Source organism: Moschus berezovskii, chromosome 5 (genome assembly GCF_049115385.1).
Source record: "Moschus berezovskii isolate FMDL1 chromosome 5, NW_MosBer_1.0, whole genome shotgun sequence".
In the NCBI taxonomy this organism is placed as follows: domain Eukaryota; kingdom Metazoa; phylum Chordata; class Mammalia; order Artiodactyla; family Moschidae; genus Moschus; species Moschus berezovskii.
The window spans coordinates 34,424,874-35,578,306 of record NC_142464.1 but is presented as its reverse complement, the minus strand read 5'-3'; the positions used below and the strand labels follow the sequence as shown (position 1 = coordinate 35,578,306).

Here is a 1,153,433-nt window from a genome sequence, read left to right as displayed (position 1 = left end):
TCCCGGAGTTCACTCAAACTCATGTCCACAGAGTCGGTGATGTCATCCAGCCATCTCATTCTCAGTCTTCCCATTCTCCTCCTGCCCCCAACCTTTCCCAGCATCAGAGTCTTTTCCAGTGAGTCAACTCATCGCATGAGGTGGCCAAAGTATTTCAGTTTCAGCTTTAGCCTAACCTTTCTCCAGTGGATCTTCCTGACCCAGGAATTGAACCAGGATCTCTTGCATTGCAGGCAGATTCTTTACCAACTGTGCTATATGAGAAGCCCATAGAGGGGATAAAAATGTAAAAGGTGGGTATGGACTGTATATTAGAAATATTCAACATATAATATCACTATAACAGGAAGCAAGACTGTCTACAATTATAAATATCATCATGTGAAAATGGGTTCAAAGAGATTAAATATGTTGACTAAATACGTTAGCAAAATAAGAATTCAAATTCAGACACATTTTCTGAAGCTTCATACTCAGTTGAGTAGATTCAATAATGGCTAAGCAAGTTAACCCCCAAAAGATCAGATGAATGGATTAATGTCAAGTTAGACAAACTTTTCTAGTAAGATGATGCAGCCTCTGATTCCAGTTTTTGATGATTTTTCTTTAGGCAAAGAGATGAATGATAAAAGAGGAAGCATGTTCATAAAATTTTTACATGGCACAAAACTGTATTTTCTTGTCTCCCTCCCTTCTGTGCATGCTACTTATCCTGTTCAGAATGTCATTCTTTCCCTTTATGTCTGACAAATACTCATTATTCAAAATTCAGTTCCAAAGTCAATTCTTCTGAAAGACCTTCCCTATATACTTTGTCTTCACTAATCATCAAAATGAAAAAAATTCCTCACTTTCTCATTTTTGTTATCACTGCACCTGTGACTAACTTCGTTTTCAAGGCCCCTCACCTCAATGGTTTCCCAGGCTCCTGCGTTCCACCTGCCCTCTTCATTCATTACAATCCAGCCCAGCCCATTCTTTTCATGTTTCATAAAGTTCTGAGCCCATTCCTAGCTCAGTGCCCTACTTCAGCCTGTTCTATTGACCTGAAATACTCACCTTCCCTTACCTAATTCTTTCTATTTTGGTCTTGGCATAAATGATGCTTTCTCAGAGAATCTTTTCTAACCACCCAAACTAAATCAGGTCCCTTCCTGTTATTCACTTTCATGACCTGCTATATTATCCATCATAGAATATTTAAATATTTGTAATTATTTTTTGTACGTCTGGGCTTTCCAGGTGGTGCTGCTGGTAAAGAATCCACCTGCCAATGAAGGAGACGCAAGAGACATGGGTTCAATCCCTGGATCCAGAAGGTCTGCGGGGAAGGTAGTGGCAACCCACTGCATTATTCTTGCCTGGAGAATCCCATGGACAGAATCCCATGTAGCTGGCAGGCTACATTCCAAGGGGTTGCAAACAACTAAGTTGGACACCACTAAACAACTCAGCAGCAGCAGTGTGTATGTCTATTTATTTAGTGTTTGCCTCTTTTAGAGAGGATAGAATCATAGGGGGGAATATTTATTGTACACTTTTATTGTGCCACTGTCACCATTTATGTACAAATTTAGTTGCATTCGCTGTAAGTCTAAACTGGGAGGGGATTTCAATTGGATGTTATTTTCTTGAGATGTATTTAGTGCTTATATAGGTATATGGTTTCTGCTCAGAAATTGATTATTGCCTGGATAAAATAAGCAATTATTAATAAAGAATTGCATTAGGCAAAGTAACTGCTTATCAAAGATACAATGGTGAATGTCTTAATCACTGGAACCTGTGAATATCTTCTTACTTGAGGAAATAATTATGTTTAAGGACTTCAAGTCGGAGAGATTATTTGACTCATCCTAGTAGATTCATTGTAATTATCAGAATCCTTAACAACAGAGACCCTTTTCCAGCTGTGGTCAAAAGAGAAAAAAGAAAAAGAAAGAAAAATGCATGTTGAAAATGGAAGAGAGTGTTAAAATATAAACTGAAGAATGTTAAAATTTTCAGTTTTATTTAAGCATATCTCAACTTGAATCAGACAGTGCCAACCAAAAAGTGGTTAGGCACACTTGCAGGCAGGAGCTATGGGAGAGATTTTTATACAGAAGACAAGAAAGCAAAGTAACACACTTTTGACTGGCTATCCCTATGTGGTTGCCTTACTTGGTAATGCTTAATTTGCTGTTTGTAACTGAGTGTTCATATATTTCATTTTCTCAGACTTGAGTACACTGACTGTTGCTAAGGTTTGGGGTTGCTTACCTAGACCATCAAGGTATTAGAGCCGTTCCAGTCTAATGGCCTTGTTTGCTTTAACAGAGGGCAATGAACAAAGGAATGTGGGAGGTCTCTAGAATCTGAATATATCCTGTTCAGGATATAGCAGAAATATCCTGTTCAGTCTATAGAAAGAGCACAGCCCTATGAGTGCCTTGATTTTACTTCAGTGAGACTGGGTTCAACTTCTCACCTACACAACCATGAAATCATTTTTTGTTATTTTAAGTGATTAAATGTATGAAAATTTGTTACAGCAGCAAAAGGAAACTAATACAGGAATACAAAATACATATGTAAGGTGACAGAATCCAGATACAGGAAAATTTCAATTGTTCATAAAGCATGTGTTGAAATGAATAAAGCTCAATTGACTGTAGATAAATTTAGAAGCTTATATTTAAGACATATTTAACTGGATCAGAGGTAACTGACTTAGCAATAATTCTTATACAGAAGACCTTGGTTTTCTTATTTAATTGATATATTACTCGTGAAAAAGTAGCCCAAATCAAGAAGTTCATGTCCAAAGAGAGTAACTGGTAAGATTTACAAAAGAGATAAAGAAGATATAATTCCAAACTAATACATTTCCAAACTAATTTTACGAAGCCTGGAAAAAAAAAATTATCAGACCCTACAAGAACAGTACACAAAATGAAAATTATAGAGTGATCTTACACTCAATTATAATTGTGAAAATTTTAGAGAAAATATGAGCTAACAATTCAGAAATATATATTAATGTAGGTTAGTTTAGCACATTGTATGACATTTACATATGTCATTTTAACATATTAAAAGAAAATATAATATTAAAAGAAAGCATTTTAATGAGCATCTCAGATTCAAATAAATTTTAATTTAAAATGTATTCATGGAAACATTTTTCTGTAAAATTTTAGTCAAGAAATATAAGGGAACTTCCTAAAGTTTATTATTAACAGTAAGACAAATCCTACAGTAAACTATTTATTTAGTGCAGATATGTTTATATATTTCCCTTTGGAATCTGTAAAAACACAAAAGCCTATCACAAGACTGATAGTCAACATTGCTAGAAAATGAAAAAGAGATTTGAATGCCCATTACATAAAAGGGGACATCGCAATAACCAATAAATATATAAAATATTGCTTCAGCAATATGAAATTCTACTATCAGAAAAATGTAAATTAGGACCACAATGAGATTTCAAAACATATCAGATTAGAAATATGGAAAATCTGATAATACCAGTATAAGGATGTGGAGCATCACACATATACTACTACTACTACTCTGTAAATGGATACAAATATTTTAGAACACATGAGGCATTATCTTGCTCATTTGAAATATCCGTAACACATAATCAAGCAATTCAAACCCTAAATATATATTTGATATATACAAGTGGGTACGTCCTTGTCGATCGCTCGTACAAATGCTCCAAAGTCTATAACAGTACAATGAATAATATGGCCATATATTTCTAGTAAGGAATACTATATTGCAGTGAAACAGAATGAAATAAACTAGAACAACACACAATAAGGATGAACTTTGTATAATGCTGAATGAATTATATATAACACAAAAGAAAACATAGATTAATTTCATGTATATGAATTCAAAACAGGCAAAACGAAACAATGTTAGTGTTTCCTACATAATAAAACATGAAGATTGAGTAAAAGCCAGGTTATCTGAATACATATTACTGTGCTATGTATGTGTGTATACATAGATATATGTGTGTGTTTAATATGTAAATATATATGCATATACACATACTTTATCATCCATTTAAAATATTTATGTCAGGGGGAAAAAAGAATTTGGAATTAGTCGGGGCTAAAGGAGAATTCTGGAGTATTAATAATATGGTAGATTTTGACCTAGGTGATTTTGCAGCAAGACTGTGTATCATACAATTGTCAAAAAACCGTTAGTTCAGTTCAGTTAAGTTCAGTCACTCAGTCGTGTCCGACTCTTTGCAACCCCATGAATCACAGCACGCCAGGCCTCCCTGTCTATCACCAACTCCCAGAGTTCACTCAAACTCATGTCCATCGAGTTGGTGATGCCATCCAGCCATCTCATTCTCTGTCGTCCCCTTCTCCTCTCGCCCCCAATCCCTCCCAGCTTCAGAGTTTTCCAGTGAGTCAACTCTTAGAGTTTATGTAATTAAAGATAAGGTAAGATAACTTGTAAATTTTTAAATAAAAAGCAATTTGATAAAGTTCTTATTTTAAATATTTAAATTATTTTACATAAATTATTTCTAGTCAATCTATTTACTTTTAATTGGAAGATAATGGCTTTACAATATGTGTTGATTTCTGTCATACATCAGCATGAATCAGCCATAAGTATACGAATGTCCCCTCCCTCTTGAGCCTCTCTCACACCTCCCACCCCATCCCATCCCTCTAGGTTGTCATACAGCACCAGGTTGAGCTCCCTGCATCTCACAGCAAGTTTCCACTGGCTATCTTATTGTATACATGGTAATGCATATGTTTCAATGCTACTGTCTCAGTTCATCCCACCTTTTCCTTCTCCTGCTGTATCCACAGGTCTGTTCTCTACGTCTGCATCTCTGCTGAAGTGCTGTGCTCAGTTACTCAGTCATGTCTGACTCTTTGTGATCCTTTGGACCGTAGACCACCAGGCTCTTCTCTCCATGAGATTTTTCAAGCAAGACTACTAGAGTAGGGTACCATTTCCTTCTCCAGGAAATCCTGACCCAAGGATCCATTTCGCATCCCCTCCAACTTCTGCGCTGCAGGTAGGTTCTTTACCTGGTGAACCTTTGAGGAAGCCCTGTTCAGTTCAGTTCAGTTCAGTCGCTCAGTCGTGTCCGACTCTCCACGACCCCATGAATCACAGCATGCCAGGCCTCCCTGTCCATCACCAACTCCCCGAGTTCACTCAAACTCATGTCCAGAGAGTCGGTGATGCCATCCAGCCATCTCATTCTCTGTCGTCCCCTTCTCCTCCCAACCCCAATCCCTCCCAGCATCAGAGTCTTTTCCAGTGAGTCAACTCGTTGCATGAGGTGGCCAAAGTATTGGAGTTTCAGCTTTAGCATCAGTCCTTCCAATGAACACCCAGGATTGATCTCCTTTAGAATGGACTGGTTGGATCTCCTTGCAGTATAAGGGACTCTCAAGAGTCTTCTCCAACATCACAGTTCAAAAGCATCAATTGTTCAGTGATCAGCTTTCTTCACAGTCCAACTCTCACATCCACATGACCACGGGAAAAACCATAGCCTTGGCTAGACGGACCTTTGTTGGCAGAGTGATGTCTCCGCTTTTTAATATACTATCTAGGTTGGTCATAACTTTCCTTCCAAGGAATAAGCGTCTTTTAATTTCATGACTGCAATCAGCATCTGCAGTGATTTTGGAGCCCAAAAAAATAAAGTCTGACACTGTTTCCACTGTTTTTCCATCTATGTCCCATGAAGTGATGGAACCAGATGCCATGATCTTTGTTTTCTGAATGTTGAGCTTCAAGCCAACCTTTTCACTCTCCTCTTTCACTTTCATCAAGAGGCTTTTGAGTTCCTCTTCACTTTCTGCCATAAGGGTAGTGTCATCTGCATATCTGAGGTTATTGATATTTCTCCCAGTAATCTTGATTCCAGCTTGTGCTTCTTCAAGCCCAGCATTCCTCATGATGTACTCTGCATAGAAGTTAAATAAGCAAGGTGACAATATACAGTCTTGACGTACTTTTCCTATTTGGAACCAGTCTGTTGTTCCATTTCCAGTTCTGACTCTTGCTTCCTGACCTGCATACAGGTTTCTCAAGAGGTAGGTCAGGTGTCTGGGATTCCCATGTCTTTCAGAATTTTTCACAGTTGATTGTGATCCACACAGTCAAAGGCTTTGGCAAAGTCAATGAAGCAGAAATAGATGTGTTTCTGGAACTCTCTTGCTTTCTCCATGATCGAGTGGATGTTGGCAATTTGATCTCTGCTTCCTCTGCCTTTTCTAAAACCTGCTTGAACATCTGGGAGTTCACGGTTCACATATTGCTGAAGCCTGGCTTGGAGAATTTTGAGCATGACTTTACTAGCGTGTGAGATGAGTGAAATTGTGCGGTAGTTTCAGCATTCTTTGGCATTCCCTTTCTTTGGGACTGGAATAATAAAGACTGACCTTTTCCAGTCCTGTGGCCACTGCTGAGTTTTCCAAATTTGCTGGCATATTGAGTGCAGCACTTTTATGGCATCATCTTTCAAGATTTGAAATAGCTCAACTGTATTTCCATCACCTCCACTAGTTTTGTTCGTAGTGATGCTTTCTAAGGCCCACTTGATGTCACATTCCAAGATGTCTGGCTCTAGGTCAGTGATCACGTTTTCGTGACTATCTTGGTCGTGAAGATCTTTTTTGTACAGTTCTTCTGTGTATTCTTGCCACCTCTTCTTAATATCTTCTGCTTCTGTTAGGTCCATACCATTTCTGTCCTTTATCGAGCCCATCTTTGCATGAAATGTTCCCTTGGAATCTATAATTTTCTTGAAGAGATCTCTTGTCTTTCCCATTCTGTTGTTTTCCTCTATTTCTTTGCATTGATCACTGAGGAAAGCTTTCTTATCTCTCCTTGCTATTCTTTGGAACTCTGCATTCAGATGCTTATATCTTTCCTTTTCTCCTTTGCTTTTCGCGTCTCTTCTTTTCACAGCTATTTTTAAGGCCTCCTCAGACAGCCATTTTGCCTTTTTGCATTTCTTTCCATGGGGATGGTCTTGGTCCCTGTGTCCTGTACAATGCCCTACAAATAGGTTAATCATGTAGCATTTTTCTAGATTCCATATATATGTATTAATATATGATATTTCTTTTTCTCTTTTGACTTACTTCATTTTGTATAACAGCCTCTAGAAGGATCCATCTCACTAGAACTTGACGCGAAAGTTGCCGGCCCGGCGGCGCAGCCGCGAGAGATGCCGGCCCCTGCGGCGCAGCTGCCAGAGACATCAGCTCTGCGCAACCGACCACGCGCAAAAGCATGGCTGAGAGGAGCTACCCTACGCCCAGGGTCACGGCGGTGGCAGAGAGGAGCTGTCCCACATCCAAGAGGCGGTGGCTGCGTGGGCACAGGAGGGCAGAGATGAGCTACTCCAACTTCAAGGTCAGGAGGGGCGGCCTTGAGGAAATACCCCTCGTCCACAGTAAGGTACAGTGGCTGCACTTTGCTGGAGCAGCTGTGAAGAAATTTTCCACAACCAAGGTAAGAGAAAACCGAATAAGACAGTAGGTTTCGCGAGGGGGCATCAGAAGGCAGACACACAGAAATCATAATCACAGAAAACTAGTTGATCTGATCATATGGACCACAGCCCTGTCTAACTCAAAGAAACTAAGCCATGCCGTGTGGGGCCACCAAAGACGGACAGGTCATGGTGAGAGGTCTGACAGAATGTGGTCCACTGGAGAAGGGAGTGGCAAACCACTTCAGTATACTTACCTTGAGAACCCCATGAACAGTATCAAAAGGCAAAATGATAGGATACTGAACGAGGAATTCCCCAGGTTGGTAGGTGCCCAGTATGCTACTGGAGATCAGTGGAGAAATAACTCCAGAAAGAATGAAGGGATGGAGCCAAAGCAAAACAAATACCCAGCTGTGGATGTGAATGGTGATAGAAGTAAGGTCCAATGCTGTAAAGAGCAATATTGCATAGGACCCTGGAATGTTAGGTCCATGAATCAAGGCAAATTGGAAGTGGTCAAACAGTAGATGACAAGAGTGAACGTCGACATTCTAGGAATCAGTGAACTAAAATGGACTGGAATGGGTGAATTTAACTCAGATGACTGTTATATCTACTACTGTGGGCAGGAATCCCTTAGAAGAAATGGAGTAGCCATCATGGTCAACAAAAGAGTCCGAAATGCAATACTTGGATGCAATCTTAAAAACGACAGAATGATTTCTGTTCGTTTCCAAGGCAAACCATTCAATATTACAGTAATCCAAGTCTGTGCCCCAACCAGTAATGCTGAAGAAGCCGAAGTTGAACGGTTCTATGAAGACCTACAAGACCTTTTAGAACTAACACCCAAAAAAGATGTCCTTTTCATTCTAGGGGACTGGAATGCAAAAGTAGGAAGTCAAGAAACACCTGGAGTAACAGGCAAATTTGGTCTTGGAGCATGGAATGAAGCAGGGCAAAGGCTAATAGAGTTTTGCCAAGAGAACGCACTGGTCATAGCAAACACCCTCTTCCAACAACACAAGAGAAGACTCTACACATGGACATCACCAGATGATCAACACTGAAATCAGATTGATTATATTCTTTGCAGCCAAAGATGGAGAAGCTCTATACAGTCAGCAAAAACAAGACCAGGAGTTGACTGTGGCTCAGATCATGAACTCCTTATTGCCAAATTCAGACTTAAAATGAAGAAAGTAGGAAAACCACTAGACCTTTCAGATATGACCTAAATCAAATCCCTTAGGATTATACAGTGGAAATAAGAAATAGACTTAAAGGACTAGATCTGATAGCTTGCCTGATGAACTCTAGACGGAGGTTCGTGACATTGTACAGGAGACAGGGACCAAGACCATCCCCATGGAAAAAAAATGCGAAAAAGCAAAATGGCTGTCTGAGGAGGCCTTACAAATAGCTGTGAAAAGAAGAGAAGCGAAAAGCAAAGGAGAAAAGGAAAGATATAAGCATCTGAATGCAGAGTTCCAAAGAATAGCAAGGAGAGATAAGAAAGCCTTCCTCAGTGATCAATGCAAAGAAATAGAGGAAAACAACAGAATAGGAAAAACAAGAGATCTTTTCAAGAAAATTAAAGATATCAAGGGAACATTTCATGCAAAGATGAGCTCGATAAAGGACAGAAATGGTATGGACCTAACAGAAGCAGAAGATATTAAGAAGAGGTGGCAAGAATACACAGAAGAACTGTACAAAAAAGATATTCACGACCAAGATAGTCACGATAACGTGATCACTGACCTAGAGCCAGACATCTTGGAATGTGACGTCAAGTAGGCCTTAGAAAGCATCACTACAAACAAAGCTAGTGGAGGTGATGGAAATACAGTTGAGCTATTTCAAATCTTGAAAGATGATGCCATAAAAGTGCTGCACTCAATATGCCAGCAAATTTGGAAAACTCAGCAGTGGCCACAGGACTGGAAAAGGTCAGTCTTCATTCCAGTCCCAAAGAAAGGGAATGCCAAAGAATGCTGAAACTACCGCACAATTTCACTCATCTCACACGCTAGTAAAGTCATGCTCAAAATTCTCCAAGCCAGGCTTCAGCAATATGTGAACCGTGAACTCCCAGATGTTCAAGCAGGTTTTAGAAAAGGCAGAGGAAGCAGAGATCAAATTGCCAACATCCACTCGATCATGGAGAAAGCAAGAGAGTTCCAGAAAAACATCTATTTCTGCTTCATTTACTATGCCAAAGCCTTTGACTGTGTGGATCACAATAAACTGTAGAACATTCTGAAAGACATGGGAATACCAGACCACCTGACCTACCTCTTGAGAAACCTGTATGCAGGTCAGGAAGCAACAGTTAGAACTGGTCATGGAACAACAGACTGGTTCCAAATAGGAAAAGAATTACGTCAGGGTTGTATATTGTCACCTTGCTTATTTAACTTATATGCAGAGTACATCATGAGGAACGCTGGCTGGAAGAAGCACAAGCTGGAATCAAGATTGTCAGGAGAAATATCAATAACCTCAGATATGCAGATGACACTACCCTTATGGCGGAAAGTGAAGGGGAAGTAAGAAGCCTCTTGATGAAATTGAAAGAGGAGAGTGAAAAAGTTTGCTTGAAGCTCAACATTCAGAAAATGAAGATCATGGCATCTGGTCCCATCACTTCATGGGAAATAGTTGGGGAAACAGTGGAAACTGTCAGACTTTATTTTTGGGGGCTCCAAAATCACTGCAGATGCTGATTGCAGTCATGAAATTAAAAGACGCTTACTCCTTGGAAGGAAAGTTATGACCAACCTTGATAGTATATTAAAAAGCAGAGACATTACTTTGCCAACCAAGGTCCATCTAGTCAAGGCTATGGCTTTTCCCGTGGTCATGTATGGATGTGAGAGTTGGACTGTGAAGAAACTGATCGCCGAAGACTTGATGCTTTTGAACTGTGGTATTGGAGAAGACTCTTGAGAGTCTCTTGGACTGCAAGGATATCCAACCAGTCCATTTTAAAGGAGATCAATCCTGGGTGTTCATTGGAAGGACTGATGCTAAAGCTGAAACTTCAATACTTTGGCCACCTCATGCGACAAATTGACTCACTGGATAAGAGTCTAATGCTAGGAGGGATTGGGGTTGGGAGGAGAAGGGGACGACAGAGAATGAGATGGCTGGATGGCATCACCGACTCTGTGGACATGAGTTTGAGTGAACTCCGGGAGTTGGTGATGGACAGGGAGGCCTGGGGTGCTGTGATTCATGGGGTCGCGGAGAATCAGACACAACTGAGCGACTGAACTGAAAAGAACTGAACCACAACTTTGTATCCAATCATCTGTTGATTGACATCTAGGTTGCTTCCATTTCCTGGGCTACAGTAAATGGTGCTGCAATGAACCTTGCGGTACAAGTGTTTTTTTGAATTGTGTTTTACTCAGGATAAATGCTCAGCACTGCGATTGCTGGGTCATATGGTAGTTTTTTCCCTGTTTTTAAAATAAATCTCCATGCTCTTCTCGGAGAAGTCAATGGCAACCCACTCCAGTACTCTTGCCTGGAAAATCTGCTGGATGGAGGAGCCTGGTAGGCTGCAGTCCATGGGGTCCCTAAGGGTCGGACACGACTAAGCGACTTCAATTTCACTTTTCACTTTCATGCATTGGAGAAGAAAATGGCAACCCACTCCAGTGTTCTTGCCTGGAGAATCCCAGGGACAGGGGAGACTGGTGGGCTGCCGTCTATGGGGTCACACAGAGTTGGACACGACTGAAACGACTTAGCAGCAGCAGCAGCAGCCATATTCTTCTCCATCGTGGTTGTATCAATTTACATTCACACCAACAGTGCAAGAGGGTTCATTTTCCTCACACCCTCCCCAGCATTTATTATTTGTAGATTTTTGATGATGAACATTCTGACCAGTGTGTGGTGATACTTCATTTTACTTTTGATTGGCATTTCTCTGATAATAAAGAATATTGAGTTTTTTTTCATGTGTTTATTAGCCACATGTATGTAATCTTTGGAGAAATGTCTGTTTTGGTCTTCTGCCCATTTTTTATTGGGATGTTTGCTTTTCTGATATTGAGTTGCCTGTACTGCTTGTATATTTTGGAAATTAATCTTTTGTCAGTTGCTTCATTAGCAATTATTTTCTCCCACTCTGAGGGATATCTTTTCATTTTGTTTATGGCTTACTTTGCTGTGTAAAGGCTTTTAAGTTTAACTAGATCCCATTTGTTTAGTTTTGTTTTTATCTCCATTACTTGAGGAGGTGAGTCACAAAAGATCTTGCTGTGATTTATGCAGAGAGTGTTCTGCCTATGTTCTCCTCTAAGAGTTTTATAGTTTCTGATCTTACATTTAGCTTTTTAAACCTTTATTAGCTTATCTTTGTGTATGGTGTTAGGAAGTGTTTTACTTTCATTGTTTTACACATAGCTGTTCAGTTTTCCTACTACCACTTATTGAAGAATCTGTCTTTTCTCCATTGTATATTCTTGCCTCCTTTGTCAAAGATAAGGTGCCCATAGGTGCATGGGTTTATCTCTGGCCTTTTTATTTTGTACCATTGATTTATATTTCTGCTTTTGTGCCAGTATTATATTGTCTTGATGACTGTAGCTTTGTAGTATAGTCTGAAATCAAGAAGGTTGATTCCTTCAGCTTCATTCTTCTTTCTCAAGATTGTTTTGGCTTTTAGGAATCTTTTGTGTTTCCATATGTATTGTGAATTTTTTTATTATAGTTCTATGAAAAATGATATTGGACATTTTATGTGGATTGCATTGACTCTGTAGATTGCTTTGCATAGTTTAATCATTTTCACAATATTGACACTTCCAGTCCAGGAACATGGTATATCTCTCCAGTTATTTTTGTCCTCTTTAATTTCTTTCATGAGAGTCTCTTTGTTTCCTGTATACAGCTCTTTTGTCTCCTTAGGTAGGTTTATTCTGAGGTATTTTATTATTTCTGTTGCAATGGTAAGTAGTATTGATTCCTTAATTTCTCTAATTTTTCATTTTTAGTATACATGATTGCAAGGGATTTCTGTGTATTGCTTGTGTATCCTGCAAATTTACTAAATTCACTGATTAGCTCTAGTAATTTTCTGATAGTAACTTTAGTGTTTTCTATGTACAGTATACTGTCATTTGTAAACAGCAAGAGTTTTTCTTCACATTTTTCAGTCTCGATTCCTTTTATTCCTTTTTCTTCTCTGATTGTCATGGCAAGGAGTTCCAAAATTGTGATGAATAATAAGGGGGAGAATGGACACCATTGTCTTGTTCCTAATCTTAGAGGAAATGCTTTCAGGTTTCACCACTGAGAATAATGTTTGTTGTGGATTTATCACGTTTGTTATGTTGAGGTATGTTTCCTCTATTGGGCTTCTTTGAAGGCTCAGAAGGTAAAGAATCTGTCTGCAGTGTGGGAGACTTGGTTCGGTCCCTGGGTTGAGAAGATCCCCTGGATAAGGGAATGGTTATTCATTCCAGTATTCTTTCCAGGAGAATTCCATGGACAGAGGACCCTGGCGGGTAATAGTCCATCAAATTGCAAAGAGTCAGACACGACTGAGTAACTAACAGATTTCTTCTATGCCCATTTTCTGAAGAGTTTTTGTCATAAATGGGTGCTGAATTTTATCAAAAGCTTTGTCTGCATCTATTGAGATGATCATATGATTTTCATCTTTTAACTTGTTGATATGGTATATCGCATTGATTGATTTGTATATATTGAAGAATCCTTGCATCCCTTGATAAACTCAGAAAGATCATGGTGTATGATCTTTTAAATGTGCTGTTGGAACCTGTTACAATTTTGCTGAGGATTTTTTCGTTTATGTTCATGTGATAATGGCCTGTAATTTTCTTTTTTTGTGATGTCTTTATCTGGTTTTGGTATAAGGGTAATGGTGGCCTCATAGAATGAGTTTGGAAGTGTTCCTTCCTCTGCAATTTTCTGAAAGAGTTTGAGAAGAATAGGTATTAGCTCATCTCTAAATGTTTAATATAGTTCACCTGTGAAGTCATCTGGCCCTGGGATTTGGTTTTTGAGAGATTTTTGATCACAGATTGATTTCCGTGCTTGTGATTGGCTTTCACATAATTTCTCTTTCTTTCTGATGCAGTCTTAGTTGAACATTTCTAAGAATCTGCCCATTTATACCAGGTTGTCGATTTTATTGGCATATAGTTGCTTATGATCCTTTGCATTTCTGCATTGTCTGTTGTAACCACTCCTTTTTCATTTCTAATTGTGTTAATTTGAGTCTTCTCCCTTTTTTTCTTGATGAGTCTGCCTATTGGTTTGTCAATTTTGTTTGTTTTCTCAAAGAAGCAGCTTTTAGTTTTATTGACCTTTGATATTGTTTCTCCATTTGTTGTTCATTTCCGCTCTGATCTTTACAATTTCTTCTACCTTTTTTACTATTCTTTTTCCAATTAGGCAATCTACTTATTTTAATTAAGTTGGATTTAAAACTGATTACATATAAAAGGAATAATAGGCATATTGGAAGGAAGAAAGGATTTATGGGGGGGGGGGAGAACCTGTAAATAGACATGCCACTAATGATTATAAACCATATTTTTTCTTTTTTCCTAATATATATATGACCCATTCCCCACCATACTCTTTTTTTTTTTTTTTCCCTTTGTGTGTGCCTTTCTAAATGTTACAGAGAGAGGTCAGGGACTTTGAATAACAAATTACACTTCAAAGTACTACATGAAAGAACAGAATAGCTAGCCACTGGGTGTGCCACCCCACCAGGAATGGGTATGCCTTATTATAATGAGCTGCAAACCCCCAGTCCCTGACCCCAAACACACACACACACACACACACACACACATATCCCTTATTCAGAAACATCTTTGTTGTTCCATTAGCCTCAAGCTTTGCATCTCTCATTGCCTTTTTTCTTCCTCAAATGTCTTAGAGATATGATGACATAGTAAGGTATTAGGGTAGAGTCTAAAATCATTTTTGGCTCAGTTGCTTTATTTTAAATAGGAGAGAATTGTAAAATAATTGACTTACCTCCACTGAGTTCTTACAGAGTAATAGGTAGTGATCTAAGGGCTCTTTTTGCATAAACTCATTTAATCCTCTTAATAATTCTTAAAGTTATATTATGATTATAATTTTATAGGTGAAAAAGAAAAGTTGCACAGTTATTTAGATATTTTATCCAAAGTTACACAGCTAATAAATGATAAAACTAAAAATCAAAACAGGTAATCTGCCTCCAGACAATCCCATCTATTAATAATACTTCCTCATATCTTAAAATAATAATTTAAAGTCTTTTTTCTGGCTTTGTCACATTTTCCAGAATAATGCCATTAGTAGTGTGTTTTTAAACCAAAGGAAGTTAATGGTGAACCTCTTGGAAGGAAAGTTATGACCAACCTTGATAGTATGTTAAAAAGCAGAGACATTTCTTTGCCAACAAAGGTCCATCTAGTCAAGGCTATGGTTTTTCCTGTGGTCATGTATGGATGTGAGAGTTGGACTGTGAAGAAAGCTGATCGCCGAACAATTGATGCTTTTGAACTGTGGTGTTGGAGAAGACTCTTGAGAGTCCCTTATACTGCAAGGAGATCCAACCAGTCCATTCTAAAGGAGATCAATCCTGGGTGTTCATTGGAAGGACTGATGCTAAAGCTGAAACTCCAATACTTTGGCCACCTCATGCGACGAGTTGACTCACTGGAAAAGACTCTGGTGCTGGGAAAGGTTGGGGTTGGGAGGAGAAGGGGACGACAGAGAATGAGATGGCTGGATGGCATCACCGACTCTGTGGACATGAGTTTGAGAGAACTCTGGAAGTTGGTGATGGACAGGGAGGCCTGGCATGCTGTGATTCATGGGGTCTTGGAGAGTCAGACACGACTGAGTGACTGAACTGAACTGAACCACAGTTACTCTATTTTCCCCTTTCTTTCTTCTTTTTTCTTTTTCTAAAATAGGGAAAACATTATAATATTCAATAGAAAAAATTATGCTATTTTGTGAGCCTTCTAAAACAATTATTTACTTTTTAGTGATAATTATATATTTTGGCTTGTTCTTGGTTAAGCCCAGAAGGTATAGTAATGCAGTTTAGCCTACTGTCATCTTTTAACAACCAGACTGGCACAATAATAGATTTTGATTGTTAAATATGATTTCTTAGTACTCCTATGTTAGTCATTAACACAAAAATCAAGTATTACTAATTTCCCCCCAAGAACTTAGTAAGCTGCAATCTCTTCACCATACTACCAATTGAGGCATGGCCACATAACTTGGTTTTTCTAGTATGTGTTACTTGACACTACAGCTTTATAAGCCAGATGATACACCAAATTCTTTTCTCTCTATCAAAATGACAGTTTCAGCTGATGGGATTATCTGTAAGTATGGGTCAAAGATTGAGGACAACATGTAACAGGGACCCAGTGAAACTTGATGGACATGAAGCATGGAAAAAAATAATTTTTTGTAGAGGTTTGTGGATTGATTGTTATAACAGCATAACCTAGATTATTCTAACAGATACATATCCCATTACTAAAACATATAAACACATGATGCTCCAAAGAAAATATCTGCTTTTATAATAGTACCTTCTTAGTAATATTTTGTCTCTGAATATATTACTGTTTCAATAACTTCTGCTGTTATTTAGTTGCTAAGTCATGTCTGACTCTTTTGCCACCTTATGGACTGTAGGTCACCAGGCTCTTATGTCCATGGATTCTCCTGGCAAGAATACTGGAGTGGGTTGCCATTTCCTTCTCCAAGGGATCTTCCCAACCTGAGGATTGAACCTGTGTCTCCTGCATTACCAGGCAATGCTGAGCCACCAGAGAAGCCCTTTAATAACTTCTAGATACTGACAAAATAACTTTTTGGTTTTATAGAAAACGATTTATAAAGTAAAACTTAATATCTTCTTGTTGAACAAGGAGCAAATAACTCATATAAATTGTTAAAATAATTTTATGACAATTTTGTTGTTTAGTCGCTAAGTTGTGTCTGACTCCAACCCCATGGACTGAAGCACACCAGGCTTCCCTGTCCTTCACTATCTCCTAGAGTTTGCTCAAATTCATGTTCATTGAGTTGGTGATGCTATGTAACCATCTCATCCTCTGTCACTGTATTCTATTATTTCTGTCTTTTTATATTGTAATGTAGTTCTAATACCACACTGACTTGTTATTCAGAAAGACAGAGTTGAGAAATTTTCATATTTTATTTTCACTGTTTTACCTTCTTTTTTTTTAATCAGGTATGTTTTCTTGAAATAGCTTTGTTTGGTGGCATCTTCTGTCCACTGTAAGGAATTCAAGACATAATCTGATGTTTCAGAAACACTTTCATACATTTCCAAAAACCTGTATTAATGTTAGTTGCTTTTATAATGTTACTTTACTGTCTTTATTGCTATCATTTGTTGAAGAAATGAAGCTCGGAGAAATCACTGACTCAATAGACAATAGTTTATAGACAACAAAATTTAAAGTAGTTTAACTTGCCCATGCCTAAACAAGTGAAAAACAAGTGAGCATTCATTTTATTAAAAAAAAAAAAAGTATCAGACTACTGTATAAAACTTTTGGAAAGCATTGTTTTACATATGCTTTATGTTCTGGGCAGAAATAAATATAACTGACTCTAAACAGAAGTTCACCCAAGTAGAATTTAAATTTGCATATCCTAATGCATTACTTTGGCCACCTCACGCGACGAGTTGACTCACTGGAAAAGACTCTGATGCTGGGAAGGATTGGGGATGGTAGGAGACTGGGACGACAGAGAATGAGATGGCTGGATGGCATCACCGACTCAATGGACATGAGTTTGCGTGAACTCCGGGAGTTGGTGATGGACAGGGAGGCCTGGCGTGCTGTGATTCATGGGTTCGCAAAGAGTCAGACATGACTGAGTGACTGAACTGAACTGAACTGAACTGAATGCATTGCAGCAATTTCTACTTCACGAAAACTGAAAAATCACTATATCACTTTTTTGTATAAGTTGATCTTTTGGTACCTGCATAACGTCACTGCCAAAAAGTTATATAATATGCAATATTATTCTATTTACAACACATTAAGATCCTCCATGCTAGTCATGTGTCAACTAATATATCAGATTGCACAGTGGTCACAGTTTTCAAGCATTTAACAGAAAACCATACAGATGTTTTAACATATAAACAGAAAAGAAATGGAGCTATAGTTCAGCATGATAGCTTTAATCTCCAGTTTCTTAGTGTTTATATTTGGAATATTATACAAAGAATGAATGGCTATTTCTTCATATGCATCCTATGTTTTCTATCCTCATCCCACTTCTAGCTATACTTATAACTGACTTTGTGACTGTGTCTGAATTGAATCTTTTCTAACAACCATTTGACCTGTGTAAGTTCTGAAAGTATTAACTGTGAGAATAAAACTGGGGTTGAAAAAGAGTCCTAGAATTTCCATTAAAATGATTATCGAATATAAGGTGACTTCAAAAGTTAAAGAAAGTTCCCAGAAGCGTCAACATAGCAGAGGAAGAATGATATGCTTTAAAACAGATTTACATTAATAATTGTTATAGCTTTGGTTTAATATGAACCTGTAAGAATTTTTTTTTGAGTACAGAGAAGGATGCATGCATGCTCAGTTACTTTAGTGTGTCCAATTCTTTGCAATTCTATGGACTGTAGCCCTCCAGGCTCCTTTGTCCATGGCATTCTCCAGGCAAGAATACTGGAGTGAGTTGCCATGCTCTGCTCCAAGGGATCTTCCTGACCCAGGGATCCAACTGCATTTCCTGTGTCTCCTGCAGGTAGATTCTTTACACACTGAGCCACCTGGGAGGCCCATCAAAGAAGGAAAACAAGTATTTAAAGTATATCCACCAGGCATTTTTACATAGACAACAATTTGCCACTGGCTACCAGAGTAATTTTAATTATTAACAACATAACTGTTAACAAAATATATCTTTAAAAAAGTGATACATTTTGCTAAATAAATTATCTTTTCACTTTTAAGTATAACAATCAAGAGACTGTAACTTCAGTGCTACTTTGGTGATTTTTCAGGTGAATCTCTATCTAATATTTGACATATAATTCAACCAAATCTTTCTCATCTGAATTTTCATGTAAAAAAAGTTATGTCAGGTGGCCATCAACAATATTACAACAAAAAGACAGGACACAAGTGAAATATAATTATTTGAGCACACATAATTCTTACTGATGCATTTATTTCCTCCTATGCTCAGCTGTTAGGTCTCTTAAATAGTTTAACACCAGAATCAAGAATATCTCTATATTAGTTTAATGGAAAACTTTAAGATTTTCGGAGACATGTGATATGAAATAATACTGAAGTACAATTTAAATCAATGTGTTTTGCAGTGATATAAAATATAATGCATATTATAAGTGTGTGCATAAATATAAATACTATAAAACTATTTTGGAAACTCAACAATGAGGTTCAAAAATGATAAAGAAAAGCAAAACTTACTATTAATAAGTAGCAATTATGCCGCTGAAACAGTAAAATGAACATCCTGTCCTTATTGCTTTTCTACCCTCCTACTAAATTTTGCCAATTAGATACAGAAGGTCATAGGAAGACTCAAAGCACATTTACAGGGTAATTGTACTGAGAGCAATCCAATTATGTTTAAATGCTTCCGTAATATTATCATTCTTATGGAAACCTCTGTTACACCAGCTTTATTTAGGAGACAGAGCAGATGCTGCTTTCCATTTACCTACTTCCCCTCACTCTACTAAGTCTGGAATGTGGTCCAGTCAGGATATTATTCAGTACAGACTGTCTCCATACCAGTCTCCGTAAGTGAAATTCACTGGCTATATATAGATAATCAGGATTAATGCATAACAGATTGGAAAATGATAAGCTGTTTTAAGTATTTTTAAATCATCAACGTAAGATGAATAACTCTATGCCGTTGTTATATGATTTCAGCTCTCCAAATAACCATTTTTGAGGAATAGTATCTGGCAAGCTGTTATGATTTGTTGTTTACTGAAGAAGATGTTCCTAGTCTAGACTTTCTTGATTCTTTGAGTGTCATGTGTTCTAACTTATCAAAAAAAGTCATAAGAAAGTAACTGTGTTATCTAGAAAAAAAGTTCTTATTCTAAAACAATTTCAATAACATACAATTTTTTCTTTAATTCTAAAAATACAATTTGGATATTTTATTCTACATATTTCTTCTATGATTCACTCATAGGAAAATATCTGCCTTTTTTTTTTTTCTGATGAGACATGACAAATATAAATATCCATTAGGGATGGTTGAAAAACAGCAAAAAATGCAATATGCTGAGTTTCGTCTGATTTTGTATATTTCAAATGATGTATACTCTTACACCTTTGTACATCTAAGTTTCATTTTCAAGTAACACGTTCAGTTCAGTTCAGTTCAGTTTCTCAGTCATGTCCGACTCTTTGTGACCCCATGGATGGCAGCATGCCAGGCCTCCCGGGTCAGTTCTTCAAATAGGGTGGCCAAAATATTGGAGTTTCAGCTTCAACATCAGTCCTTTCAATAAATACTCAGGACTGATTTTCTTTAGGATGGAGTGGTTGGATCTCCCTGCAGTCCAAGGAACTCTCAAGAGTCTTCTCCAACACCACAGTTCAAGGGCATCAATTCTTTGGCCCTCAGCTTTCTTCACAGTCCATATATGACTACTGGAAAAACCATAGGCTTGACTAGACGGACCTTTGTTGGAAAAATAATGTCTCTGCTTTTTAATATGCTGTCTAGCTTGGTCATAACTTTCCTTCCAAGGAGTAAGCGTCTTTTAATTTCATGGCTGCAGTCACCATCTACAGTGATTCTGGAGCCCAAAAACATAAAGTCTGTCACTGTTTCCACTCTTTCCCCATCTATTTGCCAGGAAGTGATGGCACCAGATGCCATGATCTTAGTTTTCTGAATGTTGAGTTTTAAGCCAACTTTTCACTGTCCTCTTTCACTTTCATCAAGAGGCTCTTTAGTTCTTCTTCAATTTCTGCCATAAGTTTGGTGTCATCTGCATATCTGAGGTTTTTTATATTTCTCCTGTCAAACTTGATACCAGCTTGTGCATCATCCAGCCCAGCATTTCACATGACGTGCTCTGCATATAAATTAAACAAGCAGGGTGACACTATACAACCTTGAAGTACTCCTTTCCTTATTTGGAAACAGTCTTTTGTTCCATGTCCAGTTCTAAATGTTACTTCCTGACCTACATACAGATTTCTCAAGAGGCAGGTCAGGTGGTCTGGTATTCCCATCTCTTTCAGAATTTTCCACAGTTTATTGTTATCCACACAATCAAAAGTGGGCATAGTCAATATAGCAGAAATAGATGTTGAATCCTATTTAATATAATGCACACAACGTAATTGAGTGCAATACATAGATACATAATTTTATTACCCATGAAATTGCTGGCTATATAATGTTGAAAACATACAAAAATCCAATTTCTCAAAATCAGTTTTTGTCATTATTTCTCCTAACTGGATTAATGATTTAACATGTCTCTCATAAAAACTGAATGAACTGTTGCTACTACTCTAGACAACCAAACAATATGTCTTCTGCAAAATGTTGATGATAAAATTTTATTATTCAATCCAGTAGCACATACTTCTTGTCACAATGAATGATTTAGTATTAACTACTCTAAAACTGAAATCAGTTTTTGACACATATTCTCCAATGTCTAATTGGCCTATATCCAACAACTGAATCCAGCATGCTAACATGTTTAGTTACCTCAGGGTATATTTTACAACTAATTCAGCTTTTAATCATTTACTGGGAAGTCAAATCACTTATAATGCAATATTTTATGGGCCCTGGTGAATGATTGATAATATTTGTTATGAAAATGGCTCAGGGCAAAATTATTGAAACCATCTAGTACAGAATAAGTCTTTAAGGCCTCAATCACTTATTTATTTTTATGTTGGAACAGATGCAGGATTATTTGCCAAGGAAACACCAGGTTCTGAATATTTCCTTCTGCTATCCTCCTGTAGATATGGCCTGGCTACTTTAGACAAAATACCAGGCTTGAAATTTTTCCCTTTACAGACATCAACTATTCTTAGCTGATTATGAAGCATATGGGCCTGTCTTTTAATCAACAGAATGACTACTGTATCTCCAGATTCCCACAGACTATAATCTCATACTTTTTGCTCCTGAATATTAAGATAAATGAAAAGGAACAGAAAATATGGTTGCTATTAATGGGGCTGCTCTTGGAGAACATTGGATCATGTATCACCCTTTATGTTGAGAATAGCACTTGATAGTGAGCCAGAGTCTCAGCATTGCACTTGGATGTCAGTGTTTCAACATCTTGAATAAATGCTTTTATTGGACTTCCCTGTGGCATCGTGTGCTCAGCTAGGACTGAATAATGCTGTTGGAGCTATCATATAAAGTCTGCATTTGTAGTAATTTTATAGATTTTTAAAGAACCTTGGTTCCTTGAGGCATCAGGGGAAATTATCCAGAATTTTCAGAAAAAATATCCTGTTTTATGATTATGTTGAATCTTAAGATTACGTTTCTCCCTTTGCTTCAGTTTCTGAGAATCATAGAGTTCAATCTTTACCTAGAACTAACAACATATTAAGAATTCTGTTATTTTTATTTGCGTACTAACCTTATCTCTATTTTTCTTCAAATTAGAACTTTTGTTTGTAATTTATCAGAGAGTTCACTCTTATTAACATCATTCCCTTTTTCTTAGTTCACCTCTTTTTTCATGATCTCCTGTGGCATGTGGGATCTTAGTTCTCCAATGGAGGATTGAACCCATGCCCCTTGCAGTGGAAGCACCGGACCACCAAGGAAGTCAACTTAAGTAACTTTTTAACATTTACTTAAAAAAATCATATTAATAATTTATTTGTTTAGAGTAGCTTTATAGTCACCTTTAAATTGAAGAGATGTACATAGATTTCCTTTATAGCGCCTGATCACACATGCATAGCCTCCCTGATTATCAGCATCTACCAGCAGAGGGGTACAGCAAGGGAATTCCAGAAAAAATTAACAAAACAAAAACATCTATTACTGCTTCATTGACTATGCTAAAGCCTTTGCCTGTGTGGATCACAACAAACTGTGAAAAATTCTTAAAGAGTTGAGACTATAAGATCATGTTACCTGCCTCTTGAAAAACCTGTATACAGGTCAAGAAGCAATAATTTGAACCAGACATGGAACAACAGACTGGCTGAAAATTGGGAAAGGACTACATCAAGTCTGTATATTGTCACCCTGCTTATTTAAGTTCTATGCAGGGAACATCATGTAAAATGTTGGGCATATGTCTTACAAGATGGAATCAAGATGAAAGTGAAAGTGTTTGGTGCTCAGTTGTGTCCCACTCTTTGCAAACCCATGGACTGTAACCCACCAGGCTCCTCTGTCCATTGTGTTTTCCAGTCAAGAATACTGGAGTGGGTTGCCATTTCCTTCTCTAGGGAATCTTCCTGACTCATGAATTGAACCCACATCTCCTTTACTGCAGGCAGACTCTTTGCCTTCTGAGACACCAGGGAAGCCAGAATCGAGATAGGAGAAATATCAATAACCTGAGATATACAGATGATACTACTCTAATGGTAGAAAATGAAGAGAAACTAAAGAGCCTCTTGATAAGGGTGAAAGAGGAGAGCAAAAAAGTTGACTTAAAGATCAACATTCAAAAAACTAAGGTCGTAGCATCTGGTCCTATCACTTCATGGCAAATAGAAGAGGAAACAGTGGCAGATTTAATTTTCTTGAGCTCCAAAATCACTGCAAATGGTGACTGCAGCCACAAAATTAAAAGTCACTTGTTCCTTGGCTGAAAAACTATGGCAAACCTAGATAATGTATTTAAAGGCAGAGATATCAATTTGCTGACAAAGGTCTGAATAGTCAAAGCTATGGTGTTTACAGTAGTCATGTATGGATGTGACAGTTGGACCATAAAGAAGGCTTAGTGCTGAAGAATTGATGCTTTTGAACTGTGGTGCTACAGAAGACTCTTGAGAGTCTCTTGGACAGCAAGGAGATCAACCAATCAATGCTAAAGGAAATCAATCCTGAATATTCATTGGAAGGACTGATGTTGAAGCTCCAGTACTCTGGCCACATGATGTGAAGAGCTGACTCATTAGAAAAGACCCTGATGCTGGAAAGATTGAGGGCAGGAGGAGAAGGGGGCAATGGAGGATGAGATGGTTGGATGACATCACCAACTCAATGGACATGAGTCTGAGAAAACTTCAGGAGAAAGTGAAGGACAGGGAAGCCTGGTGTGCTGCAGTCTATGGTGTCATAGAGAGTAGGACATGATTTAGGAACTAAAAGCAATAACAAATCACTCAAAGTCCATAATTTACACTGCAGTTCACTTTTGGTGTTGTGCATTCTATGGATTTGGAAAAATGTATTATGACATGAATTCATCATTATATTATAATAGAGGGATAATATAATAACATATAGTAATAGATATATCTTCAAATAAGTATGTGTAAAGATACTCTACATTATGTGGCATCATTATACATTATCATGTAAGCATGTAAAAACATATACCACATTATGCATCATCAAGGAAACGTAAATTAAAACAACAATAAGGTACTACCACATACCTTATAGAATGACCCCAAATCTAAAACACTGACAACACCAAGTGCTGGTGAAGAGGTGAAACAGAAGTCCTCTCATTAATTTCTGGTGGGAATGCAAAATGGTACAGTCAATTTAGAAGACTGTTTGGTAGTCTTCCCAAACTAAATATAGTCTTTATCATATGATCCAGAAATTTTGCTCTTTGGTATTTACCCAAAGGAGTTGAAAACATATATCCACACAATAACCTACACATGGATGTTTAATGTAGCTTTACTCATAGTTGGCCAAAACTGGGAAGCATATAAGATTTCCTTCAGTAGATGAATGGATAAATAAACTGTGGTACATACAGACAATGGAATATTATTCAGCACCAGAAAGAATGAACTATTAAGCCATGAAATGGTGAAAGAACTTTAAATGTACATTATTAAGTGAAAGAAGACAGTTTGAAAAGGTTACATATTGTATAATTCCAATTATGCGACATTCTGGTTAAGGCAAAACTACAGAGACAATAAAATGTTCCGATCAGTGCTTTCCAGGGGTTTGGAGTTTGGGAGGAAGGGAGATGAACAGGCAGAGCACAGAAGATTTTTAAGACAGATAAAATATTCTGTATGAGGTCATGTATTGATGTGAGAGTTGGTTCACAAAGAAAGCTGAGTGCTGAAGAATTGATGCTTCTGAACTGTGGTGCTGGAGAAGGCTCTTGAGAGTCCCTTGGACAGCAAGGAGATCCAACCAGTCCATCCTAAAGGAAATCAGTCCTGAATATTCACTGGAAGGACTGATGCTGAAGCTGAAGCTCCAGTACTTTGGCCACCTGATGCAAAAACTGACTCACTGGAAAAAACCCTGATGCTGGGAAAGATTGAAGGCAAGAGGAGAAGGGGACGCAGAGGATGAGATGGTTGCATGGTATCACCAACTCAATGGACATGCATTTGAGCAGGCTCTGGGAGTTGATGATGGACAGGGAAGCTTGGCGTGCTGCAGTCCATGGGGTCACAAAGAGTCGGACAAGACTGAGACACTGAACTGAACTGAATTGGTGATACCATAATGATGAGACATATGTCCAAACTCATATAAAATGTACAACACCAAGAATGAACTGTAATATAAACCAGCAATTTTGATGATTATGATGCACCAATGTAGGTTCATTCTTGGTAAAAAATGTGTCATCTTGTTGAGTGACACTGATAATGAGGGAGGCTATGCATATGTGGGATTAGTCAAAGAGGACATCCCTGCATCTTCCCCTGAGTTTTGTTTTGAACCTGAATCTGGTCTAAAAATATAAAGTCAATAAAAATTAAAAAATTTTAAAAATGGATGATACACAATCAATTTCTCTAACAAGTTCACAGTTCAAAGAAGTAGACAGATACGTGAATGAACATTATCAATAACATGCAGTGAGCTAGGCCACAGAAGAGTCAAGGGCTGGGTGCTAATGAACAGAGCAGGGATCTGTAATCCACTCTAACTCCAATAGATCAGGTCAGAGTCAAGAAACAATTTCCTGGAGATGGTGATTGAGCTGAACCTTATAATCATCATTTTGATGATATTGATAAATTCATTTGCTTACATTAAAATTCATCATAATATAACTCCCATGATTTTTATCGATAATTGTATTCTACCCCAACTATCCCAAGTCTGGTTACACAGAAAAGGCAAATTAATCAAATCAGAATTAGAAGATCTGAATGTCTTCATTCAGTCATTTTTCCTACAAATTTATGTAACAGGAAACAGAAATTGGATCAAAAGCACAGAATTTCTAAGTTTTATTTTAGTTATCTACTATAGAAATGAATGGTATTATTTAAGACTCATCCCATCCTGGTGTATTTATATTTTAATAAATATATTATTTTTGGTGAGACATGGTAATGATAAGTCAAACTATCATTAACTTCCAGCGAACTTATCTTTAATACTTTCAACTTATTCCTAAAGTCAACACTCTGAGCAAGACTATACCTGAGAAGCATTAGGTAACTTTTCAGAATTGCATTTTAGGCTTAAATGACAAACGAAACCTGTGGTTTTTACAGTAGCAAGTAAAATCCTCCAAAATATCAAGCTAAAGATTTTGATTCAACTTAATAGCCCAAAGGAAACATTTAGGGATTGCTTCTTTTAAATGCATACAAAGGTCATTTCTTCTATTACTTGAAAATTATTGCTGTTATATTGTATATTTGTAGCCTAGAGGCAAAATAATGAGTAATTATTGAAACATTTTATCTCTAAATTTTTGTTATAATAGTCATTGTTTTATTGATATGAAATGTCTATAAATACAATTATAAGCACATTGAATTTTAATCAATAGCTCCAACTATTAAATTATATTATAACCAGATCAGTTATTAAGACTTTAAAATACCATTATATTTGCATAATGCTTAAATTTTGTTTCTTTAAATATTTAATAATTTTTCAGCTTGAGTTGGATACCTACTCAAAGATAACAAAAATAGGGTAGCTTGAACAAAATATTACAAATATGAATTATCCACCATTTAACTACCTTAGAGTTGCTTGTCATATTTTGCCATACTGACATTTTAAATCCATGTAATATCTTTGTACAATTTCTTCAGCTTAAACTAAACCATTTACTGTAAACCAATGGTTTCTTGGAACAGCATTTTATTTAACTTACTTTTCTTATATTATATGCCTTTTGTTCTGTTGTAATTGCTTATTGCTTCCATTACAGTAATTACCATTCTTCATAGTTTCTCTCTCAGAAAATTTCCTTCACTTCCTATTACTTAGAACATAATTTTATAAATGACAATAACCAAAGGGGAAAGGAGAAGGTACAGTTTTTATTTCTGGTCATAAAAGTACCACTTGTTGGTTTTCTGCTCAATTGATTGTGTTCATTATAACAAATCCAGGATCACTCCTGAAGAGATGATCATAAGAAGAATGAAATCCCTGGTAAATGGGACATGTTACAGGAAGCACACAACCGAAATCAGCACTTGCTGAGCTTGTGCTGTTTCATGAGCTAGATAAAATGTAAGAGCTACCATCTCCCAATATAGTGACTTTTCTTTATGACTATTTCTCAAAATAGTATCAGCTTCATCTCAAAGTAAAGTGCAAAATCAAACTCTAGAGTTAGGGTCTAGTAACTGTGGTGTTGGAGAAGACTCTTGAGAGTCCCTTGGACTGCAAGGAGATCCAACCAGTCCATCCTAAAGGAGATCAGTCCTGGGTGTTCATTGGAAGGATGATGCTAAAGCTGAAACTCAAAATACTTTGGACACCTCATGCGACGAGTTGACTCACTGGAAAAGACTCTGATGCTGGGAGGGGTTGGGGGCAGGAGGAGAAGGGGACGACAGAGAATGAGATGGCTGGATGTCATCACCGACTCAATGGACATGAGTCTGAGTGAACTCCGGGAGTTGGTGATGGCCAGGGAGGCCTGGCATGCTGTGATTCATGGGGTCACAAAGAGTCTGACACAACTGAGCGACTCAACTAACTAACTAATCTGTGTTTTAAAAAGCCCCCCGCCCCCACCACTGCCCTAAGGATCATGATGTGTGCCAAAGCTTGAGAACTACTGCTTTAGGAGTTGTTCTTAAAGATCACTTTTCTTCCTCACAAAGCTCTCATCTTTGTAAGGGAAATTATACATATTTATTAAAATGCAGGACTGCTTCATGACCTTTCCCCACGTAGTCTGCAAGCTCCCCTGGAACAGGGACCTCTCCTCTGTGCTTGCTCATGATGAATCTCCAGAGTCCTGCCGTGGAACGGATGGGTCACTTAACTCTTTGTAACATTATTTTTGGTGAATTCCATCACGCTTTTGAAGTTGACTTTAACAGATAAGTATTATAGAAATACGCAAATAATTACAATGATTATATAAAATATTAAAATCAAATGTGAGGGTAAAAATTGATATGGCCTTTCAGTTACTATGGCTTAGACATGTCTTGTGATTATTTGGTAAGATACAACATTGAGCTCAAAGACATTTTCATAAATGTTTACTATAATTAGGTTAATATTTATATTTATAAAGTATGGTTTCACTGTATATAATATATGCACATATCATGTCATTTATTTATTCATGATAACATAAAAATGTTTACACTTACATAATACAGTTTAAAATGCTTTCATATCAATTATCTCTTTTAATCAATATATGATCAGTTTTTGAGGCAAAATATAAAAGTCACCAACAAAAGAAGTCAATTGAGAAGCATTAGCTCACACTTTTTCTGAGTTGCTTTTCAAAACTTATTGTCAAGATAATATATTTTAAAATTTTGCACTTTGCATGAGTTACATCCATATTGTTAACTCATGTGCTTCATTCTTTAACCTATCTTTAAAAAGGTTCATGCAGCTACCTTTCAAATGTTTTCTCCCTTGGCTCCTGGTCTGTTCACTTTTCTTATCCTTGATGACAGTATGCATAAAAAACCCAGAGAAATTTCACAAGAATAAGATTCATCATGTTAATTCTGTATTTTCTGATTTTCTAAGTAATACTTAGAAATAATAGGTGTAGGTTACTATTCAGTCTTACCTTTAAAGCATTTACAGAAAAAAAGTACTATCAATACAAGTATAAGTGCAATTATCTATAACATGTAGCATCAGGTCTGCCCTTGACATTTGCAAAATTAAGACAAGAGCAGAAAGGGAGGCTCAAAACCCTATGTCTAAACATATAAAAGTTACATTAAACTCTAAACAACAAAGAGTTAAACATGCTCTAATCTCTTCATTTGGAAAAGGCAGTCCTCAAAATGAAGTGGAAGGACAGAGGTTAGTACCTAAATGTAGCCATGCAGTGTGCCCCTGCTCCTTCAGTGCTGGCTCAGTCCTCCACTGTACAGAAGAGCCCCTTGGCCTGGACTAACACAGGAGTCCAAAGTCTCTACAAACAACCTCCCCTTTGCCAACACTTGATCCTGGCAGTACCCATGACAGTAATATAATCCACCCTAGAGAGAACCCAGGCAGGCTGTGGACAGACTAGGGGCCATTTGGATACAAAAGTCCAGCACTCAGGATTTGTTCAATACCATGGTCCAGAAGGTGTATGGGGTCTGAGGGCACACATCCTGGCAGGCCCAGGGATGCCTCAGCTCATGGAGACAGGCAGCTGGAAGGAAACCAGAGTGTGGGTCCTCAAGCATATGGCAATGCAGATAGGGTTTCTATGTGCCTTGGTCCAAGGGTGGACCTGTGCAGCACACAAATAAAGAAGGCCTTTGAAGGTAACACATTCTACTTGTCTTTGTCCAAGTCAGTGAATTTCATCATGATTTCACTTCTTTTGAAACAAATAACTTTCAAACCCCCCACCCCCCACCAAGTATTTCCAAGTTGGATTGAGATCTGCCCTCTAATCACTTTTCACATCATTTTGTTCATTTTTCTATCTCATTATAATGGTATTATTGTAAGAAAGGAGTCATGTTGCCAGGGTAACCAGAGTGGAGAAGAGGCATTGCTGTTGCTACAGAAAACTTAACTCCTCTTGAGTAAGTTTCCATTGTAATATCAGATCCACTCAACCTGTGTGAACAGTTTACAGTTTCTGCCTATTTCTCACCTCCCTCCCTGCCTCTCTCTCCCCCTCTGCCCAAGTCTGGCTCTCCTTTTGATTTCCTTTTGAGCCTACTCTTTTTCTACCAACTATTTAATATGGGCACTGTCTCCTGTATTCAATAGATTTTCTCTTTTGTTTATTACTGCACACTCAACACTGCCAAATGACAGCACTGGCAGCTCATTTAAACTTAGAGAACCATGTTCTGGTGGTAACTCTTCAAGCTGGCATTGAATTAGAACATCTGCAGCAGCCTGTGCTAGATGGATTCTCTGCCATTATTAATGCCCCACAGGACAGAACTGGGATGCCCAAAGTTGGCAGTGAGACTAGAACAGAAAGCCAATCTCAATCTCCCTTCAAAGTTATTTTCTATTTTCACTTAATATTTTCTGTGCCTTATTCTATAATTAAACTTTTATCTCAAAAATTATTTCATTGAAAGGAAGATGTAATGTTACTACCATAGGTCAATCATTAAAATTGGAAGCAAAATCACAAATGACTTATTAATTTATATCAAACAAACAGGCCAACAGTTAAGCTGGTTTGCATACATTTAGTGGTTTCATATTAGACTTTTTTTTTGCATTCTTGTTTATTTTATAATATTTTACCTAATATTTTGAGTCATACTAATTTACTGTGAATAAAAAATAACACACTTTTACACATGTTCTTGGGCTTTTCTTCTTTGGAATTTAAACTTAACTAGGAAATATATCCCCATGGAGTATCAGGCTGTGTACTCTAAAAGTTCTGAGTAATACTACTGGGTTGACCAAAAGGTTGTTTGGTTAGTAAATATGCTGTTCAATAAAGTTCTCCATGAAAATGAAAAATATGCCATTTTACTTAGAAATGAATGAACTTCCTGGCCAACTTAATATATTAGCATATTTTTCATGAACCCACAGTGGTTAAACTGAAAAAAGCTTCATACTCTAGTGCTTTCCAAAAAGGATCCTGGTTATTTCCACCTCATTCTAAGGGGAAACAATCTCAAATCTTGTGACTACTAATTTGTCTTAGTCGTTGCAATTGCTGCTGCTGCTAAGTTGAATCAGTCGTGTCTGACTCTGAGCGACCCCATAGACAGCAACCCACCAGGCTCCTCTGTTCCTGGGATTCTCCAGGCAAGAATACTGGAGTGGGTTGCCATTTCCTTCTCCAGTGCCTGAAAGTGAAAAGTGAAAGTGAAGTCGCTCAGTTGGGCTAGTTGTCACTGAATGCAAAAGAAATAGATTCTGATTTAGACGTCATTTTGCTTAAGGAGACATTTGAAAAGAGATGATATTAGAGCAAAGCAAAAAACATAAAAGTCAAGAAAATACTGGACAAGAGGAAGAAGTAGAAGATGTACACAGGAAAGTAAACAAACACTGGGGAAGTAAATAAAGCAAGACCTAATGGTACAATGAACAGTGTACAAGCACAGCTAGCGGGATGCAATCAAAACCATGTTTAACATATTACCACTCTTTCCACTTAATTTTGCTCAGTGGGGCTAATTTTCACTTGTCATTAGATAAAACTTTAGCCACCTACAGCTTTTCTGCCAACTCTCAGCTAAGTCAAGTTGCTGTCACCTTGTATCACAAAGCAGAGCCTAATTTAGTACAATGAATACAATCAGACTACTGACTGTACAATGCCTAGTCATATATCTTAAAATTACAAAAAATGATAATCACTCTCTTTTTCCCAGTAGGATCTGTCTTAAATGAAAAGACATGACTTGAATGCTTGCAGTCATGGGCAACTGCCAGTCAAGCTGCCTGCATTCAGGGCTTGGCTGAAGTAGAAAGCAGAGTCCTTCCCGAAGGCAGGCATTTTGTTTGTTTGGTAATCCCCCCGCTTCCCCCATTACTGAGGGACATACCCTCTTTCTCAATTCTGAGGCTATACCCTCTTTCCATTACAGCTTTCACAGGTCTGAGTTTGATCAGGGGAGCAGAACTGCTAAAGGGAGATGTAGAGAAAGCAATGTATGGCAGGGCGGCCTTCTCAGGTAGCACAGTGTTAAATAATCTGCCTGCCAAAAGACACAGGTTCAATCCCTGCGTCAGGAAGATCCCCTGGAGAAGTGAAGGGTTACCCCCTCCAGTATTCTTGCCTGGGGAATCCCACGGACAGAGGACCCTGGCAGGCTACAGTCCATGGTGTTGGAAAGGGTGACATGAATGAGACTGCTCACACACATCTACACAAAACAGTTTTCTGCAGGAAATCATACGATTGCAGGAGACAGCAAAGCCGTCTGTTGTCCTGAATCTGGTGATGACCCTAGAGTTCTTACAGGTCAGTCAGACTGTCCGTCAAAAAGGAAAGCTAGACATGGATGAGAACAGAGACACACTGCACCTTGCAGGATGTAAAAGTACCTTCAAGACAAACTATAAATCAGAAAAGGTTCATAAACCAAAACTATGTACCTATTGGTAATTTTCAGGATAAAAAGGCATTCTTTGATTTGGAGTTGCACACTCACATTAGGCCAACTAGCTAAAGGAGAAGATCTAGGAAATAGGAATTGTGAGTTCAAGTACAGCATTATGCTAATTAGGTGAGTCAATGAAATAGCAACTATGGATACAAAAGCCACCTGACCTCTGCATTGACTTTAAGAGTTTAATGGTTAAGATTTACTTCAAACTTTCAGGTCTCTTTCAAGTTTCCCTCCTCAGTCAGTTTCTCCCATCAGGAAGCTTTCATAAGCTTCTTATCCTTCACTATCAGAGGGGAGACAGATTGAAAACCACAGTCACAGTAAACTAACCAAATGATCACATGGACCATAGCCTTTTCTAATTCAGTGAAACGATGAGCCATGCTGTGTAGGGCCACCCAGGATGGATGGATTATGGTGGAGAGTTCTGACAAGACAAGGTCCACTAGAGAAGGGAATGGCAAACCACTTCAGTATTCTAGCCTTGCGAACCCCATGATCAGTATGAAAAGGCAAAAATAGACACTGAAAGATGATCTCCCTAGGTCATTAGGTGCCAAATATGCTACTGAAGATAGGTGGAGAAATAACTCCAGAAGGAATGAAGGGACAGAGCCAAAGCAAAAACGACACCCAGTAGTGTATGTGACTGGTGATGGAAGTAAAGTCTGATGCTATAAAGGGCAATATTGCACAGGAACCTGGGATGTTAGGTCCATGAATCAAAGCAAATTGCAAGTGGTCCATCAGGAGATGGCAAGAGTGAACATCAACATTTTAGGAATCAGGGAACTAAAATGGACTAGAATGGATGAATTTAACTCAGATGACCATTATATCTACTACTGTGGGCAAGACACCCTTAGAAGAAATGGAGTAGCCATCATAGTCAAGAGTCCGAAATGCACTACTTGGATGCAATCACAAAGTGACAGAATGATCTCTGTTTGTTTCCAAGACAAACTATTCAATATCACAATAATCCAAGTCTATGCCCCGACCAGTAATGCTGAAGAAGCTGAAGTTGAACGGGTCTATGAAGACCTACAAGACCTTTTAGAACTAACACCCAAAAATGATGTCCTTTTCATTACGGGGGGCTGGAATGCAAAAGTAGGAAGACAAGAAATACCTGGAACAACAGGCAAATTTGGCTTTGGAGTACAGAATGAAGCAGGACAAAGGCTAATAGAGTTTTGCGAAGAGAATGCACTGGTCATAGCAAACACCCTCTTACAACAAGACAAGAGAATAACCTACACATGGACATCACCAGATGGCCAACACTGAAATCAGATTGATTGTACTCTTTGCAGCCAAAAGTGGAGAAGCTCTATATAGTCAGCAAAAACAAGACCAGGAGCTGACTGTGGCTCACATCATCATCCCCTTATTGCCAAATTCAGAATTACATTGAAGAAAGTAGAGAAAACCACTAGACAGTTCAGGTACAACCTAAATCAAATCCCTTATAATTGTACAGTGGAAGTGAGAAATAGATTCAAAGGATTAGGTATGCTAGACAGAGTGCCTGAGAAACTGTGGATGAAGGTTTATGACATTGTACAGGGGTGAGGATCAAGACTATCCAAAAGAAAAAGAAATGCAAAAAGGCAAAATGGTTGTCTGAGGAGGCCTTATAAAATAGCTGAGAAAAGAAGAGAAGCAAAAAGCAAAGGAGAAAAGGAAAAATATACCCATCTGAATCCAGAGTTCCAAACAATAGCAAGAAGAGATAAGAAAGCCTTTCTCAGCGATCAGTGCGAAGGAATAGAGGAAAATAATAGAATGGGACAGAGTAGAGATCTCTTCAAGAAAATTAGAGATATCAAAGGAACATTTCATGCAAAGATTGGCACAACAAAGGAGAGAAATGGTATGGACCTAACAGAAGCAGATGATATTAAGAAGAGGTGGCAAGAATACACAGAAGAACTATACAAAAAAGATCTTCATGATCCAGATAATCACCATGGTGTGATCATTGACCTAGAACCAGACATCCTGGAATGTGAAGCCAAGTGGGCCTTAGAAAGCATCAGTACGGACAAAGCTAGTGGAGATGATGGAATTCCAGTCGAGCTATTTCAAATCTTAAAAGATGATGTTGTGAAAGTGCTGCACTCAATATGCCAGCAAATTTGGAAAACTCAGCAGTAGAAAGGCAATGCCAAAGAATGCTCAAGTGACCATATGATTGCACTCATTTCACACACTAGTAAAGCAAAGCTTAAATATTCTGTGAGCCAGGCTTCAACAGTACATGAACCGTGAAATTCCAGATGTTCAAGCTGGATTTAGAAAAGGCAGAGGGACCACAGATCAAATTGCCAACATCTGCTGGATCATCAAAAAAGCAAGAGAGTTCCAGAAAAACAGCTACTTCTGCTTTTTTGACTACGCTAAAACCTTTGACTATGTGGATCACAATAAGCTCTGGAAAATTCTGAAAGAGATGGAAATACCAGACCACCTGACCTGCCTCTTGAGAAATCTGTATGCAGGTCAGAAAGAAACAGTTAGAACCGGGCATGGAACAACAGACTGGTTCCAAATTGGGAAAGGAGTACGTCAAGGTTGTATATTGTCACCCTGCTTATTTAACTTATATGCAGAGTACATCATGCGAAATGCTGCGCTGGATGAAGCACAAGCGGAATCAAGTTTGACAGGAGAAATATCAATAACCTCAGATATGCAGATGACACCACCCTTATGACAGAAGGCAAAGAAGAACTAAACAGTCTCTTGTTGAAAGTGAAAGAGGAGAATGAAAAATTTTGGCTTATGACTCAACATTTAGAAAATAAGATCTTGGCATCTGGACCCTTCACTTCATGGCAAATAGATGGGAAAACAGTGAACAGTGACAGGCTTTATTATTTTGAGGCTCCAAAATCACTGCAGATGGTGACTGCAGCCATGAAATTAAAAGATGCTTGCTCCTTGGAAGAAAAGTTATGACCATCTAGACAGCATGTTAAAAAGCAGAGACAGTACTTTGCCAGCAATGGTCAGTCTCAATGGTCAGTCTAGTTAAAGCCATGGTTGGATGTGAGAGATGGACTATAAAGAAATCTGAGCTCCAAAGAATTGATGCTTTTGAAGTGTGCTGTTGGAGAAGACTCTTGAGAGTCCCTTGGACTGCAAGGAGATCCAACCAGTCCATCCTAAAGGAAATCAGTCCTGAATATTCATTGGAAGGACTGATGCTGAAGCTGAAACTGTAGTATTTTGGCCACCTGATGTGAAGAATTGACTCATTTGAGAAGACCCTGATGTTGGGAAAGATTCAAGACTAGAGAAGGGGATGACAGAGGATGAAACATTTGGATGGCATCAAAGACTCAATGGACTTGCATTTGAGTAAACTCTGGGAGTTGGTGATAGACTCGGAGGCATGTCATGCAGTAGTCCATTGAGTCTCAGTGTCGGATATGACTGAGTGGCTGAACTGAACTGAACTTCAAGTCCCTTGAACATTTCTCCCATTGCCACCGTGGCCTGAAACCATATAAGTAAGGAATTACTAGGAAATGCAAATTCAGATTAATTAAGGTGTAACAATGTAGCGCCATTGCAAAACTCATCATTTATCTGCTGGTGCATATAAGAATCACAAGAAAACTCATCTTGTCTCTTCAGAGAATTGTTGATACACCAAATGGCAAATTTATTGGGCAACATCTTAATTTTAATCTCAATCAATCACTCTCTCCCTTTGCACAAATCACGTCTATGGGAAATATATATCCAACACACCTGGTAGGACTTCCCAACCAAAATGCCTTCTCCTTTACTTCTGCCTGCAATCTAGGTTCACTGATCCCACTCTGCTTCAGAGAATAGATGTCAAACTGAAAGACCTCATTGAAGCCTTTCTCTTAGATTTGAGGGGAAGAGCAGGAACTCCTGTTTTCTGAGGGTGGGTAGAGTAGTTTAAGGCCAGATCAACTATCTCTAGAGAAATTCTCATCCTCCAAATCCCCATTCCTAAATACCCTAAATGAAGGTGAGAGTTTTTGGAATCATGTAATACCTCCGAAATAAATTCACATCTTGTTCTAACACTGAGGTTTATTGTGGTTATTCTTTGTGACACTTCAATGACAGTATCCAATTTAACTCTGTTTTAAGAAAAAAAAATCATACTTAAAAGTTTTATACTTCCTTATGCATTTAGCCAATGCCTAAAATTCTTATTTAAGTTTAGAATCAGTATGGCATAATGGCTAATGGACAACCTTCATTTTCCTGTAAGTATATGGAGAATACTAGCCACGATTTATGTTTCAGTCTTACAAGAAGGATGTTAATGTTAATTATTTAAATATTAACTATCAATCTTCTTAGGATGCAAAATCATTGCACGTATCCTACCTACTGTTTCATTTGTATTTTTAAAGACAATTTTATAGCAGCTCTGAATTCTGCATCCTCTTCTACTGGTAGCATAATCCTATAATTTTTCAATAAAACTAATAGCAAAGCCAACTCTAGCTTGAGAATCATAAAAAAAGCCTGCTGCCTCTTCAATATTGATGATCTGACAATTAAAATGAGACCTTCTACTAAGCACAATCATTTCTGCTCCTGTGGAAAGAGTTGTACATTTGAACTCTTCAAACCATATTTTTATATACACAGAATTGATAATTAAAAATGGGTTGGGAAGATTCACAATCGGGTGATCTCACACAAAGTTAGAATACATGAGGTGGTGTGGAGAGGATGGACCTAAATAGGCAGCATGTGAAAGCCACAGAAACTGAAAAAGGTACTGGGAGGCGCTTTCTCATTACTTTAATCTGTTAATAAAGAATATAAAATAATAATAAGAGAATATTTTAAAAACTACAGAAAAAACAAATAACCGGTTTGAAGGAGAAGTCTCAAGACTTAAATAGCATTTTAGCAATTCTTTTTTGATAGGACAAAATGTTGCAGTGAGTAGAAAAGAAAAGCCAAGTGTTTCTCTTTTGAGAATATTTGAAGGTCATTTCTCAATTTTGGAAACTCCTTATATAATTTTAAAGGAATTCAGTTATATGGCATGTAATACAGTGAAATAATAAGTTAATTGTGATAGTACTAAAGATTGCTATAAAATTTATCTAAATAAATTTGTCTAAACAAATTTATCTAAATAAAATTGCTCTATGAATTCATCTAAATATAAACTGTAATATTATTTATTATATATAGATAAGTGTAAACAAAGTATTTAATTATGTTAAATTAATTATGCAAGAAAAAACTTAAAATGTGAATTTTGAAACTATATCTCATGATCAATCTGGGGCATTGAGTTAATCCTAAGATTATAGACTGTCTATTTACTTAAGAGACAGAATGCCTGGATTTGAATTCCAGTGGGCATATATCTTTTAACACAGACTGCCTACTGTTGGGCAATTGCTTAACCTTTTCACTCGAGTTTCCTCTGTTGGATCATGGAAGTAAAAGTATTAAGTATATCATATAATGTTTTAAGAACTAAATAGGCAGAGCTTATAATGGTGCCTGGAACACATACAAATTCAATAAATATTGCCAATGCTGTGTGGCACACACACACATTAATCATGCAATCTTAAAATATTTAAAACATATAGAAGAATATCATTATGATTTTGAGGTAGAAAAAGATTTCTTATTTAAAACATAAGAAAATAATGTCCATAAGGAAAAAGAAGACACTTCTGTTATTTGATGATTTAAAAGTTATATATAAATAAAGTAACATACATAAAATTAATTAAGCCATAGGTTAGGAAGATGTAGTATTTATTTTTATATTATATATATGACTGAAAAAATAGTATTTGAAAAGTGTTTATGCCTATCAATTTAACACAATGGTCAACAGAAAAATATATAAAGAATTAGAATACCAACTCATAGATAGGAAAGCTTGAATTGCAATAAAACACAAAAAGATGCTTATTTCATCAAAGCTCAGAAGCAGGCAAATGAAAAATAAAAGGAGACATACAGTATTTCATACGCATGAGATGGAAAAAAATAACACAGGCTCTATCAAGTGAGGGTATGGAAATAAGATGAGTCCTATATTACTAGTAAAATATAAACTGACAAACTGTGAAATGTACCATACTACGTAGCAATTCTACAACCAGGCTTATTCTAAAGAGTTCTTGGGCATGTGCCGGTGGAGAGAAATACATGAGTATTGATTCAGTTCTGCTCATAATTAGAAATACTCAAACACTTTATATAACCATTAGTAATATTAGGGATAAATAAATAGAGGGATATTAAGTCAATGCACTATACTGGAGTTGAAATGAATGAGTTACAGATATGTGCCAAAATGTTATCATTTATGTATAAAAAAAACCCAACTGATAATGTTGTGTATCATTTATGAATGTGCAAGTACATGGTACAGACACATACATGAGAATAATGACACAAATGATAAAATCTGTTATCTCTAAGATGGGAGGTAAAGAACTTATTTTAAAAGTATTCCATAGGTGGCCTTATAGGTTTAGTTTTCACTTGGTTAAAAGTATATAACAAAAACTAAATATATATCTATATATATTTGATATGGCATAAAATATGTTGTTATTATCCAGGTATTCATTATATTAAGTTTTTCTTGGTTCTCATGTTTAAGCTGTTTCATAACAAAAATCAGAGAGGTTAAGGAAACAATCCCATACACCACTGCAACAAAAATAATAAGATATCTAAGGATAAAAACATCTAAAGAGACAAAAGAACTATATGCAGAAAACTATAAGAACATACACCAAGAACATATATCATGTTCTTGGACTGAAAGAATCAATATTGTTAAAATGACTATACTACCCAAGGTAATCTAAAGGTTTAATGCAATCCATAACAAACTACTAATGCCATTTGTCACAGAACTAGAACAAAAATTTAACAAATTGTATGGAAGCACAAAAGACCCAAGATAGCCAAAGCAATCTTAAAAAAGAAGAATCGGGCTGGAAGAATCAACCTTCCTGACTTCAGACTATACCACAAAGCCACAGTCATTAAGACAGTGTGGTTTTGATACAAAAACACAAATATATACCAATGGAACAAGACAGAAAGTCCAAAGATATTCCCATGTACCTATGGACACCTTGTCTTTGACAAATAAGGCAAGAATATACAGTGGAGAAAAGACAGCCCCTTCAATAAGTGGTACTGGGAAAACTGGACAGCTACATGTAAAAGAACAAAACTTGAACAATTTCTAAACACTATACACAAAAAAGAAACTCAAAATGGATTAAAGATTTAAACATAAGGCCAGAAACAATAAAATTCTTAGAGGAAAAAACAGGCAGTACACACTTTAAATACATAACAGCAAGATCATCTTTGACTCACCTCCTAGAGTAATGGAAATAAATGGGATTTAGTTAAATTCAAAAGCTTTTGCACAGTAAAGGATACTATAAACAGGATTAAAAGGCAACTCTCAGAATGGGAAGAAATAACTGCAAATGAAGTGATGGACAAAGGATTAATCTCCAAAATATGCAAGCCGTTCATGAAGCTCAGTACCAGAAAAACAATCAACCAATAAATGAGGTATCACCTCACACCGGTCAGAATGACTATCATTAAACAAACAATAAATGCTGGAGAGAACGTGAAGGAAAGGGAATCCTCTTGCACTATTGGTGGGAATATAAACTGACACAGCCACGATGAAGAACAGTACAGAGAAACCTTAAAAAATAGGATAGAACTAGCACATGACCCAACAATCCCACTCCTGGGCATGCAACCTGAGAAAACCATAACTGAAAGAGACCGCTGTACCCCGATGTTCTTGACAGCACCTTTTACAATAGCGAGGGCACAGAAGTCAATTAGCCCTTAGGAAGCATTACAATGAACAAAGCTAGTGGAGGTGGTGGAATTCTAGCTGAGCTATGTTGTATCCTAAAAAATAATACTTTTAAAGTGTTGCATTCAATATACCAGCAAATTTGGAAAACTCAGCAGTGGCCATAGCAGTGGAAAAGGTCAGTTTTCATTCCAGTTGCAAATGGCAATGCCAAGAATGTCCAAACTACTGCACAACTGCACTCATTTCACATGCTAGCAAGGTAGTGCTAACAACTTCAAGATAGGCTTCAACAGTGTATGAACAGAGAACTTCCAGATATACAAGCTGGATTTAGAAAAGGCAGAGGAACCCGAGATCAAATTGCCAGTATCTGATGGATCATAGAAAAAGCAAGGTAATTCCAGAAAAACTCTACTTCTGCTTCACTGACTACACTAAAGTCTTTGACTGTGTATATCACAACAAACTGTGGGAAATTTAAAGAGATGGGAGTACCAGACCACCTAACCTGCCTCCTGTAAAACCTGTTTGTAGGTCAAGAAGCAACAGTTAGAACCAGACATGGAACAATAAACTGGTTCAAAATTGTGAAAGGAGTACATCAAGGCTGTATATTATCATCCTGCTTATTTAACTAAATGCAGAGTACATCCTGGGAAATGCCAGGTTGGATGAATCACAAACTGGAATCAAGATTGCTGGGAGAAATACCAATAAACAGAACTATACAGATGATACCATCCTAATGGCAGTAAGTGAAGTGGAACCAGAGAGCCTACTGATGAAGATGAAAGGGGAGAGTGAAAAAACTGACTTAAAACTCAACATTCAAAAAACTAAAATCATGGCATCCAGCCCCATCACTTCATGGCAAATAGATGGAAAACAATGGAAACAGTGACAGACTTTATTTTCTTGGGCTCTACAATTACTGGTGACTGTAGCCATGAATGTAAAAGACTTCCAAGCTTTCTTCTTGAAAGGAAAGCTATGACAAGCCTAGACAGTGTATTAAAAAGCAGAGACATCACATTGCTGACAAACATCTGTATAGCCAAAGGTATGGTTTTTCCTGTAGTCATTTATGGATGTGTGAGTTGGAGTTGGGCCATAGAAAATGTTGAGCACCAAAGAATTGATGCTTTCAAATTGAGGTGTTGTAGGGGGTGGGAGGAGACGGGAATGACAGAGAATGGGATGGCTGGATGGCATCACCAGCTCGATGGACATGAGTTTGAGTGAACTCCGGGAGTTAGTGATGGACAGGGAGGCCTGGCGTGCTGTGATTCATGGGGTTGCAAAGAGTCAGACACGACTGAGCAACTGAACTGACTGAACTGAACTGAGAAGACTCTTAAGAGTCCCTTGGACAGCAAGGAGATCAAACCAGTCAATCCTAAAGGATATCAATCTTTAATATTCAATGGAATATTGATGGAAGTACTGATGCTGAAGCTGAAGCTACAGGACTTTGCCCACCTGGTGCAAAAAACTGAATCACTGGAAAACACCTTGTTGCTGGGAAAGATGGAAGGCAGGAGGAGAAGGGGCCAGCAGAGGATGAGATGGTTGGACGGCCTCACCAACTCAATGAATGTGAGTTTGGGCAAACTCCAGAAGAGTGAAGGACAAGGAAGCTTGGTATGCTGCAATCCATTGGGGTCACAAAGAGTTGGACACAACTGAGGAACTGGACAACAACAACAGCAACAACAGCTATATAATTTTGTGAATATTTTAGGAAATGTGAATAAAAATTCCAGTTATTATCTGACTATTTACTTTTCATGCTGGCTAATATTAACCACGTTATCGTGACTATCTTGGTCGTGAAGATCTTTTTTGTACAGTTCTTCTGTGTATTCTTGCCACCTCTTCTTAATATCTTCTGCTTCTGTTAGGTCCATACCATTTCTGTCCTTTATCGAGCCCATCTTTGCATGAAATGTTCCCTTGGTATCTCTAATTTTCTTGAAGAGATCTCTTGTTTTTCCTATTTTGTTGTTTTCCTCTATTTCTTTGCATTGATCACTGAGGAAGGCTTTCTTATCTCTCCTTGCTATTCTTTGGAACTCTGCATTCAGATGCTTATATCTTTCCTTTTCTCCTTTGCTTTTCGCTTCTCTTCTTTTCAGAGATATTTGTAAGGCCTCCTCAGACAGCCATTTTGCTTTTTTGCATTTCTTTTCCATGGGGATGGTCTTAGTCCCTGTCTCCTTAACAATGTCACGAACCTCTGTCCAGAGTTCATCAGGCACTCTATCTATCATATCTAGTCCCTTAAATCTATTCCTCACTTCCACTGTATAATCATAAGGGATTTGATTTAGGTCATACTTGAATGGTCTAGTGGTTTTCCCTACTTTCTTCAATTTAAGTCTGAATTTGGCAATAAGGAGTTCATGAATGAGCCACAGTCAGCTCCTGGTCTTGTTTTTGCTAACTGTATTGAACTTCTCCATCTTTGGTTGCAAAGAATATAATCAATCTGATTTCGGTGTTGACCATCTGGTGATGTCCATGTGTAGAGTCTTCACTTGTGTTGTTGGAAGAGGGTGTTTGCTATGACCAGTGCGTTCTCTTGACAAAACTCTATTAGCCTTTGCCCTGCTTCATTCCATGCTCCAAGGTCAAATTTGCCTGTTACTCCAGGTGTTTCTTGACTTCCTACTTTTGCATTCCAGTCCCCTATAATGAAAAGGACATCTTTTTTGGGTGTTAGTTCTAAAAGGTCTTTTAGGTCTTCATAGAATCGTTCAACTTCGGCTTCTTCAGCGTTACAGGTTGGGGCATAGGCCTGGATTACTGTAATATTGAATGGTTTGCCTTGGAAACGAACAGAAATCATTCTGTCGCTTTTAAGATTGCAACCAAGTACTGCATTTCAGACTCTTTTGTTGACCATGATGGCTACTCCATTTCTTCTAAGGGATTCCTGCCCACAGTAGTAGATATAATGGTCATCTGAGTTAAATTCACCCATTCCAGTCCATTTTAATTCACTGATTCCTAGAATGTCTATGTTCACTCTTGACATCTCCTGTTTGACCACTTCCAATTTACTTTGATTCATGGACCTAACATTCCAGATATCTTGGAATGTGAAGTCAAGTGGGCCTTAGAAAGCATCACTACGAACAAAACTAGTGGAGGTGATGGAATTCTAATTGAGCTATTTCAAGTCTTGAAAGATGATGCTGTGAAAGTGCTGCACTCAATATGCCAGCAAATTTGGAAAACTTAGCAGTGGCCACAGGACTGGAAAAGGTCAGTCTTCTTTCCAATCCCAAAGAAAGGGAATGCCAAAGAATGCTCAAACTACTGCACAATTGCACTCATCTCACACGCTAGCAAAGTCATGCTCAAAATTCTCCAAGCCAGGCTTCAGCAATATGTGAACCTTGAACTCCCAGATGTTCAAGCAGGTTTTAGAAAAGGCAGAGGCACCAGAGATCAAATTGCCAACATCCGCTGGATCATGGAGAAAGCAAGAGAGTTCCAGAAACACATCTATTTCTGCTTCATTGACTATGCCAAAGCCTTTGACTGTGTGGATCACAATAAACTGTGGAAAAATTCTGAAAGAGATGGGAATACCAGACCACCTGACCTGCCTTTTGAGAAACCTGTATGCAGGTCAGGAAGCAACAGTCAGAACTGTACATGGAACAACCAACTGGTTCCAAATAGGAAAAGGAGTGCGTCAAGGCTGTATATTGTCACCTTGCTTATTTAACTTATATGCAGAGTACATCATGAGGAATGCTGGGCTGGAAGAAGCACAAGCTGGAATCAAGATTGCTGGGAGAAATATCAATAACCTCAGATATGCAGATGACACCACCCTTATGGCAGAAAGTGAAGAGGAACTCAAACGCCTCTTGATGAAAGTGAAAGAGGAGAGTGAAAAGGTTGGCTTGAAGCTGAACATTCAGAAAACAAAGATCATGGAATCTTGTCCCATCACTTCATGGGAAATAGATGGAAAAACAGTGGAAACAGTGTCAGACTTTATTTTTTGGGGGCTCCAAAATCACTGCAGATGCTGATTGCAGCCATGAAATTAAAAGACACTTACTCCTTGGAAGGAAAGTTATGACCAACCTTGATAATATATTAAAAAGCAGAGACATTACTTTGCCAACAAAGTCCGTCTAGTCAAGGCTATGGTTTTTCCCGTGGTCATGTGTGGATGTGAGAGTTGGACTGTGAAGAAAGCTGATCGCCGAAGAATTGATGCTTTTGAACTGTGGTGTTGGAGAAGACTCTTGAGAGTCCCTTGTACCACAGGGAGATCCTACCAGTCCATTCTAAGGGAGATCGATCTTAGGTATTCATTGGAAGGATGATGCTAAAGCTGAAACTCCAATACTTTGGCCACCTCATGCGACGAGTTGACTCACTGGAAAAGACTCTGATGCTGGGAAAGGTTGGGGGCGGGAGGAGAAGGGGACGACAGAGAATGAGATGGCTGGGTGGCATCACCGACTCTGTGGACATGAGTTTGAGTGAACTCCGGGTGTTGGTGATGGACAGGGAGGCCTGGCGTGCTGTGATTCATGGGATCGCGGAGAGTCGGACACGACTGAGCGACTGAACTGAACTGAACTGAACCATTAACCAGTTTTCAAGATTACCTTGAATCATTCTCTGCCTACATACACCTTTATGTATATCAGTTCAGTTCAGTTCAGTTCAGTCGCTCAGTCGTGTTCGACTCTCCGTGACCCCATGAATCACAGCACGCCAGGCCTCCCTGTCCATCACCAACTCCCGGAGTATCACCTGCATATTATTTGGTCTATATGACCAATACAATTCAGGAGAAGCAATAGTATGCATCTTCCTAGACTAGAGTATGAAGGCACAGTGTCTTCCATCCTGGTCACTCTCTTGTGTCAGTGTGTCTGTGAAAGCCAGTCATGCAGTTCATGGTATGAAGAGTCCAAGAGGTAAGAAGCTAAAGTCTCCTCTCAATAGCTAGGTGAATGAGCTGAGATTTGGTCAAGCCTTTAGAGAAAAGCAGCATGGGCTCACAGCCTGATTGCGACCTCACTAGAAAATGTGAACTAGAACTATATCACTAAGCTGCTGCCAGAATTCTGACCCTCAGAAACCATGCGAGAGAGTTAATTGGTTCTTTCAAGCTGCTAGTATTTGAGGCAATTTGTTACATAGCAACAGATATTATATATAGGCCAACTTGCAAACATATATATATATATATATATTTACAGATGTTATTAAATATATAAAATGTGTATAATATACAGATATGTAGAATGTATAAATGCAATTACATATTTTATTAACTATAAAAAATGTGTATATATACATATATAAAATATATAAATATATTTACAAATTTTATTATAATATTCAGTATATTTTTTATATTATTAAATATATATTATTACCTTTATACATGTCCTTTAGAAAAAAGAGTTTAAGAGATGAAGAGAAAATTCACAAAGGAGATAAAAATGAGGTAAAAAAATTATTGTGGAAGAGTCATGTTTTCTTTGTACTTAAAAACAGAAAAAAAAGTTATGATGCTGAATTTCCTAATAAAAATAGTAGACTGATGATAAATATATTAAGTACCATTCTCCATGAAAATCCTGGACCATTATATGCATTTTCTGCCAAGTGATCTAGTGCATATATAAATATAACATCACAAGCAATCTTAAACATCTAATCTCCTTGAGAAGCAAAATCACCATTAGATGAAATTTTAATGCAATTTTTGTGGTTCTTACTTTGAGAGCTTTAGTACAGTACTGAACAGAGTGTTGAGAGTGAAGTTGAAATAACTCCTAATGCTAAGATTATGGATCTAATAGTCTTGTGTTGAAAAATTCCTTAAAATTCAGACCTAGCCAGAAATAAAATTATGAAATAAGGATTACTGAAATTTCAGTGTACAGAATACAAAGAGCATTTTAAGTCAATGGAAAGATTATGTTTGGGCAGAGAAAAAGAATATATTAATCATAATATTACATGTCTTGTAGCATTCATGTAAAACATCTGAGTATGACTTCATAAGCAAGTATGCCTTAACTAATAGCCAGTTGAAGCAGCCTACAAAAATTTAGGGGAGAGGGATATGCAGACTACCCTTAAATCAAAGGTGCTCCTAACAGAGCAATTGTTATTGTCTTCCAGTATGTATTTACAAAGGCTATGCTTTCCACACCTTTTAGTGCTACCAGTAATCATCTGTGAATTGATTTTTCCTCTGAAATACTCATACAACTTTTAGAATCAAGGATAAGGGCTTCCCTGGTGGCTCAGCTGGTAAAGAATCTGCCTGGTATGTGGGAGACCTGGGTTTGATCCCTGGGTTGGGAAGATCCCCTGGAGAAGGGAACAGCTACCCACTGCAGTATTTTAACCTGGAGAATTCCATGGACTGTATAGTCTGAGGGATCGCAAAAGTCGGACACAACTGAGTGACTTTCAGTATCACTTTAAGTGTATGAGAAAAAAAATGACAATATAATAGTTAAATAATTTTATAATTATTCCATAATTATAATGTTTTATCCTCATAACTTTATATCCTTATTTCATAGGTACATAAATAGCAATAGAATAGTTAAGTAACTTGTCCAAGGTCACACAACCATATTTAATGTTTCTGTCCAGTCATGCAATTTTTTTTCATTCTAATGTCATTCAATATCATTTTAGTGACTTTCCAATGTATTCTGGCACCTCTGAGGTATCTCATGTTATCTCTGACTTTCTCTGATATTCACAATCAGTAAGAGGTCACCACTAATCTTTGTAGAGGAAAAAAAAGAAAAGTTCCTTATTTCTGCTATTTTATGGTCCTGGAGGAAGAAAGAAATAACAAAACCAAAATTAGGCAGGGACTTCCCTGGCTGTTCAGTGGTTAAGACTCTTGCTCTCAACTCAGAGAGCCAGAGTTGGTTCCCTAGTCAGGGAACTAGATCCTGTGTGCTGCAACTAAGTCCCAGAGCAGTCAAATAAAAATTAAATATGTATATATGTCTAAGAAAAGCAAATAAGAGCCAAATCTCAAACTTCATCAGACTTTACAACCAAAATAACTGAAAATTTACCTAAACATTTCAGAACAAATTTGATTAAAATCAGCCTTTCAGTGAAATTCTCTCAACATATAATGGGATAGGGAAAAAAAATGAATACTGATGCTCATTGATCAAAAGTCAATATATTGCTAGAGCCATAAGCAGCCTCATTTTACACATGAGGACAATGAGGACTAGAAAATCTGTATGTAACCCAAGGTCATATCATTGAGATCAGAGAGTAAATCTCTTTTTTCCTATTACACAATTTTTCCTGTTCATTTTGCAATTTTTATAAATGTTTTTCTTCAAGGTTCATATTCAGTGGTGCTTTGTCCAATATACTGTTACAAGTTCCTATCCTCATCATTTTCTTTATTGCATAAAATGATGAATACATAGCTAAAAATTATATATTTAGAAGAACATTTCAGATTATATTCAGTTCAGTTCAGTCGCTCAGTCGTGTCCGACTCTCCGCGACCCCATGAATCACAGCACGCCAGGCCTCCCTGTCCATCACCAACTCCCGGAGTTCACTCAAACTCATGTCCACAGAGTCAGCGATGCCATCCAGCCATCTCATTCTCTGTCGTCCCCTTCTCCTCCCGCCCCCAACCTTTCCCAGCATCAGAGTCTTTTCCAGTGAGTCAACTCATCGCATGAGGTGGCCAAAGTATTGCAGTTTCAGCTTTAGCATCAGTCCTTCCAATGAACTAGGTTTTAGTAAAAGTATTAGGTACTTCTAGTTGAACTAGTAAGAAGTACTAATGTACTTCTAAGCACACATTAATATGTACAGCTACATATTATTATACAATATAGTTTCATACTGCCTAAAAACTAATGTAGTTTCTAGATCATTGACTCAGTCTGATTTTTGTCAGAAAAAAATGAGAACATATGTATGTTCTTACACAGGTATATTCATACACATGCAGGCACATGCACAAAACCTGTTGAGTTAATGTCAGAGATTCATGGGTTTCCTCAAAGTCTATCCAGGAACCTTGGACCTCATTTTAGATCACTGTGGAAATATATTTCTTTTTTACTGCTTATAATGACTATTTTCCTCCATGATCATGTAAATTCCTGAAAGTTGCTAGAGATAGTATTATTTTTAGTTATTATTGACTTGAGACATATTGATATGTCTTTTGTTACCCAAACATTATTGACTGCAGATTTATCAATAGGTTTTAGAGAGTAATACAATTAACATCACCATGAAAAGATAGAGCTTAAAACGGAATGGGGGCTCATTATTAAACTGTGATTGCTGTTATTATTCACATTTTGCTCTATAAGGTTTGTGTTCTAACCTTGTGTATATTATAAACATAAAATTTTCAAAAATCATGCACCACAAAATTTGGAGTGAAGACTTTTTCAGTAAATCTTATGCAGTTATTTTCTCTGATTGTTCGAACAACATATATACTAGTGTCTCAGAAGATGACAGTTCTTTAGACTCTAGCTCTGATTCAGACAATGTGAATATCAGACCAACAAAAAGACAAAAAAAACCTTAAGATCAGTTATGAAAGGGAAAGAGGAAATGAAACTCACGATGCTGGAGAATGCTCCTGTACTTCTGTACAAGAGCTGACTGAAGACAACATCTCATGGAAATCAGAAAACTTTACAGGTGTACCAGGTGTAAGTACTGAATGTGATAACCTGCAAAATGTTAGTGAGAGAAAAGAATTAATTTGGGGCCAGCCAAAATAAAAATCACTGGCCACAGACATTAGTTTCTACAGAAGTCTCCTGGTCAATAATAAGTTCAATTTATTTGTTGGTCTGATTGATTCTTAGTGAGAGCTGCTGGAAAGGAAAGAAGCAGACTACTTCTTTTGATGAAATTTAGGAATTTATTGGGCACTGTATTTATCCAGATCATCCCTATTTCCCATTTTCATCGATGATTGACATTCAACTAGATTCATTATGATAGAAAGAAAACTTTGAGTTACCACCTTTTGTAATTATATTCTAGTTAATAAATTGGGCCTTGAATTAGAGTTTTCACAACATTCATGTAAGAGGTAAATAAAAGTCTTTAGAGGAAAAAAAAACTTACAAAAAACCAGTTGTTGTGGATTTTTTAAAAATAATGAGCAAAGCAAAATGCTCCTGGCTTGAGAATACTTATGCCAATTTTACCTGAAAGCAAGTATTTTGCTTTTGTAACAGAAATCTTCAGGAACAAGGTCTATAATGGAACTGCTGACAAATCTGTAACTATGGAGTTGCTACTGGGTTCCACAATAATGCCTTACACGTTTCTTTGTGAAAAAAATTGAAAGCAACAGTAATAAAACATAGATTTATAATATTGAAATTCTCTCTTTCTCTCCCTCCCGCACCCTGTTTTTTTAACCTCCGGGGAGAAAAGCAATTAGAGAAAGACAATCTAGCTAAATAGACTGGGAAACAGCCTGGCTCTCTCTATGGTTCATTACCTTCTTCCTTCTCCTCTCACATTTTCCACAAATGGCTTGATTATGTTTACCTGACATCCTCACACTTCCCTACTGACTGGCTGTGGGTGCTTTGAAGCCAAGAGACACAATGTTTTCCACAAACGTTTATACTCCCTTGTAGAGAGGCCAGTCTTTCTGAATATGCAGCTGTAACCTCAATATGCCTGTGACTATAGTTTCCAGAATTCAAAAACACTTGCTGAAACTACCCTTGCACAACAGGCGTAAGTGGAAGCATGATTGCACTAGGAGTGCAAACGTTCCACGTTAACTAAGCAAACACAGAATCAGAGGTTAGGAGTCCATGCCCTGAATAACCAGCATGCTCCCTAAAAGGCTGATCAAACGTTGAACTCCTTTATATTCCCAGAAGCCAGGGCTTCAGAAATATGGCTGCCATGTTTTGATGCCCTTTACTCCTGAATAAAGCAGGATAATGGCCTCTAACTGTTGCACTGAAATAAAATGCTTTTTTCCAAGATGAAGCTCTTTGCAAACACTGGGATGAGAGCTGCAGGGAAATAACAAGTGGCAGAGCTGATTTTCCTGAGCTCTCTTTATGGATTGAGCCATAAATCTATAACAATGTGAAGGCTTCAAAGATTTTGTAGTTGTCCTCATAAGAAATAGACATCATTCTAATTTCTTACAGTTCAGGTTGTAAAAGTAGGCACATTTTCCCCATAGTCACCAGGCTATGAATCTGAGTAACTAATCTACTGATAATTACATGTGATGCTTCAAATTAGAAACCAATATTACATGTGTGAATTAATGGCATTTCATTATGTGTTACTGTCTCCATCAATAAACTGTGACTAGATTTAAGCTTCGCAGGTCTGAGTAACTCGGGAGAGTTCTGTTCAAGTGCAGTTTCAATCAAGGGTAGTATGAAATGATGAATGGAGGAACCAAAATACACTGAATATATCTCAGAGGCAAAATCAGCTAGAGTTTCCAAGTGTGTGTGAGTCGAATTTCTCTCATGCTGGAGCATTGGAGGAACGGAAAATAAATGGAGATTTAAAATCCTGAGTGACTCTCAATCTACATCACAGATTAAGCAAGTCATATTTATGAATTTTAAGTTAGACTGGTTAAAAACTGACCCAGCTCACTGAGTAAAAAGAACTTGGTCTGAATTTGTGAACCCTGAATCTCTGAAATCCAAGCTTTGTTTAGCAAGTGATAAAACTGAATCAAGAACAGAAGCTGAATTTAATAGAGGCCCCAGTGATTCTCCTCTCTCATTTGCAACCTCCGACTTCACTGGCTTGTTACAGCTGAATAAGCAGCACTTATTTAGTGAATAAAACGCTGCCTTCCTTATCTCCTCACCCCTCTTCTCAAATTATGCAGTTTTCTTCCCAAACTCAGCCTGCTATTTTAAATGAAAAGAAAATCTTCAGCCCTATCTCTGCATTAGTGGAACATGGAGGACACTAAAGTTCAGCTCAGAATGAATCAGTGAAGAAACCCTCATTCTCTGCCCTTTTGGAGGGCTATCCCTGGCCTGTTAGTTCAAGGCAAAATTTGCATTTATTTATATGTGTGGATAGGGGTTCACTTCAGTTCATTTCAGTCGCTCAGTCGTGTCCGAACTTTGCGACCCCATGAATCACAGCACGCCAGGCCTCCCTGTCCATCACCAACTCCCGGAATTCACTCAAACTCATGTCCATCGAGTCGGTGATACCATCCAGCCATCTCATTCTCTGTCGTCCCCCTCTCCTCCCACCCCCAGTCCCTCCCAGCATCAGGCTCTTTTCCAGTGAGTCAACTCGTCGCATGAGGTGGCCAAAGTATTGGAGTTTCAGCTTCAGCATCAGTCCCTGCAATGAACACCCAGGACTGATCTCCTTTAGAATGGACTGGTTGGATCTCCTTGCAGTTCAAGGGACTCTCAAGAGGATAGGGGTTACATATCACTAATTTGCCACTAGTAAGGGTACTCCCCAATATCTGCCTCAGTAAGGGCTGGGAAAGAAATTCATTTTTCAGATTTGGAAGATTGCCACTTCTAAATAGATTTTATTGTTCAGTTCAGTTCAGTTCAGTCGCTCAGTTGTGTCCGACTGCGACCCCATGAATCACAGCATGCCAGGCCTCCCTGTCCATCACCAACTCCCAGAGTTCACTCAAACTCATGTCCATCGAGTCGGTGATGCCATCCAGCCATCTCATTCTCTGTCGTCCCCGTCTCCTCCCACCCCCAATCCCTCCCAGCATCAGACTCTTTTCCAGTGAGTCAACTCATCGCGTTTATTGTATTCACCTCAAATATACTTATACACGTGATGAGTCTCGAATATGTATTAGTACTACATTTATTTTTGTATACGTATTTAGGTGAGGAAATATAAAAGGAATTTTAATGCTTTTTACTATATGCCAAATCCTTGTAGAATAATTGATGCTTTTGAACTGTGGTGTTGCTGAAGACTCTTGAGAGTCCCTTGGACTGCAAGGAGATCCAAGCAGTCAATACTAAAGGAAATCAGTCCTGAATATTCATTGGAAGGCCTGATGCTGAAGCTGAAGCTCCAATACTTTGGCCACCTAATGAGTGGAACTGACTCACTGGAAAGACCCTGACGCTGGGAAGATTGAAGGCAGGAGGAGAAGGGGACAGCTGAGGATGAGATGGTTGGATGGCATCACCGACTCAATGGACATGAGTTTGAGTAAGATCCGGGAGTTGGTGATGGACAGGGAAGCCTGGCGTGCTGCAGTCCATGGGGTTGCAGAGTCGGACATGACTGGAACTGAACTGAATTGAAATCCTTGTATCAATCTTTGTGTTTTTTTTCTCCAGAATTATCTCTCTGCCATCCTAATTTCTTCCCACTCTCTATAGTTGTCTTATATGTTAACAATATAATAATGGGTTTAAATACCAGGGTTTCTATTGGAATACATCATGATTCCAGATACTGCCCCACTACCTGACTACTTCACTGAAATTGATCATGACTCCTTTGTCTCAGCTGTATCTAGATTAGACATTAGTTCAGTTTACTCACACTAACATTTGTAGCCCTGAATTATGTAAACTGATGGATTTCTCTTCTAAAAAACAATGTAACTTTTGAGAAAGTCATTGTATCCTTAATTGTGCCAATGCTGCTGCAAACGCCATAGTTTGTTAGTCAGATTTACAACCCCAAAGCAGTATTCTCTTTCCTTTTTCTCTATCTTTTAAAAACTGTAATTAGTTTGTTCCAAAGCATTTCTAAAACATATATTTAATGTATAATTTTGGGGACATTATAATCCCTAAATGCCATACAATTAGTCTCTGCAACTATGGAGACCTGTGTACTGATTTTACACTCATGGTTTTGAAGTCTCTAATCTTCCATGTGATTCTATTCTTTCCAGTAAGAATCACCTTCATCAAGTATCAATTTCTCTTTCAGAGGCCAACATCTCCTTGTAATTGCATCTCAAATTAAATTTATAGTTAAGGGATTCTCTTGTGACTGTTAATTACTAGGTTCAACAAAATGAGAAAGGAGGAGAATTACATTTATCTATCCTGTATTCATTATATGCATCCTCTCATTTTAGACTCAGGGCAAATCTGAAAAAAAAGGAGTATTTTTTTTTCCTTTATATAGGAAAGAAACTGAGACTTCCACATACCATAGAATGTTCTTAAATCCCCTAAACTGACAAAACTTTAGGTAAAAGCTTCCCTAATCTAAAGAGGGACAGGGAGATAAGGAGAGTGAGACAGCAGGAATGCCGTTTGCCACTGCTAGGAAACAAGGATGCTATACTTGAGATTAACTGACAGGGTAACAATGACCTTCTTCTTTCATTAATTCACACATGTCCTGTATAGTCTCTAAATATATTTATTCAATAGATGATGCATAACTGCTTGAGATATAAAGGAGTATTATAGAAGAAAACAGAAAAAAAGTGCCCAAATTAACCCTCATCCCAGAGTATATACTAATTGTGTCCATGTACTTTTGTTGAAAAATAAATAACATGAATGATAGAGCCAGAATATCAACATTTAATTCATGGATAGACGTGATTAAAAATCCCTGAAATTATAAACTGCATCACCATGGTCAAGCACATCCTGCTGACTGTTTTAATTTGAGCAGATATATTTGTCAATTTGAATTAAAGTGCACATTGCATGGAGTATGCATGCTTCCTTTCCAGGTCTTGTTAGGACAATATGCAATAACAATATTAAACAATAAACAACTCATGTATATATTAGGAAAGAAATACTTTGAGAAATAATATAAAGACTAAAGCAGTAAAACATAATAGGTTTTTTTAGGAATATATCAGTTCAGTTCAGTTCAGTTCAGTCGCTCAGTCGTGTCCGACTCTCCGCGACCCCATGAATCACAGCACGCCAGGCCTCCCTGTCCATCACCAACTCCCAGAGTACACTCAAACTCATGTCCACAGAGTCGGTGATGCCATCCAGCCATCTCATTCTCTGTCGTCCCCTTCTCCTCCTGCCCCCAACCTTTCCCAGCATCAGAATCTTTTCCAGTGAGTCAACTCGTCGCATGAGGTGGCCAAAGTATTAGGAATATATACATATATATATTTAAAGGATTTGATAGTTTCCTGTTAAGCAAAATCAGTTTGACTATAGAATGACATGAAATATCTAAGTTATAGTCAGCACAGGTTGCTTACCTAAAGACTCATATCCATTTTAACATAAACAGCATCAGTTCAGTTCAGTTCAGTTGCTCAGTCGTGTCCGACTCTTTGCGACCCCACGAATCACAGCACGCCAGGCCTCCCTGGCCATCACCAGCTCCCGGAGTTCACTCAAACTCATGTCCATCGAGCTGGTGATGCCATCCAGCCATCTCATTCTCTGTTGTCCCCGTCTCCTCCTGCCCCCAATCCTTCCCAGCATCAGACTCTTTTCCAGTGAATCAACTCGTCGCATGAGGTGGCCAAAGTATTGGAGTTTCAGCTTTAGCATATGACAGCATAAAAGCACACCCCAGTTTGACTCTCTTAAGGTACAAGTTAAACATCTATCTGTTGAGTGGTATCAACTCCATAAGTCTTTATATTGAGTTCCGGTGTGGATTCAAGGTTTTCTTGGGTCTCTCTCAAGGGCTCTCCTTCTCTTCAGTATTCCTCATTATTCCCATTTTCCTTCTACTTACATGGAATTGTCATTCTTAAATTTAAATTAATTAACTAATCAATTTATTTGGCGGCACTGCGTTTTAGATGCACATATGCAGAATCTTCGATCTTCATTTCCACATACTGAGGCTTTAGCTGTGGCATGCAAACTCTAGCTGAAGCATGCAGGATCTAGTTCCCCATCCAGGGATGGAACCTAGGCCCCCTGTATTGGGATTGCAGAGTCTTAGCCACTTGACCACCAAGGAAGTACCTGACATTTTTAAATTTAACACCTCATTTTCATCACTTGCTTATGTCAGTTCCTTGAAATGTTATTGTCCATAAACCTTGACATATATTTTTAATAACAGAAGCAGAGGCGAAAAGATGTAGACACCACACAATTTAATCCAATAGGCATTTAAAAAGTATAAAGTAAGAATTCAGTTGCCAGCTTACAGGATATTATACATTATTAAATGTCTATTTTATTTCCTTGATCTGAAACTGACTTCTCACCCAAGAAAAGCGATTCATTTCTAAGCATTTATGTCTTTTTTTGATGGAAACAGAAGAAAAGTTTCCTCTTTAACAAAACTGTCCCGGGCTGAAAAAAAAAATGCTTTCCAAATTAGAGTACAAGTCTTCTTTAAATGTCAGTGTGTGGTAAATAAGATATGGTAGCAGTCTTTTAAATTTCATAAAAGCTAGTTAAGATGGTGTATTTTGCCATTTTGCAGATGGTCCATCTGAGTTAGTTCTGTTATTTGTGTTATTTTCATCTTCTGAATCATCTTCATCACCGTTGAAGACCTCATCGGGAGCCACCGTTACCCAGTCCTGTGCTTCCTGCTGTACCTGAGAGCAGAAGAGCTCAGTCACCAGCTCCCTCATCTGAGCCACACCCGATAACAAGCTCTGGAAAGGTGCCTCACAAGGCACCTGTAGCTGCTGTCACTGCACTTCCAGACTGATGTACTCGCCCTGTAACAGTTCCATGGTGACCGCTAAGCTTCAGGAGCATGCCACAGTCAATAGGTTATTCTTAAGTTTAGAGAATAACATGTCTCTGTTACTGCCTCCTTCCCCAAAATTAAAGGAAATATCACCTGCTGTAATAATCAAATATCTTTAGTATGACTTTAGATGGTGATACAAATTCCAATCTTTGTAATCACTTCATTCTTACAAGAGTGTGAAATATACATTTAATTAATGAAGGATATAATGCAATAGTAGAGAAAGGCCCATGAAACATATGAAAATAATAAAATGCTGAGATTTGGAGATGAAAAAGATAATAACATGTACCAAACAGGCTTTAGTACTCTCATTTGGAGATACATTTGTTTTGTAGTAAGAGGGATAGGTATGAAAATATTTGTTGTGTGCTAAGAGAAACCTCTATACATCACTAGACACTGACCCATTTCCCTGTACTCATCCCCAGGCTGTCCTTAGAACTTCTGGGATGTGCCTGTTGATGCTGTGCAGTGATTAGTATAAGTGGCAGAGATACTGGCAAGAGAGGGATCATGAATCCAGCAGAATTATCATTCTGCTCACGCTCAGTTGTGTCTGACTCTTTGCAACTCCATGGACTAGAGCATACCAGGCTCCTCTGTCCATGAGATTTTCCAGACAAGAACACTAGAGTGGATTGCCAGTTCCTCCTCCAGGGGAACTTTCCCACCCAGGGATCAAACTCAAGTCTCCTGTAGCTCCTGCATTGGCAGGCAGGTTCTTTACCCCTGAGCCACCAGGGAAGTGCCAGCAGAATCATCAAGTTCTAGAGTTTACATCCAAGGGTTTCCACTGAGGCATACCCCTCAAAGCAATAACATGTATATTTGGACAATAGAAATAATTTTCAAATGGTTTGCTTCCTATATACATCTTATATTACCCCTTGCTAAGAACAGTTGTCTTCTGTGTATTTCAACGCATACGTCTCTAGTGAACAGGATGGTCCTGGTGAAACACGCGAGGTAAAGCAACAATTCTGCCACTGATCATCATTTCATCCATAAGGTGATTTTTGTCTTGAGGATGAAAACAATTGTGCAGTGTTTTACCTACTTAGTATCAAATAAATATAGTAACTGATTTAAGAGAAAATATGACAATGTCCATATATAAAGAAATAATTTTTCTCATGAGCTTTTGCTTGTACCTCCCAAATGTATTGAGATATAATTGACCTACAGAAGGCATGTTTAAAGTGTACAGCATGATCTGACTCACACACATCATAAAATGATTAAGACAATAAGGTTACTGAACATCTATCATCTCAGATATGAAATAAAAGAAAAATAATTTTTGTTTTGATGAGAACTTGGGATTTACTCCCTTAAAAACTTTCATGTATAACATACAGCGGTGTTAATTACATTTATCATTTTGTACATTACATTCCTAGTACATAGTTACAACAGTAAGTTTATACTATCTGGCTACCTTCATCCAATGCCATTTAACCCACACCTTTTGGTCTTTAGAGAACTGGACGTGGAACAACAGACTGGTTCCAAATAGGAAAAGGAGTATGTCAAGGCTGTATATTGTCACCCTGCTTATTTAACTTATATGCAGAGTACATCATGAGAAATGCTGGACTGGAGGAAGCACAAGCTGGAATCAAGATTGCTGGGATATGAGACAGCAAAAGAGACACAGATGTATAGAACAGTCTTTTGGACTCTGTGGGAGAGGGCGAGTGTGGGATGATTTGGGAGAATGGTATTGAAACATGTATATTATCATTTGTGAAACTAATCACCAGTCCAAGTTCGATGCATAATACATGATGCTTGGGGCTGGTGTACGGGATGAACCAGAGGGATGGGATAGGGAGGGAGGTGGGAGGGGGGGTCAAGATTGGGAACATAAGTACACCCAGGGCAGATTCATGTCAATGTATGGCAAAACCAATACAATAATGTAATTAGCCTCCAATTAAAATAAATAAATAAAAAAGATTGCTGGGAGAAATATAAATAACCTCAGATATGCAGATGGCGCCACCCTTATGGCAGAAAGTGAAGAAGAACTAAAGAGCCTCTTGATGAAAGTGAAAGAGGAGAGTGAAAAAGTTGGCTTAAAGCTCAACATTCAGAAAACTGAGATCATGGCATCTGGTCCCATCATTTCATGGCAAATAGATGGGGAAACAACGGAAATAGTAGCTGACTTTATTTTTCTGGGCTCCAAAATCATCGCAGATGGTGATGCAGCCATGAAATTAAAAGACACTTACTCCTTGGAAGGAAAGTTATGACCAACCTAGATAGCATATTGAAAAGCAGAGACATCACTTGTCAACAAAGGTCCGTCTAGTCAAGGCTATGGTTTTTCCAGTGGTCATGTATGGATGTGAGAGTTGGACTATCAAGAAAGCTGAGCACCAAAGAATTGATGCTTTTGAACTGTGGTGTTTGAGAAGACTCTTGAGAGTCCCTCAGACTGCAAGGAGATCCAACCAGTTCATCCTAAAGCAAATCTGTCCTGGATGTTCATTGGAAGGACTGATGTTGAAGCTGAAACTCCAGTGCTTTGGCCACCTGATGCGAAGAGCTGACTCATTTGAAAAGACCCTGATGCTGGGAAGGATTGAAGGCAGGAGGAGAAGGGGACAACAGAGGATGAGATGGTTAGATGGCATCACTCACTCAATGGACTTGAGTTTGGGTGGACTCCAGGAGTTGGTGATGGACAGAGAGGCCTGGTGAGCTGCACTTCAAGGGGTCGCAAAGAGTCGGACACAACTGAGCAACTGAACTGATACTGAACCACAAATCTGATTTCTTTTTCTATGAGTTTATTTGTTTTTGAATTATAGTTGACTTACAACATTATGATAGTTCCTGGCTTACCACACAGTGATCCAACACTTCCGTATATTACAAAGATATCACTGCAGTAAGTTTCCAGCTTTCACCATACAAAGACGCTACATTATTATTGTATTATTGGCTGTATTCCTAACACTGTATTCCATCCCCTTGACCACTTCTCCTAACTGAAAGTTGCTGCTGCTGCTGCTAAGTTGTGTCAGTCGACTCTGTGCGACCCCAGAGATGGCAGCCCACTAGGCTCCCCCGTCCCTGGGATTCTCCAGGCAAGAACACTGGAGTGGGTTGCCATTTCCTTCTCCAATGTATGAAAGTGAAAAGTGAAAGTGAAAAGTGAAAGTGAAGTCTCTCAGTCGTGTCCGACTCTTAGCCACCCCATTGACTGTAGCTTACCAGGCTCCTCTGTCCATGGGATTTCCCAGACAAGAGTACTGGAGTGGGTTGCCATTGCCTTCTCTGAACTGAAACTTAGTACCTCTTAAAATCGCTCACCTACTTTTCTCTTTTCCCCCGCACTTCTCAGGCTGCTGTCAACTACCTATTTGTTCTATCTATGACTCTGTTTTCTGTTTTCTTTTATTTTTTAGCTTTCACATATAAGTGAAATCATACAGTATTTTTCTTTCTCTGACTTATTTCACTTAGCATAATACCCTCTAGGTCTAAGTTGTCAAAAATGGCAAGATTTCATTCTTTATGTGGCTGCATATAGCACATCTTCTTTATCCATTCATGTATCATGGACACAAGTGGCTTCCATATTTTGGCTATTGTAAACAATGCTACAATAAACATAAGGTTGTGTTATCTTTTGTAATCAATGTTTTTATTTTCTTTGGGAAAATATCTATGAGTGGAGTTGCTGGATTATATGGTAGTTCTATTTTTAATTTTTTGAGGACCCTCCATATTGTTATTCACACTGGCTCTAACAATTTAGGTTCCTACTGACAGTGCACAAGGGCTCCCTTTTCTTGAACACATATTATTTGTTGCTTAAGGGAAAAATGATGATGATGTCTGCGTGTGTGTGTATAATTAAATTTATGTAAGAAAGTTCATTGAAAACATAAAGGAATGTAAAAGAAAGAATAAGAACAATTAAATAAAAACATTCAATCTTAATTCACAGATTAAAATCTATTTAGTGGGAAATTAAGTGATTATAATGTTATCAAATAGTTATAAGAGGCTACCATGTGCTACCCAGTTCTAAACGTTTGGCATGGTCCATCTCATTCATTCCCAAGATACCAGAACAAAATAGGTAATAGTACTATAACTATATACAGATGAGTAACAGAGGCTCAAAAATTTAAGTAACTTCCCTCAGATAACAGCAGATTTCAGTGCTGATGGTTGACAATGAGATAACTAAACAATTAATAAAGCTAATTGCCCATAATCAGATATATACTTAACCTTAAATATAATAATAGGAGTTAACAAGCATCAAATACATAATACTCCACGTGCTTCAGCTGGTTCAACTCTGGTAATAACTCTTCAGATTAGAAACTTTAACTATCACTTTACATTTAACAAAAGTGAGGTTTAGAAGGGGTAAATGATTTTCTCAGAAACACTCAAATAGTGCTCAAAGTGAGTGCCTGTATTAAAACCACCCACTTTAACTCCAGAATTATTTCCCTTATCTACTATCTTAAATTCCAAGTCTAAGAAGCTATGCCATACACAATATACCAAAGCATATACACACACAAACTTAAGATGCTATTTTCATTACTCCAATGAGAGTAATCATACACACAGAAAACAGGAATACAAGTCTCAAAGGAAAAAGCAAAATCTTTGTGTACTCTAATATTAATAGATTACTTGTCTTCTGCTTATGCCACATAAAGATTCCAAATTTTACTTTGCAATAAAAAGGACCAGCATATTTCAGACCATTGACTCAGGCTGCTTCAAGATTTTAGTGTGAAAAATGGAACATCAAAAATAGACTTCTACATGAAATGCATCCTATAATTTGTCTCCAGATAAACACACAATCGGATTCTATACAGTATAAATATATACCATTGAAATAATTCAGAATAGCTAAGGGGATTGAAATAAATAAAAAGGAAGACTGCAAGTCTTTAAAAATAGTTGCTACAGTATGACAGTTTTTTTTAAACCAATATTTCTCATTTATTTCTCTTTTTTTTTCCCTATGTAGTGTTCAAGAACTTGTAATAGCACATAATTTTTAGTTTCTTATTATTTATATGAGGTAATTCTGGCATATATACCACCATGGGCTCTAACAAATATGACAATGTAGCAAATAAAAACATGCTTCATTTATTAAGTTTCACAGGAGTGCAAATTTATAATCAATTTCTGTCAATAATATATTTTTGATGATAAGGTGCATAGGTCTCCTCAGAGCTTGAAAAAAAGGTGGGAATGTAGATGTAAGCTACAAGATATTAATGGCACTGTATGTTTTGCACTGGCCTCAGCCACTCTACTGAATCAGGGCTTAAGAGTCGCGTTATATTACAATCCAATCCACCACCAAACCACACTGACTTCATATTGTTAGCGCCAATTTAGGCCTGCAGTCCTATTCCATTCTATGTCTGTGGGAATGGCTAAGCTTTACCCTGCTTACAAGGAATGTGCCCAAGCAAGATAAGTTGCCTGTCAACTTTTACGCTTGCCTTCATCTGATATGAAATGAAGATATGTCTTTTGCTGATGTAGATGGTTAATGGTTATGAGACACCAGGGAGAGGGAGGAGCCCCAGTTCCAGGTGGTTCTAACATACTTTTCACTTGCTAATCAAATTCTTTTTTAGCTTTGGCCCCTTTTAAATATCCCTATAACCCTTTCAGCAGAGTGGAGTGCAGCTCTGAATGCCTCTGGATCTTTCCTTGAAATCATGCCTATATGAGTGTTATTCATGATAAACATCATAAATGTACTTTATGGAGTTGTATCCTTCAATTTTAAAGTTCCTTCTCTGTTTAGAGGATATTATTCAATATTTCCACCTCCCAACAAACCATAAAGGCTAATTAATTCTCAGATTACAGGTCTCCTCCCTTGGAAGCCACAAAATAAAATGGCACATATCCTTGTGATAGTAATGTTAATATTCTTCAAAATATTTTATATGCAAATAAATAAATATATGTCTGAAATGAAGTGAAAGTGGCTCAGTCGTGTCCAACTCTTTGTGACCCCCAGGGACTATGAAGTCCATGGAATTCTCCAGGCCAGAATACAGGAGTGGGTAGCCTTTTCCTTCTCCAGGGGATCTTCCCAATCCAGCGATCAAACCGGGGTTTTCTGCATTCCAGGCAGATTTTGTAGCAATTGAGCTATCAGGGAATCCCAAGACATGTCATGGAAGAGGTAACAATAGCCAAATTATTTTAAATGAAAAGACAAGAGTTAAAGTTTACTTGTACAGAAATCACCTTAAGAGTCTATCCCAACTCCCCATTTTTCTACTATTTGCTGTTGTTGTTCAGTCAATAAGTCATATTCATGTCTTTGCGACCCCAGGGACTGCAGTGCACCAGGCTTGCCTGTCTTTCACTGTCTCCTAAAGTTGGCTCAAACTCATGTCCCTTGAGTCAGTGATGCCATCCAACCATCTCATCCTCTGTCGTCCCCTTCTCCTACTGCCTTCAGTCTTTCTCAGCATCAGGGTCTTTTCCAATGAGTCAGCTCTTTGTATCAGGTGGCCACAGTACTGGAGCTTCAGATTCAGCATCAGTCCTTCCAATGAATATTCAGGGTTGATTTTCTTTGGGATTGATTGGTTTGATCTCCTTGCTGTCCAAGGGACTCTGAAGAGTCTTCTTCACCACCATTCAAAAGCATTTTCTACTATAGGTACCTTCTACTTAGGGCTTCTTAAGCAGAAACATCTGAATACCTCAGTTGATATTCTGATGGAATATGAGGTAGGAAGAAATCATCTCACCACTGGTACTGATCTGGATGATGATTTATTTCCTTCCCTGGCTATTAAGCACAACACACTTGTATTTAGGTCTCTGCCTTTATGTTTTTATGGCACAATTAGTCTCCAACCAAGGATAGAGCTTTACCATAACTTTTGCCACTCATAGACTAGGATGGAAGCTCATATATATGAGTCTACAAAGACACCTTATATATTGTAAGATTATAAATACACACAGATTGTATTGAAGTGAATATCTGATTTTTTTCTCATTATTAAAAAGAAAGAAGACCTATAATAGGTCTAGGATTTTGATCTGGGAGATACACAAACACACATACACACACACATGCAAACACACAAACACACATACATGATTTATTTTGGTAACCCATTTTCCTTACAAATAGAGATTTTTAGATCCAAACAAAAGTCTGTATTATCAACTTCTTTTAAAACAGGAAGATCTGGCAATAGTTTTCTTACACTCTTGTGTAGCAGCAGTCTTCAGTACCTAAATAGGGAATGACACTTCATACATATCATTTGTTCTTTGGTTGGCCACAGTCTCCACCACTCCCTATTATTTATTGCTTTCATCCATCTTCTGTTATTTATTTCACCTCTCTGGCATTTGAGCATCAAGACAATTAAAACAAGTACATACTAATTCACCATTTTGACTACTAAGTCATTCATTAAGTATGACTGAACTGCATATGAATTGAAACAGCCTAGCTATGACATATGCATCTTACAGTAGCATTGATCCATTGCTTGTCAATGTATGTACATTATTTTAAATTAATGATAAATTTTCAGGTCAAAAAAAGTGAAGAATGAAGGAAGAGAGAAATTGCTTAGAGAAGTTGAAATTGATTGTCTACCTCACTGAAGTACAAGACCATAAGAACATTTTTGTGAGGGAAAGAGGATGTCAACAATTTAACTACCTTATGAACATGAGTGATTCAGTCTTCAATTATGGTATGCTTACAAGTAAGTTTAGCCATCAGCTCTACTATAACCTAAACAATCTTGGCTTACTTTCAAAAATGGTAAGTGTGCATAATGATGGTAATTTGATTGGACTTAGTTTTATATTACTTGACTTTATAGAATTTGTGGTCAAAACTCAAATATATTTTACCTAGTTAGCAAAGCCTGATGTATTTTTCTGTAAATTGATTCTTAAATAACAAGTTCAAAAATGTAATAATAATTATGGATGAACTAATGCTTATTAGTAAGTTTAATCTATCCTGGTCAGAATTTGTTAAAAATGAGAAAAACAAAATAAAAACACAATGGTCATAATGACTTGTGATTATAATCAAATGTAAGGCAACCTGAAAAGAAATTTTCCTATTTACTTAGGTTTTTAGAGGCATTTCTTTGTGAAGGTAGCTAAAAGTAGAGCTCAAAATAAGAAAACACTTTTGTGCAGTGAAAAATATTCAGAAAGTTTCAATAGATATTCAGAGAAGATAATGAAATAGATCTATGTATGCAATATTCTATTTGTTTTGACTGATAGGTGTATGCACACACTGGATGCTAAAGTCTACTTTATTTTGGACCAAGAAAAAGGAGGTTGCCAAAATATTTCAAAAGAATAAGCATTGTTTCAAAGATGATTACAATATTTTTGTCAAAGTATATGCATTTAATTCATATTAAATTAATTGTTTTTAGATTATCAAATAACTTTGCAATAAATTTTGTCTCAGTATCAATTTGCGGATAGAAGTCAGACCCTTACCTTGATTAGTCCTGTGCTCTTTAGAAACAAACTTTTATTTTCAGACCTTAGTTTCCTCAGAGAGTAACCCCTCTAACTCGGAAATTCTGATATAGATTACTTTGATCCTAATATGCATTTCTAGAAATAAAAATTCCGATTTCTAAACAATTTATTTCAATGCATTATGGAAAACACCATAATAACTATTAAAAAGGTTATAATTCTCCTCTCTCCTCTTTTGCATCACCTAACACCTTGTCAGAATACCATCAAAGATAAACACCTAATTTTTTATTTTTCAGTCAGCCATCCTATTATTCAGACTGATTCTGGAAAAATCACATTGTATCCCTAATCAAAGGCTCCATAAAATATGTAGTATTTTTATGAAAAGAGTTGAGAATACAACCCGAAAGAAAAAAAGAAATAAGAATTTGCAACACTGTTTATAATAGCCAGGACATGGAAGCAACCTAGATGTCCATCTGCAGACGAATGGATAAGAAAACTTTGGTACATATACACAATGGAGTATTACTCAGCCATCAAAAAAATGCATTTGAACCAGTTCTAATGAGGTGGGTGAAACTGGAGCCTATTATACAGAGTGAAGTAAGCCAGAAAGAAAAACACCAGTACAATATATTAATGCATATATATGGAATTTAGAAAGATGGAAATGATAACCCTGTATACGAGACAGCAAAAGAGACACAGATGTATAAAACAGTCTTTGGGACTCTGTGGGAGAGGGTGAGGGTGGGATGGTTTGGGAGAATGGCATTGAAACATGTATATCATCCTATGTGAAATGAATCGCCAGTTCAGGGTCGATGCATGTTACAGGATGCTTGGGGCTGGTATGCGGGGATGACCCAGAGGGAGGATAAAGGGAGGAGGGAGGTGGGAGGGGGTTCGGGAGGGGGAACTCATGTACACCCGGGGCGGATTCATGTCAATGAATGGCAAAACCAACCAATATAATGTAAAATAGTTCAGTTCAGTTCAGTCGCTCAGTTCTTGTCTGACTCTCTGCATCCCCATTAATCACAGCATGCCAGGCCTCCCTGTCCATCACCAACTCCCGGAGTTCACTTAGCCTCCAATAAAAATAAAAATAAAATAATAAAAAACACTGCCAAATGAAAGCTCAAAAAAAAAAAAAAAGAATTTGGAAGTAGAAAAGTTTGAAAGAGAAAGAAAATTATCACAATTCCCAGATAATAGAATTTGAAACCTACAAGCACAAGAAAAACAACTACAAAATTGTTTCATACTATAAGAGAATGTGCTTTAAGTAGTTTATTAGAAGACTGATTTTTTTTGTAAAAAGAAGCTTTCCCATATTTCAAGAAGAAAAACACTATGAACATCAATTAAACTGAAGAACCCATCTACTAAAGCAATGATAAGATAAAATATTGAGAAGCAAATTTGGAAGAAATAAGAGAAAACCCTGTAAAAAATTGAGGAACATAAAACCAAAAAAAATGAACAAATGGTAATTAATACAAACTCTAACATTTGCTGGACAAACTAAGTATTACTTCTTTTGGATCTAATTTGAAAAAATAACCAGAGTAAAATGTCATTTTTTTATGTTACTGGAAATAGTGATGCTAATTTCAAACATTCTAGAAATAAATTAAAATAATTTAGCATCTGTACATGCACGTTATCACAAATCAATGGAAAATACAGAATTCAAAGATGGACAACACTGTAACAGTGATGTAGGATGTGAGCAAAATACATTTTGTAATTTTTTAAAATCTTAATTTATCTTTTAAGTGCCCACTGAAATACAGTACAGTATGTATGGAAACGATAAACAGTTCAATGAACCTTTACAAAATGAACAGACAGCCATAATCCAGATGAATATACAGAATATTACCATCATCCCAGAAGTCTCCATATCATTCTCCCCCAGTTAATTAACATTTCCAAAGGAATTTACTCACTTTTTATGCCTACGGTTGAGCTTTACATAAAGGAAAATAAATAGTACATATTATTTTGTGTCTCGCTTCTTTTACTCATCATTAGGAGTATGAGGTTTGTCACTTTGTTGCTTATAGCCATAGTATACTATTTTATTGTTGATGAACATCTGATGTGTCATTTAATTTTTTTTTGAAAAATTGACATTCACGGTCCGCATTTAATGGATCAGAGAGTATTACAAGTTCAGATTTACTAAATTTTGATAAAGTGTTTTCTAAAGCAGTATTCTCATCGTCATCAATTCTTGAAATCTTTTTTAAAAAGTTTTGTTGTTGTTGCTATTCTTGTTTTTTTTTTTCCCCAACTGTTGTAGTAGGTTGCATTTAACTGTGATTTTATTCTTTATTTCCTTTGTGACAACTGATGCTGAAATTCTTTACACAGGCCATTTTGATATCATCTTTCTTTTTTAAGTCTTTATTGAATTTATTACAATATCGCTTCTGTTTTTATGTTTTGCTGTTTGGTCAAGAGGCATGTAGGTCCTAAGTTCCCAGAACAGGGATTGAATTCACACCCTCTGCAATGGAAGGTGAAGTCTTACCCAGAGGACCACCAGGACATCCCTGAATATCATCTTTGTAAAGGTTTAATTCAAGTTTTATCTATTTTATAAAATGCAGATTGTCTTTGTTTCTTACTGACATTTAGAAATCCTTTTTTTATTCTGGATACAAATTCTTTTTGTAAATAAATATGTTTTCTCTTTCTGTAGCTGGACTTCTTCTTTCCTATGGTTGCTCTTGAAGATCAAAACTTTCCAATTGTAATGGAGTTCAATTATCAATACTTTTAATCGTGATTATTTCTTTCTGAAGCCAGTTTAAAAAAAAAAATTCTTTGTCCCCTCTGGTGTCACATGGTAGTATACATTTTATTGTAGAAGTATTTTTGCTTTGTCATCCAAAGAGTTCTAAATCCACCTGGAATTGATTTTATGTATGGTAGGAGGTAGATGGGTCTATATTTTCTTATACAGGTATATGATTAACCCAGTCTCATTTATTAGAAAGAGCATCCTCCCTTACCAAATTGCAGAGGCATCTTTGTCTTAAATCAGGCCATTTTCTCTTCTATCTGTTCTATTTCCTTAGTCTATTTGTCTATTCTTGAGTAAATACAGCACTGCTTTAATAACTATGACTTTCTTGTCTTGATGACAATTATATCATCCAACAATGTTCACTTCCTCAAGACTAATTATTTTCGATTATCTCATTTCTACATGAGTTGAAATCAGCTCAACTTACATGCTGAAATTTTTATTGAGATTGCACTGAATCTAGTTTTACTCAGGGAAAAATAACAAGTTTAAAATATAAGATTTTTTTCTATTGACTAATCTTCCTTACTTTATCTCATAAATATTTCTCTTGGTATAGAACTTTTGTATAAGTTTCTTATTTGATAACACATTTTAGAAATTATGTTTCTTAAATATTGCTTCTAAGTGAAAAATACAGTTGCTTTTTGTATATTGATATTTAATCTCGTAGCCTTTTTAGAGTCACATTAATTTCAATGGTCTTCTTGTGACATTCTTTTGAATGTACTGTACAGTGTCTTCTATGGATAATGGCAGTGCCACTTCATCCATCCCAACCCTTATTTCATTTTCTTCTATCACTGAACTCGCTCCGGTGAAAAACTGAATAGAAATGTTGCTAGAAATCATCTCCATCTCTATCTCATTCCTAGTTTCACAGTGAAAGTTTATAATATATCACCATTAAACAGGATGTTTACTGTAGAATTTTGGTCAATACTATTGTATTCAGTAAGCTTCCATCTGTCCTTGGTCTGCTAATTATTTTTAAAATTCAGGAAAAATTGATGGATTTTGTTAAATATATTTTAGCATCTATTGGTATGGCTATATGATTTTTCTCCCACATGATGTTAATGTGGAGCATTACACTGATTCATTTCTAAGCATTAAACCTAACTTGAAATTGTAGAATAAATCAGATTTTAAACATGTATTTTTTATATGCCTGAATTTAATTGTTTAATGATTTTCCCTCTCTTTTTAGGAGTTATCACATTCTCTCTCCATTTCTAGGACTCTAGTTGTGTGAGTATTTCATATTTTGACCATACACCTTATATCTGTTATAGACATTTTATACATTTTCAATTACTTTTTTTTCTCTCCAGACTTCAGTTTGATATTTTCTATTAAACTACCTTTTCGATCACTAATTATCTTTCCGGCTCTGTCAAGTATATGGTTAAAGTCTATAGAATTATAATATCAGTTATTTTATTTTTAATTTGGAACATATATTTGACTGTGTGTGTGTAGATTTCAGTGAGGTCTGCTAAACTTCTCTGTCTTTTCTATATTTTGGCCATTTAAATTAACATTATTTAACAATATTATCTGTTATCCCAATGGTCTATTTCCATTTTCTATGTATTTCTATAGATTTTTAGTTATTTTATTGTTTTTTTGATAACTGGGTCAATCTTATTAAGAGGCCTTTAACATTAGTTAAGTATCTGGATATTAAGGTTTTCCTGAAGAGATTTTCTCCTGGCAGCTAATTAATGCTACTTTTACTTACTGTGGGATTGAGATATTTACTGATATCCTTCCTTACTGTCAAACCCAAGCAAAAGTAAAAACATTAAAATTTTTCTATTTCCAACATGATTTTTCAAAAATCCCATTTCCTTTTAAAGTGTAAGATCTTGTCACTTCAGAGCCTGGAAAAGACTTATTCAACTAATTCAAGTGAAGAAACAATGCCTGTGGAGATTCCTTAAAAAACTGGAAATAGAACTGCCATATGACCCAGCAATTGCACTCCTGGGCATACACACCGAGGAAACCAGAATTAAAAGAGACACAAGTACTCCAGTGTTCATCGCAGCACTGTTTATAATAGCCAGGACATGGAAGCAACCTAGATGTCCATATGCAGACGAATGGATAAGAAAGCTGTGGTACATTTACACAATGGAGTATTACTCAGCAATTTAAAAAGAATACATTTGAATCAGTTCTAATGAGATGGATGAAATTGGAGCCTATTATACAGAGTAAAGTAAGCCAGAAAGAAAAACACCAATACAGTATACTAACACATATATATGGAATTTAGAAAGATGATAATGATTACCCTGTATACGAGACAGCAGAAGAGACACAGATGTATAGAACAGTCTTTTGGACTCCGTGAGAGAGGGCAAGGATGGGATGATTTGGGAGAATGGCATTGAAACATGTATATTATCATATGTGAAACAAATTAGCAGTCCAGGTTTGATGCATGATACAGGATGCTCAGGGCTGGTGTACTGGGATGAACCAAAGGGATGGGATGGGGAGGGAGGTGGGAGGGGGGTTCAAGATGGGGAACACATGTCCACCCGGGGCAGATTCATGTCAATGAATTGCAAAACCAATACAACAATGTAAAAAAAATAATTAAAAAAAATAATAATCTATAATAAAACCAATAAGTAAGTAAACAAAAAAAGAAAAAGAAATAATGCCTGTCAATTAGGTTACTTTGGGCAGCCATTTATCATTTTCAAAGCATTAACAAAATTTGCATTAATATTTCCTTAAATGTACTACTGAAATTCATTTCCCAGCTCAAACACTTTGCTGAGAAATCTCTACAATGAATCCAGATTTTTGTATGTATTAAATGATTTATGTGCTCTTTGTTGAATTTTACATGTTCAAGGAAACTGATCATCATTTAACAAAGTTAATCATTTTATAGTATCATTCAGACACTTTAGTTTTCATTTACTATCCAAATTTTTGAGCCCAGCATCTATCTGTTATAAGGTAAGGGAGTTAGAGAAGGCAAAGTTCAGGAAAAGAATAAGATCAGCACTTTACAGGAACAGATCACCTTTAATGAGGTGAGAAGGGGCAGAAATCAGATTAGGAGCTGCTGCACTAACCTAAGAAATGAGTAAGTATATATAGGTATGTATGTGGAAAGTTACTGTCCTAAGGGAGCCAGTTCTTCTCCAAGGTTGTTCGGAGTAGTTATCTCTTAAACAGCTGGGTAAGGAATTTGGAGATGGGCCAGAGGCTGGACAGGCTGGGAGCTGGGTGTAATCAACTTAACGTCCATTTTTTCTTCAGGTGAGAGAGTTCTTTGTTTTTCATAGAATGGTGGGGAGGATCTGGAGGGGGGTTTTAACTCCAGGCTACCTCGAGCCTTGCAACTTTCCTTCACCTATGAATGTGTTTTATGACAATATCAAGATTTTACTTTATAACAGGAGACAAGCCCCTCCTAGAGCTAACCACTTATGGGGTAACGTCAGCAAGGAATTCATCACAAGTCCTCCCAGACAGCACTATCCAAATATGAAGGCAAAAAAACTAAATATATTATGACCTTTTTTTCTTCAGACAGAAGCTTGCAGCAAGAAAATGTCATTCATGAATTTTGTCAACATTCACAATGTTTATAAATGCTAGAGCTTGATAGCTGATGATGAATCATGTTTACTCACCACTATGGAAGGAGAAGTCATTTTTCCATTTATTGCTCTCAGGTCTCTTCATTTTCAATGACACTTTTTCAACTTATCTTGATAGAGAGTGGTGTCTTTGATTTATCTAGTTGCATCTTAACCCAGCATTTTCTCACTATACATTTACATGCTTCCATCATTATGTTATCACCAACCATGTGAAGCTTTTCTTTTTTGGGGGGAGTGAGTGGTGATAATTCCTGCTACTAAATAACTTGATTCTTGAAATGTTTCAGTTCATGCAGCCAATTTTTTGAAAAACAAAACCTTTACTGACTTTAAGATTCCAAGAACTTTTCTCAGTGCTTTCCTTGTTGAGTGACTGTGGTTTGTAATTGTGTCCTTTTGATTTTGTTGCTTCACTTAGAGATTGTTTGCAACAAACTATGCACAATGGGATTAAATAATGGATTGTCAGCTCCTATAAAAATGATTGGCTTTTCTGGTAACTATGTTAATAGGAAGCTTTTATTGTTGCTGTTGTTATAGTTTTTTTTTTTTTTCCTTTTTTTCCTGTGTTGCCAATGGCACCCCACTCCAGTACTCTTGTCTGGAAAATCCCATGGACGGAGGAGCCTGGTAGGCTGCAGTCCATGGGGTCGCTATGAGTTGGACACGACTGAGCGACTTCACTTTCACTTTTCACTTTCATGCTTTGGAGAAGGAAATGGCAACCCACTCCAGTGTTCTTGCCTGGAGAATCCCAGGGATGGGGGAGCCTGGTGGGCTGCCGTCTATGGGGTCACACAGAGTCGGACACGACAGAAGCGACTTAGCAGCAGCAGCAGCAGCAGCTCTGGTTCAGTTACTTGGAAATGACTGAACACTGCGATCGTTTGCTTTCAACCCTACCGAAAGGATCTGCAGACTCAAACCTGGATCACTCTCTTTCATTTCATGCCTCACGTTCGGAAAACACCATACTGGATCCTCAAACACGTTTGCAAACAGAAACATTAATAAAACATGTCTTTAATAATTTAAAAAGAAAATCACAACAGTATTAAAACTTCACAATTCTTCCAACCTACATATCCACATTCTGTAACAGCCGCAGGAGGACTCCTGACTTGTGATGCATAAATATCTTGTCTTAGAATTACGATAGAAGCTTTCCCTACTGCCCTCCTCATTTTCTTCTGAGAGGTCACCAGAAGCACTTTTAAAGTCCATATTTCTGTTAACATTCTGTTCAAGGTAATGGAGCCTTCGTCCCTGAACTGCTTCAAATTTCTCCCATTCTTCACCATTTCCCCCATTCTTCACTCAATTCCAAGGTCACTTTTACAATAGTCAGGGTAGGCTGGAAACTTTCAGGCAGAAGCTGATACTTTAGTCTACAGGCAAGATTTCGGCTCCCCAGAGAAACACCTCCATTCCACTTATAAGGCCTTTCTGCTGATTAGATCAGCCACATACAGATTATAAAGGATAATCTACTTTAAATAAAGTTAGGGGATTGTCAACATTAATCACATCCACAATGTAGCATCATGCACCACTAAAAGACTTGTGTTTGTTTGAAAACTGAGCCCTATAGCTTAGTCAAGTTAATGCATAAAACTGATCATCACAAGTAATTTTAGCAGTATTAAAATCAATTTCAATATTAAAATTGCTATATTAACCTCAGGCATAGTACAACATTTTGTTGTTTTATTATATGTAAAATGTTAACAAGAAAGTGCTTTGGAAAACTAGAAAGGATAAGGTTCATTCTTCTAATCTTATGTTACACAAACCTTGAGGTGCACGTTCAGTGTGTAATGCATGGGATAAATACACATGGTTACCATGGGCACATATCTTACCATGGGTAAGATGATCAGGAATTTACTCTAGGCATGGTAGAAAGGTAAAGTGAAAAGTAATGGGCCAGATAAAATTTGTTGTGTACCATGTTAGAGCAACTTTGTCTTAGTTTTTCTTATAATTAGCATCTTTTCGAATAGAGACCTAATCACATTTGCTTTACAATGCAAAATATCTTGGAAAGAAATCCACTGAAATTATAAAAAGATTTAAAAAACCCTCATATTGGAAACTGAATTCAAAGCAGGTTTATTATAGAGAAGAAGTAAAGCAAACCAATCAAAAAGTGTAAAAGATGTTATTTCTGGTCTAAAATTCTGATTCAATATTAATATCATATAATGACAGACTCCAGCATTAACAATGGGAGTTGTTTCTAACTTAATACAGGAAACTGGATTCGTAAACTAAATGATTAAAATGTATGGTCAAAGAAATTAAAGATAGTAAAATAGGTCTGTGCAACTGATATTTACAGATACATACATCCCTGTTTAACACCATGGCATGGACTTTGAATATTTTATTTTAAAGTTTGGGGGCGGGAGGAGAAGGGGACGACAGAGAATGAGATGGCTGGATGGCATCACCGACTCTGTGAACATGAGTTTGAGTGAACTCCGGGAGTTGGTGATGGACAGGGAGGCCTGGCGTGCTGTGATTCATGGGGTCGCGGAGAGTCGGACACAACTGAACGACTGAACTGAACTGAACTGAAGTATTGATCTGAAGGATATATTTCCCTTTTTTAAAACTCAACATGCACATAAATTCTATATCAACTACTGCTCCCAATCCTAGTTCATTCCTTACAGAATACCACTGTTATCAATTTGATTTCACAAATTATTCTATTATAGATACAACAAATATACATACTAAGATCAATCCATTCTTTTTTAATTGCTTTGTTTGTTTTTACATAAATGATGATACATTGTCTATTTCAACTCCTCCACACACATTATATGTCTTATACATCTTTCCATGACAGCTAATGTGTCTTACTTGTTTTTGTTAACTATCACATAGTATCCCAAAAGCAAATTCAGCTACTATTTGCTCAGCTAGTTTCTTTAAGATGGGTATTTTGTTTTTTTTCAAGCTCCTGCTATGATGTACAATACATTCTTTCTCATGCATATGTACAAGTGATTTTACAACACATTTTCCAGTTCATCTGGAGGGCTTGTTACAAGAAATATACCTATCCTTAGACTTCTGCTTTAATATATCTGAGAAAAACCATGAAACTTTGCATTTCTGACAGGTCCCCAAGTAATAATGATGGTGAAAGTGCTGGTCCAGAGACTCAGAGTCTGCCTTTTGAGCACTACTGCATTAAGTAACCAGCCCACCAGGCTCCTCTAGCCATGGGATTTTTCAGGCAAGGATACTGGAGTGGATTGCCATTTACTTCTCCTAGAGATCTTTCTGAACTAGGAATTGAACCCACGTCTCCTTCATTAGCAGGCAGGTTCTTTGCTGCTGAGCCACCTGGGAACCTTATTAAGTAGCCGCCGACTCGATGGACATGAGTTTGAGTGAACTCCGGGACTTGATAATGGACAGGGAGGCCTGCCGTGCTGTGATTCATGGGGTCGCAAAGAGTCGGACACGACTGAGTGACTGAGCTGAACTGAACTGAGTACTAACAAAACTGGCCCACCACTAGCAGGACCACTCAGAGCTTGTTATAGATGCAAATGTTTGAGTCCCACCTCAGTTCCGCCAAAGGAGAATCTATGCTTCGACAGGGTGCTTCATCTGATTCTTCCGTATTCTCAAGCCTGAGGAGCACTGATGTAGCCTAGACTTATGTAACTAAGATGTATGTTGGTATTGGGAAACCTCGTCTCTCCACCCTGCTATTTAGTATGACATGAGTTACATAGTGTAATTGGGCACCAGAAGAATCTTTTCATTAGTTCTAACAAATATCAGACAATTAATTAGAGTTATTATTTTAAAAAATAGGTCTAGCCAAAAATTACAACCTCAGCATTGGAGGAAAAGCTTGTATGTTTAATACATTTTAAATTCTATACTTAACACTGCCAAATAGGGTAATGACTAGTCACATGTGTCTACATTTAAAAGAAGTGAAATCTAGTTAAACTTACAACTGAATTCCTAAGTCACAGGAGCCACATTTCATACCCTCAACACCATCATGTGCTAGGGGCTACCCTGTTTGCATCATTACAGAAAGTTCTCTTGGACAGTGCTGTTCCACAGGCACACCATGGTTACATATCTTCTTCCCTTTCCAATAGCCTTTTCAGTTTACCACATTCAAAACATACTGACTCTGCTACTATGGCAACTGTGAGGCATTTCTTGCAATCTTCCTTAGCAGATCTATAAAATATTTCTAAGAAATAGAAGAATATAAATAGCACTACAATTATGTTTTCTTTTAGAAATGCACATATACTATACATCCATAGTTTTGTTATTGAAGGTTATTCAAATGTGACTTGTAATTTATCCAGTGCTTTCTCCAAAGGGCTCAGTCCTTAGAGAGATAATTTTAAACTAATTCCAACTTTCTGGCTTTTATCTATCCCTTTCTATTCTCAGTAGTGTTGTAATCAATAGAAACATGTCTAACTTGAACTTTCTAGGCTTCTTTTCACTCTGTACTGCAATAAGGAACTTTGTTTCTCTGCACTAGAGTCACTAGAGATGCAAGGGCAAATCAAATGTTTCTTGTGTTAAAAATAACTTTTTACTTTGATAGAAAGAATTAAAATCTTAGGTATAAGATATATTACTTATAAAATTACATGGTGGATATCATATAAACAGAATTCCCTTTTACTTAGGCACGGCTCAATAAACACAACTATTTATAGAATTCAAGAAAATACACAAACTCTCCCCAGTGTCAAAGTTGCTCCCTGGAGGTAAATTCACTATCCATGGACAATCAAGACTTAAGGAATGCTACCACCATGACCCATTATTCATAGTTTTATGACCCAAAGTAATTCCTAATGTACTTTGGTGAGATTGTGGCAAACTCATTTGGTGGCAAAATATAACCTGATATGATGGGAAGGGGTGTGACTTTTAGCCTATATTAAACCCACATGGTCTAATTATTCATACGATTTGCTTAAGAATTGCAAATATATTGGATTATGGGATATTAATTCAGACCTTCTGGAGTATTTATGTACCAACCTTTTCAATGCAGTGTTGTTTTAAGTCTCAAATTAAGATATACTTTTTAGAAGGCAAAACTAATATTACTCATATAATCCAAAAAGGTTAGTATGCTTTGGTTGAGAAAGCAGTATCAAGAAAACCTTCATTTGATTTAAGAAAACATTATGCATGAAGTATTAAAATCCAGTTTAGCCTTGGCTCGTATACTTACCAGTTTAGTGACTACAAAACTCTCAAAAGCATAAATTTCCTAGGAAATCAAGTGTTATTTTTTAATATTGGTTAGTTTATACAATCATCTTTCCAACAACTGTACCACCAAGTCACATATGCTCCAAGTGAAAGGTGAGATCTTTTATCACAATATAACTTGAAGTATGATCAAATTTTTAATTTAGAAGAATAAAATCTTGGATTTGAGTTATAAGGTCTATTTTTAAAACTCTATTTCAATGTTAAGAAACAAGTTATTAATTAACAGTACATAATAATATGACTCATATAATATTTTCAAGGAAGAACAAAAGGATGGAAAAACCCTCTGTTAAGTTTGATGATCCATCCTGCTCTATTACTGTCATAGAATTATACTCTCATAGTTATTTTATCTCATATTTCATTTATAAACTTTCAAATTTGTAATTACAAAATAGTATGGAAGCCTCTCACAGACACAATGAGTCAAGACTCCCAGCTGGAGAATGTGGGATACATGGGACTTTCAGAGTGGTTGGCATTCCAGATGAAGTAAGTCATTGTTTCAAGTTAATCTCCCATGGGATGAGAAAAATTGCTAGGTGTATGGAGGAGAAAACTTATACTAAGAAATTGCCCCTGCTGCAAAGGTATTTTAAGTAATGTTTACATATATGTGTATATAATTCTGAGTTGCACATCGACAGCTAGCCACCATTTTTTTCTGATTTAATCAATATTCAATTTGGCAAAAACTTGTACTGAACAATATACATTTATGTATCATGGACAATGTATATTTTCCATGGACCATGTATATTGGATTCTGTCTTACTCAAATATAAGGTAAGCAGTGGAGGGATAATTAATAACTTCTTGGAGACATAGAGAATACTTATTAAAATTAAGTTGAACAATATAAAAATTATTACAAATAAAATAGACATAATGTTACTCTCTTGAGAATTCATTTTTTTCCTAAAACACATACTCACTTCATTTTAAATTCATATAATTTTACAATATTTTAATATAAAGAAACACATAAGTATTGTAAAAATAAAGTACCAATAGTGAGGATGACATACAATGCTATTTATAAATAGAAAATGTCTTCTGAGTAACTCAAACATGTTAACTATGTCATGTTAATAATCTTCTCCATGTACTTTCTTCGTTCAAAATTCCATTCTTTAAAATGCATCTCCTCAAGAATAATTCAGAAGTCTTCTAAGTTACAGGAAACTTTTTGCTGAAAAATTTTATTGAGTAGTCAGATTATACAAATGCAGGTGACCAAGGGAGCAACACTTGGGATTCCCCTGCCTCAAAGCTTAATGAGTTTAAATTGATACTTGCAGGTGAGGAAATGGAGTACAGTGGTTAATTGAATTTGATATGATACATAGTTTATTGGTTCTTTATGTGGACTCTAAGTAACATTTCCTAATTCCTATTCCAGTGCTTCTAATTTTGAATCCGTCTCTGTCTTCAAATAAGTTGTGTGGAGCATCTTTCCAAATTTTTACTATTACGCAGATTTTGTTTCTAATGGGGAAAACTCTAACAGATTCTCCACTAAGACAAAATTTTCTTAAGTTTTAACATACATGTATAAAAACAAAACTAACTTAAAATTTTCTATCTTTATGTTTTTGATCTATCACAGAAACCAAACCAATTTATAAAGAGAATTTTATATTTGCTTAAAAGAAACTTACATAGTCATTACCATAAATCAGTCACTATTCTAAAATCTTTAATAATCATATCAGTAAATATTAATAAAAAAAATTATTAAACCTACTACTTTCACATTCAGTTCAGTTCAGTTCAGTCGCTCAGTTGTGTCCGACTCTTTGCGACCCCATGAATCACAGCACGCTAGGCCTCCCTGTCCATCACCGACTCCCGGAGTTCACTCAAACTCATGTCCACAGAGTCGGTGATGCCATCCAGCCATCTCATTCTCTGTCGTCCCCTTCTCCTCCCGCCCCTAATCCTTCCCAACATCAGAGTCTTTTCCAGTGAGTCAACTCATCGCATGAGGTGGCCAAAGTATTGGAGTTTCAGCTTTAGCATCAGTCCTTCCAATGAACACCTAGGATTGATCTCCTTTAGAATGGACTGGTTGGATCTCCTTGCAGTCCAAGGGACTCTCAAGAGTCTTCTCCAGCACACTAATTTAATGTTGCAGAGGAATCATTTTGCTGAAATTAAAATAACACACACAACATGAATATAATGGATACTATTTCGGTGTACATTCTTTTGAATGTGCCTGTTCTACAACTAGTAATATTAGTGTCTGACTTTTAGTGAGTGCTTATCATGTTCCAAACACTAGTCTAAAACATTACATTTTAAACATATTTAGTGCACATAATAGTCCTATAAAAATGTATCATTATATTCCCAAATTTTCATTGAGGAAATTTAAAAATGAAGAAGTGAAATAACTTGCTCAAACTAGCAATTAGTGAAGCCTGGTTGGAGATTCTGTTTTCTTAACCTTTAATATCTAATGCTTCTGACTGCAGTGTGTCATGGTGTACTTCAAATACCCACTGCTATTATCTAGTTCAACAACTGCAGAACTGTCCTTTGTACAGTGCTTCTTGACCACATTTCATCTTCACTTGGTACAAATTTACATGTTAATTGGTCTCAGTCATTTTCTTGATGGTACTAGACACAAAGCAGTGCATTTCACTGCCTATCATTGCTGTGATGTAAAATAAAAGCCTCCATTTATTAATTTCAGAAATCAAAGCCCTTTTTATAAAAATGACTCTCTATGGTGCACATCGGAGAAGGTAATGGCAAGCCACTCCAGTACTCTTGCCTAGAAAATCCCATGGGTGGCGGAGCCTGGTAGGCTGCAGTCCGTGGGATTGCTATGGGTCAGACACTACTGAGCGACTTCACTTTCACTTTTCACTTTCACACACTGGAGAAGGAAATGGCAACCCACTCCAGTGTTCTTGCCTGGAGAATCCCAGGGACGGGGGAGCCTGGTGGGCTTCCGTCTATGGGGTCGCACAGAGTCGGACACGACTGAAGTGACTTAGCAGCAGCAGCAGCATGGTGCATATAATTTTGACCTTCAGAACTGATAAAATAATTTGAGTATGTCAGAGGATGTAGGAAAATTTCTGTCATTTGGAAATTTGTCTTTATTAGCCTAAGACCAAACAGAAATGGTAACCCAAATATTAAAAGTTAAATATTGGTCTTTACCTAACCACTTATGATTCACATACTAATGCAAAAACAGTCATCAAAATCATAAAGGAAATCTAAGAGCTCTGGAGTTTATGTATCATGGACAATAAATCATAACATTAAAAAAAAATAGTTGAGGATATGCTGATCTCCAAGAACAGAACCAAATACCTAGTCAGAGATTTGAAAAAGAGTCTATGGCCTTCTCACATTCAGAGTGTACGAATGTGCAATCCCTGTATTTCTACAAACCTAGAGTCCTTTTGGGTCAATTAAAATTTGTTTATTATTTCTGAGAATATGATACATAAATTCTGATGCTAAATGTAGCTTCACAAATATTTCCATTAGCAAATTACACTATTCTTATTTTTCAATCCAATACGGCTTAGGAAAATTTGTGGCATCAATGATTTGCCTTTTAAAGCCCTGTTAAGTGTCACGTCAAGGTACTTTGACTCTCTGAATGTCCTCCTCCCCTGATCCTCACTGATGCTTATGACTTTTCTGAACATTCACGCTGACATCCTGCCTTGGGAGGCATACTCTGGAACCTCCCTGCTAGTTGCTCCCTCCAACTTCCAGAAGCCAGGTTGACATTGTATTGATGACTAACTGTAGCTCAAACAACCTAAATTAATTACAAAGGAACACTTAGTTAGTTTTGAATCAGAGGACACTGCCACTGTTGAACTTTTAGCTCAAAAAATGCAATCACTTCTTGTAGAATTTCAGATGCACACACTATAGGGTGCATGTAGGGCAGGCATTCAATAAAATATATTTAGGATGATACGGTATGCATGTATATACCATTTTTTAATCTCTCATGTATGCTAGGTAAGGAAATACTATCTGTAAACTATCGGCATACCCCATACTATTTGTTTGTGGGGCTAACTGTGTTATCAGCTAAACTACAGTGACGTTTGAGTAATGTGTTAATTTTATTGGTATATTGGCAAGAATTATGAACTTTTAAAATGAAGTATTGTATCTACTCAATATTATTCAAAAAGAATACCTTTTCTATAAATATGTAGAAGCAACATGGAAAGACGGTGGACTGATCTTTTCTAGGAAGGCTATTTGTATATCACATTTTATTCTAATAATAATAATGAATGCTACCAATACACTGGGGGTGAGACTTCAAGAAGAAACACAAAGCTTTAGTAGCTGAATACTGCTGACAGACAAATGTGACACACAACATTCACAGGTAAAGATGACTCATAATTTAAGAAAGGATGTATCTGTGTAATTTTTAGAGACTAAAAAATAGCAACTTCTATCAAATACTGTGTACCCAAATTTTTAACATTTTTCAACACACAGAATTTTTAACAAACTTTTAATTTTTAAAATAGAGAACCTATGTCATACACAATCATTTAATTGGGAATAAAATGTGGAAACAAAAATAATACAGAGATTAAAAATTAAAGATAAAGAATCTATTTAAACAACTAATTATATGAGCTTATCTTTGATTAAATAGTTATTTGCATATTTTGTCCTTTAAGATTTATCTTTTTATTTTTGGCAGAATGTCTTGTTTTGTAGACTCAGCCTTAAGAAAAACAACAGGTTCTGAAGAAAATACTGTTCAGTTCAGTTCAGTCGCTCAGTCGTGTCCAAATCTTTGCGACCCCATGAATTGCAGCACACCAGTCCTCCCTGTCCATCACCAACTCCCGGAGTCTACCCAAACCCATGTCCATCGAGTCAGTGATGCCATCCTGCCATCTCATCTGCTGTCGTCCCCTTCTCCTCCTGCCCCCAATCCCTCCCAGCATCAGGGTCTTTTCCAGTGAGTCAACTCTTCACATGAGGTGGCCAAACTATTGGAGTTTCAGCTTTAGCATCAGTCCTTCCAGCTGTTACTGTATGTCTATCTCTTAAACCTAAACTTGCTGTATTTGATAGTAGTATTTAATCCCAACAAAATGTTTTCATTCCATGTCCTTTAAAGACCTTCTTGTCATTTTCAAATTTGGTAAGCAGGACATCTGTGCCTATACTAAACATCCAATTAATGTACCTTAAAAATCACTGAAATGAAGCTGAGAATTCAATATTTTTTAAACAAATTCCTGAGCTCACTCCAAACCTGGTCCACTATTGTAGTGAAGTAGCATCACCATCTTGCTAAAAGTCATAAACTTAGATGTCATCCTTGATGCCTTTCCTTCACCTGTCCTGAATAGTAAATTGTTCACCAGTCCCTCTTAAATATCTCATGAAACAGTCCACTTTTTTCCATCTCCAGTGCCAGAACTCCAGCCCCAGCTACTCTTTTTGGAACTGATACTACAGTTTTCTAACTGGGAACCCTACATTCATGGCACTGTCTAACCAATTACCTAAACCACAGACAGAGCAAACTTGAAAAATATAAATCTAATTACACAATCCACTACTTAAAAAGTTCTCTTAGGACAAAGACCAGATTCAACAATCCAACCCACATTTCCTTTTCCTTCTTACCTTTCCAACTTTCCTTCTTGCTCTCTGTGATCAGGCCACATTGGAATTCTTATGCCTACCTATGGAACTCATTATGCACTCTTCCTTTTCCTTGAATCATCTTTCCTTCCACACCTTTCCTATTTATGCAAAGTTAATTCCTACTCTTCTTTCAAATTATAGATTTGTCACCACTTGTTTTGGGTTATGTTTCTCTAACAATTCAAATGAAATTAGTGATTGATATCCCTAGTACTGTGTGCACTTTTTTATTCACGGCAACATCTACAGTGACAATTTCATGTATATGCACATGTATATATGTGTGTGTGTATATAACATAGATCACTGACTAGTTTCTCATTTTTCAATCAAATGGTAAAATCTATGAACTGTACTTTATTCAAACATTATTATATCTCCAGGATGCTTGGTAGACTTAATAGCATTTGCTATATACAGATTGTTAAATGTACAGCAAAAATTCTGAATTCTGAGACACACCCTGAGGAAAGATCCTGAGAAAGGATCATTTATAGAAATCAGACTGTGCATTTCCCAACTTTACAATATCTCCTATATTGGAAGAGGCTTTTCTGCCCTTGGGTTTGTAATCAACTTCCTATCTAGAAATTCATTTGGGACTGTTCATACACTTCCTTATAAAGATGATAATTTTGAAAGGATCACATCAGGTTGTAAATTCCTAGAAAATAGGGATTATTTTATAGATCATTTCTGTCAATATTTTAGGTCAATATGTAACACACAATACTTTAAACAAAATACACACACACTAGCTCATTGGCAAGCCACTCCAGTACTCTTGCCTAGAAAAATCCCATGGATGGAGGAGCCTGGTAGGCTGCAGTCCATGGGGTCGCTATGGGTCGGACACGACTGAGCGACTTCACTTTCACTTTTCACTTTCACACATTGGAGAGGGAAATGGCAACCCACTCCGGTGTTCTTGCCTGGAGAATCCCAAGGACGGGGGAGCCTGGTGGGCTTCCATCTATGGGGTCACACAGAGTCAGACATGACTGAAGTGACTTAGCAGCAGCAGCAGCAGCAGCTCACTATTTAAATTAAATAAACACTGAATTGTTTTATATTTGTCATCTTCTCCACCAATCTCAATTCATCTGGAGAATTTTTAGCCACATAGTTAAATGAAATGTGTGGTTCTCCCTCTTCCTCATCATTCCCTCCATCCCTGTCTGGTCTGTTGCTCATATCAATGCAGCTTTACCAGTATATATATTCATGGAGATAAGTCATTATGTTCTAATGACATGGATATTAGTGAATATTTCTCACCCATCCCCCAAGCACACACTTTCCCAAAAAGCAAATGTTTTTAATATGTGTTTTATAAGCATTTTAAATGTAATATTCAGTAGCTTCAATAATATTATTACTGATAAGTTTATGTAAAATAGGATGAGAAATGTGACAACAAAAAGTCAAAACACAAGATTAAGAAATATAGGTTAAAAGAGAGAAATTTACATACCTATAATTTAGAAGTTAATGTGAAACTGACTTTCAGAATTTTGCCATTGAGGCTTTTTGTAAGTCTTTCATTTTTATAAGTTCCAATTCAAGTCGGACTCTTACATTAAAGCAAAACTCAAATCATTTTTATATCCTGTGCCTCTAGAAAATAGTCTTACAATAAAAAGAAACTTTGCTACAAGGCCTTTATTTTTATGTCCCAACTTGTGTGAGTACCTTTTTGCTGGACATTTATAAATCAAGAGAAATCTCTCCAGATGACCTTTAATGACATTCTTTTAGCTATCTCCTCCTGTTATTTTGCTTTTTCCTCCTCAAAACTGAACATAATTTCTTGTCTCTGTTAGTGCTGAGTCCAAGCGAAAGTATTCCAACTGCTTTCTCCAAGAATTTGCCTTTTCCTAAGAGATAAGACTGACTTATCATGACTAACAGCTTGTTCACCAATACCTGTTTTAAGATATTCACCCACAACTACTACTCATTCTGATAACTAACCAAAGATGTCAGATTATAAACTGAGCCCAGTCCCAACCATTTCCCTATTTTTCAAGATTCACCTTAAAGTTATCCAGCCTGGACACTAAAGCCCTGTAAATATCTTCCCCTATGGCACTCCTAAGACTCTTCCTAGTGCAGTTCCACCTTAATGACAAGTTTAATAAAATTAGGTTTGTCGATCAATAAGTTTTTTTTGTGGTCTTTTGGGAGTTCAGCAGTCAACATTGTATTACCTTCCTATATTTCCTTTTGAAGTGTATTTCTAGCTTCAAAAGCTCAAAAGAGGCTTTGCCTCTTGCTTATTAACTGGGTGACCTTTACTGTTAGTTATTTTACCCTCTAAGATGTCTTGAGCAACATGGACCTTTCATAGGATTCTTCTGAGAGTCAATAAGAAATGTATAAACAATATTAACTAACACATTTCCAAGAGTATTGACACATTTACTTATTAAAATAACTGCAAGAGTCATTATCTACATTTTACAAAGACATTGAGGTACACAGAAGTCAAATAATTTGTTGAGGTTCAAAGACCTTGTAACCAGCAACACCAGAATTCAAACTTGCAAATGTACCGCACATGCTTTGTCCTTAGACTGTCACCTCCACTCTCATTTAAAGGTCCTAGAGACAGGGATCCACAATTACTTAAAAAAAAAAACTGTAAACATACATACATAAGTGTATATAGATGATAGATAGACATAGATTTCAGCTGAGTAAAATATCAGTCTTTATGTTCAACAAATATCCATTCAGTGCAGCCAAAAATGTTTTAACATTTATTTATTTGGCTGTGCCATGTCTTAGTTGAGGCATGCAAGATCTAGTTCCCCAACCAGAGATGGAACAGAGGCCCCCTGCATTGGGAGCATGGACTCTTAGCTATTGGACTACCAGAAATATTACATTGACTGAAAGAATTAAAAAGCATTCAATGTTGTTAAAAGATTTGGAAGAAAAATATCTAATTTTTCATTTCATAAGCTATGACTGTTGCTAAGGCAAGCCCCCTCACTTAATTTCTTATTTGTTCATCTGCAAAAATAATTATAGCTTATAAGAATTTTGTGATAATTAAGTGATTAATTATGACAAGCAGTGTTGTGCTTAAAGGCAGGAAGTTTATTAAATGACTAGCATGTTCTATATATCTTTCTGTGTACTACCTCATTCCACTTTTACAAGAATGCCATGAGGTAAGAAGTTTTATTATTTTATTAAACCACTTTTTCCAGAGGTGAATTTTTAAGTTTAAAAAAGTAAGGATCTGGGCATTTGAGCTCAAGAGTTTCTGTTTGCAAATCCCAAATTCTTCAGAGTTTTCTCTTTTACTTCCCTTCTTCCTAACACCATTCTTCTTCCTGATGTACACTGCCCAAATAACTCTTTTTATCTCTAGCTACTGCAAGGAGAAAACAAGTCCAGTGAATTCATGTCCTATTTCAGAGGCACAGTATTTTTGCTCTGATTTGAATCCAGAGGGATATTCAATAGGATGAATATATCAATATTTATGGCATGAATCTCTACTGAGTTAAGCAATACATTGCTGAGTGTCCTTTGGGACTCTTGCTATATGACTCCTATGAGCCACACATTTCCATTTAACCATGGAACACTTTGTGTACTTGTTTTAGTATAAATTATGCTTTTTGGGAAAAAAAAATCAAAGTGGAACATTTTTTCTATGTCACTTGAGGAGTCTATGATTTCATTTGATAAAGAAAAAATTATTCATGATATGTGTTAAAGAACAGTCCAGGAGACATTATTCTGGAGCATCATGATAGATGTAGGGACTGAGTCAATGGGGTGTGTTATCAGGGAGTGTCAGAAGTGGCAGATGAAGAACCTGATAATGTGAAATTTGATAATATGGGATTAGTGCTATAAAACAAAACTAAGAAATAACTTATCTGCCTTTGTATGTGTGGATTATTGAATAAGCTTAAATAGTATAAATGAAACTTGTACAGTGCACAAAATATAAAAAATTAAGTGGATGATCCTTAGTTTAGGTAGCCCACCTCTCACATACTGTGTAAAATGTCTTGAAGACACTTTTTCCTCGTCCTCGCCATTCTGATAAACGAGGCACACAAGGTAATGACTAAATTTGCCCTTTACATGTTGAGAGAGGAATAAGGAGTTCTGGACCTTTGCTATTTTATAATCAGTCCCATGAGCATTGCTAGCTTCATGTAATAGGCTGATGAAAGGGTTATTATTTCTTCAAATGACTAAACAACATCTAATGTTCTTTTCTGAAGTTTAAGAAATCAGGAAATAGCAGAGCATGCTTGACATGTATTTGCTAGTGAACACAGGCTATAACAATTAAGAATTAACTTAAAAGTTTTATGATAATGGTTTTAAGAATATCTGCCTTCGTAGAGTAGCAGGTTAACATTTTCAGATTAAAAACAAAAACAAAAAAAACATTTTTTTGACTCATAGTCTCCTGAAGTAGTCACCTGTTTATTAAGTTCCCATTTAGGATGTCCCAGAACTTAATAAGACTTACTGATTTAGCAGTGCTTGGTGAAAAGATTGCTGATTTCAGAATTCTAATTTGTATCTTCACATACTAGCTCTTTGTGTGATTTTGGAAAATTTAGTGAACTTTTCCAAGCTATAAATCTTGTCTTTTTCAAACTACCTTTTGGGCATGTAATTTAATTATTCCAGATTTCATTAACATTATCTGCAAAACAGAAATGGTGGTGAAGATTCAACAAAATGTAGGGTTTAGATGTATAACAGAGCACAGAAGAGTGTTTGTAGGAAAGAACTTGGGAACATGGGTTCTAGAATGTGAGTGATGCTCTCAGACCAAATCCTGTCTCTGATGAATCTCAGATGTTTTGTTCAACCTCCTGTATCTCAGTTTACATATTTAAAAATGAGGGGATGATAATAATTGTACATATCTCATGGATAAATGAGATTATGCCTACAAACCATTTAGTATGATGACTGGCATAACGGCCAGCACTGGAGAAGTTCCACTATTATTACCTGGGGCAAGTTCTAGGGGATATTTCATGCTCAAAAGCACTTTTGAAAGAGAAATATGGTTATTATTCATTTTGAATGGCTGTTTATAGCCATTCTTAAATATTTTCAAGTGTTTTCTCCCTCAAGTATTATCAATACAACTTTTGGAAAGACAAATCTGAGTATACTGCCTACTGCAGAAAGGCAGTTAATTCTTAGTAGCAGCCATAGAGAGGACGCAGAGAAGGCAATGGCACCCCACTCTAGTACTCTTGCCTGGAAAATCCCATGGACAGAGGAGCCTGGTAGGCTGCAGTCCATGGCGTCGCTAAGATTCGGACACGACTAAGGCGACTTAGCAGCAGTGGCAACAGCATAGAGAGGATGACACAGCTGGGATATTTATTAAGGTATTTAAATGTAGCTTAAGTTTCAAAGAATCTTCTGGAACTGTCATTTGATGCTTCTATTGTACAGAGGAGGGTATTCCTGGAAGTTCCTAGAATATATCCACAAGTTTTATCTACCCAGAGCAATACTAGAGTTACTGATAAAAAAAAAAATACAACTCTTATACTGTAGACAGTGAGCTGTGTGGATGATTTCAATTCTCAAATTAGTAAAAAAGAGATCTTAGTTTTCTAAACTATACTTCCCAGATCATCATTTATCTGGAAAACACAAATTTTTCAAACCCTAATTATACTCTTAGTATTTTCTGTATTATTACTGAAGGACTTGTCATCCTCAAACAATAGACACACAGGGGTTTTAATCACCACAAAATGCAAAATATAAATGAGTCAAATCAATATATTTTTAGAACCGGTATTGAATCAAAATGTTCATTTCACTTTTTATGACACTTAAAACTTGATTCAGTATCATCTGATTCTTAAATCTACATCTTCATACTCATACACAACCTTTTAGAGTACTTTCTTTATAAGTACTCTTCAACTACTATTCTGCCTTTTCTTGATTCCCAGAACTTCAGAACGAAATGCCATGTGGACATCCACAGAAGCAAAACTACACTCACCAGTCGATTTGGCCAGTAATGCTCATCAGGCTGAGTATTTTTTTTTAAATAAAGCCTAGAGTTGGTATTTCTTTCTCCATGTTGAAATATACAGGCCTGTACATTATTGAGTCTATAAAAGAAACATTATTTTGATGTAGAATTTGGAGAAATGTATTATGATCCATCTGATGTATATTAAATTCTAGGTAAAGTACAGACATCTTACTGGAATAAAAATGACAATATCATCTGGAGAAGATCATGTAGAATCATTTCTCTCTACTCCTGCATTAGAAATAATGCAAAAGGCAACCAAATAAAACCTCTGAAAGGTGGTTCAGTTCAGTTTAGTTCAGTTCACTCACTCAGTCGTGTCCGACTCTTTGAAGTCCCATGAATCACAGCACGTTGGGCCTCCCTGTCCATCACCAACTCCCGGAGTTCACTCAAACTCATGTCCATCGAGTTGGTATTGCCATCCAATCAACTCATTCTCTGTCATCCCCTTCTCCTCCTGCCCCCAATCCCTCCCAGCATCAGAGTCTTTTCCAGTGAGTCAACTCTTCGCATGAGGTGGCCAAACTATTGGAGTTTCAGCTTTAGTATCAATCCTTCCAATGAACACCCAGGACTGATCTCCTTTGGAATGGACTGGTTGGATCTCCTTGCAGTCCAAGGGACCCTCAAGAGTCATCTCCAACACCACAGTTCAAAAGCGTCAATTCTTCGGCACTCAGCTTTCTTCACAGTCCAACTCTCACATCCATACATGACCACGGGAAAAACCATTGCCTTGACTAGACGGACCTTGGTAGGCAAAGTAATGTCTCTGCTTTTTAATGTGCTATCTAGGTTGGTCATAACTTTTCTTCCAAGGAGTAAGCGTCTTTTAATTTCATGGCTGCAAACAGCATCCACAGTGATTTTGGAGCCCCAAAAAATAAAGTCTGACACTGTTTCCACTGTTTCTCCGTCTATTTCCCATGAAGTGATGGGACCAATGCCATGATCTTAGTTTTCTGAATGTTGAGCTTCAAGCCAACCTTTTCACTCTCCTCTTTCACTTTCATCAAGAGGCTTTTTAGTTCCTCTTCGCTTTCTGCCATAAGGGTGGTGTCATCTGCATATCTGAGGTTATTGAGATTTCTCCTGGCAATCTTGATTCCAGCTTGTGCTTCTTCCAGCCCAGCGTTCCTCATGATGTACTCTACATATCAGACTGGGACCACAGGAGTGAAGAGACAACAAAGCAGAAGGGTATCCTACATCTCCTCTCCAACAGAAGAAGGTGATCAAAGTCCAACATTTCCCAAATCCAAACCTGGCCACAGAGGGTAGCCAAGATAAGCTGATTGAATAGGAGTCCCTGTGACAACCACAGGTGATCCTAGCACCACTGGAAAGGATGCTGTTGCAGGAGTTTGGCTAAAAGTAAGTGTCCAGGTAAAATGCTTTTTATCCTCACAGGGTTTGAAACTCCCCTCTCCCACTGAGAGATAAGAGGGCAGCCAGGAGGGACTGGCAAGAGGAATCACACTATAATAAGTTGTCTGGCCCTGGATATTCTTTATCCTTGTGGGTCTGAGAATGACCTTTGCTTCTCTTTTGGTTGCCACTGATGCCTCTTTCCAGGTATCCCCAGTGGGTATGGCCATGTGGTGGAGAAGGCTGAAAGTGAGGCTCTACCATAGTAAGTCTGTAGCCCAGCATGGAAGATCCCACCACAAAAGTGTGTGGCCAAGGTACTTGTTGAAGTGACTGGGGGAAGCAGCAACAGCAGGGCCTTGTAAATTTGGAGAGACCAAACAAACTAAGCAGACCAAAATAAAACCATGAAGGCTCTGGAATGAGCTGTACTTAAAATCACAGTCTAAAGATGTAGGTTAGAACCTACAAGCTATACATAAACAAGATGATGACTTACTAAAACAAAAGGCTTGACTAGAACTCAGATACTCCTTAACACAACAGACAAAATAGCCAGGATATGATATCACAACTGGAATGAGATAAGACAGCATCATAAAAATGCTCCAACAATTAATTACAAATTGTCTTAAATAAATGGGAAAAGACTCATTACGGAGACAGAAGTTCAAAAAAAGAAAAGGGACAAAGGAAAATTACAGGACTAAAAGACACAGTAACAAATAAAAATAGCCTAACGGACTCATAAATAGAGTGGAGATGACAGAGGACAGAGACAAAAGTGGAAAGGATAGAGTCAGTGAATTTAACAGAACATGGATAACCTAATCTAAACAATAGAGAAAAAACACTGAGATTATACAGACCCTCAGAGATCTGCAGGACAAAAACAAAAATCCAGCATGTATGTAGTCAGAATTCCAGAAGAAGAGTGGAGGGGAAAAAATTTTAGAAGAAATTTATATCAGAAAACTTCCTTACAGAGGAGCACTAATTTATAGTTCTCATCTTAAACCATGCAGGACAGAGGAAATAGCATAACATTTTTTCAGGTAATGGAAAAAAAAAAAAAAAACAGAAAGTGTCAAACACAAATACCATTTTCACTGAAATTATTTTTCAGAAATAAATAAGAAGTAAAGATATTCTCAGATAAAGAAAAAGTAATTTATTTTTTTTAAGATTGTGCCTTTAAAATTGTCCAATTAAGGTGCTCAAGCAGAAAGGAAGTGATAAAAGGAAGAATCTTGGAACATCAAGGGGGAAGAAAAAGTAATTGAAAGAACAGACACATGGGTGCCTACAAGCAATTAACTTTATCTTCTTGAGTTTTATAAACTGAGAAAAAAATAACACCACATGATATTGAAGATAATGTTACTTACATGGGGGAGGAACAAGAGCCATATTTTGGTGGTGAAAGATTTCCAGACTTCACTTAAAGTGTTGAATACTGATACCAGTAGATGGTAATAGCTTTTTTGTGTATATTGAAATATACCAAATATACTATACAAAAAGATCTACTATACAAAATGATATACTCAAAAGTTCTGTAAATAAACCAAGATAAGGTTGAAATAGCCTACAAGAAGACAAGAAAAGAGGCAAAGAAGAACAAGGGCAGGACAAACAGAAAATCAATAATAAAATGGTAGATTTAAGTTTTAACATATCCAAAATTAACTTAAATGTAAATTTTAAATGTATCAATCAAAACTGAGAGATTTGGAATGGATTTTTTAAAAGTTACTCAATTGTATACTGTTTAAACAATTTTTTCAAATTAATGACATAAGTAGGTTGAAAGTAAAAGAACAGGAAAAATATATAATATACAAATGCTAATTAGAAAAAAATGGGAGACTAGGTATATTAATATCTGATAAATTAGATTGAAGATCAAAGAAATTTACTGGAAACAAAGAACAGTGCATAATGTTAAAAGAATAAATCCACCAGGAAGACAAAATGATCCCACATGTGTATATATCATACAGAAGAATCACAAAATACACGAAATAAAAACTGATAGAAGTGAAAGGAGAAAAATCAAATCCACTTTGATTGTGGAGGCTTTAACAAACCTCTTAAAGCAACCGAGAAAGCTACTAAGCAGATACCAGCAAGATTACAGAAGTTATGAACAAAAGAATCAATTAATAGGATCAAATTCAGATATATAAAATAAGCCACCTGACAACAACAAATGCACACATTTGTAGGTTCTCATAGACCATTCACCAGGAGAACCCAAAAAGCAACATCTGATGATAGGAATTAAACTAGAAACAACATATGATAATGGAAACAATCCAGAAATCAATAACAGAAAGCGAAAAGCAACACCATAATCAAATGAGGCTTTTTTTCTAGCTAAGAAAATCTGATTCACCATTCAAAAAATCAACAATAAACCTACAATATCAACAGGCTAAAACGAAAAATATCATGATCATTTCAGTTGATGAAGAAAAAGCATTTGTCAAATATCAGACCACCTGACCTGCCTCTTGAGAAACCTGTATGTGGGTCAGGAAGCAACAGTTAGAACTGGACATGGAACAACAGACTGGCTCCAAATAGGAAAAGGAGTACGTCAAGGTTGTATATTGTCACCCTGCTTATTTAACTTATATGCAGAGTACATCATGAGGAACGCTGGGCTGGAAGAAGCACAAGCTGGAATCAAGATTGCCGGGAGAAATATCAATAACCTCAGATATGCAGATGACACTACCCATAAGGCAGAAAGTGAAGAGGAACTCAAACGCCTCTTGATGAAAGTGAAAGAGGAGAGTGAAAAGGTTGGCTTGAAGCTCAACATTCAGAAAACAAAGATCATGGCATCTGGTCCCATCACTTCATGGGAAATAGATGGGGAAACAGTGGAAACAGTGTCAGACTTTATTTTTTGGGGATCCAAAATCACTGTGGATGCTGATTGCAGCCAGGAAATTAAAAGACGCTTACTCCTTGGAAGGAAAGTTATGACCAACCTAGATAGTATATTAAAAAGCAGAGACATTACTTTGCCAACCAAGGTCCGTCCAGTAAGGCTATGGTTTTTCCAGTGGTCATGTATGGATGTGAGAGTTGGACTGTGAAGAAAGCTGATCGCTGAAGAATTGACGCTTTTGAACTGTGGTGTTGGAGAAGACTCTTGAGAGTCCCATGGACTTCAAGGAGATCCAACCAGTCCATTCTAAAGATTAATGCTGGGTGTTCATTGGAAGGACTGATGCTAAAGCTTAAACTCCAATACTTTGGCCACCTCATGCGAAGAGTTGACTCACTGGAAAAGACCCTGATGCTGGGAGGGATTGGGGGTGGGATGAGACAGGGACGACAGAGAATGAGATGGCTGGATGGCATCACCAGCTCAATGGACATGAGTTTGAGTGAACTCCAGGAGTTGGTGAAGGACAGGGAGCCCTGGCATGCTGTGATTCATGGGGTCGCAAAGAGTCGGACCCGACTGAGCGACTGAAATGAACTGAACTGAACTGAAAACCTGTTAAGGGGAAAAAATAAAATTCTCTGCAATTTGAGGACAGAGGACTCTCTATCTATTTCATAAAGAAGAACTATAAAAAAACCTACAGCTAACGTCTTACTTAATGAAGAATCACAAAGAATATTTTCTCTTTCAGACAGGGAACAAAGCAATGAAGCTCACTTTGAACATTCTTATTCAACGTGACAATGGAAGTCCTAGCCAATGCAATGCTGCTGCTGCTGCTGCTAAGTCGCTTCAGTCGTGTCCGACTCTATACGACCCCATAGACAGCAGCCCACCAGGTTCCCCCATCCCTGGGATTCTCCAGGCAAGAACACTGGAGTGGGTTGCCATTTCCTTCTCCATTGTGTGAAAGTGAAGCTCAGCCAATGCAATAAGGGGGAATAAAAAGACATACAAATTAGAAAAAAAGAAACAAAATATTTATAGTGATATACAAAACATATATTTCAAACTAAAATTTACTCGCAACACATTTAATTAATTTTAATATACAAAATATTTTAAAATCTTAACAGCAATTAGTTTTTTATCTTATCATATATAGATATGTCATTATTTTTAACAAACTGTCCACCAATCATTTTCACTATTGTCAGGTTCAAAATAGTTATTTCTCTTGGTATATTGTGTAGAGTAAACTCATTCTCCACCACCCTTTATTTATTTTGTCCCAGGGATAATATTTTTTGTAGATACTGCCAGTCAGCTGAAAGAATCATTTTTTTTTCCCCTGATAGATTTTTGTGGCTCTGCCAAATAGAGTAAACATTTGGGATGTCTGGGCATAAATAACAGGCCAAGATATAAACTATGGATAATCAGTTAATTAGGTTAGAAGTAATACTTACAAATCCATATACTAAGGGGGGCAGGAGGAGATGACTAAATACATATAATAGTATTTTGTATTGTACTGATTTATGCTATGGCAAACTTTTTCTTTTAATCACTATTACTTTCTCCTCATTCCATATAATAATTCTTGTTTCTAATGAGGTACTTAATACATATTCATAGAAATTGTGAATTTTTCATTCTTAATATTTTTATTGATTGCTTCCCCTTCATTCCCTTATTACTTTCTGCTTCCCCTTTAGTTTTCTGTGTCCTTCCTTCACTCTTTTTCCTTGCTTTTGCTCTCTGACTTTACCTTTGTATACTGCCCTCACCAATTTAGTGGAATATTTATCCTTTTACATCTTATTTTATCAGTTTCTGAATTATTGCATAGGGATATACAATCCCCAAACATGGGTTACTTAACACTTTAACCAAAAAGAGAGATACAGACATAAAAAGAATCATATTTTAAAAAGTGATGAAGAAAGGAAGGGGAAAATAAAGCCCAAGAAAATAAGAAACCGAAAAAAAATGGAGAAGAAATGAAGGCAGGAAGGAATGGGAAAGGAATGAAGAGAGGAGAGCAACATTTAGAAACACACGCATAGAAGAACCAAGAGATGAATTGTTGGAGACAGAAACTAAAGCGGTAATGACGATATTAATAACCACCACCAACTGACTCATAGATCAATATTTCATAATATCTTGATACATAGCAAATTACCTACTCCTGAGTTGGTGATGGACAGGGAGGCCTGGCGTGCTGTGATTCATGGGGTCGCGGAGAGTCGGACACGACTGAGCGACTGAACTGAACTGAACTGAGATGTACTAAAGAGTTAATGATAAGTCAGAAATAGGCAAAAGGAATGCCACCTATTTTTTAAAGTATTTTGGTCTTTGAATTACAGTAAAACTTCTAATTTTTGTGTCACAAGTTTACCATGCATGACAGTAGTTTCTACCCCGGACATAAAATATAACCGGGGGTATCAAATAAAATACATTTCTCTGGACCTAAAATAAATAGTTGCTAACACATTACAATAGTAACAGCATTTTCTCCATGTGTTTGAGCTGATCTGATGGCTAGATGAGTCTACAGTGCTTAACACTGAAGTTCAAAAAGCAGTTTTTCAAGACTCTCTGACACCATCACCAATTTTTGCCCCTGCTTCTTCTGAACCCTATCAACCATACTTCCAAAGGTTCTGCTCCAATTTCACAGAGCCCAGACTGCTACTGGCAGGGGCAACTGCCCACGCTATTGAACCTCCAGGCCAACAAAGTTCTGCTTAGTCAAAGCTATGGTTTTTCCAAGTAGTCATGCATGGATGTGAGAGTTACCATACTTTCTTACCATAAAGAAAGCTGAGCGCCAAAGAACTGATGCTTTTAATATATATATATTTTATTGAAGGATAATTGCTTTACAGAATTGTGTTGTTTTTTGTCAAACCTCAACATGAATCAGCCATACATATACATATATTCCCTCCCTTTTGAAACTCCCTTTCATCTCCCTTCCCATCCCACCCCTCTAAGGTTGATACCGAGCACCTGTTTAAGTTTCCTGAGCCAAACAGCAAATTCCCATTGGCTATCTATTTTACATATGGTAATGTAAGTTTCCATGTTACTCTTTCCATACATCTCACCCTCTCCTCCCCTCTCCCCATGTCCAGAAGTCTGTTCTCTATGTCTCTTTCTCCATTGTTTCCCTGTAAATAAATACTTCAGTACCATTTTTCTAGATTCCATTTATATGTGTTAGTGTTGAAGAAAACTGTTGAGAGTACCTTGTACTGCAAGGAGATCAACCCAGTCAATCCTAAAGGAAATCAGTCCTAAATATTCATTGGAAGGACTGATGCTGAAGCTGAAGCTCCAATACTTTGGCCACCTAATGGGAAGGCCTGACTCATTTGAAAAGACCTTGATTGAAGGCAGGAAGAGAAGGGGACCAAAGCGGATGAGATGGTTGGATGGCATCACTGACTCAATGGACAAGCATTTGAGAAAGCTCTGGGAATTGGTGATGGACAAGGAAACCAGGCGTGCTGCAGTCCATGAGGCTGCAAAGAGGGAGACACAACTGAGTGACTAAACTGAACTGAACTTTGAGACTTATGCACCTTTCTGATGACATTAGAATTTTTATCCACAATATCAGAACTGATATTACTATCTAAGCAAGAGAAAAGTCAGCATGGCCCCCCTTCTAAAGTGGGCCACGTGAGGACTAATTCAAGTACTGAAACAGGTCAAACTCATAGAGTGTCTCTAGTTTTCATATCCATTGACTCAATCCTTGTATATTGGGAGCTTGGTGTGTATGGGAAGAACTATGATAACAGAGAAGGCCAGGTGGAGTCTCTAAAAGTTCAGTCTCTATGAGGAAGCAAAATATAATACTCTGGGGATGGTCAAAGGGGAACCAATATTACTCTTAAGAATCTAAAGGAATATCAGGTGGTACTTGCTTTCATATTTCCTTGTAATTGGCTTGTCAGACCCCTACAGAAACCTAATGGCTTCCGAAGGATTACTTATAGATGACCAAAAGCTCAATCAAGTTAGAAGCTTCAATGGCAGTACCATGCCAGATATGATGTCTTTCCCAAAGCAGATTAATATACCCCCAGATATATGGAATATAAGCATTAATTTGGAGAGTTTGAACTCATCAATCCCAATTAAAAAAAAAAACATAATCCTTCATATTCAGGTAGAATAGATGGCAATATATATTAGTTTGTCCTAGGACTATTAACTCTCCTGTCCTCTATTGTCCCACAGAACATTACATGGATTCATTATTTTAATGAACGAGATAAACAGGAGGTTTTGGTTAAACACATGCCCTATAGGAAGATGGTAATCAAACTCAGTATGATTCAGTGGGTGCATGCTAAGTAGCTTCAGTCATGTCCAACTCTGTGCGAGCCCATGAACTGTAGCCCACCAGGCTCCTCTGTCCATGGGATTTTCCAGGCAAGAATACTGGAGTGGGTTGCCATGCCCTCCTCCACGGACCCGGGATTTCAAACCTGTATCTCTTACATCTACCTGCATTGGAAGATGTGTTCTTTACACAAAGCCCTATCATATTTACATAATTGTTAGGATACAGGTATCAGGGTGAAGTTAGGACACTCCCTCCAAAGTGAAACATACATTATCACATCCTGCACACCTAGCCATGAGGTAGGAAGCACAGTGCCTGGTAAACCTCTTCAGTTCTGGAAGCAGTATATTCCAACACAAGGAGACTGCTGTGACCCATATACCTGGTGATTCAAAAGGCTTCTGACTATGAATGAAACCTAGGCTGGGAAGGGCTCTGTAGCATGTTTCCCATCTACATGTCAATACCTCTCTTTGTGGCATGTATATTCAAGAATTGTGTCCAGTGGCCTCCCTGGCAATCTAGTGGTTAAGACTTCACGTTCCCACTGCAGGGGGCACAGTTTCAGTCCCTGTTTGGGGAACTAAATACCCTGCATGCGGCAGTGCATGGTCAAAAAGAAAAACTGTGTCCATTTTTTTTAAATATAGATTTGTGCTCTAGTCATAATCTTTTGTCAAATATATACATAAATGTCTGTATATACGGGCTTCCCATAAGAGACATAGGTTCAATCCCTGGATCCGGAAGGTCCCCTGGAGGAGGGTATGGCAACCCACTCCAGTATTCTTGCCTGGAGAATCCCATGGACAGAGGAGCCTGGTGGACTACAGTTCATGGGGTCACAAAGAGTTGCTAATCTAGGCTGGTTTTCTTAAACATATTTTCTGATAAGTAGATATTTTTGTCTAATTTATTATGGTTGGTCTTGTTATTGCTTTCCATATCAAGATATATTCTGATTACTTCCAAGTTATGATAATATTCTCCTTTTTTACCTAAAAGTTTCATTGTTTTAGCTTTTACACATAAGTCAATGGTTAAGTAGCATTTTATATATTTAAGGTAGAAAATAATTGTGTTTCTTTTTTCCATATCAATATACTGTCGTTCTAGCAACATTTCTTAAAAAGACTTTCCGTTCTTGATTGTTATACCCTCAAAGATTTTGTCACTCTTCAGTAATAGTGTTTGTCTTCAAAACAGCTTTGCCTCTCATTAATATAGACATTCTAGCTTTCCTGCTATTTCTTTTCAATTTGCCACATCTATTTTTACCCATTCATTTCCTTTAGGTTTATCAATATCTTATTAATATTCATTTATAATTCATAATTGGTCTTTACTATACCTCTTTTATGGTTTTCTGCAACACTCTTGCTTTTTCCATGATCCAGTGGATGTTGGCAATTTAATCTCTGGTTCCTCTGCCTTTTCTAAAATCTGCTTGAACATCTGGGAGTTCACGGTTCACATATTGCTGAAGCCTGGCTTGGAGAATTTTGAGCATGACTTTACTAGCGTGGGAAATGAGTGCAATTGTGTGGTAGTTTGAGAATTCTTTGGCATTGCCTTTCTTTGGGATTGGAATGAAGACTGACCTTTTCCAGTCCTGTGGCCACTGCTGAGTTTTCTAAATTTGCTGGCATATTGAGTGAGGCACTTTCACAGCATCATCTTTCAAGATTTGAAATAGCTCAACTGGAATTCCATCACCTCCACTAGCTTTGTTCATAGTGATGCTTTCTAAGGCCCACTTGACTTCACATTCCAAGATGTCTGGCTCTAGGTCAGTGATCACTTTATTGTGACTATCTTGGTCATGAAGAACTTTTTTGTACAGTTCTTCTATGTATTCTTGCCACCTGTTCTTAATATCTTCTGCTTCTGTTAGGTCCATACTATTTCTGTCCTTTATCGAGCCCATCCTTGCATGAAATGTTCCCTTGGAAGCTCTAAGTTTCTTGAAGAGATCTCTTGTTTTTCCTATTCTGTTGTTTTCCTCTATTTCTTTGCATTGATCACTGAGGAAGGCTTTCTTATATCTCCTTGCTATGCTTTGGAACTCTGCATTCAGATGCTTATATCTTTCCTTTTCTCCTTTGCTTTTCGCTTCTCTTCTTTTCACAGCTATTTGTAAAGCCTCCTCAGACAGCCATTTTGCTTTTTTGCATTTCTTTTCCATGGGGATGGTCTTGGTCCCTGTCTCCTGTACAATGTCACGAACCTCCTTCCAGAGTTCTTCAGGCACTCTATCTATCAGATCTCGTCCCTTAAATCTATTTCTCACTTCCACTGTATAATCATAAGGGATTTGATTGAGGTTATATCAGAATGGTCTAGTGGTTTTCCCTAATTTCTTCAATTTCAGTCTGAATTTGGCAATAAGGAGTTCATGATCTGAGCCACAGTCAGCTCCTGGTCTTGTTTTTGTTAACTGTATACAGCTTCTCCATCTTTGGCTGCAAAGAATATAATCAATCTGATTTTGGTGTTGACCATCAGGTGATGTCCATGTGTAGAGTCTTCTCTTCTGTTGTTGGAAAAGGGTGTTTGCTATGGCCAGTGCATTCTCTTGACAAAACTCTATTAGCCTTTGCCCTGCTTCATTCCGTGCTCCAAGGCCAAATTTGCCTGTTACTCCAGGTTTAACTCATGGCATCTGGTCCCATCACTTCATGGGAAATAGATGGAAAAACAGTGGAGACAGTGGCAGACTTTATTTTTTTGGGCTCCAAAATCACTGCAGATGCTGATTGCAGCCATGAAATTAAAAGACGCTTACTTCTTGGAAGGAAAGTTATGACCAACCTAGATAGTATATTAAAAAGCAGAGACATTACTTTGCAAACAAAGGTCCGTCTAGTCAAGGCTATGGTTTTTCCCGTGGTCATGTATGGATGTGAGATTTGACTATGAAGAAGGCTGATTGCCGAAGAATTGATGCTTTTGAACTGTGGTGCTGGAGAAGACTCTTGAGAGTCCCTTGGACTGCAAGGAGATCCAACCAGTCCATTCTAGAGGAGACCAATCCTGGGTGTTCATTGGAGGGACTGATGCTAAAGCTGAAACTGCAATACTTTGGCCACCTCATGCGATGAGTTGACTCACTGGAAAAGACTCCAATGCTGGGAAAGGTTGGGGGCAGGAGGAGAAGGGGATGACAGAGAATGAGATGGCTGGATGGCATCACCGACTCGATGGACATGAGTTTGAATGAACTCCGGGAGTTGGTGATGGACAGGGAGGCCTGGCGTGCTGTGGTTCATGGGGTTGCAGAGAGTCAGACACGACTGAGTGACTGAACTGAACTGATACCTCTTTTAAACATTTTTAATGGTTTCTCTGGGGATTACAATATGCAACCAACATTTAACAGTTGACTTAGGATTCAGTTCAGTTCAGTCACTCAGTCATGTCCAACTCTTTGTGACCCTATGAACCGCAGCACTCTAGGCCTCCCTGTCCATCACCAACTCCCGAGTCCACCCAAACCCATGTCCATTGAGTCGGTGATGCCATCCAGCCATCTCATCCTCTATCATCCCCTTCTCCTCCTGCCCTCAATTTTTCCCAGAATCAGGGTCTTTTCAGATGAGTCAGTTCTTTGCATCAGGTGGCCAAATATTGGAGTTTCAGCTTTAGCATCAGCTCAAAAGCATCAATTCTTCTGCACTCAGCCTTCTTTATAGTCCAAATCTCACATCCAAACATGACCACTGGAAAAACCATAGCCTTGACTAGATGGACCTTTGTTGTCAAAGTAATGTCTCTGCTTTTTAATATGCTGTCTAGACTGGTCATAACTTTCCTTCCAAGGAGTAAACATCTTTTTATTTCATGGCTGTAATCACCATCTGCAATGATTTTGGAGCCCAGAAAAATAAACTCAGCCACTGTTTCCACTGTTTCCCCATCTATTTGCCGTGAAGTGATGGGACCGGATGCCATGATCTTAGTTTTCTGAATGTTGAGTTTTAAGCCAACTTTTTCACTCAGAATATAAGTTAAATAACCAGGGAGACAATATACATCTGTGACGTACTCCTTTTCCTATTTGGAACCAGTCTGTTTTTCCATGTCGAGTCCTAACTTTTGCTTCCTAACCTGCATACAGGTTTCTCAAGAGGCAGGTCAGGTGGTCTGGTATTCCCATCTCTTTCAGAATTCATTTAAGAATGACTTAGGATTATTTATGTACTATTTCATGTACAATGCAAGACACTTGCAATCTTACATTTTTATTTACAACTGCTTTAAGTTCTACATTAGTCATATACAGCACTTTTTTAATAAATGCTATATCATTAGAATTTTGCTTTAGAGGTTATTTAAAAATTAAAAGATATAAAATATATACATTCATAGCTTTATCTGCATATTCACCATTTCAAGTGTTCTTTCTTTCTTCCTGTAGATTATAGGTTCCATATGTTGATATTTCCTTTAGTATAAAGTTCATTTTAGCATTTCTGGAAGTACATGTCTAATGCAACTAATTATCTCAAATTTTGTTTATCTGTAATTGTAATTTTCACTTTGGCTATTGACAGTTTTTTAAGATACCAAATTCCTGGTTGATTGATTTTTTTAAGGCACAGGGCATTTTAAAGAGGTAATTTCCTTGTCTTTCTTTTATTGCTTCTGATGAGAAGTCAATCATGAGCATGCATCCTCTCACATTTAATATGCTTTTGATTTTTTTCTAAATACTTTCCAGTTTTTCATTCTCTATATTTTTTTCTGCACTCTTATCACACAGTTCTTATATGCCATTCTTATATGACATTGTGCTTGAGGAATTGTAGATAATTTAGATTTATCTTCCTCTGAAGGGTACTGATTTCTCTTCAAATGCATGGTTAATTTGTTTCGACTCCAAACTTCTCTTTCCTGCATTTCTTTTAGGCCCTCACTCTTGATTTGCAATGGTTCTTGGTATCTTGACCACACATAACCTGGGCAAAAGTAAAATGGAAATTTTTCTCCCTCTTTGGTAGCATCTTCTTTTTATAATATCCCCTCTCCCAAGAGAGACATTCCTGTCACTACAATGTTGAATGTCATCCTAGAGATGGTTGGATGGCATCACTGACTCAATGGACATGAGTTTGAGTAATCTCTGGGAGTTGGTGATGGACAGGGAAACCTAGCGTGCTGCAGTCCATGAGGTTGCAGAGTTGGACACAACTTAGTGACTGAATTGAACTGAACTGATTCTTCAAGTCAGTTTGGCTGAGTTCCTCTTTGAGTTGCAGTCCCTCTATACCCAAGTGGTGGCCCTGGTAAAGAACCCATCTATCAATGTGGGAGATATGAGTCTCAGGTTCAATCCCTGGGTAGGGAAGTTCCCCTGGAGAAGGGCAGGGTCTAGTTCAACACATTATGTGTTATCCACTGGCTGTGAATTCTTTCCATTCTTATGGGCTTCCCAGATGGCTCAAGTAGTAAAGAATTTTCTGCCTGCAATGCAGGAGACACAGGAGACATGAGTTCAATCCCCATTTGGGAAGACCCCTGGAAGAGGAAATGGTAACCTACTCCAGTTTTCTTGCCTGGAAAATCCCATGAACAGAGAATCCTGCCAGGCTACAGCCCAAAGGGTTGCAAAGAGTTGGACACATGTGAGCATGCACATTCATACCCAATGGACCGAGAGTAACTCACGAAAAGTTACAGAAATATAAATTTCACCCAGCACACTTCTCTTTTTTCAAGGGTCAACTCTTCTCCGGTTTTAGACAGGCATGATTTTTTCTCTAGTGCTTACATATGGTTGATTTGAAACAAAATTTTTTCCAGATTTAATAATTGATACCTTCAAGAAACCTGGTTTGGCATAAGCTATTTGCCGTTTCCAAGAGGAAAATACTGACTTTGAGCTTTTTGGCTTCCTCTGTCCCCTGTATCTACCATCTTTTTCCTAATGTTCTTTATTTCACTGTTGTTTTGTTTATATTAGGGAGAGCAAGTTTTCCATATCTGTGATTTTTGTTTCTGTAGTATTGCTTCTACTTTGTAGGCAGACAAGACATATTTTCCATTTCTTTATTTATCTTATTGAATTTCAGATTAACTCATAAAAATTGCAAAATTTCTTTTATAAATAAGTATAACTCAACAGAATTTTTTATCTTTATGTTCTTTACAATTCTGAATTTTGCAGAATATGATAAATGAGAAATGAAATATGTTGTAGACCTGTTTGATTAGCATACTCGTTTTAAGTAACAACATTTACACTGAAAAATAATTACTCTCATCTTCTCTTATCTTAGAGATGTTAATATAATTCCCATATACTAGCCCTTACCATCTATATTAAGAATTGCTTTGGTACAGTAGGACAAAGAGGGACCTCATAATGGTCCTATAGAGAAGATGAAGTCTTCTCATACTCAGTAGTAGAGGGAAAAGTGAACCTTGTACTCACAAATTAGCAAATATTAAAAAGGAGATCCAACCAGTCAATCCCAAAGGAAATCAATACTGAATATTCATTGGAAGGACTGATGCTGCAGCTGAAACACCAAAACTTTGGCCACCTGTTGCGAAGAACTGACTCATTTAAAAGACCTTGATGCTGGGAAAGATTGAAGGTGGGAGGAGAAGGGGGTGACAGAGGATGAAATGATTGGATGGTGTAACCGACTCAATGGACATGAATTTGAGTAAGCTCCAGTAGTTACTGATGGACAGGGAAGCCTAGCATGCTATAGTCCATGGGGTCGCAAAAGTCAAACACGACTGATCGACTGAATTGAAAATCCTATGAAAGAAAGTAAAAGTGTTAGTTGCTGAGTCATGTTTGAATTTTTGCAACCCCATGGACTATAACCTGCCAGCCTCCTCTGTCCATGGAATTCTCCAGGCAAAAATACTGGTGAGAGTATCCATTGTCTTCTCCAGGAGATTGAACCTTAGTCTCCTGCATTGCAGGCAGATTCTTTACCATTTGAGCCACCAGGGAAGCCCAAAAATGCTATATCAATTTAGTATTAGTAATTGCGACAAGGCATCAGAGGGCAGACACACTGAAATTATATTCACAGAAAACTAGTCGATCTGATCACACGGACCACAACCTTGTCTAACTCAGTGAAACTAAGCCATGCCGTGTGGGGCCACCCAAGACAGGTGCGTCATGGTGGAGAGGTCTGACAGAATGTGGTCCCCTGGAGAAGAGAATGGCAAACCACTTCAGTGTACTTGCCTTGAGAACCCCATGAACAATATGAAAAGGCAAAATGATAGGATAATGAATGAGGAACTCCCCAGGTCAATAGATGCCCAATATGCTACTGGAGATCAGTGGAGAAATAACTCCAGAAAGAATGAAGGGAAGGAGCCAAAGCAAAAGCAATACCCAGTTGTGGATGTGACTGTTGATAGAAGCAAGGTCCGATGCTGTAAAGAGCAATATTCCAGAGGAACCTGGAATGTTAGGTCCATGAATCAAGGCAAATTGGAAGTGGTCAAACAGGAGATGGCAAGAGTGAATGTCAACGTTCTAGGAATCAGTGAACTAAAATGGACTGGAATGGGCGAATTTAACTCAGATGACCATTGTATCTACGTAGTAGCAGGAATCCCTTAGAAGAAATGGAGTAGCCATCATGGTCAACAAAAGAGTCTGAAAAGCAGTACTTGTATGCAATCTCAAAAATGACAGAAAGATCTCTGTGTGTTTCTAAGGCAAACCATTCAATATTACATTAATCTAAGCCTATGCCCCAACCAGTCACGCTGAAGAAACCAAAGTTGAACGGTTCTATGAAGACCTACAAGACCTTTTAGAACTAACACCCAAAAAAGATGTCCTTTTCATAACAGGGGACTGAAATGCAAAAGTAGGAAGTCAAGAAACACCTGGAGTAACAGGCAAATTTGGCCTTGGAGCACGGAATGAAGCGGTGCAAAGGCTAATAGAGTTTTGCCAAGAAAACACACTGTTCATAGCAAACACCCTCTTCCAACAACAAAGAGAAGACTCCACACATGGACATCACCAGATGGTTAACACAAAAGTCAGATTGATTATATTCTTTGCAGCAAAAGATGGAGAAGCTCTATACAGTTAGCAAAAACAAGACCAGGAGCTGACTGTGGCTCAGATCATGAACTCCTTATTGCCAAATTCAGACTGAAATTGAAGAAAGTAGGGAAAACCACTAGACCATTCAGATATGACCTCAATCAAATCCCTTATGATTATACAGTGGAAGTGAGAAATAGATTTAAGGGACTAGATCTGATAGATAGAGTGCCTGATGAACTATGGATGGAGGTTCATGACCTTGTATAGGAGACAGGTATCAAGACCATCCCCATGGAAAAGAAATGCAAAAAAGCAAAATGGCTGTCTGAGGAGGCCTTACAAATATCTGTGAAAAGAAGAGAAGTGAAAAGCAAAGGAGAAAAGGAAAGATATAAGCATCTGAATGCAGAGTTCCAAAGAATAGCAAGGAGAGATAAGAAAGCCTTCTTCAGTGATCAATGTAAAGAAATAGAGGAAAAGAACAGAATAGGAAAGACAAGAGATCTCTTCAAGAAAATCAGAGATACCAAGGGAACATTTCATGCAAAGATGGTCTCAATAAAGGACAGAAATGGTATGGACCTAACAGAAGCAGAAGATACTATGAAGAGGTCGCAAGAATACACAGAAGAACTGTACAGAAAAGATCTTCATGACCAAGATAATCACAATGGTGTGATCATTCACCTAGAGCCAGACATCTTGGAATGTGAAGTCAAGTGGGCCTTAGAAAGCATCACTATGAACAAAGCTAGTGGAGGTGACGGAATTCCAGTGGAGCTATTTCAAATCCTGAAAGATGATGCTGTGAAAGTGCTGCACTCAATATGCCAGAAAATTTGGAAAATTCAGCAGTGGCCACATGACTGGAAAAGATCAGTTTTCATTCCAATCCCAATGCTATGCCAAAGAAATCTCAAACTACCACACTCATCTCACACGCTAGGAAAGTCATGCTTAAAATTCTCCAAGCCAGGCTTCAGCAATATGTGAACCGTGAACTTCCAGATGTTCAAGCTAGTTTTCGAAAAGGCAGAGGCACCAGAGATCAAATTGCCAACATCCGATGGATTATGGAAAAAGCAAAAGAGTTCCAGAGAAACATCAATTTCTGCTTTATTGACTGCCAAATCCTTTGACTGTGTGGATCACAATAAACTGTGGAACATTCTGAAAGAGATGGGAATACCAGACCACCTGACCTGCCTCTTGAGAAACCTGTATGCAGGTCAGGAAGCAACAATTAGAACTGGACATGGCACAACAGACTGGTATTGTCACCCTGCTTATTTAACTTATATGCAGAGTACCTCATGAGGAATGTTGGGCTGTAAGAAGCACAATCTGAAATCAAGAATGCATGAATTGCCTGGAATCAAGATTCACCACCCTTATGGAAGAAAGTGAAGAGGAACTAAAAAGCCTCTTAATGAAATTGAAAGAGGAGAGTGAAAAGGTTGGATTGAAGCTCAACATTCAGAAAACTAAGATCATGGCATCTGGTCCCATCACTTCATGGGAAATTGATGGGGAAACAGTGGAAACAGTGGCAGACTTTATTTTGGGGGGCTCCAAAATCACTGCAGATGCTGATTGCAGCCATGAAATTAAAAGATGCTTACTCCTTGGAAGGAAAGTTATGACTAACCTAGATAGCATATTGAAAAACAGAGACATTACTTTGCCAACCAAGGTTTGTCTAGTCAAGGCTATGGTTTCTCCAGTGGTCATGTGTGGATGTGACAGTTGGACTATAAAGAAAGCTGATCGCTGAAGCATTGATGCTTTTGAACTGTGGTGTTGGAGAAGATGCTTGAGAGTCCCTTGGACTGCAAGGAGATCCAACTAGTCCATTCTAAAGGAGCTCTGTCTTGGGTGTTCATTGGAAGGACCGATGATAAAGCTGAAACTCCAATACTTTGGCCACCTCATGTGAAGAGTTGACTCACTGGAAAAGAGTCTGATGCTGGGATGGATTGGGGGTGGGAGGAGACGGGGACGACAGAGAATGAGATGGCTGGATTGCATCACCAACTTGATGGAGGTGGGTTTGAGTCAACTCTGGGAGTTGGTAATGGACAGGGAAGCCTGGCATGCTGTGATTCTTGGGTAGCAAAGAGTCGGACATGACTGAGCGACTGAACTGAACTGAACTGAACTGAATGTATGTTTGAGAGGTGTCCAATTATTAAATATCTGAGATATATAATTGAGTCAGACATTGTTATTTAAGGAAAAAAACAAATATTTTTTGGTTAATACTTATTTTTAAATATGTAAATTTAAACTGTGGTAAATATGAAGGCTGATTTTCTCTTCAAAATGAAGGTCAGTGATATACTCGTCTTCCTAGCCATATGCTGCTGCTGCTGCTTCTGCTAAGTCACTTCAGTCGTGTCCAACTCTGTGCGACCCCATAGCCGCCAGCCTGCCAGGCTCCCCCATCCCTGGGATTCTCCAGGCAAGAACACTGGAGTAGGTTGCCATTTCCTTCTCCAATGTGTGAAAGTGAAGTTGCTCAGTCATCTGACTTGTAGCGACCCCATGGACTGCAGCCTACCAGGCTCCTCTGTCCATGGGATTTTCTAGGCAAGAGTACTGGAGTGGCTTGCCATTGCCTTCTCCACCTAGCCATATGAATGATCCATAATTCATTTCTATAATAGATTTTTTTTGATAGTTCTAATATAACTGTTTTAGATTTCCTAACCCTTTAACCATTATCATTCAAGGCAAGATTTTTTTATACTGGACATTTTGTTTTCACAGATATCTGTCCCTACTCATTATCCTTTGGGTGATATAAGATTTTCACTCAAACAAAATATAGGATCATAGATTTAAATAATTACCCTTGCTCAATTTGCCTACAAATATTCATCCTATTTAGCTCTCCAAATTTAAGAAATATTTCATACTTCCATTAATTGCTTTTTTTGTTGTCATTCAAGTATCATAAGGCACTATATCAGTAACTTAGGTTCCCATCATGAAACATTAATTACCAGGACCACTCTTATTCTAACCCCAGTCTTAGTGGTAAATGTACAACTTTGAGAGTCTACCACCAAACCACCGTTTTTATTTTCTAATTTCTTAACCATATTCTCAGCTCACTGGAGACCACAAATAGATGTAGAGAGGTGTGGATAAGGGATGAAATGCAGACAGCAGAGGTACTTGGACCAGTGAAACCAGTGAAAAATTCTCAAAAGTAGAATTTTTTTTTATCTTTATATTCTTTACAATTCTGAATTTTGCATGAATGCCCATGTGCTAAGCTGTTTCAGTCATGTCCAGCTCTTTCCAACCTGATGATCTGTAGCCCACCAGGCTCCTCTGAATTTAGGATTATCCAAGTAAGAATATTGGAGTGGACTGCCATGTCCTCCTCCAGGGGATCTTCCCGACCCAGAGGTTGAACCTGTGTCTCTTATGTCTCCTGCACTGGCGGGCTGGTTCTTTACCAGTAGCACCATCTAGGAAGTCTCAGTTTCGCAGAATATAATTTTGAATTCTGAATTATGCAGAATATGACAAATGAGAATTGAAATATGTTATAGATCTCTTTGGTGGGCATACTTCTTTAAGCATCAATATTTACCTTGAAATATAATTGCTTTCACCTTGTCTTATCTTATAGATATTAAAATAATCCTCCATATACTAGTACAACAGAGAAACTTAGTATTATCTCCTGCTTTATTATTTCACTAATGTTAATGGTAGGTTGAGAAGAACTGTAACTATGATTATAACCCTAAAATCCTGGATCTATTCATGTTAAAAAATTCTCTCTTAGAAAGAAAAGTTTCATCCAGAGTACAGAACCAAATAAGGCATTTAAAATGTCATTTTCTAAACAGACAAAATAGAAATATGCAGTTTGGGGATTCAGCCTCAATCCAGAAATCAGATATCCAAAGTTATGTGCTTTTTCCCTCAATACAAAGCAACTTATTTTAATATCACACTTCTGTTTCAAAAAGTTAATCAAAACTTTAAAAATGTGTAAGAAAACTAGGGTTTTTTTAAAACAAAATAAAGTTTTTAAAAATATTATGTCATAGTTTTAAAAAGTGTTAATATGAGAAAAGAAAAATAAAATTTCTTGAAAGAAGAGTTCCTAAGCCATTCTTTGCATTTCCATCTTTCACATTAAGCATAACTTGCTGCTGTTGTGGTTATTGTTCAGTTGTTAAGTTTCCTTTGACTCTGTGACCTGGACTGCAGCACACCAGGCTCCAATGTCTTCCATCATCTCCCGGAGTTTGCTCAAATTTATGTTTATTGGGTTGGTGATGCTATAACCATCTCAGCCTCTGTGGCCCCCTTTTCCTTTTGCTCTCAATCTTTCCCAGCATCAGGGTCTTTTCAAATGAGTCAGTTCTTCACATCAGATGGCCAAAGTTTTGGAGTTTCAGCTGCAGCATCAGTCCTTCCAATGAATATTCAGGACTGATTTCCTTGAGGATTGAATGTTTGATCTCCTTGCTGTCCAAGGGATTCTAAGAGTCTTCTCCAGCACCACAGTTTGAAAGCATCAATTCTTCAATGCTCAGCCTCTTCAATGCTTAGCTGTTGCATTTATACATGACTACTGGAAAAACCATAGCTTTGACTATATGGACCTTAGTTCACAAAGTGATGTCTCTGCTTTTAAATACACTGTATAGGTTTGTTATAGCTTTCCTTCCAAGGAGGAAACATCTTTTAATTTCATGGCTGCAGTCACCATCTGCAGTGATTTTGGAGCCCAAGAATATAAAATCTGGCACTGTGCCCACTTTTCCCCCACCTATTTTCCATGAAGTGATGAGACTGGATCCCATGATAATTATTCTTTGAATGTTGAGTTTTATGCCAGCTTCTTCACTCTCCTCTTTCAGCTTCATCGAGATGCTCTTTAGTTCCTCTTCACTTTCTGACATTAGAGTGGTATCATTACATACGTGAGGTTGTTGATATTTATCCTGGCAATCTTAATTCCAGCTTGGGCTTCATCCAGTCGGACGTTTCACATGATGCTCTCTACATGGAAGTTAAGTAAGCAGGGTGACAGTATACAGCCTTGTTGTACTCCTTTTATAACTCGGAACCAGTGAGTTTTTCCATGTCTGGTTCTAACTGTTGCTTCATGACTCACATACAGGTTTCTCAGGAGACAGGTAAAGTGATCTGGGACTTCCACTGGTACTTCCATCTCTTAAGAATTTTCCACAGTTTGTTGTGATCCACACATTCAGAGTCTTAGTGAAACCAATGAACCAGAAGTAGATGTTTTTCTGGAATTCCCTTGTTTTATCTATGATCCAATGAATGTTGGCAATTTGATCTCTGGTTCCTCTTTCCTAAATATGAACAGCCTAACACAGATGACAGTATTTGATTCAAAGCTATACTTCATTCTTATCCCAAAAAAGAGAAAAGCCAGAGGAACCAGGTAAACTTATGATTTGGTTAAAGTGCCCCTTTTCATAAGGTGCTTAGTCCTGGACACACACAACCACAACAGATGTGGTTTGGTATGAGTATGGGATATGCAACTTAAATAACTTTACAGAAGAGGACTGAACTCAGAAAACCTATAGTAATATGTAAGTGAATTCTCAGGTAAATCATTGTTTTCATGAATAGAAGTTGAGAAATTTCTTTTTTAAAAACTGTATCTTTGGTCACCCCCAAGAACATCTTCTGGGAAGTAGAATGCTCTCCAATAATGAAGATTATATATTTAAAAAACAAAGATTAGACTACTGTCTAATAATCAGTTATTTCCTGAAAGTGAAAGGGAAGTTACTGAGAAAAAAATAAACTTCCTTTAAAAAAAAAGAAACATGTTTCTTTGGATAGTTTGATGTTTTCACGTCAGTAAAATTGCTTGTTCTTGGTTTACACTTGAAGACTGAAATGACACAATTTAAAGGTGCAAAAATGGTAATAGTTCTTTGAATCCAGATGTCATGAGGAATCTAACAGCACTTTATCAAATTTTACACTCCATTGCTATTTGAACTCTGCAGTACATTTTGTAGTTTTCACTATTCTTTCTCTTTATTCAACATTCTTTCAATTTCAAGTTTTTCTTCAGCATTAGTTCTTGATTTGTTGTCTTGTCTCCAGCCTGCTACATAAAATTTTGTATGGCTATAGTTAACAACAAAATGACTGTTCTCTTGATCTATAAAACTTTCAGACCTGTAGTTGAAAACTAGCATTTATTTCCCTTTCCCTGATAATGAGCATCTAGACAGATCTGAACAAAGCAAAGAAGAAAATCCATAAACACTCTCCTCTTCCCAGTTCTGACTCCGTCTTAACTGATATAATTTTGATAATTAGCACTTTACTGCTGAGATTTAAAATATGTTTTAATACCTTCAAACATATAAATTTCCATTTCCTTTGTAGTTTTGGAAACAAAATTTTAGAACTGAAATTTAAATAATAGATGTCAAATAAGAATTGTGACATCTATTTATAAAAGAAACACATAGCAAATATTTAATTACCTCATTAATAAATAAAGGAATGGGTGAGAAGTTAGATGATTCAAAGAAGAATACAAGAAACATATTTGCAGATCTGGAATAGTGAAATAGATTTGCAAAAGAATACAAAACTGACTTTTAATGCAGTTGAGAAGGAACTGATTTGAACCTCCACAGAATTTCATTACACACCTATACCCATGAATTATTTTGGATTGCTATCATTTATCTACAACTTACAAAGTCACAACATAGCTTAAAGGCAAAGAAAGGCACAAAAACCCTATAGGATCAGAAAAACTGAAGGTATATGTTATATAAATGCAGTTTTCTACCGAAAACACTTTTTTCCAATGTCATGAATATTGAACATACTGATTGCCTCTACACATTGACTTTTTTCAGCTTTATTGAAGTATACTTGACAAACAAAATTATATATATATTAGGTTTATGACTTGGTATTATGATATTGTAAAATATTCACAATCAAGTTAATTAATATACCCGTCACTTTACAAAGTTATTTTCTTTCCCTCCCTTTCTTCCTCCTTTCCCTTCTCTTTCTTTCAAGATGCCTAATATCTACCCTCAAATGCACAACACATTACTGCTTCAAAACTTATTTATCTTGCATAACTGAAACTTTGAATCCTTTGATAAATATCTCTATATTTTTGCCCTTCCTCCAGTTTCTGGTGAACACCATTCCAGTCTCTGCTTCTATGAATATGGCAATTTCAGATTCCACATATCAGTGAGATCATGAAGTATTTGTTGTTCTGTGTTTGGCTTTTTCACTTACCATAATATTCTCCAGGTTCATTTGTGTTGCAGCAAATGGCAGGATTTCCTTCTTTTTTTATGGCTGAATAATGTTCCCTTTTCTTTCTATCATATTTTCTTTATTCATTCACACACTGACAGATATTTAGGTTGTTTTTATATCTTGGCTACTGTGAGCAATGCTGGAATGAACATGGTAATGCAGATATTTCTTCATGATCGTGTTTTTGTCTCCCTCGGATATATACCCAGAAGTGCAATTGTTGGATAATAATGCAGTTTCTGTTTTAGGTTTTTGAGGAAACTCCCTATGTTTTCTATAATGGCTGCATAAATTTAAATTTCTATCAACTGTATACAAGAGTTATAAGCCAGATCCTTGAAAGCAGTTGGAGAAAATGGAGGCACTAGTGCATGGTCCAAACCCTTTGCTCCTCAGGGAGGAACTGTGATTTGGGGGCTCTCTCCTGATCATATGGTATTGTGTTAGGGATGGGATTTATGAGAAGATTGAGTTCAGCTTTTCCTATAACTCAGTTTGAGTGGTTTCTCAACTGACTAGCATACATGAATTTCTCAAACAGTTTCTAGATATCACATAAAGGGAACTGATCCTGTGTAGCTGCTAAATTTGTAGTCTGAGTGAAAAAAGAACATCTGGAGCTTCCCGGTTTGCCATCTTGTTGATGTTTACACATTAACTAGTTTTAAAATATATTCTCCAAATGAGAATAGAAATATTCCTCATATTTTGGCAAAACAAATAATGATAAAACTGAATAGTTATGAATAAAGAAACTTATCTTCTCCTTTTGTGCATGAAATATATTTTGCCATCTGATATTAGGAAACAGCATATATATATCATATATATACAGATATATATGTTTGTGTGTATATGGCAAATATATATATATACATATATGGCAAACATATCTGCATATGGCAAATATATCTGCATACATGTATATATATATATACATATATATGGTGTGTGTGTGTTTGTGTGTGTCAAATATGACAAGATTAACAGGGGCTTCCCAGGTGACGCTAGTAGTAAAGCATCCCCTGCCAATGCAGGCGACTCAAGAGACGCAGGTTCAATCTCCGGGTCAAGAAGAACCCCTGAAGTAGGAAGTGGTAACCTGCTCTAGTATTCTTGCCTGCAAAACTCCATGGACAGAGGAGCCTGGCAGGCTATAGTCCATTGGGCCACAAAGTGCTGGACATGACTGAGTGACTGAACACATACACACACAAGATTAACACATGTTCAGATAACATTAATATATGAAAAACGGCTATATAATTTTATGCACTCATTAATTATATTGCTACAATATGTGATTCTTAGAAATTAAAAAAAAAAAAGCCCTCTTTGTCCTGACTGTATCAGTTCTGAGATTTGACTTCTTAACTTCTTTTCTCATGCATGATTAAACATCCCTTTCTTAGATAAAGCATACCCTCATTATATGTACTTTCGACTTTGCTATATGAATACTCTCACTTTGCTATCATGTATAATAAAACAGTTGCTGTAAAACAAAAGTCAGATAATATCTGAAGGAAATAAAGAAGAGACTTGAAAGAAGACTAGTTACCTTTAAAATGCTATTCATCAGATATCTATACTATTATAAGCTCAGATTTTCATCCCTTTTGGTTGATTTAATTATTTTGGATAAAATGTCAAGATAGTAAGCAACTCCTTTATTTGAAAGCTTCTTTTCCTTTTTTCTTTTCCCCTTATAGTGCATTACTATATATAATATTATCTCATCTTAGAAGGCCAGCATGACAATTAAAAATAGTGGATAGATATCTAACTTATGAAGAAGTATTTCTTCAGAATAGGATGGACACTATCAAGAGATTATAACTGACTGACACTTTTAGCAAAAACAGGAAAAAAGTCAGGTACTAAAAACAGAGTTCTGAGTTCCCTGAAAACTGGGCATTTGTGCCCTATAGTTTACAAGCACAGAGTCTAAAAATTGTTTTTCTGACTTTTGACAACGTATTTTACATAAAGCTTGAGATGGACTATTCATTATTTTGCAAGACAAAAACAAACAACAACAAACAAACAAAATCCTGCTCAATTATGAGCAAAGGACTGAAAGCACCTTAGGAGATCTGAGTACTTGAAAAGATAAAACACATATAAATACAAGTGGTGAGCTAGGCTAACTGAAGTAGAAAGCCCTGCTTGGTGGTTTGGTTGAAAAAAAGAAATCATTTGAAAGCAAGTAAGTGGGAAAAAAGAAAGGGATTAGTAATAGCAACCAAAACAAACAAACAAAAAATCCTCAATGGAAACAGTCATTTTCACCACAGGCCTTAGGAAACTACATCATTCTGAGTTCCCCAATTATACCTCCATGCTGCTCTTTGGGGAAGAAAAGAAAAAACTCAATACCTTAGGTTTATAGCTTCAAATGACCCAGCTCATCATGAGGTGATCTACCACTGTGTTAAATATGTGTTATATTTTGTCAAAAACTGACCCTTCAGAGCACATTTAAAAGAGTTTCTAACCCTGAACTTTAATCGTACATGTTCATTTGTTCAAAGAAATTTGCTCAGTTTAAATAAAAAAATATGCCATTCACAATGGTTTTAAGTATAGTGTACTAAATTAACAGAGATACATACAGATATGGAATTAAAAATAATTTTTGGCAAAAATTATCTGAAACATTTAAGTAGGACTATAAGCCTGGTATGCTGTGATTCATGGGGTCGCAAAGAGTCGGACACGACTGAGTGACTGAACTGAACTGATACATCTGTATTTCATTTTCATATTTTTTAATTATAAAACTTGAGAAATTTGCCTCATAACAATGAGATTATAACATGAGAAATAGACTAAACCAGAAAGGATTGTAACTGCAATAAAGTTAGATATCACAAATTCACAGCCAGAACTCCTTGGAGTACAATATGAGGCTTTGGTGTGAATTTTAGGAAGGAAATGTTTATGACATTATGGTGATCAGATTGTAATATGAAAATCTCAGGATGACAGATTTTTGGGATTTTTTTTAATGATACAAATTTTCTGATTGCTATGTATCTTTAGGTTATACAATACATGATACTTGGAGCACTCCCCGTGTTCATTATTTCTTTATGGTCCATCAGGATATACAGATGTTTGTAGTGGAGAAACTCCACAATTATCAAAGTGGGCTTTTGTTCTAAATGAGAATATTGATTTAAACACAAGTGAAGTCAATGTTCTGCAGAGAACAGGATCCATTTTAGTAATATGAGAAAGAACACTGGTTGTGCTTATTAGGGTCAATTATAAAATATGTCATTTCATAAATTATTTTAAAAATAAAGATAGATCATATTGCAAGGCCCTGTGATTCACCAGTAAAATTGCTATATTTGTTTCTACTTACCATATTATTAACTTATGTAGTCATCATTGTTAATAATAATTAACTTGAATCACACAAGTAGATAAAAATTTATTCATATTGTACCTTGTAATTCCCTAGTTCCAGAGGTATGGGTCAGCAGTGGACTGCTGTGGGGGCAGGGCCTCTGGGTGCAGTATACCTGGGTATGGCATAAGCCCTCTTGGAGGAGGTCGCCATTAACCCACCATAGAGCTGTCAGAACTTACACAGGACTGGGAAAACAGACTCTGGGAGAGCATAAACAGAACCTTGTGGGTACCAGGACCCAGGAGAAAGGGGAAGTGATCCCACAAGAGCCTGACCCAGACTTGCCCGTGAGTGTCCAGGAGTCTCTAGTGGAGGCATGGGTTGGTGATGGCCTGCTACAGAGTTGGGGGCACTCAGTGTAGCAATGCAGCAAGGGATCTTTTGAAGGAGGTCACCATTATCTTCATTACCTCCACCGTAGCTTGGCCTCAGGTCAAATAACAGGGAGGGAATACAGCCCCACCCTTCAACAAAAATGGATCAAAGATTTACTGAGCATGGCCCTGCCCATCAGAACAAGACCCAATGTCCCCTTAAGTCAGTCTCTCCCATCAGAAAGCTTATACAAACCTCTTATCCTTCTCCATCAAAGGGCAGACAGATGAAAACCACAATCACAGAAGCCTAACCAATCTGATCACATGGACCACAGCCTTGTCTAACTCAGTGAAACTGTGAGGCACACCCTGTAGGACCACCCAAGACTGACTGGTCATAGTGGAGAGTTCTGATAAAACGTGGCCCACTGGAGAAGGGAATGGTAAACCTCTTCAGTATTCTTGCCTTGATAAACCTGTGAACAGTATGAAAAGGCAGAAATTTAGGAGACTGAAAGATGAACTCCTCAGGTTGGTAGGTGTCCAATCCTACTGGAGATCAGTGGAGAAATAACTCCAGAAAGAATGAAGAGATGGAGTCAAAGCAAAAACAACACCCAGGTGTGGATGTGACTGGTGATGGAAGTAAAGCCTGATGCATAAAGAGCAATACTGCATAGGAACTGGAATGTTAGGTCCAAGTATAGGGCAAGCTGGAAGTGGTCAAACAGGAGATGGCAAGAGTGAACATCAACATTTTAGGAATCAGCGAACTAAAACAGACTAGAATGGGTGACTTTAAACCAGATGACCATTATGTCTACTACTGTGGGCAAAATCCCTTAGAAGAAATGGAGTAGCCATCATAGTCAACAAAAGAGTCCAAAATGCAGTACTCGGATGCAATCTCAAAAACGACAGAATGATCTCTGTTCATTTCTAAGGCAAACCACTCAATATCACAGTAATCCAAGTCTATGCTCTGACCAATAATGCTGAAGAAACTGAACAGTTCTATGAAGATCTACAAGACCTTCTAGAATTAACGCTCAAAAAGATATCCCCTTCATTATAGGGGACTGGAATGCAAAAGTAGGAAGTCAAGAAATACCTGGAGTAATGGGCAAATTTGCCCTTGAAGTACATAATGAAGCAGGGCAAAGGCTAACACAGTTTTGTCAAGAGAACATACTGGTCATAGCAAAGACCCTCTTGCAACAACACAAGAGAAGACTGTGCACATGGAAATCACCAGATGGTCACCACCAAAATCAGACTGATTATATTCTTTGCAGCCAAAGTTGAGGACGTTCTATGAAGTCAGCAAAAAAAAAAAAAAAAAAAGACCGGGAGCTGACTGTGGCTCAGATCATGAACTCCTTATTGCCAAATTCAGTCTGAAATTGAAGAAAGTAGGGAAAACCACTAGACCATTCAGGTATGAACTAAATCAAATCCTTTATGACTATACAGTGGAAGTGAGAAATAGATTCAAGGGACTAGATCTGATAGACAGAGTGCCTGAAGAACAATGGACAGATGTTCATGACATTGTACAGGGGCAAGGATCAAGACCATTCCAAGAAAATCAAATGCAACAAGTAAACGGTTGTCTGAGGAGGGCTTACAAATAGTTATGAAAAGAAAAGAAGAAACATCACTATGAACAAAACTGGAGGTGATGGAATTCCAGTGGAGTTATTTCAAATCTTAAAAGATGATGCTGTGAAAGTGCTGCACTCAATATGCCAGCAAATTTGGAAAACTCAGCAGTGGCCACAGGACTGGAAAAGGTCAGTTTTCATTTCAATCCCAAAAAAAGGCAATGCCAAAGAATGCTCAAACTATCGCACAATTGCACTCATCTCACACGCTAGTAAAGTCATGCTCAAAATTCTCTAAGCCAGGCTTCAGCATTATGTGAACCGTGAGCTTCCAGATGTTCAAGCTGGTTTTAGAAAAGGCAGAGGAATGAGAAATCAAATTGCCAACATCCGCTGGATCATGGAAAAAGCAAGAGAGTTCCAGAAAAACATCAATTTCTGCTTTATTAACTATGCCAAAGCCTTTGACTGTGTGGATCACAATAAACTGTAAAATTCTGAAAGAGATGGGAATACCAGACCACCTGACCTGCCTCTTGAGAAACCTGTATGCAGGTCAGGAAGCAACAGTTAGAACTGGACATGGAACAACAGACTGGTTCCAAATAGGAAAAGGTGTACGTCAAGGTTGTATATTGTCACCTTGCTTATTTAACTTATATGCAGAGTACATCATGAGGAACGCTGGGCTGGAAGGAGCACAAGCTGGAATCAAGATTGCTGGGAGAAATATCAGTAACCTCAGATATGCAGATGATACTACCCTTATGGCAGAAAGTGAAGAGGAACTCAAAAGCCTCTTGATGAAAGTGAAAGAGGAGAGTGAAAAGGTTGGCTTGAAGCTCAACATTCAGAAAACAAAGATCATGGCATCTGGTCCCAACACTTCACGGGAAAAAGATGGGGAAACAGTGGAAACAGTGTTAGATTTTATTTTTGGGGGCTCCAAAATCACTGCAGATGGTGACTGCAGCCATGAAATTAAAAGACACTTTCTCCTTGGAAGGAAAGTTATGACCAACCTAGATAGCATATTAAAAATCTGAGACATTACTTTGCCAACAAAGGTTCATCTAGTCAAGGCTATGGTTTTTCCAGTGGTCATTTATGGATGTGAGAGTTGGACTGTGAAGAAAGCTGATCGCCGAAGAATTGATGCTTTTGAACAGTGGTGTTGGAGAAGACTCTTGAGAGTCCCTTGGACTACAAGGAGGTCCAACCAGTCCATTCTAAGGGAGATCAGTCCTGGGTGTTCATTGGAAGGACTGATGCTAAAGCTGAAACTCCAATACTTTGGCCACTTCATGCGATGAGTTGACTCACTGGAATAGACTGATGCTGGGAGGGATTGGGGGCAGGAGGAGAAGGGGACGACAGAGGATCAGGTGGCTGGATGGCATCACCGACTCGATGGACTTGAGTTTGAGTGAACTCCGGGAGTTGCTGATAGACATGGAGGTCTAGCATGCTGTGATTCATGGGATGGCAAAGGGTCGGACACAACTGAGCAACTGAACTGAACTTCTTTGGGATTGACAGTTTTGATCTCCTTGCAATCCAAGGGATTCTCAAGAGTCTTCTCCAACACCACAGTTCAAAAGCATCAATTCTTTGGTGTTCAGCCTACTTTGTGGTCCAACTCTAATATGAATATATGACAACTGGAAAAATAATAGCTTTGATTAAACAGACCGTAATTGGTAAAGTAATGTCTCTGCTTTTTAATATACTGTCTCGGTTGGACATAGCTTTTCTTCTGAGGGTGAAGTGTCTTTGAATTTCATCATTGCAGTCATCATCTGCAGTGATCTTGGAGCCCAACAAAATAAAGTCAGCCACTGTTTCCACTGTTTCCCCATCTATTTGCCATGAAGTGATGGGACCAGATGCCATGATCTTTGTTTTCTGAATGTTGAGTTTTAAGCCAACTTTTTCACTTTCCTCTTTCACTTTCATCAAGAAGCTCTTTAATTCTTCAATTTCTGCCATAAGAGTGGTGTCATCTTCATATTTGAGGTTATTGATATTTCTTCCAGCAATCTGGATTCCAGCTTGTGCTACACCCAATCCAATGTTTTTCATGATGTACTCTGCATATAAGTTAAATAAGTAGGGTGACAATATACAGCCTTGACCTCCTCCTTTCCCAATTTGGAAACAGCCTGTTTTTCCATATCCAGTTTTAACTGTTGCTTCCTGAGCTGCATACAGATTTCTCAAGAGACAGGTCAGTTGGTCTGCTATTCCAATCTCTTTCAGAATTTTCCACAGATTATTTTATTCCACACAGTCAAAGATCAGTCTAGTAAAGGCTATGGTTTTTCCAGTAGTCATGTATGGATGTGAGAGTTGGACTATAAAGAAAGCTGAGTGCCGAAGAATTGATGCTTTTGAACTGTGGTATTGAAGAAGACTCTTGAGAGTCCCTTGGACAGCAAGGAGATCCTACCAGTCCATCCTAAAGGAATTCAGTCCTGAATATTCATTGGAAGGACTGATGTTGAAGTGAAAACTCCAATAGTTTGGCCACCTGATGTGAAGAAGTGACTCATTGGAAAAGACCCTGATGCTGGGAAAGATGAAGGCAGCAGGAGATGGAGATGACAGAGGATGAGATGGTTGGATGGCATCACTGACTCAATAGACATGAGTTTGGGTAAACTCTGAGAGTTGGTGATAGACAGGTAGGCCTGGTGTGCTGCAGTTCATGGGGTAACAAAGAGTTGGACACGACTGAGTGACTGAACTGAACTGAACACAGTCAAAAGTTTTAGCTAGTTAATAAAGCAGAAATAGATGTTTTTCTGGAACTCTTGTGTCTCGATGATCCAGCAATTGTTGGCAATTTGATCTCTGGTTCCTCTGCCTTTTCTAAAACCAGCTTGAGCATCTGGAAGTTAACGGTTCACATAATGCTGAAGCCTGGCTTGGAGAATTTTGAGCATGACTTTACTAGCGTGTGAGATGAGTACAGTTGTGCAGTAATCTGAGCATTCTTTGGCATTGTTTTACTTTGGGATTGAAATGAAAACTGACCTTTTCCAGTCCTGTGGCCACTGCTGAGTTTTCCAAATTTGTTGACATATTGAGTGCAGCACTTTCACAGCATCATCTTTTAGGATTTGAAATAGCTCAACCGGAATTCTATCACCTCCACTAGCTTTGTTCATAGTGATGCTTCCTAAGGCCCACTTGACTTCACATTCCAGGATGTCTGAATCTATGTGAGTGATCACACCATCGTGATTATATGGGTCATGAAGATCTTTTTAGTAGAGTTCTTCAGTGTATTATTGCCACCTTTTCTTAATATCTTCTGCTTCTGTTAGGTCCATACCATTTCTGTCCTTTATCGAGCCCATCTTTGAATGAAATATTCCCTTGGTATCTCTAATTTTCTTGAAGATATCTCTAGTCTTTCCCATTCTATTATTTCCCTCTATTTTTTTGCACTGATCATTGAGGAAGGTTTTCTTTTCTCTCCTTGCTATTCTTTGGAACTCAACATTCAAATGGGTATATCTTTCCTTGTCTCCTTTGCTTTTTGTTTCTCTTTTTTTCTCACCTATTTGTAAGGCCTCCTTCTACAGACATTTTGCCTTTTTGCATTTCTTTTTCTTGGGATGGTCTTGATCCCTGTCTCCTGTACAATGTCACGAACCTCCATCCATAGTCCATCAGGCACTCTATCCAATCTAGTCACTTAAATCTAGTTCTCACTTCCACTGTATAATCATAAGGGGGTTGATTTAGGTCATACCTGAATGGTCTAGTGGTTTTCCCTACTTTGTTCAATTTAAGTCTGAATTTGGCAATAAGGAATGAGCCACAGTCAGCTCCCGGTCTTATTTTGCTGACTGTATAGAGCCTCCTCATCTTTGCTGCAAAAAATATAATCAATCTGATTTCGGTGTTGACCATCTGGTGATATCTATGTGTACAGCCCTCTATTGTGGTGTTGTTGGAAGTGGGTATTTGCTATGACCAGTGGGTTCTCTTGGCAAAACTCTATTAGCCTTTACCCTGCTTCATCTGTACTTCAAGGGCAAATTTGTCTGTTACTCCAGGTCTTTCTTGACTTCCTACTTTTGCATTTCAGTCCCCTGTAATGAAAAGGACATCTTTTTTGGGTGTTAGTTCTAAAAGGTCTTGTAGGTCTTTATAGAACCATTCAACTTCAGCTTCTTCAGCATTCCTGTTTGGGGCATAGACCTCGATTACCGTGATATTGAGTGGTTTGCCTTGGAAACAAACAGAGATCATTCTGTCATTTTTGAGATTGCATCCAAGTACAGAATTGTGGACTCTTTGGTTGACTATGATGGCTACTCCATTTCTTCTAAGGGATTCCTGCTCACAATAGTAGATATAAAAGTCATCTGATTTAATTTCACCTATTGCAGTCCATTTTAGTTCCCTGATTCCTGGAATGTCGACATTCATTCTTACCATCTCCTGTTTGACCACATCCAATTTGCCTTGATTCATGGACCTAACATTCCAGGTTCCTATGCAATATTGCTCTTTACAGCATCGGACCTTGCTTCTTTCACCAGTCACACTCACAACTAGGTGTTGTTTTTGCTTTGGCTCCATCCCTTCATTCTTTCTGGAGTTATTTCTCCATTGATCTTCAGTAGCATTTTAGGCACCTATCCACCTGGGGAGTTCATCTTTCAGTGTCCTATCTTTTTGCCTTTTCATGTTGTTCATGGGGTTCTCAAGGGAAGTATACTGAAGTGGTTTGCCATTCCCTTTTCCAGTGGACCACATTTTGTCAGAACTCTCCACCATGACATGACCATCCTGAGTGGCCCTATATGACATGGCTTAGTTTCATTGAGTTAGACAAGGCTGTGGTCCATGTGATTAGTTTGGCTAGTTTTCTGTGATTGTGGATTCAGTCTGTCTACCCTCTTATGCCCTTTCTCAGTGCCTTCCGTCTTAGTGGGATTTCTCTTACCTTGGACATAGTGTATCTCCTCACTGCCACCACTCCTGACCTTGGACATGGGGTATCTCCTCTCGGCTGCTTGCTGCTCCAGCACTGCACTGACCATACTTCAGCAAGCACAATAGTCCTATGGTCTTTTTGATAGCTTTGCTATCTTCACCAAGTCTCTGGAAATTTTCTGTGATACAGGAGGGCTCCTCAGCTCTTAAGCCCTAAAACCTCTTCCTCTGCTCTCTCTCCCTCAGCTGATGCTGGGTGCTAGCGGGGCCCGCCGTGCTTGACCCAACCAGAGAAGGAACAGGGCAAATAAAAACAATGCCTGCTGCTACAGTGACCTAGAGAACTAACTTATGCATGTTTTAAGTCTACAAAGGGTCATTATTTGGCCTGACAATGCTAAGACATCTGTGGGCTGATAAAGAATCTACCAGGTAGTGATAGTGGCAAAGAACCCCCCTCCAATGAAGGTAGATGTAAAGATAGGAGGGTTTGATCCCTGGGTCGGGAGTACCCCTGGAGGAGAGCACAGCAACCCACTCCAGTATTCTTGCCTGGAGAATCCCATGGACAGAGGACGCTGGCAGGCTACAGTCCACGGGTTGCAAAGACTTGGACACAACTGAGCCATGAACATTTATGTACTTAAGTAGTATTAATACAAATTTACAAAAATAATTTATTCTTCTTAGTAATTAATTAACAGAAAACTTAAAGTTAACATTTTGAATAAATGACAATTTTTTTCTGTAACTGAAGGGAATATATCAAGGTAAAAATCTAATTCCCTATACCACATTTTACCTTGCTTTTACCTTGTGGTAATAATAATAAAAAAAAAAAAACTTAGCTGAAAATTATGTCTATCCACTTGGAGATTTTGTGAAGTTGCTTCACACTGTTCTAGGATATAGTTTCCCTATCATGTAGACTTGTTTTTAAATTCATTAACTATGCTTTTTAAAGTATTTTCATCTAGTTTTTTTGTAAATTTCTTTAAAAAATAGTAAAGCTTAAAAATGAAATCAGGCTTCCTAGGTGGTGCTAATGGTAAAGAATCCACTTACCAATGTAGGACGTGTAAGAGACATGGGTTTGATCCCTAGGTCAGGAAGATCTATTGGATGAGGGAATGGCAACCCACTCCAATATTCTTTCCTGGAGAATCCCATAGACAGAGGAGGCTGGAAGGCCAAAGTCCATAGGGTTGCCAAGAGTCAGACACAACTGAAGTGCCTTAGCGTGCAAAAATGAAATTAGAACTCCAAAAGATGTATTGTCTCAATATATGAATTTCACTCTGGGGAATAAATCCAAGACAAACAAAAGCTATGGAAGATGCTTTTGGTTAGATAAAAATGCATCTTTGGTGCTGTATTTTTCTTCAAACTAAAGGACATATATTGTCGAGAATAGACCTGTGCAATCTATCCAGAGAAGAAGCTGTGAAATTGTTCAATAGTTAAGAAAAATTTATGATAATGAAGTATTGACAATTCTACATTTAGAACAGACTGGAAGCTACTTGATAAAATTTACTTTTAGTATAACAACATTATATGAGTGCATCTTTAAACGTATCTACAATAAATAAATATTCGGGATCATATGTTTATCTTTTGAAGATCAAAACAAAAAATTTAGACGATTTATTTTCTATATATTCTACTTTTTTGATTGAGTACACTTAATATTTAAATTTCTCTTGGTTCATCAGAGACACGATTACAAGAAAGATTATTTGTCTTTAGTTCAGCTAATAATGATCTTAAGGGATCTTGAGAGGAAATCCAGGCCCTAAATGGCCCCACTGAGGCTTTCAAAGAAATGCATTATGCAGGGTGAATGCAAACATGTTTACCGAACATTTATATCCAAACATACAATAGGTTCAGAGGGGATTCGAACATGAAGAATACATATTTGCCCTTAATAAATTTATATAGTGTTTTAAATGATATAAGATTTCAACATAGGCAGAAAACAATGCACAAAATATTATTCTATGAAATCATAAATGAGCAATAACTATAGTTGAGAATAAGGAAAGAAAATTCAGGCACCAAAATTATGCTAATGAATGGATTATTGTGATAAAGAATTAGAGGGTAAGCATATCAGAAAAATGAAAAACATATGATAAACTTAAATCAAGGAATGAGGACATGAGGAATACTTTTAAATAGAAGAAATAGAGTTGATATATTGAGGACTCAAATAATAAATGGTCATGGAAGTCACTAAGGGTATATGAAAGAGGAAGCATAAGTCAATAATATTTAATGCTATAGAGAATTCTAGATAAATGGAGTCTGGAAATGAGCACTTTGATGTTTAGATAAAGTTTAGGAATCTTCAATTCTAATTAAAGTTTTTGCAACACACCAAATATTACTCAGAAATGGGAAAGTAAAAATATAAGAAATTGATGAATTTTACTTCTGAATTTAATATTGTCCATCATCACCCTGACAAACTGTAATTTTAAAGTCAGTAACCATACTATACTAGTAGGTTTATTGTGAGAATTATGCGAAAAATTGAGATAACAATTTCCGTGCCGTGTTTGATAAATATCAATGAATCATTGCTACTGAGTGACACATTTTCTATCCTGACAATGGCATTTTAAAAGTTAGGCTTTGCAAAAATTATAGGTATCTTTTATCCAAAATGTCAAGGGTGATACAGTTCTTTGGAAAATCTTTTGTAATCTATAATTGCCTTAAAAGGACAATAATACATTTTTTGTATGTGTTCCTGATGTTTGTACCTATATTTAGTTATTTTTTAATGTTTGAAGGAGATTTTTGTAGGCTTTTAATTATGAGATAGAGAGTTTGAAGATCTGTGACTGTAAACAAATACAAAAAAGCAAATAATAACATGAAATCTCTGAAAGGGAAAAGGAACACAGGATAAAGGAAGAGTTCATTTTGTGAGTTGACAAGTAGGCGGCAGATTCCTTTTACTTTGGGCAAAAAGAAAAAAGAAAACTCGTTTCCAATATTTTCCTAGATTTTTTTTTTTTCTTCTACACAGCCTCTTATTTCTCTGCCATTTCACATAACCACTTTTTAAAATAAGCCCATAATTCAATCACGGTCATTATCATGCTGCTTTTCCTACTACTCTCAGCAGATATACTTGTCTTTTATTTCTCACAAAATTAAATTTCCTAGTAATAAAAACTAATAATAGTCAACTATCGTTACATAAAAAAACACCCCAAAACACAGTAGCTGGGAGTAGTAAATATTTATTCTTTGGCTCACAGGTTTACAGGTCCGCTAGACTGACTCTTACAATTAATTGGAATGGCTTAACTTTAGTCTGCATAGGTTAGCTGGCACTATCTTGTCCCATATGTCTAGGCTGGCAGTGTAGGGGTTATCTGTGCTATGGTTTTCTCATCATAGAGGTCAGAGCTCCAAGAAAGCTCATAGAAACATTCGCTATATCTTAAGGTCTATTCTTGGATTTTGCACTCTTACTTCGATTGCCATTTTAGTTGACCAAAGCATGACTCATGGCCAAATCTCAAATCACTGCACTACTGTGTCCATAATGAGAAGTAGGAAAGAGTGAATATTTGCTGAACAATCATCTAACAATCAGAATCCACCCTTTTCTTTATCAATAGTCCGCATGTTCTCTTACATTGCAAAACACAGGTACTCCTAAGACTACTGATAGATTACAGTGGTATCAGACTTTAAGACAAGAATTTCATCATCTTCATTCTATCCAAGTGCAGAGTCTATTGACCTGAAGATTTGTGAACCAAAGAGACAAGTCATTTATTCTCTATGAACCTAACATACAATGGTGAAACAAACAAGGATAGCCACAATAAATATTTTCATTCCACAATAAGAAGGATAAGAAGAACGAATAGTTAATAGTCTGCAAGAATTCTAAATTCCTGCTGGGCAATTTTTTTCCAGATGCCCTTATCATCGATTTAATTCCAGATTTGCTCCCTGTAAGTGGTTACCCATTCTCCATTGATCTCTACCAAACATGGCACTACCATCTAGGAGATCCTTATTTATTTTTGATCTTCCATAGCTACTTTTAAAGCAGTGCTGCCTGGTGGATAAACAGCTCTTTCAGATCACTTCTTGCCTGCAGAAAGTTGGTGACTCTCAGGTATTTTTAAACTGACAGATTATCTTTTTTGTTCTAGGCTGGTAGTAATTTTTTTTAATATAGGTCCAGTAAGCTGTGGTTTTCTCATGTATTTGATGCTTGTGAATTCCAACAGCCAAACAGCAGAACCACAAGGGTTTAGGGTTTTGTTTGCTCTTGTTTGTTTTTCTGTTTCTTTGGGCATGCTGCTCTTTCTCTTTAGACTTAATTATATTTGATTCTATACTTATTGGGCTTCAATAGAACCACATCCTTGTGCTTTCAAGAGTTACTTTGCCAAGCCCAATAAATGGACTTTAATTCACTCAGAGATCTTAACAAAAGGTGTCAGTTTTATCTCCTACTCTGGATTTTTATTTTTTCCTAAAGCTATGTTGCAATATTTATGTCTATGATTTTAAGTCTGTGATTTCTGGTTTCTCCATATTCCTTTCAAGTATAATTTAAAACTGCCCATTTCTTTTCTGGACTCATTTCCCCCCTTATCAGTTCAGTTCAGTTCAGTCGCTCAGTCGTGTCTGACTCTCCGCGACCCCATGAATCACAGCACGCCAGGCCTCCCTGTCCATCACCAACTCCCAGAGTACACTCAAACCCATGTCCACAGAGTCAGTGATGCCATCCAGCCATCTCATTCTCGGTCGTCCCCTTCTCCTCCCGCCCCCAACCTTTCCCAGCATCAGAGTCTTTTCCAGTGAGTCAACCCGTCGCATGAGGTGGCCAAAGTATTGCAGTTTCAGCTTCAGCATCAGTCCCTCCAATGAACATCCAGGATTGATCTCCTTTAGAATGGACTGGTTGGATCTCCTTGCAGTATAAGGGACTCTCAAGAGTCTTCTCCAACACCACAGTTCAAAAGCATCGATTCTTCGGCGATCAGCCTTCTTCACAGTCCAACACTCACATCCATACATGACCACGGGAAAAACCATTGCCTTGACTAGACGGACCTTGGTTGGCAAAGTAATGTTTCTGCTTTTTAATATACTATCAAGGTTGGTTATAACTTTCCTTCCAAGGAGCAAGCGTCTTTTAATTTCACGGCTGCAATCAGCATCTGCAGTGATTTTGGAGCCTCAAAAAACAAAGTCTGACACTGTTTCCACTGTTTTTCCATCTATTTCCCATGAAGTGATGGGACCAGATGCTATGATCTTTGTAGTATCTTAGCAAATGTAACTAGTAGCATCCATCTTATGCTATCAAAACTTTCTTGACGAATACTACAGTTTCCATAGATATGTCTTCTATCTTCCAACTTACCAGAGGCAAATGTTTTACCAAATATTTTCCTGTTACAACCACAGCTCACAATTATCTAATCTCCAATAAATTTTCTTGTTATTTGTTAGCCAGTCTCAAAGCTAGTGTGACTCATTCTAAGTCATTCCCAGTTTTAGCTACCAATTAACGTAGTACTTAGCTTGTGTTAGTTGCTCAGTCCTTTCCGACTCTTTGTTACCCCATGGACTGTAGCCTGCCAGGCTCCTCTGTCCATGGGCTTTCCCAGGCAAGAATACTGGAGTGGATTGCCATTTCCTTCTCCAGGGGATTTCCCCATCCAGGGATCAAACCCAAGTCTCCTGCATTACAGGTAGACACTTTATTGTCTGAGCCACCAGGGAAGTCCCAAGTACTCACCTACTGTTACATAAAGCTCAGTGGTATAAAATGATAGCTATTTATTCTCAATGAATTCTTACTTATTCTCAGAAACTATTTACTTCCATGGGTGTTCAGGTTGGTTGGGGGACACTACAGCATCTGTCTTATTTGGGGGTTCAGGCTAGAGGGGCAGAAGCTATGTGAAGTATGATCTTCATTGTAAAGGTGAATGAAACATTTCTCCTCAATTATTGAGAAGAAACACTTGATACATCTTAAGACCTACATTTGGAACTCAAGTTCTGCCTCCAGTGGCCAAAGCATTTGTATACAAAGAAACCTCAAATCAATGAGGTATGTAAATAGACTCTGCCTATGAAGAAAATGTAGTGACTATTTGCTGAACAATAATGCAAACATTTACAATGTTTCACTTATTCTCATGTCCCCAGCTCTTGTCCATTTATTTTTTCAGCTTTCACAGTGGGATAAGTGCCCTCTATGTTTACTCTGATTCTATACTCATTCTGCCCTTCAAGAATACCACTGTGAAATCATGCCATCTTTGTAACAGTTCCACTACCTTCACTGCCAGCAATTTGAGGCTTAACCCTAAGTGTTAAAGTTCTCTCTTGATGCTGTATCCCCTCTGCTTGATTTCCGCTCTTGAATCCATACTTAGTATCCCCACCTCCTTGCCAGAGATACACACAAAAAAACACAGATAAACATATGCATGTATAATACTATGATTTCTGTTTACTTAGGGGCCATATTTTACTTCTATATTTTATAAATCCAAATCCATGTACAGTACTGGAGTGGGTAGCCATTTTCTTCTCCAGGGGATATTCCTGACCCCTGGGGTTGAACCCAGGTCTCCTGCATCACAGGTGGATTCTTTACCATCTGAATCACCAGGGAAGCCCTATATGGCACATAAAGGTGATAAATGTTAAGCAACTGAATGAGAGCTGAATAAGATTCTGTGCTATTTTGTAGCTGAATAGTGGAGTGTAAGGTGGGGAATTTTTTTTTTTCTAACCAATCTCACAATCAAAATGCTTTCATTTCTTGTTAACATTTTTGTCACTTAGCACATTCATTCAGGTTTGACTTACTTATTTTAATCAGCTGTGAGCCAGAGTGTTTGATCACTGAGCCTATTAACCTCATTTGAGATTTGTGACAGCGGCTGACAACTCTTGTGAGAAAAGGTTGCATGTGGCAGGAACAGAAATGTTTCAACTTTGTGTCATGTGATTGCCTATATCTCTGTGAAGGTAGGGTGTGATCCGTGCTTCTCATCCTTACATCCACCACTGATCAAACAGTAAACCCTGTATGAGTGACTAAATGAATGAATAAATGTTCCTGGTTGATTTCTTGCTTCCAAACAATATGATTAAGAGATGAGCATCCACTGAGGCTATCTAGGATTACTTTGTATACTTTTCATTCAGGCATGAAACACACTCCAAATATGGAACATTAGGCTCTCTTTCAAATTATATTCACTGTAATTCGAGATAGGAAACAATTTAGAAAGTTAAAATTGAAAATGGGCTATTTTTTCTTGAAAAAATTATTTTTGAACAGATGTTTATTAACCAGTGGCTGTGTACTCAATCACTCAGTTGTATCTGACTCTTATGAACTCCTTGGACTGTAGCCTGCCAGGCTCCTCTGTCCATGGAATTTTCCAGGAAAGCATATCAGAACCATTTCCTACTCCAGGGGATCTTCCCAATCCAAGGATCAAACTCACATCTCTTGCCTCTCCTATATTGGCAGGCGGACACTTTACCACTAGAGTCACCTGGGAAGCCCCCTAACCACTTTCTACAACATTGAAATATACTTCCCTGCACTGTGCACTATACTGGCAATACCAACAGTCATTATAATAAGTTGGAGCATAAATTTTAGTTATTAGCATTTTGAAATAAAAATGAGAAACCTTTAAGAGAAAGAAAAAAAGCTGTAATATTTCTCTTTTAACTTATGCAAATGGAGGTTGAAAGGAGAAACTTTGGTTCACTTATCAGGCAATTAATCATATCTTTCTCTGCAACAAACACATTTGTTGGCCCATTATTGGCTTATGGTAAAATATAAAAAAAACAGTTGAATGTCAGTATACTCCCCACTAGGGCAAACATAATTTTTCTCCATTCAATTTCCATGTACAAAATTGCTGAGGTTCTTCAATATACGTTCACTTATCAGAATAAGTCAGAATTAGAAATTGGGACCTGACTTAAAATTCACAAGAAAAATAACAGCAAGTTGGTCATGTATGGATGTGAGAGTCGGACTGTGAAGAAAGCTGATCACCGAAGAACTGATGCTTTTGAACTGTGGTGCTGGAGAAGACTCTTGAGAGTCCCTTGGACTGCAAGGAGATCCAACCAGTCCATTCTAGAGGAGATCAATCCTGGGTTCATTGGAAGGACTGATGCTAAAGCTGAAACTGCAATACTTTGGCCACCTCATGCAACGAGTTGACTCACTGGAAAAGAGTCTGATGCTGCGAAGGATTGGGGGTGGGAGGAGAAGGGGACGACAGAGAATGAGATGGCTGGATGGCATCACTGACTCGATGGACATGAGTTTGAGTGAACTCCGGGAGTTGGTGATGGACAGGGAGGCCTGGCGTGCTGTGATTCATGGGGTCTCAAAGAGTTGGACACGACTGAGAGACTGAACTAACTGAACCTTTATAAATCACATTACTTGATCAAAATCATTGTAAGTAAAAAGCATTAAGGAATCTCCATTATAACTCAAATCACATTTTTAAAAGTCTTGCCAGAAATTTCTTTCAAAGTTTTGACCTCAAAACATACACCCACCCACCTACCCACCCACACACAAACACACACACACACACACACACACACGGCTTACATAATGTGGGGACTATCTCAGGATTTGAATAAAGAGCAATGCAAATTAGGGTTGTGAGTTTTCCAACATACAATAAATGGATAATTATTTTGTGTCAGAGGACGGAATTTAGTTTTACTGACAAAGAGAATTTCTTTGATAGTAAAACTGAAAGAGCCAGTTTTGAATTTCAGTTTTAGAGGAAGTGAGTGATAAAACACGACTGTCAATTAAAACTTTGCCCCAGTGTATGTCTGTGGAGGTTGAAAATAAAAATTAAAGAGGCTAAAATATGTACAACTTTTTAAAATAATAATTCATATTTCTATCCAAGTAAAGGAGGATATATACACATTGCTATACATTAGAAAGGGCTTCCCCTTGTGGCTTAGCCGGTAAAGAATCCACCTGCAGTGTGGGAGACCGAGGTTCAATCCCTGGGTTGGGAAGATCCCCTGGAGAAGGGAAAGGCTACACACTCCAGTATTCTGGTTTAGAGAATTCCATGGACTGAAGAGTCCATGGGGTCGCAAAGAATCGGACACGACTGAGCGACTTTCACTTTCACTGTACAGTAAAAGAGTATTCATCTTAATACATATTCTGAATTGCCTTAAAATCCAAACTGTCAGAAACCTGGAATCACAAAAGTTTTCAAAAAGGATGATTTGGAAGTCCTAACAGGATCAGTTGGCTGTAAGGTAGTGAAAACCCAGCTAAGAATACAAACTAGTGGAAAGAGATCTTAACTTTTGTAGGGAGCTTGCTATATACAAGTTGCCTGTGTGTTCAGTCATGGCTGACTCTTTGGAACTACATGGACAGTAGTAGTTCACCAGGCTTTGCTGTCTGTGAAATTTTCCAGGCAGGAGTATTGGAGTGAGGAGGCATTTCCTACTCCAGGGGATCTTCCCAGCTTAGGGATCAAACCCATGTCTCCTGCATCTACAGACAATTCTTTACCATTGAGCCACCTGGGAATCCCATATACTAGGCACCTAGTGATTTTCTGTGAACTATTTGATTTAGTACTCATGACAGGTAATGTAGGATCAGTTATCCTTGATTTGCAAATGAGAAAACTGAGGCTCAGCATATAAAGTTTAAAAGATCCAAACTCTCACATATAAATAAGGGAAGCAAGATAGAAACTAAAGAACTCTGTGACTCCAGAGGTTTTCTTTTCAGCAACAGTTCGCCTCCTGATAACATATTCTGCCTTGCAGAGATCTCAATAGCAGTAAAAACAATAAGAAATGTTAGCCATCTATGACCTTAATTTTCTCTGAATATTGGCTGGAAACTAATTAGAGAGGTGTTGCAGACATTTGGGCTTGAGAACTTTCAAAGAGAACTAGAAACACAAACTAGACATAAAGATATAAAGAGATACTTGGAAATACATATATGCATATATTAGTTGAAAATATGCTTTTAAATATAAAGCCCCCAACAGGAAAGGCAGATGGCTGGGTCTGAGAAAAAATAATGAATATGGCAGGAGAGGGTTATCTAGAATGAGCAATATCAAGAGTTTCAGCACTCACAAACAATAATAATAATGGAATGGAGAAGAAAGCATTATCAAAGTTAGACATTACAAAAAGTTCTTCCACAGAGTGAAGTAATATCTATGGAATCACTTTATATTTTTATTATTTGTTTGAAACTGTAAGGGTAACAGGTTGCAACTGTTGCCCTCAAGCCCTGATAATGTGGCTTAGCAGGGAGGAAGGTAAATGTTTTCCCTTTTATTCTCTCCACTGAGATTGAAGTCAGAGACAGATTATCTCACTATCCTTCATGGTGGAAAACCTTGCAGGCTGATGGCAAGCCTTTCGTAGACTGAAACCTGTGGTCTGCAACTCCATCATCCACCCTACACAGGCTTTTTAAAATGTGGATAGGCAGCCAGATAAAACTACCAAGATCTAGAATCTTAGAGCCAGGGAAAGATGTCCCAGTCTTCATATGTGTGCGTGTTTACTTGCTAAGTGGTGTCGACCGTTTTGCAACCCCATGGACTATAGCCCTCCAGGGTCCTCTCTTCATGGAATTTCCCAGGCGAGAATACTGGAGTGAGTTGCCGTTCCCTTCTCCAGGGGATCGACCTGACCCAAGGATAGAACCTGGGTCTCCTGCACTGCAGGTGGATTCTTTACCACTGAGCCACCAGGGAAGTCCTCCAGTCTTTATATCCCTATGTTTATGTTGTGACCTCTGTCATCCAGGTCTCAAAAAAAAAAAAATCTCCTTATATTCCTACTACTTCAATCTTGTTTTTCCAAAGACATTTATCTTGTCTATGGGTTCAGATATCAACTTGATGGCAATGAATCACAAAATTAAATCTCAAGCATGAAGAACATATCTCTATATTCACATTGGATATTCCTGTCTCAAATTCAGCATGTGTAAAATGTGGTCCCAAATTTCAAATTCACAGCATCGTGGCTGTATGAAATCAAATGGCCTAGCTTCCCTGTGCCTCAATTCTCTCATCTCCAAAATTTAAATAAAATAACCCTTCCTTACAGGGTTGCCTTAGGAAGAAAATTAATTGTTACAAACAATATTATTGTTGTTCTTTAGTCTCTAAATTGTGTCTGACTTTTCGCAACTCCACTGACTGTAGCCCACCAGGCTCCACTGCCTGTGGGATTTCCCAGGCAAGAATATTGGAATGGGTTAACATTTCCTTCTCCAGGGGATCTTTCAGACCCAGGGATCGAACCCACGTCTTCTGCATTGGCAGGCAGATTCTCTACCACTGAGTCACCTGGGAAGCCTGTTTCATATATATGGATGTGCTTAAAACAGTGACTGGCATATAATATTCAGTAAATTATGTTATTTACCTCTACAGGAGTTCTGTTTTTTCTTTTGCCTCTTTTTAATTATGGTAAATTGACCAAATTGTCATAAAAGCAACCCATAATCACAGTCAGTTTACACATGAAAGAGTTCATATCTCGCTTGTGATGAGGACCGGATGACATTCTAGAGTTGCTTCTACCCATCAAGTGACCTAGGATTCTAGTGTAAGTGGTTCAGCCATCTCAGTTCTAGATCTCCTCCGTTACCAAGGGCAAGGAAGAAAGATCCAGAGAGTGCATACTACTTTAGTTATTCTTTTTTCGAGAGTGACATGCATAATTTCTGCTTATAGCCCACTGACAAAGTAGCTAGAAGATCTCACTTTATAGCAAGAGGAATGGTCAATACGGGAACACAGATAGATATTTGGTAAGCATGAAATAAATGTCTGTGTTCCAAACAAGATTTTACCATTCCCCCAGTGAGCAAAGATAGAAATCTTGAACTTATTGCTGACTTCCCCCCTTTCCTCTTTATATATTTGCTTCAACTAAGTCCTCTCATTCCCCTCCCTCTAATGTCTCCGAGATGAGCTTCCTCATCTCCACTATTGCTTCTGCCCCAGGGAACATAGATTTTTGCACGGTATTCTGTTTGATCTGTCTGACTCCAGCTGTCTGCACTATAATCTATCCTCCTCAGTACTTCCAGAGTTACCATTATAAACATATTACTATGTGATTTCTTAGTATAAAAGACTTCTGTTTTCTTGTGTTTCCTGTGAGAAATCTCTTTCTGAATGTTGATGGTTTTGCAAGAAAGAAAGAAAACAGTGGGTGGTCTTACACCAGCAATTAAATATTTTGGCCTGGAAATTATACCTCTAGATTTCTATCCACAGCTCGGTCAAAGAGACCTGCAAATGTCCTTCAAAACCTAAAAATGCTAACTCCCTTGGCATATCTTCTGTTCACTATTATTGTGAGCACTGGATCCTAGTTTTGTGGGTTTTTTTTTTTTTTTGTAATTTAATCTTAATCGCAACAAATATTTATGATACATGTACAATCAGGGATCATATACTTTCATATGAAGCCTTATCTTTTCATACTTAACACATGTTCTTATCTCCTTGAAGAATATATTTCCCTTCTCATAATACCACAAAAATATTTAAGACATGGTATCCATTCTATACCCACTCAAAGCTGAATTAACCCCAGAGTATATCATTCATTTCTTGGTCTAGTGTTAATATCTGATTTACTACAGGTACTGATTATTCTATCCAATGTTACAGAGTGAACAACTCATATAATTCATCTTTGTATCCCCAGGACTTGGCACAGATTATGTACTTAAAAGTTGTGAATTGAACTAATAGTTTGGCAACAGTTCTACAGAGTAAATGCTTGAGCAAACACTTCAAAGTTGAAGAGCAAACACTTCAGAGTGTTAGAATTAGCACTTTTCCACAATTAGGCTCTCATTTCATAAATCACTACCATGTAGTAAACTATGGCAGATGCATTGGGTCAGCCAGTTCAACATCCATTCCAGCCTCTTTCTAATATGCTTTCTTGTAACGTAGATGCTGAATTACTAAAACAGAACCAAACAAGAATATAATATCTTGTTATGATTTAGATTCCCCAAATGAGACCCGCTTCAATAAATTTTGAATTCAGAACTGAATTAAGTGTGAAAAGAAGCAAGGCATAAGGCATCCACTGGGGTGTGTGTGTGTTGTATATGTGTAGTATAGCACAGGTGCAGCTGCAGCACTGAATTCTTGATTCAACAGGACTTTTCCTGATCACAGCAGGAATAGCAGTCCTTGGAAGCCCAGTTCTCTTGTAGGTTTGGAGGTATTCTCGGCATCTCAACCTAGAGTCTGTTCCTATTGCCTTTTAATAGTTCAGTAAAAAATTAAATTTATTACAATACATTATCTTATAGGTATGTCAGCTTGAGTGAGTTCTGTCTTTGCTACTAAACCTTAACCAGTACAACAACGTGTGCTTGGTAATAAGCCTCAAGGAAATGAACATCTGGTATTGAGTATCTGTCCTGGTTTTGTTTGAAGTCAAGGAGGATCCTGCTAACATTAGAATAAGAACAGTTATTACATCACATGCGATTTCAAAGCAACACATTAAATGATTATCTGGAGTCTCCTGGGAGAAAGTGTTTCTTGAAGGAAAGTGTTTGATAAACTGATTAGCTGTTACAGTATATTCTTATGACAAAAATGCTAAAGTTTCCATGTTATAACACACAAGAAGTGATTCTACTTCCTCAAAGATTTACCGATGTTGGGGTGGCTTAATAATGTATGATTAATTTGTACATTCATTAAATGTGACTCAAGATAGAGTCCAAAGGAGACTCCTTTCACTGAGTCATTGAAAAATCTGTCGGTGAGGAAAGCCATAGCATACTATTTGCTATTCTTTGTAATATGATTATGAGAGTTGTATTGACATGGCTTCAGATTCTAATGTGGGCTTCCTTCATAGGCCAATCAGTAAGAATATGCCTGCAGTGTAGCAGACCTGGGTTCGATTGCTGGGTTGAGAAGATCCCCTGGAGAAGGGAATGGCAACCCACTCCAGTATCCTTGCCTGGAAAATCCCATGGACAGAGGAGCCTGATGGGCTGCAGTCCATGGGGTGTCAAAGAGTCGGGGACGACTGACTGACTAACACTTTACTTGTTCATATTCTAACACATATGATGAAATCTCAGAATCCAGAGCCCAAAAAGGATATATGTAAAGCACAGAAGCAAGGGAACTGTGGGATTTATAACAATTAATAGTAATCAGAATGTTTGACTAAGTGTTCATAGAATACCAAAGATTAACATAGACAGCCCAGTAAGGCCTTACTTTTATTTTTAGGCTTATAAATACAATCTTTATAGCTATAAGATTTATGTTATAGTTGTTATAAAGCATGCATTGCTTATAATCAAAGCTATTTGGAATACTAAAGGTAAAATTGAGGCTGTAGAAGTCTCTAAATTTAGTACATTTATCTCTAAAGGATTGGCACCCCTCCTCAAGCCACATATGGGCATGCTCACTTACAGAGAATTCCCTACAGCTACTTGATGGAGAAAGGGAAGAAAAAGTTCCTGGTTTACAAATGGCCCTTAACTGTATGTTAGAAATAGTTAAACTTTAATGCCACAGCAGTCTACTGACTAGAAAGGAGAGTAGGGAAGGTGCTGTCATTTGGCAAAAATTCTAATAATACATATGGTTGTCACACTGCATGGAGGAAGAACTGGCTGCAAGTATGAGTTAACATTTATTTAAGAACACTGTGTAAAAATTAGCCAGATGGTCAGGGAATTAGAAAATATATATATATATTTTTTCGAAGGTAAGTTACAGAGTTTTAGAGAAGAGGTATATTATATTTATGAACTTCTTAAAATAGACTGAGAATGACAGGATATTTCTGTGCCATGTGAGAAGCTCTCAGGTGAATAAGACAGCATCATTGGGGTGTTACACAGCCTCTTTTCCTAGGCATCGCAAACTTGTTTAAAAGGTTTAGAGCAAATAGTGATAATTTTGGTAGGGATAAAAATTATCAGTGTGTGCACATAGACAGCTTTTCTCTTCTTAAAGTTTATCTATCTATGCCACTTTAAGTGCCAATGCCAGCAGCAAATAACACTAAATCTCTAGGTGATCGTTTATGTTAACTTGGGAAATGTCAAATACGGACGATTTTCTTATTTGAAGAGACAACTACTTTGGTTCATTCTTATCTGCCTGCCAGTGATGGCACCATAATCTTTGTTGTTTGTTGTTCAGCCACAAAGTCTTGTCCAACTCTTTGTGACCCCATGGATTGTAGGACTCCAGGCTTCCCTGCCCTTCACCATCTCCTGGAGTTTGCTCAAATTCATGTCCATTGAGTTGGTGAATTTATTTAACAATAATCTTACTGAATGTCTTATTCATCATTAGGATATTCTACTTCTGAAAGAATTTACTTATTTTCTAGCCAAAATAGTGAGGCAATCAGTTTCACTCACAGAACTAACAAATCTTGCCCTATCACCCAGAAATAACTGGTCAAATGGACTCTTAAAGACAAAACAACAGTAATGCCACTGAGATTACCATCTGGTCACTGTGGGCTCCTCATGTTGCTAGACCAATAATCCCCCCAAAAAGGGAATGCTACTATGTTATCAGAGGTGACTGGTTCTGATTATCATGGGAAAATGTGTTTGTTTTAATATAATAGGGGTAAGAAGGAGTATTGGGCTTCCCAGGTGGCACTAGTGGTAAAGAACCCACCTGCCAATGGAGGTTAGATGTAAGAGACACCAGTTGGATCCCTGGGTCAGGAAGATCCCCTGGAGAAGGGAATGGCAATCCATTCCAGTATTCTTTACTGGAGAATCCCAAGGACAGAGGTGTCCAGTGGGCTACAGTCCATAGGGTTGCATAGAATCAGACGAGACTGAAGCAACTTAGTATGGCACAACAAGGAGGAGTATTTCAAGTACTGCCATTCCAGTGTTACCAGTTAATGAAAGACTGGAGTAACCACACATATGCAGGAACATCAAGGGTTAGATCCTTTAGAAATAAAGTTTTGAACCACCCCAATATGTAAAGAATCCCGATGAGGAGAGATAGTAACTGTGAACAAAGGAAATAAATAATGAATAGTGTCAGAAACAAACTGAAAATCTTACAATCCTTATACAAATATAGAGACTACAGAAGCTGCACAAATATGCCTCCTATATGCTTTTATGTTGACCAAAATTATCTCTCTGCCCTTGTCCAACTATTGTAGAAGAATATATCAGTTTTATCTTTATCCACTAGATAAAAGATAATGGCTTCATCATTTTAATTGAACTAGAGAAGGAGGGGCATCATGCAGAATGTGCCTTTTCAGTAAATTTGGATACGGCACTATTTCATTTGTATGAAGAATGGTCATATTTATTAGGAAGATATCTATTGTAAGTTACTGTTGCTTAGAAATTTAAGTGTGGAAGTAGGTTCAGTTCAGTTCAGTTCAGTCGCTCAGTCATGTCTGACTCTTTGCGATCCCATGAATAACAGCACGCCAGGCCTCACTGTCCATCACCAACTCCTGGAATTCACTCAAACCCACCGCCATCGAGTCGGTGATGCCATCCAGCCATCTCATTCTCTGTTGTCCCCTTCTACTCCTGCCCCCAATCCCTCCCAGCATCAGAGTCTTTTCCAGTGAGTCAACTCTTCGCATGTGGTGGCCAAAGTATTGGAGTTTCAGCTTTAGCATCACTCCTTCCAATGAACACCCAGGAATGATCTCCTTTAGAATGATCTCCTTTAGGTCCAACTTTAGGTTGGACCTCCTTGCAGTCCAAGGGACTCTCAAGAGTCTTCTCCAGCACCACAGTTCAAAAGCATCAATTCTTCGGCGATCAGCTTTCTTCACAGTCCAGCTCTCACATACATACATGACCACTGGAAAAACCATACCCTTGACTAGACAGACCTTTGTTGGCAAAGTAATGGCTCTGCTTTTTAATATGCTATCTAGGTTGGTCATAACTTTCCTTCCAAAGAGTAAGCGTCTTTCAATTTCATGGCTGCAATCAGCATCTGCAGTGATTTTGGAGCCCAAAAAAATAAAGTCTGACACTGTTTCCACTGTTTCTCCAACTATTTCCCATGAAGTGATGGGACCAGATGCCATGATCTTAGTTTTCTGAATGTTGAGCTTCAAGCCAACCTTTTCATTCTCCTCTTTCACTTTCATCAAGAGGCTTTTTAGTTCATTTTCACTTTCTGCCATAAGGGTGGTGTCATCTGCACATTTGAGGTTATTGCTATTTCTCCCAGCAATCTTGATTCCAGCTTGTGCTTCTTCCAGTCCAGTGTTCCTCATGATGTACTCTGCATATAAGTTAAATAAGCAAGTTCATTTCAGTTCAGTTCAGTCGCACAGTCATAGCAATTGTTGGGCTATATTAGATATACAATTTAACTTGAAAATGATCCATTCTATCTTCTTTGAAAATTCCTCTGCAGAAGGGATTCAACAGTTTTAAAAATTAATTTTTAAATTTTTCTTTGAGCTTAGAATTTCAAAAGTGTTCTAGGTATTGAAAATCAGATGGGTTTAACCAAAACTTGCACTAGGATTAAATTATGTGGGAAAAAGAGTAGGGTTTGAACCAACCATTTTGCACATGAGAATTACAGCAGAGATAATGTGAAGCTATAGTAGGGACTTCCTGAAAAAAAGATGCAAAGAATTAACTATGTTATTAATTAAAATATGTTTTCAAAGAACCACAATATATCTTTATATTGAACTTTGATAATTGCTGACATTGTCTTTTCTATGAGTAACAGAAAACTCACCTTGCATAAATCATTATTTTATGACATTCATGGGATGAGAGCTATTATTTTTTTGAGTGCTGCCTCTTTGCCAAGCAAGAAGCTAGACACATAAATACTATGAGATAGAAAAAAATATTGTCCTTGTTTTATGGGTAAGAAATCTCAAAGTCAACGAGCTTTAATAGAGCTCAAAAGTCACACAGTAAGAAAAGTAGACTTATTACAACATAGGTCTATTTGTCTCTTAAGTCCATGGTCTTCCCCTTGCATCACATTTTTTCTCCCTTCTTCCATTCCCGGTATGAGTCATTACTACATTTAAACTTATAGAATGGCAATTGTTAAACTGTAAAACAAAACTAATAAAATAGACCTGGCAGAGTCAGGGTTTTTCTTTTAGTTTCCATCATCCAAAGTTCTTATTGTATTCACCTCCATTTTAAAATACCCTAATTAGATGAAACCTAGCGGAGAAGGCAATGGCAAGCCATTCCAGTACTCTTGCCTGGAAAATCCCATGGGCAGTGGAGCCTGGTGGGCTGCAGTCCATGGGTTCGCGAGGAGTCGGACACAACTGAGCGACTTCACTTTCACTTTTCACTTTCATGCATTGGAGAAGGAAATGGCAACCCACTCCAGTGTTCTTGACTGGAGAATCCCAGGGACGGGGGAGCCTGGTGGGCTGCTGTCTATGGGGTCGCACAGAGTCGGACACGGCTGAAGTGACTTAGCAGCAGCAGTAGCAGACATATACACAGCAAAAATAAAAATCTCCTTTCTATGTGACAATGTTTACAAAGTCTATGAGGATATAGTGTACTTGAGAAAGTTTGCATACTTAAAATATTGAGTGGAAAGTCAATGCTACCTATGGCATATTATGGAAATAATTTAATTATATGATAACTTAGAGATATATTTGGAGAAGGAAATGGCAACCCACTCCAGTGTTCTTGCCTGGAGAATCCCAGGGACGGGGGAGCCTGGTGGGCTTCCATCTATGGGGTCACAAAGAGTCGGACACGACTGAGTGACTTAGCAGCAGCAGCAGCAACAGCAGAGATATATTGTCTTTCTTTTTTTCCCCTGATTTAAAAGAAACTAAACAAAGCACCTTCTGCCTCAGGTTTTCACAAGTAAGAAATACCTCTATTCAGCTTCTGGCTCTTACAAGCCCATTTTCTGTTGCTATCCTACTCAGCCTCTTTGCATCTGTCCACAGTCTACTCTTCTTCCCTACTCGTACCCCTGTGTCAGACAAAGTGACATTATCATTTTTGCTGAATCTAGCTTTTGTTTGCTGCTTCTGAGCTTTTACTAAGGCCTGTCATCCTCTCTGTATATCACATTCATTTTCTTTGCCCATTCAAACAGTATCCATACTATAGAAAAAGTAACATGATTCCTCAATCTGAAACCTTAAGGGAATTCCTATTTGCCATTTATTTGACCCTGAATTATATACAATGTCTTTGGCTTGTTAACACTTCTAAATTTATATAGCCCTTTTATTGTCAAACAGAACTTTTCAAATTAGTTATGAGTGGGTGTTTTACTCGTCCACCTTTTGAGGATGTCATACAAGAAATAAGTGTCCAAACCACACTTCAAAAAATCTAATGATAATAAAAAGCATTCAAGGAGTTTTTTCTGGACATCCCTGGCATCACCACTTTGCAACACTATGCAACTTCAGATAGTTCTGGTTTAATAGATAAGAATTTGCAAGGAAATTCAAGTTTTCCAACAAGAGTTTTAACACTGATCATTGAGAAACATGTAATAATATGTGCCCTAGTTGTTTTTTTTTTCTTTTGTTTAAAGAATAAATGAAAATTAATGCATTAACAAAATAATTTCACTTGTTGTAGTCCTATTTCAAGTAGAATTTGAAAAAAAAAAAAAGAAAGAGCTAAGACTGCCTCAACTCATTTTTCGCTAATCTGGGAATAACTCTTGCTGATGAGAACCTTATCTGTGATTTCTGTCTTCAACACTAGCATGAATAATGTGTAATCTGCATCACTGCACAGATCATTCTTACTTAGAGAGCATGATGTGCTTTATATTTCTCTGTGGGGGAAAATGAACATATAGAACTCTATTAGAGAATAACAATTTCAGAGAAGGAAAGGACATTAGAGGACATCTAATTCAAAAGCTCATCAAAACTAAGTTGGAAGTGAGATCACCATCAGCATTTAGCGAGCTCCTGTGGTTCTTTTATTAGACCCAATAGGAAAATGCAAAGGAAACAGTAGGCATAGTTTTTGTCCTCCCGATATTACTTCTTGAAAAATATTTAATTCATAATCAAATCTTTTATGTTATTATCCTGCTACAATGCTTAGGTTGTCATAAAAATAATTTGAAACACATTTTAATGTGAAGTTGTTATAATATGTATAATTGATCAGAATTCAAAGACTATAACAAAAATTCTTAAATATAAGGTTATAATTTAAAAACATACTTCATTGAAATGAATATAGTTATTATATCCTTTCAAATTACCTTACTAATATGTTTTCAAATATAAATAAACACTTCAAAAGAGCTCTTCTGTATTACTTGCCAAAGACATGCCACTTTCTCACGCATTTATTGCAAATATGAAATATTATAAAATTAATGGTAAATACTTATAATCCTTTCAGAAATTTAAAAAATATACTGTGTTAATTTTTTAAATGGCTTATTATTAATGGAGTGAATATTTGTATTTTAAGAATATGTAATCGATTACATTGAAGTCAACCTTAAAGTATAACAACAATAAAATGATAAAATGAAAATACCTTATTTAAATATATGTATATGTAGGCATGTACATATGTATATGCATATATATGCATATTTATATCCTATAGAATCTGATTCTTTGCGATTATATGATATTCTAAAATTAAATTAGTTTGTGTATATTTTTCACTAATCTAAAAGCACTTTCAGAATAGGATCATTCTTGACTTGTTGGTTATTGTACCACCATCTCTTAGCTTGGCAAACAGCATCAACCAGGCACTCAGTGTTTTTGGATAAAATCCCATGTGATAATACATATTTTATTATTTATTATGTGACTATAATTTACCTCTGTCTTGTTCAAATATTTTAATTCTAAATTAAATATTTAATTATAAAATTTTACTCCAAAGTTTTATAATTAAATTAAACACTTTCATTTTATGAGTAGATGAATCTATTATTGAGGCAGTAGAAGTATGTGAACAAGATTACATAGATAGTAAAATATTCGGCACATTAAAATAAATATTATGATATAATAAAAATAATAGATGCGAATATAAACATTGAATGTGGAAGAAACAGTTTTATGTACACAGAAAACTGTTGGTCCTCAGTGCAAATGACAGCAGTAGATTCTGTGACTATAAACATAGTTAAAAGGGAACTGAGGAGTAAATGACACTTGAGGTAGAGGGATCAAGACGGTAAAAATAAAAATAAACTGAAAGGAAACAGTTCAATGACTTTGAATACAAGTAAATTTTTACCAAAGTATAAGGTCATCATTAATGTCACTATAAAGATGAGTAGAGAATCTTGGCTGGGGTTTTAAATGTAGCATATTGAAACAAAATTAAAGAGTTAATATCTAAGGATAAAGGAGATGCTTACATCAACTAAAGGTGAAAGAGTATATGAGTTTATCAGGATATTCAGGGATGGGTCTTCAGGATAACATAATGCTCCTCCATTCCTGTTTCTTTGGAACTCTGTGCTATGCATACTGTAAACTATCCAAGCAGCAGCCTCTTGAGCAATGAGTTTCTCCCTTTATGGAACATCTCCAAAGGAAATACTCTACGAGCTTAAGAAGTTTATGATTTATGAAAGTCAACTCTCTTTTGCACTAATTCAAGTCTGTTTTCTCTCACTTGTGCTCTAAAAGTAAATTCAGTAGATAATCTCACCATGAATTCACACACTCATTTATTCAATATTCAGTGCAGTTTAGTCGCTCAGTTGTGTCCGACTCTTTGCAACCCCATGAATCACAGCACGCCAGGCCTCCCTGTCCATCACCAACTCCCGGAGTGCACTCAAACTCATGTCCATCGAGTCAGTGATGCCATCCAGCCATGTCATCCTCTGTCATCCCCTTCTCCTCCTGCCCCCAATTCCTCCCAGAATTAGGGTCTTTTCCAATGAGGTTGGACCTCCTTGCAGTCCAAGGGACTCTCAAGAGTCTTCTCCAGCACCACAGTTCAAAAGCATCAATTCTTCAGCTATCAGCTTTCTTCACAGTCCAACTCTCACATCCATACATGACCACTGGAAAAACCATAGCCTTGACTAGATGGACCTTGGTTGGCAAAGTAATGGCTCTGCTTTTTAATATGCTATCTAGGTTGGTCATAACTTTCCTTCCAAGGAGTAAGTGTCTTTTAAATTCATGGCTGCAATCAGCATCTGCAGTGATCTTGGAGCCCAAAGAAATAAAGTCTGACACTCTTTCCACTGTTTCTCCATCTATTTCCCATGAAGTGATGGAACCAGCTGCCATGATCTTAGTTTTCTGAATGTTGAGCTTCAAGCCAACTTTTTCACTCTCCTCTTTCATTTTCATCAAGAGGATTTTTAGTTCCTCTTCACTTTCTGCCATAAGGGTGGTGTCATCTGCATATCTGAGGTTATTGATATTTCTCCCAGCAATCTTGATTCCAGCTTGTGCTTCTTCCAGCCCAGCGTTTCTCATGATGTACTCTGCATATAAGTTAAATAAGCAGGGTGGCAGTATACAGCCTTGACATACTCCTTTTCCTATTTGGAACCAGTCTGTTGTTCCATGTACAGTTCTAACTGTTGCTTCTTGACCTGCATATAGGTTTATCAAGAGGCAGGTCAGGTGGTCTGGGATTCAGTTCAGTTCAGTTCAGTCGCTCAGTCGTGTCTGACTCTTTGCAACCCCATGAACCACAGCACGCCAGGCCTCCCTGTTCATCACCAACTCCCGGAGTTCACTCAAACTCATGTCCATCGAGTCGGTGATGCCATCCAGCCATCTCATTCTCTGTCGTCCCCGTCTCCTCCCACCCCCAATCCCTCCCAGCATCAGACTCTTTTCCAGTGAGTATTATTAATTTATTATTTCACTCTACAAATAATTACTATCTGTTCCAGTTAGACTTCTGAAGTAGCTATTTACCCCTCTGAAGGATTCTCTTTGAGTTTCCTGTTTCTGGACTGAATGAGTTTATTTCATTTTGGCTTTTCATTTACTTGTAGTAAATGAAAGTTTTAGTAGTAAAAGATAGTTTGTTTTAAAATCTGCATAGTATTGTTTTCTTTTTTTGCATAGTATTTTAGAGTTAAACATATCACGACATAATCTGATATTATTAGCCAAACTGAGATATAGTTAAGCAGGTAATCTGACTGTATGATTTTCATGGGGTAACCCATGGCTTCAAAATGAATGACCAAGTTTCCCTGATTAAGTTTTTTCCTGCTTCATAGTATGTCATCACTTTTACTCCATTTGTCAAGCAAAAACCATCAGTCATGTTTGTCTACTCCATCTCTCATCCCTATTCTAGCATACAACAGTGAATTGCCAGTAATTACTTTTCTTTCAATAGTTGCTTCTTCTGACTCATTGTTTTATTAGTAGAGTATCCACCTAAATTTTCTCCTGACAGTTCATGCAGGCCCAGTGCTTGGTAGAGAGGTAGTGTGTGCATGCATGTTAAGTCACTTCAGTCGTGTCTGTCTATTGCGACCCCATTGACTGTAGCCTGCCAGGTTCCTGTCTCCAAGGGATTTTTCTGGCAAGAATACTGGCGTGGGTTGTCATGCCCTCCTTCAGGGGATCTTCTCAAACCAGGGATCGAATCCTTGTCTCCTGTATTGCAGGTATATTCTTTACCGCTGAGCAACAAGGGAAGCCAAGAGAGTGGGTACTCCTGAATTAATTAATTCTGTGATTTTTGCCCTTGGTCTGTTTCTAGAGTGGTATGATAATACATGTGTTATCATACAAGTTACCGGGAAGTTACAGGGAAGCAGCGGTTACTAAAATGAAGTCAGACGGCCTTGAATTAAAATCTGTGCCATTATATGTAATCCCTGTAACCATGTACGTACCAAGGAGTAAAAGCAAAACTTGTCTCAAGCAAGTGTTGAAGCCTCAAATGGATTAATGCATGTATTTTCCTCAGTTCCTGACACGTTAAATTAGCTAAAATAGTCAACATCCTTATGGCACTCTCAGCAATGTCCATTTTGCCTTTTCAATCTAAAAAATGTTCACTTAGCCTTAAGTCTGAGCTCTGTTGCTATTGTTGTCATGAGGCCTTTGCTACATCTGTTAGGGAACGTTGCCATTTTATGCACATGAGTATTGCCACTTTTTTCACATTACTGAAATTGTGTTCAGACATCTATTTCCCCCGTTAGACTATGAACTTCTCTGAGAGGAGCAATCTCGTCAGAATCACTTTCATATTCTGAGGGCCTAATGAGGAGTCTGGCATTTTAAAGAGCAGAATGAATACTAGATAAAGTGATTTCCTAAAATTATAATACTAGTACATGGCAAAAATGTTCTTATTTCTCTCTAAATAAAACAGTAATATGAAACTGACAAAGACTACATTTTGAAAGAAAACCAACTTGCATCATTGTTATTTAAATGCCCCAGATGTCAATGTTAATTGAAGCAATTTCATTTCCAAATTGTGAAAAAAACTATTGCTAGTCTATCAGTTAAGATGCACTCTACCTTGAAAGCACTTCTCTTTGTCAGAAGTCTTTGTACTTCTTCACTGAACTGCTGGCATTTCCCTGTGCTTCGTTTTTGGCTTGCTCTGAAGCTGACTACATCAGCATAACTAGTTTTCCTTTCACCTGAATGAATAGGCACTTGGCTCATCTAAATAGGCTGAACCGCCCACTACCGAGGTTGATTTGGTCAGGCCTGCCTCTCAGCTGTCGGACACGACTGAGCGATTTCACTGTCACTTTTCACTTTCATGCATTGGAGAAGGAAACGGCAACCCACTCCAGTGTTCTTGCCTGGAGAATCCCAGGGACAGGGGAGCCTGGTGGGCTGCCGTCTGTGGGGTCACACAGAGTCGGACATGACTGAAGCGACTTAGCTGCAGCAACCTCTCAGCTGCACTTGATTCTCAATGAAAATAAAAATTGTAAGCACAGAGGTGGAAGCTCCATTTCCTTCTCTATTCTCAAAACTTTGTGTCCAAAAGAGAAAATGTCATCTGTGAGTCAGAAATAATGAACTACCTCTTGTTCTCTGTTTTGGTTACTTCTTGATTCCATTTCCACCAACATGTGGTTGTTCATTTGTGACCTGGCTTTTTCAACATACTGAGGCCTGATAAACAGTGATTTTTCACAAATGGACTGAAGTATAAATCTGTGGAGGGATACAGGAAAATAATAAAAATAGTTCATTTATAATCTACCTACGCCACATTGTCATGTATATTGTCTTAGTAATTTTACTACAAGTCTTTAAGGTAATTTTTTGGCACATAAATATCAGACTCATAAAATTAAGAAAATATCCCAAATCATATAGCTAGGCTGGTGTAAAGGAAAGATGTATGCCCTGGTCAGTTTGATCTCTGTGTTCATCCTTTTGTCCTTATGCTTTATTCTTTAGAACATCAGGGCTTCAACTAGAATAAATCAGTTCTATGAGAAATCATAAAAGCAAGTCTAGGCAAAAGGAGCCTAGATTGCAGATATGTTCTGCATAAGAGCTATGCCTTTCTTGGACCATTCCATTTTAGACTCTCAATAAAAAAGTAAGAAATATTTGAGATTGATCTAATGTGGAATCTTACAAGAATGTGTTTTTCTACTTCTATAGTTCTATTTCTTGTATTAATAAAACATTTGGAATCACTTGCAATAATATATTTTTATTGGAATATCCACTTGCAGCTTAATCTATTAGAAATATGCCTACTCTGAAAGGTAACGTGGTTCTGTGTGTCTTGTCATAGTTAGAACAGCTAACCCAAACCAATACCCCACACCAGCTATGTTTATTTTATTTTCTTGTATGAATTATACCATATAAACTCTTCCCACTTTTCTGTGTGTTCTCCATTAGCAGTTTTTATAATTCCTCTCTTAAACTCAGTGTACATTCTCTTTAATCCTTATAAAATGTGTTTTAGGATTAGTAATTTAAATATAATCTGGCTTGGAATTTAAAAAGAGGACTTCCAATTCTTTTTTCTGGTAACTAAATGAATATTTCAAATCAATTATACCTTTTCATTTTATGTGGAACTCAAAAGTGCAGTGTGTCTTTGAAGGGGGTTAGAATGAGGGCCCCGGAGAAGGCAATGGCACCCCACTCCAGTACTCTTGCCTGGAAAATCCCATGGACAGAGGAGCCTGGAAGGCTGCAGTCCATGGGGTCGCTGAGGGTCGGACATGACTGAGAAACTTCAATTTCACTTTTCCCTTTCATGCATTGGAGAAGGAAATGGCAACCCACTCCAGTGTTCTTGCCTGGAGAATCCCAGGGATGGGGGAGCCTGGTGGGCTGCTGTCCATGGGGTCGCACAGAATCGGACATGACTGAAGCGACTTAGCAGCAGCAGAATGAGGGCCCAGGAGAAGTTGTCCATCACTATTAATCTCAGGTGGAGTCCTTGAAGGAGTGTACCCAGCTGGAGATAGTGAATGATCCCACCCCTTCAGCTGGGCAATGAACATGATAGTTGAGAATGACAGTGATTCTCGGTCCTCTAAATTTTGTTCCAACATAATAAACGCATTCCATCTCTAGTGAACTATGATTAGAAGATGTATATATATATTTATATTTATAAATGTATATATATTTATATTTATGTTTCCAGCATCCCTACCTACCCATCATTACTGAACTTTTCATTTTAATTAGTTCCTTATTACTCAGTGTACCAATTTTAATTTGTCTTAATTGAATCTATTTTTAGGATTTAACTAAGGTAATTTTCTTGATTTTTGAAATTTATGTTTTTCCTTGCAGTTAAAATTTTACTGTAAAGTTTTTGGAGGGGGCGTCTAGATAATTGTATTAAAAAAGCAAATGTTTTGACCAGAAAACAAACATCCTCCTCTGATTACCATGAAGTACATTCCCAGACATAACCATAAAAACAAGTGTTTTAACTACTTCCATATATTTTACCATAAATAATCAAACATACCACATGTATATATGTATATCTGTGGGGTCCAACACTTTGCACCCCCATGGACTGCAGCACCCCAAACTTCCTTGTCCATCACCAACTGCTGGAGCTTGCTCAAACTCATGTCCATCAGGTCGGTGATGCCATCCAACCTTTTCATCCTCTTTTATCCCTTTCTCCTCCTGCCTTCCATCTTTCCCAGCATGAGGGTCTTTAATGAGTCAGCTGTTCACATCAGATGGCTAAAATATTGGAGCTTCAGCTTCAACATCAGTCCTTCCAATGAATACTCAGGACTGTAAGATTTACTGGTTTGCTCTCCTTGCAGTCCAAGGGACTCTCAAGAGTCTTTTTCAACACTGCAGTTCAAAAGCATCAACTCTTTGGCACTCAGCTTTCTTTATGTATGGTCCAACTCTCATATCAACACATGACTATTGGGAAAAACATAGCTTTGACTATATGGACCTTAGTCAGCAAAATAATGTCTCTGCTTTTTAATATTCTGTCTAGGTTGGTCATAGTTTTTCTTCCAAGGAGCAAGTGTCTTTTAATTTCATGGGCATGGTCACCATCTGCAAGAAAATAAAGTCTGTTACCATTTCCATTGTTTCCCCATCTATTTGCCATGAAGTGATGGGGCCAGATACTATTCATTTTTTGATTGTTGAGTTTTATTTTTTTTTTAGTTTTTATTTATTTTTTAAATTTATTTATTTTAATTAGAGACTAATTATTTTACATTATTGTATTGGTCTTGCCATACATTGACATGAATCTGCCCTGAGTGTACATGTGTTTTCCATTTTGAACCCCCCTCCCACCTCCCTCCCCATCCCATCCCTCTGGTTCATCCCAGTGCACCAGCCCCGAGCATCCTGTCTCATGCATAGAACCTGGACTGGCGATTCATTCCACATATGATAATATACATATTTCAATGCCATTCTCCCAAATCATCCCATCCTCGACCTCTCCCACAGAGTCCAAAAAACTGTTCTATACATCTGTGTCTCTTTTGCTGTCTTGTATACAGGGTTATCGTTATCATCTTTCTAAATTCCATATATATGCATTAGTATCCTGTATTGGTATTTTTCTTTCTGGCTTACTTCACTCTGTTAATAGGTTCCAGTTTCATCCACCTCATTAGAACTGATTCAAATGTATTCTTTTTAATTGCTGAGTAATACTCCATTGTGTAAATGTACCACAGCTTTCTTATCCATTCATCTATTTAAGCCAGCTTTTTCACTCTCCTCTTTCACTTTCATCAAGTGGATCTTTAGTTCCTCTTCACTTTCTTTCATAAGGGTGACAGATATCCATATGTCATCTGCATATATGAGGTTATTGATTTTTCTCCAGGCAATCTTGATTCCAGCTTGTGCTTCATCCAGCCTGGCATTTTGTATGATGTACTCTGCATATAAGTTAAATAAGCAGGGTGACACAATACAGCCTTGATGTACTCCTTTCCCAATTGGAACCAGTCTGTCATTCCATGTCCAGTTGTAACTGTTGCTTCTTGACCTGCATACAAGTTTTGCAGAAGGCAAGTAAGGTGGTCTGGTATTCCCATATCTTTAAGAATTTTCCACAGTTTGCTGTGATCCATACAGTCAAAGGATTTAATGTATTCAATGAAACAAATGTTTTTTTTCTGGAATTCTCTAGCTTTTTCTATGATTCAACAGACGGTGGCAATTTGATCTCTGGTTCCTCTGCCTTTTCTATATATATCTATACATACATTTCATACAAATATGATATATATCATTTGTTGAGTCTTTAGTATTTTTTTAGGATTCACATTTTATCAAAGTGGCTTTGGCCCCATGTTGTGAAACTGGACAGATTAAATTCAAATCCTGAATTGCATGTGCCAGCTCTACGAATCTTTGCATATTATTTAACTACTTTATGCTTTAATTTTCTCATGTATAAAACAGGGATAATAACAATGTTTAGTTTCTAGGGCTACAGTGAAACTATGATAAAAATACAAGTAAGGCATTTAGAATGATGTCATTCTGTAAGCATCAGCTATTACGGCTTTTCTTTCATTTAAGCCTTTTAGGGTACTATTTCCCCAAAGAAGGAACTGTTAATATATCCATTTTGCTGACAAGAAAATTTGAGTTTAGAGAGTTTAAGAAATTCTCCAAGGTTTTACGAAAGTTAGTGATGCAAAAAGGCATGAAGTCTGCAGATTTATGCCCTGGGTACATGCCCATGCTTTAACTTCTATCTAAACTACATGAAAGAGTGCTATCCCAATCTCTAAATACATTCAATGAATCAGTGCTCTCCTACTTAACATTTTCACTTAACACATAATAATAATAAAATAAGAGCTAACTTATATTGACAATTATGTGCTAAATGCTTTGCCTATGATATCCTGTTAAAAGATAATTTTTAAAATGAAGGAAATGAAATGTAGGTTTACAAAGGTTAAGTACTTTTTTTATGCAGTAACTAAGAGGCAGAACCTACAAAAGAATTGTTTTGCCAACACAAAAGTACATGCACTTAAGCTCTTTAATTTACTTCCATCATATATTGAGTATATTTCTACATAAGAGCAAAGGAATTTACTTAATACTATATCACTGAATGTAGAGATACATTATGAATTATTAAACCCATTCCCATATTGATATACATTCAGCATTTTTTCTTTTAAAATAACAAAAAAGTTTTTTTTACTTTTTAAAAAATTAAAATTATTTTTTAAAATTTAAAAAATTAATTTTTTAAAAAATTAAAAAATGTTATAATAATGATTTCTGTATATATATATATTTAAGTTTTGCATGATTATTTATGCAGGACATTTACTCAGAAACAAATTGTTTGGGTTAGAAGAACAGATTTGAACAATTTTACCCTTCAAATAGTTGTATAATTTTCTCACACACCAGTAGTGTATAAATGCCTCAAGGATATTAATATGGAAATAATGTTTCTCCATGCTTTCAGTTTGGGCCCCCCAAAGGCAGAGTCTAAAACAGGTTCATGTAATATGTTGATGAAGATCCCTCATGAGAAAGAGAATGAAGATGCATCGTAGAGCAAGGAAAGCAGCTAAGGAAGGATAGAGCCTCAGTTAGATTTAGCTTCAGTCTGTACCCAAAAGGGACTCTACATCTTGAATGACAGTCAGTCATTGAACAAAAACTGCATCCTCATGGAATGGGTAATTGAGACTATTCTCTGGAAGATCAGACAGTTCCGAGCCCTAGAATGTCTACCTCTGAGCAAGCGAGTGGCATGACTGGCTGGGAAATGGAAACTAGGTTACCAACAGAATCTATTTCTAGTTCATACTTCATAAGACACACACCTGCTTACGCTTACGAGAATACTAAATATACTGCAGCTAGGCATGACTTTTTGGATTTTGATTGGGCACAAATTCTGAGAAAACATACAATAGTGGGATATATTGTAGGGCAAACTACAATTCTCAATGTTATATTTGGTATGGGTATAGCAGTGACACATTATCTCTCTCCCCCAAAATTCATTCTAGACTGTCCTCCCCTTTGACTAGCATTTCTGAGGGTCCTGTAGGCTTTCATAATGCATGATCCACATCAAGTTCAAGGAGATTTAATCCATTTTTTATGATAATCTTATTAGGGCTTGGTTGTTCTTCTCCAACCAATGGCATCTGGTCCCATCACTTCATGGGAAATAGATGGGAAAACAGTGGAAACAGTGTCAGCCTTTATTTTGGGGGGCTCCAAAATCACTGCAGATGCTGATTGAAGCCATGAAATTAAAAGACGCTTACTCCTTGGAAGGAAAGTTATGACCAACCTAGATAGTATATTGAAAAGCAGAGACATTACTTTGCCAACAAAGGTCCGTCTAGTCAAGGCTATGGTTTCTCCAGTGGGCATGTATGGATGTGAGAGTTGGACTGTGAAGAAAGCTGATCGCCGAAGAATTGATGCTTTTGAACTGTGGTGCTGGAGAAGACTCTTGAGAGTCCCTTGGACTGCAAGGAGATCCAACCAGTCCATTCTAAAGGAGATCAATCCTGGGTGTTCATTGGAAGGACTGATGCTAAAGCTGAAAATCCAATACTTTGGCCACCTCATGCGATGAGTTGACTCACTGGAATAGACTGATGCTGGGAAGAATTGGGGGTGGGAGGAGAAAGGGATGACAGAGAATGAGATGGCTGGATGGCATCACCGACTCGATGGACATGAGTTTGAGTGAACTCCGGAGTTGGTGATGGACAGGGAGGCCTGGCGTGCTGTGATTCATGGGGTCGCAAAGAGTCGGACATGAATGAGCAACTGAACTGAACTGTTCTTCTCCACTTCTGGTTTCAGCTAAGTTTGGGAATATCAATAGATGCAAAAAGATCACCAGAGTTCTAACCATTCCTCTTCACCCTCATTATGTGGCAGCCTACCTCTCCTTGATAATAAGGTAAATGACCCCTGCTTGCTGATCTACTGTAGCAAGGAACTTAATCCGATGAGGGGGCAGTGATAGCCTACAGGAACCTGCTGGAAATGTCCATCCTGGACTTGGGATTTTAGATGATGAGTCTTATGAGGACAAGAAATACAAACCCCACAAACAGAACACTAAAAGTGATGTGGTAAGCAAGGTCAATACCGTTATAACATATTGGTTCCTAAACCCATTCAGTCTACCTGTTGGATACACATCACCATACAGTGGCCATGGGTTTAAGATTTGTACTGCATCCTGAAAATACTACTCCATTTTCACTGACTGTCATTCTCAAGCTAGGGTCTTAGCTCTGACTTCAAAGGTTTAGTCTCTCCTACTTTATCAGGATAGTTTGGTATGTAATAAGATCTACAAATCCCACAATAATGTATCTACCATTGGCTATACTTCTTTGTCATATAACAATCCCTCAGTCCAACAAAATGCTATATAATCTTCTGTATCAGCATATTTCACATTATGAGCCCTGAGTGGTGCTCCTGGGGCATGAGTGAGTGAGTGAGTGAGTGAGTGAAGTCGCTCAGTTGTGTCCGACTCTTTGCGACCCCGTGGACTGTAGCCTACCAGGCTTCTCTGTCCATGGGATTCTCCAGGCAAGAATACTGGAGTGGGTTACCATTAGCAGACAAAAAAAAGACAACTCCCAAATATGGTCAATCCTGGTCAGGCAGAATTCAGGTCAGTCCTTTCCAGAGTGAAAGGGGTCTGATGTAGTCAGCTTACTGCCAAATGACTGGTTAGTCTCTTTTTAAAGCTAGTTCTATATTTCAAGCATGGCACTGAACTTCATTGCACATGATTTGGACATTCTGCAGTGGAAATATCAAGTGGAAGACAAATCCCAACAGGGTACCATGTTCTTGCTACAAAGTCTACCCTCACTTTGGTCATCATCTGCTGCCTTTTTAAGCTTTGATGGCCAAGAACAGAAACTGGCTGAAATATACTGACTAAGTCATCTGCCTACTTAGAGACTCTCCAGCAGCAGACAATTTCTGGAAGGAATTACATGATTCTCACATTCTGGGTCCACTTGCATAGATTAAACCACAAGCTTCTTCCCTAAACTTGCTTCTCAAACATCTCTCACTCCTAGTTGTTGAAAGTCCACCCAATAAGCTAAACCATTCTCCAGCTTATAAATTCTGGCATAATCTTACTTCATGTTACAACTTTCACTACACAAAGTGGATGATCATTTACACAACCCAAAGCTATACCCACTGGGAGGATCTACTTTCAATGTCTCTTTTCAAATCAACTTTATGTGAGAAGGTAAAGTAGTAATAAAATGTTTCCATCTTGCAACCACATGTTGACCTGTCCTATCCTTGAACCTGGATCAAGTATTCTGATCCTCTCGCAGCTGGTTCTCAGGAGCTTGGGTGTAAGCTGATAGGAGTCAGGGCAACATGGATTGGTACCATGGAGATCTGGTCTATCTCCTCATATAGCTTACTGTGATCTTTGGACATGCCTGATCCTAAAGCTCTCCATTAAAAATGTCCATTTTCATTTTTACACTAAAGAGTCGGACACGACTGAATGACTTCACATCTGACTTTATTACATGGGAATCTGACTGAATCCAGGACATGACTGGCAATCCCACATGACCATATATATGATGTGATATACCCTGCCTTTACTAGGGCACAGATGCAAAATGAAGTATTTGAAAATGGTATCAGAGAGAAGGAATCAGAGACGGCTTGGTGTCACTAGGAACAGAATGAAATTCTGAGACCTGATAAAATTTTATTGCAAAACACTAGAAAAGTTTTTAGCATATCTATTTTTGGATTTTATATATACATGTGTGTGTGTATATATATATATATATATATATACATATAAAATTTGTGTATATATATAATATAAAAGTATATACATATATATAATTTTCAGGAACAAAATGCATAGTCACATATATTTTTATTGAACTTATAAAACTGAAGTGATAACAGACCTTAGAGACACTTAAGATTTTTATGGAGGAAGAGAAAATAAACTGAAATAAATTATTTTAACAAATCTATTTTAAGCAACACTGTGTTGGAAAATGAAGTGAGGGACTGTAGTGTAAAAGCCTAAAGTATACATTGGTAAAATTTGTATAAGACATTGAGATGAAAGGTCACATTGCTAAGTTCCACCAAAAGTAACCAACAGCATTCTCTCCATTTTGTAAGAGAAGACAATGAAGCTTTGGAATTCTGGGGATCAAAAAACCCATAATGCAGCTCTAGGATAGTGAAGGTTCTAGCATATCAGCATCACCCAGCTGGGCTATCACCATGGAGGAAGCACCACGATGCATCCATAGCCAGGGGAAGCAGCATCAGGATGTTGAGGATCCACAGACACCATTACTGATGACAAGGATATCAGCTTCAGGTAGTGGTAGCGGAGTCGCACTGTGGACGCTAGCATTGCAGTAGCCTGGGCTGTATTACTGGTTTGTCATAACTCCCTTATTGGTCAGTCCTTTCCACAATACTTCAAAAGAGTTCAATGTCATCAACTTGCCATCAAATGAATTATTGGTCTCTTTGATTGACTGATTGGCATCCGTTCCTGTGCCTCTCCAATTTATTAGTCTCAAAAGAACCAGAAAGTGAAAATATTGAAATATAAATTAAAGCTTAAAGGTTCCCATTATTCTTAAAATTAAAATTATGACCCCTGTATACCTCTCAGGTTTTCCACGTATAGCCGTAGCTCAAGCTTGTAGAAAACAACTTGTGATGCCTTGGCTTTACTACTCACTCATCTCAGTTCATTTCAGGCTATTTTGCATAACCAGTGCTTTAGAGCAGGAAATGACCTTTCAGGAAGTTTATTAATGATAGGCTATGGAATCAGGTAAAGCCAGATTTAGAAATAGGTTACATCTCTTAATATCAATGTTAACTTTCACGAGAAGTTAATGCTATCAAAACTTGCTATTCCTATTGGTAAAATGGAGATAGTAGTAGGCATAACATTTTATTAAATAATACAATCATGGTATATTAATAAGATCATATTAATAATAAATGATAAATGAGACATTAACAATTTCTATAGTGACTGATGTATGACAATGGTATCTTACATTTTTGGAACTTACTATGTGAAGTCACACTTGTTCTAAGATTCTACATGTATTGCTTATTTAAATCTAAAATAGTGAGTTATGAGTTAGTAAAAATATAACAAAGATTAATAACTGTTACTATTATGCACTCCCTCTATACACCACATTTCAGCCTAGACATCACTTTTTACTTGTAGCTTTCTGAACCTTTAGAAATGGTTTGATTCTCCTATGTGTCTGTAGCCTTCTGTGCTTACTTAGCATTTTTCATACTGTATTATCTTCCAGTCTTCTCTTCTTGCTCTAAATAGACTATGGGCTTATTCAGGACAGGAGCCAGGGCATATTCATCTTTGCATGTCCAGTGTCTGGTGTAACTTCTCACATATATTAAGACCTTAATGAACATATTTAAACAAAGAAAAGAATGAGCTCAATGTCATTAAGAAATGACTTCACCCTTGGCTAAAAACAGTAGACTAGTAGTTGGCTTCATTGTCTCCCACTTACTAGATGAATATACAGAAAGTATGTCCTAACAACAGCCAGAGCAAGAGATCAGTTTTTGCACATAACATAATTCAGTAGAGAAGTTGCTGGTAACAAATATGAGATACCCTCTTGGGAATGACAAAAACTAAATAGAGGTATTTTACAAAGGCCTACTTAGATTTTCAAAACATTTTGGTGGAGAGAAAGTGAAATTGAAGTTGCTCAGTCATGTCCGACTCTTTGTCAACCCATGGACTGTAGCCCACTAGGCTTCCCCATCCATGGGATTCTCCAGGCAAGAGTACTGGAGTGGGTTTCCATTTCCTTCTCCAGGGGATCTTAGCAAAAATAGGGTTTATTTTTATTAATGTAACTCTATTACTTCCTTGGTGGCTCAGTGGTAAAGAATCTGCCTGCCAATGCTGGAGATGTGAGTTCCAACTCTGGGTCAGAAAGATCCCCTGGAGAAGGAAATGGTAATCCACTCCAGGATTCTTGCCTGAAAAATCCCATGGACAAAGAAGCCTGGCGACTTATGGGGTTGCAAAGAGTCAGACAACTTAGTGACTAAACAACAACAACAATATTGAAAACCCACATATATTTTAGAAATAGAGTCAATATTTATGAAAGCATTTAAAGTGAACAAAAAACCAAATTATATATATTTTTTTCCCCTGGAGTTATCAGAAGGAAGCCTTACTCCTGCCTAAAACTGCTTACCTAGGAGAACAATTTATCGTAACAATCTCAAAATAAATTCTGAAAAGAAAAAATACAAATATTCCTGATTTCTGATACTAGAAATTACTCTGAAATCCAAAAGGCATAGACTTGAGTTATTGTAAATTAAACAAGGGAAAAAACACAGGGTTCTAAATAATCATTCCTCTTGGAATAGACAATTTGGAAAAGGTAAGGCAAAGAAGTGTCGTGTCAGATGTTTGATAAAGGACAGATGTTGCATGCCTGAATAAATTGTTATTGACAGTTAAGTTTAGTTTTAAGCTCATATAACAAATTATTTTCATTATGTTACACATGTATAAATTATCATTTTCTTATGTAATCTGTGAAACATACCAATATTACAACATAGCACAAATAGAGAATGAGTTCTTAAAATCATCTAAGTGTCATATTGCTAAATATTGCTGAGCAAGTTATATGAGTTCAGAAATGAGATAAGTGTTTTTCATCATAAAAGTCAAATTTGGTGTACATTAGAATCATACTCTTTACTTGATGTCACAACACAACACCCAAAATTATACTTTAGGAATATATTCTGTTGGCTTCTATCAGAATATATTTAAGACAATAGATACAATGTCATTCTCAAAGAAACATATTTGATGGTTAGGATTAGATAAATCATTTTTGTAATGCAAGTTTAAAATATAAAATACCTTTTATGTTAAATACACATGAAATACAACAGAAATAAAATCATCCCATTCTCTGTAACTCTTACACAATAGAGAAATAACATTTTAACAACAGTGCAAAGAATAAATTTGAAAAGGGAAATTAAGATATAGGTGAAAGATAATAGGAGAGATCATTGGAAAAGAAAATAAGAGTAAAAATATTTGCTTTCATATTGAGAATTGCCTCTCTGTTGCAAGACTGTGCTTTAGCCCTCTGTAGAGTGTGGATCACAATAAACTGTGGAAAATTCTGAAAGAGATGGGAATACCAGACCACCTGACCTGCCTCTTAAGAAACCTATGTGCAGGTCAGGAAGCAAAAGTTAGAACTGGACATGGGACAACAGACTAGTTCCAAATAGGAAAAGGAGTACGTCAAGGCTGTATATTGTCACCCTGCTTATTTAAATTCTATGCAGAGTACATCATGAGGAATGCTGGGCTGGACGAAGCACAAACTGGAATCAAGATTGCTGGGAGAAATATCAATAACTTCAGATATGCAGATGACACCACTCTTATGGCAGAAAGTGAAGAGGCACTAAAGAACTTCGTGATGAAAGTGAAAGAGGAGAGTGAAAAAGTTGGCTTAAAGCTCAACATTCAGAAAACTAAGATCATGGCAGCTGGTCCCATCACTGCATGGGAAATAGATGGGGAAACAGTGGAAACAGTATCAGACTTTATCTTTTTGAGCTCCAATATCACTGCAGATGGTGATTGCAGCCATGAAATTAAAAGACGTTTACTCCTTGGAAGGAAAGTTATGACCAACCTAGATAGCATATTAAAAAGCAGAGACATTACTTTGCCAACAAAGGTCCATCTAGTCAAGGCTATGGCTTTTCCAGTGGTCATGTATGGATTTGAGAATTGGACTGTGAAGAAAGCTGATCGCTGAAGAATTGATGCTTTTGAACTGTGGTGTTGGAGAAGACTCTTGAGCCCCTTGGGCTGCACGGAGGTCCAACCAGTCCATCCTAAAGGAGATCAGTCCTGGGTGTTCATTGGAAGGACTGATGTTAAAGTGGAAACTCCAATACTTTGGCCACCTATGTGAAGAGCTGACTCATTAGAAAAAACCCTGATGCTGGGAGGGATTGGGGTAAGTAGGAGAAGGGGACGACAGAGAATGAGATGGCTGGATGGCATCACTGACTCGATGGACATGAGTTTGGGTAAACTCCGGGAGTTGGTGATGGACAGGGAGGTCTGGCGTGCTACAACTCATGGGGTCGCAAAGAGTCGGACACGACTGAGTGACTGAACTGAATTGAACTGAGAGCATCTCATGTTTGGAATGTGACATGTTAGTTCAAAGATCATGTTTAGTGATAGACCTAAATGAGCTTTAACATCTTGGACCTCCTTCCTTACCTAAAATGTAAGCAGTGTGAGTGTGACACAGAATTGTCACCTCAAAATGATTTCCATAGAGCATGATATCCCTTTTCAAACAGTCAACTGCCCTTGCCTTTCTACAGCAAGTGCAAATGGTTTTGTATTCGGGCCCTATTTTTTCCAACACATAATTAAAATCAATTCTCCTGAAACTGTGAAAGTTAATCATTAAGTTTTCACTGAAGCTCTTTTTCAAATTAGATATATAGGCAGTCAGAATTTAGTATAATAAATTTTTTCCCCATGGACTTCTCATTGCAAACCTTAAAATAAAATCTCTTTGAAGAAGTAGCAATAATATTTTCCCCAAGTGTTCATTGGAAGGACTGATGCTAAAACTGAAACTGCAATACTTTGGCCACCTCATGCGAAGAGTTGACTCACTGGAAAAGACTCTGATGCTAGGAAAGGTTGGGGGTGGGAGGAGAAGGGGACGACAGAGAATGAGATGGCTGGATGGCATCACCGACTCTGTGGACATGAGTTTGAGTAAACTCTGGGAGTTGGTGATGGACAGGGAGGCCTGGCGTGCTGTGATTCATGGGGTCGTGGAGAGTCGGACATGACTGAGCGACTGAACTGAACTGAACTGAACTGATTATGGAAGAAGGAAATGGCAACCCACTTCAGTATTCTTGCCTGGAGAATCTCATGGACAGAGGGGTACAGTCCATAGTGTCACACAGTCAGACATGACTCAGCGACTAAACAATGACAAACAAGTATTATATGTATATCAATATAAGCTTGGCCAAAGTACTAACCTATTGTATCTCTCAAGAAATCAAGTTATAATTTCAATGTAACTAATTAAAATAAATTTAGTACTAACTTTCAGTTTTGAAATATAATAAATCAACTATGAAACTATATAAAAAGTATTCTTTTTCCCACTCCAAACATAAATATTTTAATTCTTCCAAAGTTTCCCTGTGCATATTATCATGCACATGAATAATTTATATAGTTATTATCATCATGTATATTACTTTTGATTTCTGTTTCAATTAACACTATATTTATATACTATGTATAAACATATGCTAATATAATTATCTTATTGATAGTCATTTAATCAATTTAATTTATACAATTCAACATAATGAAACAATTTACGTAAATATTCTCATAGGCATATAATTTATTAATTTTAACCACAGTATACATATATCATATATAACTATCTTTGTGAATATAACTGTTTTATTATTTTGAAAGAATTGCTAAGTTCCCACAACATTTCTAGACATCATTCATTCATCTGTCTTGTTGTGGAGGGATATAAAACCTCCTAAGAAAATCTACCAGGAAAGAAGAGTTGATAAACTTTAGAACTTGTTGCAATTGAATTTTTTCAAAATCATTGTGCTGTTTCTGCGTTAAACCACACTGTTTCCTCCTATAGACATAACATTCCTAAAGTGGTTATACTGGAGTATCTGACCCAAGGTGAATTCCAATACATATTAAATAGAGTGCAGATTCTCAAACTCCACTCCAGGTCATCTGAAATTGAATTTCTAGGGTCAGGATCCGAAAATCTGCATTACTACAAGCTTTTCAGTTAAGTTTTTGGCCATTGATACTTGCAAAGTTACTTCTTTGTCATGTCTAAATGACTGGGAGCTTTCTCCCATTGGTAGAATTTGCCTCTCTTCACATAATTTGTCCTAATATGCCTGCTACAAATCCTTAGAAAATATTCTAACATTTTCTCTGAAAATATAGACCCTGAAGTTTTCCCTTTTAATTTTCTTATCCGATTTTATTCAACGTTTATTAATGACATCATCTAAGCAATTCATCTGTGAGCTTCTTCCCATACTGACATCTTGGTACAAATATCTTGAGGCAGTCCTGTCTCCTTGAATTGGTAGAATGTTGTATCAACAACAATTTATACTGACTCCAGTAATCCTTTATTTTTTTTAGTTCTCCTTCATGCCAAGCTCCTCATGTTGGCAAGTGGACATTCTCTTTGATACCAGTTAAAAGTTTAAGTTCATCTTCTGGAATACACTAGTTGGATTCCCCAAGGAAATAATCTGATGTGTTTCATGTTACTGGGAGTACTTGGCAGAAATAAGAGGAATGCTATCCTTTGCCAATTATAAATGAATTGCTCCTCAACTTTTAGGGCATCTGCCTGCAATACGAATATATTTATTTTAGATATGCTAAATATTATTCTTTGGATCAATATAAAACTTACATACTGAACAGTTTTAAGAGCTTTTGGCTATGTTTAGAATTCAGTGATTTATGGTAGGGCTTATACTATCAGTTTGCACTGATTCATGCTTAGCAAACAACTTTACAAGAACCAAAATTCTCATTACTGTAAAGATATAGTTTAAAACCTACTCTAATATTTTAGGATGAACCAAAAAAATATAGTTTCCCTTCAGTCTAGCATCAAGAAAAAATATCTTGATCAATTATATATCCTTTTGCTTACTCTTAAGACAGTATTTGTTATGTGCACATGCATACTAAGTCACTTCAGTCGTGTCCGTCTCTGTGCAACCCTGCTAGGCTCCTCTGTCCATGGGATTCTCTAGGCAAGAATACTGGAGTGAGTTGCCATGCCCTTTTCCAATACATTTTAGCAAATAATATTAAATATTTTGTATAAGAATGAGAATAAGTTATTTTTAATAAAATTATAAGTGCTTGAGCCTTAATAACACCGTCATTTCACTTTTTACTTAATAGATATTTTCATATTGTTTTGTTTTCATTTACATTCTTTTGATTATTAGTGATATTAAATATTTTTGCTTTTATTTATGTGTGAGCTTTTTATTCATGTTCTTTTTTACTTTAGGCTATATATGTAGTACTAGATGGGCTTTCCAGGTGGCACTAGTGGTAAAGAATTTGCCTGCCAATGAAGGAGATGGAAGAGACGTGGGTTCAATCCCTGGGTTAGGAAGAATCCCTGGAGTAGAAAAATGGCATCCCATTCCAGTATTCTTGCCTAGAAAAGTTCATGGGCAGAGGAGCCAGAGGGGCTACAGTCCACGGGGCCGCAAAGAATCAGGTAGGACTGAGCGACTGAGCACCTACACACATATATACTAGCTAGGAAGGTAGGTAGAGAGATAGATAGATAGATGGATTAGTAGTAGATATGGATAATTCAGATAAGATGCACATATTTGTCTTAACTGATGAAGTATATACCCACTAACTTATTCATTTAGTTTTTAAGTGTTAAATTTTCATTGAACAAAAGGTTTGCATTCTTATTCAAGTAAATATTTTCAATTGTTATTTATGAATTCTGGCTACTACAAAAATAATTCTCCATTATAGGCAAAACATTGTTTGTTGCTAAAAGCAGAAACCAATACAAAAAAAAATACCCTGAAATTTATAGTATTCTACAATACCATGAATTCAAATTCCTATGCATGATCAATAGAAACCGTTAGTAGACAGCTGCTTTACCCTATTATTTTTAAAAGGAATGCTGTTGTAGCAATCGTACTGGGTTGAGAAAAATCAATGTTTGAGTGTATGGAGTTAAAATGGCTACTATTTCATAAATGTTAAAGCCAATAAAGTACCCATAAAAAACTCAATGCTATATAAAGTGTATATAAATTTATGATGATGGATCTGCTGTGTCTTCAGTGGAAACATAAATGTACTTCTTAAATGGAATGAGTCTTCCATACTAGTCTAGGCTGTCTGTGCTTTCTTTGATTTGTTGTTATAGGAGTAACATTAATTAAGGCTCATAACAACATATGGGGATAAAATGGAAGATTTGTATGTCTGAGTGATTCTAAATTCATGAGTGATACTTTAACCATGACTTGAAATCAACTTCCGTGCACAAACCAACTTTGCAGCCACATTACATGCAGCTGCAAGAAATAATGCACTAACTTAAGAAGCTCATCCTTTACAAAAGTTCTGCCAAATGACACCAAAATATTCTGCTAGTAATACTGGCTTCTTTAGTTTCTATGCACGTTTCAGTCTATTTGTAGGTTGTGTGTCTGCAATGAAAAAATTTCTACCATCCTTAACACTGCAGACTAGGAGCTTAACCTTCCCTGGTTACTCTAGTTAAAACAACACTTCCCAGCTTCTAGTTGCCCTGATGCTCACCCTTTCCTTTCTTGTGTATTTTTATTTCTACCATATTAAAACCATATTTTCATATATTTGCTTGTTTACATAAAACTTTCCTTGCTCAATGAAATATAAACTATAGAGCAGAGATGTAGTTTTCTTCTTCTATCCTCTGACTATAAAACAGTGCTTAGGACTTAGTAAACACTCTATAAATGTTTGTTAAATGGATAAATAAATTCTCTAAATCTCTCCAAAGTGGTACCAATTAATAGTGTCAGTAAAAATTCTAACTCTAAATGATATGTCATGTAGCAGGAGAGGACTCATGAGTTTTTCTGTGTTTCCATACAGGGACAGTTTTATGTTGAATGGAAAGAGGACATAATTTGGATATCAGCCTGAGCTCAGATCCTTACACAGACATTTAGTTACTCTGTGCTTCAGAGCAAGTAAGTTAATATCTCTGGTTCTCAAAGGCATCTGTAAATTATAGACATCACTTTCTGGATTGTTAAGAGGTTAAGTAAAATAATGTTTGCAAATATACAGAATGTGGTAGGTGCTTATCAAATGTAAATTCTGTCCCTTTTCATCTATGAATAAAATACCAAAGGCATAATCATTCTTTAAAACAAGCCCAAATCTAATTTCCTTATTATTCAGTGAGGAAGATTAAGATCTGGTTTTCTATATATATTTGTAAAAGTTAATAATAAAACTATTTGATGTGAGAATTAACATCAAAATCTAAAAGGAAAAGAAAAATGCATTTATTTTTATATCATAAGTATCTTGTTGTTGCTGTTCAGTCGCTCAGCCATGTCCAACTCTGCGATCCCCTGGACTGCAGCACGCTAGGCTTCCCTATTCTTCATCTCCTGGAGTCTGCTCAAACTCATGTGTGCTGAATTAGTGAAGCATTCCAACCATGTCATCCTCAGTCGTCCCCTTCTCCTCCTACCTTCAATCTTTCCCAGGATCAGGGTCTTTTCCAATGAGTCAGTTCTTCGCATCAAGTAGCCAAAATACTGGAGCTTCAGCTTCAGCATCAGTCCTTCCAATGAATATTCAGGGTTGATTCCCTTTAGGATTAACTGGTTTGATCTCCTTGCTGTCCAAGGGACTCTCAAGAGTCTTCTCCAGCACCACCGTTCAAAGGCATCAATTCTTGGTTGCTCAGCCTTTTTTGTTGTCCAGCTCTCACATCTGTACATGACTGCTGGAAAAAGCTGCTGCTGCTGTTGCTGCTAAGTTGCTTCAGTCATGTCCGACTCTTTGCGACCCCATAGATGGCAGTCCACCAAGCTCCATCCCCCGTCCCTGGGATTCTCCAGGCAAGAACTCTGGAGTAGGTTGCCATTTCCTTCTCCAATGCATGAAAGTGAAAAGTGAAAGTGAAGTCACTCAATTGTGTCGGACTCTTGGTGGCCCCATGGACTGCAGCCTACCAGGCTCCTCCGTCCATGGGATTTTCCAGGCAAGAGTATTAGAGTGGGTTGCCATTGTCTTCTCCACTGGAAAAAGCTACTACACAGCTTTGACTATACAGAACTTTGTAGGCAAAGTAATTTCTCTGCTTTTTAATACACTGTCTATGTTTGTCATGCTTTTCTTCCATCGAGCAAGCATCTTTTAATTTCACGGCTGAAGTTACATCTGCAGTGATTTTAGAGCCCCCAAAAATAAAATCTGTCACTGTTTCCACTGTTTCACCATTTATTTGCCATGAAGTGATGGGGCCAGATGACATGATCTTCATTTTCTGAATGTTGAGTTTTAAGCCAGCTTTTTAACTCTCCTCTTTCACTTTAATCAAAAGGCTATAATTCCTCTTCACTTTCCACCATAAAGGTGGTGTTATCTGCATATCTGAAATTATTCCTGTTTCTCTCTGCGATCTTTTTTTTTTTTTCCCTCTGCAATCTTGATTTTAGCTTGTGCTTCATCCAGCCTGGCATGTCACATGATGTACTCCACATATAAATTAAATAAGTAGAATGACAATATACAGCCTTGATGTACTCCTTTCCCAACTTGTAACCAGTCTGTTGTTCTATGTCTGGTTCTAACTGTTGCTTCTTGACCTGCATACAGGTTTTTGCAGAAGGCAAGTAAGGTGGTCTGGTATTCCTCTCTCTTTAAGAATTTCCCACAATTTGTTGTAATCCACACAGTCAAAAGGCTTTAGTGTAGTCAATGAAGAGAAGTAGATGTTTTTCTCAAATTTTCTAGCTTTTTCTATGATCCAACAGACCTTGGCAATTTGATATCTGGTTCCTCTGCCTTTTCTAAATCCAGCTTGTACATCTGGAAGTTCCCAGTTCACATACTGCTGAATCCTAGCTTGAAGGATTTTGAGCACTATTTTGCTAGCATGTGAAATGAGTGCAATTATGTGGTATTTTGAACATTCTGTGGCATTCCCTTCTTTGAGATTGGAGTATATACTCATAAATATATAAAATCTCAACTAACTTTGACTATGCTACTGCTGCTGCTGCTAAGTCGCTTCAGTTGTGTCCGACTCTGTGCGACCCCATAGACGGCAGCTGACCAGGCTCGGCCGTCCCTGGGATTCTCCAGGCAAGAACACTGGAGTGGGTTGCCATTTCTTCTCCAATGTGTGAAAGTGAAAAGTGAAAAGTGAAGTCGCTCAGTCCTGTCCGACTAGTAGCGACCCCATGGACTGCAGCCCACCAGGCTCCTCTGTCCATGGGATTTTCCAGGCAAGAGTACTGGAGTGGCTTGCCATTGCCTTCTCCAAACTTTGACTATAGAGCAATAAAAAATGCTGTTCATAGGAAACCTATGAGAAACAACTGTATCAAGAGGGTAAAATACACTTTAATTTTATTCTAATTGGCCAAACATCTTTGTCAAATTATAACTCCATATCTTAGGAAACAACTGTGTTTCTGACATATTAGATTACTTACTTTTTAACTGCATCTTGCATTATGTACTAGAGTGATAAAAATATATATCTTAATATATCTATAATAGCTTGTCAAATATTTGTCATCAGGTGCTTACTCTTACTGATTTTAAATCATCTAGCAAACTTAACCCAATGCACTAAATATAGTAGGTGCTTAGAAAATATTGCTTGAATTAATATGTCAATATGGTGAGAATATTAGAAGATCTACTTCAATAAAAAATTAAAATTGAATATACATATATACTCAAACATCAGTGAATATATATATAAATGTTTATATATAGATATATATACACACACACACACACACACACACACAAACATCACAGGACATAGGGGTATTGTAGGCGCTAAAATTTCATGTACTGCTTTGACATCTTTGAGCTTCACTGGCCCCTGAGTTCCTGGGCTCTCGCCATATATGTCCCCACTCAGCAGGAAAGCCTCCTCATCTGACTAGTTTCCCTATCACCCCAAAACTACAACCACACAGCTAGAAAGTCAAACTTGCACAGGCTGTAGCACAGGATGGTTTTGACCTACCAGTCTCTGAATTGTGACCCAGGGGTCTTCCATTGCACGATCCCCCTACATATGCCTCTGTTAACAAAGAACCCAATCCTCAGAGTTATAAGGGAAAACATCTGGTGTAGTGAAGGGATTAATTCAAATCTTACCTAAACCAGATTCCTTAAACCATATACAACCACTAGCACTAGCAGGCCCCGATCCCTAATGATACTGATTTGAGACTTTTTGAATAAAATAATTTATACAAATGAACAGGATAAGAAAGAATCCCTCACACTGAGTATACCCAGTGACAAAAATAGGAAGGAGGAAATAAAAAAATCTGAACACACACACAAATTCAAAACATAGATTCAAAATTTGACCAAACTGGAAATCTAAACCTTGCTTAAAAATTTACATCCAATATAAAAATTGGTATTAATTGGGTTTTGCAGCCTTATACTATAGGTTCTGAATTAACTTTAACATCAGCTGAAATACCCTATTTTGTATGATTTCAGGGACTTAAATAATATTAGGGCTTAAATTACAGTTATATCCAGGGATACCACTAAAATATAGTAAATAGATAGGTATGCCTCACTTCACTATTACATTATCTAAATTTCCCATAGTTATAGCACCCATTGTACAAAAATAACCCACCACGGCCTTGTGGTGGGTTAATATAGAGACCTAATAGTTGCCTCAATTCTACTATTTAAGTTACAAAATAGCAACTGCACCCCTACATTACTGTCATAACCATTAATTAGTCCAAATTAAGGCTCCCTGGGGACATGCATTCCATACTTCAATGCCACACACTGCCTTTATTGGACACTTCTAAAGTTCAAATTTTTGACAAGCACCTCACCATGTAGCCCTTCTGACCAAGTGTCTACTTACCTACTGGGAGAGTTAGTTCATCCACTTCCTAAAAATACCAATATCACTAAAATATGTACCTAATGAGAAAGTATCAAATGTTTAATTGCAGTATAATGCCTAAAACTTCATATTTTGCCTTGACATCTTTGAATCTCACAGGGCCCCCTAACTATGAGTTCTGCTGTCAACAGACATGTACCCACCAAGGGGAAATGCTCCCCATTTGGCTAGTTTCCCTGTCAGATGGACCAAATGCTGTCAACCAATCCTCAGCCTCAATGGGTTTCACTTCTCTGACAGACTTGTTTGGCCATTTCACACAAGTGAGGATAGAGATCCTTCCCTCAGCAACTGGATGAATAAGAGGCAAACTATACAGTGTCTCTTATCATTCATTTAAAAAGATGAAAAAGCTTTTCTTTAATAGTCAATGTGTCATTCTCTTTCTTTTTGAAATTGTATTTCCACCATACTTTGCTTCACTTTGGAAAAGGTATTAGGAATAATATTTCACAAACTCAATACACCAAATCATTCACCCCTTAAAACATTGAAAAACACAAAAACTCTTCACCTATAAAGGCATATCTACATACATAAATATTTTTCCATAAAGATTTTTATTTTTATTTTGTAAAATATATTAATGTTTTAATTTCTTTTAATGTCCATGGGTTCAAACACAGAAAGTCCTAACAGTACAATATTATATGGGTACTGATGTATATTTTATTCTAGGAATAGTATTGTTTTATAAATCTTTAGTATATGCAGAATTTACTTAAGTGCCACCTCATGCGAGGAGTTGACTCACTGGAAAAGACTCTGATGATGGGAGGGATTGGGGGCGGGAGGAGACGGGGATGAAAGAGAATGAGATGGCTGGATGGCATCACCAGCTTGATGGACATGAGTTTGAGTGAACTCCGGGAGTTGGTGATGGACAGGGAGGCCTGGCGTGTTATGATTCATGGGGTTGCAAAGAGTCGGACACGACTGAGCGACTGAACTGAACATGTAAAACTGAGACCTAAATTACTTCCATGCTTTGTCGTTCAGTTACGTCCAACTCTTTGTGACCCCGTGGACTGTAGTCCACCAGGCTCCTTTGTGCATCGGATTTTCCAGATGAAAATACTTGGGTGGGTTGCCATTTTTCTTCTCCAGGGGATCTTTATGACCCAGGAATCAAACCCAGGTCTCCTGCATTGCAGGTGGAGTCTTTACTAGCTGAGCTACCAGAGAAGCCAAATTTAAAAGCAATTTTTAAGCAACTTAATCTTAAAAATCTCTTGCCCCATTACTGCTTTAACTGACATTATTATATGAATGTATATTTCTATTTATTTTCACTGATTTGTTTCTTCATTAGTTCCATGTCATAATTTTCATAACTTCATATATTTAAAATATAATAAAGTAAGCTAAGCCCTTGACCCTTATATTTTAAAAATTTACTTCCATACTTAAGTCTTTAAAAATATTCTTAGTGAAATTTCCCATACTTCTCTCTGTGCTGGAATTTCCTACTGTGTTCATAATATTCTGTCTTTGTTATATAATATAAATTTTTCAATAATATTTTTGTCTGATCTATGATTCTTCTTCAAGGTTGATCATGAATATTTATTGAGAATATACTCTCAATCACGGTGAAAATAAAGCAGTATTTTACTAAATAAAATAAAACTAAAAGAAAACAAAAAAGAGAGAGTTAATTGCAATCATAACCTGAGATATCACAAAGAATCTGTATGAGGTTCTAGGGGAACGGTCTAACATACCACAAATTAATGACTGCCACGGGTCAAAGGATGGCTGTTCTCATGTTCCCCTTAATTATACATAGACAATATCATTACTCAATTACAGAAGCGAATCTATCTGATAGCTGGTATCCTGATTCACCATTCTGTGCTAGAAGCTAGAATTATTCTCTGCATCATCAATAAAAGCATTCTGATATTCCTCTGATATATGTGTCCTAGTGACAATCATTTCCTACCACTTTCCTCTACTCTGAGGCATTATTTAGATACTAAATATGTGTTTAAACCCCAGAACACAATCTACGATTGCAAAATCACCTCAAATCAGTACCAGAAATGGAGATGCATTGATTTGAGAACAAAGATTATTATGGATTTTTGTACAATAAGATGGAAGTAATACATTGATTTGAGTAAACTCCAGGAGTTGGTGATGGACAGGGAGGCCTGGCATGCTGCAATCCATGGGGTTGCCAAGAGTCGGACACGACTGAGTGACTGAACTGAACTGAACTGAGTACATTGATAATTCTTCACTTCTGGCTGAGCAACATCTCAATTGTATTCATGACCTTCTACCCTTACATGTGTTTCTGCTATGCTGAAACTTCATCAGAAAACACCTACTGGCTAATACTTTGGATTAACAGCCTAATGGAACTGCCATTTTTCAGGTTGAAAATATTCAAACAGAAACAGCTATTTGTTTCCTTTTAATATTGTAGTGCTCCTGAGCATGTGTTTAATAGAAACTCTAGCTTTCTTTAATAAGATAGAAATAAAGAATAATTCAAAGGGGAAATCTCCCTTTATTCTAACTTTACCTTGAGAAACAATTGAAAAAAATGGAAATTTAAGACATTTGCATGATCATATATTATTACTGCATTCTATTTTCTTCTTTTTCAGAGGATTGGTGAATCTAACATTGCTTTTATCCTGTATCTTCAAGGTCATCTATTTTTACTGATACTGCTCATCAGAAATGAGTCCAAGTAGATGAAACAGTGTTTACTTTTGTCAAAAATTTAGTATCAGAAATATTTAAAATAATTTCACTTTTCACCACTTGTTAAATTTAATTTCACAATTACAAAAAGAAAACCAAATAGCACCTGAGGAAGTGAAAAACACACTCATGCCCACTGTCTTAATTTTCTGCTGTTAAATGATACAAGACATTTGACTATTAAGAATCACATTTAAGACAATTTCTGGTATATTTTTCCCTTCACAGTAACTTTCCCTTCACAACTGAGTGACTTCACTTTCACTTTTCACTTTCACTTTCATAGTAATACCTCTGTATTTTAATTAATTTAGCTTGCTTATAATTAAAAACAAATCTGTACTTAAATACTTTTGCTTGTGCTCAGATTTCCCCTCTTAAGTAATTGGGTAATCAATGATCAAGTGTATCAGGCTTTTAGAATAGTTTGATGTTTATAAGGTATCTGGACTGCCTCATTTGGTGGGATGGTCTGACTGAAGATAATATGGATGGTGTTAGTTGAATGCAGCTCTGGAAGAATGCTTTCAATTTTATTTTAAGGACTGCAACTCTTGCTATTACATATAATCTACCCTATAATTACCTACTGGAAGAAAATATACACATTACATTTCAAAGAATAGAATGGGATCCATTTATATCTGAACAATAATTTTATTAAACATTTGAGATCCAGGTACTTTGAGAAGCTTCTATTTTTTGACTGTGGCCATATAAAAAGTACAAATGGAAGTCAGGAAAGACTATCCTTGTTTTTCAGACTGAGGATGATGCACACTAGAATAGTTATCATCGACAGATACGGTGTTAACTCTTGGCAAATGAAAACAAAAAATCGCTTCAACTTCTTGTATATATACTGCAAGTTAATTTTTGCTCCCACATTTTCGAACCATTTATTTTTGATGTGAGTGTGAAATGTCTAATTTTTTAAATGGTTCATAATATTTTTAAAATTAAAATGATGCAGTGAGCTTCCCTGATGGGTCCACTGTTTAAGAATGTGCCTTGCAATGCAAGGGACATTGGTTCGATCCCTGGTCTAGGAAAACCTTGCATGCCACAGAGCAACAAAGCCTCTGCACCACAACTACTGAGCCCACTTGCTGTAACGACTAAAGCCCATGTGCCTAGAGCCTGAGATCCACATGAGAAGCCACTGCAATGAGAAGTCCACACACTGCAACTAGAGAGTAGTGCCAATTCACTGCAACTCGAGAAATTTCATGCATGGCAACAAAGATCCACACAGCCAAAAAAATAAAATTAAAAAAATATATATTTTAAAATGTAAGGAAAATAAATGAAAAGAAGGGAGCTGATAGCAAAAACTACACCTTAACATGCCAAATCAGCTCACTAATCAAAAGTTGAGACAGGTCATTTAATCTATGGGCCATCACTGCCAGTTCAGTTAAAACAGATGTTAACTAAGTTAAATCTCTTGAGAGTTCCTTTGCTTTGTTTTTAGAAGGTAAGCAATATATTTATCTTTAATGTGGAAATTCTGATGATATTCATATTAGAATCTTCAACTAAGTTCTTGGCTCGAGATTTGTCACCCCTACTTGTCCCGATGAGAACATATTAGTAATATCAATGCTAGCAATACAGACAAATAAATAAGCAAGCAAAACATCTCTCCAATATAACAAGGTTTTGCTTCTCAGTCACATAATTAGCAAAGAATCATACCTCTCTAAAAAGACCCAACTGAAAACTTATTCAGGGCACTAGATTTCAACCTATCAGTGTTTCTATTTGCTTAATGTTATTCTCGAAGTATTTATTTTTAAATAAATATCTTTCCTCTAAAAAAAAACTTTAATTTTTCAATCCCTTTCAGTAGTCAAGCTAAAATACACATTTGCACACATATATACACATATAAGTAAACCAACAATGGCATTTAGATCAATTTTCTAATATTACACTACATTCTATTAAGTAGCACTAATTGCATTGGGAATGAAAATTAACTGAGAAGCCTTGACTATTTTTACATAGCTGCTTGAACTTATGCATTATCTTTGGAGTTCATTCTATGAGAGCAGTGTTCACATTTCATGACCTAATATGAAAAACTGTATGTGTAATTTGCCAGCATGTCATCACTGAAACACTGTGACTCAGTGTAGCCAGCGTACATAAAAATGACACTATAGTTATTTCCCAATTATCCTAAAGCAGCAGAGTAACCAATGTTTCAATATAGTGTATAATTGATTCCTAATTACTGTACTTTCACAGAGAGGCCACAGTCCGTAACTTCATTAAATAGTGAAGACACAAATAACTATTCATAAGGAAAGAATTAGCATATACTATATGCTTTTTTACTTTCTAATCTGTAAATGTTTTAGGTTCTGGTCTGTGGAGAGGCTGCTCAGTTTGCAATACACCATTCAGATGTTCCTTGGGGAATAGGAGATCAGCCCACTGATGTTCATTTGGGTGGGGGGAATAAAATACTGGCTTTTGATGTCTGTTGCACTCTAGAGGTTTTGGCTCAGTTCTTGAACCGTTTCCAATACAGGGCTGTAGAGGAGCAAATATCCAAGTCTCTGAATTCAGAGCACATTAACCATTAAATACACTGAGGCTTGTTAGGGCTTTCATGGAGAATGGAAGAGAAGAAATGGTAAAGTGACAGAGCATAAGGGACGAGTATCTATTTATGCCTAATGGGAGAAATGCATGAAGGGCGTAGCTTCTAAGCACAAATGCTGTTGAAATAATTTCAGTTTTAGAGGGGTCCATGAGATAAAAGGAAGGGCAACATATATCTGTGTATATGAAGGTATATAAAGAAATGAGCAAACAAAATGGAATATAATGAGAGAAGCTATATAAAGATACCTCATGTGGCCTTTTAACAATGCAGAGCTGATTTCACTACCTTTACATTTCCCTATTACACAGCTTGTAAAGATGTTATTTTTCGTTAACTATAACTTAGCAAAAAGGTTCAGATGATCAGCAAATGTTGGATTATAATGTAATTTAAAATATTTCCATTATGAAGTATTTGAATGATGACATTAAACTCTATCATCAGAGTTCAATTTTCAGCTGCCATAATTGTGGTGTATTTGTGGAAGTAAATTGGTCACATACAATAAATATGTCATCAATTAGAAAGACTGCAGTAATTCACTGGTAATTTTTGAGTCTCTAACCTGTGCACATCAGATCACATAAAACTGCATAAGAAATATAATTGTATAATATAAACATTCAGTGTATCATGCATCTGCAATACTGAACTAAGTAAATGTTAGGCAAGACACAGGCTCTTAAATTTTGTGCAGAAACACAATGCAGCCCAAATAGTCAAAGCAATGTTGACAAAGAAAAGTAAAACTGGAGAAATCAGGCTCCCTTGATTCAAACTATATTACAAAGCTATAGTCATCAAAAGAGTATGGTGCTGGCACAAAAACATAGATCTATGGAATAGGAGAGAATTTTCAGATACATACATGCATCCATGGTCACCTCATCTATGGTCATCTAATCTTTGACAAAAGAGGCAAGAATATACAATGGGAGAAAGAAAAAAACAAACAGCAACAACAGCCTCTTCAATAAGTGGTGCTGGGAAAACTGGAAAACTATCTGTGAAAGAATAAGATGAGAGCACTCAACACCATACACAAAAATAAACTCAAAATGAACTAAAAATCTAAATGTAAGGCCAAATATTCTAAAACTCTCAGAGGAAAACACAGGCAGAACATTCTTTGACATAGATTGCAACAAGATCTTTTTCGATCTACCTCCTAGAGAAATGAAAATAAAACAAAAATAAAAAATTGGGACCTAAATAAACTCAAAAGATTTTGCACATCAAAGAAACTCATAAACAAACAATATACAACCTTCAGAATGAGAGAAAATATTTGCAAATGAAGCATCTGACAAGGTATTAATCTCCAAAATACACAAACAGATCATTCAGGTCAACATCAGGGAAACAAACAATCTAGCCAAAGAACAGGAAGATCTAAACAAACATTTCTCCAAGAAGACATTTACATGGCTAAAAACCACATGAAAAATGTTCAACATGACAATTATTAGATAAATGCAAATAAAACTACAGTGAATAATCACTGCACACCAGTCAGAAAGGTCATAATCAAAACATTTACAAACAATAAATGCTAGAGAGCATGTGGAGAGAAAGGAACCCTCCTACATTGTTGGTGAGAACGTAAATTGGTATATCCACAATCGAGAACAGTATGGAGGTTCTTTACAAAACTAAAATCAGAGTTATATATGATCCACCAGCCCTACTCCTGGGTATATATCCAGAGAAAACCATAATTCAAAAAGACATATACACTCCAGTATTCACTGCATCACTATTTACAATAGCCAGGACATGGAAGCAACATAAATGATCATTGACAGGAATGGATAAAGATGTGGTACATATATACAATGGAATATTAACCATTAAAAAATAACACAATAATGCCATTTTCAGCAACATGAATGAACCTAGAGACTGTTATACTGAGTAAAGTTAGAGGGAGACAAATATCATATGATGTCACTTATACACAGAATCTTAAAAAATGGTACAAATGAACTGATTTACAAAATAGAAACAGTTACATATGTATAAAGCAAACTTATGTTTACCAGGGTGGGAAGCAGAAGTGAAATAAATTGGGACATTGAGACTGACATACACACACTATCATATATAAAATCAATAACTAATAAGTGCTTCCCAGGTGGCTCAGTGATAAAGAATATGCCTGCCAGTTCAGGAGATACAGGAGATGTGGTTTTGATCCCTGGGTCAGGAAGATCCCCTGGAGGAGGAAATGGCAACCCACTCTAATATTCTTGCCTGGACAATCCCATGGACCTAGGAGCCTGGGAAGTTATAGACCACAGGGTCACAAAGAGTCAGATACAACTGAAAAACTGAGCATGCATGCACGCACCTACTGAATAGCACAGGGAACTCTACTCAATATTCTGTAATGACTTGCATGGGCAAAGAATCTCAAAAACTGTAGATATAAGTATATGCATAACTGAGTTTCATGAAACTAACACCAATTTTAAGTCAAATATATGCCAATAAATTTTTTTTTAATTACAATAATTTGAAAGTTCCTCTAGGCTCTTTATTCTACAATTGTTCTCTCATATCAGTTTGTATTTTCATAGAAATACAATGCCTTCCTGCATTTCTCAAGGGGTACTAATTTGAATTTTTAATGTCCTCTTTTAGTGTCTGAATTATATCTGCTTCTTTCAGGGTCATTTGTTCCATGTACTCATTTTAGTCTATGTATTTCCTGCTCATAGCTGCTCTGAAAATTTTGCTGATTCTTAGTTCATATTCATTAGTGAAAGACAAGATTAATTAAGTATGTGAATTGCCTCTAGAGTAGTAAAAGTGTATTTTACAAAACAGTATCTCTCTTGAATGAAACAACTGACAACTCACACTAAGTATGAGAAATCTGTCAGCAGGCTAGTATCCCTAAAGAGGACATGTAGGCATTCTAGGGTAACCCTCCATCTCTTTCAGTTCAGTTCAGTTCAGTCGCTCAGTCGTGTCCGACTCTCCGCGACCCCATGAATCACAGCACGCCAGGCCTCCCTGTCCATCACCAACTCCAGGAGTTCACTCAAACTCATGTCCAAAGAGTCAGTCATGCCATCCAGCCATCTCATTCTCTGTCGTCCCCATCTCCTCCCGCCCCCAATCCCTCCCAACATCAGAGTCTTTTCCAGTGAGTCAAATCTTCGCATGAGGTGGCCAAAGTATTGGAGTTTCAGCTTTAGCATCAGTCCTTCCAATGAACACCCAGGATTGATCTCCTTTAGAATGGACTGGTTGGATCTCCTTGCAGTCCAAGGGACTCTCAAGAGTCTTCTCCAGCACCACAGTTCAAAAACATCAATTCTTCGATGATCAGCCTTCTTTACAGTCCAACTCTCACATCCATACATAACCACGGGAAAAACCATAGCCTTGACTAGACGGACCTTTGTTAGCAAAGTAATGTCTCTGCTTTTTAATATGCTGTCTAGCTTGGTCATAACTTTCCTTCCAAGGAGTTCAGTTTGGTTCAGTTCAGTTCAGTTCAGTTCAGTCGCTCAGTCGTGTCCGACTCTCCGCGACTCCATGAATCAAGGCACGCCAGGCCTCCCTGTCCATCACCAACTCCCGGAGTTCACTCAAACTCATGTCCACAGAGTCGGTGATGCCATCCAGCCATCTCATTCTCCGTCGTCCCCTTCTCCTCCCGCCCCCAACCTTTCCCAGCATCAGAGTCTTTTCCAGTGAGTCAACTCGTCACATGAGGTGGCCAAAGTATTGCAGTTTCAGCTTTAGCATCAGTCCCTCCAATGAACATCCAGGATTGATCTCCTCTAGAATGGACTGGTTGGATCTCCTTGCAGTATAAGGGACTCTCAAGAGTCTTCTCCAACACCACAGTTCAAAAGCATCGATTCTTCGGCGGTCAGCCTTCTTCACAGTCCAACTCTCACATCCATACATGACCACGGGAAAAACCATTGCCTTGACTAGACGGACCTTGGTTGGCAGTTAGAGGATATTTATTCTGGAACTGGATTAATGCAGTGGAACTTACATCTAGGCTGAGGTATTGTTTGTTTGTTTTTTGAGTTTGTTGCTCAGATTTTAATATAGAAACATTTTGAGCTTAAATATTTCTTTAATTCAATGCTTTAAACCTTTAAATCCACATATATCTTAGGCAGGCCTACTGACAGCAATTTTATATACATGAGAGAAGTAAAAGCATGTGATTAACCCAAATCTTTAAATGGTGGTTCTTTAAATACCCAGATGACTATCCTAAGCTACTTTCTATTAGTTTAAATTTAAGATCAGTCTCAGTTATCTTTAAGAGGAGTCAAGTGGGCCTTAGAGAACATCACTACGAACTAAGCTAGTGGAGGTGATGGAATTCCAATTGAGCTATTTCAAATCCTTAAAGATGATGCTGTGAAAGTGCTGCATTCAATATGCCAAAAAATTTGGAAAACTCAGCAGTGGCCACAGGACTGAAAAGGTCAGTCTTCATTCCAATCCCAAAGAAAGGCAATGCCAAAGAATGCTCAAACTACCGCACAATTGCACTCATCTCACACGCTAGTAAAGTCATGCTCAAAATTCTCCAAGCTAGGCTTCAGCAATATATGAACCGTGAAATTCCAGATGTTCAAGCAGGTTTTAGAAAAAGCAGGGGCACCAGAGATCAAATTGCCAACATCCGCTGGATCATGGAGAAAGCAAGAGAGTTCCAGAGAAACATCTATTTCTGCTTTATTGACTATGCCAAAGCCTTTGACTGTGTGGATCACAATAAACTGTGGAAAATTCTGAAAGAGATGGGAATCCCAGACCACCTGACCTGCCTCTTGAGAAACCTGTATGCAGGTCAGGAAGCAACAGTTAGAACTGGACGTGGAACAACAGACTGGTTCCAAATAGGAAAAGGAGTACGTCAAGGTTGTATATTGTCACCTTGCTTATTTAACTTATATGCAGAGTACATCATGAGGAACGCTGGGCTGGAAGAAGCACAAGCTGGAATCAAGATTGCCGGGAGAAATATCAATAACCTCAGATATGCAGATGACACCACCCTTATGGATGAAAGTGAAGAGGAACTAAAAAGCCTTTTGATGAAAGTGAAAGAGGAGAGTGAAAAGGTTGGCTTGAAGCTCAACATTCAGAAAACAAAGATCATGGCATCTGGTCCCATCACTTCATGGGAAATAATGGGGAAACAGTGGAAAGAGTGTCAGACTTTATTTTTTTGGGCTCCAAAATCACTGTAGATGCTGATTGCAGCCATAAAATTAAAGACGCTTACTCCTTGGAAGGAAAATTACGACCAATCTAGATAGCATATTAAAAAGCAGACATTGCTTTGCCAACAAAGGTCCGTCTAGTCAAGGCAATGGTTTTTCCCGTGGTCATGTATGGATGTGAGAGTTGGACTGTGAAGAAAGTTGATCGCTGAAGAATTGATGCTTTTAAACTGTGGTGTTGGAGAAGACTCTTGAGAGTCCCTTGGACTGCAAGGAGATCCAACCAGTCCATTCTAAAGGAGATCAATCCTGGGTGTTCATTGGAAGGACTGATGCTAAAGCTGAAACTCCAATACTTTGGCCACCTCATGCGAAGAGTTGACTCATTGGAAAAGTCTCTGGTGCTGGGAGGGATTGGGGGCTGGAGAAGGGGACAACAGAGAATGAGATGGCTGAATGGCATCACCAACTCGATGGACATGAGTTTGAGTGAACTCTGGGAGTTGGTTATGGACAGGGAGGCCTGGCGTGCTGTAATTGATGGGGTCACAAAGACTCAGACACAACTGAGTGACTGAACTGAACTCAACTGAACGTAGTTCTGGTTTTTTGGTTTTGACTTTCTCTGATTGATTTCACATCTCAAGAAATCTTGTCCTCTTTGACTCATATCTTCCATAATTTCTCAATATTTTTATCCCTTAATAATAAGCTTAATTTTATGGAGAATTGCCTCATGTTCACGTTTATTCTGATTTTTCCCTTTTTTTACATGTATTGAGTCTAACACTTTGAATCAAAATTCAAATGGCTAGCTTGTTTAACTTTCAGAGTTGACTTTAAATAAACTGAATGGGTCAACTTAGCACACTGAGGTTGCAAAGATCTGTACTTTATATTTTAGATAAATATATTTCAGTAAAAAATTGAAATTTCCTATGAAATTTTAAGTGAGTATCTATAAAAATATGCAGATGTAAGTATGTAAAATATATTAATAATTGAAATGTCCACTACAGGAGAATTAGAAAAATATATTTTTCCACATATTCAAACAATAAAATGGCTGAAAACCTCTATCTTTTCCTAGGTCCACAACATTTATTATTTTCTGACTAAGCTTCAATTATTAAGGAATAATATGTTATCAGCTATTATTAATGAATTTCCCTCATTATTTAAAGCTTCTGGGATTTTTTAGTTAAAAATTTAAGATTGAAGGGTGAGCTGTTACAGAAAAACATATGAGCTTCCAGGTACTTTTCTCTCTCAATCAAGACTTATTGCTAATATTTATAAAAACAAAGTCAAATCCAAAAACATACTAAAATGAAAGCTGATTTAAACTGGCAACTCTCATCCCAGACCATAAAGTTCAAATTGCTTTATTCCACAACAAATTCTCGTGATTGTTAGTTCAGTTGTGATTCTTAACTATGCAGTTCAGTCAGTTAAGTCACTCAGTCGTGTCCAACTCTTTGCAACCCCATGAATCACAGCACACCAGGCCTCCCTGTCCATCACCAACTCCCGGAGTTCACTCAAACTCATGTCCATTGAGTCGGGGATGCCATCCAGCCATCTCATTCTCTGTCATCTCTTAACAATTAGTAAAGACTATAAGTTTGTGATTAAATGTGTGTATACGTATTCTCACAAAAGAATGCAACTTTGTATTTTTTACGTATTGGTACTCTATTTAGAATTTTCTTTTCAAACCAGAAATTTGGTGATAATAGTTTCTCTCATTCTCACTTTTTTAACAGTAAGTCAATCTACTGTTTTGAAATAGTATATTAGCTACTCAAGAAGTTAGTTACAGTCACCCCTCGATATCTGCAGGGGATTGGTTGCAGGAGTCTCCACAGATACCAAAATCCAAGGATGCTCAAGTTCCTTACATAAAATGGCTTGGTACAGTGAAGAGATTTAGTCCTCTGTATCTACCGCTACAGCTGAAACCCGCAGCTATGGATGGCAAACTGTACTTTAAAGTATCAGTTCTTCATAGAAAAGTCAAATTTATAACATCTTTCGCTACGACAATCATGATAGAAAAAATCATTCATAGAACCTTGAGGCCTCGAATTATAATGTCTGTCACCAAATTTCCTATAGCACATAAGAGAAAATTCAAACACTGCCTTTTTAAACAGTCAGTTAAATCACTTGAGTAAAGGGCAGACTATTTTCCCCTGCAACTGAAGGATTAAAGAAAAATATCTTAGAATACTTAATAAGCTGATTTCTGAAATTTGAACTTTTCATGAGTTCATGAAGATTCTTATCATATAAAGTTGTAGGATATTTTACAGAATACAAAAAAAAAACATATAGAGGTTATCACAGAGTGAATTTATCAAGATCTCTTAACACTTTACATTCTACAATGTCAAATAAGAATGTTAAGTATGTGGTGGCAGAGTTCAATTTCTGAAGAGTTATCAATGTGCAACCTAAACAATGCTTTTTTCCCCTGTGAAATAATTAAAATATGTCAGATAGTAAGGAATTGGCTCTTTAATGACAGTCTAATGAATCATTTCACTACAAACATTTTAATGAATTTATATTTATTTTTTAAATTTTTTGTAATTAATTTATTTTTTATTGGAGGCAAATTATTTTACAATATTATATTGGTTGGTTTTGCCATACATTGACATGAATTCATCCCGGGTTTACATAAGTCCCCCCTCCTGAACCCCCCTCCCACCTCCCTCCTCCCTTTATCCTCCCTCTGGGTCATCCCCGCATGCCAGCCCCGAGCATCCTATAACATGCATTGACCGTGAACTAGTGATTCGTTTCACATATGACAACATACGTGTTTCAATGCCATTCTCCCAAATCATCCCACCCTCACCCTCTCCCATAGAGTCCCAAAGATTGTTCTATACATCTGTGTCTCTTTTGCTGTCTCGTATACAGGGTTATCATTTGCATCTTTCTAAATTCCATATATATGCATTAGTATACTGTATTGGTGTTTTTCTTTCTGGCTTACTTCACTCTGTATAATAGGCTCCAGTTTCATCCACCTCATTAGAAATGATTCAAATGTATTCTTTTTAATGGCTGAATAATACTCCATTGTGTATATGTACCAAAGCTTTCTTATCCATTCGTCTGCAGGTGGACATCTAGGTTGCTTCCATGTCCTGGCTATTATAAAGAATGCTGCAATGAACATTGGAGTGCATGTGTCTCTTTCAATTCTGGTTTCCTCGGTGTGTATGCCCAGGAGTGCGATTGCTGGATCATATGGCAGTTCTATTTCCAGTATTTTGAGGAATCTCCACACTGTTCTCCATAGTGGCTGTACTAGTTTGCATTCCCACCAACAGTGTAAGAGGGTTCCTTTCTCTCCACATCCTCTCCAGCATTTATTGCATGTAGACTTTTGGATAGCAGCCATTCTGACTGGTGTGAAATGGTATCTCATTGTGGTTTTGATTTGCATCTCTCTGATTATGAGGGATGTTGAGCATTTTTTCATGTGTTTGTTAGCCATCTTTATGTCTTCTTTGGAGAAATGTCTTTCTTTGGAGAATTTATATTTAATACACTAGTTTTAAGATATGCAAGAAAACAAAGCTTCTTTGTTTTATGAAAAAGCTCTCATCTTTCTCATGAACTCCACTGAGAACACATATGAAGAATAGATTGTAATTTATTCTTTTTATTAATAAATTTTCTTCTCTTTCGGTTTAAAATATCTTCCAGGGAACTCAATGTCTTTCAGGTAAATGAAATTGCTCTTTCTGGAGGCTTCATCATATATACAGGGAAAAGAATATCTTGTACGATATAGTGGCTGTGGGTCATGGACGCCTCAGCTATATGTAAAAGTGTTCATGTCAATATCCTTTTTCACTGGTCTTTATGGAGAGTTACCCTGCATTTTTTCTTACTGGTATTACAGTGTCCCCAAATAGTTGATACTTCTACATCTTTCCTCTGGCTCAGGCTGTGCATTTCATAATTTTATTGTGCAGTTACTTTCCCTCTTGGTCCTAATAGCAAAATTGCTGACTTTATTTAACTATCTTCTGCATCCTCCAGGCAAGATCAAGGACTTCTGGATCCTATGGAGTTCAAAGCAGCTCAAGAGTGTGAGAACTGGTTTTCTCACTGCCCAAAATGGGCAGCCTAGGGAACACAGCTTAGCCATGAAGGAGCTACTGCTGATTAATGCGCAGCTTTCACACTCAGTTTAGAAACCATTGTTGCATGTCCTAGTTTTCATATAGGGTCACCATGTCTGCAAATCTTCTCCAATAGTTACAAACTGAAGATAGATAGGCCTTGAACTTTCCCCTTGTTATAATGACCCATCTTGCCTTAACAAGATTTGTCCCAGTATTGCAAGTCAGGACACATAAGCTTATTCATCTGCTTTCTGACATCTCGTTCCCTCTTCTTATTTGTGCATGAGGATGGTATAGGTGAACTGTCTTTTACAGTAGTCATACTAATTATCTTCACCTTTTATGTTGCTGAAAAAAAAATCCCTATCTAATTTAAAAAATACAAACTTATCTATATGAATAATTGGAGCATTCCAGTTGGTGCTACTGGTAAAGAATCTGCCTGCTAATGCAGTAGACTTAAGAGATGCAGGTTCGATTCCTGGGTTGGGAAGATCCCCTGGAGGAGGGCATGACAACCCACTCTAGTATTCTTGCATGAAGAATCCCATAGACAGAAGAACCTGGAGAGCTACAATCCATAATATCACAAAGAGTCAGACATGACTGAAGTGACTTAGCATGCATGAATGCATGATTAGCCATATGAATATAGGACTTTCATAAATTCTCTGTAAACTAAAAAAAAAAATATATATATATATATATATATATATAAGCCTTTTTAATTATTGTGGAAGTCTGCCAAATAATCTATATTCTTTTTGTAAACAAATTGGATAATTTTATTTATCAGTTCTTTCTGATACCTATACTAATAGCTACTTTATAGCTTAAGGTTCTACAGAAAGATGGAACCAATAGCTGGAGGAAAACAAGAGGGAGAGGAATAAAAGGAGAAATGGGAGGAGGAAGAGGAATGGTGAGAGAGGGAGGAAGAAATGGAGATGTACTTATTTTAACAAATTGGCTCACATGATTGTGGGGGATGACAAATCAGGAAGCTGTAACCAGGCTGGCAGGTTAGAAACTCAATCAAGAATTTATTCTCATCTTAAACAACCTTGAGATATAGTTTTCTTTCCCCCAAGAAACTTCAGTTTTTGCTCTTAAGATTTTCAAATGCTTTAATGATGTCCAATACATTATCAAGAGAAATCTTCTTTACTTAAAATCAACTGATTGTAGATGCTAATCACATCTACAAAATAGATGAGGTTTATATTAACACAGAGATTGCTGTTTAGTTAAATAACTGATTCTATAGTCTAACCAGTCTGGCACATAAAACAAAACATCATAACCACTGACTATAATAAAATTATGCAATTACAAGTACCTATTTCACCTGTCATAAATTTTCAATAGCAATATACTAGATAATATTATATTCCATGCTTGCTTAAAATTTATTGAAATAAAATGTACATATTTTCCTATGACACCATATATATTCATTAATATCCACACATGAACTGGTAAAATATAAATAATGATTAAGTTATTAAAAACACAATTCATTATATATATTTGCCAGAATTATTTGATCATTACCTATGCTATTTAGAAACAATACAAAGACAGGGAGGCAGAAATCAACATTGTAAAGCAATTATCCTCCAATTAAAAAATATAAATAGTGGGTAATTGTTATATAATGTGAGAATACAGAGAACTATGTCTCATTTGGAAATAGTGCTGGTATTTGAGATATGTATTTTTTCTCAAACATTCAGTTTTCTATATTGTAGGGATTCAAAAAACACTTTTAGAAAAATATGTTTGAAACATTATTTTTACTTTATTGCTCTATGCTCTAGTTTACATGTGATAATAATCACATCTTACATTGAGTCAGTATCTCACATAAAACCTAATGCACATTTACTAACCTAATTTTGTAGGAATGATTATCTTATTTTCTAAATGAAAAACTAGGACAGAAGAGCCTGATACTTATTCTGAAAATAGAACTCTTTGAAATAAAAATTGTCCTCAGAAATCTAGGACATACAGTTGTTACTATTCATAGAGGAAACTTTTATGCTAAGAATTCTAAAGTGGTTTAAGGCAACAAACTAGCTGGAATTTGTTAAACACTGAAAATGTCTACATGATTTAGGAAGCTCATTGAATATATTTATTTCCAAGATTTTATCTCTGTTCTTAAAGACTGAGCTATGTGTGTGCATGAGAGAGTGTTGTTAATGAAAAATAAGGAACAGTTAAATGTAAGATATGCCACCAAAAATAAAGCCATGCAAAATCTACAGCATAATTATAAGTATGTAGCTATATTCCTCTTTCTACCTTGTCAAAATTACATAGAAATCACATCATACTATTCTAATTATAGTAAGTATAAATAGAAAGTAAAAAGCAAAACTTGAGCATTAAAAAAGAGGCATGGAGATGAAATATCGTTCTGTGAAAAAAATCTGGAAAGAGAAATGTAAGTTTAAAGGTCATGGTAGAATTTCTGCCATAGGATTAAGTAACCACAGGACGGGACTCTAATGTCTGGAGAAATATTGTAAATCCAATTGCAACCAACAGTTAATGATGAAATATTTTACTCTATCCTGGTGAACTGGTGGATAGAGAACATTCCCAACTGCTGGTGAGAATAGGTCAAATTTTCAATGTAGTGAGTCTAATTCAATGAGTCTTAAAAGGAAAGCACAGATTCCCCCTCAGGCAAAGAATCAACAGCCATGTTTGACATTCAGTTCAGTTCAATCACTCAGTCGTGTTTGACTCTTTGTGAACCCATGAATCACAGCATTCCAGGCCTCCGTGTCCATCACCAACTCCCCGAGTTCATTCAAACTCATGTCCATCGAGTCAGTGATGCCATCCAGCCATCTCATTCTCTGTTGTCCCCTTCTCCTCCTGCCCCCAGTCCCTCCCAGAATCGGAGTCTTTTCTAGTGAGTCAACTCTTCGCATGAGGTGGCCATGCCATGAGGTGGAGTTTCAGCTTTAGCATCAGTCCTTCCAATGAACACCCAGGACTGATCTCCTTTAGAATGGACTGGTTGGATCTCCTTGCAGTCCAAGGGACTCTCAAGAGTCTTCTCCAACACCACAGTTAAAAAGCATCAATTCTTTGGCGATCAGCCTTCTTCACAGTCCAACTCTCATATCCATACATGACCACTGGAAAAATCATAGCCTTAACTGTCCAGCCAAAATTGTCTAGTAGGAGTGTAAGCAACTTCAGCTCTCTTAGGGCAGCAGCCATATTTGTTCAATTTGACATTTATCATTAGCTAACCGAAGAAAGTCTCTTACATTAAAGGTGAATACAAATATAGTTTATATTCTAGTAAATATTGTTATTTATATGTACTATTTAGTGACCACCTGTTCAACCAAAATTTAGGCCTTATAGAAAAGATACGTATTGTTTCTCTTCTGTTCACTACTATATCTGGTACTCAGTAGATTCATAATACATACTAACAGAGTGAATTCATTTACAAAATATATGGAACATTCAATCGAGTCTTCACCTCATAGAAGTTATCAATACATTATTATGCTTATATTTTTCTGCTCTGTCAGTACAGAATCCAAAGAAACCATGATTTTTAAAAATCTGCCTTATTGCCTTGGGTATAGACTAATACAGTGTAAAGAATGTTAATATACACTGCATACAGAGTAAGATTTGAATAGATAAAATAACTTCTTAAAGGAGATAAATAAAATATGAAAAAAATAAAAATTTCTTCTCATATTTGTTTTGAGATAATATTTATGTTCTTCTCTCTGTATCAGGAATAAATACTAAGTTAAAGGGACAGTTAGCATCAATCCAGACAGTAATTTCTAGGACAGTTAATTTAGTTTCTATTCCTTTGAATAAATTAAGGTAACATATAGGTTGGATAACATGTCAACAGGAAGAAATCTTGAACTTCTTGTAAGCACAAAGGAATAACTGTTATATTGACTCTGATCACTCTGTCACCATTGTCACCATAATATTTTATGTATAAATAGCAATTTAAGCAATATTTACTGTCACATATATAATCACAATCAGAAAAAAAGGATATATATTTAAAATAATTCCCCAAAATACCATGCTTACATTTTCTCTATTTGTAAATTCTGTCAAATCTGTTAGCCATTACATAACAAAGCAATTATAACACATGTTTAAATTTATGACAATGTGATGAAATAAAATACTTTAAAATATTTCTCAAATAGAATTTTTTTAAAATTAACTGATAAAAAAGGACTATATATAGTAAAACTAAAACTATTAATAAATCAAATATATTTATAATAAAACTATCAATAAAATAAAATTATTTAAAGCTGTTAATAAAAATAAATAATTTTTAACTTACTGAAATAAAAGATAAAAATAAATAACTAGATCATTCATTGATGCAAAATTAATATACAAAGTTGAATTACTGGTACTTTGCCCATGCCTATATGAAAACAGTCAAATCATTTAAAAGTCAAAGAAAAGCAGTAATTGATTAGTGAGAAAGGAAGAAAACTAGCATGATATCTGGCCACATTAAGAAAGTTATTAGGAATTCCACTTCTTCCAGATATAATAGGAATCTGACTTACCCGTTTGCTTTAAAATATTAGACAACTCAACAAAATACATGAAATGAGTTGTCAGTCATTGGGCTAGCTAACCCAAGAAAGTAATACGTGAGAAAAAGAAGTAAGCAAGGTTAATGCTAGGATTTCTTTTTTTTTTTTTTCATGGTTTACCTTTTTATTTTTGCTCTAATTATTAGACAAATTTCAAGCTGAGCAGTATGTCTGAATTGGAGACAGATGAGGGTTATTTATTTATACCTAATTCCAATTAGAATATATGAGAGTGTCATTTCTAAAATAAATATGATTCTGTATGAACATTACCATAGATTTGAAATGATGCAGAATACTTTCTTCCAGACCCATGTCGACAGTGCAGTAAGTACAAACAAGTTTAAGAGTTCAAAGGATTTCTTCAGAATGAAGCCACAGTGCAGAGACGGACAATCCAGAGGCCGTTGATCTACATATATCACAGAGACAGAGTGGAGTGTTTGGGGAATGCAAAGAGGTTAGAATTTCTCAGACAAAATGCCTGAGAGATTTCTGAGTTCTATGGAGAGATCCCCTCAAGTTTTAGCTAAAGAATTGAAAAAAATAATAATGAATTTGAAGAATTAATAAGTGAAACTATTCTAAGTAAATCACACAGTGAAAGGTGACTGAACAAAGTGAAGAGAGTATCAATGAAATTTGGGGCAATATCAAGTGGAAAGACATTAGCAGTTGAAAGAAACGAAACGGTACACAAAGAGCATGAAATATAAAAGAAAATGCTAAATTAGACTTTATGAAAATTTTAACAATTGGCTCTGTAAAAGATACTCTTACTAGAATGAAAGACAAGTCACAGATTGAGAGAAAATATTTTTAAACTTTATATATAATAAATAACTTGTATTCAAAATATATAAAAGGACAGGGACTTAAGTAGGAGTCAGCAGGTATAGAAATCACAGGAAGCTAATTAGGTGGTTGCTTAACATTAACATGTTTTATAAGAGTTATATTCTGGACTAAATCATATCTCCTTTTTTCACACCTCAGTAACAGACTCTCTTTCTTTCCCTCTCCTCTCTAGGAAAGGTCCCTTTGGGTCTGGCAAGGAACAAGGCATCTTCAAATTCTGTAGGCTAGTCTTGCTGGATACTGCAAAATGCCACTGCCCACCTATCCCAGTCTCCTTTACATGTAAAGGATCTTCAGAAGGTAGACCTGTCGCTCAACACTGTCTCTTACTCTTTCATAGGTGATGACCCCTAAAATAAAACTTGTGTAAACAAATGAAGCTAAATCAAAGAACAGAGGCTTCTTATTCAGAACTTACTATATAAAGGGAATCAATCACTGCCACTTCTATTTGACAGAAACTTAAAAGACAAAAAAGTGAAGTGGGAAAGTCGCACATTAAGAAATAAAGACTTCAGGTATACTTTGATTGGATATTGATGGCATGTGGGAAGTAGATCATCGAATGTGATTGGTTTGGGAAACATATTTCCCTTCCTCTGGCTGGTTATGAGTTGGAAGTGGGTGCCAAAAAAATAGGAAACTTGGCATTCACTGAATAAGTCCTGAACTGACTGCTATAGAAGTTGGAGTAAGAGTTCTGCTGTCATAGATGCTCTAACTACTGTGCTTCTGTATATGCAATCTGTCACACTAAATACTTTCTGGCTCTGAACAACCCCTTGGAAACTTAGGGTGATTTCCTTGAAGTTTTGCAACCAGATGAGAAATTGAGAAATTACTGTATTGCAGCCCAATAGTTGCCTTGAGGTAGATGCACAACTTACTGAATAACAGAGGCAAAAGAAGGGAGGGTTGTGACTCTAATTATAATTATCTGTGGGAATATAGTTTATCTATTTTTTAAGGACTATCTTTAATATGTCTTATTTTTTTTATTTTTATTGGAGGCTAATTATTTTCCAATATTATATTGGTTGGTTTTGCCACTCATTGACATGAATCCGCCCCGAGTGTACATGAGTTCCCCCTCCCGAACCCCCCTCCCACCTCCCTCCTCTCCTTATCCTCCCTCTGGGTCATCCCCACATACCAGCCCCAAGCATCCTGTAACATGCAGAGTCCCAATGACTGTTCTATACATCTGTGTCTCTTCTGCTATCTCGTATACAGGGTTATCATTTGCATCTTTCTAAATTCCATATATATGCGTTAGTATATTCTATTGGCGGAGAAGGCAATGGCAAGCCACTCCAGTACTCTTGCCTGGAAAATCCCATGGATGGAGGAGCCTGGTAGGCTGCAGTCTGTGGGGTCGCTAAGGGTCAGACACGACTGAGTGACCTCACTTTCACTTTTCACTTTCACACATTGGAGAAGGAAATGGCAACCCACTCCAGTGTTCTTGCCTGGAGAATCCCAGGGATGGGGGAGCCTGGTGGGCTTCCATCTGTGGGGTCACACAGAGTCGGACACGACTGAAGTGACTTAGCAGCAGCAGCATATTGTATTGGTGTTTTTCTTTCTGGCTTACTTCACTCTGTATAATAGGCTCTACTTTCATCCACCTCATTAGAACTGGTTCAAATGCATTCTTTTTAATGGCTTAGTAATACTCCATTGTGTATATATACCAAAGCTTTCTTATCCATTCATCTGCAGATGGACATCTAGGTTGCTTCCATGTCCCGGCTATTATAAACAGTGCTGCGATGAACATTGGAGTACATGTGTCTCTCTTTCAATTCTGATTTCCTCGGTGTGTATGCCCAGGAGTGTGATTGCTGGATCATATGTCTTATGTTTTTAAGTTTAAAATTCATTTGAATTTGTTTCAGTAATACAGAAAAAAAATTGAGATAAAAACTATAGTTTCATTTTTGTGAGAGACAAGACTAGATCATCTTTTAAAATAAAGAAAAGTAAAAGTGTTAGTTGCTCAGCTGTGTCCCACTCTTTGTGATAGGCTCCTCTGTCCATAGAATTCTCCAGGCATGAATAATGGAGTAGGTGGCCATTCCCTTCTCGAAGTGATCTCAAGTTAGGGACTGAACCCTGGTCTCCTGCATTGCAGGTGGATTCTTTACCTTCTGAGCCACAGGGAGGGAGGGAAGGAGGGGAGAAAGGAAGGAAGGGAAGAAGAAAGACTGGATGGGTAGATAGATAAATAGATATTATATATAGGGCTTTCCTGGTATCTCAGCTGGTAAAGAATCCTCCTGCAATGCAGGAGACCCCAGTTCAATTCCTGGGTCAGGAAGATCCTCTGGAGAAGGGATAGGCTACCCATTCCAGTTTTCTGGCCTGGAGAATTCCACGGACTGTATAGTCCATGGGGTCATAAGGAGTAAGACATGACTGAGTGACTATATTATACATAAATAAATAAAGTATGCCAAAATATCTAGACTGCTGATATATACAATCTATAGATATTCAAGCTTGAAAAGTAAAAAAAGAAAAACATAAAAGTAAAGCAAAAATATTATGAACAAAGTACGATCATAGACTAGGACTAGGTAAGTCAGGAGAAATTCTGTATTATACAAAATTTCAAATAGTCACTGACACTTTGAAAACAAAGATGGAAATAATGAGGTTTGCAAAACAGTGTTAGTACTAAGAATTAGCAAGTTTCTAGTGACAAGGATACGATACTAAAAAATAGTTTATTAAAATGTTATGCATTTAATTTAAAGGTTATATGCAAAAAAGGGACCATTATTTGGCATTTGGTTGATTTTCAATTCATACAGAAGAGGTTTAATACAAGGTCTGTTACACTGATGATATTCTGGGCTTCTGTTTTTCAGCTTAAACTTCCATTTTTACAGATCTAAAATGATATGACATCTATCTTACAATAACTTGGGATTTCAATGAGAATGCATATGAAACACCTAAGCAAACTCCTTGGTTTCTATACTCCTCCCCTAAATATCTCACAAGTGTTAAGTTTTCCACTTTATATCCCCCTTCTGACCAACCAGTGCTAATCAGATTTCCTTAGTCTGGATCATTACAATAGTCATAAGTTCTTCTCTTATTCCAATGTCTTTCCCAAATGACAGCCAAAATTGTCCTTTTAAATAATTCACATCAAATTTTTTCGCTCTGATGCTTAAAATCCATTGATGGTTAACCCTTTTTCCTTAAAGTCTAAAACTATTAATGAAGTCTGCAAGGCTTTACATGATCTAGATCAGATAACATTTTCTTGTTCTTTATGTTCCAGTAATACAGGGTATTTTCTTCAAAAGTGTTTTGTTTTTCTCTACCTTGAAGAGTTCACACTTGTTATTTCTAATGTCTGAAAATTCTTCTTTTTTACTTTTTCATTCTTTCAACTTTCCAAGTTAGACTTATCTGCCACATCCCCAAAGATTCTCCAAGTCTTCTCAACCAGTGTTAATGTCCCTGCTATAATTTTATATAATATCCTGTATTTCTTCAGAAAATTGATCATAATACTGACCACTGTATCAACTGACTTACGTTTCCTATCTTCTTATGCCACAGAATATGAAATGTAGTCCATTTTTACTAATGAAAAATGGTATTTTTAATCAACTACTTATTGTATTTTTTTTTCAAAGGAACTACCTGAAATTAGAAATATGTAAGTCACCCACAACTTAAATTTCTGCATACGTCTTTTTAGAGATAAAGGCAACTCAAAATAAATATGTGTGAGTGTTCATGTGTGTGTTTTCTCTTCTGATCATAACATGAAAACAGCTTGCTGAAAGATTTCACTTTGAATCACCACAAAACAGACAATGGAAGAATGACATGAGTTCTCATTTTTCAGACTTTTGCATAAAAGCCTTTAAATTCATTGACAGTAGCAATATCTTTCATTTTCCCTACCTAAAAGCAAAACACCATTTCTCAGTACACAAGCTTTCAGAAAACTCATATGTCTAGGTATATTTGATAGATAAATGAATAACATCAAAACTAATGCTCCGCTTAATGGATGCACAACTTTTCTAGCATCCATTCATTTGTGTATGAATGCACCATAAGTGTAGATGGTCTTCCAGTCAATTATACTTCAGCTGAGCATGACAGGAAGAGTACACACAAAAACAACCTCCTTGAGGAAGCAGTAATGTAGAATAACAGGACAGATAATCATGAGGGATTAGAACATCGCCACATAAATCTACAGTGGTGCTGACAAGATTTCAGCTTTAAGGATGACAAACCTTTCCTTCTATTCCTGCTGTGGAGTGAAAGATGCTAGGCTAATGGACTCATTCAGCCAAAGCTATCATCCAACCAAGGCTTAACTTTCAAAAGGAAAATTTCTAAATTGTTTCATATTCGCCAAAATCATAGTGCTTGATCTGAACCCAAACTATTCTCATGGGATTTGAATAAATTCTAAAATAACAATTGTTGAAAATCATTTTCAGAACTTATTTCTCCTTCAATGGAAATTTACATTACTGTTCATAAAAATGTAGTCACAATCAGGCTAACCTTCCAGTGCAGGGAAATAGTATCAATGTACCTGTAGTTCAATGAACACATGCAAATCACTGGAAGTGTGCTCAGAATAAGCCTACATTTACTAAATCACAAACACTTAAAAATCTAATCCTGAACCTGAGTTTCCAGTGTGAGGAAAATCTGCTAAGGAGCTAGTATTTTCTAGACTGTGCTATAAATTTATGTATTTTATATGATTAATCCATATAATTATAATGATGATTAGCCAGTTATGTAGCCAGTTCTGATCAGAGGTGCATTAAATGGGGGTAAGTAGAAGAAGCAGCCCAAAGTCAAACAGTTTCATTATGATTTTCAAAGTATTCATGAGTTCGATACTCAGACTTTTGAAATTGTACTAAGCAAAATTAAGACATTAAATGATTGAATCAAAACACTCAGAACAAAGATCCAAACTTGTATTTAACTGAAAACATAGTTCCAGTCACAAATTATTCATGAAGAATTGATATAAAACATACAGAGACAGAAGGTAGGTCTGTCATGATGTAAGGCTAGAGGCAGGGATAAGGAGTCACTGTAAATGAATTTCCTTTTTGGAAATCAGGAAATGTTTTGAAAATGATTTCTGTGATGTGTGAACAATTCTGTTAATGTAATAAAAATCACTGAACTTTATAGTTAAAATTAATAAATTATATCTCAATGAAGTTTTTGGGAATTCTCAGGTGGTGCTAGAGGTAAAGAATCTGCCTGCCATTAATTACAAAAAAAAAAAAAAACTGAGCATTTTGTCTTTTAAAGGGATGTGTGGCCATTGAGTTTTTCTAATAACATGCATCAGATTTCAATCTCATGCCTGGTAGAGGTTTTCTGTGAACCTACAGGGACTGACAGTTTAATATAAAGTGGATTTAAATGAGAACCCTTATTCTTCAGTACACTTTAAAAAGAGTGAGCTACACATTCCCTCATTTTTCAAAGGTATTGAAAGGGTTTTTGATGATCTCATACTGAATTACTATGCCAAATAATAGAGGCTTTGTAAATCTTCATGCTAACCTCAAACTCTAACCAATGTGGAAAAGGATCAATTCTGTACAGTATGTGGTATATAGATGTATGTGAAAGTGATGCTGCTCAGTCGTATCTGACTCTTTGCGACCCCATGGATTGTAGCCTACCAGGCTCCTCCGTCCATGGGATTTTCCAGGCAAGAGTACTGGAGTGGGGTGCCATTTCCTTCTCCAGAGGATCTTCCCCACCCAGGGATTGAACCTGGGTCTCCTGCATTGTAGGCAGACACTTCACTGTCTGAGACACCAGGGAAGAGCTCATATAGATGTATACTATATACCATATTTTTGGTATGTTATATATACCATATATATGCATATATATGTCATGTACATCCATGTTATATTGCTAAGTCACTTCAGTCGTGTCTGACTCTGTGCGACCCCATAGACGGCAGCCCACCAGGCTCCCCTGTCCCTGGGATTCACCAGGCAAGAACACTGGAGTGGGTTGCCATTTCCTTCTCCAATGCATGAAAGTGAAAAGTGAAAATGAAGTCGTTCAGTTGTCCCACTCTTAGCGACCCCATGGATTGCAGCCTACCAGGCTCCTCCGTCCATGGGATTTTCCAGGCAAGAGTACTGGAGTGGGGTGCCATTGCCTTGCATCCATGCTTTATTCTATGGTAAACTGTATATCACATTTTGTGCTACAAGAACCTGCATTATATGCTGCAGTATATAAAAGAATTCCATATTGGCAAGCAACTGAGAACTTCTGAGCCACAAGTCAAATCAGCAGTAAGGATCAACGCTTAATATGCAAATTAAACAAAAATTACAAATCATACTTTAACCTTTAAAGTTTTATAAACATGTTTAAACAGCTGCTATTACAAGAGAGACCAGTTCAGTTCATTCAGTTGCTCATTCGTGTCCAACTCTTGGCTACCCCATGGACTGCAGCACGCCAGGCCTCCCTCTCCATCACAGGCGCCCAAAGTTTACTCAAATTTATGCCCATTGTGATGCCATCCAAACCTCTCATCCTTTGTCATCCCCTTCTTCTCCCCACTTCAATCTTTCCCAGCATCAGGGTCTTTTCAATTAGTCAGTTCTTCGCATCAGGTGGCCAAAGTATTGGAGTTTCAGCTTCAGCATGAGTCCTTCCAATGAACATTCAGGAGTGACTTCCTTTAGGATGTACCTTGCAGTCCAAGGGACTCTCAAGAGTCTTCTCCAACACCACAGTTCAAAAGCATCAATTCTTCAGTGCTCAGCTTTCTTTATAATCCAACTCTCACAGCCATACATGACCACTGGAAAAAATTTAGCCTTGACTAGATGGACCTTTGTTGGGAAAGTAATGTCTCTGCTTTTTAATATGCTGTCTAGGTTAGTTATAACTTTTCTTCCAAGGAGTAAGCATCTTTTAATTTCATGGCTGCAATCACCATCTGCTGTGATTTTGGAGGCCCCAAAAATAAAGCCTGACACTGTTTCCCTATTTATTTCCCATGAAGTGATGGGACCAGATGCCATGATCTTAGTTTTCTGAATGTTGAGTCTTAAACCAAGTTTTTCACTCTCCTCTTGCACTTTCATCAAGAGGAACTTTAGTTCTTCTTCACTTTCTGCTATAAGGGTGTTGTCATCTGCATATCTGAGGTTATTGATATTTCTCCCAGCAATCTTGATTCCAGCTTGTGCTTCTTCCAGCCCAGCATTTCTCATGATGTACTCTGTATAGAAGTTAAATAAGCAGGGTGACAATATACAAACTTGACGTACTCCTTTTCCTATTTGGAACCAGTCTGTTGTTCCATGTCCAGTTCTGTTGCTTCCTGACCTGCATACAGGTTTCTCAAGATGCAGGTCAGGTGGTCTGGTATTCCCACCTCTCTCAGAATTTTCCACAGTTTATTATGATCCACACAGTCCAAGGCTTTGGCATAGTCAATGAAGCAGAAATAGATGTTTTTCTGGAACTCTCTTGCATTTTCAATGATCCAGCAGATGCTAGCAATTTGATTTCTGGTTCCTCTGCCATTTCTAAAACCAGCTTGTACATCTGGAAGTTCATGGTTCACATATTGTTGAAGCCTGGCTTGGAGAATTTTGAGCATTACTTTACTAACATGTGAGATGAGTGCTATTGTGTGGCAGTTTGAGCATTCTTTGGCATCGCCTTTCTTTGGGATTGGAATGAAAACTAACCTTTTTAGTCCTGTGTCTACTGCTGAGTTTTCCAAATTTGCTGGCATATTGAGTGCAGCACTTTCAAAGCATCAATTTTTAGGATTTGATATAGCCCAACTGGAATTCCATCACTCCAGTAGCTTTGTTCATAGCGATGCTTCCTAAGGCCCACTTGACTTCACATTCCAGGATGTCTGGCGCCCTCTCTCCTGACACTGTCATGAACCTCCATCCATAGTTCATCAGGCACTCTGTCTTTCAGATCTAGTCCCTTAAATCTATTTCTCACTTCCACTGTATAATCATAAGGGATTTGATTTAGGTCATATCTGAATGGTCTAGTGGTTTTCCCTACTTTTTCAATTTATATCTGAATTTGGCAATAAAGAGTTCATGATCTGAGTCACAGTTGGCTCCCAGTCTTTTTTTGCTGACTGTATATAGCTTATCCTTCTTTGGCTGTACTGATTAATTATAAAGCAACAGAGTGAAGTCTGAATAGTTGATTAATAATTATCATCTTAAGGTAAATGTAATATTTAGAAATGGGTGGAATTCTCAGGCATAGTGAAAGTTTATTTTTCCTTAGCAGTGTTATTTTTAATAAAGTAACACACACACATGGCTTATAAACCCAGTACTGCTCAAGGATTTATACAGGAAAGCAAACAGTTCCATTGTTCCACTGCTCCTGTTTCCGCACCTACACCTTTTTTTTTTTTTTAAACAATTATCTGTAAATGTTATTCAGTTGCTTACTTTCAAAACTCCATATGATATGTTTATGACATTGCATATTAATTCATTAACTGTGGATGTTATTTATTGACTTTGGTCATGACAAGTGAGGAATTAGCATTTCTAGACTAGGATAATTGGAGAAGGAAGTGGCAACCAACTCCAGTGTTCTTGCCTGGAGAATCCCAGGGACAGGGAGCCTGATGGGCTGCCGTCTATGGGGTCACACAGAGTCAGACACGACTGAAGTGACTTAGCAGCAGCAGCAGTCTAGGATAACATCTGGAGAGGACAATGGCACCCCACTGCATTACTCTTGCCTGGAGAATCCCATGGACCGAGGAGCCTGGTGGGCTGCAGTCCACGGGGTCGCTACGAGTCGGAAACGACTGAGCGACTTCACTTTCGCTTCTCACTTTCATGCACTGGAGAAGGAAATGGCAACCCACTCCAGTGTTCTTGCCTGGAGAATCCCAGGGACGGGGGAGCCTGGTGGGCTGCCGTCTGTGTGGTCGCACAGAGTTGGACACGACTGAAGCGACTCAGCGGCAGCGGCGGCGGCAACAGCAGCAGCATAACATCTCTATTCGCATTCACCCTTATTGTTTTCATTGTTTTTGACCATCATTTTAAATAAGATTTTGGGAGAAAGAGGAAAATCACATACTCTCAGTCCATCTGACTGAGCTGAAACCTGAAATACAAGTGTCATTTTCATAAAGGCTGCTCATTTCAGCAAGCTATCTATTTAATGAGCCTACCCAGCTCTGTGATTCATCACTGTTTCGGTGTCCTAGAGGAGTTCTTCTGTTAAGGTTGACACTAGCTTTCCCTTTCACAGGTCTCCACAAACCCAATCATAAATCTTACAGACTTTCCTCCTTTAAGTCAAGAAGTTTCACCCTTTTAGGTTTATTTATTTTATCTATCTAGCTGACATCTGTGCAATAGTAGCATAATGACAAATAAAACTAATGTTCCCAAAACATTTCTAATAATGCCTCGTAAAATATGACATCATAGATACTTCACAAGTTATTATTCATTGATTTAACTGAATAAATTTGATTGAAAGCAAACAACTGTGAATCCTATAAATAATATTTTTTATCAAGAAATCAGATTGCTCCCACACTCATTATCTTTAAAACAGACAAGGTCTTACAGTATATAGTTATAATTTTTTCAGTATAGCACTAAATGTCTAAATTTATCCCATTTTGTAGTGAGACGTCTCTTTCTCCTCAGAACGGATGGGATTTAACCTTGTTGTTGTCTGTTCTTATCCACTAGTCCCTTCAGAGTATGTTCAAACATATTAGAATAACTTGCTGCTGCTGCTACTAAGTCGCTTCAGTCGTGTCCGACTCTGTGCGACCCCATAGACGGAAGCCCACCAGGCTCCCCTGTCCCTGGGATTCTCCAGGCAAGAACACTGGAGTGGGTTGCCATTTTAGGAGTAAAGTAAATCACAGTTGTAAAAGTCTTCAGAAAACGTTAGACTGCATTTAAACGACACACAGTCTTACATGAAACAAACTCTAGAATCATCTCTTCCTTTTTTTGTTTAATATGTACCATCAGTTGTCAAAACACTTAAATAAGGGCACCGATAAGTATCAGTGTATAAATGAAGACGGAAGAAAGAGAAAAAAAATAGAGAAAGCGGGCAGATTATTCGTGAAACTGCATCCCTACTTCTGCTGCATTTGCATACAAATTGATGTGGAAATTCATAACTGACTCCATTAATGAGGTCAAGAACAACATGCAGACTTAATCAAATGTTGCTGTGGATTTGGTTGGTTAACTGTCTCTGGGGATGAAAATTCCAAAACATAAACCATGGCTTGCTACTGTATTTCTCTTCTTTCTAGAATAATTTCTACCATAATCTCATAATTAAATTTCATTTAGAAGTTCACTCACTTTTCATTTTTACTCCAACTCTATTGATGTGTGTCATACTTGTCACTTTAATTGAACTTTGAGACATAACTGACATATGGTGGAATCTGGAATGACAATATAACAAGAATGCTTTATTTCAGAGATTTGAACAAAAAGAGTAAGTCTTTGCACTGAAATTATTGCTAAGGAAATAGGGAGGAAATGTGAATACATTAATTTTCCCTCACTTTTCTATCTTTATTATTTCCATGAGTTTGTGTCACAGATATCCTTTATTTGAAGACACTGTCAAATCAGACTCTGAAATGTGACAATTAATTTAAAAAAGCATATTCTACAATTTTCCTATTAGGTAATGTTTTAAAATATTGCATTATGTAGTTCAAACAGTATTTAAGTGCCTTGCCACATATTTACATAATGTGCAATGGAGCTGAGAGAACAAAAAGCTTTGGTAAAGGTCCCTCATGCTGTGCATATTAGCTTTTCCTTTCTGATCCTAACACATCTCTGTCTGTGTCTTTTTGCCATACATTTTGATACTAAAACTTGCTACGTGTCCTAACAAGATTTTTTCTGTGGACAATAAGGTGAATATGTGATAAAATTTAATTTGTTCTTAGTCCTGACTCTTCTTTAAGTAAGGTGATATTGTTGAATTAAAATATAGACGACTAGATAAATTCATCCCTGGTCTGTTTTACAGTATTTCTGATTTCTCAGTGGCAACTTTATGTTACTTTGTAAATAAAAGGTTTATATACCAGAATTTAAACAACCTGAAGGATACTATCTAAATCCAGATACCTATAAAAACTAAATGCTATGCATTTATGAATATTAAAATTAATTTTAATTTTTTTCTTAAATTTACATATATATTCAAAATATGTTCTAAACTTGATTGAGTAGCCAAGGACACCATTTTACCTCTTGGTTAGTTTCTCACTTCTCCCAAACTTCTTTTGGTTGAGTTACTAAAGGAAAATGTGTCATATCATTTATAATAATGATTCTATTAGAAGTACCTAAAATTCATTTGGAAGACACTAACATAATAACCGTGGTGACAATTTCAGTGTATCATCCATGTTTTCCATTAAATACTCTAAAGTCTAGACTTCTTGAATTAAATTTCTCAAAGCTAGAACTTTATTGAGGATTTTTTGGTCTGTTTCATATGTCATAACTAGAAAATAAAGTATTTGCTGGTGTGATTGAAGTTCCAGCTGGAGGTTCTATGAAGTCATGTGTTATCATATATGAACAAACAGTAAGAAAGAAACAAACTTTTTTTATGAGTGTAGCTTGTGTAACAGCTGTGTCACACTTACCAGACACACTTGCTCATTAAATCTCAACCTGTGACCGATGCTATTACTCTATATTACGATATTCTAGAATCCTCTGAAGTGTAACAGAATGTGTCACCTCGAAATATGACTGTAGGAGTTCAGGACGCACCACCCTAATACATGCTGCTTTGTTATATTGATTATTTTGAGCTGTAGGCATTTGAAATCAGCAGATGCAGGGAGAGGCTTTTTCTGGACTTCCCTTATCTGTCTAAAGGCAAATCCTCCAAAAAGAATTTAAATGCCATAAATCCTATTCCTAGGAGTTTCATCAAGCAAGGAATACTGACTCTTATCACAGGAGAGTAAGTGACAAGTCAACACCACAACCAGACAAGCCATCACAAACTATCATATCTCTCATCTGTTCTTCTAAGGACCTCTCCATCTTTCCTAAAAATCATTTACTCTACCTAGGAAGCTTACATCCTCTCTCCCCTTTCCCTATTAAGATGGCATGTGAGCCTCAATTTAATCCACTACAGGAATAACACATTTTCCCCTGGTTATCACTCAAGAATAAATAAGGTATGTATGTATATAAATACACTTGTTTTTCTCTTATTAAGCTATCTTTTGTGAAAGAGGTTTCAACTAAGAACTTGGAAAGATATTATTTCTTCTCTTCTATATCCCCTTCATTTTGATTTTGCTATCATGAGGAAAAGACAAATCACAATCTTGTTATGAATTCAAAGACTGTAAGACATGACTGCAATTCTAAATGAACAGCTATATAAGCGATACTCGTGACTCCTGCCAACAGGAATGGCACTGCACAGGAATGTGCAGTGCCTAGCCGGCACAAGCATATGTGGTAGCCCTGAGCATGACGACATCATCTTTGTGGGAGAATTTTACCATTAGCCTTTCGAGATCATTCTCCACCTTATGATTTTGCTCCAGGAGATTGACATTGATGAATGTCATTTTCAGGGTCTCATGTGTTTTAGCTTCCCAAGAAGATAACTAGCAGAAGTTTGTAGTTTCATGGGAAAGAAAGGTCAAGGTGCTCTTTTTCCCAGCTCTCTTTATCTACCCGGACTTTAAAATATCAGTCATTCTATTATTCTTTCTGTTGGCACAGCTAGAGTCACGCAGGCCAGTTTGGTAATACTTCTTTGCCTTGACCCTTCAAGTCTAGGAGCTTTAATACTTCCTGCTCTTATAACCCTTTGGGTGATTTAATATCTCTTCTTGATTCCATCATTTCCTATTACTTCTATCAACAGTCTCCTCTATATTTGTCACCTAATATTTTAATTTTTAAAAAATTTTATTTCATTTTGGCTATGCTGGGTTGTCATTGCTGCACGAGGACTTTCTCTAGTTGTGGCAATCTGGGATACTCTCTAGTTGCGATGTGTGGGCTTTTCGTTGTGGTGTATTTATTTGTTGCAGAGCACCAGCTCTGGGGTGCATGGGCTCCAGAGCATGGGCTCAGGAGTCGGGATGCAGAGGTTTAGGTGCCCCACAGCGTGTGGGATGTTCTTGGGCCAGGAATCAAACCAGTGTGTCCTGTATTTCAAGGCAGATTCTTATAAAGAGACATTTCTCTAAGAAAGCATATAAGTAGTTCCTTTGTTAAATATTTTATCACAACAATGACTACTTTTATGGAAGGTATGATTGCCAGATAAACTGTGAATCTGGGTCAGCAAGTACACTTATGTATTCTCCACTGCCTCTTTCTGTGTCCCCAGTAGAGCCATCTATCCAGTCACTGCTCCTTCCAGCTGTTAGGATGTGACCTTAAAATCGTAACTGGCAAAGTGCTCCAGATAGTCTCTACTAATCAATAGTCTGAGGTCTACAATTTCCTAGACTACATTCACCCATCAATGTAAGCTAAGTATTTTTGCTTTTAAATTCAGCAGCTATACACTTCAAAGGGAATGTTGAGGTCTGTTTTCATTGGTCATTGAACAAAGTATAACAATCCTAGTGTTTAATCTTCTTGCACACTATCCTCTCATAACGCATTATACTTTCTTCATTTACCCAAACTATTCCCTTTGCTTACCTTTCAAACTCTTCCACAGAGATATCTGGATCTCCATCTTTTTAACCAACTCTGTAACTTCAACTGAGCCTCTACAACCACATTTATATTTGTTCCACTTGCCTGTTTTAACCGTTATGGATATATAGATTTTCCTTGAAAATATTCTTTTTTTCTTTTCTAGGACTATCTCAAAAGTGTGATAGGTATACACTCTTATCCTCATCCTCGTAAGGCCAGGTATTAAGGATGTGCCCCTCTTAGATCCACATAATCTCTTCCAGACTTTATATATCATTGCTTTCATCAAAACTGCCTAATTGCAGCTCATTCCATGCCAATTCAGCAGCCCTTTTCTGGGTTGTCACCTGAATTGGGGCCACTTTCCCCTATTCACTGAAAAGTTTAGCACTTTGACTATAGTCTTTTCTTCTACCACAAACCCAATATCTTGGATGACTTTAGCATCCACAATGACTTAGGCATTTCAAAGAAGCAGTATAGGTCAGGTGCAAAAACATGGACTGTGTAGGTTGCCTGCCCACTTGTTTTCTGAAGCAGGTAACTTTGATCCCAAGGCAAGTTACTAAATTGTTCAGTGACTTAACTTTCTCATCTGTAAGATAAGGTTGGTATAATAAGTCATTTTACAACTGTTGAGAGGAAAAAAAAAAGAGTCAATAAAATACTTCCTGGTCTATGATAAGCCATCAATAAATATAAACTAGTATCATTAATCCCTTCCTCATCATCAATACCTTTGAACACTCACAGTCTCATCTTGAATGTCATCATCACTCAAAATTGCTAAACCTTCATCACAAACTCAAGAATCACACTCTCTGATTACAACATCCTTCCTTTCAACATTCTTGTTCAGTGATGATCCTATGGTTTCACTCACCTTGATGGACGTTTTCAGTGACTGACCACATTGAAAGTGAAAGTTGCTCAGTTGTGTCTGACTCTTTGCTACCCCATGGACTATACAGCCCATGGAATTCTCCAGGCCAGAATACTGGAGTGGGTAGCCATTCCCTTCTCCAGGGGACCTTCCCAACCCAAGGATCAAACCCAGGTCTCTGGCATTGCAAATGGATTCTTTACTAGCTGAGCCACAAGAGAAGACCCCATTATTTCAGGTGAATTCTCAAGAAATAGACCTTTTTATTACATTCTAAACACATTTGGATTAGATGCCTATGAGCATTATTTTAAAAAACATTCTTAAATACTGTCCCAAACTACCTTAATTCTTCATCTTTTTTATAAATTACACTTGCCTGGGCAAAAACCATAATTTTCAATGAAACTAAACCCCTACTCTAGCCAGCCCTGCTTCTAAGAAGCTGAGGATGGTTGGTTATAATTATGAAAGAACTAGACTGGGTCAACTGTTAACTAACAATCATCAACTTCCCTTAGGCCCTTCAGATGACTTTACATCTTACCAAAAAAAAAAAGGAAATGACAGAAGTGCAGTTCAAAATTATTAATATTATCTTGTATCTTCCCCTGCTGTTACTATAAGAGAGGAGCAGCTCATGTGCCACAAGCCAATTTCTGCAGGTGCTGGTAACTACCTTCATTCCTTTTCAGGGCCCTTACACCATCAACTATTTCATTACTCTTGCTTTGCAACCTCTTCCTCTCCCTTGAGTCTTTCTTTCCATCAGTCTTTAAACACATCCAATTTCTTGGACCCCACCAGCTCTTTCAATTATAGTCCTCTATTTTTCCACACAACCAGACTGAAAAAGCGATTAAATACGTGTTAGAAATGTTTGTACATTCTATACGACATTGGCTGTGTGCATTCTTTTACAATGTTCCATGGCTATAGTCATCAGTTCTCTGACTTAACATGGCTTTAATTTTTTTTGAATATTTCATTTGATCCTCTTGCTATTGATCCTTCATCCCTATGACAATGTTTAGAAACTGGTAACTTCTTCCATACCCCACTTGCTTGATTCCTATCAGACATCAACACTTTAATGCTCCTTTGTTTTTGAAACAGTCTTTTCTTTTTGAAACTGATGTGACACTGTCTTGCTTTCCTCCCATCTCTGCAACTAGTTTTCTCAGACACTTTTATGTTTCCCTTCTTCTGTTGAGTCATTCATTTTATGAATCCCTGAAGGCTGTTGTATACCACTTAGTATATAATCTCTCCTGAGGCCACTTCAACCGTAACTAGCCCTTCAATTATAACTTTTATGACAAATTTAACCTGAGGGGCAGATTTTACATTTTGACAATAATCTCAAATTCTAAAAGTTGAAAGAGAAGCATTTCATAATATATTGTGATAAAAATTCAAAAGCTCAAAACAGTTTGCTACTTCTAAAAATAAACAGACTATGTTGCAATGACAGCATATTCCAAAGTGACACGCTAAATATGGAAAGAAAAGCAGGCACATTCTTTTGAAAAGGAGCGCAAAGACCAATGGACAGACTCAAACGTAAACATTTGTTCCACAAGAAACTCAAAGATTATAAGTGGAAGCTCATTTGTTACACTCTAAAGTAATGGCACACGCATTTGCTTAGTCATATCATTTAACTTCATACACAATTTGCCATTCCCTTTCAGCTCTGTTTTCACTAAAAATAGAAAGTGGAATCATCAAGAATACAGAGAATAGTGATGGGTGTTTAATGAATACCTTTGGCTTTGTGAAATGAGAGGAGTGTTAGTGGAATGAGGAGAAGAGATTCCACAGTGTTTGCTGAAGACCAGGTTTCAGACAGACCAGTAAAATTGTACAACCCCTTTTTACCACAGTGTATTCTTAGTGTGTTCTATAAATCCAACATATTTGAGGAAAAAGTGATAGTTAAAGATGCCATGTGTAACTACAGTTTCCATCTGTGTATTAGGACTATGTTTGGAAAACAAAGTCATATAACACGGTAATTTGTAATCCTTAAAGAATATTCTTTGCAGTTGCTATCTAATTGAGTTGAATTAGCTTTTCTGATCCTCATTTCATAGTTTCTCTGCTACCTCAACCTAAAAGGATCTGTGTATGGACTCAGTTGTGTCTGACTCTTTGTGGCCCCATGGATATTAACCCACCTCTGTCCAAGGCATTTTCCAGACAGGAATACCGAAATGGGTTGCCATCCTTATTCCTGTACTCAGGTTACTTTTGGGCTATAATCCTTACTTGGCTCACCAAAAAGAAACCCCTGATGTCTTGTTTTCTATCAATACAACCAACCCAACTCTGGTTTAATATAAATGACAGTCTGCTATACAATGCACACTCTTGCTGTTTAAAGATAGGACCACGAATATGCTGTTCTCATCATTGCATAACCTTCCCAGTGTTAGCTTAGCAGTCACTACTTGGAGAAATCTTCCTTGAACTTCTAAAATTGCCTAATAATCTCTCTTTCCCTCCCTTCTCTCTTTGATTGAGATCAAATAGATATAAAACAGTATGTCAGTTTCGCATGTACAACATAATGCTTTGATATTAGTATACATTGTGCAATGATGATGCAAAGAACTGACTCATTGAAAAAGACCCTGACGCTGGGAAAGATTGAAGGCAGAAGGAGAAGGGGATGACAGAGGATGAGATGGTTGGATGGCATCACTGACTCGATGGACATGAGTTTGAGCAAGCTCCAGAAGTTGGTGATGGACAGGGAAGCCTGGCATGCTTCAGTCCATGGGGTCACAAAGAGTCAGACACGATTGAGCAACTGAACTGAACTGGGCATGATAAGTCTAGAAAACAGCTGTCAATTTCCTGTTACAATTATTTCCCCCTTTGGATGAGAAATTTTTAATATCTACTCTCCGAGAAACTTTCAAATATATAATACAGTATTATTAACCATAGTCACCAAGCTACATATTAAGCACTCTTTTCCATGCACGCATCCTCTCCCTACACACACACACACATATACACACATGCACTCATACCACACATTAATGTACCTCTGAGTCTATCAGGCCTGACCTATGGGGTAAGGTTAGGGGCCCTCACAGCAACCCCCACAGTTCTGTTATCATAGCAAGTGACAAAATCACACTGTAAATACTAATTGTCCATCACCCTATTACAACTGCAAGTTCCATGAACTCAAGACTGTTAACTTCCTTACATTTGAATCACCAGTGCCTTCTCGATTTATACATTTATTTCACTACACATTTAAATCTCAGGGAAATAAGTTAAAGGGCTTTTTAAAATTGAAAGAATAATTTTCTTTTCAGAAAAATAATAGCCAAAATTTTAATTGTTTGGTGGAAAGAACTCTTTTATCTTTTCAGTACAGTTTTACTCACATTAAATCACAGCTAACAATACTCACAATACAATTAGTATACTATAAATACTGGACTAAAACTCCAAACATCTAAGACCTGGGCTACTCTATAGTTTTAATCCTAATTAGTTTACTTTGTGACTCTAACTGATTTTCTTTAATTCATCTGGACTTGAATTTTCCCAACTGAAGATTAAACAGGGTTGAAGTAGACCATTGGTTACTATTACTGGTGTTATTAGTTTCCTTGAGAATCCAGTTCAGGTCTGAAGGCCTAAGAACTAGGAACACAGAATGCAAGAAAAGATCAATGTCACAGTTTAAGCAATCGGGCAGGAAAGGCTGAATTCTTTCTTCCTTCAGATTCTTGTTCTCTTTAAGCCAATAGGTAATTAGATGATGCCCACCTATACTGGGAAGGGAAAATTGCCCTACTGAGCCCATCCATTTGAGCACTAATTTCACCAGAAACATTCTTATAGACATGTACAAAAATGTTTAGCCAAATATCAGGATACCCTGTGATCAGTGACTTTGACACATAAAATGAAACATCATGTAAATTTAGGGTTTTTTCTTCTTCATCTCTATATTACCAAAACAGATAATGATAACAATAAAAGCAATAGGAAAGGTTTATTTTGTGCTGTGTTAGGGACTGTCCTAATTGTGTGGAATTTATGTAATCCTCACAATATACAAATGAAATACATGTAATTCTCATTTTCATTTAACTATAAAACTCCTAGAGGAGAACGTAGGCAAAACACTCTCCGACATAAATCACAGCAGGATCCTCCATGACCCACCTCCCAGAATATTGGAAATAAAAGCAAAAATAAACAAATGGGACCTAATTAAAATCAAAAGCTTCTGCACAGCAAAGGAAACTATAAGTAAGGTGAAAAGACAGCCTTCAGAATGGGAGAAAATAATAGCAAATGAAGCAACTGATAAAGGATTAATCTTCAAAATATATAAGCAGCTCCTGCAGCTCAATTCCAGAAAAATAAACGACCCAATCAAAAAATGGGCCAAAGAACTAAACAGACATTTCTCCAAAGAAGACATAAAGATGGCTAACAAACACATGAAAAAATGCTCAACATCCCTCATAATCAGAGAAATGCAAATCAAAATCACAATGAGATACCATTTCACACCAGTCAGAATGGCTGCTATCCAAAAGTCTACATGCAATAAATGCTGGAGAGGGTGTGGAGAAAAGGCAACCCTCTTACACTGTTGGTGGGAATGCAAACTAGTACAGCCACTATGGAGAACAGTGTGGAGATTCCTCAAAATACTGGAAATAGAACTGCCATATGATCCAGCAATCGCACTCCTGGGCATACACACTGAGGAAACCAGAATTGAAAGAGACACATGTACTCGAATGTTCATTGCAGCACTGTTTATAATAGCCAGGACATGGAAGCAGCCTAGATGTCCATCTGCAGATGAATGGATAAAAAAGCTTTTGTACATGTACACAATGGAGTATTACTCAGCCATTAAAAAGAACACATTTGAATCAGTTCTAATAAGGTGGATGAAACTGGAGCCTATTATACAGAGTGAAGTAAGTCAGAAAGAAAAACACCAATACAGTATACTCACGCATATATATGGAATTTAGAAAGATGCACATGATAACCCTGTATGCTGCTGCTGCTGCTAAGTCACTTCAGTCGTGTCTGACTCTGTGTGACCCCATAGACGGAAGCCCACCAGGCTCCCCCATCCCTGGGATTCTCCAGGCAAGAACACTGGAGTGGGTTGCCATTTCCTTCTGCAATAACCCTGTATATGAGACAGCAAAAGAGACACAGATGTAGAGAACAGTCTTTGGGACTCTGTGGGAGAGGGTGAGGGGGGGATGGTTTGGGAGAATGGCATTGAAACATGTATGTTGTCATATGTGAAACGAATCACCAGTTCAGGGTCGATGCATGTTACAGGATGCTCGGGGCTGGTATGCGGGGATGACCCAGAGGGAGGATAAAGGGAGGAGGGAGGTGGGAGGGGGGTTCGGGAGGGGGAACTCACATACACCCAGGGCGGATTCATGTCAATGTATGGCAAAACCAACCAATATAATATTGTAAAATAATTAGCCTCCAATAAAAAATAAATAAATAAAAAGATAAAGCAAAAAATAAATAAAGTTTTGAACAATAAAGCACAGGGAGGTTAAGTAATTTAACCAAAATTATCAATACACAAACTTTGTCTCTTTTGTTTTTAAAATAAAAATCAGCTAATTGTTTCATAATTTCATCATTTAATATTGACTCTATTGGCTAAGAAAATTCTATATAGAAAATTTTCTTTGTACTTATAAGCAAATTACAATAGCGTATGCTGTTTATTGACAACTTTTTCCTGGTGGCTTAGAGGGTAAAGTGTCTGCCTGCAAAGCAGGAGACCCGGGTTCAATCCCTGGGTCGGGAAGATCCCCTGGAGAAGGAAATGGCAACCCACTCCAGTATTCTTGCCTGGAAAATCCCATGGATGGAGGAGCCTCGTAGGCTACAGTCCATGGGGTCACAAAGAGTCGGACACGACTGAGCGATGACATGACACAGGCTTCTAAATATTTTAAGGAACTGAGAGTACATCATTGTCACACTGTTAAAATTGTCAATGTAAGGGTTTGTGTTTTCAACCTTAACTTTTTTGTTCATAGACTGTGATCCTGTTATGTATTAATAAAACTTCAAGAAAGTTAGTTAAGTAACAATTCATTTGTCTTCACAGTCCAAAAAGGCAGCTGATGAACTGCAGACTTTCCAAACACTAATGTTTAAGTGAAGTAAGACAGAAAGAAAAACACCAATACAGTATTCTCATATATATGGAATTTAGAAAAATGGTAATGATAACCCTCTATACGAGACAGCAAAAGAGACACAGGTGTATAGAACAGTCTTTTGGACTCTGTGGGAGAGGGTGAGGGTGGCATGATTTGGGAGAATGGCATTGAAACATGTATATTATCATATGTGAAACAAATCACCAGTCCAGGTTTGACGCATGATACAGGATGCTCGGGGCTGGTGCATGGGGATGACCCAGAGGGAGGATAAGGGGAGGAGGGAGGTGGGAGGAGGGTTCAGGAAGGGGAACTCATGTACACCCCGGGGAAGATTCATGTCAATGTATGGCAAAACCAACCAATATAATATTGTAAAATAATTAGCCTCCAATAAAAAAATAAAATAAAAGAAAGAAAGCTATTCACAACAAATTCACTTATTGAAAGCTGAGATTGGAATTAATAATAATAATGATAATAAATAAATCACCAAATGCAGGAAGTGCAGAAGGAATTGAAAACAAAAGTGAGGGCTCCCTAAAAACCACTGACAAAACATGGGGAGGGGTTAGAGAAGTAGAGGTGGTTGCCACATTAGTTCATTAGCTCTGTCACGTGAAGTTGGGAGGTAAGATCTTATTTAACCTGTGAAATGCACAAATTTGAACTGACAAACATAGACATAAAAAAAGCATTTGAAGAGTTACAATATTAATATTAAACTACTAAATGTATAAAGTGATAAAACATAAGTTGTACAATGGTACACGTACTTAAAAAGGGAAACATGTCGGTCTCTCACAGGATCCAAGTGCAGAAAATAAAGTCAGTGAGAATTCATAACCATGCTCTCTACCTTACATACTTTATGTCTGAAGTGACCAGTACTTCCTAAACTTCCAACTTTTACTTTCCTAACTTTTTTCAGGAAAAACCATAAAAGATGGTCCTGCATTACTGATAGCACAGAGCTGCCTGGTGAAATTGAACACAAATAGCTCAGGTCACAAGATAACTACTGATAAATCCTACTGAGAGAGCTTCACAAAGGAAATTAATGAGGGAAGCCAACACCTACAATGAGAATCAGAGGGACCATAATCCTCAAATATTTATATAACAAAAATTACTTAAATAACATATAGTATACTAAAACATTAATGACATGTAATAATGAATCAATATCATTATAAGATAAAATGATAAAATATGAAAAACATCCTAGATATTTTTTACAAACTACGAAAATTCTTAGAAGGAAAAAAATACCATTGCTAAAATAAGATACTTACAATAAATTGTTTAAATTCTTAGGAAAACAAACTGCAAAATAAAACTGAGGAATTTATCTGAAATGAACAGATATAAAGATTTCAAAATTATGATGGAGAAATTAAGAAACATGATGAATAAAGTGAGCAGCTTAAAAACAGAAATTCATTTAGCAATTACAAAAGTAGATAACATCAGGAGTTAGAAAGTAGTACTATTTGAAGAAATGTTCACTGAAAAATGTCCAGAATTCTTGAATGACTTTTATAGTTTAGGACTTGGGAATGGGGGTAGATTTATTCAGAAAAGATATATAATCAAAGTCATAAGGGAAAAAAGATGACCTGAAAAGTCTCTGCTTCTGTACTGCAGATATAAAAATAGTGATAAAAGGCATAAAGAAACTAGCCATGATGATCCTAAAACAGATAATGGTGGACATACAAGACAGAGTGGACTGCATAGAATAGGAAAATTTCCAGGGCTCATGCTGACAGAAGTTGTGCAGTTACATGGAGGCTGGTTGCACTGAAGTTTCTAACTTCTACAGTGGAAGGGTGGAGGATGGCAAAGGGCACTATTCTCCAAATCAGATGACAACCAAGGCTCTTTGTTTATATTTGGTGATGGAAACAGTTGGCAAAATTTTAAAAATCTACAATAATTTTTAAAAGTGGCTTTGGCATGCAGCTGGAAAAACAGAAAACTGAACAAAGAAATCTCAAAAACTGACAAATGTAGGCATGGGGATGTTATGTATGATAGAGAAAGCAACACAAATCAGTGAGGAAAGACTGTATAGATTAAAAATTTATAAAAAGAAAAATAAGATCCCTATGCCAACTGGTATGCAAAGTCAAATTCCTGATGAATTAAAGACATACCTGTGGAAAAAAAAAGTTTTAGAACAGAGCATAAGAAAATTATAGGATTCATAGGATTTTGCCCATTATTTAAAGTATAAAAATTCATCATGGATGAAAAAGAAAAATAAACTCTTACAAAACTACAAAATAAACTTGTAATAAGTTGCTTCCTTGGATTTAAACAAACTAGTAAAATATATACTTGTGCTTAAGTAGTCATGATAATTTTAACACTCACCCTCAAAAAAAAAAAAAAAGGAATATCTTGATTTCATCAGTGTAGGGACATATTTGTTAGCAAGACTAACAGGACAAAGAAACTAAGAATTAAAGAACTACCACAAATCAGTAAAAAAGGAAAGATGAAATATTGGGAAAATGGAAAAAAATTACATGCAGTCTCATTCCTACAAGAAATGGAAAAAATACAAATTAGAACATTTAAATATCATTTCATAACCATCATATTGACCAAAATTCAAGTTTGACAGCATTTGGTGTTATTTGAGAGTACAAAGAGATGAACCTTTTATAGCTTTCCTTATGAGAGTTAAACTATTACAAACAATTTTGAAATTAATTTGGCAATATCAAGAAAAATGATTATTCATACATACTTTGACCAGAAAATAAACTTTTCTGTATCATCCTGTAAATGAAGAGACAAAAAGAATATTAATTATGGAAGACTCATTTTAAATAGAAAACAGAAAGTAACTCCATTGATACAAAGAAAAAGGACAAACTGACATTCAGTTCTGTTCAGTTGCTCAGTCATGTCCAACTCTTTGTGACCCCATGAACTGTAGCACACCAGGCTTCCCTGTCCATCACCAACTCCCAGAGCTTGCTCAAACTCATGTCCATCGAGTTGGTGATGCCATCCAACCATCTAATCCTCTGTGTTCCCCTTCTCCTGCTCTATTCAATCTTCCCCAGTATCAGGGTCTTTTCCAATGAGTCAGTTCTTTGCATTACATGGCCAAAGTATTAGAGTTTCAGCTTCAGCATCACACCTTCCAGTGAATATTCAGGACTGATTTCCTTGAGGATTGACCAGTTTGATCTTGTAGTTAAGGGACTCTCAAGAGTCTTCTTCAACACCACAGTTCAAATGCATCCATTCTCTGGTGCTCAGATTTCTTTACAGTCCAACTTTCGCATCCATACATGACTACTAGAAAAACCATAGTTTTGACTAGATGGTCCTTTGTCAGCAAAGTAAAATGACATTACTGTAATGTAAAACTACAAAGTAGTGCAAATAAATGATATATATATCACTATGAAGATTTTATCATTAAAAAGCCAATGAGTAATAATACATGCCATAAAAATCTATATTAACATTTTAAAATGTTAATATACAATGATAAATATATAAGTTCTAATAGATAAATATAAAAGGAATATGTCAACTCTGCGTATTTCATCTCTGAGACAGGAAGAGATGAGAGAAATGAGAGGGGATCATTAGTTATGGCAGTATCTATTCCCTAGCTCACTTTTTAATTAGATGTTTAGAAGGAAAAATGTTAATTCTTATTTAATTTTAATAGTGGATACATTGTACCTATTTTCTTATTGTTCTTTAAATATATATGGTATTCTAATTTTAAACAAAATAACTTTTTAGGGGAAAATATTAAAATGTTTGGTTAGGAGTAAAATGGTAATTCAAGAATATTTCATAATTGTGATTGAAATATAGTATAAATTAGGTAAGGCACATAAAGGCACATGTTAACATAAAACTGATCATTTTTCTATGCAAAGATCAGTAATGTTTCAACCTAGGGCTACATAGGATATTACTGGAATCCTTAAATAGGTTAATGGTGATATATGAAACAATTTCTACTGTGTATACAAACACAAAAAACAACATTTTACTCCATTACAATGATTTTCTAGAATGACACAATATTTGGTATAAAATGTTGCACTGGCAAACAGTGTCCTAGTATTGTAATATATACATAAGATTAAAGGGGCTGATGTGTTTAAGTGGTTCAGTGTATAACTATTTTTCTTCCAAATGTGAATACATGCATGGGCCATGCTAGGTGAAGTTCACAGCATAAAGCTTACTTTTGCAATGACTGGACTGCAAACACATAGCTGGTTTCTCTCTCTCCACTGTTCTATGGAAAAGGTAAAGGGTGCTTAAAGGAAGTCTATGTACAGTCTTTAAGAACCCTCTCCTCTCCAGCACCATAGGTAGGAGGACACATGTCCACTCTCCTGCCCCAGTCTCACTCTGCCTGCTATCTTACCTGATTAGAATCCAGAACCACCTCCTGGTGACACATGTTATCAGGAAGCACACTGCCCTTCACTGCAGACTGTGACTGCAGCCACAAAATTAGAAAATGCTTTCTCCTTGGAAGAAAAACTATGACAAATCTAGACAACATATTAAAAAGCAGAGACTTCACTTTGCTGACAAAGGTCCATACAGTCAAAGCTATGGTTTCCCAGTAGTTCTGTACAGATGTGAGCGGTGTACCATAAAGAAGCCCAAGTGCTAAAGAATTGATGCCTTTGAATTATGGTGCTAGAGAAGACTCTTGCGAGTCTCCTGGAATGCAAGGAGGAGTAACCAGTTAATCCTAAACAAAACCAAACCTTAACATTCATTGGAAAGACTGATGTTGAAGCAGAAGCTCCAATACTTTGTCCACTTGAAGCAAAAAGTTGACTCCCTAGAAAAGACTCTGATGCTGGGAAAGATTGAGGGCAGGAGGAGAAAGGGGTGACAGAGGATGAGACAATTGGATGGCATCACAGACTCAGTGGACATGAGTTTGAGAAAACTTCAGGAGATAAGGAAGGACAGGGAAACCTGGCATGCTATAATTCATGGTATCGCAAAGAGATGGATATAACTTAGCATGTCATATCTGAACAACACACTGCTCCTCCTTCAAAGCAGAAGTTCAGCTTCCTTCTCTGTCCTGGATTTCCACACTGACTCGTGTGGAGCATAATGAGGTGAGCTATCTTCTCTTTAATTGGTGTTAGGTTAGTCAATGCCTGCTTTGAGGACAGGCCATATTTTCTCTTTCCTCATGGGCAGGTTTGACCTCTCTGTACCAAGATTTAGAATCAAGGAAGAAGTGTAAAACTGTATTAATGCTCAAGTTAAAGCCACACAATCCAGTTTCAGTTCAGTTCACTTCAGTCGCTCAGTCGTGTCCGACTCTTCGTGACCCCATGAATCACAGCATGCCAGGCCTCCCTGTCCATCACCAACTCCCGGAGTTCACTCAAACTCATGTCCATCGAGTCGGTGATGCCATACAGACATCTCATTCTCTGTCGTCCCCTTCTCCTCCCGCCCCCAATCCCTCCCAGCATCAGAGTCTTTTCCAGTGAGTCAACTCGTCGCATGAGGTGGCCAAAGTATTGGGAGTTTCAGCTTCAGCATCAGTCCTTCCAATGAACACCCAGGATCGATCTCTCTTAGAATGGACTGGTTGGATCTCCTTGTAGTCCAAGGGACTCTCAAGAGTCTTCTCCAGTGCCAAAGTTCAAAAGCATCAATTCTTTGGCGATCAGCTTTCTTCACAGTCCAACTCTCACATCCATACATGATTACTGGAAAAACCATAGCCTTGACTAGACGGACCTTTGTTGGCAAAGTAATGGCTCTGCTTTTTAATATGCTATCTAGGTTGGTCGTAACTTTCCTTCCAAGGAGTAAGCGTCTTTTAAATTCCTGGCTGCAGTCAGCATCTGCAGTGATTTTGGAGCCCAAAAAAATAAAGTTTGACACTGTTTCCACTGTTTACCAATCTATTTCCCATGAAGTGATGGGACCAGATGCCACGATTTTTATTTTCTGAATGTTGAGCTTCAAGCCAACCTTTTCACTCTCCTCTTTCACTTTCATCAAGAGGCTTTTGAGTTCCTCTTCACTTTCTGCCATAAGGGTAGTGTCATCTGCATATCTGAGGTTATTGATATTTCTCCCAGCAATCTTGATTCCAGCTTGTGCTTCTTCCAGCCCAGCGTTCCTCATGATGTACTCTGCATATAAGTTAAATAAGCAGGGTGACAATATACAACCTTGACATACTCCTTTTCCTATTTGGAACCAGTCTGTTGTTCCATGTCCAGTTCTAACTGTTGCTTCCTGACCTGCATACAGGTTTCTCAAGACGCGGGTCAGGTGGTCTGATATTTCCATCTCGTTCAGAATTTTCCACAGTTTATTGTGATCCACAAAGTCAAAGGCTTTGGCATAGTCAATGAAGCAGAAATAGATGTTTTTCTGAAACTCTCTTGCTTTCTCCATGATCCAGCAGATATTGGCAATTTGATCTCTGCTGCCTCTTCCTTTTCTAAAACCTGCTTGAACATCTGGAAGTTCACGGTTCATATATTGCTGAAGCCTGGCTTGGAGAATTAGTTTAGCTTATGTCAATGAGCCCTGCATTGCTGTTGATTTTGATGGACACAAATAATCTTAAAGTGTACTTTGATTCCCACTTGGCTATGCACAGGGCTCCCTTACGGACCCCTCAGGGGTAGAAGGATGACTGACAGGGAATATTTTATATTGCTAACATTGAATTATTTTAACATCATTCAAATATTGCCAATATTTTCTGCAGACACCATATGAGTAAACTCCCAGTCCCTATGCAGGAAAAAGTATTACATAATTTGAGACAGGCACCAAAAATATTCAAATGACAATCCGAAGAGAAGAAAGTCTCCAGTAAAGCTTATATATTAACAAAAAATTTACGTTCACTGACTTATTTCTCAGTGATATTTCTCCAGGCAATCTTGATTCCAACTTGTGCTTCTTCCAGCCCAGCGTTCCTCATGATGTACTCTGCATAGAAGTTAAATAAGCAGGGTGACAATATACAACCTGTGGCAGGTGCCAGGAAAAAGTCTAGCCACATCAGTGAAATATAATATGGAAAAGATACATCATAGACAATAGTATAATTCCATGTAGAGTTTTACTTCAGAGAGCTGCATGGGACACAATATTTCTCAAACAGGCAAGTAAAGACTTCAGAAATAAGTTATATTTAGATCATACAAATAATCAGGAAATCAACATCAGGAAATGATCAGAAGCGGAGGAACAGAAACTGATCCACATAGAGAGTGTCAGGCATTATAATGGCAAGTGATGCACATTGATCCGTTTAATCCTCGATAATCTCAAATAGTTTTCATTTTATGTAAAATAAAACTGTGGACCAGATAGGTTAATTATAGCTGGTAATGATATTCAAACTTTGTCTGACTCCAAATCCTTAACCCACTAAAACTGAAATGTATGCTGTATTTAATTAGCACATGAATCCACAGTTACTACCAGGCTGGGCAATCGGGATGAATAAATATAAACTGTTTCAAATAACATGAGTATCAAAATGTTCAAAGGACTTAATACTATTCTGTCATTAATTTTTACTTTTTATAACTACGTTCAATTCAGTCGCTCAGTCGTGTCCAACTCTCCACGACCCCATGAATCACAGCACACCAGGCCTCCCTGTCCATCACCAACTCCCAGAGTACACTCAAACTCATGTCCACAGAGTCGGTGATGCCATCCAGCCATCTCATTCTTTGTCGTCCCCTTCTCCTCCTGCCCCCAACCTTTCCTAGCATCAGAGTCTTTTCCAGTGAGTCAACTTGTCGCCTGACTATGTAGGTGATATTAAATACTTTTCTTAAGGCCATGGGGGAAAATGAGGCATTAAAATGTAACTAGGCAGCATGTGAAGTCTACACTGTGCTGTTGGGCATTCAGGAAGACTCTTCCTACGTGATTAAAGTCCCAGTTAAAATTATTGATAGACACTATTTAGGAAAAACGTGATTTTTTGGTTTGGTGGTCACAATGCTATATACATATACAATTAAACCAAAACTCCTTTAACATTATACCTTCCTGCATACATACATAGAAAACCATGCATACGGTACGTAGAATTTACCAAATTTGCCTTATCGTAGAAACAACTGTCTGTGCTGAATCAGCCTGAGAGATCAGTTGCTCTAGGAATATATTTTGATAAGCAATGTTTTTTAGGGGGTGAAGGGGAGATTGATGGAGAGAAGCTTTCCTGGGGCAAAATCTGGCAAGACAAAGAATTAGAGTCCTGGAATAACTGGGATCCTAAGTAATGATCCAAACTGTCTCAAAAGAAAATTATAAAGTTGAATTTTTAGAACAGAGATAAGTACGTCTGAATTAGGCAGGAAGGGTGTCTTAACACTGAGTTCCAGAGGGTTATAGACCTTCTGCCTAAAACTGGGATCATTCTATATTCTGTGCAGGTGATGAGTAACTAGAGTGTGTACAAATCTATACGAGTGTGACTGGATCCACTCTGAGAAGAAGAATACAACAGAGTATCAATCCAGCTGAAATTGAAAAAAAAAATCAAGGTAAAAATATTCCTTTTGGTCTTAAGTCTATATCCTGGATTAAAATAATATGACATAGTCAAATTGCATAAAATGATAGTATGATAGATTAGGGTGATAAACAAGTTTCTTTGAAAGCATGAAGCACATCTGCTACACAGAACAAAATAATCTTGTGAGAAAAATATACACCAATAAATAAAATAATTAATCTGCTAATTGTGTGTGTTCCTTCGGGTACTAAAATTTGGAAATACTTGGTAATTTTCTATCAAGAAGTATATACGAATTCAGTCTCTAGATATAATCCTCAAGCGGACCATGGAAAAATAGGTCATGTCAAATAAAATAAGTCTCTAGGTAGAGTTGAGGCTTTGTCTCGCTTTTTAGTTTCCAATTCCAGTAATTCTATGACATTATTCTTATCTCTTCTCTATATGGCAAGGTTATTCTCCTCACTTGCACATTCACTGAAGCAATAAATCAGTGATTAACTGTACTTCACATTCTCCATGTTAAGTGTGGTTTGTGATGATTTACATTATTTGGAACTATAAAAATGAGATTAAACCATTACCATCAATGATTACAGTAAAGGGCACAGTAGGAAACTGGAGCATTTTCCTGAAAGGGTAACTTCTGCTTGGAGGCATTGTCACCACTCCATGGCTCTCCTGGTGTTGTTACTAACGTGTCACCCTTCAGGGTTGGGGCAATTACTACAATTCTCTCTGGAATCAATATTTTGCTATGTTTTATCATCTCAATATTGATGCATTTAAAAATGGTGCAATGCCATCATTGCCACGACAAAAGATAAGCCTTCAGGTAAAATGAAGCATTATCTTAAAAGATAAGTTTTTATTACATTCTAAGTGTGAAATTTGTCATTTGTACCTTGCAATGTCACCACAAGTTTCTTAAATATAGAATATATTTTTAAAAATTAGAAAATAATTGCTTGTTTCCTTTCCACCATGCAATATGCTTCAAAACTAACTTGATCAAATTGATAAAAACATGATTGACCTCAAAGAGAACATTTTCCATATCTTATACATCCACCATCACAGTAAATGAAGTGATTCCTCTTTTATGCCTTTAACCTTTATACTGCCTTGAAAGTGAAAGTCGCTCAGTCATGTTTGACTCTTTCCAACCCCATGGACTATACAGTCCATGGAATTCTCCAGGCCTGAATACTGGATTGGGTAGCCTTTCCCTTCTCCAGGAGATGTTCCTAACCCAGGGATCGAAACAGGGTTTCCTGCATTGCAGGCAGATTCTTTACCAACTGGCTATCAGCAAAGCCCTATACTGCGTTAGGTACAGCCATATTTGCAAATTTTGTATCTATAGTTTACCCATCTACAAACTGCTACTGAAGGAAGAAAAGATGATAAAAATGTGTAGTTAGAAAACTTTTTTAAGTTAAATGGAGGTTCCCAGTACTCGTATGTGTAATCTTTAATTAATAGAAATCACAAGACATTGAGGAATAGTATCTTGCCTTAAAGTATAGAAGGCAATATTGTGATCTTCCAGCAAATAATAAGAACAGAATAAAAAGAGCTATGGAGTTAAAAAGAATCACTGGTAAGCCTATACTCTCCCCATCCTCAGTACCCATCATGGATCTGTTTACCTGAAGGACTGATAGAAAATCTGGGAAGAATCTCACTCGAAGAGAAAACATCTCCATGATGCATTTGGTTCACAGAAAATGTGTCAGTATCAGAGGTGAGTAATTAAGCAATCAGTGACTCTAACTTAAATTGTCTAAAACCTTCTACTCTTCCTTTCAAGATCATCTCTAAATTTAGAGAAGGGGGTACAAGAAATGCCAAGTCAGACATGAGACACACTGTGCACTTATCAGAACTGCTTTTAGTATATGTCATGGAGGAAAGCAGAAAGAGGCAAAGGAAGGGTGCAGCCTGTTTTGCCCTTGAGGGATCTACAGGACCACGTTGGAGTGTGAAACAGACACAGTGGCTTAGATGAGAAATGGAATATTACCAGTACCCCCAAAATCTCCTAGTGCCTCCTCCAGTCACAATCTACCCCATCCCTCAATGTAACCACTATTCTGACTTCTAGCATATGCATCCATATGATCCATCTTCAACTTTAGGCTGATAATGCCATATTCAGACCATTTAAGAGAGCCAAGGTATCCCTTATAAGGAGAAGCAGAAGAAGTTTTCTATCTTTCTTTTCTATGTCCCATGTCAGGATTAAAAAATTAGATTTTCACCTTTCAAAAATTATTTAAATTCTGAAAAATAAAATCTAGACATCTGACAGCAAATCAGACTAAGCAATTATGAGAAGTCCTTAGTAATATATCTTGGGAATTACCTCTACCTGTGTAATTCAAAGGAGATTGATAGAACAAAGAAAGGTGTGTAAATAGAATAATGAATAAATATAGGGAGAAAGGAATGAAAAGGATATGACACATGAAAGAGAAATAATTTTAGTTTCTATTTTGAATTTATTAGTTTTTACTTTTTATTTAATGAATACTAAATTATTTAAATAGCAAAAAAAATTAACATTCATTTGGGATTTTAAAAATCTTATTCTGCTAAAAGAATTTTTCAAATTGTATTTTACGACTTCTTATTTGAATCTTAAGTTATATACCACCTTGAAAAAAATCTTCACATACCTTTAAAAATAAGGAATGAAGCTCACAATCATCAATATAAACACAATATAAAATCTATAATGGGAATACTTTTTTCTATACATTATAAAGTTTGACAGCAAATATAAAGTACACTGTGAAAAGACTTTGCAGCTTCATTATGAAGGGACAATCAAAATAACAGGAATCATCAGATTAGAATTACTTCATCTTCCCACCAACAAATCTAATAACCCACTCCTAAAACTTTCCATAAAACCTGCCTTCCTCCAACCACAATATATGTGCAACACATTTTGCTCCATTTGCCTCACAAGAATTTTGTTGTTGAAATTATTCTCTCATCTATATCATCAAATTTTCACCTGCTACTGAACTGTTTTCCTTTAGTTCACAGACACACTTCAAAATATATCTCAACTTAAAATGATACCAAAGCATCAGACCACAACAATCTCTTGATCCCACCCGCCTATCTGCATACCAAATTCCACAATATGTACTGTACTTGTTACTTTGTCCTCATCTTCCATTCTGTCCTCAACTTATCCTAAACACCTTTGTTCATCAAAACTCCTCTAAAAAAATTATTCCACGGTCACCTTCACCTTTCCACACCCAGTGGTTAAATTCTCAGTTCTTATCTTTCTCTTGCAAATGGACTGTACACCACTGACCATTTTCCCTTGAATCATTCTCTTCCCTTGATTCTGAGCGAGCCATATCCTATTGGTTTTCTTTCTGAAACAATGACTGCTCCTTTTAGATAGCCTTTTCTGATTGTTCCTTTTCTGATTTATATTTTTTACAGTGTCTGTTGATTGAATCCTCAGAAATCTTCAGTCTCCACACTCACTTTCTAGATATTCTCATATCATCCCTTGACTTTAAACACCATCTCTGTCCCAAAATAATCCAAATGTCTATCTGAAGCATTTCAAACATGTGCTTCCAGTCCTAATCTTTTTCCTAAGTATCAGACTCATATCCAGCTATATAATGAACACCTCCAATATTGTTGTACAATATATAAATCTTGTTTTCCCTTCTATGATCATCCTCACACTTGACCAATCATGTTCTTATCCTTCAGTAATGTAAACTTACTAGTTACTCAGACCAATGATTAGAAATTATCCCAACTCTTCTTTTTCAAAATGGTTCTTTATCTGCTATCAGCTGACTTGTCGTGCTCTCTAAAAATATTCAAATGTTAAAGTCCTAACTCCCAGTAACTCAGAATATGACCATATTTGGTGACAGGATCTTTGTGGAGGCTATCAAGAAAAATGATATCATTAGAATGGGTCTTAATTCAATATAATAGTTGTTCACGCAAGAAGAGAAAATTTGGAAAAATACAAGTATAGAAAAATGGTGAAGAGAAGGTACAGAGAGAAAACTGCAATCTACAACTCAAAGATAAAGGCCCAGATAGAACTTTGTCTCATAGCCCTCAGAACTAACCAACCTTGATATCAGATTTCTAGCCTTCAGAAATTTGAGAAAATAAATCTCTGTTGTTTGAGCCACTTAGTCTGTTGCTTTGGAAGGCTGAATATAGTAATATTCATCCCATCAACTTATTATATAAGTTCTACCTTCAACAATATCCCAACTCTGACCATATTTAGCTCTGAGCTCATCCCCTAGCCACTTCTCCCTTTGAGGTAAATGAGAGCATTGACCCCAAGACTCAACGTCTAGAATCATATTTTAAGAATGCAAACCTAGCATCATTTTGCTTCTCAAACCACTCACTAGCTTCCCATCTAATATGAAATTAATGCAGACATCTTACATCAAGCTACAATGTCTTAAAGTATCTTGCCGCTGGCCAACTTCTTGACTTCAACTTCTACAACCTTTGGCTTTGTTCTCACTTGCCTTCTTGCTGTTAATGAAATACACTAAGATTTTCCCCATGCCGGGTCATTTGAAAATGCTCTTCTGTCTTCCTTTCCCATGATATTTATCAGGTGTTCTCTTAAGTACCTTCCTGTCTGGATGAAGGACACCTAGTAAGTTACTATAGTTTTAGCATTCTTTGGCATTGCCTTTCTTTGGGATTAGAATGAAAACTGACCTTTTCCAGTCCTGTGGACACTGCTGAGTTTTCCAAATGTGCTGGCATATTGAAAGCAGCACTTTAACAGCATCGTCTTTTAGGATTTGTAATAACTCAGTTGCAATTCCAATACCTCCACTAGAATATACCCTAAAATATGTACTCTCTATTTACTGGCAATTATATTATAAACCACTTGTTTATATTTTCCTATATTTATTTCCCCCAGTAGAAGGTAAGCTTCTTGAGACCAAAGGCTTTGTTTGTACAAGAGTACCACTAGAATTTTGGGAAAAGTCAATATCTGTTGCATGAGTCAATCTGTGGAATCACTGCCCTGTACACAAAGATGCCTCATAGAGTACTAGGGCCCCTGAAACAAGTTCTAATATTTAGTACTAAAATATGTCTTACCCGAAACATTTATAATGCTGCATCACACAAAGAACAGAAATATAACTTTTCACAGACCCATTCATGTGTTTTTCTTCACTTTCTTTGGTCCCTACAAGCTTATATTCAAGAAAAATTACAGAGATCAAGATCTTACTACCCATTTGTCTCCACTATACTTCTCCATTTTCAGGTTAATATTTGTTAAACTTCCCATGTGAATTTTTTTTTGACAAAAATAGAATATTTTGAAATTATTTGAAGGTTTCTATTTCTGACATATCTGGATAGGTCTCAGAGTGCAATTTGCCTGAGAAGACCTATTTCTTCATTCAGTACACATTCTACCTCCCACTAGGCCTAGCTTCAGTGAAAGTCCTTTTGATTAGAATTCTCTTTTCATTCTGGTAAGATGAATGCTTTAGGATACATCAAAGTATACTTGATCAGCTGAAGATATTCTTTATAAAAATAGTTTTGTGTGCCTTTTCCTTAATGAGTAAAACAAGATTTCAAAACAAGCATGCTGCTTTAGAATAGATCTCTTCACTGTTAATTTCCTGAGGGTGAACAAAGGTCATCTTTACACTGGATGAAAAAGTTTTAGATTTTCTTAAAACATGTAAAATAAATCTAGACAAGCAATAAGTAACTCCTTAGGTCTTCTGGGGAAGACATATTGTTACACTTTACAATTCAGAATTTATTGTAGTTTATATGTGTCATGTTTTGGTTTTGGAAGACTCAATCATTAATGTATTAGTTCAAAAAAACTTCAGTTCAGTTCAGTTCAGTCACTCAGTCGTGTCCGACTCTCCGCGACCCCATGAATCACAGCACGCCAGGCCTCCCTGTCCATCACCAACTCCCGGAGTTCACTCAAACTCATGTCCACAGAGTCGGTGATGCCATCCAGCCATCTCATTCTCAGTCGTCCCCTTCTCCTCCCGCCCCCAACCTTTCCCAGCATCAGAGTCTTTTCCAGTGAGTCAACTCGTCGCATGAGGTGGCCAAAGTATTGGAGCCTCAGCTTCAGCATCAGTCCCTCCAATGAACACCCAGGATTGATCTCCTTTAGAATGGACTGGTTGGATCTCCCTGCAGTACAAGGGACTCTCAAGAGTCTTCTCCAACACCACAGTTCAAAAGCATCAATTCTTCGGTGATCAGCTTTCTTCACAGTCCAACTCTCACATCCATACATGACCAAGGGAAAAACCATAGCCTTGACTAGACAGACCTTGGTTGGCAAAGTAATGTCTCTGCTTTTCAATATACTATCTAGGTTGATCATAACTTTCCTTCCAAGGAGTAAGCGTCTTTTACTTTCATGGCTGCAATCAGCATCTGCAGTGATTTTGGAGCCCAAAAATTAAAGTCTGACACTGTTTCCACTGTTTTTCCATCGATTTCCCATGAAGTGATGGGACCAGATGCCATGATCTTTGTTTTCTGAATGTTGAGCTTCAAGCCAACCTTTTCACTCTCTTCTTTCACTTTCATCAGAGGCTTTTGAGTTCCTCTTCACTTTCTGCCATAAGGGTAGTGTCATCTGCATATCTGAGGTTATTGCTATTTCTCCCAGCAATCTTGATTCCAGCTTGTGCTTCTTCCAGACCAGCATTCCTCATGATGTACTCTGCATATAAGTTAAATAAGCAAGGTGACAATATACAGACAGCCTTGTCGTGCTCCTTTACTGAGCATCAAATAAGGCATAACAATGCTAGGCACTGAACACACCCAAGGTGAAACTGGTATCTCCTCTGCTCTTGAGAAATTCAGAAGTTGCTCAGGAAAATATCCGTTAACAAACAATTATAATATAACCTAATAAAAATTACGATTATGCTAGTTCAGTTCAGTTCAGTTGCTCAGTCGTGTTTGACTCAATGCTGCTGCTGCTGCTAAGTCACTTCAGTCGTGTCCGACTCTGTGTGACCCCATAGACGGAAGCCCACCAGGCTCCCCCGTCCCTGGGATTCTCCAGGCAAGTACACTAGAGTGGGTTGCCATTTCCTTCTCCAATGTGTGAAAGTGAAAAGTGAAAGAAAAGTCGCTCAGTCGTGTCCGACCCTTAGCGACCCCATGGACTGCAGCCTACCAGGCTCCTCCATCCATGGGATTTTCTAGGCAATAGCACTGGAGTGGCTTGCCATTGCCTTCTCCGGACTCAATGCTAGTAGTTTATTAATATTAATTTTGTAGATTATTTATTCCACAGATTGCCATGCTCTTAGCATGCATTTAGGGCTTGCCTCATAGCTCAATTAGTAAAGAATCTGCCTGCAATCCAGGAGACTCAGATTTGGTCCCTGGGATAGGAAGATCTCCTGGAGAAGGATATGGCAATCCACTCCAGTATTCTCGCCTGGAGAATTCCATGGACAGAGGACCCTGACGGGTTACAGTCCATGGGGTCACAAAGAGTCAAATATGACTTGGCGACTAAATCACCTAACATGCAAGTAAACTCTGAGAGTAAGTAGAGATAGTCAGGAAGTAATATTTGTGTTGTGTTGTGCTTTCAATAATTAACAAGAGGATGAAGGGAAAAAAAATGAATATCCAGGGAAACAATCACTAGCAGAAGAACCACCTCTCTGTACGGTCATGGAAACAAAGTAAAAATTTAGTTGCCATCTTGAAAAAATGAGACTTTCTGTTTTCCTGAGAAAGAAGCTTGTGGAGAAAACAGGGAGGATTCTATCTGGTATAAAATGGAAGAGGTAAATTGAGCCCAATTGTGTGCCAGTTTGGCTGCCTTCTACATGATATGATATGGTAGTATTCAATTTTATAATGAAGGCAGTGATGAATCAACAGAAATCTTTGAATTAGAAAAAAATACAATGAAGACATTTTTATGACGATAAATCTGCTGACAATGAGAATATATAAAACATATACACACACATATATAGTGGATGAAATAGTGGTGACAAGAGCACTTATCAGGCTGTTGCAGTTGAAAGATATTAAGGACATGGACCAAAACAGATAATAAGCATAGACAAAAAGAAATGACCAAATCTGGGAGATATTCTTGATATATTTAAATGAATTCAGTGTCTAATTGGAAAAGAGTTCAAGATAAAAGAGTTAATAATTACAAGAACTTTGACTTGGAAATATGAGTGGAGTTTAACTTAAAAGCTACAAAAATTACTTGGGTAAATTCCTTTAAGCAGAAAAAATAATTAGCTATTTTGGGGACATACTGGTATTGAAATATATGAGAGGACTTCTCTATGTCCATTCCTTGTCACCACATTTATCTCTATTGAAACTGGCACATTATTAAAACAAAGTAGGGAGACTTCAGCTAAAATAACTATGCTTCTAATTTATTAAAATAATTCCATCCAAAGGAGCTTTGGATTTAACACTGCATAAGTGATAGACATTATTACAATTCAGGGCAATTTTTAGACTTTTATTGGGTGATATAGTGGAAGCCATAATTAATTTGAAAATAATTTTTGATCATATAAAAACAATCTTCAAATAAGAAAAAGAAGCAAAGCTTTTTGGAAAAAAAATCCCATAACATAGTTTTTTCTCCACAAATATTTCATGCAAAATGGGCACAAATAAAGGACAGAGATAGTATAGACCTAACAGAAGCAGAGCAGAGAAGGCAATGGCAACCCACTCCAGTATTCTTGCCTGGAGAATCCCAGGGATGGGGGAGCCTGGTGGGCTACTGTCTATGGGGTCGCACAGAGTTGGACACGACTGAAGTGACTTAGCAGCAGCAACAGAAGCAGAGAGATTAAGAAGAGGTGGAAAGAATACACAAAAGAACTATAGAAAAGAAATCTTCATGACCTCAGTTCAGTTCAATTGCTCAGTTGTGTCTGACTCTTTGGACCCCATAGACTGCAGCACACCAGTCTTCCCTGTCCATCATAACTCCTGGAGCCTACTCAAACTAAAGTCCATTGAGTCAGTGATGCCATCCAACCATCTCATCCCCTGCCATCTATTTCTCCAATCTTCAATCATTCTCAGCATCAGGATCTTTTCAAATGAGCCAGTTCTTTGCATTAGCTAGCCAATGTTTTGGCATTTCAGCTTCAGCATCAGTCCTTCCAAAGAATATTCAGGACAGATTTCCTTTAGGATGGACTGGTTTGATCTCCTTGCAGTCCAAGGGGCTTTTAAGAGTCTTCTTGAACATCACAGTCCAAAAGCGTTAATTCTTCGGTGCTCAGATTTCTTTATAGTCCAACTCTCACATCCATACATGACTACTGGAAAAACCATAGCTTTGACTAGATGGAAGTTTGTTGGCAAAGTAATGTCTCTGCTTTTTAATGTGCTATCTAACTTGGTCATAACTTTTCTTCCAAGGAGCAATTATCTTTTAATTTCATGGCAGCATTCACCATCTGGAGTGATTTTGGAGCCCCCCAAAATAAAGTCTCCAACCATTTCCACTGTTTCCCCATCTATTTGCCATGAAGTGACGGGACCAGATGCCATGATCTTACTTTTCTGAATGCTGTGTTTTAAGCCAACTTTTCACTCTCCCCTTTCACTTTCATCAAGAGGATCTTTAGTTCTTCTTCTATTTCTGCCATAAGGGTGGTGTTATCCACATATCTGAGGTTATTGCTATTTCTCCCAGCAATCTTGATTCCAGCTTGTTCTTCATCCAGCCTGGCATTTCACATGATGTACTCTGCATGTAAGTTAAATAAGCACAGTGACAATATATAGCCTTGACATACTCCTTTCCTGATTTGGAACCAGTTCATGGTTCCAAATGTTCCATGTTCAATCTAACTGTTGCTTCTTGACCAGCATGCAGATATCTCAAGAGGCAGGTCAGGTGGTCTGGTATTCCCATATCTAATAATTTTCCACAGTTTGTTGTGATCCACACAGTCAAAGACTTTGGCATATTCAGTAAAGCAGAAGTCGATGTTTTTTGTTTATCCAACTGATGTTGGCAATTTGATCTTTGGTTCTTCTGCCCTTTCTAAATCCAGCTTGAACATCTGGAATTTCATGGTTCAGGTATTGCTGAATCCTGGCTTGGAGAATTTTGAGCATTATTTTGCTAGCATGTGAGATAAGTGCAATTGTGCTATAGTTTTAGAATTCTTTGTCATTGCCTTTCATTTGGATTGGAATGAAGACTGACCTTTTCCTGTCTTGTGGCCACTGCTGAATTTCCAAATTTGCTAGCATATTGAATGCAGCACTTTCAAAGCATCATCTTTTAGGATTTGAAATAGCTCAACCGGAATTCCATCACATCCACTAGCTTTGTTCGTGGAGATGCTTCCTAAGGCCCACTTGACCTCACATTCCAGGATGTCTGGCTCTAGGTGAGTGATCACACCATCATGGCTATCTGGGTCATGAAGAGCTTTTCTGTACAGTTCTTCTGAGTATTACTGCCACCTCTTCTTAATATTATCTGCTTCTGTTAGGTCCATATCATTTTTGTCCTTTATTGTTCCCATCTCTGTATAAAATATTCCCTTGGTATCTCTAATTTTCTTGAAGAGATCTCTAGCCTTTCCCATCCTGCTTTCCTCTATTTCTTTGCATTGATCTCTGAGGAAGGCTTTCTTATCTCTCCTTGCTATTCTTTGGAATTCTGCATTCAAATGGGTATATCTTTCCTTAATGACCTAGATAACTACAATGCTGTGATCACTCACCTAGAGCCTGACAACCTGGAATGTGAAGTCAACTGGGCTTAAGTAAGCATCACTATGCACAAAGCAATTAGAAGTGATGGAATTCCAGCTGATCTATTTCAAAAGATGATGCTGTGAAAGTGCAGCACTCAACACGCCAGCAAATTTGGAAAACTCAGCAGCAGACACAGGACTGGAAAAGGTCAGTTTTCATTCCAATCCCAAACAAAAGCAATGCCAAAGAATGTCCAAACTACTGCAAAATTGCACTTATTTCACATGCTAGTAAAATAATGTTCAAAATTCTCCAAGCTAGGCTTCAACTGTATGTGAACTGAGAGCATCCATATGTTAAGTAGTTAGAACAGGAAACAGGAGTCCAAAATGGCGGTGGCTTAAAGACAAGGAAGGGTAAAGCCCACGAAAATAGAACAAAGGAAGGTCCAAGGACTGGAGTGAGGACCTCAGGTAGAACAAACAACACTCCTGGCTAGCCCAATTTACACAGGGTAGGCCCAGGGGAGAAAAAAAAAAAGATATAAAACGAGGAGCCGAAGGGCTGAGGGTCTCTCTCTCTCTCCTGCACCCTGGGGCACTCTTCTGTTCGAGTCTTTGGGTCAACATGCCCTCACCCCTCGAGGATGTATTTTCCTGCTATTTTCTAAATAAAATAGAGCTCTAACATGGAGCTGTAACATTGATTTGTCTAAGAGCTATAACACAGTCTGTTCGAGACCTGAGAGCTATAACATAGTCTGTCTAAGACCCAAGAGCTGTGACACGCTGAGGGCTTTAATGTCCCTCACTCCAAATCTTTGTTGTGACGAGGCAGAACTGAGGAACATACACTTGCCTGACACATACATTCAAGCTGCATTTAGAAAAGTCAGAGGAAGCAGAGATCAAATTACCACTCTTAGGTAGGTAGAATAGGGAAAAGGAGTCCAAAATGGCAGTGGCCAAAAGACAAGGAAGGGAAAAGCCCCAAAAATATAACAAAGGAAGGTCCGAGAACCGGAGTGAGGACCTCAGGTAAAACAAACAACACTCCTGGCCGGCCCAATTTACATAGGGCAGGCCCAGGGGAAAAAAAGCATATAAAAAGAAGAGCCAAAGCTAGCTCTCTCTCTTTCTCCTGTGCGCTGGGCCGCTCTTCTCTTCCCGTCTTTGGACCAACATGCTCTCATGCCTCGAAGATGGATTTTCCTTATATCTTCTAAATAAAATAGAGCTGTAACACTGAGCTGTAACACTGATTTGTCTAAGAGCTATAACACGGTCCATTCGAGACCTGAGAGCTATAACACAGTCTGTCCAAGACCCAAGAGCTGTGACACACTGACGGGGCTTTAATGTCCATCATTCCAAATTTTTGTTGTGACGAAACAAAGAACCGAGGAACATACACACGCATGACACCACCATCTGCTGGATCATTAAAAATCAAGACAATTCCAGAAAAACATCTACTTCTGCTTCATTGTCTAGGCTAAAGCCTTTGACTCTGTGGATCACAACGAACTGTGGAAAAGTGTTAAAGAGATGGGAATACCAGACTACCTTACCTACCTCCTGAGAAACCTGTATGCAGGTCAAGAAGTGAGAGGGTAACAGGCAGGAAGGCCAGGGGTCTCCAAACGGAGGAAATAGGCTGCAGGTGTCAGACATTTTTTCATCTCTCTCTTAAGTGGCAGGAGGAAACAGACTAGTGATATCTTTTCTCCCCTTCTCGATCAGTTCAGTTAAGTTCAGTCGCTCAGTCATGTCCGACTCTCCGCGACCCCATGAATCACAGCACGCCAGGCCTCCCTGTCCATCACCAACTCCCGGAGTACACTCAAACTCATGTCCACAGAGTCGGTGATGCCATCCAGCCATCTCATTCTCCGTCGTCCCCTTCTCCTCCCACCCCCAATCTTTCCCAGCATCAGAGTCTTTTCCAGTGAGTCAACTCATCGCATGAGGTGGCCAAAGTATTGCAGTTTCAGCTTTAGCATCAGTCCCTCCAATGAACATCCAGGATTGATCTCCTTTAGAATGGACTGGTTGGATCTCCTTGCAGTATAAGGGACTCTCAAGAGTCTTCTCCAACACCACAGTTCAAAAGCATCGACTCTTCGGCGATCAGCCTTCTTCACAGTCCAACTCTCACATCCATACATGACCACGGGAAAAACCATTGCCTTGACTAGACGGACCTTGGTTGGCAAAGTAATGTCTCTGCTTTTTAATATACTATCAAGGTTGGTCATAACTTTCCTTCCAAGGAGCAAGCGTCTTTTAATTTCATGGCTGCAATCAGCATCTGCAGTGATTTTGGAGCCCAAAAAAAAAAAGTCTGACACTGTTTCCACTGTTTTTCCATCTATTTCCCATGAAGTGATGGGACCAGATGCCATGATCTTTGTTTTCTGAATGTTGAGCTTCAAACCAACCTTTTCACTCTCCTCTTTCACTTTCATCAAGAGGCTTTTGAGTTCCTCTTCACTTTCTGCCATAAGGGTAGTGTCATCTGCATATCTGAGGTTATTGATATTTCTCCCAGCAATCTTGATTCCAGCTTGTGCTTCTTCCAGCCCAGCGTTCCTCATGATGTACTCTGCATATAAGTTAAATAAGCAAGGTGACAATATACAACCTTGACGTACACCTTTTCCTATTTGGAACCAGTCTGTTGTTCCATGTCCAGTTCTAACTGTTGCTTCCTGACCTGCATACACGTTTCTCAAGAGGCAGGTCAGGTGGTCTGGGATTCCCATCTCTTTCAGAATGTTCCACAGTTTATTGTGATCCACACAGTCAAAGGCTTTGGCATAGTCAATGAAGCAGAAATAGATGTTTTTCTGAAACTCTCTTGCTTTCTCCATGATCCAGCGGATGTTGGCAATTTGATCTCTGGTGCCTCTGCCTTTTCTAAAACCTGCTTGAACTTCTGGGAGTTCACGGTTTACATATTGCTGAAGCCTGGCTTGGAGAATTTTGAGCATTTAAAAAGAGGTTTTTCATAAAACACTCTGTTGCCATAATGACACCTGGTTCCACCTGAACGTAACTTTTCTCAAATCTTGAGCTAACCAATGCATTTTTTTAATGAAAATGTTTGTCTTAGGCTATGTTAATACACTATGCATTTACCCCAGACTGTCTTCAAGTCTGTTCAGCCTAAAGGCTCAGAAATGACTTGACAAACCAGAATGTTATACTCATACATTGTTCTCTTAATCTATGTAAATGAAACTATTTACATATGTTAATCTGCCTTTCTTCAAGATTCAAGTCAATAGTTTCATGGCCCTGGATGACTTACCTGGTGCTGAGATTATCTCAAAATGCATCTTGTGGGTGAGGGGCCTGGTGCCATTCTCTGAGTCTTGAGACGTTTCCTTTCTTTCATGAACAGACTGCTAGTAACTATATGATTTCAGTGTGTCTGCCCTCTGATGCCCTCTCCCAATACCTACCGTCTTATTTGGGTTTCTCTTACCTTGGTCGGGGGTATTTCTTCATGGCTGCTCCAGCAAAGCGCAGCTGCTGCACCTTACCTTGGAAGAGGGGTGTCTACTCACGGACTCCCCTCCTGATCTTGAACGTGGAGTAGCTCCACTCGGCCGTCCTGCGCCCGTGCAGCCACCGCCACTTGGACGTGGGGTAGCTCCACTCAGCCGCCACCCCTGGAAAAGGTCAGTCTTCATTCCAATCCCAAAGAAAGGCAATGCCAAAGAATGCTCAAACTACCGCACAATTGCACTCATCTCCCACGCTAGTAAAGTCATGCTCAAAATTCTCCAAGCCAGGCTTCAGCAATACGTGAACCGTGAACTTCCAGGTGTTCAAGCAGGTTTTAGAAAAGGCAGAGGAACCAGAGATCAAATTGCCAACATCCACTGGATCATGGAAAAAGCAAGAGAGTTCAGAAAAATATCTATTTCTGCTTCATTGACTATGCCAAAGCCTTTGACACTGTGGATCACAACAAACTGTGGAAAATTCTGAAAGCGATGGGAATACCAGACCACCTGACTTGCCTGTTGAGAAATCTGTGTGCAGGTCAGGAAGCAACAGTTAAAACTGGACATGGAACAACAGACTGGTTCCAAATAGGAAAAGGAGTACGTCAAGGTTGTATATTGTCACCCTGCTTATTTAACTTCTATGCAGAGTACATCATGAGGACACTGAGCTGGAAGAAGCACAGGCTGCAATCAAGATTGCCGGGAGAAATATCAATAACCTCAGATATGTAGATGACACCACGCTTATGGCAGAAAGTGAAGAGGAAATAAAAAGCCCCTTGATGAAAGTGAAAGAGGAGAGTGAAGGAGTTGGCTTGAAGCTCAACATTCAGAAAACTAACATCATGGAATCTGGTCCCATCACTTCATAGGAAATAGGTGGGGAAACAGTGGAAACAGTGTCAGACTTTATTTTTTGGGGCCCAGAAATCAATGCAGATGCTGATGAAATTAAAAGACACTCACTCCTTGGAAGGAAAGTTATGACCAACCTAGATAGCATATTAAATAGCAGAGACATTACTTTGTCAACAAAGGTCCATATAGTCAAGGCTATGGTTTTTCCCGTGGTCATGTATGGATATGAGAGTTGGACTATGAAGAAAGCTGATCACCAAGAAATTGATGCTTTTGAACTGTGGTGTTGGAGAAGATGCTTGAGTGTTCCTTGGACTGCAAGGAGATCCAACCAGTCTATCCTAAAGGACATCAGTCCTGGGTGTTCATTGGAAGGACTGATGCTAAAGCTGAAACTCCCAATACTTTGGCCACCTCAGGTGAAGAGTTGACTCACTGGATAAGACTCTGATGCTGGGAGGGATTGGGGGCAGGAGGAGAAGGGGACGACAGAGAATGAGATGGCTGGATGGTATCACAGACTCAATGGAGGTGAGTTTGAGTGAACTCCGGGAGGTAGTGATGGACAGGGAAGCCTGGCGTGCTATGATTCATGGGGTAGCAAAGAGTTGGACATGACTGAGTGACTGAACTGAACTGAGTAACTATATAACATCCAGCTAAAAACTAGCAGGCAGTATTCCTTCTGCCCTCTTCTGATGTCTATGTGCGAAGCTTTCTCTGTCTCTTTTATACTTTAATTAAACTTTATTACACAAAAGCTCTGAGCGATCAAGTCTTATCTCTAGCCCCGGACTGAATTCTTCTCCTCCGGAGGCCAAGAATCCCAGCGTCTTTTGTGGTTCAGCAACAATCTTTCAGAAGCAACAGTCGGACCAGACATGGAACAATGGACTGATTCCAAATTGGGAAGGGAGTACAGCAAGTCTGCATATTGTCGTGAAGCTATTTAATGTATATGCAGAGTACCTCATGCAAAATACTGGGCTGGATGAAGCACAAGCCTGACTCAAGACCACTGTGAGAAATATCAATAACCTCTGATAATACTACCCTTAAAGCAGAAAGGGAAAAGGAACTAAAGAGCCTCTTGATGAAGGTGAAACAGGAGAGTGAAGGAGTTGGCTTAAAACTCAACATTCAGAAAACTAAGATTATGGCATCTGATCCCATCACTTCATTGCAGATAGATGGGAAAACAATGGAAACAGTGACAGACTTTATTTTCTTAGGCTCCAAAATCACGGCAGATGGTCACTCTTTAGGTAAGTTCAGTTTAGTTGCTCAGTTGTGTCCAGCTCTTTGCAACCCCATGATCCACAGCATGCCAGGCCTCCCTGTCCATCACCAACTCTAGGAGTTTACCCAAACTCACGTCCATTGATTTGGTGATACCATCCAACCATCTCATCCTCTGTCGTCCCCTTCTCCTCCTGCCCTCAATCTTTCCCAGCATCAGGGTCTTTTCCAATGAGTCAGTTCTTCATATCAGGTGGCCAAAGTAATGGAGTTTCAGCTTCAACGTCAGTCCTTCCAATGAACACCAAGGACTGATCTCCTTTAGGATGGACTGGTTGAATATTCTTGCAGTCCAAGGGACTTTCAAGAGTTTCCTCCAACGCCATAGTCTAAAAGCATTGATTCTTCAGTGCTCAGCCTTCTTTACAGTCAAACTCTAACATCCATACATGATTACTGGAAAAACCATAGCCTTAACTAGGCAGACATTAGCAATAAAATTAAAAGACGCTTGCTCCTTGGAAGGAAAGTTATGACCAACCTAGACAGCATATTAAAAATCAGAGACATTACTTTGCTGACAAAGGTCCATCTAGCCAAAGCTATGGTTTTCCAGCAGTCAAGTACGTATTCAAGAGTTGGATCGTAAAGAAGGTTGAGAGCTAACGAACTGATGCCTTTGAACTGTGGTGTTGGAGAAGACTCTTGAGACTCCCTTGGACTTCAAGGAGATAAAACCAGTCCATCCTAAAGGAAATCAGTCCTGAATAGTCATTGGAAGGACTGTTGCTGAAGCTGAAGCTCCAATACTTTGGCCCCCTGATGCGAAGAGCCCACCCATCATAAAAGACCCTGATGCTGGAAAGGGCTTCCCTGGTGGCTCGATGGTAAAGAATCTGCCTGCAATGTGGGAGACCTGGCTTCAATCCCTGGGTTTTGAAGATCCCCTAGAGAAGGGAATGGCAATCCACTCCAGTATGTTTGGACAATTAAATGAACAGAGTCCATTAAGTCACACAGAGTTGGACACAACTGAGTGACTTTCACTTGATGCTGGGAAATATTAAAGGTAGACGGAGAAGAGGACAACAGAGGATGAGAAGGTTGGATGGCATCACAGACTCAATGGACATGAGTTTCAGCAAGCTTCGGGAGATGGTGAAGGACAGGGAAACCTGGTGTTCTGCAATCCATGGGGTTGCAAAGAGTCAGATGTGATTTCGTGACTGAACAACAAAGACAACCACAAATACTACATTAGGATTAGCATTCTTTCATTCTCAATGGTTCTGATGAGCGTGCTAATCAGACCTCCTCCTCCTACGTAAGGCCATGACTCAGTTCAGAATTTTCTTCCAGATACACATGGGGATGAAGTGGTTTGAACTAAATTATTACTGCATTGTCCTGAAGAGATGTTCTCCAAAGTACCCTCTGATGACCTGCTGAAGCTGCCCAGATTTCTGTTGCTCTTAAGAATTTACTATACTGATTGATTTTGATTTTCTGAGCGACCCAATTCTTAAATCTTCCTTTAATCCTTTTTATTGTTTTAAGTTAGCTGAAGTTGGAGTTTGTTTACAATAATTGAATAACTTAAGTGATAAAAAAAAAAAAAAACTACCCCAGAGAGAAGCTGCAGAAAAGATCCTCATGAAATATGAGATATTTGAAATTATAGTAAACTGAGTTAGCAAACTCAGATTTGGCACATGAAATTAAGTCTCCATTTATATTCTGAATGAACTAGAATTAGTCCATGTCTCAGTGCCAACTGCATTAATCAATCTACTACATGAGGTCTCACAGTAAGTTTTTGGTAAAGTTTTCATAGACTAAGCAACTGCTAAGATAGATCAATACAAAAGAAATAAGAAAAGTTTTATTTATACTAAAGAAATGCAGATTGCTTTCAAAACAGAATATTAAAATTAAAAAACAAAAAACCTAAAATTTGAAATGTTTATCTTTTACAACCTTTATGTGACAATAATGAAAGAACAGCTTGCTGCTTTTACCTGTTGTTGAAAACAGTATGAAGAGATTGATTGTGGAAGTTGCTATATTTTATTGACATTCAGCTCCTAGGTGAAAATTTTAAGACTGATCATCTGGTTTAGAAGGACTAAGAGCATTAAAAAGTTCCAACTTCCCAAATCCCTGAGAATTATCCTTTATAATTGTGCTTCATCAAACTGAAAATAATGTGTTTCCCCCTATGGAAATGAATTAACCCTTCTCCTCATACCATACTGCTCAGATTATTTACAAGACAACATAAATTCAAACATAACGTAAATTCAAATAAAGCAAATCTGGAACAAGTAAAGTGAAATCATAAAAGTTAAAGAATTCAATCCAAAGGATTTGCATATGGTTTGAGGAGTAGATTCTGATTATCACTGAGCTTTGAGGATGAGAGTATACCTACCCTTCTGAACATGAAATCTAAGATGGTAACATGGACATAACCTTCATTGACTCATTGAGCTGTGAAACTGGGAATGTGTAACCACCCCGTGGCATCAGAGAAACCTGGCACATCTAAGGGAGGCCTGGGCAGCATTGGAAGGAATACTGCATTTGTAAGTTAGTATTTCTTAAGTGCCTTGAACACATACCACTTCCTCATCACCAACTAATGAAATCAGAAGAGTGCCTCAGATTCATTAACTAAGCAATGCAAAATATCTTGCCAAAATTACAGATGGTTCTGAAAATATGCAGACGACAGCAACAAGAGGGCAACTGGAATATAACAGCCTCATTAATAAGAAATCCCTAAGGACAAAAGGGAAGTTCTCTGATTAGGCAAAAATTTCAATCATTACATTTTCTTTACTACTTTGCTTAAAAGGAGTGATGGCCTGGGGTCAAGATCTACACTAATTCATGCATTGTGATTAATGGACTAGAAAATTAGGATCTTAGAATGTTTTAGACTGGAGAATTGGATAGGAAGCTCAGTCTTTCCTCTTCACTTCCACTACAATAAACAACTACAATATCTCAGTGTCTTGCAAAACAAGTATTTATGTTCATGCTCAGGAGACTGCAAGTAAGCTCTGGCTCTGGCTTGTCTGATCTAGGTTGGGTTTGGCTGCACTTAACCTGTCTTGACTTGGAGTAGGTTGATTAATGAAGTTGATACTGAGAGACATGTACTAATTCTAGCTCATTCAGAATATAAATGGAGCCTTCAATTTCATGTGCCCAATCTGAGTTTGATAACTAATTTTAAATATCTCATGTTTCATAAGGATCTTTTCTGCAACTCCTCTCTAATGTCCGTTCTTGTATCACTTAAGTTATTCAGTTATCATAATCTTGGGAAATACTTTTGTTTTAACATTGACTCCTCCATAAATCTATAACATTTCTTAAAGACAGTGGATTTGGAGAAAAGAAGCCTTGTGACACTGGCCTTTGTAGGCTTTAGCTAAACATTTTTTTAAGGTTGTCTCTGACAAATCAGTGAATTGGTTTGCTATTATAAGTAGGGCAGTTTTGTGAAAAGTGACATTTTTGGAAGTGAATACATATAGGGGAAAAAGTTGTGTGCATGTGCGTGCACGTGTGTATGGGGGCGGGGGAGAGACAGAGACCGAGAGAGAGAGGTGTATCAGGAAAGCTAAGCAAAGCAATAAAAGACAAATAAATAAGTCGTTGATTACTGTCAGTTAAAGCTCAATTTTCTTGAGATAACTTCTGCCCAAAGTGATTCTAGTAAAGCTGCTGCTACTGCTGCTAAGTCACTTCAGTCGTGTCCAACTCTGTGTGACCCTATAGACGGAAGCCCACCAGGCTCCCCCTTCCCTGGGATTCTCCAGGCAAGAACACTGGAGTGGGTTGCCATTTCCTTCTCCAATGTGTGAAAGTGAAAAGGGAAAGTGAAGTCGCTCAGTCATGTCCGACCCGTAGTGACACCACAGACTGCAGCCTACCAGGCTCCTCCATCCATGGGATTTTCTAGGCAAGAGTACTGGAGTGGCTTGCCATTGCCTTCTCCGCTAGTAAAGCTACCAACCACCAAATAATCTGGCCTCCTGTATAACAGACGATGCACGTGTGACTCACACTGGGCCAGGACTTTTACTAAACCAGATATACTTGGCAATGAAAGGTCTTCAGTTACGATAAAAAATAAAAAAGATGCAGTCCTCTGAAAAGTATGAATGACTTTTAAAAAATCACTGAAATTTCTAGAGTTGCATGGTTTCTGCCTTTTTAAGGTCTGCTTTTATGTTTTAAACTCTTTTTCATCAGTTGCAAAGATGATCTTTTTCTTTGCTCTAACTTAAGGCTAAACACAATTCATCAGGATTCTTGGAAAAGCAGCTTGGATAGTTTGTCATGAATACAAATAAAACCATGCATATTTCTAAACACATAAAGTAAATATTTTATTATAATGCAACTATGAGTAAGGAAATTGTTAATTAATTGAGTTATAAATAATAGAATATTCAACTGTACTTAAAAATTGAACAAATTCAACATTTAACGATGTGTCAGAGAAGACACACCACCCCTTCCTGATGACAAGACATCAAGGGCACTGAAAGGATAGTCATGTATTCTGTATCCAATGTCTACAGCAGAAGAAATTCATGTTGATAATTAAGTTAATCCCCTTTGTTTACCTAAGAATCAGTTAAAACATTGACCTCCACTCAATATAATTTAAGTGGGATGATGGTAAGCAGTTTTTTTGGAATAAAATTTGAAGAAATTTAATCAAAATCTCCTCTATCAGTTTTAAAAAAATAAAACATACTAAAGTCAACTGTATATGAACTTGCCTTAAAATCAATTTAATCCACATATTAAAAAGCAAAATGCTTGAAACTGCAATATTTAAAATTACTTTTAATTTAAATTATTTCTGGGAAGTCACAAATTGAATAAATTTTAAAATTATTTTTATACTACCACAAAATTGATGATCATAACAGTTCAGTTCAGTTCAGTCACTCAATACTGCCCTACTCTTTGGGACCTCATGGACTGCAGCATGACAGGTTTCCCTGTCCATCACCAACTGCTGGAGCTTAAGCAAACTCATGTCCATTGAGTTGGTGATGCCATCCAACCATCTCATCCTCTGTCGGCCCCTTTTACATCCGCCTTCAATCATTCCCAGCATCAGGGTCTTTTCAATTGAGTCAGTTCTTCACATCAGGTGGCCAAAGTTTTGGAGTTTCAGCTTCAGCATCAGTCCTTCCAAAGAATATTCAGGACAGATTTCCTTTAGGATGGACTGGTTTGATCTCCCTGCAGTTCAAGGGACTCTCAAGAGTCTCCTCCAACACCACAGTTCAAAAGCATCAATTCTGCACTCAGCTTTCTTTATAGTTCAATTCTCATATCCATACATGACTACTGGAAAAACCACAGCTTTGACTAGATGGAATTTGTTGGCAAAGTAATATTTCTGCTTTTTAATATGCTATCTAGGTTAGTCATAGTTTTTCTTCCAAGAAGCAAACATCTTTTAATTTCATGGCTGTACTCACAATCTACATTGATTTTGGAGCCCCCCCAAAATAAAGTCTCCCACTGTTTCCATTGTTTCCCAATCTATTTCCCACGAAATGATGGGACCAGATGCCATGATCTTAGTTTTCTGAATGTTCAGCTTTAAACCAACTTTTTCACTCTCCTCTTTCACTTTGATCAAGAGGCTCTTTAGTTCTTCGCTTTCTGCCATGAGGGTGATGTTATCTGCATATCTGAGGTTATTGATATTTATCCCAGCAATCTTGATTCCAGCTTGTGTTTCATCCAGCCTGGCGTTTCTCATGATGTACTCTGCATATAATTTAAATAAGCAGGGTGACACTATATAGACTTGACGTCCTTCTTTCCCGATTTGGAACCAGCCTGTTGTTACATGTCCAGTTCTAACTGTTGCTTCCCGATCTGCATACAGATTTCTCAGGAGGCAGCTCAGGTGGTCTGGTATTCCCATCTGTTTAAGAATTTTCCACAGTTTGCTGTGATCCACAGTCAAAGGCTTTGGCATAGTCAATAAAGCAGAAGTAGATGTTTTTTCTGGAACGCTCTTGCTTTTCCAGTGATCCAACGGATGTTGGCAATTTGATCATATAGCAAAATACTAACATTAATTAAATATTCACATTTTTACTGTTGACCTAGAGAAAAAGAATTATGTAGGTAAAATTTTAGTGGTAACAGAATATCTATTCTCTTGGCCAAAAGTATGACCTCTGAAATAGTGAAAAATATGTTTTACATGTAAGCATAGTAGTGGTTAATGACTATAACAAATGATAAAGCTTTCCACATAAGAAAATCTGCCACGTAGTATTATAATCATGTATCTAGTTGAATGGCTTCATAAACTTATTAAAGGCATATAAAACTCCAAACACTTTTTAAACCTGTTCTTTAACTGATGACCTATCGGAGTGGGTTTCACAACTTCAGTATAATAACACTTATGGTTGTCTTTACAACCAACTTTATATAGTATTCTCTTTGCATATATCTTATTAAATGCAGCTTATTATACAAGGTTTACAATCTACCATTCTTCAACATCCTTGAAACCCTTGGCTGACACTCAAGGTGTAAGATTTTTCCATAAGTAGTTCTGTCATGTTCTAATAATAAAGAAATGGAATGCTTTATTTCTCCTTAATCTTGCTCCTAAATATTTCCACTGTGAATTTTGAAAACTATTCTTACAGTCTCATTCTCTTACTTTAAATTTGTGGCATTATGGTAACAGATTTCTTTGCAGAACATTCAAGAGGTATTTACCACGTTATTACACTGCTGCATAGGTAATAGCTGAGGTTGGCATAGTATTGGTTCCTTGGTGGCTTTTCCAAACCATTATTGATGATTTCTCATGTAAAAATCACTCCACTGTTTTTGGAGGCCTATGCCAGTTGGCTATACAACCAGTTACCTTTCCTCATGCTTTCATTCCTCATTCTTATTATTTTCTTCTCTTCCACTGACAAATTTGCTAACAGCTTTTCTCATCTTACTATATTCAAAGCCTTACTGTCATACTGAGTCAATACATGTCCATATAAAAATTACATGCAGCACTTCCAGTTTCTAAGTGTACTTCCAATGCACTTCCAGAACTGCACTTCCAGCTCCTTGACCCAACATTCTGACTGACCATCATATTTGTTCCACCTGAAACACCCATCTCCATAGCCATATTCTAAACTTAGTCATCCCTCAAGATAGTTTAACTCTAAGATAATAATATACATATATGAATATGCTTGATTTCTAAAAAAAATTCCAAACTGTGTTTCTCCTATCTTTCTCCTACTTTATATTGGTAATACCAGCATGTGTCATCTTGATAAGAAAGGGAATCTCATTAAAAAAAAAATTTGGGTGGTGGAGGGGGACACATCATGCAGCTTTTGAGATCATAGATCCCTTACCAGGAATCCAACCCTTGGGTCTTCGGAAATGAAATCATGGAGTTCTACCCATTGGACCACCAGAGACTTCCCCACAAATCCCGTTATGAACAAGCTGCCTCATCACTGTCTGAAATTTGTGAGATGGCTTCCACACTGAACAGTCAGTGTCTCTGTGCAGACAGACTCTGTGCATGGGACAACAGATTGGTTTGCTAGTGATCCCCTGACGTCACTCTATCAGACCAATAATTTACTTTCTAATCTCAAAGGGTGGCATTTACAGATCTATCTTCCACATGAGCTGTACCCTTTCTTAATATCCCCTCTGTATTTTTCACTAAAGAGATTATGATAATGGAGAGATCATTTCCCAGACCCAGCCATATATCTGAGGCCTGTTTCATCCTTGATTTTCTTTATCCAGGGCAGGCAATGCAGTGGTACTACTACAGCATTCTGGACTAATCGATCCAATTGTGGAAAGAGATTCGGAGAATAGGGTTTTTTCTCTTTATTGGATAAGATCAACCAGTAGCTTTGGCTCAATGTGCATTTCTTTACATTTGTTTACTTCTCTTCATCCACTTTGCTATGTCTAAAATATAGACTATCATTGCTCTTATTAATATTACTACAGTAAATTCTTACCTATTTAACTACTTTTAGGCCGTTCTGTGTGATTTCTAGGCCTTTGTGTTATGTTGATGTTCTACCTGCCTTCTTGGATCACTCACTCCTCTTGACTAAATACTTACATCATTACTGTCAAATGAGGATACCTATTCCCCTGGACTCATGCCTTATCTAACCTCTCCTCTATAGCTTTCCCTCCCATTACCTCAATCAGCCCCTTATCTGCACACCTAAACATCAGGCAGTTACCTCATCCCAGCAGGCAACTAACCTTTTGATGATTCTTTCTTCAACTGAAGCCCAAGAATACTGGAGTGGGTAGCCTATCCCTTCTTCAGTAGATCTTCATGACCCAGGAACTGAACCAGGATCTCCTGCACTGCAGGCAGATTTTTTACCAGCTCAGCTACCAGGGAAGCCCCACATCCTCCTCAGGGCCCTTGAATTTCCATGAAGGCAGGAGTATGTATGTCCTGTGCCCTGTTGTGTTATCATACCTAACAGTATCATAATAATTGCTTGTTTAAAGAATTAAAAAGAAAATGACTGAGTAAGCAAAAGCTTTGAACCATAATAATGAAAATTCTATATAATTTCATTAGAGTTTTCAGTTACCATACAAGCAGCCATAGTCCTTACTACTATCATAAGTAGGATATACAGTTCCCAAAATACACATAAAAAGGGAAGCCATGTGGATCTGAATGGGAAGATGGTATAATTCTTCTATTAAATCTAGTCCCATAATAAAAAAAAAAAAAAACAAGCAAACGGTCAATGGGGGGGATGAATTATATCATCAGGAACAGTAGAAGTTGCTTGAAATTCAATGTGAATGGGCTAATAAGGAATTAGCTAATACTTTGTAGCATAAGATCTCCTGTGATGAATTATTTAAATTCTATTGCTTTAGGTGATCAGCTTAAGGAAATCTAATACCACTATCTAAATACTACACTTCAATAATTAATAGTCATTTGATTGCTGCTGTGAATGAACCATGATGAAATTCTGTTTAAACAACCAGCTATTTAATTGACGCCCATTATAGGGAGGCCTGGCGTGCTGTGATTCATGGGGTCGCGGAGAGTCGGACACGACTGAGCGACTGAACTGAGGTGAACTGATCCTTTCCTTCTTCTCCTCCTTCTGGATCATGCTGTATCACTACAACATGTTCCTAAAGTCTGAGTATCTTTATGTCTAAAGGCTGTTAACCTAAAACATATAAACATCCACACATTCTGACATGTAAGTTAAATGCTTTCCTTTGTTTTTCACCTCCAATCCCCAGCTTCTGAATTTTCTCACTTCTGTTGCTTTCTAAGATTCTTAGAAAAAACTTAATCCACATTTTCACATCTAGTACTATTGAGTCTCTACAGAAAATTAAACACAGTCCATTTTCTTTTTTTGTTATTTTCTTTATAATTAAATCTTCTTCTTTGCCACATATTTTACTACTTCTCTTAGTTTTTCTTCAATATCTCTAACAATTCTTTTTATGTTTTCCCATCTATCTCATGATAACTTCTTTCTCCAGCTCTTATTTAAACACTGAGGTTTCCAGACTCCTGTCTTCGGTTTCCTGACCTTTCTATAAATCTCCACATTTCTCATGGCTTTAACTAGCATCCAAGTGCAGTAGACAACAAAATCGTTATCTCTTCCTCTGCTTTTCATTTGTGCTTCAGACTTGTGCATTTACTCAAATTTATGAACACATTTATTTGACACATTCCTGTCAAGTTTATTGAATGAACTGAGCTCTGTAGGGAAAAAATTAGAAAGCAACTGTTTTTCCCCTTTCCTTATCAAACACACTCTCTAATCTCATTCTTTCCTCTTCTATCAAGCATAGCTCATCAATTCTTTAGTCCTTTATGGTGCAAGGGTAAGCCTCAGTTTAAGTTATTTAAAAATCATTTCCTATCCAAAAGTCCAACTGATCTGCTTGAGAGTTCTTTTCTTTCCACATCTCAGGCCTGCCACAGACAAGTGTAGCACAGTGTGACACCCACCTCTTCATTCTCTTAACACAGTGGCTATCACACAACCATATGAATCAGCATGAATCAACTGTATGGTGTATTAGAGAGGTTGCTGTATCTAAGTCTGAAAATTTCTCATTCAGTCAGCCTGATGAGGTCTGAGAAAGATTTCTGATTAGTTTGCTGATGGCACTGTTGCTGCTGCTTGTAAGGGACCATACTTAGAAAACCACCTTTCCTCTCTCTTGTGTGCTGGCTTTTATTGGGTTATTATGGCTGCGAGGTCTTCATAGAACTGTTCAACTTCAGCTTCTTCAGCATTGCAGGTGAGGGCACAGACTTGGATTACTGTGATATTGAATGGTTTGCCTTGGAAACAAACAGAGATCATTCTGTCGTTTTTGAGATTGCATCCAAGTACTGCATTTTGGATTCTTTTGTTGACTATGGTGGCTACTCCATATCTTCTAAGTGATTCTTGCCCACAGTAGTAGATATAATGGTCATCTGAGTTAAATTCACCCATTCCAGTCCATTTCAGTTCACTGATTCCTAAAATGTCAATGTTCAGTCTTACCATCTCCTGTTTGACCACTTCCAATTTGCCTTGATAAATGGACCTAACATTCCAGAATCCTATGCAATATTGCTCTTTACAGCATCAGACCTTCCTTGCTCCATCACCAGTCACATCCACAACTGGGTTCTGTTTTTGCTTTGACTCCATCTCTTCATTCTTTCTGGAGTTATTTCTCCACTGATCTCCAGTAGCATATTGGGCACCAACCAACCTGGGGAGTTCATATTTCAGTGTCCTATCTTTTTGCCCTTTCATACTGTTCATGGGGTTCTCAAGCAAGAATAATGAAGTGGTTTGCCATTCCCTTCTCCAGTGGACCACATTTTGTCAGAATTCTCCACCATGACCTGTCTGTCTTAGGTACAGTAATGACATGGCTTAGTTTCATTGAGGTAGACAAGGCTGTGGTCCATGAGATTAGATTGGTTAGCTTACTGTGATTGTGTTTGATGTATTGGAAAAAGCAAAAGAGTTCCAGATAAACATCTATTTCTGCTTTATTGACTATGTCAAAGCCTTTGACTGTGTGGATCACAACAAACTGTGGAAAATGCTTAAACAGATGGGAAACCAGATCACCTGACCTGCCTCTTGAGAAATCTGTATGCAGGTCAGGAAGCAACAGTTAGAACTGACCATGGAACAACAGACTGGTTCCAAATCAGGAAAGGAGTACATCAAGGCTGTATATTGTCACCCTGCTTATTTAACTCATATGCAGAGTACATCATGAGAAATGCTGGGCTGGAGGAAGCACAAGCTGGAATCAAGATTGCCAGGAGAAATATCAATAACCTCAGATATGCAAATGGCACCACTTTCATGGCAGAAAGTGAAGAACTAAAGAGCTTCTTAGTGAAAGTGAAAGAGGAGAGTGAAAAATTTGGCTTAAAGCTCAACATTCAGAAAACTAAGATAATGGCATCTGGTCCCAACACTTTATGGCAAATCAATGGGGAAATAGTGGATACAGTGAGAGACTTTATTTTTGGGGCTCCAAATTCACTGAAGATGATGACTGCAGCCATGAAATTAAAAGACACTTACTCATTGGAAAGAAAGTTATGACCAAACTAGACAGCATATTAAAAAGCAGAGACATTACTTTGCCAACCAAGGTCTGTCTAGTCAAGGCTATGGTTTTTCCAGTAATCATGTATGGATGTTAGAGTTGGACTGTAAAGAAAGCTGAGTGCCGAAGAATCAATGCTTTTGGACTATGGTGTTGGAGGAGACTCTTGAAAGTCCCTTGGAATGCAAGAAGATCCAACCAGTCCATCCTGAAGGAAATCAGTCCTGAGTGTTCATTGGAAGGACTGATGCTAAAGATGAAACTCTAATATTTTGGCCACCGTATGCGAAGAACTGACTCATCTGAAACACCCTGATGATGGGGAAGTTTGAAGGTGGGAGAAGAAGGGGCTGACAGAGGATGAGATGGTTGGATGGCATCACAGACTCAATGGACATTATTTTGGGTAAACTTCAGGAGTTGGTGATGATCAGGGAGGCCTGGTATGCTGCGGTCCATGGGGTCACAAAGAGTTGGACACAACTGAGTGGCTGAACTGAACTGAACTGATGGTTGCAAGAGTGATAAGAGATAGCAAAGACCTCAACATGTTGGTATACTCGTAATTTGGTTTCAGTGCTATCAGGGTGACAAAGGAATAACTTTTGGCTTTCTCTTATGGGATTTCTGTGAGTTCCTCAGAGACCCTCCCAATGGAACTTGTACCTGTAATCCTCTTGACATTCATCCATTCCCTTTTTTACCAATTCCTCCTCAGGCTGTGGTCTGCACATACTCATCCTTCTGATAGAAATCACTTACCCATTTTAGGTACGTTGCCTAGGTGACCCTAGGTGAATCACCTTCCGAAATCTCATCAGGTCCTAATACACTCATTTGCAATATTTCCAGAAGAAATGTAGCTTTCTTGACCACAGTCCTCTCTGGCTTTGTTTTGATGGTTGAAACATAATTAATCAATGTGTTTTTACCTTTTACTTCTCATAGAGGAGAAAGATACCAGGCTTCAACATCCCTGGGTCTCCAGAAGACTCATATCAAGCTCTCCAAACTATTTCCTTGAATCCCCTTTCACCTGACCTGAGGTGACAGAGATGTACTTTATTTTCTTCCTCCAAAAGCTAGGGAGAGCAAATGTCACATCACTCCAACAATCATTCCCCCAACGTTACCACACCCTTTCCTGTACAATACCCCAACCCCGTTTATAAAAATAACAACAAGAAAAAGGAGAAGTGAATTAATGCTGGTAATATCTTATTACTATCTCTTCACATGACTTACAAAAGTGTTCAGAACCATTAGAATGATGGAGCAATGAAAACAACTATATTGTTCTTGGCCTTTGAGACTTCATAAATATTTTGAGAAAGAAAACAGCCTGATTATATCTCCTATTACACATATTCTTATCATGCAATGCATGAGATTCTGTGAATTAAAAACATTCACATCTTGACTTTGAGGGCTCTAAATTTAGTAAACTAACTGAAGTGAGGTAAAATACTATAGATATTATGATAAAAATTTAGAGAACATCTGGGCATAAAGAAAGTAGTGGGCAACTGTACTAGGATGTATAACCACCAAGTACTATCATAGTCATCGGAAACTCAGAAGGCTAACGCAGAACCCACTTTTCTTCCCCTCAGACCTGCTGGCCCTCCTAGATTCTTTACCTTTAACAAAAGCCTTGAAACACTCAGTCACTTAAGGGAAAAAAAAAAATTATCCTAGGCCCCTCACATTCCTTGTCGGTGTTGCTGTTCAGTCTCTAAGTCGTGTCTGACTCTTTGCCACCCTATGAACTGTAGCAAGCCAGGGTTCCCTGTCCTTCCAAATCACATTCCTTAACTCACTACAAATGATCAATATGTTCTCAAAAAATACAGCCAGATATTTATTCTGGAAGCAAAGGGAAGGGAGTTGGATTTGAGGGCATTACATTTAAAAACATTCACATCTCTTAGACAAAGGCAATCTCTTCTAACATGACAGAGACAGGGGGTGATAATGAAGAAGAAGAGAGGAGAGCTTTTTTGCCCCTCATAATGATCCATTCATACTATTCCTTCTTTGTGGGAAGTCTCTTCCTTTAAATGGGTGGAACCTTGCAGGGGAAGTTGATTAAAAGTTTACTAAATTTTAGAAATAATGGGATAAAACAAGTGATATTTCTAGTGTTATTGTTACATCAAGGGTTGACAGATTCTCAGTATTTATTTCAAAGAAGTGTGTTTGTGTGTCTGGTGATCTAGAAATGTTTTTTAAAGTATCCTCAAATTTTTCTTATGCATACTTAAGCCTGGAAAGATCTGCTAACAAGGCCCCCAAAATTAGAGATATCTAGTGTCTGTGTGTAAGTGTATGTGCAGGTGATGTCCTGTATGTGCAACTGTATATCTGTGCATGTTCAATTATACATGGGCTAGTGTGTGTGATATCTTGGTGTGCTTGATATTGGGAAAGACTGCTGCTTGGTAACCATTCTTTACTTTTGTGAATGAAATTACACAAAAGAGTATCCCAGAAATGTACTCTTATTCTTGAATTTTCACTCAGGTAAATTTTAGAAATTATATTCACTCAATAATGCATTCCCTATGCTTTATTTTTGAAAAATCAATACTTTTACATCTACATTATCTTTTATGGATGTAGTACATTTCTTTAAGCATCTTAAACATGGGCACCTATGTTATATAAAGACAGCTGTTTTATTATAATAGCACGTAAAATGGGTTTCGAATTCAGATTGATTTTTCTCATATTGTTTTAAATGGTTTTTATAAAGCAAACATAACAATGGTATGGTTTTCTCTTGTCAAAATATCAAAGTAGAAAATATTAAAAAGAAACTATATGAGGAATTTAGAGAGAAACTCCATATTCATCCCCCTCTAAGTGGCCTTTGGGACTTTCTCTTTAAAAATGTTAATGTGCTTTATGAGTTTTGATCTATAGATATTTTTAACATTGTACCTTTAAGGTGTCAACTCTCAGTAAATTAATTGTGAACCTCGATCCTTTAAAATCATGAAGGCTTCTGTGTATATATACCTTAAGGACAATAAAAACAAAATGAGTAGGAATTGGGTTCATTAATAAGATTTGATCTGAAATAGAAAAGAGAAGTATAATAATGTTTTGAATTTGAATAACATGTTCGCTAAAAGCAACAGAAAAGAACATCAATTCAACCAGAAGGGGAGGCAGCTAAAATCATATTACATGATCCAAACCACAGAGTAGCTCCAGGACTAGAAAGAGCGATGAGGACAGCACATCACTTTACACAGCATCTGATCCAGACTCTGTGGTCCCGCCTGATGTAGCTTTTTCAAATACTTATAATCTCTGTCACTTCAGGGGTAGAAAAAAATAACCTGAAAACTTGAACTCAATCCCAAAGGAAACATGATGTCTGAACCAACAAACAGAAAAACACACACTTCTGTCTTTTGTCCATGGAGCTTTTACAAAAATTTTGTATATGAGTAACAAAGATAGCCTCAGTAGATGTTAAAAAGTGATTTTTAGAGACCATGTTCTCAGATATTAATTCAAAAAATATAGAAGTTAACAAAAATAGCTTAACATTAAACTAAATTTTAAAATGGATATCACATGTAAATTAAAAAGACTTTTTAAGAAATGATCGGTTCAGTTCTTCACTCAGTCGAGTCCGACTCTGCAACTTCATGGACTGCAGCAAGTCAGGCCTCCCTGTCCATCACCATCTCCTGAAGTTTACCCAAATTCATGTCCATTAAATCAGTGATGCCTTCCAACCATCTCATCCATTGTCCTTCCCTTCTCCTCCTGCCCTCAATCTTTCCCAGCATCAGGGTCTTTTCAAATGAGTCAACTCTTCTCATCAGGTGACCGAAGTATTGGAGTTTCAGCTTCAACATCAGTCCTTCCAATGAACACCCAGAACTGACCACCTTTAGAATGGACTGGTTGAATCTCCTTGCAGTCCGAGGGACTCTCAAGACTCTTGTCCAACATCACAGTTCAAAAGCATCAATTCTTCTGCACTCAGTTTACTTTATAGTCCAACTCTCACATCCATACATGACTACTGGAAAAACCATAGCCTTGACTAGACGGACCTTGGCAAAGTAATGTCTCTGCTATTTAATAAGCTATCCGGGAGTTGGTAATGGACAGAGAGGCCTGGCGTGCTGTGATTCATGGGGTCGCAGAGAGTCGGACACGACTGAGTGACTGAACTGAACTGAACTGAGCAACTGAACTGAACTGAATTAGCCATTTATGTTTTCAAACAAATTACTCTTCTTTGCTCTTAATAAGTAAAAACGTATCTATTATCTTGCACATAAAAAAAAATAAGCTATCTAGGTTGGTCATAACTTTCCTTCCAAGGAGTAAGCATCTTTTAATTTCATAGCTGCAATCAGCATCCACAGTGATTTTGGAGCCCAAAAAAATAAAGTTTGACACTGTTTCCATGGTTTACCCATCTATTTCCCATGAAGCGATGGGACCAGATGCCATGATTTTTGTTTTCTGAATGTTGAGCTTCAAGCCAACCTTTTCACTCTCCTCTTTCACTTTCATCAAGAGGCTTTTGAGTTCCTCTTCACTTTCTGCCATAAGGGTAGTGTCATCTGCATATCTGAAGTTATTGATATTTCTCCTGGCAATCTTGATTCCAGCTTGTGCTTCTTCCAGCCCAGCATATCTCATGATGTACTCTGCATAGAAGTTAAATACGCAGGGTGACAATATACAACCTTGACGTACTCCTTTTCCTATTTGGAACCAGTCTGTTGTTCTATGTCCAGTTCTAACTGTTGCTTCCTGACCTGCATACAGGTTTCTCAAGAGGCAGGTCAGGTGGTCTGGTATTCCCATCTCTTTCAGAATTTTCCACAGTTTATTGTAATCCACACAGTCAAAGGCGTTGGCATTGTCAATAAAGCAGAAATAGATGCTTTTCTGGAACTCTCTTGCTTTTTCAATGATCCAGCGGATGTTGCCAATTGATCTCTGGTTCCTCTATCTTTTCTAAAACCAGCCTGAACATCTGGAATTTCACAGTTCACATATTGCTGAAGCCAGACTCGGAGAATTTTTGAGCATTAATTTACTAGCATGTGAGATGAGTACAATTGTGAGGTAGTTTGAGAATTCTTTGGCATTACCTTGCTTTGCAGTTAGAACCTTTCCAGTTCCGTGGCCGTTGCTGAATTTTCCAATCTTGCTGGCATATTGAGTGCAACACTTTCACAGCATCATCTTTCAGGATATGAAATAGCTCAACTGGAATTCTATCACCTCCACTAACTTTTTTGTAGTGATTCTTCCTAAGGCCTACTTGACTTCACATTCCATGTTGTCTGGCTCTAGGTGAGTGATCACACCATCGTGATTATCTTGGTCGTGAAGATCTTTTTTGTACAGTTCTTCTGTGTATTCCTGCCACCTCTTCTTAATGTCTTCTGCTTCTGTTAGGTTCATACCATTTCTGTCCTTTTGAGCCCATCTTTTCATGAAATGTTCCCTTGGTATCTCTAATTTTCTTGACGAGTACTCTAGTCTTTCCCATTCTATTGTTTTCCTCTATTTTTTGAATGATACCTGAGGATGGTTTTCTTATCTCTCCTTGCTTTTCTTTGGAACTCTGTATTCAAATGGGTATATCTTTTCTTTTCACCTTTGCTTTCCACTTCTCTTCTTTTCATTTGTAAAGCCTCCTCCAGCCATTTTGCTTTCTTGCATTTCCTTTTTGGGGATTATCTTGCTCCCTGTCTCTTGTACAATGTCACGAACTCCCACCCATAGTTCATCAGGCACTCTGTCTATCAGATCTAATCCCTTAAATCTATTTCTCACTTCCACTGTATAATCATAAGGGATTTGATTTAGTCATACCTGAATGGTCTAGTGCTTTTCCCCACTTTCTTCAATTTAAGTCTGAATTTGGCAATAAGAAACAATATATCCTATCAAAGCTTCCTTAAGAAATTGATTGTATTCATCTAAATGCTTTCCTTTACAGAAATAAAAGAAACTACATGTGCCATATTGTTTATAAAAGGAAAGAAGCAAAATAAACTAAAAATTGCATTAGCATAATGATAAAAGTTTAGATTAAGTTAAAGTAAAAAAAAAATGAGTATGAAACACTAAATAGAGTCACCTTTTCTTTTCTTAAAAAGACCACATCTCATTAAGAGTAAAAAAAAAAAAACGATACTAATATGTACAACCTCAGAGTTGAGAAAGAAGATAGAACTATGGGCTTCAAAGGGATTTGAATTATTATAAGTGACAGTTCTATGCTAATTCATGACAACTTTCATGATTTTCTAGCAAAATATATATCATAATAACTGGTCTAAGAAGAGATCAAAGATTCAACATTCCAAAGTATTAGAAGAAAAGATTTTCAAAGGTACATGACTGTGAAAGACACAAGTTCCAGGTAGTTTTACTTGTGAATTTTAACATACACTCAGATGCCAGATAAACCCTTCATATTTTACAAAACTTCACAGCAGAATGACATGAAAAACCCTTCAGCTTATTTTATAATACTGGGATGATCCTATCACCAAAACCTTGTTTTAAAAATTGCAGAAGCACACAAACACACAATAGAAAAGTACACTTTTGTTTTAGATGTCTAAATAAATGAGGATGGGCATAACATTATAAATAGTTATAAAGCCAAATAAAGATTTGCATTTAATATCAATATTAATTACAGATTACATTAATTACAGAATCACATTAATGCTGGAATACAAATGGCTTTTTTATTGCAAGCGATTCTAAAGTATATATGGGAGAATAAATATGAAATTGCTAAATAAACTTTTTAAATGAATAAGTAAAACAAACACAAAATACAAAAAAGATCTTCACGACCCATGTAATCACGATGCTGTGATCACTCACCTAGAGCCAGACAACCTGGAATGTGAAGTCAAGTGGGACTTAGAAAGCATCACTATGAACAAAGCTAGTGGAGGTGATGGAATTCCAATTGCGATATTTCAAATCCTAAAGGATTATGCTGTGAAAGTGCTGCACTCAATATGTCAACAAATTTAGAAAACTCAGCAGTGGCCACAGGACTGGAAAAGGTCAGTTTTCATTCCAATTCCAAAGAAAGGGAATGCCAAAGAATGCTCAAACTACCACACAATTGCACTCATCTAACACATTAGTAAAGTAATGCTCAAAATTCTCCAAACCAGGCTTCAGCAATACGTGAGCTGTGAATTTCCAGATATTCAAGTTGGTTTTAGAAAAGGCAGAGGAATCAGAGCTCAAACTCACAACATTCACTGGATCATCAAAAAAGCAAGAGAGTTCCAGAAAAACATCTATTTCTGCTTTATTGACTATGCCAAAGCCTTTGACTGTGTGGATCACAATAAACTGTGGAAAACTATGAAAGAGATGGGAATACCAGACCACCTGACCTGCCTCTTGAAAAACCTGTATGCAGGTCAGGAATCAACAGTTAGAACTGGACATGGAACAACAGACTGGTTGCAAACAGGAAATGGAGTAAGTCAGGCTATATATTGTCACCCTGATTATTTAACTTACATGCAGAGTACATCATGAGGAACGCTGGGCTGGAAGAAGCACAAGCTGGAATCAAGATTGCCAGGAGAAATATCAATAACCTCAGATATGCAGATGACCCCACCCTTATAAGTGAAGAAGAACTAAAGTGCCTCTTGATGAAAGTGAAAGAGGAGAGTGAAAAAGTTGGCTTAAAGCTCAACATTCAGAAAACTAAGATCAGGCATCTGTCCCCATCACTTCATGGGAAATAGATGGGGAAACAGTGGAAACAGTGTCAAACTTTATTTTTTTGGGCTCCAAAATCACTGCAGATAGTGACTTCAGCCATGAAATTAAAAGACACTCCTTGCAAGGAAAGTTATAACCAACCCAGATAGCATTTAAAAAGCAGAGACATTACTTTGCTAAAAAAGGTCTGTCTAGTCAAGTCTACGGTTTTTCCAGTGGTCATGTATGGATGTGAGAGTTGGACTGTGAAGAAAGCTGAGTGCTGAAATTGATGCTTTTTTAAAGAATTTATTTATTTTAATTGGAGGCTAATTACTTTACATTATTATATTGGTTTTGCCATACATTGACATGAATCTGCCCCAGGTGTTGGAGAAAACTCTTGAGAGTCCCTTGGACTGCAAAGAGATCCAACCAGTCCATCCTAAAGGAGACCAGTCCTGGGTGTTCATTGAAAGGCCTGATGCTGAGGCTGAAACTCCAATACTTTGGCCACCTCATGCAAAGAGTTGACTCACTGGAAAAGACTCTGACGCTGGGAAGGATTGGGGGTGGGAGGAGAAGGGGACGACAGAGGATGAGTTGGCTGGATGGCATCACCGACTCAATGCACATGGGTTTGGGTGAGCTCTGGGAGTTGGTGATGGACATGGAGGCCTGGTGTGCTGCGATTCATGGGTTTGCAAAGAGTCAGACGTGACTGAGCAACTAAACTGAACTGAACTGGACACATTTATAGGACCCCAAAAAAGAAGGTGAAGAATCCTAAGAATTGACAATAGCTGGCGACATATGTTTCTCTGAACATGGCAAGACTTAGAGTTACAGAAGGTGTAGCCCAACTGGAGTTGTGGCTTACAGTAAAGGATCCAGCCATTGGTAACAACAGACTAACAAAAGGAGATAGAAATTTAAAGGAAAAGGCAGTTTTGGCTTCACATCCACTGATCTCCCACTGGAATTTTCTCCTGGACAAATGTAATTGTAAGGGATAGATAGGGAGTCTAGCTAAATCACATACTGGTACACTTAGTAGGGTAAAGAAGGGTAGAAAATGAAACTCTATGGCTATCTACTAAGAGAAGACTCTTCATGAGAAAGAGACCAAATTATGTGCATGTGACCAAAATGAGAAGTTTGACCTGTCTAGAAAAGAATTCAAAGAAGAAAGACATTGTATATAAGATGAGATCATAGAGAGAGTCATAAAGGTGGGATCAGCAGCTTCAACTAAGGCGAAGGGGATTTAATTCAGGGGCTATACAATTAAAGTATATCTACATAGTGAAAGTGATAAGATGGAAAAGCTTAAAATATTCAGTACTGAGCTCATATTTTATAAACATTGTTTTCATTATTTACGGCAACAGAATACAAGATAAATTTAATTATCACAGGAAACATGATAACTTCGCTGTAAAGGTGTTTAAATTAGAATGATAGCAGAAGGGTTGAAAGGATTGATTGGAAATTTTGCAGAGATGAATCTATTGTGAGGAATATAAAATTCAGATTGAAATACTGAGAATGTGCCATTTTATTTCAAGGATTTGTGTGAGCATGGCAGTTTTCTCATTTATATAAACACTTTATACTGAAATAAGAAGTCTCAGCCAGAAATCTGCCTTCAAATGAGAGACAATAACCACCTAATCACTATCCTTATTCTTCCCAATACAATTAGGGTCATCAGAACCACATCTTCCTAACAGGGAAAGAAACAGCCAACATCTTAGCAGGTGCTGCATAATCATGCCAATAAAAAAAAAATAGAATTTGCTAGCATAAGTGAATATATCTGCCTGAGTTGTTTTCCTACAGATGTTATCCTGGGAATAGAAACAAAATTGTTCACTCACTAGCCGCTTTCAAGAAGCACGATGATCTGGGGCAACAAAGAACCAACAAAGAACCAGCAAGAAAAGATAGACATTCACAATTCTGGAAGAAAACACTGGTATGGAAAATAGATAAAATGGCTGTCTGGTCTTAAGACTGCCTGAAATATTATCCAGCTATACTGGATATTCTATCCTGTGTCTTAGAAGACTGCAAGTGTGTGTGTGTGTGTGTGTGTGTGTGTGTGTGTGTGTGTGTTTGTGTGTGTACATACTGACATACCTACTTATCAATAGATAATACTGTCAAATGCCAGTTTTTTTCATTAAGAGTGTTTGTATGAAGTTCTCTGCACTAAGAGCATCTACTAAATTATAAATACTTAAGAGCAGAGATAGCTTCTTATTCACTTTGTATTCCCAAATTGAGCATTGTACATATGCAGTATCGTTCATGCTTTTGACATCAAAGATCCTTTATATCCAAGCTATATATACAGCTCAAAGAAACTAAAGATTAAGTATTTATTATAATATCATGGTGGTTTAGATGCTAAGTCAAGTCCGATTCTTGCAACCCCATGGACGCAAGCTGAGTAATTTATTGAGTAATAACTCAACTTGAGTAACATATTGAGCAATAACTAAATTACTCAATTACTATAACTAACTTCATTAAACCAGTTGTCGATTAATTTTTATATATCAACTTGGCTAGATCAGGGAATGCCTACATAACTGGTTAATCACTATTTTTGGAAGTGCTTGTGAGTGTGCCCAGGTGAGATATGCATTTGAATCTGTTGACTCAGCAAAGTCCATAGCTCTCCCCTCTGTGAGAGGGCAAAGTTCAATCTGTTGAATGTCTGAACAGAACAAAAATGTCAACGAAAGAAGAAATGTGTCCCTTTTTTCATCCTCTGCTTCAACTGAGACATCTCATCATCTCCTGGCCTTGGTCTGAGATTTACATCAATATCCTGCTTCTCTAGTCTCTGGACTTGAGCTAAATTAAGCCACTGGCTTTTCTGGATCTCCAGCTTACAGACAGAGACTCGTGGGATTTCTCAGCCTCTATAGTCCCACGAGCCAATATCTCATAATAAAATGTCCTTTGTATCCTATTGGTTCTGTTTCTCTAAACAACCCTTCAGTTCAGTTCAGTTCAGTTCAGTCGCTCAGTCGTGTCCGACTTTCCACGACCCCATGAATCACAGCAGGCCAGGCCTCCCTGTCCATCACCAACTCCCGGAGTTCACTCAAACCCACCTCCATCGAGTCGGTGATGCCATCCAGCCATCTCATTCTCTGTCGTCCCCTTCTCCTCCCGCCCCCAATCGCTCCCAGCATCAGGGTCTTTTCCAGTGAGTCAACTCTTTGCATGAGGTGGCCAAAGTATTGGAGTTTCAGCTATAGCATCAGTCCTTCCAATGAACACCCAGGATTGATCTCCTTTAGAATGGACTGGTTGGATCTCCTTGCAGTCCAAGGGACTCTCAAGAGTTTTCTCCAACACCACAGTTCAAAAGCATCAATTCTAGTGCACTAAACAAGGGGTATCCTCACTTATTCCATTATCAGTATATTGTGCTTTCAAAATAATACTGTATTTTAGATTCTGATTCAGCTACAACTGTTCATTTACTGTACAGAACTGTTGTGCTTTATTTATGCTTACTAAAACTTCTGTCTTGGGTGAAGAAGTGAAGCGAAGTGAAGTCGCTCAGTCGTGTCCGACTCTTTGCGAACCAGTGGATTGTAGCTTAGCAGGCTCCTCAATCCACGGAATTCTCCAGGCAAGAATACTGGAGTAGGTTGCCATTTCCTTCTCCAGGGGATCTTTCCGACCCAGGGATCGAACCTGGGTCTCCCACATTACAGGCAGACGCTTTGCTGTCTGAGCCACCAGGGAAGCCACACACTTATTCTTGAAATGAGTATTTATATAGTGCCTAGTATATGGGTAAGGGCTTATGCTTGATAATGAAGTTGTCAAAAAGGCAAGTTATTTCCAGAGAAACAATATTCAGATTTCATATTGTACTGTACTAGTTTGATTTCCTATATCATCCTTTAAAATATGTCAGCTCAGTTCAGTTCAGTTCAGTCGCTCAGTCGTGTCCAACTCTTAGCGACCCCATGAACCACAGCACGCCAGGCCTCACTGTCCATCACCAACTCCCGGAGTTCACTCAAACCCATGTCCATCGAGTTGGTGATGCCATCCAGCCACCTCATTCTCAGTCGTCCCCATCTCCTCCTACCCCCAATCGCTCCCAGCATCAGAGTCTTTTCCAGTGAGTCAACTCGTCGCATGAGGTGGCCAAAGTATTGGAGTTTCAGCTTTAGCATAAATCCTTCCAATGAACACCCAGGATTGATCTCCTCTAGAATGGACTGGTTGGATCTCCTTGCAGTTCAAGGGACTCTCAAGAGTCTTCTCCAGCACAACAATTCAAAAGCATCAATTCTTCGGCGATCAGCTTTCTTCACAGTCCAACTCTCACATCCATACATGACCACGGGAAAAACCATAGCCTTGACTAGACGGACCTTGGTTGGCAAAGTAATGTCTCTGCTTTTTAATATGCTATCTAGGCTGGTCATAACTTTCCTTCCAAGGAGTAAGCGTCTTTTAATTTCATGGCTGCAATCAGCATCCACAGTGATTTTGGAGCCCAAAAAAATAATGTCTGACATGGTTTCCACTGTTTCCCCATCTATTTCCCAAGAAGTGATGGGACCAGATGCCATGATCTTCATTTTCTGAATGTTGAGCTTCAAGCCAACCTTTTCACTCTCTTCTTTCACTTTCATCAAGAGGCCTTTGAGTTCCTCTTCACTTTCTGCGGTAAGGGTGGTGTCATCTGCATATCTGAGGTTATTGATATTTCTCCAGGCAATCTTGATTCCAGCTTGTGCTTCTTCCAGCCCAGCGTTCCTCATGATGTACTCTGCATAGAAGTTAAATAAGCAGGGTGACAATATACAACCTTGACGTACTCCTTTTCCTATTTGGAACCAGTCTGTTGTTCCATGTCCGGTTCTAACTGTTGCTTCCTGACCTGCATACAGGTTTCTCAAGAGGCAGGTCAGGTGGCCTGGTATTCCCATCTCTTTCAGAATTTTCCACAGTTTATTGTGATCCACATAGTCAAAGGCTTTGGCATAGTCAATGAAGCAGAAATAGATGCTCTTCTGGAACTCTCTTGCTTTCTCCATAATCCAGCAGATGTTGGCAATTTGATCTCTGGTGCCTCTGCCTTTTCTAAAACCTGCTTGAACATCTGGAAGTTCACGATTCACATATTGCTGAAGCCTGGCTTGGAGAATTTTGAGCATGACTTTACTAGCGTGTGAGATGAGTGCAATTGTGCGGTATTTTGAGCATTCTTTGGCATTGCCTTTCTTTGGGATTGGAATGAAGACTGACCTTTTCCAGTCCTGTGGCCATTGCTGAGTTTTCCAAATTTGCTGGCATATTGAGTGCAGCACATATGTATCCATGTTTATATTTTATGTATACTAACAAGCAATAATAAGTCTGCTCTATTTCTATATATTACTATTATAATAATTTGTAGGATATTTTCTCAATAAGATGAACAAATAGAATGAATGATTTGTGAACAAACATGTTGAGTTTTGAAAATATATACTCAAATTTTAGCTAATTTTCCATTGACTTACTTTCCTCCAGATTATAGGTATTTAAACAGGTATGCTTCTAAGTCGCTTCAGTCGCGTCCAACTCTGTGCGACCCCATAGACGGCAGCCCACCAGGCTCCCCCGTCCCTGGGATTCTCCAGGCAAGAACACTGGAGTGGGTTGCCATTTCCTTCTCCAGTGCATGAAAGTGAAAAGTGAAAGTGAATTCGCTCAGTCCTGTCTGACTCTTAGTGACCCCATGGACTGCTGCCTACCAGGCTCCTCCGTCCATGGGATTTTTTAGGCAAGAGTACTGGAGTGGCTTTCCACTGCCTTCTCCTTAAACAGGTATAATGACAGACTATACATTGGCACTGATTTCAGTGTAGACCAAATGAAGCCATAGTCTCAGATGTGACAAGATTCGGTCAGACAGATACTCATCATGACACTCATTGATTAATCCTGTTTTGGGAAACTTCACAGCCAGAAGCAAGAAATGAGTGTGGACTAGATTCTGGACTTAGAGAGGACTAATGATAACTTTCAGTAGTGACAGGACTCCAGTTGAACAGCTTGATATTTATGTTGGTGGGTAATGAGTGCACTGAACAAGAACCTAAGGAAGTCATATTATGTGGTAGATAAATAAAACTATGATACACATCCAAAGTGCCCACCCAGGCTCCAGGGAAGACACAAAGCAACCGAATGATTTCTAGCCCCCACTCACTTGCAGAGTTCTCCTCCCAATGCTCTTTCTGACCTAGGTGATTCTTTTATGTACTACATTAGCCAATATCCGGAGGTATAAGCTCTGAACTCCACTGTACAAAACAGTGAACAATAAGGCTTTTTCAAGTTGTGACTAGAGAAATAAAAAGGTGAGATACTTTGTCCACATTCTAAATGTATTTGCAACATTTTTCTGCTCTTTAACCCTCTTCACTGGTTCTCAATTGCTTTCCAGAACAATATTAAAACAATATCCTCTCCTATACTATGCATATTTAAACATATATATTGTTTCACTTTGTGATTTCATTTCAATATATCGTTCAATTTGTGTCTAGTCTATTTGTCTTAAAGTTAGTTTCATTTCTCGGCATGACCAAGAATAATCCACAAAATATTCTACAAAATATTTTATTTCTATGTTCCAATAACTTTCAAAATATGCATTTTATTGATCTATATTTCCAGTTGTTTTATACTCTACTAAGATATAAAAATAGTTACTCCAATATTAAGTGTACATGTACAACTTTTGCTCCAAGCTGTGAGATCCATTGAGTTCAGTATATGAACTTTGAAGGAAACTGCAATCTGTGTCTGTCTCATTCTGTGTTCTGCTTGGCATACCTTTGTTCTCAACAGATCTTTAAGTATATTACGAGAATTACAATGATTAACTGTGTGTCTATTCTACATTTTATTAAACATCATCTCTGTCCTCCAGAAACAGGTCATCTAGGAAGGAAGATAAAGCTCATGTGCAAATAACTAGGACAGAAGGCAAAATAAGATAAGAACCTCATAAGGTGCATACACAGCATGCTACAGAGTTCAGAAAAGAAAGAGACCTAATTGAACAGGAAGAGTTTCATTTAATGTATCCCATTTTATTTGGTTCTCATAGCACAGAGAATATTTTTTTTATTTATTAATTTATTTTTTATTGGAGGCAAATTATTTTACAATATTTTATTGGTTGGTTTTGCCATACATTGACATGAATTCGCCCCATGTTTACATGAATATATTTAGAAACTGTTTAGTTTTTGAGTTTTGAGAGAGAGCAATGCCATATTTGGGGGTTGTATTAGCAAAAAATTCATCAAGGTAGCTGAAACCAAAGTATTAATTACCCAAAAAGGTAAAATTAGTGCCTGAGGGTCCCCCTCCAAAATAGTACAAATAATATTTTTTTTCTGAAAAGAAACGACATGCCAGATACCGAAATTTTCCTAAACATATGAGTCACTGACATGTGGGACTTTTGATCTACTGTCTCTGGATTCAAGGCCACCTAAACACATTATAGTATCTTGGTCACAAAAATCACAATACGTCTTAGAAGTTTTACTTCACACCTATCAAATACCACAGAAAACACTGTTGTTACAATCTTTATTCTCTTGAAATATTTTTTATAATAAAAGTTTTATTATGGAATGCAAATCAATACTGAATTCCAGAACTTAGAGTCCCTGTAAACGCAGCCTTTGGGTTCAGTTCATGAAATCATTTATCAAAGTCCCAACTAAGCAGTAATTTGGTAATCACTTCCATGCATCTTTATGTAGATTTCCTAATAACAGTCCTTTTTATCTCTCCCTGTTACATCAAACAGGGAGATTTTTCTCTCTTTCCTGAGCCCTCCCGGCTTTCTCTTCTCCTAGAATTCACAGACAAAGCTTTCTGTTTTTATTTTTTTTCCCCATTCTTTTCCTATGCTTTTTCCCCCCCAACAACTACAAATAATTATTTTATCTTCTACCGTCTCCTCATCCAGTGTCTGCTTCATGCCTGTTCCTCTCTGCCTGAAGAGCAGCAGGTAGGGGTAATCATCACCAGGTTTCCTGTAACCCCAGCATCCTTGTTCTCCACACAGTTTGCACATGTGGTCCACACAAAATCTCCTTCTTTTTTTTTTTATATTGGTTGCTTTGCAAACTAGCTGCCTAATGAACTAGTTGCCTCCCCCTCCTTTGGAGCTGATCTTTTCCTGATCCTACTATCAGATATGACTGATTTCCAATTTAAGAATCATAAGTTGAGGACCAGAGAATTTGAAACTTTCTCAAGGTGTCTAAACAGCGGGTAACAGAGCTGGCTTCCCTGGTGACTCAGCTGGTAAAGAACCTGCCTGAAATGCAGGAGACCCTGGTTCGATTCCTGGGTCAGGAAGATCCCTTGGTGAAGGGATACTCTACCCACTCCAGTGTTCTTGCCTGGAGAAACCCCATAGACAGAGGAGCCTGGCGGGCTACAGTCCACAGGGTCACAGAGTCGAACGTGACTGAGCACACAGAGCACAGAACTGAAACTGGAGCCCACATTCCGAGTCTAGAGTTCTTTCCACTGCCAACCACTATCTTATATAAAACATAGGTAAATTACACATTGTTTCTATACTTATAGTTTCCATTGCAACAAATAGTTTCTCAGGAAAGAAATAAAACTAAAAATTTCATAAAGACAATCACAACTAGTAGAAGTAAAAAAGTTAAAGATGGGAGAAGAGACTCAGACAGACTTCAACAAACTTAAAGCCTGAGTCTGGTAGGAAACTAAACTACAGAAAAAATTTTCTATTGTTTCTTAAAAAGACCTTGGCCTTTCTCCAAATGGTATCACATCCATTTACAGTCATTTAATTAAATGTATATTTCACACTGCTTGGTGTTCAATACAAACTAACATGCTATTCTAACCACAATGTAAAACTCACTGTGTAAGAATCAGCTGGGGAATATGTTAATTTTAAAGATTCCTGGGTCTATTTTATAAGTCTTTATTTAATAAGTTTGCTGTATAGTCCAGGAATCTGTATTGTTAAAAGCTTCCCCGTGATACTGACGTGCAGTCCATGAGGGGACAATTAATCACACTATGTATTATCAAGGATTCCTAAAAGTACAGTTTTTGAAAGAGGAGAATTTATTGAATTTCTAGACGTTCATTTCTTGATTTCCTGGAGACTATTTCCATCATTTTCCTAAACTACTCTTTTTTCTTATTATTTTTCAGGAAAACTTATAGTAGAAGGAGAGGAGATATTGAAAATATGTATTCATGCCATCTATTCACTTACCCAACCCATAGTAAATATTCATGTGGAGCCAATTACAAGAGTGGGGAGGGGGGAAAATTAAAATCTAATGAAAGTTAATCAAAGAGAAGAACTTCCTTCAGGCTGGTCATGCATGTCTGCGGTTTGTCTGTCATTTATAATGCTGCAGCCTCTGGTTCATAGTCAAGCTGTAATTCTGCCAGTTAATGTATCCAATTAACCCCACTAATGAGCTAATCAACAGTGTAAAATCTGTGTAAAATCACTGAGGGTGTATGATGAATGGAAAATGCACTGAACTCTCCCAATATAAAAAGTGTTTTATTGCACTTGTTAAAGTGGCACTGTCTTATCCCTCTCCAAAGGGTAATTTATCACTAGGGTCCATAACAGTGCCATGCCCTGATAAGGCAGAGGTGGCAATAAACCCATCAGAAAATGATTACTCAGGAATGTAGAGCAATTACAATGTCTCAGTGTATCAGAGTCATAGCTACAGAGTAAATGTGTTTTCCTGTTGATGCAGAGTTCAAACGAAGAACCAGCAGTAAACTTGAAGGTGATCCATAACTTGTAAATGGATGGTATTTTTATATATATGCATATTCACTTATAATACTCTGAAGCAAGTATTTCTGGTATCTCAAGTCTCTGTTGTAGAGGAGGATGATGGTTCTTAAGGGAAACCCTTTCTAATCACAAGGGTAGGGCAACACAAAGTTGGGTGCCCTGTAGAAACTACCTATGTTCTCTAAAACCAATTATCTCTTACAGAAAGACTTCTACCAGCTAATTAATAGACTTTAGTTCTTGCTTCTTTACCAAGAAAACATTCTGGAAAGCTTAATTCTTGTGTTGAGAAAGCAAAGTGTTCTTTGGGGTGTGTAATACAAAGTCATCCTCTTGGATACCAAAGAAAAATCCAGTATTTTTGCTTTTATTCATCTACCCATTGATGACACAGTCTCTGGTGTTTAATATGTTTAAAACTAGTTATAAATCAAGGAGGAGGAGAATGGAAGAAGTGGCAGGAGGAAGTAGCATTGTTTATTCATTTCTGGATAATTATCTACCTTATTTGCTCCTTTGACTGACCTATTGCCTTATCATTATTTTTCTATATCTGGCCCCTTTCCTCTTAGTTATCATTTTCAAAACATAAATTTCCCACTTTTCACCTAAAATATTTCTGCATTCTGTCACTTTACTTTCAACAAAGACATGGCCTACCTTCATTCTAATGCTAACATATTTTTTTAAATTTTCACCCCAGATTTTAATCTGTTTATTGTTTGACCTGGTAACTCACAATTATAAAACTAAAATGTTCCAAACAGTAAACACAGAAAAGTAAATCTCCCATCTCCTAACCTCCATGTCCAGTCTACCCAACCCCTCTCCCTAGATAGATGTCTTTAGTTCCTTGTTTCTATTCCCAGAGATATACTATGCACACAGAAGCACACAACATACATACATACACATGCACACAAACACATACATGTATACCCATAAATATTTTAAATAATTTTTAACTTTTCATTCTGAAATATATACTATTTTTAACAAAAATATTACATGCACTGTTCATTTCCTTATTTTTAAAGTTTTATACACTGGGGATTGTTTCGTGTAAGTACATGTAATGCTGCTTCATCCTTTTTTTTTTTTCTTTTTTAATTAATTTATTTTTAACTGAAGGATATGGTTTATAGTATTGTGTCAGTGAAGTAAGTCAGAAAGAGAAAAACAAACATCATATACTAATGCATATATATGGAATCTAGAAAGATGGCACTGATGAAATTATTTGAAGGAAAGCAATGGAGACATCTAATGTTAACTCTTTCTCCCCTGTTGACATTCGTATCCTCGCTGTATCCATTAGTTGTTTGCTTTTCAGTCTCTCCTTCTCCCCAACTCCCCTATAGTCATCAAATGTGCTCCCCCATCAATACTATTTAAGATCCTTCTTTCATTCTGAGTTTTCCCTCTAGTTATCATCTTTCTCTGTCTTTTCACTCAAATTACTTCTCCCTGCTATCTCCTTTCTGTCAATGTACATATTAACCTGATAATCTCATCCCTCTTTCATCTCTACTATTTAAATTAAAATTGCTTTCTCAAAGCTCCTCACTGTCAAGTCCACTGGTTTTATCATAATTAATTTCTTTGAAAAAATTGACATACTTAGCAATGTATTGCTTCCCTAAAATACTTAACCACTCCTTAGATCTTATGACATTACATTTTTGGTTCTCCTTCATGTCTTGGAATACTGTTCTTGAAATTCTATTCCATGGACTTTACTCAGCTGTTCTTCACATGTATGTATTCTACAATGTGGTTTTATATACATACTGAAAATACTCCTACCATGCCTGGGCACACAAACTGAGCAATTCTCCTTCTTGCCTAATGATTTCACTATGTCCTCTCCATTCCAAACTAGGAAACTATAATTTTGAGCTTGTTAATGAATTCCAGGTCTGAATCTCCAAAATTTGCTGATATTTTTGACATCCCACAGTTAATATTTGTGAAGTTTAGCTGATTAAATTTTACTGCTCAATCATCCAGGCCTATTTAGATTACACAAATTCCACTTTAATTAACTTAGGCTAAGGAAAGATTCATTAGAAACATACTGGCATGTGATTGGACTAACCAGTCAGAAGTCTGCATAGTTGTCTTCCCTGATTTGTTCTAGGTGCTGATTTTATTATGTGTAATAAAATCCCACACTGTCCACAGGACAGGGAAGAAAGTTATCAAACCTCCTGATTCTCATACTTGAAGCTTCCAATTCTGAAGCTTTGACTGAATCTCCTTCCCTCCATTCACAACCACATTTCTGTGCTAGCCTTTAAGATAAAAAATAAAAAACAATTTTATGACAAAATTCCTTAGAAAAGCTGTCAATACTGCCTGTCTTCAATTCCTCGACTCTGTTCTCTCAAGAAACTAGTGGAGGTTCTCAGCCACCTCCAATCCATTCACCAATCACTCATGATCACCAAAGACACGCATCATGCTGGGTCCACTATCAGCTATCTGTCTATCTCCTTTTTACTCAAATCTCAGCAGTATTTGATAAAATGATAAGTGCCTATTCTTGGTTACTTTCTTCTTGCCTTTTTAATTTCTATACCTCGCTGGCTTATTTTCTACCCCACAGACATCTTCTTTTTTTATTGAAGTATAATCGTCATACTTTATACTAGTTTCAAGGATACAGTATAATGACTTGATAGTTGCATGTATTGTAAAATGATCACAATTAGTCTAGTTAACATCCACCACCATATAGGGCTACAATTTTGTTTTTGTTATGAGAACACGGTCCGTCTAGTCAAGGCTATGGTTTTTCCAGTAGTCATGTATGGATGTGAGAGTAGGACTATAAAGAAAGCTGAGTGCTAAAGAATTGATGCTTTTGAACTGTGGTGTTGCAGAAGACTCTTGAGAGTCCCTTGGACTGCAAGGAAATCCAACCAGTCCATCCTAAAGGAAATCAGTCCTGAATGTTCATTGGGAGGACTGATGTTGAAGCTGAAACTCTAATAGTTTGGCCACCTGATGCGAAGAACTGACTCAATGGAAAAGACCCTAATGCTGGGAAAGATTGAAGGCAGGAGGAGAAGGGGATAACAGGATGAGATGGTTGGATGGCATCCCTGACTCAATGGACATGAGTTTGAGTAAACCCTGGGAGTTGGTGATGGACAGGGAGGCCTGGCGTGCTGCAGTCCATGGGGTAGCAAAGAGTCAGACACAACTGAGCAACTTAACTGAACTGATGAGAACGTTTACATAGATGTCTTCTTTTCATTGTCTACTGCTAGATCTACTTGCTCTTCCCAAACTCCAAACATTGGCATACTTCAGGGTTAAGTCCTCAGGCCTCATTTTTCTTCCTTATTCAAACTTTCTCCCTAGATTAGTTATGCAGCTTCCTCTGCCCTCTGTTGACTATAAACTCATCACCAACGGCATGCATATACCACAACCCTTTGGTGTATTCATAATTTCTATGATACTTCTGTGTTTCTGTAATATTCCCTGTGTCTCACATAGTTAATGCTGTTCAGGTTTCCCATTCACTGCCTTTGATGCCATCATTATTATCCCTAGGCCCAATTCAACACTACCTCTCCTATGAAACTTTTCCTATTATCACCACCCAACTTACCTGGGATAAATTATTCTAGTTTTCTGGCTATGTGTGATTTGCATCTCTTTTTAACATATTTCATCCTGTATCCTCTTATAATCTGCTATTAAATTTTTGATGACCCCACTTAGATTGCAGTTCCATGAATGAATGCAATATTCTGTTCTGGCATGCCATCAAGGCACTCTGTAGCTAACCTGTCTATGAATACATAACTCAGATCCAGAAGACAACCTGAACTTTTGATCCCTACCTAGTGCAGACTAAATGAATGTCTCCTCTCAGCAAGTTTTACCTGTGTTTCCACAACTCTGGTTTGCTCCCTAGAACTAGCTATATTCAATTTTTATTCTCAGTCACTTACAAGGTACAGGGATAGAATTTAAAATGTTACATTTATTCACTGCATTTAATTTTAACTTTTGTCACTGACATAAAATTTACGTATGGTGGCATATTTAAATTTACCTTTTAAAAATTTTCTTTAGCTCTGTCCAAATTGAAAAAAAAATAATGCAGAAGTTAACTTGCTTAAGGTCATAGGACAATGAGGGAAAAGTTATAATTACTTGAATTCATCTTATTTAACTCCAAAGCTCAAACTTGAAGATTTCCCCCTTCTTTTCATCAGTCACCTCCATTCCCTTTGCTCTTAGCCTCCTTACTCTAGCAGAGTGCCCACCCCACACACAGTAGGAGCTCTGTAAATGTTTGTTGAATTGACTATAACTTTTGTAGACGGCAGTGGTTTTGTTATGGAAAAGCTTGGAGGCAGAGAAGGTTAACTGAATATGAGTCTCAAGGTGTCTGTGTTATGGCTCTCCTCAGCACTAGCTGGCAAACTGTATTTTTCTCCTTATGCAACTGCCTGTTATAACCAGCCACAGGGGGCCTGCAAAGCTTGAGGCTGTCAAATAACACAGTCAACCCATTCTAGGGAGCCTCTGCCAGAAATTTACAGAACTGAGGTGCTAGAAAAGAGATCACCGAGCCAGAAAAAAGAAGAAAACTGGCTTCAAGTGAAGCAATACAAGTGCAGGGCTTGATGATAAGAATGTGCCGGGAGCCAGCGAGGGAAATCCTACCCGTGGCAAAGGTCAGTTGGGGAAGAGGCCTGACGGGCAAAGGCTAATCAGGGCTCGAGGAACCCCCTGGACTTACCTGAGCATCTACCCCAAAGAAAACCGGAATCTGACTGATTTACTATCTTACGCCTCTTACCAAGTCCTCTAATACTTACAGGGGCTTCCCCCCAACCACCTTTCTCTGAAAACATTAATTCAGAGCTGTAGTTTAAAAGTTCTCCTCGGCTTAATAGGAGTGTTCCAATCCAAGCCCCTCTGATAGCTTTCTAACTTGCATGACAAGTTTGTCCGGGCTCTTACAACTATGAGTGTGACTGTTTATAGCCTCCCAGCCATGCAAGGACAGAAAGCCTAATATTCTAAAATACAGGAATCTGTTGAAGAAGTTAAAATCATTAGAGTAGTACTAGAAAAGATTTCATTGTTGAATCAATGCTTGCTGCAGTTTCCTCTATCTATTGTATCCTTGGAAATATATTAATCCTTTGACTTAACCACATCAGATCTTAAGTTAATAAATTCCTTTCTTGCAGCTCACTACACCGGTGCCTTATAGGAATGTAACTTTGTTATGTGTCTAGCACCTGACTCTAGGAAAGTCACCTTAAAAGAATATAAGCCTTTTACTTGCTAACTAACCTATTGTTAGGAGAGAGGGCCATAAACTGTTAGCAGGCCCCCTGGCCAGAAGAGGATGTAAACCACCTAAAACTTTTATCACAAGACACACAAATAAGCCCTGATCCTGATAAGGGTCAAGACTGCTGACCCCACGCGATTTTGGCATGACTCTACCTCCCTTTCTCTGTTTCTTATGCGCATAACTTAGGGTATAAAAGCAGCACTGGAAAATAAAGTTTTGGGCCTTGCTCACTGAAGCTTGGTCTCCCTGTGTCGTTCTTTCTCTTTTTCCATCCTTTTCTCTATTCTCCTTTTCTGGTTGAGATCCTTGGAGCACTGGGCCCTCTGCGTTTACTTATCTGCCTGGGCTTCTAAGACCCACTCGAGGGGGTGCCCTGGTGGGGTGCCTCCAGTGATTCGAGAGGGCGCCTGCGGCCTACGTAAACAGAGCAAGCCCCTTGCTGGGGTTTTATTGGTTTCCAGCGTAAACCAAGGAATCATCAGCCCCTGTCTCTCTTTCTCTCTCTCTCTCTGACGCCGACGCCGTTCATCCCGAGGATACCCTGGGTCATATCGAGGCTGGTCCCAGATAAGAATGCAACCTAGTTACTTTCCAGGATTTGGATTATTTACAGTATGTGTACATTAAATATGGTTTTCTAAGAGATTTACTAAAATCCAAAATACTAAAAAACAAATAAGAAAAAGCATAAGTTTAGTGTCTTTTCATATTTGTCCCTTTACAGAACTTTATTACACTTTTGTCATTTTACTTAACTTTATAAAATGTAACCAAAGATGCTAGGATTAATGATCAAATAGTGAAAGTGGTTCAGAGTCAAAAGCTTCAAATCACTTGGCATAACCAGACAAAATATTACAAAGCAATGTTTAAAGTTTCATCAACAAAGATTTTATAACTGATCTACCTGGTAAATGAACATAAAACCATTTCCTATATTTAAAAATCATTATGTCAGACATATTTTTTAAAAGGATGAATGCTGCTGCTGCTGCTGCTAAGTCGCTTCAGTCGTTTCCGATTCTGTGCGACCCCATAGATGGCAGCCCACCAGGCTCCCCCGTCCCTGGGATTCTCCAGGCAAGAACACTGGAGTGGGGTGCCATTTCCTTCTCCAGTGCATGAAAGTGAAAAGTGGAAGTGAAGCCGCTCAGTCGTGTCTGACACTCCGCAACCCCATGGACTGTAGCCTACCAGGCTCCTCCATCCATGGGATAACCTCTTCCATTTAAAAAGAAATCTTATGCTCCAAAATTGCTTATGTGATTACTTTATCCATAGGTATGTAGACTCTGACAAAAATAGAGAAAAATAGTTGAATATTTCTTATAACTGAGATCGTGAAGTAGAAGAAAGCTTCTGATCATAGTCCTTTTTAGAATTAACACAAAGCTGCAGCATTAGATAAATTTCAAACATGAAATCTTTATATCACTGACACTATGCTTGCTCATTTCTGACTCCTCTGATCTAAATTCTCAGGAAAGGTTTGTATTTTTTTTTTTCTTTCTCCTTACACAGTAATATATCAATTGACAATTGACCATAACATGTCTTCTGTTCTGTTACTTGGTCCAATTGACCCTTCCAATTCATCCTTAGATTTGCATCCCTGGTGCCATTTACTCTATCAAGCTCTTTCCAATCACCCCATGGAAATAGATTGTGTTAGGTAAAAAACTAAATAATTTTAATCTGAAGCCATTCAGCTCAAAATGCTTTTAGCTATCTCATAAATTTTAGTTATTTTGTAGAACATTACATAATGTGGATTTGTCTACTGGTATCCTCATAATGAAATCAGGTTAAAGGTTCTTGTCAGAAATAGTGATGCTGTATTAATCTCCATGCAGCCTATCAGGAGGCATATGGTGTATATTCAATATTTGACAATGAAAAATGTGGTCATTTGATTAAAGCGTTATCCTCTAGATTTTTCCACCACAAAGGTACCTTCCCCTCCTCCTTAAAGAAAAAGCAATTCGTGCAGTGAATCTTTGAACTATTTGAATATCCTTTTACTCACTGAACTTTTCCCAATTTTTTTCTTTTCAATAAAGCTTTTATTCTAGGACAATTTTATATTTACAGATATATATATATAGATGATACTGAACGTTCTTATATTTACCATATGTAGACTGCCCAGTTTCTAATATCTTGCATTGAATGATACAACTAATGAACCAATATTGATGTATTATTACCTCAAGTCCATACTTTAGTTGTATTATTTTTTATCTAATGTTATTTTTCTGGATCCAGAAACCCATCCAGGATATAACATTACATTTAGTCATCATGTTTCCTTAGATTTCTTTAGATGACAGTTTCTCATACTTTTCTTGTATGACAAGACAGTTGACAGTTTCGAGGAGGACTAATCAAGTATTTTGCAGAATATCTCTGGTTTGGCTGATGCTTTCTTATGGTTACACTGGAATCATTGATTTGGGGAAAGAAAAGCCACAGCGGTAATATGCATCACACCATATCGGGATTCATGCTATCAACATGACTTATGACTGTGGATATGAACCTTGATCACATGGCTAGGGTAGTGTTTGTCAGGTTTCACCACTGTAAAGTTACTGCTTTCCATTCTTTCTATATTCTAGTGTTTGGTAGGAAATCACTATAGGCAGCCCACACTTAAGCAATGGAGTTCTATGTTCCACCTCCTGAAAAAAGGAGTATCTTCATAAGTTATTTTTTAATTTCTTATATACGAAGATTTGTCTATTCCATTTCATATATTTATTCAATCACTTACTTGTATAACCACAGGCTTAAAGATATTTATTTTTACCTTACACTATAGTTATCTACATACATCATTTTCTTGTTCAAATTGTTCCATGTTTGGTCACATTAGGAGCAAATTCAATTGTGCTTCTCTGACATATTCCATTACTTTGTGGTACAAGATGGTCCAGGCTTATCATGTTTATTTCCTGTCCCAGACTTATAATCATACATTTCTACAAGGAGTCCTCATTTCTTCTACTAGAGGGAATTTGGGGTTCTGGGTATCTTTATTGCTACTTGGGTGTCATTGCTTCTAGGCTTTTTGAGAATACAGAACTTCAAATTAAGTCTATGAGGACTTCCCTAGTGGTCCCATGCTAAAGAATCCTCCTGCCAGTGCAGGCGACATGGGTTCAAACCCTCATCAGGTAAGACCCACAGGCAACAGGGCAACTAAGCCTGTGCGCCACGACTGAGTCTGCACTCTGGAACCCATGAGCTGCAGCTCCTGAGCCTGCACACCCTACAGTCTGTGCTCCACAACAAGAGAAGCCACCACAATGAGAAGCCCACACACTGCAACTGGAGAGAAGCCCCCATGCACCGCGAATAGAGAAAGCCCCTGCACCGCAATAAAGACCCAGCACAGTCAAAAATAAATAAATAAATGAAATACATCTCTGTATATGCATACTATAACAATAATCTATTAGTACTTAATTTTATATATTATATAAACATGATGTATAAACCCATATTTATAATTATTTCTATATCTACTTTCCTTTGTGTATTAAGCCAAACATGAGTTCATACTGATGTCCTCAGATTAAGTCAGTTTTAATTGTTTCATCTAGCTTTGCCCTCCTGCTTGTAACCTTGCACTCCAACAATGAGAAATCTGACTACCAACATTCTTAATTCATTTATGCCTTCAGTCTCAGTATACATGTACAGTTGATTCATTCAGATTTGCTATCTCACAGATGTGTGAGAAAAAACTTCACTCACTATAGTACAGTTCTTATGTTCCATTCCTTTTGTCTTTAGCTTTCCAGTCTCCACTTGGGACAGCATATTTCATCCTCACTTCCCTTAATGATGCCATACATGTGTAATGCAATAAATTATTTTATCACAATTTACATTTCATCTTGGGATCCTCTGACCTTCTAATTTAAATGCAAACATTAAATTTTGCTCTTCAGCTATAAAATTCTACAGGTTTGACAAATCAATGGTGTAATATATATATATATATATATATATATATATATATATAATCATTATAGTATCATACTGAAAAGTTTCACATTTCTGGAATAAAATTCCCTGTGCTTCTATATATTTCTCACAAAACCCTGGCAAATCCTGATGTTTTCCATCTTTATATTTTTACCTTTTCCAAAATGTCATATAAATGGAATGAGATACAACCTTTTCATAAGGCTTCTTTCATTTAGCGATGCACTTTTAAGCTTCATTCATGCCAATGCAATCATTTCCCTTTATCAATGAACTATGTTCTATTGTATGAAAGTAGGATAGGACTTTTTATTCATTTATTTTTGAAGAACATTTTGGCTGATTCATTTTGGATGATAACTGTCATAAATATTTGCATGTAGAATTTTGGTAAACATAAGCTTTCAAACCAGTTGGCTAAATAATGTGCAACTGCTGGATCCTATGGTCAGACTACATTTAGTTTTATAAGAAACTGCCAAACTGTCTCCAAAAGTAGCTATACCATTTTTTAATCCCAAAAGCAACCAATGAGATTTCCTGTTGCTCCACATCCTTGCCAGCAATTGATACTTTTTTCAAATTATTCTAACAATTATCTTACGATATCTGATTGCTGTTTTGACTCAGCAATGTTTTTCCTTATTCATTGATGATCTATTTTCTAAGTTAAATTGGGAGCTGTAAAACAGCAATATATTAATTCTATAATTTATTTAGTATTATTTCGTTTTTGCTAAGGCCTTCTGTTAAAAGAAGAGTGCCCTTCCCTCTTTTTTAGTATCTTCCATAGACTCATTCAGAGAAGGCAATGGCACCCCACTCCAGTACTCTTGCCTGGAAATTCCCATGGATGGAGGAGCCTGGTGGGCTACATCCATGGGGTCACTAAGAGTTGGACACGACTGAGCGACTTCACTTCCACTTTTCACTGTCATGCATTGGAGAAGGAAACGGCAACCCACTCCAGTGTTCTTGCCTGGGGAATCCCAGGGACGGGGGAGCCTGGTGGGCTGCCGTCTATGGGGTCGCACAGAGTCAGACATGATTGAAGTGACTTAGCAGCAGCAGCGTAGATTCATTCATGTCTTTATTTTAATATGTTATAACACACCATTGCCATTGTACTGTTTATTTTAAGAGATGCTTAAATTATCCGAAGTGTGGCTTATAAGAGCCCATTTATATTTACTCCTCTTCCTTTTGACATCTCCAGTACTGACAAGTTTCTAAACAAATAAATAAAATAATCAAGGGCAATTAAAATGTGTAGTGGAAAAAAGTCAGAATACAGAGTTATTTACTATATATATATAATCAAAAAATAAAGAATATTTTTAAAAAATGAGGTATTTACTATATTACCTAAAATAGCTACTTTCAACAAAACCTCACAAGACAAACCAAAAGAAAAGTGTGACTCATATTCAGAAACAGGTCAGTCTATAAGAGGGGCCAGATGTTGGATTCAGCATAATAAGACCGCTAAAGGCTCTTACAACTATGTTCAAAGAACTAAAGGGAATTATTTTTAAAGAATTAAAGAATGATGACATGACTAAGCAAAGAGTAAATGTGAATAAGTACTTAGTAATAGATGAAAAAAGAATCAAATGAAAATTCCAGGATTGAAAAATATAATAAATGAAATGGAAAATGTACTAGATGAGATTATTAGCATATTTGCCATGACAGAAAGGCAAATCAACAAATTTGATCAAAAGAAATTATTCAATCTTAAGGATGAGGAGAAACAAAGATTTAAGAAAAATATACATAAGTTTGGAAACCTGTGAGCAAGTATCAAACACATAGAGGTGTATGTGTTATACCTCTGCCAGTTAGACAGAAATAAGATAAGGCTGTCGTAAAAATATGTAAACAAGTTACAAAAATTTCCTACATTTAGTGTCATAAGTATTAATTTACAGATCCAAGAAGATCAACAAGCTTATGTAAAATAAGCAAAATATATCTAAATCTAGATATATCAAAGTTAAATTGCTGAAAGATAAAGAAAACTTTCAATATTCAATATAGCCAGAGAAAAACATGTACAGAGAAACAAAATTACAATTAACAAATGATTTTGCATTAGAAACAACAAAGAAAAGAGTGGGATTCACACATTTCCTACCGATATTTCTTAGATATTCAGTTCAGTTCAGTTCAGTTCAGTCGCTCAGTCCTGTCCGACTCTCCGCGACCCCATGAATCACAGCACGCCAGGCCTCCCTGTCCATCACCAAATCCCGGAGTTCACTCAAACTCATGTCCACAGAGTCGGTGATGCCATCCAGCCATCTCATTCTCGGTCGTCCCCTTCTCCTCCCGCCCCCAACCTTTCCCAGCATCAGAGTCTTTTCCAGTGAGTCAACTCGTCGCATGAGGTGGCCAAAGTACTGCAGCTTCAGCTTTAGCATCAGTCCTTCCAATGAACACCCAGGATTGATCTCCCTTAGAATGGACTGGTTGGATCTCCTGGCGGTACTTTGTTGGCAAAGTAATGTCTCTGCTTTTCAATATACTATCAAGGTTGGTCATAACTTTCCTTCCAAGGAGTAAACGTCTTTTAATTTCATGGCTGCAATCAGCATCTGTAGTGATTTTGGAGCCCCCCAAAAATAAAGTCTGACACTGTTTCCACTGTTTTTCCATCTATTTCCCATGAAGTGATGGGACCAGATGCCATGATCTTTGTTTTCTGAATGTTGAGCTTCAGAAAACCTTTATCACTCTCCTCTTTCACTTTCAACAAGAGGCTTTTGAGTTCCTCTTCACTTTCTGCCATAAGGGTAGTGTCATCTGCATATCTGAGATTATTGATATTTCTCCTGGCAATCTTGATTCCAGCTTGTGCTTCTTCCAGCCCAGCGTTCCTCATGATGTACTCTGCATATAAGTTAAATAAGCAAGGTGACAATATACAGCCTTGACGCACTCCTTTTCCTATTTGGAACCAGTCTGTTGTTGCATGTACAGTTCTGACTGTTGCTTCCTGACCTATATACAGGTTTCTCAAGAGACAGGTCAGGTGGCCTGGGATTCCCATCTCTTTAAGAATGTTCTACAGTTTATTGTGATCCACACAGTCAAAGGCTTTGGCATAGTCAATGAAGCAGAAATAGATGTTTTTCTGGAACTCTCTTGCTTTCTCCATGATCCAGCGGATATTGGCAATTTGATCTCTGGTGCCTCTGCCTTTTCTAAAACCTGCTTGTACATCTGGGAGTTCACAGTTCACATATTGCTGAAGCCTGGCTTGGAGAATTTTGAGCATGACTTTACTAGCACGTGAGATGAGTGCAATTGTGCGGTAGTTTGAGCATTCTTTGGCATTGCCTTTCTTTGGGACTGGAATGAAGACTGACCTTTTCTTAGATCTTAGAGCCAGAAATTTCATTGTTTCCCTAATATTTTCACATCTATGAATGCCTTCCCTAATATCTAGGATTCTCTCTCATACACAAATAAATTATTTTCACTATCCTGATTTTCTTTCTATCTTCATGCATTTATTTTTGAGTTTCAAAAAATTTCATTCACTTTTCCTTTGAACAGTCAATGAATTCTAGATATTCCTCTTCAATGTTAGAGGTAAACTGGACATAGTTATTTAGTGTACTATTTTTATTGCAAAGAATGATAGCCTCATTTTCCAGTCTCTTCAGAAGGAAAGGTAATTTTTTTAAAGATTGGGTTCTAAAATACTGAGCACAGCCAAATTAATTTTGGATGACCAATATTTCAAGAATTTTATGATTTTGAGATTTTCTTGTTCCTTGTGGAGAAAACATCATCTGACAGACTTCTTTTTCATTAAACAGAGCACACTTTGAGATGCTTTACTTCTGGAATACTTGTCTCAATATTAGTTTTAACCTAATAACCATACATTGTAAAAGTGTTAAGCCACTCAGTCATGTCCCACTCTTTGTGACCCCATGGACTGTAGCCCTCCAGGCTCCTCTGTCCAAGGGAATCTCCAGGCAAGAATATTGGACATTGTTTAAGTTTCCAGATTCTGACATACAGCTAAAGTCTAGAATGTTGAGGTGCCAAAAAAGCCACAGGACTAATTATATGTTTATTATTTTAAAAGGCTTTGGTATATTCTTAAATCTTATTCATACATGATCTTTTCCCTTTATCCCCAAATATAATATATGACCTAGAGAAGGAAATGGCAATCTACTCCAATTATCTTGCCTGGAGAATCCCATGAACAGAGGAGCCTGGTGAGATACATTCCATGGAGTCAGAAAGACTCAGATACAACTGAGTCACTAACACACACACACACACACACACACACATAATATATGAAGGTGGTTTGAAATATACAAAAAGAAAGAGTTAATTGAGTAAATTAGGTCACAAATGTATAATGCCAGATAATGACATCTAAACAGTATTATGCACTGTTAGCCCCCAATTTTTTCTAAAGAAAAATGTTTCTTAAGTAGACTTCGCTTGAATACTGATCCTATGTCCCCCAAATTTATATATTTGTCCAAGAATCTTGGAAAACTTTTTAAAAAACATAACCTAATTTTGAATATTTTAAAATAAAGTTGGTTATTTTAAATGCTCTTGGAGGTTCCACAGTGCAAGAAATAATTTGAAGTGATCAATTGTACATATTAACCTACTTGTAAACTATGTTTTGTGGTCACATAGTAATATTTTGCAAATTTTAACCATCTGCTAAACACAGATGGAAAATCACTGTACTATATCATACATATATATATATAAAATAAACCACATAAGGAATCTTAGTAAAATCCTATGAATAATATCTTCTGAAATTCAGATTACTAGTAAAGAAGCTCTAATTATTTTACTAAAAAGAGTTACAGTAAATTCCGCAATACTCTGATAAGGTCCTTTAACATGTGGAGAGGATTGCAGATCTACTGAATATACTATCTAGTGTTAATGAAATTATTTTAGTGTAACTGCAGTAGAAAAGAAATTGTTAGGCTCTTTATATTACATAGAACATAATGAATTAGCAATTATTTATCTTACTATTTCATGACTAATTTATCAATTTCTAAAATATACAGTAACATTTTTAAGTCCATTTTCTGGCAATTCAGATGTTTCTAATATACTGACTTTAAAATATTACTTTTCATCTTCAACCAATACTCTTCAGAGGAATTCATGAATCAAAAAACTAGGAAGCAACTGCCATCTCTTTTTGCAATGAAAGTATTTGGAATAGTAATTTACATTTTGTGCATCTAATAAGATGACCTATTGATTCCTATTTGCTAAAGCATGGATTTACTTTGAGACTGATAACTTTTTTGTATGTATTCTAAATATGACTTCATTGCCAACATCCACTGGATCATGGAAAAAGCAAGAGAGTTCCAGAAAAGCATCTACTTCTGCTTCATTGACTATGCCAAAGCCTTTGACTGTGTGGATAACAATAAACTGTGGAAAATTTTGAAAGAGATGGGAATACCAGACCACCTGACCTGTGTCTTGAGAAGCCTATATGTAGGTCAGGAAGCAACAGTTAGAACTGGACATAGAACAACAGACTGGTTCCAAATAGGAAAAGGAGTGCGTCAAGGCTGTACATTGAACACTGGGCTGGAAGAAGCACAAGCTGGAATCAAGATTTAGGAGAAATAACAATAACCTCAGATATGCAGATGACACAACCCTTATGGCAGAAAGTGAAGAGGAACTAAAGAGCCTCTTAATGAAAGTGAAAGAGGAGAGTGAAAAAGTTGGCTTGAAGCTCAACATTCAGAAAACTAAGATCATGGTATCTGGTCCCATCACTTCATGGGAAATAGATGGGGAAACAGTGGAAACAGTGTCAGACTTTATTTTGGGGGGCTCTAAAATCACTGCAGATGCTGATTGCAGCCATGAAAGTAAAAGACGCTTACTCCTTGGAAGGAAAGTTATGACCAACCTAGATAGCATATTAAAAAGCAGACACATTACTTTGCCAACAAAGGTCCGTCTAGTCAAGGCTATGGTTTTTCCCGTGGTCATGTATGGATGTGAGAGTTGGGCTGTGAAGAAAGCTTAGCCAGAAGAATTGATGCTTTTGAACTGTGGTGTTGGAGAAGACTCTTGAGAGTCCCTTGGACTGCAAGGAGATCCAACCAGTCCATTCTAAAGGAGATCAATCCTGTGTGTTTATTGGAAAGACTGATGCTAAAGCTGAAGCTCCAATACTTTGGCCACCTCATGCGACGAGTTGACTCACTGGAAAAGATTCTGATGCTGGAAGGGATTGGGGGTGGGAGGAAAAGGGGACGACGGAGAATGAGATGGCTGGATGGCATCACCGACTCGATGGACATGAGTTTGAGTGGGTCTCCGGGAGTTGGTGATGGACAGGGAGGCCTGGCGTGCTGTGATTCATGGGTTCCAAAGGGTTGGACACGGCTGAGCAATTGAACTGAGCTGAACTGAAATTCTCATACTCACACATTTCCCTTTTATTAACCATTATATTTTTATATTACACTATGAACTTAAAAGCATAGCTGTAGATTTCTAGTTTTTGTCTTTTAGGTTTAGTTTTTGCTCTTGTTCTCATTGATTCGGTTACTGGCCCATGGCATTATTCATGGCCAAGTCTATAAATAAAAAGATCATCTAATTTGAGTGATTCCTAGTTTTAAATCAAATGACATTTTGTCTATGTTCTTCTAGACTTTCTCTTTGTCATCCATTCAAAGCAATTTTTTTCATATATTTAATGGTAATAAATGGAAAATTATGATTTTTTTATGACAGATTACATCTAAAGGAACATTGAAACCTTGCTGTAGACTATCTAATATTGGCTATACATAATTTTTATAAGTATATTTTGAAAACACTAGCAATGGTTCTTATACTTTATTCCTCTTATTAGTTTATATGATAGGAAATTTCATATTTAAAATGTTTTTTTTAGTAAAATAGTATTCCTCTAAACAATTAGCCATCTGCTTAAAAGATTAACAGAAGGAAATTTTGTGAGAAAAAAGAAGGCTATAAATATAAAAATAATATTTAAAAGCTATTGGTAACTCTTGTCATGGTATCTCCTATTTTTAGTATCCTAAAGTAAGCTCACTGAAATGAAACAATAGGATACAATGTCATGTTTCTTTCCCTTAGACACTTTAAACAGCAGGAGGGATCCAACTGATTGTCAGATGGATTTTGTCACTGCTGAATACCAAAGAAGTAAAGAATTTAAATTTAAGCTAAACTTGGTTTCTAGAGGCCTAGTTCAAAAATTCTCAAACTACCCATTCATTTCTTTTGCTATACATCTAACTTCAATATCTTCCTCATTTCCCTCTCGGTTTCCTTTTAACCCTGGCAGATTTGATGGTACTGAACTTAAAACCTCTTCATTAGGAGGCTGATCCAATTATATCCACTGATTCTTTCTTTTGTCATGTAACATAATACCTTTAAAAGATAGTCAAGCACCTGAAGAATTATAACATTATCCCCATTGTTGAGTCAAATCAGCCAATTTTATAGTGATTTATTTAGCTTGGGAGTGGGAGGAGAAGGGGACGACAGAGAATGAGATGGCTGGATGGCATCACCAACTCTGTGGACATGAGTTTGAGTGAACTCTGGGAGTTGGTGATGGACAGGGAGGCCTGGCGTGCTGTGATTCATGGGGTCGCAAAGAGTCGGACATGACTGAGCGACTGAACTGAACTGAACTGATTTAGCTTTTATTTGCTTCAATCATTACTCTGAAAATATTAATTTGACAACATATTAACTAAACAGAAGAAAATACATTAATTCCAAAATGTCGTTTTTCATTCCAGTAAAGACCTTTCTGATATAAATTTATTTAACTATGGAGAAAGGAATCTTCTTTTTGAAAGTGAATTTAACCTAGAATTCTAGAATTTAATCTTCTAATATCTGTGCCACTGAAGTTGGTCATTTATGTTTTCTATTAGTAAATTCCTTCATTTGTAAAATGACATATTAGGATTTGATTATCACTGAAGTCTTTCTCTAAAAGGCATAGTATAAACTCAGTATTCAATATAAAGTATTTGTTTCAATAATGTTAAAAAATATCTATTGAACTTTTAGTTTCAAACTAATGTATTCTAGCAAGATGCTCCTGATCTTAAGCGAGAAATAATAGCAGAGTTGACTTCCTATGATATCTTTAGCCAAATATAAGTCAGTAGTTTTGTGTTACTGAGAATATTTATTTTTAAATGAAGTTAATGTGTTTGAATATCAAAGCTACTATATAGCAAAACTCTATTATTTATTAGTGTTTTCAAAAGATTGTTTCTACCTGGAAATTTGGGGGTTCTAACCAAATAAATACATCATATCAATTTTATTTGTATGCTGGCAAGCACAGTTTTACATAGCCTGTTTTTGTATAAGAAATGAAAAGTACTTCATGGGAGTGGAAGACTTCGCCTCTTAATAATTTGAGTAGAAAATCACTTTATAAGATTATTGAGTAATCGCCACACTGTTCTCCATAGTGGTTGTACTAGTTTGCATTTCCACTAACAGTGTAAGTGGGTTCCCTTTTCTCCACACCCTCTCCAGTATTTATGGCTTGTAGACTTTTGGATAGCAGCCATTCTAACTGGCGAGAAAGGTACCTCATTGTGGTTTTGATTTGCATTTCTCTGATTATGAGTGATGTTGAGCATCTTTTCATGTGTTTGTTAGCGATCTGTGTGTCTTCTTTGGAGAAATGTCTGTTTAGTTCTTTGTCCCTTTTTTTTTATTGGGTTGTTTATTTTTCTGCCATACGACCCAGCAATCCCACTGCTGGGCATACACACCGAGGAAACCAGAATTGAAAGAGACACATGTGCTCCAATGTTTATTGCAGCACTGTTTATAACAGCCAGGACATGGAAGCAACCTAGATGTCCATCTGCAGACGAATGGATAAGAAAGCTGTGGAACATTTACACAATGGAGTATTACTCAGTAATTGAATACATTTGAATCAGTTCTAATGAAGTGGATGAAACTGAAGCCTATTATAGAGAGTGAAGTAAGCCAGAAAGAAAAACACCAATACAGCATACTAACGCATATATATGGAATTTAGAAAGATGGTAACGATAACCCTGTATACGAGACAGCAAAAGAGACACAGATGTATAGAACAGTCTTTTGGACTCTGTGGGAGAGGGCAAGGGTGGGATGATTTGGGAGAATGGCATTGAAACATGTATATTATCATATGTGAAATGAATCACCAGTCCAGGTTTGATGTATGATACAGGATACTCAGGGCTGGTGCACTGGGATGAACCAGAGGGACGGTATGATGAGGGAGGTGGGAGGGGGGTTCACGATGGGGAACACATGAACACCCGGGGCGGATTCATGTCAATGTATGGCAAAACCAATACAATATTGTAAAGTAAAAACAAAAAAAAAAAAAAATAAAAGGAGAAATAAAAGAGATCAATAAAGATAAAAAAAAGAATATTGAAAGTTTTAATTGTATCTTTTAATGTATTGATAGTCCTGATGTTCTTAATTTCTGATTCAATGTCATAATTAGGTTGCATGAACACACAACACAAATGCACTCACACACACATATATCTGCTAAATATTCCCAGTTTGTTGGCTAAATGAGAAAAACTCAACCAATAGTAAAATTGTTACCAGTTGGTATTATAAAAGTGGCTTATCCATGTGATACTTTCCTCCTGTCTTATTCTGTTCTGTTCAAATTTCACTAATAGGGTCTTGTACAAGAGTTGGAAACAAGTCAAATGTTCTTGTGCCACTAAGGTTTTATTGATGGGGAAACAGTGTCAGGCTTTATTTTTTGGGGACCAAAATCACTGCAGATGCTGATTGCAGCCATGAAATTAAAATACGCTTACTCCTTGGAGGGAAAGTTATGACCAACCTAGATAGCATATTAAAAAGCAGAGACATTACTTTGCCAACAAAGGTCCATCTAGTCAAGGCTATTGTTTTTCCCGTGGTCATGTATGGATGTGAGAGTTGGACTGTGAAGAAAGCTGATCGCCGAAGAATTGATGCTTTTGAACTGTGGTGCTGGAGAAGACTCTTGAGAGTCCCTTGGACTGCAAGGAGATCCAATCAGTCCATTCTAAAGGAGATCAATCCTGGGTGTTCATTGGAAGGACTGATGCTAAAGCTGAAGCTGCAATACTTTGGCCACCTCATGCGACGAGTTGACTCACTGGAAAAGACTCTGATGCTGGGAGTGATTGTGGGGGGGGGGAGGAGGCGGGGATGACAGAGAATGAGATGAGTGGATGGCATCACCCACTCGATGGACATGAGTTTGAGTGAACTCCGGGAGTTGGTGATGGACAGGGAGGCCTGGCGTGCTGTGATTCATGGGGTCGCAAAGAGTTGGACACGATTGAGCGACTGAACTGAACTGAACTGAATATTTTATTGTGGGTTCTTCATCAACATTCCAGAACTTACACTAATAATCTGATTGATAATCTTAAAATTTGTCTTAAGATATTTCCCCTATACTTAAGATCATTCAGACCAGTGTCTTTGTTCAGAAATATGTTCCTCCAGCTGTCAATATTCTGAAAAGACTGTCTATTGAAAGCAGTACATAGTTCACTTTAAGAAAACAATTCTCTTAACATTGATTAAAATTGTTAAGATAGTTAAAAACTGCATATTTGGTTCTGCTTCTACCTATACATGTCCCAAATAATAATGCAGCTTCTGCCTTTCAGGCACATTAGAATTAAAAAACTTAAAAGATAAACAAAACTACTTCAGGTAAACTGACAAATCTGCAATCTGAATAATGTTTCTAGGTGCTTATAATACTCCTAAGAAGTCTGTATTAATAAGTACCTTCTATATTTCTAACATATATTATTTTGTTGGGTGTTCATTTATGTCAGAAATAATGTCTATATTCTTATAAATAAACCCCATTTATTGTCATCCTATATAATGGGAACTATATTGAATTGATTAACTCTTATGATTACTTGGTCATGTCTAAGACATACAACCTTAAGGTTAAATGCTAGTAGTTTCAGTGATTGATGCCTGGAGAAATCAGTCACAATGTCCATGGCAATTATAACATATATACTAGGTCTGTGACTTTTCTCTTCAGAATTCAGTTGACCTTCCTTTATTTCCCTTGTTTTTTTTTTTCTTTCTCTTTCCTCTTCTCATTCTCTCTCTCCTCTGAATATGTTGCTGACAAAAATCACAAGTTAGAAACAAAAATAATCACTAACTTTTATGCTTTAGAGATACTGAACAAAAATAAGAATACCATAATATTCATGTTAATCACTACTATACTATTCCAGTATGTAGTATGGATATAAAGCCTGATCTGCCTGTTAGATTACATAATTTCTGATTTAATTGTAATGGATCTTAATGGATTTGGGGGGCTTCCCTAGCAGTTCAGATGGTAAAGAATCTGCTGCAATTCAGGAGACCGGGGTTTGATCTCTGACTCAGGAAGATCCCCTGGAGAAGCGAATGGCAACCCACTCCCAGTATTCTTGCCTGGAGAATCCCAATGGACAGAGGAGCCTAGCTGTCCATGGGGTTGAAAGAGTCAGACATGATGGAGCAACTAACACTTTTATACTTCAATGGATTTTTAAAATTAAAACATAGCAAATGAAGCTGAAAAATAACTTTGAAGTATCGAGGAGTTCTTCATTTTCCTGGTCCCCACATAAATAAGGATGTGATTTTACTTTCAAAGAACCAGTTCATTAATCACAATGATATTGAGGATATTTGAATATTAGTTGAAGATATGAGCTGGTTCATGAGTAACAATCTAAGGAATCTGATGCAAAGTGTGAAGAAAAAATAATGATGCAAATTGAATTTTAATCTAGTTAGGCCATATGTACCTGTAATCTATGAAAGGTATTTAATCTCTGTGGCCTAGTTTTTGCCTTGGAAAATAATGTTCTAACATGCTAAGCAGTTTTCTCTAGTTATTATTACTTAAATAAATTAAATCACATATTATCCCCTTACAAATCTTAATCTGATATTTTAGATTAGAGGGTAGCCAACATCCTCAATCAAAGGAAAACAAAAGCAGGGAAGAATAAGGAAAAAAGAGATACAAAATTATTGAATATCTATTATGTATTTCCCAGTATTTAAGGTATCTTATGATTACAGTTTCATTTAATTCTCATAACTATTTTATTTGTAAAAGTTACTCAAAAGGCTGGAGATTTTGTGCTTGACTAGTAGTTTGGCTAGTAAAAATAAATTATTGATGTGGGTATACACCGATGTGAATCTCACTCAAAGAGTCACACTTGAATGTGACACTCAGTGTAAACAAGCTGAAAGTATATCCTTACCTCCCATGATCACTCTCCATACACACATGCACTGAGGCAAGTGCTCTCTGCAGATAACATTTTTATTGGCAAATCTATGAATTTACAAAATAATAACTATCTTATGCTTCCCATAGAACTCCAGGCACTAGCGTCACCTTGTTCTTAGAAAGTCTGTGCTTTGTGCCCTCTATTTACACTGTCCACTAAGTTTCTAATTCTATTTATAAAAACGTTCCTTAGTGTTACACTTTTATTTAGGTTGTTGTTCTGGCTCAGCAGAGGGAAGGGAACAATTATATTGGTCTTTTATAAAGTAAAATAATATATCAAGAAACAAATATTTATTTTTTCTTTTGTTGGGATGAAAAATGCACTTATTGGCATTTGATTCTAGTTTGATTGGATCTCATTACCACATATTTAGCGCTATCCTTCTCCCAAATTCAAAGTTCTGTTGTTCCCCACTTGAGTTATATGAAAACAAACAGGATTCACTGAACCTTTTAAGGGCTTCCCTGGTGGCTCAGTGGTAAAGAATCTGCCTGCCAATGTAGGGACACGGTTTCAATCTCTGGGTTGGGGAGATCCCCTGGAGGAGGGCATGGCAACCTACTCTAGTATTCTTGCCTAGAGAATCACATGGACAGAGGAGCCTGGTGGGCTAGAGTCCACGGGGTCACGAAGAGTCAGACACTACTGAGCACAGCATGGCACCTAACTTTTTAACTATATGTCAGAAAACATACAATTTATTATCTCCTGGTAGACCTTGGCAGACTAACTGAGATACTAATTCAGTATCTACTGAGTTTTATTGTCTCATTTGCTATTTATGAGAATAATACACATAGTAGTATGTGTATTATGGAGAAACCACAGACAAAAAGAAAAAAATCTAATATAGCAACATTAATTCTCTTCTCTAATCACGAGAGAATATATGCAAATGATCAAAATAAGAAATCACTGACCACACTTTATATTCTGTTATATAACATTAAGAAGGAATAGTGGTTCGCAAATAAATGTTTTGAGAGATTTGTTTGTTCATATCACTTCAGTATTTGATATATCAATAATAGATAATGATATGACATGGGAATAAAATATATTTTAAAACAAACTACTTAATAGCTGCTGTTCTAAAATACAGGTTGCTATGTGTTGATTAAAAAAGTTAGAAATTTTATAGAAAGTCAGTGCAAAGTTATTGTGATATACATAGCATAATTTTTGGAGACAGAAATGTCAAACCACTCCAGTATTTTTGCCTGGGAAACTCCATGGACAGAGGGGCCTTGTGGGCTACAGTCCATTGGGTCACAAAGAGCTGGACACAACTAATACACACACACAGCATAATTTTTAAGGCATTATACATCAGTGACCCTCATTTGCATTTATTCAGTCTTATAGGCCATTGGCCAAAACAAACAAGCCAAAACTACTAATGTAGTGTAACTGTGAAGGAGAAAAACCACCAAATTAATTAATTAATAATTTTAATATAATAATTCTATCCACATCTGAAATCACATAACATGATTTCCTATAATATTTGACTTTTTTCATAAAATGAGGATAACTCCATGATAAATTCACTGTATTCATAATCTTCTCTATTGTTTTATTTATCAATTATATCTCTACACCTCAGGAAACAGTTCAAAAATATATAGGCCTAAGAAAAATCAGTTTGTAACTTAAAGAATTAATGTTTTTCCTTAATAAATTTTGAATGCATTATGAACATGAATTAAAATACCTAATTCACTATATATTGAATTAGTAAATTTCAGGTTTAAACAAAGTTTAATAAGTTGAAACATTTATAATTAAGCATTAAAGCTTTTTTTAAAAAAAAGCATGGGTACACAAAGTATTCATACATATTTTTCTGACAAAACAGTATTGCAAAGCAGAGCAATAGAGTTTTGCGCAATTCTAGCTTCAAAAATATAGTGATTCTAGTTTATATAGCATGCTAGGGAATTGTGTAATTAAAATTACAATGCAAGAGATAGCAAAAATCTCAATGAGGACTGGATGTTTAAATGCTAATCAACATAAAAGGCATTCAGTTCAGTTCAGTTCAGTCGCTCAATCGTGTCCAACTCTTTGCGACCCCATGAATCACAGCACCCCAGGCCTCCCTGTCCATCACCAGCTCCTGGATTTCACTCAAACTCATGTCTATAGAGTCGGTGATGCCATCCAGCCATCGCATTCTCTGTCGCCCCCGTCTCCTCCCGCCCCCAATCCTTCCCAGCATCAGAGTCTTTTCCAGTGAGTCAACTCGTCGCATGAGGTTGCCAAATATTGCAGTTTCAGCTTTAGCATCAGACCTTCCAATGAACACCCAGGATTGATCTCCTTTAGAATGGACTGGTTGGATCTCCTTGCAGTCCAAGGGACTCTCAAGAGTCTTCTCCAGCACCACAGTTCAAAAGCATCAATTCTTCGGCGATCAGCTTTCTTCACAGTCCAACACTCACATCCATATATGACCAAGGGAAAAACCATAGCCTTGACCAGACGGACCTTTGTTGGCAAAGTAATGTCTCTGCTATTTAATATGCTATCTAGGTTGGTCATAACTTTCCTTCCAAGGAGTAAGCGTATTTTAATTTCAGGGCTGCAATCAGCATCTGCAGTGATTTTGGAGCCCAAAAAAATAAAGTCTGATATAAAAGGCATAGATGATCACAACTTTAATACTTGAAAAGAATAAATAAATGGAAGACAATAAATTTAATCTGAACCCTTGTTTAAGTTATGTAAAGTTGAAAATTGCTTGTGTGACTCTGTGATTGTGTGGATGCCCCTCATTTCACACAAATCAACTTTAAATGGTGGTATCATCACATCTCATTCTAGAGCAACTACTGACATAATGTGACATTGCACTTCAGTCATATCTCCAGTAAGTGACCAAAGAAACATAATAGAAAGCAAAGTATTGACACTGCAAATATCAAGTCAGGGAATGCTCAAGAATAAATAGAGTGCTACATAAGTACACCATTTAGCATGTTATAGATCATCATTTTAATTTTTTTTCAAAAGTCATTGAGGGTAGAGAACTTAATTGAAAATAATGAGTGCAGTAGCTTCCTGTGTTTATTCAATTCTGATGATGTTACTAAGAGAATTGTGTGCTAGTTTTTCAGTTGTGTCCTACTCTTTGCAATCCTATGAACATTAGTCTGCCAGGCTCCTTTGTTTATAGAATTCTCCAGGCAAGAATACTGGAATGTCATTCCCTTCTCCTAGAGATCTTCTCAAGCCAAGGATCGAATTTGTGTCTGCCACACTGCAGGCAGACTCTTTACCACTAACTCCATCATTGAGAGCTTGTTGCTAAGTTCCTCACTATTCAATCTCACAATTTTTTTTTTAAATATCTTATTCATTTCTGATTTTCTGGAGTGATTCTTTCATTTATAATTTTGCATGGTGTTTCTTAAGAATTGGAGGTCATATAGTAAGGGAATATAATACAGTAATATCTACTGTAGAGTTTGATGCTATTTATGTAACTGATTTATCTTTTGTAGATATGCTACTTAAAAAGTAGAGTAGTGAAAATCTATTACTATCAGTTACATGACCTTAGAGCAAGTAATTAATTTCTGTGATTCTCAATTTTATCATCTGTAAAATGGGATTAATAATGATAAAACAAATAGTTACCTGATAGGATATTCATACAAATAGAAAAGAGGATATACATAATGGTAAAAGAAAACATGAAAAATGTTCAAAATCATTTGTCATTGAGAAATGCAAAATAAAAACACAATGAGATGAGATCTATTTATCTATTTGAAAGGCCAAAATGGGAGGAACTGTTCTGCATAGTAATAGAATATCACATACGTAACTCATGTGTCAAAATCTATAGATCATATACATCACAAACCATGCAATATAAGCAATACATCACAGACAGTGAACTTTAATGTATGCTGAAAGTGAAAGTGAAGGTCGCTCAGTGGTGTCTTACTCTTTGCGACCCCATGGATCATACAGTCCATGGAATTCTCCAGGCCAGAATACTGGAGTGGGTAGCCTTTCCCTTCTCCAGGGGAATTTTCCTGACCCAGGGATCAAACTCAGGTCTCCTGTTTTGCAGGCAGATTCTTTACCAGCTGAGCCACAAGGGAAACCCTTAATGTATGCTGCTGCTGCTGCTGCTGCTGCTAAGTCACTTCAGTCGTGTCCGACTGTGTGTGACCCCATAGACAGAAGCCCACCAGGCTCCCCCGTCCCTGGGATTCTCCAGGCTAGAACACTGGAGTGGGTTGCCATTCCCTTCTCTAATGTATGCTAGAGTTCAGTTAATAGTGACGTACCTATGGCAGTTTCTTAGTTTCAACAAATGAACCTTAGTAATATAAGATGAAAACTGGATGAGAGGTGTACTGCAACTCTCTGACCATCTTTGTAACTTTTCTATTAATGTAAAGTGTAAATGTAAAAATGCGAATTCTCCCCAAATAAAAACAATATTTTCTTTATAGGATTATTAAGAATATTTAATAAGTTAACATATGTAAATTGTATATATTAGGTTGGTGCAAAGGTAATTGTGGTTTCGGATGCTGAATTTTAAGTTAGTGTGTGTGTGTACTCAGTCACTTCGCTCATGTGCGATTCTTTGCAACACTATGAACTGTAGCCCTCCACTTTCCTCTATCCATGGGATTCTTGCGGCAATACTGGAGAAGAGCCATGCCTGCTTCCAGCGATCTTCCTGACCTAGGGATCGAATCCATGTTTTTTACATCTCCTGCATTGGCAGGCGGATTCTTTACTACTAGTGCCACCTGGGAAGCCCTTTTAAATCATTATAGCTAGGCTCAAACACATTTTATTGACCAAAATAGGAGCCACTACAATCAACATATTTGCCAATAAAAAATAAGCTTGTTTATTCCTATAGCATAAAAATCCATGCTTTGGGATTCTTGACAAAAGCACTGAACAAAAGAAAACACTTGGAAAGCATTTTCTGCCTCCTGCTGTTTGTGGAAACATTTGCTCTGCAAAAACTGTCAAGATGCTGGAAGAAGTGGTAGTCAGTTGGCAAGAGGTCAGGTAAATATATATGGCAGATAAGCCAAAATTTTGTAGCTAATTTGTTCAACTTTTGAAGCATCGGTTGTGCAATGTTTGGTTGGGTGTAGTTATGGAGATTCCATGACCAAGGTAAGAGAAACCAAAATAAGACAGTAGGTATTGCAAGGGGGCATCAGAGGGCAGACACACTGAAATCATAATCACAGAAAACTAGTTGATCTGATCACATGGACCACAGCCCTGTCTAACTCAATGAAACTAAGCCATGCCGTGTGGGGCCACCCAAGACGGACAGGTCATGGTGGAGAGGTCTGACAGAATGTGGTCCACTGGAGAAGGGAATGGCAAACCACTTCAGTATACTTGCCTTGAGAACCCCATGAACAGTATCAAAAGGCAAAATGATAGGATACTGAATGAGGAATTCCCCAGGTCGGTAGGTGCCCAGTATGCTACTGGAGATCGGTGGAGAAATAACTCCAGAAAGAATGAAGGGATGGAGCCAAAGCAAAACAAATACCCAGTTGTGGATGTGACTGGTGATAGAAGCAAGGTCCGATGCTGTAAACAGCAATATTGCATAGGAACCTGGAATGTTAGGTCCATGAAACAAGGCAAATTGGAAGTGGTCAAACAGGAGATGACAAGAGTGAACGTCGACATTCTAGGAATCAGTGAACTAAAATGGACTGGAATGGGTGAATTTAACTCGGATGACCATTATATCTACTACTGTGGGCAGGAATCCCTTAGAAGAAATGGAGTAGGCATCATGGTTAACAAGAGAGTCCGAAATGCAGTACTTGGATGCAATCTTAAAAACGACAAATGATTTCTGTTCGTTTCCAAGGCAAACCATTCAATATTACAGTAATCCAAGCCTATGCCCCAACCAGTAATGCTGAAGAAGCTGAAGTTGAATGGTTCTATGAAGACCTACAAGACCTTTTAGAAGTAACACCCAAAAAGATGTCCTTTTCCTTATAGGGGACTGGAATGCAAAAGTAGGAAGTCAAGAAACACCTGGAGTAACAGGCAAATTCAGACTTGGAGCACAGAATGAAGCAGGGCAAAGGCCAATAGAGTTTTGCCAAGAGAATGCACTGGTCATAGCAAACACCCTCTTCCAACAACACAAGAGAAGACTCTACACATGGACATCACCAGATGGTCAATACTGAAATCAGATTGATCATATTCATTGCAGCCAAAGATGGAGAAGCTCTACACAGTTAGCAAAAGCAAGACCGGGAGCTGACTGTGGCTCAGATCATGAACTCCTTATTGCCAAATTCAGACTGAAATTGAAGAAAGTAGGGAAAACGACTAGACCATTCAGATAATGACCTAAATCAAATCCCTTATGATTATACAGTGGAAGTAAGAAATAGATTTAAGGGACTAGATCTGATAGATAGAGTGCCTGATGAACTATGGACGGAGGTTCATGTCATTGTACAGGAGACAGGGACCAAGACCATCCCCATGGAAAAGAAATGCAAAAAAGCAAAATGGCTGTCTGAGGAGGCCTTAAAAATAGCTGTGAAAAGAAGAGAAGTGAAAAGCAAAGGAGAAAAGGAAAGATATAAGCATCTGAATGTAGAGTTCCAAAGAATAGCAAGGAAAGATAAGAAAGCCTTCCTCAGCGATCAATGCAAAGAAATAGAGGAAAACAACAGAATAGGAAAAACAAGAGATCTCTTCAGAAAATTAGAGACATCAAGGGAACATTTCATGCAAAGATGGGCTCAAGAAAGGACAGAAATGGTATGGACCTAATAGAAACAGAAGATATTAAGAAGAGGTGGCAAGAATACAAAGAAGAACTGTACAAAAAAGATCTTCACGACCAAGATAATCATGATGGTGTGATCACTCAGCTGGAGTCAGACATCTTGGAATGTGAAGTCAAGTGGGCCTTAGAGAGCATAACTATGAACAAAGCTAGTGGAGGTGATGGAATTCCAATTGAGCTATTTCAAATCCTGAAGGATGATGCTGTGAAAGTGCTGCACTCAATATGCCAGCAAATTTGGAAAACTCAGCAGTGGCCACAGGACTGGAAAAGGTCAGTCTTCATCCCAATCCGAAAGAAAGCAATGCCAAAGAATGCTCAAACTACCACACAATTGCATTCATCTCATACGCTAGTAAAGTCATGCTCAAAATTCTCCAAGCCAGGCTTCAGCAATAGGTGAACCGTGAATTTCCAGATGTTCAAGCAGGTTTTAGAAAAGGCAGAGGCACCAGAGATCAAATTGGCAACATCCGCTGGATCATGGAGAAAGCAAGAGAGCTCCAGAAAAACATCTATTTCTGCTTCATTGACTATGCCAAAGCCTTTGACTGTGTGGATCACAATAAACTGTGGGAAATTCTGAAAGAGATAGTAATAGCAAACCACCTGACCTGCCTCTTGAGAAATCTGTATGCAGGTCAGGAAGCAACAGTTAGAACTGTACATGGAACAACAGACTGGTTCCAAATATGAAAAGGAGTATGTCCAGATTGTATATTGTCACCCTGCTTATTTAACTTCTATGCAGAGTACATCATGAGGAATGCTGGGCTGGAAGAAGCACAAGCTGGAATCAAGATTGCCGGCTGAAACATCAATAACCTCAGATAAGCAGATGACACCACCTTTATGGCAGAAAGTGAAGAGGAACTAAAAAGCTTCTTGATGAAAGTGAAAGAAGACAGTGAAAATGTTGGCTTGAAGCTCAACATTCAGAAAACATAAAATCATGGCTTCTGGTCCCATCACTTCATGGGAAGTAGATGGGGGAACAGTGCAAACAGTGTCAGACTTTATTTTGGGGGGCTCCAAAGTCACTGCAGATGCTGATTGCAACCATGAAATTAAAAGACGCTTACTCCTTGGAAGGAAAGTTATGACCAACCTAGATAGCTTATTAAAAAGCAGAGACATTACTTGCCAACAAAGGTCCGTCTAGTCAAGGCTATGGTTTTTCCTGTGGTCATGTATGGATGTGAGAGTTGGACTGTGAAGAAAGCTGATCGCCGAAGAATTGATGCTTTTGAACTGTGGTGCTGGAGAAGACTCTTGAGAGTCCCTTGGACTGCAAGAAGATCCAACCAGTCCATTCTAAAGAGATCAATCCTGGGTGTTCATTGGAAGGACTGATGCTAAAGCTGAAACTCCAATACTTTGGCCACCTCATGCGAAGAGCTGACTCAATGGAAAAGACTCTGATGCTGGGAAGGATTGGGGGCAGGAGAAGAAGGGGACGATAGAGAATGAAATGGCTGGATGGCATCACCCACTCGATGGACATGAGTTTGAGTAACTCCAGGAGTTGGTGATGGACAGGGAGGCCTGGTGTGCTGGGATTCATGGGGTCGCAAAGAGTTGGACATGACTGAGTGACTGAACTGAACTGAACTGAGTCATGGAGAAGACTTGGGCCCTTTGTGTTGACCAACGCCAACCGCAGGTGCTACAGTTTTCCTGTATCTCATCAATTTGCTGAGCACACTTCTCAGATGTAATTGGCTCACTGAGATTCAGAAAGCCTTAGTAGATCAGACCAGCAGCAGATCACCATTGACCATGACCTTTTTTGGTGCAAGTCGGGCTTTAGAAAGTGCTCTGGAACTTCCTCTCGGTCCAATCACTGGTTGTTGCATAAAACCCACTTTTCATTACATATCACAATCCAATCAAGAAATGGTTCCTTGTTGTTGGGTAGAATAAGAGAAGAAGATACTTCTAATTATTTTGATTTGTGGTCAGCTCATAAGAAACCGAATTATTGAGCTTTTTCAACATTCCAAGGAAGGTAAGGGTGGGATGACTGAGAACGTAGCATTGTCATATATACATGATCATGTGTAAAACAGATATATAGTAGAAAGTTGCTGAATAACACAGGGAGCCCAGCCTGGCGCTCTGTGATGACCTAGAAGGCTGAGAGGGAGGTGGAGGAAGAAAGGGATATATATAATGGCTGAATTGCTTTGTTGTACAAAAGAAACCAACACAAAATGGTAAAGCAATTTCCTACCAGCTAAAACGTTAAAAAAAATAATTTAAAAGACAATTATCAAAGTTTTATATAATCAGTTATTGCTATATCAGAACCAAAGAACAAAAAGGACAGGGTGATAATACTTCCTTGCTTTACCAAAAAGCTAACAAAAATATTTAAAGATGACAGGGGGTTGTGTTTACATCACGCTTTCAAGTAAGGGGGAGAAGGTGATGAAGCAAACATGGAAAATGTTAACAACTGGAGTGTCTGAGTGAATGAAAATTTGGGAATCTGTGAGTTCTTTGTACTATTCTGGCAACTTTTCTGTGTTTGTGAAATTATTTTAAAAGAAATAATGTTTAAAATAAAACAAAGTTAGAATAAAGTGTGCTATGTTTACTAAAGAGGGATGAGTGACTTGATCTACATAATAAGCTGAATAATATTTATAATGTGCTTATGATTACATGAAGACCTGTAAGATAACTAGGGGAAGAATTGTTTATGGTCTTCTATGCTGATTGCAGCCATGAAATTAAAAGACGCTTACTCCTTGGAAGGAAAGTTATGACCAACCTAGATAACATATTAAAAAGCAGAGACATTACTTTGCCAACAAAGGTCCGTCTAGTCAAGGCTATGGTTTTTCCCATGGTCACGTATGGATGTGAGAATTGGACTGTGAAGAAAGCTGATCGCCGAAGAATTGATGCTTTTGAACTGTGGTGTTGGAGAAGACTCTTGAGCGTCCCTTGGACTGCAAGGAGATCCAACCAGTCCATTCTAAAGGAGATCAATCCTGGGTGTTCATTGGAAGGACTGATGCTGAAGCTGAAACTGCAATACTTTGGCCACCTCATGCGACGAGTTGACTCACTGGAAAAGACTCTGATGCTGGGAAAGGTTGGGGGCGGGAGGAGAAGGGGACGATCGAGAATGAGATGGCTGGATGGCATCACCGACTCTGTGGACATGAGTTTGAGTGTACTCCGGGAGTTGGTGATGGACAGGGAGGCCTGGCGTGCTGTGATTCATGGGGTTGCGGAGAGTCGGACATGACTGAGCGACTGAACTGACTGAACTGAACTGATGTGAAGAAATAAAATTAATTTTGATGGTAATTGCTACATTTTTTGATACTGACATCTTCACTTACTTACTGTCTTATTCTTTGTCTTAAAATAAAGTGGAAGTGTTAGTCATTCAGTCGTGTCCAACTCTTTGCAACCCCATAGACTGTAGCCCACCAGACTCCTCTGTCCATGGGATTCTCCAGGCAAGAATTCTATGAGTAGGCACTCCCTTCTCCAGGGAAACTTCCTGACCCAGGAATCGAATCCAGGTCTCCCGCATTGTAGGCCGATTCTTTACCAACTGAGCTATCAAGGTTTATTCCACAAATATTTAAAGTTCACTTATAAAATACATGTGATTAACAAGTTGAATTATAAGCAAAATAATAATGATATAATATATAATATATATTACATAATTTATTAAGTAAAACATGCACATATATGTTAGACAAATTATGAGTTAAAAATAAGAAATAAGGAAATTTATAAAAGCAGCCTAATAATGTATATCAGTAAGATATAATTTTGTAGTTTTTAACAAATATGTCATTGTAGAAGAATCTGAGATGAAATATAAAATAAATATTATTATTATCCCCAGTTAAATATAAAATAATTCAATTGTGATTTTTGAATGTAAATGTTCTAATGTTTAAAATAATTTCAGTTGAACTAAATTCAGAAAAATTTTGAAAGCTAGTAGGAAATAGATTGAAAAATAGTAAGGTTACAGGCACCTTGATAGAATGTAGTATCATAATAATCCTAAATTAAGAAAATACAAATCAGATTTCTGAAATGAAGCAAAGGATGCTGTTCATTCATTCAGCTCCTTTAAGGCAAAGGTACCTCATACTTTTCACATCTTGAGCTCGTAATTGTTTTCAGTATCTTGGTAGGATCATTTAAAATGTTTGTATATAGCAGGCATATCATTCTGAAAAACAGGATGTTAATAAATGAATACTTTCCTCCGTTTTCCTGTTTATAGTAAGTTTAAGAGTATAGGTCTTACAATCATTTCTCTGTTATAATTTGCCTCACGTGCACAAGGCAAAACTAAAAAATACAGGAGACCAGGAGACACAATCTCCATGTGTAAAGGTTGCTTTGATCATTACATTTGTTTAAATTTACTGTGTGTAGAAAAAGCAAGTCTGTTTGCTGCACTCAGCGCCCTTTCTTAGTTTCCTGAAAGGCTGGAATTGCAGTGCACCACCCCACTGTCGTTTACATCCCACTTTTATGTGTTGCTGCTTTTATGGTGTGCTAAATTGCTTAATTAAATTTTACTGGTTTATTCTGCTTGCTCATTCATATCCTACTTAATCCAGCCTACAACATTTTCTTCCTTAAAATGAACATATGAAAACTTATGAGGTATTTTTAGAGGTGGTTTTGGGCTGTGAAAATGGTTTACTGTGTAAGATGCTTTTTGTTGAAAAAAATAACTGAATACTCGAGTATAAAAGTCATAAGCAACATTAGCATATTGGGTTTAACAAAGCTTTTAGAGGAGTAAATATTGGATTAAATTGTCTGCTTTCACTAGGTGCCATTCTGGTTCATTTCTAAGCTTTTGTTCCATCTTATGTGTTTGGAAACATTCCTGAAACTAAGAATCGTACATATAATACTCTCTGTAACAAAACCCCTGTTTAGAAACTGTAAGAAGAGGAAGCACTAATGTTTTCTTTATCAGAATCCCTTCATAATTGAAGGTGGCTGGTACACGATGAAGGACTGGAATGTTTCCAAACAATTCACTTCAGCACTAGTACTTCAAAAACTTTTCAATTCCTCTTGGGATGATTTCTTCTCTTTTCACATGATGTCATTTCTTTAAATTAAAACTGTGACCATTTAAAATAAATATATTCATTGTTTATTTTTCATAAATTAAAGATTAACTGTAGCTTTGTTTGAATCCTTCTCTTTTATGCCTATCACCAATGACAATTTTTCATGGTACGGATTCATGTCTCAATTTCTGGTGAATTAGCAATAATTAAAATTCACTGTTCTAATACTCCTTATATCATGCCTAATATTTAATATATTCATTCTATTATTTACTATGTACAAACTCATATTTTGTGTGAAAGTATACATTAATAGGTTGTAACTATTCCTCCAGACGAGACTAGAGGCACTGAAGCAACTATACAGTGGAGATTGTTTCTAACTGGTGGAGTTCAAGTGGAAACTCTGTCATTTCAGTTAATGACATTATTATTAATAATCTCAATATATCTCAATCTCTCATTTGTAAAATTATAGCTATCAACCCCTGGTGGCCTAGGGACTCACACAGTAAAGAGTCTGCCCAAAATGTGGGAGACCCAAATTCGATCCCTGGAGTAGGAAGATCACCTGGAGAAGAAAATGGTAACCCACTCCAATAGTCTTGCCTGGAAAATCCCATGGATGGAGAAGCCTGGTGTGCTACAGTCCATAAGGCTGCAGCGTCTGACAGAGCTGAGAGACCTCACTCTCACTTTTTGGGTTTCCCTGATAACTCAGTTGGTAAAGAATCCACCTGCAATGCAGGAGACCCAGGTTTGATTCCTGGGTTGGGAAGATCCCCTAGAGAAGGGAAGGGCTACCCACTCAGTATTCTGGCCTAGAGAATTCCGTAGAGTCCACAGGGTCGCAAAGAGACAGACACGACTGAGCGACTTTCACTTTCAACATAATTGAGAAATTGCAGCACTCAAATGAGCTAATATACGTTTAAGGCATGGCCTGTTACTGGATCTCATTTTACTAATACATTTCATAGTGTTGATAGACAAAAACAATTAGGCATTCTACAGTTTAATCAGTGTCTCCCATTTGCATTAAGTGGCATTATTGATATTAGGTGTCCCCTCCCGTGCCTCCTAACACTGGTGCCTACAGAACTGAAGCCAATCACCTCTTCTATGAGCACCTGCTAATGAGGATGGATATACGTAACTCAGAGTTAGGATACAGGTGGATACAATGTGACTGATTCAAGCTCTAATCTGAAATTAAGTTGCTGGATTCCAGAAAGTTAGATGGAACACAGGCAGTTGGGATCTAGATTTGTGTTAATAGGGACCATCATTCAAGGACTCAAAACAGAAGCAAATTTCCAACTCCAGAGAATATATTTCAATAATTTTACTGACTGTACTGGGGCTGTCTGAATATCATTCTTTCTTTTCCTTAACGCTAACTACTCAAATATTAGTGATCAAACCATCAGCAGATGTAGGGTCACATCACCCTGAGGTTTATTCCTCTTTCTCATATAATTTAAGTATAATTCACTGCATCAGATACTCCTTTCTCGTTCAAAACTGCAGAGATTTTTCTATTAGGAAAATAAACAAAAAGGGAATCCACAACCACTCAAATTGATATCTTAGCTCCTTCCTTTTCAGGGATGCTAGATTTTACTTTTGGTTTCTTTTCTCAATATGGTCCCTGGGCAGAATGCCATTAAGCACTGACCAGCCAGCATTTTCGGAGAAGGCAATGGCAAGCCACTCCAGTACTATTGCCTAGAAAATCCCATGGATGGAGGAGCCTGGTAGGCTGTAGTCCATGGGGTCGCTAAGGGTGGGACATGACTGAGCGACTTCACTTTCACTTTTTACTTTCACACATTGGAGAAGGAAATGGCAACCCACTCAAGTGTTCTTGCCTGGAGAATCCCAGGGACGGGGGAGCCTGGTGGGCTTCCGTCTATGGGGTCACACAGAGTCGGACACGACTGAAGTGACTTAGCAGCAGCAGCAGCAGCAGCCAGCATTTTGGGGTGGTGTGTTGACTTTAATGAAATCATTATTTGAGTACAAATGGAATTCAACAGAGCCAGTGAGAGTAGAATGGAACTCTAGATCCAAGTCTCAACTATTTTCTCAATCTATATCTCTTCCAAATACTTTACTGCAGACTTAGCTGTGGACTTGGCATCCTGAGATCCACCACGCTGTGCTAAAACTCTTTGGTGGTGTTGGACTCTGCAACCCTACAGACTGTAGCCTGCCAGGCTCCTCTGTCCATGGGATTCTCCAGGCAAGAACACTGGAGTGGGCTATTGTGCCCTGCCGTGCCCTGCTCTAGGGGATCTTCCTGACCCAGAGTTCGAATCCACATCTCTTACGTCTCCTGCACTGACAGGCAGGTTCTTTGCGCTAGTGCTAAAGAACCTGCCTGCTAGTGCAGGGAAGCCCCCTATATATATACATATATATGGCATACAAATATATATATACCTGGGAAGCCCTATATATATATAAATGATAGATATATCTGTATATAGATATATATGATAGATATATCTGTGTGTATATATTTATATTTATATACACACACACATACACACTTATATATGCATCATCTTTTCAAATTAATATCCTATTGATGCTTCCAATTATTTCTGAAATATATCATGCATGCACTTAGACAATTTCCTACATTTTCTATCTCTATTGTTATTTATTTGCTAAGTCATGTCCAACTCTTTTGCAACCCCAGGGACTTTAACCTGCCAGGCTCGTGTCCATGAAACTTCCCAGGCAAGAATACTGGAGTGGGTTGCCATTTCCTTCTCCAGAGGATCTTCCTGACCCAAGGACTGAACTGGTATTTCCTGTGTTGGCAGGCAGATTCTCTACCACTGAGCCACCTGGGAGGCCCTTAAGGAGGTGTTAACAGAAATAGAGGAATTTGCTGGTGGCTCAGTGGTAAAGACAGAGAAGGCAATGGCAACCCACTCCAGTGTTCTTGCCTGGAGAATCCCAAGGATGGCGGAGCCCAGTGGGCTGCTGTCTATGGGGTCACACAGAGTCAGACATGACTGAAGTGACTAAGCAGCAGCAGCAGCAGTGGTAAAGAATCCTCCTGCCAATGCAGAAGATGCAGGATACTCGATTTAATCCCTGAGTGGGAAGACCCCCTGGAGTAGGAAATGGAAAACTGTTCCAGTATTCTTGTCTGGAAGATTCCATGGACTGAGGAGCCTGGAAAGCTGCAGTCCATGGGGTCACAAAGAGTTGGACATGACTGAGCACACACACACACATTCTATGCAGGATGGGAATTTTGTCGTCATCTTTGTTCACTTTCTCTGCCCTTTTCCCTATGTTGAACTAGTTTTATGTTTTCAATAGGTTAATCACTTAAATATTTATTTTTTAAAATTCTTACTGTAAATCACTGTTCAGATTCTCATTAACATTTTCTTGAACTGTCTAATGTTCTTCTAACTTATATTTTTCTAGCTTATGTCCTCTTTAATGCAACTAACTCAGTTACCTTTCTTGAGTTCTAGACCCTAATACCTTGCAACACTGGACATCACTATTTGGATATTTCATAGCCAGTTCAGACATAATAAGGCAAAACTGTAATCCTGAATTCTATATGTGTACATAAGCACTTTGCCCTTCCTATAGAGCTCTCCACCTGAGTACATGGACCTTTATTAACACTTTTGATCAAGGTACATAATCTGAAAGTTATCCTTGAATCATCATCACCTACATATAATTCATCACTGTGTCCTATCAAAATTACACATCTGGGACATGCTTCATATTGAGATCTTATTAAAATTTGGATTTTGGTTTTGTGGGTTTAGGGTGGGACTAAAGGCCATGGATTTTAAAAAGATGCCAAGTGATACCTGTGTTGATGGTTTGAGAATCACACTTTGAACAACATGAACCTTCAAAATCCTACATAATTGACCTCTTTGCAGCCTCTCAAAATTCATCATCCAACACTCTGCATCTGAACTACATGGCTCCAAGCAACTTGACTTCCTTTATTTTCTTAGAACATCAAACTTTTTATGCCCATGCTATTTCACATAGAGTTTAATCTGTTCAGAATCCTCCTTACTACTTTTTATACTACTAATTCCCTGCATTCTATTAATCTCAACTTCTCCCTTTCATCTGACAAACATTTATTGAGTGTGATAATTATTTTTATGTGCAACTTGACTGAGCCATAGGATACCAAGATATTTGGTAAATAGTGTTCTAGGTGTGTTTTTGAGGATATTTCTGGATGAGATTAACATTTGAATCTGTAGACTTGAGTCAAGCAGATTGCTCTCACTAATGTGGGTGGGTTTCATCCAATCCATCAAAGAAGTCTTGATCAGGATAAAGAAGATGGAATAGGGAAAAATTTGTTCTCTCTGCCTGACTGTCTTTGAGCTGGTGCATCAGTCTTGTCCTGCATTTGGATTTAGTATCGAAATGGAACGTTTTCCCAAAGGCTCTCTTGGCCTTAAGCCATTCTGCCTAGAACCATACCATCAATTCTCCTGGATTTCTAGCTTGCTGACTGCAGATCTCAGGACTTCTCATTCTCCATAATCACACCAAGCCAACTCCTTATTAAAACACATATACACACATATTTGTACATCTTATTGATCTGCTTTCTCTAGACAATGCTTACTTAAAACAGAGTGTATATTATCTACTAATATATCCTCACATAAATATTCTGACAGCATAGCATAAAGTGTATAAAAGGAAAAAAATACAATGCAATGCAAGAAAGAAATACAGTTATATATGTACTCAGAAAAATTGCTTATGAGGAACAGAATTTTAACTGAAACTTGAAGAGTTAGTAGACAAAGAGTAGGAAAAAATTATCTCATGCAGATGGAACATCCTTTGTGAATGTGTTGAAACAGTGACAGCGAGAAATCAGCATGTCTGGAGTAGTGAGCAGGAAGATTTTTATTAGGTATTAGGAGTCAGGAGCTAAGGCAGAATCCAGAACCTAATAGGTCTTGATACAGAACTGAATACAATGTGTATTCAATGAGATATTTAATCAAGAAAGAGGAATGACATAATTTGTATTCATTACAAATTACTATGGTAGGATCCCTGCTTTCAATCACAACAGAATAAATGATATCAGATTTGATTTATTCACAAAAATTATCATAAAACAGGGTAAATAGCTATATTACAAAACATTCCAAGTACAGGACAGTAGGCAGAGGAGATCTGTGATTGTGGAGAGGAGGGAAACACAGGGAGGTAGCTAGATGACTGTGCCCCAAGGGCCCCGACTCTCAGTCTGAAGGCATTGTGTGCTGCAGAATAAGGGGGCAGAATAAGAGTAGTGACATTGCTAAGCTGAGGAGGAAGACATCAGATCTGGCTTCTAGAATAGGCGAAATGTAAGGAGAGGGAACTGGGAGAAGGGGGCGCTCCATACGTTTCTGGAGGGAATGATCATGGGTCCTTGGATGAGGGCTGAGTGCTTCACTTCAGATGGACATTTGAGTCTCCTGCTGATCAGAATGGAAAGACCCCCATGAGTGCACTGAGCACTCAGTCAAGATTCCAGAAAATGCCCTGGCCTCAAAGTAAGGACCATACCATGTGGTAAGTGCCATGTCCCGATACTAAGAACAATGCAGAACTAGAATCTCTTTAACACAGACTTAGCTCAACATAGATAAAAGTTAATAGGACTAAAGTTATCAAAATAAACCAACAACTTATATACCTGGCAAAATAAAATACAATGCCCTTTAATGGGGGAAGGAAAATCACTGAATATTATATACTTGGTATGCATGGAATACAGTAAGAAGAGAACAGAAAAAATAAAGACAGAATCTCTGCTGTGATGGAGCTTATATTTTGATGGGAAGACTCCTAAAGATACAAGAGAAACAAAGTTAGTATCTATCTATAATCAATACGTTTCAATATCAACTGCTTGCCTTGCGAACATTATTTTGTGCATCAAACTAATTCCTAAAACAAATATATTTATTGATGTGACATTCCAATCTGTAATACAGAATATTCTTGATATTAATGCAAGGGAAACCAATTTAATTATTATTTTACAATCAACTTAAAATATTTGTTTTTTAATATTTTAGTGCAGATTGTAGTTACTATGGTTAAAATAAATGCCTTTGCTTTACTGAAGTTATACTTCAAGACTAACAATAACATCAGGGACACAATGCTAACATATCCTTGTAAACAGTTCCTAATTTTTCTTTATTATGTGATGTGACTCCAGAGGTTCTGGACAGTTTATATGGATAAAAGCAGTAACAAGCAGTAAGTCATCTAGACCCAAATAATCCAGTACCCATAATCTGACTAAGTGATTTTTAGGTTTATTTTTTTCTTTGCGCAGAGCACGGTTTTAATTGCCATCTCTACTTTTTATGGCATACATTACTCATATAATCATAACTAAGATATTGAAGCTTTTCTTCAGAATTCCAAACTTCAAATAATCTAATTTTAGGATAAAAATATCTAAGAGTTAATCCAATTCAACACTGCTACACTTAATAGAGGGAAAATCTTATGGCCAATGTTGTAAAATGTTTCATATTTTTGAAACTAATTAATTGCAGGAGAACCAGGACTTGAATCATTCTCAAATTTCCCAATTTCTTCTATTCATAAACTTGTATGAAGCATTTAAGCTTCTGTTTCCTATCATTAACATTTTAAATTGGTGTGAAGGGAGTCCTTCATCTTTAAAGGAATGCTGTATGTTATTTTTGATAGACATTATCCTATTTTTTTTTTTAATTTTATCAGGAGACTACAAGGCTTTCAATGTAATAGTGAGTTTTCTAGTTTGGCCAATCTTTTATTTATTTATTTTTGTGATTGTTGGAAATAGTTTTATATAGAGAGCTGAATATCACTCATGGAATTTCTAGGACATATTCAGGTATTTCTTATCTCTCACAAATGTTTTTAGTGCTAATACAAGAACAATGAATTTTACTTCCTTCTTGCTTATTCAACAAAATGAATGAGAAACAGTTAAACAGACAATCAGGTATATTAAGTTAGTAAATTGATAATTTGTTTCTCTGTGTATGCATATATGTTTGTATGCACAAACAGGATCAACGGAGAGTTGAAAATAAAGGCATCTCAGATTTTTCCTTGTCTGTTCACGGAAATCATTTAACAAATAAAAGATTAAGTTATATTTTGATTCATTCCAGCAATGGATTTGACCAAGTTTGCTAATAGGAGTAATCCCTTACTTAAATTGCAAAATGTCATGTAACGAAGCCTTTGGCTTAACTCTCCTTCAGAAGCATCACAGTTGTCAAAAGAATATTATGCAATGAAAGGCATAAAACCTCAGGAAATAAGAGAACAGATTGTTTAATAGCAATATTCCCTAAACAAGAGAATATGATATGAGGCAATAAAACCGTCTTCCGTACTGCGACTTCTCACCATGTGGTCTCGGCATGTCTGTGAGCGAATCAGACATTTATTACTTCATATGTCCTCTGATACTTTGGGATTATCACTTAATTAACTTGGTATAAATAGATTGAACAAGTGGTGTAAATCCCAGTGGACACAACACTTAGAATTCTATGATGGATCCTCAAAAGAAATCCTGGAAAATGAACTAACAAGAAACAGAGATGTAGCACCCGCTTCAGATCAAGATTTGAGATGACAAACACTTTTTACTATTCTGCACACATATTTTTAGTCTGGCTCACACATTTACAAGATATAAACAGACAAACATTCACTGAAATATTATACGGTCTGTTCCATACTTCTCAGTTTGGGGAATTGTTAAAGGATGAGAAATTAGTTTAATTCCCAGACATAATTTAAATATTGCTCTATTATGGCTGAATTTAAGAGAATTCAACAAAATCATTAGTTGGTGATGGAGACATACTTTTATGTCTCCAGACAACAACCAGCATGATGCATTATTTGCTGTAAAATATACAAAAGATATAGCTAATGTCACTGAGGCTTATAATTTGTTAAAGGTCTCCTTAAAAGTGAGCTTAAAACTCTTAATCAAAACTCTCTGTGACCATTCAGGAATCTAACTCAACCCTTTTTGAGAGTACCCAACATAGTATATTTTATAAATTTATTAGGCCAGATCAATGATTAGTTCTAGATATTTTAACCCAAATTGCATCTAAAAGCAAGCTTCAAAAAAAAACACCAAAACTATAATGCAATTTTAGCCAAACTATATCTTATATGCCTGTTATATGGGTTACTTTTCCTGGACTTGACTGTTCACGGATCTTTGAAAATGGAAATAAATATTCATAGTATTGTTATTAAAAGTGCACTAGACATTTTGTAGTTTAATATATTTTAAAGTACATGAAGAATAACAAACTGAAGCATATTTTTGCTGACCCTGCCAACAAATATTTTAAAGCTTAAATAAACAAATACATTTGTGTTTTGCATCCAGAGACAGAAATGTGGCTTAATAAAAGAAGTCTTTAGTAAGGGACATCTCAGCTCCATGGAAGTCACTTCTAAATCCTTACAAGATGTTTCAGATACATATTAACTAAATACATCACATTATATAAAGACATTCTTTCCTGCTGTTACTATATAAAAGTACTCAGTTTAAAAATCTAAGATGTTTTAGAAGGGTTTCTGAGGGCATGTTTTGCTGGGTCAAAACTTCCAGGATGCTGACACACACGAACGTTGGAGTGCTTTCTATTTCAATAACCTGTTTGTATTTATTCATTCCAATGATCACAGGCTTTTATTTGAAGTAAATGTAGGGTTGTCAAATGGAGAGTGATGTGAAAAGATTTTTCTAGCAATATAAAAAAAATTTAAATACTGTTATAATTTTTTAATAAAAGTTATCTTTACTTTCATGAATTTTAGTACAATCTCATTTTTCCATACCTTGTTTCTTGACTTACATGCATACATTATATATAAGATGGACTTTATCGGGTTATGTAAACACTAACACAGTAAAAGACATTAGTATGTATGCACATTTTTTTTCCCTTCTCAAGTGCATCAGGGGAAGTATTGATGGGAGTGCTACCTATAGCAAAAGACACTTTCTATTAGAAATGGCATAAAGAATCAGTTCATGGTTAAGGCTGAGAATGGAAGGAAACTCTCATTCTCAATTCATTACCTGGAGGTGCATGTGTCTGGAGCAAAGAATCTGACTGTCCACGTGGCTGCTCAAATACTGAAGACAAACTAATGGCATAGCCTGGTACCCACAACAATGACAAATTCTTATAATAGCTTTTTAAACCCTGTGCCTTTGTATTCTCAAACTGAGTTAACCGAATTGATGACCATATATAGGCTGGGACCTGCTGCCAGAAAAATGTCTTGATTGTAGGTAACCGGAAGTAATTTTCATGTTCCTTCAGTCCTCCCATTGACTTCTTACAAATTTTATTTCTCTGGTGAATGACTTTTATTTTCTCAATCCCCATTATACTGCCGATGTCCTTATTTCTAACAATACACCTGTCTGAACTTTAGTACTTTTGAGACACTGAGACTATGATATCATGAGGTAGTTTTGACAAATACCAGGAAAACAAGTATTTATAATTAAAATGAGTATACAGAGAAATAACTAATAATTTGTTAGGTATAATTAGATGTTGCTATATTCAGTACTGCTTTATTATCCTTGGGATGATGTACATATTTGGAATTACTTAATTAATTTCATTCACACAACCTCTTCACTAAAAAAAACAGCTTAGATTTTTGCTCCACAATTTTCAACTTCTAGTCTTGGATGTCCTGTTGTGTCTTCCTGGTCCTATAATTGTTGGTCTGTTTGAAAACCTTTTGAACATGCTTTGCTTATAACAACATGCTGAAACTGGACATACTTTAACTTCTAATAAAGGATGTGATTTCCACAGGTTTTTAGCAATCAATACGTGTAAGTCCAGCAGTGTAATTTTTAAAAGATAGGTATCTTTCACTTTGCAAAATGGTAAACACAGCTTTTCAAGGATCTCTGTAAAATAAATAATAACAATCTAGTGATTTTCTTTAAGATACAGAGGAACTTCTGCCTCATTATAAATGGAATAAGTATCATAAATTTATTATTTTATGTCAAAGGCCTATTTCCAGCTCTATTTCCATAAATTTATGACATTTGTTAAGTTTTGTTTGTTTGCTTGCTTGTTTTTTGTTTTCTGAACAAAAGCAAGGATTTTGACTTATTTGTTAACCGGGTCATTAATTCAAAATAACAGCAATAATGAAAAAAATTAAAGTCCATTTTTTATTGCACGTGTCTACAATGCACCACTCCAGAAAATTAGAGATACCAAGGGAACATTTCATGCAAAGATGGGCTCAATAAAGGACAGAAATGGTATGGCCCTAACAGAGGCTAAGGTTTTTCCCATGGTCATGTATGGATGTGAGAGTTGGACTGTGAAGAAAGCTGATCGCCAAAGAATTGATGCTTTTGAACTGTGGTGCTGGAGAAGACTCTTGAGAGTCCCTTGGACTGTAAGGAGATCCAACCAGTCCATTCTAAAGGAGATCAATCCTGGGTGTTCATTGGAAGGACTGATGCTAAAGCTGAAACCCCAACACTCATGCGACAATTTGACTCACTGGAAAAGACTCTGATGCTGGGAGGGATTGGGGGTGGAAGGAGACGGGGACGACAGAGAATGAGATGACCGGATGGCATCACTGACTCGATGGACATGAGTTTGAGTGAACTCCGGGAGTTTGTGATGGATAGGGAGGCCTGGCGTGCTGTGATTCATGGGGTCGCAAAGAGTCAGACACGACTGAGCGACTGAACTGAACTGAACCGAACAATGCACCTCTTCAAGAAAATTAGAGATACCAAGGGAACATTTCATGCAAAGATGGGCTCGATAAAGGACAGAAATTGTATGGACCTAACAGAAGCAGAAGATATTAAGAAGAGGTGCAAGAATACACAGAACTATACAAAAGAGCTTCATGACCCAGATAATCACGATGGTGTGATCACTTACCTAGAGCCAGACATCCTTGAATGTGAAGTCAAGTGGGCCTTAGAAAGCATCACTACGAACAAAGCTAGTGGAGGTGATGGAATTCCAGTTCAGCTTTTTCAAATCCTAAAAGATGATGCTGTGAAAGTGCCTCACTCAATATGCCAGCAAATTTGGAAAACTCAGCAGTGGCCACAGGACTGGAAAAAGTCAATTTTCATTCCAACCTAGATAGCATATTAAAAAGCAGAGATATTACTTTGCCAACAAAGGTCCGTCTAGTCAAGGCTATGGATTTTCCAGTGGCTATGTATGGATGTGAGAGTTGGACCATGAAGAAAGCTGAGCACCGAAGAATTGATGATTTTGAACTGTGGTGTTGGAGAAGATTCCTGAGAGTCCCTTGGACTCCAAGGAGGTCCAACCAGTCCATCCTAAAGGAGATCAGTCCTGGGTGTTCATTGGAAGGACTGATGCTAAAGCTGAAACTCCAATACTTTGGCCTCCTCATGCGAAGAGTTAGTTGACTCACTGGAAAAGACCCTGATGCTGGGAGGGATTGGGGGCAGGAGGAGAAGGGTACGACAGAGAATGAGATGGCTGGATGGCATCACCGACTCAATGGACATGAGTTTGAGTGAACTCCGGGAGTTGGTGATGGACAGGGAGACCTGGTGTGCTGCAATTCATGGAGTCGCAAAGAGTCGGACACGACCGAGCAACTGAACTGAACTGAACTGACAATGCACCATGCATTGTGTTAGGTGATGATAGGTAATCTAACATTATTCTCACAATAATTTTAATATTGAGGAAAGGGAGAATCACATGTTTAAATATAGCATATCTAGTATGAATAACAGGGAGTATTAAATTCTGAGTCTACATAACTGCAAAAGAACCAAAAGTCAGGTTCTTTCCACTGTACCCAACATTTCAAACTAGGACTCAGTCATCTCTTTGAGGGTAAGGAGGCGACCCCCAGGTGACAGTACATTAAGACAAAACCAAGATTATGAGTAAATAACCTTATAACTACAGACTTAAGAAAATCTACATCTGTTAGCTATTTAGTACTGAATGGATTATTGCCAGAAAAAAAGAATATATATATGTATATATGTGTGTGTATATATATGTGTATAAAGTTTTCACCTTTGGAAAACTTGGCAACAGAAATGAGGCACTGAATTTTATGGGCTAAATATCATCTATTTATCTTTTTACAAATAAAAGCAGTCTAATCAATGAATTTGAAAATTGACCAGTGAGTTAAATAAGTTGTTTGCTGTTAATGAAGTTAATTCTTTATCACATACACATTTCTTATTAAACTTTTTATACATGTACATTTTAATATAAAGATTGTGATAGTGATATAATGTGGTTAGGATGATTTTTTTAGGAAATGTTAGCAATGTTGAGGATTACTACTTCTTTCTTTCATGTTTTGAACTGATTGAGAAAGAAAGCAATCTGAGAATGAAATTAGGTTATAAATGATGAATGATTTTTATTTGTGTTAAAGTTGAATTGAAAAACAGCTTGGAATAAGGTTTTATATGTGTGTTCTACCAGACCATCTGTGAATTGTACTTAACTTTTAACTTGTACATAGAGCAGCTGTTGAGAAAATAAGTGAAAGAGAGAGAAGGAGAAGGCATCAAGCAGTTAGCCTATGAATGAGAAGTGTTCTTTAACATATTGACACAACAACAGGATGCTGCTGCTGCTGCTGCTAAGTCGCTTCAGTCGTGTCCGACTCTTTGCGACCCCATGGACTACAGCCTACCAGGCTCCTCCGTCCATGGGATTTTCCAGGCAAGAGTACTAGGAGTGGGGTGTCATTGCCTTCTCCGCAACAACAGGATACTAAATGAATTTCATTTTTTCTCGCTTGAAGTGGATATGAGAAAAAATACATCAATTGCCTGGAAATATTATCTTATTCCTATTTCTGCTTGGCGAATGGAAAGAACATCTATGCTTAGAAATATACAAAAGAATAATAATGTTTCCCAAAAAATTTTGGTGGGAAATTAAAATAGTAAAGATCTAATATACTGTAAGTAAGAAATGAGATCATACACTGAAAATAAACAGAGTGAGGGATACTGGATACTGAAGAACAAAAACTAAAACTGGCAATGAACAAACTGATTTTCCTAACTAGTTGCAATACACACGGATATAAAGAAGGCTTAGTTGACTCTCTGTGATAGCTGTAAGGGGTAGTAGATAGCTCGATATTATAAGTGGGAAGTCCACAGAGTCACAAAAAGTAAGAAATATTAAAGTAATAATTAAAAAAACTAAGGGTGAAACAGAAGGAATGTACTAAGGACCATTAATACAGTAACAGGGTAGGCTTTCCTAAAATCACAAATTTATGCAGTGGCAAGAAGTAGTTTTGACCCAGACATCTTAATATTAAATAAATGACCACCACTCATATAGGTAGCAAACAGAAACAGCTTATACACAATGATGGAGAAGGATTTTCTCACAAAACTATGTGGATCTATATCCTAAGATGTTTAATAGCAAAGCACTGCTGTATTTTGGTCCAAATTTGTGCTTCAGTTTTGCAGGCTTAGAAACTGCCATTGCCAGCTCACCAAGATTATCTTCATTTCTCTCTTAAGGGCTACTTAAGTGAGCAAAAAAGTAAGATATACAGTATTTACAAAGGAACAAAATTCAACTGGCTACCTTAAATGATAAATATGTAGACTACAACCAGATGGCTATATCTTCCAGTTGAATTTTCTCATAATTAAGAGAAATCATATTATAATCAATAGCTTGTTGCTTGGTAAGAGAGGAAGAATTAGATAATTAAGTATTTAATGGCATCCGACTGAATCGCCTAACATGTTCCTCCCCTCTGGATGAAAATAAGGAAGCACGACAAAATTCCAAGTTTAGAACTTGAGCCAGGGCATTACCCAGCCTGTCTCTGTAATACTGCTCTAATATTAAACACATGCTCTCACCCATCACCTGCTAATTTTAGAATTTAACACTAAAAATGTTTTATTTCTTCTTATTCTTTTTTTTAATCTGAGATGACTATGTGGGGATTTATACAACTTACTGAAAATGCTGGTAAATTCTTGACTAGACTGATTAATTATTGATTCTCTTAAGACAATGATGAAGAGAACAGTTCTTCTAGTTCCAAATCTGAATACAAAAAAACTGAAGCCTAATTTAAACGTTTAATGTTCCCTTTTAGAAAAATACCTGGCACCCTACTTTATATCAAATCATGTGAAAGACTTCAAAGAAACAGCCTCCAAAGCCAGAGCTTTTCCAAGATAAAACAGACAGAGATGGGCAACAGAAGCACTACACCATGAAATTGTTATAATTCAATGTATGGCAAAACCAATATAATATTATAAAATAATTAGCCTCCAATTAAAATAAATTAAAAAAAACAAAAAACAAACAAAAACTCTAAAAAAATAAATAAAATACCACAAAAGAGGAACAAAATGAATTCATATCTTTGGGGTATTTAAATGAATAAAAGGAAAGAAGAGATTACATGTACCATAACTGGGGAATTTAAGGTTTAAACCAAATTGCTGAAAAACTGAATCAAGGGCAAAGGAAAGATAACCCCTGAAGGTAAAAAAGGAAAATCTGGCCAGCCCACTCTCATTTGTCCTGCCCAGTTTATTTTCCACAGTCAGATGCCCCGTACCGTTACATATGTGGAAGCAAAGATTATGAGGGCTTCCCTGGTAGCTCAGCTGGTAAAGAATCTGCCTGCAATGCTGGAGATTCCTGGGTCAGGAAGATCCCCTTGATCTACCCACTCCAGTCTTCTTGGGCTTCCCTGTTGGCTCAGCTGGTAAAGTGTCCACCTCCAGTGCGGAAGATGTGGTTTTAAGCCCCGGTTCAAAAGATCCCCTGGAGAAGTGAACAGCTACCCACTCCAATATTCTGGCCTAGAGAATTCCATGGACTCTATAGTCTATGGGGTCACAGAGTCGGACACGACTGAGCGACTTTCACTTTCAAAGGTTATGAAATGCCAGCATCCTACAGGCTTTTATTATTAAAATATTTAGAAAGTCCAACTCTTATTTGTCTGGGTAACTAGTCAATTTCAAATATTTTGAGACATTTTTACACCTTAAAGACTCTTTCTCCAAAAACATTTTATTTCTAGCACTTTATGCTTAAGAAGCATTCATAATGGTCTTCAGAAATTTCATTCACTGCACTTATGCCATTGTTCTTTGATTCTATTGTGTGTTCCTGTGTTTACTGCATGCATTAAACAAATTAATGCCTGCCAATATTAATTTCTGTTAGTGTTTTCTTAGATATTGATATTCTGACTGGAGAAAACAACAAAGGGAATAAGATGAGTCAGAATGTTATTGAACTCCATTAAGTTTTACTTTTTAAGATAATTTTTAAATTTAAACATGAAACAGAAGGATAAATTGAACACTGGTATCACCATTATGATAAAATTTCACTTTTGTTTCAAAGCAAGTCATGATTGTCCACTTTGGATAGTCAACAGTTAGTTGATTATTGAGCAAGTTATAAATAGCATACTTTAAGAACTGTAAATTAGCAGGTATTCTTTGTTCAGCAGTGCAAAAATGCTGGCTCTAATTGTTTTCTTTTTCAGTGATTAACTGTGTAAATAGACTTTGAGCAAGACACTTAAGTTAAAACCCCAACCCAGATACATTACATGTATATAACCGTATTTACTCTATCCCCTAATTTGTTCCCAGACTCTCCAGGGAGTCTATTTATTGACCTTAATACTTAGTGTGACAGCTATTCACTTTGCTACCAGACTTGTTCCTATAGAAGCCATAATTTTTAATGTAGCCAATCTGAATCTGAATCTACCCACTGATTACCTATCACTTTGTCTCTCACTGAATGCTTTCTGTGATGAGACATCAAGAACCTGAGCTTCATTAGGTCCTGAAACCAGGTACCATGGGTTTTGGCTGGGTTTGAGTCCCAGCCACGTGGGTTCAAGTCCCAAGCAGAGTTTTGGCTGGGTTTGAGTCCCAAGAAAGGTTTTGGCTGGGTTTGAGTCCCAGCCATGTGGGTTCAAGTTCCAGGCAGGGTTTTGGCTGGGTTCACATCCGAGCCATGTGTGTTCTAGTCCCAGCCACGTGCGTTCAAGTCCCAAACTGGGTTTTGGCTAGGTTCAAGCTCCAGTACATGGGTTCAAGTCTCAATCTGTGGTAAATGGTTTGACATGGAAATCAGGATACAATCCTAGTTGCAAGAGGGTAGCATGCCATGTGCACTGAGAGAGGAATCATATTCAACGTGAAGAGAACAACGTATACATTGTTCATGGAAAAAGTGAATCATTCCCTTTCTGAGTGGATATCCATAGGCTCAAATTCCCAAGTGGTCCTAGAATCATTAACGTGCATAACTAGACATGTGCAGTAAGGATACTCAGATTAATTTACTTCAAGTCAATTTCCAATTAAACTGGTCATAACACACAGGTTTTCCCAGAGGTGTCAATGATAATACAGCAACATAATTTTAACAGCTTTTTCTTTCCATTTTTCAAAATGATAGATCAATATTTCCAAAAGAAAGGTGTCTTTTTAAGCCTAACTCTGTGTTCCATAAACACTTTGCATATTTTATATATGCACGTGTGTGTTTTTGTGCACAGCCCACTCACATATTTTTTTGCTTTCTGACATCTTTTCCAAACTGGTACATTTGATGGCTATCTCCATATTTTTGCTGTCAAGGTCCTTTATTTGCCAGCTGGTAGGAAAGAAAGAGGCAAAGGTCGATTTGCTTCTCCCTAGAAACAAATCTGTCATATCACTGATGTTCCACTGCAGTACCCTGTGGGGCTAGTGAGGCCAGTCCTCCTCTTTTAGGGCAACTCCTGCTCAAATATAACAGTTTTTTTTTTCTAGATGAATCGAACATCAGAATGGCAATGAAGTCTTGCTATGTTACAAAGAAATAGTCACAAAACTTGCCTAGATATTTTCAATAATCAGAGTACATTAAGAAGCTTCTTATAATACATCCTGATGCATCAGGATTTTCTGGCTGCTGTACATGCAAGAGTCCTATTTCAGAAAGCAAAACTGCAAAGCTGAGTGATCAAAAGCATCACAGCTTCTCTGGTAGAAATAAATGCGGTTCAAACATTAGTAAATATGTATACGATAATGAAAATATCTTTTTATAATACATTTCCCCAGTCTCAGTTATGAATTTCCATGGGAATTATTTCCAAAGACAAGCTGCAGGGAAAACATCAATTAATCTGCTGAATGAATTCTTGAATCCATTCTCAATGCTGAGACCCCCTCCTGGTGCTTGGTAATTACCCCAATATTTTCTGCACGCTTGTTTAAATGGCTTCCTCTTGGGTTTCCCGTGAAGAAGGCCTTTCTTTCTGCTGATCTGAAAGGCAGCTTGCCTTATCACTCTGCCTCATTCCATCTGCAACTCGTGGGGGGTCCCACTAATCACTGTCATTGGAACATTGGATGAGCAGTCTGGGGACACAGATAGATGTGACACCAAAGGAGACCAGGGACTTTCCAACTGAGTACTCAGCTCAGTAAATGCTTCATGCCCTCCCAGATTCAACACATGAGATGAACTATTCTTAAAGCAAAAGCCTGCACCTTAATTATACAAATACAATGATCAAAGCCATTATCACTCTTTTCAAAAGGCAGGGATTATTTAGAATAACGTTTTATTACTTTTGACAGAGAATATTTGGTCCCTGTGAAGAGCAAAAGTAATAGAGAAAAATGCAACAGTGGAGGAAATAAAACAAGAGGAAAGGAAAATTGTTTTTAAACAAAAATGGTGTTGCTAGAGAAATATAATGAAAGCAGTTGATGCGAAAGAGAGATAAAAGTTGTAAAGTGTTGAATTTTGAAAGAACTTCAAAGTGTATTCAATGTCACATTGTCTTTTCTTAAATCTTTAAGAAGTTTCAAAAGATAAATATAATCCACAATTTATCCACACAAGATTCGACGATAGAGAAAGCACAGTGATTCTTCCATATAAAATATGCTCCTACTGTAAATATTTATTATTTACGTTTTCTTAGATGACTTTCATAGCTGTGGAGACTAACATGCATGAATGTAATTTCCTATATAAGTTAGTTCAGAGTTTCCTTGAAACTGTCTCTGAAGTATCAGAAGACAAGCTTTGCAACTTTGTTTAGTGTGAAATAAAAGAGTACGTATTCAGAAACTAAAAGATATAATCTAACCAATACGAGAAATGTAAGATTTTCATGCACAAGTATTTGAACAAAAGAAAATTTAGTATAAGGCTGAGGCAAAATAAATCATTCCTTTCAACGTTAAAATAGAAAAATCTCTGTTCAATTAATTTATCTCTGAATGGCCTGATTCTTAACATTTAATATTTTAAAAGTTTGAGATAGCTTCTCATTTATAGTGCTAGTTATTTCTAGGACATAAACTTGTAATAAGCATTATAGTTCTACTTGCTATCACCCAAATAAAGAAAATATTCAGAAAGCCTCTATATTTAGAATATTTAGAAAACCTCTATCAATATTTACTTTATCTATACATCAGGGTTTAAAAATTTAACAATGAAATAGATCTAATCATAATAATAGACTAGAGTCTAAAAACCAAGAATAAATCTCAGGTAACTAAGATTCAAAGGTCCATACTGATCTTTAATTTATCTTTTCTTCTAATTCTCTCTTGAGAATCCACACTCATCAGGAATTTTCTCCACTTCTCCAAAATGTCCCCATGTAATCATGTTGTCCCCTGTTGCTAAAATCCAGTGGTCAATTCTCATCTGAGTTGACCTGGTAGTGACATTTTCATGGTTTCTCAGGCCCTTTCTACCTGAATATTTGCTCCCTGATTTTCATTTTAGATTACTGACTCATTCTGCTTTATTGTGAGTTTTTTGGATTATCTGCATTTCCCTGATTTCTCATCATTTACATATCCTGCTGCTCAATCCTTATATATTTCCCATCTATCTACACTGATTACCAGTCTCAGAGTCTTAAATACTTTCTATATGCCTATGATTCAGAAATTGAAGCCTTTCATCCTGCATATCCAGATTGTACTCCCAACTTTTATATCTAACTTTTTACCTTAATTTTAATGAATGACAAACATCCCAAACTTACACTCAAAACAAAACTCCTGTTCCTCCTCAGGTTTCCTAAACCTAACAAATAGGATATCCATTTTATCATTCTTGAAGCACAAAGCCTTGGATTCATCTGACTCCTCGGGTTCTTTAACTCTCCACACTTGATATATTAGCGATGTGTTAATACAACTGCCAGAATGATCATTTTACAGTTCAAGCAGTATCATGGCATTCTTGTATTCCAAATTATCGATGGCATCCTATATTGCTCAAATGTAAAACCCATGTTTTCTTTCAATGGGCTGCAAGATAAAGTTTTCTACTACTTTTCTGAATTCACTTTTTCTTTACTCACTACAACTGTCACTTTAAACTTCAGTTCCTAGATAATGTCCAATATGCTGTCATCTCTGCTTTCCTGATCCTTCTGTTTTGAAAGTTCATCTTTTAAATTTCTACTTAGGTTACTCCATCATTTCCTACACGATGTTATTGATTATTCCCTTGATAGTGGCTGCATGTGACCTTGGGTAAACTATCTTAATTTTCTGGTATAATATTAGTGTTAGTCACTCAGTCGTGTCTGACTGTTTGCAACCCCACGGACTGTATCCCACCAGACTCCTCTGTCTGAAGGGATTTTCCAGGCAAGAATACTAGAGTAGGTTGATATTCCCTCCTCCAAAGGACCTTCCTAACCCAGGGATCAAAACTTGGTCTCCTGCATTGCAGGCAGATTCTTTATATGAGCTATAGGGAAGTCCCAATTTTCTGGTATACATTTTTCTAACATGTACAATATTGCTCAAATTTATTTTACAGAATCACTATAAGATTTAAATGAGATAGAACAAGACCATTAATAAAAGCTGTATGGATGATACATATCTCAGTCCACAATAAAATATGCTACCTCTGGTATATAAAAACAGAGTATATAAAACCAAAATGATCCTATAATAAAGTTTATATCAACACTCCAACACCCCTTAAAACATGATGACAAATTTATCTCATCTCTGTCCAAAGCAACTAGTAAAGGAAATTGTAGTAACAATTCAGACAAATAAAGTATTTGACTAGACTAGAAAAATACATGTTGTGTGTAAAGGCATAAATCATATGAAAGTCTAAAGATGGTATTCCTTAAAGTGAGGTCTCTTGGAAGAGTCCAGTGCCAAATTGACTCAAATCAAATTCTTAGATTGTTTCAGAACCAACTCTGTCCCCAGAGTTATCACCTACTGCTGCTGCTACTAAGTCGCTTCAGTCGTGTCCAACTCTGTGTGACCCCATAGACAGCAGCCCACCAGGCTCCCCCATCCCTGGGATTCTCCAGGAAAGAACACTGGAGTGGGTTGCCATTTCCTTCTCCAATGCATGAGAGTGAAAAGTGAAAGTGAAGTCACTCAGTCCTGTCCGACTCTTAGTGACCACATGGACTGTAACCTACCAGGCTCCTCTGTCCATGGGATTTTCCAGGCAAGAGTACTGGAGCGGGGTGCCATTGACTTCTTCAGGTATCACCTACAACAGTAATCAAATTTGAGAAGCAGTAGTATAGTGAATGGCATGGACTGTGGTGCTTGATCATTTGTGCTCAAATCAAGACTTCTACTTACTAGAAGATGAGTGTAACACGGATCCATGTTGAGCTAGTTATTCAATCTCTCTGGTTACCTAAGTTCTCTTCATTTAACATTCATATTTGAAAAGCAGGAAGAACTGAATATATCCTCTTTTTGTAAGAATTAAATAATCGATGATAGAACAGTGCCTAGATGATAGGAAGTGGTCAATGGTTATTAGTTATATTAACCCAAAGCTACATCTTTTGTAGAGCTCTACATGGAGAATACAGTAGTTCCAAGGTACAGGACAACAGATACAGGTAGAATCTAAAGTAAATAGATGATATCTCCCAGAATTATATGTCCCTAGCTACAAGTGTTTTCTATGGCTCCAGTGATCCCAATGTATCAAAATCACTGACCAGAAGGAAGATAAGAACCTATTATGCTGCATTTTATCTATCTCTTTTCAGTCTCCCCAGAGTCTCCACTTCTCAAGTCTGGACAAAGAGTCAGCTGGAGTCAAAAGTTGAACTCATTACATTGAATAGTCCCAGATGAAGATCTGAACCAAATTCCATTGAGGGACCAAGAAATGTAAATAAATAAATGAAAGACATGGATTAGCTTTGAAGTGCCCTAAAAATTAAAATTACCCTTTAGACCACTGAAGAACTTAGAACTCTTTAATTATTACAGCTTCTTGGTGAGGCACTTAAATCTACCTGTTCTAAATTTCTGTCCTAATGATTTCTCAGGGAGTTTATTTTCCATGAGCCTGCTTTTCCAGGAAGCAATCAAAATGATCCATTTCATTCTAGACCAAAGTTTGGGGACAATACATAAATCAGCTGAATTCTGAAGTGAGTAATTCTCACTAGCAACTGAATTTTGATAAAAATAATGCATAAAAGCAAAATGGTTGTCTGAGCAGGCCTTACAAATAGCTGTGAAAACAAGAGAAGTGAAAAGCAAAGGAGAAAAGGAAAGATATAAGCATCTGAATGCAGAGTTCCAAAGAATAGCAAGGAGAGATAAGAAAGCCTTCCTCAGTGATCAATGCAAAGAAATAGATGAAAACAACAGAATAGGAAAGACTAGAGATCTCTTCAAGAAAATTAGAGATACCAAGGGAACATTTCATGCAAAGATGGGCTCAATAAAGGACAGAAATGGTATAGACCTAACAGAAGCAGAAGATATTAAGAAGAGGTGGCAAGAATACACAGAAGAACTGTACAAAAAATATCTTCATGACCAAGATAATCACGATGGTGTGATCACTCACCTAGAGCCAGACATCTTGGAATGTGAAGTCAAGTGGGCCTTAGAAAGCATCACGACGAACAAAGCTAGTGGAGGTGATGGAATTCCAGTTGAGCTATTTCAAGTCTTGAAAGATGATGCTGTGAAAGTGCTGCACTCAATATGCCAGCAAATTTGGAAAACTCAGCAGTGGCCACAGGACTGGAAAAGATCAGTCTTCATCCCAATCCCAAAGAAAGGCAATGCCAAAGAATGCTCAAACTACAGCACAAGTACACTCATCTCACACGCTAGTAAAGTTATGCTCAAAATTCTCCAAGCTAGGTTTCAGCAATATGTGAACTGTGAACTTCCAGATGTTCAAGCTGGTTTTATGAAAGGCAGAGGAACTAGAGATCAAATTGCCAACGTCCACTGGATCATGGAGAAAGCAAGAGAGTTCCAGAAAAACTTCTATTTCTGCTTCATTGACTATGCCAAAGCCTTTGACTGTGTTGATCACAATAAACTGTGGAAAATTCTGAAAGAGATGGACCACCAGACCACCTGACCTGCCTCTTGAGAAACCTATATGCAGGTCAGGAAGCAACAGTTATAACTGGACATGGGACAACAGACAGGTTCCAAATAGGAAAAGGAGGACGTCAAGATTGTATATTGTCACCCGGTTTATTTATTTTTTTTTTAATTTATTTAATTGGAGGCTAATTACTTTACATTATTTTATTGGTTTTGCCATACATTGACATAAATCTGCCCCAGGTGTACATATGTTCCCCATCATGGACCCCCCTTCCACCTCCCTCCCCATCCCATCCCCCTGGGTCATCCCAGTACACCAGCCCTGAGCATCCTGTGTCATGCATTCAACTTGGACTGGTGATTCGTTTCACATATGATAATATACATATGTTTCAATGCCATTCTCCCAAATCATCCCACCCTCGCCCTCTCCCACAGAGTCCAAAAGACTGTTCTATACATCTGTGTTGCTTTTGCTGTCTCGTATACAGGGTTATCATTTGCATCTTTCTAAATTCCATATATATGCGTTAGTATACTGTATTGGTGTTTTTCTTTCTGGCTTACTTCACTCTGTATAATAGGCTTCAGTTTCATCCACTTCATTAGAACTGATTCAAATGTATTCAATTACTGAGTAATACTCCATTGTGTAAATGTTCCACAGCTTTCTTATCCATTCGTCTGCAGATGGACATCTAGGTTGCTTCCATGTCCTGGCTATTATGAAAACTGCTGTGATGAACATTGGAGTACATGTGTCTCTTCCAATTCTGGTTTCCTCGGTGTGTATGCCCAGGAGTGCTATTGCTGGGTCGTATGGCAGTTCTATTTCCAGTTTTTTGAGGAATCTCCACATTGTTCTCCATAGTGGTTGTACTAGTTTGCATTCCCACCAACAGTGTAAGAGGGTTCCCTTCTCTCCACACCCTCTCCAGCATTTATTGCATGTAGACTTTTGGATAGCAGCCATTCTGACTGGCGTGAATTGGAACCTCATTGTGGTTTTGATTTGCATTTCTCTGATAATGAGTGATGTTGAACATCTTTTCATGTGTTTGTTAGCCATCTGTATGTCTTCTTTGGAGAAATGTCTGTTTAGTTCTTTGGCCCATCTTTTGATTGGTTCGTTTATTTTTCTGGAATTGAGCTGCAGGAGCTGCTTGTATTGATTCCCAACCACTCTGCTGCTGCTGCTAAGTCACTTCAGTTGTGTCCGACTCTGTGTGACCCCATAGACGGAAGCCCAGAAGGCTCCCCATTCCCTGGGATTCTCCAGGCAAGAACACCGGAGTAGGTTGCCATTTCCTTCTCCAATGTGTGAAAGTGAAAAGTGAAAGTGAAGTCGCTCAGTCGTGTCCGACCCTTAGCGACCCCACGTACTGCAGCCCACCAGGCTCCTCCACCCATGGGATTTTCTAGGCAATAGTACTAGAGTGGCTAGCCATTGCCTTCTCTGCCCAACCACTCTGGTCTGGCACAAAACATTCAGGCATACTGCAAAAATCAAACCAGAAGTATTCCATCTCTCCGTGTCATTGGTGAAGACTCTCGCAAGATGAGCAAGATCTATAGATCTACCTATTTAATTATTGAATCTTTTGAAACACACACAAACACACCCACTTATACACATATACCCTTTACCACTCTTGGGCACAGGACATTGCTAATAGGACATTGGCAGAGTTACTGAAGCCCATTTTGAGAAAGAAAATGTTTCTGTAACTTGCTTACATTCAGAAAGACATAGTCAAAATAAGTTTATTTCACTGCACTTTATTGCTTCCTTATGTTGATTACGCTGACCTAAGAATTAGGGTTTGTTATCATTTGGTTATGTCCTTGACTTTCCAATGAATGTTTTAAAAACCTCATTTTAGTCAAAACTCATTTTTTCAAAGAACCTTTTTTTTCTGAGTCTTTCTATTACAGACAATGGCAGGGAGCACAACAGGTGAGACAATGTAGGGTATAGAGCTGTTAAATGATTCACTGCCTACACTAGTTTCTGAGCTGCAAATGGCTAACTCTGGGACATTAAGCAGAAATCTCAATTAGAAGCCCAGTATGGACCAAGAGACAGAGAGCTGTAGTGTGCTTTCTCTTCCCTAGACATGGGACTTGGGAATGGAGGGTATCATTAATCATCCTCTTAAAGCCCAAGGGCTTACTTAATCCCAAAGGTCTCAAATTTGGAAAAATGTACTGGCTGGATGGCATCACCGACTCTGTGGACATGAGTTTGAGTGTACTCCGGGAGTTGGTGATGGACAGGGAGGCCTGGCATGCTGTGATTCATGGGGTCGCGGAGAGTCGGACACGACTGAGCGACTGAACTGAACTGAACTGAAAGGACTACACTAATATGTGCATTTCTATAAATGTGATGGCAATTATTAGAAGAGCATTATGCAGTTTGGACTTGAGAAAAGAAAGGTCATACCTTATCAGAACAGTTAGGAAACTGAATGTTTCCTCATGTGGAAACCATTTGATGAACAACTCTAATTCCTTAGATTCTCTTCTTACAAACTATCAGGAAAGTTCACTTTAGGGAACAGCATGCCAGCTCTACAATGGGAAATGGCAAAACTAGACATGGTAGAAAAAGAGCTCATAGTGCCAGGAAAACATCAAAGAACAAAACTTAAGACCAAATCTTCTCTGCTTACCCTAAACAGCAAGCGGAGCTGATGTTGAAAGATGAACAAAAGAAGAGCTACAGGTTATACAAATTATTTATGTTAGCTGACCATTCTAGCATGGTATGGCTCTGATAATTACTAACCATCATACATCACTTGGCTATTCACCTAGAAGATGACCAAAGATGCTCGTATGCTAAACAAGTACCAACATACACTAAAAAATGACTGCTATTTGAAGAGACTCTCTCCTTTACCTCATAACTTAGATTACATATTTGAAATCTGGATTTAGGACTTTGCCCACATATTGATGCTATAATAAGCAGAGAGAAATAATGATGTAAATATATGCACATGAGTATAAAAATTAAGATAGTGTCATGTATTTGCAAATAATTTTGTCATCACAATTAAATTCATATATTATATGTTTTTCAGTGAATAATTTAGGGAAAGGTTGAAGTTATTTTTACTTAGATAATATATGTTCACTATAGTGGCAGATGTTGTGACTGGTTTACACTGACAATTAGATTTCATTGCTTTAGTCTTATTGGATAGAGTCAATCAACTTCCATAGAACCTGCATTAGACTCTGCCTTCCATGTGGCAATTTAAAGTTTTATATAGTCAGACCAATAATTTTGATTTAACATCACCACCATGTTTGTGTATCTGTGAAAGTTACCTGTCACATAAAATATAAAGTGAATGGCACCTGGTCAAACTGTTCAACAGGGCAGGAAAGCAAATCATGCAAGTTGGCAAAATGTGACAAGGACTTTGCGATATAAATTATTTACCTGATTAATTAGGAATAGGGAGATTTTTCTGGCTGATCAGCCTATAGTCAAGCTTCTGCAAGTCCCTTGAAACTGCTAGATTTTTCATTGAAGACTATGATACCTGTAAACAATTCCAACTAAAAGGAACTTTAGAAGTTCCTCTGGTTAACATTAAATGACTTCCTTGAAATAAAAACATTTCCTACTCTTCTGAGCAAAAACATCTATAACTGGCTCCATAAATTTGAAAATGTGCTAAAATTGTCCTTCAACTTTTGTTTTTGGTAAGTCCATCATATTTCATAATCTTTCTGCACACATACTTATTCCTACTTGAAAATAACCTTAAGCCATGACTTACATGAAAAAGTATGAACTAACAATGAGTTCACATCTACTGATTTTTAAGAAGCAGATACAGCCAAAAACAAAATCCAAAACAAGAAACAAGACACTATCCACATTTCAGAAGCTCCCCTACACCCTCTCCCAACAGTAACCCTCCTGTTCAGAGATGATCATTTTCCCAAAGATTAGATTATTCAAATAGGCTTTTACAGCATATATCCTTTTATGTATGACTCCGAAATGATTGTGATATCAAACTATGTTGTTGCACGTGGCTGTCATTTGTTCCCTTTCATTTTTATATCCACTGTAAAAATATGACACAATTTATTTATCCACCATACTCTGGTAAACAATTTTGTTGTTTTCAGTTTGGGACCATTTCAAATAATGCTGCTACATACATTTTTGAACATGTCTTCTGGTACACACAGAGATGTTTTTTGTTACTATACTTAGAATTGAAATTGACTGGGGTACTCATATGCTGCCCATACTGCCAAAAAATTTCAAAAAATCATTATAATACCAGCCTGAAGTTTGTAATGCTATCTATTGCTTAGTAACTTGTGTTATCTTTGGGAACTTTCTTACTGTTTTTCCTCAAACAGTGTTCAAGCACCAGTGCCTTTTATTTCTCCTTTGTTACTCTAATTATAAATATTAAATTCTTTTTTACCTTGCCCCAAACATGTCTTATTCCTTTATCTTTATTTTCAAAACTTTTTAATCTCTGTGTGTTTCAATTTGCTTATCTTTACTGACTTATCTTTCAGATTGTAAGTCCTCATTTGGGCTATGTGTAATGTACTATTAAATCTATTTATTAAGTTTTTAACTCTAGATAGTATATTTTTCTAATGTTACAGTTTATTTTTGAACTATTTTCTCTACATATAATTTTCTGCTAAAATTTTCCTTCTATCGATACATAGAGATATAAACTTGAGTTATTTGAAAACCTATGGCTGATAATTCCACTATTTATTTTTCCCTATAGGTCTGTTTCTATTGTGTGATTTTTCAATTAGTTTTCAATACTTTTGGGATCCTGGAATTCCTGATTTTTTAATACCAAGTATCATATATAAAAACATGTAGAGGCTACTTGTGAGTAACCTTAGTTTTCTTTTCTTTTGTTCCTAATAAGAAGTTACATTATGAGGAGACTGCTTTAATCTTAACATGAATTGAATTCTTTTGAGGCTAGGTTTCTGTTTTCATGAGAACCAATTTACATTCTGTCTGGCCACTCTCCTTGGGCAAACTGTTTCAGAAACCTCAACTAAAATCCTAAATGTATTTCAGAACTCACCACTGGCCCCAGGTCCCCAAGAGACTGCTTAATGCTTTTCTCAACTACTCAGCATGTCTTCTGCTACTTAGATTTAGGACAGATCACCGTGGTATAAACAGGGCAGAGCTGTTTGAAGTTTAAGGTCTGGCTGCAGCTTGAAAACAAGCAAATAACTCCAAAGCAAGAGAAACTTCCAATATTAAACTCACTTCTTATTGTTTGTTATCACTCTAAGATACTGACCTCTAAAATTTTGGCTGATTTGATGGTTTTCTGATGTTATTACATTATTTTTTTTAAATATTTTATTCACTTTCTTAGTTTTTCTCAGTAGAAGAGTTGGTCTGATACGACCCGATCAGCCATAGTCAAACACTGAAATTTTACATACTTACTCAAACCATGCTCAAAACTTACTCAAACCATGCTGCCTTTCAGTTCAATTCAGTTCAGTTGCTCAGTCGTGTCCAACTCTCTGCGACCCCGTGAATCACAACACGCCAGGCCTCCCTGTCCATTACCAACTCCCGGAGTTCACTCAAACTCATGTCCATTGAGTCGGTGATGCCATCCAGCCATCTCATTCTCTGTCGTCCGCTTCTCCTCCTGCCCACAATCCCTCCCAGCATCATGTTTTATTCAAAAAGAATACCAATATAGTGGGAGGAATATAAAACTTTTGGTTTAATTTATAAACATGTCCTTTTATCAGTTCAATAAAACATTTTAAACATTAAAACTGACATTAAAAGCACACATTTATTATTAATATACATAGACTTATTTATTTTCCTAATATTATGTTTGGGTTTTATAACTAGAATTTTTTGAGACTGCAACCTAAACATAAAATTAAATAATATCTTCATAGAATGGTCTCTATTGGGTATAGAAATGTAATCACAAGATGGTATTAGTTTTTATATGGAAATTCACAAATGTTCTATATAATTTCAGGTTGTTTTTATATGATTATATTTTCCCTTAGTCAAGGATAAACCCATTGAATAATTATAAAATAAAATAATTTATTTACCTTTGGTTTTAGAAACAGTAATTTCATTAAATTTGAAATAATGAAATCACGTACTTAAGAGAATTTTTGGTGACAATATTCACCCACAGGTATACAAAATTAATGTATTCTTAATCACAAAGTCTATCTCAATTTTAAAGGTGTCAAGGTTTTTAATTTACTTTATTGCTGGCTCAAAAACCTGAAGGCAACTATTTTCTTCACAACTTGAGAACAAATGAATATTTCTAGTAGAAATATAATATGATTATAGGTTTCCAGAATATCCTTCCACATAATTGTGGAATAAATAAAATAAGCCCATCAATTAATATTTAATTATTCATATGTGAGCACATACATGTTGGTGTTTACTTAAGTATGTGTCTTCTCACATCATTTTCTACTTGTATTGGTAAAAATGAAAAATAAAAAACCTGTACTCATTACACTAATAATATTGAATAAAAAAGAAGTGAAATATGCTATACTGATTAAACATTTGTCAATTCTGTTTTGTGTTCTCATCCCCCATCCATTCCTAGAAAAAAAGTGGTGCTGCTAGACATTTCCATATGATGGCTTTTTAATAGCTCAATCATTTTTATTCAAACTATATTTTCTGAGCAGCTACAAAATGCCTCTTCTCAGGCTGACTGGGGCAAGGGTACACCAGGGCTGAGCAGGAAACTGAACTGCCTGCCAGTCCACAGGGCATGTATTTCCAACCTTCCTCTACTCTGGACCTTTCATTCATATCCCAACAGTCCTGCTCAAGTAACTGTGCAAGCAGCCTGGGTAGCTTCTTAATCTTAGTAATAAATGGTCCTGATTCTGATCTGGACCTTTAGAATCTGGTTAGAATCTGGATCCCATCCCCATCTAGATCCACAAACTATCCTTGCTCTGATTCCCACATACACTCATACTAATATATGACCAGATCTCTAAGAATCAGACTTCTGCTAAAGTAGGATAATTCTCCTCCTTTGTGTCCGGACAAATCACTACTGTGTATTTCTCTTTTCTGCTGTACTTTCTGCCATTTGCCTGGATCATGGCTATAAAAATTGCCTCTTTCACTTGAGTATGTCTTCCAGCCTGGGGCTCCTCACTCACCAGCATCTGGGCACTGGGGCTTGTTCCATGGTATATCAAGCCAGGTGGCACTAGTGGTAAAGAACTTTCCTGCCAATGTAGGAGATGTAAGAGACACAGGTTCTATTCATGGGTTGGAAAGATTCCCTGGAGATGGGCATGGCACCCAACTCCAGTATTCTTGCCTGGAGAATCCCATGGAGAGAGGAGTCTGGAGGGTAACAGTCCATAGAGTTGCAAAAAGTCGGAAACTACTGAAGTGACTTAGCATGCACAAATGTCAAGCCATGGCCTCTTTTTCGACTTCACAGTTATTTGTTACCAATTAGCTCCCATTTTCCTTCAGGAATTCAGAGACACAACAAATCTCATATAAGCAATCTTTGCTGTGTCATAGACTTGACCCACCCCCTTATTTTATCTATTTAAAGGATACATTTGTTTTCCAACTATAGGGACAAGTTTATCACATCAAAATACTGGTCAAATATTATTCTGTGAATCTTAAAAATAAACAAATATAATTTATTTCCTAACATAAAGGAAATTATAAACCATAAGGAAATGAACATTCAGAAAATATTCCTTCCAGATAACATTAAGTGCTAGCAACAAGATCCTGGTAATTTATGAATTGTTCTATTATCAACAATATTAATAATCACCAAAATTAAATATATAATCCAATCCCATATTAAAAATATATGACTTAAGTCATTCCATGTGATTCACATCATAGTGTGAGGTGGTGTACAAGTAGAAGAGTAAAGAAAGAAGCGTATACACTCTGGTGGGTCTACCTTGGTAATCAAGGAGTGACACGATTCTACATGAGCATCATCATCTACAAAACATGAGGCTTTACAAATTATTTAGCTAATCCAACAAGGCATCCTCCCCCACAAAACTGAAATTTATGAATAATGGGTACATAGTACTTAGAAACGGAGAAGGAAATGGCAACCCACTCCAGTGTTCTTGCCTGGAGAATCCCAGGGACGGGGGAGCCTGGTGGGCTTCCGGCTATGGGGTCACAGAGAGTTGGACACGACTGAAGTGACTTAGCAGCAGCAGCAGCAGTACTTAGAAACAGACTCTACTAATACTTATTTTCAACAAAATTCATTTTACTTAATTGTTTCATATCATTCTGATGAGTGATAACGTTCAATGAGGTAAATTAAGAAAAGGAAGTTTTTAGTCAATTTTATTGCCAAATAATATGAAAGCACATGTTCCCACCTTGCCTAAATATTACCCTGTCACTCACTACCTCTAGAAGTTTAGAATGAGCTGAGACTCAGGAATCAGCCAAACCAAATATCAAAGTTCAAGACCACAGAAAGGATTAAAATGGGGAAAAGCTTATGAATGAGTCAGAGGGAGGAACAAAGAGGAGATGAGACATAAAGTTGAGACACAAAGCTCTGAATGAGCACCTATGGAACACTATGTACAAAGAGAGCCTTTAAATGTTATGTGTTTATGGACACATGGTTACAATATAATGTTTTTTTCAATCAACCATATCACATGTCCTGTTTTACCACAAACATAAGAAGGTTTGTAATGAGGGACTCCCCTAAGTATTGTCCAAGAGTTAAAACAATGAAATACACAAATAGAGATTTCTGTATAAGTAAGCATAACTAAACGAGTAACTAAATACAGAAAAACCAAAGTTTAGGCAAGGCAGGGGCTTCCCCAACGGCTCTGCGGTGAAGAGTCCACCTGCCAATGAGGAGACACAGGTTCAGGCCCTGACCCGGGAAGATTTCCACAAGCCTGTGATCCAGAGCCCAGGAACCACAGCTACTGAGCCCTTGGGCCACAGCTGCTGAAGCCCTCACGCTCCAGAGCGCATGCTCCACAACAAGAGCAGCCACTGCAAGGGGGAGATCGCCCAGCTAGAGAGTAGCCCCACTGTCCACAAGAAGAGAAAAGTCCACACAGCAAGGAAGACCCAGTGCAGCCAATAAATAAATTAAAACACATAGGGATAGCAAAAAAAAAAAAAAGTAATCCAGGGAAGGAGATAATGGGAAGAATAAAAATGAAATAAATTGGTCAAAAAAAAAAAAGAGACAAAGTTTAGGCAAAATAGCTAGTGGAAGTCTCAGTAGAGCGGGATGAGTAGGTGAGTTTGAATAAAGCTTAATTGTCACTGATTTCACTATTCCTCAGAGGAAAACTGTGTTAACAGAAAATGTTTCAAAGGATCTCAGAGAGAAGGCATTCACAAGACTGGACTCTGACCACGTGACCTCACATCTATCTAGTCTAGGAAAACGTCTGCATGGCCCAAACAAGACACAACTGCCTCAGGCTATCCAAGCATGATGATACCAGCCATTTCAATTATAAAACTAATTATCCTTGAACTGGTTTTTGTACCCACTAAACTAACTCCTGTTTGAAATTGGTCTTCTCGTGGAAAACTTCCCTATAAAGAATGGATGTACTGGGTAGATTCTGTGAACATTGCAGTTACATTGCTGATTACAAATCAATATTATGTGGTTCTGGTTATAGCTGAATCTTTTAAAAATATGATTATTGTGGGTTAGTTCTCAAGAGACTAAACTACTTGAACTACATAGACAAAATTATGATTCTGTTGCAGAAACACTGACAAGTAAACATATCCAATGCATCAAGTCAGACTTTCTAAATTTTTTACTCAGTTTTAATGTACATTCAGCAAAATACAGAGCTCTGAACTGTTTGCTTGATGGGTTTTTGACAAATCTATATGCACTTGTGTATCAAACACTGAAAACAGAATGTTTCTCCACCTCGCTGTTCTTTTGACCCAATCTCTTCCCACAGAGGAACTGTTTTGACCCCTATCAGCAAAGATTCTTTTTCTGCCTCTTCTAGAACTTTATATGGATGGAATCATAGGGCACATATTACTTTTTCTTGACATTATCATTGTCTATGACAGCTACTAGATGAATCCTTATTAGCATTCAGTTTTCCTTGCCTAGTTTATGGTGGTGGTTTAGTCGCCAAGTCATGTCACATACTGGCAGACCACTGCATAAATGTACCAAATACATATACCCATTTTCTTGTGAATATATAACTTCTTTCCTCACCACCCCTCCAGTCCTTCAGGTTTACAGTTATTACAAAGAAAGATGTTAAACACTTCTTCATATATATTGGCGGGTGAATAAGCACACATTCATGTATTTTCATTAGACACCAAGAAGTGAATGTCTAAGGTTGCAGGGCAGGTGCATGTTTAACTTACTTTATAGTGAAAGTTGCTCCTTCGTGTCCTACTCTTTGCGACCCCATGGACTATATAATCCATGGAATTCTCCAAGCCAGAATACTGGAGTGAGTAGCCTTTCCCTTCTCCAGGGAATCTCCCCAACTCAGGGATCAAACCCAGGTCTCCAGCATTACAGGTTGATTCTTTATCAGCTGAGCCACCAGGGCAACTCAACTTGTTTTATAAGAGAGTACCAAGTATTTCTCCATTTTATGGTTCTATCAGCAATATACAGTACGAGACTCCTCAGTTGCTTCACACCTTCAAAACATTTTTTAATCATTTTAAAATTTAGTCATTCTAGAGAGACTATAGTGATACTTCTTTATTTTAATTTGCTTCTGTGATGGAGTGTTCTCCTTCCACATGCTTATTTTCTTTTTCATAGTGCTTGTTCAAGTCTTTTAACTGGGTATTCATGTTTTCATTCATAAACTGAAGGACAATCTTTATCTGAATACAAGTCCTTTACCAGAAAATTTTACAAATATTTTCCCCAATCTGTCTTGCTTTTTCATTTACTTAATACTGCTTATTAGTGAGATATGTTTTCACATCTTAATGAAGCCTAATGTATTAAAATTCTAACATATTGCTAGTGCTTTTGCATCTGAAGAAAATTCTGCCTACCCCAGTAATGTTGCTATATTCCCCAGGATGTTGCTCTGTTTTCTTCTATAAATCTTAAAATTTACCTTTCATATTTATAACTATGACACATCTTTGATTAATTTTATATATGTTTCAAAACATGGAGGACTTCCCTTATGGCTCAGATGGCAAAAACTCTGGCTACCAATGCAGGAGACCCAGGTTTTATCCCTAGATCAGGAAGATCCCCTGGAGAATGGAATGGCTACCCACTCCAGTATTCCTGCTTGGAGAATTCCACAGAGGAGACTGGTGGGGGCAGGTGTAGTCTGTGGGTTCACAAAGAATCAGAAACAACTGAGCCACTAACACACTGGCAGGTAATAGCAAGATATGGAAGAAGATTCACTTTCCTCGATTTTAACATTCATTTGTCCCTACACCAATTAGTTGAAAAGACTGCACTTTCTCTTTGACTTGCTTTGTCACTTTTGTTAAAACTCAATTTCCGCAGTTATGTAAACTTAGAGACATAATGACTTCATGTTCAGTTATATTAATTTATTTATATATCCTTATTAATTTCTGCTCCTTTACAGTACTTTTAAAAATTGAGCAGTAATGTTCATTGCTTTTCCTTTTTATGTAAAGTCTACTACATTTAAGGCCTCAGTGGATAATGTTTTCCATATCTCGTAGGTTTTAAGACTTTGTATTTTTGTTATCTTTCTGTAATGATGTTGTTTTTAAGTGCCTTGTACCTAGTGAGTGATATAAACATTGTATATTTCAGTTTTCTAATAAAAAAGAAAAAAAATAAAAATTGAGCAGTAGAAATCACCCATCATTTTATGCGTTTTTAAAGTTGGTTTGGCCATTTTAAATCATTTGAATTTTCATATAAACTTTAATTTTACCAGTCATCTCCACAAAAATCACTACTGGTACAATAATTGTGATTACATGCTTAAGACGGTTACTTTTATATGTATTTTTGCTGCTGTTTTTTATTTCAACTCTGATTCTGTCAGAGAACACATTCTATACTATTTTAACACGAGATTTACAGAAACTATTTTTTAAGGTATCTGTTTTGCTCTATTAAACACATGCACTTGAAAACAAAGTGCATTCTATAGGTTTGAGTGTAATGTTCTATAAATATCAATTAGATAAAGGTAGTTTGTTGTTGTTTATTCACTAAGTTATGTGCAACTCTGCAACATCATACTGTAGCCCATCAGGCTCCTCTGTCTGTGGGATTTCCCAGGCAGGAATACTGGAGTGGGTTGCCATTTCCTTCTTCAGAGGATCTTCCCAAACTAGGGATCGAACCCACGTCTCTTGCATTGCAGGTGGATTCCTTAGCACTGAGTCACAAGTTTATTTTCCTGTTTTAATCTTCTAAGCCCTTATAGATCTGTGTGTGTTAATTCTATGAATTACTGAGAGAGGAGGACCAAAGAACTATTCATCAAATTGTGCTTTAAAAAATTTGAAATTGTTAGCTGGTGAATAAACATATATAATTGATTATTTTTATTATAAAATTTCTATTCCTCTGAAAATAATCCAGAAAAGACAGACTAGAACAGCCTATCTGATGTTAATAGCACCACAGCAGCTTTTTGATGAGTAACGCTTTGCTTTCAAATTGTCTCTATTTTAATGTTTAATTAATATGTCTCTTATAAAAACTATTTAGTTAAGTCTTCTCTTTAACCTAGTCTGACAATCATTGCCTAAAAACCAAGCTGTTTAGTCCATTTACAATTTATATTGGTATGGCTGGGTTTAATCTAGACTACAAGTTAACCAAGGCTTCCCTAACAGTTCAGCTGGTAAAGAATCCACCTGCAATGTGGGAGACATGTGTTTGATCCCTGGTTGGGAAGATCCCCTGGAGAAGGTAATGGCTACCCACTCCAGTATTCTGGCCTGGAGAATTCCATGGACTATACAGTCTATGGGATTCCCTGATAGCTCAGTTGGTAAATAATCCGCCTGCAATGCAGGAGACCCGGGTGTGATGTCGGGAAGATCTGCTGGAGAAGGAATAGGCTACCCACTCCAGTATTTTTGGGCATGGCAACCCACTCCAGTACTCTTGCCTGGAAAATTCCATGGGCGGAGGAGCATGGTAGGCTACAGTCAGTCCATGGGGTCGTTAAGAGTTGGACACGACTGAGCAATGTCACTTTGTGGCTCAGCTGGTAAAGAATCTGCCTGAATGCAGAGTCCTAGGTTCAGTCTCTGGGTTGGGAAGATCCCCTGGAGAAAGGAAAGGCTTCCCACTCCAGTATTCTGGCCTGGAGAATTCCATGGACTGTAAAGTCCATGGGGTCGCAAAGAGTAGGACATGACTGAGTGACTTTCACATTTCACTAATACAATCCATGGGGTTGCAAAAAGTCAGACATGAATGAATGACTTTCACTTCACTTAGTTAACCAATTATTTTTTGTTATTTTATCTCATCTATTCTGCTTCTAGGTTTTTATTTTATGTTATTTCTATAGTGCTTATTTTAGTGATTATAATAATATGTACTCAACTTAACACTGTCTAGCTTGAATTGGAGAAGGCAATGGCAACCCACTCCAGTACTCTTGCCTGGAAAATCCCATGGGCGGAGGAGCCTGGTAGGCTGCAGTCCATGGGGTTGCAGAGAGTCGGACACAACTGAGCGACTTCACTTTCATTTGTCACTTTCATGCCTTGGAGAAGGAAATGGCAACCCACTCCAGTGTTCTTGCCTGGAGAATCCCAGGGACGTGGGAGCCTGGTGGGCTGCCGTCTATGGGGTCACACAGAGTCGGACACGACTGAAGTGACTTAGCAGCAGCAGCTTGAATTACTATAATACCATTTCATGTATAGTGTAAAACTATTCTCATCTTTAGATTTTTCACTACTTTTTGATATATTTGCAACTACATATGTTAGTAACTCCACAAAACAAAGGTATTAGTTTTGCTTTAAATAGTTTACTGTCTTTTAATAAAATTAACAAAAGTGTTATATTTAACCCCAAGTATACCATCTCTAGGGTTCTTCCCTCCTTTATTAGATCCAAGTTGTCATCTGATATCATTCCCATCATCCCAGATAACTTCCTTTAGCATTTCTGTTAACATAGGTTTGGTAGTAATGAATCTCCTTATATTGCATTTAATTGAAAATTTCTTTCTCTTCATTTTAGAATATTTTCACTAGAGAATTCTGTGTTCTTTCTTCTTTCTGTAGAGACCTCATTCTATTTTTGTCCATTGATCAAATGAGTAATCTTACATATTGCTGTTTGCTCTATGTCTTTTTATTCCTCTGCTTTCAAGTTTCCTCCATAACTTTATTTATTTATTTATTTATTTTGAGCATCTTTTCATGTGTTTGTTAGCCATTTGTATGTCTTCTTTGGAGAAATGTCTGTTTAGTTCTTTAGCCCATTTTTTGATTGGGTCGTTTGTTTTTCTGGAATTGAGCTTAATGAGTTGCTTGTATATTTTTGAGATTAATCCTTTATCAGTTGCTTCATTTGCTATTATTTTCTCCCATTCTGAAGGCTGTCTTTTCACCTTGCTCATAGTTTCCTTTGCTGTGCAGAAGCTTTTAATTTTAATTAGGTCCCATTTTTTTATTTTTGCTTTTATTTCCAATATTCTGGGAGGTAGGTCATGGAGGATCCTGCTGTGATTTATGTCAGAGAGTGTTTTGCCTATGTTCTCCTCTAGGAGTTTTATAGTTTCTGGTCTTACATTTAGATCTTTAATCTATTTTGAGTTTATTTTTGTGTATGGTGTTAGGGAGTGTTCTAGTTTCATTCTTTTACAAGTGGTTGACCAGTTTTCAAGTTTCCTCCATAACTTTAGATTTCAGCAGTTGACCGAGATGTGTCTAGATGTGGTTTTGTTTGTATTTATCCTACTTGGAGTTGTCTGAGTTTCTTCAATCTTTAAGTGTATTTACTTCATAAAATTAGAGGATTTTCAGTTATTATATCTTAAAATATATATTTTGCCCCAGTCACTCTCCATTGAGGATTTCATTTACACATGTCAGACTGCTTGATGTAGTTCTATGAGTCCCCTAAGGCTTTGATGATTTTTTTTCTTTATTCTTCAGATTAGATTACTTCTATTGATCTGACTGCAATTTACCTCTTTTTTTCTGTCATCTCCAATTGGCTGTAAAATTCATCTGTTGAATTTTTCATCTCGGATATTGTAACTTTCTACTTACACTTTTATTTATTTTTTAAAAGAGCTCTATTAAAGTGTAATCACATAGCATATAATTTTCCTGAGTATATAATACAATGCCTTTAAACAAGTTTTTAAAATTGGAAAGTTGGTTTAAGAATATTTTGATCATTTCAGAATGATTTGTTTTTGCAGTTGATCCCCATTTCTACCTCCAAATCCAGGCAGCAACACATCTGCTCCCTGTCTCTAAAGATGTCTCTCTCAATTACATATCTTAAAAGTGGTATCATACAAGTAAAGTCCTTTGCATCTGGGTTCATTCACTAAAGACACTGTTTATGACATTTACCCATATTACAACATATAACATTTTCATTTTCTATGTTTTTTTCATTCACCAGTGATGGACATTTGAACTGTTCCAAATTTTTGTCTCTTATGAATAATGTCACTATGGAAATAAATGTAAAAATCTTTGTGTGTATACTTATGTGCACGCACATGCATTTCATTTGTGTGTAGATTCATATGAATCATGTTTCTGTGAATTATGGTGAGTTTAGGCTTTATTTTTTAAGCAACAAATTATTTTCCAAAATGACTGTATTATTCTACAGTCTAATCCCCAATATATGAGAGTTATGGTTCTTTCTCATCCTCAAAACCTATACTTTTTGATTTTTTAAAAATTATAACTATCATAGTTTAAAATGGAATCTTATGGTTTTAAATTTTATTACCTTTATAAGAGATATTGACTAATTTTAAGGTTTTTTATAGCTTACATCTGAGAATTTTACATCTGAGAATTCCCAGATTTTTTTTTTTTTTCACTATGTCATTATTTTCCTCTCAGCCATTGTTTCTTAAGCAGTATTACCACTGAACTAGACAACTATATGGGGAGGCTGTTTTGTGCATCATAGGATGTTTAGCAGGATCCTCAGCTTCAACTCACTGAATGCCAGCGACACACCCACCAGTCACAACAATCAAAGATACACACTGTCTAATTTAGGGGTCAAGAAATTACACCAGTTGAGAACATATGCTTTAGTTCTTTGATAGTAGTTTTAAATATCATTTATTCTAATTCCAATATAATGAAGTAGATTTTCTTATATCTTCAAGTGTATAGTGATATACTGTAATTACTGATAATACATTGGAGAGACTCTAGCTTCTATTATTCTCCTCTGATGAGCATTATTTTTGTTTGTTCGTTTTGTAGTCAATTAAATTGCTTTCTTACTTCTTTAAAAAATGGAAACTTGCTTTTATATTTACTGATGTTAATCTGTTTTATATTTTTCCTTGCTCTTGGAGTGAATCCTTTAGCTCAGGGATGTACCTTTTCTGCCTGATGTAAGTCTCTTTGGGTTTTTCAACGGAAAACACTTCCACTCTAGTGGTATTCAAACTTAATACATGTTTCCCAAGAGATGGGCAGTAGCTGCAATTTCTGCTCGGGGTTTTCAACATTCCATCTGTGTCTATCCACTCGATTTCTTAAAGTCTTCCCAAAACCTACACAATTCTGTGGTCAAAGATTTGAAGACAGTTTTTAGAAACATTTTGAACTTCTCCATCCTCTTTGGTATTTCCCCATGTTTGATTTTCCATCTGTTCTGATATTATTAAACTATTTATATCCTCTAACTACTCAAGCAGATAAAGATCTTAGATTTCTGCTTGAGTTCTAGCTATCATATGCAAAATACATCAACGTAGACCACACAGCAAGATAGTCTCAGCTAGCTTTTGCTTATCTTTGTGTCAAATTCCCATTAATTTCCTCTTGCTTTAGTCACTCCACCATGCCTCTAAATAGTGGGTGCACACACATATAGGTGTCTATGTGTGTGTGTATTTTCCAGAGTTTATAAAGATTATTTGTGGGCATGCTGCTGCTGCTGCTGCTGCTGAGTCACTTCAGTCGTGTCCGACTCTGTGTGACCCCATAGACGGAAGCCCACCAGGCTCCCCCGTCCCTGGGATTCTCCAGGCAAGAACACTGGAGTGGGTTGCCATTTCCTTCTCCAATGTGTGAAAGGGAAAAGTGAAAGTAAGTCGCTCAGTCGTGTCCGACCCCTAGCGACCCCATGGACTGCAGCCTACCAGGCTCCTCCATCCATGGGATTTTCTAGGCAAGAGTACTGGAGTGGCTTGCCATTGCCTTCTCTGGTGGGCATGCTAGTTTGATTTATTCTCATATCATCTCTGTGGTTAGCCTTTTAGATCCAAATTTTACCGTGAGATTAGATAACATCTTCAGGGTCACATAGCTAGTAAAGTAATCCTCTTTCCATTTCACCATACTTTTATTTCCTAACACTGTTTTCTTCTATATAGGTTTTATTTTTTTTTAACGAGTCATCTGAATTTAAAAGCACATGATTTGCATTTGTTATTATAAATATTATAGATTTTCCACAATACTCAATCATAGGTATCCATCATTAGAAAATAGCACTAATATATATGTATTGAATATTAACAAATATGTAGGAAAAGTAGGCTTCCATTACTATTTATGAATTAAGTGGGCTGCATCCTAAAGGCAATTTGAGGATATCAATACCAAAAGCTTTTTAAGCTTTGTCAAAACAGTTTTCCAAATATGTGTGAGTCTAATTCTGGGATTTCTATTCCATTTATTTATCAATATTTTCCATCTTTGAGCCAGTACTCCACTGTTTTGATTATTGCAGCTTATAATAAATATTGAAATCACTGATGAAATAAGTCCAGTTAAAAAGAATACTAAAACCAAACTCACAGAAACAGAGAGTAGCAAGGTGATTATCAGGGGTAGAAGGTAAGGCAAGTCCAGATATACTGGGCAAAGAGCACGAACTTCCGGTTATAGGATGAGTAAGTTCTGGGGAGCTAAAATTCAGCACGATGGGTATAAGACTCTATTAACACTTTGAAGCTGATCATGTATGATGCGATGGAGGCGTTAGTTTATGCTATGGTGGTAATCATTTTGCAATATATAAGTGGATCAAATTAACATGTTGCATACCTTGAACTCAAAAAACAAAAAACACTAGCGCAATTTATTTCTAAGTTCTCAGGATTTCCAACACTTAAAAAATAAGGAATGTTTTTGCTCCTTCATTTCAAAATAAGTTAACAACTTATTAACAAATTAATAGTGAAAGTATTAAACTTTCCATGCCTTTGTACATTTAAAGCTTAGCTTCATAAGAACCCACCCATTTCAGTGAGAAATCTTTAACATAAAGAGATTAACTTGAACACACAGTTAATAAATGGAAAAGTCGGAAATCAAATTTTGGCAGTTTAAGCTAGAGCTGAGTTCTTGGCTACCTTACCTATATTAGTAATAAAACAGTTGAAAACTATGCAAAAGCATACAAAGAAATGAATATTTTTTATCTCACTAAACAAGAATAGTCACTGTTATTTTGGCATACATTTTCTCCAGACTCTTTTTATTACCAATTGTATGAAGCCAAACATGAATCCATTCTTGAGCGTGATAACAAATAATGATCCATTCAGTCTAGAATCTAAATACAGTATTATATCCCAGACTTATTTAACTCAAGACTGTGTGAAGGAAACAAAGAAATCTTCTGAAATAACACAACTTATATTCAATAATGAGAATTAGTCACTAGTGTTTATGGTGAGTATAACATATTCATCATACAATCTGAAGCTGCTAAGAGAACTGATCTCATATGATGTGATGGAGGTGTTAGTTCATGCTATGGTTGTAATCATTTTGCAGTATATAAGTTGATCCATGAACAATAAAGACTGTAAAGGATAAAGGACATTCTTCATCAGGATTTTTCTTCCTAAGGCAACTGACATGATCCTTAAACAGCAAAATTTGCCATAGGATATCGCTACATTTAGTGACTTTGTTAAACTGCTTTGTTAAGTAAACTTCCCATCCTGAGTCATCCATGAGACAGTGAGCTAGATTTAACAAAAGATCACAAGGTAACTGAAGTAGACAAGTTTATTACTAGAAGGTCTTAAAAGAAGGAGGAGGTATAAAGTAAGGGGAAGTCAAGGCAAGGTGCAGACAGAAAAAAGATAGGATCTGGGGCACATGCCTTTATCAGGAGCCATGAGTGAAATGCTTTGGGGTTCCTGGGCTAAGCCTAGATTGAATAAAGACCATAAGGGTCTTAGTTAAGCAGTGCACAAGGTTAAGAGCCCTGGGAGGCAGAGGATACTATCACAAGGGCACTTGGCAAAGTCACAACAGGAACCTACACTTACTTGTGCCTGTGGGTTGTTGTCTAAAGCATGTGTTTGCATCAGGGGCTACTGTTAGTTTAAGGCCCTCACAGCTAGCCTGGCCAAAAGAAATGGATGCTGCCAAGGCAGTAATACCAGAGTAGCTTAGTTAAACTCTGGATACCTTACCACTGAATTCTTGGACTTCTCATTTTCACTCCAGGGAAAACTAGACCATACTTCCACACTGTTTCTTTGAGTTATATGGGTGTGCCAGAACCCTCTCCATTGTGAGCAGTGTTTTCCTGCTCTGAACATTTCCACTCTATCATATATATATAGGTACCAGGCAGTATGGAAAGTTTTTTTCTGTTTAGACTCAATGAAACTTGAGTTCCTCATTTGTAGAAGTCAGGACACATCACTGTTGATGTGTTTAATCACCTTCCCACTAGAGATGTGCTTTTTTTTTTTTTAACCAAAGCTCAGGTTTTTGTTATGGCCTTTTTTTTTTTTTAAATCAAATAATCCAATTTTATTTATTTATTTTTTTTCAAGTTGAACAGACTAAATTTCTTTAAACAAATTTACTTATACTCCAGAGTCCTTTAAAAACTTAATAGCATTTATACGTTCAAGGTATTTGATTTTCTTGTAACTAGCACTTCAAATGCAACAAGCATTTGAAGCAACAAGCATTTGACCCAACAAGTAAAACTTTCTACAGTTCATAACTTTTATAAATAAAATAAATTAAATGTACAGTGAATAAGTTCTCTGAAATATTTCAATATTTCTGCAGGTTTAGTAACATCGTAAAATACATTTCAACTAAAATTCACAAATCTAAAAACCTGTTAGGCATTTTTAGGCGTTTTAAGTTGGAAATGAAGACCAATGTTACATCATAATATGCCAATTACAAATAGTACTTCAAATAGCAAATACTACAGTTTGTCCCAAACTTTAAAAACTATTCATGAACTCAACACTGAACTATTGATGGCTATGAGAATTGTTTCCTAGCCTTTTTGAAAATTTCAACCCATTTACATTTAAGGTAATTATTGATAAGTATTGAACAATAAAACTAGAATAATTTCTATTTTGCCCATTTATTGAGCAAGTGATATGATGTATATGGTAATAGTATGTGTAGGCAATTATTGCTGTTGTTCAGTCACTAAGCCATGTCCACTCTTCTGAGACCCCCATGGACTCCTCTGTCCATGGGATTTCCCAGGTAAGAATAGTGGAGTGGGTTGCCATGCCCTCCTCCAGGGGATCTTCCCAAAACAAGGGTCAAACCCTCATCTCCTGCATTAGCAGGCAGATTCTTTACCACTGAGTCATCTGAGAAGCTTCAGTTCAGTTCAGTTCAGTCGCTCAGTCGTGTCCGACTCTTTGCGACCCCATGAATCACAGCACGCCAGGCCTCCCTGTCCATCACCAACTCCCAGAGTTCACTCAAACTCATGTCCATCGAGTTGGTGTTGCCATCCAGCCATCTCATTCTCTGTTGTCCCCTTCTCCTCCTGCCCCCAATCCCTCCCAGCATCAGAGTCTTTTCTAGTGAGTCAACTCTTCTCATGAGGTTGCCAAAGTATTGGAGTTTCAGCTTTAGCATCAGTCTTCCAGTGAAGACCCAGGACTGTTTTTTAGAATGGACTGGTTGGATCTCCTTGCAGTCCAAGGGACTCTCAAGCTTAGGTTACTACTAATAGGACTTTTTATGAATATACTATCTCCTCAGAAACTGTTTCTTTTCCAAAGATAGGACACATAGTAACTGGGTACAGTGAGGATGAGGTATAAGCTCATAAGCTAATAGTGTTTAGTTCCTACCCCCTCCTTTGGGTGGGGAAACATAGGGCACAGCTCCCCATTTTCATCATTATCTCTAGCACAGCTACAGGAATAATTCACTCCCAGCTGACAAGAATAACTGAGAGAATTAGCTGTCAAGTGAAAACAGATTATCTATTTTATTGTTTAGTCACTAAGTTGTATCCAACTCTTTTGTGACCCAATGGACTGCAACCCTCCAGGATCCTCTGTCCATGGGATTTCCCAGGCAAGAATACTGGAATGGGTTGCTATTTCCTTCTCCAGGGGATCTTCCTGACCCAGGAATTGAATCTGCATCTCCTGAATTGGCAGGCAGATTCTTTAACACTGAGCCATAAGGGAAGCCCCATCATCTGTTTTACTTATTATTTTTATCTTACAGAAGTTTGAATGACAGTATGGCAAAAACCACCACAATATTGTAAAGTAATTAGCCTCCAAGGAAAATAAATACATTTAAAAAATAAATCAATAAAAAATAAAATAAATAAAAGACCTCTGAAATTTCATTTTTATTGCTCTAAAAACAAAGCTAATTTAAATAATCAAAAAGGATGTCAAATCTAACCAAAAAGGATGTACAAAAAACTCGCAGATTCATCAAAGTTCCTGTGTTTTGGATTGTTCCTGAGGATTAAACATAGGTACAACTTCAGTGATCTATGTTTCAGATAAAATATGTGAAAGATAGACATGTTCTGGTTGGAGGATGTGTTCAACAGACATTTATCTTGCCTTCACCAGGAAATAAAAGCTCTTAATCTATCTTTATTTGGGATAACCATGTAATGCTAAACTCCTCCCTTCATATGCACACTTTGGGAACACAAAAAAATATGCTGTCCAAAACATAGTTTGTTTCCTATAAATCAGGAATGTCTTACTGAAATTTTCTTAACACCAGTTACAATATATGTTAAATATTTTAAAAATGGAAATGGGAAATTATATACTTGAGGCAGGGATGAAAATATGAATGAATCATTTGGGAAAATTCCCAACAAAACAACTTCTTATGAGAGCTTTACTGTCATAATAGCAATGATAAGCTTAATTCCTCTGGGTGCATAAAAATCACATGAGGATGGTATTGTAATTTTAGATGAATGAAAGTGTTGTAAAGGAGTGCAAATTGGCTCATGCACACATATCCATAGCCCATGGGAGAAGAGATGCACCTAAAGAAAAATCCTTCTTGAGATTATAATGCTCAGTTTATGAAGCTTCTATTTCATCTAGCAGGAAAATACACCTACTGAAAAAATCTTTTGTTAACCTTGCATTGAGACTTTGCCTCACACTAGCAAACAGTGAGAAGCAGTCACTCACACAGCAAGTGGTTATGTTTGAAAAGAAATTGAACATTCCCAAAGGGTGAGAATATGGCTATTTGCACCTTCAAAATGGAATTGTAAGCCTGGGGCCAAAAACATAGCTTTATAAGATATACATTTGACACAATAGACTACCTCTGCCTCCTCCAACACCTCTCCAATCTCAGAAATACTATCATGTATTAGTACTTCTGTAGTTTTAATTACTCCAGTTTCTTTCAGAAGTTTTTCTTTCTGTTTGATAAATACTGGCTTTATTATATTTAACTGGCAGGTTGGCATTTTCATTGAGAAGTCCTAGGCTCAATAACTAAAGTATGTCTAGCTAAAATCACAATAATCTTTCCCTTCAAACTGCTCATCCCTCCAGATTTTACTGTCAGAATCAAGGGTACCATCATTTTTCTTGTTACAGATCAAATCCTGAGAAATATGTTTGAATTTCTTTTCCCCCTCTTTAACTTAAGATATCTCATTAGGTCAGACTCCAATTATTTTGATATTGGTAACCTCTTTATTATCTCTTTATTTTACTGCCATTTTTCTAGATCAACTTCTCATGCTTGGATAATTTCACTAGTCTAACAGTTTCCAGCCTTCAGTAAACACATCCCATTCTGCACATCACCATCAGATTAATTTCTTCCTGCAGTGTTTACCCTTCAATCAGGTGCTTGCTGCTGCTGCTGCTAAGTCACTTCAGTCGTGTCCGACTCTGTGTGACCCCATAGACGGAAGCCCACCAGGCTCCCCCGTCCCTGGGATTCTCCAGGCAAGAACACTGGAGTGGGTTGCCATTTCCTTCTCCAATCAGGTGCTTGCGGCTACTGCTGCTAAGTCACGTCAGTCGTGTCCGACTCTGTGTGACCCCATAGAGGGCTCCCCCATCCCTGGGATTCTCCAGGCAAGAACACTGGAGTGGGTTGCCATTTCCTTCTCCAATGCATGAAAGTGAAAAGTGAAAGTGAAGTCGCTCAGTTGTGTCCGACCCTTAGCGACCTCAGGGACTGCAGCCTACCAGGCTCCTCCATCCATGGGATTTTCTAGGCAATAGTACTGGAGTGGCTTGCCATTGCCTTCTCCGAATCAGGTGCTTACCCCTCATCAAAACAAACCTAAAAAGTTTCTAAATAACATTCATAATCATGACTCAATGTTCTCCTTTGCCAAACACAAATCTGTGTCTATTTTCCCTGTATTTCAAGCCATGTTTATTTCTAATATGCATAATACCTCCCCCACAACTCTCTGTTTCAATCTAACTTTTGAAATCCAGCACTATTTTCAACATGCCCTAGTCATCAATCAGTCAAATACTAATCTTCTCAATGCACAGTCTGCATCAAGGGTCAGCAAATGACATCCATGGTTCATTTCTACCCCCTTTATCATTTTTGGCTTGTTTGCAAATTAAATGATTTTTTATACATTTATTAGAAGTCAAGCCCTGATATGTACTCCTCTGGCTTCACCATACTGAGAACCAATCAGAAAAAAATTAAATTGTTACATGAGTGGTAATAAGTAAAGTTACTTATCCTCATTATGGAGACTGAAAGGAGTTTAACAATGTAATCTCACTGAAAACAAAGCCTAATTATTTCAAGAACTAAGAAAGTTTGTACTTTGTACAGGAGACAGGGACCAAGACCATCCCCATGGAAAAGAAATGCAAAAGAGCGAAATGGCTGTCTGAGGAGGCCTTACAAATAGCTGTAAAAAGAAGAGAGGCGAAAAGCAAAGGAGAAAAGGAAAGATATAAGCATCTGAATGCAGAGTTCCAAAGAATAGCAAGGAGAGATAAGAAAGCCTTCCTCAGTGATCAATGCAAAGAAATAGAGGAAAACAACAGAATAGGAAAAACAAGAGACCTCTTCAAGAAAATTAGAGATTCCAAGGGAACTTTTCATGCAAAGATGGGCTCGATAAAGGACAGAAATGGTATGGACCTAACAGAAGCAGAAGATATTAAGAAGAGGTGGCAGGAATACACAGAAGAACTGTACAAAAAAGATCTTCACGACCAAGATAGTCACGATAATGTGATCACTGACCTAGAGCCAGACATCTTGGAATGTGAAGTCAAGTAGGCCTTAGAAAGCATCACTACGAACAAAGCTAGTGGTGGTGATGGAATTCCAGTTGAGCTATTTCAAGTCTTGAAAGATGATGCTGTGCAAGTGCTGCACTCAATATGCCAGCAGATTTGGAAAACTCAGCAGTGGCCACAGGACTGGAAAAGGTCAGTCTTCATTCCAATCCCAAAGAAAGGCAATGCCAAAGAATGCTCAAACTACCGCACAATTGCACTCATCTCACACGCTAGTAAAGTCATGCTCAAAATTCTCCAAGCCAGGCTTCAGCAGTATGTAAACCGTGAACTCCCAGATGTTCAAGCAGGTTTTAGAAAAGGCAGAGGCACCAGAGATCAAATTGCCAACATCCGCTGGATCATGGAGAAAGCAAGAGAGTTTCAGAAAAACACCTATTTCTGCTTCATTGACTATGCCAAAGCCTTTGACTGTGTGGATCACAATAAACTGTGGAACATTCTGAAAGAGATGGGAATCCCAGACCACCTGACCTGCCTCTTGAGAAACCTGTATGCAGGTCAGGAAGCAACAGTTAGAACCAGTCATGGAACAACAGACTGGTTCCAAATAGGAAAAGGAGTGCGTCAAGGTTGTATATTGTCACCTTGCTTATTTAACTTATATGCAGAGTACATCATGAGGAACGCTGGGCTGGAAGAAGCACAAGCTGGAATCAAGATTGCTGGGAGAAATATCAATAACCTCAGATATGCAGATGACACTACCCTTATGGCAGAAAGTGAAGAGGAACTCAAAAGCCTCTTGATGAAAGTGAAAGAGGAGAGTGAAAAGGTTGGCTTGAAGCTCAACATTCAGAAAACAAAGATCATGGCATCTGGTCCCATCACTTCATGGGAAATAGATGGCAAAACAGTGGAAACAGTGTCAGACTTTGTTTTTTTGGGCTCCAAAATCACTGCAGATGCTGATTGCAGCCATGAAATTAAAAGACGCTTGCTCCTTGGAAGGAAAGTTATGACCAACCTTGATAGTATATTAAAAAGCAGAGACATTACTTTGCCGACCAAGGTCCGTCTAGTCAAGGCAATGGTTTTTCCCGTGGTCATGTATGGATGTGAGAGTTGGACTGTGAAGAAGGCTGATCGCCGAAGAATCGATGCTTTTGAACTGTGGTGTTGGAGAAGACTCTTGAGAGTCCCTTATACTGCAAGGAGATCCAACCAGTCCATTCTAAAGGAGATCAATCCTGGATGTTCATTGGAGGGACTGATGCTAAAGCTGAAACTCCAATACTTTGGCCACCTCATGAGACGAGTTGACTCACTGGAAAAGACTCTGATGCTGGGAAAGGTTGGGGGCGGGAGGAGAAGGGGACGACGGAGAATGAGATGGCTGGATGGCATCGCCGACTCTGTGGACATGAGTTTGAGTGTACTCCGGGAGTTGGTGATGGACAGGGAGGCCTGGCGTGCTGTGATTCATGGGGTCGCAGAGAGTCGGACACGACTGAGAGACTGAACTGAACTGAACTGAACTGAAGAAAGTTTGGTCAATATATGTCTAGAGAAGGAAGAGTTTTTCCAGTTTGATTAAGCCTAGATCTTGAGAATATATTTGAAAAAGACAGCTCCACAAAATTCTGTTTGAAAACTTCTTACTCAAGAATCTAAAATATTACTTTGTGAACAGTACTTTCCAAATTCAACATTATTTGAAAGCTATTATGTGAATATATTGGTTTCTGTGTTCTTTATCAGATTGCATTTATGTTCTTATTTTATTATCTAAAAATAATTTTAAAAATACTTATTTCTGGACCATCTGTGTAAACCCCTTTTAACGTGAGTATTTCCATGTGATTTCATTCCATGTATTCAGATTTTGGTTTATAGTGATCAAAATTATATCTAAGTGGCTGTGTTATATTTTAAATATTTTCCAAGCATGCCCTACTAAAAACTGGGCATGCCGGCATACAAAAAAAGCATTGCCAGGATTAGCACTGGCAAGCCTCACTCTTCAAATTTGATCTTTGGATAAGTATCTGAATTTTATAATCATAGCACAGGACTTTAGATTCTTAAATCAATGTCAATTTCTAGTTGAAATTACTGCACACAGAGTTCATAGCTTCCATGGAAGTCTTGCAATGAAGATGGATAGGCAACTTACTAGAAAGTAGAGAAAGCTAATTATCTTATCAGAGATTCCAAACACACCCCTGTTTCCCAAATGTAAAATATAATATCCCGTGTGATTGACAATCACTACTGACCCTTTATCCTATACTCAAATCCAGATATAAACTATGTTCAAATCTAAAGAGAGACAAAAATGAAAAACATCTAAATGGGGCTTACAGTTCAAAGGGAAAATTTTTTTCTAGCCAGTCAAATTTTAAAAAAGAAGAAATTATTCTATGACATAAAATAAGAAACACATACAGTACCTCAATATTTCTTTGAGAATATATAGAGTCATTATGAGTATGTAAACTTACTACTCATAGTCTAATATACACGTCTATACCAATAAATCATAAAAGAGAAGGTAGAATATGTTGCTCTTCTTTAAAAAATTGTTTATCAACCAGCAACATTCACAGTAATTGAGAACTTAAAAATGTAGAATCACTGACCCCACCTCAGAATTGCTGAAAGAGAATTTCATTTTAATAAGTTCCCCAATGTGATTTTTATACATATTAACACTTAAACTGTGCTTCAAAACAGAAAATTCTAAACTCTACGTAGTCTTTCTTTTATTGAAGACTGTTTATAAAGGAAAAGAAAATGCCCTCTTTCCTCGCCCCACATTATGAAAGTTATCGACAGCAATAGCCATAAAGGGTGCTATATCATTTAAAGAGAAAGCATTAAATAGGTATATATGAGAACTTACCAGGAAGATTATATTCCACCTATAGTCATCATATTGCTGTATTGTTATATTTAAATATTACATATAAAACTAGATGTTGACTGTTTCAATTAGCATCAATTAAGGGGATTATTTTGTAATAGTGTAATTACAGTAAAGCCATATGAAGGATTAATAATTAGCAATTAAGTCCTTTGTTCACATACAGGAAAAAACCTATATAGCAAGGGTGACCATTTTTTATTACTATTACTGGCTAGTATCAATTATTAAAATTATTTGAATGTTATTTAAATATTTTTGACCCACTTAGTTTTCCTATGAGCTTAAGTATGTATATTTCTATGCAATTAATCTATCCAGTTTGCAAAATAAAACTAATTTCTTACTGTGTTTTCACATTTGGGGGACAATTTTTAAGATATCAACTAATTTTTATTTTCATGACTTTTCCAACAATAATTTGTTTTATTCATTAACAAAAGTAATTCCATCTAGTACCAAAAATTTAGCTAATAACATTGAAAACTAGTACAATCATGGTGGTATTCAAATAAAATAAAATGAAAATAGTCTTAATGTATTCCAGAAATTATGCCAAACTTAAGATAATATCCTTTTTGAATGAATTTTAGCAGTATGAGTCTAAAACACTACATGTGGTAGGATTTTATATATATAATAATGTTTTAAGAAACAAACTGGAATTTATAGATCTAAGTAGGCATTTCCAAAGAGTCAACTTGGATGTATATATAATTAAGATGTTAACATAATTCAAAAATATGTACAGCCCTTTTTGAATTATCTTCACAGACTATTTATTACCATTTAAAAAGTACAAATACTGTTTCTAATGTTCACCATTATTAAATGGATTTGATTGTTAAAGATAAATCTTCGATATACTAATTGAGATATCAATGTAAAATTCAATTTCCTATGGAGCATACTGGTAGTTGAACATTAAAATGCTGGGCAACAACTTGAATAAAATCAATTAAATAAAGTAATAAAGGTAACACCTCATAGGTCTTATAATCTCTGTATTATTTTATGAAGGATACATCATGTTTTAAGAAATTCGATAAACTGACTCCAAATATATGGGTGATAGGCTTAAGATATGTTTTCTATTTTTTTCCCCTTCTACTTAGTATGATGCCAGTGCTCAAAAGAAAAACATAATTACACAGGAATAGAAAGTGAAGTCAATAATATTAAAACACACAGAAGCCCATTTTCAAAAAGTCTATAAATTTTTATATATTTAATTGAAAGAAATACCAAGTTAATAAGGAAAAGGTAAGAGTACGTGAAAATTTTTGGTAAATTAACTTGTTAGTTTTATGTTGTTATATGCTTGTTTGGTTTTACTTAGGAGAGAGTAGAATTTTCCACTCTTCAGTTCAGTTCAGTTCACTTCAGTCACTCAGTTGTGTCCAACTCTTTGCAAGCCCATGGACTGTAGCACGCCAGCCTTCCCTGTCCATCACCAACTCCCAGAGCTTACTCAAACTAATGTCCATCAAGTTGGTGATGCCATCCAACCATCTCATCCTCTGTCGGCCCCTTCTCCTCCTGCCTTCAATCTTGTCCAGCATCAGGGTCTTTTCATATGAGTCATTCTTCGCAGCAGGTGGCCAAAGTATTGGAGTTTCAGCTTTGCATCAGTCCTTCCAATGAATACTCAGGACTGATTTCCTTTAGGATGGGCTGGTTGGATCTCCTTGCAGTTCAAGGGACCCTCAAAAGCCTTCTCAAACACCACAGTTCAAAAGCATCAATTCTCTGGCACTCAGCTTTCTTTATAGTCCAACTCTCACACCCAAACATGAGTACTGGAAAAACCACAGCTTTAACCAGACAGACCTTTGTCAGCAAAGTAATGTCTCTGCTTTTTAATATGCTCTCTAGCTTGGTCATAGCTTTTCTTCCAAGGAGCAAGCATCTTTTAATTTCATGTCTGCAGTCACCATCTGAAGTGATTTCAGAGCCCCCCAAAAATAGTCTCTCACTGTTTCCACTGTCTCCCCATCTATCTGCCATGAAGTGATGGGACCAGATGCCATGATCTTAGTTTTCTGAATGTTGAGTTTAAGCCAACTTTTTCACTCTTCTCTTTCACTTTCATCAAGAGGCTCTTTAGTTCTTCTTCACTGTCTGCCATAAGGGTGGTGTCACCTGCATATTCGAGGTTATTGATATTTCTTCCACTTTTCAGAGTCAATAAAATGTGGAGTTTAGTACTCTGAAAATTAAGCCATGTTTCTGTCCTGCAACTAGGTACAAACTGTAGATCAGAACAAGAATGAGGATATTATATCACCCCTTTACATCCCCCACTCCAATAAATACAAAAAAAAATGGGACATGTTCTCACATTTTGTAGCACTTTTCCTTAAAAGCAACTAATAAATATTACTAAAGAAAACTGTTATTCTTTTTGTACTAATATAATACTAAGCACAAAGTAACAATGTGATGAGATATTTGTTCCAGAAAAACATAATTAACTCTCATTGTGTTGAGACTGGGCCACAAATTTTTAGATATAGACTCAAATATCTCCAATCCTCTATTTTCTTTTCTGAAGAAGGAACAAAACAAGAATTATAATACATGTTATAAATATAACATGTATATAACTAACTCTGTATGTTAAATAAATCTCCCACAGAGGTCATATGGGAACTAGGAAAAAGAAGTGCCTTAATTTTTATATGTATGTTTTTTTTTCCAGACCAAACAACAACAAAAGATGTATAAATGTATATACCTATATTCAAAAGTTTATGTGATTATAAAGGAAGAAAATATTTATTATCAGCCTCAGCTATCTAAACTTAAAGACTTCCCCAAGATGACCTTCTCCCTAATGAACAAAGTGAAGCTAGTTTTTCTTGCTGAAATTTTTCTAAAAACATTTTAGAGAAGTTATTCACTCTGACTTATATTAATACTTTCCCCGTGTTTTAAATTCATTAGTCCTGATTCATGTTTCTAAAACAGAAACATGCTTGTTGAATGTGACACAATGAATTTCATACCTCTATTTCCAAACATTATAAAAGACATGAGAAAATAATTTATCTTAAAAATAATTCTTAGTGTATTTAAAATTAATAACCAGTGCATGCCAGATAGACTGTAGAGATTTTATTATGTGCTAAAATAGCTTATTTTAAAAGAGTTAACAATGAATGTTACCATTTTCTATGACTATAAAATTATGAAACAAATATCACAGGTTTCAGGAAAAGAGACATATATTTAACATCAAGTGAAAAATCCATGGGCATACACTCCTATATAAAAATATTCTCATCTGGCCCAGCTTCAAATAGGAATAAAGTGACATTGAATTTACTGTCTTCCTATATTCCTTACACGTATTATTTCTTATTTTCTAACCAGTATATAGAAACAGTGTGTTAACCTATCTATTGCTGCATAACAAATTAACCAAAAACTGTTTATCTTAAAATAACATAAATTTATTATCGCTCAGTTCCTATGTATCACCTTAGCTGAGTCATCCCATTCAGAGTCTCTTACAATAAGGCAATCAAGATACTGGCTGGGGCTACAGTTACCTTAAGGTTCATCTGAAGAAGGATCTACTCCAGAGCTCACTCACCAGTTGTTGGCAGGAGTTAGTTCTTCACAAGTTGGTTGACTGAGGTCAGTTCATCACTGGCTGTTCACCAGGGTGATTGAGTAAAAGTCACTCAGTCGTGTCCTGCTCCTTGCGACCCCATGGGCTATAGAGTCCATGGAATTTTCCAAGCCAGAATACTGGAGTGGGTATCCTTTCCCTTCTCCAGGGAATCTTCCCAACACAGGGATCAATGTCTCCCGCAATGCGTGCAGATTCTTTACCCGCTGAGCCACAAGGGTTGGCCGGAAGTCTCAATTCTTTGCTAATTAAGTCTCTCTATATTGTAGCTTATACATGCCAGGTGGCATCCATTTGAGCAAGCAAGTGAGAAGGCAAGAGAAAGTGAATGAGACAGAAGTCACAGTCCTTTTGTAATCTAATCTCAGATGTGATATTGAATTCCTTTTGCCCTATTCTATTAATCAGTAGTGGGACACTAGACTCAGTACACATTGCAGTGAAGGGGATTACATGAAGGTGTAAATGCTTGGAAGTGAGGTCTTAGGCTATCTTAGAGGCTGCCTCCTATTTAATCCATAGACTTTCGTTCAGTTGTTCAGTCATGTCCAACTCTTGCGACCCCATGGACTAGAGCACGCCAGGCTGCCCTGTCCATCATCAACTCCCAGAGCTTGCTCAAATTTTATGACCATTGAGTTGGTGATGCCATCCAACCACTTCATCCTCTGCTGCCCCATCCCCTTCTCCTATTACCTTCTATCTTTCCCAGCATCAGGGTCTTTTCCAGTATGTTGGCTCTTCACATCAGGTGGCCAACATATTGGAGCTTCAGCATCAGTCTTTCTAATGAATATTCAGGGTTGATTTCCTTTAGGATTGACTGGCTTTATCTACTTGCAGTCCAGAGGACTTTCACGAGTTTTCTCCAACACCACAGTTTAAAAGTATCAATTCTTTGGCACTCAGTCTTCTTTATGGTAGACTTTAGTTAGCACTTATATATCTTCCAAATAGCTACATGAATTTTTCTTACTATAAACCATTTCAGAAAAAAACAAGAGTTCAAATAACACAGAAATGATTTTTATAGTGAGTAATAACTTCCTATTTCTTAAACCAACTGAATTGGTTCTAAGTAGCATTAACCTTTGCTTTACTCACTTAATCTAGTGAAGAATTCAAAATATCTAATTATCACTATTCTTCACCTGTCTTGACTTGCTGATTTGTCAAGATGACTATAAGCTGTTCACAAAGAAATACACTTTCCGCAGGGAACCACAGATATTCTGGTTTAATATTACCATCACAATTTTATATGAAAATATTGTTGGCTGTCACTTTAATTCAGTGCTTCCTGTGCTAGTGGCCTGCTGGTAGTGACAAACACTGATGAATGGAGATGTATATCCTCAGTTTCAAAAGTTCTGCACATACACATATACACACACACACACTTTTATATAATGAACATGTTATGTTAACTTTAAATACAGATATTCCTAAAAGCATAAGTGTGTGTCTGAAACACTATGTTCATATGAAGTAACGCATTTATTGTTTTCTACTTAAACAGAATTTTCCTCAGCAATTTAAAACAAAATGCTGTTACCAGTTCCATTGTGTGCTCTAATTTTCTTGAAAATAAAATTTAAAAATTAAGAATACATATGAATCGGTTTTCCTTGAAAAAGATAAACTATTTGCTAATCTTTGCAATGTTTAACTAGAATATCTTTGAAAACTAAGAACCTAGACATTGAAATTACTCTTTGAACCATCACAAAAGTAATCTGCTATAAAGCACTTAGTAATAATTTTGTATCCTTGAGGGTAAGAAATGGTAAATAACAACTGAGGAAGGAGAATAATTTTGAATGTCCTTTCTCAGTAACCAATATAATTGATCAATTTTTTTATATGCTTTCACTGAAATGGAAGACTGGCCAAATTTTAAAAAAAATGTTATCTGCCATTCATCTCTCTAAAAATCTGATGTTTACATTTTTAATTCTAATAGTCATAATTGCATGCTATTTTCTTCTTAGTTGCACATAAAATACTAGCATGTAGCCCCTGGTCTTCTGGTTCCTGATTTGCATCCATAAAATTTTGTTGGTAACACTATGAGAACTGAGATGAAATGATAAAATAACTGTAGTTAATGCTAATAACATAAACAAACTTGATTTTAAAATACCAAAATGTACATTTTATAGCTCTCTAAGTTTAGAATTTGCTTTTGTTTACACACAGCAGCTATTCAATGTCTCCTTTATAATGGGCTGGACAGCATCCTCCCAAAAGAATCATCCAGGTCTTAACCCATTGTACCTGTGAATGTGACTTTTGTGGAAATAAGGTAGGTAGATACATAACTGTTAAGGATCATGAGTTAGTGTCTTCTTGGATTTGGGGTGGGCCTTAATTCAATGACTGATATGCTTATTAAGAGAAAGTAGTGAAATATTTGGGACACAGAGAGAGGAAGGGCACATGAAGACAGAAGCGGAGATTGGATGTCATCTGTATGCCATGGACTGCCTGAAGCCCTCAGAAACTGACAGGGAGACAAGGACTGAACTACTTCTTAGATCCTTCAGAAGGTACCAACCCTGCCACATTTTTATGTATCCAGCCTCTAGAACTGTGAGAAAATAAATTGCTAATGTTTTAGTCAACCAAGTTTGCAGTAATCTGTTCTGGCACCCCTAGGAGAGCAACACAACCTCATTTAACATACACTGTAAAACAGAGATTCTTATTCACCCAAGATGGAAGTCAGTTAACTGAACTTACATAGGTATCATTGGCTTAGAGAAGAGTGAAATATTCTTTCAGTATATGCTGAATTTCTATTTCTCTTGATACACTATTGAGCACTACAGTATTCTTCAAAGCAATTATCATTAAATTTGAGCTGATTTTTTTGGAAACATTTCCTCAGAGAAGGGAAATAGAAACACAAATAAATAAATGGGTCTACATAAAATTTTTCACACAGCAAAATGAAAAGCCTACCTACTGAACAGGAAGAGGGATTTGCAAAAAATACGTCTGATAAGGTTTAATATACAACATATACAAAGAACTCCTATAACTGCACATCAAAAACACAAACAAAAAACTTGATTTAGAAAAATGGGCAAAGGATCTGAATAGACATTTTCCCAAGGAAAACATAGAGAGGAACAACAGGTACATGAAAAAATGTTTATCACTAATTAGAGAAATGTAAATAAAAACTACAATGAAACATCACCTCGTATCTGTCAGAATGGCTATTACTGAAGAGACAAATATCAAGTGCTCGCAAGGATGTGGAGAAGAGGGAACTCTTCTGCATTTTTGGTGGAAATGTAAATTGGTGCTGCCACTACAGAAAACAGTATGAATACTCCTCAAAAATTAAAACTAGAACTATCACATGATCCAGCGATTTCAATCCTGGGTATCATCTGAAGAAAATAAAATCACTAATTAAGAAAGATATATGCACCCCCAAGTGCACTGCAACCCTTTTTACATAAGTGAAGATATGGAAGCAACCTAGGAGCCCATCTCCAGATGAATGGATAAAAATGATGTGATATTATACACATAATACACACACACACACAGGAATATTGCTCAGCCAGAAAACGAAAAATGAAACCATGCCACTCGTGACAATATGAATGGACACAGAAAATGTTATGCTAAGTGAACTAAGACAAAGATAAATACTGTGTGATTTCAAGTATTCGTGGAATCCAAGATACAAAACAAATGAAGAAACACAACAGAATTTTGAGTAAAGTTAAAAAAAAAAGAGTCAGACTGAAAGTAAATAAATGTTGTGACCATATTAACCAACATTTTAGGTATGCTTTCTTTTTTAATAAGAGTGAAAAATGGTAAAGGCAAGCTAATTTTAAAGGAGTTGTATTAACTAGTAAAATTTTAACAAAATGAGTAATGCTATAGGGCAACAATTTAATTACCAGGCTTTTCCTTTGAGAGGAAACATAAAGCAATGATGCATCTTGTCATCGATTCTGTGATTTGATGACGTATTTGTGACTGTTCTGTAAGTTGAAGGAGGATTAGAAGTTTTTGAAAAGGTCTTTCTAAGGATTCTTCTCTCTCATGCAGAGACCTGAAAATGTCACACGGTAACTTGTCAGAGCTGACAAATAAGTGTTTTTTGGAGTGAGGAAGTTTGTTACAAATAGATGCTAATGTTAAACTCTGGAAATTCTATTCTATAAAGACATAAGTTTTCTTTTATTTAAAATGAGCATTTTCTTCTAATTTCATGGTTATATTTTTGATGGTTTGCCTGTTTGCTTTTTCATTTGAATTCTTAAAAACAAGATAAAAGTTGTGAAACTGTCATAGTGGTTCTGAACTAATGCTTTTCAGACTGATTGTGTCTTCACACAAGAAAGTGAGGACTTTAGTTTTAAAACTGTAATGGTTTTAACAATCTAACGATGACTCCTATGTTTATACTCTGTAAAATCTCCTAATCTGGAATGTGGACTGGATCCGTGATTTGCTTGTTACTGATGAAACATGGGAAACGTGCTGAAATGTCATTCCTATGATTATATTCACAAATGTGTGTATATATATGTATATATATATAATACACATAAATATATACATATATGTAGATACAAATCTGTATCCACATTGATACTGATTTTTTTTATGTCACTGCTATTGTTCAGTTGCTAAGCTGTGTACCATTCTTTGTGACCACACACACTATAAAATGACAGGTCCCTCTGTCCTCCACTATCTCATGGAGTTTGCTCAAATTCATGTTCACCGAGTCAATAATGATATCTAACCATCTCATCCTGTGCTGCCATCTTCTACTTTTGCTTTCAATCTTTCCCAGTATCAGGGTCTTTTCCAATGAGTCAGTTTTTCGTCTCAGGTGGCCAAAGAATTGGAGCTTCAGCATCAGTCCTTCCAATGAATATTCCAGGTTGATTTCCTTTAGGATTGACTGGTTTGATCTCCTTGCTATCCAAGGGACACTCAAGAGTCTTCTCCAGAACCACAGCTCAAAAGCATCAAATCTTTAGCACTCAGCTTTCTTTATGGTCCAACTCTCACACCCTCACATTACTGTTGGAAAAACCATAGCTTTGAATATATATGGACCTTTGTTGGCAAAGTGATGTCTGCTTTTTAATATGCTGTCTAAGTTTGTCACAGCTCTTCTTCCAAGGAGCATCTTTTAATTTCATGGCTGCAGTCACCATCTGCAGTGATTTTGGAGCCCAAGAAAAGAAAATATATTCTACTTGCCATGGAGTGATGGGTCTGGATGCCATGGTCTGAGTTTTTATTTTTAATATTGAGCTTCAAGCCAGCTTTTTCACTCCCCTCTTTCACCCTCAAAAGGCTTTTTAGTTCCTCTTCACATTCTGCCCTTAGAGTGGTATCATCTGCATATCTGAGTTTGCTGATATTTCTCCTTGCAGTCGTTTCCAGGTTGTGATTCTTTCAGCCTAGGATTTCAAAAGATGTATTCCTCATACAAGTTAAATAAGCAGGGTGACAATATACAGCTTTGTTGTACTCCTTTCCCAATTTTGAACCAATCAATTATTCCATGTCCAGGTCTAAATGTATATACTATATATCAGTATATTATATATATATATATATATATATATATATATATATATATCCCTTTATATTCCCTATATGAAAAAACACACAAACATATTTATGAAGATATTTATTATGCAAGCATGCACTTCTCTATAAAAATATGTAAGCATGTATTTGTAAACACGCCTATCAAAAAGATGTCTTTCTCTTCCTTGTTTTGATGGAATAAGCTACCATCTTAAAAGAATACTTATGAGAGGGCCTTGTGTTCAGAGAATAAAAGCAACCTATAGGATCTGAAAGCAGTTCCAGGCCAAAGACCATCAAGAAAGTGAGGATTTTAGTTTTATAATTGCAATGCCTTCAGCAATCTGTGAGAGTCTGGAAGTGAATTTTTCTCTAGTCCAGGCTCTGATGATAATGTGGTCCTGGATTTCAGATTATCCTTGACATAGGAAAACTGAGACAGTAAGCAGGCATGGTAAACAGAGAATGACAGATGTCTCTCTTTTTTTCTGTTAGTCTGGCAAGTTTAACATACTCTCTACAGAGAAGCATGAGGCCTTTTCTTCCCACTCAGTTTAGTTTTTCTTTATTTTTTGCCTTTCTCCCAGTATTTAGGGTTTTACAACCTCTTGAGAGGTCCTCCTGCCCATGTATTCTTCCTCCGTGGATTTGTAGCCAAACCCAATAAGCAGTGAAACACTTCCCCAAGTACCAATTGATGAATGATGTGATGTGGTATTGGGCTTCCCCCGTGGCACTAATTGTAAAGAACCTGCCTGCCAATGCAGGTAGATATAAAGAGACATGGGTTCAATCCCTGGGTCAGGAAGATAACTTGGAGGAGGTCATGGCAACCCACTCCAGGATTCTTGTCTAGAATCCCTTGGAGAGAAGAGCCTGGTGGGCTACAATCCATAGGGTCACAAAGAGTATGTCACGACTGAAGTGACTTGCAGCAGCAGCAGTGAAATGGTATGGAGAAGGGGATGACAGAGAATGAGATGGCTGGATGGCATCACCGACTCTGTGGACATGGGTTTGAGTGAACTCTGGGAGTTGGTGATGGACAGGGAGGCCTGGCGTGCTGTGATTCATGGGGTCGCGGAGAGTCGGACATGACTGAGCGACTGAACTGAACTGAACTGAACTGACTGAAATGTCACCCATAGTATTTACTGGGTTCCATAAAAAGTCTAATCCATTTTTATTGGCTATAACTTTCTCATTTTACATTTGATTCTTGAATCCATGGAAATCATTTTAAATTCAAACTTTAAGTAAATGAGGAGAGTGAAGAAAACTGGCTGAGAGTATAATTCCTGAAATCAGACAGCTATGGCTTGCTGACTTCAAATGCTTTCTCTGCTATTTACTGGCTCTAGGGCTTTGGATATGCAAGTCAGTCTCTTGGAGGTCAGTTCCCATATCTCCCAAATGACCATCGGAAGAGTGCTTCCTCATATAACAGACGAAATGAATGAGGCGATATATATTTTAGCACCTATCAAAACACTCGGAATATAATTTGTTCTTAATAAATAAATTTGCTAATCTATTTATTGGGCTTTCCAAGTGGCTCAGTGGTAAAGAATTCACCTGCCAAGCAGGAGATGCAAGAGACTCAGGTTTAGTCTTTGGGTTGGAAAGATAACCTGAAAAAGAAATGGCAACCCACTCCAGTATTCTTTCCTGGGAAATCCCATGGACAGAGGAGCTTGGTGGACTACAATCCATGGGGTCACAAAAAGTCAGACACAACTGAGTCTGACTTTTGACTCATGAGCAAAACACGCAAGAATCTACTTACTATTATTAATATAACTATTAATATGATAAGGCAGTTTTAATACTGCTATCATTCTTAACATGGGTACTTTGTCTCCCAGGGGACATTTGGCTAAGTCTAAAAAGATATTTGGTGGTCATGACCAGGTTGATGGGTAAGGAAATTCTTCTGGCATCTGTTGGGTAGAGGACAGGAAAGATGTTAAGTATCTTATAATGTCTGTGACAGTCTTCCACGAGGAAAAGTCATCCATCCCAAAATGAGACCAAGGCTGAAGTTGAGAAACCATCATAATTCAGTTTGTTCATAGACCTTCCTTCTCCAGCACTGATGGTTTTCATTTAAAATCGTTTTATTTTTTCTTTATGTGCTTTAACGTCTTGCTTCTGCTTCTGCAAGTTAACTGACAGAGTCAAACAAATGCCACTATTATGCAAAATATTAGGTACAGGAAAAAACAAACAACTGAACATACAACTTCTTATTCTGTGATGATTAAACTCTTTTCTTACAAAGTATATTATTCATTATTAATCAGATCATGATGTGTTTGGCATTTATTAAGATATATTCATTTAGAAAGCCATATTAAACAGCAGTCATCATTTGTAAGTTATTTAGGTGTCTATGCAACTATACTTTTGCACCAGTGAGACCATCAGCCATCTCATCCTCTGTCTTCCCCTTCTCCTCCCGTCCTCAGTCTTTCCCAGCATCAGGGTCTTTTCCAGTGAGTCGGCTGTTCATATCAGGTGACCAAAATATTAATTGAAACCCAGAACAATGTTATGCTTAAGTAAAACAAGTTGAATCAGCTTATTTTTGCATTTAAGTTTTTTCAACAATGACAAGTTGAATCATTGCAGGCTTTAACAGTGTGTTTAGTCAGTACAATTAATCATCATTAGTGCACACTTCATAATGATCAATCACACTCAATTTTATGACTAGAATTGATCACCAAAGAATGCATTAGTAATCATCCACAAATTTAAGAAAACAGGCTTTTTTGTTCCCATTTTTAAGTCACTGAAATCTTCCATTAGTAACAACTATTTGAATATTTTGTGTATTTTTGAGTTTGAATTAATGTTGATTGACAGAAGCAGTTATATTTAAACACAGTATCTGTAAATTAAACAGATGTCCTAAACTAATTTGCGTAATGACATGAAATTTTTAGCCTTTTTTATTATTTAGCCTCTATTCTATTAAATAGAATATATATATATATATACACACACACATATAACTTACGCACATATATAAACACATACATTACATACCTTAAATATACAGGCATATTTTTCCCAACAGGTTTACTCAAACGCCGCTTTCTCAGTGGCATTTGATAAGTTTCTTTAAAACAGTTTCCCCATATATGTTTTCCCTTATTTTTCTCCCCTGTTGTATTTTACTCCATGACATGAATAATTATCTAATTATTCCCTCAGTGTTTGTGGGGCATTGGTTCCAGGAACCCCTGCATATACCAAAATCTGCCAATACTGAAGTCTTTTATATAAAATGGCAAAGTACAGTCAGCCCCCAAATGCACAAACAAAACCTGTGGATTTGAAGAACAGACTGTATTTTACTGCTTTATTTTTAATATGGGAGAAGGAAATGGCAACCCACTCCAGTATTCTTGCCTGGAAAAATCCGTGGACATAGGAACCTGGCAGGCTACAGTCCATGGGGTCGCAAAGAGTCGGCCATGACTGAACACATCAGTATATATTTAATATGACCTCTCTTTCTCTCTCTCCACGCTAGCACATATATGAATATGAGTTTTGCAGTCTGATGTGTTAGGTTTTAATTACCGCTCTGCCTATTACTAACTGTGGGAGTTGGGGCAAATTAATAACATTTGTGGGGCAAATTAATAACATTTGTGCCTCAATGTCTCTGGCAATAATAAGGCTACCTATCTTATAGGGTTGTTCTGAAGTTTAAATTAATTATTTTAAAAGTACTTAGAACACAATAAACACTGTGTATGGTGGCTCAGAGGTTAAAGCGTCTGCCTCCAATGCGGGAGACCCGGGTTTGATCCCTGGGTTGGGAAGATCCCCTGGAGAAGGAAATGGTAACCCACTCCAGTATTCTTGCCTGGAGAATCCCATGGACGAAGAAGCCTGGTAGGCTACAGTCCACAGGGTCACAAAGAGTCGGACACAACTGAGCGACTGAACGGAACGGAACGGAACGGAAGTGTTAGCTTTAATGATTAATCTTCATGATGGTAAAGCTTTTCTTTTCACCACTGCATCTTCATCCCTGTAACACATCTGGCACATGGTGAACAAAGACTCGCTTAAAGAATGAATTTATCCTTAGTTACCAAAGATTCTCTGATTTTATTTTGTCACAAACAACTTACAATGGTCTTTCACAAACTGCCATGTACTCTAACTCTTCTCCCCAAAATGGAGCAAAGGGAGAGTGAAGGGAAGGCAGCAACATTTACAATCAAACTGAAGGGGAACATTTTTTATCTTGCCTTCTTTTTTAATGGCATATAATTGCTTCACAATGTTGTGCTAATTTTCTAGTACAACAGGGTGAATCAGCCATACATGTACATATATCCCCTCCCTCTTGAACCTCCCTCCCACCCCTATTCCACCCCTCTGGTCATTACAGAGAATAAGGGTAATACTTTTAGATTGTACTTTATTTTTCCTATTTTACAGAGTTGGCCAAAAAGTTCATTTGGGTCTGTCCATAAACCATTACAGAAAGCCCCAACAAACCTTTGGTCACCCAATATATTTTTACTGATCACCTTTGTCATTTTCATCAAAGTATAGCTGAAAGGACAGAGCCTATAGCAGATAAACAAATATATACTACAATTATAAAAATAAGACATTCTCCTGAGAAGGCAAATTATAACATGTTGATTAAAAACAGTTTTCTACTTAGATATGTGTAATGTGAAAATTGAGCTTAGGTACACATGTAACTAATAGAAACGAAAGATTTCTGCTTTGTAGCTGACAAACCATGTGGTTGGGAATTTGTGCTTGATTTATTGTTGAATCTTACAGAGGACATAATAAGTAAAATTAAGCTTATAGCAAACATCAATTTATTTTCTTCTCATTTATACTTGAGAATGAGGAGTTTTATAATTTAAATGCATTAAATTGCTCAAATTTTGAATAAGACCGATATAAGTATAAACATTTTTAGATTACATTTTTATCTTTTTTGATTTCACACATCAAATCTAAAATAATGACAAGCTAAGATGCAGGCCTAAAACCTCATTAAACCCTCATAAAAAGCTGAAGTAGGTTTTATAATAACATATTATAAGGAAGAAATTGAAAGTCAGAAGATTAAGTAATTTATCCAACATCCAAATACAGGTGTATGAGACTGTAAACTCCATGCTTTACCACTATCTCAAGCCTTAACTTCACTGTTAGAACTAATATCACAAAGGCTTTACCATTAATATAGGTCTTAAGCTTTAAGATTCATTCTTGTACTAATTTTATACAACAAATTTCTGCTATGATCCATGAAGAATAAACAAGGACAGAACTTCCCACAATAAACAACTAGAAACTACACAAAATACATGAAACTATTTCAAGACATCAGACAACATACAGTGCAGGTTTGCAATCCTTGAAAGATGGAATATAAATCAAATGAGACAAACACGTCTCCATTTCTCTCCTAGAGATAATTCAGACCATTAACGCAAAAAGGGAAATCCAAATGGCCCTGGCATTTTGACATGCTAAATGGGAAGATGGAGTGCAGGTTTCTGGGGAGTCTGTGTCAGCTAGAAGTGTTAAGTCAGAGTTCTGGAGAGGAGGGATCTATGTTCACAGAGGACTCTGGAAATCTGTTTAGAGATTCCTGAGTCTTTGTACTAGGCTGTGTACTAGGCCATGCATACAGGGAGCAAAAATCTAAAAGACAGGACAAAGAAAGACCAATGATGTGTATGCACAGTAATTCCAAGAACTCACACAGGGCAGGCAGACATTCACGCTTCAACCTACCGTAAGCAGAGACACGACAGGAATCAGTGGGGAGCAGTGCTGAGATTGCTCTGGAGTGAAGATACTCTTTGCCTCCTATGAATATTCATGCACTAACAAAGCTTAAAAACAAACAGAGGTAAAATTTATCCAAATAATCAATTTCAGGGCAAAAAATTAAAAAAAAACAAACACTAATAAAATTACAATGTTCAACAGCCAAACAAAATTATTACACAAACAGCCAGAAACTGTGACACAAAATCAGGATAAAATTGACTTAAAAAACACCCAGAAATTACGGGACGATGGATTCATAAAAAAATGCTAAAAGAGCTGTTCTAAATATACATAAGTATTTATAAAATAGAAGCCTAATAAATAGAAATGGAATATTTTTTAAACACCCCCCAAAATGTCTAGATATAAAAGCTAGATTATCTGAAATTAAAATTTTATTGGGTGAAACTAAGAGTAGATTTGGCATTGCAGGGGGAAACAAAGGATCAGTGAACTTGGAAGAACAGTAATGCAATCTATCCAAAAGAATTGAGCTCTAGACCTACAGAATAATTCAAAGCACTGCAAAAATAATACACAGTTGACCCTTCACCAACACAGTTTTGAATTGTATAGGTACACTTATGTGTGATTTTTAAAAAAATAAATATATTGGAAAAATTTTGGAGATTTGAAACAATTTAAATAAACTTGAAGATGAACCTCATAAGCTATAAACATCAAAAATATTAAGAAAAAGGTATGTCATGAATGCATAAAATACAAATACTCATTTTATCATTTACTATCATAAAGCACACACAAATCTACTATAAAAAGATAACATTTATCAAATTCTATGCACACAAACACAGACCTTACATGGTGCCATTTGCAGCGGATAGAAATGTAAACAAATGTATTAACTCATAACTACATAAAATTAACTTCTGTACATACTGCATCATGGTAATAATTTAAAAACCACTTTCTATTGCTACTGTGGTGAGGTCAAGTATTGAGAGCATTAACTTTAAACATCATGTAATACTAATCATCTCCATGTAAGCAGTAAAACTCTCCAGTAAATTGCATGTAACAATAAAGTATCTCTCAGTTTACATGTATTTCCATTGTGTTTATTGCCATGCAGTAAACTCCAAATAATACCAAGGAACCCATATGAAGCGCCACCAGTGATGCTAGATGTACTACCAAGAAACAGAGAAAAGTCATGATATTTCAAGAAAAAGTTGAATTGCTTGATTATGTACTATAGATTGAGGTCTACAGCTGCCACTGCCTATCATTTAAACATAAATAAATACAGCATCAGTTCAGTTCAGTTCAGTTCAGTTCACTTCAGTCGCTCAGTCGTGTCCGACTCTCTGCGACCCCATGAATCACAGCACGCCAGGCCTCCCTGTCCATCACCAACTCCCAGAGTTCACTCAAACTCATGTCCACAGAGTCGGTGATGCCATCCAGCCATCTCATTCTTGGTCGTCCCCTTCTCCTCCCGCCCCCAACCTTTCCCAGCATCAGAGTCTTTTCCAGTTAGTCAACTTGTCGCATGAGGTGGCCAAAGTATTGCAGTTTCAGCTTTAGCATCAGTCCTTCCAATGAACACCCAGGATTGATCTCCTTTAGAATGGACTGGTTGGATCTCCTTGCAGTCCAAGGGACTCTCAAGAGTCTTCTCCAACACCACAGTTCAAAAGCATCAATTCTTTGGCGATTAGCTTTCTTCACAGTCCAACTCTCACATCCATACATGACCATGGGAAAAACCATAGCCTTGACTAGGCAGACCTTTGTTGGCAAAGTAATGTCTCTGCTTTTTAATATACTATCAAGGTTGGTCATAACTTTCCTTCCAAGGAGTAAGCGTCTTTTAATTTCATGACTGCAATCAGCATCCACAGTGATTTTGGAGCCCAAAAAAATAAAGTCTGACACTGTTTCCACTGTTTTTCCATCTGTTTCCCATGAAGTGATGGGACCAGATGCCATGATCTTTGTTTTCTGAATGTTGAGCTTCAAGCCAACCTTTTCACTCTCCTCTTTCACTTTTATCAAGAGGCTTTTGAGTTCCTCTTCACTTTCTGCCATAAGGGTAATGTCATCTGCATATCTGAGGTTACTAATATTTTTCCCAGCAATCTTGATTCCAGCTTGTGCTTCTTCCAGCCCAGCGTTCCTTATGATGTACTCTGCGTATAAGTTAAATAAGCAAGGTGACAATATACAGCCTTGACGTACTCCTTTTCCTATCTGGAACCAGTCTGTTGTTCCATGTACAGTTCTGACTGTTGCTTCCTGACCTGCATACAGGTTTCTCAAGAGGCAGGTCAGGTGGTCTGGTATTCCCATCTCTTTCAGAACAGCATAAGGACACACAAAAAGTAAAAGGAAATTTGTGAAGCTGCAGCTATGCCAGCAGGCACAAAAACCTTGAACATTACAGAGAGTATCTTTTTATCTCCTGTTGAAAACACAGTTTTTATGGAGGTGCAGGATTGCTATAAGAAAGGCATACCTATAGACTCTAAAATGATTCGATTAAAAACCAAGTCATTATATAAAAACTTAAAGCAAAAAGAAGGTGAAGGATCTAAAGGTAGAGAAGTTAATACCAGTAAAAGATCATTTGATAATTTTAAAAAGAGGCCTGGCTTAAAACAACGTCACAATAACAGGAGAAGCAGTTTCCACAGACCAACAGACAGCCCATAAGTTCCCAGATGCTTTTTGGAAAATCATTAAGGAGAAAGGATATCTGCCTGAATAGGTTTTGAATGCATAGAAAAGTGCCGTATTTTGGGGGAAAAAATGCCACAAAGGACATTTATTAGTAAGGAAGTGAATTGCTCACCAGGATTTAAGGCAAAAAGGGATACTCAAATGCAGTCATATCAAGACTATTACTTTGAAAGGAAAAAGTAAACACAAGCTGCAGTTTTTTGGCTGTACCACAAAAGAAGGCCTGGACAATGCGAATCCTCTTTCTGGTTCCATTTATGCTTTGTCCCTGAAGTCAAGAAGTACCTTGTCTGTAAGGAACTGCCTCTTAAAGCTTTTTTGATATTGAACAATGCGCCTGGCCACCAAGAATCCCATGTGTTTAACAGCAAAGCATCAAAGTGATCTGTGTGCCCCCAAATACAACCTCTCTCTAATTCAGCCTCTGGGTTAGTGGGTCATAAAGACCTTTAAGACTCATTATATACCATATTCTATGGAGAGGACTATTCCTATAGAGAGAACATTATAAAAGTCTGAAATATAACTGAAAATATAATAATTGGTATAAAATGTTGTGAAACCCATCAAGTCCAAAACAATAAATTCCTGCTACAGAAAACTGTCCAAAAATTATGAATGACTTTACAGGATTTATAGCAGAGCCAGTAAAGGAAATTATTAAATAGATTGTGGATTTGGGAAAAAAAGATGGGGGTGAAGGATTTCTACACATGCATTCTAGAGAAATTCAAGAAATAATGAACCAGAGGAATCAACAGAGATGTCTTGATGAAGATGAGTACTTCCAAAGAAGTGTCAGACAATGAGGAATAAGATATAGGAGTGCAAGAAAAACAAATTGACAATCTAGTAGAAGGGTTCTAATTACTCAAGACTGCTTTTATGATACTGATCCTCCTACAATATGGCAAAAAAACTAAAGCACGTGGTGGAACCACATAGAAACAATTTTAGAGAAATGAAAAAGCAAAAAATCAGACAAATTATGATGTATTTTCATCAAGTTACACCATGAGTGCCTGTTTCTCCTGCCTGAAATTTCACCTCCTCCAGCTATTGTACCTCTGCTACCTGAGACAGCAAAACCAAAACTCTTCCTCCTCCTCTCCAGCCTAAGTAAGGTGAAGACAATAAGGATGAAGACCTTTACCATTATCCATTTCCACGTAAGGAACAGTAAATAATCATTATAGCACATAGTTAAAAACCTTAAATGCTGTGTATGCATGTACCTTCATGTGAAAATTCAATAATGATAAGGCCAGAAATATATAAGAGTTTTTGTTTCATCATCATGATTGTCACTGCCTAAAGGAAATCAATCGTGAATATTCACTGGAAGGACTGATGCTGAAGCTGAAGTTCCAATACTTCAGGCACCTGATGCGAAGAACTGACTTACTGGAAAAGAGCCTGATGCTGGGAATGATTGAAGGTGTAAGGAGAAGGGGATGACAGAGGATGACATGGTTGGATGGCATCATGGACTCAATGGATATGGGTTTCAGCAAGCTCCAGGAGTTGGTAATGGACAGGGAAACCTGATGTGCTGCAGTCCATAGGGTTGCGAAGAGTCAGACACAGCTGAGTGACTGAACTGAACTGAAAAATTCATTGTGTAGAACACTGTGTGCAGGACTTGTATGAAGTGAATAGCCTATGCTTACATAGGCATGGGGTGATGATATTTAATATAAAATTAATAATGTGCTAAGTTTTTTACTGTTTTATAATTTCGTTTTCAAATAATTATTTTACAATACTGTATGCCTCTTTCTCGGAATTCCCCAGGTCAGTAGGTGCCCAGTATGCTACTGGAGCTCAGTGGAGAAATAACTATAGAAGGAATAAAGGGATGGAGCAAAAGCAAAACCAATACCCAGTTGTGGATGTGACCAATGATAGAAACAAGGTCCGGTGCTGTAAAGAGCAATATTGCATAGGAACCTGGAATGTTAGGTCCATGAATCAAGGCAAATTGGAAGTGGTCAAACAGGAGATGGCAAGAGGGAACGTCGACATTCTAGGAATCAGTGAATTAAAATGGACTGGATTGGGTGAATTTAACTCGGATGACCATTATATCTACTACTGTGGGCAGGAATCCCTTAGAAGAAATGGAGTAGCCATCATGGTCAACAAAAGAGTCCGAAATGCAGTACTTGGATGCAATCTTAAAAATGACAGGATGATTTCTGTTCGTTTCCAAGGCAAACCATTCAATATTACAGTAATCCAGGCCTATGCCCCAACCAGTAATGCTGAAGAAGCCGAAGTTAATCGGTTCTATGAAGATCTACAAGACCTTTTAGAACTAACACCCAAAAAAGATGTCCTTTTCATTCTAGGGGACTGGAATGCAAAAGTAGGAAGTCAAGAAACACCTGGAGTAACTGGCAAATTTGGCCTTGGAAAACGGAATGAAGCAGGGCAAAGGCTAATAGAGTTTTGTCAAGAGAATGCACTGGTCATAGCAAACACCCTCTTCCAACAACACAAGAGAAGACTCTACACATGGACATCACCAGATGGTCAACACCGAAATCAGATTGATTATATTCTTTGCAACCAAAGATGGAGAAGCTGTATACAGTTAGCGAAAACAAGACCAGGAGCTGACTGTGGCTCAGATCATGAACTCCTTATTGCGAAGTTCAGACTTAAATTGAAGAAAGTCGGGAAAACCACTAGACCATTCAGATATGACCTCAATCAAATCCCTTATGATTATGCAGTGGAAGTGAGAAATAGATTTAAGGGACTAGATCTGATTGATCGAGTGCCTGATGAACTCTGGACGGAGGTTCGTGACATTGTACAGGAGACAGGAACCAAGACCATCCCCATGGAAAAGAAATGCAAAAGAGCGAAATGGCTGTCTGAGGAGGCCTTACAAATAGCTGTAAAAAGAAGAGAGGCGAAAAGCAAAGGAGAAAAGGAAAGATATAAGCATCTGAATGCAGAGTTCCAAAGAATAGCAAGGAGAGATAAGAAAGCCTTCCTCAGTGATCAATGCAAAGAAATAGAGGAAAACAACAGAATAGGAAAAACAAGAGACCTCTTCAAGAAAATTAGAGATTCCAAGGGAACTTTTCATGCAAAGATGGGCTCGATAAAGGACAGAAATGGTATGGACCTAACAGAAGCAGAAGATATTAAGAAGAGGTGGCAGGAATACACAGAAGAACTGTACAAAAAAGATCTTCACGACCAAGATAGTCACGATAATGTGATCACTGACCTAGAGCCAGACATCTTGGAATGTGAAGTCAAGTGGGCCTTAGAAAGCATCACTAGGAACAAAGCTAGTGGAGGTGATGGAATTCCAGTTGAGCTATTTCAAGTCTTGAAAGATGATGCTGTGAAAGTGCTGCACTCAATATGCCAGCAGATTTGGAAAACTCAGCAGTGGCCACAGGACTGGAAGAGGTCAGTCTTCATTCCAATCCCAAAGAAAGGGAATGCCAAAGAATGCTCAAACTACCGCACAATTGCACTCATCTCACACGCTAGTAAAGTCATGCTCAAAATTCTCCAAGCCAGGCTTCAGCAGTATGTAAACCGTGAACTCCCAGATGTTCAAGCAGGTTTTAGAAAAGGCAGAGGCACCAGAGATCAAATTGCCAACATCCGCTGGATCATGGAGAAAGCAAGAGAGTTTCAGAAAAACATCTATTTCTGCTTCATTGACTATGCCAAAGCCTTTGACTGTGTGGATCACAATAAACTGTGGAACATTCTGAAAGAGATGGGAATCCCAGACCACCTGACCTGCCTCTTGAGAAACCTGTATGCAGGTCAGGAAGCAACTGTTAGAACCAGTCATGGAACAACAGACTGGTTCCAAATAGGAAAAGGTGTACGTCAAGGTTGTATATTGTCACCTTGCTTATTTAACTTATATGCAGAGTACATCATGAGGAACGCTGGGCTGGAAGAAGCACAAGCTGGAATCAAGATTGCTGGGAGAAATATCAATAACCTCAGATATGCAGATGACACTACCCTTATGGCAGAAAGTGAAGAGGAACTCAAAAGCCTCTTGATGAAAGTGAAAGAGGAGAGTGAAAAGGTTGGCTTGAAGCTCAACATTCAGAAAACAAAGATCATGGCATCTGGTCCCATCACTTCATGGGAAATAGATGGAAAAACAGTGGAAACAGTGTCAGACTTTGTTTTTTTGGGCTCCAAAATCACTGCAGATGCTGATTGCAGCCATGAAATTAAAAGACGCTTGCTCCTTGGAAGGAAAGTTATGACCAACCTTGATAGTATATTAAAAAGCAGAGACATTACTTTGCCGACCAAGGTCCGTCTAGTCAAGGCAATGGTTTTTCCCGTGGTCATGTATGGATGTGAGAGTTGGACTGTGAAGAAAGCTGATCGCCGAAAAATCGATGCTTTTGAACTGTGGTGTTGGAGAAGACTCTTGAGAGTCCCTTATACTGCAAGGAGATCCAACCAGTCCATTCTAAAGGAGATCAATCCTGGATGTTCATTGGAGGGACTGATGCTAAAGCTGAAACTCCAATACTTTGGCCACCTCATGAGACGAGTTGACTCACTGGAAAAGACTCTGATGCTGGGAAAGGTTGGGGGCGGGAGGAGAAGGGGACGACGGAGAATGAGATGGCTGGATGGCATCACCGATTCTGTGGACATGAGTTTGAGTGAACTCCGGGAGTTGGTGATGGACAGGGAGGCCTGGCGTGCTGTGATTCATGGGGTCGCGGAGAGTCGGACACGACTGAGCGACTGAACTGAACTGAACTGAACTGATGCCTCTTTCTCATAATTGGAAAAACTGAGTATCAGCCTAACATCACAGGTGAGTGGCTTTAAAATAATGTAACAGTGTTTCCGGAGAAGGCAATGGCAAGCCACTCCAGTACTCTTGCCTAGAAAAATCCCATGGATGGAGGAGCCTGGTAGGCTGCAGTCCGTGGGGTCGCTAAGGGTCGGACACGACTGAGCGACTTCACTTTTCACTTTCATGCATTGGAGAAGGAAATGGCAACCCACTCCAGTGTTCTTGCCTGGAGAATCCCAAGGACGGGGGAGCCTGGCGGGCTTCCGTCTATGGGGTCACACGGAGTCGGACACGACTGAAGTGACTTAGCAGCAGCAGCAGCAGCAGCAACAGTGTTTCCAGTATTTTACTATGGATTTGACTGTAATACTGCATGCCATAAAAATTTTATAATAATTCATTCATCAGTTTATAACTTAGTTATCAGGAAGCAATTCTATTATTCTATGTCACCATAAAGCAATCATATTGTTGTTTCTTCATTATCAATATGCAATTCATTATACTTGTTCAGTTCAGTTCAGTTCAGTCACTCAGTTGTGTCCAACTCTCTGCAACCCCATGAATCACAGCACGCTAAAAATTTCTCCTTCACATTTTCATTTTTTATGTCTAGTGTTAGTAATACTTATATAATCTAGAGTGTTTTGTATTGTTAGTTAGGAAGTTAGACATAAGCAGTTCAAGCTGATCTCTAGCCCCACCCCAGACACGCCCTAATACAGCCCAAGGGAGCTCATAGATATGCTACAAAATAACCACAGAGAGGTATCTAATGCCTGGCATATGTATGCACCCTAAGCACATGGTGGAAACAAACTAAACACAGGGTTTTCTCCAAATGTGACCTTGCTGCACAGCTGTGTTCCTGAGTGAACTTAGGCAGCAAGGAGCCCACTCAGTTCAGTTCAGTTCAGTCGCTTAGTCGTGTCTGATTCTTTGCGACCCCATGAACCACAGCACGCCAGGCCTCCCTGTCCATAAATATTCTATATATGCATACATCTGATTATAACAGACTGAATTATGGGAAAGACATGCACAACAGCCTGTTGTTATGTAACTTGCAACTGTCAGTCAAAACTGTCAGTCCATGCCTGCCTAAATAAATATGTAATAGCACTGTCTTAAAAATCCTGTACCTCTTCATTCTCGTACCAGTGCCTCTCCTCGCATGCCCACCTCTCCCTTGAGGTGCTCTTTTTTTTTTTTTTCTTTCTGCTCTTTTTGTTCTTTATTCAATGAACTTGTTTTTGCTATGGGTAAGACCTCAGATTCTTCTTTGTGTCATTACCAAGAACAGAGGCCCACAAGGGAGGGTTCTCTTCAACCCTCCCAAATCTGGTACAAATATCATACAAATAATTTTGATGCAGACACTGACAGATGATTCAACTTGTAAACAGATGATATAGAATTACACTAACAATAAATACAGTACAGTACTATAAATGAGTTTCCCTTATGATTTTCTTAATAACATTTCTCTAGCTTACTTTATTCTAAGAATACAGTATATAGATCATGTAACAGATAATATGTTAATCGTATGTTCATGTTATCAATAAGGCTTCCACCCAACAGTAGGCAATTTAGGTTTTCAGGAGATAGATTTTTAAGAAGTTGTACCAGATGTTCAAGCTGGTTTTAGAAAAGGCAGAGGAACCAGAGATCAAATTGCTAACATCCACTGAAAAATTGAAAAAGCAAGAGAGTTCCAGAAATATATCTATTTCTGCTTTATTGACTATGCCAAAGCCTTTGACTGTGTGGATCACAATAAACTGTGGAAAATTCTTAAAGAGATGGGAATACCAGACCACCTGACCTGCCTCTTGAGAAACCTATATGCAGGTCAGGAATCAATAGTTAGAAATGGACATGAAACAACAGACTGGTCTCAAATAGGAAAAGGAGTATATCAAGGCTGTATATTGTCACCCTGCTTATTTAACTTATATGCAGAGTACATCATGAGAAACACTGGGCTGGATGAAGCACAAGCTGGAATCAAGATTGCTGGGAGAAATATCAATAATCTCAGATATGCAGATGACACTACCCTTATGGCAGAAAGTGAAGAGGAACTAAAGATCCTCTTGATGAAAGTGAAAGAGGAGAGTGAAAAAGTTGGCTTCAAACTCAACATTCAGAAAACTAAGATCATGGCATCTGGTCCCATCACTTCATGGGATATAGATGGGGAAACAGTGGCTGACTTTATTTTTGGGGGCTCCAAAATCACTGCAGATGGTAGTTGAAGCCATGAAATTAAAAGATGATTACTCCTTGGAAGAAAAGTTATGACCAACCTAGATAGCATATTAAAATTGCAGAGACATTACTTTGCCAACAAAGGTCCATCTAGTCAAGGCTATGGTTTTTCCAGTAGTCATGTATGGATGTGAGAGTTGGACTATAAAGAAAGCTGAGTGCTAAAGAATTGATGCTTTTGAACTGTGGTGTTGGAGAAGACTCTTGAGGGTCCCTTGGACTGCAAGGAGATCCAACCAGTCAATCCTAAAGGAGATCAGTCCTGGGTGTTCATTGAAAGGACTGATGTTGAAGCTGAAACTCCAATACTTTGGCCACCTGATGCGAAGAGCTGACTCATGTGAAGAACTGACTCATCTGCAGTGCATGGGATCGCAGAGTCAGACACGACTGAACAACTGAACTGAACTGAAGTTATGTATTAAGGGAGTGGTCTTGGTGCACCAAACCCCAGTGCTGTTCAAGGGTCAACTATAAGTAGCATCTTAACATGATGCAGACTATAGAAAAGTATTTTAAGAAATAATGGCTGAATAATAACCAAATTTAATTTTTAAAAAATTATAAACCTATCAACCCTAAAAGCTCAATGAACTGGAGACAGGAAATGTACACACATACCATATCAAGGCATATTATAACTACATTTATGAAAACTGCTGTCACTTCAGTCATGTCTGACTCTGTGCAACCCCATAGATGGCAGCCCACCAGGCTCCGCCGTCCCTGGGATTCTCCAGGCAAGAACACTGGAGTGGGTTGCCATTGCCTTCTCCATGAAAACTAGAAGCATGGAAAACAAGATATGTTCTGTGCAAAGAAACTAAGAGTGACTGTGCCTTCTCATAGTAAATACTGAAAGTCAGAGAAAATGGAAAACATTTTAAGGTAAAGAGGAAAATCTAGTAATCTAAAATTTCATATCTGGCCAAAATATCATTCAAAAATTAAAGTGGAATAAAAATCTTTCCAGAAAAGGAGAAGGAAGTGAATTTATCATCAGCTAACCAAAACTCACTGGAAAAGACTCTGATGCTGGGAGTGGTTGGGGGCGGGAGGAGACGGGGACGACAGAGAATGAGATGGCTGGATGGCATCACCGACTCGATGGACATGAGTTTGAGTGAACTCCGGGAGTTGGTGATGGACAGGGAGGCCTGGCTTGCTGTGATTCATGGGGTCGCAAAGAGTCGGACACGACTGAGCGACTGAACTGAACTGACTGAAACAAGACTAAAGAAATAATTAATTTTTCAGTCTAAAAATTATACCACAGGGATCTTGGATCTTCCCAAAGGAATAAAGAAAACCAGAAATTATAAATATGTGAGTAATTACAAAATATTATTTATATGTTTTAAAGATAACTGAGTTTTTTTAAGTACAAATTAAAATAATGTGTTGTGAAGTATATGGTTATGTAAAAATAAATTATAAGGAACAATGGTATAAAGAATGATAGAGTATAGAAGCATTCTGTTAAAGATGTATAATGCATATAATATATTAAGGTTGTATTTTGATGTATTATTTCAAGGCAGATTGTCATAAGATATGCATATACATGTGTGCAAATATATATATTTTATACACACACACACATATATATTTTTGATGTGAACACAAGCCCTAACCCTAACCAGAAGACATAGCTAACTAGTGAATAATGAAGCCATTTTTTGTTTGTTTGTTTTTGTGGAATTCAACACTATTATTTTTTTTTTTTAATTGGAGGCTAATTACTTTACATTATTGTATTGGTTTTGCTGTACATTGACATGAATCTGCCCTGGGTGTACATGTGTTCCCCTTCTTGAACCACCCTTCCACCTCCCTCCCCATCCCATCCCTCAGGTTCATCCCAGTACACCAGCCCCGAGCATCCTGTGTCATGCATCGAACATGGACTGGTGATTCATTTCACATATGATAATATACGTGTTTCAATGCCATTCTCCCAAATCATCCCACGCTCGCCCTCTCCCACAGAGTCCAAAAGACTGTTCTATACATCTGTGTCTCTTTTGCTGTCTCGTATACAGGGTTAAGGTTAACATCTTTCTAAATTCCATATATATGCGTTAGTATACTGTATTGGTGTTTTTCTTTCTGGCTTACTTCACTCTGTATAGTAGGCTCCAGTTTCATCCACCTCATTAGAACTAACCCATTGACTTCTCATAACTCATTACTGGACACTTCATTGCTCTCCAGAGAGATGAAGCCATTTTTTAAAAACACTCAACATGATAAAAAAAAAAAAAAAAAAAAAAAACAACAGGAAGAGAAGATAAAAAGTAATAAAAAACAAATGCAACTTTAAAAAAAATGATTGCAACAGTGCTATAAATCTAAACATACTGATATATACACCAAATGTAAATGGTCTAACTGGCCAATGAAAGACAAATTTTAGGACTGAATATAAGAAAACACTTTAAATATATAAAAAGAGATAGAATATAAATAAGAGAATGGAAGAGCTTTCCAGGTTGCACTAGAGGTAAACAATGCGCTTGCCAATGCAGGAGACTTAAGAGACAAGGGTTTGATCTCTGGGTGGGGAAGATCCCTGGAGGAGGGCATGGCAGCCCACTCCAGTGTTCTTGCCTGGAGAATCCCATGGACAGAGGAGCCTGGTGGGCAACAGTCCATAGGGTCACAAAGAGACGGACACAACTGAAGTGACTTAGCACACACGCACGCAAGAGAATGGAAAAATACAAAGCCTGAAAACACCGAAAATAAGGAAGCTGGAAAGGCCATAGTAAAAAGAGGGAGAAATTATGACATAATAAGCAGCAATAATAGAGGGGGAAAAAAGTGTATTTTGAAATGACAAATAAATTAATCAAGGAGACCTAACAGTCCTTCATGTGGACACACTCAATAATACGGTGACAAAATACATGAAACACAAGCTAAGAGTAATGAAGGGAGAAACACAACCAGAATTATGCCTGGAGTTTTCCAGGCCCCCTTCCCAATCATTGATAATACAAACAAAATTATAGTCTATAACACATAGAAAAAATAAATAATAATATCAACCAAAAGGACCTAACTGACATTTATATAGGTTGAAACTGTAACCTCAAATAGCAGAATACACATAATTTTCAAGTACACATGGAACGTTTAACAAAACAGGTCACATGATATGCCATAATATAAGTTCATCAAATTTAAAAGAACTGAAATCACACAGAGCATGTGCTTAAACCATAGTGAAAATAAACTAGAAACAAATAACTGGAAGATATCTGGGAAACCCCTAAATAATTATAAGAAAAAATAAAAATTATATATAATTTTAAACACACTGTCATCAGAGCAAAAGGAAAACTAGGAAGCATTTTGAATTAAGTAAAGTTGAAAACAACATTTAAAAATTTGTGATGCAGGGATAAATGGCTCTCAATGGGAAATTTATAGCTTAAAATGTTTATATCAGAAGCAAACTAACAAAATTTTAAAATCAATGATCTAAAACAAGAATTTACAGTTATTCTTTTATAAAGAGTCAGATGGGAAATAATAGAGTGTGTAGTTTACTATTGCTACTAACATCTCCTGCCATTGTAGTGTAAAAGCATTCATAAATATATGAAAAGGACTGTACTCTAAAAGTAACCTTTATTTATAAAAAGTGTAACTTGAGTTTCATGAAATGTTCACATCCACAAAGTATTATTTTCACTTTTTGGAGAAGGCAATGGCAAACCACTCCAGTACTCTTGCCTAGAAAATCCCATGGATGGAGGAGCCTGGTAGGCTGCAGTCTGTGGGGTAGCTAAGAGTCGGACACGACTGAGCGACTTCACTTTCACTTTTCACTTTCACACATTGGAGAAGGAAATGGCAACCCACTCCAGTGTTCTTGCCTGGAGAATCCCAGGGACAGGGGAGCCTGGTGGGCTTCCGTCTATGGTGTCACACAGAGTCGGACACGACTGAAGTGACTTAGCAGCAGCAGCAGCAGACATTAAAAAATGTAAAAATCACTCAGCTTTCAGGTACTTTAAAACTAGGTGGTAAACTGAATTTGCCTCCAGTCCATAGGTTGTAGTCTCCTGACCTAACTTTTGGCCTTAGGAAGCTAGGCAAAGGGAAAAAAATTAAACAAAAAATAAATGAAAGGAAGGGTTTAATAAATATACAAGTAGGAGAGGGAACTTTCAAGATGGTTTTGGAGTAAGATGAGATCACCTTTTTCCCCATAAATACATCAAAAGTACATTTGTATGTGGAACAACTTCTCTAGAACATCTTCTGAATGCCGGTTCAGTTCAGTTCAGTCGCTCAGTCATGTCCAACTCTTTGCGACCCCATGCATCACAGCACGCCAGGCCTCCCTGTCCATCACCAACTCCAAGACTCCAAACTTCCAAAAAAAAAATAACTCAATTTCCTTAGTATGAATTAGGGCAAAAGATAAAGAGCAAAAAAATTAAAAAAGAGAGACAGGATTTTGCCAAGGGGACCTGCATCTCAAGGAGGGAGCCATGAAGAAGGAAAAGCAGCCCCATACTCTCGGAAACCCCCTCAGGGGCAGAGACAGGGGGCAGCTTTGGAACCTCAGAGGGGATCGCAGAACCAGGTGATAAGAAGGCAAAATGGAGAGAATTCATCAGGGAGACAGTTGCCAAACAGCACTACCCAGTCAAGAAGCAGCTTGCACCCCAGCTGCGGCGAATGGGATGGAAGATGGGTGTGGAGGCTCAGGCTTAGGGGGTCGGACCCCAGGGTGAGGACCGGGATTGAATGCTGTGAAGAGGGGGCTAGTATAACACAGCCAAGGGAGTCCAAGGAAGAGCCTGGGTCTCTCAGAGAGGCAAAAAAATAGTTGCCACGGGGACCCTCTAACGCCACAAGCTAGCAGACCACAGGAAACCACCTTCCTGAATGCCACACCCGGTGGGATGAGAGGCATCTGTGAACTCCTCAACCCAGAGGTATACAAGCCTGCCTGGCTGCCACCAAAGCAGGCAGGAGCGTGAGAGGTGCAACTGGACATGACTGCAGTTTATGACCCCAGAGGGAGGAACTCAAGCCGACTGGCCACTGCCAAAGCCAGGGCAAGTGCCTGAGGCAGGGGACAAAATGCTGCCATGACCAACCCAATACCAGAGGAGAAGCTGCCCCTGAGTGGTGAACGGGCATGGGTTACTGCCCACACCTTCCTGGGAGCCTATGCAGCTTCACTCTGCTGAGGGACACAGGACCCAGAGCTAATTCCCCGAGGTGAGCACAAGGCGCCCCCCCTTAGACTGCAGCAATTCCCTGCAGGCCTGGATCACAGCAGGCACTCCCCAAATCTCCCAAATGTGGCTTCCATAATCGTCCCTCTCCCCAGCCCCAGCTGAGAAAATGAGCCCTAATAAGCCACTACTTTTGCCCCTTCTGATCTGGGCAGGGAGCACACACCTGCAGCAGCCTACAAAGTGGGTCCTGAATTAAAGCAGCACATACAGCTCAAACTATTCTATTCACTGTTGCAACGAAAAGAATAAAATACTTAGGAATATATCTACCTAAAGAAACAAAAGACTTGTACATAGAAAACTATAAAACAATGGTGAAAGTAATCAAAGAGGACACTGATAGATGGAGAAATATACCGTGTTCGTGGATTGGAAGAATAAATATTGTGAAAATGAGTATACTACCCAAAGTAATTTATACATTCAATGCAATCCCTATCAAACTATCAATGATACTTTTCACAGAGCTAGAACAAATAATCTCACAATTTGTATGGAAATACAAAAAAAACTAGAATAGCCAAAGCAATCTTGAGGAAGAAGAATGGAACTGGGGGAATTAACCTGCCAGACTTCAGGTTCTACTACAAAGCCACAGTCATCAAGACAGTATGGTACTGGCATAAAGACAGAAATATAGATCAATGGAACAAAATAGAAAGCCCAGAGATAAATCCACGCACCTATGGACACCTCATCTTTGACAAAGGAAGCAAGAACATAAAATGGAGAAAAGACAGTCTCTTTAACAAGTGGTGCTGAGAAAACAGGTCAGCCACTTGTAAAAGAATGAAACTAGAACACTTCCTAACACCATACACCAAAATAAACTCAAAATAGATTAGAAAGCTAAATGTAAGACCAGAAACTATAAAACTCCTAGAGGAGAACATAGGCAAAACACTCTCTGACATAAATAACAGCAGGATCCTCCAAGACCCACCTCCCAGAATATTGGAAATAAAAGCAAAATTAAACAAATGGGACCTAATTAAAATCAAAAGCTTCTGCACAGCAAAGGAAACCATAAGCAAGGTGAAAAGGCAGCCTTCAGAATGGGAGAAAATAATAGCAAATGAAACAACTGACAAAGAATTAATCTCCAAAATATACAAGCAGCTCTTGCAGCTGAATTCCAGAAAAATAAACGACCCAATCAAAAAATGGGCCAACGAACTAAACAGACATTTCTCCAAAGACGACATACAGATGGCTAACACATGAAAAAACGCTCAACATCCCTCATAATCAGAGAAATGTAAATCAAAATCACAATGAGATACCATTTCACACCAGTCAGAATGGCTGCTATCCAAAAGTCTACATGCAATAAATGCTGGAGAGGGTGTGGAGAGAAAGGAACCCTCTTACACTGTTGGTGGGAATGCAAACTAGTACAGCCACTATGGAGAACAGTGTGGAGATTCCTCAAAAAACTGGAAATAGTAACTGCCATATGATCCAGCAATCGCACTCCTGGGCATACACACTGAGGAAACCAGAATTGAAAGAGACACGTGTACTCCAATGTTCATTGCAGCACTGTTTATAATAGCCAGGACATGGAAGCAACCTAGATGTCCATCTGCAGACGAATGGATAAGAAAGCTTTGGTACATATACACAATGGAGTATTTTTCAGCCATCAAAAAGAATGCATTTGAATCAGTTCTAATGAGGTGGATGAAATTGGAGCCTATTATACAGAGTGAAGTAAGCCAGAAAGAAAAACACCAATACAGTATACTAACACATATATATGGAATTTAGAAAAATGGTAACCTTAACCCTGTATATGAGACAGAAAAAGAGATATAGGTGTATAGAACAGTCCTTGGGACTCTGTGGGAGAGGGTGAAGGTGGAATGATTTGGGAGAATGGCATTGAAGCATGTATATTATCATATGTGAAATGAATCACCAGTCCAGGTTCAATGCATGATACAGGATGCTCGGGGCTGGTGCACGGGGATGACCTGGAGGGAGGATATGGGGAGGAGGGAGGTGGGAGGGGGGTTCAAGAAGGAGAACATATGTACACCCAGGGGGGATTCATGTCAATGTATGGCAAAACCAACCAATATATTATTGTAAAGTAATTAGCCTCTAATTAAAAAAAAATCAGAAAAACAGTCCAATCAAAAAAGGGCGTAAGACCGAAACAGACATTGAAGACATACAGATGGCCAATAAACACACGAAAAAGATGCTCAACATCACTAATTATCAGAGAAATGCACATCAAAACTACAATGAGATATCACCTCACACTGGGCACAATGGCCATAATCAAAAAACCTACAAACTATAAATGCTGAAGAGGATATGGAGAAAAGGGAACCATTTTACACTGTCGCTGGGAATGTAATCTGATACAGCCATTATGGAGAATAGTATGGAAATTTCTTAAAAACTAGAAATAAATTTACCATCTGAACCAGCAGTCTCACTCTTGGGCATATACCCTGAGAAAGCCACAATTCTAAAAGACACATGCACCCCAATGTTCACTGGAACACTATTCACAATAAGTAGCACAGGGAAGCAACCTAGACGTCCATCTACAGGTGAATGGATAAAGAAGCTGAGGTAGGTATACACAATGGAATGTTACTCAGCCACAAGAAAAAAAAAAAAAAAGAATCTGAGTCAGTTTTAGTGAGATGGATGAACTTAGAGCCCGTTACACATAGTAAGTCAGAAAGAGAAAAACACGTATGTACACATATTGTATACGATCTAGAAAAAGGTTGGTGATGGACAGGGAGGCCTGGCGTGCTATGATTCATGGGGTCGTCGAGAGTTGGACACGACTGAGCGAACGAACTGAACTGAACTGAACTAATAAACCTATTTGCAGGGAAGGAATAGAGACACAGATGTAGAGGATGGACCTGTGGACACAGTGAAGGAAGGAGAAGAGAGTGTGGGCTGAATGGAGAAAGTAGCCTTGATGTATATACGCTATCATGTGTAAAAGAGATAGAGGATTCAGTCCAGTTCAGTCGCTCAGTCGTGTCCGACTCTCCGCGACCCCATGAATCACAGCACGCCAGGCCTCCCTGTCCATGACCAACTCCCGGAGTTCACTCAAACTCATGTCCACAGAGTCGGTGATGCCATCCAGCCATCTCATTCTCCGTCGTCCCCTTCTCCTCCCGCCCCCAACCTTTCCCAGCATCAGAGTCTTTTCCAATGAGTCAACTCATCTCATGAGATGGCCAAAGTATTGCAGTTTCAGCTTTAGCATCTGTCCTTCCAATGAACATCCAGGATCGATCTCCCTTAGAATGGACTGACTGGATCTCCTTGAGGTACAAGGGACTCTCAAGAGTCTTCTCCAACACCACAGTTCAAAAGCATCAATTCTTCGGCGATCAGCTTTCTTCATAGGCCAACTCTCACATCCATACATGACCACGGGAAAAACCATTGCCTTGACTAGACGGACCTTGGTTGGCAAAGTAATATCTCTGCTTTTTAGTATATTATCAAGGTTGGTCATAACTTTCCTTCCAAGGAGTAAGCGTCTTTTAATTTCATGGCTGCAATCAGCATCTGCAGTGATTTTGGAGCCCAAAAAATAAAGTCTGACACTGTTTCCACTGTTTTTCCATCTATTTCCCATGAAGTGATGGGACCAGATGCCATGATCTTTGTTTTCTGAATGTTGAGCTTCAAGCCAACCTTTTCACTCTCCTCTTTCACTTTCATCAAGAGGCTTTTGAGTTCCTCTTCACTTTCTGCCATAAGGGTAGTGTCATCAGCATATCTGAGATTATTGATATTTCTCCCGGCAATCTTGATTCCAGCTTGTGCTTCTTCCAGCCCAGCGTTCCTCATGATGTACTCTGCGTATAAGTTAAATAAGCAAGGTGACAATATACAGCCTTGACGCACTCCTTTTCCTATTTGGAACCAGTCTGTTGTTCTATGTCCAGTTCTGACTGTTGCTTCCTGACCTGCATACAGGTTTCTCAAGAGGCAGGTCAGGTGGTCTGGTATTACCATCTCTTTCAGAATGTTCCACAGTTTATTATGATCCACACAGTCAAAGGCTTTGGCATAGTCAATGAAGCAGAAATAGATGTTTGGTAGGAAGCTATTATATAACACAAGGAGACAAGCCTGGTGCTCTGTGATGACTTATAGTGGTGGGCTCAAGACGGAGTGGTTATATGTATAATTATGGCTGATCTGTATTACTGTACAGCCGAAATCAACGTAACATTGTAAAGCAATTTTGCACCAATTTAAAAAATATAAAGGTACAAATAAGATTCAATTGACTCACTGGAAAAGACTCTGATGCTGGGAGGGGTTGGGGGCAGGAGGAGAAGGGGACGACAGAGAATGAGATGGCTGGATGGCATCACCGACTCAATGGAGGTGGGTTTGAGTGAACTCCGGGAGTTGGTGATGGACAGGGAGGCCTGTGCTGCGATTCATGGGGTCGCAGAGAGTTGGACACGACTGAGCGACTGAACTGAAGATTCAGTGACACTGATGAGGAAATAATGGAACGGAAAAGCAAGGAAGCCAAAGGCTGGTAATTTGGAAAAATCAATAAAATTGATAGACTTCAAACTCCACTAATTAAAAAAAAAAGCATTCTGAAAACATATTACTAATATTAGGAATGAAAGAAAAGATATATTTTGAGACCATGAGTTAATAAAGAAATGTTATAAGCAACTTCACACCAATATATTTGATAAAGAGATTAAATAAATTCTGGGAAGACATAAATTTTCTAAAATTTTAATAGCTCAAGCTCTTTCAGGGTATTTCAATTGGTAATTAGAACTTTCCCACAAGGAAACTCCAGAACCAAATGTCTCATTGGTATATACTACTTACCATCTAAAAGAGAAATCATATGAAATCCATACAGAGCCCTTCAGAACTTAGAAGAGGAAATAACATTCTATGGAGTCAAAAAAACCTTATTATCAAAAGCAGGCAAAACATTTCCAGGAAAAAAAAAATACAGACAAATATCTCTACTTGAAAAATCTTTTAAAAATATTTTTCAAAAAGAATCCAGAAATACACAAAGAGGATAATACAGTTTGAATATCTGCAGTTTATTTAGTGAATAAAATCACCATATTAACAGAATAATTGGTGAAATACACACAAGACCATCTCAGTAGATGCAGTAATAGCATTTGACAAAACTCAAGAGTTCATGCATTGCAAACACTCTCAACAATTTAGAAATAAAAAGGAACATTCAGTGAAACATCTATGAAAAAATCTACAACTATGATTATACATAATGGTGACAGACTAAATATTTTCCTCTTACTAGGAACAAGTTAGGTTAGTCATTCGCATCATGTCTATCAGAATTGTAATGTAAGCTGTAGCCAGAGTATCAAGTTGTTTAGTCCCTAAGTCCTGACTGACTCTTCTGTGACTCCATGGACTGTAGCCCACCAGACTCCTCTGTCCATGGGATTTCCCAGGCAAGAAAACTGGAGTGGGTTGCATTTCCTTCTCTATGGGATCTTCCCGACCCAGGGATCAAACCACTATCTCCTGCATTGCTGGTGGATTTTTTTTTACCGCTGAGCCATCAGGGAAGCCTGGTGAATTAAGTATAAAAAATAAAATAAAACACATACATTTTGAGAAGAAATAAAGTTCTCTTTATATTCAAATGTCATGAGTATCTACAGGAATTTACAGAAAGCAATGCGAATTGCTGCTGCTGCTAAGTCACTTCAGTCGTGTCCGACTCTGTGTGACCCCATAGACGGAAGCCCACCAGGCTCCCCCTTCCCTGGGATTCTCCAGGCAAGAACACTGGAGTTGGTTGCCATTTCCTTCTCCAATGTGTGAAAGTGAAAAGCGAAAGTGAAGTCGCTCAGTCTTGTCCGACTAGTAGCGACCCCATGGACTGTAGCCCACCAGGCTCCTCTGTCCATGGGATTTTCTAGGCAAGAGTACTGGAGTGGCTTGCCATTGCCTTCTCCGGCAATGCGAATTAATTCATGAGTTATACAAGATACAGTGCATAATAACTTTACAAGGTCAGCAGATGTGAAGCTCTTTCTAAAGGACCCAGACTGAGGATGCTGCCTGAAGGTCTCAGGAATATCCAAACAGAAGGGTGCTACATGAAGTATGCCAGAAGAATAGAAGATGTCAAATGCACCATCACCTTCAGAAATCAGAGTAGGTGTATAGGGTGGGTGGGAAGAAATATGGTCTTAAATGTACAAGAGAGGAAGAGTTCACATTTTGATACCTGCACATAAAAGGCCCCACTGCCCAATTACAGCAGCATTTGTCAATAAAAAGCATGTATTTCTTTTTTCTCATTCTTGTTCTATTTGATCTTGGAAGAAGCAAAAAGAATTTAAAATAATAGGTGGAAATAAAGTGAAGAGGAAAATAATCCAACAATGATTCCCTTTCTCATGGCAGATAATAAAATTAGGCCTTAGATGAATATAGAAGCATGGGTTCGAACCCCAGGTTGGGAAGGGCCCCTGGAGGAGGAAATGGTAATCACTCCAGTATTCTTGCTGGGATAATCCCAGGGACAGAGGAGGCTAGTGGGCTACGGTCCGTGGGGGTCACAAAGAGTCGGACACAACTGACTCTCACCCACAAGGATAGAGGAGCTTCAAACTAGATGTGAAGAAAAATTTTGGTTTAGGTCAGAGAGTATTTTTAGTTGCTCAAGTGAAGTGATAAATTCAATACCAAAGATAAATGATAAAGCTAAGATATCTACTCCAGTTATCACACAGAAACTGAGAAGGGGGAGTAACAATTTGAAACAATGGTGAGAGACAAAATAAAGATATTTACTGATGGCAAACCACCATTAGAACCTTCAATAGACCTGTCTTATTTTACCTAGTATCCACATTGTCCAACATAAGCACTCAACAGTTGTCACCACAAAAAGTGAAGAACAACTAAAAAATCTGTTAACTGTTTGATGAACCTACCATTTTTGTCTAAATAGCCTTTGATCTGAAAGTGAATTGCTGCTTTGTCTGAGAAGAATTTTTTCTGCACTAGAAAAGAATCTTGGAGTGTATTTTCATGGTATGGTGCCTGTATGATGAGGCATAAAACTTAAAATGTAGTTGCCATGGTTTATCATGTTCTAATTTACAAAAACACTAAAATATCCATTCTTTGTGGTTTAAAATTGGTATCTGTTAACTGATTCTGAGCAGACTTCTAATTTTCACTAAAAATAAATGTGAAGTTCAGGAAATACAACCAAAGCAATAACAATACATAACACTAAAACTAAGACAATGTGCTACTGGAAAGTAAAAGATGTATTCTATAATTTTGAATTTTACAAAGTTAATTCATAAACTTACTGTCTACGTGGTTTTTGCTTTTTTTTGCAAATCACCTACGTTATTATTTACTTTACACATTTCTTGAAGTAAAATGGAACTTATTAGCTATCCGAGAAATATCAATAACCTCAGATATGCAGATGACACCACCCTTATGGCAGAAAGTGAAGAGGAACTCAAAAGCCTCTTGATGAAAGTGAAAGAGGAGAGTGAAAATGTTGGCTTGAAGCTCAACATTCAGAAAACAAAGATCATGGCATCTGGTCCTATCATTTCAAGGGAAATAGATGGGGAAACAGTGGAAACAGTGTCAGACTTTATTTTTTTGGGCTCAAAAATCACTGCGGATGCTGACTGCAGCCATGAAATTAAAAGATGCTTACTCCTTGTAAGGAAAGTGATGACCAACCTAGATAGTATATTAAAAAGCAGAGACATTACTTTGCCAACAAAGGTCCATCTGGCTAAGGCTATGGTTTTTCCCGTGGTCATGTATGGATGTGAGAGTTGGACTGTGAAGAAAGCTGATCGCCGAAGAACGGATGTTTTTGAACTGTGGTGCTGGAGAAGACTCTTGAGAGTCCCTTGGACTGCAAGGAGATCCAACCAGTCCATTCTAAAGGAGATCAATCCTGGGTGTTCATTGGAAGGACTGATGCTAAAGCTGAAACTCCAATACTTTGACCACCTCATGCGACGAGTTGACTCACTGGAAAAGACTCTGATGCTGGGAAGGATTGGGGGTGGGAGGAGAAGGGGACGACAGAGAGTGAGATGGCTGGATGGCATCACCGACTCTATGGACATGAGTTTGAGTGAACTCCAAGAGTTGGTGATGGACAGGGAGGCCTGGCGTGCTGTGATTCATGGGGTCGCAAAGAGTCGGACATGACTGAGCGACTGAACTGAACTGAACTGAACTGAATACTAAATAATAATAGATTTCTATTACTTTTTTCCTGTCAACAGATTCAAATCTCTATCCGAATGTGTAGGGAGGTCTGCGAGCTGCAGTCCATGGGGTTCAAAAGAGTTGGATATTACTTAGCAACTGAACAACAATAACATGATTCAAATTGACCGAATAACACATATATAGTATATAATCCTAATTTCTCAGCATTAAAACAAAATCTTAACATAGCTCCTATCGTGAGACCCAAGATAAAATAATAACTTTCTCATCTTATTACTGTCATGAGCAGGGAATCAGAAGACATTTGTAATTTTTAATTTCTCTAGTGCACAAGTGTCTGAATACAGGCAAAATTTCTTTCTTCAACAGAAAAATATATTTGGAACCTGAGAAAAGACTGTGTCATCTATAATCACTGTGGTACTTGAACTAACCACTTAAGCCATTTGCTTTTTATTGGTTTTGTTAAGCTTCCTCTTCTGATCCCATTTTAAGTGCATAAACATATCCATGAATATACATGTATGTAATGCCTTTCTTACATCAATTCCATACCTCACTTACAAACCAACATTGTTATTATATCTAAGAACATTTTTTAAAAAGTTCAGATTGTGATTACAGTTTGACAAGTTTATTTCTCTCAATTTGAGTTCTTTAACATATTTCATATAAATATTGCAATTAAGTCTAAGTATTACTTTTCAATGTTTGTTACTTTCAACGAACACATATTTGTGTGTCTGTCCTATGCAAAGCTGTGTTCTTATACAGTGAGAAATATCAATATAATAATAAACGATGCTCTAATAAAACCCTGCTATAAAAAAACTTGTGATTCAAACAGACAGAGATGTGAACTTTGATGCATGGATTAAAAAAGGTAAAGAACTTGAAAATACTCATTAGACCTGAAAAAGAAAGTTGATATATCTAATGAATTATCTTCAAAATTTTCTTAGACAAATACATTTTAGAAATATGGAACCTGGAAAAAGAAAGGGCTTCATTGCATATGATCTAGCTTCTCAGTATTATAAATTGACAAATATTAAAGATATAATTATCCATTTTAGTGCCTTTTTTCTTCTCCAGGTACAATTTTTGAAGTACTTTAATATGATATTTCTTTCCTATCCAAAGTCCCTGTCAAAAATATATTTTGGTTTTCCAATTATAGAAAGTACAGAAACAAAAATATAATACCTAGTTACTATTACTGAAATTATTACTTAGAACATTGTTTTAGATTTAACACCTGTAAGCTGTTTTAGATTTGTAAAATATTAAGTACATCATATATTGAATATATATATATCCAATAATTTTCTCTCCTTTGCAACAATGATTAGGAAAAGATAGCTAAGAAAATATACATTTGTGACTATAAAGTAGAAAACAATATGTATTGCAGGTAAAGAGATGAGAAAATATTTACTAAAGGTTTGCTTTTAAAAACATTTCTTGCTAAGGTAGAGATTAAAATATATTCATGTGTGCTGTGTGCTAAGTTTCTTCAGTATGTCTGACTCTTTGTGACCCCATGGACAATAGCATGCAAGGCTCCTCTGTCCATAGGATTCTCCAGACAAGAATACTGGAGTGGGTTGCCATGCCCTCCTCCAGGGGATCTTCCCATCCTAGTGATCAAACACGAGTCTCTTAAAACATCTCCTGCATTTGCAGGCAGGCTTTTTACCATTAGCACCACCTGGGAAGTCCAAAATATATTCATGGTTATTGCACTCATCTCACATGCTAGTAAAGTCATGCTCAAAATTCTCCAAGCCAGGCTTCAGCAATATGTTAACCGTGAACTCCTATATGTTCAAAAGGTTTTAGAAAAGGCAGAGGAACCAGAGATCAAACTGACAACATCCGCTGGATCATGGAGAAAGCAAAAGAGTTCCAGAATAATATCTATTTCTGCTTCATTGACTATGTCAAAGCCTTTGTGTGGATCACAATAAACTGTGGAAAATTCTGAAAGAGATGGGAATACCAGACCACCTGACCTGCCTCTTGAGAAACATGTATGCAGGTCAGGAAGCAACAGTCAGAACTGTACATGGAACAACAGGCTGGTTCCAAATAGGAAAAGGAGTACATCAAGGTTGTATATTGTCACCCTGCTTATTTAACTTATACGCAGAGAACATCATGAGAAATGCTGGGCGGGAGGAAGCACAAGCTGGAATCAAGATTGCCAGGAGAAATAACAATAACCTCAGATATGCAGATGACACCACCCTTATGGCAGAAAGTGAAGAGGAACTCAAAAGTCTCTGGGTGAAAGTGAAAGAGGAGAGTGAAAAGGTTGGCTTGAAGCTCAACATTCAGAAAACAAAGATCATAGCATCTGGTCCCATGGGAAATAGATGGGGAAACAGTGGAAACAGTGTCAGACTTTATTTTTTTGGGCTCCAAAATCACTGTGGATGCTGATTGCAGCCATGAAATTTAAAGACACTTACTCCTTGGAAGGAAAATGATGATCAAGCTAGATAGTATATTAAAAAGCAGAGACATTTCTTTGCCAACAAAGGTCCGTCTAGTAGTCAAGGCTATGGTTTTTCCCGTGGTCATGTATGGATGTGAGAGTTGGACTGTGAAGAAGGCTGATCGCCAAAGAATTGATGCTTTTGAACTGTGGTGCTGGAGAAGACTCTTGAGAATCCCTTGGACTGCAAGGAGATCCAACCAGTCCATTCTAAAGGAGATCAATCCTGGGTGTTCATTGGAAGGACTGATGTTAAAGCTGAAACTCCAATACTTTGACCACCTCATGCGAAGAGTTGACTCATTGGAAAAGACCTTGATGCTGGGAGGGATTAGGGGCAGAAGGAGAAGGGGATGACAGAGGATGAGATGGCTGGATGGCATCACCGACTTGATGGACATGTGTTTAGGTAAACTCTGGGAGTTGGCGATGATCAGGGAGGCCTGGTGTGCTATGATTCACGGGGTCGCAAATAGTCGGACACGACTGAGTGACTGAACTGAACTGAACCGAACTGAAATTTTATTTACTGACTGTTCACTTGGGTTAAGTACAGAATAGAATAAAACATAAAAACTATCAAGTAGAAGGAAACAAATTATTAAGTATAACATTTATATCCTCTTTTTAGCTAAAATTTAAATTAACTTCTATTTACCAAACTGTTCAAATAATGCTGAAAAATTTTGTTCTAATTTGCTTTGATGCTACACACTCAGCTGCATTCTTGTTGGAAAATATCTCAAGAAAACATTGACATGTTTCTATGTATCTTTGTAAATTAAAAAACATGGAAATTAAAATAAATCTAAATATGTAAAATATTATGCATATATATTATGAAATATAGGTAATTTTGTAATATAATATGTATTATATTTAGCTTTTAAAACCTCTGTTCACAATGCTTGTTTTAGACAATTTATAACCTTCTTTTACTGCATTCTGTTATATTATGAAAATCTGAAAACAAGACTTCTCTATTTCAATTAATAAAATGTTTCATCTCACAGATAAACTTTTCCCACTGTATTTCCAGATTCATTTTAAATATTTAGCACTCATGTCTTTTTACAACTTAAGTTAATCTTCCACATGTTAATGTCACTTTTCAGAAAATTATCTTAATGATGATGTTATGTGGAAAGGATCCTTGGTATATAAATGTATAAGAATGCAAACAACATCTTTGTGGACTCAATTTCCGCAAGTACAATCTATGTAAAGGAAATACTGGTTTTTGTGATTGTTATTATTTTTGCTTACTGTAGCTTTTGATTAATCAGTTAAAAGTTTGAGAGTTGAAGATGCTCCAAACAGGCTAGTTCAAAATCCTCCCAGACTTTAAATTTCAAATTATAGAAATGCTGAAAAAATAGCAAATTGACTACTTGCAAGTACTTCAGTTAGATTTACCAAATATTAGCCTTTGCAGTCTTTTTCTCTCCCTGCTCTTCATATATGCGTTTATTTTGAACCATTTGAAATTAGTTTGCAGATATTATTCCACTTACTCCTAAATAATGCAACATATATTCTCCTAAAAACTAAAAGATGCCCATATATAAGATCAATGTCACAATCATACTCATTAAATAAAACACTGACCTAATTATAATGATGCTATAAGTCCAGATTCAATACTTCCTAATTATCCTAATATTGTTCTTTATAATGTTTTGTTGTTGTTTTTATTTGTGTAAATCTAGAATCCCATCAGAAATCTTGCATGGCATGCTGTTGTTTTGTTTTGTCAGTCTCCTAAAGAATAGTTCCCCAGCCTCTTCTTGTCTTTCACATTTGATATTTGAACAACCCAGATCAGTTGTTTTGCAGAATACTTCTCTGTCTCTACGTAAATAGAGTCAAATTAAGTATTTTTGGTAAGAATACTGCAAAGGCAAAACACTACATAGACACCTTCCATTTCATCACATAAAAGTCAAGTAATGTTATTTTATCCCATCATTAAAGATGCTGAATTAGGTAATGTCGGTGTCTATCACGTCCTTCCATTTTACAGGCAAAGATTTCCTTTTGTAATTAATAAGTAATCTTAGCTGTGATGACTTCCATTTATGTTCAAGCAACCATTAATGATACTTTGATGAATTAAGTTTACATTGGAAGTTTTAAAATGGAAATTTCTCATTTTACAATTGCTTATACATTTATAGGTATTTGTTAAGAAATGTTTCTTTCTCGCAGATACTTCTTTTGTTTTAGTATTCAAAATAGTATAACTAATTACTATATTATGTTTTAACTTTTGAATATGAAACAATTTTAGAGTAACAGAAAAGCTGAAAAAAATAATATACAGCTTTCATTTGTTTTCACTATTTTCCCCTAATGTGAACATTTTCCTTAACTATAGCACAATGATCAAAACCAAGAAGTTAACATTGGTGAAATACTTTTAATTAAAGTAGAAATTCTATTTGGGCAGAAGCATTTTTTGCTGCTAATGTCCTCTTTCTGTGATGGGATGCAATTCAGAATATTACACTGCGATTTGGTCTTTCTCATCCTTCTCTTATTTTTCATGACCTTGACACTTTTAAAGTATACTGGTCAGTTATTTTGCAAAATGGTCCTCAACTTAAGTTCATCTAAATGTTCAAGATTAGGTTATATATTTTAGGAAAGAATACTAAAGTTAATTTGTATTATAATAAGATGTTACATGATGCTGTTATATCTAAGGCTGGTAATTCAAAATTCGATTATTTAGTTAAGGTAGTATCTTCAGAGTTTCTCCAGCACAAAAGTATTATTATTTTCTTTGTAATTAACCAATACTTGGAGGAGATACTTTGAGAGTATGCAAATGTCCCCTCAATCAATTTGCCCACCTATTTTTGCAGCCACTGGAAGCCTTTATCTGCAGTTTGGTGTCCTAATGATAACTTTTTATTTCCCTCCTTGCTTTTACATATAATCATTATAATTATTAAGCATTTTTAAGTCTGAATATTAATTTTTCTTCCTCTTGTTTTAATGTCCAAGAGAGGGATTTCTGGCACATATACTGTTTGTTTTCCATAATGGCTTTATTGTGTTGCATTTTCACTAGCAGTATATGGGAAATCCAATCGCCCCATGTTCCTGTCAGGACTCGGTTCTGTCATTGTATATGATTTTAACCATTCTAATAAGTGTGAGTGCTATTTTACCCTGTGGGTGTGCCCATGTGTGTGTTTTAACTCAGTGTAACAATCACCATAATCAATATTCCTCATGGTTCCCGTACATATCCTTACCCACATACATCTAAACTACTGGCCATCTATCACTGATTAATTCTCCACACTATATTTTTTTATTTTGGAGAATTTAAAATAAATGTAATCACACATTATGTATTTTGAGACTGTTTTCTTTTCACTTGTATTATACATATGATTTATACACACACATTTATATAATATACTGCTATAGTTATATAAACATATATGTTCCGTGCCATGCTTAGTCACTCAGTTGTGTCCGACTCTCTGCAAACCCATGGACTGTAGCCCACCAGTCTCCTCTGTCCATGGGGATTCTCCAGGGAAGAGTACTGGGTTGCCATGCCCTCCTCCAGGGGATCTTCCCAACCCAGAAATTGAACCCACATCTCCCGCACAAAGGGCAGATTCTTTTACTCATAACAAAAATATAGTGTTGAATGTTTACAAAATAATTTAGTTTTACCATAGTACCATTCCAATGAACATGTGCACCACAGTTTGTTTATCTACTTAGAAGCCGAAATGTGTTTGGGTTATTTCCCTATTGAGAGTTCAAGCACATTATCTTATAAGAGACATGTTTTTCTTACATTCTTTCAAATATATATGCTGTGTACTTCAATTTCTTGCCATGTTGCCTTATTGCACTGGCTATGATTTCTAGAACTATATGAATGAAGAGTGGTGAGAAGGACACAGCATGCTTCATTCTTGAACTTAAGGGCAGAAAGTTAAGGTTTACATTGTTAAGCATGATATTAGTTATACATAGTGATTTGTATATTTTGTTTGTTTTAAAGATGTCATTTATCAAAAGATGTCTCCTTTCATTCTGAGAATGCTCAGTGTTTTTACTATGAATGAATGTTGGACTTCTTAAGTGATTTTCTGCATATTTGAGATAATAAGGTTTCTAATTTTTAGTTTCTTAATATAATAAATTATATTGTTTTTTTAATTTTGGACCAGCTTGCATTCTTGGGGGAAACTGCACTTGCTTATACTGCATTTTATTTTGCTGGATTTAAAGTGTTAATATTTTTTGAGAATTTTGTGTCAATGCTCATGAAGTATATCAGTATCTGGTTTGTATTTCATGCAATATCATTTTTTTGTTTTTGGTCACACCATGTGACTTGTGAGATCTTAGTTCCTTAATGAGGGATCATACTCAGGTCCATGAAGTGAAAGCCTGAGTCTGAACTGCTGGGCCACCAGGGAACTACCTATTTTTTGTAATATACTTTATCTGCTTTTAGCATTAGAAAAACACTGTGCTCTTGCTCAGTCACTAAGTTGTGTCTGACTGTTTGCTACATTTTGGACTGTAACCTGTCAGGCTCCTCTGTCCATGGGATTTCCCAGGTAAGAAATTGGAGTCAGTTGCCATTTCCTTTTCCAAGGGATCTTCCTGACCCAGGGATTGAACTTGTGTCTCATGTGTCTCTTGAATTGGCAGGCTGATTCTTTACCACTGAGCCATCTGGGAAGCCCTTACGGAAACAGGATTCATTAAATAAGTGGGTATTGTTTTCATCTTGTCTGTCATCTATTCTTGCAAGAGACTGGCAGAATTTGATTTTTACCAGAAGAATAGGTGAACTCACTGTGAATAAATCTAAGGTTGATTTCTTTGTTAAAAAGTTTATAGTTACATATTAAAACTTTTAATTGATATTGGTCTATTAAAATCATCTATTTCTTTTTTAGTAAGTTTTGGTATTTTTTTAATCTTAAGAAATTGTTCCACTTAATCTAGGTTGTCAAATATATAGGCATAGAGTTATTTGTAGAAATTCCTTATAATTTTAATATCTATATACTATATAGTGATTAATACTTCATTTCTAAAAATGACATATATATTCTCTCTTTTGTTTCTGATCCATCTTGTTAGAGATGTACAAATTATTTTTAATTATTTATATTTTTATTGATATTCTCTATTATTTTCTTGTTTTCAATTTTATTGATTCTTCTCCTCTTTCTTATATAATATGACCTCTTTCTTTGGATTTAATTCATTTTGTTTTTTACAGAAGATATTTAAATTATTTATTTAAGACCATTCTTCTATTCTGACTTGAGTATCCAATACTTTTAATGTCCATATAATCAATTTCACTGAACTTCATAAATTTTGATATGCTGTATCTTTATTTCATTCAGTTCAATATTTGGTAATTTCTCTCAGGACTTCCTGTTGACACTTGGATTATTCAGAAGTGTCTTATTTAATTTTCATGTTTGGATTTTCTAGGTACTTCCTATTATGGATTTTAAATTGCAGTTTATTTTGTGTAATTATATATTTTTTAGTTTGCTGTGGCTTATTTAATGGCCTAGAAAATAGTTTATTTGAATGTTTAATGTGCATGTGAGAAAATACAAATTCTGCTATTGTTGAGTAAAGAATCTATTTGATCATGTTTTTCAGGGCTTACCGATTTTCTATCTATATGTTCCATCATTCAATGAGAGAGGAGTGTATAACACTCCAAGTACCTTTTATTGTTTACATATTGTTTATTATCTGATATACAGCAGTGAATTTATTTTAGAGTACAGTTGCAGATATTGAACTAGTTGCAAATATTAAAGTGAAAGTGAAGTTGTTCAGTCGTGTCCGACTCTTTGCGACCCCATGAACTGTAGCCCACCAGGCTCCTCCATCCATGGGATTCTCCAGGCAAAAATACTGGAGTAGGTTGCCATTTCCTTCTCCAGTTGCAAATATTAAAGGCTATTCTTAAATCATCCATATACTCTATTATTACATAATACTCTACAAAATTTTTATTCAATAAACTAAATAGATTATTGTACTATTATCACGCTATTGTTATTTCTATAAATAATATAAGCATATTAAGCATATCATTTCTGTATCATCACTTCCCTGTTTTCCTCATATATATATATATATATATATATAAAGACCTAGACTCAGACATGAATATATTTTCAAGAAAAGTTGATTATAACATCAGATGTTCTTTGTAAGAGGATCTACATTGTTGAAAATCTTGCCAATTTTTTAAAACTAAAAAATCTATTTTATCCCTATTTTGTACATGAAAATAAACATATAAACCAAATTTGATACATGTTACCAGCCTACTATACAAGTACTAGGACTTACAGAATCATGAGATAGTTAATTAAATTGACCTTATGATACTTTATTGCATTATGGAAACAAGCAGTAGTCAATCTCAGTTATAAGCAGAGCAGGGAACATTTACTAAATTTACCCATGTCTTTCTAACTATTCTCTTTCATGATTACAGTTGTCTATTACTTATACTAAGGGAAAAAGCAAACAAAACAAACAAAAATTAATAAAATAAAATAGGTGGCTCTGATAATTTGCTTTTATTAATACATGAATAAAATTTGTCTCCTTTTCAATTTTTGTTGTTTGCACAGTTACAACATTCCTGATTAAGTTATCCAAGTTCCAAATTACTCAATAATTGTAAGTTACATATATTTTTAGCTGATAATTATATTTTAACAAAATATTATTGGGCGCTGAAAAATAAAGAGGAGATAAAGTGATACTTGATACATAGGCATTCACTTATAGTCTGAAATAAATAATCTCAAAAAGTAAATCAGTGAAAATCTTGATTCTTTTGAAGAAAATAACATTTTGATTTTAGATTATTAGTGGATCATCTGCTCCTGTATTAGTCTTCAGTTCAGTTCAGTTGCTCAGCTGTGTCTGACTCTTTGTGACCCTGTGGACTGCAGCACGCCTGGCTTCCCCGTCAATCATCAACTCCTGGAGCTTGCTCAAACTCATGTCCATTGAGTTGGGATGCCATCCAACCATCTCATCCTCTGTATTAGCCTTAGAACCTACTTTTGTTTTGGTTACATCAAATTGATAATATTCTGGTTTCCCACAAAGAAACACCTTCACTTCATTTTAACAATTCTTACAATCTCAAAATGATCTTTGATTTCATACTTGTTCTCCAGATTGCCTTACTCTTCTGTGACTAACAGGTTTTTCTTTTAGGGCTTTCACACTTGCACTTCTCAGAATGCTCTACCCTAAGAAACCTTAAGTATGCTTATCTTCCTCTCAGATCTCTGTTCAATTATCTTCTTATCAAAGAAGCTTTTCCAGACCATTTACTCTGCTCATTTTTTGTTCATACACTCTTATTATGATCTGGAATATTACATATGAATTTTCTATTTGTCTATTTTCTGTCCTGACTCCATTAATATTAAAATTCCATAAGAACAGAAACTGTCAGTTTTGTTTATGTCTATATCCCCAGGGCCTGGAGTTCTATGACCAGGTCATAGGCACATAAGAAATATTATTTTGCATATTATCTGATGAGTTAATGAGGTGAACATGCCATAAACTGATATTTACAACATCACATTGCTATGAATTGCTAATGCATGGATGTGTTGAAGTACTGTATATTTGTATCCATATATAACTTGAGTTTCAAAAGAAAGCAAAACAAAACTAGTGCATAGTCACTCACATCTGTAATTCACAGTACTTTTTCAAAACCTTCAAAATATATGAATAATCATGAAAAAATAAGAATAACAAAAAATTAACTAAACTGAAAGCACACATTTATTCATGTGTTGTCTCCAACATGTTAAAATTCCCTACAATACTTGAGTACTTAATAGCTTGAAAAAGAAAGTAAAAGTGATAGTTGCTTAGTCATGTCTGACTCTTTGCAATTGCATGGACTGTAGCATAGGTACTTCTTATAGGCTGTAAGGTACGTAAGGAGACGTTACGAGAAGCACGTTAGATCCCTGGGTAGGGAAGATCCCCAGGAGAAGGAAGATACACTATATGTTATTATTATTATTATTTTTTAATGTTAACTTGTCTACATTTGTTTCCATCTCAAAAGCCCTACAGCAGATGAAAACGTGTCTCTTCGCAAACTAAGAAGAAAAAAGTGAGAAAATAAACCTTAGAATCTATGACTCAGATAGTGTATGAGTTTCTTGTTTCTCCCTCTCTTCTTTCTTCCCTTCTCTTCTGCTTTCCACCTCGCTTCCTCCCTTCCATCCTTCATTTTGCAAAAAAGATTAATGTAGCAAAGAAAACGCGACCTTTTTGTATAGAGAGCTAGACTATGTACAAATTACTAGCTTTTAGTTGAGAACTTTGACTTACCATTTTGAAAGGAATTGAAATGTCTCTGTGAAATGCTGCAGAATGTACCATGATCAATGTAACACCCAGTCCCCTTTCCATGATAAATCAGCAATACACCTTGGCATCTAATATTTATGTTCACTTCAACTTGTTTGCTCACTTTTCATTGTCAGCACCCAGAAAGATGAAAGAAATTAGTTTTACTATTAATGACTTTTAAATACAGACAAGCTGGGGAAGGGGTGAATTCAGAGCGTGTGACTCAAAATCGATGTTATATCCAACTAGTTTCTGTTAAAAAGTGCTAATTAAAAATTATGTCCTTACAAGTAATCTTGAATCAGTCATTTTCTTACATCCATGTATGTTAAAATGCCCTTACTATAAAGGTCACACCAGAAAAATCAAATAGATAATTTTGAGGAATAATGCCTCTGACTTTTGCCCATACATTCACATAGACAGATCCTTTGCACAGCAGATTCCTAAAACCTCTGTGTGTGACTCAGTTTGCAACTTTAATGTACAACACATTCATCTATGAAGCTTTCTTGGGAGATAAGTTTCAGAATGAAAATAGTTAATGTTCTGGTTTCCGAGCATCTCCCAGTAATTCATGTTGTCCGGACAGCTTTACAGAGTTCTTTCTCCGGGTTACCTTTGTGACCCCTGCTCACACAGAATAAAATGAGGAAAATTCAAGTTTAAACTATTCCAAAAGAAAAGTAACTTTTAAAACTTTTCATCTCTACATAAAAAAGAATAATTTAACACAATGAATTCCTAGCAATGTTAATCAACTTCCTGAAAATCATCAGGCTAAAATAATTATCTGCCCTATATTATCATTCTGGCCTTTTTGTGACTGAAACCCTACAAATAAATGATGTGGCATTTCCTTCATTAAAATGATTTTTTTTTTTTACCATTTCCGTGAAACATACATTAAGTTGTTTTGGAAGTCACCAGTAATAACCTTGCCCTTTAGACCTCAGCTTGCAGAGATAATGAGTTGGGGTTTGCTGAAAATTTCATCTTTGCTTTAGGTCAGGGTATTGAATGACCCACCCCAGTAAAACATACTGCTATTTCTTTATTCTAATCACAATTGGGAAGTAAGATTCCATTAGCTCACTGACTGGAGAACTCTAGATGGTAAATTGAAGTATAATTCATCAATTGGGAAGTTTTGTTGCTTTTCTAGATCTTTCAAGTCAGGCAGAACAGAATAGTCAAAAAAGTTCCAGCAGTTCTTCAGTAGGAAGCTCATTTAGCCCTTAATAAATGTTATTTCTAGAAACTAAATACAAATTAATTGTATTCTCCAAGGTTTTCTCAAAGTGTTCCTCTAAGTACAGATAGAGGTAAGAGCGATTAGATTCTTAACCTATTTATTGTGTTTAATTATAAATTTATTGAAATATTTATAGTCAAAACACAAATATCTTACTTTAAACACTGGGGAATATTGTAAAATTTAATATCTCATTTCCATATAATCCTGTTGGTAATTCCAATGATTATATAAATCAATGCAAATCAATACATGACTTTGGTAAAACTGAATGGATTGCTTCATCCACATACCAAGTAATATTCACTGTTACACTGGGCAATGTAAGAAACACAAAAACAATACATGGGGCCCACATTCAAATTGAAGAGATGGGAAATAGCCAATAATTAAAATATTGTATTAAAGACTGTAGCAGAAATAATCAGTCTATATGTACACATATATAACTGTATTTATAACTGAAGAGCACTTATATCTCTAAGATTCATCAGGGATTTGCTTTATAATATTTTGTGTTCACTAAAAGCATTATTATTCATGCTTATTTTTGAGCATGCTTGAATTTTCAGAAGTATGCCTGAATTTCCCACATTTTATACTTCAGTAACAAGCATGTTTGACTGCTTTCTTGATAGTCTCTTTCACAAACAGGTGTCTGCATACAGTTTTACTTTTATTACTATAATCCTCAATATAGTTTTCTTGTAATTACTTTTTTCCTTTATAAAACTGACTTAAGCAAATTTGTTTACCACTATAGTTACAACAGAGTCCTCAAAAAATATTTTTGAATAAATAATGATGAGATCAGTAAATCTAATGATAATAGCACCATATCATTCATATGGAGTTCTATCATATTCAAAGATAATGGAAAATATATATAGAAATCAAAAGTTAAAAGTATATAATATATGCAGCTTATTCTAAAATTATTCAGAAAAACTAATCATATGTATATAGAGAGAGTACGAAAGTCATTTTTGCAAATTAATTGATGAAACTAGGGAAAGAATAAAGGAGTTTCTTCTAAAAATTTTTGCAACTACTTCTGTTATTTTGAAATTGTCTTGAAATAAAGAGCTATATTTTGATATTTAAAAATTTTTAATCCTAGATTAAACTGTATTTATATTCTTTATCAGTAATAATAAGTTTGTGTATATAAACATAAAAGTTAAACTTTTCCAAAAATGAATTTGGATTACCGTAACATTCCATTCTCGGAGAAGGCAATGGCAAGCCGCTCCAGTACTATTGCCTAGAAAATCCCATGGACGGAGGAGCCTGGTAGGCTGCAGTCCGTGGGGTCGCTAAGGGTCGGACATGACTGAGCGACCTCACTTTCACTTTTCACTTTCACACATTGGAGAAGGAAATGGCAACCCACTCCAGTGTTCTTGCCTGGAGAATCCCAGGGACGGGGGAGCCTGGTGGGCTTCCGTCTATGGGGTCGCACAGAGTCGGACACGACTGAAGTGACTTAGTAGCAGCAGCAGCAACATTCCATTCTATACACAGGCTAAATAAGAAAAAGGTGTTTCTTGAGTTCCTTGGTTGCCTAGTAGTTAGGATTCTGGTCTTTAACTGTGATGGCCTGGTCTCAAACCCTGGTCTGGAAATGTTCCCACAAGCCACGATGAAATGACAAAAAGACAAAAAAAGTCTGGTTCTATTTGTTTTGAAACAATTCAGGACATATTACCACAAATAAATGACTATGGTATATTGATTATTTTGAGTGCAAAGGCACTTGGGAAAACAGCAGGAAAAGACTTTCTCTGACTTGTCTTGACTTTCTACAGACAGATCCTCCAAAATGAACTCAAGTATCATTGACATCCTCCTTGGGAGTTTCATCAACTACAGGAGGTTGACTCTTACCACAGAAGAGGAAACTGGAAGTCCACTTCACACTCGGACAACTTTGTCACAGACTATCATAATTCCCATCTGTTCTTCTCAGGGCCCATTCATCTTTCCTAAAAATCATTCCCTCTACCCTTAGTTGTTTATATCCCTTCTTCCTTTCCCCCTGTTTAGATAATATGCATGCATATGTGCTAAGTCACTTCAGGTGTGTTTGACTCTTTGGGAACCTATGGATTGCAGCCCAACAGGCTCTTCTGTATATGGGATCCTCCAGACAAGAATACTGGAATGGGTATTCCCTTCTCCAAGGGATATCCCTGGCCCAGGTAATTGAACCCACATCTCTTAGGTCTCCTATATAGGCTGGTGGGTTCTTTACCACTAGGATCATGTGGAAAGCTCCTTAGACAGAATCAGTTTAGTTCAATAGCTCAGTCATGTCCAACTCTCGGTGACCCCCTAGACTACAGCACACAGGCCTCCCTGTCCATCACCAACTCCCAGAGTTTACTCAAAGTCATGTCCATTGAGTCAGTGATGCCATCCAACCATCTCATACTCTGTTGGCCCCTTGTCCTCCTGCCTTCAATCTTTCCCAGCATCAGGGTCTTTTCAAATGAGTCAGTTCTTCACACCTTTTGACCAAAGTATTGGAGTTTCAGCTTCAACATCAGTCCTTCCAATGAATATTCAGGACTGATCTCTTTTAGGATGGGCTGGTTGGATCTCCTTGTAGTCCAAGGGACTCTCACGAGTCTTCTCCAACACCACAGTTCAAAAGCATCAATTCTTCAGCGATTAGCTTTCTTTATAGTCCAGCTCTCACATCCATACACTGCTATTGGAAAAACCATAGTCTTGACTAGACAGAACTTTGTTGGCAAAGTAATGTCTTTGCTTCTTAATATGCTGTCTAGGTTTGTCATAATTTTTCTTCCAAGGCATAAGCATCTTTTCATTTCATGGCTGCAGTCACCATCTGCGGTGATTTGGGAGCCCCCCAAAAATAAAGTGTGCCACTGTTTCCATTGTTTGGTCATCTATTTCCCATGAAGTGATGGGACCAGATGCCATGATCTTAGTTTTCTGAATGTTGAGTTTTAAGCCAACTTTTTGACTCTCCTCTTTTACTTTCATCAAGAGGCTCTTTCAGTTCAGTTCAGTTCAGTTCAGTCGCTCAGTCGTGTCCGACTCTCCGCGACCCCATGAATTACAGCACGCCAGGCCTCCCTGTCCATCACCAACTCCCGGAGTACACTCAAACTCATGTCCACAGAGTCGGTGATGCCATCCAGCCATCTCATTCTCTGTCGTCCCCTTCTCCTCCCGCCCCCAACCTTTCCCAGCATCAGAGTCTTTTCCAGTGAGTCAACTCGTCGCATGAGGTGGCCAAAGTATTGCAGTTTCAGCTTTAGCATCAGTCCCTCCAATGAACATCCAGGATTGATCTCCTTTAGAATGGACTGGTTGGATCTCCTTGCAGTATAAGGGACTCTCAAGAGTCTTCTCCAACACCACAGTTTCAAAAGCATCGATTCTTCGGCGATCAGCTTTCTTCACAGTCCAACTCTCACATCCATACATGACCACGGGAAAAACCATTGCCTCTTTAGTTCTTCACTTTCTGCCATAAGGGTGTTATCATCTGAATATCTGTGATTATTGATATTTCTCCTGGCAATCTTGATTCCAGCTTATGCTTTATCCAGCCCAGTGTCTCCCATGATGTACACTTCATATAAATTAAATAATCACAGTGACAATTTACAGCCTTGACATATTCCTTTCAAAATTTGGAACCAGTCTGTTGTTCCATGTCCAGTTCTGTTGCTTCCTGACCTGCATACAGATTTCTCAAAAGGCAGGTCAGGTGGTCTGCTATTCCCGTCTCTTTCAGAATTTTCCACAGTTTATTGCAATCCACACAGTCAAAGGCTTTGGCATAGTCAAAAAAGCAGAAATAGATATTTTTCTGCAACTCTCTCACTTTTTCGATGATCCAGCAGATGTTGGCAATTTGATCTCTGGTTCCTCTGCCTTTTCTAAAATCAGCTTGAACATCTGGTAGTTCACAGTTCATGTATTGTTGAAGCCTCTCTTGAGAATTTTGAGCATTACTTTACTAGCGTGTGAGATGAGTGCAATTGTGTGGTAGTTTGAGCATTCTTTGGCATTGCCTTTCTTTGGGACTGGAATGAAAACTGACCTTTTCCAGTCCTGTGGCCACTGATGAGTTTTCCACATTTGCTGGCATATTGAGTGCAACACTTTCACAGCATCATATTTGAGGATGTGAAATAGCACAACTGGAATTCTATTACCTCCACTAACTTTGTTTCTCGTGATGCTTTCCAAGGCCCATTTGACTTCATATTCTAGAATGTCTGGCTCTAGGTGAGTGATCATGCCATCATGATTATCTGGGTCATGAAGATATTTTTTGTACAATTTTTCTGTGTATTCTTGCCACCTCTTCTTAATATCTTCTGCTTTTGTTAGGTTCATACCATTTCTGTCCTTTATTGAGCCCATCTTACATGAAATGTTACCTTGGTATCTCTAATTTTCTTGAAGAGATCGCTAGTCTTTCCCATTCTATTGTTTTCCTCTATTTCTTTGCATTGATCACTGAGGAAAGTTTTCTTTTCTCTCCCGGCTATTATTGGAATTCTGCAATTAAATGGGTATATCTTGCCTTTTCTCCTTTGTTTTTCACTTCTCTTTTTACAGCTACATGTAAGGCCTCCTCAGACAGTCATTTTGTTTTTTTACATTTCTTTTTCTTGGGGATGGTCTTGATCCCTGTCTCCTGTACAATGTCACAAACCTCCATCCATAGTTCATCAGGCACTCTGCCTATCAGATCTAGTTCCTTAAATCTATTTCTCACTTCCACTATATAATCGCATGGGATTTGATTTAGGTCATACCTGAATGGTCTAGTGGTTTTTCTTACTTTCTTCAATTTAAGTCTGAATTTGGCAATAAAGAGTTCATGGTCTGAACCACAATGAGCTCCTGGTCTTGTTTTTGCTGACTGTATAGAGTTTTTCCATCTTTGGCTGCAAAGAATATAATCAATCTTATTTCAGTGTTGATCGTCTGGTAATGTCCACGTGTAGAGTCTTATCTTGTGTTGTTGGAAGAGGGTGTTTGCTATGACCAGTGCATTCTCTTGGCAAAACTCTATTAGCCTTTGCCCTGCTTCATTCTGTACTCTAAGGCAAATTTGCCTGTTACTCCAGGTGTTTCTTGATTTTTTCTTTTGCATTCCAATCTCTTATATTGAAAATGACATTTTTTGGGGGGAATGTTTGATAGAATATGCTTGGAGAAGGCAAATGCAACACACTCCAGAACTCGTTCCTGGAAAATCCCATGGACAGAGGAGCCTGGTAGGCTACAGTCCATGGGGTCTCGAAGAGTCGGATACTACTGAGTGACTTCACTTTCACTTTTCACTTTCATGTATTGGAGAAGAAAATGGCAACCAACTCCAGTATTCTTGCCTGGAGAACCCCAGGGACAGAGGAACCTGGTGGGTTGCCATCTATGTCACACAGAGTCAGACATGACTGAAGTCACTTAGCAGCAGCAGTTAGAATATGAGCTCTGAAATTGCACCAGTTTTGGTGTATTTACTTATGTTTTCCTGTACACGTTCATTCACTTAATTTTAAAAATTAATAAATTGGGGGGATGTTCCAGCTTAGGACTTCCCAGTGTTTCAGATAGCAAAGAATCTGCCTGCAATCTAGTCTGGTTTGATCCCTGGGTTCAAATCTGGTTTAGGAAGAACCCCTCGAGAATGGAATGGAAACCCACTCCAGTATCCATGCCTAGCAAAGAGGCATGAATGGACAGAAGGCATGGACAGAGGAGCCTGGCGGGCTACAGTCCATGGGGTCACAAAGAGTCAGACACAACTGAGCAACTAAAACACACACTCACACAAACTGGCGAGGGGGTGCCAGCTTAGGTATAGGATGATCCTGAACTCATATCCTCCCATGGACACACTGAGACTGTATCTACTGGTTGAATGGAAACTACACATCAAGCAAACAAGAAGAAAACCACACCGAGGCAAGAAAGAGAGGCTAGGTCACAACCTCATCATAAACTCCCTCCCTGGCACAGTGACTGCCAGCTGGTAGGAACTCGTAACCTGAAGCTTCTTTCTGAGGAGCAAAGGGTTCAAAGCTCACATTGGGCATCATAATTATTAAGACACACATTTGAGAGATGAGCCCTCAAAATATCTAATTTTAAAACACCCATAAGACTGAAGCAATCTGAGAAAATGCTCTTTAAGGGCTTGCACATGTGGACTCACCCACTTTAGGGCCCAGCTCAGAGGCAGGCAACTGTTCAGAGACTTAAGGTAAAGGAGGTTCACTTTCTTATACTAAATCACTGGCCTGAGGACCAGGCATCTAATTTAACACAGACCTTTAAGAGCCTGCTGAAACACTCTCAGTATAGAAACTGGTGGGCACCACCTTTGCTAAGCTTCAGAGCACTCATAACTCCTACAAGGGAAATTTTGTAAGCATTCTGTGATCCAAATTTTATGGCTGCCACTTAGGGAACACTTTTTGATTTCCTGGCACTGAAGGCCAAAGTAATTTACATTCCTGGTTCCCTGGGATTATATTAATCTGTAATAATTGATGCTATTCAGAAAGGATCTCATTATCGATTCTGGAGGCCCCCATATTTGGGACTGCTTTGAGGTGATACCTCAGTATCATCTGATTCTTATGGCCAGTGGGGTTTAAGTCCATGGGACTGTAACCGAGAAAGTTTTAAATAGCTACCATCCTCAGTGCACAACACGAGGCAACAGAGCCAGAAGTTCAGTCTTTCCATGAAGTGGCCTATTTGCTAACCAATTTGCTAAATGTGATCTGATGCTGCTGCTGCTGCTGCTGAGTCATTTCAGTCGTGTCCGACCCTGTGTGACCCCACAGACAGCAGTCCACCAGGCTCCCCCATCCCTGGGATTCTCCAGGCAAGAACACTGGAGGGGGTTGCCATTTCCTTCTCCAATTCATGAAAGCGAAAAGTGAAAGTCACTCAGCCGTGCCCAACTCTTAATGACTCCATGGACTGCAGCCTACCTGGCTCCTCCATCCATGGGATTTTCCAGGCAAGAGTACTGGAGTGGGGTGCCATTGCCTTCTCCGTGATCTGATCAGCAGCTTCTAATTAAATGTGCATCTAAGAACTGAGTGTAATCCTCTCCTGACACCTTGAAAGCATGGGCATTATCTTTGTGCTCAACCTCCACAATGCTCCAGAGTATCAGTGAATCCTGGAGGGAAGTTTCTCAGTCTTTTTTTTTTTTTTTTTAACATGTCTAAGCCTTGGTTCCTACAACTCTATTTCAGAGGACACCCCTTGATGTCCTGAATTTGATGGCTGAGGGCTTGCATTCCTAGATCTCATGGGATTGTGGCAATGAGAAAAAGTTCTTCATAGGCTACCAACCCCAGGACTCTACACAGAAAGCAGCCTGAGGCATCTCCCCACAGCCCCACTCAGTCTTTCTGTGAAAGGGCCTTTTGTTTGTCCCAGGCCTCAGCCTTAGGGACAGGTTTCAGGTTTGGCACATATTTAGTGGCCTAAGGAGCTTCTCTCAAGGAAAATAGATTGTGGACACCATATTGCTGTTCTCCCTCTGCTTCATTCCATGTTGCTGGTATCAGGCAGAAGCACTGAAACTCATCAGGAGCCCCGATTTTTGTGACTAACCACAAGACCACCTCTGGTGGACAGTAGGGAATCATGGTGAAACAGAAAATATCAACAGACCAATTAATAGTATGGTCATAGAATCAGTAACCAAAACTCTGACAATAATCAAAAGTCCAGGATCACACAGCTACACTAGTGCATTCTGCCAAACAATAAAGTACAAATGAATAACGATCCTTCTAAAACTCTTCTCAGAAAAGAGGAGGGGAGAAATCTTCCAAAATCATTTTATGAGGCCAGCATTAGCCTGATAACAAATCTAGACAAGAATGCCACAAGAAAAGAAACATGCAGGCCAATACTCCTGATGAACATAGACACAAAAGTTCTCAACAAAATGTTAACAAATCAAATTGAGCAATACATTTAAAGGATCACACATCATGATCAAGTGGGATTATTCCAGAGATGTGAAGAAGTTTGAAATCCACAAATCTATCAGTGTGATACACCATGTTAATGAAATGAAAAATAAAAACCATATGACTTTCTTAACATATCAGGGAAAGCATTTTACAAAATACAACATACATTTAGGATAAAAACTCTCAACAAACCAGATGTAAAGGAACATACCTCAGCATAAAAAAGATCATCTACAATAACCCCACAGCTAAAATCATACTCAATAGTGAAAAGCTGAAAGGTTCTCCTCTAAGATCAGGAACAAGATAAAGATGCCTACTCTCACTCCTTTCATTCAACACAGTATAAGAAGTCTTGGTCAAAGCAATTAGGTGATAAGTTCTTTGACAGAGATTTTGGTACTACTTTTTAAAAAATCTGACAACAAAAGCAAAAACACCAAATGCAAACATTTTTTAAAGGGAGATGCATTCAAACTAAAAAGCTTCTGCACAACAAAGAAGACCACTAACAAAATGAAACTGCAACCTACTGCATGAATAAAAACATTTTCAAATAAATTACCTGATAAGGGACTAACATTCAAAACATATAAAAAAAACTCTTATAATTCAATAATGAAAAAAATCCATTAAAAAACAAGCAGAAGATCTGAATAAACATTTTTTTAAGTATACAGATGGTCAACAGGTACAGAAAAAGATGTTCTGTATCATTAATCATCAGGGAAATGCAAATCAAAATCACAATGAGGTACTACTCATTCCTGTTAGGATGACTATTTATCTAAAGGACAAGAAATAATAATGCTCGTGAGGATGTGGAGAAAAAGGAAGCCTTGTGCACTGCAAGTGGGAATGTCAACTGGCACAGCCACATGGAAAACCATACGGAAATCCCTAAAAATATTAAAAGCAGAACTACCATATGATCTAACAATTCCACTTCCGGTACTTACCCAATAAAAATGGAAAACTCAAAAAGATATACACACCCCTATATTCACTGAAACATTATTTACAATAGCCAAGATATGTCAGCAACAAAACTGTTCATTGATGGAGGAATGAATGAAGAAACTGGTATATACATATATATGTATCCACACACAGACACACACATAAATGCACCACAATGGAATATTATCAAGTGGTAAAAAAGAATGAAACCCTGCCATTTGCAACAACTTGGATGGACCTCAAGGACTTTACGCTAAGTGAAATAAGTCAAACTGAGAAAGAAAAAATACTGTATAATCATTCTTATATGTAAAATCTAAAAGAAAATAATAATTAAAAAAAAAAGCTCAAAGGTACAGGGAAAAAATTGGTGATTACCTAAGGTGGGAAGGAGGAGGCTGTGATGTGGGAGAAATGAATGATAAACTGTTTTGGTTTTCTTTTTCAGTTTAAATAGACTGAGCATCTTTTAATTTATAAATTTGTATACTTTATCTCCTGTCAATCTACCTATTGTCAGTTTATTTCATAGACCCATAGAACCTGAGACTGTAAAAGAAAAAAAATTTTTTCCCTACAGTGAAATTAGATACACAATTAAAAAGTATTCAAAATATAAAAGCAAAAATGTTAACAAAACAATACATAAATATATTATTGTCATGAATATATTCACCAAGTCTTTATGGGACTTGTAGTGATCATTCAAATACTGACATTTATTAGTTATGTAATCATGGGCAAAGTGCTTGACTTCTCTACTAACTAAACATATTTATTAAATACTCTGCACATAAGTCTAGGAAATGTTTTCTACTTTTCTCCTTTATAACCCATAGATTCTCAGGAAAAGCAATACTCACTTAATGCTGAGAGGCATTTCATAAAGTACAGTTATTTTTCTCTAATATGGTCTAATTGGAAACAAAGAGAATTCCAAGTAACTCTTACTAAAAGAACCAACAACAGAAATCCCAATAGAGTCAATCAAAAAATACAATACATACATACATACAAATTGAAACAGTACAAAATCTACCTTGTCTGAGAACTATGCAAATATATTAAATCATTTTAATATATGTGGATAAAAGTGGATAAAAGAAAAGTGTAAATATAGAGCTAGTGATCTGACCCTCTTTCCTGAAACATAACATATTCTGTATACTTTTATTTTCTCTTTTTACTAGTGAATTCTATTTACCTTAAGTTTAAATGAGCCCCTTTATCAGTATGAAATACAAATGCTTTTTTAAAAAGATGAGCTGATTACTTGAATTTGGGAATTTTTTTTTTCACTTTTTAGAATTATAAGATCAAATGCATAAACAAATATTTTGGGTAAAAATATCCTTGTTTTACAAAAGTTTAAAAACATATTGGATATTTGGTGGTTAAAACAGTGTTTTATCCTTTATCCTCAATATTAGTAATGTGCAAACCGCATACTTATTACGAACCCTTGTTAGAAATTAACTTGTCAAGATAGACCTTGCTATTACCTTTAAGTGTCATTTGTTTTTTGACACATATTTATGATTCTGTGATAAAATTATATATTTATTATTAAATTTAATTTTAATTCCATGGGTCTTGTAGACTTCTCAAAACATAAGAATTTGAACTCTGGCAATATCTGTGGTCTAATTATAAAGATTTGGGTTATAAATTTTCCACTTTTATTGTCTGTTCAATACATATTGGCAAACTTTGCATCATATTTATATAACCTATATAGAAATCAGGAGAAGGCAATGGCAAGCCACTCCAGTACTCTTGCCTAGAAAATCCCATGGATGGAGGAGCCTGGTAGGCTGCAGTCCGTGGCGTCGCTAAGGGTCGGACACGACTGAGCGACTTCACTTTCACTTTTCCCTTTCACACATTGGAGAAGGAAATGGCAACCCACTCCAGTGTTCTTGCCTGGAGAATCCCAGGGACGGGGGACCCTGGTGGGCTTCTGTCTATGGGGTCACACAGAGTCGGACATGACTGAAATGACGCAGCAGCAGCAGCATATAGAAATCAAACACTTTTTGTTAAGCTTTTTTAAGCTAAATTTTATTCACTACTCATGATATACCAGGCTATATTCTAAATGCATGTATTGAAGAAAATCTTTTAAATGGATTTTTGATATGTACACCCAGGGCGAATTCATGTCAATGTATGGCAAAACCAACCAATATAATATTGTAAAATAATTAGCCTCCAATTAAAAATAAATAGAAAAAACAAACAAAAAAACAAAACAAAAAAAAAGATTATATTTTTATCTTCAATTTATAAATGAAGAAATCCAGCACAGATCAGAGAAATCCTATAGAACATGGTTTTTGAGGCCAAGCAAACTAGTTTTAGCCATTCACTATACTAGTTTTAGCCATTTTTCTTGAGCCATTTGCTATACGCTAGTTGCTTTTCAATATATTAAGAATATATGGTGTCATGGCTGAGTTGTACTTCCCCCAAATTCTAAAGTCTTAACTTCCAGTACTCAGAATTATATCTGAAGACAGAGATGGCCTTCAAGGAGATTAGTTAAAATGAGGCCATTATGGGTAAGCCCAAACCCAATGTGACTGTAGTTACTATAAAAAGAAATTAAGACACAGACAAGACTGACCATGTGAAGACACAGCAAGAAGGTAGCCAACTGTAAGCCAAGGGGAAAAGCCTCAGAAACAGCTGAACTTAATCATACATTGATGTTGGACTACTAGTCTCCAAAATCGTGAAAAAATTGACTTTTGTTGTTTAAGCCATCCAATCCTTAGTATTTCATTATGGCAGAAGTAGAAAACTACAGTATACAGTCACTTACAATCATAACTGATAAAAAGTTCATTTTAACAACAATATCCCCACATCATTGCATCAGACCATGACAACCAGAATCATTTTACCTTTTAAGATGTTTGTAAAAAGCATTATGACCTAAGTCGCATCTTATCTAATAGAAATAATGATTAAACCTCACAACTAGAAGTGTGAAAAATGAGATGAGGAATGTTAAACTTTTCAGTCAGTTCAGTTCAGTTCAGTCGCTCGGTCATGTCCGACTCTCTGCGACCCCATGAATCACACCACGTCAGGCCTCTCTGTCCATCACCAACTCCCGGAGTTCACTCAAACTCATGTCCACAGAGTCGGTGATGCCATCCAGCCATCTCATTCTCTGCCGTCCCCTTCTCCTCCCGCCCCCAACCTTTCCCAGTATCAGAGTCTTTTCCAGTGAGTCAACTCGTCACATGAGGTGGCCAAAGTATTGGAGTTTCAGCTTTAGCATCAGTCCTTCCAATGAACACCCAGGATTGATCTCCTTTAGAATGGACCAGTTGGATCTCCTTGCAGTACAAGGGACTCTCAAGAGTCTTCTCCAACACCACAGTTCAAAAGCATCAATTTTTCGGTGATCAGCTTTCTTCACAGTTTAGCATACAGCAAATCAGGTAGTAAGAACACAGTATATGATGTTGCTTTTCAAATCACTACTTATAAAATAAGCAATTTCACAGCATCAGAATAAATTATTTCCTAATCAGATTTAATTACTAAATGCAAATACAGAAATAAATTCATATGGGTTTAATTTCTATTTTTACTTTTGCTTTTGTTTCTAGTATTTTCCATGGTTTTTCTACTTTTTAAACTTTTTTCCAAGTGAAGTTGAAAAAGTAAAAGCAATAAGAATGATATTGTCAAGAACATTTGACTAGACTCCACATAACATAACTAATTGAGAAATGGATGATATTAATGGATTAGTAGACAGTATATGTCTTTATTCTCAACAAAGTAAAAATTATAAAACACTAGCAGTCACTTCCCTCCAAAAAAAACAGTATTATCCACATATGATACAAATAAAAATGGCTACATGTATTGCATAGTTGATGCTAAGTAAGAAAAGTTGAAGTATCTGATGTAGGTTCAAGGAACACTCCCATTTTAGTACTTTGGTAATTTTTAACACTCAACAATTAGAGTAGAAGGTATAATGCCAGGACACTATTTGACTTTACAATGCATACTATTCACATAATCACAATGATTAAAAAACTCTTTTATTGTTAGTTTTTAGAATGAACTGGTAGACAAAATACAGAAGACTAAAATGTAGATGCTAAAGGGATTGCTGCTGCTGCTGCTGCTAAGTCACTTCAGTCATGTCCGACTCTGTGTGACCCCATAGACGGAAGCCCACCAGGCTCCCCCATCCCTGGGATTCTCCAGGCAAGAACACTGGAGTGGGTTGCCATTTCCTTCTCCAACGTGTGAAAGGGAAAAGTGAAAGTGAAGTCGCTCAGTCGTGTCCAAGCCTTAGCGACCCCACGGACTGCAGCCTACCAGGCTCCTCCATCAATGGGATTTTCTAGGCAATAGTACTAGAGTGGCTTGCCATTGCCTTCTCTGGCTAAAGGGATTAATCAACGCTAAAAAGATAAAATTAAAGATAAAGATAGATTATTGAAGTTGAATGTACACATAGCAATACTCTCATCTTCATAGTAAGAAGTCAGGAAATGCTGTTTAAAGGAAGAAGATACAGATCTTTCTTTTTCAAAGAACTTCATATATATCATATATACAGAATTAAGATCATATCACATTATCAGCATCTTTATGTCCAAAGCCCTTCTTGAATTTATTTTAGTTTTGTTTGTCCTAATCCTTTTCCAGTCACAATCCTCTCTTTCAGTCCTACCTCCAGAATATTGAATACATAGTTTTTCAATCCGTTCCATTGCCAATATGCTTATTTAGTTGTAAATATGTCTTAGGAAATATACAGTGTTTTGTGAGGTAGATATGTACATGTGTGCTACTTTCTGTGCTAAATCTTCCATTATATGTTCATACTGCATTTAAATTCTCATTTTTCATAGCAAGGGATGCCTAGGTTATCGGTAATTTTTTGCTACAAAAACCAAAAGCATTTTAAACATTCTTATATGTCATCTTATGTACCCTTGGAGAGTTTCTTTATAACCCATATGTGGAAGAAACTTTCACAAAATATTCCTTCCTGTCTTTCCATTCTCTTTCAGATAGAATCATACTTCCTTTTTGTCTGATGGCTCTGCCAGCATCCCTTGACTCAGTCTCCATTTTCTTTCATAGGGATTTCTATTGATACATTTCTTCCATCACTAGTACCATGTCGCTAACAGCATTTATCTTCAGAGAATATGGACTTCACAATCTCTAATTCAGTGCTTTCTTTTTTCTTATTTGAATCAGTTCAGTCGCTCAGTCGTGTCCGACTCTTTGCGACCCCATGAATCACAGCATGCCAGGCCTCCCTGTTCATCACCAACTCCCGGAGTTCACTCAAACTCATGTCCATAGAGTCGGTGATGCCATCCAGCCATCTCATTCTCTGTGATCCCCATCTCCTCCCACCACCAATCCCTCCTAGCATCAGAGTCTTTTCCAGTGAGTCAACTCGTCGCATGAGGTGGCCAAAGTATTGGAGTTTCAGCTTTAGCATCAGTCCTTCCAATGAACACCCAGGATCGATCTCCTCTAGAATGGACAGGTTGGATCTCCTTGCAGTCCAAGGGACTCTCAAGAGTCTTCTCCAACACCACAGTTCAAAAGCATCAATTCTTCGGTGATCAGCTTTCTTCACAGTCCAACTCTCACATCCATACATGACCACGGGAAAATCCATAGCCTTGACTAGACAGACCTTGGTTGGCAAAGTAATGTCTCTGCTTTTTAATATGCTATCTAGGTTGGTCATAACTTTCCTTCCAAGGAGTAAGCGTCTTTTAATTTCATGGCTGCAATCAGCATCTGCAGTGATTTTGGAGCCCAAGAAAATTAAGTCTGACACTGTTTCCACTGTTTCCCCATCTATTTCCCATGAAGTGATGGGACCAGATGCCATGATCTTTGTTTTCTGAATGTTGAGCTTCAAGCCAAACTTCAAATCAAACTTATTTGATTAGTTGGCTATAATTTCAAGCACTTCTATGACTGATTTCTTTCATGAAATCCTTCCTCTTTTCATTCACTTTTTCTACTAATATATCCTTCAATATATTAATTGTAATTACTTCAAGTCCCCTGTATGGACCCTCAGTCTCTAATCGAATTCTACTGATTAATTTATTGATTAATAATGAACAGCAGTAGGCAATCTTTGTTTTGAATCAATGAAGGATCCTCAACACTAGTGAGTTACCTGCTCTTTCTTGAGTATCAGCACAAAATGGATGGGGAAACAAACAGCTGCCAAGATTTTCTTGAGTCAGAGGTACTGGGGAGGTTCCAGCTTTTCCATTAGTGCTAAAGGGTTTCTGCTTTTATCCTTTCTCCAATGGTAGTGGATGTTGTTCTGGGGCCATAGGGTTAAAGGCTTTTTTCTTTTCCTCCTAGGACTAGTCAGCTTTTACTTTGCATAAGAAAAGATCCCAATACATAGGAATTACTCAGTCCTGTCCCCCAGCATGAGGCAGTTACACCTGCAGGCCTGCATGCACAGGTGTGCACGCTTGTACTTGTGTTCATGCCCAACACTTCTTCCTCCCACAGTCAGCTGCTGCTGCTGCTGAGTCACTTCAGTCGTGTCCGACTCTGTGTGACCCCATAGACGGAAGCCCACCAGGCTCCCCCGTCCCTGGGATTCTCCAGGCAAGAACACTGGAGTGGGTTGCCATTTCCTTCTCCAATGTGTGAAAATGAAAAGTGAAAGTGAAGTCGCTCAGTTGCGTCCGACTCAGCGACCCCACGGACTGCAGCCCACCAGGCTCCTCCATCCATGGGATTTTCCAGGCAAGAGTACTGGAGTGGCTTGCCATTGCCTTCTCCGCACAGTCAGCTAGACATGTAAAATTCAGTATATGCTCTATCTCCTCCTCTGCTTGTTACCCTTTGGAATTCAGTTCATCTGCCTGCCTTACCACTTCAGCCTTATGAAAAAAAAACTCCAGTGAGTTTTAAAAAAATTTTTAATTTTATAATTTATATGGCTTTGTACTTGATGGGGAGCAACATCCTTCTCTTGTGGCTTTCTGAGTAGAAAAAGGACTCAAACTTATTTTTGATATGGCAAACTCTGTAATTCACTGTGTCCCCCTATTTGACTAAGATGATGACAGTTCATAACAAAATTAATCTTGATGATTACTTATGCTTTCAAACAAATTTTTAGCTTTACTATTTTACTTACATTAATAATGCCTGTTCTCAATTTTTCTACTTCTATCATGTCATTAACTTAGCACGTACATTAATTTTAATCTACTTAAGACATTTTGTGATAGGAAGTGAGTTAAAGTTTTAAAATAGATACTACTCTTCACTTTATAAGTGAGATATGAGACACAATGCAGCTAAATAATTTATCTAGACACATGTTGATTGATGGATATAGTCCACCCTGCAACCTAACTAAATCCAATACTAATATTTGTACATACCTCGAAAAAACAAACAAATTGGGTCAGATTTACTCAAAGGTTGTTTGCATGAGGAACTTAAAAGCCTCCTGGGAATGCATTTCTACCAAGAAAAGTGAGTGAAGAAGACACATTTGACTTAATAATAAAACTGCAGTCATCAGAAGCAGGAGACAATAAGAATTTAACATATTGTGTGTAACTCAAGTTATCTTTATGCTCACTCCTTCATGGGAGATGGGTGGCTGCTTCAAAACTCTCAGGCACTGATCCTTTATGCTAAAGAACACAAACCAAGCTATTGGAGTTGACATAACTAAAAAGCCAATTCGACAACTGCAATATTTTTCACCTTCTGATGTAAAAGTAGTAGCCACTTCCTTTATATCTCCTGAAGGGGAGAAAAACTTTTCTTTCTTCCCTTCTAGGATTCTTTTTGGTCCTAATAATTAAATTGATATCAGGGAGATTAACAGGATAAACCAAATTTAATTTTTAACATATGGGAACTCATAAAAGTATAACATTCAAAGACAAAACAGGCAGATTTTAATCTTTTAGACAAAGAAACAGTAAATGTGTGGAGAATTGATAAGACAAAGAAGTTTGGGCTTGGGGTAGTAAATTAGTGAAGAACTAACAAGTTCTGTTTATACAGGCTTCTCAGCTCTGAATTCCCTAACTCTGGTAAAAAGGATACCTCTTCTAACCTCTTGGCACCCTAACTATGGTGATAACGATACCTTTTCCACCCTCCTAGTACCCTACCTCTGGTGATAAGGATACCTCTTCCACTCTCCTGGCACAGGAAGGGTATATTTCATGGGCGATGGCTCAGACGGTAAAGTGTCTGCCTGCAATGCGGGAGACTTGGGTTCGATCCCTGGGTCAGGAAGATCCCCTGGAGAAGGAAATGGCAACCCACTCCAGTACTCTTGCCTGAAAAATTCCATGGACTGAGGAGCCTGGTAAGCTACAGTCCATGGGGTCTCAAAGAGTCAGACATGACTGAGCAAATTCACTTCACTTCACTTCAAAGGGACAAAGGAGAGTTGTAATGTCTTTCTTGCACTGGCTGTTTCTTAAGTAACTTTAATTCAAAATAATTAATATGCCAAAGTGGCATATCTGGGATGGCATATTCTGCCTCTGTCATTCTATATAGCTATAGTTTTATATCATATATAGCTCTGATATGATGCTTTTACCTTCCATCCAACTGATCATCAAAAATGGTTACTGAATAATGAATTCATTAAATAACCTGTGCATCCCCTAGTCATCTCCTTCAGATGAATACAGATCACATTACTCTAAGACAACTCCTTCTCATTTAGTTCTTGGATGATATCTCTTATATGTACAGAACATTATAGCACAACAACATACCTCCTCTTAAGCACCACAGTACAGGCACATGACACACTCATGAATTCTTGCTCTTCATGTGTCTATGCCTGCTCTTGTTTCTGTTTCCTCACAATCAATTTAGAATCCAAGCACAAATTGTCATTCATTTATCACAGTAACTAATTTTTGTTTACTTTCTCATTCCACCCATTTATCACAAAGGACAATCTGAAATAGTATATGTATTTATGGTGGGAGTGCATGACAATAGTTACCGATAAAATCCAAAACATTTATTTCACAAAAGTTTTTCTAAGACATTGCAGTATAAGTACTAAGGCTTTTGGTATCCCTGAGGATAAAAACAACACTCAAGCAGAGAGAGAGAGGAAAACTGCCAGTTTCTATAAGGTTCACACACTGACTTTATCAAAGGTCTTTAAAAAGCACAAACAACAGTGGATACTGACAGAGCAATGTTGATACCCAGAGGGAGGCAATGACAGTGATGCCTGACAGTAAACAGATTAGTAAGAGAGATAGAACCCACTAGAATGACCTCAAAGATGAACACTTAAGGGAGGAGCAGCTGTTACTAGAGGTAGCAAGAGTATTTAGGTTTATAGTTGAACTATAATTTCGGTTCACATGTGAAACATGCCCAAGGAATGCATAGAATTCATTAGGATGGAGAGACTTTGGAGGATATTGAAGGCTTATAATAGAAATTGGAGAAATCAACAAGAAATGACACTTAACAAATGGTTAAAACAAAAGGTATAATTAGGACATTAAATTACATTAACTATAAACTCTGTGTTTACTACAGTTTAATCCTGTTAGTGGTGGTAAGAGAAATTATTTTCAATGTCTCTATATTTTTCAATAGCTCTTCTTTATAACCTTTTTTTAATTTCTAACACAGTATTCACTGTTGTGATAAAAATAGTATTACTCTTTTTATAGAAGTAAAAATTGTTGGAGCTAGAAGGGATCTTGGATATCATCTCATGTCATCACCTTATATTACGAAAGATATTTTTAGATAAGTATGCTATCCAAGTCAACTATCTGGATGTTGAGCAAGAATGAGTTACACATAAAGTCATAATTTCCAGGTGCCATGCCTCTTACGACACTACACTGCAATATTTAGAATACTGTATAATTTTAGACTATTTTTGACATAAATAATCAGTTTCAGAATCTAAATTTTATATAAAAAAGAATCATAAAAATTAAATTGAAAAAAAAATGAGAAACCAAAAGAAAGTTTAAATCAAAGGAAATATTTGTGAACCAGTTCAGTGATTCCTGAACTCCATTACACAGGTCTTCGAACTGCACCACAGGCTATTCTGGGTCTTCAGCTTGTCAACAACAGACTTTAGTACTTCTCAGTCTCCACAGATATGTACACCAGTACATTATAATAAATATTTTCATACCTATATGTGTGTATATAAAATATGTATATATAAAATCACCTATTGGTTGTGTTTTTCTGGGAAAATCTAACGCACACTAAAAAAGAAAAAAAAATCACAACTAAACAAAACTCTGCAATCTAAACAAACATCTGAGAATCCTGACACAGAACTGTTAAAACTCTGAACCAGCTCTTAGTTTCATTGACCTTGTCTATTTGTGTTTTACAGTCCATGGGGTGGCAAAGAGTTGGACACGACTGATTATCTTTTAAGTCTCTATTTGTTTTATTTGTTTTTTTCTTGTGCTTTACAAAAGCTTTAATAGTTTTCAGAGAAAGGTTAAAAGAAACGAAGACAGAAAAGTTACAATTCTCTTATAAGAAAACTAGGAAACCTTGCAGAGAAGGCAATGGCACCCCACTCCAGTACTCTTGCCTGGAAAATCCCAAGGATGGAGGAGCCTGGTAGGCTACAATCCATGGGTCGCTAAGAATCAGACACGACTGAGCAACTTCACTTTCACTTTTCACTTTCATGCTTTGGAGAAGGAAATGGAAACCCACTCCAGTGTTCTTGCCTGGAGAACCCCAGGGACAGGGGAGCCTGGTGGGCTTCCGTCTATGGGGTCACACAGAGTCGGACACGACTGAAGCGACTTAGCAGCAGCAGCAGGAAACCTTGAGGACACTTACAATAAATTTCAAGATCTATGTTCCAGAGGTATATCTGGCAGGGTGTTGTCTAAGTTTTTGTTTGTTTGTTTTGTTTTGTTTTTACATTATTGTATTGGTTTTGCCATAAATTGACATGAATCTGGCCCGGGTGTACATATGTTCCCCATCTTGAACCCCCTTCCCACCTCCCTCGCCATCCCATCCCTCTGTTTCAACCCAGTACACCAGCCCCAAGCATCCTGTTTCATGCATTGAACATGGACTGGCAATTCGTTTCACATATGGTAATACACATGTTTCAATGCCATTCTCCCAAATCTTCCCACCCTCGCCCTCTCCCACAGAGTCCTAAAGACTGTTCTATACATCTGTGTCTCTTTTGCTTTCTCGTATACAGCATTATCATTATCATCTTTCTAAATTCCATATATATGTGTTATATATATATATAAAACGTTATATATATATATGTATATACTGTATTGGTGTTTTTCCTTCTGACTTACTTCACTGTGTATAATAGACTCCAGTTTCATCCACTTCATTAGAACTGATTCAAATGTACTCTTTTTAATTGCTGAGTAATATTCCATTGTGTAAATGTACCACAGCTCTCTTATCCATTCTTCTGCAGATGGACATCTAGGTTGCTTTCATGTCCTCGCTATTATAAACAGTGCTGTGATGAACATTGGAGTACACGTGTCTCTTTCAAATCTGGTTTACTTGGTGTGTATACCCAGGAGTGCGATTGCTGGATCATATGGCAGTTCTATTCCCAGTTTTTTAAGGAATCTCCACACTGTTCTCCATAGTGGTTGTACTAGTTTGCATTCCCACCAACAGTGTAAGAGGGTTCCCTTTTCTCCACACCCTCTCCAGCATTTATGGCTTGTAGACATTTGGATAGCAGCCATTCTGACTGGTGTGAAATGGTATCTCATTGTGGTTTTGATTTGCATTTCTCTGATTACGAGGGATGTTGAGCATCTTTTCATGTGTTTGTTAGCTATCTGTATGTCTTCTTTGGAGAAATGTCTGTTTAGTTCTTTGGCCCATTTTTTGATTGGGTCATTTATTTTTCTGGAATTGAGCTGCAGGAGCTGCTTGTATATTTTGGAGATTAATCCTTTGTCAGTTGCTTCATTTGCTATTATTTTCTCCCATTCTGAAGGCTGTCTTTTCACCTTGCTTATAGTTTCCTTTGCTGTGCAGAAGCTTTTAATTTTAATTAGGTCCCATTTGTTTATTTTTACTTTTATTTCCAATATTCTGGGAGGTGGGTCATGGAGGATCCTGCTGTGATTTATATATAGAAAACTATAAAACACTGGTGAAATAAATCAGAGAGGACACTAATAGATGGAGAAATATACCATGTTCATGGATTGGAAGAATAAATATTGTGAAAATGAATATATTACCCAAAGTAATTTACAAGTTCAATGCAATCACTATCAAGCTACCAACGGTGTTTTTCACAGAGCTAGAACAAATAATTTCACAATTTGTACGGAATTACAAAAAATCTCGAATAGCCAAAGCAATCTTGAGAAAGATGAATGGAACTGTGGAATCAACCTGCCAGACTTCAGGCTCTACTACAAAGCCACCATCATCAAGACAGTATGGTACTGGCATAAAGACAGAAATATAGATCAATGGACCAAAATAGAAAGCCCAGAGATAAATCCATGCACCTATGGACACCTTATCTTTGACAAGGGAGGCAAGAATATTCAATGGAGAAAAGACAGTCTCCTTAACAAGTGGTGCTAGGAAAACTGGTCAACCACTTGTAAAAGAATGAAACTAGAACACTCCCTAACACCGTACACAAAAATAAACTCAAAATGGATTAAAGATCTAAATGTAAGACCAGAAACTATAAAACTCCTAGAGGAGAACATAGGCAAAACACTCTCCGACATATTTGTTTTAATCTTTGTTATTTACTTCCTTCTACTAACTAACTTCTACTACTGCATTCATTTGTTCTTTTTCTAGTTCACTGAGGTGCAGAGTTAGGTTGCTGTTTGAAACTTTTCTTATTTCTTGAGGTAGGCACATCAAGTTCCATTTTGCTAACTCCCATGAAATTTGTTGTTTTACATTATCATGTTCACTTGTTTCAAGGTTTCTTTTTGAGTTTTTCTTTGCCCCACTGATTGTTCAGTAGCATTTTATCTCTATATAGCTATAAATTTTCCAGTTTTCCTTGTTTAATGAATTGCTAACTTTATGGCACTGTTGTTGGAAAAGATGATTTATTTTTAATGATTTTAACTCACTTCAATTATTTGAGAATTATTTTCTGGCCTACCATATTATCTAAGAAATTGTTCCATGTGCATTTGAGAAAAATGTGTATTCTGTTGCTTTTGGATATAAAGCCCAGTAAATATGTAAGTCCATTTGTTCTAATGTGTTATATTTAAAGTTTATGTTTCCTTATAGTTTCTGTCTACATGATCCATCCATGATGTTAGTGGAGTCTTAAAGTTCCCTACTATTATTGTGTTGCTATCTCTTTCCTTTAGGTCTGTTAATGTTTGCTTGATATATTTAGATGTTAATTAGATACATAAATATTTACAGATATCATATCTTCTTGTTAGATTGAGCCCTTTATCATTATGTAATGCCTTTCTTTGTCTCTTACTGCAGTCTTTTGTTAAAGTCTATTTTGTATGATGTAACTATTCAAGCTTTCTTTTGTTTAGTATTTACATGGAGTATTTCTTTCTATCCCTTCACTTTTAGTCTTTCATGTCTTCACCTCTGAAGTGAGTATCTTTAAGGCATGAGAGATGAGTCCTTTTTTTTAGCCACTTTATCTCTTTTAGTAAATTTAGTCTATTTAAATTTAAAGTAATTATTGATAGGTATGTGTTTATTCGGCTTCGCTGGTGGCTCAGAGGGTGAAAAATCTGCCTGCAATGCAGGAGACGGGTTCGATCCCTGTGTCAGGAAGATCCACCAGTGAAGGGAATGGCCACCCACTCCAGTATTCTTGCCTAGAGAATCCCAAGGACAGAGGACCCTGGTGGGCTACAGTCCGTGGGGCCACAAAGAGCTGGACACGACTGAGCGATAACACACGTGTTATTCCCGTTTTGTTCATTGTTTTCTGGCTGTTTCTGTAGTTCCTCTTACTCCTTTTCCTCTTGCTCTCTTCATTTGTGGCTTGATGGCTCACTTTACTGTTATACCCACATTTCTTTCTTTTTATCTTTTGTGTATTGACCATAGATTTTTGTTTCCTGGTTCTCATGAGGCTCACGTATAACACCTTATATCTGTAACAGTCTATTTTAAGTTAATAACTTATGTTTAATTCCACTGTAAAGTTCAACATTTTTACTTCTGCCCCTAAATTTTATGCTTTTGATGTCACATTTTGAGTATTTGTATTCTGTGCATTCCTTAACAAACCATTGTAACACATTTTTTTTTTTACAGTTACTTTTTTTAACTTCTTAACTTTCAAGCTAGCCTTAAAGTAATTAATCCACTACTTTTTCTTGATATTCACCTTTCCAGTAAGATATTCCTTCATGTTGTCTTGTCACTAACTATCACCTTTCCTTTCAACTTAAAAAGTCCTAATAATATTGTTTTAAAGGAAATTTTAGTGGAGATGAACTGATTTAGCTTTTGCTTGTCTAGAAAAGGCTTTACTTCACCTTCAATTCTTAATGATTACTTTGTCAGATAAGAATATTCCTAGTTGGGATTTTCTTTCTTTCAGCACTCTGAATATACTATGTCTGCAAAATTTATGCTGGAAAATCTGCCAATAGTCTTAAGGGGGTGTTCTTGTATGCTGTTTTCTCTTCTTTCATATTCTTTCCTTGTCTTTAACTCTTGATGTATTAATAATAACATGTTTTGGTGTAAGTCACTTTGGGTTCATCTTTGGAAGTCACTTTGGGTTCATCTTTGGAACTCTCTTTGACTCTTGGAGTTGGAGGTCTGTATCCTTTCCCAAGTTAGGTAAGTTTTCAGCTATTATTTATTCAAGTAAGATTTCTGCCCATTTCTCTCTCTCTTCTTTAGGGAACCTATACAGTAATGTGAATGTTAGTTGATTGATGTTCTCCCATGAGTCCCACAGACCATCTGAACTTTTTTCATTCTTCTTTTTTTTTTCCCCTTTGAGCTATTCTGATGGGGTGAGTTCTACTGCTTTGCCTGTGACTTGACTGATTCTTTCCTCTGCTTCTTCTAATCTTCTGTTGAATCTCTCTAGTGTATTTTTCAGCTCCATTACTGTGTCCTGCAGCATACTGCCCAAACCTTTATCGCCGTTCTCACTGTGTTCATACATTCTTCTCTCTTGTTCAGTAAGCATCTTAATTACCATTACTTCAAATTACTTATCAGTTAGGTTACTTATCTCCATTTCATTAATGTTTTTTCTGATGTTTCCTTTTATTTCTCATTTGCAACATATTCCTCTGTTCCTTCATTATGCCTGACGCCATGTCTTAATTTCTATACAGTAGATAAAACAACCACCTCCCCTAGTCCTGAGGGAATGACCTCATATAGGAAATGAACCTTCTTGTTTAACCTACCTCAAGTATCTGCCATCTTTTGAACCTCTGTGCTTGTCAAGTGTCCTATTATATTGTTAACATCACCCAGTAAATGATGTACCAAGAACTTTCAGTGTCCCAAAAGAATATTAGCACCTAAAATCAAGCTGAATAAAATCTCAGGGAGCAGCTTTTAAAATTATGCAAATATATACAGTTTTTTTTTTTTAGGTAATTATTTTTTATTGGAGGCAAATTATTTTACAATATTATATTACTTGGTTTTGCCATACATTGATATGAATTTGCCCCGGGTTTACATAAGTTCCCCCACCTGAACCCCCCTCCCACCTCCCTCCTCCCTTTATCCTCCCTCTGGGTCATCCCCGCATGCCAGCCCCGAGCATCCTATAACATGCATTGACCCTGAACTAGTGATTCGTTTCACATATGACAACATACGTGTTTCAATGCCATTCTCCCAAATCATCCCACCCTCACCCTCTCCCTAATACCACAAGTGTAAATCCTACTGGCCACCAGACAGGTAATCTAGAGATGGTCCCTTGACAGAAGCAAAAAAAAAAAAAAAATTGGGGCTCAAAATGAGTATAAGTTCTTTTCTTGGAGATATCAGTAGGCTGGAGCAAGGCAGAAGGAGATAGTATCTACGGTCCGTATTCCTTTTAGAGTAGTTCTGTAGGCCACTAAGTGTATGCTAAATCTGAAGCCTGCTCCTCAGGCCAAAGCACTAGGACAAGCAGAGGCCTTCTTCACAAAAGGATTTGATGGTCTGTCTCCATGCACTGCTTGTGTGGTGCACTGCCCTGGGGTGGGAGCCAACCAATAACTGTTTCTCTGATTGCCACAGCCTCTGGAGTCCAAGAATTTTAGTCCCCCTGGTCATCAGAGTCAGGTAATCAAGAGGTGTCCTCTGAGTATCAGCTATATGAAGTAGGGTGCTGGAGCTACAAACCAGGCGTCAGATGCATATACAGCCTCCCTTCAAAAAACACTTGTGCTCCAGAGCATGACAGAGGATGAGTGTAAAGATAGCACCCCCTCCTCTTAAGTCTCTGGAAAGAACTACAGTCTGCCATTGGACCCATGTTTAATTAGAAGCCTGCCCCTCAGGTTGCTGCTGCTTCTGCTGCTAAGTCACTTCAGTCGTATCTGACTCTGTGCGACCCCATAGACGGCAGCCCACCAGGCTCCCCCGTCCCTGGGATTCTCCAGGCAAGAACACTGGAGTGGGTTGCCATTTCCTTCTCCAATGTGTGAAAGTGAAAAGTGAAAGTGAAGTCGCTCAGTCATGCCCGACTTGTAGCGACCCCATAGACCGCAGCCTACCAGGCTCCTCCGTCCATGGGATTTTCTAGGCAAGAGTACTGGAGTGGCTTGCCATTACCCTCAGGCTGCAGTCATCATGATTAGCTAATAGGCCTCCTTCACAGAAAGACTGAGCTCCTGGGTCTACTACTTTTGCTGTGTCCTGGTCACAGTAGCTGTTTAAGGACTTTTTCTCTGTTGGTCCCTGTTCTGGGGGAAAAAACCATGAGCAAGCGTAAATCTCAATGGCCACCAAAGTCAGATGATGCAGAGGTAGGGATGCAGAGGTGGGAAAGGAGGTTTCAGTTCACGAGGTGATACAGGAAGATCCTGAACTTACCTCTCCCACAGACACACTGACTCTATAGCTACAATATGGAACAATTTCCTCTTAAAAAACAATAAATAAATAAATAAAGGCTAAGTGAGAACTACACACAAGGCAAATGAGAAGAAAATCACACTGAAACAGATAGGAGAAGCTGGTACTCAATTCTGCCATAAAACCCACCACTAGCATAACGACCCACAATCATGAGGGAACTTAGAATCCAAATCTTCTTCCTGAAGAAAGAAGGGTTTGAACCCTACATCTGGTATCCCAACTTTACAAGACCTTCACTAAGAGACAAGATGCACATATTTCTGTCTGGCATCCTAATTTTTGTGACTATTGCTAGGAATCCTCTTGCATGTTTAATTAACATAAAGTTTCCCAACTTTATCTACTAGAGTAAAATATTGATATTATTGTTAATGTACTGATTCCCCATTACCCTGATAAGGAGGGTTTCAATCCTCTTTTAAGGTATACTGCATACTCCATCTGCTACATGTAATACAACTTGGACCTGCTTCTGCTCTTTGCTTCTCTGACCTCAGCTCGTCTCCTCAGTTAACTTGTCAAAGGCTCTCATTGCAACATGCCACTCAGGCCGCTATTTCACAATATTTCATCCTGTTTGCAGATGTTTTCTACTTCCATGGTGGGTCATTTGGTGCTCTGAACTAGCAAAACCACCACCTGAACCTGCCATATCATGATATCATCCAAGATATATCTGGTCAGTTTCCAAACATAATGCCCCAGGAGTAAATGTTCTCAAACACCAAGGTATAAGGGCTACTCAGCCATCTGATGGAGAACAAGATGAAGAAAAAAATGCCCCTTTCCCCTGTTGTGCTGTTAACACAGTATCTTTGTGCTTAGGATTTTTGTCTATTGCGAATAAAGCTGATATGAATATTCACATAAAAATCTATATATAAATACCTTTTCACTTCACTTGGGAAAATTCTTAGGAGTGCAACAGTGCTGTCATAAGGCACATAAATGTTTAATATTTTAAGAAACTTCTAAAGTTTTATGGCTATTCCACTTCTACATTTTGAAAAGTTACATATATTGTTCACACACATCCCAATACTTGGTATTGTCAATATTACTTATTTTAGCCATTTTAATGAATAGTGATAGCTCATTATGAGTTATACTTCCCTTATGACTTGTATTAAGTATATTTTCATCAGTCTATTTGACAAAAATTTTCTATTTGGAAATCTGTTCAAAACTTTTTGCCCAATATAATTGGCTTATTGTTCTCATTTTTAAGTTATAAATCTTTATTATTGCTCAACCATATATTTATTCAAATTATGTTTTTGGCACTAGGGTGAATCACTTTCTAATTACTTATTGCTGCATATATTTTCACATTTATATGGGTTGCTTTTTTATTATCTTAAGGTGTCTTTTGAAAAGCTGTCTTAATTTTCATTAAGTTGAATTTTTCATTTTTTCTTTGTAATTCATGCCTTTTATGTTCTATATAAGAAAACAATAGCTAACAGAAATTTTCAAAGATTTTTCCCGCTGGAAGTTTCATATTTTTACCACTATAATTGTGAGGCATTTCAAGAGAACTTTTGTGTATTATATATGATATGGTTTAATGTTTTCTTTTTCTTCAGGGATATCCAGTGGTTCCAACACTATTTTTTACAGATTTTTTTTTTTTTTTCCAGCCATTGAATTGCTCTGGGACCATTGACAAATATCAGCTGATCATATATGCACAGATTTTCTTCTGGATTCACTATTCTGTTCTGTTAACCATTTGATATATCTATTATTTCATCAGGGCCATGTTGTCTTGATTATCGTAGCTTCATTTGTTGCTATTCAGTTGCTAAGTCATGTCTACTCTTTGCCACACCACGAACTGCACCACGCCAGGCTTCCCTGTCTTTCACTATTTCCGGAGTTTGCTCAAACTCACACCCATTGAGTCACCTAATCCTCTGTCACACCCTTCTCCTCCTGCCCTCATTCCTTCCCAGCATCAGGGTCTTTTCCAATAAGTCAGCTGTTTGCATCAGGTGACCACAGTATTGGAGCTTCAGAGCAAGCCTTAAACTCAGGTAAGGTATCTTCTTTGTTCTTTTTAAAAGTGACTTTGGTTCTTCTGAAATGCTTTCATTTTCATAAATTTTCAAATCAACTTATTAACTACTACCAAAAAATGCTAAGATTTTGATAGAGATTGGCTTAGTTCTATGGATGGATTTAAAGAAAATTAACATGTTAACAATGCTAACTCCTCCAATCCATGAACATAGTGAATATCTCTTTAGGTCTTCTTTACTGTCTGTCAGTAATATGTTATAGTTTTTAGTGTGTATAACTTTGCTTATATTTTATTAAATCAATTACTTGTTACATTATATTTTGGCACTATTTTAAACAGAATATTTACTTTTCCAATTGTTTTTCTTTGTTATATAACAATGCAAAAGTTTTATACATTAACCTTGTATCACTTTGATAAATTAACCCATTACTTTTAGTAGTTATTTTGTTAAGTCCTTGAGGGTTTCCTATGAAAACAATCATGTTTTACTGAAACATGAACTTTTTTAACATAATTTTTGTCAAGCATTATGCCTTTTTGATATTCATTTCATTATCATAATAGCTAGGACCTCCAATATTAAAGTTGAATGGTAACAGGGAGGGCAGACATCCTTGCTTTATTCCTAATCCTAGGGAGAAAATACCAAATATTCTCCTTTAATTATGAGGCTAGCTGCAGATTTCCTATAAATGACCCTTAGAAGTTTGTGGAAGTTCTCTTTTTGCATGTGGCTTAAAGTCTTAAAAATGACTTGGTGCTGAATTTTATCAAATATACTTCTGTATCTATTGAAATGGTCAGATTTTTTCTTCTTTATATTGTGAATATGGGGAATTACACTGATGGTTTTAAATGTCAAACTAATCTTACATTATTGAGGTGAGTCCAACTTAGTAATGATGTACTGGACTTTATACATGTTACTGGATTTGATTTGCTAATATTTTATTGAGGAATTTTGTGTGCATCCTTATAAAAATATTGGTCCATAACATTTACTTCTTGAAATGTATTTGCTGAACTTTGATATTAGGTTAATAGTGACCACATGAAATAAGTTGGAAATTATTTCCTCCTCTTCTATTTTCCTGAAAGAGTTTGAATAGAATTGGCATTTATTTCCTTAAATGTTAGAAAGAATTCATTATGAAAGGCATCTGGGACTGGACTATTCTTTGTTGAAACATTTTATACTACTTTATGCTTTCTAAAATTGATGAACTTACAATGATCTCTCATATTAATATATATATACACACATATTTAAATCAAAGAACATTTTTAACTGTGAACAACTTTGTCTTTAATTTTTTGACATTTGCTGAAGGAAATTTGCTTTTTCTTTTCCAAGAACATAAAATATCTCAAAGGCAGGGTCAAAGGCATATTTGTATTTGTTCTCTAGTGCTTAACAAATTGTCCTATGCAATACTGTTTAGTGTTTATTTAAATGAATGATGAATTAATGAAAAGATTAGTGATAAGATCCATGCTTTAATCGATTTAGTCCTCTGTAGGTTATGGTTGGTTTTAGAAAAGGCAGAGGCACCAGAGATCAAATTGCCAACATCCGCTGGATCATGGAGAAAGCAAGAGAGTTTCAGAAAAACATCTATTTCTGCTTTATTGACTATGCCAAAGCCTTTGACTGTGTCGATCACAATAAACTGTGGAACATTCTGAAAGAGATGGGAATCCCAGACCACCTGACCTGCCTCTTGAGAAACCTGTATGCAGGTCAGGAAGCAACTGTTAGAACTGGACATGGAACAACAGACTGGTTCCAAATAGGAAAAGGTGTACGTCAAGGTTGTATATTGTCACCTTGCTTATTTAACTTATATGCAGAGTACATCATGAGGAACGCTGGGCTGGAAGAAGCACAAGCTGGAATCAAGATTGCCGGGAGAAATATCAATAACCTCAGATATGCAGATGACACTACCCTTATGGCAGAAAGTGAAGAGGAACTCAAAAGCCTCTTGATGAAAGTGAAAGAGGAGAGTGAAAAGGTTGGCTTGAAGCTCAACATTCAGAAAACAAAGATCATGGCATCTGGTCCCGTCACTTCATGGGAAATAGATGGAAAAACAGTGGAAACAGTGTCAGACTTCGTTTTTTTGGGCTCCAAAGTCACTGCAGATGCTGATTGCAGCCATGAAATTAAAAGACGCTTGCTCCTTGGAAGGAAAGTTATGACCAACCTTGATAGTATATTAAAAAGCAGAGACATTACTTTGCCAACCAAGGTCCGTCTAGTCAAGGCAATGGTTTTTCCCGTGGTCATGTATGGATGTGAGAGTTGGACTGTGAAGAAGGCTGATCGCCGAAGAATCGATGCTTTTGAACTGTGGTGTTGGAGAAGACTCTTGAGAGTCCCTTATACTGCAAGGAGATCCAACCAGTCCATTCTAGAGGAGATCAATCCTGGATGTTCATTGGAGGGACTGATGCTAAAGCTGAAACTGCAATACTTTGGCCACCTCATGCGACGAGTTGACTCACTGGAAAAGACTCTGATGCTGGGAAAGGTTGGGGGCGGGAGGAGAAGGGGACGACGGAGAATGAGATGGCTGGATGGCATCACCGACTCGATGGACATGAGTTTGAGTGTACTCCGGGAGTTGGTGATGGACAGGGAGGCCTGGCGTGCTGTGATTCATGGGGTCGCGGAGAGTCGGACACGACTGAGCGACTGAACTGAACTGAACTGAAGGTTATGGTTTTCTCATCCATAACATGAATGATTCCGTACGGATATTATTTAAGTTCTAGTCAGTTTGAAACCCCCTGAAATATATTTATGTCTTACTAGTTTAAATATAAGAAAAGGAGAATACAACAGCAATTCCTTTTTCATTCATACCCCCAAGACTTCCCTGTGCACAGATTTCGGTTTTTCTCTCCCTTTTTATCTCTTCAAGTAATTTTTAGTATTGACATATATAAGTGTGTCTCTAAAATATTCTGGATCTGTGGTTATTTTCTATTTTGGTTTTTAATCACAAAGTTTAAATATAAAGGTACTAAGAGAACATCTAATCAAACCTAATCACTGAGCAAAGCAATTAATTGAGTCTCAGAGAAAAGAAGTGTTTTCTACCTCTGAAAGTAACCTCTTGCTAAATGCAGAAGGTAATGGAATAGAAAGCCTACCAAAGGTGACAGTCCTACTCAGGTATTTGAAGTTTCCTTACTCTCTTCATCCCTCATGCTCACTGATCTGTCAGAACAGTAATATGAAAACCAAAAAAGATTTATAAAGTAACTGTTTGTGGCAGTTCTGAGGGTATAAACATGTCAATCTATGTAAAACGTTTAAAACCAGTATAGTTTCTCCCACCCCAACACTAGGTTTTCCACAATAAGATCAAACAGTATATTTTATAATTGTCTCTTCTTTAGAATATTACTTTCTCAGTGCCAATCTCAGGGTATCAAAGACCACATATTTTTTACAACTAATTCCCACAGTGAAGGTGTATGTATATAGTTGCTGTGATTTTATACATGTGTGTATGTATACATTCATATATAGAAGTGTAGTTTTTAGTGTAAAAACTGTTTCATTTCCCCAGCACAAATAATAACTCCCTTCCTTGAGCCATAGATTTTTATAGTCAATACATCTATTTATCTTTGTTTCTCTCATTTCTATAAGAGAAAGCAAATAGATATGTACACTTTGTTAAAGCTAACCTGAGCCCCTGCCTTGTACCCTTCAACATTAAATCATTTTCTAAAACAAACTGACTTTACTTAAATCCCTCCATGATTAACTGAATAATCTTTGTTAGGGTTCATCCATAAACTAGGAAAAGTATCTATTTCGGTTGTCCAGTAACTACGATATTAGGAAACTGCGTCTTGAGATTCCACAGATGGAAATAATTGGATAGGCAGCTGTTTCTGTGAAACAGAAAAGCATAACATAGGTACTCTGATAATACTGGTGGCAGATAATTAAATTGTTCAATTTATGTTCATTTAGAATGTTGCCTATCTTTAATATCATCTGACAGTGCTTTTAGTTGTGTCACATGCTAATTGGGAGTGGTTGGTGAAAAATAAAAGCTGACAAAACATCTTAGTTTAATAAACATTATGTGGAAGGGGAATGAAAACAGAAGCATAGAGGAAAATGAAAGGATGCATTTGGTCTTTCATTTTATGTATTATTTTGCATATAATTCTAATGTTTCTGATTTTTACCTTACGAAGGAAATAGAATGGGACTAGCTTTTGGTTTTTGTAGTTAAGATATTTTTCTTAATATTCTAATTTTAAAAGTCATTTATGATTTCACAGGACTTCTATTTCTAAGAAATGTTCTAGGAGTGTGTGTTTTCCTTTTTGCCCTTCCTCTGTGTCAGATTATAGCTAACAGAGAGAAGAGATGGAAAAAGAAGAGATGAGTTTTGAAGAACAGAAACAAGAGATTCAAATACATAAATTACTGTGCATTCATTAATATCATAAAATTAAAAATTATTTTCACACTTTGAAATATTTAACCATGCTTTATTATTCAAACTCAACTGTCCTTAGGTCTAAACTGGGCTCTTATTAATAAAATAGGTCCCTTGGAAAGTTATGTTAATGCTTTAAGTCAGTAGTATATTCAGTATATTATGGTAATGTTCCACATTGATAGAGAGGCACCAACTTGCCTACAGGCATGCAGCTGGTGAGTGGAGCCTAGTTTTGTCTCAGGTAGTCTTGCTCCAAGTCTGAGCCCCCATGATAACAATATGCTGCCTCTCACACTGCAGAAATATTTAACATTACAACTCTGGTTATGCTGCCATTAATTCCTTTCACATGAACTTATCTTGAGTTCTGCTGTGTTTGTGGCTCTAAACTTGTCATTTCTGTATTTTAATATATACCTTTGGGAACTCTGAAGAAATAAAAAAAAATAAGAAATTCAGATGTTCAGCCATCTTGCTGCTCCCTAATCATCTATAGTAGGGGAGAGGGATGTTGCTAAACATTAAATATAATCAATTGATTCCATCTTATTAATTATCAAATTTATAACTGCACCTTAAAAACAACACTCAAAACACATTTTCCATATTGAGTAAATGTATCCTCTATTTAGAAAATTACCCGAGTGAAATATGTACACAAAATTAATACTGTCAAAATTAATATAGTTCTTTGAATATGGAGGCTTGGTGATAGTAGTTCATTATGAAAATAATGCAATTATTTGTAGTAGCATTAAGATGGATATTAAAAATTATATTTCTATTCCTATGAAAAATACCTCCTGGAACTTTAATTATGAAAGTAGATAAATTCTATTCTAATATAATTTAGAGATATAGCCCCTTGAAAAATATATCCATTGATGTTCCATGGCAGAAAAAAAATTAACACATAAATCAATATTGAAAGAAGACAGAGAACACTATTCCCTAGAAAAATAACACCAAGAGAATATATGTTTGAACAACTCTTTCTGTAAGTGATTAAATTGCCTCTTTGGAATTGTTACTGAAAAATAATAAAAAAAATAGTTAAGGAATGGCTTAAAAGGATAAATAATATTGTGTGGAAAGTTATTCATAAACAGCTAGTTTTTTAATAATTTATTCATACCTTCCATATTTCTTTTATACATGAGATAATGTTTGTAAAATGTGTCATACCTAGTTGAGACTCAATCAAATTAGCTTTAGCAGTTGATTGTTTCATCATTTCTAAAGTCCTCTACTGTTTTTATTTAAAATAACAAGTTTTTTAAACCACTGCTTATTTTGTCAGTTCATTCAAAGCTGCTAATTGATTGGTCTATTTTGGTTGTTAAAGTTGCAGAGAGACATTTTACAGTTTCACTATGAAAACAGTATATTCTTTTCCAGAATATCAAAGTATTTATTTTTCTAACAATTTCTAAAAGCATCCCATAAAAGAGAACTATCTAAATTATTTTGAGAAGTTATATACACACTGCTATTAGAAACACAGTTATTACAATACTTTCGATGTTATAATTCTGACATTATTCTGCTGTTCTATAGAATCCCTACATGTTTTCAGAAAAAAAAAAAATCTAGGTCAAAATTGACCTAGAAATATATTTACAGGAAAGTGAGTTTGAATATAGCTAAATTTCAATCAGACAAGCTATAGAAATAAGATAATTAGATTCCTCCTCCTTCTTATCCACTTCAGCAATTATGAAAGCATGGTCCTTATTTTCAGTTATGATTTATCCACTTAAAATCTGCATTATTATAATTCACTCAGTCGTTACTCATCTTCATTTGTGTATTAGCACAATGTCTGCTACTTAAGAACAGGAGGGATTCCTGAGATTTGTAGGGCTTCCTTCCCACCTACTTTCTTGCTTCCTTAAGACATTTTATGCTAAATTGTGAGCTGGCAGCTGAATATTTGAGCATGAACTCCCTGGTTTACAGTGAAATAGCACATCCATTGGGATAATATTGCTTTGGAAAGTAGATGACAGGAGTCCTGTTGGTTTGGCTTTGATATAAATTACAGCCCCTGTAACCTTCAGTTCATGCCACACTTGTGAGGTTCAGTTCAGTTCAGTTCAGTACCTGCCCATATTTTCTCAGGATAGATAAGAAAACTTATTTGGATTCTAAAGGAAAAATAAAAATACTAAGTTTAGTAAATGCTATTTTTCTACAATAGGAGCATGAACATGTTCTTAGTAAAACTGCACTCTACATACAATACCAGGAAACTTCCTTGCTCGCTGCTCCAATAAATTCTCTAAAGCCTAAGATTATTAATTCTTGGTGTCAAGACAATGACTGAGGAAAATGTTAAAAAAAAAAAAAAAAACAACAAGAGAGAGAGAGATAAAAAGAAAGAAATTAGTTTCCAGGCTTTTCTCTGGGGATTGGGAATAACAGTACTTATTTTGCACATCTTTATGGGATTTAACACATTGTACCTAGAAAAGCAACTGCTAGATATTTTAGGTGATTAGCAAAATGAGTGACAAAGACCTTCTTGGAATCCCACATCCATCCCAATCATCTTTCCCTTTCATTGCTCCATTGTAGACACTAAAGACAGAAACTATTCACCTTTCCAACCTCTACAGATCTGGTCATGTGATTACTTTCTGGTAAGTGAAGCATAAGCAAAATATGCTCAGTGGTTTCTAGGAAACCTTTTTATTTCCTGATATAAGAGACGGACATCACTGCTTCTCCTCTCCCTTGCTGTTCTGAATGACATGAAATACTTGCTACGGCAGGAGCCATTTTCTGAATGAGAGGAAGGCAAAGACAGCCAGAGAGGACTTGTGTTGATATGTGAGGTAGATAAACGATGTACCTTCAAGGAAGAACTGGCCACTAGATGTGGACAGTGGAATCAGCAGTGCGTGCTGCTAAGTTGCTTCAGTCACTTCTGATTCTTTGTGACCCTGAGCACTGTAGTCCACCAGGCTCCTCTGTCCATGGGATGCTCCAGGCAAGAATACCAGAGTGGTTTGCCGTGCCCTCCTCTAGGAGATATTCCCGACCCAAGGATCAAACACATATCTCTTATGTCTCTTGCATTGGCAAGTGGGTTATCATTAGTGTCACCTGGGAAGCCCCAGAATCAGGAGACAGCAACCAAGCATCAACATTTCAGGGCATAACTCAGCTGCTGAAAGCTGTCTGGCTGAGGTCACACATTTCCAGTGACAGACTGAGATTGAGTTCACAACCTGAGACAGATCCAACTCTTCCAGGCCAACAAAAGACCCTTTGCTAGGCAGTGTTCTGTGAGAATGGCTGAGATTTTCTTGGGCACACATTTCAGGCTTTGTCTGCCCAATCCTGCTTGCTCCCCTTTTCCCTTAGGTGTTGATCACCACATTATAAAATGTGGGGATTTTATAACCCAAATTTCACCTCAAACTCTGCTCCAGAGAACTCAACTTTCAATCATGAAAACAATGATACTCATCTACTTTCAGATATTTTTCATGTGAGAAAACAGTTTATTCAAATCACAGTTACAAAGTTCACAGTTCAGTTCAGTTCAGTCGCTCAGTCGTGTCCGACTCTTTGCGACCCCAGGAATCACAGCACACCAGGCTTCCCTGTCCATCACCAACTCCCGGAGTTCACCCATACTCATGTCCATAGAGTCGGTGATGCCATCCAGCCATCTCATTCTCAGTCGTCCCCTTCTCCTCCCGCCCCCAACCTTTCCCAGCATCAGAGTCTTTTCCAGTGAGTCAACTCGTCGCATGAGGTGGCCAAAGTATTGCAGTTTCAGCTTTAGCATCAGTCCCTCCAATGAACACCCAGGATTGATCTCCTCTAGAATGGACTGGTTGGATCTCCTTGCGGTACAAGGGACTCTCAAGAGTCTTCTCCAGCACCACAGTTCAAAAGCATCAATTCTTTGGCGATCAGCCTTCTTCATAGTCCAACTCTCACATCCATACATGACCACGGGAAAAACCATAGATAGCCTTGTCTAGACGGACCTTGGTTGGCAAAGTAATGTCTCTGCTTTTTAATATACTATCAAGGTTGGTCATAACTTTCCTTCCAAGGAGTAAGCGTCTTTTAATTTCATGGCTGCAATCAGCATCTGCAGTGATTTTAGAGCCCCCAAAAATAAAATCTGACACTGTCTCCACTGTTTTTCCATCTATTTCCCATGAAGTGATGGGACCAGATGCCATGATCTTTGTTTTCTGAATGTTGAGCTTCAAGCCAAACTTTTCACTCTCCTCTTTCACTTTCATCAAGAGGCTTTTGAGCTCCTCTTCACTTTCTGCCATAAGGGTGGTGTCATCTGCATATCTGAGGTTATTGATATTTCTCCCGGCAATCTTGATTCCAGCTTGTGCTTCTTCCAGCCCAGCGTTCCTCATGTTACCTGCTGTCAAATCATTCCTTGTTATTATAAGACACTTCCAGAACTTCCTTAAGTGTTTTTCTTTAATTCTCACAATAAATAGTAGTATTTATAAAATCCTATAAACTATACTAAGGAGGAACATCAAATATAATTTGATCGAAAGTCTTTATATTACTAATAAGAAATCTGAGGTACGGAATATGGATGAAAATTGCAGTAGATCCAAGTCAAATATCCAAGAAACTGGCCATGTTAAATGATTTAGTGATTTTTTTTCCCCTAGTATAACGCAGCTCCTTTCCCATAATTTACACTGTGATCTAGAGGAGATGTTCTCAAGTGTGGTCTTTAAATTAGCAGGGTCAGCATAACAGGGAAACTTGTTAGAAATTAAAGGCAAATTTGGGAAGTCCTTCTTTGAATATATTGAACCAAAAATTCTATCAGGGAGGAAGTGAAGTTCAGTAATCTGTGTTTTAATAAGAGTTTATTGGACAAAGAGAATGTTGAAACCAGTCAAGATTTCTAGCAGAAGGCTTGTGCTTGTATCAGTAAGGGTTCTCCAGAGAAAAAAAACCAATTAGGTGTGTGTGTGTATGTGAGAGAGAGAGAGAGAGAGAGAGAGAGGAAGTGGGGGAGAGAGAGAGAGACAAAAAGATTCTGAGAAAGAAACAGAGATTGACTCCTAGAGGAAAACGTAGGCAAAACACTCTCTGACATAAATCACAGCAGGATCCTCCATGACCCACCTCCCAGACTAATGGAAATAAAAGCAAAAATAAACAAATGGGACCTAATTAAACCTAAAAGTTTCTGCACAGCAAAGGAAACTATAAGCAAGGTGAAAAGACAGCCTTCAGAACTGGAGAAAATAATAGCAAACGAAGCAACTGATAAAGAATTAATCTCAAAAATACACAAGCAGCTCATGCAGCTCAGTACCAGAAAAATAAAGGACCCAATCAAAAAATGGGCCAAAGTACTAAACAGACATGTCTCCAAAAAAGACACACAGATGACTAACAAACACATGAAAAGATGCTCTACATCACTCATTATCAGAGAAATGCAAATCAAAACCACAATGAAGTACCATCTCATGCCATTCAGAATGGATGCTATCAGTCTACAAACAATAAATGCTGGAGAGGGTGTGGAGAAAAGGGAACCCTCTTACACTGTTGGTGGGAATGTAAACTAGTACAGCCACTATGGAGAACAGTGTGGCGATTCTTTAAAAAACTGGAAACAGAATTGCCATATGACCCAGCAATCCCACTGCTGGGCATACACACCGAGGAAACCAGAATTGAACATGTACTCCAATGTTCATCGCAACACTATTTACAATAGCTAGGACATGGAAGCAACCTAGATATCCATTGGCAGACGAATGGATAAGAAAGCTGTGGTAAGCATACATAATGGAATATTACTCAGCTATTAAAAAGAACACATTTGAGTCAGTTCTAATGAGGTGGATGACACTGGAGCCTATTAAACAGACTGAAGTAAGTTGGAAAGAAAAACACCAATACAGAATATGAATGCATATATATGGAATTTAGAAAGATGGTAGCAATGATCCTATGTTACAATGATGTGAGACAGCAAAAGAGACACAGATAAAAAGAACAGACTTTTGGACTCTGTGGGAGAAGGCAAGTGTGGGATGATTTGACAGAATAGCATTGAAATATGTATATTATCATATGTGAAACAGATCACTAGTCCAAGTTCAATGCATGAAACAGACACTCAAAGTCAGTGCACTGGGACAACCCTGAGGAATGGGATGGGGAGGGAGGTGGGAGGGCAGTTCAGGATGGGGGACACACGTACACCCATGGCTGATTCATGTCAATGTATGACAAAAACCACTACAATATTTAAAGTAATTCAGAGCAGTTCAGTCACTCAGTCATGTCTGACTCTGCAACTCCATGAATGGCAGCACGCCAGGCCTCCCTGTCCATCACCACCTCCCAGAGTCCACCCAAACCCATGTCCAATGAGTGAGTGATGCCATCCAACCATCTCATCCTCTGTTATCCCCCCTTCTCTTCCTGCCTTCAATCTTTCTCAGCATCAGGGTCTTCTCAAATGAGTCAGCTCTTTGCATCAGGTGACCAAAGTATTGGAGTTTCAGCTTCAAAATCAGTCCTTCCAATTAATTAGCCTCCAATTAAAATAAATAAATTTTTTTAAAAAGAAGGATGCAAACCTCAACACACAGCCTAGGTTCCAGAATGTAATACTACTCATTTCTTTTGATTTAATTAATTTTTGTGGTTAGTTTCTACTTATGGTATGTGATCTTGGTCTTTAAATAAATGTTAAACAGACTGAAGATAAATATTAAGGTAAGAGTTGTACAGAGGGATGTTAATATGGTAAAAATAGTGAGGGTAAGATACTGAGTAAAATAAACTCTAAATGCTCTCCAGATTAAAAAGAGAGAGTGAGAAATTGAGAAATTTATTTTAAGGAATTGGTTCAGGTGAAGACCAGCAAATCTAAAATCTGCAGAGCAGGCTGGAGACCCAGGGAAGAGTTGATACTTCAGCTTAAGATCAAAGGCAGTCAGGAGGCAAAACTCTTCCTCAGAGATCTGTCTGATTTGCTTTTTTAAAAATGTAATTTCGTTGATTAAAATTGTTGTGTTTGCTGAACAGCAAAGTGAATCATTTATACACACACGTATATCTGCTCTTTTTAGATTCTTTTCCCAAAGGCAGGAAACTGTATAACACAGGGAACTTTGCACAGTCTGTTTTCTTTCAGTGTCTTTGATTGCTTGGACACGGCTCACTCACATTATTGAGAGTAACCTACTGAATTAAAAAATATCTTCATTTAAAAATAGCTTCATCACATCTAAAAATATATCTTTACTGCAATATCCAGACTAGTGTTTGACCAAATATCTTGTTACTGGCATCAAATGGGCATAAAATTAACCATCACTGGACCCTTTGTTTGAATGAATGAAACATATAGAAATTTGTAAAATCAAAAATGTTCAAAGATTGAAGAAGGATGAATTCTTAGAATTTTTAGACTATCAATTTCCATCACTAAAGGATCTTGAAAAATCTCCAAAGATTTGCTGATGCACCATTTTAAAACTACAGAAAAACCTGTATAATGAGGCAAATTCCAGCTTTCAGACAACTAATGTAAGAAGGTATTGCCAGGCAAGGTCCTGAAGACCTTTCCTATACTCTATATTTTTAGAAATGTATAATTTGTCACTTGTCTAAATATATGGCAAATTCCTGCTTGTCAAATGCTTCCCTCTACTAAGAGCATATTTATTAAATATAGCAATGGCAACCCACTCCAGTACTCTTGCCTGGAAAATCCCATGGACAGAGGAGCCTGGTAGGCTGCAATCCATGGGGTCGCTAAGAGTCGGGCATGACTGAGCGACTTCACTTTCTCTTTTCACTCTCATGCATTGGAGAAGGAAATGGCAACCCACTCCAGTATTCTTGCCTGGAGAATCCCAGGGACAGAGGAGCCTAGTGGGCTGCTGTCTATGGGGTCGCACAGAGTCGGACACGACTGAAGCGACTTAGCAGCAGCAGCAGCAATTTATTAAACATAACAATAGGCTACATACTTTTGTAGGGTTCTCAACTAGGGTTTGCACTGGCAAATTTTTAGGAAACCTCAATACAAAAAAAAGCAACGGTAAATTTTCACACAATCCACATGTAAATTTTTCAGATTTCAAATAAATGAGGCAATAATCAGTAAAATTTTAATACAACAGTATGGCATTTCTTAACATTATGGAAAATGCTGAAGTTATAAACCTTTAAGTTAAATCTAGCACTCCAGATACAGGAATCAGTCACTGTGGGATTAAATAGTAATAGTTTCTGAAATGAAACCCTCTAGTAATAGAATTTGAAAATCATCTGTTTTGTCTAAATCTATACAAAAGCAGCAACAAAATATCTGAGCATTCATACAAAAAAGAAATTATTTTTTCCCAATCATGAGCTTTTAAATGCATCTTACATGAGAATTCAAGGCACTGTAGAGATTAATCAAGAATTAAAAATAGGTTTGATTGCATTCTTTTGAAACATTTTAACAAAGCAGTAATTGCTCTGTGTATAGATTTTTTTTTTAACTCAAGAGTAGTTTGAAACTTATTAGGTAATGAAGCTAAATTCTGCCACATTCTTTCTTATATTTCCTATAATTGAGATGAGATAATCTGATTTTTTCTAAAAGTGATGTGTAGATTAACATTTTACATTATCTCTAATGACAACACATGGCAAATGCTCTTGCCTTCTATTACAGGTGAAGGAGCAGAAATTCAAACAGCCCATATAATGTTAAGGTCAAACAACTAGTAAGAGAAGGCTGGGTTTGAAATCAGGTTTACTAAGAGTGTTTCTGGACCTGGTTCTCTTAAATGCCAGTAACAGGACACACAAATCAATGTCTCCTGCCTGGGCAACAAAGGAGATATGGAAAGAAGAAAAAGTCTCAGAAAGAGATGAAAAGGTTAGATCAAGAGAGCCAACTGAGCATATCTGTGCACCTCACATTCACCTCATATTTCCCTGGAATAAAAAAAAATAAAAATTTAAACAATGAGATTACAGGAACTCCATTTTCAAGACAACAAGGTGAAGAGCCCGGCAAACCCATTCCTCAGTGAAATAAGCAAAGCTAATGATAACCATAAAACTGAAAAAAAAAAAAAAAAAAACCAGTCTCTAGAAATTGTTCTAAGGGCATACAGCAAATGGAAACAAAAATTGTTCAAGGATAAAGTGAGTTTTTACTTTTCTCAGTAAGAACAGTGAGAGACAAGGCATTTGAGTTACAATCCTCTGCTTTTCTCCACCCACCAAACTCAGCTTGAGGAAAGCTCCACTATAAGTAGGTGTGGCCTAAGAGGATGGGGTTCCCTTTTCCTTCAGCTCCCAGTCAAGTGTTACTGTATTTCACGGAGGTGTAAGCCATCAGTACTCCTCATCTACTTCAATCGCAAGTTAAAAAGGCTAATTTCTGGTGAATGCCAGCTAACAGTTGAAGGGCCCCTTCCCACTCAGTTCTTATTCATATGACAGAAGCACTACCCTATGTGCAGCAGGCTGAGACTACTGAGGCCCCTAGGCCCTAACCCTAGCTCCTTCTTAGAACAGAGATTCCATTCTGCAAGAGGCAAGCCAAGAAAACTAGAGGGTACTGCCTCACCTAGAGCCCAGAGTCGTGGCTCAGAGATGCCCCAGAGAAAGAGGCAGTCCATTAAGAAGAGAGTTCTGAAGCTTTATCTAAAAGAATTACTCTAGGTTCTTTATTTGAAATGAGTTCAAGCCAAAGGCTGCCCTCAAAAATAAGTTTCTCTTAATTAAGAGTGATAAGCTAAACCACTGGCCATCTAATTTTCCAGTTGAAAAGAGTCCTCCTGGGGAGAGAAAAAGAAACCTTAAAGTTCTTAAAAATTATCACTGTCCAAATTAACTGGACCAGATTGCCGAGCAATTTATGCTGTAGGGTGATGCTGAAAATGATAATCAACGAGAGATTAATAAATCCTTATGAACAGGGTGTAATACCAAAGAAGCAGATGGCTTATCAGAAAGAGCAGAGAAAGATAGTCAAAGAGAGCCCTGGTAAAAATCACTGTTATCCTAGGCTCGGGCCACATGTCCAACGTTATATCCTCAATGGACTGACACCAAAGTCTTAAAGGTGCAAGGAAAATACTATATGAAGGAGCCTAAACAAATATGAAGTCACAAAACAAATATGAATACTAACAACCACCAGAACAGCCCCAGAGAGTAATGAGGAAAATCATCATCCAGAATTGCTACAATGTGTTATGTAAAATGGCTAGTATTTAACAACATAAATAATGAGACATGCAACACATAAACCAGACACAGAAAAAAAAAAAAAAGCCTGTGAGAGGAACCAGATAGATTCAACAGACACCACCAAAAATAATTAGAACTGATGAGAATCAGATAAAGGAATTCAGTAAAGTTTCAGGATACAAAATTAACACACAAAAATAGGTTGTGTTTCTACATATCTATAAAGAACTATCAGAGAGAAATTTAGAAAAAAAAAATCTCACAAATACATCAAGAAGACTTAAAATGACTAGGAATCTTAGGAGGTGAAAGACCTGGACTCTGAAAACAGTAAGACGCTAATGAAAGGAACTGAAAACAATACAAACAAATGGAGAAGTGTGTCATGTTCATGGACTTGAAAAATTAATATTTTTAAAATTACCATACTCTCCAAGGTAATCTACAGATTCAGTGTAATCCTTAACAAAATATAAGTGCATTCTTCACCGAACTAGAATAATTCTAAAATTTGTATGGAAACACAAAATATCCCAAATTGCCAAAACAATCTTAAGAAACAAGAATAAAACTGGAGGTATCATACACCCTTATTTCAAACTATAAAACAAAGATATTAGTAATCAAAACATTATGATACTGGCAAGAAGAAAAAAAAAAACAAACAAACAGACACATACCTCAATGGAGCAGAATGGTGAGCCAAGAAATAAACCCACATGTTGTTGTTCAGTCACTAAGTCGTGTCACTTAGCAACTGAAAAACACCTAAAATCAATTGGTCTATGACAAGGGAGGTAAGAGCATCCAAAGGCAGAAAACAAAGTCTCTTCAATGGTGTTAGATAAACTGAGTAGAAACATGTAAAAGAGTCAAACTGAACTACTTTCCCACAGCATATAAAAAAAAATACTCAAAATATGTTAAAGACTTAAAATCTAAGACCTTGATGCTGGGAAAGATTGAGGGCAGGAGGAGAAGGGGACAACAGAGGATGAGTTGGTTGGATGGCATCACCAACTCAATGGACATGGGTTTGGGTGGACTCCAGGAGTTGATGATGGACAGGGAGGACTGGCGTGCTGCAGTTCCTGGGGTCGCAAAGAGTCGGACACTACTGAGTGACTGAACTGAACTGAAACCATAAAATTCCTATAAGAAAACATAAGCAGCATACGCTTTAACTTCTGTCTGTTCTGCCTATGTGTCCTCAATGTAGAGAAACAAAATTTAAAAATAAATAAACAAATGAGGTTACATCAAACTAAAAAGTTTTTGCACAGCAAAGAAAACTATCAACAAAACAAAAAGGCAGCCTACTAATTGAGAGAAGGCATTTGTAAGCAATATATCTGATAAGGGATTAATATTCAAAATATACAAAGAAATTATATAAGTAAACATCAAAAAAATAAAAATAAACAACCCAGTTGAAAAATAGGCAGAGGACTGAATAGGCATTTTTCCAAAGACATATAGATGACAAAGAGGCACGTGAAAAGATGTTTAACATAATGAATCACCAGGGAAATGCACATCAAAACCACAATGAGATACCATCCTCAACTTTCAGGATGGCTATTATCAAAGAAGACAAGTATTGGTGAGGATGTAGAAAAAGGAAACATTCGTGTACTCTTGGCTGCAAAGTAAATTGGTGCAGCCACTATGGAAAAGAGTATGGAGGTTCCTTAAAAATTTTAAAAATAGAACTACCATACCCAGCATATCCAGCAAATCTACTTCTAGGTATTTTTCTGAAAAACAAAAAACAAATAACAACAAAAAAATCTCTAATTCAAAAAGATATATGCACCCCTATGTTCACTGAAGCATTACTGATAATAGCCAAGATATGGAAACAGCCTAAGTGTCCACTGATAAATAAAGATGAATAGATAATAGTACACGAATGCTCAGTTGTGTTTGACTCTTTTCAACCCTATGAATTGTAGCCTGTCAGGTTTCTCTGTCCATTTTCCAGGCAAGAATACTGTAGTGGGTTGCCATTTCCTTCTCCAGGGGATATTCCTGGCCCAGGGATCGAACCCCTGTTTCCTCTGTCTCCTGTATTTCAGGCAGATTCTTTACCCACTGAGACATCAGGGAAGTACTCTACTCCAGGGAATTTTCCCAATCAGGGACTGAACCTACATCTTCTGCGCATCTTCAGCATTGCAGGCAGATTCTTTACTGCTGAGCCACCGGGGAAGCCATATATACATATCTATCTATCTAATTATCTGTCCGTCTATAAACACACACAAATGCACAATACAAGGAATATTACTCAATCATAAAAACAAATTCTGCCATTTGCAACATAATGGATGCATCTAGAGGGTATTATGCTAAGTGAAATAAATCAAAGACAAATACCATACAATCTCATTTATGTGCAGACCCTAAAAACAAATGAACAAACATAACAAGACAGAAACAGACTCACAGACACAGAGAACAAAAGGTGGCAAGAGGCTGCCCTAGGGGAAAGGATGGGAGAGATTAGTGAAACAGACGAGGGAAATTAAGAGGTAGAAGCTTCCAGTTAAAAAATAAGTCATCAGGATGAGATGTAATCAGAGGATATATAGTCAATGATATTGTAATAACACTGGTGACAGATGGTAACTGGGCTTACAGTCATTATACTGTAATGTATAAAAAGCGGGAATGGCTGTATTGCACACTTGCAACTAACATAATGTTATAAGTCAATTATATCTGAATAAAACAATAAAGAGGGACTTCTCTGGTAGTCCAGTGGTTGAGACTCCATGCTTCCACTGCAGGGAGCACGGGTTGGGTTCGTTCCCTGGTTGTGGAAATCTACTGCATGGCCAAAAAAAAAAAAAGTAATGCAGCTGGATATATAACATTGTGGCAAAATTTGGATTTTTAAAATAAAGTTAAAGTAATTACTATATTGCTTTGAACTACAAATTCCAAACTGGGCAAGATTTCAAACTATTTGTTCATTAATTTATTTACATATTCATATGGTACGAAGGATATAAAGTTATATTTAATGAGATTCTTGCTTCAGAAGAGTTTTGAAATAAGCCATGCATAGAGCTAATCTCGTTGTGGTAACAGCTACATTCTGTGTCAGACTATGTGTTATAGAAGGTTTCTATTCTAATTCATAATCTATTTATAACTTTTAATAATATTACAGTATTATTCAGAGTAACAAAAGAAAGTCATATAAGGGATTTCAAAATAATTGAAGCAGGCATTTTTTTTTCCTTCAAAGACTTATAAACATCTTTGCTTCATTATTTTACTTCATAATTTCAACAGTGTTATTAAAGAATATCAGTACTTCAATTAACTATTACTGTCCATATTCATATTTTGATGTTCTCTATACAAGGTCTAACTGCAATCAAGTGTAGTTCTGCATTTAGGCCATAGCTAAAGAAACAAAGTACATATATAAAGCTTTGCCACACCAAATTTAAGAGCTACACAACCATGAGAACCAAAGTGGGTGAGAAAATTATCAGTAACAGCAAATAATTATTGAGTAAACTGAATCCTAATAATGTTCCAATGAGATATTTACAAACAATGCAGATTATTTCTTTCCTCCCCATTTTCCTTTAGAAATGCACATATATTTATTGCTAAGTCAAAGATTTACTCAAACTACATTTAGATGCCCAAAGAAAATGCAATTTATTTTGTGTGCTACTGATATAAATTTCTTTACAGTTCCACATTTTTCAGTTTAGTGGGGAAAAAAAAGTATAAATCTTAGTCCAGTTGGGTAAGCATTGGGAAAGGAATCATTGAAAGAGTCCGTTTAGGTAAATGCTTAGCTTCTTTAAATAAAAGTGCTCAGAGGTCTACCCTGCCCCTTCCCAAGGTAGAAGGGATCTGGTAACCATGCATAAATATGCTGTGCTCTAAACGATCTTTAGGACTTCCCAGGTGGAGCAGTGGTAAAGAATCCACCTGCCAATGCAGGAGACCCAAGAGATGCAGGTTCCATCTCTGGATAGGGAAGATCCCATTGGAGGAGGAAATGGCAACCCACTCCATTATCCTTGCCTAAAAAATCCTGAGAACAGAGGAGCCCAGCAGGCCACAGTCCATGGGGTCAGAAAGAGTCAGACACAACTCAAGGCACACACACATTTTTTTTTTTTCATTTCAAATAACCTTTGCATTTTTCCTAGGGGTGGCAGGTATGGGTTCCTCGACGAATTGTCAAAAGTAACAATGGCTGGCATCCGGAACTCTGTGGCTGGTCCCAGGAAATGGGCGCCCTGAAGTCTGGCTGTTGAGTACCATGGGTACCAGCCCGAGCAGGCAGCCCACTGTGAATCCTTTGTAAAAGAAGACTTTGAAAATTATGTGGTATCTGAAAAAAATCCCCAACTTGAAACTTTTTTTTTGCTTTAAACCATGAAAATTTATAGAAACATGCATAAAATATAAACAAGTTGTGCAAAGAATGATTATAAACCAATAATCACCATCTAGGTCAAAAATTAGAACATTTCTAACAGCCTGGAAGCCTCTTTGCACCCCTACTAACATCTTCCTTTTCCAACTCCTAGAGGTAACCACTACCAGGACCATTGGGGCAGTTTATTTATTGTTATCCTGAACAGATGCAACATCAAGGTAAAGAACATAATTTATAGCTTAGTGTCTTGCTCTATCTCACTGTTCACTGAACACAGACAGGGTAAGCAAGGTGAGAGTGGGGAAACTGGAAGAAAAGGAACTGGAGACACGTTTATTCTCGCCTGACTGGCACAGCAGCCATAGCAGCAGACACGCTGTATTCTCTCCTGTCCTAGTTGTCCCATTGACCCAGCTGAGACATAGCCATAAGGTAGCAGCAAGCGCTTTTCAGGTGGAGCTTATCCGTATTTACAGAGCAAAAGTGGCCCCTGATAGCGGGTACATCGTGATATGCATTCACTATGCTGTAAGAGATCTCAGCTGTTACAATAATAACCATATATTTGGGAAATGTGGGGCGAGAGAGCCTGACCACACCATCTTGGCTAATTAGTTCTTTGTCTACACTAAGGTTTTTCCCTTGGCAATGTATGGATATGAGAGTTGGACTGTGAAGAAAGCTGAGCGCCGAAGAATTGATGCTTTTGAACTGTGGTGCTGGAGAAGACTCTTGAGAGTCCCTTGGACTGCAAGGAGATCCAACCAGTCCATTCTAGAGGAGATCAATCCCGGGTGTTCATTGGAAGGACTGATGCTAAAGCTGAAACTCCAATACTTTGGCCACCTCATGTGACAAGTTGACTCACTGGAAAAGACTCTGATGCTGGGAGGGATTGGGGTGGGAGGAGACGTGGGCGACAGAGGATGAGATGGCTGGATGGCATCACCGACTTGATGGACATGAATTTGAGTGAACTCCGGGAGTTGGTGATGGACAGGGAGGCCTGGCGTGCTGTGATTCATGGGGTCGCAAAGAGTCGGACACGACTGAGTGACTGAACTGAATTGAACTGAAGCTTTTACTACCTTTAACTTTTTTTGGAAATCATAAGACAACACTTCTCCTATGCTTCTTGCTCTTAATTACTATTTCAAAATCCATCTACCTTGTCACACATACCTCTGTGTTGTTGTTCTTGTTGTTTTCTCAAACTGGATTATATCCTATTCTGTGAACATATCAAATAAAACTCTTAAGTAAATTATATTTTCCATGTTTGAACATAAAATTCAATTTTAACTGTGGATGGGCTTTTTTATTTTTTCTCTCAATTTTGTGTCATTAAAAATGTCACTTCTACAAGTTCTTTTTAATTACAGTATGGTACACCTATGCACCAAGGCTACAATTCTTGGGGTTGCAAAGAGTTGGAGAGTACTGAGTATACACACACATTTCCAGAGTAGTTCTGTCAGGTTATACTCTTACTAGAGGCTATGAATGTTTCGGGAAGTTCCAAATAGGCACGACAGAGCAAGAGACAACAGTGGTTAGATTTCATAAATAAATGAATATCCACATTCCCACAGCAGACCAACAGAGAGGGGTGTCTATAAAACATGCTATCAGTTCAGTTCAGTTCAGTCGCTCAGCCGTGTCCGACTCTTTGCGACCCCATGAATCACAGCACGCCAGGCCTCCCTGTCCATCACCAACTCCCGGAGTTCACTCAAACTCATGTCCATCGAGTCGGTGATGCCATCCAGCCATCTCATTCTCTGTCGTCCCCGTCTCCTCCAGCCCCCAATCCCTCCCAGCATCAGAGTCTTTTCCAGTGAGTCAACTCGTTGCATGAGGTGGCCAAAGTATTATATATGTTAATATATCATACACATGTAAATAGAGAAGCGTATAAATACACTTACATACACAGGTCTCTGCAGAGTCTCCCAGTCCAGGCAGCTCTCACACCTGCATTCCGCGATGACCTTGGAGCCTCCCGCAGCCGACGTGTTGCGCCGGGGTGCGGATGCTCGCAGCACTGGGACATGCAGGTGCTGCCTCGTGTGACGAGCCTGACGTCACCCCGCATGCGCAGTGGCTATGCTGTTGCGCAACAATTAGCAGCTGGACGAGCCCCTCGAGCGCTTGACGTGCGGGTGTGGAGGTGCTGGGCTTGGTGGGCTGGCTGTCCCCGCTGCAGGCACGCCCACCATGGCCAGGCCATGGCCAGTGCTGAGCGTCCAGACTCCGCGCTCCGCCTGGGCACCGTATACTTCGTCAACACGCCACCTTCTTGCGGATGGACAGCGGCCTGAGTGTGTTCATGACGAGGACAGTGAGGAGAAAAGAACTTCAGACTTCTCAGACTCATGCATCCTCCAGAATGGACACCAGCCAAGGGCAGGGCCTGGTGACAGCTACCCTGAGGCTGCCGAAACGTTCCAGTCGTCGTAGGCTTCCAAACCTCCCCTGGTGAACCTCACCAGCCTCTCACGCCTGCCTCTTGAATATCCAAGTTCTCTGCGGACACCTCAGCCCCAGCTCTGTCGCCCTCATCACCTGACGGCCTGCGGGGGATGATGGCAGCCACAGTCGCAGCCCCGGTGAGGCCAGTGCGCCCTGGACTCCTAGTCCAAGTGAGAGTTCTCTGCCACGGTCATTGTAGAGCTCCGGCTGTAGGGCAGTGACAGCAGCCAGGGCAAAGGACAGTCAGCCTTTGGTGATATCACCTCTGTGGTCATCCACACAGCCACCAGCCTTGAAGCAAGCCCGCCGTGCCCTTTACTATTACCTGTATTCAATTCAGCTTGGCTAATTTAATTGCCTTTTGCCTGTGCCCAAAGGAACAGAAGTGTCTGTGTTTTGAAAGATTTCCCTGTAACAAGGGAAGTAAATGGACAGAAGAGCTGAATCTTCAGCTTCTTAATCCGTGATGCACTTCCTCCACTGTAGATGGTCCTCAGAAACTAGTGCCCGGTGGTCTTGGAGATGATCTTCTGACATCCTGCACCTTAAGGTAGGCCTCTCCCGTAACTATCTCACTACTTGCATCCCTTTTCTTAACTCCTTATGCACAGTCACCCACTAGCCTATGCAAGGCTTCTGCTAGGAGCTCCCAGTCCACCTCCCTCCTTCCCAAACACACACACTCAGAGATGTAGGCCTGTAAGTCTGGGTTCTGCCAGAGCTCTCTGGACGTTTCTAAAGGCCCCTCTCCCTGTCTCCACAGGTTTAGTATGAAAGGGTAGGGTGGGGTTGCCAGGACAAGTGTCCCAGTTACCCGACATACTTGTTTTGCCTTTCTCTCCCTTCCCCCTTCCACCCCCCACAGTATTTCGGATTGGAAGTTCTGGGTTCAGGCTTTTGGGCTTTCCCTTCCTGTAGTTCTGCCCTCTAATCCCTATGGTAGTAAATATGATACCCAAGTCAAAGTGCAGTTTTTTCCCCTTTATATATGTGTGTGTGTATATATATATATATATATAGTGTGTGATCTAAATATATATATATAAAATATGTGTGATCTAAATATGTCAGACTAAAAGAATTTAGAATGCCCCAACCTTCCATCCCTTAACAAGGCCTGTTTTCAGGGAAAGGTATCGGTAGAAAGAAGGAGATACTGCTCTATTTTATCTTCCCACTGCTGCACATATACCTGTGTATACCCTCACTATTTTTTTTTTTTTTTTTAGTAAATTGAGAGGTCCTGTCTAGAGCACTGTTGCTTTAGATGAACATTTTTGTGAAGGCTGTGCAAATTTCATATGATTTTTCAAAAGTGTGATATATTAGACTTCAGAAATGAGAACAGCGTGTTTATATCTATTTTATTATTTATATATAAAATATATTTTTGTAACTTAGAATTAGGCATGTAAAGACATGTAAGGATATCCTATAACACAGTACATGAGACTTAGAGGATTGCTGTAGAAATGTCTCACAAATCTAGAGAGTAATGAATTCATTCCCTCAGGGGTTTTTCTCTGTTGCAAATTGTGACAAAGCAACAACTGACAAGCTTTGTAAATGCCTGATTTGTTTATGCTATCTAAAACCGAATTTTACTATAAGCTACTACTCTGAGGTTTGGATTAAATGGAGATCCACTAAAGAAAAAAGTCCAGATGGATTTAAGATGCATATACCAATCTGAAGGATGGAGTTCTAAGCGGACAAAATGCTCTTCCTCATTGACCAATCAGAGAGGAACACTAATATACTTTAATAAAAATAAAAAACACCTGGGTTGTCTACTTTCCTGATAGGGGTAAAAGAAAACACGTAGGGGAAGATATATGTTAAAAAAAAAAGGTATATATACATAGATCTCTATATAGATATGTGTAAAATATGAGAAAAGAAAATTGAATATAATTTCTGCCTCTACAGTATATTCAGAACACAACTAATCATCAATATAATTAAAAAGATAAATTGGAACATGCAGTGCATTTGAGATCAAGAGGATAGGAAATATTTAGTGAACAGAGAAACTTAACAATTGAACAATAGAGGAATTATGAAGTGTGTACATATTTGAAAAAAATGATCTTTATTTTGGTGATATTTTGTTTATATTTGACAATGTTACATTTAATAAAATAACAAGAGTTGCTAACATGGCGCAAGGCCTGTTTTGTCAAGGCTCTGGTTCTTCCAGTAGTCATGTATGGATGTGAGAGTTGAACTATAAAGAAATCTGAGTGCAGAAGAATTGATGCTTTTGAACTCTGGTGTTGGAGAAGACTCTTGAGAGTCCCTTGGACTACAAGGAGATGCAACCAGTCCATCCTAAAGGAAATCAGTCCTGAATATTCATTAAAAGGACTGATTTTGAAGCTAAAACTCCAATGCTTTGGCCATCTGATGCAAAGAATTGACTCATTGGGAAAGAACTTGATGATGGGAAAGATTGAAGGCAGGAGGAGAAGGGCATGACAGAGGAGGAAATGGTTGGATGGAGTCACTGACTCAATGGACATGGGTTTGGGTGGACTCCGGGTGTTGGTAATGGACAGGGAAGCCTGGCGTACTACAGTCCATGGGGTCAAAAAGAGTCAGACATGACTGAGTGACTAAACTGAACTAGAAATTAATTACTTTAAACAAGCCCATATGTCACAAAAGCATTGCTCATTTTCTTCAAGCCTGGATTATAAGGGGAAAGATTTATTCTGAGAAAACTTTTGAGATAGTAAAAGGGATGTTGATGCAAAAGTTTGAATCAAGAGTGACTTTGCAGAATTCAAATCTTCAAGGCACAAAGTTGCATTAAGAACAAACTAGATGAATTTTCTTCAGTACTTATTCACATACTTAAAATAAATAGAACAATATCTAAATGGTATTCCTTCAACAGCCAAAAGAGTTCTTGAAGTGTAACAGGAACCAAATTCCAAGGCATTACCTCTTGATTCTACACACCCATGTATTAGTTCAAGCTGGTATAGAGAAATGATTAGTAAGTCACAATCTTAGAGTGCATGTATGAAGTCTAAATGTAAGATGTGACCCAAAATTTAGTTTTAGTGTGAAAGATTGAAAATCACCCTTTGTGTTTTGTTTCTTAGTGTTAATATTTTAGTCCTTTAAAATCACTGTTAATTTTTATATTGATATTATTTTCACTACTAAAATATATTCATCTGATTTTGAATATGCATTTTCACCTGGAGAATCAATAATAATATTTTTAAAAAATGAAATAATCAAAAGGAACCCAATATTTTTTTTCCCTCTAAATTGGTCCTTATGTAAGTCAGGCTTGGTTATCTTAGGCTGGACGCTATCACAACCCTGATTTCTAATTCTAATAACTTGTTTTCTGGGAGATACAGCCAGTGGCATGATACCTGTTTCCCTTTGAGACCTTCCTTTTGAGATGTTTCATATTACAAAGCGTCCACATGTAGGGGGAAAACGTTAAGAAAACCTTACATGTCTACAAGGACAGAGGCAAGTAATATTAATATGTTAAAACAGTACAATTGCAGGAATAGACCAGCAATGTCTAGATTCATGGTAGAGACACAATAAAGAATGATATGGATGGTGGAATGATATGGAATAATGTGGATTATTAAAAGTCTCAATTGTTTCCATACTGGTCAAAATCATAATTTTATGTGAAATTTCACAACATTTAAAATATTTAAAATTAATATTTTTAAATTTTTGGATATTTGGATAATTGAAAATATTTGGATTAGTTGCAGATAATTGAATCAGTTAAGTTCAGTTGCTCAGTCGTGTCCAAATCCTTGTGACCCCATGAACAGCAGCACACCAGGCCTCCTTATCTATCACCAACTCCCAGAGTACACAGAACCCCATGTCCATTGAGTCGGTGATGACATTCAACCATCTCATCCTCTGTTATCCCCTTCTCCTCCTGCCCTCAATCTTTCCCAGCATCAGGGTCTTTTTAAATGAGTCAACTCTTCGCTTCGGGTGGTCAAAGTATTGGCATTTCAGTTTCAACATTACTCCTTCCAATGAACAGCCAAGACTGATCTCCTTTAGGATGGACTGATTGGATCTCCTTATAGACCAAGGGATTCTCAAGAGTCTTCTCCAATAAAACAGTTCAAAAGCATCAATTCTTCAGTGCTCAACTTTCTTTATAGTCCAACTCTCACATTCATACATGACCACTGGAAAAACCATAGCCTTGACTAGATGGACCTTTGTTGACAAAATAATGTCTGTGCTTTTTAATATGCTCTCTAGGTTGGTCATAACTTTCCTTCCAAGGGGTAAGGGTCTTTTAATTTCATGGCTGCAGTCACAATCTGCAGTGATTTTGGAGCCCATAAAAATAAAGTCTGACATTGTTTCCACTGTTTCCCCATCTATTTCCCATGAAGTGCTGGGACCAGATGCCATGATCTTAGTTTTATGAATGTTGAGCTTTAAGTCAACTTTTTCACTTTCATCAAGAGGCTCTTTAGTTCTTCTTCACTTTCTGCCATAATAAGTGTGGTGTCATCTGCATATCTGAGGTTATTGATATTCCTCCCAGCAACCTTGATTCCAGCTTGTGCTTCATGCAGCCCAGCGTTTCTCATGATGTACTCAGCATATAACTTAAATAAGCAGGGTGACAATATACAACCTTGACGTACTCATTTTCCTATTTGGAACCTGTCTGTGTTCCATGTCCATTTCTAACTGTTGCTTCCTGACCTGCATACATGTTTCTCAAGAGACATGTCAGGTGGTCTGGTATTCCCATCTCTTTCAGAATTTTCCACAGTTTATTGTGATCCACACAGTCAAAGGCTTTAAGTGCAATTAAATATCCAAACACAAAGAACAAGCAAAAACATATATATTTGGCCAAACAAAAATATTTTAAAACTGAGTTCAACATTCTGTCAGACAGATACAGACAGATGCTTGTATCAGACACTAATACTTTCAGTATCATCTGCTCTATGGGCAAAGAGAGACTATTTTTTTAAATATTGCTGTTATTTTTACACTAAAATTCTCAGCATTTAATTTGTATCAGAGTTGCCTGGATAAGTTTGTGTGATACAATGAAAGATGCCCAGTTAAATTTGAATTTGATAAAAACAGTGCATTTTTTTTAGTATAAGTATGTCCCAAATATCACATTGGACGTACTAAAAATTAATCATTTTTTATCTGAAATTCTATTCAGGTGTGTATACTGTACATTCATTTTCTAAATTTGGCAATTGTGCGCCTGGGGGGCTTGTTGAAACCTGGGTTGCTGACCCCATTTTAAGAATTTCTAATCCAGCAGTTCTGGAATAGGTGCTGAGAGTTTGCATTTCTCACAGATTTCCTAGGGGATATTGATACTGTCGGTTCACACAATTGGAGAACCATTGCCTTAAAATAACATTGAGTCCATTTTTTTAAAAAACTGACTTAAAGTTTTCTACAACTTAACTTTTAATCAAACATTTTCTTATTATTTCAAATATGTAGATTTTTAAAGAAAATTTTCCTGATGACTCAAAGTTAGTTGTGAATCTATATTCATGATTTCATTTTACTTTAGATTCAAGATCACCTGCTCTCGTGCTTCCAGAAGTATCTGCTAGGATCTTTGCCCAGTACCTTTGTTTCCCCAGGCATCTTAATGCTTGACCATAAAGTTTTACTAGCTGAATTTAGCCTGAAAAGAGAATGAGTTTCTTGGGACACTAAAGCATGACATCTGCTATCCTGCACCACCATCTTTTTCCCTTATAAAATGTAAATAAGATATGCTAGCTATATTTAAAGGGGTGGTAATACCTTTACATATATGAATCATGATTATATTAATTTGGCTAAACATGAATCAAAAACTTTCCAGGAGCTTTTCAAAATTCCATCTTTAAAATGCAACTTGCAAACTATATGTTACCCTTATCTTTCTAAATATGTACACACTTTTTTCATAAACTGCCTTGATTTTGACAACCTCATGTCTTCTCTAACCAGGTGTTTTTGCTGGCATCCATTTTTAGTCCCTGGAAAGAGGGTAGGAGGAATATTAGACTCTTGACACAGAAAGTCTACATATTATCATAACTATTGAAATGTTGCTTTATTTCTTGTTGTCCCCAACTTCTTGTCACCCCTCTCATCTAGATCCTTTTTATAGGGAAGTTCTGGCCTGTATTATGTACTTTTTTGGTTCTGATCCTCTGGGGTGTGACTCTTTGCTGCTTTCTTAGTCCATGTAAACATCTGTCTTTTCTCCTCTGCCAATTCCCACACCTGGACTCATTTTGTCACTACCTGTAGCACATCTCAGGCCTTCATAACATGGCCCAGAACCAAAGTACTGTCTCTGAGCCTCAAGCCTGATGACCTGTCGCTGAGCCCGTCACCTCACTTCCACCAGTATGCAGAACCTCTGAACTGCATAGCTGCTAGACTGTTCCTTTATGCTGTGTCAACATGCACGCCCACCTCCTGAAAGGTGCAGGCCCTGTGCAACAAGAATAACACTGTGTACTCCTAATACTACTCTACATTGCCTTGATTTTGTCCTTTTCTTATGTTATTCCCCAACAACAGGAGGACACACTTCATGATATTGGTCTGGCACATAAAACAACATACTGGACTCATGGAAATTACATGTTTAGGAGTGCAAAAGCAAATTGTTTCCTTTCATTGTACACAATGTTTAAACACAAAGAACTGGAAATGACTAACCATAATATATTTTGACCAATTCTGTTATATGGTTATGAAGTAAATGAGGCTAATCCCTATGGTAGTGGGCTTCCCAGGTGGCACAGCCTAAAGATCCACTTGCCAATGCAGGAGAGGCAAGAGACATGGATTCATTCCCTGGGTCAGTAAGATTGCCTAGAGGAGGAAATGGCAACCTACTCCAGTATTCTTGCCTGGAGAATCCCATGGACAGAGGAGCCTGGGGTCTCAAAGGGTCGCACACGACTGAGCGAGCACCATCACCGCCAGTCTCTGTGGTGGGTGCGATGAAGAAGTTTTTTTGAGTTTAGTATCTACTTTTGTAGAGTTTTCAAGATAGGTCATTGAGAATATTCTAACTCGGCCCACAAAAAAACATGCTTTTGCTTATAATAAAGATTCTGCTAAATAGCAGGAACAAATACATTACTCACCAAAAGGATTTGTGCCTTAGGTATCAGGCACATAGAAACTCTAGAGGAAAGATGTCATAATGAATTACTCAGATTTTATTCAATTCTGGTGACCATAGTTTAGCCCAAACAACAAAATTGCTCTATCTAAGAAAAGATGCAAGGGACTCCATAAAGTGTTGGATCAGTATGGCTTCATAGTGACAGTTGATAACATTAACCACATACAGTTTCCTTCCACATCTGAATCCGGAATTATTTTGCTCATTACCAATTATTTCTACTTTATATCCTAATGGTAATTTTTATGACATCTTTATGACTTCCTCCCAAATAGACTGTTAGCTCTTGAGCATAAATGCCAGGAGTTGTTTATTCTTGTACCCTCTGTATCTAGCAAAATGTTTGAACAGATGATGGATACTCTAGAAATGATGAATATCTAATGTGACCCTAATTCCAGTACCCACATTTTCATTCTTTTTGTCCAAAGATCATTCTGTCAACTGGATGAACGGCTGAATTCCTAAATTGTGAGTGCTTTGTTATGGTCTTGTCAAATATCTCAGTTCCTTTTGTCCTAGGTTCCTACCTTGCTCTCCTTTCTCCTCCAGAAAACTAGAGATTTGGCATCCCAGTCCTTAAAATTACTATGAAACTTCTGATGCAGCCCTTAACATGCTTCTACATTCCTTTACACAGGAATACATACCTCTATATCTCTTTATTTACATGAATGTGTTCACACAAGTTTGTCATTGAGGCTCTGGCATCAGTTGAATCTCCACTATGCACCAGTCTTTCTTAGACAGCATGTTAGTTTATTGTAGCTACCATAACCAAACAACACTGATGGGAGGCCTGAGCAACAGTAACACATTGTCTCGCAGGTCTAGAAGCTAGAAGTCCACCAATAAGGTATTGCAAGATCGGTTCCTTCTGAGAGCTGTGGAGGAGAATCTGTTCCATACCTACCTCTGATATATATCCTCCCTCTGACAGTTTGCTGGCGATCTCTGGTCTTCCTTGGCTTGTGAAAGATTGAAGGTATTTTCTGCCTCCATCTGCCTTTCTATGAGGACATCAGTCATTGGCATAGCGGCCCTTTCTACTCCAGTATGGCCTCAGCTTAATTTAATTACGTCTGCAACAACCCTAGTAAGATTACATTCTGAGGTACTGGGGGTTAGGACTCCAGCATGAATTAATAGGCGAACATAATTCAACCCATAGAAGGTGTTATATGTACTTTATCTTATTTAATTCTCACAACAATCCCCATGAGTTTAATGTATTTATCTCCATTAGATAAAAATTGCCTGTGGGTTATATTTAACCAGAATTTTCGGGTGACATTGCTATGCCTGTGTTTGAAAATGTATTTTATCTTATTCAGAGCATCGTAAAATCAGCTTCCTCAGTAGAACTCCTGTCTGACTGTGAAATGCAGCTATGAACTCTTGTGGTAATGTTTTTGTTTGTTATTTGTCTTCTTTGCTGTACAGTTGCTTTGTGTACAGTTATGTGGGAAATTGAGTGACAAGATATATGAGATATAAGAAGTTTTCCTACAGAATCATGCAAGCTGATCTCTACCTTTACTTCTAGCTTCCTTTCTCTTGTTTGAAGACATTTTTCACTTTTCATAAAGCCAGTTTCAAAGTACTGAATTATTTTACAAGTAATATCATTATTGATCTTATATTTGAATTTAAAAAATCAATGTTTATATTTTAAGACATATATGTTATTGATTTTTAATATCCCTAGTCACAAGGTCAGATTTAATGACAAGTTTGTTCAAGTAGTGTTTGTTTGAGAACATAAAAAACGTTATCATACCTATATTGTTGTTTTTTCATTACTGAACTCTGTAATCTTTTGTAAACATATCCTACTTCAATTTTTATTTGCTTCTTTATTTAATATTGATAATATATGGAACCAATATACAGTAAGCAAAGACCTTGTGAAGCAGAGTTTTATTACAGAGCATGAGATTTTTATCTCTGACTGCTCAGGTTAATAACTATAGCATAGAGACAAGAAACCATTGGAAAGGAGCATTGTATATAAAGAAATGTTCCTCATGGACTGCTCTAGAAGATGTTCTGCTCACAGATAGGAGTAATTAAAACCCTCTCCAACACAGAACAGAAGATTACAAGCACAGCACATTCACATATTAAGTCAGTCACACTAGAAACCCTGAAGAATTTCATCATCATAAATTTGTGTAACAGAAATTAGGTTTAGAAATAGAAGAGGTAAGAACAAATCTACATGGCTAGGAAAGAAATTATCAATGAACTAAAATGAAAAAAAAATGCAGACAAATGGAAATCATAATAAAAGATGATCATTCCAACAGAGAGCGATAATAGCACTTCCTAAAGAGTTATCTCAGCTTCCAGCAGCAGAATCAACATGTGGGATTAAGAGGGAGAGAGACACCACCCAATTTACTTGTGGCTGAGGAAATAATAATTAAAACTAGAACCATACTGACTCTTGTTTTTAATTTGAGGTATATATTGTATTTAAAATAACTATAAGTGAATTGTGTACTTTTTTCTAGAATGTGGTAGTATTAGCTTTCCTTTAGCTATTTGTTGTTGTTGTTGCTTTTTTCTCACAAATGAGTAAAAAGGGAAGCAACTAAACTGGATTGGGATAATTTTTTCTAGTAATTCTCAGCTAAGTATGGCTTTCTCTGATTACTCCTTTTTTCCCTTTATTCCTTTATTATGCCTTTAGTTCCAAATTATTTCCATGTTTAAATATTATCCTCATTATTCTTCTTTTCCCATATTTAATTCTCCTATAAACTCATGCATAAATTTCTACAATAGCCCTTTAGCTGGGCTTCTGATTGCTTGTGTCTTTCTCCTTCGTCTATTTAATACAGTAAGTTGTGTGTTGTCTTAAGTCAAGGAGTAAGGAAGTAAGGGTAGAAGTGAAATAAGATAGTAAAAAACTCATGTAGCTATCACACATTCAGAAATCATGGGAAATTTGAACAGTGTCCTTTGTCTTTCAAAATATAACAGCAGTGAAATCCTCACTGCAGTTCCAGAGCAGGGATGGGCACAACTCCCTGTCAACCTCTGTTATTTTCTGTCTTGCCACCTTCATTTGTTGATCCACACAGTCAGTTAAGGGATAGTTATTGAGCACCAACTGTATTCTCTGGTGACTAGCAGATACGGGAACCCTACTCTCATAGAATTTATTCAGTTCAGTTCAGTCTCTCAGTCACGTCTGACTCTTTGTGACCCCGTGTACTGCAGCATACCAGGCCTCCCTGTCTGTCACCAACTCCTGGAGTTTACTCAAACTCATGTCCATTGAGTTGGTGATGCCATCCAACCATCTCATCCTCTGTCATCCCCTTCTCCTCCTACCTTCAATCTTTCACAGTATCAGGGTCTTTTCCAATGAGTAGGTTCTTCGCATCAGGTGGCCAAAGTATTGGAGTTTCAGCTTCGACATCAGTCCTTCCAATGAATATTCAGGACTGATTTCCTTTAGGATGTACTGGTTGGATCTCCTTGTAGTCTAAGGGACTCTCAAAAGTCTTGTCCAACACCACAGTTCAAAAGCATCAATTCTTCTGTGCTCAGATTTCTTTATAGTCCAACTCTCACATCCATACATGACCACTGGAAAAACCATACTTTTGACTAGACGGACCTTTGTTGGCAAAGTAATGTCTCTACTTTTTAATATGCTGCCTAGTTTGGTCACATATTTTCTTCTAAGGAGCAAGTGTCTTTTAATTTCAAGGCTTCTATCACCATCTGCAGTAATTTTGGAGCTGAAAAAAAAAAGTCTGTCACTGTTTCCACTGTTTCCCCATCTATTTGCCATGAAGTGATGGGACTGGGTACCATGATCTTAGTTTTATGAATGTTGAGCATTAAGCCAACTTTTTCACTCTCCTCTTTCTCTTTCATCAAGAGGCTCTTTAGTTCCCCTTCGCTTTCTACCATAAGGGTGGTGTCATCTGCATATCTGAGGTTATTGATATTTCTCCCAGCAATCTTGATTCCGGCTTGTGCTTCACTCAGCCCACCGTTTCTCATGATGTACTCTGCATATAAGTTAAACAAGCAGGGTGACAATATACAGCCTTGATGTACTCCTTTCCCAATTTGGAACCAGTCTGTTGTTCCATGTATAGAATTTGTAAGCTGACTCAGAACATAGTAAGTTGGAAAATATCAATCTTTATATCATGTTTCAATTTTTTTTATAAATGTTATAATGGGAATTTATTATAGACTCTTTTTTTTAATTTTACAATATTATATTGGTTGGTTTTGCCATACATTGACATAAATCTACCCCGGGTATATATGAGTTCCCCTTTCTGAACCCCCCTCCCACCTCCCTCCTCTCCTTATCCTCCCTCTGGGTCATCCCCGCACACCAGCACCGAGCATCCTGTATCATGCATTGACCCTGAACTGGCAATTCGTTTCACATATGATAATATACATGTTTCAATGCCATTCTCCCAAATCATCCCACCCTCACCCTCTCCCACAGAGTCCCAAAGACTGTTCTATACATCTGTGTCTCTTTTGCTGTCTCGTATACAGGGTTATCATTTGCATCTTTCTAAATTCCATATATATGCGTTAGTATACTGTATTGGTATTTTTCTTTCTGGCTTACTTCACTCTGTATAATAGGCTCCAGTTTCATCCACCTCATTAGAACTGGTTCAAATGCATTCTTTTTAATGGCTGAGTAATACTCCGTTGTGTATATGTACCAAAGCTTTCTTATCCATTCGTCTGCAGATGGACATCTAGGTTGCTTCCATGTCCTGGCTATTATAAACAGTGCTGCAATGAACATTGGAGTACATGTGTCTCTTTCAATTCTGGTTTCCTCAGTGTGTATGCCCAGGAGTGCAATTGCTGGATCATATGGCAGTTCTATTTCCAGTTTTTTGAGGAATCTCCACACTGTTCTCCATAGTGGCTGTACTACTTTGCATTCCCACCAACAGTGTAAGAGGGTTCCTTTCTCTCCACACCCTCTCCAGCATTTATTGCATGTAGACTTTTGGATAGCAGCCATTCTGAATGGTGTGTAATGGTATCTCATTGTGGTTTTGATTTGCATTTCTCTGATTATGAGGGATGTTGAGCATTTTCTCATGTGTTTGTTAGCCATCTGTATGTCTTCTTTGGAGAAATGTCTGTTTAGTTCTTTGGCCCATTTTTTGATTGGGTCGTTTATTTTTCTGGAATTGAGCGGCAGGAGCTGCTTGTATATTTTGGAGATTAATTCTTTGTCTGTTGTTTCAGTTGCTGTTATTTTTTCCCATTCTGAAGGTTGTCTTTTCACCTTGCTTATAGTTTCCTTTGCTGTGCAGAAGCTTTTAATTTTAACTATTCCAATCACTGTTTCAATGAAAAGAATAAAATACTTAGGAATATATCTACCTAAAGAAACAAAAGACATGTACATAGAGAACTATAAAACACTGGTGAAAGTAATCAAAGAGGACACTAATAGATAGAGAAATATACAGTGTTCGTGGATTGGAAGAATAAATATTGTGAAAATGAGTATACTACCCAAAGTAATTTATACATTCAATGCAATCCCTATCAAGCTACCAATGATATTTTTCACAGATCTAGAACAAATAATCTCACAATTTGTATGGAAATACAAAAAACCTCGAATAGCCAAAGTAATCTTGAGGAAGAAAAATGGAACTGGGGGAATCAACCAGCCGGACTTCCGGCTCTACTACAAAGCCACCGTCATCAAGACAGTATGGTGCTGGCATAAAGACAGAAATATAGATCAATGGAACAAAATAGAAAGCCCAGAGATAAAACCACGCACCTATGGACACCTTATCTTTGACAAAGGAGGCAAGAATATAAAATGGAGAAAAGACAGTCTCTTTAACAAGTGGTGCTGGGAAAACTGTTCAGCCACTTGTAAAAGAATGAAACTAGAACACTTCCTAACACCATACACCAAAATAAACTCAAAATGGATTAAAGATCTAAATGTAAGACCAGAAACTATAAAACTCCTAGAGGAGAACGTAGGCAAAACACTCTCCGACATAAATCACAGCAGGATCCTCCATGACCTACCTCCCAGAATATTGGAAATAAAAGCAAAATTAAACAAATGGGACCTAATTAATATTATAGACTCTTAAGAGGTCATATGTTAAGGGTATCTAGTTCACATTTGGAGACCAAAATAGACTTTGCAGAGGTGTGATACTTAAGCTAAGACCCGAAGCATTGCTGGGGATATTCAGGCACTCAAAGAAGGCAAAAGTGTGTCCTCTTTTCTCGCCCTTCTGAACTGGGGTGAAAGGGTGTACAAACACAGAGGGACAAACAGTATGGAGGAAACTGAAATGAGGTTCTTGGGATGAAGTGCAGAGTATGCTAGGGAGGAAGTAGTGGCAGAGCTAAAGCTGGAAAGAGAAACAGGGCCAGAATATGAAGGTGTGCACATTCATTTCCTAATATTCTTGTGTTCTGAAAGTATGTTACACAGGCTCCTTGCCAGTTGGCTTCCAGGTCAGTTACGTGATTGAATGTGCAGTAGTGCAGAGCAGGAGACGAGAAGTCAGAGTGGTCTTCTCTCTCTTTCTCTGAAGGGGCTGCATCTTCGTCATAATTCCAGCTTTCACCAGACCCTCTTCATCCATAGTCCCAGCTCCTGTCAGACAAGTTCCTGCAGAATTTCTGTCTTCTTTTAGTAGTTCTTAACTCCGAGTTCTGACAATATTACTTGATCTCTTTGTTCAGGCCTCTGTAGAGTGGTAATGGTTTCCTGCTGTTGCCAGTTTCTACTTAGCTCTATATCACCCATATTTCTTTTTATTTCCCTCAACTCCTTTGTAATTGTTTATTGTATTCACTGTCCTTTTTTTAACTAACTTGAGTGGATTCTATTTTCCTGATTGGAACCTGACTGATAAAAGGGCCTTACAGGCCACATTATGGTAAATAAGAGTTATTTAGAAGGGATGGCAATATATATATATATATATGTATATATATATATAAACAGGACTTGAATGATCACTCTTTCTGATGATCAATAGAAGGACAACTTATGGCAGAAAAATATGTTAAAGTCTCCTGTGAAAATCTGGGCAAGAAATGAACTGGATTATGAAACCCATAATAGATGAAGTCATGTCGGTGGATTCCAGCATAGAAGGAGGTGAGCTCCAGTTCCTGATCAATTCTATGAGGTTTGAGAAATAAAGAGATTTAGGGGTGATTCACAAGTTTCCCATAAGAAAATGCAGATGAATGGTAATGCTGTTCACTGAGATGCAAACACAGAGGAGCAGGCTGGAGGAGAGTGAGTGAAGAATTCATTGCAGGGATGCTGTGTATGAGATACAGTGGAGCTGTGCAGTACTACTAGATATGCCAGGCTGGAGCTCAGGAGAAGTCTGTCCTGAAGACATACACTGTGTGAAGTGTAATTGAAGCCATAGAAGTAGACAGTATTGCTTGGGGAGTTTAGAGAGGTGGATCTGAAGCTTGATAAGGTTACAGAATTCTTAGATACTTTCCCCCAAATTAATGCATGTAAGCACATACTGCTGTCAACAAAAAGAGCAGGTCAGGAGAAAATTCTTCAAACACTAGTTTATAGAGGCTGGGCTGAGAAGGCTCAGTCAACACTTCTCTGTCTCCGCTTCTTATGCAAATGTCCATTTTTAACTCACTCAAACTGCCCATCTTTCCACCTCTCAGGTGTTTTGCTGAGGTTCTGTTTACAGCCTGGGAGAAAGACCACTGGTAGACTTCTGAAGTCCTTTACTTGGTATAGAGGTATCCTAACCATACTTCCTTTCCCAAGAAAGGACCCTATACCCATCCTTGCTTCTAGTGGTAGTTGTATCCTGTGACTACTTCTTATCCATGGAAAGTGAATAGAAATGATATGGCGCATTCTTGGCCAAGACTTTTAAGAAAAAGTTTTTGGTTTCTCCAATGTCTTATTGATCCCTCCTGATGGTATAGATGGTAACTCTAATATGTGACTTGGGGACAACAGAGCCACAGAGTAAAAACCGTCCTGCTCTCAGGATCCCTGTGTGAAGAGTTCCCACTAACTAGGACACTCATTTGGGATTATCACAGGAGTAAGATACAACTTCCATTGGTTTAGACTTATATTTGTTTCTGTATTTTATAGACCTTTAGCCCACACCAACTAATATACTATATTATCCCTGATTAAAAAATATTTTTTTTCTTCATTCCAACCATTCTTGCTCTGTGTCTTGAATCTAACACTCCTCAAGAGAATCCAGTTGGCTTTGTATCCACGGATTACCATCTGATCAAGTATTCATTCTGGCACAGACTTTCCGGCCAATCACCTGGTCCTTCTTATGTTCAGCTATAGGTGACTGCCTTAAGTTTAGTCACAGATGCTTGGAATTGATTCTGGCTATGATAACAGGGTCAAATGCCACTGCACATGAAATAGTGTCTAAGCTACTCTTTTTGGCCACTTTCCTGAGAAAAAGGATAGCCATCTGTCCCCCATTTTCTGTGGTAAAGTCCCAACTTATGCCTCTTTTTTCTAGTGTAATCATTAAGACTACTCCCCTTTTACTCTTGAAAGTGTCGCAGCTTGGAATAAAAATTATGTGAGTTCCCTATTCAGAAGAGGCTCACCTCGTCACAGATATTTCTCCAGTGCTAAACAGATAAATATGTGTAAACCCCATTTTTATGTGCAATACTTATATTCAAATGTTTCAAATTTAAAACACTTCAGTATTTCTTTAACTTCGTCCCTTCATTTATCCAACCTCATTTTTTTATGCTGTCTAATATATTCACTCCTTGTCACATAGCCAATCATCTTATCCTCTTCTTTGGACCTTGGATATTTAATCTATCCAACATCTATTTTCCTTTTTCTAGTAATAGTTCCCCCTCCTTTCTTGGGCAAACACTTATCAATGTGTTTGGTCAGGTGGTGAGCCCCTATACTCAACTACCGGAGAAGGCAATGGCACCCCACTCCAATACTCTTGCCTGGAAAATCCCATAGATGGAGGAGCCTGGTAGGCTGCAGTCCATGGGGTCGCGAAGAGTCAGACACGACTGAAGCGACTTAGCAGCAGCAGCAGCAGCAGCAGCATACTCAACTACAAGTAATACTGATCCGAGATTCACATTACCTTGGCCATTCAGATCCAGTGAAGCTTGGACCTGTGACCTAAGCAGCATAATTACTCAGTAATATGACCTAAGCAGCATAATAACTCAGTAATAATTACTCCTAAGACTTATGCTAGAATAACAAAGAAGGAGCAGTTCCCTCTCTGAGAGGAGAGAAAAGAGAGACTCCAGACAATCATATCTAAATATAAAGAACAATCCTGCTTCCATACTATCCATGGAGACTTTCAGTAGTGAGCTAATAAATTCATTCCTTTGAAACTTAAAAGAGAGTCATAGTATATATCTCTAACTTGTTTCTTTGTGCCTTTTCTCCTGCTCTTTCCTCAAATTAAGGAATCTTCCATTTCATTCTTTTGCCAATCCAGTTTCTTTACTTTGAGACTGGGAAAAAGCATTCATCTGTCTTCAGAGTTCCTTTCCTGACTAACTTCATGCCCCTATACTCAGTCATTTAATCTAAAAACACCTGCCTTTACATACAGGTTCAGGCTGAAAGGCAACAGATGCTTGTTATTACATAGTAACTGGGGCACTGCTGTTAGGGGGAGGTTAGTAGCATTCCATTATGTACTACATCCTTTCTAATGAATTGCAACAACTGAACTCATCACTATTCCACCAGTGTATATCAGAACTCTTTTATTTGAGCATAACAGAAACTCAACGTGCAACAAGTTAATTAAGGAAGAATCCACTGGCTCCTGTAGCTCGGAAATGTTGGTAGTTGTTTCAGTGAGGCCTGGAACCAGGGATTCAAACCAGAGCTTGTTCTCTTTTTTCCCATCTCTTAGCTCTCTTTCCTCCTTGTGTTTGCTTAATGCTGCATATAGACCCTGCAAATGATGAGAAACATGGCTGCAATCATTCTTCAATTTTGCAACCCTAGCCATTAAATGCAATATTTCAAGCTAATAGTGAAGTAAAAGTTCAAGGGAATATTCTGATTGGCCAGATTTGAGCTTGGGTCCATCCATGAAACAATCACTGAGGCAAAGAGTATGGAGTTTCTCTCATTAGTGGGGCCTCTTCTAGCCCATATGGCTCCATAGCCTTTGTACAAATGAGCAAATGACTTCCCTACTAGGTAGAGGTAGCCCTGCAGGTGAACAGCTTGGCAAGCAGATGGAGCCTTTATGAGAACTAGAGAAAGGTGACCTTTCTTTGGGCATACACACCCCATGCCACAGTACACAGCTTGGGGAGAGAAATATGGCTAGATTTCAGGCCCCACTTACTGCCTTGGCCAGACATCCTTAGATACGACAAACTGTATAAGAAGACTACACTCATTGGTCATTGTGGATCATCATTTGTTGGAGCCAGGTAATGAGGTGGGAGTGAAATAAAAGCAGGGAAAGGTCACTGTGACTGTAGGACCCAGGTCCAGACATATATATACAAGGAGTGGCTCCTCAAAGACTAAATATTAAAAAAAAGGAAAACATATCCTCACTTCACCATATCCCTAATATATAATATGTCAACATTTAATAATGTATTAAATGTAAAGTAGAAGTTACAACACTATCTAATAGCGAATAAGAGAAAATTTGGAGTTGTTTTTCAAAATATATAAAATGCAGATAGGCAACTTTTTTATTCTTCTTCATTTTTTTCTTTTTCTTTTAACAAGTAAAATTAACTAACTTAATTTACAAATAACCAATCTTGAATCCTTCTTGCCAAACTGCAGTGTACCATAACAGACCTTCCCTGCTACCTGCTTTGTTTTTTGCTTTGAAATAATCATTGTAAAGCCTGCTACTAGGTTTATTACTTAAATAAAAAATGAGTTCCTAATGCTTGCTCTATCAAAGAGACCTTCTCCCCTAACCTTAATATATGTTAAAGTCTGGTCCTTTCAAAGTCCCTTTATATGAAAGCTGTTATTTTCTATATCCATATTGCAATAATAAGTACTTTGCCAACTGTGATATCTCCCATATTCAATTGTGTGTCTTTCATTTGTCAAGCAGGTTGATGTTAAGCTTGCCCCCAAGGAGAAAATCAGATTCTCCTTGTGTTTCACCAGCTATTTGTCTTGTTTTCCTTCTTCCTTTTTTGGATATACCATTACTCATCACCTCTTTCCCCTCTATTGTTCTTTCAGAGGCAGAGTTCTTAGAGGGCCATATCATTATCATTATATTTTTCTGAATTTTTGAAATTTTTATGAACACCACAGAAAAAAATATTCTGATACAGTTGCATGTTGGTTTCCTCAGAATGCAGATGTTTTACACTTATTTTTTTTCAGTTGGATTATTTGCAGCTTTCTACCTTGTTTACAGTATATGTGATGTATGACATCTCAGATCCTGTTTTCTGTTTAATTTTTGGTTTTGTGACCTCTGAAATGAAGTTACATAACAAACTTGATAAATATTAATAGAATTATATAGTAATTCTGTAAGTTAAAATTCTTTCATAAAAATTACATGGATTTTATTTGCAAAACGGAAGATCTGAAAGAGGAAACAATTTTTCTCTGTTTAGAAAATGAGACTGCAGGCATGAAATTAAAAGACTCTTACTCCTTGGAAGAAAAGTTATAACCAACCTAGACAGCACATTAAAAAGCAGAGACATTACTTTGCCAACAAAGGTCCGTCTAGTCAAGGCGGACTATGGTTTTTCCAGTAGTCATGTATGGATGTGAGAGTTGGACTATAAAGAAAGCTGAATACTGAAGAATTGATGCTCCTGAACTGTGGTGTTGTAGAAGACTCTTGAGAGTCCCTTGAACTAAAATGAGATCCAACCAGTCCATCTTAAAGGAAATCAGTCCTGAATATTCATTGGAAGGACTGATGTTGAAGCTGAAAATCTAGTACTTTGGCTACTTGATGTGAAGAACTGATTCGTTTGAAAAGACCCTGATGCTGGGAAAGATGGAAAGCAGGAGGAGAAGGGGACAACAGAGGATGAGATGGTTGGATGGCATCACTGACTCAATGGACATGAGTTTGATTAAACTCCAGGAGTTGGTGATGGACAGGGAGGCCTGGCGTGCTGCAGTCCATAGGGTCGCAAAGAGTCAGACACAACTGAGAGACTGAACTGAACTGAGAAAATGTGAATGTGTGCGGGATAAGCCTCTTCAGTCATGTCCAACTCTGAGAACCCATGCACTGTAACCTACCAGGTTCCTCTGTCCATGGGATTGTCTAGGCGAGAATACTGGAGTGGGTTAACACTTCCTCCTGCAGGGGATCTTCCTGACATTGAACCGGCGTCTTTTTGTCTCCTGCATTAGTAGCCAAGTTTTTTACCACCAGCACCACCTGGGAAGTCAGAAAATATGAATAAAGTAACATAAAAATGGAAATAAAAATTGTAAAACGGACAAAATTTTTTATTGTCTGTATGTTGCCTGCCAAAGAAGACACTTTAGTTGAATGCCTATAAAGGTGATTTACCAGATTCACAACTGATTATATCATGGTGTGTTAACTATTGTGAGTGGTAATGCACAGTGCAGAAGTAACCGTTTAAGTATCTATGCCATAAGTGTTAGTCACTCAGTCGTGCCCGACTCTTTGCGATCCCATGGACTGCAGCCCACCAGGTTCCCTCTGTCCATGAGATTTTCTAGGCAAAGATACTGGAGTGGGTTGCCATTTCCTTCTCCAGGGGATCTTCCCAACTCAGGGATCGAACCCGGGTCTTCTGCACTGCAGGCAGATTCTTTACCAACTGAGCTAGAGAATAGCAAAAGAGCTCCAGGAAGCTTTTGGAGAGATATTAATAAAATGAGGGGGAAAGCTCTGAAAGAGACAAGGAATAGACTACCAAACCATTTGCCTAAAATATTTATTAAAGCCAGAACTGAATATGTTAAAATGAAGATAAGATAGGTAGTTGTACATTTTCAGTTATCCAGATGTCATTGTGAGAAGTGTGGTTTAGGGACACACACAATGAAAGTATCAAACAGTGCCATTGCTTAATGTTCATATAGACAGGGATTTTGACTCTAATTTTAATTCATTGTATAAAACTAATTTTTAAAAAGCAAGAATTTTTGATGATCTATTTAAGAATTTTTAAAACTTGTACTCTTAGCCTTTATTTTCTTATCATAGAAAATTATAATTCCACTCAAGTATTACCTCCCATTTATAATAATGGTTTTGATAACTATTTTGTGGCTTCAATATCATTGTGAGATGTATACAAGTATTAAATGTGTCTATTGTGAATGTTCTGTTTGTCTCTCTTCTAACTATGTTCCTAAAATAGGACCGATTCATGCATACTAGTTGATCTATTTTAAACCTATCATCTTCCCGACTTACAATATTTTGTAAAAGCCTTAATAATATTTTGTTGGCCACAATATTAAAATAACGAATTGTAACATTTAGGCAATCTGTTGATTGTAAGGCAAGATACAATTGATTGGTTTCTTTTGTAATATTTATTTATTTTTTAATTTTTGTTTTTATTGGAGTCTAATTATTTTACAATATTATATTGTTTAGTTTTCTCATACATTGACATGAATCCTCTCCGGGTGTACATGAGTTCCCCCTCCCGAACCCCCCTCCCACCTCCCTTCTCTCCTTATCCTCCCTCTGGGTCATCCCCGCATACCAGCCCCGAGCATCCTGTAACATGCATTGACCCTGAACTGGTGATTCATTTCACATATGATAATATACATGTTTTAATGCCATTCTCCCAAACCATCCCACCCTCACCCTCTCCCACAGAGTCCCAAAGACTGTTCTATACATCTGTGTCTCTTTTGCTGTCTTTTATACAGGGTTATCATTTGCATCTTTCTAAATTCCATATATATGCATTAGTATACTGTATTGGTGTTTTTCTTTCTGGCTTACTTCACTCTGTATAATAGGCTCCAGTTTCATCCACCTCATTAGAACTGGTTCAAATGCATTCTTTTTAATGGCTGAGTAATACTCCGTTGTGTATATGTACCAAAGCTTTCTTATCCATTTGTCTTCAGATGGACATCTAGGTTGCTTCCATGTCCTTGCTATTATAAACAGTGCTGCGATGAACATTGGAGTATATGTGTCTCTTTCAATTCTGTGTATGCCAGGGGTACAATTGCTGGATCATATGGCAGTTCTATTTCCAGTTTTTTGAGGAATCTCCACACTGTTCTCCATAGTGGCTGTACTAGTTTGCATTCCCACCAACAGTGTAAGAGGGCTCCCTTCTCTCCACACCTTCTCCAGCATTTATTGCATGTAGACTTTTGGATAGCAGCCATTCTGACTGGTGTGAAATGGTATCCATAGTGGTTTTGATTTGCATTTCTCTGATTATGAGTGATGTTGAGCTTTTTTTCATGTGTTTGTTAGCCATCTTTATGTCTTCTTTGGAGAAATGTCTGTTTAGTTCTTTGGCCCATTTTTTGATTGGGTCATTTATTTTTCCGGACTTCAGGCTCTACTACAAAGCCACAGTCATCAAGACAGTATGGTACTGGCATAAAGACAGGAATATAGATTAATGGAACAAAGTAGAAAGCCCAGAGATAAACCCATGCACCGAAGGAAAACTTATCTTTGACAAAGGAGGCAAGAATATAAAATGGAGAAAAGAAAGTCTCTTTAACAAGTGGTGCTGGAAAAACTTGTCAGCCACTTGTAAAAGAATGAAACTGGAACACTTCCTAACACCATACACCAAAATAAACTCAAAATGGATTAGAGAGCTAAATGTAAGACCAGAAACTATAAAACTGCTAGAGGAGAACGTAGGCAAAACACTCTCTGATATAAATCACAGCAGGATTCTCCAAGACCCACCTCCCAGAATATTGGAAATAAAAGCAAAAATAAACACATGGGACCTAATTAAAATCAAAAGCTTCTGCACAGCAAAGGAAACTATAAGCAAGGTGAAAAGACAGCCTTCAGAATGGGAGAAAATAATAGCAAATGAAGCAACTGATAAAGGATTAATCTCCAAAATATACAAGCAGCTCCTGCAGCTCAATTCCAGATTGGTTTTATCTATTGATTATAACTCTAGCTAGATTAGATTTTAAAAGTCAATAGTCATCCTAAAAAACAAAAAAAAATTAAACATACCATGTGTGAGAAGATCAAGAGTAGCACCTAGACCACAGAAATAGAACAGAGTCTCAGATTCCTCCTTCAGTTCAGTTCAATCGCTCAGTCGTGTCCAACTCTTTGCGACCCCATGAATCACAGCACGCCAGGCCTCCCTGTCCATCACCAACTCCCAGAGTTCACTCAAACTCACCTCCATCGAGTCAGTGATGCCATCTAGCCATGTCAGTCTCTGTTGTCCCCTTCTCTTCCTGCCCCCAATCCCTCCCAGCATCAGAGTATTTTCCAGTGAGTTAACTCTTCGCATGAGGTGGCCAAAGTTTTGGAGTTTCAGCTTCAGCATCAGTCCTTCCAATGAACACCCAGGACTGATCTCCTTTAGAATGGACTGGTTGGATCTCCTTGCAGTCCAAGGGACTCTCAAGAGTCTTCTCCAGCACCACAGTTCAAAAGCATCAATTCTTCGGCGCTCAGCTTTCTTCACAGTCCAACTCTCACATCCATAGATGACCACTGTAAAAACCATAGCCTTGACTAGACAGACCTTTTTTGGCCCTCCTTAGCTGTTATTAAAATCCTGTTATCTCTAGAAAGTAAAACATATGGTTAATTATAACCTCTGAATTTTATATGTTAAAGTTTATTTTAACTGATTTTTCTCAGATTTGCTATAAATTACCAGTGGACAATGATTGGCTTGACTATAACTCAGGTGTGCTTGGCTTTGATCACAGACCATCTTGGGTTAGTCATAGAGACTGAAACAGAGTCATAGAAGATCATGATTGTGACAAGGAAAGGGACAATTCCAGAAAGCATGTTATAGTCCCTGGAAAAATTGAGGCATTAGAAAAAAAAGTATAATTATTACATGCATTATTAGCTATATAAATTATATTTTTTATGCATTCACATAAGTATAAAACATATAAACATGAATAAAATAAGATATAAATATATAAACTTATTATAATAAAAGGATTTCATAATAGAAAATGGCTACACAGTAGGATTTAAAATGTATGAAGTTTTAAAGAATTTTAAAATAGCCCACAAAGGCACAATATATCACACTTATTAAAACAAGAAGCTAAATTTAAAATTTCAGCTGAGATGCTGAGATAAGATAGATTTTTGTACTTAATGAGTTATGGGATATACCAAAATACAATCAAAAGAAATAGCCAAGGATGGTATCACCGACTCTGTGGACATGAGTTTGAGTGAACTCTGGGAGTTGGTGATGGATAGGGAGGCCTGGCGTGCTGTGATTCATGGGGTTGCGGAGAGTCGGACACGACTGAGCGACTGAACTGAACTGAACTGAAGGACTAATCTGGATATAGCCCAAATTAATAGGGAAGTTGGAGTGATATTTGGAAAGGATATGTTGAAGAGAGGTGCTTTTACATCCTCAGTTCAGTTCTGTTTAGTCGCTCAGTCTGTCCGACTCTTTGCAACCCCATGAATTACAGCACGCCAGGCCTCCCTGTCCATCACCAACTCCTGGAGTTCACTCAAGCTCATGTCCATTGAGTCGATGATGCCATCCAGCTATCTCATTCTCCATCGTCCCCTTCTCCTCCTGGCCCCAATCCCTCCCAGCATCAGAGTCTTTTCCAGTGAGTCAACTCTTCTCATGAGGTGGCCAAAGTATTGGAGTTTCAACTTTAGTATCGGTCCTTCCAATGAACACCCAGGACTGATCTCCTTTAGTTGGACTGGTTGGATCTCCTTGCAGTCAAAGAGACTCTTAAGAATCTTCTCCAGCACCACAGTAAAAGCATCAATTCTTCGGCGATCAGCTTTCTTCACAGTCCAACTCAGCCACAAAGGAAGGGTGACTAAAGTGGCCAGATAAAATACAGGATACCCAGTTAAGTGGAGGACTTACTCTTAGCCTCAGACATTTGGAACAACCCCAGTGGGACCACCCAGAAGTTATGCCCACCCTGGAGACTTAGAATATGTGCCTGACACAGGTTAAGAAAGCCAGAGTGATGTTAACAGTGGAATGGTGGCCTGCTCCTTTTCAGAAGAAGACCATAAGAATTGTCCATTTGAAAAAATGGACCACAAGAAAATGATGTCAAGAATGACTCCCTCTTGAATCCTGCCCAAAATACTGTGTAAGAGTGGGTAACTAGAATGCTAGGAGTGAAGGAGTAGGGAATAGGAGGATGAGAGGACTGAGGAGCATTTGGAGGAGCAGGACAGATATAGGACCAATTGTGTGGTCCACTCAGGCATTGTCCAGAGAGTCCCAATAACCGTTCTTGGAGCTTTCAGGAAAGTAAATTGAAGACTAGAGTTTATTTTCAACCAATGCCAGGCTCAAAGACTATAAAGATTATCTTACCACTGTTCCAGTTAACAGGAATTTTCTGTATTCCATTACCCCAAATCTAATCCCAAAGACTAAAAGCATGAAGTAAATTATGAATGGAATAAAGGGGGAAAGCCAATCATACCCCTTCATTTAAAAACAAACAAAACAAAGCTCTACTTACTACTCGGCAATACTGGTGGAGAAGGGAGGAGTGGTTGGGGCTTGTGGGGATAAGTTACTAGAAACTTTACTTTTCAATGAGTTATGAAGATTTTAGCTATTGCGCTGGACAATTATAATGAAATTATTAGAAGGGTTTCTTTGGAATAAAGTTATCATATGATTTTTTAAGTTAACAACCAGGAAAGTTTTCTATGGATGAATATTGAAAGGACAATGAGAATTCATAAAATTACATTGATTATATTTCTTTAGCCATGTTTTTTCAACCCACCAGTAACCTGTATGTGTTTACTGTATTTCAGAATGCAATGATAAAAGCCTTATGAAAGATTCATTTAAAATAGCATAAAGATTTAACATTTTCGTGACTTGTTTAGTTCCTGACTCATGTCCAGTTCTTTGTGACCCCATGGACTACAGCACACCAGGCTCCTCTGTCCTCCACTGTCTCCTAGAGTTTGCTCAAATTCATGTCCACAGAGTCAGCGGTACTATCTATCTCATCCTCTGCTGCCCCCTTCTCCTTTGACTGTCAGTCTTTCCCAGCATCATGGCTTTTTCTAATCAGTAGACTCTTCACATCAAAAGTATTGGAGCTTCAGCTACGTCATCAGTCCTTTCAATGGGTATTCAGGGTTATTTCCTTTAGGATTGACTGATTCTATCTCCTTTCAGTCCAAAGGACTCTCAAGACTCTTCTCCAGTACTGCAATTCAAAAACATAAGTTCTTTGGTGCTCAGGCTTTGTGGTCCAACTCTCACATCCATGTATAACTACTGAAAAAGCCATATCTTTGAGTATATGGACATTTGTTGGCAAAGTGATGTCTCTACTTTTTAACAAACTGTCTAGGTTTGTCATAGCTTTCCTTCCAAGAAGCAAGTGTCTTTTAATTTAATGGCTGCTGTCCCTGTCTGCAGTGACTTTGAAGCCCAAGAAAGTCTGTTTACACTTTTTCCATTGCTTCCACTTTTTCCTCTTCTGTTTGCCATGAATTAATGGGACCAGATGCCTTGGTCTTAGTTTTATTTTTTTTTAATATTGAGTTAAAATAGCATAAGGATTTAACATTTTGGTAGCATACTATATCAAAATATATAAGAAAATTTTCATTTTCTTTAATTTTTCATTTTTATAACACAAATTTAATCTCATCTTTAGGTTGGATAAATTTTGATAAAGGATGGTAACAAGCACTCTTTTGTTGGGGAATTGGCTATAGAACTTTTTTCCTATTAGGTGTCTAGGAAATATTTTCTTCAGTTATAGTAGAAACTGATGATATCATAATCAGAGGAACAGAATGTTACAAGAAATTGCATACTGTTCACACTTATAAGTGTGCCACTGTTTCTTAAGGAATTACTTTTCCAATGACAGACTTTTTGGAAGGTGCTTTGAACGTCTCTCACTGATACACATATTTCTGTTCACCATCTCCTCTGCTTCTCTGTGCTATGTGATACAGCCATTTTCAGATAGTCAGCTCATCTCAGACTTAATATATAGCTCAAAAATACAGTTAAGAAAGGTAGATTGTTTTATGGTGGCAGAGGGACACTTTATTGCATAGGACTCTTAATAGTTTGGTGGAAAATGTAGGTTCAGAAAAGAAATTCAGTGGAATTTAAATGCATTATCGGGTTTTACATCATTTTAGTTCATTTGATAAATCAGTGCAATTTGCAAACAGGTACTACATCTAAATGGGAAAACATTTGTTAAACAAACAAAAAGGCAACTAGAAAAACAGTGTGCTTGGAGTTAATATTTTATTAATGAGAATATATAAGATTATTGTGTGATATAGGATAGGTTTTTTGAGGTTATTATAGTCAGGACTTAATTATGCACATATTTTAATAAAAGATAAATAATGTTTTAAATTGGTAAAGTCCCCTGAAATATTCTTATACTAAAATTATGGGTCAGATATTGAAATTAATCATCTTTAATAAATGCTTAAAGAATATGAGTCTTTAATACTCAGTGATTCCTGCATTCCTCTATTCTCATTCCTGAGAACAGATGAACTTGATCCACCATTAATCACACATGAAACAAGAAGCATTTAGATTTGATATTTTTTAAATGAGTAGAACTATCCTTTTTAATGTCCACAAACAGTGCAAAAAACTGCCACTCTATTTTCCATCATGGCCAACTGTGGTGCCACTGTCAAAATGATGCCAATATTTGTTGTAGTAGTTATATCATAAGCAGCTCCCCTGCCTTCCCCATAGACACATATACTTTAAAGCCTGCATTGTACAGTCTTATAGGTCCCTTGACGTGATGTTACATCTAGTTTTTCCAGGCAGTAGTCTTCCTAATGGGTTCCTTCAACCCCAAGATTAAGAATTGCACAAATGAAATTAAAAAGATATCTTTTGCTGGCTAAGGCTCCTCTGTGATGTGTTTTTGGCCTGGATTTCATTGTATGTTATATAATTATAACAATTATACAGCAGCAAATTAAACTTAAGAATGCAATTTATATGAGAATATGGAAATATAACATCTCTATTTAAAAGAATTAATGGGCAATTTTTTGTCCTATTGTCAAGTGAAACTAAATTTAATCTAAGACATGGTATATCTGTTCCAAGAATCTTATAAAGATTTAGGGGAAAAGACTTTAACGTCCTTAGAGACTGATATGATATTAAGCTTGTAGTAGCATGGTTTCCTCCTATTTGTCTTCTCAGAAAATAATACTAAATCCTTTGGACACAAGAAATGAGAAGCAATTATCTACTTGTTTTATCTACAGGTGAGAACTCAAAATGCCTCTCCTGTGGTACAGCCTCAGAGAGCTCTCTTTCTGTGAGAGGAAGCTTCTGGTTTATAGAATAGTAAGTAGGGCATATATGTGAAGGTAGCAAATTATGATTAGCATTAAAGAAAAGGTAGAAGAGTTGAGTAATGTTTTCTAGTTTCTAACTGCTTGGCACACAGTATTCATGTTGAAGGCTAAATGGATTCACCAATTGATCAAATATTAAAATTAACATTAATGATTTTATTTTCTCCTCAAATGTGTGAATCAGTGCCTCTACTTAATTCAATAGGTATTTCACAATCTTGACAAAATACTTTTGAGATTCAGTTCTCCTCTAAAATTAAAAATATAGCTTTATTGTTCCACAATGTGTTTTATTTTTACAATCATAGGGTAGAAACATGACTGGTAAATATTTATTAGTCTAATACTCTTACTTTATAAATAAGTTAGGTGAGATAAGTGAGAATTCATGTTTAGATGTTAGAAATATGTATATTTCCTTCAGCTTATATTATAAATTATGATAGTGAAAGATAAAATGTCATTTTTTCACTATTGATTTACCACCAGTACAGCAACTATCTCTGGAGAACATGTCTGCCATTTATCCTTTGTTTATAATTCTTCATAATACCAAGAATACATTCTGCTTATATGTTTCTAGATATAAGGACATTTGATCACTAACCTAATTTAAGTGAATAATAATAGTGTATTAACATGAGGATCCTTTTTTTCAGCTTGGGCAGTGCTCATTTGTGACACAGGGAAATCTTTCCCATTTTTCTCTGTCTCAGATTGACTAATCATGTTATTAACTAATTGTCATAATGTTTAATATTTTCTGAATGATGAAAGAAATTGAAGACAACACAAACAGGTAGAAAGATATACTGTGTTCTTAGACTGAGAGAATAAATATTATTAAAATGCCCTTACTATCCAAAGCAGTCTATAGACACAGTGCAATCTCAGTCAGATTACCAGTTGCATTTTTCATAGAACTAGAACAGAAAAAAATTAAATTTGTATGGAAACACATAATGCCCTGAATAACCAAAACAATTTTCAGAAAGAAAAATAGAGCTAGCAGAATCATGATTCCTGACTACAACTGTACTACAAAGCTACAGTAATCAGAACAGAATAGTGCTGGCACAAAAACAGATCATGGAATAGGATACAAAGGCCAGAAATACACTGACACACTTATAGTCAATTAATCTACAACAAAAGAGGTAAGAATAGGCAATGAAGGAAAGACAGTCTCTTCAATAAGTGGTGCTGGAAAAACTGGACAGTTTATTGTAAAAGGATGAAATTAAAAATTTTCTAACACCGTATTCAAAAATAAACTCAAAATGAATTAAAGACTTAAACATAAGACCATATACTCTAAAACTTTCAGGGAAAAACATAGGAGGAACACTCTGACATAAATCACAGCAATAATTTTTTTTTGATACATCTCCCAGAGTAATGGAAATAAAAAACAAACATAAACCAATGGGACCTAAATAAACTTAAAAACACTTTTGCATAGCAAAGGGCACCATAAACAAAACAGAAAGACAACCTTCCAACTGGGAGAAAATATGAATATATTTTGTCACTGACTTCTGACCTGAAAAGTTTCTGCATAAAAATAAGCTGATAGCCTCATAGAGGTTCTATTGTATTTGAGTATTTGTTTTTCTTGTGTTTCTTTGACAATTCACTCTTTATGTTTAACTTTTGCCTTTTCAACTATGATATGTCTTCATGTGGGTCTGTTTGCGGTCATCTTGTTTAGTACCTTCTATGCTTCCTAGAAACCTGTATGAAGATCAGGAAGCAACAGTTAGAACTGGTCATGGAACAACAGACTGGTTCCAAATAGGAAAAGGAGTACATCAAGGTTGTATATTGTCACCCTGCTTATTTAACTTATATGCAGAGTACATCATGAGGAACGCTGGGCTGAAAGAAGCACAAGCTGGAATCAAGATTGGCGGGAGAAATATCAATAACCTCAGATATGCAGATGACACCACTCTTATGGCAGAAAGTGAAGAGGAACTCAAAGGCCTCTTGATGAAAGTAAAAAAGGAGAGTGAAGAGGTTGGCTTAAAGCTCACATTCAGAAAACAAAGATCATGGCATCTGGTCCCATCACTTCATGGGAAATAGATGGGAAAACAGTGGAAACAGTGTCAGACTTTATCTTTTTTTGGCTCCAAAATCATTGTGGATGCTGATTGTAGCCAGGAAATTAAAAGACGCTTACTCCTTGGAAGGAAAGTTATGACCAACCTAGATAGCATATTAAAAAGCAGAGACATTACTTTGCCAACCAAGGTCCATCTAGTCAAGGCTATGGTATTTCCCATGGTCATGTATGGATGTGAGAGTTGGACTGTGAAGAAAGCTGATCACCGAAGAATTGATGCTTTGAACTGTGGTGCTGGAGAAGACTCTTGAAAGTCCCTTGGACTGCAAGAGATCCAACCAGTCCATTCTAAAGGAGATCAATCCAGGGTGGTCATTGGAAGGACTGATGCTAAAGCTGAAACTGCAATACTTTGACCACCTCATGTGACGAGTGGACTCACTGGAAAAGAGTCTGATGCTGGGAGGGATTGGGGGTGGGAGGAGATGGGGACGACAGAGAATGAGATAGCTGGATGGCATCACCGACTCGATGGACATGGGTTTGAGTGAACTCCGGGAGCTGGTGATGGACAGGGAGGCCTGGCGTGCTGTGATTCATGGGGTAGCAGAGAGTCGGACACGACTGAACTACTGAACTGAACTAAACTGAGCTGCTGCTTCTACATGGCCCACTGGAGAAGAGAATGGCAAACCACTTCAGTATTCTTGCTTTGAGAACCCCATGAACAGTATGAAAAAGGCAAAATGATAGGATACTGAATGAGGAACTCCCCAGGTCAGCAGGTGCCCAATATGCTATTGGAGATCAGTAGAGAAATAAATCCAGAAAGAATGAAGGGATGGAGCCAAAGCAAAAACAATACCCAGTTGTGGATGTGACTGGTGAGAGAAGCAAGGTCCAATGCTGTAAAGAGAAATATTGCATAGGAACCTGGAATATTAGGTCCATGAATCAAGGCAAATTAGAAGTGGTCAAACAGGAGATGGCAAGAGTGAACGTCGACATTCTAGGAATCAGTGAACTAAAATGGACTGGAATGGGTGAATTTAACTCAGATGACCATTATATCTCCTACTTTGGGCAGGAATCCCTTAGAAGAAATGGAGTAGCCAAACGGTCAACGAGAGTTCAAAATGCAGTACTTGGATGCAATCTCAAAAATGAGAGAATGATCTCTGTTCGTTTCCAAGGCAAACCATTCAATATTTCAGTAATCCAAGTCTGTGCCCCAACCAGTAATGATGAAGAAGCCGAAGTTGAACAGTTCTATGAAGACCTACAAGACCTTTTAGAACTAACACCCAAAAAAGATGTTCTTTTTATTATAGGGGACTGGAATGCAAAGGTAGGAATTCAAGAAACACCTGGAGTAACAGGCAAATTTGGCCTTGGAGCATGGAATGAAGCAGGGCAAAGGCTAATAGAATTTTGCCAAGAGAATGAACTGGTCATAGCAAACACCCTCTTCAAACGCACAAGAGGACTCTACATATGGACATCATCAGATGGTCAACACCAAAATCAGATTGATTATATTCTTTGCAGCCAAAGATGGAGAAGCTCTATACAGATAGCAAGAACAAGCCTGGGAGCTAACTGTGGCTCAGATCATGAACTCCTTATTGCGAAATTCAGACCTAAATTGAAGAAAGTAGGGAAAACCACTAGGCCATTCAGGTATGACCTAAATCAAATCCCTTATGATTATACAGTGGAAGTGGGAAATAGATTTAAGGGACTAGATCTGATAGATAGAGTGCCTGATGAACTCTGGACAGAGGTTCGTGACATTGTACAGGAGACAGGGATCAAGACCATCCCCATGGAAAAGAAATGCATAAAAGCAAAATGGCTGCCTGGGGAGGCCTTACAAATAGCTGTGAAAAGAAGAGAAGCTAAAGGCAACGGAGAAAAGGAAAGATATAAGCATCTGAATGCAGAGTTCCAAAGAATAGCAAGAAGAGATAAGAAAGCCTTCCTCAGCGATCAGTGCAAAAAAATAGAGGAAAACAACAGAATAGGAAAGACTAGAGATTGCTTCAAGAAAATTGTAGATACCAAGGGAACATTTCATGCAAAGATGGGCTCAATAAAGGACAGAAATGGTATGGATCTAACAGAAGCAGAAGATATTAAGAAGAGGTGGCAAGAATACACAGAAGAACTGTACAAAAAAAGATCTTCATGACCAAGGTAATCACGATAACGTGATCACTCACCTAGAGCCAAACATCTTGGAATGTGAAGTCAAGTGGGCCTTAAAAAGCATCACTACGAACAAAGCTAGTGGAGGTGGTGGAATTCCAGTTGAGCATATTAAATCTTAAAAGATGATGCTGTGAAAGTGCTGCACTCAATATGCCAGCAAATTTGGAAAACTCAGCAGTGGCCACAGGACTGGAAAAGGTCAGTTTTCATTCCAATCCCAAAGAAAGGCAATGCCAAAGAATGCTCAAACTACCGCACAATTGCACTCATCTCACACGCTAGTAAAGTTATGCTCAAAATTCTCCAAGCCAGGCTCAGCAATACATGAACCATGAACTTCCAGATGTTCAACCTGGTTTTAGAAGAGGAAGAGGAACCAGAGATCCAATTGCTAACATCCGATGTATCATGGAAAATGCAAGAGAGTTCTAGAAAAACATCTATTTCTGCTTTATTGACTATGCCAAACCCTTTGACTGTGTGGATCACAATAAACTGGAAAATTCTGAAAGAGATGGGAATACCAGACCACCTGACCTGCCTCTTTCTTGAGAAACCTATATGCAGGTCAGGAACACAACAGTTAGAACTGGACATGGAACAACAGACTGGTTCCAAATAGGAAAAGTAGTACATTAAGGCTGTATATTGTCACCCTGCTTATTTAACTTCTATGCAGAGTACATCATGAGGAACGCTGGGCTGGAAGAAGCACAAGCTGGAATCAAGATTGCTGGGAGAAATATCAATAACCTCAGATATGCAGATGACACCACCCTTATGGCAGAAAGTGAAGAGGAACTGAAAAGCCTCTTGATGAAAGTGAAAGAGGAGAGTGAAAAAGTTGGCTTAAAGTTCCAATACTTTGGCCACCTCTTGGGAAGAGTTGACTCATTGCAAAAGACTGATGCTAGGAGCGATTGGGAGCAGGAGGAGAAGGGGACGACAGAGAATGAGATGGGTCGATGGCATCACTGACTCGATGGACATGAGGTTAAGTGAACTCTTGGAGTTGGTGATGGACAGGGAGGCCTGGTGTGCTGTGATTCATGGGGTTGCAGAGAGTCGGATACCACTGAGTGACTGAACTGAACTGAAGTGAATTGAATGCTTCCTATACTTGGATATCTGTTTCCCTCCTCAGACTAGGGAAGTTTTTAGCCATAATTTCATTAAATACGTTTTTGACCTCTTCCTCTTTGTTTTTCTCTTCCCCTTCTGAGACCTCTTTAAGGCAAATGTTGGTATGCTTGCTGTTATCCCAAAAGATAATCATAAAGCATTTTCATTTGTTTGAAATTTTTCTTTTTACTGTTCTGGTTGCCCAATTTCCATTATTCTGTCTTTGAGATCAGTTTTGCATTCTTCTATATGGTTTAGGCTGCTATTGATTCCTTCTCATGTGTGTTATTTCAGTTATGGCTGATTATTTATTTTATGTTTTCTAGTTTCTTTTAAAAATGCTCATGGTGTTCCTGTATTCTTTTCCTTGATTCAATTAACATTCATATTACTAATGCTTTGAATTATTTTATGATCTGTTTCTGTTTCATTAACTGTTTTTTTAAGAGGTTTCTTGATGCTGGGAAAGATTGAGGGTAGGAGGAGATGGGTACGACAGAGGATGAGATGGTTGGATGGCATCACTGACTCAGTGATGATGGGTTTGGGTGAACTCTGGAGTTAGTGATGGACAGGGAGGCCTGGTGTGCTGCGGTTCATGGGATCACAAAGCATCAGACATGACTGAGCTACTGAACTGAACTTTAGGTCTTTCAGTTGAGTTAAGTACCTGTCTTCTCATTTTGCTTATCTTTCTCTGTGTTTATTAAGTTAGGTCAAACAATTACCTGTGGCAGTCTCAAAGTGGCATTCATACATAGGCACATCCCTTTACAGTCTGTGTGTGCCTAGTGGTTTTGGTGAGAGAGCTGAATTTGATGAGAACACAAGTCATGTCTTTTACTCAGAATGTGCTGGCAGCTATCAGATTGGTAGGAGATGGGGCTGGAGGAAGAGGGGCTACAGCTGGAGGTGTGGGACAGCGGCAGGTCTCAACTACTAGAGCAGAAGCCCTGAGGGTTGGGTCTGAGGTGGATTGGTTCCTTTTAAGTGCATCTCTTCCCCCTCCCAGCAGAAGACTCTCAGCCCCAAAGAGGGCCGGGGCTAGAGCGAGAGAGGCTGGAAACATCATTTGGTATAGGTTAGGGTACAGGGTGTGACAGTCAGCCACTGTCAGAAATATGGAGTGCTGCTGATAGCCACTTACGTAATTGCCTTTTCATGTGCTGCGTAGGGTTTGAATGACCATAGTGTCTCACCACTAAGCTGTTTCCTCAGTCTAGGCAGCTATTGCTCCACTGTGAAGCAAACAGTGTGGAACTGTTTGCTTGGCTCAGGTTGGGATGCCATGAGGGTGGTTGTGGGCTACACAGTTTGAACCCTGCCTTTTTACTGCCTCCCTCCTGCTGTGGGTTCAGACAAGCATTTGCACTGAAGTAGGCTCCAGACTTCCCACAGCCCTGCTGCTAGTCCCACTGGCCCTCCAACCAGCCAAGGGGTTTGAATTCCTTTTGTCGGATTCCATGGCTGGGGCGCCCAATGTGTAGCTTGAATCACTCACTCCACAGCCAGGGTCCTCACCCGTGTAATCTCCCTTTTCCCCTGAATCCTCTCCCAGGGGCACATGTCCCAACCTGATCACCTTTCCTCCCTTCTTTCCTGACCTTTTCTAGTCCCATGGCAACTGCTGAGCTTTCCAGATTTACTCACATATTGAGTGCAGCAGTTTAACAGCATCACCTTTTAGGATTTGAAATAACTCAGCTGGGATTCCATCACCTCCACTAACTTTTTCCATAGTAATGCTTCCTAAGGCCCACTTGACTTCACACTCCAGGATATCTGGCTCTAGGTGAGTGGCCACACCATCAGGCTTATCCAGGCAAGACCTTTTGTTTATAGTTCTTGCTGCCTTTTCCTTATCACTTCTTCATCTGTTAGTCCTTGGCATTTCTGTCCCTTATTGTGCCCATCCTTGCATGAAATCTGCTGCTGCTATCTCCAGTTTTATTGAAGAGATCTCTATTCTTTCCCAGTCTAATGTTTTCCTCTACATTTTTGCATTGTTCATTTCAGAAGGCCTTCTTATCTCTCTTTGCTATTCTTTGGAACTCTGCATTCAGTTGGGTATACAGTTCCCTTTCTCCTTTGTTTTACACTTCTCTTCTTTCCTCAGCTGTTTATAAAGCCTCCTCAGACAACCAGTTAGTCTTCTTACATTATTTTTTTCCTTTGGGATGGTTGTGGTCACTGCCTCCTATACAACGTTAAGATACTCCATCTATAATTCTTCAGGCATTGTCTACCAGATCTGACCCCTTGAATCTATTTGTCACTCCCACATATATCCATAAGGGATTTTACTTAGGTCATACCTGATGCCTAGTGATTTTCCCTACTTTCTTCAATTTAAGCCTGAATTTGCAATAAGCAGGTCATGATCTGAGCCACAATCAGCTCCGGGTCTTGTTTTTGCTGACTGTATAGAGCTTTTCCATCTTTGGCTGCAAAGAATATAATCAATCTGATTTTGGTATTGACCATCTGATGATGTCCATGGGTAGAATCATCTCTTGGGTTGTTGGAAAAGAGTGTTTTCTTCATCAGTGTGTTCTCTTGACAAAACTCTATTCATTTTTCCTGCTTCCAGTTGTACCCCAAGGCCAAACTTGACTCTTACACCAGGTACCTCTTCCTACTTTTGCATTCCAGTCTCCTATGATGAAAAGGACATTTTTTGTGTGTGTTAGTTTTAGAAGGTCTTGTAGGTCTTCAAAGAACTGGTAAACTTCAGCTTTTTCAGCCTCAGTGGTTGGGGCATAGACTTGGTTTACTGTGATGTTGTATGGTCTGCCTTGGAAATGAACTGAAATCATTCTGTTGTTTTTGAGATTGCAACCAAGTACTGCATTTAGGACTCATGTTGACTATGAGGGCTACTCCATTTCTTCTAGGGGATTATTGTCCACTTTAGTGGAAATAATAGTCATCTGATTTAAATTTGCTCATTCCTGTCCATTTCAGTTCATCAATTCCTAAGATGTCAATGTCCACATTACTACCTAGATGTTATTCTCACCCTGAAAACAGTTTTGCTCTTGGCTAAAAGCAGCTGGTAATAAAAATCCCTTCCATTCTCTCAATGACACAGGGTCAAGATTATAGAATCTTGAATTCTGATCAAGAGCTATTGTACAAAACTGCAATACCTTGCAAATAAAGGGACTAGTCATTTCCTGAGTTGTAGTCTGTATAATAAGAGATAAGCATCTGTAGCCAGAATTTTAAAGAGAAAATGTTAAAGGATAGAAAAATCTTTTAAAATCCCAGTTCTGTATAGAGCAGTTATTGAGGCAGGAGAGATGAAAGAATCCCAGAAATTTGTATTGAAAGTTCTAATACTACATTGAATACACAGGAGAGTTAGTCTGGGCATTATAGGATTCAACAATGAAAGATAGTGATATAAATGAAACCAGAAGAGAGAGATACTCAGAGGTTTCTGGCTAAAATGTCCTGTTAACTCAAGAAAGAGAAAATAGAAAATCAATATAATTGCCAAATTAAATACTACTTGCAGCTTGTTAAATATGTGTTTATGTTTGAGTTAATACTTAGTAGTAAACAGTGTAATTTCTTCCACTATGTGTTTGTGAGGTCCTGGATTGAAAGAAAATCAAATATCACTAAAATAGTCATATATATTGGGTAGTGAAAGTGCAAGTCGCTCAGTCATGTCTGACTCTTTGCGACCCCATGGATAGTCCAGGGAATTCTCCAGGCCAGAATACTGGAGTCAGTAGCCTTTCCCTTCTCCAGGGGATGGTGAAATCCAATCAACAATTTTACTCAAGGATCTGGTACCCATATTAATTAGCAGTAATTCCTTTAATACAGTGATAATTTAATTACTTATTCTATGGCTTATACTTGGAGAAGGAAATGGCAACCCACTCTAGTGTTCTTGCTTGGAAAATCCCATGGACACTGGAGTCTGGTTGGCCTACAGTCCATGGGGTCACAGAGTTGGACACAGCTAAGTGACTGGGCATGAGTATGTCTTATACTAAGAAAGTGCTTTGAAAATAGTTACTATTGATCACATAATTATGGAATATTCAAGTTATCTTCATCTGATCCTCATAGCATCTCTCGTATGGGAAGAGGGGTCCAGTTATTCAAGCCATTTGCTGAGGAGGCAGCTGAGAGTTTGTGTGACTCTGTCACTCACCCAACACATCTGACTGAAGGACTCAGGGGATTTGAAACAGGCATTCTGACTCTGTAATATGAGCTATTGATACTGCATGGCTGAATTTTTTATTATTCCTCATCTTGCATATGGAAAAGAATAAGTGCAGGTTTTAAATGCACATAGAGTTCTGGGCAGAGTGCCAGGGCTTTAGTTCATGGCAATGCCACCATTCCCCTTATCCAGACAGTTTTCTTTCTGCAAAGTTATTGATGAGAGAGAACATTGTCTTCGTTTTTATAGCTGGTGAGTTTTGAATAAAGTATTCTCAGATATAGACTTGTATGTTATCACTAAATGAAAATAATTGCAGTCACAGCAGTCAAGCACATGAACTGTGTTTCTCAGTTCTGTCATCTATCAGATCAAGTGGTGTTTTATTTTTTAGTTTCTTTATAATTTTCAGAAGACTAGGCCAGGAAATAAACAGTTTGATTGGTATAAGTTGATAAAAGATTGCTAGGCAGAAACATACAGAGTGTGTGTGTGTGTGTGTGTGTGTGTGTGTGTGTGTATACCTGTGTCTGTATATTCATATATTACTTCTATAATTGTATAACTTTTCCAAAATTTAAAATACACTGAGAGAGGAGTTTTGGGGAGAATGGATACATGTTTATGTATGGCCAAGTCCCTTTGCCATCCACCTGAAACTATCTCAATATTGTTAGTCAGTTACATTGCATTATAAACTAAAAGTTTTAAAAAGTAAAACACATTGAGATATATATCAGGTCACAATTTTCATTACTAACTCTGCCTCTTCCTAATGCTATTGAATTCCCAAAGGCAAAGACTGCCAAGAGAAAATGTTAAATTATGTAATTTAAGCATAATAATAATTTTTCTTAAAAGCATGTTGATTTTTCCAATGAACATAAAAACAGATGGACAACTTCTAAAATAGTGACACACTTTTAAGATAGAAGTGAATTTTGCCAGGGCCGTTTATGCATCAAGAAATATAGTTAGAAGCCACAGCCTCATTCTCAGATCTATTTTTCCTGCTCTCCTTCCATAAGGCAGATAACTGTCATTTATTCTCAATAGCTTTCTGCTATTATCTTTCCAGAAAATGTTCACCATGCATATCTACAGATTGGAATCTGGGTTTCTTTTATCATTGTGCTTACTCTTCTAACAGTCAACCCCCTCATAATATACCCAGAGTCAAGCGGGGGGAGGGGGGTTCTTTTAAAGGGATATGTCATTAATGGACCCAGTAATGTGACATGAGATTGATAGCAGGGGCTAAGGTGTTGCTCACTGCAGATGTGGAGAGATGTAAGCACATCAAAAGAGTGGCTGTTATTTGGACCTAAAACTTGTAATACTGCTGGGGGTCCTCTTTTTAGTTTCAATTTTTAATCTTTATAGCAATCCTCCTACCAGATTAATCATGCTTTTTTTCAACCTATTCTCAAATTCAAAGTCTGCTAAATGATCACCATTTCAAGCTGGTCTCTATCAATTATCAAGGGTGTGGATCACAACAAACTCTGGAAAATTCATAAAGAGATGGGCGTACCAGACCACCGCACATGTCTCCTGAAAAACCTACAGGTCAAGAAGCAACAGTTGGAATCTTATGTGAAACAACTGACTGGTTCAAAACTGGGAAAGGAGTACAGCAAGGCTATATATTGTCACTCTGCTTATTTAACTTATATGCAGAGTGCATCATGTGAAATGCAGGACTGAATAAATCACAAGCTGGAACCAAGATTGCCGGGAGAAATATCAACAACTTCAGCTATACAAATGATACCACTCTAATAGCATAAAGTGAAGAGGAACTAAAGAGCCTCTTGATGAGGGTGAAAGAGGAAAGTGAAAAAGCTGACTGGCTTAAAATTCAACATTCAAAAAACTAAGATCATGGCATCGGTTCCATCAATTCATGCCAAATAGAAGGGGGAAAAATGGAAACAATAGCAAACTTTATTTTCTTGTGCTCCAAATGACTGTGAATGGCAACTGCAACCATTTAATTAGAAGACAGTAGCTCTTGGAAGGAAAGCTGTGACAAACCAAGACAGTATATTAAAAATCTGAGACATCTCTTTGCCAACAAAGGTCTGTATAGTTAAAGCTAATTGTTTGTTTTTTTCCCATTAGTTATGTATGGATGTGAGACTTGGACCATAAAGGAGGCTGAGCACTGAAGACTAATGTTTTTGAATTGTGGTGCTGGAAAAGACTCTTGAGAGACCCTTGTACTACACAGAGATCAAACCAGTCGATCCTAAAGGATATCAACACTGAACATGCATTGGAAGAACTGATGCTGAAGCGGAAGCTCCAACACTTTGGTCACCTGATGCAAAAAGCCGATTCTTTGGAAAAGCCCCTGATGCTGGGAAAGATTGAAGGCAAAAGGAGAAGGGAGTGGCAGAGGATGAGATGGCTAGGTAGCATCATTGACTCAGTGAACAGGAATTTGACCAAACTCCAGAAGATAGTGGAGAACAGAGGAAGCCTGATGTTCTGCAGTTCATGGGGTCATAAAGAGTTGGATATGACTTAGCAACTGAACAACAATGTTACCTTCACAGCACATGTCATAATCTGAATATATCTTATTTGTTTATTTATTATTTCTCTCTCTTAACAATGACTGGACTAAGAGACTTTAATCAAAAACCATTTGCCCTATATGACATCTTTGTGAATTTAGCAGGTTATCTTCTATGATGAAACCTCTGCACATCTGCAAAATTAGACTGATAATAACAACTGCCATGAAGATAAAAATAATACTGTACATAAAGCTGTGAGCATTGGCCAACATATAACACATTAAAGATCATTTCTTACTCTTTTGTATTCTCACTGTAGTGATCAAATTAAAACCATTACACTGTCTTTTCTAAATTTCTAAAATACTATTTGTCACCTTTCCCTTCATCCTTTTCCTATTTTCATAGAAGACATGTTTCTTAACATAAATGAAGTCATCTTATGTACCAGTTTAGAACACTGCTTTCACCCTTAGAATGAAACTCAAACTCCTTGAAATGGCCTAGATAACCCAGTAAGATCTTGTTATTTGTTGCCTACCCTTTACTACTTCATTTTATACCATTCTTTCCTTTTCACACTGTCCTCTGTTTTGTTCTTAAATATGACAAACTCTTCTCCCATAATTTTTTTTACATTTTTCATTGCTTACTGTTTAAGGAAATATGGAAGTTGAACAGATTTATTAAAAATTGAAGCATATACTCTGAAAATAAAATGAATTTTAGAAGTAAATATTTAATTATGATTGAGTCAAACCAAATCAATACTCAGAGAGGGAGGATAAGTAAGTTATAAGAAATATTTGGGAAATACAGCATGCAAAAGAAAAGAAATCAGAAAAAATGAAAGAGCAATTGAAGTATACTGTGTCGAATCAGAAGCCCCAAATAGTTCTTGTAGAACATTTGAAAATAGAGAGGGTGTAGGTACATCAGTATTTCAAAAGACAATGGCATAAAGTTTTCCAGATTGAAGGAGCATACCAAGCATACAAAAGATAAATAAAAGCAAGTCAACATTTATACATGTCACAATGAAGCTACAGAATCTGGGATATGAAAATAAAGAAGTCACCAGAGAAAATCATAGATTACTTTGAAGAATTAGTTGGTTAGACAGAAAGGAGTTATTTCACCAACAGCAGATGCCAGAAGACAATGGCATGATCATTCCTGAGTGATACATACATGCACAGGTTTTAATTGAAAGAACTAAGGGTTTATTTCCATCTTTTGAAAGTCAGTATTTGGTACATTTTGATCATTACTTTACTGCCAGTGTCCAGAATGGATGGTAGAAACTCCAGTGCTGTTTTCTGAATGAATGAATCAGTCAGCAATCAATTAAGGATCAAAAACTGTTATTATATTAAAAAGTAATGCGCAAGTAGCAGTCACAAAATTTACAATATTCTAATAACAACAGACTGGTTCCAAATAGGAAAAGGAGTACGACAAGGCTGTATATTGTCACCTTGCTTATTTAACTTATATGCAGAATACATCATGAGGAACCTGGGTGGGAGGAAGCACAAGCTGGAATCAAGATTGCTGGGAGAAATATCAATAACCTCAGATATGCAGATGATACCACCCTTATGGCAGAAAGTGAAGAGGAACTCAAAAGCCTCTTGATGAAAGTGAAAGAGGAGAGTGAAAAGTTCAGCTTGAAGCTCAACATTCAGAAAACAAAGATCATGGCATCTGGTCCCATCACTTCATGGGAAATAGATGGGAAAACAGTGTCAGACTTTATTTTTTTGGGCTCCAAAATCACTGCAGATGGTGATTGCAGCCATGAAATTAAAAGATGCTTACTCTTTGGGAGGAAAGTTATGACCAACCTAGATAGTATATTGGCTTTGGAGCACGAAATGAAGCAGGGAAAAGGCTAATAGAGTTTTGCCAAGAGAACTCACTGGTCATAGCAAACACCCTCTTCCAACAACACAAGAGTAGACTCTACACATGGACATCACCAGATGGTCAACACCGAAATCAGATTGATTATATTCTTTGCAACCAAAGATGGAGAAGCTGTATACAGTTAGCAAGAACAAGACCAGGAGCTGACTGTGGCTCAGATCATGAACTCCTTATTGCCAAATTCAGACATAAATTGAAGAAAGTAGGGAAAACCACTAGACCATTCAGATATGACCTCAATCAAATCCCTTATGATTATACAGTGGAAGTAAGAAATAGATTTAAGGGTCTAGATCTGAGAGATAGACTGCCTGATGAACTCTGGACAGAGGTTCGTGACATTGTACAGGAGACAGGAACCAAGATCATCCCCATGGAAAAGAAATGCAAAAAAGCAAAATGGCTGTCTGAGGAGGCCTTACAAATAGCTGTGAAAAGAAGAGAAGTGAAAAGCAAAGGAGAAAAGGAAAGATAAGCATCTGAATGCAGAGTTCCAAAGAATAGCAAGGAGAGATAAGAAAGCCTTCCTCAGTGATCAATGCAAAGAAATAGAGGAAAACAACAGAATAGGAAAAACGAGATCTTTTCAAGAAAATTAGAGGTATCAAGGGAAAATTTCATGCAAAGATGGGCTCAATAAAGGACAGAAATGGTATGAACCTAACAGAAGCAGAAGATATTAAGACGAGGTGGCAAGAATACACAGAAAACTGTACAAAAAAGAGCTTCACGATGAAGATAATCACAATGGCGGGATCACTCACCTGGAGCCAGACATCTTGGAATATGAAGTCAAGTGGGCCTTAGAGAGCATCACTATGAACAAAGCTAGTGGAGGTGATGGAATTCCAATTGAGCTATTTCAAATCCTGAAAGATGATGCTGTGAAAGTGCTGCACTCAATATGCCAGCAAATTTGGAAAACACAGCAGTGGCCACAGGACTGGAAGAGGTTAGTCTTCATTCCAGTCCCAAAGAAAGGGAATACCAAAGAATGCTCAAACTACCGCAAAATTGCACTCATCTCACACACTAGCAAAGTCATGCTCAAAATTCTCCAAGTCAGGCTTCAGCAATATGTGAACTGTGAACTTCCAGATGTTCAAGCAGATTTTAGAAAGGGCAGAGGAAGGAGAGATCAAATTGCCAACATCTGCTGGATCATGGAGAAAGCAAGAGAGTTCCAAAAAAACATCTATTTCTGCTTCATTGACTATGCCAAAGCCTTTGACTGTGTCGATCACAATAAACTGTGGAACATTCTGAAAGAGATGGGAATACCAGACCACCTGATTTGCCTTTTGAGAAACATGTATGCAGGTCAGGAAGCAACAGTTAGAACTGGACATGGAACAACAGACTGTTTCCAAATAGGAAAAGGAGTACATCAAGGTTGTATATTGTCACCCTGCTTATTTAACATCTATGCAGAGTACATCATGAGGAACGCTGGGCTGGAAGAAGCACAAGCTGGAATCAAGATTGCTGGGAGAAATATCAATAACCTCAGATATGCAGATGATACCACCCTTATGACAGAAAGTGAAGAGGAACTCAAAGGCCTCTTGATGAAAGTGAAAGAGGAGAGTGAAAAGTTTGGCTTAAAGCTCAGCATTCAGAAAACAAAGATCATGGCATCTGGTCCCATCACTTCATGGGAAATAGATGGGAAAACAGTGGAAACAGTGTCAGACTTTATGTTTTTGGGCTCCAAAATCACTGCAGATGCTGATTGCAGCCATGAATTTAAAAGATGCTTACTCCTTGGAAGGAAAGTTATGACCAACCTAGATAGCATATTAAAAAGCAGAGACATTACTTTGCCAACCAAGGTCCGTCTAGTCAAGGCTATGGTTTTTCCAGTGGTCATGTATGGATGTGAGAGTTGGACTGTGAAGAAAGCTGATCGCCTGAGAATTGATGCTTTTGAACTGTGGTGCTGGAGAAGACTCTTGAGAGTCCCTTGGACTGCAAGGAGATCCAACCAGTCCATTCTAAAGGAGATCAGTCCAGAGTGTTCATTGGAAGGACTGATACTAAAGCTGAAACTCCAATACTTTGGCCACCTCATGCATCGAGTTGACTCACTGGAAAAGAGTCTGATGATAGGAAGGATTGGGGGTGGGAGGAGACGGGGACGACAGAGCATGAGATGACTGGATGGCATCACCGATTCGATGGACATGAGTTTGAGTGAACTCTGGGAGTTGGTGATGGACAGGGAGGCCTGGTGTGCTGTGATTCATGGGGTCGCAAAGAGTCGGATACGACTGAGTGACTGAACTGAACTGAACTGAACTGAGATAGTATATTAAAAGGCAGAGACGTTACTTTGCCAACCAAGGTCCGTCTAGTCAAGGCTATGGTTTTTCCAGTTGTCATGTATGGAAGTGAGAGTTGGACTGTGTTTTGAACTGTGGTGCTGGAGAATACTCTTGAGAGTCCCTTGTACCGCAAGGAGATCCAACCAGTCCATTCTAAAGGTGATCAGTCCTGGGTGTTCATTGGAAGGACTGATGCTAAACCTGAAACTCCAATACTTTGGCCACCTCATGCGACAAGTTGACTCATTGGAAAAGACTCTGATGCTGGGAAAGGTTGGGAGCGGGAGGAGAAGGGGACGACAGAGAATGAGATGGCTGGATGGCATCACCGACTGATGGACATGAGTTTGAGTGAACTCCGGGAGTTGGTGATGGACAGGGAGGCTTGGCGTGCTGTGATTCATGGGGTCGTGGAGAGTCGGACACAGTGAGTGACTGAACTGAACTGAATGGCACTTGCCCCATCTCCCTCCTGAGATGGTACATGACACTTACAACTTTGCAGTTACTTATGACAAAGAAGCTTGGAAAACTTTTCTACTTCTGACCTACCTTTGTGAAAACAAAGACTGCTTCTTCCCACTGTGAAGATGTGGTAAGACAGATGCCAGAGAGTGTCCCATAGCCTCTGTAGAGAACAATTTGAATTTCTGAAAACCTTTTACTGAATGCACTCCAGAGTTGTTCATCACTCAAGACACAGACTCTTTTTTATGTTAAGTATCTAAACATTACAATTCTAGTCATTCTAGTTTTGTGCTACTCTTAGGAGTTAAAATATAGTCAATTTTCAATCTGTTAAGCAGTTGAAGTATAAACATGTTTGTTTTAAAGACTTTACTCATATATCTATAGTCGTCTTTCTTCTCGATCCCCATGATTCTTATTCATTTAGGTTTATTAGCTGATCTGCCACAGAATTGAGTTTTCTAGTAATGTATGCAAATGTGTAAAAGAAATACCTGCCATCTATGTTTCATATTTTATTATAAAATTAAATATTTTATTTGCTATAGATTATATCTTTATTTGTCTATTTATTAAATGTCAGTATACTTTGTAATTTAGTTTTAGGTTTGCATGCAATTAAACAGAAAATAGAGTTCCTGTATATTCCCTCTCCCTCATTTATTATTTACATCTTTCTTAGATGTGGTACACTTGTTATAGTTGATGAATGAATGTCAATACATTATTATTAAAGTTCATGGTTTACATTAGGGTTTACTCTTTGTGTTGTACTCTTCTCTTTGGTTTTGACAAATGCATAATGCCATGAATCCAGCATTACACAATCACGTACCAGTATAACATCATATTCAATAGTTTCACTGCCCTAAAAAAAACCCCTTTGCTTTACATATTTGTCACCCTCAAACCACTTCAATTCTTATTCTTTTAAATGTCTCTATAGTTCTGTCTTTTCTATAATATTATTGAAAACATACAGTCTTGTCATGCTGGCTTCTTTCATGTATACACACACACATACATACATACATTTAATATCCCTCTATTTCTTTTTTGTGGCTTAATGAATACCTCATTTCTTTTTTTAGCACTGAGTAATATTCCATTGTATGGATTTACAACAGTTTGTTTATCCAGTTACCTATTGAAGGACATCTTCAGTTCAGTTCAGTCTCTCAGTCGTGTCCGACTCTTTGTGACCCCATGAATCACAGCACGCCAGGCCTCCCTGTCCATCACCAACTCCCGGAGTTCACTCAAACTCATGTCCATTGAGTCGGTGATGCCATCCAGCCATCTCATTCTCTGTCGTCCCCTTCTCCTCCTGCCCCCAATCCCTCCCAGCATCAGAGTCTTTTCCAGTGAGTCAACTCTTCGCATGAGGTGACCAAAGTATTGGAGTTTCAGCTTTAGCATCAGTCCTTCCAATGAACACCCAGGACTGATCTCCTTTAGAATGGACTGGTTGGATCTCCTTGCATTCCAAAGGACTCTCAAGAGTCTTCTCCAACACCACAGTTCAAAAGCATCAATTCTTCAGCGATCAGCTTTCTTCACAGTCCAACTCTCACATGCATACATGACCACAGGAAAAATCATAGCCTTGACTAGACGGACCTTGGTTGGCAAAGTAATGTCTCTGCTTTTGAATATACTACCTAGGTTGGTCATAACTTTCCTTCCAAGGAGTAAGCGTCTTTTAATTTCATGGCTGCAATCAACATCCGCAGTGATTTTGGAGCCCCCCAAAATAAAGTCTGACACTGTTTCCACTGTTTCCCCATCTATTTCCTATGAAGTGATGGGACCAGATGCCATGATCTTAGTAGAGATACCTGTACTAAACTGTTGTGGTTAATTGTATTACATTACTGTTGAAACCATTTCATAAATTAAAAGTTGTATTTGTTGGCTCAGGCTGCCCTACCAATATATCATAGACTGAATGACTCAAACATCAAAAGTATTTTTTTTTCACAGTTCTGGAGGCTGGAAATCCAAAATTAAGGCTTGAACAGGATTTGGTTTCTGAAGAGAGCTCTTTTTGACTGAAACTGTTTTCAGATGGCAGAGACAGAGAGATAAATCTCTCTCTTCCTCTTATAAATCTACAGTTCTATTGGATTATGTGTGGCCTCACCCTTATGAACTCATTTTACCTTAATTACTGTACTATCTCCAGATGTAATCACATGAGGTTTAGGGCTTCACTATGTGAATTTCAGAGAAATATATAAAATTCCTATAGCAAACATGAATATTATTTACTTACATATATTACACAATTTTAAATCCAAACTGTGTTTGTATGAAAACTTTATCACTATTTAATTGAATAGGGGGCTCTATATGTTTAAGTCAAATGAGATCATCTTAAGAATCCCTGTTTTGCAGATAACTGAGAAAATAATATATCATTTTTTCACTGTAAGTAATTAGAAAGTATGTGTGTTTACTTCTTTTACCTCTTTTATCCCATCTATAAATTCTTGGAGAATCACTGATTAACTTCAGTGTTATTTAAATATTGACCCAGAAAATTCTTAATGCCAGTCAAACTTCAGTGAGTGAACTGTACCAGGGACTAAAGTGTCCTCCACGGACCCTGGTAGTCAGCAAGTTTTTCTTTTTATACTGGGTACACCTGCAAGCAAGCATGAGTGAAATATTTGCAAGGAATAAGGAAAACTTCATCAAGACTTCATTTCTGCAAACTACTTGTATATAACAATAAGAATTTAAAAGAATAGTAACCAAAATACTGAATCACAGTATCCCTGGGTTTTTAGAATATTCTTTATATTCTCCTGTTAAAACTTTTTTTGTAATGGTAGATGAACCTGGTATGAAAATGATATATGTTCAAACTGGTAAATCATGGGAAATATGTATCCATGTACAATGTCCTTGCCTGTTTTCTAACTAAACGTGGGTTTTGTAAAGATTCTAAACATGTATCTTGCTTCCTGTCTCCTTAGATTTTCATTTGACTTCTCTGGTACTATAAAATGTCTTCAAAGCTGAAATATGTAGTTTTTGGGTTTTTTTTCTCCTCCCCCCTTTTTAGAAAGTTTATTTATTTTAATTGGAGGCTAATTTCTTTACATTATTGTATTGGTTTTGCCATACATTGACATGAATCTGCCCCAGATGTACATGTGTTCCCCATCTTGAACACCCCTCCCTCCTCCCTCCCTCCATCCCATCCCTCTGGTTCATCCCAGTACTCAGAAATTAAAAAGAATACATTTGAATCAGTTCTAATCAGGTACAGTTTTATTAGCGAGGGCTGGAATGGTTATGGGAAGTTTCATAGAGGAGATGACAGGTAAGGTAATACTCCCTCCCTGAAAAGATGTCTTTGCTCTAATTCCTGGAACCTATGAATGTGTCACCTACGTGGCTGTGATGATTAATTTTATGTATCAACTTAACTAGGCCGGGGTACTCAGGGGCTGCAGTCTGTGGGGTTGCTAAGGTTCGGACACGACTGAGCGACTTCACTTTCACTTTTCACTTTCACACATTGGAGAAGGAAATGGCAACCCACTCCAGTATTCTTGCCTGGAGAATCCCAGGGATGGGGGAGCCTGGTGGGCTTCCGTCTATGGGGTCACACAGAGTCGGACACCACTGAAGTGACTTAGCAGCAACAGCAGCAGCAAATGTTACTGTATATTTTTTTCATTTTTAGATAAGATTAACATTTAAATAAGTAGACTTTGAGTAAAGTAGATTAATTTTCATAAGTCAGTAGGCCTCATAATCATTTGAGGTCTTAAAAAGATGGAAAGTTTTCCCCTAATGAAGGAATTCTGCCCTCACACTGCTTTTGGGTTCAAAGTATAACTTCAGTTCTTACCCTGATTCCCAGCCTGCTGGCCTATCCTGCAGATTTCAGACTTGCCAATCCTCACAATCCTATGCCCCAGTTCCTGATTCTTTAAGATGAATCTGTGTGTGTGTGTGTTTATGTGCACAGGAACATACCAGTAGTTCTGATTCTCTGGAGAACCCTAATACAGTGCCGAAAGGAATCTGGAAAATGTGGTTAAGAACAGAGATCTTGAAACCTTGAGATGGGGTGATTATCACCTGATCTAATCACATGGGTCCTTAAAATGGAAACACTTTCCTGGCTACAGCTAGAAGGAGATATGACTATGGAAGAAGAGTCAGTGACCAGCTTTAGAGATGGAGGAGAAGCCATGAGCCAAGAAACGTAGGCAGCCTCTTGGCAAGGAAGTAGATCTTCTCTGGAGCCTCCATAGAGGAATATAGCCTTGTTATGTCATTTGGTGCAAAGATCCATGCAGAGCATTTAACCTAAGAAATTGTAGATAATAAATGTGTGGTGTTTTAAACCACTAAGTCTGTGTTTCAGTAGTAATAGGAAACTAATACTGGGGAGGAGTGATTTACAGCCTGAATAGGACATGAATAAGCATTGTGTAAGCAGAACACCCACTCCAGTATTCTGGCCTGGAGAATTCCATGGACTGTATAGTCCATAGCATTGCAAAGACTCTGACAGGACTGAGCAACTTTAACTTTCAGGCAGAACTGAATTGCGTGCCTGATTATAGAACATTCCTGTACTAGAGGAGGCTGGCCTGACTGGAGTGGAGGATAAAGCTTCTTTTACGCATCAGCCTTCATGTTATTGCAGTGGAGGCTGATGCAGCTAACACTCAAGTCAATAAGAGATAGCACCGTTCTTAAAGCTGCCATGGGTGCAGAAGGGCAGATGAATAAGTACAATTTTGCCACTTAACTTCCTAAGACCCCAGTTATCTGAAATTGCCAGTTTTTACACATAATCATATATCATGATATTTAAGGCTATAAAGGCTATAAATAGGTTGCTTGGTCTAGGCCTTTGTCTTCATGTAACCAGTTACTATCCTCCTAATGAACAAAGGGCTTCCCTGGTGGCTCAGCTGGTAAAGAATCTGCCTGCAATGCTGGAGACCAGGGTTCGATCCCTGGTTTGGGAAGATCCCCTGGAGAAGGGAAAGGCTACTGGCCTAGAATTCCATGGACTGTGTAGGCCATGCAGTCACAAACAGTCAGACACGACAAAATGACTTTCACTTACAAGGAAAATACTATAACTGAGACCCAGAAGGAGAGCCATCATATGTCTAATGTGGTTCCACTAGTTATCAGTAGAGTAGACTCTAAAATGCAGATTCAAGAGCACATTTTTGTTTTTTTTAATTGAAGGATAATTGCTTTATAGAATTTTGTTGTTTTCTGTCAAGCATCAACATGAATCAGTCATAGGTATACATATGTCCTCTCCCTCTCAAGAGCACATTTATGTAAGAATCTTCAACAAGGAGACTCACAATTACCAAATATATAGGATTAAAAGGTATATTAATATCTTTTCCTCTAATATAAAGCAGTTTTGAAATTTCACTCTAGTTTTTCATATAGCTCATCATACATAATGAAGGTTTAGTTTTTCTTTGTTAAGTAGTTTCCCTAAATCCCAAAATATGTGAAGAGGAGAAAAACTACTTGAACTCTGTGACTAACTTCTTTTTTTACCTGAACCTTTTGACCAATGATTGCTGATGATTTTTCAATAATATTTATTGTTTGCTTATTCAGCCATGGGCATGGTAGAGAATAATCTCTTGAGTAAACGAGTTAAAGGTATTAATCCTGTATATCATTGCTTGTCAATGTTATAAGAGCAATCTTTAACAGCAAAAGAATGACAGTGCTAGCTTTGTGAATTGTGTTGAGAGAGGATGCCTAAAATATGCTAATGCAAGCTTGCAGTTACACTATTATTTATGGCATAACATGCTGATCTTAAGTATGATTATAAACACCATTATGTATTAGACGCAGTTCATTTTGTTTTTCTCATCTGGTTTGAGGACACATGAGATTATATATCATCTCAGCATGCAGCCAGAATTGCATCTGAGTTTGTTGGAACGCTGAGTTTATTTCCTTTAGAGAGACTTACTGTTCTTAAGAATAAGAATATGATCTTTCAAGAGTTACTCCTTCCTAAATGTTTAATAAGATGCCAGGAATCACAAGGGCCAGTTACAACACCCATATCTGGCAATGTAGAGTGGCAAGAGGACCTGTTCAAAACTGAGTATAAATTTATTTCTCTCAGTTATTTCATTTCTTCTTCCTTGTTTTCTCCTTTCTTACTTCCTTTTATAAATGTTTACAATGTTCCAGGCTATTATTAGACTATAGCTATTTTATAGTTATTAAGGTATAATCTCTGCATGCAGAGAGCACATAGTCTAGTCATACACCACTGCTGGCTGTAAAAACTTACTTAAATTGCTTGATTTCTCTGAGCACCTAGCTCTGAGTCTGACACTGTTTAAGAACAAAAGGGAACTATCCTCTTTATTGATCCTAAAGTCTTTGCTGAGATGTGCATACCTCATGGGCAATTCCTGTCTCTCTTTCCTTATACCAGTAGTTTTGAATGATGGTGAAGTGGAGTTGGAAAGAAGGAACTTTCTCTACTCCTGAGGTTTCCTTCTTTGTGCTAAAGGAACTTCTTTAGCATAACATCCTAGGACTTCTTCTGCCACATCATTCCTTTATCCCTCAATAAAGAGGCAGGGTGAATTTAGAAGATGATGCTGGGGTGAGGGGCTAACCCATTGTCCCTTACCGTCTTGGGAAGCGTGTATCCTGTGCAGATGTGTCATGTTGTAAGTATTCAAGAGCCTTGTTCTGGCCCTTGTGTGCAGTGTGCAATGATCTCATTTTGCCTTTGTCATGGTAGGAAAGTCAGTTTTAATGTTCATTATAAGAAAATCCAGTTACCCTCCATTAAAAGCTGCATTTTCTGTTATGAGTAATAAAGAGTGTATCTTGGTGCCCATCTGCCTTTCTCAACTGGTTCAGAACTCAGATGGGGAAGAGTAGTGATGCTGTTGTGCCACTGTGAATTCCATTAAATGATAATTATTGTTTCCTTGGGACTCTTTTGGAGAAAATAATTTTTTAAAATGCCACTTCTATCCTAATGATTGCAGATGCTGGCATCATAGAAATAGGCTGAGGGTCACATGCCTCTCTGTTTTTCTCTGTGAGAGAGTAAGTGTTGCCTGATTCCTCTCTCCCAAAAGAGAGGTTATAAAAGACTGTGATGAGGTTACTCCTTTATGTTTCTCCTTCCCTTATTTAAAAATTAATGACTTGGTTCCAACGGAATTGTCATAGTTTCCTACATTAATTTTCTTAATTACTATTTTAAATAGAACTGTATTTTAGATACAAAATATTTTCTAATTTTTCATACTTTACTACACCCTTGTGAGGTAAGATATCCACATTTTGTAGATTAAGAAATTGCCAGGGAAAAGGAAGTGACTTGCCTAATGTCACACCACAAAACTGTGAATTTGTTGGTGGATATGGAATTAGCCATAATTAGAACTTACCAGTAAGCTCCCTCATGAAATTTACCTGGAGACTCATCAGTAGGTATAGCTGAAACTTCTAGAAATGTAGAACAGGAAAATCAGCTTCTTTTTCTGCTTATTATAACTGAATTTTTGAGACCTTTAATGTAATACTTGGTATTGTTCTTTGGAGCCAGCCCTGACTAGCATCGTATCAATAGTCCTGGGAAAGATTAAAGACTTTAAGATGCATTTGCTCTGGCTAAACTTGATAATTTATCATTAAATTTTAACTAAAAATTAATATTGTAAAGATGTGAAAATATTTCTTCTAATTCATCATTGTCATGTTACAGTAATATGCTAGAACAAGCTCATAATAACTTGTAAGAGCCAACTTAAATTTTCAGGAATAGTAAAAGACAGTTTTTAAACATAACTATTACTGAAAATTAAATTATATAAACTTAAAATTCAAATTCTGTGTTGAAAATAAATCAGTGTTTATCACTTCTTAATTATTTTAGTATATTTAAATATTATTATGCTCTTGAGGTTATTTATGTATCTCACAGAAGAAATACTGTATAATTGTGTGCTATGAAATATCACTTCCCAACTCTGCATTTAGTGATTTCATATTAATATCCTGAATTTAGTCATGTCGGGAATGTTTACACCACAGAAATTAGCAAATGTTACAAATCAGGACTTGACTGTTGTTTTGCTGATGAAAATGATAGAGAAAATGTTAATAATGCAGATTAGATTTCAAAGTATGTGCCATCTGTTGCTGTTGCACTGTAACTAGCGTAAAAATATTTGAGAAAATACCCTTTCAGTATTTAAAAAAATACCTTTCTTCTTTCTCTCTCTCTCTCTGTATACAGACAGATATATACTATCTGTCAAAAATTTGCTTACTGCATTGGTGAATGAGTAGAGTTCCCACATTTGTTCTCATTATTTCACTCTCATACAACTTAAAAACTAAAATGTCAATCAACTTTCTGTGGTAACTGAAATTGTAGTTTGGCTGTGGATACAAGAGTTCAGCAAAAATAAGTGTAAACATCCCATGAGAATTGATTAATATGGAGTTTACAATAAAAAGTATTGTGCATTTCATTATTTTTTATAAATTGTATCTTTTTGTTGTTTGTTATTATATGATTTTTTCCCAGAAATATGTGTGTAGTAGGTTAATTAGTAGTCCCCTCAAAGTATGTTTTAAATCCCAGAATTTATTATAACATAATGTGGCAAAGAATGAATATTACTATTATAAATTATGATTAAATTGAGCTCTTGAGAGGAGGAGCTTATCCTGGATAATCTGGGTGGGCCTTAAATACAATCATATGTATCCTCAATAAAATAGCCAAACAGAGAAGACACAGAAGAGGAGGAGGCAAGGTCATCATGGAGGCAGTGCTTGGAGTGATATGGCCACAAGCCAAGGATTGGCCTGCAGTCATCAGAAGCTGGATAAGACAAGAAACAAATTCTCCCCTAGATCCTGTGGCAAGACTGTGGTCCTGTAACACCTTAATTTTGTTTTGCTGGACTACAGAGCTATGCAAAAATAAATTTCCCTTGTTTGAACGCCAACTAGTTCATGGTAATCTATTATGACAGCCCTAGAAAGCTAATATAAGGTGTAATGAAAATATATTTTATGGCCGCATTTGGCTTTGGGTAAATGAAAGCAGTGTTGAAGTGATCAGGATTCTCCCAACTTCTGGTTACTTATATGTGTCCTTTGTTTATGCTTCTAGGCAATTCATTTTTACATATGACCCAAGAGTTAAAATAAAGCTCATTTACTTTAAAGTCCTAATCTACTCTTACTGTTTAGTCATTAAGTCATGTCCAGCTCTTTGAAACCCCATGAACTGTATGTAGCCTGCCAGGCTCCTCTCTCCATGCCATTTTCCAGGCAAGAATACTGGCATCAGTTGCCATTAACCTTCTTCTAATGCGCATGTGTGCCCCACCCTCAGTATTACTGAGAAGTGGCTCCCCAGATGAAATATTCTTCATTCCACTTATCAAACTACCCAAACCCTTCAAGGGAAGGTGTTTTCAATTTCCTCTTATTCATGTAACCTTTCAGTCGGTCTCTCATCCCTGTTCTTTTCTTTGCTATTCCTTTCCCTTAAACAACTTTACAGCCATTTATTACTCTGAACCGTGGCTCCTCAGTTTATTAGTTTTGACCATTGCATTATTTCCTTGCTCTGCATTATTACTGTTCTGAGTAGTGTAACACCTTGAAACTATGAAGGGCGTTTGAATCTTTGCATTAGATTGATTTACTAATTTGGAAGTTATTTGCCTTCTCCATGATTCTATTGCTTTTCTGTCATGTTTCAACTCCCAAGCTTGTAGCCTCTGTTCTAATAAGCCACTTTATTCTGGTTGTCTTGGTGATGCCTCTGTTGTATTTGGTTTCTTTTTGTTGATCTGTGCTCACTTGATTAATCTCACTTATGAAAGAGTAGAAATGTGCTACCGGAGATGAGAGTTGCTTTTTTTTAAAATTATTAAACCAATATTGCCTTGTATAAAATCTCAATGCACTAAAAAGATGGTTCTCCCATGTGAAAAACAAAACAAAGTAGACAAAAAGCATGCTTTAGCCAAGATTTGTTGAGTACTCCACCAGTATACCTGTGTTTGGCACTGGTTAAAAACCAAAAAGAAAAAAGTAAGACCCCAGTCTCTTGATCTTTAAGAACTTAAAAATATTTTATAAATTCCTCTAGATCTTTTATCTGTAGCAATTCCAGATTGTTCACCATTAGTTTCCTTAGGAAAAATCCTTGTTTCATTGTAGAAAAAAATGACTAAGTGTTTAGGAAATTTCCTTCACTACTAGCATATTTATAAGGCAGCTCAGATTATGCTTGTAGCTCTCTGTAGGACCTGTGAGCATTTGCTGTTTATAGAGAACCCTCTAAAGAGGTTCGAGCATTTAATCACTTTCAAACCACTTCCTTGGTTACTTTTAAAATGACCATGTTCAAATTCCCATTGAAGTAGAAAATGTGATCTTTTCAGTTTTTAGTTTGGCAGTCATCACTCCAAAGGCAGAGAAAAGCAATATTTTAAGAAATTTACCATTTCTTAATTATTTTCAATTCACTGATAAATTTACAGTAAGCTTTGTTTTTCTCTTTTATTATTTCCTATGATTTCAAATTCAGTAATAGTCTAGGACGGAGAAGACAATGGCAAGCCACTCCAGTACTCTTGCCTGGAAAATCCCATGGATGGAGGAGCCTGGTGGGCTGCAGTCCGTGGGGTCGCTGAGTCGGACACAACTGAGCGACTTCACTTTCACTTTTCATTTTCACACATTGGAGAAGGAAATGGCAACCCACTCCAGTGTTCTTGCCTGGAGAATCCCAGGGACTGGGGAGCCTGGTGGGCTTCCGTCTATGGGGTCACACAGAGTCAGACACGACTGAAGTGACTTAGCAGCAACTTAGCAGCAATAGTCTAGGAACTAGTGCTCTGCTGTTTAGTGTTTGTGGTTCCCTTCAAGAGCATAAAGTTGTCATTTTTAACTATATCCTTTGACTTTTCTGCCATATAATTTTATTCTTAATTCACCCTTTTCTGTGATGTTTAAAGGAAACATGAGCTACATCAGAATGCTTTCATAGAACATTATGTAAGTTTATGTTCTGCATCTCTCAGAAGCTGGAAATATGTTTTGTATTAATAGAATAGCTTTATTGAGTTGTAATTTTTATAACTAAAAAAAAAAAATTGTCACACCATGGTACATGTGGGATTCTAATTTCCCAACTAGGGTTCAAATCTGTGCTCACTGCGTTAGAAGTGCAGAGCCTTAACCATTGTTTGGCCAGGAAAGTCCTTGCTGTGTACCTGATATACAATAAACTTCAGAGGTTTAAACTGTGAAATATACATGTGTGTGTGTTTGTGTATATAAACAAACAATAATGAATATATTTGTTACCTCTCCAAATTTCCTCATACTACTCTTTTATTTCCATTTCCCAGCAATTTCCATCTTTCCTTTATCCCCATAGAGTAGCTTATGTTTTCTAGAATTTTAGAAAAAAAGTTACAGTAGGTACTGTTTTTTTGCCTGGCTTCTTTCCCTTAGCACAGGCAGTTTGAAATTAATTGTATGTCATTTTTTGTGTCAGTTTTCCCTAATCGTTTATTGCTAAACAGATTTCCATTAAAGGATTATACCAAAATTTGTTTATTGATTTATCTGCTAATGGACATTTGGGTTGTTTCCAGTTTGGGGGCATTTTTATGCAAAAGTTGCTATGGACACTTTTTATGCAAATTTTTTATTTCCTAAGGATTGAATGACTGAGTCATATGGTAGGTACATGTTTGTAATTTTCAAACACTGTCAAACTACTTTCCAATGTAGCTGTACTATTTCCACCAGCAGTGAGTTCTGATTTCTCGGCACTCCTTGACATTACTTTGTGTTTTCATTTTCTTTTTCCATCATTTTCCTATGATAACTGACACTAACCATCTATTTATGGGCTAATTTGTCGCTTCTTTCAGTGTCTGTTCAAATCTTTTGTGTATTTTAAATAAAGTTGTTTACTTATTCTTGAGTTAGGACTTTTCTTTATATATTCTAGACACAAATTTTTCATCAGATATATGCTTTGTAGACATTGTTTTCCTAATTTATGCTTTCCTAATTTATGCTTTTCATCCTTCAAAATGTTATTTCACAGAGGAGAAATGTTTTATGTTTATGAAGTCTAACATATAAATAATTTTATTTTATGAATCATATTTTATAGCTATATTTAAGAAAGCTTTTTCTAATCAAAAATTTGTTTACTTCTATAAGTTTTAGATTTACATTAATACACTACTTTTAGTGAAAGTATACTTTGAAGTATTTTTTTAATAGCTATCTAATTTTCAGCACAGCACATTTTTTCCAGTTGAAAAAAATCTATTATTTCTCTATTGAATTGTTTTAGCACCTCTATCAAAAATCAATTGTTCATATATTTCCTAGACTCTATTCTATTCCATTGATCTTATCTTTAAAACCATACAACTTAGATGGGACTTATACTTAGCCTAAACCCAGATTGGGACTTGAACCCACAGACTGAGTCTCTTAACTCTGATTGGGAATCAAACTAACTGTCTTTAAGATAAAATCTCTCTCACCTGATATCAGGACTTTCTGAAGCTCAGGTTCTCTGTGTCTGGTCACAGAAAGAATTTAGTGAGAGACAAAGTGATAGGTAAGAAGGAAATTTATTTAGAGAGATAAACATTCCATAGACAGACCTAGGTCTGTCCCAAAAGGTGAGAACAGACTTTTGAGCAGGGCATGGAATTATCTTGAAGTGAGAGTGGCTATGGAAGAAACACACTCCACAGACAGAATGTGGGCCATCTCAGAAGATGAGGGACCCCAAAATGGGGGCAGTGATTAGTTTTTACAGGTTGAGTAATTTCATAGGCTAATGAGTGGGAGGATTATTCCAGCTATCTTGAAAAAAGGGTAGGGATTAACAGGAACTGGGTCACCCCTCCTCTTTAGCCTTTTTTGGTGACCATGGAACTATCATGGCACCTGTGGGTGTGTCATTTAGTGTGCTGATGTATTACAGTGAGTATATAGTGAGATTCAAGGCCTACTGGAGGTAGGCCTTGAATCTTCTGCCATTTTAGACCTAGTTGATTCTATCTAGTTTAGTTTGTATTCTTAAGGGCTGTGTCATTCTTTGAAAGTTATGTCCTAGCCCCTTCCCTCCTGTTTCAAGTTAACTTTTATTAACTAACTAGAATTGGAATATTTTTAAAATAACTTTATAAAGATTTAAATGAATGTCTTGAATTAATGTATTTTATTTTATTTTTCTATGGTTAGAGTTAGGAAATAAATCATTTCACAATAAATTCTAATATTACAATAATTTGAACTAATAATATTGAATTATTCCTCTTTTAGTCTTGCTCATTCACTTTTTGGCAGTTTCCAGACTCCCCCTTCCCCAGCCTGGCATCCCTACATAACTGTTCGAGGTTCAGATATACTCTAGCTTGCTCTTTGAAATAAAAGACCTAGTTCTTCTAAGAAGAAACTAATGCTAATGAAATAAACCAATCTCTTGATTTGTAAAAAAGGAGCTAATAATCTTTTATTCTACCCATCATTCCAGTATGTACATTTAAATTTAACATGATTCATTGATACCTACTATGCACCATGAAGTTTTACATGTCAAACTATAGCTTCAGCTAATTTCTTCATGTCAAACATAATAATATCATTAAGTACTATAGAAATCCTTTGGGCACTAAAGGGATTTTTTGATTCATCTTATATGAATAGTTTTTCATTCTGCTTATCACAGAACCATTAAATTAGGAGCATATAGAGTGAGATACGTGATATTTACCTTCTTTTTTTCCCCCCCGAATATTCAATTGCTTTTTCTTATTTTTAAAAAAGAAATAGGTCAAAATCATTTTGCTGTTCCTTGGGGAAGATAGAGAGTAATTTTCACAATGGACTAAACAATGTAGAAATATATGTAGAAATGGCAAAATATAAAATTGTCCTTTATAAGAACAAACTGAGTACACATTGCACCTACATGCAATCTGTCACTCTAGCCATAGTAGTTTATATAGAACAGGATGTGCAGCTGTGTTTTCATAACACAGTGCAGTTCCATAATCCCACACAATGCTAGCTACTCTTCTACAGGGCCTGTAATATGCCTCTAGATAAACCACTGGCAGTCTTTCAAATTCTACCCTTTTTTCCCATGATATAATTATTTTTTCTAATTACTTCCTGTATTATTCCAGTTCTACTTTCCTACTAATCCTTATTACTTTAATAAAAATGACTAAATGCAATTTGAGGCATATGTTTTATATTTTATAATAGTTTTCTTAATCTAATGTTCTTGAATTAAATTTATTTTTTAAGTTGGAAAGTTTAATTAAATCTGAGGTTAAATTCTTTTTGTTTAATGCTTACAAAGAGACTTTGAGCTCAGTATTTCTAAAATATTTTGATTCCCACATGTAATGGAGTCCATCATTCACTTACATGGTTACTGTTGATCTATTTTCAAAATAGATACTCATCTTACGTTTGTTGCATGCTGGACCACATTTACCAATTCACAATTAACTAAATTTTTGGTTTTCATTTTTATAAGTATAATGAGTCTCCAATTAAATTATTATTTAAGTGATAGAGCCACAAATATGATTTTTTTTTTTTTCCATTACTCCTCAGTTCAGTTCAGTTCAGTCACTCAGTCGTGTCCGACTCTTTGCGACCCCATGAATCACAGCATGCCAGGCCTCCCTGTCCATCACCAATTCCCGGACTACACTCAAACTCATGTCCATCGAGTCGGTTATACCATCCAGCCATCTCATTCTCTGTCGTCCCCTTCTCCTCCTGCCCCAAATGCGTCCCAGCATCAGAGTCTTTTCCAGTGAGTCAACTCGTCGTATGAGGTGTCCAAAGTATTGGAGTTTCAGCTTCAGCATCAGTCCTTCCAATGAACACCCAGGACTGATCTCCTTCAGAATGGACTGGTTGGATCTCCTTGCAGTTCAAGGGACTCTCAAGAGTCTTCTCCAACACCACAGTTCAAAAGTATCAATTCTTCAGCGCTCAGCTTTCTTCACAGTCCAACTCTCACATCCATACATGACCACTGGAAAAACCATAGCCTTGACTAGACGGACCTTGGTTGGCAAAGTAATGTCTCTGCTTTTTAATATACTATCTAGGTTGGTCATAACTTTCCTTCCAAGGAGTAAGTTTCTTTTAATTTCATGGCTGCAATCAGCATCTGCAGTGATTTTGGAGCCCAAAAGAATAAAGTCTGACACTGTTTCCACTGTTTTTCCATCTATTTCCCATGAAGTGATGGGACCAGATGCCATGATCTTTGTTTTCTGAATGAGCTTCAAGTCAACCTTTTCACCCTCCTCTTTCACTTTCATCAAGAGGCTTTTGAGTTCCTCTTCACTTTCTGCCATAAGGGTGGTGTCATCTGCATATCTGAGGTTATTGATATTTCTCCCGGCAATCTTGATTCCAGCTTGTGCTTCTTCCAGTCCAGCGTTCCTCATGATGTACTCTGCATAGAAGTTAAATAAGCAGGGTGACAATATACAGCCTTGACGTACTCCTTTTCCTATTTGGAACCAGTCGGTTGTTCCATGTATAGTTCTGACTGTTGCTTCCTTACCTGCATACAGGTTTCTCAAGAGGCAGGTCAGGTGGCCTGGTATTCCCATCTCTTTCAGAATGTTCCACAGTTTATTGTGATCGACACAGTCAAAGGCTTTGGCATAGTCAATGAAGCAGGAATAGATATTTTTCTGAAACTCTCTTGCTTTCTCCATGATCCAGCGGATGTTGGCAATTTGATCTCTAGTGCTTCTGCCTTTTCTAAAACCTACTTGATCATCTGGGAGTTCACGGTTCACATACTGCTGAAGCCTGGCTTGGAGAATTTTGAGCATGACTTTACTAGTGTGGGAGATGAGTGAAATTGTTCAGTAGTTTGAGCATTCTTTGGCATTGCCTTTCTTTGGGATTGGAATGAAGACTGACCTCTTCAGTCCGGCGAGAGACGCCGGCCCCGGCGGCGCAGACGCGACGCGAGAGACCCCGGCCCAGGCGCAATGAACCAGGCAAAGAGGTGCGGCCGAGAGGAGCTACCCCACGTCCAACAGGCGGTGGCTGCGCGGGCGCAGGAGGGCTGAGAGGAGCTACTCCGCGTTCAAGGTCAGGAGGGGCAGCCTTGAGGAGATACCCCTTGTCCAAGGTAAGGTACAGTGGCTGCACTTTGCTGGAGCGGCTGTGAAGAGATTTTCCACGACCAAGGTAAGAGAAACCCAAAAAGACGGTAGGTATTGCTAGGGGGCATCAGAAGGCAGACACAGTGAAATCATAATCACAGGAAACTAGTCGATCTGATCACACGGACTACAGCCGAATGTGGTCCACTGGAGAAGAGAATGGCAAACCACTTCAGTATACTTGCCTTGAGAACCCCATGAACAGTGACAAAGGGCAAAATGATAGGATACTGAATGAGGAATTCCCCAGGTTGGTAGGTGCCCAGTATGCTACTGGAGCTCAGTGGAGAAATAACTATAGAAGGAATAAAGGGATGGAGCAAAAGCAAAACCAATACCCAGCTGTGGATGTGACCAGTGATAGAAGCAAGGTCTGGTGCTGTAAAGAGCAATATTGCATAGGAACCTGGAATGTTAGGTCCATGAATCAAGGCAAATTGGAAGTGGTCAAACGGGAGATGGCAAGAGTGAATGTCGACATTCTAGGAATCAGTGAATTAAAATCCTGATTTAGGATCACTTAAATTAACCAACTGCCCTTATTTTATAGATTAAAGTTAATTTATACACACACACACATGTCACTCAACTTAAGCATTTTAGGGTACATTATAGCCATTTAGGGTTTCCCTGGTGGCTCAATGGTAAAGAATTTGCCTGCCAATGCAGAAGATGTGAATTCAGTTCCTAGGTTGGGAAGATGCTCTGTAGGAGCAACTGGCAACCTCCTCTAGTATTCTTGCTTGGGAAATACCATGAACTGAGAAAGTTAATGGTCTACAGTCCAGGAGTCACAAAAGAATTGGACATGACTTAGCAGCTAAAATACAAGATAACAGCACATTAAAAAATCCATGCTACAGTTTCTTCCTGATTGCATGCATGTTTAGTCACTCAAAGTTTTGTACTTTTCACAGTCAATTGTAATCCATTATCTATAGTTCAGTTCAGTTCAGTCACTCAGTCGTATCCGACTCTTTGTGACCCCATGAATCACAGCACGCCAGGCCTCCCTGTCCAGCACCAACTCCCGGAGTTCACTCACACTCATGTCCATCGAGTCGGTGATGCCATCCAACCATCTCATTCTCTGTCGTCCCCATCTCCTCCCACCCCCAATCCCTCCTAGCATCAGACTCTTTTCCAGTGAGTCAACTCGTCTCATGAGGTGGCCAAAGTATTGGAGTTTCAGCTTTAGCATCAGTCCTTGCAATGAACACCCAGGATTGATCTCCTTTAGAATGGACTGGTTGGATCTCCTTGCAGTCCAAGGGACTCTCAAGAGTCTTCTCCAGCACCACAGTTCAAAAGCATCAATTCTTCGGCGATCAGCTTTCTTCATAGTCCAACTCTCACATCCATACATGACCATGGGAAAAACCATAGCCTTGACTAGACGGACCTTGGTTGGCAAAGTAATGTCTCTGCTTTTTAATATGCTATCTAGGTTGGTCATAACTTTCTGTAGAGGTATATCTAAATCTTTCACCTCACAGTGATGGACGTCCAAGATCTGTTGTCATCCATCTCACAAATCTTAACTGCCACCACTTCTCTAATGGTCTTTTTTTCTTATCTACATGACTCTTCACAGTGTCATTTTTCTCTGATTGTCAATATGCCTTCTCTGTCTCCACAAGTAAGTTCCCTTATTCTTAAGACATGTCAATGAGTTTTTTTTCTGTTCTCTTTTACACATTTTCTTGTGGCTGCTATGCACTTTTTGGACCTCAACAACCACCCATGTGCTGCACTGAAAGAGGAGATAACATGAGGATGCAAAGTAGGGGAAATAGCAGGTGTTTTCAGAAGGAGGAAAGACAAGGTAAAGAAGTATGAGGATGTAGACTGTCAAACTAAATTACAGTGGCTTAAACTGTGGTGTTGGAGAAGACTCTGCAGAGTCCCTTGTACTACAAGGAGATCCAACCAGTCCATTCTAAGGGAGATCGATCCTGGGTGTTCATTGGAGGGACTGATGCTGAAGCTGAAACTGCAATACTTTGGCCACCTCATGTGACGAGTTGACTCACTGGAAAAGACTCTGATGCTGGGAAAGGTTGGGGGCGGGAGGAGAAGGGGACGACAGAGAATGAGATGGCTGGATGGCATCACGGACTCTGTGGACATGAGTTTGAGTGAACTCCAGGAGTTGGTGATGGACAGGGAGGCCTGGCGTGCTGTGATTCATGGGGTCGCGGAGAGTCGGACACGACTGAGCGACTGAACTGAACTGAACTGAATTCATTCAGAGATTTAATGTCCGGTACAAAGAGCAATTTGGGGAAATACCACAGGCTGACCAAAAACTAAAATGGAGGAAAAGCAAAGTTTGAGGAAGTCCTGAAGTATTAAGACAAAATATTGACTTTATATGACTATAAAAATCACATAGGAAAACTCAGTGGCCCTCTCCAAGTATATCTTGAAATTCCATGGTCCTAATCACATAAAGATGTTTTATGGGAATAAAGCATATGAATATTATAAAGCTCACTCTTAAGTAAGATTTTCTGAAATTAACAGTCTTTCCTCTAGACATTTACATGTTTTCATTGAGAAAGAATAAATAGCATGCAGAGTCCATATTTAAAATTCATTTCATGGAAACCCAGATGGCTTGCCCTTTTTTTAATATGTATTCCTACTCACAAGATTAAGGAGAAAATAGTCACAAATCATGCAAAATGAAAACTTCCATGGTCATAACCCAGGGGATTGGGATGTAGACGGAGACCCAAAGCCACTTCCCCAGAAAATATTAAAAGTTTAGATTACTCCTTTCCCACTTGTTGCCTCTTAATCCAATCCTTTTTTGCCTCCTCTCTGATCATCATTATCAAGCAACTATTGCTCACAGGGCAGGATCCTTTGACAAAACTGAAACCCCACCTCTTCATGAAGAGAACTGAAATCTGTGTAGGATGTTATTTAGTTCTGACAGGAATTAAATCACTATATGATACCCTTTGATCAGTTTTGCTTGTTGTTTTTGAAGTATTTTGTTTATTTTGAATAAATGAATCAAAAGTATTGGTTATCCCAGAAAGAATAGTGTCTCAATTTTGGCAGATTTTAGAACACGAGACTTTATTTATTTATTTTTTTAGGTAATTAATTTATTTTTTATTGGAGGCAAATTATTTTACAATATTATATTGGTTGGTTTTGCCATACATTGATATGAATTTGCCCCGGGTTTACATAAGTTCCCCCTCCTGAACCCCCCTCCCACCTCCCTCCTCCCTTTATCCTCCCTCTGGATCATCCCCGCATGCCAGCCCCGAGCATCCTATAACATGCATTGACCCTGAACTAGTGATTCGTTTCACATATGACAACATACGTGTTTCAATGCCATTCTCCCAAATCATCCCACCCTCACCCTCTCCCACAGAGTCCCAAAGACTGTTCTATACATCTGTGTCTCTTTTGCTGTCTCGTATACAGGGTTATCATTTGCATCTTTCTAAATTCCATATATATGTGTTAGTATACTGTATTGGTGCTTTACTTTCTGGCTTACTTCACTCTGTATAATAGGCTCCAGTTTCATCCACCTCATTAGAACTGATTCAAATGCATTCTTTTTAATGGCTGAGTAATACTCCATTGTGTATATGTACCAAAGCTTTCTTATCCATTCGTCTGCCGATGGACATCTAGGTTGCTTCCATGTCCTGGCTATTATAAACAGTGCTGCAATGAACATTGGAGTACATGTGTCTCTTTCAATATTGGTTTCCTCGATGTGTATGCCCAGGAGTGCGATTGCTGGATCATATGGCAGCTCTATTTCCAATTTTTTGAGGAATCTCCACACTGTTCTCCATAGTGGCTGTACTAGTTTGCATTCCCACCAACAGTGTAAGAGGGTTCCTTTCTCTCCACATCCTCTCCAGCATTTATTGCATGTAGACTTTTGGATAGCAGCCATTCTGACTGGTGTGAAATGGTATCTCATTGTGGTTTTGATTTGCATCTCTCTGATTATGAGGGATGTTGAGCATTTTTTCATGTGTTTGTTAGCCATCTTTATGTCTTCTTTGGAGAAATGTCTGTTTAGTTCTTTGGCCCATTTTTTGATTGGGTCATTTATTTTTCTGGAATTGAGCTGCAGGAGCTGCTTGTATAATTTGGAGATTAATCCTTTATCAGTTGCTTCATTTGCTATTATTTTCTCCCATTCTGAAGGCTGTCTTTTCACCTTACTTATAGTTTCCTTTGCTGTGCAGAGACTTTAAATAGAAGTAGAAACTATAATTTAGAACCAGTTTTTCCCCCCGAGTCTCCCTGAGTGGAGAGACCTACCAAATGAAAAGCCGGAACAAGCAAGCAGCCATCACTATTGAGAAATGTAAACCCTAAGAACTCCTGATGGGTTGTTCCCAAGAGTGGCTTCTATTCTCTAGCTCATTCTTCAATGAGGGGACAGTAATTCTCAGCCTATTTTTATTCTATGTTTAGGAATATTACAATACACATTATTCCATTTATATGCAATTCACCAGGCAACAATAATGTACAGTAACAAAACAAAATAACAGTGGTTGCCTGGGGCCAGCAGTGGTATGGTGGTAGAAGCTGACTGTTTAAGAATATAAAAAATGTTCCATATCTTTATGGTGGTGTACTGGAATACATTTGTTGAAGCTTGTCAACTGTTCATTTAAAATGGATATATTTTATTGAATATAAATTATACCTCAATAAGGTTGATTTAAATTTTGAAAATATTTATGAATAATACCCATACTTATATACCTGACTATATGAGAAATTCCCTAAGTCTTCTTATTTCTAGCATTATAACCTCTGTGTGAAGCATTTGCATTTCAATAGGAAAGATTCATAAAATCAGTCTCATTTCAAGTATTTTGATTAAAAATTTTGAAGGATTTAAATTCTAGCCGTATTTTATAGTTTTTATCTGATATTGAAAATTGCTTGGCTTAATTTATTTCAAGCTAAAATATCCTAGAAGATTTGCCTAAGCAATTGTCTGATTCTTTTCATATGATCTTGAGTATTAACTCCTGAAGTCAACAAAAGCATAAGTTAGGAAGGAATGGGGACTTGAGTGGCTGGTATAGTTGATATCAACCACTGTCACTACTAATACATGGCTTACCCACTAGAAATTTCCATTTCCTGTTTGTTCAGTCCTGACTTCTTTGCAAATATTAAAAATATTTTAGAAGTATCGATGCTTATGAAGACTTCTAAGGCTATAAACAAGCAAGATATTTCAAATAGAAAGGCTTAAGTTTTTATAATTGAATTTTCTTTTGAAACTAGACAGAATTTCTTTGCAAATTTTAAATTTAGCAGCACACAATTTATCGTTAATATGTAACACCAAAAAAATGTTAAGTCCTTGTATTTCTCTTGAGACATATTTATCTTTGTCTCCTGCCCAAAAGAAGTTGCCCTCCTGATGCATGTGTTACGGGTAAATTGGTCTATGATTTATGACTCATTTGTAGTGGTGATATCTGTTAGAACTTCTAATTAGAGACATGAAACATATTTATATCTGTATATAGTAGCTTGGTCTTCTTTTTGCTCATTTTCATTCTTTGCTTGTGAATAATGATATTTATCACTCAAGTCTGAAATTGAATCTCTCTGAAACTACAAATTGTTTTAGGAAGTTGTGTATTGAATTTTAATTGATAAGGAGGAAAAGTTTCCTATTTTCCAAGAGAGTTGATACAAACTTTTCCATTATTCTTTCTGTAGTTACCAAGTCCATGTCAAACCTCAGACTAATGGCAACACATTGACTTTAACGCCAGTCTATTTTGGGTATGACTGTAGTACACACCATGGTGTCCTGTGTCAGGTCACCTCTGAGTCTTATTGCAGCTGTAAGGGACTCTTCACTGAAATGTTGAGCCCTTCCATAGGTCTTTCTCTAAGCAGCAGAGACAATCATTCACTGCCCATTTGCAATTGTGTCATCAAGGAGCTGGTGAAAGTACTGATGCAGGGGAGAGATATGCGGACAATAAACAGTAGAAATCCAGGGTTGGTAAATACAAACCCCAGATTCCAACACTCCCCACAAAAATTTTGTGTACATGCAGTAATATTTATCAGATGTTCCCAAATGGGATTGAGCTTCAGTTGCTCACAATGGTGACAAGCTCAGTATTCCCTCCTTTACTGTCTTTCTCTTCTTTTTTCCCTCTGTCTCCCCATTCTTTCACTCTAGCTCCATAGGAATGCCTCCCAAATAAAATAACAAAATATCTGTGCTTATCTCAGGCTCTGCTTTCATGTGAACTCAAACCGAGATGACTGACTAAAATGAATTCTTTTCTGTAATTATTTTTTGTGGTGGAAGTAACCTTTTATGACCAAATGTGGTTACATTTAATTTAGACTTTACAGTTTTGGGCTTTAAGATGAGCAGTTTGTAATCACATAGCAGGAGTGAGGGCATTGGTTTGAGTTTTTGCTCAGGTTCTTATTATATGACCTTGAGTAAACCATTTTCCTTCTCTGAACCACAAGTTTACTTCTTGTAGAGTGGGGTTATAGTAAGTGTTGTACAGTTAAGGTTAAATTAGTTAATTTATGAGAAAATTTAATAAGTACAAAGGATTGTATAAATATGAAGCTTTGTAACACTAACACAAAAATCTTAAAATACTGCTTTATAAAGTTTTGTAGTTATTGATTTTTGTTGTTCAGTTGACAGGTTGTGTCCGACTCATTGTAACCCCATGGACTGCAGGATACCAGGCTTCCCTCTCCTCACCATTTCCCAGAATTTGCCCAAGTTCATGTCCATTGAATCAGTGATGCTATACAACCATCTCATCCTCGGTAGTCCCCTTCTCCTGCCTTCAATCTTTCCCAGCATCAGGGTCTTTTCCAATGAGTCACCTGTTTGCGTCAGGTGGCCAAACTATTGGAGCTTCAGCATCAGTCCTTCCAAAAAGTATTCAGGGTTGATTCATCCTTTATTTCTATTTATGTACATATTTCTCTAGTAAGCTTTATTTTATTGTTAAATGGATCTGTATCTATTATATATACAAACAACTCTTTATGTGAATTTTGGAAGTAGCATAGTGTAGAAACTTATTAGCTCAGTAATTGAAAAGTTGAGAAATATTTTCAGTTCTGGAAGAATATAAGATTCTTTATCTTGCTCTCTCTCTGTCTCTTCCCTCACCTCCTCTTCCTTCTCTGTTTTTCCATCTCTCAGCTACTTTGTCTAATTTTACTTAATTTATTCTTAGATTTTTCTACATATCATGGAACTAGGGTCTTCTTTATCTACCATGTTATATTATCAAAACTTATCAAATTAGGAGAGATTTCTTGACAGTTTCTGAAAAATTTCAGACATAAATCTTTGTTGGCCTGTTTGGATGTGTCCATCCTCTATCCAGTTATTTCAGGGAATAGAGATTTCTGATCTTCTGAGCTAGCCAATCCTTTTCCTCCCTATCTCCTCCCCATCCTCTGCTCTTCCCTTTCAGTAAAATAGAAAAATATATTTATACATTTATTTACTTCCCTCTTCCTTCTAAAGAGTTAGGGATGAGGGACTTGATAATGTCATCAAGCTTTTATCCCCCCTACCCTGGGAAAAATGATGATCCTGAGTATTCAAATTTATGAATGCATTTCTCCAAATGTAAGTTTCCTTGTATAATAAAAATGTATATCCCTATCAAGTTACCAATGGCATTTTCACAGAACTAGAACAAAAAGTTTCACAATTCATATGGAAATACAAAAGACCCCAAATAGCCAAAGCAGTCTTGAGAAAGAAGAATGTAGCTGGAGGAATCAACCTTGCTGACTTCAGACTATACTGCAAAGCTACAGTCATCAAGACAGTATGGTACTTTCACAAAAACAGAAATATAAACCAATGAAACAAGATAGGGAGTCCAGAGATAAACCCATGCACCTATGAGTACCTCATTTTTGACAGAGACAAGAATATGTAATGGGAAAAAAGCCTTTTCAAAGCTGCTGGGAGAACTAGACAGCTACATGCAAAAGAATGAAATTGGAGCACTTCCTAATACCGTATGCAAAGATATACTCAAAATGGATTAAAGATCTAAATGTAAGACCAGAAACTATAAAATTCTTAGAGGAAAACATAGGCAGAACACTCAATGACATAAATCAAACAAGATCTTCTATGACTGACCTCCTAAAATAATGGAAATAAAAACAAAAATAATCAAGTAGGGCCTGATTAAACTTAAAAGCTTTTGCACATAAAAGGAAACTACAAACAAGGTGAAAAGACAACACTCAGAATGGGAGAAAATAATAGCAAACAACTGACAAAGATTTAACTTCCAAAACATACAAGCAGCTCATACAACTCAATACCAGAAAAACAAACAACCCAATAAAAAAGTGGGAAAAAACACCTAAAACAGACATTTCTCCAAAGAAGACACACAGATGGCTAACAAACACATGAAAAGATGCTCAACATCGCTTATTATTAGAGAAGTGCAAATCAAAACTACAATGAGATACCACCTCATATCAGTCAGAATAGCCATCATCAAAAAGTCTACAAACAATAAATGCTGGAGATGGTGTGAAGAAAAGGGCATGCTCTTGCACTGTTGGAGGGAATGTAAATTGATACAGTCACTGTGGAAGATGGTATGGAGATTCCTTAAAAAACAAGGAATAAAACTACCATATGACCCAGTAATCCCATTTATAGGCATATACCCTGCGGAAACCAAATTTGAAAAAGACACATGTACCCCAATGTTCATTGCAGCCCTATTTACAATAGCTAAAACATGGAAGCAACCTAGATGTCCATCAGCAGATGAGTGGATAAAGAAGCAGTGGTGCATATACACAATGGAATATTACTCAGCCATAAACAGGGATGCATTTGAGTCAGTTCTAATCAGGTGGATGAACCTAGAGCCTTTTATACAGATTGAAGTAAGTCAGAAAGAAAAATATGAATATTGTATACTGATGCATGTGTATGGAATCTAGAGAGATGGCACTGATGAATGTGTTTGCAGGGCAGCAGTGGAGAAACAGACCCAGAACCTATGGACATGCGGGGAGGGGAGCAGAGGGTGAGACGTATGGAGAGAGTAACTTGGGAACTTACATCACCATATGTAAAATAGAGCGCCAACGGGAATGTGCTGTATGGCTCAGGGAACTCAAACAGGGGCTCTGTGACAATCTAGAAGGGTGGGATGGGAGGGGAGATGGAAGGGAGATTCATGAGGGAGGGGACATGGGCGTACCTATGGCTGATTCTTGCTGAAAATAACAAAGCAAAAAAATTCTGTAAAACAATTATCCTTCAATTAAAAAAAAGTGGCAAAAAAGCAAATATGTCTATATATATGTATGTATTGGGGTGCATATTGGAGGCAAATGTTGAAGCATCTCAAGGAGAATGTCAGCTTATTCCTTGTGGTGTACCTTTCTCCATCAAATTATCAGGTAGCTCTATATTGGATGACCTCTTGGAAAATCTCAAGAGGTCCAACTTTCTGTCTAGAATGGTACAGGGACACAGAGACAAAAGGATTTGAGGGTGGTATGTATTTAGAGAGACTATATATAAATTCTTATTGATAATTGATGTGTTATGAGCCACAATTTTTTAATTTGGCTAGTTAGCACTCTCTCTCTTAAGCCTGGCTCACTGTACATTGGACAGACACTGCTTTATTCACATTTCTTTCAGTTTCATAGAGATGGCACTGGTGATTAATTGTTCTATCCCATTGCTCAGTTTTGTCTCTTAGTCATAAGTAATAAAAAGCAGGATTTTATCTAAGTGTATTAATTGTTTCTTATATGCTAATAAGTTATATTGGCAGAAACAAAACTATTTTCCACTTTAATGCATTCTCTTCCCAGACACACAGGAAAATTATGCTTCCTTGCTGTTAGGTTGTGTGACTGTTTTGACCAAAGAGATATGGATAGTTACAATGTGTGCTGTTTCTTGGCTTGAACTTTTTACAAAATTATTCATAACTCCAGGTCACACCTTCCCTCTTGTGGTGAACCTGGAAGCCAGGTATTAAAGATGATGTGATAACTACAAGATGAAGAAGCATTGGCTGGCCCACATTAAACTTTGAACACACGAGATACAATTTTTTTGTTAAACCTCTGAAATTCCAGAGTTTGTCTGTTGCAATAGCAAGGGTTGCTTACTTTAATTAACACTTTTGATATTAGCCTAATCACTGTATCAGAGAAGGCAATGGGACCCCAGTCCAGTACTCTTGCCTGGAGAATCCCATGGATGGAGGGGCCTGGTGGACTGCAGTCCATGGGGTTGCTGGGAGTCGGATACGACTGAGAGACTTCACTTTCACTTTTCACTTTCATGCATTGGAGAAGGAAATGGCAACCCACTCCAGTGTTCTTGCCTAGAGTATCCCAGTGATGGGGGAGCCTGGTGGGTTGCCATCTATGGGGTCTCATAGAGTCAGACATGACTGAAATGACTTAGCAGCAGCAGGGACCACTATAGACTTACAACTAGAAATAGATAAAATTCCATTTGATAATAGGCCTTAGGATTTTACCATTGCTTTTTTGTGATCAATTTACCAATAAATGCCCTTATGAGGTAAAATTTCATCCAATTTTTATCATGAAAGTTGCTTGATTGCTGTAGAATTTCTGTTCTCATACATGCTGTTCCACAGTGCTACCCTTATCCTCCTGTGTATATCTCCAAGCCTTGGAAGGATATTGGATCAATTTCCTTGCTTATTGGAAAATATTTGACTACATGTCCATCCCATCATTTCTTTTCTGAGTTCATGTCTTCCTCAGATGACACCATGGATCCTTACTTCTGTCTTCATCTTTAAATGCTTATTAGCTCCTCAGTCATCCCATTAACATGGACAGTAAGTCAGAAGCTTATAACCCATTAAATTTAGTAATTTTGTTATTTTAATTCAAATAGAACTTAAATTCAGTCAAAACAATCATCAAAAGATATCTAATGTTAAAATATTTTTTCATTAATATACTTAAAATATTATTTTTGAATAAATATATAACATACTTCTTTATTCATCTGCTTTGACAGTTGCAGTGCTATCAATCCAGTTACCTCAATGCACTGACTATACTGCACCTCTTGAAGTTCTAATTTAAGTTTCTCCCTTGTAGCTTCAGCTTTATATTTACAGCTCTGCTTTCTTCTTGCGTTATACCCTTTTTTTTTTTCATTTTTTCAGGATTCTGTGCAATGTTTCCTTTATATGTCATCTCAGTTTTTTCTTTTTTCCCCAGTGTCAACTTTTCTTAGAAAATCCTTTGTTTATATCATCATTTCTTTAATCCACCTTTATATGTCAAAGCAACAGTTTATTTCTCATTTATTTTGCTAATGTTTAATTAATTTTCCTTCTTTTTTCTATAAAAATATTTATGTATTGCACCTAGATTTAATATTGTCTCTTACACACACTTTCCTGGAGGAAGTAGTTTATTGTATATTATCTTATTCCAATCTTCAGTGTCCCAAGTGTGTAAGCTTTGCTCCTCAGGTTCTGTTGTAATAATGTTTGGTTCAGATATCATGTTACTCTTTATCTTGCTTTTCTATTCTTCATAGTGCTCAGTAGAATGTATCATTTCTGGTAAATTCTTGTTTGTTAAGTCAAACTAAAGTAGAGAAATTCATATTTATACTGATTACTAGATTAATGATAGCAATTGATAAATATTTCAAAATCTTGTCATAAAAGTCTTTATTTTAAAAAGAGAAAAAATATAACGCACATCACATTGTACTTTATTCCAGCAAAAAAGGCAAGTGAGTTGGAACATTCATAGCCAGTATGAATGCCATAATCATGGTTCCATGAGGAGCATTGGCATAATGTTTAAGCTCTTCACTTCTGGAACCAGACCTTCTGGATTGAAAATTCTGCTCCAGACTTGCTACTGTGAGATAGTAGGCAAGGAATGTAATTCCCTATGACTCCAGTTTTCATCTTTTGTTTTTTCATTTGTAAAATGGAAATAGTTGCATCATATGAGGATATAGTATTTAATACATGTAGTACATAGTAAGAAGTTATAAGCATTAATAATAATTTCAAATCTCTATCGGTTATTTGTCTTGCAGCTGTCCTCTTATGAGCATAAATAAACAACTAAATTTGCTCAGTTACCCACATAGGCTATTGTCTGCAAAAACCTGAGGCAGTGACCTCCAGAAAGTTCACATTATATTTTGATTTAAGGAAAAAAAAAAAATCCCTGGTGGCTCAGAAGGTAAAGAATCTGCCTGCAATGCAAGAGACCCAGGTCCAATCCCTGGGTCGAGAAGATCACCTGGAGAAGGAAATGGCAAGCCACTCCAATATTCTTGCCTGGAGGATTCCATGGACAGAGGAGCCTGGCGGACTACAGCCCATGCGGTTGCAAAGAGTTGGACACAACTAAGTAACTAACACACAAAAGGATTTTTTTGAAATTTAAACTTTAGGATGCCACTAAGAGAATTGCTTGGGGACAGGGGTAGGTAGAGAGGAAATTGGTTAAATTGCATACAATTTTGACATTTAGTTAATACAGTCAATCATAGTGATATTTAAGGCAAAGTTTCCTGTCTAGGAATGAACATCCGTCGTGGGTGGTTAGTGATCATTTTTAAACAACTTCTAGACATTTTTTCTTGCATTATCATCCACTGTATCATCCTGTATCCATTGTCTTTCTGAAAGCCACTATGATGATCATCTCAAGACTAACAAAGTCTTCCACATGAATCCTCTTACACTTGAGTATCTTTACTAAAGGACATAAGATCCAGAGGGCAGTCACTGTTACACTAGCCACTCCTTTCACCATGCTAATGTGCTTATAAACTAGCGGACTGATGTCTTATGTTTATCAGGTATAAATACTCCTGCCAGGCCCAATTTGAAGCTACCAATGGCTTAAAAAATGGGTCATCAAATGCCAGAACATTTAACAATTGACTTGTAGGAACTGGTCAGAGCTGGTACACTGCCCAGTGCTGACATTTTCTCTTTCTGTATACAGGCTCTTCACTTTCAGAGGTTCATAAATATGATTAAGGGTAAAGTTTCCCCTAATATCAGCCTCACGTTCTACAGTTCTTGAGGGCCCAAGAAGTAATTTGTATAGCTTCTGGTGAAATGAAAACAACTTCTGGGCAAAGTGACACTAGAAGATTTTTCTTCAGTGTCCCTTCATAGAAAAGCCCATATCATAATTACAGAGCAAGCTCAAAGGGACAGCAGCACATTCTTGAGACTTTTGCAAGCAAGATCTAGGCCATAGGGGTGAGGATGGTGCCTACTGTTTCTTTTCGTTCCTCTGTGCTACAAAAAGCACAAGAAAAATAACAGAGGTTGAGAAACGTATACTTTCTTTAGATACTTGGCCCTTCCTTTCCAGTACACCTACAATTCTTCCTTCAATATTCTGAGAAAAATTTTGAAATAATTTAACTACAGTTTAAAGCATGCAGCTGTATTACTAGCCTTGCTTCACAACTCTCTTTTAATGACTCCCTCAGTTTTCTGTTCCCTTTTCCCATTTATATTTTAGCAGTCTTTGCCTTCAAACAGAAAATGAGTTGGTGTTAGCAACATTAACAAAAACACTTGTATTGTATTCATAAGAATAAAAAATTTTACAGGACAAGATTGTTCCATTATACCTTGCTTACAATGGGGGAAGTTTAAGTTCCTTTCCAGAGGAATACAGCAACAATACTACCTGCCTTGCTAGTTTAGTAAAACATGCACAAGGTAATTTTTACATGACATTCAGCAGGTGAAGAGGGAGAAATTAATGCTAAAATCTGTAAGAAAAAAAAATTCTATTCTGAGATTCCCAATAGCAGACTTATTCTTCATATTCATATGTTTCAGATATTACTTAGAGATATTTGGTGGTTGCCAATTCATGTGTTCTTCCGACATTAATATTATGCTCACTTGATTCTGAGCACTGAAGTTGAAAAGCAGCCAATCAGTTTAAGGGCTGAGGGAATAATGCACAGATAATATCATGCTGCTTCTTCTGTGTACATAGTACCTTTCTGTAGCTAACACAGGACACTTGGGACATGTTACCTTGCTAATCTTTGTGATAGCTGATTTAATTAATTACATGGATATTGCTTCATTAAAGAGGGATGTAGGGTCCCAAGGGAGGTGGTCATTTATCAACTCCCTCCCAATATTCAGGCAGGGAGATAAATGATCACTTTAAGATTGTTTTGGGAGGTTTGGCAAGCTCTGACCAAACAAATAAGATGAGACTGGGATGAAGAAAACTGAGACACAACATATTGATAAAACTAATGCTTTGAAACACATTGAATGAGAAAATTAACATAGTAAAATTGTCTCATTCAAAGACCTAATTCTGGTGAAAATTATTTATTGATCAAAATAGAAAAAAAAAAAAAAGGATAAAAAATTAAAACTATGTGACCAAAAAAAAAAGAAACTAAAAACCCTGAAGCAACTTGCAAGCCTTTGGTATGTGATTTAAATCACCAAGAGGGGTACTTCAGTAATTAAAGATGTATTTTGTATTTTACCATTCTTATCAGTGATCTGAGACAATAAACATTCAAGCTAACTTGGTGATAATTACCAGACAGTGTATCAGAAAAAACACTGATTACAGTGGTTATCTAACTGTACAACTGGCCAGTATCACTGACTGGCAACTTTCTGTTCTATTTGGTATGGACAATCTCATAATGTTTCTGATTGCAACAGCATTACTCAATTCTTCAGGATCCAGCTAACATTCTATAAATCAGAGATATATATTCCTTAGAAACACTTTCTCTTCCATTCTTAACAATGTACAGATCAATTTTCAGGAGTCATTCTAACTGAGCAATTTGATTGCATCGTAAGAGGTTAAAACTCCTCCGGCAAGATATGCTGATTTATTGGTTTCAAAATGGAAATAAAAATTTTAAGTGCTGGATCAGCAGAAGCAAGGCACAGAAAGCTAGTGACCTTTAGGACTCTCTTGAGATTCAGTGTTAAGGTGGCCTGATCCCCAACTCAAAGAAGAAATTGGCTCCTTAGGCCTTAAACAAGTTTTGATGCTCTAAATTGCAAATTCTGTGGCTGGGCTTTCAGGGGATATACAGGGTGTGTTATTTGGTACTGCTGAGTTCAACAAATCCAGAAGGAAAAATGGGAATGACATATTCACATTTTAGTCTATGCAAATAGTTCTCCCCACAGTAGAATTTCAATTAGACTTTTATACTGTAGAACTTTGCAACACTGTAGCCCTTCCTGGACATCCTTCACTTACGTCATACTTCCACTCTGCTGCTGCTGCTGCTAAGTCACTTCAGTCGTGTCCGACTCTGTGCGACCCCATAGACTGCAGCCCACCAGGCTCCCCCATCCCTGGGATTCTCTAGGCAAGAACACTGGAGTGGGTTGCCATGTCCTTCTCCAGTGCATGAAAATAAAAAGTGAAAGTGAAGTTGCTTAGTCGTGTCCAACTCTTAGTGACCCCATGGACTGCAGCCCATCAGGCTGCTCCATCCATGGGGTTTTCCATTCAAGAGTACTTACTTGCCAAAACCCCACACATCCTCAAAGTCCTACTCTAGCCATAGTATCTTTCTCCCTCACTCTGTCCTTTAAATATCTCATAACATGCAATTTCAAATGCTATTTCACGTTATTAAAAATTTCATACATTTTCTATCTGCATCACTCAATTATTCTATATGTATAGAAATACTGCCTAATAATTTTGATCATTCAACCTTTGGTCCCCAGTTTTAATGATTAAAAAATAATCTTGAAGTAAAGAAAGTAAGTAACATTCCTTTGCTTTATTTTCTATTGATGAATTAGAAGTAACCCATGTCCTTAAAAATTCTGAGCTATTTTGTTACCTGGAAACAATCATGTATTCTTTTTCCTGAATGGTAATGCCCTTGTTTGTCTTTTTGGAAAATTCCTACTTAGGCTCAAAACATGATTCAAAGATTAACTCTATTTCTTGAGGCAGTGCTCATCATTATACTATGATTTAAATGCTGTCTGTAGCAATCTCTGGGTTTCCCCAGTGGCTCAGAGGTAAAGGAGACACAGGAAGGAGACCCAGGTTCAATCTCTGGGTCAGGAAGATCCCTTGGAGAAAGGAAATGGCAACCCTCTCCAGTATTCTTGCCTCAGTTCAGTTCAGTTCAGTTCAGTCACTCAGTTGTATCCGACTCTCCGCGACCCCATGAATCACAGTACGCCAGGCCTTCCTGTCCATCACCAACTCCCAGAGTTCACTCAAACTCATGTCCATTGAGTCGGTGATGCCATCCAGTCATCTCATTCTCTGTCATCCCCTTCTCCTCCTGCCCCCAATCCTTCCCAGCATCAGGGTGTTTTCCAGTGAGTCAATTCATAGCATGAGGTGGCCAAAGTATTGGAGTTTCAGCTTTAGCATCAGTCCTTCCAATGAACACCCAGGATTGATCTCCTTTAGAATGGACTGGTTGGATCTCCTTGCAGTCCAAGGGAGACCCAATTCATAGGGTCACGAAAGGGTCAGACAAGACTGGACAATTAAATAACAGCAATTTCTGTTATATCATGCATTCACATATCTCTTCATCACACTTGCACTTGCTATGAGAAAGGGCTACATTTTTAGCACAGTATTTGATACTTAAGAGGAGCCTATCGGGCTGTAGTCCATGGGATCACAAAGAGTCAGACATGACTGAGAAACCAACACCCACACACCCACACACACAAACATACACACAGGGCCTCAAGAATGTGTCTTAGGTAAAGGAATGAATGGCATACATGAAATCTGAAAAAAAGAAACATGAGAGAAAAATAGATTGGTCTTAATGATGCTAGATTTCAGGGTCCCTCTGTCCCTGTGTTTTCAGAATGATGACACAGTAATGATCATATCTAAATCTAACAGATGACAGCATGAGTTATATTTCTATAGCTCTGAAAGCTAAGCTTCTTACCTGGGAGAATAATTTAATTCAAATTTGGTGATACACACACATACATATCATCGTGCAATCTCTTAATAGTCATAGTACTGTATTATTGTAACACATAAACAAATTGGATGTTAGAGTCTGCTTTTGAGGTGTTTGCTATCTAAAGGGTTTTATTTATATAAACACATTTTTAAAGCTTAAGTAAATTTTATTCAGTCCAGGGGTCATAGATTGCTATACTTTGATCTATAGAATACTTAAATGATCCAAAGCAGTTTCTAAAACTGAGAAACCAGTAATTCAATATATTGACTAATAAATAGCTTTTGGTCATTTTTCAGCTGAGAAGCACCTAGTTAACTTGCAAGAAGGTGGAGGATATTAGTAGTAGCACTTATCAACTTCAAACTGACAAGCCATTCTACAAATGTTGAAACTATGTAACAGGTTGCAAGGCTTTAAGGGGCAAGTCAGATCTCACATTGAGAGTTCTTGGAGACTCATCCACACCTTCATTATGAACTGGTGAACTCTACTTCTTTCTTCCAAAATGTGAGACAAGAGACCAATCTGTGAGACTGTGTACATTCATACTAAAATGTAACACAGGAAAATATATATATATATATGTATATTTATATATATGTGTGTGTGTGTGTGTGAGAGAGAGAGAGAGTATAAAGTTTCCAATTTTGTTGCATTAGCTACTTCATCATGGAGGAAGTGAAATGGTAAGTTGCTGTTATGGGAACGAATCACCTAGGTGATGTACATTTGAATTTTAACCCAATAAGGGCCTCACTTTGCCTCAACTTTTAAAATTTTGTTTTACTATTAACTGGTCCTAATAGAAAATTCTCATTTCTAGTCCTGTAAGCCTTTTTGTGTTATAAATGGAATTGTATCTTTTTTTTTTTTTTTTTACTGAATGTCTTTCATTTATATATTTATTGATTATCTGCTAAGCATTAGAATCTGGAACTTGGTGCAGTTCTTTTGTGAAATAAAAATCACAATTAAGGATTTTGTTTCAAGATGGCAGAGTAGAGGATGCATGCTCACCTCCTCGTGTAAAAGCACCAAACTCAAAACTTACTATTGAACAATCATTGACAGAGGATGCTGGAACCCACCAAAAAATAAACTGCATATCCCAAAGCAAAGGTGATGTCACAAGAAGATGGTAGCAAGGGTGCAGCAATGATAAAATCAAATCCCATGCAGCTGGATGGGTGACCTACCAACAGGAGAACAAGCGTACCAGAAAAGTTCTTGCACTGTTGTGAAGTTTCTAAGCATGTCAAGCTTTCATGCCTGAGGGTCTGACAAAGCAAATAGCAATCCTGAGGGAAACTGACTTTGAAGGCCAGCAGATTTGATTGCAGGATTTCCGCAGGACTGGGGGAATCCATGATTTTCCTCCCCTTCTTGGAGAACTCACACAAAATCTTGTGTATACCAGGACCCAGGGGAAAGGAGCAGTGATCTCATAGGAGACTGAACCAGACTTGCTTGTTAGTGTTGGAGGGTCCTCTGTAGAGGCATAGGTCAGCAGTGACTAACCACAGGGACAAGGGCATTGGCAGAAGCGGTCCTAGGAAGTATGTACCCACTGTCAGAACCCTCCTAGAGGTTGGTCATCATTAGCCCTAGCATAGATCCTGTAGACTCCATGGTTGGGTTACCTCATGTCAAACAACTAACAGGGAAAGAACACAGCAGAACGTATCAGCAAAAAATCAGATTAACGTTTTGCTGAGCAAGGCCCTGCCCATCCAAGCAAGACGCAGTTCTACCCACTGCCAGTCTCTCCCAGTCTCTGAGAAGCTCGCACAGGCCTCTTAGACAGCCTCATTCACCAGAGGGAAGACAACCAAAACAAGAAGAAGCTACATTCCTGAAGCCTCCAGAACAAAAACCAAAATCACAGGAAGTTAATCAAAATGAAAAGACAGGATTGTGTCCCAGATGAAGGAACAAGATAAAATGCCAGAAAAACAACTAAATGAAATAGAAATAGGCAATACCTACCCCAATAAGAATTCATAATGATAGTGAAGATGATCCAGGATCTCTATAAAGAATGGAGGCAAAGATTGAGATGATGCAAGAAATGTTTAACAAAGACCTAGAAGAACTAAATAACAGAGATGAACAACACGAGGGACATGAAAATACACTAGAAGGAATCAATAGCAGAACAACTGAAGCAGAACAGAAAAGTGGCCTGGAAGACAGAATGGTGGCAATCACTGCTGTGGAACAGAATAAAGAGAAGCTGAAAACTTTCCTAAGGTGGGAAAGGAAATGCTCAACCAAATTCTTGAAGCACAAAAATATCCATCTTTATCCAGGCAGGGTAAACCCAAGGAGGAACATGCTGAGACACATAGTAATCAAACTGACAAAAATAAAAGACAAAGATAAAATATTAAAAGCGAAAAAAGAAAAAAAGATAACAGAAAAGGGAGGTACCATAACATTAACAGCTGATTTCTCATCAGAACCTGCAACTAGAAATGGCACCGTATGTTTAAAGTGATGTGAAGGAAGAACCTGCAGTGAAGAATACTCTACACATCAAGTCTGTCATTCAGATTTGACAGAGATTTCAAAAGCTTTACAGACAAAGATTAAGAGAATGCAGCACCACAAATAAATGCTAAAGAAACTACTCTAGGGAGAAAACAAGAAAAGGAGAAGACCTACAAAAACAAATACAAATCTGTCATTGTTGTTCAGTAGATTCAGTTCAGTTCAGTTCAGTTGCGACCCCATGAACCACAGCACGCCAGGCCTCCCTGTCCATCACCAGCTCCCAGAGTTCACTCACACTCACCCCTATCGAGTCGGTGATGCCATCCAGCCATCTCATTCTCTGTCGTGCCCTTCTCCTCCCGCCCCCAATCCTTCCCAGCATCAGGGTCTTTTCAGTAGATTAGTCATGTCCAATTCTTTGTGACTCCATGGACTGCAGCACAATTGGCTTCCCTGTCCTTTACAGTCTCTCAGAGTTGTCTCAAACTCAAGTGCGTTGAGTCAGTGATGCTATCGAATCATCTTATCCTCTGCTGCCCCCTTCTCCTTGAGCCTTCAATCTTTCCCAGCATCAGGGTATTTTTAATGAGTAAGACCTTTGCATCAGGTGGCCAAAGTATCAGAACTTCAGCTTCATCGTCAATCCTTCCAATGAATGTTCCGGGTTGATATCCTTTAGGATTGACTGGTTTGATCTCCTTGCAGTCCAAGGGACTCTCGAGAGTCTTCTCCAGCATCACAATTTGAAAGCATTAATTCTTCAGTGCTCAGCTTTCTTTATGGTCCAACTCTCACATCCATTCATGACTACTGGAAAAGCTTTGACAATACGGACCTTTGTCAGCAAAGTGATGTCTCTGCTTTTTAATATGCTGTCTAGATTTGCCATAGCTTTCCTTCCAAGGAGAAAGTGTTCTTTACTTTCATGGCTGCAGGCACCATCTGCAGTGATTTTGGAGCCCAAGAAAATAAAATCTGTCACTGTTTCTACTTTTTCACCTTCTATTTGCCATGATGTGATGGGATCAGATGCCATGATCTTCATTTTTTGAATGTTGAATTTAGAGTCAGCTTTTCACTCTCCTCTTTTATCCTCATCAAGAGGCACTTTAGTTTCTCTTCACTTTCTGCCATTATATTGGTATCGTCTGCATATATGAAGTTGTTGATAGTTCTCCTGGACATCTTGATTCCAGCTTGTGATTCATCCAGACTGGCATTTCACATGATGTACCAGGTGGCACAGTGGTAAAGAATCCACCTGCCAAAGCAGGAGACACAAGACCCAGGGTCCAATTCCTGGGTCAGGAAGATCTCCTGTAGGAGGAAATGGCAACCTGTCAAGACCAGCTTGACAAGGAGGGTTTCCAAAAGTGCAATATGGCTAGAGAATGAGAAACGAGACATAAGAATTGAGAGATAAGCAAGGATCAGGGGACCAACACTGCTCCAAGGTGAAGGTGCCGAAACTGAATCCAAGCCAGCTTTATTATACTTTCCACTGTGAATGAAAGAATATTCGGGGAGTTAAACTATAACTCATGAGGACTTCAGGGCCAAAGAACAAAATGATCATTAACCATTGAGTAATTAGGAAACAGTAATCAATAACAAATCAGTAACTAAGACTAATATTCCTATCTATAGATTTTTCACCAGATACATAAAACATTTGATTCTGAGACACCAGTTGAGAAACAGTCTGGGGTCAGTTTTCTGACCCCAGGATCATATCTTGTTTTCAAGATTATCGACTGTTTCCTCTGGACTTGTTCCAAGAGTCTCATGCCTTATAGCATCCAGTTTATCAATAATTATAAATATCTTTTGTGGCCCTTGCTGGGACCTGCTTTTCTTTTATTCTTCCTGTCTCCTACAGCAACCCACTCCAATTTTCTTGCCTGGAAAATTCCTTGGACAGAGGAGGCTAACACCATTCCATGGTGTCACAAAGAGTCAGACACAACTGAACAACTGAGCATGCATGAACTCTGCATAAAAGTTAAATATGCAGGGTAAAAATTACACAGCTTTGTCTGAATTTTGAACAAGTCCATTGTTGCATGTCTGCTTCTAACTGTTGATCCTTGACCCACAAACATGTTTCTCAGGAGACAGGTATGGTGGTCTAGTAATCCCATTTCTTTCAGAATTTTTTACAGTTTGTTGTGATCCATACAGTCAAAGGCTTAGCTTAGTCAATGAAGAGAATTTTTTTTAATTATGTTGCTTTCACTATTATCCAACAAATATTGGTAATTTGATCTCTGGTTCTCTTTCCTTTTCTAAATCCAGTTATACATCTGGATGTTCTTTACTTACATACTGCTGAAGCCTAGCATAAAGGATTGTGAGAATAACTTTGCTTAGCATATGAAATGAGCACAATTATATGGTATTTTATTTTTTTTTAATTTACTTATTTTAATTGGAGGCTAATTACTTTACATTATTGTATTGGTTTTGTAATATACTGACATGAATCTGCCCCAGGTATACATATGTTCCCCATCTTGAAGCCCCCTCAAACCTCCCTCCCCATCCCATCCCTCTGAGTCATCCCAGTGCACCAGCCCTGAGCATCTGGTATCATGCATCGAACTTGGACTGGTGATTCGTTTCACATATGATAATATACATGGTTCAATCTCATTCTCCCAAACCATCCCACCCTCACCCTCTCTCACAGAGTCCAAAAGACTGTTCTTTACATCTGTGTCTCTTTTGCTGTCTCATTTACAGGGTTATCGTTATCATCTTTCTAAATTCCATATATTTGCGTTAATATACTGTATTGGTATTTTTCTTTCTGACTTACCTCACTCTGTATAATAAGCTCCAGTGTCATCCACCTCAATAGAACAGATTAAAATGTATTCTTTTTAATTGCTGAGTAATACTCCATTGTGTAAATGTACCACAGCTCTCTTATCCATTCATCTGCAGATGGACATCTAGGTTGCTTCCATGTCCTGGCTATTATAAACAGTGCTACGATGAACATTGGAGTACATGTGTCTCTTTCAATTCTGGTTTCCTTGGTGTGTATACCCAGGAGTGCAATTGCTGGGTCGTATGGAAGTTCTATTTCCATTTTTTAGGGAATCTCCATACTGTTCTCCATAGTGGCTGTACTAGTTTGCATTCCCACCAACAGTGTAAGAGGGTTCCCTTCTCTCCACACCCTCTCCAGCATTTATTGCTTATAGACGTTTGTATAGTAGCCATTCTGACTGGCATGAAATGGTACCTCACTGTGGTTTTGATTTGCATTTCTCTGATTATGAGGGATGTTGAGCATCTTTTCATGTGTTTGTTAGCCATCTGCATATCTTCTTTGGAGAAATGTCTGTTTAGTTCTTTGGCCCATTTTTTGATTGGGTCATTTATTTTTCTGGAATTGAGCTACAGGAGCTGCTTGTATATTTTTGAGATTAATCCTTTGCCAGTTGCTTCATTTGCTATTATTTTCTCCCATTCTGAAGGCGGTCTTTTCACCTTGCTTAGAGTTTCCTTTGCTGTGCAAAAGCTTTTAATTTTAATTAGGTCCCATCTGTTTATTTTTGCTTTTATTTCCAATATTCTGGGAGGTGGGTCATGGAGGATCCTGCAGTGGTTTATGTCAGAGAGTGTTTTGCCTAGGTTCTCCTCTAGAAGTTTTATAGTTTCTGGTTTTACATTTAGCTCTCTAATACATTTTGAGTTTATTTTTGTGTATGGTGTTAGGGAGTGTTCTAGTTTCATTCTTTTACAAGTGGTTGACCAGTTTTCCCAGCACCACTTGTTAAAGAGATAATCTTTTCTCCATTGAATATTCTTGCCTCCCTTGTCAAAGATAAGGTGTCCATAGGTGCATGGATTTATCTCTGGGCTTTCTATTTTGTTCCATTGACCTATATTTCTGTCTTTATGCCAGTACCATACTGTCTTGATGACTGTGGCTTTGTAGTAGAGCCTGAAGTCCGGCAGGTTGATTCCCCCAGTTCCATTCTTCTTTCTCAAGATTGCTTTTACTATTTGAGGTTTTTTGTATTTCCATTCAAATTGTGAGATTATTTGTTCTAGCTCTGTGAAAAACACCGTTGGTAGCTTGATAGGGATTGCATTGAATGTATAAATTACTTTGGGTAATATATTCATTTTCACAATATTTATTCTTCCAATCCATGAACATGGTATATTTCTCCATCTATTAGTGTCCACTCTGATTTCTTTCACCAGTGTTTTATAGTTTTCTATATATAGGTCTTTTGTTTCTTTAGGTAGATATATTCCCTAAGTATTTTATTCTTTTTGTTGCAATGGTGAATGGAATTGTTTCTTTAATTTCTCTTTCTATTTTCTCATTATTAGTGTATAGGAATGCAAGGGATTTCTGTGTGTTGATTTGATATCCTGAAAGTTTACTATATTAATTGATTAGCTCTAGTAATTTTCTGGTAGAGTCTTTAGGGTTTTCTGTGTAGAGAAACCCTACATCTGCAAACAGTGAAAGTTTTACTTCTTCTTTTCCAATTTGGATTTCTTTTATGTCTTTTTCTGCTCTGATTGCTGTGGCCAAAACTTCCAAAACTATGTTGAATAGTAGTGGTGAGAGTGGGTACCCTTGTCTTGTTCCTGATTTTAGGGGAAGCGCTTTTAATTTTTCACCATTGAGGATAATGTTTGCTGTGTGTTTGTCATATATAGCTTTTATTATGTTGAGGAATGTTCCTTCTATTCCCACCTTATGGAGGATTTTGATCATAAATGGATGTTGAATTTTGTCCAGGGCTTTCTCTGCATCTATTGAGATAATCATATGGTTTTTATTTTTCAATTTGTTAAAGTGGTGTATTACATTGATTGATTTGTGGATATTGAAGAATCCTTGCATCCCTGGGATAAAGCCCACTTGGTCATGATGTATGATCTTTCTTTGGCATCACCCTTCTTTGGGATTGGAATGAAAATTGACCTTTTCCAGTCCTGAGGACACAGCTGAGTTTACCAAATTTGCAGACATATTTGGTGTAGCACTTTAACAGCATCATCTTTTAGGGTATAAATAGCCCAGCTGGAATTTCATCACCTCCACTAGCTTTGTTTGTAGTAATGTTTCCTAAGCCCCACTTGACATCACACTCAAAAATGTCTGGCTCTAGATGAGTGACCTGATCACACCATCATGATTATCTGGGTCATTAAGACCTTTTTTGTGTAGTTCTTCTGTGTAATCTTGTCATTTCTTCTCAAGCTCTTCTGCTTATGTTAGGCCCTTACCTTTTCTATCCTTTATAATGCCCATCCTCGCATGAAATATTTCCTTAGTATCTCCAATTTTCTTGAAGAGATCTGTAATCTTTCCCAATTTCTTGTTTTCTCTACTTCTTTGCATAAGAAAATGGTAATAGGAACATGCATATCATAATTACCTTAAGTGTAAATGGATTACATGCACCAGTGCATGGATACAAAATCAGACCCATATATATGCTGTCTACAAGAGACTCACCTCAGACTCAGGGACACAAATAGCCTGAAAGTGATGTGTTAGAAGGTATCCCATGCAAATGGAAATGAAAATGCTGGAGGAACAGTATTTCTATCACACAAATACTTTAAGACACAAACTGTTATAGGAGACAAAAAAGGATGCTACATAATGATCAATGGATCAATCCAAGAAGCTATAATAGTTGTAAATATATACACATTATATATATATATATATATATATATATAATCAACGGAGCACCTCAGTATGTAAGGCAAATACTAACAACCGTGAAGGGAAAAATCAACATTAACACAATAATAGTGGAAGATTTAACACACCACTTTTTATCAATGGACAGATCATCCGGGCAGAAAATTAATAAGGAAACACAGGCTTTAAAGAACACATTGGATCAGATAGATTTAATTGATATTTTCGTAGCATTCCATCAAAAACTTCTCAAGTGCATATGGGACATTCTCCAGGATTGGCCCTACACTGGGCCACAAGGCAAGCCTTGGCAAACATAAGAAAATTGAAATCACATCAAGCATTTTTCCCATCATCATGCTGTGAATTTAGAAATACACTACAAGAAAAAAAAAAAGCTTAAAATAAAACACAAAACATCGTGGGTAAACAATATGCTACTAAAATACCAATGGATCACTAATGAATGCAAAGAAGAAATCAAATATTAACAAGTGACAAGTTAAAAAAAAAACAACATGACAAGCTAAAACTATGGGATGCAGCAAGAGCAGTTCTGAGACAGAAATTTATAGCAATACAATCTTACCACAAAAAAGAGAAGGAAAATTTCAAGTAAACAATTAACCTAACATGTGAAATAACTAGGTTAAAAAATAATAAAGCCTCAAGTAAGTAGAAGGCAAGAAGAACCATAAAGATAAACCTAAAGGCTTATCATCAAAAAAAAAAGAGGACTCAATTGAATAAAATTAGAAATGGAAAAGAATATATTACAAGATCAGTTCAGTCACTCAGTCATGTCCGACTCTTTGCAACCCCATGAACCACAGGACGCCAGGCCTTCATGTCCATCACCAACACCCGGTGTCCACTCAAACCCATGTCCATCGAGTCAGTGATGCCATCCAGCCATCTCATTCTCTGTCTTCCCCTTCTCCTCCTGCCCCCAATCCCTCCCAGCATCAGAGTCTTTTCCAGTGAGTCAACTCGTTGCATGAGGTGGCCAAAGTATTGGAGTTTCAGCTTCAGCATCAGTCCTTCCAATGAACACCCAGGACTGATCTTTAGAATGGACTGGTTGGATCTCCTTGCAGTCCAAGGGACTCTCAAGAGTCTTCTCTAACACTACAGTTCAAAAGCATCAATTCTTTGGCGCTCAGCTTTTTTTATAGTTCAACTCTCACATCCATACATGACTAATAGAAAAACCATAGTCTTGACTGGATGGACCTTTTTGAAAAAGTGATGTCTCTGCTTTTTAATATGCTGTCTAGATTGGTAATAACTTTCCTTCCAAGGAGTAAGTGTCTCCTAAATTAATCTCTGCAGTCACTATCTGCAGTGATTTTGGAGCCCAGAAAAATAAAATCAGCCACTGTTTCCACTGTTTCCCCATCTATTTGCCATGAGGTGATGGGACCGAATGCCATGATCTTAGTTTTCTGAATGTTGAGCATCAAGCCAACTTTTTACTCTCTTATTTCACGTCATCAAGAGGCCCTTTAGTTCTTCTTCACTTTCTGCCATAAGGGTGGTGTCATCTGCATATCTGAGGTTATTGATATTTCTCCTGGCAATCTTGATTCCAGCTTGTGCTTCCTCCAGCCCAGCGTTTCTCATGATGTACTCTGCATATAAGTTAAATAAGCAGGGTGACAATATACAACCTTGACGTACACCTTTTCCTATTTGGAACCAGTCTGTTGTTCTATGTCCAGTTCTAACTGTTTCTTCCTGACCTGCATACAGGTTTCTCAAGAGGCAGGTCAGGTGGTCTGGGATTCCCATCTCTTTCAAAATTTTCCACAGTTTATTGTGATCCACACAGTCAAAGGCTTTGGCATAGTCAATGAAACAGAAATAGATGTTTTTCTGGAACTCTCTTGCTTTCTCCATGATCCAGCGGATGTTGGCAATTTGATCTCTGGTGCCTCTGCCTTTTCTAAAACCAGCTTAAACATCTGGAAGTTCACAGTTCACGTATTGCTGAAACCTGGCTTGGAGAATTTTGAGCATGACTTTACTAGCGTGTGAGATGAGTGCAATTGTGTGGTAGTTTGAGCATTCTTTGGCATTGCCTTTCTTTGGGATTGGAATGAAGACTGACCTTTTCCAGTCCTGTGGCCACTGCTGAGTTTTCCAAATTTGCTGGCATATTGAGTGCAGCACTTTCACAGCATCATCTTTCAGGATTTGAAATAGCTCCACTGGAATTCCAGCACCTCCAATAGATTTGTTCATAGTGATGCTTCCTAAGGCCCACTTGACTTTACATTCCAGGATGTCTGGCTCTAGGTGAGTGATCACACCATCGTGATTACCTTTGTCATGAAGATCTTTTTTGTATAGTTCTTATGTGTGTTCTTGCCACCTCTTCTTAATATCTTCCTCTTCTGTTAGGTCCATACCATTTCTGTCCTTTATTGAACCCATCTTTGAATGAAATGTTCCCTTGGTATCTCAATTTTCTTGAAGAGATCTCTAGTCTTTCCCATTCTATTGTTTTCCTCTATTTCTTTGCATTGGTCATAGAGGAAGGATTTCTTGTCTGTCCTTGCTATTCTTTGGAACTCTGCATTCAAATGGGTGTATCTTTCCTTTTCTCCTTTGCTTTTCACTTCCTTTCTTTTCACAGCTATTTGTAAGGCCTCCTAAGACAGCCATTTTGCTTTTTTTTCGTTTCTTTTTCTTGGGGATGGTCTTGATCCCTGTCTCCTATACAGTATCACAAACCTCCATCCATAGTTCATCAGGCACTCTGCTATCAGATCTAGTCCCTTAAATCTATTTCTCACTTTCACTGTATAGTCATAAGGGATTTGATGTCGGTCATACCTGAATGGTCTAGTAGTTTTCCCCACTAAGTCTGAATTTGGCAATAAGGAGTTCATGATCTGAGCCACAGTCAGCTCCTGGTCTTGTTTTTGCTGACTGTATATAGTTTCTCCATCTTTGACTGCAAAGAATATATCAAACTGATTTCAGTGTTGACTATCTGGTGATGTCCATGTGTACAGAGTTCTCTTGTGTTGTTGGAAGAGGGCATTTGCTATGACCAGTGTGTTCTCTTGGCAGAACTCTGTTAGCCTTTGCCCTGCTTCATTCTGTACTCCAAGGCCAAATTTGCCTCTTACTCCAGGTGTTTCTTGACTTCCTACTTTTGCATTCCATCCCCTATAATGAAAAGGACATCTTTTTTGGGTGTTAGTTCTAAAAGGTCTTATAGGTCTTCACAGAACCATTCAACTTCATCTTCTTCAGCATTACTAGTTGGGGAATAGACTTGGATTACTGTGATATTGAATGGTTTTCCTTGGAAACAAACAGAGATCATTCTCTCGTTTTGAGATTACATCCAAGTACAGAATTTCAGACTCTTTTGTTGACCATGATGGCTACTCCATTTCTTCTAAAGGTTTCCTGCCCACAGTAGTAGATATAATGGTCATCTGAATTAAATTCATTCATTCCAGTCCATCTTAGTTCTCTAATTCCTAGATTGTCTACGTTCACTCTTGCCATCTCCTGTTTGACCACTTCCAATTTGCCTCTATTCATGGACCTAACATTCCAGGTTCCTATCCAATATTGCTCTTTACAACATTGGACCTTGCTTCTATCACCAGTCCCATCCACAAATGGGTGTTGTTTTTACTTTGGCTCCATCCCTTCATTCTTTCTGGAGTTATTTCTCAACTGATGGAGAAATAACTGATGTGTATTTCTACACAGAGTGTGTAGCATACTTGGCACCTACCAACCTGGGGAGTTCATCTTTCATTGTCCTATCTTTTTTCCTTTTCATACTGTTCATGGGGTTCTCAAGGCACGAATACTGAAATGGTTTGCTGTTCCCTTCTCCAGTGGACCATATTCTGTCAGACCTCTCCACCATGACCAGTCCATCTTGGGTGGCCCTACACGACATGGCTTAGTTCCACTGAGTTAGACAAGGCTGTGGTCCATGTGATCAGATTGGCTAGTTGTCTGTGATTGTGGTTTCAGTCTGTCTGCCCACTGCAGAAATTCAAAGGATCATAAGAGACTACTACAAGCAACTGTGTGCCAATAAAATGGAAGAAATAGACATAGAAAGGTACAGTTTTCCAAGACTGAACCAGGTCAAAATAGAAAATATGAAGGGACCTCAGAAGCACTGAAATTAAAGCTGTGATCCAAGAACTCCTGACAGACATCCAGAACCTGATACCCTCACAGGTGAATTCTATCAAATATTTAGAGAAGAGCAAATGCCTATTCTTCTGAAACCCTTCCATAACATTAGACAGGAACAGATACTCCCAAACTCATTCCATGAGGCTATCATCACACTGATACAAAAAACAAAGATAATGCACACAAAAACAAAATTACAATCCAATGTCTATGATGAACATAGATGTAAAAATTCTCAATAGAATACTAGTATTCTAAATCTAATATTTCATGAAATAGATCATATATAATGATCAAGTGAAATTTAGCCCAGGGATGCAAAGATTTTTCAGTATCATCAAAAATCCATGAACAATAAATGCTGGAGAGTGTGTAGAAAGAAGGAAACCCTTCTACACTGTTGGTGGGAAATTAAATTGGTACAGTCACTGTGGCGAATGGTATGGAGGTTCCTTAAACTAAAAATAGAGCTACCGTGTGTGTATGTGTGTGTGTGTGAGAGAGAATTTGCTTCAGTCATGTCCAACTCTTTGAGACCCTGTGGACTATAGCCTGCCAGGATCCTCTGCCAATGGGATTCTCCAGACAAGAATACTAGAGTGGGTCAGCATTGCCTACACCAGGGGATCTTCCCAACCCAGGGATCAAACCTGCATCCCCTGAATTACCACTGACCTACCAGTTGTTCTGTCACTCAGTCGTGTCTGACTCTGTGACCCCATGGACTGCAGCACATCAGGCTTCCCTGTCCTTCACCATCTCCTGGAGCTTGTTCAAATTCATATCCATTGAGTCGATGATGCCATCCAACCATCTCATCCTCTGTTGTCCCCTTTTCCTCCTGCCTTCCATCTTTCCCATCAGGGTCTTTTCTAATGAGGGAAATTCCTATATCCCTAGTATGTGGTCAAAGGGTATAAACTTACAGTTATCAATACTAGGGATATACTTACTTATAACTGAAAGTTTATACCTTTTAACTATGTTCTTCCAATTTTTCCCCCCACACTCTGCCTCTAGGCCTAATGTCTTTTTCTATGACTTTCTTTGTTTTAGATTTTTCTTATAGGTGAAGTCATATAGTCTTTGTCTTTCTCTCTCTGACTTTTTTCACTTAACATAAGACCTTCAAGAGCCTTCCATGTTGTTGCAAATGGTAGAATTTCCTGTTTTTTATGACTGAATAATATTCAATTATATATACCACAATATCTTTATCCATTTATCCATCAATGGGCATTGGTTGTTTCCATGTCTTGGCTACTATAAACAACACTGATTTTTTTTTTCTTTACTGATTATTAATGATAGAGAAATTCCACTTTCATTTGTGGGCTAACCAATGATTCACAGGAAGTTTCAGTGATAATTGTATTTTTAATTGTTACAAATTAATACAACTCTCATTGAGAGACCCAGTGTTTCACTGTGTCTGTTTTCTTTGTGTGTACCAATCTTTTCTTGTGAACTCTAGAATAGAGCAAATTTTATTTGTTCATTCTATCTGATAGAAATTAATCATTATTTTCCAAGATTAATTGATCAAGTCATACCAAATTTGCATTATGAAAATATGACTTATGAGGGAAAGACATGTATTTGAAAGTATGCAACAAGTACAAAACATTGAGAACCTTCCATCAAGAAAGTAACTATAGGGATCTTCTCAACCCAGGGGTTGAACCTTCCCAACCCAGGGGTTGAACTATTGTTTGAACAGTCACTCATACAAGTTTTGAAATTCGTTTTTAGTAGGAGTTATAAGGAGATCCAACCAGTCCATTCTAAAGGAGATCGATCCTGGGTGTTCATTGGAAGGACTGATGCTGAAGCTGAAACTCCAATACTTTGGCCACCTCATGCAAAGAGTTGACTCACTGGAAAAGACTCTGATGCTAGGAGGGATTGGGGGTGGGAGGAGAAGGGGACGACAGAGAATGAGATGGCTGGATGGCATCGCCGACTTGATGGACATGAGTTTGAGTGAACTCCGGGAGTTGGTGATGGACAGGGAGGCCTGGCGTGCTGTGATTCATGGGGTCGCAAAGAGTTGGACACGACTGAGCGACTGAACTGAACTGAACTGAACTGATAACATGTTAAGCCACTGAGAATAATTTATTTTGGAACCCCGCTTTTTACTCTCCTAAGTATCTTTGTATAATGCTGGTTTCAGAGGAGTTTTTTCCTTAACATTTCTAATTTCCTACACTGGGTATAATTCAGGAAGCTCTTTGTTGCCTAATATGCTATCTTCTAAAACAATTCTCAATCTGCCAGATTCTCCTGGTGAGTGAGATAGGGAGGCATTTTGATTTCTAATCTTTTGGATACAGTTTATATACAACACCTTCATTTTCTAAATGTGCCTGCAGTGGCCTGAGAGACTAGACCGTTGGAGTGACCCAACTTACTGCTCCCTGGGAATAATTCATCCATTCATCCTACTAGAGCATTGGTTGATGAAGTATTTATTTTCAGTATAATTTAAGCTCTCTTTTTTCCTTCTGAGGAACTCAGAATTTGTAGGTTTTTTGCTTGTCCTGCGTATGTTTTGATTTTTATATGTCCTAAACTCTCATATCAACAATTGTTTGTATAGATCCCCTGTGAAAAGATAAATGTTTAAATGGGTTTGTGACATTTATTTATCTATTCATTCATTCATTAACTGAAGTTAATTCAAAAGAAATATAACCATGACAAAGGGAATCTGTGCTTAGTAAATTCAGAGAAAAGTGAAAGGAAATTTTATACATACAATAGATATAAGGTACAGAAAAGCAGAGGTCATTTTTGGTATCCCTCACACAACCTCTTGGGTGCCTATCACATAATACAATCTCAGTATATTGTAAAAATACATTGAATTAGCACTGTTTTCATTCTTTTCAAACTACACATTCTATTCATTGTAACAGGAAACTGAATGAAGTAAAATTTGTTGACAACAGTGTCACTTGTATTTTTAAAGGTATTTATAGGAAACATAAAGCACAATGATTATAAATAACACTTTGCTGTATTCTTGAAACAAAAGAGAAAAATTAATCAAGCAGAAAAATTGAAATTGATGGTGGATTAATGTTAGGCCCCTCCCTGCCTCCCTCTCTCTCACTCTCCCTGCCTCCCTCTCCCTCCCCCTTCCTTCCTTGTTTCTTTTATCTTTGTTTCTCTTTCTTATATCTGAGGACCACATTGTTAATTTCTATACCTATACATGCTGTTCTTCTCTAGTCAGAAACGAAGCTAAGATTTGAGTTGTAGAGAAAAAATATTAACAGATGTCAGAAGAGTGAAATAATCATGCATTAGAAATCACATGTCTTTAAAATGTTTTAGACTAAGATAAAATATATCATGATCAGTCCTTGCTCTCTTACTTTGGGTTGTACGTGAGAATATCTTCAAACTTTTCTGACAGTAAGTCCCTAGTGAAAGATATAACCACACTCATTGCCAATCACTGTGAAAAGATCTCTGAGAAGAGTATTATATCATACACTGAAGATTACCCACCCTTTCTGAGTTCATTAATAGTGATCATTTCATTGGCCAATTCATTCATTCATTTAAATTTTTTTAAATGACAGTAAAGTTGTACATGAAGCAAAGTCTCTATAATTTATTGGAGTTACTGAAGGAATCATAAAATGAATATATAAATAAATAATGTCATCTTATAATATATGCTATGAAAAAAGTAAAGCAGATTATGACACAGACTAAGGAGATTGACAGGTTGCTGATATAGCCACTATGATTATGGAAGGCCTCTGTAGATTGGTAACTGTGATGACCTTTTGATGTGTCAACCTTTGTAAGCTATAGTCCCCAGTTAGCTATTCAATCAAAAAATAATCTAGATGATCGTATGAAGAAATCTTGTAGATGTAATTATATTTTCTCATTGGTTATGTTTTAGCAAGACTGAATATGCTGAATGGGCTGACTTAATCAATTGGAAGGTTTAAAATCAGAGTTGAGGCTTTCCTGGGAGATAGGATCAATTCTGTCTGTGAACAGCAGTTTCATGCTTCTGGAGATAGTCTATATATTTATATATATATATATAACTCTCTGATTGAACTCTAAACGGTATGTTAACATGTAAGTGGAGTGCTCAGTGACCTGGGGAAATGAGTTATTTTAAGGGCTTCAGACAGAGTATTTTAGGTGGAGGGATAAGACAAGGATCAGAACTTGGAGGGATTTGCAGGACATGGAAGGGGGTTAGGATTTTATTTGAATATAAGAGGAAGTTATTAGAGGGTTGTAGGTAGTGAACTGATTCTTCAGTATCCTCATATCAATCAACGTAATACACCACATTAACAAACTGAAAAATAAAAATCATATGATTATCTCAATAGATGCAGAGAAAGCCTTCGACAAAATTCAACATCAATTTATGATAAAAACCCTCCAGAAAGTGGGAATAGAAGGGACGTACCTCAACATAGTAAAAGTTGTATATGACAAACCCACAGCAAACATTATCCTCAATGGTGAAAAACTGAAAGCATTTCCCCTAAAGTCAGGAACAAGACAGGGGTGCCCACTCTCACCACTACTATTCAACATAGTTCTGGAAGTTTTGGCTACAGCAATCAGAGCAGAAAAAGACATAAAAGGAATACAAATTGGAAAAGAAGAAGTAAAACTTTCACTGTTCGCTAATGACATGATCCTCTACACAGAAAACCCTAAAGACTCTACCAGAAAACTACTAGAGCTAATCAATGAATACAGTAAAGTTGCAGGATATAAAATCAACACACAGAAATCCCTTGCATTCCTATACACTAATAATGAGAAAATAGAAAGAGAAATTAAGGAAACTATTCCATTCACTGTTGCAACGAAAAGAATTAAATACTTCGGAATATATCTACCTAAGGAAACAAAAGACTTGTACATAGAAAACTATAAAACACTAGTAGATGGAAAAATATACTGTGTTCATGGATTGAAAGAATAAATATTGTAAAAATGAGTATACTACCCAAAGTAACTGATACATTCAATGCAATCCCTATCAAGCTACCAACAATATTTTTCACAGACTAGAACAAATAATCTCACAATTTGTATGGAAATACAAAAAACCTCAAATAGTAAAAGCAATCTTGAGGAAGAAGAATGGAACTGGGGGAATTAACCTGCCGGACTTCAGGCTCTACTACAAAGCCGCAGTCATCAAGACAGTATGGTACTGGCATAAAGACAGAAATATAGATCAATGGAACAAAATAGAAAGCCCAGAGATAAATCCACACACCTATGGACACCTTATCTTTGACAAAGGAGGCAAGAATATAAAATGGGGAAAAGACAGTCTCTTTAACAAGTGGTGCTGGGAAAACTGGTCAGCCACTTGTAAAAGAATGAAACTAGAACACTCCCTAACACCATACACCAAAATAAACTCAAAATGTATTAGAGAGCTAAATGTAAGACCAGATTCTATAAAACTCATAGAGGAGGATGTAGGCAAAACACTCTCTGACATAAATCACAGCAGGATCCTCCAAGAACCACCTCCCAGAATATTGGAAATAAAAGCAAAAATAAACAAATGGGACCTAATTAGAATCAAAAGCTTCTGCACAGCAAAGGAAACTATAAAAAGGTGAAAAGACAGCCTTCAGAATGGGAGAAAATAATAGCAAATGAAGCAACTGATAAAGGATTAATCTCCAAAATATACAAGCAGCACTTGCAGTTCAATTCGAGAAAAATAAACGACCCAATCAAAAAATGGGCCCAAGAACTAAACACACATTCCTCCAAAGAAGACATACAGATGGCTAACAAACACATGAAAAAGATGCTCAACATCCCTCATAATCAGAGAAATGCAAATCAAAACCACAATGAGACCATTTCACACCAGTCAGAATGGCTGCTATCCAAAAGTCTACATGCAATAAATGCTGGAGAGGGTGTGGAGAAAAGGGAACCCTCTTACACTTTTGGTGGGAATGCAAACTAGTACAGCCACTATGGAGAACAGTGTGGAGTTTCCTCAAAAAACTGGAAATAGAACTGCCATATGATCCAGCAATCGCAATCCTGGGCATACACACCGAGGAAACCAGAATTGAAAGAGACACATGTACTCCAATGTTCATCGCAGCACTGTTTATAATAGCGAGGACATGGAAGCAACCTAGATGTCCATCGGCAGACGAATGGATAAGAAAGCTTTGGTACATATACACAATGGAGTATTATTCAGCCATTAAAAAGAATGTATTTGAATCAGTTCTAATGAGGTGGATGAAACTGGAGCCTATTATACAGAGTGAAGTAAGCCAGAAAGAAAAACACCAATACAGTATACTAATGCATATATATGGAATTTAGAAAGATGCAAATGATAACCCTGTATAGGAGATAGCAATAGAGACAGAAATATATAGAACAGTCTTTGGGACTCTGTGGGAGAGGGTGAGGGTGGGATTGTTTGGGAGAATGGCATTGAAACATGTATGTTGTCATTTGTGAAATGAATCCCCAGTTCAAGGTCGATGCATGTCACAGGATGCTCGGAGCTGGTTGTGGGGATGACCCAGAGGGAGGATAAAGGGAGGAGGTAGGGGGGCAGGGGGGTTCAAGAAAGGGAACTCATGTACACCCGGGGCGGATTCATGTCATTGTATGGCAAAACCAACCAATATAATATCGTAAAATAATTAGCCTCCAATAGAAAAAATAAAAGCTGCTACAAATATTAAATAAAATAAAATAAAAGCTAACTTCTGCTGCTATATGAAAAAATAACCCGATGGGTCAGGATCAGTATGAAGAAGATCTGGGATGAAGTTATCGCAGTGGGGTCTCTATTGTAGGTTCTGGTATCTGGGTTAGAGTAGTAGCAGAGGAAGTGCCAAAAAAATTGGATGGTTTGGGGATATATTTTGGTGGTAGTGCTCACGGGAATGATATTTGAGTTGGAGTCATTGGACAAGATAAAGCAAGGAATGAAGGATTAAAAGGCATTCTGCCTGAGAATGTGGATAAATAGAGATATTATTTGCTGAGAACATCAAGATGGAGGAGGCACAAACAGGTGAAAAGTATTAGAATCCAGGGAAGAAACGAGGGAGTTCATCTCCAGTGACAGTAGGAAAGCCAGATTCTGTGCTTCCAGTGCAGGTAGATTTGTAAGTATGGCTTTGGTGGAGTTTATAGTTTTGCTTCCTATTTCTTCTATGTTTCTATGAAACAGGAAAGGGAAAGCTATCTCCAGGTGCACTAATATCCATGATGTGGAAAAAAGTGCCAGAAAGTACCTGACACACTTTAGAGAGTGTCATGGGAAGCAATTGCTCAGGTTAGGGGCCTTGATTTCTTAACCAGATTGTGGAAACAATGCAACAAAGGCAATCTGGGAGTAGTTATAGAAAGAGCTGATGAAGATATGTCTCCTAATATTTTCAGTGGACAGCATGATAGCTGGTACTATCCTAGGAAGTACTTGTGAACTGTAGGGGACTTCCCTCTCAGCACCATGGAAGCTTTCTGTCAGCAACTTCCCTGCGTCCATGTAATGTGACGGTCTTATACCACACGCACACCAGTCACGGTCTAACTTCATTGAGGCCCGGTGGATTCTCCTTCTCAGAGCCAGAACACTCTTATTAACACAAACGTGCAAGCAAAAATCTTCCCTTTTTCTTATCCCTCACTCAATCAACCAGTCCTTAGCAACTGTTGAGACTTACTTCTCTTTCGAGTTTGCAATATCCTGTCTTGGCATTCAAATCATTCTTATTTGCCATTGGTGTTATTAGAATTTTGCAAGATCTTCCAAACTTATTTCTCTACATCTAACCTTTAACTCGGAGAAGGCAATGGCAAGCCACTCCAGTACTCTTGCCTAGAAAATCCCATGGATGGAGGAGCCTGGTAGGCTGCAGACCGTGGGGTCGCTAAGGGTTGGACACGACTGAGCGACTTCACTTTCACTTTCCACTTTCACACATTGGAGAAGGAAATGGCAACCCACTCCAGTGTTCTTGCCTGGAGAATCCCAGGGACAGGGGAGCCTGGTGGGCTTCCATCTATGGGGTCACACAGAGTCGGACACGACTGAAGTGACTTAGCAGCAGCAGCAGCAGCAACCTTTAACTCTGTGAACATTTTTTACTATCTATGGCCAGAAGCATCATTCTAAAATGCAGAATTGATACTATCACTTCCATTTGCACTCCTCCAGGGGATCTTCCTGACCCAGGGATCGAACCGGCATCTCTTATGTCTTCTGTGTTGGCTGTCAGGTTCTTTACAACTTGCACCAACTGGGAAGTCCCTAAAACCTTTAATAGCTCTCAGATACTTTCAGGATAAACTCCATCAGTCCAGTCTCTTGAATTGTTTCTCTTTCTCTCTCTCTTGTTTATTTCTGTTTGTTTGTTTCTGTCAGATCCACAATTCTTTATTATATTGGTTGGAAAGGAAAACTTAGATTTTTTTGTCGTAAAATATTTTAACACAAAATTTACTATTTTTAAAGGCATTTATCATAACTTCTAATGCCCTCGTGATCTAGCTTTGTTTATATGTCTTAATCTTCTCCTATACCTCACGCGATGAGTTGACTCACTGGAAAAGAGTCTGATGCTAGGAAGAATTGGGGGTGGGAGGAGACGGGGACGACAGAGAATGAGATGGCTGGATGGCATCACCAACTCAATGGACATGAGTTTGGGTGAACTCCAGGAGTTGGTGATGGATAGGGAGGCCTGGTGGGCTGTGATACATGGGGTCGCAAAGAGTCGGACACGACTGAGCGACTGAACTGAACTGAACTGATACCTTTATATCAGCTATGACCTTCTGATCAATTAGCTCTACTAAAAAATTGGTATTTCTTCTTTTGAAAAAAAATTTCATTGAAGTGTAGTTGATATACAATATTGTGTTAATTTCTAGTGTACACTAAATTGATTTAGATATATACATATTTTCTTTTTCATGTTATTTTCCTTTATGATTTATTATAGGATATTTAATATAGTTCCCAATATTATGTGTTATAATGCATATAATTATAATATAATTAAATATATATAATATAATTATAATAGTTCACTATATATTATATATTCCCTAATATGTGCTATACAGTAGGACCTTGTTATTCTGTTTTATATATAGTAGTTTATATCTGCCAATTGGTATTTCTTCAATAAACTATGTAGTGCAAACCACTGCACAAGCTTTGCCCTAGGCATAGACATTGTAACCTCCTACTATTCATTCGGTAGATCTCAACCTAGATGTCACTTCCTCTGAGAATCCATCCCTAATATTACTTTGGATGACCTTTTCTTCTCCCAGGGTATTCTCTGATTATTCTTATTACAGTATTTACAAATTGGGCTTGAAATGGCCCATCTTCATATCCATCTGCTCTACTAGACCAAGTTCCTTGGCAGAAATTATGTTTTGTTTTCCTCACTATTGACTTCTGAGGGACTATCATAGTATCTGAAACATATGATGAGGTTCAGGGCAAAATAGCATCAGTGACTGGAAGAGCTTTAGCCAAAGAAAATAAAAGAACAGCTCTGATTATAAACAAGAATGTCCTCCTCACACCATTTGCATGACCATTTCTAGAAAATTTTACAAATAGATACAACTGTGGTCTTTTCTCTTGGCATGAAGAAGAGCTCTTTTCAACAGATCTGGGGAGCAGTTTGTATAACTGATGTTATACAAGGCCCACACATCTTAGGGCCCAAAGAGTATTTGGTTTAAAGGTGATTCTATCTCATGGATAAGTTAGGTCTTCCAAACATTTTACTTGCTCCAGTTCCACCATGCCCTCTTCCAATACCATTGTTGGCATCTACCTATCAGACAACCGTGTGCTTAGTTGCTTAGTCGTGTCTGACTCTTTGCAAACCCCGGGCTCCTCTGTCTATGGAAGTTTCCTGACAAGAATACTGGGGTAGGTTGCCATTTCCTTCTCCAGGGGATCTTCCCAACTCAGGGATCGAAACCGTCTCTACTGTGTCTCCTGCAGTGGCAGGAGGATTCTTTACCACTGTGCCACCTGGGAAAACCCACCAGACTGTTGGACGAATGCATATGTATACGGTCCCTGCTTGTGAGCATAGTTTTATTTGCTTGTCAGGGCTCCTTATGCATGCATGCATGCTAAGTCACTTCAGTAGAATCAGACTCTTTGTGACCCCATGGACTGTATAGCCCACCAGGCTCCTCTGTCCATGAGATTCTCCAGGCAAGAATAATGGAGTGGGTTATCATTTCCTACTCCAGGATATCTTCCTGACCCAGGGATTGAACTCACATCTCTCATGTCTTCTGCACTGTCAGGTGGATTCTTTACCACTAGCACCACCTAGGAAACTCCCAGGGCTTCCTATGTTCCTGGCTAATTAAGAAATAGAAGCTCAGCTCCTATTCTTATACCACAAAACAGTCTATTATGTTTGAGGTGATTTTATTTGCTCATTATATATGGAAGGCTTCTGGGGACATTGGGATTGGCCCAGCCAGGATGTCCTTTTTATTAATTCAGCAAATAGATTTTGAGCCCCTGTTATATGTCAGGCTCTGTGGATAGAGCACGAAATAAGAGAAGCCAGGTAAATGTTCTCCTGCCAGTTAGGAACTAGGAGAGGAGGTAGGCACTAAACAACTAACAGTGTGATGTGTTCTTTGAAAGAGTTTTAACAGCACCACAGAAGCATATGTGGGGACCCGGAGATGGCTTCTCTGAGGAAGTGATGGGCTCTACCTGTGGCACATGAAAGGACAGGCACTAATTAAGAATTGAAGTTTATTCCGAAGGCCCTGATTTCCACAAGCTCCATAGAGGAATCTTCACTTCTGCCACTGAGTCTGGCTATGGAGTTGTCTTCTCTTGCCGGTCCTGTAGTTGATGTTGGATCTTATTGTTGTCAGAGTGATGAGAGTTGCTACAATGCTGCACTCTGAAAACTCCAGAACTGTGCTAGGTGTCCCAGAAAACTTGTTGAAAAGAAACTGCTATAGCAAAAATAGAGGCACTGCAATCCTAATTGCACTATGTACTCTTAAGCCAAATTATCTGACCCCAACCACCATAACTGTTGTCACAAGTACCACCTATGATAAATCTGCTCGAGACAACAAAAACATACTGCAGCATTGAAGATAATTCATTTATCCTATGTTGTGCACAATCGCAAAAAGCCAACCAAAGCAGTCACATGGATCACAGCCTTGTGTAACTCAATGAAGCTATGAGCTAAGTTCTGCAGGGCCTCCCAAGACATGGGTCATGGTGGATATTTCTGACAAAATGTGGTCCACTGAAGAAGGGAATGGCAAACCACTTAAGTATTCTAGCTTTGACCCATGAACAATATGAAAAGGGAAAAAGATATGAAACCACAAGATGGGCCCCCCAGGTTATGGAAGTCCAATATGCTGCTGGGGAATTACAGAGAAATATCTTCAGGGAGAATGAAGAAACTGAGACAGTGGGAAAAGCACTCAATTATGGATGTATCTGGTGGTGAAAGTAAAGTCTGATGCTGTGAAGAACAATATCCCATAGGAACCTGGAATGTGAGGTCCCTGAATCAAGGTAAATTGGACATAGTCAAGCAGGAGATGGCAAGAGTGAACATCAACATTTTAGGAATCAGTGAACTAAGATGAATGGGAATGGACAAATTTAATTCAGATGAACATTATATCTACTACCGTGAGCAGTTCCTTAGAAGAAATGGAGTAACCCTCATAATCATCAAGAGTCTGAAATGCAGTTCTTGGACTCAATTTCAAAAATAACAGAATGTTCTCAGTTTATTTCCAAGCCAAACCATTCAACATCACAGTAATCCAAGTCTATGCTCTAACCATTAATGCTGAAGAAACTAAATTTGAACAGTTCTATGAAGACCTATAAGACCTTCTAGTTCAGTTCAGTCATTCAGCCATGTCCAACTATTTGTGACCCCATGGCCTGCAGCACCACATGCTACCCTGTCCATCACCAACTCCTGAAGCTTGCTCAAATTCATGTCCATCAAGTTGGTGATGCCACCCAACCGTCTCATCCTCTATCATCCCCTTCTCTTCCTACCTTCAATCTTTCCCAGCATTAGGGTGTTTTCTAAGAAGTCAGTTCTTCACATCAGGTGGAGAAAATATTGGAGCTTCAGCTTCAGCATTAATTCTTCTTATGAATATTCAGGACTGGTTTCTTTGAGGATTGACTGGTTGGATCTCCTTACAGTCCAAGGGACTTGCAAGAGTCTTCTCCAACACCACAGTTCAAAAGCATCAATTCTTCGATGCTCAGCTTTCTTTATAGTCCAACTCTCACATCCATACATGACCACTGGAAAAACCATCGCTTTGACTGTATGGAGCTTTGTCAATAAAGTTATGTCTCTGCTTTTTTAATATGCTGTTTATGTTTATCATAGCTTTTCTTCCAAGGAGTAAGCATCTTTTACTTTCATGGCTGCAGCCACCATCTGCAGTGATTTTGGAGCCCAAGAAAATGAGGTCTGTCACTGTTTCCATTGTTTCCCCATCTATTTGCTATGAAGTGATTGGACTGGATGCCGTGATCTTCGTTTTTTGAATGTTGAGTTTTAAGGCAGCCTTTTCATTCTCTTTCACTTTCAACAAGAAGCTCTTTAGTTCCTCTTTGCTTTCTGCCATAAGGGTGGTATATTCTGAATATCTGAGATTATTGATATTTCTCCCAGCAATCTTGATTCCAGATTTTGCTTCATCCAGTCTGGCATTTCGCATGATGTACTCTGTGTATAAGTTAAATAAGCAGGGTGACAAAATACAGCCTTGACGTACTCCTTTCCCAATTTGGAACATGTTGTTTCATGTCTGGTTCTAACTGGTGCTTCCTGACCTGCATATAGATTTCTCAGGAGGCAGGTAAAATGGTCTGGTCTAATACCAAAAAGATGTCCTTTTCATCACAGGGGAGGAATGCAAAAGTCTGAAGTCAAGAGATACAGGTAATAAGTGGCAAGTGTGGCCTCAGAGTACAAAATGAAGCAGGGCAAAGGCTAACAGAGTTTTGCCAAGGGAACACACTGGTCATAGAAAACACCCTCTTCCAACAACACAAGAGACAACTCTACACTTGGACATCACCCAATGGTTAATAGCAAAATCAGATTGATTTTATTCTTTGCAGTTAAAGATGGAGAAGATCTATATAGTTAGCAAAAGCAAGACCTGGGCTGACTGTGGCTCAGATCATGAACTCCTTATTGCCAAATTCAGACTTAAATTGAAGAAATCAGGGAAAACCAGGATACCATTCAGGTATGACCTAAGTAAAATCCTTTATGATTATACAACGCAAGTGACAAATAGATTCACGAGATTCAATCTAATAGACAAAGTGCCTGAAGAACTATTATGGATGGAGGTTTATAACATTGTACAGGAGGCAGTGACCGAAACCATCCCAAAGAAAAAGAAATGCAAGAAGGTAAATTGATTGTCTGAGAAGACCTTATAAATAGCTGAGAAAAGAAGAGAAGCAGAAGACAAAGGAGAAAGGGAAAGATATACCCAACCAAAAACAGAGTTTCAGCGAATAACAAGGAGAGAGATAAGAAATCCTTATTAAGGAAACAATGTAAAGAAAAAGAAGCAAATGATAGAATGGGAAAGACTAGAGATCTCTTCAAGAAAACTAGAGATACCAAGGGAACATTTCATACAAAGATGAGAACAATAAAGGACAAAAATGGCAAGGACCTAACAGAAGCAGAAGAGATTGAAAGAGGTGCAAGAATACACAGAAGAACCATACAAAAAATGCCTTAGTGACCTAGATAACCACAATAGTGTGGTCACTCACCTAGAGCCAGACGTCCTGGAGTATGAATTCAAGTGGGCCTTAGAAAGCATTACTAAGAAGAAAGCTAATGGAGGTGATGGAATTCCAGCTGAGCTATTTCAAATCCTAAGAGATGATGATGTAAAGTGCTGCACTCACTGCATGGCTAAGTTGCTTCAGTCATTTTTTGGACCCCATACACCTTAGCCTGCCAGGCTCCTCTGTCCATGATATTCCGCAGGCAAGAATACTGGAGTGTTGTCATTTCCTATTCCAGAGGATCTTCCTGACCCAGAGATCAAACCCGTGTCTCCTACACTGGCAGGCAGGTTCTTTACCACTAGCGCCACCTGGGAAGTTGTACTCAACAGGTCACCAAATTTGGAAAACTCAGTAATGGCCACAGAACTGGAAAAGGTCACTTTTCATTCCATTCCCAAAGAAAGCCAAAGTCTAAGAATGTTCAAACTACCGTACCATTGCACTCATTTCACATTCTAGCAAGGTTATGATTAAAATTCTTCAAGCTAGGCTTCAGCAGTATGTGAACTGAGAACTTCCAGATGTTCAAGCTGGATTTAGAAAAGGCAGAGGAACCAGGGATCAAATTGCTAACATCCATTGGGTCATAGATAAAGCAAGGGGAATTCTAGAAAAACATCTACTTCTGCTTTGTTGACTATGCAAAAGCCTTTAAATGTGTGGATTACAACAAACTGTGGAAAATTCTTAAATAGATGAGAATACCAGGCCACCTTACCTGCCTCCTGAGAAACCTGTATGCAGGTCAAGTAGCAGCAGTTAGAACAAGACATGGAACAATTAACTGATTCAAAATTGGGAAAGGAGTACATCAAGATTATGTATTCTCACTCTGCTTGTTTAATTTATATGCAGAGTACATCATGTGAAATGCCAGGTTGGATGAATCCCAAGCTGGAATCAAGATTACTGGGAGAAATATCATTAACCTCAGATATGCAGATGGTAGTACCACTCTAATGACAGAAAGTGAAGAATAGCTAAAAAGCCTCTTGATGAAGTTGAAAAAGGAGAGTTCAAAAGCTGACTTAAAGCTCAACATTCAATGTACGAAGATCTTGGCATTCTGTTTCATCACTTCATGGCAAATAGAAGGGGAGAAAGTGGAAACATGGATGGATTTTATTTTCTTGGGCTCCAAAATATCCACAGATGGTGACTGTAGTCATGAAATTAAAGTACCCTCGTCCTTAGAAGAAAAGCTATGATGAAACTAGACAGTATATTAAAAACAGAGACCTCACTTTGCTGACAAAGGTCCATTTAGTCAAAGCTGTAGTTTTTACAGTAGTTATGTATGGATGTAAGAAATGGACTATAAAGAAGACTGAGCACTGAAGAATTAATGCTTTTGAACTGTGGTTCTGGAGAAGGCTCTTGAGAGTCCCTTGGACAGGAAGGAGATCAAACCAGTCAATCCTAAAGGAAATTAACTGTGAATGTTTATTGGAAGGACTGATATGATACTGAAACTCCAATTATTTGACCACGTGATGCAAAGAGCCAACTCATTGGAAAAGACCCTCATCCTGGGAATGACTGAGGGCAGGAGGAGATGGGGTCAACAGGAGATGAAATTATTGGATGGCATCACCAGCTCAATGTACATGAGTTTGAGCAAACCCTGGGAGATAGTGAAGGACATGGAAACCTGGCATACTGTAGTCCATGAGGTCTCAAGGAGTTGGACATGACTTAACAACTGATTATCAATATGCTGTGCCAATTTGTTCTACTTCCTTTGCATCCCAGAGGAAGTTTTGTGTGAACTGCTAAGATCTTTTCCTTTTTAATTGAAGACTTCCTGAGACAAGCTGTAGGCACATGAGAATGAGAGCTCGTGCATAGAACTAGTCTGCATGGTAAATGCCACATTGTACTCAGCATTGCTCTTCATTCAACCACAGGGCAGTGTCTTTGGACCAAGATTTTTAGACTGACTTGCTTCACTTAAGATTTATTACATTAGGCCCAAATAATATAATATTCTTGTGAGTTGCATAGGAAATACTTGATGCTATAATTGCCTCAGTACAAAGAAACATAATAAAAGCCATGTCAATAAAGGACACCTTGTTATTCAGTAGAACTGCGTTACATGGACATCTTCATTTAAATTTACAAGATATACACCATATAAAGCATGAAGATTTTTAAAATAAGCAAGCAGCCAAGGTCATACATTCAGTAACATCTTTAGAAAACTTTTTTTTGTGTGTGTGGTAAATACACCTGTATTTCCACCTCATAGATTCATCCTGTGAAGTGAATTATTTATAAATTATTTTAAAGAGATTTTGATATACTAATCACCTAAATATATCTGACGTCAGTGTATAATTATTATTTAGAAACATTCAGATCTGATTGGTTCATTGAAAATTTTGTCACACAAATCTGAAATGACAGATTCATTACCTGAATGTATTCACCCCTAAATTTTTGCATATATTAGAGTCATTATGTCACTTCTTCTCTGGAATAGTAAAATATATAGTTATTATTTTTGCTCTTCTTAAACATTATCTTCTATATAACATGCTGCACAAATACTTCTTTACTACCACTCCTGAGATGGAACATGTTTTCTGGGAGAGAGTCAAGATTTTGTTTTCTTTGCTGAACTTCTGTTATAAAAGAAAATCATATATAAAGGATGAAAGAGATTAAAGTATTCTTGATTTGTACCTCTACTTTGAAGAAGCCCAGGTCACTGTCAGATGGACTATACCTACAATTTCTTCATTAAACTAAAACAGTGAATAAGGTGGATGGCTGATAATGGTATTGACTTTCTCACAAACTTAAGAGTCTCCCAGATTGCCCTGCTGGAACTCTGTGTTTACTCAGTCTGCTCCTACTGCACTCTTGCATTGCCCATTTTAAAGGTCCTTTTTGGACTGAATAACATTGGATGAGATCCAGAAAATCAGATAAGAAATGTTTGTGGATATGTCCCACTTGAACTCTTACCTCAGATGACATCAGATTTAAGTTCTAATCACTTTTTCTTTGATAAATTTTATATACTATTTTGAATCATTTCTCCAGTTGCTGTGTTTTGGACTATTTACAACACAATATAATCAATTCTAGACTTGTCAACACTTGATTTGTAAACCCTTATTCTTGATATTTTAAATGAAACAGTCAGTAAAAATCAAAACCTGCATTTTGGTGTCATCTGAGTTTTTGTGCTAGATAATATATTCAGTTTTATTAGGAAGAATTATGTGTTTCATGAACTGACAGTGAATTAAAAGGAAGATACTGATTTTATCTTTTCAAAATGCTTAAAGATGAAAGTATGGGGAAGCAAATGATAAAAACAGTTAATTTTATCAAAAGGAAATTGGTTGTCTATCTTAATCAGAGCTCTTGTGATTAAGCCATTCAAATTTTCTTGAAGAAAAAGGAAAAAAAAAAACAAAACAAAAGGAGAATTAAAAAGGGAAAGGACTTCAGAATAAGCTTTCTGAGATATTTCATGGAATCCGAAGGAAGACATGTATCCAGATCTCCTCAAGAACTGAACCTGGTTATTACGGATTATATTTTTACTAAGTGTAATTATTAATTGCAATTAAAATGACTAATCTTTTAGGATTTTACTTTCTCCCACTGTTGTGGGTCTTGAAGTTGCTGTCTCTGCTCTTTATTACATTTTGATTTATTCTTATCTCCTTTTTTTTTTCTGAAACCAGTTTTCTGTCCATTTCCAAGAAGACTTACAGAGGCTATTGACTTTGAAAACAACCTACAGATCTTTAAGAGAGAAAGACATGGTGAATGTGTCTGAATTGAGTGCCCATCTCTGGCCCAATCAGCAACGACCAGAGGCAGGTTTCACATAATGCAAACATGACAGAATGTTGTCTAATTCTATGGGATGGGAGGAAAGTTTTCAGAAAAATAAAATAGACCATAGGTTGAAAAAACATCACAAGATCTCTATTAATATATCAACTGTCATAATAAAATACAACCACCTATATTAACGACCCTTTGCTAATGATAGTTTTGTTTGAGCCCTCTGTCAAGAAATTTGTGTCAAGATTTGATCACGGTGAGGGATGACCTCATAAGGAAGGAAAGCATCGTACATCTTGACTGCATGACTAAATTATGATTGAGTAACTCCTGTTTGTTCTCTATGATAAAATTGGAAGATTCTTTAGTGGCCATTGTATTAGTCAGAGTTGTAAAGAAAACCGATAAGAGAGGGGATGGAGAAACAGAAAAAGAGAAGGGATTGATTTGAAAGAACTGGCTCATGCCATTGTTAGGGCTGGTAAGTGACAACTGAAAATTCCTAAGGGCAAACTGGTTGGTGGGTGATTCAGGCAATATTTGAAGTTACAGTCTGAAGTCCAAAGCCTGGGAATTTAGGAAGAATTTTTATTTTTGCATTTGAAGGCAAGATTCCTTCTTCTGCAGGAAACCTCAATTTTTTTCTTAATTGTTCCATTTAGTGGATGAGGCTCACCTACATGATGGAGAGTAATCAGCTTTACTTAAAGTCAACTGATTATAAATGTTATTTACATCTTAGAAAGTACCTTTACAGAAAAATCTAGGTTAGTGTTTTGACCAAACAGCTGATCACCATGATCTCACCAAGTGGACACATAAAATTAACCATCACAGCCATGAAGCCTCCTTGTTTTTCTGTATTAATGCTAAGTGTCTGAGTTCTGTATTATGCTAACCATCTAAGTTCTCTCAAGAGAGCCTGTCTCTGTTGTTTCTTTACCTTCTTATGGTGATATTTCCTAATCTTGGATCATTCAGTCTGTTTTCATATTTTCTTTAGGAAGGACAAACCTGACAAAAATTTCAAGTGCTGTTTACATCGTTTGCAAACTATTCTCATACTCTTGCAACAAGTAAAATTTGCCTCATTATAATGTATGTGACAGTGGTAAAGAAAGGAAAGATGACTTTGGATTGCAATAAACTAAATACTTCTTCCTTTTATTGCTACAACTAGCCAAGCCAAAAACTGGGGGAAAACAATTCAAACTGCTGGGAGTATGGAGACTAAATTCTCACATAAGACAAATGTGATTGCATAAATAAAATGAAAGATCACAGGAAACTATTAGAAAAAATATTACAACTACTGTGGAGAAACTCAGGATATCAAAAAGCTAGAAAAGCAGAATAATAGAAAAACTGAGAAATAAAGAAAATATAGAAAAACTAGCATGAGTAGAGAATTATAGATTCATCTTGTTGAAGTCCATTAAAGAAATTCAGCAGTTAAGCAAGAACTAGATTGTATAATCTGATGGTTCAAGTATGTGTGTGCATGCTAAGTAGTTTCAGTAGTGTCTGACTCTTTTGAGACCCTATAGGCTGTATCCAGGCTCCTCTGTCCATGCGGATTCTGCACACAAGAATACCAGAGTGGGTTGCTGTGTCCTCTTCCAGGGGTTCTTCCTGACCCAGGGATTGAACCCTGAGTCTCCTATGTCTCCTGCATTGGCAAGCAGATTCTTTACCACTAGCATCATCTGGGAAGTCCAGATTCAATTTAATCTCTATTTAATTGTTAAACAATGCAAACCATTTAATCTTAATTTCAATCATTCTCTTAAAATGATTTCTGTTGAATAATGTTTAGAGTTGTACTAAAGATAAAGATGAGATTTTGAGTCCTGAATTTGAATTTATCATAAGTGCATGAAATCAGAATTTCTTCAAATATATGAAATGTTTTTAGCTATAAAATTGAGTTCTTTTAGATTCATTAAAGGGCATGAGTAAGATATTATAAAGTTCTCCAGCCTAGTTTCCTTCAGATCTTTTAAAAGGACTGGCTTATATTTGTTGTCAGTATTATAAATGTATGCTATCAGTTAACACACACTCAATTTAACTGAACTGTGTAACCCATAATGAGGACACTTGTACTCATGCTACATGCTAGAAAGTCCTGGAGCTGGGATGTTGAAAGACTCATTTATCACAACATCCAAAGTATTTATTTTTTTCAAAAAGTTTGTTCTTACTGCATTATATTTATATGAAATCTTTCATAACTCTGTCTCATGGTTCCATCTCTATATTCTAACATGAGGCCAAAAAAAGAAAAATTTTAAAGGCTATACATTTTTAATGCCCTTATGTAGACTAGGGGAGATAAAGCTCTATGAGCAAATAACCATGTTGCACATTTAATAAACTGTGAATATAGAACACACATGAGTAGAGTTTCCTGTACTAATCAAATAAAATCATAAAATGTTAATGAAACATTTAATGGTCTACATGATCATTATTCTACAGCATAGTAATTGGGTATAAAATTGTAAGCAACTGACATGAAAGTCAATAATCAAAATGCCTTTTTGTGAGTTTGCGTTCATACACTGTAACTCCTTTTTCAAATGACGTGATGAGAAGCTGCTCAGGCAGTGCTGAGAGTTCTGATGGTTCATGTGAAAAGAACAATTTATAGTTCATATCAGTTGAAGAAAAGAAAAGAAGATTCATCTTCAATTCTCACACAAAATAAAACATTATAGTCCGTAGTTTCCTGTATGTTTGTTTCCCCATTAACATTCTTCCTCAAACTTTTAAACCAGTGTTTTCACAAGTCCCCAAAAGGTTGTATGTTTTGAGGGAAGAACAAAGGGCTGACTTGTACCACAGGACCAGAGTGAAACTGAGCCAGAGTCTGAAAGTGGGGTAATTATATTGGGTAGAGGATGAAATTTTAGGCTAAGAACCAAGGGTGGGACATAAAAGGGAGAGAGTCTTGGCCTAGGAAAATGCTCTAGGGATGGATTTGAGTAGCATAGGATCTGGAGGAAGAATGTGCAGTTCAGTTCAGTCGCTCAGTCGTGTCTGACTCTTTGCGACCCCATGAATCACAGCACGCCAGGCCTCCCTGTCCATCACCAACTCCCGGAGTTCACTCAAACTCATGTCTATCAAGTCGGTGATGCCATCCAGCCATCTCATTCTCTGCCATCCCCTTCTCCTCCTGCCCCCAATCCCTCCCAGCAGGAGAGGGTAAATAAGAAGGATTCTGTGATGAAAGAAAAAAAAGAAAGCGATTTGTAGAGATTGGAGATGAAAAGGACAATAAACTGGGGAGTTCAATTCAGTTCAGTTCCATCGCTCAGTCGTGTCCGACTCTCTGCGACCCCATGAATCACAGCACACCAGGCTTCCCTGTCCATCACCAACTCCCGGAGTTCACTCAAACTCATGTCCACAGAGTCGGTGATGCCATCCAGCCATCTCATTCTCTGTCGTCCCCTTCTCCTCCCACCCCCAACCTTTCCCAGCATCAGAGTCTTTTCCAGTGAGTCAACTTGTCACATGAGGTGGCCAAAGTATTGCAGTTTCAGCTTTAGCACAATACCTGAGTCCCCCAAAAAGGACTGTCAAATATTTCTGTGTTTTCTAGGCATACTGTTAAGCACTATTCAGAAGGAATAAAATTTTGTTTAACCTTATCTTGTATTTTTTAACATGTACTTTGTACAATATGGCTTAAATCAGCAGGTTTATAGGGCTGATTGAGAGCCTTGAGTTTGTTTTTTTTTTTTCCCCTGTTATATAGACCTGAGAAAAGGGGGAAAATGGACGAAGTCCAGAGGACACTGTGTAGGATTCAGTGGCTGAGGGTTGGAAGATACTGGGAGTAACAGGCCAAAGTGAAAGTGAAAGTCGTTCCGTCATGTCTATTTGCGACCCCACATACTGTACAGTCCAGGCCAGAATACTGGAGTGGGTAGCCTTTCACTTCTCCAGGGGATCTTACCAACCCAGGGATCGAACCCAGTCTCCCACATTGCAGGCACATTCTTTACTAACTGAGCCAACAGGGAAGTCCAAGAATACTGGAGTGGGTAGCCTATCCCTTCTCCAGGGGATCTTCCCGATCCAGGGCCATAGCTGAGAAGAAAAGAAACTGCCCAACTTGCAAGGAGATCCAACCAGTCCATTCTAAAGGAGATCAATCCTGGGTGTTCATTGGAAGGACTGATGCTAAAGCTGAAACTGCAATACTTTGGCCACCTCATGCGACGAGTTGACTCACTGGAAAAGACTCTGATGCTAGGAAAGGTTGGGAGCAGGAGGAGAAGGAGACGACAGAGAATGAGATGGCTGGATGGCATCACCAACTCTGTGGACATGAGTTTGAGTGAACTCCGGGAGCTGGTGATGGACAGGGAGGCCTGGGTGCTGTGATTCATGGGGTCGCGGAGAGTCGGACACGACTGAGCGACTGAGCTGAACTGAACTGAACTTTTCCAGTGAATGTGAGTGAAACCAGACTGACATAGTGGTAAGAAAATTTGGTGCAGGCAAATCTGCCTTTCCATGTGCACATTAAATGTTAATACTGAGGATTCTTGCCTATTGAGAAAGCATTCATCTTTTAAATCTGAGTTGCAAACTGCTGTGTTATGCTTGATATTTAAAAATTAATTTTTTATTTTATATTGGCATATAGTTGATTCAGGTGTACAGCAAAGTGATTCAGTTGTACATGTACATATATTATTATTTTTCAGATTCTTTCCGATATAAGTTATTACAGAATATTGAGTAGATTTCTCTGTGCTGCTGTACAATAGGTCCTTGTTTATTATTTATTTTATATATAGTAGTATATATATGTTAATCCCAAACTCTTAATTTAGCTATGCCCCGCCACCTTTCCCCTTTGGTAACCATAAGTTTGTTTTCTATGTCTGTGTGTCTGTTTCTGTTTCATAAATGAGTTTGTTTGTATCATTTATTAAATTCTATATATAAACAATATCACATTATATTTATCTTTCTCCTTCTGACTGACTTAGTATGATCATCTCTGGGTCCATACATGTTGCTTAAATAATGTTTGTGAAAGCGATGGTCACTATTGTTTAATTTCACATCTGTTTTTGTAATGAGATTGAGCATATTTTATACTTTGAGTTTACAGTTTTGAGCCTATAAATATCCCTTTAGGCTTCTTGTCTTTTTTTACCCACCTGGGTTCTTTACACATTCTAAGGTTAATCACTAGCCTTTGTTTTAACTATAACAATCTCCTCCCAATCTGTCAACCATCTGGAGTCTTTGTGCATGTGTGCGTGTGTGTTAAGTCACTTCTGTCATGTCTGATTCTTTGTGACCCTGTGGACCATAGCCCGCCAGGCTCCTCTGTCCATGGGATTTTCCAGGTGGGAATACTGGAGTGGGTTTCCATGTCCTCCTCCAGGGGATCTTCCCAACCCAGGGATAGAACCCACATCTCTTATGTCTCCTGCATTGGCAGATGGGTTCTTTACCACTAGCGCCATCTAGGAAGCCTGGACTTTGCACATATTATCCTCTAATGCCTTTCCTTTCTCCTTTTTAACTGCTTCAGATTCTCATCCTTTATTAGAGCCTAACTCAGTTATGCTCTTTGTCATCAAACATGTTTTTATTACTCAAATATCATGAATTCCTTTATCATTTATTATCTCTATATCATGCATCCATTCTGTTCCTTGAGGTATTAGGAATGTTTTTATAATATGAATTCAGAATTACAGATAGTATTGAATATGATGCTAGCTGTGCCCAACACACAACTATCTTATTTATTGATTAAATGTGCTTGCCAAGATCTTTACAAAGTGGTTGCCATCATGCACTATGCATTATGTGTTAGGTAACTCATTTGTCAGCACATTTTATTTGGTTATAAAGTCTCAACAAGGCTTTATTATAGTTTCACAATCAATGTCATAAAAAAACCTAATAAAAAAGACTAAGAAAATGTTTTTATTAGTAGAGTTTACATACTTGAACTAAATGCATTGGAATGCTCTTACTCCCGTTACAACAAAATTATTGATTTACCTTGAACTTTTTATCTTACTTGCTAACTAGATGTTTAGCTTAAATTATCCATAAATATTGCTGTTCATTTTATAGAGAATTCCTAGTAATACAGTCACACACTTTTAAGTCATTCTCAATACATATATCCCATGGCATACGATGCCTTTCCAACTGGTTTCTGTGGAATTCGTTCCCATGGTTACTCTTGAGCTGATCATCATTGTGATGGAAGTGCCAACCAAATGATTATTATTTTTGTAATTTGGGCATGGGAGATATTTTAATGCTGTCTTAATTGAAGTAAAGGCTGCATACAAAGAATGAAAACATAGAAGTGGAACCAGCTTTATGCTCTTCTCCCCCAACCTTTCATTCTTCAACCTTGAACTCTGGACACAGAAAGTATTGGTTAAGGGATTGATAATGGATGCCACAGATGTGATATAGATAATATTTTTGAAACAGAGGTTTGACCATGGCCAAATTACTTGATCCAATTGTATGTGTAGGTTTCTCAATTTAAACAGGGAGTTGTAAAAATAAGTTCACCTTAAAAGATTATCTGGATGAGTAGGTCCCCTAGAGAATGTCCCTCTTGGCCCTTGGCCAAAAGAATAAGACCAACTTCAGACCAGGACTTATCCGTTCTTTCTTCTTTCTCCTTAAGACCAACACAAAGACTATTTGAAGCAGAGGGACATTTAATCATTATTCATCTTCCCGAGGCTTTGTGTTATTTGCTCTGCTGAAGCTGACAAAGTTTAGTATTACTTGGGAAATAAGAAACCTTAATGGCTATATCACAAGGGCTTTTTTAGCATTTGTTTAAATTTAGCAAAACTTGGAGCCAAATAATATTCAAAGCCTACATGTAAATATATCCAATATTATTTCTTTTCCAAAGCACCCACATTCATGTATTTTGCAGTAACCTTTCCATTCTTGGGTTAACATCTGCTTTCATTCCAATCTTCCAGAATGGGAAATTGACAAACATTACTTCCTCAATTTCCTAGACAACATTGTTAAGACAGCACTTTTTAAATGAACATATGCATACAATATTTTTCAAATGTCAAGTCAAAGAGCTGTTTTTCTAAATATTAAATGACAAATGTATAGTCTATGCAAGAATAAGGAATTTAAGCTTTCTTATCTTCTTGTTCTCAACCCTCTAATTAATCTTGCTTTTTAAATATTTCTTTTGCAGAGAACTCATAATTTTGAACATATATATAGTTAACAATTTTAATATATCTTTATTTATTTGTATAGCTTCAACTTGAAGAGATATATGTAAAGCCTGTCAGAACTTCAAAGTGATTCATTTAAAACTGAGCTGTGGGGCAAATATAACCATCAAATTTTATCCATGAAGAGCTATCAGAGACATTTATGTTTCCAAGTATCATGGATCTCTCTCTGTAGGTCACCATCAAATTCTCCAGACATCCCTCAAAATACACAAATGGACTGGATGTCAAATCATAGGCTTTTTCTTTAAAAAGGTCTCTGTTAAAACACTTTATCAGAGTTTACGCTTGTTACAGATTTCATCAAAGCTCTCTGACAATTTTTCTTTTTTCTTTCTTCAATTCACTCTGTGTAAGTTTAGAATGCTTAACTGATAGGTAAGACTTTAAACCAATCCAAGTATAATACAAAAAGAGTACCATTTAATTTACATGGCCTCTAAAAATGTAAGGACTATAAATTGCCTCTCTAGAAGTTCTAATATATGAATAAGACTTATGCTCAGTGATTTTAAAAAAGTATATTAATGTGCAATCTTTAATAATAATGAAAACTCATTGAAATTATATATAGTCCCATAATTCTAATACATCTACTTCATTTTAATTTTTATCTTGCATGGTTTCTTTCAATTCCTACTAATATCCATGGTTTACACAAATATATTTATATGACAAATGAAACTTTGTATTTTTTTCCTTTTAGTTTAATATTTCTACATCAGATTGGCTTACATCAATGGCATAAAGCTTCCCAAAAGGAGATTTTTAATTTCTACAAAATATTCTATAGAGATGATGTAACTCAATGAATTAATTCACCTCCATTTGTTTTGTAACATTTAGATTATTTCCAACTTTGGTTTATTTATGTCAATCATTTGTTTATTTTTCTTAATATAATTTTCCTATGTCTAGGTGCCGAGACTAAGTTTATAAACTCTACCTTATTTTTTTTTGAAAAGTGCTGTCAAATTGCTTTCTAAATGAATTATAACAAGTTATTCTGCCACCAGAAAATATGCCTGTATTCATGTGATAATACTGTTACAACGCTGGATATTTTCAGAATATTTATTATTTTGATATAATATAAATAATCCAGTGTCTATTATTGACTTGCTTATGTTTTATTGATTTAATTATAGTAAAAATGCAGATATCCACTGACTCATATGTGGACAGCATATGATATGATTATTTCTTATCATTGATTAGAATATTTTTTAGAATAACTTTCTAAAATAATTTATACTTAGAAGAAATATTTTAAGGTACATTTCTGCTTCCAAGTGTCTCTAGAGAAAAGGCACAGATTTTATTTTATAACTATGTTTGTCTAAAAACTGACTTTATTTCCTGTTTTCTTAATATATATATTCCCTATTTTCTTAATATAAATAAAAGTGAAAAAAAACTATGCATATGATATGAGGCAATTCATCATGTCTCAATACAGAGGTATATCAGGAGAAAGAAAACATAGATTTGTGGCCAACCACTGAAGGCTCTAAGGACTTTAAACACCAAAAAGGACCCATGAAAATAATTATATCCCCAGATTCACAAACATTGTAATTATGATCATAATTGAGTGTCTCTATTTTAACTCACCATATTTGGTAAGGATGGTATCTTATTGAATCATATGCAGAGGCCTCCTTGAAAGAGAAAGTGTGGGCATGGGCATTTCAGGCTAATGGGGAAAGGAATCCAGAAGAGGCAGTAGAGTTAGGAGGTAATGAAAAGAGCGTTCTTAAGAAAATGCTGTTCTCAAATCGCTATGCATATATTTCATGAACCATCAAATAGAAATAATAATAGCACATCTCTCATAATATTATGATAATGATGAAATGGAAGAAGAACTAGAGATCAAATTCCTGACAGTCACTGGATCATAAGGCAAGGGAATTCCAGAAAAACATTTACTTCTGCTTCACTGACTACACTAAAGCCTTTGACTGTGTGTTTCACAGTAAACTGTGGAAAATTCTTAAAGAATGGGAATGCCAAATCATCTTACCTGTCTCCTGAGAAACCTGTATGCAAGTCAAGAAGCAACAGTTGGAACTGGACATGGAACAACTAACTGGTTCAAAATTGGGAAAGAACTATGTCAAGACTGTATATTGTCACCCTGTTTATTTAATGTTGATGTACATCACGCGAAATGCCAGGTTGGATGAATCACAAGCTGGAATCAAAATTGCCAGGAGAAATATCAACAACCTCAGATGTGCAGATGATACCACTCTAATGGCAGAAAGTGAAGAGAAACTAAAGAGCCTCTTGATGATGGTAACAGAGGAGAGTGAAAAAGCTGTTTCTCAGTCGTGTCCGACTCTTTGTGACTCCATGGATTGTAGCCCGCCAGACTCCTCTGTCCATGGGATTCCTCAGGCAAGAACACTGGAGTGGATTGCCATAGCTGACTGGCTTAAAACACAACATTCAAAACACTAAGATTATGGCATCTGTTCCCATCATTTCATGGCAAATAGAAGGGGAAAAATTGGAAGCAGTAACAGATTTCATTTTTTGGGCTTCAAAATCACTGAAAATGGTAACTGCAGCTATTTAATTAAAAGACACTTGGAAAGAAAGCTATGACAAACCTAGAGTGTATACTAAAAAGCAGAGACATACATAACTTTGCTGACAAAGGTCTGTATAGTCAAAGCTACGGGTTTTCCAGGAATTATGTATGGATGTGAGAGTTGGACTCTAAAGAAGGCTGAGCACCAAAGAACTGATACTTTTAATTGTGGAGCTGAAGACTCTTGAGAGTCCCCTGGACAGCAAGGAGATCAAACTAATCAATCCTAAAGAAATTCAACTGTAAATATTCATTGGAAGGACGGATCCAATGCTTTGGCCACCTGATGGGAAGACAAAATTCTTTGGAAATTTTCAAAATTTTGAAAATTCTTTGAAAACCCTGGTGCTTAGAAAGCTTGAAGGCAAAAGGAGAAGGGGGTGGCAGAGGATGAAATGGTTAGATAGTATCACTGACTCAATAGATATGAATTTAAGCAAACTCTGGGAAATAGTAGAGGATGCAGTGCATGGGATCACAAAGAGTCAGACATAACAACAGCAACAATGATGAAATGAGCTATTGTGGAGAATGTTCTCTGAACAGTTACTGCTGCTCAATGCTTGAGAGTTAGCTACCTAATTTTCAAATTTCTAGATCATAGGAATTATGGCATTTTCTTGTACCCCAACACATTTCTAATCTCCCTCACCTACAGTGGCTGTTGTCCTGTTTACATGGGACAGTTCTGGTTTATGACTATTTACTTGTGCTATTATAAATGCCCCTCTTTCCTTTTATGTATAAATATCTTTCATTTTGCACAGTGATTTGTATGATCACCTCAGCCTGTTTATTTCCTCAGCCTGTGTTAGATACTTAATACAATCTAATACACTGTGTATGTATTCACATATATTTATTGTCTGTCTGTACTAGATCTAAACTCCAGAGTCAAGAGCTTTTCTTTTTAATAATTGTTTAGTGTTCAGAAAAATGTCTGATAAATAACAATGGCTTTAAAAATATTAGTTGAATGAATGAACTAATAATCTTAATTATAGTGGAACTATAGCAGAGTTTGATGTTTATGAAATACCCTTGCTGCAGCAAGGCTGGTGTGAGCTTTGTTGAAGTCGTTCAGGGTGCCAAAGTGGGGAAGGTGATGGAAGGAGTCTGGTTAACTGGAACCCAAGAGAGAATTGCCACAATCTCTAAAGCAATGAGAAGATGACTTCTGGAAATAGGTTTGACATTATCTCTTTTTAAACTATTGCTATTACCAATGTTTGCCTTCTATTTATTGTTAAAGTTGCCTTGATCATTTTTCTTCCAACATAACTGAGGATTATAGCAATCTGTTAAGGTAGAATCAACAGTGTGGTTTGTACTAAGCAGCATTTATTTTCCCCTCAAATTATCTCAAATACAGACTATATATTAGTCATGATTATACTCTAAGCAGTGTATAACATAACAACTTGATGGGCCTTGAAAATAATAACAAAGCAACTAAAAAGCTATAGTTTGTATTATCATCATATAGCAAAACATTTATTGGGATGCTGTTGATAAATTGTGTTGATGAATTCCAGAAAGAGTTTGAGAAATAACTCTTCTTAATAACTAAAATGCTTGAAAGTATTTAGATTAAAAAATAGTATACATAAAATAATATAACAAACATAACATAACTCAGCCTTTACTGAATGCATACTATGTTCCATATACTAAGATAGACACTAGGAAGATACACTGCCATCAAAGGGCAACCAGTCCAGCAGGTGAGAGAGACAGGTGTAGCTTTTTTTCAATGTGATTGGTGCTGTGATAGGATTATGCAAAGAGTTACTGAAGGAGCAAATTTAAATACACACTGTATTGTAGTTGATCATTGTTTTGGGTTTCCACTAAGGAAAGTTTAAATCAGGGTACTAAATGGAAGGATTTAGTGTTAGGGTTGATCTCCCAGGCTTCCATATGATAAATTGTTTTAATATAGTATCACAGGTATTAGAGAATCACATTTTCTAGGAATTTGTATAGAAAAAATAAACCCATAATCTATTTGTACTGGGAGATAGAAAATAAAATTAAATAGCATTTCAAAATATCTTTCAATCTTTTAGTTCTATGAAATACATGAGTTGTCTCTTAGGGTACACAGATGAGAACTTGTTTACCTGATATTCAGGGCCAAGGGAGAAGTGTTTGCATATTTCTGTATGGAGGGTTTTTACTGTTTTATAGACTTCCCATTGCCTTAAAAGTGATGGCCTTTCCAAGAGAACTTAGAAATAATCTTACTAATTTAGATACCTTCTTAAACAGAATTACCTTTGCACTGTATCAATACTCATATTTAGGCAGTGAAATGACCTTTGCATTTTCCTGGTATGTCAGGGGCAAGTTTAAGCTCTACTTTCTATGCAGTCTCTTTAAAAGAAAACACAGGGTTTCAATTTATATTTCTGAACACCAAAATAAACTCATCTTACATAAATGAACAGTGTCATTGGCTGTAATTTGCATCTCAATGTAAATGTCATTTCCCTGCTTACTGTTGAAGCTTTAAGTTTAGGCTCCAAAAAAAAGTGCTATCTGTTCCTGTTATTGCAAGCTACGTTTCTGACAGCTCTAGCATTAATGGCACCAGATTGCTTGCACCAGATTTGCTTGCTTGGGAACTTAAATTTTGCCATCTTCCACCCTTTATTTTCCTGTTCTCAAAATCCATTCTAATGAGATTTTTAAAAGTTATGTTTCGAAACTGAGGAGAGAACTTCCTTTTCGAATTAGATGACAAGGTGCCCCAGAATTTATTTAGGAAGTGAAGCCTACACACCTGTAGATTCTATGGAGGCAGGAAGATGGATAGAAAATTACTCAAGACATTACATGTACATTTAAAATATTGAAAAGTACAGATAAGCTGTCACAAGGGACTGAACTAAGGCAAAGGGACAGTTGATTATGTATTTCATCTGGATTATGGAAAAACAAACTTAAATTATATTTTTTAACTTCAGAAGTACATATAATAATACATTATTATTGGTTTTAATGTAATCAATTTATTACAAGCAAAGTGTTTATGTCATTTAGTGACTTTTGCCATACCATACTTCTTGAAATAGATAATGGGCAAAAACAGCATGCAGAAACCTGAAAGCTCATTCTGTGGAAGGATGTTACTATAGTGATGATAACACATGTCTGAAGAAGAAAAGGCGTATAAAGGCATAAGATGATATTGAGAAACAACATATATGATAAAGAAAATAGATAAAAGTAAAACCTATGCCATTTTTGGTTATTGGAAATGAATTAGTTAGGAAATAACAAGAATAGGAATGTTGTAGGAATGTTTCAAGAGAAAAAATGGTGACCATAAAACTTGACCCACATATCTTTAGGATAAAGATATATTATCTTGATAATATTCTTGAAAGTTCTTTCCATTATATGTAGCAAAGTAAGTAGATGGAACCAGATTACTATACTACATTCACTACTTCTATTTGGACAAACAGTTACATTTTTCTCTAAACTTTACATTGTTTTAACATATGAAAGTAGATGATAGTTGAGAATGCTAGTGATTTAGGATGTTTTTATTTTCCTTTATTAAATATGGCTCAAAAATCTCTCTCTTATTGAAGAAACTTGAGATGTCTTAGGCAGAGCCACAGGGTACATAAAGCTTCTACCATGACTTTCCCATAAGCTCGAGTTGCAAACATGTTTTAGGGGGAAAAAGGAGAAAATCAGGTTATTCAATGTTTAAATGAATATAAATGGGTAAACACCAAGCTTAAGATATCATTACATTATCAGATTTATGATCAACCTTGATCAAAACTTGAAGACGTATATTAAAAATTGGAAGACTATTTTACTCTTTATAGATTCTTTTCACACTGGTAAAAGTAACACAAATCTCTTATTAGCAATTTGTATTTTGTTTCTTCATAATTCAGTACCAGCATTTTCAGTTAGTCTGGTCTATTCACTTGTTATTTGCCAATTCACCACCTATCTGAGGGTGACCCTGGCAATTATCACACAAGAAAACATTAGATAAAAAAAATAAGGCAGTTGGAAGGAAGGGGAAAAGCTTATTTTCTGAAATATTTTGTTAAAAAATATAAGAATTATGAATCAGAATGTGTCATGAGGCTTCTAAAAGATGAAAATGTTATCACAAATGCAATTTTAACTCTGTAATCACAAAAGATTCTGATGAGTAAGAGAATGGTTAGTTTCCCAGATAGAACCATCTAACTGCTCAAGCAGATCTCAGATAAATTTGGATTTGAAAAATCAAAGAAGGGCAAAGCTTGTTGCTGTCAGTCAGTGAGTAAGAATAAAGATCTTTAATATTTTGCATCTGTTTTTGGTCAATAAAAATAGTCTTGAAACAAAAGAGGATATATAAAACCAAAAGAGGACAAATACTCAAACGGAATGAAAAAAAGGAAGAGAATGTTTACATGCTCTCTATATGAATTTAGCCTTGGGTTGCTCAACCTAGTTGAATTATATTCCAGATCAGGAAATAATATATTTCCTTTATAATTTCTACCTTTTCATACTGTTCATGGGGTTCCTTAGGCAAGGATACTGGAGTGGTTTGCCATTCGCTTATCCAGGACAGCAAGGAGATCAAACCAGTCAATCCTAAAGGAAATCAACCCTGAATATTCATTGGAAGGACTGATGCTGAAGCTGAAACTCCAATACTTGGCCATCTGATGTGACGAGACAACTCTCTGGAAAAGACCTTGATGTTGAACAAGATTGAGGGCAGGAGGAGAAGGGTTCAGCAGAGAATGAAATGGTTGGATGGAATCACTGACTCAATGGACTTGAGTTTGAGCAAACTCCAGGAGACAGTGAAAGACAGGGAAGCCTGGTGTGTTGCAGTCCATGGGATTGCAAATGATTTAGCAACTGAAAAAGAACAGTAATAATTTTTCCATTATGAAAATTTAGAACATTATAATGGGCTATTCAAGAGATAATGAGTTTTTACCCAAAGAAAATTTTATGCAAAAGCTGGATACTGATCTGAATGAGATAGAGGAAATTCAGCATCAAATGGCAGTTGGACTATATTATATTAAGATTTTTCTCTTAAGTCCTAAAATTCTCAACAAAGAAGAATCTCTTGAATTCATCTCTTATCTAAAGAGTTTTGGCAAATTCTAACAGGTCTTCTGATACTATTTTCTCCTACTCTTATTCCCTTTAAGATATAAAATCTTTCTGGTAGACTATAAATTATAAATTAATGTTGTTGCTTTTTTAGGAGTTGTGCCTTAATAAGATTATATGAATTTTGAGTTACATCTGATTTAAAATACTAATATATAGGTCTAGAATTTGTTTTATATATTGTTTGATTTTATCTTGGTTCTGCTTTTCTCTAATTTTGTAGTTTTGAGTAAGCACCACAAACTTCTAAATTTCCGTTTACTCATCTATTAAATAAGGATGAAGCACGGTGTGCTGCAGTCCATGGGGTCGCAAAGAGTCAGACACAACTGAGTGAACAGCAACACTTTCCTCAGGAGGTTGTTGTGAGGATTATATGAAATAATGCATGAAGTTGTGACCTGTACAAATAATTGCGTCAATAAATGTTGAGGTCTAATTGCTAATTGGGCTTCCCAGGTGGCTCAGTGGTAAAGAATCCACCTGTTAATGTAGGAGATGTGGATTCCATCCCTGGGTCAGGAAGGTCCCCTGGAGAAGGAAATGGCAACCCACTCCAGTATTCTTGCCTGAGAAATCCCATATACAAAGGAGCGTGACAGATTACAGTCACTGGAGTTACAAAGGAGGTGGACACCACTTAGTGACAACAACAACAAATTGAAAAATATTTAGTTCTTCTGACTCTCGAATTTTTCAACTGTGAAACAGAGTAAAGGAGAATCATCTCACAGAGATGTAGTTAAGATATAGTGAGAAACAAAAAGCACGTGACACAGAACCTGCCTCATAGTAGTAGTTCAACCAATGCTAGTGTTTTCTGCCCACTTGAGGATTTTTAGGACTGCTGGTAATGTTTGCCATATTCTTCCATATCTTATCTTAGCTTGCATAATTTGTATTTCCTATTATCCTGGTCTTGGCTTATGACAGTGATTCAGGGAGGCCTGGCGTGCTGTGATTCATGGGGTCGCAAAGAGTCGGACACGACTGAGCGACTAAACTGAACTGAACTGGACTGAAACCCTTTTAAGAAATTCCTGAGAGCAATATTTCCTCTTTCCAGAAAAATACATATCCAAACCCTATATATATATGTATAATTTCCACCTATTATCAACTAGTTTATGGATCCCTGAATTCAGTTCATGGGCCTATAAAATCCAAGATAAATACCATGGTCTACAGTATATCCTGGTTTTGCATGAAGATACACAAGTAATCAAAACAGGATCATCTGTTGCACATTGCTATCTGATTGAAAGCACATCAACCCTGTATTCATTTGAGTTAGTTATCTAGTTTAATTTCAGGGATTCCAGAGGGCTCATACAGAATGTTTACTTTGGAGCATGACTAATAAATGGGTTTGCAAATAGGTACTCTTCTTAAATACTAAATGATATTAAAATGAGATGAGGAAAAGCTTATACTGTGAGAAATGCCATCAAGAGATTAAAGAAATGAAACCAAAATATCAGCTCGGTTAAATAAGGGTCTATAGAAAGGGTAAAAGAGAAGTGAAGAACTCCAAATTAATAAACATAGAAAACAAACATGTGCATACATATTCAGGTAATAACCTACTTAACTCAAAGCAACAAAATGCAATTTTCCACTTTCCTGGTTTAGTGGTTTGATTGAGCCACTCTTTGAACTTCTATCTTCCTCAGCTGTCACTGATCTAATTGCACAAGTTAAGCTCTCAGAAACTTAAAATATTTTAAATTTTGGAGCTGTGTTTAGATGATTTTCTAACACTTTAGTATTTTACTAACAAATAGTAGGATTTGTGGAGACTCAGTAACCCTCCCCTTGAAGTACTGATTTTAAAGGTACTATGAAAAACTATCTCTAATGAGTAAACATAATATATAAACGTCTATTTCCCAGACCAGGAAAATGTAACAAGTGTATTTGAAGCTATTCAAAATGGTAGAGTTCTAGAATAACTTCGTAAGTGACTTGAATGATGAATTCAGATCCTCACTTTTCTCATGATAATGCTGTATCTTGCATTAGGTAAACATCAAGTTTAATTTCTGAGACTGAATATTATCTGAGTCAGATATTATGAAATTCTGCTTTATTGTAGAACATACCTAAAAATATCTATTCAGTTTAACATATTTTTAATACCTTGGGTGCTGTGCTGTGCTCAGTCACTTGTCATGCCCAGCTCTTTACAAACCTATGGACTGTAGCCCGCCAGGCTCCTCTGTTCATGGGATTTCCCAGGCAAGAATATTGGAGCGGGCTGCCATGCTCTCCTCCAGGGAATCTTCCTGACCCAGGGATCGAACTGGCATCTCTTCTATCTTCTGCATTGGCAAGTAGGATCTTTATCACTAGTTCCACCTGGGAAGCTCATACCTTGTATATAAAGGTGTATGCTATCAATTGCCTTTAGCACAAATTCAAGAAAAATAATTGTTTTCAATATATTAACTTCTTCCATTTGTAATGCCTTTACAACTTAGAGTTTTAGAGTTTACAGCAAAGGAAGTAAGCATTATATTGTATATGGCCAAGTTCTAGAGTCAAATGGATTAAAATTCTGGACCCATTATCTACCATTTCTGGGGCTTTACAAACCTATGTTTATGACTCTGACCCTTAGACCCTGGCTAGGGTCAGTGTGGAAGAACTGGTTTCATTGAAGGAACAAATTGCATTACTTAGAAAGGGCATGAAGGGAATCTGTTCAGTTCAATATAACACTAAATTAGAACCTAAAGTATATGTGTAAACTGAGTGATACCAGTTTGCTTTTGAGTAATTATTTAGGTAGCTAGAATTTAATTGAAATGAGGCATTTGTATGTTTTGTTTATAATTTTAAAATCACTACTCATATGCATCACATTTACATTTCTACATGACTTCAGAATTTCACACCTCTATAGTAAGTCTACATGAAACTCATCTAGATTTTTTTTTCAGTTGTCCTTTTAAAACTTTGCTGCTCAGAATATTGTCTGGAGACCAGCAGTACCTCCTCACACAGGAGCCTTCAGAAATGCAGAATATTAGGCCCTTCTCAAGACAACTGGATTTTAATCTATGTCATAACAAAATTACTAGGAGATTTGTATAGACATAAAAATTTGAGACACTGTCTTCATTGATAAACATCTTCCTTGTATACATTACTATACATTAGTGTCCTATACTATTAATTGTATTAGTTTTATTTTTGAGATCTTTTCTTTTAAAAGAGTTTCACCTATATTAAGAAACAGAATGCAAGTTCACACAACTTTAAAAAATGAAACAGAAAACTTCAAAGAAATTTCATACTTTATCAGCCTAGAGCATCCAAAAAAATTCTACATTTTTCTACTTTTAGATGTACATAGTAAGAAAAGATTTAGAAGAATTACAAAGCAAAGTTTAAATCCAAAACACCATCCAATCACAGGTGTCTACTGAAAACTCAAATAAATTCTGACTTATCAGCAGAATTTTCTCTTTACTGTAAAATAAGAGAAAAATTGTTTTAGTCGTATCTGATACTAGTCACATATTGATTCCCACTAGTGAATTTCAGTGACTAAGTTTTTTTAAAAAATCAAACCAATATATGGTTTCCAGAGTTGCTGGAAAAATTAAGTTTTAGGTAACTATATAATGTACATTATATAGTCATTTAAAAAATCTCCATCCCAAGGGAAGAATATGTCCTATTATTTTTACAAATCTCTACTTGGTTTGGTAAAATCCTACCTGATTACTGAAGAGTTCTACCTAGTGTGGGAAATACCACATAAGTGATTCTCCTTGGACAATCTGTTACCCTGAAACATTTCTACCCAGTGTCATAACCAATAAATATCAGGAAAAATGATATTTTATCAACAAAATAAAGAGCAAAACCACAGGTACATGTATCAATCAGAAAAGATGCTGCCAAGGAAAGAGGATGGCTGAGTCTGAGGCTTTTAATTAATATGTGTTTGATACTCAACAATTCATTTTGTCACTTTCAGGTTCCTTAGTAGATAAAGAATAGGCAGGTAGGAAAGACAAGGAAAAATATAAACAAAAGAAAGTCTCAATCTTGAGAAAATGCTGTCATTATTTTCCTCTTGTGAATTAGAGAATGTGTACCATTATTTGATTTTTGTACATAGAAGAACTTGTTCCAGATTATAGTTTGTTCTTTAAGAAAGCAGCTACTTTAAATATTTCTTGTTTGGTACATTGTATCTTCAAACACATATAGAAACCATTGCCATTTGGGACTGTAGTTTTGAAACCCTCTATTGGGTGGGGTTAGAGTGCACTTAGGGAGATGTTATAAAAAAAAAGGCAAGATATAATAAATATTCATTTTTTTCTGTGTTTAGGTAATAAGATGCTTGTATTTTCATTATGGTTTTATACCTTTTGAGAAATTTTGTTGCATTATTCTGCTTGACAATAATACTAGGTCATTAGTCAAATCTCGTAATCATGTTTTACAGATAAGTGAATTAAAGTTCAGTGACTTCATATGACTCAACCAAGGTCACAACAAATATTAGAATTTGAGTCTAGAAATTCAAGTCTTCTCATAGCCAGTTTTGCTATTTAGGCCTACTATAGTGATTCTGAAAAAAATAAAACGGAAGTGTCCAATTATTTAATACTAATAATCACTAATTCTGTATTTTCTATATGCCAGGCACTGACCTGAAAGCTCTAATTAGTTAATCCTTTTAACAGCTCTGTATGGGATCCACACTATAGTTGTGCAAACTGAGACACGGAGAGGTTACATAATTTGCCCTTATTCGCTTAGCTAGAAATTAGCTGCGATGAAACTTGAACTCAGGATATCTGCTCCAAAGGTTCTACTTTTATTCCTTACTGACACAATGTTGTGTGTGATATGTTTAGCCCAGTGCCTGTCACACAGTCAATTTCCTAAGTAACTGCTAACAGATATATCGATTAGAATCTAAAATACACTCCAAATTGTGCAACAGAGAATATATATTTTTATTTTTATTGGAGGCTAATTATTTTACAATATTATATTGGTTGGTTTTGTCATACACTGGCATGAATCCGCCCCGGGTGTGCAGGAGTTCCTCCCCCCAAACCCCCCTCCCATCTCCCTCCTCCTCTTATCCTCCCTCTGGGTCATCCCCTCATACCAGCCCCGAGCATCCTGTAACGTGCATCAACCCTGAACTGGCGATTCGTTTCACATATGATAATATACATGTTTCAATGCCATTCTCCCAAACCATCCCACCCTCACCCTCTCCCAGAGTCCCAAAGACTGTTCTATACATCTGTGTCTCTTTTGCTGTCTCGTATACAGGGTTATCATTTGTATCTTTCTAAATTCCATATATATGCGTTAGTATATTGTATTGGTGGTATTCTTTCTGGCTTACTTCACTCTGTATAATAGGCTCCAGTTTCATCCACCTCATTGGAACTGGTTCAAATGCATTCTTTTTAAAGGCTGAGTAATACTCCATTGTGTATATGTACCAAGGCTTTCTTATCCGTTCGTCTGCAGATGGACATCTAGGTTGCTTCCATGTCCTCGCTATTATACAGTGCTGCAATGAACATTGGAATACACGTGTCTCTCAATTCTGGTTTCCTTGGTGTGTATGCCCAGGAGTGCGACTGCTGGATCATATGGCAGTTCTATTTCCAGTTTTTTGAGCAATCTCCACACTGTTCTCCATAGTGGCTGTACTAGTTTGCATTCCCACCAACAGTGTAAGAGGGTTCCCTTCTCTCCACACCCTCTCCAGCATTTATTGCATGTAGACATTTGGATAGCAGCCATTCTGACTGGTGTGAAATGGTATCTCATTGTGGTTTTGATTTGCATTTTTCTGATTATGAGGGATGTTGAGCATTTTTTCATGTGTTTGTTAGCCATCTGTATGTCTTCTTTGGAGAAATGACTGTTTAGTTCGTTGGCCCATTTTTTGATTGGGTCATTTATTTTTTTGGAATTGAGCTGCAGGAGCTGCTTGTATATTTTGGAGATTAATCCTTTATCAGTTGCTTCATTTGCTATTATTTTCTCCCATTCTGAAGGCTGTCTTTTCACCTTGCTTATAGTTTCCTTTGCTGTGCAGAAGCTTTTGATTCTAATTAGGTCCCATTTGTTTATTTTTGCTTTTATTTCCAATATTCTGGGAGGTGGGTCTTGGAGGATCCTGCTGTGATTTATGTCAGAGAGTGTTTTTCCTACATTATCCTCTAGGAGTTTTATACTTTCTGGTCTTACATTTAGCTCTCTAAATCCATTTTGAGTTTATTTTGGTGTATGGTGTTAGGAAGTGTTCTAGTTTCATTCTTTTACGAGTAGCTGACCAGTTTTCCCAGTGACACTTGTTAAAGAGACTGTCTTTTCTCCATTTTATATTCTTGCCTCCCTTGTCAAAGATAAGGTGTCCATAGGTGTGTGGATTTATCTCTGGGCTTTCTATTTTGTTCCATTGATCTATATTTCTGTCTTTATGCCAGTACCATACTATCTTGATGACTGTGGCTTTGTAGTAGAGGCTGAGGTCTGACAGGTTGATTCCCCCAGTTCCATTTTTCTTCCTCAAGATTGCTTTGGCTATTTGAAGTTTTTTGTATTTCCATACAAATTGTGAGATTATTTGTTCTAGCTCTGTGAAAAATATCGTTGGTAGCTTGATAGGGATTGCATTGAATGTATAAATTACTTTGGGTAGTATACTCATTTTTACAATATTTATTCTTCCAATCCATGAACACGGTATATTTCTCCATCTATTAGTGTCCTATTTGATTGCTTTCACTATCATATGTGTTTTATAGTTTTCTATGTACAAGTCTTTTGTTTCCTTAGGTAGATTTATTCCTAAGTATTTAATTCTTTTCGTTGCAACAGTGAATGGAATAGTTTCCTTAATTTCTCTATTTTCTCATTATTAGTGTATAGGAATGCAAGTGATTTCTGTGTGTTGATTTTATATCCTGCAACTTTACTGTATTCATTGATTAGCTCTACTAGTTTTCTGGCAGAGTCTTTAGGGTTTTCTGTGTAGAGGATCATGTCATCAGCGAACAGTGAAAGTTTAACTTCTTCTTTTCCAATTTGTATTCCTGTTATGTCTTTTTCTGCTCTGATTGCTATGGCCAAAACTTCCAGAACTATGTTGAATAGTAGTGGTGAGAGTGGGCACCCTTGTCTTGTTCCTGACTTTAGGGGAAATGCTTTCAGTTTTTCACCATTGAGGATAATGTTTGTTGTGGGTTTGTCATATATAGCTTTTATTATGTTGAGATATGTCCCTTCTATTCCCACATTCTGGAGGGGTTTTATCATAAATGGATGTTGAATTTTGTCGAAGGCTTTCTCTGCATCTATTGAGATAATCATACGATTTTTATTTTTCAGTTTGTTAATGTGTATTATGTTGATTGATTTGTGGATATTGAAGAATCCTTGCATTCCTGGGATAAAGCCCACTTGGTCATGATGTATGATCTTCTTAATGTGTTGTTGGATTCTGATTGCTGGAATTTTGTTAAGGATTTTTGCATCTATGTTCATCAGTGATATTTCTTTTTTTTGTGGGATCTTTACCAGGTTTTGGGATTAGTGTGATGGTGGCCTCATAGAATGAGTTTGGAAGTTTCCCTTCCTCAGCAATTTTCTGGACGAGTTTGAGTAGAATAGGTGTTAGCTCTTCTCTAAATTTTTGGTAGAATTCAGCTGTGAAACCGTCTGGACCTGGACTTTCATTTGCTGGAAGATTCTTGATTACAGCCTCTAGTTCCATGCTTGTGATGCGTCTGTTCAGATTTTGTATTTCTTCCTGGTTCAGTTTTGGAAAGTTGTACTTTTCTGGGAATTTGTCCATTTCTTCCAGGTTATTCATTTTATTGCCATATAATTGCTGATAGTATTCTCTAATAATCCCTTGTATTTCAGTGTTGTCAGTTGTGATCTCTCCATTTTCATTTCTAATTTTATTGATTTGGTTCTTCTCCTTTTGTTTCTTGATGAGACTGGCTAGTGGTTTGTCAATTTTATTTACCTTCTCAAAGAACCAGCTTTTGTCTTTGTTGATTTTTGCTATAGTCTCTTTTGTTTCTTTCGCATTTATCTCGGCCCTAATTTTTATGATTTCTTTCCTTCTACTAACCCTGGGGTTCTTCATTTCTTCCTTTCTAGTTTCTTTAGATGTAGGGTTAGGTTATTTAGTTGACTTTTTTCTTGTTTCTTGAGGTGTGCCTATATTGCTATGAACTTCCCCCTTAGCACTGGTTTTACAGTGTCCCAGAGGTTTTGGGTTGTTGTGTTTTCATTTTCATTCATTTCTATGCATATTTTGATGTCTCTTTTGATTTCTTCTATGATTTGTTCATTATTCAGCAGCGTGTTGTTCAGCCTCCATATGTTGGCATTTTTAATGGTTTTTCTCCTGTGATTGAGATCTAATCTTACTGCCTTGTGGTCAGAAAAAATGCTTGGAATGATTTCAACTTTTCTGAATTTACCAAAGCTAGATTTATGGCCCAGTATGTGATCTATCCTGGAAAAGTTCCATATGCGCTTGAGCAAAAGGTGAAATTCATTGTTTTGGGGTGAAATGTCCTATAGATATCTATTAGGTCTAACCGGTCTATTGTATCATTTAAAGTTTATGTTTCCTTGTTAATTTTCTGTTTAGTTATTCTATCCATAGATGTAAGTGAGGTATTAAAATCTCCTACTATTATTGCATTGTTGTTAATTTCCTCTTTCATACTTGTTAGTAATTGTCTTACATATTGCGGTGCTCCTATGTTGGGTGCATAAATATTTATAATTGCTATATCTTCTTCTTGGATTGATCCTTTGATCATTATGTAGTTTCCTTCTTTGTCTCTTTTCAGAGCCTTTGTTTTAAAGTCTATTTTATCTGATGTAAGTATTGCTACCCCTGCTACCTTTTGGTCTCTATTTGCATGGAATATCTTTTTCCAGCCCTTCACTTTCAGTCTGCATGTGTCCCTCGTTTTGAGGTGGGTCTCTTGTAGACAACATATGTGGGGGTCTTGTTTTTGTATCCATTCAGCCAACCTTTGTCTTTTGGTTGGGGCATTCAACCCATTTACGTTTAAGGTAATTATTGATAAGTATGATCCCGTAGCTATTTTCTTTATTGCTTTGGGTTCGAGTTTATACACCCTTTCTGTGTTTCCTGTCTAGAGAAGATCCTTTAGCATTTGTTGGAGAGCTGGTTTGGTGATGCTGAATTCTCTTAGCTTTTGCTTGTCTGTAAAGCTTTTGATTTCTCATTCATATTTTAATGAGATACTTGCTGGTTACAGTAATCTGGGCTGTAGGTTATTTTCTTATATCACTTTAAGTATGTCTTGCCATTCCCTCCTGGCCTGAAGAGTTTCTGTTGAAAGATCAGCTGTTATCCTTATGGGAATCCCCTTGTGTGTTATTTGCTGCTTTTCCCTTGCTGCTTTTAATATTTGTTCTTTGTGTTTGATCTTTGTTAATTTGATTAATATGTGTCTTGGAGTATTTTGCCTTGGGTTTATCCTGTTGGGGACTCTCTGGGTTTCTTGGGCTTGGGTGATTATTTCTTTCCCCATGTTAGGGAAGTTTTCAACTATTATCTCCTCAAGTATTCTCTCATGGTCTTTCTTTTTGTCTTCTTCTTCTGGGACTCCTATGATTCGAATGTTGGAGCGTTTAATATTGTCCCAGAAGTCTCTAATATTGTCCTCATTTCTTTTAATTCGCTTTTCTTTTTTCCTCTCTGTTTCATTTATTTCTACAATTCTATCTTCTAGCTCGCTTATCCTGTCTTCTGCCTCTGTCATTCTACTGTTTGTTTCCTCCAGAATGTTTCTGATCTCATCTATTGCATTATTCATTGTATATTGACTCTTTTTTATTTCCTCTAAGTCCTTATTAAACCTTTCTTCCATCTTCTCAATCCTTTTCTCCTGGTTATTTATCTGTAACTCCATTTTGCTTTCAAGATTTTGAATCATTTTCACCACCAAAATTCGAAATTCTTTATCAGGTAGATTCCCTATATCTTCCTCTTTTGTTTGTGTTGGTGGGCATCTTGCTTATTTTGCTTTACCTGGGGGGGCTTTCCCTCTTCTGGCAGTTCGTGGAGTTCTCTTTATTATGTAGTTTCCTCGCTGTTTGTGGGGATTGACAGGTGCATTGTCAAGGTTCCCTGGTTAGGGAAGCTTGTGTCGGTGTTCTGGTGGGTGGAGCTGGATTTGTTCTCTCTGGAGTGCAAAGAGGTGTCCAGTAATGAGTTATGAGATGTCAGTGGTTTTGGAGTGACTTTGGGCAGCCTGTATATTGAAATTCAGGGCTATTTTCCTGTGTTGCTGGAGAATTTGTGTGGTATGTCTTGCTCCGGAACTTGTTGACCCTTGGTTTTATTGTAGATATGGAGGCGTTTGATGAGCTCCTATCGATTAATGTTCCCTGGAGTCAGGAGTTCTCTGGTGTTCTCAGGATTCGGGCTTAAGCCTCTTGCCTCTGGTTTTTGGTCTTATTCTTGGAGTAGTCTCTAGACTTCTCTCTCTGTCATTTCCAAGGTGGTTCCCTCTGTTTTAGCTTCTGTTTGCTGGTCACTTCAGTGTCTAATTTCCCCTCTGATACTAGGGGGTGGGTGGACACTTTTTAAGGCTCAGTTGTTCAGTCCTGTTCTGGGAAGGGAGGAACACTGCAGACAAATATCTCTGGCGTCTGTGGGGAGTACTCTCAGCGTCTCGGATACACTGGGTTTGCCCCCGTTCACAGCACGTGTGTTGTCCCAGTCTACACTGCACAGGCTCTAGGTTGCTCTGCCAGGAACTGTCGGAGGCCAGAGCTGGGTTGTATGCACTTCCCAGGTCTGAGCGTCTCAAGTCCAGTTTCTCGGGTACTCCACAAAGGCGCTGACTTGGCTGGGTCTGCGTTTTGTGCCTTCCCAGGTCCCAGCAGCTCAGGTGACCAGGTGTTTGGCGAGCGCGGTCGCTGCGGCTTATCGCCTCCCCAGTCCCTGCCACTCGGTTTTCTGGGTGTACAACCGGCACACCTTCTCAGGCGGATATTGACCGGCCCAAGCCCAAGAAGTCTTGATTAGCAATAAGCCTGCCTGCAGTTTGGTGTTGGATGCCTTTCTGGGGCCGCGGTTGCCCCCTCTGGCTCTGGCTGACCTCCCTGCCTGTCTTGGTGGGGGATGGGGGATGCGCCAACCGCAGCCGGCTCACTCTGCTCAGCCCTTTGTTCTGTGAGCGGGGCTGGCGGAGTCTTAGGTTAGAGCTTTCCGCCTTTTCGCTGGGGAAGCTATCCCAGTCTGCTTTGCTATCTCCAGTTAATTCTCTCAGATTGTTCTTGCGGCATTCAAGCCAAGTCTTCTCTCTAAGTAGTTCAGCCAGCTCCTCCCTGCCCAGCCCCCACTTGCTAATGGCGTATGAAGGCCTCTGCGCTGCTTCTCTGCTGGGAGTTACCATTTGGCGGGTAATCTGTGGGTTTTAATTATTTCTTTCTTTTTCCTCCTGGTTATGTGGCCCTCTGAGGTTCCAAGGCTCGCCACAGACTAGCCAGTGAGAGTGTTTCCTGGTGTTTGGAAATTTCTCTCTTTTTAAAAGCCTCCCTTCCAGGGACGGAGCTCCGTCCTTACCTCTTTTGTCTCTCTTTTTATCTTTTATCTTTTTTCCTACCTCCTTTCGAAGACAATGGGCTGCTTTTCTGGCGGCCTGATGTCCTCTGCCAGCATTCAGAAGTTGTTTTGTGGACTTTACTCGGCGTTCAAATGTTCTTTTGATGAATTTGTGGGGGACAGAGTGGTCTTGCCATCCTATTCCTCCGCCATCTTGTTCCTTCCTCTCCAACAGAGAGTGTTTTTGAATAATAGCAATTACATTGTGGGAAAGAAAACACACTGGGACATTGAAAGTTACATATATAATTTATTAATGTTTATTCTTTAGCATATAATTTATACATATATATGAAATTCAGTTCAGTTTAGTTCAGTTCAGTCACTCAGACGTGTCCGACTCTCTGCAACCCCATGAATCACAGCACACCAGGCCTCCCTGTCCATCACCAACTCCCGGAGCTCACCCAAACTCATGTCCATCGAGTCGGTGATGCCATCCACCCATCTTATTCTCTGTCATCCACATCTCCTCCCACCTATTATCCCTCCCACCATCAGAGTCTTTTCCAGTGAGTCAATTCGTCACATGAGGTGGCCAAAGTATTGGAGTTTCAGCTTTAGCATCAGTACTTCCAACGAACACCCAGGATTGATCTCCTTTAGAATGGACTGGTTGGATCTCCTTGCAGTCCAAGGGACTCTCAAGAGTCTTCTCCAGCACCACAGTTCAAAAGCATCAATTCTTTGGTGCGCAGCTTTCTTCACAGTCCAACTCTCACATCCATACATGACCACGGGAAAAACCATAGCCTTGACTAGACGGACCTTGGTTGGCAAAGTAATGGCTCTGCTTTTTAATATGCTATCTAGGTTGGTCATAACTTTCCTTCCAAGGAGTGCTGCTGCTGCTGCTGCTAAGTCACTTCAGTCGTGTCCGACTCTGTGCAACCCCATAGACGGCAGCTGACCAGGCTCCGCCGTCCCTGGGATTCTCCAGGCAAGAACACTGGAGTGGGTTGCCATTTCCTTCTCCAATGTGTGAAAGTGAAAAGTGAAAGTGAAGTCGCTCAGTCATGTCTGACTCATAGCGACCCCATGGACTGCAGCCCACCAGGCTCCTCTGTCCATGTGATTTTCTAGGCAAGAGTCCTGGAGTGGCTTGCCATTGCCAAGGAGTAAGCGTCTTTTAATTTCATGGCTGCAATCAGCATCTTCAGTGATTTTGGAGCCCAAAAATTAGTTCTCTCTAAAACTGAAGTCAAGAGAATAATAAATCTGTCTTGAATACTATCAAAACCCACACAATGAATATTTCTTGTATGTCAAAATAACGTACAGCAGCAGACAGTGCAGAGTAGAATCTCTTTTTCTGTTTGAAAAATAGCTATGTTCCTTGAGAGCACAAAATCTAAAAATTACTCTTTTTTAATAAATTGGTGTCAGTTTTAGATGTTCCTTATCTAAAAGGTAAGTACTTTTTAATACCAGACATTTATGTATCAAGAACCTGACAATAAGAAAATTAAATAACTTGCAAATTCTAACAGTAAATGATAGAACTCAGAATCTAGTCAGTCTGTCTCTAAAGTCTGAGTGGAAAGCTCTGTAACAACTGGGGATTCAAACCTGCTTCAGATTCTCTTTTCTTAATAGGTAAAAGCAGGAGAAGTTCATCATGAGACATCCTGTGAGCTTTGAGGGACCATGGTTTGGCCCCAGAGCTATTTATTCATATTTGTTTCTACAAAATAAGTCCCTATTTCTTACCATTGCTGTGTAAAGAGATGCAATGACACATACATATTTGCTTAGTTTTCTTCATTTGTTTTCTGGTATTCCCATGTATTTGGGACGTGATAAGAATTATATAGTTATTAATTTTATCTAATAGCAAATTAACTAGTTGGTGGAAAAAACTTATTTTTTTTCTGTTCTGATATTTGAAAAGGTTATTTCTGAAATACATGTTTATACATACTCTATGCATTAAGTTCTTTATCAGTTCTGACTTGAAGGCTAAATTTTATCTACTTCCTTATACTCATTTCCTACATGGAACATTATTGTAAGCAAGAAGGTAAAAATCTTTAGAAGTGAACTCAGTCCTGCGGACGTTCTTTTACTCAACTGTAATAGTATACTATGATCGTTTGTGAGTGCCAGGATAAAAGTTCCAGGACAAACATTTTTTCATAAAGTAAAATAAAATACAGATGTAATAATTCCTTATCTTTGTTCAGCATTTTATAAAATATCATCCCTTCCACCTGCATGTCCTTACTTGATACTGATAACAAATCAATAACATAGAGGAGAAATAAATTATTCAAGACTTTCTTTTTTTCTCTTCCTCTTTAAAAATTCTCAAGAATTTTTACAAAAAGTACAATTCAGATGTTTTGGTGAATCCACAAAATTTTTCAGGCACAGCACTCTTTTCTTTTTAAAAAATTAAGTTTTTAAATCCTTAAATATTAAGAAATATTGCATAATAATTATATGATGTAAAATGTTTATACTTCACAATAGATATAGTAAAATCCCACAAATTTATTGCACCTTTTAGTCTTCAAGTGAGAGTTGATAAGAAAATTAATGTAGTTTTATATCTAGAAATATATTTCCAAAATTCCATTATCACTTGAGTTGGAGTAGAAACAAGACACTCAGTTTTTGGCTGACAAAATTTTATTTGATGAAACTTTGATTTCCTCCTGAAAAACTGGCAGATATGATCACATCAGGCCTGCAGTCCTGTATAACAGCCAACTCAGAGCTGCTTATCAGCTTCCTCCCTCCCAGGGTCACAGGCTATCTGTTTACCATGCCTGTGGAGCTCTTGTGCACTCAAGCCAAATGTCAGTTGCTGCCATATGTAGATTGTGCAATTAATATAACTTGTGAAATTTTACTTTTTTCACATGAAAAATTAGATATATTGATATTTTATAAGGATGTCATGATGGTACAATATATTTTGAAACACTTTGAAAATCTGCTATGCTAAGTAAACTCAATATACTATTAACAACTAAAACTTTTCTTAGATACTCATATTTTATCACTTCTAATAGAGGATATTCAAAATCTTTCTCTGCAATCTAGGTCATCACTGTGCAGAACAATTTGTGGGAATTAGATTATTTTTTTCATCTTGTTGTTATATCTGAGATTCTGAAAGAGGAATACTTTTTATCTCCATAAACATTGATATTGGTAGGGGCAACAAGCACTCTTAGTAAAAGACACTCTATCGCAGTGACCAACTGTGCATTTTTCCTTTTAAGAAGCATAAACTAAATGCTGGCGGAGGGAGGACAGGCACTCACAGAATGACAGCAGATGGCCTGCTGCTTACTCAAGCTTGTTTTCTTTCCTCTGTTGCTGGGAATGTTGAAGAATATCGTGAGAATCGTGATTCCTGCTCTCTGCCTTCTAGGCCTGGTGCTTTACTCTGCTGTTTCTCCAGAACTCGTTAGATGATTCATTTAGATTGCTCTGCTACAGAGTCTGATTTTCCACATATATGTCTAATCATTTCTCTCTAGATTCTCCAGTTTCTCTGTAAGTTAAGCTTCAACCAAAATTTCCTTGGTGTTTGCACAGGCTTTCAGTTTTTTTTAAATTGATTTATTTATTTTAAAATTTGAACTGATAAAAAATACAGAAAAGCTGCAAAAATAAAGTCTGGATAATTTCCTATGGTCCTCAGTCTTAATACAACCACAGCACAGTGGTAAGAACAGAAAACTAACATTGGTACAATAACTATTAATGTATTTACCCGATGTCTTTTTTGCCACTGTAGGCCCTTTTTTGTTCCAGGATTATATTGTGATTTCTCCTTAGCCTCTTCTAGTCTGTAACAGTTCCTTAGCCTGTCCTTGTTTTTTATGACCTTGACACTTTTAAAGTGCACTCAAAGATCAAGTGTTTGGCTTTCTTTCAAGTGGTATTTCTATCATCCTTCCAAGACACTTTGTGTCCTCATGTAGGTTTTTATAGGTTCCCTTCCTCAGTTTGCTGGAATAAGTGCATTTAGGAAGATGTAGCTGCTTGGGAAACTCCATGAAAAGAAAACAAAGTAGAATGTAGTGATAGTTTAAAATAAATAGATTAAAAATAAAGGAACATTTAAAATATCAGGTAGTCAATGGATCAAATTAAATTATCTTGATATCACACACAGTACTCTTTGATTAGCTATTGGAGAAGAATCTCTTCAGAGTGCCTGTGACTGTACATCTGAAGAACAGCCTTTGCTTGTGAAAAGCTGAATGTTTATTAAAGTGTGGGAGATATCTGGTAAAGAAATTGGAATAAACTGCCCTGAAGTCCTGTTGTTGATTGCCTAAAGGAATGAATTTTCTTAAAATAACACAGTGTACACTTTCTGACTTTTAAAACATGTCAGATAGCTCTTATAAACTGTGAAGAGCATTGTGGTTAAAATAAGAAATGTTCCTCCATCTTATAAGAATAAGTAGTAAAGAGAAAAAGTGCACTAGAAAATATGGGTACATGGAACTTGTTAGTTGAAAGGTGTATTGATCGTCCCTCTCAAGAAGGAACAGGTCTATCAATCTGCTTGTAGTGAGGAAGAGGAAGACATGGTGTCATTAATATTTGGCCGTAGAAAAGGGAGGTATACCATGTTATTTTCTTTTTTAATGGGCTCATTTTTAATCTTAATGATTAAACAATTCTATAAGGAGTTGTTAGGACTTCCCTGGTGGCTCAGTTGGTAAAGAATTTGCCTTCAATTCAGAAGACCCAGGTTCAATCTTTGGGTTGGAAAGATCCCCTACTGAAGGGAATGGCTACCCATTCCAGTATTTTTTGATTGGAGAGCCCCATGGTCAGAGGAGCCTGGTGGGCTACAGCCCATGGTGTCGCAAAGAGTTGGTCACAACTTAGTGACTAACACACACACACACACACACACACAAGCATGAGGAGCTGTTATCTTACTTCTTAACTTATGGGAGAAAAGTGGATTTCCCCTCAAATCCATTTTATTCTGTCATTTGGAAAACCCTGTATGTAGTAGGTACTTGACATCTGATAGTGATGCTGCTGCTGAAGTAACATAATACATTGGAAGGAAGAAAGAAAGTGTTCAGTGCCAACTGTATGTGAAACTAAGTGATATAAACACAGTGCTTGAAAAGAAAACATAAAGGGAGACTGGAGAGATGAAAAGAGTGTGACTATAAAAGTATGTGTATCAGAATGGCAATAAATATCACTTATTTTGCTTTGGCCTTCCCTAGTGTCTCAGAATTTTGCCAAGAGAATGCATTGGTCATAGCAAACACCCTCTTTCAACAACATAAGAGAAGACTCTACACATGGATGTCACCAGATGGTCAACACCGAAATCAGATTGATTATATTCTTTGTAGCCAAAGATGGAGAAGCTCTATACAGTTAACAAAAGCAAGACCAGGAGCTGACTGTGGCTCAGATCATGAACTCCTTATTGTCAAATTCAGACTTAAATTGAAGAAAGTAGGGAAAACCACTAGACCATTCAGATATGACCTAAATCAAATCCCTTATGATTATACAGGGAAGTGAGAAATAGATTTAAGGGACTAGATCTGATAGATACAGTGCCTGATGAACTATGGATGGAGGTTGGTGGATTTGTACATGAGACAGGGACCAAGACCATCCCCATGGAAAAGAAAGGCAAAAAAGCAAAATGGCTGTCTGAGAAGACCTTACAAATAGCTGTGAAAAGAAGAGAAGTGAAAAGCAAAGGAGAAAAGGAAAGATATAAGCATCCGAATGCAGAGTTCCAAAGAAAAGCAAGGAGAGATAAGAAAGCCTTCCTCAGCGAACAATGCAAAGAAATAGAGGGAAACAACAGAATAGGAAAGACAAGAGATCTCTTCAAGATAATTAGAGATACCAAGGGAATATTTCATGCAAAGATCAGCTCAATAAAGGACAAAAATGGTGTGGACCTAACAGAAGCAGAAGATATTAAGAAGAGGTGGCAAGAATACCCAGAAGAACTGTACTAAAAAGATCTTCATGACCAAGATAATCACGATGGTGTGATCACTCACATAGAGCCAGACATCCTGGAATGTGAAGTCAAGTGGGCCTTAGGAAGCATCACTATGAACAAATCTAGTGGAGGTGCTGGAATTCCAGTGGAGCTATTTCAAATCCTGAAAGATGATGCTGTTAAAGTGCTGCACTCAATATGCCAGCAAATTTGGAAGACTCAGCAGTGGCCACAGGACTGGAAAAGGTCAGTCTTCATTCCAATCCCAAAGAAAGGCAATGCCAAAGAATGCTCAAACTACTACACAATTGCACTCATCTCACATGCTAGTAAAGTCATGCTCAAAATTCTCCAAGCCAGGCTTTAGCAATACGTGAGCCATGAACTTCCAGATGTTCAAGCTGGTTTTAGAAAAGGCAGAGGAACCAGAGATCAAATAGCCAACGTCTGCTGGATCATGGGAAAAGCAAGAGAGTTCCAGAAAAACATCTATTTCTGCTTTATTGACTATGCCAAAGCCTTTGACTGTGTGGATCACAATAAACTGTGGAACATTCTGAAAGAGATGGGAATCCCAGACCACCTGACCTGCCTCTTGAGAAACCTGTATGCAGGTCAGGAAGCAACAGTTAGAACTGGACATGGAACAACAGACTGGTTCCAAATAGGAAAAGGAGTACGTCAAGGTTGTATATTGTCACCCTGCTTATTTAACTTATATGCAGAGTACATCATAAGGAGCGCTGGGCTGGAAGAAGCACAAGCTGGAATCAAGATAGATTGCCGGGAGAATATCAATAACCTCAGATATGTAGATGACACCACCCTTATGACAGAAAGTGAAGAGGAACTCAAATGCCTCTTGATGAAAGTGAAAGAGGAGAGTGAAAAAGTTGGCTTGAAGTTCAACATTCAGAAAACTAAGATCATGGCATGTGGTCCCATCACTTCATGGGAAATAGAAGGGAAAACAGTGTCAGACATTATTTTTTGGGGCTCCAAAATCACTGTAGATGCTGATTGCAGCCATGAAATTAAAAGACGCTTACTCCTTGGAAGGAAAATTATGACCAACCTAGATAGTATATTAAAAAGCAGAGACATTACTTTGCCAACAAAGGTCCATCTAGTCAAGGCTATGGTTTTTCCCATGGTCATGTATGGATGTCAGAGCTGGACTGTGAAGTTGATCGCCAAAGAATTGATGCTTTTGAACTGTGGTGTTGGAAAAGACTCTTGAGAGTCCCTCGGACTGCAAGGAGATCCAACCAGTCCATTCTAAAAGAGATCAGTCCTGGGTGTTCATTGGAAGGACTGATGCTAAAGCTGAAACTCCAATACTTTGACCACCTCATGAGAAGAGTTGACTCACTGGAAAAGACTCTGATGCTGGGAGGGATTGGGGGTGGGAGGAGAAGGGGACGACAGAGAATGAGATGGGTGGATGGCATCACCGACTCGATGGACATGAGTTTGAGTGAACTCCAGGAGTTGGTGATGGACAGGGAGGCCTGGCGTGCTGTGGTTCATGGGGTCTCAAAGAGTCGGACACGACTGAGTGACTAAACCGAACTGGTGGCTCAGATGGTAAAGAACCTACCTGTAATGCAGGAGAGCCATATTCAACCCCTGAGTCAGGAAGATCCCCTGGAAAAGGGAATAGTACCAGGATTCTTGCCTGGAGAATTCTGTGGAATGAGGATCCTGGGGTTCTATAAATTCATGAGATTATGAAGAGTCAGACACAACTGAGCAGCTAACTCTTCACTTTAGCCCATTATGGCCGAATCATCTCAATTCTCATTATCACTTATTGAGAGATTATGTGTGACAAAAGTGCTTTGAAATCATACTGCCACCTAAGTTTATTGAGATCAAATATGTTTTATTGATTCTGTGTAGTTCAGCTAGGTGAAAGAGTGCATTTGCCTTCCCTTATAGATGAAGGTACAAAGATAGTGCTGTAGTGTTCTGCCTAAGACAGAATCACCTAGCATATGAAAAGAAAGGCTATTATTAAATTCTCTGGTGACTTAGGTGGTTAAAAATCTATCTGCAATGCAGGAGGCCAAGGTTTGATCCCTGGGTCGTGAAGATCCCTTGGAGAAGGAAATGGCAAACCACTCCAGTATTCTTTCTTGGAGAATTCCGTGGACAGAGGAGCCTGGTGGGCTACAGTCCATGGGTCTGCAAAGAGTCAGACATGACTAAGCAACTAACACACATCATTCAATTGAGTTCTTATGATTTGGCCTTGGAACCTCTAAGGAATATGGCTTATGATTGCAGGACTGTCTGGCTGAGAAAACTCAAAGACTAATATTTTTGAGATAATGTAAAAATTTTCCTGTTGTTAAACAAGGAATTTTGCTAAAAAAAGAAGAAAAAGGAAAGAAAAGGCCTCAGTGTACCTGAACTAAATCTGTTATTATGACAATTAGTGCTCCAAGTTCCTAGTTTACGTCCCTTGTGCCATCTTCATTTTCATGCTATGCATTCATATTCACATGTGTTCTTTCTTTGTATACATAATGAGAGGCAAAGGATTAACATTGAAGAAAATTAGCCAATGTTTAAAATACACATTAATAAATAACCTAACAGTGAAAACGGAGAAGGCAATGGCAAGCCACTCCAGTACTCTTACCTAGAAAATCCCATGGATGGAGGAGCCTGGTAGGCTGCAGTCCATGGGGTCGCTACAAGTCAGACATGACTGAGCGACTTCACTTTCCCTTTTCACTTTCACACATTGGAGAAGGAAATGGCAACCCACTCCAGTGTTCTTGCCTGGAGAATCCCAGGGACGGGGGAGCCTGATGGGCTGCCATCTATGGGGTCACACAGAGTCGGACACGACTGAAGTGACTTAGCAGCAGCAGCAACAGTGAAAAAAAATTAAAATTACTCCAGTTGTGATCAAGTTAAAAACAAAGCTTTTAGTAAATACTTCCTTAAACTGTCAATTAACATAAACTTTGCATCCAGTTTCATATGCATTAGCTTAGTTAATTTTCATTTGATTTCTTCATGAGTTTCATAAGGAAAATGTGTAAGAACTTTCCACAACCCCAGTGAAGGACTGAAAACCTAATTTTCTTACTTAGAACAGAATCCAAAAATTTAAGATCCCAAACCATGTTTTTTGGAAAACTAGGTAGACTCTAGTCTAACCAGATCATTTCTTATTTCATTATTTTTTCATAAACATAAAAATCCATGCTCGTTAAGGACTTACCACTGATTAGAGCTTTGAGTTAATAATCAAGCTGCTTTTTAATAATGCATTTATAACTGATTTCCAAACCAAACCTAGTTCTCCCATATTATGAAAATGTGCTTCATTATGTTCCTTAATGTGTTCTGAGTTTTTTTTTTTTTTAACTTTTATTGAACTTTTTCAGTAAACAAGTTATGCTTTGCTTTTTAAAGAAAATATAATAGAGTACAATTATCAAGTTTAACTTTACCTCATGGTTTGCTTATCATAGCATATAACCCTTAAGGAGGCAAATAAAATAGTATAGATCCAGATGGAAACACTGAATAAATTTGATCTCAAGAATTACCTTTCAGGAAGGTGACTTTTTCTATTAACTTCAAGGCAAAATAGGTAGGGTGTTGTTTAGTCACTAAGTCGTTTCCGATTCTTTGTGATCCCGTGGACTGTAGCCCACCTGGCTCCTCTGTCCATGGAACCCTCCAAGCAAGAATACTGGAGGGGGTTGCCATTTCCTTCTCCATTTTCTATTAACTTTAAGGCAAAATATGTAGGGTGAGTTTCTGTTATAAGTTGATGGCTCATATAAACATCTGAGCTGAGGTTATCTGTGTTTGAAATTGAGTAACTCAGAAAAATGATTCAAGAATTATTATCATATATTCAGAGAAAGCATTTGATGACATACTACAGACACCCAATAATAAGTGTAATGACACATAGTACTTATGGAGCACAAATGAAGAGGCACACACTATACTGAGCACTTTTTAAATTTGCATAAGACCCAGAATAGTCCTTCAGGAAGGGAAACCATATTTTTTATTTCAGCTGGACATGACTAGGGACTATTCATTGGATTCCTGGCTTTCTTGTGTCTTCATTATAGTTCTATGATATCTAAATGAGACCTAGTAACTATTTCACGTAATAAGAAATGAAAAGTTTCTCCAAGTTTAGCTCTTCAGTCAAAACTTTACTTGGGTTCTATTTCTTTAATGACGTTGCTTCTGTTTCTACTTATAACCATTATAAACCCTGATGAAATACGTAATTTCAGGGAAAAGCTCCAACTTCACCTTCAATCTAGATGTGATGCTATAAACTGCTGCGGCCGTTGTGTCATTTCAGTCGTGCCCGACTCTGTGCAATCCCATAGACAGCAGCCCACCAGGCTCCCCCATCCCTGGGATTCTCCAGGCAAGAATACTGGAGTGGGTTGCCATTTCCTTCTCCAAGGCATGCATGCATGCTAAGTCACTTCAGTTGTGTCCAACTGTGTGCGACCCTATGGACAGCAGCCCACCAGGCTCCTCTGTCCACGGGATTCTTCAAGTAAGAATACTGGAGTGGGTTGCCATTTCCTTCTCCAGCTATAAACTGAGGCTAGGACTAAGAGGGATAATGGGTTACTCAGAGGGAAAAGAAGTATTCTAGAGGAGTTTATGGATTAAAAGAGATATTCAGAAATGAAAAGTTAAGATATTTAATTTCAAGGAGGTTCAGTGATGGGCTTAGTATGTCAAATACTTTTTTCCCCTCTCTTACTGAAGTAATACTTGACATTTAACATTGTATTAATCCAATATGCACAACATATTTTGATACATGTATATATTGCAAAATGTTTATCACAGTAAGCTTGCTGGCATCAATCACCTCACATAGTTAATTTTTCTTCTTGTCTGGGAACTTTTAAGATTTACTCTCTTAACAACTTTCAAATATACAACACTACTGTTATCTCTAGTCACCTTGCTGTACATTATATCTCCAGGACTGATTTATCTTATAACTGGAAGTCTGTGTTTTCACCCTCTTCATCCATTTTCCCCACCCTCATCCCTGCCTCTTGCAACACCGATTTGCTCTCTATCTGTGTCTACAAGTTATTTTTTTTTTTTTTAGATTTCACAAATCAGTAGAATCATACAGTATTTTTCTTTCTCTAGCTGACTTACTTAACATAATGCCCTCAAGGCCCATCTGTGTCTTGGCAAAAAGCAGTATTTCTTTCTTTCTTTTGTGGTTGAACAGAGCATTAGAAACATAAATGATAAAGAACCTTGTTGCCTGGAAAATTTGGGTAGGATCTGCTGCTGCTGCTGCTGCTAAGTCACTTCATTCGTGTCCGATTCTGTGTGACCCCATAGACGGAAGCCCACCAGGCTCCCCGTCCCTGGGATTCTCCAGGAAAGAACACTAGGACAGAAATAAAAGATAAGCATTGAAAAAAGGGATTTATGTACCAAGTAGGCACATAGGAAGGGATTATGGAAAGGAATTAAAGTGCATTTTTAAAAGGCTGAATAGTGTATGCCTGCATACAATTATTTTTTAAAAACGTTTTTTCTGGGGAAAATTAAATGGAATTCAGTTTTGAAAGAATTTTCTGTGCTATGTCAATATAATTGGATTAACTATGCTGGGCAGCGCAATTATTGACTATATATTTTTATTATTTATTGATAATTTTAAAGTGGGCTTTCCTGGTGGCTCTGATGCAATGCAGGAAACACAGGTTCTATCTCTGGGTCAAGAAGATCCCCTGGAGAAAGGAATAAGAATTCCATGATCAGAGCAGTCTGGTGGGCTACAGTTCATGGACTTGCAAAGAGTCAGATGTGAATGAGCAACTAACATACACACACACAATTTTAAAGTTACACAAAGATATCAGTAAAATACATTTTGTGTCCACATTAATACACAACTCCTGAGGAATTTGTGTGTTGTTGCCTACATGCTTGAATAATATTTACCTAGTTAGTCTAACACTGCAGACAGCATTTTTAATATTTTATTTAATATTATTTGATACATATTTTAATATTTTTAATTCTTTATTAAGATATTAGACATTTCATTAAAAGATTATCATAGTTATATTTACACTTTAGAAAGCATTCACATAAATCAAATAGACTACCAATTATTTCTCCAGCAAAAATGGTTTATTCAGGATCAGCAAAGAGTTGCAGTTTGAGGTCTATAACCGTATCAAGGCATGCGCAGTCCCCTAGCAAAAATGAAAACTAATTTACAGAGTGGAAAAGAAAGTTGGGGAAACTATATTAAACAAAGAGTCCAAGACTTTTCATTGGCTTAGTTGTGATAGTGTCTTATAGGCTGAGTTCTAGCCAAGCAAGAGGTCTTTCATTTCCCTGTTTGGCTCCACAAAGTGGTAGGGCGTGAGAGCTCCCTCTCTGGTCCTCAACTCTATTTAACTAAGGTTTCTGTTTATTGATTTTTGACAAAATATAGGTCCTATCTTTATAATGGAAGAAATAGAGGTGGAAACAGAAGCTCTAAGTGATTTTTGCTGTTCAAGTAAGAAGTGTTGAGGGGTTTTAGGAAAGCAGGCTGATGTGAACAGTCTTGAGAAATGTTTCATATGTAAATCAATAACTAGGAAGTACGAGAAAGAAATGGACAAAGGGGATGTGAGCATAAAGATAAATATCTAAGTGTCATTGATCAAGGTGATAGTTGACTACATTTGAAGCATTGGAATTTCTAATATGAGTAGAGTAAAATCAATTAATTAAAATAAATATCTTTTTATGCACAGAAGAAAAACTGTGCAAGGACATAAAATCTTTTATGACCATTTAAAAACACAAGATATCCAATAACATCTTTTAAAAATTATTTTAAGGCAAAATAGCAATTAACAGACATCTCAAAACTGTAGTTAATTTAAAAATTACCTATAGAGTCAAAAATATTAAGAAGCTGAGGAAATAGAGAAATCTGAGAGAAAACCAAACCACATTTGTCAATGAGCATCACTTTCACTCCCCAACATACTCCAATGACTACAAAGACTTGGTTATGTGCATCCCAATTTGAGTGTGCCTGTGTATATTACTACCTCAAATACAGCTTCTGCTCAGCAGCTATTTGTTCATAAGATATATTTTGGTACAGTAAAAACAGATTAGCCTAATTGTATTCTTTGATTACAGGGAATTGTCCTCTGTTTTATGACTCTTCTTGTTTCTCTATGATCCTATCAAACAATAAAAGAGCGCCCCAGAAAAGCATGAAAATTATAACCTAGTTTTAGTATATAATCTATTATCTCTTTTCACTGAGGTCATTAGAATGTTTTTAGGAAGCACTTACATAGGATTATTTTAAGGTTTTGTAAAATTATAGAGATTTGCAGTGGGTTAGGGAAACAGTGGAAACAGTGTCAGACTTTATTTTTCTGGGCTCCAAAATCACTGCAGATGCTGATTGCAGCCATGAAATTAAAAGATGCTTATTCCTTGGAAGGAAAGTTATGACCAACCTAGATAGCATATTAAAAACCAGAGACATTACTTTGCCAACCGAGGTCCATCTAGTCAAGGCTATGGTTTTTCCAGTGGTCATGTATGGATATGAGAGTTGGACTGTGAAGAAAGTTGATTGCCGAAGAATTGATGCTTTTGAACTGTGGTGTTGGAGAAGACTCTTGACAGTCCCTCGGACTGCAAGAAGATCCAACCAGCCCATTTTAAAGGAGATCAGTCCTGGGTGTTCATTGGAAGGACTGATGCTAAAGCTGAAACTCCAATACTTTGGCCACCTCATGAGAAGAGTTGACTCACTGGAAAAGACTCATGCTGGGAGGGATTGCGGGCAGGAGGAGAAGGGAATGACAGAGAATGAGATGGGTGGATGGCATCACCGACTCGATGGACATGAGTTTGAGTGAACTCCGGGAGTTGGTGATGGACAGGGAAGCCTGGAGTGCTGTGATTCATGGGGTCGCAAAGAGCTGGACACGACTGAGCGACTGAACTGAACTGAAATGAACACTGAACTTCGAAATAAAATCCTTGCAGTTGAACTTATACCTTGCCACTGAGTTTTGATAGGGTTCTGAGCCAACTTTTATACCTCTTCAAGCCACAGTCTCCTCATTTTACAAATGGAATTAATAATTCTTCCTTAAAACATTTGTTAGAGGATTAGGGCAAACGACCATTTGTAATAAGCTGTTTGTAAACTGTGTGCCACTTTTCATGTACAAGACATTTTCCTCTTATTACCTATACTCATTCTTAGTGTAGAAATTGTCTAGCCTGTCTGTGATCAAAACAAGTAAGAGCAAAACGACATTATATTGCACAATGGAGAGAATCAGTCCATGTTCCACAGCTCTGAGTGCTAACACCAAGGAAAGGCCAACCAGCATGTTCTGTCAAAGTATCCCCTTCCTGGGAACATCTGAGCACAAGAACTTGCTTGGAATAGCCTTCCATGGAACCACAGTCCATTTGCCTTCTTTCTGCTTCTATCTTTGTGCAGGGTCATTTATGCAGTTCATTTCTAAAATTTATGCTTAAAATATTGAGACTATCTCAAAATGAGCAAGTTTTTTTTTTTTTTCAGAAAAGCCATCATCAATTTGGCAGTGGCACAAATCAGAATGGTTTGCAAAAGAAAAAGTGTTTGGCATATATTTTTTCCTCTCACCTTATTTAATAGCCCGTATATTAAAAAAAATATGTCTGAGATTCTACCAGGATTCCCCTTCTGAGTTATGCCCATCCCCACAGAATTCTATGGTGATATCTGGATAAGGCTTTATTAACCAATGTTGTAAATAAATAAATTACCTAGGATAACTCCACAATATGAAAACAGGATTCAGCTCTTATGTCTTGGAGAAGGTTAGCTGTCTTATGCCTTGATTATAAATGTTGTCCTCCAGGTGTAGGGAATGTAGAATGGAAAGATGCAGAAGAGAGAACGATGGTATCGGGGATGGCTGCCAGGAACTGAACAAGGCAGATGGTGAACTTTGCTTTACCGAGTAATGCTAATCGATATCAAATTTGGCCCCTGAAGTAGTCTTGCCTCCCAGGTTCTTAATCCCTCCATGTTATGTGTGTGTGTGTGTGTGTGTGTGTGTGTTTTCTCTCTCTTGTAACCAAATTTTTCTGAAACAAACTCATACTTGTGCAACATAAGGAGTATGCTACTAAAAAACCAAAATTTTTAGGCTCCTAAATTGGGCTTTTAAATCATAATTAAGAGGAAACGGTTGGGGAAGAAACATCCAGAATTTTCAGTAAGACTGTTGAAACTAAAAGGCTTTCCAGCATGTTATGGGTTTAAAAAGATAATGCCCAATGTCAGATTATGTGACTCTGTGAAGAGAATAAAATTGCAGATAGAATGTAATTATGGATGAGAAAAGTAAGGGCACTAATGGGCAGCTGAGTGGGTGGGACATTTCTTCTCTGCCTCAACCCTAGTAACTCTCAGTCTACTCTACTTTTCCTTTCTTGTTTGCGTGACTAAAATGTCCTGAATTCAGTTAAGGGTAATTGAGTTAAATCAGTTTCCTATCCAAATAATATTAAAGTAATGATGAACCAAAAAAAAAAAAAAGAAACTTCTTTGTAAATCTCTATTTTAAGCCTGAGAAGCAGCCCAATGCAATTTAGTCTTCTCTGCCCTCCCTCTATGTTTGAGAAATGAAGCAGGGTTTTGCAGAGCAATGAGTTTTTTTCTTATGCTCATATCTATCTCCTTCATGTTGGCAAAAGATCATTGAATTCTTTTTTCAGACATCTGAACTCTTGCTGTAGTGACTGCCAAGTCCTGCCACAGGGTCAAGGGAACTGCAAGAAGGTGCTCTGGGAAGGAGACTGCTGAGCAAATGGTTAATTAATATAATGCACTTTAAAAAGTAACCATAATTAAAAGCTTTAGTGGAGAGCAAGATGAAGTCATTCACAGAAGTTTGGCACCGTGTCCCCTAGCAGTGATGCATACTTAAAAAAAAAAAAGAAAGGAAAAAAAAGCCTCTTAAACTCATCATTGATGGTGTGCAATGTAAATGTTGAATTTTGTAATGATATGCTTTCTCTGCATTGTCTTGAAAATCAGCTGCTTCTGAAGCTGAAGAGTAACCTTGTTTGATGTTTTCATGTCTCTAAAATGTACTCATTGGAAATATTATTTGGAGCATTAAATGAAGCCCTGGTCAGGGCTTCCAGGTGTGGTTAAACAGGCTATAAACTGCTTAACTCCAGGGAGCATTATATATATAGGCGATAATGTGACTTGTGCCTCTTGGAATTGTGCAATGTAGCAGTCTTGCTCAGAGCATTATTTTATCAGTGCATCTGTGGCTCATCCTCCACATCACTTTTTCTCTGTACATCAGGCTTTCCTTCCTGGCACTTTTGGGAAGACACTGAGGTTCAGACTTAGGCTGTACTGATACTTGATCTGAAAAAGGTTAAAACAATCATGGGATCTCTTTCTGCACAAGTATCTGGCTCCCCTAATGGTAGAATTATTGTTATATGTCAGCACTTAATACACAAGCAGTGAATGGACAATGAAAATTGCCCCTTGAAGTAATTTATTTCTTGGGTTCAAAGAATGCTGAAAGAAGTTGAGTAAAATTTTGGGTCTTCTCATAGATGATGAATATGCCAAACTCTGGAGCACTGTTATAACCAGGTTAGTTACTCAGTCGTGCCCAACTCTTTACAGCCCCACGGACTGGGCCCACCAGGCTCCTCTGTCCATGGAATTTTCCAGGCAAAAATACTGGAGTGGGTTGCCATTCTCTTCTCCAGGGGATCTTCCCAACCCAGGGATTGAAGCCAGGTCTGTGGCATTGCAGGCAGATTCATTACCATCTGAGCCACAAGTGAGCACTGTGGGGATTTCCAAACTTGAAAAATTAAGCACAGCTGTTACATATCCAGAGTTCTACTTTGGCAAGACATTTGTAAAGATTTTGAAATTCCATTGCTAAAAAATTAATAGGATTTGCAAAAGTTCTGGATATTTTTCCTAGTAAATATTCTGGGGTTGTTAATTCAGAAGACAAACAGTTAGTGAGGGCAGTACATTTGTATGTGACTTTGTAATCAAGTGGTTTTCTCCATTTTAGTTGCTCTTCGGTCACTGAGTCATGTTCTACTCTTTATGACACCATGGACAGCAGCACACCAGGCTTCCCTGTCTCGCTATCTGCCAGAGTTTGTTCAAACTCATGTCCTTTGAATCAGTGATGCTATCCGACCATCTCATCCTCAGTCGATCCCTTCTCCTCTTGTCCTCAGTCTTTCCCAGCATCAGAATCTTTTCCAATGAGTTGGCTCTTCTCATCAGGTGGCCAAATATTGGAGCTTCAGCAACAGTCCTTCCAATGAATATTCAAGATAGATTCCCTTAAGGATTGACTGATTTGATCTTATTGTCCAAGGGACTCTTCATTTTAGAAGATACTAATTTATATAAATTTAGAAGTTTTATTTAGAAGTATGTTTTATACTGTAAACTGATCTAAACCTGTTATATTCCCCCAGGAATTCAGTTGGAAAATGTAGATAACAAGATTTTTTTTTTGTATATCCAGTTTTAAATGGATTTAATACAAAACTGCTATTATGCAAAAGATAGAAACAAATTGAAGACCAAAAACCAAGACCACCTAAGAACTAATGTAGTGTGTAGTGTGCAGTGTGTGTGTGTGTGTGTGTGTGTGTGTATACAGCGTCTCTCTCTCCCTCACTGTCTTTTCCTCTCTCTATACACACACAATTTATATCTAATTTATATGCACAGAATATATAGACCTTGTGTCCATAGGTCTACATTAAATATTTTCCTTCGTGTTCCTCTATACCTTGTCTATACCGTTACAGTATTTATGTTACCTTGTGATTGCTCATTAAATTTTTGTGTTCTTCACAAGTGTTTAGGTACAATGAGCTAAGGAGTTAATCACATATACCTATAATGAGACTCCATGTATTCAAATCTTGACCTTATTATTTATTAAACCTATGACCTTGAATAAGTTATTTAACGTGACTGTGTCTCAGTTTCTTTATCTGTAAATTGAGGGAGGGGATAATAGTGTCTATGTCATAACTTGACTGTGACATTTAAATATAAGTTTTCAAAAGTAAAGCACAATGAACAATACTTGACATATATTAAATAGTTAATATATGTTAACTCTGTATTCCCAGTGCAGTATATAGTATGCTATAGTCCCATGGCAGAACTTACTATTAATATTTGCAGAATGAATTATATTATTTATTATGAAATGAATGCTTAGGACAAGGTAGCACTAGAAAATATATTAACTAAAAAAACAAAAAGAACATTATCACTTCCTTCGGTGAATTTAGAATGTCACCAGGAAGAAGGATACCCTCATAAATTATTTTATGAAAAGATAAAAGAAGTGATCAGGTGGTCACACTTGTAGAGCAACACATATCAGAATAAGTCCACATACAGAATAGAATGGTCTGTAAGAGCCTTATTGTAAAGGTAGGACTTGAACTACATCACAGAAGCTAGTTGAGATGTGACAGAAACACACTGAGAAGGGGGTCCTTTCACACAGCAGACCAGAAAGAAAAACGTGGCAGATGAGCTGAGTAAGTCAGTCTTCAGGCTGAGAGGTCATCGTACAGCTGGCCGGGGTCACTTTTTGTAATTACTACTTTAAAATCGCTCTTTTTTTTCCCCCTTAGAAATGTAATGAATGCTTTAAATCACTATGTTTGGTCCCCAATTTAAGAGATACATTGTTAGAGAAGATGTAAGGAAAAAGAAGATAGCAAATGAATATGAGGGCTTAATAAAGACTGTTCGTTTGCTTTCCTTTTTCTTGCCCTCTAAGAAAACAGATCAGTGGTAAGCAGTTTTCTTGACAGCACCCTTTTCAAAAAGTTAACTATGACTTTTGTGGTTTCTCTTTTTACGTTTCTCTTTGTATATCTTTACACCTAATAGGAACACAGAATCACTGACCTAATTTTGTTTATTATATTCATTCACCTCTGTTTTTCAAAGTTATGATGCTCAAAATATTTTTCAACCCAGAGTCTAGAGAAATTTGTTTCTCATCTTGAGATACCTATGCAATATCACTTAAAGTTGGCCGGTAGTTTCAAGGTCATTTAAATATGTCAACAATTCTCTGGAAAAAAATGCCTTTTTTCATTTAATTTTAATGAAGTAGCAAAAATTAATTAATTGACAAACGTCTTAAGAGCAGGAACAAAAGCATAGCAAGCGAAACAAACAAAAACTGAAAAGTGCACAGACCCTAGGCAGAGAAAGAACTTAGCATGTTAGAAAACCTGAGAAGAGCAGTGGGGCATCAACATAGAGAGTGAAAAGTATAGAGATATGAAGGATGGAGAGGCTGGCAGCGTCACTTCAGGAAGGATTACATAGGACGTGTGTGCTGCTGCTGCTGCCAAGTCACGTCAGTCGTGTTTGACTCTGTGCAACCCCATAGACGGCAGCCCACCAGGCTCCTCCATTCCTGGGATTCTCCAGGCAAGAACACTGGAGTGGGTTGCCATTTCCTTCTCCGTAAGACATGTCTAGTTATTTTCATTTCCTTCTAACTGCAATAAGATGCCCTCAGAAATTGTTTTTTTTTTTTTATTGGAGGCTAATTATTTTACAATATTATATTGGTTGGTTTTGCCATACATTGACATGAATCCGCCCCGGGTGTACATGAGTTCCCCCTCCCGAACCCCCCTCCCACCTCCTTCCTCCCCTTATCCTCCCTCTGGGTCATCCCCACATACCAGCCTCGAGCATCCTGTAACATGCGTCGACCCTGAACTGGCGATTCGTTTCACATATGATAATATACATGTTTCAATGCCATTCTCCCAAATCATCCCACCCTTATTTTTGGCTGTGCTGGGTCTTCATTGTTACGTGCAGTTTTAGTTGCAGTGAGTAGGGGCTGCTCTTCGTTGCGGTGTGTGGGTTTCTCATTGCTGTGGCTTCTCCTGTTTTGGAGCACAGGCTCTAGGCATATGAGCTTCAGTAGCTGCGGCTGGCTGACTCTGGAGCACAGGCTCAGTAGTTGTGGCACACTGGCTTAGTGGCCCCACAGCATGTGGGATCTTCCCAGACCAAGGATTGAACCCATATCCCCTGCATTGGCAGGCAAATTCTTAACCACTGGACCACCAGGGAAGTCCCTCATCAGAAGGTTTTAAGCACGGCCTAGTTCAAGTTGTTTAATCTTGCTTGCTGCTTTGTGCACACTTAGTTTAAGGAAAGTAAAGGTAGACATGCCGAGATCAGTTAGAGAGTAATTTTATTAGGTGAGAATTGGTGATGATTTGTTTTACCATGATGGCAGTCAAATTGGAGATAAGTGGGTAGATGTAAAATATATTGGTGGACTATAATTGGCACTGTTTGATTAGATATGGAGGGTAAGGAATAGAGGAATCAGGATGAGTTTGAGGCTTGAGAAGTTTCATTAATTATGGTGCCATTGGCTGATTTGGAGAAGCCTAGCGGAGATAAAAATTCAGAGATAAAATAGAGTTAAGAACAGAATTAAGGGTTCCTCTAAGGACCTATTGTGCTTCCCAGGTGGTTCTAATGGTAAAGAACTCACCTGCCAATGCAGGAAATATAAGAGATGCAAGTTTGACCTCTGGGTCAGGAAGATCCCCTGGATAAGGGAATGGCAACCCACTCCAGTATTCTTGCCTAGAGAATTCCATGGACAGAAGAGCCTGGCAGACTACACTCCATGAGGTCACAAAGAGTTGGACATGACTGAAGTGATTAGGCGCACAATATAAAAAGACCACTGGTGTGCAAATTAGTAATACTGACAACAGCTTAACTGAAGATTGGACTTGAATTGACAAAACTAGGTGAATTCTTAACATTAATTTTCCAGTGTAATATCCTACAAATATCTGAGAGGAGCCCTCTGCACAGAATCCTGGTTTCTGTTTTACTCCCTTTTTCTGATACTCTGTTTACTGGGTGCATTTTGCAAAGTTTTATCCCTTCCTCCTGAATACCAGGTGGTACACTGGATGAAAGCATCTAGGTGGCCCCACAACGCAAAACTCATGCATAATTGTGAGTGAATGAGTCACAATCTTATGTGTCTCTAAAAAGGATGTTAAATTCTCTCAAAATTCCTGTCATTTTCATATTATAAAAGCTATTTAAAACCTGCTTGGGTCAGTCGCTACATTATCATTTATTTTCATACACACATACATGAGTAGAGTCCTCTAAGTAATCTATAAGAGATTTAAAACTGTTAGCACATTTTAATTTAGGATCACTCACAATCACAATTCACTGTTTAAGCACTGAAGAGGAAAAGCTATAATATTCCATAATGAAATGTAGTCTTTTTAGATATTTTGCTAAATTACCTACCAACTCAGAAATTTCCAACTATACTAGAACTAACTGCCGATACCCAAGGAAAACTGGGTGCACTTAGAATTTATTTACATTACATTCTAACTCTTCAAGCTGCTGCTAAAAAAATCTGTCTAAAGGTGTCATGCTGATATTGTCATTATTTAGAGATGGTATAACTATAATCTGCTGTGGTCAATAAAATGCCCCATGGATGGAACTATGCTAGAGGTTTGGATCCTGAGGCCAGGAGCTCGCAGCACATAACAGATTCATACAAAGGGTAGGAGTCATTGAAATCAACTTGAATTTCAGTAGAGGTTTTCAACACCATGGCAAATGTTTTAGCTGGTTTTAAGTTATACACGTCTTCCTTTATCACCTATATTCTTTGCTTTATCTTCATTACTTCTCTATTATCTCTGCTCCCAACTTCAGTCTTCAAGTGGAAAGCCATTAATTTACTTCAGATATAAGATTCAACTCAGAAAAATAATGTATTAACAAGTTTTCACTTTAGTCTTGCAGAAGTTCAAAAAAATCATTTGTCTAGGTCAGTTCCATCTGGAAGGTAAATTTTGTCTGAATTTTACTAAATATTCTTTTGCTTACAGCTCTAAGAGACAGTCATATATCTATAAAACTAAGGTACAGTGAAAATAGAGTTTGTTACAGTTCTCTTGGCTGTGGCCCAAATCTTCATAGTCTAACCCTCATTTTCTTCAGATCTTTGATATATTGAGCAGAGTTTATCTTCATAACTGCATTATAGATTTTTATAATTTATAAAATAACAGGCCAGAAATTCCTTAAGTAAGTCATAAAATGTATATCTACTCTAAAGTAGAACAGAAATTCATTCTGAGGGGCTGATACATTTATGAGGACTAGTAGTACAGGAGCAGAAGCTCAAACTTTGTGCCAAACAGGAAGCTGATTTAATGTTTCCCGTTTAAAATTGTTGTTTTAGTCTGTGGGGTAGTTGAATGTATTAGTGATTACAGGAGATGGCATCTTTTACCTAGAGTCACCTGTTAAAATCTGAAATAAACTGAGAATGACAAGAAGTAAATATCGTAAAATAATGGTATGTATCTTTAAAATAGAACATCATGAAAACTACAAATTTCACTTTTCAGTATTTTTTATTTATTTATTACTTATTGTCTTTGGCTAATACATTCACACAATTTATATCATCAAAATTAGGACAAGTTTGAGGGCAAAAATCCATGCTGAAATAATGAACATTATTTAAGTTTTGAAATATATACAAGTATACCTGTATGTTGTTACAACTGTACCTTCTATTTCAATTGAGCAAACACTGTGATTTGTTAAAATGAAGTTAAAAAGTAATGAATATCACAACCAATTTCAATTATATGTCATCTTCATTTCTTTAGTTTATTTAGTGAGAACATTATTTTGTCTTAAGATACTGTTCTACACCAACATACATTAAAATTAAGTTATTACTACAGCAATGAAATAACTACATTTTCATTACTGAACATATTATAGGATTTATGCATCTCAACTGTTGTTTCACTCAACCTAATTCTAGAGGAGATCTAAATGATGTTTCCCATTATCTAGAGAAAATGATATTTTAAAATGGTGACAGATGAAGAAGGACAATTAATTAAAAAAAAACAAGTAAAGTGTATTTTATGAGTAGACTAAGTGGTAAAGTAATAAAGTTTTTTTTTCCCTAATGTTATGCTATCCTCTTGTTTGTCAATTATTTCTAGATTGGAGTCTGTTCTTATTTCTATTGTTGCTTTAATTTCATATTCACTTTGATAATTTATTTTGTATTTGTCCATTCTTTTAAGAGAGTACTCTGGTTTCAACACTTCTTTCATACTGCAGATTGGCTAAAAGCTTCCAAAGAGCAACATGGCATTATTTAGCCATATTAAGTATAAGCAACAGTTGGAACTGTACATGGAACAACAGATTGGTTCCAAATAGGAAAAGGAGTACGTCAAGGTTGTATATTGTCACCTTGCTTATTTAACTTATATGCAGAGTACATCATGAGGGACGCTGGGCTAGAAGAAGCACAAGCTGGAATCAAGAATACTGGGAGAAATATCAATAACCTCAGATATGCAGGTGACACCACCCTTATGGCAGAAAGTGAAGAGGAACTCAAAAGCCTCTTGATGAAAGTGAAAGAGGAGAGTGAAAAGGTTGGCTTGAAGCTCAACATTCAGAAAACAAAGATCATGGCATCTGGTCCCATCACTTCATGGGAAATAGATGGGGAAACAGAGAAAACAGTGTCAGACTTTATTTTTTTGTGCTCCAAAATCACTGTGGATGCTGATTGCAGCCATGAAATTAAAAGACACTTACTCTTTGGAAGGAAAGTTATGACCAACCTAGATAGTATATTAAAAAGCAGAGACATTACTTTGCCAACCAAGGTCCGTCTAGTCAAGGCTATGGTTTTTCCCGTGGTCATGTATGGATGTGAGAGTTGGACTGTGAAGAAAGCTGATTGCCAAAGAATTGATGCTTTTGAACTGTGGTGTTGGAGAAGACTCTTGAGAGTCCTTTGGACTGCAGGGAGATCCAACCAGTCCATTCTAAAGGAGATCAATCCTGGGTATTCATTGGAAGGACTGATGCTAAAGCTGAAACTGTAATACTTTGGCCACCTCATGCCACGAGTTGACTCACTGGAAAAGACTCTGATGCTGGGAGTGTTTGGGGGCGGGAGGAGACGGGGATGACAGAGAATGAGATGGCTGGATGGCATCACCGACTCGACTGACATGAGTTTGAGTGAACTCCGGGAGTTGGTGATGGACAGGGAGGCCTGGCATGCTGTGATTCATGGGGTCGCAAAGTGTCGGTCACGACTGAGCGACTGAACTGAACTGAAGTATAAGCCTAAATGTACCTCAGGAATTCTGATCCTGAGTATATCTAGGCCACAGAAATCCATACAACCTCTGATTTCTCTGTTTGTAGTAAGTAGTTGAAAGATGTCCCTTATTAGGAAAAGAAGTGGGAAAATATGGTGGACGGACATCTCAGTGTGATATTTAGCAGTTACAAGCAATGAAATAGATATCCAAATGAACAGAAATAGACCTTAAAAAAACAGAATTGATAGATAAATCACTTAGTTCCTTTAAATAAAAAATCATATGTATTTCGCAAAAGCCCACACACAAAAATTTGTCTACAGTAGGAATGGAAATGAAGGTTTAAAGCAAAAGAGATGACTTATGTTGATATTTCAGGAGCTGATAAGTGATATTTTTCTAGGACATGAGAAGAATGATTAAACCTCTCATTTCCTCACCTAATATCAGAAAGAGAAAATAAAATGACTGATTAGCATTAAAAAAATGCACAAGCTATATATGTGTGCTATATAGATTGGAGATAAGTATGTACAATATAAAGATAATTATTGTACATGACTTTTTTTCATACATAATCACAAAATCACATATTTGATTGGAATTTAAACTAGTGTTGTTCAGTCCCTAAGTCGTATCCAAATCCTTGTGACCCCATTGACTGCAGCACCCCAGGATCCTCTTTCCTACACTCTCTATCAGAGTTTGCTCGAACTTATGCCCCCTGAAATTGTGATGCTATTTAACCATCTCATCTTCTGTCTCCCTCTTCTCCATTTACATTCAGTCTTTCCAGCATCAGGCTGTTTTCCAGTGAGTTGGCTCTTTGCATCACGTGGCCAAAGTATTGGAGCTTCAGCTTCAGTATCAGTCCTTCCAATGAATATTCAGGGTTGATTTCCTTTAAGATTGACACATGATTTTTTTTTCTCCAGTACCACAATTCAAAAACATAAATTCTTTAGTGCTCAGCCTTCTTTATGGTCCAACTTTCATGTCTGTACATGACTACTGGAAAAACCATAGCTTTGACTGTATGGACCTTTGTCAGCAAAGTAATGTCTCTACTGTTTAATAAACTGTGTAGGTTTGTTATAGCTTTCCTTCCAAGGAACAAGCATCTTTTAATTTCATGGCTGTAGTCACTGTCCACAGTGATTTTGGAGCCCAGGAAAATAAAGTTTGTCAGCATTTCCATTGTCTCCCCATTATTTTCAATGAAGTGATGGAACCAGATGCCTTGATATTAGTTTTTTGAGTGTTGGGTTTCAAACCAGCTTCTTCACTCTCCTCTTTCACCTGCATCAAGAGACACTTTAGTTCCTCTTTACATTCTGCCATTAGAGTGATATCATCTGAATATCTGAGGTTGTTGATATTTCTCCTAACAGTCTTGATTCCAGCTTGTGATTCATTCAGTCTGGCATTTCACATGATGTATCCTGCATATAACTTAAATAAACGAGGTGACGATATACAGTTTTGTCATGGTCCTTTCCCAATTTTGAGCTAGTCTGTTGTTCCATGTCCAGTTCCATTGCTTCTTGACTCACATGCAAGTTTCTCAGGATATAGTTAAGTTGGTCTGGTACTCCCATCTCTTAAGAATTTTCACAGTTCATTGTGATCCACATGGTCAAAGGATATAGCATAGTCAATGAAGCAGAAGCAGATGTTTTTCTGGAATCCCCTTCCTTCTTCCATGATCCAACAAATGTTATTGATTTGATCTCTGGTTCCTCTTCCTTTTCTAAACCCATCTTGTACATCTGGAAATTCTCAGTTCATGTATTGTTGAAGTCTAGCTTAAGAGATTTTGAGCATTGCTAGCATGTGAAATAAGTGCAGTTGTAGTGTGGTTTGAACATTCTTTGGCATTACCCTTCTTTGGGATTGGAATGAAAACTGAACTTTTCCAGTCCTGTGGAACCAATTACTTACTAGTTAATTAGATCAGTTGAAACTCAGTAAGACAAATCTGAACATCATCTGTTTACAAAATTTCAGGCTAAATATTCAGATCATCATTATTTGGTGAGAAATTAAAGATCTACCTTAGAGTCTTTCATCAATCAAGAGTCAAATCCTATTCTCTCTATACCTCATTGCTACACATCTGCTCCACTTTCATCTTTTGATGGTCCTCTAGCATTAATTTCTTATGTTTCTCCCCTGTCTGCATCTTTTCTGTCATCTATAGTGACAGGTACTCTTTCTAAAACAAAAATCTGATTACAGAGTAGATATAACTTCATTATTTAGTCCTAGTCTTCATTTACAGCATAATTATCAATACTTATCTTTATAATCACAGTTTTAAAATTAATATTCATTTTGAATTACTGTTTATAAATCTGCCATATTTCTTTCTCTTTCAAAATTATTTTCACATGCTGTTCCCTCTACCCTCTACTTTCTCTGGCTTCTAGACGAAACATTTGTTATTCTTTATTGATTCTATAATCTCATTTCTTGATCAGTGTTAACTATATTCTTTGCCTATTTTGTTCATAGAATTTCATATCACTTACAGTTGATTATATTTGTCCATATTTTATTGTTGCTATTGAAGTGTAAATTCCCTGAGAGCATAAAGTGTATCTTACCTATCCTATCAATATTTTTTGTCTTTAATTAGTACAGTGCCTAATGTTAAATTGATAGTAAGTGTTTATCATGAGCTTCACTAGTTGGTTCAGTAGTAGAGAATCCCACCTGCCAATGCAGGAGACACAGATTCAATCCTTACACTGGGAAGACCTTGGAGAAGGAAATCACAACTTATTCCAGCATTCTTGCCTAGGAAATCCTATGGACAGAGGAGCCTGGTGGGCTACAGTCCATGGGGTCACAAAGAGTCAGACACGATTTAGCAACTAAACCACAAAAGTGTATGTCATACTTGTTGATACATTAATGAATAAGTGAAACAACCCAAAACCATTTCAATGCCAGAATGAATAAATTATAGTTTCATATATTTTTGTTTGACACCACCCATATGGCAGAAAGCAAAGAGAAAATAAAGAGCCTCTTGACAAAGAGGAAAGAGAAAAAGCTGGCTTAAAACTCAGGCTTCAAAAAACTAAGATCATGGCATCTGGCCCCATCATTTCATAGCAAATAGATGGGGAAACAATGAAACAGTGACATATTTTATTTTCTTGGGCTCCAAAATCACTGCAGATGGTGACTGCAGCCATGAAATTAAAAGAAACTTGCTCCTTGGAAGAAAAGCTATGACCAACCTAGACAGCATATTAAAGAGCAGAGACATTGCTTTGCCAACAAGGGTCTGCCTAGTCAAAGCTATGGCTTTTCCGGTAGTCATCATGGATGTGAAGGTTGGACCATAAAAAAAGCTGAGTGCTGAAGAATTGATGCTTTTGAACTGTGGTATTGGAGAAAACTCTTGAGAGCCGAATCATTAGATAAGACCCTGATGCTGGGAACGATTGAAGGCAGGAGGAGAAGGGGATGACAGAGGATGAGATGGTTGGATGGCATCACCGAATCAATAGACATGAGTTTGAGCAAGCTCCAGGAGTTGGTGAAGGACAGGGAAGTCTGGCGTGCTACAGTCCATGGGATCTCAAAGAGTCAGACATGACTGAGCGACTGAACAATGACAACAACAATATTTTTGTTTAGTTGATAAGTTGTGTCTGATTCTTTTGTGACTCCGTGGACTCTAGACCACCAGGCTCCTCTGTCAATGGGATTTTTCAGACAAAAATACTGGAGTGTTAGCCATTTCCTTCTACAGGGGATCTTCCTCACTCAGGGATAGAATCTCTTGCATCTCCTGCATTGGCAGGTGAATTCTTTACCACTAAACCAACAGGGAAGTCCAGTTTCAAATATAAGGAAATGTTATTTAGCTTTGAAAATAATCATTTAAATATACTTTTAAGGAAAAATTACAGCCATGCACACAAAGGAACATAGTATCTGTTTCCATTGATACTGTAGGGAAGAAAAAAACTTTTTCTTTTATATTTAGTTCTCAGGGACCTGGGAATTAAACTGATAAAATATAAATCAAGAGAGGAAAGATTTACTCATATGCATACAGGAGCTAACGAAAGAAGTAAGTCCTTTGCTGAATGGTCAAAGAGAGAGGTTTATATACCTAACTTAGTTGGGAAAAGGAATGGGGCAGAAAAGTCTTCTGTGGGAAGAACGAATAGGTTTTTTTCAGGAAAGATAAATGAGTTTCTAGGCCAATAATGGGAGATAAGAAAGATTGTGCTATTTGTTTATGTAGGTGTGAGTGTCATTCAATCTTGTACATGGCCATGAAACTTCCCATTAGGTGGGATTTATGGTAACCTCATTTCTCAGTTGTCACTTTTAGTCAGATAAGGGAAGCTCCAGGAAGGCTTCTTTCTGCATCTGTTGAACCTCAAATCTCTTTAGGTGAAAATAATATTCATACCAGTTCTGAGTTTCCAGGCAAAGCCCTGCAATGTCAAGTTAAAAGAAAATAAAAACAACAACAGCAACAAGAGAACAAGCAAATTTATAAAGTTAATAGTAAACATAGTGGTTACTTTTTTGAAGACATGGCAGTGACTGGCAGGGAATATGGTAGGACTTTTGCACCATTGGCTGGTGCAAATTCTATTTCTTTTTCTGGATGGTGTTTACGTAGATGTATTCAGATTATGGAAATTCATTTATGGTGTCTGCATGGTTGTGTAATTTTCTCAGTATATGTTTATCAAAAAAGTGTATTAAAGAAAGATGAGAAGCTAGATGAATTACTTTTACTTTGATATATAATAAACAGTGATGTTCAGTATGTGGAGTAGCAGGTAGAGGAGAAATCATAGAAAGTATGTTTCTGAGCCAGTATCACCATCTTTATAATTAATCAAAAAAAGTTTATGAATAGCAAATTTCTGAAATCGCTTAACTAAAGACAGGAAATATTCACCCCTGTAAGATATATTTGAGGACCAGAACTTTATGACTAACTATCTTCTTTGATCTCCACTTGGATGTCAGAGAGGACCTCAAAACTATTTCTCAAACAACTCATCGTCTCTTCTTCCTGCTGACTGGCCCAAATGCATCGTTTGTTTCCTGATTTCATAAATGTTACCATCAACAATTCAGTTTCCCAAGCCAGTGCCATGGCTGTTAACATTTACTCATCCAAGCAATCAGTATATTTTGTTGATCATCCTTTGTGTATATATCTAGGTATGTTTATTTCTTTCTGTCTTTGCTGCTCTCTTGAAGTCCAGAGCATCGCATCTTTCATCCCATCATCATTGCAGCAACCATCTGACTGCTTTTCTCAGTCTGGTCTTATATATACTCTCGTCTGTTTTCTACAACGCCGGCAGAAAGTTCTTCACAACTAGCTCTAGGGAACAAAACAAGGTGTGTTTTAAGAATACCAAGCCAGTGCCACCAAGAGGAGTTCTGTGAGAGCAGAGCAAACAGAGTCTCTAAAAAATTGAAAGGAATAAGCACCAAACTCCATACATGTCGCAGACTTAGAACAACATTCCATCTGTGTACACAAATAATATCCCTATTATCTTAGAATTGGGCTTCCCTGGTGGCTCAGAGGTTAAAGCGTCTGCCTCCAATGAGGGAGACCCGGGTTCGATCCCTGGGTCGGGAAGATCCCCTGGAGAAGGAAACGGTAACCCACTCCAGTATTCTTGCCTGGAGAATCCCATGGACAGAGAAGCCTGGTAGGCTACAGTCCACGGGGTCGCAAAGAGTCGGACACGACTGAGCAACGGAACGGAACGGATCTTAGAATTAGCATTCTAGAGAAAAGATTATCTTCTTAGTAATGCATGCCAAAACATAAATCTAGATTTTAAAATAAAGGCATACAATTTCAGATAGAATAGTCCCATTTGGCTGCTTTATAAAACAAAGACTGAAAATTACAACTTATTTTAAGTAAATTGAATGTGTTAAATTTGTACCTCAAAAGACTTTGATGAAAATGCATTTAAAGCATAGCTATAATATATAACAATGTGGAAAATTGATCCTGGAAATTATTTAAAAGTAAAATTTTAGATAACTTGAAAATCTGTGGAGTATATCATTTTTGAAAACTCTTAGGTGGTACATAAGCAAAAACACTTAAAAGTCACTGTTTTATTGGATTAAGTGATAACAAAAACCACTACCTAATGGAAGAAGCTTTTACTATGAAAACTATCAGAATAACATGGCTGTTATCATAAACTTTAAAGTAGGGAAGACATACTTTTTCATTATTTTCTTTAAAGTAGAGAAAGCATTTCACATCACAAGTAAATATGAGGTTTTATCTTTTTAACATTTCAATATATTATACAACAGTCAGAAAAAATGTTTTAATAATTATGACTATGGTGTAGGAAAAGTTTTAATTTGCTCTATAAGGAAATCTGTGTCCATAGATATTAATGTGATTATTGTTAAATTACACTCATTTTACACAAGCCAGATTTTCTCTCAAAGGATGGGATTTCATCTGAGAAAATAATAGAAAATTCAGTTCTAAGAATATAATACATTTGTACTGATATAAAGGATACCTGCAGGTAGTATTTAAATGTTATGCACTAAACAGTGCAGAAAAAAAAAAAAACGGAAAAGTGAGTGAAATGTGGTAGCATTTTGCTGCCTTAAACTTGCCTTATTTTTCAATGTGCATAATTTTACATAAGTTTTAATAGCACAGCATTGACAATCATTTCCACTGTCTACAAATCACATGTATTTAACTTAATTATCGTTAATCATTTATTCAAATATTTTGAGAAATAATTGAAAAGTTTAATTACATGTTTTCTTAAATCCACAAATATATTTAAATATAGAATATAAATACTTAGATACAAATTAAGTGTTTAAATATCCTGTAAAATATCATTACGGAAAATACTATGTAACTTTTCATCCCTGATAAACTTAACTGATATTTATTACCGATAGTTCTTGGCAATCTAATTTCTGTTTTTAGCTTTACATTTTCTACAGCTCAAAGCTAAATGTAAAATTTCAAAACAGAAAATAATTTGTTACCATGGCAACAAGTTGAACATCTCTACAATTATAAACCAAAGATTCTTTTTTATTTAGTAAATAATGAGAAGCAATAACAGCAATTCCAAAATCTTCACAAATATAACTAATTTTCTACTGTTTTCCTACAAAGACTGGCAAACAGGTTTGTTAAACCAAGAAACTTTACCGTTAGTGTAGATGTCCAAAAGAAAATGTGCCCTTCAGTCATATCATTAAATGTCATCTCAGTAAGACTCAGCAAGGAAAAAATATATAAAGAGACTCTGCATAACTGAATCAGTACAAACAAATAAATCAAAACTTAAAGTAGAATCCATCGTGGTCTTTGTTTTTAGAGGATACCAGATGAAAAGACTCAGTGGATTGATTGAGTAGAATAGCACCAAGAGAGACGAGAAATGTTGTGCTAACTAGTAGATGGAGCAGAGATTTCCAGGAATGAAGACAGGAAAAGGCAGTAAGAAAAGCAGAAAACAAAAACCTTGTCTATTGTTTCATCTTTGGGAATTAACAATGTAAGCTACAGATTAGGAACAGATGATGTCCACCCACAAACAATTGAGACCATCAACCCAGGAATTCCCTGCTGGCTCTCTAAAGATGAGTATCTTCATGAGGACAATGGGAAGACATAGAACAGTAAGAAAGACAGTAGACAGACACAGGATAAGGACGCCTAAGTATATTTAAGATATCTAGGTACCTTCAAGTATTACTTGCTTGGATTAGAAATTTTTAAAGTTAGAGGATAGTCAGCTTACTGTGTCAGTAACCTAATTAATATCAATTAAGGTTCACTTCATTCACTAGTATAAGTCGGTACTAAAACTGTCTCCTCATATTTCAGATTTTCCTAAATATTAGAAAATTGTTAAGGGAGGATGTGTTAACCTTGCTTTATTTTAGGAGGTTATTATCTGAGGAAAATTAAGAAAATATTTTGAGATTCTTAGTTGGGTGAGTCAGTTCCTATAGTCAGTAATATCAGCATAACTCATATTATTTCAATATGTGGTTAATTATTTGAACATTTTCAGTCATTAGCACCTTAGTTACCTAGTTCTGATATAAACAAGAGGCATTTTAAGAAGAGGGATTTACTAGTGGTACTGAGAAAAGTTTCCCAGTTAATTCAATTCAGTACAGCATTTCTTTCCTGTTACTCTGACAGCAGTAATGCCATGGCTATTCTATGACAGATAAATTCAGAGACTCAATATTGATGGGATGGGACTGATAGAGCCATTATTTCTCTCCAGTACATTGCTAGGAGCAAGCATCTCAGATCCTCCGGATGATTTTCTAAATACCCTTAGGATTCTTGGAACTTCCCCTACAAGATGGTGACACCAAGGTGCCCCTACCTTTAGTCACCTGAGGAAGGTAGAGTCAGCCCTTAAGAAGGATTTCACACTGCTTCTCGGGGGGTGGGGATGGGGGGATGAGAAAAGGAGAAAATCTGTGCATGTGCCACTGAGCTGGGAAAGGAAGTTGAAACACAGAGTCATTCTGATTGTACATATAAGTCTAGAGACCTAAATTGTACCCTCTTAATTAATTCTGAGAAGGAGAAGAGGAAAGAGACCCCAAAGGTGAAGTAAGAAGGTCAACTGAGTCCCAGTGTCATTAGGAGAAGTCTATAAAGACTGGAATTATATATTTTGTGGAAAAAATGGAAAAAAATTGTGCACATAAGAGTTTTTATAAATTTGTAAAACCTTCAAGCATTTCTAAGTTACCTATGTTTATTTTTTTTACTTATTTTTTTTTGCTTGTTTTATGATGGTAATATCTATCAATATATGTGAATTTTAGGCATTTTGGAAGAAGTGTTTTATAAAAGCACTGGCATAAGCAAAAAGATATAAATATCCTTTCTTTCATTAATTTATTTATGAGAAATTAAACATGTGTGGTATAAGTTTTGTGGAACAGAATACAAGTACGAAATATATAAGACCAGTAGCTTTTCAATGTACCAAATCTTTTGCCAGAACAAATTGAGTAGAAATGGAAATGAGTGTGTTCTGTGTATTCGTGACATGCACATAAGGTTTGGCTTCTTTCTCCAGCATTAATAACAGATGTTCTTGACTTGCCTTGGATGTTCTTGACTTACCAGATGTTCTCCTGTCCTTGACTTACTGTTTTCTTGCTAAATCTTGGTTTAGCTTTCTTCCAGACCCCATTTTCACCTGCCCTATACTTTTTGTTTTCACACCATTTTATACACTGGAATCAATTTATTCCAAATTTTATAAAGTCGATCTGCCTTAAATAAGGCTGTGAGCTTCATGAAGGTGAGATTATCTGTCTGACCAGACAGATATTATGTTCTATGGGCTGGTGAAGTTCCTTTTATACCCAATAGTTATGCAGTGTCTGAACGAAAAGTCACTAGGCAAGTGATATTTTTCTTTTTTTTTTCCTTTATTTAAAAAAGTAACTGGCCACAATTTACTAATTGACCAAAGTCATACTATAAGCCCTACATATAACTCTTCTTTATATGAAATAATATTGCCACCAAACAAGAAATAAAAAACATACTTCAAATGATTGATGCAAAGCATTTTAGACAATATTATACAATTTTTCAATATATCCAATTATCCAACATTTCAATATATTACCAAGTCCTAATCCAAGGAATACACGGATGACTTCCTTTTGCTACATACTGATAGATTTCTTCTGTGCTTTCTTTTTCAGCTTTATTTTCCTTGGATTATAGGAAAAGAGAAATGTTTCTGTTTTCCCTGTTTTTAAAGAAATTCAGTGATTCAAAGGAGAAGGCAATGGCAACCCACTCCAGTACTCTTGCCTGGAGAATCCCAGGGACAGGGGAGCCTGGTAGGCTGCAGTCCATGGGGTCGCTAGAAGTCAGACACGACTGAGCAGCATCACTTTCACTTTCTTGCATTGGAGAAGGAAATGGCAACCCACTCCAGTGTCTTGCCTGGAGAATCCTGTAGACAGAGGAGCCTGGTGGGCTGCTGTCTATGGGGTCGCACAGAGTTGGACACGACTGAAGCGACTTAGCAGCAGCAGCAGCAGCAGTGATTCAAAAGAAGGAACCTTGCCTGTACTCAGTTTTATTGGTATCATTCTTTAAGGGCAGAATTAATGGCAGAATCATTAAATAACACAATTCCTCTCACCTGTTCCTTTGTTCATCCTGAAAAAATGTGGAACCCTCCTCTGTACAGATCAAGTTTAGAAAAAAATATGTTATTAATTACCTATGAAGGAACATCAGAAAAAGCATACATTAACTTTCTTTGTAACATTTCAGCTCCTTTTTAAATATAAAAGATATAGAGGTAAGTCTTATATAACAAGCTATCATCTCTTATATTCTCTGGGAATAGAGACAGTGGGAACCTATGGGGTTTGAGAAACCCAAACGTGAAGAATCTTAGGGGTCCAGACATTTTCCAAGAGAAGCATTTTCCAAATAGTTCTTGAGAGATTCTCCTCTGAGAGTAGAAAAACTGTCAAAATTTTTGTGGACAAAGATATTTTGAAAATTCTACATAATGAATCCACTGTTTATATTTATAATACATAGAGAGTAAATATTCTAAGAAGTAATGTAGGAAAGAAAGGTGTTTAATTTTGGTCACAGAATAATTTATTGAGGTTTTATCTCATTTTTAAAATATTTTGCAAGGCCCTCTTCTCCTTATTCAAGCAAGGAGCCAAACTCTTTCTGTTTTGTTGTGTATTGGCTGAAAGCAAACAATTCTTCAAGTGATCAATTTCTCTTCTTTACTCTCATTGTGATTGCCAAAGAATTGATGCTTTTGAACTGTGGTGCTGGAGAAGACTCTTGAGAGTCCCTTGTACTGCAAGGAGATCCAACCAGTCCATTCTAAAGGAGATCAATCCAGGGTGGTCATTGGAAGGACTGATGCTAAAGCTGAAACTGCAATACTTTGGCCACCTCATGCGTCGAGTTGACTCACTGGAAAAGAGTCTGATGCTAGGAAGGACTGGGGGTGGGAGGAGACGGGGACGACAGAGAATGAGATGGCTGGATGGCATCACCGACTCGATGGACATGAGTTTGAGTGAACTCCGGGAGTTGGTGATGGACAGGGAGGCCTGGCGTGCTGTGATTCATGGGGTCGCAAAGAGTTGGACATGACTGAGCGACTGAACTGAACTGAAGATTATTTTAGAAAAAATGATATTGATCTAAAGGGGAAAGAGAGAGTTCTGAACAGAGACAAAAATGAGAAATTTCCTCGGACTGGGAACCAGTCCTGAAATCAGCAAAGTCCTGGGTGTATGCTGCTGCTGCTGCTGCTAAGTCGCATCTCTATTTTTGTTTCAGAATGCTCTAGGGTAAAATGAAAATTCCTAAAGATCACTTCTATTACAAATATATAAACCAACTTTAAATATATTTTTATAATAATTACATTCAATACTCTAGACTAAATGAGTACTCTAGATAAAAGCAGAACATCAGAAGAAACATTGATTTATAAATGCAGATCCATATATGAGTCCTATGAGTAACATTCAAAATTGAGTCAATTGAAAAAACTTTTGAAATACAGTGCAGTACTACATCGGTGGAAATCAATTTGAATAAGAATGATTCTGAAAACTGTTGAACACTTCACAGTGCAATTGCAGTGCATCATTACAGAGAAATTTGGTCCAGGTGTTGCAGTAATTTTGATACATGGGGAAAGTTCACAGCTCACTGGTCCTCAAATGAATTTCCATATGTGAAGTGATTTAAGTCTATTACTCTGTGCATTCAAAAGATTGAATGTGTCAGATTGAGCTTACATTTGTTATTTACTGTCTGTAACCTTTCATAGATTTTTGAATTTTGCTTTAAAACTATCTTCTTAAAAAACCAAATATTTAATACTCTAATATCAGGACAGTTATTATGACACAGGCCCAAATTAGGAAAGTAGGAGTTAAGCTTTCTCATTCATGGGGCTTCCCTTGAGGCTAAGTGGTAAAGAATCTGCCTTCCAGTGCAAGAGATGTGGGTTTGATCCCTTGTTTGTGAAGATCCTCTGGAGAAGGAAATGGCAACCTACTCCAGTATTCTTGCCTGAAGAATCCCATGGGGCCTGACATGCTACCATCCATGGGATTGCAGAGTCAGACACAATTTAGTGACTGAAGAGCAACAGCAGTAGCAGATGATTCATACTTGATAAATATCTCATTTGAAGCATACTTTTGTTTTCGATATTTCCTTTTTCAACATGTATGTGTTTTTTTATATTTAAAAATGAGGAAATAAATAGAAAAATTAAAGTAGATTTTACTTTTAAAATTTCCTTTATAGTAAAACATACATGTTTTAAACAAATTTCTATCCAAAAAGTTTATATGGAAACATAAAAACACCCAGAATTGTCAAAGCAATCCTGAAGAAAATAAACAAAGCAGTAGGCATAATTCTCCCAGACTTAAGACAATACCACAAAGCTACAGTAATCAAAAATCAAAACAGCATTGTATTATTACAAAAACAGTCATAGGGATCAGTAAAACAGAATAGAGAGCCTAGGAATAAACCCAAACACCTTCCATTAATTAGTCTTTGACAAAGAAGGCAAAAAATATAAAATGGGAAAAAGTCTCTTCAGCAAGTAGTGCTGGGAATGTTGGACAGCTGCATATAAGTTAATTAAGTTAGAATACACCTTCTAACCATGCACAAAAATAAACTCAAAATGTTTAAAGACTTAAACATAAGACATGACACCATGCAACTCCTAGAAAACAATATAGGCAAAAGATTCTCTAACATAAATCATAATAATGTTTTCTTAGGTCAGTCTCCTAAAGCAATAGAAATAAAATAAAATAAACCAATGGGACCTAATCAAACTAGCTTTGCACAGCAAATGAAACCATAAAAAATAATAGATGAAAACAAAAAGACAACCTATGCAATGGGAGAAAATATTTGAAAATATTGCAACTGACAAGGGCTTAACCTCCAAAATATACAAGCAACTCGTACAACTCAACAACAGAAAAATCAAACAACCCAATCAGAAACTGGGCAGAAGACCTTAATAGATATTTCTCCAAAGAAGACATGGATGGCAAGTAGGCACATAAAAAAGATGTTCAGTGTCACTAATTATCAGAGAAATGCAAATCAAAATTACTATGAGGTGTCACTTCACACCAGACAGAGTAGCCATCATTAAAAAGTCTACACATAATGCTGGAGAGGGTGTGGAGAAAAGAGAACCCTCCTACACTGTTGGTGGGAATGTTGGTGCAGTCACTGTGGAGAACAGTGCCTCACAGAATTACCACATAATCCAGCAATCCTACTCTTATGCATGTACCTGGACAAAACTATAATTCAAAGGATACATTCATCCCTATTTTTATAGCAGCACTATTCCCAATAACCAAAATAAGGAAACAACCTAAATGTTCATTAGCAGATGAACATATAAAGAACATGTGGTACGTGTATACAATGGAATATTTCTCAGCCATAAAAATGAACTAAATAATGACATTTGTGGCAACATGAATGGACCTAAAGATTATCATACTAAGTGAAGACAAATATCATGATATCAGTTATATGTGAAATCTAAAATAGGCACAAATGAACCTATCTGCAGAACAGAAACAGACTCACAGACATAGATATCAGACTTGTGATTGCCAAGAGAGAGGGAGGAAGGGAGAGGGATAGACTGGGAGTTTGGGGTTGGTGAATGCAAACTGTTACATTTAGAATGAAAAATCAATAAGGTCCTACTACAAGGAACCATTTGCAGTTTCCATAATGGAAAATAATATTGAAAAAAGAGAATGTAAATGTGTATAACTAAGTCACTTTCCTAAACAGAAGAGATTGGCACAACATTGTAAATCAACTATACTTTAATTAAAAAGAATAAAAAAATAAAAGGTTTTAAAAGATTTAGGAGATATCTCCAAAGGAAAGAAACTGATTTTTTCTAAAGTTGAGTATCAAAAGAGTTGAAATCTTACCCAATAAGATTTCTCTTCACATCAGTTATATATTTTACATCAATAAACAAAAAATAAAAGCAAAAATGAAGTGTTAAAAGTCACTGGAGATGTTCCAGATTTTTAACTATAAGGACCAGGGAAAAACAAAGTATAAGAGACAAGTTAGAATAGTTCATCCTGTTTTTCCTGAAAACATCTGTTGTGTGTTCAAATTTTTCAGTGTCATATCTTTTTGCCTTTTCATACTGTAAAAGTTCCGTATAGTTAAAGCTATGGTTTTTCCAGTAGTCACGTATGGATCTGAGAGTTGAACCATAAAGAAAGCTGAGTGCCAAAAAATTGATGCTTTTGAACTGTGGTGTTGGAGACTCTTGAGAGTCCCTTTGACTGCAAGGAGATCAAATCAGTTAATCCTGAAGGAAATCAGTCCTGAATATTCATTGGAAGGACTGATGCTGAAGTGGAAGCTCCAATACTTTGGCTACCCAATGCAAGGAACTGACTCATTAGTTCAGTTAGTTAGAAAAGACCCTAATGCTGGGAAAGATTGAAGACAGGAGAAGAAAGGGATGACAGAGGATGAGATGGTTGGATGGCATCACTGACTCAATGGGTATGCGTTTGAGCAGGCTCCAGGTGTGGGTGAGGGACAGGGAAGCCTGGCATGCTGCAACTCTATGGAGTTGCAAATAGTTGAACATGATTGAGCAACTGAAGTGAACTGATATTCAAAGTTGAAAAAATATACTATATATAACTGTAGGTTTCAGTTACTTCATGGCATATTCTTCTCTAAATTTGTTGACAACAGATGATGAAATTGAAATGTGAGTAATATTCTGCATGGTGATTACAAAATTACTGAAACTGAGTGGTCATTCATTATCCCTTAGGTCTCAGTAGTGCTGAATGAGTTAGTGCAGATAACTGAAAGATGGAAAACACCTTTTATATTTACTTAAGGACGTCTATTTCAGATGGGTTCTCCTTATACCAGTTTAATAGCAATTGTACCATTATTCAAAATGTTTCACACATGATTATTTTACTTTGTTCTACCATGTGTACTCTGAAAACCACTAATTCAATATTCATTATTCTTTAATAACCTAATAACAGACTGGAAAAAAATGGAAGCAGCATCTATGTTGTCCCTATAAATAGAGAAAACCATGTTCTCATTCTCTTCAGTCCTTTTGTTTTTAATTTGTGTGCTTCAGCCTTTAACATCTAATGTCACTCAATTCAATTCATATAAAGGAAACATTATTTATCTTCTAAACTATGATTAAAAGTATGTAAAAATCACTATTTTAGCCACTCCAAAATATGCAATTCTGCGGCATGAAGTACATTCATATTGTTATGAAAAAATTGCCACTATTGATGTCCAGAACTTATCTTTTCTAATGGAAACTCCAGACTCATTAACTCCACGTTCCATCTTCTCCCCAGGTCCCAGAAACCACCATTCTACTTCTATATCTATGAACTATTATAAGACCCATATAAGCAGAATCATGGTATTTACCCTTTTGCAATTGGTTTATTTCACTTAGAAAAATATCCTCAAGTTCTATTCACTTTGTAGCATTTATGAGAATTACTTTCCTTTTTAAGACTCAGTAATACAGGAGACAGGGACCAAGACCATCCCCATGGAAAAGAAATACAAAAAAGCAAAATGGCTGTCTGAGGAGGCCATTCAAATAGCCATTACAAATAGCTGTGAAAAGAAGAGAAGTGAAAAGCAAAGGAGAAAAGGAGAGATATAAGCATCTGAATGCAGAGTTCCAAAGAATAGCAAGGAGAGACAAGAAAGCCTTCCTCAGCGATCAATGCAAAGAAATAGACGAAAACAACAGAATAGGAAAAACAAGAGATCTCTTCCAAGGGAAAATTTCAGAGAAAATTAGAGATTCCAAGGGAACATTTCATGCAATGATGGGCTCGATAAAGGACAGAAATGGTATGGACCTAACAGAAGCAGAAGATATTAAGAAGAGGTGGCAGGAATACACAGAAGAACTGTACAAAAAAGATCTTCACGACCAAGATAGTCACAATAATGTGATCACTGACCTAGAGCCAGACATCTTGGAATGTGAAGTCAAGTGGGCCTTAGAAAGCATCACTACGAACAAAGCTAGTGGAGGTGATGGAATTCCAGTGGAGCTATTTCAAGTCTTGAAAGATGATGCTGTGAAAGTGCTGCACTCAATATGCCAGCAAATTTGGAAAACTCAGCAGTGGCCACAGAACTCGAAAAGGTCAGTCTTCATTCCAATCCCAAAGAAAGGCAATGCCAAAGAATGCTCAAACTACCGCACAATTGCACTCATCTCACAAGCTAGTGAAGTCATGCTCAAAATTCTCCAAGCCAGGCTTCAGCAATATGTGAACCGTGAACTCCCAGATGTTCAAACAGGTTTTAGAAAAGGCAGAGGCACCAGAGATCAAATTGCCAACATCCGCTGGATCATGGAGAAAGCAAGAGAGTTTCAGAAAAACATCTATTTCTGCTTCATCAACTATGCCAAAGCCTTTGACTGTGTGGATCACAAAAAACTATGGAAAATTCTGAAAGAGATGGGAATCCCAGACCACCTGACCTGCCTCTTGAGAAACCTGTATGCAGGTCAGGAAGCAACAGTTAGAACTGTACATGGAACAACAGACTGGTTCCAAATAGGAAAAGGAGTATGTCAAGGCTGCATATTGTCACCTTGCTTATTTAACTTATATGCAGAGTACATCATGAGGAACGCTGGGCTGGAAGAAGCACCAGCTGGAATCAAGATTGCCGGGAGAAATATCAATAACCTCAGATATGCAGATGACACCACCCTTATGGCAGAAAGTGAAGAGGAACTCAAAAGCCTCTTGATGAAAGTGAAAGAGGAGAGTGAAAAGGTTGGCTTGAAGCTCAACATTCAGAAAACGAAGATCATGGCATCTGGTTCCATCACTTCATGGTAAATAGATGGAAAAACAGTGGAAACAGTGTCAGACTACTTTTTTGGGCTCCAAAATCACTGCAGATGCTGATTGCAGCCATGAAATTAAAAGACACTTACTCCTTGGAAGGAAAGTTATGACCAACCTAGATAGTATATTAAAAAGCAAAGACATTACTTTGCCAACCAAGGTCCATCTAGTCAAGGCTGTGGTTTTTCCCGTGGTCATGTATGGATGTGAGAGTTGGACTGTGAAGAAAGCTGATCGCTGAAGAATTGATGATTTTTAACTGTGGTGCTGGAGAAGACTCTTGAGAGTCCCTTGTACTGCAAGGAGTTCCAACCAGTCCATTCTAAAGGAGATCAATCCTGGGTGTTCACTGGAAGGACTGATGCTAAAGCTGAAACTGCAATACTTTGGCCACCTCATGCCACGAGTTGACTCACTGGAAAAGACTCTGATGCTGGGATAAGGTTGGGGGCGGGAGGAGAAGGGGACGACAGAGAATGAGATGGCTGGATGGCATCAGCCTGGCGTGCTGTGATTCATGGGGTTGCAAAGAGTCGGACACGACTTAGCGAGTCAACCGAACTGAATATTCCATATTGTATTTGTGTGTGTCTGTGACTGTAGCCTGCCAAGCTCCTCTGTCCATGGGATTCTCCAGGCAAGAATACTGGAGTGGGTTGCCATTTTCTTCTCCAGGAAATCTTCCCAACATGGGAATCAAACCCAGGTCTCCCACATTGCAGGCAAATTCTTTACTGACTGAGCTGTGCAAGAAGTCTATATCTATATCTACATCTATATCTATAAGTATGTACATGGATACCTATGTATATGTATATATACACACAGACACACACACACATATATAATTAACATTTATGAATATTTAGTTTTTCTTTTACTTGGATTGCTTCCACCTCGGTTCTTGAAAGTAATTCTGCATGGGTATAGATATACCTACTTGAATCCCTATTTTCAATTCTTTGGTATATAAGCCAGAAATAGAATTATTGGATCATATGATAAGTCTGCGTATAATAGTCTGAGGAACCACCATATTGTTATCCATAATTGCTTACCATTTTTCACAATTTTGCCAACAGTGCTCAATGGTTCCATATTTCCACATCTTTGCCAACAGTTGTTATTTTCTGCTCTTTTTGTTATTACTATTATTGTATATAATATATAATAGTATATATTATATACATTATTTATAATATCTGTCCCAGTGGGTTTTCAGAACTTAGTTATATGACATCTAGCTTTGCAGGAGATCTTCTGCCCAATCCTATACTCTATGGAAAAGAAGGAACAAAAGAAAAAAGTGGGAGTGATGGGAGGTAGAGAAGGATTGAGAGCAGACTCTGAGAGACAGTCAGTAGTGCCTGTTCATAGTAAATCGATACAGATTTGATTAAGATCATTTTGATACCTATATACTCAGTGTTTTAGGCTTAGGAAAATTTTTTGTTGAATTTTGGAAAATCTGGGTAATGTATTATTACAAATCAGCACTCTCTGAAGGCCTATAGATAGATTACTGTTGGGCTATTCAAAATGAGAAAAATAAGAACAATGTTGTGAATGTTTCATAAAACTTGATTGTTATTACCCATTATGTAATGGTAGTGAGAGAAGATAACATTTATTTTTACATTTTAAATATGTAAATTTTACAATATATTATCTTTTAGGCTTATCTGTTTCTACAGAACATAATTTCCTGACAAGTCATTCAGGTTGTTGAGTGTTTTAATAGTTCATTCTTTTTTATAGTATTTCATAGTATGGATAGAACATAGTTTGTTTAAACATCACCTATTGAAGAACATCTGATCATTTATAGCTTTTGACTATTATGAATACAGCTGCTGTGAATATTTGTGTACTGGTATTTGCATGAACATTAAGTTTCTATTTTCCTGGGGTAAATGCTCAAGAGTGATATTGGTACATCATATAATATTTGCATGGCTAGTTTCATAAGGAATGGTTGAATTCTTTTCCAGAGTGACTATACTAAATTACATTTCAGTATTGTGTAAGTCATCCAGTTTCTTTGCAGTTTCGCTGGAATTTGATGTTAGCCATTGGATATGTAGGAAGAACTCTTCTAAACTCCACAATCACTGATCATCTGGTAAAACAGAGGAAGAGAAGTAAGTTCTGAGAAGTTTTTTTTTTTCTCCCTTTCTTCCTTTTTCCACTTTCCCTCTCTCTTTGTGTGTAAATGTATTTTAGTTTATTACTGAGAAGAATTCTTCTCTTCTAAGGTTGGCATAATACAATTAGTTTAATAGGACTGATATGCAAGTAGTATAAAGTTAAGTTAAAATTGGACTACTGGAATTTGTGGACCAACACTTGCATTTGACCACTGTAAACTCATTCATTACCAAATATCTACTGAGAAGTATCTGTGTAAAAGACTCGGTGCCACTGCTGAGAGTAATAGGTATCACACCTGCCTTTGTAGACTTCATGTATGCAAAGAATACCAAATACATGAGTAGAATTAGCAGTGTACTTTAAAGGCTTACCTGTGCTGTAGAGGAGAATATTCTTTAACCCTTATTCACCAAAGTTTTATTTATTTTGTAGAGCATTTTCAGTGACCAGAGGGTGTTTTAGGAACCATATTGTGAGGCTCACTAAACTGCAGGTGGTCATAGAAACTTTGGAGCATGCAGTTGTCATTGACAAATCAGGATTCTGTCTTGGGTATAGACTGAACTAGGAATTACATGGCAAAATCATCCTGCCCTTTTTTGCACAGATAATGCCTTCTGTCCCAACACTGATCTGTTTTCTGACAATTCAGTATTTTCAATGTAGATGAACTCAGAGCATTTTGATTCACTTAAAAGTCTTCAGCCTAAATAAGTGTTCATTTCAAGTGAAACAATAGAGCCACTGATAAAGACAGGAAGAGATGCCACAAAGAGCAGATTGTGGGGTATAAAATATAAGGAATAGTCTTGATGACAATATTTGCATGGAGGAAAAAAGTTTTAAACTATTGTCTAACACTCACAAAATGAATACATCTTCTCTGTCATATTTAAATCTATAAAATATGATAATTAATAATTCACCTATAAATAATATTTTGGAAGTTGCTTTGTGTTTTCCTTGAAGAAAGCTAAACTCTGGCTATCTTAAAAGCATAGAAGAATATTAACCAAAGGTAATGAATATCTACATTTATTATTATAGCATGATGTATTAAAGAAAGATATATATGAAGAAAATTTGTGTGTGTGTGTTTGTGTGTGTATGTGTGAACATCCTAGAGAGCAAAACCTGGTAAAAAGTATCCCCAAAGCCTCACAGCAGAGAAGCTAAAGCACAATTCAGTGTTCAAAAAACAGGGTAAATTTTGTGCTTTTATATATATACATAGAGAGAGAGTTAGGAAGTTAAGAAGGAGGCTAACAGTGTCTCTTTTTTAAGTTATGTAACTGATGATGGAATAGAGCAGATGCATCAGTGATGCCAGAAACTTGACCTCTGTGCACTGGCGCCAAATCAAGTGTCAGAGACAGAGTTTTGGATGAAGTAGAAAAGAATAGCTTAATGCTTTGCCAGGCAAAGTGGGGCACAGCAAGGCTCCTGCCCTGAAAACTGTGTGATCCAATCCTGGAGGATTTGATGAGGAGTTTTACAGCAGTAGTTAAAGGGTGGGGTTGCTCTAAGATTAGTTGTGTGCAGGGCCTGCGTTCCTCTCATCTGAGGTAATCTTGATGAGCTTCTCTGGTTCCTTTAATCTCACTTTAGGTAGTTTCATGACTGCTTCTGCCTTGACTAGCAACTGTTTGGATCTACCCTTTGGAACTCAGGGAAGGTCATGAAGGCTGGGGTCTGTTCATGACCAACAGGAAAATGAGGGACAGAAAGTCTTCCTTATCTAGGAGCTCCATAGGGCTATACTCGGTTTCACCAGGGATTTTCTAGGCAAGAGTACTGGAGTGGCTTGCCATTGCCTTCTCCGAGCACGTAACACGCCTGACTCTAAATCTTTTAAATGCTGTTGTTCATTGTTTCAGAGCATTCCACAACAAGAATCACTTTTAATACTTAAAAGTTAGAAATCTTAAATAATTTAAGCTCAGTTATCCAGTGTTTTGAATGGTTTAGTGCAAGAATCACTTTTAAGTCTTAGAGATAAGAGAGGGCTTATTTTAATCCTGCAAAGCCTTCAAAAGAAAAAAAAATAGTGGAAGAGATAACAGAAATAAAATTGGTAGCTAGGATATTTTTTATTTAATAATGAGAAAATCTTATTCTTTGACTGCCCCACTTTCTCCAGCTATTAACCAGTAGACTGTCTCCCTAAAGTTCAAAGTTCATCCAATTCTGGAACCACCAAGTGTAATAGTTGTTAGAAATCACATCCACAATAGCCTGGTTGGGTCTAGAATTAGTATTACTGTCTCAAGCTACCAGGAATTTTACATAATTAGAGTTGCTCTTCTGTGTACTATACAAATGGCAACTTCTCTTAGGAATCTGAAGTGTTATCTCAGTTTTTATAGAATGCCTTTTTATAGTAAGCAGAATAATGCTCTTCCAAGATATGTTAACATCCTGATCCCTAATCCATGCTAATGTGTTATACAACAAAGAGGAATTAAGGTTACAGATAAAATTAAGGTTCCCTCATAGCTCAGTTCAGAGAAGGCAATGGTAACCCACTCCAGTACTCTTGCCTGGAAAATCCCATGGGTGGAGGAGCCTGGTAGGCTGCAGTCATTGCGGTCGCTAAGAGTTGGATACGACTGAGCGACTTCACTTTCAATTTTCACTTTCATGCATTGGAGAAGGAAATGGCAACCCACTCCAGTGTTCTTGCCTGGAGAATCCAAGGGACGGTGGAGCCTGGTGGGCTTCTGTCTATGGGGTCGCACAGAGTCGGACACGACTGAAGCGACTGAGCAGCAGCAGCAGCGTAACTCAGTTGGTAAAGAATCCACCTGCAATACAGGAGACCCTAGCTCGATTCCTGGGTTGGGCAGATCCACTGGGGAAGGGATAGTCTACCCACTCCAGTATTCTTGGACTTCCCTAGTGGCTCAGCTGGTAAAGAATACACCTGCAATCCGGGAGACCTGGGTTGGATCCCTGGATTAGGAAGATCCCCTGGGGAAGGTAAAAGCTATCCACTCCAGTATTCTGGCCTGGAGAATTCCATGAACTGTATAGTGCATGGGGTCGCAAAGAGTTGGACACAACTGAGCGACTTTCACATCACACAATAAGCTGATCTTCAAATTAGAATTTTGTTGTAGATGATCCATATAGGTCTTATGAAATCATAAGGACTCAAATTGGGAAGAGAGAAGCAGAAGTGTCAGAACAGGAGAGATGTCATTGCCATTGCTTGCCGTTACTTGCCATTACTATCTTTTAAGACCGAAGTATTTGATATCATCTCCTTCATAGCAATATGTATCATGTGGTCAAATCTGGTCCAACAATGGGGCGCAGAGAAAGCCAGGTAGAGAACCATAAATGTTGCTCAGATGGCTGTGATATGGCTTGAGCTTAAATGACCCACCTTATTTGTGTGCATCCAGCATTCATACTATATAAGAGTTTATTGCATTGAAACAAATTGTCACACTCTGTTGGTTGTAGTTCTCATATTCACTTGAAACTATAGCTACTATTTGATCAGATCCTTTATGAAGTTAATTGCAGTCATGGTAGCACAAGTGAATTCTACTTTACACATATGGTTCAAACAACAGCCACTTTATGCAGAAATGAATACTTGGAATGGGGCTTTGTGCTCTGGTGCTATGGAAATCTTGAAATGCATTGCTGGAAATAATTTTCACAGATAAGTAAGGTGGTGAGAAGAAAGTTTGGTAATGTGGATCTACTCTCCCTGCTACTGCTGTCAGCTGGTAAGGACATGCTATGTAACAAAATAAAATCCCCACACTCCTGAGCACTAGCACTAGTACTGATATGTCTCTGAGACAATGAAACGTAACCCCCGGGCAGCCACCCTGTGCTGGGCCTGTTCTTTAGTTTACTAAACAAAAGAAAAGAAATAGAACAAAACACACTAAAATTAGTCTCTCTGTCCATCTCTCTCTCTTTCCCCTAGTTAGGAAGGTCTTTTGTTAGGGTGGGGGGGGGGCGGAAATGTCTGGTTACTACTTTCCAGACAAGATGGAGAAATTCGGCACTCAATCCTGAGGGAAGGGTGGGGCCAGGGTCATGATGTGTCAACTGACTTTGAATAAAATAGCTCCCCCAAAAAAAGGCAGAAAAAACAAACGAAGGTCAAGTTTTATGTCCCAAAACATTATACATTCATATATCTTTACTCTGCTGACATCAATCATCCTTAGACTCAGTCAAGAACATTTTACTTACTAGGAGCAAAAAGATGATGTGCATTAAGTAGTTAACAATACTGGAGATAGGAACAGGGAAAATCATGACCCAAGGACAAAATGTAATCCAAATGCAACATTCTTCCCAGTCAATGCTCACTTTTCTGAATAATGAAATGTAATAGGTTTCTCAAGAGTAGTCAATATGCGTGTATTGTTTAAGCCTTTGACAAATAATTCTGTCCTAATTGAGAGACAGGCTTGCAAAAAATCTTTCTAAAAGGTTATTTTAATTTTTGAATTATGTTTGCTTTTATATGAATTTCTTGATATTGCTGTATTATAATAAAATAGTCTAATTATGTGATAGCTGATAACATTTTGTTCATTGTGGTCGATTGCAATAAGAGGAAATATAAGTTAAAACTGAGGCATACCAACAACATTTAGATATTTGTGAAAGAGCAATGTTTTCTATTTTATGTATGGTAACAGCTATTTTGCTACCACTCTAAACAATAAAACGTTTTTAAAGATCTTCAAAAATGATGTGATGCATCAGCAATATGATTTAAGTTTCCCAGCAGAAAATTTATGCTAAATATTTACATACTAAAATTCACTTTTACAGTACTGTACTATAAAATCAGGGCTTCCCAGGTGTCTCTAGTGGTAAAGAACCTTCCTGCCAATGCAGGAGATGTAAGAGATACAGGTTTGATGCCTGCGTTGGGAAGATCCCCTGGAGGAGGACATGGCAATCCACTTCAGTATTCTTGCCTGGAGAATCCCATGGAGAGAAGACCATAGAGACCAACACAACTGAAGTGACTTAGCACGCACAGACTATAAAATTGTCTTTTTTCAGACAGCCAGAGACATTGAAATTAATACACGATATTTTTTTCTTAGATATTCCAGATTTCAATCCCTCAGTTGGGAAGATCCCCTGGAGAAGGGAAAGGCTACCCACTCCAGTATTCTGGCCTGGAGAATTCCATGAACTGTATAGTACATGCTGCGGCTGCTAAGTCATGTCAGTCGTGTCCGACTCTGTGTGACCCCATAGACGGCAGCCCACCAGGCTCCTCCGTCCCTGGGATTCTCCGGGCAATAACACTGGAGTGGGTTGCCATTTTCTTCTCCAATGCATGAAAGTGAAAAGTGAAGTCGCTCAGTCGTGTCCGACTCTTAGCGACCCCATGAATTGCAGCCTACCAGGCTCTTCCGTCCATGTGAGTTTCCAGGCAAGAGTACTGGAGTGGGTGGGGAGTAAGCAAATAATGCTATCACAATTATCTTTTTAAGCCTCATAAAATTTTATCTTGAACTAAAGCTGCCTTAATATATAGTAATACTATATTAACACCAATCAAAATTAACCGAATTACAAAATTAGTTAAATAAAATTAACTAAGGCAAAAATTTTAAGACACTTTAAAAAATTACATTTGGAAAGGTTTGCTATTATTCTTATATTTAATTGAATAATTAAAGAAATGCTCTTTAAGTAAACCCACCTTCCCACAAAGTGTCAGTGTTATCCTAAAGTGAAAAAAGAAAGGAAAATCATTTCTCTGTTGTGATTTGTGACTACTAGGAGATTCTATCTATAATTAAATTAAACTAAACATATATTGAATGAGTACTTATTTATAAAGCACCAAGGGCAACATAAAGCTAATTATGACAGTGGCTTTATTGTTGTAATAATAGAACACCCATTTTCAGGTCTTTAAAAAATATGTGGGAAGCCTATAAGATGCAAGCACATAAAGCTGGATTTATAGGTGATCTAGTGAACCACTTTGCACCACTTTGTCATATGCCAAAACCTTCCATTCTTTATGTCTCTATTCTGGCCTTTCAATCTCATCTTCCTCTTTAATCTCCTTGGTCTTCTGCAAACTTTCTTCATGCAGGCTCCACATCTTTGTAGACTTGGAGTCAGGTTCTTTTCCTCTGTACCACCTATAACTTCCCACAGCTGGGAGATGCTTTTAGCACCCTTGAGATTCAGAAAACAGGCCTCTTTAAAAGCCAGGTTTATGGAGACATCTGTTAGATGTGGCTTGTAGGATACTTGATTTTCCACTTTATGATAAAACAACAAAAATATTTTTCATATTTAATTTTTAAAAATATCTTTTCATATATGATTATAATAGATGTCTTTAATTTATTTAATTCTAAAATAATTGAGTTTATAGTGTGTCAGCTGGGAGAAAAAACATGAGACCATCAAAAAATGTAATTTCAGCCATGAGTTTAAAATATCATCTCTCAATATCTCTCATTAAAACTGAAAAAAAAAATTAAGCATTAAGTAGAATAAAAACAAAAAGTTAATGAAAGAAATAGATGAAACAAAAAGCTAAATAAAACTACCCATGACCCATGCTGTCTTTCCCTTGACAGCAGAGATGGTGTTTTGTATTTTGATTTTCAGATATAATCTACTGTTCTGAGATCCTGAGATTTAAAAATGGATGCCCTCCATTTTATTGAGGTCACTTAATTAACTAAAAAGGGCAAAAGGAGTGTACAAATCCTCTGAAGCCCTTTCTTGGGCTCTCTGTTTCTCCTTGTGTTAATTGGTTTTCATAAAGGAGAAAAGTATTTCATATTGTTTATACAACTCAGTTCAATTCAGTTCAGTTGCTCAGTTGTGTCCAGCTCTTTGTGACCCCATGGACTGCAGCACACCAGGCTTCCCTGTTCATCACCAACTCCCGGAGTTCACCCAAACTCATGTCCATTGAGGTTAGGGTTAGGGTTAGGGTTAGGGTCCATGATGCCAACCAACCGTCTCATCCTCTGTTGCCCTCTTCTCCTCCTGCCCTCAATCTTTCCCAGCATCAGGGTCTTTTCCAATGAGTCAGTTCTTCACATCAGGTGGCCAAAATATTGAAGTTTCAGCTTCAGCCTCAGCTCTTCCAGTGAATATTCAGGACTGATTTCTTTTAGGATGGACTGGTTGGATCTCCTTGCAGTCCAAGGGACTCTCAAAAGTCTTTTCCAACACCACAGTTCAAAAGCATTAATTCTTCGGTGCTCAGCTTTCTTTATAGTCCAACTCTCACATCCATATATGATTACTTGAAAAACCACAGCTTTGACTGGATGGACCTCTGTTGGCAAAGTTTATACATCTACCTGTCGACTAAAAAAAATAGAATATGAGAGTTGTTAAGTATTTTATCTGGGACAAAATGAGGACAATAGCTTGAAAGGCAACATTTCAAACAGTTTTAAGAAACTGCACCAAAAGAAGTAGGGAGGAAGTCAGTATTATACATGATTTTAGTGGATGCGGGTACATGCAGTCAGACATTCATTTTGGCAGAGGCTTGCTTCTCTTCAGTAGGAGCAGATGTCTCGGTTAATGATTTTTGTACTGTTCTATGAGGAAATGCAAGAATGGGGCTCGTAAAATCCCCTGATAGTACCTAATTATCTAAAGACAGTTTTGCCAGTTTTTCCCAGAGCACCGAGTGCCGCATTCCTGATCTCCACTCTGAACTCCTTTCAGGGTGTTGTTGAAGGTCAGTGGCTGCAGTAGCTAGTGACCTAATCTCTGCAGAGGCAGATAACAAGTGCCACTTTTTAGTTGGCATATCTCAGGGTAGTTAAATAGATATAGAAATTCTGTATTTTTTAATCCTGTGTGTCAGCCTAGGTAATTTTCCCAAAAGAACATAGGGGAATTCTATTGGACAAATCACTGAAAATTTGACCTTGCAAGCATCTTTTCATTCAGGTTAATGAAAGCTGCATCTTTCCTCAGTATGACAGCTTTAGTATTTGCAAGTGATTTTTTACATGTAAATGTAAACATCATGCAATTTTAACTCACTTTTTCTCTCATAATACTCTCCAATATCAATATTAGTTCTTTGACAATTATATTTTCACTTGTATAAGAGGTTGAAATGATGAAAAGGAAATGATTTTTCTCTTAGCTTACTGAGAATTATATTGTAGGAAAAAAAATATACTTTAATGAAAATAAAACTGTAGAGTCCCATTATTTAAAGCTCCACACTCTGACCAGAACAGCATTCAAAAAACGCATTTCAATTGAAATTATTTTAGTCAGAGATTTAAATAGTATTAAATAGATAAGGCTTTGAAATGTGGGTGTGCTATGTGAGTGTCAAGTAAAAGCAAGCAAACAGGATCCATTTAGAAACATTGAGGAAATCACTGAGATCCCATCGTGAGCAAAACAGAGATGATCATGTTCACATAGGATCATTGTCTGTGACAGAGCCATATGCTGAATATCTAATACTAGTTACTTAATCTTACAGATTATTGTTCTTCTGACCTTTCAGTAGTTTGTGATTCACCAAATATTAGCATAGAAAATTGAAAATAGGCAACATTTATGGAATAGTTCCATCTTACATTCTGAAAGACCAACCACAATAGTAAAATGTAAAGACAATAGAAGCAAAAAAAAAAAAAAATCTAGTCACAGAAGTAAGAGAAGTTGGTGGAGTGCCCAAAGGACAGCAGAAAAAATGAGATCAGAGCCCTCTGAGTTAGAGATTTAAGTGCAAAAGAAACAAAACAGATTGAAATGACAAGTTTAGAACCAGATAAGAGTGCCTTACTGAGGTAAATTTTGATCTTGATTTAACAAGGTAACTTGCATGCATTCTTCCATGGTAATGATTTCAAATCCTAATAAAAATAATAAATCAGTGGAAGGTGACCTGCTGATGTTTATCTGTAGCTCTGTGGAAATGCTTTCAAGCAGGTTGTGGGCCAATTCTGATGAAGGGGAAAAAGGACAGTCTGAATGCTTATGGTCGAGTGTTTATAATGCAGAAACAAATCAGCCAGCTATGAATGAGAAATATCTATGGACAGTAACTCATGAAGCAAGTGGTTAGGCTAGAGCATTTAATTGGACTCTTTAAAAAAGGGAAATTCTAATTCCAAACTTAGATAAAATTTGCATCTATGTTAATAAAACATAATTTATAATATCTTTAAAAAATAAAACATATATTTGCAGTAGGAATAAGATTTGTTTTGGACAAAATATATAGAATTGGAGAAAGTAATTTTCTGTTGAATAATTCAGTCCACACTTGCCTTGACCACAAAGAGGGGAAATTGTATCTAAATCATGCTAAGTAATTATATATGTGGGAAAATAAAATATTGTGCATGACAGAAATAAGACCAATACTAAAAACCACTTTGTTCCAGCATTTCATGTGTCCCACTGATTAAATTAAAATTTTATTTGCATAATTGATCTCCAAATACATTGCTTGAACAATTCTTGTTTTTAGAAAGACATATATTTAGCAATTTGTATTTACATAATAAAGGACAGCTACTTTGAGATGAAATAAACAATGGAATGATTTTTCCCTCTGATATGGTGATTTTATACCAAACCACTGCAGAGATCATTGTGATTTGTTAAAATGAAAAGTGTTAAATCAAACCATTTGATTAATATCTATCCTGGGTTCTTCCTCACATCTTTATTCATAATTTAAGGTAACCCACAAATTATTCTCACTTGACAATTATCCATTTACTGAAAGTTACTGATGATGGAGTAATATTGAAGCCTAATAATTAAAATTAAGAGAAAACTTATTCGTTTATCCCCTTCAAGAAAGTTTTTACTGACTGGCAACTATATACCAGGCAGTATTCCAAGTAAGGTGAATAATAAAAGAAAAAAACAGCAGATGAAATCTATGCCCTTCAAGGGACTTACATGTTAGCTGTGTGAGAAATGTGTAATAAATATCTAATAAATATGGTGATAAATAATTACTCAGAATGAAGCAAGAAAAGAAAATAAATAATATGTGTCAGAGTGATAAGGTATTAGGTAGAGAGGTCACGAAAGACTTCACAAGAGAGTAATATCTGTTCAAAGACCTGTTACAAGTAAGGAAACAAGTCATACTATTATGCAAAGGCCCTGAAGTGACAGCAAGTTTGATGTATATACATTAGCTGTGTATGAGGATGCAGTTTTTGCCAATAGGTGGTATTGTTATTGTATTAATCTCTTAAGTCTACCATAACAAAATATCACAGATTGAGTGGCTCACACAATAGAAATTTATTTATTTCATGAATCTGTAGTCTGAAAGTCTGAAATCAAGATATCCACAGGGTTGTTTTCGTCTCCTGGGCTTGTTAGTGCCCTTTCTTCTCCCTGTGATATCATCTTGTCTCTCTGCTGTCATGTGTGTCTGTGTCCAAATATTCTTATAAAAACTCCAGTCATATTGGATTCAGATTACCGTAATCACCTCATTTTAAAGATACTTGCTTCTTGGAAGAAAAGGTATGACAAACCTAGACAGCATGTTAAAAAGCAGAGACATCACTTTGCAAATAAAGGTCCATATACTCAGAGCTGTTTTTTTTTTTTTTTTTCAGTAGTCATGTATGGATGTGAGATTTGGACCATAAAGAAGGCTGAGTGCTGAAGAAGTGAAGCTTTTAAATTGTGATGCTGGAGAACATTCTTGAGAGTCCCTTCAACAGCAAGGAGATCAAACCAGTCAATCCTAAAGGAAATCAACCCTGAATATTCATTGGAAAGACTAATTTTGAAGTTGAAGCTCTGATACTTTGGCCACCTGACCGAAGAACGAACTCATTGGAAAAGACCCTGATGCTGAGAAATATCAAAAGCAGGAGGAGAAGGGGATGACAGAGGATGAGATGATTGAATGACATCACTGATTCAAGGGACGTGAGTTTGGGCAAACTCCAGGAGATAGTGAAGGACAAGAAAACCTAATGTGCTGCAGTCCATGGGGTCACAAAGAGTCAGACACGACTTAGTGACCAAACAACAATGACAACCACTTTAAAGACCCTCTCTTCAAATACAGTCACATTCTGAGGTACTGGAAATTAAAACTTCAACTTTTGAATTTTGATGGACTCAATTCAGCCCATAAAAGCAGTGTTTTCAATTTTAACTTTCCTGGTGGAAATTATCTCTCTATAGTTCCAGTTTACATTTACATGATGACCAGTGAGGTTAAGGACATTTTTACATGTTTAGTAGTGCTTTATATAGCCTTTTATGTAAAGTTCAGGGTTAACTACTTTGCCCGTTTTTCTATTATGTTTTCTTTTTTTCATTAATTTTAGAAGTTCTTTATATTTTCTGGATATGAATATTTTATCAAATATGACATGGATATTTTTATAAATTCTGTTGCTTGTTTTTTATTATCTGGTTAGAATCTTTTGAAAAGTGGAAACTCTTATTTTTTATGTAGTCCAAATCATCAACTTTTTTCTATAGGATTATTCTTTATTTTGTCCTATATAAGAAATTTCTGAATCCTCTCCAAACAACATAGATATTCTGTTTTCCTTAAGAAGCTTAATTAACTGCGAGAGGAAGGAACAAGATGGCGGAGGAATAGGATGGCGAGACCACTCTCTCCCCTACAAATTCATCAAAAGAACATTTGAACGCAGAGTAAAGTCCACAAAACAACTTCTGAATGCTGGCAGAGGACATCAGGCACCCAGAAAAGCAGCCCATTATCTTCGAAAGGAGGTAGGAAAAAACATAGAAGTTAAAAAGAGAGACAAAAGAAGTAAGGACGGAGCTCCGTCCCGGGAAGGGAGGCTTTAAAAAGAGAGAAGTTTCCTAACACCAGGAAACACTCTCACTGGCGAATCTGTGGTGAGCCTTGGAACCTCAGAGGGCCACATAACCCTTTTTTTTTTTTAAGATTTTTTTAAAACCCACAGATTACCCATCAAATGGTAACTCCCAGCGGAGAAGCACACAGACGTCTGCATCCGCCATTAGCAAGTTGGGGCTGGGCAGGGAGGAGCCGGCTGAACTGCTTAGAGGGAGGACTGGGCTTGAATGCCGCGAGAACAATCTGAGAGAACTGGGGATAGCAAAGCAGACTGGGATAGCTTCCCCGCGAAAAGGCGGAAAGCTCTAACCTAAGACTCTGCCAGCCCCGCTCACAGAACAAAGGACTGAACAGAGCAAGCCGGTTGCAGTCGGCCCATCCCCCATCCCCCTGCCGAGACAGGCAGGGAGGTCAGCCAGAGCCGGAGCGGGCAACCGCGGCCCAAGAAAGGCATCTGATACCAAACTGCAGGCAGGCTTCTTTGTTAATCAAGACTTCTTGGGCACGGGCCGGTCGATATCCGCTTGAGAAATTGCGCTGATTGTACACCCAGAAAACCGAGTGGCAGGGACTGGGGAGGCGATAAGTCGCAGCAACCGTGCTCGCCAAACACCTGGTCACCTGAGCTGCTCGGACCAGGGAAGGCACAAAACGCAGGCCCAACAAAGTCTGCGCCTTTGTGGAGTACCTGAGGACCTGAACCTGAGCCGCTCAGACCTGCGAAGTGCATACAACCCAGTGCCGGCCTCGGACAGTTCCTGGCAGAGCAACCTAGAGCCCATGCAATGTAGACTGGGACAACACACGTGCTGTGAGCGGGGGCAAACCCAGTGTGGCCGAGACGCTGTGAGCACTCCCCACAGACGCCAGAGTTATTTGTCTGCAGCGTTCCTCCCTTCCCAGAACAGGACTGAAAAACTGAGCCTTTAAAAAGTGTCCACCCGCACCCTAGTGTCAGGGCAGAAATTAGACACTGAAGAGACCAGCAAACAGAAGCTAAAACAGAGGGAACCACCTTGGAAATGACAGATAGAGACGTCTAGAGGCTACTCCAAGATAAGACCAAAAACCAGAGGCAAGAGGCTTAAGCCCGAATCCTGAGAACACCAGAGAACTCCTGACTCCAGGGAACATTAATCGATAGGAGCTCATTAAACGTCTCCATACCTACACTAAAACCAAGCACCACCCAAGGGTCAACAAGTTCCAGAGCAAGACATACCATGCAAATACACCAGCAACACAGGAAAATAGCCCTGAGCTTTAATACACAGGCTGCCCAAAGTCACTCCAAACCCACTGACATCTCATAACTCATTACTGGACACCTCATTGCACTCCAGAGAGAAGAAATCCAGCTCTACCCACCAGAACACCGACACAAGCTTCCCTAACCAGGGAACCTTGACAAGTCACCCGTCAAACCCCACACACAGCAAGGAAACTACATAATAAAGAGAACTCTACAAACTGCCAGAAGAGGGAAAGCCTCACCAAGCAAAGTAATATAAGCAAGATGTAGAGGCAGAGAAATACCCAGCAAGTAAAGGAACAAGATAAAGACCCACCAACACAAACAAAAGAGGAAGATATAGGGAATCTACCTGATAAAGAATTTCGAATTTTGGTGGTGAAAATGATTCAAAATCTTGAAAGCAAAATGGAGTTACAGATAAATAACCAGGAGAAAAGGATTGAGAAAATGGAAGAAAGTTTTAATAAGGACTTAGAGGAAATAAAAAAGAGTCAATACAAAATGAATAATGCAATAGATGAGATCAGAAACACTCTGGAGGGAACAAACAGTAGAATGACAGAGGCAGAAGACAGGATAAGCGAGCTAGAAGATAGAATTGTAGAAATAAATGAAACAGAGAGAAAAAAAGAAAAACGAATTAAAAGAAATGAGGACAATATTAGAGACCTCTGGGACAATGTTAAACCCTCCAACATTCGAATCATAGGAGTCCCAGAAGAAGAAGACAAAAAGAAAGACCATGAGAGAATACTTGAGGAGATAATAGTTGAAAACTTCCCTAACATGGGGAAAGAAATAATCACCCAAGCCCAAGAAACCCAGAGAGTCCCCAACAGGATAAACCCAAGGCGAAATACTCCAAGACACATATTAATCAAATTAACAAAGATCAAACACAAAGAACAAATATTAAAAGCAGCAAGGGAAAAGCAGCAAATAACACACAAGGGGATTCCCATAAGGATAACAGCTGATCTTTCAACAGAAACTCTTCAGGCCAGGAGGGAATGGCAAGACATACTTAAAGTGATGAAAGAAAATAACCTATAGCCCAGATTACTGTAACCAGCAAGTATCTCATTAAAATATGAAGGAGAAATCAAAAGCTTTACAGACAGGCAAAAGCTGAGAGAATTCCGCATCACCAAACCATCTCTCCAACAAATGATAAAGGATCTTCTCTAAACAGGAAACACAGAAAGGGTGCATAAATTCGAACCCAAAGCAATAAAGAAAATGGCTACGGGATCATACTTATCAATAATTACCTTAAAGGTAAATGGGTTGAATGCCCCAACCAAAAGACAAAGGCTGGCTGAACGGATACAAAAACAAGACCCCCATATATGTTGTCTACAAGAGACCCACCTCAAAACGAGGGACACATACAGACTGAAAGTGAAGGGCTGGAAAAAGATATTCCATGCAAATAGAGACCAAAAGAAAGCAGGAGTAGCAATACTCATATCAGATAAAATAGACTTTAAAACAAAGGCTGTGAAAAGAGACAAAGAAGGAAACTACATATGATCAAAGGATCAATCCAAGAAGAAGATATAACAATTATAAATATTTATGCACCCAACATAGGAGCACCGCAAAATGTAAGACAATTACTAACAAGTATGAAAGGGGAAATTAACAACAATGCAATCATGGTAGGAGATTTTAATACCCCACTTACATCTATGGATAGATCAACTAAACAGAAAATTAACAAGGAAACACAAACTTTAAATGATACAGTAGATCAGTTAGACCTAATAGATATCTATAGGACATTTTACCCCTAAACAATGAATTTCACCTTTTTCTCAAGCGCACATGGTACCTTTTCCAGGATAGATCACATCCTGGGCCATAAATCTAGCCTTGGTAAATTCAAAAAAATTGAAATCATTCCAAGCATCTTTTCTGACCACAATGCAGTAAGACTAGATCTCAATTACGGGAGAAAAACTATTAATAATGCCAACATATGGAGGCTGAACAACACGCGGCTGAATAATGAAAAAATCATAGAAGATATCAAAACAGAATTCAAAATATGCATAGAAATGAATGAAAATGAAAGCAAAACAACCCAAAACCTCTGGGACACTGTAAAAGTATTGCTAAGGGGGAAGTTCATAGCAATACAGGCACACCGCAAGAAAGAAGAAAAAAGTCAGCTAAATAACCTAACTAAACAACTGTGAATAGAAGAGAAGCGAAAAGCAAAGGAGAAAAGGAAAGATATAAGCATCTGAATGCAGAGTTCCAAAGAATAGCAAGGAGAGATAAGAAAGCATTCCTCAGTGATCAGTGCAAAGAAATAGAGGAAAACAACAGAATAGAAAAAACAAGAGATCTCTTCAAGAAAATGAGAGATTCCAAGGGAACATTTCATGCAAAGATGGGCTTGATAAAGGACAGAAATGGTATGGACCTAACAGAAGCAGAAGATATTAAGAAGAGGTGGCAAGAATACACAGAAGAACTGTACAAAAAAGATCTTCACGACCAAGATAGTCACGATACCGTGATCACTGACCTAGAACCAGACATCTTGGAATGTGAAGTCAAGTAGGCCTTAGAAAGCATCACTGCAAACAAAGCTAGTGGTGGTGATGTAATTCCAGTTGAGCTATTTCAAATCTTGAAAGATGATTCTGTGAAAGTGCTGCACTCAGTATGCCAGCAAATCTGGAAAACTCAGCAATGGCCTCAGGACTGGAAAAGGTCAGTCTTCATTCCAATCCGAAAGAAAGGCAATGCCAAAGAATGCTCAAACTACCGCACAATTGCACTCATCTCACACACTAGTAAAGTCATGCTCAAAATTCTCCAAGCCAGGCTTCAGCAATATGTGAACTGTGAACTCCCAGATGTTCAAGCAGGTTTTAGAAAAGGCAGAGGCACCAGAGATCAAATTGCCAACATGTGCTGGATCATGGAGAAAGCAAGAGAGTTCCAGAAAAACATCTATTTCTGCTTCATTGACTATGCCAAAGCCTTTGACTGTGTGGATCACAAAAAACTATGGAAAATTCTGAAAGAGATGGGAATCCCAGACCACCTGACCTGCCTCTTGAGAAACCTGTATGCAGGTCAGGAAGCAACAGTCTGAACTGTACGTAGAACAACAGACTGGTTCCAAATAGGAAAAGGAGTACGTCAAGGCTGTATATTGTCACCTTGCTTTTTTAACTTCTATGCAGATTACATCATGAGGAACGCTGGACTCGAAGAAGCACAAGCTGGAATCAAGATTGCTGGGAGAAATATCAATAATCTCAGATATGCTGATGACACTACCCTTATGGCAGAAAGTGAAGAGGAACTCAAAAGCTTCTTGATGAAAGTGAAAAAGGAGAGTGAAAAGGTTGGCTTGAAGCTCAACATTCAAAAAACAAAGATCATGGCATCTGGTCCCATCACTTCATGGGAAATAGATGGGGAAACAGTAGAAACAGTGTCAGACTTTATTTTTTTGGGCTCCAAAATCACTGCAGATGCTGATTGCAGCCAGGAAATTAAAAGACGCTTGCTCCTTGGAAGGAAAGTTATGACCAACCTTGATAATATATTAAAAAGCAGAGACATTACTTTGCCAACCAAGGTCCATCTAGACAAGGCTATGGTTTTTCTCATGGTCATGTATGGATGTGAGAGTTCGACTGTAAAGAAAGCTGAGCGCCGAAGAATTGATGCTTTTGAACTGTGGTGTTGGAGAAGACTCTTGAGAGTCCCTTGTACCGCAAGGATTCCAACCAGTCCATTCTAAGGGAGATCGATCCTGGGTGTTCATTGGAAGGTCTGATGCTAAAGCTGAAACTCCAATACTTTGGCCACCTCATGCAACGAGTTGACTCACTGGAAAAGACTCTGATGCTGGGAAAGGTTGGGGGCGGGAGGAGAAGGGGACGACTGAGAATGAGATGGCTGGATGGCATCACCGACTCGATGGACATGAGTTTGAGTGAACTCCGGGAGTTGGTAATGGACAGGGAGGCCTGGCGTGCTGTGATTCATGGGGTCGCGGAGAGTCGGACAAGACTCAGTGACTGAACTGAACTGAACTGAACATCAAAAGCAACTAGAAAAGGAAGAAATGAAGAACCCCAGGATCAGTAGAAGGAAAGAAATCGTAAAAATTAGGGCAGAGATAAATGATAAAGAAACAAGAGACCATAGCAAAAATCAACAAAGCCAAAAGCTGTTTCTTTGAGAATGTAAATAAAATTGTCAAACCACTAGCCAGACTCATCAAGAAATAAAGGGATAAGAATCAATAAAATTAGAAATGAAAATGGAGAGATCACAACTGACAACACAGAAATAAAAGGATTATTAGAGAATACTATCAGCAATTATATGGCGATAAAATGAATAACCTGGAAGAAATGGACAAATTCCTAAAAGTACAACTTTCCAAAACTGAACCAGGAAGAAATAGAATATCTGAACAGACCCATCACAAGCACGGAACCAGAGGCTGTAATCAGAAATCTTCCAGCAAACAAAAGCCCAGGTCCAGACGGCTCACAGCTGAATTCTACCAAAAATTTAGAGAAGAGCTAACACCTATACTACTCAAACTCGTCCAGAAAATTGCTGAGGAAGGGAAACTTCCAAACTCATTCTATAAGGCCACCGTCACCCTAATCCCAAAACCTGGTAAAGATCCCACAAAAAAGAAAACTAGAGGCTAATATCACTGATGAACGTAGATGCAAAAATCCTTAACAAAATTCCAGCAATCAGAATCCAACAACATATTAAGAAGATCAAATATAATGACCAAGTGGACTTTATCCCAGGAATGCAAGGATTCTTCAATATCCACAAATCAATCAACGTAATACACCACATTAACAAACTGAAAAATAGAAATCATATGATTATCTCAATAGATGCAGAGAAAGCCTTTGACAAAATTCAACATCCATTTATGATAAAAACCTCCAGAAAGTGGGAATAGAAGGGACATAATAAAAGCTATATATGACAAACACACAGCAAACATTATCCTCAATGGTGAAAAACAGAAAGCATTTCCCCTAAAGTCAGGAACAAGACAAGGGTGCCCACTCTCACCACTACTATTCAACATAGTTCTGGAAGTTTTGGCTACAGCAATCAGAGCAGAAAAAGACATAAAAAGAATACAAATTGGAAAAGAAGAAGTAAAACTTTCACTGTTCACTGATGGCATGATCCTCTACACAGAAAACCCTAAAGACTCTACCAGAAAACTACTAGAGCTAATCAATGATTACAGTAAAGTTGCAGGATATAAAATCAACACACAGAAATCCCTTGCATTCCTATACACTAATAATGAGAAAATAGAAAGAGAAATTAAGGAAACTATTCCATTCACTGTTGCAATGAAAATAATTAAATACTTAGGAATATATCTACCTAAGGAAACAAAAGACTTGTACATAGAAAACTATAAAACATTAGTGAAAGTAATCAAAGAGGACACTAATAGATGGAGAAATATACCGTGTTCGTGGATTGGAAGAGTAAATATTGTAAAAATGAGTATACTACCCAAAGTAATTTATACATTATATGCAATCCCTATCAAGCTACCAACGATATTTTTCACAGAATTAGAACATCTAATCTCACAATTTGTATGGAAATACAAAAAACCTCGAATAGCCAAAGCAATCTTGAGGAAGAAGAATGGAACTGGGGGAATCAACCTGCCGGACTTCAGGCTCTACTACAAAGCCACAGTCATCAAGACAGTATGATACTGGCATAAAGACAGAAATATAGATCAATGGAACAAAATAGAAAGCCCAGAGATAAATCCATGCACCTATGGACACCTTATCTTTGACAAAGGAGGCAAGAATATAAAATGGAGAAAAGACAGTCTCTTTAACAACTCGTGCTGGTAAAACTGGTCAGCTACTTGTAAAAGAATGAAACTAGAACATTTCCTAACACCATACACCAAAATAAACTCAAAATGGATTAGAGAGCTAAATGTAAGACCAGAAACTATAAAACTCCTAGAGGAGAATATAGGCAAAACACTCTCTGACATAAATAACAGCAGGATCCTCCAAGAACCACCTCCCAGAATATTGGAAATAAAAGCAAAAATCAAAAAATGGGACCTAATTAAAATCAAAAGCTTCTGCACAGCAAAGGAAACTATAAGTAAGGTGAAAAGACAGCCTTCAGAATGGGAGAAAATAATAGCAAATGAAGCAACTGATAAAGGATCAATCTCCAAAATATACAAGCAGCTCTTGCAGTTCAATTCCAGAAAAATAAATGACCCAATCAAAAATAAACAGACATTTCTTCAAAGAAGACATACAGATGGCTAAAAAACACATGAAAAAATGCTCAACATCCCCCATAATCAGAGAAATGCAAATCAAAACCACAATGAGATACCATTTCACACCAGTCAGAATGGCTTCTATCCAAAAGTCTACATGCAATAAATGCTGGAGAGGGTGTGGAGAAAAGGGAATCCTCTTACACTGTTGGTGGGAATGCAAACTAGTACAGCCACTATGGAGAACAGTGTGGAGATTGCTCAAAAAACTGGAAATAGAACTACCATATGATCCAGCAATCGCACTCCTGGGCATACACACCGAGGAAACCAATATTGAAAGAGACACATGTACTCCAGTGTTCATTGCAGCACTGTTTATAATAGCCAGGACATGGAAACAACCTAGATGTCCATCGGCAGACGAATGGATAAGAAAGCTTTGGTACATATACACAACGGAGTATTATTACTCAGCCATTAAAAAGAATGCATTTGAATCAGTTCTAATGAGGTGGATGAAACTGGAGCCTATTATACAGAGTGAAGTAAGCCAGAAAGTAAAGCACCAATACAGTATGCTGCTGCTAAGTCACTTCAGTCGTGTCCGACTCTGTGTGACCCCATAGATGGAAGTCCACCAGGCTCCCCCGTCCCTGGGACTCTCCAGGCAAGAACACTGGAGTGGGTTGCCATTTCCTTCTCCAATGTGTGAAAGTGAAAAGTGAAAGTGAAGTCGCTCAGTCGTGTCCGACCCTTAGCGACCCCACGGACTGCAGCCCACCAGGCTCCTCCATCCATGGGATTTTCTAGGCAAGAGTACTGGAGTGGCTTGCCATTGCCTTCTCCGACCAATACAGTATACTAACGCATATATATGGAATTTAGAAAGATGCAAATGATAACCCTGTATACGAGATAGCAATAGAGACAGAAATGTATAGAACAGTCTTTGGGACTCTGTGGGAGAGGGTGAGGGTGGGATGATTTGGGAGAATGGCATTGAAACATGTATGTTGTCATATGTGAAACGAATCACCAGTTCAGGGTCGATGCATGTTATAGGATGCTCGGGGCTGGTGTGCGGGAATGACCCAGAGGGAGGATAAAGGGAGGAGGGAGGTGGGAGGGGGGTTCAGGAGGGGGACCTCATGTACACCCGGGCTGAATTCATGTCAATGTATGGCAAAACCAACAAATATAATATTGTAAAATATTTAGCCTCCAATAAAAAAAAATAAAGTTAAGTTTGAGACTCCATAAAATTCTCAGCAAAAAAAAAAAAAAGTGTCTATGGTTATATTGATAATCAGGTCAAGTTTATTGAGAACAGATCTATTTTTTAAACAAGTCTTAATTTGGTTATATTTGGTAAAAATGAGGGTGATTTTAGGGAGAAAAGGATGTTTCAATAAATGTTAATTCCCAGTTTGTTAATGGCCGTCTACCAATGAGGTAGTAAGACTCATTTCTTGGATAGTTCCTTGCTGTTATGTGATATTAATGTAAAATTTAACTGAATTCTTAAAGAACACCCTAAGTTTGTTTCTGAAGCTTATCTCAGTGATCTATCTTTGGATGAAGATCAGATGCCCAGTGACCTGCAACCAGGACTAAAAAAAAAAAAAAGGACATAATTTAAAGGACTGTCTCCAACCTGGATAGAAGGACTTTTTTCAGAAGAAACTACACTACACCAGGATGACAGGATGAGAAGACGACGACATCAGAGGTAGACAGCTTGCCCAAGATGCTGGACCTGATTCGTATGATCATTTATAATGTTTTCTTCAATTCTTAGCCCTCTGCATAGAAATCAAATGCTTTTCTACCATAGGCCTGATCCTATGCTAGTTTTAGAAATTAATCCAGTTGTCGGGTTTGTAGACATCTAAAAGCTCATTCTGCTTATACAAAAACTCTGTTAGACTTGTGCCATCCTAATGTCCTTAAACCATGGCAACAGTCTGCTTCTAAATTGGAAAACTAAAAACAATAGCTGGAAATCAGAATCAGGGCTATGGGAAATCCAAGATGGCTGCTTGGCTTTTCCCAGCTCCCTGACAAAACTCATTTTTCATTTAATGGGTTAAAGCTTCCCTGGCTACAGGGCCTCCATAATGAAAAATCATGGAATATTAAGTTTTGAAAATTGTTAAATTAAGTTTTTAGTTTTGTTAATGTCTAGTGTTTACTAAGACTCACTGCTGAGACAGTTCCTTGTTACGTGATACTGCTAAAAGATTTAATTAAGTTATTAAAAAGACACTCTAGGTTAGTTTCTAAGGCCTATCTCAGTAACCAATCTTCAGATAAAGGTCGGATGCTCCATTATGTACAACCAGGAGATTAACACCAGACTATAATCATTTAACGAATGAAGTCAGGTGAGTTGGGGTATACCAGGATTTATCTAATGAAAGTTCTTGACTTATAATTCTTATTTTACTAATAACTGCTGCTGCTGCTGCTAAGTCACTTCAGTCGTGTCCGACTCTGTGTGACCCCATAGACGGAAGCCCACCAGGCTCCCCTGTCCCTGGGATTCTCCAGGCAAGAACACTGTGGCTATATTATTTTCTATGTCACTTGTTTCACTGAGCCTGTGATATAATGCTGAACTGACAGTTCCATATGAGATCAATAATTGTAATAATGTGACTCTGGGTATGGGAAAAAGCAACAAGAGGAAATATTTTCCTGGACCAGGAGGCTAGTAAGACAGTGGTCCAGAGACTTTTGCTACTTGCAAGGCCTGGTCCAATTTTAGCACACTGAGTGGCCCATCACTTCCCTAGACCTGGGAATGAGCCTTCCCAGCACCGTGGGACACAATGGCCATGAAATGGTGTCACATGGTCAGATATGTGGCTATGAAGGGATCCTGCTGATTCGAAGTTGGTATTTGCCAGCTGCCTCTACAAAGATTACATCATGACCATTGTAAGCTGCTGACCTGCAACACCCCCTGAAAGAAGTTCAGGGTGAAAATCAGGAATGAGGCACTCTGTGCTCTGGAAAAAAAAAAAAACAACTGGCAGAACAGGCCTTCAGATAGATCTTTTCAGAAAAAGGTTTTATGAGTTCCAATTCTTGCATCTTCTCATACCTAGAAAAACACTGACGTCATTAATGATGAAATCTGCTTTGGCTATTAAAAAAAATTTATTTTTCAATTAAAAGTCAAAATAGAGTAGCTATGGTTCAGACATCCTGGGAAATAACTATTTCCCAGATATCCTGAAAAATGATATTATGGGTGTGAGTTCAGATTAGACGCTGTGACCTAATGTAGAACTTAATGCTCCTGTAACACATTTTTGCTTCTGTACTTTGCTTGCTGCTCGTAAAACCAAAGTTACTCCATTTTAAGATAAGGTTGTTTTTAAGTAAAGATTCCTAAGATTGTTTTTGAAAAAATTAAAAAAAAAAAAAGGAAACTCAAAGAAAAAAAAAAGAAGCTTAACTGCCTTACATTTCAGAGTTAGGTCCATAATCCAATTATACTTGATTTTATATAGTGTATAGTTGTAACTATGGTACAGTCAGATTTTTCCCATATTATATTTAATTGTTCAGCATCATTTATCAAAAAGACCATTCTTTTCTCATTGTATTTCAGTAATTATTTTGATATATTCAGTGATTATATATGTATGGCTCTTTTTCTGCACACTTTTCTTTTCCATTGGTCAATTTTTCAAAAGAAGGCTGAGTACTGAAGAAGTAATGCCTTTGAACTGTGGTGATCCATTTCTATGGATCAATGCCATTATTTCTTAAATTTTGTAAATTTGAAGTTCTTTGAATAAATTAAATTTTGCCTCATAGTTGTTTTATCTAGAAAATAAATTCAACCTTTATGCATGCCCACACTGTTTTATGTTGTTAACTTAATAATGTAGCATAAACTACCAAAATATTTTGCATTAGACTGGTGAATTTGGAAATATTACTATTTAGTTATCTAGAACTATATTTTTTAGATTATTTATAATCTTGATGCTTCTTGAGTTTCTCATTAAAATATTTCCACAAGGTATTTGGGTATTATTTGTTCCATTTTATACCCAAAAAACTGTGGTGTTGGAGAAGACTCTTGAGAGTCCCTTGTACCGCAAGGAGATCCAACCAGTCCATTCTAAGGGAGATCGATCCTGGGTGTTCATTGGAGGGACTGATGCTGAAGCTGAAACTGCAGTACTTTGGCCACCTCATGTGATGAGTTGACTCACTGGAAAAGACTCTGATGCTAGAAGGGATTGGGGGTGGGAGGAGAAGGGGACGACCGATAATGAGATGGCTGGATGGCATCACCGACTCTGTGGACGTGAGTTTGAGTGAACTCCGGGAGTTGGTGATGGACAGGGAGGCCTGGCGTGCTGTGATTCATGGGGTCGCGGAGAGTCGGACTCGACTGAGCGACTGAACTGAACTGAACTGAAACCAAATTTAATTACTTTACCTAATATGATATGAATCATTATTAAAAATTAGATTTCAGTCTGTTTTCTCATTCTGTTGTTTAACCAGTGCGGCAGGATGCCATTTTAAGCCATGTCTTCCTTAAGAAAATAGAAAGCTGTGCTCCTGTGATCAAATATTGTTTGCAGATTCCCATTAACTCAATTTACAGTTAACAAAACTCTGAATCTAACTAGCATGTGTTTAGATGAATCATACCTCATGATAAAACATACTCAGTTATATCTCAGTAATTTAATTGAGTCAAATAATAACATGTCATAGAACATAACTGTGGAAGATTTCAGATTCTGCTTTGCTGTCTCTTTTCAATTACCAAGTCAGACTAATCACCATTACTGTCCAAATTGACATCTGTGTCTTCTGGAGTATTTGTCTTACTCTGAGGATTTATTCTAGTGGCTCTATTTGCATTTTTATCCATATCCCAGAAGCAACCACATTCCCTCTGGATCCCTCTGGATGTGAAATATTTAACCCTCCAATTCTACCATATGCCAGCATCCGCCTTATTCCAAGTTGTCTCTCCGCAATACTAATCACGTATTTCCTGTATTTATTTGGTCTTTGTGTGTTTCCCAAAGTTATTTCAATAACTAGGCATTCTAATCTGTGTATGTATTTATTGGATGTTATTAGAAGAGACAAATAATTGAGTCTAAGATATTGCTTCCACTGGTGACTTTGTGTTCAACTTACAATCCTACAATCAAATATACCTGGGAGATTTATATATAAATCATATAGACATAGGGTATATGTATACTCACACATATAACAATTCTCATATTTTTGATGGTTTGAGGCTCTTACTGATTACTGCACCCACTATTCAATTATTTTCTTTATTCATTTATATGTTTTTATTTAACAGTCCCATTTTTCTCAGCCTTAATCATTTTTTTTCTTGGATTTTTTTAAGTATTTCAGAAAGTTAGATCTCAGAATAATGTGTTTTCATGGCCACCATTGATTATAATATTTTATTTATTACTTGACTTTATCCTTCTTCATTATCTCCATCTCAAAATTTACTTCTGCATGTTGGTTTGCTATAAATTAGTAACATACTCAACATTTTTAAGAAAGAGGGAAAGACTCTGAGGAAAATCTTCCAAAGGGAAATCAAAGTGCCCTCATAATAAAATTGTAGTTTACACTTTATCAGTATTTAACATGTCTTTTAAATTTTGAGACTCAAAATTCCTTTTAAATTTGTGTTCAGTGGTATTGGACAATTCATAACTGAAGATTCCATGGTATTCTTGGAAAATGATGCCTATCTATAATGAATTTTTAAAATTATGTGTATATAATATCTGGCACAGTTTAATGGCTAAAAAACAAATAAATATGCTACTGTTATTAAGCATTGAAATAAACAAGTAGTTATATTGTGACTGTGGATTTATATTGGATATACATCATCCTTGTTTGGAATATGGCATTTCTAAATAAGATGGCACAAAATTGATTTTCATCACAGTTGGAGTCATACCAGCCACATATACAAAACATACACGGAAATACACATGTTCCTATGTGGGATTGGGCATTTAATGGTATATTTGGCTGAAACCATACTTTTCAATAATTATTTCTTATTTGAAAAAATTCTCATTACTACCTTGAAGACTTAGTCATTACAAAGTTTCTCTCTCATATGTTAAACCTCCTCCCCTACCCCACATGAAAGTTCTCTCATATTTTTTTCTTTACCTATCTCAGCAATTAACACTAGCATATACATTAGAAAAGGATAAAGAAGAATATTCATACTTAGTAAACTACCCAAGAGAGGTTATTGTCATTTCTCTAGTTAACTCTAACTGTTTTTCAGTAGAGTTAGGTTTCTTTATTTTATTTTACTTTGGAATAAAGTTGATTTATTATGTTGTGTTAGTTTCAAGTTCATAGCACAGTCATTCAGTTATGCATTTGTGTATTTCAGTCAGTTCAGTCACTCAGTTGTATCTAACTCTTTGCAACCCCATGGACTGCAGCATGACAGGCTTCCTTGTCCATCACCAATTCCTGGAGCTTGCTCAAACTCATGTCCATTGAGTTGGTGATACCATCCAACCATCTCATCATCTATCATCCCCTTCTCCTCCTGCCTTAAATCTTTCCCAGGATCAGGGTCTTTTCCAGTGAGTCAGTTCTTTACATCCAGTGGCCAAAGTATTGCACCTTCATCGTCAGCATCAGTCCTTCCAATGAACACCCAGGACTGATCTCCTTTAGGATGGACTGGTTGGATCTCCTTGCAGTCCAAGGGACTCTCAAGAGTCTTCTCCAAAACCACTGTTCAAAAGCATCAATTCCGTGGTGCTCAGCTTTCTTTATGGTCCAATTTTCACATCCATACATGACTACTGAAAAACCATAGCTTTGACTAGACGGATCTATGTTGTCAAAGTAATGACTCAGTTTTTTAATATGCTGTCTAGGTTGGTCACAACTTTTCTTCCAAGGAGCAAGCATCTTTTAATTTCACAACTGCAATCACCATCTGCAGTGATTTTGGAGCCCCGCAAAATAAAGTCTCTCACTATTTCCGTTGTTTCCCCAACTATTTTCCATGAAGTGATGGGACTGGATTCCATGATCTTCTTTTCAATGTTGAGTTTTAAACAGCTTTTTCACTGTCATCTTTAATTTTCATCAAGAGGCTCTTTAGTTCCTCTTCACTTTCTATCATAAGGGTGGTGTCACCTGCATATCTGAGTTTATTGAGATTTCTCCCAGCAATCATGATTCCAGTTTGTGCTTCCTCCAGTCCGGCATTTCACATGATGTATTCTGCATATAAGTTAAGTAAGCAAGGTTACAATATACAACCTTGATGTACTCCTTTCCTGATTTGGAACCAGTCCATTGTTCCATGTCTGGTTCTAACTGTTGCTTCTTGACCTGGATATAGATTTCTCCGGAGGCAGGTAAGGTCGTCTGGTATTCCCATGTCTTGAAGATTTTTCTTGAAGTTTGTTGTGATCCACACATTCAAAGGCTTTAGCATAGTCACTGAAGCAGAACTAGATATTTTTTCTGGAAGTGTCTTGCTTTTTCTATGATCCAGCAGATGTTGACAATTTGATCTCTAGTTCCTCTGCCTTTTCTAAATCCAGCTTGAACATCTGGAAGTTCTCGGTTCATCTACTATTGAAGCCTAGCTTAGAGAATTTTGAGCATTACTTTGGTAGTGTGTGAGATGAGTGCAATTGTGCTATAGTTTAAACATTCTTTCACGTTGCATTTGTTTGAGATTGGACTGAAAACTGAGCTTTTCCAGTCCTGTGGCCACTGCTGAGTTTTCCAAATTTGCTGGCATATGGAGTGAAGCACTTTCATAGCATCATCTTTTAGGATTTGAAATAGCTCCACTGGAATTCCATCACCTCCACTAGCTTTATTCATAGTGATGCTTCCTAAGGCCCACTTGACTTCACATTCCAGGATATCTGGCTCTAGGTGAGTGATCACACCATCATGGATATCTGGGTCATTAAGGTCTTCTTAGTATAGTTCTTCTGTGTATTCTTGCCACCTCTTCTTAATATCTACTGCTTCTGTTAGGTCCATACCATTTCTGTCCTTTATGTTGACCGTCTTTGCATGAAATGTTCCCCTGATATCTCTAATTTTCTTGAAGAGTTCTCTAGTCTTTCCCATTCTATTGTTTTCCCTTTATTTCTTTGCACTGATCACTTAGGAAGGCCTTCTTATCTCTCCTTGCTATCTTTGAAACTCTGCATTCGGATGGGTATATCTTTCCTTTTCTCCTTTGACTCTAGCTTATCTTCTTTTCTCAGCTATTTGTAAGGTCTCCTCAGACAAGCATTTTGCCTTTTTGCATTTCTTCTTCTTGGGGGTAGTTTTGATCACTGCCTCCTGTACAGTGTTACAAACCTCTGTCCCTAGTTCTTCAGGCAGTCTATCAGATATGATCCCTTAGATCTATTTTTCACTTCCAATGTATAATCATAAGTGATTTGATTTATGTCATATCTGAATGTTCTAGTGGTTTTCTCTGTGCTGTGTTTTGTTGCTCAGTCAATTCCGACTCTTTGCGACCCCATGGACTATAGCCTGCCAGGCTTCTCTGTCCATGAGATTGTCCAGGCCAGAATACCAGACTGGGTTGCCTTAGCAGATTTCCCTAGTTTCTTTAAGTCTGAATTTTGCAATAAGGAGTTCATGATCTAGCCATAGTCAGATCCTGGTCTTGTTTTTGATGACTGTATAGAGCATCTCTATCTTTGGCTGCAAAGAATATAATCAATCCGATTTTGACATTGATCATCTGGTGATGTCTATGTGTAGAGTCATCTCTTGTGTTGTTGGAAGAGGGTGTTTGCTATTATCAGTGATCCACATTCTTTTTTCAGATTCTTTTCCCACTTAGGTTGTTAACATAGTATTGAGTAGAGCTCCCTGTGTTATACACTATTGGATCCTTCTTGGTTATCTTTTATAGATAGCAATGTATATATGTCAATCCCAAACTCCTAATTTATCCCTCCCACCCACTTTTCCTCTTTAGTAATCAGAAGTTTGTTTTCTATTTCTGTGAGTCTGTGTCTTTATTATAAATAAGTTCATTTTTTTAAGGTTCCACATATAAGTTATATCATATAATATTTGTCTCTGTCTGACTTATTTTGCTTAGTATGCTGTAGTCTCTAGGTTCACCTGTGTTGTCCAAATGGCATTATTACATTATTTTTATGGCCAAATAATATTCCTTTGTATATATGTACCACATCTTCTTTATCCATTCATCTATCAATAGACATTTAGTTTGCTTCCATGTCTTGGCTACTGTAAACAGTGCTACGCTGAGGTGCATATATCTTCCCAAAGTATGGTTTTCTCTGGATATATGCCCAGGAGTGGGATTGCTGGATCATATTGCTGTATTTTTGGTTTTTTAAGAAACTTCCAAATTCTTCTCCAGGCTGTACGCACTTATATTCCAACCTACAGTATAGGAGGGTTCACTATTCTTCATACCCTCTCAAGTATTTGTTTACAGACTTTTTGATGATGGCCATTCTGAATGAAGTGTTACCATACTGTAGTTTTGATTTGAACTTCTCTAATAATTAGAGATGCTGAAAATATTTTCATGAACTTTTTGGCCATCTATATGTCTTCTTCAGAGAAATGTCTATTTAGATCTTCTGCCTATATTTTGATTGGGTTGTGGTTTTTCTTTTTTTTTATAGTGTATTGCATAAGCTGTTCGTATATCTTAGAGATCCATCCCTTGTCAGTTGCATTGTTTGCAAATGTTAATATTTTCCTTCATTCTGTCAGCCTCCAGGAGAGCTTACACAGAGGAGTACTTGCTGGTACCTGTGGGTTATCTTTTCTGTGTGTGTCTGGTTTCTTTTCTCTGCAAATCTTTTAAGTTTAATTAGATCACATTATTTATTTTTGCTTTTATTTTCATTACTCTAGGAAGAGGATCCAGAAACATTTTACTGTGATTTATGTCAAAGAGCCTATGTTTTTCTCTAGAACCTCTGCGATATAATTATTTTCCAATTTGTGGGTCACACACATGGCAGATGGGATTTGATTATATTGCAAATGTGGCACTCCTACCATCTCATTGTGGCTTCTTATTTGTCTTTGGATATACAATATCTTTTGGGATAGGTTCTAGTCTTTTTTATTGATAGTCATTCAGCAGTTAGTTGTAATTTCAGTGTTTGCTTGAGAGAGGTTAGCTCAAGTCCTTCTACCACCATCTCATCTCCAAACTGCAGAATTAGGTTATGTTTCTGGAAAGTAGAATTATATATTTAACTTACAGAAAGTTTATCTGAAAATGCTCTTGAGAAGAAAGCCTAATTGGACAGAAAGGGAAGTTGAACAACAATTTACGCCCAGGAAGAGCTACTGCATATACCATAAAAAGCTCTGGACCTAAAGTGGGCTGGAGTTAGAATTGCTTTGAACTACGCTATGAGTCAGACATGACTGAGCGACTTCACTTTCCATTTTCACTTTCACAGATTGGAGAAGGAAATGGCAACCCACTCCAGTGTTCTTGCCTGGAGAATCCCAGGGACGGGGGAGCCTGATGGGCTGCCGTCTGTGGGGTCACACAGAGTCGGACACAACTGAAATGACTTAGCAGCAACAGCAGCAGGCCTTTATCACCTTGCCTTGAACATAATTGGAATGCAGCCCTGATCTTTGCAGAGGTAGTACTCTGCATCTGCAACAGTCCCTCAAGGACCTGACAGCTGAAGGCTGTTTACATACAGCAATGCCCAAGAGATATGGCAACAAGTTCATCTTTGAAGAAAGAACTGGGTGAAAAACATATTACTATGCCTACCATTTCGGACTCTCTTGTTGACCATGATGGCTACTCCATTTCTTCTAAGGGATTCCTGCCCATAGTAGTAGATATAATGGTCATCTGAGTTAAATTCACCCATTCCAGTCCATTTTAGTTCACTGATTCCTAGAATGTCTATGTTCACTCTTGCCATCTCCTGTTTGACCACTTCCAATTTGCCTTGATTCATGGACCTAACATTCCAGGTTCCTATGCAATATTGCTCTTTACAGCATTGGACCTTGCTTCTATCACCAGTCACATCCACAACTGGATATTGTTTTGCTTTGGCTCCATCCCTTCATTCTTTCTGGATTTATTTCTCCACTGACCTCCAGTAACATATTGGACACCTACCGACCTGGGAAGTTCCTCATTCAGTATCCTATCATTTTGCCTTTTTCATACTGTTCAGGGGGTTCTCAAGGCAAGAATATTGTAGTGGTTTTCCATTCCCTTCTCCAGTGGACCACAATCTGTCAGACATCTCCACCATGACCCGCCCGTCTTGGGTGGGCCCACAGGGCATGGCTTAGGTTCATTTAGACAAGGCTGTGGTCCATTTGATCAGATTGACTAGTTTTCTGTGATTATGATTTCAGTGTGTCTGCCCTCTGATGCCCTCTCCCAATACCTACCGTCTTACTTGGGTCTCTCTTACCTTGGTCGTGGGGTATCTCTTTGCAGCTGCTCCAGCAAAGCGCAAGCACTGCTCCTTACCTTGGACGAGGGGTATCTCCTCACAGCTGCCCCTCCTGACCTTGGATGTGGGGTAGCTCCTCTCGGCCCTCCTGCACCAGTGCAGCCACCGCTACTTGGACGAGGTGTTGCTCCTCTCGGCCGCCATGCTGACCTCGGGTGTGGGGTAGCTCCTCTCGGCCGCTGCCCCTGACCTCGGACATGGGATAGCTCCTCTCGGCCAACAGCCAATAACGCTGAAGAAACCAAAGTTGAACGGTTCCATGAAGACCTACAAGACCTTTTAGAACTAACACCCAAAAAAGATGTCCTTTTCATTATAGGGGACTGGAATGCAAAAGTAAGAAGTCAAGAAACACCTGGAGTAACAGGCAAATTTGGCCTTGGATTACGTAATGAAGCAGGGCAAAGGCTAATAGCGTTTTGCCAAGAGAACGCACTGGTCATAGCAAACATCCTCTTCAAACAACACAAGAGAAGACTCTACACATGGACATTGTGAGATGGGAAACACAGAAATCAGATTGATTATATTCTTTGCAGCCAAAAATGGAGAAGCTGTATACAGGTGGCAAAAACAAGACCAGAAGCTGACTGTGGCTCAGATCATGAACTGCTTATTGCCAAATTCAGACTGAAATTGAAGAAAGTAGGGAAAACCACTAGACCAGTCAGATATGACCTAAATCAAATCCCTTATGATTATACAGTGGAAGTGAGAAATAGATTTAAGGGACTAGATCTGGTAGAGTGCCTGATGAACTATGGACGGAGGTTCATGACATTGTACAGGAGAGAGGGACAAAAACCATCCCCAATGAAAACAAATGCAAAAAAAGCAAAATGGCTGTCTGAGGAGGCCTTACAAATAGCTGTGAAAAGAAGAGAAGCGAAAAGCAAAGGAGAAAAGGAAAGATATAAGCATCTAAATACAGAGTTCCAGAGAATAGCAAGGAGAGATAAGAACGCCTTCCTCGGTGATCAATGCAAAGAAACAGAGGAAGACAACAGAATGGGAAAGACTAGAGATCTCTTCAAAAAATTAGAGATACCAAGGGAATATTTCATGCAAAGATGAGCTCGATAAAGGACAGAAATGGTATGGACCTAACAGAAGCAGAAGTTATTAAGAAGAGGTGGCAAGAATACACAGAAGAACTGTACAAAAAAGATTTTCACGACCAAGATAATCACGATGGTGTGATCACTCACCTAGAGCCAGACATCTTGGAATGTGAAGTCAAGTGGGCCTTGGAAAGCTATGAACAAAGCTAGTGGAGGTGATGGAATTCCAGTGGAGCTATTTCAAATCCTAAAAGATGATGCTATGAAAGTGCTTTACTCCATATGCCAGCAAATTTGGAAAACTCAGCAGTGGCCACAGGACTGGAAAAGATCAGTCTTCATTCCAATCCTAAAGAAAGGGAATGCCAAAGAATGCTCAAACTACCGCACAATTGCACTCATCTCACACGCTAGTAAAGTCATACTCAAAATTCTCCAAGCCAGACTTCAGCAATAGGTGAACCGTGAACTTGCAGATGTTCAAGCTGGTTTTAGAAAACCAGAGATCAAATTGCCAACATCCGCTGGATTATGGAAAAAGCAGAGAGTTCCAGAAAAACATCTATTTCTGATTTATTGACTATGCCAAAGCCTTTGACTGTGTGGATCACAATAAACTGTGGAACATTCTGAAAGAGATGGGAAGACCAGACCACCTGACCTGCCTCTTCAGAGACCTATATGCAGGTCAGGAAGCAACAGTTAGAACTGGACATGGAACAACAGTCTGGTTCCAAATAGGACAAGTAGTACGTCAAAGCTGTATGTTGTCACCCTGCTTATTTAACTTATATGCAGAGTACATCATGAGGAACGCTGGGCTGGAAGAAGCACAAGCTGGAATCAAGATTGCCGGGAGAAATATCAATAACCTAAGATATGCAGATCATACCACCCTTATGGAGAAAGTGAAGAACTAAAAAGCCTCTTGATGAAAGTGAAAGAGGAGAGTGAAAAAGTTGGCTTAAAACTCAACATTCAGAAAACTAAGATCATGGTATCTGGTCCCATCACTTCATGGCAATAGATGGAGAAACAGTGGAAACAGTGTCAGACTTTATTTTGGGGGGCTCCAAAATCACTGCGGATGCTGATTGCAGCCATGAAATTAAAAGACGCTTACTCCTTGGAAGGAAAGTTATGACCAACCAAGATAGCATATTAAAAACCAGAGACATTACTTTGCCAACAAAGATCCATCTAGTCAAGGCTATGGTTTTTCCCGTGGTCATGTATGGATGTGAGAGTTGGACTGTGAAGAAAGCTGATCGCCGAAGAATTGATGCTTTTGAACTGTGGTGTTGGAGAAGACTCTTGAGAGTCCCTTGGACTGCAAGGAGATCCAACCAGTCCACTATAAAGGAGACCAGTCCTGGGTGTTCATTGGAAGGACTGATGCTAAAGCTGAAACTCCAATACTTTGGCCACCTCATGCAAAGAGTTGACTCATTGGAAAATACTCTGATGCTGGGAGGGATTGGGGTCAGGAGGAGAAGGGGACAACAGAGAATGAGATGGCTGGATGTCATCACCGACTCGATGGACATGAGTTTGTGTGAACTCCGGGAGTTGGTGATGGACAGGGAGGCCTGGCGTGCTGTGATTCATGGGGTCGCAAAGAGTCAGACACAACTGAGGGACTGAACTGAACTGAACTGATGCCTACCATACTGCTATTGGAAATGGTGTAAAATTATGGTGATTAGAATAAGCCCCATGGTGGAGATATTACTCCCAAATTGCTCTTCTAAATACTGCTGCTGCTGCTAAGTCACTTCAGTCGTGTCCGACTCTGTGTGACCCCATAGACGGAAGCCCACCAGTCTCCCCCGTCCCTGGGATTCTCCAGGCAAGAACACTGGAGTGGGTTGCCATGTCCTTCTCCAATGTGTGAAAGTGAAAAGTGAAAGTGAAGTCGCTCAGTCCTGTCTGTCCCTTAGCAACCCCACGGACTGCAGCCTACCAGGCTCCTCCATCCATAGGATTTTCTAGGCAATAGTACTGGAGTGGCTTGACATTCTCTTCTCCAGTCTAAATACTAGTGATCGTTTAAAAGATTTGGTTGGCCATATTTTCCCTCCTAACCTAATGATTGACTTACAGCTAAAGGCCTCTAGAGACATTTCTTTGATGCTCTTTTTCTTGAACTCAAACACTGGAAGTCCTCTAGACCTGGAGCTGATAGGTACCTTTTGATTCTAACGAACATGTTTCTTGGTATTAGAAATTTAAGTGGAGTAGATGGATAATACTGACTTCCACTACTACATTATTTAAGCTTTATGAGCAGCTCCTATGAGTTACCCCTTCTTTCCTTTCATGAAAATGCATTATCCATACTCTTTCTCCCTCTTAGTTCTTCGCTAACAGTATTTGTGAGGATAGAGTGTGGGAGAGGAGAACCAGTTTTACTGAAATGGTGACACTCAGTAAGCCCATGCAATGCTCAGTAAGCCCATGCAAGGATATAGCTGGCCTTTCTGAACCTAAACCTTAAAATGCATTAAGAAACACTGTCTTTTTTTTTTTTTTTTTGACCAGCTGCACAGCATGTGGAATCTTAGTTTCCTGACCAGGGATCGAACCCACACCCCCTACATTGGAAGCACATAATCTTAACCACTAGACCACAGGGAAGTCTCTCAATATAGTCTTAATAACAGTTCTCACATTTAATATCAAATGCAATTCTATCACACGTTTTTAATTCCATGGCTGTCTCAGCATTTAAGATATTAATAAGCTGGTGATTAACCATCTGAATTTAACAGAGGTACTTCTCTTTGGAGATGTTTTTGATCATTATTGAATTTAGCTATGTAATCTCAAGGTCTGTGATCTGGTTTTACTCTCAGCACTTCTGAGAACAAATGTGTGTTTCTTCCACAGTAACAATCAATTCCCCAAGTTTCTGGACACCAACCAAGTATCATATAATTCAATTCAATTCTAACTCTAATGATCTGGAGATAGCACAAATCCCACATGTTATGATCTCAGTCCCACAAGACTGCCACCCTACTTCACAGTTCAGTTCAGTTCAGTTCAGTCACTCAGTCGTGTCCGACTCTCCGCGACCCCATGAATCATAGCACACCAGGCCTCCCTGTCCATCACCAACTCCCAGAGTTTACTCAAACTCATGTCCATAGAGTCGATGATGCCATCTAGCCATCTCATTCTCTGTCGTCCCCTTCTCCTCCTGCCCCCAACCTTTCCCAGCATCAGAGTCTTTTCCAGTGAGTCAACTCGTTGCATGAGGTGGCCAAAGTATTGGAGTTTCAGCTTTAGCATCAGTCCTTCCAATGAACCAGTCGCAAATCTTGGGTTAGCATCTATACTTCTAATCATCCACTTATTAATTGGGGGGTGCGGGTTCTCAGAGCTCTCTCCTCAAGTTCAGTAATTTGCTATGATGGTCTATAGAACTCAAGGAAACACTTTACTTATATTCATTGGCTTATTATAATGGTTATTATAAGAGATGCAAATGAACAGCCAGATGAAGAGCTGCATAGTGTGAGGTCCAGAAGAGTCCCAAGGGGGCACTTCTGATCCTATGGAATTTGAGGTTCACCAGTCTCCTAACAAGTGGATATGTTCATCAGTCTGGAAGCTCTTCAAACACATAGTTTAGGGGGTTTTATTGAGGTTTTATTATGTAGACATGATTGATTAAATTATTGGACATTGCTGACTAAGCTAGTTTCCAGCACCTTTCCCCTCCCTAGAGAAAATGAACTGTTAGCTTTGAAAGTTCCAACCCTCTAATCACATGTGGTCTTTCTAGCGACAAGTCTGCATCAGGAAGCTATCTGTGGGCCTCTCGGCACCAGTCATCTGATGAGCACACACAATGACTCTCGTCATCCATTCTGGGGATCTTAAGTATTTTAGAAGGCTCTTGTGTCAGGAACCCAGGACACATATATATTATGATGATGATGATAATAATAAACAATACTCCTATCAACTCTATCACTTTCAAAAATATACAATTGAAAAACATTTATCTAGAGTCATCAGAAAAAAGAGATGAATCAAATATATAAAATCAGAAATTAAAGAGGATATATTACAGTTGATATTGTAGAAATATAAATGATCATAACAGCTTATTATGAACAACTGTTTACAAAAAATTGGACAGTCTAGAAGAAATAGATAAATTTTTAGAAACATATAACCCACTAAGATGGAATCATGATGCAGTCAAAAATCTGAACTTTTACTTATAAATTACTACTAAGGAGATTAAATCATTGATCAAAACATCCAGAAAAACAAAAGTCCAGGCCCAGATAACTTCCCTAATAAATTCTACCAAAATTTTAAAAAGAATTAAGATTAATCCTTCTCAAATTCTAACAAAAAATAGAAGGGAAGGGAAATTTTCCAGACTCATTTAACAAGGCCATCATTACTCTGAAACTAAAACCAGATCATAATGCCACAAGAAGAGAAAATTATGGGCAATATCCATGATGAACATAGATGTTAACATCCTCAATAGAATATTAGCAAATTCAAAAATATGTTAAAAAGATTATATTCTAGCATCAAGCAGGATTTATTCCAAAGATGTAAGGATGTTTTTATCATCAACAAGTCAGTAAGTGTGACATGCCACAGCAACAAAATGAAGGATTAAAAAAAAATCAAATAATCATCTTAGTAGATGTGTGAAACTATGTTTGACAAAATTAAACATCAATTTTTTCATGATGAAAAAAAAACCTCTCAACAAAGCAGGTATAGAGGAAATGTACCTCAACATAATAAAGGTCATATATGACAAGCTCACAGATAATATCATAGTCAACAGTGAAAAACTGAAAGATTTTCCTCTAAGATCAAGAACAAGATTAGGATGCTCGTGCACTCATGCTAAATAATTTCAGTTGTAACCAACTCTTTGTGACCCATGGACTGTAGTCTACCAGGCTCCTCTGTCCATTGGATTCTCCAGGCAAGAATACTGGAATGGGCTGCCATGTCCTCCTCCAGGGGATCTTCCTGACCCAGGGGTCAAACCTGAGTCCCTTAAGACTCTTCTACACTGACAGTCAGCTTCTTTACCACTAGGGCCACCTGGGAAGCCCCTAAGGATTCTCACTCTTGGCTTTTTATTCAAAACACTATTAGAAGTCCTAACCAGAGCTAATAGTTAAGAAAAAGAAACAAAAGGCATCCAAGTTGGGAAGAAATAATTGAAATTGTCACTATTTGAAGATGACATGATATTATAGGTGTAAAACCTTAAAGACTCAGTCAATAAAATTTTTAGACCTAATAAATGAATTAAGTTGCAGAATACAGAATCATTATGCAAAAATCACTTGCATTTCTATACACTAATAATGAACTATAAGAGAATTTAAGAACACAAACCCATTTACAAACACATCAAAAAGAAAAAAATATCTATGAATAAATTTATCCGGGGAGATAAAAGACATGTATAATGAAAAATATAAGACACTATTAAAAGATACTGAACACACAAACACATGGAAAAAAATTTCAGCCTTGTGAATTGGAACCATTAATATTGTTAAAATTTTCATACTACCCAAAGCAAAGTACAGATTCAATGCAATTTCTATCAAATTGCAATGGCATTCTTCATAGAAATAAAAAGTCCTAAAATTAGTATAGGACCACTGAAGATCATGAATTTCCAAAGAAATCTTGTGAAAGAAGAGCAAAGATAGAGACATCATGTGCCCTGATTTTAAGCTATAATACAATGACGTAATTAAAACAGAATGCTACTAGCATAAATTCAGATATATAGATCATTAGAACAGAATAGAGAGCTCAGAAATAAACCCACATATAGGGTCAATTAATCTGTGGCAAGAATATACAAGGAGGAAAACACAGTCTGCTTAATAAATAGTGTTGAGAAAATTAGACTGCCACATACAAAGGGATACAATTCGAACACTTTCTGACAGTTCAGTTCAGTTCAGACGCTCAGTCGTGTCCAACTCTTTGCTACCCCATGGACTGCAGCACCTAGGCTTCCCTGTTCATCACCAACTCCCGAAGCTTGCTCAAACTCATGTCCATTGAGTCAGTGTTGCCATTCAACCATCTCATCCTCTGTTATCCCTTTCTCCTCCTGCCTTCAATCATTCCCAGGATCAGAATCTTTTGCAATGAGTCAGTTCTTTGCATCAGGTGGCCAAAGTATTGGAGTTTCAGCTTTAGCATCAGTCCTTCCAGTGAGTATTCAGGACTGATTTCCTTTAGGATGGACTGGTTGGATCTCCTTGCAATGCAAAGGGTTCTCAAGAGTCTTCTCCAACACCACAGTTCAAAAGCATCAGTTCTTCAGCACTCAGCTATCTAACAACGTACACAAAAATTAACTCATGATGGGTTAGACACTTGAACATAAGACCTGAACCAAAAAAGTCTTAGGAAAAAGCATAGGTAGTACACTTCTTGACACAAGTTTTGGTGATGATTTCTTTGAAATTAACAACAAAAGCAATGAAAGCAAGAAGAAACCAATGGCACTCCATAAAACAAAAAAGCTTCTGAACAGTAGATGGAACTATCAACAAACTGGAAAAGCCACCTACTGAATGGAAGAATATATTTGCAAATGCTATATCCAGGGAGGGGTTAATGTCCAAAATTTACAAAGGTCTCACACAACTCAACAACAAAAAGCAACCTTGTAAAAAAATGGGCAGAAGACAGGAATGGACATTTTGCCAAAGAAGAGATACAGATGGCCAACAGTCCCATGCAAAGATGCTCAATGTCACTAATTATCAGAGGAAGTGTTAGTTGCTCAGTCGTGTTCAGCTCTTTGTGACCCCGTGGACTGTAGCCCACCAGACTCCTCTGTCCATGGCAAGAATACCACAGTGGGTTGCCATTTCCTTCTTCAGGGGATCTTCCCAACCCAGGGATCAGACCTGGGTCCCCTACATTGCAGGCAGATTCTTTACCTCTGAACCACCAGGGACGTCTAATTATTAGGTAACTGCAAATCAAAACTTCAGTGAGATATCATCTCACACCTGTAAAAATGGCTATTATCAAAAAAGATAATATATAAAAAGTGTTGGTGAGAATGTGGGGAATAAAAGGGAGTCTTCATGCACAGTTAGTAGGCATGTAAATTGGTAGAGCCACTGTGGAAAGCAGTATGCAGGTTTCTCAAAAAATGAAAAATAGAACCAGCACATGATCCAGCAAATCCAGCAATTCTACTTCTGGATATTTTTTCTGAAGGAACCAAAATAGTAATTAGAAAAGATATATGCACCTCTATGTTCATTATAGCATTATTTACAGTGTTCAGATATGGAAGCATCCTAAATGCTCATTGATAGAGGAATGGATAAAGAAGATATGGTTCATTTATACAATGGAGTATTGCTCAGTCTTAAAAAAGAAAAAGAATGGAATTTTTCCATTTGTGACAACATGGATAGACCTACAAGGTATTATGATACATGAAATAAGTCAGACAGAGAGGCAAATATTGTATGATTTCACTTACATGTGGTGCCTAAAATACAAAAGAAATGAACAAACGTAATAAAAACAGATCTATAGATACACAGAACATACAGGTGGTTACCAGAGGGAAAGGACTGGGGACAAGAAAGAAATAGGTGAGGGAGATTAAAAAGTACAAACTAAAAGTTGTAAAATAATTGAATCATGAATATAAGATGTACAGTGTGGAAAATATAGTCAATTATTTTGTAATATATTTTTATGGTGATAAGTAACTAGACTTATTTTGGTGAACATTTTGAAATATATAGAAATATAAAATCACTATGTTGTACACCAGGAAATAATATAATATTGTAGATCAATTATACTTTACACACACAAGAAAACCGACTCAGAAAAAGAGATCAGATCTGGGGTTACCAGATGTGTCAGGGGAAGGAGAAGGAGTTGGATAAAAACAATCAAAAGGACAAACTCTCAGTTTCAAGATAAATACTGGGAATGTATTCAGTAATGTATACAACATGATAAGCAACTGCTGAATTTTATATATGAAAGTTGTTAAGAGGGTAAATCTTAAGAGTTCTCAATACAAACAGATTATTATTTCTGTTTTTTAAATTTTGTATGTATATGAAATGATGGAATTCACTAAACTTACTATGATAATCATTTCATGATACATGTCAGTCAAATCATTATGCAATACACCTTAAACTTATACAGTGCTGTATGTCAGTTATATCTCAATATAATTGGAAGGGAAAAGAGTCAAACTGTGAGTAAAAATGTCTGCGGAATAGAAAGTGAAAGTGTTAATTATTCGGTCATGCCTGACTCTTTGTGACCACATGGACTGTAGCCCACCAGGCTCCTGTGTCCATGGAATTCTCCAAGCAAGAATACTGGAGTGGATTGCCATTTCCTACTCCAGAGGATCTTTCCAACCCAGGGATTGGACCAGAGTCTCCTGCTTTTGCAGGCAGGTTCTTTACAACTGAGCCACTTTGAGAGCCCAATAAAAAGGATATTTTAATAAAAAGTATTCAAATCTTTGAATATACTTTTCTGTATACTTTTTCTAACAAGTGAGTTCAAATATTTCATTAGAATCTATTTAAATATTTTTTAAACTAGGGTGTAGGAACGCCTCCCTGGTAGTAAGACTCCATGCTTTCACTGCAAGGACACCCATTTGAACCTTGGTTGATGAGTTAAGATTCCACATGCTGCAGGATGTGGCCAAAAATAGAAAATAAAAAAGTTGGGTGTGGGGAGTATGACCAGGATTATTATAGAAACTAAGTCCACAAAGTAACACTGAAAAAAAGGTTATTTTGTTCTTATTTTGGGGCTGGTGGTTGGAAGGATGTCCATCTACTCTAGCTCACAAAAGACTATCCAACAGAGATGGAATCTAAGGAGTATTACTGAACCAGCTGCATTAAAGTTGCTGAGGAAATAACTTGTACACAGGCTCCGACATGAAAAACTTCGCTTGGTTTGTCAAGCTAAAAACTACAGCTGTTGCTTAATATGAAAAAAAGGACAATGGTGTGAAATAAAACTGTCATGCCAGGCTAGAACCATATCACGGAATGCCTTATAACCATAGTAAGGAGTTGGGGTTTTACTCTTACTATAATGATAAATCACTGAAGTATTTATATTTAAAAAATAGTAAAGAATGAATACACACATTAAAGAGACAGTAGAAAGCAAAAGTAGATTATAGAGGCACAAAAATAGAAGAGGTTGATTTGTTAGAAGGCCACACAATGATGTGTGTAAGAGATGATGATGCAAGATTAGTGAGAAATAAATATCTTAGAAAGAAAGGCATGTGGATAACCCTTTTCTTTTTTATCTGTATTTTCATGATAAATATTTTTGTAACTATATCTATCTGAGCAATTGTAAAATACAATCCTAAAATTAAAACATTTATCAAGATTTTTCTACTTTACCATTCAGTGTTGAATTCACAAATGGTTCTTAAGAAGAGAGGCTAATCCATTTTTATTACTTGGGAAGGTGTAGGGGAATTAAGTAAGTCATGGAGTTTTCACTAGGGCATCTTTCAACATCACGTCAGTCTGTATATGATCTCATACAAAAGGCCTTCAAGATTTGAGTCCACTATTCAGTCTCTCACCAAAGATCCATATAGTCAAAGCTATGGTTTTTCCAGTAGTCATGGACCATAAAGAAGGCTGAGCACAGAAGAACTGATCCTTTTGAACTGTGGTGTTGGAGAAGACTCTTGAGGGTCCCTTGGACTGCAAGGAGATCAAACCAGTCTGTCCTAAAGGAAATCAGTCCTGAATATTCATTGGAAGGACTGATGATGAAGCTGAAGCCCCAATACTTTGGCCACCTGATGCGAAAGCTGAATCATTAGAAAAGACCCTGATGCTGGGAAAGATTGAAAGCTGGAGGAGAAGGGGATGACAGAGGACAGGATGATTGGATGACATCACTGACTCAATGGACCACCATCTCCAGGAGATGGTGAAGGACAGGGCAGCCTGGTGTGCAGCAGTCCATGGGGTCACAAAGAGTCAGACATAACTGAGCGACTGAAGAACAACAGCAAATTCAGTCTCTCAAATCTCAAAATACAAATAACTTAAAAATAGTCACATATCTTTCTAAACCCAAAGGGGCTTAGATATTGTGGGAATAGCTTTCAATTATGTTAAGGAGATCTATTAGTTGGCTCAGTAGTTTGTTTTAGTATCAGTTTTCCATTCAGAAGACATTTAGCCTGAGACCCCTGCTACAGGAACAGCAGTAGTTGAAATGCTAAATAACAGTTCTTTACAGGGGCAAGTGTGTAGAGTAGGCTGATCTCATCTTGTGTACCTGAGAACTATAAAAAGAGAGTGCACTGTGAAATAGCCTAATATATATATTTATATATGTTGAATTGAATGACCCTCTCTTAGTTTGCACTGTAATTTCTGAGAGATATTTACAGGATAAAACATCTAACTCAGTGCCCAATAAAATGGAAAGTGAAATCATAACTGCTTAGTGGCAGCATGGTGAGCCAGCAAGAGATGTGAAGCCCTGTGGTTTGACTTCTGCCTTTTCTGCTTTCTAGCTATGTGACCAAAGACAATCAAAACAAACTATCTGAGGCAAAAATTTCTCATGCATGCAACAACAGCAGAAAAGAAAAAACAATAACAGTGCCCTAACTCCCAAAGCTATTGGAATAATCAAATAAGACAATGTGTATAAAATAATCTGAAAACTCAGTCACTGCTGTTAACTTTTACTACCAGGAGGATTCAGCCTTTGCCTGTAGGAAATCTCTTTGAATTTAACTTTTTCCCATAAGTCATAGATTCAAATATTCAAATATTTGTAAATTCAATATACTTAAATATTTATAAATCCAATGTATTCAAATATTTGTAAATTCAACCCATTTAGTCTTCTGTGATTTCTAAAAGTACACATTTTCAAATAATATTGCAGTTATGTAGCACTTCATCTGGATCTCTTACTAAGTCCATGAATTTTATTATTTAAAAAAAAAAGTCACCATTATTCTGGGAAGAAAATGAAATTTTCAGTCTGCAAGATCTTATGGAGATACTTTTAAATTTTTCATTAATAATGGAACACCCAGACAGGAACGGTTTCCTTTTAGACTCCTTTCTCTGAAGTGTACACTTCTCTATTCTTCCAAGGATAGAGATGGATGTGACAGATACACATTTTAGGTGCTGTATTTCACAATACCCAAAGACATGCTTTTACCTTGGAACTTCAGAAAGCTGATGAGATGATTATTTGAGGTTAGAGAGCAGCACTGTCTCTCATTCCTCCTCTTTCACTAGAGGCCTCAGGGTCTGCTTTACTCCAGGAATGAGCAATAAGAAAATGAACATGTGCTTCTCTCTCCACTCCTTACATACTTTTCAACATTGTAGCTGAGGTTATTGATTTGTGTTAGTCCAAGTACTACACTAGTATCTAAGCTCTTAAAACAGGCACCTGTCCCATCCCACTTTCACGTGTACGTAAGAAGACAGTAACGCCTAAAGTTTTATAAGCATTAACTCATATAATTTTCCAAATAGCCCTGCGTAATATTTATTTAGTCATCTCCACTTTATGGAGAAGGAAACTGAGGCATAGAGATGTAAAGTGATTTCCACACTTTAAAGCAGAAACTGTACCTGGGGGACTTCCCTGTTGGTCCAGTGGTTAAGACTCCGTGTTTCCACTGCAAGGGGCATAGGTTTCATCCTGGTTGGGGAACAGAGATGCTGCATGTCATGTGATGCAGCCAAAATTATCAAAATACGATTTTAAAAACACTAGACCTGAGTCAGTGACTCAATCTTTCTCTCTTGAGTTTGACAGCAGCTCCTTAGGTCACCAGTCAGTTCCCCAAGTCTCCAGGGGAAAAGATTGTTCTGATTATCCCTTGATATCTGCAGGGGATCAGTTCCAAAACTTCTGCCACCTCCCCCATTCTGTGAATACCATACTCCGTGGATGCCCATGTCTCTCTGTATCTGTGAGATCAGTATCTGTGTCTGTGGATGGGGAGGACTGACTACTCACATTTTGAGGAGTCACTTTTGACAATGATGAGATTCCAGTAGGAAAGATCAAGATAGAATCTAGTCCTAAGCAATATTTGGTCTTTTTATAATAATTGCAGAACGATTAAAAATGTTGAAAAGCTTTAACTGATACTCGATATATTTATGGCTACAAGGGGCACATCTTCCCTGAACTATGACCATTACGCAATTTCACACAGGCCACCAGGCACACATTACATAATCACAGCTTTCAGCTGCTTCTGATTTTGACTGAATTGGAACTGGTGACCTAGAAGCAAACAGTGTCATATTCCATTACTAAATGTCTTAGCTAGCCAGTTGCCCTCAGTTTTTTTCCTGTTAAACCTTAATCATATTTATTAGCATCATTCCCATTTTTGCCTTCAGACAATTTGAAAGCTCTCAAGAATGTGCCCTGACACAAATTATAGCTATTGTTTACACTACCTTCTTATAAAGGCAGACTGTCCCCAGGTGTGAGATTCACCTTGAATTATGCCAGCTGCCTTCCTATTTCAGTATTTGTTTTCTTTTATTCTCTGTTATAGTCTATAAATGATATTAGATGTGGTTGGAATGACAAGTGCCTTCTCAGATCCATAAGCTAAGGTGAATTCAAAAAGGAACCAATAGACACCTGTCCATCATAACCATGGCAAGCTGGTCCCAGGTGTAGAGCTAGGTAAATTGATCCAAAAATGCACTATCTGCTTTAATTTGATTTTTTTTTTCATTTCACCTTACAGACTGTAAGAACTCTAGAGGGTACAATGTGAAAAATCACCCTTGCTTCATCATATTTTATCAACAAAATAATGCAAAACTATAAGAACAGGAATAGTTCATTTTCCCCCTTTGGCTCTATATACTTTTCTCTGTACTTAAATTTCTTGGAATGCCTGACATGTCTACAATGATCTGTGAAATAGAATGCCCAGGTAGGAAGGGAAAGTAGATCAATATTGCTTTAACAGAGAGAGTGCTTCATGAAGACACACAGGTACATAATTAAACATAACAAACATTTCCCAAGGACAGATCTCTCAACTCAACAAAATCAAACTCACATTCCCTTGTGCTTTACTCTGATGAGAACTTCATATTTTTGGTGCTATAAAGGGATCCAGAGGACAATTTCGATGGCTATTTATAAAAAATGATAGGCATCCAGCTTAGAGATAAACCTGACCTGAAACAAGTATAAACACTATAGAATGATGTACTCAAGCAAATGGTTTGCACATAATCTGTATTTGAGATTTCAATTTTTAAAGAATTCCTTTAGTTGACATTCATTGTAATTTCCTTACAAAGTTAAGAGGAAGACTTCTTCTCACAATAAAGCAAACCCATAAAGATGAATCTATAAAAATGATATTTTGTTTTAGGGATAATTTGTATCAGCACATTGCATTTCTTACAATTGAAGTAATCAGGGACTGTGATACATAAGTACAGTGACTCCACAATGTACGTTTCTTAGTTGCATGCATGCTAAGTCACGTCAGTCGTGTCCCACTCTTTGCCACCCCATAGACAACAGCCCTCCAAGATGCTCTGTCCATGGGATTCTCCAGGCAAGAATACTGAAGTAGGTTGCCATTCTCTTCTTCAGGGATCTTCTGGAGGTAGGGATCAAACCTGTGTCTCTTATGTCTCCTGCATTGGCAGGTGGGTTCTTTACCACTAACGCCACCTGTTTCTTAGTTTGAGTCCCTCAAAAGCAAATACTAAAGCAAATATATCTGGATAGTGAAGGAATGAACAAATAAGAAACAAAAGGGAGGGCAAGCATTAGGGTTTCATTAATGAGTGGATTACTGCTGTTGGGAACTAGAGCTCAGTGCTGCTCTGGACCCTAAAGAGATTTTGTAGAATTATTTCAATCTAGGGAGGAAAGCAAGAAGCTGCATACCTACTGCTGTTCACTGGTTGATAGACACTCATTGTGGCATCACTTCCTGCCAAACACAGTCCCAATGCCAAAGACTGACCTCAGGAAAAGGGGAGCAGAAAGCCGTAGGTATGAGTAAAATCAGTTCACCAAAACAGAATCTGACTTTAGAGGTGGGCTATGGAATATGAGAGGACCACCCACTATGTCAGCCATAATATATATGGAAAACCCTAAGTCAAGGGAGAACCCCACATAGGAGGCAACTATCTAGATGGATCATATTCTTAAAAATTGAGAGAGCACTTCAGCAGTAGCTACAAAAGAAGGTTACAAGCTCTTATTTTCCCAGTGTCATTATCTCTATCTACTTAAAGTTGGATGGATAACTATTCCCCCCAAAAGAGAAAATTCTCTTTAACACTTTCTTCTTTCCTACATATATGAGAGGCAGGTTTGTTGCTCACTAAATGCCATTGTCCAGCTGTCAGCTCTGTTTCCAAAGACAGTTCATTTTGTAAAGATACATGGATTCAGGCTCAGGGGAGGTTTGAAGTGATTTAAACCAGCACATCCATGTAAGTACAGGTTTCCAAACTTCCATTCCCTACTTTGGAATTTAAGAGGATCCCAAGACACTGAAGCCTTCCCAGGTGGCAAGTGGTAAAGAATCTGCCTGCCTTGCACGAGACACAGAGCTGTGACTTTGATTCCTGGGTCAGTAAGATATCGTGGAGTAGTAAATGGCAACCCGTTCCAGTATTCTTGCCTGGAAAATTCCATGGATAGAGGAGCCTGGCAGGCTACAGAGTCGGACAAAGAGTCGGATACAATTGAACACAGCACAGCAGCAGCAAGATATTGAATAGATAGGGCCATTTGCTCTGGAAGGGTCGTTCATATATGGTTGAGCAAATTTTCAGGGCTCAGGAAGATGTCAGTGCTACTGTGTGAACAGTAAGAGACGTTCCGACTGCTGCAAAATGTAAGTCGTTTTGAATAATATGGAATAATACCATCCTTAGCACTGGTGATATGGTATAGATGCTCCTGGAATGGTCTGGGAAACTGGCTTGTCTCCCACATGTCTCTTATGACCTGGGTGGAGCACAGACACTCACTCACTGCAGACTCAGTTATGTCCACGGCGTCGTTAATTTTCTCTCTCTAGCAGAAGCCCACATAGCTATATACCTTGTATAGTGCTTCCTCATTTCTTCCTGGGTTCTTGGAATTTTTGCTTCTTGTGGGCATGAGGGAAGTAGGAGTCCGACACTGCTGTTCTTCTTCTCACTCTATTTTTGTGATATGATTGTCATCATAGAGATTCTAGGGCTTAGATATTTGAGCCTTACCTAGTACAGCTTTCTTAAAACCTTAACTTCAGAGCTTCCATTTGGAAATTAAAAACACCAGGAACTATTCTCCTTGGGCTCGCATTCTGCTTTTGCACCCATTACCTGAGACTGGCCATTAGAAGTAACCCAGGTAACTGAGATGAACATAGGGCCACTGGACATCAAAAAGGAAAATTGCAAATAATCTTTCAGAGTTTTGTATGCCATAAATATCACCTGTATCCTGGAATCATGAACAATCTCTATATGCATTAGAGACCATATATAATAAAGGTGTATAAATAGGCATATATTGAAATGGTTATGATTGAAAGTTTTAATTACTGTGTGATTTAGCTGCTAATACAATTTAGACATCTATTTTTTAATAAAGCAATAATAGTACTTTTGAAAACGTAGTTGAAATAAAAGCCCATACATAACTTTGATAAAAAGCAATGATCCATATTTCACAAATATATTTCTTTACTTATGAGTTAAACATAACATATAGGTTTACAAATTTGTTTTCACTACACCAAGTTATGTTATATATAGCTTCTTAATTTTTCTATTAAATTATCTTCTCTTTCTCACATACATTATGGTAGTCTTCTAATTTCATGACTGTGGTCACCATCTACAGTAATTTTGGAGTCCAAGAAAATAAAATCTGTCACTGCTTTCACTTTTTCCCCTTGTATTTACCATGAAGTGATGGAACTGAATGGCATGATTTTAATTTTCTTGAATGTTGAGGTTCAGGGCAGTTTTTCACTCTTCTCTTTTATCCTCGTCAGGAGGCTGTTTAGTTCTTCATTTTCTGCCATTAGCGGGGATCGTCTGCATAGCTGACTTTGTTGATATTTCTCCCATCAATCTTGAATCCAGCTTGTGATTCACCCAGCCTGGCATTTTGCACATTATACTCTGCATTTATCTTAAATAAGCAAGGTTACAATATACAGCCTTCAGTTCAGTTCAGTTCAGTCCCGCAGTCATGCCCGACTCTTTGCGACCCCATGAATCACAGTACACCAGGCCTCCCTGTCCATCACCAACTCCCGGAGTTCACTCAAACTCATGTCCATCGAGTCGGTGATGCCATCCAGCCATCTCATTCTCTGTTGTCCCTTTCTCTTCCCGCCCCCGATCACTCCCAGCATCAGACTCTTTTCCAGTGAGTCAACTCGTCACATGAGGTGGCCAAAGTATTGGAGTTTCAGCTTTAGCATCAGTCCTTCCAATGAACACCCAGGATTGATCTCCTCTAGAATGGACTGGTTGGATCTCCTTGCAGTCCAAAGGACTCTCAAGAGTCTTCTCCAGCACCACAGTTGAAAAGCATCAATTCTTTGGTGATCAGCTTTCTTCACAGTCCAACTCTCACATCCATACATGACCACGGGAAAAACCATAGCCTTGACTAGGTGGACCTTTGTTGGCAACGTAATGTCTCAGATTTTTAATATGCTATCTAGGTTGGTCATAACTTTCTTCCCAATTTTTTTCCATTTCCAAGAAAAACAAAAATGGAATTAATGACAGCATTTGCATTGATAATTGACATTTTCAGAGGTATTAACACTGACAATAGGTGCCCAACATGTAGATATTTGAGCTTCCTAGGTGGCCCACCATGAAAATGTTATAGAATGACTGTGGACATTGTCATTTTCATAGGGCATCAGCAGTGCTGGTAGAGCTTTGGATAGCTAATATCCACATCACAGCTGCACCTTTAGGGACCATTGTCTGTTCAGTTGCTGATTTCACTATCAATGGCAGCAGAGTATGTCCACAAGCAAGTTAGAAGAAGAAGAGAGGAAACTGAGAAGTTATGGGGAAGACTGGAGGACTGATGTATGGAGATTACAGAGGTTTCAAAGAGGAGTCCAAATTTTTTTTAGATAATGTAAAAGAAATAGCTACAAAGAAATTTTATGCTTATCAGTTCAGTTCAGTCGCTCAGTTGTGTCCACCTCTTTGTGGCCCCATGAGCCACAGCACACCAGGCCTCCCTGTCCATCACCAACCCCCAGAGTCCACCTAAACCCATGTCCATTGAGTTGGTGATGCCAACTAACCATCACATCCTCTGTCATCCCCTTCTCCTCCTGTCTTCAAGTTTCCCAGCATCAGGGTCTTTTCCAATGAGTCAGTTCTTCACATCAGGTGGCCAAAGTATTGCAGCTTAAGCTTCTGCATCAGTCCTTCCAATGAATATTCAGAACTGATTTCCTTTAGGATGGACTGGTTTGATCTCCTTGCAGTCCAAGGGACTCTCAAGAGTCTTCTTCCATACCACGATTTGAAAGCATCAATTCTTCTGCACTCAGCTTTCTTTATAGTCCAACTTTCACATCCATACATGACTACTGGAAAAGCCATAGCCTTGACTCGATAGAACTTTGTTGGCAAAGTAATGTCTCTGCTTTTTAGGTTGGTTGGTCATAACTTTCCTTCCAAGGAGTAAGCGTCTTTTAATTTCATGGTTGCAATCACCATCTGCAGTGATTTTGGAGCACAGAAAAATAAAGTCGGCTACTGTTTCCACTGTTTCTCCATCTATTTGCTATGAAGTTATGGGAGCAAATGCCATGATTTAGTTTCCTGAATGTTAATCTTATAACTATGATCAAATTTATTTTAGAAATAAAGGATTAAATGATCTAGGAATCCAAGTGTGTATGTATGTGTGTATATATGTGAGTGTTCATCTATGCTTCGATGACATAATTGTCACAGTAAATTCAAGGTTTTGGTCCTATTTTTACTCCTATAAGTCCTGAGAGTTTACATAATTATTTTCAAATACTGTATTTTCTCATTTAAATTGAACATATCAATGCCTGTCCTGCTTGCCTCATTTTCTTGCTGTATGGATAAAACATAATAATGCTTATTAAAGTAATTGATAAATTATAAAATGTTTTACAAATGCAAGCATTATTGTTTTCCAAATTAATTTGATGAATAATACATTGGACAGTTTTGTAACAAGGAACAAAGATCTAATAATACTAGCTTCAAAAAAAATGGAATGACATTTTCTGAGTACAGCAAATCATTGATTTCAAAGTCCAGGTGATAATCAGAATTTAGGTCTCATGGGAATGGGAACTAGAATGAAAACTAAGTATTAAAGATCTTCTTTCACATCTCTTGGGTCATAGGGTTTCTCTTAGTGCTCTGCTTTCTGTTGGTCTATCCTATTTATCTCTCTGTTAATTGTCTTCCTTCCTCATAACCTTTTGTGTGCAATGCCTCATATTTGCAGTTTTAACTCTATTTTTTCTCTCTTTTAAGCTCAAGCAGATACTTACCACTGTGACTCTTTTCTATCTACCAGTTGCTTCAAATTTATGAGATAGGGATCTAATTGAACTTGTTCTTTATGATGAAGAATGTCATATAAATTATGAGCTATCAGTCTGTCCACTTTTTTTTTTTTCAGTCACTCAGTCATGTCCGACTCTTTGCGACCCCATGAATCACAGCACGCCAGGCCTCCCTGTCCATCACCAACTCCCGGAGTTCACTCAAACTCATGTCCATCGAGTTGGTGATGCCATCCAGCCATCTCATTCTCTGTCGTCCCCATCTCCTCCCGCCCCCAATCCCTCCCAGAATCAGAGTCTTTTCCAGTGAGCTCCATTTAAATCATACTTCCTCAGTGGTCTTATTATCTGTACCTGAGCAATGTGGTCAAGAAGTCCTCTATCTACTTATAGTGGCTACACAGAAAGGGAGGTTCTTTGAGAAAAAGTATAGTACAAAGAGCAGTTTACAACACTGAGAAAATCTTTGATAGATTACCTTGTGCACTCTAGAGATTATGTTTGGGTTGCTATAACAAAAATACTTCTTTTGGGTGGCTTAAACAAGACATTTATTTTTCTTAGCTCTGGGGCTGAGAATTTCAAGATCAAAGTGCTAGTAGATTTAGAGTCTGGTGAAGTCCAACTTCCTGATTCATAGGTAACTGCCTGGAATCTCTTTTATTAAGGGCACCAATCTGATTCATAGGGGTTCCACCCTCATGACCTAATCACCTCTCCTGATTACCTTCACATTATGGGATTTTGACACATGAATTTTGGGACAACACAAACATTCAGTCCATAACAAATGAGCAGCAGTGAAATAACATGAAGGCACTGGATCCTGGGTACAGTGGAGTTATGGAAGAAAGCACAGGCAGAAAAAGGTTAGAAAGAAGAAAAAACAATTTTACCAACTTTAGAATTCTGACTAGGTCTGCCTCTGAGTGCTATCATTTCTACTGAATATTTTATTAGTTTTTCTGACATAATGAATGGGTTTTTTGATATAGAAAAATGAAACAAAATGTAGTATTAAAGACCCTCTTGATGAAAGTGAAAGAAGAGAGTAAAAAAGCTGACTTAAAACTCAGCATTCAACAAACTAAGATCATGGCATCCAGTCCCATCACTTCGTGGAAAATAAATGGAGAAACAACAGAAACAGTGATAGACTTTATGTTCTTGGGCTCCAAAATCACAGCAGATGGTGACTGTAGCCATGAAAGTAAAAGAAACTTGATCCTTGGAAGAAAAGCTATGACCAACCTAGACAGCGTATTAGAAAGCAGAGACATTACTTTGCCAACAAAGTTCCATCAAGTCAAGGCTATGGCTTTTACAGTAGTCATGTATGGATGTGAGAGTTGGACCATAAAGAAAAATGAGCACTGAAGAAATGATGCTTTTGAAGTGTGGTGTTGAAGAAGACTCTTGAGAGTCCCTTGGACTGCAAGGAGATCAAACCAGTCCATCCTAAAGGAAATCAGTTCTGAATATTCATTGGAAGGACTGATGCAGAAGCTTAAGCTGCAATACTTTGGCCTCCTGATGTGAATAACTAACTCATTGGAAAAGACACTGATGCTGGGAAAGATTGAAGACAGGAGGAGAAGGGGATGACAGAGGATGAGATGTTTGGATGGCATCACTGACTCAATGGACATGAGTTTGAGGAAGCTCTGGGAGTTGATGATGGACCGGGAAGCCTGATGTGCAGCAGTCCATGGGGTTGTGAAGAGTTGTACATGACTGAGTGACTGAACTGAACTGAAAAACTTTATATTTTAGTTTATAAACTATAATAGCACTTTCATGTTGCAGCAGATTTGCCTGTCTAATTATACTCTGGGCTTCCCTGGTGGCTCAGAGGTTAAAGCGTCTGCCTCCAATGCGGGAGACCCGGGTTCGATCCCTGGGTCGGGAAGATCCCCTGGAGAAGGAAATGGTAACCCACTCCAGTATTCTTGCCTGGAGAATCCCATGGACGGAGAAGCCTGGTAGGCTACAGTCCACGGGGTCGCAAAGAGTCGGACACGACTGAGCGACAGAACGGAACGGAAACTTCATCTACATTCCTTGAGTACACACATTAATAACCTTAAGGAACCCACAGTTTTTCTTGGTGGATAGAGCAAGCATTCACAGACAAATGACTAGCATTTACAATGCCGCTAATGTGACATTTGATGAAATATGCCTAAAAAACTTATACATATTTTCTAACAAGCATTTAACGTTAGGATTTTTTTTTCTTATTTTTGCTTCTTTTCTGCAGTACTCTTACTTTTCTTGTCCCTGAGACACTTTGATTGAAGAGGATTTAACTTGTTGCTTTGCACATCTAAGTCGAGACAGGTCCCATTGATTACTTTGGGTTGACAAATGATACAAATGTTAGTTATCTTTTCTGTCTCTGTGTGTGAAGTCCAGATACATTATGTCATTGTACAAAACTGCATATGAAATCAATAAACTCAGGGAAAATGGCTATAAAATGACAATTCTTTAAGTCAAGGGAAAGTAAATTGCTTGTGCTGCCCAGATAGTTTGGTATTTGTTGCCTGTTTCCATAAGAGAGATTTTCTTTCCAATAACTTCAGGCTCAGGAATTATAGTTAGTCACCATAAGCCTATAAGTCTGATGCATTAATCTTTATATATGTTCCTTTCCATTGCTTCTTGCTTTATTTATAGAAATCATTTTGCTAGAGTAATACCATAAGCTATACAACTTGTTTTCATGAGGAACTGAAGTTTTAAAAAATAGATCAAAATAAAACTAGTGATGAAATACCATTTGAAAAGTACCCTGAAGAAATTACTATTTATTGGTTTTGATAAATGTTTCCCAGATTTTCTTTGATGTTGAAAGCTTGGCTGTGTTTATAAATCATCACAACACTCTAGTGATTTTTTTGAAGTATAACATTTTAGACCATCACTTTTTGTTCTAATCCTGGACTCATCTAATGTTTCTAATCTTGTACCATTGATTCTTTTTAAAGAAAAAGCTATGAGAGCTTATCATAAAACAGAGCATGTGAATGTGATAGGAAAGGTTTTCAAATTTATGTTCATCCCACAATCTTCCCTGATGGTTCAGACAGAATCTGCCTGCAATGCAGGAGACCTGGGTTCATTTCCTGGGTTGGGAAGATCCCCTGGAGAAGGGAATGGCTACCCACTCCGGTATTCTTGCCTCGAGAATTTCATGGACAGAGGAGCCTGGCAGGCTACAGTCCATGGGGTTTCAAAGAGTCAGACACCAGACACAACTGAGTGACTTTCACTTTCATTTTCAAAATCTTCAGTTCAGTTCAGTTCAGTTCAGTCGTGTCCGACTCTCTGCGACCCCATGAATCACAGCACGCCAGGCCTCCCTGTCCATCACCAACTCCCGGAGTACACTCAAACTCATGTCCACAGAGTTGGTGATGCCATCCAGCCATCTCATTCTCCGTCGTCCCCTTCTCCTCCCGTCCCCAACCTTTCCCAACATCAAAATCTTCAGGAGAGAGAAAAAAGTACTATCTGATTGAAGTTGTGATTGTAAAAATGCTGTCCATACAAATGTGAGTTTATTTTACTAAAATTTCAAATGAAAAAGCTCTCATTGCAATAAATGCTTTGATCAATTTCTTGGTAATATTACCATTATGTCTCGAACTGCCATAAATATCTTCTTTGTAAGATGTTGCTCCAGCCATCTCAGCTTATGGAATTGACCATAAGAATTTTAATTAAAACATGCTGAGTAACTCTTATGAGTGAAGAATCTAATCCATTTTGGTCTACGACCTAAGTCATAAAATTCTATCAAGTGGCAGGTCAATGTGCCTAATATACATCTTATTATTAATAATTATAATATTATTATCAATGTTATTAAATTAATACTAGATCAAATAAATTATATCTGTTTAATTGCTCTTAATGTATTATTGTCAATAATTTATTTATTTTTAAAGATGAGCTCACAGTATTTTTAAGAAAATTATTAGTGCATGCAAGAGTCCAGAGATCCACGTATTCAGGAACATTCTCAGTCATTAAGTAAGAAAAAATGTAGCAATAATCAAGGTTACTAACTCTAACAGCCTTTCAGCTAAAACCAACGTGTTAAATTTATTCAGAGCTTACTAAATTCTGAGCATGTTACAATTTTTTGCAACCATCTTTTGGTTTAATCTTTATAGTAATTCTATACAGCAGGTATAGATATCTTCATTTTATAGAGGTAAAGGAAAAAAGAACAAAAAAATTAAGTTTATCATACAAGGATTTGACCATGGGAAAAACCATAGCCTTGACTAGACAGACCTTTGTCTGCAAAGTAATGTCTCTGCTTTTTAATATGCTATCTAGGTTGGTCATAACTTTCCTTCCAAGGAGTAAACATCTTTTAATTTCCTGGCTGCAATCAGCATCTGCAGTGATTTTGGAGCCCCAAAAAATAAAGTCTGACACTGTTTCCACTGTTTCCCCATCTATTTCCCATGAAGTGATGGGACCAGATGCCATGTGAGAGTTGGACTGTGAAGAAAGCTGATAGCTGAAGAATTGATGCTTTTGAACTGTGGTGCTGGAGAAGACTCTTGAGAGTCCCTTGGACTGCAAGGAGATCCAACCAGTCCATCATAAAGGAGATCAGTCCTGGGTGTTCATTGGAAGGACTGCTGCTAAAGCTGAAACTCCAGTACTTTGGCCACCTCATGCAAAGAGTTGACTCACTGGAAAAGATTCTGATGTTGGGAAGGATTGGGGGTGGGAGGAGACGGGGACGACAGAGAATGAGATGGCTGGATGGCATCACCGACTCGATGGACATGAGTTTGAGTGAACTCCGGGAGTTGGTGATGGACAAGGAGGCCTGGCGTGCTGTGATTCATGGGGTTGCAAAGAGTTGGACACGACTAAGTGACTGAACTGAACTGAACTGACAAGGATTTGAAGTGGCAATACCAGGATTTAAAGCAAATTTTTCTGATATTCAGAACCTAGGCTTATTACTCTCATCTTTCTCTAGATAAGGAAAATTAAGTGTAGCAAAGGTATTAATGAGAGTGAAGTTGCTCAGTTGTGTCCAGCTCTTTGCAATCCCATGGACTGTAGCCTACCAGGCTCCTCCATCCATGGAATTTTCTAAGCAAGAGTACTGGAGTGGGTTGCCATTTCCTTCTCCAGGGGATCTTCACTACCAGGGATCAAACCCAGGTCTCCTACATTGCAGGCAGGTGCTTTACCCTCTGAGCCACCAGGGAAGCAAAGATATTAATATGATGCATTTATTGTGTATATACAGTGAAGCTAAATTCCCTTCTAACACTTCAATTTTGGTGTACAGAGAGGACATCTTGTTCTTTAGCAGTACTTGAGCACACTTGATCTGCTTATTAGGAGAAAAAAAGCCTCAATTCAATCTAGAACATTGTGTTAAACAGCTATTCTACCCCAGCTGTGATGGATATTCTGTGTTCTCCCATACCCATTCTATCATTCATTGCCCTGTTCTATGCCCCAAGAGTCCAGGGCAGTCTTGTCCTCTGGATTCTGTTGGATTTGCAAAATGAAAGGAATCAACTGAAGATGAGAAGTGTGAAGGAAATAATACCTAAGATACTATTCAAGTCCATTCCTTCTTTGAAGGACTAGTGTTTTGGCAGTGGTTCACTTTCTATTACTGTGACTCTAGTTCAGTTGTGTAAGGCCACAGCCTACATTCACTACTTCAGGGACAGTAATAGCTTTATCTTATCTCCAGTCTGAAAAGCATCCTTCTGTTAAATTCCCTTCAATTATCCCTTAGAGGGTACAACCTGTTTCTTCCTAGGATCCTAATTAACATATAATCCTTTAGAATAAATCAAGAAGCTTCTTCCCAAGAAGTGGCTGTTTACTTTAGCTTACGTAGTCATGCTGCAAAGAAAGAACAAATACAGATTTTGTCGGCACAGTGCAAAACTGCAAATTCCAAACTCTTACATGATTGAATCTGATTCTGGTCAGCAACCCTAATGAAGGGGTATGTTTCATGTAGTCTTAGACCTGGCTTAGTGGTGGGTTATCTAGGAGATGAGACTTTTATTAGAATAAAGAATATACATGTTTTTAGATCAACGTTCTATCCAAGATAATTTGAGAAATACTAAAAGAGACTAAGTAATATGTCTCTGCTAAATAAACATAATGACGTGGGGCTCTATTCACCACAGGCACAATGGATATAGGACAATACATTTGTATCATGTCTGGCAGTGTGCTCCACAGGGACAAATTATTCTTGATAGAGACAGGGCAGGGGCAGGCAAGGGCTCTTGTCAGGACTGCAGCCGTGTCTTCTGCATGGAGAGAACCAAGAAGTATTCCTCTGTAATTAACCTTATACTCAATGAGATTTCACAATTTAAACAATGAGCGTGATGACAGAATGCCAATTGAACTAAGGAGTCTGAACAGCACATCTCAGAAAGGACAGGAGTGTCCCAAATGACCCTAGAAACAACATTCTACAACAATATAATGAAATTCACTATGTAGAGTTCAGGACAATTTACTTAACCAGGAGGAAATCAAGCTTAACAAATTCAATATGAAAAAAAAGACTTGTTGTGAATAAGAAAATCAGAAAACAAATTAATGATGAGAATCATTCAAAAAATGTTTTTAAAATGGTATCATATATATATATATATATATATTAGCCAGTATGATACTTTACTGACAAAGGTCTGTATAGTCAAATTTATGGTTTTTCCAGTAGTCATGTATGGATGTAAGAATTGGACCATAAAGAAAGCTGAGAGCTGCAGAATTGATGCTTTTGAACTGTGGTATTGGAAAAGACTCTTGAGAGTCCCTTGGACTGCTAGAAGATCAAACCAGTCAATCCTAAAAGAAATCAGTCCTGAATATTCATTGGAAGGACTGATGTTGAAGCTGAAGCTCCAATGCTTTGGCCACCTGATGCAAAAAACTGACTCATTGGAAAAGACCCTAATGCTGGGAAAGATTGAAGGCAGGAGGAGAAGGGGACAACAGAGGATGAGATGGTTGGATGGCCATGTAATGTTCCAACTTGATGGACATGAGTTTGAGCAGGGTCTTGGAGTTGGTGATGGAGAGGGAGGCCTGGTGTGCTGTAGTCCATGGGGTGGGAAAGAATCGGACACAACTGAGTGACTGAACTGAATATCTTTGCATGTGTGTGTGCTCTGTCTCTTCAGTTGTGTCCAACTCTTTGTGGCCCTATGGATTCTAACAGCCCACCAGGCTCCTCTGTCCATGGGGTTCTCCAGGCAAGAATACTAGAGTAGGTTGCCATGCCCTCCTCCAGGGGATCTTCCTGACCCAGGGGTCAAATCTGCATCTGTTAACATCTCCTGCATTGGCAAGCAGTGTTTTGTGTATTTTACCACAAGCACCAATATCTTAAATGAATTCTAAATTAGAACATTATAAATATACAGTTTATAAATTATGTAAAAAGGAGTATGCATAATATCATCTCTTTGGGTGATTGTAAGATATTCCATATATATCTTTTGTAAAATGCTGTTGTCTCACTAATATATTTTTACAAAACATAGCATCAAAAAATATAGTGGCTTAAAAGAACACCTCTGTTTGTCCATGATTCTGTGAGTTGGCAGTTGGACTGGGTTCAGCTGGTAGTTCTGCTGCTGCTGCTCCTGCTAAGTCGCTTCAGTCGTGTCCAACTCTGTGTGACCCCATGGATTGGGTTGCCATTTCCTTCTCCCAGTTCTTCTGCTTGTCTCACCTAAGTCATGTATTCATTCGCAGTCAACTGATGTCTCCAGAAGGACAGATGATCCAAAATATTAATAGCCCTACACATTTTGGGCATCTGATGTTTTGTTGGTTGGGTCTCTCTTTCCAGTAGTATCCCACCCTCAAGAAGCTTATCTCAGGCTTGTTTACAAGTTTTCAGCATGTTCTAAGATAGTTCCAGCAGAATCTACAATTACTCTTGAAGTCTGGATCCAGAAATCACACAGCATCAATTTCACCATGTTCTCTTGGTCAAAGAATATCCTCAGGGCCAGCTCAAATTCAAGAAGAGTGGAAACAGACTTTACAACTTGATGAAAAAAAGTGCTAGTAGACATATTACAAAGAAATATGTGTACAGATGTAAAAATGATCTGTGGCCATCTCTTGCAATGGAGTACAGATATTTATTAATCATTTATTATTATTTCTATGGTTTTTATACTTGAATATACTGTTTAACTCAATACATTATCATTCCTGAAGAATACCTAGTCCTATAGGACTGAAAATTTAGGTTATCTGTGCATGTGTTCCAGAAGGTGGGGAATATTTTTGTCTTTTCTCTTCCCATGTATGCAAAGTTAAAACAAATCTCAAGGCCATTGTTCATTATTTTACATGTAAAAACCTGCATATTCTTTCTAGTGAAATGGAAAAAAAATTCCAATGAAGTTTTTAAATTAAATAAAACTACAAGTTCAGGTTAAATTATATCAATTAGTTAAGGGTATCACATTTTCTTTAATTTCTGAAATATCTGAAGTAATTCCATGATAAGAAATGATGTTTATAAAAGGTGAGCTGTAGTTGAAACACATAAAATGAAGAGATTATGAGTCGCACTTATAGGCACTTATAATTTAATGACTTCCAACTAGTTATCATATTCTGTGCACCCAGCAAACGGCTTATCTTGCTCTCCAAATCGTTTCTTCCTCCCTGTTCTCTGGACGGTAGTCACTGGAGCCACAGGCTAACAGTGGAAGATGTTTTAGGAACATCTGCTTGCATTGTAAAATTAGCCCTGTGTTAGTGGCTTTTTGCTTTTATTTAAACTTTAATTGTGAAGAAATGAGATGCATGTATAGCACTTGTTGAAGGAAATATTTTCTTCAAAGAGTAAAAATTGTTAGAATGTTTATATGCATTAGGTTAAATAAAATCAGAGAACCACTGAAACATTTCTTTCCATGAATGTTATACACTGAAAAAATATTAAATGAAATTTATATTTTTGTCTGTGAAGATAATCAATGTGAAGAAAATATGAACTATAAATATTTCTGATATTGTTATATTTATCACAGAAGCCTGAAAATCAATGTGTCTTTGCACATTCTTGAAACCTAGCATTTTCCCTGGCATTTTCTATTCTACCTTTTTTGTAGAAGAGGCTACTTCTATGGCAACTCTTGATACAAGAAGGATGGGCTTCTCTGCAATCTTATATTCCAGTGGGAAAAGGTGGTGAGTTTGTGGTGTATGTATACTGTCACTAAGACAAAGAAAAACACTGCTGTGCTTGACTGATGTTCTGTAGCACCTTTAAGTGCTACAGAAAGGGGCCTAAGAACAGAGACTAGGCTGCACACCTGGGTGTCTCTTATCTGGTTATTCTCTTTCGGATGTCCCTGAGGTTGATAGATGTTTTGGGTAGATATAGTGTCCATCAAGCTTGCCGGGAGAAATATCAATAATCTCAGATATGCAGATGACACTACCCTTATGGCAGAAAGTGAAGAGGAACTCAAAAGCCTCTTGATGAAAGTGAAAGAGGAGAGTGAAAAGGTTGGCTTGAAGCTCAATATTCAGAAAACAAAGATCATGGCATCTGGTCCCATCACTTCATGGGAAATAGATGGGGAAACAGTGGAAACAGTGTCAGACTTTATTTTTTTAGGCTCCAAAATCACTGCAGATGCTGACTACAACCATGAAATTAAAAGACACTTGCTTCTTGGAAGGAAAGTTATGACCAACCTAGATAGCATATTAAAAAGCAGAGAAATTACTTTGCCAACCAAGGTCTGTCTAGTCAAGGCTATGGTTTTTCCCGTGGTCATGTATGGATGTGAGAGTTGGACTGTGAAGAAAGCTAATCGCCGAAGAATTGATGCTTTTGAAATGTGGTGTTGGAGAAGACTCTTGAGAGCCCCTTGGACTGCAAGGAGATCCAACCAGTCCATTCTAAAGGAGATCAGTCCTGGGTGTTCATTGGAAGGACTGATGCTAAAGCTGAAGCTCTAATACTTTGGCCACCTCATGTGACGAGCTGACTCACTGGAAAAGACTCTGATGCTGGGAGTGGTTGGGGGCAGGAGGAAAAGGGGACGACAGAGAATGAGATGGCTGGATGGCATCATCGACTCAATGGACATGAGTTTGAGTGAACTCTGGGAATTGGTGATGGACAGGGAGGCCTGGTGTGCTGTGATTCATGGGGTCGCAAAGAATTGGACACGACTGAGTGACTGAACTGAACTGAGTGTCCATTTTATACATAATAAAGTCTATTAATTCACTATCTGGATAGTCCATTTAGAATATTATTCAAACCACACATGATCCAGATAATTGCCTATGCTATCCACTTGTATCTAAGTTTAAATCTAATATATTTCTAAATATAATAATGACTTGTTATCATAATTTACATGGAAAACAGAAACTTTATTTTTTTTCTTCTTTTCCATATTTCACAGAATGTGAGTAGTCCAATTTTGTGAAGTTAGGAGCTCATAAGTAAATTCTTTAATCAAGTTTCTCATACATGTGTGCATGTTCATTTGCTAAGTTGTGTCCAACTCTTTATGACACCATGGACTGTAGCCCGCCAGACTTCTCTGTCCATGGGATTTTCCACACAAGAATACTGGAGTGGGTTGCCATTTCCTTACCACTTAGCCACCTGGAAAACAAATTTTTCATATTTAACTTTTTACTTAATATCTAAATTAAAATGGTTGTGTACAAATTTGCTTTTCCAGATAGTAACTGTATGTTATTGTTCAGTTCATTCTCTGAGAAGGAAGTATCTTTAGGAAAAACAAAATTCCTCACCCAAATGAGAAAATATGCTAGATCTCTCTGTTTTACTAAATTAATCTTGGAAAGCTGTGCACGCAGATCTAATTCCAACCCAAATTTTAGTATAGGTTGAACCACTATTCAAAACTAACTTGTTCTATGTTTATAATTGTATTTATTGAAATATAGTTCATTAAAGTATTGTGTTAGTTTTAGGTGTATAGCAAAGTAATTCAGTCAGATTCTTTTCCATTATAGGTTATTGCAAGATATTGAATATAGTTCGTGTGATAGGAAACTTGATAGTGTGTCCTGTTTATTTTATATTTAATAGTTTGTATCTATTAATCCCAAGCTCCTAATTTATCTCTCCCTCCACCTTTTGGTAACCATGTTTGTTTTCTATATTTGTAATTTAAAAGTAGGAATGCTTTTCTTGGTAAAATTCACTCTTACGTAGTATTTGAGTTTTAGCTACATGTCAACTCATTTAGGTTTCTGAATTTATTGAGGTCTTTCTTTCTATTATTGTAAAATACCTACAGGAGAAAAATAAATTATAAATAATAATTGGGGGAAATCAAACCTATTACTCATTTGACTTCTAGATAAAAATGTCAAGTTAATGGAATAGGAAATAGGTAAGCTTCAGAAACAAACTAAAACCAAACAAGAAAGATGTTGTGGTCAATATAATTTGGGTTAACAGTGTACATTTTATATGCCATTAGAAATCCAAGCATAAGCTACCACATAAGAGGTTCTGAAGTCTCCCAAAAAAGAAACCTATCTTATTTTAATGTTTTTTTTTTTTTAGTAATTTCCAAATATTCTATCATCACAGAACATCTTTTCTCATAACTTCCTAAGGCACAAATATTTCTCTGGACATTTGGGAAATGCTCAGACAACAAAAATGTCTTATTTGAATACTTAAAAGCTGCTCTTCTACAATAAAGTTTTGTGGAGTCTGATTATTTAGAAGCAAATTCATTTTACAGTTGTCAACATTTCATTCCTGGAATGCAAAAGTATTGACTGAACTTATTATTCATGCAGAACAACCCAAGAGAATAATTTTAACAAGTTCAATTAAGTCAGATGCATAAATTAATTTCAAACAACAAGCTATTTTTGAAAAAGGTGCATTTGAAAAAAAAAATTGGCAAGGATATCATGGTGGTTTAATTAACAATTATCCTAAATTGATTCTGGGGAAAATAATATACGTAGAAGAAAATTTAGACTACCTACTTTCAATTATCATGATATGTGTTCAGCTTTCCCAAAGTATCCATGGCTTTTCCTTAGACACTCTGAAGGAGCTATAGCTAGAATTAAGAATTATAGGTACACCAAGATAACATTGAACTTCACATCCATTGCAGTAACTTTTAATTCAAATCAGTTACCATTTATTGAGTGAATTTATTGAATGTCCACTACTTTACATTCCCTATGTAGGCTTTGTATTGTTTTTTCCTCTATGCTTGACTTTACATCGCCTTATTTTATTTTAATGTCAGCACCTGGAAAAAGTTATTCAGTACAGACAGAAAAGCTAAAGTTCATAGAAATTAATTGTGTTGTAAAAAACTTCATAATTAGTAAATTGTGGGGTCAAAATGTAGAGCCAGGTGTTCTTACACCACCTCCATGAATCTGACCACATGACTGGAGTATTCTGCTAATAGATTTTATCACGCGAGAGATTTTGGAGTATTCCTATTAAGAATGCTCATATTTAAAACTAACCAGGTGCAGACTATGTTGCTGCCATATCATTATGTGTGTCCAATTTCTTTAAATATAGTATCTTCTTTATTAAATGGTAATAACCATTTATTTTTTTAGATTCCAAAATCACTGTGGATGCTGACTGCAGCCATGAAATTAAAAGACGCTTACTCCTTGGAAGGAAAGTTATGACCAACCTAGATAGCATATTAAAAAACAGAGACATTACTTTGCCAACAAAGGTCCGTCTAGTCAAGGCTATTGTTTTTCCAGGGGTCATGTATGGATGTGAGAGTTGGACTGTGAAGAAAGCTGATCACCAAAGAATTGATGCTTTTTAACTGTGGTGTTGGAGAAGTCTCTTGAGAGTCCCTTGGACTGCAAGGAGATCCAACCCGTCCATTCTAAAGGAGATCAATCCTGGGTGTTCATTGGAAGGATTGATGCTAAAGCTGAAACTCCAGTATTCTGGCCACCTCATGCGACGAGTTGACTCACTGGAAAAAACTCTTATGCTGGGAGGGATTGGGGGCGGGAGGAGAAGGGGACGAGAGAAAGTGAGATGGCTGGATGGCATCACCGACTCGATGGACATGAGTTTGAGTGAACTCCGGGAGTTGGTGATGGACAGGGAGGCCTGGCATGCTGTGATTCATGGGGTCCGAAGAGTCGGACACAACTGAGCGACTGAATTGAACTGAACTGAACTGAATAACCGTTAAGAGGATTGAATTAATCAATGTGAAATACTTAGAACAGCACCTAGCACACAGTAAATGTTCTCTTAATGCTAGCCAAAACAATTTTAATAACTTTGGAATGTGTTTGTTTTTTAATTTGGGAATCAACGATTTATTGTACTGAGTTTTCAATATGTGTGGATTTTATTTAAAAACATTGTTTAAAGATTTCAAAACCTCTACATTTGTATTTTCTTATTATATCTTAAAGATTATTAAACGTTTTGAATTTATTCTTTGAGCATTTTCTCCTACATTTCTAAACACCATACAATTCATTGGTATTTCTCTTAACACATAAGAATTGTCATTGGATACCCACAATGGAAGTATGAGTATTTAGCTTTCTGTTATATACCTGCCTCCACATCACATATTCATGCTTCTAATTTCCCACTCTCCCAATGTAAACATAGTAATTTTTGTCATTTCTGTATTTGTCAACTTTATATGTATATTGCTGAGCCATATACACAGTAATATCTGAATAACACTTCCTTTACTACACAACTTTTATTTTTGCTGGAGGTAGTAATTACTTCTGTTTTTCTGCTTTGTTTTCTATACACTGAACACGAATTTATCCTCCTATTATTTTTTCAGTGGCATAATATTTTCTTTAATGTATTGAATACTTTTAGTACAGTATTCTATGAAATTTCTTCTTGTAGAGCTCTTTCACAGCCTCTTTTTTGAGGGTAGAAGTGAGTAGGAGAGCAATACCCTTAAATATCCCACATTTGCTTCTTGTGCCAAAACGCATGACTTCTATGTTTACTAAGGGAGTAAACATATGAAGTATATCCTGCCATGGCTTTCTAAAACAAGTGTATTAGAGGTAAATGTATGAGATATTGCCTGTGTAAAAATGTCTATATTTTGCTTTCACATTTGAATGATAGTTTAGTTTGTTTATGGGCTTCCCTGCTGGCTAGACAGTAAAGAATCTGTCTGCAATATGGGAGACTTGGGTTCAATTCCTGGGTTGGGAAGATCCCTTGGAGAATGGAATGATTACCCACTCCAGTATTCTTGCCTGAAGAATCCCGTGGACAGAGGCTACAGTCCATGAGGTCACAAAGAGTCGAACAGGACTGAGCTACTAACACTTTCACTTTTACACTCACTTAGTTTGTTTATATTCCAATTGAAAGTGTTTTTATACTAAACATTTTCTATTGTTTTTTTAGCTTCCAGTGCTGCTGCTCAAAAGACCAAAAGAATAAAATGTTTTTATATGTTTGAATTTCTTAGTAAGACATATTTTCTCTCTCTGAAAATCTTTTTTTTTTTTTGCCTTTAATGTTCTGAAATTTCACAGGAATATGTCTTTTTAAAATGTATTTTCATACAATGCAGTACCATTGAATATCGATAAATATCAATTACACCATACTGGGATTCTCTGGTAGCTCAATTGGTAAAGAATCTGCCTGCAGTGCAGGAGACCCCAGCTCAGTTCCTGAGTTGGGAAGATTCACTGGAGAAGGGATAGGCTACCCACTCCAGTATTCTTGGACTCCCCTCATGGCTCAGCTGGTAAAGAATCCACCTGCAATCCAGCAGACCTGGGTTCGATCCCTGGGTTGGGAAGATCCCCTGGAGAAAGGGACAGCTACCTACTCCAGTATTCTGGCCAGGAGCATTCCATGGACTGTAGAGTCCATGGGGTTGCAAAGTGTCAGACAGGACTGAGCAACTTTCATGCCATACTTATTAGACAAATAAAGGTATTCTCTACATCTTTTAATTAGGACATTTCCTTAAAACATTTTTTTATTAATCTGATAGCTTCTTATTCTTTCTTCTGTCTTGGATGCTAGATCTTTTGAAGTCCTCCTCTTATTTTTTTTTTTTTTAATTTTCTCTCCTATTTTTTCTTTAATTTTCTACCATCTGAGAGATTTCTACCACCTGAGAGATTTCATCAACTTTTATATGCAGTTTTTCTACTCTCATCATTTAATTTTAATTTTAATCTCATCATTTAAATTTTCTAGGGATATCTTTTTGTTCCATAAATAATATTTTTATAGTATTATGCTCTTATTTATAGCTCAATATATTTTCATACTTCTCTAAGGTTATAATTATCAGGTTTTTTTTTTTATTTAGTAGATTTACAATGGTTGCAAAAATAGTACAGAGTGTTCTCATATACCTACACTCATTTTCACTTAAGGCTAATATCTTTCATAACCATTGAACAATGATCAAAACTAAGAAATTAACATTAATAAAATACTATAAATTAAAATATGGACTTCACTCAGATTTTAGGAGAGTTTATCCCCTCCAATGTGTTCTGTTTCCTCCAGAATTCCACACAACACCTAACCATCATGTCTCCTTGGTCTCCTTAGACCGTGATGGTTCCTCAGTCATCCCTCGTCTTTCTTGATCTTTCTTTTAAAAAGTATTGATCTGTTGTTTTGTAACATACCATTCAGTATGTGTTTATGTAGTATCTTCACATGATTCGATTGAGGTTGTGAGTTCTGGAGAAAACAAGGTAATGTACACTTCTCAGTATTTCATCTCAAATGAATACCTGATATTTATATATGTCTTATTACTGATGACAGTTGCCTTGATTATCTGGGTAAGGTGGTCTCTGCCTGTTTTATCCACTGTAAAAGTACTTTTTACTTTTTTATTAAATTTTGCAGTTAATTAATATTTTAAGAGAGATTCCTGAGACTGCAATATTCTATTTCATCTCACACATTGGCAGCTTAGTTTTAGCTTCCATGGCCAGGGGTATATATTATTCACAATAATTATTTTCTTTATGTATAATTGTGATTTTTATTTTTCTCATGCCTTCTTCGTCTAATAATTGGAATTCTCCTTTTTAATTGGAGTATAGTTGTTTTTCACTGCTTTGTCAGTTTCTCCTATACAGCAATGTGTTGAATTCTTTTGTAAGGAAGAGTTCTATCTTCTCTTCCACTTCTTATTTATTTATTTGTATATTTATTTATGTATTTGTATAGAGTCATGGATATTTATTTTATTCTCTGAGTTTAATGCTACTATGATCTATTTTCTTGCTTTGATTTTTCTAGCTTTGATCCTTGACCATTGCGTCATTCTGGTTTCAGTGAACTTTTAACACACATTCACCTATTTTTGAGCACTCTTTTACTTAAAAAATTATGCAATGTATAGAAAGAGCACAACAAGATGTTCCAGGCTCATCATTTGTTTATATTGTCCCAGCCCTGCAACCCCATGGACTGCAGAACACCAGGCTTCCCTGTGTTTCACTAACTCCCGCGGTTTGCTCAAATTCATGTCCATTGAGTCAGTGATGCTATCTGATTACCTCATCCTCTGTTGCCCCCTTCTCCTCCTGCCCTCAATCTTCCCCAACATCTTTTTCCAATGAGTTGGTTCTTTGCATCAGGTGGCCAAAGGATTGGAGCTTCAGCTTCAGCATCAGTCCTTCCAATGAATATTCAGGGTTGATTTCCTTTAGGATTGACTGGTTTGATGTCATTGCTGTCCAAGGGATTCTCAAGAGCCTTCTCCAGCACCATAATTTGAAAGCATTGATTCTTTAGCTCTCAGCTTTCTTTATGGTCCAGCTCTCACACCCATAATGACTACTGGAAAAACCAAAACTTTGACTGTATAGACCTATGTTGGCAGAGTGATGTCTCTGCTTTTTAAGATACTGTCTAGGTTTGTCATAGCTTTTCTTTCAAGGGGCAGGCATCTTTTAATTTTGTGGCTACAGTCACTGTCTGCAGTGAAATTGGAGCCCAAAGATATAAAATCTGCCACTGCTTCCACTTTTTCCCCATCTATTTACCATTAAGTGATGAGACTGAATGCCGTAATCTTATTTTTTTGAATGTTGAGTTTTAAGCCAGCTTTTTCACTCTCCTCTTTCACCTTCATCAAGAGACACTTTAGTTCCTTATCACTTTCTACCATTAGGGTGGCGTCATCTGCAAATCTGAAGTTGTTGATATTTCTCCTGTGAATCTTGATTCCAGCTTGTGATTCATCCAGCATGACATTTCACATAATGTACTCTGCATATAAGTTAAATAAGAAAGAAAGATATTGAAGTCGCTCAGTTGTGATCCAACACTTTGCAACCTCATGGACTGTAGCCTACCAGGCTCCTCTGTCCATGTAATTTTCCAGGCAAGAGTACTGGTGTGGGTTACCATTTCCTTCTCTAGGGGATCTTTCCACCAAGGGATCAAACCTGTGTCTCCCGCATTGCAGGCAGACGCTTTACCATCTGAGCCACCAGGGAAGCTCTAAGTTAAATAAGTTAAATTAGCAGGGTGACAATATACAACCTTCATGTATTCCTTTCCTAATTTTGAAGCAGTCTGCTGTTCCATGTAGCAGTGACATGCTCAAATAAAAAGTTCTGTTCCTTTTAGGTCAATTATTGATAAACTTTTGGTCAACCATTTAAAATCACTTTATATTGATAGCTGCAATTCTAATCCAACACCACAGAGTCCATCTCGATATTGTCTTTACATATCTGTATTGTCTTTTTCCAAAACAGGAAACTCACTCTCACTTTGCATGCAGTTCAGTTGCTCTTTGTGACCACATGGACTGCAACACACCAGGCTTCTCTGTCCTTCACTATCTCCTAGAGATTTTTTCAAACTCATGTCTATCAAGTCAGTGATGCTATACAACCATCTCATCCTCTGCTGTCCCTTTCATCCTTTCCCAAGATTAGAGTCTTTTCCAATAAGTTAGTTCTTTACATCAGGTGGCCAAAGTATTTCAGCTTCAGCATCAGTCCTTCCAACAAATATTCAGGACTGATTTCCTTTAGGATGGACTGGTTTTATCTTCTTGCAGTCCAAGGGACTCTCAAGAGTCTTCTCCAACACCACAGTTCAAAAGCATCAATTCTTCGGCACTCAGCTTTCTTTGTAGTCCAATTCTCAGATCCATACATGACTACTAGAAAAACCATAGCTTTGAATAGAAGGAGTGTTATTGGCAAAGTAATGTCTCTGCTTTATTATCAGCTATATATTTATTTGTTTGTTCGCCCCTATTGTATAAGTAAAGTAGTTCTGAAATTCTAAACTATATTCCTACGAGAATCAAATCTGTTAACTAGATTATAGTATTTATAAACTGTTCTTTTTGTTATTAGCCTTATAGAATCTAATCAAAATGCTGCTTTCCAAAGTAATTTACTGTATTATTTTCCTAGGGCTGCCATAACAAAGTGTCAAAGCTAAATAGCTTAAAACAACAGAAATGTATTGTCTCACAGTTTAGAGGGCTATAAGCCTGAAGTCAAGGTAACTAAGGGGCCATATTCTCTCTGATGGCTTTAGAGAGATAATCCTTGCCTGCCTATTTTAGCTTATAGTGTTTGCCAGAAATTCTTCCTATTCTCTGACTAGTAGATGCATCATTTTGTTAAGTATGGTCCTCTTCTCTCTGTGTGGCTTCAAATTGTCTTCCCTCTGTGTGTGTCTGTCTCTGTGTTCAGACTTCCCTTTTTGATGAGAGCACCAATCATTGGTTTAAGCTTCACTCTGGTGGCCTTGTTTTTGCTTGATTGGATCTGTAAAACTCCCATTTCCTAATAAGATCACATTCACAGGTACTGGAGGTTAGCACTTCAAACATATCTTTTTTAGAGGGCACAATGCAACTTCTTAGTATGGCAATATTATTCATGTGTAATACAGTTAGATTCATTTGTTACAGTTTACATTCTATTTTGGATTCTGTGAAGAAGTGTTAGTTGCTCAGTGGTGTCTGACTCTTTGTGACCCCATGGACTGTAGCTCACCAGACTCTTTTGTCCATGGGATTCCCCAGGCAAGAATACTGGAGTGAGTTGCCATTCCCTTCTCCTGGGGATCTTCCAGACACAGGAATTGAATTGGGTCTCCTGCATTACAGGCAGATTCTTTACCATCTGAGCCACCAGGGAACACCAGGGAAACCCATTTTTTTTTTTTTAATTCTACTTATATCCAAGTGATATTTTAAATTTTCATACATTAACACAATAGACTTTCTTCTTTATGATGTACATTTGTGTGCATTATGACAAATGCATAAAGTCATACATCCACTCTCACAGTCATTCATAATACAGAGCTGTTACGTCGTCCTCAGATTCTCTCCTGCTCTGCTTTTGCACCTCCCTCACCCTTGTTCTTGCCTGGAGAATCCCAGGGACAGGGGAGCCTGGTGGGCTTCCGTCTATGGGGTCACACAGAGTGGGAAATGACTGAAGTGACTTAGCAGCAGCAGCAACACCCTTGTCACTAACAGTTTTTAGGAGATTTTTTCCCCCTGTATTCTATTTCCTCCAAGGTTTTATTTTTTTATTTGGCATTTCTGTTTGTTTATTTATTTTATCTTCTCTCTTTGATAGTAAAGGACTTCTGAAACTGTGGTGACCTGTGGCTCTCTGTTCGTATTTGACTTGGACAGTCAAACGTTGATTAGAAGTTGTCTAAGATGATGCTGTGAAAGTGCTGCACTCAATATGCCAGCAAATTTGGAAAATTCAGCAGTGGCACAGGACTGGATAAGGTCAGTCTTCATTCCAATCCTAAAGAAAGGCAATGCCAAAGAATGCTCAAACTACGGCACAATTGCACTCATCTCACACGCTAGTAGTCATGCTCAAAATTCTCCAAGCCAGGCTTCAGCAATATGTGAACCGTGAACTTCCAGATGTTCAAGCAGGTTTTAGAAAAGGCAGAGGCACCAGAGATCAAATAGCCAACATCCGCTGGATCATGGAGAAAGCAAGAGAGTTCCAGAAAAACATCTATTTCTGCTTCATTGACTATGCCAAAGCCTTTGACTGTGTGGATCACAATAAACTGTGGAACATTCTGAAAGAGATGGGAATACCAGACTACCTGACCTGCCTCTTGAGAAACCTGTATGCAGGTCAGGAAGCAACAGTTAGAACTGGTCATGGAACAACAGACTGGTTTCAAATAGGAAAAGGAGTACATCAAGGCTGTATATTGTCACCCTGCTTATTTAACTTTTATGCAGAGTACATCATGAGGAACGCTGGGCTGGAAGAAGCACAAGCTGGAATCAAGATTGCTGGGAGAAATATCAATAACCTCAGATATGCAAATGACACCACCCTGATGGCAGAAAGTGAAGAGGAACTCAAAAGCCTCTTGATGAAAGTGAAAGAGGAGAGTGAAAAGGTTGGCTTGAAGCTCAACATTCAGAAAACAAAGATCATGGCATCTGGTTCCATCACTTCATGGGAAATAGATGGGGAAACAGTGGAAACAGTGTCAGACTTTATTTTTGGGGGCTCCAGAATCACTGCAGATGCTGATTGCAGCCAAGAAATTAAAAGACGCTTGCTCCTTGGAAGGAAAGTTATGACCAACCTAGATAGCATATTAAAAAGCAGAGACATTACTTTGCCAACCAAGGTCTGTCTAGTCAAGGCTATGGTTTTTCCCGTGGTCATGTATAGATGTGAGAGTTGGACTGTGTAGAAAGCTGATCGCCAAAGAACTGATGCTTTTGAACTGTGGTGCTGGAGAAGACTCTTGAGAGTCCCTTGGACTTCAAGGAGATCCAACCAGTCCATTCTAGAGGAGATCAATCCTGGGTGTTTATTGGAAGGACTGATGCTAAAGCTGAAACTCCAATACTTTGGCCACCTCATGCGACAAGTTGACTCACTCACTGGAAAAGAGTCTGATGCTAGGAGGGATTGGGAGTGGAAAGAGACAGGGACAACAGAGAATGAGATGTCTGGATGGCATCACTGACTCGATGGACATGATTTGAGTGAACTCCGGGAGTTGGTGATGGACAGGGAGGCCTGGCGTGCTGTGATTCATGGGGTCGCAAAGAGTCGGACACGACTGAGCTACTGAACTGAACTGATGTGATACTGGGCAATGCTAATAAACTGTGGATTCTACAGTAGGGTGATTCTTTGGGCTGTTCCCTTGCTAGAATCCCTGATGTTAGTATATTTTCTTTTTTTCCCCCTTTTATTCATTTATTTATTTTAATTGGAGGCTAATTACTTTACATTATTGTATTGGTTTTGTCATACATTGACATGAATCTGCCCCGGGTGTACATGTGTTCCCCATCTTGAACGCCCCTCCCACTTCCCTCCCCATCCCATCCCTCTGGTTCATCCCAGTACACCAGCCCCGAGCATCCTGTTAGTATATTTTCTTACATTAATCTCATTTTCCAGAGATGGTGGTTTAGTTGCTAAGTTGTGTCTGACTCTTGTGACCCCATGGACTGTAGCCTGCCAGCCTCCTCTGCCCATGGGATTCTCTAGCAAGAATACTGGAGTGGGTTGCCATTTCCTTCTTCAGGGGATCTTCCAGACCTAGGAGACAAACCTGGAACTCCTGCATTGCAGGCAGATTCTTTACTGGCTGAGTTTTGAGGGAAGCCTAGAAAGCACTTATGAATTCATGCTGAAAAAAGGCCTGATTTGATCTGTACCCATAGAATTCTGCAGTTCCTAGAGTCTGGCAGAGATGAATGTGTAAGGGTCACAGACACAATATATAGCACTTACTTTATTCCCAAACTTTCAGAATGATAAACCCAATCTCAACCATCCCAGGTATGCTCCCACGCCAGAGACTTTCATCATCATTCTCTGTAGACGGTGAACATTGTTATGGGTTGACTCATGCCCCCTCAAAATTCAGATGTTGAAATCCTAACACCCAATACCTCCAAGTGGGACCTTATCTGGAGACAGGATCTTTAGAGAAGTAGTCAAGTTTAAAAGAAGTCGTTAGGTTGTGCCCAAATTCACTGTGACTGACCTTATAAAGGCAGAACATTTGGATACAGAGATGTGCACAAAGAAAGACAATGTGAAGACACAGGGAGAATACCCATGAAGACAAAGGCAGAGAGTGGGATGTCATATCTACACAAGCAGGAACACTGATGACTACCAGTAAACCACCTGAAGTTAGGAGAGATCCTTCCTCAGCAGCCTACAGAAGGAACAGACCTGGCACACCCCGATTTTGAACCTCCAGAAGGATGAGACTGTATTTCAGCTGTTGAAGCCACTTTATGTATGATATTTTGTCATGACAAAACGAATACAGCATCTGAAAGTGACTAGCATTATGGTGGTTATTCAACATGCTAGTGGCTCAGCAACACTCTCAAGTGAGCACAAAAATTAGATAAACATGTAGTATTCTCATGTAAAAGGAGGAACACAGTAGTATATTAAGTGTCATGGTGAAAGTTTCATAGCAATTTTGAGGAGCAGAATTCCAAACTGGGTTCTAGTTTCCCAGAGAATAGGAATCTTAGACCAAGGGAACTGGGACATGTGGAAGGGACCCTGGCACAGGATTTGTAATACAGGAATTCAGCTGATCATCCAGTTGACAAAAAGGACCCTTGGTCATGAAGAATGAATAATTTTTGGTATTGGAATTAGGGTCAACTAAGTCATTCATCATTTATTGAGTATCCATCATTTGTTCGAGCATTTTGCTAGGTTCAGAGGGCACAAAAATAAACGACTCTTGGTTTTCCCATTCAAGATCTAACAGTATATTTGGGAGGAAGTCATAAAAATGTCATAAAAATATCTGTCATCTGATTATGAATTAAAAGCGATTGGAAATAAGATAATTACAGATACAGTGAGAATTCAGATGCAGCAGGAAACCATGTATGGGCACTCTTTCTAATTGCCCATATAAATTTATACTGAGTATTTGGATACTTTCTGGAGTTCTTTGTATCATTTTTGGATAGAGCACCTTTGCTGTTTGGGCTAAATTGTTGTCATTAGAATGGAATAAAGTCTGAAATGAGTAGTTCAATACGATATCCCTTCTCCAGAATTTTCTATGTGCCTTACACCTAAGGCACAAGTGGTGTTGGTGGGTGATATATTTGTTCCTGCTCTCTAGCAGCATTTTTACTGTAAATGCAAGCATTATTTATTCAGGTCAAGTTGAAATTATAATGTCATTGCTTGATTAGTGTCCTTTCTTAAGAATTCTACAAAAATTGATACATTCCACAGCTGAACTTAAAAAGAAAACTCTTCCTATGGCAGCCACCAGTACAGATTGGCTGCATTTAAGTCATAAGTATATAGAAGAATTTGTCACTTTATATTATAGCTGGTTGTTTCCCATTGTTTTTAAATGTAGTACAAGGTGAAAATGACAGTGTTAGTTGCTTCATAATGTCTGACTCTTTGCAACCCATGAACCGTAGCCTGCCAGGCTCCTCTGTCCACGGAATTCTCCAGGCAAGAATACTGGAGTGGGTAGCCATTCCCTTCTCTAAGGGATCTTCCCCATCAAGGGAATGAGTATGGGTCTCCCATATTGCAGGCAGATTTTTACCATCTTAGTCACCAGGGAAGCTCCAGTACATGATGAGGGGAAGCAACTTACTTTTACATTTATAAATATGTTGCTTCTCTGAGAGCCCAATCAATATATTGCTTTGCATGGAGGGCCCACATGATGAAGTGCATCCTTCTGTTGTTGGGCAAACTAATATAACCATCCAGTGTTTCCTGAGGAACAGTTGAAGCTTAGAGGGTACAGAGTCAGTGAAAAGATCTTTTAATTGTTTCTTAAACTTCCCCCAAATTCACTAGATTATAGACTCATCTTGACACTTTTCAGAAGTACCTGATGCTGTGTATACTTTCCCTTTGAGGGATTCTGCATGTATTTTGCTTCTCAGAATCTTCCTGACATGGGATTCAATTATCTTGGTTCTATTTAATAACTTATCATTTTCCAACTTCCAGATGTATATTGAATTTCTATTTAGCTTTTGAATTTATGACCAACAGATAAAAATTATGCTTCCTATTATTTTTGTGTGGTTTGAGGAGGAAGTGAAAGCTGATGCATGAGTTCAAGCTACCATCTTTAACTGGAAGGCTACCTTTTCTCCCCTCTAAACAGATGACTGAAGCTTTTCTAAATTCTTTATCATAGGAAGTAAAAGTTACAGTGGAAAGAGCTTAGGAATCAGAGATAAATATGGGCCTAAATTATGACTTCTGTGATTCCAGCTTTAAAGTGGATGACAAATATGAAAAGAGGAAGCCAAATGCAGGGAAACAATTTCAGAATTGAAAATTTTCAGTTATTGCAGTAACTCATGGCCCAGAGGTTAAAGCGTCTGCCTCCAATGCGGGAGACCCGGGTTCGATCCCTGGGTCGGGAAGATCCCCTGGAGAAGGAAACAGTAACCCACTCCAGTATTCTTGCCTGGAGAATCCCATGGACGAAGAATCCCATGGACGGAGAAGCCTGGTAGGCTACAGTCCACGGGGTCACAAAGAGTCGGACACGACTGAGCGACAGAACAGAACAGAACAGAACATGTGAGACAAATTGAGGACCCTGGTAGGTGTTGTAAGAGTGAGTTCAAGAGAAATTTTAAAAAAATCAGAAATACATAGGAGGTAAAATATTTGTAGAAGAGTTATTGAACGGGGATATAGGGAGTCAAATGTGGCTTCATTGTTTCTGCTTTAGGAAATTGGGAGGATGGTAATGTCATTCTCTGGGAGAGGAAACAGAAAGTAGAGATATTTTAGGGAAGCTTCTGAGTTCAGTTGAGTCTGTTTTCTTCTTAAATTGAATACTAAGTTATCCATATTTACAGATGTCTAGGACATGAGTTTGAGTGAACTCCAGGAGTTGGTGATGGACAGGGAGGCCTGGTGTGCTGTGATTCATGGGGTCGCGAAGAGTCAGACACGACTGAGTGACTGAACTGAACTGAACTGAACTGAATGTATTTGAATAGGGAAAACTGAAGAGAGTGATATTCTAAAGATAAGTATTTGAGAGCTTTTGTATGTCGATCAACATTTGAAGCCATGAGTGTAGATTTATTACCCAGAAAGATAAGAAGTTGAGAAGAAAGGTAAGGAGAGGATTTCAGGGTCTACCGTAATTCAAAGTACAGAGTTGTATTCAAAGTACAGAGCTGTCTCTCTTCTTTGTGCCCAACTTCCATACTGAGCAACTTGGATTAGCCAGTGAAGAATAATTGATTTCTCCATAAGCATCACTGAGGAGAGCACAGTTTTCACTTTTAGCAAGGATCCTGCATAGAATGATGCTCAAATTTCTTACTTCAGATGAAAAAAAGCAAAGTAGCAACATTTATTTAACATGTTAAAGTTGCCACTAACGTATTTTCACATTTTCTCAACATTTAACTGTCCCAAGAAAAATGTTCATTGCCAAAAAAATTAGAGAACAGCAGAAAAATTGTAAGAAAATAAACTATAATTTATAATCCCATCACCTAGAGCAAAAGCTTTTAATCCTTTGCTGTATTTCCTTTGGGCTTTCATATCTTAGATTGATATACTAAATAAAATTGTGTTATATTCTGTAGGCAATCTTATACCCTTACTTTATCACTTAACATTACATATTGTAAATTTTCTCAGAATTATCTTTAATACTTTTTTAGAAGAAAATATGCAATGGATTTAATAACTATTCTGATGTAACTGGGGAAAAAAGCACTTTTGGATTGAAGCCCTAATTTGTCACATTCTTGAAATTTAAGCTATTTGGATAACATTTACACATTTACAGCATTTTCTCTTGGGCAATGTTTGTCTCACCTCCTGTTTTCACTTTTAAAAGTAAGAAGATTCTCATTTGTCTGAATTGTTTATAAGGCACCCACTGAATGCTAACAAATATACTGACTAAATGTTATAGTCATGAATAATAGAGCTACAGACTAACAGCTGCTTTTGACTAACATTCTTATAATTCTTTATAAGCTCTGGTACTGATCCTTGCACACATTTGAGAGTTCATTGCTCACCTTTGAAAGGTACATTAACTCTTTCAAGTCCCAGGGGCACCATTTAGTAAATGACTTCTTTAGTGCTCTAAATGTACCTTAGTGCTCTAAGAAAGAGACACATTAATCTTGAGGACATCCCTTGAGTACATAGGTCAGGAAATGGAATTTTCTTGATTTTCTCAGCTCAAAACATTATAAAGTTTACATAATTCCACCAACAATTATCACTGGATTCTTTTTACCTAAATTTGTAAGTATCACCTAAATTGAAGACCTAAAAAAGAATTATTTACACAAAATACTTTTTATGTTTAATTTCTAGTATAACTAGAAAAAGAAACCCTAACTCATAAATCTAATTGCATTATCAGAATCATTCCAAGTGACTTACTACAGAAACAACTTCCTTAGGTCATTCAAGGAAATAATGATATAAAATGATATGAAAACTTGAAGGCAACCATCAGCCTTATACTTACAGTTGGAATTTGTCGATTACTGTACAAGAGAATACTCAGTGACATAACCCAAAAGGAAAAATAAAATTGCTTAGTTTCATAAGTTCAGTTTATATGATATAAGGCAATTTCATATGCCAAAGTGAAATTTAAGGTAATTTCATAAGGTAAAGTAAAGTATAATTAGTATGAAAAATTTACAGTCTGCTATATTTAAAACTGTGAGTTTTTTTCCCTTTAAATTTGTCACAGTGCAAAGATATTATATCTCTTAGATTTAGGTTACTACTTTTTAATTCTTATTTTGACTTTGAACATGTACATAAGAGGAAGAAATACAAGAAGTCTTATGCTTTTTCTTATCAATATTGTTTACTTTTAAAGTTAGTCACATTTTGTTTGAGGGAGTTTAACATTCCCAAATATTGCAATTCTAGGCGGATTGAAAACATAGGTCTTTAAAGAATGCCTTCTTTGAATGAGAAAGTATATATAAAATTTTAGCCTAATTACTGGTATATAATTAAGGCTCAGTAATGTTAGCTAAAGTTTTTGAAATTTAAAAAAAAAATGGAATGTATTTCAGTTGTTTGACTCTAAATATTTCTGAAAATATTTATAGTTATGCATAAGTTTAATTTGTTTTTTTCTGAATTTAAGAGAACTCATGAAGCCCATCAAGCTCTCTCAGTAGCATGCCTTAAGAGAAAGAAAATGCAAAGAAGAGTAGTGCTAAGCCCTGAAAATCCAACCTTGCTGTGAGGATTGCTCCTGAAGAAAGGGTGGGGAAGTGGTCTTCAGGTTCTATTGCAATGTGCAAAGAAGAAGATAAAATTCAAGCTAACCCAGGGTCAGTGCCCAGAGTCTGATGGGAGAGAAATTGCATAGACATTGAGGAAGTCTCCGGATAATTCCAGGGATTCACAAAGATGAGGCAGCAGGGAGGTTGTAGACTATCTGGCCATTCTGAAGAAACACTGCTGTAGATAAGAATTTAGAGGATCAGATCCTGCACCTGGTAACCCGGAATAGTTAGTAGTTAGAATCTGAAGAAAAAAAAATTAGGCTGGAGAATTCTTCATTTCTTTTGCCGAAAACTTAGAATGCAATGAAGATATTGATGCCCATTCAGAGAAACCAGTAAAATGTATTATGTGAAGAAAGATTTCACTCAGTAGGCACAGAAATTCCAGAACATGAAGATTATAAAACTAGTTCCAGTGCCAATGGATATACAATTAGTATGGCTCCTGCTCATCTGCAGATATCAGTGCCTAGAGTTCAGTTCAGTTCAGTCACTCAGTCTTGTTCGACTCTTTGCGACCCCATGAATCACAGCATGCCAGGCCTCCCTGTCCATCACCAACTCCCGGAGTTCACTCAAACTCATGTCCATCGAGTCAGTGATGCCATCCAGCCATCTCATTCTCTGTCGTCCCCTTCTCCTCCCGCCCCCAATCCTTCCCAGCATCAGAGTCTTTTCCAGTGAGTCAACTCGTCACATGCGGTGGCCAAAGTGTTGGAGTTTCAGCTTTAGCATCAGTCCTTCCAATGAACACCCAGGACTGCTCTCCTTTAGAATGGACTGGTTGGATCTCCTTGCAGTCCAAGGGACTCTCAAGAGTCTTCTCCAGCACCACAGTTCAATGCCTTAGTTACATGAATTGAGACTTCAGAAAATCAACCTAGGGAGTATTTTACTTAGACGATTGTGTCCAAAACTCTCTTCTTTGAAAGAGTATTCCTAATACTACCTTGTAACAATAAATGTACTATGTGGTAGCTCTTCTACATATATTATTTTAATTCTTATGATAACCACAGTATACTTTGATTATCCCCATTACCCAGGGAAAAATTGGAGTTTCAGAAACATGTAGACATCAGTATCTCATTGAATCAGGATAACTCATCAGTGTGTCTAGCTTCAATGGATTTCTCCCACACTATTTTTTTATAGCAGGGTTTTGTAATAATTAGGAAATTGATGTTGTGCAAGCTGTAAAGGAGTTTTATTGGCTTATTTGCTAGAAATAAGCAGAGATAAGGCAGACCTGGCTCATTAGGGGATTGATCACTTCTGTTCTATGGGTCAGCCCCTTGCTTCAAACCAACCCCCCTCCACTCAACTGCAGTAGGGCCACATGTCACATCTGAGTACCACACCATCAGGGGGAAAAATCCCCCAACGAGAGAATAACTGTTGTGCACTTCATTCTGGTTGAAGCAACTTAGCACAGTCAATGAGGTGGGGATGTGTGATTTACACTGAATGGTAGAGTTCCTTTTCTGCTGTCAGTGATCAGCCCACTGGAACTAAATGACTGCTTCCTGGTGGTGAAAAAAAGGAATGGATTCTTTGCAGAGATAGAAGGGGAACCAGTAATTTCCACTACCATTTTTAGTAAGCATGGAGTGAATATATAGAAAAAAATTTATATTTTTAAACCTTTCTGTCAGGTAAGTATTTTTATTCTAGTAAGTGCTTTTTACATTTAAGTAGTTAATTATATCCCTATTATTTATGAAGCATTCATGTGCCATAAATAAATGAATAAATGCATAAATTAGCATAATAACAATGGCTAAAAGATTGCCGTTTTATTTCATAAAATTTGAGAGAGGAAAACATTCTAAATTACTATACTGAAAAAATAATAAATGTTGAAAACACTATATATATAAGAAGTGTGATGACGTATACCTGAAAAAGCAGTTTGAAGATTACTGGCTAAGCTAAAAATAAACGAATATTGTTTTCATGAGTTAGTGGAATGAGCTTTGTGGTTAGTGTCCTGGTTACTAATCTTACAAAGGGATGATCACCTTAATGTAGTCATCACTGATGATGCTAAATCAGGATAGAGCTGCTCACAGCAGCAGCACTAATAAATAAGCAATAAAATAAATTTGAAGGCATAAGAAGAAAGAACAAAATGTTTTCATTATGGATCCTTTCTCCATTCTCAAAATACAGGTAACATGCCCAGGGAAGTACAAGGAAACCATGAAGCAGTCACATACAAACAGCAAATAGAGTAATATGACAATGAAGTACTGTTCAGTACAAGAAGAGAATGGGCTGAAAGAAACTACTTTGCATTGCCTAATGGTACCTGACAGAACAGAAGCACAAGCTCCGTGAAGAACCACCGCTTCTCCTTGTCTTGTAAAACTTGCTATATCTTAATATAGTTCCAGGCACATATAGGCTGATCTCAATAAATATGTGTGGACTTTTAAAGAGTGTAGTGATAAGCACTAGTGAGAGCAATGTTAAAAACAGCCACCATTCTCAGAGATTCCTTAGTGATTAGCATATTTATCCTTAAGTTGCTCATTGCATGCAAATATTCTCTCTCCTCAAGTTTCCTAAAGGAGTTCTATATGTCTTGCCATCAGCATATCTTTTGTTACTTCGTAAATAAAATAGTGCTGTCATTGGGGAAAGTGCGGAGCCACTTCCTCCTCCAGTTCCCATCTATACCTAACAATACTCATGTTTCCTACTCCTGAGGGTCACACAGTCACCTGTACACTTTGCCCTATCTTGGGTTGCCTCATCAATGTTCTCTAGCCTTTTCCAGATATTTTGGCTACATCTCTCTTTTGCCCTTCATTTATAGAAATATACTCAGTTTCTTTCCTTCCATATTTATTTTTTTTAATGAGCAACTGTACTTTTTCTGAACCTTCACATCCTTCAAGTTGAGACTCTGTCTCACTCCTTCTCTTAGTGACCATAATAATCACTTTTAATTATTTAAAAGATACTGCCTGCATTTGCTCTCCTAATTTCCCCAGTTCCCTACCACCTAAATCAATCGCAATTTAACTTCCATCTCCACAATTCTAATAAAATTACTCTCACAGACATTACAAGAGATCCTAATTTCCAAATCCAATTGGACTATTTCCAAACTCTTTGATATGTCTAAAGCTTTTCTTTGTATTGTCAACCACCAAATTGTTTTCTTTAATGTTCTTTTATTCTCTTGCTTTTCCTTTAGATTTGTGTGCACACAGACACATTAAGGCTTCTATTCATCTATGATGTTTTGTAACAAGACCAACTTACTTTCAGCATTTGTGCTAGCCAAGCTATGTGAGTGTGTGTGAAAGTTGCTCAGCCATGTCCAACTCTGCAACCCCCTGAACTATAGCCTACCAGGCTCCTCTGTCCATGGAATTCTCCAGGCAAGAATACTGGAATGGGTAGTCTTTCCCTTCTCCAGAGGATCTTCCCAACCCAGGAATCGAACCCAGTTTTCCCTCATTAAAGCATAGTCTTTATCTTCTGAGTCACCAGAGAAGCCCCAGAATACTTGAGTGGGTACCAAATCCCTTCTCCAGGGGATCTTCCTGACTCAGGAATTGAACTGGGGTCTCCTGCTTTGCAGGCAAATTCTTTACCAGCAGAGCAACCTGGAGGCTGTACTCACCATCAACAACCTGAAACTCTTTAGCTGTTGATTAACTACCCTTGATAATAACTTCTTTTCTGATGGATACTTCTCTTTTTAAAAATTCCTTCAATATGTTTTACAAAAATTCTTCTCATATAGTGCTACATGTCTGAATCCCATTTATTCGCTAATATAGCTCATTCTTTCACATGGATTGCCATTCTTTTATCTTCCTAAAAAATGCTAACCCCTCCTCATTACTCACTTATTCTTTCTCTCTCTTTCTCCTTAAGTGAAGACTTTTCAGGCCTCATGGATCATTGCAATGAGGTTTATATATATATATATATATATATATAGCTGTATTGGGTCTTAGTTGCATCACGCAGTATTTTTCTTTGTTACACACGGACTCTCTAACTTGTGGCAAACAGGCTTCAGTAGTTGCAGCACTCAGACTTTTAGCTGCTCCATGGCATATGAGATCTTATTTCCCTGTTCAGTTCAGTTCAGTTGCTGCATCGTGTCCGATTCTTTGTGACCCCATGGATTGCAGCACGCCAGGCCTCGCTGTCCATCACCAACTCCCGAGTTTACCCAAACCCATGTCCATTGAGTAGGTGATGCCATCCAATCATCTCATCCTCTGTTGTCCTTTTCTCCTGCCCTCAATCTTTCCCAGCATCAGGGTCTTTTCAAATGAGTCAGCTATTTACATCAGGTGGCCAAAGTATTGCACTTTCAGCTTCAACATCAGTCCTTCCAATGAACACTCAGGACTGATCTTTAGGATAGATTGGTTGGATCTCCTTGCAGTTCAAAGGACTCTCAAGAGTCTTCTCCAACACCACAGTTCACAGGTATCAATTCTTTAGTGCTCAGCTTTCTTTATAGTTCAACTCTCACACCATACATGACTACTGGAAAAACAATAGCTTTGACTAGATGGACTTTTTTTGGTAGAGTCAGGTCTCAGCATTTTAATATGCTATGTAGGTTGGACAAGTAGCAAGCGTCTTTCTTTTAATTGCATGGCTGCTGTCACCATCTGCAGCAATATTGGAGCCCAAGAATATAGTGTCACTGTTTCCCCTGTTTCCCCATCATTTTGCCATGAAGTGATGGGACCTGATGCCATGATCTTAGTTTTCTGAATGTTGAGCTTTAAGCCAACTCGTTCACTCTCCTCTTTCACTTTCATCAAGAGGCTCTTTAGTTCTTCTTTGCTTTCAGCCATAAGGGAGGTGTCATCTGCATATCTGAGGTTATCGCCATTTCTCCCAGACTGTGGTTAATACAGCCCAGCATTTCTTATGATGTACCCTGCATATAAGTTAAATAAGCAGGGTGACAATATACAACCTTGATGTACTCATTTTCCTATTTAGAACCAGTTTGTTTTTCCATGTCCAGTTCTAACAATTGCTTCCTGACCTGCATACAGGTTTCTCAAGAGGCAGGTCAGGAGGTCTGGTATTCCCATCTCTTTCAGAATTTTTCACAGTTTGTTGTGATCCACACAGTCAAAGGCTTTGGTATAGTCAATAAAGCAGAGGATATTTTTCTGGAACACTCTTCTTTTTTGATGATCCAGCAGATGTTGGCAATTTGATCTCTGGTTCCTTAGCCTTTTCTAAAACCAACTCAAACATCTGAAAGTTCACGGTTCATGTATTGCTAAAGCCTGGCTTGGAGATTTTGAGCTTTACTTTATTAGCATGTGAGATGAGTGCAATTGTGTGATAGTATGAGCATTCTTTGGAATTGCCTTTCTTTGGGATTGGAATGAAAACTGACCTTTTCCAGTCCTGTTGCCGCTGCTGAGTTTTCCAAATTTGCTGGCATATTGAGTGCAGCACTTTCACAGCATCATCTTTTAGGATTTGAAATAGCTCAGCTGGAATTCCATCATCTCCACTAGCTTTGTTCATAGTGATGCTTCTTAAGGCCCACTTGACTTCACATTCCAAGATGTCTGGCTCTGGATGAGTGATCATGCCATCGTGATTATCTGGGTTGTGAAGATCTTTTTTGTACAGTTCTTCTGTGTATTCTTGCCACCTCTTCTTAATATTTTCTGCTTCAGTTAGGTTCATACCATTTCTGTCCTTTATTGAGCCCATCTTTGTATGAAATGTTCCCTTGGGTTTCTCTAATTTTCTTGAAGAGACTTCTAGTCTTTCCCATTCTATTGTTTTCCTCTGTTTCTTTGCATTGATCACTGAGGAAGGCTTTCTTATCTCTCCTTGCTATTTGGATCTTTGCATTCAAATGGTTGTATCTTGCCTTTTCTCCTTTGCTTTTTGCTTCTTTTCTTTTCACAGCTATTTGTAAGGCCTCCTCAGACAGCCATTTTGCTTTTTTGCATTTCTTTTTTGGGGGATTGTCTTGCTTCCTGTCTCCTGTAAAGTGTCACAAATCTCCATCTATAGTTCATCAGGCACTCTATCTATCAGATCTAGTCCCTTAAATCTGTTCCTCACTTCCACTGTATAATCATAATGGATTTGGTTTAGGTCATACCTGAATGGTCTAGTGGTTTTCCCTACTTTCTTCAATTTAAGTCTGAATTTAACAGTAAGGAGTTCATGATCTAAGCCACAGTCAGTTTCCGGTCTTGTTTTTGCTGACTGTATAGAACTTCATCTTTGGCTGCAAAGAATATAATCAATCTGATTTTGGTGTTGGCCATCTGGTGATGTCCATGTATAGAGTCTTCTCTTGTGTTGTTGTGTTGCTATGACCAGTGTGTTCTCTTGGCAAAACTCTTAGCCTTTGCCCTGCTTCATTCTGTACTCCAAGGCCAAATTTGCCTGTTACTCCAGGTGTTTTGTGACTTCCTACTTTCGCATTCCAGTCCCCTATAACAAAAAGGACATCTTTTCTGGGTGTTCTAAAAGCTCTTGACCAGGGATCAAACCCATGTCTCTTGCATTGCAAGGTGGATTCTTCCTTGGATCACTAAGGAATTCCATGCAATGATTTCTTAACTTCCTGGCACCCAATCCTCCAGAATATCTTCTGCATTATTGTTTGGTTGTAGCCAAAAGATAGCTCCAATATTGCAGTATTTTTATTTGTCCTCTACTGCATAGAGTAATGATCTCCACATGGAGGTGTCCCTAAAGTGGATATAAAACAAGGTACATGACTTTAGGATAGAACATCAAAAGTGTTCTTCCATGCGTAGAGCTATCCTTAGAAGTCTGTTAAATGGAAGAATGTAAGAATTCTCCTCTCAAAACATGTAGTCTAAATGTACAGTACTCATAATTCATTCTTATTTTATAGATTCTCCAAGTTTTTACTGCAAATATATGTTGCAAAAAGTACAGCATTTAAATTGCAATCTGTTGTGTACTTTCTGCTATACTGCTCTGAATAAATATCTGAAAAGCCTTGAGTGCTGAATGCCAGAGATGATTGAAATCCCTCTGAGCTATAAATTTAAAATGTGTTCCCTGTGATGGTGAAGATTTTGCATTAGACAAAAGATATAATTGGATACTCTATCCTGAAAGAAAGACAGGATAAATATTACAGAATTCCCTATACCTAATCCTTCTCCTTTTAAAAGTAGAAATAAACTGCATCAGAGTACATTAAAGTAGAAAATAAAATATAAAATGATACAAGTCAACATCTATTTTGTTTTCTTTCTGATTCAGTTCATTTCTGTTCAGTTCAGTCGCTCAGTCATGTCCAACTCTTTGCAACCCCATGAATCACAGCACGCCAGGCCACCCTGTCCATCAACCAACTCCCGGAGTTCACTCAAATTCACCTCCATCGAGTCGGTGATGCCATCCAGCCATCTCATTCTCTGTCATCCCCTTCTCCTCCTGCCCCCAACCCCTCCCAGCATCAGAGTCTTTTCCAGTAGCCCCTAATTTAAACATACAGACTAAGAGATGAATTTTTGTTGTTATTGTGAAATCCAGTCTAGCATCTCACTAAATGAATAAGAATTTCAGTCTGTTCACTGAGGAATTATGTCCTTTTAAAATTTCAGAGTCTGCCAAACCTCAGGGACTCTGACCTTCTACTACCTTTACCAAATCAAGGCAGAGTCATTTGTTGGTAGAGTTTTCCAAGCAGAGTATGCCAGAGGTGAGTAGACATTGCAATGCCCCTTAAAACCTCTAATTTTAGGGGCACTGAGTAAGCGAACAGTTTCTCAAACATTTCCCAAGAAAGCTAGTGATATACAAATATTTTAAGAATTTAACTTACTCTTTAAAGATTTTTAATGGGGAGGAGGAAGCATATTTTATAAAGATAAGTCATTTTTAACCTAGGAATTATAGCTTAATAGGTAGTCTAATCATCAAGAATTGATTCATCTCATTTAATTACTACATATAATCACCTATAAGTAGAGTCCTAAAAAACATATCTTACCTAAGAGGAAATAAATCAGATGAAAGCGTCAACTCATCCTAGTCACTGGTACAGCAACCGGCAAGAGTTAATAGCAAATGCTAGGATGAGTGTGTAGGTATAGACTGGTAATGGGGAAGCAGGCAAATGAAAGAGTAAGGCCCACAAGCTGAAGACTTTTTTTAACCTCATAATTTTGCCTAGAAGCAGCTCAACTGCCAGGTAAATAAAACTAAAGCTCTGTGGTGGTGGTTTTTTTTTTTTTCTGGGTCAGAAGTAATGTTTAAAATCATCCATTTCTAGAAATACTGCCAGTCAAATGGAAAAATGATTGACATATTTGTTCCATTGGCAGATGGTTTGGATGTTGATTTTTGTTAGTGTATGAGCTGTTTGGCTTGGGTGTCTACATACTGCTTTTTGTAGGTGACTGAAAATCTCTGCACCTGCCTAATCTCATATTTAACATTCAACAGTTGGTGGTGCTGGCAGGGATATCATTCAGAGATAAAAATCTCTACTACTCATGTCATTTTAGGTGGACTATTATCAAAAAGCATGCAAATGGCAACCTGGATTAATTCACACCTAAATTCAGGGTTCTGACTTTGGTTTTTGAGCCTGCTAAGACACTTAATCTGATACTCAGTACTCAGCTTCATAAAGACATCACAGTAACATGAATATATAATCAGATTAAGCACATAAGAAGCAAATGGCATTTACCATATTTTGGTTATTATAATAACCTGCAAATGCAGAAACCACTGTCCCTAAAATTTTGGGAGGTTTTCTCTCATCATATTAATCTTTCTAACATAATAAGCTTTTATGTATATTTTAGTTTCTAAATCAGATCGTAATTGGGCTATAAATTTTGTTAAGATCATATATTTGGAGGTCTGATTTCAAAGAAGCAAGCAAAAATGCCTTGTAAAAACATCATATTGTTTATAGCATGTCTCCATGGGTATGACAGACTATTGATTAAAATGCGAGAGCTAATTTTTTAATTAAAGAAGGAATAAAAAGTCACCAATTAAAGGTCAATATGATTTTAATACAAACTTACACTGTATGTATTTAAATGTGTAATACTTACTCAGAAACTATAACATCTCTTTATGCTCTTTATTTTTTTGTCTTACCAGAGAATACTATTTATTGTAATTGCAGCATGTATTCAGTTTTTAATAACTTCTGTGTTCTGGGCACTCTTCTGATGGCTAGAGATGTAACAGTCAAAAAGAAAATGCTCTGTTTTGGTAAAGTTTAGTCTAAACATGAAGTTTAAAAAATATATATATATAGTTTCTGGATTATGCTTTTCTCAAGGGATATGCCCAGCAGTGGGATTGCTGGAGCATATGGTAGTTCTATTTTTAGTTTTTTTAAAGGAACCTCAGTACTGTTCTCCATGGTGGCTCTAACAATTTAGAGACTCACTGGTAGAGAATAGACATGTGGGCACAGGACAGGATGGGCAAGACGGAGGATGGATGGGGGTGGGTGAGATGTGTTGGGAGACTGGGACTGACAGATGTACACTGCCATGTGTAAAACTGCTAGTGAAATCAGCTGTGTAGTGCAGGGAGCTCAGCTCCGTGCTCTGTGGTGACCTGGATAGGATGGATTGGTGGGGAGGTCCAAGAGGGAGGGGATAAACATATACATATGGCTGATCCACTTCAGTATACAGCAGAAACTAATACAATATTGTAAAGCAACTATACCCCAATTAAAACAAGCAAACCCTGTATGCTGTAGGACAGCAGCCATGGTTTACTCAGCTGATTCTATAATGTTAGCTCTGTTGCCACACTAAAGAGATAAAATGTCTCAACATACTGAACTCCGTTTTTTTAGAACTTTATTTTTAAAATATATTTTTTACATTATTGGCTATGAATGAAATTTAATGATTCTAAAATTCCACATTGATCCACTACTTAATTACTGTCAAAGTAGAGGTGCTAATCAGCCCCACTAAAAACAAACTTATTATTTTTGTTAGGTAAAAAGGCAACACTTATTTGACTTGAGACAAATTTTAGACTAATTTTGACTCATCTATTTACCTCTATATATGATTGCCATCAATTTATTTTGCAGGACATGCTCTAATTACAAAGCTCAAGGTTAAGTGGTCTGTAGAGGCTGAGCTGCATTTCATAATTGCTCTGAGTATTTAAATACACAAAGTATACATTTTTTTCAGGCTGAAATTATTGTGGCCAGATTCAAAGGGCCTTTTTATCTATGAGTTAAAGCAGACTCCAGAGTGCCTCCTGAGGAAATTTAGGACCAATCCTTCCCAACAGGCATTTTCTAAGTAGAAATGGGGTAACTATTATCCCAGCTCCTTCGAAGGCCCCTCCTCCTTCCTTAGAAATGCTGGTCTACTCCCAGGCCACAGAGCAATAAAGTGTGCAACCCTGATCTTCATCAATAACACAAAGCATTTGCATTCCAAGCACTTGTTAGGGAATCCAACTACAAATTACTGCTGCTCAGTAACCATCAAAACTTTAGTTAAGAGAATAATATCTGGAAAAATTTCTGAAGTGTACTTGAATCCACATAAAGTAACCAACCGTTAAAATCAACCCATGGGTTAAGGCTGACGAACAGAGAAATGCACACCCAGATAACCAAACGTTGTCCCCCGCAGAAATATTTCTAGTCAATGATGCTTTCCCCTTGGCATTGTACCCTGGGCCTGCACTGCAGGACTCAGTAATAAACAGTTCCATAAAACTACTTTGATGTAGTTACTGCAACAATTTCTTGAGGATACTGTTCACTGTGTCACACTGTCCCTTTTTATGAGGACTCAAAGGAGAAGTTTTTCTCTGGATTCAGTGCTAGGAATAATTGTGCTTCTTCTAGGCAATGGGTGAGCTTCTTTTTTATTGGCACTGGGCAATATGTTTCCTCTAATGTCCTCTTTCCTTTGACTGCTTCAGAACTCAAGAGTCAGGTGTGTGGCTGGCTGCAAGCAAGTTTAGATGCCTTTATGGCATTCTTGAATTCATCTCATATTTTTTTCTTTTGCTTTCCTTCTCCCCCAGTGCCATTTGCTTTTTACTTCAATTTATCTAAATATATGAAAGCTGCCATAAATCCTTTCCTGGAAAAGATGTGATAAATAAGGAAGATGAATAACACGAGATAATAAACAGCATATATTCATTTTCTCATGTGAGTCCCCCACTTGACTCATTGACTGAGAGACCCTGAGCTTTGGCACCAGGGCAGTTGTCATAAATGGACTGGAAAAGCAAACAAATGAAAAACCCCTCATTCACAGCTTCTAATTGTGAAAGGATTCATTAGATAAAATCATCATAATAATAATAATCGAGGCTGTGAAATGAACATAGAGAATGTTTTTCTTCCAGTTCCCACATAAAGAAGTCTCAGAGTTGAGAGAGGCAAAAGAGAAGGGAAAAAACAAAAAACAAAAAAACTAGAGTGAGAGGCAGTGTAGGGGCCAGCTCTCACAGCTCCTGCTGCATCTGAAGAGCCAGTGGCCAGCAGCCTCACAGCAACCAGGCCCAGAAATACATGGCTGGCGATTCAGAGGCTGCACACTGAGGGACAATGTTGTGGCTGGGATTATTGCTACAGAACCAGCAGAGCAATATCAAGAACTATACCCGGCATTCTCTATCGGGAGAGGAAGACCAGTGTGGCCCTCAGGTGGGAGTGAGGCAGGATTGCTCCTCTCCAGCAGCCCTGCTGGTAGCAGTTAGGGCCCCTGGAGCTTAGTAATAGAAGCAGGATGAGAAACAAAAGGACCCTGAAAATGGTGAACTAAAATGAGACTGGGCTAAACTGAAAATGAGTCAATGTTGTACTGGCAAAGGATGACGATAAAGAACCTAGGTTAATGTGTCCTTTAAAAGGTTGGTACCTCAAGTGTAAGGAAGTTATAAAGGGTAGTGTTTGAAAGTTACGTTTTTGCATATTGTGACCAAAATATGATTCTATTAAGTAAATAAATAATACTTATATGAGTGTATATGTAACTTTGTAATCTAGAATCTCTTCATACTTCTCTTTGAAAATTTGTTCTTTCTGAAGTCAATAATCATAGAATGAAACATGGATATATCTAGATTATCATTCCCATTTCTGGTCTTAGGCTCCAAGGAGCAGTTGCTAAACACCAAACTACTTTTAGTTTATATGAGAACAACACTCTCATTGTTCTCCTCCTATCAGTTTGAATATTTTTCCTGCATTTTTACTGCAAAATGTGAATGTATGACATTCAACTTTGAATGTATGTTCTATATGGATTTTCTCTTTCCCCTCTTTTATTTCCTACAATAGGAATTTCATTCTTCTAAGTTATCTCTCAAATAAAATCAGATACAAATCTTTATCCCCAATCATATCTCTTCAAAATTCATATTGTGAACACCAAACTGCTACCTGGAATACAGGTATTCCTAATATCACTAGTCATATTTCTCATTATAGCCTCAAACACAACATATTAAAACTGAAATTGTCAACTTTCCCTTAAGCCAGATACCATCGCCAGATTAACCCTCCATTCTCTTGAACCCCTGCACAAAATACATATTAATTATGTGATTTTTTTCTCACTTATCATATAAAATGAGTCAAAGACTTTCTTTTTCATGTATTTAATTTTAATTAGAGGATAATTAACAGTATTGTGGTGATTTTTGCCATACATCAAAATGAATCCTTTCAGTTCAGTTCAGTCGCTCAGTCGTGTCCAACTCTTCGTGACCCCATGAATCACAGCACGCCAGGCCTCCCTGTCCATCACCAACTCCCGGAGCTCACTCAAACTCATGTCCATCCAGTCGGTGATGCCATCCAGCCATCTCATCCTCTGTCGTCCCCTTCTCCTCCTGCCCCCAATCCCTCCCAGCATCAGAGTCTTTTCCAACGAGTCATCTCTTCGCATGAGGTGGCCAAAGTATTGGAGTTTTAGCTTTAGCATTAGCCCAACATATTCCCACTGTTATTTCTTCAGCATAGATTCACCTTTGGATCCTCCATTATTATGACTAGCTGTGGAACAAAGAACAAAGATTTTGGTATACAGATGAACCTAGATTGTACTACCTTCTGTGACTTTCAGCAAATCACTTTAAATTTACAGTTCCTTCATCTGTAAAATAGAAATTAAAAATAGTTATCTTACAGTTTTGGTGTGAGTATAGCCTGAGATAATTTATCTGAAGTCCTAGCACAAGTCTAGTACCTGCTTAGGAAAAATCTGTTATCTCATTTATTCCCGTGGACTGCAGCCCACCAGGCTCCTCCATGCATAGGATTCTCTAGGTGAGAATACTGTAGTGGGTTGTCATTTCCTTCTCCAGAAGATCTTCCCAACCCAGGGATTGAACCAGGGTTCCCTGCATTGAAGGTGGATTCTTTACCAACTGAGCCACCAGGAAAGCCAATTATTATTTCCACAGTTGTTCCTTTCTTCCATCTCAGACTGCTGAGAATTACTGAAGAAAATCATGTGCATGCGTGCTCAGTCACTAAATCGTGTTGGACTCTGAGACCCTGTGGACTGTAGCCTGCCAGGCCCCTCTGTCCATGTGGTTTCCCAGGTAAGAGTGACTGGAATGGGTCACCATTTCCTTCTTCAGGAGATCTTCCCTGCCCAGGAATTGAACCTTAGCCTCCTGCATTGACAGGCAAGTTCTTTACTACTTCTGTTTGTTTCTTCGCTCAGTCGTGTCCGACTCTTTGCGACCCCATGGACTGTAGCCTACCAGGCTTCTCCGTCCATGGGATTCTCCAGTCAAGAATACTGGAGTGGGTTACCGTTTCCTTCTCCAGGGGATCTTCCCGACCCAGGGATCGAACCCGGGTTTCCCGCATTGGAGGCAGACGCTTTAACCTCTGAGCCACCAGGGAAGCCCTTAGCCACCAGAAAAGCTGGAAGAAAATCATACAACTTTATAAATTCAGGGTCATGAAGGGTAGCTAGGCTTGCAATAATAACTCATTATTTTTAAATCAGCTTCTTCTTCCCCTTTTACGTTCAGAACAGTTCTGAACCTTTACCATTCCCCCTAAGTCATTTTATCTGTTTTTGTTCCATTTAATCTCAGGTATGACTTTTGTTTTCAACCTTACATACATAGTTGAGGTTGTCAGGTATATTTCTCTCATCTTTCTACCTTCACACCAATAAGTTTATCTCACTATGCCCCCTCTCATATTATTCCTTTGCTCCCAGTTTTAGGAAGAGAGTTGTCCTTCCCTTTTTTTAGTGTCAACATTTCACCTGTTCTTTTGATCATTCGTTTCTCATATTATCTTATTCAGAAATTTGTTCTATTAGCAATGCCCCTTTTCTGCTACATCCTAAATATCCATTTCTATCACTCTTTGACTTAATCTTTAAACAAAGTATGTATTTCTTATTTATTAACCAAATACTCCTAAAATGCATAGAGTTCAAAAATCTTTTGAATATTTTATCTTAAGTGGATATCATTGATATGGGAAAATTATCTTAATACACCCACTAATTTAGAGATAGACTTTTAAGAACTTAGATTTTATTTTTTTTCTTAGGCTATTAAAACTTCCTTATGAAAGAGTATCTTAAAGAAATTACGGTATTTTCTTCAGTAAAACTAAATCCACAGTTTGAATCTAAAGCAATTGAGATTATTCTTTCCAATCAGTCCTTGGAAGAAGTCAAAGCAACAATTATATTTTATTTCTTTTACTCTAGGCACATTTTAGAATTTCATGATGATATTAACAAAGAACAATATTTGCTGAGTGGCTAGCATTATCAACTATTATTCCTGATGCTTTACAGATATTAGCTCATTTAGTGGCCCCAACTCTGTGAAGTAAGTGATAATATTATTCCTGTTTCTTAAAGGAACAAATCAAGGCTCTGAAAAATGATATAACTTGCCCAAACACAAGTTATCAGTATTTATAAATATGCTTATTTTGAACTATAAGCCTTATCCCTTTTTGTATAAAGAGATCCTTATATTCTTCATTAATTTTTTCAATGAAAATTATTTAACTTTTATAATATATTTTTATATATGTCTTTGAAATCATCAGCAACTTATCTTCACAATGGTTAAGCTACATAGAATTTTGAAATATGATTAAGAAAGTGTTAACTCCTAAATAGTTAAGATTATTTAGTAATGTAAATCTTTCTGCTTCCCTCAGATCCATGATTTCAATGTTATTTGTCAGAAATATTCGGCATCTAAGGTCTTTGTCCTACGTGCTTGTAAAGAGACTGCTGAGATAAAGGGAGAATTTTCATTGCTAAGAGGGCTGAACAAGTGTCAAGCTGGTCATTTTTCAGCTTACAGGCCGATTAGTTACAACAGTTCAACTAGAAAGTCATTGCCCAAGGCAGTGTTTAAAGTGGTGGATTCTATGATATAAACTGGCAGAGGAACATTAAAGCAAGTGGGAGAAGAGGGTCCTTTTGGGGAGGAATGTGGTAGAAAACATGAAAAACAAAATGCACTTTGATACTCTCTGGGACTTGATGGGAAGGCCACCCACACGAGTCACCTCCTATTGTAACTGCAAGAAAGAGAGCACCCTCCTTGTATGTTTGCCTCTATTTCATGTTCCTTTTTTGTGAAGTAATGTGATCTAGCACTGGTGTCTGCAGGATAAAAAGAGTCTGATTAATGTGTAGCACTTCCTCTCATAGCATATACACCCCCGTAAGTGATGGAAGACCCTCACATAATTGAATCTGAAATGGAATAAAATGATGAAAAATTTAGCATAGCCTTTGTCTTTATATGCTACAGTGGGGACAGTCAAGAGGTCAGGATACTCGGAAATGATGAGGGGCATTTTATAGTCTCTGCTGGTAAAAATTTGTTTAACACAATCCCATGATTAAAAGGAGTGTGCATCCTGCTGTGGCACCAAGGTACAAGAGAGGGAATAATAAATTGGTGCCATTGACAAGATGTCATTTGTTATCTGCTTTAAAATGTCAGGTCATGTCATTGTGGTGAAATATTTTCTCTCTTGATGTATGTCTTACAAAACAGGTTCAATGTTTGGCACTATTCTATTTCAATAAAAGAAAACAGCTTTTAATCTGGAAAGCACTGTCACTAGGAGGGAAATAAGGTCATTCGAGACTCTTATTTGGCCATTTCTCCACAACCCTCCATTAGCACTATATTTCAATAACCCAGTCGGTCCAAATTTTTTCTTTAATTTGTCTTTTGAGGAGTGTAATTATCCATCTGCTCTCTTGGCCAAAGGCAGGGAGAAAAAGGGATTTTAGATATTGCAAGGTTATGAAAAGTCTAAAACCTGGTAACTTCATGTTCATATGTACTTTATGTGATTATTAGATTCTTCATAACTCCTTGTTTCTAAAAGTCTCAGGATACAAACATAGAAAAAAAAAGTTCTCCCAGAATATATCAATTAAAAATAACTGAAGAGGATTTTAAAAGCCAAAAAAGGAGAAAAAATTCAAAAGTCACATATTTTGGGGCTATGATACTGTTACACTGATAGATAATTTAAATCACTATGAATGTAGATGATGTAGAATACAGGATATTAAAGACTCAGTTAAATTGTTTTCCATGTTTCACATGTCCACATTTTCAGTTTAAACTTATTGTAGTAACTTTGGACCAAATACGTTTGTCTTGTGCTAGACCAAATTTACGTCTTGAATTATAGAATCATGTTTCCATTGAACTGGAAAAGCAAAATCGGTTTTAGATGGCAGCAGTGCAGAAGGTAACATCTGTTCCTAAGACACACGTAAGTTCCTGGGCCAGGTCACTAAGGGAGGATTCTTAGCGTTGTGCAGGAATTTCAAGAGTGAGAGGAAGTAGGGTGAAAACAGGTTGAAGATATATATTCCATAGACAGAATGACTTTCAGGCACATGCAGCAATGGGTGGTAGCTTGCAGTAAGCAGTGGCAGTGAGCAGTAGCTGGAAGCAAGATATTAGTTCTTCGATTGGGAATCAAACCCTGGTCACTTGGATAAAAACCCGGAGTCCAAACTGCTAGGGCCTAAATCCCCAGTCCTTGCATGCCTTGACAAAAAAAAAAAAATCTCATGATGAGACAGAAGGAAAAGAGAAAAGTAAAGGGCGAACACAGTAGTAAGTCATTTGGGGATGTTTTGAACTCCGGGAGTTGGTGATGGACAGGGAAGCATGGCGTGCTGTGATTCTTGGGATCGCAGAGTCGGACACGACTGAGCGGCTGAACTGAACTGAACTGAGCTGAAATAATTTTTAAGAGGGTATTCCGGGTCTTTGTCTTCCTTCTGGCCAATCATCTTGCTTTGCCACCATGGCTGATTTGCCTCAGGATCATCGCCTATGTGCTCGCACCCCCTTGACCCAAGATAGATTTCAAGGAAAGAGTTGGTCAGGGGAAGGGAGAGAATAGCAGACTTATTATGGCCTGGTGTGCCCTGTCTTTTGACTCCTGAGGAGCCTTTTGTGCATGTGTAGATAGCATATTAAAAAGCAGAGACATTACTTTGCCAACCAAGGTCCATCTAGTCAAGGCTATGGTTTTTCCCGTGGTCATGTATGGATGTGAGAGTTGGAAGAAAGCTGATAGCCGAAGAATTGGTGCTTTTGAACTGTGGTGCTGGAGAAGTCTCTTGAGAGTCCCTTGGGCTGCAAGGAGATGCAACCAGTCCATTCTAAAGGAGATCAATTCTGGGTGTTCATTGGAGGGACTGATGCTAAAGCTGAAACTCCAATACTTTGGCCACCTCATGCGACGAGTTGACTCACTGGAAAAGAGTCTGATGCTGGGAGGGATTGGGGGTGGGAGGAGACGGGGACGACAGAGAATGAGATGGCTGGATGGCATCACCGACTGGATGGAATCACCGACTGGATGGACATGAGTTTGAGTGAACTCCGGGAGTTGGTGATGGACAGGGAGGCCTGGCGTGCTGTGATTCATGGTGTCGCAAAGAATCGGACACAACTGAGCGACTGAACTGAACTGAACTGAACTGAATGTCTTCCTTGCCCCAAGGAGGGGACATTTGTGACCTCTTAATCTTTCACTCGAGATTCCCAGGTAGCTCAGTGGTAAAGAATCTTCCTGCCAATGCAGGAGACACAGGTTCAATCCCTGGGTCAGGGAGATCCCCCAGAGGAAGAAGTGGAAACTCATTCCAATATTCTTGCCTGGAAAATCCAATGGACAGAAGAGCCAGGCAGGCAGGCTACAGTCCATATAATCACAGAATGGGAAAGGACTGAACACACACACACCTTTTACTCAAATAGAGTTTAGCCCCGCCTTTGTTTCTTCCAAATTGTTATATTAAAGTGTCCTTAGCTGTGAAAAGAAGAAAAGCGAAAAGCAAAGGAGAAAAGGAAAGATATAAGTGTCTGAATGCAGAATTCCAAAGAATAGTAAGGAGACATAAGAAAGCCTTCCTCAGCGATCAATGCAAAGAAATAGAGGAAAACAACAGAATAGGAAAAACGAGATCTCTTCATGAAAATTAGAGCTATCAAGGGAACATTTCATGCAAAGATGGGCTAGATAAAGGACAGAAATGGTATGGATCTAACAGAAGCAGAAGATATTAAGAAGAGGTGGCAAGAATACACAGATGAACTGTACAAAAAAGATCTTCACGACCAAGATAATCACGATGGCATGATCAGTCACCTGGAGCCAGACCTCTTAGAATGTGAAGTCAAGTGGACTTTAGAGAGCTTCACTATGAACAAAGCTAGTGGAGGTGAAGGAATTCCAATTGAGCTATTTCAAATCCTGAAAAATGATGCTGTGAAAGTGCTGCACTCAATATGCCAGCAAATTTGGAAAACTCAGCAGTGGCCACAGGACTGGAAAAAGTCAGTCTTCATTCCAATCCCAAAGAAAGGCAATGCCAAAGAATGCTCAAACTACCACACAATTGCACTTATCTCACATGCTAGTAAAGTCATGCTCAAAATTCTCCAAGCCAGGCTTCAGCAATACGTTAACCGTGAACTGCTAAATGTTCAAGCAGGTTTTAGAAAAGTGAGGCACCAGAGATCAAATTGCCAACATCCGCTGGATCATGGAGAAAGCAAGAGAGTTCCAGATAAACCTCTATTTCTGCTTTATTGACTATGCCAAAGCCTTCGACTGTGTGGATCACAATAAACTGTGGAAAATTCTGAAAGAGATGGGAACCCCAGACCACCTGACCTGCCTCTTGAGAAACCTGTATGCAGGTCAGGAAGCAACAGTTAGAACTGGACATGGAACAACAAACTGGTTCCAAATAGGAAAAGGAGTACGTCAAGGTTGTATCTTGTCACCCTGATTATTTAAGTTATATGCAGAGTACATCATGAGGAACACTGGGCTGGAAGAAGCACAAGCTGGAATCAGGATTGCTGGGAGAAATATCAATAACCTCAGATATGCAAATGACACCACCCTTATGGCAGAAAGTGAAGAGGAACTAAGAAGCCTCTTGATGAAAGTGAAAGAGGAGAGTGAAAAGGTTGGCTTGAAGCTCAACATTCAGAAAACAAAGATTTTGGGCTCCAAAATCACTGCAGATGCTGATTGCAGCCATGAAATTAAAAGATGCTTGCTCCTTGGAAGGAAAGTCATGACCAACCTAGATAGCATATTAAAAAGCAGACACATTACTTTGCCAACAAAGGTTTGTCAGTCAAGGCTATGGTTTTTCCCGTGGTCATGTATGGATGTGAGAGTTGTAGAAAGCTGATCGTCAAAGAATTGATGCTTTTGAACTGTGGTGCTGGAGAAGACTCTTGAGAGTCCCTTGGCCTGCAAGGAGATCCAACCAGTCCATTCTAAAGGAGATCAGTTCTGGGTGTTCATTGGAGGGACTGATGCTAAAGCTGAAACTCCAATACTTTGGCCACCTCATGCAACGAGTTGACTCACTGGAAAAGACTTTGATGCTGGGAGGGATTGGGGGCAGGAGGAGACGGGGACAACAGAGAATGAGATGGCTGGATGGAATCACCGACGCTATGGACATGAGTTTGAGTGTACTCCGGGAGTTGGTGATAGACAGGGAGGCCTGGCGTGCTGTTATTCATGGGGTCGCAAAGAGTTGGACACAAACTGAGCGACTGAACTGAACTGAACTATGGAGACAAAGCCTGGATATTCACCCTGTTCATGTTATTTCTATCTGATGTACAAACTTGAGGTTGATTGTAAATGCATAACCTGGAGCCCACCAATCTCCTGTCTCGGGAAATAAAAACAGGAGGTTAGTTGTAAGTGTCAGGCCTGAAGCCTACCTTTTTTCTTCTCTGAGAAATGTGAACAGGAGGCCAGTTATAGATGTCTAACCTGGAGCCCACCTAGCTCCCGCCTCAAAAAGACGAGGCTGCCTGGGGTATGTGGTTGTTAGTTTTTATGGGCTGGGTAGTTCCATAGACTACCCAGTTTCAAGTGGGAGGAATATTCTTGCTGTTCCAGGGAAGAGGGTGGGAGTTTCTAGGAGTTGGGACACTACCTACTTCTTGTCTTTTATGGTCAGCTCTGGAAATGTCTTGGCAGGAGGAGGAGTATTTTTTTCCAATATTTGCATGAAGGTCTAATGACCAGACCAGGCTCATTGTCATTTTGGTTTTAGCTGGTTCTAGCTAGATTTTGTCATATCCTGTTTTTCTCAATAGTTTGCCTACCTCTTCCTTCTTTTAACAATTATGCCCTGCTCCCTTCCTTCCTGTCTCAATAGGAAATAAATTACCAACAAAAGGGAAGATATCTTATTTCTTGTCAATATTTTACACACAACTCAGAGCTGCAAGTATCCAACTACAAAGCCAGATAAAGTGAGAAATAACAAAAATAGCTCTGACCAACGTCATGAAAGAAAATCACTAGAGATGTTTGGTTTTTTTTTTATACATTGACATGAATCCATCCCGGGTGTACATGTGTTCCCCATCTTGAACTCCCCACCCACCTCCCGCACCCAGTATCATGCATCAAACCTGGACTAGTGATTCGTTTCACATATGATAATATACATCTTTCAATGCCATTCTCCCAAATCATCCCACCCTCGCCCTCTTCCACAGAGTCCAAAAGACTGTTCTATACAGCTGTGTCTCTTTTGCTGTCTCGTTTACAGGGTTATCATTACCATCTTTCTAAATTCCATATATATGAGTTAGTATACTGTATTGGTGTTTTTCTTTCTGGATTACTTCACTCTGTATAATAGGCTCCAGTTTCATCCACCTCATTAGAACTGATTCAAATGTATTCTTTTTAAAGGCTGAGTAATACTCCATTGTGTATATGTACCAAAGCTTTCTTATCCATTCTTCTGCTGATGGACATCTAGGTTGCTTCCATGTCCTGGCTATTATAAACAGTGCTGCAATGAACATTGGAATACATGTGTCTCTTTCAATTCTGGTTTCCTCAGTGTATATGTCAAGGAGTGGGATTGCTGGGTCGTATGGCAGTTCTATTTCCAGTTTTTTAAGGAATCTCCACACTGTTCTCCATAGTGACTGTACTAGTTTGCATTCCCACCAACAGTGTTAGAGGGTTCCCTTCTCTCCACACCCTCTCCAGCATTTATTGCATGTAGACTTTTGGATAGCAGCCATTCTGACTGATGTGAAATGGTATCTCATTGTGGTTTTGATTTGCATTTCTCTGATTATGAGTGATGTTGAGCATCTTTTCATGTGTTTGTTAGCCATCTGTATGTCTTCTTTGGAGAAATGTCTGTTTAGTTCTTTGGCCCATTTTTTGATTGGGTCATTTATTTTTCTGGAATTGAGCTGCAGGAGTTGCTTGTATATTTTTGAGATTAATATTGCTTCATTTGCTATTATTTTCTCCCATTCTGAAGGCTGTCTTTTCACCTTGCTTATAGTTTCCTTTGCTGTGCAGAAGCTTTTGATTTTAATTAGGTCCCATTTGTTTATTTTTGCTTTTATTTCCAATATTCTGGGAGGTGGGTCATGGAGGATCCTGCTGTGATTTATGTCGGAGAGTGTTTTGCCTATGTTCTCCTCTAAGAGTTTTATAGTTTCTGGTCTTACATTTAGATCTTTAATCCATTTTGAGTTTATTTTTGTGTATGGTGTTAGGGAGTGTTCTAGTTTCATTCTTTTACAAGTGGTTGACCAGTTTTCCCAGCACCACTTGTTAAAGAGATTGTCTTTTCTCCATTGAATATTCTTGTCTCCCTTGTCAAAGATAAGGTGTCCATAGGTGCATGCGTGGATTTATCTCTGGGCTTTCTATTTTGTTCCATTGATCTATATTTCTGTCTTTGTGCGAGTACCATACTGTCTTGATGACTGTGGCTTTGTAGTAGAGCCTGAAGTCCGGCAGGTTGATTCCACCATTTCCGTTCTTCTTTCTCAAGATTTTTATGGCTATTTGAAATTTTTTGTATTTCCATACAAATTGTGAGATTATTTGTTCTAGCTCTGTCAAAAATATTGTTGGTAGCTTGATAGGGAGTGCATTGAAACTATAGAGTATTTATGGTAGTATACTCATTTTTAAAATATTGATTCTTCTAATCCACGAACATGGTATATTTCTCCATCTATTAGTGTCCTCTTTGATTTCTTTCACCGGTGTTTTACAGTTTTCTATATATAGGTCTTTCTTTTCTTTAGTTAGTTAGTTAGTTCAGTCGCTCAGTCGTGTCCGACTCTTTGCGACTCCATGAATCACAGCACGCCAGGCCTCCCTGTCCATCACCAACTCCTGGAGTTCACTCAAACTCATGTCCATCAAGTCGGTGATGATATATTCCTAAATATTTTATGCTTTTCATTGCAACAGTGAATAGAATTGTTTCTTTAATTTCCCTTGCTGCTGCTACTGCTGCTAAGTCGCTTCAGTCGTGTCCGACTCTGTGAAACTCCATAGACAGCAGCCCACCAGGCTCTCCCGTCCCTGGGATTCTCCAGGCAAGAACACTGGAGTGGGTTGCCATTTCCTTCTCCAATGTGTGAAAGTGAAAAGTGAAAATGAAATCGCTCAGTCGTGTCCAACTCTTAGCAACCGATGGACTGCAGCCTACCAGGCTCCTCCTTCCATGGGATTTTTCAGGCAAGAGTACTGGAGTGGGTTGCCACGGCCTTCTCCATTAATTTCTCTTACTATTTTCTCATTATTAGTGTATCGGAATAGTGTATAGGATTGTGTTTTCATTTTCATTCGTTTCTATGCATATTTTGATTTCTTCTGTGATTTGTTCATTATTCAGCAGTGTGATGTTCAACTTCCATATGTTGGAATTTTTACTAGTTTTTCTTCTGTAGTTGAGATCTAATCTTGCTGCATGTGGTCAGAAAAGATGCCTGGAATGATTTCATTTTTTTTGAATGTACCAAGGCTAGATTTATGGCCCAGGATGTGATCTATCCTGGAGAAGGTTCCGTGTGCACTTGAGAAAAAGGTGAAATTCATTTTTGGGGGCTGAAATGTCCTATAGATATCAACTAGGTCTAACTGGTCTCTGTATCATTTAACGTTTGTGTTTCCTTGTTAATTTTCTGTGTAGTTTGTCTATCCATAGGTGTGAGTGGGATATTAAAGTCTCCCACTATTATTGTGTTATTGTTAATCTCCCCTTTCATACTTGTTAGCATTTATCTTACATATTGTAGTGCTCCTATGTTGGGTGCATATATATTTATAATTGTTATATCTTCTTCTTGGATTGATTCTTTGATCATTATGTAGTGTCCTTTGTCTCTTTTCACAGCCTTTGTCTTAAAGTCTATTTTATCTGATATGAGTATTGCTACTCCTGCTTTGTTTTGATCTCTATTTGCATAGAATATCTTTTTCCAGCCCTTCACTTTCAGTCTGTATGTGTCCCTCATTCTGAGGGACCCAAAACCTGTGGGACATGGTAAAAGCAGTGCTAAGGGGAAGGTTCATAGCAATACACGCATACCTCAAGAAATAAGAAAAAAATCAACAAAATAACCTAACTCTACACCTAAAGCAACTAGAAAAGGAAGAAATGAAGAACCCCAGGGTTAGTGGAAGGAAAGAAATCTTAAAAATTAGGGCAGACATAAATGCAAAAGAAACAGAAGAGACCATAGCAAAAATCAATAAAGCCAAAAGCTGGTTCTTTGAGAGGGTAAATAAAAGTGACAAATGACTAGCCAGACTCATCAAGAAACAAAGGGAGAAAAATCAAATCAATAAAATTAGAAATGAAAAGGGAGAGATCACAACAGACAACATAGAAATACAAAGGATCATAAGAGACTAGTATCAGCAATTATATGCCAATAAAATGGACAACTTGGAAGAAATGGACAAATTCTTAGAAAAGTACAACTTTCCAAAACTGAACTAGGAAGAAATAGAGAATCTTATCAGACCCATCACAAACACGGAAATTGAAACTGTAATCAGAAATCTTCCAGCAAACAAAAGCCCAGGTCCAGACGGCTTCACAGCTGAATTCTACCAAAAATTTAGAGAAGAGCTAACACCTATCCTACTCAAACTCTTCCAGAAAATTGCAGAGAAAGGTAAGCTTCCAAACTCATTCTATGAGGCCACCATCACCCTAATACCAAAACCTGACAATGATGCCACAGGAAAAGAGAACTACAGGCCAATATCACTGGTGAACATAGATGCAAAAATCCTTAACAAATTTCTAGCAATCAGAATCCAACAACACATTAAAAAGATCATACATCATGACCAAGTGGGCTTTATCCAAGGAATGCAAGGATTCTTCAATGTCTGCAAATCAATCAGTGTAATACACCACATTAACAAACTGAAAAATAAAAGCCATGTGATTATCTCAATAGATGCAGAGACAGCCTTCTACAAAATTCAACATCCATTTATGATAAAAAAAAAAAAAAACCTCTAGAAGGCAGGAATTGAAGGAACATATCTCAACATAATAAAAGCTATATATGACAAACCCACAGCAAACATTATCCTCAATGGTGAAAAATCGAAAGCATTTCCCCTAAAGTCAGGAACAAGATAAGGGTGCCCACTCTCACCACTACTATTCAACATAGTTTTGGAAGTTTTGGCCACAGCAATCAGAGCAGAAAAAGACATAAAAGGAATCCAAATTGGAAAAGAAGAAGTAAAACTCTCACTGTTTGCAGATGACATGATCCTCACACAGAAAACCCTAAAGACTCTACCAGAAAATTACTAGAGCTAATCAGTGAGGTGTTTTAAGAATAGTATTTTGTGTACAACTGAGCATGAAAATTTGCCTTGAGAGTACCGTTGAAATAGAAGGGAAGGGGGCAGAGCACAAATTTTAAAAGAATGATAAAGTCCAAGGTCACAACACAAACTGATTAGAACCGGATAAATCCAAGATGGTGAGTGAGTCAACTTCCACTAGACTTTGAACCTTAGTATATTGTTGTTTAGTCACTAAATCATGTCTGATTCTTTTTCAACCCCATGGTTGCAGGCAAGAATATGGGAGACAGTTGCTATTTCCTTCTCCAGGGGATCTTCCCGACCCAGAAACCCAACATGTGTCTCTTGCTTGGCAGGCAAATTCTTTACCACTGAGCCTCAGTATAAGCTCATCTTAACATACTGTCAAGCTAAATGACACTCCCATCAGTGCCATGAGAGTTCTGAGGACAACCATCAAAGAACAAAAAGTAAGCAGTGGTCCAATTCCTGGAAATCCCCTCCTCTTCCCTGGAATGGTTAGATTAATCCTCCCATTCATACCCAGCCCATAAAAAACTAACCTAAAATATCTTGAGGCCAGCTCTCACCTTCTGAGATGGACCTTACTCTGTCTGTGGAGTGTATCTCTACCTAAATAAATCCATTTCTTACCTATCACTTTGCCTCTCACTGAATTCTTTCTGCCATGATACATTAAGAACCTGAGCTTCATTAAGTCCTGAAATCAGGTGTGTGACCTCAGTCAAAAGACCATGGATTTTGGTCAGGTTTGAGTCCAGGCTTTGTGGGTTCAAGTCCCAGTTTGAGGCTCACAGTTTCAACATGCGGGATAGCTCAGATGTTTAGTGAAGACTGTTATGAAGAGATCACAAGGTGAGCTCACAGACACCCAAACCTCACTTCAGACCAAGTGACAACTCTTTCTTATTGTTGCTTTCATTTTCTTTTAAGCATTGGTCTGCTATTAAAAGTAGTTTGGAAATTAAAATCTTGTTACCAGAAATAATCTATGTAAATCAAAGTTTCAAATTCAAAGTTCACAGTATCCAGGCCAGTCGTCCTCTGAACGTCAGTGGGAGTGTTCAGTTTGAATAACGCTTCTCTGTTGTAGCTCAATTTTTCCAAATACCATTTTTCAATAGTAGAATAATAGTATAAATTTCAAATTTGAAACATGTAAAATATTCTGGGTATTTAAAATATATAAAAAAATATCATGCAGATCAAACTAAAATTGCCTGTGAATAATGTGTGACCACCTTACAGTTGCTATAATTACTTTTCAAATGACTGAGGTATGTTTGCTCAGAACTTTGTAGCAAGTAAATTTCATAGAATGGATTTGCATTATTATTTGCATCATAATTTGCATTAATATTATCTTATTATAACCTGCAAAAATTGAAGAGAATATTACAAGTAAACAGAAATTTCATTGAATTTTTACAAACTCTAGTGTTATTCAGGAGCCCAAAGAAATAAAGGCAAATTATTCACCTCAGAAATACCATCTTCCTTCAGCTCAGCCATTGGTGGAAAGGCCAGCATAATCAAATAAACTGAAGGATGAGAACGTTCGTGAAAGATGACTGATCTTTAAAGACTTCTGTGCACACAAGGAAACTCTTCCATATGATAGTCTGACTCCCTCAGAGATTCCATTTAAATGAATCTCCTTTGGTGTTGGCACCTACTCCTTCCGTTATAGTTAAAAATATCAAGTCTCTATGTTCCTTTTATTTAAAATGTCTACATAGCTAACTAATTTAAGTAAAGATAAAACTATGCTGCATCCATGCATTAATTCTTAATTAATTCTTAATTGTTAGTGCTTTTAGTGCATAAAAACTAAGCATATCTATTTTGAAGAGAAGAAAGAATTTAAGAGAAATTTCACACAACAAAACATGTTACTATATATATGTAAGCCTAAAGGTGGAATGGTCTAATGTAGCTTTCAGTTCAGTTCAGTTCAGTCGCTCAGTCGTGTCCGACTCTGCGCAACCCCATGAATCACAGCACTCCAGGCCTCCCTGTCCATCACCAAATTATCTCCAAATTCCACAGAAAAACAAAAAGACAACAGTATAACCTATAAAGAAGGGATATGAAATTTGTGCAAAAGATGTGGCAGAATGATTTACTGAAAGATTAACTTGGATTTTTCTTGGATTGCTATAAATGCTTTCTCTTCCTGATTCCAAGAAGATGGTCAGTATTGTGTTTTCTTCACTCAGGGACTGCAAAACAGTCAGGTCCAAAGGAGATATCCCTAGGTACAAGAAGCTAAGTGATCTAGGTTTTATTTGTAAGAGTTAAAATTCTATACAATTATCCCAGAAGTGAAAGAAGGAGAAAAGCAAAAGTTACTAAACAAAGAACTGTGGGCAGAAACTTCATCCAAAACTGTAAAAGGAACAAGGATTTTATTAGTACCATAGCATCCTGGAAATGGCAAGGTCTCAGTGGAGAAAGTCTGTGCAGTGCACTGAGAGAGACTAGACACTTGAAACCTAGCATCACCACCTTGCAAGTCAGTAGTGGTTTATCTTGGTATCTGCATTAGTAAGACTGACTCGGCTTAGACCCTGAGCACAGCAACTATGAGCAGTGTCGGCTGAACCAGAGGACAGTTCCCCCATGTGTTTCACAGCTCATAAGGACCTGGGGACCTTTGTTCACTTGTCTATATTTCATCTTTATATTCTCCTCCTCTAGACAGTCATTATCACTGCTTTATCCAGGGTGGCCAACAAGCTGCCTGTTACTAAAATCAGAAAATGCTTATTAAGAAATTTAATTGCTACTTCTGACATTGTCTGTAGTTCCTTTCTTCTTGAAATGCTCTCTTTACATTTTGTGATTGCTTTCTGTATGTGTATGTATGTGTGGGCGCAGTGTATATGTGTCTTATCTGTGGATAACCCTTTATCATTCTCTGTTTATACTTTCCTTCTTTCTACCCACTGCTTTGCTGTCGTTCAGTCACTCAGTTGTGTCTGACTCTTGCTACCCCGTGGACTATAGAACACCAGGTTTCCCTGTCCTTCACCATCTCCCGGAACTTCCTCAAATTCATGTCCATTTAGTAAGTGATTCCATCCAACCATCTCGTCCTCTGTCATCCTCTTCTCCTGCCTTCAATCTTTCCTAACATCAAGGTCTTTTCTAATGAATCGGCTCTTTGAATCAGGTAGCCAAAGTATTGGAGCTTCAGCATCAATCCTTCTAATGACTATTCAGGATTGATTTCCTTTAGGATTGACTGCTTTGATCTCCTTATAGTCCAAGGGTCTCTCAAGAGTCTTCTCCAATTACCCATTTCATAAAAGCCCTTATGCTAACTCTCCTTCTCACTGTTTCCTTTTCACTCTGTACATTCTCCTGGGTGATCCTAGAATCTCAAAATCATGTATTTTTTTACTCACTAATCATATCAATTTAATACTTTCTCCAACAAATTAATTTTTTTTTTTTTTTACTTTCTAACTCTGGGAGTTGGTGATGGACAGGGAGGCCTGGCGTGCTGTGATTCATGGGGTCGCAGAGAGTCGGACACAACTGAGCGATTGAACTGAACTGAACTGAAGTTTAGATTATTTGTCCTTCTGTGTGACCTTTGACAACTTAACCTTATTATATCATGTGTCAGATATGTCTCTGGACTATAGCCATCTCAGTGAAAAGTGAAGTGAAAGTGAAAGTCACTCAGTTGTGTCTGACTCTTTGCGACCCCACAGACAATGCAGTCCATGGAATTCTCCAGGCCAGAATACTGGAGTGGGTAGCCTTTCCCTTCTCCAGGGGATCTTCCCACCCCAGGAATCAAACCCAGGTCTCCGACATTGAGGGCTGATTGTTTACCAGCTGAACCACCAGGGAAGCCCATCTTGTTCACTGCTGCATCCTCAAGAAATTGCATAGTATCAGACATGCTATAGTCACTCAATAATCACTGATATTTTTTTACTGGTTAGAATAGTTGGACATCTTCAGTATCTCTTTATCCTCATTTCATGGGTCATGAAGAAGTAATATCTTCTATTTTTTTTTTTTTAATTCCCCTTAGGTCCCAGAAAACTCAAAATCCTTGCACTCTTTTTCTTCCTATAACTGAAGTCATTTAATTCAGTCATTCCTCCACTGTCAAAGATCAACTCAGCTCAAACAGGAAATGGAGTTGTAAAGTGATTATAGAAAAGCAAGAATGAAAGAACATAAGAATATAATGTATTAATACTAACTTTGCTCCCTTTTTTGATATCAAATTCTTCTCACCGCTGTATTAACTTTTCACTTTTGATTCAATTTTTAAAACCTTGGCTTCTGCCTGCCCCATTTCTGAATCTGTGTCTTAGCAATGACTCAGGAGCCCAGTCTCTATGGGATTGTCCCTGTCTTATTTTTGACAGCCTTTTCCCAAACATTGGCTGGACTCTGCTTACATTTTACCTCCTCAGGGAAACCTTCCATAGTTACGTTGAGTAAGTTATATTTTCTTTCCATATGGTCTCATAGCACAGTATGACACTTATTTAAGATATTCTTATACCAGTAATATTTATGTAGTCATATATGTAAATTTAATACTCATTTATCTCCCTCACTAAACTATTTGTTCTGTGAAGGCCAACATCCTATCTTGTTCAGTCACTAAGACACGTCCAACTCTTTATGATCCCATGGACTGCAGCATGCCAGGCTTCATGATCCTTCACTGTCTCCTGGAGTTTGCTCAAACTCATGTCCATTGAGTTGATGATGCTATTCAGCCACCTCATTCCTTGTCGCCCCCTTCTCCTCCTGCCCTCAATCTCTCCCAGCATTAGAGTCTTTTCCAGTGAGTCAGCTCTTCACATCAGGTGGCCACAGTACTGGAGCTTCAGCTTCAGCGCCAGTCCTTCCAATGAATATGCAGGGTTGGTTTCCTGTAGGATTGACTGGTTTGATCCCCTTGTAGTCTATGGGACTCTCCAGCACCACAATTTGAAAACATCAATTCTTCAGCACTTAGCCTTCTTTATGGTCCAACTCTTACATCTGTACATGACTACTGGAAAAACTATAGCTTTGACTACACGGACCTTTGTTGGCAAAGTGATATGTCTGCTTTTTAATATGCTATTAAGGTTTGTTATAGTTTTTCTTTCGAGGAGCAAGCATCTTTTAATTTCATGGCTGCAGTCACCATCTGCAGTGATTTTGGAGCACAAGAAAATAAAATTTGTCATGTTTCCACTTATTCTCCATCTATTTGCCATGAAGCAGGCTTCCCTGGCATCTCAGATAGTAAATAATCTGCCTGCAATGCAGGAGACCTGGGTTCAGTCCCTGGGTTGGGAAGATCACCTGGAGAAAGGAAGAGCTACCCACTCTAGTATTCCTGCCTGGAGAATTCTATGGACAGAGGAGCCTGGCAGTCTACAGTCCATGGGGTCACAAGGAGTCGGTTATGACTGGTGTATTTTCACTTCCATTTTTGCGGTGAAATGATGGGACTAGATGCCATGATCTTAGTTTTCTGAATGTTTATTTTTAATTCAGTTTTTCACTCCTCTTTCACCTTCATCAAGAAGTCCTTTAGTTCCTCTTCACTTTCTGCCATGAGAGTGCTTTCATCTGCATATCTGAGGTTCTTGATATTTGTCCCATCAATTTAGATTCCAGCTAGTGCTTCATCCAGCCCCTCATTTCACATGATGTACTCTGCATAGAAGTTAAATAAGCAGGGTGACAATATATAGCCTTGACCTATTCCTTTCCCAAGTTTTAATCAGTCCATTGTTCCATGTCTGGTTCTATTTCTTGACTTGCATACACATTTCTCAGGAGGCGGATAAAGTGCTCTGGTATTCCCATTTCTTTAGGAATTTTTTACAGTTTGCTGTGATCCACACAATCAAAGGCTTTGACATAGTCAATGAAGCAGAAATAGATGCTATTCTGGAATTCTCTTACTTTTTCTTTGATACAACAGATGTTGGCAATTTAGTCTCTGGTTCATCTGCCTTTTCTAAATCCAGCTTGTACATCTGGAGTTTCTCAATTCACGTACTGCTGAAGCCTAGCTTGAAGGATTTTGAATGTTACTTTGCTAGTACCTGTTCAAAACTCTTATTTTGAGTCACTAGCATAGGGTCTGGCCCATAACAGATATTCAATATTACGTAAGCAGTGAAAAAATGAAGCCACCTGTTTCCCCTCAGCACATTTCCTGAAGGTCAGCTGCCTCTCTTCCTCTTGATCCTTGCCTTTGAATGCTCCACCTACCTACTGCTGCTGCTGCTGCTGCTAAGTCACTTCAGTCGTGTCCGACTCTGTGTGACCCCATAGACGGAAGCCCACCAGACTCCCCCATCCCTGGGATTCTCCAGGCAAGAACACTGGAGTGGGTTGCCATTTCCTTCTCCAATGTGTGAAAGTGAAGTCGCTCAGTCGTGTCTGACCCTCAGCGACCCCACAGACTGCAGCCTACCAGGCTCCTCCATCCATGGGATTTTCTAGGCAAGAGTACTGGAGTGGCTTGCCATTGCCTTCTCCGACTACCTACTGCTGCTTTGGACTAATCCAACACACTGGCACTGCTGGCTTGAAATATAGCCTTTTAATGCCATACCTCTTTGTATGGTTTTTCTCTCAGCACCCAAAGTTTAATCTTTTCCTTTATAATAATCATCTAATCTCAGATCCCCTCAAACTGCCTTATTCAGTCACAGTTTCCTAAATCCCATCTAAGTTTCCTTAAATTGAGACAAATTGCTTTTGTAGCCCAAGAGATACTGAATATGGTTGACAAAGAATCCTGCTACTCTCAGTCATATTTTACATTCCTGCACGTCAAGAAATGTCATGAGATGACTGTACTTTAGGCAAGAATTCCAAGTAGAAAATCAGTTTAAAATGTCCCCTTCCATCAACACATTATAATAATAAACATGCTAATGTCTGCAGAGAGGAGAAACTGACAAAGAAAACATGGATGTGTAGATTCCAGAAAGAAAGAAGAGTTTTGCATTCTGTGTACTACAAGTGAATTTAGCATTCAGAAATCTATTGTTAAAGACTGATATTTAAGGGTGGTAAAAGCATGAGTGAAGATACAGCCAATAGTCTACACAGTTTATTTTAGGCTTATGGTCTTGTTTTGGCAACTAAGATTGACATTTACTGAGACCTATTCCTTTTTATAAAGAAACTATAAACTTACCTCTTCTTCCATCGTTTGTGTCACTGCATCAAGGCTATACTATTTCTAATCTCTAGTAGAAATTTACTTGTTACTATATGGAATATAAAGACATGCAATTATCAAGTGCAAATTTATGTTTCTTTGAACTGTGGATTACCTAAAATGTTGCTGTTTATTTTGTCAGCTTAGGCTTACTGCATTTACTATGTTTTCTAGAATTTAAATCCACTTGTCTGGGTACTTAGTAATATAATTACTCATCATTGAATCTTCTCTTGACAAAAGAGATCTTCATTTCTTAAGAGAGGATTGCTTCTGTAGCCTTTTGAAATAATGCCCTCAAGAAGATTTTTGACATTTAAAATAGCTTAAATAAATATAAGTGAAGTAATCGCATAAATTTTTATCATTATCTCAGAAAGATTTGTCAAGTCAGCTTCTTTCTTAAGTACCTAAACAGTTCATTATTTATTTTACCTCCTTTGAGGAATGTTGACATTAGCATTCTAATGTTTCCAGCAGTTTCTGAACACACACACAAAGATAAAAAATACCTTTACATAAGTATATCATTATATCATTGAGACTTGCCTCAGCACCCCTCATTTCATCTATATGCGGGTAAGTTGGTACACCAAGTGTTTCTAACCAAATCAAAAATGATGTATAAATGAGATTTCTGTGATCACAACAAAAGTATATATGTCATAATGAGCTCACTGCTTAAGGGGGTCTTATGCTGTGAATGTGTTAAGAAAAGAATGGCTGAACAAATGGCAACTTTGTTAAAAAGTGCAGGACATATTTTCATCTATCATTTTTCTGGAAGAGGAATCATCTTTCAATAGATAGAATAAAAATAATAGTAAGTATATATCTACATATTCATTCCTTGTTTACCAAAGTTAAATCAGATCATTTATTTATGTATTTGCTAAAAGTACCTGCTGCATTCTTGGCAGAATCATTGTGGAGATTTTATGATAATGTGATATGTGGTCATCATTAAGTAGCTTAAGTTACAATAGGACAAATAACTATTTGTTATCAAACTCAGGTTTGATTGCTCTCTGCTTGAAAACTAGTACTTAAAGAGACAAGTGTTGTTTGGAAAGGAAAGGTTGTTTTATTCAGTAGGCCAGCAACCTGGGGAGACTAGCACTTTCTTTTCACTCTGTGCAGACTTTCTTCTGATTGGTTGCTGGTAAGGTAACAGGGTGGTGCTCCAGGACTCTTATGCTCAGCCTGAAGTTACTGTCCACCTGAGTAGGGGTCTCAGTTCCTGCAGAAGAACTCAAAAGATACAGTGTTATGTATATTCCTTGAAGAGAAAACAGGACCCTGGTTTATGGACGCACTATTGTTTCTTGACTAGCTCCTCCTTTGTTTTTGCATTCTTTCCCTTCCCTTCTTAGCAACTTGTTGAATCTGCGTTTTGGAACTCAAGGAAGGTCTCAGGGGGCTGAATGGAGCCTATTTCCTACAAATAAGAAAGGGAGGAGATGGAAAGTATTCATACCTGGGAAGGCCCCAACAGAGTCCTGTTCTGCTTTATATCCATATAATACTATATAATATAATTTAGTAATTTTAAATAAGGATAAAAATTGGAAGCAGATTACAAAAGAGATTAATTTCAATTGGATAATACATCAGAGAAAACAGCCTTGAAAGATATGATGAAGAGACGTATATTTTACAATAATAGATCATATAGGCTTCAGCAATACGTGAACCATGAACTTCCAGATGTATAAGCTGGTTTTAGAAAAGGCAGAGAAACCAGAGATCAATTGCCAACATCCGCTGGATCATCGAAAAAGCAAAAGAGTTCCAGATAAACATCTATTTCTGTTTAGTGACTATGCCAAAGCCTTTGACTGTGTGGATCACAATAAACTGTGGAACATTCTGAAAGTGATGGGAATACCAGACTACCTGACCTGCCTCTTGAGAAACCTGTATGCAGGTCAAGAAGCAACAGTTAGAACTGGACATGGAATAACAGACTGGTTCCAAATAGGAAAAGGGGTACATCAAGGCTGTATATTGTCACCCAGCTTATTTAACTTATATGCAGAGTACATCATGAGAAATGCTGGGCTGGAGGGAAGCATAAGCTGGAATCAAGATTGCTAGGAGAAATATCAATAACCTCAGATATGCCGATGACACCACCCTTATGGAAGAAAGTGAAGATGAACTGAAAAACCTCTTGATGAAAGTAAAAGAGGAGAGTGAAAAAGTTGGCTTAAAGCTCAACATTCAGAAAACTAAGATCATGGCATCTGGTCCCATCACTTCATGGGAAATAGATGGGGAAACAGTTTAAACAGTCTCAGACTTTATTTTGGGGGGCTCTAAAATCACCGCAGATGGTGATTGCAGCCATGATATTAAAAGACGCTTACTCCTTGGAAGGAAAGTTATGACCAACCTAGATAGCATATTAAAAAGCAGAGACATTACTTTGCCAACAAAGGTCCGTCTAGTCAAGGCTATGGTTTTTCCAGTAGTCATGTGTGGATGTGGAAGTTGGACTACAAAGAAAGCTAAGCGCCAAAGAATTGATGCTTTTGAACTGTGATGTTCGAGCAGACCCTTGAGAGCCCCTTGGACTGCAGGGAGATCTAACCAGTCCATCCTAAAGGAGATCAGTCCTGGGTGTTCATTGGAAAGTCTGATGTTGAAGCTGAAACTCCAATACTTTGGCCACCTGATGCAAAGAGCTTACTCATGTGAAAAGACCCTGATGCTGCGAAAGATTGAGGGCAGGAGGAGAACGGGACAACAGAGAATGAGATGTCTGGATGGCATCACCGACTCAATGGAGTTGAGTTTGCGTAGGATCTGGGAGTTGGTGATGGACAGGGAGGCCTGGTGTGCTGCAGCTCATTGGGTCGCAAAGAGTCGGACACTACTGAGCGACTGAACTGAATATTATCATGTGTGTTTCTGGCAAAAATTCTACAAATTAAGTATTGCTTTTCTCATAATACAGATAAGAAGTCTTGTCTTACAGAGTTAAGGTCCTTGATAAAAGCCCAAGTCATCCTGCTGCCAACAAGGTCAGAGACAAAGTTAGAACCCAGGTGTACCTGATTCCAAAGCCTGAGTTCTAAATCACTCCACTGTTTTTGGCCCTTTGAGGAGACATGATAACTGCAAAAGTAATTGGGTGTTTAGGGGTAGTAGATCCCTGAGAAAATAAGTGTGTGGGTAGGGCAATATTGATTCAGATACATGTGATCTTGTGTGTCTGTGTAGACACATTAAAGAAAGAAAGAACAACTCAGAATGAAGTCTGAATCTTTCAGTTGTATTCATTTTCAAAATTATTTTAACTATGTTATTTATTTTGCCTTTTCATTCAAGGTAAGCTTGCATATAATCCAAAAATAAATATATGTGTATATATGCAAGTACATATGTATTATAATTTTGAAAAAGAATACAACTGAAAGATTCCAGCTGCCTAATTTTTAAATTTACTATATATTGTTATTTGCAGTGTGTTACTGGGCTTCCCTTGTGAATCAGCTGGTAAAGAATCCACCTGCAATGCGGGAAACCTGGGTTCGATCCCTGGGTTGGGAAGATTCCCCTGGAGAAGGGAATGGCTACCCACACCAGTGTTCTGGCCTAGAGAATTCCATGGACTGTATAGTCCATGGGGTCTCAAAGAGCCAGACACGACTGAGTGACCTTCACTTTCACTGGCAGAGAGATAGATAAACAGATCCATAGAACAGAATAGACAGTCCATCAATAGATCCACACAAATATGGTTCATAGGTTTTTGACACCCATGTGCCGGCAATTAAATGGAGAAAATGTCGCTTTCAATAAAAGAAAAAATTAGATATCTAAATACAAAAAAAATAAAAGAATACCAACCTCACATCTTATATAAACTTTAATTCAAAATTGATCATAGCTCCAAAGGTAAAATTTTAACACATTTAGAAGAAAAAAAAAGAAAATCTTTGTGGCCTAAGGTTATTTATAACAAAGGATTTGTAACTGCCAAATGATACCTATGTCATTCCAAAGCAGGACTTTTCTAGATGGTCGTTTTCAGCTTGGGCAAATTTGCCCCCATAGAAGAACTTTGGCTATCTCTGGAGCCATTTTCATTTTCTATAATCCAAAAGTGTGTGTGTTGTGTTTGTGTCTGTGTTTGTGGTGGTGGGGTGGTAGTGCTTCTGCCATCCACTGGTAGAGGCCAGGGATATTGGTAATCATCCTATAGTACATATGACAGGCTCCCCCACAATGATTATCTGGTCCAGAATGTCAGTAGTGCTGAGATTGAGAAAACTTGTTCTGGTGTTTTTTTGTTTTTTACCTATGTCAGACTGTTTAAAATAATTTTCCATTTATCTAATTAATCAGAAGGGGAAAAATATCTTTATTGATATTGTTGGATATAGACAACTTAAATAACAAAGATAGTTTTTATACTAAAAGGCATTTTCAGCAAATATTCTGTAAGGAAAATCATAGATTAGCAAAATTAAAAAAAACTTGCTTTACTGTCAGATATTTTCAAACAAAAACATCAATTTCATTGGTTGCAGGGAAACAAATAATGACTTTCAGGCACCACTGCAACACTTAAAACAGTTACGAATTTTTCAGACCCTTATCATTAGAGAAAGCAACAGTCCTATCAAGAGATAATAGAAACTCACAGAAATCAGGCATCCCTGATTTTCCGACTGAACATAGGTCTATGGTGCTTTCTTTTCAAGGGCTGTGGAGCTCAGACTTTTGATCTCGAGGGGAAAATCCAAGCATAGGCAGGAAGTCACTCTGTTTGCACAGCCCACTGCACCACCTGAGAAGTACTAGTGACTGCAGCATTCCCTGTTTGACCAGAGATCTCCAGCAGGAGAGGTTCTACACACAGTTCAGTTCAGTTCAGTTCAGTCGCTCAGTCGTGTCCGACTCTCCATGACCCCATGAATCACAGCACGCCAGGCCTCCCTGTCCATCACCAACTCCCAGAGTTCACTCAAACCCACCTCCATCGAGTTGGTGATGCCATCCAGCCATCTCATTCTCTGTCGTCCCCTTTTCCTCCTGCCCCCAATCCCTCCCAGCATCAGAGTCTTTTCCAGTGAGTCAACTCATCGCATGAGGTGGCCAAAGTATTGGAGCTTCAGCTTTAGCATCAGTCCTTCCAATGAACACCCAGGATTGATCTCCTTTAGAAAGGACTCGTTGGATCTCCTTGCAGTCCAACGGACTCTCAAGAGTGTTCTCCAACACCACATTTCAAAAGCATCAATTCTTCGGCGATCAGCTTTCTTCACAGTCCAATTCTCACATCCATACATGATCACTGGAAAAACCATAACCTTGACTAGATGGACCTTTGTTGGCAAAGTAATGTCTCTGCTTTTTAATATACTATCTAGGTTGGTCATAACTTTCCTTCCAAGGAGTAAGCGTCTTTTAATTTCATGGCTGCAATCAGCATCCACAGTGATTTTGGAGTCCAGATAAATAAAGTCTGACACTGTTTCCCCATCTATTTCCCATGAAGTGATGGGACCAGATGCCATGATCTTAGTTTTCTGAATATTGAGCTTCAAGCCAACTTTTTCACTCTCCTCTTTCACTTTCCTCAAGAGGTTTTTTAGTTCCTCTTCACTTTCTGCCATAAGGGTGGTGTCATCTGCATATCTGAGGTTATTGATATTTCTCCCAGCAATCTTGATTCCAGCTTGTGCTTCTTCCACACAGAGTGGCTGTAAATCCACATGTCCAGGGTTGGGTTCATTTGTTTTCTTTGGAAAGTTTCTTGAGGGCTTGACAATTAAAGGGCTGTGCTTTGCCTGTAGGGTGTTCAGTTAGTTTCTTCATAGCAAAATCACTGTTAAACACTTTTATTCCTTTTCAGGCTCTAGATCTGTTTTCCACCTGGGACAAAGGTGAAAAGTTTTAGTCTCTGAGAGCAACATGCTTGTTTGGGAAAGAGCTTGAACTAGTCACACAGGTATAGTGGCACTGAGAACACTAGGTATACACTCATCAGAAGTGATTTTCAACCATGGGCAATTTTGCCCCACTATGGGACATTTGACAATATCTAGACTTAGCAGCAGCAGCAGCAGAAATACTTTTAGTTGTTATATTTTGTGGTAATATATATATTACCAAATATATATATATACATATATATATATTTGGTGACACTAGCGTTTAGTGGAGAGAGACGACGAGGAAGGCATGCTACTACTAAATATCCTGTAATGCATAAGACAGGCTTTCCGAAACAAAGAATTATCTGGCTCCAAATATCAAAGCTGCCAGTGTTTTTGCAAAAAACAGCTCTGTGGGTCCATTCATCTTCACAGGCATTGAATATATTTTTTTTCCAATTTATGCATCTTCTAATAATAAGTTATGTGAGGCAAACGTTAGATGAAAATTTTTAGGGATGATATCTTTAAGGATGCATTTGTTTTGCAATATTTGTCAAAGCACAAAGCCTTTAGAAGTATTTACTTTCTTGTCTGAATAGGCTTAATGGGAACCTTTTGCAGTCTGGTTGAATTTTCCAAGTACAAGGATCTTTGTTAACTTGTATTTAAGATGTATCTTCTCTCTTCCAGTTTCAGCTACATATGTTTAAAATAAAATACATGCCTCATGGTTGCTTGTGATAAAAATGCTTGAAACTGAAATATTAAGTGTTTGAGGGGGGGAAATACTATAATAGTTTTCTGCCTCATTCTTTTCTTGCACATATCTAGAAAGGTTTCATGCCATTATATTCCATTTAACCCTACATAATCAATGTCAAAAGAAAAAAATCAATATTTGGATTGTGTAGAAAGATAAAATTAATCATTGAATTGGTATGATTTTAACAAATTGAATCAAGATCCCAGAGTCAAATTGTCCCTTGAAATACACAGAACACTATCTTATCTGATTTTGTCAAGCATTTATGAGACTTATGAAGCTATCCAGTGGTTTATAGCCATTAAGTACAGATCAACTTGCTTTGTCCCTAGGACATTACTTTTAGTAAAAGACTAGCTTGAAAACTGACATTTAACAAAAAAAAATTTAAAGAATGGTGTAAATATTTAAATATAATACAGTAATGTCTTAAACTGTAATTAAGTGCATTGTGAGATTAAAAATGAGCATGATCTGTAACCAATATGGAAATGCCAATAATGCACCAAGGTTCTTCTGCTTCAGCCTGCAAACAGGGAATCGATACTAAAGTGTATTCAAGCTTAGAAAAATGGAGACTTGAATAAATGTCCAGTTAATTTAATAAATGTAGACAGTTGACCTAGATAAATCAGATTGTAAAGAACTATTTTACCTCATTAGCATTTTTGGCCTGAATTATCCAGATAATTATTCCCATTTTCCACATCAGTTTGCCCATATTGACAGAATGTCGTTCAGTTTTTCATGTAAATGCATTTCTTCTGTACTGCTCAAAACCCAGCAAGGTGTATGTTCTTTATGATGCAAATCTAGCATTTTCTCATTTTGTTGATACTTTTCAAAATGCTATCTTTTCTGTTTGTATAACCTTCAACTCACTATTGATAATTTGACTATGATGGTGCCAAGAGACCTATTTATGCATTATACAATTCTGAATAGAAAACATTTCTTAGCTATTCTGCTGTTGTTTTGTTTTTCCTTCATTTTTACGTGGTTTATTCAAATTTCTGCAGAACATGTCTTTTTATCCCGCTTTGCTCCTCGTATATTTCTAATCAGTGGGTAAAACTAGTCCATTTGCTCACCTGATTTATACCAAGTTAGGTAGCAATGTTCTATTCAATATGTTTCAAACTTCTCTTTCACCCTTCTTAAACTAGTATGATTCAGCTTTTCTATTTCTAATAAAAAATTCTTATCTTGAATGACTTGAGATTTATTTGGTTATTTGAATGAGATGACAGAGAATGTATAGATATTATGAAAAATAGATATTATTTTAAGTACAACCATCATTTATATGACCATTAGGGTGGGAGGAGAAGGATATAAATATAGAAGATTTAATTATTTTTATTTATTTATTTTTCTAACTTCATCCATCCATTGTTTGTTATATATATAATAATTCATGTCTCTGCTCCAGATTTTCAAATTGTTTTGCATAATAAAATAATAAAACTGAGAAACTATAGAATCCTGAACCATATCTGGTAGGCATCACTCACCATTTGACTAGTGAATCCAGCTCATGTGTATTAGTATTCTCCATAGTATTCTGCTTCTAATTTTAGCAGTAGAATGCATCTACATGATTTTTTTCCTATTCCAAATTTACAGATGTTCCACTGTTGTGATTTTTCAACTGCAGTTACCCTTAAGCCAGTATATTAGTTAACTATTGTTGTAAAACACACATTTCCCAGATTTAGTGAATTAAAAAACAGCCATTTAAAAGGTTGGCTTGAAGCTCAACATTTAAACAAAGATAATGGCATCTGGTCCCATCACTTCATAGGAAACAGATGGGGAAACAATGGAAACAGTGTCAAACTTTATTTGGGCTCCAAAATCACTGTGGATGCTGATTGCAGCCATGAAATTAAAAGACGCTTACTCCTTGGAAGGAAAGTTATGACCAACCTAGATAGTATATTAAAAAGCAGAGACATTACTTTGCCAACAAAGGTCCATCTAGTCGAGGCTATGTTTTTTCCCGTGGTCATGTATGGATGTGAGAGCTAGACTGTGAAGAAAGCTGATCGCCGAAGAATTGATGCTTTTGAACTGTGGTCCTGGAGAAGACTCTTGAGAGCCCCTTGGACTGCAAGGAGATCCAACCAGTCCATTCTAAAGGAGATCAGTCCTGGGTGTTCATTGGAAGGACTGATGCTAAAGCTGAAACTCCAATACTTTGGCCACCTCATGCGACGAGTTGACTCACTGGAAAAGACTCTGATGCTGAGAGGGATTGGGGGTGGGAGGAGACGGGGACAACAGAGAATGAGATGGCTGGATGGCATCACCGACTCGATGGACATGAGTTTGAGTGAACTCCGGGGTTGGTGTTGGACAGGGAGACCTGCCGTGCTGTGATTCATGGGGTTGCAAAGAGTTGGACACGACTGAGCGACTGAACTGAACTGATTATAAGTCTAGAGGTCAGCTGGGCTGTTCTGTGGCTAACCTGGGTTACTTGAATTGTTTTATATATGGGGTCTATTGTCAGGTTGGCTAGGGGTGGGCTGGTGTTTGATTGCCTCATTCACAAGTCTGGAGGTCAGCTGTCAGTGGTGAAAATAAAATAAACCACATGACTGTCACCATCTAGTATATTACTGGGTGTTGTTCACATAGCAGTTTCAGGGTTCCATGAGAGAGAAAGCAGAAACAAACAATTAGAATTCACACAATATGATTTCTGTTTTACTCTGCTAACCACCATGAATTAAAAGGACAGGACAGATTCAAGGGCTAAGAAATAAATTTTACTGCTTAATGTATGTTTTTACAGTCATATTGCAGAGTATAATTATAAAGAAAAGAGTAATTGCAACTATTTTTCTAAATGATATTGCACGGTCGACATCCTGACTACAGTTGTTTACATCTATTCTAAGAATCTCAAAATTTTGATCCACTTAGAGTATTATACTCAAAGTACAGTATCTCATGACTTACATCAGATTTTGCTGTGTCTCTTATAATATAATTTGTATAAAAAGACAAATTATCTAACCTTTACAAAGGAGGAACAGAGCCATAACTGTAAACTCAGTGGCACTCAAGGGGGGGAAAGAGTGAGAGGTGCATTGTAGCCATTGGTCCATAGCAATTCTGAAATCCTGAGGTAGTGTCATGATATCTAAGTTTGGAGAATGAGTTTATGTGTACCAATTTTAGGGTATGGGTTTATGTGTGTGTGTGGGGGGGGGTAATTGTTTGATTTATTTTAATTTGTTTTTTTATTGAATGATAATTGCTTTACAGAATTTTGTTGTTTTCTGTCAAACCTTAACATGAATCAGCCATAGGTATACCTATATCCCTTGATTGTTTCACAGCAATGTAACTAAGCTGAAACTATATTATTGTCAGTAATTTAACACTAGACTGAGGGGTTTAGGAAGTATGGCTGAACAAAAACTGCACAGAAAATCACTATGTTTATGTCCCCCTTCAGAAGTAACCACAAATAACACTGTATATGTTTTTAAATCTTTTAAAATTGCATTCAATTTTTATTAAAAATTTCAAAATATCAAAGTATAATTCAGTATATATGTAAAATATAGTATATAGACAATTTATATGATTTTATGTAAAAATATTTTCCTATTTTAATATAGTGGATTGCTCTCATAAGATTATATTGTTAGGAATGATACCATTTATCTAAATAGAGTTAAATAAATAATCAGACACAAATGAGTGACTAACACTTCACTTGATATTTTGATATTTTACATCTATGTATAGTCATTGATCTCTGTCAACTAAACCTTTAATTTTACACTCAGAGGATTGGTGGTTTTTACATTTTCTTTTGTAATTTATTTAAAGATGATAGCATAAAATTTAGATTTTATTTTTATATATGAATTAACAATGGGGAGCATTGAAGGAGATATGCATGATAACAGTTACATGTATAAGTATAAAGATATATGATGAGGGAGGTGCAAAGTCAGTGGGGCAAAGAAACAAGAGACAAGCTAAAAGGAAACTTAAATAGTCCACTGGTGAAATGATGATGTCTTGAATAGGGTTGTCATTCTGTAGCTTATGAGAAAAATATTGGGCCCTAATTATATTTTTGACTGAGAGTTAATAAGATTTAATGATAAATCAGATGGGAAGCAGGGGAGAAAAAGTGGATAGGGATGATTGTAAGGCATGTGCCCTAAATTAGTACATAAGTAAAAGTACCAGTTTTTAAGAAATTGAAAGTCGTTCTGTCATTTCTAACTCTGTGACCCCATGGACTTTATCCTGCCAGGCTCCTCTGTCAAAGGAATTCTCCAGGCCAGAATACTGGAGTGGCTAGCTTCTCCTTTCTCCAGGAGATCTTCCCAACCTGGAGATCAAATCCAGGTCTCCCGCACTGCAGGCAGATTCTTTACCATCTGAGCCACCAGGGAAGCCCAATTTTTAAGAAGGGAGTCTTAATAATTAGAAGGATTGGTTGTTATTATTATTGGTGGTATCACTAATATTGTTTTAAATAATCTTGTGGTTTCTTAGAATATGCCTTTTTCCTCCAGAGTCAATTCCAATGTTTATCTGTTGTGATTTTTATATTTTAAGGTTTTGATTGTTGATAGGTTGATTTTTTTCAGATAGCTGTTGTGATTTCCCTTCACTCCTACATATGTAAATTTCTCTCACTCTTACTTAGGTAAATCAGCTTTCAGTCAAGTCTCTCTCATAAATTAATGTTGACCAGTAATTATGTGTCATTGGCTTGGCTTGACAATTAGTAGACTTTGCTTAAGAAGTGAGTGGTCTGAGAAACCATGAATGGATATGACTTTGCCCTGGAAAGCCAGAACACTGAATCTTCTCTAGTTTTTTTTTGTTGTTGTTGTTGTTCTTATTTATTATTGATTTCAGTTTTTCTACTGTATATTTGCTCGGTTGGGTTTTCAGTTCAGTTCAGTTCAGTTCAGTCACTCAGTCGTGTCCGACTCTCCGCGACCCCATGAATCACAGCACGCCAGGCCTCCCTGTCCACCACCAACTCCCGGAGTTCACTCAAACTCATGTCCACAGAGTTGGTGATGCCATCCAGCCATCTCATTCTCTGTCGTCCCCTTCTCCTCCCGCCCCCAACCTTTCCCAGCATCAGACTCTTTTCCAGTGATTTTACCTAGGGTTAAAAGCCAAGTGCCAGAGAAGAGAAAGGCTACCCACTCCAGTATTCTTGTCTGGGAAATCCCATAGACAGAGGAGAACCCTCCAGGGCTGCAAGTTCATGGGGTCACAGAGGCAGACATGACTTAGCAACTAAAACAACAGCAAAAGTCAAATGCATGAGGATGGGATAAAGTAGTACAAAGCAGGTGAGAAGATGCCAGTTTGTACTGATATTCATCTAAGATAACTTCAACTGATTTTTTTAAACTATACTTCTCATGACTTTCCTCTGTACCTTCTAATATCAAGCTAGAACATATCTTTGTTCCTGAAAAATTGATTGTTGCTTGAATTGAATCTTATTTTGCAAAAATTGTTTTTGTATACCTTTGCTTATTTAACCTAACTTCAAATTTGGCATTAAATTTCTCATGATATTATTTCATTATCCTTTAAACATCCTCAATGCTGTGTAATATTTTCCACTCCAAAAATTATGTTTTTATTTGTACCTATGTTTTCTCTTAATCACCCTTGCTAATTTATCAATTTTATTCATAAAACCCCACATGAATTATATTTTTAATTCATTCTATTGCATACATGTTTTATGTTGTAATGGCATCTGGTCTATATTTTCTTCTTTCTACATGCTTTACATTTATTCTGTTGCTCTATTCTCCCATATTAAGTTGTCTGATTACTTAAATAATTTTTAGGGTTTTTTCCCTCAATAAGCTTTTAAAACTATCCGAGAATTCCCTCTAAGCAGAGCATAGATTGTATTCCACAAGTTTTTATTTTGTTCTAAATGATTTCTTATTTTATTATAATTTATTCCTTAACTATAAATTATTTAAATATTTTCTTCCTTTTAAAAACGTATTTATTAAAATGTAACATCCCCTCAAAAATGCACATGAGCATACAATCCAGTGAACATTCACAAGTTGAATACAGCAGTGTCACTAGCATCCAGTTCATGAAAAAGAACCTTATAGGAGCCTAGAAGACCCCCTGTTTTCAGACACTAATATACCCAATGGCTAGTAGCTTCCTATTTCTAGTATTATAGATTAGTTTTACCTATAGTAAAACCTTATTGTATAAGGATTGCCAACACACCTTACTCTGCTTTTTTACTTATTTTTCCCTCTCAACTTTGTGTTTTTTTAATTTATCCATGTTATTGTGCATAGGTGTGGTTGATTCATTTTTATCATTCTGCATATTTTGCTGTATGATATAATTATCCAGTGCAACATTCATGAACATTATGGTAGTTTTCAGTGCTTAATTACTACAAATAATATTTTTTTCTGAACACTCAGATATATGCTTTTTGGTGAACATATGCACAGATTTAGTTTTGAATGCACACCTGGGAATAGAATTGCTAAATCATATGGTATATATGTATATGTTCAAACTGTGGAGGTACTGACAAATAGCTTTCCGAAGTGATGGCACCAATTAACAGTGTAACTCCTTGTGTATTAGAGTTATGTACAGAGCACTGAAACAGATCTGGACATAACATACTGATTTTTGATAAATGTTAATCAGAAATGAAAAGTAGAAAGGATGATCTTTTCAATAAATAATGCTGGGTCAATTGGTCATTCATCAGGAAAAATTGTATATAGTACCTCCTCCCTACCCTCAGTCTTAAATCTTCCTAAAAATCAATTCCATGTGAATCACAAATCTAAATGTCAATGGTAGAAATAATAAGAATTTTAGGAAAACAACATAGGAAAACATACTATGACATTAGAGTAAGCAAAAGTTTCTTACACAGGGTGCAAAATTATAAATTAGATAATAATGGAATTAAGAACTTGTTCATCAAGAATACGTTAAAGTGTGAAGAACAAAGTAAAGAGATTGAGAAGTTACTTGCTATATATATATATTTTATTTCTATATCTAGCTATCAATCTATCCATCTATAAGGGAAAAAGACACATGTACCAAAATTGTCAGATGATATCTCGGAGTTTAATAAAAAAGGAAGTACACACTAATTGTATCTCTTAACAAACATTAACTAGTATTTCACCGAAAATGGTATAAAGTAGAAAATAATTATGAAAAGTTGTTCAACATCTTTAGTCATTAGTTAAATGGTCATTGTAACTACAATATGATACTTCTGCATGAGATAAGAGTTAAAATGAAAAGTACAGAAAAATATCATGTTCTCCAATAGTTGAAAAGACTGGAAGCATATTCCTAAATCCAAAGAAATTTCTACTTGCTTTGTTTGTTCATTGCCAGTTCAAACACTACATTTTTTTTTTTCAAACACAATCTAGTAATCTGATTTCAAGTGCCAGTTGATATGTTTACATGTCAATTTAGTATGTCATTCTTGCTGTAGATATTGTCTCAATTTCTCTTTAACAATTTGGATCAACAGCAAGAGTTTAAAATTCTTTTATTAGTGACCATAAACTTTCCTTACACTCTAAGCAAAAAATGTTTTTTTCTAGGATTAGAGTTTAAACAAACTCATATGCCCTGGTTATTTCTTAAATTTTGAAGTTCTCTCATCATTTATTAGTAGGCTTCCCTAGTGGCCCAGATAGTGAAGAATCTGCCAGCATTGCAAGAGACTTGGGTTTGATTCCTGGGTTGGGAAGATACCCTGGAGAAGGAAATGGCAACCCACTCCAGTGTTCTTGCCTGGAGAATTCCATGGACAGAGGAGCCTGGCAGGCCACAGTTCACCGGGTCACAAAGAGTTGGACACGACTGAGCATCTAACACTTTTTCATTATTTATTAATTTTTTACTTATATTTTGTCTTTTTATTTCACTCGGCCAAGAATATATTAATACTTTCTATGGATATGCACTATGAAATATTTTAAGGGTAGAGAGAAAACATAGCTCCTATGCTCAAGTAGTCCAGAATATATTTAGGAGAAATAGAGGTACTACCATGCTTTATTATACATTTTACATTTCATAAATTTTGATGAATGATTAGGATATTATATCTTATTTTTACATGTATTTGACTCAGTCTTATGATGTAAAAAGTACATCATTCACTTCCTGAGCGAATGAGTTCTTAAGTGTCACTTGAAATTTATTTATAAAAGAGTCTCAGTAGTCTGAAAACACGATGATATGCTGCCCAACAGTGAACACTTTAATTCCGTCTCCAAGATTGATTGCCTTCATATCTTTTGAGCTTTTTTTAAATTTAAATCACTTATCTATTCATTTAGTAAAATACTCAATCAAAAGTTATGCTTTCAAAGGTAAGATCAGATATTATGACGAAAAATAAACAGGCCTGTTCTTGAAACATTGTAAGATTATTTAGGAATGTAAAAATGGGCACATACGGGAGAAAGAACAAGACGGCGGAGGAATAGGACGGCGAGACCACTCTCTCCCCCACAAATTCATCAAAAGAACATTTGAACGCGGAGTAAAGTCCACAAAACAACTTCTGAATGCTGGCAGAGGACGTCAGGCACCCAGAAAAGCAGCCCATTGTCTTCGAAAGGAGGTAGGAAAAAACATAAAAGATAAAAAGCGAGACAAAAGAAGTAAGGATGGAGCTCTGTCCCGGGAAGGGAGGCTTTAAAAAGAGAGAAGTTTCCAAACACCAGGAAACACTCTCACTGGCGAATCTGTGGCGAGCCTTGGAAGATCAGAGGGCCACATAACCCTCTTTTTTTTTTAAGATTTTTTAAAAACCCACAGACTACCCGCCAAACGGTAATTCCCAGCGGAGAAGCAGTGCCGATGCCTGCATACACCATTAGCAAGCAGGGGCTGGGCAGGGAGGAGCCGGCTGAACTGCTTAGAGAGGACTGGGCTTGAATGCCGCGAGGACAATTTGAGAGAACTGGGGAGAGCAAAGCAGACTGTGGGATAGCTTCCCCACGAAAAGGCGGAAAGCTCTAACCTACGACTCGGCCAGCCCCGCTCACAGAATAAAGGACTGAGCAGAGTGAGCCGGCTGCGGCTGGCCCATCCCCCATCCCCCGCCGAGACAGGCAGGGAGGTCAGCCAGAGCTGGAGCGGGCAACCGCGGCCCCAGAAAGGCATCTGATACAAACTGCACACAGGCTTGTTGCTAATCAGGACTTCTTGGGCTCGGGCCGGTCGATATCCCCCTGAGAAGGTGCGCCGGTTGTACACCCAGAAAACTGAGTGGCGGGGACTGGGGAGGCAATAAGTCGCAGAGACCGCGCTCGCCAAACACCTGGTCCCCTGAGCTGCTCCGACCGGGGAAGGCACAAAACGCAGGCCCAACCAAGTCTGCGCCTTTGTGGAGTACCTGAGAACCTGAACTTGAGCCGCTCAGACCTGGGAATTGCATACAACCCGGCGCCGGCCTCAGACAGTTCCCGGCAGAGCAACCTAGAGCCTGTGCAGTATAGTCTGGGACAGCATACGCGCTGTGAGCGGGGGCAAACCCAGTGTGGCCGAGACGCTGTGAGCACTCCCCACAGCGCCAGAGATATTTGATTGCAGCATTCCTCCCTTCCCAGAACAGGACTGAACAACTGAGCCTTAAAAAGTGTCCACCCACCCCCTAGTATCAGGGCGGAAATTAGACACTGAAGAGACCAGCAAACAAAAGCTAAAACAGAGGGAACCACCTTGGAAATGACAGATAGAGACGTCTAGAAGCTACTCCAAGAATAAGACCAAAAACCAGAGGCAAGAGACTAAAGCTCGAATCCTGAGAACTCCAGGGAACATTAATCGATAGGAGCTCATCATACGTCTCCATACCTACACTAAAACCAAGCACCACCCAAGGGTCAACAAGTTCCAGAGCAAGACATACCACACAAATTCTCCAGTAACACAGGAAACTAGCCCTGAGCTTCAATATACAGGCTGCCCAAAGTCACTTCAAACCCACTGACATCTCATAACTCATTACTGGACACTTCATTGCACTCCAGAGAGAAGGAATCCAGCTCCACCCACCAAACACCGACACAAGCTTCCATAATCAGGGAACCTTGACAAGTCACCTGTCCAACCCCACACACAGCGAGGAAACTACATAATAAAGAGAACTCCACAAACGGCCAGAAGAGGGAAAGGCCACCCCAAGCAAAGCAATATAAGCAAGATGAAGAGGCAGAGAAATACCCAGCAAGTAAAGGAACAAGATAAATGCCCACCAACACAAACAAAAGAGGAAGATATAGGGAATCTACTTGATAAAGAATTTCGAATTTTGATGGTGAAAATGATTCAAAATCTTGAAAGCAAAATGGAGTTACAGATAAATAACCTGGAGAAAAAGATTGAGAAGATGGAAGAAAGGTTTAATAAGGACTTAGAGGAAATAAAAAAGAGTCAATATACAATGAATAATGCAATAGATGAGATCAGAAACACTCTGGAAGGAACAAACAGTAGAATAACAGAGGCAGAAGACAGGATAAGCGAGTTAGAAGATAGAATTGTAGAAATAAATGAAACAGAGAGGAAAAAAGAAAAACGAATTAAAAGAAATGAGAACAATATTAGAGACCTCTGGGACAATGTTAAACGCTCCAACATTCGAATCATAGGAATCCCAGAAGAAGAAGACAAAAAGAAAGACCATGAAAGAATACTTGAGGAGATAATAGTTGAAAACTTCCCTAAAATAGGGAAAGAAATAATCACCCAAGTCCAAGAAACCCAGAGAGTCCCCAACAGGATAAACCCAAGGCGAAATACTCCAAGACACATATTAATCAAATTAACAAAGATCAAACACAAAGAACAAATATTAAAAGCAGCAAGGGAAAAGCAGCAAATAACACACAAGGGGATCCCCATAAGGATAACAGCCGATCTTTCAACAGAAACTCTTCAGGCCAGGAGGGAATGGCAAGACATACTTAAAGTGATGAAAGAAAATAACCTACAGCCCAGATTACTGTACCCAGCAAGGATCTCATTCAAATATGAAGGAGAAATAAAAAGCTTTACCGACAAGCAAAAGCTGAGAGAATTCAGCATTACCAAACCAGCTCTCCAACAAATGCTAAAGGATCTTTTCTAGACAGGAAACACAGAAAGGGTGTATAAACTCGAACCCAAAGCAATAAAGAAAATGGCTACGGGATCGTACTTATCAATAATTACCTTAAACGTCAATGGGTTGAATGCCCCAACCAAAAGACAAAGGCTGGCTGAATGGACACAAAAACAAGACCCCCATATATGTTGTCTGCAAGAGACCCACCTCAAAATGAGGGACACACACAGACTGAAAGTGAAGGGCTGGAAAAAGATATTCCATGCAAATAGAGACCAAAAGAAAGCAGGAGTAGCAATACTCATATCAGATAAAATAGACTTTAAAACAAAGGCTGTGAAAAGAGACAAAGAAGGAAACTACATAATGATCAAAGGATCAATCCAAGATGAAGATATAACAATTATAAATATTTATGCACCCAACATAGGAGCACCGCAATATGTAAGACAATTACTAACAAGTATGAAAGGGGAAATTAACAATAATGCAATAATAGTGGGAGATTTTAATACCCCATTACATCTATGGATAGATCAACTAAACAGAAAATTAGCAAGGAAACACAAACTTTAAATGATACAATAGACCAGTTAGACCTAATAGATATCTATAGGACATTTCACCCCAAAACAATGAATTTCACCTTTTTCTCAAGCGCACACGGAACCTTTTCCAGGATAGATCACATCCTGGGCCATAAATCTAGCCTTGGTAAATTCAAAAATGTCAAAATCATTCCATGCATCTTTTCTGACCACAATGCAGTAAGATTAGATCTCAATTACTGGAGAAAAACTATTAAAAATGCCAACATATGGAGGCTGAAAAACATGCTGCTGAATAATGAACAAATCATAGAAGAAATCAAAAGAGACATCAAAATATGCATAGAAATGAATGAAAATGAAAACACAACAACCCAAAACCTCTGGGACACTGTAAAAGCAGTGCTAAGGGGGAAGTTCATAGCAATACAGGCACACATCAAGAAACAAGAAAAAAGTCAACTAAATAACCTAACTCTACATCTAAAGCAACTAGAAAAGGAAGAAATGAAGAACCCCAGGGTCAGTAGAAGGAAAGAAATTGTAAAAATTAGGGCAGAGATAAATGCAAAAGAAACAAAAGAGACCATAGCAAAAATCAACAAAGCCAAAAGCTGGTTCTTTGAGAAGGTAAATAAAATTGACAAACCGCTAGCCAGACTTATCAAGAAACAAAGGGAGAAGAACCAAATGAATAAAATTAGAAATGAAAATGGAGAGATCACAAATGACAACACAGAAATACAAAGGATTATTAGAGAATACTATAGCAATTATATGGCAATAAAATGAATAACCTGGAAGAAATGGACAAATTCCTAGAAAAGTACAACTTTCCAAAACTGAACCAGGAAGAAATAGAAAATCTGAACAGACCCATCACAAGCACAGAAATTGAAGCTGTAATCAAAAATCTCCCAGCAAACAAAAGCCCAGGTCCAGACGGCTTCACAGCCGAATTCTACCAAAAATTTAGAGAAGAGCTAACACCTATTCTACTCAAACTCTTCCAGAAAATTGCTGAGGAAGGGAACCTCCCAAACTCATTCTATGAGGCCACCATCACCCTAATCCCAAAACCTGGTAAAGACCCCACAAAAAAAGAAAACTACAGGCCAATATCACTGATGAACATAGATGCAAAAATCCTTAACAAAATTCTAGCAATCAGAATCCAACAACATATTAAGAAGATCATACATCATGACCAAGAGGGCTTTATCCCAGGAATGCAAGGATTCTTCAATATCCGCAAATCAATCAACGTAATACACCACATTAACAAACTGAAAAATAAAAATCATATGATTATCTCAATAGATGCAGAGAAAGCCTTCGATAAAATTCAACATCCATTTATGACAAAAACCCTCCAGAAAGTGGGAATAGAAGGGACATACCTCAACATAATAAAAGCTATATATGACAAACCCACAGCAAACATTATCCTCAATGGTGAAAAACTGAAAGCATTTCCCCTAAAGTCAGGAACAAGACAAGGGTGCCCACTCTCACCACTACTATTCAACATACTTCTGGAAGTTTTGGCCACAGCAGTCAGAGCACAAAAAGACATAAAAGGAATCCAAATTGGAAAAGAAGAAGTAAAACTTTCCCTGTTCGCTGATGACATGATCCTCTACACAGAAAACCCTAAAGACTCTACCAGAAAACTACTAGAGCTAATCAATGATTACAGTAATGTTGCAGGATATAAAATCAACACACAGAAATCCCTTGCATTCCTATATACTAATAATGAGAAAATAGAGAAATTAAGGAAACTATTCCATTCACTGTTGCAATGAAAAGAATTAAATACTTAGGAATATATCTACCTAAGGAAACAAAAGACTTGTACATAGAAAACTATAAAACACTACTGAAAGCAATCAAAGAGGACACTAATAGATGGAGAAATATACCATGTTCATGGATTGGAAGAATAAATATTGTAAAAATGAGTATGCTACCCAAAGTAATTTATACATTCAATGCAATTCCTATCAAGCTACCAACGATATTTTCACAGAACTAGAACAAATAATCTCACAATTTATATGGAAATACAAAAAATCTCGAATAGCGAAAGCAATCTTGAGGAAGAAAAATGGAACTGGGGGAATTAACCTGCCGGACTTCAGGCTCTACTACAAAGCCACAATCATCAAAACAGTATGGTACTGGCATAAAGACAGAAATATAGATCAATGGAACAAAATAGAAAGCCCAGAGATAAATCCATGCACCTATGGACACCTCATCTTTGACAAAGGAGGCAAGAATATAAAATGGAGAAAAGACAGTCTCTTTAACAAGTGGTGCTGGGAAAACTGGTCAGCCACCTGTAAAAGAATGAAACTAGAACACTTCATAACACCATACACAAAAATAAATTCAAAATGGATTAGAGAGCTAAATGTAAGACCAGAAACTATAAAACTCCTAGAGGAGAACGTAGGCAAAACACTCTCCGACATAAATCACAGCAGGATCCTCCATGACCCACCTCCCAGAATATTGGAAATAAAAGCAAAAATAAACAAATGGGACCTAATTAAAATCAAAAGCTTCTGCACAGCAAAGGAAACTCTAAGCAAGGTGAAAAGACAGCCTTCAGAATGGGAGAAAATAATAGCAAATGAAGCAACTGATAAAGGATTAATCTCCAAAATATACAAGCAGCTCTTGCAGCTCAATTCCAAAAAAATAAATGACCCAATCAAAAAATGGGCCAAAGAACTAAACAGACATTTCTCCAAAGAAGACATAAAGATGGCTAACAAACACATGAAAAAATGCTCAACATCCCTCATAATCAGAGAAATGCAAATCAAAACCACAATGAGATACCATTTCACACCAGTCAGAATGGCTGCTATCCAAAAGTCTACATGCAATAAGTGCTGGAGAGGATGTGGAGAGAAAGGAACCCTCTTACACTGTTGGTGGGAATGCAAACTAGTACAGCCATATGGAGAACAGTGTGGAGATTCCTCAAAAAACTGGAAATAGAACTGCCATATGATCCAACAATCGCACTCCTGGGCATACACACCGAGGAAACCAAAATTGAAAGAGACATATGTACTCCAATGTTCATTACAGCACTGTTTATAATAGCCAGGACATGGAAGCAACCTAGATGTCCATCTGCAGACGAATGGATAAGAAAGCTTTGGTACATATACACAATGGAGTATTATTCAGCCATTAAAAAGAATACATTTGAATCAGTTCTAATGAGGTGGATGAAACTGGAGCCTATTATACAGAGTGAAGTAAGCCAGAAAGAAAAACACCAATGCAGTATACTAACGCATATATATGGAATTTAGAAAGATGCAAATGATAACCCTGTATACGAGACAGCAAAAGAGACACAGATGTATAGAACAGTCTTTGGGACTCTATGGGAGAGGGTGAGGGTGGGATGATTTGGGAGAATGGCATTGAAACACGTATGTTGTCATATGTGAAACGAATCACTAGTTCAGGGTCAATGCATGTTATAGGATGCTCAGGGCTGGCATGCGGGGATGACCCAGAGGGAGGATAAAGGGAGGAGGGAGGTGGGAGGGGGGTTCAGGAGGGGGAACTTATGTAAACCCGGGGCGAATTCATGTCAATGTATGGCAAAACCAACCAATATAATATTGTAAAATAATTTGCCTCCAATAAAAAATAAATTAATTACCAAAAAAAAAAAATGGGCACATACAACCACAAGGCAAAATAGAAAGCAGTAGGTGGGAAGAGATCTACAAGTGATTTAAGCTGAGTGCTAGATGATTATAGGGGCATGAAGCAGGAAAAGAGGAATCCACTGTGGTTGGTAGGATGGAGAACTGGATTGTTGGGGAATCAGAGAAATTTGATTTTTGACCCAGCTTTTATAAAAATGACAAGCATTAAGTAAGGAAGGATAATGAAAACAATCCCAAGAAAGAGAATACATGATATAGTTTCGAGGAGCAGATGTGGCTGTGAGGTTGAGTAGCTATAGCAGAGTAATATGTGATGATTCTAGAAAGGTTCTCTCCTACAAGATAACAAGAGTCACGACTGCCATGCTGAGGAATAAAGATACCAATTGTTAAGAATACAAATTCTGAAGCCAGACCACATGTTTGTAATTCAGTTAGGTCATTAACTCTTTGTGACCTTGCATAAGAGCCTTGTTCCTCAGTTTCTCCATAATAGTAAGTATTATCTCACTGCTGCTGCTGCTAAGTCACTTCAGTCGTGTCCGACTCTGTGCGACCCCATAGACGGCAGCCCACCAGGCTTCCCTGAACCTGGGATTCTCCAGGCAAGAACATGGGAGTGGGTTGCCATTTCCTTCTCCAATGCATGAAAGTGAAAGTGAAGGAGCTCAGTCCTGTCCGACTCTTTGCGACCCCATGGACTGCAGTCTACCAGGCTCCTCCGTCCATGGGATTTTCCAGGCAAGAGTACTGGAGTGGGTTGACATTGCCTTCTCCACAGGGTGGTGCTAAAAATTTAATGGCATACAATGTTCCAACTTCTTAGAACAGTGACTGGAATGTATGAATAGTAGGTGCTTATGCTAAAGCTGAAACTCCAATACTTTGGCCACCTCATGCGACGAGTTGACTCACTGGAAAAGACTCTGATGCTAGGAAAGATTGGGGGCAGGAGAAGGGGACGACAGAGAATGAGATGGCTGGATGGCATCACCGACTCTGTGGACATGAATCTGAGTGAACTCCGGGAGTTGGTGATGGACAGGGAGGCCTGGCGTGCTGTGATTCATGGGGTCACAGAGAGCTGGACACGACTGAGCGACTGAACTGAACTGAACTGAAGCTCCATAGATGCTATTATTATTTTATTATGCATGTAATATATACCTTGAAATCTGTAAGCTAGTAAATGATATGTATATCCTCCTACTCATTAGCCTATGAAATGACCCAGACTATAAAAACTAACCACCACATATTTCAGGACCTCTTGCCTTCCACTCTGACTGTGGAGTGTGTTTCTCCCTGAAAAAACCTTCTTTTACTTTAGTGTGGCTCTCTCTTGAATTCTTACCTGCACAAGGCCAAGAATCCACACTTAGTAATTGTCCCAAGGATTTGCCTGAAATCTAGGCTGTGAGCATCTTCTCTGGCTCCACTTTCTTTTTTGTAACACTATACAACGTAAAGAGATTCAAATTTAATTATCAGTTCAGTTCAGTTCAGTCGCTCAGTCGTGTCCGACTCTCCGTGACCCCATGAATCACAGCACGCCAGGCTTCCCTATCCATCACAAACTCCCGGAGGTCACTCAAACTCATGTCCACAGAGTCGGTGCCTTTTGTGAAATTTAGACAGTTTATATTATTAATAAAATATCATGAGATATTACATGATTTTAAACTACAAATTTTCAAAAGAAATAGTAATGAAATTTTCTGGATTTGGTGTAGAAAAATACATATTTTTCTGTTTCTACTTTCCGTTTTCTTGAAGAAAGGCAGAATTCATAACATTCACAAAATATAAATTTGAAGTGAATTCTTTCCAGAAGCCAATAGTAAGGTTTAAAAAATACAATAAAAACAATATATCTTTTTTTAAGGAAAAGAACCAAAATTACTTTTTTTTAGTGCTATTAAAATGTTATGCTATATTGAAATTGCATACTCTATTGACCTATTATACCATGGTTTAATATTTCAATAGATTATTTGAAATTGGATAGATAATTTAGAGCATCTAAGCTCTTGGTACATATCTCCAATGAAGTTAGGTTATATATCCAATTTAAACTTTAAAATATGAAATCATAATGAAATTGATAGGTCTTCATATTGTGAATATAAAATTTTATACAAGTCAAAAGAAATATCAATGTTTAATCTCATTTTATTTCTTTTTTTTTATTTCTCCACCAAATTTTTCTTTTATTTCTGAGTTTTTGTTTCTATGGAAGGTCTTCTTTTACCCCTTATTATTCATTGTTTTTTCTTCAACTGCCCAAGAATCTAATAATTTACTTTCTTTATACACACATGTGCACAGATATACACACACAAATCGTTTATCTTCCTTATGTTTTCATACTGTTAGCAATGAGATAGAGAATTATTGCCTTTTATATATGGCAAGAATTTTACAAGCAAATGCAGTGATTAACACAAGGTAAGAATCTCATAACCATACTATACTTCTTGCTTCAACTTTCTGCATTACAGCCTTTGGTGAATCCTATTTGCAACAAGGACTTCCCTGCTGGCTCAGTGGTAAAGGATCCACCTGCCAATGCAGGAGACATTAAAGACGTGGGTCTGATCCCCTGGTTGGGAAGATCCCCTGGAGTAGGAAATGGCACCCCACTCCAGTATTCTTGCCAGGAGAATCCCATACCAGAGGAGCCCGGTGGGCTACAGTCCAGGGGTCACAAAGAGTCAGACATGACTGAGTGTCAGCACTGTCCAGTAAACCCAGTTCCTTTTTAATGTTGTTTTCCTGAATAGAGAAGATCTTCCTGGTCTTCCCTGTATTCTCCAATGTGGTATAAATTACATTAGGTTTTTCATTCAGTATTACCTATAAAAGTCTGTCCTCATTGTTATGTGCATTAGTGATCCATTGCTTCTAATTGCTGTTGCTGTATGTTCTTCATGCTCCAAGATGTGTATGTGTGTGGTAGGGACATGAATAGTCTCAGAGCTCCAAGTTTGGGGATCTAACTTACAGCACAGTGATTACAGATAATATGGTATCATATTCTTGTTGCTAAGAGAGTAGATCTCAAATGTTCTCACCATAAGAAGAAAAAATGGTAATTGTGTGATGGGGTAGAGGTGGTAGTTAATACTATAAAAGTGACAAGTGAAAGTTGCTCAGTCATGTCCAACTCTTTGCAACCCCTTGATCTGTCCATGGAATCCTCCAGGCAAGAATACTGTAGTCGATTCCCATTCCTGTCTCCAGGGGATCTTCCTGACCCAGGATTGAACTGAGGTCTCCTGCATTACAGGCAGATTCTATCTGTCTGACCTACCAGGGAAGTGTGGGAGACCTGGATTCGATCCCTGGGTCAGGAAGATCCCCTGAAGGAGGACATGGCTAATACTATGGTAGTAATCATTTTGCAATTCATAAATATATCAAATCAACACATCATACACCTTAAATTTACAATGGTGTGTGTTGATTATACCTCAATAAAGCTGCGAAAAGTGGTCAATTATCTATTCTAAACACATCCAAGGAGACATAGAATGAGAGTTTATGGAAGGTGGAGCCATTAGCGGATAGAATCAAAGAAAAAAATGACAGTACTCTACTAGATAAAAGTCATTCCTTTCTCACTTGGAGATGACTAAAAATTATAGGACAGTTTCACTATGTACTTCTAAATTAAGATTAAACTCTAAGGATTATTATCTATTCTTAGTATATGTTTTAATCAGAATGGACTAGATTATGTCCTAGTAACAAATAATCCCAAAAGATGAGTGCCTCAACTATACCCAAAAAGTATTTCTTGGTTGTATTCAGTACTTTGTACATCTGAGTAAATCTTCAGATCCATTTTTCTCCTTGTCTTGCCTCAGCATTCCAGGCTGGTTTGAATTAGGAGCATTTTCTCATCAGTTTGTGCTATGATCATTGTTGCTGGAAAATATATTGCTGGATACATGAGTTCTGGCAATTAAAAGTTTCTACCTATGAAGGACATGCTAAATCTGCTCTTACTTTATTGCCTAAAACAAGTCATCTGGTCTTGTCTACCTTCAAGAGGAATGAGGCAGTATAGTCTTCCTGTGTGCCCCAAAGTAAAGGGTAGGAATTTTCCCACTAAAAGAGAGGTAGAATGTTTGTGTATGTACTTAAAGAAAGAGAGAGAATGAAGCCCAAAATATGTGATAAATATACAGAAAATAGGAGTTACATTTGACATTTACACAAGCAATTTGAGGATCTATTTGAAGTACTAGAGGCCTCCTTGCCTATAGTTTTCTATGTGTCTATGTGTATATCTACCCTGCTATCATGGGAGACTTTTAGTACTGGGGAACTTGTTTTTCTTTGTTTCCTAGCCTAACTCAATCTAGAGACTTTTTTATTTCCAAAGTCACTGAGGCTCACACTGCTTAAAACTTGAAATCAGTATTAAAGAAAGAACATTGGGAGAGGATTCTTAAGATCACATTCTTGGCCTGGATAAGACTTTTCACTCTTTTGAACAAATTTTGGTCTTTTAGACAATAAGAAGTAAGAGGTCTTTTACAGATTATAGCCTTATGATATTATAGTCTTAATACATGAATTCCTTAGTGTTTAAACTTGCACTTGGTTCACTGCAGATCACAGGAAATGGGATGATTTATCTGCTTGGTTATACAAAGGTATTTCTGGGGAAGTTTCTGGGAAACCTGCTGGTCACATTCAGAAGTCAAACACATACAATATTAAAGTGGTGAGATTCTGTTTCTCATAGATTAAAAGACATTTTTACTGAAAGTTGTTTTTTGTACCCTTTATGTCATATAAACTCTAATGGGGAACTCTGTACCTCTGTTTAGTCATGACACACGCAGAAATAGTAAGAGGCACAATAAGGGAAATGAGAAATGCTGCTTAGGTCTAGTAGGAACAAACTTGAGTACCAGGGAGAGCTGAGAGGGTATTTATGTTGACATACCTGTAATTCAGGTTAAGAAGTTCTATCTTAAAGGATTAAGACTTGAAAAGGCTAAGGACTGGTGTGTCTGCCTGTTTTGAACTTTAGTTAACTGTCAGAACATATTCACTGAGTACCCTCTGTGTATCCAGCACTGTGACGGACAGCTGGTGCGTGCATACAGTGGAGATTAACGACATAGGTGCAGTTCTTATTTCAGATACGTAATTCTTTTTCTTTAATTTATTTGTTTTAATTGGAGGCTAATTACTTTACATTATTGTATTGGTTTTGCCATACATTGACATGAATCCGCCCTGGGTGTACATGTGTTCCCCATCTTGAACCTCCCTCCCCATATCATCCCTCTGGGTAACCCCAGTACACCAGCCCCGAGCATCCTGTATCATGCATGGAACCTGGACTGGCGTTTCATTTCACATATAGAACGGTCTTTTGGACTCTGTGGGAGAGGATGAGGGTGGGATGAATTGGGAGAATGGCATTGAAACATGTATATTATCAGATACTTAATTCTTAATCTATGAAGGGTCTCACATCCTGTGTTGTTTTTTTTTTTCAATTATAAGCCATAAAAAATATTTTTATTTTTGGATGATAATGGGAAAATATGCAAACTAAGTTGTAAAGATACAATTCTATCTCTACTAAGTTAATAATTTGGTTATATTGTAATAAAAATCTTAGAATGATCAACCTTCCAACAAAACCCTTTTTTAGAAGATAAAAGGATATTCTGATCTATAGCCATTATACATAATTGGAATAAATCTACAACTTATAAAAGCAATATGTATAGTGAAACATTCTCAACTTTACTGTATATAACCATCACTTCAGGAGTCTGTAAAAAGTACAGATATTCAGCCTTTATTCCAGAGATTCTGTTTCAGTAGGTTAGCTTTGAAATCCTCAAAACAATATTTTTAATAAATCTTCCAGGTAATTATTATAGAAGAGATCCTGGGACCCAAACTTGTAGAACACTGATATTATGGAAAGAGAGTTGGTTTAACTGTCAGATAGACCAGGGTTTGAATTCTGCTTCTTTCTCAAATGCTATGTGTTAGCTATATATTGCTACATAACAAATAACTATAACTTACCAACTTAAAAAAAAGACACATTTATTACTTCACGGATTCTGTAGGTCAGGAGCTGGGAGTTTCTTATCTGGATCTTCTACTTATGGTTTCACAAGGCTAGAATCAAGGTGTTGACCAGGGCGGGGTTCTCATCCAGAAGCTCAAATAGGTAACAATCTATTTTCGTGCTCCCTCAAATTGTTGAAAGAAATAACTTACTTGTGGTTGTAGGCTGAGAACTTCAGTTTTCTGCTGACAGCCAGGAGATCTCTTCTAGAGGCCTCCTCCAGTTCCTGGAGGCCACCCACAGCTCCTTGACACCTGCGCTTCTCCAACATGGCTTCTTACTTCAGCAAGGTGGCAAGGTGAATCTCTAGCAGAAATGCACTGCCAAGGTCCACATAATGTAATATAAAAGTGAAATGAAAGTCACTCAGCCGTGTCCAGCTCATTTAGACCCCATGGACTATACAGCCCATGGAATTCTCTAGGCCAGAATACTACAGTGGGTAGCCTTTCCCTTCTCCAGGGGATCTTACCAACCCAGGGATCAAACCCAGGTCTCCTGCACTGCAGACATTCTTTACCAGCTGAACTACAAGAGAAGCCCAAGAATAGTGGAGTGGGTAGCCTATCCCTTCTCTAGGGGATTCTCCTGATGCAGGAATTGAACCAGGGTCTCCTGCATTGCAGGCAGATTCTTTACCAACTGAGCTATGAATCATAAGCTTGTGACATTCCACCTCTTGTGCTATATTTGATTGGATAAAATCAGATTCTGCTCACTCTTAAGGGGAAGACAGTATATAAGGGTGTGAACAACATGAGGCACTGATCATTAAAAGCTACCTGAGAATATGTCAGCCACAGTGTGATTTAGACAAATTGTTTATCGCTATGAATTCTTAAGGGCATGGCACAGTGGTAAAGAATCTGCCTGCTAATGCAGGAGACACAAGAGACACGGGTTCAACCCCCAGGTCAGGAAAATCCCCTGTAGTAGGAAATGGCAACTCACTCACTCCAATATTCTTGACTGAAAAATTCCATGAATGAGAGCAGCCTGGCTTGCTACAGTCCATGGGATGGCAAAGATGAACATGACTGGGTGACTACACCATAATAATATGTCTTAAATAATATCTGAAAACTATTATTTGAAGGTTGATATCAAAAACATAAGCAAGTGAGGAAACTGAAGCAAAATTGCTACGAACAATCCCCTTTCTTCTGTTGTATATGTATCCTGTTTCCTTAATTATTCTATCAATATTTTTTTCTGTTAGTCTTTTTTAAAGAAAATTTGGTAGGTAGAGATGTGAGAAATAGAATGTTTAAATGTAGCAGTAAATATTATAGAAGAAAAAATAAAATATTCTATTTTATCCTATTAATGTATACAGGTCATAATATAATAGGTCTTCAAAGAAACATGAGAAAAAGAATAATAAGAGATTTACTTTTCAAGCAGACAAACCCATAAGCTCTTAAAAAATGTTTTGTTTTTTTTCCCTTAATATGCCATTATTTCTTAACTTAATCTATTTAGTCTCTGACCCCTGTGTATGAAGTGAAGTGAAAGGAAGTTGCTCAGTCGTGTCCAACTCTTCACAAACCCATGGACTGTAGTCTACCACGCTTCTCTGTCCATGGGATTTTCCAGGCAAGAGTACTGGAGTGGGTTGCCATTTCCTTCTCCAGGGGCTCTTCCTGACCCAGGGATCGAACACAGGTCTCCTGAATTTCAGGCAGACGCTTTACCCTCTGAGCCATCAGGGAAGCCCCTTGAGTATATGTTGTATACTTTTTCTTGGCTCCACGATAAGCTCATTATATTTATAAACAGTTGTTTTACCCAGTAAGCATCAACTTGTGTTTAAATAACTGTCTCAATCTGGCACATTTTTTTCATCATACAGTGTATTACAGTTTGGGGAATATTTTTGCTAACAACCAAGAGTTTATTTTAACCATACATTTCCAAATTACCCAAGACTTCAGTAGATTTTGAAAATTGGTACCGCTAACTGTGGTGCTGGAGAAGACTCTGGAGAGTCCCTTGGACTGCAAGGAAATCCAACCAGTCCATTCTAAGGGAGATCAATCCTGGGTGTTCATTGGAAGGACTGATGCTAAAGCTGAAACTCCAATCCTTTGGCCACCTCATGCGACGAGTTGACTCATTGGAAAAGAGTCTGATGCTGGGAGGGATTGTGGGTGGGAAGAGACGGGGACAACAGAGAATGAGATGGCTGGATGGCATTACCAACTCTATGGACATGAGTTTGAGTGAACTCCGGGAGTTGGTGATGGACAGAGAGGCCTGGTGTGCTGTGGTTCATGGGGTTGCAAAGAGTCGGACACGACTAAGCGACTGAACTGAACTGAACTGAAGTAAAAATAAAGTAAATTCTATTTAATAAGTGTTTTTGAAAATGGATATAAGGTAAGTTTGTAGATAGGTAGGCAGATGATACGTTATGGAAAAAAAAAACTGCAAAATGGAGTAACAAAACGTTAAATCTGAACTGAATATGAAAGATCATTAGTTCAAACAGGTGTTAAGTGCTTGTGTGAAAGCATAAATCTGGTTTGTGTAAAAGCTGGGAGTGTAATATCTAGCCCTGTTGCTCCTGGTCTAGTATTCCATCTACAGAGCCATGCTGACTCCATATATGTTTGAAAAATGGAGCGCTGAGAAGTGGGTAATAAAAATTCATAACCTTTTCCCATATTATGCATATTCTCCTTTTTATGCTTAGCAATCAGGATTTTTCATGCTTTTCTAAATGCTCTTGTAAAGTCCTCAGCATAATACAAGCAGCTGCCGGAAGGGTGGATCCTATGGCTACAAATATCTATGCACTCACGCCTCCCAATCTGGGGAAAATAAAAAGGAAATGATTTTAAAATAAATGGAAAGCTCTTGGGGATTAACTCTGATAATCTGTCTGAATTTATGAAAGAAATAACACTATTACTGCTGCCTAATTTCACATTTCTTTAAGTTACACATATGAATGGCTTCAAAACAGTGCAGTTTTCTAAAGGTAAAAAATTAGTGTAGTTTTTGGAGTTTTTAGTCTTGATTCACAGGAAAGGCTGTTCATACTAAATGTGTTCTCTCAATATGTGCTCTAATGTGTGTGCCACATGCATTTTCTGCAGCGTCTCGGCAGATCATTCTGCTTGAAGCTCTGTGCTTTCACCTAATGAAAATGAAGCACATTACATTCAAGTGCAGAACATAAAAGAAGGATCATTCAGGAATCAGGACAATTATCAGTTTCACCCTCAAAGTAAACCATGAAGACTTATGGGTCAGATCTGGGGTCAGTCATGTCCATGGGTGCATTCAGCTTAAAAGACCTGGCTTCCACGGATCATTATGTACCAAAGACCATTCCAAGTTTTTGGTACATAAACTCCTAAAATTTAATTACAGGCATGAATTAGGCAGTGATAGTTTCAAACTTTATGGTGTTTGTTTATCTAGCCAAACCTGTGGTAATGTATTTTAATTCATTCATTTTCAGGATGAGATTAGTATAGTTAACTATGCATCTGATATATGGCTTCAAATATAAAGCCAGTTGGTTTGGACTTTATTGGTTAGATCCTCAGTTGTGACTGCCATATATTGAAATAGATGCTGAGTGGGTTTGGGTTTAGGAAATTTCAAACTCCAGCTGTTTCAGGAAATGTTAACTATAAAAAGTCAGTGGTAGTGTCTGTTGGCAGAGATGAAGTGTTCTGCATCCCATTGTCTACTGTTCTGCAATACTATGGGCTAGCATATAATTGGTAGACTACATCCTTTGAGGAGCCTTCAAAAGTTGGCTTTCCATCTCCTGTTGCCTCTCCTATCATTGTAAATGAAAAGATAATTTGCAAAGTGGTAACTTTTTTTAAAGGTAAATGTATGCAGCCTGCAGAATTAGCATCAGTAAGACTAAGGTATCATAGATAAGTGATTTAACATCTTTTAATCTGATCTTCTGTGCACGGTTAGAATTATTTTCTATACACAGAAGTCTTTCTTGCATTCTGTATCACATGGGAGGTGCTAATGAGAAGTTAAAAATAATAAGAAATAATAAATGGGAAAAAATAACTGAGTACTATAACTGTCCAGTTCCTTTTATCAGAATAAAGTCAATCAAGTACTTATAATCTGAAATATTTCCGATAACATTTATATAGTCTACACAAACAAAAGGGTATGATATTATAAACATTCAGAGAAGCATTTTTCTGTTCATTAGAAACTGGAAAGAAGTAAATGAGTTTGTAGATTATGCATCATTTGGTGAATTTAAAGCACCTCAATTTATAGAAGAAAGCACAGGTTTTAAATAATAATAATTGTTTTTCATATTCTTTGTCAGTAACATGGTAGTTTGGCTTTAAGGAAGTATTAAAAAATAATTTGATTTACATAAATTCCTCCTCAGAATTGCTAATCCTTTAGCGTCTGTAATCAATATAATATAGACTATGTGGCTGTGCAGTTTAATATGGTAAATTTATAAGAGGCAATAGAATACAACATTTAGTAAAAAGTTTTAGATCAGACAGACTTGAGTGTAAATCTTTAATCTGTGTAACCTTGGGCAAAACACTTAACTGCCTTAAGCTTCAGTAATTTCAAGAATAAAAGGAATAATAAATGTACTTAAATTAAGGGGTAATTAGGGAAATTCAAAAGAAATATTATTTGCATTGGTTAACTCGGCTAACGGTAGCTGATCATTACATTATTTATAATAGTCTGGGTAATACTAATAGTAGTAAGAACAGCAAGAGTAGTAGTATTATATAGTATCAGTCAAGAGGAACATCTGCTAATTTCTCTAAGAGTTGAGGAAGATATCCTAGGTCAAATAGGATTTAGATTGTTAAGGAGAAGTTTGCAGTTTACAGCATACTGTAAGAACATTACAGACAGAGAAAAAGTTGATCAAGTATGTATAATAGTGTAGAGTTACCTATTTAGATAATAATAATAAGTACAATATAGATGTAGTGTAAGATGAAGATGCAAAACAGTGATTTCAATGATTTGGAACACTTTTCCTTGCTAAATTAAGATACTATAAGTTACTCTCAAGATAGCTGGGAATCGATAAATATTTTTAAGCAGCAGTATGATACAATCAAATTTATGTTCCTTCCAGCATTTTCTAAGGAGAATGGAGATTGATCACACACCTTTCTAGGATTCTGTGCGTGGGGGGCAAAAATCAGATATTTTATGCTGATGGGCTCAATTGTTTCATGGAAACAGGAAGTTACATCATCTACTGAGAAATGGTGAGGAATGGGACTGTTTAAGGTGAAGGGTAAAAGTTTATTTTCCTGTTTTTGTTTTCTTCTCTTTTAACAGACATTGAAACTGGAAAGGGATAAGTAAAATTAACCCCGCAAACTGACTTAGATTGGAGACCCTAGTTGGTGGTACTCTACTCTGCAGGGGCACCAGTGTATGGGAGAAGAGTGGATAGGTGACTGATCAGTTTGGGATGTGTCTGGGCCTGGTCAATGGCATGACAGTAAAGTAAGGGAACTGAAGGATCTGGGAAGAGAGTAATAAGGATGATCAAATTACAGTAAACAGTAAAGCAGCAGTTACAATATAGAGAAAAGGAAGGATACAATACTGGCTGTTGCTGGAGTTCAATGAGCAAGCTTAATAGGAATGAGAAAATGGAAGATGAAAGACCAAGTTTGAAGAGCCGGGTACTGAAATATGAGAGGTCTGTCTCATAGGATGTACTGGGCAGAATGATGTCCCCCGAAGATGGCCACATCATGACGCCCAGAACCTGTGGCTATATAACATGGAAAAAGGGACTTCCTAATACTATCAAGTTAAGAATGTTGAGAAGGGAAGATTATCCTTTATTACACAAGTGAAACAATGTAACCACAAGGGTTCTTATAAAAGGAAGATAAAGGTCCAAGTTATCAGTAGGAGATGTACCAAAGGAAGCAAGAGGTTACAGTGCTATGAAGGAGAAGGAATTTATTCCTTCTTTTTCCAGAAAAAGAGAAGGAATAAATCCTCAGGAGGCTTCAAAAGGAGGAAGCTCAGCCAACACCTCAATTTTAGTCCTCTGACTCTTAAAACTGTAAAAACAAATAAATAAACTTGTGTTACTTTAAACCACTGTGTGGAAATTAATTACAGTAACCATAGGAAACTAATATAGAGGATTGTAGGTGTCAAGAATTAAAGTTCAGGTGACCAAAACTGGAGTCATTTTATAACACTTGAAGTTGAGAGGTTTACTGAGTGATCTGTGGAAACAGAAGAATGCAATCCTGCTGTTGGAAGTTTTATTCAAATGTCAATAAATCAGCAGAGATGCCACTTCCACTACAGACTTGTAACCCTCCAGAAAAACTGTTTTTTTTTCTTTTTGTATCCCTAAAAATATTTGATTATAACTGTATGTATTAGTTAGATAGAAATGACATTAAAAATGTACCACAGACCAGGTGGCTTAAACAATAGAAATTCATTTCTTCACAGTTTTAGAAGCTAGAAGCCCAAGATCAAGATTTTGGCATGTCGTTTTCCTCCTGAGGGTCTCCCTCCTGGCCTTGTAGATGGCTATCTTCTCCCTAAGTTTTTACATTCTCTTCCTTTTGTGTGTGTCTGTGTTTAAAATTCCTCTTTTTACAAAGGCACCTTTTGGACATCTGTTTATTGACTACTAAAACCTGTCAGCCAAATGACCTTATTTTACCATATTTACGTTTTTAAAGGTTCTAATCTCTAAATACTATCACATTCTGCAGTACCAAGGATTAGGACTTCAATATATGAATTGGATGGACTGGGGATAGAGGATTCTGCTGCTGCTAAGTCACTTCAGTCGTGTCCGACTCTGTGTGACCCCGTAGACGGCCTTCTACCAGGCACCCCCATCCCTGGGTTTCTCCAGGCAAGAACACTGGAGTGGGTTGCCATTTCCTTCTTGGGAATAGAGGGTGGAGAGGTACAAAGTTTAGCCGATAACATTGTACTGTAACATTTATTACAGCAGTCTGGCTCTCTATTTTGCTCTTTTTTTTTTCTCTGATGGGAACGTAACTGTCTTGGGATAGATATACCCTCTAATTTAAATTGATATCCTCACAATGCCTATTGCTGTTTCTCACCTATAGTGAATGCTTAATACATAAGTAATTAAATTATCAGTTCCAGCTTTCAAATGTTTATATCTGATTTCTAACAAAGGTAATTATCCACTTAGTGCTAAATGCTAATTGTTTTCTACATTTTAACTCATCCTTAATATATTCTATCTGGGATCATTCTTCCTTTCTCCATGATAGTTCACGGAGATTAGATGGTAATGTAATATACTTTTTCTGAGTAGAATAGATATAGTTCTATCTCAAGCAGAGAATATCGTAAACAAATTAATATCAAACATATAGTTGATCTTCATTTTTCTATAAATTGCATCATTTAATCCATTTGAATAAAAGGTCACTTTAATTCTACTATATATCCAACACTATGTCAGCAATAAAATTCTACATAAATGAGACATGCTGTATGTAATATTACTATCTTGGAAAAATTTTATAACTCTACTTTGTAAGTAGATTTACGCATGCTAAGTCACTTCAGTTGCGTCCGACTCTATGTGACCCTGTGAACTGCAGTGTGCCAGGCTCCTCTGTCTATGGGATTTTCCAGGCAAGAATCCTGGAGTGGGTTGCCATGCCCTCCTCCAGGGGATCTTCCCTACCTAGGGATCAGACCTGCATCTCTTATGTCTCCTGCATCTCTTATGTCTCCTGCACTGGCAGGCAGATTGTTTACCACTATCGCCACCTGGGAAGCCCATTTTGTAGGTATTTAGCTATAAAATACTTAGGAAAATGACAGTGATGAAAATCAATATTTAAAGTGTAGTTGTATCCGTTCATTTATTCATTCATTCATCAAATATATATACATATATATATATATGATTTATTATGTGCTGCTGCTGCTGCTGCTAAGTCACTCAGTCGTGTCCAACTCTGTGTGACCCCAGAGATGGCAGCCCACCAGGCTCCACCATCCCTGGGATTCTCCAGGCAAGAACACTGGAGTGGGTTGCCATTTCCTTCTCCATTATTATGTGCTACTATGAAGCAAAGTAGACTGATGGAGTTTAAACAGAGAAGTAATAAAGAAAAACTTTAGTGAAATACTTGCCCAAATAATGTTTGGTTGCAACTGTAGTAAGCATGACGAAAGAGACATAGGAGGTGCTGCAGAGCCTTACTTTGCCTAACTAAGGACAGGGCAAACGTTATATGGGGAGTTTGCTTTTTCTTGAAAGATCTTAAGCAAGAGGAGGAGCTAGATGGAGAGGAAGGAAAGCCATTTCAGCAAGAGGGTATTATGTGCTTAGTCCCTGTGGCAAGACAGAACTTACACATTACTAGGGGCTGAAAGATAAGAAGAGTAGGAACAGAGAGAGCTAGGAAGAATTAGGGGATCTGGAATGGAAGGCTTAAGAAGATATGTTGAAAATTTTTATATTTTTCCCCAGAAAAATGGGAAGTCACAGCTGGGTTTCAAGGGAGAATGTGCCATGACTGGATTAGAGATTCAGAAGCACTATTTTATTTGAGTGCTGGAGGCTAACTTTGAGAGAAACCAGAATAGATACAGTAGGTCAGCTGCAAGATAGTTACAGGGATCACAGAGTAAAGACACCAACTTGAATTAAGTGGTAAACTGCAGATAATGAAGTATTTTCGAGATATTGAACACAATTTCAGAAAGACCAAAGGTGATAGTAATATGTCATATTTGAATGTCAATTTTGTACATAATTAGGAACATTTGTATGCTTATTTCTCAAGTCAAGTTCTCCTAAGGTAGAGAAAAGTAAATATACAAGCTTGATAGGAGAGCAGGTGGTTGAGATAAACAGAGGAGAGTGACAAAAGGGAATTTTAGTTCCACGAGAGACCTTTTATCACTGTTAGTTTTGAATGTTTTCTCTTAAACATTCATGTAAGTTTTAAATACTGTGGTCAAGTATGGATGTGAGAGTTGGGCTGTGAAGAAAGCTGATCGCCGAAGAATTGATGCTTTTGAACTGTGGTGTTGGAGAAGACTCTTGAGAGTCTCTTGTACTGCAAGGAGTTCTAACCAGTCCATTCTAAAGGAGGTCAGTCCTCGGTGTTCATTGGAAGGACTGATGCTAAAGCTGAAACTCCAATACTTTGGCCACCTCATGCATCGAGTTGAGTCACTGGAAAAGAGTCTGATGCTGGGAGGGATTGGGGGCGGGAGGAGAAGGGGATGACAGAGAATGAGATGGCTGGATGGCATCACCAACTCAATGGACATGAGTTTGAGTGAACTCCGGGAGTTGGTGATGGACAGGGAGGCCTGGCATGCTGTGATTCATGGGGTGGCAAAGAGTCGGACACGACTGAGCGACTGAACTGAACTGAACCATAATACTGTTGTTTGTTTTATTATAATTTTTTTTTCATTTTTTCCCCCTAAATTTTCAGTGAAATCCTTCTTGTTAGAGGATGCACATTCTTTAGTCTAAGAATTCTGCACCTCCTAATTACTAATTTTCCTCCTAGGAATCCTTGTTCTCCACTTTGAGAAGCCAAGTCATATCTAATATCCTTTGACCCTCACAGCAATTCAGAGAAAGACTCATTCCAGAGAGATCCATTACTAGTTTAGAGACAAGAAATTTGAGGCCTAGAGTGACCATGAATGACACCCACAATGTTGATTGCTGGAAATGAGCAGAGCTAGAATTGTATGACCATCATAATACACAGTACAAATTTTTGTTTGTCAGATCTTAACAGAAGGCTGTAACAGGCTAGAGGTTAGCTAATTTATGCCATCACAGTATTGGGAACATTAAAATGTAATAAAACTCAATTGGCTTCAAGTATTAAGTCCATAGAGATTCTAAAGTATAAATAGGCATTGCCAAGAGAAAAGTGAAAAGGTCTATTTCAAATGTAGTTATTATACAGAATCAATTGCAATTTTAATAGAAATCACACTTTATCATAGACAGTGTAAGAATTACATGCTGCTGTATCAAGGTAACATGGAAATAGCAGCATCATAACAAGTAAAACAAAAAAATACAACCTTGGAAATTATCAAGGACCTTGATAATTCTTGACACAATTTTTAAATTCATTCATTCCATAAAAATCAAAAAGCATAATAGGTTAGTAAGAAATAAAAACCTTCTGTATCAACTGGAAATAAAAAAATAAATATGATTTTGGAAAATACACAGGTAAGAGACCAGTATAGAAAAATGAATAGTAGGTAGCAGCAAACTCTAAAACCTAGAGTTAAAAACTTGCTAACACCGCCTTTGACTACAAAGAAAAGTCCATTTCCTGAGTTACAATTGTTTATACACAGTACATATTTGCATAAAAATAACCAGCATTTTCAGGCTGTGGATTTATGACTTCTCAAAGCATAGAATTTGATTATGAATAATTGCCAGTACTGTGTAGACATTTAATAGTTGATATATAAAATGAAAAGTAAGGACCAATTCTCTTCCATTCTGATGTTTTTTCAGAGGTATTCTTCAAATCCCACTGTTGCACATGACTTAGCAGGCTCTTTTCCCAGCCAGAGGAAAATAAGAAAAATTGAGTCTTTACTAACTTCGAAATGCGTGTCCTTGAAAAATTAAAAGTCGTATTATAGTTAGTGAATGTATTTCCTTTAATTATATCCTGAAACAAAGAACTAAATAGAAACCATGTTAAGTTTGGATAACAATGAAACAAAATATGAAAACAAAACAATAAAAATAAAAAGAACAAAAGAAGAGATGGTTGCTACATAAAAAGAAAACTAATTTTCCTTGCCCCAAAAAAACCTAAAACAGTGTCTAAAGTCTGAATCCAAGTTGTCTGAATGTCAAATTGACAATATTTGGTTTATAACATATCCCCAGAGGAGAAAACATGGGTGGAGAAAATGACCAGCCTTAGGAAAATGATGGGATTTTATGCACTGATGGAATTTATAGTCTTGCCATTTGAGGAACAAATTATTACATGGTCTTACTTGGAAATAGATACCTTAAAAAAAAAAAATGTAGTACAGTAGCCTGTGGGGCTTCCCTGGTGGTTTAGCAGTAAAGAATCTGCCTGCAGTTCAGGAGACTGCCTGCAGTACAAGAGACTTAGGTTCAGTCCCTGTAATGAGAAGATCTACTGGAAGAAGAAATGGCAACCCACTCCAGTATTTGTGTCTAGGAAATTCCTTGGACAGAAGAGCCTGGCAGGCTACAGTCCATGGAGTTACAAGAGTTGGACATGACTTAGTGTACGTAGCCTATCAGGTAGATAGATTGCCAGAAACAGAAACTCAGGCATCAGGGTGTTAGTGTTACTGGTTCAGTTCTGTCCAACTCTTTGGGACCCCATGGACTGTGGCCCATTAGACCCCTCTGTCCATGGAATTCTTCAGGCAAGAATACCGGAGTGCATTGCCATTCCCTTCTCCAGGGGATCTTCCTGACCCAGGTATCAAACTGCAGGCAGATTTTTTACCATCTGAGCCACCTGGGAAGCCCATAATTTTAGTATGAGTATATTCTTAACATCACTTGAAGTAAGAATCAGAGGCAGAGTAAAATGAGAAGAACTTTGATGACAGGGCAGATAAGAGTATGAGATTCGGGGCTGAACTGATTTGACTCAAATTCATAACCTTTTCTTTTAAAAGTTATATGACCTTCCACAATTACTTAATTTTTTAATTCATCTCCAACGAGGTCAATAATAGTACTCCCTCTTTAATTATTGTAAGGATAACTGAGCAAAAGGGAACCTTTAAGAAGTACAAAAGTGTTTACTATTGTGACAAGGTAAGTTCAGTTCAGTTCAGTTGCTCAGTTGTGTCTGACTCTTTGTGACCGCATGGACTGCAGCACACCAGGCTTCCCTGTCCATCAACAACTCCCAGGGCCTACCCAAACTCATGTCCATCAAGTCGGTGATGCCATCCAACCATCTCATCCTCTGTTGTCCCCTTCTCCTCCCACCTTAAATCTTTCCCAGCATTGTGACTCTTTTCCAGTGAGTCAGATCTTCGCATCAGGTGGCCAAAATATGGGAGTTTCAGCTTCAGCATCAGTCCTTCTAATGAATATTCAGGACTGATTTCTTGAGAATGGACTGTTGGATCTCCTTGCAGTCCAAGGGACTCTCAAGAGTTTTCTCCAACACCACAGTTCAAAAGCATCAATTCTTCAGCTCTCAGCTTTCTTTATACTCCAACTCTCACATCCATACATGAGTACTAGAAAAACCATAGCTTTGACTAGATAGACATTTGTTGGTAAAGTCATCTCAGCATTTAATATGCTGTGTAGGTTTGTCATAGCTTTTCTTCCAAGGAGCAAGCATCTTTTAATTTCATGGCTGCAGTCACCATCTGCAGTGATTTTGGAGCCCAAGAATAGTCTGTTACTGTTTCCACAGTTTCCCCATCTATTTGCCATGATGTGATGGAACCTGATGCCATGATCTTAGTTTTCTCAATGTTGAGTTTTAAGCCAGCTCTTTCACTCTCCTCTTTCACTTTCATCAAGAGGCTCTTTAGTTCTTCCTTTCTGCCATAAGAGTGCTGTCATTGACATATCTGAAGTTATTGATATTTCTTCTGGCAATCTTGATTCCAGCTTGTACTTTATCCAGCCCAGAATTTTGCATGATGTGCTCTGCATATAAGTTAAATAAGCAGGGTGACAATATACAACCTTGACGTACTCCTTTCCCTATTTGGAACCAGTCTGTTGTTCCATAGCCAGTTCTAACTGTTGCTTCCTGAACTGTATACAGATTTCTCAAGAGGTCGGTCAGGTGGTCTGGTGTTCCCATCTCTTTCAGAATTTTCCACAGTTTATTGTGATCCACACAGTCAAAGGCTTTGGCATAGTCAATGAAGCAGAAATAGATGGTTTTTTTGGAACTCTCTTGCTTTGTCGATGATCCAGTGGTTGTTGGCAATTTGATCTTTGGTTCCTCTGCCTTTTCTAAATCCAGCTTGAACATCTGGAAGTTCATGGTTCATGTACTGTTGAAGCCTGGCTTGGAAAATTTTGAGCATTACTTTGATAGCGTGTGAGATGACTGCAATTTTGCAGTAATTTGAATGTTCTCTGGCATTGCCCTTTTTTGGGATTGGAATGAAAACTGAGCTTTTCCAGTTCCATAGCCACTGTTGTTTCCCAAATTTGCTGTCATATTTAGTGCAGCACTTTCACAGCATCATCTTTGAGAATTTTAAATAGCTCAGCTGGAATTCCATCACCTCCACTAGCTTTGTTCATATTGATGCTTCCTAAGGCCCACCTGACTTCACCTTCCAGGATGTCTGGCTCTAGGTGAGTGATCACACCATCGTGGTTATCTGGGTCATGAAATTTTTTTTTGTATAGTTCTTCTGTGTATTCTTCCTACCTCTTAATATCTTCTGCTTCTGTTCGGTCCATACTGTTTCTGTTCTTTATTGTGCCCATCTTTGCATCAAAAGTTCCCTTGGTATCTCTAATTTTCTTGAAGAGATCTCTAGTCTTTCCTATTCTATTGCTTTATCCTACTACTTTGGACTGATCACTGAGGAAAGCTTCCTTATCTCTCCTTGCTATTCTTTGAGACTCTGCATTCAAATGGGTATATCTTTGCTTTTCTCCTTTGCCTTTAGCTTCTCTTCTTTTCTCAGCTATATGTAAGGCCTCCTCAGACACCCATTTTTGCTTTTTGCATTTCTTTTCCTTGGGGATGTTCTTGATCGCTACCTCCTGTAGAATGTCATAAACCTCCGTCCATAGTTCTTCCCTGGTGGCTCAGATGTTAAGCGTCTGCCTCCAATGCTGGAGACCCGGGTTTGATCCCTGGGTCAGGAAGATCCCCTGGAGAAGGAAATGATAACCCACTCCAGTATTCTTGCCTGGAGAATCCCATGGACGGAGAAGCCTGGTAGGCTACAGTCCACGGGGTCGCAAAGAGTCGGACACGACTGAGTGACGGAATGGAATGAATGGAATGGATAGTTCTTCAGTACAAAGTAAACAAGCCCCAAAAAAGTTTAAAAAATTAAAGAAAAAATACCCATAAGTATCAATAAATGTACACAGAAATTGTAATTTTTTTGTGCCTATTCCTGTGCTTGTGATTTCTGGCCCATTAGTTTACTTACTGCTTAAAATACCTCTACAAAGTATGTATTGTTAATCAGTCACTTGCATGTTAATGACAAGAGAGGCATAGATGTCATACTTTTTGTGGAGCCTTTCAGGATCTTCGGTGACCAGGTTTGTTGCCTTTCCTAGGATTGTCCATAGTACGCTGTGCTGCTCTCCATCATTTTATTGCCATTTTGTACTGTAATTTCTTATTTTAATTTTCTGTTTTCCACACTATACTATAAAGTCCTTGATGACAGGGTGTTTTTACAATTCATAGATCTTGAGTGTTTAGCATAGTATGCCATTAGTAGTAAATGAATAAATATGCATTTTTTTTAACATTCTGTGAAATTCTCTGGAACAGATTCTGTAGTTTGAGTGGCCCCAAATCCCTTGTTAAACATTGTTTTTCTTTTCTCCTTTACCATAGATCTATAGTTAGAGTTCATGTGACTGTTCAAAAGTCCTGTCACTTGTTCAGCCATTCTTGCAGCTGGAAGTGACCATGTGACACAGTTCTGACTATTGAGCCAAATACATGAATCAACTACATGAGGAAAGCATGGTGGTATGAGAAGCTTTTGTTTTTCTGTTAAAAATGGAATAAAGATAACAGGCCCATTACTTTCTCTTTCTCTGTCTTTTCTATTTTTACAGTAAATATGAGAGTCGTGGCATTCATCCTAAGATCACAAAGTGATAACCATAGTCATGTGGGCTGAAATAGTGCCCCTCCACCAAAATTTTTATGTCGATGCCCTAACCTCCAGTTCATAAGAATGACTGTATATCGAGACAGAATTTTCACCAAGGTAGTTAAAGTCAGTGGGTGGACCCCAATCCATTATGATTGGAGTCCTTGTAAGACGAAGAACTTGGAACACACACTCACACACAGAGGAAAGACCGCCTGAAGACTCACGGAGAAGGAGGACCATGAATGAACAAGAGGAAGGCCTCAGGGTGAGACTAACTCTGCCAACAACTCAATGAGAAAATCAATTGCTGCTTTAACCTGCCTAGTCTGTGGTCCTCTGTTATGACAACACTAGAAAGCTAATAAACATGTGGACCCAAGCCAACATCTAACAATGACCCAGCAGGGAGACTTAACAGGCTTGGGTACGTAAACCAGCACCAGTAACCGCCTAATGTCAGACATGTGTGAGATAAAAAAACTCCTACCTGTTTGAGCCCTTTTAAGTCAGACTGTCTACTAGCTTCTGTTGCTATCTAGAACATTCTTCCTTTTTCTTTAATTCACAAATGAGTTTGACCTGATTCAGAGTTTGGCATGAGAAGAATTCTGTTACCAAAACCTGGATCAGTATGTTTATCTGTCAGTCCAGATGAAGTAAAACAGCCAGATTTGGGTTAGAAAATTCAAATGGCAGCTGCAAAACCAACATAAGGGCAATGGTAATTCAAAATAAAATTCAGTAAATTTTCTTTGGAATGAATCTGTTAACAACTGACATTCTCTTTGGAAATGTGATTAAAAGTGACTTATCTATAAATACAGCAACGTTTTAACACTTTTTATAGTTTTTTAATAAAGAGTATATGTCTTTACTTAAAAACCAGAGCAATAATCTGACGAAGGATTTTCATAAGTGGCAAAGGAAAAGAAAAGAAACTCTTACAGGGCAAAGTGTGATAATAGGTCAATGAAAAACTGAAGTTATAATAACGAACCAAACCCACAAATATACTTAAATTCTATTATTTACTGCTAAAATGTTAAATACTGGTACTGTTAGTGCATTCCTGGTAAAATGCACCCCAAGTGATGGTGTCTTTATTGCTTTCAGACAAGTGGGAAATTCAACACCAAATTTCCTCCTGAAGGTTTTCTCTTTATGACCACCCTTGGTATGAGTTTTCTAAGACTAGATTCTTTAGCAAATATTTCCTAAGGCAAACCTTAAGTGTAAGCAATATATTGAGAGAGGCAGTACATTCAGAGGAAACAAGAATGTAAAGGAAAGGGAGGCAGTGAAGAAAGGCAAGTGAGTTTAACGTTGCCTGTTATGAACTCTCCCAGCTCCCCAGGAAGTGCAGTCAGCTGCTTAGTTACATGGACTATCTGCCGAGAGTCTCTATGCTACCACCGTCTCAAAGCTGATAGGAGAGGAAGGGAAAGCAATTTCTCAGTACGCTCTTTGTCTTTATTTGATCAAAGGTCATTTCATGTGCGATTTCCTCTCCCAGTCCTCTGAATTTTACTAACTGATCCCTTTGGATAGTTGCTGGGGAACCTGGCTGTTCCTTGAGTCCATTTTGGCCATGCTGAAGAGTCAGAGCAACATAATACCATGAGGGTACAATAGAATTCTTGCTGAAGCTCCACTCTCACTCTTGAGATGATAGGATATTTTGAAAATGAGGCAAATGCAGTAGTGAATAAGGCTTAGTTGTGAGCATTTAGGAAGAGTGAAAGCCATCACCGGAGCTGCTCTGTGTAGGAAGCTGGGAAAATGGCCAACGCCCATGCCCAGGGATAGAGCAGAGAGAGAGAATTGGCTGGCTCATAAACTGGCCTGAGTACAGTTCAGTTTCCATTATTTACTTGTCTGTGAGTTCACACTTTTCTTTTGGACTAATTGTGAGGCATCATTAAACTAGCAGATTTATTTGCTTGAGGACAAACCGACTCAGTCTGTATATGCACTGTCACAATTCTTGCTATGTATATGTATGAAGTTAAATATGAGTTTCAAATCTTGCTTCAATTTCATCATAACGATATGGTTCACAAACCACTTTTGAAAGATTTGTAAAGTAATCATTAAATTCTCCAGTTATCCCCATTTTGGTTGCACATTATAGGGTGGTAAATTTTAAACCATTTAGGTTACAAAAAGGTCAGTCTTCATTCCAATCCCAAAGAAAGGGAATGCCAAAGAATGCTCAAACTACCGCACAATTGCACTCATCTCACACGCTAGTAAAGTCATGCTCAAAATTCTCCAAGCCAGGCTTCAGCACTATGTGAACCATGAACTTCCAGATGTTCAAGCAGGTTTTAGAAAAGGCAGAGGAACCAAAGATCAAATTGCCAACATCTGCTGGATCATGGAGAAAGCAAGAGAGTTCCAGAAAAACATCTATTTCTGCTTCATTGACTATACCAAAGCCTTTGACTGTGTGGATCACAATAAACTGTGGAACATTCTGAAAGAGATGGGAATACCAGACCACCTGACCTGCCTCTTGAGAAACCTGTATGCAGGTCAGGAAGCAACAGTTAGAACTGGACATGGAACAACAGACTGGTTCCAAATAGGAAAGGAGTACGTCAAGGTTGTATATTGTCACCCTGCTTATTTAACTTATATGCAGAGTACATCATGAGGAACGCTGGGCTGGAAGAAGCACAAGCTGGAATCAAGATTGCTGGGAGAAATATCAATAACCTCAGATGTGCAGATGACACTACCCTTATGGCAGAAAGTGAAGAGGAACTCAAAAGCCTCTTGATGAAAGTGAAAGAGGAGAGTGAAAAGGTTGGCTTGAAGCTCAACATTCAGAAAACAAAGATCATGGCATCTGGTCCCATCACTTCATGGGAAATAGATGGGAAAACAATGGAAACACTGTCAGACTTTATTTTTGGGGGCTCCAAAATCACTGCAGATGCTGATTGCAGCCATGGGATTAAAAGACGCTTACTCCTTGGAAGGAAAGTTATGACCAACCTAGATAGTATATTAAAAAGCAGAGACATTACTTTGCCAACAAAGGTCCATCTAGTCAAGGCTATGGTTTTTCCCGTGGTCATGTATGGATGTGAGAGTTGGACTGTGAAGAAAGCTGATCGCCGAAGAATTGATGCTTTTGAACTGTGGTGCTCAAGAAGACTCTTGCGAGTCCCTTGGACTGCAAGGAGATCCAACCAGTCCATTCTAAAGGAGATCAATCCTGGATGTACATTGGAAGGACTTATGCTAAAACTGAAACTCCAATACTTTGGCCACCTCATGCATCGAGTTGAATCACTGGAAAAGAGTCTGATGCTGGGAAGGATTGGGGGCGGGAGGAGAAGGGGACGACAGAGAATGAGATGGCTGGATGGCATCACCGACTCGATGGACATGAGTTTGAGTGTACTCCGGGAGTTGGTGATGGGCAGGGAGGCCTGGCGTGCTGTGGTTCATGGGGTCGCAAAGAGTCGGACACTACTGAGCGACTGAACTGAACTGAACTGAACATATCTTGAACAATACAATCAACTTTAGAATTGAAGATATGCAATATAGTAGTAACTTAGGAATGCAAACTAAAAAGTAAAATAGTGACAGACAAATGCTATACAAATAGGAAAATCATGAATAACTGCAGCCAATCATGAAATAATTGGTAAGACCTTCAGCTTCATTTATACCCTTTCAGAGCATAATGGTTAATTAGGAAAAAAAGAAAAGCACATAAAGGTCATGAAAAATTTTATATTTCAAGTTTGTAAAATCTATATAAATAAACTTTTTTGCCATTGAAAGTTACTGATCAGCTCATGCATTTCTAAATATTTTCAGGCATTGTTTTAATCTATTCAGAAACTAATGAAGATCCAAGCATAGAGAACAAGATTTTATGAGTGTGAGATGGATGTTTTGATTGGTCTACATGTAATCTCTGGAATTTCAGGGAGAAATTCTGTTGTATGAAATATATTTGGCTCTGTTCCTGGCTCTTGGCATAGAGTTCCTAAAACCCTTGGCATTTCCTGAGTGATGGGTGTCTTTTGATATTCATAAGGAGCCTCTTTGCATCCTGCCTGACATTATGCTAATTAGTTGACTCAGTGTAAACCCCTCAATAGCTTCTGGAAGACTAGAATCAACAGCTGATTAGAAAGTAGTTCTCCCTGATTCCCCAACCTCCTAGGAATGGAGCTGGAGTGGGAATGGGGCTGGAGATCAAGCTCAGTTGTCTGGAGTCTATGATCTAATCAGTCATGCCTATTATAATGAAACCTTGATTAAAAACTGAATGAAAGAGTTTTGAGAGGCTTCTGGGATGGTGAATACATTGAGATTCAGAGCTGCTAAAGAGGGCATGGAAGCCTCACCCTATACCCAGAGCCCTGCATACTTTGTCAGATTCATCTCTTTCTGTTTGACTGTTCCTGAGTTGTATCCTTTATAATGAAATTGTAGTCATAAGCACACTGCTTCCTTGAGTTCTGTGGGTTGTTCTAATGAATTATCAAACCTGAGTGGCAAGTTGAGGGAAGCCCCAAATTTGTAATCACTCAGGCAGATGTATGGATTACACAAAGGGGCCCATTTATGTTGATTCCCCCAGTTTGACTAGGGTAGTTTTATGGAGTTGATCTTTCAACTATGGGATCTGGGCAAACTCAGGATAGTTAGTGTCAGAATTAAATTGAATTATTAAACCAGTCGGATGTTAGAAAACTGTTGGAAAAAAGGCTTAGCTCTAGATTTAGAAAATGGCAAGTAAAGTTTAGTCTCCACATTCCTTGAAACTAAAGTATACTAGGCTGTACCTGCACTAGGATCTCCAAATGTGGACAGGGCAGCCTGAGGAAAGGTACTATGTGTCTGGTGGAAAGATCATATTCTGCTGGAATAGAGAAAAGTTTACTTCTTTCTAAGTCTGTGTGTTCAGTTCAGTTCAGTCGCTCAGTCGTGTCCGACTCTTTGCGACCCCATGAATCACAGCATGCCAGGCCTCTCTGTCCATCACCAACACCCGGAGTTCACTCAAACTCATGTCCATCGAGTTGGTGCTGCCATCCATCCATCTCATTCTCTGTCGTCCCCTTCTCCTCCCGCCCCCAATCCCTCCCAGCATCAGAGTCTTTTCCAGTGAGTCAACTTGTCGCATGACGTGGCCAAAATATTGAAGTTTCAGTTTTAGCATCAGTCCTTCCAATGAACACCCAGGATTGATCTCCTTTAGAATGGTGAAGCAGATCAAATTTCCACACGTGGATAAAGTTGAACAAGAGTTATTAGAATTAGCAGAGTGAGTTTGCTTCCTTTATTTTCATAATTTTGCCCTGTATTCATATTTAAGTTTGCTTGAATCCTTTTATTCCTATAGATGTTCCATTAACTTTGTAATGAAACATTTTTGTTTTGTGGCTCTTCCTTTTAGATTCAACTCTTTCCATGGTTATTTAACCCTTAGTTTCTTTATAGGTGTATTTCAGGGTACTAGTTTTGCCCTCCTTTATAGCTTGCTCTAAGACCCTACCATCTTCAGTTGAGGATCTGTTTGTCCCTGTATTCATACACTTCAGTCTTACAATCTAACCATGCCCAGAATTTCCTCAAATCAGTCTGTTAGTTGGGAGATAATCAGCATATGCTCCAAAGAAAAATAGTCTAGAATGATCAAAGTTCAGAAAACTTCAGGTACTTGGAGATACCAAAATTTTTGATATGTTAAACAGCACATAACACTAGGAAATCACATAGCGACTGTTGATTTGTAAATAAAATATCTGTCTACAATCAACAAACTGTGACTCTCTAGGGATTGGGAATTATAGGAAGCAAGATATAACCGTACGGAAGAATCAAAGGATAGACTGAGTTAAGAGAGAACACACTTAAGCCCTAAATGAGAATGTGGGTATTAATCAGGACATCATTTAGTACTGCTGGGAAGAATTCATAAGCCCCATCACACACTCTTTCTTACCTGCAGCTAACCAGGTAATTCTTTTGGCTACCAAATTCCATAAAGAAAAATTTAATCCCATTTTCATTTCCAAGTTACAAAAAAAAAAAAAAAAAAACCCACAACTTTATTAAAAATATCTAAAGGAAAAGAGGTAATTTATGGTCTTACATTTGCACTTCCCCGGTGGCTCCAATGATAAAGAATCCATCTGCAATGCAGGAGACCCAGGTTTGATCCCTGCGTCAGGAAGATTCCCCTGGAGAAGGGAATGACAACCCACTCCAGTATTCTTGCCTGGAGAATCCCATGGTCAGAGGAGCCTGGTGTTCTATGGTCCATAGGGTCACAAAGAGTAGGACACGACTGAGTGACTAACACACACACATATTATCTTACATAACTAAAAAGTCCAAGATAAATTCTGGTCAATTATAGCTTGATATGATGACCTAATAAGCTTCCCTGATGGCTCAAGTGGTAGAGAATCCACCTGCAATTCAGGAGACCTGGATTCCATCCCTGGGTTGGGAAGATCCCCTGGAGAAGGGAATGATTACCACTCCTTTTAATAAGGGTTTCAAAGGTGGCACTAGTGGTAAAGAACCCACCTGCCAATGCAGGAGGCATAATGAGATATGGGTTTCATCTCTGGATCAGGAAAATCCCCAGGAGAAAGACATTGCAACCATTCCAGTATTCTTGCCCAGAGAATCCCGTGGATAGAGGAGCCTGGCTACAGTCCATAGGATCTCAGAGTCAGACAGGACTGAAGCAATGTGGCATAGAGTATGAAGGACTAATGGATGTTGCCATCTGCGGTCTCTCCTTTTGTCTTAATTACAATCTCCTCTTAGGAGCCACATGGCTACCACAAGGGCTATGCTTTTTCTAGAAAAGTAGGGTCTTCTATTTTAAAACTCTGACTAACATCTCAGCATCTCTGTAGATTACATCACTTCTCTGAATCAATCAATGTCTCCAAAGGAAAAATGATATGTTTAGATATTCTGTGACATCTGATTGACAAAATAGTGGAGCTGCTGGCTTCATTTAATGACTATCACAATATCCTCTTATATTCTTGAGCATTCTTAAGCAGTGTTCCTTCCAGCACTGAATAGAATATATAGTATAGCTCATTAACTTTCTGCAATGACATATGAAGGTAAAAAGCATTTTAGTCTAAAAACATTTAGCAATTTTCTGGAAGAGTTTGAGTAGAATAGGTGTTAGCTCTTCTCTAAATTTTTGGTAGAATTCGGCTGTGAAGCCGTCTGGACCTGGGCTTTTGTTTGCTGGAAGATTCCTGATTACAGCCTCTAGTTCTGTGCTTGTGATGGGTCTGTTCAGATTTTCTATTTCTTCCTGGTTCAGTTTTGGAAAGTTGTACTTTTCTAGGAATTTGTCCATTTCTTCCAGGTTATTCATTTTATTACCAACACATTGGAGAAGGAAATGGCAACCCACTCCAGTGTTCTTGCCTGGAGAATCCCAGGGATGGGGGAGCCTAGTGGGCTTCTGTCTATGGGGTCACACATAGTCGGACACGACTGAGGTGACTTAGCAGCAGCAGCAGCAGTATTCTCTACTAATCCTTTGTATTTCTGTGTTGTCAGTTGTGATCTCTCCATTTTCATTTCTAATTTTCTTGAGTTGGTCTTTCCCTTTGTTTCTTGATAAGTCTGGCTAGTGGATTGTAAATTTTATTTACTTCTCAAAGAATCAGCTTTTGGCTTTGTTGATTTTTGCTATGGTCTTTTTTGTTTCTTTTGCATTTATCTCTGCCCTAATTTTTACGATTTCTTTCCTTCTACTGACCCTGGGGTTCTTCATTTCTTCCTTTTCTAGTTGCTTTAGATGTAGAGTTAGGTTTTTAAGTTGACTTTTTTCTTGTTTCTTGAGGTGTGCCTGTATTGCTATGAACTTCCCCCTTAGCACTGCTTTTACAGTGTCCCAGAGGTTTTGGGTTGTTATGTTTTCATTTTCATTCATTTCTATGCATATTTTGATTTCTCTTTTGATTTCTTCTATGATTTGTTCATTATTCAGCAGCGTGTTGTTCAGCCTCCATATGTTGGCATTTTTAATGGTTTTTCTCCCGTAATTGAGATCTAATCTTATACTGCATTGTGGTCAGAAAAGATGCTTGGAATGATTTCAATATTTTTGAATTTACCAAGGCTAGATTTATGGCCCAGGATGTGATCTATCCTGGAAAAGGTCCCGTGTGCGCTTGAGAAAAAGGTGAAAAAACTCTTCCAGAAAATTGCTGAGGAAGGGAAACTTCCAAACTCATTAGGGTGAGGCCACCATCACCCTAATCCCAAAACCTGGTAAAGACCCCACAAAAAAGGAAAACTACAGGCCAATATCTTTTTTTTTTGGGTGTTAGTTCTAAAAGGTCTTGTAGGTCTTCATAAAACCGATTAACTTCGGCTTCTTCAGCATTACTGGTTGGGGCATAGGCCTGGATTACTGTAATATTGAATGGTTTGCCTTGGAAACGAACAGAAATCATCCTGTCATTTTTAAGATTGCATCCAAGTACTGCATTTCGGACTCTTTTGTTGACCATGATGGCTACTCCATTTCTTCTAAGGGATTCCTGCCCACAGTAGTAGATATAATGGTCATCCGAGTTAAATTCACCCATTCCAGTCCATTTTAATTCACTGATTCCTAGAATGTCGACGTTCACTCTTGCCATCTCCTGTTTGACCACTTCCAATTTGCCTTGATTCATGGACCTAACATTCCAGGTTCCTATGCAATATTGCTCTTTACAGCACCGGACCTTGTTTCTATCATTGGTCACATCCACAACTGGGTATTGGTTTTGCTTTTGCTCCATCCCTTTATTCCTTCTATAGTTATTTCTCCACTGAACTCCAGTAGCATACTGGGCACCTACCGACCTGGGGAATTCCTCATTCAGTATCCTATCATTTTGCCCTTTGTTACTGTTCATGGGGTTCTCAAGACCTTTTAGAACTAACACCCAAAAAAGATGTCCTTTTCATTCTAGGGGACTGGAATGCAAAAGTAGGAAGTCAAGAAACACCTGGAGTAACTGGCAAATTTGGCCTTGGAGCACGGAATGAAGCAGGGCAAAGGCTAATAGAGTTTTGTCAAGAGAATGCACTGGTCATAGCAAACACCCTCTTCCAACAACACAAGAGAAGACTCTACACATGGACATCACCAGATGGTCAACACCGAAATCAGATTGATTATATTCTTTGCAACCAAAGATGGAGAAGCTGTATACAGTTAGCGAAAACAAGACCAGGAGCTGACTGTGGCTCAGATCATGAACTCCTTATTGCGAAGTTCAGACTTAAATTGAAGAAAGTAGGGAAAACCACTAGACCATTCAGATATGACCTCAATCAAATCCCTTATGATTATGCAGTGGAAGTGAGAAATAGATTTAAGGGACTAGATCTGATTGATAGAGTGCCTGATGAACTCTGGACGGAGGTTCGTGACATTGTACAGGAGACAGGGACCAAGACCATCCCCATGGAAAAGAAATGCAAAAGAGCAAAATGGCTGTCTGAGGAGGCCTTACAAATAGCTGTAAAAAGAAGAGAGGCGAAAAGCAAAGGAGAAAAGGAAAGATATAAGCATCTGAATGCAGAGTTCCAAAGAATAGCAAGGAGAGATAAGAAAGCCTTCCTCAGTGATCAATGCAAAGAAATAGAGGAAAACAACAGAATAGGAAAAACAAGAGACCTCTTCAAGAAAATTAGAGATTCCAAGGGAACTTTTCATGCAAAGATGGGCTCGATAAAGGACAGAAATGGTATGGACCTAACAGAAGCAGAAGATATTAAGAAGAGGTGGCAGGAATACACAGAAGAACTGTACAAAAAAGATCTTCACGACCAAGATAGTCACGATAATGTGATCACTCACCTAGAGCCAGACATCTTGGAATGTGAAGTCAAGTGGGCCTTAGAAAGCATCACTACGAACAAAGCTAGTGGAGGTGATGGAATTCCAGTGGAGCTATTTCAAGTCTTGAAAGATGATGCTGTGAAAGTGCTGCACTCAATATGCCAGCAGATTTGGAAAACTCAGCAGTGGCCACAGGACTGGAAGAGGTCAGTCTTCATTCCAATCCCAAAGAAAGGCAATGCCAAAGAATGCTCAAACTACCGCACAATTGCACTCATCTCACACGCTAGTAAAGTCATGCTCAAAATTCTCCAAGCCAGGCTTCAGCAGTATGTAAACCGTGAACTCCCAGATGTTCAAGCAGGTTTTAGAAAAGGCAGAGGCACCAGAGATCAAATTGCCAACATCCGCTGGATCATGGAGAAAGCAAGAGAGTTTCAGAAAAACATCTATTTCTGCTTCATTGACTATGCCAAAGCCTTTGACTGCGTGGATCACAATAAACTGTGGAACATTCTGAAAGAGATGGGAATACCAGACCACCTGACCTGCCTCTTGAGAAACCTGTATGCAGGTCAGGAAGCAACAGTTAGAACTGGACATGGAACAACAGACTGGTTCCAAATAGGAAAAGGTGTACGTCAAGGTTGTATATTGTCACCCTGCTTATTTAACTTATATGCAGAGTACATCATGAGGAACGCTGGGCTGGAAGAAGCACAAGCTGGAATCAAGATTGCTGGGAGAAATATCAATAACCTCAGATATGCAGATGACACTACCCTTATGGCAGAAAGTGAAGAGGAACTCAAAAGCCTCTTGATGAAAGTGAAAGAGGAGAGTGAAAAGGTTGGCTTGAAGCTCAACATTCAGAAAACAAAGATCATGGCATCTGGTCCCATCACTTCATGGGAAATAGATGGAAAAACAGTGGAAACAGTGTCAGACTTTGTTTTCTTGGGCTCCAAAATCACTGCAGATGCTGATTGCAGCCATGAAATTAAAAGACGCTTGCTCCTTGGAAGGAAAGTTGTGACCAACCTTGATAGTATATTAAAAAACAGAGAGATTACTTTGCCCACCAAGGTCCGTCTAGTCAAGGCAATGGTTTTTCCTGTGGTCATGTATGGATGTGAGAGTTGGACTGTGAAGAAAGCTGATTGCCGAAGAATTGATGCTTTTGAACTGTGGTGTTGGAGAAGACTCTTGAGAGTCCCTTATACTGCAAGGAGATCCAACCAGTCCATTCTAAAGGAGATCAATCCTGGATGTTCATTGGAGGGACTGATGCTAAAGCTGAAACTCCAATACTTTGGCCACCTCATGAGACGAGTTGACTCACTGGAAAAGACTCTGATGCTGGGAAAGGTTGGGGGCAGGAGGAGAAGGGGACGACAGAGAATGAGATGGCTGGATGGCATCACCGACTCTGTGGACATGGGTTTAAGTGTACTCCGGGAGTTGGTGATGGACAGGGAGGCCTGGCGTGCTGTGATTCATGGGGTCGCGGAGAGTCGGACACGACTGAGCGACTGAACTGAACTGAACTGACAGGCCAATATCACTGATGAACATAGATGCAAAAATCCCTAACAAAATTCTAGCAATCAGAATCCAACAACACATTCAGAAGATCATACATCATGACCAAGTGGGCTTTATCCCAGGAATGCAAGGATTCTTCAATATCCGCAAATCAATCAATGTAATACACCACATTAACAAACTGAAAAATAAAAATCATATGATTATCTCAACAGATTCAGAGAAAGCCTTTGACAAAATACAACATCCATTTATGATAAAAACCCTCCAGAAAGTGGGAATAGAAGGGACATACCTCAACATAATAAAAGCTATATATGACAAACCCACAGCAAACATTATCCTCAATGGTGAAAAACTGAAAGCATTTCCCCTAAAGTCAGGAACAAGACAAGGGTGCCCACTCTCCCCACTACTATTCAACAAAGTTCTGGAAGTTTTGGCCATAGCAATCAGAACAGAAAAAGACATAAAAGGAATACAAATTGGAAAAGAAGTAAAACTTTCACTATTCGCTGATGACATGATCCTCTACACAGAAAACCCTAGAGACTCTACCAGAAAACTACTAGAGCTAATCAATGATTACAGTAACATTGCAGGATATAAAATCAACACACAGAAATCCCTTGCATTCCTATACACTAATAATGAGAAAATAGAAAGAGAAATTAAGGAAACTATTCCATTCACTGTTGCAACGAAAAGAATTAAATACTTAGGAATATATCTACCTAAGGAAACAAAAGACTTGTACATAGAAAACTATAAAACACTACTGAAAGCAATCAAAGAGGACACTAATAGATGGAGAAATATACCATGTTCATGGATTGGAAGAATAAGTATTGTAAAAATGAGTATACTACCCAAAGTAATTTATACATTCAATGCAATCCCTATCAAGCTACCAACGATAATTTTCACAGAACTAGAACAAATAATCTCACAATTTGTATGGAAATACAAAAAACCTTGAATAGCCAAAGCAATCTTGAGGAAGAAAAATGGAACTGGGGGAATTAACCTGCCGGACTTCAGGCTCTACTACAAAGCCACAGTCATCAAGACAGTATGGTACTGGCATAAAGACAGAAATATAGATCAATTGAACAAAATAGAAAGTCCAGAGATAAATCCACGCACCTATGGACACCTTATCTTTGACAAAGGAGGCAAGAATATAAAATGGAGAAAAGACAGTCTCTTTAACAAGTGGTGCTGGGAAAACTGGTCAGCCACTTGTAAAAGAATGAAACTAGAACACTTCCTAACACCATACACAAAAATAAACTCAAAATGGATTAAAGAGCTAAATGTAAGACCAGAAACTATAAAACTCCTAGTGGAGAATGTAGGCAAAACACTCTCCAATTAAATCACAGCAGGATCCTCCAAGACACATCTCCCAGAATATTGGAAATAAAAGCAAAAATAAACAAATGGGACCTAATTAAAATCAAAAGCTTCTGCACAGCAAAGGAAACAATAAGTAAGGTGAAAAGACAGCCTTCAGAATGGGAGAAAATAATAGCAAATGAAGCAACTGATAAAGGATTCATCTCCAAAATATACAAGCAGCTCCTGCAGCTCAATTCCAGAAAAATAAATGACCCAATCAAAAAATGGGCCAAAGAACTAAACAGACATTTCTCCAAAGACATAAACATGGCTAACAAACACATGAAAAAATGCTCGACATCCCTCATAATCAGAGAGATGCAAATCAAAACCACAATGAGATACCATTTCACACCAGTCAGAATGGCTGCTATCCAAAAGTCTACATGCAATAAAGGCTGGAGAGGATGTGGAGAGAAAGGAACCCTCTTACACTGTTGGTGGGAATGCAAACTAGTACAGCCACTATGGAGAACAGTGTGGAGATTCCTTAAAAAACTGGAAATAGAACTGCCATATGATCTAGCAATCACACTCCTGGGCATACACACCGAGGAAACCAGAATTGAAAGAGACACATGTACTCCAATGTTCATAGCAGCACTGTTTATAATAGCCAGGACATGGAAGCAACCTAGATGTCCATCTGCAGACGAATGGATAAGAAAGCTTTGGTACATATACACAATGGAGTATTACTCAGCCATTAAAAAGAATGCATTTGAATCAGTTCTAATGAGGTGGATGAAACTGGAGCCTATTATACAGAGTGAAGTAAGCCAGAAAGAAAAACACCAATACAGTATACTAACACATATATATGGAATTTAGAAAGATGCAAATGATAACCCTGTATACGAAACAGCAAAAGAGACACAGATGTATAGAACAGTCTTTGGGACTCTGTGGGAGAGGGTGAGGGTGAGATGATTTGGGAGAATGGCATTGAAACACGTATGTTTTCATATGTGAAATGAATCACTAGTTCAGGGTTAATGCAGGTTATAGGATGCTCGGGGCTGGCGTGCGGGGATGACCCAGAGGGAGGATAAAGAGAGGAGGGAGGTGGGAGGGGGGTTCAGGAGGGGGAACTTATGTAAACCCGGGGCAAATTCATGTCAATGTATGGCAAAACCAACCAATATAATATTGTAAAATAAATAAAAAAATAAAAACATTTAGATGGGGACTGAACTATAGACCAACATTTGTGGATAATTATGTAAACATTTGTGGATAACTTATCCACAACATTTGTGGATAACTTATGTAAACCCGGGGCAAATTCATGTCAATGTATGGCAAAACCAACCAATATAATATTGTAAAATAAATAAAAAAATAAAAACATTTAGATGGGGACTGAACTATAGACCAACATTTGTGGATAATTAAGTTGAAAGAATACATATCAGGACTTGGAAGCTCAACTGCCCTCTTCAGGCCCAAAATATATGAAAGAGTTCAGCACGCAGTCTTGCCTAGATTGATGCTGGAGAGCCGAGTACCTGGGTCAAGTGCATCAAATCTGTAATGCAATGCACCATGTGATTGTTAAGGGCTAGTACTCAGAACAGATATTGCTAAACAAACTTCTCATCTTCACTTTCAGACTCCCAGAACTTACACAGCTTGAGCCAGTGTCTTCTTGACTTTATTGTTAAAGCATTAAAATAAAGTTCAGTTACCAAGATGTTTCTGTGAGTCAAGATAACAAGTTCTTGAACTAGTTTTAGAGTTCATCCTTCCTTATACATATGACAGAGAGACATAACTATAAGGATCAGACCCACTCGAAATATTGGTGAAAGGAGAAATAACTAATATCTATTAAGTCCTTACCATGTGTAAAACTTTTATTTTTATTGTCTATTTTACATAACTTATCTATTCTAATTCTTCCAACAGATTAAAAAGAACATTATTACTTCTTTTCTTTTTTTCCCCCTTTTTTTCTTAATTGGAGGATGATTGCTTTACAATATTGTGTAGATTTCTGCCATACATCAATATGAATCAGCCATAGGTATATATATGTCCCCCTTGAACCTCCCATTTCACCATTTCACCCATCTAGGTCATCACAGAGGACTGGTTTTGAGCTCCCTGCTTCATACAGCAAATTCCTATTGGTTGTCTATTTTACGCATGGTGATGCATATGTTTCAGTGCTACTCTCACTCCTTCCCAGCCTCTCCTTCCCTGACAGTATCCACAAGTCTCTTCTTTATGTCTGCATCTCCTTTGTTGCCTGCAAATAGGCTCATCAGCACCAAATTTCTAAATTCCATATATATGTGTTAATATAAGATATTTGTTTTTCTCTTTCTGATTTACTTCTTTCAAGTGAGTAATACTAAGACTCAGAGAGCTCCAGTAACTTGCCTAAAATTACACAACACAGAGTAATGTTTCAGCTTAATCGCAGAGCTTCGGTTTCTGAATATTATTCTTTTCCTTCCTCTCTCAATCTCTCCTTCCCTTCCTTCCTTCTATTTCCTTTCTACCTTTATTTCTCATATATATTTATTTTAGGATTTTTAAAATTAAAACCTAAAACATTTCAATGAGACAAGAAAAATTCCTCTGCCTTTTATTCTGTTCATGCCCCCAATGGATCGGATGATGCCACCCACAATGGGAAGAACAATCTATTTCGCTAAGTTCATTCCTTCAAATGCAATCTCATCTAGAAACACAGATACCCCCAGAAATAAGGTTTAATCTGGGCACCCCATGACCTTTAGAGTTGTCATGTAAAATTAACCATCTCTGCAACCTTATGAAACCCTTAGAAAGACTAGTTAACAAGGGAGTTCACAAGAAGGGAGGCATAGCTAAGGTGTGGCCACAATAACAGGATGGGTGACACAGCTTGTTGTTGACCCCATCAGAATGCCACTCTCCAAATGTCACTAAAATCTAGAACCAGCCAATTCAACAGCTGAAAATTCCTGATTGTTTCTTGCATCTTTGTATTATGATCACAGAAATCAAAATTCTGGATAGGAACACCTAAGTGTCTATACTTGGGCCTCAAGTCCACTTTATGGCAGTTTCTAGACTGACAGAAAAAATATTTATTTCACTTTATTTTCATAGTGGAAGGTGGGATAATACCTCCTACCTATACTGAAATTTTCTCCAAATAAAAAGTATATACAGATGAAAAATGGCAAAGAAAAAAATGTGAATCATCACTATAATCTAGTTGACATTTGTGTGTACTCAGTTGAGTACAGGTAATTTTCATACTGATGTCAACCCAATTACCATGTGGATTGAAGAAGAAGACATGTGTGGGTTTATCATGTCTCAAGGATCAAATCCTGAGGAATATTTATTCTGTGACGGCCAAAAGGTTAGTCTAGGCTTTGCAGTGAACGCAAATTGTGTTGTCTGTCCATGGTTGGCTTCAAAAAAGGGGTGCGTTCAGCAAGTCAGTCTGTGGCTCCAAAAACACTGAGAGAAAGCAGCTTCTTTGTTGTCAGACTTAAAAGTAGATAAGCAGCCAGCTGCAGAATAAATGTTATTTCTTCCTTTTTATCATCTTCTAATTTAACAGTAATCTGTAGAAATTTGTAAAATCAGAAATGTTTGAAGGAAAAAAGAAGAAATACAGTGACATTCACTATGCTATTTTAGTATATCTCCCTAGGTCTTTTTGCATTTACTTTTAAATAAGGTCATTTTGTAGGTATTTAATAATTTGTGTGTATTTTAGCATAAAATATTCTTGAACAGTTTTCCTTCATTCTATATATTCTCCTAAGAATGAGTTTTACTCTATTATTTCGTGTGTGTGTGTGTGTGAGTTGCTCAGTAGTGTCTGACTCTTTCCAATCCCATTGGCGGTAGCCCACCAGGCTCTTCTGTCCATGCAACTCTCCAGGCAAGAATACTGAGGTGGGTTGCCATGCCCTTCCTCAGGGGATCTTCCCAACCCAGGGCTCCCACATTGCAGGCAGATTCTTTACTGTTTGAGCTACCCACAGTTGTTTAAAAGGAAATATAAATTAGGAGACCCAGGTTTCCTGCATTGCAAGCAGATTCTTTACCATCTGAGCCACCAGGGAAGTCCAAACAGAACCACATGGAGATGCCAGTGATCAAACCCAGGGCCTCATCCGTACAAAGCATGCACTGTACCACTGAGCTACATCCCCTGATTACTATTTCATAGCTGTATCTTATACTTTAACCAGGTGTTGAGCACTTAGAATCTTACCACCATTTTGTTACATTTAAGGGATGAGTTTTATCTGCCCAGAATACGATGATCTCTTTGTCTTCTGGGACTGCTCTCCTCATTTCTATTTTATCTTGGTTGCAGTGCCGTGTCTTTGTCAAACAGTATATGTTCTCTCTCTGTATGTATGTGTGTGTGTATATATATATACACATACAGGCTTGTATATGTAGGCTTCACTCGTGGCTCAGCGGTAAAGAATCCACTTGCCAATGAAGGAGATGTGGGTTCAATCCCTGGGTCAGAAAGATCCCCTGGAGAAGGAAATGGCAACCCATTCAAGTATTCTTGCCTGGGAAATTCCATGGACAGAAAGAGCCTGGTGGGCTATAGTCCATGGGGTTGCAAAGAGTCAGACATGACTTAGTGACATACATATATATGCCAGGCTGTACTCCAGTATTCTTGCCTGGGAAATCCTATGGACAGAGGAGCCTGGTGGGCTACAGCTCATGGGGTCTCACAGAGTTGGACATGACTGAAGCGACTTAGCAGCAGCAGCACAGCTTGAAGGATCTCAGTTCCCCATCAGGGACGGAACTCAGGCCCAGACCACCATGGAATTCCCTATGCTGAGTATTTTTGTAAATTAATTCATAGGTAATTGGGTAGGGACCATGTAACCATGTTTTATTTCTTGGCCCTCTTGCCTCCCATACCTTATTGGACAGAGATACTTAATTCAAGCTGAACCAATGAGAAGCCCTTCCCTAGAAGTTTGGAATTGAGGCCAAATGAATGTAGTCTCCAACTTGTCTGCCTTCTTTGTTTTAAATAGTTTTATTTCTTTATTTATGGCTATGGTCTTTGTTGCTGTGTGGGCTTTTATCTACTTGTGGTATGCATCTTTGTTACAATGCACGGACTTACTGCAATGCCTTTTCTTGTTGCTGAGCATGGGCTCTAGTATGCAAGGGCTGTAGTAACTGAAGCACATGGGCTGAGTAATTGCGTCTCCCAGGCTCTGGAGCCCAGGTTCAATAGTTGTGGTATAAGGGCTTAGTTGCTCTGCAAAATGTGGGATCCTGCCAGATCAAGGATTGAACCCATGTCTCCTGAATTGGCAGGCAGATTCTTTACCACTGCCTCACCAGGGAGGTACTTGACTGCCTTTTTGAACAAAGATATAAAGATATAAGCCTAATGATGTGACTGTCTTCCACCTGGTAGGCTAATTGAATTGCAGACAATCTGCAGAGAACCATGAAATAGAATTGCTAAATTAAAAAGGTAAGAAGAGATGGAGAAAGTACTAAAGATGAGCGTCCTGTTGCTTTTTAAAAGTTATTATTATTAAAAAAATTAACATGTGCTCTTATTGGCAATAGTTCTAAATTTTTAATGTGCTTCAGAAGCACCAAAATGTCTGTCTAGATGCTTTTGTCCAGTCCTGAAATATTTTGACCCAGCATGTTTTGAGAGGGCCAGGAATTTAAATATTTATTAAGCATTCCTGTTCGTTATAGTGCAGGTGGTATGAGAATCAGTTTGAAAAGTGCTGCACTTTACATGAGCTCCTTTCTTCCAGGCTTCTTTCCCAGCATCATTGTCATCTAACTGCTTCTCAAGAAACAAATCTCCTTTTTAAGCACTATATGCATTTACTACATATAATATTATGTGAAACAGGTAAAAAAAAAAATACCTCTTTGCTTCTTCTCTGTCCAGTTACCTATCAACCACATATCTATATCCCCCCAAAATAAAATAGCAATAGAATGTATTTTATTTAATTGGAATTGGAGCTATTCATTCAGTGAAGGGCTGTGTATTTAAAAAACTGTTATTCTCCAAAAGGAAAAAGAAAAGCCATAGTTCTTATTAGATTTCTATTCTAAAGACAAAAGGAAACTTATAGTGAAATTACCTTTTAAGAATCACACATATAAACTCCTCACTGTAAAAGGCAAATTCACAAAACAAGTACACACAAAATCTTTGGCATGCAGTTTATAAAGTTTTATGACTTTGTGCTTATTCTTAGAAGGTAACTTTGATGCCTTTAGCAAATGTTAGTTGCCTGGTCCTGTTAGAATATGATGGCAAGACAACAGAATTAACCTACATTTCAATCTATAAAGCAGAATATTTTTATTTTATTAGCAGGTAAATTCTAGTAATGGAATACATTCAATCTTCTAAACATAGAAGGATATTTCATTTCATTTAAAAGATTGCAGTGAGAGTTAATGAGAAAGCATAATTATCTGATCTGTGTTTATATTCTCTTCCTTTTATCTTCATTGTTAGCTTCTCGCATCTTATTCTTCAGGATAGATACTAATTTGCCTAACTTTTATTATAACCCAAACATGCCATAAATAAACATGGCATACAACAAGGAGAGTTGTTTATTCTTCTCTCAAAGTCATTCAGCTTCCTTCTGTTACAGGAAGCAAAGTCAAGCCAAATAAATCTTGGGATGCACCATGAATTCATCACACAAAGCACACATTAAGGCTTATAAGCTAGAACTGTATTAACATTTTAGTCACTAAACCTGCTTAATTAAATGCAATTGTATTTTCCTCACATTATAGCAATTGCACACTAACCACATTGCCTTTCCTGTCCTAGAGAAGAAACCTTCATTCCCGTGTAAGTTTAGAATTTCAAACATTATCTTTGAGATGAATGAGATCATCTTCCTTTACCAAGGAAAGAAATAAGGAATATCAGTATGTTTATTTGGTAGTAGTGCCAGACTAAAGTTTGATACAAGATACTGAGGGACTTTCTATAAATCACTTAATTAATAAATTACCATGTAAATACTACTCTCTGTCAGTTTTGTATTCTTTTTCTGTAAACTGAAAGATATACTCAGGAATAGTCAAGTCAAACTAGTCATACAAGAAATATAGTTTTAATAATGAAGCAATAAAAATGTGAATTTGCAAATTTAAGTGCTTTAGATTTCACTAGGATCTAGGTCAGACAATTACATATGTATTTAATATTCAGACATTGTGCATTGGAGAAATACAAAGGTAATTCAGAAATGCAATTAAATGCAAAATAAGCACTGAAACATACATATAAATGGCATTTTATGATATTAGAGGAAGGAAAGAACTGTCTTCTTCCTGTAGATCTAAGAAGACATCATTGAAGGAGTAATATATTACCTAGACTTTTGAGGATGGTTCCAATTTGTGCAGGAAGAGAAAATGTCAGTTAAGATTTAGGGAACCCCACAAGCTGTGACACAGACATAGGAAGGAGAAAGGAATCTGACTGAATTTAACAGAAGTAAAGACTGTTACTGTTTTTTTAGTAACAAATTTTTTAAAAAGTAGTTGGAAGGAAATAATTAAATGTCAGACAGACTCTAAACTTTTTTGTAGAGGATAAGGAGCCATTAGAGTTTTTGAATAGTGAACAGAAGGGATACTGAGCCTATATCTTTCATTTCACATGTTGTGCATTTTAACCTCTTTTCAGGTCTGTGCTGATCAATCATAATTTCTCATGATCATGGTCAAAAACACAATGTGGGCTTGAACCAGCCTTTCAGTTAGCTCTCTTTAGCCTAGATAATACATTTAGGACAGGAATATGATTGAAGGGTAGACCTTGACAGCTGTGTCCTTAACCAGTATCCCCTGATCTATGCTGGTGTTATATATGCATTCAAGACTAAAGGGTTCTGTAGCTTATTTGACGGTGATGGAGCATGGCTACATGGTACAGTGTGCTTAAGGTAACTTTTAGCAATACAATTCTTGGCTTTAGTGTGAGGAGCTCTTTCTTCAATGGACTATCAGTTGTCACTCTTGTTTCCTTTAAAAAAATTGGTAATTATATTATTGCTCTGAATAAGACAGAAACATAGTTATATCAGTATTTATTATATTATTATTCAGGTTGTTTTTATATCCTGGAAATATATCAAATGTGTGCAATACAAATTATGCTATTTCTCTGACAGGACAGGTCACAAATGAAACATACTGGCTATTCACAGTGGGCACTGGTAGCTTACAGTTCCATTTGTGGAAAAATGTGTACCTCTCTCTGTGACAACTTCATAGATTTATTCATGAAGCACTTTAGTTTAAGTGTGAAAAGTTACAGGCACACCCACCAGGATTTTAGGATTTCCTTTCATTGTATGTCAACAATTTCAGTGTAAGATATAACTTGGCATAATGAGCCTTAGCCTGAGGGGGAGCAAACTTACCAAATATAGAAAAAGATAAATTTGGCTGTTCAGGTATTACCATAGTGAGATTAATATGATATAAAATTTCTCTGCCTCATTTAGATGCTTTATTATCAGCTTCTAGCTTGCCTATGTATTTCAGAATGGACATAGCTCTAGGATTAATAAACTTAAAATAATTTAATGGAGACATGCTTCATACTTTCTTTGTTGTGACATTCCTAAGGAAAAACTTTGTAATGTTTCAGAAATGAATGAAATTCCAGTGATTTTATAAGATTCCCAGAAATGAATTTAAAAGCAATTTCGCTTTAGGTAGTAGATATTAAAAACAGTTTTGTGGAAAATGAGGTATAAAATCAATGATCTAAAGTTATTGTAATCTGCTTTAGACCAAGATTTCTCAACTTCAGCACTATTGACATCTGGGGTCAGAAACTCCTCTATTGTTAGGGGACTCTCCTGTGTTTACCAGCATCTTCAGCATCTACCTCATAGATTCAAGTAGCACCCCTAAAGTCATGAAAACCAAAAGTATTTCCAGCCAGTGCAAAATGACCCATGTTTGAGAACCAGAGTGTATGCCAATTCATTAATTATCATGACTTTGTATAGTACATGAACCCTAAAATTAGCAATTTCTATGGGTTAGGAATTTAGATATGGCATAAATGGGTCCTCTCCTTAAGAATCTCTCCAAAGGCCACAATCAAGTTACTGGAAAGAGTGGGAGGTCTCATCCGAAGGTTCAACTGGAAAAGAATCTGCTTCTGAATGCTTAGTTTTTGGTAACATTTAGTTCCTGTAGAATGGTTCCTGGAGAGATGAGGGTCTCAGTTCCCTGCTGGCTATTGTCTGGAGGCCATCTCATGTGGACCTCTTGCACATGGCAACTTTCTTCATCAAATTGTGCAAGCTGAGAAAGCAATATTGAGAATCTCCCAAAAATACAGAAGTCACAATCTTTCGTAATATGATGTAGTATCCCTCAACGTTGCTATATTCTATTAGTAAGAATCATTACTAAAGGAGACAGGATTAATAAAGCTGTGAACACTAGGAAGTGGGAAGTATTGGGGGCCATCTTCAAGTCTGCTTACCACAGTCAAGTTGGCAAAACCTGACAGCTCACAAACTACAATACATCAGTATTATTCAGTCTTCTACTTTCTAGAACAATCACAACTTCTCTTTCCATCCCTACCACATCCTAAATATCCAGTAATGAATGCATTATACAATTAGATATAAAGACAGTTTAAAAACTAACCACCACATGAAAGGAGTTTCAGAGCTATGGGTTTGTGATTTGGACCTATGTGATTTGGAGTAACAGTAAATCCTAAGGGTGATGAAAAATGTTGAAACAGGTTCAAATTCTTACTTTTATCTATAGTAAAATGAGGACAGAAAGAATTGCTCAAGTCAAAATTGATATTTTTATGAAGAATTAGCATTTTAAGACACCAAGTTCACCCACCTTTTACCTTCATCTAACAGAGGAAGAAAATTAGCCAGAGTGGTTTGACTAGTGTAAGTAACAAGGAATTACATAATTATTTCAGTTAGATCTCTTTCACTGTATTTTTCAGATTAAAATATTTTGACCACAACTTATAGTGAGCAGCTCAGTTAATATCATGTCCCAGAACACACACAGATATGTATATATATACGACCAAAGTAAGAATTTCACCAAATATTATTCACCTCCTGATCCATTTGGATTCTATATTTTTTCTCCACTCCGTCCTATGTTATCCTATCCCATCCTGTCTTATTCTATCATATTTTATGCAATTACATTTTCCAAAACGATTACCAGGTCTACAAAGTCATTACAATTATTTTATGACGAAGGAAAGTTATGACCAACCTAGATAGTATATTAAAAAGCAGAGACATTACTTTGCCGACCAAGGTCCGTCTAGTCAAGGCAATGGTTTTTCCCGTGGTCATGTATGGATGTGAGAGTTGGACTGTGAAGAAAGCTCATCGCCGAAGAATCGATGCTTTTGAACTGTGGTGTTGGAGAAGACTCTTGAGAGTCCCTTATACTGCAAGGAGATCCAACCAGTCCATTCTAAAGGAGATCAATCCTGGATGTTCATTGGAGGGACTGATGCTAAAGCTGAAACTCCAATACTTTGGCCACCTCATGAGACGAGTTGACTCACTGGAAAAGACTCTGATGCTGGGAAAGGTTGGGGGTGGGAGGAGAAGGGGACGACGGAGAATGAGATGGCTGGATGGCATCACCGACTCTGTGGACATGAGTTTGAGTGAACTCCGGGAGTTGGTGATGGACAGGGAGGCCTGGCGTGCTGTGATTCATGGGGTCGCGGAGAGTCGGACACGACTGAGCGACTGAACTGAACTGAACTGAATTGGTACTATGGAAATCACTCACATACTCTCAAGTTGCTGGTGAGACGTTGCTCAAGTTCTCATATGAGTCATATTTACAAGATCAAAGTCAGTCTAAAATGACATAATTAGAATTAAATCTCCCATTACATGTTGTTACCATCACCATCTGAACAACATAGTTTTAAAAGCAGAAGTCAGAATGGAAACAACCTAACTGTTCATCAGTGAATGAATGGATAAAGAAAACATGATGAATATACATATGTCACAACCACTTATAGCACAATTACATATATATATATATAATTAAATACTATTGAGCCAGAAAAAAGAATGAAATCTTGCCATATGTGATAACACAGTTGGACACTGAGGGCATTATGCTAAGTGAAATAAGTCAGACAAGGAAAGACAAATACCATAAGATTGTTATATATGGAATCTTTTAAAAAAGCTCATGAATACAGAGAACAGATTGGTGGTTGCCAGAGGTGGGAGGATGAGGAGTAGGGAAATGGGTGAAGGGAGTCAAAAGGTGCAAACTTCTAGGTATAAAATAAATAAGTCATGGGATGTAGTGTACAGCATGACAACTGTGTTACTAATAATGTATTATATATTCCACAAAGTTTTTTTGCATATTTGAAAGTTTTTAAAAGAGTATCTTAAAAGTGCTCACCACAAGAAAAAAATTCTATGTATAGTGATGGATGTTAGCAAGACATTGTGGTGGGCATTTCACACTATATGCAAATATTGAATCATCCTTTTGTTCAGCTGAAATAAAAGTTACATATTAATTATATCTCAGTAAAAATTAGCACATAAAAGTAAAAACAAAAGTCAGAGAAAACTTTTTCTTCTATTAAATTATCTTCATTTATTGCATCTCATATATCTGACATTGTTAAGTGTTACGGTACTAAAATATACTTCTTCTTCTCTTTCTTTCCTTTATGCCACTGGAGATGCAAGCATATTTTTGTCCATTTAGTTTCTGCTTCTTAGTGATTTATATAAATAATTAGAGTGCACTTCCCAAGTGTAAAATCCTTCTCTAATACACCTCACTCTTTTCATATAGAATTATCTCAAACTCTAAACTATCCTGACAACACTGACTTTTTACAGAAGAAACCCAGTAAATACAAAACTGTTTTACTTTCATTCAATGTTGGTTCCAAAGACAACAACATATACGGGGGGGAGGGATGGGGGGAGGGAAGGGGATGGGGACAAGTGTCCATCGGTTAAACCTCATTGACATCTCTGAGAGTCAGCTTTTTAAAAAGAACTTTTTGCCCCTAGAAAATAACTAGAATTCTTTCTTTCTCATTGAATGCCAATACACAGGAGTGTATTTTCTTGATGTTTAAATATTTACTAATCTGCAGGCATAACAGCTTCTACCAATACTACCGAGTGAGTTTTGCAGTGACCCATCCATCCCCAGGGTATTTCCGGCCAACAATAGCATCTGTTAACACGTCTAAATAACTTTACAGATCATCTATGGGCATGAGGGCGGTGACGCTAACTGGCACATTAAAGAAAAATACCTGAGACCTTGGCCTTATTAGCACTTTGAATGCTAAGCAGGGATCTATGAAAAGAAAATGAAGCCAGTCAGCACTTTCTGTTTTAGGATTATGTCAAAGTTTAGAATTAATTCTTAATGTTAAAAAAGAAGTACACAACTGTTTAAATATAAAAGTGAATTTGCATATCTTTACATTTCTGGAAGGCTGGTGGAAAAGGAAGAAAAAGATTATATATTATTTACATCATTTAAAAAATCTTAGAAAATGTAGCAAACAAATTTGGCCTTTAGATTTCAAATTTTAGATATTTGTACATAGTCCCTTGTTTGCAGGCAGCATATTCCACTATAAATATTATAACTTTTAAAAAAAATCAGTGATGCCATTTTTTTTGTCACTTCAACCCTTTGAACTATCCCCTCACCCACCTACACTGGAGGTCTGCAAACTGTCTCCCAGGGTATTTTTCCAGATGGACTCTTTTTGAGTGTGCCCCATAGGAGGCACTGCTGGCAGATAAGAAGCAACCATAGTCACTCTGCGTCTGTCTCCGCCTCCCGGTCCCTCCTCTTGCTCTCATACTCCCTCACACCCACTTTCACTCTAGCTCTTTTTCTTATCGCAGCACTGCTTCTGGAGCATTGGCCAGCAAAGGTGGGAGTCCTTCCTGTGTGCCAGGGTCTGGTACTAACATTTCTACCCTTGTATTCTGCACCCCTTCAGATAATAGGGGCTTCTCACGATTTCTAATTTCTGAATTAACAAACATTTCAATTTTTGTTCTTTTCCATTTTCAAAACCTGCATAACTAATTCCCTATGTTAAATTATTTTCTACTTGAAATACATAATATGGTTTGTTTTCCTGGTTACAGGCTGCCTGATACAGCTTAAGTTTAAATATTGCCTTTGGCCACTAACTAGATAGATAATTCCAGATATGTTATTTAAATATTTTAAGCTTTATCTTTATCTCTGAATAAAAGACAGACAAAATAATATCCACATTGCAGTGCTGTTGTGAAGTTTAATAGGATGGTATATTTAATGTACATGGCACATGGTAGGTATTAAAAAAATACTAGGAAGAATCCTTGTATTAATAATGAGCTTCCCAGGTAGCTCAGATGATAAAGAATCCACCTGCAATGCAGGAGACTGAGGTTTGATCCCTGAGTCAGGAAGATTTCCTGGAGAAGGGCATGGCAACCCACTCCAGTATTCCTACGAATCCCATGGACAGAGGAGCCTGGCAGATTACAGTTCATAGGGTTGTAGAGAGTCGGACATGACTAAATGATTATAACTTTCACTTTATATTAATAATAGATATTTCTGTAGAACTTCCTTTTTTAAATTTATTTGTTTATTTTATTTTTGGCTATGATGGGTCTTCATTGCTGCATGCGGGCTTTCTCTGCTTACAGTGAACAGGAGCTACTTTCTAGTTGTGGTACACAGACTTCTCATTGCAGTAACTTTTCTTATTGCAGCTCATGGATTAATAGGGAGCAGAGGCTTCAGTCGTTGTGGAAATCATGCTTAGTAGTTGTGGCTCGTGGACTATAGAGCACAGGCTCAGTAGTTGGGGTGCATGGGCTTATTCCCCACAGCTTGTGGAATCTTCCCAGACCAGAGTTAGAACCTGTGTCCCCTACATTGGCAGGCAGATTCTTAACCACTGGACCACAGGGAAGTCCAGTAGGATTTTCTTTTGATCCAGGCTTTCACCTTTAAAGATCCAGTATTGTATCAGGACCAAGTTTAGATGTGAGCCAGATTGAGTGACTTGTCTTGAACAGATCTTATGTACAGGATATGGAATGTGTTTATTTTTCAAAGACAAATATATATATATATATAAATTATTTATATATATATGTATACATGTGTGTATGTGTGTATGTATATATATATATAAATACATTCACGGACTGTCTTTTTTAGCTGTCTTTTGGTAATAATTTTAGATTCACAGGATGTGACAAAAATAGTATAGAAACATCCCATGTATCCTCACCCTTTTCCTTAACAGTAACATTTTAAAAAACTGTTGGTTTTAGAAAAGGCAGAGGAACCAGAGATCAAATTGCCAACATCCTCTGGATCATGGAAAAAGCAAGAGAGTTCCAGAAAAACATCTATTTCTGCTTCATTGACTATGCCAAAGCCTTTGACTGTGTGGATCACAATAAACTGTGGAAAATTCTGAAAGAGATTGGAATACCAGACTACCTGACCTGCCTCTTGAGAAACCTGTATGCAGGTCAGGAAGCAACAGTTAGAACTGGACATGGAACAACAGACTGGTTCCAAATAGGAAAAGGAGTACATCAAGGCTGTATATTGTTACCCTGCTTATTTAACTTATATGTAGATACATCATGAGGAACGCTGGGCTGGAAGAAGCACAAGCTGGAATCAAGATTGCTGGGAGAAATATCAATAACCTCAGATATGCAGAAGACACTACCCTCATGGCAGAAAGTGAAGAGGAACTAAAAAGCCTCTAGATGAAAGTGAAGGAGAGTGAAAAGGTTGGCTTGAAGCTCAACATTCAGAAAACGAAGATCATGGCATCTGGTCCCATCACTTCATAGGAAATAGATGGGGAAATAGTGGAAACAGTGTCAGACTTTATTTTGGGGGGCTCCAAAATCACTGCGGATGCTGATTGCAGCCATGAAATTAAAAGACGCTTACTCCTTGGAAGGAAGGTTATGACCAACCTAGATAGCAAGGAAGGTTATGACCAACCTAGATAGCATATTAAAAAGCAGAGACATTACTTTGCCAACCAAGGTCTATCTAGTCAGTTCAGTTCAGTTCACTTCAGTCGCTCAGTCGTGTCCAACTCTCCGCAACCCCATGAATCACAGCATGCCAGGCCTCCTTGTCCATCACCAACTCCCGGAGTTCATGCAAACTCATATCCACAGAGCTGGTGATGCCATCCAGCCATCTCATTCTCTGTCGTCCCCTTCTCCTCCCGCCCCCAACCTTTCCCAGCATCAGAGTCTTTTCCAGTTAGTCAACTCGTCACATGAGGTGGCCAAAGTATTGCAGTTTCAGCTTTAGCATAAGTCCTCCCAATGAACACCCAGGATTGATCTCCTTTAGAATGGACTGGTTGGATCTCCTTGCAGTACAAGGGACTCAAGGCTATGGTTTTTCCAGTGGTCATGTATGGATGTGAGAGTTGGACTGTGAAGAAAACTGATTCCCGAAGAATTGATGCTTTTGAACTGTGGTGCTGGAGAAGACTCTTGAGAGTCCCTTGGACTGCAAGGAGATCCAACCAGTCCATTCTAAAGGAGATCAATCCTGGGTGTTCATTGGAAGGACTGATGCTAAAGCTGAAACTCCAATGCTTTGGCCACCTCATGCGAAGAGTTGACTCACTAGAAAAGACTGTGATGCTGGGAAAGGTTGGGGGCGGGAGGAGAAGGGGACGACCAAGAATGAGATGGCTGGATGGCATCACCAGCTCTGTGGATATGAGTTTGCATGAACTCTGGGTTTTGGTGATGGACAGGGAGGCCTGGCGTACTGTGATTCATGGGGTCACAGAGAGTCTGACACGACTGAGCGACTGAACTGAACTGAACTGAACTGAGCAAAATATCAAAATCAAGAAATTGATTGGTATGATATAGGTTTATGTCATTTTATCACACGTATGTATTTGTATAACAGCCACCAAAATCAAGATAAAGAACATTTTCATCACCAGAAAGAAGCTTTTCCTTCTTTTAAATCCCTTTTCAATTTACAATAGCATTGTCTTAAATATTTCCTTACATAGTGAACCACATCAAAAAAAGGAATAAGTTTTGCTTCAGCCAACAAGCACAATTTAGAAATTCATCAGGAGACGGAAAATGTATGGTATTTGTCTTTATTTCTTTTTCTTTCTGTTGTTCTTTCTTTATATTCTAAGATTTGTTGTTTCTATTACTATCAATTTTAATTGTCCTCATTCGGCTTCAAGAGCTACTTTTACCCATCATTTTAGGGCAGATGTGCTGATGACAAATTCTCATAGTGTTGATTATCTTGAGAATATTTTGATTTCCCCTGAAGGATAGTTAATTGGACATAGAAGTCTAGAGAATTCTGTTTTTCTAATGTATGTAAGGTATTATTTTTCCTATGCTTTTTTCAATTTTTTTTTTAGTTTTAAAAAATTAACTTATAATTGGTTTTGACATGACACTTTAGGTTTATATAGTTCATGGTTCACTCAGCTTCTTGAATCCATAAGTTTGTTATTTTTGCTGAATTTGGAAATTTTTTCAGCCATTATTTCTCTGAATAAATTTTCAGCCACACTCTTTTTCAATTCTGTTTCTCAGAACCCATAATATGAATATCAGATCTTTTCTTATAGTCCCACATAATCTCAGAGCTTGTTTACTTTGTTTTTCAACTCATTTTTTCTCTCTTGTTTATATTAAATAATTTATATTGATCTATCTTCAAATTCAATTACCTCAGATATGCATATGATACCACTGTAATGGAAGAAAGTGAAGAGGAACTAAAGAGCCTCTTGATGAAGGTGAAGGAGGAGAGTGAAAAAGCTGGCTTAAAACTAAATACTAAAAACAACTAATATCATGGTATCCAGCCCCATTACTTCATGGCACATAGAGGGGAAAAAGATGGAAGTAGTGACAGATCTCCTCTTCTAGGGCTTTAAAATCACTGCAGATGGTGACTACAGCCATGAAATCAGAAGACAATCGCTTCTTGGCAGGAAACTATGACAAACCTAGATAATGTGTTAAAAAGCAGAGGCATCACTCTGCCAGCAAAGGTCCATATAGTCAAGACTATGGTCTTCCCAGTGGACACGTACGGTTGTGAGAGCTGGACTGTAAAGAATGCACAGCACCAAAGAATTGATGCCTTTACCCTGTAGTGCTAGAGAAGACTCCTGAGAGTCCCTTGGACAGAAAGGAGATCAAACCAGTCAATCTTAAGAGAAATAAACCCTGAATATTCATTGGAAGGACTGATGCTTAAGCTGAAACTCCAGTATTTTGGTCAGCTGATGCAAACAGATGACTCATTGGAAAAGTCCCTGATGCTGGGAAAGATTGAGGGCAGAAGGAGAAGAGGGCATCATAGGATGAGATGGCTGGATGACATCACTGATGCAATGGACATGAACTCGGGCAAACTTTGGGAGATAGTGAAGGACAGGGAGGCCTGCAGTGCTTCAGGCCATGGGTTTGCAAAGAGTTGGACAAAACTGTGCAACTGAACATCTTCAAATTCACTGATTCTTCCTCAGACCTTTACATTATCTTATTGAGCACATTCACTGAAGCTTTTGTTGCTGTTATTATCTTATTTTTTGTTCTAAACTTTCTGCTTGTTTACTATTTACATTTTATATTTCTTTGTCTATACTTTTTGTTTTTTAATATGTTCTTACTAAGTACACACAGGTTTCTCCAGTGGTTCAGCAGTAAAGAATCTACCTACAATACAGAATATGAGGTTTCAATCCCTGGATGGGGAAGATCCCCTGGAGGAGTGTAAGGCAACCCCCTCAAGTAGTCTTTCCTGGAGAATCCCATTGACAGAGGAGCATAGAGGTCTATGGTCTATTCGGTCGCAAAGAGTCAGACACATCTGTAGTGACTGAGCAGGCAGCAAATACATAAGTTCTCTTTGAAGCCTTTTTATGATGGCTGCTTTAAAATCTTTGTCAGATAACTTGTGTTATCTCAGTGTTAGCATCTGTAATGGCCTTTTTTCGTTCAAGCTGATAGTATCGTTGCTTTTAGTGTGAAAGTGACTTTTAATTTTATCCTGGACATTTTCGGTGTTATATTGCAAGGCCTTGTGTCTTATTTAAATCTTACTTATTCAGGTCTCCTCTGACCTTATGTCAGAGAGGAAGAGGGTGTGCAGCCTGGCATGGAAATCTAGGTTTCCCATGAGGCCTACACCAACAACGTGAGGGTAGGAAGCTCAGTACCACTAGGTAGGGATGAAAGGCCCAGCTTCCCACTCAGTCTTCCCTGATCCCCACCTGGTGGGGAAGTGGAGAAGGTGGGAGAGAATTGTGAGGGGGAGTGCTCATTACAGTGTTGGTGAACATCTATATAACCTCACCCAGCTTTTACTGGCAGGGGTGAGTTGAGGCATGTCTTTTATTGGTGCTATTTGGCTGGGATAGGGACGTTATTGACTAAAAGTTTTCTCTCTTGGTATTTTGACCTTTTCCTTGTCCGTTGACTAGAGCACGACTGTTTATTGTTTTATTTGTTTTCTGGTATGCTCCCTTTGGTATTTCCAAGTTTCTGGCCTTAGCTCCCAGTCCTGGATATATGAGGCAAAAAGAAGACTCTGAGAACTTCACTGAGTTGTTTCATGGTCCCCAAGATGCCTACATGTCCACCCTCTTCTCTCCACCTTCCAGGGTTTTAAAAAAAAAATTTTTTTGTATATGTATAATCTCCAGAGTTTTTAAACTGTACTCATCAGGAGCAATAAGGAAAATTGAATTTATCCCATTTTAATGAAGAATCAAAAGTCCCTAGCCTGGCTGATTATAAAAGTATAATGTATTTCCAATAAGTAGTGCTTATCAAAATTTTTAAAGATGTTGTTTCAATGTAAAACAGTAGTCAGGGGTTATAATTTCCAAAGTGAATGTTGTTTAACAGTGATGCAACAATAAAATTCAAGCATCTCAGCACTTGAGGTTTCTAATGCCTGCTCCAAGGTAATGGCCTTACTTCTAGTACCATCAGCAATATCAGAGCCCAATATTTCTGATAGCTTCTCACCACTTTTGTCACCTTAATCAGCCATTGGTATGATGAAACAGCATCTGAAAGCTTTCTTCTCAAGTTCCTGAAGTAGAGTTAGTTCTAGAATACCTGTGTATTATAGCTGATAGTAAAAGTATAGTGTGAATATTGTTCATTCAAGTGAGTTACAAAAAATAATAATAATTGTACATTTGAAAACCCACTATGTTGGAGATAAGAGTACAAACACCAACACATATACATACTTGTAATCCACATCCTCTTACACATATACATGCCAACTGATATACGTATTTTTAAAGGATTTTGTTCGGATTAATATGTCTTTGCTGCATAGATTTTATTATTGTTCCTTATATTCATGATTCAAAGACAATTGGCAGTGCATAGTCAAGCAAATATGATGTGGCATATAATATACAAAAGTTAAAGTAGATTCTTTTATTTATATTCATTTATTCAGGAAATATTTATTAAGCAGCAAGTGAATGTGAGACCTGGGGTATATTGTTAATAAAGCACTTTACTCTGCCCTCCAAGCTTCAGGAGTTTGAAATTCATTTGGAGAGACAAAGAAAATATTTATGAAAACATGTCAAAGAGTGTATCCAGGAAAATAAGTTACATGAATAGCAGTCCCAACAATCTATAACCTAAGTTTGACATTTCCTCAAGCCTTTTTCTAGAATCATTTATTCTTTTATTACCTTCAGCTTATTCTTTCAAGCTCCTATTCACATGCCAAATGTCAAGTCTAACGGTAAATTTTCAGAGAAAATAAACTCTCAGGAAGGTAATCGGTTAAGAACTTTGTCACAGAACTCTGATTTTGGGGGTTCATCATTCAAAAATAACCATTTAAAGCTAACTTTGAAAAAGAGTTAGAGTTTCCATTAAATAGCTAATTTCCAAGACTAATTGAAGATGCCAAACTTAGTTCATAATCTATTAGTAAATTAAATGCTATCAGTTCAGTTCAGTTCAATCGCACAGTTGTGTCCAACTCTTTGCGACCCCATGAATCACAGCACGCCAGGCCTCCCTGTCCATCACAAACTCCCAGAGTTCACTCAAACTCATGTCCATCGAGCTGGTGATGCCATCCAGCCATCTCATTCTCTGTTGCCCCTGTCTCCTCCTGCCCCCAATCACTCCCATCATCAGGGTCTTTTCCAGTGAGTCAACTCGTCGCATGAGGTGGCCAAAGTATTGGAGTTTCAGCTTTAGCATCAGTCCTCCCAATGAACACCCAGGATTGATCTCTAGAATGGACTGGTTGGATCTCCTTGCAGTCCAAGGGACTCTCAAGAGTCTTCTAATGCCCTGATAATTTCTAAACAGAAATTATGGTAGATAATGGTCTTGTGAAAATGTCAGAGGTTTATTTGCATGTAAGACGTACTTAGTCACTGGTCATTCTTATTGCCAGGTCTGTGATCCAGTAGGGGGAAAGGGGGCTTTGAAATAAAAAACTGGTCCAGAAGCACCAGCTATATCATTTCATAGTTATGTGACTGGGCAAAGTATTTAACCTCCCAAAGCATTTTCTCTGATCTCTCCAAACGGGGTTTGGTAATATTAAATACATTAGAATATATAAAATTGTATGTTCCCCTCCCACTGCTACTGTTGCCATCTGTTTTTGTTTCCAGAATCCAAGCATGAATAGCAGAGAGAGGACATTCTCAGGAATTGTTGGGGGACAATAGCTAGAGGACAGGGATTTTTTTCATCCCAGATCATAAACGGTGATGAAAGTAGTAGAGAAAAGAATAGTACTTTAAGAATTGTTGGAGTCCCATGATCCAGTATGTGTGACTAAGCAGGCGCTGACATGGGGTTTGAACCTAGGCAATAAACCAGACCAGCTTCCTGGTAATGTTGTGAAAATGGAGTCTAATGAGGGAATTAACAGTAAAACCTTAAAAGAAAGACATTTACAGCTTATTTAGATAAACATAGACCATAGTTGGACTCAGGAATACTGCTGTCCTAGCCTTTAATATTCATTTAAACCATAATCTCTGTCTCTAGCTGCCTTAAAATGGGCTACAGAATATATTCGTTATTTACTGTACTTTCTCTTCCTGTTGCAAGACAAGGTATGTAAAATGGATAAATCTCAAATATTTGTGAAGGCTTTATTTTACAACATCAATTGGTGCTTTAAAATAACCTTTGTTATTTTCTAACACAAATTCACTTTACTCTAATTTATTCCAGTTAAAACAAATATCTGTTTAAGTACCAATGAGTTAGATAATTGTCTACTACTGTATTCTTACAAGCATTTACTTTCGGGTTGAAATTTATATCACAGAGGTATTGTAGATGAAATTGAGATAGAAGTTGTTAAAAACTTTAAATTCATAACATATAGTAGATGCATGGCAATAGAAAAGAAAACAAAAATCACCAAATCTTTTCTACAATGTCTCAATTTATGGTAGTCATAAATTGAGGACAAGGGTGGGTCAGAAATAGTTTTTTAAATATCCCAATGTGGTATAGTTTTATGATACTTGATTTCTTTGGATTTGGACATCCAGTGTGCATATCAACATTTGGAGATCCAAGACAAACACGAAAGTCAGAGAAGATGTAACAAACCCTAACATCTTTAAGTGATAATACATGAGCAAGTGAATTAGAGATGTCATTATACTGTGATCAAATGTGTCAAGACTGGTTTAAATGACCAATCATATTGTGTTCAAAAGGGTTAGAGGGGTTTAAGTGATACTAATGAGGCAAATTCTGCATTACTTTAAAAATCACTCAAATCCATAACTCCTAACCACCTTCAATCTGTTCTTTTTCTGCTTTGTTGCTGTGGGATATTCTTTACATCATGAAGTCTTTTACACTTGTCCCAAGGCTCACATTTTACCTGGTACTTTTCAATAAGTTCACTGTGTTGCTTAGGAAAGCTAACTTTGGCATGTAAAACTCACATGTAAGTATTTGTAGATACTTATACAAATAAAGTTATGAAAATGATTCACTTCATAATCTTGACATTTTCAACCAAACTTAAGAAGCTAAGGATGGACAAAACTGCAGTGTTGAAGAGCAATTAGCAGTTAGGACTCTTAACTGGAAGAAAATCACAGATATTCTGTTTCTCTACAATGGTTCCCCTGTTAAGGGGAGGGGAAGAAACCAACAAAACCTGACAATGGCTAGTAAAAGTCACTAGAAGAAACATAAGATAATTGCAGGTAGAAAAGATACTGTCAGAAAGAAAATAATGTGCTAACTGTAGTTATCAGTAAGGAACTATAACATTTTGCAGAGTAAATAAAATTTTTATAATATTGGAATGTAGATTTTTCTGTTAAATATATTCTAGCTCCTTTAATATCTCTTATTGGTCATTGTGAATAAACAAGTCAACATTTAAGGTATTGATGGTAAAGGCATTTTTAAAATTATTTGTATTACACATATCAAATATTACCATGTAATTTAGAAACTGTGTACTTCCTTGAACCTAATGAAGCTCATTAATTCTTTGTAACACAGTAAGTAGTTACCAGCTAACACAACAGTAAAAGTTCCATTTCCAAGTGACTAGCTGTTGTAACACAGAATATATTTTATGAATTAACTCAAAACAATCTCTTTAGGCCCTAACTAAGTGGGTACAGTAAAAAGTAGTGCTGTCCTATGAGTCAGTTAGTCTTACTCTAGTTAAATATATACCCAGATTGGGGGGAAAAAATGTAGAATCTCAGAATCTGGGCTTCAAAATCAATTTACTGTGAGAACAAAAATGTCTTCTTTATAAATATTTATAGGAAAGGATTTCAGATTATATGTTCAGCATTGAATGGTGATATTATTCTTATTAATGTTTCATAAACATTTGTACAAAAAACAATATGCTTTACTTTGCTTCTATGTATTAAGTAGAATTATTGCAGCATCTGCTTCCAATGGTTGAGTGCACAAGCTATTCATGCCTTGTCATAAATTCCATGATGCATTAAGATGTCATTAAATGTACCTTCTGTGGTTGTCTCCTAATTTACATACCTTGTAAATCATCAGGTAAAAACCAAGTGAACTGGGGAATAGTCTCCTATGCTCTTCCCTTCTGCCACAAACGGAGTGTAATTCATATTCTTCTCCATTGCAGGCTCCAGGCACCTCACATGCCTCATCTCTGAGACTGTCTCAGAACATTTGAAAACGTAGTTAATGGACACAATTATTAATGGTTTTTAAATGATGCCTGCAATAGTATAGAGAAGGACTTGGGGAAATAGGCTAGTAGATTATAGATGAGGTTAGACATGCCCGTTAAATTTAGCATCTCTGTTATAGAGAGGCTGCCTTTCCAGGGAACCAGCAAGTACAGAGAAATTGGAAGATAACTGGAGGGTTAACAGTGCCTCTTTCCTCCCAGTCTTGTTTTTAATGCCATCACCATATGGTTCTTAGAACAGCGGAATCTCAGCATTAGAAGGGACTGGCAGTTCACCTAGTACAATCCCAACCTATTGTGGGATTCCCCTAGAAGAGTGTCCATCTGTTGGCTGAACAATCACAATAATGGGGAGCCTGCAATTTCATAAGAAAGTCCATCCATTTTTGTCTTTTGGATTGACTTGCTTTTCAATTCTAGAAGGAAAAACCTCATTTAACTTTGAACCCCTTGTTTCCTCCTACTTCACGGTTGTGACAATGGCAATTTTTCTTTAGTTTCTGTAGCCAGACTGGAGTCTTCGCAAGTTCAGTGCTGCTGCTTTGTTAAGAGACTATGTCACTACAATATTCTTCCTCTGATTTTTGCTACCCAAGGCATTTAGTTCAGAAACTTCTATTAAAATCAACAGTTTCAGGCTACCTGATTAAATCACAATTATTAGGCTGCTGGAAAATTGAGCTTCTGGAAAGAGCACATTAGTTTTTACTAAACTTGGCCTCAGTTCAGTTCAGTTCAGTCGCTCAGTCGTGTCCGACTCTTTGCGACCCCATGAATCACAGCATGCCAGGCCTCCCTGTCCATCACCAACTCCCAGAGTTCACTCAAACTCATGTCCATCGAGTCGGTGACGCCATCCAGCCATCTCATTCTCTGTCGTCCCCGTCTCCTCCCACCCCCAATCCCTCCTAGCATCAGACTCTTTTCCAGTGAGTCAACTTGTCACATGAGGTGGCCAAAGTATTGGAGTTTCAGCTTTAGCATCAGTCCTTCCTTAGAACATTAATAATAATTTTTGTGCAGAAAAAGATATGATATCCTAGGAGTTTTAGTATTAACCCTTGAATTTTTACTGAAATTTGGATGAGATTAATATCCCACAGAAATCTAACAAAGTTTTTTTTTTAAGAGCAGTGTCATTGAAAATGGATAAATATGCAGGGATTTTATATCCAATGCTCAGAAAAAAGGAGAATGATGGATGTATTAGTCAGAGTTCTCCAGAGAAACAGAACCAATAGGATACATATGGATATGTGTGAGAGGAGATTTGATATAGGTACGGCTCCTACAGTTGTGGGGGCTGAGAAATTCAACAATCTGCTGTTTGTGAGCTGGAGAACCAGGGAAGCCAGTTGTATAATTCAGCTCAAATTAGAAGGCTTGAGAAATGCAGATGGGGAGTAGGGGGGAGGAAGCACTGGTACAAGTTCCAGAATCTGAAGACCCAAGAAAGACAGCAGGATAAGAAGCAAGTCCCAGCTCAAGGAAAGAGAGAGGGAATTCATCCTCCTTCTACATTTTTGGCCTCTTTAAACCCTCAAGAAGTTGGATGATGTTTGCTCACTTTGGGGATTGGAGGGGGGTGATCTTCTTGACTGAGTGTCTCATTAGAATGTGAATCTCTTCCAGAAGCATCTTCACAGACACACCCAGAAATAATTCTTGCCACCTATCTGGGCATCTCTTAACCTAGTCAAGCTGGCTCTTAAAATGAATCATGACAATGGAGAATAGAAAGTAAGCATGAAATCATCACTGAGCAATACATGAATCCAAGATGAACCATAATTTTTGCCATATTATTTAATCTGTTTCTTTTGAATTTGTTTCTTCCAAACTAAAGTTGTCTAACAAATAAAATATTCTTTTATTTCAGGGTCAGATTTTTCCCTTATGTTATGTGATGTTACAGGCTGTAACAATTCCAACCACTAACACCACAGATGGCATCACGGACTCGATGGACATGAGTTTGAGTGAACTCCACGAGTTGGTGATAGACAGGGAGGCCTGGCGTGCTGTGATTCATGGGGTCACAAAGAGTCGGACACGACTGAGCAACTGAACTGAACTGAACTGAACTGAACACCACAGAAGTCACTTGTCACAGGCTTGCACTAGATTAAGCTCTGAAGTTTTGCCTTAGAAAGACAGCATTACCAAGTGATGGGCAGAGAGATGTCAGTCTCTTGTTTTTCATTGCTGCTTTAGCTTGAAATACATATTTCAGTCTTTGCAGCAGTGAGTCCTTGAACTGCTATTTAAAGAAGGATTGTGAGAACTGGGAATTCCCTGCAGTATCTAAACCTGTTAAAGCATCAGGAGTTTCTTTTCACCTTTGTCCCTCAGGAAAAGTGTCCTGAAGAATCAAGAAAAGGGAGGAAGACGAATATAGGAATGGAGAGGTCAGCAATAGGAGAGCAGAGAAAGTTATTCCCGTTTTTAAAATGTATTAAAATATTATACAATTTTCTAACATATTTTGCAACATGTTTTCCTTTAGAGGCACTGGAGGCAATGCCAAGAAGCAGGTATCAGGAGACAAGTGTAGGCAGCAGGAACAAATCCAAGTATATGAACTTCTTTGACATTTTTCTCCTCTTCCATCTGTGAGGTTTTGATGGGCACACTGGGTCTGGGAAACTAATTTTAGATGTCACTTTCATCAGAACACAATCATATTTTCTATCAAATATAAGGGCATATCCATTTTCAATAATAACACATATACAGGATTAAACCTGTGTTAAGGCAGCTTTTCAGGTGGAATTAAGATCTTGTTAATGTCAAGGAAAACAAGCATACACTTCCCACACATTATGATTTAGAAACTAAAATTCCCATCTCTTAATCAGTGATAATTATTTAGAAGTCTCCAAAACAAGGTTTACACATACAATACAAGGCTGAATAGCTAACATAAAAAAAGTTCACATGAAGAAAAATTGTCTTATTTTGAAGTCACATAAATTTATGCATGGAGGGTTTCACAGGACAAATAACAAAAGTGATTGCAGATTATGCCAGGCCTTTGATTTAACCCCAGATTTACATAAATCAAGGCTATGGTTTTTCCAGTGGTCATGTATGGATGTGAGAGTTGGACTTTGAAGAAAGCTGATTGCTGAAGAATCGATACTCTTGAACTGTGGTGCTGGAGAAGACTCTTGAGAGTCCCTTGGACTGCAAGGAGATTCAACCAGTCTATCCTAAAGATCAATCCTGGGTGTTCATTGGAAGGACTGATGCTAAAGCTGAAACTCCAATACTTTGGCCACCTCATGCGACGAGTTGACTCACTGGAAAAGACTCTGATGTTGGGAGTGATTGGGGGCGGGAGGAGAAGGGGACGACAGAGAATGAGATGGCTGGATAACATCACCGACTCGATGGACATGAGTTTGAGTGAACTCTGGGAGTTGGTGATGGACAGGGAGGCCTGGTGTGCTGTGATTCATGGGGTCGCAAAGAGTCGGACACGACTGAACAACTGAACTGAACTGAACTGAAAGACAGAATACATCTTTGAAATCACTCATCTTCTTCTTTATCCATCAGAAAAGAAAAGAAAAACATAAGACTTTATGTTAGTCTTACCAAAGGGCAATGGGACACTTGGTAAAAAAAAAAAAAAAAAAAAATGGGGCTAAGGGTCCCAGATCCCAAATTCCATTCAGTTTTTTTTACCATTTACACAATGTACTCAGCAGCTTTGCATTTTTTGTTCCTATAACCTTAACCATGTGAAATCTTGGGTACGAGAAATTACAATATTTCAATGTAGTAATGATATATACCATGTTTTGCTTTTAATGTACTATACACTCTACCAGGCAATTTGTATCCATTTATTCTGAATTATTCAAGAAAAGTTTCATTGAATGTAGCTTAAACCCTTCACAAAAGCTTAAAGAATGACTCATGAGTCTAAAATTTTGAAGGCAATCTTACAAAGCCTAACTTTAGGAAATATAGTAGCTAGAACGTTCCAAAATTGCAGTTCCATTTCTGCATTCTCTATTTCTGCTTCTCTTTTCATACATAGTCTGTTTTATCTCATGCTGCCCATTTTTCTCTGCAAAATTTTTGGCTTCTGCTTTCCATGAATTTGACAGGATAGAAAACTTTGAACAGTTGTAGATCTGTCAACCCACTATTAGCTTCAAAGATCAAAAACCAAATTCCTGAACTTTTCTGTCTGTCTCTGTTTCTCTCTGTCTCAGTTTTTAAATTAATGGGTAAGAGAATTTGATTGTATTCTTTCACAAACTGCAATGAAGTTTTTATTAAATCCTACACAGTTCAGTTGATACCTCTAAAAACAGCAATGCACAGGACCATGCACACTCATGAGCGCGCAGACACATACACACATATTGTTTGCCTAACAAAATAGTTCCTTAAGGTGCCATGTCTTATGTTCCTTTAATATCTTCTAAAATCCTGTCCACATTCTTGATGATGAATAAATAATATTCTTATTGGTTGAACTGTCTGTGGTTGTCTTGAATTTTCATGCAATCTAAGACTGTGTCCCTAAATTACTCCCTCAATGATTAAACATAGTTTTCTTCAGTTTCTGCAGTAATCCAAAAGTATGTGACAAATCCCACTCTCTTTGCAGTTTAACATATTCAGATTGGAAATGATTTGAAAATGAGTTTGAAATAATGTTAAGAATCATTCCCTTTGTTTCCAGACAGTGTTGTACAATGAAACAACAAACTAACGATAGTAGTTCACTCCTCCTTCTAATATTAATAGCAACCATGGGGAAATTATTGGAACTCTCTGCTCTCAATTTCCTCATCCAGCACCAAACTTGTAAAATGGTAGAAGGAGATGGAAGGAGGTGAAATAGGCAAGAAGCTTCCAACCATGTTCTGTCAATTCCAAGGCCATATGGAACTCAGAGATTTCTGGGAGAACCATAATGTCTACCTGGGGGTATGGGGAGGAGATTGAGTAGAGTGGGGCATTTATTCCCTTCAGACTTTAACCAGAGAATTCCAGTTTATATTGGCTGTTGTCAGGTTTAGATACTGGAATTCTGCGATATACTTTTCTTTGACAAATTATGCTGCCATTTAAAAAAAGTATCTGTAATGCTATTTCAACTCTTAAATTGTATGATAGTGCTGACAGATTGTAATTGATGGTCTCTCAGGAGTTAAAAGAACAGTCTGCTTCTCTTTACAGCTCACATTTTCCAGTTTCTGCATAGAATCCTAACTGCCCTCGTGGCACCCAGAAGAAAGTCCCCATCTTAGAGCCCTTGCAGTATGGAAAAGGCCTGATGTTCACCCTGATGAACAACTCACAATTTCCTGGTATCTCTCTCATCAAACGCAGCTAGTGTCAGATTTGACCTATTCCAGTTTTATTTATTTCATGGGCTAAACACCCAGAAGCTGAAGAAAAAATAAAGGGGAAGGCTTAAATATATACCAAAACTCAAAATTACAAGTTTGAGAATTATTGCTAAAGGGGACAAATGTGACTTTGTAAATTTTTAAAAATTTGTTTGATTTATGATTGATTTTCTTTCTCTTGTCAAAGATGAAGGGGGGTGGCCTCTGTTTGCAGCCATAGCTCACTACTGTTTAAGTATGAATTACAGTCAATTCATTTTTATATAAAATTCAATTAAGAGAGTTCTCATAAAAACATAAAAAGAGACTTTTTTCTTTTTTTCACTTTTTATTTTATATTGGAATACAGTTGATTAACAATTTTTTGCTAGTTTGAGGTGTATAGCAAAATGATTCAATTTACATATACACGTATCTGTTCTTTTTCAAATTCTTTTTCCAGTTTGATTGTTACAGAATATTGAGCAGAGTTTCCTTTGCTATACAGTTGGTCATCCATTTCAATATAGGCATGTATACAAGTCAATCCCAAACTCTCTAACTGTCCTCCCCCTACCCCACCCTCCCCCTGGTAACCGTAAGCTCATAACAAGAGACACCTTTAGCAATCTTAATGAAATACAGTAATCTGTGGCCTTCACTGTGCCAGCTAAATAATCTTGTCAAAATAGGAGAAAAAATCAGTAAAAGTAAAATATATACATTTTAAATTCTCAGTGAATAGAGATAGTCGTAACTATCAATCCTCTTTCCTAAGTGCTGACATGGTTTTGTTTAATTTTGTTGAGGTTGTTACTAAGATCACTTGCCTGTATTTTAGAGACAAGCTTCCACAAAATAGAAAGAAAAGAAGAGAAAAGAAAAAATAGAGAAAGCAAGAAAAGAATGAAAGAAGCAGGGGAAGAAGACAAAGAGAAAGGGGGAGAGAAGAGAGAAAAAGGAAAGAAAAAAGGTGTAGACAACTCTCTCCTACTGCTTTCGAAATTATCCGTAATTCTTCAGTTATGCCTTTCTGGCTCCTCTGTCCATGGGATTTCCCAGGAAAGAATACTGGAGTGGGTTGCAATTTCCTTCTCCAGGGGATCTTCCTGACCCAGGGATTGAACCTGGGTCTCCTGCATTGCAAGCAGATTCTTTATCATTTGAGCTACAGGGAAGACCCTTTTATCACTGATAGTGGGTTGAAATTAAGATTCTTGTTTCTTGAGTATAATTTATTTGGGAAAGAAATTGAAAATTAAAATAAGCCTTCATATTCATGGATTCAACTTTGAATTTCTGTATTCGGAATCCATGAGTGCTGAACTGGTGGACTTTGAGGAAATAAAATGGAAAACCAAAGGCACACTGTACTATGAAACTTGAACATCTGCAGATGTGGTTATTTGTAGGGGTCTGGAATCAATCCCTCACAGATATGGAGGAATGACTGCATTTAAGTAATAAGTTAATGTTTAATAACTCACTTATGAAATTCAAATATTTTCTCAGCCAAGTTTTATTTATCCTTTAATTTTGAAGATCATTTGTTTGGGCAGGTTGGGAGGAGTGATTCTTCTTTGGTCTCTTACCAGTTCATCCTGTATAACTTAAAGTACTTCACATTTTCCCGACTTCAAAGTTTAGCATACATGAATGTCACCTGCTGCTGCTGCTGCTGCTGAGTCACTTCAGTCGTGTCCGACTCTGTGGGATTCTCCAGGCAAGAACACTGGAGTGGGTTGCCATTTCCTTTTCCAATGTGTGAAAGTGAAAAGTGAAAGTGAAGTCACTCGGTCATGTCTGACTCGTAGCGACCCCATGGACTGCAGCCTACCAGGCTCCTCCATCCATGGGATTTTCTAGGCAAGAGTACTGGAGTGGCTTGCCATTGCCTTCTCCGGAATGTCACCTGCTGCTGCTGCTGCTGCTAAGTCACTTCAGTCGTGTCCGACTCTGTGTGACCCCACTGACGGCAGCCCACCAGGCTCCCCCGTCTCTGGGATTCTCCAGGCAAGAACACTGGAGTGGGTTGCCATTTCCTTCTCCAATGTGTGAAAGTGAAGTCGCTCAGTCGTGTCCGACCCTTAGCGACCCCACGGGCTGCAGCCTACCAGGCTCCTCCATCCATGGGATTTTCTAGGCAAGAGTACTGGAGTGGCTTGCCATTGCCTTCTCCAGGAATGTCACCTAGTGAACTGTTAAAAAAATATCAATTTGAACTTCAGCTCCAGATAATGACTCAGCCAAACTTGAGTATGTTTCTAGAATTCACATTTTTAGGAAACAGCCTACATCATTTTAATGAATACAGTAAATAGACCATAATTTGAAAAATATTGCCAAATTTCTTTATCTTTTGAATTATTTTAAATTGTCTTATAAGAATTTACTTTTTATATCACCTCACATTTCTCCTGATCCATCTTCTTTAAGAATATCCTATCTACTCTATAATATCCTGTCCTAGCTAAGCCTATTCTATATTGAAGCTTTTGAGATCAGTTACTCTAAAGTCTAAATTGTTTATCTGACTATACATTCATTTCTATGTGTATTATAAATTCCAAGATGATTCCAAGATGGTGTAATCACTTTGTTTTTTTGCCTAGTATTATAGACATTTCATTCTGTATAACATAGTTGCTTATAGAACGTTTGTAAAAAATATATTATTATATTAAAATTCAGGAAAATTAAAAATAAAAACAGATATTGCTTATAAAAGTGTTTTATAAACTGTAAAGCATATATTTGTGTTCAATCTTAGGTCATAATCAAATTACACCAAATCTTAGTCTATCAGGCTGCTATAACAAAATACTATAGACTTGGCATCCTTTAAAAAACAGATTTTTTTTTTTATAACTCTGGAAATTGAGAAGTCCATGATCAAGGCTCCAGCACATTAAGTGTCTGGTGAGTGCCTGGTTCCTGATTCTTAGATGGATATCTTTTTGCTGTGTCTTCCTGGAAGAGGCCAGAGAGCTCTTTTGAATCTCTTTTATAAGGTCACTGATCCCATTCATGAGGGCTCTATGACACAATTACCTCTTAAAAACCCCATATCTTCATAATAATGGTAGTTAGAATTTCAATACATGAACTGGGTGGAGGGGAAAATAGTCAACACATAACACTTGGATATTTTAAATACTTTGTGTTAGTCATTCAGTCATGTTCAGTTCAACACCAGGTTCCTCTGTCCATGAGATTCGCCAGGCAAGAATACTGGAGTGGGTTACCATTCCCTTCTCCAGGGGATCTTCCCAACATAGGGATTGAACCCAGGTCTCCTGCATTGCAGGCAGATTCTTTACCATCTGAACCACCAGGGAAGCCCACTTTGTAACACCTTAAAGTTTAAATCACCTTAAATACTTTGTAGCACCTTAAAGGTTAAATTCCAATTCTCCCAACTTGCAAATTAATTTAGTTATGATAAAAATATAACATCGCTACATTTCTCCTGTGTGCTGTCTCTGAGATGGTAATAAGGATAACTGCTAGGTTATGAGCTGGGCATCCTTCTGAGAACTTTGCCTGTACTGATATACTGAATTCCCATTATAGATCTATTATTTAGGAGCTATCAATCTCTCTCTTAGAAATAAGGAAGCTGAGATTCAAAGAAGTTAAACTAATGCATTGAGTCTCAGAGCCAATTTTATTTCACTGATTCCTAAAATGTCTGTGTTCATTCTTGCCATCTCTTGTTTGACTAGTTTCAATCTACCTTGATTCATGGACCTAACATTCCAGGTTCCTATGCAATATTGTTCTTCACAGCATTGGACTTTATTTCCACCTCCAGACATATCCACAACTGGGCATCATTTTCACTTTGGCTCAGCCTCTTCATTTCTTCTGGAGTTATTTCCTGCTTTTCTCCAGTAGCATATTGGACACCTACCAACCTGGGGGATTCATCTTTCAATGTCATATCTTCTTGCCTTTTCATACTATTCCTGGGGTTCTCAAGGCAATGTAAGTACAGTCAGATGGGCTGTAAAGCTTCTACCTACCATGCTGTATGGCTTGTCAGTGATCATATATGAGGTTGTGTGGTTAAATGTAAGCTTCATATGAATTGTTTCTATTGAATTATTTTGATTTATCAAATTCACAGATACAATTCTGACTTTTATTTACCCAATAACTTCTTAGGAATAGCCTGAATACTTACCTCACAGTTATCAAAGGTCAAATAAGTTTCTATGTAGAGAGGGGAGAAGTATATACATATATATTTAGTATCAACTCAAAGAAAAATATTTTATGAAAAATAACAATATTTCACAAGAATTCTCCCATATCATCCCAGTTCGGTGTTCAGAAGAAATCATTTGATTGAACAAAGACACAATAAGATGTTAATGACAAAGAAACACTCACCACTTGTCTCCTTTCTTTACAGGCATTGCATACTCAAACAAAAACTTGTTAGCCAAAGAAATAGATGTCATTTTTCTAAAACTTGCATTTCATTTGTAAAAATAGTCTTATACTCTCACAATGCTTGTTTTTGACCTAAAGAAAAAGCATTTTTACTTATTTGAAATTGCCTTAGCACACAAATATAATATGGGTTAATCTTCAAATCGAATTCACTGTTAATTTTATAAAGATAGCTGTCATAGAGAAAAAAATGACTGTTACAGGTGTTCATCTTCAGAACCAAATACAAATTACAGCTCTAATCTCTTTGGAGATTCACTTTTCATATACTTGAAGTGCTTCGTTATGCCACATTATTTTGTTTTAAACACCTCATTGTTCTGTCTTGCAACGATATGTGCTGAAGACAACTCTCTCACTCAAAGTGAATTATGTGAGAATGGAAAGGAAATCATTTTCTCTTAATAAAAGTTAGAACATAAAGCTGTATGTTGGCCTATATAAAAATAGCTGACAGTGACTTGAGAATTTTTAAGCCAAGTGTATTTTCCTGAAATATCACTTTCTTTTTTAAGAGCGAGAAAAGGATTCTAAACAAGAAAGAATTCTCAGTTAGAATTTAGGAAATATACTGTCATTATATGTACTCTAGACAGGATTCTATGATCCTAAAGGAAAAAAATTTTTTTTTTTTTTACTTTATGAAGGTTTATTAAACCTGTGTTTATGAGGTAGTACAGAAACACATGAGAAAATAATACAACAGTTTTAAATTGTTGATGGGGACTTTCCTGGTGGTCCAGTGGTTAAGAATCCACCTTACAGTGCAGGGGATGCAGGTTCAATCCCTGGTTGAGGAACTAATATCTCACATGCCAGGGAGCAAATAACCCTGTATGCCACAATTACTAAGCCGGGGCAACACAACTAGAGAGTCCATCGGTTCAGTTCAGTTCAGCTCAGTCGCTCAGTCGTGTCGGACTCTCCGCGACCCCATGAATCACAGCACGCCAGGCCTCCCTGTCCATCACCAACTCCCGGAGTTCACTCAAACTCATGTCCATAGAGTCGGTGATGCCATCCAGCCATCTCATTCTCTGTCGTCCCGGTCTCCTCCTGCCCCCAGTCCCTCCCAGCATCAGACTCTTTTCCAGTGAGAGAGTCCATGCACCACAACAAAAAGATGCCCCATGATACAGCAAATACCCCACGTGCTACAACTAGGAGCCAACACAGCCAAATAAGTCAATACATACATAAATGTTGAAAAATACATTGGTGATGAAAAAATTAATCAATAGTCAACTCATCTAAGAAAGAATTGGAAAATTTTATTTGAGCCAACCTGGGGATTATTGCAAAAGACCCTGATGCTGGTGTCACCTCAGATGTGCAGATTACACCACCCTTATGGCAGAAAGCAAAGAAAAACTAAAGAGCCTCTTGATGAAAGTGGAAGAGGAGAGTGAAAAAGCTGGCTTAAAACTCAACATTCAAAAAATGAAGATCATGGCATCCGGTCCCATCACTTCATGGCAAATAGATGGGGAAACAATGGAAACAGTGACAGACTTTATTGTCCTGGGCTCCAAAATCACTGCAAATGGTGACTGTAGCCATGAAATTAGAAGAAGCTTGCTCCTTGGAGGAAAAGCTATGACCAACTTAGACAGCACATTAAAAAGTAGAGATGTTACTTTGCCAAAAAAGGCCCATATAGTCAAATCTATGGTTTTTCCAATAGTCATGTATGGATGTGAGAGTTGGACCACAAAGAAAGCTGAGTGCTAAAGAATTGCTGCTTTTGAAGTATGGTGTTGGAGAAGACTCTTGAGAGTCGCTTGGACTGCAAGGAGATCCAACCAGTCAATCCTAAAGGAAGTCAGTCCTGAATATTCATTGGAAGTACTGATGCTAAAGCTGAAACTCCAATACTTTGGCCACTTGATGCAAAGAACTGACTCATTGGAAAAGACCCTAATGCTGGGAAAGATTGAAGGCAGGAGGAGAAGGGGACAACAGAAGATGAGATGGTTGGATGGCATCACCAACTTGATGGACATGAGTTTGAGCAAGCTCTGGGAGTTGGTGATGGACAGGAAAGCCTGGTGTGCTGCAGTCCATGGGGTCACAAAGAGTCAAACCTGACTGAGCAACTGAACTGAACTGAGGTTTATAACCTGGAAGACAGTCTTCCAAAAATCTTTGAGAATTATTCTCCCCATTAGAGATAAAAGCACGGCTGTAAATGTTTTGAGACGAAAGATTATGTATCAAATGATGTATTAATAGTTTACACAATCCAGCTCTGAACTTACAGAGCAAGTAGTTGGTCATGGGTTATTGTGACTTTCTTGCAAGATAAGAAAGGAGTTATCTCCTGAGGAGTTGTGACCCTTTATGAGATTAAGAACGAATGTTATCTCCTAAGGAGCTCTAGTTAATGCAGATGCACAGTAACCACTAAAAATGAGGGAGGAGACCCAAATAGGTGAGGAAGAGTTTTATGTTTTAATTTTTCTTTTCTTTCCACAAAATATGAATTTTATTCCACTTATTTTATAGAATGGGAGAATAGGTTAACCATATATGATTGATAATCATTCTGATAAGCCTTTTATTATGAATTTGTTTGCTCTAAAATATATATAAAACTGTTACTGTTGTATGGAAGCATCTGCTTTTATTACACAGTTGTAATCACAACCATACCAGGAGCTAGGGATTAGGTCTGGTGCCTGGAACTTAGTGAGGAGGACGCTTATGAAGGGTTATGGTTACATGCCCAGGGACGGAGAACCAGGCAAGATCACTGGCTCAGAACTTGTTCATATGGATGGATCATCAAGTTATCCTACTTGAGGCTATGTTACAAATATAAAAATGTGATAGAATTTGAGGTAAGAGGCATTAATGCTTAACGGAAGAGCTATAATAGCAACTGAGGTGAAAATAAAATAAACATTCTAAGACTGACCCAAAGTTAGCTCATAGTGTCTCTATCCAAAAGACATTTGCAACAAATTACAGTTTTTTTTTTTTGTTTTTTTTTTTTTTTTAGTATGAGGAAGCTCAAATGCACCATGATTAGACCCATTGGTTAGCAAGTCCTTTCAAGGATGAGTATATGAAACTATTAAAGCAAGATACCATCTTTTCATTACTGATCAGTTGATTGCTTTGTGGTCTTAGGAGCCTCCAAGATCCTCAGGATCCTCTTCATCTAAATCTTTTTGCAGGGTCCTGCATCCTCCAAACTCCAAGAAGATGTCCCCCAAAAGTACCAAGATAGATACATCTTTTTTTTTTTTTTTCCATTTTAAATGTAAGACAATTTGCAGTAGTAAGGTAAGTCTAGGAGTTGCTTCTCATAGCCAATTTTTGATGATTTGAAGTTCCTCCCTGTAAGCTATATTTTTCAAATACTTAAGTATTCCCATATAGCACACCTAAAGAGTATGATGTACAGCATGAATGATCATTGAGTGAATTTTGATTTATATTTAAATGGGGTAGATTGCTAGTGTGTGGTAATCTTAAGACTGTGTCTATAATGGACAATTTTATCAAGTCTTAATTTGATTTGATTTGATTTTCAGTATTTTAGTATTTTTATAAAAAGGAAAATATTCAGTGATACAAAAAAACCTTTTTCTTTGTAAAACCCAAAATTTTATTTTAGTACCATTATTATTTGCCAGTGTCTATTCTAAATAATAGTTGCTTAAAATGTTATACTGGTGAAAATTGAAGACATTATTACACATAGGAAATAGAATTTGATTAATTAAAATCTCCTTCAGTTTGACCCATAGTTAGAATACATCATATGAGTTGAAATACATAGGTATAACACAAACATTTATTTATACCATTGGTTTGAAAATTACTATGCTATACAATAAATATATGTTATTAATTGTAGAATAAGAAAATAAGCAATAAGATAAAAAGTAAACTCAACAGTAATTTTTTACAACACAAAAATAATCAGAAGTTAATATTGTATTTGATTCAAAATGATTTCTAGTTATATGTTCTATAACCTAGATCTACAGATTTACTTTCACTTTTTTCTATTAAAATAGATTTCTACATTCTGAAAAGAGAGTTTGTTTTAATGAGAAGCAAAAAGCAGGAAGGATGATAAAAATAATACTTAAATATGAAACTAAGATTCTGAAAGCAAAATTAAATGAGCCCATCCTATTATTTCTACTCCTACATGGTCCCTTATGCCTTACCCAAGAAAAAACAAGGTAAATCTAGTTCTAATTGTTTCACCAAAATGTCGTTAGTTTTGTATGTCATATAATTTCCTCTAATGCATTTAGCAGAATTTGTATCAAACATTGGACTAAATACATTGAAGCAGTTTGTTTCCCTTGGGCTTTGGAGTCTTTTTAAACTTTTTTGTCTTTCTTAAACTAATTCTATTTTACTTTAATTTTAAAAATATTTACTTAATATATTCTTACAAGATGGTAAGGAAACCTTGTTTAAATTTCTCTAGAATTTTAGGACTGTTTCAGTTCAGATCAGTTCAGTTCAGTTCAGTTCAGTCGCTCAGTCATGTCCGACTCTCCGCGACCCCATGAATCACAGCACGCCAGGCCTCCCTGTCCATCACCAACCCCCGGAGTTCACTCAAACTCATGTCCACAGAGTCGGTGATGCCATCCAGCCGTCTCATTCTCTGTCGTCTCCTTCTCCTCCCGCCCCCAACCTTTCCTAGCATCAGAGTCTTTTCCAGTGAGTCAACTCGTCGCGTGAGGTGGCCAAAGTTTTGCAATTTCAGCTTTAGCATCAGTCCTGTTTATTTACTAGCAAAGTAAGGCCAATAGTATACAATTATCATATAAACAATGGTATGTAGAGAAAAAAATAATTACTAAGTAACCAAAATTAGTTTAAAATGTACCATATATTAACTTGTGATTAAATGGATAATTATTCCAGTTCTCCAATTAAGAAAGTAGTTACTTGTGTGTAATGCAATTATAGATAGCTGAAAATGACTTGGTTACATCAATTCAAAAAATAAGTAAACTAAACATCTTGTGTTTAAAATATAAAGTATTGTATCTGTTATATCTTAGCTTTGTATTAATATCTTGGTTGTATCTTAACAGTCAACTTTTGCTATACATAAATTTGCAAGGGAATGTCTATATATTTGAAAAAAAGAAATTGTAATTCATTTGCCCTCTGCTTTACAAATGGAGAGTAGTGTGAGCAAAATGGGTTGTGCTCAATCGCTTCAGTCGTGTCTGATGCTTTGTGACCTATGGACTGTAGACCACTAGGCTCCTCTGACCATGGGATTCTCCAGGCAAGAATACTGGAGTGGGTTGCTGTATTCTCTTCCATGGGATCTTCCAAACCCAGGAATCATACCCATATTTCTGGCATCTCCTGCATTGCAGCTATCTTCTTTACCAATGAGCCAAATAAGATGACTCAATTGATAGAAAACAAGTTTGTAGAACTCGAAGCCAAGTCAGAGTGTGCTGCCATAATAAAGTTTAGATAATAACGTTACCAAGTTTTAAAATGATTGTGCTTAATTTTATTAATAATAATCAAAGTCACTCCTAAATCATACAAATATGACTTCATTAAAATTTGAATATAGGTTTCAGGATAGAACATGATTCTTTTAAATTCCCAGATTTTCAATTGTTGAGAAAAGCCAAATGCCTAGTGACTAAGGATGATGGCTAACATTTACAAACAGATTTTATGTGATAGGCCTTTGTAAATTATTTTCACATATAGTGCATCATTTCGTTTAATTCTCAAATAAAAGTTTGCTATTTTTATCCTTATTTTAGCATAATAAAATTAAGCTACAAAAAGTCATTTCTTCAAAGATAGTGTGGAATTCAGAGTCAGGACTCTTCACTAGAGTCCCTTCTCTAACCACTGTGTGATACTTCTCTGAGGGAAAAACCCAATGGGCTTCAGGTGGTGGTGGTGTTGGGATTCATCTACAAAGTGGAACTGCAAAATGCTTCAAAAGCGTGATAGAAAAAGGAGAGTCAGCCTCATTGTCAAAAGTCAGAGCCAGATCTGTTTCTGTATACAGCTTAATGACCGTGCACTGTTTTGAAAGCAAGCCTATACCATACTTACACATTACCAGGCTAACACTTGATTAATAGATATAGTTAGGTCACTGACTGTCAAAAGAAACAAAATGCATTTACAATTACATTTACAAGAAATGCTTAACATAGCAAAATTTGCACAGAATAATGGCTGTAATATATTGAGCATTTATTTTGTGCCAAGTGCTACCCATTACTTAATTTAATATCCGTAATACCCCTATGATGTAATAACTATTATTCCTAGTATTATTCCTAAATTCCTAATAAATAAATAGAGTTTAAGAGATGGTTAGTGACTTTAATGACAATTTTCAAAGTAAGAAAATGATATAAATATGATTTTCTGAATCTAATTCAGATGCTCTTATTTCTACAGTAAACTGCAATACAAAAATACTTCACTACTACCTGATAACTGTTTATACTATCTGTACTATGTTTATTCATTTTTGTAATACTGTATATAAATGCCCATTTTATCTAGATTCACAGTATAACTATTTGGTCCCCTCCATTTTAATCTAAATTATGTCAGTTATCTTCTCTATGTCCCTTATTTTTGACCAAAAAGATACCATAGCATCTATATGTTATTAATATGACTGAAAAACCGAACTCACAATAAGTTTTTTCTTCTTTATGGAACCAAGAATCTAGAAATTATAACATCTAGATACTTGCATTTTCTCATGCAGATAATCTATGACATGAGAAAATGACCCTAATTATATATAGCTAAGATAGTCATAGAGTACTTAGTAGAATTACATTAATATTTACTGGTATTTTACTCCATTTTCATTGCTTCTCTTTGGCCTTCAGTGGTAGCATCAATTATACTTTCTATCTCTTCTTTGAAATTTAAAAATGCTTTATGTGGATTTTGTAAGCATTCATCTGTACAACATGCAGTTAAAATAGCAACAGAAAACCTTAACTTCAGTATTCACTTGTTCATTCAGTATCCACCTTGCTTAACTTAATGTTAAATTCTTAACATGTTAAGAATCCTGAAGCAATGATCCTATTTTCAGGAATATCAATGAATCACCCCTGAAACACTTCTCCTTTCTCTTCCTAAAACTACAGTAAAATGCTAATGTTTGGTGAATGAAGTTAAGTGATGAGCTATATCTGTTACAGTACAAAAGAAAAAAAAACTTTCAGAAATAAATTAAATGATATTTTGACTTGTTACACTAATGGAGAAAAGCTTATTACTCCTTGATCATACATCTTTCTTGAAGTGCATCTGAAGGTCTCTTTTCCATTGGCATCAACCAGCTGAAACATTAAGCTCATTTGGCTCCTTTAGTGGAAAGATCCAGTTTGACCTAAGTCAATGAAGGTAAAAAGAGCATATGATTTAGGGGCTCTAATGCAATAGTTAATAGCTCTGCTAGAGTAGCACGTTTTATGTCCCCAGTGCATGCTTCCTATTTCATCCACTTTAATTATTCAACATTTTAGGTAGAGTTCTTTCCATCCAACTTCCATGTTGTTTTAGAGTTAATTACTGTTCGTAATCATAGTATTTTATCACTGAAGAAGAAGAAATAAATCATTCTCTGAAGTCATGTATTTTCTCTGTGATACTAGGATTAATCCCTTAAGGATATTTTGTGTATTTCTCCTTTTTGTTATAGCTATATTTAGCTGTATCATTCTCCCTGAAAGATCATTTGACCTATGGTTTAATTCATGGATTTTGTGATTTTTTTTTTTGTTTAAACACAAAATGTACATTTCATTTTCTTAATTTTATGTTTCACTAGATAAAATAGTTTATAATGGCATAAGTAATTTATCTCCACTTTCTAACTACATTCTATACAAAAGATAGCAATAGAAAGTTATCAAAGTATAATTTTATATATACTACATAATGTTGAATGGATATTTTACGTATTTGATTGTGAAAATGAAAATCTTAAGATATTTATCATCCAAAGTACCGTATAAAGTAACCTCCAAGAGAAAAGTATATTAAATGTTTCCTTAAATAATTATAGTCTTCTAATGCAGCCAGGAAATTAAAAGACGCTTACTCCTTGGAAGGAAAGTTATGACCAACCTAGATACCATATTAAAGAGCAGAGACATTACTTTACCAACCAAGGTCCGTCTAGTCAAGGCTATGGTTTTTCCCGTGGTCATGTATGGATGTGAGAGTTGGACTGTGAAGAAAGCTGATCGCCGAAGAATTGATGCTTTTGAACTGTGGTGTTGGAGAAGACTCTTGAGAGTCCCTTGGACTGCAAGGAGATCCAAACAGTCCATTCTAAAGGAGATCAATCCTGGGTGTTCATTGGAAGGACTGATGCTGAAGCTGAAACTCCAATACTTTGGCCACCTCATGCGACAAGTTGACTCACTGGAAAAGAGTCTGATGCTGGGAGGGATTGGGGGCAGGAGGAGACGGGGACGACAGAGAATGAGATGGCTGGATGGCATCACCGACTCGATGGACATGAGTTTGAGTGAACTCCAGGAGTTGGTGATGGACAGGGAGGCCTGGTGTGCTGTGATTCACGGGGTCGCAAAGAGTCGGACACGACTGAGCTACTGAACTGAACTGAACTGAAAATTTAATTTTAATAGTTAATAATGCATTCACTTGGTATAAAATTCAGAAGGTACCAGAAAATATACAATTAAAAGAACCCCTCACCCATGCTTTCCCCAATCAGCTCATTATCCCAAACCAATACTCCATCAGTCTTCCAAAGATATTCTTTCTTACTTATTACTTAAAAAGCAAAACAAATGCATATATACATACATTACTATATATAGTAAGAAATTATGGAACACAAGTGGTAACATAAATAAAAATTATTTAACTTGATTATTCCACTTAATATATCAATATACATCTTTTCATAATTTTAATATTCAGTTCAGTTCAGTTCAGTCTCTCAGTCGTGTCTGACTCTTTGCAACCCCATGAATCACAGCACGCCAGGCCTCCCTGTCCATCACCAACTCCCGGAGTTCACTCAAACTCACGTCCATCGAGTAGGTGATGCCATCCAGCCATCTCATTCTCTGTCATCCCCATCTCCTCCCACCCCCAATCCCTCCCAGCATCAGACTCTTTTCCAGTGAGTCAACTCGTCGCATGAGGTGACCAAAGTATTGGAGTTTCAGCTTTTAGCATCAGTCCTTCTAATGAACACCCAGGATTGATCTCCTTTAGAATGGACTGGTTCTGTCTCATTCTTGCTACCAAACTTGTAGCAATAAAAGTAGTCACATTTAGAATTTATTTGAAAGAATTAACAGGATTTTCTGAGTGTCAAATATGACTCCAAATTTTCTGGTTTGAAAAACTAAAAGGATGGAGTTGATTTATCATACATGGAGAAGATTATAAATGAACCAAGATTTTTGTGAAATGATCAGGAGTTTGTGTTTTAACATGTTAAATTTGAGATACATATATATATATGTCTATATATGATCATATATTTTGTATATATATATATGTATACACAGACACACACATATATATGGAACTTTATACCTGTCTCTAATGAGAGTTTTCATCCATAATGGATGTCAAATTATATCAAAATTAGTTCTAAAACTATGGCAAGACATATGTATTTTTGGTCACTATAAATATTTGCAGATCTGGTTATCATTTTCATATAATTAGCATGCTGATTGTCTAGTAATTAAATAGGATGTTTTAAAGTTATCTTCTTTCTAAAATTTCCATACTGGAGATTGATATACATTATATCAGAACTATATCAAATTATAGCATAAATTTACTGTAAATATGCAAGAAAATCTGCAAATGTTCAAGAAGTTTACCATGTTATACAGTTCCAAAAGCATCATTCCCATTCTATTCTCTATAAATCGTGCCTCTTTGAGTAGAACTTAAGAGTTCCTGATTTTCTATTTGTCTTTTTATTTCTGTGAATCTATGTGAGAGTTCAAAAGCAACTCAGATACTGATAAATAACTTCATGATTTAAAGTAGCCTATTGACTAATGCACACCTTCCCAAACCATCTTTTGCCTACTCAGCATAAAATTCTAAACAGACACATTCTTTTTGATAACTTCTAAATAAAATTGCTTAGGTCACTTTCCTGGCCCAAAGTTACTACCAATTTAGCACCTCATACAAACTAAACCTTTTCAAAAGGGTTTCTTTTTTTTTTTTTTTCCATTCTTTCTTACCCTAGTACTCCTGGTTTCTTCAAAGACCATCAAGGACCCTCTTAGTATTTGCCTCCTCCTGCTGATGATTCGCTCCCCTAAACAAGCATGCAAATCAGTCAGATAAGACCTTGATATGAGGTGTCTGTGGAACTAAACCAGAATCAACAGTCATGGGTTAGTTTGCTCAGACTATCTCATCTATACAAGGTTATTTTGGGGGCAAATTCGAACTTTCTTTGATTAATAAAGTGAAAATGCTAATTTTTTTCTTTGTAAATTTATTTTAAATAAGTAATTCTGAGTGCAGAATTTGTGGGCTATTAAAATTTCAATTGGATTGGAAAGATGAGAGGTAAATCAAAACTTTCTTGAATTCTTATCAATATATATCTCACAGGTAGATACCCATTTGAAATTGAAGAATGGAGAGGAGGAGACAAGAACAAGGGGAAGGGGAAGAAAAAGAAAGGAAATGCTACAGAATGCTTGAAAGAATATTCTGTTATGCTTACAGAATGTGCATTTTCTGTTCACCAGTATTAGAGAGGGTATTTGTGCACTTATTATCATTTGCATTAAACACAGTAATACTTTGGCCACCTCATGCGAAGAGTTGACTCACTGGAAAAGACTCTGATGCTGGGAAGGATTGGGGGCAGGAGGAGAAGGGGACGACAGAGAATGAGATGGCTGGATGGCATCACCGACTCCATGGGCATGAGTTTAAGTGATCTCCAGGAGTTGGTGATGGACAGGGAGGCCTGGCGTGCTGTGATTCATGGGGTCGCAAAGAGTCAGACACGACTGAGCGACTGAACTGAACTGAACTGATAGGTATCAAGTTAGGTTGTGTCTTAATGCTTCATTTCCCAAATTACCTTTAAGCCTATACTAAGGTTGGTTCTGTCTTCAGGTTTTTTAGTACATGCATAAAACAGTAATTCATAAAGCATAAGTGACACAATGTATTTTTTAAATTATTGTTTCCAAGTCCATTATATTCAGTGATTCTCAGACATATGATAAAAATACATTTGATTTACTTCTTTAATTATGTTGTTCATCAAATTTTAAACATAATGCCATAAATAATGGAACCTCTATAGCTAGAAGTTCTACTTAAAGAAAATTTCTAATTTTAAATGTATAATGAATAATTTGCTTACAGTGACATTTCTTTGATAAAGGTATATATTTCATAGTTTCCCAACCTTTTCTCAGACAGTGGAGTCATATTCAACTGGTCTGTGATTACCATTATATAGTTCAGTCACCTAACAAGATATCCAAAACAAGTGGAGAGTCAATATAACCTACACCAATGCAGAAGAACAGAGCTGTTTTGTCCTGTCTGTGAATAGTAAAGCATCATTCATGACTTAAAAGTGGCTGCTGAGTAGAAGCAGTTAGCAAAGTGAAATGGGTTTCAGCTTTTTACTCCAAGGCTGCCCTTCTGGTTGTTATTGTAAGTTGTGTCTGGCTCTTCGTGACCCCATGGACTGTAGCACGCCAAGCTTCCCTGTCCTTCACTATATCCCGGAGTTTGCTCACACTCATGTCCATTGAGTCGGTGATGCCATCCAACCATCTCATCCTCTGCCATCTCATCTTCTGTCAGCCCCTTCTCCTGCTGTCAATCTTTCCTAGCAACAGGGTCTTTTCCAATGAGTCAACTCTTTGCATCAGGTGACCAAAGTATTGGAGCTTCAGCATCAGTCCTTCCAATGGATATTAAGGGTTGATTTCCATGGCTACATTCAGTTCAGTTCAGTTCAGCCCCTCAGTCGTGTCCGACTCTTTGCGACCCCATGAATAACAGCACGCCAGGCCTCCCTGTCCATCACCAACTCCCGGAATTCACTCAAATTCACCTCCATTGAGTCGGTGATGCCATCCAGCCATCTCATTCTCTGTCGTCCCCGTCTCCTCCCACCCCCAAACCTTCCTAGCATCAGACTCTTTTCCAGTGAGTCAACTCGTCGAATGAGGTGGCCAAAGTATTGGAGTTTTAGGCTTATAGAAAAGTATCTTCTCTAGTCCGTGACCTTCAGAAATCACAGTCTAGCATCTGCCAACATTTTAGACTGGAACCACAGATAAATCTTCCTTACATAGTGGACCCTGTACTCAAATGTTTCATTTAGGATTCCAGGATTCATTCTAAGTTTTGATTCTTTATGAAGTTTGTTTCTTTTTCCACCACCTCAGCACCAGTTTGGTTAGGGGCCTCACCAATGTCTCTCCTCGTCACAGTGCCGGTATCACTTTATTTGTCATTCCCTCCTTCATGTTTAAATCTTGTCCCATTAAATGCTATGGTGCTTGGTGTTAAGGCCTGTGCCAGCACAGTGGAAGGCACATACTAGGAATCCAGTGCATGAGTTAAATGAATGACCACATCTATCAGTGATCATTGTTCTCCACACAAGTATCATCCTATTGGTTGATCTCCCAGCAATACTTCCTCAGTGCCTCAGTACTTTCTTTCTTCACTGCAACACTCAGAGTTCTTTTCTTCTCTTTATTTTTCCACAAATCCCTTTAATTTAAATCACAAATCCCTTTAATTAATAGATCCCTTAATTAATTAAAATAAAAGATGATATGTATCAATAAGCAGGTGACTACAGAATTCGTTGCATCACTTTTGCATTAATGAGGCCCTGAATGTTCAAAGGGATGCTGACAATGTAGAATCAGTCAGTCAGTTCAGTCACTCAGGCCTGACTTTTTTGCCACCCCATGGACTTCATGCACAACTATGGAGAGTAGAAGCCGATTTCCAGGAGTAGCTAATTCAGCTGAGATAAATAATCAGTATATAACCGAAGGTGGTCACCTGTGATGCAACTGATTATGCTTTTTACCAGTTTGAGCTTTAAATCCTGTATGTTTGCAGTTTCTTTTTAAGTGGCTCATGTATTGCCTGTCTCAAGGAATTTTAAAAAATAAAACAGGCGATTTTTCTGTTCTGAAAAATAACAGTGAAAACAAAGACCTTTCTTTAAAAATCACTTTCCTAGGAGAATTATTATATGGCAGTATTCATTCTATAACATAATGTTGAATAAAGTGTTGGAATAGAGAGACAAACCTATAATTACATACATTAATCTTATTTTTCAACATTCAACAATGAACTATGAACAATTTTGTTAGGTGTTCAGACTTCATAAATACTTCAACTTCCGAAAGATTATTTAAATTTCACTCAAATAGAACTATTTTTCCTTTAAAAACTTTCTGATGCTTTGCAAGTTCCCATTCTTCCTTTGAGGGCATGGAGGAAATAAGATGAAGAAGACTGCAGAACAAAAAACAATTTGTTCTATTACTACTAATAATTACATAATCATGATCTGCCACTGCAGTTGTTTACCAGGTATTTCCTGTGTACATGGCATTGAACTTCCAAACAAACATACAGGTCAAGGGAGGGAGAGTAGCACACAGCTTCTTTCCAAAGAATCTATGGGGAATTGACTGCTATTTTTTCATAGGAAGGTGTCTGGATTATCCCTGTGCCAACATCAGAAGCCTCCAAACACAGAACTGTTTAATAAGCTTAGTGATATCCAAGAAACATTTGCCAGAAAGAAAACTCAAGGATCATGATTTCAAAGTGACTCAAACTGAGCTTTTTATTACAAAGGGTCTTTTCAATTAGAATGCTGGAAATCAGACAATGCTCTAAGATGTAAGGTAATGAGGGCAGGCAAGTAGAGGCTGCCTATGGCTCGGTTTAATTCAGCTCCTTGAAGAAACCTAGGGTGCAGCAGATACCAATTTCTTCCATTTTCTCGTTTCCGCTTTGAGTGTCTTTATATATAGTCTGTTATTCCTTCATGGCTAATGTGAAGCAGCTATTAGTTTTAAAAACCTTTTGTTTCCAAGAGGTAACCTTTTACTTTTCCCACAACAAGAAAATAAAATTACTAAATAGCACAAGCTTGGGCCTGTTTCTAATCATGGGGAGATTAAAGGAAGGGATCATCTGACAGTCTATGGATGTTGGAAACATCAACTAATGACCTTTATTACTAACGACCTAGGCCCTCAGGCAATGATCCTAGACAGCACTGATTAAGAGAGAAGCCTGCTGGTTTTTACAGCGGTATAAAATAGAAGGAGTCTTTGTGTTAATAGAACAGGGATAGAGCAGAGAAAAAAACTGTAAGAATGAATGAGCTATAAAAAGAAAGACTTTTTCCTTCCTTTGTGCTACATGTTTGAAAATTAACAAATATGAAGTCTCAGAAATAATTTTGAACTAACCTGTGGGATTAAATCTCTGGAACTGACAAATCTAACAACAATAACAACAAAAAAGCACTTACCATCAAATTCTGTGAACTTGGCCTATACATACTCCAGAAAAACTGTTGTCTAAAGGGAGCTACATCAAGCACCTGAAATTTAGCAGAGTCCTAGCCAAATTCCCACCTGACTTCAGTAGTGAGTTTAGCCATTAATATAAAAATAGTCCTCAGGGGTCTCTCCTGTTAAGTGTTCTTTCTGTTCTCCTGAAGTGGCACCAGGGAACTGCTCTACTGCTCCTCTTCGCAGGGTGTTATTTTATACAGGCACCACCCACTGTTTAAAACACTTCCTTCAGATTATGGTCCAAACTTTATTTAACCATTGTTCCTCCATTTATTCCTATCCTGGAGGTTTAAATAATGCAGCTGATTCATATCAGTCTTTCATTGTAAAAAGAACTATTCATTGATTTTCAACCATTAAAATATCTAAAGAGAAACTTTCTGTAGTTTTAGAAAATTTCCTTATTAAAAATAATTTATAGTAGAAGTAATGTGAAAAAACATAAAAGCAGATTACATAAAATTAAATTCACTCATACTCCAAACAGCCCCCTAGAATTGGTCACTTTAATAATTGGTTATATTTCTAAACAATCTTTATCTCTAAAAAAATTAAGTTCACAGAGTATGTAGAATTTGTGTACTACTCTTTGTGTTTAGCTATACTGTATGTATATGCTCAAAATTCTCCAAGCCAGGCTTCAGCAACATGTGAACTGTGAACTCCCAGATGTTCAAGCAGGTTTTAGAAAAGGCAGAGGCACCAGAGATCAAATTGCCAACATCCACTGGATCATGGAGAAAGCAAGAGAGTTCCAGAAAAACATCTATTTCTGCTTCATTGACTATGCCAAAGCCTTTGACTGTGTGGATCACAATAAACTGTGGAACATTCTGAAAGAGATGGGAATACCAGACCACCTGACCTGCCTCTTGAGAAACCTGTATGCAGGTCAGGAAGCAACAGTTAGAACTGGACATGGAACAACAGACTGGTTCCAAATAGGAAAAGGAGTATGTCAAGGCTGTATATTGTCACCTTGCTTATTTAACTTCTATGCAGAGTACATAATGAGGAACGCTGGGCTGGAAGAAGCACCAGCTGGAATCAAGATTTCTGGGAGAAATATCAATAACTTCAGATATGCAGATGACACTACCCTTATGGCAGAAAGTGAAGAGGAACTCAAAAGCCTCTTAATGAAAGTGAAAGAGGAGAGTGAAAAGGTTGGCTTGAAGCTCAACATTCAGAAAACAAAGATCATGGCATCTGGTCCCATCACTTCATGGGAAATAGATGGAAAAACAGTGGAAACAGTGTCAGACTTTATTTTTTTGGGCTCCCAAATCACTGTGGATGCTGATTGCAACCAGGAAATTAAAAGACGCTTACTCCTTGGAAGGAAAGTTATGACCAACCTTGATAGTATATTAAAAAGCAGAGACATTACTTTGCCAACCAAGGTCCGTCTAGTCAAGGCTATGGTTTTTCCCATGGTCATGTATGGATGTGAGAGTTGAAGAAAGCTGATCGTCGAAGAACTGATGCTTTTGAACTGTGATGTTGGAGAAGACTCTTGAGAGTCCCTTGGCCTGCAAGGAGATCCAACCAGTCCATTCTAAAGGAGATCAGTCCTGGGTGTTCATTGGAAGGACTGATGCTAAAGCTGAAACTGCAATACTTTGGCTACCTCATGCGACGAGTTGACTAACTGGAAAAGACTCTGATGCTGGGAAAGGTTGAGGGAGGAAGGAGAAGGGGACGACAGAGAATGAGATGGCTGGATGGCGTCACTAACTCTGTGGACATGAGTTTGAATGAACTCCGGGAGTTGGTGATGGACAGGGAGGCCTGGCGTGTTGTGATTCATGGGGTCACAGAGAGTCGGACACGACTGAGCGACTGAAATGAACTGAACTGAACTGATACTGTATGTTGTGATAATTTTCCAGGTATTGAGAAATATCTCATATTTTGGTGGCAGAAATGTAAAATGATGCAACTGTTTTGGAAAACTGAATGGCAGCTTCTTGTAAAGTTAAACATACTTTGACATATGACCGAGTAGTTCACCTCCCTTAAGGTATTTGGCCTAGAGAAATGAAAATGTATTATCACACAAAAATCCATTTCTAAATGGATGTCAACTTTATTGTTAATCACCAAAACTGAAATCGAGAAATTTGTATTTCAGTTGCTAACTAAACAAACTGATACAATGAAATTTTACTTGGCAATAAGAGGAATAAAATTTTGATTCATGCAGTAATATGGATGTATCTCAAATGCATTTTGCTAAGTGAAAAATGTTAAACACTCAAATACATTGAACAATAAGAGTAATTCTACTGTAATAATAACTTTTTTAACAATAAAAAATAGTATTTTCAAGTTCCTGAGTTTATAGACCGCTATATTCTTCTACATCTTACAAAATAGCCTTGGGAATTTATTTTAAAAAGGATATTTCTATATGTTTTTCTTTTTAATACTCAAAGTATTTCAAATAACACTCATTACAGTGGTAAAAGGTGAGTTAGAAAATAAGGTAATAATTGGATAGAGGGTAGCTTATATGTATTTGGTGAGGAAATTAACTTTATTTGTGGCCCAACCACAAAATTACAAGTTTGGAATGTTTCATCATTGATATTAATAGCAATTCTCCCACTTATCTTCATATATCATTGCATTATACTTTTCATCGAATATTGTGGCTGATTGCATTTTCGTAACACATCAAGCTTTAATATTCAAATGCTACTCTGGTGACGGTCTAAAAGTTTGGGCTGACCAAAAAGTTTGTTTGGGTTTTTCTGTAACATCTTATGGAAAATTAAGACATATCTTTAAATCATTGTTACCAAAAAAAAAAAAAAATTAACTCTATCTTTATGTGACTTTTTTCTGGAGTGTATTTTATTTGAAAATCTTGAGAGTTTAAAATGACTAAAATGACTTTTCTACCTTTCATAACAATGTAATTGAATTCAGCAAGCATATCTTTACATCTGTATCATTCATTATTCAACAAATATTTATTACAAGCACCTATGCTAGATGTTGCCAGTATTGCACAAAACCGGATAGAAAAGAGTTTTGTAATTCTGGTGCTTAATTTCTAATAAGGAGAGGAAGTAAAGAAATTATGGAAGAGAGAGTTACATGCTTGACAGCTTTGTAAGAGGGTTGAGACTCCCTCAGCAGTGTCCTCCCTAAGGAGGACATTGAAGTTGAGACCAAAGAACGATAATATGAAGAGATGTGCAGAAAATATTCAGTTAGAAGGAAAACCATATATAAAGTCCTGAGGCAAGAAAGGTCCTGGTTTTCTCAGGGAACAGAGAAGAAGTCAGTTGCTGAGGACAGTGAACGATGTAAAAGAGGTAGTGATGTGATGTTGGAAAATAGAGCTGCTGCTGATGCTGTTAAGTCGCTTCAGTCGTATCAGACTCTGTGCGACCCTGTAGACGGCAGCCCACCAGGCTCCCCCGTCCCTGGAATTCTCCAGGCAAGAACACTGGAGTGGGGTGCCATCGCCTTCTTTGGAGAATAGAGCTAGGTATACACAATAGGTCATGAAGTGTTGAGGTGGAAGTTGAGCACACTACAAGATTCTTATTCCTCTTGGTGCCACAGAAAAATGAGAATTTTCATTTCTCAGGAGGGAAACAAAATATGAAGACTCTTATCCCTTTACCTAAGAGGAAAAATAGAGTATATAAGACTCAGACTCATGTGCATCCTCATTTTGGCTTAAGGGTTCTCAGGATGGATGTAATTCCCTCCATACCCTGTTCTCCATGAGGAAAGCCAGGGCCCAGGTCTGTTTTGTAGAGGAATATCTATTGGTCTGCTCTTTCTGTGAAGCTCTGATTCCTGATATTCATGCCTTTCTATCTATAAACTCAAAAATGCTCTTGAGAGGATGACCCATGGTCTAGCTGGGTGATAAATACATCTGTTTTTGCCATATTACTCACAAAATGTAATAACAAACATTTAGTGAGACTTTCCTACTGCTTAAACATCTGAACTCATTTAAATCCTCACAACAATCCTATGAGGTGAATGTGATTATTTTTTTCTATCTTATAAACAGGGAAACTGGAAACAAAGAAGTTAAGTAACTCAGTGTCAAGTACACAGCTTAGTAAGTAGCAGAGTTGAGATCTAAACCCACGGTGTCTGGCTCCTAAGTTTATGGTCTTAGTCACATGTTCAACTCTATTGTATGCTTGCAGTACCCTTATTATTGCTACCTGTTGACATCACACCTTTAGTATGGAAGGGGACCTATTATTTGTTTCTAAGCTATAGGATAAGGCAGAAAACTGGTAAGTCACTTCTAAGATTGCAATTTCTGTCTTGCTGGGAGACTTTCTTGACTCTCACCCTTGCTCATTTGGATGAAGTAAGCCAGACATTGGAAAGGTCTACATGGCAAGGAACTGAGAATGGCCTCTGCCCAATAATCATCAAAAGCCTGAGGTCTCTGCCTGATAATCAAACTAAATTTGAATCTTGCCAACCATCATTTGAGCTTGAAAGTGGATCCTTTCCTATTTGAGTTTTAGATGAATCCCTTTTCCTGGTCAAGACCTACACTTCAGCCTTTTGAGAAGCTGTGAAATAGAGTATCCACTAGCTGTGTCTGGATTCCCAAAATGCAAACTATGAAATAATAAATATGAGGGATTTTTAGCCACTAAGCATATGGCAGTTTGCAATACATCAATAGATAACTAATACAAATAGTAACAGGACATGTATACTGGCTTCAGTGCCAATATAGTAGGAATCTGTTGGCACCAGTAAATGTTTCCCTGAGCTTCCCAGAGGGCTCAGTAGAAAAAGAATCCATCTGCCAAAGAAGGAGACATGGGTTCAGTCCCTTGGTTGCAAAGATCCCCTGGGAAAGGAAATGGCAACTCACTCTGGTATTCTTGCCTGGAGAATCCCATGGACAGAGATGCTGGCGGGCTACAACCCATAGGGTCTCAGAAGAGTAGGATGCGACTTAGTGACTAAACAACAACAACATCAGTTGTGTTCCTACTTCCCTCCATTCTCCGGTTCAAGCTGTGATACTCCCACGGCTTGAACCAGGGTCTGCTCTCTGAAGCTGGGTGTCCTTTCTATAACTATGACCTGTTTCTCTCCAAAGGAGGTCAACAAGGTTGGTCTGCTTTTCTGAAGTCATAGCGACCCACAATGGGTGATTCCACCCCTGATTCAGTACAACTTCCTTGCGTGACTTTTGTCATCTCCTGCTCCTCACTTGGCTACCTCTCCCAGCACTGCCCCTATAAGCACTCGGCTATTCCACATTGACTCATCCCACACTGCACACTCATCAGTTCAGTTCAGTCGCTCAGTCGTGTCTGACTCTTTGCGACCCCATGAATCACAGCACGCCAAGCCTCCCTATCCATCACCAACTCCCGGAGTTCACTCAAACTCATGTCCATCGAGTCGGTGATGCCATCCAGCCATCTCATTCTCTGTCGTCCCCTTCTCCTCCCACCCCCAATCCCTCCCAGCATCAGAGTCTTTTCCAGTGAGTCAACTCGTCGCATGATGTGGCCAAAGTATTGGAGTTTCAGCTTTAGCATCAGTCCTTCCAATGAACACCCAGGACTGATCTCCTTTAGAATGGACTGGTTGGGTCTCCTTGCAGGCCAAGGGACTCTCAAGAGTCTTCTCCAACACCACAGTTCAAAAGCATCAATTTTTCGGCGATCAGCTTTCTTCACAGTCCAACTCTCACATCCATGCATGACCACAGGAAAAACCATAGCCTTGACTAGATGGACCTTTGTTGGCAAAATAATGTCTCTGCTTTTTAATATACTATCTAAGTTGGTCATAACTTTCCTTCCAAGGAGTAAGCGTCTTTTAATTTCATGGCTGCAATCAGCATGTGCAGTGATTTTGGAACCCCCAAAAATAAAGTCTGACACTGTTTCCACTGTTTCCCCATCTATTTCCCATGAAGTGATGGGACCAGATGCCACTCATAAGAAGTGGAAATACATCACTATTGGTCTAATGGCATTGTTCTGCTTGGGGAGCCAAAAAAATTAGCATAAGGAAATAAATTATTCTAGTAGTCAAGTAGCAAAGCCCTCTATGAAGTTGTGACTCATATCAGTCCTTATAGTTTATGTTTGCTGTCCCACTTTTACTCAGTAGCTCAGTGAATGCTTATTGAATGAGCAAAATAATTGAAAGTTATTTGATTTATTTTATGGTAGGCAGGTCTGGACAGTGACAATCATCAGAAATGAAAAACACAGGAGAATGGTAAGGTTAGAGAGAGGAAAATAACAGTACCTTTTTTCTTTAACTGAAAACAAAATTTGCCCTGAAATTAAAGTGACAGCTAAAGGAAGCTGACACTAACATGCTGTTGTCCCTTGCTCCATCCCTTAATATAAAGTCAGAATGTCTCTCATAAATGCCATTGCCAACTTTCATATGCACAATTTTAAAAACAATTTCATTTGTTAAATTCCCACAGGTTAATGCCATCTGTTTAATTGGTGACTTAAGATGGAATTCTGTTAATTTTTAAATGTCATAAAGGGCAGCATGCTATTAAATGCATAAAGGTAATTGTATCCCCAGAGTTATAAGCCTACTCTTGTAAGGTTCTGTTGTTGTTGACTTTGGTTTAATATTAATGGGAGATTACATGAAGAACACAGTCCAGAACATGATGCAGGACAATTCCAGCTGATATAAGCCTTTTATAAAGTTCATAAATCTTAAGAGAGAGAGAGAGAAAGTGTGATCAATTTGAAATCTTGCCCTCCAAATAACACAAAATATTCATTAGTGTAGTATGCTACAAGAGGAAAATAATGATTCTAGATGTTGAGGTCTGACTAGATACATAAATTCCATGTGGCAGCTAGAACTTTGAAATGAAGTACTAAAATTACCTACAGCAGATTATTGAGAAAAGTATATGTGTCAATAAGGTATTATATGCACTAAACTTAACATTTCGAAACCTTCATTTATATAATGATATGAAAGAAATAATCATTCTCAGCATTGAAAAGGTCCAGTTTGCCTAATTAATCTTTCATTTGTATACTAGATTACTTTCCTCCCCCAAAGAGACCTGCTTCTCTTTTATTTTTTAATCTTTGCAAAATAGACCACTGTATACCTGAGACCCATGCCAAAAACCTAGTGTTATCCTAGGGTTCATTTTTATAGTTGTTATATGCACTCAAAATCTTATGAATTCAACCTCTTTATAACACTATGAAGCTACTGCTTCCCCATTGCTGTTACAGATTGCTTTTCAATATGGCTTGCCAGTGCCTCTGAAAAATTCTTCAAAATATTCTCCCTGCTTCTGTCTGTGCTCCCCTCACATTTGTCATCCATAACAGAAACCAACATGATACCCCTAAGATCCAGTTAGGTCTTATTAACCCCCCTCCTATAAACCATACAGTGTTCCTCAACACCTTTTAACTAAATTCCTGATCTTTCAAAATGTCATACAGAGTTCTGTAGAATGAAATATGGGTCCTTCAGATTATGTCTTCAGCTAGTTTCCTCTTAACATAGCCCACCACGTGTCACTGCTTTGTCAAATTGCTTATATTTTCTTTTTAACCAGACTCCCTTACTCCAGTCTGCATTCTGCTTGGTGATGCCATGGCTCTTCTAGTCCTACTTGCTCTTCCTGGAATACTTTCACTGCTCTGACCAGCTAGAGAACACCTGGCTACCATTCAACACTCAACTCAAGAGTCTTCATTTCTATGAAACTTGCCTAATCCTTCTCCACCTAAGTAGAATTGACCACTCCTGGACCTTCATCCACAGTCTGCTTTCTATATATTTTCATAATCTATAATACTTTTGTGTTCTTATTTTTGTGTTGGCATCTCCAACAGCTGATAAGCATCTAAAAAAAGACAGTTTAGTTTTTGCATCCTGAGTCACTAGAAACAGTGCCTTAAATATTCATTCAAAGATTAATGTTAAAATAATGAACACATGTTCTGATCTGTTGTTCCATTTCTATAGTTTTGTTTATTATACACTTGACTTCTATTTGATCCAAAAATTATGAGGTGATTTAAATATACATAAATGTAGGAATACCATAGTTGACATTATTCATTGTGATTTTTCTTGGATATTACTCATTTTACTTTGCTTCATTCTTCTATGTCAAGTTGCTAGAACTTTTCCTACTCAATACTTCATGGGAGAGATGAGCGAAAGCAGAAAGAGACATGTCCTGACTATTATCTCCCAACTGGTTGCTTCAATAAATGGAGAAATACTATATATATAATATACATTTAAGAGGGGTAAATTGAAGAGGGGACTCTCCACACACATTTAAATAGAAATTTTTCCTTTGGAAAAGAGGCAAGTGAGAGATGAGACGTGATGAGGACTGGATACTGAAATGAATGGTTTCCTCCCAGAGAAACACTCTGAGTTTCACTTCCCAGTCAGCACCATGGAAGTGGAGGAAAAAAGGCAAGCCCTCAGACAGCCTTCCAGGGATTTCTGTGCCTTTGCATGGATAGAGCAGCATGATTCTTATGCCTGTGAATTTGCCTGGAAGGACAGAAAACAGAGGAAGAAGAAACGGGAATAGAGATGACTATGAGGATGAAACATGGACAGGGAAATGGGTCCAGATGAAACAATGGACCTCACTCGGGCAGGAAGAGGACACTGAGAATCCAATGAGTCTCTCCAATGCCTTGTCCTTTGTAAGATTTCCCTAGACTTAGGATGCATTTAGAAAAAGAGAATGGGTTGGCTATACATTAAAATGCTGTGTCTGCCAATATGGCAGAAATTTGAGTAGTTATAGAAAATAAGCAAAGTTATAAAATGGAGATGCCTACCTGCCACATAAACTTGAGAGTCTATTCCCAACCAGCCAATTGAATTCTTTATAGCTGATTCTTTTCCCAGGTATTTTAATAACAATATTCTTCATTGAATGTTGCATCAGTCACTCAGGTGATTGAGTTAGCCATTCATATATTATGGTTTTTAATCAGGGAACTTTTGTCAATTAAATGTAAATACATATGCCTCAGGGCCTGGGACTGTTATGTTTACCGGTACTCAACTTCAATTAATCCTTGACTCGATTTCAAATTTACTGCATTTTAAGGAATTCAGTGTTTGATTTTACAAGAAAAGCCTTTGGAAAATTTCACCACCCTCTCTGGCTGAGAATGAGTGCTGGACACTTTTCACAGGGAACTTACTGCTTTATATATTATAAAAAGATCCGAGTGATATTCTTGTTTTGTGTGCTCCTCTGTAAGCCCCTGGAGTGTCTATTTATTTTTTTGTCTTAAACATTTTTGTATCTCCTATGAAGTATAGTAAACTTATATAAAGGTAGAGGTGCTCAGTAAATATTTATTAAATGAATGAAAAAAAAAAGCATAAGTCAAAATTATATCCTATGAAGCCAAAATCACAAATACATATTAGTACCAAACACATTAGGCTATAAAGGAAACATGCCTATATATGAGGAAAATATTAATATAAAATTAGCTATTTCTTAAACAGTATTTCAAATGTAAGTATTTTTAATAAGAACATATCCTCTTGAAAGTGCCTGTGTGTTATGTATAAAATTTAAGGATACTTGTAGGGTTTTTTGGAAATTACCTGTCACTTTGGAAAAAGTCTTCACCTAGATATCCAGGCAGTGAACTAGATAATCTTCCCTGAGCGATGTTTTCTCTTTTTGTACGTGGGAGTCTGAGTAATATCTCTTGGAGATTGTCTCATACCATGAGGTGAGGTACTGCATTAGGTACCAGCTGCAATCTCCACATGGCTTTTTCCTCCAGTCTCAGAAAAACACGTTGAAATAGACACATCTGAACATGATAAATTCAGGGATCACTGTAGCAGAGCCTGTGCTCTGTAGGAAAGGATGCAGTCAGTCAGATGGAGAGTTTAAAAGGGCATCCTGGCCGCCTAAATAATCTGAAAACCATCAAAAGTGATAAATCTAGTGATATTCCCAGGTCATGTTCCAACTTCACAGTAGTATAACCAAAGTTCAATTTGTGATCCAATTTCTCTCTTACACACTATCAAAGTATGGTTTCCTTCTTGACAATATCATGTTCTGTTAACCCAAGGTCCACTTACTCACTCATACCATTCGTTGAACTCCACTAGTTCTTATATTATTCATTTCTAAAAATGAAATTGTATTTACGTTTTATATGTTCTAAGTGTTCAATATTTTCTTATTACAATTCTGTCCAATATTTATCATTCACATGTACACGTGTACCCTGCTGCTCATATATTAATAGCGTCTGCTTTGAATTATTTCTACCAGATGTCCCAACTAAACTGATGAAGCATGACAAATGAAAAATATGATTTGTTTTGTATCATTAATACCTAACAACAGGTTACTATCTCTTAAGAAATTAGTTTATTGACTCTTTTCATATTTTTTTCAGTATCTACTCTGTCCTGGGGACTGTGAGAGGCGCTGGAAATACATTCAACTAGGTTACCCTGAAAGCCCTAAATGGAAAAGTGCTCACTAATGACTCGGAATGAGGACCTCATAGTGCTAATAACGAGGGCCTTCTGAGTTAAATGACAGAAACTTAGGAGGACCTGACTGACCCCTCCTCACACTCCTCATACTCCCACTGAAACACAAGACAAAATAAAAGGTGATGTGAAAATATTTAACAGCCCTGGAGGTATATACAGTTTTTTAACGTGACAGATATCAAGAGAATGTTCACTAACCAAAGTTCTCATGAAGCTTTGAGGCAAACAGCAAGTGCACACAAAGAAAAAACAGAGTAGACATTTCATTTCACTCACCGGTATTGCAGTCACTCACCCCCAACAGATCCAGACTCTTTGTGGCCACAGGGAAGTAAGTCACCCCCTTGTAATATTGGACCTAGTTTATGAGGCATTCAAAGCTGGTTCTAACCCTTGTCCCTGCCCCACACCTCTTTTGCAATAATTTTTTCCTAATTCAAATTCTAAAAACATGTTGTATTTGAAGGAGAAGAAAAGACGTGTTAGTGCTATGTCTGGTGATAGCTATCATGGACTTCACCTTGCTAAGGCCTAAGAACAATACAATCTAGCCATTGTAGCTCACCATTTATTATCCTGGGAAGAAAAGCTCTATATAGTCTTTTGAATTGTCAATAACAGGTAATTTCTATACAAAACCAGCTGTTCTGGTTGCTGCTGCTTTTTAAATGCTCTAAACACAGAGACATAGAAGATAATACAAAATCTTAACAGTTGTGAATCAAAATATTAACAATTGCTATTTTTCATCTTGATATTTACTTTTAAAATTTTCTAAAATATACACGTATCATTCTTACAGTCTTAAAAACAGAAATGCTCTCCAAGATAATGCTGAGAACCAATTTAAACTAGGTCAGTCTTGTGTTTTCAACAGAAACTAGGACAGCTGGCATCTTGCTCCATTGGATTTCATTCAAAGGCGATGTAAAATTTTGTGTTCTACACAGGAATTGCCATATGAGTCAACAGACATTATGACCTTGGTCAGACTTTAACTGGACAGACTGGCTACGTCAAGGGCGTGAAATATCTACCTCTGAGGAAACTTAAAGTGAAATAAACCAATTTACCAGAACACAGTAACTATTAGAATACTTCTCAAGAAAGTGAGAGTACATTTTGCAAAATCTCTTTCCTACCCAAAACTATAGAGAATAGAATGCATTTTATAATGATATCATTGATATGCTGTGGCATATTTGATTTCAAGTTTTAATTCAAGGTTTGCATGAAGTAGGAAAAATACACTGAGGTATTCAGGTGGCTTTGTATAAGGGTCAAACGGATTTGTTTGTCTTATAAGCAACAATAGCAGAGTAAAAGCCAATAATGATGAAGACAATATCAATAATAAGTGAGGATACTAACACGAAACCTTGGATCATTAGTAAGAAAAAAGACCCCATTTTATTTAAGCTTTGCAAGTGCCCCAGCATATTCTTTTTGGCATTATACATAGTCTGAGAGCACTCAATTTTTCTACTTATTTTTTACTAATTGACATTTCATAGTACATTATATGTAATTGGCAAGATAATTTACCCCCTTGTCACTTGCTTCAGATGTATCCTTTTCCTTCTAGATTGGAAAAACTACCTCATTCACTATGAATCTTGAGGTACTCAATTCTTGGAAATTAAAAGCTAGCCCATATTCTTAAAAGTGTGGGGAAGCAAGGTATTGTTATGGGCAGGGGCAGGAGTTGGTGGGAAGATTTATATTTTGTGTCCAATGGCTCTGTCAATGGATTGCATTTCTTTCCCTGGAACAGCAACAACAAAAAGAAGATATAACCAAAGACTGTATTAACTTGCTCCTAGAAGCTGAATGAACAATGTCACTGGACTTGGCAAAACCCTATTGTTTTGCAAGTCTTACTGACACCTGGTGGCTGAATCTTAACAGACTTCACAATAATCAAGGATGAGCTTTTTTTGCAATAAATTTTAATCCAGGATTTGGAGAAGGAAATGGCAACCCACTCCAGTGTTCTTGCCTGGAGAATCCCAGGGACGGGGGAGCCTGGTGGGCTTCCGTCTATGGGGTCACACAAGGTCGGACACGACTGAAGTGACTTAGCAGCAGCAGCAGCAGCAGGATTTGCAACACACTTGACAATGAGCAAGTGCTAACCACTAACTCCAGTCTAAGGAGGGTAAGAAATTCAGAGTCAAAGCAAAACCTTGCAATGTATTCATGTTCAAAGGTACTCATTTTCAAGTTTCCACACCTATTTTCAAGAACTCAATTCATCTGCTGTAGAGAAAATCTGAAAGTTTGGAGGTTGAAGCAAAATCACCAAGAGGTCTTACTGGCCTTAAATTGATCTGGGCAAATTTCTCAACATACCAATACATTAATAGAAGTACTGACATTTTTTTTTTTTTAATCAATATTACGTTGTAGGTATCCTTTTCGTGGTCAGGTTATTTTCCTGCTTCAGATAGCAAGTAACGTAAAAGTCATGTAAATTCACAACTCAGAGAAACTCTACACTTTGAATTATTGAGAGACTCGGCCATCCCCATGGTTATAACTTTAATCTAGTGATTCTCAAACTTTAGAGTGCTCAGGAATCCTGGTGTTCTTATTGTAAAATCCACGTCAACAGGAGACAGTCTAGAGGATCTGGTTCAGATTCAGGAGATTTTGAGTGAGATTAGTGATATGTCCTTGTATCCTTTTTTTTTTTTTTCACTGAAGTATAGTTGACTTACAGTGTTTTGTTAGTTTCAGGTGCACAGCAAAGTGATTTCAGATTATTTTCCCTTTATACGTTATTACACAATATTGAATAGAGCTCCCTGTGCTGTCCTTGTTGGTTGTCTGTAGCGTATATATGTATTTTTACTGTTATCCTACCTTTGGATTTGTGTTTTCAAATCTCATGGATTCAATCTCCCGACAGTAATTTCTTCTGGTCCTTTTCTGATTCTTCCTATTCTGATTGCCTTCATAATCCCCTACATCCTTATCTGTCCACCACCTAGCATAAATTTCTACTTCTTCCAATAACATCATCCTTGGCGAACAACCTCTGCAACCTCAGTTATGTTGAGTCAATTTGATTCAGAAAAGCCTAACCACATGCCCACTGAGGATTGAGGATGTGAGTCAGGCCTGGAGCTAGGAGGGTATTCCATCTCCTAGATTATTTCCTAGTCATGAGTGGTTCAAGGATGGGTGGGTGACCTGGATTTAAAGGAGGTTTTATTATGGGAATTATTGAGAAAGAAGCACTATGTCAATGGGTTCAAGAGACAGGTAGATTATGACCTTGGAGACGCTGCTGGCAATGTGTCACTTCATATGAAAAATAAAATCACACACATAAAAACAGCTAAGAGATGATGAACCATAGCTTTTTTTGCAGTCATTTTTTGAGCATGTCAATACAATGTATCTGAAGCTACACAAGCCTTTAACTTTCCTGTTACATGTATCCATAAATTCCCTTTTGTTGTGTTTCTGTTATTTGTTGATACAATAACAGATTCTGTAGTTGTCTTTCCTGGCTTGTGAGTACCTTACCTTTAAGCTCCTATGTTTTTCCTCCTTTTTGACTACTCCATACCCAATTAGTGATGGTATTTGATCCTCCAAAGTTGTGGGGGTGGGAGTGGAAATATCTGTCATGGCAATAATGTTATCACAGTCTTAACCTCCTCTTTAAATTCAGAATAATGTAAACACGTCAAGATTTAATTCCAACTTCAACTCATATTATTACCAAACTGGGTTCTCAGACTCTTTAATTAATAGAAATTGATAAGAAGCCCTGGTGGCTCAAAGGTTAAAGCGTCTGCCTCCAATGCGGGAGACCCGGGTTCAATCCCTGGGTCGGGAAGATCCCCTGGAGAAGGAAATGGTAACCCACTCCAGTATTCTTGCCTGGAGAATCCCATGGATGGAGAAGCCTGGTAGGCTACAGTCCACGGGGTCGCAAAGAGTCAGACATGACTGAGAGACTGAAAGGAATGGAACGGATAAGAAGCCAGATGAGAAATTCAGTCAAGACTTTACTGAGACACCTGCTGTAGCACAAGAGAACGAGAAGAAGTACAAGTGCCTTTGCTGCTTGCTTTTGTGGGGGCCCGTTGCAGGGTGTGGGGAGAGATGATCTGGTGAGCTGTTTCCCTAAATAGGGTGAAGGAGGGGGCAGACTGGTGTTTGGGCCTGACAGGTGTCTTTGGTGTCTGCCTACCGTTAGGTGCTGCTGTATGCAGAGATCATGTGTGGTACCCTGTTTTTGCTCCTGGCACCTCAGAAGTCACAGTTGGGGTTTTGGCTTTTGTGTATCTTATTGCTCATAATTTGTCCCATTGCTCAGGCATGCAGTCATTTTTAGTCCCTTATAGTTTCTTTGTATTCTGTTGTTTGAGGAGATTGCAAGTTGCAAGCAATGCAGTAAAGGTTCCCAGGTCCCAGCGTGTCTCAATATCACTGCCCCCATTGCTCATAAATCCTCCAACCCACCTGGAGTTTTTTCACAAGCTCTTCCTTCATCCAAATTGATTGTTATATCTATTATTATTTAATTAACCATTTATTCTGTACATCCTTATTCTCTCCAGATGCATAACTTCTAGTCACCCTTCAGGCTGTGGCTGAAATGCCATTTTGAGCAAGACCATAAGGGATCTCCTGGTGGCTCAGCTGGGAAAGAATCTGCCATTTATGTGGGAGACCAGAGTTCGATCCCTGGGTTAGGAAGATCCCCTGGAGAAGGGAATGGCTACCCACTCCAGTATTCTGGCAGTCCATGGGGTTGAAAAGAGTCAGACACTACTGAGTGACTTTCACTTCACTTCATCTACAACTACCTCCCCTACACTCCCTCCCCCTCTTCCTTTTGCTGTATATCATTGCATCCTTTTCTTTTCCTTCATTTTTTTTCCATAAGTTTCAACTGTGAATTTATGTTCTTTTTTTAGTGTCATTCTAAGATAACTAAAACTATGTGCTTTGTTGAATACCAACCATAGGTACTCATAAATAGTATGTTGAAAAGATTATGCAGGTTTCATTTTGGAGTTTTTGTTTTTTTAAATAAGGGTAATCTTGTAAAACTCAATTAAAATGAAAGAAGAAATACATTATATTTAAATTAGTTTTTAAACAAAAATAGCAAATTACATTGAAATTTACTGTTTTACTTTGTAACTCTAGCAAAATTGTTAGAAATAGTCCATTTAGTTATGTAGTTATCTACATTTTGCCACAAGTATATGTATGGTTAATGTTCTATATTTTCGACTAATTGTAGATCTTGATGTGCACCCCAAGACTATTCACACCTGCTTTGGATAATAACCGATATGGTATATCCTGATGCAGATTAGTGGCTGGCAGAACAGATTAATGCATTGTTCCTTTCTCTCTCTCAAAGAGGGGGTACAGATATTCCCTAAGTCATCCTCATTTCATATTGTATAAAATGATCTCAGTCAGGTATACTCTTTTTTTCTGTACTCTGACTTTTGCTCTTATATAAATTCAGTCATTTACTTATCTTTTAAAACATCAGTTTTAATCCAATAAAAGACTGGAATAACATTTAATAAATTTATTTTAAGATTTAATTTTAATTTTAAAAAAATTAAATTTAAATTTTAAATTAATTAAAGTATTTTCAATAATTAAAATATTCACTTTGAAGTGAAACTATACAGGGTAAAAAGAAATCAAAACAGAAAAGCCCAAAACAGTTTCTATTGATTTTTAATTGTCCGTGGAGGGTCTAGAACCTAACTTGCTTGCATCAAGGACAAGAATCCAAGGAAAATTGAATTTTTTTCATTACATATTTTATTTATATATGTATTACTTGTATCACAAAGTATTTTATTTCACTACTTTAATATTACTTCTGTATTTCACTTACATAGAATGTAGGTTTGTTTTCTTCGTTAATACCCTGGCTCAGAGGTTAAAGCGTCTGCCTCCAATGAGGGAGACCCGGGTTCGCTCCCTGGGTCGGGAAGATCCCCTGGAGAAGGAAATGCTAACCCACTCCAGTATTCTTGCCTGGAGAATCCCATGGACGGAGAAGCCTGGTAGGCTACAGTCCACGGGGTCGCAAAGAGTCGGACACGACTAAGCGACTGAACGGAACGGAACGGAACAGAATATAATTAGCTAGACCATTTTCTACAGGAAAATACATTCCAAATATCAGTCTAATTATTTAATCTTTGGAATGTAGACTTTTTAATTTGAGAATTTTGGGGATGGTTGTGGGTAAATAATACAATGCAATTATAAATAACCACAAAGGAGCTTAAGATAAATCCAAAGATCCAAGGATTAAGAACACAAATAAAAAAAAAAGAACACATAATGCATCATTAAGGAAAGAAATTTAAATATCACCAACTTTGTAAGGTGTTAAATTGTCAGTCATATTCATTTAGCTTTAGGCAAATATTTAGTTCAACACTGAAAGGAGATGTAAAAATAGGTATAAATGTATTTGAAGAAAAGTCTTTGCCATAGCTTTCTGACAGGTATTCAGAAAAAAATGAAGTTATGTTTCAGTAATGCAAAATATGATATTGGTTACCTATCAATGTACCAATATTATTTTATTTCCATTTAATCTTATTATTGGAGTAAATTGCATTAATAGATTTCCTAACATCAACTAATCTTTGAAGTCATAACACTACCTTTTGAGGTGTTTTTTTCCCTTGACACAGTGTTAGTTTATATTTACTAACACTTTATTTTGAATCTTGCATTCTTACTTATATGTGAAAATGTTCTACTTTTTCTTGCATTATTTTTGTTGTTTTGGTATCAGTCTTTTACTCAACTTATATATTAGTTGGAAGAGCTGAGATATTTTAAATAAGAATTATAGCTTCCTTGAAGGGTTGGTGAAATTTAGTTTTCATGTTGCACTTAATTGATTCTTAGCTGAGTTTCCCTCAACCTGTAAGTTCCTTCAGCTTAGAGACCATGTTCTGCATCTCTGTACATTTAATATTTAGCATAGATTTTGCCACATAACAGATACTCTGTGAATTTAGGTTCAGTGAATGAATAAAGCAATGCAGTTGAAGAAATCTCTGGATCTGACCAAGAACAAATGATGAAAGAAAAAGCTTTCTTTAAACAATTTCTCTGAAACAACAGTTGATCCCTCCACTTTAAGATAAAATCAAATACAGGAAAGAATTCTCTTATAACAGTATTGTTAACTGAATGCCATTCCTTCGAATGTTATGGAATATTTGTGTTTCTAGTTCAGCTAAGTTGCATGTTTATTACTTCTATTCTGCAAAATAATTCTGTGTAATTTAGAGAGAAGAGAAGCCTTGTCTATTTAACAGCAAGTTAGCATATGAAACTCTACAGGCAGTCAACACATGTTAACTGAAGTTTAGTCGTCATAGCAAAGCAACATCACCAGCCTGCTGAAAGTCATGAGGACTAGAGGAACCTAATAGTATTTCATGCCAAAGATTTAATGAAAAGCAGCTATAATGTATCATATAAACAGCAGTATTTTGTTCAATGTCAAATTCTGTGGTTTTCTGAAGAACTCTTCAGTTTGACTTTCATTCATCCTCACAAATCTTGACTTTCACAGAATATTCAAGTCTTGAACATTGTAGCCATACAGTAAATATTAAAATGTTAATTTTGTCTTTTCAGAAATGATAAGAGAAAAGATAGAAAAGATATGCACCAAATGTTCACATGTGAAAAGGTGTAAAATGTTTTCAAAGGCCTGAAAATTTCTACCTGTGTTCTGTTCTTTCAAAAACAAAGGAACTGAACAAGAGTGGGACTGTAATGAATGCACATATTTTTCTTACTCATGTTTTGCAAATGAACCCTCAATGTTTTTCTTTTTCTTCTATTATTAACAATTGAGATTTTCAGTGTACCCTTAAAAATGAAAACATGAAAAAAATGCTTAATATTCAAAACATCTCCCTACTATATTCTACTACGCATTTTTCTTCTACTAAATGGACCAAGCTCTTCCTCATTATAGACTGCTTAAACTCTTTCATGGCATAGTATGTCTTTCAATATGCCTGGCATAACGTCACTCACAAAGTAAAACTTTCTCTAAATACATTTAAACTTTCTTTTTAAAGATCACCAGAAATATACCAATATAAAACAATGAAATAAAGAGACCAAATTAGATGGAAAGTTTAAAAGGTATATGGGAACTTAGCAAACCGTATAGGAAATATGATTGCCTGTGCAAACTTAAAGTAATACATTGTAATGTTCCTCATTGACTTAGTCATGCAAGGCCAAATATCCCATTTGTCATTATCCAACTCTTTTCCAAGTACATAAATGTTCCTACAGATATTTTTTTTTTTCCTGAATCAGAAGTTCTTGCAATTGGAATTACTTATTAGAAAACCACAGGTAGTTCAAACTGTGTCTGCATAGTTTTCCTAAATGCAGGGATTTCTCATGATACGCCAAACTGAAAAATAAATTCCTTGAAAAAATTATAAATTGTATTGAAACAACAGGCAGATTTTACACATAGGACACAGAGGCAAGTTTCAGAACTTTACAAAACCTTAAGCAGACATTTTCTTCCCATTTTTTTCTTTGTTGATTAAGAGCCACTTTAGAAAAATTGAAGTCAAGAAAATTATTGCCGTATATACTTAGTATGATTGAAACACTAGGCTCACAGCTCTTTTCACTGTATTTTTCCACATTATGAAGTGCCCCAAGCATTGCAGTGATTTCCTCCCTTGGAATATGTAAATTGCCTTATGTAAACTCTGACTATTGTTTCCGAGTTGGGCTTTAGGATTTTCTCTTGGGGCATTGTAATAAGCATATTTGCCTTAAAATTCATTGTCCAATCACATAAGCCTCCAATATGACAAATTCCATTGTTTTATAGCTCTTTTGTCTAACCCTGACAAAATTTTTAAAACGTTGTTTTAGCTTCTTTCTGCACAGAAGTAATTATTATTTAAGGAAAACACAAGGTAAAAATATGCCAAATGGAATGAACCATGATTCTGTAGATATTTTTTAAACTCTGTAGCTTATTTCCAGGGTTGTGTCATTTACTGAATGACTATTATATGTCAGGGTAGGGATTGGCAATGACCACTTGGTAAAGAACTAATTGGGTGTTGAAAGAACTAAGACACAAATGTTTTGTTAAGGAAGGTAAGAGGAGAGAGAACTAGATAGATGCAGAGGCTCAGGATGTTCATTCCTACTCAGGATATTCAGGTACTCACTACTTTCTGTTGCCAGCAGGAATATAGTGAGACTGGAAACTCAAGAATAGTAAAGTGTCCACTATTACAGTTACCTCGGTTGTCCACAAACATGCACCCCTACAAAGAAGGAGGGATTGAATTAGTTTGCCTATAATTTACTCAATGGAAAAGTGCAGGGAAAATTCACTAAGAAGGAAAAGAAATAGATTGCAGAATTGAAAATGCTGGTTCGAGTGTTTCAATTTTTATTCCTCTATGGATCTGGAGTAATGGCATTCTGTAGAAGATGCCTTAGTTTACTGAAGTCAAAACCTTAGAATTGGTTACATATTTGTTTTCTGAGCTCCTGGATAAGTGTCATAAAGGAAGAAACAGCGATTGCCATGTTTATTTCTTCCTCTAAGTGGCAGTACCCAGATTCAGAAGGGGTTCAGTAAGTACTTGTTGAATAAACAGGTACATTAAAATGTACTCAGGTACAGTCTGTTATATCATTTCTCTATTTGGATTAAGAAAAAAGAGAAGCAAAATATTGATATAAATAGAAAATTAACATTTCAAAAACTGCTCTATAGCTAGCAAGCTAAATTTCCAGCTGGGTCAAAGCTGAATAGTAAACAAGTTGTGAAAAATAGGTTTAGTAATACAAGTACAGGCAGCACAAGTGTGTGAATAGCATCATTATGATCTTTTCTCTTTTTCCTTACTCACATTTAGGACACTATTAAACTGCATTCTGGCATGCACACAATAATGGGAGAATGGGGTAGCCAAAGAACATGGCATTCATTACTGAATTTGAACAGTATGGTAAAATCTCATGCATGTTAATAACTCCCAGAGCAGCAAATGTCCTAATATTGAAAATGAAACATTAGTTGTAAAGTATTATCATGCTAGAGAGCTTTGTTAAGATGAGATTTTTAAGAATATTTAAATAGCTGATATTTAAAGAAATAATAGCATTATAATTGAAAGATACTTAATTCAGTTATGTATGTACTCTACAGACTAATGAATTACTGTTTGAGAGAGGACAACAGTACATTTGGATGATAAAATTAATTAACTCAGTGTCACAGTACACAGAGATTTCAAACACAAAAAGTACAATGTTACCTGAGCAGAAGCCAGTATCTCATTTTTTTCGGACATAGACTGGATGATAGCTGTAATTCATGTCATTTTATGACATTTCATGGAACATTTGGTCATTATGACATTTATGATGCAATGAAATAGGCCATAAAGTGCTGTAAATTGTTGGGAGCAAAAGACATTCATATTTGTGATGGGCATTTTAGTTTCAATCAAGATGTTAGTAGGTTAAATCAAAATTCAACTTAGAGTTGATGTTAAAGTTTTAGTTTAGGTTTCTTTCTTTTTCCTTTTTCTTTCCCCAAATCCTCTGTCATTCTCTCCTCTCTTCTGTTACTCTCTTCTTTCTCTTAAATCTAATGAGTAGTACAAAAAAAAAATTTTTTTAAGTTTTTAAGTTAAAAAAATTTTTTTTTCATGCTTTCTAATTTAGTATTATTAAAGAATGAAAAACTCTATAACTGTTAGCATATATTAATAAGAATAGCAAATCTAGAAATTGCAAAATGTGTGATTGTCAATTCCTTTGTTTATATCTCATGCTTGCAGGGGAATGTGGAACATGCAGAATTTCTAATAGTAAGTGATGACTGTGTTCTTCCTGTATCTGGTAGCATTATTTCTTGAAAACATTTTTAACACCTACAGAAAGAGTTTTAAAATGTCAGAATTTACCTTGTTGAATTATGCATGAAGTTGATACAAATTATTTTCTGAGAAATAGGTTTGAAATGCATATATATTTGTTTTAGGAAAAGAAAGACAAATGTATGCCAGAGAGCATTTTACTAACAAAGTTTGCCTGTTCTTTTAGATCTTGTTACTTCTTCTTTTTACGTTACTATTGTTATTTAGACTGTCACCAGAGTATCATCTGAATACTAAAGTTTGATATGATGTAATCAACTATAATGTTCAATGAAATGTATAACTTTGCAGTTGCAGTAATAAATAAAGACAAGTAGAATTATTGCTATTAATACCAATAATACATGTCAAACTTGCAATTTTGTGGCTGGGCCACAAATAAAAGGTTAATTCCCTAACCAAATACATATAAACTACCCCACTATTTAATTATTCTCTAATTTTCTAACTTACCTTTTACCATTTTGATGAGTTATTTAAAATACCTGAGCATTAAAAGTAAAAGTATATAGAAATATTCTTTTTTAAAAATTCCTATGTTATTTTGTATGATGTAGCAGAATATAGAGGTTCATAAACTCAGGAACTTGAAAATACTATTTTTGTTTTTCTTTTAAAAGTTATTATATTGTAGAACTTTTCTCCTGTTCAATGTATTTGAGTGTTTAACTTCTTTCACTTAGCAAAATGTATTTTAGATATATCTGTATTATTGCATGAATCAAAATTCTATTCCTATTATTGCCAAGTAAAATTTCATTGCATTGATGTATCAAAGTTGGTTTATTCAACAACAGAAATGCTGTTTGATTTCAGTTTTGCTGATTAACAATAAAGCTGATATCCATTCAGAAACATATTTTTGTGTGATCCAAATACCTAGGAGATGGATTATTGGATATATGTCAAGTGTGAGTTTAACTTTACAAGAAGCTGCCAAACTCTTTTCCAAAGCAGTTGTATCATTTTGCATTTGTACCTGCAAAATGTGACTTCCAGTTGCCCCACATCCTCTCCAGCACTTGACATGGTATTTTTTTTCACTGTAGCAATGTTAATAAGTATATACCTGTAACTTGTGTGACCGTAGGTTACATTTCCCTAATGATTACCTTTTTTGAATATCTCTTCCTATGCTTTGACACCATCGAAATATATTCTTTGGTGCAGTGTCTGTTCAAATCTTCTGCTTTTTAATATTGGATTTCCTTTCACTCTGACTTTTAGAAAATTTTATGTATTCTAGTTATAAGTGCTTTGTAAGAAATGTGATTTTAAAATATTTTCTCTGGCTCTGTGATTGATCTCTTCATTCTCTCAGCAGTTCTTTCATAGAACACAAGTGTTCAGTTTTGATGAAGTCTAACTTAGCAGTTTTTATCTTATATATCATGTTCCCGGTGCCTTATGTAAAAACTCTTGACTAATCCAAGTCATCAAATCAGGTAATTTGAGTATTCTGAATTTGTTCTGAAGGGAAAGAACATGGAGGATTACATTCAATCTTTTATGGGCTACCTCTGTAAGTAGCACACTTTGCATATTGTCAAAATTCAGTCACTTGGCCACACCGAACTGCAAAGTATGCTAGTAAATGCAAGTTAGCTCTATGCAAGGGAGGAAGAAAAAACAGGATTGGTAAACAGCCAGCCAGTTCTTGTAACAAAGATCAATAAATATTTTCAGTAACAAACCTAAACTAATTTTAATTCAACTATATCTTTCTAAGTTCATTTTTATTTTCCTTGGAAAAAACTTTAATAAATAGTAACATTTCCTGAAATCTCATGAGTGTATTTTCTCCTATTTCTTCTGCTTTGTTTCTACTTCTCAAAAATCTTACTGGTTGCTTATAGGTTGTCTAAGATGCCACCTACTAAATGAAATAGTTCTGAGTTCTTATTGAAATGTATGATCTCTTTCTCTGGATTTTCAGAATACTTTATATTAATAGTGTCGTGTTTATAAATTTTATTTTCTTCATAATTATTTATATACTCTTAGGACTTCTACTAGGTTTATTATTCTTAAAGAGAATGACTGTAGCTTATAAATGTATTATATTCATTCCTATATTCCATGTATAGGAACTCAGTAAACATGTGTTTTACTATTGACAGTTCAGCCAAATGACTCTAACATTCTTAGTGTATTAAATTGAAGTTATCGTTAGGCCAAAGCTCAGAAGAAAGAACATAAGAATTCATATGGCATTTTTTCACTGTGAAATTTTTCTACAGGGGTCAATGTATTGCTCCCTAAATAACAACCCTTAAACCAGTTGGACTATAAAGAAAGTTGAGCGCTGAAGAATTGATAGATTTGAACTGTGGTGTTGGAAAAGACTCTTGAGAGTCCCTTGGACTGCAAGAAGATCCAACCAGTCCATCCTAAATGAGATCAGTCCTGGGTGTTCATTGGTAGGACTGATGTTGAAGCTGAAACTCCAATACTTTGGCCACCTGATGCAAAGAGCTGACTCATTTGAAAAGACCCTGATGCTGGGAAAGATTGAAGGCAGGAAGAGAAGGGGATGGCAGAGGATGAGATGGTTAGATGGCATCACCGACTCAATGGACATGGGTTTGGGTGGACTCTGGGAGTTAGTGATGGACAGGGAGGCCTGACGTGCCATGCTTCATGAGGTAACAAAGAGTCAGACACGACTGAGCGACTGAACTGAACTGAAACCTGTCAGAGGTCAGAGAATGTTGCTAGAGGGCAGAAGGACAGGGAACTGATCTCTGAAACCTAGACCAAGGTCATTCTCAGGGCCTTGATTCTTAAAAGATAACCAGTTTGGCACTGCCAAGGGAAAGAATACAGTTCATACCTCTATGATTTTCTATTCCTTTTGTCTATCATAGCTCAGTTGCATTTTTCCAGGAGAATTGGAGTTGGATAAGGAACAAGGAGAAAGGAATAAAATGAGATGGAAAACCCCGAACCTAAGGTGATTTGAAATATTCTTTGACTTACATAAATCAAATGAATGTCAGACAAATACCACAGAAAGAAGCATTTTCCAGCTGCAAACTTCATTAATAAAATTCAGTTCAGTTCAGTTCAGTCGCTCAGTTGTGTCCGACTCTTTGCAACTCCGTGAATCACAGCACACCAGGCCTCCCTGTCCATCACCAACTCCTGGAGTTCACTCAAACTCATGTCCATCGAGTCGGTGATGCCATCCAGCCATCTCATTCTCTGTCATCCCCTTCTCCTCCCACCCCCAATCCCTCCTAGTATCAGAGTCTTTTCCAGTGAGTCAACTCTTCACATGAGGTGGCCAAAGTATTGGAGTTTCAGCTTTAGCATCAGTCCTTCCAATGAACACCTAGGACTGATGTCCTTTAGAATGGACTGGTTGGATCTCCTTGCAGTCCAAGGGACTCTCAAGAGTCTCCAATACCACAGTTCAAAAGGATCGAGAAGTACAATTCCATTAGTTAGTCTACAATATTTCAAGAGAAGCACTGGGCATTTTCAGCATTTTTTATCTCATGTTTATGGTAGACAGTTCCTCTCTACTTTCATTTTTCTCCAGGTGCCATGAAATTTATTTCTATTATAGGCAGATATTGTACTTAAACAATATTCTGTTCAATTTAGTCGCTCAGTCATGTCTGATTCTTTACCACCCCATGGACTGCAGCATGCCAGGCTTCCCTGTCCATCACTAACTCCAAGAGTTTGCTCAAACTCATGTCCATCAAGTTGGAGATACCATCCAACCATCTCATCCTCTGCCATCCCCTTCTCCACCTGCCTTCAATCTTTCCCAGCATCAGGGTCTTTTCCAATGAGTCAGTTCTTCGCATCAGTTGGCCAAAGTACAGAGCTTCAGCTTCAGCCTCAGTACTTCCAGTGAATATTCAGGACTGATTTCCTTTAGGATTGACTGGTTTGACCCCCTTGCTGACTAAGGGACTCTCAATCTTATTTCTAACAATGTTAGGAATAGCCAATACAGGCATATCTGTTTTACCAATGTTACATTTATTCTTTTGTTTCCAGGAAAAAATAGTATGTGTATTAATTTATACTCTGAGATAATAGAAATATATTGATATATATTATTTATATATAATGTAACTGGGGCTAGATGCTATATATCTATATCTATATCCATATCTATATCTATATATTCCTGACACAGGTCTCCAAAAACCCTTCTAATTTCCTAGGTGATAGGAGTATCTTTGGTTCTAATGAGTCAGCAACTCTGGGTGGGTTCCTAAATGAGGGCCACTCACCAGAAGAGCCAAGCCATGATTAGAAGCACCCCACTCCACATTCTCTTGAGAAGGGAGAGGGCTGGAAATAGAATTAATGATTGATCATGTTTGCATGAAGAAGCCGCGGTAAAACCCCAAATGCGTGAGTTTTCAGGATGGCAAACATACAAGAGGGTGACATACCCGAACTCCACAGGAACAGAGCAGCTCCTGCACCCAGAACCAGACATCACCCTATATGTCTCTTCATCTCAGTTTATATGATTATTTTATCATATCCTTTAATATTCTAGTTAACGTATGTGTTTCGCCTGCGTTCTGTGAGCCACTGTAGGAAGTTGATCAAATCTGAGGAGAGGAGGTCTTTGGAATTGTCAACCTACAGCTGTTTTGCAGAAGCACAGGTGATGAGCTTGGCTTATGACTGTCATCTGAAGTGGGGGTGGGAGCAGTCTTCTGGGGACTGTGGGGCCTGTCATTGTCTCCAGGTCGATACTTTAAGGTCAAGTTAAGTTGTAGGGCAACCAGCTTGTGTCCTGGAGACCTGCTTCCACTTATGGAGGAAAAATCCCCACACATTTGGTGACCAGAGGTGTCAAAAGTGAAACGTTTTGAATAAATAGTAACGGGGACTCACAGAGAAGAAAAATGTAGTAAAGAACTGGGTTTCTCCCTCCATAGGAAGGAAATAAGGATTTTTTATTCTCTCTAAATGTTATCACTGTTGAACAATAATCAGTGTTAAGGCTGCGATAAACAAAGAACTTTCTTTGGAGTCTTAAAATTGCAATTCCAGAGACACTGATTGGGTGAAAATGAAAGAGTGTTCTGAAGAAGAGAAAGATTTAGGGGATTGTAAAAACAAAACTTGCATGGTCCTTAAAAGCAGGAGTTGAGATTGACTGTGATGCAGGAAAAGAAATATTTGTCCCTAAGGAATAGGCTATCACAAGTTACTTTAGGTAAGTGTTCAGAAAGTATCTTGAGTTTCTGGCAGATGTTCTGGATGTCTGGTTAAGACAATAAGTGGTCAAAAGTTTAGATTCCATCTGGGCAGAGACATACATTAAGTCACACTTCCTCAGTGGCCTCTCAGCTCCATTTTACAGTCTTTCTTAACAATACCTACTCCACTGTGATTTTCTTTTCACATGACACAGCTTCTAAAACCAGAAATCTAAAATCCTCTCCTTTCTGTATCCCTCAAGTTTTAAATTAGTCAACGAGTACAGGTGATTGTATCTCCTAGAGATTAATCTTTCTCTCTACCTAAATATCACAGCTCCAGTCAGATCTCTTTGTTGCCTAGGTTACTAAAATAGCCTTATAATATGTCTTGTTTCCTGTAATCAGTGACACTCCACCTATTGTTAGTGAATGTCATCATTTCATTCTCTTGCTTAAAATTTCTTCAGAAACTGACTGTTGCCTTGTAGGATAAAATCCCAATTTCCTAGTAAGTATGTCCTTCAAAATTTTCCCTGGATTAACTATGGAGATTTTGTTAGTTTTTAACTTGGATCCACAGATAATTTTAGAAAAGCAACAAATATTATATTTACAGTCAATTTTCTTCTGAGAACATTATAATTATTTTTCATCCATTGTTTAAATTAATCATGGCCACTCCCAAATTTAAGGTCTACTTTTCTCAATTTCATCTCCAACTGGCTTCCATAGCTTTATGACTCAACGTATTTTCCCACGGTATTATAATTTCTAAGTATGCCCTTCCCTTACCCCTTTGTTTTAAGCACACTTCCTCTACATAAACAAACAAACCTATAAAATAAAATTACTGCCTAACTACTATACGATCTTCAATATGCATTTCAGGTATATGTTACTTCTTTTCAAATCTTGCCCCTACTTGAAAAGATTTAACAACTCCTCCTCTGTATTTTTTATACATTTTAAAGTAGACTGTTTCTAAAGTGGCTCCCAATGATGTCTGAGTTCTAGTATGCATGCTTATATGTAATCCCTTCTCTTTGAATGTGAACTGAAATACGTATAATGAATAGAACACAGCCATAGGGATGAAAGGTCACACCCGCTTAATTTGCAAAAAGACTTCAGCTTCCATCTTGTTAGATCTCTTTTGCTTTCTGACTTGCTCACTCTAATGAAGAAAGCTGCCATGTGGTGAGATACTCCATGGAGAGGCTCATGTCACAGAGAACTAAAACAAGTGTCTGGCTAATGACTCAATGCCCTCTGTCTAGCTACATGAGGGGAACTGAATCCTGCTAACAACCACATAGTGAGTCTGGAGGCGGCTTCACCTCCAGTAGAACCTAGAGATGATTGTGGCTATAGCTGACACTTAATTTCAGTATGTGAACAATCAGAAGACTCAGCAAAGCCATTTCCAGATTCTTGACCCATAGAATAGTTGAGTTAATAAATGTTGCTTTAAGCCACTAAGCTTTGAGGTAACTTATAACTGAACAATAGATCACTAATACATACTGTTTTTATTTTATTTGCTTGTCAATTGGAATGTGGATTAAAGGAAAGAAGTAAGTTTTGGAACGAAATTAAACTGAGTTCAAATTCTACTTCTACCATTCTATTCACATTTTGACAAGTTACAATGCATTTTCTTTTTACTAAATTTGATACATATATTGCACAGTTTTGAGATCTGTACCTCAATATTATTGTTATTATATTATTTGTCTATAGGAGTGACTTCTGCTTAAGTATATGATTCTTAAAGACAGGGAAATGTCTTCATCTGCTTTTGTATCACAGCATTTGGCACTTAATATTCAAAAATAAATGTTCAATTTAAAATTAAGTAGTAAAAAATGTGTGTTATAATTACACTTTCTCTTAAAAGTAAGTATTCAGATATATAGGGTGTATTGGAGTCTTAATTATTTAGTGGGCATTGAAAAAGCAAAACTTGGACTCTATTTCTTTATACAAAAATTTAAAGTTTTTATTTGGTAAAACAGCTATTTTTCCTTTATCTTTAAGCAACCATAGTTTCTATGTTGATTTTAATGTCAAGATATGTTTATTATTAGTTAATGTAACTCTAATCAGTAGTGAAAACAAAAATTTCAAGGTGTGCTCCTGAAATTAAAGCAAAGAAAAGCCAAAGTATTACTGATGAAATGGAAACTCTGTTATTTCTTTAATCCTTCTGTCCGTTAGAGATTGTTTTGTTTTGTTTTGGTATATGTTGAAACTTTTCAGTCTTTTGGATCATGCTGATTAAACTTTAGGGAATTTGCATTACTGATTCATCCCCAGTGTAATGACAGTTAAATCTTAATGATTAAAAAAAAAATTAGAAGCTTGTTCTTCACCAGCTATGATGATGGTTGAATTATTCAAGATTTTATGAAATCATGGCAGAGTTTTGGGGTCTTCCACAGTGCTGGCTTTATCTCCCTTAGAGTTTACCACTTGTTCAAATAAACTAAATGGTACTGTGGAGCACACTCCACATTGTAATTCCTCAATAATAAACTTTTCTTGTTTCTGAATGTAAAGCAGATCTTCATATAAAAGCTCTGAATATTTTGGACTGCTTAACTACCTCTTTTTCCATATCTCACCTCTTCACATTTTTAAAGGGAGAACTCTCACCCCCACCTGTGTTTATTCTTTCTTTTTTTTTTTTAAGTAATTAATTTATTTTTTATTGGAGGCAAATTATTTTACAATATTATATTGGTTGGTTTTGCCATATACTGACATGAATTCTCCCCGGGTTTACATAAATTCCCCTTCCTGAACCCCCCTCCCACATCCCTCCTCCCTTTATCCTCCCTCTGGGTCATCCCCGCATGCCAGACCCGAGCATCCTATAACATGCATCGACCCTGAACTAGTGATTAGTTTCACATATGACAACATACGTGTTTCAATGCCATTCTCCCAAATCATCCCACCCTCACCCTCTCCCACACAGTCCCAAAGACTGTTCTATACATCTGTATCTCTTTTGCTGTCTGGTATACAGGGTTATCATTTGCATCTTTCTAAATTCCATATATATGCGTTAGTATACTGTATTGGTGTTTTTCTTTCTGGCTTACTTCACTCTGTATAATAGGCTCCAGTTTCATCTACCTCATTAGAACTGATTCAAATGTATTCTTTTTAATGGCTGAATAATACTCCATTGTGTATATGTACCAAAGCTTTCTTATCCATTCGTCTGCAGATGGACATCTAGGTTGCTTCCATGTCCTGGCTATTATAAACAGTGCTGCGATGAACATTGGGGTACATGTGTCTCTTCCAATTCTGGTTTCCTCGGTGTGTATGCCCAGGAGTGCAATTGCTGGATCATATGGCAGTTCTATTTCCAGTTTTTTGAGGAATCTCCACACTGTTCTCCATAGTGGCTGTACTAGTTTGCATTCCCACCAACAGTGTAAGAGGGTTCCTTTCTCTCCACATCCTCTCCAGCATTTATTCCATGTGGACTTTTGGATAGCAGCCATTTTGACTGGTGTGAAATGGTATCTCATTGTGGTTTTGATTTGCATCTCTCTGATTATGAGGGATGTTGAGCATTTTTTCATGTGTCTGTTAGCCATCTGTATGTCTTCTTTGGAGAAATGTCTGTTTAGTTCTTTGGCCCATTTTTTGATTGGGTCATTTATTTTTCTGGAATTGAGCTGCAGGAGCTGCTTGTATATTTTGGAGATTAATCCTTTATCAGTTGCTTCATTTGCTATTATTTTCTCCCATTCTGAAGGCTGTCTTTTCACCTTACTTATAACAGATCTTCTCCATGCAGTTATACTTTGTCACAACACTCTTTAGATTTAAGTATTCTGTGAGCAAGTCAGGTGCCCATATACACCTGCATTTAGCTGTAGATTCCAACTCCTGTAGACTAATCAGGATATCACCGAAGAGTTCTCTGACAGGAACATTCACTTCCTCAATACTGAATCATTCATGTCAGCATAAAAACATGGTGCTATAAATCTCTTCCTTAAAAGATGGCTCTCAACACCATTATACTGCCACCTCCAACTATTATTTCATTGATTGCCTCCCTTTTACCATAATGCACATCAAAAGAGCTTTCTATACTAATTTTCTCCCATCTGTTTCCTCTAATTCTCTCTTTTAAGGCATTTCAATTGGACTTCCACCCCAAAGCTCCACAGTTATGACTCTTGTCCAAGAACCAATGACATTTATGTTGTTAATCTGATACTTAATTCTCAACCCGAGCTTTACTTGAGATATCACAGTCAGTTAAAAACTAAATATGGTGGATCAAACTCCATGTCTGCTCCTTCCTCTGTGAGATATTTTCTTCATTTGAATTTCTGGATTCAACCATCTCCTAGTATCTGTCCCATATCACTAGCTGCCCCATCCAAGTCAACATTTTAGTTCCCCCTCATCAAATATATTAATCTAGGAATTTTCCAGAGCTCAAACTTTGGACTTCAGTTCCTCTATATCTATAATGTCCAATAGTAATATGAGCTACAAATATGAACTACAAAAGAAATAAGTGAAATTAATCTTAGTAATATATTTACTTGAATAGCTCTAGATGCTATTTTAATATTTAATAACCTATAAATGGTACTAGCAAACTGTCTTATGTTCTTTTTGGCACACTCAGTCTTTGAAATCTAATTTATTTTTCACACTTAATATAGCACATCTCAATTGAGGATAGCTGTATTTCAGTGCCCAATAGCCACATTTGGTGTGGCTATCATATTAGACAGTATAGGTCTATATCTCCACTCTCTTGTTTCCCCTGTTATTTAATGTTGTTAAATATCATCTATATGATGGTGACTCCCAACTTGCATTGCAAGACCAAATCTCTTTTCTGAAATTTATACTTTTAAGCAAACGACCCACTTATCGTTTCTACCTGAATGCCTATGGACTTGTCTCAGACTTAACACACCCAAAATCAAAGTCCTGATCATCTCCACATAGGACTTTGATTTTGGATGTGTTAAGTCTGAGACAAGTCCATAGGCATTCAGGTAGAAACGATAAGTGGGTCGTTTGCTTAAAAGTATAAATTTCAGAAAAGAGATTTGGTCTTGCAATGCAAGTTTGGAGTCACCATCACATAGAAGATATTTAACATTAAATAAGAGGGGAAACAGTAGAGTACTTGAGTCGTTCTTGGGGCTTCCCTTATGGCTCAGCGGGTAAAGAATCCACCTGCAATGCGGGAGACCAGGGTTCGATCCCTGGGTTGGGATGATCCCCTGGAGAAGGGAAAGGCTACCCACTCCAGTATTCTGGCCTAGAGAATTCCCTGGACTGTATAGTCTATGGGGTCACAAAGAGTCGGACACGACTGAGCGACTTTCACTTTCATGGAGTCGTTCTTGATTTGATTTTGCTCTCATAATCCATACTCAATCCCATTGACTTTACAATCAAAATATTTCTAGAATCTGAACATTCCTCACCCACCCAAAATGAAGGCTATCATTTCTACTTGTATTAATATTCTAGTTTCCAAACTGATTTCCGTGTCTCTCCCTTGCCTACTTTTCATCATAAAAATTAAGGTGATCCTGTTTGAATACATCAGGTGACCTCATTCTGCTACTCAATACCTTACAATGGTATATTCTGTCACTCATGATAAAATGTCTTAGACCTTGATGTCCCATTATTTATTAAATCTCCTGTTGTTCTTTCCCTTTTCTTTTTAAGATTTAGGCAGTTGAGCACATTTATTGCACTAATGCCACAAAAATACAGTTTGTTTTTTGTTTCATCTAGAAAGTCTATTTCCCATGTACTCATGTCACTTGCTTTCTCATTTAAGTCTTTACCCATGTGCCTTCTCTGATTACTAAAAATTACTGAAACTAAAACTTACTAAAGCTGCCAATTTAACATGCCTAGAAAATATCTGCTAAAGAAATGTATGAATTAATTAATTAGGAGTAAATAAAAGTCCTCTTTCCATTATTCTAGTATTTACAGAACAACTAAGTAAGTTGTTCTGTAAATAACAACTAGTTATTATAGAACAACTAGAATAACAGTTAGTGCTAGTTATGACTCTCGTTGCCAAATCTATTACTATTATGTAATATTTGCATGTAACTAACATCTAATTGTGAACAGGTAACAACTACATACTGAAGAAAGAAAATATCACTCAATCACTCTTTCAGTCTTTTAGTGTAGACTGAAAAAAGCTTTGAAACGTGAGCCTGGATATATACAGCAAATGATAATTGCTCTATCAAGAGTTATCAATGTATCTCTGTTAAGTACTCTGTCAAATAGAACTTACAGTCATATTCAGTTCAGTTCAGTTCAGTCCCTCAGTCGTGTCCGACTCTTTGCGACCCCATGAATCACAGCACACCAGGCCTCCCTGTCCATCACCAACTCTTGGAATTCACTCAAACTCATGTCCATCGAGTCGGTGATGCCATCCAGCCATCTCATTCTCTGTCATCCCCTTCTCCTCCTGCCCCCAATCCCTCCCAGCATCAGAGTCTTTTCCAGTGAGTCAACTCTTCGCATGAGGTGGCCAAAGTATTGGAGCTTGAGCTTTAGCATCAGTCCTTCCAATGAACACCCAGGACTGATCTCCTTTAGAATGGACTGGTTGGACCTCCTTGCAGTCCAAGGGACTCTCAAAAGCCTTCTCCAACACCACAGTTCAAAAGCATCAATTCTTCGGCGATCAGCTTTCAGTTCAGTTCAGTTCAGTCGCTCAGAAGTGTCCGACTCTCCGTGACCCCATGAATTACAGCACGCCAGGCCTCCCTGTCTACCACCAACTCCCGGAGTACACTCAAACTCCTGTCCACAGAGTCGGTGATGCCATCCAGCCATCTCAATTCTCCGTCGTCCCCTTCTCCTCCCGCCCCCAACCTTTCCCAGCATCATAGTTTTTTCCAGTGAGTCAACTCGTCGCATGAGGTGGCCAAAGTATTGCAGTTTCAGCTTTAGCATCAGTCCCTCCAATGAACATCCAGGATTGATCTCCTTTACAATGGACTGGTTGGATCTCCTTGCAGTATAAGGGACTCTCAAGAGTCTTCTCCAACACCACAGTTCAAAGGCATCAATTCTTCGGCGATCAGCTTTCTTCACTTGGTGCAAAAGTAATTGCAGTTTTTGCATTATTGAAATTTGCCAACTGATATTAGAATACATTCTTAAATAAATGTGATTATGTTATACATAATTTGAAATGCACATTTCTCGCTTTATTTTTTTGTTAATGACTTGCTACTTGCTGTTTATTTTATATTTATTTTAAACAGTGGAAATTGATGTTACGCAAAAAGCAAATTTGAACAGTTGTCTTATTTGAGTTCAAAATGGGTCATAAACCAGCAGACAACTGGCAACATCAGTGCTGCATTTGACCCAGGAACTGGTAACAAGCATACAGTGTAGTGTTGATTCAAGAAGTTTTGCAAAGGAGATGAGCACCTTGATGATGGGAGCATCCTGGCCAGCTATCAGAAGTTGACAGCAACCATTGAGAGGATCATGGAAGCTGACTATCTTACAACTACAAGAGATGTTGCAGAAAAACAACATCAGCCATTCTACAGTCTTCTGGCACTTGAAGCAAATTGGAACGGTGAAAAAGCTCTGTAAGTGGGTGCCTAATGAGATGACCAGAAATAAAAAAAAAATCTTCGTTTTGAAGTATCATATTCTCCTACTCTATGCAACAAGGAACCACTTCTTCATTGGATTGTGACGTGAGACAAAAAGTGGATTTTCTATGATAACTGGCAATGATGAGCTCAGTGGTTAGACCAAGGAGAAGCTTCAAAGCACTTCCCAAAGCCAAACTTGCACCAAAAAAAGGTCATGGTCACTGTTTGGTGGTCTGCTTCCCATCTGATCCACTACAGCTTTCTGATTCCTTTCAAAACCATTATATCTAAGAAGTATGCTCAGCACATTGATGAGGTGCAACAAAAACTGCAAGGCCTGCTCCAGCATTGATCAACAGAAAGAACTCAGTTCTCCACGACAATGCCTGATTGCATGTCACACAACCAACGCTTCAAAATTTGAACAAATTGGGCTGTAAAGTTTTGCCTCATCTGGCATATTCACCTGACTTTTTACCAACCAACTACCACTTCTTCAAGCATCTCAGCAACTTTTTGCAATCAGCAGGATGCAGAAAATGCTTTCCAAGAGTTTGTTGAATCCTGAGGCACAGATTTTTAGCTATAGGAATAAACAAACTTATATCTCATTGGCAAAAGTATCTTGATTGTAATGGTTCCTATTTAGATTAATAAAGACATGTTTGACCCTAGTTATGATGATTTAAAATTCATGATCTGAAGCCACAGTTATATTTGCACCAACCTAAATAGCTCCTTATACTGCACTTACTGATACCTGAAGTATAAAGGAATTTGTATGTGACCCAAAGATCCTTTTAATTTTTTTCCCATTTTTCTTATTTTCATATTAGTTCTGCTCATTTTTTTTCTGATCCTGAACAAAATTCCTTTTGTTTCCTGTATTCAGACTATATTCTCAAAGTTATGGAAATGTATGGAGCATGTGTAATTACAGAGCGAAACTACCACATTTAATTTTGGGGAAAGCATGCACTGATTTTAAATAATTACTCTGAGTACTCTGTCTTCTCTGTCAAGCCTAACATGATTGAAATAAATAAGTCTTCTAGTTCTAAGATGTATTTGAGACTGAGAGGTAATGGAGTATAAAGAATAAGAACACAGACTCTAGAGATAGCATGTCTGGATGCAGATCCTGACTCTGGCCCTTAAAAAATGTGTGACTTTGCTCAAGATCTTAACCTTTCAGCGTCTCATTTCCCTTATATACAAAACAATACTGGTAATATTTCCTATATAGCTTTGTTGCAAAAATTACAGTAATTGATATATCCAAATTACCTGGAATACTGCCTACTAGTATGTGTAATACCAGTTCAATAGATATTAACTATTATGAAAAATATAAATATTTTTCACATAAAAGAAGGAATATGTACATACAATCTGTTGAATAACAGAGTATTCTCTGGGATACTAGTCAATAAGTTGACATAATCCAGGCTATAAAAAGAAAGGAAAATTTAAAAATATATGATAAGATTTATCTCTTATTAAGGAACTCTTCTGGAATAGCACTTGCAATATTATGCACTGGAACATACAAATTAAATAGTATTCATCCATTTATTTAACCATGCAGACTTACTCTTCAGCAATTGTTTATGGAGGGACTATAATGCTAAGTTCTTCAGAGATAAATAAAATATGGGTTCTACATTCAAAGTATTTATAGTCCTGGAAGACATCAATAAATTAAAAAATAAACACTGTTTAAAAAGTAAACACTAAAATTGAAATACACGATGTCCCAAGCCAAACAAAAACACAGAGACCCAGCCTACCCACTAGGAGGCTGGCAACTGCTCCATGCCCCTCTGAGCCATGTAACCAATCCTATGAAAACCCTATCCCACCCTTCAGCTGGCCTGAGAGCCACTACATAAGTCATGGACTTAAAGAAAAAAAGAAAACAGGCTAGGGTCCAGCCCCACCTACCAGCATGCTGACAGTAGTCAGCCCTGCTACAACAGAAAAACCCATACAGCAAGCACCCCTAGAGCACATAGCTCTGGTGACCAAAGGGGAATGCATTACTAGGCCCTGCAGACGTATAACAATTTTAAATATATATGTACTCAACATACTTAAATACATAAACCAAAGCTTGACAAACATAAAGAGAAAATTGACAATATTACAATAATAATACAGGAATTTAATAACCTACTTAAATCAAAACATATCATTCAGACAGAAAATCAATAAGGAAACATTGTTCTTAAATGACACAATGTACCAGGTGAACTTAATGAATATACATAGAAAATTCCATCCAGAAGCAGAATACACATACTTTTCAAATTCAAATCAGACATTCTCAGGATAGATCACATGCTAGGTCACAAACCAAAACTCAATAAATTTAAAAGATTGAGATCATATCAGGCATCTTTTTCCATTCACAACACTATAAGATTAGGGGGAAAAAAACTACAAGAGAAAAAACTGCAAAAAGTGTAAACATGTGAAAGCTACATGAGATGCTACTAAACATAGAATGAAAGAAATCAAAAAGAAAATAAAAAACTAATTGGAGACGAATGAAAATGGAAACACAATGATCCAAAATTTGTGGGATAGAGCAAATACAATTTTAAGAGGGAAGTTTATAGTGATACAAGCCTACATGAGGAAACTAGAAAAAATCTCAAACAACCTAACCTTATACCTAAAGGAAATAGAGAAAGAACAAGCAAGTTAGAAGGAAAGAAATAGAAAAGATCAGAGCAGAAATAAATGAAGTAGAGATTTATAAAACAAAGGAAGAGATCTGTGATACTAAGAGCTGGCCCTTTAAAAAGGTAAATTTGATAAACCTTTCAGACAGACTCATCAAGAAAAAAAAAGAGGGCCCAAATCAAAATTAAAAAATGATAAAGGAGCAATTACAACTGATATCACACGAATACAAATAATCATAAGAGATTTTTATGAACAATTATACACCAATAAGATGGACAACCTAGATGAATAAATTCCTGGTGTTATAATTTCCCAATTTCCCAGGAATAAAGAAAAAAAATGAATACATTAATTGCCAGTGATGAAATTAAATCTGAATAGAAAAAAATTCTGGCAAAGTACAGGATGGCCTCCCAGGTTAATTCTATCAAACATTTAGAGACTAGTTAATGCCTATCATTCTCAAACTATTCCAAAGTAATTGAAGAGAAAGAAATGCTTCTGAACTCATTCAACAAGGTCAGCATCACCCTGATACCAAAACCAGACAAGGACACTACAAAAAAAAAAAAAAAAAAGAAAGAAAATTATAGGCCAATACTACTGAAAAACATAGAAGTAAAATTCTCAGATAAAATACTAACAAACTGAATTCAACAACACATTAAAATGATAATGGACCATGATCAAATAGGGTTTATCCCAGGGATTCAAAGCTGGTTCAATATCTACGATCAACCAATGCGAATCCCACTTTAACAAACTGAAGTATTAAAACCATATGATAATCTCAATAGATACAGAACAAACTATTGATAAAAGTTAACATCAATTTATGGTAAAAACTCTCATCAAGATGGGTAAAGAGGGATACGTACGTGCATGCTCAGCTGCTTCAGTCATGTTCTACTCTTTGTGACCCTGTGGATTGTAAGCCTGAAAGGCTCCTCTGTCCATGGGGTGCTCCAGGCAAGAATACTGCAGTGGATTGCCATGCCCAACTCCAGTGGATTTTCCCGACCCAGGGATCAAACCCATGTCTCATGTCTCCAGCATTGGCAGCCAGTTTCTTTACCACTAGCACCACCTGGAAGCCCAAAGAGGGACATACGTCAACATAATGAAGTTGCAGGATACAAGATTAATGTAATAAAATCTGTTGTGTTTCTATACAGTAATAGCAAACTATCAGAAAAAGTAATTAAGAAATTAACCCCAGTCATAATTACATTAAAAAATGAAATACCTGGAAATAAATCTAAGATAAAAGACCTGTACCTCTTCTTTTTTGCATGATAAAATCCTTACTTGTGTTACACATCTCAGTCCAATCTTCACTCACTCAGGCTATCTTTTCTGATATCCCTAAGTTAAACTGTGTTATTTTATTGCAGTGTCCCTAACATTCGTAACACTCATAACACTTTTAAAAAATATTTTATATACTTGTGTGGTTACAGAACTAATGTTTGTGGTTTGTGTCTGACACCATAATCTTAGTACCATTATGGATGGAATTGCATCTATTCTTTTCTCTGTGCTGTGATTAACCCAGTTTCTAGTGCAGGGCCTGGTATCCTATTGATATTCAGTGGTTTTAAAAAGGCAAGATGGAAAAGCTTGTTGTTTGAAGGAGTAGGAAAGGAAATATCTTAAGTTTCATGCTTTGAGCAGAAGGACGGATGTTGGTATAATTATCTATTTCAGGGAATAGATAAGTTGGTGTTAAAGACAAGGAGATAATAATGTAGCTGATGTACTTGTATATGTCTATGGATTAAATTGTGTCCCTAATCTAAAAAATGATGGGATTTGGAGGTGAGACTTTGTTGAGGTAATTAGATTTAGATTAGGTCAAGAGGGTGGGACCCTCATGATGGAATTCAGTCCAGTTCACTCACTCAGTCACGTCTGACTCTTTGCGACCCAATGAATCGCAGAACGCCATCACCAACTCCTGGAGTTCACTCAAACCCACCTCCATCGAGTCAGTGATGCCATCCAGCCATCTCATTCTTGGTCATTCCCTTCTCCTCCTGCCCACAATCCCTCCCAGCATCAGAGTCTTTTCCAGTGAGTCAACTCTTCGCATGAGGTGGCCAAAGTATTGCAGTTTCAGCTTTAGCATCAGTCCTTCCAATGACCACCCAGAATTGATCTCTTTAGAATGGACTGGTTGGATCTTCTTGCAGTCCAAAGGACTCTCAAGAGTCTTCTTGAGCACCACAGTTCAAAAGCATCAATTCTTTGGCAATCAGCTTTCTTCACAGTCCAACTCTCACATCTATACGTGACCACAGGAAAAACCATAGTCTTGACTAGACAGATCTTTGTTGGCAAAGTAATGCCTCTGCTTTTTAATATACTATCTAGCTTGGTCATAACTTTCCTTCCAAGGAGTAAATCGTCTTTTAATTTCATGGCTGCAATCAGCATCCGCAGTGATTTTGGAGCCCCAAAAAATAAAGTCTGACACTGTTTCCACTGTTTCCCCATCTATTTCCCATGAAGTGATGGGACCGGATGCTATGATCTTTGTTTTCTGAATGTTGAGCTTCAAGCTGACCTTTCAACTCTCCTCTTTCACTTTCATCAAGAGACTTTTTAGTTCCTCTTCACTTTCTGCCATAAGGGTGGTGTCATCTGCATATCTGAGGTTATTGATATTTCTCCCAGCAATCTTGATTCCAGATTGTGCTTCTTCCAGCCTGGCATTCCTCATGATATACTCTGCATATAAGTTAAATAAGCAGTATGACAATATACAGCCTTGACGTACTCCTTTTCCTATTTGGAACCAGTCTGTTGTTCCATGTCCAGTTCTAACTGTTGCTTCCTGACCTGCATACAGGCTTCTCAAGAGTCAGGTCAGGTGGTCTGGTATTCCCACATCTTTCAGAATTTTCCACAGTTTATTGTGATCCACACAGTCAAAGGCTTTGGCACAGTCAATGAAGCAGAAATAGATGTTTTTCTGGAACTCTCTTGCTTTCTCCATGATCCAGCAGATGTTGGCAATTTGATTTCTGGTTCCTCTACCTTTTCTAAAATCTGCTTGAACATCTGGAAGTTCACAGTTCACATATTGTTGAAGCCTGGCTTGGAGAATTTTGAGCATGACTTTACTCGGGTGTGAGATGAGTGCAATTGTGTGGTAGTTTGAACATTCTTTGGCATTGCCTTTCTTTGGGATTGAAATGAAGACTGACCTTTTCCAGTCCTGTGGCCACTGCTGAGATTTCCAAATTTGCTGACAGAATGTGGTCCCCTGGAGAAAGGAATGGCAAACCACTTCAGTATACTTGCCTTGAGAACCCCATGAACAGTATCAAAAGGCAAAATGCTAGGATACTGAATGAGGAATTCCCCAGGTTGGTAGGTGCCCAGTATGCTACTGGAGATCAGTGGAGAAATAACTCCAGAAAGAATGAAGGGATGGAGCCAAAGCAAAACCACCACCCAGTTGTGGATTTGACTGGTGATAGAAGCAAGGTCCGATGCTGTAAAGAGCAATATTGCATAGGAACCTGGAATGTTAGGTCCATGAATCAAGGCAAATTGGAAGTGGTCAAACAGGAAATGGCAAGAGTCAATGTAGACATTCTAGGAATCAGTGAACTAAAATGGACTGGAATGGGTGAATTTAATTCAGATGACCATTATATCTACTACTGTGGGCAGGAATCCCTTGGAAGAAATGGAGTAGCCATCATGGTCAACAAAAGAGTCTGAAATGCAGTACTTGAATGCAATCTTAAAAACGACAGCTTGATTTCTGTTCATTTCCAAGGCAAACCATTCAATATTACAGTAATCGAAGCCTATGCCCCAACCAGTCAAGCTGAAGAAGCCGAAGTTGAACGGTTCTATGAAGACCTACAAGACCTTTTAGAACTAACACCCAAAAATGATGTCCTTTTCATTATAGGGGACTGGAATGCCAAAGTAGGAAGTCAAGAAACACCTGGAGTAACAGGCAAATTTGGCCTTGGAGCACGGAATGAAGCAGAGCAAAGGCTAATAGAGTTTTGCCAAGAGAACGCACTAGTCATAGCGAATACCCTCTTCCAACAACACAAGAGAAGACTCTACACATGGACATCACCAAATGGTCAACACCGAAATCAGATTGATTATATTCTTTATATTCTTTGCAGCCAAAGATGGAGAAGCTCTATACAGTTAGCAAAAACAAGACCAGGAGCTGACTGTGGCTCAGATCATGAACTCCTTATTGCCAAATTCAGACTGAAATTGAAGAAAGTAGGGAAAACCACTAGACCATTCAGATATGACCTAAATCAAATCCCTTATGATTATAAAGTGGAAGTGAGAAATAGACTTAAGGGACTAGATCTGATAGATAGGGTGCCTGATGAACTATGGACAGAAGTTCGTGACATTGTACAGGAGACAGGGACCAAGACCATCCCCATGGAAAAGAAATGCAAAACGCAAAATGGCTGTCTGAGGAGGCCTTACAAATAGTTGTGAAAAGAAGAGAAGCAAAAAGCAAAGGAGAATAGAAAAGATATAAGTATCTGAATGCAGATTTCCAAAGAATAGCAAGGAGAGATAAGAAAGCCTTCCTCAGCAATCAATGCAAAGAAATAGAGGGAAACAACAGATTAAGAAAAACAAGAGATCTTTTCAAGAAAATTAGAGATACCAGGGGAACATTTCATGCAAAGATGGACTCGATAAAGGACAGAAATGGTATGGACCTAACAGAAGCAGAAGATATTAAGAAGAGGTGGCAAGAATACACAGAAGAATTGTACAAAAAAGATCTTCTTGACCAAGATAATCACAATGGCGTGATCACTCACCTAGAGCCAGACATCTTGGAATGTGAAGTCAAGTGGGCCTTAGAAAGCATCACTACGAACAAAGCTAGTGGAGGTGATGGAATTCCAGTTGAGCTATTTCAAATCCTGAAAAATGATGGAATTAGGACTCTTAAAAAACACAGTAGAGAACTTGTTCTCTGTCCTAACCCTGTGAGAACAAAGCAAGAGAGCAGAAACTAGAACCTGACCATGCTGGCACCTTGAACTTGGACTTTAAGTCCCCAGAACTTCGAGAAATAAATTTCTGTTGTTTAAGCTATTCACTTTATGGTGGTTTGCTATGGCAATCTGAGCTAACCAATAAAACATGTAAGTGATGTTATCTAGTAAGCAATTTGATACGTAGACCTGACGCCTAGAAGAAAGAAGTAATCGGATGTTTTAAATAAATGTAAATCTTCAATATATGAAATATAATTGAAACCATGGAAATGGATAATATTGCCTTACTGGTTTGTATGTAGAATGAGATAAAAAGCGGTTTAAACAGAATCTTGTTTCATTAGTCTGTCAATATTAACAGGAAGCAAAATGCAAAGAGGTCTTGAAAAGAGGACTAAGAAAGAGAGGCTAGGGAAGAAAACAGCTGTGAAAGCCAAGAAAGGGGCATTTCCAAGAGGAGGCTATAGTCAGTGTTAACTGCTGATTAGAATAGTCACAGAAAGCCTGAAACCTATAACTTAGGAAAGTGAGAAAGTGACCTAAATAGATATAATTATAATTATATAATTACTCAGGTATTTTGAAAGCTCAATTTTTGTACCAAATTCATGGTGATAAAAATCTAATTGGTTATAATAATAACTTTGCACATAAGTTGAAGATCCTGAGCACAAAGATAAAGGCACGAAGATAGTCATGTTTATCCAGGGATTGGGGTTTTGCTAGGTGTGTTTGACAAAAAGACTAATAAGACAGAGAGATAGTAAAGACATTTCCAAGATACAGCCCACAGAATCTGGGACAGAATATTAATCTGGGCAAAGATAAGGGCTTGATGAAGCAGGAGGATTGGAAGGAGGAATTGACTGGGAAACCTCAAAGAATTTGAAGTGTAGATATTGCAGGAATAGACAAAAATAAACAAAAAGGGGAAAAAATCATTGGACAATCGAAAGTTTGAATTTAATATTTCAGAAGTGAAGCAACTTCTGGTTATAACAATTACTAAGTTATAATGGAAAGACAGTGTGACAGAGAACTACAAGATCTTGTTGAAAGTAGAAAAAGTGAAATAGAGTTTTCGAGTGAACCATATGGGTTGAATAATGTCTCCCCAAAATTCATTTCCATCTGGAGCTTATGAATGTGACCTTACTTTGAAATAGTTATTGCAGTAATTTGACATTAAGATGATGCTATCCTGAAGTGGAGTGGACCCTAAATCTAATACGATTGGTTTCCTTATACTAAGAGGGAAACAGAGATATAGAGACATAGAGACACAGTCAGACATGGTATGTTAGTCAGAAAGTACTAAGTACTATAACAACCTCAAAAGTGAGTGGCTTCATATGATAAATGTTTTTCTTTGTCATGTACCAGTCTGTTATGAATAAAGGAGCTCTCCAAATGGTGTTTTAGAGCCTGAGGCTACTTCTCTCTAATCACTCTGCATTCCCTAGGGAGGTGGGCTCCTCTGGTGTATACCCTGAAAAGAAGAATGGAGGATCATTTGAGGATTTTTATGAATTAGGCTTTTAGATATCACACATCAAGTGTGTCCATATTTCACTGGCCATTATTCAGTCAAGGGACATACCTACATGAAAAATGTGGTCTAATTGTGTACCCCAGCGGAAAGGGGATATAGCTTTCAGTGAACTCACAGCAGCCTCTGACACAGTGCGTCCATCTGATCCCCAAATATCACTTTACACTTTTTCCTTACGTCATATGTGAATAGGAAAACTCAGGTTTTCAGTTTAACACGTGCACTTTCTTGATGCAGAACACAAAAAACATTGGATACTAAGATTTTGCAATACTGCAGCAACAATTCACTTAAAGAAAAAACTCAATTGTTTGGAATACAGCCAAAAGCCTGCAAGTAGGCAGCCATAATAGGCAAATATAAACCCACAGGAAAGTGTCTCAGGCATGTGATCAGAGACAATTTAACATTATTTTAGGCAACATTTTATCAAGCTAGACTAACACTCTCCAAAAAAAGCAACAAAAGGCATACTTTTAACAGCATGGAAGAGTGTGAAAAGGAAAAGTGTTTATTGAGTGCTTTGTATGTGTCACGAATGTTGTTAAATATCTTATGGATGCTGTTCATTTAATTCACACAACAGGTAGGTCTATTATCTTCATTTTACAGGTGAAGATAGTGGGTCTCGTTTAGTTTAAATAATCTGCTCCCTGTGAGAGATCCAGGGTATAGCTCAGGTCTGCCTCAGCGACTTATTTTGTTTTCACTGTTAAGTGTAACACTGTGTTTCCCCTGGGAAGTGGAGAAGTGACTACTGTGGCAGGTGTACTGACCACAGCATGACTCCTGAAAGCTTGACATCAAAAGAGAATCAAAAACTGCAGCATTAAACACTGAGAAAAAAATAACAGTCTGGGTGCATTTATGTGTAAGGAATAACTTTCCAACACAGCTGAAATGGCTCATTGTATCACAACTCAGAGGAATAACTAATACTGATAAAAATTTCTCACGAGGCGTGTGTAATAGGATTCAGAAAGATTTTCCCGTCTAAAATACACACAGGCACACATGCATGCAAATGTTCTCTGCCTAGAATATAAAACCTGATTATATCGGAAATGATTCGGTCAGGAGTCAGGTGACATGGGCCCCAGGTCATTCAGTCAATTTTACCCTGGAAGCCTTTTCAATTTATCACTCTGTCACTGAGTCTTAACCTCATCCTTCACTCATTACCCATTGTTCATTCCTAATCTTATTTTTTATTTTAAAATGTTGAAAATATACATAATTAGTTCTAAGCTCTAACCCAGAATGGCCATTTATGTATTAAAATCATGTTTATTTTTCTAAAAGAGTGTCATTAAATTAAATATCCATAGCAAAACTGAAATAACTCTTGGCGCATATATTCTGAGGCCATTCCACAGGCAAAGTTAGAAAATATTCCTCCCGTTGTGCATATTCATATTGCCAGTAGAGACAGGTAACATATTTGTATTTTTAAAGGTAAAAATATTATTAACAAATCAATAAGTCATGTTTCCATTATGCTGCATGCATTATTTATATAATTAAACCATTTTATTTTTCTAGTTATCAACCTTCATATGTTGTCAAATGATCCATTTTCAATCAACATAGTCACATAAAGACATTTCAAGAGACATAAAGCTTTACTGAAATATATGAATTATACTTTCCAGGTGGCACTAGTCATAAAAGAACTCACCTGACAATTCAGGAGACATAAGAGACGCTGGTTTGATCCCTGGGTTGGGAAGGTCCCCTGGAGGAGGGCATGGGAATCCACTCCACTATTCTTGCATGGAGAATCCCATGGACAAAGGAGCTTGGCAGGCTATAGTCCATAAGGTCGCACATAGTCAGACACTATTGAAGCAACTTAGTATATGAATTATTAACATTATATGTTATAAATAGGAACCCCAAATATGAATTTGCTATTTAAACTTATTATTTATTTAAAGATTTAATCTTTTTGTTCCTTATTTGAAGATGTATTAAGTTTAAATTTAAAGATTTATTTAAATTTAAAGATTTGTTCCTTATTTAAAGATTACTTCAGATTAGTCATTTGTAGCATATGACTAAGCATGTAATGCTTGTTTTATCATTAACATTTACTAAATGTTAACATCCTCAAGGAAAAAGATATTATTTTATTTGTGCTAGCCAAATTCTACACAAATCTGATCTTTTGCATCATTTTAACTCTCATTAGAATGCAATAAACTTTGCACTTGAATTCATAGGAAACAGATTTCACTGATTTCTTTCACTCTTATTAATTGGATTTTAGGAGCGATCAGATTTTTAGCTTCTTGTTGAGATGATGTAATAGAATAATCTGAGGAAATTAATATTGTGGATGTGTGTTTTCTGGTAGGGCTTCTCTGGTAGCTCAGTTGGTAAAGAATCTGCCTGCAATACAAGAGATACCAGTTCAATTCCTGGGTCAGGAAGACTCCCTGGATAAGGGATAGGCTACCCACTCCGGTACTCTTGGGCTTCCCTGGTGGCTCAGACTGTAAAGAATCTGCCTGCAATGTGGAAGACCTGGGTTCAACCCCTGGATCGGGAAGATCCCCTGGAGGAGGGCATGGCAACCCGCTCCCATATTCTTTCATGGAGAATCCCCATTGACAGCGGAGCCTAGCAGGCAATAGCCCAGAGGGATGCACAGAGTCAGATACGACTAAAGTGACTAAGCAGCAGCAGCAGTTTTCTGGTAGGCTTTGTATTTCTGTTTGTTTTTGTCACAAACAAGTTTGAATATAAGGAAACTGGGTCTTAGGAAACTCAGAAAACTTCAGAAACTACAAGCCTACATTATTAGAAAAGTAATAGTGTTTAGGATTTGAATCCATGACCAGCTATCCTAAGGCCAACATCCTTCCATGATGTTCCACTGTTATGATCTAAGTCAATAAAAAATATTACACATAATTTTCCTTTAAAAGGAGAGTTTTAAAATATTCTGAATTATAAGTCCAATAATACATATTAATTTTGTAAAATATATAGTCTAAAATTTTCCAACTATATTCAATGTGAAATATATTTTATTAATGTTCCATTTTGATAAAACATATCATATATTATTTTTACTTGGAAATGTACTCATCAGCTTTTTTCTACTTTTAATGCACTCTGAATAAACTTTGCAGTTTTCATATAGTTTATATCATTAAAAGTCCAAATTCTTTATATATATATTTGCAATTCTTAATTATTGAAATTATATAAAAATTTAACTCACTCCACACAAAATTATTTGAAAATAGAATGACTCTATTTATGTGACATTGTTCCACTAAGGCAGAGAAAAAATACTTTGTTTACTCTTGGGGGAAAAATTTTGTCAAATTATCTTTGTACCTTTTTTTTTTCTCCTGAATTTGTCACTTCTTAATCATTCACTCCTCTAGAATCTCCGGAGGGACTGATGCTAAAGCTGAAACTGCAATACTTTGGCCACCTCATGTGACGAGTTGACTCACTGGAAAAGAGTCTGATGCTGGGAAAGGTTGGGGGCAGGAGGAGAAGGGGACGACAGAGAATGAGATGGCTGGATGGCATCACCGACTCTATGAACGTGAGTTTGAGTGAACTCCGGGAGTTGGTGATGGACAGGGAAGCCTGGCGTGCTGTGATTCATGGGGTAGCAGAGAGTCAGACACGACTGAGCGACTGAACTGAACTGAACTGAATCATTCACTATTTTGTTGCTTAATATTGTCATGGCATTCACTGCATTGCTCTTCCATTAGACTCAATCAAATGACAAATCGTTTGCCGATTGGTTGAGCTTTTAGTCGTCCCTTCTCAAATCTTTTAATTGATCTTTTCTAGTCATTCCTAGGGCAACGAAATGGTCTTACTATCTCCATGCTTTAGTCCTCAGTCCACATGAGTTTTCCTCTGTATGGTTTACCTAAATGAAAAATACACAAAAATCATCTGCCATTTCAAGTAGGAGATGTATTCCTTTTAATTACATTGAGCCATTGCATAATAGGAACTTCATGTGTGTGCAGCAGGGTCGATTCTAAGTTCAGGCTGGCGCTGGCAGAGCATCAGGGAGCGACTGAGCAGCCCCTTTTGCTTGGCTTTGCCATACAGTCATTGATGATGCAGCATCCAGGCGAATTACTAAAATGAATTTGGTAGTGGTGCAGAACACTTGAGATGACGCATCGATCTTTCTCTCCCCTGATCTTGGAGAACTTGTGCCAGTATCTTTTATATATATATATATTTTTTCATCTAAGGTTCAGCGTTTCTTCCGAACTTAAGTCTTCCCAAAATGGCCTCTGACCATTTATTCATAGGTCAGTTCAGCCATTTCAAAAAACATACTTGTGAAAAACATGTGGGTGTGGTGAAATCAGTGATTGGGTAGATTTCTTATAACAGGGAGACAGGAAATCTAGGATTAGCACCAGAAGGCAAGAGAGATAAAGAATTAAAGTTGTCAAGTGACTAAGACATCAAGGGAAACATGGCTTTTAAACCCTTCATTTTAGAGCCTGTGTCCTCCCTTTTTGCAGCTAGCAGAGTTTTGCTCATTCTGTCCTGAAGAAAACTTCATATCCTTTTTTACTAACATGCTTTTTGTCAACCGACCCCTCATACTTTCTGTACTCATATGCCATTTCCAGCATAGGAAGCTGTCAGCATCATTGTTTCAGCTGTCGACATGTCTAATGTGTGACTCTCCTCCTGCATTGCCTGCATAGAGTAGATAATAAATGTATGTTCAACTGACCTGAAGTATCAAAGCGGTTATTTGACTGTGGCCAAGCTTGAAAACTGACTGTAATCTGATCCTAATCCTTAACATCTAAGGTGCTTCCGTCTAAACTCTGAACTCTGCCTTATAATATAGTTTTCTGCAGTTACTAGACAAGAATGTGTGCGATGTGTGAATGTGAATATGTACATATTTCTTTTACTTACAAGTTGTTCTCCTTCAATTTTAGGAATTAAATAGATTGTCCTTAAAATGCCAAGTGGTTTTTATTTTTAGTATGTTTTATAGGATACATACGGAGAAGGCAATGGCACCCCACTCCAGTACTCTTGCCTGGAAAATCCCATGGATGGAGGAGCCAGGTAGGCTGCAGTCCATGGGGTCGCTAAGAGTTGGACACGACTGAGCGACTTTCACTTTTCGCTTTCATGCATTGGAGAAGGAAATGGCAACCCACTCCAGTGTTCTTGCCTGGAGAATCCCAGGGATGGTGGAGCCTGGTGGCTGCCGTCTATGGGGTCACACAGAGTCAGACACGACTGAAGCGACTCAGCAGCAGCAGCAGCATAGGATACATAACCGAAACAAGTGTGCTATTTCAAAGGAATCCCTTGCAGTGACAGAATGTATTCAAACTCGCTGTCTTTGCCCTGAGCAATTTTAGAATGAAATTCTTCTTAAGAATTTGCCTTCAGAATTCCCTGTGGAAGAAACCTCTGAACCTCATCACTTTATAGTCACAAGACATGCTTCTGTAGTCCCCAACCTTTATTCTGTCTTCTTCTTCTGAGTTCCTCTCTCCTAATTTTTGATGTTAAGGTCTATAATTTTGTCTCTATTTTCAGCTAGTTAATAAATAGATGTTCAAAGAAAGGATAAAGGTAAGAAGGCTTGGAAAAGCAGAGGCTATTAAGCACATAAAATGTAAAACAGGAACCAGAGTGTTAATGTTTGTGGGCCTTTTATGATGCATCAAGCACTTTGATAAGGCTTTATGTGAATTAACTTATTTTTTCTCCCAAAACTCTATTATGTGTGTGACATCATTATCTTCACTTCTACAGTGAAAAAAAATTGAGAGAATTTAAGTGACTTGCCCAAAGTCTTGCAGCTAGTTAAGTGGTAAAACAGGGAGTCAGACTGTGAGGGTTGATTGCAGGGCCTGAATTCTGAGTAACTACTCTGGCTATTTTAGATGATTTCATTACAGCTAAGAGTCTAGTCAGTATTTCTGTTTCTTTTCATAATGTGTGGCTCTATTAGATACCCCAGCTTGAAGTTCCTTATCTTCTACCTTCAGACTATGCTGTTCAGAAACAGTCTTCATATCTACTTTCATTTATGCTTTTCACCTTTCCCTCAGATCATAGATTATCCACTGGAGAAGGGATAGGCTACCCACTTCAATATTCTTGGGCTTCCCTTGTGGTGCAGCTGATAAAGAATCCGTCTGCAAAGTGGGAGACCTGAGTTTGATCCCTGAGTTGGGAAGAATCCCCTGGAAAAGAGAAAGTCTACTCACTCTAGTATTCTGGCCTGGAGAATTCCAGGGACTGTATAGTCCAGTGTTGCCAAGAGTTGGACATGACAGAGCAGCTTTCACTTTCATGCTAGGCTTGCCATTTGATTATTGGGCAATTAATACTGCTTATGATTAAGAACAAAGGATCAAAGTGCACCTTAGAACCTACATTCCCCAGTATATATGGTCATGTGCTGAATATGATAAAGCATCAAAAACAAGAAATGGAAAGGGTCTACGTAGAAAAAAATGGTAATAATCCCAGTGCCAGGATGATTCGCACTGCCTCTTCTAATAATATTCCTTCCCATTCATCAGAAAAATGATTCAGTGATCACGGTGATAGTTTGAGAGGGGACCAAAAGTAGGAATAAATTATTAAAAAATCTTTTGAAGATCTGGATTTCTTGTAACCTATGTAAATCTCCATATACCATTGAGACAGAGTACTCAGAGTAACTCACTGGCTTGATGAGGAAAGTAAAATCAATTTACTTAGATTACTTGCATCATCTTTTAAGATAACATAATGCCACATTGGGTTATGATAACTAAAGAGAAAGCAGCTCCTCAGTATAAGAAGATGTAATGTAAAGCAGCGACATTATCTATACAGAGCCTTAGTCCTTTCTATAGAAACCCTCCCTGTAGTCATCCAGATTTTCTTCAAAAATCTCTGCAAACCACCTGTTTTATTTTCCCACAGTTTTGATTTTTAGAATGGTTTTATATCTCTTAAATCAAAATAGGTATCCTAGTCTTAAGAGTATAGCAGAAATTATTTTTCCATTTGAAATATCTTTAGATTATTTTCATGCCAGCTACTCAAATATTTCCCCTGAATCATTCTTTGTTCAGGATAACCATGTGCGGCTTTTTTAAGTATTTTCTATAAGCCTTAATTTTTACTTCATTTATTTGTTCATTATTGAGCATCCCTCATATAGCAGATATGTTCTGAGAACTTTGATACAGATATAAATAAGATAGATAAGTTTCTGTTCTCATAAAGCTTCTATTCTAGTTAGGGCTGATAAAAATTATACATATATGTACACATATACATATACAAGGTAATTTTAGACTGTATTGAAGTAGCATAGAAAATATCGGGTTGACAAAAAAGTTAATTCAGGTTTTTCCATAAGATGCTATGGGCCAACTGAATATAAAATATATTATTGACACAGAGATTGCCGGTAGGGTGTGTACATGTGAGAGGGATATAATCTTAGATAAGGAGTTCTCTTTAGGAAAGTAACATGACATAAGCCTTAAGTATTTGATAAAAGGAAATAAATCTAGAGTGAGTACATGTTGGGTAAAAGGCAGAGGAACCAGCGATCAAATTGCCAGCATCCTCTGTATCATCAAAAAAGCAAGAAAGTTCCAGAAAAACATCTATTTCTGCTTTATTAACTATGCCAGAGCCTTTGACTGTGTGGATCACAATAAACTGTGGAAAATTCTGAAAGAGATGGGAATACCAGACCACCTGACCTGCCTCTTGAGAAACCTGTATGCAGGTCAGGAAGCAACAGTTATAACTGGACATGGAACAACAGACTGATTCCAAATAGGAAAAGGAGTACATCAAGGCTGTATATTATTGTCATCCTGCTAATTTAATTTATATGGAGAGTATATCATGAGAAACGCTGAGTTGGATGAGGCCCAAGCTGCAATCAAGATTGCTGGGAGAAATATCAATAAGCTCAGATATGCAGATGACACCACCCTTATGGCAGAAAGTGAAGAAGAACTGAAGAACCTCTTGATGAAAGTGAAAGAGGAGAGTGAAAAGGTTGGCTTAAAGCTCAACATTCAGAAAACAAAGATCATGGCATCTGGTCCTATCACTTTATGGCAAATAGATGGAGAAACAGTGGAAACAGTGGCAGACTTTATTTTGGAGGGCTCCAAAATCACTGCAGATGGTGACTACAACCATGAAATTAAAAGCTGCTTACTCCTTGGGAGAAATGTTATGACCAACCTAGATAGCAGATTAAAAAGCAGAGACTTTACTTTGCCAGCAAAGGTCCTTCTAGTCAAGGCTATGGTTTTTCCAGTAGTCATGTATGGATGTGAGAGTTGGACTATAAAGAAAGCTAAGCGCTGAAGAATTGATGCTTTTGAACTGTGGTGTTGGAGAAGACTCTTAAGAGTCCCTTAAACTGCAAGGAGATCCAACCAGTCCATCCTAAAGGACAGTCCTGAATATTCATTGAAAGGACTGATGTTGAAGCTAAAACTCCAATTTGGCCACCTGATGCGAAGAGCTGACTCATTTGAAAAGATGCTAATGCTGGGAAAGATAGAAGACAGGAGGAGAAGGGAACGACAGAGGATGAGATGGTTGGATGGCATCACTGACTCAATGGACATGAGTTTGAGTAAACTCCGGGAGTTGGTGATGGATAGGGAGGCCTGGTGTGCTACAGTCCATGGGGTCGCTCAGTCGGACACAACTGAGCGACTGAACTGAACTGAACACGTTGGGTATAAGGAGAATGTTGCATGTTTCATGAAATGAAAGGATAAAACCAGGTCAAACCAAGAAGAATTCATTGTAAATTTTAAGGAGTTTTATATATGTGTAGTGGAAACCACTGGAACATCTTAAGAAGGAGAAATATATAACTTGACCCATTATTTAAGAAAAAAAGAAGGTACTATGAAGATAATAGCCCATGGTGGTGCAAAAAAGTGAAAGCAGGAAGACCATTTAGGACAATTGAAATGGGTTAGGAAAGAGGTGGTAAAATCACGGACTAGGGTAGTAATAGTGGAGATAATGAAGAGTAGACTCATACAGGAGCTTCTATAGTCAACTTATTTATATGTTTCATTTTCTATATGAGAAGTTTTATATTGAGATTTAAATATTCTCAAGTTGTTAGTACATGAACATCTGTTAGAATTAGTTAGCTACGACAGACGTTATAATTAATCTTTTTCTATCTTTTACTCTAACATTCTCTACATGCAGTTTCCACCTGATCGTCAAAATGACTACTTGAACTCTAACTAATCACATTGATAGGATGCCAGCAAGTAGGCTCTGATTTGATCTGACAAAGAAAGATGCACCATCTCGTCTGAAGCATTCTCACTGAGAGTTAGTGCAACATTTTAACATTTAATGGCTAGAATAGAATTTTGTGGTCACAATTTGTGAGTTTGGGCTGCTGGAAAATAATCATGTTTTTCCATATTTCTATGTACACAGTGAAGCTCTGAAGGAAGGAGGAAAGTGTGGATACTGGGGGACAACCAGCAGTTTCTGCTACAAAACCACTTATGCATTTGTGTGTATATATATATATTTATATATAGGCATATAGAAAAACACATAGTGAACTAGATAGATATTATGGAGAATAAAGGGTATATCGACGTAAACAATGTGTGTGTGTAGGTATCTGTGTATGTATTTATGTGTTTGTGTGCATTTAATTACTGATTGCTTACTAATGTCTGGTATTATTCTTAGCTTTATTTACTCCTAAACCTATTCATGTTTTGGATGGAAAAAACTGAGGCTTTGAAAAACTAAGAACTATCTGAGAATCTTGCAACTTGGCTTTGACTGTTTATAAAATTGATTCTTTTTATTAAAATGGATTGACGGATGGATGGAAGGAATTTGAATAGCTTGGTTGCTGATGATGAGAGATAGATGGGTGCATAGATAGACAGGTATACCAGTAATTTGGAGAAGGAAATGGCAACCCATTCCAGTATTCTTGCCTTGAAAATCCCATGAACAGAGGAGCTCGGTGAGCTACAGTCCATGGGATTGCAAAGAGTCGGACAGGACAAAGCGCCTTCACTTTCACCAGTAATTAGCTATACACAGACATTTTTGTTTTCTTTTCCTAAGGTTACTGTGAGATTATCACAAACTGGGTGGCTGAGAAAAACAAATTTATTCTGTCACAGTTATGGAGGCTAGACGTCCAGAATCAAGATTGGCAAAGTTGGTTCCTTCCAGAGGGCTCTGGGATATATTTTCTTCTGTGCTTTTCTCCTAGCTTCTGGTGGTTTCTGGCAATCCTTGGAATTCCTTGACTTCTAAGTGAAAGTGTTAGTCGCTCAGTCGTGTCTGACTCATTGCAAGGATTATTCTCTCTAATTCAGTGTGATCTTAACTTGGCTACATCTGTAAAGACCTTATTGCCAAAGAAAGGTCTATTCACAAGTATTGGGAGTTAAGACTTCAAATGTATAATTTTGGCAGACACAATCAAACCAGTAACAGAAATTTATTTTGATATGCTTAGTTTAATTTTTATCAACAAAAAATAACAGATTATCTACAGTGATATTTTGATATTAATGAATTGAATTTCTTTCCTAAAATTTCAAAGGAAAAATATCATCAGGATTTGTTTAACTAGAAAAACTTTCCCTCGAATTCAATTAAACATCCTGATTTCCGCTATTTCTGGGCCTAGGGAATAGTTATACTTAATTCTGTCTTATAATGCAAAATCATCTATTAAAAAAAGTTTAATATTTGTATAATTGGGAATCAAAAAAATATACTTTCTGTATTGATCTATTTGTAACAACTTAACATCTTTAATTTATTTCATTTTAATATAAATTAGAATCTACCTATATCTTGAAAAATATTAAGTGAGAAATATATAACTAATAAGTCATTAGTTCTAAATCAAAAACTAGAAAATCACTGTAAAAACAAATAATGCAGCCACTATATTAAACAAAGAGAAACTTGAAAAATCTGAGAATAGAAAAAAATGAACATTTTTAGTAACGGTATCTTATCTCTATATTTAAAGCTCAATTCATAGGCTAAATCCAACCAAGTTCCAGTAGATATATAAACCCTGAGATGTAGAGGCTTTTATAAGTTTAGCTAGTTATCTTTGAAAAATCATATATGGTTGTTTAGATGGAGATAGAAAAACATTACAGGATATACTGTTGAAATTCATTGTGAAGGGTGTGTAGATAATGACATAATTTTTATAAAAAGGATTTAATCAGGGTTCATCTGTTAGTTGCATGCGGGATGAAGCAGATGGAAAAGACTGAAGTTAGAACACCTACAAAGCTCTTTGATTCATCTCTGTGTGAGGTGCTGAAACTGTGAATCAGGATGTTGACAATGAATTAAAGTGAAAAGAACTTGGATTAGTGATATCTTGAAGGAATAACCGATAGAATTTGGTGACTAACTGGATCTTAAAAAGAATTGGAATGAGTCACATCTTATCCAAAATTTAGAGGCTGGATGACTATCTTAAATTGAAACTCAAAGTAAGAGTTTTTCAACAAATGTCACAAACTAGGGAGAAAAATAAGGTACATTTCATTGACTTCCTCTCCATTAGAACTTGGGAAAAACAAGAGAATGTCATCTCAGGCTGTTTCTTTTCTGTCTTCAGGTATTTAAGCAAAGCCTATGGCTTCAGCTATGCTTCTTCTATTACTCCCTTCAGTTTTCTCTGACCTACTCCACCCCCAGTGAAGTTTCAAGAAAAATGTGAAACATTCATTACCCCTAATAGACGTTTGTGTAACACATGCCTCTGTACTTTCAAATCACATATTTCCCAAGTTCAGTATTACAAAGTGTCTAAAAGATCAATTTTAAAATGCCAAAGAAATTATATAGTGGATATGGATATGATTTCAATTATATTGTGTGTGTGAGCATGTGTGCTAAGTCGCTTCAATTATGTCTGGCTCTTTGCGACTCTAAGGACTGTAGCCCATCGGGCTCCTCCGTCCATGGAATTCTCCAGGCAAGAACATTAGAGTAGGTTGCCATGCTCTCCTCCAGGGGATCTCCCTGACCCAGGGATCAAACCCATGTCTCCTGCATTGGCAGGCAGATACCTCACCACTGGCACCATCTGGGAAGCCCTTCAAATATATTAGACTACTATTGAAATCAGGTTTAAGATTTACCAATCAGTATCCATGTATCTGCAAGGAGATCCAACCAGTCCATTCTAAAGGAGATCAATCCTGGGTGTTCATTGGAAGGACTGATGCTAAAGCTGAAACTGCAATACTTTGGCCACCTCATGCGACGAGTTGACTCACTGGAAAAGACTCTGATGCTGGGAAAGTTTGGGGGCGGGAGGAGAAGGGGACGACCGAGAATGAGATGGCGATGGCATCGCTGACTCTGTGGACGTGAGTTTGAGTGAACTCCGGGAGTTGGTGATGGACAGGGAGGCCTGGCGTGCTGTGATTCATGCGGTCACGGAGAGTCGGACACGACTGAGCGACTGAAATGAACTGAACTGATGGATATGATATATTAAAGAAAGTATGTATACACAAAATCTCTTTTGCCCTATAGAGCTGTATCACCAATGAAGATGGTAATTTTATAATTCATCCCTGTGCATGCTTTTATAATGCTCTTTCTTAGGTACATTGAATTTTAATGGTTCCAGTAATTATGCTTTAATAATACTAAAGCAAAAGGCATACTTTTAAAAAGTTATAATCTTATTCAAGAGCTTTTAAACTTACTCCCTTTCATGAGACACATTTGCAAGTTCCACATAACAATTACTAGGCAAAGTTAGTAGTTAGTTAATTTCTATTTTGCAGAAAAATTACATTTCAAACCTGATATATTAAAGTTGATGCTTATTCTAGGAGTTTCTTAATAAGTGATAGAAAATATAATTTGTATAAAATAGATAGTTTTTGGATTTTTCCATACTTCATTGTTCATGGTTTCAAGGAGCTTATACAGCTCTAAGAATTTATTTTTAAAAATTTAGGACATCTTGTTATACTCTAGTAAATGGTATGAGTGGATTTTATAATGTTACTAAAATACTGAAAATGAAAATAATTAAGTATATTTTATACAAAAGTATCATCAAATCTCTTATGAAAACAGATCTAGTATTTTGATCAAGACAGTTTTAGAGACAGGAGATAGATAAAGTATCAAATATTAGATAGCATTTGAGATACATTAATGATATTAAATAATTGCATTTACTTGAAAGTATTAGTCCATGGAAGTAGTCAGATTTCACTGTGTGAAGCAAAGTTTTGGGTTAAAAGGCCTTCACACCATACACAATAAAACAGCACTCTCAAGGATTCATAACAGCTCAACTTCGTTCATATCTAAAGCAGAGACATTACTTTGCCAACAAAGATCCGTCTAGTCAAGGCTATGGTTTTTCCCATGGTCATGTATGGATGTGAGAGTTGGACTGTGAAGAAAGCTGATCACCGAAGAATTGATGCTTTTGAACTGTGGTGCTGGAGAAGACTCTTGAGAGCCCCTTGGACTGCAAGGAGATCCAACCAGTCCATTCTAAAGGAGATCAATCCTGGGTGTTCATTGGAAGGACTGATGCTAAAGCTGAAACTGCAATACTTTGGCCACCTCATGAGACGAGTTGACTCACTGGAAAAGACTCTGATGCTGGGAAAGGTTGGGGGCGGGAGGAGAAGGGGACGACAGAGAGTGGGATGGCTGGATGGCATCACCGACTCTGTGGACATGAGTTTGAGTGAACTCCAGGAGTTGGTGATGGACAGGGAGGCCTGGCGTGCTGTGATTCATGGGGTCGCAAAGAGTCAGACATGATTGAGCAACTGAACTGAACTGAACTGAAGTTTATTTTCAATTATAAAGTGCTAAGACAGTATTTTGTAGGGCTTTCTTGGGTACTGTTTTTTGTTTTTCTTTTTGTCTTTGAGACACATGTCATACACTAGCCATTTTACACACTGTTATATTTTAACCTTGATATCCTAACAATATGAACTGTGAGGAATTGGGTACTGAATATTCTTGACTTTGACAATATATCAAATGCAAGAATATTGTATAAGTCAATGAAGAATTGCTGGAAATAAAAATCAAAGAGTGTTAATTATCTGGCCTTGATCCATGAGTGTTTTGAAAAAAATACAAGTTGTCTTGTATAAACATGGTATATGAAACAGTCAGTCATCAATACTATTTCATGGAGAACAATAAAGTGATGAGCATGTAAAAGTGAGGTTTCTTTCACAAATAATTTTGTCCAGATGTCTATGTATCCGTATTATCTAAAATCTATGTAAGAATTATAGAATATTAAAAAACTATGTGTGTATGCATGTATAGATCTATCTAGAAAGCTGTCTTGAAGTTTAAGACCTTATTTGAAGAATGGCTTAGATCACACTGTGAAATCCTAATGATAAAGAACAGATGGGATTGATTGCTAACTCAGTGTGAAACAGGAGGAAAATGCCTGCAGATATTCAAGCCTGGTATGGAACAGCTATTCCAGCCCCAGTAGCCAGGGCTTATCAGGGTGAAAGAAACAGGCTAATGAACACAAGACAGAGTTTCTTCAAAAGAAGTGAAATCAGCCTAGTAATTGCTTGATTACTGAAAGGAAAATATCACTTCTGGAGAGGGATGTTTTAAATGAACTAAAAAATAGAGACATACTAGTCTCAGTAGGCTTCAATTAGAAAGTTGCAAGATTTGTTTTATGGGCACTAGGACATGCCCAGTAGAAATTTATGTCCTGAGAGAACTTTCATACACAAAGTCAACTCCTGTTTTATTTTTAGTTCCCTAAGTCTCCTGAGAAAAAAGTGTATCAGTCAAATGCTAAGTCAGAATCAAATATCCACGTAATCCACAGTGGAAATAATATCTAAATACACAGAAACAAAGCAAATAAGCACTTGGAAAACTTACTCAGTTCTACTTAATATCTGTGGAAGATAAAAGAAAAAACAAATTATTATTGTAAAATAATGAAGGACAGAAAGATCTTACTTGTCATCTGAGGATGAATAGAAGCATGGCCTTAACTCATTTTGGTGTAACATTTTTGTAACACTTCAAGTGTTTAGAAATGCATCCTGTGTAAAAGCCATTATTCAGTTAATGAGATGCTAACCACAGTTTGCGTTGAAATTGTCCAGTGTTGCTTTTCATTAAAGAGATAATGACTCAGAAGATATTTTAGGTGTTGCTACAAGCTGCTGTTTTCATTCCATTTTTATTTGGCAAATTGGGTCACATTGTATTACAAGAAGATAATCTGACCTATTGTATACCCATGTTACTTGATTTTGCAACTCAGAAATGATGAAACCTGATAGCCCCTTTGCACCTGGCATGCAATCTTAGCATAATGCCATGCTGCAGCAAGTCAGCAGAGCTTTATGCAATAACCTAAATTTTGCTTTAAGGCATTTTTGTGTATGTTAAACTGTACTCTTAGAATGCAAAACATCTGCAACAGTTCAGTATGCTAAAGTAGACAATATCACAAAGTCTGATGGGGTAGATTTCTTACATTTCTATTGGATTTGTTAGCATTGCAAACTAGATGAGAATGAGTGCTCCACAGGACTCATTAACTAGAAAAAGGAAGCACCAGATAGTCACTGAAGTACTAATATGGTGACTACCAAAGTAATAGACTTGGAAGCATGTATAACCAAGCTTCAGGGCAATTTTCTAAGCTGCCAAGCCCCTTGGTACAAAGTCTCGATCTCTCATCCTTCCTCTCAGTACAAAGTGTGAGACCATCATGGAGAAAAGGAAATTCATAAATGTTTTACTATAATCATAACTATCATCACAGTTGAAGGTATGGTGAAATCAGTCAACTCTTACTTTGTTGGTAATGAAAACTGCCTCTCAGAAATAAGTTGAGTAATATGTCTTCAAGAAGAAGTTGGTCACTTTTTCTGTAAAGAGCGAGATAGTAAAGATTTTCAGCTGTAGGGATTGAACTACTCAACTCTGCCTTTGAAATGTGACAGAGGTCATAGGTCATACCTAAATGAATGTGTGGCTGTGTTACAATAAAACTTTATAAACAGAAGCAGTAGGCCACGCTTGAATCACAGGCTAGTTTATTGAACACTTTTCTAAAGCCATGTAAAAATTGTTACCTTAATCCACTAACCCATCATTTCTGAGTATGTACCATAAGAGAGATACTGACAAGAATATATTTAAAAAATATATTTCCACTCTAATGTTTATTGCCACGTTATCCATAATGGGTAACATTGTAATTGTCTTAATTCTCAATGACAAAGAAATAGTCAAGCACACCAAATAGAGGTAATATTATACATCTGTCCCAAAATAATTTTGAAAAATACATGTTACTATCTAAATATCTATTTTTAAATAAGTGAGATTAAGTGAAAAATTCACACCACAAAATTTTGTGTACATAAGAACAGAAATTAAACATGAACATGCATAATCAAATCATTTTAAAAAGTCAGAGTATAAACCTAAGTTAAATTATTAAAAATTCATACAATAAGACAGAGGGAAATCGTTGGGATATATCTGTACATTAATTCAGCTGTTTCTTATTGATCATTTCCTACGTGAAAGTCAGTGTGCTAGGCATTGGGAGAGTAAGCCACTCTCCTGAAAGAGGCTTACCCACAAGCAATGGAATATGGCAGAGAAGATGAAATTATCCACATCACCTAGTAGATAATGAGCGAGGAGACTAAGGGAACTGTAATGACTTGAAGGTCAGGACAAGAACTTGTCAAAAGAAATTTAGCAGTTTAGTATGGCTGGAGCAGTTAGGTGGGGAGTGAGGGGAGAGGGGACTAAAATACCAGGTTGGGGAGAACCTGATATGATATGCTAAGGGTTTAGACTTCATCCAGAAGGCAATATGGATGAGAAAAGGGGGCTGCGCTTAGGGATTTAGATTCAAAGTCAAATTATCCTTTAAAAAAGGTTTTTGTAGTAATATAAAGGATCTACTAAGTAAAGCAAGGACAACAGATGGGAAACAATTACAGGAAGTATCACAGAAACATGTCGTTAGAGTACTGTTTGAATCCTGGATCCTTCTCTTACCAATTGAGTGGCCTGTGACAAGTTTGTTGGCCTTTCTAAGTCTCCTTCCCCTTATTTGTAAAACTGTCATAGTAATGCCTTCCTTGACATAGCACTATAAAAATTATGAAAAATAATGAGTATAAAACAATTTGCATGCTGCATGCTTTAAAGAATAAAGATATAATTGGACACTGAACCAATTGAAATGTTCTTGCCTGGAGAATCCCAGGGACGGGGGAGCCAGGTGGGCTGCCGTCTATGGGGTCGCACAGAGTCGGACAAGACTGAAGCGACTTAGCAGCAGCAGCATCAGCAGTATTAGAGACTTGAATAAAATCAGTTTGAGAATAATGAAGAAAAAGAAAATATAAACATATTATGGAAACCCCTGGATAGGAGAAGAAAAGGAGGTGTCAAAATTAACCTTCAGGGGGATTATGTCAGTAACTCAGTTTTTGTTGTTGTTTAGTCACTGAATCATATCCTACTCTTTTGCAACCCCGTGGACAGTAGGCCACCAGGCTCCTCTGTCCATTGGATTTCCCAGGCAATACTGGAATATTGGAGTGGGTTGCCATTTCCTTCTCCAGGAGTCTTCAAAACCCAGGGATCAAATCCACGTCTCCTGCTTGGCAGGCATATTCTTTACAAGTGAGCCAGGTTTGGAGTTACATACTAAAGAATTCATCTTATCTTGGAAAACTATTAAAATATATAAAGTGTAAAAATATTGGAGCCTGATATACTGATGTGAAAATATGAAAAATGGGACTTTATTGGAATATACAAAATGTATGGGGCATAATGCTATGTTGGAATAGGTGTATAGGCATAGGAAAACATTAAGTGAAGAAGAAAGAGAAGAAGTTATGCCTAAATATATGACTGAAGGAAAGCAGTGAAAGTCTGCCCTGCCATTGCTTGTATATGTCCTTTAAACAGAATATTCTAATCATTCATTAGTGTGTGAAATCCATTTTGGCACAAAAGATACAGCTATTGCTGATGAAAAATTCTTTCACGTTTTCTAAGAAATTCAAAGCCAGTGAAATATCAAGGAAATAAATTTCTAATACAGACCTAATTTGTTCGAATCAGTACTCTTGATTGGCAATGCTAGTTCTCTCCCAACTTTGAATTTTGTTCCCTTTAACAGATGTCTCTCTGAGCAGACGTTGTGTGTGGGCACAGCTGCAGCCCTCTTATTCCATTTCGTTCTCCCTTCTATGTAATCTGGAATGCCTGTCAACATTCTTCACCATTGTGCACTTTTTTTCATTCAACGTATAATTTCTCCATAAATAACTTGTTAATTTCAAGTACTTGTCTATGATGTGGTAGCATGTCAAAGATGCTTTTTAATCTGTAAACAAATTATGTCTATTGCTTTACCCCTGTCAGGAGCTCATTGACTCTCTTGCCTGATGAAAGTTAATTGGTTTGTTAAACTTGACATTCACCTTTCTTTTTATTAATCCATGCTAAGTTTTCCCCATACCATTCTGTACTTGCTTAAGTGTTTTCATACTTTTTTCTATAATCATGTAATGCAATATATTTCTTCACACTGGAATTATAGTTCTCCTTTAAGGGGCTTAAAGTCTATTGAGCTTCTGTACATGAAAATAAAATATCTGAATGAATTTGCTCAATTTGATATTTATATTGTATTTTAGCAAATGAATTTGCCCATGTTCTGATTTTGTTAAATTAATATTTGTTAAGAGGAGAATTGGGTGCCAGATGTTGAATCTCAGTTTAGCAATAGACCAAAAGAGAAATTGAAATAGAGGTATATTATTCACAGTCCTGAGTAATATACTGAGGACTGTGAGTAATATACCTCTATTTCAATTTCTCTTTTGGTCTATTGCTAAACTGAATCAAGATTTCTGGGAGAAATATCAATAACCTCAGATATGCAGATGACACTACCCTTATGGCAGAAAGTGAAGAGGAACTCAAAAGCCTCTTGATGAAAGTGAAAGAGGAGAGTGAAAAGGTTGGCTTGAAGCTCAACATTCAGAAAACAAAGATCATGGCATCTGGTCCCATCACTTCATGGGAAATAGATGGAAAAACAGTGGAAACAGTGTCAGACTTTGTTTTTTTGGGCTCCAAAATCACTGCAGATGCTGATTGCAGCCATGAAATTAAAAGACGCTTGCTCCTTGGAAGGAAAGTTATGACCAACCTTGATAGTATATTAAAAAGCAGAGACATTACTTTGCCAACCAAGGTCCGTCTAGTCAAGGCTATGGTTTTTCCCGTGGTCATGTATGGATGTGAGAGTTGGACTGTGAAGAAGGCTGACCGCCGAAGAATCGATGCTTTTGAACTGTGGTGTTGGAGAAGACTCTTGAGAGTCCCTTATACTGCAAGGAGATCCAACCAGTCCATTCTAGAGGAGATCAATCCTGGATGTTCATTGGAGGGACTGATGCTAAAGCTGAAACTGCAATACTTTGGCCACCTCATGCGACGAGTTGACTCACTGGAAAAGACTCTGATGATGGGAAAGGTTGGGGGCGGGAGGAGAAGGGGACGACGGAGAATGAGATGGCTGGATGGCATCACCGACTCTGTGGACATGAGTTTGAGTGAACTCCGGGAGTTGGTGATGGACAGGGAGGCCTGGCGTGCTGTGATTCATGGGGTCGCGGAGAGTCGGACACGACTGAGCGACTGAACTGAACTCACAGTCCTGAGGGAAGCATGGCATGCCTAAAGTGGCTACATGGGAAGGTCAAGGCAGAGTATAGTCAGAGCCATAGGATCTGGGGCACATGCCTTTATTATGGTCTGGGGACAGGCCACTTTGGGGTTCCAAGGCTAAGGCCAGATTGGTCAATTGAAACCAAAAGAGCACAGCTTTAGTACATTTCATAGGGGTCTTATCTAAGTGCAAGGGGGAGGCCCTGAGAGACTGGCAGACTGTTAATTACAAGGGCACTTGGAGGAGGCAAATCAGGAACTTAACATTTGCTTGTGACTCTTTGAGTTCTTATCTAGGTCATGCATTTGCATGAGCTGCTGGTGTCAGTTTAAGATCCCTTCAGGTCACTTGGCCAAAACAAAATGGATGTCAAGGAGTACCCGTAGCTTAAGTACTCAACAGCCAACAACCCAAAATGGGAAAAAAATGTGATTCAGGACAGTGGTTCTCAAGAATGATATAATTACAAATGAAAAAGTTTATATGAATTTGCAAAATTCGCTACTCATACATGTCTTTGCAATAAAGAAATATAAGACAGGAAGATTCTGGAAAAATCAGTCAGTTTCAATTGACATCCCCCTATCAGTTCTGTTTTATATTACCTCACATTCATTGACAGTGACATCCAGTCAACAACAGCAGCATCAGAACATTCCTACAGTGACCAATTAAGGGGAATGTGACTTCTAGATATATATTCTCCCAATTATTTTAATAAAATTATACTTACTAGACACTATAATTTTTATTAGATCCTCATTTTAACTTAGTGAAATAGGATACAATCTACCATTAATCCAAAAACATGACATTATGAAGTGACCAAATGTTGAGAAGCTATATTAAGCTTTCTATCTAATATGAATTATATCTGTAAAATGATATTGTGGTCATTTAGAACCAGAAAGCAGGCCTAAATAACCTAGAACAAGTAATAAATTATGGCTGAAATGGGAAATTCTGAACAATTAAGTAAAATGGAACAATAAAATATGTTTAATTATTGACAGGAAATCAATGAAGAATAGACGTGGCCATTTGGCAACATGCTGAAGCATTATAAATTTTAGTAGAAATAGTGTAATGTTAATTCTGTTCATTTCACAAATTGCCTGTAATGTATTTAATCAAATGGATTCAGCATCTATTTCATACTATGCTAGCTATTGGGTAGGAGAAGAAACATTTTCTCTACTTTTAAGAAGATTCAGAAGTATGCACAAATAATACACAGGTATCAGCAAAGAGCAGAAGGAAGAGAGGGAGCTACATATGGTCTAAGAATACAGTCTAAACCTGGGGTGTGGTTAGTTTCAAGTTCTCAAAATAGAACATAGACATTTTTGGTTTGAAGGGGTTACTTTAAAATCCTAATGCAGAAAAAAATTTTTGGATAGAATTATCTCCTCAAATCTGAGACCAGATCACTATCAGATGCTGCAACTTTTACTAGTGATTGGATTCTAAACTATTGGCCAGACCCCAAAATTCATAGGTAGCTGTAAATTTTTAATTTTAACATATGAATTAATAAACAAACAATATCTATAAAAACTAATTAAGAGAAAATAGATAGATGATATTTTTAAAGAGAAAGTAAAATATATACACAGATAGTCTTTTTCAATACTCTTTTATCTTAAGAAATCAGTCATAGACACAAGAAGGAAACAGTGACAACCATCAGATATAACACATTTTAGTGTTTTGATGCATTGTCATAAAAATTATATTAGGGCTTCCCTGGTGGCTCAGACGGGAAAGAATCTGCCTGCAATCCAGAGATCCAGGTTCGATCCCTGGGTTGGGAAGATGGTCTGGAGAAGGGAATGACAACCCACTCCAGTATCCTTATCTGGAGAATTTCATGGACAGAGGAGCCTGGTGGATAGTCCAGGAGGTCTCAAAAAGCCAGACACAACTGAGCAACTAACACTTTCACTAAAAGTATATTAAGAAAAATAAAAAATAATAAATCAGTGTTTATACCTTGATGCTACCAGAGCATTCTATCAACTTTTAAATAAATCTTAGAATTTGACTGGAATAATATGATTTTCACATTATAACCTGAGAATGACTATTATCTATATATCTCTTATTTATTTGCATAAGAAATATTGTTGTATACTATATGCCAGAAACTTTGAGCAGTGGGAGTTTATTAGTCCTTGTATTACTAATATAATGGAAGAATAACAGAAGATGACAAAAATAAATGATGGAGTTTCAAAGCAGAATGATGGCTTGAAATAAAGAGATAGTAAGTGAACCAGAGAAGAAATATTACTTTAAAAGAAAAAAAAAACTTGAATATAGGAAAGTGATAACAGGCAATATATTGGGTCAATCTCAGATGTGTAGGGGGTGGTGAGGTGTCTAGAATCCCATTGAGGAGGTATTATATTTAGTCCTCATGTTCCCTTAGGCACCTCTTGGCACTGATAAATGTCTGTATTTTAAATCCACATCTAATATTTTCAAAATCACCCCAAATATTCTCACTATAATTATACTGTAAGTTATTATTCCAAAGTTTTAAATTCCCATAGTTTAATCACACAGTGAGCTATCACCTTAAGAGATAATATATAGATTCCATAAAAATAGTAATAAACCTTTTTTCTTCTTAGTTTCCTGCTTTTTTTTTCTTTCCTCTTTTCTTTATGTTTTCATTTATTCATTCATTTCTCTCTCAAAATATTAATTGACTGCCAACTGCAACAGATATCATCCCATGCTATGGGAATTCATCCAACAACAAAGCATGAGAAAAACTTTATTTGTGGGGCTTACATTTTAGTGAGTAGGGACAAAAATGTAAAAACTGAGCATAGTAATTAAATTATATAGTACTTTAGAAAGTGACAAATGGCTTGGGATAAATACAGCAGGATAAGGAAGATTTGGAGAATAGGAGTAGTCAAAGACCATATTAACTGACACACAAGGAAGAGCTGAAGGAAATCTAGGAGTGAGCCATGCAGCTATCTGGAGAAAGAGGCAACAGCCCCAGCAAAGACTTTGAGTCAGGTGCTACCTGGAGTGTGTGAGGAATTAGTAAGAATTCTAGCACAGGTGACAGGAAAAGGAAGGGGGCAGGTAGTAGGCAGCACCATCAGCAAACGTAACAGAATTTCAAATCTGATAGATCTTTGAAGGACTCTGTAAGGATTGTAGGTTTAACTCTTAGAAATACAGAGAAAATCTGGAGAGTCTAAGTAGAACTGTTCCACAGTCCATGGTAAAACAGAATCAGCCAGCTGCTCTGCTGGGAATACACTGTAGGAAGCAACAGTGGAAAATGGAAGGGTGTTTGGAGGTTACAGCAGTGATCCAGGCAAGAGATGGTGGTGCTATGAAAATAATTGTAGGAGCAGAAGAAATGTTTAGGGGTGGTCCAGCCTGGAAATATTTGAAGGTAGAGTCATTCCAACTTTCTAATGAATTAAATATGAGGTATAGAGAAAGAAAAAAGTAAAAGAGGATTCTAAGGACTTGAGTCTAAACAGCTGTAGGGCAGAGTTCCCATTAATATGACAAAGACTGAAGTGGAGCAGATTTGTGGTGGGGAGACAGCGTTAGGAGTTCAATTTGGGGCAAGCTGAATATGAGATGTCTGTTAGACTTCCAGCGGGAGATATTGAGTAGGAAGTTGAATATATGTCTGGATTTCAAGGAAAAGTTATAAAACATAGGTATAAATTTGGTGCCATTGTCACATGGATTATATTTAAAACCACAGAATTTCATGAGCTTGCCAAAGAAGTAAGTGTTTAATATGAATAGGTGAAAGTGCTAAGGTCCACGGCCTTACAAGAACAAGAAGTTTGGAAGACAGAAAGAGTTACTCCTGAGGCAAGAGGAAAACCCGAGAAGTTGTGTCCTAGAAACCAAGTGAAGAATCACAGAGACTCTGGGAAAAGGGAGTGATCAACTTGTCAAGGGAGCGTGTAATTTCCTTGGTTCTGTCTCACCACAGCAAAAATCTGAAGTGAAGGACGGACCAGTGTTACAGCCCCATGTTACAGCTCAGTTTTACTTAGAAAGCAAAGAAAAACACATCCTCGAGGCTTGAGGGCAGGTCGACCCAAAAGACTCAAAGAGAAGAGAAGCTCTCGGCTCAATTTTGGCTCCTTTTTGTTTTTTGTTTTTTTTTTCCTCCTCCCTCTGAGCCTGCCCCATGTAAATTGGGCTAGCTAGGAGGGTTGTTTGTTTTACCTGAGGTCCTCACTCTGGTCCTCGGATCTTGCTTTGTTCTATTTTTGCGGGTTTTCCTTTCTTAGTCTTTTAGTCACCACCATTCTGGACTCCTTTTTCCTATTCTAACTACCTAACATTCCCCCTCAAGAGTTAGGAGGCCCAATTCTTTGGGAATAAGGGCATTGAGGTCTCTCTGGCTACTTCCTGCTGAATTGGGATGGCGAAGGGCATTGGGCCTCCCCTTCTTGCTACTTTCAAGCTTCAGAGTCCATATAGTGGTGTCCATCTAAGGGTGAGTGATATTTTCCATGGTTGGCTGTAGTTTTATATATCCTTGTTGAACTGGCACTGCATTTTGTAGCTTGTTGACCTGGGAAGACACAAAATGGTTTAGACAATTGATACAACATGGAGCAATCATAAGCAGCATCATTATGGTGATAACAGGGATTAGTAGAGGCATTCAGTTCAGTTCAGTTCAGTTGCTCAGTCGTGTCCGACTCTTTGCGACCCCATGAATCACAGCACATCAGGCCTCCCTGTCCATCACCAACTCACGGAGTTCACTCAAACTCATGTCTATCGATTAGCCAACTCCAAATTCCCCCTCACCAGGAGAAGGATCCCCCAAAGAGAGATTGTAGCCTTCAAGAACTCTCCAGCTCATTCTTTGAAATCTGAATGTTTTTAGACTTTCTTTAACTTAGCGGGAGGTATTTACCCAGAAACAACACATCTCACTCAATGTGACTCAAGTCCCTCCTTGTTCAGGGATCAGGAGATCTATCTACCATCTATTTTGGAGTACAACCCCTGCCAAGACGTGTTGGCACTTTAGAGCTCTCCTGAGAAATCTTATCCCCAGTTCAGCTCGGTTCAGACACTCAGTCATGTCTGACTTTGCTTATCCCTAGAAACTTAATTTTGGGGGCGTTCTTTAGAATGGTACTCATTTGTAGTTCTGAATAGGTATCTGAGATCTCCCAGGTCTTCACAGGTGTATTGAGTGTGTTCTTCTGTTTTCTTCCATGGTTTCACTTGTGAGAAGTGTATCCAGGAGTCGTGTCCTGGTACCTTGACTACTGTGGTGGGTAGAAAGTACTTCAGGGTAGAGGCCCTTCCCTGTGGACTGGAGTTGAGCCTTTGGGAACCCATCTTTCCAGATTTTAATTAGGACTTGAGTACCTGGAGCATATAGTGGTAGGTGGCTTTTTAGAATCTTTTGGGTCCTGGTTCATACCCCACAAGTGTATATCCTGTTGGAAATGCCCAATGGCCATGCTATAAGACTGGAGGGACTGAGACTCTGGATCTAGGAAGAGGTCATTGATATAAACAAAAAGTCTCCCACACAGCATCTCATAAGGACTAAGACCTAGCTGCCCCTTGGGGGAAATATGGGTGCAGAGGAGAGCTTTTGGTAAAGCTTCCTTCCATCCCAGGGAGGTCTCCTGGGTTATCTTTTTTATCGCTGATTTTAAGAATTAGTTGGCTCTTTCTACTTTTCCTGAAGATTGAGGCCTCCAGGCACAGTGGAGATAATAAGTAATGCCCAATGAAAACAGTGGAAACAGTGTCAGACTTTATTTTTGGGGGCTCCAAAATCACTGCGGATGCTGATTGCAGCCATGAAATTAAAAGACGCCTTCTCCTTGGAAAGTTATGACCAACCTTGATAGTAATTAAAAAGCAGAGACATTACTTTGCCAACAAAGGTCCGTCTAGTCAAGGCTATGGTTTTTCCAGTGGTCATGTATGGCTGTGAGAGTTGGACTGTGAAGAAAGCTGATCGCCAAAGAATTGATGCTTTTGAACTGTGGTGCTAGAGAAGACTCTTGAGAGTTCCTTGTACCACAAGGAGATCCAACCAGTCCATTCTAAAGGAGATCAATCCTGGGTGTTCATTGGAAGGACTGATGCTAAAGCTGAAACTGCAATTCTTTGGCCACCTCATGCGACGAGTTGACTCACTGGAAAAGACTCTGATGCTGGGAAAGGTTGGGGGTGGGAGGAGAAGGGGACGACTGAGAATGAGATGGCTGGATGGCATCACCGACTCTGTGGACATGAGTTTGAGTGAACTCCGGGGGTTGGTGATGGACAGGGAGGCCTGGTGTGCTGTGATTCATGGGGTCGTGGAGAGTCGGACACGACTGAGCAACTGAACTGAACTGAACTGAATGCTTTAGGACCCCTTGGGTGACCTTAGAAGTAAATAATGCCCCACTGTCACTTTATAATGACCTGGGCAGACCAAATCTCAGAGTGATTTCATGGAGTCGTTCTTTACCAACTCCTCAGCTTTCTCAGTCCAGATGGGAAAGCCTTCAATCCATCCTGTGAATGTGTCTGTCATGACGGATAGGTATTTACACCCTTGAGAAACTGGCATCTGGGTGAAGTCCATCTGCCAGTCCTCTCCTGGGTAGGTCCCATGCCGTTGGACAGGCTGGGCTGGCTGGGGTCTTCGAGCTACTTGGGGGTTGTTTAATTGGCAAGAGGAACAAGAGGAGACCACTTGCCTTATAGTCATTTGGAGATCTGTTCCTCTGAAAGACCTTCCTAGTAATCTTTGGAGGGCCTTCTCCCCTAAATGAGTGGTGGCATGTAAGGAGTTAACAAACTTCCATTGGAGGTTCCCAGCAGAAAAAGGAGCCCCTCCATTTGGAACCACCTCATATGATCTTCTTAAAAGCCCTCACTCTTAGCTTTAAGAGTCTCACCTTCAGTATATGAAGGAGTTTCTGGCAAATTAGTCTGTGGAACTAAGGTGGCAACCCCTATTAGGTTGTTGTTCTGTAATGCTGCTCTCTTAGTTGCCTGACTGGAAGCTTGGTTCCCTCATACCACTTGCATGCTCCCTTTTTGGTGTCCTTTACAATGGGAGACTGAAACCTCAGTGGGCAGGGGACGTGCCTCTAAGAGCCTAAGGATTTGATCACCATATTTGATTAGGGAGACTGGAGTGGTCAAGTGGCCCCTTTCTTTCCAAATAACAGCATGTGCATGTAGCACCAGAAAGGCATAAGTCAGTGTAAATAGCTACTCTTTTTCCTTTTCCCAGCTCTGAAGCTCGAGTCAGGGCTAATTGCCGGGAGCCAGCGAGGGAAATCCTACCCGTGGCAAAGGTCAACTGGGGAAGAGGCCTGACAGGCAAAGGTTAATCAGGACTCGAGAAACCCCCTGGACTTACCTGAGCATCTACCCCAAAGAAAACCGGAGTCTGACTGCTTTACTATCTTACGCCTCTTACCAAGTCCTCTAATACTTACGGGGGCTTCCCCCCAACCACCTTTCTCTGAAAATATTAATTCAGAGCTGTAGTTTAAAAGTTCTCCTCGGCTTAATAGGAGTGTTCCAATCCAAGCCCCTCTGATAGCTTTCTAACTTGCATGACAAGTTTGTCCGGGCTCTTACAACTACGAGTGTGACTGTTTATAGCCTCCCAGCCATGCAAGGACAGAAAGCCTAATATTCTAAAATACAGGAATCTGTTGAAGAAGTTAAAATCATTAGAATAGTACTAAAAAAGATTTCATTGTTGAATCAATGCTTGCTGCAGTTTCCTCTATCTATTGTATCCTTGGAAATATATTAATCACATATAGAGAATATAAGTAGTAGCCTTTGATTTAACCACATCAGATCTTAAGTTAATAAGTTCCTTTCTTGCAGCTCACTACACCGTTGCCTTATAGGAATGTAACTTTATGTGTCTAGCACCTAACTTTAGGAAAGTCACCTTAAAAGAATATAAGCCTTTTACTTGCTAACTAACCTATTGTTAGGAGAGAGGGCCATAAAACTGTTAGCAGGCCCCCTGGCCAGAAGATGATGTAAACCACCTAAAACTTTTATCACAAGACACACAAAAATAAGCCCTGATCCTGATAAGGGTCAAGACTGCTGACCCCACGTGATTTTGGCGTGACTCTATACCTCCCTTTCTCTGTTTCTTATGCGCATAACTTAGGGTATAAAAGCAGCACTGGAAAATAAAGTTTTGGGCCTTGCTCACTGAAGCTTGGTCTTCCCGTGTCGTTCTTTCTCTTTTTCCGTCCTTTTCTCTATTCTCCTTTTTCTGGTTGAGATCCTTAGAGCGCTGGGCCCTCTGAGTTTACTTATCTGCCTGGGATTCTAAGACCCACTCGAGGGGGTGCCCTGGTGGGGTGCCTCCAGTGATTCGAGAGGGCGCCTGCGGCCTACGTAAACAGAGCAAACCCCTTGCTGGGGTTTTATTGGTTTCCAGCATAAACCAAGGAATCATCAGCCCCTGTCTCTCTCTTTCTCTCTCTCTCTCTCTGACTCCGACGCCGTTCATCCCGAGGATACCCTGGGCCATATCGAGGCTGGTCCCCGATAGCTAATGAGCTCAGCTAATTGAGCTGAAATACCTGGTGGCAAATGTTTAGCCTCTCTGGTCTCAAAATTGGAGACTTCTGCATATCCAGCTCTTCTTTTTCCATCCAAGACAAAGCTGCTTCCATCAGTGTACCAGATTTCCTCAGGATTGGTCAGAGGATCTTCTGACAATCCCTCTTGGCATTTTGTCCAGTGGTCCAAGGTTTCTAGGCAAGAGTGAAAGGGAAGAGAGCACTCAGGGGTAGGCAGGAGGGTGGCAGGGTTAAGAACCTCACAAGGGGATGTAGTCAGGCCTGGATTTTCCATCAGCACTACTTGATACCTGAGGATTCTTTGATCAGTCATCCATAAATGGCCTCTCCCATTTAGGAGTTGTTTCACTTGGTGGCTGGTAAAAAATAGTTAATTTGTGCGCCAAAGAGAATTTTAAAGCATCTTCTATCAGGACTGCAATAGCTGCAAGATTTCAAAGGCAGGGAGGCCAGCCTCGAGAAGTTGGGTTGAGCCTCTTGGATAAATAAGCTACAGGCTGGGGTTCAGGTCCCAGCCTTTGAGTTAACACTCCCAAGGCTATTCCTTCCTTTTTGTGGACATAAATTTGGAATGCTTTTTCTGCAACCTCAAGGCAGGTGCTTGAGTTAAGGCTTGTTTTAGTGTAGTCTTTGCCTTCTTTTGAGGAGTTCCCCACATCAGTCGGATTGAATCTTCCCATTCCCTTCAAGCTTTCATATAAAGGCTGGGCAATTAGACCACAGTCAGGTATCCAGATTCTACAATACCCAGTTAGCCCCAGGAAAGCTCGCAATTGTTTTCGAGTCATGGGGGAGGGCAAGTGGAGGATTCCTTGTGCTTGATCAGAGGACAGCCTCCTGGACCCATGTGTAATCTGAACTCCCAAGTAAGTGACCTTTGTCTCGACTATCTGTGCCTTAGCATGGGAGTCTTTATATCCCCTCTCTGCCAAAAAGTTTAGAACCTGAATTAGATGTTGTTGTGTATTTTTCTCATCTGGAAAGCAGATTAGTAGGTCACCTATGTATTGTAATATTTTCCCATTAGGTCCCAGATCCAGATCTAGGAGATTCCAGCGAAGAGCTTGCCCAAACAGGTGGGGGCTATCTCTGATCCCCTGAGGTAATGCTGTACAAATCACCTGTTGGTGTTTTTCTCCTGGAGCCTCCTACTTGAAGAAAAAATGATATTGGGGTTCTTTAGCCAATGGTATGCAAAAGAATGCGTCTTTGAGATCCAGGACTGTAAACCACTTGGCTCTGGGCAGAATTTCTCTCAAAATTGCATAGGGATTAGGTACTGTGGGATGGAGGGGAACAACAACTTCATTTATGATCTGGTTATCTTGAACCGCTGGCCAGGTCCCATCCTTTTTCTTTACAGGGAAGATTGGGGTGTTACACAGTGAACTGGTGGGGACCAATAGCCCACAGGCAAGGAGTTTATTTATTAGAGGCTGTAGTCCTTCCTGAGCTTCTCTTCTGAGAAGGTATTGTTTCCAGTTTGGAAACCGAGTGGGATCTCAGAGGACAATGTTGACTGGTTCAGCTTGGTGGGATCATCCAGGAGTCCCCTTATCCCATACCTGGGGGTTAATTTTGTCTTCCCATAGTTTTTGGTCCCTCCATATTGGAGAGGGTGTGATGGATTCCTCAGTAGTTACCAGAAGGTGTAGGGTTCTAGGGGCTGAAAAGCATCCCATCACAAGGATGGTCCCCAGTTTAGTGAGTATATCTCTTCCCAACAAGGGAGTAGGACACTCAGGGATGACCAGAAACTTGTGGGAAAATATTTGTCCATCCCAGCAACAAAGAAGTGCTCAGGTGAATCTTTTTGTAATTATTTTTCCTGTAGCACACAAAATGGTACAGGTTTGGGAGGAGAAAGCTCTGGAGTAGGAGGTCAGGAGAGTGTAGGTAGCCTCTGTGTCAACCAAGAAATTCTCGGACCTACCTGCCACATCCAGTTTCACCCTTGGCTCCAGCCCTGTGATGTTTATCAGGGACAGACAGGCTGGCTGGAGTGGGCCACTTCAGTCCTGTTGAACCATCGTGAGGGTTTCTTGGCACTTAACTTTGAGGCTCTTGGTTCCCCAGGGCAGAGTGCTGCCCAATGTCCCAACTGATGGCATTTGTAGCAAGCCATTTTAGGAGACTTGTCATGGTTTGGACACTCTTTGGCCCAGTGTCCTGCCTGTCTGCAGATTAGGCATTTGCCTCGTGCCTTGTCCTTCAAGGACTCGGGGTTCAACATAGGGCTTCCCTGAAGGATGGCCAGCATCTGGGCATGCCTTGTCTCCTTCCTTTCCTCCCTTTCTTGAGCGTTGGCCTCCCTCTCCTACTCTGTTATAAAAGGTATTGGTTGCTGTCTGGACCATCTCATCTAAAGAGGCATCAGGGTCCTCCTGCTGGAGTTGTTGTAACTTTATCCTGATGTCTGATGCATATTGGGACAGGCATTTCTCCTTTAAAATCACCTGTCCCTTGTAAGAGTCTTAAGTCCAGATTGGTAAACTTTTGGAGGGCCTCTTTTAGACTTTCCAGAATGACAATAGGGTTCTCGCTGGACTCCTGAGTTATTGCTGAGACCAGGCACAGTCCCACAACTAATAGGCTTCCTTCTACTTCCATGGGTGGACTTCCTTAGGGGTGAGTCTTTCTGAAGCTTATCATACCAGTACTATTGCAACCTGAGAGCCAGGCATTCCCAGGTCAGAGTGCAGATCCCCAGGCAGGCTGAGGCATGACAGCCTCCTGGAGATAGAATCCTCAGGCAGTTCAAGGCACGTTGACCTCCTGGGAACCCAGGACTGGTGGATCCCTGAGCAAGTTGAGGAGTGACAACCTTCCAAGGACCAGATCTGTAGGCAGGTCGAGGCAGGTTTTCCTCCTGGGATCTGCAGGCTGGAGTTGGGCATCCCCAAGGCCTCCAGCATGACTAGTACTGGGTAGGAGTAAGGGGTTGTAATCTTAACTCATTGCTGGTTTGTCCACTGCAGATGGGAATAGATACCATGAAGTAAAGCAATCCAAGCCTGTGCCCTAGGACTGGGAACCTGGTGAAACAGCCATAAGCTTTATCCTCTTATTGCTCTGATGGAATGTAAGTCACTGATTTCCTCCCCTAGTCCTCATAAGAATAACTTAGGGTGTTTCCAGTGGTAAACATCTCATTGTCATAAACCCACTTTAGGTAAGAACAGAAGTAATGACAAAGGAGCAGATTATCTGATTCTGTTAGTGGCATTAGGAGTATTTTAAAAATAAGTTGGGTGGAGCGATGTTGCCTACAAGGGTTCCTGGTTTTAGGAGTTAGTAAGGTCCGTCTAGTCAAGGCTATGGTTTTTCCAGTGGTCATGTATGGATGTGAGAGTTGGACTGTGAAGAAAGCTGATCGCCAAAGAATTGATGCTTTTGAACTGTGGTGTTGGAGAAGACTCTTGAGAGTCCCTTGTACCGCCAGGAGATCCAACCAGTCCATTCTAAGGGAGATCGATCCTGGGTGTTCATTGGAAGGACTGATGCTAAAGCTGAAACTGCAATACTTTGGCCACCTCATGCGACGAGTTGACTCACTGGAAAAGACTCTGATGCTGGGAAAGGTTGGGGGCGGGAGGAGAAGGGGACGACCGAGAATGAGATGGCTGGATGGCATCACCGACTCTGTGGACAGAGTTTGAGTGAACTCCGGGATTTGGTGATGGACAGGGAGGCCTGGCGTGCTGTGATTCATGGGGTCATGGAGAGTCGGACACGACTGAGCGACTGAACTGAACTGAACTGAACTGAAGTGGCTTAAGAACAAATTGATAAGAGGCAACAGACCAGATGTTCCATAAAAGTGAAGTGGAGATTTGATTTGGGAGTATGTTTATAACTTTAGAAGAAGGGTGGCAAGGCTTTGGGCCCAAACAGCCTGCAGGGATAACTCCCAAAGTGGCAAACATTATCCCTAGAAGCCCTATTGCCCTTGAAGGGATGCCACCAACAGATGGACTTCTAACAGGTATTGTGTGCCTATCACCAGTCCTAGTGGGTTCACTGAGAGATGCTCTTGTTGCACATGTTGTAGGAAACATGAAAGATGAAGGCCTGAATATCTACAGAGATTGGATATTATCCATCATTTCTCTCCCAAAGGCCAGCTATTTTCTGGTTGTCCCTCCAGAAGATTGTAGAGACCACGTTGTGGGGGTCTGGACGGGGCTCAGGAAAAGAGCATGAAACAGGAGGGAAGAGGGCAGGACACAACTTTTGAAAGAATGACATAGTCCAAGGGCATAACATAAACCGATTATAATCAAATGGGTCCAAAATGACAAGTCATATTCAACTAGACTTTGATCCTCAATTTGTAAGCTAAACGACACACCCAGATGTGCCAGGACAGTTCCTGCTCCTGCTGCTGCTGCTAAGTCGCTTCAGTCGTGTCCGACTCTGTACGACCCCATAGACGGAAGCCCACCAGGCTTCCCCATCCCTGGGATTCTCCAGGCAAAAATACTAGAGTGGGTTGCCATTTCCTTCTCCAATGCATGAAAGTGAAAAGTGACAGTGAAGGCGCTCAGTCGTGTCCAACTCTTCACGACCCCATGGACTGCAGCCTACCAGGCTCCTCCGTCCATGAGATTTTCCAGGCAAGAGTACTGGAGTGGGGTGCCGTTGCCTTCTCTGACAGTTCCTGCTGCTGCTGCTAAATCGCTTCAGGCGTGTTCGACTCTGTGCGACCCCATAGACGGCAGCCGACGAGGCTCTGCCATCCCTGGGATTCTCCAGGCAAGAACACTGCAGTGGGTTGCCATTTCCTTCTCCAATGTGTGAAATGAAAAGTGAAAGTGAAGTCGCTCAGTCGTGTCCGACTAGTAGCGACCCCAAGGACTGCAGCCCACCAGGGTCCTCTGTCCATGCGATTTTCTAGGCAAGAGTACTGGAGTGGCCTCAGTTCAGTTCAGTCGCTCAGTCATGTCCGACTCTTTGCGACCCCATGAATCACAGCACGCCAGGCCTCCCTGTCCACCACCAACTCCCGGAGTTTACTCAAACTCATGTCCACAGAGTCGGTGATGCCATCCAGCCATTTCATTCTCTGTCGTCCCCATCTCCTCCCACCCCCAATCCCTCCTAGCATCAGACTCTTTTCTAGTGAGTCAACTCGTCACATGAGGTGGCCAAAGAATTGGAGTTTCAGCTTTAGCGTCAGTCCTTCCAATGAACACCCAGGATTGATCCCCTGTAGAATGGACTGGTTGGATCTCCTTGCAGTGCAAGGGACTCTCAAGAGTCTAATCCAGCACCACAGTTCAAAAGCATCAATTCTTCGGCGATCAGCTTTCTTCACAGTCCAACTCTCACATCCATACATGACCACGGGAAAAACCATAGCCTTGACTAGATGGACCTTTGTTGGCAAAGTAATGTCTCTGCTTTTGAGTATGCTATCTAGATTGGTCATAACTTTCCTTCCAAGGAGTAAGCGTCTTTTAATTTCATGGCTGCAATAAGCATCCGCAGTGATTTTGGAGCTCAAAAAAATAAAGCCTGACACTGTTTCCACTGTTTCCCCATCTATTTCCCATGAAGTGATGGGACCAGATGCCATGATCTTAGTTTACTGAATGTTGAGCTTCAACCCAACCTTTTCACTCTCCTCTTTCACTTTCATCAAGAGGCCTTTGAGTTCCTCTTCACTTTCTGCCATAAGTGTGGTGTCATCTGCATATCTGAGGTTATTGATACTTCTCCCGGCAACCTTGATTCCAGCTTGTGCTTCTTCCAGCCCAGCGTTCCTCATGATGTATCTACATATAAGTTAAATAAGCAGGGTAACAATATACAGCCTCGATGTACTCCTTTTCCTATTTGGAACCAGTCTGTTGTTCCATGTCCAGTTCTGACTGTTGCTTCCTGACCTGCATACAGGCTTCTCAAGAGGCAGGTCAGGTGGTCTGGTATTCCCATCTCTTTCAGAATTTTCCACAGTTTATTGTGATCCACACAGTCAAAGGCTTTGGCATAGTCAATGAAGCAGAAATAGATGTTTTTCTGGAACTCTCTTGCTTTCTCCATGATCCAGTAGATGTTGGCAATTTGATCTCTGGTGCCTCTGCCTTTTCTAAAACCTGCTTGAACATCTGGAAGTTCACAGTTTACATATTGCTGAAGCCTGGCTTGGAGAATTTTGAGCATGACTTTACTAGCATGTGAGATGAGTGCAATTGTGCAGTAGTTTGAGCATTCTTTGGCATTCCCTTTCTTTGGGACTGGAATGAAGACTGACCTTTTGCAGTCCTGTGGCCACTGCTGAGTTTTCCAAATTTGTTGGCATATTGAGTGCAGCACTTTCACAGCATCATCTTTCAGGATTTGAAATAGCTCCACTGGAATTCCATCACCTCCACTAGTTTTGTTTGTAGTGATGCTTTCTAAGGCCCACTTGACTTTACATTCAAAGATGTCTGGTTCTAGGTCAGTGATCACACCGTTTTGATAATCTTGTTCGTGAAGATCTTTTTTGTGTAGTTCTTCTGTGTATTCTTTCCACCTCTTCTTAATATCTTCTGAGCTCCATTAGGTCCTAAAACCAGACAACATGGGTTTTGGCCAGGCTCAAGTCCTGGGAGAGAGGAGCTGAAGAACTGGAGGAAAAGGAAGTGGGAAAAATGTGCTGAGGAATCCCCTTCGTAACCTGCCAGAAAATCTGCTAAATACCTGATCTGTGCTCACAGTTTTCATTGCCCTGATCCTTGGCACGAAGAAGATTAGGGACAGAAGAACCCCAACCCCCTGGGGCAACAGCTACCAAGTAGCCCCTACCAGAGTTCCTCATTTGCACCCACTGGCACTCACCTGTTCAAGGGGGGTTCAAGGAAATAAGAAACTAGAGATTGTAAAGGAATTAAGAATTTTGTTAGCCATATGTCCTTCCAGCCATAGGAGCGAGGACCTCATACCTTAACCAAAGGTCTTCTGGAATCTGAGACTGAGCCACATGATCTTTCTGCCGAGTTTATTTTGCTGTCCCAGTTTCCAGCATGCTGGGCTTCTTGTCACTTCCTCTGCACTGGGGTTTTTTTTGCCTTCAGTTTCTATTAAAGAAAGTAGGGAAAACCACTGCACCATTCAGGTATGACCTAAATCAAATCCCTTATGGTTATACAGTGGAAGTGAGAAATAGATTTAAGGGACTAGATCTGATAGACACAGTGCCTGATGAACTATGGACATGGTTCATGACATTGTACAGGAGACAGGGATCAAGACCATCCCTATGGAAAAGAAATGCAAAAAAGTAAAATGGCTGTCTGAGGAGGCCTTACAAATAGCTGTGAAAAGAAGTGAAGCAAAAAGCAAAGGAGAAAAGGAAAGATATACCCATTTGAAAGCAGAATTCCAAAGAAAAGGAGAGATAAGAAAGCCTTCCTCAGCGATCAATGCAAAGATCGAGGGAAACAGCGGAATGGGAAAGACTAGAGATCTCTGCAAGAAAATTAGTGATACCAAGGGAATATTCATGCAAAGATGGGCTCAATAAAGGACAGAAATTGTATGGACCTAACAGAAGCAAAAGCTATTAAGAGTTGGCAAGAATACACAGAAGAACTGTACAAAAAAGACCTTCTGACATTCACGACCCAGATAATCACGATGGTGTGATCGCTCACTGAGAGCCAGACATCCTGGAATGTGAAGTCAAGTGGGCCTTAGAAAGCATCTCGGCGAACAAAGTTAGTGGAAGTGATGGAATTCCAGTTGAGCCAGGCTTCAGCAATACGTGAACCGTGAACTTCCAGATGTTCAAGCAAGTTTTAGAAAAGGCAGAGGAACCAGAGATCAAATTGTCAACATCTGCTGGATCATCGAAGAAGCAAGAGAGTTCCAGAGAAACATCTATTTCTGCTTTATTGACTATGCCAAAGCCTTTGACTGTGTGGATCACAATAAACTGAGGAAAATCTGAAAGAGTTGGGAATCCCAGACCACCTGACCTGCCTCTTGAGAAACCTATATGCAGGTCAGGAAGCAACAGTTAGAACTGGACATGGAACAACAGACTGGTTCCAAATAGGAAAAAGACTACGTCAAGGCTGTATATAGTCACCCTGCTTATTTAACTTCTATGCAGAGTACATCATGAGGAACGCTGGGCTGGAAGAAGCACCAGCTGGAATCAAGATTGCCGGGAGAAATATCAATAACCTCAGATATGCAGATGACACCACCCTTATGGCAGAGAGTGAAGAGGAACTAAAAAGCCTCTTGATGAAAGTGAAAGAGGAGAGTGAAAAAGTTGACTTAAAGCTCAACATTCAGAAAACTAAGATCATGACATTTGGTCCCATCACTTCATAGGAAATAGATGGGGAAATATTGGAAACAGTGTCAAACTTTATTTTTTCGGGCTCCAAAATCACTGCAGATAGTGATTGCGGACATGAAATTAAAAGACGCTTACTCCTTGGAAGGAAATTTATGACCAAACTAGATAGCATATTAAAAAGCAGAGACATTACTTTGCCAACAAAGGTCCGTCTAGTCAAGGTTATGGTTTTTTCCAGTGATCATGCATGGATATGAGAGTTGGACTGTGAAGAAAGCTGGGCGCCGAAGAATTGATGCTTTTGAACTGTATGTTGGAGAAGTCTCTTGAGAGTCCCTTGGACTGTAAAGAGGTCCAACAAATCTATTCTAAAGGAGATCCGTCCTAGGTGTTCACTGGAAGGACTGATGCTAAAGCTGAAGCTTCAATACTTTGGCCACCTCATGCGAAGAGTTGACTCACTGGATAAGACTCTGATGCTGGGAGGAATTGGGTGCAGGAGGAGAAGGGGACGACAGAGAACGAGATGGCTGGATGGCATCACCGACTCAATGGACATGAGTTTGAGTGAACTCTGGGAGTTGGTGATAGACAGGGAGGCCTGGCGTGCTGCGATTCATGGGGTCACAAAAAGTCAAACAAGACTGAGCTACTGAACTGAACTGAATTGAACTGAACTTATGGATCAGTGTTACTGCCGTGTGTCATAGCTCAGCTTTATTTAGAAATCAAAGGAAAATACATCCTCGAGGCATGAGGGCAGGTCGACCCAAAAGTCTCAAAGAGAAGATAAGCCCCCAGATCAATTTTTCCTCCTCTTTTTATATGTTTTCTCATCCCCCTGAGCCTACCCTATGTAAATTGCACTAGCCAGGAGTGCTGTTTTTACTTGAGGTCCTCACTCTGGTCCTCGGACCTTCCTTTGTTCTATTTTATTGGTCTTTCCCTTCTTTGTTTTTTAGCCACCTTCATTCTGGACTCCGTTTTCCTATTCTAACTACCTAACAAACTGAAGCCATGAACACATTTACAATTTTGAATTGAAACGTTGTATTTTTTAGTAAGATCATTTTATATTCACTGTAAAAGTTTATTTGTAAGGAAGAAAAAGTATGGATTTTGAACTTAGACTTGCATATATGGCTCTCCTTTCTGCTACTCAGGTTGTGCCCTGGGCAAGTTGCCTACCTTCTTTATACTTCAGATTCCTAAGGAAAGTGCTTCCTCCGTTTTTTCCCTGAAGATGTTTGTCAGCCTCCTATGTGTTGTCAGGCTACAATGATGAAAATACTGTTCAGTAACTATTTAGGTTTTGAAACTGTTTAATTTTAGCTCTGACTTAATAAACCTTTATTTATTCCTCCAATAAGGGTAGAATCACATTTATGAATTTGGGTCACTTTAAAAAATCACACATTTTTGACCCCATTTTCTCCCTGACATGGCCTGCTGCTGCTGCTGCTGTCACTTCAGTCGTGTCCAACTCTGTGCGACCCCACAGACGGCAGCCCACCAGGCTCCGCCATCCCTGGGATTCTCCAGGCAAGAACAATGGAGTGGGTTGCCATTTCCTTCTCCAATGTGTGAAAGTGAAAAGTGAAAGTGAAGTTGCTCAGTCACGTCCGACTAGTAGCAACCCCATGGACTGTAGCACACCAGGCTCCTCTGTCCACGGGATTTTCTAGGCAAGAGTACTGGAGTGGCTTGCCATTGCCTTCTCCGCTGACATGGCCTAGACATATGCTATTTAATTATATCCTGGCTGCAAGTTATTTATGAGGATCATATGCAGAAGCAAATAATTTATGTGTGTCTTTATCTTTGTAACCATAATCAGATCTTTTAAAATTTAATACTTTTACCTATCTGAATAAAATGGGAGTGATAAGACTATGTAAAAGTACAACTAAAAACTGGTAATTAGGTGCTGTGTTTACAAGATGAGCTAATTTGTAACTGGAAAATGGTAAGGATTTTGAAACTGACAGCCCTAGGATCCATAACTTGAGATACTTCTTAACAATAGAGACAACCAAAAATACAGCAAATATGAGAAGGGGTGGGTGCCTTGAGATTCAGGGACTCATTCAAAGTAAATGTTGTTTGAAATCAGTTATTCAGTTCAGTTCAGTTCGGTTCAGTTATTCAGTCATGTCTGACTCTTTGTGACCCCATGAATCACAGCACACCGGGCCTCCCTGTCCATCACCAACTCCCAGAGTTCACTCAAGCTCATGTCCATCAAGTTGGTGATACCATCCAGCCATCTCATCCTCTGTCGTCCCCTTTTCCTCCTGCCCCCAATCCCTCCCAGCATCAGAGTCTTTTCCAATGAGTCAACTCTTTGCTTGAGGTGGCCAAAGTATTGGAGTTTCAGTTATTACATACTGTTAAATTGTCAATTGTGCTTTTCAGTTTTATGTCCACATTAAGTATTGCAACTCATGTATTTTCCTCCAACTCAGAAAGAAGTAGAAAATGTCCTGACTGAAAGAACACATCCTCACCACTTAGAAGCTTAAGTGATGATTTTTCAAATGAGGAAGAGACCTTCTTCTAATGATAATGTAGACTTGGGGTCAGAGGATAAATGTCTTACATGGAGAGAAGTGTGATATCTATGAAAGATAAATTAGAGTTGAGTAAGCCACTCCAGTACTATTGCCTAGAAAATCCCATGGATGGAGGAGCCTGGTAGGCTGCAGTCCGTGGGGTCGCTAAGGGTCGGACGCGACTGAGCGACTTCACTTTCACTTTTCACTTTCCACTTTCACACATTGGAGAAGGAAATGGCAACCCACTCCAGTGTTCTTGCCTGAAGAATCCCAGGGACGGGGGAGCCTGGTGGGCTTCCGTCTATGGGGTCAAACAGAGTCGGACACGACTGAAGTGACTTAGCAGCAGCAGCAGCAGCAGCAGCAACACTCAGCTAGGGTGGCATTGAGAGCAAACCAGAGGGATAAGTATCTTAGCCCAAGTCAGTGGTCATCATTTTATTTAGGGGAACCCACTAAAATGGTAGCTAAGACCAACAAAGCAGTGACACTTCATATAGTCTGCTATCCAAGAGAATATTAATAGAATGAAAAAGATTTATTGTTGTTCAGTTGATAAGTTGTTTCCAACTCATTGTGACCCCCTGGACTGCAGCACACCAGGGTCCTCCATCCTCCACTGTTTCTAGTAATTTTCTTAAATTCATGTCAATTTGAGTTTGTGATGCTATTTTGATAAGCATCTCATCCTCTGCCATCCCCTTCTCCTTTTGCCTTCAATCTTTTCCAGCATTAGGGTCTTTTCCAATAAGTTGGCTCTTTGCATCAGGTGGCCAAAGTATTAGAGCTTCAACTTCAGCATCAGTCTTTTGAATCAATATTCAGGGTTGATTTCTTTAGGATTGAGTGGTTTGATCTCCTTGCAGTCCAAGGGACTCTTCACGAGTCTTCTCCAGCACTGCAATTCAAAAGCATCCATTCTTCGGCACTCAGCCTTTATGGTCGAATTCTCACATCCGTACATGACTACTAGAAAAACCATACCTTTGACTATACAGACCATTGACAGCAAAGTATTATCTCTGATTTTTAATACACTGTCAAGGTTTGTCATAGCTTTCCTTCCAAGGAGCAAGTGTCATTTAATTTTATGATTGCAGTCACCGTCCGCAGTGATTTTGGAACCCCAGGAAACAAAATCTGTCAGTGCTTCCACTTCTCCCCCTTCTATTTGCCATCAAGTAATGAGACCAGACGCCATGATTTTAGTTGTTTGAATGTGGAATTTTAAGTCAGCTTTTTCACTCTTCTCTTTCACCCTCATCAAAATGGTCTTTAAATCCTCTTCACTTTCTGTGATTAGAGCAGTATCATCTGCATGTCTGAGACTGTTGATATTTTTTCCAGTAATCTTGATTCTAGCTTGTGATTTATCCAGCCCAGTATTTTTTGTGATGTACTCTGCTTAGAAATTAAATAAACAGGGTGATAATATGTAGCCTTGTCATACTCCTATCCCAATTTTGAATCAGTCCATTGTTCCATGCCCAGTTCTAACTGCTTCTTGACCTGCATATAGGTTTCTCAGGAAACAGGCAAAGTGGTCTGATACTCCCATCTCCTTAAGAATTTTCCACAATTCATTATGATACACACAATCAAAGGATTTAGTGTAGTCAGTGTGGCAGAAGTAGATGTTTTTCTGGAATTTCCTTGCTTTCTATATGATCCAAAGGATGTTGGCAACTTCATCTCTGGTTCCTCTCCTTTTCTAAACACACCTTGTAAATCAGGAAGTTCTTGGTTCACATACTGCTAAAGTCTAGCTTGAAGGATTTTGAGCATAATCTTGCTAGTATGTGAAATGAGTGCAACTGTACAGTAGTTTGAACATTCTCTGGTATTGCCCTTTTCTGGGATTGGAATGAAAAATTGACTTTTTCCAGTCTTGTGGCCACTACTGAGTTTTCCAAATTTACTGACATATTGAGTGCAGCACTTTAACAGAATCATCTCTCAGGATTTTAAATAGTTCAGCTGGAATTCCATCACTTTCACTAGCCTTGTTTATAGTAATGCTTCTAAGGCCCATTTGACTTCACACTCCAGGATATCTGGCTCTAGGAAAGTGACCACACCATTAAGACCTTTTTTGTGTAGTTCTTCTATGTATTCTTGCTAGCTCTCCTTAATCCCTTCTGCTTCTTTTAGGTCCTTACCATCTCTGTTTTTATCATTCCCATCCTTGCATGAAATGTTCCCTTACTATCTCCATTTTTTGAAAATATCTCTAGTCTTTCCCATTCAATTGTTTTCCTCTGTTACTTTGCATTATTCATTTAAGAAGGCTTTCTTATCCCATCTTGCTATTCTGTGGAACTCTGAATTCAGTTGGGTTTATTTTTCCTTTGCCTTTATTTTCTCTTTTTTCCTCAGCTATTCATAAAGCCTCCTCAGACAACCACTTTGATTTCTTGCATTTCTTATTCTTTGGGATGATTTTGGTCACTGCCTCTTGTACAGTGTTAGAGTTCTCAGGCACTCTGTCTACCAGATCTAGCTCCTTGAATCTAGTCATCACCTCCACTGTAAAATAATAAAGGATTTGATTTAGGTCATAGTTGGATGCCTAGTGGTTTTCCCTATGTTCTTCAATTTAAGCCTGAATTTTGGAATAAGGAGCTCATGATTGGAGCCACAGTCAGCTCAGGGTCTTGTTTTTGCTGACTATATAGAGCTTCTCCATCTTCGGCTGCAAAGAACGTAATCAATCTGATTTGGCTATTGATCATTTGTTGGTGTCCATGTGTAGAGTCATCTCTTAGGCTATTAGAAAAGGGTGTTTGCTGTGACCAGCATATTATCTTGACACTGTTGTTCTTACGGCATCAGAATTTCCTTTCAACCTCAGACACATCCACAACCAAGCGTCTTTTCCACTTTAGTTCATCCACTACATTCTTTCTGGAGCTATCAGTAACTGCCCTCCGCTCTTCCCCAGCAGCATATTGGATACCTTCTGACCCTGAGGGCTCATCTTCTGGTGTCATATCTTTTTGTGTTTTCATATTGTTCATAGGGTTATCACAATAAAAATACTGGAGTGTTTTGTCGTTTCCTCCTCCAGTGGACCACATTTTGTCAGAATTCTTCACTATAACCCATCCATCCTGGGTGGCCCTGCATGGCATGGCTCATTGCTTCATTGATTTATGCAATCCCCTTTACCACAACAAAGCTTAATCCATGAAGAGGGCAAAGAGATTAATCAGCCATAATTGGACCCTGATTAAAAAAGGGATTTAAAGGTATTGGAGCTTTAGTGATTACATTGATGGGTGCTTATACTTAATTACTCTTTTCTATGTTTCTTAAGATGGATGTTGAAAAAAATCCATGTTATGTTAGTGTGAACATTTGTATCAGCATCTTATTTTTTCTATTACGAGTCTTTGAAGGAATTACAAAAATCAGAAAACCAATGATTTGCTTCTTTGTCTCTAAACAAGACCAGATAAGTCATTTCAAGTATAATGTAAATATATTCTAAAAAGACTTAAGTAAATAATTCCATCTCAGGCAAGTATGACCTCATATAGTAGAAATTTAATAAATATTGAATGAATAACTGAACATATTCATAACCAACAAATTTCAACATCAGGAAATGTTTCTTCATTGTTGCCTTAGTCTCTCCTATTTTACTTCTTACAATCTCAGAAAATGCAGAGAATAGCTAGCCATCAACCTGAATAATATCTGTTCTATACAAGAAAATTATTATTAAATTTCCTTAATGATCCTCAAACCCACTTAGTCTTCTGCTGGCTAAATAATTCATCTCCTTCTTTTATTTCAGTCTTTATCTGAGTATCTTGCATTAGCCAGGAGGAGGAATGCTGGAGTCACAGGGGATTTTGAATCTAACGTTCCTTAAAATGTTAAGAGTAATAAGAAAACAGTAGTGGTGTGTGGAGATAGCGCTACTAAAACAGGACAACTAATGGAAATTTTCAAAGAAACCGCTAACATCTGAATAATTTTATAATTTGAGTTTTCTGTAAGACACAGAAGAAAAGATACTCAATGAGGGAGAATAAAATGTTGGTGCTTAGTCTGTATTCTTTAACTACATGTGTCCTGGTTCCACAGTTCCTCAGAACTCCTAAAATCTTCAGTCCATACTCAATAGCCGCTAATGGTCTCACTGTATGAAATGAAAAATGCCTTGGAGTTGTCTCTGTACAAGTAGATTCCTCTCTGAAGACTACAGAAAAGAAAAATGGTTCATAAATTCCTAATGGCCTCAGAGCAAAAAATTTGAATTCCATTTAAAGAAGTTAAATATAAAAATGCAAGCTATTTATCAGCCTGACACTCATGTTCAAAGGAGTGAGAAACACAAAGTTTTTCGTTGTGAAAGTTTTGCTACTAAATTTTATCTAATATATAACAGGAGGGCATCCTGGGCTGGTGTATGTCATAAAGCAATGGATTCAAGAGAAGTTAAATGCCTTTTTTTCCAGGATACTGAAAATAAACTGCCGACTTTACCAAACTGGTTCCAAAATGAAGAGGAAGATTGGATAGCTACAAGTTGATCACCCCTGTTTTAAGAAAGAGTGGCACCATCATATTAGAACTTCACCAGACATTCCTTAAAATACTAAAGCTTTAACCTATAATGTGCTTACTTCTAAATATTTCATTTGAATCAAATGTAATACATATAGCAATCTCATATCCCTTCCAGACATATAAAGATTTCTTGCCTTAAAACATAGAAAGATTACCCAGGAGACCAGTCATCTTTACAATATTATACGAACAATATAACTCAATCATTTACCTCAACCTAAAGGAGATCAATCCTGGGTGTTCATCGGAAGGACTGATGCTAAAGTTGAAACTCCAATACTTTGGCCACCTCATGTGACGAGTTGACTCTCACTGGAAAAGACTCTGATGCTGGGAAGGATTGGGGGTGGGAGGAGAAGGGGACGACAGAGAATGAGATGGCTGGATGGCATCACTGACTCGATGGACATGACTTTGAGTGAACTCCGGGAGTTGGTGATGGATAGGGAGGCCTGGTGTGCTGTGATTCATGGGGTCGCAAAGAGTCGGACACGACTGAGTGACTGAACTGAACTGAAGCTCTTAATAGTACTTCATTGACCCAAGTGGTGTGCATGTGTCTCAATTTTCATTTTATGTCTTAATTTGCAGTCTGATTTAAAGAGTCATACTCCACCAAGCTTTCGAGGAAAGAGGAGGGTGTCAAATTTTTGCACTATTGTCATTAGTGAGAGACTGAGTGGATAACTGGTTTACTGCAAAGTGTGTTTTCCCTAGGGAATGCATTCACTCTGGTTAATCAACTGGCAAACAAGACACCTAGGGTTATCTCTTTACCACCCTACTGCCCCATCAATAATGTACAGACTGTCATTAAGTAGTCATTTCTCCCTCCTGGGCTGAATTTTGAGAGATGCATCATGTGGGAAAAAAAAATAGAAGTTATGGTGTGGAGACTGTGGGTCACACTGTAATCTCAAATACATGCTGTGCCATTCTGCAGACAGTCCATCAAGATATGTTCCAAGGCATGCACCAGTGCATATAAAAATATATAGGCTGAGACCACTAAACTCATTTCATTAGGACCTTTCAAGGTTAACATTATAATCATGCTTCAGGGCATAAACTGATCTCCAGCTGGGCTCAGGAAGACATTTTGCTTCTGTAAAATGTGTTCCCAGTGGGTCAGTTGCATTGCAGGAACATTTTACCTTTTGCAAGTATTTCTTTAGCCATACTGACATTTCTTTCTTGTCTTTATCTTCATCTTGCAAATTAAAGCTTAAATCATCAAGCAATACTAATTTTATGTTTTAACATAATTCCTGTCTGAAGTTTTCTTCTTTCTTTTTTCATTGTTGTTATTTCTTAAGTTTCCAATTAGCCACACACACACAGACACACACACACACATATATATACATGTACACACTTGTTATGGGCTTCCTAGGTGGCACAGTGGTAGAGAACCCACCTGCCAATGCAGGAGGCTCAAGAGATGCCATTTTGATCCTTGGGTCAGAAAAATCCCCTGCAGTAGGAAATGACAACTTAACTCCAGTATTCTTGCCTGGAGAATTCCATGGATAGAGGAGCCTGGTGGGCCATAGTCCATGGGCTTGCAAAGAGTCAGATATGACTGAGCACACATGCAGAGATACACAACACACACACACCTATATAGTTGTTTACTAACAAATCTACATAAGATCTATGTATTAGAATTCATTATAATTGTCTCATAATGAAAGTTTTATTTAACTAAGGACACCGAAAGTACTGCCAATACTAATTTTAGAACTGAACAGTTTTCCATTGTCCAGAAGGTGTTTAGCACCAAATATTGGATATTGCCTTAGTATAGTACATTTCTGATGGGTTCTGGTCACTCACCTAATCAATGGCATAAAAATGCATACATGATTCCCATCACCAGCCCTTATTTATGGCACTTTGATTAGAATGGCAGCAGAAAAGTCCTTCTTGGAGTGACATCCTTCAAACATTCAGCTTCTATCCATTGCACGAGTATTAAGATAGGAAGGTGTAGAAACACTTTGGGTCTCCATAAACAACCAGACAGCATGGAGAAGGAGTATGAACACTATTGGCATGTCATAGGGTTGCTCTTTTAATAGGATTCATCTGGAGTTTCTTGCTCATTATATGCTTCTTTTGATGAGTGCTCTTTCATCTGTCTAGGATCTGGAGATTATTAGATGCACTCAGAGAAAAGAATCACTCTCAAGCAGTAATTTTTGATCTTCCAGGAATGCTATTGCTAAGAAGGTAAAGCCCTAACAGTTTGTATCCCCACTACCTGCTCAGTTTGAAAAATCACAAGAGCTTCACATTAATGTCTTCTCAGCAGAGCTTATCTGCTGAGGCTGTAAAGCACTGATCCAGACTGCCTGGGTTCAAAACCCACTTTCACCACTTTATTAAACAATTATTTAGTGTTTCTTTCCTTCAGCTTCCAGTCCTATCCCCATTTGGGAATAAACTACTAGATCACTGTGAGGATGACATGCGATAATTCAGAATAGTGCCTGGTATACAGCTGTGGTTATTGAATAAATGGATGCAAAGTATATTGGCCTATACCAGGCTTGTAGCAAATCTCATATTTTTTTCTACTATTTTTATCATGACTTTATATTAGAAACTTTGATCTTACTTGGGGATAGAGTCAAGAAAACCTTGTCTTGGGCAGTGACTTTGTTGTTCACCTTAAAAAAAAAAACAACTAGAATTTCAAAGTGAGAAAGGGGAGAATGTCAAATTCCCTAAAACTGATTTTCTTAAATTCAGTTGGCATAATGATCAATTTACCTAATGATACATTCATCTAAAATGTTCATTTATCAAATATGCACCTTCTCATCTATACTAAAATAGTACTACTTTAGAGGCATTTTTGTAAACTTTCATAGTGACTATTTTGCCAACTTTTGAGGATTTTCAAGGCATTTCACCTTGAATGTCTAAAGTATTATAAAGTAGATTTTAAAAGCCCACTATATCCTTAAAATGCTTAGAGTGGCATCTTATTATATAAGAAATGCTACATCTATGACAGGTCTTTGTTAGGAATGTAATCATTAGGCTAATGGGTATTTGGGGAGATCAGGTATTAGGAGAATTGGTTTTAGGTAAAGCACCCTCAGTCTCTCACAGGGTCAGGATGTGAGAACAGTGGCACCAGTTTGTGCCTGAGTCACTTTTCTGGCTTTTCTCTGTGACTAGGTTCAGCTCTGAAACCACCTGCTGTCAGATCTAGTCTGACAGCTTGCAACTTCCGTTCCATGACCAATTTTCAGACCTGGAGCCTGCTTGCCCACCTTGGTTGACCTGATGATGAAGTAGAAAATCTGTATTCTGCACAGATTTGACACAGCCACAGAAATCTATTTTGCCATATCTATGAACTTACAATGGTACACATTAGTTAATATAACAACTTCTTTTCATTTAACTGTTTTGATAATATGTATTTTACATTACCCATCTCCTCTAATAATAGGAAGTTCTATAATCAGTTCTTCAAAAATGAGAAAGATAATTCAGATGTAGAGGTATGGTAAGTTTGCCTAGGAAGAGAAGTATGGGAGAACATTCAAAATGTATGAGGAACATGTATAATGTTTACACAAAGGAGTCCTAAGATGCATGTGAACTCACAGTGCTTTTCCAAAAATGGCAGCCAACACACCAAACCTCTCTTTTACTTTCACTGATCCCAGCTCTCATATGGAGGAGTCAATTCTCTGATATTGCTACTTCATAAAATTCTTCTTCCATGTACATATACTGTAAAGGCGAGGAATTTTCATTTTGATGAGAACGTTTACATTTTCCTGAATGCAAAGGAAGGTAAACAGAATGCTAGGTGCCCGCAGTTTGTTTAAAGTTCTGCTTGCCTATATAATAATACAAGTGTGTCCATCCCATCATGTAGTAACTGGTAGTGTGGAAACTGACATCTGCCAACCAGTAATGGTGGTCATACCTCACTGCTGCTCCAACTGCTCACAGTCCGGCTCAGCCTGCCACCCTGAGCTCCAGCCAGCTGTCAGGATTGTCACAGCTGCCATCGTATTTACTGCCATAAGCTTTCTTGGCATTGTGGACCCAGACACCGCTGAGATGGCGCCTGTCATTGGCTGTAAAAGGCACAGGGACGAAAGACTCTGAGGAACCCTGGGAAGGTGCAACATGTTCAAACCACCTGACAGTGGAACCAGTCGGCACTGAATTCTCCAAGGTTGTTCTTTGTTGACTGATAAGATTGGACAAGGCACAGTAGGCCCCCAGAACTCCTATTCAGAGCTGTTTTAATTGAATGTGTCACTGACAAGGGACATCACTTGGGCTGTGGCATCTATTCCAAATGAAACAATTGTTTTAAAGTAATTGGTCTGACAAGAAGGCTGGCAGCCATTGAGGATAAGATGCATGTGTTTCTACGAGAAGAGACAGAAAACATGCTCCCTGTAATTGCCAAGGCTAAGCTTTTAAACTTTTCCCTTTATTTCTCATGAAACAAGTCCTTTCAGACCTCTGATTTGAATAAACATTGAACAACTCGAGGGACACCGCTTTACTTTACATGTTTTTTATACACATAAGAGGCTCATTCTCAGCTTGTTTAAACTATTCAGCCACAACAATGTACAATGGATTTAATAGGGGAAAAAAGTGCAAAGAGTTAGCTTCTCTCTGAAATTCTTTGCAGATCTCCCTGTTAGCAACACTATACAAAGGCTGCAATTACACATTGTAAGACAGAAGGTCAATTACATCAGCCAGTTAGCACGGATTGAGCCAAATTTTCCCCAGTATGTCCATGGTTCCTCAGGAGACTGGGTGAGTCTGCAGGAGCCAAAAGCATCTGGGCAAATGGTGCTTAACCATATAACACACCTATGCCACAATAGAATATATACCATGTTAGAAAGAGAAGAGATTATATTGAAGGAGGAAACAGACAGAACAGTCTCTATCTTGAAAACAGGACTCCATCTTGGGCTGGACAGTGGACTTTGAACTATATGCCCAGTATCTATGGAAACAACATGCCAACTAGAAAACCAGACCCCCATCCCCCACCCCATGGAAGAGCCCCAGGGCTCGTACCTAGACTCTCTGTTACCTAAAAGAATACCCTAATTATCTGTGTAACTGAATAGAATCATAAATTCTATTATGCTTATTGGGGTATGACCACAGGCCTATTGATAATTGTCCACTGTTAACTACTTAGGCTTAAGGCATCTGAATCACGGGTTAACTTTGATTATATCTTTCTTTTCCTTTGTTCAGAATAGTTTCAGGGAATTTGGGGAGGTGGGTTTGGGCACATACACTTAGGGTATATAAGGTTTTCACAAAAACTGGTTGGGTCCTTGGCTAAGAGGAGACTCTGCCTTGGGCCCGCCGGTGTAATAAACTGCACTCCACTATCTGCATTGTCCTTCTGAGTGAGTTTGTTTCTCAGAACACGTGGTTATAACAATATGCTCTAACCCACAATCATTGTATTCACTTAGGCAAGATCGTGCCCTGTTATAGAGATAAAGAAAACCAATGTTGCTATAATATTTTACAAAATATCTCACATATATGATCTCATTTGATCCTCACAATATCTGAGGTAGGAATTATCTTTAGCCATTTTACATATAGGAAGAAAGAAGCCCATCTTTATGACTATGTGGTGGAGGTTAATATGAAAGCTGTGTTTTTCACTCCAAGTCATCATTTTTCTAGCACACCACAATGACTTATTTCTGTTTTCAACCTGCTTTAATGTGTGCTATATTGAATATTCTCTTCTTATGAAATCACATCTGATCTAAAATTTTAACTGAAATATGTAAACAAAGGAAGGAGAGATAATTTATTTGTCTTTCTCTAATACCTTCTTTTGTGAATCAGTTTCCACTGTGAGTTACAAAGCATATAAACATGCATGTTCTTAGTGATATTTCTTAGGCTTAAAATCCAGCTCTTGACATCTAATAGCTGTAGGAGTTTAGAAAATTTACTTATTTCTCTATGCTACAGTTTCTTCATTTATAAAAAGAGAATTAATAATTAATTCATTCACTTTTTAAATTTATTCAGCAAGCATTATATACCCACAGAATGCAGGAGACTTATCCCAGGTCCTGGGGGGATATAACAGGGAACGAGGCAAAGAAAATCTCTGTTTATGTTACCAGGGGGAATAGTCAGTTAACAAATAATAGGTATATTCATTGGATAACAATACTCAATTACAAATGAATAAGGACAAAGTTGGTTGGAGGCTAGAGAGTGATGGTAGAGGAAGAAAAGAATGCTGTTTTAGATAGAATGGTCAGGAAAGACATCTTTTAAGAGATGATGTTTGAACAGAGATCTGTCTGTGGGAGGGAATTCTCTGAATACAATTCCAGGCAGAGAAAACAAGCACAAAGGCCCTGAAGCAGAACTTGCCTGTGTGTATTCACAGGAGAACAAAGATTATACGTTGAGCAGAATGAGAGAGGTGGAGGAAAGGTAACATTTAGGTCAGAGAAGTAACCAGTGATTGCTCAGGTAGGGCCTTGATGATCTTCAGAAAGAGTTCTGATTTAGGTCTGAGAATCAACTGATGTTTCTGAAGCCTGGGGAATGTCATTCCAAGTACTGTAGGATGAATAGAAGGTAGGGAAACAGACAAGAACAGGCAAAGCAGTTAGCAAGCAGTTTCGGTTAAAACTGGGGAAAGACGATTGCAGACTGGACAAGGGCTGTGGCTATGGAAGTGGTAAGAATGACTGTACTCTTTACTGACAAATTGGAGGAAGGGTAGAGGGAACTATGAATCAAGATTCAAGTTATCTGGTGAAAGGGAGTCCCAGTTACTCAGCTGAAACACATTAGTGGTCAACAAATTTTGGGAAATTAAACATACCTTCACCCTCCAGGATGTCTGGCTCTAAGTGACCACACCATCGTGATTATCTGGGCCATTAAGGTCTTCTTTGTATAGTCTATTTGTATATTCTTTTCACCTCTTCTTAATCTCTTCTGCTTCTGTTAGATCCTTGCCATTTCTGTCTTAATCATGCCCATCCTTGCATGAAATGTTCCCTTGAAATCTACAATTATCTTGAAGAGATCTCGTCTTTCCCATTCTATTGTTTTCCTCTGTTTCTTTGCATTGTTCATTTAACAAGGCCTTCTTATCTCTCCTTGCTATTCTCTGGAACTCTGCATTCAGTTGGGTATAGTTTTTCCTTTCTCCCTTGCCTTTTGCTTCTGTTCTTTCTTCAGGTATTAATATTTGTAAAGTCTGCTCAGACAACCATTTTGTCTTCTTACATTTCTTTTTCTTTGAGATGGTTTCGGTCACTGCCTCCTGTGCAATGTTACAAACCTCCATTCATAGTTCTTCAGTCACTCTGTCTACCAGATCTAATCTCTTGAATCTATTCATCACCTCCACTGTATAATCATTAGGGATTTGACTTAGGTTATACCTGAATGGTCTATTGGTTTTCCATAATTTCTTCAATTTAAGCTGGAGTTTTGCAATAAGAAGCTCATAATCTGAGTGACAGTCAGCTCCAGGTCTTGTTTTTGCTGACTGTATACAGCTCCTCCATCTTCATCTTCAAAGAATATAATCAATCTGATTTCAGTGTTGACTATTTGGTGATGTCTATGTGTAGACTGTCTCTTGTGTTGTTGGGAAAGGGTGTTTGCTATAATCAACATGTTCTCTTGACAAAATTCTGTTCGCCTTTGCCTTGCTTCATTTTGTACTCCAAGGCCAAACTTACCTGTTACACCAGATAACTCTCGACTTCCTACTTTTTCATTCCAAGCCCTATGATGAAAAGGACATCATTGTATGGTGTTAGTTCTAGAAAGTCTTAGAGTTCTTCATAGAACCAATCATCTTCAGCTTCTTCATACATCAGTGGTTGGGGCATAGACTTTGATTACTATGATGTTGACTAGTCTTAGAAGAAAGCTAGTGGAGATGATGGAATTCCAGCTGAGCTATTTCAAATCCTAAAAGATAATGCTGTTAAAGGGCCGCACTCAATATGTCGGCAAATTTGGAAAACTCAGCAGTGACCACAGGACTGAAAAAGGCCAGTTTTCATTCCAGTCCCAAAGAAGGGCAATGAAATAGAATGTTCAAACTACCATACAGTGCCTTCCTACATTTCTCATGTTAGTAAGGTTATGCTCAAAATCCTTCAAGCTAGATTTCAGCAGTACATAAACTGAGAACTTCCTGATGTACAAACTGGGTTTAGAAAAGGCAGAGAAACCAGGGATCAAATTGTCAACATTCATTAGATCATAGAGAAAGCAAGGGAATTTCAGAAAAAGATGTCTGTGGAAAAGTCTTAAAGAATACCATTTTACCTGTCACCTGAGTGAATTGTATGTAGGCCAAGAAGCAACTGGAGAAGGCAATGGCAAGCCACTCCAGTAATCTTGCTTAGAAAATCGCATGGACAGAGGAGCCTGGTGGGCTGCAGTCCATGGGGTCGCTACTAGTCGGACACAACTGAGTGACTTCACTTTCACTTTTCACTTTCACTTTTCACTTTCACGCATTGGAGAAGGAAATGGCAACCCACTCCATTGTTCTTGCCTGGAGAATCCCAGGGATGGCGGAGCCTGGTCGGCTGCCGTCTATGGGGTCGCACAGAGTCGGACACGACTGAAGCAACTTAGCAGCAGCAGCAGCAGCAAGAAGCAACAGCTAGAATCTTACATGGAACAACTGACTGCTTCCAAATTGAGAAAGAAGTAAGATAAAGCTATATATTGTCACCCTGTTTATTTAACTTCTAAGAAGAGTACATCATGTGAAATGCTGGGCTAGGTGAATAACAAGCTAGAATCAAGATTGCCGGGAGAAATATCAACAATCTCAGATATACAAATGATACCACTCTAATGGCAGAAACGGAAGAGGAACTCAAGCGTCTCTTGATGAGGGTGAAGGAGAAGAGTGAAAAAGCTGACTTAAAACTCAACATTCAAAAACCTAAGACTATGGCATCTGGTCACATGACTTAATGGCAAATAGATGGGGAAATGATGGAAACAGTGACAGACTTTATTTTCTTGGGCTCCAAAATCACTGCAGATGGTGACTGCAGCCATGAAATTAAGAGATGCTTGCTCCTTGGAAGAAAAGCTATGACCAATCTATACAGCATATTAAAAAGCAGAGACATGACTTTACCAACAAAGGTCTGTCTAGTCAAAGCTATGGTTTTTCCAGTAGTCATGTGCAGATGTGAGAGTTGGACCATAAAGAAGACTGACAGCCAAAGAACTGAGGCTTTCAAATTGTGGTAAGAAAGAAGACTCTCGAGCATCCCTTGGGCTGAAAGGAGATCAAACCAGTCAATCTTAAAGGAAATCAGCACTAACTATTCATTGGAAGGATGGATGCTAAAGCTGAAGCTCCAATATTTTGGCTGCTTGATGGAAAGAGCCAACTCATTGGAAAAGACCCTGATGCTGGAAAAGATTGAAGGCATAAGGAGAAGGGGATAGCAGAGGATGGGGTTGTTGGATAGCATCACTGATATGAATTCGAACAAACTCTGGGAGATAGTGGAGGACAGAGGAGCTTGATGTGGTGCAGCCCATGTAGCTGCAAACAGTAGGGCATGACTTAGCTAATGAACAACAATGATTGTTATGATCATTACCATCCTCATTATTAGTAGTAGTAAAATTAAGCAAGTCCTGTAAATCTTATTTTCTAAAAATCTCTCAGATACATACTTTCCTTTCTATACTTACCACTGTGCCTTGATCCAATCCCTCATAACCATCTTACACTTGGATTCTTGCAATGGCCACCTGAATTTCCTGCCTCTAGACTAGACTATATTTACTCTGCTTTCTTTAGTGCAGGCAGAGTAATCTGATCATGTCTCTTCCCAGGTTCAACACTTCAGTGGTTCTCCATGTCCAATAGAACAAAGCTATAACTAATGATTTGCCTCTCTTCTACTTCTCAGCACTACCGCCCTGTTTGTTCTTTTTTTAAGGCTCCAATAATAATAAAAAAAAAAGTACCTATGGTTACCCTAATATTATAGATGTTGCATGCATTCCTGCCTTTGCCCATGTTATTTATCTTGCTTCACATACTCTTGCAGTCTCAGTATATCTTGCAAAATGTTATTCCTTGTTTAAATTATAAATCAGCTTTTCCATTGTAGTATTCTATTTATTCCTAGGAGGAGTATGTTATCATGTCTTATACACAGTTCTATTACTAAAATAGTACATGTCTTTCTTATATTCAGAAAACTTTGTTTGTCTCTTTGTCTCTTCACAATTGTTACATCCTTGATGGCAAGGATATGTCTTTTTACCTATGAAAGAGTATATATGCACTGTTAGTGGCACATATGTGTTCACCTTTATTTTTGTACCCTAACTTGAATGGTCTGTAAGAACAGGGTTTTCTTTATCACTCCTGCATCTAGATGTCAGAGATGAAGAATGGAACTTCAGTGGACCTTCTAGACTTTGCTGCCTAAGACCATAGCTTCTTAAGACAGGTTTTGGAGTTTTAACCAGATTTTATTATGGATATTCCAACGACATATTGGCTATTAACACTAGTGAGTTATGCTAAATTTGAAAACCATTATAAAGATGAAATAAAAGTGATGATGGAAAGAACACTATTTTCTTTACTTCAAATAATTACTACATTGCATCATGCCTTTCTAATGTCTTATGTATTCATCCTTTTCTTTCATGACTACCTCAAAATATTCATATCAAAATCCTGTTTTAGATATTTTTAAAATCATCTCTGCCTTGGAGCTTTTATATTTCTGCTATTTTAAATACTGTTTCTTGTTTTCTGAGACTGTACATCAAATATACATCATTTATGAGTCACCTATGTCTTGGTATCTTTACTGTTTGTTGTGGTTTAGATTGATACCTCCCTTCCCTGAAGTTACAACATTGTACAATCTTCATTAGTTTCCAAATATGCATGGTTTTGTATTATTTTGGTACTATTTCATTTCTACATTTGTTCTTTCTCAAAATAGACTTTAACGCCCGTGATAGAAAATACTGTCACATATTCTTTTTGCATCTCTCAAAGCCCATGGTACCATTTTGACCTCAGTACAGGTGTTCAATAATAGATGTTGAAATGAAAAGAGAAATGTGTAAGATGTGATGATCAAACCCATAATTATAATCATTTCAAGCTTACATTCATGGATACTTGCATGATCTCAGACAGAATGTCTTTTTGAGGATCTCAAGGCAATGATAATAAACACTTTATTTCCTTTCACCTACAACCATATCTAGGAAAATGAACTAAATTAAAAATGAAAATACGATCATCAGTCTTTTTTTTCCAGTTCGAAATGGAGACTCTAGTTAAAAAAGAGAAACAGAACTCATTCTCCCTTCAATTTTATAAGTATAATAAATTCCCAGGTGGTATTTTACCATGGAGAAATGATCTTCCAATTTTAATTTTTCAAGGAAGTGGGGCCTATCTGAAAATGGTTGGCTAAGGTTTTATTTGTTTACGTGCTTCAGAGGCCAGCATTTTGAGGGCCAAACAAAATGGACCTGAAGGCTGGATGCCTTGTCAACCCATATTATACCACCTCTGTTCTCCAAGAACTACAAGACAAACAGATAATTCAATACACCATGATTAAGAGCTTTGAAGGACTCATGAAAGTGATGTTATCATGGTAAATCCAGTTTATTATTTGACTGCATTCCATCCTTGGTTCCACTATTGAAATACAAAGTTTTGGGGGAAGAGAGGGGAGATTTAAAAGCACTTCTACCATCTGACACGTACTAAAACATGAAATAAGGGAACATACACTCTTTTATAGGACACAGTCTAAGGACTGTTTATATTGCCCATGTAATATCTAGGGTAAAGTTTCCTCTTTTGACTTTGTCACACTGGTTGACTGGCCCTCTCTCCATTATTTCTTTGTCAAAGAAGTTTCAAAAATGAAAGCCCAGTTCAGTTCAGTCACCCAATTGTGTTCGACCAACTGCAGCTCACCAGACTCTTGTCCATCACCAACTCCCCGAGTTCACTCTAACTCATGTCCATAGAGTCGGTGATGCCATCCAGCCATCTCATTCTCTGTCGTCCCCGTCTCCTCCCGCCCCCAATCCTTCCCAGCATCAGGGTCTTTTCCAGTGAGTCAGTTCTTTGCATCAGGTGGCCAACGTATTGGAGTTTCATCTTTAGTATCAGTCCTTCCAGTGAATATTCAGGACTGATCTCCTTTAGGATGGACTGGCTTGATCTCCTTGCATCCAAGGGACACTCACGAGTCTTCTCCAACACCACACTTCAAAAGCATCAGTTCTTTGGTGCTCAGCTTTCTTTAGAGTCCAACTCTCACATCCATACGTGACTACTAGAAAAACCATAGCTTTGACTAGACCATAGCTTTTGTGGCAAAGTAATGTCTCTGCTTTTTTAATATGCTGTCTAGATTGGTCATAAATTTTCTTCCAAGGAGCAAGCATCTTTTAATTTCATGGCTGCAGTCACCATCCACAGTGATTTTGGAACTCCCAAAAAATTAAAAAAAAAAAATTAAAGGGCATTTTAAATGAATTAAAAACTCTCACAGCTCTTCCAACCAACCTGGGAAGACATACAGCAAATTTTACACACTTTCGTGTTATTTTTCTTAGAATAACTGTTGGCAAGTAGTCAGCCTGTCATGACAGAGTCCAATTAAAATTATATATCTTTGCAAGTTTTCTTTTCTATGATGTCAATAATGGGATCCTTTAGATAGCCCTTCAATATCCACTCCTGGGCATTTTAATTTCCTGACAAATCTATCATCTGAAATTTGCCATTAGGAGTAGTCAGTCTCTGAGCAGTGATAAAATAGAACAAATCCTGGTACTTCCCTTAGCATTGTAACAAAGAGACAATCTTTATGACATTATTGTGGTTTGTATTCTTTTAATCTTGCCTGTGTCTATGTATCAGTGTACTATAGGAATGAAATTCAGTCAGGGATTTGATAGAATTAGGAAGGAATATATAAATAGATGACATTTTTGACTAACATTTCCAAATCTTCAGGATCTCCCTGGTCTCTCAGATTCCTATTATGTTATAATAAATTTCTTATACATTGTTAGACTCACACAGAAAAGTGATTAATCTCCACAATTTCCTGGAGAGTATACTGAGAATGAATGCAGATATTTTGAAATAGAAAAGTTACCAACAGAGGTCAAAGTCACAAATTTAAGAATATATTGCTTTTAAAATGTTTATATAATTAAACAAAATATATGTTCTCCTGGTATACATAGAAATACTTAGGATCTGGGGCTGGGGGTGGGGGTGAGAGTTTATTTTTGAACTGTCAACTATTTTTTACTTAACAAATCAAAGTAGAGGTCAGTGAATTTATTTATTAAAAAAACTGAACTGGTTTAATAGCAGCAGTGATTGCAGAGTATTTGGGGGTGCTATCAAGTTTGTTTTTCAGTAGTGGTAGGTTGCTGTGGAAGATGTTAGCTGATAAATGGGATGGCTCAAATGAGAGAACTGCTAAGATATCAGCAACACAGAGTAGTTTATATGCTACTGTTCAGTTCAGTTCAGTTCAGTCGCTCAGTCGTGTCCGACTCTCCGCGACCCCATGAATCACAGCACGCCAGGCCTCCCTGTCCATCACCAACTCCCAGAATTCACTCAAACTCATGTCCACAGAGTCGGTGATGCCATCCAGCCATCTCATTCTCTGTCGTCCCCTTCTCCTCCTTCCCCCAACCTTTCCCAGCATCAGACTCTTTTCCAGTGAGTCAACTCGTCACATGAGGTGGCCAAAGTATTGGAGTTTCAGCTTTAGCATCAGTCCTTCCAATGAACACCCTGGATTGATCTCCTTTAGAATGGACTGGTTGGATCTCCTTGCAGTCCAAGGGACTCTCAAGAGTCTTCTCCAGCACCACAGTTCAAAAGCATCAATTCTTCGGCGATCAGCTTTCTTCACAGTCCAACTCACATCCATACATGACCACGGGATAAACCATAGCCTTGACTAGATGGACAAAGTAATGTCTCTGCTTTTTAATATACTATCAAGGCTGGTCATAACTTTCCTTCCAAGGAGTAAGCATCTTTTAATTTCTTTTAATTTCAGCATCTGCAGTGATTTTGGAGCCCAAAAAAATAAAGTCTGACACTGTTTCCACTGTTTCCCCATCTATTTCCCATGAAGTGATGGGACCATATGCCATGATCTTCGTTTTCTGAATGTTGAGCTTCAAGCCAACCTTTTCACTCTCCTCTTTCACTTTCATCAAGAGGCTTTTGAGTTCCTCTTCACTTTCTGCCATAAGGGTGGTGTCATCTGCATATCTGAGGTTATTGATATTTCTCCCGGCAATCTTGATTCCAGCTGGTGCTTCTTCCAGCCCAGCGTTCCTCATGATGTACTCTGCATATAAGTTAAATAAGCAAGGTGACACTGTTAGAACTGTAGAATTATGCCCTTCCCAAATGTTTATGTTGAAGTCCTAACACCCAGTTACCTTTGAATGTGACTGTGTTTGGAGATGGGATCTTTAAAGAGGTGATTATGTTAAAATGAAACTCTTAGGGTAGGCACTAATCCAAGCTGACTTGTGTCTTTCTAAAAAGAGGAAATTAGGATACAAAGAGAGATGCTAGGGATACTGTGCACAGAGGAAAGAGCATATGAGGACACAGCAATAAGACAGGTATGTGTAAGCCAGGAAGAGAGGCATCAGAAGAAACCAAACCCTTCAATACCTAACCTCGGACATCTAGCCTCCAGAACAATGAAGAAATGAAAATCTGTTGTTTAGGGCCCCTCTTTCTGTGGTATTTTGTCACAGCAGCCCTAGCTAACTAATATATTATTGAAGGCCAAGACCCATTAGAAGTAAACACAATGGCATCCAAATAGAGCTGAGGGAACAATGTTTGTTGCAGACGTTTCCCCTACCCGACACATTTACCCAAATGGAGCACAAGAGAGCCAGTTTGCATCTGAAGCCCTGTACCTAGTGAGCATAAGCTTAGTCACAGTTACATACCAAGCATATCAATCTGCATTCTGGGACATAGCAGTAAAGAAGGATTTGGTAATAATTCAGTTCTGAAATGGGGCAGAGAGATGTTTCGTTCTACGTCCAGCAGTTTGTCCATACAAAGGAGGATCTTCTAATAAGAGCCAGAGGTGAACTAAGTAGGATTTAGATCTAGGATAAGAGGATTGGCCCCCTGATGTGAACAGATGACTCATTAGAAAAGACTCTAATGCTGGGAGAGACTGAGGGCAGGAGGAGAAGGAGGCAACAGAGCATGAGATGGTTGCATGGCATTATCAATTAAATGGACTTGAGTTTGAACAAACTCCACGATGTGGTGGACAGGGAGGCCTGATATGCTGCAGTCCATGGGTCGCAAAGAGTCAGACACGACTGAGTGACTGAGCAATAAGAGGACTGGCAGGAATTAGTGAAGTCCGAGGACCCTTCAGTTCAGTTCAGTTGCTCAGTCGTGTCTGACTCTTTGCGACCCCATGAATCACAGCACGCCAGGCCTCCCTGTCCATCACCAACTCCCGGAGTACACTCAAACTCATGTCAATTGAGTCAGTGATGCCATCCAGCCATCTCATTCTTGGTCGTCCCCTTCTCCTCCTTCCCCCAACCTTTCCCAGCATCAGAGTCTTTTCCAGTGAGTCAACTCGTCGCATGAGGTGGCCAAAGTATTGGAGTTTCAGCTTTAGCATCAGTCCTTCCAATGAACACCCAGGATTGATCTCCTTTAGAATGGACTGGTTGGATCTCCTTGCAGTCCAAGGGACTCTCAAGACCCTTAGGTACTGAATTAGCTGTAGAGGAGGGCCACAATCCTTGATTACTAGGTAGAGTAGAATGGAGAACAGTGAGCCCAAGTTTCACAAGAAGATAAGACATGTTATAACCCAGAGGTTCAGTGAGCCCTGGCTTTCTTCCACTTTACCATTCTCCTTACAGGTACACCAGATCTTTTCTCTTGATGGCCACAGACATGATGCAGGGACCATGGATCATTGGGATAGGGGTAATGAGGGTTCACATGAGTATATACAGATTTATGCAAGGATCTGTTAATTATGGTTTGGTAAGAAGATTCTGATTGATAGAGTGCCTGATGAACTCTGGACGGAGGTTCGTGACATTGTACAGGAGACAGGGACCAATACCATCCCCATGGAAAAGAAATGCAAAAAAGCAAAATGGCTGTCTGAGGAGGCCTTACAAATAGCTGTGAAAAGAAGAGAGGTGAAAAGCAAAGGAGAAAAGGAAAGATATAAGCATCTGAATGCAGAGTTCCAAAGAATAGCAAGGAGAGATAAGAAAGACTTCCTCAGTGATCAATGCAAAGAAATAGAGGAAAACAACAGAATAGGAAAAACAAGAGATCTCTTCAAGAAAATTAGAGATTCCAAGGGAACATTTCATGCAAAGATGGGCTCAATAAAGGACAGAAATGGTATGGACCTAACAGAAGCAGAAGATATTAAGAAGAGGTGGCAGGAATACACAGAAGAACTGTACAAAAAAGATCTTCACGACCAAGATAGTCACGATAGCGTGATCACTGACCTAGAGCCAGACATCTTGGATTGTGAAGTCAAGTAGGCCTTGGAAAGCATCACTATTAACAAAGCTAGTGGAGGTGATGGAATTCCAGTTGAGCTATTTCAAATCTGGAAAGATGATGCTGTGAAAGTGCTGCACTCAATATGCCAGCAGATTTGGAAAGCTCAGCAGTGGCCACAGGACTGGAAGAGGTCAGTCTTCATTCCAATCCCAAAGAAAGGCAATGCCAAAGAATGTTCAAATTGCACTCATCTCACACGCTAGTAAAGTCATGCTCAAAATTCTCCAAGCCAGGCTTCAGCAGTATGTAAACCATGAACTCCCAGATGTTCAAGTAGGTTTTAGAAAAGGCAGAGGCACCAGAGATCAAATTGCCAACATCCGCTGGATCATGGAGAAAGCAGGAGAGTTTAGAAAAACATCTATTTCTGCTTCATTGACTATGCCAAAGCCTTTGACTGTGTCGATCACAATAAACCGTGGAACATTCTGAAAGAGATGGGAATCCCAGACCACCTGACCTGCCTCTTGAGAAACCTGTATGCAGGTCAGGAAGCAACAGTTAGAACTGGACATGGAACAACAGACTGGTTCCAAATAGGAAAAGGGGTACATCAAGGTTGTATATTGTCACCTTGCTTATTTAACTTATATGCAGAGTACATCATGAGGAACGCTGGGCTGGAAGAAGCACAAGCTGGAATCAAGATTGCCGGGAGAAATATCAATAACCTCAGATATGCAGATGACACTACCCTTATGGCAGAAAGTGAAAAGGAACTCAAAAGTCTCTTGATGAAAGTGAAAGAGGAGAGTGAAAAGGTTGGCTTGAAGCTCAACATTCAGAAAATAAAGATCATGGCATCTGGTCCCATCACTTCATGGGAAATAGATGGAAAAACAGTGGAAACAATGTCAGACTTTATTTTTTTGGGATCCAAAATCACTGCGGATGCTGATTGCAGCCATGAAATTAAAAGACGCTTGCTCCTTGGAAGGAAAGTTATGACCAACCTTGATAGTATATCAAAAAGCAGAGACATTACTTTGCCAACCAAGGTCAGTCTAGTCAAGGCTATGGTTTTTCCCGTGGTCATGTATGGAGGTGAGAGTTGGACTGTGAAGAAAGCTGATCACTGAAGAATTGATGCTTTTGAACTGTGGTGTTGGAGAGGACTCTTGAGAGTCCCTTGGACTGCAAGGAGATCCAAACAGTCCATTCTAAAGGAGATCAATCCTGGGTGTTCATTGGAAGGACTGATGCTAAAGTTGAAACTGCAATACTTTGGCTACCTCATGCGACGAGTTGACTCACTGGAAAAGACTCTGATGCTGGGAAAGGTTGGGGGCGGGAGGAGAAGGGGACGATGGAGAATGAGATGGCTGGATGGCATCACCGACTCTGTGGACATGAGTTTGAGTGAACTCTGGGTGTTGGTGATGGACAGGGAGGCCTGGCGTGCTGTGATTCATGGGGTTGCGGAGAGTCGGACACGACTGAGCAACTGAACTGAACTGAACTGAAGAAGATTCTAGGTCTGGGGGACATGGCTTAATAAGTTAATCATTTATTTATTCAGATCTCATATAAATGCCACCATTTATGAGATCTCTTCAAAAAATTAGAGATACCAAGGGAATATTTCATGCCAAGATGGGCTTGATAAAGAACAGAAATGGTGGGGACCGAAAAGAAGCAGAAGATATTAAGAAGAGGTGGCAAGAATACACAGAAGAACTATACAAAAAAGATCTTCACGACCAAGATAATCACGATGGTATGATCGCTCACCTAGAGCCAGACATCTTGAAATGTGAAGGCAAATGGGCCTTAGAAAGCATCACTACGAACAAAGCTAGTGGAGGTGATGGAATTCCAGTGGAGCTATTTCAAATCCTGAAAGATGATGCAGTGAAAATGCTGCACTCAATATGCCAGCAAATTTGGAAAACTCAGCAGTGGCCACAGGACTGGAAAAGGTCCGTCTTCATCCCAATTCCAAAGAAAGGCAATGCCAAAGAATGCTCAAACTACTGCACTGTTGCACTCATCTCACACACGAGTAAAGTCATGCTCAAAATTCTCTAAACCAGGCTTCAGCAATATGTGAGCCATGAACTTCCAGATGTTCAAGCTGGTTTTAGAAAAGGCAGAGGAACCAGAGATCAAATAGCCAACATCTGCTGGATCATCAAAAAAGCAAGAGAGTTCCAGAAAAATATCTATTTCTGCTTCATTGACTGTGCCAAAGCCTTTGACTGTGTGGATCACAATAAACTGTGGAACATTCTGAAGGAGATGGGAATACCAGACCACCTGACCTGCCTCTTGAGAAACCTGTATGCAGGTCAGGAAGCTACAGTTAGAAGTGGACATGGAACAACAGACTGTTTCCAAAAAGGAAAAGGAGTACGTCAAGGTTGTATATTGTCACCCTGCTTATTTAACTTCTATGCAGAGTACATCATGAGGAACGCTGGGCTCGAGGAAGCACAAGCTGCAATCAAGATTGCCGGGAGAAATATCAATAACCTCAGATATGCAGATGACACCACCTTTATGGCAGAAAGTGAAGAGGAACTAAAGAGCCTCTTGATGACAGTGAAAGAGGAGAGTGAAAAAGTTGGCTTGAAGCTCAACATTCAGAAAACGAAGATCATGGCATCTGGTCCCATCACTTCATGGTAAATAGATGGAGAAATAGTGGAAACAGTGTCAGACTTTATTTTTGGGGGCTTCATCACTGCAGATGCTGATTGCAGCCATGAAATTAAAAGACGCTTGCTCCTTGGAAGGAAGGTTATGACCCACCTAGATAGCATATTAAAAGGCAGAGACATTACTTTGCCAACCAAGGTCCGTCTAGTCAAGGTTATGGTTTTTCCCGTGGTCATGTATGGATGTGAGAGTTGGACTGTGAAGAAAGCTGAGTGCCAAAGAATTGATGCTTTTGAACTGTGGTGCTGGAGAAGACTCTTGAGAGTCCCTTGGACTGCAAGGAGATCCAACCAGTCCATTCTAAAGGAGATCAGTCCTGGGTGTTCATTGGAAGGACTGATACTAAAGCTGAAACTGCAATACTTTGGCCACCTAATGCGAAGGGTTGACTCAGTGGAAAAGACTCTGATGCTGGGAGGGATTGGTGGCAGGAGGAGAAGGGGACGACAGAGAATGAGATGGCTGGATGGCATTACCGACTCAATGGACATGAGTTTGAGTGAACTCCGGAAGTTGGTGATGGACAGGGAGGCCTGGTGTGCTGTGATTCATGGGGTTGCAAAGAGTCGGACATGATTGAGTGACTGAACTGAACTGAACTGATTGTCACTTCTACTTTATTCTACTTTTTTGGCAAAAAAAGGAGGGAAATCATACCAATTTGACAATTACTTGAACTTAACTACCTTGTGTACTTATCTTACTTTAACATAAGTATCTTAGATAACCAAAAGATTTCATTGCCATCTTTACTGAGTTTCCTTTTATTATAAAAGGTAAATCAATTTTTAACTATAAGACTTGTTAAGCCACCTATAACTTATTATCTAAAGTAATTACCTATTATGAAAAGCAGTACTTTCTTTATTGATAGGTGGAAGAAGTTGAAAAATTGCAATTGGAAACAAACAAGGGCTATTTTATAATTGCTTTTCATGGAGTTTTCTCCAGCTGTTAAAAACCCCAGACAAGTATACAACTGGGTCAGATTTTGAGATAGTCTACAAAACACATTTAAAGTTCAGTGAGAGAATTAGCTCTTAGTTTCAAAGCCACATTTTTCTTAGTAAATGGGAAAAATATAAACATAGAATTATATTGAAGCTTTAGTAGGACTCACCTGAAAAATTAGGCGTTTTTTTGGTTTGTTTTTTCCTGTCTTTTGCCTTGCTTGCCTTCCTCCAAGTAATAGCATCCGTAGGTAATCGCACCCATATTTTAATTCATTTTAGGTTGTGATCCTAAATGATAGTGACATTTTGTTGACATTTATGTTTTCTCCATATTATCCATTGCATTGTCCTCAGGCTTAAAAATAATCACAATTATTTACAAAAAAATATCATATTGGAAAACAATGTAAAAAATATTAAAGTTGCAAAAGATGTCAACAGTGCAATTAAGCAAGCTTCCACCAAAGTACATATATAGTACATATCTATTTTCCCTAATTAATGATTTGATAAATTTACTATAAGCACATAGAAAATTTATGAAAACTAGTATTAGGTCATAAACTAATATGCTACTCTATTATACTTTAATGCATTTTTTCCAATAAACTTTTTTCTTAGGTTCTTTATAGTTTTTGTTGCTATTGTAGGTGACTTGTTAATATAAGTTTCATTTTATAACTTTTGTTAGGAGCTTCCTAGTTGATGCTAGTGGTAAAGAATCAACCTGCTAATGCAGGAGATTAAAGAGACACAGGATTGATCCTTGGGTCAGGAAGATTCCCTGGAGTAGGAAATGGCAACACTCTCCAGTATTCTTGCCTGGAAGACTCCATGGACAGAGGAGCCTGGCAGGCTACAGTCCATGGGGTAACAAAAGAGTCGGACACAACTGAGCTACTGAGCACATAACTGTTGTTGGACTGTACTTTCAGATATTAACTTCTGAACACTCTTATCAATTATGAGAATATATTTTTAGCTTCTCTCTGGATTCTACATGCACCCAGACTTTATGGATTTCTGGAAAAAGTAGGGGCATGAGGCTTATTGGAACCAGCTGTGACTTTCTTAGTGGAGAGTGACTACACTGTGCTGGAGTTCTTGTTCCAAATGCTTAGCATGGAGATGCAGCTTTGGAGCCGTCTCCCTGGCCCTTTCCTGTAGTACTCATGGCACAACATTAGCTCCAGTCTCAGACTCAGTGTTCACCATTCTAAACACATTCAGTAGGATGACAGTAGGGTTATGGATAGCTCTTGAAAGCAAGGACAGTTGTTATGTGGAAAACCTCTTTTAGACAGGAAAAAATCAACTCTTATCCACTTAGCTAATTGACATTAATGAACTGCTTTTTAATTCACTCACTCTTAAATTTAATGGCCACTTCACTGACACATTTGTTTAACATTTTTCTCTTGCTGCTTATATTTACTGTCCTTAGTATCTAAGGATTTTATCCAGAGATTACACTGAATATTCCCAAATAAGCAAAATCCTTCTTATGTGGAATTACATTGTTTAATGACTATGCAATAAAGACTTTCTAGGAATGAAACATTAAGTATGGACAGACCTGGGTATAACAGGATGATAAAAGACTAAAGTCACCCATCATGAACACAATCTAGATATAAAGGCTGGAGTGAATAGTATGTGGAAGAATAATAACAAGGAAATACACTCATGAAAACATTGCCTGAGAAGAGATATTGATTTGAACTTTGAACAAACTAACACTTAAGTATCATATTCATCAATTTTATTTTAAGCAATAAGCTGCATTTTCTGTGTATTCACAGAATGATTACCAAAATATTTTGTTAACATGTATAATATTATTTCAAAAATGTCATTTTAAAATTTAAAACGTGAAGCCCAATGGAAGTGCTGTGGCACACAATTTTGTTTTTGAAGTCATGAGAGGTCTGAATGCCAGACACAGGTCTAGTGAGTTTTGGGGAAATTATAGGTCTATCTAGTTAGACAGTAGTTAGATAGTTACATGCTAGTTAGATAAGTGCCCTCAAATAAATACATGGATCTGTGCTTTAGTTCTCTCATCTATAAAATGACTCCCATAAACTTAATGTAATTCTCAATAATTCTATCCAGTTGGTGATTTGGGGGTATTTCTAGAAGAAATTATATATCCATTCATTTATCAGAACCCTTTTGAATGCTAATACTATACCACTCCTCAGAACAATAAAAGGACAAAGTCTCAGCTTCATGAAGCTCATGTTCTATTAAGGGTAAACTGATAAATACATAACATTCCAGGTACCAACAAAATACACACACACACACACACACGAAAATTTAATCACTAGGGTCTGGGGTTCTATTCTACCAAGGGTGAACAAGAAGCCAGCTAAGCAGAGGTCTGAATGAAGCAGATCAGTGATTGAGGTCATTAGTATCATAGAGAGTGATCCAAGCAAAGCAACGGGCCAGGACAAGAGTTCCAAGACAGAAGCAAGAATGGCGTGTGCAAGGGACAGCAACAAAAGCAATGTGGGTAAGAAATGCACACAACGGAAGAGGAAAGAGAGGTAATCTGTCCATAACTCATAGGATTTTACTCTGAATTGCATTGCAATCCATGAGGGATTCTTAGAAGGAGAGTAACATGGTCTTATTTAGTGTTAGCAGGATCAGTCAGGCTGCTCTATGACTTGGGATTGGGACTGGGAGGATTCAGGTCCTATTGTTGTAGCTTAGGTGAGCCATGCCATGTGGGCCACCAAAGAGAGACAGGTCATAAAGTAGAGAGTTCTGACAAAATGTGATCCACTAGAGGAGGGAATGGCAAACCACCCAAAGATACTTGTCATGAGAACTTCATGAGCTGTATAAAAAGACAAAAAAATATGACACTGAAAGATGAGTCTCCCAGGTTGGAAGGTGTCCAATATGCTACTGGTGAAGAGCGGAAGACAACTACTAATATCTCCAGAAAGGATGAAGTGGCTGGGTCAAAGCGGAATCAATGCTCAGTTGTGAATGTGTCTGGTGACAAAAGTAAAATCTGATGCTGCAAAGAACTGTATTGCATAGGAACCTGGAATGTTATGTCCATGAATCAAGGTAAATTGTACATGGTAATCAGGAGATGGTAAGAATAAACATCGACATCTTAGGAATCAGTGAACTAAAATGGACGGGAATGAGTGAATGTAATTCAGATGGCCATTATGTCCACTACTGTGGGCAAGAATCCCTTAGAAGAAATGGAGTAGTCCTCATGATCAACAAATGAGTCCAAAATGCAATGTTTGGATGCAACCTCAAAAACAATAGAATGATCTCGGTTCATTTCCATGACACGCCAAAACATTACAGTAATTCAAGTCTATGCCCCTACCACCAATGCTGAAGCTGAAGTTGATTTTTTGTTCTGTGAAGACCTAGAAAACCTTCTTGAACTAATACCAGAAAAAATATGTCCTTTTAATCATTGGGGATTGAAATGAAAAAGTAGGAAGTCAAGAGATACCTGCAGTAACATGCAAGTTTGGCCTTGGAGTACACAGGAAGCAGTGCAAAAGCTAACTGAATTCTGCCAAGAGAATGCACTGGTCATAGCAAATGCCCATTTTCAACAACACAAGAGATGACTTTACACAGGACATTACCAAATGGTCAATATAAAAGTCAAATTGATTACATTCTTTGTAGATGAAAATGCAGAAGCTTTATATAGTCAGCAAAAAACAAACAAAAAAAGACCTAGAGCTGACTGTGGCATTGAAAAGGGGGGAAACCACTAGACCAGCCAGGTATGACTTAAATCAAATCCCTTATGAATATACAGTGGAGGTGATGAATAGATTCAAGGCATTAGGCCTAGTAAACAGTATGCCTGAAGAACTATGGACAGAGGTCTGTAATATTGCACAAGAGGCAACCAAAAAAATTATGCCAAAGAAAAAGAAAAGCAATAGGGCAAAGTGGTTATCTGAGCAGGCTTTACAAATCACTGAAAAAAGAAGAGAAGCAAAAAGCAAGGGAGAAAGGGAAAGGTACACCCAACTAAATGCAGAATTCCAAAGAATAGCAAGGAGAGACAAGAAGCCTTCTTCAATGAACAATGCAAAAAAATAGAGGAAAACAACAGAAGGGAACAGATTAGAGATCTCTTCAGGAAAACTAGAAATATCAAGGGAACATTTTGCCCAGAGATGGGCACAGAATAAAGGACTGAAATTGTAGGCACCTAGTAGAAGCTGAAGAGATCAAGAGATGGAAAGAATACATGGAAGAACTGTACAAAAACAGATCTTAATGAACCAGATGACCACAATGATGTGATCAGTCACCCAGGGCTAGACATTCTGAAGTGTGAAGTCAGGAGGGCCTTAGAAAACACTGCTGTCAGTAAAGCTAATAGATGTGATGGAATTCCAGTAAAGCTATTCGAAACCCTAAAAGTCAATGCTATCAAAGTGTTGCAGTCAATATGTCAGCAAATCTCGAAGACCCAGCAGTAGCCACAGGACTGGAAAAGGTCACTCTTCATTCCAGTTCTCAAGAAGTGTAGTACTAAAGAATGTTCAAACCATTGGACAGTTGCACTCATCCCCCATACTAGTAAGGTCACGCTTAAAACTTTGCATGTTAGGCTTCAGCATTATGCAAACCAAGAACTTCCAGATGAACAAGTTGGGTTTAGAAAAGGCAGAGGAACCAGAGGTCAAATTGCCAACATTTGCTAGATCATAGAGAAAGCAAAGATAGCAAAAAAAGGAAAAAAAAAAAAAAGAGGAATTCCAGAAAAACATCTACCTCTATTTCATTGACTATGCTAAAGCCTTTGACTGTGTGGATCTTAACAAACAGTGGAAAGCTCTTAAAGACATGGGAGTACTAGACCATCTTACCTGTCTCCTGAGAAACCTGTATTTAGGTCAAGAAGCAACAGTTAGAACCCTGTACAGAACAACTGATTGGTTCAGGATTGAGAAAGTACAACAGGTTTGTTGTCACCCTGTTTTTTTAACTTATACACTGAGCACATCATGAAAAATGACAGGCAAGATGAGTTACAAGCTGGAATCAACATAGGCAGGAGAAACATCAACAACCTCAGATATGTAGATGATACCACTCTAATGGCAGAAATTGCATTCATCTCACATGCTAGGAAAGTAATGCTCAAAATTCTCCGAGCCAGGTTTCAACAGTACATGAACTAAGAATTTCCACGTGTTCAAGCTGGATTTAGAAAAAGAAGAACCAGAGATCAAATTGCCAATATCTGCTGGATCATCAAAGAAGCAAGAGAATTCCAGGAAAACATTTATGTCTGCTTTATTGACTACACCAAACCCTTTGACTGTGTGGATCACAACAGACTGAGGAAAATTCTTTAAAAGATGGGAATAACAGACCAATTTACTTGCCTCCTGAGAAACCTGTATGCAGGTCAAGAAACAATAGTTAGAACAAGACATGGAACAACAGACTGGTTCCAAATTGGAAAAAGAGTACAATAAGGCTGTATATTGTCACCCTGCTTATTTAACTGATATGCGAAATGCTGGGCTGGATAATTCAAAAGCTGGAATTAAGATTACCCAGAGAAATATCAATAATCTCAGATATGCAGATGACACAACCCTCATGGCAGAAAGTGAAGAGGAACTAAAGAGCCTCTTGGAACTAAAAGAGGAGAGTGAAAAAGCTGGCTTAAAACTCAACATTCAAAAAACTAAGATCATGGCATTCAGTCCCATCCCTTCATGGCAAATAGATTAGGAAAGAGTGAGAGACTTTATTTTCTTGAGCTTCAAAATCACTGCAGATGGTGACTGCAACCTGAAATTAAAAGATGCTTACTCCGTGAGAGAAAAGCTTTGACCCACCTAGACAGCATATTAAAAAGCAGAGACATTACTTTGCTGACAAAGGTCTGTCCAGTCAAAGCTATGGTCTTTCCACTAGTCATGTATGGATGTGAGAGTTGGACCATAAAGAAAGCTGAGTGCTGAAGAACTGATGCTTTTGAACTGTGGTGTTGGAGAAGACTCTTGAAAGTCCTTTGGACTGCAAGGAGATCAAACCAGTAAATCCTGAAGAAATTAGTCCTGAATATTTGTTGGAAGGATAGATGCTGAGGCTGAAGCTCCAGTACACTGGCCACCTGATGTGAAGAACTGACTCATTGGAAAAGACACTGATACTGGGAAAGATTGAAGGCAGAAGGAACAGTGGATGACAGAGGATGAGAAGGTTGGATGGCACCACCAACTCAATGGACATGAGTTTGAGCAAGCTCCTGGAGTTGCTGATAGACAGGGAAGCCTGGCATGCTGCAGTCCACAGGGTTGCAAAGAGTCAGACATGATTGAATGACTGAACTGAACTGAACCGAATGGCAGAAAGCAAAGGGGAACTAAAGAATGTCTTGAAGAGGGTGAAGGAGGAGAGTGAAAAAGCTGGTTTAAAACTAAATATTAAAAAAAAAACTAAGATCATGGCATCTGTTCCCATTCAGTTCAGTTCAGTTCAGTTCAGTTGCTCAGTCATGTCCGGCTCTTTGGGACCCCATGAATCACAGCATGCCAGGCCTCCCTGTCCATTACCAACTCCCGGAGTTCACTCAAACTCATGTCCATCGAGTCGGTGATGCCATCCAGCCATCTCATTCTCTGTTGTCCCCGTCTCCTCCCACCCCCAATCCCTCCCAGCATCAGAGTCTTTTCCAGTGAGTCAACTCATCGCATGAGGTGGCCAAAATATTGGAGTTTCAGCTTCAGCATCAGTCCTTCCAATGAACACCCAGGATTACTTCATGGCAAATAGAAGAGGAAAATGGAGAAGCAGTGACAGATTTCCTCTTCTTAGGCTCTAAAATCACTGCAAATGATGACTGAAGCCATGGAATCAGAAGACAGTTGCCCCTGGGCAGAAAAGTTATGACAAACCTAGACAGTGTGTTGAAAAGCAGAGACATCACTCTGCTGACAAAGCCCGTATAGCAAGGCTATGGCCTTTCAAATAGTTACATATGGTTGTGAGAGCTGGACCATAAAAAAGGAAGAGTGCCAGAGAATTGATGCTTTTGAACTAAGGTGCTAGAGGAGACTCCTGAGAGTCCGTTGGACAGTGAGGAGATAAGGCCAGTCAATCTTAAAGGAAGGACTGATGCTGAAGCTCCAGTATTTTGGCAACATGATACAAGCAGCTGACACTTTGGAAAAGTCCCTGATGCCAGGAAAGATTGAGGGCAGAAGGAGAAGAGAACATCAGAGGATGAAATGGCTGGATGGTATCACTGATGAATGGACATGAACTTGGGCAAACTCTGGGAGATGGTGAGGTCAAGGAGACCTGGTGTGCTGCTGCCCATGTAGTCATAAAGAATGGGACATGACTGTGCAACTAAACAACAACATGTAAGGCTCATGTTGAATTTTGAGTAGGATGATGGAGGTGAAGGTGATGAGTAGCGATCAGCTTTGGGCTCCATTTCAAACAAACAGCCAAGATTTGCTAATAGGTTGGATGTGGGATATAAAAGAGTCTAAGATGGCTCTAGCGTTCCTCATGATGTACTCTGCATGTAAGTTAAATAAGCAGGGTGACAACATACAGCCTTGACGTACTCCTTTTCCTGGAACCAGTCTGTTTTTCCATGTCCAGTTCTAACTGTTGGTTCCTGACCTGCATACAGGTTTCCCAAGAGGCAGGTCAGGTGGTCTGGTATTCCCATCTCTTTCAGAATTTTCCACAGTTTATTGTGATCCACACAGTCAAAGGCTTTAGCATAGTCAAGCAGAAATAGCTGATTTTCTGGAACTCTCTTGCTTTTTCGATGATCCAGCGGATGTTGGCAATTTGATCTCTGGTTCCTGTGCCTTTTCTAAAACCAGCTTGAACATCTGGAAGTTCACGGTTCATATACTGCTGAAGCCTGGCTTGGAGAATTTTGAGCATGACTTTACTAGTGTGTGAGATGGGTGCAATTGTGTGGTAGTTTGAGCATTCTTTGGCATTGCCTTTGTTTGGGATTGGAATGAAAGCTGACATTTTCCAGTCCTGTGGCCACTGCTAAGTTTTCCAAAATTGCTGGCATATTGAGTGCAGCACTTTCACAGCATCATCTTTTAGGATTTGAAATAGCTCAACTGGAATTCCATCACCTCCACTAGCAGAGTACATCATGAGGAACGCTGAGCTGGAAGAAGCACAAGCTGGAATCAAGATTGCCGGGAGAAATATCAATGACCTCAGATATGCAGATGACACCACCCTTATGGCAGAAAGTGAAGAGGAACTCAAAAGCCTCTTCATGAAAGTGAAAGAGGAGAGTGAAAAAGTTGGCTTAAAGCTCAACATTCAGAAAACGAAGATCATGGCATCTGGTCCCATCACTTCATGGCAAATAGATGGAGAAACAGTGGAAACAGTGTCAGACTTTATTTTGGGGGGCTCCAAAATCACTGCGGATGCTGATTGCAGCCATGAAATTAAAAGACGCTTACTCCTTTGAAGGAAAGTTATAACCAACGTAGATAGCATATTAAAAAGCAGAGACATTACTTTGCCAACAAAGGTCCTTCTAGTTAAGGCTATGGTTTTTCCAGTGGTCATGTATGCATGTGAAAGTTGGACTGTGAAGAAAGCTGAGTGCTGAAGAATTGATGCTTTTGAACTGTGGTGTTGGAGAAGACTCTTGAGAGTCCCTTGGACTGCAAGGAGATCCAACCAGTCCATTCTAAAGGAGATCGATCCTGGGTGTTTATTGGAAGGACTGACGCTAAAGCTGAAACTCCAATACTTTGGCCACCTCATGTGAAGAGTTGACTCACTGGAAAAGACTCTGATGCTGGGAGGGATTGGGGGCAGGAGGAGAAGGGGACAACAGAGAATGAGATGCCTGGAAGGCATCACCGACTCGATGGACATGAGTTTGAATGAACTCCGGGAGTTGGTGATGGACAGGGAGGCCTGGCATGCTGTGATTTATGGGGTCGCAAAGAGTTGGACACGACTGAGTGACTGAACTGAACTGAAGATGGCTCCAAGATTACTATTAAATTTTGTAACTTAAAATTGTGCAAAAAAAGTTAAAATAAAAGCATGTATAGTACTGAAATGTTTTATTTCTTCCCCTTCATGGTTTGGATCAGTGGTTCTCAAACTCGGGTTTGGAGAATTGTTTGGAAAGCTGAATTGATGCAAGATAGGATCTGAGCCTTGTACTTTTACCAGTTCCCCAGGTGACTGTGGTGCATGCTGAAGTTTAGGAACCATGGGTTTAGATAAAATCTTTTAGGGATATTGACTAAGTCCTTTTTCATCATAAGTCAAAAGAAAACTTAGAAATTTATTTTCCTTCTACGACCAGGGACTGTTCTTTATAAGTTATTTAGGATTTACTGGGCAGAAAATAAATCTTATTAAATTAACCATACATATTTTTTCTTCCTGACATTGTCTTTCTTCCTTAGATTTAATCCCCATGCTGAATAAATTCTTGTTTCCCTATTGTATTCGAAAACCACATTTATTCTTGGTGACAGTTGTCCGTAACTGGGCAGGTGAGTGTGTAATTCTCTTACTGTTTCCACACACATAGGAAGGAATATTTGCTGGCATAATGGAACACTGTGCTAACATTTTCTGCTTTGCTATACTCACCCTTCTGCTCTTTGGGGCTTTAAGTTTCCCATTGTGCCCTCATTTTTCCAGCAGAGGAAATTGTACCACCCACAGGGATCATGCTGTGTTTTCAAATCCTGGAGGTAATGAACAATGGTCATTCCTGGAAATGGGGAAACCCAGAGAGAGGAAAACAGTTCTAGTATCTGGGTCATCCCAGCTGCTGGCTTAAGGAAGAAGCGTGAGAAGCCCCAGACACTTGGGAAACTGGTTGTACCCAGTTTGTTTTCGCACAGCAGGCTGCCTCTGTGTGGCTGAGAGGGCACCTGATGAGATGCAGTGGAGTGATGTGGGCTTGGGGGAAGAGGAGGGAACTTGGGGATAAAATATTGGACAAAAATGCAAATGAAGTAAAGGTAATGGCCAGCATTACCAGGCTCCGTTGCTTTCAATAACACAAATGCTTTCAAGAAGATGAATTTCTAGGACAAGAGAAAGACAGCACAGATACAATCTAATTGACAGAACTGTTATGGACAACTGAATCTATTATTTGCAATAGGCTGAATCAGAGAATAAGTCGAAGCAGAGTCATACCTTACATACCTTGTAATAATATTTAAAAGGGAAGAATGTATAAGAGGTAAAACTGAATTTAACTTTTTAATACTCCTTCACATAAATACCTAAAGATGCAAAGTTTCAAAATGACCTAAAGAATAAATCTGGAAAGGGAATCTGTGTCATGCTAAATAATCTAATTAACATAGTTGAGACGTAAAGAAACTAGAAAGCAAAACTCTCTCAATCTGATCTTTCATTCATCATCTTTCAAACAAAACCTTTTTTCTGAAAATTCATGTATCACCCACATCTGTGGAGTTATCTGAAGAGAGCAGATATATCTAAAAAGCTGTTATAATGGATTTCCCTAATCTATTGACTCATATACTGTGTTACTAGATTTTAGTATATTGATAGGTGTTCATAACATTTCATTTAAATCCATTGGCTCAGACCTATAAAACATTTTCCTTCATTTTAAAACCAATTTCCTAAGGTAAAATTATTTTCTCAGTTAAATCAGAAAGAAAAATATATATTGAGATTTTTTGCAAAAATATTCCTAAATCTATAAATATTTAATTTTTCTGTGTTTATTAGTTTAGAAGCCAGCAACTAATGAAAAATTCAGGATTAATATTTTGATTTGCATATCCAGTCATGGTCCAGATAGCTATGAGAATAATCATTAAACGGTATCTGCATTTTAGTTTCCTTACCTGTCAAGTGAGAAGACTCACGGTCTTGCTCTACATCGTTTGTAGAAACTTGATGAAGTTCATTGAAATTCTCTGGAGAACTGTGCCTCATAAATGCAGAATTACTACTTAAAAAAAAATAGGCCTCGCAGAGATTTAGACACAAACTGTACTTGGAAATCCCTGAAAATAGAACTGACCTCATCTGTTCCCCGGGATACTTGTGGATCAGTAATCTAGTGGGATGGATTGCTGTGGAGAAAGCACTTTTTCAATTGCAAAGTACTTACAGAAAGTGCAAGTGTGGGTGTCATTGTTAATAATATCCATCTGTGTTACAGTTGCAGGCTGATGGTCACAGTTGGTCTCTGGCTCTGGGAAAGAACAATTAAATAATATAAGAGTATGTTTTTATAAGATCAAGTAAAACTTACCTAGTTTCCTAAATTCCATGATCAACTAGGCATAACTTTACAACAGAAAAATACGCTTAAGCCACAAGCTCAATAAATAATTCCTGCATTTGCCAAGTGTTTCATTGTTATCATTATCACTCAAAACGCTTCTTTTTAGGATGGGATTCATAAACTTTGGAGTCACAGATTCCTTTGATAATCAGGTGAAAACCAGGAATTCTCACTGTCCCACTCTTGTGTGTATACACAAAATTGTACTTAGAATTTCAAGAGGTCTTGGAGTCATCTGAAATCCAGGTGAAAAATTAATTCCTAGGACCTCCCTAGTGGCTCAGTGGTAAAATATCCACCTGCCAATGCAAGAGACACGAACGAGTTCGATTCCTGATCCAGGAAGGTCCCACATGTCTTAGAGTAACTAAGCGTGTGGACCACAACTAGTAAGCCTGTGCTCTATAACTCAGGAGCCAAAACTACTGAGTCCATTTGCTGCAACTGTTGAAGCTCATGAGCTCTAGAGCCCACGCTCTGAAAGAAAAGCCACTGGAATGAGAAGCCCATGCACAACTAGAGAGTAGCCCTTGCACACAGCCACGAGAGAAAAGCCTGCACAGCAGCAAAGACACAGCACAGCCCACCCCCCAAAAAAGGAATTCACCTCTAAAGGGACTAACATTAATCATTCAGCAATCTCTTACTGAGTATGTACTTTGTTCTCAAATATGCCCTAGATACTAAAGATGCACAGGGAACTAGGCTCTGCCCCAATTCTAGTAGGTGATATACATATATTGAGTAAAACATAAATCTCATCTAGTCAAAGATATGACCCATTTGGCTTCACAGACACAAAACAGGTGATAATTAGGATGATTACAACTTTTGAATATACTAAGAGAATTGAAAATATTCAGCTAAAGGAAATAGTGAGCTTTTTCTTTTGTCTTCCTTTTTTCTCTTCCTGATTTTAATGGCATAAAATGTAAGTAAACATGAAATCTAAATTTTGCTTTCAAAAAGTATATTAACGCTTATCTTTGCATTAATAATCATTTTGAGTGCCTGTGATATGAAGAGCACTACACTAGATATTGTAAGAATACACATCTAAGTATTTCAAAGTCATCTTTTATTTCCATCCATTTCTATGCTTTCATAATTGTGTGTTCTCTCTCACTGAGCACTTGCCTTTGAAAAATGGTATTTTAACACTTGGTTGTCTCTTCAGCAAAAGTCATCTTATTGAAATAATAAAGCAGACTATACCCTGCTGAGCATGATATTGTGTGAGGAAAAAGAGAAAAGGAACAAAGATTTGCTTAACACTGATAAACGTAAGGAAAAATAAACAAAATGTTAAGAGATAAAAAGGATAAATACCCAAGATTATATTCCTCTGTGTATGTTCTATGCAGCAAAGTCCTGAACAAAGAATGTAACAATGATATTCAGATAAGGAAGCATAACAGTAAGCTCTCCCTCTGTATTTTACTGTTTCTCATTTGGGAACCAATTCATTCAGTAACTGGAAGGTAGGTGAGAGGACTGAGAAGGCAATAAAAACAGAGGGAAAATAATAGAGAAGGAGACCCTTAGAGACCCTCTGGGAGTTGTTCATGAAGTGGGTGTGCTTCTAGTACAGAGAAAGAGAGACCCAACAAAACCTTTCTATTTCTGCAACTCTTTTTCACCTGAGAAGTAAAGCAAGAAGCACTAATAATAATAATAATAAAAGGAGAGGACAGCAGAATAACAAATAACCACACACAGTCACGTCAGACCTATTCTGAAACAACAGAATACACTTTAAAAAGCAGTAAAAACAATAAAAATCCAGTCATTGTGAAAAAGGAAAGCCTTAGCTGCAATAAAGCCAGTCAATAAAGAAGCTCTCTCATTTAAACATCAAATGCACATTGTTTTGCAACACCTGTTATTCAGACATAATAGCTTTCTTAACCTGTCAAAGTGTTTAAGCTGAGGAAAAGAAATGGGCCTCCAGCTGTGCAGTTCTGTGGAGAAAGCCTGTGCGAAGCGATATTAGTTTAATGAAATGTGTACAGATTGTAATTGTGGTAATAAGAGGGCAATTCCCTGAGGTGTCATAGGAAGGCGGTGAGCTCAGCCAGGCAGAAAACAGAAGCGTGCAGGCTGAGGGAGAAAACCCAGCCTCCTCCGGAGAGAGGGCAGGAAGTGAGCGGGAAAGATCAGGGAAAGAGGAATCCTGTGAATGTGTTGTCCTCAGATTCACTCGGAGAAAGAAACCAGGTCTAGAAGGAGTTAAAACCCTCTTCTTACAGCTCTGCTGACCCAGAGCTAATCGGAATCGATGTAAACTGTGCTGCAGGTGCTGGGAACTCAGGGGAGACAGTTCTTCTGTGACAAGATGACAGTGACCCTTCTGAAACTCATTTCAGGGTGAGAGACAGTGAATAATCAAACATAAGTGAGGCGAAAAGGGAGTGATGCAAGAGAAGAATACTGCAAATCAAGCAAGCATGGCCTTCTTTTTGTTTATCTAGACATCATCCCGGGATTTACTCTGGGAAGGACATATTTTAGGGAGTCTTCTTGAGAGAAGGAGCCACTGATATCAGTTACTTGACAATCAATTTGTCATTGGTTTAAATTTCCCAAATAATTTAAATGCCTGAAGGTGAGGCATGTGTAGCCAGTTCTTTTTCTAATTAGCTGTATGCCTTTGGGCAAGTCATAGAACCTCTCTGGTCCTCTGTTTTATTAGCTGTACATCTAAGGAAGTCTTTCTAAGCAATTACTTTGTGTGATGCCTGTCAGCGGTTTGCTACTACCTGATAAAATCAAGGTCCATTTCAATCTTCACCCTCCTCCCCTCCTCAGGATTCATGTTCTGTTATTTGACTGGAGAATTTGATAGAATTATACTGAAATACTATTGCTTCCTCATATAAATAATGAATTTAATTTCTCTATAACTTGACATATGCTTTCCCCTTTCTGAAAAATTTTACTCAATTGGTTCAATTCTATTTGTTTTAGAGTATGAGGTTGAGGTTGTTCTTTTTATATACTCTTCTGTAGGCTGGAATATTTCCTTCAGTTTCCCCTCTTTTGGGGGGCTAAGGCAATGGCAAGCCACTCCAGTACTCTTGCCTAGAAAATCCCATGGATGGAGGAGCCTTGTAGGCTGCAGTCTGTGGGGTCGCTAAGGGTCGGACACGACTGAGCAACTTCACTTTCACTTTTCACTTTCACACATTGGAGAAGGAAATGGCAACCCACTCCAGTGTTCTTGCCTGGAGAATCCCAGGGACGGGGGAGCCTGGTGGGCTTCTGTCTATGGGGTCACACAGAGTCAGACACGACTGAAGTGACTAGGCAGCAGCAGCATTCTTTCTCTGACTTCAGTTATCAGTTCAGATGTCACTTTGAGAAAGCCTTCCTTGAGTTCCCAAGTTTGGGCAGTATCCATTTCATATATTCTGATAGCTTCTTCTACTGTCTATATCACATCAATCTATATTGTAATAGCATAGTTACTAACATCAATCAGATTCCTATTCCTTCAGGACAACGTTTATAGATCTATGTTAATTTTTTATGATAATGCCATGAGATTGGTAAAATTCCTAATATCCGACTGACTCACAGTGAGTGTGCCTTGGATGAATAAATGAACAGAGCACTGGGAGAAGCTTAGCATGCACATCCAGGCAAAGCAAAGGACCCAGTACATGTGCTGGCCCAATACATCCTTCACAAGTTACATACTCCCCATCTTTGTCCACCTCACTCACCAAATTCTTAACTTCCTTCAAAGCAGTAAGGTCATTTATTACCCTGCACAACACCTCAACTATAAAGATGTTTGATGAATACTCACTGAAATATCTGTTTACTGCTGAAAGTTCTATATAGATTATATGATGATAAGTCATTTCCCAAAAGATTTTTCACTCAAAAGGGATTTGGGGGAAAATATATACCTAATTATTCAATATTTGTCTTGTGTTTTAGACAGCATATGTATAAGATTCAGAGGAGGAAAAACAGATATGAACAAAAAAACAAATATAGAACCAAAGTTGAACAAAGATTACCCAGCTTACTTTCTCTCTCCATGGAGGGAATATGGGATGTTACAATTCTTATCCTCAAAAATGTATAGACTGAACATTCCTTAAGCATTTCTGATAACCACTTATGGATATAAAAATAACTAAATGATATAAAACTTTCTGGAATAAATTTATCTCTTTACTACATGACATATGCCCAGGGGTCATTTTTAAAAGTAAATCAATCCTTTAATAAAGTTGATCTAGTAGAGCTTGAGCTCTAGAAATCATCTGTTAAATTCTTTTCTTTGTCATGTCTTGGACACAGTAGAAGGTGGCTTTTAGACTTTGAAATTTAAAAATTAGGTTTATGTCTTCTCTAACTTTCTGTTCATTGACCTGGCTGAACCTCGGTTTCCTCTTATGAAAAATAAGAATAATAATAAGGACTCTCATTCCTACTGGGTCCACCCACAAAAGTTTTATGTAGCCGTAAACTCTTGAGAAACCTGTATGCAGGTCAGGAAGCAACAGTTAGAACTGGTCATGGAACAACAGACTGGTTCCAAATAGGAAAAGGAGTACGTCAAGGTTGTATATTGTCACCCTGCTTATTTAACTTATATGCAGAGTCCATCATGAGGAACACTGGGCTGGAAGAAGGACCAGCTGGAATCAAGATTGCCAGGAGAAATATCAATAACCTCAGATATGCAGATGACACCACCCTTATGGCAGAAAGTGAAGAGGAACTCAAAAGCCTCTTGAAAGTGAAAGAGGAGAGTGAAGAGTTTGGCTTGAAACTCAACATTCAGAAAACGAAGATCATGGCATCTGGTCCCATCACTTCATGGGAAATAGATGGGGAAACAGTGGAAACACTGTCAGACTTTATTTTTGGGGGCTCCAAAATCACTGCAGATGCTGATTGCAACCAGGAAATTAAAAGACGCTTACTCCTTGGAAGGAAAGTTATGACCAACCTAGATAACATATTAAAAAGCAGAGACATTACTTTACCAACCAAGGTCCGTCTAGTCAAGGCTATGGTTTTTCCAGTGGTCATGTATGGATGTGAGAGTTGGACTGTGAAGAAAGCTGATCGCCGAAGAATTGATGCTTTTGAACTGTGGTGCTAGAGAAGACTCTTGAGAGTCCCTTGTACCGCAAGGAGATCCAACCAGTCCATTCTAAAGGAGATCAATCCTGGGTGTTCATTGGAAGGACTGATGTTAAAGCTGAAACTCCAATACTTTAGCCACCTCATGCGACGAGTTGACTCACTGGAAAAGACTCTGCTGCTGGGAAGGATTGGGGGCGGGAGGAGACGGGGACGACAGAGAATGAGATGGCTGGATGGCATCACCGACTCGATGGACATGAGTTTGAGTGAGCTCCGGGAGTTGGTGATGGACAGGGAGGCCTGGCGTGCTGTGATTCATGGGGTCGCGAAGAGTCGGACACGACTGAGTGACTGAACTGAACTGAACATATCCTCCAGAAAAGCAATGACACCCTACTCCAATACTCTTGCTTGGAAAATCCCATGGACGGAGGAGCCTGGTAGGCTGCAGTCCATGGGGTCGCTGAGGGTCAGACACGACTGAAGTGACTTAGCAGCAGCTGCATATCCTCAGTTGCTTAGGAACGGGCATTTTGAAAGTCTGAGCTAAGAGAACAGAGATCCTAGATAGCATAGAGCAAATTGAACCTGGTTTCTTGCCTTATTTGAAATTTGCTAATAGAACAGATTTTAAAACTTCTTTAAGAGTTCAAAACTGTTAATACTTGGGGACTGAGTGTATCTTTTTTTCTTCTGTGTAATTACTAGGCATTATAGTAATTATATCTGAAGTCATACAGATATTTAGTTAACTACTTAGAAACTATGGGGTGCCAAGTATCATTCACTGTTACTATTAACTAATATTTACAAGTAGCATTATAGTTTGTACAGTATTCATAAACAGTGGTTCACTTACTATAGACAAAACATTTATTGCATTATTACCTAGTAATTGTGGCCTAGGATATGACTAACCTTCAACAAATGATAAATTTTCTATAGTTTAATTATCTTCAGCAACGATTACAAAGAGGAATATTTTAATTCATGGTTCACAAATAGGAAAACTGACTCAAAAGTCAAGTGACTTGCCTAACTTTACAGCACTAATTTTCAGTTTAGAATCTGAATCTAGATGATACAGTACCAAATTGTGTACCCTTATCATCACTTCCCTGATAGTTCAGTTGGTAAAGAATCCACCTGCAATGCAGGAGACCCCTGTTAAATCCCTGGGTCAGGAGGATCCACTGCAGAAGGGATAGGCTACCCACTCCAGTATTCTGGCCTGGAAAATTCCACTTACTGTAAAGACCATGGGGTCGCAAAGAGTTGGACATGACTGAGGACTTTCAGTTCACATCATTCCTCTATATCATCACCTAATATAATCCATGAAAAATGACTAAACCATCATGGAAAGAGGACTATATTAGAAGTCCAAAGATTCACATCCTGCTGGCAACTCTATGCATTGTGTACCATTTACTTTTACTAATAATCTATTTCTTTCCAAGACTATGCATTGCTTTAATTTCTATAACAACTCTGTTTTCCTGTGTTATTTATATCCAAGGTATCTTGCTGTTAATTAAACTACAATTTGAAGAAGACATTCACTATATGTGAGGTGCTGCAAAGCTAGGATCTTCATTATCATTTTCTGGTTTCATCCTCACTCCAACCTTAGGAAGTAAATAATATTATCCCCCATTTACTAGGGACTTTCCAGATAGTGCTTGTGGTAAAGAAACTTGCCTGATAATGCAGCAGACCTAGAGACACGGGTTTGATCCCTAGGTCCAGAAGATGGAGGAGGACGTGGCAACTCACTCCAGTATTCTTCCCGGGAGAATCTCATGGACAGAGGCACCTAGTGAGCTTTATATAGGGTCACAAAGTGTCAGACAGGAAGCACGCACATTTACTAGGAAAGAAATTCAAGTTTAGGGTTGCTAACCTCATATATGCAGATGACACTACCCTTACGGCAGAAAGTGAAGAGGAACTCAAAAGCCTCTTGATGAAAGTGAAAGAGGAGAGTGAAAAGGTTGGCTTGAAGCTCAACATTCAGAAAACAAAGATCATGGCATCTAGTCCCATCACTTCATGGGAAATACATGGAAAAGCAGTGGAAACAGTGTCAGACTTTATTTTTTGGGGGCTCCAAAATCACTGCAGATGCTGATTGCAGCCATGAAATTAAAAAGACGCTTACTCCTTGGAAGGAAAGTTATGATCAACCTTGATAGTATATTAAAAAGCAGAGACATTGTTTGCCAACAAAGGTCCGTCTAGTCAAGGCTATGGTTTTCCCCATAGTCATGTATGGATGTGACAGTTGGACTGTGAAGAAGGCTGATCGCCGAAGAATTGATGTTTTTGAACTGTGGTGCTGGAGAAGACTCTTGAGAGTCCCTTGGACTGCAAGGAGATCCAACCAGTCCATTCTAAAGGAGATCAGTCCTAGGTGTTCATTGGAAGGACTGATGCTAAAGCTGAAACTCCAATACTTTGGCCACCTCATGAGAAGAGTTGACTCACTGGAAAAGACTCTGATGCTGGGAAAGGTTGGGGGCAGGAGGAGAAGGGAACTACAGAGAATGAGATGGCTGGATGGCATCACTGACTCTGTGGACATGAGTTTGAGTGAACTCCGGGAGTTGGTGATGGACAGGGAGGCCTGGCGTGCTGTGATTCATGGGGTCGCGGAGAGTCGGACACGACTGAGCGACTGAACTGAACTGAACTGAACTGAAACTGAACTGACTTATCAGGTACACACACTTAGTAGTAAAGTTATGATTCTGAGCCAAATCTATTTGAGTTGTCACCATCACACATTGCCTTGAGGAAATGATGAAGAAACATGTTAAAGAGCTTTTTTGAAAAAAAATATATAAAAAATTCTCAGGTCTTTAATACACTGATATACAATGAGCATCTCCAGATGATAGTATATTAGACACTACTACTTATATTTCTTTAATGATCAGACTTTTTTCAGAACATCTTGTAGAAATATTATTCTTAAGTTTGTATATTTAGGAAATAGATGATTTCTAACAAAACTTCCAACTCTAATAACTGTAGTTTTATTCCTAACATTTTACTACCTGGATCTCTCTTTTATTTCTATCTAAATTTTCTTTTTAACCAAGACCGATATCTTTCCTCTATGTGAAATGATATCATATAAACACAGAGATATTTATTGGTGTCATTGGGCATCAATTGCAAAAGAACATAAAACAAAAAGCGTTTATTTCGGAACGGTAATAAGTACTGTGTGAGTTTATGTAATATCATAGATTGTATCATCAATTAGAAAACCCATGTAAACTTTCCTAACTTAAATGTATTTTTTAAATAATGGTGAGATAAATCAAAGAATTTAGCAGGTGAGATGAAGCCTAAGTGGGAGAATTATCTATCCCTGAGCTAAATGAAATCTCTGAACCCAACTTTGCAATCTTTGTTTTCTCATGTGCTCTTAACTTTTTCTAAGATAATATTTTGAGCCAAATAAAATTCATTTTGCCCAACAAACTGAGCTTTTCATTTCCAATTTGTTTATTTTTAAAAATGGGTTGGAGGTTTTCTGAGACTTTCCCCAGCTGAGACCTCATATTGTGAGTGACACCGTCTCCTTTCATCATCTGCACTCGTCTCTGAACCATGAGGTCATGTGGAGCATTATGACAGATAGAACCTGACACGCCCTGTCATGGAGCCAGATGCACCAGCTGGGAAGCCTATGGAGCAACAAGCTTCATCTATGGGCAACTTGGAGGTTAAAAACTTGTCTTTTTTTAAAAATTTTTTTTTTTGAGGACCAATTTACCTGAATTACAAAGAACTTTTTCCAAATCTAGGCCAAGCAAATGATTGAGAACCAGCTCCATGTTCACTTTTAAATGCACAAGATTCTGGGATGATCCTGCATATATATCCTCTTCTGATTCCATTTAAAATAAAAAGTAAAAGTTACTTTTCTCTCTTCATATTGAAAGATATAAGAAACTATTAGACTGGCATATTCTTAATAAAGCTCAAACAGTATTTTAGTCATCAGGTTTTAGTAAGTTTCTTTAAACTGTACAAATATTGCTTTTTCACTGATTTCTATTCAAATATTACAAGGGAAATGGTGGGTTTTCTCAGTGGCCTATGGAGTAGCTTGTATTTTGTGTAGAGAGTTGGGAACAGAATGTTTTCACCTGGCTATTAGCATTTCCTTCCTTTAGGGAGTAACTGATAATGTTGCCATGAAAAAATCTCTGTGACCTTATTTTGACTGTCTTATCAGCTTAAAAAAAATTGTATTGCAGTATAGTTGATTTACAATGTTGTGTTAGTTTCAGGTGTACAGAAAAGTGATTCAGTCATATATATATACATGAATATATATATATATTCATTCTTTTTTTGATTCTTTCCCCATATAGTCCACTTCAGAATACTGAGTTCCCTGTGCTATAGAGTAGGTCCCTGTTTATCATCTATTCTGTGTATAATAATGTATGTATGTTGATCCCAAGCTCCAAATCCACCACTCCTCCCATTTTCCCCTTTAGTAAACATGTTTGCTTTTGAAATGTTTCTGTTTTGTAAATAAATTAATTTGTATCATTTTTAAAAATTAGATTCCACATACAAGTGATATCATGTCATATTTGTCTTTCTCTCTCTGATTTACTTCATTTAGTATGATAATCTCTAGGTCTATCCATGTAGTGACAAATGGCATTATTTTGTTCTTCTTTATGGCTGAGTAGTATTCTATTTTATATATGCACTACATCTTCTTTATCCATTCCTCTGTTAATGGACATTGAGGTTGCTTCCATGTCTTCGCTATTGTAAATAGTGCTACAGTTAATATTGGAGTATATGTATATTTTCAAAATATGATTTTCTCTGGATATATGGCTAGGAGTAGGATTGCTGGATCATATGGTAGTTCTATTTTTAGTTTTTAGGGAACTTTCATATTGGTCTTCATAGTTGTTGTACCAGTTTACATTTCGACCAACAGTTCAGGAGGGTTCTCTTTTCTTCACACCTTCTCCGACATTTATTGTTTGCAGACTTTTTGATGATGGTCACTGTGACCTGTTTTTTTTTTTTTGCCACCTGTTGTGAAGAGCTGATTCATTAGAAAAGACCCTGACGCTGGGAAAGACTGAAGGCAGGAGGAAAAGGGGATGACAAAGGATGAGATGGTTGGATGGCATCACCAACTCGATGGACATGAGTTTGAGCAAGCTCCAGGTGTTGATTGTGTACAGGGAAGCCTGATGTGCTATAGTCCATGGGGTTGCAAAGAGTCGGACACAACTGAGTGATTGAACTGAACAGAAGTGATTGTGATCTGTGTGAGGTGATACTTCACTGTGGCTTTGATTTGTATTTCTCTGTTGAACATCTTTTCATGTATTTGTTTGTTTTTTGGTGATCTATATGTCTTTCTGGAGAAATATCTGTTTAAATCTTCTACTCATTTTTTGATTGGGTCGTTTATTTTTCTGACATAGAACTGCATGAACTATTTGTGTAACTTGGAGATTAATTCCTTTTTTTTTTTTTGGAGATTAATTCCTTATTGGTCACTTTGTTTGAAGATATTTTCTCCCATTCTGTGGGTTGTCTTTTAATTTTGCTTATGGTTTCCTTTACTGTGCAAAAGCTTTTAAGTTTAATTAGGTCCCATTTTTTTTTATTTTTGTTTTTATTTTCATTACTCTGGGAGATGGATCCAAAAAATATTGCTGTGATTAACATCAAAGCATCTTCTACCTATGTTTTCCTCTAAGAGTGTTTTCGTGTCTGAGCTTACATTTAGGTGTTTGATACATTTCAATTTTACTTTTGTGTATGATGTTAGAGAATGATCTAATTTCATTCTTTTACATTGCTGCTGTCCAATTTTCCCAGCACAACTTATTGAAGAGACTATCTTTTCTTCATTGTATATTTTTGTCTCTTTTGTCATAGTTTGACTGACTATAGGTGAATGGATTTATTTCTGGGGTTTCTATCCTGTTCCCTTGATTTATATTTCTGTTTTTGAACCAGTCCAATATTGTTTTGATTACTGTAGCTTTGTAGTATAGTCTGAGATCAGGGAGCCTGATTTTTTCCAGCTCCATTTTTTATTTCTCAGTAGTGCTTTGGCTATTTGGGATCTTTTGTGTTTCCATACAAATTTGTTATTTTTTTTTTTTTTGTCCTAGTTCTGTGAAAAATGCCATTGGTAATTTAGTCCTACTATTACATTATCTTGACATTATTAAAATACATCTCAATTCTAAATAGGAAGACTTACCTCCTTGAACACCAGGGGAAATGAAGTTGAACTTTGGCAGTTCTATTACCTCCTCTGTTCCAGCAGCCCTAAATTCAACACAAAAGCAAGATTCCCTGTGTGAAATGCCTCTGAAAGCTTTATAACAGTGCATGTTGTCCCAATATAAGCAGCTGAACTTTTTCTCCACTTGTTTATTCCAATTTTTAATTATCTTCTTCCATTCAACATCTGAACCCAAAGAAGGTATCTTTTATCTTATGTCACCACCCCACTACCACTCAATAGAGCAAAATGGATCAACTTTAGGTTAATATGAGTGTGTTAGCCAATATTCAGTTATACTTCTATAGATATTTAAGCCATTTCTCTAATCATGGAAACAAAAAGTCCTGGAACCTCCATTAAAAGAAATATAAAACTTCATTGAATTAGACAGAAATGGAAAATTTTATGACCTAAGGAAGCAAATTTCCCTAGAACACCTCTAAAAAAGGACATTCTAATTGGGATGGTATTAAAAAAGAATTCAGTTCTTGCTCTATATATTAATTCAACATAACCTCTGCCTATAAAATGTTTCCCATTTGAGAGTAAAAGGTTTGGTTTCTGGAAGTTTGCAGAATGAGCTGTATTCATAACAACATTTTTGCTGTCAGTAAATGTCACCAAGTTGAGAATTGTCTATCTCTATTCTTTCAGCCTTCAGCTGCAGAGAAAAGAAAAGGAAACCTAAGGGAAAATGTATGAGCTACCTGTATTGAAAAGCCTTGCTCATTTTGTCTTCTCTGTGTGCTCTTTGGGCATCCACAAGTTCTGCAGTGTTTTGCTCAAGCTGCTCAAGGTTGAGCATCCATTCATACTACTTTGAAATTGATACAGTCATAGCTTTTCCAAAATGACCTGCCTATTAGGTCCAGGCCTTTCTACTCCCTGTCTCAGGGGAAATAATCAGACTGGCTTCCTTTTCTCCTTTCTGTACTTTATTATGTGTTTCAAGGTTGAGAAAAATACAGGATCAATGATTTTCCTTTAAAATATGACACAGCTATTTCTTGCCCACAGAGTAGATACCATAGATTTTCCCAGGGCCCTAGTTGTGATACTAGATGCAGTTAATTTTAATGCATCAACTTGAGACTGTTTGACTCCTCTACTCTTTGCAGGCGTAATTCACTTCCTTCTTTACATATATCCTGGCTGAAATTTTAAAACAGTGTGTTTGTTTCCTTTTAAGCACAATACACAAAACCAAATTCAGTGGCAGCTTTACCTATCCAGAAGGCAAGACAATTCGAAACCCAAGACAAAATACCTATTTTAATAAAATATTTTTTAAAAAATAAAGCATTATCAGATTTTGCCTGGGATAGTCATCAAACATAGGAAATTATATTGGTTACTTGTTATCATCATTGAAGCTTTTTGTACTTTGATTTTAATTTATTTTGGTGATATGGCTAATAGCAACATTCCTACATTTTTATATGATCACTCAAAATGTATAAATCTCTTCTACTATAACATAAATTTTCAGGGCACTCAAGCTTTTGTTGGATAAAGCTGAGCCACTTTTCCTAGTATCAGGAAGATACATCTTTGATCCAGGTTAATGTGTAACCAAAGGAAAAGATATTTTCTAATGGTGACTTTTAATTTCCATTTTTATTAATATATTGACTAGCATGACAGAATTTTTAATAAAATGCTGAAATAAATAGCAGTTTAGCTGTTTTAATTCAAACTGAAGCCAAAAGTGCTTCTAGACTGCTGACCTCATGAGAAAGCTAGTTGTTTCAAATGAAATGAGGAAACATGAAATACAGAGTTTAAGATCACAAATTTTGAAATTAGCTATATTTTGCCAGTCAGTAGCTATTATTTAACCCCCATGATTTCCTTGGATTGGGAAGATCCCCTGGTGGAGGGCATGGCAACCCATTCCAGTATTCTTGCCTGGAGAATCCCATGGACTGAGGAGCCTGTGGGCTACAGTCCATGGGGTTGCAAAGAGTCAGACATGACTGAGCAACTAAGCATGCACATAACCCCCATGATCCTCAGTTTTCCTATTTCTATGGTAAGAATAATAATGGGTAGATGAAGAGGATTCATGTGAGATAGCATAGATCCTAGCATATCAAAAATACTTAGTAAACTATTGATACCACATTATATATTTTTAAACTTGCTAAGAACATAGAAGAGTTCCTCCTAGTGCACTGGTATCAGATAATGGTTCTAGACTGTTAGCTTAAATCTTGTCATTTCAAAACATAATAACCAATGTATCCAAACAGTCCTTCAACCTCATACTCTACAGGCATGAGACAGGGCCATCAGCATTTTCAGCTTCCCTTTTACTCATATTCTGCACTTTGGACTGAGCTTTACTTCAGATGTGGTTACCAAGTCATGACCAACTTGAGGCAGTTCTGCCCAGTGACTCACTCCATGTTCTAGTTCTGACAAACTATGGGTTTATGCTGGGCAGGAAGAATGAGTTGCCAATGCCAAGTTAGGATTCCCATTGTATGAAAGACGGCAGAGACCATAACAATGCTAACCCCCAGAAGTAGGAGCCCCCAGCCCTCTGCCCACCGCATCTTCTATGGGTTCAGAGTTGCCAAAGAAGACAATAATGTGCTGGTTGGAAGAAGCCTTACTCACAGAAAGGAGAAGTGATGGAGCAAGATCAATGTGTGAATTCTGATTGCCAACACAAGGCAGGGGAACTCACTACCCTTCTTGTGCTGCAGGCGAAGATCTCTTTACTTTGGGCAGGGAGTGCAGATTTATTGGTGGACTTGTCTATACAACAAACGTGTAAGTAATTCAAGGGAATTCACCATGTACCCAGAATGTGGGAAAGTTCCTGCTAATAAAGAAAAATCTTGAGCCAACTGACACCTCAACACCTGTCTTCCATATAAGGGAATGTTCCAGTTCTAGGACACTAATTGGGCAGTCCCAGAGAGAGGGTTGGAAAAGGCAATGGCACCCCACTCTAGTACTTTTGCCTGGAAAATCCCATGGACTGAGGAGCCTGGTAGGCTGCCGTCTATGGAGTCGCACAGAGTTGGACATGACTGACGTGACTTAGCAGCAGCAGCAGCAGCAGCAGAGACAGGGGTGGCAGGTTAAGCAATGGCTGCTTACCCAACAGTGTGTGTGTGTGTGTGTGTGTGTGTGTTTAATGGTGATGTAAAGACAAGTTCTGTGACTTAGAAGTGAAACTCTTCTTACTAAATTACCGGGCCTTTGAACTCATATGTCTCCTAAGTAGGAAATTCCTATCATCAAATTTTATTTTCTGTCTTTATGATTGTATTTCACTCATCGCTAATTCCCTATCTCTCTTGGTTCTCATTAACTTCTTTTATTTTTTTATTAGTCCGTTGAGAAAATGTGCTCTCTTTAAACAGTAACAAGTTCGTATATATTTAGTCACCAAGCAATCATTAAGAAAGCATCTAATATGTGCAAAGAAACATGCTAAGGACGGGCAAGTGTACAAGACTAAATAAGATAAAGCTACTGTCCTTAAGGATATCAAACTGAGAAAATAGAAGAGTGCTCACACCTAAGAATAGCAAGAAGCAGATTCTGATTAATTTCATAATTGTCTCATCTTACAGTAATTGATTGCATAGACTCCAGTCTTGCCTTGCTTTACTATATACCTCGTCCTGGAATCATATTGGTCTTTTTAAAAAAAATCTGATCATTGCTTGCCTTAAAATTCTTCATGGGCTGCCTTTTGTTGTCAAGAAAAACTTCAAACTCCATAGCACGATATTCAGTGTTTTTCACTATTTGATTTCGGTTTAGATCTGTTGCCCTTCTTGCCCTCATCTCTTTCAAGCCCCATCCCACTTTCTGTTTACTTATCTCCATCACAGAAACTACATTCTGTTTATTACTTCATCCTTAGCACCTACCAGTGCCTGGCCCATTGAAGCCAACTGATAAATTTTTTTTTTTTATTAAGGGGAAAAGTGATGTGCCTTTTAATACTGAATTCAAAGTTCTGGCATAAGATTCCGTCCAAGCTCTTCAACAGGTAACTGGAAACGTGGATTAATGCTTGACATAGAAACTGGGACCCATTATACAAGTTATTTGCAGATACATGATCCTTTAAAGGATAGTAATAAACAAGAAACCAAGAGTGCTAGATGTTAAGTTAAACACAAACAAGTTTCTTTACTCCAGGACTTGTAAAAGAGTCTAATATGCTTTGGTAAGTTACCAACAAAAAGGTATAATTTGTAATATTTTCCAAATTTATTCAACAAAAGAACAGCTTTCTCACTGATTATTATTGGTTTATAAACATTTTGAAAGAGAAAGAAAGAAAGCAAACAAGAAGTGGTCAGAAGGTAGGAGAACCAGGTGAGTGAAGCATCTTGAAAATAAAAGGATCAATTTTAAAAATAAGTTGGTGTTCAGTAAATGGAATAATGTTGAAGGATCAAGGAGAAGTAGCCTGGCATAAGTATTTTCAACAAAATAAAATATAACCAACTTAGAAGATGGAGTGGAGTAGAAGAGAGTGAGAAAAGGGTAAAAGAGAAGCAGGAGCAAAATGAGACTGTCATAGATGGGACAGCAGCTGTGGAACTGATGACAGCCATCCTGCATTGGCCCAGTAATATGAAGGAGGTGATACCACCACTTTCAGCTTCCAGCTACATGAGCCGCACAAAACTGGGCCAATTAAGACTGCAGTCTTAATTCATACAGTACATAGAAATGCTGCCCAAAATAGAATTTGGATAATGGTTGTGCCTGTTAGAGTTATATAATCGAGAGACGATAGTCCCCATATTGAGTTTATTTGTTTTTGACAGCCTAATTCATTAGAAACAGGCACACTGAGTGTTTAACATTCCAGAATCATTTGCTCAGGGACAAATAACAAATGTGACCCCAGAGAGACTGCTGACTGCCAACATACCTGTACTTATTTTACATTCGGCATCTATTCCCCCCACTTCCATTCCATTTTATGTGTCATTTCTGTTTTATTTCGCTTTTCCCCTTTAGAATCAGGCCTTTGGTGGGTCTCATTTTCTGCTTATTTTCCACCCTCCTTTATTCTCGCTTCTCCCTGACCAACAAATGCAGAATAGCAGACAGACTCATTCATCTCTAGAACCTTATCTAGGGGAGCATATGTTTCTTTTCTTTGAGGTCAGATTAACTATTCCATATATGTAACACAAAGAAGAAATATGCATTGGCAGCAAATTCTGCTACGGTAAACCATCATTTCTGTCCACTATATTAAGCCAATTTAACATGGTTAAACATACCTTTTGTCATAGACAACAAAAGCAAAAAGCAGCTGAACTCTGGTTAATAAATCATTTTCTGATGCAGAGAGACTGCTTGGGAAATATGATGCCAGACATTTAAGACTATTCTCTAAAGAATTTTAGTCATGAGTTCACTCAATTTCCTCATGATTAAAACTATTAATATTTTAACAAAAGACAGTTAAAGGTGCAAGAGGAGTAACTAAATTTAAAAACAAACTCACTAAGTAGTAGAGACAGAAGACTTTTTCTTTGCAGAAGGGTTTATGGGATAAATTATTATTCCACAGAGAAGAATAATAGGAAGATATAACTGAAGTATTTCATGAGGATATGAATTCCAAGAAATGTTAGCTTCAATATTTCCCCCCCAAAATCCCAAGCCTTCAATCTTTCTCTATTTGAACTTCCATTTTTATTAATCTAAGTAAAATGCATTTATTCACTATTAACAGGGTTACAAAAGAGCTTCCCCAGTGGTTCAGCAATAAATAATCCACCTGCAATGCAGAAGCCACAGGAGATGTGGGTTTGCTCCCTGGGTTGGGAATATCCCCTGGGGGGAAGGGTTGGCAACCCACTCTGGTATTTTTGCCTGGAGAATCCCACGGACAGACGAACATGGCAGGTTACAGTCCATAACATAGCAAAGACTCAGACATAACTAAAGCCACTTAGCATGAATGCATAGTAATAAGGCTATTGTGTTTTCTCCAGCAGTACATTTTAAGCACTTACCATAAAAGGCAAAATACCTCAACACCAAAATGAGAAAAAAAAAAAAAGAGAGAGAGAGAAAGAAAAGCAAACTTCTGGAGACTACTACATATTCAGCTAAAATAGCCATCTATTCAGAGAAGGCAATGGCAAGCCACTCCAGTACTCTTGCCTAGAAAATCCCAGGGATGGTGGAGCCTGGTAGGCTGCAGTCCCTGGGGTCACTAAGGGTCGGACATGTCTGAGCGACTTCACTTTCACTTTTCACTTTCACACATTGGAGAAGGAAATGGCAACCCACTCCAGTGTTCTTGCCTGGAGACTCCCAGGGACGGGGGAGCCTGGTGGGCTTCCGTCTATGGGGTCACACAGAGTCGGACACGACTGAAGTGACACAGCAGCAGCAGCAGCAGCCATCTATTATTTGACCACACACACACAAAGGCACTACAGCTATTAGAGCAAAAACTTGTCAAATGCCAGGTTCTTAGTGATCACTGCCATATATTTGAGATGATAGCATAAACAGGACTAACTATTCACACTCCTGTATTTAATTTTATTACACTATAAAATTTATTAACATTATGTATTCATTGATGTTTTGTAATAAATGCATTCATTTCAGATAGAACATTTTCAGGTCTGGTGATATGTTTAGAAATACATCTTCAGGTGGTCTGGGAAGAATTTTTCTGGCCTGTTTTTTTGTTTCTCCTCCCACCCAGCTGGTATGTGACTTTTAGAGTTTGGTCATGCTTCCAAACTGAACAAACTCAGACTAAAGGGGAGTAAAGCTTTTGAACACACAGGTGGCACTGTATGCACAATCTTCTGTTGCCATGTTTACTGATGAATGTAGGGGTGTGACAAACAGCCCTGGCCAGATAACATAGTCATCTCTAATCTCTGAAAATGACATCATTTCCTAATAGATGAGTAACATTGCAAAATACCATCACCCATATGGACACCTCGAGGAAAATGGGGTTGAGCGGCATTTAGGATGACATAACAAGCTGTTCTTTGAAAAGAGCTGTCTATAGTTAGCAGAGACAAATAGCAAATCTCTGACTAGTGTGTAGCTGACTACTGTCTCTATAAAAACATACTGTATTTATATAAATGCTTTAGCCTTACAATAATTAGGTCAACTTGGCTAAATGCACTTACAATGACCAATGACACTTATGCGCCAGTTAATGTGCAAATGCTAAATATTCATTATCTCTTTTATATGAGACTGTTGAGCTGAAACAGCAAATTATTTAGCATGCCCTTCATGACTGTATTTTTATTAGCTTTATTAATGGAAAGAGTGCTACTTTGACACGTCTTTTTCAGACCAGTTCTATTCCATACGATTATTACCTTTACTATCTTTTAAAGTAAATATTTATTAAACACATACTATTCCGCAGGTATTGTTCTAAATGTTTTACTCATTTAATGTTACTCATATTAAAAATAAAGCCATAGAATTTTATTATTATTTCCGTCTTACAGATGTGGTAACTGGGAGCAAAGAAGTTGTTTACTAGATAATTACACATGTGATAGGAGGCACAGACAGGACTTGCACCGTGGCATTCTGGGTGTTCTTAACCATTTAATGCATTGCTTCTCTTAAAACCCTGGAATAGCTCACTTCTTAGATTTTTTTTTTTTTTTTCAAAATTGTGAATGATATTGGGTAAGGAGATTTGTATTCTGGAAAGTACTATGGAAATAGTGTGATTTATTCATCCATCCATCCATTCATTTATTCATTTACTCCTTTGTTCCACTAAAGAATTAAAGCATTAAAATCAGTCAAATGCTGTTTAATCAAACCATTGTATTGCTTCAGATGCTAGATTGACTTCTTCCTTCCTAACTAACAGCAAAGAGTGATTAATACTGATTCGAACCTATTCATTTTCAAATTACACTTTGCTAATCCAAATATAATTTTACATTTGCAAGCTCTTTTCTGATCACTCTCTTAGGTTGCTGCTGCTAAGTCACTTCAGTCGTGTCCGACTCTGTGCGACCCCATAGACAGCAGCATTCATACATGACCACGGGAAAAACCATTGCCTTGACTAGACGGACATTTGTTGGCAAAGTAATGTCTCTGCTTTTTAATATGCTATCTAGGTTGGTCATAACTTTCCTTCCAAGGAGTAAGCGTCTTTTAATTTCATGGCTGCAATCAGCATCTGCAGTGATTTTGGAGCCCAAAAAATAAAGTCTGACACTGTTTCCACTGTTTTTCCATCTATTTCCCATGAAGTGATGGGACCAGATGCCATGATCTTCGTTTTCTGAATGTTGAGCTTCAAGCCAACTTTTTCAATCTCCTCTTTCACTTTCATCAAGAGGCCTTTGAGTTCCTCTTCACTTTCTTCCATAAGGGTGGTGTCATCTGCATATCTGAGGTTATTGATATTTCTCCCGGCAATCTTGATTCCAGCTTGTGCTTCTTCCAGCCCAGCGTTCCTCATGATATACTCTGCATAGAAGTTAAATAAGCAGGGTGACAATATACAACCTTGATGTACTCCTTTTCCTATTTGAAACCAATCTATTGTTCCATGTCCAGTTCTAACTGTTGCTTCCTGACCTGCATACAGGTTTCTCAAGAGGCAGGTCAGGTGGTCTGGGATTCCCATCTCTTTCAGAATGTTCCACAGTTTATTGTGATCCACACAGTCAAAGGCTTTGGCATAGTCAATGAAGCAGATATAGATGTTTTTCTGGAACGCTCTTGCTTTCTCCATGATCCAGCGGATGTTGGCAATTTGATCTCTGGTGCCTCTGCCTTTTCTAAAACCTGCTTGAATATTTGGGAGTTCACGGTTCACATATTGCTGAAGCCTGGCTTGGAGAATTTTGAGCATGACTTTACTAGTGTGTGAGATGAGTGCAATTGTGCGGTAGTTTGAACATTCTTTGGCATTGCCTTTCTTTGGGATTGGAATGAAGACTTACCTTTTCCAGTCCTGTGGCCACTGGTGAGTTTTCCAAATTTGCTGGCATATTGAGTGCAGCACTTTCACAGCATCATCTTTCAGGATTTGAAATAGCTCAATTTGAATTCCATACCTCCACTAGCTTTGTTCGTAGTGATGCTCTCTAAAGCCCACTTGACTTCACATTCCAAGATGTCTGGCTCTAGGTGAGTGATCATGCCTTCGTGATGATCTTTGTCGTGAAGATCTATTTTGTGCAGTTCTTCTGTGTATTCTTGCCACCTCTTCTTAATATTTTCTGCTTCTGTTAGGTCCATACCATTTCTGTCCTTTATCGAGCCCATCTTTGCATGAAATGTTCCCTTGATATCTCTAATAATCTTGAAACGATCTCTTGTTTTTCCTATTCTGTTGTTTTCCTCTATTTCTTTGCATTGATCGCTGAGGAAGGTTTTCTTATCTCTCCTTGCTATTCTATGGAACTCTGCATTCAGATGCTTATATCTTTCCTTTTCTCCTTTGCTTCTTGCTTCTCTTCTTTTCACAGCTATTTGTAAGGCCTCCTCAGACAGTCATTTGGCTTTTTTGCAGAATAGTGAGTTCCTACTCCACACACAATCAGATATATCCTTTTAATACATAATGCTTATCACATCACTCCTTTGCTCAAAATTCTCCCATGACTTGCTACACATTTAGAATGAATTTCAAAGTCCTTACTATGTCCTTAAAAGGTTTTACTTGATCAGGTCTCAAATTATCTTGAGATATCTCTTAACCAGTCTCCATCTCATTCTTTGCTATCTAAGACTTAACTCACCTGTACGCAATCAGAGTCCTTTATACTTAAAGATCTTCTGCCTGAAAACCCTTACCATTTTATTTTCATGTAATTTTGCCCTCTCATTTTATTCAAATTTTGTCTAGTATCACTCCACAGAGTGTTTATTGGCACACGTTAGAATATTTAAAATATAAACCCCCAAAGCAAGCAAAACATGGTAAAATACCTCTAATTGAGCCCAGTAATGAGTCCCTTATACACATTTGACTTTTCATAATTTATATATTAAGGGAATGCACATAAATTTTAGTCCAGTCCAAATGATAAATATAAATTTTATGTCTTCCTAGATTAACAGACTCATTCTGGATAAGCAATAAAAATGTACATTTTGAAGTATACAGGTCTGCTCTATATGCCTCACATTTAATTCAACCCAGACATCCATGCAGATCTGCAAAAATAATAAAGTGGAATGTTGAAATGAGCATCCACTTGGTTGAACAACATACGGCAAATAACCTGATGAAATGCACCCAACCTTCTTTCACAGCTGCACATAATAACAACTGATGCTTCTGCAAATATTATAAGCTTGTGTCCACTTGCCTCTATCCACAAAGGACAGATTTTCTGACTTAACAAACAAAGGAAAAGCATCGGTATTTACAGTGCATTCACAGTGCAGCTGTATGTTAAAATCTCTGGAATTACGCTTTCATAGGACATCAGAAGTCTAAGCTTTGCACCTCAGGATTCCAGTGTACAGTTCAGTTCAGTTCAGTTGCTCAGTTGTGTCCGACTCTTTGAGACCCCATCACAGCATGCCAGGCCTCCCGGTCCATCACCAACTCCCGGAGTTCACTCAACTCATGTCCATCGAGTTGGTGATGCCATCCAGCCATCTCATTCTCTGTCATACCCGTCTCCTCCCACCCCCAATCCCTCCCAGCATCAGAGTCTTTTCCAGTGAGTCAACTCTTTGCATGAGGTGGCCAAAGTATTGAAGTTTCAGCTTTAGCATCAGTCCTTCCAATGAACACCCAGGACTGATTGCCTTTAGAATGGATTGGTTGGATCTCCTTGCAGCCTAAGGGACTCTCAAGAGTCTTCTCCAACACCACAGTTCAAAAGCATCAATTCTTTGGTGCTCAGCTTTCTTCACAGTCCAACTCTCACATCCATACATGACCACTGGAAAAACCATAGCCTTGACTAGACGGACTTTGTTGGCAAAGTAACGTCTCTGCTTTTCAATATGCTATCTAGGTTGGTCATAACTTCCATCCAAGGAGTAAGCGTCTTTTAATTCCCTGGCTGCGATCATTTGTAGTGATTTTGGAGCCCCCCAAAATAAAGTGTACTGTGCATATAAGGATATTCTTTAGTGATACTGATTCCTGAACATGTAATTGGGTTGAAAGATGCAAATAAAAATAGTTCTTTTCACAAAATTTGCTTGGTTGCTTGTGTGGATAGTTAGATTAATTATTTGTTCAATGTAATAGCAGTTCTAAATTCTTTCTGTGACTGAGAAGTTATTGACATGAATTGTTGCCCTCTTTTCCACTTGTGTATTTGGGTCAAATGAAGGGATGCTGTTGTGATAGTTAACAGAGTTTCTAGCTAGATCAACACATCTTGGGTTTTCTTATAACTGGTGCAATAGGAAAGAAAGATTAGATTTGACAGCCCCCTACCCCGCCTTGGACTTTCTTCACGTAAATTTAGATTCTCAACAGATTTCTTAGGGAAACTATGTTACAGCAAACCCCTAAATTTGAATATGCTCTCGGAGCATCTCCCTAGGTCTTTGAAGTACATAAATATGTGCTGACTGTCTGTACATCAAATTTCAGAAATAAGCAGGAAAAAAAATAAACAAGAAGTGCTTACATTTGTGAGGGCACCTAATTCAAAAAAAATTATTTTTTCAGTTATCACTGAAAAGTGGTGCTCACTTTCTCAGTCCAATCAGATCACTGGGGCAGTGAGCCAGTGCCCACAGTGCCATTTCCTACACTTGCATGAAGGGATTCTCTCAAATTACTATTGCATGAGGAATGGAAAAAGAAAAAAACAACACAAAACTTAGGAAACTGATCTGTCATTTTGGAATGAACTGATTTTCATCTATGTCAAAAAAGCATAAATATATATATAGAAAACTGCAACTATATATATCCATACTCTCCTCATAATTTTAATAAATCTAGACAAGGAAAACAATATATCAACACTGTGAAGTTCTAGAAAATCACCTTTCTAAAAATTAATACACATTTTCATAAATATTTTAGTTTAGTGAAAGAGGTTAATGTAGTATACCACATATCTTTAGACATAAAGTTATTCTCAGTGAACTATTACTCTGAATTCTTCTGAGAATCCCTTTTTGCCTTTTGTTTTCTCCCACTTTGGGACTGAAATTCAAATGTAATGACACTAACATGGTATCATTATCCTAGGAGCAGAACGTTAGAATCAAACAAGCCTTCTTTTGTATAAGAAAGTAATAATTTCCTATCTTGCTCTTATTACTGCCATTTAATAAAATATCTAATCAAACCTAAACCAACAAATAAAAACAGGTGGAGACAGGGGAGGTAAGAGTCCCTTCTTGGGGCACAAACAGGAAGTCTTCTATTTGTATTGACGGCTATGGTGAGTGTGTGAAAGATCCCATATACCTGCTCCCAGGGATTCCACTCTGAGAAGAGAAATACGCTGGCTAAGAATATTGTTTCTTGTCTTGATATCTTTTTCCTAAAATGATCTTGAAGGTGCAATAACTTGAATTGACTTAGGATTATTTTTTTTTTTAATGATAAGCTAGAAACCAATTTCACATATGTCATTTTGGCTGTGGAGCAGAGATCAGGTGGGCTCAAAGATTTTCATCTTTATACAGTTTGTCCCTAGGTTGTTTTTAAAAAGTCAACAAATATCTTTGAATTGCATTTTAATAACTTAGGATCACATAGGGGAAAAAAAATCACCTTTTCAAAGGCTTTGACCAATAGAAATGACATAGCAGTTTTTTAAACAATGAAGAAAAAGTACATTTGAAAAACAATTAGAATCATCTTTCAACCATTTAGATAATATGATTTATCTTAGGAATCTTAAGCAAATAGCAAAGTGAAGTCATTCTTAGAATGTTTATTTTATTTTCTTTTAGATTTGCTTTTTGAAATAGATGTTTCTTAAATGTTTAAGAGCCAGGATTACTAAAATATATTCAGTATGTGAAATATTTTACATTGTCTTCACAGCAATCTTAAACCTAAATACAATGCATAACATCAGCACTTACCAAAGCTGATTCCCTGGTTTGTTTTGCCTTCATTCCACAATATATCTGTATTACACATATGTGAATACTTCTAATATAAATTTTCAAAATTTTCTGTGATGTAAAGAAATAGGAAACATTTGTACCTTTACAAATACAAGAGAATCATGGAAGATTTCATACTCCACAGGCAGTTCAAAAGCACTGATAAAACCAAAAGAGCAATTTGATAAGTTGCCAACATGGTTTTCCCTCCCTTAAGTTTTATAAATGTCTTTCTGCATGTCTGGAAAGAAAAAGTGCAAAGGATGTTCAGGGATCATCTTACAATTCTTTTCCAAATGCCATTTGCCTTCTTGCCTAGAATAAAGCTTCAGTACAGAATTAACAGAGCCCCCTTGCTTATTTTTAATTTGGATACCTTTACTCTTTAAGGAGCGAGACATTTTACACAGACAGTTAAAGATCCTGTTTGGAAAGCAGTTGGCAGAGGGATTCTTTCCATCAGAGTTTTGAGTATTGAAGGTGTATCAATGTCAAATCTAATTGATCTGTTTTCCATGATTGATGGAGTTGAAGCCAACAAGTCCATAACATATCTCATCATTATAGCTTTCTCACTGTGGGGTTGATTGGTGCACCTGCCCATGTCAGACCAAGGGCCATCCAGATTTGTCTTTTTAGTCTCTCTGTTGCTCCTGCAGAGTAGAGCTGCCTCCTACCCTGAATATGAGTCTACCAATCATTGAGATGAAATATGAATTCATGAATAAATCAAACAAGTTATGAAAACAAATTCATAAAGAAACGAGTATGGCTAATTTTAAACATAATATAGGCAAAATAAAAACTGATCTTACCTATACATGGGCATATATACCTATAAAGTGAGCATAGACTTAAACTGCAATCTGGAGAAAGGCATAAGCTGTAAGATAGGAATAACTGCAAACTACTGATAAACTCTGAGACGTAGATTTGAATGCAACAGCACATCACAGGTGAAGAACATACACTAAGAAAAATGACAGCTCTAGTGGCTGCAGAACCAATGTCATTGAAATAGAGGCTTAGAAGTTCATAAGTTTAAGTAATATCAAATAAAAATTATAATCACTAAGCATCTTCTGTATTCTTGGGGCTATGCCAGTTCAGACAACATAATCCCTTTCAAAGGGAACTATTTTGAGAGGAGTACACTGATGTGAGTTGCTCAACGTATGATGAAACATTGAGATCATTTTCTCGTAGCAGAGGAAAAATTGCCTGTCAAGACAATACCTTATGTTCAGATAATATAGTATGGTAAGTGCAAATACAGATATGCGTGCGTCTGTGTCTTGAGTCTGCATGTAGTGTATAAAAAACTACAAAATTAGCATTCTGTATCAGGCTCTGTTCATTTGCTCAGCTGTGTCCCGTTCTTTGCAACCCCATGGACTGCAGCACGCCAGGCTTCCCTGTCCTTAACCATCTCCCACAGCTTGCTCAAACTCATGCCCATTGAGTCGGTGATGCCATCCAACCATCTCATCCTCTGTTGTCCCCTTCTTCTCCTGTTTTCAATCTTTCCCAGCATCAGGGTCTTTTCTAATGAGTCAACTCTTCCCACCAGGTGGCCCAAGTATTGGGGCCTCAACTACAGCATCAGTTCTTCCACTGAATATTCAGGATTAGTTTCCTTTAAGATTGACTGGTTTGATCTTCTTGCAGTCCAAGGGACTCTCAACAGTCTTCTCCAGCAACACAGTTAAAAAGCATCAATTCTTCAGTGCTCAGCCTTCTTTATGGTCCAACTCTTACATCCATACATGACTACTGGGAAAAAAATCATAACTTAGACTATATGGACCTTTGTCAGCAAAGTAATATATCTGCTTTTTAATATGCTGTTTAGGTTTGTCATAGCTTTTCTTTCAAGGAGCAAGCATCTTTTAATTTTAATTTCAAGGTTGCAATCACCATCTACAGTGATTTTGGAGCCCAAGAAAATAAAGTCTGTCACTGTTTCCATTGTTTTCCCATCTATTTGCCATGAAGTGATGGGACCGGATGCCATGAACTACATTTTTGAATGTTGTGTTTTAAACCAGCTCTTTCATTTTCCTCTTTCACTTTCATCAAGAGGCTCTTTAGTTGCTCTTTACTTTCTGCCATAAGGGTGTTGTCATCTGCATATGACCTGGTGATCTTGATTCCAGCTTGTGCTCCATTCAGTCCAGCATTTTGCATGATGTCCTCTGCCTAGAAGTTAAATAAGCAGTATGACAATATACAGCCTTGACATACTCATTTCCCAATTTGGAACCAGTCCGTTGATCCATGTCTGGTTCTAACTTTTTTCTTGACCTGATACAGGTTTCTCAGGAGGCAACTGAGGTGGTCTGGTATTCCCATCTCTTTAAGAATTTTCCACAGTTTGCTGTGATCCACACAGTCAAAGGCTTTAGCATATTCAATGAAGCAGAAGTAGATGTTTTTCTGGGATTTTCTTGCTTTTTCTATGATCCAATGGATGTTGGCAGTTTGATCTCTGGTATCAAGATCTGAAAGTGCATAATTAAGTATTTTACAAATCTTAAACATATACTGTAAATGTGAAATAAATAAAGTACCTGAGCAAAATATATTTAGCACCTGAGCAAAAATATAGCACCTAAGCCCACAACCTGAATGATTTTCAGCATAAAAATTCCGACTGAAAAAAATAATCAGGATGAACTAGAGTCTTACAGTTTTTTTTCTTTTTTTCATTATTGGCTTGCAATATTAATTTTAACATCAACAATTAATCAACTTAACTTATCATGGTCAATTGGCTTTCTGTCCCAAGGGCCACTACATAGGATGGCTGGAGGTTTCCTCTTGGAAACTGTGCCAGTTTCACTGTGGAGCAGATGGCAAGTCAACTGGGTTTAGGTGGGTAGTCTAGATAATGCCATATTAAGTGACATCGACTTTCAGGAAGTCAATTTCATTGGACACTGATGCCACCCTGATATACAAGGCTATCTACTTGCTTTCCATTAGCCCTGTTGCCATTGACAATGAAAACAGAAAAACTTAGGCAGTGATTGAGATATTCAAACAGTAAACTCCTGAAGATTTATTTCAAAACACCCCAGCTTCCAAGCAAAGTCCTGTCCTTCAACTGTTCAGAAACGTGCATTGTAAATTAATTGTCCATGTTGTAAATGAACTATTGGTTTAACAGTTTAGAATGCATCTTTTCTATAGCATCAGACACACAGTCCACAACTTTTTATCATATTGAAGAAAAAGTGATACTATATTCCCTATACCTCCTGCAATATAGTTGGCTTTTGTTGTTCAGTTACTAAATTTTATCCAACTCTTTGCAACCCCATTGACTGCAGCACACCAGGCCTCCCTGTCCGTCACTGTCTCCTGGAGTTTGCCCAAGTTTATGCCCATTGAGTCGGTGATGCTATCTTCCAATCATCTCTCCAACCACCAATAGTTGGCTAGAATAAGGGGAAGTATTTCTATTATTTTACTGTGAAAGTAAAATGTAATAAAATTCCTCATGAATAAAATTCCTAATGTATAAAGTGTATAATGTATATTCCTAATGTATAAAATTCTCCATCAGTATTGCATTCTTACCAAATGAAAACATATCTGATACCCCATTCAGTCTAAATTCAGGCTAAATTTGGCATGAATTTGTTGTATATCCTTAGCAATAACTTGGAGCAGAAATTATTTCCTCTTCTATTTTCCTGGAGATCTGACTTTTACTTAATTTTAGCTCAGCATCTCCACTTGTACACCAGATCATGAAATCTCATTGGTATTCATTTCCTCTGAACTGAAATAATGTCTCAGCCAATGAAGCAACTTCCAGTAGGAATTATGTAACTGGCCCAGCCATGGCAGAAACAACAGCATGCTCTGCCAGAGGCCCCTTCTCATCTGTCCTGGGTAGCTTCATTGTTATGCATGTTGATAGGGATAACAACAGTCTTCTTGTCTAAATACTACAACACAAAAGAAGCAGGTCTCTGACTCTGAAATGAGGACTAAAGCTTTAGAATGTGGTGCCTTTGATAGCAAAAATTGTAGCTGGGCAATTTACATCCTTGAACTATAGTACCCACTTGTTTTTGGCAGATTGTAATCAGTTTATAATGGTCTGTATTTTACCAGCTAAAAGAAATAGACTCATTGCCTTTTATCAACAGTTTTTACAATTCTTTTAACATCCAACTATTTCATTATTTTTTGAAAAATATAACCGAGAATTTCCGTTTTTTGTGCTTAAATTTTGTGGTATTATTAGGAAATGATTGTGAATTGAAGCCTTTTTTTTTCTTCCATCAAGTGCACCTGAGTTCATATCATAAATTGTTAACATTTTTAGAGAGTGGAGAACCAAGCATTATTCATTGGCACCTTTGTCTTTGGGTTTAGCTTTAAAGTCCATCTCACATACACCTGCCGAACATGAGCAGAGCCAAGATAGTCTGTTCAAAGTTCAGTTCTATAAAGCATTGCCTAGTGACTAGGGCAGATGACAAGAAGTGATAAGCAATATTTCAGAGAATCTGTATTTTGCCCAGGATTACTATGTGATCCCAGTGCCATGTATCTGTGCTTTGGTAACATTTCATTCAAGTTTGTGTTCATGCAGAGGGCACAGAAAGCATGAACCCCTATTTTGGTTTGTAAGTTTCATGATAAATTTTAGTTCCATCTTGTCCTCAACCCCCAATCAAGATGTATTTCTATTCTTTTTGTGTCCAAGGAGAAGTTAAGAAAACTACTGGAGGCAGACAGATGCAGACACTCCAATAGGTACTTTAGGCCTTATTTCATTCTCACCACAACAACTTGAAAGAGTTAGCTCAGTTCTATAGTTCAGAGAACACAGGTTAAGGGGGTCTAGGTAATTCTTCAAGACTCACAAGCTGTAAGAGAGAGCCATGAGCCAACATTTGAATCCAAGTCTAAAAGACTTCATAGCCCTTTCCTATTTTTCACTGTTGATGGGTATGCAAAGCAGTTTCCTGCTTCTTGATGCCAACTTCAATTGATTGGCAATGGATCTCTGGAACTTTGTCTTTAGAAAGATTCCAAGGTAAAGTTAAAACCCAAAAGAGATATGTACCAAGATCTACAGATCTAGTAGTATTAACTGAAAAAATGGGAACAGGAGGAGTTTGTCATAGGTGACATGTACTTGACATGAAATCATTTGGTCTCTCAAGATCAGGACTCTTCTCTGATCTGCAAGTTGGAAAACATTTTTTTATTTCTCCATAATTCCACTCAGAGTTAAAGTTACATTTAACTTTATGGTGGACCTTGCTATAATGCTTGCTTTGAAAACATATATTTGTGCCAATGAGATTGATTTATTAAGGAACAGTTTGAGCATCATGTAAATTACACATTTGCTTTTGTGTAAGTTCATCAGTGAGAAAAGCTATGTGATGGCAAAAAACTGCCCTGCTGGTTAAGACCTATATGACTGTATGTAATAAACACATGCACACACCTCAAATATTTAATAATTATCTCAGTTCATCCAGTGTGTTATAAGCCATACCTAATCACAGCTGCCATTACAAATTTCAAACTGATTTCAGATAACACTCCCTTTGCTATTTCACAATAACTCTTAAGGTTACAACCCTTCTAAAATGCCCTTCCAAGTAAACTTTAGGTCTCTTTCAAGATAAAGTGTCATACAAATTACTTATATATTTCTTAACAATTTAAAATGTATAAAACTGTTCTAACATTTTTATTAGATTCCTATCTTTTTAAAATGTAACTGAAGAAGTTTTTGAGTGTTATGACTAACCCCATTGTTCCTATAAGTCCTGTGATCTTGATCAGTGTTAAGAGCTTCAGTTCAGTTCAGTCGCTCAGTCGTGTATGACTCTCCGCGACCCCATGAATCACAGCACGCCAGGCCTCCCTGTCCATCACCAACTTCCGGAGTTCACTCAAACTCATGTCCACAGAGTCGGTGATGCCATCCAGCCATCTCATTCTCTGTCGTCCCCTTCTCCTCCCGCCCCCAACCTTTCCTAGCATCAGAGTCTTTTCCAGTGAGTCAACTCGTCGCATGAGGTGGCCAAAGTATTGCAGTTTCAGCTTTAGCATCAGTCCTTCCAATGAACACCCAGGATTGATCTCCTTTAGAATGGACTGGTTGGATCTCCTTGCAGTACAAGGGACTCTCAAGAGTCTTCTCCAACACCACAGTTCAAAAGCATCAATTCTAGGGCGATCAGCTTTCTTCACAGTCCAGCTCTCAAACATTAACTATATTAATTTCTTGACATCCAGCATCTTTGTTATATGGCAAAAAGCCTTCAGGTACCTTGAAGTGACACTAGCCACACCCTTGGTAACATGCCCTGGATAGCCTGCAGTTGAGTTCAGTCGCTCAGTTGTGTTCGACTCTTTGCGACCCCATGGACTGCAGCACACCAGGCCTCCCTGTCCATTACCAACTCCCAGAGTTTACTCAAACTCATGTCCATTGAGTTGGTGATGCCATCCAACCATCTCATACTCTGTCGTCCCCTTCTCTTCCTGCCTTCAATCTTTCCCAGTACCATGGTTTTTTCAAATGAGTCAGTCCTTCACATCAGGTGGCCAAAATATTGGAGTTTTAGCTTCAGCATCAGTCCTTCCAATAAATATTCAGGACTTATTTCCTTTAGGATGGACTGACTGGATCTCCTTGCAGTCCAAGGAACTCTGAAGAGTCCTCTCCAACAATACAAGTTCAAAAGCATCAATTCTTCGGTGCTCAGCTTTCTTTTTTTTTTATTTAAAATATTTTCTTTTTTTTTTAAATTTTTTATTTTTATTGGAGGCAAATTACTTTACATTAATATATTGGTTGGTTTTGCCATACATTGACACAAGTCCACCCCAGGTGTACATGTGTTCCCCTTCTTGAACCCCCCTCCCACCTCCCTCTTCCCCATATCCTCCTTCCCGGTCATCCCCATGCACCAGCCCCAAGCATCCTGTATCATGCGTCGAACCTGCACTGGTGATTCATTTCATATATGATAATATACTTGCTACAATGCCATTCTCACAAATCATCCCACCTTCACCCTCTCCCACAGAGTCCCAAAGACTGTTCTATACACCTATGTCTCTTTTGCTGTCTCATATACAGGGTTAAGGTTACCATCTTTCTAAATCCCATATATATGTGTTAGTATACTTTATAGTCCCACTCTCATATCCATACATGACTACTGGAAAAACGATAGCTTTGAATAGACGGACCTTTGTTGGCAAAGTAATGTCTCTGCTTTTTAATAAGCTGTTTAGGTTAGTCACAGCTTTTCTTCCAAGGAGCAAGCATCTTTTAATTTCACGGCTGCAGTCACCATCTGCAGTGATTTTGAGGCCATAAAAATAAAGTCTCTCACTGTTTCCACTGTTTCCCCATCTATTTGCCATGAAGTGATGGGACAAGATGCCATGATCTTAGTTTTCTGAATACTGAGTTTAAAGCCAAGTTTTTCACTCTCCTCTTTCACTTTCATCAAGAGGTTCTTTAGTTTTTCTTCGCTTTCTGCCATATGGGTGCTGTTAACTGCATATCTGAGGTTGATATTTCTCCAGACAGTCTTGATTCCAGTCAGTGTGTGCTTCATCCAGTCCAGCATTTCTCATTATGTACTCTGCATATAAGTTCAATAAGCAGGGTGACAATATATAGCCTTGACATACTCCTTCCCTGATTTGGAACCAGTCTGTCATTCCATGTCCAGTTATAACTGTTGCATCTTGACCTACATACAGATTTCTCAGGAGGCAGGTCAGGTGGTCTGGTATTTCCATCTCTTCAAGAATTTTCCATAGTTTGTTGTGATCCACACAGTCAAAGGCTTTATGTTAATAAAGCAGAAGTAGATGTTTTTCTGGAACTCTCTTGCTTTTTCAATGATCCAGTGGATGTTGGCAATTTAATCTCTGGTTCCTCTGCCTTTTCTTAATCAAGCTTGAACATGCAGCTTGAAGTCCATGGTTCGCATACTGTAGAAGCCTGGCTTGGAGAATTTTGAGCATTACTTTACTAGTGTGTTGAGATGAATGCAATTGTGGCCACTGCTGAGTTTTCTAAATTTGCTGTCATATTGAGTGCAGCACTTTCACAGCATAATCTTTTAGGATTTGAAATAGCTCAACTGGAATTCCATCACCACAACTAGCTTTGTTCATAGTGATGCTTCCTAAGGCCCACTTGACTTCCCATTCCAGGATGTCTGGCTCTAGGTGAGTGATCACACCATCGTCATTATCTGGGTCATGAAGATCTTTTTTTCATATAGTTCTTCTGTGTATTCTTGCTACCTTTTCTTAATATCTTCTGCTTCTGCATTCCTTTCCTTTATTGTACCCATCTTTGCTTGAAATGTTCCCTTGGTATGTCTAATTTTCTTGCACAGATCTCTAGTCTTTACCATTCTATTGTTTTCCTTTATTTCTTTGCATTGATCACTAAGGAAGACTCTTATCTCCTTGCTATCTTTGGAACTCTGCATTCAAATGGGTATATCTTTCCTTTTCTCCTTTGCCTTTCACATCTCTTCTTTTCATAGCTGTTTGCAAGGCCTCCTCAGACAACCATTTTGCCTATTTTCATTTCTTTTTCTTGGGGGTGGTCTTCATCACTCTCTCCTGTACAATGTCACAAACCTCCATCCATTGTTCTTCAGGCACTCTGTCTATCAAATTTAATATCTTGAATCTATTTTTCACTTCCACCATATAATCATAAGGGATTTGATTTAAGTCATACCTGAATGGTAGCCTGCAGAGTTGCAAGAAAATGTATGTGCTGATATGACTTCCAGCAACTGCCCTCATGATAAGCAGTCTCCCCACATCCCTTGGGCCCTCCCCTTATGACTTGGATAAGTTTCCCCTTGGATAAGACCCCTTCAAAGCTGATTTGGCCTTAGCCCTGGAATCCCAAAGCACTCTGGTCATGGACCCTATTGAAGACATATGTCCCATGCCCAGCTGTTCTGTCTGCCCACACTCTGCCTTGATTTCACCATGAAGTCTCTGAGGAATGCCTTTTCCTCCCACAAGATCTGTGAGCAATACATTTCTCTGTTTCAGTTTTTTTGGAGTCTTTCATTGAACCATAGCTTACCATCAGATGAAAAGCGAAAGTGAAAGTTGCTAAATCGTGTCTTTGCAACCCCATGGACTGTACAGGAGTCCAGGCAGGAATACTGGAGTAGGTAGCCTTTCCCTTCTCTAGGGGATCTTCCCAACCCAGGGATCAAACCCAGGTCTTCACATTGTGGACAGATCCTTTACCAGATGAGCCACAAGGGAAACCCAAGAATACTGGAGTAGGTAGCCTATCCCTCCTCCAGGGGATCTTCCCGACCCAGGAATTGAACCAGGGTCTCCTGCATTGCAGGTGGATTCTTTACCAACTGAGTTATCAGGGAAGCCCATTCAGATATCATCAGATACCAAGGGCTTTACTTAACAATTGTTAATTTAACAAAGTGACAATATTGAGAATCTTTATAGTGATTTTTAGGCCTATATATGTCTTATTATAGCATCATTGATCTGCCTACTCTCATCATGATCCTAAACAATGTTAGGGGTAAATTGCCTCTCTGTGAAAAGGATCTTTTGATGGTCTAAATTTTAAACAAGTGCTACAGTTACTGTTGAATTTCACTAATGTACAAGTGAGTTTATCATTAGCACATTTTCATTGCTTATCCTTTAATAAATATCATTTTCTTCATTAAAGTTATTTCAGGCAAATTCAAGTTATACAACTGGCCCTGAGACATGTAGGCTCAACTATGCAAATATATTTCAAGTATAAATTCATAGGAATTCAATTTTTTTTCACTTTTGGTACAGTTCATTTATCTAATGCCTTGAAAAATTCTGTTTAATAGATTAGAAATGAACATACTTTTGTGTTTACCTGTTTTGATAGAAATAAACCAACAGAGCAATAGTCCCTAGCCTTTTTAGCACCAGGGATTGGTTTCATGGAAGGCAGTTTTTCCATGGACTGGAGGGGCGGGGGCTGTGTTTCAGGATGATTCAAGTGCATTACATTTATTGTGCACTCTATTTCTACTATTATTATATTTTGATATATAATGAAATAATTATACAACTCACCATAATGTGAGCAGTAGGGAGAACCTGTAAAAACAGCTGAAGCTTCACTCACTAGCCTGCCACTCACTTCCTGCTGTGCAGCCCGGTTCCTAAGAGGCCATGAACCAGTTCCTTGTTTAGGGGTACTGCAGTAGAGCACAGTGATTGTAAAAACAAACAAAAATTCCAATTTTGAGTTCCTTCAGTTCTGTCAATCCATGCATGATGCTCCTGAAATAAACTTGAGTCTGCTCAACCGGGGCACAGTAAAGTCAATCTACTGACACAGGTTTGTGGCAAAGGAAACTACAGTGTTTATTGGCTTTCCGAGAAGAATTTTTAGAGACAGTGAGGGAGAGGGCCACAAAGTTGTGCTCTGCTTGTGTACCATTTACCGAATGATTGATAGTAAGGTAACAGGGTGGTATTTTGGGAGTCAACATCATCAACCTTCTGGTTCCAACTTGTCTGGGGTCTACATCCTCAGTTCAGTTCAGTCTCTAAGTCGTGTCAGACTCTTTGTGACCCCATGAACCACAGCACGCCAGGCCTCCCTGTCCATCACCAACTCCCAGAGTCCACCAAACCCATGTCCCCTGAGTCGGTGATGCCATCCAACCATCTCATCCCCTGTCATCTATTTCTCCTTCTGCCCTCAATCTTTCCCAGCATCAGCGTCTTTTCCAGTGAGTCAGCTCTTCACATCAGGTGGCCAAAGTATTGGAGTTTCAGCTTCAATATCAGTTCTTCCAGTGAACACCCAGGACTAATCTCCTTTAGGATGGACTGGTTGGATCTCCTCGCAGTCCAAGGGACTCTCAAGAGTCTTCTCCAACACCACAGTTCAAATGCATCAGTTCTTCGGTGCTCAGCTTTCTTTATAGTCCAACTCTCACATCCATATATGACCACCGGAAAAACCATAGCCTTGACTAGATGGACCTTTGTGGGCAAAGTAATGTCTCTGCTTTTCAATATGCTGTCTAGGTTGGTCATAACTTTCCTTCTAACTACATCCTAGTGGTCAGCAATTAATTTCTTCCACCTGGTAGGGGTTTTAGTATCTGTAAAAAAAAAACTCAAGGATATATTCCTTAAGGAGGAACTAAAAATGCTTGACTTTGTTTTATTTTTAGATTATTATTTTATCTTGCTTGACTGTTTTCTCTTGATTCTGCATTTCTCTGATTAAATTTGCTCTTTGGAACTCTGGGAAGGCCTAGGAGGCTGACACTTTATTACAAATAAGAGGAAGGGGACATGGCTGAGGTGGGGGTTGCTCTGAGAAAGCCGGGCAGGGCTTTGCATGGCTTCAGTGTCAGCATTTGGAGGTTTATTTGTGTTTAAAACAAAAAACCATGAAAGAAAGGGCAAACCCTAAGTCATAATAATTTTTTATTTGAGTAATAGGTAAAATAATGCCCCCTTCCCTAAGATGTCCATGTCAGAATCCTTGAATCTGTGAATACATAAGCTTAACTCAACTAAAAGAATTTTAGCAGATGTGATTAAATTAAGGACCTTGAGATGGAGTGGGCTCAGTATAATCACAAGGACCCAAGAGGTGGGAGTGATATAATACCTGGATTTGAAGAAAGAAGAGGGGCAACCTCTAGAAATAGGAAAAGGTAAAGAAAGTCTCTCCCACAGCCTCCAGAAGGGACACAGCTCTGCCTACAGCTTGATTTTAGTCCCACAAAACCCATTTAGTATAAAACTTCTGACCTCCAGAATTATAGGACAGTAAATTTGTGTTGTCGTTAAGTTTGTCATAATTAGTTACAGTAGCTATAGGAAGCTGCAATCGGTTAAGTACAATCTTAGCTCACACATGAAATATGTTAATAAATTTTAATAGCTTTAAAACTGAAAGTAATTATCTTCTTAAATTATTATTTTATTAATAAAGGACAAATAAAAATAATTATTAAATGCTACATAATTATTACTGAAAACAATTTTGTCACAGAGAAAGGAGCAATGTTAAAAAAAAATGTTAAGTATGCTAGATCCATCATAGCACTGATGTTCAAGATCAAGAATTAAGTTGGCTTTTCCCCATTTTATCATATTTATTTGTTACCTGCCTGATTTATTAATTTTAATGTCTTTTCTCTCTATCTTATCTTCTCCATTTATAACCCTAACTGACTGGTTAAGCACAATTTTTTAAAAGTTTGCATCACTATATTTATACTGCTGCTGCTAAGTCACTTCAGTCGTGTCCGACTCTGTGTGACCCCATAGATGGAAGCCCACCAGGCTCCCCCATCCCTGGGATTCTCCAGACAAGAACACTGGAGTGGGTTGCCATTTCCTTCTCCAATGTGTGAAAGTGAAGTTGCTCAGTCGAGTCTGACCCTTAGCGACCCCACGGACTGCAGCCTACCAGGCTCCTCCATCCATGGGATTTTCCAGGCAAGAGTCCTGGAGTGGCTTGCCATTGCCTTCTCCGATATTTATACTACAAGAAGAAAAAGGAAAAAAGATAAATTGCTTTCATAAAATGAACCACACAATTATTTCTTTGAGGGTAGAGACCACACCTTATTCTTCCTTCCTCCCAGCATTTGACACAAGACCTGACATAGAACAGTCCATGAAATTTGATTAATAAATTAATGGTAAAAAACAAAAATCTGTGTTTTGAATGTCCTCACTCTCCAGATACTGTAGCCCACAAGGCTCCTCTGTTCGTGGGATTCTGCAGCAAGGATACTGGAGTGGGTTGCAATTACCTTCTCCAATATAATTTCTAGGTGTCTTTTAATATTCTGCTTCAAAGTTATATATGTTTACCAAAACTTTCACAGGTACCCTCCACTCAGAATTAAGTTCTTTCTTCTTTAATTCTTATGGCCTATTTGCATCACTGTATAAGGATCTTATTATGGTGTGCCACATTTTAAATCTAATTATATATGATTTTTATTTCCTCTGCTAAATTATATGCTCTTAATGGTTAAGGACATGCAGTTTATTAATAACTGTGCTCACCATAGGACCTATAGAATAATTTTCATATTTACATTATCAATAAATCATCACTTAATTCAGTTGAAAGCACCATCTCATCATTACCTATTTCATTCTGTCAGATCATGCTTTTAAAGGTCTGAGAGTGTCAAACATCTTCTAATATACTCTAACAACCATGTGTAATAATATCATACCTTTTCATCATTACCTTTACTTATTTTATACTATAATGTATCAAATGAAGAAATTTCCTCCAGAGAACTGATTCAATTTACTTGAATCAGTTATTATATCAGTCATTATTTGAGATTTCAATATATGTTACATGCACTTATTCATGGCCCTGGATATAAATGAGTTATTTTTCCTTTCCTTACTGAAACCATATAGTTAAAATGAGTATTTTTGATATAAATGCATTTCAATACATTTGCAAAATATTTTCCTTCCTCCTTTTTCTCTCTCTAAACCTTCTTCTTACCCCAGCCCACATTATATTACTGTACATCATATTCTTATTTTCTCCCTAAGTGGCCTACTGAGATTTATGGAGACTAAATGTCAATGACTTTAATGTTAATAAAAGATTTGATGTGAAACTGCATTTGCATTTTAATCCCCACAGTCTTTCCTGGAAACTAAAATAATCTGGGCTTCAACCTTAGTTCTTCATGTATAAAGGGGAGCAGATAGCTGAAACTTCAAGTAAATTGTCTTTTTTTTCCCTCGGTTTCCAAGTCTCCCCAAGCTCAAAACCACTACCACTGCCTGTTTGTGGCACTAATATTATTATGGCAAAGGGCTTCAGGGAACAGGAAATTTTCCAAAGTCTGGTGAAAATAATCAACAGAAAACATGTCAAAAAGAAGAGTATCCAGCTTAACTCTCTAATATTCCTATCACAAAAAAATCCATATGGTAGTATCTCAGATAAACCAAGTCCAAGATGTTTTACAAGTAAATGCTGAATTTTTAGGAAACAGTAACATGAAAAAAAATGGGAAAAATGAATATGGCTGGAGGATCTTGAGACAATAAAGCCCTCTCTAGGATGAAGATACTCTCTGAAGAAAATAGTCTCAATGAAATGCAAAATAGCTTATTATTAACTAATATAATATTTGAACACATATCTTGTTTAAAATCACACAGTGGTTAAAGGGTATGGTTTCATAGACTTAGGATTCAAATATTTCAGATGACATTTATAGATACTTTTCCAACAAAATACATGAGAAACAAGACATTTTGAGACAAGTTGATTATAGAGAAAACATCTCTACATCTTTCTCCAATAGTCAGAGTGGGAAGGGAAGTAGTAGCAGAGAGATAATGAAAGAGACTGTACTTTTAAAAAACAGACTGTGGTGTGCTGGAGCCAGCTCGTACTGGTTCATGAATGTTAAGGTAATTCTGTAAATACTAAGGAATTATGGCAATTCTGTAAATACTAAGGAATTTTTATAATTGTTACTATTTTTGGTCACACCATGCAGTGAGTGGGATCTTAGTTCCCTGACCAGGCATAGAACCCATGCCCCCTGCAGTGGAAGCTCAGAATCTTAACTGTTCTTAACTGACATCGGGGAAGTCCCTAAGGAATTCTCTTAAACCATTGGTAGCCCAAAATTGTCTTCAGTGGGGGTATTTTCACCACATAAATTATTTATGGATAATTATTTACCACATATTAATTTAAGGAACATTATTTAGCCTAGTATGAGCTATTTTATATACTTGGAAGATGAATGTATATATTTAACTAGTTTAAATTAGCTTATTTCTAGTTGGCTCTCATTACAGGGGTTTTACTGCACAGGTTGATAGTTGTTTTGTAATTGCTATCATGTTGTTTCATGTGCCCATGTTTTATTTCCTCAAATAGCTTCTATGGACCTCACATCAGGAACCATATTTTCTATTTTATATTCCTATCTAAAAGACCTGTGTACACTATTAGCTGTAAGATTACACAATGAATGCTTAATTTATGTTGGATAATTGGGAACATATTTAAAAAAAACAGTTACTAATATTCTCAAGAGGCAAATACATATACTACTATTCTGTGCATCTTCAGCCAACTTAGTTTCAAAAGCAATACTGTTAAGACAAATGTACTTTGTTATTTTAGTAGGTATAAACATACAGACTTACCCTCTTTGGTAGAGATCATTCTCCATCTTACTAGCAAAGCTGATATTTTGTCTTTTTGACAATTTTCTTAGCTAATCACTAGGGATGGTGCTTTGCTGTATTTGTTTATCAATAAATGTTCAGTAAATAACATATTGGTTCTCTCTTAATAGTCATAACAAGAACAAGAGATCAAATTTCTAAGTTACTAAGTTTACTTGGGGCTTCCCCCAGTGGCTCAGCAGTACAGAATATGCTTGCAGTGTAGGAGTTGCAGGAGGCGCAGGTTCAATCCCTGGATCAGGAAGATCCCCTGGCAGGGAGGAGGAGGAAATGGCAACCCACTCCAGTATTCTTAACAGGAGAATATGGACAGAGGAGCCTGGGGGACTACAGTCCATGGGGTCGCAAAGAGTCAGACATGACTGAAGCGACTTAGCATACACGCACAAGCTCACATGGGGCAGTTTCTGTGTTCTGTTATAGCTTCTAGCTGCTTTCTACTAGATCTGAAAAATGATAATGATATTTGCAAGATATTTTGTAATTAGCAAGCTATTTTTCGCTTTAACAACTTATTGATTCTGTTGGACTTTCTATGTAGATAATCATGTCTTCTGAAAAAAAGAAATATTTTTTAGTCCATTTATATTTTAGCTAGGATCTCCAAACGTATATACTATATATTAGCTAAGTTTAAAATCAGTATCACAGCTTTTCTTTCAATCAATATTTTCCTGGTATATCTTATTTGATCCTTGGCTTCATTCTTTGCCCTGAACAGCCTCTTTGAGGTAAAATCACTTAGACAAAGAGTGGAGAGAAGAAAATCCTTAGTAGCTACTCCCCTTACTAGCTCTAGATACTATGAGCCCTCCACCGCAGCTGGACCCTGTCTGTACTGGTGTTACCCTGCAACCTCTGATTGGTTTCACTGTGGTGTCTCTAGTTTTTCTTTCCCAGAATAGTGCAAATACAGGTAATTATCCCCCCATGCGTAAGTGGTGGAGAGAGAAAGGCACAACTATAAAGCTCTTGCCCACTTTAAAACATTTAATTCTTCTCTGACCTCGACTCCCAATATCCCCATTATATATGTGACCCAAATGTCTTCTCTCTCCCCAGGAAGTTCTTTCCATTTGTCTTAGGTTATTGAATCATTCTTAAAAGATTCTAACTTTGTATCACTCGTATACTTGACACTTTCCCTACAGGCTTAATAACATTTAACTAAGGTCTAGAAATAACCTTTAAAATACTGTTTATAAGAATGTCACCAGGAATTCACTAAAGACTTGCACTTAAAATACTTTTATTAGTAATGTAAAAAAGATAGTAAGCACAGATAAGAGCTTGGGAGACATGGCTGAAGAGACCGAACAATCTTTTATCAAAGACATATTGTGGATACAACTTCAGGATAATACCTTAAGGGAGAAAATGGAGGTAAGTAAGGACAATAGGACATAAGAGATTTGTAGCCAAGTTAACCTGTCATTGTCCTTCAAATGTTGAATGTTTCCCACACTGCTTATGCAGAATTCTAGTTCTGCTACTACTGCATTTAGACCAAGTTGGACAGTTATTATATGAAAGGTTAATCTTCTAATAATTTTTCTCTTGTAGCTGTTTTAAGAATTCTACAGTCCTTTAAAAAATATTTCAGTTGAAGAACAGCCATTTTCTCATTCAAGTTATAAGTAGTATTTTATGAGTTTATTCTTCCCAATAGATTTTTTTAGCTTAAAAAAGAGGCAAAGTTTCCAGAAAAATCAATCCACATGAGAGGTTTTTTTTACCCCCCTTTCTTTCAGAGGCATATAATATGCTTTTCAAGGAATTTTGATGCAATTAATATTGAGGGACACTTCTGTAGGATTATTTATGCACCATGTTCAAGAAGAGAAGAGAGGGAGCTGCCAGTTAGAATTTCAGGTCATATCCCACTACAGTAGATGATTGATGAGTTTCAAGGTTGTAATTGCATATTGATAAAGCTGACATAGAAATATCCTGGGATTTATAAAGACAGAGGTAAATCTCTCCCCTTGGAGCATGGCGAACTTTGCTATTTCTATACCTCCTTAACAAGGCAGAATGATTTTCATTTATTATTTAAAAAAAAAAAAAAAAACACCTTTCATGTGGAAGGCATTTATCATTGGGATCCTTTATATGTTATTTCTGTGTTTATTTATATCTTCCATAAAGTGAACCAGGAATCTGAGATAGAGGATATTGTATACTAAATCATAATCCATGTGTTTTGTTCAGATGACCTAAATTCCTAAATATAATTCGCATGGAACCAAATCTATGTTCTCCAAAACCATGACATTTCAAGTAATCTTTGCATTTGTTTTGTTTAGTTGTTAAGTCATGTCTTATTCTTTGTGACACTATGGACTGTAGCCCAACAGGCTCCTCTGCCCGTGTGATTTCCCAGGCAAGAATACTGGAATGTGTTGCCATTTCCTTCTTCGGGGGATCTTCCTGACCCAGGAATTGAACCTGCATCTCCTGTGTCTCTTGCATTGCAGGCAGATTCTTTATCGCTGAGCCACCAGGGAAGCTCTAATTCAAGTTATTTCCCATTGTTTCTAGTTCCATCTCTAAACACCAATACAACCTGGTAATGTTTGTCTTAATATGTTCTGATTTCAAGAAGAAATAATGTGGTTATTCTGACTATAAATCTGAGATAATTGTAGCTACCTATAGGACAGTAGCGGAGAAGGCAATGGCAAGCCACTCCAGTACTCTTGCCTAGAAAATCCCATGGACGGAGGAGCCTGGTAGGCTGCAGTCCATGGGGTCGTGAAGAGTAGGACACGACTGAGTGCCTTCACTTTCACATTTCACTTTCATGCATTGGAGAAGGAAATGGCAACCCACTCCAGTGTTCTTGCCTGGAGAATCCCAGGGACGGGGGAGCCTGGTGGGCTTCCGTCTATGGGGTCGCACAGAGTCGGACATGACTGAAGCGACTTAGCAGCAGCAGCATAGGACAGTAGAGGCTTCCATAGTGGCTCAGACAGTAAAGAATCTGCCTGCAATGCAGAATACCTGGGTTTGATTCCTGGGTTGGTAAGATCCCCCAAAGAAGGAAATGGCAACCCACTCCAGTATTCTTGCCTGGAGAATTCCAGGGACAGAGGATCCTGGCAGGCTACAGTCCATGGGGTCGCAAAGAGCTGGACATGACTGAGTGACTAACACACTATAGAATGGTAGAGGAAATTTTGAATGTTAGTTTTGTGGTGCAATAAACTCAGAAGTCAGAATGAACTTTCCATCATTAGAATCTACTGCCTTAGGAAAATTCTTTAAATTCAGAACCATCCCTTTTATTTACATTTCCTCTTATGATTCTTATCCACTCCTCTGTTAAATTATCTAGCTATCTACTCTAAAACTGCAAAAATGGAAAATTAAATTATATTTTAAAAGTTAGATGCTTCCTATTATTAGGTTTCTTTTATTATCATTTTATTCTTAGGAAAAAAAGTGATACATCATTTTGCATCACTTTATATGCATTTGGGAAGGAGGACTATGCAAATAAGAATGATTGATTAGACTTTTACCATGTTCTTTCATGTGTGCTCATCCATGGGTTATAGCCCAGTCTTCTGCAGTCTACACACAGACAAGTCCTGCATAAACTAAAGCCAGTTTGAAAATATAGAAAACATAGAAAATATCAACACAACAGATGCCCAGTACTGGTACATGGATCCCAATAGCTAAAAAAGTAGATTGTTTATTTGTCTGGAATGAATCTATCAAAGGAACATTTTTTTAATTCAATTTTCAAGCACTTTTAAACCCTACTTTTTGGGAGAAAGCATTGTGATATATTTTTTAAAACACTGTTGATATAATGTATATTATATATAATTATATATTATATTAAATTATATATATACATATTTGCAGTTTCTATCAGCTCCCAGGTGCAATAAAAGGTATATGACATTGCTTAATTATTTTTATGAAACTAAAAAGCATAAATGTTAGACCGCATATATCAAAAAGGGGATATGGACAAAAGTAAATGTTTCTTATGGCATTTTAAGATTTGATGTATATCAGCAGCCAAAACATCACACACATTTGTTTTTTTTAATCTTTTTTTCCCAGGAAATTCAAGAAATTTGAAGGCATTCAGATATGCACTTGGCTTAAAGATATCAGATGTATAAATATGGCAAAAATAACAGTTTTATATCTTTTTAGCATTCTGTTTTGTGCGTATGCTAGATATTCAGAAGCTACATTGTGAATAGGGAGGTATAATTAATCTAAAAATATCATGTTTGTTGAAGGGCGAATATGTCTTAGTCTGCAATGACTGAAGTACATTCATCAAAATAACAATTCCTTAAATTGTATACTGTTCTTGAAGAAGAATGTTATCATGCAGGGAAAAAATTAATTAGAGATTTTAAAATATAGTATTAGAAATATAAGATATAGTGTTTGGAAATACTTCATGTATATAAAATTTTTCTTCAAATTATTCAGTATCTACTATGCATCAAACATTTTGGCTCTCACCCTTAATATATTTAATACTATTCACATAGAGTTTACATATTAAAAAATCAGGAGTATCTTCCATAGGAAATTAAAACTGTCATAATTAACTTATATGCAGAGTACATCATGAGGAACGCTGGGCTGGAAGAAACACAAGCTGGAATCAAGATTCCTGGGAGAAATATCAATAACCTCAGATATGCAGATGACACTACCCTTATGGCAGAAAGTGAAGAGGAACTCAAAAGCCTCTTGACGAAAGTGAAAGAGGAGAGTGAAAAAGTTGGCTTGAAGCTCAACATTCAGAAAACTAAGATCATGGCATCTGGTCCCATCTCTTCATGGGAAATAGATGGAAAAACAGTGGAAACAGTGTCAGACTTTATTTTTGGGGGCTCCCAAATCACTGCAGATGCTGATTGCAGCCATGAAATTAAAAGACGCTTACTCCTTGGAAGGAAAGTTATGACCAACCTAGATAGTATATTAAAAAGCAAAGACATTACTTTGCCAACCAAGGTCCATCTAGTCAAGGCTATGGTTTTTCCCGTGGTCATGTATGGATGTGAGAGTTGGACTGTGAAGAAAGCTGATCGCCGAAGAATTGATGCTTTTGAACTGTGGTGCTGGAGAAGACTCTTGAGAGTCCCTTGGACTGCAAGGAGATCCAACCAGTCCATTCTAAAGGAGATCAATCCTGGGTGTTCATTGGAAGGACTGATGTTAAAGCTGAAACTGTAATATTTTGGCCACCTCATGTGACGAGTTGACTCACTGGAAAAGACTCTGATGCTGGGAAAGTTTGGGGGCAGGAGGAGAAGGTTACGACAGAGAATGAGATGGCTGGATGGCATCACCAACTCTGTGGACATGAGTTTGAGTGAACTCCGGGAGTTGGTGATGGACAGGGAGGCCTGGCGTGCTATGATTCATGGGGTCGCAGAGAGTCGGACACGACTGAGCGACTGAACTGAACTGAAACTATATGAAAGACTACATGTGGAAGAGGGATTATACTTAGTATGTATTGTCATAGAAAGGAGAATAAAGATCAAGAGACATAGGCCAGGACTATAAGTGGGAGTAGAGAGGATACACCTGCTGTTCACCTTCCATATCAATGATTTAATAAACTCTATGGAAAATATTACCAGTTTTCCATTCACTCAACACACATTAATTGGACACTTATATATCAGGATTCTTGGTATACACCAGTACAAAAAAATTAGTATTCTCACGTTTGAATATCTTCAATTCTTATTTCTAAAATTAAGCTCTTGGTTCCCACTAATAAACATCTGGTACTAGTTGTGATTAGTAGGCTGTGGGTGGTGCTGAAGTACATATTTTTATTACCAGTTTTATATAAGCTTCCTGCTGTAAATTCACTTTCATGAGAGCAAAAATCACTGAAGTAATGCATATCACTTGCAATTTTGTTATCACCATTGGAAGTGTCCAATATGAACTGTCGGCATACACCAAAAATATGTGTGTGCTCAGTTGCTCAATCGTGTCTGACTCTTTGAGGCCGCATGGACTGTAGCCCACCAGGCTCCTCTGACCATGGAGTTTTCCAGGCAAGAGTACTGGAGTGGGGTGCCATTTCCTACTCCACAGGATCTTCCCGACCCAGGGACTGAACCCATGTCTCTAGAGTCTCATACAATGACAGGTGGTTCTTTACCACTATGACAACCTGGGAAACACACACCAAAAATTAAAAAGGGCAAAGAAAGGGCAGGAGACACCTTGAGTGTTCCTCAATGGGGCAACATTTAATGATCATTGTTATGCTAACAAAAGATTTGGAAAATTGGGATCTCTGATATAATTTAATGCTTACCTATTTATCTAAATTACTTAATATACTTCTGGAAAAATAAAATCAGTGAACAAGAGGTGGAAAAGATAGCAGAGTAGAAAGACCCTGAACTCATTTTCTCCAAAGGACACACTAAATTTGCACCTATTTACAAAACAACTATCTATGAGAACAACCTGGAGGCTTGCAAAAAAGCTAGCTCTTTCCACAGCTAAAGACATAAAGAAGGATCCACGAGAGATGGGGAGGATGAAAACACACACAGGTATAAGCTAAACAGAATGTTGGTAAACAACCAATGAGTCTCTGAAGAAATCAAAAAAGAAAAAAAAAAAAAAAATCGGAGGTAGGAATTCCCTGGCGGCTCAGTGGTGAAGAATCTGCTTGCCAGTGCACGAGACACAGATTCAATCCCTTGTCAAGGAAGATCCCACATGTGTTGGAGAAACTGAGCCTGAGTGCCGCAACTGTTGAACCTGTGTTCCAGAGCCCAGGAGCTGCACCTACTGAAGCCCCAAGCACCGCGAGCCGGTGCTACACCGCAAGAGAGGCCGCCACGATAAGCCCGTGCACCACAGGGAAGAGTAGCCCCACTCTCGCAACCAGAGGAAAGTCCACCCGCATGAAGACCTATTGCAGCCAAAAGCAAATCAACAAGCTTTATAAAACCCTGTCGGTAAATGAAAATGGAAGCACAATAACCAAAAATGTATGGGTTGCAGCAAAAGCAGTTCTAAGAGTTACGTTTATAGCAATAAAGCCCAACTTATGAAACAAACATGTCAAATAACCTAACCTTTGTACCCAAAGGAACTAAAAAAAGAACCAGCAAAACCCAAAGTTAGTACAAGGAAAGTAATACTAAAGAACACTGGGGAAATAAATGAAGACTGAAATAACAAGAGAAAGGATCAATAAAACGAAGAGCTGGTTCTTTGAAAGGATACAAAAAATCGATACACTTTTAACCAGACTCATCAGGAGCAAGACAGGGGCCCCAAGTCAAAAAAATCAGAAATGAAAAAAAAGGAAGTTACAACCCACACCACAGAGATACAGAGGATTATCAGAGAGTACACTGAGTGCTAGCCACTCAGTCGTATCTGACTCTTTGTAACCCCATGAACTGTCGCCCACCAGGCTCCTCTGTCCGTGGAATTTTCCAAGCAAGAGTACTGGAGTGGGTTGCCATTTCCTTCTTCAGGGGATCTTCCAGATCCAGGCATCGAACCCACATCTCTTGCACCTCCTGCATTGGCAGGTTGATTCTTTACCACTGTACTACCTGGGAAGCCCACAAGAGTACCACAAACCATTACATGTCAATAAAATGGACAACGTTAGAAGAAATGGATAAATTATTAGAAATTAACAATTTCCCAAGACTGAATCATGAAGAATTAGAAAACATGAATAGACTGATTACCAGTAATGACATTGAATCAGCATTTTAAAAAACAAACAAAGTGCACGACTCCCAACAAACAGAAGTTCAGGACCAGATGACTTGAGAGGTGAATACTATCAAATAATTAAAGACAACACCTATTTTTCTCAAACTCTTCTAAGGAATTGAAGAGGAAGGAATGCTTCCAAATTCATTCTCTGAGGCCAGCATAACCGTGATACCAAAACCAGAAAAAGACAGCACAATGAAGGAAAATTTTAGTCCAATATCAGTGATGCACATAGATCCATAATCCTAAGCAAAGTATTAGCAAATCATACTCACAAAGGCATTAAAAGGATAATACACCATGATCAAGCTGGACTTATATCATGAATGCAAGGAAGTTTCAATATCTGTAAATCAATACATGTGATGTACCACACTAACAAGCTGAAGAATAAAAATCATGTGATCTTCTCAAAAGACACAGAAAGGCTTTTGACAAAATTTAACATTTATTTATAATAAAAGTTGTCAACAAAGTGGGTATAGAGGGAACATACCTCAACATAATAAAGGCCATATATGACAGATCTGGGGTTTCCCCAGTTGCTCAGCTGGTAAAGAATCCACCTGCAAGGCAGGAGATCCTGGTTTGATTTCTGGGTTGGGAAGATCCTCTGGAGAAGGGATCAGCTACCCACTCCAGTATTCTTGGGCTTCCCTGGTGGCTCAGACACTAAAGATTCTGCCTGCAATGTGGGAGACCTGGGTTTCATCCCTGTGTTGGGAAGATCCCCTGAAGAAGGATACAACAAACCACTCCAGTATTCTGGCCTGAAGAATTCCATGGACACAGACTACAGTCCATGGGACTGCAAAGAGTCGGACACGACTGAGCAACTTTCACTTTCATGACAGATCTACAGCCAACATCATACTCAATGGTAAATAGTGGGAAGCATTTCCTCAAAGATTAGGAACAAAACAAAGATGCCCACTCTCACTACTTTTATTCAATATAGTATTAAAAGCAAATACTCATGTATATCTAGTATTTATAAATATTTATGAGAATATCAATAAAATCTGAACAGAAAATTCACAGAAGAGGAAGCAGGTATAGCTGTATTATTAGATAATGAAACTCTATAAAAATTTTAAAATAGAAATTAAACTGATTTTTGAGATTATTTGTATTTGAATATTTATTGTGGTACATACATACCACAGACGGTATATCTGAGTGGAATTTAAACTAGATACAGTTGATAAAATTTTTACAATTATACAATAACCTTTAGGACAAGAAATGTTTTCCTAGGTTCTCATTGCTGGTGACCCCACAAGCAACATGGCAGCAAACAAGTTTATATATTTCCTTCATCATGATTATTTGTGATAATTTGATATATTATTATTTGTAAGTAGATAACATGGCTGTGCCCTTTCCCATATACTTCAGGTTCACTGAAATTGGATGAAATGTTGTGAAGTTCTCTATTCCATTTCTGAATAATCATTCAGTCTCACCAGGATCAGCAAATGTACTCTTAAATACCAGATAGAAAATATTTTACGCTTTGTAGGCCTCAGAGTCTCTGTTGCAACTTGACATTGCAGTCATCGGGGAGAAAAAACTTCTCAACCCTCTTAGGTTTATCACGTGGACCCCGGGACTTAAACTGGCACAAGACAAATTAGCAAGAGAGAAAATAAATTTACTCACATCCTTACAAAAAAACAAAAATGTCTCAGAGAGAGACAGAATTGGGGATTTACATACCATCTCAATAGGCGAAGAGGTGGAGGAGAGAGGGCATTTGTGGGAAAACAAGTGACTTTTAGGAAAGATAAATGGGCCTTAGGTGAATAGATAGGAGATATGATAGTTTTGTGACAATTTCTGGTTATTTCTTATTCCCATTGCTGACTTCTTTCTAGTGATAGGAGTCAATCTTCCCTGGTTGTAAAACTACAGAGAGGGATTTTATGACAGTTGAATTCTTTTGGGAGACTGCTTTTAAGCAGATAAAGGGAGTTCAGAGAAAGCCTCTTCCTTTATCCATTGATTCTCAAGTGTCTTTAGCACTTAATAATCCTTACACCACAATCCTAAATTCTAGGACCCTTCATAGTTTTATAACAAAGGCAGTCATAGACAGCATGCGAGTGAATGGAGATGGCTATGTTCTGATCAAACTTTCTTTACAAAAACAGTCATCATTTGTAGTTTGCAGACCACACTCTAGACTTTTACTGTAAGTTCAGGACACACATTAAATATAGATGATGAAGTTAAGATTCATCTTGTGAACAAAGTTTTTACTTAGTTTACTCTACTTAGTCTGTCAAGAGCCTTCAATATTGTATTTCTATAGTATTTATAATGTTGTTTTTGACAAGGTAGAAAATAATAGCGTATAATGCTCAGATTATTAGAAAATTGTCACTTGAGAGAACATGGCTTTGAAAACAATAATATTGCTCAGATTTCTGGCTCTGCCATTTACTATTTATGGGACTATAATGTTTCGAAAACTCAGTTTGTTCATTTATAAAAGGGAAAGAATACAATCTATTTCATAGGTGATGGTGGTGGTGGTTGAGTCGCCAACTCTTGCGACCCCATGGACTATAGCCTGCCAGGCTCCATTGTCCATGGGATTCTCCAAGTAAGAATACTGGAGTGGGTTGCCATTTCCTTCTCCAGGGGATCTTCCTGACCCAGGAATCGAACCTGGGTCTCCTGCACTGTAGGCAGATTCTTTACCAACTGAGTTACAAGGAAAGCAGATTATTATGAAAGTTAAATGAAAAATGTACTGAAGGAGATAGCATACTCTCTAAGCATAAAGTAACTTCTAAATAACTAATGGCTAAATTATTGTTTTACAGTGGTGTCCCAGGTGGCATACTAGGTAAAGAATCTACCTACCAATGCAGGAGATGCAAGACATTCAGGTTGAATCCCTGGGTGGGGAAGATCCCCTGGAATAGGAAATGGTAAACCAGTCCAGTATTCTTGCCTGTCCTTGGATGAAGGAGCCTGGTGGGCTACATTCCATGGGGTCACAAAGAGTCGTACATAACTGTGTGAACACACACACAAGTTATTGTTTTAGAGTTTAACACTTATTGGTAAATAGGGGTTTTACTGGACAGACAATAGTGCAATGAACATTTGGTTCTACTGATATCCTAAAATACATTTGACATCTGAATTTTAAAACATTCAGTTTTAATGATGATAATTACCACTTAGAACCCGTTCATGGGTCATAGCCTTGTTGTGGTGAAGGGGCTTGCATAACTCAAAGAAGCTATGAGGCATGCCATGCAAAGCCACCCAAGATGAACAGGTCATATGGAAGAGTTGTGACAAAACTTGGTCCACTGTTGCAGGGAATGGCAAACCACTCCAGTAGTCTTATCACGGTAACCCCATGAACAGTATGAAACGGCAAAAAGATATAACACCAGAAGATGAGCCCCTCAGGTCAAAAGGTGTCCAATATGCCTCTGGGAAAAAGCAGAGAGCAATTGTATACTAATAGCTCCAGATAGAATGAAACAGCTGCGCCAAAGCAGAAACAATGCTCAGTTGTGGATGTGTCTGGTGGTAAAAGTAAAGTCTGATGCTGCAAAGAAAATCATTGCATAGGGATCTGGAATGTTAGGTCCATGAAACAAGGTAAATCAGACATGGTCAAGCAGGAGATGGCAAGAGTGAACATCCACATCTTAGGGATCAGTGAAGTAAAATGGACCAGACTGAGTGAATTTAATTCAGATGACCATTGCATCTACTACTGTTGGCAAGAATTCCTTAGAAGAAATGGGGTAGCCTGCATAGTCAAGAAAAGAGTTTGAAATGCAGTACTTCAATATAACCTCAAAAATGACAGAATGATCTCGGTTTGTTTCCAAGGCAAAACATTCAACATCACAGTAATCCAAGTCTATGCCCCAACTGCTGATGCTGAAGAAGCTGAAGTTGACCAGTTCTGTGAAGACCTACAAGACCTTCTAGAACACCACAAAAAGATGTCCCTTTTGTCATAAGGGGTTGGAATGCAAAAATAGACAAGAAATACCTGGAGTAACAGGTAAGTTTGGCCTTGGAGTACAACTGAAGCAGGGCAAACTCTAACAGAGTTTTGTCAAGATAACATGCTGGTCATAGCAAACACCCTTTCCCAACACAAAAGATGACACCACACATGGATATCACCAGATGGTCAATGCTGAAATGAGATTCCTTGTATTCTTTGCAGCCAGAGATGGAGAAACTTTATACAGTCAGCAAAAACAAGACCTGGAGATGACTGTGGCTTAGATCATGAATTCCTTATTGCAAAAATTATGCTTAAATTGAAAAAAGGGAAAACCATTGGCACTAGTGGTAAAGATCCCATTTGGCAACACAGGAGACTTAAGAGACGCAGGTTTTGTCCCTGGTTTAGGAAGATCCCCCGGAGGAGGGCATGGCAACACACTCCATTATTCTTGTCTGGAGAATGCCAAGGACAGAGGAGCCTGGTGGGTTACGGTCCATAGGGTTGTGAAGAGTCAGACACAATTAAAGTGACTTGGCACTCAGCATACCAAGGAAAACCATTAGGTCATTCAGCTATGACCTAAATCAAATCCTTTATTGTTATACAGTGGTGACAAATAGATACAAGGAATTAGATCTGGTAGACAGTGTACCTCAAGATCTATGGACCGAAGTTTGAAGCAGTGTATAGAAAGTGGTGGCCAAAACCGTCCCAAAGAAAAAGAAATGTAAGAAGGCAAAGTGGTAGTCTGAGGAGACTTTACACATAGCTGAGTAAAGAAGAGAAATAAAAGGCAAAGGAGAAAGGGAAAGATGCACCCAACTGAATGCAGAGTTCCAGAGAATAGCAAGGAGAGATAAGAAGGCCTTCTTAAATGAACAATGCAAAGAAATATAGAAAAAACAAAAAAATGCAAAAGACTGGAGATCTCTTTAAGAAAACCACAGATATCAAGGATGCAAGGATGGGCATGATAAATGGACTTGACAGTAGCAGAAGAGATTAAGAAGAGGTGGCGAGAATGCATAGAAGAACCATATGAAACAGATCTTAATGACCCGGATAACCATGATGGTGTGGTCACTCACCTAGAGCCAGACATCCTGGAGTGTGAAGTCAGGTGGGCCTTAGGAAGCATTACTCTAAACAAAGCTAGTGGATGTGATGGAATTCCAGCTGAGCTATTTAAAATCCTAAACGTTAATGATGTTGAAGTGCTGCATTCAATATGTCAGCAAATTTGAAAGACTCAGCAGTGACCAGAGGACTGGAAAAGGTCAGTTTTCATTCCAATCTCAAACAAGGGCAGTACAAAAGAATGTTCAAACTAGAGTATAAGGTGAGGTGAAGTCGCTCAGTTGTTTCCAACTCTTTGAGATCCCATGGACTGTAGCCTACCAGGCTCTTCCATCCATGGGATTTTCCAGGCAAGAGTACTGGAGTGGTTTGCCATTTCCTTCTCCAGAGGATCTTCCCAACCCAGGGATCGAACCCAGGTCTCCCACATTGTAGGCAGACACTTTACTATCTGAGCCACCAGGGAAGTCTAAACTGCGGTATAGTTGGGCTCATTTCACATGCTAGTAAGGTTATTCTCAAAATCACTCAAGCTAGGCTTCAGCAGTATATAAATTGAGAACTTCCAGATGTACAACCTGGGTTTTGAAGAGGGAGAGGAACCAGAGATCAAATTGGCAACATTTGTTGGATCTTAGAGAAAGCAAGGGAATTCCAGAAAAACATCTACTTCTGCTTCACTGATTATGCTAAAACCATTGACTGTGTGGATCACAACGAATTGTGGAAAATTCTTAATGAGATGGGAATACTAGATCGTCTTACCTGTCTCCTGAGATACCTGTATGTGGGTCAAGAAATACAACAGAATTTGTCATGGAAAAACTGACTGGTCCCAAATTGGGAAAGACGCACAACAAGGCTATTTATTGTTGCCTGTCTATTTAACTTATATGCAGAGTATGTCATGTGAAATGCTGGGCTGGAGAGTCACTAGGTGGAATCAAGATTGCCAGGAGAAATGCCAATAACCTCAGATATGCATATGATACCACTTTAATGGCAGAAACTAAAGAGGAACTAAAGAGCCTCTTGATGCGGGTGAAAAATCTGGCTTGAAAATCAACATTCAAAAAAGTAAGATCATGACATCTAGTCCCATCACTTCATGGCAAATAGAAGGGAATAAAGTGAAAGCAGTGACAGATTTTATTTTCTTGGCCTCCAAATCACTGCAGGTGGTGACTGCATCCATGACATTAAAGACGTTTGTTCCTTGAAAGAAAAGCTATGACAAACCTAGACAGCATATTAAAAAGCAGAGACATCACTTTGCCAACAAAGGTCTGTCTAGTCAAAGTTTTGATTTTCCAAATAGTCATGTACAGATGTGAGAACTGGACCATAAAGAAGGCTGAGTGCCAAAGAATTGATGCTTTCAAATTGTGGTGCTGGGGAAGACTCTTGAGAGCCCCTTTGAAAGTAAAGAGATCAAATCAATCAATCCTCAAGGAAATCAACTCTGAATATCATTGGAAGACTAGTGCTGAAAGCTCAAGCTCCAATACTTTGGCCACCTGATGCAAAGAGCCAACTCTGTGGAAAAGACTCTGATACTGGGAAAGATTGAAAGCAGAAGACAAAGAGGGCGGCAGAGGATAATATCCTTAGATAACATCACCGACTCATTGGACAGGAATCTGAGCAAACTCCAGGAGATAGTGGAGGACAGGGGAGCCTGACGTGCTGCAGTCCATGGGTTCACAAAGAGCTGGACACAATTTAGCAACTGAACAGCAGAACAAACCACTTAGAAACAGCAACTCTGAATTTTGTAACCAGCTGCTGCTGCTGCTGCTGCTAAGTCGCTTCAGTCATGTCCGACTCTGTGCAACCCCAGAGACAGCAGCCCACCAGGCTCCCCCATCCCTGGGATTCCCCAGGCAAAAACACTGGAGTGGGTTGCCATTTCCTTCTCCAATTTTGTAACCAGGAAAATATACAAATAATTTTCTTCAGAATTTTGTACAAAAATCTACTCGTCAACCCTCCTAGATTTAATTCTTAAGATGAAAGTACTGAAATAGTACTGATGAAATAAACCCAAGCACTAGCTTGAAAACTTATCATTTGAAAGATGCTGCTGCTGCTGCTGCTGCTAAGTCACTTTAGTCATGTCCAACTCTGTGCGACCCCATAGAGGGCAGCCCACCAAGCTCCCCTGTCCCTGGGATTCTCCAGGCAGGAACACTGGAGTGGGTTGCCATTTCCTTCTCCAATGCATGAAAGTGAAAAGTGAAAGTGAAGTCGCTCAGTTGTGTCCAACTCTCAGTGACCCCATGGATTGCAGCCTACCAGGCTCCTCCATCCATGGGATTTTCCAGGCAAGAGTACTGGAGTGGATTGCCTTTGCCTTCTCCAGCAGAGGAGTCTAAATTGGTATCACCAGAAGTTGAGGAAGCTGACTCATGTCCTTTTGTCTAAACTTCGTAGTTTTATGTAAGGGGCCTAGTGATTGAATAAGAATAGCGTAGTTGAATAAACGGGTTAGAGAAGTGCTTTGAATACTTAAAATACAATATAATGAGGTAAACTGCTGTCAAGCATGGTAGAAGCTGATGACATTACAATCACAACATTCCCTGCAAGTCAAAAATACTTTACTCACCCTTCTCTCTCATCAGGGAGCACTGACAACCCTAATGACATCTGGGTTTCTTTCAAGCCAGTGGGTTTTGGACAGGGTTGAGAGTTTTTTTCTCTGAATGGTTCAGAGCCCCAATTAGGAACAAAATAGCTACTATCAGGGGGTGGATGATTCTTTTCGCAAGACTTCTGAGTATATTTGAAATGCAAGTGTCAAAACCTCTAAAGAAAATGAAGGCAAGATAAATAAACAATGCAAGTATTCTTAAGAGCAACAGTAATTTATTATCAAACAATTAACCTTGCAGTAAGCTCCATTTCTCAGTTTAGAATATTTCAGTCAATATAGGAAATTATGGTAAAGGTTGAAGACACAGTGCAGTACTCAAATGTTAACCATTTACAAACAATTTGTCTTTAATGACAGACAGGAGAGCATCTAATTACACTCTTCATTTCAAGAAAGGCTGACTATTTGCCAAACAGCACTCCATTTGATTGCCTGTAAAGTGCAGCCCTGGGTTGTTAAAGGGAAAATAGGATTTTTGGCTCCAGGTAATTAACTTTTCCACAGTTTCTTTCTAAGGCCCTAATGAAAGCCCTTTGAAGTCTTCATTTTACCAATGGGTATTTGTCAAAACCAGAAAAAAAAAAAAAAAAGCACAGCCCAACCAAGTCCTTCAAGTAATAATTGTCTTTATCATTCCTCTGTAAAATCTTTGAAATAACTAATGATGACCTGAAAGGTGCACTGGCCAAGGCTCTCTGCCTGAAAGGAGGTCAGGCATCTAGAGGGCTGGGAGAGGACAGCCTAAGAGAGACAAGTAATAATGAACCGAAAGGCGAAATCTAGACTCTTTCAACACAGGTTTATTCTTCAAAGCATTGTGGAAAAGTGCAAAGGAAAAAAAGAAAGCATGAAAAATAAAGATAAGTGAAAAAATTTAAAGCATATTTAAAAATCCATACGTGATCATAGGAATTCTTTGTTGAGTGTGAATGGGTCTATATTTAGAGGCATTTGCCTTGAAATAGGAATAAGAGTGAGATCAGTCAGAGAGCTGGTCGGCTGCGTTTATCTCAGAGATCACTAGATATATTTCTAGCAGTTCTTTTTCTCCTGAGTCTAGCATTTATAGAGTCTATTTGACAAAACTCAGAAGTGCAACATTTCGTGGACTTTTGATGAGCTGTGTGAATCAGGTGCCATTGTGCCACGGATTTCCTCAAGCCCCTTCCTTTATTAAGGTGCAAAGAGAGACTGGATGACTGATTCGCCTTTGTTAAGACTACTGCCCAGTTTCTGCAGTGTCCTATTGGAGACAAGTTTTCTTAGAGCTGATAATGAGCTCTCTAATTTTGACACATTTGGAGGTCTCACGTTCTTATACATTTTTTCAGATTATTCGGAAGAGAACCAGCGCTGATTCACTCTGTGCCACATTACCATTTCCTCACTTGATCTTCCCAGCTCTTGGGAGGATGAAGGCATGATTTTAATGAGTTAAGCCTCTCCTGGGTTCAACTCCACGTAGCCTGGATTTGATTTACTTAAACTGCTACATAAACCACTCTCCCAAAAATGACTTCTAACACCCAGTGCAATATTCTTCCAGAAAACTCACTAGGCAAAATCTAAGCCTTAGAATAATCTGCTCTCTCCACTGCCTCACTCTATAGCTTATTCCAGATGTATCTGTTGCATGTTCAAATGAAGCCTCTAAAAACTTGCTTAAGACTTGCTTTTTTTCTGAAACATACTAGCATTCTACAAATCTGCTACGCATAATTGTTAAGAAGACAACAGACCCCAAATGGAGTCCCTTATGCTAAGCCCCATGCCACCAAACAGGCTTCCCTGGTGGCTCAGGTAGTAGAGTCTGCCTGTGATGCAAGAGACCAGGGTTCAATCCCTGGATCAGGAAAATACCTTGGAGAAGGGAATGGCTATCCACTCCAGTATTCTTGCCTGGAGAGTCCCATGGACAGAGGAGTCTGGCAGGCTACAGTCTATGGGGTCGCAAAGAGTCGGACATGACTAAGTGATTTTCACACATGTCACCAGACAGACTTAATTACAGTTTCAGCTCTTCCAGAAATGGAATCTTAAACCAGTCAATCAGGAATTGCCTGATCAGCACTGGTTAGGTAATCTGCCTGTTTACCTGCCATCCCCTAAAGAAAAGCAATCTTGAAGTAACCAATCTGCTTTTTTTTTTTTGCCTAATATTAAACTTCCTTGTTGTTCTCTTCTACCTATAAAAGTCTTCTATTTTTTCAGCTTTTCAGAGCTTCTTTCTATCTACTAGCTTGGATGCTGCTCTATTCAAACTGATTTCTGCTCAAATAATTTCTTAAAAAGTTTAATATGCCTCAGTTTAACATAATAACTCTTCTTTGATTTAATATTCTCCTCCAGCCATCATCTGATCTCTCCTTCACCCAAAAAACCTGTGTATCAGAAAGAATGCTAACCATGTGCTGTCACCAGTGCTTAACCTGCCATTTAATTATCCATTGAACTCTGATTTCTCTGCCTTACCATCACAGTGGCTACACCTAATGTCATCTATGACCTCTTTGTTGTTAAATTCAGTGGAGAGTTTTCATTCTTTACCTCAGTGGGTCTCTCTGCAACCTATATTTATGCCTTCTCCCTTGGGTTCCAAGATCCGCTTTCTCCTTGTTTTACTATCTAGCTAGCAATTCAGTCTCAGTCTCCTCTTCCAGAATGGTGTGCTTTCTTTCTAGTTCTTTATTTTTTAATTGGTGGAAGATTGCTTTACAATGTCGTGTTGGTTTCTGCCATACAACAATGCAAATCAGCCATAATTATATACACATATATATATGTATGATGGAGAGGGCGATGGCACCCCACTCCAGTACTCTTGCCTGGAAAATCCCATGGACGGAGGAGGAGCCTGGTGGGCTGCAGTCCATGGGGTCGCGAAGAGTCAGACACGACGGAGCGACCTCACTTTCACTTTTCACTTTCATGCATTGGAGAAGGAAATGGCAGCCCACTCCAGTGTTCCTGCCTGGAGAATCCCAGGGACGGGGGAGCCTGGTGGGCTTCCGTCTCTGGGGTCGCACAGAGTCGGACACGACTGAAGCGACTTAGCAGCATATATGTATGAACTTTCTTCCCTCTGAACTTCCCTCCTCTCCCCCATCGCACCCCTCTATCTCATCACAGAGAGCTAGGCTAGGCTTCCTGTGTTATATAGCAACTTCCCACTGACTATAAGTTACATTCTGATGTTTCTCAAACTTACTCCCTGATTCTTTCATCTCCTTATTTTGACCTCTTTCTGGGATCTCCTGTGTTCCCTAATGGCATCCGTATCTGTGGTTGACATCAGACCTCGTTTAAGGGCTCTAAACACAGGTTTTAAACTTGAATTACAGACCCAGGAAGTCTCTTCTTGGATTTCTTGTCTTCCCCACCCTCCACCACCACAATATATTTCTCCTTTGTTATTCACAAATGTAATTAATGGCACCATCATGAGCTTATCTGGAGATGATTGAAAACTTAGAGATGCTGATGACTTGGCTTAGCCTGCACTTTTCTATGGTTTATTCATGAAGTCACAGTAGGAAGTGCAAAGGATACCAGTGATAGCCAATTTTCCCAATTTCTTCCTTATTCTCGTGATAAGGAGTGCTCAAAATTTGGTGTTCTTGACCACCCACAGAGAAAGAGAGGCTTGCCAGGTCAGAGAAACACAGAACTCTGGGCACACTGGTCCTTTACTTGTTGCCACATCACCACTGTGAAACAAATTTTCATATGAGACTAGGCCTTCAGAACTTGACATTCTTGGTGTACCTAGGCAGTAAGCAATCTTCATTGGTCTCTGCCTCTGCTATCAGGCCTTAGGAGTTTTATGTTTGTGTCTTTTAGAGGGGCTTCCCTGGTAGCTTAGCTGATAAAGAATTCCCTGCAATACAGGAGACCTGGATTTGATTTCTGGGTCATGAAAATCCCTTAGAGAAGTGATAGGGTACCCACTCCAGTATTCTTGGGCTTCCCTGGTGGCTCAAATAGTAAAGAATCCCCCTGCAATCCTGGAGACCTGGGTTCAATCCCTGGGTTGGGAAGATCCCCTGGAGGAGGACATGGCAACAAACCTAGTCATGGCCCACCACAAACCAATTACCCAAGTCATAAAATTTGGAGTTACCCTTGCTGTCTCTCTCTCCCTCACCTCCTCTATTCAACTAATGATTAAGTCTAGCCATTTCTGTTCATAGGTATTTTTGTCTGTCTAGTCCTCCTTATTTCTAGTGCTATTGCCACCATCATCTCTTAGATGAGACATTGCAAAATCTCCAACCTGGTTTCCACCCTTAATCCCTGCCCTTTCTCCATCTCTTCTCCATTCCATTGTCAGCATTAGCATCCTACACTATAAATATAATACCGCCTCACTCCCCCTCAAAAAACCTTCAAAGACTCCTTTCCACATTCAGGATAAACTCCAACCTTTATAATATAACAACAGATCCTATATAATCTGGGTTACCTTGGGCTCTAAAGTCTCCCTTATCATTTGCTTTTCTTCTCCTCTTCCTCCAAAGGATTTCCCAATTCCTCAAGCATGTACTCTTTCTTTAAGCCTTCATGGTTTCTGATAAGTGTGGAGTAATGTCCCTTCCACTTCCAACTTCACTATTCCCCTCTTCATCATGATGTCTATTTGCCTGACAAAACTCTATTCAGGTCTGCCTGAATAGTCCATCCGCAAATATTTGATTCCATTCTCAGGACATATCCAGACTCCAACCTCTTTTCATACTACTTCAAGTCACTGTGACATTTCAAATAGATTCCAGCAGCTCCATCTAACTAGCCTGTCAGCATCTACCATTGCTCACCCTGTGATGTATTCTGCACACAGCAGCCAGAGGGACACTTGAATTCCTGAATTAAATCATACTGTGCTGTGCTGTGCTGTGCTAAGTCACTTCAGTCATGTCTGACTCTTTTCAACCCCATAGAATGTAGCCCACCAGGTTCCTCTGTCCATGGGATTCTCCAGGCAAGAATACTGGAATGGGTTGCCATGCCCTCCTCCAGGTATTTTCCCAACCCAGGGATTGAACCCAGGTCTCTCACATTGCAGGCTGATTCTTTACCATCTGAGCCACCAGGGAAGCCCAAGAATGCTGGAGTGGATAGCCTCTCCCTTCTCCAGGGGATCTTCCAAATCTAGGAATTGAACTGGGGTCTCCTGCATTGAAGGTGGATTCTTTACCAGCTGAGCTACCAGGGAAGGCCCTGATATATATACATATATAATTTTTTTTCTAGTTCAATTCCTAAGTTGTGTCCAACTCTTTGTGACCCCATGGATTGCAGCACATCAGGCTTCCTTGCTTTAGAAAAGGCAGAGGAACCCGAGATCAAATTGCCAACATATGTTGGATCATTGAAGAAGCAAAAGAGTTCCAGAAAAACATCTAATGCCGCTTTATTGACTAGGCCAAAGCCTTTGACTGTGTGGATCACAACAAACTATGGAAAATTCTTAAAGAGATGGGAATACCAGACCACCTGATCTGCCTCTTGAGAAATCTGTATACAGGTCAAGAAGCAATCATTAGAACTAGACATGGAACAACAGACTGGTTCCAAATCGGGAAGGGAGTACATCAAGGCTGTATATTGTCACTCTGCTTATTTAACTTATATGTAGAGTACATGCATGTGAAATGCCCGTTGAATGAAGCCCAAGCTGGAATCAAGATTGCCGGGATAAATATCAATAACCTCAGATATGCAGATGACACCACCCTTATGGCAGAAAGTGAAGAAGAACTAAAGAGCCTCTTGATGAAAGTGAAAGAGGAGAGTGAAAAAGTTGGCTTAGAACTCAACATTCAGAAAACCAAGATCATGGCATCTGGTCCCATCACTTGATGGCAAATGGATGGGGAAACAGTGGAAACAGTGAGAAACTTTATAATTTTGGGCTCCAAAATCACTGCAGATGGTAACTGCAGCCATGAAATTAAAAGATGCTTGCTCATTGGAAGAAAAGCTATGACCTGCCTAGACAGCATATTAAAAAGCAGAGACGTTACTTTGACAAGAAAGGTCTGTCTAGTGAAAGCTATGGTTTTTCCAGTAGTCATGTATGGATGTGAGAGTTGGACTATAAAGAAGGCTGAACATCAAAGAATTGATGCTTTTGAACTGTGGTGTTGGAGAAGAGTCCTGAGAGTCCCTTGGACTGCAAGGAGATCCAACCAGTCCATTCTAAAGGAAATCAGTCCTGAATATTAACTGGAAGGACTAATACTGAAGCTGAAACTCTAATAATTTGGCCACCTGATGTGAAGAACTGACTCATTTGAAAAGACCCTGATGCTGAGAAAAATTGAAGGTGGGAGGAGAAGGTGATGACAGAGGATGAGATGGTTGGATGGCATCACTGACTCAATGGACATGAGTTTGAGTAAGCTTTGGGAGTTGGTGATAAACAGGGAAGCCTGGCTTGCTGCAGTCCACGAGGTCACAAAGATTTGGACACGACTGCATGACTGAACTGAACTGAGGCTTCCCTGTGCTTTACCATCTCCCTGATTTACTCAAATTCATATCCGTAGAGTTTTTGATGCTATCCAACCATTTAATCCTCTGTCACCCCCTTCTCTTCCTGCCTGAAATCTTTCCAATGAGCTGGCTGTCCGCATCAGGTGGCCAAAGTATTGGAGTTGATATATACATATATATCGCTATAGATCCACATATATGGCTTTTCCCTCATTTCATCCAAATGCTATCTAATCAAATAAACCCATCTGACAACTCCAACTAAAAGAGTAGCCTCCCTTCAGTATTCCCTATTTTCTTATCCTCCTTTTTTTTTTCATAGCATCAGTCAATATGACCTATATGTTGTTTTTTCCTACTATTCCCCAGTAAAATATAATCTCCAGGGGAAAGAACCTTCATTTTACTGTCCACCACTGCATTCCCAAAATGGGGGATGATGAGTAAATCAGTGACTACATGATGGGTAAATGGATGAATGAAGTCGCTCAGTTGTGTCCGACTCTTTGAAACCCCATGGACTAACCTACCAGGCTCCTCCATCCATGGGATTCTCCAGGCAATACTACTGGAGTGGGGTGCCAGAATAGATGATATAAATGAACGAATAAATGGATAGATGAATCTATTATCTTTCATTTTGTGTCTTCCCATCACAATAGATTCTAAGTAAAAACTTGTTATCGCTCTTCTAGGATTCTAAAGACAGTTTGCTCCCAATTCTGAGACATTTGGAACCATAGGGCATCACATTCCATATGTTTCTATTGTCCATTAACTTGTAAATACACGTTCATTCATTTGATTGTTCAGTTCAAAGAGCTTACATTTCAGGGGAATACCATGTTGGGGGACTGTTAACACCTTACAGAACTGAGGCGATCCTTAAATTTAAAAAATGCCTTTATTTTCTTGCCTAAAGCTAATTCCATTTTAGAGATAACCCTGAGTAACATACAGTGGTAAAGAAACTGCCTGCCAGTGCAGGAGAAGTGAGAGACATGGGTTCGATACCTGGGTTGGGAAAATCCCCTGAAGAAGGAAATGGCAACCCACTCCAGAGTTCTTGCCTGGGAAATCCCAAGGAAAGGGCAGCCTGGCGGGCTCCAGTCCATGGGGTCACAAAGAGTCAGACACGACTAAACGACAGAGAATATACTGTAAGTAACGTAGATAAGACCGTTTAAACATACTAGGTATTTGGTTTCCTAGCCCAGCGTTCTTGCCTGGAGAATCCCAGGGACGGGGGAGCCTGGTGGGCTGCGTCGCACAGAGTCGGACATGACTGAAGTGACTTAGCAGCAGCAGCATTGTCCTAACAAAGCACCACAGTCTGGGTGGCTTAAGTCTACATACATTTATTCTCTTTCAGTTCTGGACACTAGAGGTCTGAAATCAAGATGTTGACGGTACTGTGCTTCCTCAGAACCACTAGTGGAGGATCGTCCTTGTCTCTGGAAACCCCAGGTGCTCCTCAGGTTATAGGAACATAACTCCAACCTTTAGCCCTCTGTTTATGGCCTTCTTCCCGCTATGTCTGTCTTTCCTCTGCTTCTAAGGACACTAGCCTACCCTCCTCCAGCATGATCTCACTTTAACTAGTGACATCTGCAACAACCTTATTTCCCAATAGGGTCACATTTTGAGATCTGGGATTCAGGACATCAAGACATTATTTTAGGGGGACATAGTACGACCCATAGCCCAGGGAAATGAAATCTTGTATATTTCCCACCATTGCAGCTGCTCCTGTATCCATTTCACAGACATTTATTCAGTGGGTCTTTTTTGATAGACGCAATGCTGGATTCTGAGCAATAAAAATGAGTTAGACCTGTTTTTTTTACCAAAAAGGATATATAGAAATAAACAACTAAAAGACTATGTTTCGATGTGATACTGGTGGTACGGCCAGAGTGCTTTGGGGACATGGATTAGTGTGTGATTAATTCAGCCTGTGAGACCAGGTTAGCCATTACAAAGATAATTTTCTGAATTTAATATTAATGACAGCATAAAAGTGAAGCAAGCAGAAAGATCAGAGGAGGCATTCTAAATGGGAATTCATTCAGTACACACGTATTGAGCACCTGCTGTGTGCTAAACATAAGAGTTAGGTGTTGGCATACAGATATAATTGGTGTTGGTTTTGGGGTATAGTGACATTAAATATTCCTGTTTTATTGCGATATTAATTTAATCAAGAGTACAGCAAAGAAAATAAAAAGTCATAATAGAATGTGATAGGCATTATGATGGAACTGTAAAGGAATAGATGAAGACAAATAATTAGGCTTGAATGTCATGTGAAATGCCTTGGCAATATCCTGCAGACTATTTATATAGGGGAATCATATGACTAGACATTTTGCTAAAAAGAAAGACTCCTATAGAGCATTTTATTGCAGAATGAAGAATACTTTAGATATGGCAGTGTCAATCTTTCTTTTGCTTTAAGTCCAGATTTTTATGTATCTATTTCCATATGCTCTTTGCTAGATCTTGCATGGGTGTTGTGTTTTTTATCACTATCCATAAATTAGCCACCCAGGGTCTAAAACAAACAGATGATAAGAAAGGAATAAAAAAGAAGGCCAAATTTCTGTCTTTTTCTTTGGCATCAAGCTACTAAAAAAATGGAAGGGAAAGAATGTACCAAATTCAAAATAATTTGGTAATATGAACTGGAATTTAGTTTTTAAATACATTATAAAAATGTAATCACCTTTTAAATCACTGGATTCTGTAGTAAGAAAGGATTTGAGGAAAATCCTCATTAACCAGAGTTCATAATTTTTACTAAAGACAACATTTTCCCATAATTCCTTTTGTTTTAAGGGGATCTCAGAAATAATGGGTTTATATGAATGGACATATGCAAAAAATACATGGAATAAATTTACATATACATATGAGTTACATGTTTTAACCTTATCTTTTAAAATGCACATGGATGAAATTCTATAATACACTAACTCTGAAAACCACCTTAAAAAAAGGCAGAGAGAACTTTTGCTGAAGTTATTAAGTATAAGCATAAAACCCTGTCTTTGAGGAAGAACTTCCCCTCTACTCTCTTAGGATGAGTTTTTTGAGGGGCTACAAATTAAACTGACAGAATACAGGTTAACAGAAAAATGACAAATTTTAATCACGTATGTACGTAAGAATGTTCACTAAGAAATGGTGACTCAAAGTGGTGGTTAGAACACATCAGTGAAGGGAATGGGAAGATAACGTATAGGAAAGAATAGTTTCTTAGAAGCGGGGGGTGGTGGCATAAGAAAGGACTTATGGCAAAGCAAATGACTTTTTGATAAGATAAACGAGTCCTTCACAGAACAGACAGGAGTTATAATTTTGTGACAGTGTCCTTTTTTAGGTGTACAGCTAACTTCTCATTGTTTGTCTCAGGTGATAAGAATCAAATGTCCCTTGTGGCTTCCTGGAGGGAATTCCTGACAACCGAGGTTTTGTTTTTGTTTTTTTAGAGACTCTGCTGCTGCTGCTGCTCTACTTTTAGGCAAATAAGGGGTTTCAGGAACTCTAATGTCTTCAGCTCAAAATAATTGCTATGCTACCGTAGGATATTCTTCAACCAGTAACAAAAAGGTGGGTGCAGGGTCTTAATGGAGTAGTAGAGAGAATAGGATTCTCTCTCTGTGCTGAGCACAACAAGGCAAAGAAGAAGAATCTTTCCATGTTCTCACTGAGCAACTGGGTGGCTACCACATCCAGTGGAGTATTGGAGGATAGGTAGATTTCACCTCCGAATTTTAAGTCAGAGGATATAATGGGCTAAGTACATTTGTCCCTGCCTCTTTCCTCCTTTACTTCTCTTTGTTTTTTTTATAGGAGAGAATTATAAGCAGATTAAATTAGCTAAAATCCTCTTTACTGATTCTATCTACCCTTGCAGTTAACAACAACAACAAATCCACTTCTGATAGTGAAGGAATTTAAATTAGGACTTTGAAATCCAAACACAGCAACATCCAAACACATACAAATCCAAACACATACAATTCCGTGTCTGATTGAACACTAAGGAGTCTCAGAAACGCACAGGGTGTCTGTAGTAAGCCTGGGTCTGTGAGGTCAGGGAGGGTGACAGACCAGCTGGAGAGAGCTGCCTGTGCTTTGAGCACGAGGAAGGGTGCCTTCAGGCTCAGTGGCAATAGAGTCAGCAGGGCAGTGAGGAGGGTAACGGCACCAGCACAGTCTAGTAACTGCCTTTCCTCCTCTCAGGCTGATTTGGATACCACTACTGTCAAACATCCTTTTGATTATCTGTGCTAAACATAGACAATGCAGATCATAATCTGAAGGGTTTTTTTCTACAAAAATATAAAAAACACATTTTCTGTTTAATTAATCAATGCCATCTTGTTTCTACATTTCTATCATGAATTCTGTAGTTGTAGCTTCTTTTTACTTCCTTCCTATTTTGTACTCACTTTTATGTATAGATGAGAGGTTTTAAAGGCATTCTCATTTGCTGAATATAAAAACTGAAGTGGAACTGAAATCCTGAGAAGAGTAAACTATGTCTATCACGCACCATTACCTTCTACATTGCTTGTGATTACTGGGCCTGAACTTAACAAAAGGCTTTGTTAGAAACCAAGGGCAAGATCCCACCTTTTTGAAAGAATCTATTAAACAAAACAAAACCCATGAGATTTGGGGAAAAAAAAAACACGAATATTTGACCCATTTTTAGCATGCTAAAATAAACCACCAGCACCATCTATCAGGAGATTTTAAACAATGGCAGTAGCACAAACAGCACCCAAACAAAAAGGTGATTTGAGTTGAACTGCTGGTTTGCCTCACAGTCTTTAATTAGTTCATTAATTAATTCATTATTTATTGCCTATTTCAAACTCAAAACTCATTTCTTATATGCAAAACATAGAAAATACATGTGCACCCAGAATGTATGTATATGAGTGTGTGAGTGTACATCTACACACTGTAAAGTGCGGCAAAGACAAAGACAAACACACACAAAATAAAGTCACATTAAGGTGAATTTTAAAACATAAGGACTTTTTCATATGCTAGATACAGGCTTTTAGAGCTGTTCTTAGTCACTCAGTCATGGTCCAACTCCTTGCGACCCCGTTGACTGTAGCCACCAGGCAGCTCTGTCCATGGGGATCCTCCAGGCAAGAATACTGGAGTGGGTTTCCATGCCCTCCTCCAGGGGATCTTTTCAACCCAGGGATCAAATCAGGTCTCCCACATTGCAGGCAGATTCTTTACTGTCTGAGCCACCAGGGAAGCCCATGTAATTATTATTTGCCTAGTTCAAACTTAAAACTCATCTCTTGTATGCAAAGCTTAGACAATATATGTGCATCTGTGGATGACTGTTCATATACACACTGCAAAGTGCAACAAAGACAAACACACACAAAATAAAGTCACATTAAAGTGAGTCTAAAAACATATAAGGACTTTCTCACATTCTAGATATGGGCTTTTAGATTTCTAATGGCAACAAAGAAGCTATGGTCAGTTATACGATTCACAGTGGCCAAATGTTTATGAACCTATTTAAATTCAAGAAATATTCCAATTTTGAACAAACAAATAACTTGACAGAGCCTTTGACTAATCAGAGGTATGTTCTGATTGTATCATCCAGCATATCCAACAAAGTTCTACGGACTACCACTGAAATAGGAAAGCAGTGATAAAAGTGAAAGTAAGAGTTACCAGGGGTATACAGGGAAATTCTGGCTGTCATCACAGAGTCTAACACTCTAATAATCACAGTCTTCATATAAATCCTTTTCAGAAAATAAGGTTTGCAAAAAGAGAGTGTATAACATATACAAATTCTCTAATCTGTAACCTGGATTAAAAATAAGAAAAATGGGAGACTTTTTCAGTTTTCTACAAGTAAAACAACTTTTTTTATGTTATTGGTAATACACTTTTACCTTCCTCAGCAATTTCCTCTAAATGTTTTATTTACATTTACCCGAAAAGGATGTAGCATGACTGGCTTTATAAAAATGATCCTTAAACCAGTCCCTTTTGTTATCCAGGCCCATGTCAGTGTTTTCAAGGTATGATTTTAGGTAACATGAAATAAGCAAAACTTCTGAAAGCCAAGTCAAAACATCTTATTCCTTATGAACTTCCCTGAGTCATAACTGGTCCCAGCATTTGAGAAGCAGTGCAAATTAGGATTACAACCCAAAGAGTTATACTCTCAGTAGAAACATCCATAGCCGCTGCAGCATCTGTTGTAGAGGCTGCTTTGAATCAGCACTGTCAGTTTTAAAGAAAGATTAAAAACAGAGTCTTTATTGTCTTGCTTTGGTTCAATATTAAAAGTGAGGTATTTTATTCAGCAATTTTCCATCTAGTTGCGACACAACAGTACTCATCATGGGTGATGGACAGGTAGATGATTGAGTTGTTTTTGAGGTAAGAACTGCTTAGTAGGAGTTGTGGAGCAAAGCAGCCAATAAATCCATCTATAAAAAATAATGGACAGTGATGACAGAGCTATAAGCACAGCAGGAAACATTTTTAGCTCCTTTTCCTGTCATGGCGGTGCACTTTCCTCTGCATTAGCAAGGGCTGGGTCGACACCTGCAATGTAATGCATTTTAAATCTCAAATGCAAGATCACCCTGCTCAAAAGCAAAATGTTCAATCAGATTTCCTTTCAGCTTAGTGAAGCCATTGTGGTTGTGTGGCCGCCTAACAAAACACATGGGCTGAACATCACAAGAAAAAAAATAAGCAAAATTAGGAGAAATTCTTAACATCTGATAATACCAACATGTTTACATATAAAGATAAAGTGATCTCATCCAAATGACAGAACCTGACTTTTCTCACAACTACAAACATAGAAAAAGTGATCAGTGGGCACATTTTATTCCTAAATCCTAATTTCAGTTTCATTTCCACTGTGAGGTTTCCAAGTTATCATCGAAGAGAAGTGGAAAAGAGAATGGGAATATAGACAAGTCCTGGCTTGAGCTCAGGCTGTTGGTGTTCTTGGGCAAAATTGGAAACTTGAAGAGAAGCCTAAATTTATGAGATACTAAAAATTTCCAGGGAAATAACTCAAGCTAAGAGATACTAACAAACCTCTTTTCCTTGGAGGACAAGAGAAAAGGGTCATTAGGATGGCCCTCATGGATATATCGCTAAGTGGAATATCTCATAAATAAAAACCAAAACTTCTGCTTTGCTAAGAACTCAATTAGACACAGACCAGCCTGAAACATAAGAGTTCCCTGCACCGGTTTTATGTTTGACTTCCTCAAGCAGGTTTAAAACGGTTTTGCATTCAGTGTACAGTTAATGACGGCAGAGAGAAATTGATTTTCTCTTTTAATTGTTTAAAAAACAGGTTCAGTTCAGTTCAGTTCAGTTGCTCAGTCGTGTCCGACTCTTTGCGACCCCATGAATCACAGCATGCCAGTTCTCCCTGGCCATCACCAAGTTAACATTATTTAATTTCCGTTGTCTGAATCAAACCTGGAATTCTGGAAATAGCTTATAAACCACCTCATTTTTTATTGTACTTGTTCTTCTTTAGCACTGTCGTGATTTTTCAAAGCTTCTTGGGAGGCACATCAAGTCATTTATGATTTAGATAATAAAAGAGGAAAACTAGTCTCAGTAAACAGCACCATGCCATGTATTATTATTTTTAAGTTTTCAGTTAACTGTGGCCACTGGCTTTCAACTAGCCAAAGTATGTGACTTTGCAAACTGAATCAACAGAAATAGACCTGTGTTGGCAAGAAGTTGCTACTGTTGTTGTAGTGTGATGGTTTCAGTTCAGTTCAGTTCAGTCGCTCAGTCGTGTCCGACTCTCCGTGACCCCATGAATCACAGCACGCCAGGCCTCCCTGTCCATCATCAACTCCCGGAGTTCACTCAAACTCACGTCCACAGAGTCGGTGATGCCATCCAGCCATCTCATTCTCTGTCGTCCCCTTCTCCTCCCGCCCCCAACCTTTCCCAGCATCAGAGTCTTTTCCAGTGAGTCAACTCGTCACATGAGGTGGCCAAAGTATTGCAGTTTCAGCTTTAGCATCAGTCTTTCCAATGAACACCCAGGATTGATCTCCTTTAGAATGGACTGGTTGGATCTCCTTGCGGTACAAGGGACTCTCAAGAGTCTTCTCTAGTACCACAGTTCAAAAGCATCAATTCTTCGGCGATCAGCTTTCTTCACAGTCCAACTCTCACATCCATACATGACCACGGGAAAAAATCATAGCCTTGACTAGACGGACCTTTGTAGGCAAAGTGATATCTCTGCTTTTTAATATACTATCAAGGTTGGTCATAACTTTCCTTCCAAGGAGTAAGCGTCTTTTAATTTCATGGCTGCAATCAGCATCTGCAGTGATTTTGGAGCCCAAAAAATAAAGTCTGACACTGTTTCCACTGTTTTTCCATCTATGTCCCATGAAGTGATGGCACCAGATGCCATGATCTTTGTTTTCTGAATGTTGAGCTTCAAGCCAACCTTTTCACTCTCCTCTTTCACTTTCATCAAGAGGCTTTTGAGTTCCTCTTCACTTTCTGCATAAGGGTGGTATCATCTGTATATCTGAGGTTATTGATATTTCTCCCAGCAATCTTGATTCCAGCTTGTGCTTCTTCCAGCCCAGCGTTCCTCATGATGTACTCTGCATATAAGTTAAATAAGCAAGGTGACAATATACAGCCTTGACGTACTCCTTTTCCTATTTGGAACCAGTCTGTTGTTCCATGTACAGTTCTGACTGTTGCTTCCTGATCTGCATACAGTGTGATGGTTTACTTTTGTCAAATTCCAGCCAGTGCTCCAATCAATTTCACAGGGCATAAACATCATAAAATGAAAGTGTCAGTCACTAAGTCATGTCTGATTCTTGGCGACCCCATGGACTGTAGCCCGCCAGGCTCCTCTGTCTGTGGAATTCTCCAGGCAAGAATACTGGAGTAGATTGCCATTCCCTTCTCCAGGGAATCTTCCCAACCCAGGGATTAAACCCATGTCTCCCACATTGCAAGCAGATTCTTTACTGTCTGAGCCACCAGGGAAGCCGCAAACATAGTATGCCAATAATGTTTTCTCTCTATTATATACAGGTAGTAGAGCTACACATTGGCTGGCCTACGCTTTTCTCAGACTCTTCACCAGGACTAAAGTGGTACCTTCTTTATACCCTCAATCTTAGAACAACCTTTCAAGATGAGAGACCAGTTAGTCTCCAGCTTTATCTTGGAGCACTGCATGATGTTAGGGGATACACTATTCCATTTCCCCATGTTTATGTGAGTTTCTTCCTCCAGATTCTGTCTCCTTCTCTTAGTTTATCCTCTCTGCAAAAAGAGGATTGACTAATTTGATTGGTGAGATGAGGAGGCTCTGGTGCCCTCTGTTCCATGTGTCCGTTATCGTCCATTGGCTAGTGGCTCATGTCCTGGGTCTCACTCTCTGCCTCTACTCTCAGGGGGTAGAGGGTATGAAATGGCCTGCATACCCTGTATTCCTAAAAGGGAGTTTTCCAAAAGAGTTTTCAGAAAAGAGTTAGTAGGAAGTCCATTCATAGTCACAATCCGAAGCTGTGTTTTCTAATCAGCCTCTGCTGGTGATTAAGCTGGTATTTTAGACTATATTTATCAAGCTCCTGTATCTGTTTTTCAACTGACTCTACACTTCACAGGGTGTACTACATTGGCTCTATTTAAGCTCCCAACTCACAGGTCTGCACCTCTAAAGCTCAAGGGCACTGTACCTAGGGAAGTCAATGGACCTAGCAGGTTCCTAGGGCCTTACACAGGGAGGCCATGGCAGGAGAAAAGGTGAAAAATCTGCGGATGACATTTGATAACTCATTGAAAATGTTTACGAGGCTGTGAGAGACATCCCTTGGAAGTGAAAGCGAAAGTTGCTCAGTTGTGTCTGACTCTTTGTGACTTCATGGACTATACAGTCCATGGAATTCTCCAGGCCAAAATACTGGAGTGGGTAGCCTTTCCCTTCTCCAAGGGATTTTGCCGTCCCAGGGATCAAATGCAGTCTCCTGCATTGTCGGCAGATTCTTTGCCAGCTGAGCCACAGGGAAGCCCAAGAATACTGGAGTGGGTAGCCTATCCCTTCTCCAGTGGATCTTCCCAACCCAGGGATCAAACCCAAGTCTCTGGCATTGCAGGTGGATTCTTTACCAACTGAGCTATCAGGGAAGCCCATCCCTTAGATGCTCATATTAAAACTCAAAGAAGAAATTTTAGGAGGAGGTGTAGTGAACTTATGAAATGCAGAATCAAAACAGTGAAGACATTATTATGTTAAGATTTGGGATCTCAGACTAGTAATACCTGAGGAAATTTAGGTCACCTGTGCATATATCAAGTTGTTATAGGCAACTTATTTGTTCAGAGTACTTTTTTTTTGTTTATATCATTTAACTATAAGAATATGTCTGTGAGGTAGACAAGATAGCCATAATTTCCCTGTTTCATATGTACAAAACTGAAGCATAGTGGATTATGAAATTAACCTATATTACATAGCTGGCAAAGACTGAGGAACAATTTTAAAATATATATGTTCTCTAATTTCTAGACAGATTCAATAATACATCACTTAGGATTTCTCAAGCCTATGAATGCTCCATCACAGAAATATTTGTACAAAACTTTTCAAGTAACACAAAGTTATTTAGACATGTTGTTGCTGTTGTTTAGTCGTCCAGTTGTGTCCAACTCTTTCTAACCCCATGGGCTGCAGCACGCCAGGCTTTCCTGTCCCTCACCATCTCTTGAAGTTTGCCCAAGTTCATGTCCATTGCATCGGTGATGCCATCCAGCCATCTCATCCATTGAAGCCCTCTTCTCCTTCTGCCTTCAATCTTTCCAAGCATCAGAGACTTTTCCAACGAGTTGGCTGTTTTTCATGAGATGGCAAAAATATTGGAGCTTCAGCTTCAGCATCAGTCCTTCCAATGAGTATTCGGGGTTGATTTCCCTTAAGATGGACTGTTATGATATCCTTGCTGTTCAAGGGACTCTCAAGAGTCTTCTCCAGCACCACAGTTCGAAGGCATCGATTATTTGGCACTCTGCCTTCTTTACAGTCCAGCTGTCACAAATGTACATGACCACTGAGAAGACCATAGCCTTGTCTATATGGACCTTTGTCAGCAGAGTGATGTCTCTACTTTTCAACACTCTGTCTAGGTTTGTCACAGCTTTCCTGCCAAGAAGCAATCATCTGATTTCATGGCTGCAGCCACCATCTGCAGTGATTTTAGAGCCCAAGAAGAGGAAATCTGTCACTACTTCCACCTTTTCCCCTTCTATTTGCAGGAAGTAATGGGGCTGGATATCATGATCTTAGGTTTGTTTTATATATATATATATATATATTTAATTTTAAGCCAGTTCTTTCACTCTCCTCCACCTTCATCAAGAAGCTCTTTAGTTCCTCTTCATTTTCTGCCATTAGAGTGGTATCATCTGCATATCACTTAGGATTTCTCAAGCCTACGAATTTTCCCTTTGAATGTGGATAGCATTCAAAGTGGTCATCTCCCTTTGAACGTGGATAGCCCCTGTGAGATACATTTAGCCAACAGTATATAGCAAAAGTGATCTATCTTCCCATAGGGCAGAATCTTCTAGAAGACTCTCTTGGCTCTGTCTCTTGCTGAATGAAACAAACTGTCTTGTGAAAAGACCTGCATAGAAATTGAGGAAAACCTCCAGCCAACAGCCAGCAAAGAACCAAATCTTGCCAGCAACCATGTGAGCTTAAAGAAGATCCTTTCTCTGTCCAGCCTCAGAGGTAACCCCATTTCTGGTAGACACCTTGATAGCAGCATTGTGAGACCCTAGGCAGAGGTTTTGGCAAATCCATGACCTGAATCCTGACTACAGAAACCAGTAGGAAATAAATATGTTATTTTAAGCTGCTAAGTTTGTGATAATTTGTTATGAGACAATAGTAGCCAAAGTAGTAATTGATGCACTTTATTTCCGATAGAAGGATTTCAAAGGACCCTGCTGTAGGTAAAAACTGCAAACACACGCAGGTGTGCATGCTCAGCCTCTTCAGTTGTGTCTGACTTTTCAACCCTGTGCACTGTAGCCCTCCAGGCTCCTCTGCCCAGGGTATTCTCCAGGCAAGAATACTGGAGTAGGTAACTGTCCCTCCTCCAGGGGACCTTCCCGACCCAGGGATGGAATCCAAGTTTCCTTATGTCTCCTGCATTGGCAGGGGGGTCATTACCACCAGCTGTCATCAGTCTGTTTTATATGCTACCCTAACTGGTACCAGGTAACAGAATAAGTACTTGTGCCTGTGATCTTGTGCAGCAGACATAATATCATATTGTGTTATTGCTTACTTCCCTGGCAGAATTTAATGCTCAGTTGTCTACTACCAGGCACTGGAAGGCTAGAATCATCTATTACAGAATGTTTAAGAATATTTCTGTATTAAAAAGCCCTTGTGACATAAGTATTAATGGAAAGCATAATTCAGTCTCAAGGTAACTTATGGAACATTTATCGTGAATAACTCTACCAAGGCCTGGAAACAGGTGATCAAAATTTTCCTCTGATGATGTATGCAGCACAAGACTATTGTGATAGATGAAGGAAGAAGAAAAAAGATATCAAACCCCTTATATTGTTCCCAGGCAGTGTTTCATTTAGGGCATCTATTTTATTAAATGTCTTTTATTCCTCCTGCTTCCATGCAAGAAGTGGAAATGAGAAAGAAATTGGTTTAATCATTTTCTGAGAAATCAGCTAAATTCTAATGTTGTTTGATCACATCCAGTTGCAAAAACGTCAAGTGCATTTCCATTTAGAGTGCTTGCTTAAACAGCCGTGCAAAATGGGGAACACCCGAAAATCAGCACGTATCATGAGAGAGTTTTGATTTTTTTTTTTCAGTACACACTTGCATTAATCCACTGTTACTCTTGAAAATAATGCACTTTTCCAGCACATCATTCCTTAAATGAGGGTGATCCATCACCACTGGGGATTCACCAGTGAGGCACATTAATAAAAGCAGACAGCTTTAGTCGTGTTTCCTTTGGGAAGTTTCACTCCTCATGAGTACATTTTGTTGCTTATGCCAGAAATCCAACCCAGATGTTTATGCAGCTTCTATTTTCCCTGCTAGGACATTTCCCTAGATAATAGTCTATCATAGCTCTCATTCTATTCTTCATTAAGAAGCTGTTCATCTCAAAATATTCTATGTGACTTGGTGGGATGGGATTTTTCTCCCCTCTTTTGAAAACTAAAGAATTAAAAGGTGTTATATTAGAGATCCTAGTCTCTGATTAACTCAGAACTATTAAGTGATTAACACACACATTAAAAACACCCATTTGAATAATAATCAGTGAGGTTTAGACATGGGGTTTAAACAAATTTCACATTTTTATCACATATTTTTCAAATCAAATATTTCTAGATCATTTGCTTCTTGCAAATGGGTAATAATGTGCTATATGGGAGAAATGAATCTTTAAATTTCAGTGTTTAATTAGATTAAGAATTAGCTAAGTGATGTTTTGTTGAATGAAATTATATGGTATTTTTTGTCCTAATCAAAATCCATTTTTAAAATTCCAAAATGTCGTTAAGTGCATTGATTACATGTTCAGGCAGCACTACTGATTTTGTGCAATTTAATCTCTAAATCCCACTACTATATTTTAAAATCTAGACTTTCTATACAGTGGTGTGAACTCTCCAGCATAGCTACATTTTAATCTTAGTGAAAAGATGATTTAATAATCTCATATTTATCTTGACAATTCCATACCTCAACTATATATAATGATTGAAAGAAATGTCTACACTTGTAGTGTTGCTTCAAATATTTAATCACCTTAATAATCCTGAAAATAAAAATGTCTTAATATACAAATCATTGAATAATCAGCATTCACCTATATGTTTATCACATATAGAGGAATATAAAACAATAGGATACATAGAAACTCTCTAGAACATATCAGCTTTTTTGTTATTCTCAGTAAATAGATTTAAAGAAGTTCAATGAAGTAAAGCAAATTGATAAAATATGTGTTGATTAATCATAGCAATATAGTTACGTGGTAGATTCATGGGACCAAGCATTATTTGAAATTAATTTACAAAAATTCTTAGTAGAAATAGTGCTGAGTACCTAAGTGCATGAAGTTGCCAAAAATTGGAAAGGGATTTATTTTTATTTTATTTATTTTATTTTTTTCTTCCTGTTTTACTGATATGCTTCCCAGGTGGCATAGTGGTAAAGAATCTACCTGCCAATACAGGAGATTTAGGAGACACAGACTCAATACCTAGAACGGGAAGACCCCTTCAAGCAGGAAATGGCAACCCACTCCAGTATTCTTGCCTGGGAAATTCCATGGACAGAGGAACCTGGCAGGTTACGGTTCATGGACCGTCAAAGATCCGGACATTACTGAGCAACTGAGCATACACACACACACACACACACACACACACACACACACACAGAGTATAAATTTAAGGTGCACAGCATAATGATTTATGTACAGCATTAAATGTTTTGCCGATAATAAGTATAGTGAATTTATCCATCATTTCATATAGCCAAAAAAATAAAAGAAGAAAAAATATTGTTTCTTTGTGAAGAGAACTCAGAATTTACTCTTAACAACTTTCATAGATAACACATAATAGCGTTAATCGTATTTATCATATTGTACGTTACATCCCTAGAACTTATCTTATAACCAGAGTTTGTGTCTTTTGACTATCTTCATCCATTTCCCCCTCTGTTCACCCCCTACCTCTGGGAAACACAAATCTGATCTCTTTTTCTATTAGTTTGTATGTTTGCTTGTTTGTTCTTGATGTATAATTGATGTGCAACACCGTGGTAGTTCGCGGTACACAACATAGCAATTCGATATCTCTATACATTACAAAATGATCACAATTAGTCTAGTTGCAATTTGTCATCATACAAAAATATTACATTATTATTAACTATGTTCCTCTCACTGTACAATTCATCTCTGTGGTTCATTTATTTTGCATTTGGAAGTTTATTCCTCTTCACCTCCCTCACCTATTCGCTCACCTACTCCAAAAGACAGGAAGGGTTTTCAAAGAAAAGAGAATTACCTTAAGACTCAGATGTAAGATAGGAGGATTCACATGCTCTTATATAAAGAAAAACTGACCTAAAGAAGAAAGAATACATTCAAATCAATTGAGGAAGTTGGCACAAAAACAAATACTAAAAAAATAAATTGAAATGTTCAAACACCTAGTATGAAAAGCTTGGGAACAAATAAATTTGCATGCTTGATTTTTTTCCTTAGGGTTTCCTGAGGTTGGGTGTGAATTTCATACTGTCCCAGGGCACCAGAATTCAAATTAGTAACACTAATTTTTCATTATCAACTGGAGTTAGTATCTAGAAACTCACAAGTGAATGTCACTCCATCCTAACAAAAACAACCTAGGTAAGCTACAAAATCACGTGTTTTAAAAACTAGAGAATTGACTATGCAAAGAAACCAAAATGAACTAAAATACTGAAAGGTATGAGTGCTTAGGCACCTCTTTTCACGGCTAACAAAGGGAGAAGTGGAGAAATCTTTCAGAGATTAGAGCAAGATTTGTAGAAGTCTGACCAACATTTAACGAACTTTCACAGCAGGATGTAGATCAGTATGATGAGTGAGAATCACAGAGGACTTGAGCCACAGCGTAAGTCTGCACCCAGCCACCCAATTCTCCTCCAAGTATTCACATAAAGGGGTACACTGAAGCTCCGAGACAGAGCAGCAAAGTTGAGAGAGATACCCCTCAGGGCACCTGGGCCTTTTCCAAAGGTGAAGCAGCTGTACGCTGAAAGCTGGGTCTAAGGAAGGAGGCATGAGAAATTCACAGAGGTTCTCTTAGCTTTTGCCGACTACACTGCTGCAGCATGCAGAAGGCTGGGGACAGGGCAGGAGAGCAGACAGAAATCCCTCAGAGAAACTCTGGCCCTATACCAAGAGCACTGCAGCAGTACCAAAGCCCATGAACTGGGCTGCAGGACAGAGAGAGTTCTCCCAAGGAGAAGGACTGGAGAGCAGAGAGAACTCCCAAATGGCCCAGCAAGTTGGAAGGTGGACGTTAATGAAAAAGAGGGTAGCCAACTCTTACCAGTGCTCAGATCCCAAGCCTTGCTAAAGGGAAGCATTTTAAGTCTGTTCTCCAAAGTATTTTAAATCAGGGATTAACTGAATTTAACTGAAGCTGCAAAAAACCTCAGACAGAGGTCAAATATGTATTAGGCTGATTTAGTCCTCATCACCAACGGCTGACATAAGAAGAGCATACTTTTATCGAGACAAATATTATTTACTTTGGTCTCTTATGTATAAATTGTCATAGAAAGCAATAATAATAATAATGAAAGCAAAGAAATAAGCTATATGATCTTTGATGAAGAGAGGAACTAAACAGTGGAAACAGAACTAGAATTAGCCACAATGCTGGCATTATCTGTGACAGCAACTTTTAAATAACTGGGAAAAATATACCTAGTGGAAAAGGTGAACAACATGCACATACAGATGATGGGTTTTTGCAGAGAGGTGGACAATATAAAAATGAAGAAAATTAAAAGTACAATATCAGAAATATTTTCCCCATGGGATTAACAGAAGACAGGCCACAACAGAAGGAAGAGTCAATGGATTTGAAAACCTGTTAACAAAAAAGTGTACAAAGTGTAACCCAAAGAAGAGAAAAAGGCAAAGAACACCTGAGGTCTGTGGAACAATATCAAATAGTTAGGCAATATATGTGTAATTCAGGTCCCTGAAGAAGAGAAAATAGAAAGTGGGCCAGAACGATTTCAAGATATTATTGGCAAGATTTTTCCAAACTGATAAACCATACCTCAAGCTCAACAAACCTCAAGCAGGATAAATGCAAAGAAAACCATTACTCTTTTCATCATACACAAACTGATAAAAATGAAAACAGCTAAAGAAAAAAGAATCACTACATAGAGATATATTGGTAGCTGACTTCTTATCAGAAAAAAATGAGAACCAAGTACAATTGAATGACATTTTTAAAGTGCTGAAAGAAAAACAAAAATGAACCACCAAATGAAATTCAAAATCAAGTTAAAATATTCTTCAAACATGAAGGCAAAAAAGATATTTTCAGACAGAAAGAAGCCAAATAAATTCATTGCTAGCCAAATAAATTCATTGCTATTCAGACCTGTACTGGGTAGAATGGTAATGTAACTCATCAATACCATAGAGAAGTCAGATATACAGAAATCATTAAGGGGACCAGATAGGGTAAAATTATGGGTAATTATGAATCATCTTTTTAGTTACATCCAAATTTATTTTTAAATAGTTTATAAAGAATCAGTTCAGTTCAGTTCAGTCACTCAGTCATGTCCAACTCTTTGCGACCGCATGAATCACAGCACGCCAGGCCTCCCTGTCCATCACCGACTCCTGGAGTTCACTCAAACTCATGTCCATCGGGTCGGTGTTGCCATCCAGCCATCTCATTCTCTGTCATCCCCGTCTCCTTCCACCCCTAATCCCTCCCAGCATCAGACTCTTTTCTAGTGAGTCAACTCGTCACATGAGGTGGCCAAAATATTGGAGTTTCAGCTTTAGCATCATTCCTTCCAATGAACACCCAGGATTGATCTCCTTTAGAATGGACTGGTTGGATCTCCTTGCAGTCCAAGGGACTCTCAAGAGTCAAAAGCATCAATTCTTTGGCAATCAGCTTTCTTCACAGTCCAACTCTCACATCCATACATGACCACTGGAAAACCATAGCCTTGACTAGACGGACCTTGTTTGGCAAAGTAATGTCTCTGCTTTTTAATATGCTATCTAAGTTGGTCATAACTTTCCTTTCAAAGAGTAAGCGTCTTTTAATTTCCTGGCTGCAATCAGCATCTGCAGTGATTTTGGAGCCCAAAAAAATCAAGTCTGACACTGAATACTGACTTGCTAAACCAATATGTTTCTAGCATATACAAAAATAAAATATATTACAATAAGAGCATGGAATCATACCATTGTACTTTTTAACATTGTTAAAGAAGTAATATGAAAAAAAGTGGAAAGTGTTAGTCGCTCAGTCGTGTCTGACTCTTTGCAACCCCATAGACTGTCGCTCACCAGACTCTTCTGTCCATGGAATTCTCCAGGCAAGAATACTGGAGTGGGTAGTCATTCCCTTTTCTGGGGGTCATCCTATTTCAGGGATTGAAACGGTCTCCCGAAAAGCAGGCAGATTCTTTACCATCTGAGCCACCAGGGAATAGGAACAAATATGAAGATGATAGACAACCTCAACCATGACATATTAAATTAAAAGGAACTAATCACTCCACACAAAAGGCACAGATCATTAAACTAGATTTTTTAAAATGGATTCAATTATATGCTGTTCCAAGAAACACAGTTTATATCTTAACAAAAATGTTGAAAATAAAAGCATGAAAAGATACAGCATGCAAACACTAAGCACAAGAAAACTACCATGGCTATATTAACAAGATGGTGATTTCCACTATAACTAAAGATATCTTATAATGATAAAAGAGGGACCTGATTAAGAAGAACTTTGTTGTTGTTCAGTCACTAAGTCGTGTCCAACTCTTTGTGACCCCATGAACTGTAGCACACCAGGCTTCTCTGTCCTTCACTATCACTATCTCCCTGAGTTTGTTCAAACTCATGTCCATTGAGTCAGTGATGCCATCCAACCATCTCATGCTCTGTCACCCAGTTCTCCTCCTGCCCTCAACCCTTCCCAGAACCACAGTCTTTTCCACTGAGTCATCTCCTCATATCAGGTGGCCAAAGTATCAGACCTTCAGCTTCAGCACCATCCCTTTCAATGAATATTCAGGGTTGATTTCCTTTAGAATTGACTGGTTTGATCTCCTTGCTACCCAAGGGACTCTCAAGAGTGTTTTCCAGCACCACAGTTTGGAAGTGTCGGTTCTTCAGCGCTCAGCTTTCTTTATGGTCCAACTCTCACATCCATACATGACTACTGGAAAAAACATAGCTTTGAGTAGATGGACCTTTGTTGGCAAAGTAACATCTCTGCTTTTTAATACACTGTCCAGGTTTGTCATAGTTATTTTTCCAAGGGGCAATTGTTTAATTTCGTGGCTGCAGTCACCATCTGCATTGACTTTGAAGCCCAAGAAAATGAAATCTGACACTATTTCCACATTTTCCCCATCTATTAGCCATGAAGTGATGGGATCAGATGCCCTTAGTTTTCTGAATATTGAGTTTTAAGAAGACCTAGCAAACTTAAATTTATAATTACATAAAAATTTAAAATTACATAAAAGCTTTCAAGTATATGAAGCACAAGATAAACACTAAAGGAAGAAATAGACAAAATTCACACATGGTTGGATATTCTAAGAAACTTTTCTCGGTAGTTGAAAGGACAAGTAGACAAAAAATCAGTATTATGATGGAAGACATGAAAAGAATTATCAACTTAGTTGTTCTGATTGATATTTGTGAAATTATACCAAACAGTTATAGATATACACTCCTTTTGTAAGCAGACATACAGCGTTCACCAAGAAGGACAATATGCTGGGTTCATAAAACAAGCCTCAAGAAATTTCAAAGGATTGAACTAATAATACAGAATAGTGTTTCTGCCATGATAATGTTAACTAGAAATTAATAACCATAATAAATCTAAAACATCAGAAAATAGTAGGAAATAAAAATACTTAAATGGCCCATCATCAAGATGTACAACTGGGTCAGTCTGGCAAACTTTCAGATGTCAACAGGAAACAAGATTATGGATATATAACTATAACTTTAAAAGCTTTCAAGGTATATAGCTTTAAAAGCACAAGGAAATGACTAATCCTTCTAATGTGAAATAGAAATGCTCTTATACCTACACGATCACTGAGAGTTAATTCCTATTTTTGGAGTTTTGATCAACTGTGATTCATTTCTATCTGGATTTTTTTTTTTTAATTTCTCCCCACCTCTTCTATTTTATCCTTCATCTTCAGTAAAATAGTTTACAGCAATACCAGAATTTTATGGGCAGCAGCTGGTAAATACACTTAGTTCCCAGGAGTCCACAGTGCTATAGCTACCATTCTGACAATAGAAATTCTGTAAGGGAAGGTTAGGTGCTGGGGATGAATGTTATTAATGTAATCAACTCATGGATATAGGTATAAATACATATATACACATATTACAGACTATCCTGTATAATCTGACTTATTCACATAATTATGCAATGCAGTTCTATTTAAAATTGTGTATGAGTGCATGCTAAATTGTAATTTAAATACTAGAATGTTGGCATAGTTAAAAAATAAGTTCTCAAGTATTAAAACCTTATAATAAAGCAAGACAAACAAATGTAAAATATGAAATTTTAAGAAAAAATGCAACATAAAAACCAAAATGATTGTTCAGAAGTGTAGCTGCAGGAAACTAATGTGCATAGAAATATTTAACTCTGACCTCTCTTAAGAAGATGTGATGGAAATTGATAAAGTATACAAAAATCAAAAGATTTTGCATCTGATTTTAATTCTTGCATCTATAGAATAGTATCTGATCCCAATTATTTTCTGTTAAATTACTAGTAACTATTGGGCCAAATTTGCATATGTAACTAAATTTTCTCCTTTATTTGCAAGTGGTTTTGCCTTTCAGATCATTCTTATAATCAAAGTAATCTTGTCCTATTTTTAAAAGTAATGCATGGGTAGTATTAAATATATATTGCTTTTGTTGTTTTTTAGTCACTAAGTCATGTTTGACTCTTTTGTGACCCCATGGACTGTAGCCCTCAAGCCTCCTCTATCCATGTGATTTCCAGGGCAAGAATATTGGAGTGGATTGCCATTTCCTTCTCCATGGGATCTTTCCAACCCAGGGATTGAACCTGCATCTACGGCATTGGCAGGAGGATTCTTTAACACTGAGCTACCTGGGAAGCCCTGTATCATATATAGAAATGTCTAAACTAAAGACATGTGTAAAGAATAAAATGAAGTTGTTCCTTAAATCACCCTAGGGATCATCACTGCTCAGTTGTACATAATTTATGTACATGATCAAATATTGAGATACATAAACATATATATGTATATATAAAACATACATTAAATGTGCATATAATTATAAATACATATATACACACATTACAGACTATCCTATAATCTGATTTATTCACATAATTATGCAATACAGTTCTATTTCAACGTGTGTGTGCCTGCATGCTAAGTTGCTTCAGTCATGTCTGACTGTTTGCGACTCTATGGACTGTAGCCCTCCAGGCTCCTCTGTCTATAGGATTCTCCAAGCAAGAATACTGGAGTGGGTTGTCGTGCCCTCCTCCAGGGGATCATCCCAACCCAGAGATTGAACCCACATCTCACATCTCCTGCATTGGCAGGCAGGTTCTTTACCACAAGCTGCACTTGGGAAGCCCATTTCAAAACTTACTGTTGGTGACAAAAATCCAACATTTATAATAGCTATCTGCCAGGTATCTTTGTTAGCACTTGACATTAACTCATTTTATCTTTGTAATAATCAGTATGTTAGATACAATTTTTATCCTCATTTAAAGTTGAGATAAATGATATGCAAAGAGGTTAAGTGAATTGTCAAAGATTACATCACTAAGTGGAATAACAGGGGACTCCAGTACTATTGCCTAGAAAATCCCATGGATGGAGGAGCCTGGTAGTCTGTAGTTCATGGGGTCGCTAAGGGTGGGACACGACTGAGCGACTTCACTTTCACTTTCACACATTGGAGAAGGAAATGGCAACCGACTCCAGTGTTCTTGCCTGGAGAATCCCAGGGATGGGGGAGCCTGGTGGGCTTCGGTCTGTGGGGTCACACAGAGTCGGACATGACTGAAGTGACTTAGCAGCAGCAGCAGCAGGTGGCAGAGCAGGAAAAAAATCTACCTGCCAGTATAGGAGATGCAGAAGACATGGGATTGATCCCTGGGTTGGGAAGATCCCCTGGAGAAGGAAATGGCAACCCACTCCAGTATTCTTGCCTGGGACATCCCATGGACAGAGGAGACTGGTGGGCTATAGCCCGCGAGGTCACAAAGACTCGGACATGACTGAGTGAGTACGCTGGAGCACACACACACACACACACACACACACACACACACACACACACACACACACATACACATACTTATCCTCTTTCTTTTACAGTTACCTGGCAGTCCAATGAATAAATGCACCTTCAGTTCAGTTCAGTCGTGTCCACCTCTTTGCGACCGCATGACTCACAGCACTCCAGGCCTCCCTGTCCATCACCAACTCCCGGAGTTCACTCAAACTCATGTCCACAGAGTCGGTGATGCCATCCAGCCATCTCATTCTCGGTCGTCCCCTTCTCCTCCCGCCGCCAACCTTTCCTAGCATCAGAGTCTTTTCCAGTGAGTCAACTTGTCGCATGAGGTGGCCAAAGTATTGCAGTTTCAGCTTTAGCATCAGTCCTTCCAATGAACACCCAGGATTGATCTCCTTTAGAATGGACTGGTGCACCTTAGTTTATTTAATTAATCTGCTGTGGATTAACATGTAAGCTATTTGTACTATTAAAATAGATGTTGCAATATACATTTCTGTACATGTATTTTTGTATATTTGTCCAATCATTTTCATAGGGTAATTTTGAAGGATAAATAGACTATCTGGTCTCAAGGATATGCAGATATGCAGATATACATGTACTGCTGTACTGCTGTGCCTTAATTACATGGTGGGGCCCACAAATACCAACCTCAAGCAGGGGAATCCATGTATAACATTATAGTAATCCTGCATATTCAGGATTCTTCTGTATCTGCGGTTCCATATCTGAGGACTCAACCAATAGTGGGTATTGTAGTGCTACTCTATTTATGAAAAAAATACAGGTGTAGGTGGACCCACCCAGTTCAGACCTATATTGTTCAAAGATCAACTCTACATAATAAAACCAATAGAAGAAAAACAGCTTTTGTTTCTTGAAAGATTGTTGACAAGGGTAAAAATGGAGAAATATAAATTTTGATGACAAATTTTATATATGCATATAGATATGTAATACAGGTGTGTATATGTTTTTACAAATAAGTTTTATACACACACATATATATCATGTAAGTATTGTGTATTTATTATGTGCCTATTGCATATATATGTATGTAGGTATATATAAACATGAAATTTTGCATCAAAGTGCATTTTTATCTGTACACACCTTTACCAGTAATCTTTACAAAAAATACAAAATTGTGTTTATTTTATTATCAGTGATATTATGCATCTTTTCATAAAGTTTAATAGCTATTTGTTATTTCTTTCCCAGGAGTATTTGGTCGTGTGGTTATTTCTACTCTGGGAGACTGTTATTTCACATTTGTGGTTGAAGTTGGGTAACTGCTTCTAGGCTACTTACTATTCTCTAAAGGAAAAGCACATGTTCCCTATAATTCATTTATAGTTAAAATAAGTGTGCCAGAGAGTTGGCCTCTGTGGGAAGAACACCTGCCTGGAATGCAGAAAAATAGATGCATAAGCCCCCATGTGTGATGTGCCTGCCTCTATTTGTAATGCAAAGTTTGTTAATAAGAGCCAGCTGTCTCCTACAGAGCCGGGGAGTTCCTACTCAGAACATGTTTACTAAAAGGTCCTCTCAAGATGACAGCCAACTGGGCAAGTATCCTCAAGCTGTTTTTAGATGAGAGAAAATAAGGGAAAATGAGGTTAAAGCTACATTTTATAGGATGCCTGCTGAACAATTTCAGGAAGCTTTCCAGTAGATTTAAGGTGATATTCAATAGAGAGAAACAATTCTACTTAGAAATTGCTTTTAAGGCCCTTAATTTCCTTCATTTTCCCTTCATTTGGACCATTTCATCAAAGTAATTCCTAATCTTGTAATGATGCAAATCTCTTTATGTATCAAAATATATATCAATTACCTAATATTCAGTCATATTCAAAAGTGTTTAAAGATCATTTTTCTTAAATCTAAAGATGAATGCCTTGAAATAATTTTTTCAAAATGAAACACTACTCATAAAATGTGTGTGTGTGTATGTATGGGTATGAAAGCACTTTAAACAAAACCACACAAAAAAAATGTCTTATCTGGAAAGATTTAGGAAGACAGTAAGGAACTCTATTATTCATAGAAGGAAAATTATGGAAGAGGAATTAAGCAAGATGTTTAATGTGTGAATTGTAATTTGGAATATTCTTATAAACAGGACCTAGTTGGAAGACAGCCTTTAGAGATTGGTTTTGTAAACTATGTCAACTCAAGTATAATTTTACTTATTTGGAAGTCACAAGTTTTCAATAGTCAAAATTATTGATTTCCAGCCTATGGAAACTTTGTAGAATTCTCTAGATATACTGAGTTATTACACAAAGTTGAATAAGATCCAAATGCAAATAAAAATGTAGTAAAACAGAGTTGTTGCTTTACATTTACAAGTTTCTTAAAAATCAGTAATAAAAAGAAAATATAATGAGTTAAAAAATATAGCTAGTGAATGGATTTTATAGCATACTAGTAGCCAGGACATGAAATTTTGAAACGTTTCTTTTCAGTAGGAAAAGTTGAATAATATATTGTTGAGAGCACTAGGTTTAAGTGAGAAGGACTTGGGTTCTAGCTTTGTGACCTATGGTAAGATAGAAACATGGCGTTCTAAGTTTCAGTCTCGGTGTCTTTATTTATAAAAGAAAAATAGTATTAGTTCTTATAGTGTTATGTGAGAAATTTTTTTTTTAAGAAGTGCATTGGTAGCTAATAAAATATTTTTCACTTTTTACTTAGTCAAATAATTAGACAATGCTATTCAGTATTTGCATGCTTTTGAGAAATGAACAGAACATTTCATGTAGAAGTTCAAGCTGAATCATCTTGCTACACTGGAAGGAAAGTTGGCATATGAATCAACACAGGGAGCAATTCCATTTGTAGAATCCATAATAAAGAAATTTTTAAAAATAATGAAAAGTGTATGTGCGAGGTCATTTGCTAAAATTTTCCTTTTAGTAGCAAGACAAATTCTAACACAAAAACAACACTTTTGCCATGTAAAGCAGTACACGATAACTTACAGGGCTTACATAATTCTCTGACACTAGCAGTTAAATTGAACCTAAACCTTTTTAAACTAATTTTTTAATAAGTTCTCAAGTTCTATCTGCCCTTTCCTTAGTAGGATTAGCTAGATACAAAACTGGAGGAAAGTTTAAAAAAATTGGATATGACTCTCTTAGGTCTATCTTTCCTCTTATGGGAAAAAAAAAAGAGGAGGACGGAGGACGACGGAGGAATAGGACGGGGAGACCACTTTCTCCCCCACAAATTCATCAAAAGAACATTTGAACTGTGAGTAAATTCCACAAAACAACTTCTGAATGCAGGCAGAGGACATCAGGCACCTAGAAAGGCAGCCCATTGTCTTCAAAAGGAGGTAGGAAATAGTATAAAAGATAAAAAGAGAGACAAAAGAGGTAGGGATGGAGATCCGTCCTGGGAAGGGAGGCTTAAAAAAGAGAGGTTTCCAAACACCAGGAAACACTCACTGGAGAGTCTGTGGCGAGCCTTGGAAACTCAGAAGGCAACATAACCAGGAGGAAAAATAAGTAAATAATCAAAACCCACAGATCACGTGCCTAACGGTAACTCCCAGCTGAGAAGCAGCGCAGACACCAGCATCCCCTGCTAGCAAGCGGGGGCTGGGCAGGGGGACTGGGCCTGAATGCCCAGAGGGCAATCTAAGGGAACTAACTGGAGATAGCAAAGCAGACTGCGGGATAGCTACCCTGCAAAAAGGCGAAAAGCCCTAAGACTCTGCCAGACCCACTCACAGAACAAAGGGCAGACTAGAGCTAGCCGGCTGCAGACAACTCATCCCCCATCCACTGCCGAGACAGGCAGGGGAGGGCAGCCAGAACCTGAAGGGGGAAATCGCGGCCCATAGAGGCATCCCATACCAAACTGCAAGTAGGCTCTGTTGCTAACCAAGACTTCTTGGGTTTCTGGCCGGTTGACATCCACCTGAGAAGGTATGCCAGTTGTACACCCAGAAAACCGAGCGGTAGGGACTGGGGAGGCAATAAGTTACAGCGACCGTGCTCACTAAACACCTGGTCACCTGAGCTGCTCGGACTGTGGAAGGGCACAAAACGCAGGCCCAACTGAGTCTGCACCTTTGTGGAGTACCTGAGTACCTGAACCTGAGCGGCTTAGACCTGGGAAGTGCGTGCAACCCAGCACCAACCTCAGACAGTTCCTGGCAGAGCAACCTAGAACCTGTGCAGGGTAGCACATATGCCAGAAGCGGGAGCAAACCCAGTGTGGCTGAGACGCTGCAAGCACTCCCCCCAGACACTAGTGATATTTGTCTGCAGCTTTCCTCCCTCCCCACAGCACGACTGAACAAGTGAGCCTTAAAAAGTGTCCACCACTGACCGCTAGTGTCAGGGCAGAAATTAAACACTGAAGAGATCAGCAAACAGAAGAAGCTAAAACGGAGGGAACCACCTTGGAAATGACAGATGGAGAAGTCTTGAGGCTACTTCAAGAGTAAGACTGAAAACCAGAGGCAGCAGGCTTAAGCCCAAATCCTGAGAACACCAGAGAACTCCTGACTCCAGGGATCATTAATCTATAGGAGCTCATTGAATGCCTCCATACCTACACTGAAACCAAGCACCACCCAAGGGCCAACAAGTTCCAGAGCAAGACATACCACGTAAATTCTCCAGCAATGCAGGAAAATAGCCCTGAGCTTCAATATACAGGCTGCCCAAAGTCACTCCGAACCCACTGACATCTCATAACTCGTTACTGGACACTTCATTGCACTCCAGAAAGAAGAAATCCAGCCCAACCCACCAGAACACAGACACAAGCTTCCCTAACCAGGGAACCTTGACAAGCCACCCATCCAACCTCACCCATAGCGAGGAAACTCCACAATAAAGAGAACTCCACAAACTGCCAGAAGACGGAAAGGCCACCCCAAACACAGCAATATAAGCAAGATGAAGAGGCAGAGAAATACCCAGCAAATAAAGGAACATGATAAATGCCCACCAACCCAAACAAAAGAGGAAGAGATAGGGAATCTACCTGATAAAGAATTTCAAATATTGATAGTGAAAATGATCCAAAATCTTAAAAACAAATTGGAGTTACAGATAAATAACCTGGAGACAAAGATTAAGAAGATGCAAGAAAGGTTTAACAAGGATCTAGAAGAAATAAAAAAGAGTCAATATACAATGAACAATGCAATAGATGAGATCAAAAACACGCTACAGAGGCAGAAGATAGGATAAGTGAGTTAGAAGATAGATTGGTAGAAATAAATGAAACAGAGAGGAAAAAAGAAAAACGAATTAAAAGAAATAAGGACAATCTCAGAGACCTCTGGGACAATGTTAAACGCCCCAACATTTGAATCGTAGGAGTCCCAGAAGAAGAAGACAAGAAGAAAGACCATGAGAAAATACTTGAGGAGATAATAGTTGAAAATTCCCTAAAATGGGGAAGGAAATAATCACCCAAGTCCAAGAAACCCAGAGAGTCCCAAAGAGGATAAACCCAAGGTAAATACCCCAAAACACATATTAATCGAATTAACAAAGATCAAACACAAAGAACAAATATCAAAAGCAGCAAGGGAAAAACAACAAATAACACACAAGGGGATCCCCATAAGGGTAACAGCTGATCTTTCAATAGAAACTCTTCAGGCCAGGAGGGAATGGCAGGACATACTTAAAGTGTTGAAAGAAAATAACCTACAGCCCAGATTATACCCAGCAAGGATCTCATTCAAATATGATGGAGAAATCAAAAGCTTTACAGACAAACAAAAGCTGAGAGAATTCAGCTTCACCAAACCAGCTCTCCAACAAATGCTAAAGGACCTTCTCTAGACAGGAAACACAGAAAGAGTGTACAAACTCGAACCCAAAACAATAAAGTAAATGGCAACTGGATCATACTTATCAATAATTACCTTAAATGTAAATGGCTTGAATGCCCCAACCAAAAGACAAAAGCTGGCTGAATGGATACAAAAACAAGACTCCTATATATGTTGTCTACAAGAGAACCACCTCAAAATGAGGGACACATATAGATTGAAAGTGAAGGGCTGGAAAAAGATATTCCATGCAAATAGAGACCAAAAGAAAGCAGGAGTAGCAATACTCATATCAGATAAAATAGACTTTAAAACAAAGGCTGTGAAAAGAGACAAAGAAGGACACTACATAATGATCAAAGGATCAATCCAAGAAGAAGATATAACAATTATAAATATTTATGCACCCAACATAGGAGCACCACAATATGTAAGACAAATGCTAATAAGTATGAAAGGGGAAATTAACAATAACACAATAATAGTGGGAGACTTTAATACCCTACTCACACCTATGGATAGATCAACTAAACAGAAAATTAACAAGGAAACACAAACGTTAAATGATACAATAGACCAGTTAGACCTAATAGATATCTATAGGACATTTCACCCCAAAACAATGAATTTCACCTTCTTCTCAAGCGCACACGGAATCTTCTCCAGGATAGATCACCCCCTGGGTCATAAATCTAGCCTTGGTAAATTCAAAAAAATTGAAATCATTCCAAGCATCTTTTCTGACCACAATGCAGTAAGATTAGATCTCAATTACAGGAGAAAAACTATTAAAAATGTCAACATATGGAGGCTGAACAACACACTGCTCAATAACCAACAAATCATAGAAGAAATCAAAATATGCATAGAAACTAATGAAAATGAAAACACAATAACCCAAAACCTCTGGGATACTGTAAAAGCAGTGCTAAGGGGAAGGTTCATAGCAATACAAGCATACCTCAAGAAACAAGAAAAAAGTCAACTAAATAACCTAACTCTACACCTAAAGCTACTAGAAAAGGAAGAAATGAAGAACCCAAGGGTTAGTAGAAGGAAAGAAATCTTAAAAATTAGGGCAGAAATAAATGCAAAAGAAACAAAAGAGACCACATCAAAAATCAACAAAGACAAAAGCTGGTTCTTCGAGAGGATAAATAAAATTGAAAAACCATTAGCCAGGCTCATCCAGAAACAAAGGGATAAAAATCAAATCAACAAAATTAGAAATGAAAATGGACAGATCACAACAGACAACACAGAAATACAAAGGATCGTAAGAGACTACCATCAGCAATATGTCAATAAAATGGACAACTTGGAAGAAACAGACAAATTTTTAGAAAAGTACAACTTTTCAAAACTGAACCAGGAAGAAATAGAAAATCTTAACAGACCCATCACAACCACAGAAATTGAAACTGTAATCAGAAATCTTCCCACAAACAAAAGCCCAGGTTCAGACAGCTTCACAGCTGAATTCTACCAAAAATTTAGAGAAGAGCTAACACCTATCCTACTCAAACTCTTCCAGAAAATTGCAGAGGAAGGTAAACTTCCAAACTCATTCTATGAGGCCTGCTGCTGCTGCTGCTAAGTCACTTCAGTCGTGTCCACTCTGTGTGACCCCATAGACGGAAGCCCACCAGGCTCCCCCATCCCTGGGATTCTCCAGGCAAGAACACTGGAGTGGGTTGCCATTTCCTTCTCCCATGTGTGAAAGTGAAAGTGAAGTCGCTCAGTCGTGTCTGACCCTTAGCGACCCCACGGACTGCAGCCTACCAGGCTCCTCCATCCATGGGATTTTCTAGGCAAGAGTACTGGAGTGGCTTGCCATTGCCTTCTCCCTCTATGAGGCCACCATCACCCTAATACAAAAACCTGACAAAGATGCCCCAAAAAAAGAAAACTACAGGCCAATATCACTGATGAACATAGGTGCAAAAATCCTTACCAAAATTCTAGCAATCAGAATCCAACAACATATTAAGAAGATTATACATTATGACCAAGTGGGCTTTATCTCAGGGATTCAAGGATTCTTCATATCCACAAATCAATCAATGTAATACACCACATTAACAAATTGAAAAATAAAAAACCATATGATTATCTCAATAGATGCAGAGAAAGCCTTTGACAAAATTCAACATCCATTTGTGATAAAAATCCTCCTGAAGGCGGGAATAGAAGGAACATTCCTCAATATAATAAAAGCTATATATGACAAACCCACAGCAAACATTATCCTCAATGGTGAAAAATTGAAAGCGTTTCCCCTAATGTCAGGAACAAGACAAGGGTGCCCACTCTCACCACTACTATTCAACATAGTTTTGGAAGTTTTGGCGACAGCAATCAGAGCAGAAAAAGACATAAAGGGAATCCAAATTGGAAAAGAAGAAATAAAGCCCTCACCATTTGCAGATGACATGATCCTCTACACAGAAAACCCTAAAGACTCTACCAGAAAATTATGAGACCTAATTAATGAATATAGTAAAGTTGCAGGATATAAAATCAACACAGAGAAATCCCTTGCATTCCTATACACTAATAATGAGAAAATAGAAAGAGAAATTAAGGAAACAATTCCATTCACCATTGCAATGAAAAGAATAAAATACTTAGGAATATATCTACCTAAAGAAACAAAAGACCTATATAGAGAAAACTATAAAACACTGGTGAAAGAGATCAGAGAGGACACTAATAGATGGAGAAATATACCGTGTTCATGTATTGGAAGAATAAATATTGTGAAAATGAATATATTACCCAAAGTAATTTATAGGTTCAATGCAATCCCTATCAAGCTACCAATGGTATTTTTCACAGAGCTAGAACAAATAATTTCACAATTTGTATGGAAATACAAAAACCTCGAGTAGCTAAAGCAATCTTGAGAAAGAAGAATGGAACTGGTGGAATCAACCTGCCGGAATTCAGGCTCTACTACAAAGCCACAGTCATCAAGACAGTATGGTACTGGCATAAAGATAGAAATGTAGATCAATGGAACAAAATAGAAAGCCCAGGGATAAATCCTTGCACCTATGGCCAGCTTATCATTTACAAAGGAGACAAAAGTATTCCATGGAGAAAAGACAATCTCTCTAACAAGTGTTGCTGGGAAAACTGGTCAACAACTTGTAAAAGAATGAAACTAGAACACTCCCTAAAACCATACACGAAAATAAACTCAAAATGGATTAAAGATCTAAATGTAAGACCAGAAACTATAAAACTCCTAGAGGAGAACATAGGCAAAACACTCTCTGACATAAATCACAGCAGGATCCTCCATGACCCACCTCCCAGAATACTGGAAATAAAAGCAAAAATAAACAAATGGGACCTATTAAAATTAAAAGGTTCTGCACAACAAAGGAAACTATAAGCAAGGTGAAAAGACAGCCTTCAGAATGGGAGAAAATAATAGCAAATGAAACAACTGACCAAGAATTAATCTCTAAAATATACAAGCAACTCCTACAGCTCAATTCCAGAAAAATAAATGACCCAATAAAAAAATGGGCCAAGAACTAAACAGACATTTCTCAAAAGAAGACATACAGATGGCTAACAAACACATGAAAAGATGCTCAATATCACTCATAATCAGAGAAATGCAAATAAAAACCACAATGAGGTACCATTTCACGCCAGTCAGAAGGACTGCTATCCAAATGTCTACAAGCAATAAATGCTGGAGAGGGTGTGGAGAAGAGGGAACCCTCTTACACTGTTGGTGGGAATGCAAACTAGTGCAGCCACTATGGAGAACAGTGTGGAGATTCCTTAAAAAACTGATAATAGAACTGCCATACAACCTAGCAATTGCACTCCTGGGCATACACACTGAGGAAACCAGAATTGAAAGAGACACATGTACTCCAATGTTCATTGCAGCACTGTTTATAATAGCCAGGACATGGAAGCAACCTAGATGTCCATCTGCAGACGAATGGATAAGAAAGCCTTGGTACATATACACAATGAAGTATTACTCAGCAATTAAAAAGAATACATTTTAAGCAGTTCTAATGAGGTGGATGAAACTGGAGCCTATTATACAGAGTGAAGTAAGCCAGAAAGAAAAATATCAATGCAGTATACTAACACATAGATATGGAATATAGAAAGATAATAATGATAACCCTGTATATGAGACAGCAAAAGAGACACAGCGGTATAGAACAGTCTTTTGGACTCTGTGGGAGAGGGTGAGGGTGGGATGATTTGGGAGAATGGCATTGAAACATGTATATTATCATATGTGAAACAAATCATCAGTCCAGGTTCGATGTATGATACAGGATGCTCGGGGCTGGTGCACTGGGATGAACCAGAGGGATGGGATGGGGAGGGAGGTGGGAGGGTGGTTCAAGATGGGGAACACATGTACACCCGGGGTGGATTCATGTCAATGTATGGCAAAACCAATGCAATATTGTAAAGTAATTAGCCTCCAATTAAAAAAGAAAAGAAAAGATAAACAGTACTGACTAAAAAAAAAGAGAATTTCTCATATTTTAAAAATGTTGCAAACGTATTGGTCAGGTTGCAAAGAATATGTTTATTTTGATGATTTTGCTAAGGTTTCCATAGAAATTCATGCTAAATCATTTGCATATATTGACCCAATAAATGTTTATGGACAACCTGCTGTGTGCAAGGTATAAACTTGGAGTGAAAGCCTGAGTGAAAACAATGGCTGGATGCATCCATTGATCCCCAAAACAAGACTGATACTAATGATTAAATGAATCTGGTCATGAACAACAAAATTGCATTGCTTTCCCCCCCCAATCACTAACATACAGAAAGCAAATAAAAATAAATAAATAAATGAAATTCATATTTATTTATTTATTTCTCTAAGTACATTTTGAGCTTCCTGGGTGACTCAGACAGTAAAGAATCTGCCTGCAATGTGGGAGACCTGACTTAAATCCCTAGGTCAGGAAGATCCCCTGGAGAAGGGAATGGCAACCCTCTCCAGTATTCTTGCCTGGAGAATCTCATAGACAGAGGAACCTGGCAGGCTACAGTTCATGGGGTTGCAAAGATTTGGACACAACTGAGTGACTAACACACACATGCAAGCACATTTTAATGGTAATTTATTTTTCTTTTCTGATGTTGGCCTTTATTTCCAACTTACGAACTTTGACTACTATATCTGATTTGAATATTAGTTTAAAAATTACAGTAATATCTGATTAAAATATTATTTTAAAGATTATAGTATTTCCCATTATTCATAAACAGAGTGGAGAGAAAGAAAACAGGAAGAGGATGAAACAATCACAGTATTTGCTGAATCCTGGATGAAATAACTTACATATATAGAATCCCTTTCTAAAGGATGTTATATAAAATTTCAATATAAAAAGAAAAGCCCTCTTATATAATCATGCCTGTCTGAGCTAGAATTTGTGGATTCAGGGACAATGACTTTTCTTAGTGAATTTGTCATTTTCTTTGTAAAATGCAGATTGTGAAGAGAAATGAACAACCACAGGAGGCTCGATTCAAATTTGTTGAGTCAATTCATGTAAAGTCAACAAATGTTTTTTGAACACCCACTGGGTGTCAAATCTTGGTGTTGGAGTAATTGATTCATAATGGTTTGGATGGTTTTCAATGAACAGAATTTTCCATATTTTCTTTGTTTTATGTGTGGTGGGGTTCTGAGATAGCGAACATATTAAAATCTTGTAAATTCTTAAAGGCATGATACAGAAGGACAAACAAATATTATTATCTGCACTCAAGACTATCATTTCTTTTGTAACAACTTTTTTGTCAGAAAATTGTGCCTTAAAAATAAATATGAAAAACTTGTTGATAACAAATGCAAATAGAATCAAATTTGCAAATTATTTTGAGACTTTACAAAAATCTTGACAAATCAACATCTGCTCTTAGAAAGTTATTCAGGCATGCTAATAAATAAAGATGAAGTTATACATAAAATCATGAGTCTAAATGAGGCTTCAGGATGTATCTTTATTTTTTTTTACCTTCTCAGAAAAACTATCAAATCATTCACAGAAGATTTGACTACTTAACTCAAACACCTCCAAAAGAAGAGTTTTTTTGTTTTGTTTTATTTTTTTTAAAGCTATTACAGGAGATTCACTTATTCTTTATTGAATTTTATGGCAAGCCACTTAATATCTCCTTATATGGTCAAAATCTATTAAGCTTACCATTTAGCTGCCAATTTCTGTTTTCTTATTACTGTATTTCTTTATCACTTCTCACAGATTGCTCTAAAATACTTCACACCCTGATGTCTCTCTTCAGTAACCTCTTAAATCTGCTCTTAAAATTCTCCCATAGTTTTTTTTTTAATATGAGCAAAGTCTAAGCATATAGAGTTTAATCAGTGTGTAGTCTTAGGAGATAAACTCTTATAGTAGTAGAAGCATGAGAAACAGGAATCCAGGATTTTTATATTATATCCAGTTCTGTCACACCAGTGAATTCTAGTCAATGTTGAAGGAAAATGCTGATGTGCAATGCTTAGACAGGTCAGTTCTGGTACATAAGGTTGTACTTCTATTATGGGAGGTACTGTGGGTGGTAAAAAGCTAGAAAAGTAATTCCACTAGAGGCTTCTCTAGTGGTTCTCTGTAGAGACAGTCATTTACAGCCTTGCCTGCTCATTTGCTTCCCAGGAAGCCATTTGGCTTAGGTAACAGGTCTGCTTTCAGGGCTGGGCATACAGCAAATCCCAAACCCACAACTATAAAAGCTGTTTATGTTTGGCTTTCACTAAGAAGGGCCTGTAGTGATAGGAACCCTTCTGGGACCTCCAGTACCAAAACCCTAATACTCACACGACCCCTACCCTCCCACCCTCACCCCTTGTCAAATTTTCCAGAAAGGATTATGACTTCCATTAATAGGCTGAGCTTGGCAGCACCTCTAGAAGTGACCATATGAAGTTACATTTACTCTAGAAGAAAGGGGTTTGTGCTTTTTTAGTGGCACAATTAAACGTCAGGCATCTCTTTGAGTACATTTTAGAATAAAGGTGGGGAAAATGTGATAAGGACTAGATTCATTATCACAGGAATATTTCAGTGTCCTGGTCTAACTTCGTCCTTCCCTCTCCTCCATAGGAATGAAATAATTTTTAGATATTTTGTAAATGACGAAACAGGATATTAGGAAAGAGTGGAGGCAAAAGTGAAGGATTTGATTTCAGAGGCTAAGCGACCAATGCAATAAAAAACTGGAAGTAGAGGAAGAAATTGAGAAAAATAGAACTTGAGATGGCAAGAATGGTGGATGTGAGGTGTGAGAGATTCTAAATGAGTTGTGAATGAGTGAATGGGCTATTTGAGATGTGTCAACCTGGGCTCTTCTGGAGACAGGAGTGAAAAGATGAAACTCTTTTAACTTACACAGTTGTTGTCCAGTGCTTCTCCAAATGTGACTGTGCAGACGTGAAACCCCAGTGCCCCAGCTTTTGTGGATCTTCATATAATACTCAGTTTATCTGTACTTCTTCCTTTCTAAACTTTGAACTTCTTAAGGGCTGTACTGTTCTATTCATCTCTGATTTCTGGCCATGTTTGAACAATTGTGTGATTACTTCAGCATGTCCCTGGAATGCTACATTGGCATTTCCAAATACAAGGATTTTATAATAGTTTAATAATAATTTTCTCTTTTTCTCTTGAAAGCATTAATATATTTGTGTCACTTAAAAAATGCATGTATATATCAATGTATAAATATATATGGATATTTACTGTGTTTAGTCACTCAGTCATGTCCAATTATTTGTGACCACCATGGACTGTAGCCTTCCAGGCTCCTTCTGTCCATGGGGATTCTCCAGGCAAGAATACTGGAGTGGGTTGTCATTTCCTCCTCCAGGGTATCTTTCCAAACCAGAGATCGAACCCAGATCTCCCACAGTGCAGGCAGATTCTTTGCCATCTGAGCCACTGGGGAAGCCCATATATATAGATATCAGTTCAGTCGCTCAGTCGTGTCCAACTCTTTGCGACCCTATGGACTGCAGCACGCCAGACCTCCCTGTGCATCACCAACTCCTGGAGCTTGCTCAAACTCATGTTCATTGAGTCGGTGATGCCATCCAACCATCTCATCCTCTGTCGTCCCCTTCTCCTCCCACCTTCAATCTTTCCCGGCATCAGGGTCTTTTCAAATGACTCAGTTCTTTGCATCGGGTGCCCAAAGTATTGGAGTTTCAGCTTCAGCATCAATCCTTTCAATGAATATTCAGGACTGATTTCCTTTAGGATGGACTGGTTGGATCTCTTTGCAGTCCAAGGGACTCTCAAGAGTCTTCTCCAGCACCACAGTTCAAAAGCATCAATTCTTCGGCGATCAGCTTTCTTTGTAGTCCAACTCTCACATCCATACATGACCACTGGAAAAACCGTAGCTTTGACAAGACAGATCTAGGCACAGTTATATTCAGCATACATCTTAAAGGTACATGTTGAAGGTATAATTAGAATATTACACTTTATTCTTAAGAATTATTACAAAAGTGTAATGACTTCATGCTTGAGAAAGCACATCTCCTACATCTGAAGTTATATAGTTAGGCAGCTACTGTTTGAATAAAGATACAATGTACATAATCTAATGTTGAGGCTCTAAAACATCTTAAAATACATTTTAAGTTTTATTACATTCTAAGTCTAGAATATCACCTAAGAAAATAATTTTTTCTGTTCTTCCATAGTCTCTCTCTCTTTTTAATTTTTATTGTGTATTCAAGTATAGTTGATTAACAATGTTATGATAGTTTCAGGTGGTTATGTTACTTTTGGGTGTATAGAAAAGTGATTCAGTTATACACATACATTTATCTATTCTTTTTCAAGTTGATTTCCCATTTAGGTTATATGGGATATTGAGCAGAGTTCCCTGTGCTATTAATATATAGCAGATCCTTGCTGATTTGTTGTTGTTCAATCACTAAGTCGTGTCCTACTCTTTCTGACCCGATGAACTGCAGCATGCCAAGCTTCCCAATCCTTCACTGTCTCCTGAACTTTGCTCAAACTCATGTCCATTGAGTCAGTGATGCTATCCAATCATCTCATCCTCTGTCACCCACTTCTCCTCTTGCCTTCAATCTTTCCCAGCATCAGTCTTTTCCAATGAGTCGGTTGGTTATCTATTTTAAATATAGCAGCATGTATATGTCAATAATTTTTAACTCAGAAAATAAATTTATGTGGAAAAATATTCATTGAACATTGCTTTTTGATAATGAAAAATTGAAAATATTCAAAATATCCTAAAAAGAGAATAATAGTTTAGCTTAATTGGTTTAGTTTTAAACAAAATGGCTAGAAAATATTTTGTTGTGATGTTGCTGAGAAAGGCAAGATTGAACTAATATACATATATAAAAAACAATTATTAACTTTATAAATATAAAATGATTAGAAAATAATACATTTGAATGTTAACACTGTTCTTTAGGTTGGGTTATTTTTTCTTTCCTTTTAAATTTCAATATTAACTGTATTTCTAAAATTGTATAACTTTCAAATTTAAAAATAACTTTAAAAATCTTATTATTAAGGAATAGTTAAAACACTATTTTTAAAATTCAGTTAATAAAATTTATTTTTCAAATCTCTCGTGTTTCCAATAAATTAATATGCATAACTACTCATTTGATCAAGGTATAGTGAACATATTCTGTATATTAGACAGGATGTTAGATGTTTGGGACACAAAGTGCCAGGATTTGAATTATGAATCTCTCCTATGTTATTTTTTGAAATAATGAAAAATATTATTAACAAGATAATTATATTTATTATGGAAATTTTTACTATGAGAATTATTAAAATGTACTATTTTTCTCTATATGTTTGGTATTAAAAATACATACAAAATTCACAGTAAAATATCACTAAAATATATTAGTTACTCTCTTGCTTTCTCCATGATCCAGCGGATGTTGGCAATTTGATCTCTGGTGCCTCTGCCTTTTCTAAAACCTGCTTGAACATCTGGGAGTTCACGGTTTACATACTGCTGAAGCCTGGCTTGGAGAATTTTGAGCATGACTTTACTAGCGTGTGAGATGAGTGCAATTGTGCGGTAGTTTGAGCATTCTTTGGCATTCCCTTTCTTTGGGATTGGAATGAAGACTGACCTTTTCCAGTCCTGTGGCCACTGCTGAGTTTTCCAAATCTGCTGGCATATTGAGTGCAGCACTTTCACAGCATCATCTTTCAAGACTTGAAATAGCTCAACTGGAATTCCATCACCTCCACTAGCTTTGTTCGTAGTGATGCTTTCTAAGGCCCACTTGACTTCACATTCCAAGATGTCTGGCTCTAGGTCAGTAATCACATTATCGTGACTATCTTGGTCGTGAAGATCTTTTTTGTACAGTTCTTCTGTGTATTCCTGCCACCTCTTCTTAATATCTTCTGCTTCTGTTAGGTCCATACCATTTCTGTCCTTTATCGAGCCCATCTTTGCATGAAAAGATGTTTCAGAAAAACATCTATTTCTGCTTCATTGACTATGCCAAAGCCTTTGACTGTGTGGATCACAATAAACTGTGGAACATTCTGAAAGAGATGGGAATCCCAGACCATCTGACCTGCCTCTTGAGAAACCTGTATGCAGGTCAGGAAGCAACAGTTAGAACCGGTCATGGAACAACAGACTGGTTCCAAATAGGAAAAGGTGTACGTCAAGGTTGTATATTGTCACCTTGCTTATTTAACTTATATGCAGAGTACATCATGAGGAACGCTGGGCTGGAAGAAGCACAAGCTGGAATCAAGATTGCTGGGAGAAATATCAATAACCTCAGATATGCAGATGACACTACCCTTATGGCAGAAAGTGAAGAGGAACTCAAAAGCCTCTTGATGAAAGTGAAAGAGGAGAGTGAAAAGGTTGGCTTGAAGCTCAACATTCAGAAAACAAAGATCATGGCATCTGGTCCCATCACTTCATGGGAAATAGATGGAAAAACAGTGGAAACAGTGTCAGACTTTGTTTTTTTGGGCTCCAAAATCACTGCAGATGCTGATTGCAGCCATGAAATTAAAAGACGCTTGCTCCTTGGAAGGAAAGTTATGACCAACCTTGATAGTATATTAAAAAGCAGAGACATTACTTTGCCGACCAAGGTCCGTCTAGTCAAGGCAATGGTTTTTCCCGTGGTCATGTATGGATGTGAGAGTTGGACTGTGAAGAAAGCTGATCGCCGAAGAATCGATGCTTTTGAACTGTGGTGTTGGAGAAGACTCTTGAGAGTCCCTTATACTGCAAGGAGATCCAACCAGTCCATTCTAAAGGAGATCAATCCTGGATGTTCATTGGAGGGACTGATGCTAAAGCTGAAACTGCAATACTTTGGCCACCTCATGAGACGAGCTGACTCACTGGAAAAGACTCTGATGCTGGGAAAGGTTGGGGGCGGGAGGAGAAGGGGACGACGGAGAATGAGATGGCTGGATGGCATCATCGACTCTGTGGACATGAGTTTGAGTGTACTCCGGGAGTTGGTGATGGACAGGGAGGCCTGGAGTGCTGTGATTCATGGGGTCGCGGAGAGTCGGACACGACTGAGCGACTGAACTGAACTGAACTGAACTGATATTAGTTACAATTAAGTCCCAAATGATATTTTAGAAGTAAGCCAGCCTAAAAGTTAGTAATAAAAAGCTTGCTTATACTACCTCTTCCCCACATAAAAAGAACCAAACTAAAAGATACAAAGAATTTGAGAAACAGAAAGATAACAGACTAAAATCAACCTTGGAGTTTAATCCATCAATGAATTTCTTTTACCATCTATATTCACTCATCAGGTGATTTTATCCAGTTCAGAGGATTAAATACCATCTTTAGGCTTGCGTCTCTAAATCTTATATATCTGGTCTAGATCAGTCCCTTGACTTTCAGACATCTATCCAACTAGCTCTTCACTCTCTTCACTTGGATATCCAGTCAATACCACAGACCTAACATATTTAAAACTTGCTTCCTAAGAGTTTCCACTGTTCCTCTTACAGCCTTTAGTTTTCTTTTCTGAGGCTTAGGCCCAAATCTTGATGGTCTCCCTTATCTTTTACTTTATTTTTTCCTTTCACACTCATATGTGATCTTTGAGCAAATCCTGTTGGCTCTGCTTTAAGAATATTTCAAGAATCTGGCCAATTCTCTCTGCCTCCACTGCCACCACCCATGTCTCACCTGAATCATGATCTCTCCAATTCTGTCCTTAGTTTCTCCTCCTCCTGTTCTCAGAACAAGAGAAGAGATTGTTATTCTGCTGTTCCCGGGTTCTTTTCCTTAATACCCACAAGGCTTATCCCAACTCTTCCTTTCGATCTCCCTTCAAATACCCCCTTTCACAATGAGTCCTCCTCTGGCCACTCCGGCCAAAATTGCAACCCCCACCTCCCACACTGAAATTCCCTAATCCCCCTCCCTGCTTTGTTTTTCTAACCAGCAGTTTAATTATTTTAATATCTTACACCCTCCTCTCCCAATATAAGCTTCATGAGGGCAGATATAGTTGTCTGTTTTGTGCATTGCTACATCTTCAGTGCCAAGGAGAGATGCTTGGCACATAGCTGACACACAGCAAATATTTCTTAAACTGATAAATGAATGTCCCGTGGAATGATGGTGGTAACTTTGGTAGAAATCTGAGTAGAGGCAAAAGAGGGACTAAAGATAAAATCTTGCTTAAGAACTGGGAAATGTAGCTGAGTTATTTCTCCCATCAAGTGAATTAATAGATAGTTAAAGTAAATTAAAATTGGCCAATTTGTGTTGTTTCACATTCTCAGCCAACCAGCCTCATTATAAACCTGGCTCATATATTCTGAGACTGAAGGGCAGAGTACATCATGAGAAACACTGGGCTGGATGAAGCACAAGCTGGAATCAAGATTGCTGGGGAAAAATATCAATAATCTCAGATATGCAGATGATACCATCCTTATGGCAGAAAGTGAAGAAGAACTCAAAAGACTCTTGATGAAAGTGAAAGAGGAGAGTGAAAAAGTTGGCTTAAAACTCAACATTCAGAAAACTAAGATCATGGCATCTGGTCCCATCACTTCATGGCAAATAGATGGGGAAATAGTGGAAACAGTGAGAGACTTTGTTATTTTGGGCTCCAAAATCACTGCAGATGGTGCAGCCATGAAATTAAAAGATGCTTGCTCCTTGGAAGAAAAGTTTTGACCAATCTAAACAGCATACTAAAAAGTAGAGACATTATTTTGCCAACAAAGGTCCATCTAGTCAAAGCTATGGTTTTTCCAGTAGTCATGTATGGATGTGAGAGTTGGACTATGAAGAAAGCTGAGTGCTGAAAAATTGATGCTTTTGAACTGTGGTGTTGGAGAAAACTCTTGAGTGTCCCTTGTACTACAAGGAGATCCAACCAGTCCATCCTAAAGGAAATCAGTCCTGAATATTCATTGGAAGGACTGATACTGAAGCTAAAACTCCAATACTTTGGCCACTTGAAGAGCTGTTTTTTTTGGAAAAGACCCTGATGCTGGGAAATATTGAAGGTGGGAAGAGAAGGGAACAGCAGAGAATGAGATGGTTGAATGGCATCACCGACTCAACGGACATGAGTTTGAGCAAGGTCCAGGAGCTGGTGATGGACAGGGAGGCCTGGCACCCTGCAGTCCATGGGGTTTCAAACAGTCAGACATGACTGAGCAACTGAACTAAACTGAAGTGCATTGGATTGGTCAGTTGCTGGAAGTCTCACCACAACTGAATTGCTCTCCCAACTCCTATCCCCAGCTGATGCATGAATTAGAGAGTGGACGCTACAATATCTGGACATGGGGTATTTTTGTCTTTGAATTTACATAATAGAAAGCTAAATTGCTGGAAAGGATACATACATTATTTTGGAATCACCAACATTTGCAGGACTATGAGCTGGAAAGGATTTAGGCAAGATATCTCCAATACTTTGGCCACCTCATGAGACGAGTTGACTCACTGGAAAAGAGTCTGATTCTGGGAGGGATTGGGGGTGGGAGGAGACGGGGACAACAGAGAATGAGATGGCTGGATGGCATCACCGACTCGATGGACATGAGTTTAAGTGAACTCTGGGAGTTGGTGATGGACAGGGAGGCCTGTGTGCTGTGATTCATGGGGTCACAAAGAGTCAGACACGACTGAGAGACTGAAATGAACTGAACTGAACTGAACTGATAGTATATTCAGTGTTGAGGAATCTAACTTTTTCATTATTTGGCTACAGATGGAAACAAATTATAAGAAAATTAGATATTAGGCTCTTTGCAACCCAATGGACTGTAGCCCACCAGGCTCCTCTGTCCATGGAATTTTCCAGCCAAGAATAGTGGCGTGGGTTGCATTTCCTCCTCCATGGGATCTTCCCCACCCAGGGGTCAAACCTGTGTCTCTTGGATCTCCTGCATTGGCAGGTGGATTCTTTACCACTGAGCCACCTGGGAAGTCCATTAGATGCAGTAAGTTCAAGTAAACATAAATATGACTTCCTATTTTTATCTTTGAGGCCCAGGTGACAATGATTCAGAATTGCCATGTTCAGAATAGAATTCACAGATAATTATGTCCTACATTTGTAAGGAATCTAGTACATAAATTCTGAAATGGAGCAGTTTAGCCAACTTTAAAAAGAATGAACAGCTGAACGAAATTGTAAAGATATAATGTAGAAGCACAGAAATTGAAAGAGTATAGTCACCTTGTAAATTTTATCCATTTTATATTTATGCACTCTCTTCTGTTTATTGTATCATGTATCATATGATTCAGCTTCCATGGAAACTCATTTTTTTGTTTTTTGAAGAATAGCCCCAGTGATATAGCCATGGTAACCCTGGAGTAGTAACTTAAGGATACATGACCCCCTATCCACTCCAGATGGCCTGGTATGATTTCTTCAATACTTTTAAAAGGTAAAGAAGCTCTGTGGACATCAGTCAAATGGTGACATTTAAATGTTCACTAACCTAAGATTTTCTTGAGTGAAGAAATCATCTGGATATATGTGCACATTTGGAAAGCAATGCAGTCCCAGTCTCCCCAACGCAACCCTGTGTAAGAACCAGAATGAGTCAGGAATGATCCGATGAACTCCCACACAAAAGCAAATCATGTTGTACCTTGAACCAATTATTCATTTTGAGTGTCAAAGTGGTTAATATATCCATTGGTCTTAGAAATGGCTTGATAGCTGTTGATAAGACTAGATTGCTTAAATTGCCACTGAATTTCCATTTTCTATTACTTTGCCATGATCAGTAAAAGGCTTCCTATATTATGTATAGGACTCTTGAGAGTTCCGTGGACTGCAAGGAGATCCAACCAGCCAACCCTAAAGGAAATCAGTCCTGAATATTCATTGAAAGGACTGATGCTGAAGTTGAAACTCCAGTATTTTGGTCACCTAATGCGAAGAACTGACTCATTTGAAAGGATTCTCATGCTGGAAAAGATTGAAGGCAGGATGAGAAGGGGACAACAGAGGATGAGATGGTTGGATGGCATTACTGACTCGGACATGAGTTTGAGTAAACTCCAGGAGCTGGTGACGGACAGGGAAGCCTGGCATACTGCAGTCCATGGGGTTGCAAAGAGTCGGCAACCGAGTGACTGAACTGACTGATATTATGTAAGGTGGTGTCTAAGGCTATTGTTCTTGATGAGACCTATGAAGCATTTAGTATTACCTTCCTAAAAGATATTTATATCATACTGCTCTTATATATTTTTAAGTATTCTGCTGTCTGTTGTTAATAACTACTTTATGTGGACTTTGAGTTACCATCACAAAATATTTATATTTATCATTCTGTCACATGTTTTTTACCTTCTTTAATCTCATTCAAGCATATTATTTTATTAGAGAAATGAGAATTATTATTAGCTTATTTCACAGAGAAGGTTTTTTCCTTCTTTATCTATAAAAATGATTCAGATGTGTAAAATGTCCACAATGTACAAAGCAGTTGTATTTACAGAATACCCATAAGTCATGAAATTTTTAAAGCCAAAGTACATCTTTTCATGGCATTAATTTTACTCAAAGGTGGCTATAAAAATGTTATTACATGTAATGTTCAATATATTAAGGAATATAATTAAAAAGTCATATGTATTTTTTATTCTAAAAAACAAGTAAGACAAAGAAAATTTGTGTTTGTACAGCTGGCTCACATTTATCCCCGGAGTCTCAAGGTTATACATCCATGCCTCAGGACCATAAATCTTGCATAGATAAAAACTGGGAGACACACCAAGTACATTATTTATACATTTTGTTTATTTTATGGTTGCACTGGATCTTCATTGCTGCACGAGGGCTTCTAGTTGCGGTGAGTATGGGCTACTGTCCCTTGCGGTGCACAGGCTTCTCACTGAGGTGGGTTCTCTTGTTGCAGAGCACAGGCCCAAGAGCATGTGGGCTTGGTAACTGTGGCTCACAGGCTTTAGAGTGCAGGCTCAGTAGCTGTGGTGCAGGATTAGTGCTCTGCGGTGTATGGATTCTTCCTGAACCAGGGATGGAAACTATGTCCCCTGCATTGTTAGGTGGATTATTACCAATGGCCACCAGGAAAGCACCTATTTATATGTTTTGCTCATTTTAACTACTGTGCGTGGTAGGTACGGCAGAAGTTTAACAATCCCGCTTTACAGAAGGGGAAGCTGAGGCTAAAAAGAATTTTATGTTTTGCCAAAATGAATAATTATTGTTTGGAGACATGGTTGTAGGTCTTAACACTACAAATCTGAATCTCTTTCCTGAGTTTCATGCTCATATTAATAATAATTGTGAAGGACAAAAATTTATAAAGAAAAAATGGTAATAATAAAGCAAGAATAGATGTTGTTCTTGTTGCTGTTTAGTCGCTAATTCATGTCCAACTCTTTGTGGCCCCATGAACTGCAGCATGCCAGGCTTCCCTTTCCTCCACTATCCCCTGCAGGTTGCTCAAATTCATGTTCATTGAGTCGGTGATGCTGTCTAACCATCTCATCCTCTGCTGCCCCCTTCTCCTGTTGCCTTCAATCTTTCCCAGCATCAGTGTCTTTTTCAGTGAGTCGGCTCATCAGAAGGCCAAAGTATTAGAGCTTCAGCATCAGTCCTTCTAAAATAGTCGGAGCTGATTTCCTTTAGGATTGATTGTTTGACCTCCTTGCAGTCCAAGGGACTCTCCAGTCTTCTCTAGCACCACAATTCAAAAGCATCAATTTCTTGACACTCAGCCTATGGTCCAGCTCTTACATCTCTACATGATTACTAGAAAAAATATAGCTTTGACTATGCAGACCTTTGTTGGCAAAGTGATGTTTCTGCTTTTTATTCAACTATTTAGATTTGTCATAGCTTTCCTTCCAAGGAGCATGCGTCTTTTAATTTCATGGCTTCAGTCACCAACTCTAGTGATTTTGGAATCCAAGAAAATAAAATCTGTCACTGCTTCCACTTTTTACCCCATCTATTTGCTGTGAAGTGATGGGACCAGATGCCATGAATAGATAAAACCCATCACATCAAAAATGAACTTTCTTTCTTGATTCTAATATATACTTTCTCTGATTTGTAAAAATTCTATTTAATAAACTTCTTAGTGTAGCATTTTTAATATGACTTTAAATATGGCTCATTTGGCCAAATAATCTATTGATATGAATCACCCACAAGAGTTATCTGTTTACCTATCTACCTATCTAGTTATTTATATATGTCTACATGGTGTGAAGTATAAAAATAAACAGCTAAAAGGAAATATTTCCTGACCACAGTAATGATTACAATAAAATTGTTCACTGCAGGACAGCCATGGCCTGGTGTGATCCATATTGGATGCTGTAATATGAACTAAATGCAGTATATTAGCCAAAGGAACTCAGCAGCATATGCAGCTGTTAACTGACAAAAATAAATTCAGCTGGTACATGAACGCTGCTTTATATTCCCACAATTTCTGTGAAACTGAATGGTGCCCAGATGACATAACAAAACAATGGTTGTCAGAAAAATTGTCTCCACTACCTCCACTTGATTTGTATGTTTAAATACTCCCATGGTTTCACACTTCATGCAAAGTCATTACTTAGAAGGGGAATCAATGAAAAAAATGAAAAGAAAAAGATTGTTTTGGAGTTCAGTTATTTTGTAATGTCATTTAAGTCAATCCAGTTCCATCCATTTTTAGAAAAGGAAGAATTCAAAAGGTAAGCTTTGTGTTTGGTATACCTTATAGAAATTTGTGAAATTTCCAAAAACTGATGTTATGGATTACTAAAGAATGACTTAAAAAGAAACGTGTATTCAGTAAAGTCTCTTCACATGACATATACTGCCTCTGTTTCACAGACTGGTTTATGCTATAGATACTATGTGAAATAGGTATTTTACTTGATATTTCTCATGGCATACTAACTTTTCACCCAGGTACTGACTTTGACTCTCTTCTGTGGACCAGGAAGATTTTTTCCATAAAAATGATACTTTGTCTCTCACCCCAGATATTAACTTTGACTCTCTTCTGTGGACCAGGAGGACTTTTTTCCGTAAAAATGAAAAAGATACAAAATAAATAATTTTTATTTTCTCACTTTACTAAGTATGCATCCTATCACTTAATTCTCACAGAGAAACTATTAGATAGGTAATTCTATCTGCATTTTCTATAAGAGTAAGTCAAAGTTTACAGCAATTAAGTTCAGTTCAGTTCAGTTCAGTTCAGTCGCTCAGTCGTGTCCGACTCTCCGCGACCCCATGAATCACAGCACGCCAGGCCTCCCTGTCCATCACCAACTCCCGGAGTACACTCAAACCCATGTCCACAGAATCGGTGATGCCATCCAGCCATCTCATTCTCCGTCGTCCCCTTCTCCTCCCGCCCCCAACCTTTCCCAGCATCAGAGTCTTTTCCAGTGAGTCAACTCGTCTCATGAGGTGGCCAAAGTATTGGAGTTTCAGCTTTAGCATCAGTCCCTCCAATGAACATCCAGGATTGATCTCCTTTAGAATGGACTGGTTGGATCTCCTTGCAGTATAAGGGACTCTCAAGAGTCTTCTCCAACACCACAGTTCAAAAGCAATTAAGTAACTAGCCCCAAATTGCATATTAGTATGCTGGTATTTGATCCCAAGCCTATGTAAATACTCCAGAGTCGGTGCTTTTAACCAATTCTCACTGTATTTGCCTCGAAATGAGCATAGGATTTTTTTAAAAAATCAAGTCAGGTTATCTTTTCATTTTTTAAGTTAGAAAAACAACATAAAATCATGAAATCTTTATCTGGGTATAACAGGCATACCCTAAGGTAACCCCAGTGATCTCTGCTATCTGGCATTCATGCCTTTCAGATCCCCACCCCTAGAGTGTGTGTGGGTCCTGTGACTTGTTTATAACTAAAGAAAGGTAATGGAATGGCACTCCTGAGATTATGTCACATGGTGTTAAGTCTTACTGGGCTTCCCAGGTGGCGCTACCGGTAAAGAACCTGCCTGCTAATACACAAAACAGAAGACATGAGGATTCGATCCCCGGATCGGGAAGATCCTCTGGTTAAGGGAATGACAACGGACTCCAGTATTCTTGCCCTAAGAATCCCATGGACAGAGGAGCCTGGCAGGCTACAGTTCATAGGGTTGTAAAGAGTTGGACAAGACTGAAGCAACTTGGCATGGAGGCACGTCTTGCTGTCTTGCTAGTGAAATTGCTTCAGAGCTTTTCTTTGCTGGCTTGATGAAGTAACCAGCTATGCTGAGAAAGCCCACCTGGCAAGCAATCACTGGTGTTTGATTTGTAGCACCTGAGGGCAACCTCAGTTGAGAGTTGACAGCCAAGAAAAAGTCAGGGCCTTCGGACTTACAGCCCCAAGTAAATGAATTCTGATTGGATGCGCTTAAGAGAAGATATATTCCCAGCTGAGCCAAATGAAAACGCAGTTCATAAACTTGTTTGCAACCTTGCTACATCTTGAGTAGAGAACCCAGTCCTGTATCAGGATGCCTGACCAACAGAAACTAAGAGGTAATAAATATGTGTTCTTTTAGCCACTGGGTGCATGGTAACTTGTTGTAGAGAATATAAAACTAACGCCCTGGATGAGAAGCAAGATTGGCAGGAATATTTCAGAAAGGAAAATGACATCTCTATTTTAATTCACTTGCATTTGAACCATATCTGTGTGCACTATCAATACTTGAAATACAGACTCCAGACTTCTGAAATTACCTCAGTGATCTCGACCTTGAGGCTTAGAGCAAATCCCAAAATGAACAGTGCTTAGAGTTCCATCATGTCATGTGGACAGAAGTTTTGCCCTCTCTCAAGTTATTTTTTATTCTGCAAGTGAGAATTCATCTCCTGAGTCATTATTATTCAACATCAAATATATAATATTTGAGTTGAGATTTTGCTAATGCACAAGGAAAAAATAACAATATTCTTTTATTTTTCTTGCTGTCCCTTGATTTTCCTGGGTGCCCTTTATAAAAAGTCAAGACATACCCAGGGAAAAATAACTGAATTTCAGAAAACTTGGAGTCATTGTTGCTTATTTTCAATGACTATTAAATGTCAGAAAACCATCTGAAAGGAAAGGTGATGTTGATGTAAAATTCTAAATAGTGTTTGGAAAAAAATGTAGATGCATTTACAAAGTGTTTCCTGATTTATTGTGTATAGTCTCTATCATAACCATAAAGAATCACCACAGTCTTAACCATTTAAACAACATGAATGCATTGTCTCACAGTCCTATGGGTCCTAAATACAGTAGGTTTGGTTGGTTTCTTTACTAAGGCTCCCACAAGGCCAAAATCAAGGCGTCATCAGGGGTCTGTTGTTGTGTTTTTCCTGGAGGTTCTTGGGGAGAATACATTTCCAAATCCTTTTAGATTCCACCCACTGGCAAAATTTCAGTTCCATGGGTTTGTACTACTGAGGTTCCCATTCCTTCGCTGGCTGTTGGCTGAGCTACTGATGTGTAAAAGGGAAGATTCTATTACAAGTTAATCACTAAAGGGATGTTGCCTATAACAGGTGTTTCCAACCTCCCAGGATCTAATTCTTGGTGATCTGAGGTGGAGCTGATGTAATAATAGTAGAATTAAAGTGTACAATAAATGTAATGTCCTTGAATCATCCCCAAACTTCACCACCACCACCCCATCCTGGTCCATGAAAAAACTGTCTTCCACAAAAGTGGTTCCTGGTGCTAAAAAAGCTGGGGATCACCAGCCTATAAGTTTAAATTATACATAATAACTCAGTTCTGGGAACCTGGCTTCCCAGATAATGAAAGTTAAGCTAAAATACCTTTTGTTAACTCACAAAATGAGTTGGCTAGGGAAGGGAATAAATTAACACATCCTTTCTGGAGTCTGGCCAAAAGCAAGACCATATCCCTTCCCCTTTTAGGATAAAAGAAGCCAGAATGACATCTTGGGGAACATGGTTCTTTAGGAACGCTGCTGCTGCTGCTGCTGCTGCTAAGTCGCTTCAGTCATGTCCGACTCTGTGCGACCCCATAGACGGCAGCCAACAGGCTTCACTGTCCCTGGGGTTCTCCAGGCAAGAATACTGGACTGGGGTGCCATCTTTTCCATCTGCTGACTTTCTAAATAAAGTCGATATTCCTTTCCCCAACATGTTGTTTAATCACTGATTGTCAGCCTGTTTTGTGTCGAGCAGTACAAACTTGGATTTGGTAACACTAGAGGTGAGTTCATTTCTTGGCTTATGACCACCTTCCTTCCATCTTCAAAGGGGCTCCAGCTCTTCTCACATTTCAAATTTCTCTGCTTTGTCTATCTATTCATGGTGAATTTAAGGTCCTTTCTTCATCACAAAAGAATTCAGAGATGAAGCAGAGACATTAAGAAAGGAAACAAAGTTTATTTAAGCAGGATATGCTCTTACAGGAAGAGCAGGCAGACAGGTGAAGCGCTGTTGCCCTGGGTTTCCTTGGCAAGCCAGTAAGGGGCATACAGATGACGGGGAAGAATAGTCACTGGGAAGGAAGAGTGTGGGGGGTCATATTCCCTGATTTTCATCCCAGCCCCAATTTCCCAAGGGGAGGAGGGATCTTTTTTCTTATTTAGCTTAGATCAGAAGTGTCATGGCATCAGTGCATGATGGGCACTTCTTACCTGTAAGTCTGATTCTACTGTAATGAGAGCATAATGCTCAACAGGCTACATAAGTTTGCAGGAGATTCCTGCCTTTCCCCACCTTTTTTTGTCGGCTACGCAGACACTTAACACCCAAATGTGCGGTTTCCTGTCAGTCTGCAGGTTGCTGCTTTCCTGTCTGCCTATGGACCCCCATTGTTTATAAGATACCAGGTTTTCTGCCACCGTGCCCCTCCCTGCCCCCATCTTTCTGCTCATACCTAGCTACCTGCCTGGTGGAAAATATCCACTGCCCTTCTCTTCTGTTGCATCTCTGACAACAGCCAGAGAAATTTCTCTGTTTTTAAGGGCTCATGTGACTGGATCAAGCACATCTCTGTAAGCCAGGCTGATCTCCCTATCTCACATACTGTAAGCTCAATCATATCTGTGAAATCCCTTCTGCTGTGTAACTGGTAACATTCACAGGTCTGGGGGATGAGAGCTTGGGCATCTTGGGTGGGGGCCGTTATTGTGCCTAGAACACTATTCAAGTTAAATTACCATTTTATAATAGACAGCTGCATAGTGCCATCGCCATCTTTAAATTGGGGGAAATGGTTTCTCAAAGGAGTTTTCTGGTGGCTAACTTTTGTGATCTTTGTTTAGAATTTATTCCCTCACTTTCTTTTCCACTCTGTGTACAAGCCAGTTTAAAAGCCTCTCTGAGTTATCCACGGTCATATATTTTGCTTTTAGTATCTAGTTATCTAATAATGATACAGTCTTCTATTTTTTCTTTACTGACTTTTTTAAATTGTGATGAAATTTGCATAACAGAAAATGTTAACCACTTAAGTGTACGATTCAGTGGTGTGAAGGACATGCACAGTACTGTGTATCCATCACTACTATCTATTTTCAGAATTTTATCATCATCTCAAATAGAAATTCTATGCCCATTAAGCAACGATTACCTATTGCCCCAGCCCCCAAGTGACGGTAACAGGTTCTGTCCCCAAGAATTTGCCTTATTCTAGATACTTCATTTAAGTGGAATCATAATTAGTCTTTCTTCTGATTCTGGCTTATTTCCGTTAGCATGTTTTCAAGGTCCATCCTGTTGTGTGTGTGTATGCTCAGTCATTTCCAGCTCTTTGAGACCCCAAGGACTACAGTTTACCAGGATCCTCTGTCCCTGGTATTTCTCAGGGAAGAATACTGGAGGGGGTTGCCATTTCCTACTCCAGCGGATCTTCCTGACACAGGGATCAAACCCACATCTCTCGTTGTAGCATGCATTAAAACGTCATTCCCTTTGGTTGCTGAGTAACATCCCATTGCATGTCTGTATCACCTTGTGTCTAGTCAGTCATCTGTTGATGCACACTTGGGTTATTTCTGTCTTTTGGCATGTGAATAATGCCACTACGAACATGAGTACAAAAATAAATCTTTGACTCCCTACATTTAATTTTACACGCATATAACCAAAAGTGTAACTATCAGATTATGAATTGTTAAATCTACTTTTAATATTTTGAGGACCCACCATACTGTTTTCCATAGCAGCTGCATAATTCTACATTCCCAAAAACAGTGCACAGTGATTCCAATTTTTCCACATCCTTGCCAATACTTATTTTCTGAGATTTTTTTGTTGTTTTTTTGTGTGTGTATGTTTTGATAATAGCCATCATACTGAGTGTGAGGTAGTAGTATTTCAGTATGGTTTTAAATTGGTTTCTTAAAATATTGGTGATTTTTTTATCCTTTCATTTCTTTATTGTCTGTGTGTATATCTTTGAGGATATTTCTACCGAAGTCCTTTGTCCATTTTTTGCATCTCATTTATTTCAAAAGCCCCTCCTCTTACTAAATCAGTACATACTCATTCTAGCAATTTTGACATATTCAGAGCAGTATGAACAAGAAATTAAAAGCCCACCACCATGTTAACAATTGCTAAACACTTTTGTGTCTATTCCTCTTGACTTTTCTAGGCGTGCCTTTTTTTGCAAATATATTAGCTAGTTATAATTTCTAATATTCTGGGTACAGTTATTTGCTTCTTATTTAACACTGCTCCATTTAGTTATTAGCTCCACCCCCCCCCGCCCCCGCCGCTTGTGTTTATAATTGAGCTATTTTTCTTCTATTAAGTTATAGGTGTTCTTCAATCTCAATATTACATCCATATTAGATATGTGATTTACAGAGTTTTTCTCCTGCTGGTTGCCATTTCACTTTTTATAGTCTACTTTACACAAAAGTTTTCAATTGTGATGAATTTCAATTTTTTTTTTCTTTAGTAACCTGTGATTTTGGTGTCATAATTGCAAAGTCACTACTGAAGTCAGGTCATGAAGATTTTCCTATTTTTTTTCCAGAGTTTTATAGTATTAGCTCTTAAGTTTAGGTCTTTGTTCTAAGTTCACTTTTAATCTTATTGTTTACTCTTTCATTTTTGAAGATTTCAATCTAGATAGCAAAAAGTGTTCACATTTTTTCAGCACTTGGCAGCAAAAATATCTCCCCTTCTGTTTCAAATGAAAATCTTTAAGATATGAACAATATCTAATTGCTCGATATTGTGTTTTGTTCATTTTAATAAATGTAAGCAGAGTCACTGGAAAAGACTCTGATGCTGGGAGGGATTGGGGGCGGGAGGAGACAGGGACAACAGAGAATGAGATGGCTGGATGGCATCACCAACTCAATGGACATGAGTTTGAGTGAACTCCAGGAGTTGGTATTGGACAGGGAGGCCTGGTGTGCTGTGATTCATGGGGTCGCAAAGAATCAGACATGACTGAGCGACTGAACTGAACTGAAGCAGAGTCAAGATTTAGATAAATTATGGACACTGACCTTTTTCTCGTTAAGTTTAAAAAATGCACACATGGAAATCTAAGGAGCCAAATTTCCTTCTGCTTGCTAAGAATAATATAGTTAAACTTGTATATTTAATTTTGTGTGAAAAAGGATTTGACTGGCTGTTGTACCCAGTACTGAAGAAATAACCTTCTAATCTTTCAAATTTCCCAAGTGATAGGACTGTGTTATCCAGGGTGGGTCCCTGAACCACATTTGATAGTTTATGCTGAAAAGGTAAATCTTGGGCTCTTGGAGAGTTTATGCTAATGAGATGACTCAAGAGGGAAACTGGCCATATCAGAAAGACCATTTGTGCAAGTAGAGAGATGGAGCTTTGAACCAGGTGATTATTAGTCCTACCTCTGAGGAGGAGGGTAAAAGGATAGAGATTTAGTTCAGTCTCACGGCCAATTTTTTAATCAGCCAAGTCCGCAGAAGGAAGACTCAGCGAAACCTTGGACAGTGTAGCTTAGGTGAAGTACACTGGTTGGCAACACTTTTTGAGTATTGTCACATTTTGGTTCTGAGAAGGTAACACATTCCTGGAAACTTTGCATTTGAAACTCTCCCCAACTTTGTCCTATTTATCTCTTGGCTAATTCTAGTTTGTATACTCTTGCTATCATGGCATCATGAGTTCAGTCGTGTCCAACTTTTCGCAACCCTATGTACTGTAGCCCACCAGGTTCTTCTGGCAACGGGATTCTCCAGGAAAGAATACTGGAGTGGGTTACCATGCCCTTCTCCAGCATGGCAGGCAGGTTCTTTACCACTAGCACCGTCTGGGAAGCCTGCTTTAATAAACACTTGCTATAATAAAACTAATTCCAAGAATGGTGCTTTTAGTAAGCTTTGTTGAGAAGACTTGAGGATAAATCTGAAGGAAGGTCAATGGAAATAAAAGGCAATTAATGAAGAGAGGAGGTGGAGTCAAGGGTTCAGTTTACATGAGTTGTAAAACATGTATATAAGAAACATGCTGAATACAAGAAAGAAAGATGACGCTGGGCTTGAGGTATCTGAGAACTTCTTGGAGGTGTCTTGTGAGGATGTTGAAGGCAGAACAAAGTGAAGCAAGAGAAGTTGTGAGCATTCCAGGCAGGGAAACAATACGAGCACAGTCACATACTGGTCATCAGTTTTAAGACCATGTTGTGAATATCTACAGGTACAGATTGAAACTGAGAAATGGTTTTATTTTTTTTCCTCAAATTTCTCCCCTAAATTAAATGATAAGTGTGATAACCAATAGAATGGACTAGGCATATTGCTATGTTTTTCTTATTTTATTAGTATAAAAAAGACTGAGCATTGAACAGATCATATGCCACAAATATGCCACTTAAGCTCGCGACATGGAACTAGGATACCTAGGGTTTTTTCTAATTTTTAATTTTAGGCTAATTTTTTACTTACAATAAAAATGTACCTATGTGGCATAAAAGCTAATTTTAATAATATAAATAAGCAAAATAAGATCATCAATAATACTTCCATCTAGAGGTAACAGTCATTATAGATAATAACTGTATATTTTTAAGGAAAATATCCTTCTAGTTTAGGCATTTTTTTACATAATTGAGGTATTATAGACAGAGAATTTTACTTTAATTGCATAACTGTATAAGCAGTTTTCCATGTTTTTATAAAAACTTATAAAACATTTTGAAAGACTTAAAAGCATTCTAGTATAATTAGTCATTTGCCTATTAAATATTTAGTTTGTGTTCATTTTCATAATTCTAAATATTTATGTACATAAATCATTATGTATATTGCAGATTATTACCTTAAATCTCTAGGCATTATGTTACAGAAACAGTGCGTAGAACTGAGATACCTTATTTTGACAACCAACTTATTTATCAAACTTGCAAAATATTTGTTTAATTTAATGAATGACCAAGAATCAAACCCATACCTTCATATGCACAAAGGAAAGACTACTTTTCTCCCCCCAGGGTCTCTTTGATACTGTTATGTTGGAATAAACTCGTGGGAATTTATTCTGTGAGATCATTTTGTTTGTTCAGCTAAGCTGAAGGAAAAATATTTATACCATAAACCTGGACCAGTGGTGTACATGCACTGTGATGCATGTAACTAAAATAAAGTATGATTTATACTGGCATTTAGTATAAGCACTTCCTATCAAGGAGCATCCATGGAAGAATGCTTGCCAGAAATCTGAGTCTGCCCATACCTCTGAAACCCATACACAAGCTTGACCAGATGAAGGTGCAGGTTTTTGGCAATATCAGACTATATATTGCTGTGAAGGTATCTTTTAGAGGTAAGGTGCAGCGGCTGCGCTTTGCTGGAGCAGCTGTGAAGAGATTTTCCACGACCAAGGTAAGAGAAACCCAAATAAGACAGTAGGTATTGCTAGGGGGAATCAGAGGGCAGACACACTGAAATCATAATCACAGAAAACTAGTTGATCTGATCATATGGACCACAGCTCTGTCTAACTCAATGAAACTAAGTCATGCCATGTGGGGCCACCCAAGATGGATGGGTCATGGTGGAGAGGTCTGACAGAATGTGGTCCACTGGAGAAGGGAATGGCAAACCACTTCAGTATACTTGCCTTGAGAACCCCATGAACAGTATCAAAGGGCAAAATGCTAGGATACTGAATGAGGAATTCCCCAGGTTGGTAGGTGCCCAGTATGCTACTGGAGATGAGTGGAGAAATAACTCCAGAAAGAATGAAGGGATGGAGCCAAAGCGAAACAAATACCCAGTTGTGGATGTGACTGGTGATAGAAGCAAGGTCCGATGCTGTAAAGAGCAATATTGCATAGGAACCTGGAATGTTAGGTCCATGAATCAAGGCAAATTGGAAGTGGTCAAACAGGAGATGACAAGAGTGAACGTCGACATTCTAGGAATCAGTGAACTAAAATGGACTGGAATGGGTGAATTTAACTCAGATGACCATTATATCTACTACTGTGGCAGGAATCCCTTAGAAGAAATGGAGTAGCCATCATGGTCAAAAAAAGAGTCTGAAATGCAGTACTTGGATGCAATCTTAAAAACGACAGAATGATTTCTGTTCATTTCCAAGGCAAACCATTCAATATTACAGTAATCCAGGCCTATGCCACAACAAGTAAAACTGAAGAAGCTGAACGGCTCTATGAAGACCTACAAGACTTTTTAGAACTAACACCCAAAAAAGATGTCCTTTTCATTACAGAGGACTGGAATGGAAAATTAGGAAGTCAAGAAACACCTGGAGTAACAGGCAAATTTGGCCTTGGAGCACAGAATGAAGCAGGGCAAAGGCTAATAGAGTTTTACCAAGAGAACGCACTGGTCATAGCAAACACCCTCTTCCAACAACACAAGAGAAGACTCTACACATGGACATCACCAGGTGGTCAACACCGAAATCAGATTGATTATATTGTTTGCAGCCAAAGATGGAGAAGCTGTATACAGTTAGCAAAAACAAGACCAGGAGCTGACTGTGCTCAGATAATGAAGTCCTTATTGCCAAATTCAGACTTAAATTGAAGAAAGTAGGGAAAACCACTAGACCATTCAGATATGACCTAAATCAAATCCCTTATGATTATACAGTGGAAGTAAGAAATAGATTTAAGGGACTAGATAAGATAGATAGAGTGCCTGATGAACTATGGACAGAAGTTCATGACATTGTACAGGAAACAGGGATCAAGACCATCCCCATGGAAAAGAAATGCAAAAAAGCAAAATGGCTGTCTGAGGAGGCCTTACAAATAGCTGTGAAAAGAAGAGAAGCAAAGAGCAAAGGAGGAAAGGAAAGATATAAGCATCTGAATGCAGAGTTCCAAAGAATAGCAAGGAGAGATAAGAAAGCCTTCCTCAGCAATCAATGCAAAGAAATAGAGGAAAACAACAGAATAGGAAAAACAAGAGATCTTTTCAAGAAAATTAGAGATATCAAGGGAAAATTTCATGCAAAGATGGGCTTGATAAAGGACAGAAATGGTATGGACCTAACAGAAGCAGAAGATATTAAGAAGAGGTGGCAAGTATATACAGAAGAACTGTACAAAAAAGAACTTCACGATGAAGATAATCACGATGGCTTGATCACTCAGCTGTAGCCAGACATCTTGGAATGTGAAGTCAAGTGGGCCTTAGAGAGCATCACTATGAACAAAGCTAGTGGAGGTGATGGAATTCCAATTGAGCTATTTCAAATCCTGAAAGATGACGGTGTGAAAGTGCTGCACTCAATATGCCAGCAGATTTGGAAAACAGCAGGGGCCACAGGACTGGAAAAGGTCAGTCTTCATTCCCATCCCAAAGAGAGGGAATGCCAAAGAATGCTCAAACTACCGCACAATTTCACTCATCTCACACGCTAGTAAAGTCATGCTCAAAATTCTCCAAGCCAGGCTTCAGCAATATGTGAACTGTGAACTCCCAGATGTTCAAGCAGGTTTTAGAAAAGGCAGAGGCACCAGAGATCAAATTGCCAACATCCGCTGGATCATGGAGAAAGCAAGAGAGTTCCATAAAAATATCTATTTCTGCTTCATTGACTATGCCAAAGCCTTTGACTGTGTGGATCACAATAAACTGTGGAACATTCTGAAAGAGATGGGAATACCAGACCACCTGACCTGCCTCTTGAGAAATCTGTATGCAGGTCAGGAAGCAACAGTTAGAACTGTACATGGAACAACAGACTGGTTCCAAATAGGAAAGGGAGTACGTCAAGGTTGTATATTGTCACCTTGCTTATTTAACTTATATGCAGAGTACATCATGAGGAACACTGGGCTGGAAGAAGCACAAGCTGGAATCAAGATTGCTGGGAGAAATATCAATAACCTCAGATATGCAGATGACACTACCCTTATGGCAGAAAGTGAAGAGGAACTGAAAAGCCTCTTGATGAAAGTGAAAGAGGAGAGTGAAAAGTTTGGCTTGAAGCTCAACATTCAGAAAATGAAGATCATGGCATCTGGTCCCATCACTTCATGGGAAATAGATGGGGAAACAGTGGAAACAGTGTCTGACTTTATTTTTTTGGGCTCCAAAATCACTGTGGATGCTGATTGCAGCCAGGAAATTACTTCCAACTTACTCCTTGGAAGGAAAGTTATGACCAACCTAGATAGCATATTAGAAAGCAGAGACATTACTTTGCCAACCAAGGTCCGTCTAGTCAAGGCTATGGTTTTTCTCATGGTCATGTATGGATGTGAGAGTTGGACTGTGAAGAAAGCTGATCATCGAAGAATTGATGCTTTTGAACTGTGGTGCTGGAGAAGACTCTTGAGAGTCCCTTGGACTGCAAGGAGATCCAACCAATCCATTCTAAAGGAGATCAATCCTGGGTGTTCATTGGAAGGATTGATGCTAAAGCTGAAACTGGAATACTTTGGCCACCTCATGTGACAAGTTGACTCACTGGAAAAGTCTCTAATGGTAGGAGGGATTGGGGGTGGGAGGAGACGGGGATGACAGAGAATGAGATGGCTGGATGGCATCACCAACTCAATGGAGGTGGGTTTTAGTGAACTCTGGGAGTTGGACAGGGAGGCCTGGAGTCCTGTGATTCATGCGGTCGCAGAGAGTCAGACATGACTGAGCGACTGAACTGAACATTTAAATCAGTAGACTTTGATTAAAACAAAATTGCTGTCCCTAAGTGGATAGGCCTCATTCAGTCAGGTGAAAGCTTTAAAAGACTGAGATCCTTGAAAAGCAAGTTTCTTCTCCTTCTAGATAACCTTCAGGCTCAAGTTACAACACCCACTCTTGCTGGAATCTAAAGATATATCTCTATCTGTATATATCAATCCTATTGATTCTTTTCCGCTAATGTGTGTGCATATATACATGGCAGTGGTTTAATCGCTAAGTCATGTCTAACTCTTTGTCACCCCATGGGTTAGAGCCCACCAGGCTCCTCTGTCCATGGCATTTTCAAGGCAAGAGTACTGGAATGGTTTACCATTACCATCTCCAGGGAAACCTTTCCACCCAGAGGTTGAACCAGTGTCTTTTGCCATGCAGGTGGATTCTTTACCAACTGGTCCACCAGGGAAGCTGATATATACATGTGTGTGTGTGTATGTGTTGTATATATATATATATATATATATATATATATATATATATATATACGTCATATAGTCTCATTTAATCCTCAACAAAAGACTTCAAAGTTAGATACAATTACTATCATAACTTCATAGACAAAATCTCAACTCATTATTTCCTCAGAGAGACCTTCATGATTATTACAAGTAGCACCCCCTTTATACAACTTTCACTCATCTCCCTACTTATTAATAGTATCTTAAAATCGTTAATCACCATCAAGATTTTCTCAGTCAAGTGATTTGTCTACTATGTTACTATCAACTTGGCAGAGAGTAGGCTTTTGGCAGAGACTAAGCTCTCATTTGGGCTTCCCTGGTAGCTCAGCTGGTAAAGAATCCACCTGCAAGGCAGGAGACCCTGGTTCAATTCCTGGGTTGGGAAGATCCCCTGGAGAAGGGCATGGCAACCCACTCCAGTATTTTTACCTGGAGAATCCACATGGACAGAAGAGCCTGGTAGGCTACAGTCCATAGGGTCCCAAAGAGTTGAACACAGCTGAGCGACTAAGCACATCACAGCCTCTCATTTAATACTTGAAAAATGAATGAGTGAATGGAATTGTTTTGAGAAGATGTGGACATATATTATAATTCAACATACGTAACCATTAAAAATTTAGAAGTATTAGTAAAAGCTCTAAAAACAAACTCTATTGCAGTTTACATTCAGTTAAGTTTGGTTCAGTTCAGTCGCTCAGTCGTGTCCGACTCTCCACGACCCCATGAATCACAGCACGCCAGGCCTCCCTGTCCATCACCAACTCCCGGAGTTCACTCAGACTCATGTCCACAGAGTCGGTGATGCCATCTAGCCATCTCATTCTGTCGTCCCCTTCTCCTCCCGCCCCCAACCTTTCCCAGCATCAGAGTCTTTTCCAGTGAGTCAACTCTTCGCATGAGGTGGCCAAAGTATTGCAGTTTCAGCTTTAGCATCAGTCCTTCCAATGAACACCCAGGACTGATCTCCTTTAGGATGGACTGGTTGGATCTCCTTGCAGTCCAAGGGACTCTCAAGAGTCTTCTCCAACACCATTACTGAACAATTAACAGAACCCCAAAGACTCCCCTCCACTCTTTCTGAGAAGCCTGAGATACAAAGTTTCTTCTTGGTTCTCACCTCCACTGTCCTATAGAACCCAAGGGTGGGCAAGCCTAGCTAAGAAACACTTCAGAATGGTACTCTCTCCCTCTCAGCACTTAATCTGGAAGATATTGAGTGCCTGCTGCTGATGTTTTCCCTCCATCATAATTTCCCTTGTAGGACACCCAACCCTTCAGTAATACAGTCATTTGGCCCCACTGTGTTGGTATTGTGGTCTTGAAGGACCTAGATGACAAGGAAGGTGACCTCCACCGCTCCACTAACACCCAAAGTCAACATGTTGCCCCCAAGAGAGGAGGAGTTGTAGACGTGGTGAGCATCACTATAAGTGGAGGTCCCAGAGATGCTGGGACACGTGCAAATCAAAAACTATCAAGGACCAACATCTGCATTTCCCCATCATAGTCTATGGTGAGCCAAGTGACAAAACAGGGGTTTGAGGAGCATGGGAAGAGGTATTTAACTGCAGTCTTATTGGTGAGGAAACTGTGACCAGACAGGTCATGAATTATCCAGGTTTAACCTTTAGTTAAACGGAGAAGGCAACGGCAAGCCACTCCAGTACTCTTGCCTGGAAAATCCCATGGACGGAGGAGCCTGGTAGGCTGCAGTCCATGCGGTCGCTACGAGTCAGACACGACTGAGCGACTTCACTTTCATTTTTCACTTTCACACATTGGAGGAGGAAATGGCAACCCACTCCAGTGTTCTTGCCTGGAGAATCCCAGGGACGGGAGAGCCTGATGGGCTGCCGTCTATGGGGTCACACAGAGTCGGACACGACTGAAGTGACTTAGCAGTAGCAGTAGCAGCAACCTTTAGTTACAGAGAAAGGTCTAAAACTCTAAAATTCTTCCCACTATGTGGTACTTTACTTTTTCTTAATTGGCAATGAGTATTAAAAAGCTTATTTTCGATAAATTCATTTGAAAAATAAAAAGAAGAAACAATATTTCAGAAGATGATAGATGAATGCCTGCATTTGGCAAGGCATTCTCTTCCCAGAGGCTTCATTTGGTTATAATTTCAAAAGATTCTTCATGTGGCTTTCTGGTACGTCTACTACATTTTCGTGCTTCATCTCTTACCCACCTCACCCACAGCCCGAAATGGTTTTGCAAATTGTCCAGCAGCTGTTATAACCAGGCACTGCATAATTTTGTAGAAATTCTGATAGTCACTCTTATCTTTAAAGTCAAAGTAAAATATTATTTTCCCACCTTCCACAAGTAATACTTTAAGAGGCAAGCTGTGAGTGAAGGGCACTTTCTATTTGGCTAGTAAATATTTGGTATCTTGAGTTGAATTTTGAGATCTCATCAGCAAAATTAGCAGTACCTGGTAGACTGGTTCTCTTCATTGGGAAATTGTGCTTTAAAGTTGTATGAATGACAAGTGAAATGGTTCTGACCTCTAGGCTGCATGAAACAGACTGAACTCAGATTGATGAGATATATACTTGCACTTTAGTGTTAGAGGCAGCTTGTGAGCTCTTGATATCAGGGATCCCAATTATTTATTTTCTATGACAATTCATAATTTCTTTGTCCCTAAACACATTCATATCCAGTGTCCCCCAACCCTTCCCTGTTCTGTTGCTTATACTTTTGAATTATTTGTCATTTTTTTTACCTCCTGAGTCCTTGATCTAAACTCATTCTTTTCGTAATTCTTGAACAAATTATTTATGTAAAGTGAACTTTGTTTTAACGTATAGTTAACTTGGCAGACTGTAGTTTTACATGGATATAACAAATGTGGAAGCTGCAACAAAGTATTTGCGGTTTCCCATAGGTGTGCATTATATATTTCTTTTTAGAAGACAAACTAATCCACTGAAATAAAATTTTTCACAACATAACAGTGAGAACAGTAGCTATCTAATTAAATCTCCCCCAGGTGACAGATATCAGATGAAAACATTGAGGTTGGCTCCAGATAACATCTAGTCCACGCTTTCTCTAATTTTCATTACTTTAAACAAAGAGGGAAGTGGGAGCATTTATTTGTGGAAGTTTAAAGAGAGCTGTAATTGTGGCCACTAGTAACAAATAAAATATGCTCCATAGAATGTATAGAAACAGCAAGTGCCTGCTGTTTCAGTATTCAAATATGTTAATAAATAGACTGAAACAAGGCAAAAATATATTGGGTTGGCCAAAAAGTTCCTTCCATGTTTTAGTAAAAGACACATTTTTCATTTTCATCAAGAACTTTCTTGAACAATGCATTTTCCATTTTATTCCACTATCTTCTGCCATTTTTCAGGCAACATCAAAATTCCATCTTCCCAAAACTTATCTTTTTGAATAAAGAACCTTCTAGACCTTTTATAGTCTTCTAGGGAATTGGCGTTGTTTTTTGTTTTTTTTTTTTCCCATTGAGACTGTTATAAATCTGAAATAAATGAAAATCGGAAGGAGCAATACCAGCTTCCCATGTGGCACTAGTGGTAAAGAAAGCACCTACCATACATAAGAGACATGGGTTTGATCCCTGGGTTGGGAAGATACCCTGGGTTGGGAAGATACCCTGGACAGCGCAGCAACCCACTCTAGTATTTTTGCCACCTGGGAAGTCTGGTGAATATAGCAGATGAATCAGAACTTCCCAACCAAACTGTATAGTTGTTACCTGGCCATCAAAGAAACATGTGGTCCTGAGTTATCCTGATGGAAGATGTGTTTTCTGTTGATTAATTCTGGTCACTTTTTCATCAAGTGCTGCTGTCAGCTGGTTTTACTGGGAACATTCCTTGTTGGAATGTTTGGTTTTCCAGAAGGAGCTCCTAGTAGAGGACTCCCTTCCAATCCCACCATATACACAACATCACCTTCTCTGGATGAAAACCAGCCTTCAGTGTGGTTGGATGGTGATTTATTTTACTTGCCCCATGATTTCTTCTGTTCCACATTATTGTACAGTATCCATTTCTCATTACCTGTCACAATTTGTTTTAAAAACAGAATATTTTTGTTACCTTTAAGTAGAGAATTGCATGCAGAAATGCAGTTAAGGTTTTCTTTTTGTTTTGTTTTTTGCTTAACTTATGTGGAATCCAAACATCAAAGCAATGAACATAACCAAGCTGGTGCAAATGATTTTCAGTGCTTATTTGGACATTTTGAATATGTTGGCTATCTCCTGCATAGTATAGCAATCTTCTTCGGGCTAAGTCTCTTCAATCCTGTCTGACTCTTTGCAACCCTAGCGGACTGTAGCCATCCAGGCTCGTCTGTCCATTGGGATTCTCCAGGCAAGAATGCTGGAGTGGGTTGCCATGCCCTCCTCCAGGGGATCTTCCTGACCATGATCGAATCCATGTCTCTTACATCTCTAGTATGGGAGGCGGGTTCTTTATCACTAGTGCCACCTGGGAAGCCAATATAGTATTGACTATTCTCAGTGTCTTGATTTGATCCCTGTCAACTTCAACCGGTCTGACAATGGAGCATCATCCAGTGAGAAATCTCCAGCATGAAACTTCTCAAACCACTTTTGAAGAGTTCAATCAGTCACAGCACCTTCTCCATACACTACTCTGATCTATTTTTGTGTTTAAGTTTTGTTTTTACCTTTCTTGAATTAATAAAGCATTTTGTTGTTCATTTGCTAAGTCGTGTCCAACTGCAATCCCATCGACTGCAGCACACTAGTCCTTCACTATCTCTGAGTTTGCTCACACTCTTGTTCATTGAGTCACGAATGCTATCTAAACATCTCATCCTCTGCTGCCCTCATTTCCTTCTGCTGTCAGTCTTTCCCATCATCAGGGTCTTTTCCAGTGAATCAGCTCTTTGTATCAGGTGGCCAAAGTATTGGGGCTTCAGCATCAGTCCTTCAAATGAATATTCAGGGTTGATTTCCTTGCAGGCCAGGGAACTCTCAAGTCTTCTCTAGCACCGTAATTCAAAATCATCAATTCTTCAGTGCTCAGCCTTCTTTATGGTGCAACTCTCATATCTGTATGTGATTACTGTAAAAGCTGTAACTTGACTATTGGGACCTTTGTTGGCAAAGTGATGTCTCTCCTTATTAATGCACTGTCTAGGTTTTTCAGAGCTTTTCTTCCAAGGAGCAGGTGTCTTTTAATTACATGGATGCACTCACTGTCCACAGTGATTTTGGAACCCAACAAATTAAAATCGGTCACTGTTTCCACTTTTTATGCATCTATATGCCATGGAGTGATGGGACCAGATGTCATGATTTTAGTTTTTTGAATGTGGACTTTTAAGCAGCTTTTTCATTTTCCTGTTTCACTTTCATCAGGAAGCTCTTTAGTTCCTCTTCACTTTCTGCCATTAGAGTGGTGTCATCTACATATCTGAGGTTGTTGATATTTCTTCTGGCAATCTTGATTCCAGCTTGTGCTTCATCCAGCCCAGCATTTCACATGATGTACTCTGAATATAAGTTAAATGAACAGGGTGACAATATATAGCCTTGTACTCCTTTTCCAAACTGGAACCAGTCAGTTGTTCCCATGTAAGGTTTTAATTGTTGCTTCTTGATCGGCATACAGGATTCTCAGGAGAAATGCTAAAAATGTTGCTTTTTTTCTTCCATCTTCAATATTAAAATAGCTACACAAAAATTCACCAATTTTGATAAGTATTTTATTTTAAATGCATGCTGATATGACAGCTGTCACCATGCAGTCCAATAAAATTGATTTGAATGAAGTTAAAGACAAGCACTACTAGAGCTACCTTATGGAAAAACTGAACAAACATTTTAGCCAAATGAATATATACCCTCCTGTGTACTGAGAGGAAAATGTTTATAAGTCAGGATCATCTTGGGAGAATATGCTTATACACATGGACCATACCCACACTGTTTCCAAGAAATTAAATCAGGATATATCTTCAGTTCAGTCTCTCAGTCATGTCTGACTCTTTACGACCCCATGAATCACAGCACGCCAGGCCTCCCTGTCCATCACCAACTCCCGGAGTTCACTCAAACCCATGTCCACAGAGTCGGTGATGCCATCCAGCCATCTCATTCTCTGTCATCCCCTTCTCCTCCTGCCCCCAATCCTTCCCAGCATCAGACTCTTTTCCAGTGAGTCAACTCGTCGCATGAGGTGGCCAAAGTATTGGAGTTTCAGCTTCAGCATCAGTCCTTCCAATGACCACCCAGGATCGATCTCCCCTAGAATGGACTGGTTGTATCTCCTTGCAGTACAAGGGACTCTCAAGAGTCTTCTCCAACACCACAGTTCAAAAGCATCAATTCTTCGGCGATAGCTATCTTCACAGTCCAACTCTGACATCCATACATGACCACTGGAAAAACAATAGCCTTGAGTGGACATGAGTTTGAGTGACCTCCGGGAGTTGGTGGTGGATAAGGAGGCCTGGCGTGCTGTGATTCATGGGGTCGCGGAGAGTCGGACACGACTGAGCGACTGAACTGAACTGAGTAGACGGACCTTTGTTGGCAAAGTAATGTCTCTGTTTTTTAATATACTATCTAGGTTTGTCATAACTTTCCTTCCAAGGAGTAAGCGTCTTTTAATTTCATGGCTGCAATCAGCATCTGCAGTGATTTTATCTTAACTCTCTCTATATCTTGCCTGTGATCTATTCTTACCCACTTCACTGCTACCATCTTGAACGGAAATACTATGAACTCACACCAGTTACATCAGTGGCCTAATTTCCTTGCTTCTACCCTTCACCCTTCATAGTGTTTTACCAAATCAGCACTTATCAAGGGTACCTTTTAAAAAAAGACGTCAAATCTCGCCCATCTTCAGCTCAAATTGGCAGGTCCTACAGCTCAGAGTCTAAGCCTTATAATAGCCTAAAAAGCCTTCCTGGACATAGAACCTGATGTTCTGATGACCCATTGCTGTGTGACGTCACCCCACAGTCATCATTTTATTCTCTCACATGGTTCTGGGGTTGGCGTGGCTCAGCTAGGTGGTTATTTCTTAGTTTCTTTCATGTTGGTGGGGACTGGAATCATTGACAGACTTTCCCAGTTACCAGTCTGACAACTAATCCTGGTTTTAGGTGGTCTGTTAGCTGGAACCTCCATGTAGTCCCTTCGCCTGGCCTGCACTTCTCACAGTTCTGAGAGCAAGCTTCCCAAGGAACAATAAGAGAAGGCACCAGTTTCATAAGGTCTGGACCTAGAAGTCGGCACAGCATAACTCTACCCACATTGCCAGTCAGTCACCAGCCTCCATCCAAGAGGATGAGACCTATAGGCCCCAGCTCTTGACGAGGGGCCTGTCAGAGCATTTGGAAATTAGGTTTTGAAACCACCAAAGCTGGCAGCCTCTCCAGACCTTATCCCTGCTGCCTCTTCTCCTTGCTCACTCAAATCTAACTATACTCATTCCCTTTTGGTCTTAAACATGCTAGCCAGCCCCTTTCCTTTTGAGGGATTTGCACTACTGTACCCCCACCCCTCACCTTCTGCCGTGAGCACACATGTAATGTCTGAATCCCATAGTGTTCCTGAAAGGTAACTCTAAAAGATCCTGTTTGAAACTATGCTATTTTTTTTATTTATTTTTTTATTTTTATTTTTTATTTCTAAAAAAGAATTTTATTAAAAAAGCACAAATGCAAAGAAATGAACAGAGGAAAATTTATGCGTCGAACCTGGACTGGTCACTTATGATAATATACATGCTACAATTCCATTCTCCCCAATCATTCCACCTTCACCCTCTCCCACAGAGTCCCAAAGACTGTTCTAAATGCCTGTGTCTCTTTTGCAGTCTCTTATACAGGGTTCAGGTTACCATTTTTCTAAATTCCATATATATGCGTTAATATACAGTATTGATGTTCTTCTTTCTGGCTTACTTCACTCTGTATAATTGGCTTCAATTTCATCCACCTCATTAAAACTGATTCAAATGCATTCTTTTTGATGGCTGAGAAATACTCCATTGTGTATATGTACCAAAGCTTTCTTATCCATTCATCTGCAGATGGACATCTAGGTTGCTTCCATGTCCTGGCTATTATAAACAGTGCTGCAATGAACATTGGAGTACATGTGTCTCTTTCAATTCTGGTTTCCTCGGTGTGTATGCCCAGGAGTGCGATCGCTGGATCATATGGCAGTTCTATTTCCAGTTTTCTGAGGAATCTCCACACTGTTCTCCTTAGTGGCTGTACTAGTTTGCATTCCCACCAACAGTGTAAGAGGGTTCCCTTCTCTCCACACCCTCTCCAGCATTTATTGCATGTAGACTTTTGGATAGCAGCCATTCTGACTGGTGTGAAATGGTATCTCATTGTGGTTTTGATTTGCATTTCTCTGATGATGAGGGATGTTGAGCATTTTTTCATGTGTTTATTAGCCATCTTTATGTCTTCTTTGGAGAAATGTCTGTTTAGTTCTTTGGCCCATTTTTTGATTGGGTCACTTAGTTTTCTGGAATTGAGCTGCAGGAGCTGCTTGTATAATTTGGAGATTAATCCTTTATCAGTTGCTTCATTTGCTATTATTTTCTCCCATTCTGAAGGCTGTCTTTTCACCTTGCTTAGAGTTTCCTTTGCTGTGCATTAGCTTTTGATTTTAATTAGGTCCCATTTGTTTATTTTTGCTTTTATTTCCAATATTCTGGGAGGTGGGTCTTGGAGGATCCTGCTGTGATTTATGTCGGAGAGTGTTTTGCCTACGTTCTCCTCTAGGAGTTTTATAGTTTCTGGTCTTACATTTAGATCTTTAATCCATTTTGAGTTTATTTTGGTGTATGGTGTTAGGAAGTGTTCTAGTTTCATTCTTTTACAAGTGGCTGACCAGTTTTCCCAGCACCACTTGTTAAAGAGACTGTCTTTTCTCCATTTTATATTCTTGCCTCCTTTGTCGAAGATAAGGTGTCCATAGGAGCGTGGATTTATCTCTGGGCTTTCTATTTTGTTCCATTGATCTATATTTCTGTCTTTATGCCAGTACCATACTGTCTTGATGACTGTGGCTTTGTAATAGAGCCTGAAGTCCGGCAGGTTAATTCCCCCAGTTCCATTCTTCTTCCTCAAGATTGCTTTGGCTATTCGAGGTTTTTTGTATTTCCATACAAATTGTGAGATTATTTGTTCTAGTTCTGTGAAAAATATCGTTGGTAGCTTGATAGGGATTGCATTGAATGTATAAATTACTTTGGGTAGTATACTCATTTTCACAATATTTATTCTTCCAATCCACGAACACGGTATATTTCTCCATCTATTAGTGTCCTCTTTGATTACTTTCACTAGTGTTTTATAGTTTTCTATGTACAAGTCTTTTGTTTCCTTAGGTAGATATATTCCTAAGTATTTAATTGTTTTCATTGCAACAGTGAATGGAATAGTTTCCTTAATTTCTCTTTCTATTTTCTCATTATTAGTGTATAGGAATGCAAGGGATTTCTGTGTGTTGATTTTATATCCTGCAACTTTACTGTAATCATTGATTAGCTCTAGTAGTTTTCTGGTAGAGTCTTTAGGGTTTTCTGTGTAGAGGATCATGTCATCAGCGAACAGTGAAAGCTTTACTTCTTCTTTTCCAATTTGTATTCCTTTTATGTCTTTTTCTGCTCTGATTGCTGTGGCCAAAACTTCCAGAACTATGTTGAATAGTAGTGGTGAGAGTGGGCACCCTTGTCTTGTTCCTGACTTTAGGGGAAATGCTTTCAGTTTTTCACCATTGAGGATAATGTTTGCTGTGGGTTTGTCATATATAGCTTTTATTATGTTGAGGTATGTCCCTTCAATTCCCACTTTCTGGAGGGTTTTTATCAAAAATGGATGTTGAATTTTGTCGAAGGCTTTCTCTGCATCTATTGAGATAATCATATGATTTTTATTTTTCAGTTTGTTAATGTGGTGTATTACGTTGATTGATTTGCGTATATTGAAGAATCCTTGCATTCCTGGGATAAAGCCCACTTGGTTATGATGTATGATCTTCTTAATGTGTTGTTGGATTCTGATTGCTAGAATTTTGTTAAGGATTTTTGCATCTATGTTCATCAGTGATATTGGCCTGTAGTTTTCTTTTTTTGTGGGGTCTTTACCAGGTTTTGGGATTAGGGTGATGGTGGCCTCATAAAATGAGTTTGGAAGTTTCCCTTCCTCAGCTATTTTCTGGAAGAGTTTGAGTAGAATAGGTGTTAGCTCTTCTCTAAATTTTTGGTAGAATTCAGCTGTGAAGCTGTCTGGACCTGGGCTTTTGTTTGCTGGGAGATTTTTGATTACAGATTTTTTTTAATACTAAGTTATTTGTTTCTTAAAGAAGCTTTCTTTACCTTCCTTTGGTATACTTCATGAACCAAGTCATTATTGAACATACAGTTGAAAGGTGACTAATCATTTCTATTTATAGTAATGACTTAAAGAGTACAAAAATAACCTGGATTCAACAAAAGATTAAATTATGTTTTCTATCATGTAGTTAGTAAAGCAAGGGATTAAGTTAAATAAGATTTTCAGTTATAAATATTGATATAAAAAGAAAATTCTGGTTAATTTAGGGTTAACCAGAAAACGATTTAAAATATATCTTTTCTTAGACTTCTTTTAGTTCAGGGTTATACTGAAATAACACATAAAGCTGTATCACAATAGATGGAAATTGTACCTTGTGTTTATCTTATTCATACTTGAATATTATGTTCAAGGATTTTTTGTTGTTTTTTTTTTCTTTTGCTGGAAAGTGATGTGATAGTTTGTTCAAAGATACATTTTTATCTTTGCTGTCTTAGGCATTGACAATAAAAAAAAAACATAAATGAGTGAACATTCTCAGGCTTTTAACAATGCAATTTAAATACATGCTTGGTGAAGAAGTACAGAACATGGGAAAGTAACACAGTGTTAGAAAAGTGTCCTTTGATGAAGGAGGAAGGGCTACAAAAGCATAATTATCCCACGTCATTCCTCATGTCCAATTAGCCACTAAATACTGTCTGTTCCATCTCTCAAATCTGTCCTCTCCACCTGGGGAAGCAGCGCCTTGAATTATGGCATCATCATGTCACAGTCCACTATGGTAACAATTTCCTAAATGGTTTCCAAGACTCCTGTCTTGCCCCCTTAAGTTCACTTTTCACATTGTCACCAGGGCAATATTTCTTTACCCTGAATTATGTAGCGACACAATCCTTTTCTCAAAACCCTTCAATAGCTCTTTATTGGCCAAAGGGAAAGGAAAGTTTAAATTCCAATGTGACATGTAGGTTCTTTTATGGCCTCTCTCCTGCTTCCCTCTTCAACTCCCTCTCTTCCCTCCTTCCTACACTGTCCACTCAAAAGCTACTCCATCTAAGGCACTAGCAGTTTCCTGGAAGATCCCAGCTTTCCTTGCCTTCAAGCCTTTGTATTTGTTATTCTTTCTGTAAAACACCTCTTCACTCTTCTTTCTATCCTTTGGGAATGTGTAAAGGTGTTGCTGCTGCTGCTAAGTCACTTCAGTCGTGTCCGACTCTGTGCGACCCCATAGACATCAGCCCACCAGGCTCCCCTGTCCCTGAGAATCTCCAGGCAAGAACACTGGAGTGGGGTGCCATTTGATGGTGTTAGCATCTGCCTATTATCTAGTCCTCTCTATACGCATGAATTGGGAGTAGTGAATACAGAAAATTATGAATCAGATGCTTCCAGACAACGTAGGATCAAGATCAGGAAGGACTGATCAGCGTGAGTGGGCACACTCAGTACCCAGATCCAACAGTATGTTGCAATAGACATTGAGCTTTGGCTAGGCTGAGGCTGGACACACACCCCTTGCTCTTAAGTGGGGTATAAATAAATGTGTGTTTTCTCTGGCTTATTGCTAGTAAAGAAGGACAAGTGTACTTGTGGCCCTAGGAAATTCTTCTGTCTACATTAGACTTGGTGCTTGTGGACCCAGGACCTTATAATAAGAAACTACTTAACCATAGTCAAAGCTGAGGATTAGTGTTCACCTGCTCCTGGAAGACTCTCCCCGCTTCCTCTGGCCTATCCTTCCCAGGCTAGGTCAGTGCCTGCTATGTGCCCATGGCAGCCTGTGCTGATCTCTAGGAGCACACTGTCAGCCTCTCTTGTGAATTTCTATTCATTTTTACTTCCTCCACCTATCTGTATGTTCTTTAAAGAAAAATACAAATAATTATCATCTAACACAGTGCTTGACACATAGTAGACTCTGAATTAATAAAGTGAATGATGTCCTAAGACTTTGAAGGACACCAGAGCCTGAGACTATCACTACTGTATTTGTCGTTGTTGTTCATTAGCTCAGTTTTATCTGACTCTTTGCAACCCCATGGATTGCAGCACGCCAGGCTTCCCTGTCCTTCACCATCTCCCAGAGCTTGCTCGAACCCATGTTCATTGAGTTGGTGATGCCATCCAACCACCTTGTCTTCTGTCATCCCCTTCTCCTCCTGCCTTCAATCTTTCCCAGCATCAAGGTCTTTTGCAATAAGTCTGCTCTTCTCATCAATTGGCCAAAGTATTGAAACTTCAGCTTCAATATCAGTCCCTCCAATGAATATTCAGGATTGATTTCCTTTAGGATGGACTGGTTTGATCTCCTATCACTATGGTACATTTATCTTCAAATTCTAGGATGGAAGAAAAAGACAAGTAGAGGATAAGACTTCCCTGGATAAGAATACTTGGTAAGAACCTGTGATTCCAAAAATTAATGGCAGTATATTATAGCATGGCATATATATCCTCTATATCCTTGCATTATTCCCAGTCTTAAAGGAAAAGTTAATATTTCATCACTTAGAACGGTGTTGGGTGTACAAGGTTTTTCCTACATAGATGAGGCCTTGGAAGCCTCTTTTTATTCCTCACTTACTAAATGAGTGCTAAATTTTATCAAATGCCTGTTCTGATCCTATTGAGGTTAATTTACATTTTCTTCATAATATGGTAATTAAGTTTGTAAAATTTAATACTGAACTGGGCTGGAAGAAACCAGCTGGAATCAAGATTGCCAGGAGAAATATCAATAACCTCAGATATGCAGATGACACTACCCTTATGGCAGAAAGTGAAGAGGAACTCAAAAGCCTCTTGATGAAAGTGAAAGAGGAGAGTGAAAAGGTTGGCTTGAAGCTCAACATTCAGAAAACAAAGATCATGGCATCTGGTCTCATCACTTCATGGGAAATAGATGGAAAAACAGTGGAAACAGTGTCAGACTTTACTTTTTGGGCTCCAAAATCACTGCAGATGCTGATTGCAGCCAGGAAATTAAAAGACACTTACTCCTTGGAAGGAAAGTTATGACCAACCTTGATAGTATATTAAAAAGCAGAGACATTACTTTGTCAACAAAGGTCCGTCTAGTCAAGGCTATGGTTTTTCCCATGGTCATGCACGGATGTGAGAGTTGGACTGTGAAGAAAGCTGATGGCCAAAGAATTGATGCTTTTGAACTGTGGTGTTGGAGAAGACTCTTGAGAGTCCCTTGGACTGCAAGGAGATTCAACCAGTCCATTCTAAAGGAGATCAATCCTGGGTGTTCATTGGAAGGACTGATGCTAAAGCTGAAACTCCAATACTTTGCCCACCTCATGTGAAGAGTTGACTCACTGGAAAAGACTCTGATGCTAGGAGGGATTGGGGGTGGGAGGAGACTGGGACGACAGAGAATGAGATGGCTGGATGGCATCACCAACTCGATGGAGGTGGGTTTGAGTGAACTCCGGGAGTTGGTGATGGACAGGGAGGCCTGGCGTGCTGTGATTCATGAGGTCGCGGAGAGTCGGACACGACTGAGTGACTGAACTGAACTGAACTGAGCATTTCTGAAAAACTTTGATCATGATGGATTATCCTTTTTATGTATTGCATAATTTGATTCACTATATTCTGTAAAGGATTTTTTATCTGTGTTTATAATATCAGATTCAAGTTTTATTGACATTGATTCAAGTTCACTAAATCTTCCTCCATCTTGCCCAGACCACATTAGCCCATCAAATAAATTCTCTGATTTATATCATATTTTTTATCCATAGAAACTCCAATCTTGGTTCTTCCTATAGTTTCCACCTCTCTCCTGTTGTCCCCTTAAGTTGCTAATCTTTCCTCTAGAACACTCTACATTATTTCTCAGTTATTCTGTCATATCTGAAAATTACAACATCTGAGCCATCTCTTGAATCTGATTTTATTGACTCTTTCCTCTTTTGACTATATGTATTTTTAGCTTCTTTATGTGTCTTAAGTTTTTATCATTAAATATTAAGAAAGTATGACATTAAATAAATATACTTTCCACATAGAAAAATCTGTGTGTTGGGAAAGGCAGTCTCATGTTTAGTCTTTTGACTCCCACTCAACCTCATAAGAATGGACCTTGGGGCCTGGAACACTTCCTTAACCAAGAGAAAGGGAGCCACTTACACTGTTGATGGAAATATAAATTGGTGCAGCCATGATGGAAAACATTATGGAGATTTCTCACAAAACTGAAAATAGAACTAGCATATGATCTAGCAATTCCACTTGTGGATATATGTCTGAAAAAACATAAACACTGATTGAAAAAGATACATGCAGCCCAATGCACATAACAGCATTGTTTACAATAGTCAAGATATAGAAGAAACCTAAGTGTCCATCAGCAGGTGAATGGATAGAGAAAATGTGGTACACACACACAGTGGAATACTACTCAGCCACAACTCTCTGAAGAAGGGCGTGGCAACCCACTCCAGTATTCTTCCCTGGAGAATTCCATGGACAGAGGAGCCTGGCAGGCTACAGTCCATGGTTTGCAAAGAGTCAGACACCACTGAGCAAATAACACACACACACACACACACAAACAGAAATGAAATGTTGCAATTCACAGCAACATGGACGGACTTGGAGGACATTATGCTAAGTAAAATAAGTCAGAGAAAGGCAAATACTATACATTATCATTTATATGTGGAATTGAAAAAACACAGCAAACTAGTGAAGAAAACAGAAAAAGAAACAGACTCATCACTGTGCCAGACACCACAGATAGGAGTCCAGACGCCCCTGCCCACTTCATCTTGTTATCAGAGCTTCCAGGGAAAACAATGCATCAAGCAATGGATAAAATGATGCTTTATCTACACAGATGGACAAAGCGTGATCCGCTTCTATGCTGCCGCTGCTAAGTCACTTCAGTCATGTCCAACTCTGTGCGACCCCATAGACGGCAGCCTACCAGCTCCTCCGTCCCTGGGATTCTCCAGGCAAGAATACTGGAGTGGATCGCCATTTCCTTCTCCAATGCGTGCATGCATGCTAAGTTGCTTCAGTCGTGTCTGACTCTGTGAGACCCCATGGACAGCAGCCCACCAGGCTTCTCTGTATACGGGATTCTCTAGGCAAGAGTAGTGGGCGCTGATTCCTCATGGCCGGCAGGTCTCTCTCAGCAGCCAATGCAGGGGAGAGAACAAACAAGTGGTTACAAGTGGTGAGAAGGGAAGAGGGAGGGGCAATATAGGAGTAAGGGACTTTTAAAAATGGTTATTATGGATTCTATACAATCATGTGTGTGAAAATTTTGAAAACTGTAAAGCATTATAGAAATTAGAAAATCTTTCATTCAATTTAAAAAAAAATTAAGAGTTTACACAACCTGTGTCATGCTTAGTGTGTAGAAATAACCTTTTCCTGTTTCATGTTCAGTAGGTTCTCTGTGGTTCTGCTTGAATCTGTGCCACTCGGGCCCTTGACCAACCCTGCCACTATGTCTGCCCTTTACACGGATGGCACGGGGCCCTTCCACTGCAGCACAAGGCTGTACATAAGAAAACTCCCCTGCACTGGCTGCCAAGAGAGACCTGCAGGTCATGAGGAATCAGCACCCACTATAGAAGCTGATCACGCTTTGTCCATCTCTGTGTAAGTAAAGCATCCTTTTATCCATTGCTTGATGCACTGTTTGTTTTCCCTGGAAACTCTGATAACAAGATAAAGTGGGCAGGGGCGTCTGGACTCCTGTCTGTGGTGTTTGGCACAGTGAAGGTCTTTGCTATCCTCCATGCAGTTGATAAATTTTCCTTGGCTTTGGGAAGCAGCGTACAATGTTTTATTGGACATTATGCCTCTTCTCTTAAACTGTTCGCACAGAGGCCTGAGTTAATATAATCTCGTATTTTGGTTTGAGCTTTGTACTTCTAGCTAGATTCAGTTCACCACTGGCTTCAGTGATTTGAGGGCAAGGTCATAATCTTTCCTTCAAAATTTGAGAGGCTAGAAATGCATGGCATTGTTTCTGAAAAGAGCATTACAGTTTGGGATCATATGACCTTTGGAGGATGCGATACACTTTTTAATATTGCTACTGTAGATTTTTATCCTTTAAGTGGACTCTTGTATTTTAAAAGTAAATATCATTTTTAAAGAAGATTTATTTTAAAATTATTTATTTATTGGCTGTGTGGACCACATAGGTCTTCACTGTTGTGTGGACTTTTTTGTAGTTGCTGAGAACAGGGGCTCCTCTCTAGTTGCGATTCCCAGGCTTCTCATTGTGGTGACTTCTCTTTCTGCAGGGCATGGGCTCTAGGGTGCATGGGCTTCAGTAGTTGTAGCACGTGAGCTCAGTAGCAGCTCCTGGGCTCTGGAGCATGGGCTTAATAGTTGTGCGGCATGGACTTAGTTGCTCCACAGCATGTGGGATCTTTCTGGACCAGGGATGGAACCCATGTCTCCTACATTGGCAGGTGAATTCTCTAGCACTGAGCCACCAGGGAAGCCGCGAAAAATAAATACCTTTGAAGCAACTCGGTTAAATAAAATTTGTGTGACAAAAAGGGTAAAATGTCATTATGATTACAGTAAGATAGTGTGGCCACCAGGGGAAAATGTTGATTTCTTGGAGTGTCTTATGCTGTGTCCCAAACTCAGGTTCATAGCAGATTTCAAGCAATGACAGTCTCTTTGGACTAGGGGTACTGCTCAAAGCACTCCTTTGTAAAGGGCAATGTGTCTGAGTCATTAATTTGTTCTGGCCTAGTGCTTCTCAGAATATAGTGTGTGTGCAAATCACCTGGAGATGTTATTAAACTAAAGGTTCTAGTTCACTAGGTCTGAGATATAGCCTGTGATTCAGCATTTCTTCTCAGCTCCCAAGTAATGTCAACCCTTGGATCACATCTTGAGTGGCAAAGGTTGTGTCTCTGGTCCTAAAGTCAAAATGCCTGACACCCCACCCATGCTAGCTAGCTTCCAACAGGTCCCTCACTGATCTACGCCTCCTGGTATTAAACTTTGTGTGGCTCTCTCCTTTGTCTGTGTCACCAATTAAATGCGACAGAATAAATGGTATGTCACTTTCAAGATCGGGTTACCAAAGGCCCTCTGTCTTGGTTTCTCCGTTTCTATCTGAGATCCCTCACTTTGGTAGATGCTGGCTGCCACATCACAAATATCCCTCTGGGGAGGCTGACCTGGGGAGGCACTGGGATCTAAAGCCGACTAACACTGCAGAACCAAGTGAGATTCCAGGTGGATCCTCCAAACCTACTTAAGCCTCAGGTGACTGTAACCTCAAACACCAGTTTGACTGAAACCTCATAAGAGACCCTGAGCTAAAACAACCCAGCTAAGCTATTTCTGGATTCTTTGATCCTTCTAAACTGTTAAATAATAAAAGTTTACTATTTTAATTGTGTGTGTGGAAAGCAGTCTCTTATGGAGCAAGAGAAAATTAATATAATTTGTTAACTTCTCTGTTTTAAACACAATGGTATCAGTGGATTTTAGACACTAAATCAGAACTTTTTACTTTTGAGTACTTTAGTTGGTTAAATTGTGTCACTTCCCTACCCACACCTGGATATTTATTTCCTAACCCTGGGTCCCTGTGAATGTGACCTTATTTGGAAATAGGATTTTTGCAGATGTAATCAAGTTATAATAAGATCATTCTGGATAGCTGGGGCCCTAAATCCAATGACTGGTATCCTTATAAGGAGAAATATGGAGACACAGACCCAAAGGGAGGAAGACCATGTGGCAGCAGAGAATGGAGCAATGCAGCTGCAAGCCCAGAAATAATAAAGATTGCCAGCAACCCCAGGAGCTAAAATGAGGCAAGAAAGGATGCTTTTCAGGGCTTTCCCAGAGAACATGGTTCGGCTGACACCTTGATTTTAGATGTCCAACCTCCTAAACTGTGAGGGAATACATTTCCGTTGTATTAAGCCACCCAGTTTATGATAATTTTTTATGGCAGCTCTAGGAAACTAATACAAGTGCCCATCAGAGTGATCTATGAAAACTCTAAAAATATGCATGCCAGGTTCCCATTCTTATCCATCCAGTGAATAAGAATCTCAAATTCCTATTCATACCTACCTGGGGTTCAAGTATATATGCTTTAGCTCCAAAGCTTATTATAATGAATATTCAAGCTTGCAAATCACTAGAGTAGATGGTTTTGAAGTCCTAACTTTAAAATTCAATGACTTCAAGTCCTAGGAGGACTATTTTAAAAGAAAAAATTATGTATTAATGTATAGTCTACTTTGATTATTCATGCAAACACATGAAAGCCATTTGCAATCATCTGCACAGGTATACATATAAACATAATTATTTTTTTTGTATGTACGACATTCTAGGTATTGATTTGTTAACATTAAGCTGTTTGTTTTGGAGTTAATTTTTTAAAATTTAGAGACAACTACATTTAAATATTTAAAGATTTATAATTATCCCAAATAAGAACAGCATATGGTTTTGCTTCTAAAAGTGCTCCACAAAGAATAACTGCCTGCATTTTGCTGCTTTTTTGCATTGTGTGATAAAGTGAAAAATTATCAGGATCTGGGTCTTCAGTTTTTGCTCAAATAATTACTGAAAAATCAAACAGATGCTGGATATAAATAAATTTTGTAAATGCAGATAGAGATTTTCTGTGGATTCCAGACACCATTCATAGAGATGCAGAGATATATTTATGACGGCCTCATTGAAACAGTTATTTTGTACTTTTCCAGGTCAGTGTAGTGAGGTGAACCTCTCTTCCAAAAGACACCATGGCAACATGGAGCCGGATGTCACAGTTTTATCTGACAGTAGGAGGCCAAACAAGCTCTTGATTCCCGCACAACCAGAGCCTTAGCTGGCAGTCATAAATTACTTCCAGCATGATACTGCTGTTATTTTTCTGCTCTCTATTGGCAGTACCCAAAGCATAGGAAGCAAAATTTCCCTACTAAAAATAGAGATGCTAAAATTTGTTTCTAGGACTTATAAAAGAGGTGACGTGGATAGAATGTGACCACACAGATTTCAGTACACTGGTGAGGGCTTGGTGAGAAAGGCTGCCACTTCACTGAGTCATCGGTTACCAATGAGAAGGATTAGGTTAATAGCAAGCACCATTCTTGGGGAATTAAATTTAGAACTGCTATCACTGCCACACTCAGAGTAATTATGTATAAATAAGATGAACACACACAGAAAAGTTGAAAAGTATAGGATTATGTTTCTAACAACAGACACTTAGGAGAGGGCAGCTTTGGATTTACGATGATTTCCGCATATTCTGGCAGAAGGAGTCAGCACGCAGCAGAAGATGTGATTCACATGTGGGCTTCAGTTAAGGCTATCAAAGAGCAACAAGGGAACAAGATACGTGTGTAGGAAGGAAATTAGAACCTACTCTTAACATTCCTTAATTGCCAACCTTTATCAGTAGCAGATGGTAGGTGAGCTGGAATTTGGGAGAATAGCTACCTTTCCGACATTATCTCTAATTAAGAAGGTTTTCCCAATTATCAGGACAAACTTTGAAATCATTGTATTTTTCCCAGGTCCATATTAACTCAGAAGATATAATGAAGTCTGTTCCTCTTCTGTCTATCATCTCCTCCAGCTGCTTCCATCTGTTCAAAGGTGAAAAGATGAACTTTTCAACGATTCTAGTCAGGCTGCATACTCAGGGGACCACAGTGACTCAGGAATGTTACTTCTCATTGGGTAAATTTTAGGGGAGAACCATCCTGATGGCACCATTGAGACAGACCTGGGAGAGTGTAAAATGGGCTCTAATAAGTCAGACCTCAATAATGTGACAGCATGAGAATTTGATATAAAACAACAATGAAACAAAACATTGCTACTTAGCACCAAGCTCGAATGCAATGCTGTTCTGGAAGAAGAAATCATCCCAGGCCAATAAAAGACCAGTGCAGACCAGCTGAAGACATTTGTGTACCTCTTCACAAATACTATTCTTGGCAAACTCTAAGACAATAATTCTACCTAAGACTTTTAATTTAACACTGGCCTCTGTCTGAGGTTCCTGTTTCACATTCCAGAGAGGGAGCCGACCGAATGAGACCGGTTGGCCCAAGCATCCCCTACACCCCGAGTGCACAGGATGTGGGTGACAAGCTGTTCTCCAGGAAGAGGGTGAGGCAGCTGGGGCCCCAGGAGGCCTTTGCCTTCAGTGCCAGCAGGTCTTGTCTAACTGCAGGGTCTCAGTCAGGGGGCTTCTCTGTCCTCCTGTACCTTCACGGATGTCTTGTGTTCACTCAGTCTTGGCCGGGATCATCTGCTGGTCCGAGAAGGAGAAGGTGGGAGAGGCACGCGTCTCAGCATGTGGTGGTTTTGTGCCCAGGAGACATCAGGCAGCGGCTGCAGCCACATTTTCCCATCACATGTTGGGGTGGGAGATCCCAGGGTCTGGTGATGAGTCAAGAGATGCCCCTCAGCACCAGAGGGTAGACACAACAGCCCCGCTAAGCCGAGGATGACCCAGTCTGCACGGGCCAGAGAGCCACAGTGGAGAAATAGCAGCTCGGGGACGGTCCCCTCAGGCCGCTCAGTTTGAGGGAAGGAAGGGCTATAAACCCAGGGCTTCGGTGAGACAGGCCTGTTCTTAGAGACCTGGGATTGTGTTCTGAATCAGTGAGAGGAGGTTAAACAAAATCAGGACAAGCCTGACATATTTAGATATTTTATAGCAAAATTAAACAGATAAAGCGGAGAAAGCAATGGCAAGCCACTCCAGTACTCTTGCCTGGAAAATCCCATGGATGGAGGAGCCTGGTAGGCTGCAGTCCATGGGGTCGCTAAGGGTCGGACATGACTGAGCGACTTCACTTTTCACTTTCACACACTGGAGAAGGAAATGGCAACCCACTCCAGTGTTCTTGCCTGGAGAATCCCAGGGACGGGGGAGCCTGGTGGGCTGCCTTCTATGGGGTCACACAGAGTCGGACATGACTGAAGTGACTTAGCAGCAGCAGCAGCAGCAATAGGTGTATATGTTAAATGCCTCTGATAAATTTTCCTGATACAGCATGATCACTTTGACAGCATCTCTTTTTATAAAACATTTGGCAGGAACTCTATGGCATTAATTCTCACCATATGATCCTCAAACCTATAGCAACAGCCTCACTTGGGAAGTTATTAGAAACGAGGATACTCAGGCCTTGTCCCAGAGCCACTGAAAGAGCAACTTTGGGAGTAAAGCTCAGAATCTGTTAACAAGCCCTCCTGTGTGTCCAATGCAAACTTTAGTTTGAAGCTGTAATAGGGATAGACACCATTTGTTGAGTACCAATGAAACAGTTATTTGTTATATATGCTGGTATGATACCTGCATACCATACTTGATACTTCATAAGCATATGTCAGCCATCAAAATAACCATTTGAATTGGTTTTTATCATTATTCACACTGTGTAAGTCAAGAAGCAGAGGCTTATCAAGGTAAAGTAACTTGACCAAAGTTGCAGAACTAACAGGTGGGTGACAGATGTCTAACCACATTCGGACCAGTCTAAAGCTCATACTCTGAACCACTGAAGAATAGTCAAGCATAAATGGAAAAGATAAGAACTGCTCCAATACTGCATAAAGATACACAGTAGCCACTACACAAAAGTCAACTGTAGGCCTAAAATAGAAAAGGCTATGTAAAACTTATCAGAAAAACAAGGCTTAGGGGATCAGTAATTGACCCAATGTTGAGAAAAAATGACCTCCCTCATGGACATAAAGCATCTTGTATTGTGGAATACAATTACTTTACTCCCATTTAATGCATGATTTAAGGTTATCTTAGTAAGTATTCTCTAAAATTTCAGTTGGGAAGCAACTAATATGAAACACGAATAATATAAGTAATAGTTTTGGAAACTGTGGCAAGAACTCAGTTTCCATTTCGTATAATGACCACAAGAAGATTATATATAGTCTAGCTTCATTCAGGACCATCTTTAACACATTGCACTTAAGTGTTAATCATTCAATTAAAAAAAAAGTTGATGAAAGTATGTAAAAACCAATGCAATATTTGTTTTTTGGATTTGTGCCAAGGATATGTTGAGTATATTATGCAGCGCCTATCAATAACCTCAGATATGCAGATGACACCACCCTTATGGCAGAAAGTGAAGAGGAACTCAAAGGCCTCTTGATGAAAGTGAAAGAGGAGAGTGAAAAGGTTGGCTTGAAGCTCAACATTCAGAAAACAAAGATCATGGCATCTGGTCCCATCACTTCATGGGAAATAGATGGAAAAACAGTGGAAACAGTGTCAGACTTTTTTTTTTGGGGGCTCCAAAATCACTGCAGATGCTGATTGCAGCCATGAAATTAAAAGACGCTTGCTCCTTGGAAGGAAAGTTATGACCAACCTTGATAGTATATTAAAAAGCAGAGACATTACTTTGCCAACCAAGGTCCATCTAGTCAAGGCAATGGTTTTTCCCGTGGTCATGTATGGATGTGAGAGTTGGACTGTGAAGAAAGCTGATCGCCGAAGAATCGATGCTTTTGAACTGTGGTGTTGGAGAAGACTCTTGAGAGTCCCTTATACTGCAAGGAGATCCAACCAGTCCATTCTAAAGGAGATCAATCCTGGATGTTCATTGGAGGGACTGATGCTAAAGCTGAAACTCCAATACTTTGGCCACCTCATGTGACGAGTTGACTCACTGGAAAAGACTCTGATGCTGGGAAAGGTTGGGGGCGGGAGGAAAAGGGGACGACGGAGAATGAGATGGCTGGATGGCATCACCGACTCTGTGGACATGAGTTTGAGTGTACTCCGGGAGTTGGTGATGGACAGGGAGGCCTGGCGTGCTGTGATTCATGGGGTCGCGGAGAGTCGGACACGACTGAGCGACTGAACTGAACTGAACTGAACTGACTAGGAAACCACATTAAATAAGACTTTCACATCTTTCTCATAAAAATGATTCATGGTGAGTCATTAGTTCTGCAAGATTTGAGTGAGTGTTCCAGAAAACATTGTTCCGATGTTGAGCAGGTTTGCAAATACTAGATTACACCCATGTAATGTCTTCATTGCACACCCAAAGCCTTCAGCATACTAATATGCTTTGTGAATTTCCAAAGAAGTTATAACATGGTTAAATCTCCCCCATTAATTAAATCACAGAATCTTTTTTGGATGATTATTCTGAGAGACTGTATTTCTCTGGAAAAAGTGCAAAGACATCTTTCTATAATTAAATACCAAGAGGAATGTCTTCCCTGAAGTATCATTATGCTCCATTTTTGCCCTACATTCTGGAACTCAGAATCAAGCCAGATAGTCAGTTGTGCAAAATGATAGTATAATGTAGAGGGAAAAAAATGAACTCCAAAGCCTGTCTACGAGGACTCGGTTTCCAGTTCTACCTCTCCTTAATTCTTTGACTCTAATAAGGTACTTAAACTCTCTGTATCTCAGTTCCCTCAGCTGGAAAATGTTACTTTTTAAAAATAAGAGCAACCTCTTCGAGTTTTGTTTTAAATATTAAAATTTTCAAAGGACTTAGAGTACCTGACATATGGTTAAAACCACATAAGCATTTGTTAAGTAGCAATTAAACTAGCTCTCTCATGGCTAATATTATTGCTCTTTCTTTTGATCCAGCTCCTGCTTGTTAGCATCTATTTCTCTTACTAATTTTAAGGTACCCAAGTCACTTGTGGGTGGTATGCTTTTTTGGAATCATATAAATCATATAATGTCATGGTTCAAAATGAAGCAGATGGGATTCAAAAAAGAAAACTTTTAAAATAAACGTGATCAGTCAGTGCTTCTGAGAACAGTTCATGGAAATAAGTTCTATGTCAGCTCATCACAAATATAGTTAATGGATACTTTCCAGAGGATCTGGTCGGTCATTGGTAGGTGCCAGCTTTGTGACACTCGTCCAATCTTAATATCGTCTAACTAACTCCTTGTGATGGAGAAGGCAATGGCAACCCACTCCAGTACTCTTGCCTGGGCTGCAGTCCATGGGGTCGCAAAGAGTTGGACACAACTGAGTGACTTCACTTTCACTTTTCACTTTCATGCATTGGAGAAGGAAATGGCAACCCACTCCAGTATTCTTGCCTGGAGAATCCCAGGGACGGGTGAGCCTGGTGGGCTGTCTATGGGGTCGCACAGAGTCTGACACAACTGAACTGACTTAGCAGCAGCAACTCCTTGTGATCTGTCCTCAGTTTCCCAAGAAAACTTTCCAACTGGGATAAATAGCTATTTGGGGAATTTTCTATTCTTCTTAACAAATTTTGGGTTATCTTTTGTTCTTTTCTGATTTTTGGTGGTGTGCTTTAATTTACTTGGGTTTAGACACCTTGAGTGAACTAATAAAAGTGTGTTTTTACACTGACAAAGGTAGTAAGTGAAGAAGTTGCAGAGGAAGCTGAAAAAGAAGCAGTACCCATGACTGGAAACATGGTCTTGCTTAGACTAGCACGTCAGCTGTGCTTTCATTCCAAGGGATACACAGACTCTTGCTGCCCAGGGGCTGTACTGCATAAGTAGATCTGCTGATGAAAGCATGTTATTTGAAGAAACGGAGAAAAAGTGTTTGCAACCTGACAAAAGTACAATTGTGAGGAAATAATTAAAATGGAGACTAGGTTTAGAACCTGCTGGTGTTAATGAAGATTTATTCACTAGTGACGTTTGACCAGATCTACAGGGTGGATTCTTAGGTTTCATTAGTTAAAGACATAAAGCAGTCTGTCTGATTAAAAGGGGGACAACACTAGGGAGCACCCATAAATTATTATAGCGCAATTAGGTGCAGACAGTTTAGGGAGTGTTTATTACTAGTCCAAAGGAAGATTTTCCAATTAGATTAAAAGGTTTGGAAAACAACAGTTATAGTCACAGTGATTTAGACCAATTGCCAGAATAATGCATCGTGAGAAGCTTTATTGATTAAAAGTAAACTGATAACTTATTTGTAGTGTTCATTGTTTAGCAGTAGAAGCCCTGTTGTGAACAATTTCCCTCACAAGATCAGTGAGAGGACTGGGCTAATTTCTCCTTGTTCTGAAAATTGGTAAGAATATAAAGGGCAATGCTGAAAATACCAGCATGATTTATTCAGGTTAATCATCAAGAAAGTGACATTGCATAAATCACTGGGAATTTGCCTTGCCAGGCTGGGCCCTTCAGGCTGGTTTCACTGTCAAAAGTTGGACCAAAAACAAAAAACAGAAAGAAGCCTAGGATTTGTTCAAAGCCTTTGGCTTACTGAGCGACCATTGTAAGCTTTTGTAATAACTGGAAATGGCAAGAAATCAAAGGGAAATTACATGGACACCTTCTGTGATAGTGACCACTAGTATTTATGACAATAATTTGTTGGGATGAAGCCTTAAGATGCAGGTAGCTCATGTGTCTCTTTGTCCTGAAATATTCATGTGACTTCTAAGAGTGCTGGAAACACCCTCCACTTTGCAAGGTGTCTTGGAGTAGGCATTTCATTGGTCACAAACTACCACTTTCTCAATACATGTGATTAAGTATGAAAAGAGGGAAAGGAACAAAGATAGCTGAGTTTCTGGATTTTGCAAATGCAAGCAATACTAATGCATGCTACACATAGACACCGTGGCATGTATTACCGAAATTCTGCAGAAAGAAGGGCATAAACATTATTTCCCTTCAAACTCTTTTTCTTTCAAAAGTAGTTTAGAAATACAGCGTCCCCTTTGTTTTCTTATTAAAGAATATACTGAGTTTGTCTTTGATAGATTTGCCCCCTTGTGGCTCTATTCTCATTCGGTTTTTCTAACTATGACTTTCTAAGTGAAATTTTGAAGCCAGAAGCAGCAAAGGACAGAATAAGAAAACAAACCAACATTCCATCTGTTGTGACATTTAGTATTAATTTTCCTAAGAAACTGTTTACGAATCAACTTCATAGCAGCATTAAAAACTTGAAATCTTAGTTCACATTGTAGACATGCATGTCTATTTCCCTTGATTCTGGAATTCATCTGCCTTTTAAAAATACCTGAACTGCTCTTCCTTGCTGCATGTGTGTGCCATTGGTTGAGTTTTTTAATTTTTTGCTTTCTATTGAAGTATACCTGGTTTGCAATATTGTTTTAATTTCTGGTATACAGTAAAGTGATTCAGTTTATACATATTTATATATATATATACACATATATGTGTATATACACACACACACAGACATGTATATACTTATTCAAATTCTTTCCCATTATAGATTATTATAAGATATTGAATATACTTCATGTACTATACAGTAGAGTCTTGTTTTCTATTTTATATATATATATATAGTAGTTTGTATCTGCGAATCCCAAGCTCCTAATTTATATCACTTCTTTCCCCTTTAGTGACCATAAGTTTGTTACCTAAGTCTTTGAATCTGTTTCTGTTTTGTAAATTCATTTGCATCATTGTTTAGATTCCACATATACATGATATCATATGGTATTTATCTTTCTGTTTCTGGTTTACTTAGTATGATAATCTCTAGGTCCATCCACATTGCTGCAAATGGCATTATTTCATTCTTTTTATGGCTAAGTAATATTCCATTGTGTATATAAATACACACACACACACTACATCTTCTTTTTTTCATGTGTTGATGGACACTTAGGTTGCTTTCATGTCTTGGCTATTGTAACTAGTACTCTATGAATATTGGGATTCATGTATCTTTTCAAAGTATGGTTTTCTCTGGATATATTCCCAGGAGTGGGATTGCTGGATCATATGATAACTCTATTTTTAGTTTTGAAAGTAACTTTTATACTGTTCAACATAATGGCTACACTAATTTATGTTCCCACCGACAGTATAAGAATTCCATTTTCCCACCCCTCTCCAGCACTTATCATTTGTAGACTTTTTAATGATGGCCATTCAGACCAATTTGAGGTGATACCTCATTGTAATTTGCATTTCTCTAAACTCCAATACTTTGGCCACCCCATGCGACGAATTGACTCACTTGAAAAGAGTCTGATGCTAGGAGGGATTAGGGGTGGGAGGAGACGGGGACAACAGAGAATGAGATGGCTGGATGGCATCACCGACTCGATGGACATGAGTTTGAGTGAACTCCGGGAGTTGGTGATGGACAGGGAGGCCTGGCATGCTGTGATTCATGGGGTCGCAAAGAGTCGGACACGACTGAGTGAGTGAACTGAACTGAACTGAATAATCAGTGATGTTGAACATATTTTCATGTGCCTATTAACCAGTCATATGTCTTCTTTAGAGAAATGTATATTAAGGCTTCTGCCCATTTTTTGATTAGGTTGTTTGGCTATTTGGTATCGAGTTGTATAAGTTGTTTGCATATTTTGAAAGTTAAGCTATTATTGATCACATAGTTTGACAAATCTTCTCTGATTCTTGTAGGTTGTCTTTTCATTTTCCTTTGCTGTGCAAAAGTTATAAGTTTGATTAGGTTCTCATGTATTTATTTTTGTTTTTATTTCTTCTGCCTTAGAAGACTGACTAAGAAAATATTGCTACAATTTATGTCAGAGAACTTTTCGCCTGTGTTCTCTTCTAGGAGTTTTATGGTGTCATGTCTTCTATTTAAGTTTTTAAGCCATTCTGAGGCGTGTGTGTGTGTGTGGTGTGAGGATGTGTTCTAACTTCTTTGATTTACATACGGCTGTCCAGCTTTCTCAATACCACTTGCCAAAAAGACTGTCTTTTCTTCATTTTATGCTGCTGAGCATGTGGGCCAGATTAGAAAACTGTTGCCTCTTTTCTCTTATGAACATTCACTAAAGACTCCCCACAAAAACTACTAGAACTGATGGGTGAATTGAGCAAAGAAGCAGGACACAAGTTTAACATACATTAAGCTGTTGGATTTAGACAGAGATCAGGACTAGACAGAAATCAGGCATTAGTTGAAGAAAATAAATAGCCTGGATTGTTTATATATTAGTAAAAACAATGTGGGCATCTGGCCCACATGCTCAGCAGCTCTTGCCTCCTCCTTTGTCAAAGATTACTTGACTGTGGGGTGTGGGTTTATTTCTGGGCTCTCCATTGAGATTCATCTGTCTGCTTATATGACAATCCCATGTTGTTTTGATTTCTAAAACTTTATAGTATCTTCTGAATTCTGGGAAGGTTATGCCACTGGCTCTGTTCTTTTCCTCAGGATTGCTCTGACTATTCTGGGTCTTCTGTTGTTCCATCTAACTCATGATTATCGTAATTCTGGGGAAAATGTCATGGGTAATTTGATAGGGATCATATTAGATCTGTAGATTGCTTTGGGTAGTGTGGCCATTTTAACAATATTAATTCTTCCCATTTCTTGAATCATCTTTTATTTCCTTTATCAATGTTTTATAGTTTTTAGCATATAAGTCTTTCACTTCCTTGGTTAGGCTTATTCCTAAATAATTTTTTCAGTGTTATTTTAAAAAGTGATTTTACTTTCTCTTTCTGATATTTCATTGTTAGGAGAAGGAAATGGCAACCCACTCCAGTTTTCTTGCCCGGAGAATCCCATGGACAGAGGAGTCTGACAGGCTACAGTGCACGGGATCACAAGAGTTGGACAGTGCTTAGGTACTAAACCACCACCACCATCACCATAAAGAGACCCAACAGATTTCTGTATTTTAATCTTGTATCCTGCTACTTTGCTGAGTTCATTCATCAGTTATAGTCTCTCATCAAACACTGTTGATAGTATCTTTGAAATAGCACATATATCCTTACTGTTGTTTGTAGCTATAATTTTCATTTTCTTTCTGTGCCATTATTCCTTCTATCCTAAACTAAAGCAATTATTGCATAAATAACTAATTACCTCTGTTTTAGTCAAATGTCTGATTCCAAAATCTTTTGCAAGCTACCATTTGCTGAGCACTTGCTTCATGTAAGACACATTGGTGAAGGCATGAAACACAGATGCTCATCTAATCTTCAGTCGCCTTGAAAGCTAGGCAATGACAAGTGAATTGGTTCCTTCAATGTTTAGTCTAACTTCTTCCCAGGGTGCCTTCCTGGGCTTGGAGGTGGGAAAGCTAAAGGCCACATTCCCCAGACCCACTTCCAACAAAGGTATCAGTGCTTCATGCACATACATTCAAGCAAAACTTGATTCAGAACCGAGAGAACTTGAGAGAGATGTAGAACTGGAGGTGTATGTTTCCTATCACAAACTGTAGCAGAGATGTTGTGACTCTGGACTTGAGAGAAGCCATGGTGACTAGTTGACACAGCAGTGGCTTCCTGATTATGGCAGCAGCATCAATGCTGGTTCAATTCCACAGTGGCTTTGGGCATCATTTTTAAAACTCAGCATAAAGGCTGTTTTCTTCCATCCAGCCATTGCTTCTAAAGGTTATTTATTATTCTGTGGTAACTCTCTCCATGCATAAACAAATAGCTGAGAAGAGAAGCTAAAGGCAAAGGAGAAGAGGAAAGATATATCCATCAGAATGCAGAGTTCCAAAAAATAGCAAGGAGAGATAAGAAAGCCTTCCTCAGTGATCAATGCAAAGAAACAAAGGGAAACAATAGAATGGGAAAGACTAGAGATCTCTTCAAGAAAATTAAAGATACCAAAGGCATATTTCATGCAAAGAAGGGCACAATAAAGGAAAGAAAGGGTATGGACCTAACAGAAGCAGAATATATTAAGAAAAGACAGCAAGAATACATAGAAGAACTATATAAAACAGATCTTAATGATTCAGATAACCACAATGGTGTGATCACTCACCTAGAGCCAGACATCCTGAAATGTGAAGTCAGGTGGGGCCTTAGGAAGCATCACTACGAACAAAGCTATTAGAGGTGATGGAATTCCAGTTGAGCTATTTCAAATCCTAAAACATCATGCTGTGAAAGTGCTGCTCTCAATATACCAGCAAATTTGGAAAACTCAGCAGTGGCCACAGGACTGGAAGAGGTCAGTTTTCATTCCAATCCCAAAGAAAGGCAATGCCAAAGAATGTTCAAACTACTGAAAAATTGCACTCATCTCACAAGCTAGCAAAGTAATGCTCAAAATTCTCCAAGCCAGGCTTCTACATTACGTGAACTGAGAATTTCCAGATGTTCATCTGGATTTAGAAAAGGCAGAGGAATCAGAAATCAAACTGTTAACATCTGCTGGATCACAGAAAAAGCAAGAGAGTTCCAGAAGAATATCTACTTCTGCTTTATTGACTATGCCAAAGCCTTTGACTGTGTGGATCACAATAAACTGTGGAAAGCGATGGGAATACCAGACCACCTTACCTGCCTCCTGAGAATCCTGTATTCAGATCAAGAAGAAACAGAACTAGACATGGAACAATGGACTGGTTCCAAACTGGGAAAGCAGTACAAGGCTGTATATTGTCACCCTGCTTATCCAACTTATATTCAGAGTACATCATGTGAAATGCAGGGCTGGATGAAGCACAAGATGGAAATCAAGATTGCTGGGAGAAATGTCAATAACCTCAGATATGCAGATGACATCACCCTTATGGCAGAAAGTGAAGAAGAACTAAAGAGACTCTTGATGAAAGTGAAAGAGGAGAGTGAAAAAGCTGGGTTAAAACTCAACTTTCAAAACACAAAGATCATGGCATCCAGTCCCACCTCTTCATGGCAAATAGATGGGGAAACAATGGAAACAGTGAGAGACTTTATTTTTGGGGCTCCAAATTCACTGCAGATGGTGACTGCACCCATGAAATTAAAAGACACTTGCTCCTTGGAAGAAGAGCTATGACAAACCTAGACAGCATATTAAAAAGCAGAGACACTACTTTGCCAACAAAGGTCTGTCTAGTCAAAGGTATGGTTTTTCCAGTAATCATGTATGCATGTGAGAATTGGACCATAAAGAAAGTTGAGCACCAAAGAATTGATACTTTTGAATGGTGGGTTGGAGAAGACTCTTGAGAGTTGCTTGGAGTGCAAGGAGATCAAACCAGTCAATTCTAAAGGAAATCAACCCTGAACATTCATTGGAAGGACTGATATTGAGGTGAAGCTCCAATATTTTGGCCATATGATGTGAAGAACTGACTCATTGGAAGAGACCCTGATGCTGGGAAGGAATGAAGGCTGAAGGAGAAGGGGATGACAGAGGATGAGATGGTTGGATGGCATCACCGACTCGATGGACATGAGTTTGAACAAGCTCTGGGAGTTGGTGATGGACAGATTAGCCTGGTGTGCTGCATTCCATGGGGTCGCAAAGAGTCTGACATGACTAACTGACTGAACTGAACTGAACTGATACATAAACTGGCCCAGTGGTTGTAATAACTGCAGATGAGCTCTAAATTTATTGGGTAAATTTATTCCTACAGTCTATTTAAGATAGAGTAGCTAAATATATTTTAAATATATACAGATAATCAGTAACGATTTAGGATTTAAATCCAGGCAAAATTGAGACATTGCTTTTACCCACTATGGCATGAAGTGTGAGCACTGTTCTATCTCTCTTTATGAACTCCTCACTGCTGAAAAGATGAAGTCTAATTACCACCAAAAACCACTAGCCTTTCCTCCTCTTTTTTTTTTTTCCCCACCAAAGCACTCTGTGCCCTAGTCATGCTGAAATTACTCCTGGCCTTGCCCTTCCATTTTGTTTTTCACTCTAATCCTTTTACCTGTAATTTTTTTCATTTACTTTACTTGGCCCAATTCTACCCATACTTTGAAGAATTTATTCCAATGTATTGCTTAGAGAAAATTGTAGTGCTTAAAGATCCTTTCTTTTTAATTTCATATCACTTACAATATATCACTGCTTTGACAATTAAGCTTAATGCCTTATATTGCACTTATCATTACCTTTTGTAATAACTCTTTAAACTCGTGTCCATTTTATCTTTATGGCTAAGTCAGAAAGATTTTGATAAATGGGCTTCATTTATAGTTCACTGACTCAGATATGCAGATGACACTACCCTTATGGCAGAAAGTGAAGAGGAACTAAAAAGCCTCTTGATGAAAGTGAAAGAGGAGAGTGAAAAGGTTGGCTTGAAGCTCAACATTCAGAAAACAAAGATCATGGCATCTGGTCCCATCACTTCATGGGACATAGATGGAAAAACAGTGGAAACAGTGTCAGACTTTATTTTTTGGGCTCCAAAATCACTGCAGATGCTGATTGCAGCCACGAAATTAAAAGACGCTTACTCCTTGGAAGGAAAGTTATGACCAACCTTGATAATATATTAAAAAGCAGAGACATCACTTTGCCAACAAAGGTCCGTCTAGTCAAGGCTATGGTTTTTCCCGTGGTCATGTATGGATGTGAGAGTTGGACTGTGAAGAAAGCTGATCGCCAAAGAATTGATGCTTTTGAACTGTGGTGTTGGAGAAGACTCTTGAGAGTCCCTTGGACTGCAAGGAGATCCAACCAGTCCATTCTAAGGGAGATCGCTCCTGGGTGTTCATTGGAAGGACTGATGCTAAAGCTGAAACTGCAATACTTTGGCCACCTCATGCGACGAGTTGACTCACTGGAAAAGACTCTGCTGCTGGGAAAGGTTGGGGGCAGGAGGAGAAGGGGACGACAGAGAATGAGATGGCTGGATGGCATCACCGACTCTGTGGACATGAGTTTGAGTGAACTCTGGGAGTTGGTGATGGACAGGGAGGCCTGGCGTGCTGTGATTCATGGGGTCGCGGAGAGTCGGACACGACTGAGCGACTGAACAGAACTGAAGTGAAATGAACGGACTCGTCCTCAGCAATATAGATATCCTGGTGACCTGCTTCTTCTATTTGTATAGTAATTTTAAGTTGATCATTTTCAAGCTATAACACTCACAAGGATTCCCTAGAGAGTTTCTTAAAATATGAATTCCTGAGCCTGATCCTCAAAAATTCTTATTCAGTAGAACTGAATAAGAATATGAGAATTCGAAACTTTAACAACCTCCCAGGTGATGCAAATGCTGCTAGTCTTGGAACTATATGATGGCCTTGTGGTAAGAATAATAGACTTTTCTATAAAGTTTTAGTTCTTTTCAGAAGTACCATATTACTTGATTCCCCACAATAGCTCTCTTAGAATTCTAGTATTATCCTATTTTAAAAATAAAAGGATAGTACAAAGGATAAATGATTCTCCCTGGTCAAAATGGTAGTAAGCAGCAGAACAAGATTTGTAACACAAGTCCATTAATTTTAAATTCGAATCTTTCCTTTGACATCATAATGCCACTAACTTCTCTTAAAACTAGAAAAGAATTTATAGTCAGTTATTTGTTGCAAACATTTTCATTTCTTTCCATCTTGGAGCTCAGAAGTAAAACTTTCCTGTCATAGGATAGATTTTTAATCCTTGGTTTTATTAATTTGATGTCAAGTGAACAAATTAAACAAACTATACAACTCTGATCAAATGAAAACCTTTACAGAAGAAAAAGGAATTCGAAAGGTAAACAGAAAGCATATATTCATTTGCATATCAGAAAATTCTAGAAAACTGCATCTGAATCAAGACTATTTTAGTTTAAATGACAGAAACCCAACTCAAACCACTTCAAGCCAAAAAGGGAAATGTATTGATTCACAAGTCTAGAGGACAGAGCTTCAGTTAAGGTTGTATCTGGGTACTTAAATAATACTTCTCTTTTCTTTTTCTCTTCAACTGTCAGAAATTCTTTTCTCTGATCTGGATAATTCAGATAAGCTATAACTTCATGGTGGCCCACAGAGTTACCAGGAGTTCCAAGTATGGATCTTAGTAACTCATGTGCCCTGTACAAAAGAGAAATGGTCTTTCCCCATAGTCTGGCTCATAGCTATTGGATCTGTAGCTCGGACTGATTCATATATTCACTCAAGTGACATTTGTTAACAACCAAATTTCAACTGAGTAAATCTGAAAACCTAAATTTGCAGAAGTTTTAAGTGATTCATGACTAGATCTGATAGATAGAGTGCCTGATGAACTCTGGACGGAGGTTCGTGACATTGTACAGGAGACAGGGACCAAGACCATCCCCATGGAAAAGAAATGCAAAAAAGCAAAATGGCTGTCTGAGGAGGCCTTACAAATAGCTGTGAAAAGAAGAGAAGAGAAAAGCAAAGGAGGAAAGGAAAGATAGAAGAATCTGAATGCAGAGTTCCAAAGAATAGCGAGGAGAGATAAGAAAGCCTTCCTCAGCAATCAATGCAAAGAAATAGAGGAAAACAACAGAATAGGAAAAACAAGAGATCTTTTCAAGAAAATTAGAGATATCAAGGGAACATTTCATGCAAAGATGGGCTCGATAAAGGACAGAAATGGTATGGACCTAACAGAAGCAGAAGATATTAAGAAGAGATGGCAAGAATACACAGAAGAACTGTACAAAAAAGATCTTCACGATGAAGATAATCATGATGGCATGATCACTCAGCTGGAGCCAGACATCTTGGAATGTGAAGTCAAGTGGGCCTTAGAGAGCATCACTATGAACAAAGCTAGTGGAGGTGATGGAATTCCAATTGAGCTATTTCAAATCCTGAAAGATGGTGCTGCACTCAATATGCCAGCAAATTTAGAAAACTCAGCAGTGGCCACAGGACTGGAAGAGGTCAGTCTTCATTCCAATCCCAAAGAAAGGGAATGCCAAAGAATGCTCAAACTACCGCACAATTGCACTCATCTCACACGCTAGCAAAGTCATGCTCAAAATTCTCCAAGCCAGGCTTCAGCAAAATGTGAACCGTGAACTGCTAGATGTTCAAGCAGTTTTTAGAAAGGACAGAGGAACCAGAGATCAAATTGCCAACATCTGCTGGATCATGGAGAAAGCAAGAGAGTTCCAGAATAACATCTATTTCTGCTTCATTGACTATGCCAAAGCCTTTGACTGTGTGGATCACAATAAACTGTGGAAAATTCTGAAAGAGATGGGAATACCACCTGACCTGTCTCTTGAGAAATCTGTATGCAGGTCAGGAAGCAACAGTTAGAAATGAACATGGAACAACAGACTGGTTCCAAATAGGAAAAGGAGTACGTAAAGATTGTATATTGTCACCCTGCTTAGGAAAAATATCAATAACCTCAGATATGCAGATGACACCACCCTTATGGCAGAAAGTGAAGAGGAACTAAAAATCTTCTTGATGAAAGTGAAAGAGGAGAGTGAAAAGTTTGGCTTGAAGCTCAACATTCAGAAAATGAAGATCGTGGCATCTGGTCCCATCACTTCATGGGAAATAGATGGGGAAACAGTGGAAACAGTTTCAGACTTTATTTTGGGGGCTCCAAAATCACTGCGGATGCTGATTGCAGCCAGGAAATTAAAAGACACTTACTCCTTGAAAGGAAAGTTATGACCAACCTAGATAGCATATTAGAAAGCAGAGACATTACTTTGCCAACCAAGGTCCGTCTAGTCAAGGCTATGGTTTTTCCCGTGGTCATGTATGGATGTGAGAGTTGGACTGTGAAGAAAGCTGAGCGCTGAAGAATTGATGCTTTTGAACTGTGGTGCTGGAGAAGACTCTTGAGAGTCCCTTGGACCGCAAGGAGATCCAACCAGTCCATTCTAAAGGAGATCAATCCTGGGTATTCATTGGAAGGACTGATGCTAAAGCTGAAACTCCAATACTTTGGCTATCTCATGCGATGAGTTGACTCACTGGAAAAGAGTCTGATGCTAGGAGGGATTGGGGGTGGGAGAAGATGGGGACAACAGAGAATGAGATGGCTGGATGGCATCACTGACTCAATGCACATGAGTTTGAGTGAACTCCTGGAGTTGGTGACGGACAGGGAGGCCTGGAGTGCTGTGATTCATGGGGTCGCAAAGAGTCGGACATGACTGAGTGACTGAACTGAACTGAACTGAAGCTAGAACAAAATCGAAACAGTTTTATGTAAATTTTGTTGAATGACCTGGAGAAAGGCCAGCACTGTTTTTCCTTCACTAAGCCATTTTAAATAATAAAATGAAAATGAGTAAATTACCTGTACATCTGTTAAGTCTCAAGAATTATGCTAAAAGCTTTACTGATTTTATTTTTAGTTTTGTGTTCAGTCCTCTCTGAATCCCTATTATAAATATCATGAATTCCTTCACCAGTACGGAAGCTCTCTTGCCCAAGGTCGTAGATCTACTACTAGGCAGATTCAAATTAAAATTCCTGCTTCAGGAGACAAGCTTTGAAACATTTATGAATTTTGGAATCAACAAGTTATATATAACACATGTATGACATGACAATCCAAACAATAACAATGAAATTGAGGACCCTAAGAAGGTGGAAATTAGAAAGGATAAGAAGGAACACCGTAAGGCACCTGCATTGAGGCATTTGGAACATTATAGACACTGAAAATAACTGCTGAAAGAATATGTGACAAATCTAAAAAGCCATGAAGAGTGTAAGAAAAATGAATATAATTTAAATATAAATTTTAGACTATAATGAGTTATTTCATGTTGCTTGAATAAATTTAATTTAGATTAAATAAAATGTATTATAGGTTGAATTATGTGCCCCCAACTGCCAAATTCATATATTGAATTTCTAACCCTTAGTATCTCAGAATGTGACCTTATTTGGAAATAGAGTTGTTGCAGATGTAATTAGTTAAATTAAGATGAGGTCATATTGGAGTAAGGTGGGCCCCTAATTTAATATGACAGGAATCCTTATGAAAAGGGGAAATTTGGACACAGACATGCACACAGAGATTGCCATGTGAAAATGAAGGCAGAGATCAAGGTGATGCAGCAGACGCTAATGAAGGATAAAGATTGCTGCCAGACCACCAGAGGCTAGGAGAGAAGAATGAACAGATTTCTCTCTCCCAGCCCTCAAGACAAACTGATACGGCTGATAACTTGATCTCTGTTTTCTAGCCTCCAGAACCAAGGGACAAAGGCACCCTCTTTTTGGTACTTTATTGTCATTTAAGCCATCAAGTTTCTGGTACTTTGTTACAGCAGCCCTACAAAACTATTAGAAATTAATTATTACCTTAGAAAATAAGTTGTAAACTTATTACATACCACCACAAAGTGATAATCTGCCTATCAATAAGACAGAAAGTTTGCATAAATTCATAAAGCTAAATTAAGCTGTGAAGGACAACTGTGATATGCTTATGCTTCTAGTCTTTGAGGCTGACTTCAGAGGGAGATCCTAATAGAAAGCATGACAAAATTTTAGTTACTTATATCAAAGGGATAAACACTCAAGGTTATTTCATTAATTGTAAGACTAGGATGCTTTTCCAAATTTAATTTTTGGTATTTCACAAGAGTGTTTAATATCTCCTTTAAATTTGTAGTTGCTTTAAAAATGTAGGCATAGTGGGAAGGGCAGAAGTACTTTAGCCTCTTGTAGAAATAGTGTATTCTTTCATGCTCTCTTGCACTCAGCTGAAAATGGCCTGAGAGAGTTAATTCACATCCCAGATACCAAACTTACTCCCTGGGAGTAAATGACTCATTGGCTGGACAAGGTCATTTGTCATTTTAACCATTAAAATAACATTTTATATTGTCAAGTGCTACGTGGTTTCTCAATTCTTAAAATCCCCCGGTGAAGTAAAGGGGATGACAAACAAATTATGTCTGATTTACAGAGTGGGGAACTGGGACTCAGGCAAGAGACAAAGCCATCATAGGTAAGGACTGTCCCAGAAGGCAGCAGCTGTGGCTTGGGTCTCTGTTTATCGTGTAGAGAGCAAACATAAACCTAAGGGATATTAACTATACCTGCAATGCTTACATTTCTTGGAACTCCCCACCCAAGCTGATTCTTGGCAGCAGCCATCTGTCAAAGAAACAAAAGGTACAGAGAAAGTTAAGTACAAATTATGCTGCTGCTGCTCCTAAGTCACTTCAGTCGTGTCCGACTCTGTGAGACCCCATAGACGGAAGCCCACCAGGCTCCCCCTTCCCTGGGATTCTCCAGGCAAGAACACTGGACTGGGTTGCCATTTCCTTCTCCAATGTGTGAAAGTGAAAAGTGAAAGTGAAGCCGCTCAGTCGCTCAGTCGTGTCCGACCCCCAGCGAGCCCATGGACTGCAGCCCACCAGGCTCCTCCATCCATGGGATTTTCCAGGCAAGAGCACTGGAGTGGCTTGCAGTGCGTTAGAATCTAAACAAAACACACTGTAACTTAAAGTCAACTTCCCAAAAAAGCATCCAGGGAACTAAGGACACTTTACTGTCGTTCAGTAGCTAAGGGGTGGCAAATTCTTTGAGACCCCATGAGCTGCAGCACTCCAGCATCCCCTGTCCTTCAATATTTTCCAGAGTTTTCTCTGATTCATGGGCACAGTGTGCCACTATTTTGACAGGTGAATCCAATTAAAAGTATCAGTGGTAATATGACAAGGGGGCCAAGAGAGACAAAACTTCAGAAAAAAAGTAAGAAGAACAAGTATTCAACTTCTTCAGTTCAGTTCAGTTCATTTCAGTCGCTCAGTCGTGTCCGACTCTCCACGACCCCATGAATCACAGCACGCCAGGCCTCCCTGTCCATCACCAACTCCTGGAGTTCACTCAAACTCATGTCCACAGAGTCGGTGATGCCATCCAGCCATCTCATTCTCTGTTGTCCCCTTCTCCTCCCGCCCCCAACCTTTCCTAGCATCAGAGTCTTTTCCAGTGAGTCAACTCTTCACATGAGGTGGCCAAAGTATTGGAGTTTCAGCTTTAGCATCAGTCCTTCCAATGAACACCCAGGATTGATGTCCTTTAGAATGGACTGGTTGGATCTCCTTGCAGTCCAAGGGACTCTCAAGAGTCTTCTTGAGCACCACAGTTCAAAAGCATCAATTCTTCGGCGATCAGCTTTCTTCACAGTCCAACTATCACATCCATACATGACCACGGGAAAAACCATAGCCTTGACTAGATGGACCTTGGTTGGCAAAGTGATGTCTCTGCTTTTTAATATACTATCAATGTTGGTCATAACTTTCCTTCCAAGGAGTAAGCGTCTTTTAATTTCATGGCTGCAATCAGCATCCACAGTGATTTTGGAGCCCCCCAAAATAAAGTCTGACACTGTTTCCACTGTTTTTCCATCTATTTCCCATGAAGTGACGGGACCAGATGCCATGATCTTTGTTTTCTGAATGTTGAGCTTCAAGCCAACCTTTTCACTCTCCTCTTTCACTTTCATCAAGAGGCTTTTGAGTTCCTCTTCACTTTCTGCCATAAGGGTGGTGTCATCTGCATATCTGAGGTTATTGATATTTCTCCCAGCAATCTTGATTCCAGCTTGTGCTTCTTCCAGCCCAGCATTCCTCATGATGTACTCCACATACAAGTTAAATAAGCAAGGTGACAATATACAGCCTTGACGTACTCCTTTTCCTATCTGGAACCAGTCTGTGGTTCCATGTACAGTTCTGACTGTTCCTTCCTGACCTGCATATAGGTTTCTCAAGAGGCAGGTCAGGTGGTCTGATATTCCCATCTCTTTCAGAATTTTCCACAGTTTATTGTGATCCACACAGTCAAAGGCTTTAGCATAGTCAATGAAGCAGAAATAAAAAATCACTGTTTCCACTTTGTTACTTAATAGTGAGGTCAAACCTCAACTTGGCATTTATTTGAACAAGCATGTTTCACCGACTCAGTGGCATGTACATTTAGCATTTGTCAAGTTATTTCCTATAAAACAGTGTTGGGCTTTGTGTTATAAATGTTCTGGAAATGCTCAGATCCTACCAGCCTACCAACCTAGGATCCCCATTGCTTGAAAACTAATAAAAATTTCAAAATGAGGTATCAGAAGGAACCCTTAAGGGTAAGTCAGCATTTGAGTCTCAACTTGGATGTTGGACATTGGGATACAAGGTCATGGCGGCTGGCTGATTTTCAAATTTCTGAAGTTGAATACTGGACATTTCATGTCTGCTTCAAACTAAATCTGAAAATGGAAGCAGCCAGAGCACAAGTGATTTCATGTAGTTTAATATTTTCTTGCCTTTCTTTTGTAAAGTTTGAAACGTTCTCACCCATTTTCCTGCTGCCAATCAGAGATCCAGCATTGCCCTGATGTCCCATTGAATCTAAAATCAATGGCTGTGCTGCTGGTTTTTAGAGAACATGATTGCTCTTTGAAAGCAAGCTCTGGGTAAAGATGACCCTTTTGAGTTTGATCAATTTTTACCACAATAAGACAGAAAAGTTAAGAATCACTGTGATGATCTATTTAGATGTCACTCAGGTCTAGAGCTCTTCTGGCATAGACTTATAGATAGAAATTACGAATTGTGGGTGACAAGTGTGGAAACAGCTGCCACAGATGTATAACACAGAGCATACCAATATTTATTTCAGTGATTTTGCAATTCAAGAAATAAACACATAATTAGATCTAACTGTATGATCCAAACCACACTCTTTAATATAATCATAGAATTTCTTGTTTGGTGGTTCAGTTCAGTTCTCATGTCCGCCTCTTTGCGACCCCATGAATCATAGTATCTCCTGAGTTAAATAACTTTCCAACAGACCAAGCAAATAAATTAACATTCTATCTCTCATGCTCTTTCACTTGAATTTTAAGATAAAATTCCACTACAAATATTTGGGGGAAAGTTTATACTTTAATGAGAAATAAAACTTAAAATGAATGTACACAATCCATTTGGTGGGGCATTTTTAAAATTTTTTATTGTTAAAATTCACAGCATAAAATTGACCATTTGAACTACTTTATACAGTTCAGTGGCATTTTACTAATGAATATGTGCAACAAATAAATATACTATTCACAGTGTTATGAAACCATCACAACTGTCTCATTCCAGAACACTTTCATTACCACAAAATGAAACTCCATATCCATTCATGAGTCACTATCCATTCCTCCCTACCTACAAGCCCTGGCAGACTACCAGTTTGTCTATTCTTGAATATTTCATGTAAACTGAATCATACTGAATATAGTCTTTTGTGTCTGGTGCTTTGTGTCTAACTTTTCACTTAGCATAATGTTTCTAAGGATATACACGTTATATATTATATAATGCTTCATTCCTTTTTAGGGCTAGATAGTATTCTATTGTGTAGATATACCACACTTTGCTTATCCATTATAAGTTGATCAACATCTGGGTTGCTTATATCTTTTTGACTATTCTGAATAGTACTGATGTGAATATTCATGTATAAGTTTTATTTGAACATCTGTTTTTAATTCTTTAGAGTATTTACCTAGGAATGGGATAGCTGGGTCATGTGGCAATGCTATTTTTTTTTTTTTTTCAGTCGCTCAGTCGTGTCTGACTCTTTGCGACCCCATGAATCACAGCACGCCAGGCCTTCCTGTCCATCACCAGCTCCTGGAGTTCACTCAAATGCTTTAGGGGACTGAAAAGCCACACTGTTTTCCACAGTCACAACACTATTTTACATACTCAACAGCAATATATGGGTATTCCAGTTTCTCCATGTTTTTGCAATATTACTGACTACTTCTATTGTTATTTTTATAGTCATCTTACTGGATATTAGGTGGCATCTTATTGCTTTGATTTGCATCTCTCAAATGAAAAATGATGTTGAGTATCTTCCATTGACCATTTATGAGTGCTTCTTGACCATTTATGAGTCTTCCTTGGAGAAATCTCTAAGTACTTCTCACTTCACAAAATCTTTAACTGAGTTGTCTTTTGTTGTTGAGTAGTAAGGTTGTTTACATAGTGTGGATACTACATCCTCTCTCTCTATATATATATATGATTTATAAATATTTTCTCCCATTATGTGGGTTGCCTTTTCACTTTTTTGACAGCATCATTTGTACAAATGTTTAATTTTGATGGAGTCCAATACATATTTAAAATTTGTTGCTTCTGTTTTTGGTGTCATAACTAAAAAAAATATTGCCACATCCAAGGTTTTGAAGATTTGCTTCTGCTTTGTCCTAAGAGTTTTTTTTTTCCCCTTAACTGCAGTATAGTTGATTTACAATGTTGCTGCCAATCTCTCCTGTGTAGCAAAGTAACTAGTTATATGTGTGTGTGTGTGTGTATTCTTTTCCATTATGGTTTATCACAGGAATATAGTTTCCTGAATATATAATAGTTCCTTGTGCTACAGTTTAGCACTGGCACTTAGTTTTTTGCTCCATTTTGTCATAATTTTTGTATATGGTATGAGGGAAGGGTCTAATTTAATCTTTCAGTTCAGTTCAGTTCAGTTCAGTCGCTCAGTCGTGTCCGACTCTCCGCGACCCCATGAATCACAGCACGCCAGGCCTCCCTGTCCATCACCAACTCCCGGAGTACACTCAAACTCATGTCCACAGAGTCGGTGATGCCATCCAGCCATCTCATTCTCTGTCGTCCCCTTCTCCTCCCGCCCCCAACCTTTCCCAGCATCAGAGTCTTTTCCAGTGAGTCAACTCGTCGCATGAGGTGGCCAAAGTATTGCAGTTTCAGCTTCAGCATCAGTCCCTCCAATGAACATCCAGGATTGATCTCCTTTAGAATGGACTGGTTGGATCTCCTTGCAGTATAAGGGACTCTCAAGAGTCTTCTCCAACACCACAGTTCAAAAGCATCTTTAGCATGTATTTATTCAACTGTCCTAGCATCATTTATTAAAGACACTATTCTTTCCCACTGAACTATTCTGGCATCTTTGTCAAAATAGATTGATCATAGATATATTGATTTATTCTCAATTATATTCCATTAATCTATTTGTCTACCCCTCTTTTAGCACCACATTTTTTTAAAGCATAGTTCTTTACAATGTTGTATAAAGCACAATGTTAAGTCTTTGTGATACATTGGAAGGACTGATGTTGAAGCTGAAACTCCAATATTTTGCCACCTGATGCGAAGAGCTGACTTCTTTGGAAAGACCCTGATGCTGGGAAAGATTGAGGGCAGGAGGAGAATGGGACGACAGAGGATGAGATGGTTGGATGGCATCACCGACTCAATGGACATGGGTTTGGGTGGACTCCGGGAGTTGGTGATGGACAGGGAGGCCTGGCGCGCTGTGATTCATGGGGTCGCGGAGAGTCGGACACGACTGAGTGACTGAACTGAACTGAATAACTAGTGATGTTGAGCATCTTTTCATGTGCCTCTCAGCCATCTGTATGTGTTCTTTGCAAAAATGTCTGTTTAGGTATTCCTCCTTTTTTTTGATTGGGTCATACGTTGTTTTGATATTGAGTTGCATGAGCTGTTTGTATATTTTAGACATTAATCCCTTGTTAGTTGCTTCATTTGCCAATATTTTCTCCCATTCTAAGGGTTGTCTTTTTGTCTTATTTATGGTTTCCTTTGCTGTTCATAAGCTTACAAGTTAAATTAGGTCCCATCTGTTTTTTATTTTTATTTTCACTACTCTAGAAGGTGGGTCAAATAAGATCTTGCTGTGGTTTATGTCAAAAAGTGTTACTCCTGTTTTCCTCTACGAGTTTTATAGTGTTTGGTTTGACATTTGGTCTTTAATTTTGAGTTTATTTTTGTATATAGTGTATATAGTTAGTGTTCTAATTCATTCTTTTACATGTACCTATCCAGTTTTCCCAGTACCAGTAATTGAATAAACTGTTTTCCCCACTGTGTATTCTTACCATTTTGTCATAGATTGATTGACCACAGGTACATGGGTTTATTTCTGGGCTTTTTACCCTGTTGCTTTGATCTGTATGTATTTCTGTTTTTGTTTCAGTAGTATACTGTTTTGATGGCTGTAGTTTTGTGGAATAGTCTGAAGTCAGACTATTCCTGATAGTCAGGGATCCTGATTCCTCCAGCTCCATTTTTCTTTCTCATTATTGCTTTGGTAATTTGGAGTCTTTTGTTTTCCATACAAATTTTTAAAAAAAGTTTGTCTAGTTCTATGAATATCTCCATTCTAAGAAATATAGATCAATATTACAAGATAGAAAGCCCAGAGATAAACCCACACACCTTTGGTCACCTAATCAATGACAAAGGAGGCAAGAATATACAATGGAGAAAAGACAGTCTCTTTAATAAGTGGTACTGGGAAAACTGGATAGCTGCATGTAAAAGAATGAAGTAGAGATGATCATAAGATTTTTGTTCTTTAATTTGTTAATATGGTGTATCTTATTGATTTATTTGCATTTATTGAAGAATCCTTGCATCCCTGGAATAAATCCCACTTGATCATGGCATATGATCTTTTTAATATGTGTTTGAATTCTGTTTTCTAATATTTTGTTGAGAATTTTTGTGTCTATGCTCATCAGTGATATTGGTCTATAATTTTCTTTTTTGTGGTATCTTTGTCTGGTTTTGTTACCAGGGTGATGGTGGCCTCATAGAAAAAGTTTGGGAGTGTTCTTTCTTCTACACTATTTTGGAAGAGATGTATACGTGTTAGTTCTTCTTCAAATATTTCATAGAATTTGCCTGTGAAGTCATCCGGTCCTGGACTTTTGTTTGTTGGAAAATTTTTAATTACAGTTTCAATTTCATTACGTGTGATTGGTCTATATGTATTTTCTATGTCTTCCTGGTCTAGTCTTGGAAGGTTGTACCTTTGTAAGTACTTGTCCATTTCTTATAGATTGTCCATTTTATTGGCATATAGTTACTTGCAGTAGTCTCTTATGATCCTTTATATTTCTGTGGTGTCAGCTGTAATTTCTCCTTTTTCATTTCTAATTTTATTGGTTTGAATCCTCTCTTTTTTCTTAATGAGTCTGGGTAAAGGTTTATCAGTTTTATCTTAAAGAATCAACTTTTAGTTTTGTTGATCTTTGCTGTTTTCATTTCTATTTACTGCTACTTTGATCTTTATGATGTTTTCCCTTCTACTAATTCTGTTTCTTTTTTGATATTTTTGTTGTCCCTCTTTCTCTAATTGCTTTATTTGTAAGGGTAGATTGTTTATTTGAAAGTTTTGTTTCTTGAGGTGAGATTCAATTGCTATAAACTTCCCTCTTAGAAGTGTTTTTATCACATCCCATAGGTTTTGGGTCATTGTTTCCATTGCCATGGTTTCTATGTACTTTTTTATGTATTTTTTTATTCCCTCTTTGATTTCCTCAGTAATCTCTTGGTTATTTAGTAGCGTATTTTTAGCCTCCATATGTTTGTGTTTTTTATAGTTTTTCCTATAATTGATTTCTAATCTCACAGCGTTGTGATCAGAAAAGATGCTCATTATATCAATTTTCTTAAATTTACTGATCCTTTATTTGTGACCAAGATGTGATCTGTCCTGAAGAATGTTCCATGTGCACTTGAGAAGGAAGTATATTCTTAGGCTTTCAGGTGGAATGTCCTAGTATCGATTAAGTCTGCCTGGTTTATTGTGTCATTTAAAGTTTGTGTTTCCTTATTTATGTTGTTCCTGGATGATCTGTCCATTGGTGAAAATGGGGTGTTAAACCCCCTCTTATTATTGTGTTAGTGATGATTTCCCCTTTTATGGCTGTTAGCATTTGCCTTATATATTAAGGTGCTCCTCATACTTTTTTTGATTATTGTATGTTTTAGTAAGTTTTGGGATTATGAAGTGTGAGTGTTTCAACTTTGTTCTTTTCTAAGATGGGGTTCAGTATTTGCACTCTCCTGCGATTCCATATAAATTTTAGAATTGTTTTTAAAAAGTCATTTAGATTTTGATAGAGATTGCACTAATCTATATGTTGCTTTGGGGAATAATTCCATTTTAACAATATCATATCTTCTAACCCATGAACATGCAATGTCTTTCCATTTACTTAAGTCATCTTTAATATTTTTAACAATATTTTATAGTTTTCAATGTAACAGTCTTGTACCTCCTTGGTGAAATTTATTCCTAAATATTTCAATCTTTTTTTATGCTATTATAAATGGAATTGTTTTCTTAATTTCCTTTTTGGAATGTTCATTGATATATATATATAAATACAACTGATTTTTGCATGTCAGTCTTGTATCCTATGACTTTGCTGAATTCATTTCGTAGAATTTTGTTCTATGTTATACTTAGTAGTCAAAAACAGACTAGAGAATGCCTGAAAATCTTGGGTACAATAAGTTACTTTAGAAAAACCATTACATGTTAAAAAAGAAAAAAAATTATAGGACCGTTCTCTTATCATAATTGTATTTTAATTAATTTTATGGTTGTTATTATGTACCTCTTTCACAGAATAATAGTGAATTTAAAATAAAACCCTCTGAATGTGACCAGACCAACTAATTTCTCTTGCTTTCAGAAAGCCTATGTTAACAAATCCATTGGTCATGTATGGATGTAAGAGTTGGACTGTGAAGAAAGCTGATCGCCGAAGAATTGATGCTTTTGAACTGTGGTGTTGAAGAAGACTCTTGAGAGTCCCTTGGACTGCAAGGAGATCCAACCAGTCCATTCTAAAGGAGATCAATCCTGGGTGTTCATTGGAAGGACTGATACTAAAGCTGAAACTCCAATACTTTGGCCACCTCAAGCGACGAGTTGACTCACTGGAAAACACTCTGATGCTGGGAAGGATTGGGGGCAGGAGGAGAAGGGGACGACAGAGAATGAGATGGCTGGATGGTATCACCGACTTGATGGACATTTTGAGTGAACTCCGGGATTTGGTGATGGATAGGGAGGCCTGGCGTGCTGTGATTCATGGGGTTGCAAAGAGTCGGACACAACTGAGTGACTGAACTGAACTGAACTGAACTGATGTTAACAAAACATTGTTTTTCTTGTGAGTAAATAATAAACCTGTCAGCCCAAGACCTATGAATCACTGAAGAAAGCAAAGAAGAACCTAGGAGCTAAGCAAAATAGATTTTTAAAGAAATGGTGATGAGATATAAAAACATGTTTTAACATTTAAGACTCAGATATATTTCTTGTGCATTTGAGTTCTGCTGAGGTCCTGTCTACTGGTAAAAAGTTCACAGTATTTGCAGACAAGTTTAAACCAGAGCATCAGAAAGTCTGCCACTACAAAGAAAATAAGCACACAAAATTTATGTCATAAAAAGTTGAGTGAATTTAAAGCAGAAGGGATTTATGAAAAATTAAAAATCTTAGCAATGATAAGAGAGAAGAGACTAAGTGCCACTGAAAAAATCTAGCCAGAGATAATTATCTGATTAAAAGGGTGGGGCTAAGAACTTTATTCTCTATCTATAAAGAAAAAGAGATGAAGCAGAAATAGGTTGCCTCAGGAATGGAATCAATCACAAAGCAAAACTGAAGGAGCTAGATGGTTCATGGCCAACTATAGGAACAAAAACCTGGGGAAGAATCAGATTTCACATTGAGAGCTTAATGAACAAAGTAAATAATGTGCTGAGAGATTAAGCAGTGGAATTATCAACCAATAACTTCCCTATCCATGGTACAGGTAGAACCTGAGCTCTCTTGGCAGAAGTGTGAAGTGACTGGCTGAAAATATTTTAAGGCAAGTAAAACATGATACACTTGTATGGCATCAAGGACATGACGTTTGAAATAATTTTGTTTTAAAGTCCCAGCTTAAATTCCCCTGAGTGGTAGCAGTAAGAGGTGATCAGTGACAAAATAACCGTGAGTTGCTCTTTAGAGTTTGCTTCAAGTCTGCTTGATCTAATAGTGTTTGAAATAGTCATGCTGATCTAATAGTGTTTGAAAGCTTAGGTCAGCATCCATCAGTGTAGGAAAGCATTTAGCATTCAAAATTTCACAGTGTTCATACATAGAGAAGAACCCTGCCTCCAGCAAGGTCAACATGTGAATATATTGGTTATCTTGAAGCTAGATATCTAAATTAGTGTGTGGTTATTTCCTTTATGAAATAAAGCATCTTTCATTTATAGAAGTTTTACATATGACATCTCTTATCTCATAATTAAAATGGTTCCAATTAGAAAGATTATGTAAAGACTGTTAAGAGTATCTTTTACAAGAGAAATTCATGGGGGCATTCATTCTTCTATGTAATGGGCACTGTGATGCAGTGCCCAGGTTCCTTTCAGTGAAGGACTTGCTGCCTCAGCTGCAGGAAGTGGTGTTGGTAGACAGCTTTGAACTGTCAGCCCCTTCAGGGGATAGACTCACCTGCAGAGCCACCCTGCACAAGGACACACTCATTTCAGGAGTGGCCCAGTCCAATGGCTGATGTGCATATGAGTACAAATGCCAGCTGTCTTAGCCCAAGTTAGCACAATTCTGAAAGCTCCTTCTCTCTCCAGAGCACTCCTGCTGAGTTGACTAGAGCTGCTGTAAGGCTCAGATTGCAGTTTAACTTCTCCCTCTGGGTAACCCTGCTTCCTCTCCCTCCCTTCTCTAAGTGTTGATCACAAGGATCCTTAAAAGACATTCTGCACATTAAACTGCATACCAGAGACTGTATCCCAAGGAGTCTCATTTCTAACTTAGAAGACACATCAAACATGTATATAAAGAAAATGTATCCAGATTGAAAAAAAATACAGATTACAGAAAATTTGTAAAGAAAACTGTGTCCAGGTTGTTGAAATAAATACATTATTTTCAGAGATAATAGAGTATTGACAGAAAATGATAAAAAAAAGGAAGTACTTAAATAATACCAAGTAGAAAATTAAGGTTCAAGCTAACACGGATACATAGTAGTTAAAGGGAGAGTGTGTGAATATTCCATAAATGATATGCCTTTCCTGCTTTTTTTTTTTAAATGAATATTCAGTTCAGTTCAGTTCAGTCGCTCAGTCGTGTCTGACTCTCCGCGACCCCATGAATCACAGCACGCCAGGCCTCCCTGTCCATCACCAACTCCCGGAGTTCACTCAAACTCATGTCCACAGAGTCGGTGATGTCATCCAGCCACCTCATACTCTGTCGTCCCCTTCTCCTCCCACCCCCAACCTTTCCCAGCATCAGAGTCTTTTCCAGTGAGTCAACTCGTCGCATGAGGTGGCCAAAGTATTGCAGTTTCAGCTTTAACATCAATCCTTCCAATGAACACCCGGGATTGATCTCCTTTAGGATGGACTGGTTGGATCTCCTTGCAGTCCAAGGGACTCTCAAGAGTCTTCTCCAACACCACAGTTCAAAAGCATCAATTCTTTGGGGATCAGCTTTCTTCACAGTCCAACTCTCACATCCATACATGCCCATGGGAAAAACCATAGCCTTGACTAGACGGACCTTTGTTGGCAAAGTAATGTCTCTGCTTTTTAATATATTATCAAGGTTGCTCATAACTTTCCTTCCAAGGAGTAAGTGTCTTTTAATTTCATGGCTGCAATCAGCATCTGCAGTGATTTTTTTACTGGAAATTAAAAAAGAAAAAGATGTCATTCTCCTCCCACCTATTAGAAACGAGAATGCACCTACACTTTATTTTTGGTGGCCAAAATAAAGATTATTAATAAACTGAAAAGGGACAGAAGAATGGAAAATTAGAAGAGAGAAAGTAAAATTTCTACAATTTGCAGTATTATCTATGGTTCTCTTTTCCAGTTTCATTTTCAACACTAGTTTGTACACAGAAATTTTTTTTAATTTCCTAAAATTAAAATCTGATATTGCATATAGATTTCTGTTGACTTTTCATCACAAATATTTGGTTTTATCTCCAGCAGCACATTTTAACCGATAATTGAAAGGTTAAACACTAGATTCATTCTTACATAACCTAAGTATCTAAATCTAAATTTCAAGTTGTAATTCATTCATATCGTGTTAGCTTACTAAGGCTGCCAGAACAAAGCACCACAATCTGGGTCACCTAAACAAAGTCTTTTTGCCTGGTTCTGGAGGGTAAAGTTCGAGATCAAGTTGTTGGAAGTGTTGATTCTTTCTGCAGGAAAATCTACTCCATGCCTATCTCCTAACTTCTAGTAGCTTTCTGGCAATCTTCAATGTTCGTAGTTTCTGCTGGATAACCCTGATTTCTGTTTTATCTTCACATCGGGCTCTCTCTACGTGTATTCACACAGAGAGAAAACTCTTCCCTTTATAAGGACAGAGTCATATTGGATTAGGGTCCACCCTAATATTCTGTCTAAATTTAAATATCTGTAAATATCCTATTTCCAAATAAAGTCACATTTACAGCTGCTGGGATTCAGAGCATCAACATTTTTTTGGAGGACACATTTCAACTCTATACATATGAAAGATTTTTTTTCTTATGTTTAAGTTACATCTAATAAGATATGTACTTTGAAGGCAGCTTCAATTCAGTTCAGTTCAGTCAGGCAGCTTAATACTTCTGATAACATTGTTATAATATTTTGCCTGAGAAAAACCATACTTTGTTTCTTACATCTCATTTTATCATCCATATGGCATGGGCATAATTTATCTCAGTAAATTAATGTGTATTAACCAATCAACCTTTACATGCAAAACATTTTTGATATGCACTTTGGGTGATATGAAAATATGCAAGTTGAGGACTTTGCTTTTTAAGAGTTTGTGACTGTGTGCATCACAATAAACTGTGGACAATTCTGAAAGAGATGGGAATACCAGACTACCTGACCTGCCTCTTGAGAAACCTGTATGCAGGTCAGGAAGCTACAGTTAGAACTGGACATGGAACAACAGACTGGTTCCAAATAGGAAAAGGAGTACATCAAGGTTGTATATTGTCACCCTGCTTATTTAACTTCTATGCAGAGTACATCATGAGGAACACTGGACTGGAAGAAGCACAAGCTGGAATCAAGATTGCCAGGATAAATATCAATATGCAGATGACACCACCCTTATGGCAGAAAGTGAAGAGGAACTCAAAAGCCTCTTGATGAAAGTGAAAGAGGAGAGTGAAAAGGTTGACTTGAAGCTCAACATTCAGAAAACAAAGATCATGGCATCTGGTCCCATCACTTCATGGGAAATAGATGGGGAAACAGTGGAAACTGTCAGACTTTGTTTTTTTGGGCTCCAAAAATCACTGTGGATGCTGATTGCAGCCATGAAATTTAAAGACGCTTGCTCCTTGGAAGGAAAGTTATGACCAAACTAGATAGTATATTAAAAAGCAGAGACATCACTTTGCCAACAAAGGTCCGTCCAGTCAAGGCCATGGTTTTTCCAGTGGTCATGTATGGATGTGAGTTGGACTGTGAAGAAAGCTGATCGCCAAAGAATTGATGCTTTTGAACTGTGGTGCTGGGGAAGACTCTTGAGAGTCCCTTGGACTGCAAGGAGATCCAACCAGTCCATTCTAAAGATCAATCCTGGGTGTTCATTGGAAGGACTGATGCTAAAGCTAAAACTGCAATACTTTGGCCACCTCATGAGACGAGTTGACTCACTGGAAAAGACTCTGATGCTGGGAAGGATTGGGGGCGGGAGGAGAAGGGGACGACAGAGAATGAGATGGCTGGATGGCATCACCGACTCGATGCACATGAGTTTGAGTGTATTCCGGGATTTGTTGATGGACAGGGAGGCCCGGCGTGCTGTGATTGAAGGGGTCGCAAAGAGTTGGTCATGACTGAGCAACTAAACTGAACTGAACTGAACTTCATATTTACCTATAATTTCATGGTGGTGGTGCTTTAGTCGCTAAATCATGTCTGACTCTTGTGACCCCATGGACTGTAGCCTGCCAGGCTCCTCTATCCATGGGATTCTCCAGGCAAGAATACTGGTATGGGTGGCCATTTCCTTTTCCACTGTAAATTCATAATTACATGTAAATAAATTACCGATGCAAAGAACGTGAACTTGGGCAAACTCCAGGAGATAATGAGGGACAGGGATGCCTGGCGTGCTGCTGTCCATAGGGGTCACAAAGAACTGAACACAACTGGGCAACTGAACAACAACAATTTCATATTTATAAAAATATCGAGGGTACAAAGACATTTCAATCTACAACTTAAGAAAAATGTTATAGAGTTCTTCAGCTTTGTATACCATTCTTTACTGCAGAATTTGGTTTATACTCTGAGAGCTGAAAGTTGTGAAAATTCCTTGAATGTTGTAATTCTGTGAATTTATACCACCAGTTACACTGAGAATGTCTATAATAGAACAAGACCTTTTCAATTGATAAAGGAAATTTAAAGCATTTTTATTGCTGAGTAAAACAATGATTCAATACACTAAAGTTACAATTGGTAGTTAACTTGTTACAGGATCAGCAGCTTATGGTTCATTTGACATTCATGAAAAATTATCCTTGAATATTAATTGCATAAGTTTAGTTGAGAATGAACAGCTTCAGGTACAGGATCTGGAAAGTAATCTTTTATTTGCTTAAAAATTGGCTTTGTGACCTCTTAGCAAACAGCATACAATATATTATTATTATTATTACTACATAAAATTCTGATTGATGCTATATTCAACTTCATTGTCTCACTATTGTTTAAAAAAGAATAAAAATTTAGGCAAGAATAAACCACTCTCTAAGAAGATGGTTTTACATGTCATATTCCATATAATTGACAGGGTAACAGGTAGGAAGGCCAGGGGTCTCCAAACAGGAAATAGGCTGCAAGTGTCAGACATTTTTTCTCTCTCTCTCAAGCGGCAGGAGGAAACAAACTACAAGTGATATATATTTTCCCCTTCTGTATACAAATTTAAAAAGAGACTTTTTTAAAATTCTTTGTTGCCATTAGGACTTCTGGTTCCACCTGAACTTAACTTTTCTCAAACCTTGAGCTAACCACTGTGTTTTTCTTATTGAAATTTTTTCCTTAAACTATGTTAATAAACTATGTATTTACCCTAGACTCAAGAACCTGGAATGTTAGGTCCATGAATCAAGGCAAATTGGAAGTGGTCAAACAGGAGATGGCAAGAGTGAACGTAGACATTCTAGGAATCAGTGAATTAAAATGGACTGGAATGGGTGAATTTAACTCAGATGACCATTATATCTACTACTGTGGGCAGGAATCCCTTAGAAGAAATGGAGTAGCCATCATGGTCAACAAAAGAATCCGAAATGCAGTACTTGGATGCAATCTTAAAAACGACAGAATGATTTCTGTTCGTTTCCAAGGCAAACCATTCAATATTACAGTAATCCAGGCCTATGCCCCAACCAGGAACGCTGAAGAAGCCAAAGTTGACCGGTTCTATGAAGACCTACAAGACCTTTTAGAACTAACACCCAAAAAAGATGTCCTTTTCATTCTAAGGGACTGGAATGCAAAAGTAGGAAGTCAGGAAACACCTGGAGTAACAGGCAAATTTGGCCTTGGAGCACGGAATGAAGCAGGGCAAAGGCTAATAGAGTTTTGTCAAGAGAACGCACTGGTCATAGCAAACACCCTCTTCCAACAACACAAGAGAAGACTCTACACATGGACATCACCAGATGGTCAACACCGAAATCAGATTGATTATATTCTTTGCAACCAAAGATGGAGAAGCTGTATACAGTTAGCAAAAACAAGACCAGGAGCTGACTGTGGCTCAGATCATGAACTCCTTATTGCCAAATTCAGACTGAAATTGAAGAAAGTAGGGAAAACCACTAGACCATTCAGGTATGACCTAAATCAAATCCCTTATGGTTATACAGTGGAAGTGAGAAATAGATTTAAGGGACTAGATCTGATAGAGTGCCTGATGAACTCTGGACGGAGGTTCGTGATATTGTATAGGAGACAGGGACCAAGACCATCCCCATGGAAAAGAAATGCAAAAAAGCAAAATGGCTGTCTGAGGAGGCCTTACAGATAGCTGTGAAAAGAAGAGAAGCGAAAAGCAAAGGAGAAAAGGAAAGCTATAAGCATCTGAATGCAGAGTTCCAAAGAATAGCAAGGAGAGATAAGAAAGCCTTCCTCAGTGATCAATGCAAAGAAATAGAGGAAAACAACAGAATAGGAAAAACAAGAGATCTCTTCAAGAAAATTAGAGATTCCAAGGGAACATTTCAGGCAAAGATGGGCTCAATAAAGGACAGAAATGGTATGGACCTAAGAAGCAGAAGATATTAAGAAGAGATGGCAAGAATACACAGAAGAACTGTACAAAAAAGATCTTCACGAGCAAGATAGTCACGATAACGTGATCATTGACCTAGAGCCAGACATCTTGGGATGTGAAGTCAAGTGGGCCTTAGAAAGCATCACTATGAACAAAGCTAGTGGTGGTGATGGAATTCCAGTTGAGCTATTTCAAATCCTGAAAGATGATGCTGTGAAAGTGCTGCACTCAATATGCCAGCAGATTTGGAAAACTCAGCAGTGGCCACAGGACTGGAAGAGGTCAGTCTTCATTCCAATCCCAAAGAAAGGCAATGCCAAAGAATGCTCAAACTACCGCACAATTGCACTCATCTCACACGCTAATAAAGTCATACTCAAAATTCTCCAAGCCAGGCTTCAGCAATATGTGAACCATGAACTTCCAGATGTTCAAGCAGGTTTTAGAAAAGGCAGAGGCACCAGAGATCAAATTGCCAACATCCGCTGGATCATGGAGAAAGCAAGAGAGTTCCAGAAAAACATCTATTTCTGCTTCATTGACTATGCCAAAGCCTTTGACTGTGTGGATCACAATAAACTGTGGAACATTCTGAAAGAGATGGGAATACCAGACCACCTCACCTGCCTCTTGAGAAACTGTATGCAGGTCAGGAAGGAACAGTCAGAACTACATGGAACAACAGACTGGTTTCAAATAGGAAAAGGAGTGCGTTAAGGCTGTATATTGTCACCTTGCTTATTTAACTTATATGCAGAGTACATCATGAGGAATGCTGGGCTGGAAGAAGCACAAGCTGGAATCAAGATTGCCGGGAGAAATAGCAATAATCTCAGATATGCAGATGACACCACCCTTATGGCAGAAAGTGAAGAGGAACTAAAAAGCCTCTTGATGAAACTGAAAGAGGAGAGTGAAAATGTTGGCTTGAAGCTCAACATTCAGAAAACAAAGATCATGGCATCTGGTCCCATCACTTCATGGGAAATAGATGGAAAAACTGTGGAAACAGTGTCAGACTTTATTTTGGGGGGCTCCAAAATCACTGCAGATGCTGATTGCAGCCATGAAATTAAAAGACGCTTACTTCTTGGAAGGAAAGTTATGACCAACCTTGATAATATATTAAAAAGCAGAGACATTACTTTGCCAACAAAGGTCCGTCTAGTCAAGGCTATGGTGTTTCCCGTGGTCATGTATGGATGTGAGAGTTGGACTGTGAAGAAAGCTGATCGCCAAAGAATTGATGCTTTTGAACTGTGGTGTTGGAGAAGACTCTTGAGAGTCCCTTGTACCGCAAGGAGATCCAACCAGTCCATTCTAAGGGAGATTGATCCTGGGTGTTCATTGGAAGGACTGATGCTGAAGCTGAAACTGCAATACTTTGGCTGACTCACTGGAAAAGACTCTGATGCTGGGAAAGTTTGGGGTGGGGAGGAGAAGGGGACGACCGAGAATGAGATGGCTGGATGGTATCACCGACTCTGTGGACATGAGTTTGAATGAACTCAGGGAGTTGGTGATGGATAGGGAGGCCTGGTGTGCTGTGATTCATGGGGTCGCGGAGAGTCAGACACGACTAAGCAACTGAACTGAACTGAACTGAACTGGGTTCAGCTAAGACTCAGAACTGACTTGACAAACCAGTATGTTTTACTCATGTAAAATATGTTAATGTGACTCTGTTTGCTTGGAAACCTGCCTATCTTGAAGATTCATGTCAATAATTTTATGGCCTGGGACACCTCACTTTGTGCCAATGTTATCTCAAAATTCATGTAGTGGGTGAGGGACTTGGAGCCAGTCTCTGCGTTTTGAGACATTTCCTTTCTTTAATTACCAGATTGCTAGTAGCTATATAACATCCAGCTAAAGACTAGCAGGGGGGCCACTCTTCCTGCACCCCTCTGATATCTATGTCAGAAGCTTTTTCTATCTTTTTTACACTTTATTACATAAAAGCTCTTGAGTGATCAAGCCCCATCACTGGCCCCGGATTGAAGGATTGAATTCCTCTCCTCCGGAGGCCAAGAATCCCAGAATCTTTCATGGCTCAGCAACAACCTTTCATAATCCTATAGATTACACAAATCCCTGTTCACCCTCAAAGCAGTTTATAAGATTAAATTCAAAATGAGGTAATTTGTATTTTTGGAATAGTGTCTCTCTTTTTCCAAATTTTACAGTAAGATTTAAGGCATTTAGCCACAGGAAGAGAGACAAACTTCAGTAAAGAATTTATCCCTCCCTCATGATATCATCTGCTAAAAATAATGTTAAATCCAACTTCAGATTTTTGATTGTAGAGAAAATTATATGTATAGCCACCAAGGTAAACTGAAGACAACTCATGAATAGGACCCATATCACAGAAAGATAAAATCATAATCCACAGAGTATATATCATTGTGGGTATCTGAATTATCTAGATAGCTGAGGTATAACCTTTTAAATACTATCAATTAAAAATTTTAATTATTTTTAATGGACACACTTCCTTCAACCAATCTGCACTTCCCTGTCATGTTAAGCAGAAGATGTGCAATGAAACTTTCTTGACACTGTAGCCATTCTTATTTAATATTTGTTTTTTAATACAGCAAAATATTATTTTAGACCAGATGTATAATGAAGAGATTTAGTCCTGAGGGGGCCCTGATGAAGACATGAGCCCTGAATTTTCTTTCTTGACTTCAGTTTTCTTTTTAATCATCGGTTGTGTCATTATAAAAGCCGCTTGTGAAAGATTAATTGGTACCTGCAACCCACTCCAGTGTTCTAGCCTGGTGGGATGCATCTATGGGGTCACACAGAGTCGGACACGACTGAAGTGACTTAGCAGCAGCAGCAGCATGATTTGATGTTACCTTCTTTTATGTGATTTTCTTATTGTTCAGAAAATGATATTCTTCGTTGTGCTAATCTCCATCACTCAAATTTTATCTCAACTGAGTATCATTGGCTCAAAAACTGTCCCTCAAATCTCTGTATCTTTTCTTTTATAGTAAGTATCTTACTTTCCAAAGAGCATAAAGGAAACATATGCCTTATCATTTTAAGAATTAGTTTTAAAAATTTAGAGAGTTAGCTTACTATAAATTCAATAAATATATGAGAGAATCCTATAGACAAGACTCTTAATATTCTCTTAGCATTTGACATTTATTAGAATTCTAGGTATTAGTAATATTAAGGACCACACATAACCTACATAAATAAATATTATATTCAGTATTTCTGAGTATAAGTTTACAAATCAGAGAACCTTTTTAATCTTGAGTTTTACAGGTAAAACTCACATTTTAAACTGTACTATGTATCCATATATATGTTGTTATATATAAATATATAGTTTCATATATATATATAAATTATTTTTAATGGCCACATTTCCTTCAACCTATCTGCACTTCCCTGTCACATTTTATATATATATATATATATATATATATATATATATACTTACTTTCCAAACAGCATAAAGAAAATATATGCCTTATCATTTTAAGAATTAGTATATATACATACATACATAGAGTGCAATGAACACTGTAGGGATTAGGGTGCCAATATACATGTGCACAGTTTATTGTGATACTTTGGCCACCTCATGCGATGAGTTGACTCACTGGAAAAGACTCTGATGCTGGGAGGGATTAGGGGTGGGAGGAGAAGGGGACGACAGAGAATGAGATGGCTGGATGGCATCACCGACTCTGTGGACATGAGTTTGAGTGAACTCCGGGAGTTGGTGATGGACAGGGAGGCCTGGCGTGCTGTGATTCATGGGGTCGCAGAGAGTCGGACACGACTGAGCGACTGAACTGAACTGAACTGATACACGTGCACTGGAAAATCTGCATGTGTGCCAGGCTTCCCTGTCTTTCACCTACTCCTGGAGCTTGCTCAAAATTATGTTCATTGAGTCAGTGATGCCATCCAAACATCTCATCCTCTACTATCCCTTTCTCCTCCTGCCCTCAATCTTTCCCAGCATCAGGTTCTTTTCAATGAGTTGACTCTTTACATCAGGTGGCCAAAGGATTGGAGCTTCAGCTTCAGCATCAGTCCTTCCAATGATTATTCAGGGTTGATTTCCTTTAGAATTGACTGGTTTGATCTCCTTGCTGTTCAAGGAACTCTCATAAATCTTCTCCAACACACAGTTCAAAAGCACCAATTCTATGGCACTCAGCTTTCTTTATAGTCCAACTCTCACATCCATACAAGACTACTGGAAAACCATAGCTTTGACTAGATGGAACTTTGTCCATAAAGTGATGTGTTTGCTTTGTAGCACTCTGTCGAGGTTGGTCATAACTTTTCTTCCAAGGAGCAAGTCTTTTAATTTCATGGCTGCGGTCACCATCTGCAGTGATTTTGGAACCCAGGGAAACAAAGTCTGTAACCGTTTTCATTGTTTCCCCCTCTGTTTGACATGAAGTGATGGGACTGGATGCCATGGTATTCGTTTTTTGAATGTTGAGTTTTAACCCAGCTTTTTCACTCTCCTCTTTCACTTTCATCAAGAGGCTCTTTAGTTCCTCTTCACTTTCTGCCATAAGGGTGGTGTCATCTGCATATCTGAAGTTATTGATATTTCTCCCAACTATCTTGATTCCAGCTTACAGCCTTGACGTACTCCTCTCCCAGTTTCTTTTAGGATTTGAAGTAGTTCAGCTGGAATTCATCACCTCCATTAGCTTTGTTTACACAGATACTTCCTAAAGCCCACTCAACTCCACACTCTAGGATATCTGTTTCAAGGTGAGTGATCACACCATTGTGGCTATCCGGGTAATTAACATCTTTTTTGTAAAGTTCTGTTTATTCTTGCCACATCTTCTTAATTTCTTCGGCTTCTGTTAGGTCCATACCATTTCTGTCCTTTATTGTGCCCATCTTTGCATGAAATTTTAATTCAGATGACCGTTATATCTATTCTTGTGGGAAAGAATCCCTTAGAAGAAATGGAGTAGCCCCTATAGTCAAGAAAAGAGTCCAAAATGCAGTACTTGGGTGCAGTTTCAAAAATGACAGAATGATTTTGGTTCGTTTCTAAGGCAAAGCATTCAATATCACAGTAATTCAAATCTATGCCCCAACCACTAATGCCAAAGAAGCTGAAAGTTCCATGAAGACCTGTAAGACCTTCTAGAACTAACACCAAAAAAAAGATGTCCTTTTCATCGTAGGGGACTGGAATGCAAAATTAGGAAGTCAAGAGCTACCTGGAAGCAAGTTTGGCCTTGGAGTACAAAATGAAGCAGGGCAAAGTCTAACAGAGTTTTGCCAAGAGAATGCACTGGTCATCGCAAAAACCCTCTTCCAACAATACAAGAGAAAACTCTAAACATGGACATCACCAGATGGTAAATACCAAAATCAGATTGATTACATTCTTTATAGCCAAAGTTGGAGCAGCTCTATCCAGTCAGTGAAAACAAGACTAGAAGCTGACCGTGGTCTAAATCATGAACTCCTTATTGCTAAATTCAGATTTAAATTGAAGAAAGTAGGGAAAACCACTAGGCAATTCAGGTATGACCTAAATCAATCCCTTACAGTTATGTGCAGGAAGTGACAATTAGATTCAAGGGATTAGATCTGTTAGACAGAGTGCCTGAAGAACTATGGATGGAGGTTTGTGACATTGTACAGGAGGCAGTGATTAAGGTCACCCCCAAGTAAAATAAATGCCAAAAGGCAAAATGGTTGTCTGAGAAGGCCTTACAAATAGCTGAGAAATGCAGAGAAGCTAAAGGCAAAGGATATATTTGCCTTTATAAGATATATTCATATATCTTCTATATAAAAAGATATATATATATACATATATACAAAAGATATATAAAAAGATATGTCCATCTGAATGCAGTTTTCCAAAGAATAGTAAGGAGAGATAAGAAAGTCTTCCTAAGTGATCAAGGCAAAGAAATAGAGGAAAACAATAGAATAGGAAAGACTAGAGTTCTCTTCAAGAAAATTAAAACTACCAAGGGAACATTTCATGCAAAGATGGGTACAATAAAGCACAGAAACTGTATAGACCTAACAGAAGCAGAAAATATTAAGAAGAGGTGGCAAGAATAAACAGAATAACTGTTGGGGGAGTTTCTAATATCCTCGGTTCTGCCTCGCCACAGCAAAATTTTGAAGCATGGGCTGATCGGGATTACAGCTCAGTTTTATTTGGCAAGCAGAGGAAAATACAACTGTCCTTGAGGCATGAGGGTGCGCTGACCCAAAAGAAGAGAAGAGAAGCCTGCAGCTCAATTTTGGCTCCTCTTTTTATATGGTTTTATCTTCCCCCTGAGCCTACCCTATGTAAACTGGGCTAGCCAGGAGGGCTGTTTGTCTCACCTGAGGCTCTCACTCTGGTCCTCAGACGTTCCTTTGTTCTATTTTCATGGGCTTTTGTCTTTTAGCCACTGCCTTTCTAGACTCCTTTTTCCTATTCTAACTACCTAACATTCTCAAGAGATGGGAGGCCCAATTCTTTGGGAATAGGTGCATTGAGGTCTCTCCGTCTAATTCAGGCTGAACTGGGACAGCTACGGGCATTGGACCTCTCCCTCTTGTTAGTCTCAAGCCTCAGAGTCCTTATAGCAGTGTCCATCTAAGAGTGAGTGGTATTTTATATGGTCGAGTGTAGTTTTATATATCTTTGTTGAACTGGCACTGCATGTTGTAGCTTGTTGACCTGGGCAGAGACAAAACGGGTTAGACAATCAATAATACATGGAACAATCATAAGCAGCATCGTTATGGTGATAACAGGGCATTAGCCAACTCCAAATTCCCCCTCACCAGGAGAAGGATCCCCCAAAGAGAGATTGTAGCCACTCTGAGAACTCTCCAGCTCTTTCTTTGAGATCCTGTAGGATCTGGAATATTTTTCTTGAGGACTGTGAGACACTAACTTAGCTGGAGGTATTTACCCAGAAACAACACATCTCATTCAAAATGGCTCAAGTCCCTCCTTTTTCGGGGATCAGATCTATCTCCTGTCTATTTGGGACTGCAACCCCTGCCAAGCTGTGTTGGCTCTTTAGAGCTATCCTGAGAAATCTTATCTCCATAAACTTAATTTGGGGGTGTTCATTAGAATGGCACTCATTTGTAGTCCTGAATAGGTATGTGAGATCTCCCATGGGCTCACAGGTATATTGAGTGTCCTCTTTTGTTTTCTTTCATGGTTTGACTCATGAGTAGTGAATCCAGGAGTTGTGTCGTGGTACCTTGACTGCTGTGGGGGTAGAAAGTATTACAGGATAATAGCCCTTCCATGTATGCTAGAGTTGAGCCTTTGGTGACCCATCTTTCCAGACTTTATTAGGACTTGAGTCCCTGGAGCATACAGGGGTGGGTGGCTCTTTAGAATCTTTTGGGTCCTGGTTCATACCCCACAAGCATATATCCTGTTGGAATTGCCCAATGGCCATGGTGTAAGAACAGAAGGTCTGAGACTCTGGATCTAGGAAGAGGTCTTTAACATAAAAAAACCTCTCCCATATAGCATCATAAGGACTAAGACCAACCTGTTCTTTAGGGGCAATACGGGTATGGAGGAGGGCTATTGGTAAAGCCTCTTTCCATCCCAGGGAGGTCTCCTGGGTGATCTTTTTTATTGCTGATTTTGAGAATTGGTTGGCTCTTTTTACTTTTCCTGAAGACTGGGGCCTCCAGGCACAGTGGAGATATTAAGTAATGCCCAATGCTTTAGAAACCCCTTGGGTGACCTTAGAAGTAAATGATGTTCCATTATCACTTTGTAATGACCTGGTCAGACCAAATCTTGGAATGATTTCATGGAGCAGGTTTCTGACCACCTCCTCAGCCTTCTCAGTCTAGGTGGGAAAGCCTTTAATCCATCTATCATGACTAGTAGGTATTTATACCATTAAGAAACTTGCATCTGGGTGAAGTCCACCTGCCAGTCCTCTCCTGGGTAGGCCCCATGTCATTGGATGAGCTAGGCCAGTTGGGTCTTTGAGCTCCTTGGGGGTTGTTTATTTGCAAATGGGACAAGAGGAGATCACCTGCCTTATAGTCCTTTGGAGGCCTGTTCCTCTGAAGGACCTTTTTAGTAACCTTAGGAGGGCCTTCTCCCCTAAATGAGTGGTGGCATGTAAGGAGCTAACCAACTTCCATTGGAGGTTCCTAGGCAGAAAAAGGAGTCCCACCTTTTGGAACCACCCCATATGATCGTCTTGAAAGCACTCACTCTTAGCTTTAAGAGTATATGAAGGAGTTTCTGGAAAATGGGTCTGAGGAACTAAGGTGGCAACCCATATTAGGTCACTATTCTGCAATGCTGCTCTCTTAGCTGCCTGATCAGCTGCTTGGTTCCCCTGTGCCACTTCCGTGCTCCCTTTTTGGTGTATTTTACAATGAGAGACTGAAACCTCAGCGGGCAGATGGACTGCCTCCAAGAGCCTAAGAGTTTGATCACTATATTTGATTGGGGACTCCCAGGTGGTCAAGTTGCCTCTTTCTTTCCAAATAGCAGCATGTGCATGTAGCTCTAGAAAGGCATACTTGGAGTCAGTGTAAATGGCTACTCTTTTTCCTTTTCCCAGCTCTAAAGCTCGAGTCAGGGCTATGAGCTCAGTTAATTGGGCTGAAGTAGCTGGTGGCAAAGGTTTAGTCTCTATGGTCTCAAAACTGGAGACTACTGCATATCCGGCTCTTCTTTTTCCATTCCAAGACAAAGCTGCTTTCATCAGTGTACCAGATTTCCTCAGGATTGGTCAATGGATCTTCTGACAATTCCTCTCGGGGTTTTGTCCAGTGGTCCAAGGTTTCTAGGCAAGAGTGAAAGGTGAGAGAGCCTTGGGGGTAGGCAGGAGGGTAGCTGGGTTAAGATCCTCACAAGGGGATATAGGCAGGCCTCGATTTTCCATAAGCACTACTTGATATCTAAGGATTCTTTGATCAGACATCCATTAATGGCCTCTCCCACTCAGGAGTTGTTTCACTTCGTGGCTGGTAAAAATAGTTTGCTTCCAAGAGAGAGTTTTAAAGCATCTTCTATCAGGACTTCAACAGTTGCAAGATTTTGAAGGTAGGGAAATATCTCTTCCCAATAAGGGAGTAGGACACTCAGGGACCACCAGAAACTGGTGGGAAAATATTTGTCCATCCCAACAACAAAGAAGGGCTAGGGTGGATCTTTTTGTAATTGTTTTCCTGTAGCAACCAAAATGGTAGAGGTTTGGGAGGAGAAGGCTCTGGAGAAGGAGGTCAGGACAGAGGAGGTAGCCCCTGTGTCAAACAAGAAATTCTCTGACCTACCTGCCACATCCAGTTGCACCCTTGGCTCCAGTCCCATGATGGTTGTCTGTGACAGATGGGCTGGCTGGAGCAGGCCACTTCAGTCCTGTTGAACCATTGTGTGGGAAGGCTTGGCGCTTGACTTTGAGGCTCTTGGGTCCCGAGGGCAGAGTGCTGCCCAGTGTCCCAACTGATGGCATTTGTAGCCAGCCATTTTAGGAGACTTGTCATGGTTTGGACACTTCTGGCCCAATGTCCTGCCTGTCTAGAGATTAGGCATTTGCCTTGTGCCTTGTCCTTCAAGGACTCAGGGTTACCATAGGGCTTCCCTGGAGGGCGGCCAGCAGCTGGGTATGCCTTGTCTCTTTCCTTTTTTCCCTTTCCTGGGCCTTGGCCTCCCTCTCCTATTCTCTGTTAGAAAAGGTATTGGTGGCTGTCTGGACCATCTCATCTAAAGAGGCATCAGGGTCCTACTGCTGTAGCTGTTGTAACTTTATCCTGACGTCTGATGCACACTGGGACAGGAATTTGTCCTTTAAAATCGCCTGTCCATTGTAAGAGCCTAAGTCCAGGTTGGTAAACTCTTGGAGGGCCTCTTTTAGTCTTTCCAGAAAGGCAATGGGGTTCTTGTTGGGCTCCTATGTTATTGCTGAGACCAGGCACAGTCCCACAACTAATAGGCTTCCTTCTGTTTCCATGGGTGGACTTCTACTGGGGTGAGTCTTTCTGAAGACTGTACTGTTGCAATACCAGTACTGTCGCAACCTGAGAGCCAGGCATCCCCGGGTCAGAGTGCAGACCCCCAGGCAGGCTGAGGCATGACAGCCTCCTGGAGATTGAATCCCTTGGCAGGTTGAGGCAGGTTGGCTTCCCGAGAATTGGGTCCCTGGGCAGGTCAAGGCATGTCAACCTCCTGGGACCCCTGTACTTGCAGGACTCCGAGCAGGTTGAGGCATGGCAACCTTCTGAGGACCAGATCTCTAGGCAGTTCGAGGTAGTTTGACCTCCTGGAACCCCCAGACTGAAGTTGGACACCTCCAAGGTGTCCCGCATGACCAGTGCTGGGTAAGATGAAAGGGTTGTAATCTTAACTCATTGCTGGCTAGTGCACCGCAGATGGGAATAAGTATCATGATATAAAGAAATCCAAGTGTGTGCCCTCAGACTGGGAACCTGGTGAAATAGTCATAAGCCTTATCCTCTTATTGCTCTGATGGAATGTAAGTCACTGATTTTCCTCCCTTCCCCTTCCCTTCCCTTCCGTCGCTCAGTCGTGTCTGACTCTATGCGACCCTGTGGACTGTAGCCTACCAGGCTTCTCGTCCATGGGATTCTCCAGGCAAGAATACTGGAGTGGGTTACTGTTTCCTTCTCCAGGGGATCTTCCCCACCCAGGGATCGAACCCAGGTCTCCCGCATTGGAGGCAGACGCTTTAACCTCTGAGCCACCAGGGAAGCCCTCCCTTAGTCCTCCATAAGAACAGCTTAGGGTGTTTCCAATGGTAAACATCTCATTTTCATAGACCCACTTTAGGTAAGAACAGAAGTAATGACAAAGGAATGGGTTATCTGGTCCTGTTGGAGCATTAGGAATATTTTAATAATAATAAGTGGGGTGGAGTGATGTTGCCTACAAGGGGGCAGGGTCCTGGTTGTAGGAGTTAGTAAGTGGCTTAAAAACAAATTGATGAGAGGCAACAAACTACATGTTCCATAAAAGTGGAGTGGAGATTTGATCCAGGGATATGTTTATAACTTTAGGAGAAGGGTGGTAAGGTTTTGGACCCAAATGGCCTACTGGACTAACTCTCAATGTGGCAAACATTATCCCTAGAAGCCCAATTGCCCTTGAAGGGATGCCACCGACAGATGGACTTCTAGCAGGCATTGTGTGCCTCTCACCTGCCCTAGTGGGTTCACTGAGAGATGCTGCTGTTGCACATGTTGTAGGAAACATGGAAGATGAAGGCCTGAATATCTAGAGAGGTTGGATATTATACAGTATTTCCCTCCAAAGGGCCAGCTATTTTCTGGTTGTCCCTCCAGAAGATTGTAAAGGCAACACTGTGGGCCTGGACAGGACTCAGGAAAACAGTATGAAACAGGAGGGAAGAAGGCAGGGCACAACTTTTGAAAGAATGACATAGTCCAAGGGCATAACATAAACCGATTATAATCAAATGGGTCCAATATGACAGACAAGTCAATTTCAACTAAACCTTGATCCTCAATCTGCAAGCTAAATGACACACTCAGAGGTATCAGGACAGTTCCAAGGCACTGTCAAAAGACCAAGGAGTGGGTGGTTCCCCAATTGTTGGAATGATCCTCCCACTCATTAGTATATGAAATCACCCAGCTAGTGAAAACTAACCACACCACATTCCATGACCCATACCATATTCCATTGCCACTGCACTCAGCTCTGTAATGGCCCACACTCTTGGATTGTGCCTCTCTCCAAATCCGAATAAATCCACCTGTTACCTATCACTGTGTCTCCCACTGAATTTTTGCAATGAGACATCAAGAGCCTGAGCTTCATTAGGCCCTGAAGTCAGGCACCATGGGTTTTGGCCGGGCTCAAGTCCTAGGAGAGAGGAGCTGAAGGACAGGAGGAAAAAGCAGTGGGAAAAACATGACTCGGAATCCCCTTCATAACCTGCCAGAAAATCTGCTAAATACCTGACCTGTACTCACAGTTTTCTTTGGCCTGATCCTTGGCACAAAGAAGATTAAGGACAGAAGAACCTCAACCCCCTTGGGCAACAGCTACTAAGCAGCCGCTGCCAGATCCCTCAGTTGTACCCACTGCCACTCACCTGTTCCTAGATGGTTCGAGGAAACACGAAATGAGAGATTATAAAGGAATTAAGATTTTGTTAGTCATATGTTCTTCCAGCCATAGGAGCGAGGAGTTCCTACCCCAACTGGAGGTCTTCTGAATCTGAGACTGAGCTGCATGAGTTTTTGCCAAGTTTGTGTTTGCTGCCCTGGTTTCCAGCACACTGGACTTCATGTCACTTCCACTGTGCTAGGTTTTCTTTGCATTCAGCTTCCACCGCGGGAGATTTTGCTAAGTTGCACTTCTGCTGTGCTTGGCCTTTGCCTCATGGGGGCCAAGCCGAGGTTGTTTCAGCCAGGTTAAATCTGAGAAATGGCACCATATATGTCAGGGGAGTTTTTAATTTTCCCAGTTCTGTCTCGCTGCAGCAAAAATCTGAAGCGACGGACTGACTGGTATTACAACTCAGTTTTATTTGGCAAGCAAAGGAAAATACATCCTCGAGGGATGAGGGCTGGCTGACCCCAAAGCGAAGAGAAGAGAAGCCCATAGTTCAGTTTTGGCTCCTCTTTTTACATGTTTTTTTCCCCTCCCCCTGAGCCTGCCCTATGTAAATTGGGCTAGCCAGGAGGGCTGTTTGTTTCACCTGAGGTTCTCACTCTGGTCCTTGGACCTTCCTTTGTTCTATTTTCGTGGGCTTTTCCCTCTTTTGTCTTTTAGCCGCTACCATTCAGGACTCCTTTTTCCTATTCTAACTGTCTAACAGAAGTATACAAAAGATCCCTTTTGTAAAAACATTTACTATCCCAAACATTAACATATTAAGCAAAGATTAAATTTGTCAGTAACTCTAAAGGTGAGATATGACTTTTAAAATTCCTAAATAAACAAACCAAAAACAAAACAAAACAAACAAACCACAAAACCCTGCCTTCTCAAAACAAGCTCTATAATCATCAAATAAGAGATGAGTTTCCTCAACTGAAAGAGATGAAAACGAATTAAAACAAATAGGAAACTTGGTGAAATTGTTGGAAAGGATTAGTTGGAGGGTGGGTAAGTGTCTTTTCCAACTAGTATTGTTTTTCCAGCTAGTTCTGGTCTACAAAACTTTTAAAGAATTTAAGATTACGGAGGTAAAGATTGCTTTAAGAGCTGTGACTGGTAACTCTCTCGCAAATTCTATATTTTCATTTTTCTGTTTTTCTTTCATGAACAAATTTTCTTATCATGTAATATAGAATTATAGAGTTAAGACAATGTTGATAAAAATCATTCTGTAAGTTTTATCTTAAAAGAATACATGCAAGGGTATCACAGCACATGTAATACTTCAAATGCCTCTAGTCACCTGAATTTTCTGGCACCAGAATTGTATTTTACATGCTTCACATGACATAGAAAATGATAACAGCTAGAAAAAACACCATATGGATAATAGAAACCTTGTAGATTATGTAGCTAGAGTTTAGCTTCACCACATAAACACTTAAAGGACAATAGAAGTTCCAGGGCTCCATTCCAGGATACCTACCACAGGAGCTGGGGAGTTGTTAGATGGGGAAGTTGTGTTGTTTTATCAACTCATTTAGCAATTGTGAAGCAGTGTCTGTGTTTGAAAATTACTGACATGGAACACCAGCTGCTTTATTTTACAGCCATAGAATAAAAAACTAGGTGATTAAGTAATTCACTTAGGGTTACCTAGCCAGGACGTGAGCCCAAGGTTTCCATTCAGCTATCAACTTTGTGCTGTTTTCCAAATTCATCAATCCAATGGAAGAGCAAGTAGACCATTTACTCTGGGTTTTATTGTTCCAAACTTTGATGAGTAATAGGTACGCTAGTGGAGATATTTTAGATAACATTTTCTTAAACCAGAAAGATTTACTGAGAGATTTTCAGACTTGAATCTTTTGAAATTAGGTTAAATTTTAGGTTATCTGCATAAGTCCACATTTTTAAATAAAATATTTTTTATTGGAGAATATTTTCTTTACAATGTGTTATCAGTTTCTGCCATTTCAAGGGAGAAATTGACCCCCCCCCCAAAAAAAAATAAGAGGGATTGATCCAAATCCTTATCTCTGATTTGCTTTCCAAGATGATGTTAGAAATAGAGCATTAAGCCCAAAAGGCTTGCAATATAATATTTAATCTTCCCCAGATATGTTCGCTACTGAAATTAAATTGTGTTGCCACAATTCAGTCACTTTTCCTTGCTCTCTTATTTGGACACATTCACAAAATGTAAAGCATCCTGAATATTCCTTTTATAATTTTTATTCTCCACATTTATAAGTATTTTTTATAAGGAAAACACTAGATAACACACATGAGAACATCATTTACTTTGTTTCAGCATGCCTAGTATTTGGAAGGAGCCAGACATGACTGAGTGACTGAACTGAGTATTTGGAAAGTAATTGCATTCTCTGGTCACAGAAGAGATTCTAAAGTAAAAAAGAAAGGCTTTTCATTAGATGTATTTATCCAGCATTGTATTTTATATGAAAGCAGTGGTAATATATATTCACAAAGAATTCAACAAATACACACACTGCTTTTGTAATAGGAATTTTTTGAGGAAAATATAGAAAATTAAATGTCCTGTAAGAACAGATTTTTCTCTCTCTTGAGGTTAGAAGAACAATTATGTTTCTTTTTTTTTCCTTTTTTAAATTTTTATTTAATAAATGGTACAAAGCACAATGCCAAAAACATTACGAGCAGCTGATAGAGGACATCATCAAAATGGAATTACTTCTTTGTGAAAGAATGTCAGCTTACCTTTATATTAAAAATACCTTTAGAATATATCTGTGGGAAAAGAAAGGCTGTTTCAGTAAGTGATGTCTCTATTGTACTTCTCAACCTAAGTCAAAATATTCTCAGATTGCTTCTCTAGTTACAGTACCTTAAATAAAAAAAGATATAAAAATATCACAAAATACCTTCCCTCCCCCTCACCTCCCCACTCCCCCGTCCTGTAACCAAGTGAACTAAGTATCGCTGATACCAAGAAGTTCACATTATATCAAAATCCTAGCTTTTGTATTGTCCTAATGACTCTGCTGGAGACTCAGGCCAGTTGAAAATATATATTAAAATACATACTATACTTGCAACTGTTTAGATATTATATCATAATAATTTAATGAGATGAAATAGCAACTAATAGAACAGAAGATGCAACTAAAATAGCTGCTACAACTTTCAAAATGTAATTTGATATACTGATTTATTCACTGGTGAATATTTAGGGAATGAAGATCCTTTATAATTGGTTTTCTAATGTACCTGTGGCACATAAGAAACTGTACTACATTTCATCTTAGGAGAAATCAGTTTTTTCACCAAGTTTCATGTATATGAGGCTTTGTGCTGTGCTGTGCATGTCAAAAATATTTTATGTTCACTTCCATTATGACCAGGAACAGTTGAACAAAATGTGGTTATTTGACCCAAGGTAAACCTATGAAGTCCAGAGACTTTGTTCTGGTGATATCATCCTTGCTATTTGGCATTCAATTGGTGATTCTTTCCTAATTTTCAATCATCCAACATTCTACTGTTATCTAGCTTGCTTCCCCTTCACCCAGACAGGTGTGGAGCTAATACATGAACATGTTAACTCACTCATTTTTCTTTACAGTCAGTGTAGTGGCTCAGCCAAGCATTAAACTCCTCTCTAATTATGAAATAAAATTGTCTTTCCTGAAAGTTAATTAAAGGAAAGGGACTCTAAATGACTCTCAAGTTTTCTGAAATGCAGAATAATTCTGAATGCAACTCTGATGTCTTTTTTTCCTGAGGTTCTCTGGTGATAATGATGGTAGGAGTGTACTTAAACAGAAAAGATAGTCTTTCTGTTTGTCTGTAATGGTAATCTTGAACAAGGAACTAGACTGGTTTATCTTCTGCAGGTTTATTGTACAAAGGGTTTGGGATTAGGCTGGCATATCTGGGACATGAAAACAGTTTTGAGGAACTTATTTTGTGACACTAAGTATAAAATAATTAAATAACTAAACATATAATCTTAACATGTTCTTTTAGTTTACAATGTGACAATAATAATCTTCTGGGAAATAAATATGCAAGGAAGTTGAGAAATATAGGTCCTTAAAAATAATGTATGATTTTAGTAGGATGATGAGCATATAGTTACATGTCTAGGAAATATTCTTTTTATTTATAAATGTTCAACAAAGACATACAATTTCAAGACCTGTTTGAGTGATAAAAGGCAAAGAACTTGGCAAACTAAAGTAAAGGAAGAATTTTAGGTATGGCAGAGTAACTTGATGTAAACCAAGTCTCTGAGAAAAATTAGGGAATTTATTTTTTTTCTATCTAATCAGGAGATTAGAGTCACTCTCCAGAGTGACAGAGGCAGCCATGTCTTACAAGGGCCAGGAACGTGGTGAGCAGGGTGTGGGGGAAACAACACCGAGGTGAGCATGACATTGCCTTGGAGGACTCTTACCTAAGGCTAAGAATACAGCCTGAAAGTAGACAGAAATCTATGCTGAGATTGTAGGCTTCTTAGGGTTTATAGAAATAAATGTTTTGTTCAGGTGCGAGATGGCAGGACTTGAGGGGATGAAAGTTCAAAGAAAAGAGAAGAAGAAAATGGCATTGGCATTTTTCCCCCTCAAGCCATTACTCAGTCTTATTTGATGGAGGGTTGAGGTTTAAAAAGTAGAGTCAAAAGTAGCAGGTAAAGATCTGGGCAGCTGTACACTGCTTGGTAATTTCACAGGATAGAGGAAAAAACACTGGAGGAGGATCTCCAGTGATTATCACTGAATTCCTCTTAGGATCACAGAAAGGTTAAATCCTAGGAACATGGATGGTGAGAATTAGATAAATTTTCACAAAAATGGGAATCTCAGTCCTAAACAAACTCTCACACTACAAAAAAAATTATTTGCCGCATATTTAAGGTGCCTGAGAGAAAACAGAAAGATATGATGTTTGGAAGATAATATGAAACACAATATCAAATTATCTCTGTAATTTTTCACAAGCTATAACCAAAACTTTATCAAACTTATTAGGCATGCCAGGAAGTAGAATTAAAAGACAGGAACTAAGAAAATAAACAATATAAGGAGATCCAAAGGTGAATCAGAGTTGGATTCACTTTTATGTATTATGGCCTTTAATGAAGAGTAAAATGCTTAACGAATTGTTGAAGATGAAGAATCTCACCATATAACTGAAATTTATAAATAATAACTGAATGGAAATTATAGAATTAAAAATATAATTGACATTAAGAATGCCACAGAAGTGTTTAACTGCAGATTAGACTATTGAAGAAATGATTAGCAATCTAGAAGAGAGACATGACATACAATAAAATGATTTAATATCTGTAACTGTAGTTTCAGAATAAGAAGGGAGAGAAGGTTATAAAATGTGATAAAAGCAATATTTTAACAGATAATACCTGAGAATTTTCCATAACTGATTAAAGAGCATCAATCCACACAATTCAGAACTTTAGCAAATACCAAGCACGATTGTGGTGGAGTGAAAAAAAACCCTAGGTATATTAGATTAAAACTCATTTTTAAAAATGCATAAAGAAAATTTGTAAAAGTAGTTAGATAAATAAAAGTCATAGTATATTCAAAGAAAAAAACATTTCATAAAAAGCATGCAGAAGATAATGCAATGAAATCTTTCAAATGCTGAAAGAAAATATGTGTGAACCAGCAATTTTTATCCAGGAAAAATATTTGTCAAAAATAAAGATGAAATAAAAATGTTTACAGACAAAAACTGAGAGGACTCATCAACAGCAAATTTGCATGAATGTATACATTAAAAGGAGTTCATTAGATAGAAGAATAATGATCCCAAAGAGAAGCATAGAAAAGAAAGAATGGAGAGCAATGTAACAGATAAATCTGTGGGTAAATTTAAATGAATATGACTCAAGAAATGATAATAATAACCCCTTGGGGTCAAAAATAGATATGGAATTGAAAATATGACAATTAGAGCATAAATGGTAAGGCAATAGTTTTAAATGAAATAGCTTTTAAATCTTTGCATTTTAGAGGAAATACTGCATATTAATAACTAATAATGATTATGAGTAAATTTAATGGGCTATTGCTCTCAGTAATAACAAAACATATAACAGAAGCAGAAGTATAATGTGTGAAATGGAATTGAAAATGAAACATTATTGCAGACTTTGTTTTTCAACATAATTTACTGAGAATTTCACTATTCCTAAATATGGATGTTCTAGATCAGAACTCTTCAATAGAAATATAACATGAGCCTATGATCATAATAACAAGTAAAATTAAACATGAAAATAAGCATAATGTAATATTTTAACAAATATGTCAAATATTCTTTCAACATATAAAATATTTTTAATCAGATATTTTATACTTTTTGTCAAATTAAGTCTTCAAAATCAGGTGTGCATTCAGCCTTGCAGCTCATTTCATATTGAAATAGCCACATTTCACGTGCTTAATACTCACACATGGTTAGTGGCAATAGTCTGTGGTCTAAAATGTAGCAGGAATAAACTTGGATGAATCTATATGAATTAGATCTACTGACCAGTAAATCATCTAATGATATATTTAACTTTATATTTTGTTACTTAAATAACTTTCTGCTTAGAGTCTAATTCCCCAGCAATTAATATTATATCAGTTCCTGAAATATAATACTAATTGGCAGTATGGATACTGACATAAAAAGGAATTCTGGAATACAATAATATCAAACTCTTCACATCCAGCCTCTCCCCCCAAATCAAAGTCAAAAACACTGTCTCAGTCATTATTATATAGCTGAAAATGCAATACTTTGGCTACCTCATGCGAAGAACTGACTCATTAGAAAAGACCCTGATGCTGGGAAAGATTGAGGGCAGGAGGAGAAGGGGACGACAGAGGTTGAGATGCCTGGATGGCATCACCGACTCAGTGGACATGAGTTTGAGTAAGCTCCAGGAGTTGGTGATGGATAGGGAGGCCTGGTATGCTGCAGTCCATGGGGTCGCAAAGAGTCAGACAGGACTGAGCAACTGAGCTCAACTGATTTGTCTAAATGAAAACTTGCTTGATTGTACAATTTGGTCAACAAAACATAAATGTCAAGAGATGTAATCTCACAATAACTTACTTAAGGATGACCTTAATTTTTAGATTACTTTGTATTAAAAAAGATAATTAAAATAAAGCCTGTCACCTT

The 1,153,433-nt window shown here is 38.0% G+C and overlaps 1 pseudogene; it reads right to left on the bottom strand.

The window, feature by feature from the left end:
• Window positions 1–55,481: 55,481 nt before the first annotated feature.
• LOC129562110 (EKC/KEOPS complex subunit GON7 pseudogene) lies at window positions 55,482–55,769 on the bottom strand (annotated as a pseudogene).
• Between the last annotated feature and the right edge of the window lie 1,097,664 nt (window positions 55,770–1,153,433).